This window comes from Sus scrofa, chromosome 14 (assembly GCF_000003025.6).
Source record: "Sus scrofa isolate TJ Tabasco breed Duroc chromosome 14, Sscrofa11.1, whole genome shotgun sequence".
NCBI classification, from domain to species: Eukaryota; Metazoa; Chordata; class Mammalia; order Artiodactyla; family Suidae; genus Sus; species Sus scrofa.
Window position 1 is genome coordinate 73932636 of NC_010456.5, and position 1042268 is coordinate 74974903.

The following is a 1042268-nucleotide window of genomic DNA, read 5'->3' on the forward strand; positions in this document are numbered from 1 at the left end:
CCAAGTGGAACCTTTTTTCAATCTTCATAACAAATCTGTGAGGCAGAGACCATAACCCCCATTTTAAGGGAAGGAAATTGAGGCCCAGGGAGGCTCACACACCTGGCTAATGAAGAGGAGCAGCCTGACGAGGCAGGGTGGCCACTCTCTGCCTTAGTTTATGTCTGCCCATCACCTGCCAAGTTTCTCTCGGGCTCAGACTAACTTTGGTGACACCTGAATCCTGAGATCATCTGTCTGTCAAGTGACCAACAGCTGTGTGGTCTGGGACCCCAACCTGTCACACGGCACTGTCAAACAGACCAGAGTAATCTGGCATTTCAGAGCAGCTGGAGACCCCGAGTCCCCAGCCCAAGGACTAATCACTGGCCCCCAGCCCTCTAGTCCCCGGACCAGGTGAAGAGTCACAGGGAGGAAGGCCCCAGGTCAGCACACAGGTGCTAGAGGAACGTGTCACTTTATGCCACGCACCTGCCTCTTCCAGGAGCCCATAAATTTCACCTGTCCCCTGTGTGGGAAGGATGGGGTGTCCAGGAGATGAAGGGCCTGTCCCACTGTCCACCTAGATGGCTCGGCCAGGCCAAGCAATTCTGCTGATGTCACCTCCCCGGAGATATTAAATATTGATAATGCAATATATTTTCCCCACACCTTCTATGACTCATGTCTTGGTGTGTGCCAAAAAGAAGATAAGGAGGCTCAGGTGCTTCCATTTAGCCTGATGGGCATCCATTCTCCTGGCATCCCGGGCACCATAGCCTCCTCGTGCTAAAAGGGGCTTAACAGAGGTCATCTGGTCCACCCCCCTGCTGTCGGGCCCTAGCCTAAAATGAGCATTCTCTGAGGAAGGGGAAATTTTCCGGTTAGCGTATTACAATGATCAATCACCCTCTTTCTTAGGATGTTCTTTAAGTCTGACCAGAATCCATAGTGAGCAAGGGGCTGGCAGGTGAGCTCCATACCTTGACAACCAGGTGACCCCAGTACCTCATTTCTAAGGAGCAGAGCACTTGGAGGGGCTCAGAGGTCTCACCTGGACCAGTTTCTGACTGCTGACTTGCTGTGTGACCTTGGGGAAAGTACAACATCTCTGAATCTCAAGTGGCCTCATCTATAAAACGGGACAGGAATCTCTGCCCAGATTAATTCCCAGGACTGTGAGGAGTGAGGCTCCCACCGCCCAGATGCACAGCTTGGTCAGTGGAGGGAAGGACTCGCGGACCAGTTTTCCCCTGCAGTAAACAGACTGATCAAAGAAGACAATGCGTGTGCAAGGGCTTTATGAGTGGAAATTGCTTTGTAAACGCAAAGTGTTGTGTAAATGTTAGGGATAATTATATGCTTCAAAAATTAGGAGCAGCAAACATCCTTAAGGAAGGAGAAGGCTCCTAAGTTGTTCTTTGATCCCCAGTCCTGGAGGCTCTGCATAAGTTTGTTGGGAGGTGAGGGGGGCTGAGTCCAAATCGTGCTTCTCCTTTCCCAGCCCTTCTCTTCCCTTGGGCTTTAAGCCAGGCTTGGCTCCTGATTAAAAAGGTTGGAGAGTGAATAGCTTATCAGTTACATGGAATCAATAGGCATTTTCTTTATATTTTTCAATTAAAAGAGCCGATGGAGAAGAGAGAAAAACTCAAGTGCCCTGGCTGTCAATAGCTCTCGGGGCGAGGGAAAGTGCAGGGTCGGGGGAGGCTGGGCCATTTGTCACTGCCAAGTTCTGCCTGCCTGGTCTGCTCTCTGCATCACCCAAACACACCTGGGAGAGGGACCGGGGGCAGTGCATCTTTCTAAGGTGTCCTCAGACTTTGCGGCTGTGGGAACGCGCTCTCCCGGGCCTTAATGTTTCAGAAAACAAACAGGATTGAATTGGCACTGCATTGAGAGATTAGTCCAGTTGGTGATGGGTTAATGGAATGCCCAAACAGCTTCTGAGACCCACAGATGGGGTGGGGCACTCTGGCAGTTGTTCTGGGGACATACTACCCACTGTTCTCATAGCCAGGGAGGAAACACAAAGAGAAAATGGGCTGAGGAGGCAGTGATCAGAAGACCGGTCAGTTAAGAGGAGGTGTTTAGAGACAGGGCCGGGCCATTAGGAGCCTGACTCACTACTCTCGAGAGGCTTCTGCTCCCCAAGGCATCCTGGCTCAGGTGCCTCCATGTAGGCTGCTGGGCATCCATTCTCCTGGCAGTCTGGGAATCGTGGCCAGTCTGGGAATCTTGTCCTACAAGGGGCTTACAGAGGTCATCTGGTCCATCCCCCTGCTGTCAGTCCCTAGCCTGAGATGAGTAGCCCTGGGGTCTGTGAACATAGGAGTAGCACCCTCCTGCCGTGAGTGCCCCTCTGGTCCCCTCCCCAGGCCCCGCCTCCTCTCTTCCAGGTGCTGAATGTGGGCTGTTAATGGCCTCTCTGCCCCGCCCCCCACACACCTCTGCTTGAGGCAGCCCTCAGCCCATGACTGACAGGGGATACAAAAGAATCACTCTTGCCTAAAGGTGGTGCTGGGCTCCAGAGCCACAAGCCTCCCCCTGTGGGGTGCGTCTGAGGCTAGACTCCAGCTGCCTAGATTTTCTTCCTGCGCTACTCTGCTTCCCTGACTCTGTTCCGGGGCTCGCCATCACTAATCTCGCAGGTGCACAAGATCCCTGACTCACGCTCTCCTTGCTTTGGGGAGCATATCCATTCAGGAGGCATATACTGAGCATCTGCTCCATGCCAGGCGCTAGGCAGGGCCTTGGAGATAAATACGGCACTGTGACTGATTAGGTTCTTGGGGGAGAGAGTGGCAAGAAACAGGTAAATAAATAAGTAAATGAGTCAGATGTGAGCGCTTGGAGGCAAAGGAAAGAAATGAGGAGCTAGAGAGCATGGGGGCGGGGAGTATGCGGCCAGGGAAGAGCTCTCTAAGGAGGTGACCTGTGGATGTGGACTTGTACGGCCGTAGCCAACCATGAGCAGACTGCGGGACAGTGGGTCCAGGGAGTGGGCCCCCGAGTGCAAAGGCCCTAAGGCTGAAGTAAGCTGTGGGCTCTGATAACGACACTGGATCCTTAACCTGCTGAGCCACCAGGGAACTCCTGTGTCATTATTTTTGAAAAGGGCTCATGTGACTCACTAACTTCATGTCCTGCAGTTTGAAGACCACTTTGATGCATGGCAGCCGGGTGCCCCCACCCTTGTCTGCAGGTGGGTGGAGCTCCTAGTGAGGACAGAGGACAGACTTTGTGCCCTTTGTGCCCTTTGTGCCTGGCACTGAGTTGTTATTATAAGCAGAGGAACAAGGCTTCCCACATAGAAAACAAGGCTGACACAGGAGTTCCAATCGTGATGCAGCAGAAACAAATCCAACTAGTAACCAACTAGTAACCATGAGTATGCAGGTTTGATCCCTGGCCCGGATCAGTGGGTCAGGGATCCAGCGTTGCCATGAGTGTGCAAAGGCGAGTGTGCCTGGAGCTTAGTGAGAGAGTGGGGGTGAGGGCAGGGAGGCAGAGAGGCTGAGGGTGACCTGGTGAGCCACAGCCAAGGTTCTGTTCTCAGGACAATGGGGACCTTTGAAAGGTCTCAGCCCATGAAGAGATAGGATCAACTTACGCCTTTATGAGATGGCCCTGGTGGTCCTTCGCAAGTAGGCAAGGTGGGGGGTGTGCTCTGGGAACTGTAACAGATGCTTCTGGTGCCCCAAGCCTCTCCCCACAGCCTACTGGTGAGTCCAGCTGCAACTGAGCAGCCGAGGACAAACACCTCCAAATACTGGACTCTCCTCTGCTTTTCTTCTGTGAAGAGCTCACTCAACCTGCACAGGACAGCCTGGCAGTAGGAGGGGCAGGGAATTCAGGCCTCAAGAGGCAACTGTCTGTCAATGGGGACAAAAGTCAATAAACAAATGTCTCAGGCTGCTGTCCTTTGGAGAGGCTTTCCCGAGGGTAGGGCTGGCTACGGCGATCCACAGCAGCAAGACACCCTGGATTGGCTTTTCCTCCTTCCTGTCTCATCTCCCACATGAGTGACCTACACCCACATCGGAATGCAAGTCAGGAGAGTGATGATGGTGGCTTGGAGTAGGTGACAGCAGAGAGGATAGAGATCTGGAGATGGGTCCAGGATGTATTTTGCAAGTGTGGTCACAGGACAAGCTGATGGATTAGCTGTGGAGGGTGAAGGAAAGGGAGGCATCAAGGATGACTGAGGAGTTCCGCCTGAGGGGTGATGGTTACTGAAATGGAGAAGGATGGAGGAGGAAGTTAGGGCAATGGGGACAATCAGAGAGGGCTTCCTGGAGGAAGTGGTATTTGCCTTCAAAGAATGGGGAGAGTTTCCACCTTTCGAATTGGGAGGGAGGGAGTCACTCCAGCAGAGGCAATTGCAACGAGCAAATTCCTGGAGGCCAGAAACAGCAGGGCATGTTTGGGAATTCGGTGGTCCACCATTGCCCAGGAAAGTGATAAGGTTTATGGAAAGACCATTTCTAACCAGAGGGTGGAGGCCTTGAATGACACGCCAAAGAGATGCACAGAGTTATCTGACTCAGTCAAGGTCACACATCCAGGGAGTCTCAGAGACAGGACTCCGACCCTGGGCCAGGCCACGTGCCCCACTCTGCCACTGGGACACTGTGGCCTCTTACCCCCCCCCCCAAGTCCCATCACCCCTCTGGCAGCTCCACAGCCTGGGAAGGGTAAGAGCTGTCATCTCCAGCCTCCCTGCCCCTGGTGCCCAGAGAAAGGAGGCTTGCTCTGCCTTCATTTCCTTGGGCAGCACTTTGCCAGGTTCCAACTGATGCTGCCAAGAGCCCAGTTATCAAGGGAAACAGATGCAGCACTGTCACTGGGAGGCAGTGGCCAGGAAATTAGCTGGAGCTGACTCTCCCTGGGTCAGGGGGCTCCCTACTGTGGGGCACAGCCTCTGGGTAACCTGGCCTACAGCGCGGATGATCAAGTGGGGAACCCTCAGGCTGCTGAGAACGTGCTGAGGGCAAGGGATATCTGGGGAGGGAATGCAGGTCCCAAAGAAAGGATGAGACTCATGGACCCAAGGTGGACCCTCACCAGGAGGGGCTACATGGTAGAAAGGAAAACCCAGGATTCCCTTTAGCTTCCCCACCTGCAAGACCACAGGCGAGAGGTGTGGCAGGGGGAGGAGGACAAACCTGTGGATAGTTTGCTCCTCTTTCCCTTCCTGCAGCATTTACGGAAATGCCTGCTGTGTCCTGAGCACATGCTGGGCCCTGGGGATGTGTCGAGGATGAGGACAGACAAAACATCTGTCTTCATGGTGCCCACAGGCTGGGATGACAGATGCAGAAGAGGAAATGACAACAGAGCAGGACGGAGCTGTGATGGGGATTTAGGGACCCAGAGCAAGGCACCTAAATAGAGTCTGGGTGACAAAGAAGGCCTCCTGGAGAAAGTGATATTTACATTGAGACAGGAAGGAGGAAGTGGGAGGAGTCTCAAGCCCTGGGCAAGAGACTGTCCCATCTCTGCAAACTGTAGTGTCCCCGGGGACCTGGGCTTCAGTGCAGAGGAAAGAGCAAGGGTGGGCCGGCTCTCATCACTCCAGAGAAAAAGACTTTCCCACAAAGAAAGCACATCTTAAAGGGCTCAACTCAACACCAACTGAAGGCGCTCCGTGTGTGGCTCTGTGGACACCTAGTCTGGCCCCCAGGTGCCAGGGGTCCTGTCTGGAGACAGGCAAAGGCCAGCCTAGAGCAGGCTGTCTCTGGGAGGTGACTCGCCAGAGCCCTCCCGGGGAGATGGCACTTGGGCCGGATCTGCACAGATGTGAGGAGGGACATGGGCGCAGACAGGAAGGATGCTCTGGGAGTGGGGAACAGCGCCAGCAAGAGCTGGCTTTGGGAAGTGCTTAGTCACTGGAAGCACACCGGCCAACAGGGCCCTGGGGGGGCATGCCTTCATCTACTCCACATAGGCGCTGAGGGTGGGTACCACGTGCTCAGGCCCTCCTAAGTGCTGGGCACAGATGGGTGTGACACCCTCCTTGCCCTCAGGGGGTTTCTCCATCCAGCAAAGGAAACCGTAGGACCCGCTATGGCTGGCACATGGTAGTTGCTCAGCAAACCCTGGCTGCTGGACAAGAGCAGGAAAGATGGTGCTAACTTTATAGATGAAAGAGAGAGGAAGGAGAGGCCCCAGCCGGCTGGTAGGAAGAGGCGAAGTCGGAATCTTTCCTGGGGGAGGCAAGGAGTGGGATTGGAAGGGTTCAGGCAAATGAGATCTGGGGAGGGGAATGGGAAGTGGCTTCTGCCTAGACCTTCCCATGCCTGTGAGAGCAACACCAAAGTAGCCGAACTGGGGGTCCAAGAGCCACTGGAAGTGCATGAATGTGTGTGATTTGTGTTAGTGCATAAGGGTATGGGGATGTGTGCACAAATGTAAAACTGTGACTGGGTGAGCAAGTGCAAATGTGTGTGCGAGACTGTGAGTATGAATGAATGTTATTGTTGACGCGTGTGAGCTGGTGTGAGCATGCGTGTGAGGGTAGGTGTGTGAATCAGTGCATGTGTGTGAGTGTGAGAGGCTATGAGTGTGCGTGGGTGTGGGCCACCCAGATACCAGGGCCAGGGCTGTACTTGTTTCTGCAATTGCTGTGATTTGTTGGATTTCAGCCAAGCAGTCAATCCTCCATCAGACATAAAGAAAATGAAATTTCATGCCCTGGGGACACTGTGTCCAACCTAGCTGGACAAGCGCATGCCTGGTCAGTGGTTACAGGCGGCAGACGTGAGGCCTTGGCTCATCTGGAAGATGGCTCCTCTGGGGAGGGCCCGTCTGGGCCCTAGGAGCCCACTGTGTGACCTTGGCCTGGTCCCCGGCCATCTCCGGGCTTGGCCCTTGTCCAAGTGAGAGAGTGATGCAGGGAAACATGACTGACAGGAGGAGGGGACCACAGGAGCAGCATCCCAGCCCTGCTCCTCTCTCAGCTTCCACTCTCCCCCAAAAGGTGCACGCTCCCACAGGCCACGCATCCCTGGGGAGGTCTGGGAGCCCATCTTTAGGATCTGCTCTAGCTGTCTTCTGGGGGCCAGGTAGAAGAAAGAGCCTGAGCTTGAGAACCGAAATTCCAGGTTCAGACCCCAAAATGATGAGATGACAGTGACAGTAATTCCAGCATCATTTATCTTGAGCTGCAAGTGCATGCAACATCTCCCTTAACTCATATCTGTCTCGCAGCAGCCCAGTGAGGGAGGTATGATTCGTCCCATTTTACAGGCAAAGAAACTAAGGCTCAGGATGCCTCCATGACATCCTCTGAGCTGGCAAGTGACCCTGTCCACCCTGCCGAACCACCTTCCCTGGCTTCACATCTGTAGAATGAGAGTGGCAGTGACAGCTCTGTGGGTTTGTTTGGAGATGAAATGAGGCATCATGGCTGGGAAGGGGTTAGCCCTGCACCCAGCTCATGGTGGAGAACACGCACCCTTGTACATGAGCCAGGCCCTGAGAGGGAGGAGGGAGGCCTGGGTCTCCAGAAGCCTTACTTTCTAGCTGCAAGTTACATAAAGGCCCCAGGCCCTGGGGTAGGGGTGGGGCGCTGGAGCTGGAGGGTTCCATTCTCCGAGGACCAGGGCTCTGAGGGAAGGCAAGTCTCCTGTCTTCCATTTCCCTGGTGGGGAAATAGGCACCTGGCCTCAGGAACTAAGCTCTTTGGCCAGTTCCAGCCCATGGTTCTGGTGGGGGTGGGGGAGTGGGGGTGGAGGGACAGGAGGATGCAGCCCTGTGTCCACACAACCTGCCTTCCCATCAAAATCTTGAGAGCAGCACAGGGCAGAAATCTGTGCCTCCAGCCTGCTGGGGAGCTGGATGCCCTAAAATGAACCCAGGAGGAGAGGTGGCAATGGGAGAGTTGAATTAACTGGGCCTGGTAAGCGGCTATCCTGGTTCCCGGCGAGGTGAGAGTGTGCGAATGTCTGTGTACCTGACTGCAGAGTCACTCACCCCTGGGCTCCAAACCTCCACAGAGGCCCGAGGCTGCCGTCTTCCCTACTGCCAGGCCCCCTTGGTCAGACCTCTTCCTTCCAACCTGGACACTAGTCACCCCTCAGGAGCCCTGCACTGAGAACTACCTCCCCCAGCCAGGTCCCCTGGCTCAGCAGGTGGCCCCAACCCCCAACCTTGAGCCAGAGCCTGGCTGGAGGGTCCTCGCCAGTCAGGGTTCTGGCGATCAGGCTCAAGGTCACTCTCCAAAGGGCCCCTCCCTGCTGGAACAGTGCCATGGATGGGGCGGGGGGGTGTTTGGGGAATGTGGGGGACTCCATGCAGGGATGTCCTTTGAAAACCTCAAGGTAAAAATATATGTGAATGGAGCAAAGATAGACTTTTCAACAGAGCAGGAACAACAGGATATCCACATGCAAAAAAATGAATCTAGACAGACCTTATACCCTCCACAAAAATTAACACAGCATGGATCATAGACCTAAATGTAAAATGCAAAACTCCAAAACTCCTAAAAGATACCATAGGAGGAAATCTGGGTGACCTTGGGCATGGTGATGAGTTTTTAGATACTCTACTAAAGGCACTACCTGCGAAAGAAATAACTGATAAGTCGGACTTCATTAAAATTAAAAACTCGGGTCTATGAAAGACACTGTCAAGAGAATGAGAAGAAAAACCACAGACTGGGGGGGGGGGAATTATTTCCAAAAGACATATCTGATTTTCCAAAATATACGAATAACTCTCAAAACTCAGTAGTAAGAAAACAAATAACTTGATTTTAAAAAGAGTCAAAAGACCTGAGCAGACCCTCACCAAAGAAGATACACAAATGGCAAATAAACATATGAAAAGATCTTCCACATTATATGTCATCAGAGAATTGCAAATATATAAAACAGCAGTGAGGAGTTCCCATTGTGGCTCAGCAGTTGACGAATCTGACTAGCATCCATGAGGACGCAAGTTTGATCCCTGGCCTTGCTCAGTAGGTTAAAGATCCGGCATTGCTGTGAGCTGGGGTATAGGTCGCAGATGCAGCTCTGATCCTGCACTGCTATGGCTGTGGTGTAGGCTGGCAGCTACAGCTCTGACTGGACCCCTAGCCTGGGAACTTCCATATGCTGCGGGTGTGGCCCTAAAAAGCAAAAACAAACAAACAAACAGCAGTGAGGTATCAGTCCATACCTATTACAATGGCCTAAATGCTAGTGACAACACCAAATGCTGGTGAGGATATGGAGTCACAGGAGCTCTCATTCATTGCTGGTGGGAATGCAAAATGGTACGGCCACTTTGGAAGGCTACTCAGTAATTTCTTACAAAACTAAACATACTCTTACCCCATACCACCCAGCAATCGCAGCCCTGGGTATTTACACAAAGGGGTTGAAAATGTATGCTCATACAGAAATATGCACACAAATGTTTAGGACAGCTTTATTCATAATTGTCAAAACTGGGAAGCAACCAAGATGCCTTTGGTAAGTGAATGGATAAGTGAATTGTGGTACATTCAGCTTGGAGTATTATTCAGTGCTAAAAAGAAATCTACCAAAACATAAAAAGATATGGAAGAAACTTAAGTGCATATTTATAAGTGAAAGAAGTCAATCTGAAAAGAACACAGACTGTACGATTTCAACTACATGACATTCTAGAAAAAGCAAAACTAAGGAGACAGTAAAAGGATCAGTGGTTTGGGATTTGGGAGTGAGGGAGGGAGAGACAAACAAGCAGAGCACAGGATTTTTAGGGCAGTGAAAATATTCTGCATGACACCGTAATGGTGGATATGTCATTATACATTTGTCAAAACCCATAGCATGTACAACACGAAGAGTGAATTCTAATGTATATTTTGAACAGTTTGAGTGGTGATGTGCCTATGTAGGTTCATCTATTCTTTTTTTTTTTTTTTTTGTCTTTTTGTCTTTTCTAAGGCCGCACCCGCGGCATATGGAAGTTTCTAGGCTAGGGGTTGCATCAGAGCTGCAGATGCCAGCCTACACCACAGCCACGGCAACGCAGGATCTGAGCCGTGTCTGCAACCTACACCACAGCTCACGGCAACGCCAGATCCTTAACCCACTGAGCGAGGCCAGGGATTGAATCCCTAGTTGGATTCGTTAACCACTGAGCCACCACGGGAACTCCAGTTCATCTATTCTAACATATGTGCCACTCTGGTGAGGAATTTTGATAGTGGGGGAGGCTGGAGATGGGCAAGAGCTGTATGAAAAATCACTATAACTTCCACTCAGTTTTGCTATGAATGGAGAACTGCTCCAAAAAATAAAGTCTATTGAAAAAAAATTGCAGCACTATTTACAATAGCCAAGACATGGAAGCTACCTAAATGGCTATCAACAGTTGAATGGATAAAGAAGACATGGTACATATACATAATGGAATATGACTCAGCCATGAAAGAGGACAAAATAATGCCATTTGCAGCAACATGGATGGACCTAGAGATTATCATGCTAAGTGAAATAAGCCAGACAAAAATATCGTATGATATTCCTTACATGTGGAATCTAAATACACACACACATACACACACACACACACGAACCTGTTTCTAACAAAGAAAGAGACTCACAGACATAGAAAGCAAATTTATGGTTACCAAAGGGGGAAGGGGAATGGGAGGATAAATTAGGAGGTTGGAATTAACATATACACAGTATCATATGTAAAATAGATGACCAACAAGGACCTACTGTAATAGCCCAGGCAACTACACTCAGTATTTTGCAATAACCTATATGGGGAAAGATTCCAAAAAAGTGTATATATATATATATATATATATGAATTTCTGTGCTATACGCCTGAAACTAACATGCTATCCTAAATCAATTTCAATAAAAATAAAATTAAAAATATATATGAATGGCAAATACTTAAATTTGACCCCTGTTTTGATCTTAAATTCATGCAACATGACCCGGATCACATTCCTGCTGACTGGTCATTGGGACTCTGTTCTTACTGCTAAGTGTGACTGTTACTGTTATTAATGATGGCCATTGAGTATCAGTCAGGCAGGATATTAAGCACTCAACTTTGAGGATGAACCCCTGAGGTAGGAACCAGTAGCCCATTTTACAGACAGAACAACTGAGGCCCACAGAGGTGAGCTCACTTGCCCATCACACAGTGATGGTGAAGGAGCCAGGTTTTGGCCCCAAGTCCATCTGGAGGTTTTGGACCAAGGTCCATCTGGACCTTGAGTCTGAATAATGCCTCATGCTGTGTAAACGTTACAGTAACATTTCAGAAAGATTGCTATTACATTTTCTCATCCCTCTCTCATTTGTTTTCATTATTCCCGTTTGACGCATGGGAAGCTAGCCAGAGAGGCGAGGCACTATAATCGCCTTGGTTCCTTTGCAACCACACTGTTGTTTCTGGGGCCCTCCCCACTGCCTCTGGAGTCTCAGAGGCTCCATAGGAGTGAAGGAAAATGTCAAGAATATTACATGTATAATTGAGGAAAACCTGAGAAGAATCATTAAATCCACGATTTAATATTTCCCAAATGGTTCAGCGACATTTTGAGGATGTGTCAAACTCTTTGGCTTGTACACGCTGACCATACGGATGAAAAGTGAGTGTTCATACAGAGTCTGGCTGGAGATTGGGCTACACACCATCCATACCAGTGGCATGGATTTGAACCCAGAGAATGTCCCTCACCCTCACAAGGACCTTTCAAGGTTATTCTACAGATGAGGCTCGAGTGAGACATGACAGTCCAGGTGGGTTACATAAGCATACACAATTGCAATGTATAATGATCCAATTAAGCTGGATGCCAATTCATTTCCAGATATCAAGTTTCAGATGTTTTCTTCATGTAAAAGTTGACCTCAAAAATGTGTGCCTTCCTAGAACCCAGTTCTTGGTTACTAAGAACCAATAAAAGGATCCTTGGAGAAACGGCTGCTTCTAGGGCTTGGCCAAGAAAATACAAGATGACCCCAGAAAGTAAGATTGCGCTAAATACAACAATACAACACTCCAAAAACAAAGAGCCACAGTAGGCTTATATCTAAAAAACAAAAAAGCCCCTCAAAACAATAGGGGGACCATGTCCGGAGAATAGAAGAATCAAACTGCCAGAGCTCTAAATGGCCAAAGGTGGAATAATTTGAGCACAATGGCAAATAACAAAACTGTTGAATTCAAACATGTCAAGTAGCAGGGATGAGGGAAGTAGAAAAATCACCATCAGAACACCAAGGCAGGAATTGCTGCAGGCTCGATCCAGCCATGGATGCTAAAATTAGTGGCCGAAGCTTGAAGGAGAAACAGGGCATTTGCATCGCCTCCAAGTAGCTTCCCCCTCCCCAGGTTATTAAATTACGGTGGTGGTTTTAACATGTGTCCACAAATTCATTGGTGTTCAGGAGGCGAATCTCAATTCCTCTCTTCTTGAGTGAGGGCTGTACTTGGAGACCTGTTTCTAAGAATAGACTCTGGAGAGGGAAAAATAACACCGCAGAGGCGCGAGCCGGCAGACACCAGCTTAACCTACGATCAAGGGTAACGTCACTAGTGGGCAGTCCTGTCAAGGTCACGTGTCATGTAACCCTGATATAATGTGGTGAAAATCCAGTTTTTACCAATAGAAAAACGGGTGAAATTTGAAGTTAAGCAAGACGGCAACATTGTTAGCTTAAGAAAGAGCCGGGTGAAGGGTCGCAGGACCTCTCTGTGCTACCTAAAATTATTTTAAAATGAAATGTTTTTCAAAAACCGTGTGCCTTGCTCTGAATTTGAGATCCTCCAAATGTGGAATGTTAAAACATTGGCCTTAAATTAGGCTTTTTTGAAAGTAAAAATTCAACCTGTTGTTCCCTCTGCTATATATATATACACATATATCTACACACATATGCACACATACAGCTGTATCGTCACTAAAACGGGACCCCACCGCATGCATTGTTTTGCAGCCTGCTTTATAGTAATCCATCATGAGAGAGCCAAAAGACTTATCACAAATGCGTGCCATGGACTACAGTTGAAAGGGGTCTCCCAGACCTTCTGGACTCTTGCTTGTGCCCTGTGGAAGTTCTACAATCTTCTCCCCACACTCTCAATATTGCTCCCGCCCCGGGTCTCAGCACCCCAGAACATGGGATAAAAACCCAGGAGAAGCCATCCCAAGGTCTTTCAGCAAGAACTCGGAACCAGCAGCCAAGAGCCCTGGCTTCTCGTCCTGGTGCTGGGGTGAGTCACGCGCCCTCTCTGAGCCTGTCCCTTCACCTGTGAAATGCGGAGAAAATTCCTGGCTTTGCCTCTCTCCCAGGATCCCAGGAGCGCTTGTTCAAAGGAAGCCAGCTGCCCATGGAAAGTGTGGGTGAGCACTGTACTGGCTCTGCCTCTAAGCACCAGGGTTCAAACCCTAGTCAGCCCCTTCGTGCCTGAGCAACCTGGGGCAAGTGGTTAAACCTCCCCGGGCCTCAGTTTCCTCTCCTAAAAAGGGGACTGTTGCTGGTACCAACCTCACGGTGCCGCTGTAGGGAGTGAAGGACACTGAGAACGGTGCCTGGGACTGCGTCTCAGCTGGAGGCGGATGCAGTGATTGCTACTTGGGTGTTAACCAAACACATTTGGAATGAGCCTGGGGGCTTCCCAGCACAACTGCGCGGTACCCCCAGATACCACTGGTGGCACGCAGCCCTTCCTCTCCTCCTTGGAATCAGCCCAGTTGGCACACCCTGCAGCCTCCTAACTCTGATGGCCAGCTCCCAGATGGCCAGGGTCTCCTGGCCCAAGAACCAACTCCTGCGGGCATTGCAAAGCCACCAGCCTGGGACAGAGCCTTGGCCACCTAGAGAACACGCCTGTGCTGATGAGGGTTGGGGAGGGGGCTGAACCAGGGTGTGGGGGGGGATGGGGGTGACAGGCCATCCTCAAACCTCCTCTAGCCTCCCTGGAGATGTCACAGGCTTAGCAGGGGCTGCTTGACACATGTCGGATAAAATAAGAAAAAATAAATAACAATGTTTATAAGAAGATTAGCGAGAAGGCGGCAAAATTTCTCTAGGGAGCCTCCTTGGCTGCATCTCAGAGTGACAGCTCCCATTGCCTTATCGGAGACATAATGAGTTGCCAGGATTTGGGGTCATTAAAAATCCTCACTGGCTGGGTGCCCCCCTCCCCTTGCCTGTCGCCTTTGATGGTGGAGTCAGGGGGCCTGGTGGCAGCATGGGCCCCCTGCCCCCACTGCGCTGTCTGCCCATCGCTGTCCCCGTTCGTGGGGGGATGGAGGTGAGATGGTGGGGCCCAAGCTGGCGGAAGTAATGCAACACGACGGCCCAATTTGTGCCCGTGGCCCCTCGGGCAGAGGACCCGTCTCCCTGGTGCGGATTAGGCTCTGTTTTATCTCGGCTGCCTTTAGAGACAGATGGGGGGTGGTGGGGGTGCTCTGTGTAGATGCACGTACCTCCCGGCTCCAGGCTGCACTGTGGGAGGGAGCCCCGCTGGTCATCATACCCAATGCCTTGCCTCATACATGGGGAAACTGGGGAGGGGCAGAGGTCAGAGGTCACAGTGCATCAGTGGCAGAGCACACGATGAACCCAGGTCTCTGGACTCCCAGCCCAATGTTGGGTATGTTTAGTGGGTTACTATGTTTTTGCAGAGGGAACAGGAGGGGGAAGTGATGATAGGAACATACAGACGATTCAATTCAGCGAGAACAAATGTGTATTGATCTCCCACAACGTCTAAGTCACCGGGAGAGAGAGAGTGAGCTCAGAAACCAGGGAGGCACAGCCTTGGCCCCCAGGCCAGCAGAAGGGATGGTTGCAGAAGCCAGGGTTCACAGGCCAGCCTGTGTCACAGCCACACCCGTTCCAGACTTCCTGAGCCACCCTGCCATCCCTATCAGGGCTGCAGAGAAAGCACTCCTGCCTTTAATCACCTCCCTCTTTGTCAGGAAGCTTATCTCCAAGGAGCTCAAAGCACTTGTAGTGTATTGATTTTCTCAACCCCTCACTGATTCCACTTCCCTTGAGAGACGCGAAGCTTGGAAGAGGGAGGATTATCCTTGGGTTTCAGTTCAGGAAACTGAGGCTGGAGCAGCCATAAGCCCAGCCCACTCGTGATGCCACTGGCCCACGTGTTCCCTTTGTGCTCTGGGCAGATCCTGCCTTGTATTGGAGAGTGTGGCTTGGTGAGCAGAGCGAGGCTGGATCCCAGTCCCATAATCACCCCTTCATCTGAGCACCCTTGTACAGTACACAACCTGCCCAACTGTCTGTGGCAGACCTGCTAGCACGTCTAACTGCCTAGGATGATCCTGGGATCTCTCAGCTAGACCTCTGGCAAAATGGTAAAGCCAGGAAGGTCCTCCTTATTCTAAGAATGTGACTAACCTTTTCAAGCAACAGTTTTTTCAGCTGTAAACACAGTGGAATGAGAACTTGGGAAGTAGTTGGGCTGATTTGATGAAAAATTAGATGTTACTGTATTTTGTGAACTATGAAGTGCTGTGTAGTTTTTTTTTTGTCTTTTTGCCATTTCTTGGGCCACTCTCATGGCATATGGAGGGTCCCAGGCTAGGGGTCGAATCAGAGCTGTAGCCACCGGCCTGCGCCAGAGCCACAGCAACATGGGATCCAAGCCGCATCTGCAACCTCCACCAAAGCTTATGGCAATGCCAGATCCTTAACCCATGGAGCAAGGCCAGGGATTGAACCTGCAACCTCATGGTTCCTAGTCGGATTCGTTAACCACTGAGCCACGACGGGAACTCCGCTATGTAGATCTTAATTCTGGGTTTTCATAAGATGGCTTCATGGAGCCAGTCACCCACAGCCTCTTTCTCACTCCTGTACCTGCCGCACTCTGGCCTGTGCCTACCTACCAGGTCTCTCTCCAGAGCGATCCCAGCCTAGCCAGGGACTCACCTGTCAGCAGCCTGAGGTCGCCTTGTACATAGAATTCCCCCTGTCACCCCCTGCCTTGGAGCTCACGGGGGAAGGAAGAGAAATGGTCCCATTTCACAAGCAGGAAAGCCATGTCCCTTCAGGCCAGCCGTCTCCACCTCAAATCTGCTGCCCTCCCCCCTCAGCCTTTGCAGCTATAGCTTCTCAGCTGTTTCAGTGGGAAGGGACCTTAACTCAGAGGGGAGTCCTAGTCCCGTCCTTCCTTCCAGGGTCGGGTAACGAGAAGCACAGCAGAGGCGGGGGTGTGCCAGTCCTGCTGCAGAGCCCGGAGACCAAACACTGCTCTTTCTGCAGCTTCAGAAGCTCCTCATGCACAGCGGCCAGGGAGACGCAACTTTCCTCACTGGGAATCTGTCCACTTGAATGTCTTCTGGTCTAAATCCAGAGCCCCTGAGCTTCTCTCCCTACCTTAGTTCGGTCCTGAGCCACTGGGGGCCCAGGTCCCTCCCTGAGCCAGAAACCTAGGCAGTAAGTAGGGGGCAGACGTGGCACCTGGGGCTCAGAACAGGCAGGGTGGCTGGTTGCATCCCAGCTCCGGACTGGGGTCTCTATCAGCGCAGCGTGCTCATCACAGGCCCAGCCTGGGGGGCTAGTACCACATGGGCCCCAGGAGAGGCCGTGGCTTTCACAGGACTATAAATCCCAGGACTGACAGCTGGAGTTTCCTCACCGTAGTTCATGTCCCTGGGACTGCTGGTGACCTGGGACAGCTGACTGGGCCCTCAGCACTGGTGCCGGGCCTCTTGCTGTGGCTCTATCAGCCAGGAGGGGTTTCAGGGGCATGCTCACCAGTAATTAGAGCAGTTTGTACATAATTTACTTTTGAAAAATATGTAAGAGTCAATTCAAGCCTCCCTGGTAATGCTGCCTCTCTCGATTGCTCGCATCTCAGCATTGAAGCAGGAGACCCTGAGAAAAACGATAAGAAATCATAACTAGTGTTGACAGGGTACTTGCTATGTGCTGGGCACTACACTGAGTGCTCCGTCTGCAGGACTGCAGGACCTTTGCTGTTTCTCTAGCACCGAGGGCCAGGGACTACTGCTAACCCCTTGCTCAGATGGGAAAACTGAGGCTCAGAGGCAGTGCCCTTGTCCGTGCTTGTGCAGCTGGGTTTGAACACAGGCCTGTCCGACCTCAGGCCCTATCAGTTAGTGGATGGAGTCTAGCCCACACCAGGAACCATTCCCATGCCCCATGGGCAAGCGCTCTACAGGAAGGCATCCTGTGGGTCCGGAGAGTAGGGAGGGTGAGAGCTAAAGCCCAGCTCACCACGTGGTTCTCTGGTGTCAAGGCCAGGAGCCCTCCATGGAGGAGCCCCCTCTCCTCCCTGCAGCCTCTCCCTCTGAGAACCTTCCTTTACCGTCTCCTTCCCTCATCACCCCTCGTGACTCGATGAGTCACGTCCTGCACCATGGGGTTGCCACATCTGTGGCTTGCAAGAGGCCAGCTGACAAGTTCTGTTCTCCGGTTTGGGGATCCAGAGCTCATTAGCTTTACAAAGCAGCTGCCCGCATCCTGGCTGCTTCAGTCCGGAGGGGCAGGGCCTGGTCCTCACCACCTTCTCCCTCCCACCCCCACCAGGGCCTCAGAGCACTTTCTTCTCACAGTGTCCACGGGGAGCTGCTGGTTCTTTTTTTTTTTTTTTTGTCTTTTTGTCTTTTCAAGGCCGTACCCACAGCATGTGGAGGTTCCCAGGTTAGGGGTCTAATCGGAGCTGTTGCTACCAGCCTACACCATAGCCACAGTAACAGCAACAAGGGATCCGAGCCGCGTCTGCGACCTGCACCACAGCTCATGGCAACTCCGGATCCTTAACCCACTGAGCGAGGCCAGGGATCAAACCTGCAACCTCATGGTTCCTGGTCATATTCGTTTCTGCTGCACCAAGACGGGAACTCTGTTGATTCTGATCTCCATGGGGTAACAGAGGCTGCTCTCCCTGCAGGAGAGCCCAGGAAGGGCCCTGGCACCCATGTCTCTGCAGCCTAGGAAGGGGAGAGAGGACCCGGAGCTGAGAAGCATTTGCTGCTCCTCAGCAAGGCAACTCATTTCTTTAGGCAAATGGGCTGGGGAAGGAAGGACATGGCTGGACACTGGCAGTGATTAATTAGAAAGGAAATGAATGGTCTGTACAGACCACAGAGCGGGGTGAGGGGCAAGGAGCCAGGCGGGTGGCAATGATGGGGCAGAGGGTGGGCGCAGGGCAGGGTCAGCAGGACAAGGAGCCGAGCCCTGGGCAAGTACTGGCTATGCCTGCGATGACCCTTAGGAGGAGGAGGAGAGGGCAGGCTGCCTGGCTTCTGGGAGCCTACAGCTGGACTGGGGAATCAAACTGAGCCGGGGGCACCAAGGAGGGAGGTTGAAAAGAGAAGGCAGGAGACCACACAGGGAGCTAGGATGCTCAGATGTCTGGCTCCCCCAAGGCACGTGTCTGCCCAGCGGTCCCCCTTCCAGCATGTCTCCTCGCTACCTACCCGGGTCTCAGGCCACCTGCTGCTCCTCCAGGTCATTAAGCCCCTTCACATCTAACTAACCCTGCCCCACCCAACACTGTCAGATGAGTCTACCCCAGGTCTCAGTCCCTGGTGGCTAGAGCTGCTTACAAATTACATTAAAAGGATAGTGTACACAGGGCACGTCACAATGGAAGAAGAACATGGATAAAAGCCTCTTAGAACCATAGGGGTCTGCTGGGCAGAAGGATGCCTTGGTTGCCTGAAGTCCCTGCAAGAGGTGAAATGATGCTCTGACCCTGCTTGGGTCCATGTCACAAAATGCCAGAGCATAGCGATTGAGGTTAATGCCTCAGATGTAGACCAAGGGCCAGAGAAGGACTGTGACTTGTCCCCGGGCACACACATGCGTGGTAGAGATGGGGACAGGTTAGTCCTGATTCCTGCAGGGATCTTCACATAATCTCTTAGACTGTCACCTTCAGGCGACAGCCGATGGAATTCTCAGCCCTTTCCCCCTTAGGTCCGCCTATCCTCCACCCCCAGCAGGTTCTCCGTGGGGCCTGCTTATTGCTTCTGTTCAGTGGGTGTTCACCCAGGGTGCCCCTTACAGGAGGCTCCTTGACTCCACCTCAAATTTCCAACTCTCCTCCTGGCCCCCAGCGGCGAGGGGTTTCTCCTCCAGCTCTTTGTGGCATGCTGGCCCTTGCAGGGTTAAATCCAGCAGCTCCTCCCTCCCTCCCCACTAATGACACGCTTCTCTCCACGTGATGGCACGATGGCTAAGAATAGAGTTTGCCACTCTTGGGCTCTGCTCGGAAAAGCTGCCACAACCCAAGGGTTTTCTGCTTCTGCTGGGCCTTGGGGCTCCAGGCCTGGGGCCCTGGGGCCTCTTCCTGAGCTCCACCAGGCTGGGTGGCTGAGGGCTAGCACCTCACTAGCCCTTTTCTGGCCCAAATGGAGGGCAAGAGGAGGAGCCAAGGGGAACTTGCTCCTGCAGAAAAGCCTGTGACTCAGGCTCCGTTTCAGAGACACTGTGGAGGAGGCCCCCTCTGCATGTGCCAGGCCTGTCTGATACCCCTGTGCCTCAGACTTTCAGCATTTCACAGCAGGGTGATGGAGACAGACAGGGAAAGCGGCTTGCCTGGAGGTCCTACAGCTGCTAGGAGCCAGGATTTGACCCCACGGCCTCTTCCGGTCCCGGATGCAACATCCCCAGGATGACACAGATCTCTCATCCCCACTTTCCCCCACAGTCTTCTTACTGCCTTTCCCATCCCAGCCCCAGCCTTTGACTCCCTCTAATGAAGGACAGCTTTGATTGACATCCAGAGCAAAGCTAGATAGCATGAGATGATGATCATGAAGATGGTGGCGGTGTGTGTTAAAGGCAGTTAGGAGCACGTATTCTAGTGACAGGCTGATGGGGTTTGAATCCTGGCTCCACCACTTGTGGCTGTGTGATCTTGGGCTAATTATTTTAACCACTCAGTATAGTCATGTGTGAAGTGGAAGCATTGTAGGTGGCCAGGATTTAAAGTGTTATCATCCTTGAGATGCTCAGAATATGGTGAGGGCCCCATAACCCTTTATTATTGCAAGCCTGGCAGGAGGAAGGCACCTAGTGTAAAGTCCCTGTGTGGTTGTGGTGTGCAGAGAGGGTCCCTTGCCATGAGCAAAAAAGCCTCCTTCTCTGGGCTTCGGATACCGGGGCGGTACCAGCCTGCCGTGTATATGTGTGTGCATGTACCTGTGCACGTGTGCATGTGTGCGCACCTGTAAGCAGGTTGCACAGGTAAACTCCTTGAATGAGAAGGGATCCACAAGTCACATCCTGTCCCTGTCCCCCTCCCCACCCCCGCCATGTCTCTAACCTATGTTCTCTTAGGTCTTGCTCGCTTGCCTCCTGTGACAAGGAATGTGTTTCTCCAAAGGGAGCCTGTCGCCTGGTGAGAGGTTCTGACTATGAGAAGAGCTTCTCTATGCCTTCCCCTTCTCCTTGCACCTGGGAGGCCCCCAGGCATACCAGCTTTCTGGAAAGAAGGGGGTGGTTTTGCGGCAGCTCCTTCCCTCTCCAAGGAACCCGCCCTGGGTCACCTCCCTCACTGCGCTGTCCCCCTCCTCTGTGTCCCCTCCATTCGCAACATTGCTGTGTATCATCAGGTCTCTCATCATATGGGTCCTGTTTCCCTAGCTAGACACAGCTTGGTCTGAATGAGACGACAGAGAGTGAAAGTGCTTAGAACTGTGCCCAGCCCGTGGAAAGTCAGCCATCACCATCAGAGATGCTGTTATCATTACCGTGCTCTCCATTGCCCTCACCACCGACCATGGTCTCACCCAGGACATAAGCAAACCCACCACAGGGGCTTATATCCTCTCCCCTCCTCCTGCCAGGCAAGCAGTAACAGAGCAAAGCGTTATGGAGCCCTTGGCATGTGTCAGGTGCCATTCTAAGCATTTTAAGTGTGATAACCCCATTAATCCTTGCAAACTACAATGCTTTCATTCTACAGATGAGCAAACTGAGGCACAGAGCTGTAAAACAGCTCACCTAGGGTTGGATGGCTATAAGTAGCAGAGCCAGGATTTAAACTTCATCAGGCTGACACTAGAATCGGCCCTCCCAACTGCCTGTGTCCCCACTACAGGACACAGGGAGAAAGGTTTGACCTTTGGGGGGTCCACTTGTGAGCAAGACAGAGGTGCATCCTTGGGACATGTTATCTGATACTGAGCCTCCCAGAGCTGCTGGACCAAGAGTTCAGTGGCCATCGGCTCATCCCTCTGCCCCTACCCCTGGTAGAAGTGCTTGAAGTTCAAAGTGAGACTTGCGAACAAGGTGATCTTGTCATTCTCCGACTTCCTGGGGCAGGATGAGCGGGAGGGGGGAGCTGATGAGTGGGAACCTCATAGCAAGGGAGATTCAGCCGTTCCCCGGGAAAGCATAAGCAGCCCGGCTCTGGAAACCTGTCCTCCCGTCAGAGTGACAACACGCAGAGCGCCTGCAGCCACGGCTCTGCGGGCCACCCGTCCGTCCGGAACACACGCACACACGCACGTGCACACGATATTAAAGTCATATTTTTGGTTGCTGGGAAGGCACGGTTGTCACTTCCTCTGCCCTAGGCAACCCGCTGGCCCAGCTCCCCTTTTACTTCCCCGCCCCACCGTGCGCGCCATCCGTTTGTATTTATATAGATAAATCGGCCGGGCTAATTAAAGTTCTCTTGCTGGAGAGTGAGGGAATTAATAAAAGAACTTGGAATGGAGCCGACCAAAAGCTGGGCGCTGTGAGCCAGAGCCAGAACCCACAGCAGCAAAGGAGGCCAGAGGGTCCGGCCAATCTCTCTCCCTGTCCAGCAGGCAGGGCCACGTGAGCCCACCCTCACCCTCTTCCAGGGGAGGTTCTGGGGCCCCAGGAACGAGGGCTCTGGCAGAAGCCTCCTCGCTGTGCACTTTATGCTATGACACCACATGGGCGCCTTCATTTGCCCTCAGGGTATGTGGCTGCGTCTCGGGCGTCTTGAGGCAGGAGGGAAACAGTTGAGATAGTCGCTGGCTATCTGGGCTCAAAGGCTGGCTCTACCACTTAGAGCTGGGCAAACTTGGGTGAGTGACTTTACAGCTCTGTGCCTCAGTTTACTGATCTCTAAAATGGGAGCATCATAGGTTTTGCGCATCAAGAGGGTTATCACACCGAACTTGCATAGAGTAGAACTTGGCCCACGGTGAGGGCCCCCTAACTACTTATTATTGCCTGTCTGGCAGAATGAGGGCATTGGATGTATGGTCCCTGGGGGTGTGATGTGCAGAGAGGGGGGCTTGCTGTGAGCAAAGAAGCCTCCTTCCTGGATACCTGGGCAGTACCAGCCTATAGGGGACCCAGTTGGGCTTCTACCCACCACACACTCCAGACTGGAGATTGGGGGGCTACCTCATTTAGGATTCCTGATCTGAGCCTCCAGGACGGGCTGCTCCCTCTTGTTAAGACGTGGCTGCCCCAATCCCTGCCTGAGGCGGGAGGACTCCCTGGGAGATAAGTTCTAACTGAGCCCTGCAGCTGGGACTTGGGGATGCTGCAGCTGCCCAGGACAGAGCTGGCCTGGGGCTATTGCCCCTGTCCTATCTCCCAGCCTCCTTGCCACCACTCTGGCCTCAAAGACCTCTAGAATCTCCACTGCCCTAGGGCTGAGCTCAGAGAATAAGCCCCCAACTCTTCCTGGAGGCGAAGGCAGCCCCAGAATCGCATCTCTCAAAACCCCTCTTTCCAGTTCCTAAGCCTCTGTCTGTAGAAGGCAGGGAGCCTGTGGGGCCAGAGAGCGGCATGGTCTCCACTCTGTCACCAATGGGCAATGTGACCTGGGCCAAGTCTAGCCCTGTCCACATGGGCTGGACTCCTGTCCGTGTGCAACTTTCTAGCTCAGGCCTCAGGATTCCAAACATGGCCCCCAAGGAGCAAAGAGGGATGAGCCCGCATCACAGGCTGGGATCTATTCGCCCAGAGTAGCCAATGGTTCCAGGAATATTTGGCTGTGTGAGGTCTTGGACTTGAGCTCAGATTTCTCTTCAAGTCCCCAGGGGCTCCTCAGGCCCAGAGAGGAGAATGATGGCCTGGGCTGGCAGCTGGCCCCTTCCACCAGCGCCTAGGCCCCAGAGGCCCAAACTTCCTAAGGCCCCCTCCTCTGTCCGGCAGGTCTCAGCTCAAATGTCCCCTTCTTAGAGCAAGGGGTCAGAAGTAGCCCCACCCCCACCAATCTCTCATGCCATTCACTTTTTACTTTGTCTCATCTTTATCTAAAACTTCTTCTCTATTTGGTTACAAGTTTGTGGTCTGTGTCTTCCAACTAGAAAGAAAGCACCTCGACTTTTCATGGCCTAGCTCCAGCACCTGGCCCCCTCCGAATATTTTTTAGATGCGTGAGTCAGTGACTGAGTGAATGGAGATCTGGATGAACCCCTGGGGAGACGGTCACCAAGGCAGGCCACGGAGGGAAGGTCAGGCCAGCTGGGCTGAGGCACCCAGAGGAAACAGCTGGGCCTGTGGGAGCCAGAGGTCCAGAGGCTGGCGCCTCCTGATTGCTGGCCTGTGCGGGCCACGGTCTTGTCCCCTGAGCCCTAAGTGAATAGAGGAGCAGAGGGAGGGCAGTCCGAGGAGGAAGGATGAGCCAGATGTAACTGAGGGACAATGAGAAAGGAGGGCCACAGGAAGAGACAGAGAGGGAGAGGAAAAGCCCTAACAATACGCAGGCCCATCACTCACTGGCAGGACAGTCCCTGTCCAGGTGTCTCTCCGGGGCAGGCTCATCCTTCCCATTATCTCTCAGCACAGAGACGCCAGGAAAGCACCTCCCAGCCAGCCTGGGCCCTCCACCCTGGAAACCTCAGGGCCGGTGGAGTCACCAGGTCCTCCCATCATTGTGCCGGGCCGGAAGCTGAGGCCCAGAGAGGGCCAGGGACTTGCCCAGGGTTACGGGGCAGAAGTGGCCAGACCCCAGGTTTCCTGGCTCCCTGAGCAAGGCTCTTCCCATGCCCCAGCCCACTGCACACATCAACACCCCACCACCCCTGCTCACCATCAGCCCCAGCACAACCCTGCTCGGGCGTCAGACACCTATTTCTAGGCAGCACTTGCTGTCCAGGGCCTGGTGTCTGAGCGTCAAAGCCTAAAAATAAAAAGACAGATTGTCCACTTTAGCTGTAATTACCGCCTAAAAAGACCCAGTGGGGAGAAAGAAGGAATAAAGGGAAAAAAATCTCAGGGCTGAGCATCCATCACAGGCAGACAGGCAGAGGGAGGGAGGGTCTCTGGGCACATCGGCGGGGCTGTCGGGCCTCCTGCTCCCCAGCCCTTCTTCTCAGCTCACTGAGCCAGCCATCATCCTCAGCCCTTTCAGACATGGTAGAGACAGGGTGGCCCACTGGGGGCGGGGTGGTCCTGGGCCTGTTCAGCTGCTCCCAGCTGTGTAACCTTCACCAAACAATAGTTCTCTATGGGGACTCAGTTTTCTCACAGATGCAATGGTGTCTTTCATTCACTCAACAAATATGGATTGAGTGCCTCCTATGTGCTGGAGATATAACGGGAGGCAAACCCATTCTCGTGGACTGTATGTCTGTCATGTGGGAAATAGGGTTGTATCCTGGGGGACGGGAAGTTCCTTTAGACTGAGGCCAGCGAAGGCCTGAAGACCTGGGCAGAGCACTCCTGGTTGAGGAGAAGCCTGAGTAGAAGTGAGCAGACCTGTTCAGGGGACACAGGAGGTCCCCTGTGTCTGGAGCCCATGAGCAGTGGTGTGCGGGGTGAGGGGGCCAGTTAGCAGAGGCAGACCATGGCCAGATCCAGGGGAGCCCACCAGCCCCTGATGAGGAGTTTGAATTTGGTTCTAGACGCAGTGAGAAGCCAGAGGAGGGTGTTCAGGATGGCGTGACATACCATGACTCAAGTCTCACAAAGGTAAGTCGGGCCACATGTGAGCAGATGGTAGAGGAGGGACCGGGAGCAGGTTCTCCCAACAGTCAAGAGGGGAGGTGACAATGGCCTGGCCAGGGATGAAGGCAGTGATGATGGAGATAAGATGCTGGGTTTGGGGACAAAGTCAAGAGATAAGCCGGGATGACAGGATGCAGCGGGAGGAAGATGGAGGTATTGCTCATAATGCCCAGGTGTTGGGGAGTAGGTGATGGTGCCATTTGCCAAGAGGGGCAGCCTCAGATTTTGGGTAGTGATGGGTACACTGAGTTGATCTGATCACATAGAATTTATACCCACATGAACGCACCAGAGTAGTTATTATGGAAACAAATGTGGAGCTAAGTGGTGTGGCCAGGCTGCAGGTAGAAACATGGAAGCCATCAGCAAGGGGTTGATCTTTAAGACCACGGCCCCGAGTGAAGTGATCTAGAAAGGAGCATGGCTAGAAAAGAGGGTCTCAGACGGAGGCTGGGGCTCCCTGACTGACAGGCAGAGGCTGGGTAGGGGAGGAGTCCTGGCAGGGGGCCGAGGAGGCAGCAAGCTAGGAGGGAACCAGGCGGGGCCAAGGGAAGAGACTGGCCCAACTGGACCAGGTGCTGACGGACATGCAGGAAGATGGAGGACAACAATGGGACCACTGGCTGTGTCATGCAGAGTCACTAGGGATCTTGACAAGAGGCAACGCCCCATGGCAGCGGAGAGGAGAGGATAGAATGGGGGCAGTGGAGACAGCTGGAGAGAAAACTGTGACAGGCTCTGCTATTCAGATGCTGGAGGGGGCCGCAGGTCAAGGGGGGGACTAGCGCACATGTGAATGATTCCATCATGAGAGAGACCCGTGGTGCTGGAGTGAGGCAGGATTGGAGGCTGTGAGGGGTCCGGGAAGGCATCAGCGGGGAAGCACTGTGGCCGGCAGAGGCAGCGAGCAGATCCTTCTTGGGCTGATGCAGAGCTACACGGCACCGACTGTGGAGCGGCCCAGGGCTGTGGTGGCGGACAGGGGACTGAGGGTGGGCACACGGGATCCAGGTCTCCCTGCTGGGACTCCATCCCAGAGGCCACAGGGCACAGGGCTGCTCCTCCAGGCCAGGTATGGGGGTAAACAGGAAAGGCAGAGTCTAGGGGGGGACCCACGGTTGCCAGAGCCACAGGCAGACAAGACACTGAGGCTTGCCCAGGGCCTGACCCTGCTGACAAATTCTAGAAACTACAACCTTGGAAGGCAGTCAAATACCAATAACAAAACAAGTCCCTCTTCAAGCCCCGGGGCATTTGAGATTTTTATCTTTGTGGTTTCTGTCCTTTGATTTTCATTAAAAATAAACAGGGTTCAATGAGAGTGTTCAAGGCAGTAGGGAGTCTCCCTCTCTGGGCCTCAATTTCCTCATCTGTAAAATGGACCTATTAAATCTCCTGGCCTGCCTTCTCCCCAGGGCTGCTGAAAGGGTCAGATGGCAAAAGATGCAAGAAGGCAGACGGTGAGTCAAAGTGTGGGGCACGGGGACACTTGACTCCCCTCTTGAGGGCACATCTAGTTCAGAACCACAGAACCACAGTGACTATGGGGTGAATGCAGGTCACTGAGTGTTCCTCTTCCTTGGCTTCCCTGCCTGTGCACTGGGGACAGTACCCATCTCTATTTCCCCAGATGCAGCAGCAACAAGAGGAGGTTAGCAAGGGGCTGACAGGTTCTCTCTACATTCTGAGCATGAGTGGTTCTCCCTGGAGTTGAGCAAGTGGGGCCTGGGCTCCGAGAAAGAGAAACACTCTTGCTGTGATCCCAGCCCAACTGCACCAAGACTGCACACCTGCCATACCTTCCCCAGCCAAGAAGCCCCCTTCTGGCGGGTGCAGCTGAGGACAAGGCAGGGCCCTCTCTCTGAACTGGTGCCCCTCTCTCCATATGCCCACTGCTCCACCCAGTGATGGATGGGCTGGGTATGCAGTGTTAGCAGGTCATGTTCCTGGAGCCACCTGTCAGCCCAGGCTCAGGCCCACTCTCATGGAAACCTGTTCCTTAGGGCTGTCCGCCTCCTGGGCCCCCTCCTCAGTGATGCCAGCCCTGCCCCTGTCACAGGGTAGCCCTTCCCTGGACAGCCATGAGGCTCTGAGAGCCCCAAGTACCCTCAGAGGTTATCGAGCCCCACCCCTGGCATGTCTGGCGGAGAACCCCAGGTCCAGAATGTTCATTATGGGGCTGGCCTGGGTTTTCCGTCAGGGTTTTTCCCTGCTCTTTTCCTGCTGCCTCGGCAAGTCCAGCCCTGTGTGTCATGTTCCGGCAGCCATGGCTGCTGTTGCTTAGACAAGTATTCCCCATGTCACCCACTGAATAAATGGGTGACAATGAAAGCAAAGGGGACCATGGCACAATTGCCAGGACACCTGGGAGCTAAGTACCCTCTGTCTCTGCACAGGCTGTCTCATTGGACCTTCACAGTGTCCTGTGAGCAAGGCCTGTTATTAGCCCCATCCTAGAGACGAGGGAATTGAGGCTCTGGGAGATTATGTCATTTGGCCGAGACCACACGGTAAGTGATGCCAGCAGGATTCCAGCCCACATCTGCTGGACCCCATGAACAGCCCTTCACGTGGCTGGGCCACTGGGGAGCCTGGACGTGGGGTCACAGCTCCTGCTGGTCCTCCTCTTCTTCCTTGATAACCGCTTCTTAAAAGCTCCTGCTCTGTGCCAGGCCTAACACCAGCTCCTGAGATACAAAGATGAATAAACCAGTTCCAAGTCTCGAGGGGCAGAAGAGTCCCTGGGACGAGGCCAGAGAGGCAGGGTTTTGGCTATAAAAACTTGTGGTTAACCTTTAACATGTCGCTTCATCTGTCCCTCCCCTCCCCCATCTGTGAAATGGGCCTCAGAACCTTGGGCTAATGAGCTAATGGCCTGGACGGCTCTGGGAAGCGTGTTAAGTGCTCTACATGCGTGGCCCCATTAAAGCCATTATCTGCCAGTAGGGCATCACTCAGCAAGTGGACTCAAGTGACCACAGACGAGCCCTCCACCTCCAGGAGCTGGTGGAGAGGGCACTCCCCTTTTAGAGCAGCTCTCACCTTGGGGCAGCCTCCCAGACACATCTCAGGTAAACCTCCCCAAGCCCTAGGCCCAGCTCCAGCAAGCCCACAGGGAGGGTGTCGGGTCTCTGCTCAGGCCACCATCCTGGCTTTTCACTAATGCCCTCTAATGGGCCCATTTAGCAGCCCTGTCTGGCTGTCTCCGCAGCAGCTAATTGCTAGTCCTCCTCCGGCCCTGCTCAGGCCTCTGCAATCAGCTAGCATTAACTGCTGTGGGGAACTCTGCGATTCCACAGAGCTTCCAGGCACTCAGCCAGGGACAGGCTTCTCCCAGCCCCCAGGTCCCACGTTCTCGTTGCTGTTTCCAGGAGCCCCTGAAGTGTCCTCCATGGAGCAAGATCAAGAAGCAGGAAGGAAAGCAAGACAGGGGATGGAGGCCATAGGCTCAAGGCACCCCGGCAGGCCAGGGTCGGAGGAGAAGCCTCAGTGGCCCTGCACGAGCATGACATTCAGGCCTGTCCTACTGCAAGGTCTCCCCAGTGCAGGCTCTGGGACAAAGATCTGGGAACAAGTGGTTTGTTTAGGATACAACCCCAGGAAGAACCACCTGAAAGGATGAGGGGTGGGGGTAGGAGGGGGTGGGGAGTGCCATGAAAAAGTGGGTGAAGGAGCAGGTCATTGCTCTGGCAACTGGGGCTGTCCTGCAGGGGACTTTGGAGACAGACAGTGTGGAATAGACTTGGAATTTTCTCACAAGGGAGGGAGGGGGACTGGATGTTTATCCCAGGGCCACCTGAGGCTGCTGGGGGCACTGGTGAGGCAGAACACTGTCAAGAGACATGGGGTCAGCAGCATGGGGGCCTGACCCCTGGCACCTCCAGGGAGGCAGCAGGCAGGTATGGACAGCTCTGCTATGGGCCCCCAAACAACTATCTGCAAACCGACTCGGCATCACCTGCTTATAGGAGACAAGTGAACTAAGGCCACCAGCCCTCCTTTCCAGCTGCAATGAGAGAATCTTAGCACCCAATCCAGGGAGATGCTGGTATAGCCGAGCACCGGGCTCACTCATCCCCGGTCTTCCTTCGTGCTGATTCCTCTGCTGGCTATGTCCTCCCTGTGCTCCTCCCCTGGGGAATTCATGGCAGCCCTGGGCCCAGTTCTATCCTGTGTCCTCCCTGGGCCAGTGAGAAGACTCATGGACCCCTTGGTGTCAGAGGGGCTGAGGTTCCCTCTGGTGGGGGAGACAGTGGCACGGGCACTGCTCCCTACCCCAGTTAGGACCAACCCCAGGGCCCATCCTGCATTAAGAATAATGTCTTGGTCACGGCCTGACCCAGGCAGAGGGCTCACCAGAGTTCTGGCCTGACTGCATGGATGGCCAAGACTTCTCATATCCCTTCTTTCTGCTCACCCCAAGATTTTGGGCCAACCCCCCTCTTCTCTCTCTCGCTCACCCTCTTCAGTGGTAAGGTCATCAATTGCCAACACCACCATATCCATCATGAGGATGATGCCTTTTAAGCCTCCCTCTGCAGCTCTGGCCTCTCTCTTCAGCTTCAGATCCCATAGTTTTTTTTTGGGGGGGCGGTGCAGGCAGGCACCTCTACCCGGAGGTTCCTCAGGAACTCAAATGCCATTGGTCCCAAAGTGACCACTGCTTCTCCGCCTCTGAAGTACACTAACTTCCTGCACCATCCACCTGGTACCCAAAGCAGAGCCCTAGGGGTCAACCTTGACTTTCCCATCTGCTTTCCAGCTAAGCAAGCAGGAAGTGCACATATCACCTGCTAAACATCCATCTTCCCTTGTCACCTCCATGACCACATCCCTTGTGCATGTCCTCGTCATCTTTACTCAGGGAATGCCATCCAGCCCCAGCCTTGCCACTGCTCCCACTCTCTTCCAATCCATGGGTCACACCAGAGCTAGAGATTTTTCCCAAACATCAGCCCAGTTATGTCCCCTTCTTATGAAAACCCTTCAATGACATCCAGTGACCAGGGATGAAGTTTATGGTTCTTGCTATGGCCTTTAAATTGCTGTAGCTTCCTCCTCACCATCTCCTGTTTCTAACTCAAAGCTCCAAACATACAGGGCACCTTTATTTTCTCTGAATGGGCTATGCTTCCCCTCACCTATGGGCCTTTGCACATGCGGTTCCTTTCCTTTGAATGCATGGCCATCAGGGCTTCCTAACAAGCCCAGATTCTTTTTTTGTATTATTATTTTTAGGGCCGCACCCACGGCATATGGAGGTTCCCAGGCTAAGAGTCAAATCGGAGCTACGGCTGCCAGCCTACGCCAGAGCTACAGCCACAGCCACACAGGATCTAAGCCACATCTGCGACCTACACCACAGCGTATGGCAATGCTGGATACCCAACCCACTGAGCAAGGCCAGGGATCGAACCCATATCCTCATGGATACTAGTCGGATTTGTTTCCGCTGTGCCACAGTAGGAACTCCCAAGTCTAGATTCTAATGTACAGACTTGAGTACACAAATATATGCGGAACAGACATTAAGAAATGGTTATGGTCTCGTATAAGATGGGCAATGGCGACTCAGAAATCAACTTGTCCAAGTTTGCGCAACTGGTAAGGGCGGGGCCAGGATCTGCCCCATTGACATCCCTGTTGGTCTGATTCTAGAGCTTGGCTTTTTTTTTTTTGGTCTTTTTGCTTTTTAGGGCCGCACCTACGGCATATGGAGGTTCCCAGGCTAGGGGCTGAATGGGAGCTGTAGCCGCTGGCCTAACGCCACAGTGACTCAGGTTCTGAGGCGCGTCTGTGACCAAACCACTGCTCATGGCAATGCCGGATCCTTAACCCACTGAGCAATGCCAGGGATCGAACCTGTAATCTCATGGTTCCTAGTCAGATTCAGTTTCCGCTGCGCCAGGACGGGAACTCCTAGAGCTTGGCTTCTTAACGACTGGATGGGCTTCCTCTTTTATGCTCTCACTGGATGTGCACTCATTCATTATGTAACCCTTTTGGGGGTGCTTGTGAGAATTCAGTGAGGTGATCCAGGACCTCTGGCATCATGTCGGCACACAGTAGGGCCTAGTTCAGGGCAGCTTTGATGAGCAGCATCTTCCTGGTTCAGGCCACCTGCCCAGCCAGCCAGGGAAACACAGCTACCAGTCGCTGGCCTCTCCTCTAAAGCCTGGCAGGGTCCTTCCATCCCAGCAGCTGGATGGATCTGGGTGGATCTGACTGTCACATGGCCTCACATGAGGATGGCAGAACTGTCCCGGGCGCCTCACAGAGAGGGGCACAGGGGCTGGGGAGGGCAGGCCCCACAAGGAGAGGCTCTGCCTTCCGCCACCGGTCACACACACACACACAAGAGCACGTGGTGCAGCACAGGGGAGAAACGCAGGGCCTCTTCCTGTGTTGCGCTGATGTGTCTGAGAGTGACAGTCCTGGGGCTGCCACTGATGCAGCCTGACAACCCCTTCACTTCTGGGGCCCTGGGAGTGAGGGTGTGGAGCATGTGAGGGCTCACCAGCTCTCGGAAGCCCCCCTGAGAAGGAAGATGGCTTGAGTGTTGGCTGAGAGGGGAGCCTGGGATGGGCCAAGGTCAGCTGCTCCCTCATACCATCCACCTCCATTCACCTGGGGTGGCTGCTGTGCCAGCCCTTGGGCTCAGGACTGGCATCTGAGCAAGGCTGAAGAGGCTTGAGGTCACTTGCTCCACACCCGCCTCCACCCTGACCTGCTGCAGCAGCAGAGAGAGGCAAGAGATTGGCCTGGGTCATCCTGCAAGGTCATGGTTAGCCCAGGCCTTCAGCCTCCATGGTTAGCCCAGGCCAGGGAGGGGGTGGTAGCCAGGCTAGCCCTACCCCAGGGATTCCCTTGAGCCATCCACTTTCCACTGTGCTGGTGACATCAGGCCAGGATCGCCCAACCTGAAGAACCCATGCGGCAGAGCCAGGCTCCAACTAGCCCAGGCCCTGTGGTCAAGAAGCAGACACGGCCCCTAACACCCCCCAGGGCCACCTCTTCAGGGCTTACTGGACGGAGCCTGACCAGGGCCCCAGGGAAGCCACTGTCCAGATGCCTGGGCAGTGTCATGTGGCCCCAAGAGCCCACCCTGCTCCCAGCCCCAGCCTGAGCAGAACTGTCCTCCTTCGTGTGCCCCGGCCCCTCCTCCTGGCCTCCCCCCTTCCTGACATCCCTCTGAGGCGGATCTTGTCTCTTTATGCATCAATTATTAATTTGCTCCAGCTACATTAAGCCTGGGTCGGTCTGTTGGCTCCTTTGTCATTCTCCCTGCAGTGGGGTGGGTGGGGGTGGGCAGGGGGAAGCAATAGGTGGGGCTGGAGGAGGGTAGAGCAGACAGTTCGAGAGGAGGCAGCGTTCCTTCTGCCCTGTAGACATCCCTAGTACATCAAACCTGAACTTGAGGACCCTTCAAGATCATCAGATCTAACAGGTGGGGAAACTGAGGTCCAGGGAGGGGACGGCATTTGCCAAGGGCACAGGGTAGTCTGTGCTCAGCTAATCCCAGGATACTTGAGTGTCAGTCTGCTATGTGGCCCTGACCTCTCTTCTCTGCCTGGCACTGTCTGTGTTGCTGCTCTAACTGACCCGGATACACCCAGAGGATGCCCTTTGAGTCACAAGAGGTCAAGTGGCATTTCCCAAATCACAAGCGAGTGATGCACAAAGCAGGGATTGCACTCTGATACCTTTATCTTCCCACTTACCAGGTGTGTGTGTGTGTGACAGAGAGAGAGAGAGAGAGACAGACCAGTGTTTCCCAGTCCTATTCATGTAACACAAACATGTTTTGGCAGTTTCTTCTCCCAAAACTCCCTGGTCAGTAAGTTAGGAAACACTTCAAATCATACTCCTCCTCAGAAAGCCACACATGTCTCAGGGTTATAAAGGCTCTGAGAAGGTCTGCAGGGGAGAAACGTGTACAACAATGACTGACTAGTTGCCCCAAATTACTTCATGGCCCAATGGTCTAGACTCACTGTGTCCTGCAGACCCCAGGCTTCACTGGGTTTTGTGGAAAGTGTGCAGGGGCAAGTTGAGTTCCTACATCTCCCTGGTCCCCACGCACGCACACACACGTGCACCTGGTAAGTGGGAAGAGAAAGTGGGTGCCTGGGTAATGATTTCAAGGTGAGAGAAGCTTGGAAGCTCAGGGCTGGGCTCCCTGGCAATGTGCTCTTTGGCTAGGGGGCTTGCATCAGTCACTCAGTTCAACAGGCAGAGTGATGGGCTAGAAAATTCTGGGGCTCAGGGACCCCACAAACCTGGTTGCAAATCTACCATCTGCTTTGCCAACTATGATGATCCCAATAAGTACAAGTGTCCCCTGCTATGGGAAAATAGAGCAATGCTATGAAACCTTTCATAAAATGAACCAGCAGAAAGCAAAGAAGCAATTCCCTTAGGACACCTCTTGCTAACGGATGTACGAAAAACATGGAGATAAAGCACAGATGCTCACCCACATAGGTCAGAGCTCTGGGGCTGGATGCTGAGATCTGAGTGTGGGTCCTGGAAAGGAGCTTGGCGGGGCCGCTCCCGCTGCTGGAGGTGCGCTGCCTCCATAAGGGCTCCTGCAAAACAAATGCTGAATGCTATTTCCACTTTCCACATTTTTCATAAAAGTGAAAATCCTCTTCAGCTTTTTTTGGTTGACATAAACAGGTATTAACGTAGGTTGTCTGTAAAAGTGAAGTGGGGTAAAACAAACTTGAAGAGTGGGGGATACTTGTAGTTAACATGCATTGAATCTTTCTTTTTCTTTTCTTTTCTTTTTTTTTTTTTTTTTGTCTTTTTTGTCTTTATAGGGCTGCACCCACGGCATATGGAGGTTCCCAGACTAGGGGTCCAATTGGCGCTGTAGCCACCGGCCTACACCACAGCCACAGTGACACCAGTTCTGAGCTGCATCTGCGACCTACACCACAGCTCACGGTAATGCTGGATCCTTAACCCACTGAGTGAGGCCAAGAATTGAACCCACAACTTCATGGTTCCTAGTCGGATTCATTTCCTCTGCACCATGATGGGAACTCCGCATTGAATCTTTCTAAATGCCCCTCCCACGCATTGTCTCACATTATCTTTTTTGCTTATTTGTTCATTTGTCTGTTTTTCAGTCGGAAAAACTGAGACTCCACAAGACCCGGTCACTTGCCCAACATCACACACATTACTGGAACATCAGGGGCCTGGCTCCAAAGTCCACGCTGTCAACCATTAACACTGTGCTGCCTCTAGGAACAAATAATACATCTGGGCCTCAACTTGCCCAGCTGTCAATGGGGGAATATGGGTGTTTCTTCCTCCGGCGTTTTAGGGAGAAAATACTCTCAACACGGAATCTGGTACATAGTAGGAGGCCAAGGAACCCAAGAAATGGTGGTGGATTTCTTTTTCTTTTTTCTTTCCTTTTTTTTTTTTTTTTTGGTTTTTAGAGCTCTGCTTGTGTCCTGTGGAGGTTCCTAGGCTAGGGGGTCAAATTGAAGCTGTAGCCGCTGTCTACACCACAGCCCCAGCAACGCAGGATCCAAGCCACATCTGCGACCTACACCACAGCTCACTGCAACGCTGGATTCTTAACCCACTGAGCAAGGCCAAGGATCAAACCTGCATCCTCATGGATACTAGTCAGGTTCACTATTGATGAGCCACAACGGGACTCTTCATCCTTCTTTTACAGCCTGCCCTTAAGAAAATAGGATGAAGTCTTTCCTCTCATCTTCTCCAACAAAATGGCCTGAGCTTCTTAGGGTCCCACCATCAGGGGCACTGGGGTATGTGAAGGGAGAGGCCGTGGAGGGGTATCAGTTATCCCCAGGTCTGCAGACTGCAGCCCAGCACAGCCTCAGGTGAAGCCCGGGTCCAAAACACATCTTGAAGGTCCCTTTCTCCTCCCCGTGTGTGAAAGCAAATTTTGAAATGAGAGGTGTCAGGTGGCAATACATACATATCACTGAAATCCACAGCATGTAATGGTGTATAAATTATAATTCATAATTCAACTGGTGCCTGGGTCGTGGGCTCTCTGCCACCAGCTTTCCAGCTCTGCAGCCTGCCCGAGTCCCTGGTGAAGTAATAAACTGGGAATAAGGGACACCATGCTAACAAAGTTTCACTTGTCAGGTCTATGCTTTCATGCTGTGTGTTAAGTTCGCACAAATATCACAAAGCATACACACACACACACACACTCATATATATATATATATATATATATATATATTTGTATATATAAATAAACTATCCTGCTGCTATGCAATTCCCTCAGGACAGAAAAACCTTTTCTGGCAAGAGCCTCATTTTTCCAGCCTTACAGAGGCTTTGGCAGGTTAAGTCCCCTTTCCTCATTCCCCAGCCGTCCTCCCTCCAAATTTAGGATCTTCTTGTCGTTTAACCCAAGAGGCCTCCCTGGTGCAGCTGGAGACACTCATATTAGCCCTAAGAAGGCACTTCCTGAGGCGAGGTAGCTCAGTGCCTTAGACAGACTGAGAGCCTGGACCTGGAGAGGGAGCTCTCCTGGGTCACCCAGCCTCGCCTGTTGCTTCCAGGCACCAAAATTCAGCTGACAGGTCAGAAACAGAAATGAAGACCTCACCAAGCCAGGCTGCCCGGGGAGCAGCCGTGGGGATCGTGGAGCTTGGGAGCCCCACTGGCCCTCGTGTCTGGGACATCTGAGACTCAATTCTCTTCCAGACTGACTGGGCCCCTCCGAGTGGCCCATTCTGTAGCTTCTGAGGGCAGGACAGCTGCTCCAGAGTAAGGTGTTTGGGCTTTTTTTTTTTTTTTTTTTTGGCATTTAGTTACAATAACAGGGATCCTCAAATTGTTTGAATCAATGAGCTCTGTGTGTGTGTGTGTGTGTGTGTGTGTGTGTGTGTATGAGCAGCCATATATACAAAAGGATGATCAAACGCGTGGGGTTCTGGGGAGGTGGTTAACGGGGAACCTTTTTCATCCCCAGCTTTATAACCTTAGCAAGTAAGTATTTTAACCTCTTTGCACCCTCATTTCCTTGTGTAAAAGAGAGGGCAGTAACAGTCGGCCAGAGGGCGGCTGCGTGGCATTCACCATGCTGGTGCCAAGCTCCGTGCCCCACCCTGGGCAGGGAGAGAGCCAGTGTATATGGGCTCTACTGTCTAGTGGCGAGGGCAGCTGCCTGGGAGAGGAGGCACCAGTCCCACCCTGGCCCATCAATCCTGCCAACATGAGGACCAGCCCTGCCGGGCGGTGGGGAAAGAACAAGTCTGCGTTCATTCTGGGTAATGAAAAGTGTCATCAGTAAATGAAGAATCTCCTAATTACCCAGACATCCCTGGGAGATTTGTGAGGCCGCAGGCAGGAGCTGAGGTCCTGGGGCTGAGGGGCAGGGAGGGAGAGGGTGGCAGGCTGGGTTTGTGGGCTGGGTGGCAGGGGGCTCCCATGTGGCATGGAGCAGTCTCTGACCCATGTGGACAGAGCCCCAGACCCGGGGAAAGGGCACAAGCCAGTGGGCCTGCGCTGGAGCTGGACGCCTGGGGTGCCTCCTCCGCACAGTGGGGAAAGGTCTCTAGGAACAAGCTGGCCCTAAACATCGCCTTTTCCTCTTTGGTACCAGTTTCCCTACCTGTGAGTGGCCATAATGATGATGACTACCTGTCAACTTGCAGGGTGGGGGCCAGGGCCCAAAGAGACATGGACTGGAAAGTACTTGCTGGACAGCAAAGAGCTAAGAGCTCACACCCCTGGGACAGGTGAGTGGCACTGGCCCAGGTACCCACCTGAGTGACTCAGCTCAAACTCAATATATTAACTGTGTAATGGCCAGGGGGACTTTGCTTTTCTCAGGAGGGCTTTGGAAGCTTGGGATCATAACTAAAGCCCCTCTGAATCTCCTGAGCCTCTGCAGAACCAAGCTGAGGCTGCCCATATCCTATTTTCTGACTGTGGTTTTGGACACGTGAGTCCCCATGGTGCCTGTATAGGGAACAGGGTGGAGAAGGATACTGGAAGGCCCTTTGTGTGAGAGTTCTCTCTTTCTTTCTCTCTTTCTCTCTCTCTTTTTTTTCTCTAGGGCCACATCTGTGGCATATGGAGGTTCCCAGGCTAGGGATCGAACCAGAGCTGCAGCTGCCGGCCTACGCCACAGCCACAGCAACACCAGATCCTTAACGCTCTGAGTGAGGCCAGGGATTGAACCCATATGCTCATGGACACTAGTCGGGTTCATTACTGCTGAGCCATAATGGGAACTCCTTTGCGAGAGTTCTCTTGAAAACGTTTAGCTGCAGTCCACTTCAATGTGTTAATATCAAGTGACATTTTCTATGATGATAATCATTATTCTCATTTGTCAGGTGAGAAGACTGAAGCAGAGAGGTTGCTGCCTCACCCAAGGTCACACAGCAGTACCCATATCTTTGATTCTCCTTCTGAGCCTTATGGCCTCACTGTCTAATCTACTATCAGGGTCTTTCCTCTCCTCTCCCGTGTATGTCAGAGTAAAGAAGGCTCACCGACATGCCCCTCTCCCATTTTACGGACAGAGAAACTGAGGCACAGAGCAGGACTCTCTTAGGTGAGACCTGGGCTGAGAAGGGACATGAACCTCTGTGGTCAACCCTCTTCTGTGTACCTGTGCCCACCGATCTCCCATCCAGTTCCCTGCCGTGCTCCCCCAGCTTCATCTCCCCTACCCGGGTGAGGTAGTCTGGAAGACCCAATGCAGAGAAACAGCAATGACAAACGACTGCCCAGGAGAGATAATCCACTATTAAAACACGCCTGCTATTCTAATTATAAAAGAGACCAAATTGGGTTTAAATTGGAATTAATTGGATGCTCCCTTATCCACACCATCTATCTTGCACTCACCAGCCCTTCTGGCCGGGCGGGATGGAAGAAAGTGGAATCTCATCTTCTCCCCCACTGAACACACATCTCTGGAGGCGACCCGCGCCCAGCCCCCAGCCCCTAATCCCTTTAAACGTTTCAAGGAGCAGAGACAATGGGAGCTGGGGTGCCTGGAGCCCTCTTCTGCCTACCTCGCCAGAGGGGAATGAAAGGGGATTAGATGACTCTGGGAGGCAATGGAGGAGGATCACACCCCAAAGGACCAAGCCTGAAGGGAGCAGGCGGGCAGGGCCAGCCCCGAAATACATGCTGGAGTGTTGTGATGGGCTGGGAGATGACAGATCTGTACACAAAGCAAGACCAGCCTGGGAGGCAGCTGGAGAGAGGGGCTTTGCTCAGGTGACCTCAGGTTGGAACGCCTTGATCGGGAGGGAAATGAGGTCATCTAGCAAGTAAAATATGGGTCTATGTCCAACTGTGCTGCGTCTACAATAAATTGTTAGCTCATTGCAAGGGAAAGGTGAGGCATGCCTTATCCAGAAACCACTGGTACCCTGTGATCCCCTGGCAGTCCCCTGTCCCTGCATTATTGTGGAATTCCTTTCTTCAGCTTGGCTGGGCATCCAAGGTCTTTGCCATGTACTATTGGTCAGCCAAAGCACTTGCTGCTCTCCTGGAGTCTCAGTCTGGTGGCCCATGGGCGAGGTTTCCTTTGGCCTGCCCCTGTTTTTGTTTTGTTTTGGTCCTGAATGCCCTTGGCTGTTTTGGACACTCTTTCCATGTGCCCATCCCTACTCCTACCTGCATCTGGCACCTGGCCTGCTTCACTCAGTTATATCATCTACTTGGCTCCATCAGGCATAGGAGTCTGCAATCCTTGTGTGCTCGTCCAGACCACGTGCTGTGGCTGATTCAGCCTCTCGGCTGCCCCCAGACCCCATCTCATCTCAGCCTCCTCACTCCTTACACCATTGCTATACTATAGCTCTCCCCAGCACACCCCCAAATCCCACTGGTCCTTTAAGGCTCATTTCTAAAAGGCCATCACCCTGGCCCTGGGACCTCAGACTCTCTGTTTTTCTCAAGCCCCCATTGGCAATGGGACACTTGCTACTCCTCCTGGGCTCCCCTCAAGTTACTGTCCTTTACGGGATTCTGGAACACAACCTGAGAGAGACCTACTCTGTATCCCAAAGAAGCAAGTTGCCAGGGTGGGAACACAGTATAAGTCAAGAGTCTGCCTGGTGTCCAGCTGTTAGAGGTTGAAGGGGTCTTCTGTGTGCAGAGCACTGAGGGCCATATGGGCAGGGAGCTGCCCCAGAATGATCTCATGTTCTTGGGGCAGCAAACTTCTGCTACAAGTGCTACCCTCAGCCCCCTTTGAAATCTCTCCATCTTAGCACTTGCCTGCTTCACGCTTCCACACTGCTGGCTAGTCCACTTCCTGGTCCTTGTGACTCTCAAGCCACATGCACATGCTGGCTCACTCACTCACTCACATATACACAGACCCCCAAGCCAGGTATGCAGACCATTGTATCCCTATTCATTGCAACTACAATTCTTCCCTCTCTACAAATCCCCCACATCTAGCATTATGTTCCCAATACACATACTCAGAATGCTCCCCTCTACCCACACCCAAAATTTTGACCCACCTCTAGGACATTCCATTCTCCGTCATGCACCAGGCACTTTGCCCCAGCTCACTATCTCTCCATTGCTTTGGAAAGCCTCCCCTGTCCTCACTCTGGGAGTGATGCACCCCACATCTCTGTCTCCCTCCATCATACCCATATCTGGCCCCTATGCCTACCCAGGGTCCTCATCTCAAATCCCAAACCTAGAACCTGGGAGAAATCCTAGCCTTCCATGCAGATACACAATAGAAACCTCAAGAATTCTGAACCTCCACTTTCTTCCCACCTTCCACCCTTAGCAGCGGTTGTCCTTCCCCTGCCTAAGGGCAAAAGTGCTTTTTCTCAGGCTCCTAGTTTTATAGACTGAGTGAATGAGGCACATGTACAAGGAGATATTAGGATCTGCTTGCAACAGGGTGGAGAGGGTGTATTTTTCTCTTTGTATAGGGTAAATATTTTCCTAGTTTCCTAATTCTAAGCATTGTTCATGGGAATTTTAGGCATGCTGAAGTTTGGGCAGATGCTGGTAGATCTTAGCTCCTGGCTTCCAGAAGAAGGAGACGTTTGGGGGTGGGGGTGGGGTCAGGCAGAGTATCAGCCTGGGAAGGAATAATTTTAGCTTTGAGGCCTTGTGAACTATATGGGTATCTTACCCTCTCTGATACTAGACTCCTATATTAAAACAAAACTTCACCCCTAAATAAAGCAATCTATGAGAAAGCAAAAGGAACTGGAACCCTCTTCTCAGAGAGAGAAACTAAAGTGTGTTGAGAGGTGATGGAAACATAGGCTTCAGGCTCCTAAAAACCAGGAGATGAGAGGTGAGTGAAAGCTGCTTTGTCATCTTGAGGACCTGAATTAAATGAATTAAAACAAGAAGGAGAGAGGGCAGAAGAAGATTTCAACGTATTTTTGGGTAGAGATGGGAGAGGTCAATCTCTGAGGGAGGTTCAATTGATTAGACAAAAGTTACCAACCAACTATGCATCCAGAAAATCCTCATTGAGCACCTATCACTTGTTGGCTTGGTGTAAAGAGTCTGAGGTAAAAAGATGAGGCTGCCAAAATCCTGTCCTGGAGGTGAGAGAGAAGGACAGAGAAGCTGGGTGGTGTGGGGTCTTGGACCTGTGGGAGTCCAGAGATACAGAGAGGTCAGTAAAGGCTCTTGCAAAGAAGGGCTATTTAAGATGGACATGAAAGACTGAGGAGAGGTTTGCCTCACAGAGGAGTGAAGGTAGTGAAGGTGGGAGGTATTGCATATACAGAAGCATGGGGGAGGGACAGAACATGGTGCTTTTTGAGAGGCCATGGTGAAGACTTCAGACTTGAGTACAATGGGGTTTAGAGGGTTGATTAGCAGGCATACTGTGCAGGCAGGAACTCAGGAGAAGCTGTGATTTGAAATGAAGGTCTGATCAAAGCCCACAGTGGTGAAAGGAAGAGCATGAACACACTTCTGTACTAGCCTTGGTGCCTCAAAGGCTGTGGGGATGAGATGAATGGAGAGGCTGAAGATGACTCAGAGGTCTCTAGCTCAGGCAACAGAGTGGATGGGATATACTCAGTATTTTGCTCAAGATTATGAATGAAGTCGACCATGATTCACAATGCCTCCCACATCCAAGTCTCAGCATATCTTCCAAACACAATTTGGGAGCAGGGTACAGATGGGGCAGGACCTCGACCTTCCCCTAACTTCCCAGGGAGATAATTTTAATCTTGAGAAATGTGATAAAATTGCCAAAAGTACAAAAATCAGCGACATACATTGGGAAGTAAGAGGCATGATACTTTTTCTATTGCAACATTAAAAAATCCTTTCATTAAAATGATCAAATAATAAGAAGTATGAATCTTGGGAAGAATGGATAGAATGAAAGAATGGGCAAAACCACCTCACCTTTAAGCCTAAGGATGTTTCAGCACCACGGACAGCAACACACCAAGGAAGGTGCCAAAAAATGTAGTCTGAAGCACAGCAGGTCCTGAAGATCTCTGTGAACAACCTACAATTGAATGCAAATGTAACACAGAGTCATTGGGAATTCAATATTGTAGGGGCTTTAATATTATTCTATCCATCTTAGGAAAGGATAACCTTGAAAGCTTGCCACTCTCTGCCACCACACAGGAGGGGAAAAACAAACCACTGTTTTTTTTTTTTAACACTCACCCCACCCTCCAAGCAAAGGAAAACATGCTCCATTGAGGGTATAGGTTTTGAGTGTGACCTTGGGATTATCAGTTCTTTTGATAGGAAAAAGGGAGTGGGAAGAAAGACTGTGTGTTGGAATTGAGAAGAGTAGAACAATCTAGCACCTGAGTATTATTGAACCTCTGCATCTTGTGAAAGAAGAGAATTTCAGGCTTCTTGGGGAGGAAGGGTATGTGGATCTGAGCCCATTCCTGTGGAGCAGGACGCACAGTGGGCTGGATGTCTGAGTGGCTGTGAGGACTGGTCACTGAATGGCATGGTAAAGGTCCCTGTGAACTAGTAGGGAAAGGATGGAGCCTCTCTTAGAACCATGAACCTTGGAATGGGTTGTACACTCAATCAAGGCTGAACAAGGAGGAACTGCAGGGAGGTGTGACTCCCTGCACCTAGCAAGCATCAGGGCCAGTACAGGACTCTAAGCCTTGGGAATTTGTTCAGGCCAAGGCTTAGGAGAAGCCTGGAAAGTTACTGATTCTGCTTGGTAAATGCTGAAGTTGAGTTTACTTTGTTTAGAAAGAATAAAGGCATATACATTATGTGTACCTTGAACATTGTAGAATAATTATACTTTATTATTCATTCATTCATTTACTCAACTAATATTGAACACCTATGATGTGGGCCATACACTAGGTGTGGCCTTCAGGATAACTAGGGAGCAAAAATCCAGTGTCTATCCTCTTGGATATCATCTAAGGACAGAGACAGACAAGTAATAATACAAATAAAAGGGAAACTGCAAGCATAACAAACATTTATGAGAAGGAAAGTTATCCAATGGTATTCTAGAAGAATGCACAGTAGGGGGGTTTGGCTGGTATGGAGATCCCTGAGAAAGAGATGCTTGAGCAAAGAATAAGCTGGAATCACCCAAAAGAGGAGATAGGAGGGAAGAAAGCTCCAAGAAGCACCAGAGCAGTAGAGGAGTGAGGAATTCTAGAGAAGGAAGGACACTTAAAGGAGGCCAGTGAGACTGGTGGTGGTGGCAGGGAGAGGATGGAAAGAAAGGTGGGGAACAATGGGGCTGGAAAGTCAGATAGGCACAAAAACCTTTCAGACTTTTATCAGTCACAGAAGGAGTTTTGCCATTAGCACAAGAACACTGAGGAGCTACTGGAATGTTTTGAGGAGAGAGAAGGGCCTGGCATCATGATCATATTTACATTTTGGAAAGTTTACTGTTTTAGCCTAGGTTCCCTCAAATTTATGACCTGAAATAAGGCAGTTTGATTTGGAAGGCGATTCTAGGGACCAGGGAGAGTAAAAGAGAGAAGGAGAAAAATCTAGTGCAAGGGGGCTTTACTGAGTTATTCTCAACCATATAAAACCAGAGCTGATCCCACTGGGATCTTATGAGGAGGAAATAGGATGCTCCTTGGAATTTTCCCACAATGGTCCAAAGGAAGAAGCATTTCTACATTGACTCCTATCCCCCTATTGGCCTGGAGGTGTGGACCTCCCCTGTCATACTTCCAGGCTGCACATGCTCGATGCTATGCAGAACTCTGTTGGTGTCCCAAACTGCAGCATCAAAGAAACCCATTATGGCATCAGAGAAGTACAGAAAGCAGAAATCACACATAGTGTAATTGAGCTAAGACACTCTCGGTGGAAACCGAGCTGGAAATATTCACTGCAATCATGTCTGGAATCAGAGAGGCTGAGAGGATTGTTCAGTGGGCACTTGGAGCTTCTGATACCTTCCTTTAGCCACAGAGACTATTTCAGGTGAAGGAGGAGTGTAGTTTGGACCACAGACACAGATGGTGGTGGTGCAGATAGAAGTGAGTCGGGGAAAAGTGAAGATGGAAGACTTGGGCTACATTTTGGAAGCTGAGCCAGTAGGCCTGGCTGATGGGTTGGCTATGGAAGGACATGAGGGGAAAGCGGAATCAAGAATGACTCATGGGTTTCCAGCCTGAGCAACTGAGCAGATGGTAGAAAGTCTGCTTGTAGAGTCTTCAAATAAAGGCAAATGGGAAGGAGTGGCCAATGAGGGAGGAACAGCATGGAAACCAAGAGAAGAAAGTACTTCAAAGTCAGTGGCTAACTGCTGAGGAAGATGGTGTGGTAGGCTGAATTATGTCCACCCCTCTAAGATATCCATACTTTAGTCTCTGGAACCTGTAAATGTTACCTTATATGGTAAAGGAAGGGAAGTATTGTAGGTATGATTAAACCAATGATTTGAGCTGGAGTGATCATCCTGGATTACTTAAGTGAGCCCCAAATATATGCATCCTCATAAGAGGGAGGCAGAGAGAGACTTGACACAGACAGATAGGAAGTCAATGTGACCAGCGAGGCAGAACTTGGAGTGATGTGCCACAAGCCAGGGGATGCCAGCAACCACCAGAAGTTGGAAGAGCAAGGAAGGAGTTCTCCCCTAGGGTGTCCAGAGGAAGTATGGCCCTGCTGATATCTTGATTTTGGCCCAGTGAACTTGATTTCAGACTTCTGACCTCCGGAGCTGTGAGAGGATAAATTTCTGTTGTTTTAAGCCACCAAGTTGGTAGTCATTTATCACAGAAGCCACAGGAAACTAACACAGATTTGGATGGAAAAGTGATCTCTGGATTTGGAAACAGAAGGGACTGAATGTGGGGAGGAATCAAGGATGATACCTGAGTTTTGGGCTTAAGTAAGGCAGTTGATGAAAGTGATACTGAGATGGGGAAGAAGTTTTGGGGAGCAGGATCAAAAGTTCTGTTTTAGCCATGTTAAGCTTAAGTAGAATTTAGACATCATCGCCACTGAGAACACGACAGCCAGATGAAATCCAATTTCAATTGCTCTTGCAGGACCTTGAAAAAGCCATGGGTTTACACATGGAATGAGAACTTGAAAAGATGCTTTAGCCCTTATCCAGTGCATACTGAGTGAGCATGCACGTGCCCAGAGAATTCTTCCCTGTGCCAGAGTGAGTGCCAGCTCGTGCCAGGGGTGTCCCCAGGCATTCCAGAAATAGCAGTTAGTGCCAGTGGGTTGCAATGAATGCAAGGCAAGTTAACTTGATGATGCAGATGTAGAAATGCATGCCAGAAGAGAGATAATATAAGCTGAGGGAATTAACAACATGTTCCAAAAGCGTAACATTGATATTCTGAGGGAGGAAAATGAATGCCAGGGGAGTCACGTGGCACATGGTGGAACCGTAAGAGCCAAGGAATAAACATGTGGCAAGCAGTAGGCTGCTGGACTAGCCATTCACGCAGTAGGAATGAGGTCTCAGATGCCAGGGCCAGGCAGGGGCGAGCCAACACTCAGGCTGCAAGAGTCCAGGGCTACTGCAGTCCTGCCTCACACCTGAATCCTTCCCTTTCAGAGGAAGCTGGAATTGAAAAGACCCTTCTTGTCTTTGGGACCACTGCCATGTACCTAAGAAGGATAGGTCCCAGCCTCAGAGGGGGTAAGCTCTCCCAGGAACCAAATTTTGGGGCTCCCATGAAATTTAGGAGTGCCTAAAACCCAAGGGTGTGAGGCCCAAAGAATGTGCATCCCATAGCAGCTTCCCACAAAGTAACCTTGTTTGAAACTGTTCCCCTCCTTTAGCATACCTAGGATGGGGCTCCTTGCTTGCTCTCATCCTTCAGGAACCAGTAAGGGAAGAAATGTGAAAGGAGATCAGATTACCATAAAGTTGCCACAAGGCCACAGGATTTACTGAGCATTGAATTGGGGTCTCAGTCTGAGCTGAGAAGGTATGCCAGGAATGGAAACTAGCAGATCATGGGGGGAGAGGGGGGCAGGCAAGGGTGTAGCAGTTTGTGTCAGCAGCCAACAGTTTCCTGGGTGATTTCACACCCACCTTTTCCTTTTCCCTGTATATTAGGTATGCTGAGCAGGTATTCTCCTTATCCTCATTTTATTGATGAGAGCACTAATGCACAGGAAAGGGAAGTGACCTGTCCAAGGTGACTGGATACTGACCCCTCTTCCTTGGCTCAGCATTCTTTTCTTTATAGCTTGCTGCATCTGGAAAAGAGTCAGACATGATCTCAAACTTGTATTCTTGACAAAAATTTCACCTAGTCATGTGTATTAACATTCCAAATATTACTAGATTCAGCTCACTAATATTTGTCAGGATATTTTGCTCTTTGTTGACATGGGATATTGAACTATAGCTTTCCTTTCTACAATGTGTTTTTTTTTGTTGTTGTTATTGGAATAATGCTTGCCTTGTAAAGGAAGAGCTTCCATAGAATTGGCTTTTTGTCCTTAAAAGTTTGATATAATTAAACAATTAAATTGTCAGAGACCTGGAATTTTTTATGGGAATGTTTATAACTACAGAATTAATTTTTAAAATATGTATGTGGGCTCAAGGAACAAAACAAGGATGTCTACTTTCTTCACTTCTTTTCAACATTATATTGGACATTCTAGACACGGAAATCAGGCCATAAAAGAAATAAAATGCATCCAGATTAAAAAAGAAAATGTAAAACTATCTCTATTTGCAGATGATATGGTATTACATATAGAAAAACCTAATGAATCTTCTCCCTCCCACAAACTACTGGAGGTAATAAGTGATGTTAGCAGAGATGTAGGACACAAGATCCACATTCACAAATCAATTGTATTTCTGTATACTACCAAAGACTAATCAGAAAATTAAGACAACAACTCCATTTATAATAGCATCAAAAAGAATAAAGTACTTGGGAATAAATCTAGCCAAAGAATATAAGACTTACAACACTGTTCCAAAAAAATTGAAACAAATTAAAGAAAACCTAAATAAATGAAAAGAGAGCCCATGTTCATGGATTGGAAAACAATATTATTAAGATATCCATACTCTTCAAACTGATTTACAGGTTCAATGCAATTTTTATCAAAATTCAAAGTGGCCTTTCTTTCTTTTCTTTTTCTTTTCAGAAATGAGCAAGCTAATTCTAAAATTCATTTGTAGATGTAAGGGACCCAGAAAAGTCAAAACAAAGTTGATAAAGAAGAACAAAGTTGGAGGACTCATGCTTTCTATTTTCAAATCTTACAACAAAACTACAGTAATCAAGACCATGTGGTACTGTGATGAGATAGACATATAGATCAACAGAATATAACTGATGTTTCCAGAAATAAACCCAGACATCTGTGGCCAACTGATTTTCAACAAGGCTTTGAACATTCAATTGGAAATGAATAGTTTTTGTTGTTGTTGTTTTGTTTTGTTTTGTTTGTTTTTGAATGGTGCTGGGACAACTGGATATCCACAAGGAAAATAATGAATGAAACTCGGTCTTATTCTGTATACAAAAGTTAACTCAAAATGCATCAAAAAACCTAAATGTAAGAGCTAAAATTATAGGAATTTTGGCATGAAACAGGTGTGAATCTTGATCTTAGATTAGGCAATGGTTTCTTAGATATGATACTAAAAGCACAAAGAAAATAAATTGGAATTCATCAGAATGGCAAACTTTTGTGCATCAAAAACACTACCAAGAAAGTGAAAATATGGATTTCTTCCTGGCACAGTGGGTGAAGGATCTGGAGTGGTCTCCGCAGCAGCTCGGGTCACTGCTGAAGCATGGATTTGATCCCTGGCTCACTGCAGTGGGTTAAAAAGTGTTGCTACAGCTATGGCATAGGTTACAGTTGCAGTCTGGATTCAATCCCTGGCCTGGGAACATCCACATGCTGTAGGTGTAGCAACAACAACAACAACGGAGAAAAGACAATCCATAAAATGGGAGGAAGTATTTGCAAATCATATATCTGGCAAGGGTGCAGTATCTGGAGTATATAAAGAATTGTTACAACTCAACAATAAAAAGACAAATAACAGTGGTGAGACTGGGCATCCCTGTCTTGTTCCAGATTTGAGTGAGAAGGCTTTCAGTTTTTCCCCATTGAATACTATATTTGCTGTGGGTTTATCATAAATGGCTTTATGTTCAGGAATGTTCCCTCTATACCCACTTTGGCGAGGGTCTTGATCATGAATGGATGTTGGACTTTGTCAAATGCTTTTTCTGCATCTATTGAGATGATTTTTGACTTTTCTTTTGTGAATGTGGTGTATGACGTTGATTGATTTGCATATGTTGAACCACCCTTGTGAACCTGGGATGAACCCTACCTGGTTATGGTGTATAATTTTTTTGATATGTTGTTGGATTCGGTTAGCTAAGATTTTGTTGAGAATTTTTGCATCTATATTCATCAAAGACATTGGCCAATAGTTTTCTTTTTTGGTGGTATCTCTGCCTGGTTTTGGAATGAGGGTGATGGTGGCATCATAGAATGTCTTTGGGAGTATTCCTTCTGCTTCAACCTTTGAAAGAGTTTAAGGAGGATGGGCACCATTCCTCTTTATATGTTTGATAGAAGTCACCTGTGAAGCCATCTGGTCCTGGACTTTTATTTGTAGGGAGTGTTTTTATGACTTCAATTTCATTTCTAGTGATTGGTCTGTTCAGTTGGTCTGTTTCTTCTTGATTCTGTTTTGGCAGGCTATAAGATTCTAGAAAATTGTCCATTTCTTCCAGATTGTCAAATTTGTTGCCGTATAGTTGTTTACAGTATTCTCTTATGGTTTTTTGTATTTCTGCAGTATCCATTGTGATTTCTCCTTTTTCATTTATAATTTTGTTTATTTGAGTTCTTCCTCTCCTCTTTTTAGTGAGTCTGGCCAGGGGTTTGTCAATTTTGTTTACCTTTTCAAAGAACCAGCTCTTAGTTTTATTAATTTTCTCTACTGTTTTTTGAATCTCTATTTTATTGATTTCTTCTTTGATCTTTATAATTTCCTTCCTTCTGCTGACTTTAGGTCTTTTTTGTTCTTCTTTTTCTAATTCGTTTAGGTGGAGGGTTAAGTTGTCAATTTGGGATCTTCTTTTTTGAAAAAGGCCTGTATCACTATAAGTTTCCCTCTGAGCACTGCTTTTGCAGCATCCCATAGATTTTGAGAGGTTGCGTCTTCATTATCATTTGTTTCAAGGTATTTTTTAATTTCCTTCTTGATTTCTTCATTGACCCATTGGTTTTTTAGTAGCATGTTGTTTAGTCTCCATGTAGTAGGTTTTTTCTCATTTCTTTTCCCATGGTTGATTTCTAATTTCATGGCATTGTGGTCAGAGAAGATACTTGAGATAATTTCTATGCTCCTAAATTTGTTGAGGTTAGCTTTGTGTCCCAGTATGTGGTCGATTCTTGAGAATGTTCCATGTGCATTTGAGGAGAATGTGTATTCTGATTTTTTTGGATGTAGTGTCCTGAAGATGTCAATTAAGTCTAACTTTTCTGCTGTTTCCTTTAGGATCTCTGTACCTTTTAAAATTGCATCTCAAAAAATCAAATACCTTGGAATACACCTGACCAAGGAGGTAAAGGACTTATATGCTGAGAACTATAAAACTTTAATCAAAGAAATCAAAGAAGATGTAAAGAAATGGAAAGATATTCCATGTTCATGAACTGGAAAAATCAACATTATAAAAATGGCCATACTATCCAAAGCAATCTACAGATTCAATGCAATCCCTATCAAATTACCCATGACATTTTTCACAGAACTAGAACAAACAATCCAAACATTTATATGGAACAACAAAAGACCCAGAATTGCCAAAGCAATCCTGAGAAACAAAAACCAAGCAGGAGGCATAACTTTCCTAGACTTTAAGGAATACTACAAAGCCACAGTCATCAAGACAGTGTGGTACTGGTACCAAAACAGACAGACAGACCAATGGAACAGAGTAGAGAACCCAGAAATAAACCCTGACACCTATGGTCAATTAATCTTTGACAAGGGAGGCAAGAACATAAAATGGGAAAAGGAAAGTCTATTCAGCAAGCATTGCTGGGAAACCTGGACAGCTGCATGCAAAGCAATGAAACTAGAACACACCCTCACACTATGCACGAAAATAAACTCAAAATGGCTGAAAGACTTAATATAAGACAGGACACCATCAAACTCCTAGAAGAGAACATAGGCAAAACACTCTCTGACATCAACATCATGAATATTTTCTCAGGTCAGTCTCCCAAAGCAATAGAAATAGAGCAAAAATAAACCAATGAGACCTAATCAAACTGAAAAGCTTTTGCACAGCAAAGGAAACCAAAAACAAAACAAAAAGACAACTTACAGAATGGGAGAAAATAGTTTCAAATGATGCAACTGACAAGGGCTTAATCTCTAGAATATATAAGCAACTTACACAACTCAACAGCAAAAAAGCCAATCAACCAATGGAAAAATGGGCAAAAGACTGAATAGACTGTTCTCCAAGGAAGATATACAGATGGCCAGCAAACACATGAAAAAATGCTCAACACTGCTGATTATAAGAGAAATGCAAATCAAAACAACCATGAGATACCACCTCACACCAGTCAGAATGGCCCTCATTAATAAGTCCACAAATAACAAGTGCTAGAGGGGCTGTGGATAAAAGGGAACCCTCCTGCACTGTTGGTGGGAATGTAAACTGGTACAGCCACTATGGAGAACAGTTTGGAGATACCTTAGAAATCTATACATAGAACTTCCATATGACCCCACAATCCCACTCTTGGGCATATATCTGGACAAAGCTCTACTTAAAAGAGACACATGCACCCGCATGTTCATTGCAGCACTATTCACAATAGCCAGGACATGGAAACAACCCAAATGTCCATCGACAGAGGATTGGATTCGGAAGATGTGGTATATATACACAATGGAATACTACTCAGCCATAAAAAAGAATGACATAATGCCATTTACAGCAACATGGATGGAACTAGAGACTCTCATACTGAGTAAAATGAGTCAGAACGACAAAGACAAATACCATATGATATCACTTATAACTGGAATCTAATATCCAGCACAAATGAACATCTCAGAAAAGAAAACCATGGACTTGGAGAACAGATAGACTTGTGGCTGCCTGATGGGAGAGAGAGGGAGTGGGAGGGATTGGGAGCATGGGGTTATCGGATACAACTTAGAATAGATTTATAAGGAGATCCTGCATTGAGAACTAGGACTAGATACTCATATTGCAACAGAACAAAGGGGGGGGGAATGTATACATGTAAGTATAACTTGATCCCCATGCTGTATAGCAGGAAAAAGATAAATAAAAAAAGAAAAAAAAGACAAATAATCCAGTTTTTAAAATAATAGGCAAAAGATTTGGATGGACATTTCTCCAAAGATATACAAATGGCCAATAAGCATACAAAAAGATGTTCAAGGAGTTCCCATTGTGGCTCAGCAGAAAGAAATCTGTCTATTATGCATGAGGATCCAGGTTCGATCCCTGGCCTCACTCAGTGGGTTAAGGATCTGGAGTTGCCCTGAGCTATGGTATAGTGTGCAGATGCGGCTCAGCTCTGGTGTGGCCGTGCCCGTGCAGGCCTGGCGCAGGCCGGCAATGGTAGCTCTGATTCAACCCCTATCCTGGGAACTTCCAAATGCCATGGGTGTGGCCCTAAAAAGCAAAAAAAAAAAAAAAGAATGAAAAGAAAAAAGAAAAAAGAATGAAAGAAAGAAAAAAAAGATCTTCAACAGTATTAGTCATTAGGGCAATGACGCAAGTCCAAATCACTAGAATGGCTTTTTTTTTTTTTTTTTTTGTCTTTTTGCCATTTCTTGGGCTGCTCCCGCAGCATATGGAGGTTTCTAGGCTAGGGGTCGAATTGGAGCTGTAGCTGCCAGCCTACACCAGAGCCACAGCAATGCGGAATCTGAGCCACGTGGTGACCTACACTACAGCTCACTGGCAATGCCAGATCCCTAACCCACTGAGCAAGGCCAGGGATCGAACCTGCAACCTCATGGTTCCTAACGGATTTGTTAACCACTGAGCCATGACGGGAACTCCTGGCTATTTTTTCTTTTTTGTTTTTTAATGAGCAAATCTTGACAAGGATGTGGAGTAATTGGAACCTTCAGACATTGCTGGTAGTAATGGAAAATGGGGCAGTTGCTATGGAAAACAGTTTGGCAGTTTCTAAAAAAGTTAAAATGGGTTACCATATGACCCAGAAATTCCACTCCTAGGTACATGACCAAAAGTGAAAATATATGTGCACACAAAAACCTGTAAGGAACATTCACTGAAACATTATTCATAACAGTAAAAAAGTAGAAACCTAAATGTCCATCAACAAAATGTGGTATGTCCATAAGATAGATTATTCAACTATAATCAAGAATGAAGTACTGATACATGGTAAAACATGGATTCGTCTTGAACATTTATGCTACGTGAAAGAATCCAGACACAAAAGGTCATGTCTTTTATGATCCCATTCATATGAATTGTCCAGAATTGGCAACTCCATAAGGACTGCAAGTAAAATAGTACTATCATGGGTTGGGGAAAGAAGGAAATGAGGAATGACTAGTAATAGGTATGGGGTTTCTTTCTAGGGCGCTGAAAACAGCCTGGAGTTAGATGGAGCTGATTGTTGTACAACCCTGCGAATGTGCTAAAAACCTCTGAACTGTATGCTTGAAGATGGTCATGAAATTGTGTTATATGAATTATAGCTCAATAAAAAGTAGGTTAAAGGCTATTCAGAATTTTTATTTCTTCCAGAGTGAGATTTGGTGGTTTGTGCATTTCAGGTATTTTGCCCATTTTGTCTAGTTGTGGAATTTATTGGTTGAAGTTTGTTTATAATATTTTCACATTACCTTTTTTTGCTGTGCCTGCAACATGTGGAAATTCCTGGGCCAGGAATTTATGCTACGTGAAAGAATCCAGACACAAAAGGTCATGTATTTTATAATCCCATTCATATGAAATGTCCAGAAACCCACACCACACTGTAAACTCGCACTAAACCCGCACCACAGCTATAACCAGAGCCACAGAAGTGACAGTGCCAGATCCTTAACCTGCTGAACCACAACGAACTCTGCATTTTCCTTTTAATATCCGTAGAATCTATTGTAATAGTCCCTCTTTTATTCCTGATTTTTGTAATTTGTGTCTTCTCTCCCTTTTTTGCCAGATTAATATGGCTGGATATTTGTCAATTTTATTGATATTTTCAAAGAGCCAGCTTTTGAAGTCAGTCTCTCTCTCTCTTTTCCCCTCCCCTCCTTCCCACCCCATTCTTTTTCTATTTTTAAAATTTTCCTCTCTTGGAGTTCCCTCTGTGGCACAATGGGATTAGTGGTGTCTCTGGAGCCCTGGGATGCAGGTTCAATACCCAGCCAGCACAGTGGATTAAGGATCTGGCATTGCCACAACTGGGATCTAGGTCACAACTGCAGCTCAGATCTGATCCCTGGTCTGGGAACTCCATATGCCATGGGACAGCCAAAAAAAAAATAAAATTTTTCTCTTTATTATTTCTCTTTTCCTTTTGATTTTAATTTGCTTTTTTATATAATTATAAAAATATTTTTATAAACCAAAAATACTTTATGGTATAACAAATAATTGATCTAATAAGACCTTTCTTCTTCTAATACAACCATTTAATGCTATAAATTTCTCTCTAAGCACTGCCTGAGATGCACCACACACACTTAGATATGCTTTGTTTTCGTTTTCATTCAGTGTAAAATATCTTCTGATTTCCCTTGTGATTTCTCTTTGGCCCATTGTTTACTTAAGAATATGCCATTTAATCAACAAATATTTGGGGATTTTCCAGTTATGTTTTTGTTATTGATTTCAAATTTATTTCTGTTGCATTCAGAGAAAATGATTTGTATGAGTCTCATATTTTTTATTTAGCTTTATGGCTCAGAATGTGCTCTATCTTTGTAAATGTTCCATGAGCACTTGAAAAGAATGCACATCCAGATGCTGTTGGGTGGAGTGTTCCATAAACGTCAATTAGGTCAAGTTGATGGATAATGTTGTTAAATCCTTCTCTATTCTTACTGGGTTTTTGTGTACTTGTTCTGCCAATTACCGAGAAGAATGTTGAAATCTCCATCTATAACTATAGATTTGTCTATGTCTTTTTTTAGCTCTATCACTTTTTTGTTTCATATATATTGAAGCTCTGATGTTCAGTATATACACATTTAGGATGATGGTAATGTCCTTTTGATTAACTGATCCATTTATCATCATTTAATGTCTCTCTTTATCCCTGGTAATATTCCTTGTTCTGAAGTCTACTTTGTATGGTACAATCACTTGAAATTTCTTTGAATTAAGCTTTGCACTATAAATATTTGTCCATCTTTTTAGTTTTAACCTGTCATATAAAGTAGGCTTCTTATAGATGACATATAGTTAGGTCTTGCCATTTTATCCTATCTTCAAATTTCTGCCTTTTAACTGGAGTATTTAAATGATATTATACTTAGTGTAATTATTTATATCACTGGTTTAAATTTACCATCCTGTTATTTTTAAAAATCTGTCCTAGGAATTCCTTTGTAGCACAACAGGTTAAGAATCTGGTGTTGTCACTGAAACAGTACAGGTCGCTGCTGTGGCACAGGTTCGATCCATGGCCTGGGGACTTCTACATGCTACAGGTGCAGTCAAAAATAAAGTAAAATCTGTCCTATGTGGGGTTTTGGTTACCATTTCCTATTATTGGATGTTTTTTTGATTCTTAGTTGCTCTAAGGGTTTACATTACACATGTTTGACTTATCAAAGTCTACTTTCAAGTAACACTGTGCCAGTTCACATATATTGTAAAAACCTTACAACAGTACACATCCATTTCTCCTGTTCCATTCCTTGTATATTGTCCCCATACATGTTACTTCTACTTATGTTTTAAACCTCAAATACATTATTTTATCTTGAAGTAGTCAATTATAGATTCAAGAAGGAGTAACAGGGCTAAGATTTACCCTCTCATCCAACACAATATTTTTTTTAAAACAGGCACAATATAAGAAACCACACTTTCAAAGACAATGGGACATCAGGAAATGAAGGAGAATAATTTATGAGAAACAGGAAATAAAACAAGTGAGCCCTGCAATTCCTACAGCTTACTTCTTGGAGTTTACAGCTTTGAGAGAGGGAGAGGGAATCCAGGTGGAGCCTAGCGGACTCCTCTGGTTGAAGGGCCAAACCTAAGCATCTGATGAAATAAAAGCAGCTCAGAGTAGCAAAGAGGAAGATGTTCAGAGCGCGAGGACCCTGGAAATCTACAGAGGGGCCTTCTAAACATTCAGCTGAGTACTGGTAAGTTCATATATGTGAGAAAGCCATCCACAGTGGGGTTGGGCGGGAACAATATGAAAAGATTAGCAAACAGGGCCCAAACCTCACACAGAGCCAGAGATAGCAACACTTCCATGTGCCAGACCAGAAAAGCTAATAATTCATGGGTTATTGGGTGGAATATGCAGGAAGCTCTTGCCTCAGTAATAAGGAATAATGAGCCCTACACTGAGCAATGCTCTAGATCTGCCTAACGAATCATAAAAGCAAGATTCAAAAGGATCAACTCTTTCCAAGTAATTTAGCTACATCATCCTAAGGGGAAAAAAACACAAGAATATTTACAGGAATATAAAAATAGCCAGGACTCAACAAAGCAAAATTCATAATGTCTGAGATCTAATAAAATATTAACCAGCCATAAAAAAGAAGTAGAAAACATGATCCATGATTGAGGAGAATAATCAGTGAACTGAATCAAACCCAGAACAGACAACAGATGTTAAAATTGGCATACAATCACATTAAAACAGTCATTATAACTATATTCCATATGTTCAAAAAGTTAAGTACATACATAGATGATGGTTTTTAAAAATGAACATCTAGAATTGAAAGCTACCATGTCTAAGAGGAAAAATATCAGTGTATGAGACAGGATTGACAGATTAGATATGGTAGAAGAAAATATTAGTGAATCTAAATGCATGGCACTAGAAAGGATCCAAAATGAAACACATAGAGAAAAAAGGTTTTTTGTTAATATGAGAACATCATTGAATTGTGGGACTTTAAGGAGACTAATATATAAGTAATTGGAATCTCCAGAGGAGAGGAGAGGTGGGGGGTGGAGAGACAAGAAAAACTATTTGAAGAAATAATAGCCAATTTTTTTTCAAACTTGATAAAAAAGACACTATTACCCAACGAATTCAAGAAATGAAATTAATTCCAAGCATAAGAAACATGCAGAGAATGACCCAGACACATCATAATCAAATTGCTCAAAACCAGTGATAAAAAGAAAATCTTGGAGTTCCTGTTTTGCCTCAGTGGTAATAAACCCAACTAGTATCCATGAGGATGCAGGTTTGATCCCTGGCCTCACTCAGTGGGTTAAGGATCTGGCATTGCTGTGAGTTGTAGTGTAGGTCGCAGACACAGCTCAGATCTGGTGTTGCTGTGGCCTCGGCCAGTGGCTGCAGCTCTAATTTGACAGTAGCCAGGGAACTTCCATACGCCACAGGTGCAGCCCTAAAAAGCAAAAAAAAAAAGAAAAAGAAAATCTTTTCAGAGGAGAAAAAGTTACTTTAGATAGGAAAAAGGATAGTAATAATATTGTAGATTTCTTGTCAGAATAATGAAAACAAAAATATAACTTTTTAATTGCTGGTAAAAACCCATCAATCTAAAATTCTATGCCTAGTGAAAATATCTTTTAAAAATGAAGACAAGATGAATACATTTACAGATACAAAAGCTGACAGGATTCATTGCCAGCAGATTTGCACTTTGAGAAATGTCAAAGGACACTATTCTTCAGACAGAAGGAAGAATGACACCATGACACATGACACCAGATGGAAATTATGGATCTACACAAAGGAGGAAAGAGCACTGGAACTGGTAACTACATTAGTACAAATATTTGAGACTTTTAATTATCTGAGTATCTTTAAAAGGTAACTTATTATTTGAACAAAATGATAATATATTGTGTAAAAATTTATGACTACAATAGTACAAGGGCAAGGAAGAGAGAAATAAACATGTAGTATTTTAAGATTCTTACAATATATATATAGTGGTATATTACTTGAAAGTATACAGTGAAAAGTTAAAAAGGTAACTATAAACCCTAAAGCAAACACTAAAATAATAAAACCAAGAGTGATGCCTAACAAACAAGCCAAGAATAAAATAGACTTATAAAAAATATTCAATAAGTAGTTCACATTGTGGCCCAGCGGGTTAAGAACCCAACTAGCATCCATGAGGACACAGGTCCAATCCCAGGCCTTGCTCAGTGGGTTAAAGTATCTGGTGTTGCCATGAGCTGTGGTATAGGTTTCAGATGTAGCTGGGATCTAGTGTTGCTGTGGCTGTGGCATAGGCCAGCAGCTGCAGCTCTGATTTGACCCCTTGCATGGGAACTTCCATATGTTGTGGGTGCATTCCTAAAAAGACAAGAAAAATTTCAAAAATCCAAAAGAAAGAAGAAAAAGAAAAGAAGGAACAGATAGAAGGTTTAGCAGATAAATAGCAAAATGATGGATTTAAATATTTAAATTAACTTGGTGTAAATATTTACATTAAATGTAAATAGTCTAAACACCCCCGATTAAAAGGCAGAGATCATCAGATTGGAAAAGAAAGCAAAGCCCAATTTTTTAATAACTATAAAGATACAATTAGGTTAATGCAAAAGGTTGAAAAAATACAACATGCTAAAATTTAAAAAAATGTTGGAGTAGCTATCTTAATATCAAACAAATATTTCAGAGCAAAGACTATTACCTGGGATAATGCGCATCATTTAAAATGATAAAGGGGTCAACTAAGGAGGAGTGTATAACAACACTAAACATTACGCCCATTAATAACAGAGCTTCAAAATACATGAAGCAAAAACTGATAAAACTGGAAGGAGAAATAGAGAAAGCCACAATTATAGTTGAAATAGTCAATATTCCTCTCTCAATAATAGAGGGAAAAGTAGGCAGAAAATCACCAAGTGTATAGACTTTAACGACCTTATCAATAAAATTGACATTTGAACACTCCAACAAACAATAACAGAATCAGTTACTTTCAAGTGCACATAAAACATTTATAGACCATAGTCATGAAACAAGACTATGTTAATTAATCACAATTAATTAATCAGTTAATTTAAAGTGATTAATGTCCTATAGAGTATGATATACCAAAACTCACTCAGGAAGAAATAGACATCCTGAATTATTCTATACCTATGAAAGAAGTTGAATTCCTTTCTATTATGAAAACTTCAGGCACAGGTGGTTTCACTGGTGAATTCTACTAAGCATTTATGGAGAAAATAATAATTCTACAGATTTTTTTCTATTCCAAAAAATAGAAGAGGGAATATCTCTCAATTTTTTTTGAGGTAAGCATTACCCTGATACCAAAGTAAAAGGCATTATAAGAAAGGAAACTTATAGTTTAATATTCTACAACAACATGCAAAATGCCTTAACGAAATAGTAGGGAAGCTAATCTAGTAATATATGAGATAGGTGGTACAGGAGTTCCCGTCGTGGCGCAGTGGAAATGAATCCAACTAGGAATCATGTGGTTGCAGGTTCGATCCCTGGCCTCACTCAGTGGGTTAAGGATCTGGCATTATGGTGAGCTGTGGTGTAGGTCGTAGATGCAGCTCAGATCCTTCTGTTGCTGTGGCTGTGGCATAGGCTGGCAGCTTTAGCTCCGATTGGACCCCTAGCCTGGGAACCTCCACATGCTGTGGGTGCTGCCCTAAAAAGCAAAACCAATCAATCAAAATATAAATAAAAAAATAAAAATTAAAAATTGTTGCAATTCTCATTTAAAATAAAAAATTTTAAAAACATGAAAAAAAGGCAGTCGCTGTGACTAATGTAATTTACTCCAAAAAGTCATAGTTGCTTTAACTTTCAAAAATCAATGTATTTATCACCAGCTTAATAAAGAAAAAGCATTTGAGAAAATTAAATATTCATTCATAATTTTAAAAAGAAAATTCTCAGCAAACTAGGAATAGAAGGAATCTTCCTCAATCTGAAAAGGGGAATTTATAAAAAATCAACAGCTAATATCACACTTAATAGTGAAAGACTGAATGTTTCCTCCTCATACAAGAAACAAAGTAAAGATTTCATTCTCATCACTTCCACTTAACATTGTCTTAGCCAGTGCAAGCAGGCAAGAAAAAAGAAGATATACAGACTGGGAAAGAAAAAACTTTTTTTTTCCATGCCCACAGTATGCAGAATTTCCTGGGCTAGGGACCAAATCCATGTCACAGAAGTGATCTGAGCCACAGCAGTGACAATGCTGGATTCTTAACCCGCTAGGCCACCACAGAATACCTAAAACTATCTTCTTCACAAATGACACAAACATGTCTAAGAATAAAATCCTAAGGGATTAAAAAAAAAAAGCTACTAGAATTACAAATGGCATGGTCACAGGATATAAAAGTGTACTGTGTTTTTATATACTAGGCATGGATAATTGGAAATTCAAATTTTTATATACAATTTACAATAGGAAGAAAATATCAAAACTTAGGAATAATTTAATCAAATATTTATAATTCCCATGCAATAGAACCTTGCTCAGAGAAAGTAAAGAAGAATAAAATGATGGAGAGACGTGTCATTTCCATGAATCAGAAGATTCAATATAAGACATCAATTCTCTGCCATTTTTTCCACTGGTTGCATGAAATCCCAATCAAGATCCCATCTTGAGACCTAAATAGACATTTCTCCAAAGAAGACATACAGATTGCCAAGTAGGCACATGAAAAGATGCTCAGGATTACTAAATTATTTTTCCTGCCTTTTAGGGCTGTGCCTGTGGCATATGGAAGTTCCCAGGCTAGGGCTGAATCAGAGCTGCAGTTGCTGGCCTATGCCACAGCAACACAGGGTCCGAGCCATGTCTGCAACCTATACTGCAGCTCATGGCAATGCTGGATCCTTAACCCACTGAGCAAGGCCAGGGATAGAACTCTCATCTTCATGGATATGGGTTGGATTTGTTACCGCTGAGCCATAACAGGAACTCCAGGATTACCAATTTTTAAATAAATGCAAATCAAAACTACAATGAGGTACCACCTCACACTGGTCAAAATGGCTATCATTAAAAAGTCTACAAATAACAAATGCTGGAGAAGGTGTGGAGAAAAGGGAGCCCTCTTACACTGTTGGTGGGAATGTAAATTGGTGCAACCACTATGGAGAGTAGTATGGAGGTTCCTTAGAAAACTGAAAATAGAATTACCACATGATCCAGCAATCCCACTCCTAGGATTATATCTGGACAAAACTATAATTCAAAGAGATACATGAACCCCTACATTCATAGCAGCACCATTCACAATTGCCAAGACACAGAAAAACCTAAATATCCATTGACAGATGAATGGATTAAGATGTGGTACATATATACAAGGGAATACTACTCAGCCGTACAAAAGAATGACATAATGCCATTAGCAGAAACACGGATGCAACTAGAGATTATCATACTAAGTGAAGTGAGTCAGAAAGAGAAAGACAAATGCATATGATATCACTTACGTCTGGAGTCTAAATATGACACAAACGAACCTAACTATGAAACAGAAACAGACTCACAGACATAGAGAAAAGACTTGTGGTTGCCAAGGAAGGGGAGGGGGAGGAAGAGGAATGGATTGGGAATTTGTGGTTCGTAGATGCAGATTATTACATATGGAAGATATAAACCACAAGGTCCTACTATATAGCCCAGGGAACTATACCCAACCACCATGATAGAGAAGAATATTAAAAAGAATGTGTGTGTGTTTGTGTGTGTGTATGAATCACTCTGCTCTACAGCAGAAATTGGCACAACATTGTAAATCAACTACACTTTTTTTTTTCTTTTTAAAGTTGCACCTGCGGCACATGGACGTTCCCAGGCTAGGAGTCAAATCAGAACTTCAGCCACTGACCTAAGCCACAGCCACAGCCATATCAGATCAGAGACACATCTGTGACCTATGCTGCAGCTTGTGGCAGCATCAGATCCTTAATCCACTGAGCAAGGCTACGGATCAAACTCACATCCTCCTGGATACAAGTCAGGTTCTTAACCTGCTGAGCCACAACAGAAACTCCCAACTACAATTAAAAAAAAAAAATTAAGTTTCCGTCTTATTTATTTGTAGAAAATCACAATTTGATTCAAAATTTATATATAAATGTAAAGGACATCAAAGAGCCAAAAACTCTGAAAAAAGAAGAACAAATTTGAGGACTAACACTATCTGTTTTCAAGACTTATTACAAAGTTATAATAAAATACCATGAAATTGGCATAAAGACAGATAATACATCAATAGAGAGATCAGAAATAGAACACTCATTTATGGATAACTGATTTTTTCTAAAGCACAAAGGCAATTTAGTGGAGAAAGAATGTTCTTTTGAAGAAAAGAGAATGAATTGATAAATTAGACTTCATCTAAATTAAAAATGTCTGTTCTTGGAGTTCCCTCATGGTGCAGCTCATTAAGGACTCAGTGTTGTCACTTCAGCAGCTCTGGTTCAATCCCTGGCTTGGGGACTTCCTCGTGGCATGTTCTAACTCTTGAGAGAATAAACAGATAAGGCATGGACTTGGGGAAAATCTTTCAAAGCATATATCTAATAAAGAATTTGTAACCAGAATGTATAAAGGGATCTCAAAATACAATACTACAAAAAGAATCCAATATAAAATTTGTAGAAAATTGTGAAACAGATATATTATTAAAGAAGATAATATAGAGAGCAAATAAGCACATGAAACAATATCCAATGTTATTAGTCATTAGGGTAATACAAATTAAAATCACAATTAGGTGCCACTTCATACCAATTAGAATGGCCAACATTAAAAAGACTGTTTAAATTATCATGTTAAGTGAAGTCAGACAGTGAGACGCCAACATCAAATGCTATCGCTTACATGTGGAATCTAAAAAAAAGGACACAATGAACTTCTCTGCAGAACAGATACTGACTCACAGACTTTGAAAAACTTAGGGTTTCCAAGGAGACAGGTTGGCTGGTGGGGGATGGGATGGAGGTTGGGGGTGAAAAAGCTATAAATTTGGGTTGTGACGATCATTGTACAAGCATAAATGTAATAAAATTCATTGAGCAATTTTAAAAAAGACTGATTATATAAATTGTTGATGAGGATGTGAAGGAACTAAAACTCACATACATTGCTGACATTTATGAATGTAAAATGCACAAGTATTTTGGAAAAGAGTTTGGTAGTTTATTTGATAGATAAATGTACTGCGGCCATTTAATCCAGCCATTCTTCTTTTAGGTAGTTACCCAAGCGATTACATATGTCCATACAAAGATGTACACATAAATTTATAATGGTCCCAAAGTGGAAACTCAGATATCCAAACATTCATCAACAGGTGAGTTGATCAACACATGCTGGTATATCCAAACAATGGGATACTACTCAACAATGAGAAGGACTAAAAGTGAACCACAAAAGAATACATGGAGTATAATTCCATGTTTATGAAACTGAGGAAACTGTAAACTAGTCTCTACTAGCATAAAGCAGATTAGTGCTTACTTGGTGGGGTGGGTGATGTGGAAAGACATAGAAAGAAGGGATTACAAAAAAGCATAAAGAATTTTTGAGGTGATGGATATGTTAAATTTTTTGTTTGTGGTGGTGGTTTCAATGGCATAGACATGTGTGAAGACAAATATTTTAAATATGTGTAACATTTTGTATCAATTGTATTTCAATAAAGCTGTAAAATATTTTCTTTCCCTTTTATTAGATATAATTGACACACAGCACTGTATAAATTTAAAGGTATACAGTATAATAATTTGACTTACATCATGAAATGATTATCACAAGTTTAGTGAACATCTATCTTCTCATATAGATACAACATGAAAGAAATAGAAAACAAAAACCCTTTTTTCTTTTGTGACGAGAACTCAGGATGTACTCCCTTCGCAACTTTCATATACAATGTACAACAGTGTTAATTTATCATGTTTTACATTACATTCCCAGTACTTATTTATTATATAACTAAAAGTTTGTATCTTTAGAACAACCTTCTTCCAAATCCCCCTCCGCCTACCTCTCCACCTCTGGTAACCACAAAGCTATTCTCTTTTTCTATGACTTTATTTGGTTTTGAACTATAATTGACTTACAACACTATGTTAGTTCCTGATATGTGACACAGGGACTCAGTAGTTCTATACATTTCAAATGATCACTAGGATAAATCTAGCTTCCTCCTGTCACTACACAAAAATATAACAAAACTAGAGACTATATTCCCCATACTATTGTATCCATGACTCATTTATTTTGTAACTGAAAATTAGTACCTCTTAATACCCCTCACCTGTTTCTCTCCTCACCCACCCTTCTCCCCCTGGCAACTACGTATTTGTTCTTTGTATTTATGACTTTTTGTTATGTTTGTTCATGTTTTTTAGCTTCCACATATAAGTAAAATCATACAGTGCTTGTCCTTCTCAGACTTATTTCACTTGAAATAATACCCTCTAGCTCCGTCCATGTTCTCACAAATAGCAAGCTGTAAAATATTCTTATGTCAATCCTATTTTAAAGAGATAAAAATTTATTTTTAAAGTGTCTTTTATATTCATTCACCTTTCTGCATTTCTACCACTCTTAATTCCTCTACATCTATCCAAATTTCTACCTGGTATTATTCTCCTCCTTGAACAATTTCCTTTAATGTTTCTTGTAGTGGATGTTTGCTGATGATGAATTCTCTTAGGTGTCATTGGATCAAAAGACTTACTTTTTTCATTTTCAAAAAAAAATTTTTTTGTTGGGTATTAAATTCGAGGTTGACAATTTTTCTTTCAATATTTAATAGTTATTATTTCATTATTCCTGAATTGAATAGTATCTCACAAGAAGTCTGTTACCATCTTCTATGTTCCTCTATATGCAATGTATCTTTTTCTTATGGCTGCTTTTAAATGTTTTATCACTGGGTTCAGCAATTTTATTGCATTGTGTCTTGGTGTGATTTTGTTTCTCCTGTTGTGGGTGCACTGAGCTTCTTGGATCTGTGGATGTACAGTTTCATGAAATTTGGAGAGTTGCTTATTTGGTCATTATTTGTTCCAGAAATGTTTGTCTCTTTTTAAATGTGTCACTCATTGGATTGTTTGAAACTGTTCCACAGATTTGTGTACTTTTTCTGTTTTCTATTCCTCCCTGTGTGCTTCATTTTTGGATCATTTTACTCCAGTGTCTTCAAGTTTACTGTCTTTTCTTCTGCTGTGTTTAATCCATGGTGATCCCATCCAATGTATTTCCACATATTGAAAATTCAGTGTAATTTCAGATTTAATTTTTCCTTTAAAAATTTTTCCTTTTTAAAAGTTCCATCTAAGTGTTTTTTATATCTGCCATTTCCCTCTCCATCAGTGATCATTTCTTCTCCCTTCTTGAACACGTGGAGCATATTCGTATAGTCGTTTTAACATCCTTGTCCACTAATTCAAGCTTCTCTCTCATTTCTGGTCTATTTATAATGTTTGATCTTTCACTTGCTTCTTTGCATTCCTGGCAGAAGTATGGCCCCCCAAAATGTCCTATGCTCTAATCTAGAAAGCTGTGTACATATTACCTTACATAGAAAATAAAAAAAGTACTTTGCAGATGTAATTTAGTCTACTAATTATTTGACCTTAAGACAGGAAGATTACATTGGATTATATAGGGTGAGCCCAACATAATCATATGAGTCCTTAAAAGCAGAGGCAGAAGAGGGAGTCAGGGAGATTTGGAGCATGAGTATAACCTGATGCACCATTGCTGCTGCTTGATGAAACATTGTAGATAGAGTGGGTATCATGACAAGGAATGTGGGAAGCCTCAAGGAGCTCAGGGCAGCTCCTAGCTGACAACCAACATGGGAGCTAAGGTTAAGCTGGGAAGACAATCCCAAACTCCAGAGGAGAACTAAACAAACTGGCATCTTGATCTCAGCCTTGTGAGACCATAACCAGAGTACCCTGCTGAGCTGTGCTGTGCCTGGATTTCTGACCCACAGAAACTATAAGAGAAAAGTTGGGTGTTGTTTGAAGCCACTAAATTTAGTTATTTGTTACGGCAACAATAGAAAACTAATACACCTGCTAATTTTTTTTTCTTTTGATGGTCGCACCTGTGGCATATGGCAGTTCAGGGTTTAGGGGTCGAATCAGAGCCACAGCTGCCAGCCATAGCAACACCAGATCTGAGCTGCATCTGTGACCTACACAGCAGCTACAACAACACTAGACCCTTAACCCACTGAGCGAGGCCAGGGATCCAACTCGCATCCTCCCAGAGACTCCATTGGATTCTTAACCCACTGAGCCACAATGGGAACTCCACAATGGTAATTTGGGGTTGGATGTCAGACATTGTGAATGGTACCTTGTTGGGTACTGGATATTTAAACATTCCCATAAATATTCTTAGGTTTTGTTCTGGAACATGAGTTACCTGAAAGAAGCTGGATCTTTTCGAGGCTTATTATTTTATGTTTTTTAGGGTGATTCCAGAGCACCCTTTATTCTAGAGATAATTTAGCCCTACTATTTAGGACACACCTCTGTGTCCCACACTGGCCGGGGTGAACAAAGACAATTCCTAGCCCTGTTTGAGCTCTGGAATTGTTTGGGCTGTTGCTCTCTAGTGATTCTTTTCCTGGTGGTTTCCTTTCACATGTACTGAGTTCTTAGCCAGAGCCCAAAGAGGACCCCCGGCATGCTCTGGAGCTTTCGCTCTCTTTGCAGCTCTCACCTCTCCAGTCCTCTTCCCCACAAATTCTAGCCACCTTGGTCTCTCCAAACTTCAATATATTTCCTCAATCCAGAATGGTAAGTTGATGAAAGTGTAGGGCTCCTTTCGTTTGTTTCATCTCTCTAAGCAATTACAGTCTTGCCCTGCCTGTTGTTCAACATTGTCAGAAAACCATCCTATCCTACACCCTGTCCAGATTTCTAGTTGTTTAAAATAGAAAGGTAAATTCAGTTCCTATTACTTCTTTATGGCTAGAAACAGAAGTCCATGGGGGAACATTTTAAATATTGAAGCATGGATCCCATCCAGGGATGTCCTGGGGGCAGACCTGGGCATTTTTAAAAGCTCTCTTAGTGGTTCTAATGGGCAGCCAGAGTTGAGAATCACTGACCTGGAAGAGGTGGAAAGTGAAACCAGCTGGCCTGACTGCAAGGGTTCTTTCTGCCCCATGGCACTGCCATGTCTTTCTGATCTCATCACGGGAGTCTGGGCTGCCTTATGCTGGGTTCTGTGAAGGTTGAACTGACCCATGGGCCAGGATGCCCTGGACAGGGGTGGGTCTCAGCCCCTGACTTTCTGGTGGCCTCACTGAAGGGCTGTGGGGGTCCTTCACACCTTCTCCTCAGCTCAGACCCCCTCCTGACATCCAACTCCCATTTCTGCCCCTGTGTGAAGCTGCTAAGAAAAACACCATAGGCCTTCTGAACTCCCTCCCTCACTCCCTAAAGATGAAGAAGCATCAGTTGCTACAGAGATGACACAGCTGGAGCTATTAGGTAGGGGCAGATCAACAAGAAGAATGGCTTCCCTGGGTTTTCCATTCTACTTGCACTTTGAGCCAGGGGGTCTGGATGTGATGGCAGGGAGGGGAATGGCCTCCAGAGAAAGTCATAGAGCTGGGGGGATCAATAAAGACTTTGTCCAATGCTTTCATTGTGCTGATGGGGAAGCCACACCCAGAGAAGCAAAAGGACTATCCCAACGTCATTCAGAGATCATGGGGGCCAGGAAGAGGGTGGTGGATAGCCAAGTAGTGCCTTAGCTACTTGCCCACCTCTCCTAGGATCAGGGGCCTGCTAAGGGACCAGGAGGACCCTGCTCAGGGACCCTCAGTAGGCTAAAGCAAGGTTGAGGGTTACGCTGTACATACTGCTGCTCTGGAGGGTTGAAGGGCTGCTCCATCCTGGCTTACCCTCTCTTTCAGGGCCCTTGATTGAGCCATGTGGTTCCCTTGGAAACAGAGCCGCTTGTCTCCCGGGGTCAGCAGCACTTAATCTGCAGTTACTGCAATTTTGATGCTAGTGGGGGAAAGGGCCCCAAACCCTCTCCACATTCCTGCTCCACCCTCCACACCGCTGCTTCACAAGGGCACACGCACTTTCTGTCCTCATTCTCACATGCAGCTTCCCCACATGTGGGACACGTGTGTGCACACAAGCGCGCACACACTTTCTCCCAAGCTCAGAGAGCTTTTAATGACTCTGTTTTCTAAGCCCTAGCTGAAAAGGAACAATCATGTTCCTACCAATTACCCTTCTTTTGTGCCCTGAGGTTGCCTGAGAAGTAGAAATGGAAAACTCTTTCCTTTCAAACACTATCTCCACAGCAGTACAATCTGGTTGGGAGTGGGATGGGGGAAGTGGGCCAGACAATCCATTTTCCTTCCCCTCCACCTCCTAGGAGACTCCAATGTCTGCCAGGAAAGTCCAGCATTATCTTAGAGCAATTCCTTTAGACACAATGAAGTTTTAAATAATCTGCATCACAATTCATCAGCACATACTGTGCTCCTGGTAGCATCCTCTGAAGGCTGGCTTCCTGTCTAATCCCTGCTGTGGCTCCCTGGCACTCTGGCACCCAATGGGTGTGTGCTGAATAAAGCATCCTGGATTTCAGGAAGGCAGAGATGAGAACTTTCTGAGCAAGGATGGATATGGTCCCACATCTGGTGCCCTGATTGTGACCCACAAAAACAACTGACATCAAGGAAGAAAAGAAGAGGCTTCTAAAATGTCAATTAAGGTTTACTAGGGACCCAGGTAGGGGATGGAAGGAAAGACAGAGCCCAAATGAGAAAAACAAAGGCTTGAAATAAACCTGTAGTTTGGAGGATAAGGGTCCTAATGAGGATAAACTGGGGGGAAAGAACTCCATCCAAATAATAGAAAAACAAATCAAGGCAACAACAGGGCTTATAACCACATTTGGAGCCAAAAGTCACTGGAAACTCCAGGTGGTACAGAGTTAAACTAGAACAGAGAAAGAAAGATATTTGATTCTTGTTTAGTGTCTTTCTCCATCAAGAAGATTGATCAGGAGCCTGACATAGGAGCTGTCATGAACATCTATGTAGTTATGTCATCAAATCCCTAAAACCAAAGACATACATGTTTAAAATTTTGGTAGACCTCATTAAACCAGTCTTCAAATATGCTCAGCAACTTATACTTTCACCAACCATGTATGCGAATGCCCATTTCTCATCTCCTCACTAGCATGGGGTTTTATCAAATTTTAATTTTTGCTAATCTAATAACATACAGATTTAACCTTGTTTTGCACTAATTGTGAGAGATTGAGCCCATTTTCATAAACTTATTGGCTTTTTGTATTTGTTTCTACAAATTGCTTGTTTATACCCTCTACTGATTTTTCTAACTCCTTTCTCTTGTGGATTTTAAAGATCTGTTTTTATGGCAGAAGAATTAGTCTTGTGTCATATTTGTGGCAAACATTTTTGTCATTGGCTTTTATTTTGGAGAAGTCTTTTTTTCTTAGATGTGGTTTTAAACGTTTATATAGCCAAACACAAGGATTTTTTTTTCTCTATGGTTTCCAGACAACTAGCTAGCTTGCCTTCTAATACATACAAATTATTTTTGAAGTTTCTGGAAGAACCAGTAGATAAGTTTGCAGAAGCTGAAATAGCAATCCTTGAAAAATTATGCAAAACTAAAGAGGGGCAAAAGGAGGTCAATAAATGTCTCAGTTTTCCAAAGAAGAGAGATTCCAGAAATGTTAGACAAATTAAATTATGCTAGTTCCAAGTAAAATTGTAGAACTGACCACTAAGCAGGTAGTTGGGGGACAATTATTGAAGGGCGTGTAGGCATCAGGAACTGGCATGGGTTCCCCAGGAGGTCATGCCAAGCCTACTCAGCCCGCATTTCTGTCAGGGTCCTGGAAAAATGAATCAGAAGATTTCTGCAGACCTAAAACTCCTGGGTTTCAGCAGGGCATTTGATAAAATCTCTCAAGACTTCCCTATAGACGGGATGTGAACCAGATCCATAGCTGGTTGAACAACTATGTTGTCCAAAGAGACTAATTAACAAATCAATATCAAATTGGAGGGCTCTCTAGAGGCTACAGGGCTTTCTCTGAACTTGACCATGTCTTGTTTAATGCTTTTATCTGTGGCTTGGATAAAGGCACAGAAGGCAACTTATCAGATTTACAGAGGACACAGATTGAGAGAGAAAACTAATACAATGGGATATTGGACTCGAGATACAAAAAGATATTGCCAGCTTGAAACAAGGTTAAGAGGGGTAGGAGTTCCCGTTGTGGCTCAGCGGTCAATGAACCTGACTGGCATCCATGAGGAGACGGGTTTGATCCCTGGCCTCACTTGGTGGGTTAAGGATCCAGCGTTGCTGTGAGTTGTGGTGTAGGTTGCAGATCCTGTGTTGCTGTGGCTCTGGCATAGGCCAGTGACTACAGCTCCAATTAGACCCCTAACCTGGGAACCTCCATATACCATAGGTGCAGCCCTAAATAGATAAAAAGACAAAAAAAAAGAGAAAAAGGTTAAGAGGAGTAAACGTCAAAATGTACTTTTTTGTTGGTGGTGGTGCTGGGGGAAGGTGTTATGAAGAAGTAGAGCTTAGGAGAGATATAGGTTAAAGGCAGTAATTTATGTGGAAAAAGACAAGAAATTCCAGATGTGCCTGCAGAAGACATCTTGGGACCCTGCAGGAACCGATTCTGCTGAGCTCCACATGCTGCTCTCATGTTGGGTGGGGGGTGGGGAATGGTTCCAAAAGCAGGATATTCACCTGGAGAAAACCCAAGAGGACAAGCTACTGATACTAACGGCAGGGCTGTCCTGAGAGCAGATGGATGCCTCTTGGCTCCAGCTGGCCGAATGACATCCAGCTGGTACAATGACAAGGAGGAAAACTGAGGCTCAAAGAGAAGAACTCTCTAAACTGCAGATGGCCCACGAGTCAGAGATCCATGCCCGGGCTGGGAGCTGCCTGGCCATCTTCTGGCCCAGGTGCAAGGTTGGAACAGATTGCTTTGCTGTAGCTTTGGACTTCATGAAAATTCAAGGTTACCTTCAAATGCAATTGCAGCTACAAGACAAGCCCCAGAACCCATGCCAGCTTACTTCCCCTAAACCCCTCCTAGGTGGAAATCTTGGACCCCTGTTGTGCTTCTTAGACACCTATTTCTCCTTATCCCAAGTCCTAGGAGTCCCCCAAATATTTCAGAGCCTGGTACTAACCTAGTGTCAGAGAAAATTAGACCTGGCATCTGGTCTCATTTTCAGGAAACATCTGAATTCCTCAGGGGGAGCAGGGCCTAGAACCTCCTTTTTTTTTTTTTTTTTTCTGGTCTTTTGTCATTTTAGAGCCACACCCACGGCACACCAAAGTTCCCAGGGGAGGGGTCCAATCAGAGCTGTTTCCACCAGCCTACATTAGAGCCACAGCAACACCAGATCCGAGCCGCGTCTGCAACCCCACACCATAGCTCACGGCAATGCTGAATCTTCAACCCCTGAGTGAGGCCAGGGATCAAACCCACAACCTCATGGTTCCTAGTCAGATTCGTTTCCACCGTGCCACAATGGGAACTCCCAGAACCTCCCTTGAGCAGAGAGCATGGATTAGGGGGCCTTGCTGATGGTTGGCTGAAAGAGTGGACTTCTGAAAAAGCTTGATCTTTTCACAAGTTCTTTAGGCACTTCTTCCTGTGGCTGGGGGCTCTACAACACATCTACAACACCCTTGAGGCCACAGAAGAAGTTAGTGTTCAGGGTGCAGCACGACCTTCAGAGTTATCTGGTCACAGAACCCCACACCACAGATCCCCAAGCACAGGCACAGCTACTGCTCTGTCCACTGTGCCAGCCTTGGGGCTCCTGACACCCATCAGCCCCATGGCGATGTCTAAGGACAGGGCCATCTGGGAAGGTCCCATTTGCCCAGCTAGCTTCTGACTCTGTGTTTAATATGTGCAACACACACCACCTCTAGTCACTTCCAGTCACACAGCCACTTCCTGCCACACACTCAGCAGCCCAGAATGCCCTTTCGGCAGAGGGACAGCCCAGCCACCTTGCCTCCAACCATCATTTCACCTTCCGCAGGCATCTGCTTCCTTCCTCCCTCTCTCTGCCACACTCCATCAGCCCCAGGTCTGCACCCCGTGCTGGAATCACTTCACAGTGCCCCTGCCTACCTGTGAGCTGGGGGGGGGGGAGTTTGTTGAGGATCTTCCAGGTTCTTCTCTGACTCCTTTGCCTCAAGCTTTCAGGACCTCAGTGTTTCCTGTACAAAACAAAGATGATCTTTCAGATTTCTTTCACCTCCAGCATCAAATAGCCTAGTCTTTTATACACGTCTGTGGTTCCAAGGTACAAACAGCAAATGGTCAGCATATACAAAGAGCCTATCACATGCCAGGCTCTGTGTGTCATTCAAACTGCTGGAAACCTGAGATGTGGGCCTGTTAGCTGCCCTATTTTGCCCAAGGGGAGACTGAGGCTGCACTTGGGTGGGTGAGCTGGGCCTGACGTCAGGTGGTGGTGGCCCAGGGTCCACGTCCCGCTCCTGCATCTCAGCCCTGTCCAGGCTGCCTGAAGATTATAGAGCTCTGGGCTTCCACCTTATTTGTGCTGATCGGGATCAAGGCCTAGAAGATCAAAGGCAGCCTCCGCCCTGATAGCCCCAAGCTCAGGGGAGTGATGCTGCCCGTGGGTGGCAGGCAGTCTCAGGAACACCCCCTTCCAGAAAGCCATTGCCCACTCTGATTTGTTCCAAGGGCAGGATAGCAGGAGATGGCCTTCCTGTGCAGTAGAAAGGAGCTGGGTTAGGCAAGAAGAGTTAACAAAGTGCATTTTCATTTTTGCTGAAGTGAAACTACCGTGCCAAGGGGTGTTGTGAGGACAGTCTCGTCCTGGAGCCTCACCCCTCAGTCCAGCTGCCCAGAGGCCCCCGCGTGTAATGCTTCTGGTTGTTCCTTGCAGCAGTTCCCCCATCTTTCCAAACGAAATATTTTTGTGGCCATTTCTTCCTGACTTTAGCCATTTTCTACTGACTTGGACAGAGGATTTCTGACAGGCTGTATACATGTGCCCCATGATCGGGCTGGGAGGCGGGGAGCAATGCCTTTTCCTAGAAGAGGGGTTGGGGGGCCAGGGCCATGCACATGGATGGCCCATTTTTTTTTTTTGTATGGTAGAGGACAGCCGTCCTGAGGACAACGGGGACAGCCAAGGACAGTCTGCAGCCCCACCCTCCAAGCCTGAGGCACCCACGCACGGTTCCAGGACCTAATGACACATCTCTCTCCTCCCAGCTGGATCAAAGCCACACTCCCATCCTCAGGCCCGCCTGGGGTGCCTTGCTTCCTCCATCCCACCTGGCGCCCCCTTGCTGCTTCTTGCCCCCGTGTCTAAATGCCGCTTGTCTCTCAAACCCTAGCTCAGTGCTACCTCCCCAGGAGCTTTCTGGGTCTCCCTGGCCTTCCCTTTCCTGGAGTTTCTCAGGCTGGGCCATTGGAACAGCGCAGTTCCTACTTCTCGGTTCTCTGCCAACTCAAGGGTGCATATCTGACCTGTCCAGTCAGACGCTGAGTCCTAGGAAACTGCCAATGGCTCACTGGCATCCCTTGTCCTGTGCTTAGCCCCTGGCACGTGTGATGGCTCAGGACACAGGGCTGTGAGGCCCTACAGCAGGGAGCACGTGAGCCAACTAGGTCCAAGGTGAGACCACGGCTCTGCTGCCTGAGGTTCTGAAAAGACTAAAATGTCCAAATCACCCTTTATGGTTTACCAAGCATTTTATAATTACCTTGCGTGTTAGGCATCATCAACATTCCAACCTGAAGGATGAATTAAATGAGGCTCAGAAATCCCACAGGTGGAAGGAGCAGACCCAGCCTAGATGGCCAGGTCTTCAAACTCATTCCTCTGTCCCAGGGCCCTGTTGAGCCCCAGCCCTCCTCCCCCGCCCCAACCCCAACACATAGGCACACAGGAGTGGGTTTTGAGCAGAGGCTGCTCAGGCCAGCTGCCAAACCGTGTGGGGGAGGATGTCACCTGTTCTTCAGACTGGCACAAGGGCCAACTGCTCCCTGCTCATTCACTTGGAGCTGTCAGGAGACCCTGCATTGTCACAAAGCTCTCACCACCAGGCCCTTGTCCCTGAGACCCACACTGGGCCCAGCTCACCTGCGGGAAACACTCGGGTACAAGTACCCACCTCTCAGGGCACACCTGTAAACGTACGGCTCTCTGGTAGGCTGGACAGGAGGCTCTTTAGTCTTTAGGTAGCCTATGGGCAGACCCGTGAGGCCACACCCCCAGCCAGTTAGTTGTTTGGCCTGAGAGGGAGGGACCTATGCAATGGCCCCGCCCACCAGTGCTGGCTTCACAGGCACAGACCAAGCTCCCAAATATGGCTGCAGTGTGTCTGTGTGTCCAGTGTCTGTATCCCTAGTGTGTCACAGCCTGTCGCGAGTTTGTGTGCCCTTTAAGAGCAGAGTCTCTATTGCCCCCAGACTGGTGGGGCTTCTGAAATTAAGCCTTACTGGCCTTCAAAGCCAAATGTTCCAGGGGCTGGTCTTCCTGGGGCCAGACCCCTGAGCTGGGGAAACTGATGAGGGGCTCAGAATTCTCATTCCTGTTGGAGAACCTCTGCTTTATGATTTTTCTCCATTGTACAGGTCGCCCACCCCGTGGCTATGAGATTTGATTGTGTCACAAGTACACACCTCCTACCTTGTCGTGATTCCCTTTATGTCTTTAGTTGTAGATCTTTTTTGGGAGGTTCCAACCTTTCCCTCGCCCCCCATGGTTGTTCTACAGATAGTTGTGGTTTGGGTTGCTCTTGAGAGGTGATCTCAGAGTCCCCCTACTTGGCTGCCTTGGCCAACAGACACCTGTCTAAAAAATGACATTTCGGCCAAACACCCAGATGTTTCCAAATAGCTGCTGTGCACCGGGCACCAAACATTTAATGGCTCAAGATACTCCAATCTGCTTGACTGGGGTAGAGCCACCCTCAAGCTGTCATCTGTTATTCCTGTGGGGAGTCCATTTGGGTCTGGGAGGGATTTTATGCACATGGAACACCCTGGCCTCCCTTTAGTCCTCCAGAGGAAGAAGGCTCCTGTCATTCTGCAGCCCTTCTCCTGCCCTGCTCCCCCCTGAGGTTCAGCAGGGTGAGGACCATTTAGTGTTAGTTCTTGGTACCTTCTCTGAAGGCCCAGCCAGCGCAGACAAATACTTGGAGAAGGCGCATCCAGCAGCAGGAAGGAAAAAAATCAATGTCCCATTTGTCCAAGGACTCAAACGTCCATGTCTTAGAGACCAGCATTCCACAGCCACCACAATCCCTTATTCGGAAGGGGAAACTGGAGGCCCAGAGAGGGAAAATCCGTTTCCCGTAACGGAGCCTGACAGTCCCCACCCCCCACCCTGCTCTGCCTCCAGCCGCCTCCTGGCTCCGGGGAGGGCTCCCCCACCTCTGCTGAGCCTGGAACATGAAGGGTAATTTCCATCACCGTCTTCCCCTCCCCCACCCCCAGCGGCTCCAGACGAGCTTGGCAGCTGGAGTCCCAGGGAGCAGCTGAATCCATCACCGGGGTCAAAGACGGGGCCTGGGGTATGTGTTAAAACAAGAAAACCAATCAGAGCTGAAAATGAAAGGCAGTGGAGGTGTGAAGCGAGGATGGAGACTGCCAGACGGGATGCTGGGTGGCTCACGGGCCCATGTAGCCGTGTGGCCGCTGCCTGCACACCTGCCCCCAGTAGTGTGGGCCCTCCCCCGGCACCCTGCCTCCGCTCTGGGAAGCAGGTGGCTGGTGGGAACCAAGGGCCTGCCTCTCTCAACCTAAAGAGCAGGGCCCTAGCCCAGGGCTGAAGTGACAAGCGGATGTGGAGCCAAGAATCTCGATATTAACCTGTCAATTCTCAGGTACCTCTCAAGGTTGGTACCCAGAGGTCCCCTGTTGTGGCACCCGGGCAGAGACAATCTTTGCTCATCAAGAGTGATCAGAGGTTCTTGGGGACAGAGTCCAGGTAGTCTCTGGAGTCCAGGCTCCAAAGCCCCCTCCCTGTTAAAGCTAAGGATAGGTACTGGGGGGTACCGGGTCTAGGGAAGAGGTGGCAGATACCAACCAAGCACGTGTCCCAGGCCCATTTTACTGAGTCCAGTATCCCACCTGGGAGAGAGATGGTATTTTTGTGCCCACAGGTTGGAATTCCCAATGCTAAAGTGCTTGCCCAAGGCCACCAACTGTGAAGGGCAGAGCCATGATTGGGAAGCTGGGGATCACTGGGAACAGACACCCCCCCCCCGCCCCCGGACAAGCAGCCAGTCTTCCTGAGGGCCAAGGCCCTCCACGTTCACTGCCTGGGGCAGGCCCAAGCATGGTGTCCTTTCAACAATACTGACATCGGACTTACTGTGTGCTGGGCACACGCCCACAGTGGAGCCAGTAGGGTCCCGTCCTTATGGACATTTACATCCAGAAGAATACAAGGCACTAGATCCTCCTCCTAGTGTCCCTCATTACCGATCCTCCACAGTGGGACCCCTGTGTTAGGAGACAGCGTCAGAGAAGCCCAGATCATCAGCCCCAGCTGCTGGCTGCCAACAAGGGTCACCACTCATCCAGGCTCCCATTTTACAGAAGATGATGGGGTCTGCTACATACAAAGATGGGCAGCTGGAAGGGGCAGCCTCCTGAGGCCTCCTGGCACCACTCCCCACGGGGCCCCCTCACCTGTGAGGCAGCAGTGGGCCTGTTCTCCATTGGCGCGTGGCTGAGGGGTTAGGCTGACACACAGGAATGACTAGTGAATAGCCCAGCAGGAAGCAAGGTGAAAAGGGGAGGGGGTGTAGGCTGCCAGTCTGGGTGGCTCAGGGAGCCCAGGAAGTGAAGGGAGTGAGCGGAGAGGCAAGGGGAAGGCACACCACACTGGGAGGCTAGCAAGAACAGGCTGGACTTGGAAAGCCTTGGATGCTGGGCTGAGCTGGCAAGCTGCCTATCTTCAGGTGCAGGGGGTGAGCTGGGGGGTTGTGGGGGACTCTGGACCTTCATCCCTGCCCCACTCAGATCTCCAGACAAGTGAGCAGAGCCAGGTGGCATAGTCAGGCTGACAAGGTGACTGCCTGCTCCTGGAAGAGGGGAGCGGCCGGCTGAGGCTGAGTTCCCACTTCCCCTCTGCCAGGCCACCTGCACTGACAAGCCCAGTTGCTCCACTGGCCTTGGGCTCCCAGCAAAGCCCAGGAGAGGACCGGCAGCCACTCTATTAACACACAAACGGGTGGCCTGCAGCTGCTGACACGCGGGTTAATTAAATCTACCTCCCCATCAATTCTCATTCAACTACTATCGACGGCCATTAGATGGGTGACAGAGTGACAAGGAAACAGTAATAGACTTGTCTTAACCCTCACGCTGTGTGGAGAGGGGCGCTGCACTCAGGTCTCCCAGGAGAGTCACCCCCCTCCCCACCACTGTGGTCCTGACTCCTGTAGAGATTGGTTGGGCAGAAATGCTGCTCCCCTACCACGTGGCTGCCAGCCAGACGTACCTCCCTTTCTGTTCATTTTGTAAACTCTTCCTGGGCTTGTCCTTTGCGCCAGGCTGATAGGTAGAGAGGACCATGGCCCAGCCCAGACTGTCCCTCCCCTGCCAAATCCATTCGAGTCCTCCCCTCTCAGAAGCCTCAGGCCAGCCCAGCTCCCACAGCCCTGATGGTTTAGCCGCCCAGTCCCCTCCGGCCGCCAGAATAATGCTCCTCCAAAGCTGTCCACGTCCCAACCCCTGGGGCCCATGACTGAGACCTCACATAGCAAAAGACACTTTGCAAATGAGATTGATTTAAAGATCTGAGAGGGAAAGATTATCCTAGGTTATCCCAGCCAGTCCAATGAAATCCAAGGATCTGTATAGGAGGGAGACCTTCGAGTCAGAGAAGATGTGACAACAAAAGCAGCCTCAGATGTGTGCAATGTGACAAAGATTTCAGCCATTCCTGGCTTAAAGATAGGAGGCGGCCACAAGCCAAGGAATGCCAGCAAATCAGACGGTGGGAAAAGCAAGGAAATGTCTCCTCCTCTACGGTCTCAACCCAGAGAGACCCATTATAGACTTCTGACATTTAGGACCATAAGAAAATTAATGTTTTTTTCCTTTTTATGGCCTCACTTGTGGCATATGGAGGCTCCAAGGCTGGAGGTTGAATTGGAGCTACAGCTGCTGGCCTACACCACAGCCTCAGCAACACTGGATCCGAGCTGCATCTGCAACCTGCACTGCAGTTTGCAGCAATGCTGGATCCTTAATCCGCTGAGCAAGGCCAGAGATTGAACCCACATCTTCATGGACACTATATTAGGGTCTTAACCCATTGAGCTACAATAGAAACTCCTAATTTGTATTTTGAACCACCAACTTTGTGGTCATTTATTACCACAGAAATAGAAAAGTAACACCCCTTATGTCCATCCTACACTCTACCTGAATCTGTGTAAGCTGTGCCAGTTCACATCTTTCTGCCTCCTCCATTCCTGGCTACCTGCCAAAGTTTTACTTAGAAATTCTACCTGGCACCTCCTTCGCAAAGCCTTCCCTGATTTCCCTTCTCCGTGTGGGCAGCCGCATTCACTCTCACACCCCACTACCCCATACTTGCAAATTCCTCTGATTGCTCTCAATTTTACATTCAGTGAACTCCTTTAGCAGGGAGTTTTATCCATCTTTTAAAGGCCCAATCTTCTCCCACATGACAATTCAGTAAACATTTGCAAGATGACAACTGGAAGACGGCCTGGTCAGTTTTGTGCTGTGTACAGAAGCAGTAGAGCAAGGGGGTCACAAGGGGAAGTTCATGCCAATTTTATATCACGAGAAAAAAATATTAAATCCAAAACATTCATGCTAAAGTATTTCAGGGAAGTATACACCTGCCTACGACTCATTTTAAAATGCATCAAAAGTGAGCTGGGAATGCAGAGATAAGTGATAAAACAAGCTTAGTGAAATGTTAATAGTATATTGACATTTGCTGTAAAATTCTTTCAACTGGGCTATATGTTTGAGTTTTTTCATATCGGGGAAAATAGTACACACCTGTGGTGGTGAATTTTATGTGTCAACTTGACCAGGCTAAGAGATGCCCAGACAGCTGGTGCAATATTGTTTTGGGGTGTGTCCATGAGGGTGTCTAAGATCAACATCTGAACTGGTAAACTGAGTAAAGATGATCCACACCCCTGACCAATGCCAGTGGGTATCACTCAATCCCTTGAGAGCTAAACAGAACAAAAAGAACAGAGGAAAGTCGACTTTGCCCTCCACTTGACTTGGGGCATCCATTGTCCCCCAGTTCTTAGTTCCTTGACTCAGACCAGGACTGACACCATCAGTCCCCTTGCTTCTCAGGCATTACAAGTTTGGACTAAAACAGTTTGACCAGCTTTCCCAGGGCTCCAGGTAGCAGATGATGGGACGTTTCAGCCTCTGTAATCATGTGAGCCAATTCTTATAAAGATCTCTTTATGTCCTATTGGTTCTATTTCTCCAGAGAACCCTAATACCCTAAAACTAGACAGCCTAGGATCAAATCTCAGTTCTACCACTTCCTAACCACATAAACTTAAGGCAAATTGCTTAATCCCTTCGGGCCTCAATGTCCCTAGCTCTGAGGCAATAGCACCTTCTATGGTGTTGGCATGAGGACTTCATGAGTTAATGGATATGAAGCTTAGAAGCTCCCTAAGTACTCAGGGAATCTTAGGCATTGTGGTCTTTTTTTTTTTCTTTTTAGGGCCACACCTGCAGCATATGGAAGTTCCCAGGCTAGGGGTCTATCTGAGATGTAGTTGCTGGCCTACTCCACAGCCATGCCATATCTGAGCCGCATCTGCTACCTACCCCACAGCTCATGGCAACACCAGATCTTTAACCCACTGAGCGAGGCCAGGGATGGAACCCACAACCTCGTGGTTCCTAGTTGTATTCATTAACCACTGAGCCATGACAGGAACTCCTTGTGGTCAGCTCTTGATCAGCCCCACATCTCCTTCCTCATCACCCAGAAGGGTTATCAAGTTGCATGGCAGCCCTTTGGTGGGAGCCCCTTGGTGGCCCAGGGAGAGGCTGTTGTGGGACTGGGGACAGAGGGGAGAGAAAATATCTGCCAGTCAGCCTATTTTCAGTCTGAATGAGAGGATCAAGTCTCCAAACTTTATGTCCAGCACATGCTGGGCACTGCTGCTGCTGCCTCCTTGGCATCAGGGCTGCCTTAGAGTTCCAGGCAGAGAGAACAGCCTAGAAAGGTATAAAGACATGAGAATGGCTTCTAGAAGTAGCAGCAGTTAGTCGAAGTAACAAGGGCCCTATTGAACAGAGCATCTGAATTTGTACTAGGAACCACGGGCTCTGTTGGGGAAAGCCATGCTGGTATATGCTTGGGGCAGTTACACTTGAAATGCTGAGAATGGATGGGGGTGGGTACAGAAACCCAGAGACCAACTAGGACATGCTTGCAGTAACCCAGGGTAGAGAAGAGAGGCAACAGTGGATGGAGGATTTATGTAGGACTCCACTGGGTCCACAAAAACAATTCTTTATTCTTGGCTTTATCCCAAGTCTAGCACATCAGGTTCATATCTGCTATTAAATTCAACCAGGGTCCTTTCACCCCCACCTAGTACTCAGGACCTCAAGAACAGTGACATCAAGTCCATTCACACCCCACAGAACCTAGTAGGCATCAAGAGTAAGCCAACCCCAGCTAGAGAAAGGGGGACAAGCCTGGAGGCATCCTGGTGCTCATGGGAGGGGTGGAGGGAAGGGAAGGAAAGGAACTGATTCTTGCTGCTCAAACTGCCCACAGCCCTCAGGAGCCCTGGAAGGAAGGCTTCAGGGTAGAAGACATGATATAGCCCAGACCATACTTCCCACCTGGGTTTGGAAAAGGGCCTCTAGCTCTTTGCATCCAAGCTCTGAGCCATCCAGACAAGGCACAGGTAGGAATAAGGTAAGGCTTTTGGGTCAGAATGATCAAAGGCAAGAAAGAGGGGCATTGGTGTGGAGAAACTCCACCAGGAGTTACACTGGGACAGAAGCAAAGGGCAGCTAGGGCACTGATCCTGGTAGTCAAGAGGGATTCTCATCACAGCCAGGGCATGAGGCCAGCAGGACAGGGTACTCTGAAGGTAGCTGTCTTAGAATGTGTAAGAAAGCAAAGGCCATTTATCCACAGAAGAAAGCTCATGAGGAGGTCTAGCCATGCTCCCACAGATGCTGCCCATACATAGGTCTCAGGTTTAGACAGCAAAGTAAGAGGAGCCGGCTTTTAAGGTGAGAGCTCTGAGAGGCCACACAGGCTTCAGGGGCCTTCCAGCCCATCTAGAGTATGGGGTAGCAGCTTAAGCAAGGCCAAGGAACATGTATCCGAGCATGTTTAAGGTTGTCACACAACGGCCACATTGATCAGAAACAGACTGATTTAAGCAGAATAGAAATCAGAATATACAGCCTGCATAGTGATTTCTGAGCCAGAAAACAGGGCACAGCCAGAGACACCCCCTCCTCCCAAGTCATAGCCCAGAACTGCTTCAACACCCCACTGCTGCCACCTTCAAGCATGAGCTAAAAGATTAGCTGAGACAAGTTTAAGATACTTTCAAGTGAGACATCGACACACCCAGAGGGCAAAAACTTAGAAGAATGAAGTCACAGCAAGAAGACATCCTTAAGGGCCCCAAATGGACATGTCAGCCCACTCCTTTCACCAGATAACATCAACATCTACTCCTCCTGTACTTCAAGAAAAGTGATGCAGTTTTTAGATATCTAGCCTCCATTCCCTCTGGGCCCCTAGAAAGTGGTATCCAAGTCAGCTACATTCTGTTGCAGTCCAATGAGGTGATACTCACTTTATCCCAATCCAGTCATATTGAGACCAATGGACAGTGTGTAAACTTCCCCATCATATCTTATGTGAGGGGGTAAATATGAGTCACTGGAAAGAGGATGAACACAGATCATTAAGGCCATTTTATTAGAACAAGTTTAAGGCCATGGTCACTTGTGATCCATCTTCCAAAACAAACCCAATTTTCCCCCTTTCCCTTAATCAAACTTCAGCTTATTGGGTTATTTCAATGAAAGGATCCAAGCCTTTATCACTGAGAATTATGGTCTGGGTGGCACTCCCAGTGGGGGTGGCTGGGGTTGACCACTCCACTTGCGTACAAGGCATTTTGGCAGAGGATTTTCTGGACTGTGTCTGCACTCCCCCCTGCTTCTATTACATAGGATGACCTTGTTATTAGACAAGGTCACCCCAGCCAGCACTCACTAACCCCCCTTTCCCTGTTAAAAGTAGCAGAGGAGTAGAAGCTGCCTCTACTTCTAGTTCAATGGCAATTCTCTGGTAAAATCCTCACTCTTTTTAACCATTACGACATCTAAACTAGCAGAGGCCAGTAACTTAAGATGGGGAGTTTCATGAGCAGGACCTCTGTTACAGTGGCAAGTGGCACATTCATTTATGCCATTCAGTACCTGGATCCAAGCAGTCTGGCTATGAAGGGAACCACCAGCCCACCAGTCTCTGGTTTAGAACATACAGCACACCCTCTGATGGTATTCCAAGCTCCAAGGTAGTACAATAGTAGAAGTTTCCATAGACTATTCCACAGTTCTGTAAGGCCACCTGCTTCTGGGAGTTGGGGGTCATGCCAGAACAAGAGGATTTCATGGGTTTAAGCCAATTGATTTATGCCAAGAGACTAGTTCCTTCATCAGATGCAGGTCTGGATGGGTGACAGTTAAGCTAAATGTTACATTCAAGTTCATGGATGGTTTTAACGTACTTCATGGGCAGGGAAAGGTGTAATTCCTTGGAATTATACGTTCTAGTAATGGCAAATAGCCACCCCACTCCATAGGAGTTCAATGAAGGAAACCCACCATCAGGTATCAGACTGCTTTCTGAGGTTTGTCAGGGGCTCCCGGTTATTGTTGCTGGCAAGCTCGTTCAGAAGCTCTCAGTTCAGCCCCTATGAGAAGTTCAAGTTCATCCATGCATGGCCTTGATCATGCTCCCTGGCACTTCACGAGTCCTTAAGAACTGGGGTGCCTGAGGAAGGAGGCTGACTAGAGGTCAGACCACCTAGCTCATCTAATTGGGAGCCTTCTCTAGGGTAGGGCCTCTGTGAGCAATTGCAAGGGATACGACCACATTTTCAGATCTATTCGAAGACTGTTACCTATGTACTTCTTTTCTAAGCCTCCTTGTCACTAATCATGTAATCTTGCTTCCAAGTCCATGACCAGCAGTCATAACCTAGCCTATGACAGGTCTTTGTAGATCATTTTGACCATGCGTCCTACAAGCCAAAGAAAATGGCCTGTCCAAAGTCCTGCCTGTCAAAGACTTCTTTTTCTATGGTCCTTCAAGGTCACCTTGAGTGGTGCTGGAACATTATAGCAGTCACATAGTGTTCAACAACATAGCTGATACTAGCATGTTGTCCAGACCTGTGTCAAGATTTTTCTCCATGAGATAAGGATGGCTAGAGGAATAAGTGGCAGGATTAGTCATTGTGTTAACCACCTGCTCATGTAATTTACATGTGTTCTTAGGACCTACTTGGACCTGCTCTTACTGAGGACTTCCTTTTAATGGGCCACCAAGCATGCTCAATGTTGGTTGGGTACATCACAGCTGGTTCACATAGGCAGTAGCCAATTTCCACCAGGGACCAAATAGAAAGTTAAGCACCATCTCTTTGCAAGAACAATTGTTTGCAGAAAGCAGCCAGTCTTTGCCCTAAAACTTTAAGTAGTTCAGTGCAAGCCCCTTATAAAGGCTTGCCCCGTGTTTCATAACACATCCAAATTTGCTCCATACTCTTGGCTACCCAACATCCTAGAAGCCAATGGATGGAGCTACATCCCACTCTGGGAGCCAAAGTCAGCCTTTCAAGTTACTAATGAAGCCTGGACAAGTATGGCATATGCTGTCTTCAAAAACCAGAGCAGCCACCAGGTGCCATGTTTCTTACTGACTGGAGGCTAGAAGAAGGCCCAGCATCAGCATGTCCACCAAACAGCTCTGGGTGACAAACCACTCCCTTTGTGCAGCATGGAAGATGTGACGAGCCTAGCTGAGTGGTGGCTGGACAGCTTAAAGCACATTGTTCTCAGCAACTGTTCTGTTTCCACAAGCCTCAGGCGGCAAGAATCTCACAACTTCCTACCAGCTGGATTATTGCGCCTTCAGCCTCAATGGGTCAGAATGCAGCCCATTTCCTTTAAGACTTAGTTTGTCGCCTGCTAGCCCAGCTTCCAGTTCTCTCAGGCAGGGGTTCTTGGTTATAAGGCAACAAGCCCATTCTGGCTGTTGTAAGCAGAAACAGGAACTTGTGAAAATTGGGGAGAACTCACAGGATCATTAGGAGGGGGATAGCCTTGGCCTCCAAGGCCGTCCAACAGATCTGTCCAGTAGGGACACCTTGGCCCCACCACCAAGTAGCAGCTTCCACAGCCGACACTGCTGAGGGCACAGATGTGGCCCATTTCCAGGGCTGCCTGGAACCTGAGCTTGTTGCAATGTCACAAAGAGAAGGTTGTCGTCCGGAGGCCTGGAAGCTTTGGCTCATTGGCTTCTATTCCAAATCCAAGGAGGGCAGATGGATGGAGTCTGGGTCATGTGTCTATGTCTGACCTGCAAGAGGGGGCAACAAAGTTTCTGTAGTGGCAAGTGGGTACCACGTCCCACAAGGACCAAAATGGTCAAAATCCAACCACAGGCCAGAGAGACACACACTAGGTGGTCTAAGGCAGACAAGCACAGCTAGGTTTATCTATAAAATCCCACCTTCTCCAGGCTTGGCTCTCACCTGTTGGCCCAAGATGAGTCTCTCTGCCACATCTGAGGAAGGGCTGCAGTCCAGGCTTCAGATGGATGCTGTCCTACTGGAGTTGTGCCCTTGGGAATGCCTTTGCTCATAGAGCCCCTGAAGGAACATCCCTAAAGCCAGATCACAGCCACCATGAGAAGGCCAGCTTTCATGCCAAGGGCCTTGGCTGCAAGGCCACCACCACCAGGGTGCCAGGGCAGTGTCTAGCTCTGAGTGGAAAACAAGGGGAAAAAAGGGAAGGAAAGTGCTTTACAGTCTTGCTGGGATCATAACCAGGGGTCCAGACTGCAATGTTCAACCCTCCCGTACCCCCGCCCTTTGTGACCATGGTGCTTCCTCTTCCATCTGCCATCCTCTTACCACAACTGCATGCCACTGCAGAAGCAGGGCTATGAGTTATCTGCTACTCCTTGTCTGTTTCTCACCACCCTCAGGCCATGAGTTCACAGAAAACCTCCTTCAGCTGGAGGCTGTGGTATGATGGCTCATGCCCTCTAGGTACCCTTTTGTGCATGGGGAACAGGTGACACATGGAGTCCAGGCCCTGATCTACTCATTCTTGGTCTCTAGCTAACAGGTACTCCATTTTCTATCCTTCCCAATGGCTTTGGCCCAAGTCTTCCTTCCATGTTCCCCAAGAATTCTGGAACCTACAGAGAAAATGCACAAGTCAGAGCAGTGGTCCTGTGTATCAGGCTCAAGTTTCCCACTATGGAGATGTTTGTGCTGATGGTCTACTTTTAGCACAGGAGTCCAGCCCATCATTATTCTACCAGGTGAGCTTGAGACTTTGCATATGGCAAACGCATGACAACGTATGATGTAGGTCAGGGTGCACCAATTAGATACAGGTAAAGACCAAAATTCCAGGGTACAGAGGGAATTTTTTTACCTGAATATAGACATCCACAAGCTGTAACAAGGACACAGGTGTGAAGCCACTTCACCTGGGGTATGAATCAGAAGCCTTGAGGCTGAAGTCTTGCTTTCGTATCAGGTTCAGTCTGTATGAAGCAACTGCAGCTTCTCAGAGGGACCAGGAACCAAGCATATAGTCAAGTGCAAACCCACACTTGGGCTGCTAGTCCCGTGGGCAGATGTGGCTTAGGGTTCTCAGCATGTCTGTCCAGTCCTAGATGGCTCCAGCCATTGTAGGCACCAGCCTTTGCAGATAGATACTGAGCTTTCTGGGCTCTGCTTAGTCACCTGCTTGTCCTAAATTCCACTGAAGGACAAGTCCAGGGCCAAATTACAGGAAGGATGATACTTCCAGGAAGCAATAAAGGGAGAGATCCTTGGTTCTTGTGTGTCAGTTTCCTGCCTGCTGGGGAGATCTCTTGGCTGCTCCATAGCAATGACAGATCTACCAGTCTTTCACTGTCCTAATGCGAGGACCAGCTGCCGGACCACTACAGGTCAAACTGAAATACTGGGCTTTGCCTGCACATGACCCAGGAGCCCACACCCAAGCACTGTGATCTCCAGCACTGATTCCAGCTCAGCTCCCGATACAAGTTCTGATTCCAACAGGGACAGACTGTTGCCTTGAAACACCTACACAACTGGGAAATTCTACTTCTGGTGGCTCTTCATTGCTGCCAGCATTTCAGGCAAGATTCTTCCCCCTAGTGATCTTCACTGAGTTCCAAAGAGTCCATGAGTTGGGGATAAACAAGCCTATGATGGCAGCAGCTTCTTCCACCCCCCTGGTCACCATCGTTAGATCTAGGTGTTGTAGATGAATGATTCTCCCGGGTCCCGTCATCTCTCGCCTCCTGCCCACCCCCACTCCCCAGAGACTGCCCCCCACCTCCCTAAAAGCCTCAGATTGGCGAAAACACCCCTAATGTTTCAGGATTATTTTAATTTGTGTTCTCAACCTCATCTCAGGTGGAGCTGAAGCCCAGAGTGCATGATGGCTTGGATAGGCTTCGCTAGAGCTGCCGCCTGCTAGAAATAGGCCCTGCTCTAGACCCCGCTGCTAGGGGGTCACTGCATCAGAGCAGACTTTCTCAATAGCAATGATCTCCCTGCCAGGAGGTGGAGCAGTCAGGAGGGCGCAGAACCCAGGAGAAATGCCTCAAGACTTCTCTACAGAGGTCTAGCACTGGTAGCCTGTTTCCACCTCCTCAACAATTCTATTTCAGTGCTTAGAAGCACAGCTAGGACACCAAGTATTTCAACAAGTCTCAGATCTGTGAACCATGAGATGCTTATGGACCCGACTGTCCTAGTCTTGTCTAGGAGGGCCCTCAGGCTCAAGCGCTCCAAGTAGAGTCTCACACTGGCAACCATAGTTACGATTCTATTATCCTGTGTTGTGCTAGGCCAGACTTCTGATCTGAAGAGAACTTAGAACTTTGAGTATATTGGTACCCTCTCTGCCTCTCCCCACCTCCATTCCCCAATTTCTATCATTTGTGAAAAAAAAAAAAAAATTCAACCATCCCCAAAAGGTCTGCTTGCACCCAGACCGTCAGAACTCAGATACCCTCCCCTTCCTTCTGCTCATCACTACACGCAGGTGACACCTTCTACTTGGGTCTTTGTTTATACCCCAGTCTTAGCACATCTGAGGACTAGGATTGCACCAATCTGCTGAGGCCCTATCTCCCCAGGACTCTCCAGGCCTGTGATGCTCATTGGGGCGGGGGACGGGGTGTGGAGGATGCTAGGCTAGAAGGCCATAGGCAAGCCAGCCTGTACCCGGAAATAGATACATGCACAGCACTCCCAGCCTCTGTTTATTGTATATCCAAGACCCTTTAAGGATAGGGAAGGTGTGGGGAGGGTACAAGTCTCAGAGGAATGGCAGTCTTCACCCTAGCCCTGCTGTGCATGATACGATTAGTGCATCCTTAGAGCCTAGGCCAGGATCAGCCACCACACCAGCCGGGCACCCTCTGGCCCTGGCCCTCACCTCCTTCTCCAGCCCAGGCCAAGAGACCCAGCTCCTGGGACCCCAGGCACTAACCCAGTGTCACAAAACACACACACACCCCAACAACAAACTCATGTGCTACTCCTGGAGAGCCAGTGTCCCCAGCAAGACTACAGTTTTCTCTCCCTGCAAATTTGGGGAGCTTCAGTCTCACTCTGGGATGGAAAGGAAGGCAGTCTAGAGGTGAAACTTTTGTGTTTCACCATCACGTGAACACTGTCCCTGGTTCTCCAGGAGTAGTCCTGAGCTCTTGAACATCACAGGACAGGTGCTGGCAGCAAAGGCAGAGGGGGAGGCTGCCAGCAAAGGGGGCCAGAGAAGCCGGAGGGGGCAAGCAGCCAAACCACAAGGTCAGAGGCCACAGGTGGCACATAGCAGGAACCCAGGTACCAGGTTGCAAAGATGATGTTAGGCAAATCTGAGGACCTAGGGAAGAGGATGGAAGAGAAGGATGAACCCTTGGAGAACACACCTCCTCAGGGGCAGCAGGGAGTCAGGATGGGCCCTGTGACCAAGGGAGCACTGAAGTATAGGGAGGCAGCCAAAGGCTTGATCCAAGGACCAAAGCTCTTCCCAAAGCAGGCTGGGAAGCCAGGAACCCAGGAACCCAGGGCCTACCCTGGACAGACCTTTAGCAACTTGAGAATAAATTCAAGGGGGGGGTGCACTGTGGGAGAGAATGGGGAGGGGAACCAGCAAAGCTGGTGAGAGATGAAAACCTAAGCCCTTCCCCTCTGAGAGGGACCCTGCTGTGTATGATATCCATTAGTTTAAGAAACACAGCCTGTGACCCAGTGGGTCCTGGGGTACCCCCGCTTCTAATCAGAAGCTCAGCTGGGAGTCACCCAGCCCTGAGAAGCTGTTGATGCAAGATGCCAGCAGCCCTGCCTTCTGCACAAGGCCTCTGCTAAGGAATGCTCTCCCCTGGGAAGAGACGTAGTTTGGAGCCCTGGTTCAGAGTCAGGGCTTCCTGGTAAGCCTCCCATGATGAGTTCAGGCTTGACTGAGCATGTACTTATTACAGCCCAGGGCTATGACCTGTCATTCAGGGCAGTGAGCTCCCTAAAGGCATAAACATGGCCTCTGCACCATAGGCCATGACAGAGCTGACATCCAGTAACAGTGTGTGGAATTTTTGTACAAGACCAACCCCTAAGAAGTTTCTTGGGTTGAAGAGACAAGCTGGACCTTAGGTGACATGTTTTAAGGGTGACAAACTTGGAAGGTCTGTGGAACAAATGTTTAAGGAGGTTTCCTAAGTGACCTTGGCTATGGATCCTAAGAGTAGGGCAGGACAGAATAGGTCCTGGGATACCTAGGGTAGGACAGCAGTGACCCAGACCATGGATTGATTCTGGTCTCTGTCCAAGTGCTTGTCTGCTGTGATCATCTGTGAGACCCCTGCTCAAGGGGAATCCTTGAGGTTCCATCCTCTCTAATGGGACCAAGAAGTGACAGTATTAAGGGAGCTTTGGCCTCATGGTTTCTGCTCACACCAAGTATGCCAAGTTCATGATGTACTGCTTAGGCTGATAGTCCAGACACAGCTGCATGGCAGATATACCATCTTCCTATGTAAAAACTCTGAAACAACTCCTGGGGCTGAGAATTCTTAGGACATGTGACCTGGGAAGAAAGGCAGGAAGGAGAGATGTTTAGATAAGTGAGGAGGTGGCCCTAACAAGCTCCAGCCGCATTTTTTTCCTTACCAACCGGAACCTAACCCGTATGACTGGGTGAAGGGAAAACTAGGATTGAACTTGACAGATTTAGACCTTAGACGCCTCACACCCCGGATTATGTGGAAGCCACAACAAAAAGTAGGGCTTGGGCAGGAGAGGAAAAACAGCTGGAAAGAGAGATGCTATCAGTTCAGCTGGGGTCTGAATGAATCTCACCAGGCAAGTCCCAGCACCTGGAGCAGCTGGGAGATACCAAACAGGCAGGTAGAACACCTGGGTGTCGAGGGCCGTAGACACTATGGCCCTCATGTCCACGGCCGGCAGAACAGAGGTCCCTGGTAGAATGGAAGGTGAACAAGTTCAAGGGAACAAGGAGTAAGGCCCTGAAGACAAGGTCACACAGGCAGCATTGGGCAGGCCAGGAGCCGGGAGGCTCAGAACTGATGTCCCCAGATGCCACTACCTGTTGCAGTTAATTCTGAAGAGTTGGGAACTGAGCGAGAAAAGCCATTGGGTCAAGTCCCAAACCACAGCAGTTAAGGACCTGTTTGCCATCTTTATTCTAGAACAAGTTCTCTCTACACCTTGACTCTCAGGGAGCCACACGCCTGGGAGATGAACTGAGAGGGACATCCAGGGTGGCGCTCAATCATCCTAGGGATGCTCACTCTGCCTGTGGCATCCTTCCCAGACATCTACCTGGGTCCCCGGCCTCAGACATCCACTAAGGCAGATCATAGGAGGCTTCCGTGGAGTGAGGTCAGCAGCCAGCTTCTGACTAGTCCCTCCACAGCATTAGTAGTGACGAAAAACAGTGATGGGAACTGAACAATGGAAACAGAACAGAAAAGCTAATGCCAGCCTTTCTTACTTGGGAGACTTATTTTATCAGATATCCTGTATCTTTGCCTTACTTGCTGCTGGACACTTTCCATCCATGGCTATACAGCATGTAGCTTCTCTAGACTTTAAAAATCTTTCTACTCTAGGACCTTTTCTGGTTAGTCTTCTTTTGTTGTTCAAGACACACCTGAGCATCCCATTTTCCATTTCACATTGTCTGCCCCAATCTCAGTCTGTCCTTATATCTTGAATTCTTCCTAAGGTCTCTAGTGGCCTAGAAGTAAGTAGCTTTTCCCCAAAGGGGACTACTCTTGTCATCTCTGCTACTCACTCTCCAGAAATAAAGTGTAGGCAGAAGAGGTGACTATTTATAGATATGTACTCTTAGACCTGCTTCTCAGCTTGTAGTCCCATTTCCAGGTCTCAGGTCTTCAGTTACACTCAGCACACTGGGGACTGGCCTCCAGCCTGACTGCTCCTGGTCTGCAGGCAGATCTCTCCCTACTGGATGCCTTCACTTGAAGCTGGGCAACACAAACCAACATTGCCCCACACTCAACTTGTTCTCACGTCTAAGGAGCTAGAGAGATGTCTCAGCTAACATCACACTGTGGACCAAAAGTTAACCAGGTGACCACGAACTTTTTTTTTCGCTCTTCTCCCTTAACCAACCCTGTTCTACCTCCTAAGCATTTCTTGATCCCATCTATTTCACTGGCTTTTACTCTTCCATAAGTTTTTTTCCCCACCTGAGGAGCTGCAAATTTTCTAGGAAGTCACCAATACTTCTTGCTAAAGTCTCAGCCAGGCTCTAGCCTGTAGACCTGAAAGATATTTAAAGATCATCCGATCTGGTCACTCTTCTCCTGCCTTTGCTTAAATTCCATTTGGAATCCTAGCATTTTAAGTGTATGCAACAGAGCCTTCAACTCAGCCTGAGAGTCCCAACATGGTCTGATTCGGGCTTAAGTCTCTCTTGTCAACCCCATCCACCTTTGAGTTGGGGTTATGCAAGCTTTTTATCTGATGCCCATATGCCCAAATACTTTTACCCTTAGAGTCAAAAACAATAAGTAACCCAATTCTGACAAATCACTGAGTGAGAACACTTGTAAATTCTAGAATTGCTGCAAGATACTGTCCTCATTTCTCCAAGGAAATTCTCAAGACTAAGCAATTGAGCATCCAGGCTTATCTTCTAGTAAATCCTTAGGTCTGAGGAGAATGACACAGGCTCCTTCCCCATTACCATCTTTAGTTTCTCTCTGCATCCAATAGGTTCTGCCTGGACTTAGGCAACTTCCCTGCTTAAGTGAGCTGGGGGAGTCCGATGGACAGCTGGCCTAGAAGTACCATAATGTGGCCACATGTCAACCATTAGAACATGTTTGTTTGCCCTACCTCCTCAAGACCTGATAGGGACACTAGAAAATCCCATGAACTCAGCTCATCTTCCCCAGTCACCACTGCACACAAGCCCACCCCCAACAAGCCAAATACAAATGCACTTATTCAAGGTCAATGTACTTATTCTACTGATATGCCAGGTCTAGTCCCCCACCAGACAGATGGGCATGTCAGGCCTCCCAGCCAGGCCATCTTATTCCCATAAACATGTCACTCAAGGTGTCAGGTATATAAGAGAGCAGTGTAGAAGTTAAGCTGCTTTGCCTCTGGACTTAACACACAAACAAGTCCTTCTCCTGGGCCCACTTTGAGTCTCCTCTTCACGGCTCCCACACTGCCTTTTCTGCTATAGAGGCTGTAGTTCCTTCCCCCTCCAATCCTTGCATGCTATTGACTTAATACTGGTTTTAGTTTAATCATCCCCAGTTTCTCTCCTATTCACTTCTAAACCTGGGGCAGGCTCTGTATATTTTGGTCAAAAGTGTCTATAAAGGAAACCATCTCCCCAAGTCCAGGGATGCCAACTGACTTCCAGATGGAAGTTTCAAAATGGACCTGTCCAATTCCTCCTGCCTGAACTCACCACACTCAGCTCTCAGAAGAGCTGACAACTTAAGCCAACATGCTTCTTGCTAAAATACCCAGAGCTGTGACTGTGGTCAACAAGTACCCCCTTCCCTATGTGTTCCTTGCCCTCCACAACCCTATGATTCACTCAGAAGTTGGAGCCTCCTGGGTGATAACTGTCAATCCAGGTTTTAATGGAAGTGGGGGATGGATATCCGAACTGACAAACGTGAACAGGTTTGAGCCCTGGGAACCCAGGCAGCCCAGCTCCCCTAGCCTGGAGATCCTTGGAAGAAAGGAACCAAGAACAACACACTGAGAAAGCTAGTCCCTCACCCTGCTCTATGCTACCAGCTTTGGTCACTAGTCAGGTAACACCAATTCAAGGGATATCAGCAAATACCACCCGGATAAAGACAGAAGGAACAGGACAATAGGCCCCCATCATATAGAGCAGGGCAGAGAATCAGGTGTCAAATGCTCCCTCACTGTAACCCTTCCCACTTCTTCCATCTTCCCTGTACCCAGCAAAGAGAAGACCTAGAAGGGAAAGAGTGAAAGGCTGTCCCCAGGGATTACACTATAGATGTGAGGCTTTGCACACAGGGTAAGAAGAATGAGACAGGAACAAGCACACGAATCCTTGACCACCATCCCCCCCAAGCCTGCCACGTCTTGTAGACCAGTGAGGACCCCAAGTGATAATCCAAGGGACTTAGCACAGCTCCTTGCTTTCTATGGGCTGCTTTGCAGTGGCCTAAAATGGCCCCTGGGGCAATAGAACCCTGCCCCTTGGTACTGGTAGCTGGTCTGCCTGCCTGGTTATATATAACTCTAGCCACTTTGAGTCTTGGGAATTCTTCTTAGAGGCTACCTCTCCCAGCTTACAGGAGCCCAGGGGATAGAAAGAGACCAAGTGTCAAGTTAGGAGAGATTTATAGCTTTCACCCTTAATAAGGTCAAAGCACCAGTACAAATGGTCAACATATCAATCTGAGCTTCTATGATTTGAGGAGCCTACAAGTGTAGGTACCTGTCAGAGAACCAACTCAACATCTGGCTAAACCCCCATATGCTACAGAGGGCAGAGGCAGCAACACAGAGCAGTCAGTGGATACTGAGTGCTGGTCTTCCACTGTTTTTCTGTTAGATATCTTCTCATGGCAAAATATTCAAGTACCTCCATTTCCAAGTTCTAGTCCAAGATCTAGTTTTATAATTTCTCATCAGAAATCATTTTCATGTGCTGACTGTGGGGAGAGAGCTCTTACTAGCTTGAGAATTCTGTAAAAAGTTAGCCATGTTCTGGCTTCAGCATGTACCTAAGTAGAGACAGAACTGCCCTCTGGGAGCGGGGGCTGGAGGGAGGCCTGAAGTAGTAAGAAGTGAGACCTTGGGAGAACAAAGCCATGGTATCTGACCAGAAGCAGGTGGGAAAGCAAGGCAAACATGGGAGGTAGGCCTTGTGGGGCTCAACACAGGTGAAGCTAAAACAAAGAAACCAGGCATCAGAGCCACACTGGGGGTGGGGTGCAGATGGGGAGCAGATACAGGAAACAGACACCTTGCTGGGGCAGTTAAGCCCTGAGTACGGCCTGGGCCCTTGGATGACAGCTCTGGAGATCCACATCTGTCTGTCCCAGGAGCAGCAATGGCTCTCATAGCTGAGGCAAAGAGATGGGCAGGAGAGCATTCCCCAATCCATGGGGGACATGTATCTGTCCAGGTAACACCAAGTTATCATCTCAGGGCTCAGTTCTGGATGGCTTAACAGAAGCTGACTTCTGGTTCTAGTCTGAGGTGGGTGGTTTGTGCAAGGCTCTCTCCCCAATACAGACCTGGGATCAGCCTTTCTTCAGCTGTACCATCAGAATACATAGCCTTTGGGGTCACCTCTGCACAAGGACATGGAAAAAACACAGTCACCCTCTGCTTCCTGCACTGGAAGTGACATCATTTCTACTTACATCAAGTCAGTGAGGTATTCCTGTGACCTATGATACAAGGGACAGGAAATAGGGCAGAGATGGTCCCTCAACATCACCTTACAGCAAAGTGCTCAGTTCTTATCACAGCTGCTGCAGGTCATCACTACCATATCAGCTGAAGAATTCTTTGGAGTCCTGGCCCCACCTCCTGCCTTGGCCAGGGGCCAAGAGATACCAGTACTGGCCTCACAGGTTGAGTTTTACCTGTCACTTCTAGGCGTAGACATATTAGCACAGAAAGGCCTTTTGGGGCCAGCAACATACAGGAACAGTCCTGAATACAAGTGGCTCAAGCAGTGAGTCCCTCCCTTTGGGCACAAAGCCATCATCAGCGCAAGGCCTATCAGAGGTTCTGGTGTAGTCCAAGATGCTAACTCATCTTCTGGGAGGGTCTGCTCTCAGCAATTTCCATGACTGTGGTTATCCCCACAACATTGGAATGCAAAGATGGGGTCAAAAGGACCAGCCTCAGACATCCCATAGGAGCCATTAGCACCAGCCCCATTTAAGACACAGCAGGGCTGAGCAAGAGTCTGTGAGCCCACCTCCAGGAGTTGGCCTGACCCTAGTCTCAGTGGCATGCTTGTCACAGCCAGTCTGCGAGGTCCCTACAGTCTCATTCACCTGGAGGGCAAAGGTCTTCCTCCCACCTGTTGCCCAAGGGAGATGCTAAAGCGGGAACGTTTCACACATACTTGGAGGGCATCCACTAGCTTGATCAACTAAGTTCCCACCCATTTTCCCAGAATAGCACCCTTGGCAACCTCTCAGTGAAAGCCTAAGAACTAAAGGGCTATTAAAGAGATTCTATGGGAAGCTAACTAGGTCCCCACAAGACCTTCATTTATGGAGAGTAAATCTAAGCCAACTCACTGATGGAACAGAGGTACCACCACATGAAACAACATCATCATCTCAGGAGATGGGAAAGGAATGTGTGGACACCTAGGAGAGGCAGGAAGTAGCTCCTTCTGCAGGCATAGCAAACCCTCTGCAGAGCAGCCTGAGGGCAGCCTTGCCTCTAGTACAGCACCACCCCCAGACCCAGGGGAGGACTGTGTGCTTCAGGATAGCCAGCAAGTGGAGGTGGGACACTGGATGTTTATGTGGACATGATGTGTTGAATTTCTTCACAATCACAAGGAAACATGAACTCTGAAGGATCTGATGGCCACCTTGACCCTATAGAAATTCTCACTAATGGCACCTGACTATACACCATGGAGTATTACCCGTGATAAATTCAATATCAACATTAAGCTAGACCTCAAGTGTTCAGATGCAAGTTCCAAGTTCTAGGATACACAGAATAAAAGAGCAAGCAAGGTAACACTAGGAACCAGCTACCAAGCTAATCTAGAAGGTGGGATATTCTAGAACTTACTGGGTTTCTTACAGAACTGTCAGAAGGCAGTGTACTAGATTGAGTCCAGATATAACCAGACTAAGCGTGGTGGATTGAGACCTGTTTGGACAGATTCCAGGGAACATTTGAGTCAATGGAAAAAATTTAAATAGGAGTTAAATGAATTTTTACTGATTTCAAGATCAATGACTGAAAAAAGATGGTATGGGTCTCATTTTATATGCAGAGAAGTATCTGTATCAGCATTAGACCACTGCAGCAGTGATCTCTGAAAAGGGACATTTTTGCTTATTTGCTTTTTATAAAAGCGTACTCCTTCTAACAATTGAGTTATTATAAATAAATCTGGAAAAGGGCAGTACATCTTTGACTAAAGCTGAAGACTTGACATTAAATTCTTAGAAGTGACATTAAATTCTTAGAAATGATCCTACAAGTTCAAACTCTTGTTCTATTTGCATGGATGTGAAGAATTCACTTGGTTCCCTGGAAATAATACTGGAGAAGTTCACTGGCTAGAACACATCCCCCACCCCAAGGGGCTTCATTCAGGCCAGTGTGTACACACCAGCTCTGCTGACAGGAAGCCCACCAGGATGGGCAAATATCTGCTGGCCTCTATGAGGAGTTAGTCTTCTTTCCAAGCTTAAGTTCTGACCCTTCAAAAAAGCTATCACTTCTTTTGGAACACTCTGGAAAGAATGGTTTTTATAGTTATGGATTGTCAGATTTTGTTCCCAGCCAGCAAAGTCACAGGCCCATTCCACTTACAAATACAGATGCAGAAGACTGAACAATTAGTTGACTGAATCCAACAGTGTAATTAATATTACAACATGATCAAGCAGTTTCTCAGGAAGAAACTTTCTCATACAAGTCTAAGATATTTTAACATGTTATTTATACATTAGAGAAAAAAAAATCAAGTGCTTTTTCTTCCAGTAAGGAAAGTGGTTAACCTGTTTAGAATTTAGCAAGCTAGGAAGAGGGAAAATGTACTTAACTACAAGGTTTCTAGGAATTAACTTAAGGTTTTAATAAGGTTCCAAAATAATGAATAGTCCATGCTCTTGAAAGAATTAAAACTTGGTTCTCTCTAAATTAGTTTCATGAATTTAAAGTAATACTAAATCTTAATATGAAGAACAGGTTTACTCTCAAACCTATATGGAGAAATAATGTAGGTCCACAAATACTTATGTCAACTTTAAAGTATAACGGGAACTTGACCTAGCAATAGACTGCTATGGTGTGAAGCAGCACTGTATTTGCACAAGGACAAAGGGGCAAGGCCCAAGTGTGCCTAGGAACTATGACAGAGGGGCTACTACAGCTCAAGGGCAAAAGATAAGCTGGTTTAAATGGTGTCGAGAAAGAGAGTTTAGGGAGAAAGATAGCCAAATACCATACCACTGTTACATTTCTCGTCTTTTAGAGAAGCTATTTAGCCATAATTTTATAATGGAGCCTAAATGACTAGAGACCCAATATAATGGAGGAAAATAGATTATGTGTCTTTGGGATAGGAAACAACTTTGTAGAGATCTTAATAGCATAAACCTTAAGGCAAAGACTTGATGTTGATCAAAGTCAAGTTTCTATTCAGAACATACTGGGAACAAAGTTATCAGAGAAGTTAGAATGTAATATGAGACTAACACAGGACTATTCTTTGAATAAGAGTTCCTTAAATGTGAGACCTATGGAAACCCCAAAGGCGGCAAAGTCAAGGATACCCAAAATCCCATGAGTCCAAACTCAGATGCAAATGAAGACTATGAGATCCTGGAGTTCCCGTCGTGGCTCAGTGGTTAATAAATCCAACTAGAAACCATGAGGTTGCATGTTTGATCCCTGGCCTTGCTCAGTAGGTTAAGGATCTGGGGTTGCTGTGAGCTGTGGTGTAGGTTTCAGACATGGCTCAGATCCCACATTGCTGTGGCTCTGGCGTAGGCCGGTGGCTACAGCTCTGATTCGACCCCTAGCCTGGGAACCTCCATATGTCGCAGGAGCAGCCCAAGAAATGGCAGAAAGACAAAAAAAAAAAAATCAGATCCCTTAATGCCTATTAAGCTAGCAAGTGCCAGAGAGCAGGATTGCGTAGAATATGGGGAATTCCCATCATGGTGCAGCAGAATGAACCTGATTAGTACCCACAAGGATACAGGTTCAATCCCTGGCCTCTCTCAGTGGGTTAAGGATCTAGCATTGCCGGAAGCTGTGGTGTAGATTGCAGACACAGCTTGCATCTGGCATTGCTGTGGCTGCAGCTTTAATTAGACCACCAGCCTGCGAAGTTCCATATGCTGCACCTGTGGCAAAAAAAAAAAAAAAAAAAGCTTCAATGCATGGAGTATGGACATGGCCACAGGAATACAGAAATACTCATGCATTGCCATGGGAATTTGCACTGGCACAGTCATTCTGGAGAACAACGTGCTATCATTTAGTCAAATTAAGCCATTCTATTCCTGGGGGAGGTAAAACCCATAAGGTTTTCCTACAGGTAGAGAAGAGCAGATGTAGAAGGATGGATGTTCTTAGTCTTTGTGGTGACAGGGGCAATTAGTGTCCATTCCCAGGAAAGCAGCTAGGAAAGATGGTGGCCACATGACGATATCACAAAAACCAGGCTAGGCATATACATAATGTGAATCAGATAAGAGACAGGGTGATTCATTAATGCATGTGCATAAGACATTTTATAGTAATGCAAGGAAACATTCATGTATCATATTAGACTGGTTGCCTGTGTGTGATAGGGAGAGAAAAACTGGTATAGGGGGAGTAAGTAGAAGGAATAAGCCAACAAAGCCCCATGGCCATGAACTCTTGGGTGTGGTTAATTAGCATAACTATCTCCAATGGAAATCCCAAAAATTATAGAAGATATCATGTTGATGTGTACTGGACTTCTGAAGGGCCATCATGAAATGTGAGGCTCAAATCTATAGATTTTTTTTTTTTTTGCACTAGGATTCCCAGAGTCCTTGCTTTGCTCTGTCATCTGTCCAGGTTCTTCTATCTTAAGAATGATTCTTAGAATGGACACCTTAACTGGACATGCTTCTTGCTGTGCATGAGTCTAGCAACCACACCATGCTTTCTGTGACTATATCCCTGTACAGTTGTAGCTTTCTTCAGTAGCACAGTCCTCAAGAATTCTCTTAAGGAAAACCTGGTCTCCTCTTGCCCCCTTTTTGTCAACTTAACCAAAGCATGTTCTCCCACATTGGCTTCTGAGTATGATTCTAGTACCTGTGGGAGTTCAAAGGGAGCCCATTTGATGGGAAGTGATGGAACCCCCTTAACCAAAGGGCATGAATGATTGGAAGGGAGAAGGAAAATTTGGGACAAGACAGGTACGAGAACCTGAGATAGGGTGTTATCACTTAGGGATGGAGTTTGAAAAGAAGCCTTTTTAGGAACCTGGCACAGAGGCCAAGAGGTCTGCAAATTCCAGGCTAAACAATCTTGCTCTTAAATGAGTTCAATTGTTAGAGCCAAATTCTGGAAGTAATCCATCAGAACCACTACAAATGTCTACAGAGGACCCTAGATGGCTTCCATGCTCTGCTAGGTTTGGATATATTGACCAAGTCACTATGACAACGTTCCCACTCATACTGCCATGGGAGTTGAACTCCATGCATTTTCCCAACATCAAGCACTACTTCTAAGACTACAGATGTCCCTCTGGTCTGTCATCTTAACCTTTATTCTAGGGATATCCTGAATCAGGTTTATTATTAGGTATGATAAAGCATGCTTTTTCCCCACATTCCACACTATCTCAAGCTGTCTTGACCAGCAGACTGTATCCATGCTGAGGGTATCCAGAATTAGAAATCCCATTAGATTCAGAACTAAAACAGTCCTGGATGAGTAAGGGATCTTATATATAGCTAAACATTAGGCTCTCATCAGGGTTCCTGGCCATGAACTTGGCTTTGCCAGAGCTCAGATCCCACCCTAGGGCTCACTGAGTCTTCAAGTTTCTTCTGTTTGCCCAAGTCCCTCTGGGGGGCAATGCCAGCTTCTTTCCTAGCAGCCTTTATACCCTGGCTCTTGGGAAGAGGGAAGCAAGCTCTTGCACTTTCTCAGATATAGCCTGATCCAAACTATGCCCATAATCCTAGTGGTGCCTCTACCTCGGTTTCCATGTAGTGTGTAAAGAAGCCTAACTCTGAACTCACACATTGGGATGTTCAGAGCCGCTGCATCAAGTGACCAGGTGCCACAACCTAGTTGGCATTTGGAAGCACAAGTCTTTCACATGCCCTTATAGCCTGATGCCCTCACCATCTATTATAGAAAATCCAAGCAAGCCATAAGCCACCTGAACTTTTGCTAGGCAGACCTCAAAATACTGCCAGAGACAAATACTATTCATATGGTTTCCTTGCTCCATGAGCCCAAGAAACTAAAGCCAAAAATGTCAGGTTAGGAGGCCCATTAGAGATTAAAGTCCACTGAAAGGCATTAGGGCAGGCCATTTCTCACCTCCAAGGTCACTGGCCAAGTCTAGTGGTCCCTACTACTCCTGTGAGCTCAATTTAATGGTAGGGCCTGGGATATATTCATACTTAGGAAAGAAAAAAAGCAAAAAAGATCCAATTCAACAAGGGCATGTGAAGGTGACCATAGCAACAAATAGAGCTTTATATATTTTTGTGAGCCAGAAGTGTCAAATCCAGATGCCATATCCAACAGCCTTTTAGGCCAAAGATCTATTTTTTTATAAATGGACACAAGTTTAGATGAGAGTCTCAGACCCTAAGAAGGGTACATAGAAAACCATGTTCAAAAGGACTAGGAGAACTTTCTAGTCCTAGAAAAGGGCCAGGTCCCATGCTCAGCTGAGCATAAAAATGGAGCTACCAGTCTTAATGTGAATTAATAATTACCATTGCTGTTCTCAGCTGCTGAAAAAAAAAAAGCCTCAGGTGGAAAAAGAGGAAAAGAAACGACCTACAGAAAGGCAGAATGAAGAACAAGTCTCCAGAACAGAAGCCAGGATTCCTAGACCCTGCCCCCTGCATCCATATATTGCAGAGAATCGTTACTTCTAGGAAGAAAAGAGGTAAAGCTCCCAGTAAAATTAAAAGAGAGGAAGTTCTTTCAGGTCTTATGACAAGGGGTCTAGATTAAAAAGCCCTTTTAGAACCCTCCTGCACTGTTGGTGGGAATGTAAACTGGTACAGCCACTATGGAGAACAGTTTGGAGATACCTTAGAAATCTATACATAGACCTTCCATATGACCCTGCAATCCCACTCTTGGGCATCTATCCGGACAAAGCTCTACTTAAAAGAGACACATGCACCCGCATGTTCATTGCAGCACTATTCACAATAGCCAGGACATGGAAACAATCCAAATGTCCATCGACAGAGGATTGGATTCGGAAGATGTGGTATATATACACAATGGAATACTACTCAGCCATAAAAAAGGATGACATCATGCCATTTGCAGCAACATGGATGGAACTAGAGAATCTCATCCTGAGTGAAATGAGCCAGAAAGACAAAGACAAATACCATATGATATCACTTATAACTGGAATCTAATATCCAGCACAAATGAACATCTCCTCAGAAAAGAAAATCATGGACTTGGAGAAGAGACTTGTGGTTGCCTGATGGGAGGGGGAGGGAGTGGGAGGGATCGGGAGCTTGGGCTTATCAGTCACAACCTAGAATAGATTTACAAGGAGATCCCGCTGAATAGCATTGAGAACTATGTCTAGATACTCATGTTGCAACAGAAGAAATGGTGGGGGAAAAACTAATTGTAATGTATACATGTAAGGATAACCTGACCCCCTTGCTGTACAGTGGGAAAATAAAATTAAAAAAAAAATAAATAAAAAGCCCTTTTAGGGATTCAACACCTGATCACAGGACTCTTCCAGGATGATTAAGTCCTATGGCTAGCTTCCAGGTCATCCCTCTAGCCAAGTACAATGATCAAAGCAGATTAACAGTCTAAAGACAGCTTGGTTATAAGCATATTTATCCTATCATTGGGGCCAGTGCTACAAATGTCAACTGTCGACTCAAGGAACTCAACTCAAGGAATTCCTATTGCTCACATGTACATGTATTGTACCATACCACAAAATAGGATCATAATTTAAGATATTGAGTGTGTGAATTAGACTTAGGACTAGATCTGGAGTGATAGGTTCTACCTGAGAATGGTAGCACCTTGTTTTCTTTCATTGTATTAGTATGTGATTATTGAAAGCCTATAACAACCATTTCTTAAAATTGACCATCTACATTTGTTCATCATGGTAAAGATGCTCCTAGTATGGAAGAGCCATTTAGTACACTCCCAAGATAGTGGTCAAGATATTGGGCAAAGTTAGACCCCTGGATGGCACTATCAACAATCACAGGAACATGGAGTTCCCGTCGTGGCACAGTGGTTAACGAATCCAATTAGGAACCATGAGGTTGTGGGTTCGGTCCCTGCCCTTGCTCAGTGGGTTAACAATCCGGCGTTGCCATGAGCTGTGGTGTAGGTTGCAGACACGACTCGGATCCTGCGTTGCTGTGGCTCTGGCGTAGGCCGGTGGCTGAAGCTCTGATTAGACCCCTAGCCTGGGAACCTCCATATGCTGCGGGAGCGGCCCAAGAAACAGCAAAAAGACAAAAAAAAAAAAAATCACAGGAACAAGTTTTTACAACTTAAAGCACGAGATGTTTCTCTTAAGACTGAGCTCCTCACTACATATGCATTTACAGCAGGCATAAAGTCCTGGAGAGCCACAGTAGAAGCCAAGGATAACAGTCTTAAGACACTCCAAGAATCCAGCCTGAAAACTTGAGCCAGTTCAGAACAAAAGAGAAGAGACTAATTTTGACACAGCTATGGAGCCCCTACCAGGGTACTATGTGGGGGTCAGGCAGGACCAGGAACCATTGCACTAACCTACCTGAACAAGAGATTTCTCCATCTTAAGGGAAGCAGTGATATAGTTGCCTTTTGAAGCAACGAGCAAGTATTAATAAAGGGAAATAATACAAAGCTATCCCAGATCAGCCTGATGGCTCCAGAAATCCTGGAGTCAGAAGGTGAGAACCAGAACAGAAGTGGTCCAAGTGGGCCCATTTCATAATGCAGCCAATTGTGGTTTCAAGGGCCACAGAGTGAAGAACACCCTGAGTCACAGGCAAAGGACAGGACTTTATCAAAGGGCTTCCAGAACTAAAGGCTGATCATTCGTCAACCAAATGAACCAGAGACCTTAAAAAAAGATATCCTACTCCAGAAGACAAAGAGGAGGCCACATAAAGAGGTGGGAGGGGCGATTACATGATATAAACAACCCCATACCTCCTGGGTGGGAAGCCCCACAGACTGGAAAGTAACTGGTTCACAGACTCACCTACAGGAGTAAGAGTTCTGAGCTCCACATCAAACTCCCATGTGTGAGGATCTGGCACTGGGAGAAAGAGTCCCTGGAGCATCTGGCATTGAGGGCCATCGAGGCTTGTGCACAGGAGCTCCATGGGACTGGGGGAAATGGAGACCCCATTCTTAAAAGACACACACAGACTTTCAGGTGCACTGGGGTCCCAGGGCAAAGCAAAGTCTCCATGGGAATCTGGGTCAAACCTGACCACAGTTTTTGGAGGACATCCTGGGAAAACAGGGGTAAATGTGGCTTGTTGTGAGGGAAGCTCATTGGAAACAAAGCTCTCGGGAATATTCAACATGCGTTTCTCTGGAGGTAGCCATTTTGGGAAAATCTGTCCCCACCCATCAGCTCTGAGAAGCCCCAGGCCAAACAATCCAGGTGGGATCATAGCTCTGCCCATCGGTAAACAAGCTGCCTAAAGACTCCTCAGGCACACAGCTGCCTCTAATCTCACCCAAACACAAAGCCCCACCCACCAGACGTTAGGAATCAGCTCCACCTAACAGTGGGCATGCATCAGTCCCTCCCATCAGGAAGCCTACAGCAAGCCCCCATACCAACTTCAGCCACAAGGGGGGTAGAGACCAGAAGTAAGAGGCCACAACTCTATTATTTGTAAAAAGGTCACCACACCAAAAACCTATAAAAATGAAAAGACAGAACTATAACTCAGATGAGTGAGAAAGAAAAAACCCCAGAAAATCAGCTAAGTGATGAGGAAATTCTTGGCCTCCAGGAAAAAGACTTTAGACTGTTGATGCTGAAGATGATGCAAGACATTAGAAATGAACTGGAGGCAAAGAAAGATAACTTACAGGAAACACTGAGCAAAGAGATACAAGATATAAAACTTAAACTAGAGATGCAAAATACAGTAACTGAAATAAATTCACTAGAAGCAGCTAACAGCAGAATACAGGAGGCAGAAGAACAAATAAGCAAGGTGGAGGACAGATTAGTAGAAATTACGAATGCAGAACAGAAAAGAGAAAAAAAGATGGAAAACAAAGTCTCAGAGAACTCTGGGACAACATTAAATGCACCAACATCTGTATTATGGGTGTGAGAAGAGAGAGAGAAGGGGACAGAAAAAATATTCCAAGAGATAATAACTGAAAACTTCCCTAACATGGGAAAGGAACCACTCACTCAAATCCAGGAAGCACAATGAGTACCATATAAAAAACCCAAGGAGGAATACACCGAGACACATATTAATCAAACTGATCAAAATTAAAGACAAAGAAAATATTGAAAGCAGCTAGGGAAAAGAACAAATAACATACAAGGGAACCCTGATAAGGTTATCAGCAGATTTTTCAGGAGAAACTCTGCAGGCCAGAAGGGAGTGGCATGTTATACTTAACCTGATGAAAGGAAAAACCCCCAACCAAGATTACTCTACCCAGTAAGGCTCTCATTCAGACTTGAAGGAGAAATCGAAAGCTTCATGGATAAGCAAAAGCTAAGAGAATTCAACCAGCCTTACAACAAATACTAAAGGACCTTCTCTAGGCAGAAAAGACAGCAACAGGAAACAACAATACCACAAATGACAAGGCTCACCAGTAAAAGTATGTATAAAGATATGAAATCATCCATGCACAATATTATGCCACCAAAAATCAGAAATCGTGAGAAGCAGAGGGTACAAATGCAGGACAGAGGAGATGCACTTGCAATTAAGAGACCAACAACTTAAAACAATCTCATATATATATAGACTCATATCAAAACTTAAGATTAACTGCAAACCAAAAATCTACAACTGATAAAGAAAAATCAACTCAAATACAACACTAAAGATAGTCATCAAACCACAAGAGGATAGAAGGAATGAAAAGAGAGCAACAAAAACAAATCCAAAGCAGTTAATAAAATGGCAATAAGAACATACATATCAATAATTACCTTAAATATTAATGGCCTAAATGCCCCAACCAAAAGACATAGACTGGCTGAATGGATACAAAAACAATATCCATATGTATGCTGTCTTCAGAGACCCATTTCACTTCTAGGGACACATACAAATTGAAAGTGAGAGGATTGAAGAAAATATTCCATGCAAACGGGGATCAAAAGAAAGCTGGAGTAGCAGTACTCATATCAGACAGAATAGACTTTAAAATGAAGCATATTTCAAGGGACAAGGAAGGTCATTACATAATGATCAAAGGATCAATCCAAGAAGAAGATATAACAATTTTAAATGTCTACGCACCCAACATAGGTTCACCACAATATATAAGGCAACTGCTAACAACCTTAGAAGGACAAATCAACAATAACACAATCATAGTGGGGGACTTTAACACCCCATTTACAGCAATGGACAGATCATCCAGACAGAAAAAAACAAGGAAACATAGGCCCTGAATAAAGCATTAGACCAGATGGACTTAATATTTATAGGACATCCCATCCCAAAGCAGCAGAATACACATTCTTCAAGTGCACGTGGAACATTCTCTAAGATTGATCACATCCTGGCTACAAATCAAGCCTTGGTAACTTTAAGAATTTCCAACCACAATGCTATACGACTGGAAATTAACAAGAAAAAAACTGCAAAAACCACAAACACGTGGAGACTAAACAACATGGTACTAAACAACCAATGGATCACTGAAGAAATCAAAGAGGAAATTAAAAATACCTAGAGGCAAATAACAAAGATATGACACTCCAACACCTATGGGATGCAGCAAAAGCCATTCTAAGAGGGAAAGTTTATAGCAATACAAGCCCACCTCAGGAAACGAGAAAAAGCTCAAATAAACTAACTTTACGTCTAATGCAGCTCAAGAGAGAAGACCAGGCAAGACCTAAAGTTAGTAGAAGGAAAGAAATCATAAAGATCATAGCAGCAATCAATGAAATAGAAATGAGGAAAACTAAAGATCAATGAAACAAAAACCCGGTTCTTTGAAAAGATCAACAAAATTTGATAAACCCCTAGCCAGACTTATCAAGTAAAAAAGAGAGAGGACTCAAATAAAATTAGAAATGAAAAAGGAGAAGTAACAGACATCACAGACATGCAAAGGATCATAAGACCTTACTATATGCAACTATATGCCAATAAAATGGAAAACCTAGAAGAAATGGACAAATTCTTAGAGAAATTGACAAATTCTTAGAAAAATACAATCTTCCAAGACTAAACCAAGATGAAATAGAAAAGATGAATGGACCAATCACAAGTCTGAAATTGAAAGTGCGATTTCAAAACTTCCAAACAAAGTCCAGGACCAGAAGGCGTCACAGGTGAATTATATCAAACATTTAGAGAAGAGCTAACACCTCTCCTTCTGAAACTATTTCAAAAAATTGCAGCAGAAGTGATACTCCCAAATTCATTTTATGAGGCCACCCTGATACCAAAACCAGAAAAAGATACAAGGAAAAAAAAAAGAAAAAAGAAAGAAAACTACAGGCCAACTACACTGATGAATATCGATGCAAAAATCCTCAACAAAATACTAGCAAAACACATCCAACAATGCATTAAAAGGATTGTACATCATGATCAAGTGGGATTTATCCCAGGGAGGCAAGTGTTCAATATCCACAAATCAGTGATACACATTAACAAACTGAAGAATAAAAACCGTATGATCCTCTTAATAGATGTGGAAAAAGCCTTTCACAAAATCCAACACCCATTTCTGATAAAAAAAAAAAACCTTCAGAAAGTGGGCATAGAGGGAACCTACCTCAACAGAATAAAGCCTATATATGACAAACCCACAGCTAACATCATTCTCAATGGTGAGAATCTGAAAGAATTCCCACTGAGATCAGGAACAAGACAAGGATGTCTGCTCTTGCCACTACTCTTCAACATAGCCACAGCAATCAGAAGTAAAAGATGAAAGGAATGCAAATTCGAAAGGAAGAAGTAAAACTATCACTATTTGCAATGACATGATACTATACCTAGAGAATCCTAGACTCTACCAGAAAACTGTTAGAGCTCATCCATGAATTTGGCAAAGTTGCAGGATACAAAATTAATACACAGAAATTGATGGCATTTCTATACACTAACAATGAAAGATCAGAAAGAGAAATTAGGGAAGCAATCCTGTTTACTATCACATCCAAAAGAATAAAGTACCTAGGAGTAAACCTACCTAAAGAGACAAAAGACCTGTACTCTGAAAACTATAAGACACTGATGAAAGAAATCAAAGATGACACAAATAGATGGAAAAATATACCATGCTCTTGGACTGGAAAAGTTATCAAAATGATTATACTACTCAAGGCAATCTACAGATTCAATACAATCCCTATCAAATTACCAAGGACATTTTTCACAGAACTCGAACAAAATATTTTCAAGTTTGTTTGGAAGCATGAAAGACCCAGAATAGCCAAAGGCATCCTGAAAAAGAAAAATGGAGCTGGAGGAATCAGGCTTCCGGACTTCAGACTATACTACAAAGCAACAATCATCAAAACCGTATGGTACTGGCACAAAGAAATAAAGATCAGAGGAACAGACTAGAAAGCCCAGAATTCAACCCACACACCTACAGCCAACTCATCTGTGGCAAAGGAGGCAAGAATATACAATGGAGAAAAGACAGCTTGTTCAATAAGTGGTGCTGGGAAACTGGACAGCCACATGGAAAAGAATGAAATTAGAACACTCCCTAACACCATACACAAAAACTCAACATGGATTAAAGACCTAGATATAAGACCAGATACTGTAAAACTCTTAGAGAAAAACATAGGCCAAACACTCTGACATAAACGACAGCAACATCTTCTCAGATCCACCTCTTAGAGTAATGACAGTAAAAACAAACAAGTGGGACCTAATCAAACTTAAAAAGTTTCTGCACAGCAAAGGAAACCCAAAACAAAATGAAAAGACAACCCACAGAATGGGAGAAAATATATCCAAATGAATCAACTGACAAGGGATTAAATCTCCAAAATTTATAAACACCTTCTACTGCTCAATACCAAAAAAACAAACAACCCCATCAAAAAAAGGGCAGAAGATCCAAGCAGACAATTCTCCAAAGAAGACATATGGATGGCCAAAAAACACATGAAAAGATGTTCAACATCACTTCATTATTAGAGAAATGCAAATCAAAACCACTCTGAGGTACTACCTTACACCAGCCAGAATGGCCATCATCAAAAAGTCTACAAACACTAAGTGCTGGAGAGGGTGTGGAGAAAAAGGAACCCTAGTACACTGTTGATGGGATTGTAAATTGGTGCAACCACTGTGGAAAACAGTATGGAGATTCCTTAGAAAACTAGAAATAGAACTACCATTTGATCCAGCAATCCCATTCCTGGGCATCTATCCAGAGAAAACCATGACTCGCAAAGACACATGTACTCTGATGTTCATTGCAGCACTATTTGCAATAGCCAAGACATGGAAACAACCTAAATGTCCATCAATAGAGGAGGGGATCAAGAAGATGTGGTACATATACACAATGTAATATTACTCAGCCATTAAAAGGAATGAAAATACCAGCATTTTTAGCAACATGGATGGCCCTAGAAATTATCATGCTAAGTGAAGTCAGCCATACAATGAGACCCCAACATCAAATGCTTTCACTGATATGTGGAATCTGAAAAAAGGACAGACAACTTCTTTGCAGAACAGACACTGACTCACAGACTTTGAAAAGCTTATAGTCTCCAGAGGAGACAGTTCGGGGGGTGGGAGGATGTGCTTGGGTTGTGGGATGAAAATCCTGTGAAATTTCATTGTGATGATTATACAACTACAGATGTGATAAGTTCATTTGAGTAATAAAAAATAAAATAAAAGTGATTCCAGCAAGAACTCATCTGCTAGAGGACTTACATCTCATTGACAGCCTGTGACAGAAAAGAGACAACCCAGAAGGGACAGTGTAAACCTCAAGACCCATGTAGAGGTTATATACACCTGGCCACCATGAGCTGGTCACTTAGCCCCACATAGCTACATATCCAAGTATATTTTGTGTTTTACCCAAGCTATGTAATAATCTTTCAAAGACAAAAAAGATTGGACTTTAAGGATCTCAAGCGACGTATCTGCATCACCCCCAGATGCTGGTTCTAGAACAGTCCTTCAGGTATTTCAGGTATTAGAGAAAACACCCATGATACCTCTTCTCAGCCAGGTTGACCAATAAGACCCAACGTTCCAAGCCTGAAGGATTATAGAAAGCATTTTCTCCTTCATTAGACCCCTGAAGTATCTTGTATATAACTGTATGTCCCTACCAACACGGCAGTCATGACCCCAAGCTTTGCCAAGTGATCAACTCATCTTCTCCATGGTCTCCCATCATAGCTGGCTCCCTTGACACCATGGGACTCTTATTAGAGGGGACTCGTGCTAAATCAAGTGATTACCACCAGTCTTTGTTAATCTTCCTACACTGGCACTCTGAATAGCTAGAGCAAGACAGCTCTCTGAAGGGTTGTCTTTCATTACCAACTGACCTGGACAACACCTTCCTCAGAATCCCAATGCTGCTGTCTCCTTGCAAGTCCCATTTCCCTGCCTTAGCTTACAGGCAACATTCATGAAGATGAAGCCATACCCCTGATGGATGATTAAATATAAATATTCCAAGGTGGCTCACAGAAACTAGCCACACCAGTGCAGTCAATCCTTCAGCATCCTGGAGTCTAGACTTCTGACTTGACAGCATAGTCTAGGAGACCCTAATCCTTTTTCCCATGAGACAATCCAAGTCATGCTTAGGTTCCCCAGGGATTGTACTTCTTGGCCCACCCAGTTTCTGCCAGACGGGAACTATCAGGAAGAAACTTTACACTGCTTTCCTAGGATCTCTTGCCATGTACCCCTAGGACTATGAGGCCAAGTCCAGAGATGCCTATAGAAATATAGGCTGGCACACCTAGCTCTCTGGCCACTAGCCTTTTAGTACCAAGAGTTTCTAAACTTATTATGACCTAATAAGCCTCCTGTAACTATGAGCTCAACTTCAGAGAGGTCTAGGAGCATACCTGTACTCTGAATTTCAATCTCATTCTCAGGATAGAGAACAGATGAAAATCAAGGTTCCTCAGAAAACTCATTTTAGAATTACCATATGATCCAGCAATCCCGCTCCTGGGCATATATCCAGACAAAACCCTTAATTCTAAAAGATATATTCACCCCCATTTTCATAGCAGCATTATCAACAGCCAAGACACGGAAACAACCTAAATGCCCACCTTCAGATGAATGGATTAAGATGGGGTACATGTGCACAGTACAATTCTACTCAGCCATAAAAATGATCTAATGCCAACTGCACCAATGTGGATGCAATTAGAGATTATCATAGTAAGTCAGAAAGAAATACCATATGGTATCACTTATATGTGGAATCTAAAACATGGCACAAATGAGCTTATCTACAGAACAACTTGGACATAGAGAACAGACTTGTGATTACCAATGGGGAGCTGACGGGAATGGAATGGACTGGGAGTTTTAGGGGTAAGAGATGCAAACTATCATTTAGAATGGATAAACAATGACGTCCTACTGTATAAAGAACAAAGAGAATGATATCTAATCCCTTGGGATAGAACATGATGGACAATAGTATGAGGAAAAAAATGTGTTACGTATGACTGGGTCACTTTGTACAGAAATTAGCATATTGTAAGCCAACTATACCTTAAAAAAAAAAAAAGTATAGTTGACTTAAGTCTGAAGATCATGATTAAGATGACTCTTATATACAGCCTGGAAGTCAGTGCAAGTTGTGAGGAGTTTTACTCACACCCACACCTGCCTGCCCAGACACTGGCCACTGGCCACATATGTAAGTGTGAAGCAAAGAAACTGAGCAGGTTTACCAACAGTCTATCCTGACAGACTGTGTGAAGGGCCTATTCTACACCAATTGTGAAATAGTCTGGGAAAAGGCAGATCAAAAAAAAAAAAAAAAGGCAAAACTCTACATTTGGAATCACAGATAATGATCTGGAGGACTAGAGATCTCACTGATGGATCAGACCTGTTGCTCAGAAGACCAAAGCAATACAAGCTACATCTCATTCTCATGCCACACATCCCAGGAACAGAGGTGCCGGGTTTCTACAAGAAAACGTGAGTTTTAGTCTAAGAAGAAACTGGACCACGGGGGAGAATCATCCTGTGCTCAGCAGACCAGAGAAACAGTCCAAGCTGCATCCCATCATATACCTCAAAGTCCCAAGGACAGGGGTCCCAGGCTTCCACAAAAACAACCAGGTTTTAGATCTAGAGGTAAGTCAGACCACAGGAAAATATCAGACCTGTGCTCAGCAGACTGGATAATACAAGCTAAGCCTCATCCTGATGCCTCAAAGTACCAGGTTCCAGCATCCCACTGTGTTTTCTTTCTGGACACATACCCTAGAGGATTCACATGGAATATGAGGACATCAGGGCACATAAAACAGTCAGACCCAGGCAGGTTCCCCGCCTAAGGCCAAGCCAGCCCTGGCTATCATCTTTAGGGGACATAGGGATCTAAGTGACATTGTATGTTCCCAGGTCATTCCAGTCTTTCTGGGCCCAGGACACCAACTCATCTCTCAACCAGAAGGCTAGCCTGAAACTTGACATTTTCCTAAAGGTGGAAGATGCCTGTAACTAGATATTACCACTTTGTTGCCAAGACCCACATCTAGGGGTTTCTATGTTTCTGCCTTCCTGAAAAGACTCACTTGAAAGTTAGGTGTCCCAGAGTTACCGGGATCTCAGAAAGCCTATGAGTGTCCCAAAGATACCCTGCCAGCATTAACACCAACACAGTCAAGTGACTTTCCCAATTTACATTAGTGAGAGGAACTGGAAGCTTGGTAGGACTCCTGGAGCCCTCTCCGCTCATCCAGTACATTCAGGGCCTCAATGGCAGAAGTGTCCTTCACTCACCTAACAGCACACCCTACTGCCATGGTCATTGATTTGCTGAAACTGCTGCTCTAGTTCCACAGCTCTAACTTTGGGAACAAGACCATCTCTAAGAACTCGGAGCACAGGTTAAGAAGGAAATACAGCAAGATTAGTCCTGCCAATGGACAAGTGAGCCTGAGAACATAAGAGACGGGGCCCTGAGGTCACACTGAGAGAGACGCCAGTTGTCCTCAGGGGTCATTAATCTGATTGATCCTGATACATCTAGTTCTGTGGAAGGCTACAGTGATAGAAAGAGACAAAGAGTGAGAAGTTGTGGATAAGTAGGCTCTAGAAACAGATCAAGGACTTCATAAACTTCCTAGATCTCAATAGGGCAGCTCCCCTGGCCAGGATGAGGCAAGACAGCTCAGGAAACATGCCAACCTAACCAAGAAGAGCCACAACTGGATAGACCCAGGCAGTGCTAAGTGGAAAGGGTCAGATGCTTTAGAGGCAGATGGGATGGGGCAACCTCAAGGCCAGTCCAAGTGAAGAAAACATGGGATGGGACAACCTCAAGGCCAGTCCAAGGGATAGGACAATACATGGGACGGGACAACCTCAAGGCCAGTCCAAGTGAAGAAAACATCAAGTCATAGCATCTCTGGGACCACTTAACACAAAGCAGAGAACACAAGCATATGCTGCTAGCCAAGGCAAAGGGTCTGGTGGGATGAACTCACAATTAGGAGGGGAAAGGCAGGCAGAAATTCTGGTAAGGAATCTGAGCTTAAGAGTGGCTCTCCCAGCAAATTTCTAGTATACAGTACAGTCTGTTCTCAGGAGAAGCAGCTACTTCAGGTAATGGATTTGGTAAATTGATTGTGATTATTAAAGTATGTTGTATATTTTATGATTTGGTCAATTCCATATTTTATAATTTGGTCAAGTCCACCTCAAGATAAACTTCTAGGAAAGAAGTAGATATCATTGCATCTGAGAAAAGCAAATTCATAGAAGCCCTCATGACAGAGGGAGAAGGAAAGTAGTGACCCAAGAAGAGATTTTAGGCCATATGTTTCCTATGGTTCTTTGTACAACTGGCCACCTTGAGCCACCTGCTCAGCCGGCCTGCCCTGATAGTTCCGTATCTGTTCTTAACAAGCACTGTTTCTAAAGAATAGAAGCTCTGAAAACTTTAGATATCCTAAAACAGGCCTTCCCCTTTGTAGATGGGGAAGCAGACCACTCTGAAATAGGATCAAAGCTGACTTAAGGTATATTCAACTTCTGGTTTCTGGTTCTACACGTAATAAGCTTGGAAATTGCCACTGTCCTAACAGGTTAAGCTGAGCAGACAAAAATTTCTTGGATCCTGAAGAAAGGAGGACATAGGACAAAGCTCTCTGTCCCAGGACTGGGGAGACACTACTATAAGGAGTCCATTTACCCAAGCAGACTCAGGAACTAAGTCTGCTATGAGAACAAGTGTGGGGAGTGGGACAACCTCAAGCGTAACCGCTAAGTTGCTGGAGGCTTAGTGCTGACAACCCTGTGAGTTCAAGACTCCAAGGGCACCAGGAGGTAGGGGTAGAGGACCCAATCGTGGCAGGTGGGGAAGCAGGGGACCCAGTCATGGGGGAGGCATGGTATTATGGCATTCTCCCTCACTGAGAACTTGAACCAGGCTCCCCAAGTAGAGGGAACACATCTGGCTGTGGTAGAAAAGAAAAAGGAGACTTGGTGCCATATGCCAGAGCACTGTATTCGCAATAAGACCTGCACTCAGGGAAAAATAGTTAACTAGGCCCTGATCCTAATATGAGAGCCTAAATCACCTTGGGAAAGGGTAATGCTGAACTCCAGCCCTTTCCCACCTTAGGAAAGAAAAAAGCCAAGATACTTGTGAGTCTATGCCTCTGCACAACTTCCCACTTTCTCACAGGACTACAGAACACTTCCCCTCCCCACTTCACTACCACGTCACTAAAGGCCTATCTATAGCATTTTATTTTACCTCATATACCTTGTTTGGCTATTGAGAAATGACAAGCCATACTGGAAGGCAAAAATAAAGGTTTTTTTGAAGGGAAAGCAAACACTAGAACCAGACATGGCTGGAGTGTTGGAATTAGACTAGAAATTTAACTATGATTAATATGCTAAGGGCTCTAACAAATAAAAAACAAAAACAGATGGTCATGTGATCAGATGGAAATCATAAGAAAACAATGTCAAGGAAAAAACTGTAGTAACAGGAATGAATAAGGTCTTTGATGGGCTTGGAATGGATATGACTGAGGGAGGAGCAAGATAAGCTATTATAGAATCCTCTAAAACCAAGAAGTAGAAAAAAAAATTTGGAGTATGTGAGGCCTGGGGACAAAGTGTAAATACAGATTATGGGACTACCAGGAGGAGAAGGTATGTGAGGCAATAGTGAAAGTATCCTCAAGTTGAGGTTAGATACTAAACCATCAATCTAGGAAACTCAGAGCACTAAGCAGGAGAATGACAAGGTACATTTTGTCACAGGAAAAGTAAAATTCCTGAAAGCAACAAGAAACAGAACCACATCTTCTTAAACTATACAAGCAAGGAGAGTAAAGCATTGGCAATGTTGAGCACTCTAGAATGCTGTGTTCCATAAAACTATCCTTTTCAGAAGTGAAAGATTCAAAGCTGAACTTGCGGCCAGTAGACCTGTCTTACAAGAAATATTGGATGTCCTTTTAAGAGATAGGTCAGAAACTCAAACTCAGGTCTAAATTAAACAGGGAAGAATAACTGAAGATCAGTTTTAGTCTAACATGAGATTTATAATAATTTGATCATGTCTTATTTAGGTATATTATGTTTTACTTGTGAATAAGCAGATCAGACGTATATACAAGGGATGGGAAGGAATTGGGGTTTATAAAGGTACTCATTAGCCTCAAAATAGTGTTATTTGAAAATGGACTTAATTAGCTGTAAATCGTGAACCCTAGGGTAACCACAAAGGAGGAGAACTGATGTTTTATGGAGAGCAACTAGAGTCATAAAATGCTCAATTAATAGTAGATACTAATATACTCAGTTACATTGAATAGCCATGGTCTAAACATACAAACTAAGCTATCACAGGGATCAAAACACATGATCCATTCATATGTTGTCTGCAAGAAACATTAAGGTATAGTAGATGGAGATGCATCATGCTAACACTAGTCAGAAGTAAGCAACAGTTGCTATTCTGACAGAACTGAGCTCTAGTAGGAACGTTATGAGGAATAAAATGGGCATTACATGAAAGGATCAATTCTGCAAATCAAAGAACAATTCTTAACAGGTATAAGCCTAACAACATCAAACCACATAAGGCAAAAAAGCTGTCAGGTGACACTCCATTATAGTTGGTGACCTTTCTGTCAGAAAATACACATGCAGCAGGCAGAAAGTGAGGACATAGCTGAACTGAACCCTTATCTATTGGCTATGAAGGAGATCTCTAGGATACTTCAGGTGATAGCAGCAGATATGTTTCTCAAGTTCACATAGAACATTCACCAAGATAGACAACAGCCTTGGCTGCATGGCACCTTAAATTTAGAAGTAGAAGTTGTCATGTCTTGCTCTCAGACCTCAATGGAATTGAGTTCAGTAACACATAGCTGAAGATCCTGAAATGCTAGTTTTACATACTGCTAAGTAACAGAGGTAGGTCAAAGGATCAGTCAACTAGATAAAAAGATAACATTAAAATGTGTCGTAAAGCAGAGGAACATTTATAGCTTTTAATGCATGTATTAAAGATTTTTTAAAAATCTAGTTTCCTAAGGTAGGAACTTGGAAGAGGAAGTTAAGCCCAAAGTTAGTGAAGAATTAAGAGTGGAAATCTGAAATTGATAATGGGAAGTCAATGAGGGGGGCAAGAGAAGTCTAGTACATCAAGAACTAGTTCTTTAAGATGAAGAAAGTAAGCTTTTAGCCAGGCAAGACAAGATAAGTTAGTTATCTGAAAGAGGGGGCATCACTACAGATACTAAACATTTAAAGTGATGTCAGTTCTCTGTCATCTTTAAGATAGAAGCAGAGGGAATACTTGCTAACTCTGAGACCAGTATTAATACCAAAACCAGACAGGTGACGTCTTTCGCATGTTCCTTCACCTAAGAGCTCATTGTGATCAGGCTGACTAATGGATCCAGTCCAAATTTATGGAAGTATCTATTGTCTTTTTTTTTTTTTTTTTTTTTTTTAATTTTATTTTCCCACTGTACAGCAAGGGGGTCAGGTTATCCTTACATGTATACATTACAATTACAGTTTTTCCCCCACCATTTCTTCTGTTGCAACATGAGTATCTAGACATAGTTCTCAATGCTATTCAGCGGGATCTCCTTGTAAATCTATTCTAAGTTGTGTCTGATAAGCCCAAGCTCCCGATCCCTCCCACTCCCTCCCCCTCCCATCAGGCAACCACAAGTCTCTTCTCCAAGTCCATGATTGATTTTCTTTTCTGAGGAGATGTTCATTTGTGCTGGATATTAGATTCCAGTTATAAGTGATGTCATATGGTATTTGTCTTTGTCTTTCTGGCTCATTTCACTCAGTATGAGATTCTCTAGTTTATGGAAGTATCTAAAACTAAGAAGAGCTTATCTTTTTTACCCTCAGGTAGGGCAAGGAGTCCTCTTAGTGTAAGAGCCCAAAGTTCTGTTTTATAGCTATGAAGCAGGCTTTGCAAGAGACCTAGATCTTACCCCTGGTCTTTACATAAATGGTTCCCCCTCCAAGGGCCACTATTTCTGACCCCTTGGGTAGGGCTTTAGAGCAAAGACCTTGAATTTCCCTTTCCAAGTTTAACGGACTTCCTCCCCCAGAGCCTCAATTCTGCCTCCAACTCCTAGTGTGTCCTGCAGCCTTGCCTCAACTTTGAAGCCAAGACCTACAGAAAAGTAAAGAAATTTTCAAAGTGCTAGAACTTAATTCTTCTAGGTATCCTGGCAGAAGCCAGCCACCATAGCTTAACAGTCACACAAGCTTCTAAAATTAAAGCTCAAATTCCTACCTGACAGCACAGCCAAAGAGATGTGAGCCACCTTCCTTGAGAATGCCTGAGCCCTGCCTAGGCCACTGGGCTCCATAGCACATTTTTGGACCCAATCCTGAAGATAACATGGCATGTGTTCTGCTTCATTCAGTGAGGCAAAGCCCAACAGTTTGCAGATTAACTACTACAGACCAGAGTTAAACTAAGACCAACTGGTCAATTGACCTAATCATGCCTTAGTGCAGCCTTTCCTAGATGAGAACCTAAGGATTCACCACTGGACCTGGGAGTCCAACTTTAGGCTTGAATTAGACTTGCAGACCCTCGGGGCCTCAGCTGGAGGGCTATTGCAGTGTTAGGGACTTAATGGTATCCCCTTCAACATTCACATTTTGGAGTCCTGTTAATACTTCAGACTGTAATGGAGGTAGGAGTCTTTACATAAGTCATCTAGTTACTATGAGGTCATTAGGGTAGGGTTGTAGGCCCTAAGCCAATAGGGCCGATATCCTTATCAAAGGGGTAAATTTGGACTCACGCAGGGGAAAAATGCCATGTCAAGATGAAGCCAGATTTCAGGGTGAGGTAGAGGTAAGCTAAGGAACATCAGGTTGTCAGCCAGCCATCTGAAGCCAGGTAAGTGGCTGGAACAGATTCTGACAGCCCTCAGAAGGGACAAACCCTAGTGACACCTTGTTGTCAGACTTCTAGCCTCTAGAACTGAGACAATTCTTTTGTTATCTGAGCTGCCTAGTTTATAGTACTTTGTTATGGCAGCCCTAGCAAAGAAATATACAGAAGGGAAATGACCCAAAAAGCCAGAGTCCCTATCACTGTCAGCTAGGAAAAAATCCGAAACACTAAGCAGAAGCTCTGCATATACCCATTTCTCAGCCAGGGCACCAGAGTATGGAGCAGTGGAAAGGCTAAGCTCTGAGCCTGAATTTTTGTGACTAACCACAGAGGCCGAGAGTCCATTCTAGAAATATCACAGTGTATTTTGACAGGGTCTAAGCCCTAAGAAGAACTCCATATTCAGGAGGTCAAGAATCTGTCTTATCAAAACCTGGGAGGGGTTTCCATGGAGGGGTAAATACAGGTTCTAGTTCTCCTGATGCCACTGGCTACAACTGCTATTCTATTTTTCTCAAGATCAGACATGGAGGTCCCAAGGAGATAGAACAGGACTTAGGGGAAAGAGCCTCTCCAAAACCCTAGGCAGAATAGAGCAGGGCAGGATCTGGGATGGAAGCAGAGATACCCAGGTACCCAAGACTTCCAACTTAGAGCTGCCAGCAACTCAGAGGAAGTGGCCAGTTAAAAAAAAAAAAAAGTCCTGGTAGTTCTTAGATGTAGCCAGTCTCTATATACAGACTTAGATGTAGGGATGAGCTAGACCATCCTAACTCAGTTCATGGCTTCATGCTAAAGATTATTGGTGCCAGAGACCATGAAGCCACAGAAAAGACCTCAAACCTCAGCTTCTCTGCATGGCACCTCCAAAATGGTAGCCATCCTCAGAGAGACTCTCTAGCTAATGGGTTCTAGTGATTTTTCAATCCTCTAGGGTGAGGGCACTTAGAATCACGTAAGGCTGCCTGTTTAGCCATGGACAGCCTCAGAAGATAAACCATGAACAAACAATACATCAAGAAGAGAATTCATCTTATTTATGGGGGGTGGGGGTGAGATACCAGGCTGTAATATGGGACCAGAGGCCATCAAGAACCTTTGCACTGAGCTTTCAGCCTCTAAAGTAGCCCAGAGCTCATTGTAACCCAAAACCCTGCCTGTAAGCCTGGATATGGAAAGAAAGTCACTCATCAGGTCTCATGGCCAATGCTGTCCAAACCCAGGTGTTCTTGTCCATTTTCTATGTATAGTGAGCTACATCTGACACTATCAGAACATTATACCCAAAGGTCAAGAAGGACAGATCAGAAATGAAATCTCATTAGAAGACTAGATCCTGGGCACAGCAAGAAGGCTACAAGTTGCTTTGACTATGGGCAGTTGCTACACCACATTGCTGTTCTCTGGTTGATAGGAAGAGCCATTCCAGGAGGGATAGCTAATAGGTGTTAGACCAGGAAAGCACTCTGAGGCTAAGCTTTAAGCATCATCAGAACAAGGAACCAGAATGTGGTCAATAGGAGTGTCAGAATCCATCTTCTGCAGCCACTGGGTGGAATGGTACTTTTTGTTCACTGAGAAGTCCTAGGGCATTTTGAGAACAAGTACTTCATGGCGTCCAGACTAAGCCATTAGCTATGAAAAAGAGCCCAGCTGGCCATAGTTGCATTCTAAGGGCCATAGGTACCCAGGATGAAGGCCCCCAACATAGATCAGAGGCTCAAGCTACATGCTCGAAGATTTACTACATTGTGTCCCCTGAATAGCCAGCCTTGGCCAGACTCTTAACGAGGCAATTTTCAGCATTGTTCTGCACAAGAGAGACTCACAGACAGCTATTTCCCAGGTCATTCACTCAGTCATGAATAGTGAGTTACCTCATCGATAATACTACAAATTCCACCACCACTGCCAAGATAGTTTAACAGAAGTACCAACTGGACCCTTGAGATTCACTTGGGCAGTAGAGACCAGTTATCAAATCCAGTTTAAGGTAAGTCATGTACTTGGGTAGGTCTAGGACTAAGTCTGAAAATTATCTACAGCAAGAGTTGTGTTTTCTGTAGACTTTTCTAAGATTTCTGAAATTAAAAACAAAAATAGAAAAGCATCTCTTACGCTTTCATGTGAAAGGTGACATTTAATGGGAAATATTTTGGTTCTTAGGATTACATATAGACTTGCAAAAGGTATTAAATCTTAAATCCTATAAAATGCCATAGGAAGACTCTGCACTGTGCAAAGACCTGCTATGTTCCCTTATGGAAGAGAAGTTTCCTCCTCTACACACGTTGAAAAGACAAGACAGCATGGAATCATTGCGGTTTCATGCTAGAGGATACATGGTCTTCAACTCTATCCAGGCCAAGTTATCATATGGAAGTATCATTTTCTACCCAATCATACTTCTTATATAGCTCCCAAACCAGGAACTTCATCCTTCCTGCTCCTTTGAAAAATGCTAGAGGGGAAGGTCACTTAAGAGGTATAAGTGGGCCCCAGAATAGGCATCTTGGACCTATGGGGAGTCCTCAGATGTTCACGTTCCAAGATATCACTGGCACAGACTGGGCCACATCCAAGTGTAGTTTGTATCTTGCCTGGCTGAGGCTGGGTATTTAGCCCATGAGTCCTTATATCCTCTCAACTTAGAGTACACTGGGTATCAAGGGGACAAGACAGCAGAATAGAAGGAACTTTAGCTCACCTCTCATGAGCACACCAAAATCACAACTGCTGAACCACCAATTAAAAGACTGGAACGTAGCAAAAGATATACATCCCAAGATATAACAATGAGACATCAGGAAAAGAACATTCATGATATAATCAAATCCTATACCCAACCCTCAAGGTGGGTGACTCACAAAGTGGAGAATAATTATATCACAGAAGTTCTCCCACAGGAGTAAGGAGTGCTGAGCCCCACCTGAGGGTCTGGCATTGAGAAGGAGTCCTGAGAACATTTGGATTTGTGGACAACAGCTTGATTTCAGGAGCTCCACAGGGCTGAGGAATAGACTCCACTCTTGGAGGGCACGTACAAGTTCTTGTTCACACCAGGATCCAGGGGAAAAGCAGTGACTTCATAGGAGTCTAGGCCAGACCTAGCTGTTGGTATTGGAGGACCTTCTGTGGCCCACTGTGGGGACGATGACACAGGAGGAAGAGGTATCAGGGAGTTTCACTGGCATGAGCTCTTAGTGAGGTGCATTTTGTCCCCAAGACCTGACCCCGCCCAACAGCCTCTAGGCTCCAGTGTTGAGATGGGTCAAGCCAAACAAACAGGGCAGAAACACAGCCCCACCTGTCAGCAGACAGGATGCCTGAAGACTTCCCAAGCCTATATACCCCTTTAAACAGCCCTGCCTAGAGGGCCAAGATCCAGAGATGCAGCTCCATCCACCAGGGAAGACTGCTCATGTCTCTAGACCAGCTTCACCCACCAGAGGCAGACAACAAAAGCAAGACGACTACAATCCCACACAGCCTGCAGAACTGAGCCTGCAAACAGGTCAGAACCTATCCTGGGACCAGCTTCTCCCTGGCCCTTGGGTTACAAGAGAGGAGTGAACTGTTGGGACACATAGGACCTCCCCTACGAAGTTCCACTTTACCAAAGGTGGAAAAACAACCTTCCATCCACATATATAAAAATACAAGTATAAGTTTAGACCAAATGTGACAGCAGGACTATGTTCCAGATGAATGAACAAGACAAAGCCCCCAAAGAACTGCTAAGTGGATAGGCAACCTACCCCAAGAATTTAGTATAATCCTAAAAATGATCTAAGAATTCAGGGGAAAAAATGGATGCACAGAGTGAGAAGTTACAAGAAACCTCTTAAAGAGTTGGAAATGTTAACAGTACACTATAGATGTGAGGAGATAAAGATTTATCTGTATCCTACCTACTTCCTGGTCACTCCCAGGTGCCACCTTGAAATAAACATGATCCTCAAACACCTCTGACCACAGCCATAGACACAAGCAGAGGCCTTCCTCTGCCTTCTACTTGTTCTCTTAGGCTACTAGGAAAGCTCCCCCACTGCTTTGTGAGGCTCCTTCCAGACAGCAAGTGCCAGCCACTACCTATATAACCAGACAACCAGTCCCCAGCATTTTGTATAATAGCTCAAAACAGGAAAACTGAGTGTCTAATAGATGGACCATAGGATTGACCCTTCTAGATTAGTCTATGGAGGTAGATTAATGCTATTTTTACTACAGCTAACTCTCCAATGCTTGAGCTTTTAAATACTAAGAGTTCTTGTAAAATTCTAAAGAGGCAAGACTGAAACTGTTTTCTCAGATGAACTTCTTCCTGAGCAATGGGAGGCTCAGACAAAGTAGACAGGGACTCCAGAAGGATCCAGGAGGATTCCTTAACTAGGTTCTGTGACAGACCCAAGGCTGTCACAGAACCTGAGGGAGAGTCTTGGTGGGCTGAGAGTCAGCCTGAGATAGGAGGTAGATGGGCTTCTGGGCAAGGACTTGTTAGGCTGAGTAAATTGGGCCCTGTTTCTCTTTGACACAAAGAGCAAGTTAATGGCAGGAGCTGTGCTGGAGTATAAAGTTAAGATGACCATTTCAATCGCTCCTGGGGTCAAGGAGACCTCCCCAATTACACACGCACAAAATGACTCCTAGGGATCAAAAAGGGAGGAGGTACCAGGCCATGATAAGTCCCGATACCATCCTAGAAACTTTTGCTCTGGAATCCATCTTCGCCAACAGATGCACATGCATATCAGGGAAGGCACTGTGCCCAGTCAGGTTTGAGAAATAAAAGAAATTGGCCAAAGGAAAACAAATATCTGGAAGAACTGTCCTATATCAGTGATTCAAATCACCTCTTTGGTGCTCTCCTCACTGAGGACACCCACACCTGCACTCCTCTTTCAGGTGTGTATTACTGATTTACTTCTGCCGTAGATAAATAGTCTACTTCTCTATGCTCTCCCACATGTGTACTGCGTTTTCTAATAAACTTTATACTTGTGTTTTCTAACAAGATTTATACTTGTTTTTATAGTCTTTGCCTCCTTGAAACATTCTTGCTTTCAACAGGTGGCAAGAATCAGGGCAATTCTGCTTTTAGCCTCTAGCTAGTCTAGTGGCTAGGATTCCTGGTTTTCACCCAGGCTGCCCAGGTTCAATTCCTGAGTGGAGAATTAAGATCCTGCTTCAAGCCATCACTCAATGCTGTCTCTTGAGATCAGGCCCAGTATGTCAGCTTCACCAAGCTCACGAGATGGGGTAGGCCTTTGGGGTGGGGTGTGGGGGTGTCAGACAATACACTCAAGACTATAAAACTTCATGTTCTCAGAAGAGGGTGCAGCTCAAAGACCAAAGCCTCAAGATAATGGTCCCCCCCTTATCCATGGGGGTTACATTCCAAGTCCCCCAGTGGATGCTTGAGAATGAATACTAAACCCTACATACATTAGGTTTTTTCTATACAAACCTATGGCAAGATTAGGAGAAGTTATGAGTTTTAATAACAATGTCAAAAAGTTGTATGGTCTCTCAAAGCATATTCTGTGAATTTAGTGTCTTTTCTATCTTAAACTCTTATCACATGCTATGGCCATAGCTTTTGCAGTTAGCACTTCAACAGCAAGTCTTGCATGAATTTCCCCTTCACAATTTCACATATAGAAGATTCATTCTTATATTTGTATCTTGGCCTCAGCATAGGCTTTCTTTCCTCAAGCCAAGAGCTTACCTTTTCACTTAAACACTTTATGGCTTCTTTGACATATCTGAATGCCAGAAGTATTACTCGTGCACTTTTGGGGCCATTACTAAAGTAAGGGTTACTTGAACATAAGCACTTAGATAGCCCAACAGTTCATCTGATAACCAAGAAGCTACTGAGTGACTGATGGAATATACTGGACAAAAAGATGATTCATGGTCAGGACGGGACCATACTACTCAGAGCATGCAACTTATGAGTGGCTTATTTCTGGAATTTCCCTTTAAGATTCAGACCATAGCTGACCACAGGTAACTGAAACCACAGAAATCAAGACTACAGAAAAGGGGAGACAAAAATACTATACATCTTTTGCCTCCAGCCACTTTTGTGTATCAGGAATTTCACAGGTGGTGCTGGCAGCTCAAACTGAACTGAACACCTATGGCATAAAGTTAGAAATCTAAGCCATGCTACCAACATGATTGCCCTAGTCAAAGTGTTCTAGTCAAGACTGAGATAGTTATGGCAAAGTATACTTCTACAAATCTCAGGTGGAGCAAGCTAAGGGAGCTATCCCACTAAAGGGCTAATCCAGTCATAGTACCTCCTGGATTCTTAAGTGTCACCTGACCCTCATGGGCAGGAATTGTAGGGAGTTCAGGAAGCTGAGGCAGCTGCATTCTGTCTGTCCCAAGGGCCATAGAGAAGCCCAAGCATCAGGTGGCTAATAATGTGGGGGATGGCCCCCTGCTCGGATTATCAGATATAGGTGGGGACTAGCTTCAGTTTTGAGGTTCAGACAGCCAGCCAGTAGTGTTTTACTCTGAGCATGTCTCCCTGCGTGAGATCAATCAACTCTGCATCCTGAAAGAGTCAGTAGTTACCTGTGTTTTCTTGCTGGACACACCCTAGACATCATGGAAGAGAAATGTCTGAGGTCTACCCACCAACACCCTTATATGAAAGTCAAAAACGTTAAGTCAAAAACGTTCATTGAACACATTCAGGATATACAAGCTTGAGAAACTTCCAGATGAAACAAGCCACCCTGAGAGGACCACCAGGGTACTTTCTTGGCTCAATAAAATAAAGGACCCCAAGGAACTCCAGGGCCTGAGCTCATACCTAGAACTACTACCCTGGCCACAGGAGGATGACAGGTGGCAGATGGCATTTTCTCTGGGCTCTCCATTTGGGAGTTCCCTGGTGGTAACAACCACTTTGCAAGCTGGTACACAGGAGACAAGACTTTCAAACTATACTTAGCCATTCATTCCAGTTCAAGCTGGTTGCACAGCCTCAATCTTAACTGCTCCTCTGAAGTAGGGGCAAATTCAGCAGCTCTGAAAATGGAAGATCTCCAACCGAGTATCAATGATTTAAGAGCAGGAGCATCCTTGCTTAATTTTACCTATTCAGGAAAATAACATATCTCAGGATCTGTTCCTTCTAGACTGGCATTCAGTTTGAATCACTGAACTGCTAAGAAATATTAGGAGGGATACCAATATGTCTACACATGACAGTCACTGTTAATGGCCAAACCAGCATTTTCTAGTTTCCCAAACTAGAGTTCTACATAATTGGCTCCAGGTCAAGCAGACTATTCCAAAGACAATTAGGACTGAGCAGTTTTGATTTTGGTGCATAAAATCATAGCAATAAAACCTCTATGGGTGTTTAATCAATTAAGATATTTTCTCATCTAAGGAAGTAGATAATTTTGGTTACATCTCAATTTAGAGATGGACTAAGCCGGCCTTCAGGATCCCATCTTGTACTTAGTCCTGAGCAACTGAAGCAGGAGATAGAAGAGACTCAGGCTGAGCAACTGTGATCTGTTCCCTGTATACAAATAAGATAAAAATTGCATCCTGCTTGAACAAACAATAGCAACTATTTCTCATTCTTGAGGTCAAAGAGACCTCTGGAACTAGACACTCACAGAAAGGTTCCTCAGGGGTCAGAGAAAGGAGGGGCACCTGACCACAGAGTATCTGACAACTTCTCAGAATCTATCCTGGCTAAAAATGCCAAGCACACAGGGGAAGGCCCCAAGTCAGGCCAAAGCCAGATGAAGCAAGATTGGCCAGAGGAAGCCCAGAAGGATTGCCCCCAACTCAATGATTTAAAGGACCTCCAAAGCACATGCTGTTCTCTTCCTCTCTTGCTCTGTCTCCCTCTCCACCATGCCTGCCCACTACCCGCCCCTGCGTCTGAGCCTGCCTGTGCTTTCTCTGCACATATCTTCTCTCTTTTTAAGTAAACACTTATTTGCTTCACTACCCTCAGTCTCTTTGCCAAATTCTTTTTCCAAAGGGGCAAAGTTCTGGGGACCTACATCAAGTGGATAGGATTCAGCATTCTTACTTGATAGCCATCCAAGAGCATAACCAGGAAGACACCTGGTTGGCTAGTCTTTTTCATTGCTGGTTCTCCATAATTTCATGATTAAAAGCTTCCATCCACAGAATATGTAAGAATAGCACAGTTCTGTGGGAAACTAGTTTCAGATTTACATGTTAAAGATAGCACATTGTCACAAAAGCAGGCGTTGGAACCACAGGATTTGGCCCTTGAATGGAGGAGAAGAGGGACTTTGGGTAAGTCACCTCTGTACTTCACTGTCTCCAACTATAGAAGTGATACATATGCATATGTTCAAGACCCCTAGGATGTGTTAATTCAGCTAATCTTTAAAACATTTGAGACATTGCCTCCATCTTCATGTGTGAAGTAACTATAGTATCTACCTTAAAGGGTTAGAGAATAAGCTGTTAAACACATGAATTGCTTATTATTCTTGAAACTGAGCAGGGCCCTGTGGGGATCCTGGGCACCAAGACTTTGTGTCCCCCATTTCTTGTTTTTAGGGAATAAGCTTCAGTTTCCCTGACCTTGAGTTCTGAGGACAGTTGCTAATCAGGGAAGGGAGTAGATGCAGAGACCAGGGAGGAGCAGTCAAAAGACAATAGTGCAGGGTTGGCAGACTTGGTTCCTCCTCTAAGAATATACCCAACAATAACCTTGAGCCCTCTGCAGAGCTAAAACCCCCAATAAATAGAAGATGTTAACTACTTGATGGAGCATTATTCTTTCCGGGAAGAAGGACCACCAGAACCAACCCTGGAACCACTAAACATCAATTTTGAAAAACAATGCAAGCTTGCTTCTACCTTGATCCTTATCTGTGGCCTTATTTTCCACTCCCCCAAAACTATAAAACCACTCACTAATCTCTCCCAAGGGGGGCAGTCTTAAGGCATTGGCCCGCTGTGGCTTCCTTTGGCTGCCTCCTTTTTCTCCTTCACTGAAGACTGTCTCCGCATTTCTATTTGGCACCAGGGTGGACAGAGGCCCAGTTTTGGCACCATCCTCTCCAGCACTTATGTTCCATTCAGATGCTAGTCAACACCTGGCACGTGAGCTCCACCAGTACTACTTCTGTGAAGTGAGAATGGTCCCCTGATCACCTGGGCGTGATACCCTGAGAGGAAATAGGCAAGATTTGATTTTGGACATTTCCTCTTGGTTATTTACTAGGGACTTTTTACCTGTCCCTTAAAGGGGGGGGGGATCTTACACGGCTCATGGGGATGCTGGTAGTGATTTCTGCTTTCAACACCAGTTACATGAGTGTTTTACTTTGCAACTTCATCCAGCTGCATACTTGATTTGTGCACATTTCTGCGTGTGTGTTTTCCCTTTGTACAGGGATGCTCATAGCAGCCATATCACAAGTAAAAAACTATAGCTCAGTGCATACTCTTTATGAAAAGAGTCTGTAAGAGTCAGACTGTTACCACTGAGGCAGTCAGAATCTAGAAGGAAGTCCAGGGTTTTTGACAGTTCTCTATGGTCAATCTTTGTTAGATTATAAGCTTTTACTGTTGGTCTTTATTACTGCTTTTCTACACACTAGAGAGTCAACTTTAGGAAGCCAAAGGGCTCTTGTGTCCAAGTATGCTAGGATGTTGACATGGCTATGGGTATGAGTTGGACCATCATGGTCCGACTTCCTTTACTGCTTTAGATGTAAAAGGCAGCCAGCAACTGCCTCATCACTTCCATCCCAGCCTTCTCCGACCCATGTACTCGACCCACTAAGACAGTTCCATATGGATTGTCTCAAAGCCTTCAACTAGCTAGTGACTTAAGAGGAATTTAAGATATCCAATTTGCTTTTAACTGCTAATATTTAAGATGGTCAGCTTAGAGAAAGTTAGAAAAACTTAAGGTGAAATGCTGCTTAACAGTATAGAAAGCCTTATTAGCAACACCAGGCATTGGCGTTTTCTCAGACCTTAGCTTCAGTGGCTGAGAAATGCTCATATACATTACTTAATGTGGGCGTGTCTGGATGACCCCTCTTGTTCCTGCTCAGGGACTGGGGCATCTTCCCTATTGTGGCTTGGCCCTCCTTAGATCCTCATTAAACCAGTGGACATGGTGAAGCAGAAGATTGGGGGAAAGTTATGGGCTGGACTTATAAGCAGCACACATTTGTCATGCATTAGAACTTATCACACAACCCTATCTAGATGGAAGGGAGACTAGGCTGGAGCCTAGCTGAGCTTAGTACCCAGGAGGGGAATGCTAATACTAGAAGCACTAGCTAGCTGTACAAGCGTATACTCTGAAGGTATGCATTTAAGAAAGCTGACATCCTCTCAAAGCCAAGTGTCCCTAATATTCTAATCCACACTAAATCCTATTTTTAGCAGATTTCCATGTTTACAAATCATTTCATCTATGCTATTAAGAACCTTGAGTTTTACTGATATGCATCCATGGGATTTTTTTAAGAGACAGCTTGTTTGATCAGTATAAGTAATAAGTTAAGTGATTTCAGGGTTCAGTACCAAAGTTTCCTGGTAGCTCACAACTGGTTTTGTTTTCTTGGCACAGATCATCCTAAGAACTTCTAGAAAGCCAGTATTAAGGGTCCATTTTAACTTGACAGTATGTTTCTGTGCAGTTTTCAATCTCCTGCCTATTTTATCAAAGGCCAACAGTTATGCTTCCAGGCAGCTTTGACCTATACAGACCTATACTGCTTTACAGATTTCTATAGAATCTGTTCTTTGAACTCACTTTTGAGCACCTGTAATGCCATGCATTCTAATGCTATGCACTCATTGCTATGGAACAGTCGTCTCCTAGAGACTTACTCTGACTTCCATGAGGATGTTTCAATCTGTTTCTGCCATTAACAATTTAAAAAAACCAAGCCATTCATTTTTAGGTATGGGAACTGGTATAGGGAAATCATACATTTATGCTGCCCCCCCCCTTTTTTTTAAAGGGCTAGCTCTTTAGAGGTAACTGATAGGGATTGTGTCTTGTCAGCATTCTAGTCAGTAGAGAGGTGCTAGTCAATGGCTGTTAACCTCCACAATCAACAGTAGAAGGTATACACCTCTTGATGTAAATACACAGCTACATGAGAGGTAGTCTTGCCAAGAAATAAGTTTGAAACTCACCTTTCTGAGCTAACTACAGATTTACAGGAAACAAACGAGAAATTAAGCCAGAGATGCCACTAGAGTCACAAATGGGGGCGAATCTGTAGGATAAGAGACCCTGTTTTAAGCATCAAGGAACAAAATATATTGAAACCCAAGATTCTAACCATTGGATCCTATTTCCCATTAAAATTAGAATGATTCAGAATTGGTAAAATGTGAACTCTGAGTATAATTGATACCCTAGTTTTATTTAGGTGTGAATAGTATTGTTAGGGTCCCTCCAACTCCCTGAGAAAATTTATAAGACATTTAAGGGACATTTATGAGTACTCAGCCTTGTTTCTAGGGCACTATTAGACTTCCACTTAAGTCCTCTTGAGGCCCCTTATTTGTAAGGGTGGAAGGCTTCCTGGAACAGGATCTAGAATGCCACAGCCCATCCCTGATCTCCATCACAAGGAGTTTCTCACAAAGATTAGCTTAGGTAAGGTTAAATTGGCTGAGCCCAAATCAGGCTCTTTCAAGTAAGCACCCTATTGTTCTACCTCTAGCAATAAGATCCTGCTTCCCCCCCTCCTCTTTACAAGAGTAAAAGACCACCTAACAAAGAATTTAGGAGTGTAAGACATGTGCCTAAGCCTCTAAAACGATGAAGTCAAGAGCCTTCTGGATGGATCTGTATTACAGGCTATTGCATCTTGATCATTTTCTCCCATCCCTAGCACCCACCTTCACATTTGTGGCCAATAGATGGAAAGGCAAATGAGAACAATACAAGTTACTTCTCAGACAACTGTGCCCTCATTAAGGTGGAAGTAGGAAATTCATTGCAAGCCTACAAGTTGACCTGTAATCTATATATTCTTAAGCAATGCCTCAATGGCTAGTTGTCCACCTGTGTTATGAACCCTTTCTCTTCTCATGCTTTAATTACTCTTAGTATTGGATTAGCCTCCCATTATTTGTCACCTTGATAAGACACTGGAAAACACCCTCTTTCTTCCTTTATTGCCAAAGTGTTATAGTTGGCTATAAGCTACACCATCTGCATTTCTTTAATCAAGCTTCCACATTTATTATTCAACAGCATCTGTGGATACCAAATTACTCTGGTTTTGGTAAATCCAATGAATGCTCCCATTCCATTCGCCTTACTAAGCCTTCCACATTTTCTTGAAGTTTTGTTAACACAACTTGTTTTTGATCCTCAGTATTCTTCATCTCTTGCTTCTCAGTGCCCCCTGCCTGTATACTTGTCCCACTATCGAAGCTGATGTTCCTCTGGGCACATCATCTTAACAAATGGGCAATTTCTGAAGGTGTTTGGTAATTACATTCTAGACAGTTCCATGTATTTCCCTTCCTGCTACTTGCTTTATTTGGTACAATTCCAAGTTCGGTTTTCCAGTTATCTTGAGAGATGTTTCTACTCAGATGTCCAATAAGTAGTACAAACTAAGCTTGCCTAAAACTAAGTCATCTTTCCTGTGAATCCTCCAAATGGTACTGTTTCTAACTCATCAGTTAAGCATTCATATACTTACTTTTGATTGCTTAGTTTCTGGAGCTTCTTCACTGTTCCTTCTCTCCCCAGATGTGGTCATTTAAGTCCTGTCATTTCTACCAATCAAATTTTAAACCCATTCATTTTTTTCCTCTTGTCTTCATATCACTTCCAGCTAACACTGACTTACTATGTTAAGCCCCCACAGTGCTTTCTGCCAGAGTGATCTTTTGGGAAAATGATAGCACCTATTTCAATAGCCAGGCTAACATGTCCTTAAACTCTGGGTAGGAGTCAAGGATTAATACATGAGCCCCTTTAGCTTTCTTAATATTAGTAGGACATTTAAGTTTACTGAATCTTTGAAAATGACTTTAATACTTCTCTAGCAATTCTCAGAAGTAGCCTATAGAACTTGCTAATGGGGAAAGCTGATACCTTTGCCATGAACTAGACGGTGAGAAACTCGACAGCCTGATCTCCTGAGCACCTACCAAGGTTATGCCAGATCCCGAACACTAAGCAACATGCCTAGATCCTGACTTGCCAAGATAGGACAGCCTCAATTGCATCCAGTTGGCAGAACATGATTACATCTAAATTCTTAGCTATAGAATGAGAAATCTGGGAAAGCAGCTTTCTATTTTCTTCAGTAACAGGAAGAAGGTGGAATGTACCATACTTACTAGTCTGACTATCTCTTTTTTAGCATCTTTTTGTGGTCCTCATCTAAGATTTGAGTTACACCGCCTTATGCCACCAGCCAGGCACTCTCCCACCTTCACACCTAGGTTGGCTTTTGAAGTCAGCTACTGAACCAACCTGGAGGATTGGAGGTAGTGGCATCTACCCTGAAGGTTTCCCAAATATCCTTCAGGATTCACTTGGGAGACTAGGTCAAGGAACAGCAGGTCCTAGTGTTATCAGGATGTCTTCTACATCCTATCATCCCCAATAGTTGCTCTATGGTCCAGAGTAGTTGTGGTTTCATTTCTTTGGGTAGCAGGGCTATCCAAAGACCCTCACAGTCAGAAATATGGATGCTTTCTGGTCATATAGCAACAGTTTTAACATTGAGAAATAGTACAATTGCTATTAGTTGGCTTGGCTATCTTATATTCTCATCAGCATGTACACAGGTTCCAGTTTCTTTACTTCAACATGTGTTTTCTTCATTGTAGTCAACCTAGTGAGTGAAGTGATATTTCACAGTGCCTTATAGCAATTCATCTGGGTCCCTCAGTGATACAGGTGCCCCTTTATTTCTGTCCCTCTGTCTTTACTGCCTACCAACCATGCCTCTGAACTCCTTAAAGAGTTTGGCTGATGCTTTTACTGGTAGCAATTAAAGCTAATCAAGTACTGTATTATAATAAAGGTTTACTAACAAAATATAGTATTTGGCACCATTTTTCTACCTAAAGGCTTTCCAAGACTAGATACTTAGTGTTCCCATCAAAACTGACAATCAAAGTGGACTTGTGCTAATCCACAACAAAACCTAACTTTGCACCACAGACATTTCTCAAAACAATCTGTTAGTGAACGTGTATAACTGACTGTATTCAGTTTAATTTTATAACTAAGTCTTATGAATGATAAGACTTCATACCTCTAAAATATCCTCAATTTTGCCTCTTAGCCATAAAACCTAAGATATTTACTATCTGGACCTTTATAGAAAGGGTTTGCTGAGCTCTAAGGAAAAAAAAAAATAGAACAAATTTTAAGCTGGCTCTTATTAGCATTGTATTTCACTAATATAGTACCTAATTTTCACCTCTGGAAGATCTCACCCAAACCCAGACAGGTAGAATATTCCATTTGAAAGTGTGACCATAAGCCAAGTTCAAAGTAAGTTCATTTAGATTTAACTAATAAGCAACAGAAACCCGATAACAGCCAAGTCAGGCTACAAGGAGTTATGAACCCAAACCTGAACATGCTTAGCTAATTCAACTGCCATTATTGGCCATTAACAAATAAGTGGTCTCTTGTGTTTTCCCCAAGCCTCTCATTACTAGGCATTTCTCAAGTGAGGATTCAGTCATTAAACAGGTTGTGAAGACACCACATGTGCTTGAGCAGACAGGCAGGGAGGTACTGTCACATCACAGACCCTGCAGCCTTATTCACTAGCCCAACTGTTTTACGCTTAAGTGTTAATTCCAAAAGTTAGCTGCTGCTAGTTACTGACAGGACAAGCTTACTTGAGAACTGGCAGGTTAGGGGATAGGAACTGAGCTCCATTTAAAAACTTGTTACATTCACCTTCAAGTCACTAAGTACATCTCAGAAACCAATGGATCAGACTTTTTCCCGTCAGACTGGAGATTGTCTTGATACTATGGAACTGATTATAGATTCCATGTCACTTTTTACTCCACTCTGCAAACTACAGGTGTTTATAGCCTCCCACATTCATGGAAATTTAATAAGGTATAGATATTTGAAAGAAAGCCATCATTTTTAGGTCTCTTGGACATAGCAAAGTATTATCCCCAGCAGTTAGCTTTGAGAAGTCAGATTGATGTACCCCTCACCACAGACGGATGTGAGTCCTCCTCCTCATGTTGACTATTTCTTATAAAAGCCTAAGATTGTTATAGCCCTAGGATACCAATAAATTCTTATAATTTTCAGAAACTCAAATATGTAGCCCAAGGATGACATTTCAGATAGGTCATGGAAGCATGGATTTAACATGCTCAAGGCTGTGGACAACACTTTAAAGTCTACAAGATCAGTGATGTCCAATCTGAGGCCAGGAGATGGGCAGCCCAGTGTTTGACCACAGCAGTGATTACTGTTTAGGATAGGAGGAGTGCCACCAGCTGTGATTCTGTAAGTGGACTGGCAAAAATTAGGAGTTTTAAAACACATTAGTAGGACATTCTAAGTGTTAGAGTAGAAGAAGGGATAACACTTGACCTGAGGGTATGAACTCATTCCTTAACACCCAAGTCACAAGTCATAATGGGAAGAGACTGAAGGATGGAACAGAAATACTTGGCCTTTGTTAGCCAGATCAAAATAGGACTGGTACCTGGAAAACACATCACCAGAAAGATAACAAGATATTTGTAATACATAGGAATGCCCACCATATGAAAGGCAAATGCCAGTAAGATTAAATGCATCGATAGGTAGCTCAGGAAAGGTAGAGAATGATGTATATTGTTTTATTCAAATAGTTTTATAGGGATCAAGACAACGTCCTGATGGAGGCAAGGTAGGGACTCTGCCAGCTCTGAGGAGGGACCATACTTAGTAACATGGAACATACCTGTGTCCCAGCAATTCTGTGGGCAGGTAGACAACTCAGAGCCTCAGTTCCTCATCGCATGACAAGCAAAGATGTGATGGTGGGCAAGGGCATTCAGAGGTTGTTCAAAAATATTTGCCTCCCTCTTCTGGATTCACAGACCGGCCTTCCTCGTTTACACCCAGGAAGCCAGGCTTTACCCTTACCAAAGGGCTACACCCCCAACCTCCTGGTGCTGTGTTCAGCCCAGCTCCATTCATCAAGAAGTGATCACACAAGGCATGCTTCTCTAGTTCCAGAAACATGGATGGAAAGGATTTGTGCCTAAAGTTGAAGGCTGGGATTAGAAGGACTGGAGCTCAACTTCCCTCAAGAACAATAAAATTTACAACCAAATGCTGAGCAATCTTCAACCAAATGAACCAGAAACTTTCTAAAAGATATCTACTCCAAAAGACAAAAGAGGAGGCCATATAAAGAGGTAGGAGGGGTGATTACATTAAACAACCCCATATCTCCCAGGTGGGAAGCCCCACAGACTGGAAAGTAACTGGTTCACAGAGAGCCACCTACAGGAGTGAGAGTTCTGAGCCCCACATCAAACCCCCCACATATGGGAATCTGGCACTGGGGAGAAAGAGCTCCCAGAGCATCTGGCATTGAAGGCCAGTGGGGCTTATGCACAGGAGCTCCATGGGACTGGAGGAAGTGGAGACCCCATTCTTAAAAAGGTACCCAGATTTTCATGTACACTGGGTCCCACGGCAAAGTAGGGTCTCTGTGGCAATCTGGGTCAGACCTGGCTGTGGTTCTTGGAGAACCTCCTGGGAAGGCAGGAGTGAATGTGGCTTGTTGTGGGGGAAAGGACATTGGAAGCAAAGCTCTTGGGAACCTTCAGTATGCCTTTCACTTGAGGTGGCCATTTTGGGAAAATCTGGCCCCACCATCAGCTCTGAGGAGCCCCCAGGCCAAACAATCTAGGTGGGATCACAGCCCTGCCTGTCAGTAAACAAGCTGCCTGAAGACCCCCCCCCCCGCCCCTGCCAGGCACACAGCCACTTCTTAATCTCACCCAGACACAAAGCCCCACCCACCAGACGTTAGGAATCAGCTCCACCTAACAGTGGGCACGCATCAGTCCCTCCCATCAGGAAGCCTACAGCAAGCCCCCGTACCAACTTCAGCCACGAGGCGGGCAGACACCAGAAGAGGCCACAACTCCATTATCTGTAAAAATGGTCACCACACCAAAAACCTATAAAAATGAAAAGACAGAACTATAACTCAGATGAGGGAAAAAGAAAAACCCCAGAAAATCAGCTAAGTGATGAGGAAATTCTTGGCCTTCAGGAAAAAGACTTTAGACTGTTGATGCTGAAGATGATGCAAGACATTAGAAATGAACTGGAGGCAAAGAGGATAACTTATAGGAAACACTGAGCAAAGAGATACAAGATATAAAACTTAAACTAGAGATGCAAAATACAATAACTGAAATTCACTAGAGGCAGCTAACAGAATACAGGAGGTAGAAGAACGAATAAGCGAGGTGGGGGACAGATTAGTAGAAATCACAAATGCGGAACAGAAAAGAGAAAAAAAAGATTGAAACAAGAGTCTCAGAACAACGTTAAATGCGCCAACATCTGTATTATAGGGGTACCAGAAGAAGAGAGAAAGGGACAGAAAAAAAAACATTTGAGGAGGTAATAGCCAAAAACTTCCCTAACATGGGAAAGGAACCACTCACTCAAATCCAGGAAGCACAATGAGTACCATATAAAATATCCCAAGGAGGAATACACCGAGACACATATTAATCAAACTGACCAAAATTAAAGACAAAGAAAATACTGAAAGCAGTGAGGGAAAAGAAGCCAATAACATACAAGGGAACCCCGATAAGGTTATCAGCAGATTTTTCAGGAGACAAACTGCAGGCCAGAAGGGAATGGCACGATATACTTAACACAATGAAAGGAAAAAACCTCCAACCAAGATTACTTTACCCAGCAAGGCTCTCATTCAGACTTGAAGGAGGAATCAAAAGTTTTACAGATAAGCAAAAGCTAAGAGAATTCAGCAACACTAACCCAGCTTTAATACTAAAGGAACTTCTCTAGGCAGAAAAAAGGCCACAACCAGAAACAAAAAATCACAAATGACAAGACTCACCAGTAAAGGTATGTATACAGTAAAGATATGAAATCATCCATGCACAATTATGCCACCAAAATCAGAAATTGTGAGAAGAGGTTACAAATGCAGGACACTGGAGATGCACTTGCAACAAAGAGACCAATTTAAAAACAATCTCGTATACATAGACTCATATCAAGACTTCAGAATAACTGCAAACCAAAAACCTACAATTGAAACACAATAAGAAAAAAATCAACTCAAACACAACACTAAAGTTAGTCATCAAACAAGAGAGAAGAGCAAGAACAACAAACCCAAAGCAATTAATAAAATGGCAATAAGAACATACATGTTAATAATTACCTTAAATGTTTATGGCCTAAATGCCCCAACCAAAAGACATAGACTGGCTGAATGGATACAAAAACAATATCCATATATATGCTGTCTCCAAGAGACCCATTTCACTTCTAGGGACACATACAAATTGAAAGTGAGAAGACGGAAGAAAATATTTCATGCAAACGGGAATCAAAAGAAAGCTGAAGTAGCAATACTCATAACAGACAAAATAGACTAAAATGAATATTTTAAGGGACAAGGAAGTTGACTACATAATGATCAAAAGATCAAGAAAATATATTTTAAATATCTATGCACCTAACATAGGTTCACCACAATATATAAGGCAACTGCTAACCTTAAAAGGACAAATCAACAATAACACAATCATAGTGGGGGACTTTAACACCCCACTTACAGCAATGGACAGATCATCCAGACAGAATAAACAAAGAAACACAGGCCCTGAATGAAGCATTAGACCAGATGGACTTGCTATTTATAGGAACTTCTATCCAAAAGCAACAATATACATTCTTCTGAAGTTCACATGGAACATTCTCTAAGACTGATCACATCCTGGGCTACAAATCCAACCTTGATAACTTTAAGAAAATTGAAATCACATCAAGCATCTTTTCCGACCACAATGCTATACGACTGGAAATAAACAAGGAAAAAAAACTGCAAAAAAGCACAAACACGTGGAGACTAAACATGCTAATCAACAACCAATGGATCACTGAAGAAATCAAAGAGGAAATAAAAAATACCTAGAATGACAGAGATACGACACTCCAAAACCTATGGGATGCAGCAAAAGCCATTCTAAGAGGGAAAGTTTATAGCAATACAAGCCCACCCCAAGAAACAAGGAAAAGCTCAAATAAACAAGATAACTTTACATATAAAACAGCTAGAGAGAGAACAGACAAGACCTAAAGTTAAAAGAAATCATAAAGATCAGAGCAGAAATTAAAATAGAAAACCATAGAAAAGATCAATGAAACAAAAATCTGCTTCTTTGAAAAGATAAAAATTGATAAACCCTTAGCCAGACTTAAAGAGACAGGACTCAAAATCAGTAAAATTTGAAATGAAAAAGGAGAAGTAACAGACATCACAGAAATACAAAGGCTCACAGGAGACTACTATATGCGACTATATACCAATGAAACGGAACACCTAGGAGAAATGGACAAATTCTTAGAAAAGTACAATCTTTCAAGACTAAACCAAGATGAAATAGAAAAGATGAATGGATCAATCACAAGAACTGCAATTTAAACTGCGGTTAAAAAACTTCCAACAAACCAAAGTCCAGGACCAGATGGCTTCACAGGCAAATTCTGGCAAACATTTAGAGAGGAGCTAACACCTCTCCTTCAGAAACTATTCCAAAGAAATTACAGAGGAAGGCAGACTCCCAAACTCATTTTATGAGGCAGTCATCACCCTGATACCAAAACCAGACAAGGATACCTTAAAAAAAGAAAACTACAGGCCAATTTCACTGATTAACATCAATGCAAAAATACTCAACAAAATAACTAGCAAACTGAATCCAACAGTGCATTAAAAGGATTGTACATCATGATCAAGTGAGATTTATCCAGGGATGCAAGTGTTCTTCAATATCTGCAAATCCATCAGTGTGATACACCACATTAACAAACTGAATAATAAAATGATCCTCTCAATAGACATGGAAAAAGCCTTTGACAAGATCCAACACCCATTTCTGATAAAAACCCTTCAGAAAATGGGCATAGCGGGAACCTACCTCAACATAATAAAGGCCATATATAACAAACCCACAGCTAACATCATTATCAATGGTGAGAAGCTAAAAGAATTCCCGCTGAAATTAGGAACAAGACAAGGATGTCTGCTCTTGCCACTACTCTTCAACATAGCTTAAGTCCTAGCCGCAGCAATCAGAGACATAAAAGAAATAAAAGGAATCCAAATTGCAAAGGAAGTAAAACTATCACTTTTTGCACATGACATACTATACCTAGAGAATCCTAGGCTACCAGGAAACTGTTAGAGCACAATGAATTTGCCAAAGTTGCAGGATACAAGATTAATACACAGAAATCGATGGCGTATATTAACAATGAAATATCAGAAAGAAATTAGACAAGCAATCCCATTTACCATTGCATCCGAAAGAATAAAACACTTAGGAGTAAACCTAAAGAGACAAAAGACCTATACTCTGAAAACTTTAAGACACTGATGAAAGAAATCAAAGATGACACAAATAGATGGAAAAATATAGCATGCTCTTGGACTGGAAAAGTTATTATCAAAATGATTATACTACCCAAGGCAATCTACACATTCAATGCAATCCCCATCAAGTTACCAAGGACATTTTTCACAGAACTCGAACAAAATATTTTAAAGTTTGTTTGGAAGCACAAAAGACCCAGAATAGCCAAAGGCATCCTGAAAAAGAAAAATGGAGCTGGAGGAATCAGGCTCCCAGACTTCAGACTATACTACAAAGCAACAATCATCAAAACCGTATGGTACTGGCACAAAGATGGAAACATAGATCAATGGAACAGGATAGAAAACCTAGACACACCTACAGCCAACTCACCTATGACAAAGGAGGCAAGAATATACAATGGAGAAAAGACAGCTTGTTCAATAGTGGTGCTGGGAAACTGGACAGCCACATGGAAAAGAATGAAATTAGAACACTCCCTAATGCCATATACAAAAATAAACTCCAAATGGATTAAAGACCTAGATGTAAGACCAGACACTATCAACCTCTTAGAGGAAAACATAGGCCAAACACTCTCTGACATAAATGACAGCAACATCTTCTCAGATCCATCTCTTGGGGTAATGACAGTGAAAACAAACAAATGGGACCTAATCAAACTTAAAAGCTTCTGCACAGCAAAGGAAACCCTAAACAAAATGCAGACAACTCACAGAATGGGAGAAAATCTTTGCAAATGAATCAACTGATAAGGGATTAATCTCCAAAATATATAAACATCTCCTACTGCTCAATACAACAAAAAAACCAAAAACAAAAAAAAACCTAACCCCATCAAAAAAAGGGAAGCTCTAAACAGACAATTCTCCAAAGACGACATACAGATGGCCAAAAAACACATGAAAAGATGTTCAACATCACTTCATTATTAGAGAAATGCAAATCAAAACCTCTATAAAGTACCACCTTACCAGAGTAGCCATCAAAGAGTCTACACACAGTAAGTACTAGAGAGGGTGTGGAGAAAAAGGAACCCTAGTACACTGTTGGTGGGATTGTAAATTGGTGAGACCACTGTGGAAAACAGTATGGAGATTCCTCAGAAAACTAAACATAGAACTACCATTTGATCCAGCAATCCCACTCCTGGACATCTATCCAGAGAAAACCATGACTCGCAAAGACATGTACTCCGATGTTCACTGCAGCATTATTTTCAATAGCCAAGACATGGAAACAACCTAAATGTCCATCAACAGAGGAGTGGATCAAAAAGATGTGGTATATATACAGAATGGAATATTACTCAGCCATTAAAAAGGAACAAAAAACTGGCATTTTTAGCAATATGGACCTAGAAATTATGCTAAGCAAAGTTAGTCAGACAATGAGACACCAACATCAAATGTTATCACTGACATGTGGAATCTGAAAAGAGGACACAATGAACTTCTTAGCAGAAGAGACACTGACTCACAGACTTTGAAAAACTTATGGTTTCTAAAGGAGATATTTATGGGGGCTGGGGGATGCTCTAGGGGTGTGGGATGGAAATCCTATTGAATTGGGTGTGATGATCATTTCACAGTAGTAAATGTAATAAATTCATTGAGTAATAAAAAAGTAAAATAAAGATGAAGGCTCTGTATACATAAAAAAATTGATGGGTGCCAAGTGCCTGCTATACCCCTAGCACTGCCTGGACACAGTGGCAGTGTTGGAAAGTCTCAGAGGTCCGACTGCCACACCTGCACACTAACCACTGTTTCCCAATACCGGCTCACTGTCCCCCAGCATGGGAATTTCCCCGAGATGAGTTTCTGGTTCTAGCCCCACTCTGCTCCCACAGAACAAGAACGGGGTGGGAATCCCCACAAGTCAAGCAGCTCTTCTGGGGTGAGCCCATGAGCTAAACACAGGCCAGACAGCCAGGCCCAGGGCCACACCAACACTCTGGTCACTGCCCTTTCATGTCCAAAGCATGCTCTGCTAATCTAGACCCAGCTTCCTCAAGCCACACATCTCAGACCAGTTGCTTGGCATGTAATGTTCTCATGATGCCCAAACATTCCTGAAGCTTCTATAGGAGCCTAGGATGTGCTAGACATTAAGTTTTGACATAGCTGAATTAATCCACAAGAGGCCACAAGACCCCAGACCAAATTCATGTGCACCATGGATAAGAACTAGCCTTCTACAAATTCATGTCCCCACTAGTCCAAATTCAGCTCAAGTCATTGAGTCCCTCGAGTTACTAATTTGTTGCCTTGCTTGGTGTCTCATCTAGACCTCATGTAAATGGGGGTTATCAGGGAACATCAAGTCCTCTGGAGAAGCCACCCTGAAAAGGCCAACTCTATCCAAGAGACCACCTCCCCTACGTTGACCTGAGGTTTTAATCCCAAACACAAGGTCATGGACAAGAACATCTAGAAGTCCTCTTAAAAGTAAGAGGACCAAGGAGCCAGGTAGTCAGCAGAGTTGAGATGGGGAAGGCATTAAGGGGTGGACAGCTTGCCTCCACCGGTGTGAGGCTTCCACTTTAGGAGCAATCCAAGCACTACTAGGGCTTTGAGGTCACCGTGCCGTGCCCAAGGTGGAACCCAGTCCATACTAGGGCTGGGAAGGAGGGATCCCCAACTTAGCTGGCCTTTGGACTTGTTGCAGAGACTATCATATACACAATTCCAGCTGTCTCAGACTTGGAAGGGATACTCAACCCTCAAGAGGATCAAAGACACCCTAGAGAACTTCAGGTCCTTTTGCTACTTGAGGTCCATGACACCCAGGATGAGAACCTCAGCACACAGGAATGTACCATGACCATCTGAATAGTTATTCAGGTTTAAACCTACCACGTAAGGAGCTTAGAAGTTATCACTGTCCGCAAGAAAGAGCGAACAAGTCTGATTTCTTGAGTCCATTAGAAACCTGACGTCCTAGGGCAAAACCCCCCTGAAATTCATAGATTGATATATAGAATCATTAGCCACTATCCACTTCCCAGCATCAGAAACTCCTGGAGTCAATAACTGGTAGAAACCTTTAGGCAGGGACCTGGAGGCCAAGTTGCTGGACTGGCTTGAGTGAGATTCTACAGGCTCTAGTAGATGAAGCCCTGTATGTCTGGGGGTTTCTTCCTCCTGAAGTCCCAACCAGGTTCTCATGACATCAGAAAAGCCATTTTTCCAAGCAGATAAAGGGGGGAAGTTACCATGTTGAAATATGTTCAGAGCATCTTCTGTAACAGAGGCCTCTGCTCCAAGGACAGTGATATTAGCCTCAGCTGACCCCAGAGAAAGCTACTTAGCCAGTTCCAGCCCCTCTAGCTTTCCTGTCTCATCAGAGCTGAGATGAGAGGTCTTGGTACATTTCTGAATGTCATAGCCCAGGTTACACCATGCTTTCTCTTCTACAACTTAGCACATCGCCAGTGCTCCATACAAGGTGGATTACAACCGAGAGTACGAGACATTCTATTTAAGAAGGCATCCTTAGGAAACCTGAAGGACAATAGAAAAGGGGAGAACTAGAGCCTCTGGCCCCTTAGATACACCTACCCCAGGCTAAGTCTGTTCCTATCACCCAAATCCGTCTAGCATTCACCAAGAATTAACAAGGCATGCTAAAAGGCACACCACAGAGTCTGGAGAGAAAGCAAGCACCTGAGTCAAATTTAGAAACAGTACAGATTTTGGAATTCAGATAGAAAGTTTTAAGTAACTCATTATTAAGGGCTCAAATGGGAAAAAGGCAATGCATGATACGAGATGGATACTCTAGAAAATGTTTAAGAGGAAGTGCTAGAGATCAAAGACGCTAGAAGAATGCCTTTGATGGGCTCATCAGTAGGTCAGATACTGCTGAGGAGAGGAATTCAGAACTTGAAGATATGTCCCAAGATTCTCAAAGGCAGTGAGGAAAGAAAAATTGCCCCAGATCCCTGACCAGCAGGTCTTGAGTTGGTCTTCTCCCTGACAGGTCCATAATCAAGAGTTCTGGGTAAGAAGTTTCCTGGACCAGCTATGCATCAGATTCTCCATCCCTGAGACATCCCCAGGTCCTGTATGTGGTTAATGGGTAAAATTCTAGAAACTTCCCCTGTTCTCTAGCAATCACTACCTCTCTGGCTACACCTGGGAGTCAGTTGCATTTAAAAGCCAAGCCTTGGTTCTAGCTCAGGTCAGTTCTGGCCTCTTTGCCAGCCTTCTTTCATCTGAATAAGAGGTAGGCTGACCCTGGATTTCTGTACTTGTCCCAGACCCACACTTGAAGCAGGTTCTTGGTTTCCTAGTATCTTAGTGCCACTGCCCACTTTCTAGCATGTCCTGACACTCTAGAAGTTCTCAAGGGCGATGAGCTATTAGAACCACAGATCTGCCACTCTCCCTTTTAAAGAGCTCTTACACTGGGGCCTGTTCTAGGTGGCCAGCCACCCCTAGCCTTGTTAATCCTTTTTTGCAGCTTCATCCCCTGCAAGATCAAGTATGGAATACCTTGCTTCCTTCTAGAAGCCGTTCCAGTTATCCCCATATAAACCCTGTGCTCTTCTGCTACAAGCCCAGCCTGTCCAAAATGGCCCCAGGGAGACATTATACTACTTCTCATAACCTTTTGGCAAAGCAAAAGTAGCCTAGATAGTCAAGAATGATGCAAGAAGTCTTAGTTGGCCAAGTTTAGTCTAGGTTCCCTACCAAGTAAAAACCTATGCCCTGCAAAAGGAATTGGCCCTTGTCAATAGGGCAGCAACTTAGGCTCACCTATGATCAGACTTTAAAAACTAGGCATTCTGAAGATTCAAGAAAAAACAGGTGAGAATTCAAAAAGCCTCAGGATGATTCCAAGTTTAATGGGGGGAAGGATGCTGTGCTTTAAGACCACTGATTTTCCTCTAAGAGTTGAGAGCAAGAGACAGAACTGAGAGAAGCTAAGGGACCAGGGTCTTTTGAGTAGGCATCCAGCTGCTATGATGTGGGATTCATGAATGGGAGGAGGCAGTCCAGGGAGTGCCTGGAATATGTAAGTGTGAGGGTTAGGGCCTACTGTAACCTGAGCCTAGAAGGGACTTGGGAATAGGAACACATCTTCTGTGACAGGTACAGATACCAACAGATAAGGACCAGGGGTATTCATACTGCTTGCAAACTTGGTTCTTTTATCAGTCTACCCTGACTTGATCTACAATGTCTTTCTGATCAAAGTCATTGATCATCTCTGCCCCCTTCCCTAGTAATAACCACGGAAGAGGCTACAAGGTCTAGTTCAACAGGCTTTATCCCTTTCCATGTCAAGGCTGAGTCCCACCAAGTACACAGTGTTTCCTAGGAGTTGTTAGGCAAACTAGCAGATAAGGGATCAGTTCTTCCCTAGTCTCCAGAGCCTCTGGCACCTGGCCTAGGCCCTAGATATTTCCTCCATGCCCTCTCACGGCGGGAGACACTTGCTGGTTAACTGTCCCCTCCAGTTCCCACGGCAGCTCTTCCAGCTCAAGGATAAACTGCTCATCTGTCCTCCCTCATTTATCGGAGACTTCACTGCCTCCAGCCCAAGAGGAGGCAGACTATCTTCCTTCCTCAGGCTAATAGGTTCAGCAAGACCTGGGGTCATTAACTACCTCACTGACTCAAGTCACTTCCTTCCACCCACAGGGCAGAGGCTGTGGGACTGTGTCAAGCATGGTCAGATTCAAGAGGAAAAGGAAAATGGTAGCCAAGAATTTCCCAAATAAGACAACCCCAGGAATCTGACAAGTTCAAACTTTAAGCCAAATAAAGTGTAGGCATGTCAATTTTGGTAACTGATATAAATCCCCAACAACAGCCAAGAAGAACATCAGGGATCATAGCCAATTTCTGCAGAGAAAGAAGCTAAGAGATGGTTGGAATACCATCTGGTCAGTGCAGAGAACAGAGGTCAACCCAAAACTCTTTATCTGGCAACAACATCCTTTGAAATTTAAAGGTGAAATAAATATATTAAGTCAAAAGGTGGAAATGACACCAGCAGGCTCAGTCAACACTGAATTTGGCCAGAAGGCCAGTGATTGCAGAAAGAATCCCAAATACCCGCAAAGAGAAGTACCCTGGAAAGGTATAGTTGGGGAGGGGGGGGGAATTGAGATTCAGAGCAAACAGTAGGACCATGTAAGTGAGAATAAAAGACCCTAGCTGGTACACAACAATCAAACTGCATGTTCAAGTAGCCAGTTACAACTCCTTTCCACCCCAGGATTAGAAAACCTTATAACAAACCTCAGGTCTTATCACAAGAAACTGAAATCCTGCCACATCAGGAAAAGCAGTTAAGTCCTTTGGATCTTCTAGAAGAGTTATACAGGCAAGTCCTTATACTGTGCTCTCATCTCCTCATTGGTCCAATATCTCTCAATGGGTATTCTTCACACTTGGCCAGGAAATGATACCAGGAGTGGATCTGGATATTTTCAAAACTCCTTAAGCACTCCATGACCCAAGACACCAGGACAAGTAAATAGAGCAAGGGAAAGACTGGCATTAAGATTAAAGACAGACAGCATTACCAGCAAGGCAGGCAAAGTAAGGGGTACCTTCCCAAAACAGTTAAAAGGATAACATAAGAAAGCAAAGACTTGGGAATTTCCCAAAGGACTTAGTACATTTTATTAAGCACTCATTTAGCTTCTATCTGCTAGGACTGCCAGAACCATTGCAATCACATTTATAACCAACAAATACCCTTCCTTGAGTCCTTTGGGAAATAGGAGATTGGGTCTAGTTCCTGCTCTTACAGTGCTGATGCCAGGTGCTAGCTGCCTCCATCACGACCAGGCCCAAGAAGAGTAAGATAAAGACATAGCTAGCCACAGCCCTGAGGCCAATTTGATCTGCTGAGGGGGTGGTTCTTCCATGCGAAAAGGCGGCCTGGTGGCTGTGGAGGAGTTTGGGCAGAACTAAAGTAGCTTGTATTCTGCTCCTACTTCTGTCACTCTGAGACAGGGCCTGTCTCACACCTGCAGCAAATCTATTTTCTAGGCCAGGTTTCTTCAAGAATAAGATGAATCCATGAGCTAAGGAAGAAAACAGGTAGAGAGATGGCTTAGCAAGGGACCACCCCCTCCTCTGCCACCTTTTCCCCCCTGTGGCTGGGGGTTGACAGTCTGACTATTCTATTACTTCTTATGCCTGGTAGGCTAATGCAGACTCTGCCCTAAGAAAGCCTTTCGTCGGGGGGCGGGGGGGGAGAGATCTAGCTAGTTTCTCAGCATTTGAGGGCTTCACACTAGGGCTCATCTTCCCTCCCACCCCGAGCGCTTTGAGGACCCATGTGTAGCCTCCCCTGATAGGCATTGCTCCAAGTACCCAACACCTCGGGGAAAGTGAGCTCACAACAAATGAGACATCAGCAATGCAACTATTACAAGATGGCCAACGCATCAGGTTCCAGCGGTAGAAATACCAAAACAGACCAAAGGCTTTAAGGGTACTAAGTGTTCAATTATGAATGAAGATGGTTAAAGGCTATGACTCAGAGACTGGACTTAACTAAGAAACAAGCAAATTTATGTGGAGTCTAGATTAAGGAGGAAAGGTCAAAGTAGGCAAGAAAAGCCAAGACATGGAAGTTGGACAAACTGATGGCTGTGATGAAGGAGTCTTAGATGTGGGAGTATCTGAAGGGAACTCTCTCAGGGTTGAGATATTGAGGACAGGGTGAGAAGGCCCCAGAGGGGAGAATTAAGGAAACCCCAAGCCCTTGGAGTCAGCTCTGATATTCTTACAGGTCAAAGTCTCCTTAGACTCTGGTCAGAACCTGGAGGAAGCCATGTCACATCTGAACAGACTCACCGTGGTCAGTGTGAGTAGCAGGGTGAGGCCAGGCTCTCTGAAGAGGCTCCTTCCAGAAAAGGGGGTTAGGAGGGTAGCTTTCAAAGTACAGAGGGGAAAGCTGGGGACCCTGCCTCTGCAGGCAGGACAGCATCCCAATAGCTGAGCAAGGGCCCATCACAGCCATACGAGCTGGTCCTGGGTCAAGACAGCAGCACTGTGACTCTGTCACAGCTATGGAGAGGGCAGAACAGCCACCCCTCAAGACCTAGGAGGAACAGGGTGGCCCAGCTGAGGCTGCTCCATAGCCAGCGGGGGAGGGGCACTTACAAAACATTTGATGCCATTTAACCAGCTGCTTTCACTTATTTCAGTAGCAGCCTCACTCCAGCCCCTCATGGTACCTTGTCCTTCCATGTGGGGGTCCACCCACTCTCCTAGCTCTTAGTTATTATTCTAGAGAGAGATTCTCCAGCCTCCTCAGCTTGACCTCAGCCCTGTATCTACCATAGCCCGGCCTCTCGGCAAAGGTGCATTAACGCTGTTCATTGCTGTGAGGAGAGAAGCCCCTTTCCCCACCTTTGGGCTGTATTCCTTCTCCTCTCCACTACCACCACCCCACCAGGGATCAGTGTTGAGTCTCTCTTCACAGGACCCTGCCCTGCTACAGGCCTCAAGGCAGAGTGGGGTGCATCCTTTTCCTCATGTAAGGATCTCACTACTAGGAGGAGGGGGCCTCGGAGGCCCAGTGGGATGTAGTGAGAAGGACGTGTTCCCACCACATGGGCCACTGGAAAAAGGGGGCCAGGCTGCCTAAGGAGCTCTGCTTAAGATCACAAGCCCGACTTGGGAGCTTTCCCCAAGTTCTTGCCCCTCCAGCCACAGCTGGGTCACATATCATGCCCAAGGAATCTAGAGCCATATATTACTTCCCCAAAGTCCAAGGGCCTGCTCCAGACTAGGGACAAGTCGGATGGGGGCACAAAGAACCCCATCCAGCATCTGAGGGCTCTTCTGCTAAAGAGGCAACTATAAACAGCATGGACCAGGGCAGTGACAGAGTGCTTCTAAAGCATCTGCACTCAAGATCCTGTGGCCTGGCCTCCTTGCCAGCAAGTTCTCCCATTCTAGTTCCCCAAGTCTATTCCTCCAACGGGAGCCACAGTTCAAAACCTGGCTGAGCAGGTCTGGAGACTATCCAACTGAGGTAGGTTTCCTGACCTCAGCCTGGACCTAAAGAAACCCTCAGGCCACCAGTGTAGACTTCCAAGTTTGGGGGCTTCCCTGGCCATAAGCTCATTTTCCCTATGTGGCACCTGAAGTCTAAGAAGGTTCTAGATGCCTCCAAGAAACCGGCTAAACCTGGGTTTGGGGCCAGCAGGTAGCACGAGATTGGGGCTCCCACAGAGGAGGCCTGCATGCAGGCCTCAAGAATCAGGTTTGTGGTGCCCACACAGGTACTAAGCTTTCACCCATCAGCTCCTTCCTGTGCCACAGACCCAGCCAGACTGATGCCAGATGACCACTGGTTTCCAAACAAGCCAGGCAGCTGTTTAGAGCTCCGGTTTTCTTTCATAGAAGCCAGCTGTGCTCAAAGAAACTTCTTCATTCTAACTGGCAGGCCCAAAGTATATGAGGCAGCTGCAACAGCATCCTTTTCTGGGATCCTGCCTGCAATATTGCTGGACATCTGAAGCAGTAGCTCACGGCAGCCCTCCCAGGAGCAGAAATGCAGGGCCCAAGGCATCAGTCTCTTTTCACAGACCAAGGCCAAGACTCCGGCCCTCTCCCCAGCCCACCACCCAAAGTCCACCCAGTTCAGCAACTCAGGACCAGCCTCCATCGAAGTCAGTCTGCCCACTGCACCCAGCAGCCTCTCCCACTATCCGTGAGGGTCTGTTCCAGCCACACTCCCGAGCCAGCATCAGGTTCCCATCCAGCCCAGGCCACTGGTGCTGGGCCAAGCTCCAGTTTCCCTTCTCCTCCCTACCCCATCCCTCATCAGCTGGAAGCCTGTATATCTGTGCGCTGGAGGCTTCCCATCCCACCAGTTCTTCCCCTTCAGGCACCTAGGAGACCCCCACCTAGGCTGCTGGGCCAAGCACCAGATCCACCCGAATCTCCTCGGATCAGGGCTGCCCAAGAACCTCCTCCCCTGGGGAGGCTTCCAGGCCCCACCCAAGTGAAGAAGGAAAGGAGGAGAGCAGCATGTGGATAGAGGAGGACAGAAGGCCCAGGCCCACAGCCTCCCACCCTAAGTACTGGCCACTAGATAACACCACGGGGAGAGCAGGCTGGTCCCCAGTGTTCCCACACAGCCCTTAAGCCGAGCCCAAGTTGGAGAGGCATAGCCAGTCCCAAGCCAGTTCTCTTCCCCCGCCCGGAGGAGGCCCATCACCTGAAAAACCACCACCAGCCCCACAGTCAGGATCCCAGGTTTGGCAGTCCATGCCTTCAGTCAGACCTTCCTCTTCATCAGTCACTAGAGTGCATGTGTTCCTTGGGTGGTAGCTCGCGAGTCAAGAGTCCCCTACAGAACCAGCAGATATGGCCACCTCCAGGTCCAGCCAATTCTCCTTACCCATTGTCCACAGCCCAAGGGCGTGAGTCACTGGCTTTACACAGATCACTCAGCTCCTCGCTGGAGGTGTGCTTTGGTCTGGGACTGGGTGGGTAGAGATGTGGTCCCCGAGAGTCCTAGAGGAGGTACAGTAGCAGCCAGCAGGTCCATCAGGCAGGCGGTCCACCAGGCTGCAGGTCCATAAAGCAGCTAGTCCATCCAGCAGCCCAGCCAGAGTCCTGCTCGAAGGTTTTTATAGGGCCCTGATTCTGCTGCGGCTCCTAGAACCATGGTCCTCGAGCCTTTAACATACATTAGAATCACCTGGAAGGCTTGTTAAACCATAATTATTGAGCCCCTTCCCCAGAGTTTCTGATTCAGAAGGTCTGCGGTAAAACTGGAGAATTCGCGTTTTGAACATGTTTCCAAGTGGCACCAATATAGCTAGTGCGAGGCCCACACATTGAGAACCACTGTTCTTGAGTTTTCTGAGATGTAAAGGGCCTGTGCCTCCCCCTTGAGTGAAAGCACAGGTGGAGCGGGGTTTATCGGAATGGTTTCAGTGCTTTGGGGGTGATACTCAGAATCGGATGAGGAGAGTGGCCTGCCTTGGTCTTGAGGGTCTTTGGGGCCCCTACATCAGCAAGCCTCAGGTCCTGATGTCTCTTGGGAATGAACCTGTATCTTTCCTTCTCCTGGGCTTCCTGGAGCTGAGTTGCAGCAGCTGGGAAAAGACAGGCAGAAGAAAAGGGACCAGAGAGTGTGAGGAGCACATCTTGGACATGAGAGCAGAGGGGTCCCAGGCTCAGCTCTGTCACCAGTTCCCTCAGGGACACCGATAACTCACTTGCTGGGGTTGGACCTCATCTGTCATTAGCTCAGCCACCATTTATTGAGTGTCTATTATGTGGGGGGGCACTTGCTAGGTGTTGAGCCTGATGGGGAGGGGACAGAAAAATGGGGGTTGGGGGAGATGCATGTAGCAGTGGGGAGCCCCTCCTGTTGCCCTTCCAATCCCAGACCTGAAGTGAAGGAAGCCAGAGAGGAAGGCCAGCCCAGGATTTTGAGGCAAGTAGGCTCCCCAGCTCTGCAAAACAAGGCCACCAGCTTTCAGGGGGAATGGGTATTACTTTAAATTCGATGCAAAATCAAGCTTTGAAAACTTATCTTCCCTGTCCTGGTAAGGATCATTCTGAGGCGGATTGCAGGGGGTATGTTTTATTGTTCATTCAAGCTTATAGTTTACCAAGTGTCACAGAGGTTAAGATAACAGATGCCCAAGTTCCCTCCCAGACCAATTTAGGCAGACTCTCAGGAGGCAGGACCCAGGCATCAGGAGGTTCTCTGCATAAAACCCTTGGTTGAATGGAGACTCGCTGGCCTAGATCAGGAGAAAAAAGAGGTCAAGGGAGACGGGGCAGTGCCAGTCAGGTGGGGGGCAGGGGCATGCAGACAGCGGTCCTGGACAGGAAAACCTCCCAGTGTGACTATTGGAGGGGGGCAGGACGAGGTCGGGTGGAAAGGTGGTTTGGGCCCAGTTTTGCAAAAGGCCCACCTTGCACAACTGAGGGATTAAGCTTTTTCTCTTGGCCAGTGGGGAACTCTTGAAGGTTTTGAGGGGGAGCACAATGTAATAAAAGCTGAGTAATCAGTCTCAGCTGCCTCCTGCCGCCTCTCTCCCTCCTAGAGTTTGCTGTTTCCATCAAGCATCAGGCCCATTCTGTTAGAGGATGCAGCTTTGGGAGGACTTTGGTGGAGGGACAGCCCAAACCAAGACACTAGAGGATGTCAACCATAAGAGCCAACTCCTGCACATTCACTGCCTTAAAAATGTCCTGTGTGGCCTTGGGCCAGTGGGTTAGTGTCTCTGAGCCCAGTGGTCAAAGATGCCAGGAATACAGAAGTGTGCTTTGAAAAGGTGAAAGCTGGATCCAGAAGCAAAGTACATTTAGCATCCTCTGCTGAGTCCATCTGGGGCAGAAGGTGCTGGGTGGTGGGGGGCAGGGAATTCAGATGATTGGGAGAACATTTGAACAAGATCACTTCCTGTTAAGCCCCAAACCTGGGGAAAAGTCTAAGGGCGGGTGGAATAAACACATCTATTTTTCATGATCTCAAGCTCAAATGTGAGAAGACTGTAGCAGGGGTGATATGGGATAGAAAGCAGATGAAACATTGATAAGAACCAGATGAATATTGCAGGAGGGGCCAGGCCGCAGATGTAGAGACAGGACCCTAAGGTCCTCCTCCGAGACTCAGCTTACCTGGAAAAATGCCATTGCACATGTGAGTTTAAGGGGAGCTAAGGGGCTGGGGCTGGAGCAGGGAGTTAGGATGAGTGTTCTTTTCATAATTCAAGCTGTTTTGCTGTGTGACCTGGACACATGGTATCACCTCTCTGGGCTTCATTAGAGCTACTTTACCTGCTCCCCTAGTTAGGCTAGAACTCGGACTTTTCCTTGGTTATGAACTCAGTGCTCTGATCAAACTGGCATCAATATAGTTACATATGGGGAGTTCCTGTTGTGGCGCAGCAGAAACGAGTCTGATTAGGAACCATGAGGTTGCAGGTTCGATCCCTGGCCTCGCTCAGTGGGTTAAGGATCCAGTGTTGCTGTGAGCTGTGGTGTAGGTGGCAGACGCAGCTTGGATCCCATGTTGCTGTGGCTGTGATGTAGGCTGGCAGATGTAGCTCTGGTTGGACCCCTAGCCTGGAACCTACTTATGCCGTGGGTTTGGCCCTAAAGAGCAAAAATATATATATTATATATATATATATACACACACATAAATTATATAAATATAAATTAATATATTAATTTATATATTTATAAATAATACATATATATTTATATATATAAATATATATATAGGACCATGTGGTGTAAAGTAATGAGTCTAAAATGAGCGATGAGAAATGAAAAAGCAATTTTTTCCATTACTTTTTTTGAAACATAGTTGATATACAATATTGTTTTGAGTGTAAAACAGTGATTCAAAATATCTAAAGACTATACTCCATTTATAGTTATTATAAAATATTGGCTATATTCCCTGTGCTGTACAATACATCCTTGTAGCTTATTTATTTTATACATAGTTGTCTGTATCTCTTAATCCCTTGTCTCTATCTTGTCGCTCCCCTGCTTTTTTCCCCCACTGGTAACTACTAGTTTGTTCTCTATAGCTGCAAGTCTGCTTCTTTTTTCATTACATTCACTAGTTTATTTCTTTCTTTTTTCTATTTTTCTTTTTAGAGCCGCTCCCGCGGTATATGGAGGTTCCCAGGCTAGAAGTCGATTCGGAGCCATAGCTGCCATTCTGTGCTACAGCCACAGCAACGTGGGATCTGAGCTGTGTCTGTGACCTCCTCCATAGCTCATGGCAACACCAGATCCTTAACCCACTGAGCAAGGCCAGGGATCGAACCTATGTCCTCATGGACGCTAGTCTGATTCATTTCCCCTGAGCCACGACAGGAACTCTAGGAGTTCCCTAATAATATCTAGGGAACTCCTAGCTATTACTTATATATTCCACATATAAGTAATATCATACAGTATTAGTCTTTGTCTGACTTATTTCACTTGGCCTAATAGTGCTTCTGTGACACACGGGTGTGTATATTTTTTGAATCTGTTTTTTTTGAGGGGTGGTTTTGTTTTGTTTGGATATAAAATCAGCAGTGGAATTGCTGGGTCACATGGTAGCTCTATGTTCAGTTTTTTGAGAAACCTCTATACTGTTTTCCGCAGTGGCTGCACTAATTTACATTTCCATCAATAGTGTATAAGGATTGCCTCTCTCCACGTCCACACCAATGTACGTTACTTTTCTCCTTTTCAATGATAGCTGGAGTTTTTTGGGGAAGTTCCCAGGCCAGGGATCAAACCCGTGCCACAGCAGTGACAACACATGATCTTAATCCACTGTACCTCAAGAGAACTCTCAATGATAGACATTTGGACAGATAGGAGATGAAATTTCATTGTGGGTTTGTTTTTTGTTTTTGTTTTCGCTTTTTAGGGCCGTACTGGCAGCATATGGAAGTTCCCAGGCTAGGGGTCGAATCGGAGCTTCAGCTGCCGGCCACAGGCACAGCCATAGCAATGCCAGATCCAAGCCTCATCTTCGACCTATACCACAGCTCACGACAATGCCGGATCCTTAACCCACTGAGCAAGGCCAGGGATCGAACCTGCATCCTCATGGATCCTACTTGGGTTCATTAACCACTGAGCCATGACACAATCTACTCATGGTTTTTAAAAAGAGCAAATTAAATAACTGGAGTCCTTTTCTTGACTCCCAGCACCCCACCCCCCACCCCCAAGGCTCTGAGACTCAGCCTGAAGGGCCCCTTTCCCGGGGGCAGCCAGCCCAGCTGCCTCTCCTACCTGACCTACCTAATCCTAGCTTCTGGCCTGGGTGAATCCTTTGAGCCCTAGCTCCAGGGACTAGCTGTTCCCAGGATGGGCTGACAGGTGGCTATACAGCCAGGGAGCCAGCCGGCAGCCCCACCAGAAGGCCCTTCCCCTGTAAGGCCTCAGTCTCCTCCCATCCTCCCCAACCTTACCATGTTCCCACTGCCAATTCTGCTAAAAATCTGGGAACCACAGCTGCACCTCAGCTTTTTCTTTTCATTTTTCTTTTCTAAAATTGTATTTTTATTTATTTTTTCTTTTTTAAGGGCCACACCCAATGTATACGGAAGATCCCAGGCTAGAGGTCGAAATCAGAGCTGCTACTGCAGGCCTACACCACAGCCACAGCAATGCCAGGTCCAAGCCACATCTGTGACCTATGCTGCAGCTTGTGGCAACACCGGATGCTTAACCCACTGAGCAAGGCCAGGGATGGAACCCGCATCCTTATGGATATCAGTTGGGTTCTTAACCCACTGAGCCACAACAGGAACTCCTAAAATTGTGCTTTTGAACGAGTACATCCCATCAAACAACCTAGTCGTGTACAATGCAGGTCACCTCATATGTGATCTTCTTATGAGTCCTTCTCATATAAAGGACAGCCATGTTCCGCTCTCCAACCAAGACACCCGAGAAATGGGATGGTAATTAAGGAGTTTGTCTCCTCTTCCTATCTTCTTTCATACACAAATGCTTACTGAGTATCTAATAGGAGCCAGGCGCTTCCACGGATGCCATCTGCCTGCATTCTCACCCCAGGCCTACCGAGGAGGAGGAGGGGACCCAGGCTCTGAGAGTCACAGAGCCAGCAGGGCCAGGATCCCAATCCAGACTATCCCCATAGCTCTGCCACAACTAGGGCTAAATTCTCCGCTGGCCTCAACACCCCCCTCTGGACAATGGGTGTGCTCTGCCCCACCCCCATCAGGAAGGCCATGAGGAGCTAGGGAGGCAGTGGCCCTGAGAGCCTCCCCCAGGCCTCTCTGTGGCTTCATCCTGGCTCTGCACATGGCGAGAGGGCTTCTCTCCATGGCTCTCCCATTCCACCCCACCCCCAGCCCAGAGAGGCCCAGTCCCACCCTCCAGGCAGCATGGGGAGCCACGTGCCAGAAACCCTCCAACCTACGCGGGGTAGAGGAGTGTGGTGAGAGATTGAGATCTGGAACTGGACACACTGAGGTTTGAATGAAAATTCTCACATGTGCTATCTTTCACTGGGTGAACTCTGTAAATTGCTCTGAGCCTTGTGGAGTTTTTGGCCTGTTTTTTTTTTTTTTTTTTAATCTTTCTTCGGTAGGGATCATGCTACCTCACAGGGTGATCTTGAGGCTTCTACATGACAGTGAAATAACAAATTCAGCCGGGAGAGGGGCCCACCCCTGTTGTTAGCGTGATCAGCAGCAATTTGCCAGAGAGAGAATTCAGCTGTCGAGAGGCTGCCTTCCACCCTCCCTGGAGGGCCTAATTACCAAAGATCACAGAGGCCCCATACGCAGGTGGTCTCACCTGTGAGGGGCCTGCAAAGAGTGACTCAGGGCTGCGGCCTACAGACCCCACCCAGGCCCCTTCCTCCCCCACCCCACACTGCCTGGCCTATAGCATCTGCCAAACGCCAAGCCCCTGGACCCCGGCCCTTCCCCCCCTCCACTGTCTGGAAGTTCAGAACCTTTCCACACTAGCCTTAGAGCTGGAAGGAGCCTCAAGAACCATCCAGTCCAGCACTCCTATCACACAGAGGCTCAGGGAAGAAAAAATCATACAACTCACGCAACCGGTGGGGCCGGGACCAGACCCAGGCTCCCTGACTCCCAGCCCTAAGCTGCTTCTGTTGCTCTGAACTGGCCAGAATTTTTCTTCTAGTGGAAAAACCCAGAGAAAGCAACCTGTGAGTAGGTTGAACTAGTAGCCAGGACCTGATTTGGTCCAGTGATACCCTTGCTTTGCTGGTACCCTTGCTTTGCTGGTACCCCTCCTTTCAAATTTTAAGCCACGTTTAAACATCGGGAAAAGGTTCATAAAAATCCACACTTCCGCTCTTCCTTGACCTGTGTGCCCACATGGCATCATCTGCTGTTGCCAAGTAGTAGACACTATTTTATTTTATTTATTTATTTGTTTGTTTGTTTTAGGGCCGCACTCGCAGCATATGGAAGTTCCCAGGCTAGGAGGTGAATTAGAGCTACGGTTGCCGGCCTGCACCACAGCCACAGCAACCCTGGATCCTTAACCCACTGAGCGAGGCCAGGGATCAAACCTGCATCCTCATGGATACTAGTCAGATTCGTTGCTGCTGAGCCACGATGGGAACTCCAACACTATTTTAGATAGAACACGCTTCTCCAATTCTCCACAGTCCCCACCACTCCCTGCAGCCTCTCACGCCCAACCGGTGGCCTTCACTGTACCTCCCCTGCCTGTCCCCTACAGGAAGCCCTCTGAGAGCAGAATCTGTGAGTTTCTGTTTCGCCTCCTCCCTACCCAATCCCAGCAGGTTTCTGGCCCGGGTGCTGCCTACATGGCAGTAATGACCACTCGAGGCGTTCATCCCATCCCATCAACCTTGGCTTAGAATGTGCTTTCCTAGCTTTCCACGCCAATATCACACCTGCTTCCCGAACCACTAAAAAGTGTGGTGGGGAGAGGGAGGGAAAGAGGCTATTAGCAGCCCCATTTTACAGGTGAGGAAACTGATTAGCAAATGAGGTGTGGAATTAGAACTAAATACACTGTGCCGTCCATAGGGGTGGGTTGTGGGACGCTCCCTGCCTGTTTGAGCATGAGAACTGAAAGGCAGGTCCTGCCTGGGTGGATGGGGGTTGCTGAGGTCTGGCCTGACCACAGGGCTTCAGAGAGGCAGCTCAGCGAGATGGGTAGAGCTGGCCTCCCGCTCCAACATCCCCTCTCGTCTCCTCCCTGGCCAGCCCTGCTCTCCTCCTGAGCCGCCGGGGGTCCTGTGGCCGGGAGGACCGGTGAGCAGGCTCCGGGCCAGGACCCAGCTCTGCATACATTAGGAGTAACACGATTGCGCAGAGAGCTGTAGAACATTATTGCCTGTGCATTATTGATAGTTATCGTAGCCAGCAAGCCATACATTATTGACAGGGCCGAGAGACTGGAGAGGCGGGGGGCTGCGGCCTGGGCCAAGGGGAAGGGGCTGGAACCAGAGCATGCAGGACATCTGCCAGGGACAGGGGCGGTGAGTTTGGGCAGGAGGACTCAAGCCGAGCAGGAGGGAACGCTATGCTCACCCACCCCCGGCCAGAGAGCGAGACCAGTGTTTCTCTTGCTCGCTCACCAGTCCTCAGTCTTTCCTCAACATCCTGCTCCCTAAAGGCCACTATTTCTTCTCTCCACCCCCTCCTTCCCCTTCCTCCTCCTGCTCTCTGACCCAGAAGAGGACCCCTGGAGGACTGATTTATCCAAAAGAGGTGTCAAGTGTGACTCAAGGGCCGACTGCCCAAGTGCTGGGGGTGCCATGTCCTGAGACAGGGGAAGCCAGGGGACAGACATTGGGTGGGGTGGACCCAAAAGTCCTGCTTTAAACCCGGGCAAATTGGAGAAAACTGTCCATCATCCAGGTGAAGGTGGGTAGGGTATTTTTTTTTTTTTTTAAATCTAAACCATGGCTAACATTCGGTGGGCACGCTCTGTGTGCCAAGAAATTTAGGCATGTTCATGTTGTCCTCACGACCATGCTAGGAGAGGAGTCCAGAGCGGTCAAGGCACTTGTCCAAGATCACACAGCTGGTTTTAGTGGCAGAATCATGATTCAAGCCCAGGTAGCTGGGCGCCCAGCTGGGGCTCTTAACCATCACACAGGGTGTGAGAGTGACCGTCCCTGAATGGGGAGATTAGGAGGGGTTTTATTTGCTTTTGGCACTTATCTCTCTTTTCCAAATTTTCTACAATGAATATGCATTGCCTTTGTAATCAGAAAAAACACACACAACAAATTACTTTTTTAATAGCATTTCCCCCGTCCCAGGTCCCTAGATGCATCTAACCCATCCCCTCCCCGACCTCTTGGTGGTCCCAGTGCCATCCTCCAAGCCAGAGGGAGCCAGAGGGGAGAAGGCATCCAGCCCCCTACATACACCCTCCTGCAGGCATCTGGGTGATGCCAACATGGCTCTGCCTCTGCCGTCTACCTCGTCCACGTTCAGAGCTGTGACCACAGGCACGAGTGTGGGGCTCCCTCTGGCCTCTCTGCCCAGCCTGGCAGCTTCTCCTTTGGCTCCTCAGGACGTGGGGGGGGGGGGGTCGGCACCAAGCCATCCCCCACCTCAGCTCTATCTGCCCACAGCAGCTGGGCTGGCAACTGGGCCCAAGGCCAGGTCAGCACCCTGGAAGGGACCTTTCCACAAGCCATTCCCAGCCTGCCTGTGCCTCCCGGAACACATCTCCATTCTTGGTCCCAAGTTCCCCTGGATTAATTAGTGTTTCCAGACTGGGCCTGCAGAGACACTGCTTTACTTTTTTCCCCATGGCTCTAGGTGAGAGCTTCTCCCATGGCTCTGCCCCTCGTGGCTCTGCCCTGCAAAGACTGGGGGGATCTAGGAAGGAGTCAGAGCCTGTGATACAAGCAGAGACTCAGGAGAAAGACTGGGGGCTGCCACAGTTCCACACCTTCCCAGCAGTGGGCAGAAGCCACCACACCCTCCACACTCCCACCAGGCCCCAGCACCCTGGAACTTATAACACCCATTCACAAGGCTGGTGGCAGGGAGATCAAGTGCAGCCAAGAGATGGCAGTTCCTGTCTTTCGAGGTCAACTGGCCTAGGTGGTCTCAAAGCATCATTTTTGTGCATGTGCACGCACAAATGCGCACACACACACACACACACACACACACACACACCCCTACCTCTGAAAACAACTCAAGTGGCTATTGATGGATGGACCACAGGCTGACCAAATTATGATGCATCCATTTTTTTCTTTTTTTTTTTTTTAGGGACACACCCGCAGCATATGGAGGTTCCCAGGCTAGGGGTTTAATTGGAGCTGTAGTTGCTGGCCTACACCACAGCCACAGCAATGCAGGATCCAAACCGTGTCTGCAACCTAAACCACAGCTCATGGCAACATCAGATCCTTAACGCACTGAGTAAGGGATTGAACCTACGTCCTCATAGATCATATTCAGATTCATTTCCACTGAGCCACGATGGAAACTCCAAGATGCATCCATTCTACAAGACACCATGTAAGCACAGAGGAGAGCGTTGGAGATCCTGGTGTGTTGACCACCAATAGCATCACAGGGATGTTTAAGGGAAAAGCAAGTTGCACCTCACAAAAAAACATAGAGTCCATTTTGTTTTTAAAATAGATATTTTAGCCAAGCTTATATAAACTGACATGTCTGTGTAATCTTAGGACCTGATGGAGACGTGCATCCTGAAGATTGTTAACAGAAATTAGGAGGTTGGTTAACTGTGGTGACTGGGTAAAGGTAGCCAGGAGGAAACTATCACATCTTATTGCCATAGTCCGAAAGAAGTGATGACATATGGGTTAATTTTTCCTACCCACAGTAAATAAATGTGGTGGGCACATTCGTGCCTCCAGACTCTAGCAACAACTAGCAATCCTGTGGCTGGAGAATAAGGGCCCTGGTGTTCCTGCTGAGAGCAGGGTCCCTCTCTAGGGAGTGTTGGGCACACCTTTGGTAACTGCTAGCCAGTGGTCACCATGGATAGGTAGCTCTGGGCTTATTTGCAGGACTGGCCTCGGCTCTGGGAAGATCCAATCGCTCAGTCACCTCCTATGTGCCAGGATCCTCCTATCCTGGATCCTTCTATCACATTTCCACCCCATGCCCTAAAGGATCCAGCTGACAAGGGTGACCTCTGACCCACTCAGCAGGGACTAAGTCTATATGTTCTTTCAACTCATCAAGCACCTGAGATGTGGCAGGTACTATGCTAAGTGCCTCCGTCTCCCCATCTTGATGTAATTGTATAATTATTGTCTGGGAGGAATTATGGGACGGATCTAAGAACAGCCAGGGACAGGGTAGACCTGTCCAATTTGGAAATGCATATGTTAACATAGCTACCGTTTTTGCAAACCAACTACAGAAAGTTAGGTCCAAAGAGATCTTGGCTGGTGGGAGCCATGGGAGACAGAGAGAAAGTGTGTGTGCTTCCTTGAAAGGGTTGGAGACCCCAATCCATTCAAAGTTTGGAGCTTGCAGGACACTAGCCAAGCTCATTGGCCAGAATGGGGCAAAGGTGTCCCAAGGGGAAGACACTGAGGGTCAGAGAGAGGTGGTTCTTCTTTGGATGGGAAATTGACAGTGGAGGAGCCAGCAGTGATATGGGGGCTCATGTGAAATAGGGGGCCTTGGATCCCATGTAGATTGAACGTGGCATCAATAGGAATAGGTGCTGGGCATGGCTGAGCAAAGCCTCAGGTGTCAATGGAGGCAGCCACAGGTGTGTGCTGGATTTGATGAGCCCACCCTGTTGTCCCCCTAGAGGTCACCATCTTCAAAGAATGAGGAGATCCCATTGGGCAGAGGAAAAAACTGCGGCTCTGAGAAGCAGGTGGACCCAGAGTGAGAATCAAGGCAGGAGCTGTCCTGGAATAACTACCCCTCCCTCCCTGACTGAGCCTCAGTGCCACGTGTGACCTCCATCTCCAACCCGAACTGCCCCTCTCCATGCTCCCAAGTTCAGCCTTCTGAGGAAGGGGAGCAAGGCTGTGTGGGCCCTCCCCATCCCACTAGCAAGGCCTCAGAGAAGGGAGCCAGTGAGGGCACAGAGCATCCTGGCTGCCTCTGCCTCCCTGCAGGGCTGGACCAGCTCCAGGAGGATGAGGGAGAAGGTGTGTGGGAAGAGAACTAGGAAAGGGGAAGGGTGAGTCTTGGTCCCAGCTCTGCAGCCAGCTTTCCATGGGGTGATAGATGGCCCCACAAGCTGTAGGGACAGGGAAAGAAAAGACCACAGTGAGAGTCAGGGACAATGGGGGGTGAGCCAGGTGGGGTCTGGGGAGGGGGCGGGGCTTAGAGGTGTGGGCAGGAGGAGAGCACACCTATGTGAATGGACCGAAAGGCACATAACCCGGTGAGTTCAGGAGCAGCCAGAGGGACAGGGCACGTGAGCATGAGGCTGGGGAGACATTCAAGACGTCATCTCTATCTGTGCTGTCCTGTGTGGTAGCCACGGGCCCCAAGTGCCCACGGAGTGCTTGACATGTGGCTGGAGTGACTAAGGAACTGAACGTTCTGTTTTGATTTTTACATTTTAATTCATTACAAGTTTTCATTTTAATTCATTTAAATTGAAAATTAAATTTTAATTTTAAAAGGGATATTTGACTCACTTATTGGAAAAACAGCGTGTTTAGAACAATATGAGTACTTTTCTGCCGTAAATTTTATGAAATGTAAATACTGATCAAGCATCTCTGATGAACATGTAGCTTCCCAGTTGAGATGTGCTTTCAATGTAAAATACACACCAGATTTTGAAGAATTAGGATTTTAAAAAAAGGAACATAATAACTACTAATAAATTTTATATTGATTACAAGGTTACATGTTGACATTATTTGGGGCATATTCAGTTAAATATAGTATATCAAAATTAATTCCACCTTTTTAAGCTTATGAATAGATTTTATTTTACTGATGTATAGTTGATTTAGAATGTGTTAATTTCTACTGTACGGCAAAGTGATTGTTACATATATACAGCAATAAATATGCATACATACACACATATATATATACATACACTCTTTTTCATATTCTTTTCCATTATGGTTTATCACCTTTTTTTTTTTTACTTTTTTAATGTAGCCGCTAGAAAATTTTAAATTACATATGTGACTTGAGTTATATTTCAACTAGACAGAGCTGAAGGTCTTGAACGCTGGCCTAAATTTAGCTTCAGAATATGCATTATCCATTAGGTGGCTCTGATGTCAGTGGCCCTGGGAAGTCTTCCTTGCTGCCCCGGAGTGAGCAGGGCCTCTTCTGTGTGCTTTCTGAGCACCCCGTGTTCATTTCAACATAAAAGAAAACCCTATGACTCCAAGGCTTTATGAATGTATTTTATTCAAGAGGCCCAGAGCTTGTGACTGGGGTGTGTGAGTTGGGGTTCGGCTTCTAGGTTCTGGTGCCCCCCACCTCCACCCTGAGCTGTCAGCCGGCCAGCGCCCAGAGTGTCCAAAATCCAGCCAGGCATGAAAGCAAGCCTCGCCTACCCCTCCCCGCTCCCTGCCATCAGCCTCATCGAAGCACAGACAGGCCCAGGGCAAGCGTTGTCAGCCCAGGCCTCTGCGGGCTTCCAGTGGCCAGAAGCTGGCAGAGGGCTCCCAGAGGGAGCACATTGCAATGTAAGTCAGACCTGTCAGCTCTGATGCTACAGAAGGGATAAGCAGACCAGTGAAATATGACCCCAGATGCTGCCTTGCATTGTCTGGGCTTGGGCCACCTGCACTGCACACAGGGCCCTCCCAGGCCTGCCAGAAACTCCCTAGCTGGAGGGAAAAGGAGGCTGGGGTCACATCCTCCCCAGGCCAGGAGGAACCGATTAGCAGGTCTGGCCTGTTACTTTTCTCTCTCTTCTTTGTCACCTGCAAATTTTTTATAGGCAGATTGTCACCCAGTCCTTGAAATCACCTTCCACCTGATCTTCATCACAGGGAGAGAATTCTAGGGGCCAAAATTCCAGACAAAGCAGTTTCTAGGGGCCACTATGATAGATTGGAATTGCTGTGCTGCCTGGTTGAGGGTTACTTTGCTTCTCTGTGCTTGTTTGTCCAAGTGGGAAGACCCTGCTAGAATTCCCTCTGATGTCCCATGCCTGACATCAATCAAACCTTTGGGAGGGAAGGAGAGCTGGGACAAGTCCTATGTGAGCAAGCACACATAGCTAGCAGATCCAATCACAGACCCTGTCCCCACAAGGAAGTGGCTGCCCTGCAGAGAGTTGGGTTTGCAAGTCAGCTTCTTAAGTAAAGGCTGCAAACATCCTGCTTCTCCTTTCTCTTTCCTTTCTCTCTGAACACTTAGGACAACTTACCTGCCTCTCTATAGAGGAATAGGCCCAATGTGTTCATTTATTCAGTCACCAAACCCCAAGTTAATATCTCTCATGAAGAATGCCTGGCACAACACTAAAACCCCACTGAAACATATTATCATTATTTTTATTATTATCATTATTGTCTTTTTATAGCAGCACTCGCAGCATATGGAGGTTCCCAGGCTAGTGGTTGAATCGGAGCTACAGCCACTGGCCTACGCCACAGCCACAGCCACAGCAATGTGGGATCCCAGCCGTGTCTGCAACCTACACCGCAGCTCACAGCAACGCTGGATCTTTAACCCACTGAGCGAGTCCAGGGATCGAACCTGCATCCTCATGGATACTAGTCAGATTCTCATTTCCGCTGAGCTGCAATAGGACCTCCCTTATAATTATTTATTATAATCATCCTCCTCACCTTCCTCTATGCCAGGTGTTGAGCAGGTTCTTTCCCATAGACCAAGTTCTCCCCTGGGGACTATCACCTGCTGAATAGTCTCTCCCTGGACCAAACCATCCCAGAGGTGATGCAGGTGATGTCTGCACAGTCTCACGGTGGGGGGGGGGTCTCCACTTCCTCCTCCATCTTTTCAAAATCTCCGCCCACTCACACCCCTTACCCAGGATCACTGTGATTTCCAAACTTGTTTTCTTTCAGTAGTTAAACCTCTCCTTTAGACAGAAACCCAATGTGCACACCAGCTGCACTGGAGTTCCCGATGTGGTATAGTGGGTTAATGATCCAGCTTATCTCTGTGGACACACTGGTCCAATCCCTGACCCCGGCTCAGTGGGTTAATGATCCAGCCTTTCTGTGGTGTAGGTCACAACTCTGACCGGATTCCATCCCTGGCCTGGGAACTTCCATATGTGGCTGAAAAACAAAAATAAATACATGTGTACATACACATAAATACAAATAAATACAGCTACTACACTGAAGGAGCAGGGTGGAACTGTGTGAATCCTACTCAAAAGCCCTTCTGCCTCCTCATCCCACTCTGTGGCAGCCTCTTAGATGTCCACACAGAACCATGGGACTCCCTGGAGCACAGACTGAAAATCACCAAGGTGGAGAAAAGACTAGAAGTCGGCAGCATTGGGCTCTGAAGCACAGGCTGTTGTCTTGCTGTGTGACTTCAGGTGAGTTACTACTGTCTCTGGGCTTCAGATCCATTTTGGTTGAATGAGGGGAGTGAGATGGGCAAGATGGCCACAACCCTACATGGGGAGAAGGGGGAGGTCAGCATGAGCATAGGTGAGACAGTGGCTTACCCACCCCAAAAGAGGCAATCTGGGAGCAGCCACTTCTCTTCAGGTGGCAGTTTCCCTCTGGAGTAAGTCACTGCACACCAAGAAGGTTCTTAGGTCCTGCAAAGATGCTGACTGATCTCAAAATATGTCCCCACTAGTCTTTCACAATGTTAAAAATTCCACCATTAGCAATTCATTCCTTTGGATCCCCAGTACTTTATGTTCCACTCAGATCTCATGGAAATATAGGGATCTATATATGGGAAAGAGAAACAGCTCATCAGATAGACCATGGGGGAAGAGTTCCTGTCATGGCTCAGTGGTTAACAAATCTACTAGCACCCATAAGGATGCAGGTTCGATCCCTGGCCTTGCTCAGTGGGTTAAGAAACCATGAGCTGTGGTCTTGGTCACAGATGCAGCTTGGATCCTTGCTTGCTGTGGCTGTGGCTGTGGCTGTGGCCGGCAGCCATAGCTCCGATTTGACCCCTAGCCTGGGAACCTCCATATGCTGTGGTGAGGCCTTAAAAAGAAAGAGAAAAAGAAAAAGGCCGTGGGGCAATGAGCTGACATCTGGTAGGGGTGGGCTTGGGATGATAGTCAAAGGGGCCCAAGAACCAAAAACCAACTTCACCAGTGTCATCATTTTCACCCACAGATAGTCGGTAAATCAAGCTTGAGGGTTTAATTGAGTGCAGGACCACCAGCCCAACCAAGCTTCCCTGCAATCTCACCTTCCACCCAGCCCCATTTCTGCCTCACAACCAGCCGCCCTTCTGTGCCGGTTCAACTCCATCCACAGCCACTGCTTGAGCACCTATCATGCACTCTTCTCTGTGCTGGGACTCAGCCATGAGAGGACAGACCGGGTCTTTGCCCTCAGAGGAAGACACACAATAAACAAGAAAACAAGTCCCTAGCGGACTCTGCAAGTGGTATGATCTGACTTATGCTTTTAAAGGGTCACCGACTGCTGGATGGAGAAGGGATTTTTAGGGAAACAAGAATGAAGCCATTTGCCCAGGAAGCTGGAGAAAGGCCTAATAACCACCAGTCCAATCCTTCATTTCATAATTGGGAAAACTGGGACCAAGAAGGGCAAGTGGCAGCAGCGTGCTCTAGTGAGGACAATCCGGGCTGACGGGCCTCTCCTTAAACCCCAGCTTTGACTTTGGTCAGTGGGTGGCCTCATCAGAGTTTCTCAGTCTCTCAAGCCTCACCTCCCACATCCACTAGTGCAGACCCCATCCTGCCTTGTATAGGCCTATGAATGTGGATGAAATGACTTGTGCAAAGAGCCCAGAGCATAGTAGGTGCTCAGTAAACAGAGCCATTATTATTGCTGCCAACATTGGGGTGACCCAACTCCAAGTCACACAAGAAGCAAGCAGAGAAGCCACGAGCAGACCCCAGGCCTCCCACTGCCCTGTGCACCCCAGCTACCAATGCAGTTTTCAGGCCAACTGATGGAGGCTGGAAAAAATTAGTAGGGTATTATGAATTGACTAACATCAGACGTGATTTAAAAAAAAAAAAAAAAAAAAAAAGGAAGGAAAATGCCTAAGAGGACATGCTGTCTTCACAAGCTGCTCTTCTGTTTCCTGGCATGTTTTTCCTTGAGGTGAGCCCAGCGGGAAACACAATAAATTAATGTTGAGTAGGAAAGATCACCCCAGCCCGGGAAGCCCTTCTGCCCAACCAGAGTCGTGAGGAAGGGAACTTGCTTCTCTAGCGAGAATCCCCGAAGACTTCTGGGAGTCCTTCAGCCACCTGGCCAGGAGACCCTCAGGGAGGACAGAGGACCAGTGCAAAGAGGCAGGCTCTGCAGTGACCACTGGGCCTGATTCCTGACATACCCTCCCCCAGAGTCGGCTTTTTCCAGCGTTTTCCCAACTGCTACGAGCCTCGGACAGCACAGGGGCTCAGACAGCGCAGGGGCTGGCAGCGTCCTTCTGGTGGAGGCGGGGCTGCAAGAATCCCACAGGACCAGGAGCACAGGAGGGACATGAGATGCATTTGCCTCCCTCTGGGTCCAGATCCCTCCCCACTTTGGAGAGCAAGAGGAGAGGTGGCTCCTGGAAGATGGGAGCAGAGGCGGGAACTAGTAGCTTCTTTTCTGGGGGGGCAGGGGCAGTGGCAGCCCAGAGCCCCCCTTAGGAGGGATTCAGGAAAGGAACTCAGCTATTGAGGATGCTGGGAGAGGGGCAGAGGGAACACACTTGATTGTACACTAGGGTCGATTAAGGGTGCGTATTCATTTCCTAAGGCTGTGACGACAAAGTGCGGCAAACTCTGTTGGTTTCAGGCAACAGGCATTTGTTGTCTCATGGTTCCGGAGGCTAGAATGCTGAGAGGAGGGGTCAGCGGGCCGGCTTCCTCTGAGACAGGGTAGAATCCCTCCTCGCCTCTTAGCTTCTTGGCTAGCAACCCTTGCATTTTTTGGCTTGCAGCTGCCTCACTCCTATCCTCCCTATGTATCTTCATGTGTCTTCCTCCTGTGTGTGTCTGTGTCCAAAGGTCCCCTTCTTGTAAGGACACCAGTCATACTGGGTTAGGGCGCACTTGAATGACGTAATCTGAGTATATTCTATGAGTTTTACTCATAGACATTTATTTATTTATTTATTTATTTATTTTATGCCTGCACTTCATATGGAAGTTCCCAGGCTAGGGGTCCAATTGGAGCTGCAGCTGCCAGCCTACACCACAGCCATGGCAATGCAGGATCTGAGCCACCTCTGCAAGCTCCACTGCAGCTCAAGACGATGCTGATCCTTAACCCATTGAGCAAGACCAGGGATTGAAGCCGTATGCTCGTGGACACTATGTCAAGTTCTTAACCTGTTGAGCCACCATGGGAACTCCTGACTCACAGATTTTAAATCTGTGAATACCTCATTTCCAAATAAGGTCACATTCTAGGGTATTGGAAGTTAAGGTCTCAAAACATATTTGGGAGAGGGGGTAGGAGGACATAATCCAACCCAAACAATACTCTTAGACATACTTATATATGAGCTTGAGAAAAAATGCCAATTGTCCATATCAAGCAATATTATTTTAGGTGATAGCTTGGAGGAAGGAGAGATGGCAATCACAGGGAAACTAAAGCCCCTCCAAGGCCCCTTTTGCTATTACCACTGGTAAAAAATGGAGCTAAGGTAGCCCCTCCAGGGGACATAAGTACTCTGCCCTCAGACTGGAATAATGAAGGCTGAAAAGCAGGTCCTGGGCATCAGCACAGTCCTATTCACACCACTAGCTCCTCTAATTTCCTCCTCCCAACAACCCCAGGAGGACTCTTTTCCCAGATAGGAACTGAGGGTTAGACAGGCTAGGGGGTCATGTTCAAATTCACACAACTGCCAAGGAGAGGCACTCAGATCCCAGTCTTAGCAGTCTGACTCCACTGCCTCTGGCTTTCACCAGTAAGCTACATTTCCAGAGAGAGAGAGAGAGAGAGGGAATCATGTGGTGTGATGCCTTCCCTCAGCCCTTGAATTCCAAGGCCCTGCCAGAATAGAATCCAAAGGTCAACCAGAAGACCATCTGAAATTATAGCCAAACCCTTTCCCAGCTCAATAACAAGACTGAAAAACTGCTCACTGCACTTGAGGTTGCAGAGAGAGCTAATCATAGGTGACCTGATCTAATTAAAGCTGAAGCCCAACACTAATCAACTCAATCCAGGAAGAATCTGATTGATCTGCTCCTTACCACAAACAGAGGAAAGTGTTGTTACTCTCCATGAAAGACATAAGCAAAGAAAGCAGAATGACATTTCAGTCCTCATATTTTTTTCTAGATAGTAATCATGAAAATAAATTATACATACGAGGAAGGAGGAAAATGTGCAGTGGTGTGCTGGAGCTAGCTCTGGTCATGAGAGCCAATTGTGCACATCTGTTTATAATTCTGTGTTCAGTTATGTTATATTATGTTGGTAACTTGAACTCAGCTCCAGTGGGAGTATTTACACAATGGAAAGTGGCATACAGTACAAATCAAGGCCATTGCTGTTGCTGCTTCCTTTGCTTTCCTCTTCCCCTTCTTCTCTTCCTGCTCCTAGTTGTTAAACATTTATGACATATCACGACAAATATGACCCATAACCAAGAAAAAAGTCACTAGAAGCGGATCCATAGATGACCTAGTTATTAGAATAAGCAGAATGAGATGTTAAAAAAAGAACTGTTATAAATTCATTTCAGAGACTATATACAGGAAAAGATGGGCATAAAAGATGAAGAGATGGAGTATTTCAGGAAAGAAATAGTAACTCTAAAAGGAACTGAACAGAAATAATAGAAAAGGAAAAAGGATTATGTGAAATAAAGAATTCACTTATATGAAGTTCCCGTCATGGCTCAGCAGTTAGCCAACCCCTCATCTCCATGAAGATGAGGGTTTCATCCCTGGCCTCACTCAGTGGGTTGAGGATCCAGCATTGCCGTGAGCTGTGTTGTAGGTCGCAGATGTGGCTCAGATCCCACATTTCTGTGGCTGTGGTATAGGCTGGTGGCTACAGCTCGAATTGGACCCCTAGCCTGGGAACTCCACGTGCCACTGGAGTGGCCCTAAAAAGACAAAAAGACTTTAAAAAAAAAAGAATTTACTTGTGGACTTAACATTGGAAAAGAAGGCATAAGTGAAACTTGAAGGTAAGTCAATACAGTACCTAAGCAAGAGCAGAGGGATAAAATTTATATAAAATAATAAATAGAGCATCGGTAACCTGTGGAATAATATTAAGCTGTCTGACATGTATTTGGAGTCCCAGAAGGAAATAGATAGATAGATAGACAGATAACGGGGCAATAAAATTTTTTGAAGAAATAATAACTAAATGATGAGAAATATTAACACAAAGATCTAAGATGTCAATGAATCCTAAGCAGAATAAGTATACAAATAAATAAAAAACTAAACTTCTACAACCTAGATATGCCATAGTCAAATTAATGAAAATTAAAATTGAAAAGTATGATAGTTTTATAACATGTCTACAGATTCTTTGATACCCTTTCCTTCAAGAGTTTACACCTAGTTTCCCTCCCCTTGAATGTAGGCTGGACCTAGTGCCTCCCTTCTAATGAAGAATATGATAGAAGGGACAGTGCATCTGTTAGGACTAAGTCATAAGAGGTGACACTCACTCACAGATCACTCCCTCTGGGGGAAGTCAGAGGTCATGCCATGAGGAGACTGCAGCAGACCCACAGTGAGGTCTCCATGGTGAGAAACTGGGGCCTCCTGCCAACAAGCAATAAGGAACGGTTTGCTCCTGCTAGTGGCCATGTGAGTGAAGCATCTTGGAAGTGTATCTTTGAATTTCAATCAAACCTTTAGATGACTGTAGCTCTAGTCAACATCTTGACTGTGACCTCATGAGAATTCTAAAGCAAAAACCATGAAATGAAGTTGCTCTCAAATTCCTGAGCCACAGAAGTTGTGAAATAACTACTGTTCAATGCTGTAAAACAGTAAGTTTGGGGGTAATTTGCTACATAGCAACAAATAATGGCAAAAATAATGCAAAAAGAAAATCTTAGAGCAGATGAAAAAATGACACATTATATTCAGAAGAACCATAACAACATTGACTTCTAAAAAGAAACAATGAAAGCTAGAGGATAATGGAACAAGATTTTGCTATGATTGAAAAAAAAATCCTGTCAACACCGAAGTCTATATTCAACAAAAATAGTCTTCAGAAATTACAGCAAAATAAAGCTTTTTCCAGATAAATAACATCTTAAAGAAGTTATAGCCTCTATATGCACACTAAAAGAAGTAGTAAGAGGACACTCTTTAGACTAATGGAAATGATGGTAGAAGGAAAGGCATTTGTACAAGAAATGAATCTATAAAAAGAAATGTAGAGATGTGAGTAAATATAAAATACTGGTTTTATTTTTTAATTAAAGAAATTAAGAGAAGTTTATAAATCCTATAAAATTTATAAATTTATAAATTCTTTCTTAAGAGAAAGTTGTAAATGCTGTTTTTAGGTTGAAGTAACAGGGGATGAATATATCCTCCCATGTGAAATAACAATAAACTAGTCATCAAATATAAGAAATATGGTTTTCAAGACATTGGACATCAAAAAATGGACAGTGATCCTGAGATATGGGAAACAAAGGAGGTATAGCCAATGACTTCCCAGCTTACTGAGCTGAAAAAGTTTCTAGGATACCATGTGAGGAGGAGGGTTTCAGGTAGATCCTGGAAGATACCCTAAGTTGAGGTCACCCAGCTGAGAGTTCAGGGAGATCAAGTCTTCTAGAATTCACAAGACAGAGTGAGGAGAAGACGGTACAAAGTAAGAATTCCAGAAATCTGCAGAGTGCCCCTTGAGTATTCAGCAGAGTACTGATCAGCAAACTCATTTGAAGAAACTACCTGAGGCCAGGTAGTTTCAAGAGGATTGTGCCTAGATTTCACACAAGGCTGAGATCAGGAACAGGACAAGGGTGCCAATTCTCATCACTTGAATTTAACATTGTACTGAAAGTCCTAACCAGAGCAATCAGGTAAGAAAAAGAAATACAGGCAACCAAATCAGAAAGAAGTAAAATTGTCTTTGTTTGCAGATAAATATAACTTTCTATATAGAAAATCCTAAAGACTCCACCCAAAAAGAGTGGGTTTTTTGTTTATTTTTGTTTTGTTTTAGGGCTGCACCTGCAGCATGTGAAAATTCCCAGGCTAGGGGTGAAATCAGAGCTATAGCTACCGGCCTATGATACAGCCACAACAACACCATATCCAAGTAGCATTTGCAACCTACACCACAGCTCATAGAAGTGCTGGATCTTTAACCCACTGAGCAGAGCCAGGGATTGAACCCATATTCTCAGGGCTACTAATCAGTTTTGTTACTGCTGAGTCACAACAGAAACTCCCCCCAAAATAGTGTTAGAACTAAACAATGAATTCAGTAAAATTGCAGGATACAAAATCAACATACAGAAAACAGTTGCATTTCTGTGAACTAGTAATGAAATATCTGAAAAAGAACTAAACAATCCTATACACAATAGCATCTAAAACAATAAAATATTAGGAATAAACTTAGCCAAGGAGGTGAAAAATCTGTACGCTGGAAACTTGAAGACCTTGATGAAAGAAACTGAAGAAGACACAGACGAATAGAAAGATATCCCAAGTTCATGGATTGGAAGAATTAATATTGCTGAAATGCCTATACTTCCCAAAGCCATCTATAGGTTTAATGCAATCCCTACCAAAATTCTAACAACATTTTTCACAGAAATAGGAAGAGCAATCTAAAATTTGTACGAAGTCACAAACGATCCTGAATAGTCAAAGCGATCTTGAGAAAGAACAAAGCTGGAGGAATCACATTTCCTAATTTCAAACTATACTGCAAACCTCTAGTAATCAAAACAGCATAGTACTGACATAAAAACAGACCTATAGACGAAGGCAATAGAATCCCACAGCCCAGAAATAATCCTTACATCTATGGTCAACTGATATCTGATAAGGGAACCAAGAATACTCAATGGGGAAAGGACAGCTTCTTCAATAAATGGTTTTGGGAAAACTAGATAACTGTATGCAGAAGAATGAAATTAGACCTCTATCTTATACTACTCACAAAAATTATCTCAAAATGGATTAACACTTAAGAACCCAAACTGTAGAACTTCTAGAAGGAAACAGGGGAAGAGCTCCCTGGCATTGGTCTTGGCAATGATTTTTAGTTTATGACACCAAAAGCACAAGCAACAAAAACAAAAATTATAAGTGGGACTACATCAAATACATCAAACTAAAAATCTTCTGCTCAGCAAGAGAAATAACCAGCAAGCTAAATGAAAAGGCAACTTATGAAATGGGAGAACATATTTTTATTTTTTTATTTTTTTTAAAAGATACCTAATTTATTCATTTATTTATTTATTTTTATTTTTATTTTTTTTTTGTCTTTTTGCCATTTCTTGGGCCGCTCCTGCGGCATATGGAGTTTCCCAGGCTAGGGGTCTAATCGGAGCTGTAGCTGCCAGCCTATGCCAGAGCCACAGCAACGCGGGATCCGAGCCGCGTCTGCAACCTACCCCACAGCTCACGGCAATGCCGGATGTTAACCCACTGAGCAAGGGCAGGGATCGAACCCGCAACCTCATGGTTCCTAGTCGGATTCATTAACCACTGCGCCACGATGGGAACTCCAGAACATATTTTTAAGTCATACACCTGACAAGGGGTTAATATCCAAAATTTAAAAAGAACTCACACAACTCAATACAAAAAAAAAAAAAATTCAAATTAAAAATGGGCAGAGGACCTGAATAGATAGTTTTCCAAAGACATACAAATGGTCAACATGTACCTAAAAAAAGTGTTCAAGATCTCTAATTATCAAGGAAATGCAAGTTAAAACACAAGGAGCTATCTATCACCCTACAGCTGTTAGAATGGCTATTACCAAAAAGACAAGATAACAAGTGCTGGCGATGATGTGGAGAAAAAGGAAATCTGTGTGTGTGTGTGTGTGTGTGTGTGTGTGTGTGTGTGTGTGTGAGGTGGAGAGAGAGAGAGAGAGAGAGAGAGAGAGAGAGAGAGAGAGAGAGAGATGGAATATTATTCAGCCTGAGAGGAAGGAAATCCTGGCATTTATGACAACATGGGTAAACCTTAAGAGCATTATGCTAAGTGAAATAAGACAAAGATAAATATTGTATGCTATCACTTATATGCGGAAACTTAAAAAGGCAAATTCATAGGAACAAAGTAGAGTGGTGGTTACCACAGGGTGTGGGGAAATAGGGAGATGATGGTCAAAGGGTACAATCTTCCAGTTATAAGATGAACAAGTTCTGGGGATCTAATACTATATTATATACTTGAAAGTTGCGAAGAAAGTGGTTTTAAAGGATCTTACCACATAAAAGAAATGGTAATTATGTGACACAATGGAGATAGTAATTATCTTGTAATATATAAATGTATCAAATCACTATGTTTTACAGCTTAAACTCATACAATGTTATGGATCAGTTATAACTTAATAAAGCTTGATGGGGAAAACATCACACAGGCTGTTGCCAGTACAATTAGGCAAGCAAAAAAAAAAGGGGAATAAAATTGTCAAGCAATAAATAAAACTGTTTATTTGCAAACAACATGATGGTCTATGTAAAAAATCTGATAGCATCTCCAAAAATGCTAGAAGACTTGATAAGTAACAAAGCTGGAGGATATTAGAGCAACATAAAAAAAAAAAAATCAGTTGTATTCCTATATATAGACAATGAACAATAATAAATTGGCATTTTTAAAAATATTACTTACAATAGTATAAAAAATTAAATAATCAGGGATAAATATGATAAAATATGTGAAACACCTGAATATCAAAAATTGCAAAATGTGGCCAAGAGAAATTAAAGAAAAGCTAATGTTGTTAACACGGAATTTCTCCACAAATTGGTGTGTAGAGTCAATGAAATTCTAATCAAAATCCCAGCAGGGTTTTTAGTTGAAATTCACAAGCTGATTCTAAAATTTATACAGACATGCAAAGGACTTAAAATAGTAAGAACTCTTGTGAAAAAGAAAAACAAAGTTGGAGAGCTAACATTACCTGATTTCAAGAATTGTTATCAAGCTGGGCCAATCAGAACATGTGGTCTTGATATAAAGAATAGATTTTTAAAACTCCAAAAATAAACCCACACGTAGATGGATAACTGATTTTTCACTAAAGTACAAGGGAAAATCAAGGGACACAACAAATGGTACTAGACAAATTTGATATCCATATGCAAAAAAAAAAAAAAAAAAGAGAGAGAGTAAATGGACTTGGATCCCTACCCATTCCATGTTAAAAAAAAAAAAAAAACCCTCAAAATGGATCATAGACCTAAATGTAAAACCTAAAACTATAAAACTTCCAGAGGAAAACATGGAGAAATTCTTTATAAAAAAGAAGCAAAGAAATTTTTTGATACACCACCCAAAACATAACCCATAAAATAACAAACTGATAAACTGGATTTTATCAAAATGAAAAACTCACACTCTTTAAAAGACACTGCTAAGAGACTGAAAACACAAGTCAGAGACTGGAGGGAAATATGTTCAAAGTGTATATCTGATAAAGGACTTTATCTAGAATATCAAATCTCAACGATAAGAAATAAACAACTTAAAAATGGACAGAAGATTTAAACAGGTGCTTCATCAAAGAAGACACAAAAAGTACATGAAAAGATGCTCGACATCATTTGTCATCAGGGAAATGCCAATTAGACCCACAGGGGCCAAAATTCAAAAGACTGACCATACCAAACATCGGCAAGAACGTGGAGGAACTGGGACTCCCACGCACTACTGGTGGGAATGCAAAATGGTACAATCACTTTGGAAAACAGTTTGTCACTATTTTAAAAGTTTAAATATACGTCTATTATATAACCCAGGTATTCTATTCCTAGATATTTACCCAAGAGAAATAAAAGTGTATATCCATATAAAGACTGGGACACAAATGTTCATTGCAATTTGTAATTATCCAAAACTGGAAATAGTCCAAGTGCCCATCCACAGGTGATTGGATAAATAATGTGTGGTAAATCCACACAGTACAGACCTCAGCAATAAAAAAGAATAAACTATTAACATACTCAACAACATGGATGAATCTTAAATATGTGGAGGGAAATAAACCAGATGATAGAAGAGTACATATTGTATGATTCCATGTTTATAAAACTGTAGACACCTCATCCTAATATGCAGTGACAGAAAGCAGATGAGTGTTTGCTTGGCAGGGATGGGGAGGACAGGGCGGGGTGGGGGAGAGAGATTACAAAGTCACATAAGAAAACTTTGAGGAATGATGAATGTGGTCACAATCTTGATTATTGTAAAGGTTGTATATATACACACATATGTGTGTGTATATACCCATACACATATATCTCCAAATTTATATTATATGTGTTAAATATATGCAGGTTTTTTGTTTGTTTGTTTTTTTGTTTTTTTTGTCTTTTTTGCCATTTCTTGGGCCGCTCCGCGGCACATGGAGGTTCCCAGGCTAGGGGTCTAATCGGAGTTTAGCCGCCGGCCTACGCCAGAGCCACAGCAACGCTATGCAGTTTTTTAAAATATAAAGTTTATTCTGTTAACTACTTTCCAGAAAAGCTGTCTAAATTTTTTAAAGTATATGCCAAGTTCTACAGATACAATAAATGTGTTCATATTGATTTATTTGATAGACTTATTTGCCTTTAATCTTATTGCTCAAATGTAACTATATTTTTATTATCGGATTTTGCTATAACATATAGAACAAGTTTTTCATAATATCAGACTAGTAGCTTTCAAGACAAAAAAGTAGTTCCAGTGATGAAGAGAGATATTCTCTCATGATACATGGAAAATTCACCCAGAAGACTTGGTGTTCCTAAATGTCTGTGTTCTGAATAATGGAGCTTTGAAACACGTGAAGCAAATATTTACAAAGTTAAAGGAAGAAGTAGAGAAATTATATTAGACTATTTTAATACTATTCTATCAGCATTTGAAAGAATAAGTAGACTAAAAATTTAGAAGAATTGGCCAAAACTATCACTTTAAAAATTTTTTATTAGAGTATAGTAGATTTACAATTTTGTGCCAATTTCTTCTGTACAGCAAAGTGACCCAGTCATACATATACATACATTCCCTTTCTTATCTTCCATCATGGTCTAGCCCAAGAGACTGGATATGGTTCCCTGTGCTGTACAGTAAAACAAAACTATCACTTTGCTAGCCATTTTCAACAAACAAACCACCTACGACACTTGTAAAATATTACACTTAAGATACAGGATATGCATTATTTTCATATGCATATAGAATGTTCATCAAGATAGAGCATATATGTTCATCCAGAAAACAAATTCTAATACATTTTAAAGAGTTGAAATTATGAAATTCGTTCTGTGACCACTCTTTGGTAAACTAAACATGAGTAACAGAAAGGTACCTGGAAAATGCCATGTATTTGGAAATTAAACCACACACTTATGAATAATTCATGAGTCAAAGAATAATCCCATGGGAAATTAGACAATATTTTGAACTAAATGAAATTGATTCAAGATCCATTTTTTTTCCAAAACAAATATTCAGTGTTATAAATTTCCCTCTCAGCTCGGCTTAAGCTGAATTACACAAATTTATGTTGTATTTTCATTCTCACTTAGTTACAAGTATTTTAAAATTTCTTTTTGAAACTTCCTGATTGACTTAATTATTTAACTTCCAAGTATTAGGAGATTTTCCTGTTACTGATTTCCAGTCTGACTCCATTCATTGTCAGAGTACAGACCCTTTATGATTTTAATTCTTTTAATTAAGATTAATTTTTGTAGTCCAGGGTATGGCATATTTTTGTAAATTTCCATAAACACTTGAAAGAGTATGTATTCTGCTATTTGGGGTGGGGCATTTATAAGTATCTATCAGATCCTATTGGCTGATGGAATTATTATGATCTTGCTGATTTTCTGTCTAGTTCTCTTTTCAGTTTTATCAGTTTTGCTTCTTATATTTTGAAGCTCTGTTGTTTGGTGTATACACATGTAAGATTTCTATGTCTTCCCGTTTTTTGTCCCTTTTATAAATATTTATTGTCCCCCTTTGTCCCTGGTAATTATCTTTGCTCTGAAGTCTACTATATCTGGTATTATAGCCACTCCTGCTTTTATGAAATTAGTGTTTGCATGGTATATTTTTCCCTCTTTTCACTTTCAATCTACCTATATTGCTATATGTGAGATGAGTTTCTTAAAGACAGCACATAATTACTTTTATTCACTCTGCCAATCTCTGTCTTTTAATTGATGTATTTTGATTACTTGTATTTAAAGTAATTATTGATATACCATGGCTTAAGTCTGCCATTTTATTGTTTGTTTTGTCTGTTTATTCTGTTTTTTATTCCTTTGTTTCCTACTTTTTTTGCCTTACTTGAATGAACAAAATATCAAAATGTATGGGATACAACTAAAGTATTGCTAAAAAGAAAGCAGAGTTTTTGATGCTTACATTAGGAATAAAGACTTAACCTCAATGATCTAAGCATCTACATTAAAAAGTACAAAAAAGAAGGGTAAATTAACTCCACAGGAAGTAGAAGAAAAGAATTAATAAATAGTGGAAAACAATAATATAGAAAATAGAGAGGTAATAGAAAAATTCAGCAAAGACAAATTTTGTTGTTCGAAAGACTAATAAAATTGACAAAACTTTAGCTGGATTGAATAATAAAAAAGAAAGCACAAAATTCAAATTACCAACATCAGAAACAAAAGAGGGGATATTACTATAAGTTCCACAGACATATTAAAACCTGTACAGGAGTTCCCGTCGTGGCATAGAGGGAACAAATCCGACTAGGAACTATGAGGTTGCAGGTTCAATCCTGGCCTCAGTCAGTGGGTTAAGGATCCGGCATTGCCATGAGCTGTGATGTAGGTCTCAGACGTGGCTCAGATCTGATGCTGCTGTGGCTGTGACCTAAGCTGGCAGCTGTAGCTCGATTGGACACCTAGCCTGGGAGCCTCCATGTGCCACAAGTGCAGCCCTAAAAAGCAAAAAAAAAAAAAAAAAAAAAAAAAACCCACCACATACAAATAAATATCACAACTTAGACGAAACAGACAAATCTCATCAAAGTACAACTTATCAAACCTGGCCCAAGAAGAAATAGAAAATATTAAAAGTCCTAAGTGTGTCAAAGAATTGATCATTAAAACTCCTCAAGAATACATTAGTTACAAGTGGCTTCACTTGTAAATTCTATCGAATATGTAAGAAAGAAATAATACCAGTTTTACACAAACTCTTTTCAAAATTGGAAAAGGAGGCGTTCCCGCCATGGCACAATGGGTTAAGAATCCAACTGCAGGGGCTCAGGTTGCTGCAGAGGTGAGGGTTCGATTCCTGGCCCAGCACAGCAGGTTAAGGATCTGGTGCTGCTCCAGCTGTGGCTTGGATTCAATCTCTGGCCCAGGAACTTCCATATGTCATGGGCATGGCCTTAAAAAAAAAAAAAAAAAAAAAAAAAAAAAACTGAAAAAGGAGGTAACACTTCTCTACTCATTGTGTGATACCGGCAGACCCTACATTTTAGCCTCAATAAAATATTACAAAATTTAAAATTAGAGACTAACATCCCTCAGGAATATTGGTGCAAACACACTTAACAAAATATTAGTAAACCAAATCCAGAAATATGTAAAAAGGATAATATACCATGACCAAGTGTTGTTTCTTCCAGGAATAAAGGCTAGTTTCAGACTTGAAAATAAATCTACATAATTCACCACATTAAGAGAAAAAATATATGATCATCTCCATAAATGCAGAAAAAGCATTTGACAAAATCCAATACCCATTTATGATATTAAAAAAAACCCTTAGTGAAGCAGGAATAGAAGAGAGTTCCCTCAATATGATAACAGATAACTATGAAAATCTGACAGTTAACATCATACTTAATGGTGAACTATGAATGCTTTCTCCCTAAGATCAAGAACAGGGGAAGAATGCCCATCTCACCACTTCTGTTCATCACTAAACTGCAGATTTTAGCCAGTACAATGAGGCAGGAGAAATAAATACAATTCATAACAATCGGAAAGAATGAGTAAAACATATTTTCCTCATAGACAATGTCTGTGTATCTATGGAATCCAAAGGAGCTGAGAATAAAACAACCAGTACCAATGACTGAATTTAGTAAGAAAAGAGGTAAATATATAATATTTATCTGAACAATTAGAATATGAAATAAAAATACCTTGGATAGTATAAAAACCCATGCAATGTATAGGAAGAAATTTAATAAAAATGTACAAGACCTCTACACTGAAAACTACAAAACAATGCTGAAAGAAATAAAGAAAACGGAGAGAGACATGCCTATTTGAGGATTGGAAAAGGCAGTTTCAAGTATCAAGATATCGGGAGTTTCCGTCGTGGCGCAGTGGAAACGAATCCAACTAGGAACCACGAGGTTGCAGGTTCGATCCCTGGCCTCGCTCAGTGGGTTAGGGATCTGGTGTTGCTGTGGCTGTGGTGTAGGCCAGCAATCATAGCTCCAATTCGGCCCCTAGTCTGGGAACCTCCATATGCCACAGGTGTGGCCCTAAAGAAAGAAAAAAAAAAATCAAGATATCAATTCTCCCTAAACTGATCTATACATTCAATGCCATCTTGTCAAAATCCCAATGGTTTTTGTGTGGAAATTAGCAAGATGGTTCTAAAGGTAATAGAACTGCGAATGACCTAGGAGATCCAATATCGTATTGGAAAAGATGAACAGGGGTAGAGGGCTTAAAGATTAACTACAAACCTGTAGTAATAAAGACGGTTGGTATCAGGGGTAAGAATAGACTAATAGATTAATGACACAGAATAGAGTTTCCAAAAATAGATCCACACTTACACAATCCATTGATTTTGATAAAGGGGACAAAGCAATTCAATGAGGAAAAGAAAATCTTTTCAAAAAGATGGTGCTGGAACAACTGCATAGTCATATGGGAAAGAAAAAAGAACCCCAATCTTTGCCTCACATCATACATTTTGAAAAATTGGAGATGGGTAGACTTAAACCTAAAGGCTAATTATTATAAAACTTCTGAAAGAGATAGGACTTTTTTTTTTTTTTTTTTTTGCTTTTTAGGCCATACCCGTAGCATATGGAGGTTCCCAGGCTAGGGGTCCAGTCGGAGCTACAGCTAGAGCTTAGGCCACAGCCACAACAATGCCAGATCCGAAGCGTGTCTGAGACCTACACCACAGCTCATGGCAATGCCAGATCCTTAACCCACTGAGCAAAGCCAGGAATCAAACCCATGACCTCATGGCTCCTAGTCAGATTCGTTCTGCTGCACCATGATGGGAACTCCTGGAAACAGAACATCTTATGACACAAAATGCCATAACCATAAAAGAAAAAAAAAACTATAGGATTGATCTTTATCAATTTAAAACACTGATTCTTTGAAACACATTTAACAAAATGAAAAAGCAAACTATAGTCTGGGGAAAAGTATTTACAACACATAGGTCTGACAAAGGGTGTGTCTTGAGAAAGTATGGGACTCTGACACATCAGTAATAAAAAGACAAAGAGCTCAATAAAAATTGGGCAAGAGGTTTGAACAGATCCTTCATGAAAGAAGATATCCAAATAGCTAGGAAGCCCATGAAGAGGTCATTATTAGCATTACTTGTCATCAGGGAAGTGCCAATTAAAACTAAACTGAAATAGCACTTCACACCCACTGGCTAACATGAAAAGGACAGTATCAAATGTTGGCGAAGAACAGCTGGAACTCTCATCCACGGAAGGCTGGGAGTATAAAATGTTATAATATCTTTGGCAAACGGCTTTGGCAGTTTTGTACGAAATGAAATGTATACCTCCTACCTGATGATCCAACAATTTCACTCCTATACATGTATTGCTGAAAAATGAAAACATGTCCACGAGAAAATTGTTTAAGAATATCTCTAGCAGCTCTACTCATCCTAGACCGAAACGGGAAACAATCCACATGTCCATCATAAGTGAATGGATAAACAAATTACAGTGTATTCAAATAATTACTCCTCTCCAACAATCACAAGGAATGAGTTTCCATTAGCACAACCACACACTGCACCCAGGAATGAATCTCAGTCATTATGCTGAGAGAAAGAAGCCAGTCACAGAAGATTACAATTATCTGATTCCACGTATGCGGCATGCAGTAATAAGCAAAGCTCATCTCCAGTGTCAGAAATCAGACCAGTGCCTGCCTCTGCAGGGTGAGGACTGACTGGAAAGGAACAGAAGTTTCTGAGATGATGGAAGTGTTGGTATCTTAATTGGGATCCTGGTTATGAGAGGTTTGGAAATATGTCATGGAATTTTATGCTTAAGACCTGCAGCTTTTGCTGTATGTAAATTACACTTCGATCAAAAATTTTAAAAGGGAGGGGAGTTCTTGTTGTGGCTCAGCAGAAACAAATCTGACTACTATCCATAAGGATGCAGGTTCAAGCCCAGGCCTCGATCAGTGAGTTAAGGAACCAGCGTTGCCGTCAGCTGTGGTGTGGGTCGCAGATGTGGCCCAGATCCGAGTTGCTGTGGCTGTGGTACAGGCCAGCAGCTACAGCTCCGATTTGATTCATAGCCTGGGAACTCCATATGCCGCGGGTACAGCCCTAAAAAGACAAAAGGACAAAAAAAAAATTTTTTTTTAACGGGAGAGAGAGAAGAGGAAGCACTGGGCAGGAACACGACTATGCTGGTTATTTACCTTTCTTTCCTGAAACTTGACCTTCTCCACCACTGGAGAAGTGGTTCCAGCAAGTGACCCCAGCCAGGTGACAGCTGTCTAAGTGCTGATTTCTGCACATCTTTGGGCTATGATATTCTGGGCAACAGCCATTGGAATTTGGGATTTTCTTTTTTTCTTTTTTTTTTTTTTTTTTTTTTTTGGCCATGCCTTTGGCATGTGGAAGTTCCCGGGCCAGGGATCAAAACTGCCACAGCATCAACCTGAGCCACTGCAGGGACAATGCCAGATCCTTAACCCACTGAGCCACCATGGAGTTCCTGGACTTTTTTATAGCCTTTTTAATTTGGAGTTTTCAGTTGTTTAAAAATCTCTCACCATGCAACTTAACCAAACTCCTTGAAAGAAAAGGTAAAATTCTCCCAAAGCTCAGCCATGTTAAGAGACTATATATATCTGTGTATCCAGTCATACTGGTAGTCTCAAGTCCTGCAGAAAAAATGCCAGCAACGATAAAGAGGCATCAGGAATGGCAGCTCTAGGAGCAAGTAATGAAAAGCTAAATAGGTCCAACTCCCTGGTTCAGAGTGGAATTGATTTAATAGCAAAAATGCGAAACAGAGAACTAGATGAGTTGATGGCTGATAGTGCAGAAAGACAGAGCAGAGAATCAAAAGGTCTGACAAGGAGTGCTTCTGGAAAGGTCTTTGCTATCCCTCCCCTTACACACACACTCTCTCTCTCTCTCTCTCTCTTTTTACTTTGGGGGTTATTTCCATTGCCTCTTCCTCCAATTAATATCTTTCTTGCTGATGCATCTAAGGAGACAGAGTTCAACAACTGAGGGACCTCTTCTTCCTTCTGCTTTGGCAGGAAGCTTGTATGATCAGCCTCAAGAACCCTTTCCACTGAAGGGTTTCTTTGACACATATCCTGAAAACAATCGTGAGTTATCTTCAGTGTCGACTCAGGCTTCAAAGGAACCTGCTCCTGAAAATCCAGAACATGACAAGAAACATAGGAATTCTGTCTCTCTTCCAAGTTAATTTTTAATTCTCTATAAGCCTTAATTTAAGGAACTGCTATAACCGAAGTCATCAGACTTTTGCCCAAATGAACGCTTTACAGAATTATAATTATCAAGATAGTGTTTTGTAATTAAAGTTGATTTAAATATTAATCTCAGTGAGTGAATTGTTCATATTATCTTGTACTCTCTGGATAGTTTACCTATTGTGTTTGATTAACTGTCCATTACTACATGAGCAATACTGGAAATGTCACATGAGCAATTCTGAAATTAGATGTGTTTGAAATGGCAAAAGGCATCTTTATATACCAAGTGCTATATCACTGCCGTTTCAAGGCAAATATGAAGGGCTTTGATGTTTTTCTTACACAAAGTAACTTGAAGTTTACCTGAATACATTTAAATTGGATTGTTTATAATGACAGAGTATGAGAAAGTTCAAAAGGTCTGTCTTGGAGTTCCCATTGTGGCTCAGCTAGATAAGTACCCAACATAGTGTCTGTGAGGATGCCGGTTCGATCCCCGGCCTTGCTCACTGAGTTAAGGATCTGGCGTTGCCAAAAGCTGTGGCGTAGGTTGCAGATGTGGCTCGGATCCAGTGTGGCTGTGGCTGTGACACAGGCCGGCAGCTACAGCTCCAGTTTGACCCCTAGCCTGGGAACTCCGTATGCTGCAGGTGAAGCCATTGAAAAAAAGGGGGTCTATCTTTCTGGTTTAGAGTCTCCCTGTTAGGCTATATCCTCTCCTCTTCCTCTTAGCTCTGCACAGATGATTCCCCACTCAATTCCAGATGGGACCTGGAAGAGGCTGGTAGTGTGTACTTGTCATAAGAATGTAGGTATAAAGGTCACACTCAGTCCTCAATGGCAGTGCTTAGACAGATCCCTTTCCCTCTTGGAGCCTCCGTTTCTATTTTCATGGGTCCATGATTAACACCTACCTCCAAGAAAAATGGAACTGAACAACCGGAAGTCACATTGTTAAGATAAAAAAAACTACACCCTAGGATATTTATCGGACATGCAGGCCCTGACACCAGGCTGCCTGAGCTTGAATCTGGCCTCTGTCTTTAGATAAGCAGGGAAACTTCAGTCACAGTTTTTCCATTTTTAAGATGGGGATGGTGTTCCCTGGTGGCCTAATGGGTTAAGGATCTGGCTGGCCCAGAAACGTCCGCATGCAGCAGGCATGGCCAAAATAAAAGGGAGGGGGGATAAATCATAGCATCCATTTCATTGTTTTGTTTTGTTTTGTTTTTTTGCTCTTTTAGGGCCACACCTGTGGCATATGGAGGTTCCCAGGCTAGGGGTCGAATCAGAGCTGTAGCCACTGGCCTATACCACAACCACAGCAACACCAGATCTGAGCTGCATCTGCGACCTACACTACAGCTCACAGCAATGCGGGATCCTAGCCTTGTCTGCAACCTACACTACAGCTCACAGCAACTCCAGATCCTTAACCCACTGAGCGAGGCCAGGGATCGAACCTGCAACCTCATGGTTCCTAGTTGGGTTTGTTAACCACTGAGCCTCGAAGGGAACGCCTCCATTTCACTGTTTATCATGGAGACTGAAGAAGCTAATTCATGCAGGGACCTTGGCATGGGATCTGGCTTGCCGCAATGGTTTCATATACATTAGCTGGCTTTGTTATTTTTTAAAACGGTGACCACTCCTCTAAGCACTGGTCAGACTGCGTTCACAGCTGTGAGCTGGGAAGTCCACAGGTCCCCCTGACTCACCATGTCAGAGCTGCCCGAAACCACGCCATCCACATTTCTGACCCTAGGCCATCCTCACAAAGTTCCCTCTGCCTGGAATGCAGTCCTCTTTCCTGTTTACAGTTTCCTTCTCACCTCTCGGTTTAGCCCCCAGTGCTCCCCCTTCAGAGCACTAAATAGCCCCTTCCCCCAGTGCAGGTAGGACTGAGGCATGGTGGCCCCCGTCTGCAGTCTGTCCCAACCCTGTCTCTGCATTTGCTGTGTCCCCTAACCCACAAGCAGGACCTGCTACATCATTTATGGGGCCTGGGGTAAAGTTATTTGAACTAGGGCTCCTTGTTCAAAAATTGTTAAGAACTTCAATTCAGACAAATCCCAGTTGAGGGTCATTCTACAAAATACCTGATGAATAATCTTCAGAACTTCCAAGATCACCCAAAACAAAGTCTGAGAAACTGTCAGAGCCAACAGAAGCCCTTAGAGTCCTGATTACTCGGTATAATGTGGGATCCTGGGACAGAAGAAAAACATTAGGTAAAAACAAAGGAAATCTGAGTGAATTTTAGTTCATAATAATATATCAATACTGGTTCATTAATTGTAGCAAATGCAGCACACTAATGTAAGATAATAATAGAGGAAATGGGGGTGAGGGGTATGTGAGAACTTTCTATATTATATTTGTGATTTTTCCATAAATCTAAAACTCTTCTAGGGAGTTCCCATCGTAGCTCAGGGGAAATGAGTCTGACTAGTATCCATGAGGACACACACAGTGTCCTCTCTCAGTGGGCTGAGGATATGGTGTTGCCCTGAGCTGTGGTGTAGGTCAAAGATGCAGTTCAGATCCCGCATTGCTGTGGCAGTGGCATAGGCCAGTGATTATAGCTCCGATTGGACCCCTGGCCTGGGAACCTCCATATGCCGTGGGTGCGGCGTGAAAAAGAGAAAAAAAAAAAAATCTGTTCTAAAATTAGAAGTTTTTTAAAAATTAATAACGAAATTTGAAGGCAACAGTAGAATAAATTGTCCAAGACAGAGCCAGGATTTGAACCCAGATCTGCCTGACCCCAAAGCTTTGGTGAATGACTGCTTATATGCTTTGAACCCGGGGAAGAAGGCCCTCCCCTGGGGGGGAGGAAAAAGATGTGAATGGGTGTGGGAGGAGGTGGAGGCTTGTCACAGTATTTAGTAGAGAGGTTGAGAGCACAATCTTGATGACTCAGGCCACATAGTGTGTGATTCCATTTATATGAAATTCCCAGAATAGGCAAATCCATAGAGACAGAAAGGAGATTCCTGGTTGCCAAGGGCAGGGCGAGGTGGGATGAGGGGGGGAGAATGGGGAGTGACTGCTTTACAGTATGAGGTTTCTTTTGGGGGTGATGAAATGTTACTGAATTAGTGTTGATGGTTGCACAAAACGTGACAATACTAAAAAAAACACTGCATTGTACACTTTGAATAGTTAAAACCGTAAATTTTATGTTATGTGAATTTTATCTCAATTTTTAAAAAATGAGTACAAGCTTGAGATCCACTCTGCCTGGATTCGAATCTCCAGGGCACCGTTTACTAGCTGTATGTGACCTTGGGCAAGCTACCTCTCTGTGCCTCAGTTCCCTATCTGGTAAATTGGGAAGTAACAGCACCTATCTCATAACGTTGTTCTCAGCAAGGTCCAAACGTTTGGGGTCCATCCTGGAGTGGATGGGTAAAGGAAGGGATTATGAATTCTTCCCCAAACCTTCCCACCCAAGGATCCTGCACACCAAGTGATCCGAGAGTCCTCTCCCCGACAGCGTGGAGTAGAGACCATTCCTGGCGCCCCCCAGGTGGAAGCCTGGGAGCGCTTCTTTTTTCGGAGCCACAGCTGTAAGACGCCGGCTGAAGCGGCCTCAGAGGAGGCGGGAGCTGCAGCGCGCCGCCTAGTGGCCCCTTCGAGCACACCAGTGTCGGCCGCCTGGGGAAGCGCCCACCAAAGCTGCCAGCCGCTCTGGGAATTCCAGCGGCACCTTGTTATACAATAGGTGGCTTGCATTCAGCCAGATTAGGGACTTTGTATATCCTTTAAAATCCTCCGAGCTAGTTATTGCTCCCATTTGACAACTGAGGAAACTGATGCTTGGAGGGGCTCAGCAGCCAGCAGGGAAGAGCAGCCCCAGGTCTGGTCAGCCATCAGTTCAACCCCAGATTCCGGCATTCTGTCTCCCACGCACTCTTCCGATTTGGGATAAATGAGGGTAGACCATGGAAGCACTGCCACCCCACGAAGGGTCAGAACTGTCTCTGAGACTGATTTCAAAGCAGCTATATTGCACAAAGCCTGCCCCATTTCCACCCCCTAGGAAATGGAGGGGAGGTGGGAGGCTCATCCTCTTTCCTAACTCACAGCAGGAGCGCTTTGCTGTGAGCCCGATGGCAATGGGTTTGGAAACACCCTAGTAAGTCTTAATCCAGCTATCCCAGTGCATCATTCATTCCCAGGCCAGGGCCTTACCCATCCTTTACCTATTCTGGGCAAAGGGGTGGGTTCAAGGCTGTCTGACCCCTTTTGAAGCCCTCTCCCTGGTCCCAGCAGGGGACTGGCACTTGGTGATGCCCAGGCTGGAGGGCAACCACAGCTGCAGTGGGGGGTGCTTAGCTGCAGGTGACTGGGGAAGGGGCATTCTTCCAGACACTGGGATGGCAGGGGAGGGGGTGCAGGGGAGTTATTCAGGGAGGGGCCCCTATGTGGTAAATCTCCCACCAGGATGTGGAAGGGGGGCAAACAGGGTCCAGGATTTCTCATGGGTGTATTTTTAGGGTGGAGGTTGGGGGATGAGACAGGGACCAGCAGAAGAGGGGAAATGGCCACTCTCCTTTTGCTTGCCTGCCTCTCTGTCCCCCTGTCAGGACTTAAAGTCATGAAACTTGACACCAGGACAAGAAGGGCCTACTCTGGAGCAATTACTGCCTAAACAGCAAAGTCCTGAGCACGGGAATTTTTTGGAAATATTTCCAATATCCCACCAGCCTTATGATGGAGAGAGGGAGTTGGAGGGAGGGAGAGAGAGAGAGAGAGAAAGAGCCTGCCCTGTGCTCCCACAAGCTGAATCTCTACCGAGGTCCCTGCTGAGTTATCCAGTCTAATGCCTTTGACCATGTGCCTCTGCCAGAAGTTGACAGTCAGGTGCTGGGCCTTGGTAACGTGTCCCTGTGTGTGTTTCCTGGAGACAGTTAAGTATCTAAATGTCTATTTGTCTTTGGCGTCATCTGCCTTAAACTGTTTTTGTGCTTTTGGATGTGTGTGCCCGTGTGTGTGTGTGTGTGTGTGTGTGTGTTGGTGTCTGTGAAGAGATGTATGTGTGCACTATTCTAAATCCTGTGTCTTAAGTAGGTGGGTGTCTCTCTGATGTTTCTGGGAGGGTCATTTTGCACCCATATATTTTTGTTGTATGTTTGCTCGTGTGTACCTTTATAGGTGTGTCTAGGGTGGGTGTGTGTCTCTGTGCTCTTAGTTCTGTGGCTGGGTGGGGCTGGCTGGGGTGATGCACTGTGGACTCCCTCACCCACTGCTCTGGCCTGGGCGGGCCTGGGCCAAGCTAAAAATAACCCACCTATCTTTGTCCACAGGGGCCTTCTCCATTGACCTAAGTCCTTTCCAGGAAGTCCTACTCACCCACATCTACCCTCCGGATCCTGGGTGCCCTGACAGAGAGGACTGAGGAGGTGGACCTTCTTTATGCATCCCCCCCACATGTTCCAGACCTCAGCCTGTGGGGGGAGTGTGTGTGGAGGGGGCTCCTGGGCAGTCGTGCCTTTCTCGCTCCCCTAGGGAACCGGCTGGGGCAGGGCAGACCCTCCTTGCTTCTCTGCCCGCTCCAGGAACCTTTCCAGCCTGCAGGTCTGGCCCCCAAGTCTTTTATCCACCAATCAAGGAAGCATCCCTGGGGACACTTGATCCTATTCCAGCCTATCCCCTTCTGGCTTCTGGCCCTGGCTGGACCTCTCTCTGCCTTCCTTTATCCCTTGCTGAATCAGCCATTGCATCGGTGCTTGAGAAGTGATCCTAGATCCCAGTTCTGGAAAAACCCCGAGTAGTGAACAGATCAGGGCTAGGGGAGGAGGCATCCTTGCTGGCTGCCAGTCCTTGCTCACCTGCCAGCCCCAGAGATGCTGTGAGGGTGGAGGCTCCCCAGGTCAGAGGGCTTCTTTCCAATCCTATCTCTCCTGCCCCTTTCACTCACCCACTCTTTCACCAAAGCTATGTGATCGTGGGCAGATGACTTCATGTCTCTGTGACTCAGTTCCTTCATCTGTGTAACAGGGATACAAACAGTACTTACCTCAGAGAGTTGCTGTGAGGATTAACTGAGGTGATGCGTATAAAGTGCCTTACTCCGTGCCTGGCACATAGAAGGACATCAGCAGTGTTAGCTGATCCACAATGTCTGATGTCACTGGGTTTCAGTCTCAAGATACAGCGTGCCCCCAACTCCACCTGGTTCCATATGCTCTTTGGCTCACCCTTGGGTGGTGATGTTTTTCTACCAGGAATCAGATTGGCGGAGAGAGGAGATTTTAGAAAGAGAGATTACTGACATTTGTGCTGTAGTTTCCATACTTACTTTTAAAATCCAATTCTATACTCCCTTATAAAATTATTATTATCATCTTTGTCCATTTTGCAGATGATGATGAAGGGAGCATCATAATGGTTAAGTAATTTGTTCAAGGTCACGTAGCAATAAGGGGCAGAGCCCAAATTTACACCAAACCAAAAATGGCTACCCTCTACCCTGTGCCCCAGAGTCACTAGTTGGGGGCGGGGGACGACATCCTAGGACCTACCTGGGTGCTACAGGAGGTTCAGAGGGGTCTGATCAAACAGTTTTGCCCAAGGTTATACCGAAAAGTAGAGCCAACCAGTATAATCCGAATCTATACCCAAGTTCACAGAGAAGTAAGCCCCAGCTTGACCAGCACTTGAGTATTTGAGATTTTTCTCATTTGAGGAGCTATTTTTGGGAAAGACCCCCACATGTAAGAAGCAGAGAACATAGTTCAGACCAGGGAGCCAAAAATGACAGAGTCCTGAGTTTAATCAGAGGAGAATGGTGACACAGCCAAGCCGAAAGAAAGTACCAAAATATATTTCCTTAGTTTCTGGAAACGCAAATTGGGCAGACTCCGCTTCCAGCTACGATCCGGCTACCGCGTTTTCCAGCACGCCGTGCCCAGCGTCTCGCGAGGTCCCCCCTGAGGGGTCCCCAGCTCCGCCGAGACCGCGCCCAGATGGCCGTCGGTTCCCCCCCTAGAAAGGCCCTCCGCCGGCTCCGCCCTTGCCCGCCCAGGCCACGCCCCGGCTGCGCGCGGTCGCCCTCCGCTCGGGGACTCACTAGGGCGAACGAGCGGCAGCGCTTGGCATTGTAGAAGGCAGCGGTGGCCGGCGAGGGCGCCGGAGCCGCGGGCAGTGGCAGGGCGCGGGGAGGCACGCACCAAAGCTTGGATTGCGCGGCGTCCGCCGCTGCGAGCGCACTCACATTTAGTCGCGCAACTTCGGTGACTGGACGCCGGAGCCCGGAGAGCACTCGAGCCCAGGAGCCTGAGGAGCGCAGAGAGGGGCGCACCAAAGCCTGGCCGGAGAGGGGGCGCCGGGCACCCATCGCGCTTCGAGCGTCGGGCAGCCCTCTGCGAAGCGTGGCTGCCTCTGCCCCCACGGAGGGCACGGGCTGGCGCGGCCGGGCGCCGGGGAGGACGGCGAGGAGGAGGCGGCGGCGGCGGAGACGGCGGCGGCGAGACTGGGGCCAGGGAGAGAGCCCCGGGGGAGAGGCGCCTGAGCCGGGCCGCGGGAGCATGTGGACCCGGAGTGGAGCGCGAGGCGCGCTGTTGCTGGCGCTGCTGCTCTGCTGGGACCTGAGGCTGAGCCAAGCAGGTGAGGAACGAATGGGCCTGGGGGAGGGAGGGAGGACGAGGGGACCCTGGCGCCTCACTCTGCCCCAGAGTTGTGATGGTCCATCGCTCTGTCTGTGCGCGCAGGGAACCCGGCAAGGGCGCTCAAGTTAGAAGGTTGATTTCTGCCCCACCAAAGTGGGCGATGGCGCAGCCATCTCGGGGCGGGGGGTGGGGTGGGGTGCGGGGGGAGGGCGAGCAGGCTCTCTTGCTCCTGCCTGGAAGGGATCTCCTCCTTTCCCTGGGTGCTGTACAAGTCCGGGTCTGCGCCTCCCGAAGGACCGACCTCCAGGAGACCCCTGATTCCGCGCGCGCCTCTCGGCGGTGCGGAAAAAAACAGTCGCTGCACCGGCCAGGTGTGCGCTCTCTTACCGTTCGCGAGCAACTTCCTAGTAAAGATCCCGGCTTGTCCAGGCTCCTAGCGTTGACCCACCCGAATCTGCAGACGAGAGGGAGAGAGCGAGAAATCTGGGGAGCACGGGAAGCGTGGATCTGCTCCGCTAGCCAGATGTGGCTGGGGTGCATGCAGGGTTTTGGCTATCAAACGGGATAAGGCTGTCTTGTACGTACAGCTTTCCCCCAGATCTTGGGACCCGCAGGTCTGGAAGAATTCTTTTCTGGGTGTTGGTGTTGGGAGATGGGATGAGGGGAGGCGTATGTAGTGATTCTGCCGAGTTTCCTTTTAAATGAGTCACTGACATTCTCCCTATCCGGGAAGCCGACTAGGTGCTCTCGCCACCCTCCTGTTCTGGACCCAGCGAGATGCCTTAAGGGAGTTGGCGAGCTCCTAAAATAAAGTCCCTATTCTGCCTCTCCTGCCATAGATGTGTGTATGTCTCTGGTCTGTCGCTGACGGGGCTGCGTCTTCCTGGGTAGCGGGTGGACTCACGAGAGCCAACCAACCTCTTTCTGCCGCCGGAACCCGAGCAGGTGGGCTGGCCGCCGGATGCCGGGCTTCGAGGCGGGATGGGGGTGGGGCGCATCCTGCATCGAGTCCTCCGAGTTGAGGCTGAGAATGGGGCAGGAAAACTGGTGCAGAAAGTGGACGAGATGACGCAGCCCTCCCCGCTCCACCTTCCGCTGAGATGTTGACATCCGCCGTCCTCCTCCCCCTCACCTTCCCACGCCCCCCCCCCCCCGCACCGCCACAATTTATAGCCAGAGATTCCTCACTCTGGAACGAATGATTCCCACGGCCCCGGAGTGAGGGCTTGGTTTTAGCACAACCCCCACTTTTTTTTTTTTTTTTTTTTTTTTTTTTTTTGCCAGCCCTGTGTTGTAAAGTTACGACAGAATCATTTGATCCAAGTTAATTATGATTTGGGCAGACTCTGGTATTTAAAGCAGTGTTTTGAAGTTGGAAGGTAATGATGGGGGAGGGGGCAGGCTGCTGAATGACCAACTTTGTTTTAAAGAGTGCAGTTGGATGTGGGAGGTGCTGGGCCCTGGTGTTGGTTTCTGGTTTGGGAGTGTTTTGAGGGGAGGTGATTGAAGGGTTGGATGAAGTCTCTGTAACTGGCACTTTGGCAGGGTTGGGTCCTGGGAAGCTGTTTTTGGACCAACAGGGTAAGGGAATCAGGAGTCAATACTGAGATTACTGGGGTTGGGAGTAGGCAGGGGAAAGACAAGAAGGGTAAGCCTAGCGTTCTCCAGAGCTGCAGAGTAGGCTCGGCTGGGGAGGCTGGGGGTGGCCTGCTTTGCCTGCTTAACAAAGCATCCGGCCCCCACCTTCCCCAGAAGAAACCCCAGGCCCAGGGCTTTGATGGATTTGGGCATGATCAGTGCCCAGCCAGAAATGGCCTCTAATACCGGGCTTTGGTTTCTCACCAGCGAGCAGAACTGGCGTTGGAATTGCGCTCATTACTTAGCACAGCAGGGGTTGTCTGCCCACCAGCCTGAAGAGGGCCAACTGGTGGGGTCAGCCTGCTGCCTTCCCTTTGCCCTTAGAAACCTGCCTTCAGGAGAGAAAACATGCCCTTCCTCCTACACAGCCCCCGTACTCTAATGCCACAGCCACAGAGCAGCTTTCAGAATGTTGTTTAGGTCTTCCCCAGCAGCTCCCTCAGGAACTCCATTGCACAGATGGGGAAAACCAAGGCCGGAGTGTTGGCTTTCCACCAGTCTTGGCTTCACTTAACTGCAGGTTTCAGATTTGTATCCAAGGCTCCTGTCCAGTAACTGGGCTGACTCACTTTGGTCTCGTCCACCCCTCTGTCATGAGCCTCATAGCAAGCTAAGACAGAGAAGGCTGTCCCCTCAGAGGGAGGGGGGCTCTTTCTTGGTGGCGTCCAAGCTCTCCTCAAGGAGCAGGCATCTCTCTCCTTTCCCCCACTCCTGTCCCCAGTGAATATGTAAATGAGTTCCCTTCACAGCTCGGAGAACCTTTTTTTTTTTTTTTTTTTTTTTTTAAGCCGTAAACTGTGAGAGTGGAGAAATCAAAAACGGGAACCATAAAACCCCAGACTCTTAGAAGATATCAGCAAGTGACTGGCCAGGAGAGAGACTTCAAAAGCCCAGAGAGAGACTGGCCCTGGGAATCTCCTCCCACCCACCCCTCAGCCTTTCCTAGAGTTTTAATGAGTCTTTCCTTGGCCTCTGGCTGGGACAGTTGAGAAGGACCCAAGGTGTTATGATAACACTTCTTTTTAAGGTGCAATTAAAACCAGGGTTTTCTGAGTGTCTCTGCTGTGTGTGTGTGTGTGTGTGTGTGTGTGTGTGTGTGTGTTCCTGTCCCTGTCTTCCCCTACTCTATAGCAAATGCCCACTTCATTTAAACAAATGGAAAATCAAGAGTGTCTTAATGGGTTTTCTCATTAAAGTGAAAGTACCACTGCAGAGGAGGAATTTCATATGTAATTTCTCTCCTCCCTCCTCTCCCCACCCCACAAACTGGGAATTCTGGAGGACAAAACAGTTCCCCACTCTTCCAAACCATTTATTAATTTAACTTTGGGACAGACCCTGACTTGCCCAGGACTACACTGGGACTTGGGGATAGAGCTGAGATTTGAACTCAGGCCTCAACTAACCTCATTCTACTCATGGCTCTTTTGTTCCACCCAGGCTGCACACTTAGCCTCCTGGGCCTGGGATTGAGATTCTAAAATCAGGGCCCCAGCTGAGGCAGGCATTTAAGATGAGGTTGGCCTGATAGCTGAGTTAGACTGGGACTTGTAGTGAGAGGGGGGAAAGGTGCTGGGAGCACGGACTGGGGAGAGGTGGGACAGGGCCGGGCCAAAGGTCAAGGTGAGATCCTGAGAGCAGGCAAATGCCCGAAGGTAGCTTCTCCCCTGGCCTTCCAACACTGATCCTCTCAGCTAAAGCCCCACCTGCCCTAGCTAGGCTCCCTTGGGCTGCAGGGCTACACCTTAGCATCTTAGAGTTCTATACCCATTTGTAGAGTTGGGGGCAGAATAGGTTTTTATTCTATTAAATGAATTCTGTGAAGCTTTGGGGAGCTCATCTCCTGCACCCGCTTTGTCGTTGAGTTTCTCCTGGACTGAGGTACTAGGGCCTGCTCCTGGCTGACAGTCCAAGCTGCCTCCGCCTACCACTTTCACCAGCTTTGTCTTCTAAGGAGGATCTGGGCTGCCTAGGACTGTGGGGATGAGGCTGGAGGGGAGGTGGACCTCTTAACACTCCAAGTCTTTAGAGAGCAAGGTTCGGGATTATGAATGGCCCGTTCTGGAACCTCCTCCTCCCGGGCCTGCTGGCTGAACGCACGGTCCTTTGAACCTTAGCGCTGGGGTCGGGGTACCCAGGAGGCACCTTGGAGCCCACAGAGGCCTAGAGGAAAGGAAGGAGAGGCGGGTCAGAGTTGGGATTGAGGGGTTGCCCCCGTGGGGTTGGGGAGGAGAAAAGCTGCTGCCTGGGCAGGATGGCCCCCAGCAGGAGAGGAGTCAGCGGGGCAGCTGAGGCCGGAGCTGGTACTTCTGGCCTCCTCCTCCTCCTCCCCAGTTTCCTAAACAGCTTCCACAAATGGAATCATTAAAGCTGTGAAGGCAAAATGAAACCAAACAAGTGCGTTCCGTGCTTTTCTGTTTCTTTCCTTTTTTTTTTTTTTTAAAGGAAAATTTGAAATACCGTAATTAGGGTAATACGAGGGAGGGCAGTTTCAGGAGGATGGAATGCGTGCCCTCCACCCTTCTGATTTGCTTCTGAAGTTGGGGCTGGGGCGCCACCTCCTGCCCCCTGAGGGCCTGTGCTCAGCCGCTTAGCGGGAGCCTCGAGACCTCGGGGAGTTTGTTCTCACCAGGCATTTTGGTGATCCAGGGCGTGAGTCCCTCCTCCTCTGGGCTTGGAGGAGACGCCTAGCCTCAGCTCCTTTCTGGGCATTGGGTGGGTGCTCTGGTTCGAACTCCAGCCACATTGCCCTATCTGCTGGGCCTCGGCAGGGCAGGTGAGCCCTGCCAAGTCCCAGCCACAGGTCCCCGGGGCACCCCTTTCTCTCTGGTCCTCGGCTTCAGAGAGGCTAATGGCAGCCAAAACATTTGCTGAAGTGCTGGCATAAATCAGCCACCTCCCTGATGGCAGCCCTACCCCCTACCCCTTTTGTTTCATCTTCCTTCTCTCCCAAAGCCCTGGGTTGCTGGAAGCTCCTGAATCTACCCTTGCAGACAAAACGGCCTCATTAGCATCTCTGCCACTGGTGGGGCTGGTTTGGTGCGGGTACCTGAGGACTGCGTGCACCTTCGCACCCAGGCGCCTCAGCACTGGCAATGCCTGCTCCCCTTCCCTTCCTCTCCTGGGTCCCCTGGGCCCCCTTGCCAGCCCGCCCACCCTCTCACCTGCCAAGCTAAATCAGTTTGCAGGAGCCCGGAGCTCTCGTGCCACTGTTTAGGGGGTGAGCTCGCCCAGCCTCCCTCCCTCTCACCTCCCAGAACTGGCTGCTCCCAGCGCCTCACAACTTCCCTGCCACGGCACAGCCCTTTTCTCGAGGCAGGCAGGCTGTGGGTGTGAGAGCACGCGTGAAGGAGTGGGTGGGGTGGGGGTGAGACTGTACAGAGGAGCTGGGCGGAGGTGGGAGTGCTGCAGTGGGAGGCTAGGGTAGGTGTGGTGCTCGGCGTGTGCGGAGGTGATGTGTGTGGGAGGAATGGATGTGTGTGTTGAGTTGTGCCTTTTGCCTACGGGGTGTGTGATGTGGCTGGCTGGGTGTGTGTCTGGTCTGGGCATATGGGGGTGTGCAGTGTGCACATGTGTGGCTGTGGCGTGTTTGTGTATAAATAGGTAAGCGTCGTGTGGGGACCATGAGTCACCACTAGGCATGGGGAGCTCATCCGTTGTATTCTCTTAGGGGATGCCTGTTTGAGAGGGGGACCCAGGCAAGCAAGATTTCATCTGTTTATTCTGTATGCAGGTTGGCAGAGAGGGTAGGCAACTGGCTCTAGGACACACAGCCCGATGCTGATGGGCCTGGGATCCTCAGTGGATGCCATTGAAGGAGGACGTGCACACGCAGACACACACATGAGCCCTGGACCCCATTGCTCCTCCTTCCCTTGGTCACAAGGGCTTTCCGAGTCCCCTAGCCATCCTTAACTCTCGGATAAGGTGTGTTCTTTGGGGAGCAGAGAGACCTACAGGAAAATCACAGTCCCACTCGTGCATGTATTTTATGGAATGTAAAACCCTCTTATATGTAAGACCTTACTCTGTCCTTGTAAGAACCCCAGTGGGGAGGTGAATGCCACTTAGGAAGGCCACCTGGGACCTGGGTCAGAGTCAGAGCAGCCCTGGCCCCAGCCCTCAAGGTGGCCACCGTCTGTGAAGGATGCTGAGGTCCACTGCAAAAAAATGGTAAGTGACATCCCAAGAGCCACTGTGGCAAATGAGGGCAGTGACACCACAGGTTACCTTTGAGCAATGCAGGGGTTAGGGACGCCAACTCCCTAGAAGTTGAAAATCTTCTGTCTGCTACCTCGGCCTCAAAAATAGAGCAGTTGGTAAATTTACCCAGGGGCAGGAAGTGGAAATGGTTTGATGGAATTGGGACTCAAACCCTAGTGCCTTTGATTCCACATATTGTGATCTCTAATCAAATATAAACTCATTCCCACACTTAATTAGTTTGAAAGATCTGTAAAATGAAAATACTGGTATTATATGTATTGAAACAAATCTGCCTATAAGTGGACCCACAGAGTTCCAGACTGGTTGCTCAAGGGTCACTCTTCTATTCAGGGAAGAGTAGGGAACTCTAAGTCTTGGGGTTTCCTGGAGGGGGTGATGTGGGCCAGACCTTGACTCTCCTTTTCAGGTCTTTCTAAGAGCATTCCCCAAGAGAAGACGAGTTGGGGCAGGGTCGCTGGGCCCGAGGCTTCTCCCACTCTCGGGAAGCTGGCCCTGCCAGCATCTGCAAGGACCGTCCTGCATGGGCACCATTCCTTGGTGAGCCAGCCTTCAGCTGCATTCCCGATGCTGACCCTTTCAGGCTCAGCTGGAGGCCTGTGCGCCAGGGACCCACCCCTCTCAGCTACTTCTGAGGAGCTGGGACCTGGGCCTGGCACTTGAGAGGAACAGATTTCATATTCTTTGATTTGCTCTCTGCGGTTCTTGAAGATGGAGTGAGCACAGAAAGCACTCTCTAAGCAACGGAGGGGATTCTGTTGAGGATGGAGGCATGGGGTGTGTGTGTATGTCTTTGCCTTCTGCCATGCCCCCAGCAGAGAACACAGGGTGGGGAAGAAGGAAGGATGGAATTCTCCACTCAGCTACTCCCATGAGCCAGTTGGAGGAGGCAGGCCCACTTGTCATCACCGCCGCTAGGAGCCCCCCAGCCCCTCTACCCCCCAACACAGGGGCCCCTCCCCAGCTGCGGGTGCAGGGGGTGCCTGGCTTGGCCAACTGGGATCTTGAGGAGGTTAGTGTAGCCCCCCAGCATTGCCACTTATGAGCTCCATGGCCTTCAGCAGCTCACTGTGCTACACCTCGGTCTCCTCATCTATAAAATGGGCATGATAATAAGATTGTCCTCACGGGGTTGTTTTGAGGATCACGTGACCAGATAGATGATAAAGCACTTAGCACAGTGCCTGGCACACAGCTCAGGGAGCACTCAGGCACAGCCTCCTCAGGAGAGAGCCCTGCAGTGCCAAGGATGTCATCCTCCAGGGGAATCGGGGAAGTAGGAAGCAGGGAGGCTCCGGGCCTGGGGCCCCAGCAGCTCCTGGCTTGGGAGTTAAGAGACCCTGGTTTTTGTACTTTCTTTGCTGTGTGATCTTAACCAAGTACCTTTCCCTCTCTGGGTCCCATGTGTAAATGTGGGATGGAGGAAGGGTGGAAGGATGATCCTTAAGGGCTCTGGGTTTTTTGTCTGGCTCCTCTGAAGAGGCTCCAGTGGCCAGCAAGAGTCAGAGGTAACCACCTCCCAGAACCACTGTGTTTACACAGGCCCCTTCAGAAAGTCAATATATTGACTAGAATGCCCTTGTGAGCATAGTTATGCGGCCCTGGGTTGGTCTCTCTCTCTCTCTCTAGCTCTGAAGCTATAAATCACCCTCTGGGACCTTGGTCCCTTTTTCCTGTTCCATAAGCATCTCCTGCCTCACAGACTGAGAGGCCCAGGTGCCCACCAGGGCCTGGAAGGCAGAGAAGGACCCCATTGGCCAAGGCAGCCTGGGCGTGTGAGCCAAGAGGCACTTGCTCCCTCGACCCTGCCACCCTCACTAGGCTTAGGGTGGTCTGGTGGAGGGTGTGGTAGGACCACGCTGCCCAGACCTGACCATTCCATTCCCTGTTTCATTTCTCCAGGGTGGAGGGTGGTGAGCTTGGGCTGGGCCATGAGGGCTTCTGTCCCCACATCAGGTGTTGGAACACACCCAGCTCTCAGACTTGGTGCACATGGATATTCATTCAGTCTGAGCAAGTACTGGGCTCTGCGGTCAGAGGTGGGCAAGGCACCAGCCTGAACTTGATTTGTGCCACCTCTTGAAGCATGAGCCATGCGCCAGGCCTGTGATGCTGGGGCATAATGGGAGCGCATAATGGGCAACAGAGAGGAACCCTTTCAAGGATAAGCCAGGACGTGTTTGTATTGGGAGGGAATCTGAGGAGGTGCTTAGAGGGCCGGCGATGCTGTTGGACTACTTGGGTTCAAATCCTGCCTATGTCCACATCTGGCTGTGTGTCCTAGAGCAAGGTGCTTACCCTCTCTGAGCTTTATTTTCTTCATTTGTGAAGGGGAAATGGTAATAGCACCAATCTCATCGGATCCTTGTGGGGATGCATGAGATGATACCTCAAGTGCTCTGCACATTCTGAAGTGCTCAGTACCACTCGCCATCCTCCTCCTTGTCATTGTTATTGGTGCCAAGTTTGGGGTGGTACAACAAAAAATCCTTCAGCCATTGAGAGAAGGCTCCTGGGGGCCTGGGTGGTTGGTCAGGGAAGGCTTCCTAGAGGAGGGAAGGTTGGTGCTTGACTAGCCTTTGAAGGATGAGCACGGTTTGGGTGAACAGAAAGGACGTTCCTGGTAGGGGGTGTGTATGTGAAGGTGGGAGAGGTGGGAGTATCTGACCCAGCTGCCCAGGAACGGATTCAGAATTCAGCCATCTGATCATCTGGTACAAGTAGACTTTTGGAGCCAGGGGTCCCTTCTTTGTGCAAAGCGCCAAGTCTTTGGAATTGAAAGGCTTTGACTCTTATGAATGCCTGAGCCAGGTGGCTCAACCTCTCTCTCTCTACCTTACATCTCCATCTGTGGGGTGGGGGCGACCCCACTGCCTTCACCAGATGCTGATGTGATGGGCGATAGACATGTGCTCCTGGCACAGAGTAGGTTCCCTGGATTCCTACTGGCCTCCCTCCTGCCTGCCTCTCCCCCGCCTGCAGCCTGGCTGACCTCTGGCTGGGGCTGGGTCCTGCTTCTATCCCTGTACCTCTGGGAGTAGGAAGACAGGGGGACAGAGAGCTCCTGGTGGACCAGACAGCCAGGGAGAGGGGCATAAAGAAGATGGCTGCCTTTTCTGGCCTCTGATGCCCACCTGAGCCTGGCGGATACCAGGAGGTCCAGGAGGAACATCTTCTGCTGAGATTGCCCAGGAGCCTGCAACCCCCAGAGGCCCTGAGCAGCGTCTGGAGGCATTACTAGCGTGAGGAGACAGAGCCAAAGGCAGGCAGCTCTGTAATGCGATCAGAGGCGCCCGCCTGCTCAGCCTGGGGCTTGGGCACCCATGCAGGATGCAGAGCTTACAAGAAGTTGAGGTGGAAATTCCAGGAATATTGTTCCTGGCCCCCTCCCCCATCCCACCTTTGGTCCCTCCATGATGCAGCAGGACAGAGCGTGACTGATACAGAGTGAGCAGTGACCTGGGGTGGCCTGGAGCATGTCTTATGGAGCAGCTTCTATAAGACCCTTTTCTTCTCTTTCCTTCTCACCCTTCTCTTTCCTTCTCACCCAAGCCAGGGCCCTGAGCAGGGTCAGCAGGTGGAGACAGGATGGGATTGAAACAACTAGAAGACCAGAGAGCGTGACACTTGGTGACTAGGGAGACTGGGTTGGATGGTCCGATTTTGCTCACTCCTGTGTCCCTGGTGACCAGCACTGTACCTGGCACACAGAGGGTGCTTGATAAACACCTGTAGAATGGATGAATGATGAATTCACCATCAGGCCTTCCTCACCCAAGAGGTTGGCTGTGGCTCACTGCCTGCCATGCTTTGCACTTATGGCCATAGATGCCTAACCAAAGAGTTAGAAGATTCTCATTGCTTAGCTTACAGCTGCCACCCCTCCCCTGCTTTGCCTCCCTCTCTCCTTCATTCTCTCTGCTTTCTGTCCTTGATCTCTTGCTGTGCACTGGGTGCCATGGAAGGCACAGCCAAGTCTTCAGTGGTCAGAGACCCTGGGTAGCAAGGAATCCAGTGGAGCCACGAAGAATGAATCAAGGACTGCAGTCAAGTGCCCTCTGCCCTTTTGGGCAGAGAAGGCAGACTGGCAGACAGTTGCTGGGCTGGTCTTTGTACTTAATCTGCATGGTGGCCTTTTCAAAGCATAGCTGGTCCAAGCCCATTAAAGATGTTTGCTTCCTACCTGAGTCCCAAGTCCATTGATCCTTCCCCTCCACCTCGCCTTCTCGTGGCTCAAGAGAATGTCCACTGCAGGGACCCCGACCCTGAGGCCGGGGAGCAGGTCTGAGCTGAGAAGGTATGTCTGAAGGCTCACAGGCAGGGTCTGATCAAATGCCTCAGCCCTCCAGAGCAGTTGCCACCAGTGTCCTGGCAAGAGCTGGGTTTAAGGCAGGGGAGCAGTTTTGGCTGCAGAGTCTGGCTAAGCCAGGCTCTCCCTGGCACTTGTGTCCGCTATTAACATTCAGGGAGCATCCTTGGGAGATTAAACACCCCCAGGCCCTTAGCCGAGGCAGCAGTAGTCCTGGCCGCACTGTCAGCCCCCCACCTGGGCCCTCGCTGGCCCTTGCCAGGAGCCCCTAACACAGGCTGGTCTGGAACTCCTGCCTGGAAGCCCGAGACAGCCAGGGTTGATGGGCACAGCAGCCCCTGCTGCCAGTCTGATCTGGCTCCACATTTTCCTGTTAGTGCACCCCACTCTGTGCAGGCACCCCCCCCCACACACACACACAACCCACAAGACAACAGCAGAAAGAGCCCTGAGCTGAGGATCAAGAACCCTGGATTCTAATCCTAGCCATGCAGCTCATCTGCTGTGTGGTATTGAGCTAGTCCCTTTCCCTCTCTGGGCTCTAGTGTTCTCGTCTGTCCATTGGATCTGCCCTAGAATCAGGAAACCGGGTTCAAGTCCTGGCTCTGTCACTAACTGTAAACCCTTAGCTTGTTTCACCTCGTCAGAAAATGGAGGCCCTGATTAGTTGCAAGGGAGAAGGAACGAGATGGGACATGGTCAGTAAAGGTCAGCTCTCTTTTCTTTCTACCTTTGAGGAAATCAATCTGCAAATCTCTGGTTGCATCCCTTCTTTGTTTCCAATAATCCACTCTTGACCTGGGGAGTATTAGACATAGATTCAGGATGCCCATGGGGTGACTTGGTGACCTGCCTGGGGGTTCCATCAAGAGGAAAAGCCTGCATTGTCAAACACATTTGGAAAGAGCACTGGAGTAGGAGTCTAGAAGCTTCTGTGCTAAGGCCAATTCTATCTTTGTGTAATGAGCAACTCACTCCTCTTCTCTGAGCCTCGGTTTACCCATCAGCAAAAGGAAGAAGAGAAGCTGAAAGCTAGGTTGGGCCCAGGGAGGAGACGCCTGGATCAATGCTTTGGAAACTTTTCCAGACCCCAGGGGCCTCTGATCTGAGGAGGAAGGAGGCTGGCACCAGAGGGTCTATTCCCCCAGAGGCTGTGCAGGGCGTCCTGAGAGCTGCTGGCTGTGGGGTGGGGAGGGGAGGGCCCGCATTTCCGTTTCCCTGGCTGAACCTCTCTCTGGCAGGTGGGCCCTGGCTTGTCCCCGTTGCCTGGCCAGCCATGGCTGAGCTAGATGACAAGAGTTTGGGTCGCTTCCCATCCCCCTCGGCTCCACACCCCAGAGCAGAGGAGGCCCGGGGTGCCACGTCAGGGAAGGTTAGCGTCCGTGCTGGGTTGGAAGTGTCCGAGCCAGCACACCATCTGCCGTGCCCACCAGAAGTTACATAATCCCTCGGCTGGCTGCCCGTTCTTAGAAAACGGGGCCGGCAGGACCAGCTGGGAGTGGAGCTTTGGGTTTTCTTGCCTGCGCTTTGTTCCCTCCGAGCCCATCATCTCCCTGGACCCGTCTTGGTTCTCTGAGTTGTGCCTGCACTGTCCGGGGTCTGAGCCACAGATGCGGGGATTAAGCAGGGCTGAGATTATGAGGAGATGCCTCAGGCCTCCAGGATTGCTTGCTGCCTGGCCTTGGGGCATCCCATAGGCTGCTGGCTGACAGCACACTTGGTCGGCAGCCCTCACCAGCCCTTCCCATCCTTCCTCTGCTGAGCTCGGGTGGCATAGGCTGAGGAGGGCAGCTCAGGGTTCTGGAAAGTCAGGACAGACTCTCCACCCCTTCGAATACCTTATCCAATAATAAACATTTTTAGTATACCTGAATAACAGCTAAAGAATGCTGCCTATGTATTACTAAGGCCTTTGGAATCACTGAGACCCAGGATCCCATCCTGTTATTGGCCAGCCTGCTTCACCATTGTTAGTCTCAGTTTCCTCATCTGTGAAATGGGAATGATAAAGCCTGCTTCCTGTAGGTATCTTGAGGATTTAATCAGACCTTAATGCATGTGGAGGACAGAGAAAGTGTTCAGTCAAGGGTAGCTGTCATCATTGGTACCCAATTCCATCCCCCCCCTTTTTTGAAGAAAATAATATGTAGTGTCTAAATCGTATTTATTCTAGAAGAGCAAGGTTGGTTCACAATTAATCCATTAATATTACTGACCTATGCCAAATTAATGTCACATACCATATCAATGTATCTAAGGAAACAAAACCATGAAATTATATCTATAAGTGCTGAAAAAGTTTCAGACAAAATTCAATACATATTCATGGTATAAACATTTAAGAAAATGGGAATTAAGAAATACTTTTTAGTATGATAATATGCACACACACACACACACACACACACACACACACCCTGGTCCTAAAGCTAGTATCTTATTTAACAAGGAAACGGCTAAAGGCATTTCCATTAAGGTCGGTAATAAAGCACAGACACCCACCATCTCTCCTACCACCCAACACTGTGCCGGAAGCATTAGCCACTGTAATTAAATAAGAGAGCTCAATTAGAGGCACAGGAATGGGTAAAGAAGAAGTAAAACTATCCCCAGATATTAAAACATACTATAACGCTTCTATAATTAAGATAATGTGGAGCTGGTGCCTGAATTGGCTGATAGACCTGTTGATGATAAGACAAAGCCCAGAATCAGCCCCAAAGGCATGTGGAACTGCAGTATATGCAAGGGTGCTCTCCCAAATCACTGAAATAAAGACAGCCTTTCTAATAAACGGTGCCGGGACATCTGAGTAGCTATTTGGAAAATGATAGACTTTGATTCATATTTCACACCAAACAGAAAAATAAACTGTAAATGGATTAGGGACCTAAATGTAAACAGTGATGCCACGCAAGTAGAACTAGGTGGAAACTTGGGTGACTTTCTCTTTAATGTTGGGGTAGGGAGAGGCTTTCTAACTATGATTCAAAATTGTGAGACAATAAAATTAAGAGCAGATCCTTTTCATTACATAAAAACTTTACAGGAGTTCCCGGTGTGGCTCAGTGGGTTAAGAACCCACCACAGTGTCCGTGAGGATCCCTGGCCTCACTCAGTGGTTTAAGGATCCGTCATTGCTGCAGGCTGCTTCAGAGGTCACAGATGCGGTTCAGATCTGGCATTGCTGTGGCTGTGGTGTAGGCCGGCAGTGGAAGCTCGGATTCACCCCCTAACCTGGGAGCTTTCATAGGCCACAGGTGTGGCCTGAAAAAGAAAAAGAAATTTACATTCAGGCACCCTAAAGAAAGTCAAAAAGACAAAATATTTGACAAACTAGTAGAAAATGTTCATAACGTATGCCATAGACACAAGACTAATATCCCTAATACATAAAGTCCTATAAAATAGTGAAGGACAAAGGACCAAAAAAACCTGATTAAAAAGTGGGAAAAAGATATTAGCAGCCAATTCACAAAATAAGCTATAACAGTGACCCTCGAACACATGCAACAAATGTTAAAACTCACTCATAATTAGAAAGATGCAAATTAAAACAACTCTGAGATACCATTTCTCCCAAGACTAGAAAAAAATTAAAAATTGTGACCACACATTCCATTGGGGAGGCTATGGGGAACAGGCCCTTTCAGACACTGCTAATAGAAATGCAAATTGGCACAATCCTTTGGAGAGATAATATGACTCTACTGAACAAAACTGCATATACACTTTCTTTTTGGCCCAACAATCCTACTTCTAGAAATCTACCTTTAAGATATACTTTTAGGCTTTCCCGTTATGGCTCAGCAGTTAATGAACCTGACTAGCATTCATGAGGACTTGGGTTCGATCCCTGGCCTTGCTCACTGGGTTAAGAATCCTGCTTTGCCGTGAGCTGTGGTGTAGGTCGCAGATGTGGCTGGGATCCCGCATCGCTATGGCTCTGGCATAGGCTGGTGGCTACAGCTCTGATTGGACGCCTAGCCTGGGAACCTCAATGTGCTGCAGATGGACAAAAGACAAAAAGACCTGAAAAGACCAAAAAAAAAAAAAAAAAAGATATACTTTTACCCATACAAAAATGCTCTGCAGGTGGTGATTCATTGCAGCATTATTTGTAATTGCAAAATATTAGCAACAACCTGAATGCGCCAGTAGAATTGCGGAATAAATTATGATGCAGCCACACACTGGAGTACCATGCAGCTCTAAAAAGGATGCTAGGACTCTTCAAGAACTGATACAGTGAGGTTCCCCGGACATACTAACAAGTAGAAGCAGCAAAGCACAAAGTAGTACTATAGGATGCTATCTTTCATGGAAGAAAGAAATGGGTTTGAGACCAGGCTAGACTCAGACTTCTCCCTCTGTCTTCACAGCCTCTTGAATACCTTCTGCTTCCTCATCAGATGCCCTGTCCCACTCTGCTTATAGCTCCAATATCAGTGAGCCCTGTATGGGGGGATAGATTCCCTGTGCTGCCCCAAGGAAGATGGAGGGGAGAGGGGCAGGACCCACAAGTGCCATCCCTGCCCCGGCTTGAAGTGTGGCTCCTGCAGCCTCCTGGGCTTCGCTTTCCTCTTCAGTCAGATGGGGGACTATGAATCCCACACCAGTGGGCACACGGACAGGAGGTGGGACCAATGTCATAATTAGTCCATGTGCGCAAAGGACTTTGCATGCTATGGAATGTTATTTATTTTTGGCTTACAGGTGCTGCACATTGCTCCTTAGGGCTCAGCTAGGTCTTGGATCCTCCTTTTCCAGTTCTTTGCGATACACACATGTGCACACACACATGTGCGTGCGCACACACACACACACACACACTCTGTTCTCTACAGAGCTATGGAAGATGCTGAGGGGGTTGCTTCATTTGCTGTCTTCTTGACCTGCGAGGGCCCCATCCATATGCACTCCACCTACATGCCAGGCGAGTTACAGGCCCTCTGAGCTCCTGGCCTCCCTTCCTCGCTGGGCCTGTTCTCGTGCCCATTCTGGCCAATTTGTGTGTTGTATGTGTGTGTTTTAAGGTTTTTGAAGTATAGTTGATTTACAAGGTCGTGATCATTTCTGCTGTACAACAAAGTGATTCAGTCAGACATACACACATATCCATTCTCTTGCAGATTCGTTTCCCACATAGATTATCACAGAATATTGGGTAGAGTTCTGTGCTGTACAGCGGGTCACTGTGGGCCACTGCATTGGCCAGTTTTTTTTGTTTGTTTGTTTGTTTTTTTGTCTTTTTAGGGCTGCACCCACGGTATATGGAGGTTCCCAGACTAGGGGTCCAATCGGCGCTGTAGCCACCGGCCTACACCACAGCCACAGCAATGCCAGATCCGAGCCTTGTCTGCAACCTACACCACAGCTCACAGCAACGCTGGATCCCTAACCCACTGAGCGAGGCCAGGGATCGAACCCTCAACCTCATGGTTCCTAGTCGGATTCATTAACCACTGAGCCATCATGGGAACTCCATGCACTGGCCAGTTTTGAACACATTATCTCATTTAGTCTTTGTCGTGACTCTGGGAGGAAGGTCCTAGCCAAGGAGCAAAGTGGGGCTCTGGGAAATGAAGTGACCCCCTCTAACATCCCGGGGTCTAATTTAGGTATAACCCTGGCCTCTGGACTCCAGATTCATTGCTCCTTCTGGGAGCTCGCTTTACATCCACTCCCCGGGGCTGGGACCAGGTTTATCCCCTGTGTACTTCCCTGATGGCCCAGTAAGCACTGGCTGCTTGGTGATGATGCGTGGAATGATTGCATGGTGAGTGAACAGAGCCTGGAGCTGCTTTGTAAAATGCAGGATCCCCCACCGATGTGATTCTGGCCTCAATAAAGAGCTGTTGATTGTCGGCCAGAACTGGGCTTTTCCCACAGGCCCGTCACGGCCAGCGTCATCAGCCAGCTCCTCCCTGGCCTGTGCCAGTTTAAGGATTGGTCCGAGAGGGTGTGTGTTCTGGGGTGTGTGTTCCCACAGGCGCATGGGGAAGGACATTAGCAGCTGCAGGGGGTTGTCTGCCCCCCTCAGGCCCCCGCAGGTCCAGTGGTCTGGAGGGAAGGGGCTGGGCCAGACCTCAGTCTCCAAAGAGCGGGAGGGGCCTTGGGCAGGCGGTGGAGGGCATAATTGCTGGAAGGTCATGCTCCAGGCCCTGAGAACTCTTCTTGCCCGTCAATAAGTCATTTATTACACCCTTGACAGCATCCTCCTCTGCCCCACCCGGGCTCCTCGCAGCCTGCAGAGGGAAGGGCAGGGCCAGCTGAGGGGCTAGCCTCTCCAGGGAGAGGGGCCCCTGGGAGCCCAGAGGAAGCCATCCTCCCGGCCTCCATCACGGGCCGCCAGACCAGAGTGATGGCCCAAGCCTGCGGGGCCCTGACTCCTGCTAAAAAGAGCCGGCCAAACAGACCTTCCCAGGTGCTTGGGCATCTCTATGTCACTGTCCTGGTTTCCTTTCCAAGGCTCCACCAGGGAATCGTGGAGCTTGCTGGGGAGGGCATGGTCCTCAGGACCCACAGCCTGGCACACCTCATAAAGGGGCACATGAGAGCCCACGTCCCCTTCGCTTGAGTGAGAGCTGGTGCTGAGACTCAGCCCCCCTGCTGTTTCCGGCTCTCCCACCCACCACGCGTCAAGGTGGTGCCCATCACACTCAGGCAGGGAGCACTTCAGGCAAAATCACCTTCACGAGGGAAGCAGAGCTTCTTGGCAGCCCCAGGACATCGTCCGGCTGAGCGCTTGCACGCCCCTCTTACAGATGGGGACCCGAGGCAGGGGAGGGTGTTGGCTTGCCCACTGTCATCTCCAGACTTTGTCGCTGCCTGGTTTTCCATCCTTACCGGCCCCTCCGCTCTCACATGGCTGAGACAGACAGAGGAAGCATTCTAGGCTCTTCTAGATTGTCCTTCCAGGGCACTCTGTCTCACCTCCAGGTTTTACCCCAGGACACTCAGCGGGAGGTTAAGAGAAGCAGGCAGGGAGGGCTTTAGCTCTCACTGATCCCAGGGTAGGGGGTACACCTGTTGAGGGGACAGGAGCTCTCCTCACTCCATGGAAAGCTGCTGACCCTGGAACAAACAGCCTCCAGATCATGGTCAAAGGTCAAAATCAGGACTGGGCAGGAGCTGGCAGTGGCCCCTCTTGGTGGTCTGTCCACAGGGTGACCCGGTGACCCAGCTTGCCTCTCCTGGGCAGGGATATTCCTGAGTCAGCCAGCCACCTTTCTGCTCACTCTGCCCTCCCCTCCACATCAGGCCTCTGACCCTGGTACCTCTCCCCTCCCCGGAATGTGCCATACCTTCCCTCATGCTCACTGTGGGTGGACAGCCAGAACCAGCCTTCCACAAAAGGGAAATTCCAGATCCCACTAGATTCCAAATTCCACAGCCTTATCTGCCATCATTCTTTCTGACCTTTGATGGGCTTCCCAGTGTGGGAGGAAGGGCCACCCCACCTTCAGAGTGACACAGTGGGGAGGCCCCACTTTCCCACCACCCAAGCCCCCTGGGTGTGGCATGGCCTGGGAGCGGACCATGGCTGGAACACACAGGTTGTTGATTCAGAGAGAAAGGGCAGCGGGGATTCGGGGGGGAAGGGTGGACACTGGACCTGATAGTGACTCACAGTGGAGTCATGGTCCTGTTTAACCCTTTCAGAACTGAGGCGCCACTTCAAAGCGAATCACTGCCTCTTGCTGCACCTCAGTTTCCCCATCTGTTAACTGAGGCGGGTGGACCCAGGAAGTCAGAGGTCCCCGCCAGCTTTCAGGCGGACGCTTTCTAAAATGCCTTTAGTCCAGCTGCCTGTTGAGTTTCCTGAGGGCCCACAGGGCAATTGTGACACCACTGGCCTGTCCTCAGCATTTCCTGTCTAGCCAGGAACTGTAAACAGGGGGTTTTGACCAGAGTGTGGGTCTGCAGCTGACAGAAGGCCGTGGTTCCCGACAGTAAACACGTCTCTGTGCATGGTGCTCCCAGCTCTGACCTTGACGTGGCTGCCTCTTCCTGTCACCCCCGTCCTGGCTCACATGGCCCTTGCTGAGAGAGCCCTTCCCCGATCCCACTGCCTCGCTGACTTTTCTTCTAGCACTTGTTACCATCTGGAATCATGACTTGTGTATGTACTAACATGCTTGCTGGTTTACCGTCTGTCACCCCTCTAGCAGGACAGCTCCACAAGGGCAGGGCCATGTCACTCACCCAGTGACACCCCCCCCCCCAGGTCTGGAACAGTGTCCAGCACACACTGGGCCCTCAATACACAGGTGCTCAGTGTATGAATAACCAGAGTCATGCATAAGATTCGCCTAGAGTTTTTTTTTCAGAATCCGCATGCCTGGCCTTTGTCCCTAGAGGCTCTGATTTGGGAAGTCTGGGCATCTGAATTTTGACAGAGCACCCCCAGGGATTCAGATACACACCTTTTGTTAAAAAGAGAAGAGCTTATAATGCCATTTGCAGCAACGTGAATGGAACTAGAGACTCTCATGCTGAGTGACATGTCAGAAAAAGAAAGACAAATATTATATGGTATCACTGATACCTGGAATCTAATGTATGGCACAGGAAAGAAACTCATGGGCTTAGCAAACAGACTTGTGGTTGCCAAGGGGGAGTGGGAGGGAGTGGGATGGACTGGGAATCTGGGGTTCATAGATGCAAACTATTGCCTCTGGAGTGGATAAGCAGTGAGATCCTGCCGTATAGCACTGGGAACTGTATCTAGTCACTTATGATGGAGCATGATCATGTGAGAAAAAAGAATGTATGCATGTATGTGTGACTGGGTCACCTTGCTGTACAGTAGAAAATTGACAGAACACTGTAAACCAGCTATAATGGAAAAAATAAAAAGGAGAGAAGAGCTTGGTGGTTCTCAGCCTTGGCTGGTCAGTGGGACCACCTCTGCCTGGGTCCCATCCTGAGATTCTGATTTAACCGGGCTTAAGGTCTGGCGGGGCCACTGGGAGTTTTACAAGCAACTCAGGTGGGTTTTTTTTGTGCCGCTAAGGTAGAGGCCCCAGGACCCAACCTCCCCACGGTCCAAAGGTCTGCCTTTCTTGGAAAGCCCTGCAAGGTTAAGCCACTTTCTGTTCCAGACCTCCAGCGGGGGTCAGTTCCTTGCCCTCGCCTCCTGCACAGATAGGGAAAGTGATACCCTGTTCGACCCTAGGTGAGCTGGGAGCATTGCCCAGGGCCCCGCAGCCCATCTCTGGTGACTTCCCAGGAGTGGCTGATGGCTCCCTGCGCTGGCCCAGCACCCCCTTTTCCTGGCAGGGCAACTGAGCTGTGTTGGAACCTGTCTCTTCCTCTCCCCTGATAGCACACAGTTTTAAATAAGATCTTCATTTACCAGAAGTTCACACCACAGCTTATGTGTTATATGAGAAGCAGCAATCTTGTGTTCGCGGGGGAGATGCTCTGGGACGAGATTGGGGGGGCGGGGGCTGGAGGAGAAGTGACAGCAGAGGAGGTACGGGAGGAAGGAGGAACCCACAGAATCCGAGCTGGCGCCCGCCCCGGCCCTGGCAGTGCCATGCTCCTCTTGGCTCAGCGAGTGGTGGATGGGGGAGGTGCCACCGCTCTGCAAGCTGACCTCACAGCTACTAGAAGCCTTGGAGCTGGGGGCAGCGGGGACGACGGTAAGGTCCACACCCTCTGAGCCAACTTGTGTCCGAGTGCTGCTCCAGCTCATTAACACGTCTTTAGTTGGTTAAGTGGGTGCTCTGGCTCTTGATCTGTCCATTGCCTTGCCCCAGAGGTTGGGGTAAGAAAAGGGTTTGGTGGCCAGGGACAGACACCACCCCTCCCCCACGGCCATCCTGCCTCCCTTCTTCCCACCGCAGCCTATGCAGCATCTAAATCAATAAGCAAATTCCAGTTGTACAGCATTTGCCCATGTCCAGGATTTTTTTCCAGCCACTCTGTGAGGTGGGTCTGATCACCTCGCTCATACAGAGGAAGAAACTAAGGCTCAGCGGTGGGGAGAGGGGAGGAGAGGTTGAGTAGCTTGTAAAAGCCTCCTGTGGCAAAGCTGCGACCTCGTGCCAAGATTCCTCTGCTCTGCCTGCACCTGGTCGGGGACTAGAGGGCAGGTCGCTGTCGCATCTCACTCTGTGGTCTGCGGTATTTTTACTCCAGCAGCGTTTGTCTGTTCTGGTGGCCTGTAAACTGAGGGATCAGGGATCAGGTTCCAGGGCACCCCGTGACCTTGAGCAAGGCTGCTTCTCCCTCTGGCCTCAGTTTCCCCGAAGTGAATCAAGAAAGTCGGGCTAGGTGGTCTTTCGGAAAGGCGTTGCCTCCCAGCTCCTCCTTGCAGATGTTCAAATGCCCTGGCAGGGAGGAGATGGTGGGAGAGGGTCCTGCGGTGGCCCTGTCACGGGGTCTGTGGTACAAGGCCAGTGTGCTTGTAATAAATATTGAGCTGACAGATGCTAAGCTGCATCCCCAGCCTCTGAATAAATAAAAAGTTGCCCAGAATAACAGCCCGGAAAATGCTAGGGCTCCAGCCAGCTCTCACCTTCGCCCCTCCCACTGGCCATGCCTTTGCGCCTCCTCCTCCCCCTCCCTCCCCTCCCTCCCATTCCCGTCCCCCTCCCCTGTCCATCACTCACTCCAGCCCCAGAGGCGGGCACTGTCCCAGACTAGCTTTAGTTCATGGCTGCCTCCGACCTCCCCAACTGCCTTAGCAGCTATTAAGGACTAGACCCTGCAGACAACAGCTGGGGGACAGGCCAGCCAGGCCCTTGTGGACTGGGCAAGGGGGCGGGGGAAGGGTGGCAAAGGGGAGCATGACTTGCATCCCCAGTGCCAGCCAGAGCCTTTCTTTGTGGACGCTCCCTGGCATTTCCGGCCCCCTCCCTAGGAAATGAACTAGCCCAAACCCAGCAGGAGGCTGGGCCACTCTGACTTTTCCTGGGGGAGGCTACCAGGAAATTCGGACCAAGGTACACATAGGTGGCCCCAGGGTGTTACCAGATAGAGCTCACACTTAGCTTGATGTTTCTCTGATGTGTGGATGGGAGTGTGTTTCCTGGGCCCCAACTGTTCGGTCAAGGGTGAAGTCACAGAATGTCAGAGCAGAAAAGACATCTCCCTCATTTTTCAGAGAAGGAAATTGAGGCCCCAGGGTGGGGATAGGGGGCCCCAGAGTCCCCCAGCCAGAAAGCGGCAGAGCCTGGATTTGCACCCACATCTAGGCCCTGTGTCTTTAACCCCAACTGACATCACCTTTCTCTGGGGGCCTTTTTTGGAGCACCACAAAGATGATCCCTCATCCTTGGGGTTTAGCCCAGCCCCAGAGGAGAAGGCCAGGCCAGGGCATCAAGTCTCCTTGGTCCTATTCTTGGGAAAATATGGTACCATCAGAGAACCTGCTTTCCACTCTGTGAGAGGGACCACTGCACTTGGGGGGGGCCAGTGCCAAGGAGCAAAACCCTCGCATGGTCTTCCTTCCAAGCTGGTGATAACCAGCGGGGAGGCCTCCTGAGCAGGGAGCACTGGGCAGAATACAGCTCCCACTTGCATGGCCCTTGCTGGTTTCCACAGACATCTCTATGGAGGATCCTAGTAGTTCAGTGCAGGAGGAGTGGGGTTGTAATCCCCATTGTACATGTGTGAGCTCTGAGGCATGGCCAGTGAGGACCTTGCCAGAGTCTTTGTGGCCCAAACAGTTCAGGGCCGCAGGGTCCAGGGTCTCACCTCGGCCTCCCTCGCCCATTCTCTTGGGGAGGTCCCAGGGCCAGCCTGAACAAATAGGGGGAGATTTGGTGTCTAGGCCCCCCTCCTAGGCCAGGCCAGATTCCCATTGGTCCTCAGGCTCCGCTGGCCCAGAACAGACCATCCAGGCCCCTTCCCTCCCCAGTGCCCAGGGCCAGTCCCCTCCCCCTCCCCCTCCGGGCTGCAGATACAGGGCCTCTCCTACAGCAGGACTCCTGCCCTGCTGCCGCTGTCTCTGACATTCCGCCCCAGGAGATAAGGATCCTGTCTGGCGCCTGAGTGCTTTTTTTTCTCCTACTTTCTGAATCTGTTCCCTGATTATCTGCAGACAGACCCTCACTGGGGGGGCCCCTGGGGAGGGGGCTCAAAGCACAGAGAAAGGCATGGGGGGGTACCAGGAGGCTGGCAGTCACCCATCTGGGGTCTCGACGGCCATTTACTAAGCTCCCACTGCAGCTTGAGCCCCCAGCTCATCAGAGAGTGCTTCCCAGGTGGACTGACCCACATCAGTGAGAAGGAGCCTATGGATTGGGGACTGGGGTGGGGGACAGAGGGTGGGGTCACTTCCGTGGTCAGCGTCCCTCAGCATTGGCCTGGACAGTGCCCAGAGGGGATGTGGTAGAGGCTGCAGCCAGCCAGACGGCCACATCCTGTGGGAGACATTGGCCCTTCCCAGGCCAGACAGAGGCTGAGGACACTTTGGGACAGGGGTGGGGGTGCTCGAAGGCTCCCAGAGCCCCGACTGCAGCTCTGGGGACTGGTCTCAGAGGATGGCCAGGGCTCGTATGGCCTCCTGGCCTCAGTCTGAAAAGGAAGGGCATCCCCACCACCCAGGCCAGGACTAGACACTGTCCTAGAACCCTGGCCTTAGCTACCCCAAGAGAGCGCGTGGTCACATTCAGGCAGAGGACAGACAAGGAGCCCATTCATAATGAGAAGGGGTCATGCCCATCTCACCCGCTTGTGCTTGCGGGGCAGATGCTCTTCCATCCTCCGGGGTTAGGGGTCTGCGTCATGGGCCCTACTTAACAGGGAGTTGGGAGCCCTAGATTCAAGTCTGTGCTTTACCACTAACATACTGTGTGACTTTGGGCACAGTCCTATCCCTCTCTGGGCTTTACAGTCTTCAGCTGTTAACTTGGGAGGCAGCCCACATAGAATGAGGACACACAACCTTCTGTCAGCAGGGCAGAAGGGAGCAGTAGAGACCTGAGCCATGACAGATGCCACCTTTCCAAACCTTTTCAGACCTCCCAGGGTTGTGGTGAAGATTAAAGATTAGGAGATATCACCCTGGCTTGGAGCAGGTGTGTCATAAATATAGGGTGGCCCACTGTTAGCAGCATGGACTAGGGACCCCAAGACTGGCAAAGCTGCTGCAGGAACCTGGGCAGCAGAGTGTCAGGAGGCTGAGTGGAGGCCCGGGAAAAGGCCTTACACCTTCCCTGCCCCAAGCCTCCCATTGCCATCCCCTCCCCCACAGTCCTAAACCATTTGGGGGAAGGGAAGCTAGGCAAGATCATTTTTTATGGCTTCCTGGCCCCGGAGCCAGAGGCCTGAAGATCGGGTGGTGTGGGCTGGATTCCTGAGCCTCCCCCTCAGAGCCTTCAGCTCATAAATATGAAGCCTGGGCTGGGAGGAGCTGGCCTTTAAGCTGTCAGCAAAGCGCCCACTTAGAAAGTCATAAAGCGTTTCTTGGAGCTTCTCGGAGCTGGGCCCAGGGCTCTCCCACCTTACCCTGACTGGCCACTGGCCACTGGCCCCCTCGTTCATGTGTGCTGGGCTCCCTCTACCCAAGCCAGTCCCTCGTGCATCCATTGCATTCCCACCGCCATGCCTTGGTTTCTCCTCTGCAGAGCAAGTCTGGGGGAATGGATGCCAAGGCCCAAGTTCAGGGGTGTCTGGAGCTCTTTGAAGGCCAGCAGAGGTTTCAAGAGGCCACAGAGGGACCTGTCCCTGGGTTTCTCCTCCTGGGAGCAGTGAAGGCCCATGTTAGTTCTGATTCACTTTTCTTTTCTTTTTTTTTTTCCCTTTTTTTTAGGACCACACTCTTGGCATATGGAGGTTCTAGGGGTCCAATCGGAGCTACAGCCGTCAGCCTACACCTAAGCCACAGCAACGCGGGATCTGAGCTGTGTCTGCAACCTACACCACAGCTCATGGTATTGCCAGATCCTTAACCCACTGAGCGAGGTCAGGGATCGAACCCTCATCCTCGTGGATACCAGTCAGGTTCATTTCCACTGTGCCACAACGGGAACTCCCTGATTCACTTTTCTATGCCTCACCTAAGGGGACCCAGACCCTGCCCCGAGAAGCTCACAAATTTGTGTTTAGGAAGAGAAGATGCATGCTTCTGAAGAGAGAGCTCACACTTTCTAGCTCGGAGGAGAGGGGCTCTCCAGGCTGGGATGAAGGAAGGCTTCCTGGAGGAGGCCGGAATGTGGGGGCAGGTGGGCCTGCCTGGGGTGGAAGACAGCTTGGAACTCAGGGTGGGTATGGAGTGGCAGAGGCCAAAGAGCCAGGACCTGAACTTGGGGGCTGTGAGAGCCTCAGGGACTTCTGTCTCTACGTCACCTAGACTCTTGCTTATGTGGACAGACTCTGGCAACAGACCAGGTTCAAATGCCACCTTCCCCACTCCTTAGCCATGTGTCCTGCAACAAGTTAGCCTCTCGGAGACTATCTTCAACCTCGGGATGGAATTCATAGCAATCCACCCCATACCACCCATGGTCCTTCAGTTTAAATGAGAGCATGTAGACGAGGGAATACCACTTTGTGGTTTGGGGGTCTTTGGACTCTGATCCAAACATGTGACCTTGGGTGGTTCTTTGACCTCTCAAGGGCCCAGTTCTCTCATCTGTAAGATGGGGGGAAGAGTAGTGAACACTCGATGTTAGCTATTAACTTGTGACTTGCACTCATATGTGAGGCTGGCCCCGAGCAGGTGCAGGGTCAAGTGTGTCTTAGGAGGCTCCTGATTCCACCCTCACCCAGCCCGTGGCCTCTGTAGGTTGGGGAAGGGGCAGCTTTATCGGGAGCCTTGATCATCTTTATTAGGGCTTCTTAAGTCCTTTCTCTGTCTTAAGAAACATTTAGTGCTTACTCTCAGGCAAGTGAAAACAGTAAACCTCCAGCCAGTCCATTTTCCTCCTCTGTGGAGAGCCAGTGGGTTGTGGGGGAGGGCCGGTAACCTGAGCTGGGCAGGCTGAGGAAGGTGGGGCGAGGCCCCTGGCCCACAGGTAATTGGGGATGGAGGGGCCTCCTCTGTCTTCTCACAGGGGGGTGGGAGAGAGGGGGTGTCCACTGCACTGTCGCCTCATTAACTTCACCACAAATAGCCTGACTGCCTGAAACTCCCTCAGGCAGAAATCAGGGGCCCTTCAGAAACGAAATACATAGGAGTGTGATCATTAAAAATAAGACAGCACTGGTGGCCCCTACCCCAGGTGGAAGGTCTGCTTCCTGCTGGAAACACCAGTCTCAGGTGAAGGGACTGCTCAGGGCCCCCCAGGGGTAGGCTGTTCTGGAGAGTTCTGACTGCTACTGAAGGGGGTGGACCCCTCCCTGCCCAGGGTCAAGGGTTCCTTCCTCGGGGTTACTCTTGTCTTCTTTGGGCTTCCAGAGACCCGAGCTTTGCAGCTCTTGAGTAGAGCTGGTCCCCTGTCCTCACCACCTGCCTCCACCTTGCTGCTCCTGTGCCTTGTGGAGCCCTGTGCTCCCCGCCCCACTGCATCTGCAGTCTCTCCTGCTGGGCCTCCTCCGGCTCAGACTTAGAAACTGGTACCAGGAGTTCCTGTTGTGGCTCAGCAGAAACGAATCTGACTAGCATCCATGAGGACATAGGTTCAATCCCTGGCCTTGCTCAGTAGGTTAAGGATCCAGGGTTGCTGTGAGCTGTGGTGTAGGTCACAGACCCCGCATTGCTGTGGCTGTGCTGTGGGCCAGCAGCTACAGTTCCAATTTGACCCCTAGCCTGGGAACCTCATATGCCACGGGTGCGGCCCTAAAAAGACCAAAAAAAAAAAGAGAGAGAGAAAGAGAGAAAGAAAGAAAGGGAAAGAAACTGGTACCTGATAACTTATTTCCCTGTCCTTGAGCACCTTGGATGGTGGATGGTGGGGGAAGGGGTGGGTTCAGGTTTGAGTGGCCTGTTCTCCCACCACCCCAACCCCCCACCTCTGTCCCAGGGTACCTGTGGTCCAGGAGAGGCTGACTTACCTCCCCCATGCACCTTGCAGTCCCCTAGCATTCCAGGCTTCACATGGCAGTGATGACTCTGGGGGCAAGGAGGTGGGTTTTAGCAGCAGCCTGGGAAGGCGAACTATCTTCCATAATGTGGGATCTACAGAGACCCCTTCCCCAGGGGACCCTGGTCATGAGGAAGGGGGTGGCTGAAGCAGCAGCAGGTGCAGGGAACAAACAAGGCTGACAGTAGCCATCTCATTAGTGGGGGTGGGTGGGACAAAGGATGCAGACTGTGGTTCCCCATCCTGAGGAGCAGTCAGGAGCCCCCCTCCACTGCCGTACGTCAGGGGGCTGCCCTATGCTCTGTTTCACCTGTGTTCTGTTTTCCCCTCACCCCTTTTCCTACTGCATGGGAGGCTGTGAGGGTCCATTGTGGGACCCCCAAGAAGTGTCCGGCTCAGGGCTGGTAAATTGTTAGTGCCTCTCCCTCTGCTAATATTAGTATTTGGTGCTAAGCTGGACACCACCCCACCCCATCCCCATTCTCTGTTCAGCAGTGCCAGAGCAGAGCGTCCCCAGGTGGGCAGCAGGCCCCTGGGCCGTGAGTGGCAGCCAGTACTGGAGGGTTCCTGGCTGAGCCCGAAGCCCAGATTTCTCAGGTCAGCTTGATAGGGTTCTGTCCTGTATCTGCAGGTGCACCCTTTACATAGAAACCACCAGGCCTGCCCTCAGGGAGCTGCCTGCTCTGTGGAGAGACCAGCCTTGGGCTCCTGGAGAAATAGACAGGTGTTCCCTGTGGGGTACATGGAGGTGGGAAGGACTGGGCTCTGGGGGCTTCAGACAAGGTGAGAGAGCAGCACAGTAGATGCTGGCCCTGCCTCCCTGCCCCCACCTCCTTCCCCAAGGTCTCTCCTACCCCCGAGAACCTTTGCCCCCAAAGAGCCCCAGAGCTTGTGGGCCATCCTTCTCACAAGCCAACCTCTGCTCCTCACCCCGAGTGGCCCTGTCCTTCTGTGCCAGCAGCCTGCACCATTTGGGGCTGACTTGGACAGCTGTTGATATCCAGCCTACATCGGCCTTCTCTGACTCCCACCACTGGCCCTGGGCCAGCCACTTGCCACTAAGGAAACAGCAATTCCTCTGCTGATGCAACCTCCTGAGTCTTAATGTCACCTTCCCGCAGGACCCCAATAACCCCAGAAAGGAAAGAAGGCTCGTAAGGCATGGGCAGTACCCCCATGCACCGGCCATGGAGGTGAGGGGGATGCGTGTGGCCTGCCTCTGGTCAGCTCCAGCGTGGGTGGCAAGGCCTGGAAGTTCCAGTCTCCATCCCTCGTCCTGCCTTCTGCTCTCTCAGACTCCAGCCTTCCCAGGGGTCCACGCAATCACTTCCTGTCAGGGTCACAGCTAAGCAGAGGCCAGCAGCAATGATTTCCTCCCTGCCAGCCAGATGCCTCCCTGCCTCCTCTCTGACCAAGACAGAGCCCTGCCCCCACCCGACCCTCTGAACATCCCCCACTACCCCTCCAGTGGCAGAGGAAAGCAGAAGGCATATTTTATACTTTTGGCCGTTCTTCTAACCTGAGGACACCTGTGACTGAGGAAACTGAAGAAGGTTCCTTTGACAGCCCTTAGAAATGAGAAGAGGCAGCTCTTTGGTACCAGTCCCCAAGGGCCAGAGGAGACTTTAGCGGGAATTCCTGCCTGGAGGGAAGTTCAGGATGGCCTGCCTACAGCTTCTTTTCATTTAACAGCCCGGGAGTCCAGGATTCTTTGATTTCTTTCTTTCTTTTTTTTTTTTTTGTTTTTTCCTCCCTTTTTTTGGCTTTTGGGCTTCATTTTTCTAAAAGTCCTTCATCATGGTGGCCTCCATGTATGCCAGGAACTGTTCTGGGCACTCTGTGTAGATTGACCCTCTTAATCCCGAAAGCCTCCCCAGGCAGGAACGCTATCCCCGTCTTCCAGAGAAGCCAGGCAACTAGCTGGGGTGTCATACGCTGGCTGTGCACCTCTTACCTCCACAGCCACGATCACGCGCTCCTACCATCGCCTCCAGTGTGCCTGGCTGGCTTTTACAGCTTTCAGGCTTAGATGGTGAGGCTTGGGGGAGAGGTTACCTAGGCATCCCTGAGAAGCCTGGAGGGGGTCACAGATGCTCCAGGGGCCCCTAGAGAGACAAACAACAACATGGCTGTAGGAGGAGCTTCCCACACATGGCCTAGACGTTGCCTTGCAGAGGCATTCAAAGGCTTCCTGAGACACTTCACGTCTGGACTGCAGCTCAGCCCTCTGGAGTCAAAGACCCAAGTGGCGTCATGGAAGCAGGTGACTGACCATATCCAAGGTTCATGCTGGCTCCAGTGGCCCTGGTCTGCTCAGGGAATGAACCAAAGGCCACAGTGGGTGCGTGAGCCCTAGGGCCGAGAGGTACCCTTCAGAATGGCCTTGCTGTCCTTCCCCACCCCCCACTGTCCCCTGCTGAGTGCTGCACAGGTAGCCCTGTGTTATCTGAGTTGGGGGAGGGTCGGGAGGGAGGGGAAATGTGCTTATGGGGCATAGCTCGCTTTGTCCCTGGGAGCATAGGCTGGACCCGAACAATAACAGCAGTAACTGGCACCAAGACAGAAGGCTCGTCTTTTTCTTGGCCTGGCACTTCCCCAGGAGATCTCTATCTTTAAATCACAGGCTGTCAGAGCTGGAAGAAGCCTCCCATTCCCATTGCCCAAGTCCAGACCCAGAGCCTCTAAGTGCCGCCCAAGGACACAAGTCATCAGGGTGCTCCCGGGCCGTTAGAGTGGGTGAAGGCCAGGCTCATCTTAATAATAAACTTCTAACAAGAGGGCTAATCGCAGCCCAGGCTGCCCTGTTATCCTGTCATCACCCCTGATGAGTGGTGATGTGGGGCTGGCTTGGAGTCCCAGAGCGAGGAGGTGAGGGTGTGCCTGGGAGTCCTGGCATTCAGGAAATGCTCGCACGTGGCCTGGTGCTCTAAGATGCTGCCAAGAGGCACATTCGTGCTTATCTGCTGTGCTGGGCCTAGGGCCCTTCTTTCCCGGCCGTGCCGTAGAAAGTGGGAAGGGGGCGGGGAAGGGGGAGTGGGGTTCAGGAGCCCTCGCTGTCTCCCTGCCTGTATGGCCTCCCACCCACAGGCCAGGCCCTGTGCTTGGTGCTAACACACAGGAGCTCACCTGATCCTGCCACGGGTGAGGTGATCGCCTTCATGCCGATGAGGAAGCAGAGGCTCTGGTGCTCAAAGCGACAAGGCTGGAGAGGAATGAGGTTGATGGAGAGGTGCCCTGAGGTCCCCCCAAAGAGGGAAGCCCACTGAGGGAGGGGGAGGCTGCCTTGGGCTCCTGAGGGGCAGCAGTGCCTTCCATGGGGGCTATCGGCTGCCTTTCCAAACTTCTGAGAGCAGAAGCCTGGGCACCAACTTTCTAGGAGGAACACTTGGCAGCTGGAATGTGGCGAGGCTACTGCTCAGGTCCTTTGTATCATTCTCTCCTGTGAGATTCGGCTGTCCCTGCAGAGGGTTGGGGTCTTAGGCTGCAGGGGAAGAGCACCCACTGCCCCTCATGCTGTGTCTCTTCCCTGCAGACCCCTGGGTCTGAGTTCTTGGTGGGGGGCTCCCAGAATCTCACATACTCACACACACGCACACACACAAGCCTGTAGGAGGCACCTCAGTGAGGCGTGGGGGAGGGAGAGCTGGCCACGCATGCCACCCACTGTGTCCTGAGCCTGGCCTTGCCAGCATCAGAGCAGCAGGTGGGACCGTGGAACCCATGATGAGGACGCAGTCTTTCTACTGAGGAGCTTTGGGGCCGAGTAGAAAGAGCCGGGGCTGCAGGCTAGGTTGCCCCCATCCATGCTGGGGGTCATCGCTCGCTCCTCTGGAGCAGCGCTGTCCCGTATGGGAGCACTAGCGGTGTGTGGCCACTGAGCACTGAAAATAAGGTTATGCACCTATTCATTTTAATTAATTCAAGATTAAATAGCCACATGTGGCTAGTGGCAACCGTGTTGGACAGCACAGCTCTGAAGCTTCTGGGAAGATGCCATCCATCACGTGGCCAGCAGTAGGCCCTCAGCCAGGGCTAGTCCATGTCTCTGCTCCCTCAAGGGACTCCTCGCAGACCACCCTCCAGGCCACCCCACCCGAATGGCCAAGGCAAGAGGACCAGAGAGTCCAGGGCTGGCAGGCTCTCTGCATGTCTCAAGGTCTCTTCTGCAACACAGAAGAAAATAACAACTATAGCAGCACTAATCTCACACAGCGGCAACTGCTTTTAAAATCCCTCCTGTGCCTTGGAATGATAACATTTGCTGAGTGCTAACCAAGCACCAGGCACTGTGTGAAGAGCCTGACATGTCACGCTCCCTAATCCTTGGAGCTAAGCCTTATTCTCCCCAGTCCAGAGTTGAGGTCACCGAGGCCCAGAGAGGTGAAGCTCCTTGCCCAAGGTCACCCAGCTAGTGCAACCAGGATCTGCACCCAGGTGTGTCTGTCTCCAGAGTCTGTGCCCTTTTCACAACTCCGTGTTTATTTACATTCTGTCTCTTCTGTTGTGGTCAGTACTAGGCCAGGCACCTTTGGGAACATGGAATTGCACAGGCAAGGTCCCCGCCCTCCAATTCTCCTTCACACAGCTCTCCCCATACAGAAATGGTAAAGGGGACCCCAGTGCCCCATGTCTCTGAGCCCCAGCCTTCACAGCATGCAGCAGGTCCATCCCTGCAGCCTGGCTTCCCGCCCTGGGACCACTCAAGCATTATTGCTACACCCTAAACCTGGATGCTGAGGTTTGACTCATAATCTCTTAAAACGACACCCAGCACCTGGCAGTTTTCTGGCACTGCAGAAGGCGTGCAGTAAATATCAGCTGGATGGCTGTTCTCCAGGCTTCATTCTCCAGTAAGCCAGGAAGGAGACTCACATCTCGCTTTTCAGAGGAGGAGACTGAGACCTCGGAGGCGCCCCAAGAGGCTTCCCAGATCATTCTCGGGCTTCCCACCCCAGGGCTCTGACCCCTGCTCCAGGGCTCTCTCTGCTTCCCCATGGCTGCTTTTCTAGGATAACTAGGGAGCAGGTGGAAGGAAAACACTCAGCTTGCGTACTCAGAGGGGCAAGTCATAAATAACATCCAAGAGGAGGGGAAGGAGGAGGGGAGGCGGATGCTGAGAGCAAGGATGTCCGCTTCCGAGAACCTGTGTTCTCCAGCCCCACTGTGAGCAAAGATGCTGCCAGGGCCCTGGGACTGCCCGAGCAGGCGCGTGCGCGTGTGGGCACGTGCATGCTCCACACTGGCTGGCGGGCGTGGGGCTTGCCGCCGTGGCAGCGCACGTCTGTGAGTGACCACGGCACTTGGGGCCGTCTCCAGCTCCCTCGGCCCTCCCCAGCCCGCTTCCCCATTCTCCAGCAGCCAGATGTCTCCCAGATGTTTCTCACTTCCTGCCTGGCTCCGTGCAGTGCGTGCGTGTGTTTATTTTGGACGGGCCACTAAATAATAACCATTTTAAGAAAAGCTTTTCATAACCCCGTTCCCACGAGGAGTCAGAGTTCAGGAAATAATCCCAACTCTATTCACTATTGTCCCCAGGCTCTCTTCTTGCTGACCTCCACTCCCCCCGCCCTTGGCGACCCCTTTTGAAAAGATTTCTTTCTATCCTGCATGACGTGTCCTCTCTCCTTGATGCTGGCTCTCTGGGAAGCTGGGGCTGGGTGTTTTTGAAGAGCAGGGTGAATGCAGCTGGAGCTGAGCAGGAAACCCGTTAGAGCTCTGCCACTCAGAGTGTGGTCCCCGGATCAGCATCGCCTGGTAGCTTGTTAGAAAAGTAAGGTCTCAGAGTTCCCTTCGTGGTGCAGTGGTTAATGAATCCAACTAGGAAACATGAGGTTGCGGGTTCGATCCCTGGCCTTGCTCATTGGGTTAAGGATCCAGCATTGCCGTGAGCTGTGGTGTAGGTTGCAGACACAGCTCGGATCCCACATTGCTATGTCTCTAGGGTAAGCTGGTGGCTAGAGCTCCGATTCGACCCCTAGCCTGGGAACCTCCATTTGCCGCGAGAGCGGCCCTAGAAAAGGTAAAAAGATAAAAAAGACAAAAAAAGAAAAAGTAAAGTCTCAGCCCTACCCCAAAGCTCCTGCATCAGAGTCTCCATTTCCACAAGATCCCAGCTGATTCATACCTACTTCAGGGTTGAGAAGTGCTGATCTGGGCCTAGATCTGCCCATTGATGAGGAATGAGGGCTGACTCTGGGGGTGGAGGCCCTGCCAGCAGGCCTTCCTTAGCAGAACCCAGGTAGGGTCTGGTGGGATGGATCAAGAGGCCCTGAACCCCCAGTGGCTGGAGCCTGGGTGGGCTGGGGGAAGAGGCAGCCCAGTGAGCCCGCAGTGGGGAGGGCCAAGGACATAGACTCATCCTCCAAATGTCATCCCAGCCCTGGCAGCCAGTAGGGCAGCAGGCGAAGTGCACAGGAAAGAGGTTTATGGCCAGCCCTACCTTCTGCTTCTTGGGTCCTTATTCATCCCTGCTCTGTCCCCAGGTGACCTGGACTCTCAGGTGGGGTGCCACAGAGTTTGTGGTCTCCTGTCCCCATGTGACCCAGCCTGTGGTCCTGCCTTCTACGAACACAGCGAGTAAGGTCAGCTCTGCTCACCTCACGGGGACCTGCGGAGCCTGGCCCTGTGACTGCCCCATAACCCTTCAGACCTGCCCCCTGCCCCCGGGGTTTATGTCCCCCCTCCACTCCCTTTCAGCAAGGGTTTGTAGAAGGCATGGCACACCTGGCTCAGGGTGGACTCAGTAGATGCCCAGAGGCCTGAGACCCAGGCTTGGGCTTGGCCTCGGCTGGTTATAATACTCCCCTTTTTGGAAGGTTAAGGAAAAATCAGACGTGAGGGTAGGGGACCGCCAGCCAGCAAAGGACAGAGCTCTTCAAGCAAGGACAGAGCTGACAGGGGTTCCTCACAGATGAGGTGGAGAGGGGGTGCTGCAGGCTCGGGGCTGGGGGTAAGATTCTGAGGGGGGTGAGGGGACAGGGAGAGGTCCCAGCAAGGTGAGGACGCCAGGGGGAAAGGATCCCAGAGGCCTGAGGATTCCCTGAGGAATGGTTCTGTGGGTCTCCAAGCAGAGAAGGTCCTCATGGGGTGGGGGTCGGGGTGGTAGAAGAGCCCTCCCCAAGGGAAGTGGAGTCCAGGCAGGGAATGCCCTCGTGGGTGCTCAACTCCTTTGCTACGGAAGGTGACCACGTCACATGTCAGAGTAGGTATACAATAAATATTTCCTCACTGGCAATCCGTAGATGAATGCTTAGGCGAGTGACAGGATGGAGTGAGGGAGGGAGGGGAGAGGGGAGGGGTGGGTGGGTGGCTAGATGGATAGATGGAGTGAATACAACCATCCTATCATAATGCATGTGTCAAAACCCTTTCACATCCAGCACGCTTTTGATCCCACACTTGCCTTCCAAGGGAGAAAAAGCCACATGTATTAATACTGGGACCCAGACCCAGAGAGGGGAGGCCAGCAGCCAGCCGACCAGCAGCGGCCTCCCAGGAAGAGGGCCTCCTTCCACTCCCGTTTGCCCACGCTCCCCGCAGCAGGGCAGGCTTGGCACCGACTCACCACACTCCCTTGCCTATTCCCTGTGCCACCAGGGACCCACCCTGCAGGCCATCCAGGACCCGTCTGATCATGCCCCTGCTGCTTGGAGCACGCTGGCACCAGCCTTTGCCCAGATGCCAGCACAAACCAAATGAGAAAGTTGATGGCCCCGATGGTCCACCCGAGGCATGTCCGGGCCCAGCGGGGCTGTCCGGGAATCTCTTCGCTGCACATTTCTTGAGCAGCAGCTTTTGGGCGGTGATTCCTTGAGACAGGAAGGACGCTAAAGGTCTGTCTGTTCCTACGGCAGAGGTGTGCGTGGTCCCTGAGAACAGAGAGGTCACGCACAGGTGGTGCAGCTCAGGCTGTGACGTGAATGTCCCTGGCACATTGGAAAGGCTTCTGGGAGCTGGGCCCGACAGAGGGTGGGGCCCCGTGGAGAAGGCAGTGTCCCAGCTGGCCAGCCCATCCCGCGGTTCCCCCCAACCCCAGATGAGGAGAGGAAAGGAGAGGCCTGGCCTTACGCACTGAGGGCTCCGCTCCTGGATGAGCTCTCAGACATTGCCGACACTGTCAGCTGGGAGACTCGCCCTCTGATCCCCCCAGACCCGAGCCTCTGCACGTCTCCCCTGATCCCTGCTCCACAGCCCAGTGGGACTGTTTCGGGGACCTGAGCCCAGGCCTTCCTCCCCTCTGCATCCCAGCTTCCCAGGCCCTGGCAAGTGTGAGCAATGCCCACATTCCCGCAGCTGGAACCAGGGCAGGTCAGGAGTTCTGTGCCCAGGGGTCTGTGGAAAACCAGGCAGCAAAGTCCATAGATGTCAGACAGACATGCTGCCTTTGGTGTGCCCTGGAATCTGGTGCCAGGGGAAGTGAGGCTTCCTAATGATTTGAGGACTGACATAGCTGGGAGACCCCTTCCAAGACCTTAGGGAATAGGAGAAGGGACAGGGAACACCTCCTATGCTGTTGCCTAGCCATGATTGCCCTCCTCCTCCATGGCTTTATCTTCCTCCTCTGTGAGATGAGGGGTGGACTCAGTGACCTCCCCACCACCACCTAAGCCCTTTTCTAGTGCTTCCTTGCCACCTGTGTCACATCTCAGGGATGGAGATGCTGGCTTCACCCCGGGAACTTGTCTGAGGGTCCCAGGTCCCTGGCTCAGTTCGCATTCTTGATAGCAGAGCCTTTGAGAAGCAGAACATCGTTAGGCTCCCCCAGCCACTCGCCTTGGGCAGGCAGCCTTGCTGCTGGCCTCAGCAGTGCTTACCCAGCAGGAATGCCCTGGGAGGCTGCAGCTGGAGGGGAGGGACATGAGGGAGGCAGACAGTACAGACAGAGCCCAGGAAGAGGAGTCCTAGAGCAGGGAGGGGGGGGCCCCCCTGCTCCGCTCCCCTTCCGGGGCTCCTTCCAGGGCTCCTCCTAGGGGGGGGCGCAGCCTCACCCCCATCCAGGAGGGGCAAAGCTGCGGTAGTCCTCTCCCTCTTCCCCGGAGGGGGCACTTTTTCCTCTGGGCGTTAAACTTAGCTCTTCCTTTTTCTCCCATTCCTGACTGCCTGTTAAATAATTTAAATATTTGGGCCTAAAGGGCTTCAATTATCCTTTAATTTACATTAGTAATTTATGTATTAGGCGGAATGGACACGCGGTTAGCGTAACAGCCCCCAGTGGACCGGCTAGGATCTGCTGCACTCGCTGTTCTTAAGAATCTCATCATTTTCCTTTGCAACCCAGGGTCTTTGTTTCAAAGTAGCTGCTGTACATGTGCGTTTACAGAGACCTGTGCACAAGCACGTGCACACGGGAGGATGCCTGAACTCATGGACATGCCCCCTCTTACTCACATGCGCACCGAGGCAGAGGACACAGGTTTTACACACCTGCGTGCACAGAAAGGTGTAAAACCCATACCCAGTTGACCTGCTGTCTCCACGCCCACCTATACACCTTTCCTTATCCCTCCAGGCAGTGCCGTATGCATAGGTCTGTATATGCCGGGTGGTCCCTAACATAGCTCCTTCTGGCAGAGAGGCTGAGGCACCACAGATGGCGTTCAGGTGAGCCATTCTGTGTCCTGGTTTTCTGTCCCCCCATGTGTAGCCCTGCACAGGTGCCTGAGTGACCCCGGGGTGGAGCACACACACAAGGACATGACCGTGGCCACGTCTTCAGCCCACTAACGTGCCACAGGCTGGCACCAGCTCCAGTCTCCTCCTGGGCATCTGAGGCTTGCTGCCCACCCGGCCTTGGCACCAGAGCCTGGCAGCATGGGCACCGGCAGCCTGAGCTCTTGCCCTGACACAGCCAGGCTGCCAAGGGGAGCCCATTCAGGATCGCCAGCTCCCAGCTGCCCTCGAATCCCGACCCAGCTGCCCAGTACCAGCTTGCAAGGGCTGAGGGCTTCCTAGGGAGTGGGGACAGTAGTGACAGAGAGTGATATTCCTGTATTCAGTGGTAGCTGAGATGGATCCCTAGCCCCTTAGGAAGGCACCCTGCAGCTCGGCAGAGATCATGATTTCCAGGCCAGGCGCTGGAATTCAGAGCTGTCCTTGAGGATGTGGCTTCTCAGTTGTCATCCCTACCTCCAGGCGAGCCCCAAGGCAGGGGGCCTGGCCCCTCTCTTTTTATCACCCTTCCTGTCTCCCCCAGGGCCCCCGGAGCACAAGGTGGCTAGGAGGCGGGTAGCCGGTAGGCACTGCACACATAGAGTTGGTGGAATAGCTCATTATGCAGAGGTAGAAGCCAAGGCTTCAGGAGGTGAGGCTGCAGGACAGAAGATTTAGAAAGGCCTCTGCAAGGGTCCCTCACCAGATACTGGCCACATATCACAGTGGGGCCTTTTGGAGCCTGGGTTTCTTTCTTTGCACCCTGGCACTCAGGCTGTGGCCCTGCTGCTGGAAGGGAAGTGGTTCCAAACCTTCCTTGAGCACCTGTCCAGGCTCAGAAGAACAGATTCCCAGGGAAGCGAGGCAGAAAATGTGTGGGCCACAGGTTTCCATCTCCCTGCCCCCTCAGGTGTCTACCATGGCCTAAGCACCTCCACGCCTGAGCAAGGCAGGGCCACTGGGAGCCCTCTCTGCACCCCACAGGGCCAGGGCCTCCTGGCTATAGAAGACCTCTTACCATGTGAGGGTCCAGGCCCTGCTCCCCAGGGTGCCTTTAATCAGGGGGCAGTGCCAGTGAGGCAGATTCCAGAGCCCCTTTTACCTGGTCCCCAGGGATGATCCTCACCCTCCAGCTGTTCTACTGGATGCAGACAGGATGCTCCCTGCCTTGGCCGGCATACTCTTGAGTCCTCCAGGAATCCCTGCCATGGCCCCTCTCCCAGCTCTAGCCTCTCCCTCTTCCTCAGTCTGGTCTTGCGTGGATGTTTGGGTGCTTCCTCAAGTCCCAGTTTAATTCTTCCCTCTCCCAAGAATGTCTTCCCTGAGGGAGTTCCCTGGTGGCTCAGTGGGTTAAGGATCTGGCATTGTCACTGCTGTGACATGGGTTCAAACCTTGGCTTGGGAATGTCTGCATTTCGAGGGTGCAGCGGGGGGAAAAAAAAGAAGCCTTCCCTGATAACCGCAGCCTCCTATATGGCCCGTGTTTCAAAATCTAGGGCAGCAGTAGCAAAAACGAACACAGTGGTTCTTCTCAGGTGGCTGTTTTGAAAGCCTGAGGGTGACTACCTGGTGTGTTACATTGAATTCTGGGGCCACATCTGGACTCATTTATGAAGGGCAACATCAGTCAGTAAAGTCTACTGTGGGCCCAGGGTTGAAATGTGGTGGCACTTATGCCAGGTATTTGCCATCTCTGACCCACAGCTAAATCCCAAAGTCTTGTTATCGCTCTCTAGAGGTTTCACAAAGAGTTATCCCCCTCCTGACTCCCAGCACCCCAGTATAGATTATAACTTCATGTGAGCAGAACTTACTGTATTTCCCACAGATTCTAACATAGGTCCAGAGACCTATGGAAACAGAAGAAGGGAGTACTTACAGCATTGTAGGGGTGGATGCAACTCCAGAGTCCATCAAGTTCAGGGCCGGTAAATAGGTCTCCTCTTGCCTACCAACTCTGAACAAGCAGTAATGACTTCCAGGAGCTGTGCTGGTTCACAGACAAAGATCAGGCTCCATCGAAAGTGTGCAATCATCAATTGGTGATGTCTGTCATGAACTCAGCCGTGGCAGCGGTCATACCACAGTATTGCTGTCTCTGTTTGTTTTTTTTGTTTTGTTTTGTTTTGTTTTTTCGGTCTTTCAAATATATTGATGTGGAAACTAGGGCCCAGAGAGGGATAATCTGTCATTTCATTGCTTGATGGAATGATTAGGGAATCCTGGCTCCTACTAAGGGAGTCAAGGTAAGGAAAGCAGGAACTTTTCCAGCACGTGCTCATCAATTTCCATTTGTGCTTCCATACTCACACTGTCCCTGAAACACATACGCTCACATACACACATACTCCCAAGTGTATAGACATCCGTATACAGAAACACATACAAATACACACATACGCACTCTGTCTTCTCCCCTGGCAGGCCTCATCCTTTTTCGGCTGGTGAGTGGGACACAGGGACAGCTCAAGGAAGTCTGGACAGACAGCCTGGACACAGGTGTGTGTCTCTCTGAGGCCAGTCCCTACAACTGCAGACATAAGTCTTTCTGCAATTTTTAGACTTTTGAACTTTTCCCTTTTCTCCCTTAAGATCGTAGGTGATTGGTGTGATAGAAGCACTCTGTAAATGACATTTAAAGGTGAATTGGATTTTCATCTGGCAGTTGCCCTGGGCTTCAGACTCACGAGCCACTGAGTCCCTCCCTATATGCGAGAGCGATTTTCTGTTTGCCCTGCGATGGGAATGAGACTCTGTCATGTGCCAGGCTGTGGTGAGGGGGGTCTACCCTTTAAGAAGTTTGCTTTTAAATATTGTCTGTCTCTCCAGATTGTTGCATTCATGCCCACAAAGTGATTGAAGCTGCACAGTATGCATAGTCTCTATACCAGCTCCATCCCCATCTGAACCCACTGCCCCACAGCCAGTCCTGGGCATATAAGGGAATGAATGAACCAATAAACAACTCCTGTCTGGGGAGAGTCTCACAGCTGCACACTGGTACACAGGCAGGGGGGAAGTGGGGGCTCTTCTTCTTTAAGGTTTTTCTTTTCTTTTCTAAAAAATCCACAGGCGAGGGATGTATATTTCAGGCCAGCAATTTCATTTGCTCTCAGATTGTCCTTACTTTCTGAGACTTTGCATCTTTAAGATACCAGGTGTACCAGTTTTATAAGTGAAGGGAGATGTGGTGCTTTTTTTTTTTTCCTCCTTCAACAAAAAAGTGACATCAGATCTGAGTTAAAGTAAGTATCATATATGTTACAATATTTTTCCAGTGTCTGTACTCTCTAATGCTCTCTTCAGTGGTGTCTGAACCTTGAGTTTCATCTCTCTGGGTCTAGTTCCTTCGGAGTTGCTCACTGACTGTGCTGTGTGACTGTAGGCTGGTCTGTTGCCCTCTCTGGGCCTCAGTTTTTTGTATCCATCCAGTGGACGTCTTTGCACTTGGGGCAGCAGAGATGGTGATAGAACACCAGACTACAGCAGGCAACTCCCTTTTGTGGCTCTGTACCAGGGCAGGGCAGGGTTTGACCTACTGCCTACAAGGTGTCCAGCATCAGTCTCAGAAGGCTGATAACAGCAGCTTCACGCCCACGGCCTCACCCAGTCCTATTTACAGAGTGTATTCATGTCTGTCATCTCTTCCTTCCTTCCTTCTTTCTCTTTTTCCCTTTCTTTCTTTCTTTCCCTATGCCCATGGCATGCAGAAGTTCCCAGACTAGGGATCAAGCCTGCATCACAGCAGCAACTCAAGTCACAGCAATGACAGCTGCCTGATCCTTAACCCACTAAGCCACCAGGGAACTCCTCCTATCTCTTTCTAATCTCACAATCCTGCTGTGAAGTTGGGAATTGTATCACATTGTACCAAAGAGGAAACCAAGGCTCCAAGAGGTTGCTAATAATAACAATCACTAGCAATTTTCCAGCTCTTATTATGTGCCCGGCACTGTGCTGAGCTTGTATTAAGTTGCCTCCATTTAATCCTCAGAACAATGCAAGAGGTAGGCGTCATCTTTCCCATTTTGCAGTGGAGGAAACAGGCTCAGGGGGGTGAAGTGACTTGCCTGAGGCCAGACCCCTTCATGGTGACTTGCCTCAATAGACAGCACCTGTGGGCACTGGCGGCTTTAAAGGACACCCAGAGAGGGGAGGAAGTGGCTGAGGGCTCTAGAGACAACCAGCAGTCTGTTCTGCCCAAGGGAGTAGCGGGCAGCTGGGGAAGGGGGTGGGGTCGGGGGAGCAGAGAGGGTTTTTCTGGAGATGTCAGAAGGGGGAGAGGAGGGCAGGGCACAAGCTCCAGGGCCCCAGGGTCTAAGCCAACCCTGCCCCCCTCAGCTCTTGGCTGCTCAGAACTCTAACCCCTCCCCTGTCCCCTTCCCACCTATCCCTCATCAACTGGGCTCTGGGCCTGTGCCCTCTGCTCACTGGATTCCAGCCTTGCAGGACCCCCAAAGGCCCAGCCGTCCCCAGCACTGAGTATCAGAAGGACGACCCTCCCACCCCCACCCCCAGTGTGGCCATACTAGACACCAACCGCGCAAGGCCAGGCACCAGAATACATGGTTCCCTGAGTTTCGGCGTCCTGCCCTTCCCCAGAGATCCTGATGCAAGGAGAAGCAATGGCTGAGCTTCCCAGGAATGAGGTTTTCTTGCCACCACCTCTTTTCCATCGGCCAGGAAATACCTGCGGCAGGTGGACAGGCTTGCAGGGAAGGCCAGGGTGGCAGATGTCAGGAGTAGCACTGTTTTGGTCCAGGCTCCAGGGGTGGCAGTGGCGTATGTGTGTGTGTTCCTGTGTTCTGAGAGCCCTCAGTCCCTGGACAGCCTGGCACTTTGCCTCCCTCTCCCTGGGGCCCTGCCTAGCTCCCTGGCACCTGGCTCAAAGCATTTCCAGAGTGTCAGAAGCTCTTGGCTTCCCAAAGGATGCCAAGGGGAGAAGGGGGAGGAGAGCTGGGCTGGGCCATGAGCAGGTTCCCTCTCCAGCGACCCCTCAGCCTGGGAATGGAGGGGGTAGAAGGGTGAGCAGGAGGCCAGAGCAGCTGCCTCAGGGATGTCTTTCAGGTATTCGGGGAGCACCTGTCCTAGGTAGGGGTCCCTGCTACGGAAAGGGAGGTCCCAGGGATCTCCTCCCACCACCCCATGACAGGCATGTGTGTCCTTTCAGCCCACCATGCCCCGTCAACTTACAGACAAGCAGTGGAGCCCCCAGTTTAGCAGATGGGAGACTGATGCCTGGAGAGGACAGGAATTTGTTCAAGGTCACATTGAGTCCATAGTAGTGTTGGGACTAGACTCCACATTTCTGACTCTTGGTTCAATGCTCTTTCCACTATAGCAGGTGGTTATGCAAATTAATGTAAATTATATGTAAATGCCCGTGGCTCTCTACACCTAGCATGGGGGGGTGCATAGCCTGGGGAGCTGATGGGATCTCCTCTCTTCACCGACAATCAGATCTGATAAGGCCCAAGGAGATCATCTTACTCGCCCCAAGGCCTGGGACCCAGTGGGCTGGGGTGGTAGGGGAGGTGTGCAGGTGGGCCCTGGGACTGTGGGCGCCTGGTATTCTCTGACTGTGGGGCTGACAACGCCAGGAAACAGCCAGAGGACGCCTCCAGGATGGGCCCCCAGAGTCTGCAAGATGCCGTGGGGCTCAGCCCAGGGAAGTTTTCTCATGTATCCTGGGAAGGCGGTTCCCTCTCCCCAGGCCCCCTGGGTCCCCATCGATAAAGCAGCCTGAATGGAGAGGCTGGGTTGTGGGAGCAGATTTATTTCCTGGCTTTGGAACCAGCCATTCTCCCTGCCCCCCACCTTCTTCCTGGTCAGAGAACAATGGGGCATCCCCAGAGAGGCCTTCCTGGGGCGACAGGTGCACCGAGCAGGGTGGATAGCCAGCAGCCTCCACAAGCTCCCACCACCCGCCCCCCAAGGCTATTAAGCATTTGATGAGCCTAGACAGTTCTCTCTGCTTCTAGAACTGCGGCCTGCAGGTCACTTGCTAGAATTTCTGGGGCCCTTTGAAAGAACCCCAGGCTCTGGCCCTCTCCCCAGTATGCATGGGTCTGAGAAGCATTTGTTTATAGAGGCCAAATACCATTGTTTATTGCCCCAAATAACAATGGGAAACAAAGGTCTGAAAAATAATCAGCCCTGATCCCACCACCCAGACCCAACTACTCCTTGCCTATTAGTGTGTTTCAGGCTCAGGCCCAGGCTTATTTCAGGGTGGAATCTAAGTTAATGCCTCCCTTCACGCTCTGGGCTCTTTACTTAACGTGGTTCCCTGGACCTTTCTCATGTGATCACGTAGATTTCGTATGTAGCACTGTTAATACCTGAGAATCATCCACGCTGGGGACATACTTTAATTTAGTTAACCTGTTGCTCGTCCTCCGTTGGATATTTTACGATGGTAAATAACACTGCAGGGAACATCTCCACACCTGCTGCTTGGTTGAGCTCCCCGGCGGGGGCACGTGGGGGCGGGCATCTCAGGAGTGAAATTTGCAGTGAGAAGACATCCCCTCCTTGACACATGTGTTTGTGTGGCTCTGTGAATGTGGAGCAATAATTATCCTCAGTTAGTCCTTCAGGCCCAGAAGATGTGCCAAGGGCGCAGGAGACGGTAACGGGTGTTTCCCAGACAGCACAGACTGCCAGGTTCACCAGGTGCCCCTCAGTATGGGGGAAGGGACGATGGACCGAAGACAAAAGGAGCTCAGGGTTCTCACTTCCAAAGTCCCCACTTAGAAACAGGGGCCCCCAGGGACCTGCCTTACGTTGTGGTAATTAGCGCCATCCATCTGCAGTGAAATCTGCCGTGAGCGGAAGCCCTTTAAAGCAATTTGCTCCTTTAATATCGCCCCTGCGATCTCATTTAATTTTCTCCACCAAACTTGGTTCGCTGAGGATGCCAAAGGCTCCTGTGCTTTAGCATCCCGGCCTGAGTTCTCACCCTTCCTAAACAGCAGGTCTCACTCCACAGGCACTGCTGAGAATTATTTTGCCTCTGGCGTTTGGATTCCAAGCAAAAGAGCCATCCTGTCCAGCTATAGAAGGGAAGAGTGGAGTGTAAAAGATGTGGCTTTAGGAGTTCCCTTGTGGTACAACGAAATGAATCTGACTAGTATCCATGAGGACGAGAGTTCAATCTGTGGCCTCACTCAATGGGTTGGGGATCCAGCATTGCCATGACCTGTGGTGTAGATTGCAGACGTGGCTCGGATCCCTTGTCGCATGCCTGTGGTGTAGGCCAGCAGCTGTAGCTCCAATTCGACCCCTGGCCTGGGAATTTCTTTATGCCATAGGGATGGCCCTAAAAAGCAAAAAAAAAAAAAGATGGTAGCTTTAAACATAGGCAAGCAGACCACCACTCCCCATTCTGAGCCCCCACAGCGGGAAGGCAAGTGATTATTTACTGCGTTCTATCTGTGGCATTTCATGTATGTGTGAATGGGTCTTAGGTGATCCTCTCATGAGCTCCAGGGGGTTGGTGTATGATCAGCCCATTTTACAGACCAGGAAACTGAGGCTCTGGGTCACGAGCTGACTTGCCACAGTCCTTACCATGTCCCCCTCCTTGAGTGATCACCAGCTGATACTCCCTAGGGACCTGGAGTGCTGTTATCCTAATGTCACACCCCAGAAGTGACAGGGCGAGTGGCTGTGTGCCTGCCACACCCTTGTGCCACGGCCCCTCACACAGCCAACTCCGGGCCTGGTCCCAGCCCTTCTAGGAAGGGAGATCAGCTGAGCCAGCAGAGCTTCCAGGCTGTCAGCAGCCTGGCTGGGAGAGAGGGAGCCGAGGTGATTTATGGCTGCCTCAGCCCCCAGTGCCCTGCCTGGGCCTGGTGTACTTACTGGCTAATGGACACCCGGTACAGAGGGAAATAATTCTGCCAGGAGCTGGCTCCAGTGACGGGTCAACCCCCATTGCCACAGGGCGAGGACAGAATAGGGAACAGAGGGAACGCGGGCAGAGGCCAGAAACAGAGGCACGTTGAAGGCTCTGAGAAAGCAGATGGAGCCCAGGCAGGGACTCCGGGGCACAGAGGGTGGTACCACCTGGCAGCCCAGTCCCTGGACCAGCTTCTCCAGGGTCCCAGTGGGAAGCCCAGAGGTGAGCCAGGAGCCCTATTTCCTAGTTGCCCTCCAGCACCCCCAGTCTGATCATGGCGTGGTTTTTTGATATTCATGGAACATGAGAACGTGTCACCTAAGCCTTCCATGACAGCTGAGCAAGCTGGGGCCCAGAGAGGGTCAGGGACTTATCCAAGGTCACACAGTAGTTGATTACTGGCCTGAGCCAAGAGCCCAGGTTCCCTGCTTCCTTGAACACTCCAGCCAGTGTGGAACCTAGTGGAGTGGAAATGAAGACCATGAAGGCAGAGAGGATGCGGCAAAGCAGAGAATAGGTGCTGGAGGGTGGTCCGGGTCCAGTGAGAAGGAGGGGCATGGCGATTAAGGAAGTGTAGTAAGAAGGAGAATTGGGACAGCCCCAGGAGGGAGGGGTGGGCAGTCTCGTGACCCCATCCTGGCAGGGGCAGATTAAGGGGGGGACCCTGGAAAGCGGCTCCGCAGTGATTCCCTCTGTTAAGTAGCAGGTGCTCCCTGAGGTTCTTTGCTGAACACTGAGGGGTGAATTGGGAGAGAGGCAGCAGCACCCCAAGATCTCACCTTGCTCCTCTCCACTGGCGTCTGCCCGCCCATGTGCCCATACTCACGGTCGGAAGAGAAAAGCCCTGGGGTCAAACCCCAGCTTCGCCACCAGCTCAGCCTGTGAGCCAGACCTGCCGTTCGCCTCTCTTGAGCCTCTATTTAGTTGTCTGTTAAATGGGACCCTTCTGACCACCTACCAAAGAGAGAGTGAATCAGGCAGTTTGGGCTGAGAGGAAATCTAAGCGAAGCGGAGGCGCTGGCCTCAGGGCAGGGGTCTAAGGATCCCCGTTCCCCTCTTGGACCACTTCCCCACACCAGGTTTACCCACACCAGTCACATAGGTGGCTGGTGCCTCTGTGATGGGTCCCGTCTGTGAAATGGGCAGAATCAGGCCACCTCCCTGGGCTCTTGGGCTCCTCTCCAGCCCCTGGCAGGAAAGCATCCCCGGCTGGCCAAGGAGCTCCCGCCTCCTCATGCCAGGTGCTACAGAGGTGCTGCGTGGGTTTGGAAGGTGTTGCCCCTGGCTGGAGGCCCAACAGCCATCTGGGGCCTGACAACCAGGGCTGAGAAAACAACCCGCGCCTGTTGCAGGGCTGAGACAAGGCTCGGTCCCCTCCCTGGGATGGGGGCGGCCTGTGGCCAGGTGTGTGGGGGAGGCCAGGTCACCTGGTCACAGATGCTTCTGTGGGCATCTAGCATGCCTGCTTCATACCAGGCCTGTGCCGAAGCCTCTCATCCATGTGATCTGTCGGAGGTCCCAATACCCACTTAACAGATAAGAAAACAGAGCCCCAGGGATTTGAAGCCACACGCCCAAGGACAGCATTGCTTTACTGGGGAATTGTGATCGTACTGAGTATTCCACACATGAGCCCACTCATTCCTAGTTATCCTCTAGGCTAGAGGCTGATACAGGTGAAAGAAACAATGCCCAGAAAAGTCAAGTCTCATGTGCCTAAAATCCCACTGCTGTCAATGCTGTGTCTCTGCTGGGTGTGTCTAGTTCCTTCCACTGAGAGAGAGGGCTTCGCCCCAATCCAGGCAAGGCATACCCCTCTCTGTTTAGGCTGGAATAGTCTGCGTTGCCTTGTGCTGGTCTCTGGCCCCCACTAGGGCTGGGGTACAGCCCTGGTGGGCTCAACCACTCTTGCTTCTGCAATGTCCAGAGGCCACCCCATGTCCCTCTGAACCCAGCCCTCTAGGACACCCAACCTCTCGCTGAGCACTGAGCTATGGGGAGGGGCTGGCTTCTTTGTGATTTTTTTCTTTTTTTTGTTTGCTTTTTAGGGCTGTACCCTCAGCATATGGAGGTTCCCAGGCTAGGGGTCGAATCAGAGCTGCAGCTGACAGCCTGCACCACAGCCACAGCAACACGGGACCCGAGCCATGTATGCGACCCACTGTACAGCTCACGGCAATGCCAGATCCTTAACCCACTGAGCAGAGGCATGTCCTCATGGATACCTCGGAGCCCAGCAGCCATCTGGGACCTGACAACCAGAGCTGAGAAAACAACCCGCGCCTGTTGCAGGGCTGAGACAAGGCTCGGTCCCCTCCCTGGGATGGGGGCGGCCTGTGGCCAGGTGTGTGGGGGAGGCTGCAGGTTACCTGGTCGCAGATGCTTCTGTGGGCATCTAGCACGCCTGCTTCATGCCAGGCCTGTGCCAAAGCCTCTCATCCATGTGATCTGTTGGACCCACGTCCTCATGGATACCTCGGAGCTACAGCAGGAACTCCCTTCCCTCGTGCTTTGCTAGAACCCTCCACTCCTGCCAACCCAAGGGCAGTGGGACAAGCCATGTACTTGGAGGGCATCCTTTCAGAGGACAAAGTGGTTCCAAAGAGAGGAAGGGATTTGCTCAAAGTTGCGCAGCTTGGGGCGTCCCAGTGAACCTTTCGGGAGCTGCCTCAGAGAAAGGACAGGAGGCACCAGGGATGGGCTTGGCCCACCTGGCTGCCACCCATACCTGTCCGCCCTGGGTCCCCACTGCAGTCCTGACCCCAACATTGCCTTTTCTCTTGGGGTTGATGCCCAGAGGTCGGGGGAGGATTCACCTGTCGGGTGAAGACTTCTTCCCCCGAGAACTAAGCATCCACAGCCCCTCTCCCTCCTCCCTGCCCAGGGACCCTCTAGTCACCTCCCTGGCAGATAACAAAGATTAGGCTGAGCCTCAGGGCGGGAGGCTGTGTGGGACCATATGAGCCAGAGGGCACCAGATTCGTATAGGTGAGCTGGGTTAGAAACAGGCGCAGGGTAGAGGGAGGGTAAGCATAGCTGTTGGATCAAAAAATCACAATGACTAATCGTAGACTTGGACAGCCTGCATAGGTCAAAAGGCACCTTCGCATCTATAAGATGTTCACCCCATGTGAAGATTAAGAAACCAAGGCCCAGGGAGGTGATGTTAGCATAAGGGCAGAACATCAACCTCAGCCAAGTTCAACGTGACTTTTCTGAGCAGCCCAGCCAGACGCTGTGCTGATAACTCATTTACATTTGTGACTCTGTTTACCTGAACAATGGGCCAGGGAGATTTACGCGGGTGCCCCAGTAACTCAGGGCACAGAGGAGACCTGTGGACACAGGATCTTGGCCACAGCCACACTCAGCTAGGGCAGACAACCCTGGGCCGCTCCCAGGCTGCCCATCTTAGATGTGGGAGAACACTGTCTGCTGGGGAAGGATGCCTGGAACAGCATGGTTTGGGTTTAAGCCGCAGCCTCTAAGAGACACACAAACCTTTGTCATTGTCCCTGCTAGTGGCACACAAGGTCAGGGGTGGAGGCTCTGGCACCCAGTCCCTTTTGTGGCCCAGCCGAGGGTGGCCTCTACTCCGTGCTTCCTGCCTGAGGATGGCTTCTTCAATTTAGCCAGCCCTCTTCTGTGCCCCTGTTTTCATGCCCTTGAGCCAAACCTCAGCTTGAGAAACCACACCGGACACATCTGGTGTTCCTTTCTAGGGTCCCGCCACGGGGGCGGCAAACAGAGGTGTTTAGGTAGCTCCCCTCCCTGCAGTCCTAGGGCAGAGGTGGCAGTAGGTGGAGGCAAGAGAGGAAGGCTGGGCCTGGGAGTTTAGAGGCCTCTGATGGCTCCGGGTGTGGCCTGTAATCCCGCTGGCTGGCTGCCCTGTTCCCTAATTAAAGTGTCCTTTTGAAAATGCCCTCCAGTCCAGGCCTGGCACTACCAGGTGAGGCAGAGGCACCTCCCAGAAAGCTTAGCGGCTTTCACACCTTCCCTGGAGGGCCTCTGAGCTCAGGACCTTTGGTCATCCTGGGGAGGCTGGGGGCGCAAGGTGGGGGGGTCCCATGAAAGTGAGGACCGCAGCGGGGGTGCCTGTCCTATCATGGTCACTGTTCTCCCAGACCCACCTCCTTCTAACACCCCTTGCCAAAGGCAGCAGGCCGTCCTTGTTTAAGAAGTTGGAGAGCCTGGATCAAAGACACTATTGAAGAGGCTTGTCAGAGCTGGGGGACGCTGGGGGCAGAGATGGGGGGGTAGGGGCGTGGGGAGCAGGGGCAGGTAACAAGGAGACTGAGTCACCGCAGGCCAATTGTGGTGAGTGGGCAGTAGGTGGGGGAGCCAGCTTCTGGGGCTGGAAGGAGAGCCCGGCCAGGAAGCCCAGGAAGGGGCACGTGGGCAGCTCGGGGCCAGGTGGAGAGATTGCCACTGCTACATCTGGGGCACCTGCACCAGTGAGCAAACCTGTTCCCCCACAGTCCCTTGCAAAAGCCGCCTTCTGGTCAGGCCAGCAGGCCAGCCAGCTGGGTCAGTATTATAGGGCCTGGGGGGAGCCTCTCCCACCCCAGAAGCCCAGAGTTGACAGGGCTGGCAATGGGAATGGCAGGTTCACACTCACAAAGGCTGGTCATTAATAAGAGTCACTCTGTTCATGGGGCAAGTCACTCAACTCTCTGGGCTCCGTTTTCCCCTTGGGTACATGAAGATGAGTGGGAACTAATCAGATCGGGGATGGTGAAATCTCTTACTCATTACTTGATTGGTATGGCTGTGTGGTCCTGCCATGATTGATGATCCATTGGTGATGTCTGCCACAGCTTTGGGATGGGGCAGGCTGGTGTGTATGTGCCCTTGAACTAGATTTTCTCCATAGCCCTTACATATTAACGTCCTGAGATTCTGAAGCCAACAGGCTGCTCACATGCTAGCTCTGCCTCTGGATCCTGGAATGCCAGTCGAAATCAGAGTCTCGAATTCCTCTATCTCTAAAAAGGAGAGGAGGACTCAGCTGGACCTCTTGGGGATTCAATGAGCCCTTCCTTGTACCCTGCCCCATGTCCAGTGCAGTGAGGGGACACAAGATGGAAGGTTCCCACACTCCAGAACTTTCTCCCTGTGTGGGCCTGGCTCAAGCCCCAGGTCTGCCTCTTGCTGGCTGTGTGATTTGGGGCCAGTTAGTTAAGTGCTGAACAGCAAACACAGGGGTGATGTTGGCTGTGCCCTTGAAATACGACTGTGCAGAGCCATTAACAGGGTCTGGCAGAGCTCAGCCCTGAGACAGGGGCGCTGCTGAAAGGATTGGAAGAGCAGCTTCAGCTGGTTTCTTTGCCCATGTTCCTGACCTCAGCGCTGGATGGGAATTTTGACGAGGGTGGGGCCGGGGGAGGTGCAAGGACAGTTTCAAAGCAACACAGGCCAGACTTTCGGCTCGGCTCTCCTGGGCTCTCCCACTCTGCCGAAACCGCAGCTCCAGCCTGAGCTGGCTTCTCTGTAAACTCCCTGGTCCCTCCCTCTAACCAGCCCCATAAAAAGGGAGCCTGGCAGGAGGGAGTCCGGCAGCAGACTTTGTAATTTGGCTTGGGGGCGGCTCCTGTTCGTTTTAACCAGGCTGTAATTACAGCTGGCACCCAACACCCCTCATTACTGGAGCCTGGAAGGAGGACTCTAATTATAGCGTGCTGGGTCCCGGCTTGGGGGAGAGGGGCAGAGCCGGGGGCTGTGAGGCCAGCAAACAGCCCTCTGGGGTGGGACCACCTTGGGCCAGGGGTGCCTTCCCCAAGGCTCCTTATTTCTCCTGCTTCCAGAGCCATCCAAGGGAAGGGTGGGACATAGGTCCAGTCGCGGTTCCTCCCTTAGGGAGAAGAGGAACCGGAGGAGCCCAGAAGGTTCATTCATTCATGCAAGAAGCATTTATTGAACATCTGCCGTGTCCCAAGCTGGCACCCAGGGGGTCCTCCGTAGGCACAAACGTGCCGTCCAGCCAGGGATGGTGTCCAGGCAAAAAGTGCCATCCTGCTGCTGAAGATGGCTGAACACGTTGACTGTCCTGAGCCTGGAGGGCCCCCAGTCGCTCCCCTGGGACCCCCAGGCTCTCTGGGTACAGCGGGTGCTCTAGGACCCTGCCCCGGGGCCCACACAGGTTGTTACATGTTGTGTCTGCCCCTGGGACCCCAGGATCTGGTGGAAACTTGGCATTAAAGAAGGAAACACACAAATGAGTATATAAGTTAAAAAGGTGATGAGGGCAATAAGGAAAGAAATACCAGAGGAAAAGCCAGGGCCCCAGTGTAGTTGGGAGGGTGCAGTCAGGTCCGGGTTCCCTGAGGAGGTGACCTTCGAGTTGAGCCCTGAGCATAGGGACTCAGCCAGGTAAAGGGTGAGGGGAAGGGCAGCATTCCAGGTGTCTCCACTGGAGGCTGAGAATGGGAGGCCACAGTCTGGGATCGCAGGTTCTGAGGTGTCCCCACGCCAGGTGGAAGCCTAGATAGCAGTGGAATTTCTCCTGCACCTGGTACCCAGAGCACTGGACCATGCATCTGTAGACTTACAGTCTAAGTCCACTTCTGCCAGAATGCTGTGTGACCTTAGGCCAGTCACAGGCTCTCTGGGCCTTGGCCTCCCCATCTGTCCATGGGAAGCTCCTTCAGGCCACAAGCCCTCCCTCTCTGTGTCCACCCCTGAGGAGCTGAGGAGACTGACCAGCAGGTCCTCTTTCAGTGCCACATTTTGAGAAGACCTGACGGAGAAGCCAGGGGCATGCAGCTGGGGTGGGGATGGGAGCCTGAGAGCTCAGGCTGAGGGCTCCAGGCTGTCCCCGTGAGTTATTAAGAGCCACCCGGAAGCAGACACAAAGGGAATTGTCCTAAGCTGGAGTCAGCCCGTAGCCCCCCAGCCGAGAACAATCAGGGAGGAAAACCTAGGCCATTTGTCCAGCACAGAGTGCGGCCGGGACGGCGGCTGGGAAAATGCCGAGTGTTTCTCAGCTAAAATTAGCCACCTACTAAACCTTACATCAAGGGCGACCTGAAGCCTCCATTGTTTTGAACTGGGGATCCCAGAGGGCGTGGGGGCAGGGAATCTCAGGAGAAGCAAGTGACTGTCCCCTTTCCCAGGACCTTGACCAGCCCATGCCAAGCCAGCCCTCACACCTTGAAGATGCCCAGTAAGGAAGAACAGGCAGGGGTCAGACAGCAGATAGACACAGGGCCAGGGGTCTGGTCGCCCAAGGTCACCAAGTGTGCATGGCTGACACAGCCTCTGCTTCCCTACGAGAGACATTCTCCCTTCACTGTGACACTCTTGGGACCCGGGGCTAAGCTTGGTCTCAAGGGAATCACAGGAAACATAAGTTAGAAAATAACCCTTCATCCTTTCCGCAGGAAGCGGCCAGAATGGCCTTCTCTCTTTGCTCGTGGTGGACAGTTTCTACCACTGGAGTCCCACACCCGGCTGGGAATCTTTCCTTGGCCACTTAGCGACTATGTGACTTGGGCTGAGTGACTGTAGGTAAACAGCGGAGGTGGATATCGATATCAGCCTTGGAGGGTTGTTGGAAAGATAATCCAGATGAAGTAGATAAAAAACAATGGTAATTGAAAAAACAACAATGCAGCATATACTCAGGAAGCCCTTTTGATGTGCCAGGCACCACTCTAAGCAATTTGTGCGTGGAATGTGTTTCCTACAAATGTTATTACTCCCATTTGGCAGATAAGGAAACTGAGGCCCAAAGAGGCTAATTGATAAAAAGGCAGGTGCCAGCCATGGCTATCAGACTCTTTATTACCACGCATCGGGGCCTGATTCAAGCTGCACCGGGGCCTGATTTAAGCTGCATCAGGGCCTGATTCAAGCTGCAACAGCCGGCACCATGCTGCCATGGAATTCCTTTAGTTCCTCTTGAAAGATCTCCAGCTGAATTATAGAAGTAAGTGCTCAGGCAAAGGAGCTGACCTGCATTAAGCACCATTGTGTGTGCTAAGTGTTTTATATTTCTGTTGGGAGGCAAGAGGGCCCTGAACAGTGGACTCGTGGCAGCATCTGGGAGCTTGTTAGCTGAGTGTGTTGTCAACTCCTGCCACAGACCTGCTAAGTGGGAACCTCCGGCTGGTGGCGGGAGGCTGGGGCCCACTGGATTTTCCCAAGCCTCCAGCTGATCTAGGACATGCAACAGTTTGAGAACCACTGTCCTCGAGGTTAACAGTATGGTCTTAGAGTCAGGGAGATCCAGATTCAAGGGCTGACGACCTTGTTCTGTGATGTTAGGCAAGTTACTTTGTGTTTCTCAGTTTCCTCACCTGCAAAATGGGGATCGTGATAAGAGTACCTGCCTGGGGGAGTTCCCGTTGTGGCTCAGTGGTTAAAGAACCTGACTAGTATCCACGAGGACTTGATTTGATCCCTGGCCTCGCTTAGTGGGTTAAGGATCTGGAGTTGCCATGAGCTGTGGTGTAGGTTGCAGACGAGGCTCGGATCCCGCATTGCTGTGGCTGTGGTGTAGGCCGGTGGCTGCAGCTCCAATTCAACCCCTAGCCTGGAAACCTCTGTATACCATGAGTGCAGCCCTAAAAAGACAAAAAAAGTACCTGCCTAGAAGGCTGTTGGGAGGATTCAGGTAGCTCTTGTTGGCTGACCATAGGACCTGCCAGGTCTCAAGGCTGTGCTAAAGGAAAGAGGTCCTTGTGGCCAGGGAAGCCGGCGAATCCCAGCTGGAGTGCAATTCCTCCTCCACAGCAAATGGAGGGCCCAATTACTAGAGGTAACCCCTCTCTCCCAGGCTGAAGATGGGGGATGGCTGAGATGGACAGCTCCTCCCCACCTCGGCTGGTCCCTGTCTTTTTTTTTTTTTTTTTTTGCCTCCCCACAGCATATGGAGCTCCCAGGGATCAGATCCAAGCTGCAGTTGGGTCCTAAGCCACAGCTGCAGCAACACCAGATCCTAACCCACTGTGCCAGGCCAGAGATTGAACCCGCGTCCCAGTGCTCCCAAGACACCGCCAATCCCATTGCGCCACAGCGGGAGCTTCGGGTCCCTATCTTTTTGCCTTCATTGTTAACCAAAGAGACCTGGAACCACGTGAGGCTTTTCCCCCCACCCCACCCTTTCTGAGGGAAAGAGCAAAGGCGTCCCCAGGGAAACCAGCTTTGAGAATTATGGTCTGGAGACAGGGCAGACCCCATGGGCTCTTGGGGTCAGGGGCGCTCAGCTGCGTGCACTTGGCCTGGCACTTTCTAGGAGTGGATCTTGGCTCTTGTTTTCATCACCTGCAAGTATTTGATGGTTCCTTAGAGGCCTCTGGGGCTGGGCCAGGCAGAACACAGCCAACAGCCCCACTTCCGTCGCGCAGCTCCTGGGAGCCCCAGGCTTCTGGCAAGAACCACCCCCAATTGTCCCCAGGTCCCCTGAACTATCCACATGCTTTAGCATCATGTCACACTTTCACACCTCTGATCCCAAGTGTCTCTGTGAGGTGGCCACGGTGACAGTGTACCCATTTTACAGATAAACAAACCTGAGCTGGTGAGCTGGTGGCCAGCCCAGGACTGTTCTGGTGTTTTCCTTCCATGGAGCCATGCTTCCATCCTTTCTCTTTGACCCTCTCAGACGTCCTTATGCCTCTTGAGACATCCCTAGGAGGGAGTGACAATTTGAGTGCCTGTTAGGTCCAGGCTCAGAGACATGGACGACACCCCTGAAGTGACACAGTTGCAGAACTGGGGTTGACTCAGGTCCTGCTTACCTCAGAGCCGTGCTCTTTCTCAGGCTGTTTTTCTGGCTCTTTCCTCCTCTTTGCCCTTGCTGGAGCCCAGCCACCCCGCTTTGGAGAAGAGCCCTTTCGTGGTGCACGTGGCTGTGACCTCACACCCTTCCTCTGGCTTTGAAGGCGAGGTGAGCCAGCCGAGAGCCCTGAACCAAAGAGGCCCAGCGATTACATCAGCAGGCGCAAACAAGCAGGCAGGGGCTGGGCCCCGTGTCCCACGGGGCTGGAGGTGGAGCTCCATCCACCCCACTCAAGTCTGTTTCATTCCCTTCTTCCAGCTTGCATCAGCCTTTTGCAGCTCTGTGTCATCACGGAGTGGGCTGGGCAGCAGTTGGGAGGCCAGGGCAGGGCGGGAGCTAGGAGTAGGGCACCTGGCCGGCACCTCAAACCCAGAGGAAAACCCTGGAGCTGTAGGTTGAGATGTCAGCCAGTGCCCCTGGCAGCCCCAGAAAGGCACGCCCACTCTTTCTCGCTGTGAAAAGTGTTAATAAAACTTAGCAAGTGCCCAGGGCAGTCCAGCTGGCAAAACAATTTCATACTTCTGGCTTTGATGTTCCCCACAACCCTGGAGGGTGAAGCAAGTCAAAGTGGCCCCATTTCCCAGAAGGGAAGATTGGAGTCCAGAGGGAAGTAGCTTGCCCAAGGTCACTTCAGGAGCCAATGGCAGCACCAGTGTGCTTCAGCCCAAGAAAGAGGAGGGATTTTCAGGAGCCTGGAGAATGAGAAATCCCTACAGTTGTCAAGGTGGAAGTAATCAAACCCTACTTCCTGGAGGAGGTGGGCTCACTCCTTGACTGAGAAGGACAGAGCTACAAAGTTGTAGATTTATTTCTGCACTGATGGTGGGTCAACAGGCAGAGGAATCATCACATGACCATGGGACTAGGCTGGAGGCAGACTGAGCAGGAGTCTGAGAGTCAGGATGTCTGGATCCTTAACCCTGAGCCTTTGTTGGGAGCTTCCTGTTGGTGGGACTGAAGCTTGGTCATTGCTCTGCAGGCTCTACCATAGGCATGGTCGAGGGGAAGCTCTCGGGAAATGTTTGATGAATGACTGGAAGAATGGGGATTGAATACCTGCTTACCCCCCTGCCTCCCTTGGGGTGCCCCTGTGCAGCCATCTAGGCCTTCTGCTGGACCCGTGTCACTTGTCTACCCACGTCTCCACCCCAACAGCTCAGCTGCTCCCCCAAGGTCAAGGCTAAGGTTTTCCCCACTCTTGGAACCAGAGAAAGGCAAAGGCAAGGGCAAGAGCATTGGGCTGAGTGCCCAGATGTCCACACTCCAGTGATTCCAGCTGGTTTGCTTCCAACCCCGCTGTGTGACCTGGGACCAGTTACTCCCCCATTCTGGTCCATAAGGAGTTCCTGGGAGCCTGGTCTAAAGGTCTGCCTTCTCAAGGGCCTGTGAAGCCATAGCCCAGGGCTAGCCTCATGGAAGAGGCAGAGCAGAGTGTGGAGGAAGGCCAGCGATGGATGGCCACCTTCTTTTCTTGCTCCCAGCGCCTGAGCAGGAACGCAGGTAGATTCTAGGTTCAAAAGAGTACAGGAAACCCCTACACAGCCCCGCTCACTCCCCCACTGCCAGGCGCGCTCATGTTTCTCCTTCTCTGTCCTTCTCACCATGACTCCATCACCACCTCTCTGTTCCCCTTTCGTGGTCCGTTCCATGTCCCATCCCACAGATTGGCAAAGGCCAGAGTCCAAGCACCCCCTTTTCTCTCTCCCTGCTGTGATTCTCTTAATGCCAGTGTGATGCCAAGATGCCAGGGGTCCTGCAGCCGCTGACCGGGCACTTGGACTTGAACAAGCCATCATTGCTTTCTGGACTCAGGGGCCCCCTCTGGAAGTGAAGGTCTTGGACTTAGTCCTAAGAGCCGTGCAACCCAGGGTCTGAGCCACCTCCTGGAGCCTGCCAGGGGGCCCACAGTTGGCACTGGGGCAGGGCCTGGCCAGGCGTGGTGATGGCACTGACGGCAGTGGGCAACGATCACACCATTTTTCCACTTTGCAGTGTGTTGGCAGTCAACTCCCCTTTGCCAGGAGGGGTGGTTTGGTCCTAGAGCAGGACGCTGGGAAGGCAGGGGAAGTTTCTGCCTCAGGGTACTCTAAGAACAGCCCTGACCTTGAATTTTCCAAGACAGTATTGGGGCACCTCACCTGGAAGGGCATCAGGGATGCAACGCGTCCGGCAGACAGCCCCAGCCAGAGGCTGTACCCTTGGGCGATTTGACTTTTCCAGGAGATGGGAACAGGACACTGGCGTCTTTCTGCCCAGCACCCAAACGTGCAAAGAGACCCTGATGTCATTGCCCAGTGGCTCCTGCAACAGCTGTGCATCCTGTGGCTCCTCCAAGGGCCCCCAATGCCACACAGGGGCAGTCAGCCCAGCTGGCATGTGCCCACCTGATGTGTGTGACTGAGAGAGCACGGGAGCTGCCTGGTGCCTTTTGCTTGTGGTTTAAAATCCTTGAAAGGAAACATAGGACACACAGACTGTAGGGTGAGATCCCGTAAATAACAAACTATGTGTGCATCTGAAAAAGTCGGGACTGGAAGTTCCCATTGTGCTCAGCAGGTTACTAGTGTCCATGAGTTCAGTCCCTGGCCTCACTCAGTGGGTTAAGGATCCAGTATTGCTGCATGCTGTGGTGTAGTTTGCAGACACGGCTCAGATCTGATTTTGCTGTGGCTGTGGTGTAGGCTGGCAACTGCAGCTCTGATTCGACCCCTAGTCTGCAAAGTTCCACATGCTGCAAGTGTGGCCTGGAAAAAATTCATTTTTTTTTTTTTAAAAGTCAGGACCAGTGTCCAGTGTCAATTCTGGTCAGCTAGAGGGTGGGAATGGGTGATTTTTATCTTTCTCCCCATTTTTTCCTAAATGGAAATCAGAAAAGGACAAGAAAAAAGTATTTTTGTTAGGAAGAAAAAAAAAAAAAGGAGGCTTTTAAAATAAAACCCCACTCCCCCAGGAGTCTAGAGCCCAGTTTCTTCTATTGGCTCTGCTGCTCAGGTGCTGTGTGATCTAGGCTAGCCCACACCGTCTCTGGTCTCCGCCCTAGAGGATAGTAATCAGATAGTCTCTGAGGTTCCCTCCATTGGTGGTTTCTCACAGGATGGAGTTTCCAAAAGGATTCCTCCCATGGCTCAGCTCAGCCCATCCTGTGCCCACCTCCTCCAGCTGCTTTGTCCCACCCCTACCTGCCACCCCAGGAGAGGCTAGGTGGCATAGCTGGAGAAAGTCGTGTGTCCTCAGTGGGCCCAGCAAACAAGCAAATGGGTCTTCTAGGCTCTCAAGGAGCTTGCCTTCCAGAGAGTATACCTGTCCAGACAGACAGCAAACAATCAAACAAATAGACAAAGAAGGTAATTCTAGAGAGAGACGAGTACTGTTAAGGAAAAACAAAACAAAAACAGTGGAGTTCCCGTCGTGGCACAGCGGAAACTAATCCGACTAGGAACCATGAGGTTGCAGGTTGGATCCCTGGCCTCGCTCAGTGGGTTCAGGATCCGGTGTTGCCGTGAGCTGTGGTGTAGGTCGCAGACGTGGCTCAGATCTGGCGTTGCTGTGGCTGTGGTGTAGGCCGGCAGCTGTAGCTCTGATTAGACCCTTAGCCTGGGAACCTCCATGTGCCACAGGTGTGACCCTAAAAAGCAAAAACAAAACAAAACCAAAAAACCCCAGGACAATGTAGAAATAGCACCAGGGAGAATAGATGATGGTAAATTTACATTGGGTGGTCGGTCAGGGAGGGCCTCACCAGGGAGGTGGCCGGTGGCACTTGGGCTGAGATCTCAGTGACAGAGTGTCAGCCACAGGGATGTAAGGAGGCAGGCAGGGAGGGGTGCATTCCAAAAAGAAAGAACAGCAAAGGCCCTGAGCTGAAAATAAGCCAGGGCATGGGTGGGTCTGCCAGTGTGAGTGTGTGTGACTGAGTGTGACGTCTCGAGGGCTGCACCAGGCTACCAGCAGGTCCTCCCAGGCTAGGATGAATCTCTGTTTGGCTGGGGCATCCCAAACTAGCCCAGAACTTGTCAGACCCACAGAGGAAGGGTGGTGACTGGTGGGGTTAGGAAGCTTAGATCCCCTGCTTCCCAGTAAACTCTGCAGACACTTCATCTGCTCACCTGCAAAACCAGAAGAAGAGCTGCTCCCTGCTGATCCCTCCGGGGTACCGTGAGCCAGAGGAAGCCTCAGGGTTTAACGGGAAGAGCTTTGTTTCCTGGCAGCTGAGAGCCTGGGCATGTCTTTCCCCTTCTTTGGGCCTCAGTTTCCTCATCTGTGAAATAGAACGCCAGCTTGACAGGATTATTGTATTGACAATGATGTTTATTATCACATCATGTGCTGGATCCGTGGTTATTATCTGGAGGGTGATGGATGAGAGGGCTTTGTGCTCCTTGACTGGGAGAGGAAGGGGAAGCAAAACGCCCCCTCCCCGGGGCCCACGCCTCCAAGCCCGTGGCTTGGACTTGGAAGGAGAGCTAAAACTTAGCTCTAGAGGGACCTGCGCCCAGGCTGAGGGAGCCCAATGGCCAGAGGAAGGGATCTGAGCCTGGCTGTGGAAGGCAGCCTCCCCAGGTACCACTGAGCGCCCAAGAATCCCAGGACCTGCAGTGTCCCCTCTGTTTTGTAAACAGTGTGGCCCCTACCAAATGGGGCCCGGGCTTCATGCTAAGATGCCAGGGGTGCTGCAGCCAATGACCAGGCGTGTGCACTTGGACAAGCCATCACTGCTTTCTGAACTCAGGGTCCCCCTCATCCCCAGCCTCCCATCAGATCCCATCCTTGCCCCCAAGTCCTTCCAGGGGAGAGATTTCTCGGGATCAGCTAGACACCCCTTCAGGATGCAAGCTCCTGGTCATCTTGGGGCAGCCACTTCCGGTGGCCAGCATGGGAAGTGATATCATGGGCTCAGGCCAGTCTGCAGAGGGTATGGGAAAAGGGCTGTGCAAGGGGCCTCCTTTGTTTGGAAGAACTCGGTGCCCCCCCCCAAGCCCACCAGCCCCCATTTGTCATCAGTAACGGCCATTGTAACTATCTCTGAGGGGGGCCCCAGGCCAAACCCCACAGCCGCCTGAAGCCCCGGCCAGATGGAAGAAGGGCTTTGTGTCCAGGGAGGGGTCCTTCCACTGGGGGTTTGTGAGTTTTTAAAACATAATAATAAGCGGGCTCCTCTCCCCCCAGTCTCCCCACTCCCCACTGAGCCCATCCACCTCGCAGTGAATGGGAGAGATTTTCCATGCAGTGGGAGGTCAAGTCTGGTGAGAATTAGCCAGTGTCCAGGGGCTAGAGAAAGACCGTGATTGCTGGTGATAAATGTGCCCAGCGTGGCGCATTTCTCTCCCCCCACCCTCTACCTGCCCCCCTTCTCCTCTCCCAGTTCTGCCCCACAGTGTGGATACCACCGTGCACCAGCCAGCCCTGCTCTGCCGCAGAGACCTGCCCCCTGCTGCTGAGCCTGGGGTCCCAGGCCTGGGTTCGTTGTCCACCTGGGGGCACAGACCAGGGGGCAGGGGTCTCAAGGCCCTCTCTCCTAGATCACTGCAGCCTCTGAGGTCTCTGCCCTGTTGGCCAGGGTGGCCCTGGCTGAAATGGTTGGTAGTGAGTTTCCATCCCAGGCAGGGGAAATACAGAGCCCAGGCTTTTCCCCATAGCCATGCCCATGCTGTGCCATCTCCCTCCTCAGCCCTGCATCCGAAACAGGGCTCTGGTCCAGCTGGACTGTTTATCTGCTGTGTGATGCTGCTTTGGTCACTGTCCCTCTCTGAGCTGGTGGAACAGGGCTCTAGGCCCCTCTGCTCTCGACCTGCCAGGCTTACAGCCAGCAGGGGCTCAGGTATCCACAGGGCAAGGACTCTGTCAGCATGGGGGTTCAGGACTCCCCACACGTGGCTCAGCCAGAGAATATTTCCTGCCTGGTGCCTTTCCCTGGAGCACAGGCCCTACACAGTTCATAGAGCACATTTGCCTCTATTTTCTCCACCGACCTTCGCAGCAACACTTCACAGCGGCCAGGGCAGCTGCTGTTAGCTCCTTTTTCATAGATGGGGAAACCGAGGCCTTCCCAAGGTCTCAGTGGCAGAAAGAGGATTGGCAGGATCTGCTGGCTCTCAGGCCAGTGCATTCCACTCTGTGCCTGTCTAGCCTGGAGGCCGGGCCCAGGGTCTTCCATCCAAGGATGCCTGACGCTGTAGTTTTAACCTCTCCCTCCTCTCGGGGTAGCTCTGGGAAATACAGTTTCTTTCTTTCTTTTTTTCTTCTTCTTCTTCTTCTTTTTTTTTTTTTTTTTTTTGACCGCTCTACAACATGTGGAGTTCCCAGGCCAGGGATCAGATCAGATCAAAACCACAGTTGTGACCTATGGACCTATGCTGCAAGTGCAGCAGTGCTAGATCCTTAGCCCATTGTGCCAGGCCCGGAATCCAGCCTGCGCCCCAGCGCTGTAGAGATGCCACGGATTCCATAGTGCCACAGCAGGAACTCCAGAAATACAGTTTCTTTACCTTTGTCCTGAAGTCACTTCCTGCATATCCAAGGGCCCTGGCTTCTATTTATTTTAATGGCTTAGATTCTTGTACCTCTTAAACAAGTCCGTGGACTTGACTTCCTCCCCACCAGGACCTCCCACCTGCCAGGTGTGCCTCCACATCTGGGACTGCCCAGGCCCAGCCACTGGGAAGGTGCGTGCAGGTCCTGTTGTCAGGTGGAGACTGGGCTCTGACTCCCTACTCTGCCCTGAAGGCTCCACTCCCTTCCCAGGGGACAGGTATCCTGTCCTGGACACCTGGACACCTAGAAGCAGCTGCCACAACTACCATGGAGCCTTCAAGCCTCCAGAAGCAGGAAGGTACTGTCAGACCCCATCTGGTCACCTCCCCTCCCAACATTTTAAAGTGGTTTGTGAGCAGAATGGAACTAGCCCATGAAGAAGCCAGCCTGGTGGTGAGGGGAGGCAAAACTGTCTTGTGAATATTCAAAAGAAAGACAACAAGGCCATGGTGGGCAGGCTGCGACTTCAGGCTGGGACGCTCTCATGGGGAAGATAAAACATACTGTCTTGCATAACCACAGAGGTTAAACCTCTAGCACTGGCTGGAAACTGTGAGAGCAAATTTCAGCTGAAAAGTAAGGAAGACTTTCTGTTAGAGTTGCCTAGAGCAGAACCTGGGTGAGAAATGCAGTGGTGAGCTCCCCGTCACCAGAGGTATGCAAGTCAAGTTTGGGTACGGAGTTGATAGGGGATGTTGTATGAGATGACCCTTCAGGTAACCTCTACCTCTGTGAATCAGTGCATCCGAGTGAGACCTGCAGACAAGAGACCCCATACAGGCAGGTAAATGAGAAGCGAGGGTTTGAGTGGAGCCCCCCAGAGACACCGGTGGTCATTTTGATCTGAGGCCGGAGTGGGTGGGCTCTGGCACGGTTGGGAGAGCTCCACAGCAAATAGTTCTTCCCCCTCCCTCCTCGGCCTTCCTCTATCCTGTGCCTTAGAACACCAGTAGGTGCTGGGCCTTTGAGCCAGGAATGACAATGGCAAGAACAGTGACCCCACTTTAAGCAAGTTCATTTCAAGAGGGAAACCTTTACCCATCAGGGACCTGTCCTACATCAACCAATTCCCCATCAGGCATCGTCAGATCTCACAGTATGAGAACCAGGGGAGGGCTCGAGAGATTGACTTGACCAGCTTCCTGATTTGGCAGGTGGGGGCCCTGAGGCCTGAGAGGACGGCCACATGGCGATGCCAGGCCCAGCTGGCGTGCAGACCCAGGGCTCCTGACCTCAGTTCTTTTCTCATTTTGGACCGTCTTTGGTTACATCCGTGCAGGGATATGTCCCCTTTCATAGCTTTATCTTGAAGCTGGGCCTTCTGAGGATGCAGCTGTAAAGGCAGGTTGCATATTTGCAGCCATAGGTTCAAATGAATTCTGCTATTGGAAAAGATACACTTTCTGTGGGCCATTTCCCCACCAGGAGGAAATCCACACCTGGCCCAGCAGTGGCAAAGGCTCCTCCTGGGGGACGTTTTCTGAGGTGTTTATTTTCCTCCCTGAGGTTGGAGCAGTGGGGAAAGGTAGTGAAGCCAGGGAGACAGGGTGGCCGAGAGATAAGACCCCAAGCCTGGCTTCCTCCCACTAACCCAGTGACCTCAGACAAGTCCCTTGATGCCCCATGTCTTTATCTGTAACATGAGCAGATAATGCTCACCTTGGGGATTGAGAGGAATAAATGAGGTGAAATATTGGAAGCGCCTGGCAGATAGTGGACATAAATGCCAGTTTCCAGTTCAGAAGTCAGATCCAGGTATCCAGCTGCCCGGATGTGCTCCCCAGCTCTGCTGTGTTCAGGCTTTTTAGCCCTGCACCAGCGACTTAAACTCCCTTGGCCTCAGTTCTCCTCATCTCTAGGATGGGGGCAAGAATAGTACCTAACTCATAGGGATGTGGTTCCCAAACTGTGTGCCTCAGCACCCTGGGGTGCTGCTGCCAATTCACAGGGGTGCTGTGGGTTATTTTTAATCTTCAAGGAAACACAGCCATACTGGACAACTGCCAGATACCATGACAACTACGAGCTCAAGATAGGTGACAATTTCAATATAACATCACACTTCCTGCCTTCAGATGGCCTCTGTCTTTGCAAAGCTGGGATTTTGGCATTTGGGAGTGCCAGAGACAAGCTATAAGGGTGGCAGTGTTCACTATGATTCCAAGATTTGATTTGCAGGACCCAACAGGGGCACACTTCCCCTTCATAAGTCATTGCGGCTTTTTAGGAATGGAATACAAATAGTATTTTTTGCTTTCAATTTATGTGTATTATTTTTCCAAATGGCTACTAAGGTGTTAGGACACACACACATAAGCTGGTTGTATCTAACTACTTAATAAACAGAACCACTAGGAATTTCTTTTGACCTTGGGATAAAATTATCAAGAAAAAGTACTGGGTAAAAATTACTGAGACACAAAAGACCAAAAAAGTTTGGAAACTTCTGTCTAGGATTGTTGCAAGGCTCGGTGAATTAATATAAAATGCCCTCGATCTGGCAGAGGAAGCTCCCAGGAACCCCAAGATTTTATTGTCCTTCTCCCTCCAAACTGGAGAGGACAGGCTCAGGTGGCCCTCCTCCTGGACACCTGTGGAGCCACCAAGGCCCAAGCCAGGGCCTGGGAGGAGGGGATGTGTCCACTGGTCAGGGCAGGGGCCCAACGCACCCACACAGTCTGCCCATGGTGTCTCTGGAGAGGGATCTCAGGTCGGGCCTTGGTTCTTCCTCAGCTTCTGTAGGTCACCTGGGGGAGGGGGGACATTGGCAAGTGGGTAGTGACTGCATGGCACTGCCCTGAATGACAGGGAGGCACTGATGAGAACGCCCAGCTGCACTCCTGCCAGGACCAGAGCTGAGCTTTGTGCCAAGGCTGCGCGCAGGGGTGGGGAAGGGAGGGCAGGGCCCCGGGGCCACCAGACTCAGGCCTGCTCACTAATGGATGTCGAATGTTTACTTTCCTCAGTTGAGTCTGTGCCTGCTTTATAAATAAGCCGCATTAGGGTTATAAAATAAAGTCATAAATACAGCCCGCAGTGCCGCAGAAAGCCAGGGTGGCTGTCACCTGGAGGCCGGGGGCCGTGTGGTTAGAAGATAGGGCGAGCCTGCAGCTGCACCCACGGGCTCTCAGGCACCAGCCCTCATGGCCACCACCCCCAGAGGGGGACCCAGTCCCCTCATTTCACAGGTGAGGTCCCCGAGGCCAGGAAGGCCTGGTCCAGACCCAGGGGCTCCTGAAACTGAAGCAGGATGCTGACGGCAGGAGGTGGGCAAGGTGCCCTCCTGGCTCCATCCTGCTCTCTAGAACTGCCCAGCCTGGTGAGCAGCTCTCAGGCCACCAGGAGACCAAGGTCCAACCCCCTGGACACTTATGTCATTTCACTATCAACTGCCCACACTCTCAGACCATAGGGGCTGCCAGTTTACCTATAGAAGTATCCCCTTACATGGCAGAGGGAAGCAGGTGTGGGGGAGGCTTGGCCTCAGGAATCCTCAGCGCTGTTCTCTGTTTAGGTGCACCCTAAGGGGGTGACCTTGCATCAGTTTGGATGAACTTCAGTTTCCCAACTTCGAAACAAGAAAAACGGTCCCAGCCTCGCCTGGCCCTTTGACGAGAGAGCTCCCATTGTTGTAGAGAGCCGGCCAGTGTCAGGGTCTATTGGATTCTCAGGTGTGGGGACACAGTGTTCGGGGGCAGTGTACTCCAGGGAAGCGCAGAACCCGGGACAACGTCCTAAATGCTGCTGTCTGGTTTTTTGGGTTCAAACCTTGGCTCTGCCTCTTGCAAGCTGTGTGTCCTTGGGCAAGTTGCTTAACTGCTCTGAGCCTCAGTTTCCCCATCAGGAAACTGGGGACCAGTATAATAGACCCTACAAAGCTGTTGCAAGAATTAGGCAAATTAACTATGTGACTGAAAACATAGCAGCTGATTCAAGGGAAGCATCAGTTGCTATTTTGACACAGCCACGTGTACCTACAATGCCAGGCCCCTCCTAGGCTCTGATGCATGTTTATCTCATATGATCCTCAAAAGATCCCAGAGAGAGGAGAGTGTTCACATCTCTGTCCTCTTCAGAGCCCTTAATGGGGTCAGAATTAAGGGCTCTCCATGGGTCACACAGAACATGCTGGATGGAGCTGAATTCAACGCCCTTCTTGCTTGGCTTCCCCTTCAGCCCCCACACCCCACCCAGGGCCCAGAGCCTGAGGCCAGTGTCAACCGAGATATTTTCTCAGAGCCCCCATCTTAGCAGGAGCTCCTGGTCCATGTGGCTTAAGCATGTCAGGCATGTTTTGTTCATTCTACTCTTGAAGAACTGGGCATCCCATTCCTCCCTTCGCCCAGAGTGGGACTCCTTGGCTCTGGCGTGTCCCACCCTTGGCCTTCTGGGAACCATGCTCCACCTGAAGGGCTGGAGCACTGAGACAGTGACAAGGCCATAGCGGGCTGGCGAGGGGCTGGGCAGACGTGCACCCCTGCAGCTTAATTCATGGTTTCTTCTGGAGCCGTTAGCAGAGGAGGACAGGCCCCCTGCTGCTGTCGGCCCCAGCCACCTGATTGTTTGGCGCTTGCCATTGGAAAGTCAATTTTCCTAAGTGGATTGTGAACCAGTAGCCTGGCTCGGCCTGGTTTCCCTCCCTCCCTGCGCTGGTGGTGGCCAGGCCCCCCTCCCTTCCTGTTTGTCTCACCTCCCGAGGCGCTGTTCTTTCCAGGGAGGCAGCGGGGGCCAGGGTTTCCATTTGGCCCCTTTGGGGGAGGAGATGGCCGTGGGCACAACCTCCCGAGTGTCCTCATCCATCGGCCAAGCGTGTGGATCTAGCTGGAGTGGGAAGGGTGAAGGGGCGGATCAGAGCCCCAGTCCAGAGGAGGGGAGGCTCTGGGTAGAGGCTGCAGGGAAGGTGGTCTCCCCTCCATGCTGCCACCTGCTGTGGGCTTCCTGGAGGAGGAGGCTCTCTGGGAACAAGCGCCAGGAAGCCCAGAGCACTGCCCCTCCACCTCAGCCCACTTCGGCTCACCCCTCACCCCCGCGGGCCCTGGCTCACTTCCCTACTTGCATCAGTGGCTGGCTGGGGCTGCAAAGGGCAGCTGTGGCCTCGAGGCAGAGCTGGCCTGGTTTGAGCTCCATTTCCAGCTCTTCACAGACTGTGGTATCACCGTGGGAAACCAGAGGGAGGCCCAGGGAGCCAGTGCCTGCTACACTGGGGAGAATGGGAGAGGGGTGTCCTTGCCCTGATGGACTGCCTCACCTCCCCCAGGGCCACCCCGACTCCTCCATTTGCGAAGATCTCAAATCACTCAGCATAGAGCTGGGACTGGCTCCACAACACAGCCTCTTCAGGGCAGGGTGGAGTGGGGAACTGAGGCCCCGGGATGCCAGGCCTTGCCCAGGTCTCAGAGGACATCCCAGCCAGGCTCCTGCAGCTGCCCACCTCTCCGCCTCCCCCTGCCTCCATTCTTGGCTGCGGCCCCCCAGGGGATCGAGGGGACCCAGGGCCCCCCAGCCTGCGGCCTCACGGAGCCCTTCCCTCTCCCCTCCGCAGGCACTGACCCAGGCAGCGAGGTGCTCCCCGACTCCTTCCCATCAGCGCCAGCGGAGCGGCTGCCCCTCTTCCTGCAGGAGCCGCAGGACGCCTACATAGTGAAGAACAAGCCCGTGGAGCTGCGCTGCCGCGCCTTTCCCGCCACGCAAATCTACTTCAAGTGCAACGGCGAGTGGGTCAGCCAGAACAACCACGTCACACAGGAGGGCCTGGACGAGGCCACCGGTAAGCTCGCCCCACTCGCTTGGTACCCCCAGGGCCCTGGGCCTGGCTCTACGCTTCTCCCTAGGAGACCATACCCAGCCACGGCACCCCTGGGCCTCAGTTTCCCCTCTGGGGTTCACCCAAGATCCGTACTTCCCCCAGGGGTCGACTGTGTGCCCCATCTGACTTTGGGTGACCAGGTGAAACAGCAGCAAATCCCTTGCTGAGCTCCAGCTCCCTTTTCCAGTTTCCTTCCATCCTCTGCTCACATCAGAGAGCAAGTCCAGTCGGGGACCAGCGTTATTCTGTTTTCCCCCAGCACCCAGCCAGCATTCTAGACCATTGCTACTTTGGGTTCTGTGTACCAGCAGTGAAACTGTTTCTATTCACAGTAATGATGAAAAGGCTTCCTTTATAGAAATCAGTTGTTTTACCTTCAAATATGATAGCTTCCATATGAAAGAGCTTTGATAGAGAACCCCAAATTAGATAATGTTTCCCCAAATTTATAAGCTATTACCAAAAATGAGTTTTGAAGATAAAAGAAATTCTCGGTGATAAAGCTATCAATAATAAAAGCAAATTTTGATAAATCGGCTAGCAGAGACTAAATTATCTTTCTGGTATCTCCAGAGAAAATGATTTTACAGAATTGTGGTCATATTAAGAGGTGAATGAAAGATTGTGGCTAGAAATGTAGGGGGAAAAAATAGACATGTGTAGGCAGCTCCTTATTAGCCATAATTCTAAATATTATGATTTTGTGGTATGTGCGATCCTTTTAATACCTATGATGCTTTGGTTTCCTTTTTCATTCGCAGTAGAAATTCATGTTCACATCCTTAAAAGAAAAAGAAATAAATTGTTTTAGGTTTGGAAAAAAAGCAGATATATTAAGTCAACTTGTGGAGTTGGTACTAGGATGTAGCTCAAGTCCCGAGGGAGAAAGGAGAGCGGCAGAGGTGTGGAAAACTAAGAGGAAGCCTAAGGTCCCATAGGTGTGTTCAGGGTCCTGGGTGCCCCCACCCAGCCAGGAGGCAGAGCCCCCCGGCCCCTCCCATCTCCCAGAGCTCAGCCCCTCTTTATAAGTGCAGGACCCTCAGGGGTGAAAAGCCTTTCCCAGATTCAGGACAGGAAGGGGACCGCTCACTCGGCTCACCTGCAGGTGGCAGCACTGGGCAGCCCTGCCAACCCCAGGTTCATGGTGGCAGAGCCCTGCCAGCCCTGGAAATCGAGGCACTGTTGTTCTGTTAGCCACAAAGAACGGACAGTGGTCCCATGGGCCGTATGCTTGGCAGCAGCATGGCCAGTTCCTCCTGCTCACAACCCCAAGCCCTCGCTGGCACTCCCTGAGGCCGTGAAAACATAGGGGATGACAGCTGTGGGCCAGGAGAGGCAGGGCAAGCCCACCCTCTACCTCATGCCAGGTCGGGGCAGGCAGCCCAGGCCTGGGTGTCCTAGTCCAGGCACTGCCTGCCACATGGCCATCGTACCAGGGGAACATCTAGTCTGGGCCCCAAGTCTGGAAGACCTGAGGCCTCTGTCCTCCTCTGTGCTTCCTGGTGACCATCGCGCGCTGGGTTGTCTGGCTGTTGGGTGCTCCTGAAACCTTCTGGATGGATGACCCCCTTTGAGAGGGGCCACACCTCTAGGCTCCCAGTCCAGTAAGTAAGGGGCAGGGCCCTGCTCTCCAGTCCCAGGCCATGCAGCATCACTGGTGGAGCAAGCACTTGGCAGCCACACCAGCAGGCAGAGCCAACTCCACCAAAGAAGTTCCTGCCTGGTGCTCCTCTACAGCCGGCCCCCAGCCCCCTCCCATTGGATCCCTGGCTATTAGGACGGGGTGCCCCACTGTTCCAGTCTCCCAATGCAAGGGCCCCTCCCTCAGCGTACAGGAGAGTTAAGGCAGTGACCTCACTGGGAGGGGTCCAGAGAGATGCCACTGTTACTGGACAGAGCTCTACCCCCGGGCAATCCAGATAGCTGATCCTGGCTCTGCTGGCCACTTGCTATGGGACTTTGGGCTGCCAGCTACCCTCTCTGAGCCTCAGTTTCTCCGCATGTATAAGCACGGGGATCCAGAGGAGCTGCCAGAGTAGATTCGTGTCCAGTCTGGGTTGGGTGCTCAGATTGCCATGACTCATGTCAAGTTTACCCTGAGTATTTTACTCTCTGAGTGTTTTACTCAGAGAGGCTGACCGAGCAAAGGTCATACAGCTGGGGAGTGAGGGTGGGGCCAGGATTCAAATCTGTCTAGCCATCCAGCCCTCTACTTAACCACCATTCCATGGTAGCGCAATGAACAGTCCTGCCCTCGAGGGGCTTATCAACCCACATGCAACCATGGGAGGTGAGCTGAGATACCTGAGGGCAAGGGGAAGCAGCTTTAGGAAGTCTGCAGCTAGGGGGCAATCAGGCAGGGGGGGGTGCTTCCTGGAGGAGGCCTCACAGTCCACCCACAAGCTTTGGGAAGGAGGTTCAGATGGGTGCCCACATCTCTTTCCTGAGTGTAGAGGGCTTTATCAAGGGAGGGCTGGCAGAAGATTGAGAGATTCCCTCTCTGTCGGTTGGTGGAGCCAGTTTTCCAGGAAGGCCCTCAGGCCCTGACAGGGAGCCATTGAGAGGTTGGGGGTTTCCAGGAAGAGGGGCCTCCCCCCAGCCCCAGCCCTACAGGCTCCTGAGCCATAACCGGAGAGAGGCCACATGCTCACCTCGTGTTTGTTGAGCCCATTGTCTGTGCCAGGCCCTGGGCCACAGGAGTGGACAGGGCAACGCCCCACCTCATTGCCCTGCAGGAGGTAGGCAGTTAACACATGAACACTTCAGTGAATAATACAGTGCCAGGTAATGATCAATGCCTTGAGGGAGTCAGGCTGGGTGGGGAATGATAACTGCACAGACCAATGTCAAGCACAGTGGGAGTGCTACGCGGTCCTTTGAAAGCGGGTGGGGTGTGCCAGCCTCAGGGCGGCTTCTTTCCAAAGCCCAACCCAAACTGATCATAACTAGGACTTCAGTGGACACAGAAAGGACAGAAGAAATTTCCAGGAAGGGGACTGGATATGCAAAATCCCTGTAGCTAGGGAGGCAGGGGGACGTGAAGGCCTGGAAGATGCCCAGTGAGGCTACAGTGGGTAGATTGTGCAGGGCCTGGAGGCCACATGGAGGGCCTGTGTCTTTACACCAAGATGACTGAAGACATAGCCAGGGCAATGACATGCCATTTGTGCCTTTTTAAGAGCACACACTGGCTGTAGGGTAGAAAGTGGGTTGGGAGTTCCCATTGTGGCTCAGAGGGTTATGAACCCGACTAGTATCCATGAAGACACGGGTTCGATCCCTGGCCTCAGTGGGTTAAGGATCCGGCATTGCCACAAGCTGCAGATGCAGTTTGGATCTGGCATTGCTGTGGCTGTGGTGTAGGCCAGCAGCTGCAGCTCCAATTCAATCCCTAGCCTGGGAATGTCCATATGCCGCAGGTACAGCCCTAAAAAGGGGGAAAAAAATAAGTGGATTGCATGGGAAGAGAGGGCTTGGTTAGCCATTGCAGTTTCCACGTGAGCCGTGGTGGTGGCTTGGGCCAGGCTTGAGACAGAAAAGATGAGAAAAATAGATAGAAATGGGGGGGGGGGCACTTGGGAGGAGCCAGCGGAACTCGGGAGGCAGGGGTTGGAAAGGAGAGAGGTCGTGGTCCTATGTCCTAGGTTTCCTGTCCCCAGACCTGTCCCCGATGGCCCCTCTCTCTCCTCCTCCCAGGCCTGCAGGTGCGAGAGGTACAGATCGAGGTGTCACGGCAGCAGGTGGAAGAGCTGTTCGGGCTGGAGGATTACTGGTGCCAGTGCGTGGCCTGGAGCTCTGCGGGCACCACCAAGAGTCGCCGGGCCTATGTCCGCATTGCATGTACGCCTCCCTGACATCCCCACCCCCCATTCCCCAGGTCCTTTCCCCTTCCCTGTGGGTCCTGGAGAGGGACTTACACACACACAGGCATCGGGGCACAGGGATGCCAGCTCAGAAGGATCTGAGGAGTTAGCTTGTGGTGCAGCAGCCGGTGTCGTCACTGCATTGGCATGGGTCACTACTGTGGCTTGGGTTCTGTCTCTGCCCCGCAAAAAAGAAACCAAAAAAAAAAAAAAAACAAGAAGGCTCCACTATCCAGAACCTGTGGTACCTTTGGTCCCAGGATTTCTAATGGCCCCTTTTCAACTACTTTTATATGAGGAAGCTATCAACTTCCTTACTGTCCCAGGCCACTATGTGCTTAGGATTCCAGAGTCATGGAATGAATCCTGCTCCCCCAAGTCCACCTTTTGAGGCCCCTACTTTGGAAAAGAAATTCCCCAGGTAAAAGGCCAGGTGGCCCTGTGAATGTTCCCTTGATGTGCACTGCCACCTAGTGGCTAGAGTGGGGCACTTCAGGATCCAGCTCTGCCAGGCTGGCCTCCTCCCTGCCCCCGTCTGACTGTACCTGGGAACTCTTTCCCTTCTCCCAGACCTGCGTAAGAACTTCGATCAGGAGCCTCTGGGCAAGGAAGTGCCCCTGGATCACGAGGTTCTCCTTCAATGCCGCCCACCAGAGGGGGTACCTGTGGCTGAGGTGAGTGGGGACAAAGGGAAGGAACTCTGGGCAAGGCAGAAGCCAGCCAGGCATAATATTTACCACCAGCTGCAATGCCTCAGCCTCCCAGAGCTCTCCCATTTCACAGATGGGGATGTCAAGGCTAGAGACAGAGAAAGGGACTGCCAGCTCTGTAGAACTCAGCATGTACCAGACCCCAGCTGGGCCCTCCACAGCATAAATAACCCCATGGGATAGGGCAGAGCTGGGGCAGGAACCTCCAGGCCTCCTAGGAGTGACCATACACACTGTCTCCCTGACCCCAGTACCCAGGCGCCAGCTTTACGGACATCAAAGGGTCTCATAATGCTGTGTGTGAGCTGATCACGCCTTCCTGTACCACGTGGCCCGTGCATCCTGGGTAGGGCCCACCTGGCCCCTCACTGGCCCCCTCCCCATCTCCTGCTCCCAGCACTCGTGGTCCTGGAGTCAAGGCAGGGCATGGGGGACCATCATAGCTTTGCTGCCAGGGACCCTGGATTGGCAAGATGGGAGGACCCTATGCTTCCAGCTCAGGAGCAGACCTCAGAACCTTGCTCTGATTACTTAGCCTTCTCCCTGCCCAGGCCACTGACTAGGAATGGGCTCAGACAGCTCTGTGATAGCTCCGACTCGTGGGACTCCCATACGTGCCCAGCACTCGGCACACTGGGCCTCATAGCAACCCTATAGGGTGCGGACGCAGCACTGGGACAGGTGAAGTGGTCGCCCAGGGTGATCTGGCTAGTGAGTGGCTGAGCTGGGATTTGCTAGGTAATCACTGCCGGGCCTCTCGCCCTGGCTAAGAGAGTCTGTTTGCAGAGTTGATGATGAAGACGTGTACTATTTAGTACTTACCATGAGCCAGGCATATTCTCTGCACTTTCTGAACACTAACTTGTTTCATTGCACCGCAGCTCTGTGGGTAGGTGCTATTAAATTCCATCGTAGGAGATCCTGTTGTGCCTCAGCAGGTCAAGAACCCAACATAGGTCCATGAGGATGCGGGGCCGATCCCTGGCCCCACTCAGTGGGTTAAGGATCCAGCGTTGCCATGAGCTGCAGTGTAGGCAGTCAGCTGCAGCTCCGATTTGACCCCTAGCATGGGAACTTCCATATGCCGCAAGTGAAACCCTAAAAAGAAAAAAAAAAAAAATCCATCTTAGATTTGATGGCATTGTAGACTTGATGAAATTGAGGCCAAGTGTAAGTCCCTTCCCAAGGCTGCCCAGCAGGTGGGTGATCGTCTCAACCATTGCATTCTGGCCCTTGGAGACCCTGCCCCCAGTGTTCCCGCAGGGTGGACCTGGATCCAATAGCTGTCCTGTCTATGATCAGGCCTCCCTTCCCCTCTAGAGACGTCTCAGCCCTTGGGGTACAGGAGGGCAGGCACTGGGCCCTCACACCCCCAACCCTGCCCTTGCAGGTGGAATGGCTCAAGAACGAAGACATCATTGACCCCACCCAGGACACCAACTTCCTGCTCACCATTGACCACAACCTCATCATCCGCCAGGCCCGCCTGTCAGATACGGCCAACTACACCTGCGTGGCCAAGAACATCGTGGCCAAGCGCCGCAGCACCACGGCCACCATCATCGTCTATGGTGCGGCGCAGGGTGGGGGTGGGGAGAGAGGGCCTGGGGCCATAAGGCTCACCCGACCCTGCCTCCCCCGGGAGGCCAGCAGGGCCCTGGTGAACAGTAGGGGAGGAGGAGACCACAGAGGGGAGGTACCTTCTCCAACGTCACACAGCAAAGCTAGCGGTGACGTCAGGTCGTCCGGGGTCCCCAGCCAGGAACACTGTTCCCTTCTCAGGCCCTTTGCTTATCCCTCATGAAGCCCCAGTTCTCTGGGAGTCGGGGCTGGGCAAGGCCCAGTCGGTATCCCCACACCTGAGCCAGTTGTTCTAGCAGAGTTAGGGACCGCCGCCCAGGCCCACAGGCTGTTCCTTGCTGTCCCCTTGGGCCAGAGCCACAGCTGAGATGAGTGTTGGAGAAAGAGCCCTCTACTGGGTTCCAGTTCCGGGCCCTCGTCAATCATGGGGAGACCCTGTCTAAGGGTCAGCTCCCTCTGGGCCTTCATTTGCCATCGTAACGTGGGGTAGGAATAGACCGTGACCTCCTGGCTGAGTCTCCTCTGGTGCTGACAGGTGCGGCCCAGGTATGCCCCCTGGTGTCTGAGTCCCCAGCCACATAGGCAGGAGGGGTCCAGCTCAGAGGGGCCTGGTCAGAGTTGGGGGTGGGACTTGGGAGTCCATGGGGTGAAGAGCCAGCCCAACCACGTAACACCCTCTATTCTCACAGTGAATGGCGGATGGTCCAGCTGGGCAGAGTGGTCGCCCTGCTCCAACCGCTGTGGCCGAGGCTGGCAGAAGCGCACACGGACCTGCACCAACCCCGCCCCACTCAATGGAGGCGCCTTCTGTGAGGGCCAGGCCTTCCAGAAGACTGCCTGCACCACCGTGTGCCCAGGTAAGGCCACTGGCAGGGTGGCACCTTGCCCAGGCCCATCCCCTGCCACCGCCCTGTGTGCTGTGGTGTCTGCCAGTCAGGACAGAGCTCTCTCTCCCCAATGGGGATGGAGCAGAAGGTGCTTGTTGGGGGCACAGCAGAATGCTATGACCTCTGACCTCTAATTCTGCCCTGGGCTGTGGGAGAGATGGGGCAGAGGCTCTGAGCTACGTTTTGAGGGCTCTTCTGCCCTCCAAACCGACGGTTCTCAGCCTCAGCCCCCCAGGCCAAGGGCCCCAAGGTGCCCAGGGTCAGAGGACCTGTGCTCCAGCCCCTGACCGCCAGGCACACGCTGCTGCGACCCCCACCCTGCCTCGGTCCTCTTCTCTTTGTGTCTTACACTGAGTCCCCAATGGTTGGTCTGTGTTCTGTCTCTTTCAGATGTGGTTGCGTGAATGATGGGGTGTTTTCCACCTGTGTTTGTGTCCGTGTGACCACTTGTGCCCTAGGCCGTATCTGTGTGTGACCTTATGTGTCTGTTGGTGCTCTTTCCCCCAGTACCTGACTGCAGTGGCGTGTTGCGTGGATTTCTCTGGAAGGCCTGTGTGTACATCTTGGGTGCCTCTTTCCCTGCCATGCTGTATGTGTGTGTGTGCATGAGCGAGCATGTACACTGCGGTGTTTTGCGCACGTGGCCCTGTGTGCATGTGTCTGTGCAATGGCGTGTTGCATGGATTTCTCTAGAAGGCCGCCTGTGTGTGTCTTGGGTTTCTCTTTCCCTGCCACGCTGTGTGTGTGTGTTTGTGTGTGTGTGTGTGTGCATGTGCGAGAGCACGTGCACTGTTGTGTCCTCCACACATGTCTGTGTGTGCACGTGTCCCCACGCACCATGTGCTTTGCCCCCACAGTCGACGGTGCCTGGACCGAGTGGAGCAAGTGGTCAGCCTGTAGCACCGAATGCGCCCACTGGCGCAGCCGCGAGTGCATGGCACCCCCGCCCCAGAACGGAGGCCGGGACTGCAGCGGGACCCTGCTCGACTCCAAGAACTGCACTGACGGGCTGTGCGTGCAGAGTGAGTCCTCAGGAGGCGGGGACTCTGGAGGCACCCCCAGTCCCTACTGCCCAGTCTGCAATGGAACAGCCCCTCGGGGCCCCTGCACCCACCACATCCACGCCGTCTTCGCATCCCCGCGTCTTCCTGTCACCTGCTCCACCACCCTCCCCTGCCACCTGTGTCATTTCTTTCCTTTATTTCCCTCAACAGATAAGAAAACTCTAAGTGACCCCAAAAGCCACCGTAAGTCCCATTTCATGGCTGTCCTCTTTCCAAGGGGGGGATCCCGGGTTCCACTTGGCTGGCTTTTCTAGGAAGTGGGGTCCAGGGCAGGGCCAAGAGCAGGGAGAATTGAAGGTCTGGCCCACCAGCCCTCGGTGACACTACACATGGCGTGGTCTCCCTCACGGTCAGGCAGGCAGCCCCTCGGCTGACAGAGGCCCTAGGAAGCCCTCCTGACCCTCCTGTTGTAGAGAAGAAACTCAGTCTTGGAGAGAAGGGACGTCCCAAGGACCCAGCCAGGATTCGAGCCTGAATATCTGGCCCAAGCTGCTGACCTCAGCCCCGTCCCCTTTGTTTTCTGCTCTGGGACAGGCCAACAGGCAGGTCCCCACCTGTCCCTCCCAGGGCCCCTCACTGTACCCCCAGCAGCCTTCTAGGTTTCCTGGGACACCCACTGCCCTGCTCAGCCCTGAGGGGCTCATCATCCAGCCCCTGGGGGCTGTGCTGTGTTAACCGTTTGGGCAGATGGGCCTGTGGTAATTGACCCACAATTTCCGAATAATTCCAGAATTATAAAATCAGTGCTGAGGCCCTCAGTGCAGCTCCCGGGGGCAGTGGTGACTGATTAGATGGTGTAAATCACCAGATAAGTGGCCCCTGTGATTAGCAAAGCCATCAGGAGGCAGAGTCAGAGCCAGCGGCCAGAGCCCCCAGAGACGGGAGGACCCAGCCCTGGGGACCCTCACTGGCAGCTTTCTTGGGGAGCCCAAGAATGAGGGCTGCTGAGGAGAGATGGGAAGCCAGAGCAGGCAGACACCAGGGCTGAGAGCCATGCCCAACCTTGCTGAAGGCTTGGGCCTTCATGGGCCATGGGGATCGGAGGAGTCCAGGTGGGGAAAGTGGGCCTCCCCCTGCAGGGGCCCCCCGGGAGGGAGAGAGTGGTCAGGGGATTCCTGGACCCCCCAAAGGAAGCAAGGCCGGGGGTTGGGTGGTGCTGGCAAGTGTAGTAGCCACTAGCCATGTGTGCCTTTAAACTTATATTCATCTTCACTAAAAATAAATATATTTAAAAACTCAGTTCCACAGTCAAACTAGCCCCATTTTAATTGTTTAAGAGCCACACATGGCTGTGGCTATCTTGGGGAACAGCAGGGACATGGGAGATGCCCTCGTCATAGAAAGTTCTGTTGGACAGCTCCACTTTAGACCCTGCCTCTAGACCCCAACGCCTCCCAGCCTGGCCTTGTGCAGTTATTTCTAGCCTTTCTGCAGCCTGCCCTGCCCCCCACCCAGAGCTGGGTATCCTCCAGCCCAGCAGCCTGTCTGGGGTGGGGAGGGTGGCCGTGGGTTGGCTCCCCGAGCCCCTTCTTCTCCCCCACCTGCTCCCCCTTCTCCATCCATCACCATGCATCTCATTCCTTCTCTTGCTCCCCCGCCCCCTCCGCCTCCCGCCCTCAGTGCAGAGTGGAAGGTGAGCGCAGAGCGGCTCCTTGCAGAGGTTTCTGGGAACCAGGACCTTGGGTCCTAAAGAGATTGCCACAGGCTGCAAGTGAGGCCCTGGGCGTAGATCTCAGCTTGAGCAGGACATTCAGTGGCCCCCGTGGCTGAGCCACAGACCCTGTCACCTCCTGGGCAGAGAGCAATGAGTTAACTCCTGGGGGACCCAGAGTCCCTTTGCGTCTCTTTGCCACATAGAGAGGGAAGCAGGGCCGGGGTGATGGGAGTATTTATAGACCATTTTATTTACAGAGACGATGCTCAGAGAGGTTCAAGTTTTGCCTGGCAGGGCTCAGACTAGAACCTAGCACAGCACCAGTCTGTCCCAGGCCCTGGCTCTCCCCAGGGACCGCGGGCCACTCTGGCTCCCCCAGGGCCTGGGTCTCTGCCCCCCAGCCCTCACGCGGCCCTCCTGTCCCCGCAGTCCTGGAGCCCTCGGGGGACGTGGCGCTGTACGCGGGCCTTGTGGTGTCCATCTTCGTGGTGGTGGCCGTCCTCATGGTGGTGGCGGTGGTGGTGTACCGCCGCAACTGCCGGGACTTCGACACCGACATCACCGACTCATCCGCTGCCCTCACCGGCGGCTTCCACCCGGTCAACTTCAAGACGGCGAGGCCCAGTAAGAACCTGGGAGCACCCAGGGTGGCGGGTGCGGGCGGAGTACCCAGGGGCTGTGACAGCCAGACCAGAGCAGAGGCTCCGGACTCTTCTAGAGTTTGCTCCAAAGAGAACCGGATACGTGTGGATTAGAGAGATGCAGGAAAAGAAAGAAGTAACCCAGGAGCAATGGAGAGGGATTTTTGAAGGAGGGGAACAGAGGGTAGGACGGGGCCGGTGAGGCACAGCCAGGTCTAACTGCACCCCCACCCCCGGCAGCCAACCCGCAGCTCCTGCACCCGTCTGTGCCTCCGGACCTCACCGCCAGTGCTGGCATCTACCGCGGGCCCATGTACGCCCTCCAGGACTCAGCCGACAAGATCCCCATGACCAACTCGCCCCTGCTGGACCCCCTGCCCAGCCTCAAGATCAAGGTCTACAGTTCTAGCACCACGGGCTCCGGGCCAGGCCTGGCAGACGGGGCTGACCTGATGGGGGTCCTGCCGGCTGGCACATATCCTGGTGATTTGGCCCGGGACGCCCACTTCCTGCACCTGCGCAGTGCCAGCCTCGGCTCCCAGCAGCTCCTGGGCCTGCCCCGTGACCCGGGGAGCAGCGTCAGCGGCACCTTCGGCTGCCTGGGCGGGAGGCTCAGCATCCCTGGCACAGGTAGGTCCCTGCTCTGCTCGCCCATCAGCCTGGCCTCAGCATGTCTCCTAGACAGCCCCAGCCCTCACCCCGCAGAAGATAGGGCTTCCCTGATCCCATTTCACAGATAAGGAAAGCAAGGTCCAGGGAGGAGAAGTGATTATAAGATAGGAGACCTGGGGTCCAGGCCTGCCTCTGCCTTACTCTCTAAGCCTCAGTTTCACCATCTGTGAAGTGGGAAAGAATACCCTTCTGTTGTTCAGCAAACTCACAGAGTGCTGTTGAAAAGGCAGGCCTGCCCACCCCGGGTTGCAAAGCCAGCAGTTGACAAGTTCCCAGTGTCATACACGGAGCCAGCGCTGGAGCTGGCATTGGCACCTTCAGACTCTAGGTCTTTGCCTCATCTCCATACCTCATGGCAATGCCTATGGTATGGACAGCCCCTCTGTGGGCAGTGACCTGGCCTTTCCTTGCACCCTGTCCCCTCTCCCACTCCTTGCTGGTGACCATTGGGAGCTCAGCAGATGTCTTTCTCTTCCTGCTGGGGGCCAATTCCCCATGCCCTGTTCTAAGCCCCTGGACTCCCGCCCTCTCCTCCTGCTGACCTCCCTCTCTGCTTAGGGGTCAGCCTGCTGGTACCCAATGGAGCCATCCCCCAGGGCAAGTTCTACGAGATGTACCTCCTCATCAACAAGGCAGAAAACACCCTGTGAGTAGAGACCCTGGCCCCAGCCCAGCTGCCCCCTCCTCTACCTCTCTCTCTCTGCTGCTTGCCCACCTGGGGCTTCTAAGCCTGACCCTAAGGCCAGAAGTAGTTCTTCAGGGAAGACATTGATAGATCTTACTACGTCCACATTTAAGCCATGCAAAACCAGCTCAACAAACCCTAAAACTGAAAGCCAGTTGACTTGCTGGCTACAATATGGCAAAGGGCTAATATCCTCATGATGGAAAGAGGCTTTAGAGACCAGTTGGAAAAACAGAACGTGGCAGTTCAAAAATGGGCAGAGGGAGTTTCCGTTGTGGCTCAGTGATGAACAAATCTGATTAGTGGCCGCGAGAATGCGGGTTCGATCCCTGGCCTCGCTCAGTGGGTTAATGATCCAGCATTGCCAGGAGCTGTGGTATAGGTTGCAGACATGGCTTGGATCCTGCATTGCTGTGGCTGTGGTGTAGGCCAGCGGCTACTGTTCTGATTTGACCCCTAGCTTGGGAACCACCATATGCCACAGATTCGGTTCTAAAAAGTAAAATCAAAAACAAAAATGGGCAAAGGATGTGAACAAGTGATTCATACATACTGTCTCATACACATGGATACACACACTAGGTTATGTATGAGAAAATGTTTGAGTTAATTTGTTGTCGTAGAAATAGTAATTCAAACACCCATGAGACACTGGAAGTTTCTGTGCTCCGTGAACTGGCAGAGATATTTTCAGAAGTCATAATGCCCTCATACTGGCAAGAGTGTAGGCGTGCAGCCCTCCCATGGCGTGTTGGTGGAGGCATGGCTGGGCACCAGCTTTCCAGAGGGCATTTTAGCAACACCTCACCACAACATCCCAAGAGGGCAGAACCTTTGAAAATGGAAGCAAAGATTTGGCTGTGAGAATGTTGCGGTGTAATGGCAAAAATCTAACAGCCGCCTCAAAGCCATTTTTCTTTCATCTGTGGCCTCTGGGAGTGCAGGGGTGCAGACCTGCCTTCTGTCACCCCAGGAGCCGAGCCGGGGGGCAGGAGCCAGGGCACAGGAGCTGGGCACCATTCCCTCACGGCCTCCCTCCCACCCTCCACCCTGCCCCAGCCCGCTTTCGGAAGGGACCCAGACAGTATTGAGCCCCTCGGTGACCTGCGGGCCCACGGGCCTCCTGCTGTGCCGCCCCGTCATCCTCACGGTGCCCCACTGCGCCGAAGTCAGTGCTGGCGACTGGATCTTCCAGCTCAAGACCCAGACCCACCAGGGCCACTGGGAGGTGAGGAGCCATGGCTGGGGGCTGGGTCTTCTACCCCAACCTGGCCCAGGAGGCTCGGGAGCTGAGAGAAAGCCCCTTTCCTCCTGGCCCAACCTGGATAGCCCCTTCTAGGGCCTTGCCAGCGCATCCCCTTCACCCCCACTGTCACTCTGCAGGAGGTGGTGACCCTGGACGAGGAGACCCTGAACACCCCCTGCTACTGCCAGCTGGAGGCCAGGTCCTGCCACATCCTGCTGGACCAGCTGGGCACCTATGTGTTCACGGGTGAGTCCTACTCCCGCTCGGCCATCAAGCGGCTCCAGCTGGCCATCTTCGCCCCTGCCCTCTGCACCTCTCTGGAGTACAGCCTCAGGGTCTACTGCCTGGAGGATACACCCGTGGCGCTGAAGGTAAGGCCAGGCCATGGGTCCCCACACATGGGGACTTAGAGGCGCCTCCTCCCCAGCCAGCCAGCTGCCTGGTACCTTCCAGTGTCCCCCTCCCCGGGATCACGGTACCTTGCAGGCACCCTCTGCCACCATCAGCCTCATGCAGTCCTCCCTTCACTCATTCCTCAAACATTCAGATGGTGTCAGACCCTCAAGATAGATGAATCAGGCACAGCTCTGCCCTCTCCAAGCGGCAGGCTAGAGATGGGAGACAGATCACTGATGGAAGGCTGAAGGGACATCAGCCTGAGAGAGGCTCACAGGGCCTGGTTGTTGGGGAGGGGGTCTGAGAAGTTTTCACAGCAGAGCCGACCTTCGACCTGAGCTCCACAGGACAGGTGGGCGTTCCGGGCAGAGAAGGGAGAAGGGTGTTCCAGGAGCCAAAGCGGCTTACGCAAAGACAGGTGTGTTGTTCTCTGTGCCAAAGCATGCAGGGGTGTGAGAGATGGGACTCAGCCTCCCAGCAGCCTGGAGGCCATGCCAAGGAATTTGGAATCTATCCACTGGGTGGGGCCAGGGACCTAGTGGCACCTGTTCACAGATGCTCACTTGAAAACTCTGCTGCGGGGATGGGTAGACAAGAGGGAGGGAGACCAACTGGGAGGCTGCAGCTGGACCCTGAGTTAGACTGTGGACATCAGGCAGTGACAGCCACGAGGAGAGAGAACTAGACTGTGTGTTGAGTCAGTAGAATGGATGGAAGCTGTGATTGATGGATAGAGCCAAGGGAGAGGGGCAGGGTCAGGGCTGACATCCAGGCTCCTACCGGGTGCAAAACAGATGGGCAACGCCCCTAAGCGACGGGGGCCATGATGGATGGTGGCAGGTGCTGTACCACCCTGTCCCTCCAGAGGCCCTGTCCATCCTCTGCCCGGTCCTCTCACCAGTTCCCAGGAGCTCTGTCTCATCATGACCAACACTGGAATAGCACAGACCCTTGGCCCTGTTCAAACCCCTTTTCCTTCTTCACCCTCCCATCCCCTGCCTCTTCAAAGCCGCCTTCCTTTCCTGTAGCACCAGGCCTCCTCCCGCCCATGGTCTGTGGGCTCTTCCAGCTCCTTTGCCTCCCAGTCTCAGGGGACTTGTCTCCAGCTCCAAGTTGCCGACTGATGCAACACAGGCGAAAAGGCCTCATGGGAGAGCGAGTGTCTCCTGCTGGGACCAGGCTGGCCTGAAATTCCAGGAGGCCCATAATGGGTTAGAATCTTCTGGGAAATGCTCTTGCAGCCTGGATCTCTTGGTGCCAGGGCGCTAGCTAACCTCTAGTTATGATCAGAGACTAGAATGGAGAACAAGACAGAAGTTGCCACATTTTGGCTTGACAGCATTCCATGTTTAGTCATTCCCCATCCTTCCTTCCATCCATCCATTCATCCCTCCATCCAACTTGCTGCCCATCCGTCCATATACTCGTTCAGTCTATAATCCATCTGTCCATCCAGCCATCACTCATTCATCCGTTTATCTTTCCTTCCCTCTGTCCTTCTATTTATATACCTATCCATTTGTATATTCATCGGCACATTGTTTTCTCTGTCTGTCTCTATTTATCTATCCATCCATCAGCCCATTTATTTATCCATCTATCTACCCATTCATCCATCAGTCCGTCTATCTATTCAGTCATCTATAAATCTGTTCATTCATCCACCTGTCCCACTATCTGTCCGTTTATCCATCCATCCATCCATCCACATGGTACATCTTCTATGAGCACTTACCAAATGCCCAGCCTTGTGGCTCAGATGGATCCCCGCCTCCATGTTACACACTATTCCCTTTGCCCATAGGTGTCCCCAAACCCCAGAGTTGCAGCAGGAAAGGGCCCATTGGCCAGATATGGTGAGCTCCCCCTTCTTCCCCACAGGAAGTGCTGGAGCTGGAGCGGACCCTGGGTGGCTACCTAGTGGAGGAGCCCAAACCCCTGCTGTTTAAGGACAGTTACCATAACCTGCGCCTCTCCCTCCACGACATCCCCCACGCCCACTGGAGGAGCAAGCTGCTGGCCAAGTACCAGGTGAGCGCTGGGCCAGAGGATGGGGAGGGGGCACCCTTGGGCGGCTGCCTGGGAAGACCAATCCCCCCTCCCTGCCTCCTCCCTCCGTCCTGCAGCCTTGGTCCCCGTGGCCACCCCCAAGTCTCTGTCTCCCTACCATTCCTACCCGTGTCACACACTCCCCCGCATAAATGTCTGTAGACATCACTGTCACAGAGGCCTTACCATCTCCAAGAGCGTTCACGCCTGGCGGATTGTCCAGACTAATCTCTCATGGTCCATCCCTCTGTCCACGCCCATCTGTGTGACATCATTGAGTCCACAAGGCTTCAAGTCCCAGACACATGCATGCCCACATTCACATATTCAGACTTGTGTCTTCTCCCCCGATACACTCCCCTTCTCAGCTGAAGGGCCCCTGCCCAGCTCTTCCGCCTCAGCCCATCTGGATGGAGAGGCCCCCTCCCTTCCTGAGGCTGGCCCCCTTACCAGCCTCCGCCTCCATTCCCCTGGGATGGGGCCGGCTGGCCTCACCTCCTTGACCCTGCCCCCCTTCCTGCCTCCCCCAGGAGATCCCCTTCTATCACATTTGGAGTGGCAGCCAGAAGGCCCTGCACTGCACCTTCACCCTGGAGAGGCACAGCCTGGCCTCCACCGAGCTCAGCTGCAAGATCTGTGTGCGGCAGGTGGAGGGGGAGGGCCAGATATTCCAGCTGCACACCGTGCTGGCAGAGGTGAGGGCCGGGCACCAACACCGCATAGGGCTGAGGGCTGTAGACTCCAGGCTCCCCCTCCTCTGGGAGAAGTACCATCTCCCGCAGAGATGTGTCCCTGACCTCCCAGGTCTGAGCTGGGACTTGGTCCCTCTTTGCCCAGCTACAACTGTACTTGGCCTGTACCAGGCAGCTTAGGTTATCTACCAGATCTCCATAGCCACCAGGGAGGCAGCTGTGAGCATCCCCACCAGGGAGATGAGAAAGCAGGTTTTAGGGAGGGTGGGTATCACGGACTCTATATCAGGTCAAAGCTTGGCCCAGGCCTGTGGCTCTCCACCACTGTAATCCGGATTGAGGTTTATGAAACCTTCGCCACCCAGGGGGACAGCGCTAGGCCCTCCTTGCAGTGCAGGGTAAACAGCACTGAATAAAGGTCTAGACCCAGCTCTGCCACTGATTAGACATGTGACCATGGATAAGTCATTTCCCCTTTCTAGACTTTATTTTCCTTTGTGTAAAAGTGGGCCCATGTAGATTAGACCGTGGCTGAAGCCCCTGGTGGCTTCATAATCACAGATGGCACAGCATTAGCCCGGGCCGTGCATTAGCATGTGCACCCTGAGGGCGGGCAGGGGCCCTCTGCCCCTCTCACCCTTGCCCCCTGCCCTTCCAGACACCTGCTGGCTCCCTGGACGCCCTCTGCTCCGCCCCCAGCAGCACAGTCACCACCCAGCTGGGACCCTATGCCTTCAAGATCCCGCTGTCCATCCGCCAGAAGATATGCAACAGCCTGGATGCCCCCAACTCGCGCGGCAACGACTGGCGGCTGCTGGCGCAAAAGCTATCCATGGACCGGTGAGTGTCAGGGTGGCCTGCTCTGCTGAGACCACAGCCACCTCCCTCCCTTTGTCCCCAGTGGACAGGTGAGACAGGCAGCCTGACAGTCTAGGAGTGGGCCCACCCTTTGTGGTAGATCAGGACCTCAGGGTTGGCTCTGCTAAATCTAGAAGCCAGTTCCTTGAGGAGCATTGTGCTCAGAGCACTGGCCTGTGAGAATCAGGTCAAGCCAGAATACCAGCCAGGCATGATCACATCAGCAGCCCTGTGCCCAGGACAGAGCAGGTGTTCTAGAAATGCTTTCTGAGTGACACAGTACACCCTGGTGCCAAAACTTTTCCGGAGAGCTTAAAATGCTGGATAAATCTAATGGCAGTGGTCACCATTACAGTTATGGTATGCTTGCTTATTGAGAAATCATTTGATAAGCCTGCAGGGGGAGTTCCCATTGTGGCTCAGTAGGTTACAGGCCCACATAATCTCCATAAGGATGCAGGTTCAATTTCTGGCCTTGCTCAGTGGGTTAAGGATCTGGTGTTGCTGCAAGCTGCAGTGTAGGTCACAGATGCGGCTCAGATCCCGTGTTGCTGTGGCTGTGGTGTAGGCCTCAGCTGCAGCTCTGATTCAGCCCCTAGCCTAGGAACTTCCATATGTCATAGGTGCAGCCCTAAAAAGGAAAAGAAAAATAAATAAATACACCTGCAGGGGACAGGTACCATATATAAGACATCTTACCAGAAATAGGTGGGATTTATAAGGATGTCTGTGGCTTTGTTCCTACTATAGGGGAGTGCCTGGGGTGGGCAGAGACCAGGCAGAGAAGGAATGCGGAGGGAACGAGTGATGACTGATGATAAGCAGGACAGTTTCCGTTTTAGAGATGAGACTGAGGCTCAGAGAGGAGCAGTGATTTGCCTAGGGCCACACAGCCTGGGATTCAGACCCAGGATGGTGGGAGCCCAGACCCACAGTCCCAGGGCTCCTGGGAGGTACTCCCAGTGCCCCTCCACCCCAGGCTCCTGGGCAGTGCCGAGCATCTGGGGAGCCCAGTGTCCTCCTTTCCTCTCTCAGGTACCTGAACTACTTTGCCACCAAAGCGAGCCCCACGGGTGTGATCCTGGACCTCTGGGAGGCTCTGCAGCAGGACGACGGGGACCTCAACAGCCTGGCAAGTGCCTTGGAGGAGATGGGCAAGAGCGAGATGCTGGTGGCCATGACCACGGATGGGGACTGCTGAGCCGCCCCAACCCTGTGCATGCTGGGAGAGACCAGCAGGGGGCGGGCACAGGCCGCCGGGGCAGCCTCTTGTGGGGCAGTTGGGCCTCCTCACAGCCAGAATGGCCCCCCTCCTCCTCCCCCTGCCCCGCCCCCAGACCACGACCAGCCTTAGGAAATCCCTGGACTTTGCTGCTGGGAGGACCCAGCGTTCCTTCTCCACCCCCTGCTGACTTTCCTGACATCAGACCTCTGTGCAGGAACTGGGACGGGGCTGAGGCCTCTGGAGGCAGCTAGGGGAGCAGGGAGGTGGCCCTCCCACCCTCAGCCCCCGGGCCCTCGAGGGGGCCTCTGTTTGAGCTGCGTTCTTCATTTTCCTCCCCGGTTATTAATTTCTCCCTCCTCCCTAAGCCCCTTTCTCCTTTCATGCCATTTTCCTCTTTGAAGAGTCAAGTACAATTCAGGCGAGCTGCTTTCTCCTGTCCACAAACAAAAAGGAAGAGGAAAAAAAAGAAGGAAAGACAGAAAGCTTCAGACCACTAGTCAGGCTCAAAAGAGAAGAAAAACACCAAAACCATAAGGGAAAAGAAAAAACCCAGTTTCTTAGGAAACGCCAATGATTTATTATCCAGATATTTGGATAAGTCCTTTTTAAGAAAAAAGAAAGAAAATGAAAAAAACAACACACACAAAAAATAGGAAACACTTTTCTTGAGTGTGGATGAGTGTGGGCATGCTTGTGGTTCTGGCCAGGAGCGTGTGTGTGTGTGTGCGTGTGTGTGTGTGTGTGTGTGTGTGTGTGTCTCTGTGTGTGTCAGAGAGAGAGAGAGAGACTAAACAGGGAACACTTTGCTGCTAGTGATTCCATCTTCGACTGCATTCTAACAAGGCCCCAGCTTCCCCTTCCCCAGGGTCAGATGGGGTTTGAGCCATGGTCCCCTGTTTCCCTCCAAAATCTTAAGTGAATGCTGATCGGGAAAGCCATGGAGCCCTGAGGCCGGAGTGGAGCGAGGTCTTCCCTCCCTCTCACAGCCCCAGGTGGACCCCTCAAGGCTCCTCTGGGCTCCCAGGGATCCAGATTCAGAGGCCCCGGCAGGGAAATAGGAGAGCCAGCCCAGCTTGGAGCCAGAGAGAATTTCCAGTACTGTGGTCTCGTGGCTCCTGCAGAGGGGAGACGGCCCAGGAGGGGGGCCCTAGCAGAGAAAGAAGTCAAGGATGAGAATTCCCCACAGACACCTCTCTCCCTCACCCAAGGTCGGAGTGGGGTGCAGCCGGAATCCGCCCCCCCAGCAGCCCCCAGACCAGGGGGGCTGCCATAGGTTGGCATCTTCTTAATGCCCAGGAATCCAGGATCTGTCCTTTTTCAGCCTCGATTTCTCCTTCTGTAAAACCGAAGGGGTGGATGGGAGGGCCTCTAGCTGCAGAAGCCTGAGCTTCTGGGGTTGGTGTGGCTTTGAGGATGGGCTAGCAGGCAGCCCTGCAGCACGGGAGGCTGGGAGGTAGGCTGCCTGGCCGCGCTTCACGTGCCAGCCCGCCGTGGAGGAGGGAGGGTGGAGGGCTGTCTTCCCAGAGCTCATCTCCACAGGCACCTCCCTTCCACCCTCTTCTCACCCCTCCTCTGCCGTCTGGGACTGTTTGAAGTCAGCTTTGATAAGCAAAGTTGGTGGCGTGGAGGATTTCCAAGGGCCCATCAGGGTCCCTCTTTGGCCGTCTGCTGGTGGCTGAGACCAGAATCTTGAGCCAGCACAGAGGCTTCACATCAAAGGGACTCTCTTCCTTGGCGCCCAGGGCAAAGCAAGTGCCAGCTCTAGGCACTGACCCCAGGGCTTGCCCCAGCATGTCCTCGAGCCGCTCCTGGGACTGGCCTGGGCATATCCTGGCATTTGAAAGTCTGGTCTCCTGGGAGGAAAGCAGTGGGGTAGTGCCAGCCAGTGTCCCTAGCATGGCTTCCCTGCTGTGTACTCGGGGGCTTATGGGAATGAGGGGGTCTCACCACCCAGCAGCCCCCCCTGGGGAATGGCCTGGCTCTGGACAGTCAAGGGCCTGCTGGTGTGAGAGAGGCTTCCTTTTTATCAGGGCTGCTAAAGAGGCCAGGCCCGCATCAAGTTTGGGCCCCTGAGGCTGCAGGCCCAGCCTCCCTGCTCGCCTCTGGTCTGGGCTGTGTGGTCCATGGCCTTGAGGGCAGCTTCACCAGTGCCGTGAGGGGCTTTCCTGGTGCTCTTCTCAGGCCCTAAAATGCCCACAGGCAGCCTGGGGTCCAAAGACCGGCCCTGATGCTCCAGCTTTGCCATTACACTGCTGTGTGACTTCAGGCATATGACTGCCTTCTTGGGGCCTCTTTTGCTTTTTATATCTAGACGGCTCCACAGCTGCTATCTGAGGGCCCTTGGGGTTTGGACACATGGCCATTCTGGGCTGCTGATGAGAACCCTGGTGGGTTGAAGTTGACCGTGGTCTGCCACGCCCCTTCTCCCTGCCCACCCTCGCCCCTCCCGCCAGAAGTCGGCTTCCTCAGTGCCCAGACCCAGTTCTTGGTGGGTGAGGCCAGACCAGCCACCCAGGTGCCATTTCTAATCTGGTTTCCAGAAACTGTGTACCAGGGCCTGGAGCACAGAACCAATTGACTGAAGCCTCCTGGGAGGGTTCAAACTGTTCAGCTATATAAGAAAAGCCTGGACAGGATTTGCGGGCCCCATCCATCTGCTGCGGCAGCCGTGACTTAGTCTGCACGCTACCCATCTCCAGGTGGGATGGAGGTTCTCCCTTCATTCGGGCCTGAGAGGCAGCCGCACGCAACCTGAGTGCCTTGGGAGCGACAGATTAAGTGCCGCTTCAGGGCCCTCGCGGTGTTTCCCTCTCATCTCTGGGGTGTGCTTGCGCGTGCGTGCGTGTGTGCGGGTGCTCTTATCTGTGGGCACATCAGCGTGCCCCACCCGGAACTCGTCCCCACCTGTGTGTGAGTGTGTGTCCTCCTCACGTCCATGCTGGGCCACCTGGAGGTCGGCGTGCCTGTTTTTGCCTCTCTGAGTCCACAGGGTCCGTCAGTGTATCTTCTATGTGCCTCTCCCTCCACCTTCTCCTGCAGTGCCCCAGGCTCCGGAGGGACCCTCCCCATCTTCGGGATGATCCAGGGCCCTCTAGTCCCCTTTCCCTAGCAACCAGGCAGCTGAGCCAGGTCCCTTAGCAGACGCTTTGAGGAGAGGTGACCAGGAGCCTGGGTACAGGGAGCACCTCCCCTCGGGGCAAAGGGCTGGACCACCTGCTTGGGCCGTGGATGTGGTTATATGCCTGGCGCCGCAGGGCTGCAGGGCTGGCCCCAATCCCACCTCTGTTCATTCTGTAAACTACAGCCTGTAAATAACACTTAGCATTCCTATTGTAACAAAATTAATTTTTATGAAATAAATTATATTTCCTAGTCTAATAAAAAAAAATCAGGTTGTATTCTGCTATCTTCTTGACTGTCTTTCTGTCTGCAGTTGGGAATGACCTGCCTGCTTTTCTCCATATTCCATGAGTTTGGAGCAGGCGGTCATCGTCCGAGCTCTCTGAGCTCCTGGAAATGATCAAGTTCAACTGCCTAATTTTGCAGAAGGGAACACTGGCCCAGAGAAGAGTAAGAACTTCCCTGTGGTCACACAGCAAATGAGAGCCCATGCTGGCTCCAGATCCCAGTCCCTGCTCCCCAGATCTCAGTGTATAAGTGTTCCTGGAATGTGTTTGGGGGCAGTCCTTTGAGCCTACTATAGCCTATGTCATGGGCAGGAGGGGTGGCAGAGGTGACGCCCTCAGTGTTCCTGTCTGCCTGTGAGAAGTTCAAAAAGGTGTTTCCCAGCTGGAGCTGAGGCTGAGGTCATTTGAGAGCATTCACCTGAAACATAAGTAAATTGTGCTGGCAGAAAGGGCATGATGGGCAGGCTGGGGTTGTGTGACTTTGGACCCAAGGTGGCCACGCACGGTTGGGCAGGTTACACACTGGACAAGAGTGCTGTATCTAAGGGGGAGGGTGGTGCCATTCCCACACAGATCGTAGACTTTACTTTTTATCCAGAGAAATCATTTTAATTAAATCTACCCAACACAAACCCATCTGATAGGTCTTTAACCCTAAAAACAATGAAAGAAAAGCAGACCCTCAATAACTAAAAGATGCAATAGAAATTTTACACTCCCAAACATGACACATTTTGATCTTTCTTCAGGTTTTTGTTCAGTCTTTTTGTTCAAGTAACATACAGTGGGTTTTGTTTCTTATCCAGTCAGAAAGGCTTTGACTTCTGTTGAAATATCAGATATTAGCATAACAGTGTAAATCAACTATACTATAATTTTTTTTTTCTTTTTTGTCTTTTTGCCATTTCTAGGGCTGCTCCCACGGCATATGGAGGTTCCCAGGCTAGGGGTCGAATCGGAGCTGTAGCCACCGGCCTACTCCACAGCCACAGCAATGTGGGATCCGAGCTGCATCTGCAACCTACACCACAGTTCATGACAACGCCGGATCCTTAACCCACTGTGCAATGCCAGGGATCGAACCCACAACCTCATGTTCCTAGTCGGATTCGTTAACCACTGAGCCACAACGGGAACTCCAACTATGCTATACTTTAAAAAAAGAAATGTTTAATCCTCCCATATTTAATTACCAATAGTTGGGTTTAAACAGATTGTAGACTGGTATATTTACTATGAGATGTTCCCAGCAGGTGGCAGTAAGAGGGTCTTGTTCTAAGAACATCAACATCTTGGTGTTAATTTTCCTTGGTGTCTTGAGGTGATGGTTTTTTGGGTTTTGGTTTGTTGTTTTAATTTACTTGTCAGCAGCCCTGGTCCACTCTGCCCTGTGGACCTCTGGTCCCCTGCATGAGCTGAGTGTGTTCCCGGCATTTTCCAGCAGACACTGCCTACTCTGGGTGGATTCTGTGATCTCTAAAATTTGTAGTGAGGGAGTTCCTGCCGTGGCTCGGTGGTCCGAACCCGACTAGTATCCATGAGGATGTGGGTTCAATCCCTGGCCTCGCTCAGTGGGTTAAGGATCCGGCATTCCTGTGAGCTGTGGTGTGGGTCACAGACACCGCTCAGATCCCATGTTGCTGTGGCTGTGGTGTAGGCCAGTGGCTACAGCTCCAATTTGACCCCTAACACAGGAACTTCCATGTGCCTCAGGCACGGGCCTAAAAAGACAAAGATAAAAAATAAAATAAATAAAATTAAGTTTGGAGTGAGAGCACACACTGGCTCGGGAATAGAGTCATAGCACATTAAAGGCTCTGAGAAGGCCTGTGGAAGAAGCTGATTTATAATACTGGTGTCCCAGATGTTTTTGGTCATGGAGTGCTTTTTTAACCCTTTCATGCCCAGAAAGTCCCTGCCAGCTCTGACTTTCAGGGATCTGTGGCTCTAGGGCAGGTGCCAGTTATTGTCTGGCTGTCCCCCTGGGGGTAGGGAGCAGCTGCAGTCTGGGTCCTCTGGGAGTTTATGGCCTAGTGGGGGAGGCAGGATAAGCAAGGTACATACATGCACACAGACCCGCCACTCAGACTGTCATTGGTTCCTGGAACCAGAGTACCGGGGGCCATCACATTCCTCTGTGTGTGTGTGTGAAGGGAAAGGAGGTTTAGCCTGAGATGGGGCAGCAGCCCAGGGAGCAGTGGGTAGAGTCAGGTGTGGGGCAATCATTTCATATAAGTAGCCCCCACAGGCAGGTAGATTATCTGGGGTCCCCTCGCCCTCTGCCCACCACCCAAGAAGGAGGGCCCCACTTGCTACCTTCTCCTTGATGGCGTGCAGAGTTCAGGCTGAAAAGCAGGGGACCTGGGTTCCAGTCATGCTGTGGGGGCCACTGTCCCTTCCCAAGCCTTAGTCTTCCCATCCATGCAATGGGGGCCTTAGACCTGCTGTTCTGTATGTTTCCTCTGGCTGGTCTGGTTCTAGAATTTGGGGGGAGGGTCCTTATTCTAGGCAGGGGTGTGACAGCCCCACCCCTTGGCCCCTCTGTCACCGTCCCAGGGTGGATGAGGGGAAACTAGGAGCAGTAGGCAGAAGATGGGTTGGTTCCAACCCTGTGACCACGTGGCTGCCCAGGGAGGCGCCCGAGAGCAGGGTGGTGAGGTGACAAGGCTGCCACACAAACCGGCCAAACTGACACAACCAGCAATCTTCAAGTCACTGCTGTTGCCCCTGAGGGTTGCTGGGTGTGGGCGGCCACAGGCTGCCCCTTCCTCCACGGAGGGCCACAGGGACAGAAAAATCCATTCCAGCTCCACCAATGGCCTGAGATCCGACTCAGGAAGACCTCGTCCAGTTCTGTTTAGCAAATTTTCAAAAATTCAGCCTATTTGAATTCAAAATATGATACATGCTTATGGTTTAAAAAAAAAAGATACAAAAGAATAGGTGAAAAGTAGATCCCCTCCTTCTCCTGTCTCATCCCCTTCCCTCCCCCATAGAGGCAATTACGACTTTTCTTATATATCCTCTCAGGAAGATCTATGCATATACAAACATATCTTTGTTCTTGTAAATATTTAAATACAGTGGGTTTGATCCAAGAGTCTCAACCCCTCAAGGTATAAACATGAAATAGTTTTATTTTTTCCAATAACTGCTCGGAAATTCATTTTGTCGACACCATCTTTCCCTCTGGATAGCAGCCTCCCTTAACGATGTCTCCGTGGAGATCTCTAACTTTTCCCTCCCTTGCTGTTATTAAGATAGATTCATTTTGGAGGCTGAGGCTCAGCCCATCCATCTTGGAACTCCAGCCTCATCTTTAACTAAGGCCCCGGGAGCGCCCTCTACAGGCCACTTGGGGTGGTACTGCCTGCTCTCCAGGCCTCCCGAACCCACATCTCTTTATAGCCCCAGCCAGCCACTCCCTTCTCCCAACAGAGGGACCTCTTCCACCCTCCCGGCTTTCTCCCTGTCCTTTCGTAGGAAAAGCTGCCATGAAGCTGGTTGTCGCCTCCTGCACCAGGTACATGCATGTCACACCAAGACCCCAGCCTTCTCCAAGGTGGGCACAGAAAATTCTAGGGAACTTCCTCAGCAGGTTGCTATTTGTAACCTTGATCCTTGCCCTGGACCAACATTCCAGGGACAGGAGGCACTCAGATTAGGGACTCCCAGGCCCTGATATTTCCAAACCCAAACCAGTGGCACAGGGAGCGGCAGCACATCTGACATGGCCCACCCCTGGGTATCAAGCCCAGGTAGCACACTCTGCCCTCGGAGCCGCGGCCAAGGGGGAGACTGGGAAACAAAGGGGCAAGGGGACTGAGGAAACTCAGAGAGGCTCTGACCAAGCCTGGGGGTCCACAGAGGCCTTATGGAACAGCAATGTTTTAGGACACTGGGGTTGGTTTCCCTGAGGCAGTTTCTCAATCATGCCTTTTTGTGGGAGATGCTTTCAGGCAAAAGTCAGCAGCAACTTTCTTTTATGAAACTTCTTACGAAGAGGCTGATGTCCTTTGAACAGGTGATGGACCAGATGTGAAGGCCATTGTGTGCCAGAAGTGCTGAAGTGGCCTCAGGGTCCTACCTGGGTGGGTGTTTGGGTGTGAGCTGGTGTCCTCTCAACCACCCTAACCTGGGAGATGGGGGGCGGGGGCGGAGGGAAATCCAGGAGAGGGGGCACTAGTGAGTCTGTGCTGGTCCAGCAGCCTCAAGGCACCAGCACAGACCTCACTGTGGGTGATTTGAATCTGTCCATCCCGGTTCCTCCGCCTAAGCAGCTTCCTCAGGAGAGGGTCTGGGATGCCTGGAAATTCAATCAATAGTTATTGATCTCATCCATAGACCGGCACAGCCTGGTGAATCAGACCTGGACTCGGCACTCGGGCAGTTCATGGCAGGATAAAAAGCAAGTTCCCACAGCTGGTACATCAGAGCTGCAGTTAGCCGGTAGGAAGCACCGACAGAGCACCAGGGAGCAAGAGGAAAGGAGGGGTCATCCAGCTGCTGCTTTGAAAGGCGTGGTATGTAGGCAGGTGGAGAGCAGAGGGCCGGGTCCAAGGGCCCACCAGGTGGAGGGAAGAGTAGGATTGCAAGTGCCTGATCACAAGTACAGAGGCGAGGACACCCACGGTGGAGGAGGGGCCTCATGGAGTCAGAGAAGCAGGGGATCAGCCTGGGAGTCTGGGAAGGACACACCTGTGTCCGACACACCTGTCCCAGGAGCATGGCTCCCCATAAGGTCACCCTTTCTAGGTTCCCAGCCCGCTGACAATGGAGTCAGCCTCAGGGCTTTGTCTGTGGGTCAGGGGGGTCTCCTGGATCCACACTGCTAGGTCACGGGAAAAAGAGAAGCAGCCTCATCAACACTCCACAAAGAGGAGTTTCCATCGTGGCTCAGTGGTTAGCGAATCCAACAAGGAACCATGAGGTTGCAGGTTCGATCCCTGGCCTTGCTCAGTGGGTTAGGATCTGGTGTTGCCATAAGCTGTGGTGTAGGTCACAGACGCAGCTCGGATCCCGTGTTGCTGTGGCTCTGGTGTAGGAGGGCATCAAATCAGCCCCCACAGGAGTTCCCATCATGGCTCAATGGTTAATGAATCTGACTAGGAACCATGAGGTTGTGGATTAGATCCCTGGCCTTGCTGTGGTATAGGTTGCAGATGCGGCTAGGATCCCGCGTTGCAGTGGCTGTGGTGTAGGCCGGCGGATACAGCTCTGATTATACCGCTAGCCTAGGAACCTCCATATGCTGCGGGAGCGGCCCTAGAAATGGCAAAAAAGACAAAAAACAAAACAAAACAAAAAAAACACTCCACAAAGAAAGGTGCCCTCTGGTCTGTCTGTTGGAGCATAAGCTGTCTCAGCATATTGTCCACTTTCCACTTTCTTAGCAATGAGGCTCTCCACCCAAGAGAAACAGGAGGATAACTGTTCAGTTAACTGGCCTCTCTCATTTGGCCTCGGTACCACAGGAAGGCGATAGGGGGAAGGGGCGACTCTGGCTCCCTGGAGCCCACACAGCCCACTGGGAGGGGTCAGCCCTCCCTGCTATGGCTCAGACCATGGCTGCCAGGACTGCTCCCTCCTCCTGCTCTTAGAAACCAGAAATCAGGATTTGTAGGTGAAATGGTTCCACTTGTAATTATTGGCTCAAATTTCTTTAAATATTATGTAGGTCAAATAAGACCCACCCGGTTTGTGCCCTACTGGGCCGTGGGGAACTGGGGAGAGGTTTTGAAGCAGTGGAGGGTTAGGCTCAGAGCTTCTCTGGTTCCAGGCTCTGCTGCCTGGGATGGGGCCCCGAGCCCCTGGCCCTCTCTGCAGATTGCCAAGAGCCCCCTGCCTGGGCACTGCTTTCCCCAGGTTGCATCACAGGGACAGTGGCACCTGCCCCAGAAACCCCTCCTGCATCTCTCCATGGGATGGCAGCCTCGGCTGGTCCTCTTCCCAGGAGCTTCTCGTCTGCCTGATGAAACCCAGGGCAGGGCTAAGCTGCCAGCCCTCAGGTCCCAGCAATTCCCAGATGACCAGGTGCTCAGGGACAGATGCCCTGTGCTCACACCAGTAAATACTGTGATTACCCAGGGGGCTTATACTGGGCAGAGGCTGCCCCTGAGAACTGCAGGGCTGCACTGGAATCCATTTCCCAGAATTCTAGGAGGGCAGAGGTGGGGGGGGGGGGTCCTTGGCCATTACCTAATTTACCCTCACTGGATGCCAAAATTCCCTCCACAATGGCCCATGCAGGCACTTAACCAGTCTCTACTTAAATACCTCCAGAGACGGAGAACTCACAACTTATTAACAATAATAATAACAGCTGGCATTTATTGAATGCTAATTTATTTTCGCTGTAGGGGCTGATTGTGTGTGTGTGTGTGTGTGTTTGCCTTTTCTAGGGCCACTCCTGTGGCATATGGAGGTTCCCAGGCTAGGGGTCTAATCAGAGCTGTAGCCACCGGCCTACACTAGAGCCACAGCAACGCAAGATCTGAGCCGCATCTGCGACCTACACCACAGCTCATGGCAATGCCAGATCCTTAGCCCACTGAGCAAGGCCAGGGATGGAACACACAACCTCATGGTTCCTAGTCAGATTCATTAACCACTGAGCCACGATGGGAACTCCTGTAGGGACTGATTTGACCCTCAGGAGCCAATAGGAATAAGCCTAAGTCTTCTACTTTCTGAGAGCTTTTCAAATATTTGAAAATTTGAAAGCAGTGGTCATGGTCCACCCTAGAGCCATTTCTCCCCCAATCAAATGCTCCCAGATCCTCATGTGGCGTGGCTCAGCGTCAGGTGAGGTTTTGTGCTCCCCCAGGGCCCTGGTGGCCTGCCTCTCTTTCTTCTACTCCCACAGGTGAATAATGATGGTGCCCATGTCACAGGGTGTGGGAGGCATAAAAGCCACCAACAACTGGGAGGTACTAAGCACGAGGCTTGATACTGAGGAGGCTCAGTAAATAGAGGCTAACATTATCCGCAGCCCCAGCTAAGCCGCAGGTTTAAGGGGACAAGCTCAGGGGTCTGCCTGCCCTGGGCTTGAACCCAGACTCCATCATCTGCTTTCCATGTGATCTTGAGCAAAGTGCTGAAACCAAATTCCTGAGCCACAGAATCTGTAACATAAAAAAAAATTTTTAAGAGTTCTCATCATGGCTCAGTGGTTAACAAACCCGACTAGCATCCATGAAGACACAGGTTCAAACCCTGGCCTCGCTCGGTGGGTTAAGGATCGGTGTTGCCATGAGCTGTGGTGTAGGTCACAGACGCAGCTCAGATCCTGCATTGCTGTGACTGTGGCATAGGCCGGCAGCTATAGCTCCAATTCGATCCCTAGCCTGGCAAATTCCTATGCTTCAGGTGCAGTCCTAAAAAGACAAAAGACCAAAAATATATATATATATATATAATTTATGGCTGCACCCACAGCATATGGAAGTTCCCGGGTCAGGGACTGAATTCAAGCCACAGCTTCAAGTGCAGCAACACCAGATCCTTTAACCCACTGTGCCTAGCCAGGGGTTGAACCTGCACCTCCCCAGCGACCCAAATCTCCGCAGCCAGATTCTTAACCCACTGCACTACAGTGGGAACTCCAAAAATGGTTGTTTCATACCACTGTATTTTGGGGTCATTTGTTTTGTAGCCATGGTAACCAGAACAGAGCAGTTTCTGGGATTCTAGTATCACCAACATTGTTCTTAGACTCTAATCAATAGAAATTGATGAGGCCAGATAAGGCATTCCCAAAAGGCTTTACTGGGACTCCTGGAACACAAGGGACTGAGAACAAGTAACAGGTGTCCTTGCTGGCTCTCTGACTCAGAGGGTAGGCTGATCCTGTCAGTGAGGGTGAGGGCAGGGGTGGATCAGTAGGTGGGACTAGGGGCATGGCTTAGGTGGTGTGCCCACCCTCTTGGTGGTTCTGTGTGCAGGGATCATGCACCATATACCCTGTTTTGTTCCTTGCACCTCAGAGATGACAATTGAGTTTTGGCCTTTTTATATCTCGTTGCTCATAATTTGCCCCAACTGGGCATCGCATGCAGTTATTTTTAGTCCCTTATAGTTTCTTTGTATTCTGTTGCTCCAGGAAGGAGACAGTTTGTCCAGCTGTGTCACTGCAGTAGTATCTCAGGTCCCAGCCTGTCTCACTAGTAATGCTCCACTGCTTGCTCCAGGTGCTGGTGGCATGGATGCTTCCATTGTGCGGTTATTCATAAATCCTACATTGTGATTTGTACACTGAGTTATACTTCCTTAAGAAAACACCAAACAAGGGAGTTCCTGTCTCATGGCTCAGTGGTAATGAACCCGAGTCGTATCCATGAGGACACGGGTTTGATCGCTGGCTCTGCTGAGTGGATTAACGATCTGGCGTTGCCATGAGCTGCAGTGTAGGTTGCAGATGCGGCAGAGATCTGCCATTGCTGTGGCTGTGGTGTAGGCCAGCAGCTGTAGCTCTGATTGGACTCATATGCTATGGGTGTGGCTCTAAAAAATAAAAAAAAAAAAAAACCACCAAGCAACAAAACAAAAATCATGAAAAGAATGCTTTTAGAGCATCTTAAGGTTGAAATCGTGAGAAGGATGGATTGATCCTCAAAGGCTCCAGAGCTAGCGGGAGGGGAGGGGTTGGGATCTGGAGCGGGGTGGGGGGCAGACCTAGAACAGAGGGGGCAACTTCCCTATTATAATTGGACAGAGAGAGAAAGAAACAGGAGCTGATGGGGGAAGATTTTGTGCTGAGAAATAAGGAAGTTTCTCGTTGGCGGCTTCTGATTTCTCCATCAAGTAGGAGGCAGGAGGCAAGGCTGTCTCAGGATGGGGTGTGTTCAGGGTTTGAGGTGAGTGGAGGAGGAAGCTGGCGGCCGTTCCTGCAGAAAGCAGGAGCTAAGATGTGTCCAGGGACTGCGGAATCCTCGAGGCCCATTTCAGGTTGGTCACAGGAATTCAGAGTGGAGCCACTGGCCTCCTGGGGACTTTCCCAGTCAGGCTTATTTGCTCAGGTATAGGTGGGTCACCCAGGGTTGGTCAGCAGAACCACTAGGACACGAGGGGCAAGGGAGTTCAGGGTACTGCCAAGACGTTACTGAACCGATGGCCCATGGGACCTAAGCTGGATCTGGGTGGGAGGAAGATGCCTGATTCATGGACGGGAGAGAGAGGGGACAGGGGCTGGAGTCTGCAGGAGGTCTGGAACCTTCCCCAAGGAGCGAGCCCAGCCTGCGAGTGCAGCAGTGACAGAGAAAGGCCACTAGATGGCAGCATAAGCCTAATGGAGGCCTCGGTGTCCACCTGGAGGACTTCTGCGCTGAAGTTGTGAGACTAAATCAGGCTCTTCTCAAGACTTAATTGCCTACAGGTTAGCAGGCTTTGCATAAAATGGGAGTTTAGGTGGCCAGTCAGCACCCACACCCAGCCACCTTTGATGGAACCCCTTACTGAGCTCTGGAGACAGAAAGGCATTGATTTGAACCTTGGCTCTGCCGCTTACCAGCTGTGTGACTCCAAGCATGATTCTAACCTCTCAATACCCCAGCTTCCTCACATATAAAAATGAGGCTAACTAGAATACCCACAGCATGGGCTGCGCAAGGGACTCAAGGAGATGGTCTCTGGGGGCAGGAGGGCAGCCGGGGTTTCCTTGAGAGCCATCAGTACCACTTAGAAGGCTCCCACTCTGGGCCTCTCAGAAGGCTGTTAGGTCGGAATGCTCAGATGCGGGAACCAAGGCTTGTCTGCCTAGGGCTATCTAACCAGCATCCCAGCCCAGGGGCCAGCGGGCTCCAGTTCTGTCCTCCACACCAGGTGGGCTCCCTGGCTGGTCCCTGACCTCACATCCTAGCTCCCTGGGGCCAGGAGCGAGTCCCTTTGTAATAGTGAGAGGGCTTCGGACAGCACTCAGAACTCTCGGAGCATTTCACAAGCCAAGGAGTGACAGCACGCTTTTCTTATAGGGCTGAGAGCAGTGAAATATCCACCCCATGGAGGGCGCTTTGGGTGTTTCTCGAGTTTACCATCCCTCTGCTTTCTTCCTTCTCTTCCTGGCCCTCCTCCTCCTTTCTCTCTCCTCTTCTTTTTCTTCTTGACAGCACGTCGGAACAATGGCGATGCCCAGCCGCTGTGCAGCACGGGATCATTTATAAACATTGTCCCAACATTCTCTGCTGCTCCTGCAAGCAGGTGGTTGTTGGCATCATCTCTGCCCAGTGCCCAGTGGCAATGCCTCTGCTCCTCACCTCTGCCCCAGACGCGGGGCGTGGGGTGGGGTGGGGGGGCTCAAAGCAGAAAATCGTGGCCTCTCCATTCCCAGGCCTTATTAAAAGGGGCCTCCTGAGCCAGCCCACGACTGTCGCAGGGCCTGCCCACCTGCCCTGACATTCCCATCCCTCCCTGCTCCTGGAATCGGTCTGTTCTCCAGTCAGCTTTGTAAAAACACTTGGGTCTCCTCTCCTTCCCCCATTTGGACCCTGTCCATCTCAGAAAAAGATGTTTTCCTGATAACGTGTCACAGAAACAGATGCTTTTATTACCTCATCACTGAAGGGCCCTTGGGGGAGAGACTTGCTCAGGGTCACTCAGCTGGTCAGAGACGGGGCCAGAATCAGAGCCCAGGGCTTCTGACCCCCACTTGACTCCCTTCCCTGATCCCCCACAGCCTCGAACATTCCCTGAGAAGCCGAGGGTGCCCCAAGCTACATCTTGCCAGGAAGCCACCCAGTGGGTGCATGAGCAACTGGTTTCCTCCTGTTTCTTTCTGCCTGGAAGATGGAGGCCATCCGCAGCCCCTTTGGAGGCCCAGCCCCAGGAAGAAGCTAATCCCTGGGGTGGCTGGCACGTCCTACATTTGGAGAAAGCCTCCAGCTTCAGGACACTGGAGGGGGGCTGCTTGGGACTCTGGCTCTGTCAGCAGGTGTCTTCAACTCCCATTCCATCTCACACACTCATCCTCCAAAAATACAGATGAAAAGGACTGTGGGCCACTCAAGCCTTTACACGTCAAGTGACAAAGCACTGAAGCACCAAGGAGATGGGACCATGATCTGGGCAGAGGACCAGGAATACCCCTGGATTTGCTGCCACCTGGACAGGGACCCCAGGGGCCTGGAAGCTTCCTGCTTCCTTACAGGGAACCCTCTGCTATCCATCTGAGCAGAGATGCAGCGGACTGAGAGCAGGTGGGAAGATCAGAGTTGCTCACCCAAGCAGCCAGGCCTCAAGCCAAGTTCTGGGGCTCCTGAAGACGTCTGCCCATCCCCAAGAGGCCAAGTTCAGCCTGGGCGTGTGGTCTGACTCCACCTCTGCACCCTGCCTGCGCTCCCCGAATGTTGGAGGGGATCTGTGTGCTCCCCGTGGGAAGCTGGCAGGGCCCAGGATGGTGGTCAGCCTGCAGGTAGACCTTCGGGGAAGGTCTTCAGTCTCTGCCACAGTCCCCAGCTCCAAGCCTCCCCTTTGGGCTCCTGTCATTTTGCTGTGGACAGTGGCTGTTTTCTTGCCGTGTGTAAAATGTGAAAAGGAGTGGAGTTCCCGTCGTGGCTCAGTGGTTAATGAATCCAACTAGGAACCATGAGGTTGCAGGTTCGATCCCTGGCCTTGCTCAGTGGGTTAAGGATCTGGTGTTGCCATGAGCTGTGGTGTAGGTCACAGACGTGGCTTGGATCCCGCGTTGCTGTGGCGCTGGCGTAGGCCAGCGGCTACAGTTCTGATTAGACCCCTAGCCTGGGAACCTCCATATGCCGCGGGAGTGGCCCTAGAAAAGGCAAAAAGATCCCCCCCCCCAAAAAAATGAAAAGGAGCATTTGGGCAAAATCTTGCTGGTTGTGCTGATCTGTACGTCATAATGTAAATGGTAACAGCAAGCTTGCTAAGCAAATTCAAGTTCAAGACTAGTCTTCTGTCTGTCCCCCCCAACAACCACACAGTGGCCCCTAATCCTCTGAAATAGCATCCAGGTGGGCTGGGAACCAGGATGGTTTAAGACCTAAAAAGATTGAGATGCAAAATTAAAACTCTGACATTGTGGGTCTGTTTTCTTAGGCTGGACAAGTAAGTCAGATGTGGTGGCCAGGTGGCCCCGGCTTCTAGTCCATCACCCTGCCTGGTCACCACAGTCATCTCCCTAAAGCCCAGTGGAGTCTGTTCTCTTCCAAAAAACCCTTCTGGAGCCCTGTAACCTGCAGGATGACATTCACAGACCTGTTCTGGCTTTCAGGAGCCATCCCAATCTGGGTCCAGCCTTTCCCACATCCTCACATCTCTCTTGCTAAGGTCATGTCACTGCTTGCATCTCTGTCTTTGCTGTCTTTGTTCAGCCCTCTGCCCCTCCTAGAACATCCTCCTGAGCTTTTCTTTCTTTTTCTGTCTTTTTTTTTTTTTTTTTTGCTGTTTCTTGGGCCACTCCAGCGGTATATGGAGGTTCCCAGGCTAGGGGTCCAAACGGAGCCGTAGCCCCTGGCCTACACCAGAGCCACAGCAATGCGGGATCCGAGCCACGTCTGTGACCCACAGCACAGCTCGCAGCAATGCCGGATCCTTAACCCACTGAGCAAGGCCATGGATGGAACCCGCAACCTCATGGTTCCTTGTCGGATTCATTAACCAGGGAGCCACGACGGGAACTCCCCTCCTGTGCTTTTCAATGGACCACCTGCATCCTAAAGATTCAGATCCAAGGTCACCTCTTCTGAGAAGCCCTGTCCCTCCATCCCACTCCCCACCCTACCTACCTCCAGGCTCTTTGGAGGGGCTGCATGATGGAACAGAAAACAGGTGACAACTTTAGAGTCAGACACACCTGGGAGCAAACACAGGCTCCACCATCTGTGAGCTTCGGCCAGCTACTTAATTTAACAAATCTTGGACTTGTGCCCTTTAAAACAGGTCTAACAGGATGCGAGGTGGCAGTGGGGGTGGGCAAGCACCCAGACCCTGTGGACTCCCTTGCCTGCCTACCTGATGCCCCACTGCATCCTGCACATGGGCTGGAGGGCTTCCCAAGTCTTCTGTCCTGGGTGGCCTGTCCTGCCCCCCTCAGGGAAGGCGCAAATTCCTCTGAAGCAAGACCCCAGCCCTTTGCGCCTTTGGGTCTCTGCGCTGCTTTTACTCTCAGCATTTCTGACACCAAATGTTGTGGTGTTTTGTTGTTGTTTTAGTACAAACAACAAATTCTCCAACTCTCTGGCCACCAGCTGAGTGTCTCGCAATTCAATTGAATTCTGATTACTAACTACCTCTAACTAGCCACAGACTCCTCAGGTTGAGGGCTGTCCCACAAGACTCCAGTTGCAAGTACGGGGTACCCACGGTGCCCAAACTTCTGTCCAACAAAATGAGGGGTTCCCACACACCCCCTTCAGTTTCAATAATTTGCTATGAGGGCTTACAGAGCTCAGGAAAACACTTAACTTACTATCATTGGTTTATTATAAAGGATACAAATGCACTGGGTACAGAGTGTGGAGCAACCATGCGGTTGGGGTGGGCAGGTGGAGGGTTCACCTACCCAGAAGCTCTCTGAACCCCATCATTTAGTGGTTTTTATGGAGGTTAATTATGTAGGCAGCATTAATTAACTCATTGGTCGTGGGTGATTATCTCCAGCCCTTCTCCCCTCCCCAGAGGTGGGGTGTGGAGCTGAGAGTTCCAACCCTCCAATCCCAGGGCAGGTTCCTCCTGTGCCACTAGCCCTCACCTGGAAGCCATCTGCTGCCCATGAGCCCACCTCATGAGCATAAACTCAGGTGCGGTTGAAAGGTGCTTGTGAGGAAGAATAAAAGACTCTCCTATCACTCCCATCCCTCAGGAATGGGTTTGAGAAACAGTTGTTTTAGAAACCAGGGAAAAGACCAACTATGTATTCTGATTCTAACACATCACAGGGCCCATTGCAGGGCCTGGCAGGGAGCAGGTCGCTTAATGAAAGAAGTACAGGATTCTGTGAGCCTCATCGTGAAATAGAGCTGCCACTTCACCTGGCCCTGTTAGCATCCAGCACTGAGCCCACCCCTGTGGGGTGGGGCATCTCAGCAGGATTTTTGGTTTTTTTGCTTTTTTTTTAGGGCTGCACCGGTGGCTTGTGGACTTTCTCAGGCTAGGGCTCGAATGGGACCTGCAGCTGCGGCTTACACCACAGCCAGATCTGAGCCGCATCTGTGACCTACACCGAAGCTTGGGGCAACACCAGATCCTTAACCTGCTGGCGAGGCCAGGCATCGATCCACGTCCTCATGGATACTAGTCAGGTTCTTAATCCGCTGAGCCACAACCAGAACTTCCTCAGCAGGAGTTTTAGAACCAGACAGACCTGGTGTTGCATCCCAGCTCCACCTGGGCTTCCCACAGACCCAGTTTTCTCAGGTCTGTAATAGGGGCACAATACAACTGCCCAACCTCAAGGCGTGTGAGGTTAATGAGACAGGGGATGTCAGGAGCACAGCAGAGAGCCTGGGCCTGTAATTCAGACAGGAAGGTCTGGAGGCTGGTAGGAGGGCCTGGTGGGGCAGGGGTGGTCCTGAGGACCGCCTGCTGCCCGCTCATCTACGCCCTAGCCTCAGCCACCCCCTAGCCTCAGCCAGACAGTGAGCCACTAGGAGGCAGTAGCCTGGCAAGGCTGGCACACAGAAGGATCCCTGAGGCGGCGCGGGGCAGGGGTACGGGAACAACAGGGGATCAAGAAGGAGGGTGTAAGATTGCAGGAGCCTGGAAGCGTGTGGAGAGCTCTTCGGTGTTCTGGGGAGCAGGGCTATGGGAGCTGAAAAGGAGGGCTGTCAGGGTCGGGCTCACGGTGGAGAAGCCGCGGCGGCAGCACCGGGAGCCCGGTGACCGCGCAATCGCCCGCCCGCCTGGGCAGTGCACCTGGTGGCCCGGCGCCTCACTCTCTCTACCCGTGAGATGGGCGCGTGCCTGCAGCCCGGCGCCGGCGCCGCAGCGCATGGAGCAGCTAAACCAAAGAGCCTGGCAAACCCGGAAGTGCCTGCGGGCGGAGGCGGGCAGGGGCGGGGCCGGGGGCGGAGCCCGGCCTGCGGCGCCGCGGAGCCGGGAGTCACAGTGGCCGCGGCGGCCCGGGAGGCAGTATCGGTGGCGGCACGGCGGCGACAGTAAGTGCGGGCCGGCTCTTGGGCGCGGGCCTGGCCGGCGCCCAGCTCTTCAGGCTCCCAGTCGCTCCCCGGGCTCGCGCTTTCGGCGGCTTCCCGCCACGGCCCTCCTGCCAGGGCTCCACCGGAGCCTCAGGACCCCGGCTTCTTCTCGCTGCGACCCCCTCCACAGCGTCCCTCCTCCTCCTCTCTGCTCTTTTCTTTCCCCACTCGCCTCTTCCTTCCCCTCTCTCTAGGTTTCCACCTTCTTTCTTCCCGGATTCTCGCCTCTCCTCCTTGTGGATTTCCTGAAACTGGATGTGGGGGACCTGGGTGGGACAAATCAGCCCAAAGCATTCATAAGGTCCCATTTGTCCAAAGTGGGGAGCCGGAGGCAGAGGATGTCGGCAGCCTCAAGGAGGATTCAGCCCTGGCCCTGCGTGTTGCTCTGTGTTTCCAAGCCATGTTTTCCTATAGGTTGTTTCACCTACCCACCTGCCCCCATTTCACAGGTGAGGAAATTGAGGCACAGAGACAGATTGACTTAGCCAGAATCAAACTTCCTGGGAATCAGTGCCCAAGCCCAAAGGATGGCCTGCGGTGGCGCCAGGCCCCTTGAGTTTCTGCTGCTTTGTGCACCTGCTGCCCTTTGCCTCTGGTCACCCAGGAAGGGAGCAGCGCTGAGCCAAGCCAGCTCTTGCAGGTGCCTGAGGAACACACTGAAGGCCACAGCCTGTGTCCTGGGGACACAGTGACTGTCCCTTTTCTTTTCTTTTCTTTTTTCTTTGTAATCCAAAAGCCAGCAGCTAGCTTTCATAAAGAGTAATAAGACTTTGCTCACTCCAGTGCCCTGGCCTGTGACCTGGGTAGAGAAAATTCCTGGCTCCTTGAGAAGCTTGGTCAAGGCTGAATGGTCCTGGACAAATAGACACCTGGAGCTGAGAATGAACTCCAGCTGAGTGTGGCCTGAGTGACTGAGCCGTTGGCCCCTGCCCCCAACCCCTGGAGCTGGAGAATCTGGAAAGAACCACTTGCCCTTTGTCTGGCATCCTTCACGGGTCATAATTTTTACATTTTTTTAAACACTAATTTAGAAGTGATGTGTGTGGCCACACTGGTTAGTTTGTTAGTGCTGAGCTCCCTGTGAATCGAAGCTGGGAAAGGGCTCTGCTCAGCCAGGGGAATTTAAAATAGACTTGCTGACTCGGATGCTCTGGGCATCCGGCAGCCTCCTGCCTGCCTCCTGCAGGGTACATGCACCCCCAGTAGGAAAAAACATCCTGGCCGCACAGTCTCTTCATTCAGCAAATACTGATGAGAGTGCCTCGTGCTGCTGCTTTCGCCTCTGCTCCCAGCTCACCGGCCAGGAGGCTTTCCAGAAAGTCTATAACTGGAGCCAGCAGGCAAGGTTGCACATTGCCAGCCACCCTCCTCCCAGGGAAGCAAGGGGATCCACATGGGCCTCAGACGGCTTGGCTATGTAACCTCACTCTTTTTAAATTTTTTTTGGCTGCACCGTGGCATGAGGAAGTTCCTAGGCCAGGGATCAAACCCTAGATTTAATTTTAACTATCAAAAATGCCTACTATTTGAATGTGGGACAAATCAAGTGACTTTAAGGCCTTGTTCTTTTTTTCATTGTTGTTTTTTAGGGCCGCATCCACGGCATATGGAAGTTCCCAGGCTAGGGGTCAAATTGGAGCTGTAGCTGCAGCCTACACCACAGCCACGGCAACAAGGGATCCGAGCTGCGTCTGCGACCTACACCACAGCTCGCGGCAATGCCAGATCCTTAACCCACTGAGCGAGGCCAGGGATCAAACCCACATCCTCATGGATACTGGTCGGATTTGTTTCTACTGCTCCACCATGGGCACTCCCAAGGCCTAGTTCTTTGCATTTGATAAAAAGGAGGCAATAATTTCTGTCCTGCCTAATTCCGAGAAATACTGTGAGGGTCTCTTGAAATAGCAGATAAGGCTCTGTACCTCTCTGACAGCGTTCCCATCTCACCCAGCTGGCTTGATGCTCTGAGTTAAGGCTCAGCCTCCTATGTGAGTCGAGATCGGTTGATTTATTGGGTAGGGAGGAAGCTACCGCAGAAGGGACTACAGAGTGTCCTCTCCTCAGCTTTATGGAAATATTTCTCATTTATCAAGCTGCTGCCATGGCCTGGGTGCTATATAGAGCATAGAAGGAGGCATGCTTCCTTGCAGCCAAATTCCACAGCCAGCCAGGTGACAAGCCCAGGATGGCAGGGAAGATGCGGATGTTTGTCAGCATTGCCAGCCAGTTGCAATTTATTGTAACTCTTGTGAAAAAGGCTTCCCTGGGTTTGCAGATGGGGAAATTGAGGCTCGGAGCATGGTGACTTGCCCAAGGCCATGTACGCAGCAGTTACTGGCAACCTAGACTCTTTAGTGTATCTTAGCTGCTACCACTGACTGAGAGTTGCTGTCTCCTGGTGGGATGTGATGAACAGAGGTGGGCCCCAGGCAGGAGCTGCAAACCCAGGCTTGGCTGTTTGCAGGGTCTGTGACCTCCTGCTCTTTGGACCTTGGTATCCCCACAAATGAAATGAGAGAGTGGACTCTTCAATGTTTCAGACTGGCTTCTGCAGGCAGCTCTAGATACTGTGCATTTTAAAAAAAAGTTATTTAATTCGAATGTCATTTTTATTTACGACTTTATTTTTGAACACAACACATTCACAACGTTCAGAATTCGAGAGGCACAAAAGATCATACAGTGCCCTCCCTGTGCCCAGCCTCTCTGCACCCAGGCAACCACTGTTCAAAATTTCTTGTGTATCCTTCCAGAGGATAGTATATTTGGTGTATTTTTTCTCTTCCCTCTCTACTCCATCCCTGCCTTTTTTGCACAAAAAGTGCCCTATTCTACACACTTTTCTGCTCCTTACTTTTCTCCTGTAAAGCTGAAAAGAGTTTCTAGAGCATTCTTCCTTCATCAAGGGTCCTAATTCCTTTTGTTATGGCCGCTTAGAAATTCGAATGCCTTGGGACCAGGTTTGCCTTTCTGCCTTGATTGCCACAGGCCCCACTATGCCACAGGGTCTTACTCCCCGCCAGCCTCACACGTGGTTGCGACTATGTTGTCCCTACATGGATTGGGCGGGATAGGGGTGGGGGGACCTGAGGTCACTTACATTGTGACAACTTGTCTTTCTCCCTAATCTTTAAACCTAAAGCTGCCTAACCATGCTTTGGTGATCCTGTAGATGCCAGGGCGGGGGCATAGTCAGCTCTGTAGGATGAGTCCCCCACTGTGCCCAGCCTCAGCTTCTGCTCACCTGTCCTGTCTCTCTGCTCCAACAGTGGCCATCATCTCAGAGGATGACTTTCATCACAGCTCCAACTCCACCTACAGAACTGCAAGCAGCTCTCTCCGGGCTGACCAAGAAGCACTGCTCGAGAAGCTTCTGGACCACCCACCACCCAGCCTGCAGAGGCCTGAGGACCGCTTCAATGCTGCTTACATCGTCTTCTTCTGCTTGGGCATTGGCAGCCTGCTGCCATGGAACTTCTTTGTCACTGCCCAGGAGTACTGGCTATTCAAACTCAGCAACTGCTCCAGCCAAGCCACGGGGGAGGAGCCTAAGGGCTCGGACATCCTGGTAAGGGGTGCTCTTCCCGGAAGGCGGCGGGGAGCAAGCGGGCTGGAGAGGGTGAAGGGTGACTTCACTTGGGTGCACCCTTCCAGGAAGGCTTGCAGTGTGCTGAGAGTATGGATGCAAATTGGGAAGCTGTGTGGCATAAGGTACATAGAAACAATTCACTTCAGCCCTATGACGTGCTCTGTGTTGTGTATGAGGCCTCAGGCTTCCCGTGGCAGGGGAGGATGGAAATGGCTAAGACACAATCCCAACCTTCACATTGCTTAGTATTTATCTTGGGAAAGAGATGCAAATGATGATTCTGTGCAATGCAGTATGGTAACCCAAGAATCTAGAGTCCATGCCTCCAGGGGCTTCAAAGGGTGGATTTAATAGCCTTAAGTTCAGCAGTGAGTTGCATTAAATTCCAAAAGAGCAGTGGCTACCATGAGATGGAAGGTCATTTTTCTCTCACGTGCAAGTCTGGAGGTGCCAGTCCAGTGCTAATACAATGTTCCATGTTGTTAGGAACCTAGTTGCTCCACGATGTGTTACTTCCAGGTTCAAGATCATTTCATAGCCCAAGATGGCTGTTGGAGTTCTAGCCATTACATCAAAAAGGAAGAGGAGAAGGAGAGGCATAAGGACATAATAGAACAACATGGGAAGCAACACACACTGCTTCAGCTTACATGGCATTGGTCAGAACACAGTCCTGTGATCATATGAGCTGCAAAGGAGACTGGGAAATGTAGTTTTTAAGTGTAGTCTTTATCTCAGAGAACCATGTACCCAGCTCACATGGGAGTTGTGTAGTTTTGGAAGACAAGGGTAATTAAAGACTGAGGATAAGTGGTCTGGTCTCCAGAGAAGAGATCTCTGTGACCCAGAGCGGGTGGATTAGAAGGGTTAGAGACATTCCAGATGGAAGGAAAAGCCTGAGCTATGGCAGGATAGGAGGAAAGTCAGTTGTGTGTGAGGATCTAGTTTTGCTGTATGCAGGGTGCACATGAGAGAAAAGTAAGGCTTGAGATCAGTGCCTGGGCCTTGAAGGCATTGCTCAGGCCCTGAATGTCAAGGTGAGGAGTCTCAAACTGGTTGGCAGTGGCATTAAGCCCTCCCTCACCACTCAGGGCTGCTCACTTTATGGGGTGTCTTTCCTTTGGGCAGGGAGAGTGTTAAAGAAAAAATTATTCTGCCACTTGTTAAAGCAGTAGGGAAGCCTTTACTGAAGACCGTTGCATGGAGTTCCTATTGTGGCGCAGCAGAAATGAATCTGATTAGTATCCATGAGGACATAGGTTCGATCCCTGGCCTTGCTCAGTGAGTCGGGGATCCGGTATTGCCATGAGCTGTGGTAGGTTGCAGCTCCAGCTCTGATCAGGCATTGCTGTGGATGTAGCGTAGGCCAGTAGCTGTAGCTCTGATTCGACCCCTAGTCTGGGAACTTCCATACACCGTGGGTGTGCCCCCGCCCCCAAAAAAGAGTGTTGAAATAAGGAGGAGAGATTGGACTCAGCTCCAAGTACTGCAAGGACAAGCAGGGATTTATAGCCCAGGAGCAGAGTAATGGGGTCAGGGGATGGAAAATTACTAAAAGGAGCCCTCGAGGGTAGGGGGATTTTTTTCCTCATAAATTAAGCATTTTTTTTAAAAAAATATAATTTGGTCTAGTATAAAAATTGTCACTAACCTTACTTGGAAAGTAGCTTTAGCATTTAAAATTCTTTCTTTTTCTTTTTAAATTTGTTTTATTGAAGTCTAGTTAATTAACAATGAAGGGCAGGGGGATTCTCGCTAAAGGCAGACCAGACATAGATGCCAAGGGTGTGGAATGAGGAACTTGACCAGATCTTGAGGGTGACCAGATGTCAAGAGTGGGAGGGTTCTCCATAAACTGGCTTAGCAGGATTCTTTCGAGTCTGGGCCGGGCAGATAGATGACAGGATGGGGGCCAAAGTCAAGGTCTAGTGGAGAAGGGGGCTCAGTGTGGTTAATCTTTGCTAAGAGCCTTGTTGTCTAGGGCAGTGTCTGTTCTCTCTTGAACACACATGGATGGAGGAAGTGGGGGCACCTCTAAGGCATGCCAGGCTGGGGTTGCCAGATGCCCCTCTCTTCCAGGGATGCCTCAGAGGACAAGAAGAAGCTACCCCGGCAGACCCAAGCCATACCCCTCAACTAGCCCAGGAGGTGGCTCACCACCCCTTTTTGGAAAGCACCTTTGAAATCCCTGAGCTAACCACACAAAACCTTCTCCAGGTCTCTAGCAATGAATCTGACGCATGGACTAAGCTATTCCTGTTGTCTGTCTGCAGGGCTCTACCATGGCTCCACATGGGAATCACCCATGGAGCTTTTAAAAAAATTCACAAGAATTCGTGCTGTGGTCCAGCAGGTGAAGGATCTGGCATTGTCACTGCAGCAGCTCAGGTTGCTGCTGTGTCTTGAGTTCCATCCCTGGCCTGGGAACTTCCACATGCCTCAGCAGAGCGCCCCTGCCCCCGCCCCCAAATCCCAGTCTGATTTACCCCAGAGATTCTGACTGAATTAGGCTGAGGGGAGATGTGGACATGGAATTTAAGACTTCACACCCCCTCCTTCAGCCCCAGCCCCTTGATTCTGACACCTTGAGAGGGCTTCTTTCTGTTAACCGAGGAACTCACACCTCCAGGGGCCAGAGCAGTGTGTATAAACTCACTTCTGCAGCCGAAGGGCTGTCCCCGGAATGTAGTTTAGTAATTTAGAGCGTCCTACTCAAGGTGTGGTCTTGGGACTAGGAGTCGCGAGAGCAGAGTCCCAGGCTCCCAGACCGGCTGAGTCAGGAGCTGCCAACCCGCCCCCCTGGCGACTGGCAGGCACAGTAGAGTTTGAGAATCACCGGTGAGGGCAGGGCTTCTGGAAACAGACAGCGTGGGTTCAAGCTCTGTCTCTGTTCTTCGCTCCCCGGCTTCCCTGTGCTGTCTCAGCTTCCAGGTTTATAACAGGAGGATATACTCCCACCAATTTTGTAGGGTTGTTATGAGGCTCAAGTAAATTAATATGCACACAAAGCACTTAGAACAGGGGCTGGCACCACTACTGTGAGTGCTGGGTAAACATTATTACCGTTATTATCATTTGAGGGATGGGGCCCGCACTCCTGAGCCGCATGTGGCCCTGGTGTATTTCCAGACGTCTGGCTTAGCCAGGGTGCTTTATGATCCACTTTTATTTACCAGTGACTCAAGCGTCCCAGCTTTCTGCCAGCCTCTGTAAATCAGCCAGCCCACTTGGGCTTCATCCAGAAGATCCCCTTCTGTCTGGACCAGCACCCAGCCTAGGGGCAGCCCCTAGGGCTGGTCCGTGTGCACAGGTCCTGCCCCCTCCTCTGCCCGCTGCCCCCAGAAGCAGACTCCGGGGGGTGGGTGAGGACCCAAGGTCCAGTCTCTGGGACCAGGCCCTGACCCGGTGGATGGGTGCTGGGAGCCCCTCTCGCTGCAAGGCGATCTCTTCCCAGCTGCAGGCACTTAGCATTCCAGGCCCTGCTACTATGCTTTATTGCCTCTTTCCAAGTGCTGGCAGGTGCAGATGTAGTACCTGCGGCTGCCCGGAGCTCCTGGCTCTTGGCATCAGAGATGGGAGACCTGTCACCCCTCGATTCATGGACCGGGTTTGGGAAGCAAGCATGCTGGGGTGTTTCTGCATTTTGCGGGCCATTTTTCTTTGCCTAATTCCTCATCCCTGCCACCTACCTCCCCAGTTCTTTTCCCCCCTCTCTTCCTGATTTCCCTGCGAGAGGCGGCTGGTCCGCGCTGTCACCTGAGGGCTACTCTGGGTGAAGGAGGGGGGAGAGTCAAATGGGTTTGTCTCCAGCCGCCACCTGCAACTCAATTAGCTGTGGGTCTGGATGTTGCTTTTTCGCTGTGCTTTCCTTCTGGTATTTCCCAGGGATGGATGCCATTGGATGGGGAGCTTGACTCCATAGGCATGTTTGCACAGTCTCCCGCCCCCAGTTATGTCACTTTCAAGGTCACCAACCTTCTCAGGCTCCTTCCCTTCTGCCTGGAGCAGCTTTGGGGTGGTTTAGAAAGCATTTTGCTCACATGCCCCCTTCATTTCCATTCTCTGGAATAAGAACTTGGAATAAACTCGCCATAGGACTGTGGGCCTGGAGCCCAAAAAATTCGAGCATAAACAAGGAAGAATTGATAGGAGAAGATGGTGCAGTGGGGAGCCCCGACAACTGCTGTTTTCTGAGCCCAACTCTGGGCCCACTGGGCTGACAAAGGGGTTACACACATTGTCTCCCATTAACCCTGGTTTTTTCAAACAAGCCAGAGGCTCAGAAAGGTTTAGTAGCCTGCCTCTGATCACATAGCTAGGAAGGGCCATAAACAATGTTATGGAGAATTTAGGTGGATTGATGTCTGCCGAATTTGTCCTGCTCCGAAACTGGTGCAGGGGGACTAGAGACAGGGGCCACCCCACACCCTGGTTGGTTGCACCCTATCTTTCTTCTACGGAGAGCCTGCCCTCAGTCTGGCCTCTTCTTCCACCCTGGGAGCCCCAGGGCCTTAGCTCTAGGCCTGGATTCTGGACCCAGCGTCCCAGCCATCAGCATCCCTTACCTCTTCTCCAGCCCCACCTCCACCCAGCTCCTCCTGCCCCCACCCCTGCCCTGGTCCTCCCCTGGCCTCTGAGGTTTATAAACCATCCCTGAGCCTGTGGGGGCCTCTTTGCCCTCCCCTCGGCCTCCTGCATGTCTGTAGGACTGTAAGCTACCTTTCTGTCCCAGACAGGAGGGTGCTGGCTCCTTCTCCTGGTCATTCTCTGCCAGGAGACCTCCATGGCCCCTCCATACACCTTCTTCTCAGGTCCTTGGCCTGTCCAGGGCTCCTCTCTAAGGAGGGCTCTGGGATGTGTCCAGGTCGTGGACTGGATGTCAGCAGGGCCAGGACCCTGGCCTGGCCACCTACTGCTGTTCCGTCCATCCCCTGACCAGAGTGGGGGCCCATAGCCCAGTCCCAGGGAGTGGGGCAGGAGGCAGATGCATCCCTTACTTCTGAGGCCCTCCCCTGCTGCCCCCCCTGAGTTGGGGGCTCCTCATCTGGGTCCCTAGAATCTACCAGAGTACTTCGCCATCTGGTCCTCACCCCACACCCCTTGGTATTTAGCACTTGTTGTGGGGGAGCCGTGGCTCTCAGCACTTTGCCTGCATTATCTCATTGAGCCCCCAGCCCCTGGTGAGGCAGGAACTGTTATCCCTGATGATAACACCCTTTTCACAGAGGAGGATGCTTCCCCCACCAAGTGGTTGGCTCTTTGGGGATAGTGAGTACAGCTGTCTTACTGTACATCCCTGTGCCTCTAGCACAAAATAGCGTGTGATAAATATTTGTTACATTAGTTATTTTAGAGGGGCGGGAAACCCCATTACCCCAGTCCAGGATAGGAATGGCATGGCTTTGCAACGGAGCCAAAGATCTAGGGGTCACAGAAGGAGTTCCATCTCTTTCAGGTGGGTTGGCAGAGACATGAAGCGGGATGCCTGGTCGACCTGGGAAGGGACCCAGGTTGACCTGGTTCAGCAGGTGGAGGCCTAGAGTGTCTTCTCATTCATGGCACCTTGGTCCTGGCCCAAGCCCTCAGTCTCCCAAAGCAGCAGGATAGTGTGACTTGAGAGCTATTCTTACAATGAATGGCAGAGATCTCAGTTCAAGCAGGGAGGGTTAAAAGCAGTCAGGATGAACCAGTTTAAAGAGGAGGAAACTGGAGGACAGGTCATCAGAGGTCTTGGTAATGATTCTGCAAAGTGCCTGCCACGCGGCCCACCGCCATTGGACCCACTGTCTTACTTCATCTGCAAAACGATCTGGTGAGTGAAGTACTATCATCCTCAGTTTTCAAATGGAGAAACTGAGGCTCACAGATTTGGAGCCACTGACCCAAGGTCATTGGCCAGGAAGTGGCAGAACTGGGATGTGGAGCAGCCAGGAGGTCAGCAGAGCTGGTGCCGGTAAGCAGCGTGCCCTGGCCTCTCCTCCCTGGCTCTGGCTCTGCACTAGAATCCCCCAGGGAGCTGGGAAAACCTCCCCGCCCGCCCCACCCACCCAGTTCCGGTGGCATCGAAGAAGGGGCCTGGGCACAAGCATTTTTCAGCTCTGCAGGTGAGACTAACACGTGGCCACATGATCCAAGGGAAAGCAGGGGTCATGAGCAGCTGTGCTCTGCCTCTACTGGAGCACCCATTGAGCAGGCTTAGGCTGCATGGTGAGCGCCTTGGGTGAGCCCCCTTATAGGACTTCCTCGTAGGACTTCCTGCCGTACAGGTGGTCAAAACTGGCTGGGCGGGAGACCAAGGGCAGGCTCCCTGCTAGAAGTTGGGGGAGCTGCTTTCCTTGGCCTGGTCTTCAGAGCCTGAGGTCCTCAATGGGACCCTTACAGATCGACATGGGTGGAGGGTCTGGTTGCTTGTCTCCCCTAAATACTCAAAGCTGGATTAATTCCTCAGCATGGCTCTGCGGCCCCCAGTGCCCTACAGCCTGGGGCGAGGCTTCAGCTCTGGGCACGCACTTCCTCGGGTGTGAACTAGGGGGCTTCATAGCCACCTTCATCTTCCTCCTCATTTGCCAGCTCCTGGAGAGGGGGCAGTAGGGCTGACTGGGCCTTCGAGGGATGTCCTAGCACCTGGGGTGACACGGGCAAGAGCAAGTGAAGCCACGAGAACGGAGGAGAGGGAAACGCTCTCCTGTGCTGCTGGGGCTGAGGACCAGCCAGCGCCCCCTCTGCATCGGGTCGGGGGGTGGACAGTGACCCACCCCTGGAGTTTTAAGAGTAATTTGTTTTGTAGAAGCTTGTCCCATGGGACTGCAGGGTAGCTGGGAGGAGCCCAGAAGGTGACAGAAGAACTGCATTCAGCTCTGGTCCTAGCTGTTCCCCCACCCGCTTCATAGCTGGGGGCCAGCTCTGTGGCCTCTGTGTCGTCTGTGCACATGGACCCACCCGGCAGCACGCACAGAGCACCCCAGATGTGGCTGGGAGGGAAGGCCTGGTATTTACTGCGCACCTCCTACATGCTAGCTGCTGTGTGAGTCCTTGTAACATTCTCTGTAAAGAGAATGTTACCACACCTGCGCCCTGTGCCAGGCTCTGTGCTGGTTCGCTCATTAAGTCCATGGTATTTTTTAGGCAATCTACAGTGTGCCAGAGGCTTTCTTTTCATGGTCTCATTTCGTCCTTACAACAGCCCTGAGGAATAGGTATTATATACCCATTTTACAGAGAAGGAAATTAAGGCTCAAAAATACATGTTAAGTAATTTGTTCCCAGGGGCAAAGTCAGTGACCATCAAGCCGGGTCATCTGAACCCATGGTGTCCACGCCCTTAACCCTGTGCTGCATGTCAGCCTTCCAGATGTTCCCAGACTGCTTTTGATCCCAGTGCACACCCCTTCGAGCAAGACCTGCGTGTCCGTAAGGGAAGCGGCAGTTTCATGAAGCAGCATCTACACTTAAAAAAAAAAAAATTGGAGTTCCTGTCGTGGCTCGATTGGTAACAAACCCGACTAGTATCTGTGAGGACATGGGTTTGATCCCTGGCCTTGTTCAGTGGGTTAAGGGTCCGGCATTGCTGTGAGCTGTGCTGTGGGTCACAGATGCGGCTCAGATCTGATGTTGCTGTGGCTGTGGTGTAGGCCGGCAGCTACAGCTCTGATTCAACCCCTCGCCTGAGAACCTCCATATGCTGCGGGTGTGGCCCTAAAATGACAAAAACAAACAAACCAAAAAAAACCCCCTCTGATTGTAGTTTTTCAGGGAGCAGCGAGTGGTCATCTAAATGGCTTATAAGCCACTCAGGCTGAGGATGGGGAGAGTTTGCCTTTGGTTTTAACTTTGCATGGACCCTCGGTGGCCATGGGGAGCAGCATCATTGGGGGGCGGGGGTAGAAGCTGAGGGGGAGACCATAAGCTCGGGGAAATACCAGGTTTCTAGAAATTCTGCTTTGAAACTCTTGTCCTCTGGAGGAATGAGGCTGGAGTTACAGGGGACGTGTGGGTTTGTTTTGTTTTTAATACAGGAGAAATAGCATCCAGTTTGTGTGCTCCTGTGAATGGACAAGGGAGAGGGTGCCGTGGGTGCTAAGGAAGAGGAGGGAGCACGGCTGAGTGAGGTCCATGGGCAGACAGGGCCTGGGCTGGGCGCAGGGGAGACGGGTCCCAGAAAAGCATGCAGAGGATCATCTGGGAACAGGAGAGAAGGCAGCCAAAGAGAAAATGAAGTAAGATTCTGGTGGTGAGCCATTAAGTGGATTTCATATCCTTTAGTGGGTTGCAACCTGTCCTTCGAACAGCCCTGCTCCACCCGTTTGCCTCTAACCTCACAGCGGGGCCATGAGGGTGCATTTTGCCCACAGGGGAGGAAAGTAAAAGAGTGACTTGCTGATGCCGCAGGGCGATGAAGACAAGAGTAGGGCTGGAACCTAGGGGCGCCTGAGTCTGCTTCAGATTTCCTGGGGCACTTGGCAAAGACCCAGATCCCCAGACCTCACCCTGTTGGCTCCTTATCCTGGGGGTAGTCTTGGGCATCGTTGCCTGGTGCTCCTGGCTCGGCTGCTGGCAGGGGAACAGGTATTTAGGTCTCCTCTGGGCCACATGCTGTTCCTTAAGAAGCGTACACCCTTCTGGGCATAGATGGATCATGATGCCCCAGGTGCCCATTCCTCATGCAATTCAGGTCTCTACAAAGGGAAAAGATACTGGCACTCCATTTGGCAACCTACTGTTTAAGAGGGGAGTTCCAGGGAGTTCCCGTCATGGCTCAGTGGTAACAAACCTGACTAGTATCCATGAGGATGGGGGTTTAATTCCTGGCCTCTCTCGGTGCGTTAAGGATCTGGCGTTGCTGTGAGCTGTGGTGTAGGCTGGCGGCTACAGCTCTGATTGGACCACTAGCCTGGGAACCTCCATATGCTATGGGTGCGGCCCTAGAAAAGAAAAAAAAAAAAGAATTCCGAAGAATGGTATCAAATGAGTGAAACAGCCCTCCTCCCCTCAAGGAAAACATAGAAAGGCAGAATTTTGTATGAGGCCTGTCATCTCAGAAAAGGAGATAGTAGGGGCGGGCTGGGGGCGGGCAGGATGGAATGGGGCTCCAGGGCATGGGTGGGTGGCCTCCAGAGAGGAGGACAGGTCCCGCCTTCCAGCTGCCAGGTGGCTTGGGCCAGTGTGGATGGCTGCTCTAAACCATTTTTAAAGATGAGAACCAAAGTGAGTCATTTTTTTTTTTTTTTAAATTCCCTTGTCCAACCTCTAAGTGCAGACCCTGCCAGCATGCCATTCCCAATAAATAAATCTGTGATGGCTTTTTCTTCTCCTCCCGTTAGCTCTCCCTGCGTCCTGCAGAGGGAGAGGAAAAGCCTGCCTCGAAAGGCAGTCAGTCATGTCTTTGGTGGCCTAGACTTTTCAGCTTCTCTCTTTCTCTCTCCCCGCGTGCTCGGGGCCCCTGTCCGCGCCTGCGCCCTGCTGCCTGGCCCTCCCAAGCTATTGATCGCCCTCCCTCTCTGCCTTCGATTTTATTCCTTCCCGCACTTGTCCTTAGAATCCAGAGGTGATTTCCTCGACAAATTAGAACATGTCCTGGGCCTTAAGTGCTCCATTGTCTCCGTAATGTGATTGATCATCTCGAGCATCCAGAGAACAGAACTGAGCTGGAGTCTTTGCTGGGCTCCTGCCTTGTAGGGTCATCATCTAGGAGGGGTCTGTGCTGGCGGCAGGGGCCTGGGGCCCCATCATCTTGGGTGTGTGTGTGTGTGTGTGCATGGGTGTGTGTTTGCATGCACACACCTGGGGCCTGTAGCAGCTTGTGGCTTCTGCCCACATGGACCCTGTAGAGGAGAAGGTGTGTTGGATGAGGAACTGCAGCTGGGTCTTCTCAAGATTCCCCCTTTCTGGTGGTTCTTTTGGGTTTCCTGCTACAGAGAGTGGCTGGAGCACCCGCAGACTACTTTCTCTGGATGCACGTACCCTGTGGCTTGGTCCCTGTCCCCCGTCTGTCGTCAGCTGTCTGGGGGCTGCAGAAGCTGAGGGTAGGGAGGGAGTTTCCGCGGAAGGCCTTTTCCTCCTTGCTCTGGCCACACGGTCAGGTGGCAGAAGAGGAAGGACACGCTGGCCAAGCATCAGCAGGGATCTGGCCCCAAATGAGCTCTCACCCCTCAGAGATCGTGCTGAGACTCATAGGCTCCCTGTTTCTCTGACCTTGCCCTTTATCTGTGTCTGAGCTTCTCCCTGCCTACTAAGGTTCCAGCCCGGGGCTGCACAGGGGGCATGTAAAGCATGCAGATCCAAGGCCAGCTCACCTCTGGCCAGGGACTGGGCGAAAGGCTGGGGTGGGGGGGTGGCAGGGGCAGCAGAAGCAATGTTCCCATCTTCCGTGCTCACCCTGTGTGGGGTAAAGGCCTGGCTTCAGGAGAGCTGGGTTGTTTCTGACTCCGTGTCAAGTTTGCTGGGTGACTTAGGGCTCTGATTCCTCATTTTAAGAAACTAGATTGAGGCTGGCAAACATATTCTGTGAAGGGCCAGATGGTAAATATTTCAGGCTTTGTGGGCCACAGGATCTCTGTAGCAGCTATTCCACTCAGCCTTGTGGAGCAGAATGAAAGCCACTGTAGACAAGCCATAAACAAACAGGTGTGACTGGTGAAACAAACCCGTGTGACTGGTCTCCTCTATTTACAAAAAACAAAGGTGGGCAGGTTTGGCCCTCCGGGGTAGTTGTTTGCCCACCCCAGGACTAGCCGTTCCCTGGTGCTTCTCCCCCCACTAGCGTGGAGGTCTGTTATAGAGGTGCCTGCCCGGCTTGATGTCTCTTCGTAACACTCATCACTGCCTTATTGTCTATATATTTATGCATTTGCCCACTGTCTCCTTGACGAGAACGTCTGTTTCATGAAAGTGGGAACTTGGACTAAATCCCCTGTGCCTAGAAAAGCTATGGGCTCGATAAATAAGTGCAGAGCGATGAGTTCATCAGTAAGCGCTTGTGGAGGGCTCGTCGCGCTTTGGTGCCGGGCTGGCGGGAGGGAAGACCCTCCTCCCAGGATTTGATGCCGAGGTCCCGAATTCAGGGAGTTGGACTCTCATGAAGGGACCTTGTTTTAGCCACAGGCTCAGACTGCACCCAAGCAGACTCCCTTCCCTGCCTAATCGAGTTGCTCAAGCCTGAACCTGAGGGGTTGCCGTTTATTTGCCTCTGTCCTCCCACTCCCCCATTCAGCCCGCCGGAGAGTCCTATCAGTTCTGCCTGGGAAACGCCTCAATCCCTCCAATCCTCTCTTCCACGGCCATTGCCTGGGCCTCAGCCTCCCAGGCACTGGCTCCCAGGGCGCCCCCTACAACTGATTCTCCGTGGAGGCTACAGAAGTGGTGACGAAATCGAGAGGCCATCCACTGCACCAGTTAAGGGCACTAGCTCTGCAGACAGAGGGCTGGCTTTGCGCTGTGGGACTTTGGGCAAGTGCTTGACCTCTCTGAGCCTCAGTGTCCTCATCTGCAATACGAATCTTCCCTCAAAGGGGTGCCGTGTGGAGTTCTCTGGTAGCCCAGTGGTTTATGATCCAGCATTGTCACTGCTGTGGCTTAAGTCACTGCTACAGCGCAAGTTCGATTCCTTGGCTGGAAACTTATGCATACCACAAGCACAGCAAACAACAACAACAACAGAACAGTAAAGGGGGTGTTCCTGTCATGGCGCAGCGGAAATGAATCCGACTAGGAACCGTGAGGTTGTGGGTTTGATCCCTAGCCTTGCTCAGCAGGTTAAGGATCCGGCATTGCCGTGGCTTTGGCGTAGGCTGGCAGCTGTAGCTCCGATTGGACCCCTAGCCTGGGAACCCCCATATGCCGTACATGCTGTGTGTGTGGCCCTTAAAAATAAAAGGGTGGGGAGGCGCCTGCTATGGGCATCAAGGGAGTGAATAGGTGAGGAGCAGGGCATGGGGAGCTCGGTGACTGTGCGCTGGTACCAAGTTGTTGAGAATCCCATCCCAAACCAATCCCAGCCTGGATGCCCCGGTCCTGACAATGCCTCTAGCCCAGTCCCCTACTCTCTCCCTCACTCCTTGGATTCCAGAATCACCCTGGTTTTTCAGTTCATGAACACACCAAGCTCATTCACACCTTGGGGCCAGCTGTATGCTGTTCCCTCTGTCCAGGATGCTTTTCCCCTCATCCCTCACACAGTTTGTCCTTGAGTCGCTATTTACACATTATCATCTCACTACCCTCATCACCCTACTAGGCTCTATTGTACCCCCTTAATTGGTTTTTTCTTTTTATTGCATTTATTATAACTTGTACCCCCCCCCTTTTTTTGTCTTTTTGTCTTTTTAGGGCTGTACCCATGGCATGTGGAGGTTCCCAGGCTAGGGGTCAAATTGGAGCTGTAGCTGCCGACCTACACCACAGCCACAGCAATGTGGGATCCAGGCCTCGTCTGTGACCCACAGCACAGCTCACAGCAATGCTGGATCCTTAACCCACTGAGCGAGGCCAGGGATCGAACCCACATCCTCATGGATTCTAGTCGGGTTCGTTAACCATTGAGCCACGACCAGAACTCTCCCTCCCTTTTTTTAAACTTGCTATTGACCCACTTTTTGGCCTCCCTAGCCTATTCGTTGGGCACATAGAAAGTGCTCAGCCATTACTTGTTGAAGAAGTGAGTGAGCTCTAGAAGATCAACTGCCTGCCACATTTCTTGAGTGAATGAATGAATGATAAGTGCACAGCCCATGCCACCCCCTCCTTCCACTCCCTTCATGCCACCCCCTCCCTCCAGGCGACCTGTGGTTTTGCTTCCCTAGCTCCCTAGTACCTTCTGAAATGAACACCCCTCTTCAGCCTGGTATGTGACACCACCTGTTAGCCTCCCTCATCCCCTCGTACCCCATTATTTAACCAATCTAGAGTCCCCAAGATGTCCTGAGAAAGAACCAAAAGAAAGGGACAGGGCGCGAGGAGCTCCAAGGAGAGGCCAGGAGGCCAGGCTGCATGGAGAAGGAGGCAGACAAGCCTCGGACAAATGGGCCTGGCCTGGGGGTGGGGAGTGCGGGCAGGGGAAGGCCAGACCCAGGGAGGAGCTCCGTCGGGGGAGTTGGGACCCAGGGGAGTGAATGTGAGTCACAGATGACAGGGACACGGGCTGGCAAACCACTGAGCTGGGGTGACGGTGAAAGGGAAACCAAAGAAATTTTGCAGGTGAAAAGGAAACCAAGGAAACTGAAGCGAGGAGAGGACACCGAGGGAAGGAGGAGCCATGGGGCCTCAGGGGGCAGGGATGGCTTGGGGTTTCCCTTAAAGGCCTGTGATGTGGGAGCTTAGAGCCTGGGCTCAGCAGGCCACCCAGGCAGGTTGGCTGGCAGGCAGTGAAGAGTGTTCTGGAGGCGGGGACTGATGCAGGTGTGGGGGCCGCAGGGGAGATGAACTCCAGGGGCAGGGTTGCAGCACAGGAGGGAGGAACATAATGAGGGCCCTCCGGTGGCAGAGGGAGCAGGGGCTACTGAGCTGTTGAGGAGGGGGTGGGGGGTGGCCTGTGTGTCCAGGTGGGCAGCGCTGGAGGGAGCATGTGAGGGGTTCCTGTGGTTGTCCCGTAGCAAAGTACCACAACTCGGTGGCTTAGCACAGCAGGCATTTTATTCTCACAGTTCTGGAGGCTAGAAGACCAAAATCAAGGGACCAGCAGGCCCGGGCTCCCCCTGAAGACTCTAGGAAGAATCTCGCTCTGCTTCTTCCAGGGCCTGGGGGCTCCCAGTGAGCCTGGGCCTTCCTTGGCTGGGGACAGCACGACTCTGCTCTCTGCCTCTGTTCGCTGGACGCCCTCCCTGTGTGCCTGCCATCCCTCTCCCTGTAAGGACATCTGTCCTTGGCTTTAGGGCTCTCTCTGAGCCAATATGACCTCATCTCAGCTACTTATACCTGCAAAGACCCTGTTTCCAAATGGGGCCACATCTGAGGTTCTGGGTCAATGGGAATTTGGTGGGCACTCTTCAGCCCATTGCAGTGGGTGACATGTGGTGTCAGGAGCCTGAGGGTTCAGACCAGGCCTTGGGTCATGGGTGGACTGTGAAGAGGACCCTTTGAAGGAGACTTTCCCCAGAGCAGCCTAGGAGCAGGTGAGGGCGTGAACTGCCTTTGTGGGGGGTTAGGAGTAAAAGGCAGGAGGGGCCTGGTGGCAAGACACAGTGAAGTCAAAGAGGGTTTTTTCTTAGCCCAGCGGAGACCTCAGTGAGCCTCTAAGCAAAAGAGAAGGAAGAAGCAGAAGTGACGGAGAGAGAGAAGATGCAAACAAGGAAGCTGAGGACTCATGGTGGAGGCCTTCCAGAAGTCGGCTTTGGCAGGAGGAAGAGCCTCTCTTGGCCTGGAAAGCTTTACGCTGGGGGGAGAGAAGGGGGAGGCTCATTCTAGAAAACCTCAGGAATTATGCTTATCTTCTGGCAGAGCTTCCAAAGGAATTTTGAAAAAAAAAAAAATTGCAGGCCTTAGGGGTGGTGGTGATGGTGGGGATTCCAGGCTATTAAAGAGCAAGATTTACAGTGGCCCCGGGGAGTCTGGGGCCAAGCCTGAGAGGCCAAGCCCAGGCCAAGTGTCCGGCTGATGTTAGAGCAGCACGCGAAGATCTGATGGGGGCTTCTTTCTTTAGTGTGGCTACGTCATCTTTCCGGGCCTTACCTGAATCTGACCCCAGCTTTGTTCTGCCCTTGGGCCCCTGGCTACCGCACCCCACCTTGGTGGATCTGGGCCCCTGTTGCCCCTCCCTGTCTGACCCCTGGAATAGGCACTGCTCCTCCCTCCCTGCCCAGCCAGCCCTCCCTGCTTCCCCGGGCCCGAGGCCAACACACCCCTTAGCTTTCCCTGGGCCAGTGTCCCAAACAGGGGGCCTTGGAACCCGCAGGCAGACGCTAGCTGCACCCCTTATGGGGACACCTGCCCTCTGCTCACTTCTTGGCCTGCCTGGGAACAACTGTGGCCAAAGCCTGGATGCCTCCTCTGCAACGTCCAGAATCAGAACTTGGCTCTCGGCCGTCCGAAGGCAGCAAGTTTGCAATGGCAAGCTATTCTCGGTTCCAGGCTGCTCGCTGCTGCTAATTTCATGCCCCTGTGATCCAGGTAACGCTTTGCTGCCTTGAGCTGCCACCCCCAGGCTTGAATCGCTTTTTCTCGCCCCGCAGGAGCCCAGCGGCCTCTGCTGCCGAGCTCTGGAGGTGGGGGCCGCACAAAGCTGCCTCTCCAAACCGCCAGGTGGCCGGCCCCGAGCTAGCCGGCCTCAACTCGTGACTAATTTGCTGCACTTATTTGAAAGTGCCCAAATGGCACTGGGAGAGAGGAAACTTACCCAGGGCCTGCCAGAGATAAACGGGCTCATTTTGGGGGCCTCCCTGCACGAAGAAACCTCTTTACCTGGACTCTAAGCCCAGAATTAAAATCTTCCAGAAGAGATGCTTGGCGCGGCGCCTCTCAGCGTGGTGGAGAGAGGCAATGTTCTCCGTCGTAAAATGGGCCTCACATCTGGCCAGCTGGCTCTGGTGGGTTTTTAGATTGTGTTTGAAGAGCGTCTCTCCCGCCCCCTGGTGTTCACAGGCTGGGCCCGAGCGTCACAGATGAAAATGCGTTTCCTCATCTTCTTCACAAGTGGATGGATTCCTGTACCCTGGCCAGAGGGCCCCCCACCCCAACCTGCTCCCTGGGGGTCAAAGACACCGGGGGGTGCCCCCCTCCCACCACCGCCAGCTTCTGTCCACTGTCTGGGTTTTGATCCCCGCCCCCACCCGTCCTGGGGTGTCCTGCTGCGGTTTACACCCCGAGGAGAGAAGCTGGAAGCCTGCCCAGTGCTTCCCAGCTCTAATGTCCTCCTTCACACGATCTGTGCTTATCAGTAGACCGTGTCCATCCATTTCGGTGGCTGACAGTGGTGTGAGCTTTTCTCTTAATCTTTTTTTTTTTTTCCCCCTTTTTTAACACTACTCAGACCCACAGACCTGAAGAAATGCCCAAGGGAGTGGACCATGGGGTTCAAGGAGAAGAGATGGTTAACAGGGAGAGGAGGGAAATCAAGGCCTGTCATGTGCCGGCTGGGGCAGAGGAGGATGCCACCCCAGTGGAACCTCTGATCCCGTGGGCTGGTCCCTACTCACACCTGGGAAGCCATATGGGCCGCCAGACCTGGCCGCTGGAGCCGCCGGTGACACACCGCAGTCCCAGTGATGTGTTTAGGTTTGTGTGACTCAGAGGCAGGTAGCCTGAGCCCCAGTGGCTCTTAGGTTTGTGAAGATAACGATCTCCCATCCCACCCCTGTGTCAGAAAATCTTGCCACCAGCTCTCTCCAAGTGTGCATCTCTCTGCCATGCATCCACCTGTTAGTCTCAGGCCTCTCATCTGGAAAATGGGAGCAATCCCAGCCTTGCTCTTATAGGCTGTCCTAAGAGCAAATGGACTAGGATGGGCAGGCCACATGTAGGTAGTTTTTTTCAAATGTCAATCACCTGGTACTCTGCTTGGCTTCCACATCTGTACTTGAGTGACCCGGCAGGTGCCAAAGATGACCTTTGATGTTCCTGGTGCCAGAGGCTGAGCCCTAGGTAACTGCAGAGTGCAGGGGAGATAGTGAGGGGGCAGGGGCATTAGATTAGACTCTCAAGGAGCAGACGTTTTCTCCTCTGTTCTTCGGTACTGGGCCTCATATTGGGTCGGAGAATTCACAACGTGACCGATGGGGGCCACTCTCTCATTCGCACCCCGAGGGGGAGGGGTGGGTGCCATGGCTGCATTCCTGCCCCTCTGCCAGAGTGCCCAGATTAAATGGACCACACGGTGTTGTTCTGTCTCAGCTCAGCAGCTTCCTGTGATGCTGAGGAAACCCTCGGGGTGTGTGTGTGGGGGTCTGTTCCAACAAATGAACTCGGGTTAGAGTCCTGCGTGGCAAAGAAAGATCGCTCCCTGCCTTTGCATGTGCTGTTCCCACCTCTTGGAATGCCGTTTCCCTTCACCAGTGCCCCCACCTGCCCATATCTGTCTGGCAACCCCCCCCATCTTTCAGGGTGCAGTCCAAGGGAAGCCCCTGGCCCCGTACACCCTCCTTCTCCCCACTCCCCGTCCCTCATACCCATCGTTCTGCAACTGTAGGATTGCACCGGACTACACGCTCCCTGGGGAGATCAGGCGCCCTTGTCTTTTCTGTTTTACACACCAAGCCACCAGTACGGTGTTGGGTGTGCTGGGGCTTGCCATGTCTTCAGTCAACAAAGGAATAGGTACAACAGGAAGGGACGCTGATCGGGATGGAGAGTAGCCACCCAGCTGGGCTGAGAGCCATGGGACTGTAAACCTCTGGGTCTCCCGCCTACGGGGGAAGGCTTCCTGTCTCATAAAGTCCTGCCCTGCCCTCCTCCTGAGTCACACATGGTCTCCCACCTGCAGTTACACCAGCCCCAAACGGATCCCCAGGACCACAGGGTTTCTATGAGCTTTGTGAACAGGGCTGCCATGTCGCACAATTCTGAGGAATTCCTTTCATATCACAATCCGCACAACTGGTGCCCCCTGGGGTTGTGCAAAACCCAGCCTCTTCTGTCACATGAGGGGGCCCAGGGCCAGTGCCCTGGGGGTCTTCTCATTCCTCCACTGCATAGCCAGAGTCCTCAGGGTCCTTGGGTTCCCTTCCGGAGGCAGAGGCCATGTTTCTCCGCTGCATTGCAGGTGCTGGTGGCATAAATAGGGACAGAGCCTCAGAGGGAGCTCTCGGAAGGAGGCCCAAGTGGAGGTGAACTCTGGTATGAATTCGCCCAAAGCATTGCTTCACATAATATCACCCTATGGGATGGAGATTTCCGATTGCTTTGGAGGGGGCAGCGCTGTTACCGTTCCCGTCACCATGTGTTTGAACCAGTATTCTGATGTCTTCACCTTTCCTTGAGTAAAATATGAGAAGGTAGCCCCCACAGGCCGGGGAAGCAAATGAGACCATGAACCCAGGAAGGGGAGGGCAGCTGCAAGCCTGCCAGGTGCACGGTCGAGAACTGGACATAGAGCCTTCCCTGTTGGATGTTTCTTAGAAAGGCGCCTGAGGTAGCACCTTCCATGCCATCCTCTGTCGGGAAGCACGGTTCTAGGGAACAAGAGGGAGGGAAAGGGAAGTGAGACGGGGATGGAAGAGAGCAGACACGGACTGTGGTGTTCCTGCGCCAGCCACCGCGTTGCCACAAAACACAGCTGCTTGCTCAGGTGCACGGGATGTCTCCAGAGAAGCCACATGGAGCCACCACATTTCAGGACAGATGTCAGGGGAGAGGAAAGGCAAGAGGCAGTGAGTCTCTAGTCTCCTTCCCACCTCCCCCCTCTCATTGGCTGAACCCTGCCTCATGGGGTTCACCCGGCCCCACCTACAGCCACCCAGGGAGCAGGAGTCTCTGTGGGTACAGCCCAGGCAATGCACAGGTGCAGGGGTCTTGCCTAGGCAGTTGGCTCCCCTGCTGGTGGCAGCAGTCCAGTGGCTATATGAGCACGTGGGACCAAATAGCAAGGCAGTGGCCTGGAGACAGATGAGCTGAGTACATCTGGGGTGGCACGTAAATGAAATCCGGTTTCTAGCAGTTCTTGCAAAAAAACGATCCTAATTTCAGTAAAGGATTTGGAGAGGAAAGGCTCAGGCTAGCTTATGTGGTCCGTTAGCATGACCTTCACTCTCCTAGTGGGCAGGCACGTTGGTCTTCACGTGTGGCAAGAAGGTGAATGAAATCATAGTTGTTTCTGCTTTTAGCAAGGAACTGAATTTAAATTCCAATAGGAAAACTGTGATATTCAGAAAAACCCTGCAGAGTGGGAACCCAGCTATCCATCCCAAACCCTCAATTAGGAATCTGTTGCTGCATAACATACTATGACAAACACAGTGGCTTAAAACAACATGCGGTTATTATCTCACAGTATCTGTAGGGCAAGGGTCTGGGCACAGCCTAGCCCAGTCCTTGGCTCAGAGTCCCTGGAGGTTCGACTCTAGAAGCATTACTTCCAGGCTTACTTGAGTTATTGGCAGAACTCAGTTCATTGCAGTTGTAGAACTGAGAGCTTCTGTTTTTGGTTGGGTGTCGGCCAGAAGCCACTCTCAGCGACTAGGGGTCATCTGCAGTCCTTGCCTTGTGGGGTTCCTCAGCCTGGCCGCCTGCCTCCTCTGAGTCATCAAGGGAGGGAAAGAGTCCAGCAAGATGAGTGCCACCATCTCATGCAACATAGTCCCATCCACATCACCAGGTATACCTGTGGCCTTCATCGTGTTCTCTTGGTTAAAAGCAAGTCCAGGCAGGTCCCACCCGCATTCAGCAGAGGGGATCCTACAAGGACGTGAACACGGAGCTGGCATCAGGGGGGCCCCTCTAAGAGCCTGCCCACCACACCTCCTTTTGCTAGAACTCTACTTGCAGGCAAAAGCAGCAAATAAAAACTACCACATGTTTGCATCAGGAATTACAGTTTTTTTTTTCTTTTGTCTTTTTAGGGCCACACCCGCAGCATTTGGAGGGTCCCAGGCTAGGAATCCAAGCGGAGCTACAGCTGCCGGCCTACACCACAGCCACAGCAACGCCAGATCTGAGCTGCATCTGCCACCTACACCACAGCTCACGGCAACGCCAGATCCTTAACCCACTGAGCAAGGCCAGGGATCGAACCCACAATCTCATGGTTCCTAGTCGGATTCGTTTCTGCTATGCCACGACGGGAACTCTGGGAATTATAATTTTAAAAAAAAGTTTTAAGGGATGTGCTGAGTCCACTTATGTCACCATCTGCAACTCCCTGATCTGAATTACTAGGAAGATGGCCCAGGGTCAAGTCCATTCTCCACCCCTCCCCTACCCCTGGCATGCTCTTTGGAAAGCAGAGACATGGGCTCAGTCAACAGAAAGGAGGTCCTAGACTTATCCACTTGTCAGTATTTCAAAAGAAACATTTTTTGCTGAAATGTCAACACACCAGAACCTTCAGTTACCTGGAAAATCCCCATTCCCCAAAATGTTCAGGGAACCTGAGCCTGCTGGAAAAAAACAAAGACAGAGGTTCTGCATCTCATGCCATGGCTGTTTATAGACTTGCCACAGAGTGGACAGCTGCTGAAGGAAGGCTGTCGTCAGGAGGTCAGGTTCGGGGCAGTCCTGGCCTTCACCTGCTGCCATCTCTTCCCCGAGGCCTCTTACCATGCCCGCTCAGCGCCCCCCTGGCTTCACGTAAGCCCGGCCACTGTGTCGAGACATAATTGACTGAGTGCTTCAGACCAGTCCAGGCTCTGCTGAGCCCATCAGGGCAGGAACAATGAGGTGGCACCTCAAAGGAGGATGGCTGTTTCTAAGGCTCATGGTTGACGGACCCGCACTAGCTGTGATTATCATTTTAATTGCAAGGCCACCACAGCCTTAGTCAGGGTACGGATTTCAAAGGCCACAAAGCAGTGTGCAGGCTTCAAAAGGGACCGTGGAATGGTCTGTGCTTCAGCCCATGTGCCATCTCTCTTTCTTGGCTTCCTCATTGCAATCATACTCTCCCAGAAAGAAAAGATGTCACCCCACCCCCGCTTTGAGATCTGTGGCAAATCACACCTCCTCTGGGATCTTTTTTCCCCCAAAGCCATAGTCATTCGCATTCTCTCCAGGACCCAGCCCCCTCATCCCACTCCCCTATCCCGAACTTCCTTAGAAATCACTGCTCCTACCTCTCCTTTGGCACAAAGCCCCCCCACACACACACCTCTTCCTGTGGTGTTTTGAGATGTTAAAAAACCTTCACACTCTAACTTGCACTCTCAGTGGGACACCCCGTTCTTAACAGCGAAGAAGAAGCGTGTCTCATACTCCATGGAGATCCCTACAACTGCCGGAGCTTTTTGCACATTGGCAAGATCTTTGCACACATTGTTCTTTGCACTTGGCACCTTTGTACGCAAAATATTTCCCCAGTTAAGTTCCATTTTGTTAGCTTTCCAGAGTAGAATACTCACAGCTTTTTTTTTATTTTTTAGGGTAAAAAATATCATTCATGTAAAACCCGCGTACTTGGACACAGTAAGTGCTTAAACATGTGAGCTGTTTTCATGGCTTAGAGCCCATCGTCATTACCAACTTGGGGTGGGTTTGACATATAAGGACCAAAGCCAAGATAGGTCAGCCCTTTCCAGTGTTTTCTTTTTTTGTTTGTTTTTTGTTTGTTCTTTTTGTACAACGGGTATATTGAGGGATAAGATAGACTCAATAAAATCCGTACCAATGAGTGGACAGTTCCCTGGGTTTTAAAAAAAAATGCATACAGTTGCCACACAGCTTCTTCGGCTGTAAGTTCCAGCACACTATAATCAGGAATTCTTGGCCTAGTCTGTGGTCTCCTGCACTCCTTATCTGTGATAACCTTGAGTTACTTCCAGGAAAATACCCTTTTCCTTGTCTTGCCCAGTCTAGGAGCCACTTCTCAAAATGGCTTTGACCTTGGGTAGCAGCTCTGTTGAGGGAGCAAATCCAGAGTCGGAACAGTTCCCCTGCAGAGCCCAGTGTATTTCTAAGACTTCTCCCTTGGTTGCAAGAACCAGAGAATGTGGATGAGCCATAACAAAGCCCATCTGGATAACTCTGAAATTTGGCAATGGGCTAAGACAACTGATAGGGCAAAAATTCTCTTTGTAACCATACATCGCATTCTGTCTCCATTGCCTCATTCATGGGTGGGACAGGTAGGATGGGTGCGAGCATGGGCTGTAGCGTATTGGGGCAGGGACATTATCCTGGCCTTCCTTATGTTTCCAGCACTTAGCACAGCTTATGCTGCTGTCTGTTTGTTGAGTGACTGAGTGAGTGATCTAGGGTCAGAGATGGGGCGAGACCATGCTGTCTCAGGGTAGACTTACCCATCACCCGTGGGTATCTGAAGTCAGTCGGGAGAAGCCCCACCAGGAGGGGCCCTGTCTCTGCTCCCCTCCACCCCAAGTGACCTCAGCAGCCTCCTCACTTCTGTGCTTGCAGAACTACTTTGAGAGCTACCTGGCTGTGGCCTCCACCGTGCCCTCCATACTGTGCCTCGTGGTCAACTTCCTGCTTGTCAACAGGTAGGCCACTTTCCCCCCTCGCCCAGGACCCTGACCTTCACCTCCAGCCTTATCCACTGCCCTGTGGTCCACAGCTGCTTCTCTGCTGCTGGCTTAAATGTGGCCACCAAAGCAGGCAGGCAGCTCAGAGTCTTCCCTGAAGACTGAGAGTTAGATCAGTTACCTGGGGCCCTGCTCACAGATGCCCAGTCAGGGAGCCACACGCTGTCGCCTGGTGTCAGCAGCCAGAGGGGTCTTCCTTTTTCTCTCAGAGGAGCTTGACTCTCAGCATCTGCCGGGGCCACAAGGCTTGTGGAGGCTGGCCTTTCCCAGAGCAGGTGGAAGCTAAGAGCACCCCACCACCCCAGCTCTCACTGTGTGGGAATGGGTCACCTGATGCTAGGTGCCAAGCTGGTAACAGCAGCTCATGTGTCGACCACTCACAAGGGAGTCAGTGGGCGACTTTTGACACTGCATTCATGAAGGGCTGGGAAAGATCCCCCATCTGGATGCACTGTGGAGGAAGGAATGATTTAGAAGACAGCCCTTGGCCCTTCAATCCCATTGCATGACTGGCACCATTCTTTTTCCATTTAGATTTACAGGGGTAACAGCCTGTGCTGCTTTGCCTGCATTTCCCATAAGCCACCTCTAGGTGATAACTGTGGCTACATTAAGGTTCAGAAACCTGGGCTGCTGTTGGGCGCGGCCCACTGAGACCTTAGGTCACTGGTGGCAAACCTATTTTACCCACCTCTGTTCAGTTAGTAGTAACTGCCTGGATCTCTGGTTGAATAAGTTTCTAAGACAGGTCCAGCCTCAGGGAGTGTGCTGTGATTGATTAGTGATGTCTGCTCTGAGTCCAGGAGAAGAGAGAGCAGCACATATGCCTCATGTGTACTCCACCCAAATAGACCAGTCCTTCCAAACATGTTGTGGGGTTATTCCAAGTACCTGCTGTTGCATAAAAGTGATCCCAAAGCATAGTTGCTTAAAACAATAATAGTAAGTGGTACCTTGCTTGGTTCTGGGAGTCAGCAGGCTCAGCTGGCAGCTCTGGCTGGCCCTCTCTCCTGTGACTGCAGACAGCTGGGGCCAGAGCTGCCAGGCCTCTGAGGGGCACCTCTCTCCCTGTCTCTCTGTCTCTCTTTCTATCTCTCTCTATGTCTGTCTCTGTCCCTCCCTTTGGTCTCCTGTAGGTTGTCCTCGGGCAGTAGGACTTTTCATGTCATGAAAAGCCAGAGCCATAGCAACGCCAGATCCGAGCCGCATCTGCGACCTATACCACAGCTCACGGCAACACCAGATCTTTAACCCACCGAGCAAGGCCAGGGATCGAACCCACAACCCCATGTTCCTAGTCGGATTCGTTTCTGCTGCTCCACAATGGGAACTCTAGTACCCCACCTTTCAAAGGAAGGAATGTTGGAGTTCCCGTCGTGGCTCAGTAGTTGACGAATCTGACTAGGAACCATGAGGTTGCAGGTTCCATCCCTGGCCTCACTCTGTGGGTTAAGGATCCGGCATTGCTGTGGCTGTGGTACAGGCTGGGAGCTGTAGCTCTGATTTGACCCCTAGCCTGGGAACTTCCATGTGCCACAGGTCTGGTCCTAGAAAATACAAAAAAAAAAAAAGGACAAAGGAAGGAATGTCAAAGAATTTGCCCGCCTCTTAAAACTAGAGTGCTGGACAAGTGAGAGGGAGCATGGCCTCAGACGGCCCCGAGGCTGAAAGCCAGCTGGCCCCTAGCCTGCCCCAGGCTCACAGGGCTACTGTCAGTGTCCCAGCAGGACAGCAGCCTCCGGAGACCCCACCAAAGAGGAGGTGAGGAATGAACCAGGATGAGGGCCCTCAGCTCTGCTGGCCTCTAAGGGTCTCCCTGCCCTCTCTCCATTCCAGGGCCCTCGCCTGATCCTCTGTCCAAAGTGGGGGGGTCAGGAAATGGACCCAGGACCACAGGGCCAGGAAAGGGCAGCCTGAGCTGGTGTCTTCCCTGGCACTGCCCTCTCTGTGGTCGTGAGGTCCAGGGGGGCAGAAGCCAGTGGGGGGTGGGGGTCCGCAGTGGCAGGGAAGGCCCAGCCTCCAGGCCTGGGTGAATAATCTCTAATCATGGCAGTTACACTCAGACGGCCCTTGGAGGAGTTCTCTTCTTTAATCCTGGCGATGGCCTAGAGTGGCATGCTTCTTCCCCTGGGTTATAGATGGCCAAACAGGCTGACAGAGTTTACTTGGCCATTAAGAGGGTGGTGCCAGGTGTCAGGATTGGAACTGGGACCCTCCACCCCCTACACACCACACACATCTGTGCTTGGAACCTCTGGGCCACCTGCCTCCTAGTTCTCCAGCTTTGCCCGACCCCCTCCCTGCAGCCAGACCCACACCTCAGACCCTGCAAGTGGCAGCCCACCTGTCTCTGGCTTCAGGCCACTGCAGGGAAGGAGGTGGTTGAGCGGGTTTGGGTCTGTCTGCAGTGGGGACTGTGGCCCGTCTGGGCAGCTGCCCTCCTGAGGATGGCTGGGAGCTGGCTTTGACGGCTCAGTGTTCCAGAAGGGTCCAGCCCTCCCCCCACAGCCTGCCCTTGCACGGCTCCAGGAGAGGGATGAGGGCGGTCTGGGAAATGCTCCCAGCCTCTGTCTTTGGACTGTGAGAAGATGGTTTGGGGCTAAGCTGTTTTTTATCTAATGTGCGAAATTGAAATGTCTCCTTTTCTCCCCTCCTGGAGAACCCTGGTTTTCTCTAACTGGCTCATCCATAATCGGCAAGTGTTTTATTATGTTAAATCTGTAGCATCATAAATACTTATGAGGAGGATTTACATTTTGGAGACTTATGGAGAAATCAGTCCCCTGAGGTCCTGAGTCCTCATGAGTAAGGGGTGAGGGGGAGGCTGGCAGCCTGGGTACAGCTGGCAGCTTTCTCCAAGAATCTCACGTCAGGGTCCCAGGGCTGGAGCTGTCACCTCGGCCATCCTCTGTCCCAGAGCAGAACCACCAACCCCAGGGCAGCACTTGTCCAGACTTTGCCTAAGATCCCAGCAGTGTCACCAGCCCCTGCACTGTCCCTGCCCTGGGTGGAAGAAGCAGAGAGTAAGGCAGCAGCCCCCATTAGTGGATGTGGGGCCAGCGTGCACAGGGCACATTTCATAAAGCTTTATGAGCGTTGAAAATAGCCCCAGGCAAGATCCCCAAGGGCCTGGAGGCCTGTGCACGGAAGCTCCAGCTGAGAATGGGTTCTGCAGCAGGTAATTAGCAAGTGAGGAGACCTGTGCAGGTGAGGGACCTTATGGGGGAGCAGAGGCAGAGCTGGGAACCACCTCGCTTCTGTAAGGCATTTGGTGTTCACTCCTCAGCTCCCACTCTGCCCTCATCTCCCCGCCATGGGGCTGCCTGGGTACCAAGTCCCCCAGCTGTCTCCAAAGCAACGTTCCCATTCAAGCCACTACTTGCCTTGTTGTCACCAGCACAGGGGAGCTTCTGTGATGCCGGCAGCATTCCTGGGGTGGACTGTGTCTGTGGGGAGATGGCTGGGGGAAGAGGTTGCTCCCAAGGCTGGCTGGATGGCTGCTGATGTTGCCAGCTGTCTCCCTGCCGTGCTGTGGGGTCAAGAGGCAGAGAGTGCAAGGGAGGCTGAGGTCTAGCACCCAGCTCGTACCTCTCACGTGTCAATCTGTGTGTCCAGCAAATGTTTACCAGGTGCCTGCCGGGCCCTGTGCCAGCCCTGGGGGTGATAACCAGACAGAACCTGTCCCTGCAATGCTTCTTATGGCTCCTAGTCTGTTCTCTGCCTCCTTCTTGTCTCAGGGAACTGCTAAAATGTTGGGGCATTTGTCCCCAGCTTCTCTTTCCACTTGAATTTTTTCAGATTTAGAATCATAAACTGGAAGGGACCTGATGTTATCTTGTCCCACCTCTTCTTTTTTTAAGATGAGGAAACTGAAGGCCAGAAAGGCTGAATAACATATACCTGGGGTCACACAGTGAATTGGTGGCAGAGTCGGCAGGGCTTTGTCTCCAGATTCAGGCTCTATGCCCTGGAGCTCTTTATTTATTTATTTATTTATTTATTTATTTATTTATTTATTTGCAGGGGGCGGGGGGGGGACATACCCACGGCACATGGAGGTTCCCAGGCTAGGGGTCGAATCTGATCAGCAGCTGCCAGCCTACACCACAGCCACGGCAATGCCAGATCCATGCTGCTTCTGTGACCTACGCCGCACCTTGGGGCAATGCCGGATCCTTAACCCACTGAGGGAGGCCAGGGACAGAACCTGCATCCTCATGGATACTAGTTGGCTTCGTTACCCACTGAGCTACAGGGGGAACTCCCCCCTGTAGCTCTTATCTTTGGAGTGGATGGGGGGCTTCAGCTGCTGGGAGAGAGTAGGGGGTACTGTGTGACAGGGCTGAATATGTAGGATCACCCCAAGCATCAGAGGTAAGTTCTGACCACCATCCTTCAGGGCACCTGGTGTGCAGGTACAGTAGGTACGCTGGGCCTCTTAGGTCAAGGTGCTCCATCCATCCGGCTGCCTCCCAGCTCCTGCCCAGGCTCCTGCCAACCCTAGGAAGCTGTGTCTTGATGTGGTGTGTCTCCGAAATAGACCCCGCAACAAGGGTTCGAGTGCAAGTAGTTTATTTGGGAGGCCAAGATCAGAGAGTGGGGAGGCCAGGAAGGGATGGCAGCCGGTAAAGGATGCCTTATCAAGCCAGCTCCCACAGGGTGACCAAACTTGACCCGTCCTGAGCTCTGGAGCCAGGGTGGAGCACACACCCGAGGGGAAGGGAGCTGGGGTATTTAGCCGCCCACTTCCCCAGCGTTGGCTGAAGGCTGCTCTTGGGAGGTGTTCATTGCCTGGCACTGTGTCACTCCCTGCTTCCTGGGAGGGGGGTAGGGTACATGGGCAGGACACCCCTGGCACAGAGGTGGAGTTTCAAGGCCATGCTCTCTCCAACTGGAGACCCTTTGTGTTGGTTGGCACTCTTGGTAACAAACCAGAGAGACACAAAAAGGATTTTCTCATTCTTTCCCTGGAAAATGAAAGTCGGGTCTGCCTCCACTGCTGGATCTAGGGGATGGCCAGTATCCACAGGGCTCTTCTTCTTCTTTTTTTTCCCCGCTTTTTAGGGTCACTCCCGCAGCATGTAGAGGTTCCCAGGCTAGGGGTCTAATCGGAGCTACAGCTGCCAGCCTACACCACAGCCACAGCCACATCCACACCAGATCTGAGCCGCGTCTGCGACCTACACCACAGGTCATGGCAACACTGGATCCTTAACCCACTGAGCGAGGCCAGGAATCGAACCCAAAACCTCATGATTCTTAGATTCTTTTCCACTGTGCCACTATGGGAACTCCAGCAGGGCTCTCCTTCTTATCCGATGTCCCTGGGCTCTGTGTATGTCTGCTTGGCTTCATCCCGCATGTGGCCTCTTCCCGTACAGCTGGCCACAGGGTGACCAGCAGCTCCAATTAGCTCACATGCTGATGCTTAATCCAGTGGTGGAGGGGCAGGGTATGGGACACTCTGATCACATGCCCTCATTTGCAGATGGGTTGGTATAGACGCTATGACCGGCCCCCTCCACCGGACAACTTGACATGGAGGAAGGGGTGCTTGGGGTGGGAGGATGCTGGCAGACAAAGACTACACGCCCACTCCATGCCCCAGTTTGAGGATCAAGTCCTGGCACTTACCAGGTGGACAAGGACCTCTAAGGTGGGGCTCCGTGTCTGCCCAGCAACCTCTGATCTCAATCTCACCTGCAGCCAGAGTCCATTTTAATTCCTCAAACGTGCTCCACTCTCTCTCACAAGGCATGCGCTCACAGCCAGACACCCCTCATACCGCAGCATGGTATCACTTCCAAAAAACTATGATGTGCCCAAGGTGGATTTTGTGCCCCTTGGATGTATCCAGGATGCCCTTTGACCCTGCTGATGGAGCACTTTGCACACAGGATCAAAATGCCTGTCCCTCATCTGTCCTGTGTCCCAGGGCATCCAACACACAGAAGTTGGCCCCTGCATCTATGCTGTAAACTCACCAGAGGGGACATGCGAGTTAGAAGACGGCCATGGGCTGGGGGCAGCAGACCTAGGTCCTCATCCAGCAGCCCAGGGCCTCAGGCCACAACATTGAACTAACTAGCTCTTCCCTTCTTTCTGCCCCTGACAAAGCTGAGGCAGCACCTGCTCTCCCTTCAGCCAAGGACTGGAAGGAAACTCAAATTAGCCTGGGGCCACAAAAGCACTCAGAAAAACCCTTTCTTGCTTTTCAGGATCATCTTTCACACCTATTTATGTACATGTGTTTTTTTCCCTACCTTTCATGTCTTTCTTTTTTTATCCAAAAGAACTGTGTGTATAACTAATCTGGCTTTTTGCCCAGCCCTCACCCACTGCTTAGCAGGAAAATTAACTAAACATCCAATCCGGTTTAAAGCTTAGTTTAATCTGATGATTTAAACAGCCTCTTTAGACGATGTTCTCTGTCCTTGGAATGAAAATGTGCAGTTTTTCAGTGAAGCCTAGCTTCCCTGCTTCTCCCCACAGGGTGGTGTCTGGGCAGGTTTGGGGCTGGGAGGGGTGCATGGCTGACATTTAGGAGTGGGGAGCTGGCTCTAGTTTGGCATCAGCTGCTGCCCATGACAACCTAGACCATCACAGGAGCACCCTTCTGCCCTGGCCACCGGTTCTGGACCACCCATATTTCCTTCACCCCCAGGGAGGCAGTAGAGTGTCACTCTGAGAGCACAGGTGGGAGCAGACTTCCTGGGTTTACAGCTGTGTGACCTTGAACACGTTCCTTAGCCTCTCTGACCTCGGTTTCCTTATCTGCATATGTAGGAGAGGGAAGAATCCCTATTTGTTAGAGCTGATGTGAGAATTCAACGAGCTAGCATTTAGAAAACACTTAGCAGGGTACCTAGCACAAATGAATGGCTCGTATATAATATCACTTATACGTGGCATCTAATAAAAAAAAGATACAAAAAACTTATTTATAAAACAGAAACAAAGTCACAGATTTCAACACCCATCTGAGCAGTTACCGTAGGTGAAACCGTTGTGGGGGAGGGAGGAATTGGGAGATTGGGAATAACATGCACACTATTGTATAAAACAGATGATTAGCGAGAACGTATTGTGCAGCACAAGAAAATCTACTCGATACTTTATAATAACCTCTAGGGGAAAAAATGGATAAATTTATATGTATGACTGATTCACTTTGCTGAACACCTGAAGCTAATACAGCGTCGTCGTAAGTCAACTATACTCAATAAAATTTTAAAAAACAAAAAACAATAAAACCCACGACACAACCAAATGAAGCGCTGTCTCAGTGTTCGCTGTGATGACGAAGACGACGATTTTCTTCCTTTCTCCCCTCACGTCTCGTGCTATGTTTTGGGGGAAAGAAGCCCAGTGGGTGGTTATTCTGTTCAAACACTACACAAAGCCAGGGGGAGCTCAGTGCTGTGGCAGGAGGAGCAGGGGTCCTGCCCCAAGGGCTCTCATGTCCTATCCTTGAACCTCACAGCAAGATGGGAAACAGCGTCTGAGATCACTTGCCCTGAGCCAGGCACCGCTCCCTGGCTCCACACACCCCTCCGCAGAGACCCTCACAATCACCCCTCCAGGGAGATCGAGTCTTCCTTCTGTTGTACAGATGCAGAAGCTGAAACCAGAATGATTGAGTCATTTATCCGAGGGCACACAGCCTGGTGGGGAAGGCAGGATTCAGACCCAGGCCTCCTGACGGCAGCGTGCACGATCAGTCCCAGCCACTGAGCACACCTGCTTCCCTTCGGAGTGGTCACCAACCCCCCTGCCCAGCATGATGCCTGAGGGGGTCTCTAACTGCCTCTGGCATCCTCACCGTAGGGTTCCGCTTCGTGTCCGCGTGCTGGCCTCGCTGACTGTCATGCTGTCCATCTTCGTGATGATGACGGTGCTGGTGAAGGTGGACACCTCCTCCTGGACCCGCAGCTTCTTTGCCCTCACCATCATCTGCATGGCCATCCTCAGCGGCACCTCCACCATCTTCAGTAGCAGCGTCTTCGGCATGACTGGCTCCTTCCCCATGAGGAATTCCCAGGCGCTGATATCAGGTGAGAGCTGGGGTCCAGACTGCTGACCAGGTCAGTCCCCCTGGGGGTCATTCGAAGGAGCCAGAGGTGAGCATGTGGTAACCCTTCTGGAAAAGGAAATGAGTGTTAAATGTATTTCCGTGCTCTATTATTGTGTTACAAAGCACCCCGAACCTTAGTGGCTTAGAACAATGACAGTTATTTCTTTTGTTCACAAATCTGCATTTTGGGTAGGAGCTGGCGGGGGCAGCTCTCCTCTGCCCCACATGGCATCAGCCAGGTTAGCTCACTTGGGCCTAGAGGATCCACTTTCCAGATGGTGTTCTTACCCGGCCAGCATGTTGGTGCTGGCTCTTGGCTGGAAGCTCAGTCAGGGTTGGGGCTGGGGCCAGCGTTCCTCTCCACCTGCACCTCACCAGGGCTGCTTGGGCTTCCCCATGGCATGGTGTCTGAGTCACAAGAGCAAGCATCCCAAGAGACCCAGGCAGAAGCGTTACTTCCTTTGACGACTTAGCCATGAAAGACATGTAGACTCACTCCCACTCTAGCCCTAAACCCACTTGAATTCAAGGGGAGAAAACAGATCTACATATCTCAGTGGGTGAGTACGAAAATCATACTGTAAGAAGAGCAGGTGGGAGGGGAGACATAGTTCAGGCTACTTTTGGAAAATACAGTCTGCCTTCCAAGAGCGTTTCCTGAACCGATGTTTCATTCTTTCCCACCTTCCTTCTCCCCCACCTCCTTCTCTCCCCTTCCCTTCTCCTTATTTTACCTTTCCCTTACCTTTTCTCCTTTCTTTTCTCCTTTCCTCCCTTCTGTCTTTTCTTCCCCTCTAATTTTATAGCAGATCTACTATGTGCTGGGGACTCAAAGCTGAGCAAGACTCAGCCTCCTAGGAGCTGATGGCCTAGTAATAAACTCCTCTGTTACCTTGAACGTTGGCATTTTATGGGGGGGGGGGGGTGCAGGCATTGCTGATGTGACTTGAGCTGACCCCTTAAACTGAAATTTCGATGCTAACCCAAGCCTGTTGTCCAGACCTTAGCAGTTCTGTCCCCTTGCCCAGATGTCTCAACAAGGTAAAAAGACCTGGGTCAGGAAGAATCTGTGCTTTCCCAGGAGACCACCATCCCTTCAGGCAAGATGGGGGGCTCAGCTGCTCTGTTCAGTATTTCTGCATGTTAGTGTTGCATGAAGGGGGGCTATAAGCATTTGCCCACTTGAGAAGAATTTTGCAAAGAATTTGCTCTGGAAGCTCCCGTCATGGCACAGCGGAAATGAATCCAATTAGGAACCATGAGTTTGCGGGTTCGATCCCTGGCCTCGCTCAGTGGGTTAAGGATCCGGTGTTGCCATGACCTGTGGTGTAGGTCTTAGACGTGGCTCAGAGATGGTGTGGCTGTGGCTGTGGTGTAGGCTGGCAGCTGTAGCTCCGATTAGACCCCTAGCCTGCAAACTTCCGTATGCCATGGGTGCGGCCCTTAAAAAGACAAAAGCCAAAAAAAAAAAAAAAAAAAAAAAGGAATTTGCTCTGTGCCCATTCACGGATAATGCCAAGTAGTATGTGTGTGACGGGGATGGCAGAGGTGTGTGTCCCCTCCCCATGCCCATGCTGCTGCCAGGCATCACTAATTGATCTGGATCTTTTCTCCTAAGCTTCTAAATCCTTCTCAGCACAGCACTGGAGACAGTCCCTGTGAACAGATCAGAGTTCAGATGTAAGCTCAAACCTGTTTGCCATTTTTTGATATAAGATTGGGCTTCTGGCTGTATCCTGGGAGAAACCCACGGGCATAAAATAAAATAAGAGTGGACCCATTGCTAAGTTTCCTGAGCACAATCAACATGCCCTCGGCAGTGCTTCAGCAAGGGCATGCCTAGGCTGGGGGAAGTGGCCGCCAAACACTGGATTTAATCCCTTGTCACCTTGTTCTCAGCCCTTGTCCCCTCATCTCCCTCCATCCTGCTGGAGCATATATAATATTCTTGCTGGCTGTCTCTCCAGGAACTGGTGACCAAACACAGTGTTTGCGTTGGCAAGGGGCCCTTAAGATCGTCTGGCCTTCCAGAGGAGACTCTCCTATGAAATTTTAAGAAAGTCCATTTTGAAAAAGTGGAGAAATCTCACATCACACTTCAGTATTCATCACCCTGGGCCGTAAGGCATTGTCCTCCCTATGTGCAGCACCCAGTGGGTGCCAGTCACCCTGGCAGGTGCGAGGTGTCCCAATCTCCCAGAACCCCAGTGCCCCTCACCAGCCCCTCGTTGTTTTCTGTCCAGAGGAGCCCATCTGTGAGTCCTGTGTGTGTTGGCATCTGAGGACAAAATTCATTTGTTTGGTACTGGTATTTTTTTTAAGCCCTTCATTTGCATGTATTTCCATAACTGATGAGATAAAGTAGGGAGTCATGAAGGATGAGCTCCCGGAGGCCTGGTTTGTTGTTGATGATAATATTGTAAATTCTCTACAAGTTGGGAAGAGAGAGGAAAATCAAGAGGCAGTGATGTTAAGATCTCTTCCTCAGGGCAGCCGGGGAATGTCTTCCTGAGTTTAACTCCAGTTCTTACAAAACACCCAGGTGGGGATTACAGCTTCTCAGAAGTTGGCACCCTCTTGGCAAAGGGTTTACCCTGTTGTTGCTGCTTTGATGTAGGAAGGACAGAGATAGCCAGACACCTAATTGGGAATCTGGGAGGGTTTATATGGCGCTTCTCAGTGCCAGGCACAGTTCTGCTTTACACGTAATGATCCTTTTAATCTTCGTAACAGCCCTTAGAGGTGGGTTTTACCCCCCCCCATTTTACAGATGGGGAAGTCAAGGCACAGAGAGGTTAAGTGACTTGCTGAAGGTCACACAGCTAGAAGTGGTAGAGCCAGGAGAGGACTCAGATGTTTTGATTCTAGAGTCTGTGCCCTTAATCGCCATGCAAACTTTCATTTCTTTGCCTCCTCCGCCGGAGAGCCTGTGCTTAGACACGCCTCAGCCTCTTGCCCAGTGCGGTTGGTGGGTGATGGGGGCCCAGGGCAGGGAGAGGAGCTCTCTGAGATGGCCGACCTCTGACCCTAAAGATTCTGAGCCCATCCAAAGGGCAATAAAGACAGAGGGTCAAGTGTCAAGGGTCGGAGGCCAGACCGAGAAGCAGGTGAAGCCTTGGAGGCCATCTGCCTCCTTGGGAGCAGCCAGGCTGGGGAGACCCTGGTAGAGCCAGAGTGCCCACGGCTGCAGGATGGGTCCGTGTCTGCCAAGGCCTCGGGATACCATGAGAACTGCAGCATTTTCCTCAGCATCAAGGACTGATTTTGGTTCTGATAAGCCCGAGCAGAGAGAGGCCGGGCCTGAGAGCAGGGAGGATGGACCTGCCCTGACCGGCTCCGTGGGGTCCCGCGCTCTCCACAGGAGGAGCCATGGGGGGCACCATCAGTGCCGTGGCCTCACTGGTGGACCTGGCGGCGTCCAGCGACGTGACGGACAGCGCCCTGGCCTTCTTCCTGACGGCGGACGTCTTCCTGGCGCTCTGCATCGGGCTCTACCTGCTGCTGCCGAGGTTGGACTACGCCAGGTGAGGCCCCGAGCTCCATCCCTCCCTCCCTCCCTCCAGCATCCTTCTTTCCCTCGTGCCTATGGCTTTATGCCAGCCCCCTGCGTTCTTCTAGCCCCTGAGTAGGTCTCCCTGCTGGAGCGTGACCCTTCCCTCCGGCAGGGCAGAAGTTGTGTGGGTTTCGTTGTTGGCTGGATCCCGTGCCTCGGACTGTGCCCAGCTCAGAGTAGTTGCTCCATAAATCAGCTGAGCCGAGGAATGTGAGAAACAGCTGGAGTCCTCGAGCATTCTGTGAGGGAGGGCAGGTGGCCACAGAGGGAGCTGAGGAAGGATAAGGGGGACGGGCAACTTCCCTGGCAAAGCACCCTCCCCTCCTTCTTTGCATGCTGCCAGCCTCTTGGGACGCCTCTCCTTCAAAGCTCACCCACCTGCTCCTCATCGGTGCAGCCCTGTGACTTATCGTGATTGTTCCCATGCACACATGAGAAACCCGGCTCAGAGAGGTGGAATTACTTGCCTGAGTCCCACGGCCCATTGGCAGCACAATCAGGATTCGAGCCCAACTCCACACCTGTGTCATTCACCCCTATCCTCTGAGGCCTCTCTCCACCTCCCAGGGCCTCTTTCCTTAGTCTCTCTCTTGCTTTCCCTTTCTCCTTCCTCCTCTTCCTTTCTTGCTTCCTGCTAGTCTTAAAAAAAAAAAAAAAAGAAAACTCAACCTTTTTTTTCTTGCATTTTATTCTTTTCAATGTGTTTTCACATCCATGGTCTTCCTTGATGTAGGGAAGGCAAGAGTTATTTCCCCATTTTTCAAGTGGTGAAACAGACAGAAAAAAAGGACTGGCGATCGGCCTGTGGTGCCAGTGTGCCAGCGGGCAGAGCTGGGGAGAGCAGGGCCTGGCTCTGCCCACTCCAGCAGAACCTACTCGGCGTGGTAGCACTGAGCAAAGAAAGCAGTCCAGTTTTTTTCTTTTTTTCTTTTTTTTTCCTTTTCTAGGGCCATTCCCACGGCATAAGGAGGTTCCCAGGCTAGGGGTGCAGTAGGAGCTGTAGACCCCAGCCTACGCTGCAGCCACAGCACCGCTGGATCTGAGCCACATCTGTGACCTACACCAGAGCTCACGGCAACGCCAGATCCTTAACCCACTGAGCGAGACCAGGAATCGAACCCACAACCTCATGGTTCCTAGTTGGATTCATTAACCACTGCACCACTATGGAAACTCCCAGTTTTTTCACTTAGGGTGTATGGTGACCTTGTGCAGGTCTTACTATATCTTCCCATTTTACCGATGAGGAAGCTAAGGCTTTGGGGGATGGACAGACATGCCCAGGTTGTTCACCTGGTGAGTCGTAGGCAGGGATTGGACCACAGAGCTCTTTCCAGGGCTACACCCTTTCTGTGCATTGTACTGCTGCCTCCTTGGCTTGTGACTGCGAGGTCCTTCCTCGTCACCCATTCTTCCTGTCCCGGTGAGAGTCGCCTTGTTAATACCCAGAACTCATGCCTTCACCAGAGCCCCAACTCTGCTGGAGCAGGTTGCTCTCCCCAGTTAGAGGGTTCTTGTAACTTTCAGCTGGCCTCAGGGGCCTCAGGAGGGATAAAAGGGGGCTGAGTGATGACATTGTGTCCCCCCAGTATCTCAGATGGCTACAGACCCATGAGTCTGCCCATCGCCTTCCTGCCCCTTCAGGGCTGTCATCAAAAATGACCCAGCTGTGCTCCATGACAGTGTGTGTCCCTGTGGTTCCTGGGGTGTGGCTGACTCATGGTGCTCTCAGTGCCCTGTATACTGCTGGGAACTTTGTCACTGCTGATTAAATTATTTCTGAGTCACTGACCAGAAGGCAGGAGTTTCCCACCACTCCTGCTGTTTTCCTGTTTCCCGTGTCCTTTGTCAGCCTCGCGTGGGCTGTTCCCAGTGGGTGGCCAGCCTTCCTTGTTTGCCTTGGATTGAAGGGGACCCCAGGTCACGGGACTCTCAGTGCTAAAACCAGTACAGTCTCAGCCAAACCAAGACAGGTGGCCACCTAGTTTTCAGTCTCACTTGAGCAGGCCAAAATCCTGTCCAGCTGAGCATGTGAGCCAGAGAACAGCCAGGGCTCTGCCAGCCCATGGAAGCGTCTCTTTAACACCTTGGTCAAAACTTTGGATTTATGGAAAGTCATCTGAGGATGGAACTTAGGCTGCTCCATCCCATCCAGGAGGAACTGAGTCTCATGCAGTGTTGGGGGCTGCTGATTGCAGTAGCGTGGAATGGGCAGTTAGATTTGGAAGAACTTGTGAGCAAGAGCTTTGGCCAAAGGAACTGGTGGAGAGCTTCCTTAGAGCCACTAAGGGGAGGACCTGATGCAGAACAGAAGGGGAAGTAAGAATAGTCTTTTCCCTAAATAGCGATTGGGAAATAAGACATGGTTCAAGGCCAAAGTGCCTAGCTCAGCATCACATGGAAAAGTGACTCTGGGGAGGACTCCTCCCACTGACTGCCTTATTGACAATATGTAGCCTCTTAGGATAGGATCTCAAAAGCTTACAGCTATGGACTCTGTCCATTTCATAGAGGAGGAAACTGAGGCCCCAAGAGGGGAGTACCTGGCCTAAGGTCACAGGGGAGGCAGAAGTGGGGCTGAAACCAGAACCCAGCTACCACTAACCTCCTGTTTTCCCTCGCCTCACACTAAGTCCTCTGTTTGAAGTATGTTAATACAGTCAGCATATGTCTCCTGGTTTTTAGGCACCCAAAGCCCAGAGAGGTTGAGTGACTCAGGCAAGGTCACACAGCAAGGCAAAGAGCACAAGCCTATTCTGCATTGGTCAAAGTAGCAGAAATTGAAAAAATTGATCCTATTCAGTGTTGATATTGGGGAAAAGACATTTGGAGGCTTATTGGTTCTTTCAGCAATTATTTTTATTCTTAAAAGTTTTTTTTATTAGAGTTGATTTACAATGTTCTGTCAATTTCTGCTGTGCAGCAGAGTGACCCAGTTATACATATATATACATTCTTTTTCTCACATTATCTTCCATCATGTTCCATCACAAACTTGCATTTGCATCTTCTTCTTCTTCTTCTTTTTTTTTTTTTTTTGCTTTTTAGGGCCGCTCCTGTGGTACATGGAGGTTCCCAGGCTAGGGGTCTAATCAGAGTTACAGCTGCCGACCTACGCCACAACCACAGCCACGCCAGATCTGAGCCTCATCTGCGACCTACACCACAGCTCATGGCAACGCCAGAGCCTTAACCCATTGAGTGAGACCAGCGATGGAACCCACAACCTTATGGTTCCTAGTCGGATTCGTTTCTGCTACGCCATGACGGGAACTCCTGGTTTGCATCTTCTAACCCCAAAGTCCCAGTCCATCCCAATCCCTCCTCCTTCCCCTTGGCAACCACAAGTCTGTTCTCCATGTCCATGAGTTTATTTCTTTTCTATAGACAGGTTCATTTGTGCTGTATATTAGATTCCAAATATAAGTGATCAGCAATTATGTTTTGAAGGGTTGTTTTGTGTGCCTGGGGAATTAGCTGAAAACAGCCAAACATGTTCTTGCCCCAGGGAGCTGTCTTCTGTTGAAGGAGACAGATGAGAAATCAGTAAACTAACACAATGATTATAAAGTTGTGGTCAGTTTTTTGAAAGAAACAAGTGCTCTCCTGCAGATTGAAGGGTCAGGTTACTTTAGTTAGGGTGCGTGGGTGGTATAGAGCAGAGATAAATTGGTTCTATCTCTCTAGAGAGCAGTTTATCAATATCTATCAAGATTTTAAAATCAGAAGCTTGTGATCCCACAGTTCCTCTTCTGGAAATCTGCTCTCTTGAGATAGTAGGGTATGTGTGGAGGGATTTATGTATAGGGATAGTCATTGCACCAATATTTGTAGCAGAGAAAAACTGGAGCTAACCTAAATGTCCATCATTAGGGGAGCAGTTAAATTATGTATCCATATAGTGGAAGACTGTGCAGCATCACAGCATAGAGACAAGAGAGCCAGAGAGCCTTGTCTCTGTATGAAAGGATGGCTGCAAGGTACTGTTCTTTAGGCAATTGTCTGTATGCATTTCTGTATAATTATTATGCCTGTATTTAGTTATATAACATAGATATATATTTAGGAATTACACTGTTGCAAAAAGTTTTACAATACCTACAATTCAATCCCGCTTTTAGTTAAGAAATGCAACTGTAGGAGTTCCCGTTGTGGCTCAGTGGTAACGAACCCGACTAGTATCCAGGAGGATGCAGGTTCAATCCCTGGCCCCGATCTGTAGTTAAGGATCCAGCTTGCCGTGAGTTGTGGTGCAGGTCACAGATGCAGCTTGGATCTGGCATTGGTATGGCTGTGGCATAGGTCAGCAGCTGCAGCTCTGATTTGACTCCCTAGCCTGAGAACTTCCATATGCCACAGATGCAACCCTGAAAAGAAAAAAAAATTAAAGAAACGTAACTGCATCCATAACTGTGCGTATGGGCTGTTTGCATGTGCATGGAACTATATACACCATATTTTTAATGATCTGTACCTCTAAGGAGTGAGACCAGAGTGGGAAGTAAGAGTTCTTACTCTCCTTTATCATTTCTCTTCTGTATTATTTGGGTTCATTGCAGCATGTATATGTTACTTTTGTTTTCTTGCTTTTTAGGGCTGCACTCGCAGCATATGGAGGTTCCCAGGCTAGGAGCTGAATCAGAGCTACAGCCACCGGCCTACACCACAGCCACAGCAATGCCAGATCCCAGCTTCCTGGGCCCTCTGACCCCTCGCCTCTCCCTTGCAGGTACTACATGAGGCCTGTTTGGCCAGCCGTGTTTTCTGGTGAAGAGCAGCCACCCCAGGACTCCCCCAGCCCCTCTTCGGGGGCCCCCAGATCCAGCGACTCCTCGACACCACCCCTCCGCCCCATCCTGAAGAAGACGGCCGGCCTGGGCTTCTGCATCATCTACCTCTTCTTTATCACCAGCATCATCTTCCCCGCCATCTCCACCAACATCGAGTCCCTCGGCAAGGGCTCTGGCTCACCATGGACCACCAAGTTCTTCGTCCCCCTCACCACCTTCCTCCTGTACAACTTTGCCGACCTGTGCGGCCGGCAGATCACTGCCTGGATCCAGATGCCGGGGCCCAGAAGCAAGGTGCTCCCAGGGCTTGTGCTCCTCCGGACCTGCCTCGTCCCCCTCTTCGTGCTCTGCAACTACCAGCCCCGCGTCCACCTGCAGGTGGTGGTCTTCCAGTCCGACGTGTACCCGGTGCTCTTCACCTCCCTGCTGGGGCTCAGCAACGGCTACCTCAGCACCCTGGCTCTCATTTACGGGCCCAAGATCGTGCCCAGGGAGCTGGCCGAGGCCACAGGGGTGGTGATGACCTTTTACCTGTGCTTGGGTCTGATGCTCGGCTCAGCCTGCTCTGCCCTAATTGTGCATCTCATCTAGGAGGGGCGATGGCTGGACCTTGGTGCCAAGCGATGCCCAGGAGCCTCGGCGAGAAGGGGAGGAAATGCTGGGAGGGCCCAGGAGGCCAACAGGAAGGGCTGGAGTTGGCCCTGCCGAGCATGCTTGGCCCTCGTCACTCCCAGGGACCCGGGACCAGGGCTATTCCCAGGCCAAGCAGACATTCTGGAATGTCCTGTGATGCTGGAAGAGCAAAGACACCTGAATGAGGCACAGTTACAAGTTACACAGTCAGAGAGCTCCTCGCCCATGGGTACATTCCACCTGTCCTTCGTCCCTCCTGGGAACCGTGCTGTCAGTATGTGGCTCTGAGTTGTTTACAGGGCAGGGCCAAGACCCTCTGCGTGGCCTCTGCCTCCTCCCAGCTGATGGCAAGATGTGTGAGACTCCTTAGCCCTCCGTACCCGGAGAGGGTCCCCCCTGGAACGGCCAGTCCTCAGGCCTGAGACCCAAGCCTGTGCAGATCCCTTACTTTTGGTTACCAGCCAGACTGGGAACCCCAGGAAGACAGGCCCTCCAGGAGCCCTTCATTCCCTGGACGTGGGCTCCACGCTGTACCCGGGACCAAGCATGTCAAGCCTGGGTTTCAAACAGGGATCCCTTTAAGTGGTCTGTGGTCTGAATCAAGGCAGGGTTTATCGTCTATGTTTATATGTCAAGGCCATTGGTTCAGGGGCCTAATAAATACCTGGGTACTTAATGAAAGCCTTACTGGTGGCTGTATTAGGGTCTTGGCAGGAAATAGCTTACTCAAATTGGGTAATTTGAGGATAAAGAGGGGGTGTAAGAACCCTAAGAGCTTGTGCATTATATCCTGGAAGGCCGTTCTTCCTCGGGCCTGACGGGAGGGGCACGTCCCGCCTGCTGTGACTGCAGGAGGCATATTCCTTCCCCCATCTCCTCCAAGTCCCTGAGGGCTGGACCATAAGCCAAGGAGCACGCAAAGGGTGGAGAGGGGACTGGAGGGGTAGAAGGTGTCCAGAGGGGGGCCGCTCGCTCCTTCCCTTCCAGGTTGCTTTGTTATGAACGTCGGGAGAGCTGCGCAGCTCTCAGCAGCAGCAGTAGGTGTTGCTTTGTCCTGGTCGGTTCTGGGTAGCCATGTATTTTGAAGCTGTTGTTTCAAAAGGCAACCCTCAGGTTCTGAGACCCCCACCTCGCAGTCAACTGACATGAGTAGTAATTTATATTTTTTCAGGTTCCCTGAAGGCTTCCACAAGGCTGTCCCTTGCGGGGCGCAGGCAGATGGACGTGGGAATCAGAGAGAGAAAGGAACAAGATCCGACCAGGAGTTCTTTCTCAGGAGTCACGTAGGAAGCGCTGAGCCTGCCCCTGAGGAATGACAACCCTGAGAGCCATAAATCAAGCAGCTCATGCTCCGAAGTGCGGTGTCCTGCAGACAGCGGATTAAACCCAGAAGCAGCTAGTCATCCACCCAGTGGCGGCAGCTTATGTTCCCCACCGATGCAGGCTAGTACACACTCCTCTGTGGTCAGAGAATTGAAAGGGACACCCTCGAAAGGTTTTTGGAAACTTGATACTTTTTAAAAAATTTATTTTTTAAGCTTTACAAATAAATTCTCCCCTCTCCCCTGCCCCTCCTTGCAGAAAGCTGAAATCTCCCCTCTTGGCTTCCTGCTCCCCCGCCCCCCGCCCGACTGACTCCATCATTTGGGGCATCCTTCTGGCTGGTGACTCATCTCAACCTCAGGTGTCTTCCAAATGGGCAGCATGTCTGCTTGAAGGTGAAAGGGCGGTCTCTGAGCTTGGAGGTAGGGAGGAGTGGGGGTCTTGCGTGCTCTGCAGAAGGGGGGTAGCTCTCAGAAGTAAAAGAAGAGGTGTCCATGTTAGTGAAATGATTTGAAATTAGCGGGGAGTGAAGGGGGAAGAGGGCGGCCCACCCTCATGATGCAGCACTGGGAGGAGCTGAGGAGACGATGGCCTCGGTCCACGCCAGCTCTGCTGCCAGAGGAGGGGCAGCTGCTGGGCTGCTGGGAGGATGATCCGGGCTTTTGTCCACCATTCTTTGTTGCTCACGTGAGTGGACATTTTGCAAAGGATGGTTCCTTCCCCAAAAAGGGAAGAAGGAAAATGAAAATACATCTCCAGGCAGAGGGGCGGATGGTGGCGTTCAGGTGTCCTTGTCCTTTGGTCACTGTGAGAGTGGCTCGTGGGGCTTGGCTGCTCTGGGTCTCGTGTGACCCCAGCAGACTTGTGGGACTAGCTCACATATTCCGGGGTGTGAACAAAACTTGCTAAAGAGAAGAGGACTTTTCAGTGAAAGAGGTAGTGGGAGAATCCCTGAGAAGTCGCCTTTGTCAAATAGTTCCCTGATTTAATCCCAAGTGGCAGTTTTAAATGCATGCCCTTGCGGATTCCCAGAGCGTACACATTTCCATTTTCCTCCTTTTATTCATAAAGAAAGCCAGAGGCAGCCAAGTGAGGTGACTGTTTAACTAGTGGGTGGCCAGTTCCTACATGCCTGGGGACACGGAGAGGCTTGAACCAGGGGCGAGTATTCTTAGCAAAGACCCTTCCTTCTGCTGTCTTCGGCCCAGTGCTCCGAAGAAGATTCGGGGCCTTCTCGTCAGCTTGGACGTGATGTAAGAGGAAGTCATTGCAGGGCCCCGGCTCCTGACATTGTGGAATGCTTTACTAGAGAACCCCAGGTAGCAGAGAGGAGGCCAGAAGTCAGTTCGAAGATGATTTTATTCCAGTGGAGGGTAAATGTAAAGCCCATACTCCTCTCAACCCTGCATGTTTTCTAAGTGAGAGCTTCTAGTACCTACTTTACCAGGATCACTTCCTTGGTGGCACCTTTGTCAGTGCCACTTATGCCTGGGGTCCTGGCCACCGCTGCCCTCCACCCATTGGCTGGGGTCTGCCCAGTTCCACCTGTGACCCCGGCAGGACCCCACAAGGAATTCAGCCCCTGTGGAGGCTGGGATTAGTCACCGGGCCACACACCTAGGGTCCCAGACAGACTTTCCATCGGCTGCCCAGACTCCTGGCCCAGTGCTCCCTCTGCCAGGTGCTTTACCTGCATTTTCCTCCATCCGTTGGTGAACGAAATGAGGCCCAGAGAGGTTAAGTAACTCACCCCAGGTCACTCAGCTACTAAGTACCCCAGACAAGAAACCTAGGTCTGCCTATACCAAGAGGTCCTCACCCACCCTGCCCTCATGCGCCTATGCTGAACCTTCACTTTCTTTTTGATTCTGTCCTAACAGTTCCTCACTCAGAGATTGGCTGGAGTGTTGTTCCAAGTGGATGTGTTGTCCAGAAGCCTGACTCTGGCCCTGGCCTAGTCGATCTAACCCGTGCAGCTGTCCAGACCCCTTGCAGGACTGGGCCCCCATAGATCCAGACCCTAGGCCACCTCAGGGTCACCACTCTCACCACTCCTTGTTGGGCATTGATCCTGGGCTGCTTCCAGGCCTGCCCTGTCCAGTCCATTTCAGTCCTCAGCCCCTGCCCTTCCTGGTCCCACATCCCATCTCCTGGATGCCACTTCCCACCACTGAGGTCACCCTGGCATGGCTGCTGCTGCTGGACCTGGCTTTAGGCCCAGGACGATGGGACACAATGTAAACTGTCAGCCCTAACCCACTGCGCTGGTTTCCCTTCCTCACGAGATGCCAGGCTTGCCTGCATCCCCGCTGCCTGGCTTCTTCCCTGCCCTAAGTCAGGGCAGCAGAGTCTGCTTGGAGGAGCTTCCTGGGAATGTGGTTTTATGAAGCTCTTCACCCAGTGATGCTTTAAGAAAGAGAAGAGAAAGGAAGGAAAGGGAGGGAGGAGGAAGGAAGAAAAAAGAGACGGGGCTGGGCTAGGAGCCTGCTCTAGGATTCAGTGGGTTCGTGAATGAGAGTGTCCCTGAGGTCTCTTAAGTGCAGAGTTCTGTACGGGTTCCAGCTGTGTCTGCTGGTTCTGTCTGGAAATACAGATGCTTTCCCTTCCTTTTCTCCTCGCCTACCCGCTTCACCTACCCACTTTTTGTCTTCTTTTTCTGGAGGCAGCTGGAGAGGCATTTCTGTCCTGTGGGATGACACTCTGCCTTGTCCTCAGATGGGGTTTGGTGCCTGTAACCTTGGAAGAGCATTCATAGGAGGGGGTGGCTCTGAGCCTCTGAGCAGGTGGCTCCTGTAGCAGGGCAAGGGCGTGGTCTGCATCAGAGCAAAGAAGGTGCCTGTTACTGAGCGCCCGTGATGTCCAGGCTGTGCCATGTACCAAAACACTACCATGTGGGAGCCCCATTTTACAGAGGAGGAAACTGAGACCCAGGGGTTAAGTCAGCAAGAGGCTGAACTGGAATTCAGACCAGGGTTGTGAGGCTTCAAAGCCTATCTTCTCTCCACCCTGCTGCCTTAGAAGATTGAGAGGGTACTTCCAGGACAAATGGTTTGTGGACCTGAGGAGCCCCAGGCCACAGGCTGGGTAGGGGGATGGGGTTCCAGGAGGCTGGACTAACCTGTTCAGCATGATTGACAGCGGTCACCCAGCCTGCCCCCAGTGCCTCTATGGGGTTTGATGTGGGGATCACTGGTCTTCAGTCACCAGGGATACAGCCTTTACAGACACTTGAACTGCAAGTTGACCAAACAAAGGCAAGGTTGACAGAGCTGGGGAGCTTCACCCTGTGGACTTCACATGTCAAGAGGCCTCACGTGTATCCTCTCCAGGGGGCCCAGGAAGCAGGGGGCCCAGCTGCCCAGAAACTGAGCAGAGTGCAACATCCTGGGATGACCACACCTCCGATGCCTGACTTAGACACATGCCCAGAGCTGGGAGGGACCCTGAGGTCACCGAGTCCACCCTTGCCCCTTGGCAGGATGATACCTGGGTTACTCTAGACCAGCTGACACCAGGCCAGTGCTGCCCAGCAAAATCTGCCAGATTGAGTCCAGAGCCCAAAGGAGATAGAGCATCCCCAGTCCTGCTCTTATTCTGGAAACAGCCCCATGTGCCTAGTGCATCTCTCCCTCACTTCACTCTGGACAGGAGGATGTGGGCCCTCTTGCCCAGCAGTCTCACCCGACACCCCCATCCCTGCTGCTCTGGCCCCAGTCCCTCTCCCTGGAGTTTAATGAGGGCAGCATGTTCCAATCTCCCTGGACTTCTGTTCTTCCTACTTCCTTCAAAGACCCTTGCACAGGCCTCAGTCGGGGAGCCCTGGGTAGAATGAGAGGTTCACGGAAGGCTGAGATCATTGCAGAGGTTGGCATGGGCTTCCCGTGGACCTAGGAGCCGTAACTTCCATCAGCTTGTCAAAGGGGCTGCGTTCTAAGGCTCAGAGCCCTGAGTGCTACCATGACCTGTCACATCGGGTGGTGTCCTTGGGCAGGGCACAGTGCTGAAGGACAGGACTCTGGAGCCAGGATGCCGGGTTTGGAATCATGACTCTTAGGAGTGATTCAGGGCAGGTTTCTTAAGCTCTCTGTGTCTCAGTTTCCTTATCTGTAAAGGTCGACAGAGTACCTACCCTCATGGGGTTGTTGTGAAGACTGAATATCCAGGTAGAGCTCTTCATCCATGATAAAGTATTGCCTCTTCTCCTCCCCATCGCCCCATGAACTTGGCAGGTCAGCGGTGATCCTCACCCCTTTTCTGATGAGGAAGAACAGTGGAGACCATGGCTCAGAAACAGAGCCTCTGGCTGCAAATGCAGCGGGTCCCGCTGGCTCTCCAGGGAGAGCACTGAGGCGGGGAAGTCAGTGCGCTGCTCTCAGAGGTGGGAGGCTCCCTTTAGAGAAGCTGGGAAATAAACCAGATCCGCCAGCAGTTTCAGTCACAAGACACAGGAGGCTAGAGGTGGCTTCAGGTATGAGTCAGAAACTGCACACCTGAAGGGGCCTGGGCGTGTCTCCAAGGTGGCCTCCTTGAGGTCACTCTGTCTAGTCTGATTTCCAGAGAAAGAGAAGAGCTCCAGTTTATGGAGCATTACGAGCCAAGCATGTTAACACACAATCTACTCAATCACACCATGAGGAAGTACCATTATCCCATTTCATTGGTGCCCACACTAAGGCTCAGTCACAGGTGCTGAGTGGCAGAGCTGAGATTCAAAGCCAGCACCCAAAGATCAGGAGAGCATCAGTCCACACCAGAATCACCAAGCGCCTGGCAATGTGCAGATCCTGGATCTGCCTGCAAGGCTTCTGGCTCCACAAGTCTGGGTGGGGCATGACAAAGCACCTTTTTAGACAAGTTCCCAGGTGGTGCTGATGCTGCTGGTCGGGGAAGACCACTTGGAGAACCAGGGTGCTAGAGCCCTCAAGCCTGAGGATGGCTGTCAGGAGCTCATGCCTGGCCCGAAGAGAGAGCAAAGGCTCTATTTCTGCTCCAGACTAGAGAGTCTTTAAAGAAGCAAGTGTATTGTGGATGCTCACACATCCTTCCTTAAAATGATCACAGGTCCAAGGCATCTTCTCTACCAGCCCCCAAGGTTGGCACCCATTTGCATCTTTCGCGCCTACTCCCTTCACCATCCATGTTCAGGAGGGAGGAGGGAGTGGGAAAGGATGCGGCCCGAGGGGCCAGTGGGCCCCGGCCCACCGCTTGGTGTTGGAGAGCTGGAAGGAGCTGTGGTCTCGCTCTACTCAGGCATTCTGTAATGAGGAGCAGGGGGTTGGGGGCCAGGGTCACACCTCCTACCTGTTCTCAGGGTCTTGTTAGCTGCTGAGGTGGTGTTAACTGTTTTTCATTTTGCTGAGTCTTTGCTGAGACTCAAAAAGGGAAATGAGCCATTACCAAACAGCAGCCCTTTTTGAAACAGAAACTGAATTGACTGCATTTTCTAATAACATTTTGTGAGCTAAGAATGCAGAAGTCTGCCCTTGCTTTATCAAAGCTGTCTTCCAGAAGTTGTCTTTGGCTCACCTTCTGCTCACGAAGTTCTGTGAGGGGGATGGGAAGGGTCAAATGCCAAAATGTGCCAGCCTGTTAGTGCCACACCAGTTGGCATTTCATGGCCGACCAATGGCTGGTCATGAGGATGTTGGGACATTTCCCTTTCCTTCTTGCCCTTTGCAGCTTCAGCCATCTCAATTCTTGAAGTGGCCGGGGGCAGGGCTCACAATCAAGGGACTTTGAGCAAGTCACTAACCTCTCTGAATCTTAAGTGTTCTTTCCTGCAAAGTGAGAATATTAATCTTGCATATCTCAAAATCCTGACCAGGTCAGAGTGCCCCGTAAACTGCAAAAGGTAAATAAGGTATTAGCTCTTGTTATTATTAAGCTACCCATATGTTCATTTGCGCCCCATCCTGTGAGGCAAGGAATTGGTAGGTCTAAGGAGACATGGCAGCCTGGAGCTCACACCTCTTCCCCCTTCTGGGCCATCCTCTGAGTACCCAGAACCTCTTGCCTAAATAGGCTCAAACTGAAACCCGGCCCTGCACAGGCTCTTTCCTAAATCCATCCCCCCCGAAGTCAGGCTGCTAGAGGCACTTCTAGACTCAAGGGATGGCTGTGTGCAAGTGGTGCCGAGTTGGGACACCCCGAGTTGTGGGTGCTGGGGGTACCCACATGTGTGCATACGAAACCCCTCCAGATGGGGACTGAGCCATCACATTCCTGAGTAGAACCTGAAGAAGTCAGAGAATTCCAGATTCAAGCTTTCTAGGTTGTTATAAAGGTGTATGTGTCAAGGCAGAAGGGAGATTGTGTTGTATGAAACTTAGCGACCTGATTTATAACTTAACACGTTGAGACACGTGGTACATGGGTTTCCTTTGTATTCTTGCCTTGGGCCACAGATGTTCACAGATTACTAGAAGTTTGAATTCCACGTTCTTTGAGCCAGGCCAACCTCTTATTTTTCTTTTTGTGTCTCTCCTGTTTCTAGAAGGTAAGAGAGGAAGAGGGACTCCCCTCCCCCTTGCCTTCTGTGGTCCTGGGAAGACGCAGTGGTCGGCCAGCCTTTGATGCGCATCAAACTCTACTGAACAGCTGTTCATCTCACCTGTGCCCGAGATAGTTCTGTTTAGAGGAAGGCATGGGGAGAAAAGGCTCGAAAAGACCCTCTAGGGGGTATCTCCTGCTCCCCATCTGCCCCGCAGACCCTAAGAGAATCAGAGTAAATGCTGGTCTGATTATCAAGACAGTCATCAGTAAGAACTGTCTTGGCCTCTATTTCTCCAAGTGTTGAGAGTGTGGTCCTGTGCCAGGTGAGCTTAGATGCCATCCAGCATGTGGCAGTTCTTCCCTTTTTTGTTCTTTCAATCCTAACTACCCATGGGAGGAACTTTCAGTTTAATTCATGTCTTCAACACCTTTTGCTAAAACTTGCCGTTCTCCCTTTTTAACAAAATGAGAGCAGATCTCGGTTCAAGGTCTGGCCCACTAGAATGAAGAACAATGGTTGGTTGTTATTTGTATTTCTTTTTATAGCTTCTTACCTTCTATTTATGACAGGTGATATTGGTTTTCCAGTAAAGTAATGATGTACAGTTTGCTGTTTAAAGTAAATGTAGGAGTTCCTGTCGTGGCGCAGTGGTTAACGAATCTGACTAGGAACCATGAGGTTGCGGGTTCGATCCCTGCCCTTGCTCAGTGGGTTAACGATCCGGTGTTGCCGTGAGCTGTGGTGTAGGTTGCAGACGCGGCTCGGATCCAGCGTTGCTGTGGCCCTGGTGTAGGCCAGCAGCTTCAGCTCCGATTAGACCCCTAGCCTGGGAACTTCCATATGCCGCGGGAGCGGCCCAAGAAATGGCAAAAAAAAAAAATAATAATAATAATAAAGTAAATGTAAGTAGGAGTTTCTGTTGTAGCTCAACAGGTTAAGAACCCAACACAGTGTCTGTGAGGATACAGGTTCAATCCCTGGCCTTGCCCAGTGGGTTAAGCATCTGACATTGCCACAAGCTGCTCCATAGGTCACAAATGCAGCTCCGTCTGATGTTGCTGTGGCTGTGGTATAGGCTGGCACCTGCAGCTCCGATTCGACCATTAGCCTGGGAATGTCCGTGTATGCCACAGGTACGGCCCTACAAAGAAAGTAAACAAACAGATATATAAATATTAAGTACATATGAGTAAAACAGCTAAGTTAAAGACTATCAAATCAAAAAGATACAAATAGTATTTGGATATGGCAAATATCAAGTTTATTTTAGAGGCAGGGAACCTGAGACCCAGGCAGGAGTCCCCAGAACCCAGGATGTGTAAGTGTCTCTGATATTTAGGAAGAACACAGACATCTATATTCTCTGAAAATCATGGACTGTTCTGCCTGACAGTCATAGGGTGGGTAAAGCTCCCTTCTAAGTTCAGACTCCCATTAACTCCTTTCATGGCTGGTGTTTTCACTATTTACATTTCGGCCAAATACAAGTGAGAGCCTAAGTTACTGATTGTCCCCTTTAAACTCAGGGCACAAGTCTGGCCATTTTCAGAAGCAAAGGACTTCATCCCTGTGGCTACTAGTGACTGGTAGGGAGGAGAGTAATGGGGTAAAAATAGAAGTGGAGAGAAGTGTAAGTAGGAAGTAGAAGACACAGCAGCTTCAATATTTTTAAGGACCTGAAACTCCAGTGTGGCAATTCATCTCCCAGACTGTCCCTGTCCTAAGTGGACAAAGCAATATGTCTCTGACAAAGCACTGGCCAAAGTCACTCTTTAATGCTGATATGAATGTTACTACTTGTTACCATGACTATGATGATTTGCCCATTAATCTTGCCTGAGCATTTAGTTGGTGCCTGGCATCTGGATGGGGTGTGACATTCTCTCATCCCTCCTCACAAGAAGCCTTTAAGTTAAAATCCTGGCCTCTGGAGTTGCACCAAGTGGGGTTGGAAAACTGGTCTCTTGAAGCTGTGTAACTTAAGGCAAATTAAATCCCTCCCTGAGCCTCAATTTCCTCATCTCTCAAAAATAGGCACAATAATGTACCTATCTCTCAGGATCAAAATACTTCTATAATTGAATGCTTGTACTCATTAAGGGCAGTAAGTAAGCAATCTGTTACAATGTCACTTATTATTAATCACCATTGAGATTAGCACCACGAAGTCAAAGCTTCTAGAAGTCATTCTACCTAAGGTCACCAAGCTCAGGCACGCTGGCTCAGTTGGTGGGATAGGTCTAGTAGTGTTCGGACCTCCGGGCCTCGGGCCCGAAGCTGGGGTGGCGTGGAAAGGGCTACCGGAAAGACCTACCACGGCTGCTCCAAGCTACCTCCGGGCCCCAGCTCCGTTTTCCTGAGGCTTGGACTGGCTGGAGACTCACCCTGCTGTGACCTGCCAGGAGGGATGCGGCGGATACTCAGCTCTACTAGGCCATCCCGCCTAAGCACAGAGGCGATGCCAGGCCCGCCGCGCTCAACTTGGCCGGGAACCGACCCCAGGCCGGCCTTTCCAGGGAGCTGTAGCAGCCACCCGCCACAAAACAAAGACCCGAGCGCAACTTCCGAAAGCCGCGGGGCACGCCGGGAGCCGGGCCGCACAGCCAATCCCCGCGCAGGGACCGACAGCGGTTGCCCGGCAACGGGGCCGGCGCCCAGGCGAGGGGGAGAGGCCTGCAAGGTTGGGCTAGCGGGTGTAGAAGCGGGAGAGGTAGGCGACCTGCCAATCCTGGAGGAGGCTGCTCTTTTCCTGTACGAAGTTCCTTCCCTCAATTCCTTCACTCCTACCCGGACCTGAAGGAAAGAGAAGGTTATCAAGACAAATGATAAGAAACAAGAATAAACCATGGGAACTAATAATAATAAATACATTCTTATTTATTGAGCACATACTGTGGGCTTGGCTCTTTACAGGGAAAGTGTGATTACCGGCCCCATTTTATAAATGAGTAACCAGAGGTTAAACAGATTGGACATCTTGGCCAAAGTAACTCAGCTAAAGTAGCAGAGCTAGAATTTGAACCTGAGTGGTCTTGAATCCACATGGTCTGTGTTCTTACTGAGTCAAGCAGTGACACCCCTTTCAATCCAGCCACAGAAATTTGTATTCCTAGTAGGCCTACCAGTAGGGGCCAATCCAGATTTTATGAGACCTGAATATCAGACAATTTGGGGGCCCTTTTTAGGAAAAAAATAACAAATTACAAATATAAAATAAGGTACAAAGAAAAAAAATCACCTTGTTTAGAATGAAAAAAAAAAAAAAAACCCACAAAATACTTTTTCTAATTTTACAAAAAATATCTTACCATGTGAACAAGTTCCTAGGGCCCTGCCCAAAGCCATCCTCGGCCCTCAGCTCCTACTGAAGTCCTTCAATTGCATGTCAAACTACCTTGCAGGCTTCTCTGCCTCTCCTCTGATCACTCTGCATTCTAGTCACAGGCCCTCCCTTGCCCGGGACCTAGAAATGATTTAGCAAGGCTTTTCTGGCTGTGGCAGCAAGCTTGGCCTGCCCAGTGAGCAAGCTGAAATGCTGAGCGTTAACACCCTTGGTTGGAAGCAGCCCTTGAACACTGATGGACACAGAATTAGTAGCCATCAGCTGTCAAGTAGAACCATTGAAAGACATCTTCTATACCAGTGGTTCTTAAGGTGTGGTCCTGCAGCACTTGGAAACCTGTTGGAAATGCACACTCTCAGATCCCTTCACACCTACTGAATGAGAAACTCTGGGTGGTGGAGCCTAGCAAGTGGTGTTTTAACAATCTCTCCTACAGAGCCTGCTACATACTCAAGTATGACAACCACACCATTTACCAGAGTGCCCTGTGGCCTAGGATCATCTCCAATAAACTACCCATACTCGAACCCTTGTCTCTGGTCTGCTTCTAGAGGATCACCAGCTCAGGTGAGAACAGGAGGAGGTGTCACTGCCCAGTGAGGAGGAGGATGGTGGCAGGCACCCACTGGATAGAGGCTGAATGTTCTGCTAAAAGCTTTGCTTTTATGTCTCCTTCTCCGCACCACTGCTCCATGAGGAAATCGAGGTTGGAGGATTTAATTGGCTTTGAACCCGGGTCTGCTTGGTCCCAAGGATGAGCTCCTCACCTGCAAGGGCAGAGGGCCAGCCCATTATGTTCCCTTGTCATTGCTGCTGTTCCAGGGCAGGCAGAAATTCAGTTTTGTCATGAGAGAGGCTACAGTCTCTGCCGTTTGGACCCAGCCAGAGTGCCCAACACGGGATGCTGCCACCCTGAGATGGTGGGTGCACCAGCCTCATGGAAGCCACAGCTCAAGGGGATCCCTCACTCCAGTGCTGAGGTCCCTTCAGCCCAGCACCCTCAAGGCTGGTCCCTAAGCCCTCCAGCCCCCAGGGCCTTTTCTGTCACTGATACTGGACACCCAGCCAGCTTTGCAGCTGAGGGTTCAGCTTAGGGTGGGAGGGGTGTGTGCAGATGTCTGAACTCTGCTTCCTCTGATGTCAGAAGCCCTTAGGGCTCTTGGTTCTGCACATTTCCAGGAAACTGAAGCTCTCACTCCCTTGTCACCTGCCCTAGCCCTCTAGGCTTGTACCCGCAAGAGAAATGCCCTTGCCTCCTCTGGGCCCACAACACCTGTGGCTTGAGGTCCCAGCTTTCTTTTCCTTTCTGTTTTCTTTTCTCTCCCTTTCTTTCTTTCTTTCTTTCTTTCTTTCTTTCTTTCTTTCTTTCTTTCTTTCTTTCCTTTCTTTCTTCCTTCCTTCCTTCCTTCCTTCCTTCTTTCCTTCCTTCCTTCCTTCTTTCTTTCCTTCCTTCTCTCTCTCTTTCCTCCCTTCCTCCCTCCTTTTTTTTCTTCCTTTCTTTCTTTCTGTCAAATTTTATGGCCACACCCATGGCATATGGAAGGTCCCAGGCCAAGGACTAAATCTTCACAGCTGCAGTGCTGGGTCCTTTAACTCCTGTGCCGGGGGGAATCAAAACTACAACTTTGCAGCAACCTGAGCCACTGCAGTTGGATTCTTAACCCACTGCGCCACAGCAGGAACTCCCCCAGCTGTCTCTCTTGTTAACAATTTCTCCCCACTCCCCCTACCTGTGATCCAGGAATGATGGCTGTGTTAATAGGTGGGGTTGGGGGCAGGTAGTGGATGGAGGGGGCACTCACAAGAGCATAGACTTCGGTCTTCGGCTCTATTGCTGACTTTGGGCGACTCTCCTGTTAACCCCTCAAAGCCATGTTTGCCTCACCTGTAAAGTGGGGAACCCTACTCCCCTCCCCCGAGGTTGTTCTAATGATGCCCACCAGAGGTAGCACTGTAGGCTCATGACACAGGCATGAGCAGTGATGGGTGCATCCCTTTTCCCTTCATCACAATGACAAGGGACCTGAAGGCTGCTGGTGATGTCCCAAAGGTAGCGCTCTCCCCAGGACACTGCCAGCCCTCCCTTAAGGGCAGGAAGAGACAGAAAGTCTTACTCGGGTGATCACTAGCTTAAGGAAGCCCCAATGCCTCACTCTGCCTAAAACTGACCCCCTGACTCCTCAGCTGATCAGGTCCCTCTACAGAATTTCTCACCATATACTTGCTTTATCTTCATGGTGGTTAGCATGAATTATAATTATTTGTTTTTTTTTTTTTTTACCTTTTTTTAAAATGGAAAATGTGAACAATTACAAAAGAAAACAGAATGGTACATGGCTCTCGTGTACCTACCCATCACCCAGCTTCAACAATTGCCAACTCAGGGCCAGCCATTTTTCACCTCTTCCTGCATTCATTCCCCCCTCCCTGTATTAATTTGAGGCATCATATCATTTCATCTGTAAATATTTTGGTATGTATCTCTGAAGGAGTAGAGCTCTTTTATGAAATATAACCACAATGCTATTATTACACTTAGAAAGATGAATAATTCCTTGCCATCTGATTATTGTTAAGTGTCTGTGTCCCTCCTCCCAGGCTGGGGAGTCCTAAGCGTTTTCTCTCTTGTCCTTGGCTCTATCCACAATGCCTGGGACCTAGGAGACTGTTGGCAAGTACTTGCTGGGTGGATGGATGGATGGATGAGAGAAAGGCAAAGGGTGCTGGGAACCCACCCTGCTTTCCATGGATGCTGCCCCATCCCTTCAACACTGGGGTGTGATTGCTGCCTAGGAGGCCCACAGCCACGTCCCCTCTCTGTCGTGAGCAGCACTGAGGAGCCAGAGCCGTAAACCTGTTTCAGTTTCTCTCCCTCCCAAGCCGCCTTTGGCTTAATCAGGCAGCACATCACTAATCCTCTCCTCATGGCTGCAGCCTGCTCCCCCTGCACAGTTAATTCCACCTTCCGACTTAATCATCATCCTTAGTGCTTTCAATAAGGGGCTTTGCATCTTCAGAGCCCCACTCAGGCATTAGCTGATTACTGTAATCTGTCCAACTCCTAAGGCGTCAGCCAGGATGGCAGGGCTAGCACGGGGCTTCCTTCAGCCTCTGAGAACCTCAGTTTCCTCATTTGTAAAATTGGGTGAGTAGACCTAATTGGCATGGGCGTAAGTAAAATGCAGTACACAAAGTGCTTGCCCCTTTATCACTGACACATCAGAAGCACTCAGTAATATACAAGTACACATACAAGTAATGTACAAGAAATATACAAGTAATGCATAAGAAAGTTACAAGTACAGGCAGAAGTACTCAGTAGAGACAATGGTTTTCCAGCATAATTCAAGGGATAACTCACTGGAGAGCCAAACAGATATGGATTTTAATTTGGCTTCCTCCACTTTAAGGGAAATTTTATGAGCCGCAATGTTTTCGTCCTTAAAATGGGGATGATGGTGCCTACATTTCAGGGTTTGCTAAGATGATATATGTGTTTGTACAGCACTGGGCAGAGTCCTGGGCACCTAGTAAGTGCAATGTAAGTGCTGGTGGCTATTGCTTTTCCCAGAAGAAGATGAGGGCAGGGGAAGAAGACAGAGGCTGTGGGGCCCCACGAAGGTGCCAATTACATCTTTTCTCCTGTCTTTGCTAAGGTGTAGAGTTGCAGGAAGAGGTCTCTTGCACTCAACACGGTACCCCTAGCCTTTTGCAGAGCTATGTGCTCAATGATGAATAAATGAATGAATTTGGTGAGGTGGGGCTGGGGATAACACATCTGAAGTTAAGATAGTTTATAGAGAACTCCCAAGATGTTTATCACCAAACCAGAGAAGGTAGGCAGGCCAGGGATTTTACCCCACGTGTGGCAGATGAAGAAACTGAGGCTCATCTGGGAGTGTTAACAGCTGGAGTGACTCCCATGCTGATTTGGATGTGCCAGGAATAACATGCCTAGCGTTGGCTTCCAGAAGACTTGGGCCCCTGTCTCAGCTGCAGTTACAGATTCTTCTAAGATTTTCTAAAGCTGCAGGCATCCTGCCTGCTACGGCTTCTTCCTTCCACTGTGCCTGATGGGGCTGTATCCCACTGTACTTTCTTTGAAAAATTTTTCAGATTATCTTCCTTAGATAAGTTTTTTCCCCTCTTTTCCTTTTTTTTTTTTAAATTGAGGTATAATTGACATCCAGGTGCACTTGTTTTTAATTACTGGCGACTTCACCTTCAGGGCCGCCATGAATAGCAGCTCCAGGGGACAGATGCCATTCACCAGGACAGCAATGAATCACCAAGAGGTGAGTCCCAGTGCGAAGCTGGAGCTGAGCCTAGGAGGAGGTGGGGGGTCCTTCTCATGTACTGGCTGAACAGGGGTCAGGAGCTCTGCTCCAGGAGCCAGGGCCCCTGGGCACTCCCTGGTCTGTGTCGGTTGGCAGGGTCCATGTTCAGAGTATAGACTTCTGGGGGCTGACCTCCACCCTTCTCAGGGATGAGGGTAGGAAAGCCCTGGGGACTGAACCCTAGCTTTAAAGCTTGAGGTGGTTAAGGAAAGGGAGCAACACTCAGAGCTGGGTACTTAATATACTATATTACAAAGTTTAACGTTGTTAATAAAGCTCTTTGAATAGGCATCCTTCAGCCATTTTACAGATGACTTAAATGGGCCTGTGGAAGTTAATTAACTTGCCCAAAGCATCACACAGCAAGGAAGTGCCAGAGCTGGGATTCAAACTCAGAACTGCCTGATTCCAGGCCCCACTGTTACCTCTGGGGCCTGGAGTCCAAAATGAGCCCATAAATGTTCTTGGCCTATTAATTAATATTTTTATTTATTTTTTTGCTTTTTTTAGGACTGCACCAACGGCATATGGAGGTTCCCAGGCTAGGGGTTGAATTGGAGCTACAGCTGCTGGCCTACACCATAGCCACAGCCACACCAGATCCGAGCCGAGTCTGCAACCTACACCACACCTCACGGCAAAGCCGGATCCTTAACCCACTGAGCGAGGCCAGGGAATGAACCTGCAACCTCATGGTTCCTAGTCAGATTTGTTAATCACTGCACCACTATAGGAACTCCTAATATTTTTAGATAGAAACGAGTCTACGGAGAGACCTGGGATGGCTGAGGACAGGAGAGCTGGGGGATGGGTATGGTGGTGCAGATGATGGATGGGCACCATGCACCGCCCCCCCACCCCCCTGCCCCCACTTTGGCCCTTGTGTCTCCTCCATTGTGTTCCCTCCATTGTGGAACTGGGGTGGGGTCCCATAGGGTGAGAGGTGCTGTGCTGAACTCCTCGGCCTCTAGGTGGCGCCCGTACTGCACATCTGGTCTGTCCTCCTAGGCTGGTCTGTCCCCAGAGTGTTCAGGCTGTCCCTGGGCAATAGCTCCCTCCCCCAACCACCAGCCCCCACCCAGCCCCAGGCCACTTCTGCCCTGGCTTTGGCAATGAAGGGTTGGCAGGGCCCAGACTGGAAGCTCATGCCTCAACTTGGTCCTCCCTTGCAAGTCCTCTCCAGGGCCCTGGGTGAGGGCTTTGGGGATTGCTCAGATAACTTGCCAGCTGCTCTACCTCCGGCAGTTTGCTCAGCCCAGTTGAGCCTCACTTTCCTCATCTGTAGAGTGGAAGTGGGTTTTATTGCCAGGATGTTGAGAGTTCAGATGGAACCATTTATAAAGTGCCTGGCCTGGTGCAGATGCTTGACAAATGGGAACTATTAAGATTGATCCATGGACAGTGGCTGCCTGTTGTTACCTCTGCCTGGCTGCTGTTTATTCTTTGTCCTTCTCACCTCGCAATGCCAGCGCATCACACCACACCTTACCCATCACCATCAGCTTGTGCACCCGGCTCCTGTGCCCCTGGTACCTCCTTGGAGATGATGTAGAATAGCAATTAAGCAGAAGGTGCTAGAGTCTCGCTATCTGGGTTTAAATCCTTGACACTAGCACACCTTGTGTGGCCTTGGTTAAGTTCCTTAGCTTCAGTGCTATAGATTTCTTGGTGCTTACTCACTAAGCATTCCAGCCTCTCTGGTAGTTAGATTGGAGCCACGTGACTAACCAGTTCTGGCCAGAGAAATGGGAGCGGGAATCATGTGCAATGTCACTCTAGGAAAGGCAGTAAAGAGCCTGTGGCCCTCTTCCATCCATCTTGCCCTGTCACAGTGGCCGGCGTGTTTGTGTTTCAGATAGTATTGCTCTAAGATAGAAGAGCCCTGGGTCTCTCTTTCTCGGAGGAAATCCATCCCACCAGCCTTGCACCGTAGTGCAATGTATACTTTGCAAGAAGTAAACTTTTATTGCCACTGAGATTTCAGAATTTGTTTATACTGCACCATAACCCAGTTTAACTTCATGGCTCCAGCCTTCCCGTGTGTCAGTTTTCTATCAGTGAGCCGGGGACAACAATAGTGCCCTTCTCATAGAGTCATCGTGGGGATTAAGTGAGATTGTGGGTACAACCCTTTTAAGATGTGAAATCTCAGTTTTTGCTACTTCTTAGGAAGGTCCAGAAAAACACGAAATGGCTTTAGATTCTCAGAGCAGGAGGAACCCTGGGAGGAACTTGAACTCAGTCCCTCGGGTCAGGTGGGAAGGCAGAGGCTCAGTGGGAGACATGCCTTGTTCAAGGTCATTCAGGCAGAGAACAGCAGAGTCAGGGCTGGATCCTAGGTCTTCTGACCTCTGGTCTAGTGTTCCTTCAGAGATGCCTCAGTCCCTGCTCTTATGATTTGATTGGGGACAAGACAGACAGACGTAAGGCAACATGATCGCTAAAGAGTCTGTGCTGTGTACAGGTGCAGCAGCTGTCCAGAAAGTAAGGGTCCTGAAGGTCAGAGGAGGACCTGGGGTTCTGGGGGGTGGGCAGGGAAGGCTTCTGCGGGGATAGTAAGGCTCAGAGAATGGGTTTCAGCAGAGAGCAGGGAGGGCAGCGAGCAGTGGCTGGAGAGACGACAGAGTAAGGAAGCCAGGGGATGGGGAGTTCTGAAGAGCAGAGCAGTCCATGGAACAGACAGGTCAAGGTGTAGTCTGTTTAACCAGTTCCCTGTTGAGGGGTCAGGCCACCGCCTCGCCCTCCCACCCCCCATTATAAAGAGCATTGCACTAAACATCCGTGTACTCACTTCTGTGTATCCGTGTATTCTGCCGGCTGAGATGGAGCTTTGCAGGGAAGAGGGGTTGGGGTGAGGCCCAAAGCTCCCCTGGGCCTGATTTCTTTGGGTGAGGGGTTGGGGGCTACGAAAGCTACCCTGATGCTTCCTCTTGACATCAAGACTTCCAATTTCAGTCATTCACCCTCCACGTTTACCAATTTTGGCCTTGCTGTGTGCCAAGTCTACTGTTATTGGCTCAATTTAAACATCAGTCCCTCACTTTTCAGCGCTTCAATTTAAAGAGAAACCTTTTTATCACCACCATAAATGAGAAAAACAGTATCAATTGCAATAAATGAAAGATAAGTAGCAAAATAAATACAATGCTAACAAAAGAATATTAAATACAACCAAAGGTGCTTGGTAGAGTCTGAGAGAAGGCCTGATACCTTCTAGATCAAGAAAGGATAATCAAGGAGTTTCCACTGTGGCCCAGCAGGTTAAGAACCTGACTAATATCCATGAGGATGTGGGCTCAATCCCTGGCCTTGCTCAGTGGGTTAAGGATCTGGTGTTGCCATGAACTGTGATATAGGTTGCAGATGGAGCTCAGATCTGGCATAGGCTGGCAGCTGTAGCTCCGGTTGGACCCCTAGCTTGGGAACTTCCATATGCCTTGGGTGTGGCCCTAAAAAGAAAAAAAAAAAAAAAAAGATAATCGAATGTTCAAAGTGCAATCAAACAGAGCCTTTCTTCTTTGCATGTTTATATAAACTACAACAGAACCACAACTGGAATAATTTTCTCACTCTGTGATTCAAAGACATGACCTGAAGAAGGCTCGCATCTAGCAGGAAGTGACTTGCAGGCTACACCAAAGGGGGTCCCCATCTTCCAAAGACGTCAAGTGGGAACAAGCTCTTTTCTGGGGTAGTTTGATTGCAATAGGGCCCAAAGGTGGGAGATGGAGCCAGCTAATCCCAGGCTGCCCCTCTCTTTACCGGACCCTGGGTTTCCTGGTGTGTGACTAATGGGGCCAGGGTGGGGCTCAGGGCCTGGAGACAGCAGCTCTTGTGAACAGCCCCCCAGGCCAGGCCGTGGACATGCCCAGGGGCATTGCCTTCTCCCTGTACCACAGTCTGCAGTCAGGGCAGGCGGGCATCACAAGGTCCCACTTTGGAAGGGCCCAACACTCAATTTCAAACTCTGTCACTGTCCTTCTCTATGGATTGCATGCTGGCAGATTAACGAGAGGGAGGCAGCCCCTCTGCATACCCATGTGGAAAGAACTCCGGATTTATTTTAAGAGAAAAAAAAAATCAAGTTACAGAACAACATGTGAAGTATGACTCTATTTATAAACAAAGAATTCTTTAAATTATACACACACACACGCCACTTTATTATTCAATTTCCCCCTCCACTGGCTGGTTATACCCACCCATTTATGATTCTTCTAGGCTTAGCCTAGAGATAGAACAGGCATCCTTGATTTATTAACGCTCACCACGCATCGCATCACATTTTTACCCATTTCCCGGACAATGCAAGGGCCTTAGAACATTCTAACTCCATTTACCCCCTTCCTGCCTCGTGTGCTATTGTGTCGCGTATTTTAATTTTCTCTCTTAATTTTAGATATGAGTTGTATTGTTTTACACAACCAAGATTCATTTGTATTTATCCATATTTCCCTTTCTATTGCCCTTCTTTCCTTCCTGAATCCCCAAGCTTCCATCTGGGACCACTTTCCTTCTGCCTGAAGCATCCCCTTTATAATTATTTTTATATTTGAACCATTCATATGGTTTAACATTCAAAAGCAGAGAAGCGTTCTATGATAGATGCCCCCAGCCCCAGACTATATATTTCCATATGGACACACAACATGACTTGGAAGGATACACACCAAATTGAGGGCAAGGGCTTATCCATGTGGTCTGATAATATATTCCTGTGGCCTGTGTATAAAGAAAAGGAAAGTCTGGAGTTCCCAGCATGGCCCAGCGGTAACGAATCCGACTAGTATCCATGAGGATGTGGGTTCGATCCCCGGCCTTGTTCAGTGAGTTAAGGATCTGGTGCTGCCATGAGCTGTGGTGTAGGTCACAGACATGGCTCAGATCCCCTATTGCTGTGGCTGTGGTGTAGGCTGGCAGCTGTAGCTCCAATTTGACCCCTAGCCTGGGAACCTCCATATGCTGCAGGTGTGGCCTTAAAAAGATGAAGGAAGGAAGGAAGGAAAGAAGGAAGGAAGGGAGGAAAGAAAAGAAAGGAAGGAAGGAAGGGAGGGAAGGAAAGTCAGGGCAGGGCAGCCAGGAGATCTAGTCTTTTCTGGCCATCCCGCAGTGCACACAGCCTCTCTGAGTTATGTGAGTCCTCTTTTGATCCTGGCCCCAGCCCTGTGGGCCAGGAGGGGTGAAGTTCCCCATTCCCAGGGCAGCTAGGGACCATGGATCCTGGTACCGTTTTATATTCATCAACTCATTCAATCCTCACTAGCATCATTTCCATTTTATAGATGAGCGAACTGAGGCTAGGAGAAGTCAGATAACCTGCCCGAGAAACAGAGCCAGGATTCAGACTAAACCCAAACCACCCAATTCCTGAGCCCAAGCTACCACTAACTCCATTTGACAGGTGAGGAAACAAGGTTGAACCATATGCTCAAATTCACAGGCAATAGTGGCCGAGCAAGAACTCACATCTGTGACTTTGGGGGTCCATATCCATCCCCCTCCCACCAAGGCCAGTGGTTTTCCTCTGCACATTAACATCACCCAGGGAGCTTTCAAAAACACCCTGTGCCCATGTCAGCCCAGAGCAATCAAATCCAATTCTCTGATCCTATTTTTATGTCCCTGGCCCTCCTCCCAAGAGCTCCTCTGGTGTAGCCAGGGTTGAGAACCCCTGCCCAGGCTTTGGACAGGGCTTGGGATCTGACTGCCTGGGTTTAGATGAATTCTGACTTTGCCCCCAGTGACCTTGGGCAAGCTGCTTTTACAGTTCTGTGCTGCCTTAGTTTCCTCATCTGTGAGACTGGATCATTAGAGGGTCTTAGGTGAGAATCGAGTGAGATAATCCATGCAAAGCACTTGGAACAGTGTCTGGCACAAGATCCATTTTAATTGAATGCTAATATCATCATTATTATTATCATTATCATCATCAACATCATCACTTTTATTTTGACTTTCTGTGTAGCTCTGTAGAGAGTCTGCCCTTCTCCCCTCAGGTTCCATCTGTGAAGGTACCTTGAACCTTGAGCTATGCCTTGCCTGGTCTTGAAAGGTGCCTTCCAGCTCGGATGTGCTCATGACAGTGTTAGCTGGCTGGATCTCAAGCCTTCTCTGCCGCCCCCACTCTTTCAGAAGCAGGCCCGGTCTGGTCCATTTTGTGTGGAGGCTGCAGCCAGCACATGCCTGGGCAACCAGGGACCTGCTTCTGTGGGCTGAGTCCAGCCTCTGATTATCGTGTTGACACTACTCACAGCCAGGACATGCTGGGCTGTGCGGAGAGAAATCGCCCCTGGTGGTGGTGGTGGTGGTGGTGGTGGTGGTGGTGGTGGTGGTGGTGGTGGTGTGCAGACCAGGCTCCAGCTACCCCTAGAGAAAATCAGAGGGCCCTATATGGAGGGCCCTTCCGAGGAGCAGGGTGGGGGATCCTGGCAGAGCAGGGAGCCCCAGGCCCGCCTCCTACCAGTGCCCAGAGCACACCGTGCCAGTCCTTACCACCGAGTGCCATTCTGCTCCGATGCATAATTCATGCCCCCATGTGCCAATCTGTGCCAGCTTTAATTAGCTCCTAACTTTTTGTCATTCATTTTGCTGTGAATCCCTTATAAATAAATGATGGGAGAGGGGAGCAGGGAGCGGGCAGGAACGTGAGGGAAGGAGCCTGGCTCCTCGGGCCATGTGGGGGAGGGGGAGGCGTCTCCGGAGGGCGGGGCGGAGTGTGCGGGAGGCCAGGCCCTCAGGAGGTCCCAGGGCGCCCTCGACTCTGGAGATGGGGGTGGGGGGCAGCCCACCTTGTTCGCCTTCCAGCCTCGCTCACTCACAAGCTGCGTCGAGCCGCCACAGCTGTGCCAGGCTCCAAGGGCCCACAAACTAAACTCAGGAGCACACAGGCTTGGTTTATGGTGGCAGGCATGGTGGCAGGCGCTGCCCCGGGAGAGGGCGCGAGGCCCGGACGCAGACAGGAAGCGACAGACAGCCCGGCAGCAGCAGCGGCAGCGGCTGGGGCTGGGAATAGCGGGGCGGAGGCTGAGCGCTTGGCGGGGAGGGGGGACAGCCAAGCTGTGACAGAGAGCGCCCAGCGGAGGGGCGTTTATGCGCGTTAAAAATAATAATCGCCCCTCACGGGGCGGAGAGACTGGTATGGGAGCGCTGTTTTGTTTTCAGTTTCTAAAGCACTTGAGTGCGTGTTTTTCTCTTTCAACCTGAATGGCAACCTTGGGAGGTGTTCGGGGAGGCCAGGGACTGTGGTGCCCATTTACAGCCGAGGAAACCGAGGCCAGACGAGTCGGTGCAGACCCAGAGCCACGAAATGCTAGTCTCCCGAGCCTTGCATTACACCTTCTTTCCAGCCGGGAAAACTCTCCAGGGGTGGGCTGGGGGGCCAAAGGGGAAGCCAGTCAGTGCCAGGTGGTTGAATAGGCTGGACAGATTTAACACGAAAGATCTGGACTCCCTTGCCTTCTTTTCCTCCTTTGCTTTCTCAGAGTGCCAGTGGGCCAGAAGATTATTTGCTGTTTAAGGGCTGCAGGGACAGGGATGGGGAGGTGCCCATTCCTCCAAGAGGCCAGCCCAGGGCCAATGTGGAGTCTCTACCAGTGCAGACTCTTCCTCTCCATCCTTTAGCCCATCATGCCTTTTCCCTGTTACTGGGCATCTTCACCTCCAGGTCTGTCCCCTCTGCCTCCAGCATCCCTTGCTGAATGGCTCCATCATGGCATACCAGGCCCTTCTTGGTCCAGCCATTGCTCCTCTCCTGAGACTCCTCTCTTACCTCTGCCCAGCATGCCTTGGTCCAGCCCTATTGCCCCATTACCTGAACTCTGCAGATGATTTGATGCCCCCTGTGACTTTGTGCACGCACGTGCGCGCACACACACGGCCCCTCTACCCCAGATGCCCTTACTGGTCTCATCTGGCCAGGCACATGCATCTTCGAAGGCTCTGCTTACGTGGGTTCTGCTCTTGGAAATCTTCCTTGAGTCTCCTGGGTGATGGTGGACTAACTGCAGTGGGGGGGGCGGCAATCCCACTGTCACTGCTGGACCTGGTCCTGGCCTCAAGAATGGCATTGCCTTATGCCTCCCAACAGTTTGTTTCTGTATCTGTCACTCCACCTGAACTGTTACTTCTCTGAGGACCAGAAAAACTTCATGTGTTTCTCTGTGTTCTCAGCACCCAGTCCAGAGCCTGGCACACTGTGGACCCTCCAGGAAAGCTCTCTAGATGAGTGAACAAAGACATGGTCCCTGCCTTTGAGGACCCTAAAGTCTGTGTCTCTGAGCTAAAGACAAACTTGAGCCCCCTACTGAGATGTGGCCACTTCAGGAAACCCCTGGACAAAGTCATCTGGATGTGGAAGGAGCCAGTATATGAATTTTTTCTTGTCCTTCCTCCCTCCCTCCTTTCCTCCTCCTTCCCTCCCTTCTCTCCCTCCCTTTCCTCCTCCTTTCTTTCTTAAGTTTTGGAAAGGGAGTTGGAGGTACTCTGGCAATGCTGACCCCATGTTCTTTAATCCCCTACAACTGACAGGAGAATCCTCATGTGGTCCATAGCAGGCAGGGTTCTCATGGTTGCCAGCAATGGAAATGAACTCTGGACAATTGGCAGAAGATGAATTTACTAGTTAAAAGGGGGTAGGGGTAGGGGTGCTTGCAGAATCAGCTAGAGGCTGGAGAACAAGGCCCAGAAAGCAGGAACCAAAAGAGGTGGGTGGCCAAGAATGCAGCTGAGAACACAGCCCAGGTCAGGCTTCAAGTGCTGTCAGTCAGGGTTTGGTACTTTCCATAATTTCTAAACCATTATAAACTATTTCTAAATTTTGTGATTCTCTTCAAGGGTCCAAGTTGAGAGTGGCGCTTCTAACTGGCTGGCCTGGACTATGTGCTGTGCCCTGTGGCCAGGAGGCAGGACAATGGAAAACCTTCTCTTCCAGTTGTTACAGTGGAAACAGGGCCTGGTCCTGTCCGTTCCTTCCTTAGTGGGGAGCTCCTTCAGTAGGAGGGGTTTGCCTGATGCTGGGTCCTGGGCGATAGCATCTCTATGGTTCTTTACAGTTGTCAAAATGCTCTCACATGGTCCCAGGAGGAAGGCTGGCAGCTGTCATGATCTCAGTGGACAAGTGGAGATCAAATCTCAGAGAGGCGGAAAGACTTGTCTAAAACCATGTAAAGTGGTAGGAGATGCTCCAAAGGTTTGGCGGAGAGGTTTGGCAGTTGGAGAGAACTCTGAGCAGTTGGTGGACAACCCTGAAATGGTTTGAGGGCCAGGGAGAAAGTCTAGAATTCCCAGGGATTAATGCTCTGGAGATGAGAATGTGCTAGTTCTTTTTCCCAGTTCTGAGCCTCCTGCCAACTCTGCCATCCTACCTTTGGCTGCTTCACATGTAGAATAGCAAGACTGCTATTCACCAGGGTCCGAAAACGCCCACGCAGAGTATCCATAGGCAGGCCCCCGGGCCTTTGCTCATACTGTTCCCTCCATCTGGGATGCTTCTCTGCTTTTGCTGCCTGTTGAACTCCTGATCCTCCGGGCAGTCCTTCTGGACTCAATTTTCTTTTTTTTTTTTTTTTTATTTATTTATTTTTTATTTTTATTTTTATTTTTTTTTCCCACTGTACAGCAAGGGGGTCAGGTCATCCTTAGATGTATACATTGCAGTTACAGTTTTTTCCCCCACCCTTTCTTCTGTTGCGACATGAGTATCTAGACATAGTTCTCAATCAATTTTCTTAAGAGTCCATCACCCCACCCTCCTTGGGCCACTTCTCTGCTTCACTACACTTAACTTGCCAGACTCCACTTGATTTACATGTCTGCCTCTGTCTTGGCCCAGGAGCGCCTCAAAGATAGGGCTGCATGTTATTTGCGTCTCTGTCCCCAGTGTGCAGTGCTGGCTTGTTACCCTCGGATCCATTCCCTGTACTCCTCTGTCTGCTTTGAATCACATCAGCTCCCACCTGGGTCTGCAGCTCCTGGCTGGGATGAGCCAAAGGGATGCTCTGGGGGAGGCCAGAGGTCTGGGGGAAGGGAGAAGACGGGGTGTCTCCTCTACACTTGGCCTTAGGCAGTGTCTCTGGCAGTAGCTGTATCCCTGTTTCCCACCAGCCAGGTCCATGGTGGTTCCATCTTCTGCTGCATGACCATGATCCTGGTAACTCTGCTTCCTCCCCTCATCCCTCCAGCCTGGGGTGCAGCAACTTTCTAATGCTGCTGAACTCTGGGTTACCACTCCAGCCCCTGTTAGAATTTTCAGCTCTTCCATCACTGGGTGACCAAATTTACTTTGAATCACCTGCTACACACTCAGAGCAACTCTGTGGGCTGGTAGCTCTTGGATAGACACCCCAGTTCCTAGCATGGTGCTTGGCACAGGGGGGGTACTTGACAGATGCTTGCAGAATATAAGTGGCTGCCTGAGAGTTTCTATGAACAGATGTATGGTGCCATTGCTAGAGGAGGTGATGGTCTCCCTGAATTCAGCGCTGTTTTGTTCATGTGTCTAATGACTGCGGACAGCCTGGGCAGTCACAGTTTAAGAGAGAAGGTGGCCAACTAGAAAGAAAGAAAGGTTTAGGATGGGAGAAGCTTTCAAGAAGACTTCTAGTTGTTGCATTTTATGAATGAGGAACAGGAGGCCAAGAGAGGTCATGACTAATCCAAAACCATTCAGCTGGAGAGCAGTCTGATATTCAGAACCCAGACCTCCCAACTCCTGGCTCCGTCACCCTGGGTCAAACTGTGACTCCCTGAGACCTGTCAGGCCACACCTCCAGCTCTGCCCTTTGTCCTCAAGACCTGGACTCATGTGTCCAATGGCCTACTTGCCATCTGCACCCAGTCATCACACTGGTCTCTCACCTTTGACACATCCCAGGGGTGTGCTTGCCCCTCTCCCCATGGTGGTCCCCTCCCTTGCCCCCCAGCTCAGGGACCAGCACCCTCTCCATCTATTGTCACAAGCCAGAAAACCTGGGAGTCTCCTTGACACTTCTCTCTACCTCACCCCTTAGTCACTCCCTCTCCTAGTCCTGTAGAATTTTTTTCTTTTTGTCTTTTTAGGGCTGCACCTGAGGCATATGGAGATTCCCGGGCTAGGGGTCTAATTGGAAATGCAGCTGCTGGCCTACACCACAGCCACAGCAATGCCAGATCCGAGCCGAATCTGCAACTTACACCACAGCTCATGGCAACGCCGGATCCGTAACCCACTGAGTGAGGCCAGGGATTGAAGCTGCATCCTCATGGAGGCTAGTCAGATTCGTTTCCCCTGAGCCACAATGGGAACTCTAAGTCCTGTAGATTTTTAACCTCTTGAATCCCACTCCCTTCTACACTACCATCCTGGCCCAGGACTCTGACACCAGGACAGCTGCAATAGCCCACAGAGGTGTGAGCTCTAAGAGGGCAGGGGTTTGTGTGCTCACACTTGCGTGTGTGTTTTGTTCACTGATGTATCCCACATGTCAAGAAGATTCACGTGGTCAGCAACTTTTTCTGTAAATGGCCAGAGTAAATATTTTAGGTTTTGCGGGCCATGGAGTCTCTGTTGCAACCCCTTAACTCTGCAGTTGTAGCGGAGCCATAACAGGATAGGCATGTCTGTGGTCCACAGAAACTGTGTTTACAAAAATGAGGGGAAAGATGGATTTGACCTGGAAGTTGCAGTTTGCTACTAGCAAACTGAGAAGTTCCTAGCACACAGTAGGTGAGAAGTCAGTATTTTTAATTGAAGAAATGCTTTTCTCATCTATGACCTCCTCACCATTTTTCCAACTACAACTCAGATCATGACACTCCCACCCCTCAACCTCCATCCCAACCGTCTGCTTCAAAGCCTCCACTCCTGGGATAGAGATCAAACCCTGATTAAGACCTACACACCCTGCACAGTCTGGCCTCTGCTCCCACTGTGGCTTTATGCTCACTATCCTTCCCTCCCTTTTCAGTGCTCAGGCCTCTCTGGCCCTCCTTCATGTCCTTATGTAAGCCATTTCCTTCCCACCACAGGGCCTTTGCACATGCTGTTTCTCCTGCTTAAAATCCACACACTCTCTCTTCATTGGCTTATCCTTCAGTTCTCAGCTCAGTGTTATCTCCTCCAAGAGGTTTTCCCTGATCTCCTAGACCAGGAGCCATTAAAGCATTTCTCTTCCTAGCACTGATTCTGTCTGTAATTTTACCTGTTTTTGTGTTCCATTGACTGGCTGTTTTCTTCATTAGAGGAGCTCCACAAAGCACAAGCACCAAGCCTATTTTTTTCTTCATCATATTCCTGGAACCCATTTCCATTCTAGCACATAGGAGCAATAATGAATGAATGGTAAAGAACAGGAGCCTTGGAATCAGGCAGATACTAGGTCCAATACCTGACTCCACCACAAGGTAACTCACTCACCTCCCTAAGGCTCATGTTATTATGGCAAAACCAGGCTAATGACAGGAGCAACCAGAAAGGCTATGCTAAGGATAGAATGAATTGAGGGTAGAACCTGGCTCCGGGCACTATTGTCAAGATGCTGAGGGCAATAGTGACAGGTCCAGACATCCTATCATAGGAGAAATGGTTTAAAGAATTCAGAATGTTTAGGCAGGGGAAGTAGAGATCAAGGTCAGGCAGTGAGCCTCTTCAACGGTGCAAATAGGGACTCTAGCTGTCTGGAAAAGTCATGAGGTCTTCTTCCCCACAGACGTGAAAAAGAAGCTGGGAGGCGTGCAGTGCAAGGGTCTCCTGCATGCGTCCGGGTGCTCAGGGGACATCAAGGGTCTCTTCCAATCCAGGAAGACTGTAAGCAGTTGGGGGCATTCTGAGCTCGATTGATGGAGCGGGCGCAGAGAGGAGTGTGTGAGTTGGATGGGCAAAGGCAGCTGGTTGAGCCAAGCGCAGCTAAGTGGCCCCAAGCACTAGGTGGACTAAGACCCCCTCAGCGCTCAGCGACTCTGGGAGCAGAGAGGGGGCGCTTAAAGCCAATAGATGGCGCAGGCTCACCTAGGCCATGTGCCCGCTCACTCGTTCAGGCTTCCCGAGAGCGTTTCCCTCGTCGGCTGGAGGCTCGGGACCAGCGGGAGGCCGGCCAGGCCCCCACCCCTCTGCGGGACAGCGGGCAGCCCTGCGGGGCAAGGTTCCAGCACGCACCTGGGGCCCCTTCCTTGGGCTTCCTCCTTGCCCTTTGGGGGATTCGTCGAGTTGCCACAGCAGCCGGTGCCATGACATCGGCAGAGGGCAGCTTCACCAACACTAAAATATTCATGCCCTGAGCGCCTGGCAGGGCTTCGCGCCGCTCCCGGGGGTCCAAGTGGGGCCGGGGGTCCAAGTAGGGCCGGGGGTAGGGGGTGCAGGGATCCTGGCGGCCCCAGGTGGAGGGAGGGTGAGCGGCGGGGCGCGGCCGGGAGGGCGGGGGCTGGGCGAGGCGGGAGGTGAGGGAGGGAGCGTCAGGAGGCGGGGTCTGGGTGGCGGGGGCCGAGCAGGGCGGAGGAAGCGAGGGAAAGTTGATCGCGGACTTGAGCGCCGGCGTCGGCGGCAGCGGCTCAGGAGCGAGGGGCGCGGGCTGCGGGCGGGATGCTAGGTGAGAAGACGCGTCCCACAGCGGCCGGGCCCTGAGCCGGGCGGGGCGGGACGGCCCGACCCTCGACATGGAGCGCGGAGGTGCAGAGCTTCGGGACGATTGGGGCGCGCCTAGTCCGAGCCCGCGGCGCGCCTGAAGTTGCTGTCTGCAAGCGGCCAACAGCTAGCGGACCGCCCGAAGGGACCCCGGAGCGGCCGGCGCGCCGCGGATGAGCCACCGCGCAGGCTGCGAGACGCGGTGGTGGCCAGCACCCGAGCAGGCGGCCTGCGGGGGCCGATCCGGAGGAGAGCAGAGCCCAAGGCGCGGCGCCGCTCGGCACACGCACACGGTATCAAGAGCTGCGCACCGCCCCTTCCCTCCCCGCTTCCCTCGCCGCTTCCCTCGCCTTCTCGGCGCGGTTCCCCAGCCACGCGTTGGTAAAGTTGAAGCCGTGGGGTCGCGACCACAGCCGCTGAACCACTTGTTCTTGGTGCGGCCATCGCCCGCGGCGGGCGCCTGGGGCCTCCTTCCATCCCGGGCCCCCAGCCAGCATCCCGCGTCCCGCTCCGAGCCGCGGCCGGACGCGCGGCAACTTTGATTCCCGGGAACTCGAATTCCCTCCGCGTTAGCCTTGGGAGGAAAGGCACTCCTCTCCCCACCCGGGTTTCTGGACCCGCGAACATTCCGGCGCATTGCTCTCTGCGCCTCAGAGAGGGTCTGGGGTGGGGAGAATTTTGGGGGCAAAGAGGGCGTTGGGATCCAACCCAGTCTTCTGCGCTCCGGGTCCCCATTTGGACAGTGGAGATGGGGTAGGACGCACCCCCACCCACCGCGGCGTAGGCATGGCATTGGAGGGATCTAAAGGCACGTAGCTCTTCCCACCCCTCATCATTTCGCAGTGCCCGCGCGAGACCCCCGAGGACTCCTGCAACCTCCGCACTCTGGTCCGGCTGTGAGAAGATGCGCCCCTCGCGGGGCAGGGAGCCTTGTGCGGCTCGCGCTTTGCCTCCCCAGTCCCCAGGCCGCCCTGCTAGTTGTTACCAGGAGCCAGCGCCTAGAAGCGCAGCCCCTCGTCTCCCCTGCAGGTCAACCCGGGACGCGTGCAGAGCCCGCGCGCGTTCCAAGGTGGTGGCGGCACCAGCTGCTGGGCACTCAAAGCCTGGCTTTCCCGAGCCGTCACCTAGAGCAGCTGCCTCCGCGCCTGGGCCCGAGATCCTGTGCCCTCGCCGTCGGCCACCGCCCCACCGCGACCCCAGCCCCCAGCCCGGTGGCCCTCTAAGAGGCAAATTAACATTTCCTGGGTAGTAGCAAACCCCACCCTCCCCAGTAATTCAGAAAGCAGCGCTTGCCTCTTTTTCATAATACTTTGCCCTCTCAGACCAGATAGGTCATTGACCCTTACCTTTCAGCCTTTTAGCAAGTACCCCCACCCCAATCTGGATTTTGAAATAAGCTGGAGAGGCACAGGAGGAGTGTGTGTGTGTGTGTGTGTGTGTGTGTGTGTGTGTGTTGGGTGGAGTCAGACTCTTGCCTGGGGAGAATTAGGCTGCATGGAGTGGGGTGGGCTTCAAGACCCTGTCTGGGGCCAGGTGAGAGGTGCTGATGAGTCAGCCGGTGGTCCGGGAGAGCTGGCTTGGAGTTAACATTTGGTTCATGGTGCAAGGGTAGGTGCACTGCGGTCAGACCTATGAGGGTGGTCAGCACCTGTGAGGGTAGGGGACCAAATGTCACTCTGCTGTGGAGGGGCTGGGAAGAAACCCCTTAGCTGGGGGAATTGGGGTGCTTGGTGCTGTCTGGGTTGGTGGGAAGGCAGAGTGGCAGATAGGGAGAGTATCCAGTGAGCTGGAAAGGTGGTACTACAGAAGTGACTGGTGTGAACCGGGAGGCTCTGCTGTGGGCGGTGGAGTCCTGCAAGGGTGTGGGAGGCCCAGAGCTGACATCCTGGGCTAGGCCCCCATACACATGTCTATCTCCGCCTTCCTGTCCCCCCCACCCCATCTGCTTACCAAAGGGCTTTATTTGAGAGTTATAATGGCGGATGGTTCTGGTTGCCTCCCACATAGCTCTCCCATCCGATAAGTGACCTTACCTGCAATTTCACCATTAGAGATTCATTTCTCTGGGCTTACTATTTTAAAGGGCAACTTTCTGGAGCCCTAATTTAAAATGCATGTATTGGGGTTCCTGCTGTGGCACAATGGGATTGATTGACAGTGTCTCTGGAGTCCTGGAATGCAGGTTTGATTCCTGGTCCAGTGCAGTGGGTTAAGGATCCAGCGTTGCCGCAGCTGCGGCATACGTTGCAAGTGTGGCTGGGATCTAATCCCTTGCCTGGAAACTCCATATGTCACGGGGCGGCCAAAAAAAAATAAATAAATAAAAAATAAATAAATAAAATGCACATGCTTGTAGGAGGTGAATGTCTAGTAGCCTTGCTACTCTGAGGGTAGCCTGTAAACATGCAGCATCTGCGTCACCTGGGAGCTTGTTAGAGAGGCAGAGTCTTGCACCCCCCCCACCCCACCTTTTGAATCTGAACCTGTATTGGACAAGATCCTTGAGCGATTTGTTTGTTCAGTGAAGTTGGAGAAGCCCTGGTCCACGGTACCTACTTGGGAAGGAGCACCTCATAGCCTCTTGGTACAGAAAGAGTGCCCAGATAAGAACATAGGTTTGAGAATGAGACTGGAATTTCTTTTCCAGGACATTTATGATAGGGTTGGATCATCAGCCCATTGCTGGCCCCTTGGGGGTACCCACTGGGCATCTTTCTTTGGGGGATATTTAGACAGATTCGAGTAGCAGCTCAGCTTTCTGTGCAATTAAAACATTGCCATGTGTGCTGCATATGGGCCAGTAGGAAGTGGGCAGAGGGGGCAGGATTTCTGCAAGCTGGATAAGCTGTTCTGCCTCTAGGAGGCCTGGGGCTGGGTAGAGGCTGCCCCTTAGGGGAAAGAATGAAGTAACTGTCCTCCACTTCATCTGTCCCTCCCTGATGGGTGGAATGAACCACTGATCATACCTCTCCAGGCCACAGGACTTATGCAGAGGAAGCTGCAGAAATGCTCATTTGGGGCAGCCTGCAGTGGAGAGAATACCTACCAAGCCCCATTCTTACCCATTCCCCCCTGCCCCAGCCCAGGCAGGACATCCTATTTCTGCCACCCTGGTGCCATAGGAGGTCCCTAGTCCCTAGATATAAGGATGATGTCAAGGCATGGTAGCAAGTCACCTCCCTGGCCTTCTCGAGGAATAATGATGTCCCTGAAGCCATCAGGGCTGGCCTCAGAATGAGGATCTGAAGGATTTCAGAGGAATTTGGATCAGAGGCTTGGTGAGGCCAACAGTATCGCAGGTGAAAGGTCATGGCATGACTTATGCATCCCGGCCCTGCCAAAAGGAGACTGTCCTTCCTCTGTGCTGGCCTCTTTGCCAGGGGGCAGAGTGGCAGGAGGGAGCTGTGAGAGGACATGGGTCAGCATGGTCATGGGCCTCTCAGTGATGCTTAGGTGAAAGAGTCCTTCATCAGTGAGTTCAAAAACAACTAGATCAGTAAAAGGCTTATTGTTTTCTAGAATCCTTAGGTTTTATTTTTGTTATTTTTTGGCTGCACTGGTGGCATACAGAAGTTCCCAGGCCAGAGATCGAACCCGAGCCACGTCAGTGACCCAAGCCACAGCAGTGACAATGCCAGATCCTTAACCCTCTGAGCCACCAAGGAACTCCTAGAACCCTCAGGTTTTAAAAAATTCATTGTTTTAAAATATAAAGATAGTTTTTTAAAATTAATTGCTTTTGAACACATTGGTTTCAGTCAATTATAGTTGGATTTTTAAAAAAGATTCATTTCTTTTTATTTTGAGTCTCGATTTGCATTTTTCTTGGCCCCAGGCAGTCCTGTTTGTCCATTAATAGGTGAGCAAGGTCACTCATGAGTTGGACCCTGCTGGATGGGTTACTTTGGGATGAGAGTATATGGCCTCCGGGGAAGAGAGGTGGCGATGGATACAAGCTCTTCTGTGGCCCAGCCTCCTTCCCCTGTGCGGTGATACTGATGCTGCCTAGGGGTCACCATCAGGCAGGCCTTTACTGACCCTGGGTGGGTGGATGTGTGGTTTCCTCTGCAGCTGTGCCTCCCTCCCTCACTGCCCTTCCATCGAACTTTTTCCTTCTCTGCAGTGGTCTGGCTCCTCACTAGACAGTAAGCTCATTCAGTGCAAGGTGTGTCTTATTCCTCTTTTTTTTGGGGGGGGGGTTCTTTTGCCTTTTCTAGGGCTGCACCTTTGGCACATGGAGGTTCCCAGGCTAGGGGTCCAATCGGAGCTATAGCCGCCGGCCTACGCCACAGCCATGGCAATGCGGGATCCGAGCCGCGTCTGCAACCTACACCACAGCTCATGGCAACGCCAGATCCTCAACACACTAAGCAAGGCCAGGGATCAAACCTGCAACCTCATGGTTCCTAGTTGGATTCGTGAACCACTGAGCCACGACGGGATCTCCTCTTATTCCTCTTTGTATCCTCAGGAACTGATGTCTAATCACACTTTGTTGACTAAATGGCTATTGCATTCAGTGTGCCTATAACCAGTTTTAACTAGTCATGTTGGTTTCTTTCACGACTGGGCAGCTACTGGAGATCTGCCTTTATGTGAGTACCATGATGTTTTCATTCCTGTGGCTTTGTAATGTATTTGGATATCAAGAAATGATGTCTTCAGCTCTGTTCTCTTTCTTAAGATCACTTGAAAATTCTGCATTGACAAAATTCAACCCCCTTCCATCATTAAAAAATACTCAACAAATTACTTAGAGAAGGAATTACCTCAATGTAATAAAAGCCATATTTGACAAGCACCCCCCCCAAAAAAAAAAAGACTGGGCAACTAATGCCCAGCTTGTTGTGTGTTCTGGGCTCTAGGCAAATGCCCTGGGAGTAGAGTTCTCAAACTCACTTGCCCAGAGGGGTAGGAGGCTGACTGAAGAGTAAAGCAGCGCCAAATATAAGACAATAGCGTGTGGTGGGGGCTGTGGAGGATGGAGGAGCACAGGCCCCAAGTAAAAGGCACAACTGTAGGCAAAACCCAGCTGTGTGACCGAAGGCAGAATAATGGTCACTCCAGGGTGTGATGACTGGGGCTCGAGGGATGCTTCTGGAGTCCTGGAAATTTCCATATCTTGATCTGAATATCCACAACAGTGGTGAGTGATCAGTTGTGCAGAAGAGTCAATTCAGAAGAATTAGAGCATTTATGGAGATGAATGGAACCATATTTATTCTGGTTCAATATGAAAATAGCTTTATTGAGTCCCATAAGGTAGAAAATGCATATTTTTACGAACATTATTGACTAGAAGGGTGTCAGTGAGAAACTTGGCATATTTAAGAAGTAGCCCCATACAGATAGCTTTCTAGTCTTTCACTGTGAAATTTAATCCGCTTCCGTCCCGGAGAGCGGGACGGGCTGCTGCGCCTGCTCCTTGCTGGGTGTGTATTTGGGTCTTGGCGATTGTGCTCTTGGGCCTCTGTCTCACCCGGGGACTCTCAGACGTCCGTCCTCAGCCTCAGGGGCTCAGGCGGTGACACAGAGTGTGACACAGCAGGCTCAGGCTTAGCGTCTGCATTTTTCTTTTTTCTTTTTTTTTTTTCTTTTTTTTTTTTTACCTTTCTTTGGCTTAGTCTAAAACCTCCTGCAAGAGTTGGTTATGATGATGATCAGAAACCCGTTCCCGGCTGAAGCCTTGCTCTGCCTGCCGTGACACTTTGCCCAGACCTTAGTTTGCTCAGTGGTTAAATGGGAATCATGTCCAATTACACTGTAGGCTTGTTATCAGCATTCATCAGAAGAAATCTGTACAGAAAGCCTTTTGTGCTGGACCTGGTACACGGGACACATGCCGAATGTAGTCACTTTTATTATCATCCCTTTCAATTCAATCGTGTGTCAAGCATGTTGTATTCCAGCAAAGAGATGACACCTCCACTTATTTGGAGAGCTGGACAGTCTGTAAGTTTAGGAATTGAATTCTGCCTGAAGATGTGTGTATGTGGTTGCGGTTTTTCATTCTGTATTAGCTACTAGCAACATTAAACAAACAAACAAACAAACAAACAGCATGTTCATGATAAAACTCTAGATTTCTGGCATCTCTGGCTGGAACTGGCAACATTAGGTCTTTGTTCCCAGTGGGCATGGGGTTGGTTGGGGCTGAGCTTCAGCTGTCCCTTTTATTTGTATTTTTATTTAAAAAATTCTTTTAAAAATAATATTTAAAATTATTTCATACAATAAGGTAAACAGATCTTAAGTGAGTTTTTGCATTGATATATGCATGTGTATATTCCCAGCTGGGTCTGACGCATTCTTGGTGCCTTGGTGGGCTCCCTCGGGTCCCCTCCTGCACCAGACATAACCACTCTCCTGACTTGGCTCTGACTTCTGTCACCCACGTGAGTTTTGCCTGAAGGCCTCCTTTTAGGTTTAGGTGGCTTGTAGTCTTCAGTTCTCCACAGTCTCCATTACTCCCTATTGTCTCACATTTTTCCCCACTTTACTCATTTGTACTACATCCCGGCCCTTCTAGCCATTTGAATTTGTGACATCTATGCCAAGGGCTCACAGGGTCCTTAGAGACTAGCTAGATCCACCTTGTTACAGTGAGGCTCACATTCGGGGAGTGGGCTGGTCCCAGACCCTCTCCCTGGCTGAGGTGGGCCTGGGTGGTAGCCAATCAAAGGCAGAGCCCAGGAGTTCCCATTGTGGCTTAGGGGAAACAAATCTGACTAGTATCCATGAGGATGCAGGATTGATCCCTGGCCTTGCTCAGTGGGTTAAGGATCTGGCGTCGCTTGGGCTATGGTGTTGCTCACAGATGCAAATTGGATCTGGTGTTGCTGTGGCTGTGGTGTAGGCCAGCGGCTACAGCTCTGATTCAGACTCTAGCCTGGGAACCGCCATATGCTGTAGGGGTGGCCCTAAAAAACCAAAAAAAAAAAAAAAAAAAAGACAGATCCCAGCTCCTCCCACCCCAGCAGAGGTGTATTGAGAAGGCCAGGCAGATCCTCATCTCTTGAAATCCAGCAGCCCAGGGCCTGACCCTGCAATCACAGTCACCCAGAGCCTCCCGCACGGGCTGATCAGTCTGAGAGGGAGGGAGGCCTCCCTGGAGATGCGTCTTCCCCACGCCAGGCTGTTAGCAGCACTGCCGTCCTCTTTAAAGGCCATGCTCCATTTGGAGAGGACCTGCAATGCCATTTGTGACAAGGGCCCTATGTACCATCTTGATTGTGTCTGTTTCTGAAAGAAGGCTGTAATTTGGGAGCCAGTGAAATCAAGGGAGGGAAGTAGAGGAGAGAGCGAGAGAGGGAGTGAGAGGGAGGGAAGACAGCGGAAAACAAAAGGGGTGGCTGGGGCCACGTCTGGGTCTTCATTTCTGTCACTGGTCCCGTCCCCAGGAGATGCTGGCTTTTCCTGGCTTCCCCCTGGGGCTCGGGTCAGGGTGGGCTGGTTCCCTCCAAGGGGCTCCCTTTAGCTCTGCACCTCTTTTCTTCTGCTCTTTGCCTGCAGTTAAGAGCCTCGTCATCCCCCCCCCCCCCCCCCCCGCCCACCACCACCACCCCCAGGCTTGCCTAGGGCTTCATTCTCTTCCGATCACATCCCTTTTTCAGTTCTGACTGCCCTTGCCCTGGGAGGAGGCTGATCTTGACCTTTTCTCCTGGGGTCAAGAGAGCTGATGTTGTCTCCGGGAATCAGTGGTGACAGAGCTCTAAGCCAGGCCTCTCTGTGCTCCTTTTGCGGAGGCCTGAGGCTTTGTCTTAGAAGGCGAGACATGGGTAGATGCCACAGGAAAACCAGCACACACTGGGCAGTGGGGCGGGGAGTCCTTCCAAACCCACCTCCTTTGTGTTTTGGTGTCCTACACCCACTGTTGGGGAGGCCTTTCATTCAGCCATTCAGTCAACCAGTACTGAGCATCACCTGCGCACCAGGCTCTAGCCAGTAGCTGGGGACTCATGCAGGGCGTTTACACCAGTGCCATCCAATAGAAATAGAATGCAGGCCACAAATGCCAGTCACATATGTAGTTTTCAATTTTCTAGTAGCCACTTAAAAAAGTTGAAAGAAATAGATGACATGATTTTTGATAATCTGTTTTATTTAACCCAGTATATACAAAATATTATTTCAACATGTAACCAATATAACAGACTTTTTTTTTAATGGCTGCACCTGTGGCATAGGGACATTCCTGGGCCAGGGATTGAATCCAAGCCACAGCTGCAACCTATGCCACAGCTGCAACAACACCGGATCCTTTAACCCACTGCACCCATGCCTTTGCAGAGATCTGAGCCACTGCAGTTGGATTCTCTCTCTTTTTTTTTTTTTTTGGTTGCCCTGTAGCATAGGGGGTTCCCAGGCCAGGGATCAGATCTGAGCCCCACAGTTGCAACCTACGCTGTAACTGTGGCAATGCTGGATCCTTAGCCCCCTGTGCGGAACCTGTGTCTGAGCACTGCAGAGACGCCAATGGTCCCTTTGTGCCATAGCAGGAACTCCTGCAGTCAGATTCTTTTTTTTTTTTTTTTTAAATTTTTGCATTTTACTGCTGCACCCATGGTATATGGAGGTTCCCAGGCTAGGGGTCCAATCAGCTACAGCTCTGGCCTACACCACAGCTCGTGGCAACGCCAGATCCTAAACTCACTGAGGGAGGCCAGGGATTGAACCTGCCCCCTCATGCTTCCTAGTCAAATTCGTTTCCACTGTGCCACAGCGGGAACTCCCCCCCTTTTTTTGGATTCTTAACCCCCGAGCCACAGCGGGAACTCACAGTACAACAAACTATTAATGAGATATGTTCTATTTTTGAGGACTCAACACATTTCAACTGCCCAATACCAGTGGTTACTTTTTTGAATTGGGGGAGAGAGACTGTAAATATACATTTGAGACAATTATAGATAGTCATGGTACTACAGAGAAACAGAGGGGGTAATTGACCTGTTAAAGGCAGAAGATAGGGTGTTTGGAGGAGGCATCGTGGAGAATGGGCACATGTGGTCCATCTTCATGGACCTGGCCCCTTGCAGGGCTGGGGAAGGGAGTGGGAGGTGGGGGAGCAGCCCATGTGTCCATAGCAGCCCCCCAGTACCCCGTAGCACAGCACAGACACTAGGCAAGGGATGAACTGTACCCTCTTTGTAGAGGGGGCCCAGAAGAGGTAATAATATTTTAGAACAGCACCTTACCTCTAGGTGTTCATGCATGTGTGTGTGTGTGTGTGTGTGTTTCCCCATCTTCTCTGCACACTTTCCATGAGAAAGACAAGGATTAAGTTTATCTTCTGCTTTTTACTCTCTGGAGTTTTCTTTCTTTTCTTTTCTTTTTTTTAAATCCGGTATCTATCTATCTATCTATCTATCTATCTATCTATCTATCTATCTATCTATCTATCTTTCTAGGGCTGCACCCACGGATATGGAAGTTCCCAGGCTAGGGGTTAAATCAGAGCTGCAGCTGCTGGCCTACACCACAGCCACAACAATGCGGGATCCGATCCGCATCTGCGAGCTACACCACAGCTCATGGCAATACCAGATCCTCAACCCGCTGAGCAAAGCCAGGGATTGAACCTGAGTCCTCATGGATGCTAGTCAGATTCGTTTCCACTGATCCAAAATGGGAACTCTGACTCTGGAGCTTTACAAGCAAGGAGGAATTTGGTTTGGAAAACTGAGGAAGTTGAGGTAACATGGAGCATTTGGGGTTGTGTTCTCTGGGGTAGAGGGTCTGGCCTGTCCAAATTAGGGGAGCTTGGGGTGCTTAGCAGACCTAGAGCCCTGCTTTTTTCTCCTGGATTTAGGTTGAGGGGAGGGCTGGAAGGGGATCTTGGGATTTGGAAGAAGCATCCGCGGGCAGAGTGCTCTGGGGTGGGGTACGTGCAGACCCACCTTGCTGTCTGGACTTTATCTGTGATTGACCTGGGCCAGGGTGAACATCAGGTGCCCACAACACCCAGTCTCTCCGGGCAGCTGGCTAAGAGAGTAAGGCTGGTTGGGCAGGTACAGGGCAAACTGCATGTGCTCACCCCATATAAAGTGGGGGGTAGGGGGGGCAACACTGCTGCTCTCTTTGTGTGTTAACCAGGTGTGCAGGTACTTCGACTTTTCAGAATTTGCTGGAAATCCAGATTTTAAACATACCAAATCTTATTTTAAGCATTAGCAATCAATTCAACTATTTAAAAATACTCTGAGGCTATCCACTCATTTATCAAATATTTATTGAGCCTCAACTCTGTGCCAGGCACTGTTCTAGGCCTCTGGGGTCCGTCAGTAGCTCTTGACCTTGTGTAATGTATATCATAGGGAAAACCCCTCAGCAGGCTGCACGTGACCCACGGATGATCAGTTTATATATGACCTTTGTCACAGACTTAGAGTGTCAGAGCTGACAATAATAACGGGAAACATTTATTAAGCACTCACTGTGTGCCAGGCCCTGCACTTGGCACTTCATATTCAATCCCTCTTAGTCCTGACAACAACTTGGTGAGATAGGAACTTCTCTTACTTGCATTTTGCCAAAGAGAAATCAGGCACAGAGAGGTTAAGCAGCTTACCCAGAGTCACATAGCCAGCAGGTGGTGGGGTGGAATTTGGGCCAAGGCAGTCTGATTCCTTAATCCTCACTCTGTTCTTCTCTCTGAACTATACTTAGAGAAGGCCAGAGCTGAATCCCTGACTAGACAGATGGAAACTGAGTCCAGAATGGACAAGTGACCCACCTTGGGTCTGCATGGAGGCAGTGACAGGTCTGGACCTTTATTGCTGTGTGGACTGTACCTGTGATTGACCCTGGGCTGGGCAATGGTTTAACATCCATAGGAGTAAATGAGGGGAACACCAGCAGCTTAGAAGCTACAGGTCATCCACCAGGATTAGGTTGTCCATCTGGGAAGGCCATGCACTTCAGCGGTCTCTGCACTTGCCTGGACCTGGAGACCCAGCCTGACCCAGCTCGTCCACCTGTAAAACCAGAGGGTCAAATGCAGTGATTCCTGTGGCTTAAGCTCCACCCCACGCCTTTGCCCCTGCTGTTGGTCAGGCTGGCTGGTGAGCTGCCCTCAGTATTTCTGGCCAAACATTAACCCCTAAAATGACCTTGCCCTGGACTCTGGGTCCTGGCCTGAGTGATGTCACTGGAGAACCATAAATTCATCTTGTAGTTTCCTTATGTTGATGTAGGTATGGTAACCTAGCTGTAAGGCAGGGGAATATGTGGGAATGCTGTAGAAAGATGCTCCTGGCTGGCGTGTGAAGACTGCAGAGACAGTCCTTGTTTTGACCCAACTCCTTTCATCCTCTTAGCCACAGTTTTTTCCTCTGTGAAGTAGAAGCAAAAACCCTTCTGGCCAATCTACTTGATTTGGGGAGGAGGGGGCTTGGCGAAATGAATTGTGATATATAGACATCACAGTAAATAAATATTTATGAGTCATCACTATGTATTAATGACTTGAACTATGTGGGATTTCCAAGAGATATGCAGATAGAGATTTAAATAATACGAGCATCTCTAAACCCAACAGCAGTGTCTTTGAATGGCTTGGTGGCTTATGCCCATTCTAGCAACTTGGCACCCGTCTTTGGGGAAAAGTGTACAAGTCGACAAATATTATCCAGCGACTGCTGTTTGCATGACACTGCAAGGCATCCTAAGGAGTAGGAATAGATGGGTCCAAGAGTACCGTGTTTGGGCCGGTCAAACGTGCGTGTGCATGCATGCGCATGCGCTTGCGTGCATGCGTGAATGAGAGAGAAAGAGCCCTTTAACCCCCTTCAGGAATTTCAGCATCTGGTCCTTGACTCAGCTAAGGTTTTCCTTCTTTGCTTTTCCTCACAGACGCCAAAGCTCTCCCCTGAAGCGCCGCCGTGTGTGACAGCTGGGGGCTGAGGTAGCACAGGGATGGCTACGTCCTCGGAAGGAGACAGGAAGGGCAAAAGGTGTAGAGAGTGGGGGTTGCCGCGGGCTGGACCTGCCAAGCCGAGCCCGAGGGCTGTTGGAAACTGGAGCTCAGGCCGGAAGAAGGGAGCCCATGAATAATACAGCGGGAGGGAGGCTGTTAACTAGGTGACCTCGTTGCACCTGCCTGTTTCACAGCTTCCTGGGGAGCCGGCCCTGGAGCCCGGGGCAGGCGTGAGTGAGGGCGGGCTGGGCGAGGGCGGAGGGGAGTGGGAAAGGCCAGGTGGAGACACACGCCTTCGTTTTCCTTCCCGCTTTTCTTCCAACTGTCCGGCTCAGAAGTTCTTTGCGCTAACAGCTCTGTCTCCTTCTGGCTTTGACCCAGATGGCCTTGGCCGTGCGTGTGCACGCGCATGCCTGCACTTAAGCACAGGAGCACTCGAGCTGGTCATCCGGATGATCCTGCGCAAAGGCTGAATGTAAGGCCAGGCCTTCTCCTGTGCCCTGCCCGCCAGGCCTGCCCGCCAGGGTCTCTTTGCATCCAGCCGATGTGCTGGGTCACCTTTGCCAAGGAGGCCCCCTCTCTGGGCTACTTCTGGCCACCACGGACCATGATGCTCTTGGGCCAGGACTGCTGTTCTGACCCAAGGCTTTGGCCTTTGACAAGGGGAGTGCTGTTTGATGGAAGTGGGAGGCAGGGAACCCTGACTTTCTCTTCTAATACTGTGGGGTCTGTCACTTAAAGTGTTTGTCGCAAAGGAGCCTCCCTAGCTCCCATACCTCCCAGTGCAGGAGACAAAGCCTCTGGGCAGACATGGGGTCCTCTTCGGACAGAGCAGAGGGGGATGAGCTTAAATTGCAGTGGGAGAGTGTAAAGGCAGATCCACGGAGAAACTTGTTGTACAGTGTGTTGGTGTTGAGTGGAGGCTGGTGAGATGCTGCAGCCCATTCCCAGAAGAGGCTGACTTTACCCAGCTTCACCTTCCAAGGAGCTGTTTCCAGATCCCTGGCCTGGGGGTGGGAGGTAGAGGGTCCCTGGCCAGTGCCTAGGATGGGAACAGGGGCCCTGGCCTCCACCTCCTTCTTTGTCCTGAGTGTTGTCAACAGGGGTCTGACCCCTGAGGAGGTCCCAGCTCCTCCTTCCCAGGACAGGGAAGGGACTTCCTCCTCAAGCCATGCTCTGGCCTCAGCATGCTTTCCCAGGCTCAGGAGCCCAGATCCAGTGGTTCAGGCCTGCCTACTGCCCTCTAACTCTAGAACTGGGCCTCCAAGAGGTTGTACACGTCCACAGGCATGCACTTCTCTGCACAGGCACACAGACATGTTTGGACAAGATGGGGCGTACCTTCTCCTTTGTGTCTGGTCTGGGTGGATGTCTGGCTAAGCAAGGGGAGGGTTCCTATCTCTGAGCCAGACCATCCAGGTTGCAATCCTTGTTCTCCCAATGATTAGCAGTGTGACGTTAGCCACATTAATTCATTATTCTGTCCTTTACTTTTCTCATCTAGAAAATCAGGATAATAACAGTTTCTACCCCAAAGGGTTATTTGGGAGGATTAAATGAGTTTCCTTGTAAAATTCTTAGGAAAGTACCTGCCGTGTAGCAAACAGTGCTCTTGGTTATTATTATGCTACTGTTAATCTCGGCTGTTAGCTGTTACGCTAGCATTTTTCTCAGCTCCCGCATTCTGGAGGCTTCCAGTCTTACAGGCTGCCTGGGGGTGCTGGGAGTAATTATTATACTTGTGTGAAAGGCTGTGCAGCTCCAAGGAGGTGGTGGTGGTGGTGGTGAGGGAAATCTTGGAAGGCTTCATGAAGGAAGAGGTGTCCTTGCTCGGAGGCTGTGGCTTCTCTCTGTGCCCACTGGCACTGTGCTCCCATGGTAGACGAGCAGGAAGAGAGGCAGGGCAGTAAAGTGTTTAGCAGCACTGATGTTGGTCCCAAGTCAACTGGAACTTTTTTTGGTCAGCTTTTTAAATTGAAGTATAGCACATATAGAAAAGTGTACAAATCATCCATGGAGTTTAAATTATCACAGAGTAACCACTCCCTTATAACTGCCACCCAAACCAAGAAGAAAGAAACTAGGAGTTCCCGTTGTGGCTCAGTGGTTAACAAACCTGACTAGTATCCATGAGGATGTGGGTTTGATCCCTAGCCTTGCTCAGTGGGTTAAGGATCCGGCGTTGCTGTGAGCTGTGCTGTAAGGTCACAGATATGTCTCAGATCCTGGCGTGGCTGTGGCTGTGGCCGGCTGCTATAGCTCTGATTCGACCCATGGCTCGAGAATCGCCATATGCCGTGGGAGTGGCCCTAAAAAGACATAAGACCAAAAAAAAAAAAAAAAAAAGAAGATGCTACAGAAGCCGTCTTTCTGTCATTAGCCAAAGGTAACTTCTATCCTGCTTCTAAGAGCATACATTCATTTTGGTCAATTTTGAACTTCATAGAAATTGAATCATACAATACATTCTCTTTGGGATGTTTTCTTCTCCTCAGCTTGTTTGTGAGATGCATCCTGTTGTGTATGGTTACATTTGTTCCTTTTCATTACCGTATAGGGTTTTGCTGTGTGACTATACCACAGGGTACCCATTCTACTGTTGATGGACAATTGAGTTGCTTCTGGTTTGAGGCTATTATGGAAAAGGCTGTTAGGAACATTTGTTATGTGTCTTCTGGTGTACATAAATGTATATATGGTTCTATTGGGTATATTTGACTGTCCTAGTACCAGTACAAGCTTTATAGTGTAATTACTAGCTTTCTATATGTAGGCTTGATATCTAGTAATATAAATCCTCTAGCTTTGCCCTTCTTCAGCACTTTTGTTTACTTTGGGCTCTTTTCAGTTCCATGTGAATTTTAGAATCAACTTTGGAAGTTCCACCAAGATGCTGCTGAGATTTGATTGCATCAACAATACGTAGATCAATGTGGGGAAAACTGACATCTTTATAATGAGTTTCGGATCCATGAACGAAATATACTTCTCCATTTAGCTAGGTCTTAATAAATTTCTTTTAAGAATGCTTTTTAGTTGTCTGCAGAGAGGTTCTACGCTTCTTTCGATAGATTCATTTCTATATATTTTATGGTTTTTGATACTATTATAGGTAATATTTAAATGTTTTTTCATTTCTTTTCTTTTCTTTTCTTTTTTTTTGTCTTTTTAGGGCCGCAGCCATGGCATATGGAGGTTCCCAGGCTAGGGGTCAAATCAGAGCTACAGCTGCTGGCCTACACCACAACCACAGCAACTTGGGATCCAAGCTGCATCTGTGACCTACACCATAGCTCACGGCAACACCAGATCCTTAAGCCAGTGAGTGAGGCCAGGGATTAAACCGCATCCTCATGGATTCTAGTCAGATTCGTTAACCACTGAGCCACAACAGGAACTCCTGTTTTTTCATTTCTAATTACTTGTTTCTGAACTATAGAAATACCACTGAGTTTTAAAATATTGATCTGTACCCAACAATCTTTGTTAAACTTACTTATTAAATCTGAGTATTTATCTATAGAATCTTTGATTATTTTTAATATACACAATCATGTTTTCTATAAAGAATAATGTTGACTTCCTTTCCAATATTTATATTTTTTTTCTTGCCTTGTTGCAATGGCTAGAACTTCCAGCATAATGCGTAGAAGTGGTGATAGTGGGCATCCTTATTTTGATTCTGGTATTAAGAAAGCTTTCAATATTTCACCATTAAGTATGACGTTTGCTATAGGTTTTTGTAGATGGCATTTATCAAAGGGAAATTTTCTTTCATTACTTTTTTTCAAAACAGTGGGAAAATATACATAACATAAATTTTACCATGTAACTATTTTTTTTTTTTTTTTTTTGTCTTTTTGCTATTTCTTTGGGCTGCTCCCGCGGCATATGGAGGTTCCCAGGCTAGGGGTCGAATCGGAGCTGTAGCTACTGGCCTACACCAGAGCCACAGCAACGCAGGATCTGAGCCACGTCTGCAACCTACACCACAGCTCACGGCAACGCCGGATTGTTAACCCACTGAGCAGGGGCAGGGACTGAACCCGTAACCTCATGGTTCCTAGTCGGATTCGTTAACCACTGCGCCACGACGGGAACTCCTATAACTATTTTTAAGTGTACATTTCAATGACATTAATTAACATTCACAGTGTTGTGCAACCATTGCTGCTATTTCCAAACTTTTAATCTTCTCAAACAGACTCTGTAAACTCTGTACCCATTAAACAGTAACTCCCTATTTTCTCTCCCTCCAGACCCTGGAAACCTCTGTTCTATTTTCTGCCTCTATGAATGTGCCTATTTTAGGTATCTTGTATAAGTGAACTTATACAATCTCTGTCCTTTTAGGTCTGTCTTATTTCTCTTAGTATGTTTTCAGAATTCATTCACATTGAGCATGTTTCAGAATTTAATTCCTAAGTAAGGTTGGATCACATTCAAGTGTATGCATACACAGTTGTATGCGTATGCAATTTGTTTATCCATTCATCTGTTGCTGGACGTTTGGATTATTTCCACTTTCTGGCTATTGCGAGTAATGCTGCTAAGGACATCAGTGTACAGTGTCTGAATCCTTGCTCTCAGTTCTTTTAAAATGTATATTTAGGAGTGCAATTTTAATATAATAATTGTACATTTAGAGTTTTGAGGAACTGTCCTACTGTTTTCCACAGCAGTTGCTTACATTGTATATGTCTACAAACAATGCGCAAGCTACAATTTTCTCCTCATCTTCCCCGAACTTGTTATTTTTTGTTATTATTAATATTTTGTAATAATAGCCATTCTAATGGGTATGAAGTGGTATCCCATTGTGATTTTGATTTGCATTTCTCTAATGACTAGTGACGAGTATCTTTTCATGTGCTTAATTGCCATTTGAACATCTTCTTGGGAGAAATGTCTATTCAAGTCCTTTGCAAAGCTGTTTTTGAACTGGGTTGTTTACATTTTTGCTGTTGTGTTGTAAAGAGTTCTTTATATGTTCTGGATATTAATCCCTTATCAGAATATAAATATTTTCTCCCATTCTGTAGGTTGCCATTTCATTCTGTTCATAGTGTCCTTTGATGTACATGAGTTTTTAATTTTGATGACATCTAGTTTATCTTTTTTTTATTATTGTTGTTGCCTGTGGTTTTGGTGTCATAGCCAAGAAAGTATTGCCAATTCCAATGTCATGAAGATTTTCCCTTAAAAAGTTTATAGTTTTAGTTCTTACATTTAGGTCTTTGATCTAAATTTAGTTAATTTTTTTTATGTAGTATAAGCATCCAACTTGATTCCCTTGCATGTGGATATTCTGTTTTCCCAGGACCATTTGTTGAAAAGGACTGTCCTTTCTGTGTTGAATGATCATGGCACCCTTGTCAAAAATATATTAGCCATACATGCAATGGTTTATTTTTGTGCACTCTGCTCTGTTGTCTATGTTCCTGGCCTTGCATCAGTACCACCCCATTGTGATTACTGCAGCTTTGTAGCAAGTTTTAAAATCAGGAAATGTGAATTCTCCAACTTCATTCTTTTTCAAGATTGTTTTGGCTCTTTGGGGTTCCTTGAAAATCCACATACATCTTAGGATGGGCTTTTCTGGTTCTGCAGAAAACACCTTTGGTATTTTGATAAGATGGCATTAAATCTGTAGATTGCTTTGGGAAGTATTTTGTCTTAACAATATTAAGTATAGTATTTTTAAAATATTAAGGCTTCTAATCCATGAACATGGGATGTCGTCCCACCTATTATGTCTTAATTTCTCAAGGCAGTATTTTGTAAGTTTTTACTGCACAAGTCACTTGCTTCCTTCATTAAATTCGTTATTAAGTATTTTATTCTTTTTGATGCTGCTGTAAATGGAATTGTTTTCTTAATTTTGTCTTCAGGTTCATTGCTTATTTATAGAAGTGAAACTTATTTTTCATGAATTGATTTTGTTTGCTGCAACTTTGCTGAGTTTTTAAATTAGTTTTAATAGTTTTTAAATGGAATCTTTAGTGTTTTCTTTCTTTCTTTTCTTTTCTTTTTTTTTTTTTTTTTTTGATCTTTTTGCCTTTTCTTGGGCAGCTCCCGTGGCATGTGGAGATCCCCAGGCTAGGGGTCTAATCAGAGCTATAGCCACCAGCCTATGCCAGAGCCACAGCAATGCAGGATCTGAGCCATGTCTGCTCATGGCAACGCCAGATCCCCAACCCACTGAGCAAAGCCAGGGATCGAACCTGCAACCTCGTGGTTCCTAGGTGGATTTGTTAGCCACTGAGCCACGACAGGAACTCCCCAGCATTTTCTATATATAAGATCATGTCATCTGTGAAGGGAGACGATTTTACTCCTTCCTTTCCAATTTGGAGGAAATTTACTGCCTAATTACTGTGGTTCAAACTTTCGAGACCATGTTGAACGAAAGTGGTAATCCTTGTTTTGTTCCTGATCTTAAGGGTGTCTTTAGCCATTGAATATGATGTGGGTTTTTTTTGTTTTTGTTTTTGTCTTTTGTCTTTTTTAGGGCTGCACTCGTGGCATATGGGAGTTCCCAGGTTAGGGGTCAAATCAGAGCTACAGCTGCCAGATCCTTAACCCACTGAGCAAGTCCAGGGATTGAACCTGTGTCCTCATGGATACTAGTCGGATTTGTTTTCCACTGAGCCACAACGGGAACTCTGAGTATGATGCTAATTGTGAGTTTTTCATATATGGTTTTTCCATTCTTTTTTGCTTAGAGCCTTTTATCATAAATGGGAATGAAATTGTATCAAATGGATTTTTGCATCTATTGAAATGATCATATAATTTTTCTTTCTCCTGTTAATGTGCTGAATTACATGAATTGATTTTAAAAAGTTAACTTACTTTATATTTCTAGAATGAATCCAACTTTGTCATGACGCATTATTCTTTTCATAATCCCTTGGAAGCTAATGGACTAGCTATAACAGTTTTCTTGAATATGCATGTGAATTAGTAATATTCTTTAAAATGTTTTTTTTTATCTGTGTTTATGAAGGAGATGGACCTATGATTTCTCTTTCTTCTGATATCCTTGTCAGACTGCAGTATCAGTTTATACTGGCTTCATAAATTGGGAACTGTTCCTTCTTTTACTGTTTCTCTGTAGGTGTTTGGATAAGATTTGTGTTATGTTTTTCCTTAAATGTTTAGGAAAATTAAGTAGAGAAGCCATGTGAGCTTATATTTCTTAATGGAAAGATTGGTTATTACAATTTCAATTTTTCTAGAGAAATAGGGCTATTTATATTTCTGTGTTTTTTTGTGTCAGTTTTGGTAAGTTATATTTTTTTGAGGACTTTATGTAAATTTTTCTGTGAATTGACATAAAGATAGTCATAATATCTCCTTTATTGTTGTCTTATCATCTCTATACTTTGCAGAGTCTTCAGTGATATTTTCCTTTTCATTCATTATATTGGTAATATATTCCTTCTCCCTCATTTTTTTTATGGTCTTGCTGATCAGTGGATTTGTCAATTTTATTAGTCTTTTCAAAGAACCAACTTTTTATTTACTGATTTTTCTTTCATTTTATTTTCTGTTTCATGAATTTCTGTTTTTAATTAGGAAGTTTTAAAATTTCTTTCTACTTTCTTTGTAACCCCAAGAGTTTACTTCTTGATTTTTTTTTTCCTTTTTTCAGCTGCACCCATGGCATATGGAAGTTCCTGGGCCAGGGATGAAATCTGAGCCACATCAGCAACCTACATCACAGCTGTGGCAACACTGGATCCTTAAGCCACTGTGCTGGGCCTGGGATCAAACTGGCAACACCACAGAGACAAGATGGATCATTAACCTGCTGTGCCACAGGGGACTGCCTTGAAACATTTTTTTTTTTAATATATATAGACACACAGATGATTGTTTTTAGATTTTCTTCTTTTCTAAAATCTGAATTTAAGGCTATAAATTTTCCCCTAATCGCAAACGTTATATGTCACAATTTCGATGTTGTGTTTTCATTATTTTAAGTTCAAAAATATTTTCTATATTCTAATTTTTATTGTAGTTTCTTCTTAGACTTATGAGGTTTTTTTTTTAGAAGTCCATTGCTTCATTTCCAAATATTTGGGGATTTCCTTAATTTTTTTATAGTTGTTTTTGAGCTTAATCTGGTATAATCAAAGAACATACTTTGAATGATTTCAATTCCTTGAAATGTTTTGAAAGTTATTTTATGGACCAGAATGGTGGAGTTTGGTAAATTATCCATTGCCTCACAAGAAGAATGTTTATTCTGTTGTTGTACACAGTGTTCATTTTGTCCCTGAACTCAGATATGTAAGTCAGGTTGATTCGATGTTGGTATCCTTACCAATTTTTTTTTTTTCTGCTTTTTCTGTTCGTTTTTGAGAAAAGTGTGTTGAAGCCTTCCATTACGATTATGGATTTGTCTATTTCTCTTTCTAGTTTCCCCATTGAAAGTCCCCAATCCATAGGACAAGGGCATGGGAGGGCCACCTAGATGTAAGAAGCTCTTGGAAGTTTTGTGTGGTTTTTAATTCTCCTTTCCCACCAATTTCATCATACAAATTTTCAAACATGCAGAAAGGTTGAAAGAGACAGTGAACACCCATGTACCCACCACGGGGATTCTACAGTTTACATTTTGTTGCCTTTCTTGTATTATATATGCATCCATCAAACCATTTCTTTGGGGCTGCATTTCAAAGTTAGTTGTATAACATTGGTTCACATCACCCCTAAACCTTTCATCTTGTGTATCTTTAAGTGGTCAGCTCACCTAATTTTAAAATCAAAAGTGGGGACCTGAAGCTTAGTTCAGGCTCAGGGACGGCTCTTTAAGAGAAGAAAAGTCAAGTAGGAGGGAAGATGTGTCACCAGAAGAGTTTCACCTGGAGGACCTGGGTGGTTGAGCCAAGGGGCCCTCTTACCTGCCAGGCTGAAGGGATAGGATGTGGCTTGGCCTCTGTTGAACACTTTGCATCTGGCAGCTCAGGGCTGGTGTTCAGGATGGATCTGTCGAGTGAATGAATGGCATGCTTCAAAGGACAGATGTAGTGATTCTGGAGGCTGTATGCCCAGGCAGGGAGTGGAAGTTCCTGAAAGGCATCTTGGTGGCCACTGAAAGAGGAACTGTGTCTTTCTTTCTTTCTCTTTTGAAAAGCAAGTTATCTTTTGTTTCTTCACATTTATTTGGGGGTAGGTAATATAGTGCATGTTGAAAATTCAAAAGGCCCCACATAGAACACAGTGAACTCTCTCTCGCCTTCTTCTCTCCTCCAGCCACCCACATTTCCCTCCCAGAGGCCATTGGCTTCTAGTTTCTTGGTGTCCTCTTGGGTAATCTACGCACACACATAATCATGATGATGATGATGATGGCAATACTATTAATAACACTTATCGAGAGCTTACTGGGTGTGAGTTTGTATTTAAGTATTTTACATGTCTTGCCTCACTTGATCTTCATAGCAACCCTAGGCAGTATGGACTGTTCGCATTTCCATTCCAGAGATTCAAGAGACTGAGACCCAGAAGGGTTAAACAACTCAGGCAAGCGCACACACCTACCCGGGCAGCCAGGATGTGAGTCCAGCTGGTCTGGCTGCTCGCTTGACCTCCTGTTCTATTCCTTTCAGCATTTCTTAGAACCAAATCCATTAAACGCTCCCTCCAGTGGCCTGGAAGTAGTGCATTTAACAGCTTATCAGCCTGGCTGAGATGGTGGTGAGCTTCCTATCCTTGGAGGGCATCCAACCAGATGACCCCAAAGGCTTCCCCACAGATAGCTTTTGTTAGTTTTTCCCCAGCTTTGGTTTCTGCTGCTCTCTTGCTTGTGGAGTCAGTCTTCTCTCCTGTCTATAGGGGTTCTCAAGTTTATATCTTCCTCCCTCAAACCCCAAAGAGGATCTCTCTAAGCATCTTATAGGGAAGGATGAGGTCTGGGCAGGTGTTTCTGTTTGCAAAAGGCAGTGCCGAGGCACAGAGTGGGCAGTGGGTGCTACTCAGCCATAAAGCAAGGCTGCATCTGCAGGAATGGATCTCTGCCCTCCTTTTCTGGTCTCTGTCTGCCCCTGGGTTTAACCTGGCTTCTCTTCCCCTTTCCATCCTCCACCCCAGACCAGACTGAGGAGAACCTGTATGCCTGGAGAGGTGGGTGGGGGCATATGGGAAAGAGCTGAGTAAAATTCTTCACTAGGAACAAATCTCATTTTCAAGAAAGTCTTGACAAAATGAGGCATTAAATTACAATATTTCGGAGAGCGTCGTAATTCTATTGCAGACAGCCCTTCATCATGGAATCTGAAAGCTCAGAAAATACAAAACTCATTAGATTAAAATAAACCACCTACTGCTCTGGAGAAAAGCTTATTTATCAATATCAATTTACTTATGATTACTCTGGCCTGCAATTTGTTATTTTTAAGAATTATGATTTGTGTATTGCTCATACAGATGTGAAATATTTTTTTCTTAAATTGAGTGTTTTAAAAAAGATGTCCTTAGTAAAGGTTAGGAAGTGGTACTGAGGATGAAGGTTGGAGGAGGGTCAGAAGAGAAATTAAAAGAGCCTGGAGTGGGTGACGGTGAGGAAGTGGGTGTGTGAGGAGCTGAATGGAAGCAGATGTGGACAGAGTGAAGCATGAAGCCTTTGGGTCTTTAAAAAAGTTTTTTTCTTCTTCATTAAGAGGAAGGACATGCTAATTAACTAAGCTGTCCAAAAGATGAAATGTGTCCTGTGGAGGTACTGAGCTTTCCGTCACTGGAAGCATACAAGTTCAGGTTGAAAGTCTAGGAGGGAGGATGCCTGTAGAGTACAGCAGTCTGATGAAGAGCCAGCTATAGCTCTCTCCAGTCCTGGTGTTCTGTGATTCTCTGCATTGCACACCCCATATCTGCAGGGTAGGACAGTGTGGGGCAGCCTTGTGCCATGCAGGGGAGAGAGCACTGGCTTGGGGGTCGAAGACCTCCATCTGGAACTCACTGGCTCTGGTGCTCCCAGTTCCAGACCAGCCCTGGCTATGTGGTACTATGGAAAGAGCTCTTTTCCTGGAGCCAGAGCCTCCTGGGTTCAAGTCCTGCTGCTGTCACTTTCTGCTGCGAGACCCCAGCCAAGTTGCAGATTCTCCCTCAACCACAGTTTCTCCATCAGCAGAATGGGTAAGGCCCCCTCACAGGTAGGGCTAAGGATCTTGGACCTTTATAGAAAGTCTGGCACATGGTGGGCACATTCATCATGTGTTAACACATTTTTGCCTCCCTCCTGGGCCTCAGTTTCCTAATCCACAAAATGGACCATCTGCTAGGGATCTCTGGGTTTCTTCTGATTCTAGTTTTCTGCCCCAGATCTGCAGTGTTCCTCGTTCGAGGAAGGGAGGTGGTTGGGATCGGGGCTTGAGCCCCAGCAGCTCCCGGCACCTCGGACCTCCTTCATGGCCTCCTCCACTGACATGGCTGGTTTTGTGGTTTTCTTTGCCCCATGTCAGTTCTCCATGTGCTTGTTCTGCCTTTGGGAGATCAGATCCCTACTTCATAGATGGGAAAGTGGAGGCCCGGAGAGTATGCCTATCAGGAATAGCCTGCTCAGCTGCCTCCCCCACAGCCCCAGTCCCCTACTCTTGCCTCCCTTTTCTGGGGAGTTCTGTGGCTTGCGGGGGGAGCAGGGGGGAGCGCCTTCAGAATTCCACGGAGTATCTTGCATGGGACATGCCCACTGTGGTCTGTCTTTGAGAGAAGAGGTTGTGCTCTGGGCCTCTACCTCCTCTCTCTCCTTCACTCCTTCTTTCCATTTAGTCTTTTATATTTCTAATACCTAATATCGAACACCTCCTGTGCTATGACCACCCTTGTGTTAGGCTTCAGAGGATCCAAGGTGAACAGGCAGGGCCCTGATTCTAGGGGATTTCAGAGGCCAGTGAAGGAGGCAAATGTACACACACACACACACACACACACTCTGTGTGTGGCATGCTGGAACAGGGTAGTCTGTTTGTCAGGGGCACGGTGGAGCGGAGGAAGTCATACTGAAGCCTGGCTGGTGATATCAGAGAAGACTTCCCAGAGGAGGTGATAGCCAAGCTACCTGTAAAAGGGGAGAAGGCACTTGCTGTGGATTTTGTGCCCCTGCATAGTGGGGACTCAGTGACAGCCAAATGGCCAGCCATGTGTTGCAGCTGAGACCAGGTTTGAAACCATTCCCTGACCAGGCTCCAGAAAGGGGAAAGGAGAGCAGGAAGGCCCTGTCTGACTGGGTCCCCATGAGGAGCACATCTGGGCAGAGGTTAGCAATGGACAGGCCCAGGGATAGCCGGTCCGTATCTCAGGCAAGGTGATGTGGTCTCTGGCAGGGTCTGATTTTTGCAAGTGGGATGGAGGAGTCAGGGAGGGGTGTAGCAGGAGGTGACAGCTTTGGTGCTCACTCAGACAAATTCCTAGTTGTGTCATTTGAACCTGTCTGAGACCACATGGGTGCCTGTTCTCTAAGGCTTGCAATCCAGGTTGGGGGACGGGGTGGGGCTGTGATGCCCTCTAGGCATGGTAGGCATTGCTGTTGCTACTACTGTTGTTCCTGTTTTGTGAATTAGGCAGGAGAGGAGCTCCCATTGTGGTTCAGTGGAAATGAATCCGACTGGTATCCATGAGGACACAGGTTCAGTCCCTGGCCTCGGTCAGTGGGTCAGGGATCCGGCGTTGCCATGAGCTGTGGTGTAGGTCGCAGCCACAGCTTGGATCCTGCGTTGATGTGGCTGTGGCGTAGGCTGGTGGCTACAGCTCCCATTAGACCCCTAGCCTGGGAACCCCCATATGCTGTGGGTGTGGCCCTAAAAAGCAATAAAAAACGAATTAGGCAGAAGACACAGGGACTGAAGATGGAGCAAGGCAAGGGGACATTTGCATCAACTTCCTTTGGGCAAAAGGTGCTCAAGGGTGCTCATTTAATCCTCATAACATCCACCAAGTAGCTGCCGCTCTCTGGTTTATACAGAGGGGAAACTGAGGCTAAGCAGGGATTTGAATACAGACCTCCCACTCCAGCCTCCTGAAGGTCCCCGTGAGGAACTGTCACTTTATCCCCATCCCACAATTAAGACAGCCTGAGGGGACCCTGGTTCCTCACTGAGCTCTTGGTCCAGGGTCCAGAACCCCTCCCCTTCCAGCCCCTACTGGGCTCCTCTGTCTCCCTTCCAGAGCTGTGATAGCAATAAGTATAGAAACAACCAAACAGCATCTCACACAATTATGTAGGGAGGAAGCAGCTGTCACGGACAATTTGGAAAAGATTTGTCACTTAACTTCCAGGGAAAACTTTCAGCTTTCTCTTAGAGAGCCCAGGCCTTATCCTCCCTCCTCCTGGTTCCCTGGGGTGGGGACCCAGCCCCCCGACGGGGACCCCGTTTCCCCTGCTTGGATTTGGCTGAAAGCCGCTTTCCTGCTGGCTGGAGGGGCTCCAGCCTGGGCCTTCTCTGCAGCACCACCTCAGGCTGTTTCAGGTAGAAGGGGGCGTGTGGGCATCCATTTACCCCTGCACCTACTGTGCACATGCTCTGGGCAGGCTGGGAGCTCTTAACATAGAACAGGGACCCCAGAGAGGGTAGAGAAGTGCTTCTGCCTGGGAGGCTGGGAGGGGTCAAGGGAGGCTCCCCAGGGGAGGTGACGTTTCATCTCCTTTCTACAGGGGAGTCCCCCTGTAGCCAGGTGGGAGGAAGGGCCTCTGGCCACAGGGACCTGCCCAGGCAAAGGCGTGAACTGTGAAGTCCTGAGTAGCATTTTGCAGGCAAGGACATTGAAGCCTGGAGAGACCTGACGCCTTGCCAGGGATCACCCCGCAATTCAGAGGTGCCCTGGGGTCAAAAGCTCCTGTTTGCACCTAAGGACAAGGAAGAGAGGCTGAGTGCTGAACGGGGGTGTCGTGAGAGACTGGAGAATGCCATGGAGGGTGGGCGTCCTGGGGTAGAGGCAGGTGAGGGAACCACTGTGGTGAAACCACAGTGGGGGAGAGAGAGGGAAAGAATGTGAATGGGCTCCCAGTCATTAAACGCTGGGCATGGGGGTGAGAGCCTGGCTGGGGCTTTTCCTGGAGTCCCCATCGCCCTTCCACGCATCTGCCAGGACAGCGCCCACCCTGGCCTGGGCTCTAGAGCTCCTGTGTGGGTGAGACCACAGCTGGAAGCGGGCACCTCCCAGCTCCCCCTCCCGCCTTCACTCCCTGCGGCCCCGCTGGCATCCTGTGCCAAGGAGGAGGCCTGGACTCTGCCACTTGACCCCTTGGCTGATTCTCAGCACCTACTTGGTCCTCTCAGCACTGTTTCCTCATCTGTGACATGGCCTAACATCTGCCTGTCTAGACGTGCAGTCACATGCACAGAAAGCCTTTGCAGTGTTACAATCAGCAGAGGTGTTTTGACGGCTGCCTAGAGGTGGGTGTTGTACCTTAGGATGCAGCATGGAAACTGCTGGGTGATGGCTGCCTGGCCTTTCAGACTCTCTGGGGGCAGATTGTGGGGGCAGGGGTCAAAGGTGGAAAGGGCAAAGGGGAGAAGGAGGTGGAGACCTGGAATGGATGTGGACCCCTCCATCTGTCTGGTGTCTTGGGGATGGCAGTGAACTAGCCAGTGGGGATTGAACTCAGTCTCACCCAAGCTTCCCTTGACCTCCTGCGTGGCCCCTGAGCAAACGGGCTTGCCTTGTCTGGGGGCCAGAGGTGGGTGGTCAGCATCTGAAAGGCAGAGAAGAGCAGAGCTGGGAATTCTGGGACAACCAAGTCCACTTTGCACTTTACAGATGGGGCAGGAACTTTCTAAAGTTTCCCTAGCAAGTGAATGGGGGACCAGGCTCAGGGGCTCCATCGCCATCCCTGGCTCCCAGGCTGAAGTTTCCAAAGATAAGGAAGGCAGCCTCTGTGGCCCTCAGTTTCCGTGTTTGTAAGAGGGCCTGCCTGGCCCAGGCTGGCTCACCACCGGGAATGGACTTCAGATGTGGCAAGATGGGATAGGTGAGGCCAAGCCACCTCCCTGGGTGGGGGTGGGAGGCAGGGCCCAAGGAGGCAAGCAGAAGGGTCTGCGCAGTAGTTGAACTTGGCAAGTTAACTAGCTTAATTTTGATATGCTTCTGTTTCTGCAATAGCTTGCTTGCTTTCTAAATTTATTTTTTTAAATGACTTTATTGGGATATAATTCACATTTGAAACTATTTACCCATTTAGGGTGTACGATTCAGTAGTTATTAGCACATTCACAGAAAAGTGCAACCATTGCCACAGTCTATTCTGGAACATTTTCATCCTCTCAGAAAGAAACTCTATACTTTTGACCTATTACCACCCCCTCCCACCCCACCTCCTGCCATCACCCCCAGCCCTAAGCAACCACTCGTCTATTTCATGTCTCTATAGATTTGCATGTTCTGGCTGGACATTTCACATGGATGGACTCCTATAATATGTGGTCTTATGTAACTGGCTTCTTTGACTTAGCATGATGTTTTTGAGGGTCATCCCTGTTGTGTCAGTACTTCATTCATTTTTATCCCATTGTGTGGATACACCACGTTTTTTTTTATCCACTCGTCCATGGATGGACATGTGGGTTGCTTGACCTTTTGGCTACTAGAATAATAATGCTCAAATGTTCATGTGCAAGTTTCTGTGTGGATATAGGTCTTCATTTCTCTTAGGTGCATATACCTAGATGTGGTATTGCTGGATCTTATGGTATCTTTGTTTAATAGTTTGAGGAGCAGCCAGACTCTTTTAAAGGGGCTACATCATTTTACATTCCCATCAGCAATGTAGGAGGCTTCAGTTTCTCCACATCGTCTCCAACACTGCTATTATCTGTCTTGTTGATTATAGCTGTACTAGCGAGTGTGAAGGAGTATCTCATAGTTTTGATTTGCATTTCCTGGATGACCAGTGACATGAGCATCTTTTCATGTGCTTATTGGCCATTTGTACATCTTCCTTGGAGGAATGTCTATTCAGATCCTTTGCCCATTTTAATGGAGTTATTTGTCTTCTTACTATTGAGTTGTAAGAGTCCTTTATATAGTCTAGGTAAGTCTCTTGTTAGATGTATGATTTGCAAATATTTTCTCCCAGTCTGTGGGTTGACTTTTCACTCTCTTGATACGTATTTTGGAGTTCCCATTGTGGCACAGTGGGAATGAGTCCAACTAGCATCCATGAGGATGCGGGTTCAATCCCTGGCCTCAGTGGGTTAAGGATCCATAGCTGTGAGCTATGGTGTAGGTCGCAGACATGGCTTGGATCTTGTGTTGCTATGGCTGTGGCTGTGGCTGCAGTGTAGGCTGGCATCTGCAGCTCCAATTCAACATCTAGCCTGGAAACTTCCATATGCCACAGGTACAGCTCTAAATAGCAAAAAACAAACAAACAAACAAACAAACAAAAAACAAAAAAAGCCAACCCCTCCCAAAAAACAGGTATACATATTTTTAATTTTGATGAAGTCTGCTGTATCTGTTTTTCTTCTTGTTGCTTATGCATTTTGTGTCATATCTAAGAAACCATCACCTAATCCAAGGTCATTTAGATTTATACCCATTTTTCTTCTAAGAGTTTTAGCTCTTTCATTTAGGCTTTTGATCCATTTTGAGTTAATTTTTATAGATGGAGTGAGGTAGTGTCGAATATCCTTCTTCTGCATGTGGCTACCCAGGTGTCCCAGTACCATTTGCTGAAAAGACTGCATTTTCCCTGTTGAATGGACTTGGCACCCTTGTTGAAAATCAGTTGACCATAGACACATGGTTTTATTTCTGGACTCTCTATTCTATCCCACTGATCTATAAGTTTCTCTCTATGCCTGAACCATGTTGTCTTACTAGTTTATTTTTAGATGGGGTATTTGCTACTTAAAAAAAAAATGCTATTAGTAACCCAATGCATATAGCTTAGAAAATAGAGGAAAAACATTAAGGATAAAAAAAAATCACCTGCTCTCTCTCTAGGTAAAAATAAAATAAAGATACAAATGTGTTACTCTATGTTTTCTGTATAGATACATGCGTATGTAATTTATTTTTTTCCAATGTGGTAACATACTAGGTCTAGCCTTGAAGCTTGTGTTTTCGATTTATCAATTTGCTGTGAACATTCTTCCTTGTCAATAAACATCCTCTGAAAACATGATTTTCCGGGGCTGCCTTGCAGTTGGCTTATGAAAGTGTCCTAATTTACTCTTGTAAACTTCTGTCATTGATTATTGACTCTCCTGTTCTTACCGGTATAAACGGTGCTGTCCCAAACACCCTCAAAACAGACCTCTGTGCCATGATTCTGATGATTTCCTGAGGGAAATTCCTGCCTGTGAAACTACGAGGTCAAAAGGTGTGAGTGTTTGTAAGACTAGAGTTTTCTTGTGCCACCTGCCCGAAAGCTGTATCATTCATACTAGAGGGGATTTTCACAAAAAACTACTGTGTAGAATATCATCTGATTCAAAGGTAGTTTTAGGAGGTGTTTATATACTGTAGCTATTAATCTCTTACCAGGTATGTGATTTGCACATATCTTCTGCAGGTTTTCCTTTTTACTCTGTGGATCATTCCTTTGATGCACCAAAGTTTTTCATTTTGATCTAGTTCAATGTGTCTATTTTTTCTTTTATTGCCTGTAATTTTGGTGTTATAGCCAAGAAATGATTGCCAAATCCAATGCCATGAAGACTTCCTTCTATGTTTTCTTGTGCGGTTTTATATGTATTTCAGTGTTGGTGTCAGTCACGTATTGCCTCAATGAAGCGGCACAACGAATTACTACAGCAGTTATTTATTCTCACTCGTGTGTCTGTGCACCTGCTGGGGAGGGTCAACAAATCTAAGCTAGGTGTGACTGAGCTGGATTCTTGACCCTGTGTGGGTTCAGTCTGGGCCATGTTCTCGGTTTGAAAGGTAGGAGCTCAGGCGGCAAGTCCCTCTGCACAAGGCCCATGCATCTGCTAGCATGAAGCTCGGCCAGAGCATCCATTGATCAAAGCAAGTCACATGGCCAAGCCCAGCTTCAGGGGTAGGAAAGCATCCTCTGCCTACCACGAGACCCCAGGATGCCTGTAGATGTGTAGTGCTATGCAGAGTGAAGGGCTGGGACCCACAATCTGATCAACTATAGTGATGGCCAAGGGCTGGGAATGAACTTGGCAGGATTGAGGCTGAGAAATGGCTAGTGTGCTTGAAATATAGTGATCAAGGGAGTAAGGAGGAAAAGTGCCACTTATAGGATGCATGAAAGATATTTGTTAACTGAATTAATCAAAAGAATATATCAATGGAGGTGAATTTACTGAGATGGAAAAGGCGAGGATGGGAACCTATTTGGAGAAGAAGTCGGATTGCTGTTAGATACATTAATGTTAGAGACACACCAGAGGAGATGTTACGTTGGCTGTACAGGATAAAGTAGACTTTTCTTGCAAGGAGCCGAGGGTCTTCTGGGGGAAGGAGGACGTGTGAAATTCTGACTAACCCTTGCAGCTGCCGTAACTGTCTCCAAACATGTACAAAGGACGAGGGCAGCTGAGGATCCCATTGCCAGCAGAGATCCAGGAAGCCTTCGTGGAAGAAGGGGCATTAGAACTGAGCCTTGAAGGTGGGGCTGGACATGCAAGGTGGGGCGATGCTCTAGATGGCAAGGACAGCCTGGCTGAGGCACAGGGGGAGAGCACAGGATGTGGTGTCCGGTCCCTTGAGGGAGGGGGGCAGATCTGAGCAACGGAGTGAGGCCAAGGTCTGTTGACTGTGAGTCTGCTGGTGAGTCGGGGGATTAGGAGAAAGGTGACCTTGATCAATTCCATTCTTCCTCCCCACCCTGATGGGACAGGGGGCCTGAGGATCAGGAGCCTCAGCTGCCTTTTCTGGAATTTAAAAGAAGAGGGAGTACCTCGTGCTGGTGAGGATGTGGGGAAACCGGCCCTTCCCTAATTGGTGGTGGGAGTGCAGCTTAGTGCACCCTCTTTGGAAAGAAGAGCAATTTGTCAACAGCTATAAAAATGTGAAAATCTCCTACTTCACATGTGTGTATAGACACGAGAACAAGGATATTCATTGCGGCTTCATTTATTGAAGCGAAAGGTTAAAAACAACATAAATGTCTCTCAGCAGAGGTTAAATTATGGACCCCCTCTAGGACACGCCACAGCTGCTAAAACGAGCAAGGCAGCTCTGTACATACTGAGATGGAACAGTCCTCACAATAGATTGTCAGGAGCAGGATAAAACCTAGGAGCAGGATGGCATGAATACCCCTTGGTTTTTTGTTTTTCGTTTTTTGCTTTTTTAGGGCTGCGCCTGTGGCATATGGAGGTTAGGGATCCAATTGGAGCTGTAGCCACTGGCCTACGCCACAGCCACAGCAACGGCAGATCCAAGCCGTGTCTGTGACCTACACCACAGCTCACGGCAATGCTGGATCCTTAACCCACTGAGCGAGGCCAGGGATCGAACCCACAACCTCATGGTTACTAGTCGGATTCGTTTCCACTGTGCCATGATGGGAACTGCCCCCTGGGTTTTGTTTTGTTTTTGTTTAACAGGGGGAGGGACCTATATGCTCTACCATATGTGCCTACAGTGCTTCAGGAATTGGTGGTTGCCTCTGGGAAGGTGTGAGATTGGGTAGAAGGGACACTCATTTCCTGCTCTATGCCCTTCTGTACAATTATTTACCAGGTCCATGTCTTACTTCCAAAAAGAATAGAATGAAGTATATCTCCTGCCGAATGATTTTTTTTTTTAAGTATGGGTTGAGGGGACTCTGAGACACCAGGCCTCCTGTGGAGGATGCTGGACCACTTGACAGGCCACCCTCGGGGTCTGAGGCTGTGCCTCTCCTGGTCTTGCCTGGCTTACGTCCCCCGACCCCCCAGTCCCAGTTCACCCAGTGAGAACTTCAGGGAGGGACCCAGAGGAAGGCACAGGACCAGAATGAGCGCAAGGGGGTCTCTTCCCACCTTCCATGTAGGGTCCCTGTCTATAAGTGACCTTCCATCCCAGCAGCTTCCCCAACCAGCAGCCTGGCCTGGATGATGTGGGCTTTGAAGCGTGGCCATCAGTGGCTTGTCCATCAGTGGCCCTAATGGTGTGTCTGCAAGGCGCCTCCTTGCATGCACGAGCATCTCTGTGTGTAGTGGTGGTGAATAATCCCCAAATTGTCTTTGATTTCTGCAGTGTATTTCTGTATTTCTATTCAAAGTTGAGTGCGTCTGATTTTATGGGAATTCATAACAGTTCAAACGAAATCGTGGCGCCCTGCTGTGAAAATCTCTCATTCCTGAGACGCTGAAATGCTGCTCAGATGGCCGCTCCTGCCCTCTCCCTCCCCCTCTGCCCTTCCTTCCTGTCCCTCGCTTGCTGGGACAGAAGGCGCTGCCTCTCCAGCACCAGCACACTGAGCTCACGCCCCTGCCTCTCCTGACCAGGCTGCAGGGCACCGGGGAGTGGAGCCCAGAGAGGCATAGCTTCTCAGAAATGAGGAGTATGCTTTGCTCTGCGGCAATGGGGACCTGACTTTCCAGTCTGTCCAGGGAGCCAGGCTGCAGTGGGCTGCCTTTTGCATTTCAGGTTTGGTGCAGAAGCGTTAGGTGAAACCCCTGCAGATTGGGAGGGGCTTTGCGAGGAACCTGGCTCCCTGGCTTTGGGAAAGGGTGGCAACAGAAAGGAGGGGTCCTCCAAGGTTGGGCAGGGGCTCCGCTGACTGATGGGCATAGCGCCCACAGCCATTCACGGAGCCCAGGTGGCGTGGATATGCGAGAATGCGGATGAGCACCTTGGGTGCTTTTAAATTGTTAGTCCTCTTCCTCACTTCCATTCTAGGAAAGGAGAGCCAGTCCTCAGGACAGGGCCAGGCTTCAGATCCAGGCCTGGGCTCCAAGGCCCAGGCTTCAGCCCACCTGCTGCTCATGGTCTTGGGGTCGGAGCATGGTGAAGTCCTGGTGATGGGCCTCCTGAGACCTCCTCCCCACCCTGGCAAGCATGGGAAGGTGGCCCGGCTCGGGTGGCAGGGCAGAGAGGAGGGGGCCTCCGAGCTGGGACCCACTGCCCTGGAGAGAGGGAGCTCCCGTCCTTAGAAGGGTCTGAACAGCTGCAGAGGGGAGCAGAGAACTGGAGGCCCATCGAGGACCCATCCAGCTCCAAGGGTCTCCTCTGGGATTCTGACCTAAGACTGTGGGCTTCAGGGAAGCTCAGCAGAGCAGAGGCAAGAGCTTTCTAATCAGAGCTGTCTGTCTGTTCACAGGCTGCTGGCAGCGTTTTGGTAGGGTGGACACAAATTAGGTCTCTGATTGTCAAAACATTGGGTGTTTATTATAGAAAATGAGGAAAATGCAAATAATATGTCGACGAATATAAAATCAGCACATAACCTCACCAATCAGCTAAAACCACTGTTTCTCATAGGCATTTATATGTGCACCCCCCCCACCCCAATCACCCACCTCCATGCCCTAGGTAATCCTCTGTGTGCTTCCTGTGGCCAGCCAGACATCGAACCTGCCCTCTTGGGTGTCTGGGCTGTCCCACCACTATAAATCACACAGCAGTGGACATCTCTGTGGCTGAGCGGCCATCCTCAGCTCAAGTCCTAGAAGTGGCATTGCTGGGCCATGAGAATGTGCGCGCCTTCAGCCTCTTCATACCAATTTCAAACATTGGGAGTTCCCGTTGTGGCGCAGTGGTTAGCAAATCTGAGTAGGAACCATGACGTTGCAGGTTTGATCCCTGGCCTTGCTCAGTGGGTTAAGGATCTGGCATTGCCGTGAGCTGTGGTGTAGGTCACAGACGTTGCTCGGATCCCGGGTTGCTGTGGCTGTGGCGTAGGCCAGTGGCTACAGCTCCGATTGGACCCCTAGCCTGGGAACCTCCATATGCCACGGGAGCGGCCCAAGAAATGACAAAAAGACAAAAAAAAAAAAAAAAAAAAATTCAAACATCGATCGGTTCTCAGCCATGCTGCTTCCACTTGAGGGGGTGGGAGCCCTGATGACCTTGTCCTTGTCCCTCTGGTAGCTTCAAGTGCTCACGATACCCGCACTTATAGCCCTAGCCCCCACCCCCACCCCAGGCCTGAGCTCTAGTTGAAGGTATCCTCCCGCTGGTCTGACGCTGCTACTGGGCTGACAGCAGCCATTCCAGAGTCATCGTGTCCCAACCCAAGCTCTCAGTCTTGCCCCTCAGCCTCTCCACCCGTGGCCCTGCCCTGGTTAGTGGCCATCCTTCTGGATGCTTGCGCCAGAACCCTTGGCTCTGTTCTTTCCAGCACAGCTACAGCCTCTCTATCAGGATAGCTCTTGGCTCTACTTTGAAATAGGCCCAGAACCTGCCAGATCTCACACCTCCTACCCAAGCCCCTGGCTAAAGCCCCCCGCATCTCGGGCCTGCATCACTGCCGCAGCCTCTACACCTGTCCGCCTGCATCTTGCCTTTGGCTCCTATTGTGAGTCGTCAACTCTGTAGCAGAGTGATGCTGCAATCCTTGAGTCCTTCTCATGGGTCTTGGCGGCCTGAAGACCATGATGTGCAGTGTCTTCCCATCAGGGCTTTACAAGGTGCCCAGGATGGGCCCATTGTCCTCTGCCTTCATCTCTTGCAACTCTCCTCACTGGGCGCCCCGCCTCAGCCACACTGGCCTCCTCGCTGTTTCTTAGGCACCCTGGCACATCTTTGCACAGGCTCGTCCCTCTGTGCAGAAGGCGTTTCTCCCAGATGACATGGCTCCCTCTCCTGCCCCTTCAAGTGTGTGTTGGTATCTCACCTTCAGTGGTACTCAGACCCCTCGCCCTGCTCCTTCCCCCTTCCTTAGCCCTTAACAATCCTGAACACACGCTGTAGAACTTGTTCACCAGCGCTGTCTGTGCTGGGCTCCCCTGGGAGTGCCAGCTCCCCTCGGCCAGGTCTTCAGCCTGTTCTCTCCGATAGGCCTCTGTCTAGCTTAGGACTTGGCCCCGCCAAGGCCGTGTCAGGGCAGACGTGTACACACCTGGCTTGGAAGCCTCTCCCTGCAGCTCACAAGCTCACTCAGGTGTACATGGAGGCTTGGATTTGATTTTAGGGGGCGATTCCCTGGATGCGGTCACTGTGCCACCTGCCAGAGCCTCCCTCCCCTGTTGGCCCTCAACCCAGGCCTCCCTGAGCAGCAAGTCTTTATGGGCTGCTGGCAGAACAAGGTGAAGGCCAGCGTGGGCAGGGTTGCTGCCTTGAACCTGGGAAATTTTATAGTCAGCTCCTTCCAGGGACAGAAGTGTTAACTTCTTGGAGATGGTGAGGAAGGAGGCGTGGCGGGGGTGGGGGGTGAGGGAGCGGGGCCTCGGTCACCCCTGGGGAGTTCATGTAATGTCTTATTGGTACTGGTTCCAGGGGTAGGGCCTGTCAGAGGCCATCAGGGTGGAAGGGCAGCCTGCAAAGGAGCCCACTCACCAGCCCTAGCTGTACCTCTCCTTTCTGGCACTTGCACTTGACCTTGCTGCTGCCTCCTGTGTACTGTGGCTGTGGAGCCTGTTGTATTGTCACTCAGGCCTGGCTCAATGGCCCCTGAGTAGATCAGGGTCCTGGCCAGGGCCTTCCCATCAGGGCCTCTGCCCTGGAGCCCATGTCTGAGCTCAGCAAGGGTTGGGGCTGAAGTCAGGAGACAGACCGTTGAGGGCCATCAGGATGGGGTTCAAATCCAGGCTTGACCTCTTACAAGCTGTGTGACCTTGGGGAAGTTGTTGAACCATTCTGAGCCCCAGCATGTAGAACTTACTATAGACCACCGTGGCTGGCACATGATATGTGCTCCGTACACATAGAGTGTGTATCCTTGAACTCTGTGCAGCTTGCATCTCAGCTGCCCTGGAAGGCTTGAGCTTTCTCTCTTTGCCAACCTGTGGGCAGCAACAGGCTCTGTTGCTTATTTGACACCTCACACGCATTTCCAGCCATCCGCATGGTCCTGTACCCCCCCCCATCCCCCCAGAGTGCCTGGTACAGGGCTTAGCATGCAAAAAGATGTTGGAAATTGGCAGCCTCAAGGCTTTGGGGCCTGGCTTTGGGTCTTCTTCTTGGCAGTGGATATGTTGGAGAGATTTCTAGAAAGCTTCCTTCCAGAACGGGCTCTAAGCCAGGTACCTCAAAAATTTCGGGGTAGCTAGCTCTAATTGGGGCAGGTCTCTGGCGTTTCTCCCAGGCCCAGACAGGAAGCCCAGCACAGAAGTGTGTGTGTCTGTGTTTCCTGGTCCAGTGGGGACAGGTGAGGGTCAGTGGGCCACATCCTGAGGTGCAGCCTCACGCAGTGGAGGAGGCCTAGCAGCTCTGCTGGGTGGGAGGAGGGCGGGTCAGGAGGCCCGGGGAACAGCTGTCACACAGGGCAGAGGGAGGTCAGGCTCTCCCCTGGGACCCATGCCACTCGCTGCAGCCCCAGCGCCTAGGGAATGCTGGCAGGCAAAGGCAGCATCTATCACAACACCTGCGCTGGAGCCCGGGGCCTCGGGCCTCTTCCCACTGCCACTGCCTTTGTTCTCTCTGGACCTTGCTTTCCTCCTCATGGCCAAAGGGGTTGGAGGAAGAATGAGATCCGGGATCTCGGGGGAAACCCAGTAGCAGGATGGACCGACCCCCTTGGCCCGGCTACTCTGCTTCACCCTCTGGAGCCTGGACCCCAGGGCGAGGATGGAGAGTGAGGATGGAGCAAAGAGTGTCCCTGCTTCTGGATGCTCCAGAGGGGGCCCCTGCCATCTCTGCCAAGTGAGGTGTGCGTTTGGCTGCCCTTGACCAACAGAAGGCAGGTGCTGAGGCAGCATGAGGGCCCCTGAGGGGGAAACAGACATTTGAGGGGTGAGAATGGGAACAGTCTGCTGAGTAGTGTCAGAGCCTGAGCCCGCACACCGAAAGGGAGATACACTATTGTGCACACAGTGTGCCGTGCACACGTGATCACCTCTTTGCAGACATTCCCCCCGTGTCTATTGAGTTGAGTATTGTGCTCCTTGGGGGAGGGGCCTTGCCTTCCCCTTTCATAGATTAGGAAATGGGGAGCCGGCTGGGCGTGGACAGCAGCATAGTGTGGTGGAAACTGCGTGGGACTCAGATCTAATCCTAGAGTGACCTCTCTAAGCCTTAATCTTCTCATCTGTATAATGGGGCCAGTAATGTCCACATCATAGAGACATTTGGGAGGATTGAGTAAAGTAATACTTGTGAAAACCCAGGGCCCCTGGGCATTGCCTAGTAAGTGTTCATTTTCTTTCCTTCCTTCCACTGCGAGCTTCCTGCAACACCCAGCAGAATGGTGTGCACTCCCAGCTATTTGTGGATGATCTTCTTAGCAGCTGTTGTTTAATTCTCATAACATCTGGTTTGCAAAGGCAGAGGGTTGGAGGTTTTTTTTTTTAAAGACACTCACTCACTGTGAGATGTCAGATTGTCACTTAATTGCTCTGTGCCTCGGTTTCTCCACTTGTAAATCAGGGCTAACGCCGGCAATGCTGGCTGGCTTCTTTGCAGGAGATGGTCGGCTGACGCAAGATAACAGATGGAAAGTGGTTTGAACATTTAGAAAAAGGCATCGTGCTCCACCTCACTAGTAGTTAGGGGAAATGCAAATGAAAGCAACCAGGCTATACCATTTTTCATGCATCCGATTGGCAGCCATTTAGAAGAGGGATCACTTCCAGGTGGGTAACGAGGCCCTCTCTTCCATTGCTGGAGGGAGGGGGGGTTGGCACAACCTTTCCAGAAGGTAATATGGCAACGTATAAGAAAAGTTTACATACATGCTCTGTGTTGTATTTCACCGGCCCAGTAATGCCACTGCCAGAGAACCAAGATTGAAAGCCTAGTCCCAACGCAGTTACCTGCAGAGGTGTCCACTGTGGTGTCGCCTGTGTGGCAAGGACCTGGAAGCACCCAGATGTCCAACAATAGGGGATGTTTGTCTTCATGACAACCACATCCTACCATCAACTATTATCTAGCTCAGAAAATGGAGGAGGTGGGCAAAGCCATGTTAACCTGGAGGGCTGTCTGTGAATTACCAAGAAGTGAGAAAAGTGAGTTTCTTTTGTGTTGAGGGTGACTGTCATTCTAAAGAGAAATAGCGGCCACACTGCTCGTGTGTGTATGTGTGTGTGTGTGTGTGTGTGTGTGACGTGAACCTGTTTGTTTGGGTGTGGAGAGAACCTCGTAGAATGCACCCCAGGCCGGAGCTGACCACTCTGGCCATCAGACGGGTCATGTTTGGCTCATAAAGTGGAATTATTTGCCAACATTTAAAAATTGAATTCAGGAGTTTCCATTGTGGTGCTGTGGGGGTGAATCTGACTAGGAACCATGAGGTTGCGGGTTCCATCCTCAGCCTCGCTCAGTGGGTTAAGGATCTGGTGTTGCTGTGAGCTGTGGTGTAGGTCACAGACGCGGCTTGAATCTGGTGTTGCTGTGGCTGTGGTGTAGGCCGGCAGCTCTAGCTCCGATTTGACCCCTAGCCTGGGAACCTCCATATGCCATGGCTGAGGCCCTAAAAAGCAAAAAAAAAAAAAAAAAAAGAAGAATTCATAGTAAAAGCCACATTTTCAGTATTTCATTGAGAAAAATCAGAAGCCCCAGGTACACTGGGCCCACATTCCCTCTTGGCTGAAACAGCAGCTGCTGCTTCTGGACCAAGCATGTGGCCTCTGGGTGGCCCTCCTCCCCACCACCAGGGCCTCCTCATTCATACCCCCTTCCTGGCCCCTGTGATGGGCTGTTGACCTTCAGAAAAGCAAAGGGGTGGAAATACAGGGATATGATGGGGGCATTTGTCTTTTATTATGTAAACACATCTTAGAATCTTTTATTTCCCACATCACTGTTTCATACCTAGTGATGGAGAACATTTTAAGTATGGCATTTGAGGGAAACACAGGGGCACCATGGGCCAGCGTGTGTGGTCTGGGATGGGATCCGCCCTCATGCCCACTCGGTATGGTACTGGGAGGTGGAGCTGGCTCCCGGCCTGGAACCGAGGGATCTGAGTGCTTGGCTTTTTCTGAAGCCCTTGCCCCTAGATCTTGTAGAGACATGAAAGTCTCTCCAAAAATTCCTTTCCTTCAGCTCCCCTCTCCTCCCGGAGTCTTACCTGATCATTTATCGATGAGGGAGTGGCATGTCAGCTTCAGTTCAGAAGCCCACCCCACCTCTTACACGTTGGGGGGTCTCTGAGCAAATTGTCTGATGGCTCTCTGCCTCCAGACCCCACCTTATGTGCCAGGGAGGTACGTGCAGTAGGTGCTCCCTGAAGGAGGACATGCGGGCACTTGGCTGGGCTGGGGGTGCACAGGTGAGTGCGCTGGGAGGTGAGACACGGAGGTGAGGCCACTCTAACAGGGCTGACTGTTCCGTAAGAGGCAGGGATTCCCAGCTGAGGGGACTGGGGCCCTCCCGGTGTCTCTTCTGGTCTCTAGGCAGGCCTGGTTTGGAGCTGCTGCAGGTGTAAGAAGGACCCAGAAGGCCGTGGCCCTGCTGGGACGTGGCCGAGGCCGGGTGGGCTGAGCTGTGGTGGGAGGGAGCAGCCCCCCACCCCCACCCCATGCCACACTCAGAAATGGGAGCTCACCTCACTGAGCTGGGCTCCAGATCTCTCTAGAGTTTAGCCGGACAGAAAACTCCAGCTCCAGCTTTCCAGACTTACTGGGAAAGTTACCTCCCTTCTCTGTGTCTCTTTGGGCACCGTGGCCTGGTGCCTCCTTTTCTACCCAAGGTTGTGAGAAGATATGGTTGTTGGGCGCTTCACGGGTGTTGGGCCACTTAACCCGCCCCTAGGCCCCTATCTTCCCACCCAGCACCCATCTCTTAACCCTCCTCACTAACCAGGTTCCAATGCTCTTGGGGGGACCATGCTGTCCTGGGGGACAGGTGCAGTAGCCCCTCTCTCCACCCACTGAGCCCACTTATGCATCACAGACCTGTCCCTGTGCCCTCTGATCTTTGGCCCCAGGCCGTGCAATCAGCCTCCACCAGGGCAAAGAGGGGACTGTTGCCCCCACCCTCAGCCCAGCCACCCTCAGGCCGCTGTGTTATACCCAGCATTGGAGGGTGTCAAAACCACACGACACAGACCCTCTCTTCTTTCCCATGTCCCCTCCCTTACCCTCCCCTCCCCATGAAGTGGATTCCTGCTCCCTTCTCAAGCGCAGTTCTCCCCGGGAGCTGCAGGGGTGGGGAAGTCCTGGAGGAGCTTAAAGAGCAGGGCCCCTCCAATGGGAGGCTCCTCACCCTCTCCTTCTTCTTCCCTAGGAGCCATGAGGTGCCACGTTGCCTCCAGCTGCTGTGCAGTCTGGCTTTTTGTGCTGATCTCTGGATGCTGGGGTAAGTTCACCTCGTCTCCATCCTCTCCCCACAGTGAGCGTGGGAGGCCGAGCTGGAGGGAGTGAGGAGAGGTTTGCGCTCTGGGACTCTGGGCTCCGCCTTGCTGTGTGTGTGACTGAGCACGCACTTCCCTCTCTGGGCCTCAGTTGCTTCTGTGGCACTCACAGGGCTGAAAATACCAGCCATCCCCAGGGCCTGGGGCACATGAGGGAAGGGGAGGAGCCTTTAGAAATACCTCTGCTCTAAAAGGGAGGCATCCATGACCGTGAACTGTCCTTCTGTGATGTGGGGACTGGCCACAGTTCTGCTCAGTGTCGCAGTGGTCTTTTGAGCACCTACTGTGTGACACTGTGCCTACTGTGTCCAACTCTGGGGTATGGGAGAAATGACATCCTCAAGGAGTTCAGAATCTAGCTGGGGAGAAAGACATAGCTAGGAAGTGCTAGGGAGTTTCTGGTGTGGCTCAGCAGAAACAAACCTGACTAGTATCCATGAGGATGCAGGTTCGAACCCTGGCCTTGCTCAGTGGGTCAGGGATGCAGCGTTGCTGTGAACTATGGTGGAGGTCAAAGATGCAACTCCGATCCTGTGTTGCAGTGGCTGTGGCTCCAATTTGACCCCTAGCCTGGGAACCTCCATGTACTGCGGGTGTGGCCCTAAAAAGACAAAAACAAAACAAAACAAAACCAAAACCCAAACAAAACCGGATCCTACAAACAGGGAGACTGGAGTGGTAATAAAGGATGGACAGAGGAGTTCCTGTCGTGGCTCAGTGGTTAACACATCCAACTAGGAACCATGAGGTTGGGGGTTCAATCCCTGGCCTTGCTCAGTGGGTTAAGGATCCGGCGTTGCCATGAGCTGTGGTGGAGGTCGAAGACGCGGCTCGGATCCCGGGTTGCTGTGGCTCTGGCGTAGGCTGGTGGCTATAGCTCGGATTAGACCCCTGGCCTGGGAACCTCCATATGCTGCGGGATCGGCCCTAGAAAAGGCAAAAAAACAAAAACAAAAACAAAACAAAAAAGGATGGACAGAGCTCCAGAGAAGCCCAGTGGAAGACAAGACTCATCGAGCTTGTGGGCGTAGGAGGGAACCTGATGGAAGGGAGACGTTTCCTCTGGGCTCTGAAGCCTGCAAAGTCGTCAGTTTGGAGTCGGGGAGCAGGAAGGAGGGACTCCCAGAGGAGTGAGCAGCCTGAGCAGGGCTGTGGCTCCGAGGAGTCTTTCCTCTCCACAGGGAGGGCCAGCCTGCCTCCCATCCCTGCCCAGGGCCCTCTCAGCAGCCGGGTCAGTGCCAGCTTTCACGCTCCTGGAAGAGGCCAGAAAAAGCCTGGGCATGTGCCTCTCCTGGACAGAAGGTGCTGAGCCGCTCTGGTCTGCATGAGGGAAGGCCAGGACAGCTGGCACAGTTGGCTCAGTGTCCCCCTGGGGCCAGAGTGTCCTCAGGGAAGAGCAGTGGGCACGGCGTGCCTGGCGACACAGGCAAACACATTCCTGAGGGGGCCCCGCTCCCTCTCCCACTCCGGGGAGCCAGGAGCCTCTGGAGGAAGCCAAGCTTTGTGCTTTGTTGGAGCGCTGCTGGCATCCTGCTGCCTGAGAGCCCCTTGAAGGTCCCCTCTCCTGGCTTCCATGCGTGTAGGTCTCTCTGCTGGAATGCCCCTGGGATGGGGCACTCCCTCCCATCCAGTCTCAAGAACTCTCAGGGATAGAGCTTTAAGGGGTCTCAGACCTTCTCTCAACTCCCAGCCCACTTTATGTAGGAGAAACTGCCCGGAGAAGTAGCTGGCCCAGGGCCTGTACGAAGCTGGCCCATATAAAGCAGAACCCAGCTGGGTCATGACTCAGGTCTCTGACTTGGGCTTTTGTCAAAATACGCCCCCACCCCCACCCCCTGCCTGTCTCTGCCCCATTTGGAGAGGCCTCAGTGAGGGGCACCTGAGACCAGCTCTGACCCTCTGCTTTTGCTGGACAGGGCAAGTCAGGACACCTTCCTCTGCCACCTTGGGGACTCTGTGATCTTGGATATTCTCACCCTTACCTCCCTGTTACAAAAAATATATATGTAAAAATAAAAGTGCTAAGAGCTTGGCCACCTTCCTGGAAGAGGTGGCAGGCTCCCCTTGAGCTCTCTAGATGAAAGACTGTTCCTGCATCTGAAGTGGGCGCAAGGAAGCAGCAGAGAGCTGAGACTCCTGGGTTCTGGCCCCACTTCTCCAAGGGGTTCCCTTGGGCAAGTTTCTTAGCTTCTCTATGCTTCAATCCCATCTCTCTAAAATTGGAAGGATAGCAAAATTCTTGCATTGTCAAAATGATCAGATGAATCAATATGCATGTGAAGCACTTAGATTAGTTCTTGGCACATGTTAGGTGCTGAATAAGTGTTAGCTCTTTTATCATTAGCTGTGTCTTTCTCCCTGGGGGGAGCAAAATGGGGCATAGGAAACAGAGAAGTTAAGCAAGCTTCTCAAGGTCACCCAGCAATTCTCCGGCCTGCCTGTGAGCTAGCCTGCTTTGCTTGTGTATATTTGTGCATGTATATCATTGTGGCACAGTCCCCTTTCCTGGTCCCTGTTGGAGCCATCAATGTTGTTCCTCTGGCCTGGGGCCGGGGGGGTGGGGTGGGCATGACTCACTTTAGGGACCGAAGGGCACTTTCTTCCAACTCTGCCCTTCTGGCACCTGCCCCTGACCCCTAGCCCTTGCCTTGTCCCTAGGACGGCACCACCCTACCCCTCCCCACTGTGTTTCCATCTGACCCCTGACCTCAGAACCCCAGCTGATCGCTCCTCTCACCCCAGCACGTGGTAAGGTCAGGGACAAACGCGCCCTTGCTGTCACACCCCCTTGTCAGCCTGTCTCCTCTGCTGAAGCTCCCTCCTCCCCCAGCCCCCATGCCTCAGTGTACTCCGTGGCATTTCTTATTCTCTGTCTCGTTGGGAAGGCAGGAGACGAAGGCCTGAGCAGGGCTGCCCTGTCGCATCCTTGTCCAGCCTGGCCAGTGAGCATCCTGCTGGGCCACACAGGCAGTCCCCAGGCGCTGGGTGTGAGGGGCCCCTGACAATGGGGCCGCCTGGCTTCCCTACTTGACATTTGCGTGTGCTCCACGGGCCACATGGCAGCCACCGTAGCAGTGATGCAGTGCACAGGACACCTCTGGCAGGGAGGCAGGGCGGAAGAACAGTGAGGAAGGTTGTCCCCATCTTGAATCTGGGAAATGGGCCAGAGAGGTAGAGGGATTTGCCCAAGGTCACACAGCAGTGAGGGGCAGGGCATATAAGGCCTCGACTCTTGGATGCTGCTTTGTATTATCTGTCTTGTGCACCTTCCTTGTTGTGGGTGTAGGGGTGAGTCTCAATGAGAGCCGCTGAGTGAGTGGGGTCCAGGGGGACCTCAGTGCGAGCCACGGTGCCTTCGGAGGCCTGGGGAGGCGGGCCTGGGCTGGAGGCAGGTTCCAGTTCAGGCTCTGCCACTTGCCAGTGTTTTTCATGCTAAGAGGAGTCCACTGTCCTGTCCCACAGTTCTGAGAGAGGTTTGTGCTTCCCAGCCTGGCAGTCCTTCCCACAGTGGGTGGGGTGACCGCTCCCCTCCTCCACAGCTTCCCAGGCCCCACATCTTTCCTTTCCCTTTCCCTTCCCTTGTGTGGGGAAGGCCTTGTCATCCAGCCCCGCACCCGCAGCTTAAACCTACCTTCTCTGTGGGCCTACCCTGCCCCTTCGGTCTGTGGTGGTAGAAACATTTGTTTGGGTGTTCGAAATATTCACAGCTGGTGGACCCCCACCTATGTCTTGGGGAAGGACCAGTGAGCGGGTGGGAATGTGGGGAGAGAGCATCCAGGGGTGGACGCAGGGAGCGAGCTTGTGGGGGGTGGGGACTGGGGTGCACCCAGGGAGCTGCACCCTCCTTCTTTCACAAAGGTCACCCGCTGTCCCCTCTCCTTGCATAGCCACTCATGTTCACACTCGGCTGGGGGCCTCAAAACTCTGGAGGCAGCAGTTTGCTTCCAGAGGACACAACCTTCCTGCCTTTAAAGTGTCTTTTAAGAGAACAAGCAACCTGCGGGCACGTCCCTTTCCCACCCCCTCCTGTCACCCTGCCAGTCCCCACTGGTAGCCCCAGGCCACGGAGCCTCCTGGGATGGCGGCTTGTTCTGAGAATGCAGTCCTGCCTCATATGTGACAGGCAACACACGTCCTGAGATGCTGCCCAGCTGCCCGTGCAGAGCTCTTAGCCACCAATTATCAGCAGGTCCTGTAAAATAAAATTTGAAAGTGAATGCTGCTGCTGCAGGTGACTTATGCCCTTGCTGGATTTCTCTCCCCCACTCCGACCTCATGCCCAAATTCTCTGGGCACCCCGGAGCCTTCTACCTTGGCTCAGCTGCTTTCCAAGAAGGTGCCCAAGGCAGGGATTAAAAGGGTCCCCCTCTGGCTGATCAGGCAGCACCGTTGTTAATACCAGTGTTAATATTAGCTACCGTTTATCGAGTGCTTGCTGTGTGCAGGGGCACGGCCCTAAGCGCCTTATGTATGTAATCTCATTTAATCTTCAGCACAGCCATGAAGTCAGTCATATTATTCTCACTATTTTATACCTGAGTAAATGAAGCCTGGGAGGTTCCCATGACTAGAAGGAGGCCCAGGGAGGTTCCAGAGGTGAGACCCTTGCCCACTGACTTCTTTCTGAGGCAGTTGTATGTGCAAGGAACTCCAGGTTCCTCATGTGAGAGGGTAGAGGGGTGTGGGTGAGGGTGTATATGTAGGTGCAGTGGTCAGGGAGGGCTTCCTGGAAGAAGGGACGTCTCAGATAGAACTTGAAGGATGAGTAGGAATTTGACATGGGAAGGCAAAAGGGCCAACAGTCGTGGGAGAGAGAGGCTCGAGTGTTTGTGGGACCAGACATGACAGCAGCTTGGGTACCTGAGCAGATGTGCTGGGGGTGGGACTGCCCCTGCTTCTGCCTGCTCCCAGGAAGGATCTCGGGCATGAGGGAAAGCGCTGGCCGCTGTGTTCTTGAGCCTGGTCCAACCTCTGAGGGAGCCAGGTCAGCAGAAGTAAGGGAAAGGAGGGTGGCTGCTCACCCACGCTTGGGGGCCCTGGAATATCCGGCAGCAGCCACTTACACGTGTGCTGCGCAATGTCGGCCCTGTGAGAGACCGACCAGCCACTCCCTGGTTTGCAGGGCGGAGGGGGACGTGCCCTCACTTGCCTGCTTTTGAGGCATTTTCTGACACCAACAACCATTTCTCCAGCTCTCTGGACACCAACTCGGTATCTAACTCAATTCAATTGTGAGGCTAACTACCCAGAATTAGTGTCAGCTTCCACAGACTTAATGGTTCAGCTCTACTTTAGACGCCAGTGGTGAGTCCCAGACCACCTGTACTTGTGATCAGCCGGCTCTACATCAGGGCTTCCTGCTCCCCCTTCTCAGGTTCAGTTACCTAAAATGACTCCCAGAACTCAGAAAAATATTTCGCTCACATTCTCAGGTTTAATACAAAGGGTGCAACTCAGAGTAGCCAGATGGAAGAGATGCCCAGGGCGAGGCATGGGGGAGGGATGGGTAGAGGTGCCAGGCTTCTCTGCTGAGCCCCCTCCCGGCACAAGGGTATGTTCACCAACCTGGAAGCTCATCAAAGCTTGGAAATCTCCATCCCTCCTCCCCTCCCTAGAGGTTGGGGGAGCATGGAAAGTTTCCACTCTCTAATCACTCCATCTTTCTGATGACCCGACCCTGCCTGAGGCTTGCTATAGAGATCCCACCCTAAGTCAGCTCAACTAGGAAGAGGGAACCCTTCCACCCTGTTGGTGGGAATGTAAATTGGTGCAGCCTCTACGGAAAACTATATGGAGGTTCCTTAAAAAACTAAAAATAGAGCTCCCGTATGATCCAGCAGTCCCACTCCTGGGCATATATCTGGAGAAAACGCTAATTCAAAAAGCTACGTGCACCCCTATGTTCGTAGCAGCACTATTTGCAGTAGCCAAGACATGGAAACAACTTAAGTGCCCATCAACAGATGAATGGCTAAAGAAGATGTGGTATATATATTATATATATGTAGTATATCTTCCATTATCTATGTTACCCAGCCATAAAAAGAATGAAATGATGTCATTTGCAGCAACACGGATGAACTTCGAAATTATCATACTAAATGAAATAAGTCAGGTAGAGAAAGAACAGTATCATATGCTCTCACATATGAGAGTAGTAGAATCTAAAATATGATACCAAGAAACTTATTTATAAAACAGAAACAGACTGGCAGACATAGAGAACAGACTTACGGTTTTACCAAAGGGGAAGGGAGAGGGAGGATACATTAGGAGTTTGGGATTAACAAATACAAACTATATATTAAATAAAGAACAAGCTCCTACTGTATAGTACAGGGAACTATATTCCATATCTTATGATAAACTATAGTGGAAAAGAATATGAAAAAGAATATATATAGTACATATTATATATATATGAAACTGAATCACTTTGCTGTACACCAGACATTAATATGTTGTAAATTAACGAAACTTCGATTAAAAAATTTTTTTTAATTAAAAAAATAAATAAATTACCTCATTGGCCTAAGCCTGGGTGTGGGCACAGGGGTTCATCTGAATAATAAAAGATACTCCTATCCCTCTGGAGAGTCCAAGGAGTTTTGAAGGTCTGTTCCAGGACCTGAGGACACAGACCAAAATTTATTTCATATTATGGAACATTACAGAAAGCCACTGCGAGGGGGCGGTCCTCAGGGGAGAGGGGAAGGCAGCCTTGGGGACACTTCCTGTGGGGAACTTGTGGTATGGGGGACTCTATCTAGATGTGAAATTCCTCAGCCCTTGCCATGTCACCATGTCCCCTTCCAGACCCAGCCCCCACCTCGAGGCTGTCACAGAGTGGTACAGGGCTACCTGCTTGGGCTTCCAGGTCTGGGTTCCTGTGTAGTGCATGCCGCCCTTCCTAGCTGTGATCCTGGGCAAGTTACTCCTTATCCCCTCAAAGCCTACTTTCTTCAATAGTAAAATGAGGATATGAGGAGTTCTGTCGTGGCTCAGTGGTTAAAGAATCCGACTAGGAATCATGAGGTTGCGGTTTAATCTCTGGCCTCGCTCAGTGGGTTAAGGATCCAGCGTTGCCGTGAGCTGTGGTGTAGGTTGTAGACTTGGCTTGGATCCCGCGTTGCTGTGGGTGTGGTGTAGGCCAGCGGCTGCGGCTCCGATTAGACCCCTAGTCTGGGAGCCTCCATATGCCGTGGGTGTGGCCCTAGAAAAGGCAAAAAGACAAAAAAAAAAAATATAGTAAAGCAAGGATATGACAGCACATGTTGTACCGTGAGGACTGATGGAGGTGGTCTAAGTGGCTGGCACAGAGGAGGATTCCATAGATGGCAGCTATTATCATTATTACTATTATTAATCCCATGAGATGAGTTCCCCCCCCCTTCTCTTTGTCGTTTTAGGGCTGCACCTGTGGCATATGGAGGTTCCCAGGCTAGGGGTCAAAATCAGAGCTGCGGCTGCCAGCCTACACCACACCCACAGCAACATTGGACCTGAGCCTCATTTGCGACCTATACCGTGGCTCAAGGCAACACCAGATTCTTAACCCACTGAGCAAGGCCAGGGATCGAACCTGTGTCCTCATGGATACTAGTCAGATTCGTAACTCGCTGAGCCACGACAGGGACTCATTGGCCATTTCTTCATACAACAAATAGCTGCCGAGGGCCTTCTAAGTGCCAAGCCCTGTCTGGGCACAGGGTTGAATGGTTCACAAAGCAGACAGCCCTTGTCCTTGCCAGGCTCCCATTCTATCCACAGCTGGGCTGCCCTGCAGAAATACAGTGTGAGCCACATGTGTGACTTTTGATTTTCTAGGCGCCGCATTAGAAAACAACCAGGTGAAACTCATTTTAATAATTTTTTTTTTACTTAATCCAAAGTTGCTACAATATTATCATTTCCACATGGAATCAATATAAAATCTGAATGAAATATTTCATGCTCACTTTTTTGTACCAAGTCTTCAAAATCCTGTGTGCATTTTTCAATTCAGCATGTCCTAAAAGGGACCAGGGCTCGGGAGCCACTCTGCCCACCTGTTGGCATTATCCCCATTTGCCTCCAGGCAGAAGAGTGAGCTGCCAGGGACCTGGGAAGGTGGCCGTGGCACTGGAGGCAGGTTCAGTGCCCACTGTAGCTTTTATCTGGTGCTCCTTGCAGAGCGCATGAAGCTGGTATGATGGAACTTGACTGATGCTCTTGTCCTCCGACTTCCAGGCCAGGTGAATCGACTGCCCTTCTTCACCAACCACTTCTTTGACACATACCTGCTGATCAGCGAGGATACGCCTGTGGGTGAGTTGGCACAAGGGCTGGTGGGCATGCCAGGTGGTGTGGGATGGGCTCCTTGCCCACAAGTGAAAGGGCTCTTAGAGATTGAGACCATCTTCCCCTGTTTTGGTATCCCTGATAGGTGTTCGTGTGGCCTCTGCTTGGTTGCCTCTGGGGATGGGGCCCTCACTACTTCCTTTGGTGGCCCATTCCAAATAAGGGGCATTCTCAATGTCAAAGAGTTTATCACATTGAGCCCAAGTTGCCTGACTTTCACTTGGGTGCTAATTTTGTCCTACAAAATGACTTGTGAAAATTCGAAGATGGAAGCTGCTGTAGAGCTTGCTTAATAGCCTTTTGTGATTTTCTGGGGTTACTGACTTTACTGCGCTGAGCATGCCTGGTTTTTGTCACGGAAAAAAATTAACTAATTAGAACGTGATCACGAGCATCCTCATGCCTGCCCTCATGACCCAGCCTGAGTCACCTTATCACCCAGATCTGTCCGCATGAGCCCCTCCCAAGGGTCTGGCTCCCACACCTGCAGCTGGAGGCCTGTGCACCTAGCCCCATGGCCTTAGCTCAGTTCGAGGGATCCCGAAGCCTCTCACGAAATGCAGTTGAACTGAATATACCCATTTTGTAGCTCTGCTGATGGGAAGGCACTAGGTTCTGTGAGCAGGCAAGAAAACAACACCAGGAGGGCCCACTCACCTCCACGGGCACCCCCCCTTCTGTGGTGTCACTCTTGTCGGTGCCATTTTAGAGAAAGTGCCTGTCACCTAGCGTTTCTTACCCTCGGGTCTGCCTACTCCATGGGTACCAGGATGGGGCTGTGTCTCGGAAGTAGTATACAATCGGGGACCAGCATGGTGCATCTTTCTGGAGCATCACTTGTGCTTGAAGATGAAGCAGAATGGCTTGGAGAGGGGACGGCCTGGAAGATATTTAACTAATAGGTTATTTAAAGCACTTCTTTATGTACATAAAACTAAACATAGATGCAGAATTCTTCAGACAAAATCTCTGCTGGGGAGTTCCCCTCATGGCTCAGTGGAAGCAAATCTGATTAATATCCACGAGGATGCAGGTTGGATCCCTGGCCTCACTCAGTGGGTCAAGGATCTGGCGTTGCTGTGGCTGTGGTGTAGGCTGGTGGCTACAGCTCTGATTTGACCCCTAGCCTGGGAACCTCCATATGCTGCAAGTGTGGCCCTAAAAAGACAAAAAAAAAAAAAAGAAAGAAAGAAAGAAAGAAAGAAAGATAGAAAGAAAGAAAGAAAGAAAGAAAGAAAGAAAGAAAGAAAGAAAATCTCTGTTTAAAAGGGGAACCTTGGGGGCTTTCCTTTGCTATTTGCAGGGCCCCTGAGCAGCCCCTGAAAAAGTCTTTCCTTCCACTCTTCCTTTTTTGTGGGTGGGTGCTGAGAACAGAGGGTGTGGTGGGGATTGTCCCCGTGGTCCAGTGATGCCCTATGTCTAGGGATTTGGGGGGAGGACAGTCTTCTGTAGAAAGTGGCTGCTCTTTTGATGATTAGCAGCCCCCACAGATTAGCACTGTGAGGCTGGATTTGGGGGTTGGCATTTAGGGATCTGGGTCTTTGAGGCATTGCCCAGGAAGGAGCCAACCTCCTCTCTGGAATATTCTTCCAGGAGCTGAGCTCACCTTCTGAGGGGTGAAAAGGGTGTCTGGCAGCCCCCAGGGGACCCTGCTGAGCTGTCCTCCCCTCTGAGTTGGGTCAGGGCATGTTTGTGGGCTTCCGGATTCTTCCATGGCTCCTCCCCACACCCAGACTTGGCCTGGGGCTGGCATGGAGCCAGTGGAGCAGGTGCCCCCAGCACATGTGGATCCGTAAATGATGAACGTTAGCAGCATTTACCACCAGTAGAGGCTCTATTTTTTTCCAGTTCATTCATCAGTTTATCAGATATAGATGGGGTGCCCCCCTGGGCCAGGCCTGGGAGCTGTGGCCCCAGAGAGGAATTCGACAGAGGCATAAAGAAATCAGTGTCGTGGGTAACTGGATGTGGGGTTAAGCCCCAGTGGAGATTGAAGGGGGAGGGGTCGGCCCTCTGTGGGGGTGGGCAGACGTGGGAGGAAGCAGGAGAGGTTTGGAGAAGGTAGTGGCCCTTGAGCAGCGTCCTGAAAGGGTCCCTTCCATTCATTCATACACCATTTCCTGTGGCTGATTTTTAGAAGAGTTTGTTTGAACCTCATCCTCCCAGAGGATGCTTCATGGTGGAGGGACTGTAGCTGGGACAGGTGGACCCCTGAGGCAGAGGTGTGGCCAGCCACTGACTGAGCAGGGCTGCTGCTCTCAGGTGAGTGGTGCTGGCCCCATCACCCCATCCCCATCTGTGGCCGTGGATTGTCCCACTCAGCCCTGAGTGAGGGGTTCTCAGAGGCCCGTGCTGCAGGGAAGGTGATGGGGTGGGCTGGGGGCTATTGTTTGGCCTGTGCTAATAGTGATACGCCCTGGGCTGGATGCCCCCCCTCCCCCAATGAGGCTCCATTTACCTTTGACTCTGGCTCTTGATCGTCTTCTGCAAACCCCGGCATCGATCGGCTTCCAGGAGCAACTCCGAGGACTCGGTCCCATTAAGGCTGTGCTTGGCTGTCACAGCGGGGTGTCCATCTGATGTAGTGGGGATTGATCCCTGGCTCTGGGAGGCTGCAGGAATAAGAGGGCTCAGTGATCTGGAAGGCAGCGCTGCTCATCCCTCTGGGCAGGGGCTGGTGCTGACCTGGCCCGCACCCGCCTGGCCTGCTTTCTTCTTTCTGCATCGGGACGGGGCAGCACAGCTCTTGGCCTGAAAGTCATGGGCCCAGTTTCTGCCCCTCCCTGCGTGGCATTGGGCACAGTGCTGCCCCTCTCTAGGCCTCTGTCTCCCCATCTCACCAATGAGAGGACACTGGAAAGATGGGCCCCGTGGGCTTTGGCTTGGGCAGTGCTGCCAGCCCAGGCTGCCGTATCTCTGGACCCTCAGATAACACAGCCCAGGAAACCTCCACTGAGTGCTGTCACCTACTTGCCCCGGGCCAATCAGAAGGTGGCTGTGGACTCATGTGGATGTGGCAGGGTGCAGACCTCTGACAGGCAGTGGCCGGGGTGAGGGTGAAAGTTGAAACAGCTTGTCCAGGGAACTGGCCCTTTGCCTGCCATGTGTATGTGGTGGCCTGGAGAGTTGACTCTGAGGCTCGGCTCTCATGAGCCCTTTGCTCTCTGAATCTCAGTGCTTTGAACAGTAAAATGGGAAGGGGTAGTCTCCCCTTTGGTTTGTTGGGATGTTTACGTATAATACCTTTACCGCCAAAGCCTCCACACCTAGAATGTTCCGTTGTTACTGAAAAGAGAACTTATGTGTGGCCCAAGGGTGGCTGGTTGGACTGTCTGGCCAGCCATGGACCTGCAGCGGGGACAGACAAGCATGTAGGCGAGCTGAATCCAGTGGGGCGGGCTGTGCCAGTGGCTAGAGCAGAGCCCAAAGTAGCTATAAGTGTCAGCTCATCTGAGGAGGAGGTCAGAGCTGTGGGCAGACTGGGCGTGTAGCTCTGGGGCAGATTTTTCTGGCTTCTGCCAGTTCTGGGAATGAAAAAGTCTTCCTATATTAATATGAAATCTGTCCCTAGAACTCCTACCCAGCTGAGCTGAATTCTGATCACTGGAGCCTTACAGATTAATAATGATAATATAACATATGATATACAATTTATACATATACTATGTATCATTATCATAACAATGTTTATTGAGTGCTCGAGGTAGTGTCCTAAGTGTTTCGATTCATTCATTTTAAGACTCCTTTTAAGAATTGGAGGTAGGAGTTCCCCTCATGGCTCAGTGGTTAATGAACCCGACTAGGATCCATGAGGATGCAGGTTTGAGCCCTGGCCTCTCTCAGTGGGTTAAGGATGCAGCATTGCTGTGGGTTATGGTGTAGGTGGCAGACATGGCTTGGATCCTGCATTGCTGTGGCTGTGGTCTAGGCTGGCAGCTGTAGCTCTGATTTGACCCCCAGCCTGGGAACCTCCATATGTTGCAGGTGTGGCCCTAAAAAGACAAAAAGAAAAAAAAAAGTAATCAGAAGTAGAGTTTGGCTATAGGCTGTATCTGAACAATGTGCTCTCCTGGGTTAGAAATTGGGACCTGCATTTGCGCCAAACCTTTTGAGACTTTCCTTTTTCTTTTTCTCTCTCTCTCTTTTTGTTTTTGCTCTTGCACCAGTTTCTGACTGTGGGCCAGTGCCAGGTACCTGGGAGGGAGCAGGATGGGAGGGCACAGCACAGCCATCTGAAATCCCTTGCAGGGGCTCGGTATTCTGTGTCTACCTCCTCACCTATCTCAGCTTCCAATTCCCTCTGCGTGATGTTCTTTTTTGAAGACCATCTCCCCGCTGGAAGAGACAGATGCCAAGTGAAGTCATTAAGTAGCTCTGCCTTCCCCTGGCCTGTTAGCATCCAGAGTCCCCTTGTCCTAGTGTGTCCTCTCCAGACGTGGACCTCAGTCACCAGCAGCAGAGCCTGGCCTGGGCGGGGCAGAGCAGGGGCACAGTGAAGACTCACTCATGCCTGGTCCGGCTGGTTGGCACTGCCCACACCTTGACCGTGGCTGTTGGGAGTGAATGGCCACACGGCATCTTAGGATGAGGGGCAGGGTGCAAGGATGCTTGTCTCTGACCACTGTCCTAAATTCACTCCATGCACTCCGCCAATATTGTTTAGGTCAAGATCACCAGCCACCTCCTGGTGCTAAAGCCTGTGGTTAATCCTCAGACCTCATGGGCTTTCAGCAGTTACCTTTTTTCCCTCCAGCAAATCCCCTCTGGCTCTGTCTTCTCAGTCTCCTTTGCCAGGTCCTCCACTTCTCCTGGACCTCTTGGCACTGCAGGGCTGCTGTGTCTCCCTTCCATGCTCTTACTCTTGTGCCATCTCTCATCTGGCGACTCTGGGTACCGCCAAAGTGCTGACAGCCCCTAGCCTTCTCCCTTCTGCCTGGGCCTCCTCTCACAGGAGATTCCAGACTCAATGTCACCTCTGCACTCAGCATGTCCATGTGGATGTCCCAAGGGCTCTCAGCCTCAGCCTGTCCAAGCTGAACTCCCGGGCTTCCCCCGAAACCCCTGCTTCCCTGCAGCCTTTCTCGCCTCAGTTGCAACTCCATCCTTCCGGTCGCTCAGGCCAGAAACCTGGGGCAGCCCTGACCCTTCGCTTTCCCCTCACCTTGCATCCAGTTCACCAGGAAATCCTGTTGGCTCAGTCTTCAGAATAGTTCCAGAATCTTCTCACTTCTCCCCCCTTCCCCTCCTACCACCACAGTTCAAGCCTGGATTCTCCCAGCAGTTTCCTGATGGTCCCAGCAGTCCCCCTGCTCCTCCCGGCCCTGTGCCAGGCTTTCCCACCCTCCCAGCCGAGTGGTCAGGCTTTTCAGCTGGAGACAGAGCCTGTCACGAGGTCCGCTCAAGTCCCTCACCCACTTGGAATGAAAGCCGTGTTCTTAAATGGCATTGAGGTTGATGTGCCGGCCCTGCCACCTCTCAGACCTCATCTCCCCCCTCCCCCTGCTCACTCTGTAACAGCCACTCCATCTCCTTGCAGTTTCTCCAGCAGAAAAGGCGAGTTCCCACCTCTTGGACTTTGCAGTTGCCGCTCCTGCTGCCTGGAACGTGATGAGCCTCTGTTAGTCAGTTGAGTCTGTTCAGATGCCACCACCTCCATGTGGCCTTCCAGGATTTCTCCAGTCAGGGTTTAAGGGCTGCTTCCTTTGCTTTCTCCTTCTCTGCTAGTCACTGTTGCAGGGCCGTTGTTACTCAGCTGCTCATCTGTCTCCTCTGTTGCCCTTTGAAAGCTTCCAGGCAGCCTGGGCCATCTCTGTGTCCCCAGGGCTCACATCCATGTCTGACTCGTGCCTGGGGCTGGGGTGTGTTGGGGAAGGAGTGAAGCCCTGAGTTTGTGAACACCTCAGGGAATCTGTCAAGACAGGGGCTGGGGCTGGCTCGGTGCCTGCTTGTCGTCCTCCTGGAGTCCCAGGCCAGGTGCTCCCTTCCCAAAGGTGTCAGGAGCAAAGTGTTGGTGATGACAGGCATGGCTGCCCAGGGAGATCACCCAGGAGAGTGTGTCTCCCAGATGGCACAGATGCTGTTCGTGCCTATGCTTGTGAATGGCCAAGTCTACACTGTGCCATGGGTCGTGTTTATCACCCCAGCCTGCCAGGCCTGTATGGGGCATATTTTCTGGGGGCCCCCCCGCCCCAGGGTACTGAGCCCAGGCTGGTCTCCAGGCAGGGACCCAGAAGCAACAGCACCAAGCCTGGCTTGCAGCACTGAGCTGACTTAGGGGGGTCCTGAGAGGGTACGGGGCATCTGGCCCATCTACCTTGGCTGCCACCCCAGTCCTCATTCCTCAGGTCCTAGATGGGGACAGTATCCCCTGGAGCTGGGTTCCAAGGTCACGCCTCTTATCCCAGTTCTAAACACTCCCAGCCCAAAGCCTCCCAAGCAGTTAGGGAAGGAGTGAGGACTCTATCACAGCCCATCACCGTCACCCACCACCTCATCTGCTCTCCAGCCACGGGGACCCCTGCTCAGCACCCCAGCACCTTGCCTCTGTCTCACCACCGCACCCTCGGCCATGCAGTTCCCTCAGCAGGGAGTGCCCTTTCCCCATCCTGCCTGGTGAATTCCTCCTTATGCTTCTACGTATAGCTCAGATGTCACCTGCCCTGGGAGGCCCCGCAGCCTCCCCATCCCCCACCCTCTCTGCTTTGAATTCGTCTCTATGAAAGCTCTTAGCAAATCCTATCATGGTTATTTGTGTGTAACTCCCTATCAGCTGTTCATTTTTACTTATTACCTTAATTAATATCGACATTACAATTCATTATCATTTTGGTATTTATGTATAATATAAGAGTGTAAAACAATACTATTTGCTAGCGTTTATTGACTGCCAGCCTCCGGCCAGGGCCTCTGTGCAGCATTTTAAAGGCACGGGCTACTATAGACCTCACAGTGCCTCTCAGAGAGGTGTCATCATGTCCATTGTACCGCCAAGTGGGTTGAGCTTGCATGTCCTCTGTGCCAAACCCGGTGCCCGGTGCAAAGCTGACGTCTGCAGATGCTGGTTGGATGAGTAGAGGGATGAAGGGAAGGATGAAAGGATGAGTGGATATTGAATGTCTTGCCGATTCCCCTCCCCTTGGCTCCCGGTCCCTCCGTGTGTTGCCAAGGTTGGTGCACATGGAGCCGTCTTCCCCAGGCAGAATAGCATCCCCCCTCCCCCCGCCGCCCGGACCTCCAAAGCATCTTGAGCCACAATTCAAGCGATAATGCCCACGCTAATCACCTACACGACTAAATTAGTCTTGTCAGGAGCCATTAAGGCAGGAGCTCGGGATTCATTAGGATGGATCGGGCCCAGGCAGCGCCTGGCACCGCTGCCAGTCGGCACTGATTAATTTCTCTGCAAACTCCATCAATGCCCAGCTGTTTCGTCTGGACCCAGTGAGAGCAATTTTCAGGTGGGCTGACCTGCGTCAGTGGTCTCAGTAGACGGAGGAGCTGTATGCCTGCAAGCACGTGACAGCTCCCCACAGGGGCAGCCCCCATGGGGCGGGGCGCAGAGTGGGAGATGCAGGAGGGAGGGCTGACGTGAATGGCGGGTGTGTGGGCAGCATGCACTCAGGGATGGCACAACCACGTCTGAGCTCAAGGCTTTGGAGCAGGCACCAGAAGGGGTGGGGGAGGGGAATCTGGGTTGGGTCTTTGCTGGCACTCTTTCTACCTGATGCCCTGGGAGGGGCTATTTGTCCTCCCCTTGTCTCTGTAAAGGGAGGACATCCTCTCTCAGGAGAGGACAGAGAACCACAGGATGAGAATGGCTAGTTCCTTGACCAGAGTGTCCTTTAGGACTGCCATAGAGGAGAGGGGGTCATTGTCCCCCACAGCAGTGCCTCAGCCAGGGCTGGTGGTAAAGCTATAGGAATTGAAGAAGGGCATGAATTTGAGGAGTCCAGGGGGATCCCTAACATCATCTGGGTGTGTGCTCTGAGAATGGTTTGGGCTTTTCTTTCCTTTTTTTGAAGGGGGCACACCCATGGTGTATGGAGGTTCCCAGGCTAGGAGTTACATCGGAGCAGCAAGCAGCTGCCAGTTTACACCAGAGCCACAGCAACGTGGGATCCGAGCTGCGTCTGTGACCTACACCACAGCTCGTGGCAATGCTGGATCCTTAACCCATGAGAGTGGCCAGGGATCAAACCTCATGGATACTAGTTGTGTTTGTTACTGCTGAGCCACAGTGGGAACTCCTGGTTTGGGCTTTTCCACCAGCCACCTGTCCAGAGACAGTGTAGCTCAATAGCTAATAATACAAAGAAAAAGAAATTGGAGTGCCTTAGATAGTAATAAGTACTAAGGTGAAATAACCATCTGTGGTTGAAATTAAGGTCAGAGGTAGACAATGGGGACGGGGGGTAACAGCCTGGATTCCTCACTTTTACCCCCTCCCTACCTGAGGATCCTCAAAGGGCCTGTGATGAACAACTAGGGCCTCCTGTAGGACAATTCAAGGATCACTAGTCAAACACTCCCACCTGACAGATCGAGAAACTGAGGCCCAAGGAGGGAGCTTGCCCCAGTTACTGTTGGATTCCTGCCCTGACTGCTCACACCAGCCGCAAAGGGAATTCAGGAGGGCTGGGCCATGCAGGCGTGGGGTACCTCTGGGCCTGGGGAGGAAGGGTGTCTTCCTGAGTTGGTGGCTGTGAGCTCCAGACTTGATGTTTGGAGAAAGGCTCCAGGTGCCTCACAGCTGCCACAGTCTGGGGTGGAAGTGCTTAGGGAGGGGAAGTGAGGGTAGCCCGCAGGCTCCCTGGGGCTGTTGGTACTGAGCACGGGAGTGACATGTTGGAGGAAGGAGGTGAGCTGGTATCTGTCTAGATGATCTGATGCTGGGGCCATGGGGGCTGGGGCCCTAGCTTCTTGGTGACCTCACAGAGCCAGGATTTTACTCTTCCTCCTGGGAGATGGGGAGCTGATGCATGGGACTTCTGGAAGGGCCTGGATGCCTCCGTGACCTTGCCTCCTCTCTGCCTTTCTCCAGCGTAGCATTCGCCTGCAAAGGGGCTTATAGGACAGATTAGTGCCCTTTTGGGGGGTCCTAGGCTGTAGCCACTCCCGAGAGGCCCCTGCCTGGGCACCTCTGGAGCTTGTGGCAGCCCCGGCTCTGGACTGCCCTGCAACACATGGGTAGGGGTGCGGGGTATTCTGGTTGCAGACATAATATCACTAATGATAACGATGTGCCACCTGTCCTGTGGGCATCCCGTTAATGGCCTGCACTGCACACCTGTGCCAGGCTATGCTGGGGTGGGGTAGGGATGCATACATTAAAGATAACTGGGGAAATGGCAACTATCTTTTTTTTTTCTTTTTTTTATCTTTTTAAAAAAGTTTTATCGACACATAGATGATTTACAATGTTGTAATAATTTCTGATGCAACTATCTTTGTTTATACACTTACTCTGTGTCCAGGTGAGCTCTTCATACACATTGCTTTATTGAATCCTTGTAGCAAACCGAGAAAGTGGGCCTTATAACCCCCACTTTACAGATGAGAAAGGATGAGTAATTTGCCCAGGGTCACATAGCTTGTATCAGATGGAAATTGGGCCTGAACCCAATGCTACCTGACCCCAAAGACTGTGCACTTGACCACAACTTTGGGATTCTGTAGGTGGGTCATTGCTTTTAAGGAGCCCCAGTTTAGAATGGAGAAGAGGACGAATGGTAAACACCCAGCCCACCCCAGACAAGTGGGAGGCGTGAGCGCCAGGGTGCTCAGAGGAAGAAGGGCTTCATTCTGGGCCCGAAGAGGGTCATAGCTGAGGTGGCCTTGAGTGGCTGGCTCTACATGCAGAAGCCCCAGGGGAGGCATTTCAGGAGGCCATGGACCAGGCTGATCAGCCACGGGGCAGGGAAGTTGTGTTGTGTCTCGGATAGCAGAAATAGGTTGTTGTGGTTAAAAATAAACATTATGATTGTAATCATTTAGTGCTTGTATTTTCCTAGTTAGGTTACCTGCACACTCTCATTGACTCCCTGTGGCAATGATGGCAAGTCTGCACAATCACCATCCCCACATTACAGGCTCAGGGATCAATCAGGCACACTGCCCAAGCTCCCACAGGATTGGAATCCCAAGAGTTCAGTCTACAGCATCCACACTCACACGACCCCACTGTGCTACTGCTCAATAGTTTCTGGGCTTTTCCTCCATCAGTCACCCAGAAAAGGGTCTCAGGGACCAAGGATACACACCAAAGAGGAACTGGATGAAAGGGCAGCTGTTCCTGGAGAAGGGGGAGTGGCCAGCACAGCATGATCCAGGAGCATAGACCCAGGATGGGGGCAGGAACCTGGGTCCCAGGCCTGGCTCTGCTCCCATGCAGCTGTGTGAGCTTGGGCCAGTCCGCTTCCCTGTTTGGGCCTCGCTTCCCCAGTCCCTCAGAAGATGCTCCCACTTGCCGGACAGCCTAGGCAGGGTTGGACATGTTGCTGAGAAATGACAGGGGGACTAGAGGGGAGTATGAGGTTAACCAGGTCCCTTGCTCCTGGGCCTTTTCCAGTGAGTAGCCGTGAAGGAGGTGGGGGCCTCGGCCAGCTGTGCTGTGGCCAGGCAGCAGGCACCCCCTTTAGGGGGGCCAGGAGGTGCTGGCAGATGAGCCTGGCTCAGCTGTGTCATTGGGTGAGGATGTGCTGAGCTTGCAGCCAGCTGGGAACACTCAGGCTCGCTGGGAACCAGCCGGAGGTGTGATTTACAAGAGCTGAAAATCCTCCAGCTGGTTGTGGGGGGGACGATGGCAGGCAGAGCCGACTTTGAACCTGTTATTACTCCCCTCACCCCGACTGTTCTTTACACGGCTCAGGGGACCCATGAGCCAGACTGTCCAACTATAGCTTAGCCCGGAACAGGAGATCAAGTCTTTGTGGCAGCCCTGGACCTGGATTTGGACACCCAGGAAAGTTGTCCCTTGGTACAAGGATCTCCCTGGAGGTCCCTTCACCTGGGGCCCACCCCCTTCCTCCTGTCCCCCATCTGGGCACCGGGCACCAAGCCCTGGATGGGGAGGCGAGGCACAAGACCCGAGTCCTACCCCCAGCTCTACCTCTTGTTAACTGTGTAACCTCAGGCAAGGCGCTTAGCTTCTCTGTGCTTCGTTTTCCTCCTCTGAAAATGAGGATGATCACACTTGCCCAGCTGACTTCACACGGAGCTTTTTATGAAAGAGTTTGGAAAACGAATCGCTGTGTAAATGGCAGATTTTGTTTTTATTGAAGCATTTGTCTTAAAGCGCCCCCTCTTCCAAGAAACCCTCTGTTGCATCTTGAGTAAGCATGGACTGTATCATTGGCTACTTAAACCTCTCTCTGGAGTTCCTGTTGTGCAGCGGAAATGAATCCAACTAGGAACCAATAAGGTGGCAGATTCGGTCCCTGGCCTTGCTCAGGGGGTTAAGGATCCGGCATTGCTGTGGCTGTGGTATAGGCTGGCAGCTGTAGCTCTGATTCAACCCCTAGCCTGAGAACTTCCCTAGGCTGCACATGCAGCCCTAAAAAGCAAGCAAGCAAACAAACAAACAAAAACCTCTCTCTAGCTCAGTTTACTTGGTTGGAAAAATGGGGGTGCTGATCGCACAGTATATACTCATAGGATTGAATACATTAAATAACTTCAGACATTGAGAACTGGGCTGGGCACGAATTTATGCTAATCATTATTGTTATCATTGACTGGTGCTCTTCCCAGCTACGAGAGAAGCAGCCTGGGGACAAGAATGATGCACTAAGTGGCCAAAGCCCACTGCGCCTGACACATAAATATTTGGTGGGGTTTATGTTACTCTTCCAAGGGTGTTTTCACTTTGCCAATGGGAGAGGCCCAGAGGTCCCTGGTCCCGCCTCCCAGCCTGACCAGGAATGCACTTGACACAGATGTTGGCCAACGGGTGGTGCAACACCCGGTGGGCCCCTGCAGCAGTGGGCAACTCCCCATCTCCCAGGCCAGGGGGTGCCCCCCCCCTCCCCCGCTCATGGGCTGTCTGCCTCCTGCTGCTGACCTCCTCCATCCCACTCTGCCCAGAGCGCCCTGCAGTCAGCCTGCCCTTCTTCACATGATGACTGTCTGGGGTCTAGACAGTGGCCTGCTCCTGAACTTGCTCTGTTTTACTCTGGAGGTCTCAGGATCCTGTTGCCAGCCCTCAGACTCAGGACAGCCTTTCCCACCTGCTCCCTCCTGGTCGCTCTTCTATGTGCCAGGTGCTGTGCCCCAGGCTTTGCATGCCTTGCTTGTCTCATCCTCACAGCTTCCTATGAAGGAGGTGGCTCTTCAGCCCATTTTGCCGATGAGAAAACAGAGACTTAGAGAAATTGTCACTTGCCTAAGTCATTAAGTCAGCAGGTTTTGAGCCCAAGTCTTTCTCCCTTCACAACCAACCCTCAACCTTCTTTGCGGGTGAGTAGATCAGAGTAAGCCAAGAGGAGAACCTTCCAGCCCTGGGGTAGAACGGGATCCCCACCCGCCATCCGTGGCCTCTTTTCAGTTTCCTCACTTGGCCCTCCTGCGATAGTGGGTGGAGGGGACTAGAGCCTCAAACTCTGGTCCCCTGCAGCCCCTGACCCTTGGGTGAGGGAGAGGGTGTTCCTCAGCCACCTCTCTTTGTCCCCACTCCTTGGTGTCACCATGCTGCCCATGGACTCTCCTTTCCTGGGCTCTCGTGGCAGCAGGGCGGCATGCAGTGGCAGCGCTGGCACTTCCTAGGATTGATTTGGCCTTTGGAAAGGATAATTCAAGATGAATATGCTGGCGTCCAAGTGGAGCGTGATAGAGGGATTATTGAGTGTCGAGCCTGCCTCGCCGCATCAGCTGCTTTATGAACTCTCCAGAGAGCCCTATGCCAGGAACTCAGTCCTGACGGGCAGGGAGGCGGCATTTGGGTAAGCCTTGCCGACCGACCCAGGCACCCTGCTCACCCCAGTGGGTGCAAGAAACAGCTTCCAGCCTCATTGTGGCTTCCACCCTCCCCACTGGGACTGCCCTCCATCCTGTGCTGCCCCAGAATGCGGGATGAGGGCAGTGGTGCCCACCTTCTGGGTCCATTGTGGTCTCTGGCTCTGGGCTGACTTGGACAGTAAAGGTGGATTGGAGGGGAGTGGACCAGAGCCTGAGGATAAATCTCTTTGATTTCTGACAGCCTGTCACCCCTGGGAGGAGCCCAGTCCCCTTGCTAGGTGGAGACATATGCCCCAGAAGTTCAGACTGGATCCGTAGTTGGGGACTCAGTGAGCTACTGGGGAGGTGTCCTCATGGATCAGCCTTGCTTGGTGTCAACACACAGGGGCATGAGGTCTGGGGAACAAAGCTCACTCCCTCAACTCACCCCAGGTCACCCCAGGTGTTCGTCCTAATCCACCACCCCCGGGGCCACTCGGTGTTCTAGGGGACTGGCTGGGGTGGAACCAGGGAATAGACCGGATTGTAAGCTCCTCCGGGACAGGGACCGTGTCTTAAACTTGCCAGGTGAGGTCACTGGAATGTGCAGTAGGCTGGCCGGGAGCTCCGATGGCCTCCTTCGTCAGTGTCCCCTGTGGAGCCTGGCACAAGGAATGGCACACAGGTGGCACTCGTTCTATGTGTGATGCCTTATGTGTCTGTCCCAGCCCAAGAGCATGTTCATCCCTGTGCTGTGACAACTTTAGGTTCACGGAAAGCCTTTTTTGAGGAAGAGGCATCCAGGAGAGGAAAAGACAGGGAGATGTGCCCTGCACACGAGGGGCAGCTGGGGACAGGAATACACAGGTGCCCGGGGCCTCCCCTGGGCAGGGGTCCAGAGTAATAATTAACCGTCAGTGCCCTGGGGGGCAATGTGGTGCTGGCACCAGCATTGTGTCTCTTTCAACAGAGTCCCCATCAACTCCTCATCCTCGCCCTTCTGTGTACCAGGTCACTTCACGGGACTCGAGTGCGAGGGCAGTATCTTGGGCTGAAAGCAATTTATAGACCCTGTGCCAGGTTCCCACACATCTGACCCTAAGGGCCACTTCTGCCTCTACTTTATGGATGAGGAAACGTGAGTGACTTGTCCAAAGTGAAGGGGCTCATTAAATGATAGTGCCAAGGTTGGAACCTGCCCATCGGCCCTGGCCAGGGCTTGTGGCTGCAGAGCCTGGCTCCATCTCCACTCTGTGCCCCTGGGTAAACCATGGCTTTTCAGACCTCAGTTTCCCCACATTGTAAAGGGAGGATCATGGGCTCCTCCCATTGAGTTCTTTCCCTCCCTCCTGCCATTCTGACCCCTGCCCTGGGGCTTGTTACAGCCGGATTGCTGGCCACACCCCCTGAGTTTCTGACTCCATAGAGCTAGGTCTGGCATGAGGCCCGACAATTTGAATTTTCTAAAGTTCTCAGGGGATGCGTCTGGCGATCCAGGGGCCACACTTGGAGACTGCTCCTCCTGCCAGGCTACTTCCCAGCCTCCGGAATTGACCCTGGTGTCCGGCCTGAGTGCTCTGTCATCCAGTCCTGCTCAGGTCCACAGCCCGTTGAGCATCGGGCTGGGCCCTCTGGGACCCGCCTCTTGCCAGCCTGACCCGCCTTGCAGGTCCCCTGCCTGGAACATCGCCAGTGTTCCCTACACCTCAGCTGTGGCTCATCATCGGGTAACAGATGTGTGAATTAGGAGGGGTCTGTGTGGGAGGGGAGGCACAGGGGAGTCAGATGCCTGAGATGCTGAGATACCCTCAGCCCCCGCCTTTTGTGTTTACACAGAGTGGCCGCGCAGCAGTGGACATAATTACTCCTGACGGCCTTCATTAAAAGCTCTGGAGCAATTTACAGTCAATTAAGGGGAAGGAAACTGCTTCCTCCTCAGGTGCCCCCACCCCCACCACTGCCACCTGCCTGGGAAGGAGTCCCGCCCAAGGAGGTGTAGATCTGGTTGGGGGCAAGATGTGTTTCGGGGCCTGTGCGGGGAAGGGGGGTGGCTTCTGGAGCCAGTGAACCTGCCACCCTCACCATTAAGTCTAGCCATCCATCACCAGCCCCTGACTGGGTACCTCCAACATGGAATGAGAGGCCGTGAGCTGTAGAGGAGGGAGCTCTGAGGCGTGGCTCTGTCCCACACACATGCTGAGGCTTGGGCAGGCTCCCCGGGAACCTCAGTTGTCTCAGCTATAAAATTGGCTGGTCCCATGCTCTTGGTGGAGCTGTCGTGATTGCTGAAAGAAATGAAGAATGCGTGAGCACAGGGTCTGGCCCCCACTGGCTGCGTAGTGGCAGGGATGGTCCTGCCTGCCCAACCTGGGGATCGACCTGCACAGGTGCTTTCTTTCTTTTTTTAAATGATTTTTGTTTTTTCCATTATTGTTGGTTTACAGAGTTCTGTCAATTTTCTACTATACAGCAAAGTGACCCAGTCACACATATACATATATACATTCTTTTTCTCACATTATCCTCAGGTGCTTTCAAAATGCTGAAAGCAGAGTTCCCATCGTGGCTCAGCAGAAACCAATCTGACTAGTACCCATGAGGATGCAGGTTTGATCCCTGGCCTCGCTCAGTGGGTTAAGGATCTGGCATTGCTGTGAACTGTGATGTAGATCTCAGATGCAGCTCAGATCTTGCGTTTCTGTGGCTGTGGTGTAGGCCAGTGGCTGCAGCTCGGATTCGACCCCTAGCCTGGGAACCTTCATATGCTGCAGGTTCGGCCCTAAAAAGACATAAATAAATAAATAAATAAATAAATAAATAACAGAAAGCTGTTCAGATGTTGACGGTCTGAGACCCTCTTGACCTGGCTCAGTCCCTGCTCTCACTCTCTGGACGCAAGAAGCCAGAAGACACAGGAGGCATGTGGCCCTGTGGCACCAGCCCTTCTGGGTGGGACCTCCAAACTCAGCCTTACATCCAAGGGTGAATACTTCTTCTTTTGCCTAAAGGCCAACTTAGGAAAATTAACATGTTTACCAGCTGCATTTCCCTCCATCCAAAATAAAAATAGCTTCACTGAGTGCCATGGGTGAAGGTGGGGGAGGAGAAGGAATATTTTTACGACTTAGATTACCTACTTTATTGACTAGAAACATGTCAGTGAGAAAAGTGGCACTGCCGTTTAGCTCCAAAAATATAAATGTATCTGAGTCTGTTTGAGAAGTGGCAATAACGAGGCTGCATTCTGAAATTAGACCAGGGGCCACAGTGAGAAGACAGGCTGCCTGGGAGTCCGGGTGCCTGTCCCTGTTCCAGCCTGGTGCCCTCATTTGGTGAGATGACATATGGGCTGTGACACAGGACACGTGATATATGCCCAGCACCGAGCCTGGTACACCATCAAGGCTTGTTATTCCCAGCCTACGCTCACCCGGTTGGCAAGAAGTATCGCCTTTTCCTTCCCAGTTATTTTCAATGCCATTAGAAAAATAATGAGGGCTGAGGAGAGGGTTACCCTCCCTCCCGCTTCCCTCCCCCAGCCCCCAGCCTCCCCTCTGGGCTCTGGGAGAGGTGGGTGAGTGGCAGGGACAGCGGGATGGAAGGTGGAGGAGGTTAGCATTCTCTCACCAGCCAGCTCTCCTGCCAGAGCTTTCTCGTCCACAAATCAGGACAGTGACTCTTGTGACAAAGCATCAGTGAATGTCAGAGAACCAGACCCCTTGAGGTCAAGGCATCTTCGTATTTGAACTGCTCTGTTCTGTTGAAGTTTTTCTGCTGAGTTCCTCATTCTCTGGTCCTTTGCTTTGGCCAGGTCCTGCCGTCAGTCGATCAGACCCCAGGCCTGCCGGGTTTCTTACACTGGCCGCTTCCTTATGAGCAAAGTGTAGACATAACCCACCCACTACCTCATCTTTGGAGGCCTCATTAGAATATTTAAATGTCACCAACAAATGTAGTATTTACTCTGTGTCAGTAACTGCTGTAAGCTCTTTTAAATCCTTATAGTAACCCTGTGAGGTTACTTCCCTGGGAGGAAGGTGCTGTTATTTTTTTAATTAAATGAATTTTATTGTGTTTATAGATGTACACCATCATCACAACCTAATTTTAGAACATTTCCATCCCAAACACCCAGCTCATCCCTTCCTACACCCCCAGCCTGTCTCCTTTGGTAACCATAAGTTTTTCAAAGTCTGTGAGTCAGTTTCTGTTCTGCAAATAAGTTTATTGTATCCTTTTTTTTTTAAAGATTCTATGTACAAGTGATAGCATATGATGTTTGTGTCTCATTGTCTGACTAACTTCACTGAGTATGATAATATCTAGGTTCTTCCATGTTGCTGCAAATGCCATGATTTCATTCCTTTTTATGGCTGAGTAATATTCCACTGTTTATGTACCACATCTTCTTTATCCACTCCTCTGTCGAGGGACATTTAGGTTGCTTCCATGTCTTGGCTATTGTACACAGTGCTGGGAATGAGTCTTGAGCTGCAGGAGGTGTTTATAAATTTTGGAGATTGATCGCTTGTCAGTCGCTCCATTTGTGAATATTTTCTCCCATTCTGTGGGTTGTCTTTTCATTTTGTTTAGGGTTTCCTTTGCTGTGCAAAAACTTTTAAGTTTAGTTAGGTCCCATTTGTTTATTTTTGTTTTTATTGTCATTACTCTAGGAGGTGGATCTGAAAGATATTGCTGTGGTTTATGTCAGAGAATATTTGGTCTATGTTTTATTCTAAGAGTTTTATAGTATCCAGTCTTATATTTTGGTCTTTAATCCATTTTGAGTTTATCTTTGTGTTAGGGAGTGTTCTAATTTCATTCTTTTACCTGTGGCTGTCCAGTTTTCCCCAGCACCACTTATTAAAGAGACTGTCTTTTCTCCATTGTATTTTCTTGCCTTCTTTGTCACAGATTAGTTGACCTTAGGTGCATGGATTTAATTCTGGGCTTTCTATCCTCTTCCACTGATCTGTATCTCTGCTTTTGTGCCAGTACCATACGGTTTTGATGACTGTATCTTTGTAGTATAGTCTGAAGCCAGGGAGCCCAATTCCTTCAGCTCAATTTTTCTTTCTCAGGATTTGCTTTGGTTATTCTGGGTCTTTTGTGCTTCCAAGCAAACTTTAAAATATTTTGTTCTAGTTCTGTGAAAAATGTCCTTGGTAATTTGATGGGGATTGCATTGAATCTATAGATTGCCTTGGGTAGTATAGTCATTTTGAAAATATTGATTCTTCCAATCCAAGAGCATGGTACATTTTTCCATATGTTTGTGTCATCTGTGATTTCTTTCATCAGTGTCTTATAGTCTTCAGTGTACATGCCCCTTTTTTTTTCTTTAGGTAGGTTATTCCTAGGGGTTTTTTTGTTTGTTTTTTTTGTCGAGGTGATGGTAAATGGGATTGTTTCCCTAATCTCTCTTTCTGATCTTTCATCGTTAGTATATAGAAATGCAGTCATATTTTTGTGTTAATTTTGTATCCTGCAGTTTTACCAAATTCATTGATGAGCTCTAACAGTTTTCTTATAGCGTCTTTAGGATTTTCTAGGTATAGTATCATGTCATCTGCAAACAGTGATTGTTTTACTTCTTCCTTTCTAATTTGGATTCCTTTTATTTCTTTTTCTTCTCTGGTTGCCATGGCTAGGACTTCCAAAACTATGTTGAATAGTAGTAGCAAGAGCAGACATCCTTGCCTTGTTCCTGATCTTAGCAGGGATTCATTCAGCTTTTCACCATTGAGAATGATGTTAGGTGTGGGTTTGTCATATATGGCCTCTATTATGTTGAAGTCAGTTCCCTCTATGCCCACTTTCTGAAGGGTTTGTTTTTTTTTTTTTTAATCAGAAATGGGGAGTTCCCGTCGTGGTGCAGTGGTTAACAAATCCGACTAGGAACCATGAGGTTGCGGGTTCGGTCCCTGCCCTTGCTCAGTGGGTTGACGATCCGGCGTTGCCGTGAGCTGTGGTGTAGGTTGCAGATGCGGCTCGGATCCTGCATTGCTGTGGCTCTGGCGTAGGTCAGTGGCTACAGCTCCGATTCAGCCCCTAGCCTGGGAACCTCCATATGCCGCGGGAGCGGCCCAAGAAATAGCAACAACAAAAGACAAAAAAAAAAAAAAAAAAAAAAAAAAAGAAATGGGTTTTTATCAGAAATGTACTTTGTCAAAAGCTTTTTCTACATCTATAGAGAGGATCATATGGTTTTTATTCTTCAGTTTGTTAGTGTGGCATATCATACTGATTGATTTGTGGATACTGAAAAATCCTTGCATCCCTGGGGTAAATCCCACTTGATCATGGTATATGATCCTTTTAATGTATTTCTGAATTTGGTTTGATAGTATTTTTTTGAGGATTTTTGCATCTATGTTCATCAGTGATATTGGCCTGTAATTTTCTTTTTTTGTGGTATCTTTGTCTGGTTTTGGTATCAGGGTGATGGTGGCCTCATAGAATGAATTTGAGAGTGTTCCTTCCTCTGCATTTTTGGGTAATAGTTTCAGGAGGATAGGTGTTAACTCTTCTCTAAACTTAGGAAGGTACTATTATTATCATTTCCATTTTATAGATGGGGAAACAGAGGCAAACACTTGCAGCGACTTGCCCAAGACCGTACAGCTGAGTGGGGGTGGAGCCTGGATTTGAACTGGGTGATTCTGTCCCAGCAAACGGCCACTTAACCATGTGTTCTACCACCTCCGAATAATAGTGATGACAGTAGAAATAACATCTATTTATTGAGTACCTATGAGGTGCTAGGCACGTTGTACACATTACGACATCAGGTCTTTATGATATTAGGTATTTAGGTCTCTGTGTGGCAGATGGGGAAACTGAAGCTCAGAGAGAACAATTAACATGGCTGTGCTTGCAAAGCTAGTAAACGGTGGAGTCAAAGCTGAAATGTGGGACAGCCTGTTCTTGAGTCCCTGCCTGCAGGGTTTTATAAGATAGTCAAATCGTCATTCCCTCAGTGGGTCCTGCTGCATCTCCTGGATGCTCTGGCTCCAGAAAAGAGAATCTTCAAAAATCTTCAAAAATCTGTGATGAGGACATGCCTCTCCCAGAAGCAATTCTGCCCAGCCCCACTCTGCCAGAGCCTGGGCGAATGGCTCACCTTTGCGTTTCTGGGTGATGCTAAGAGAGCACTAGGGGTCAGGGATGGAGGGAGCAGAGGGGGATAGTAGTGCAGGACCTCGTGGACCATTGATTGCTGACCCCAGTCATGTGTCCCATATGCCCCTCACTGGTGGCAGCTAGATCTCCTTACTAGCTAAGTGGAAAACTAGTGACAGGAAGCGAAGTTACTTAAAGTGCTATTAGAACATGACACCCCCGTGTTCCAATCCCCTTCTGTCCTGTCCTGCTGACCATGTCCCCTGGAGTTAGTAAGAGCTGCCATTTGCCAAGACTTGATAGGTACCATCTCACTCAGTCTTCACAACAGCCTAGGAGGAGGGCACGGTGCTCATGTCTCCATTCTTGCCAGGATGAGATACTGGCAGCACATGGAAAGGCGTAATGCTGTGTTGTCCCAAATGCAGCAGCCCGGTGCCACATGTGGCTATTTAAACATACACTCCTTATAATGAACTAAAAATATGCAACTCAGCTTCTCATTCACCTTGGCCGTATTTCAAGCGTTTAGTAGCCGCATACATGGGGTGGTTGCAGTCTGGGAGAGCACAGATGATTTTTCCACTGTCCCTGCACCTGTGACTAGACAGCCCTGGGACACAATACCTCTGTCCTTTAAATGAGCCACTGAGACTCAGCCCCCTGCCCATAGCCACTCCACAGGGGACAGACGCCCCCCCACCTCAAGGGGGCACCTGGGCTCTTGATCGCTGTTCTCCATGTCTGCCCATCATCCCCCTGGCCCTGAGGGCAAAGGTAGCAGCTAATACACTTCAGGTACAAAGAGGTGGCATGTCCTATAGGAGGTTGAGAGCCTGGAGTCGATGAGATAATAGAAATCCAGGGCTCGAGACATCGAGTGCCCCCCAGCTCCCCAACCCCAGCCAGGCCAGCTGAGCCGGGGCCCCTGGGGCCAGAGGCAACCCTGCCGGTTATGAATTTTTACAGCTGTTTACCTGACGTTGTTCCGTCCAGGAATGAAATAATGCTCCCCACGGCCACTATGAATTCTTTGCTTCCCTGGGGGGAAAAAAATAAAGCCAGGCCCTGTGATTGGAACATTGTCTGCAGTCCTGTCAGGTAGCTGGCGGTGAATGACAGGTGAGGGAAAGCAAACGGCTGAAAGCCATTACCCTCTTACTTCAGTGGAGTTGGGAAAATAGTCATAAATTAGTGCCGTGCGCCGAACAAGGGGAGAGGAAAAAACACAGGAAAAAAAAAAAAAAAACTCCTCCCCTAGAAAGTCGTAATTTTCTCCCCCAGGGTGGGAGGACCAGGATGCTCAGGAGGTAACGTCTCAGAAGAGCCTGCTGGCATCCCACCTTTGCAGGTCGGCTCTGCTCGTGGCGACCACACCCCCGAGACGGTCACTGCAGGGGGACTGAACTTCCCTCCCTCTCCAGGGCCACTGCCTGCAGGAGCAGTGCCCCAGCCTGTGTGTGTCCCAGTTCCAATATGTGAGTGTGTGGTACTGTGTGTATGTGTGTGTGTCTGTGACCACCTGTGTGTGCTTGTGTGTGTGTGTCCCTATCCATGTGTTTGTGTGTGTACTGCTGCCTGTTTGTGGGATGGTGCCCTGCTTGTGATCTCACCTCTGTCTCCTTGTGGTGTGTGTGTGTGTGTGTGTGTGTGTAAGAGTGGATGACTTCACGGTAATTTCGTATTTTGCTGCCTCTTTGTAGCAACCTACATGAAGCATCTGAGCCCACTGACGAGACAGAGGAGGGGGCCGTATGCACACATACACATGCACACACCCACCCACGGGGTCGCAGGCCACCTCGGAGGCTGCTATTTATTATGAAATCAGAATCTGGTGAAGAGCACAAGAGCAGCCTGGGAGCCCTTGCGGGGCGGCATTGGCTCTGAGGTTGTTACTACTTAAAGGACATCGGCTCTTTTTCCTTTGTGGAGGATGGTAGGGGGAGGGGTGAGGAGGGGCTGGCACAAGGCAGAATGGCTGAGTGAGCCCCTTTGGAGGTCCCAGCGAGAGAGAAGAATCCCCAAGATGGGGGTTACTGAGAGCAGCCATCTAATTCCAGCGATATAGCGGACAAACATAAAAGTGTGAATGCGAGTAAGAACATTTGGTGGGTGGGTAATGTACACCAGTGGTTCTCAGATGTCAGCGTGCATTAGAATCCTCTGGAAGGCTTGCTAAAACAAATCGCGGGGCCCCAACCCCAGAGTTTCTGATTCAGAGGGTCTGGGGTGGGCCTGAAAAGGTGCATTTCTCACCGGCTTCCCCGTGATGTCGATGCCGCTGGCCTGGGGCGCGCACTTGGAGAACCGCTGCGGCATGCCTTTGACAAAGTCCTTTCATGAATTGCGGTGCCCCACCCCACAGTGCTTCTTGTGCTGCTCAACGGGTCTGAAGGCCCCCCGCCTGCCAGGGCTTCTGCTGCAGTGGGAGGGTCAGATGCCTCGCAGGTTGGACATGGGTAGTAAGGAGGGGCAAACCGAGAGGGTTGGGGAGGGCACAGGAGAGGGCTCGTCCTCAGGAGGGTCCCTGGCACTGCAGTCAGACAGACCCCAAATCTCTGCAGGCCGTCTCTGTGAATGTGCGCTGGGATCAGGGTCCTCGCTGGTTTTTCCTAAGGATTCGAGGAGTGAATGTGTGTCAGTGGCTCCGTGTGCAGCACAGGCACAGGACCAGCACTGTTGGGTCGGGGCTCTTGCAGGAAGTAAGATTGATGCGGGTCTTGGAGGACGCTGGCCAGAGCCTTGCCAGGCAGAAAGGAAGAGGAAAGGCAAAGGCTCAGAAGCAGCGGCTGCTTGGGGGCTGTGGCAGGGCCCAGGGACCTTTCACTATCTGCCCCCTTGCAGACAAGCTCCATCTGGGCTGTCACCTGACTATCAGGCAGCAGTGGCCACTCCTCCTTGGGGCCTCTGGACTTGTTTCCACGTCACCTGTTTCACACTAAGCACCATGGGTTCAGCCATTAGCTTTGCATCCATCCTTCTGCCTCCCCAGAAGGGGCTCCCCTGGGTGGAAGGACCGTGAGTCTGTCATCCCGGTTCCCCCAACTCCCAGCTCAGAGACGGACCCATTCTTAAGTTCTCCTAACACATGTCCCTTTTTCTTTACCTTTTTTGTGTCTCCCTTTTCCTCTCTCCCTCTCCTCTGCTGCTGCTCATTTTTCTTCTCCCAGATGTCCTTGCCCTCCCCTGGGCCTTGCCTCCCTGGCCCCTGGAACCTCTAGGCATTCCTTTTGGTGGCACCAGGGGAAAGGGAGACCATTGCGGTCCAGACAGGGGCTCTGTTCTAAGAACAACGTCCTCTTCTCCCTCCTCCTCTTCCCTCCTCTTCTTCCTCTTCCCTCTCCTCCCTCCTCCTTCTTCTCCCTCCTCCTCTTTTCTCTTCTCCCTCCTCTCTCCTCCTCCATCCTCTTTTCCCTCCTTCTTCTCCCTCCTTCTGTTTCCTCCCTCCTTTTCTCCCTCCTCCTCCCTCCTGTATCTTTCATCCAACAAATGTCATGAGCCGAGCTCTATCCTTGGCACTGAGAGAGCTGTAAGTTTATGGTTAATATTAAAAGGAATTTTCAATCAGTTGGGAGCCACGGCCAACCACATACATACAAAGATTTCAATAGTCCCAGAGCTCAGTGACCAAGAAGGGTCTGCCAGGAGAGACCATGATGGGGCCCAAAGTAAATGGTAGCTGCGACGAAGACATCCAGAGAGCGGGCTCATCGCTGGTAGAATAATAATGATGATCCTGACAAGGAACAGTCCTTGAGCACCTGCTTTGGGAGGGCGCACCTCTAAGACGTTATGTCTGCTAACCCGTTCATCCTCATAGCTTCCACTCTACAAGCCAAGAGACTGAAGTGCTGTGACACACGTCCCAGCCCAGGGTCACCTGGGCAGGAGGTAGGAGCTAGCAGCCGGTAAGCGCTCACTGTGTGTCATCTTAATGAGTGAATGAGAGGTATTTAGCATAGCTTTCTCCAGGAGGGAGGTATAAGGTCAACCTTGCTGCCCTCTCTCCCTCCAAGACCACACAGTCCACCCCTGCAGCTAGAGTGATCATTTTATTTTATTCATTTATTTTTCTAGTGGCCACACCCGTGGCATATGGAAGATCCCGGGCTAGCGATTGAAACTGAGCCACGGTTGCCGAAATGCCGGATTCTTTAACCCACTGTCCCAGGCGGGGATTGAACCCGTACCTCTGCAGCAACCCAAGCTACTGCAGCCGGATTCTTCACCCACTGCTCCATGGCGAGAACTCCTGGAGCGATCGTTTTAAAACATAGATCAGCATGACCCTTCTCTGCTGACCACCCTCCCTGGGCCTTCCTTCTGGTTGGGCTAAACGCAGCCCACTTCCTTGGCCTGCAGAGGGCCATGGCCTAGCTCTGCCTTCTTCCAACTTTCTCTCCTGTCACCCTCCTCCAGACTCCTTCTGCTCCAGCCACATGACTTGCCGAGCATATTCCTACCCCAGGGCCTTTGCACTTGCTGTGCCTTCTGCTTGAGACACTCTTCCCTGAGTCTTTGTAGAGAGTTTGCAAGACTGGGACCTCCTCGTGGCTCTTTTCTCTGGGGAGCCTTTCCTGACCATCCTCTCTAAGGTAGCCCACCCCTTTCTTCTGCTCCTCATTCTCCAGTTATCCTGCTTGGTTTACTTCTTAACACTTCACATCTGAAAGTCATCATTGTTTATATGTTTATTGCCTGTCTCTCTCCCTATCCCCACATCCAGCTTCATGAGAGTGGGGACTTTTCAATAATGTGCCTCTGGTGACTAGCTGAGGGCCTGGCACACAGTAAGCCTCCAATAGCTATTGCATGAATGCATAAACGAATGTCACAGTGGATAGATCTTTAGGTTGGGAAGAAATGACCACACTTAAGTGGGCAGAGGCTATAAGCAGAGTCAGACAGTGGTTTTGTACAACCAGGGGAGAGCAGGTCAGATGGTCTGGCTTGAGGAAGGGAGGCATGGCAGAAAAGATGGTATGAAAAGACACGATCCTGGCGTGGGGCCCTGAGTCCAACTCCTCATGACCTGGACTTGAGCCTAGATAATGGTGAGCTATAGCCAGTCTTCAGCGTGATCAGCACAGGATCTTTGAAGCATTGCTGTCATGGGGTCACTCCTCCATTCAGAAACCTTCAGGGGATCCCGCTGCCCACATACCCATCCCAGGTTCCTTCGTCTACCGGACCCCATCATCTGTGTTTGGCTTCACTATCCTTCCAGGTGGATCCTTGGTTCCCCTGAAAATGTCTTTGTTGTATCTCCCACCCTTTCTGTAGGCTATTGTGTTGCACAATTCCAGGGGGCATCTTTGTGTCCTTGGCTGGACTGCACTTACCCTGAACTTTCCAGCTCTGCCTCCTGCCCATGTTGTCCCTGCTGTGTTCCGCTCTGCAAAGTCTGATCAGCAGCTGCAAGTGGTTTCTGTCACCGCTGGCTTCTGGGAACCCTCCATTTGCCCCTCACCCTCCCTGTTTACAGTGATATGGGCCCCTCCTACCTGGAACACTGGTTCTATGGCAAACAAGCCCCCCATACAGTTACCTTGTACCACATTTGTACCCCAGGAGCTGGGGTGATAACTCATTCACATCCCCGAATCTCGCCTCTCTCAGAACTCCTCCCCGCACGGCCTTCATCTGCATCCCCCTCTGCCTTTGGGACGCTGTCTCCCCCCATCCTGGCTCTCAGGGCTTGTCTTTCTCCTCGGCTTTTTCTCTATGGGCCTGAGGAAGGCTCAGCTTCCTCTTGTCACCCAAGAGCCCCTGTGCAGGGCTCTTGTCCTTTCCATCCTAAAACACCACTCTTCTGGGCCATCAAGCTTCTCCCACCAACGTGTCTTTCTTTTTCTTTTTCTTGTTTTTTTTTTTTTTTTTTTTTTTTCCTTTTTGCTTTTTAGGGCTGTACCCATGGTGTATGGAGGTTCCCGGGCTGGAAGTTGAATAAGAGCTACAGCTGCCGGCCTACAGCAGAGCCACAGCAACGCGGGATCCGAGCCACGTCTGCAACCTACACCAGAGCTCATGGTAACTCTGGATCCTTAACCCACTGAGCAAGGCCAGGGATCAAACCCACAACCTCATCGTTATTGGTCGGATTCATTTCTGTTGCATCACGACAGGAATTCCTTGTCTTTCTTTTCCATTCACGCTTCTTTTAAAAAACAACTTCTCCAGCATTATTGGGGTATAATTGACTGTGAAAAACGACACCATTCAAAGTGTATAATTGGGGTATTCCCATCATGGCTCAGTGGTTAAAAATCCAACTAGGAACCATGAGGATGCGGGTTCAATCCCTGGCCTTACTCAGTGGGTTAAGGATCTGGTGCTGCCATGAGCTGTGGTATAGGTCACAGACGCAGCTTGGATCCTGCATGGCTGTGGCTGTGGTGTAGGCCGGTGGCTACAGCTCCGATCGGACCCCTAGCCTGGGAACCTCTATATGCTGCGGGAGCAGCCCTAGAAAAGGCAAAAAGACAAAAAATGAAGTGTATAATTGATATGTTTTAAGATATGTATATACCCTTGAAACCATCACCACTGTCAGGATACTGAATTTATCCATCATCCCCCCCAAAGTTTTCTTCTGCTCCTATGTAATCCTTCCTTCTACCTCTCCTACCTCCCCAGATAACCACTAATGTTCTTTCTATCTCTGTAGATTAGTTGGCTTTTCCCAGGATTTTATGTAAGTGGAGTAATACTGTATGTATTCTTTTTGTCTGTCTGCTTATCTCAGTGTAATTAGATCTATTCGTATTGTTGCTTCCATAGCAGTTCATCCCTTTTTATTGTTGAGTTGTACTCCAAAGACTGACCACAATTTGCTTATTAATTCACCTGTTGATGGACATTTGGGTTGTTTCCAGTGGTTGGCTATTCCAAATAGGACGGCCATGAAATTCAGGTGCTTTGTATGGACATATGCTTTTATCTCTCTTGGGGAAATATCTAGCAGTGGGGCTGCTGAGTCACAGGTGTATGTTTAACTTAAGAAACTGCCAAACCCTATTTTTCTTTTTCTTTTTAGGCCTGCACCCACAGCATGTGGAGGTTCCAAGGCTAGGGGTCCAATTGGAGCTACAGCTGCCAGCCTACACCACAGTCACACCAACGTGGGATCTGTGCCGTGTCTGCGATCTACACCCCAGCTCAATGGCAACGCCAGATCCCCGACCCACTGAGCGAGGCCAGGGACTGAACCCGCATCCTCCTGGATACTAGTTGATTCGTTTCCACTGCACCACGATGTGAATTCCCTTTTTCTTTTCTTTTTCTTTTCTTTTTTTTTTGGATCATGGTAAAATATACGTGACATAATGGAGTTCCCTGGTGGCTTAGCAGGCTAAGAATCCAGTGTTATCACTTCAGAGGCTTGGGTTGCTTGTGTGGCGTGGATTTGATCCCTAGCCTGGGAATTTCCACACGCTGTGGGCATGGCATATATATAAACACACATATCTACGTAACATAAAATTTACCATTGCAGCCCTTTTTAAGAATACAATTCAGTGGCATTAAGTATATTCCCAGGGTTGTACCACCATCATCACTCTTTTCAGAACATTTTCATTGTACCACACAGAAACTCTGTACCCATTAAACAATAACTCCATTCTCCCCGCCCCACCAGACCCTGGTGACCCTAGGATGGGAGGCATTTTTCATTTCATCATTCTAGCAGGTGTGTGTTCAATCTCATTAAAGGCTTTGTTTTTTTTTGTTTGTTTGTTTTTTAAAATTTACTGGAGTATAATTGATTTAGAAAGTTGTGTCAGTTTCAAGCATACGGCAGAGTTAATCAGTTATACACATACATATATCTGTTTCTTTTTGGATTCTTTTCCATATAGGTTATTACACACTATTGAGGCGATTACCCTGTGTTATTCGGTAGGTCCTCGTTACCTACCTGTTTTATATGTAGTAGGGCGTACACGTCTGTCCTAACTCCCTAATCGATCCCTCCCGCCCCACATTAAATTGGTATTTCCCTAATGCCAAATGATGGTGTGTGTCTTTTCATGTGCTGAATGGCCGTCCGTATATTTGCTCTGGTGAAGTGGCTAGCCAAATCATTTGACCATGTTGAAACACAAGTTGTTTTCTTATGATTGAATTTTGAGAGTTCTTTATTATATTCCAGTATGAGTCCTTTATGAGATGGATGATTTGCCAAGGCTTTCAGCCAGTCTGTGGCTTGTCTGTTCATTTTCTTGAGCAGTGTCTTTTGAAGAACAGAAGTTTTAAGTGTATGCAGCTAGGAGGGTTTTTGTTTGTTTGTTTTTGTTTTTGTCTTTTTAGGGCCACACCCGCGACCTGTGGAGGTTCCCAGGCTAGGGGTCCAATCAGAGCTATAGCTGCCAGCCTACACCACAGCTACAGCAACGCAGGATCCAAGCTGCATCTGCGACCTACACCGCAGCTCATGGCAACACCAGATCCTTAACCCACTGAGTAAGGCCAGGGATCAAACCTGCATCCTCATGGGTGCTAGTCAGATTCGTTTCCGCTGAGCCATGACGACAACGGCCCTGCAGGAGACTGGACAGCAGCAGGAAGGATGTCCACTCTCTGGGTGGTGGCTCCATCTCCCACCAGGTGACCAGGCCCCTCGGCTTTGGAAACACCCCTTTCTCCTTTGTCCCTGCCATGCAGAGTTGGCAGTGGGGGCTTCCTGCTACTGCTGATGTCTGGGTCACCATCCCCTGCTTGGCCTCTCAGGTCCTCTGTCTGCCACCTGTGTGACCTCTGCTGCACACTAGTCCCTCTCCACTGCTTCTTGGTTGGATGCTCTCAGACTGTCAGAGACTTGAGGACAGGGGCCCCTCTGCTGGTACCCATGACCAGCCTCGAGATCATTGGTCCAAGGAAGGCATAGTGAATGGGAGGTATGGAGGCCCAGGCCCCGTCTTCCCCTGCCCTCAGCATTTGACCCTGAGAGCCTGTCAGGCGCTCCACGGCTAAGCAGGGACTGCATCCTTGTGTTGGTGGTCACTGAGGGAGTAGCCGAGGGGTGGGTTGAGCGGGCCGGCAGCTCCACGGCCTCCCGTCCTCTTGGCCTGGCTCCTTTATCGATGAAGCCTGCTGAGTGGTAAAAGCCGAAGTGGCCCCAGGTGGTGGGATAATAGCATCCTTAATTGTGCTCAAATGAGATTAACTTCTTATCTGACAGTTTGACATCTTTATTGTTATTAATGCCCGAATAATGCGTTGTTATTTTTATAAACTCCGTGGTGGCAAACATTTTCCCTTTATTTGGATTAAAAATAGATGTATCTGTTACTTCCCCTCATTACCCCAGGCGGGACTCAGGGTCCCCAGCTGGGGAACAGAGACCAGGGTGAAAGGAAGCCACATCCTCCTCATCACCTCCCAAGGTGCCTGAGGGACAAGGCCCAGAGCTGGTCACTTGGCAACAGGGTATTCAGGGCCTGGGTGAGCCGAGGCCTCCAGGCTTCTAGTCAGTGCCTGAGAAGAAGAGGTGCTTCTGGGTGCCCCCGGCCAGAGAGGCAGTGTTTTGGGGTATAGAGTGGATTCTGTCCTGGGCAGTTTCAGGAGACATGGCCCTAAGTTGAAATTCAGGTTCTCTTGGAGTTCCCGTCGTGACTCAGTGGTTAACGAACCCGACTGGGAACCATGAGGTTGCAGGTTTGATCCCTGGCCTCACTCAGTGGGTTAAGGATCTGGCGTTGCCGTGAGCTGTGGTGTAGGTCACAGACGTGGCTCAGATCTGGCATTGCTGTGGCTGTGGCGTAGGCTGTCGGCTACAGTTCTGATCGGACCCCTAGCCTGGGAACCTCCATGTGCTGCGGGAGCAGCCCAAGAAATGGCAAAAAGACAAAAAAAAAAAAAAAAAAAAAAAAAAAAATTCAGGTTCTTCATAGTACTGAAGAGATTGAGGAAGAAGATGGAAAATGTAAATAAGTGTAAACACTCTGGAAGAACTAACCTCTCCTGTTTATTCATTTGTTCGTTTATAAGTCAGTATTGATCTCCTGCTATGTGCCAAATAGAGTGGTAAAGGCTCAGTTGCTTGTGCTGGCCTCCAGGTCCAGTCATTTGGGGTGGGGTCGAGGGGAGGCGTAGGGTAATACAGAGTTCCTGAGTGTGGCTCTGGAGTCAAACTGCCTGGGTCCAAATCCTGCTACCCGTATGTCCCAGGGCAAGTTACCTTCCCTGAGCCTCAGTTTTCCTCTTCTGTAAAATGGAGCTAATGAAAGTATTTACTTCCAGGGACTTTGTGAGCATTAAATCCATGTGAAGGAGTTCCCGTCATGGCTCAGCAGAAACGAATCTGACTGGCATCTATGAGGATGCAAGTTCGATCCCTGGCCTTGCTTAGTGGGTTAAGGATCCAGCGTTGCTGTGAGTTGTGGTGCAGGTCGCAGTCATGGCTCAGATCTGGCATTGCTGTGGCTGTGGTGTAGGCTGGCAGCTATAGCTCCGATTGGACCCCTAGCCTGGGAACCTTCATATGCCACAGGGGTGGCCCTTAAAAAAAAAAAAATCCATGTGTATTTAATACACTGCCTGGAGCACATAATAGCCCAGCAATATTGAAGGTACTTATTACAGGTGAAGTCTCATCAGCTTTCCTGCTAGCCATCACTAGGACTGGGCTGCCGGGGCATCCCACAGCATCTCTAGGGTGGGGCTAGAACCCTGCCCACCCCGCAAGCCTCTCCCCTCCCCACCCCCCCCAATGCCCCCTGCCTCAGAAGAACTGCTGGAGGCTCAGGTGAGCCCTGCCCCCAGGACCAAGAGCTGCAGGGAGGGATAGTGCCCCAGAGGGCCTGGGCTCTCTCGTGGGGGACCTGTTGCCCACTCCCAAATGCCCTGCCGCCTCCATTCACCCACTCGTTAGCCCTGCTGACAAGGTCGATAATGCCTCTGCCTAGGAGAGCTGGCGCCAATGTCTTTATCAAAGCCAATATTAATTTTCACTAATTAGGAGCTGCCGCTAATGAGCGTCACAGCTAATTTAGCTCATCTATAACCCAGGAATGGTGCCGCTCATATGCCAGGCTCCAGAGTTCAGGAGACTGGTACCCGCTGCCTCCCCCACCCCCTCGCCTCAGTGCTGGGGCACCAGCTGCCAGCACAGCCCACACTGCCAGGCCGACCCAGCCAGCTTGTTCTGCTGATGAGGGTCCAATGGTCCCCATCTCCAGAGAGTCCCCAGGGGGGGCCAGTAGGCAAGTCCTTCAGGGCTAGGTCAGGGTGTGTGCCCGCCAGCCCCCTCATCTGAGAGGCTTCCTATTAGTAAGCCTCTGGTTCCATTCTAGTACCTCTGCCATCTCCTCCAGGAAGCCTTCAGAGACTACCACAGAGCCCTTTCCCCTTGTGGAAAGCCTTGCCCTCCTTGGCCAAATATTGGCAGCAAGTCAAGGGTTGTCTAGGATAGTATTTGCCAGACAACCTTTTTCTGGGAGGCAGTAGAGCATGGTGATCAGAAGCTGGGCCCCAAGTTCTGACAACTAGCAGCCATTTTGACCTTTGCCTCAGTTTCCTCTTCAGTAACAGGGGGAAAATAACATTACTCCTAGGGTCACTGTGAAAGAGATCATTAGCCGTCGTCATTGCTCTTATCTTTCTCAGTGTGATTTGAGGATACACACGTTTAAATCTTTTTTTGGGGGGGCAGCATGTACCTGCAGCATGTGGAAGTTCTCAGGCCAGGGATAAAAATCCAAGCCACCACAGAGACAACACCAGCTCCCTAACCCATTGCACCTCAGTGAAGCTCCCTTGTGTCTTTTTTATGCATCCCTGTGTCCCACCCCGTGCCCAGTACCAGGCTTTCCTTGGAGCAAGCAGTGGGGCAAGAGCTCTGGCTGACAGGCTAAGCCCCCAGCCTGGTATCAGTAATTGTCGAGTGAATGAACAGACTTGAATACTTCCATCTCCTCTCTGAGCCTTAGTTTCCCCATCTGTGAAATGGGGCCATTGGCCTGGTCATTCTCTAAGGGCCCTCTCAGATCTTTTATTCTGTGATCCTTGGTGGCACTTAAATATTTGACGAGTGGATAGACATGGACGTCTGTGCCTCACTAGGCAGACTGGAGTGGGGAGACTGGACGTATTTCCACTCCAGGCCCCTCACATCAGCTCCCGTTTCTCAGATGGGGCTCAAAATCAGACACTGGTCTGAGCCATGCAGTCTTGGAGCAGGGCCACTTTGCCTGGGCCAGGCCTAGCTCATCACCCCCAAGCCATCACTTCCAGGGAGTCAGAGAGCTGCTTCACCTGGCTTGGCCCTTGGGCACACAGTGCAGTCCCCAGGAACTGCCCAGGAGTGTCCTCTGCCCCTCTGTCCTCTCCTGGCCTCCCTGGTACCTCCCAGCCATGTGCCAACACGGCTGGGGATCATGGCAGAGGCTGGAGGGGAGAGAAGGAGGGATTGTGGAGGCGGTGGGCTCCGTCTGGAGAAATTCCATTCCTACCTCCTTCCCTCGGATTCCTTCTGTGCAGCCTGAGCTTTTGCTTGGGAGGGGGAGGGCCCAGGAGGGCTGGTGAGGACATCTTTTTTGCACTTATCACCTCCGAAAAGCGACCTTCAGGCCGAGCCAACTTTGGGGGAAGTGCCTTCAGCCGTGACAGATTTGACTATAAATCTTCGGTATTAATGCCTGGTTCCCAAGGTCTGTCATTCTGTATGCCCGGGTGACAAGCGAAAACAGTGCCTGGCCCATCCGTCACCAGAGGGGTCCCTGCCTCCTGCTGGCTCTGCTTGAGGAGGGTGGTGGGCTGGGGGGAGGGGTGTGAAGGGGAGGGGGAAGGTGGGGACCATCAGGCCAGGGCCCAGAGGCTGGGGGTGGGGGGTTGGGGGGGGGGGATTGAGCCAAACACTTGGAGTGCAGGACCTGAAGGACCCAGGCCAGAAGCTCAGGGTGAACAGGCACTGGTTCCATGCCAGGGTCCAGAAGCCTGGAGATGGGTGGGAGGAAGGTCAGCCTATGAGTCAGAGCCTGGTTTAGCATCTCAGGGTTGAGATGATTTCCGAGGCCCTCTGCCCTCTGGTTGTGGTTACGCAGCTCCCACCCCTAGGAGCTTATAGACCTTTGGTGACAATGGGGACTGAGTTTGGCTGTACTAGGACAAGAGCACACTCAGTGGGTAACTGTGTGAGAGGCCAGGAAGTTGGGGGTGGGGGGTGTAACCCCAGCTCTGATTTGCTCTTCTGGGTTCTCTACAGAGATCTGGGGCTGGAACAGACACTTCATGGCCAAATGGAAAACCACTGACCTGGCCGATGGCACAGAGGGAATGTTGGGAGGGGACATGGGGCAGCTTAGAGAGGATCTGTCTGCTAGGGCTTGTTCCCTTTGGGCCTATTTTAAAATTCATATTTTCATTTTTGTGAAAACATAATACAGGAGTTCCCATCATGGCACAGTGGAAACAAATCCGATTAGGAACTATGAGGTTTCAGGTTCGATCCCTGGCCTCGCTCAGTGGGTTAAGGATCTGGCGTTGCTGTGAGCTGTGGTGTAGGTCACAGATGCGGCTCGGATCTGCTGTGGCTGTGGCTGCGGTGTAGGCCGGCAGCTGTAGCTCCGATTGGACCCCTAGCCTGGGAACCTCCACATGCTGCAAAAGACCAAAACAAACAAACAAACATAATACATAGACAGAAGAGTGAATAGAACCTGAACACACAAGTTAGATATTATCAAGCAAACACCTGTGTGATCACATCTGAGCCTTGGTGGGACTTTAAAGCACCCCTTCCCTTGCCCATTTGGCCTGTTCCCTCTTCCTCAGGAGTGAGGCCCCCTCCTTCAGGGCTGCTTCAGAGTGAGAACGTTCGCCAAAAGAGCCTAAGAAGAACTTGGACAAGGAGGGGCCCTGGGACCATCACGGCTGCTTTACTCTTGACCTTGAATAAGACCCTCTGTGCAGCATCCCACATGGCCAACCCCTCCCACTTCTCCATCCTTTCTCCCAGGCCCTCCTCCCAGCTCTCTGACCGGCCCTTCTTGCCTCCCTCCCTTCCTCTTTGAATGTCGGCTGGCAGTCCTCAGGGCTCTGTCTCCAGCCCACTTACCACGCTCTTGACAACCCTCTCCCAGGTCCTCCCCTCTCCCGTGGTTTCAGCTGCCCCATGTAGGGTCCAGCTTTGCAAACCACCTCCTGAACGCTAAACATGATGTCCACGTGCCTCCTGGACCTTACCTGAGCTATTCCTCAGGCACCTCAAACACAAGTCTCACTCAGATGTTGTCTCTTGCCTATCTTCCAAAATTCAGTTAGTAGGACCAGTTGCCTAAGTCAGAGCTTTGCAAGTCAACCTTCCTGTCCCTAAGCTGATTTCTTCAGTAAGTCACTAAGTCTTGCTGTTTTTATTTCTGAAATCTTGCTCTCACTGCCTGTCCCTTTCTTTCTATGCTGGGCCCTTATCATTTCTGCTTAGCCCCGGACTGATAAATCCCCAGCACTCATATCACATTCCTCTTATCCTGGGCCCTTGCCAGACATTATTAATCAATTGTTGGACTTTTCCCCTCAACACAGTACCTCAGACAGCCACTACCAATCTATCAGAATGGGTGCATGAGATGAAACTGATTTGTTCTGCCTGGGCTGAGTTTCAGAGAGAGAGATGCCGTGTTCATGGATTGGAAGAATTAATGTTATTAAAATGACCATACTTACCCAAGGAAATCTACAGATTCAATGCAATGCCTATCAAAATACCATTGGCATTTTCTACAGAACTGCTTGACAGAGTTTGTCATGGGGTCTCTTGGCCACTCTGCATCTGACCCATCTTGCCATCTCCCAGGCTGGTGCTATGCTGAGTACACATGGTCCTCAGGTAGCCCAGTGGATGCTACTGGGGCAGAGTTTGGGATGTCATGCCCCCCATCTCCCCACATTCCTCTCTGGTCTCTTGTGCTGCTGTCCATAGCTGAGGGCACCTCACATGCACTAGTACACAGATAACTCCAGTGGCTGTGGAGAAATCTAAGAACCTGTCCCCAAAGACATGACCAAAAAAGAAGTCTTTTTTCCTTTCTCCTTTTTTAGGAATGGCTAGGCTGGGAAGGCAGTGGGCTGGTTTGTCTTTCCCCTTGCTTCCGATGTCTGTTCACTGGTTGCACAGAGACTTCATGGCTTTGGTTTGGGGAAGGGAAGGGAATGACTATTTACTGAGCATCCGCTTTAAGGTAACAACTTTCAGGTGTGTTTCTTTACTTAATCCTCAAAAAGACTCTAAGAAGCAGAAATGATTTTCCTCATGATATAGATAAGGCTCAGAGAGGCTGAGTGCCTTACCTAGGGTCACACAGCAGTTAAGTGAAGGGGGCAGGTTTCAAACCCAGGCATAGCTCTCTCCCAAACCCATATGCTTCTGTCCTTCCTGAGGTTAGGACTGGTCTCCAACCTGCCCACATGAAGGGAGAGTGGACGTGCAGGGGTTTCCTGTGTTCATTTCATTCATCCTCTCTCTCATGTCTCTTAAGGAGAGGTTCCTCCAGGTTCCTTGGGAAGCCTGCAGTGTGGAAGCCTGGAGGTTTGTCTAAGGAGCTGAGAGTCGGGGATGAGCTGCCTCCCTTAAAAGAGTGGCCGTAGGGGAAAGGGATGAGATCAAGGGTGAGCCTGCCCTCTGCCAGGGGACTTTGAGAGGGGGCATAGGGACCAGGTTGTCCTGAGCCAGGGAGGGGTCCTTGCTCCTGTCAGTTCTGGGAACTCCACCATGAGGGTATCCGTCCTTTGGGTCTTTAAAATTTTGATTCTTTGAAAAGTAAAGATCTCCTGAGAAGCATCACACCTTAAATGGTTCCTGGTCATGATTCATGTGAGGGCCACTGCCAGGATGTTGGAGAGTGGGAGCCAGGTGACAGTCAGCGCTAGTGGCCAGGGATGGGGAGAATGACCTGGTGGCCTGGAACCCGCGGGCAGGGAGGTGAGGACACCAAAAGCACAGGATGCTGAGAGCACTGCAACAGGGGCCGAGGGGTGTGTGTATGTGTGTGTGTGTGTGTGTGTGTGTGTACACTGCAGGAGTGTGAATGTGTGTATCCACGAGGGCTGGAAAGCCGCTGGACAGACCCCTGGCTGAGATCCCATGCTTATCAGTATCATCTCACCAGCTTAAAGCAATACATTTCCTTCTCATTCACACAAGATGCGAGTTGAGTGACTGGTCACTTGGCCCCCGTGCGATGACTGAGAGATGCAGCCTGCTTCCATCTGCTGGCTCTGCTGCCATCTCAGCATTTGGCCCCCGCAGTCCTCCACAGTAAAGAAGGAAGGGTGAGGAGGACTCGCCCTGCCCCTCCACGTTCTGGCCAGGAGGTAACCCATGATGCTGCCTCTGTGTCTCTTTGGCCAGACATGATGCATGGCCCACATGGGTGCCAGGGGGCTGGGAAATGAGAGGGCACACAAGAATGTCGGGGGTAGCAAATATGTGCCTGCCGCAGGTGGCCGGGAGGATACAGGTGAGCCCTCTGCACTGTGTTTACCCGCATCTATGTATTGTCATTCCTTTACCCTCTGTGTATTGTCGTTGCTCTCTAGTCCTGCAGGTCCCTTCTGCAGTAGTGTGCTCCACTGGTGTTTATAAAGTTGTCCTGTGTGCCAGGATTTGTGCCAGGTGGACAGTGGTGAGCAAGACACCTCAGTGCTCTCTAGGGCCTGATGGCACAGGGAGGACACCCACGTTGGCTGGACCGCCTCCCAGCTGAGCTGAGCTGTGACGGTCTCTGCAGGTCTGCCCTGGGCGGGCTGTCAGGGACGGTGCCCCCGCGGGAGTCGTGTCGGAGCTGAGAATTGAGGGACAATTTGGACTGAATAAGACCCAGGGCAGGAGGGAGTAGGGCTATTCCCATGGGGATGGCAGCAGGAGCAAAGGTGTAGGGGCGGGAGGGAGCTGTCATCCCCCTCTGCCCCCCGTACCAGGTGCCCCCCCGCCCCCCACATCAGGTGTGTTATCAGAAGCCACTGTCACGATTGATGAGGGAAAGCTTGGGTTGGGATGCTGAGTGGAGATGAGGTTGGAGGAGCCAGACTGAGTGCAGAGACCAGGCAGAAGGCAGCCGTGGGAGGAGGTCATGGATGAGGGGACTCTGGGGCAGCACTCACTGATGGGCTGGCTGTGGGGGCGACATGTAAGAGGCATCATGCTAGCAGGCTTGGCCTTCTAGTTCTAGCTTTTGGTGCTAGAGAGTTCCTGGTGCTTTCCAGGGACCCTCCCCCCAGAAGAAGATTGGGGTTCAGTGTTAACCTTTGAGGATCCACGTGGGCATGTGGAGATGACTTTGAAAATCTGCAGCCTGACAGCCTAGGAACGTAGGGTTGAAATTGAGGTTGCAGTGGCCTTTGAGACCCCTGGGGAGCCCCATCTCCCCATTTTGTCATCATCCAATGCGGCCTTGTCGGCAGCTCCATTTCCTCCGTTGGAGGCCTAGATCTTGGCCCTGTTTGTGGGTGCTTCTCCTGGGTGTCTGCAGGGCCCCAGAACATTTTGGGACATGCCTCACAGGGGATCCTGAGAAACAGACACAGTAAAAGGGACAAAGTTCTCGGCCCCCAGGGGGGTGTGGAGCAGCTGGGACGAGTGCAGGGGTGAAGGCTTGAACTGGGGGTTTATAGGAAACAGGTCTGTGGCTTGTAGGCAGCTGCTCATTCACAGCCACCCTTGGGAGTCAGGAACCAGGGAAGGCAGGGGTGCATTTGGGGTCAGAAGGCCCCGCAGCCCCAGGGAAGGAAGCGTGAATTGCAAGAGTATCTGAATGGTGCTTCTACTTGGACTCATATTAGATAAACGGGGGTCATGGGGTGTCTGCCATGGTCCCCGGCTTGGGTGTCAGTCAGCCAAGAGTTCAGTCAGTACTGGCCTCTGTGTACAAATGGACAGTGGGGGCCAGGGAGGGAAGTCCCTGGAGAGGACCGAGGGAAGGGAGGATTTCTCGGATGAATTCTTCCTCTGCGATGCCATCCTGAGCTGAGCTCCAGAAACCAAGGCCTTCCTCTCACTCTCTGAGCCAAGCCACAGGTGGCTGTGGCAGGGACTTCCAGGGCAGCAGCCTGGGGGTGCTCTTGCCTGCATGGGGTGAATGAGCTCACGCCAGCTCACAGCAGTCTCGGCATGGTCTTATCTGAGGAGGACTTGGATGCTGTGGGCCTGGCCTGCATCTCCACTCTTTCAGGGCAGCTCAGTTGCTGAGTGGTACCAGGAGAGCCTGGGCGGCAAGGGCCAGGGGAGCAGGGGCTGGCTCAAGTCCCCATCCCATGGACACACCCTTGCCCCACACGCCCTGCCCAGAGGAGCAGGGGGCTCTTTGCAATGGGGTGGGCAAGTCCTGGCCATCCCTGTTCTGTGTGTTCCCCACCCCCAAGGCCTCATTCCCAACTTCCTCTGGACTTCAAGGAGGGAGGGGCCCTTCCTTCTCTCCCTCCCTCCCCTCCTTTCCTCCTCTCCCTTTTCTTTTCTTTTCTTTTTGCTTTTTAGGGCTGCACCTATGGCATATGGAGGTTCCCAGGCCAGGGGTCTAATTGGAGCTACACCTGCGACCTAAACAACAGCTCACAGCAATGCTGGATCCTTAACCTACTGAGTGAGGCCAGGGATCAAATCTGCAACCTCAGGGTTCCTAGTCAGATTTGTTTCCTCTGCGCCAAGACAGCAACTTTTCTTTCTTTTTTCTTTTCTTTTCTTTTCTTTTTTCTTTTCTTTTCTTCTCTTCTCTTCTCTTCTCTTCCCTTCCCTTTCCTTCCCTTCCCTTCCCTTCCCTTCCCTTCTCGTCTCTTTTCTTTTTATGGCATATGGAAGTTCCCCGGCTAGGGGCTGAATTGGAACTACAGCTGCCAGCCTACACCACAGCCACAGCAACGCCAGATCCAAGCCGCATCTATGACCTACACCACAGCTCACTGCAGTGTTGGATCCTTAACCCACTGAGTGAGGCCAGGGATTGAACTTGTCCTCATGGTTCCTAGTCGGGTTCATTATTGCTGAGCCACAACAAGGACTCCTCCCTTTGCGTCTCCCTTTGCATATCTTTATCTCTGCTAGTATTGAAGCCCCAAAATACAGTTCCCTGATATCAAGGACCTCAGACCCAGAATCCCTGGCAGCTCTGCTACTCCCCACTTATCCCTATCCGTATCCCAGGAGAGAACCCTCTCAGGCTTCTCTCAACCACAGGACTTCTCCCAAGTTGATGCCAGAAGTTTCTGGCCCCTTAGGAAGCTTTTCTCCTCTAGGCCAGGGCGAACAGCTGAGCCAGGGCAGGAAGAGGCTGCCTCCTCCACGCCAGGTGGACAGCGAAGGGGTGGGGGCTCTGGTGCTCAGGGCTACACAGGCCGGGCCACACTGCTGGGAGGGCCGGGCTATCAGTGATGCTGCTAGGCTGGTTGTTTATTTCAGATTTCTAACCTCTAGAAGGAACTGAGGGCTTAACAGGAAAAAGCCCAATGTGGCTGGAAACTCAGCGGATAAAACATCGCAGCACATCTGGGAAAGCCAAGGGATTAGGTGGTTTCAGGTGCCCGCGTTGAGCAGATTACAACATTTAGGGCGTTGGCATTTGGCCCTAAGTGTCCTGACAGTTAAATCCAAAAGGGAGCCGTGCTGAAGTGTTTCCAGGCAACAGAGCGCGTACCCATTAATCTATGGAGGCAGCTCTTCTCCCTGGAAGGAAATCTCAAGCAGGAATTGATCATGTGGGTCTTAGTACAAAGGACATTGAGGAGTGCAGTCCGTGATGTCTTCCAAGGAGGTTTTGCAGAAGATCTGAAATGCTGCCCCCACCCCCGTCCTGACATTGACCGTGGAGGAAGACAGGGGCCTGGTGATAAATCACAACCCAGATTCCACATGGGGCCGGGGCCTTGCTTTCTGTGAAGCTCCCTTGATAAGGACTAGTCCTCAGGACTCGGCCACCCATCTGGTATAACGATGCACAGCTGACGCTCTGAAATCACACCCTCACACCTGCCAGTGGTGACCTTCAAGATGCTGCCTAACCTTTCCTGCATGGGCTACACCAAGCAGAACAGACGCTGGCCTGCGGTGGGGCTGGAGCAGGTCCCACAGGCTCTCTGGCAGAGGGGCTTGAGCTTTACTGGGGAGGGGGCTGGAGGAGGGGGATGGGAGGATCTGGGGCAGCAGCTCTTTCTCAGTTCATTTGCTGTTATCAGCCCATGGTGTTTCAATGTGTTCACAGCCAGCGTGGCTGCACAGGAGCATCCCTTTCTGCGATCCATTCCCTGCATCCTTCACGAGCTCAGATACCCATCGTCTCTCTCCTTCACCCTGGCACCATCTTCCTGGAGCTCAGTCTCCTGTATAAGTTTGCCTTAGTAATTACAGCCCAGGGAAGGAGAATGCCCCACCTTTTCCTGGGCCTTCTCCGGCCTCAGGCCAGTCCCTGGGCTCAGCTTTTTGTATGGATTAGAGATGTGATCCTCCCAGCAGGCTATGTGGTGATGTGGTTGTCACACCCTTTCGCAGGTGAGGGCACCGAGGCTTAGAGAGTTCAAGTTGTAGTTTGCGGGACTGCGTGAAGTGCAAACACTCTGTTGGTGTCCACGCTCACTCACACACATCACCTGTGTGTCCATGTTCATGCTCCAGCACACACATGTGCACACGCGCATACACGCCTGTACACACACCCTCTCACAAGCACCTTTTGAATCCTCGCTGCCGGAGTTCCCAGAGGAGATGCTGGCTATTGTCCTCCAACCCACATGCTCCTGTCACAGGCAGGGTTCTGGGACCCTCCAGTTCCCCACACCTCCCACGACCAGGCTGTGGTTTGCCTGGGGCCTGTGTCTGGAAGTGGGGGCCGGGGGCCTGCAGCACAGCGGCCCCATCCCTCACAGGTGGCAGGATGTGCGAACAGTCGGCCGCTCTTAAACGTCTCTCCACGTCGTCCTCATTAATAACTGTAATGCCAGCATCACTCGCTCTTAAATAGCCTCATTTATCAACAAGCAATTTGCCGTGGTGAGGAGGCAGGGACGCAGATAAGCAGACGGGGCCGAGGTGCTTGCAAGACACCTGCCAAGTCTCTTCCTCTCTCCTCCTCTGTCTCCAGGGCCATGGGAGAAAGAGGGGGCCGTGGGCAGGAAGCTCAGTGAAAGGTGTGCTCCAGCCCGGAGAGAGGCTCTTAGACTCACCTCTTTTCCCAAACCCTGAAGAACTTGGCCAGTGCGGGACAGGCATGGCCGCTGGCAAGAACCTGTCCTCTCGGGGCCTCAGATCTCGTGTGCCACGCACAGTGGGTCCTCAGTCCTGGAGACACCTGCCTGTCTGTCTGACAGCCCCTTCAGCTGAGAGCAGGACTGAGGGTCAGGAGGTCAGAGTGGGGGGCCCTGCTCCACCACCTCCAGGCAATGACCTTGGGGATGTCATTTGACTGCCCAGTGTGTCATCTGTAAACCTTAGTGGCCATGGTGGGCATCCTTATCTTGCTTCTTGTCTTAACAGCCTGTAGCTAAAATTTTTTCCATTAAGTATAATTCCTGCTGTTGGGTTTTGGTGTATAGATGCTGTAGAGTTGAGGGAGTTCCCTTCTTTTCCTAGTTTGCTGGGTTTTTAGTACAAATTGATTTCAATCACATGCATTGACAGATTCTCCTTCTATAAAAGGGGCTCCTCATAGCCATTGTGGGCACTGAATGAATAATTTACCCCAAAATTCTTATACACTCTCAAGAACTATATTACTCAGGAGTGTCTGGCTGCAAGTTAAAGAAAATTGACTAACAGTGGCCTAAACAAATAGGAAATTGTGTCTCCTTTATAAGGAGGCCCAAAGGTTGGTGGTTGCTAGAGTGGGTTGGCTAGTGGATGCAAGACCCCATCCGAAACCCAGGCTCTTTCTTTCTTTCATCATCCTTTCTGCAGTGACCTTTTGTCCTCCGGCTGCCACATCTGCAGGCAATCACTTCTGCCTCTTCATTCCAGGAAGGAACAAGGAAGAAGGAGCAAAGCCTTTTCCTTTGACATGTCTTAGAGAAGACCTCCCCACTTGCTCCCGGGCAGACCTCCTCTTAGATCGCGTTGGCCAGAATCAGCCAAGGGAAGTGAGACTCTTTGCTTTAGTTCAGTCCTGGTTCTGGCTCTCTGGAATCAAGGGTATTCCACTGGCTGCCCGAACAAATTGAGGTTGTGTGCGCAGAGAAGGCTGCCTGGGCAGAGGTTGTGTGTGGGGTTGGGCATGGCTTCTGGGCACACACATCGGCCCGTTGCCGCTTGGGTGGCAGGGACTGGTTTGGAGCCCATTACTCTAGGCTGATCTCCAGGTAACCCCACGTCCTGCTTGCCCCACGTCCTGCTTGGATTCTATGACAAAGCCAGCAGTAAGCAGGAGGCCTGACCTGGACTTTTGAGACTGGGAAACATGGACTCAGGTGGCACACGAAAAGCCACAGGTAAATCTGACTTATCTTCTGGGAGTACTGATTTTATTTGTCAATGGAATGGAGAAAGAAGAATTTCATATTAACATAAAGTGGAGGAATTTATTACAGAGTAGAAGCAAGAGTTTATAGATTTTTCCAGACAGGCCTAGTGGACTCTAAACTCCTTGAAGACAGGAGCCATGTCTGTCCTGTTGAATGTTATGTTAAGATGGCAGATTTATTGGATGAATAAATGAATGAACTAAGATATATACACATAAAATATCAGGTAGACTTTGAATTAATTTCATCTTTGGGGTCTGCTTCTTTAGGTTCCACATCTTCAGGATCTGCCAGGTTACAGAGTCTCTTCTCCTCTGCATCTGGGGGTATTTTGGTGTGCAGCACTGAATTCACACATTATTTGGTGGAGACTCCAGGTGCTCTAAGAGTACAAAGGAGAGGGAGGCAGAATGTGCAGGAATATCAGGGAAGGCTTCCTGGAGGAGGTGGGCCTTGAACCGGAAGAGATAGAATGGGAGGAGGGGAGGAGCAGCATGCTTTGTAGCCACAGGCTAACCTAGAGCAGAGGCTGGGAGGGAAGGGCTGAGATGGGACAACTGGGTTCAGTGGCTGTAACATGCTTAAGATGGCAACACTGTCTGTCAAGTTTTCCCTGAATGTCATCTCACACCAGGCCTCTGACAGAGAAGGCCAAGTATCCTAGTCTTTATTTTAGAGAGAGTAAATGGAGGCCCAGGACACAGCCACAATAAGGGGAGGCTGGACTTGAACATGGCCTGGTAGACCTCACCCCTCCTGCTCTTGGACCATTTCTCATTGCCTTAGTGCTGGTTCTCTAGAAACAGACCCTGAGATGGCGCTCTCTATGGTGGAGGTTTACCGGGGTGAGCAGGAGTGAAGGGAGCAGGACTGGGCAGAGGGAAAGGCTGGGCTGTGCTGCAGATGCAACAGTGGCCGCAGCTGATCCTCCAGGAGCTTTGGCCTGGGATGATCCAGACTGAGACAGGGGGCCAGGCCTTTGTACCCTCCATCTGTCACTCACAGGGCACAGATTGTGACCTTGGATAAGCCACGTGCTCCATGCCCTTCCCCTGTTGGTAGAAGCTTCTCTCCTCCCTCACTTCCCCAAGGTGTGTCCATAACATGCTGTTCCCTCTGCCTGGAATGGTCCTCTCCTCCTTCTCACCCACAGAACTCCAGCTTATCCTCCAAGTTCACATGCCATTTCCTTTAGCTCTAAAGTCTATTCGAGATAGAGCAAAGTACAAGACAGTAGACTCCCACTTGCATAGAAAAAAAGAGAAAGAGGTATATTTATATTTGTATACACAAATTGGCTTGTATATACGGAATATAAACATATCTCTGAAAGATACATAAGAAGCTGCAAGCAGTGGTTGCTTGCAAGGTAAGGACTGAGTGGGTGGGGGCTTTTTGTGTCGTATGCATTTCGAGTGGTGTAGATTAGATCGATTATTTAATAAAAGTAAAATACATCAACTAATTATTAAAAACACAAAGAAGGAGGAGAATGGTTAAATCATTCGGTAGTGTGGGCCTAGCTGCTCACTTTTCTTCATATGGCCTCTCACCACTGTAGGTAAATAATTCGTGGGGTCATTTTTTATTTAGAGTCTGTCTCCACCCGCAGATCATAAGCTTGGGGAAGGCCATCTTGTCCACCACGGTCACCCCGTGTGTGGCACACCTGATGAGCATTTGAGGAAGTCCAGCCTTACGTCCTCAGGCTGGCTGCTGCTTCTCCTTATCTCTCTCCTCCTCCCACCCCATGCATAAAAACAGCCTGCTTTCTTGCCGTTTTTTGCTTATTAATGCTCTTTATGATCACTTATGCAACCAGCCTAGAGGCCCTTTGCATAATATTCCCATCCTGCACACGGGGTGGAGAGCGGTCGCATCCGTAACATGCAGGCATCTGCATTCCCTGGGCCATAGTCGCCACCCTTATCTGTACCTTTCTGAGAGTCTCAACTACTGTCCACTGGGTGCCTAGCCCATGCCTTGCAAGAGAGCCAGGGTTAGGCTCTTGAAGGCATGGGGAGATGGACCCATGATTTCATGTGGCTAAGTGCATGCTCAGATAGCACCAAACATCTTTGGGGGTAGATCAGGGAAGGCTCCCCTCTCCCCCACCCCATCCTAGGAGATGTCTGGACTGAAGTGTGGAGAAGGCATATATTAGGAGAAAGGACGTGAAGGACCTTCCAGACAGAGGAACCATGGCCTGGCACCTTCTCCTGAGTACAGGATGCTATGAGTTTGGGTACAGTGCTCAGAGAAAAAGATGGGAGCCTTTCCACCCAGACATTAGGGCTTCCTGCCAGTCCTGGGCCTCTCCGGGCGGCTGCGTTTGTCTGCAGAGCCTTTTTCTTATGCTGTCCTGACCACTTCGACATCCTTTACCCCATATTGGTTAGTCATTTGTCTCCGCCAGCTAAGTGTATACACCAGTGATCTACTGCCTGAATTTGGTTCCCACCCTGGCTTTATTTGTCTCACTCAGGGATCCTTCAAACCTCTGATTGGTTGCCAACATTTAAACACTGAGAAATTTTACATCAAAACATGGATTTCCAGTTTTTGTTGACTGGATCTGGCAACTATCCGATGGAACTGAGAAAGCTGACCCCTGTAGATGGGATGCATATGCCCTGCAGTTTGGCACAGTCCCTGCCTGAACTTCTTTGTTCATCTGTTTCCAACCTGACCCCTAGTGACATTGAGCTGTGACTTCATTGATTCCTAAAGACACTAAATAAATAGACTGAACATGTCTTTGTTTCACTCTTGTTCTTGAAAGGTATTTTTGCTTCACAGGGAGTTGAGATTGGCACTTACTTCCTCTCAGCACATAGAAGATACCAGACTATTGATCTAGGCATCCAGTGTTGTGTTTAGGAAATTATCATTTTAAATGTTGTTTCCTTAATAATGGTCTGTTTTTCTTCCTGGTTGCACTTAAGATATTTTTTTTTTCCTTTGGTGTTGTGCAGTTTTGCTCTGACCTGTCTGGTGTGAATTTCTATGTGTTTTTCCTTCTTGGGTTATATTGGGCTTCTTGAATCTAAAGATTAAAGTCTTTGGTCAATTCTGGAACATTATCTCTTCAAATACTGCTTCTCTCCATTCTTCGCTTCTAGAATCTCAGTTAAATAGAAGTTTTGACCTTTAAATTTTATCTTTCATGATTCCTACCCTCTCTGTTAGATTTCCCATCTCTGAGTCTCTGTTTTACATGCCGGGTAATATCTTCAATTTTATCTTTCAATTCACTAATTCTTTTCTGCCATGTCTAATCTTCAGTAAAACCAATGATCATATTTTGAAATTTTAATGATCATATTTTGATTTCTAGGAGCTCTGTTTGATCCTATCTTTAAATGTGCTTGCTCTTTGTTCCTACTGGCAAGCTCTCTTTTGATTCTTTTTTTTTTTTTTTTTGTCTTTTGTCTTTTTGTCTTTTTTTGTTGTTGTTGTTGCTATTTCTTGGGCCGCTCCCTCGGCATATGGAGGTTCCCAGGCTAGGGGTTGAATCGGAGCTGTAGCCACCGGCCTACGCCAGAGCCACAGCAACGCAGGATCCGAGCCGCGTCTGCAACCTACACCACAGCTCACGGCAACGCCGGATCGTTAACCCACTGAGCAAGGGCAGGGACCGAACCCGCAACCTCATGGTTCCTATTCGGATTCGTTAACCACTGCGCCACGACGGGAACCCCTCTCTTTTGATTCTTAAAGCAGAGTAAACATATTTTGTATTCTACACCTTATAATTCCAATGTCTGAGGTGTTTGAGGTCCATTTGTATTGTTTTTCTTTCAGGTTTTCAGTCATGGTGTTTAGTATGTATGTTGAGTTTAACTCATTTGGTTAGCAGGGTTGGGGGAAGGGTTCTTTGAGACCTGAGACCTTTATTTTTTTCATTTTTAAAAATTTTATTGACATTGTTGATTTTCAATGTTGTGATAATTTCTGCTGTACAACAAAGCGATTCGGTTATACATGTACACACATCTATTCTCTTTCAGATTCTTTTCCCATGTAGATTATCACAGAGTATTGGGTAGAGTCCTCTGTGCTGTAAGATGGTCCCTATTGGCCAATCATTCCATATACCTCAGTGTGCATATTCCAGTCCCAAACCCTCAGTCTGTCTCTCCAAATCTCTACCTGTCCCCTTTGGTAACCTTAAGTTTTTCAAAGTCTATGTCTATTTCTGTTCTGCAAATAAGTTCATTTGTAACCTGAGACCTTTAGGTGGGTCATACCTAAAGAGAATTTGTATTTGTTTTTATTAAGTACTTAGCCTCACTACTTATCTGGGACCACTTTAAATTTATTATTATTATTATTACAATTATTATTAGCTTAAGGACTTTTGGACACCTAGACAGTGTGAACTTGGGCTGCCAATGCATATGGGGGCCATCTCATGGTCATGAATGCTTGAGGGCCATATTCCCCTCTCTGTTCAGCCCCATGATTTCAGAGAGGCATTTTGGTTTCTTTAAAGACTTCTGGTTTGGGTGGGGGGTACAGATTTATTTCTAGTTCACCCTTACACTAAGGGTGTGGTTCTTGGGGTCCCTGCTTTGATGGGGATGGTTTCTAGTTAGACTCCCTACCCTGAATGGGCCCGGGTGGACCCTGAGTTTCTTCCCCTCTTCTCTGACCCCTGGGAGCTCTGACTATGGAAATTCAGGTTTGCCTGGTTTGGTAAATGGCCCTGGGGCCATCAGGCAGCCTCTTTGGGTTTCTTCCTTCATTTATTATTTCTGGTCCATTGCTGAGAGGGCACTGCTGTGCGTGATGTAGTCTGGCCAAGGCTCACTTGGGCACCTTTAGACTTCCCCCCCAGTTCTGCTTTCCATCCAATGCCCCTCACTCACCAGCTCCCTGCCATGCACACCCCAGGAAACACTAGTCACCTTGAGGTCCCCTGTCAGGTAGATAAACTTGTGCAGTTCAGGGCACACAGTTGAAGTCCAGCAAAGTACCACCCTCCAAACTTGACCTGAGCCTCAGCACCTGTTTACATGCAAGGATTTTGAACCATAGTGATGGTGGGTGATTTGACTGAGTTGCTCTTGGAGGAGTCATTTTTTTAAAAAATAACATAAACTAGGGTCACAGTCTGTTCCCTTTATTTGTAAAGCAACTAGAAACATCACATTTTATTCTCTGAGATTGTCTTGATATTCTGCACAATTTGTGGGAGGAAGGGGTACAGCAAAGTTAAGGTAAAAAGAGCACTTAATTGTGACAGAAGAGAGCAGGATTTTAGTCCTGACTCCATCACTACATAGGTGACCTCAAGTAGCTCCCACCACCCCTAGGTCTCAGTGTCCCTGTAAGTAACCTGAGGGCACATCCTGGTATCTGGGACTTTGTCCAGCTCTTGTATGTTGTGATTCCCACTGAAGCCAAAAGACCCCTACCTCCATGGGAGCATGGCAGGTCCTGGCCACAGCAACCCTGGGCAGCTGCACTCAGGGGCTCTTTGTCCCACTGTGCACAGCTCCCTATGGTGCCATGTTAGCCTTGGTGAGATGTGGATGGGAAGGCAGCTCATGCTTCCTGCATCTGCCTAGTGGGTGCTGGGAGACGGTAGCTGGCATCCTGCCATGCCTTCTGACCTGGTCCAGTGGGGAAGTGGACCTCTGGGCCCTGGCCTCCGGGTCCCCGGCCCTGTCACCATGAAAGAAGGACCTGGAGGGGATGAAACACATGTTCACTGCCTCCCTTTGTAGGCTTCTTGAAGCACCAGCATCAGGTTTCAGAGAACGATTTCAGAGGGAAAACCCAGCCAGAGAGAGAGAGAGAAAAGAAAGAGGCCAGAATCTTGCCCACAAGCTTCCAGAAGTGAATTGTACTCTGATGTTTGGAGAATGGGGAGGCTGAAAGCCATGGGGAAGAAGTATGGGAGCAAAGGTGTGTCAGGAGCCAGTCTCTGAGCAGTTCCTTGGTAAGATGGCAAGGGGCCCCCTCTGCAGCTCATCCTCAGCCCTTCACTTACAAATTCCTACGTCCCATCCACCAAGGGCCGCAAAATTTCTACCATGTGGGGCCTGAGAGCTTCCAGCTCTGTCCACAGGGGGTGATGAGGAAGAATCCCAATTCCAAGGACTCCAGGAGTTTGCCCTCTGCCTAAGTAAAAGATAAACCTACCCAGTGAAAGAGTATCCTCCCCATTAGACTGTCACCAAGCAGGGGGCCCTGGGAAAGCTGTCTGGCTCTTACTCTCTTTTCTATCCTCCTCAAACAAAGGCAGCAAGACACTCCTTGGGATGTGCCTAGGAGAGACTGGGCATGGAGTCCTGGGCACGACTTTAGCATTACAAGAATCACACTCCTGCCAACTCTAGAACCAAATCTCCCTGTGTTTACACAGCCATGCATCACTTCACTCATTGATTCATTCCTTCACTCACCCATTTGCTTGGTAGACCCTGACCAAGGGTCTGTCCTATGCCAGGCATTGTGCAAGGATCTGGAGATCCAGCAGGGAGAAGGGTCACAGTCCCTGCCTTTAGGTCACTCACTGTCAGGTGGGAGAGTCAGACCAGAAGGTCAGCCACTCCTCAGGACACGGGGTGCAGAGTGCTTTGGTTGGGGTTAGCTATGGGGTTATCACAGCCCCTTTGGGATGTCCGAGATTTATGAAGTGCTTTTTCTTCTGTGTCCGGCTGGACCTTGCCACAGCCTTCTTGGGCAGGAACAAGGCCAGTGAGGTTGTGAGATTTGCTTCAATTACACGGATGGGTCTGGACGTGGGACCAGGGCCTCCGACTCCAGTTCTGGGATCCCACACTGTATGAGTCTGAACTCATCGCTCAGCTGCACTGAACCATGGTTTCTTCACTGTTAAGAGAGTGTGAAGCCCCTGGGCAGCCCCCTGTCTGGGGATGTGGTGGTGGGGGCTGGAATGAATGACCTGGAAAGCACATTCTAAGTGTTGGTCATCGTGCACATATTCAGACTTATTAGGATTATGATCTCAGGTGTCAGGTGCTCAGAATTTGGCCTGAGTGAAAAGCAGCTCACCTGCCAACCCGCTGAGAAGGCCCCGGTCCCCTATGCACGAGGCAGTGAGCGGGGAAATGGGCAGAATCAGCTGGAGGAGCCGTCTTGGATGCTGCATCATCATTTCCCCTCCGTGACAGAGTCTGATAGGCTCCTTGGATGAGAACAGCTCACTCATTTATTTGTTCCTTTACTCATTTGTTCATTTGTATCATCCCTCCATCCCTCCATCCATTCACCTGTTCATCCACTCCACAGCCCTGCCCCAGGGAAAGATATACCCGAAGTAAAACCAGCCAGAAAAGTTCCTGGTCCAGTGTTTCTCCATTTATTTCCTGAACCACTGATGTCCTCTGAGGTGCTCTTGGAAGAAAGGATTTCTTGGCCAAATGCATGTGGGGAGAGCTGTATCTTCTCTATCACCTTGCAGAACTTCACAATGCATGGTGATGTAATAAAGGCTCTGAGAGGTCCTGCGGGAAAGAAACCTGTTTCGATTTTTTTTAATACCGTGTTCCCTAGACCCTTCCGACCAAGGCGTGCTTGTGCATGGAGTACTTGCTAGCTGCCTAGGGAATTAATGATTCGTGAAATACACTTTGGGAAGCATCCCTTTAAGAACAAAAATCTTTTTTTAATGATAATGACTTGCACAGAATATTCATAAGATCTACTTTGCATGCACCTGCCTTCCTACCTAAGGATGACTCATCATTCAGCACTTTCTTGGCACATCAGCGAGCACATCACTGTGCTCTGTGACGATGCAGCATCACGGACAGGAGCTGGCGAAGGGACTTTTAAGTTTTCACTTTGCAGAGATTTGATATTTCTCTTTGAAGTGAAAAAAAAAACACAAAGAACCAGTCTGATTATACTTGTATGTAAAGTAGGAGTAAACAGGCTCTGAGTGAGGACCTCACCCTGTCTCTCTTTTTCATAATGGGCTTGAAATTTGGTGCATGGATGCTGCACCATAACTTTTAGCTGCTCAGAGACCTTTGGGGGCTAATTTGCTGCTTTTCCTCTGTGTTCTGGATAAGCGAATGTGTGTGGTGTGACCCACGGATACAAGGATTGTTACTAAACCTCCAGCAGAGGACAGACAGGTCCCTGTGACTCGTTTGGGGCCAGTACTGAATAAGAGCATGATTTTCAAGGTCAGCGGGTCCTGGATTTGAATTCTGACTCCACCTCTTTTGAGCTGTGTGGTCTCGGGGAAGTTGCTAAACCTCTCTGAGACAGTCTCATTTGAATGTGGGCATGCCTTGCTCACAGGTCTGTGGTAGATATTAAATGAAATTATGCATTTGAAGTGCTTAACAGAGTGCCTGTCAGACAGTAGGTGCTCAGGGAACAGTAGCTAGTGGCAAGGCCAGGCCTAGGCACAAAAATTGAGGGGAGACCCCTAGACTTGCGCAGGTGCAGAGTCAGCACAGAGGGGTGCGTGCCACCTTACATTTTGCATCCTGTGTGCCTCTCTTGTTTTACACCCTTGCTAGTGGGATGCTGCTCTCAGAGCCAGAGCGCCTGGAAGGCTCTGATTAGATAAAGCAACCCTTGCTCACCTAGAGAACCAGCCCTACCACCTGTAACTGCCTTCCCACCCAAGGCAGCAGGTGAGCCCGCTAAAAGGACTGGCTCCAGACAAATAAAGGTGTGCTTGCAGAGAGATGGGACAGGGTGGGTTGAGCCAAGTGGGAAGGCTTGCTCACCTGGGCCCTCCAAGGTCAGGGATGGCTCACCTGGGTAGGGGCAGGGCCTTTGCCAGCTGAGCTGGACCCCCGCCTCCCTGTGAAAACTTTTAAAAACACAAACAGTGGCAAGAGCAGCATTTGCATAAATCTCATTAGAAAAAGTGCAAGTTTCATAAATCTTGTGATAAATTAGTGCGATATCATTCTCAACGTGATGTATTAATTTTAGGGCAAAATGAATGGTGCTGTGATCATTGTGGGTAATTATGAGTCTCCTCAAAGAGGAAGTGATTTCTGGAGGGACTTTTCTGGCCTCCTTTGCAGACGGAGGCAGGAGGGGGAGCAGGGGTGAGGGGAAAAGTGTCTTTCTCATCTGCTTCTCTGCTTACACTGTTCTTGATTTCTTAGTTTCCTTTCTTGCTGTTAAGAGGTGAAAAGAAGCAGCCCCCGGGGTATGGAAGCACAGGAGGGGATGGGATTCTCGAGTCAGGCCCTTAGGTCCAAAATCCCCTTGAACAGAGTTTTACATGACTAGGGCCTGGGCCCATAGAAGTTCTAACCCCGTGGTTCTCAAAGATGTAGTCCCAAGACCAGCACCTTAGCATCACCTGGGAGCTTGTTAGAAAGGCAGATTCTGAACCAGAAACTCTGGGAGGGGCCCCTGTATCTGTGTTTACATTTTTTATTGGCTGTGTCTATGGCACATGGAAGTTCCTGGGCCAGGGATTGAACCTGCACCACAGCAGTGACCTGAGCCACACCAGTGACAGTGCTGGATCCTTAACTTGCTGAGACACCAGGGAACTCCTCAATCTGCTTTTTTTTTTTTTTTTTTTTTTTTTTTTTTTTGCTTTTTAGGGCCACACCCGCAGCATATGGAGGTTCCCAGGCTAGGGATCAAATTGGAGCTGTAGCCACTGGCCTACACCACAGCCACAGCAATGCCAGATCTGAGCCGTGTCTGGGACCTACACCACAGCTCATGGCAACGCTGGATCCTTAACCCACCAAGTAAGGCCAGGGATGGAATCCGCATCCTCATGGATAGTAGTTGGGTTTATTAACTACTGAGCCATGAAGGGAACCTCTGAATCTGCAACTTAAAAAAGCCATCCTAGTGCTGCTCCTGATGAAAGCTCAGGTGTGAGAACCTCTGCTCGAACCCAGTGATCCTCTACTTGGCTGCATGTTGGAATCACTTGGGGGAATTATAACCAAATACTGATGTCTGAGCCCTGGGCTAGACCAAGTAATTAAAACAGAATCCTTAGCGGGGAGGGCCCGGGCATCCTCAGTCTTAGAAGCTCCCTAGGTGATGCTAATATGAAATCAGGTCAGGGTTCACTGCTTTAAAGCCATAATTAAACTTCTTTTTATAATATCAGGACTCGGAAAATTTTGAACACGGTAAGGGGCAACAAGCAAATAATTTTTTCTTTTTCTGCTCCGCCTGTGGAAGTGGCCTGAGCTGAATGTGTCTGGGGGGCACCGAATGTCGCTAGGGACGTTCGAGGCTGCGGAGGCCCCTGAAGGAGGGTCATCAGGAACAGCTCCCCTTTTTGCAGAGAGGAAATGTCACCTAGGGCCATGCCCAGTCCCCAGTCTTGCCTGCACATCAGAATCACCTGGGGTTTAGACCTTCCCAAAGCCCAGCTGTGTCCAGCCTGAATCATCTCAGCCTTGGAACACAGGTGCGGGGATTGTCTGAAAGCTCCGGGTGATTCCAGTGTGCTGACCGGTTTGAGGACCACTGACCATTGGGTTTCCTAAGTTGGAGTTTCTGGGATTAGTCCTGCAGATGGGAGGGATCTCAGGGATCATCCAGGTCTTGGTTGTCAACCTTGGCTGCCCTTTGGAATCATCTAGGGTTGTTTGTTTGGCTTTTTTGTTCGTTTTGTTTTGTTTTGTTTTTTAGCGCCACACCCACGGCATATGGAGGTTCCCAGGCTAGGAGCTGAATCAGAGCTACTACTGCTAACCTAGGCCACAGCCACAGCAACGCCAGATCTGAGCTGTGTCTACACAGCTCATGGCAACACTGGATCCTTAACCCACTGAGCGAGGCCAGGGACTGAACCTGCACCCTCATGGTTCCTAGTCAGATTCGTTTCCTCTGTGCCACAACAGGAACTCGCTGCTTTAAAAAATATATATGTATATATCTCCTGATGCTTGTGTCCTTTCCCCAGAAACTCTGGTGGACTTGGTCTGAGGGTACAGCTAAGCATCTCGAGTTGCAAAAATGCCATGGGTGAATCTGACATGCTGCCAGACCTAAGACCCCCCTGGACTGAAATAACCTATCATTTGCAGGAGAGGGAAAGACACCCTGTTAGCAGAACCCAGCCTCCCTATGGATGTTCCCCCTAGGGGGCTGTGCTGTGGGTGGCAGTGACAGCAGCTCGTTCTGAGCTAAGGGGAATGTGGGTGCTGATGGGTGTGTGAGGCAGAGGGGAGCACAGGGTGTCCCCGAGTTGGAAGGAGTCAGCACGTGCCTGCAAGTGTTTGGATAATCTCTTCTGAGCCTTTAAGGGCCTGCAGTACTCTGTTTATTTTAATGATAATGTCAAGTTCAATTTGCCATCATTTTTCCACATTTCCTTTTGTAAAGTTAATTGAACAGTTCAATGAATTGAAAAGTTTCAGGAGAACAGAAAAAATACCCACCCCACTATTATCACTGTTATTAAATCTGGTAACTACCACTCGGCTCTCCCGGGCCCTGTGACAGGACTTCAGCCCTTTGGCGGGGGGGCGGGAGCCGCAGCAAGGACTTGGGAAGGTCAAATGGCACATCCTGGAGCCCCTCTATTCATGGCCATGTCTTGCTCAAGCTGCTGTTCTTAGGCAGAAAAGAATATCCAGCCTGGATCACCCTGGACTCAGGCTGTCAGCCTTCACGGGCTCTTCCCGGAGTGTTTCAGCCGGGTGGAAAAGCCTTGCCACTCTTTCTGTCGCCACAGTGCCTCGGACATGGTTTGTGGCAAACAGCGTACCAGTATTGTGGATCCTTTAGCTGGACGGGATCTTAATGGAGTGCAGTGGAAAAAATATTGGGGAGCCAGGAACCAACCTGAGTCTCGGCTCTGCCACCTGTAGCTGTTAGCTGGTGACCTTGGATGCATCACTGAGGTGCCCAGCCCTGCTCTCTCCTTTGTAAGGTAGCTTGTTGGCCTCATCAAGAATGTGAAGGTGTGGCACATGCAAGCCCCCACCCCCTCCTCAGGTCACATGTCTCTCGTGGGTCACAGAGTTCCTTCTTTACTCCTGAACCGAAGTACAGCCTTGAAATCCCTCCCCACACAGTGCCCACGAAATCGTGACCTGTGGACCAGCCTGGCCCTGAGCCCAGACCCACCTGCCAAGCTTGGTTTCGATTTTCCCCAAGGACTGCTGTGCTTTGGCCATTGACGTCAGTCCCCTCATTGTGTCAGTGGGGAAAAGGAGGCTCAGAGAGCTGGATGAGTCGCCTGTGGTTGCACAGGAAGTTGTGGCTGAATGCCATCCAGTGTCAGCCGTGTTAATTCTGAGCCCCACTGCTTCTCTCTGTCTTACTAAGGGGATTTCACTGAGGCTGCCTTCTTCTCGAAGCTTCTTCCATGTCCTTTGATCCTGTATCCCAACTAACCCCTCCCCCTTGCCCAGTCTCACCCTGGGGGGCGGGAGTGGGGTCAAAGCCGGTGAACCAGGTAGAAGAGTAGGAATATAGTTCTTCCATCTAGTCTGTGACAAGACCCCAAACCCATGCTCATGCTTCCCAAATGTGCCCGTACAAAGCCAGTCAAAGCATGTGGCATAAGGGGTATGTAGATCTGTCTGTCCCCTACACTGTCAGCTTGGGGGGCAGGGGGCATGGACTTCTGCCTTTTTCATTTTTGTTTCACAAGTGCCTAGAGCAGTGCCCTGGACAGAACAGGTGTTCAGCCAATGTTTGTTGAGTGAATGAATGAAGGACTATAAATGTGGCATAGGGATTAGAGGGTCCCTGAACAATCTGAGCTCTGCCTTGTGCCAAGCTGTGACTTGAGGCAAGTAACAACCTCTTTGTGACTTATAAGGTTATAGGGGCTGAGAACACATTGGTTTCTGCAGCCAAGCCAGGCAGGCAGCCCTTGGCAATGACGACTCTATCATTGTTGTGCCAGAAGCAGAACAGCTCTGGGATTCTGAGACTCCAGGCCAGGTCCCTCAAATATTTAATGTCTGCTCTTTTCCTCTAGTTACTTTAAAATAACAGCAATAGGTAGCACCTACTCTTCCCCGCCACCAAAGCCTCTGAGCTTTTATCATCATCCCGTTGTGTTTAATGTCACCTTCTGTTCTGCTGAATTAGCCTGTCCCCTTGGCCATTAGACACCTGCGTACGCAGGTGAGTCAGCCACCCCTTCTCTCTGACGCCAGGGAGGAAGGAAATTGCTATCTTGCTGGCTGGTGATAAGCTGGAGTGATGGAGGCAGGCCCCCAGTCTCTGCCTCAAGGGTGCTCACCTGGGAGTTCCCGTCGTGGTGAAGTGGTTAACGAATCTGACTAGGAACCATGAGGTTGCAGGTTTGATCCCTGACCTTGCTCAGTGGGTTAAGGATCTGGCGTTGCCATGAGCTGTGTTGTAGGTTGCAGACGCGGCTTGGATCCCACATTGCTGTGGCTGTGGCGTAGGCCAGTGGCTACAGTTCCAATTTGACCCCTAGCCTGGGAACCTCCATATGCCGCGGGAGCGGCCCTAGAAAAGGCAAAAAGACAAAAAAAACCCAAAAAAACAAAAAAAACAAAGGGTGCTCACCTTCAGGCGGCCAAGTAACCCAGGAGTCCAGAGCAGTTTAAAACCTGGAGGGGGCCTGGGCGTCTCCTTGGGGAGCAGTCTCTGTGGAGCGGGGAGAGGGCAGCGTTTAGCTGCTCAGATTGTGGTTTAAATAAAAGACTTTGTGATAAAAACCATGAGGGTGCTGGAGGGAATGTGAATTCTGAGTCAGACACACACGGGTTGCCATCCTTGCTCTGCCACCCCCTAGCTATGTGATCTTAGGTCGATTATTTTACCCCTATGAGCCTGTTTTCTCATCCATGTAGTGGGGATGCTAACCCCTCTCTGTGGGGCCATTGTGTGAAATAGATAGAGATTGAATGAAAACCATTGAGCGAGGTAACTGGCAAACAGTAGGTGCTAAGTGAATGTGAGTTTCCTTCCCCCAGCACAGTTCATTCCATCTACTCTGAGAGGACGGGAAGAGGACAGGGGCTTTGGAGACAGACTTTGCCTGAGGACGTCGGCCCATGCAAGGGAGGCTTAGGGCCGCCTGCCTCTCAGCAGAGAGAGGCCACCTCACATTTCACTCTGGCTTCCCCATGTGGGTGTTGGCAGGGCCTAAGACCCCAAAATAACCCCCAAAGATGGGCTCCCTGAGGTCAAATGGCATTCAGGACCTGGGGGGAGTAGAGGGAAGGAGCCTGATTGAAGGCAGGAGAGCAGGTAGGGGAAACCTAAGACCAATGAGATTCTCCCCAGGAATTAAGGCACTTAACTGACCTGTCTGATCCCAAAAGGGAGACAAATTCGATTGCAGGCTCCAAGGCTAGCCCAGGCTCTGGGGGGCTCGTCCTTGGGGGCAGGGGGTAGGGCAGGAATCCCTGGATGTGGCAGAGACCAAGGCCAGAGCAGCTAGGTCCCTCCAGACCAGAGGAGGCTGGGGATGGGGGTGGGGGGCGCTCGTGCCACAGGCCCATGGCCATGGGAAGGGGGGGCGTGGTTATCCTCAGAAAGACCTGGTCATAACCCAGGGCTATAATCTGGGGTTGGGGACCTGCCATCTGCCACCCCTTGCCTAGCCCATCACGATATATAGCCCTGTCTCAAGCTACCATCTTCCAGCCCTGTCTTCCAGGTCTTCCAGGCCCTCTGTTCCTCTCTCTGTAAAATGAGAAGGGGCTTTGTTGGGCTCTTATTTCCACCATAATCAGTCCTTGCTTCTGAGCTCACCTGTAAGACTCCAAGTCTGATTCTCTCCCTCCTAACTGCCCTTAGCCTGCTAGAGCAGACGGCTAGATCCTTGGCCCTAGATGGGAGGGGACAGTAGATCAGGGCTGATATGAAGTCCTGTTAGGTCACAAATTGCAAACGTTTTGCCTGCTTCCTGCTGTGCCGAGATGCAGGCGACGAACCAGGGAGCCCAGAGGGGGGAGATCTTCATGTTGGAGGTGGCATCTGAGAAGGGCATTTGAGGGTGACTAGGATTTGAGAGGCAGTGAGGGGAGGAAGGGGCTTCCAGGCTGAAGAAACAGCAGCTGCACAGGGGTAGGAAACAGGTGAGGCCACAGTGCGCTTGAGGGATGACCACAGTGTGTCGGGCTGAGCCCAGGAGTGTGGGGTTGAGGATGGGTTGGGAGCTGCACTGGCTATTCAGCAAGAAATTTGTTTTGAATTCTGGGTGAACTGTGGGAACTGCCTGAGGGGCTGTGGCCCAGTGAAAGGTCTGCCTTAAGAAGATGCCACTGTAAGGAGGAGGCCCACATGTTCTCCTTACCCTTTACTCATTCAGCAGCACCCTCTCCATGCTTTGGGAATGTAGGTTTCATCCTTCCGCCATCTGAAAAAATAAAAAGCCTTGCAGCCTGCCATGCCCTGCCTGAGTTTCTGGCCCACCCCTGGTCTAGCAGGTAAAGACTCCCAGCTCCCCAGGAGCTCATGTCATGCCAATCCCAGCCCTCGCCCCTCAGTGCAAATAACAATAATAACAATAACAGCCATCTCAGTGATCAGCGAAGGCCCAGCAGGGCTGCATGGGAAGCTGTGATTGTCCACCCCTTGCCTGGAAGATGGATGCGGCCTGCTGCTGAGGGGCTGAGGCCACCGTGGGGGATGTGTCACCAGCCCTGGGCCTTCCAGGGAGGGGCATATGCAGTCTGCTGAGCAGATCCACACTCTCACAAGGGCTCCTGGCCTCCAGGACAGGATTCACTGCCCCAGGATGGGGTCCTTGGGCCTCAAGATAGGGTACACTGCCAGGGATGGGGCACACAGCCCAGGATGGAAGCATAAAAGGGATATCCAGCCCTAAAGATAAAGCGCCTTGGCCCAGGGAGCCCCAGGATAGAGCACCTAGCCTCAGAATGGGATACATGCCCGAAAACAGGGCACAGGCAGGATTCCTGAAAGACTGGACCCCCAGCCAGTGCCCGGCTATGATGCCACCTGCATCCAAAGCCAAGTGCATTGGTTTAGACATTGATAGGATTTGATCAGCCATGTTTCTCCACGCCCATCAGCGCACATAATTAAGAATGAACTTGCTGTAGTTCTCTTGTTGTGGCTCAGAGACCTTCATGACTTTGGGAGGCTCTCTTTTCCTAACACCTCTAGGCAGTTGGTAAGGTTCGTATATTCGCCCAGCATCTATTTGCTGAGTGCCTCTGGGATGCCAGCTCCATGTTAGGCTCAGGGGTACAACAGGGAATATGACAGGCCAGGACGCTGCCCGCATGGAGGGAACATGAGTGTGTGTGTGTGTGTGTGTGTGTGTGTGTGTGGTGGGCGGGGGGGTGGGGCAGGTAGTCAGCAAGTCAAGGGAATAAATGAGATCATTTCAGAGGAGGGGCCGGGCCATGAAGACAGTCACTCAGGGGTAAGGACACAGTGACCGGGAATCCCTTTAAATAGACTATCTGTGATGGGGTATGTGAGGAGGGCTTTTGTGAGAAGGAACCCTTGGCCTGGGAGGTGAGTGATGAGCATCATGTAGTGACCTAGGGTTGGAACGTTCCCAGCTGAAGGCACAACCAGGGCAAAGGCCCTGAGGCAACCAGAGAGTGTTCAGGTCAGAAAGAGGGCCATGCTGGGGGATGAGCCTGGGGAGCTCATGTGAGATGTGGTAGGAGAAATTGTTTGGGGCCAGATCACTAGAACCTTGGATACGATCTGATTTAAGTTTCGTTTAAAATTGTTTAATTGCAGGAAAAATACATATAACATAAAATATACCATCTTAACCATTTTTGTCTTTCTAGGGCTGCACCTGCAGCATATGGATATTCCCAGGCTAGAGGTCAAATCTAAGCTGCAGCTGCTGGCCTACACCACAGCCACAGCAACATGGGATCCAAACTGCATCTGCGACCTGCACTGCAGCTTGCAGCAATGCCAGATCCTTAACCCACTGAGTGAGGCCAGGGATCAAATCCGCAGCCTCATGGAGACTATACTGGGTTCCTAACCCACTGAGCCACAATGGGAACTCCCCGTCTTAACCATTTTTTAAGCGTGCAAGTGTTAAGTACATTCACACTGTTGTTCACCCAACCTCCAGAATTCTTTTCATCTTCCAGAACTAAAATTGAACCCATTAAACAACAACTGCCCATTTCTCTCTCTCCCTAGCCCCTGGCAACCAGCCTTCTATATGCTGTCTCTATGAATTTGATAATAGGTACATCATACACGTGGAATAATACCAGTGTTTGTTTTTTTGTGACTGACTTATCAGCATGCGCTTAGCATAATGTCCTCAAGTGTCACCCATGTTGTAGCATGTGTCAGTTTTTTTTTTTTTTTTTTTTTGGTCTTTTTAGGGCTGAACCTATGGCATATGGATATTCCTGCATTAGGAGTTGAATCAGAGCTGCAGCTACCGGCCCACACAACAGCCAATGTAGGATCCGAGCCACCTCTGCCACCTGCACCACAGCTCATGGCAACACCAAGTCCCCAACCCAGTGAGCAAGGCCAGGGATCTCATGCACATCCTCATGGATATTAGTTGGGTTCTTAATCCACTGAGCCACAATGGGAACTCCAGAATTTCCTTCCTTTTAAAAGCTAAATAACATTCCATTGGATACCACATTTTGTTTATTCATTCTTTCACTGATGAACACTCGGCTCACTTCCACCTTTTTGGCCACTGTGGCTAATGCTGCTCTGAACATAGGTGTACAATGATTTTTCTTTAAATTCCACTCTCTATCCATGAGATTAGGCTGGGCCCTGGCCGGGGTTGTGTACAAGGTGGAGGGGCCAGCTTCTCCGGGTTGCCCTTCTCATGAGGGTAGGAGCAGCCAAGAGCAGAGAGTCCTCCAGCAGCACTGATTGAGCCAAGAGCCCCAAGACTGCACCTTTAAATCATTGTGGGGCCAGGGGAGCTTTTCTCTGCATCTAAAATGGGAGCCATAAACCAGGCTGACTTACAGGCAGTACTCACTGGTCTGGTTGTTTATGGCCAGCATCCTTTCTGATTGGTTGATGCCTGTACTGTGCCCGTTGTTAAATATTTGAATATCACCCGGCTATAAACCAGTCTCAGGACCTCTAAACCTGGCTGTGTGTCAGAGCCTTTTGCAGGGAGAATGGAAGCTACTGCTGAAACGTTTATACTCTGGGCTTCCCCCAGCCGATCGAGGTAGCAGAACTTGGGACTCTGTATTGTAAGAAGCACACTGGGTGATTCTGATGCCACAGTCTGAAGGGGTTTTATTTGGTTTCCTGCCCCTAGAAGCAGACCTTGTGATGAGAATTCAAGTGCAAATATTTTATTGGGGAGGAGATTCCAGGAAACAGGTCAGGGAATAAGGATGTGAGACAAGGAAGGGAAGGAAGCCATGAAGATGCTTTAGCAACCAAGTCATCACTGGGCAATCGGAGAGGAATTCTATGGGGGAACTCAAAGAGCCAGTGTGGACCACAGTCTCTGAGCTGTCCCATGAGAGGTGAGGGAGCTGGGGCACTTATCGCCACCTCTTTATCTGCCATCTTCCATCAGTCTCTCATTGAGGGCTGCCACCAGGGGCATTAGTTCCTGGGCATTTCTGGCCTGGCCTGGGGATGGGGGAAGCACTCCCAGATGGCCAGAACCTTTCAGGCCTGGTGTTGGAGGTCTGGCTGGTAGGTGTGACAATGGTAGGTGCTGAGCCAGAGAGGGCAGGGTACCGGTAGCCTCAGGCATGGAGGGCTGCCAAGCTTCCATCTCTCCACTGTACAGGGGGTGTTCAGCCCCTGTGAAACACTGATTATCCTTCCTACCACTGAAGGGAATTCCAGGCCTCTTTCATGGTTGGTGGGAATGTAAATGGTGCAGCTGCTCTGGAAAACAATTCGGTGGTTCCTCAAAAAGTTGAACATAGAGTTTCTATAGGACCCCGCAATTCCACTCCTGTGTGTATTCCCCAAAGAACTGAAAATGGTGTTCAAACAAAAACTTGTCCAACAAATGTTCTAGCAGCATTATCCACAATAGCCAAAGGTGGAAACAACACAAATGTCCAACAACCGATGAATGGCTAAACAAAATGGAACACAATCAGAGAGTGGAATACTACTAAATCATGAAAAGGGATTAAATACTAATACATGCTACATATGGATGAACCTTGAAAACATTAAGGTGCGTGAAAGAAGCCAGCACTTGTCATATGGGTTTATTTATATGAACTATCTGGAACAGGAAAATTCATAGAGACAGACAATAGATTAGCAGTTGCCAGGGGCGGGGGGTTGGGTAGGAAATGGGGAGAGACCACTGAACGGGTGTAGATTTCCTTTTGGGGTGACGAAAACATTCTGGAAACAGATAGTGGTGATGCTTACACCATATTGTGAACGTAGTGACACTGAATTGTACACTTTAAAATAATTTCCTGTCGTGGCTCAGCAGTAATGAACCCGACTAGTATCCATGAGGATGTGGGTTCGATCCCTGGCCTCGCTCAGTGGATTAGGGATCTGGCATGGCCATGAGCTGTGGTGTAGGTCACAGATGTGGCTCAAATCCCGCGTGGCTATGGCTGTGGCTGTGGCCGGCGGCTACAAAAGTTCCCATTTGCCCCCTAATCTGGGAACTTCCATATGCTGTGGTGTAGCCCTAAAAAATAATAATGATAATAATACAAAAAAAAGGTTAAAATGATACATTTTATGTTATATACATTTTATCACAGTTTTTTTTTTTTTTTTTTTAAAGAACTCTAGGCATTGCACAGCCTGAGTTCAGGGTGTACTGTTTTCCAGTGGGAAATAAGCCCAGAGCATGGTGTGTGTCCCTCAGGGTCCCACAGCCAGGACGGTTCTCTGGAGGGGCTGCTTCTGGAGACACTGGGTTGGAGTTGGGCTCCATTGCTTGGTCTCAGTCCCATCTGAATGGTGCACACAGAGGTTCCTGGAAGCTGCTGCGATGGAGAAGTGAGCCATGTCCTGGAGAAGCCAAAGCCACGTCCAGCTTCTACAGAACGGCAGGCCAGCTGGGGAGGGGGAGTATGTGCCCAGTGGGAAAATTGCGGGGCGTCTTGTCTTAAATATAATATTAAATTGGCACCTTTAATTAGTACACTTAGAAAAGGTCACCAGCAATTACCTGGCACACAAAGAAGGCGTGAGCAGGCAAGAGCCTGTGAGGAAGCCAAAAAGGACCATTTTGAGCAGCACATAATTGAGGAGAAAATGGATAAAAGTCCAGGAAATTACAAGGTGGGTGACAGCAGCTGATGGCCCCATCCCTGTCCTGCCCAGCGCCCCCCTTCTTGAGAGGACCGAGCATCGGGACTGGGAGAGCCACTTAGGATACTGGGCCAAGTCGTGCGACCTTGGCTGGAGGGCCAGTGTGGCCTTTCCAGAATCCTATCAGCCAGCTGAGAACTCCGTTCCCTGTTCGCCAGCTGGGCTGGGCCTTGAAGGAGGTTGGCAGGTGAGGGTTTCCATGCAGGGGGCTGCCGTGGCCCCGTTGCTGTACTGTGGATGAGCAGGGCCCCATGGGCCTCGGTTTCCTTGCGTGGAACCTCTCCAAGGTGTTGGGAACTAGCTCAGTGTCCCTCCAACTTTGCCACTAAAGGACCCCTGAGGGTATTGGAAAGGAACTGTGTGTCCCTGGAAGTCAGGGGAGGCTGGACATTCTTTTACAGTTTCAGACCGTGTCTTAAAAATGAGTTAAATGTTACATTGTACTCCCAATATAGTCTTGTTTGTTTTAGTATAAAATAGTTGCTTGTCACTGAAATACACAGATGCTTTGGGGAGATATATTTGGTTTATCTATGACTTCACACACCTCCTCCCTCCTCATCTAGAAAGAACACTGTACTGGGAGTCTGGAAACTGTGAGTCTTGAGACTGTTGTTCACCACTGTACTTTGGGGAAATTGCCAAATGCCTTCAGTTTCTCCATCTTTAAATTGGGATGTTTGGGCTCCCCAAAAGCTCTGTTTCATGATTTTACTCCTCCTTCTCATGCTTCTTCCCACCTCCCATCACCTTGGATACTGTCATGTCCTGCTCTTCTGTGTGACCTTGGAGAGACTGCTTTGCCTTTCTAAGCCTCAACTTCTTAATCTGTAGAATTGGTAGAATGGTGACTACCAAAGTTGCAGAGAGGATTGAGAGAACCTGTGTGAATGAACTAGCACCATTTCTGGCATATAATGAGAGCCCAGGGATTGCCCAGTATCTTCCTTTTCTAAGTGTTGGGCTTCCACTTAGGGTCTGATAGGACTTCTATGGACGTCCTGAATCTTTAGTTCACATATCAAGTGCTGAGATATGTAAGGTTGTGGGAACAAATGTGGTCACTGGGCCAGAATGCCTGGACTTTAAAGTTGAAGCTCTGCCATTCGCTACCTGTGTGGCCATGGTAAATTACTCGATCACTCTTTGTTACCTTATTTTACGTGGGAAGATTAGCAGGAAGGATTGAATGCGATTGTTCATGGAAATCCTATAGCCCAATGTCTGGAATACGGTTAGTGCTCTAAAGCATTAGCTGTCATTGTCATGTTAGAATTGTCTTTTAAAAGTTGACTTAGAAAAGCTTATTAGCATTCTTTTCTAGATAAAATTCCCAGAGTTTAGAATCCTTCCTTTCGTAGCTTATTCATGAGAGCTATCCAGTGAGTATGAGAGTCAGTACGTAGGGAAGAAAGAGTGTCTATCCCATTTTATAGGGTAAACAGAGGCTTTGAAAAAAGTGATTTGTCCAACGCCATCGGTCTAACCTAACTACTCCTTTGAGAATCAGATGGAAACAATAGACCCTCACTGCAGAAAATGACACACTATAATCCTTTTTCACAGTTCCTGGGGGCTTAATGATCTCTTGAAGCTAAGGTCCAGTTCCCAGGGACCTCCTGGCTTATCCTGGTTTTATCACACGTCCTGGGAAGTGCATCAGTCCTAGACAAACCAGGGTGGTTGATCAACCTACCTGAAGGCTACCTGGGGCGGTGATGCTGTGAACCCCCGGAGAAGATGCCTTACTCTAGAACTTCTTAGGCAGGGCTGTAGGCAGGGCACCATGATGCTCAGGGTGACCTCTAGCCAGGGCTTTGTTTCTTGGTGAAGGACAACACCTCCATCCTCTTCCTGTGTATGGGAGCTAGACTTGGTCATCCAGCTGCACCCTTTCTTCCCAACCTCTGCATGCCAATGCTTACCACCAGCCGACCTAATCACTGTTGAATGAAAGCCAGGTTTTATAAAATATTCCGTATTTTATGAAAGAAAATATTGCTTTCATTTGCAAAAGATGGAAATCCAACTCAACTTACTTAGGCAAAAAAAAAAAAAAAAAAAGAGAGAGAGAGAACGTGATTTATTAGCTCATATAGCTGAGCAGGCCAGAGGTTAGAGCTAATATCACGTATAGTTGCCTGCAGACCCTCAAACCATCAGGAATCTCTGTGCACCATTTGGCTCTGTTTTGCTCCTTGCTGGCCTCATTCTCAGGCAGGCAGTCTTCCTCTGTGCTGCCAAAGACGGCTGCCAGCAGGGCCAGTGTAGTTACCCCGCTGGAGGGAGGGTACCTCTTTCCCAGCAGTCTCAGCAGAAGTTCCAGGGTTGGCTTTGATTGGCTAGTGTGGGTCACATGGTCATCCCTGAACCAATCCCTGTGACCAGGGAGATGGACAGCTCTGGGTAGCTAAGGCTGAGTTGTGTGCTCTTCATGGAACATAAAAACTGAAGGGTTGGGGTCCTGCCCTGACCTGAGCCACTTGGAGAACCCCTTCTCCAAGTCAAAATTAAGAAAAGAGAGCAGGCGGAAGTCACAGCTGTCCTTGACACACCCAGATCATAGTAAATAACAGTTCCCTGTTATACACTGTGACAAATGGCCAGGGTGGAAGCGTGGAGCCTGGATCAGAGCCAAAGAGGCACAGGGGTCTTGCCGTAGTCTGTGACCTGCTGGTGGTCTCTTGGGCAGCTGCTCCCCACGGGGACTCAGCCATCTGAGCAAGACACTGAAGAATGGACTAACCTCCTATTTTGCCCTGTGCTCTCTCCTGTGGTCACTCCAGGTTCCTCTGTGACCCAGTTGCTGGCCCGAGACATGGACAATGACCCTCTGGTGTTCGGTGTGTCTGGGGAGGAGGCCTCCCGCTTCTTCGCCGTGGAGCCTGACACAGGTGTGGTGTGGCTCCGGCAGCCGTTGGACAGAGAGGTATGACCCTTCCCAGCCTCTGCCCTGGTCCTTTCCTGAGGGCGGGAGGACATGCTGAGGGAGGATGGCTCAGTGTCTTCTGACCCTGAAGCAGCATCTTTCTGCCTGAATGGTATCCTTCTTCTAGGGCCAGTGTTCGTGCCTGGACTTGAGGGCTGGAATGGGGTGGTTGGGGTGTCTCCAAGTGAGGGGTAGCATCAGATAGGCAAGAAGGACAATGACCTTGGGTTCATCCCCCATAGAATAGCCCCTCCATGGGGTGTGCAAGTCTGCCCCCCGCCCCTGAGCAAATTTCCCCCAGAGGATGTTTTCCAGAGACATGAACTGGTGACACAGGAGCCCTTAGCAAATTAAGGGAGGAGTTTGAGCAAAACCCCACCTGCTGCTTTCTCCTCTCACTGAAGTGGCCACAGAGGCATCTTGCTCAATATCCCACAGCAATTTAGCGGCAGAGCCTAGAGAACCCAAGATTCTTGACTTCTAACCTGTTGCTATTTCATTTCATTTCATTTCATTTTTTATTTTTTTTAAGTGTTACGAAAGCCTACAAGTTGATTTACAAGGTCGTGATCATTTCTGCTACACAACGAAGTGATTCAGTCGTACATACACACATCTCCATTCTCTTGCAGATTCTTTTCCCACATAGATTATCACAGAATATTGGGTAGAGTTCTCTGCGCTGTATAGCAGGTCCCCATTGGCCAATCATTCCATATACCTCAGTGTGCATTTGACAATCCCAACCCCCCAGGCCATCCCTCCCACCCCTCTTTTATGGGAAGGATCCATATTCTGAACCTACTTCTCCAACCCAAAAGGCAATGCTTATTTTTCAGGGAAGCCTTTGGCTAACCAGTCCCAGACCAGCTCCTGGGGCAATGCTGGAGGGTCTGCACCCCCATGTAGGGCCCGGACTCAGGGCCTCAGCTCACCTCGTTAACTCTGCCCTCCCCCCGCCCTCCCTTTCTTTCAGACCAAGTCTGAGTTCACAGTGGAGTTCTCCGTCAGCGACCACCAAGGGGTAAGTGTCCCCTGAGGCCTCTACTGTCCTGGGAGGCAGGGTCCCTGGGCCCTTGGGTGAAAGGAGGCTGGGGATCGACGCTGACGCTAAACCCTACTCTTCTCTTGCCAGGTGATCACACGGAAGGTGAACATCCAGGTCGGAGACGTGAATGACAACGCACCCACATTTCACAACCAGCCCTACAGTGTCCGCATCCCTGAGGTAGGAGCCCCCAGGGTCACACTTGAGGGCCATCAGGGGCCTGCTTCTCCGGGGCCCCCCCGGGACAGGCTGATGCTGGGGAAAGGGTGGCTCTGCTCCCCTCCTCCTGCCCCCACATCAACTCAAGCATCAGCTCTGGGTGGGTTGTGACCGTGCCGGCACCTCTGAGGGCACCTGTCGCCTGACTGAGGAGAGCGGGTTGGGGGGAGCCTCAGGCTTGAGAGACCTGTATCCATGAGCCCCCCAACTCTGGCTGGAGGGAGGGGCAGGACGGAGGTGGGGAGCAGCAGGTTGCACCTCGTTTGTTCCACTTATAGCCAGTGGGGGCCTTGGGTGGGGAGGTTGGCAGGCCTAACCCAGGCCTTCCAGATTTGGCCAGAACAGGTCTCCCCAGGATGTGGGGGTGTGCAGTTCCCAAAAGAGGCTTTCTTTCCCTCGCCCTGTGCTCATCCTTCTATCTCACTGGCCCTTGGCTCCTTTGGGTCGTCCGTGTACTCTGAGTGTGTTTGCATGAGTGCATGTGTGTAAAACCAAGCCATTGCTGGTAATTGAGAAGTACAAATTATTGCATTACGAACGGTTCGTTAATAAGTTGGCGGCTGGCTCCGAATGACACCGGGATTCTCTTTGCTTGCTGTCCCTCTCCCCGGTGGCTGATGGCAGGCTTATGGGCAGGCAGTTAGCAATTCAAAGACCTTGAAGGTGGTGGGAAAAGAGCTTCTAACTGGGTGTCCCTCAGGCCTGCCCTCAGGGCTCTGGGTTGGGCGGCAGCAGCAAAGGGTTGGGATGGCAATGACAGGAAATGGAATCCGCTGGGGAGAGGCAGGCTGGCACCATGGCATTGGAGTTCTAGCCCCTTTATGTTATAGGTCATTGGATCAGGAAACTGAAAGAGCATCAGGAAACATTTATTCAGCTTATGGAGGAGAAAAATGAGGCTCAGTGTGGGAGAGTGACTTGTCCAAGGTCACACAGCTTTGACTTTGAACCTCCTGACTCCCAGGGCAGCCTCAGATGCCCTCAAGGATGAAGACACCTTGTCTCATGTCCCCAAGTTCCTGTTGCTGGCCCTTTTTGCTCAGCTATGAGCCAAGGCTCCCAGGTTGGTGCCAGGCAGAGGGAAGTGAAGACAGATATGTGGACGGGGACACCCCAGAGGTGTTCATGCCCACCCCCCAAGGGGGTGGACATAGGGAGGGAGAGCCCACAGTCCTGAGCATGGGGGCACAGTGCCCTGAGCTGGGGCCGGCGTGCCTGAGACTGCAGCTTGGCTCTGGGCCCCCTCTCATTTGGAAGTCTCCCTAATTTAATTAAGGGTCTCTACGTGCCAGCCTGCACTCCGGGCCCAGGCTCAGAAACCAAGGGCACGGCTCGGAGTTAATGAGCCTTGGACCCATTGCTCAGCTGCCATCCTGGCAGGCATGGCTGCTCTCCGCCTTCCCTCACGGGGGGCAGCAGGCAGCAGCAATGGCGAGGGGACGAAGGGTCGCATCCCTCCTCTCCAGCCCTTGGGCCGGGGCCAGCCTCGTCCTCTCTCTCTTGCCAGGAGAGGATGTGACCTCCATCCCTGCCCCGTTGGAATCCCCCGGGATTCTCCAAAGGCCTCTGCCTCCAAGGAGAGAGCCTCTTCAGTCATTCATTTATTTAACAAATATTTATTGAGTGTCTGCCGTGGGCTTGGCGCTGTGCCAGGTTCTTACTGCACAGAGAGCTGGGAGGCCAGATGAATAGGCAAATGTCAGGAGTCAGAACTAGAAGCCCTGCTCTGCTCCCAGATTGCCGGGTCCATTTGGTCATGTCACTTAACCTCTCTGGGCCGCAGTCCTTCTCATCTAATAAAAGCACAGGACAGGTGGGATAACATGGCCTGCCTCCTGCCCATCTGATGAGGAGAGGGTACGCGGAAAGGGGCCGGCTGGAAGGACACACGGTCCTTGGAGGAAGGCCCATACTGTTTACTTGCTCGTGTGTAAACCTCTCTGGGTCACATCAGGGGCCTGACACTCAATGCCCTGCTCAGGGCTGTTCTGCGTGGCCAGTGGGGATGTGGCGTCAGTTGAGTGGAGACCTGGCCGCTCCTGATCCGAGCTGGCTTGGCACTGACCAGCCTTGGCCCGTGGTGGTCACCTGAGCTAGAGCTTAGCTGCCTGGCTCAGGCTCCAGCTGGAGGACCAGCTAAGAGTCTACTGGTCCTGGCCCAGAATTGAGCCAGAGGTCTCCTGCTTACATTGAGGTTACACCCTGGAAACCCCAGTTCCTCCCCCTAGAGAAGCATGAGTCAGTAGCGAGGTCCTGTGGATGAGAACAGGGTGAGAACTCGGACCAGAGAAACAGGGAGCCACTGCAGACCCCGTGGGGCTTCAGTCCTGAAGGGCTGCCAGAGCAATCAGAGAAATCTTAGCAGGCTTCCTGGAGGAGGTGGGGTTCCAGAAGAAGCTCGCCAAGGTGAGCAGCCGAGAGTTCCTGTGTTGCGTGGTGGGAAGAGAGAGACTGGAGGTCAAGGTGCTCGGGTACTAGGCCTGACTGTGCCAACAACAGGTGGGGTGAGACTTTAGAACCTGTTGCTGTCCCTTTGCTAGCTTCAACTCCAAGAGCTGCTAAACTGGGAAGTTGGACCAGGTCCTGGAGGACTATCTGAGGAGGAATCCCAGCAGGAAAGTCTCCTTCTTGTCCTCCAGAACTTCATTATTCCTTGAGGGCTGACAAAGACCTCCAGTGGCTGCCTCCATCCACCCAGCTCCATTTTTTGGTCATCCCAGCCACCTGCACAGCATCCCTCATGCTCTCAACCTCCACTCTCCCCAGCCCTAGGGGCCTGGGTAATATTTGGGTCTGTTGTGCCCAGAACCCAGGGATAGGCTTGGGGCAGAAGTTACAGGGAGGTAAAGTCTAGGTCTGCATAAGGAAGAACTTTCTTATGAGACCCACACAACATTCTATGTCCCTGCCCTGCTGGGGATGTACTGAGCTCCCCATCCCTGGACTTATGCAAGCAGAAGCAAGAGAACCACGTGTTTCAGAAAGCCATCTAGTACCAAGTGTTCAGAAATGATGATTCCAGTTCCAAACATACCCCATCAGAAATTCTTTGTGGGGGGGGGCTAGTTAGGATGCATATTCCCGGGCCCCTGCAATTCTGAATCAGTAGCCTGGGGAGAGCTGGGCCAGGAAGCTGCATTTTTAACTCCATGGTGACAGCAAGCCCTGGAGGATAACCTTGTGGCCCTCCCCAGCAGAGGGTGTCTGAGAAGTGCTGGGGCAGTCCATCTTTGAGAACTTTCAGCCTGTCCGCTGCTGCCTGGAGGGATCACACAAGTTCTCAGGCCTCTGAGAGGAGCAGGCAGGAGGTGGGTCAAGACCAGGCGCCGCCCCTTTCCTAGGAGGAAGCTCACCCACCCCCCCTACCTGCCCAGCCCAGCACCCCCCCTCCCTCTGAAAGCCCCCGCCTAAGCCGGGCAGGTGTGTTTGGGTTTGTTTGTTCTCAGCTCCCCTCCTGCCCACCCCTCTCCCCTCACTAAGCTGTTCTACATGTAATTATCCATTTTATCAGGGTGAAAGGCCCTGCAATTCACTTGTCGAAGCCCTAACGAGGCAGCGTGGATGCTTTCAAGTCCGTAAAGAAAAGGGAAATCCTGCTAGAATTGGCAACTTAATTCACCAAGCCAGCCTCGACAGACCTCATTAAGTCCCCGTGTATTCATTTCAGGCTAATGGCTGTCATGCTGACTGCTGTTTGATTTGCTGTAATAGACTTTTATGGCGTTCCAATTTGCTCAAACGTGTTTGCCTGCGTCTGTGCCCAGCAGCCCTGCTCCAGCACCTCCGTTAGGGGTGCGTGCCCGCCCCGCTGACCTTCAGCGCTGCCCCACTCCCCTCCTCCCCTCCCCGCCCCGCCTCTCAGCCCTCCAGGTGTGCCTGTCCCTGGAAGGTGACCCTGGGGTCCCAGTGCGTGTTCGGGCAGGAGAACAGTGTGAGGTTAGAAGTCAGACGGTGCCAGGTGGCTCCTGGGCTCAAGGAGGGCCTCTGGAGGGTCAGGGATGCCTGTGTCCTTGAAGTTCTAAGAAGTTCAGCCTCCTTAGCTGGACAGTCAAGGCTTTTGTTCATCTGGCCTCAACCTACCTTTCCCAGCTTATCTTTGGTCTTCCCGCACAGGAAGCCTCCTGCCAGCCAAAGGGCTCATTCAGTACCTCTGACTGTGTGTCTCTGTCTCTCTTCTTTCCAACACACGCATTGTACTGTTCTGACTAGTACTGGAGTGTTTTCTTTCGTCTCTCAGCCTAACACAAGTCTCCCTATCCTTGAAAGCTCAGATCTGATCCATGCTTTGATCCACTCAAATTATTTTAAATGAACACAAACATTTGTAGAGCAGCTATGGAACAGGGCCCAGGGTTCTTAAGCTGGCTTGGATATGCCGGGGAGAGAAAAAGGACTCCACTCTTTGCCAGCTGGGCAATTTTGGAAGGGGCAAGGGACGTCACCTTTCTGGACCTCGGTTTTCTTATCTGTGAGATGGGCAAATATATTTGCCTTGCGGGGTTATCGTGAGAATATAATAATGCAGGTAGGAAAAGCCCTTAGCTCAGTTTGTGGCTCATGATATATTTGGTAAAATACCTATGGTTGAAACCAAGGTCTTTGTGCTCAGGGAAGGTAATTTTACAGAGAGAAAGACAAGTAGCGACATCTAAATGTATTAAATGTCTTGGTAACTTAAGGTGGGCAAAGTGGCATGGAAGGAGTGGACATGGGGAGTGGACTGTGGAAGGAGTGATCTGGTCTGTACATGGGGGCTACTTGTTTGGGACCTTACAAGATGAATAGGAGTTTGTTAGAGAAGCAGATTATGAATATCATGTACTTTCTGAAATCTTTTAGCTGCTTTTCGTATGTTGGAATTTCCCAAAGAGGGGAGTGAACTCTAACCCCTGACCAGAGATCCTGCTGAGGAGGGACAATGACTGTATGTCCCTTGTTACTTCGCAGAAACAGAGCTAGGCTGGAGGTGGGCCCCCTGGGTCCCTGCCCAGATCTCTGTGATGGACAGGCCCTGTATTGGTCTTTGTCACCCCTGGCTTCAGGTGACCAGCTATAAGGTGGGAAGGAGGCTAGAGACAGGAAAGGGTGGTGCTGGGACAAGATGACAGGGGCCTGAGAGACTGAGAGTTCCTGCCTGAGCCTCAAAGCTGGCCAGGGATAGGGTCAGAGCCATAACCCAGGGTTCCTGTCCCAGGGTCCCATCAGGCCACACTATCTCTTCCTGTCACTTAATAAGGACAGACAAAAGTTATTCTTTGTGTATCCTTAGTAGAGATGGAAAAACGGGAAAGAGTATGCCTGGTGATCATTTGTCAATGAGACCAAGTAAATAATTCATTTCTGTGATGATAATAATAAGCTGATATGATTGAGAGCTTCCTCTGTGCCCCATGCTGTGCTTCTGGCATGGGAGCTCACCAAGTCCTCACCACCACCTCATGGGGGAGTCCGTCTTGTTCCCATTCCGCAGATGTGCACATGGAAGCAGAGAAGTTACACAACTTGCTCAAAGCTAGGCACGGATGGGGCCAGGATTTGCGACAGGAGTGTGTGACCTTTGGCAGGTTTCTTCGTTTCTGCCTGCCAAATGGAAATGATACCTGCCTTGCAAAATTGTTGTGAGGATTAAATAGCACCACGAATGGAATATGCTTAGCACAGGGCCCAGTGTATGTGCCCGATAAACGGTCACAGCCGTAGTTGCTGTCTATATGTCCTTCTGTCCCGCCCGACAGAGTAAGGACAGAACTTGGTCATTTGTGCATCCTCTGCACCAAGCCCAGGTCCTGGCCCTTGGATGTGAACTTCACAAATGGGCAGAGCCCTGCTGCTTCCACTGCCTCTTGGGTGGATGGGAGGACGAAGGAACATTTATGCAAAGAGCTTGCTGCTGGCGCTCGCTGGTGCCCTCTGTTGCCTGCCAGTTCCCAAATGAATCTCAGCTGAGCCAGCCCCATGACCTGGGCTTATGGGGAGCCCGGAGTGGCCCAGAGCACAGGGAGGTGGACTCGCCAAACTTATTATCACCCACTGGGCCCGACAGCACTGCCTCCAGCTGCCCTCCTCAAGGCGTGCCCATCAGATGCAGAATGATTTATAAACTGCCGCGAGAGATGGGGGCTGCGGGGGGGCTCCCTCTGGCTTGTACCAGCCGTCCCCCCTGAGGTGTCAGCTCTGCTCGCAAGAGTGTCGTCTCCCACGCCAGGAGAGGCAGCCCCTTGACAGGCCGTATTAATTTATACCTCGGGGCCACGGTGCCCGGCGGCCCCCTCTGCATCTATAACCACCCGCCTATTGATCTAGGAGAAGGAGACCAATAAATCATTTCAGGGGCTCTGGATCCTGCCGGCCAGAATCAGAGTAGTTTGTTCTAGCCAGGCGGCAGCCCCGGGCCATGTCTCAGGGTCCCTCAGTGAGCACCCTGTGGTGTCTGCCCCTTTTCTGATCTCCTGCTGTCGGCACAGGGACAGACCCCTGGAACTCCTCCTCTCTTCCAAGCGGGCGAGGGTCACAGCCTGCAGCAGCAAGGACAGCGAGCTTTGGGCTTATAGCAATGAAGGCATGCACATGGGCAAAGCAACAGGGCTGCCTGTTTTTGCAGTCTTCAGGTGCTGTGTGTACGTGTGAGTGTGTGTGTGTATGTGTGGGTGTGCTTATTTAAATAATGTTTTCCCTATATCCTAGTGTTTTCACTATCATTTGTGCTTATGACAACTCTGTAGATTAGGGAAAAGTTATTCTCCCCATTTTCAGAATGAGAGAAACTGAGGCCAAGACAAGGGCATTGACTGCCTTTAGTCCCTGGGAGTCAGATATGCTTACACCTAGAGCCATAGTTGTGTTCTGTCTCATTTATCAGCATCTTTGCCTGAGTCTCTTTGCAACTTTGCCATGACCCGCTATGATTTGCCAAAAGTTGCCCTAATATAGCCAAGATGCAGGGAAACGAATTGGGAACTCCGGGGCCCTGAGCACAAGCTTTTCCCATCCAAAGCTGGGGAGTGTCCCACAAGCCCCAGGCACAGGCTGTGAGGGTCCAGTGGAGAAGCATCATTCAGAACCCAGTGCCCACCATCTGCAGCAAAGACTGTCACTCAGTGATCAGGACCCAGCCATGCACAGTGATGCCCCTTCCTTGTGACCTGCAGGGTCAGTGCACCCCCAGAGGCAGCCTCCAAGATTTAGGTCCCCAGATGTACATGCACCATGGAGACCCACCCACATGGGGAAATGCCTGCCTGCTCTCCCTGCCTGCTGGGAAGATTCAACATCTTTCTGCCACAATCCTCTTGGGTCTTAGGTGCCCATAAGGAAATAAGTGGAGTCCCACAAACCTTGGGCCCAGAGGGCTCAGCCCCGCCACCCACTCTGAAGCTCCTTGTTCCCTTGTCCACCTCATAGTGTGAAGCCCAGGACCCACAGTCCCCCATGGCCCCCTGGCCACCTCCCTCCGTGCCCATGGGGGTGTGGCCAGGGCTCTGGGCCCCCACCACCATCCTCAGCACGAGGGAAGAGGACAATGCAGTGAGGGAACAGGAGACGGAAGGAGCCCAGATGTAATTAAAGTTATTATTTTGTTTGAATGGTAATAATGTTCTTAATTACATCGGTTTCCTCGCCGATTCTCGCTGGGAGTCTTCAGGGGCCCATATAATTCTATTGCCACGACTGTGTGACCCTCTGCCGTGAACATGAAGCAAGGGCCCTTGTGCGGAGCCTGGCTCGCGTGCATTAGGGATTTGCTGGCACGTGCTGGGATACCTTTTATTGTGCCCCCCACCCTTTAAATAAAGAACCTCTAAATGGAAGGAGATGAGAGCTGCCTGCTAGGAGATGTTTCTGCTGCATTGTTGGGCTGTCGGCCTCGCGTGCCCGGAGTCCATCTGGCGACTTTCATCTCCTTTTCTCTTTACTGTTCTCCCCCACCTCCATGGTGGGGCCTGTTGGGGGAAGGGTGCAGAGCTCCTGCCTGCACCCCTTTTCCTCTAGGCAGTTTTCCTTAGACCCTGACTGGGAGACGCTTTCAGGAAATGGGGGGTCCAAGGGGGACCCTCTTGCAGCCAGGCACAGCCACGGCTTCACTGCTTCATGAGAACCTGAGCCCCATCTGAACCCTCCTGCAACACTGCAACAGAGCCAGGTGCACAGGGGCTCTGACTCCAGGCAGGGAGGCCGTGAGCAAGGTGTTCAGCCTCCCACAGCCTCGGTTTATTCAACTATAAAAAGGGATCCACTGGGGCTGTTGTGCAAGTTCAATGAGAGCGCGTGGATGAAGCAGCGCACCCACAAGCTTGTGATGGGCATTCCTCTTGTCACAAAAAGTTCCCAGAGAACTTCGGGGAAGTTGTTTGGAAATCCAAGGAGCTCGACAGGGAGGCTCCGCTTCTGTGAACCCTGGGTGATACTGGGGTGTTAGTGGCCAAGAAACTTACAGTCCAGTGGGAGACAGGGGACGTGCCGTGTGGACAAAAGGAAAGACAGGGCAAGGAAAAAAAATGGAAACAGAATCACTTAGAAATAACTAGTAATAGGCCAAGAGCGCCTCAAGTCGGCTCCTTGAAACCAGCCTCAGAGGGGCCGTCCAGGGGACTTCCTACCATCACGTATTCTTGTTTTGTTTTGTTTTGGTTTTGTTTGTTTTTTTAGGGCTGCCCCCACGGCACATGGAGAGTCCCAGGCTTAGGGGTGGAATCAGAGCTGCATCTGCTGGCCTATGCCACAGCCACAGCCACAGCAACACGGGATCCAAGCTGCATCTGCAACCCACACTACAGCTCACGGCAACGCCGGATCCTTAACCCACTGAACGAGGCCAGGCATCGAACCCGCATCCTCATGGATACTGGTTGGGTTCATGACTGCTGAGCTATGATGGAAACTTGCCCATCCCCCATTCTATAGAGGTCAGCAAAGCCTGAGAGAGTCAAAGATTTGCCCAAGGTCACCTGGTCAATCATTGGGAAACTACAGGAGACGAGACCTGAGGTGACAGAGGAAGATGCTTAGGGAGACAGTTTCCAGAACCCATGATGAGGCTGAGCACATCCCTGGGCAGGAGGCACAGCACTGCTTTCCCAGGTGGATTCCGGAGCTGGGCTCCGCTAGGCTAGGCTGGCTTGGGGTAAAGATGCTGCTTCCTGGACTCCCACAGCTCCCCAACCTCACCCCCATCCCAGGAGCAGCACCCTGGCAGGCTGTCTTTTCAGTGCAAAGCCCACGGGAGTGTATGGATCGACCGCCAGCAACTGCTGCTGTCTTTCCCCATCTGGGGGCTCTGGGATTTTGTCCCAAGCCCTCTACTCACCCTAACAAGTTTGAATATACTCATGACAGCTTGGGGGCTTGCCTGGAAGCCCCTGCATGATATCAAGGTCCCCACGCAAGAAGCTTGTTTTGATGTGTTCACAGGCTGCCTGACCACCTCTCGTGAAAATGAGAGAAAGAGCGAGAGCTCTCTGGTGATGGAATTATTATAATTTCTCTGATTGCTTAGCAGCCTTTAATTACTTTGCAACTTTGTGGCGCTGCCTGGAAACTGGGAGGGGCTGGGCTCTCCCTCTTTATAATAACCTTAGGTGGAAGCGTCCTGTCTTTCTATTAAAAAGCCCGCTCATCTCTCCCAATGGGATAATGCGGCCGGGAGACTTCACCTGGGCATAATCACTAGGTTCAATGCCATCGTCCCCGCTTGCTGTCTCCATCACCCAACAGCCAGCCCACCTCCCGGGCGTGGGGAAATACCAGCCATGAAGAGCCAAATGTCTGGTCATGTCCTTGTCCAGAAAGGTCACAGGCTCAAGGTGGTCCCCTCTCCCAGTCCTGCCCCCAAGAGAGGGAAAGGGTGTGGAGACCTTTTCTACTGACGCCTCCCCTGTCGGTGTTTCCCAGTCTGAGCCTAGCTGTGCCTTCTCTCATTCTCCGCACAAGCCCTCAGCCCATGGCCGAAATCCATCCTGTTTGCTTGAGGCTTTTGTCACCAAGCTTTTCTGGCCTCCTTGTCCTGGATCCTCATTACAGGGTGGCCACTTTCCTGCCACCCTGCCTTTGTTCATATTGGTGCCCTCTCCCCAGGTGCTCTCACCCAAACCCACTGCACTATCTTCCTCCCTACCATTTAGCCAAACCCCATGCTTCCTCCCTTGAACAATGGAGCGGGGAAGGTTGGTCCTCTCTGTTCCCATTTATAGATAAGCAAGCCAAGTATTGGAGGAGTTGGAAGATGCTCCTGGGTTACTCCCTTTGGAAGCTGCCATCTGGAATCAGACCCAGGCCTTTCACTTGGTCTTCTCCACTGGACTTGAAGTCCCCACCCTTGAAGTTGCCCTATACCCACTCCATCCATCCTGGCTTCTAAACCCCACTCTTGGACCGGCCTTCTGCTTCCTGACCTTGGCCCGGCCTTTCTTTCCTGCAGTGGCCCCCGCCCAGGTCTGGGTGCTGAGTCCTCCTCAGGGCGGCCCAGCCAGTGGGCCTGTTCTGAATTGTCACCTGTCTGTGCAGCTCAGCACATTCGAGTAGGGTGAGCTCAAACCCAGAGGGGACAGGAGCCCACCACCTGTGGCTGGGAGACTTAGGGGAGTCACTCACTCCTAGGGCTCCATCTGCCCCTCTTTTAAATGAGATCGTGAGTCCTGAGCCTGTCTGCTCCACAGTGAGGGGCGCGGACAGGACAGACAGGAAGGCCCTGACCTTAAAGCACCACACAAGTGGGACAGATTAACCCTTGGAGTATTTTCTCCAATGCCACTCCCTACCCCCGCAAGCTTCATGAATTTTCCTTCTTTTTTTTTTTTTTTTTTTTTTTTTTGTCTGTGTATCTAAACATATTATAGAGAGTGAGCATTCGTAAGCATTCGTAAGTTCATGAATTAATTGCAAAGTGAACACATTTGTGTAACCACACCTGGATCAAGAAATAAGAACTGGAGTTCCTGTTGTGGCTCAGCAGGTTGAGAAACTGACTAGTATCCATGAGGACGTGGGTCCAATCCCGGCCTCGCTCAGTGAGTTAAGTATCCAGTGTTGCGGTGAGTTGTAGTGTAGGTCACAGATGTAGCCCGGATCCTGCGTTGCTGTGGCTGAGGCGTAGGCTGGCAGCTGTAGCTCTGATTTGACCCCTAGCCTGGGAACCTCCATATGCTGTGGGTGTGGCCCTAAAAAGACAAAAAGAAAGAAAGGAATGAAGGAAAAGAATGGAACCTCTCTAGCACCTAGAAGGCCCCTTGCAACCTTTCCAGCCATTCCGCTTCCCCCTAGAAAGTAAGCACTCTCCTGGCCTCTAACCTCACAGGATGCTTTTGTGCATTTTCATTGTGTTATATACATCATCAGGTTTTTATCATCATCTAAGACCTGGGATACAGGCAGCCCTCTTCTTCTCAGAGGTCACTTCCCATAGTGGGTAGAAGCACAGTGGGTTGGGTTAGTGGTTTGACCATTGGTCTCACCACTTACATCTGTGAGTCCGTGGGAAACTTCCTGCCCCTGATTAAATGGGAGTGGTGCTGCTGCCGGGTTGCCACCATGCAGGTGACATGTGCAGGTCTCAGCTGATAGTCTACACACATGGCAAGGCTGGAAAGACTGTCCCCTGAGGGCACCACCTCTAGGCAGCCCCTCCCTGGCCGGGGGTCATCTCTGCCCAGGTGCTGGGACTGAAGGCAGCTTGGGGAACCAATCAGAGTGGCTGAAACTTGGGTCAAGAGGAAGATAAAGGGAGAAAAGGAAGTGGGCCCCTTCCCTCATAGGGTCTCCTTTGATCTTCATAGAAGCCCTTCACCTTGGTGAGAAAGGTGTGATTATCCTCATATTATAGCTGGAGAAACAGCTCCAGAGAGGTTAAGTGACTTCCCCAAGACCACACAGCTGGTCCCAGATTGTGTCCTCTTTGTACTGCCCCCCAAAGCAAGTCCAAATGCATTTTACCCCCAGCGTATCCACTTGGGGCTTGGGGTTCATTGTAAGTCTGCTGTTTCTGAGAGGCCAGCCTCGAGGCTGCAGGAGACGAAAGGGTTTGGTTAAGACAAGCACTTCTTGAAGTGACCTCTATTGTACTCTGGCACCTGCAGCCTTCCACAAGGCTGCAGCTCCTATCAGCGGCCCAATCTCAGGCCTGCACCAGAAAACACAAAAATCTTTAAAGGCTCCTTAGCGGCTTGAAGTGATTGTGGTTGGTTTTTTTTTTAAATCCTTTCTCTGTCCAGGGCTGGGACAGGGCCAGGGCAGAGGGAAAAAAGAATAATAAATTCTCCCCAAGCATTGTCGTTCTCCTCACCTCCCCAAACTCTCAGATCCCCCAAACTCAGGGGCCACCAGACCTTTAAAAAAAAAAGAAAAAAAAAAAAAAAAAGCTACCCAACAAAGCCCAAAAGGAGATGGGGAGAAATGCAACAGCAGCTATTGGGGCGGAAAGCCCTAAATGGTGTGGAAGTAATGCCTAAAGTGTGCTGGTGATTACAGACATTTCCACGAAGCCACGCTCGGGCTGCACGGGTCGGTAGCAACAGCCGTGGGGAAATAAATAAATAAGTGAGCAAGCCTGGGAGATCCCATTAACTGTTGCTGTTGCAGTGCAGAAGTGGGGGATGGGGCAGGTCACTGGTGGGGGGCGGGGTGTGTGGAAGGAAGGTAGACAGGCTCATTCATTCATTCTTCCATCCATCCATTAGTTCCGTTGTACTGAGTCCCTGCAGTGTGCAAGGGGTGTTGCTAAAACCTGTCCACTGTGTTCTGAGGATGGTGGCCAGAGGCTCACCAGGCTGGCAGAGTTTGGCCCCAGCCCCTTCTCCACCTCCCCTTGCCTCCGCTTTCCTGTGACTTTACCTTCTTTCCAGGGCCTGAGGGCAGTGTGCCACAGGGCCTTTGCACGGCTGTTCTCTCCCTCCTTTTCATGAACTCCTAACTTCCATAAACTATTCCTGGTGTGCTCTGTTTCTAAGACTGATGCTGAAGGTAACTCAGAAGTGCTGGCGAGACGGTCCCCCCACCATCACCTAAGGCCTTCTGTGAAGGGATGAGCCTGATCTTGGCCAAGTTCGCAGGCAGCAGCGGGAGATTAGGGTGCCTCACTCAGGGATGTTGGAGGAAAGGGTGCCAGCTAATGGGGCTGGGATATGGTAGGTGGAAGAATAGCCCCAAAGATGTCCATATCCTAATCGCAAGAACCCCAGACTGTGGTTCCTCATGTGGCAGAAGGGACTTTGTGGGTGTGATTAAGTTACAGGACTTCGTGGGGCGCTATCTGGCTTGTCTGCATGGTCCCTACCATAATCACAAGAGCAGAGCTAAGGACAGAGGTGGGAGAACCAGAGGAGATGTGACAGTGGAAACAAAGGTCAGAGAGAGAGATTTGAAGGCAGTATGCTGCTGGCCTGACCGTGGAAGAAAAGGCCACGAGCCAAGGAAAGAGTGTGGCCTCTCGAAGCTGGAAAAGGCCTGAAAATGGATGCTCCCCTGGAGCCTTCAGAAGGAACACAGGCCTGTTCACTGCTTGATTTTAGTCCAGTAAGATGCATTCTGGGCTTCTGACCCCCAGAACTGTAAGATGATGATAAACTTGTATTGTTTTAAGCCATGAGGGTTGTGGGACTTTGTTTCCGTGGAGGTAGGAGACTGACAAATGGGTGCTTTGAAGGCAGCATGCATTCTACAGTGTACCCATCTGCACCCCCACACTAGTTCATTTGCTCCTCTGGGGCCCTTCAGGCAGGAGGATTCATGTACCCAGAGGTGGTTGTCTGGACATAAGTGTGAGGCTGGTGGTTGTTGGGGATGATCCATGAGGGCCAGCCATGGGGCAGGAACACCCAGAGCTGGAAAGGGCCACTGGCTGGGAATTGGCCTTGAAGAAACCAGGACAGGGGAAGGTGGGAGAGCCTAAGAGCCGGTATGGTATATGGGTGTAGAGAGAGGGAGAGTTTGCAGATGAACAGGTGGAGGGTGGTGTTGAAAGTTGCTGCAGCCAAGAACTGGCCACTCAGTTTCGGGGACCCCGGAAGACCTCCCCCTTATAAGGAGGAAGGCTTGGCAGCTTTCTGAGCACTGGAGCCCCTCCTGGAAAGTTTGACCTCTTGGCACCAACGAGCCCAGAAACTGAGAGTGGGGAGTCTCTGCTTAACTTACCACCAGCATAGTAGTGGGATGCAGAAGTGTTGGTTCCATGTGCCTGACCCCACTCTCATTCATTTATTCACTCATTCATCAAACATCTCCTGGGTTCCTGCTGGATGCCAAACCCATGCCAGGTCCTGGGGACACAGGCATGGGACATGGTCCCTGGCCTCATGGAGATCCCAGCTGGGCCCTGCTCATCCACAGTGACACCTTTAGAACAGGATGGGAGGACAATTCTTGAGGACTTGGGCAGCCACCATCCAAGCTCGGCTCCCTCTGGATTGCTGATGGGTGGGGTAGGGTGGTTCACCCATCCCAACTTTAGTCCTACAGGAAAGCTGGGCCCTGTCACCCCCCCACCCCGTCCCGACCCCCAAGCCTCTTGTGGCAGGTGGCGTAGAAGGAGATCAAGGACGTCTCCCTCCAGGCAGAGAACTGGACAAGCGAACAAGCTCTAAACAAGCTTGGCAAATTGGTTCTCTCTGCTCATCCCCAACCCTCCACCATGCTGCACTGCAGCAGCTCAGGTACCTGCAACCTGCTCTCAGTCCGCAATGGTGGAGAGGGAGCAGGGACTGGCTTGGGTCTGAGGCCAAGGGAGGCCTCCCCTGTCTCTGGGCTCCCCGTCTGCTTCCTTATATCTGAGGTGGGTAGAGACCCCACAAGATGGAAAAGGCCCTTCTGGATTCAGGGGCATTACTGAGGAAGGATCAGGGTACAGGGCCCTTCGAGAGCCTGACATGGGCTCAGTGACCATGCCTTCCTCCCACCTCCTGTTCCAGCTTATGCTTATGTCATTTGTCTGATATAAGGGTCTTCTTGGTCCCAAGTTCCAGGATTCATGAACTGATTAAAGAGGAGACCTCTATTTTTTTTTTTACCTTCCTTTTTTTTAAAAAAATAAATTTTATTGGGGTATAGTTGACTTAGAATTATGTTAGTTTCAGGTGTACAGCAAAGTAAAATCAGTTTTACATGTACCTATATCTGTTCTTTTTCAGATTCTTTTCCCATATAGGTTATTACACAGTATTGAGTAGATAGATTACCCTGTGTTATAAGTAGGTCCTTGTTACCTATTATATATATACACAATAGATACATAGTAATGTGTATATGCCAATCCCAGCCTGCTAATTTATCCCTCCTGCCCCACCTTTCCTCTTTGGTAACCATGAATTTGGTTTCAAAAATTTTTTTTTTCTTTTTTTTTAGGGCTGCACTCATGGCATATGGAAGTTTCCAGGCTAGGGGCCGAATCTGAGCTACAGCTGCTGGCCAAAGCCACAGCCACAGCCACTCGGGATCTGAGCCTTGTCTGTGACCTACACCACAGCTCATGGCAATGCCGGATTGCTGGCCCACTGAGCAAGACCAGGGATCAAACCTGCGTCCTCACGGATACTAGTCAGGTTCGTTTACACTGCGCCACGATGGGAGCTCCCAGGTTTCAAAGTCTTTGAGACTGTTTCTATTTTATGACTTCCTTTGTATCACTTTTTGTTAGATTCCACATATTAGTGATCTCATATGATATTTGTCTTTCTGTGTCTGACTTCGCTTAGTATGATCTTTGAGATCTGTATCTTATAATTCCTTGAACTCATGAGGTCCAGGGGTACTGGGCATAAGGAAAGCACTGAACACCAGCCGTAGCACTAATGGAGATGGAAGATGCATTCACTTGGTACTTTTCATTGTCCCCCTGTGGTGTAGGTATTGGGATTATCCCTACTTTTAAGGTGGGAAAGCTGAACCTCCAAAAAGTTAAGTCAGCTGTTCAGCTGGGATGTGAGCTCAGCCAGTGCACCTCCAAGGCCCTCACACTGCGCTGCTTCTGTTGACAGTGGGTTGGGGGGTTGGCTGTGGAGGCGTTTGTGTCTGCATGTTGCACGAGTGTGTCCGGTTGCTCAGAGGATGCAGCAGGCAGCAGACCATTGTGAGAGAGGTGCCAGACTCCTAGGGCACAACTTCCAGGCTGTGACTCCTGGCACCCTCTCCAAGTCTCCCCTTGACTCCTCTCTCCAGCCTGGTGCCCAGTGCCAAGGCCAGCATGGGACAGTGAGAGGGTGGGAATGCCTAGCCCGGCTCCGGGTCCTAGAGAGCCTGCTGGACAGCATGTTCTTGGAGAAACACCTACCCACCCCTGCGACAGGACATGCACGCATGCACACACCTCAAGCGTGACGTCCGCCCTGCCTCCCACTGTCCTGTGTGTCTCCCTCACGGGTCAGTGCTCCAGAGCGGTAAATCATGAGCCAATCGGCCACAGCCAGCAGGAGGCCAGGAGGACACAGGGAGGGGACACTGCCATCAAGGCCATTAGCACCGAGCTGGCCAGGCAGATGAAAGCACAGCTAATGGGGAGAGAACAGGCCAGCCTCCTCTGGACACTGTCCTGGAGCCCTCCAGGGTGCAACATGGGAGGGAGCTGGGAATTCACTGAGCATGCAGGGTGCGTGGTATAGACCTGTCGTGGGGGAGGGGTTATGCCTCCCCCAGGAGAACAGTGTTCAGCTGGTGACTGTCGCTTCATGTATAGGGGAGTGGAGATAAGTTCATTTCTGCCTGGATTCTTTGGACTGGAGCAGACCTCGCCCCACCCCCGCCCCCACCCCCGGCTCCCCAACGCAGCAGTGTATCTCAAAGGAACACCAAACTCAGAGTCTTCCTCATGTCTTTGGGCCTCCCCTGACATCTCCTCGGGCCTCAGTTTACCCACCCATGCAGTGGGGTTCATACGCTTCGCTCTAGCTAGCCTCCTAATGAGTCAGCATTGTTGTTAAGACACAGATGAGCCAATGGGTATGAAATGCCACGTAGACCAAGACCCCAGCTGCCCAGGTCATGGCCCAGCTGCTTTATGCTGTCAGGCCGTGGTGCTCAGAACGTCTGGGTGGCGTACCTGCCCCTGGAAGGAGAAAGCGGAACCAGAACAAGTGTTGGGACAGCCAAGACCTTTCTCATCACTCCCTACAGCCTCTCTGGATGCGGGCCCCAGTGTTCTCTCCCCTCAGGGCTGAGTCATTCAGCCGCAGTAGCTGATGGGCAGAGGCAGGACATATGCCCCTAAAAGGAGGCCTGGGATCCTCGGGTCCTGTCTTCGCTGCTGGTGTCCCAGGACAGGTCCCTTCCTGTCGTCTCACCTGGAGGGCTGTTAGGCAGGCAGGCCCGTCCCTTCTGCACGGCTGGCCTTGCAGCCGGCCTGCGGCAGACACGGCTTTTTTGTTTTTGGTTAAAAAGCCTCATCGGAGCGTTATGATATTGGAATGTGAAGGGTAATTGAGCTGAAAGCTATTCTCTTCCTGCGACCAGCGCGATAGGAGTGATTGAAGCGCGCGGGCCTGCGCACCAGCCTGGGAATCCTGATGAGAGGTCTGTGCAGAGATGGGGGTGATGGACGGAGTGGAGCCGGGCCCCCAGAACCCTCATTCCCCACCAAGGGGCCCAGGCCCACCCTGAAATGTGCTCCCCGGGGGCTCTGAGCTGCCAGGCCGGGTCCCACCCACCTGGAACAGATAGCTGAGGTCCCCGGTGTGTCAGGACTAGACAGAGGGGACCCCAGGGACAGATCGTAAGGAGCGGGGCTGGGCACTGGACTGGAACAAGCAGGGCAGGGCTGAGCTTGTGTCCTCTGCCCCCTCCTCACTGCTTTGTCTTCTCCAGCCTCTCCTCTGTAGAGGGTCTCTTTCTGTTTCCCCTCTCTCTCTTTCTCGCTCTTTTTCTCTCTCTCTCCCTTCTGCCCTACCTCTGCCAGTGTTTGGACAAACACAGTGTTTTCAAAGCCATTTTAGGGCACAGTTGGATCACCTGAGGATCCTGTTAAAATGCAGCTCCTGATTCAGTAGGTCGGGGATAAGGCCTGAGATTCTGTTTCTACCAAGTTCCAGTGGGATGCTAGTGCACTGTTCCCCAGCCTCACTTGGAGGAGGAAAGCTCTAGGAAGCAACCAGGGCCACAGGCCAAGCAAGGGTAACCCAGATTCTCAGCACAGGGCCCAGCCACCTGGGGGGAACACATCCTATTCCTGAGCGGGGCTGCCCTTTGTGGTTACATAGGTGGTGCACTGAGCAAGCTGGAGAGTGCTGGTGAAATCCAGCCAGGACTGCCCAGGAAGCTGGTGGCATTGCCTGGAGAAAGGAGCCCATTTTTCTTGGCACAGTAGGCCGGTTTGCTCACCAAGCTGAATACTCACAGGGCAGGGTCCACTCTGAAGAGGCTTCTTTTTCTAATTTTGTACATGGACAACATAGAGTCTGGCTCCCAAATGCCACGCTGTCACTCTGTGCCTACTGCTGCAGCCCCTTGGTCCTCCTCCCTGCCACAGCCCAGTCTCACAGCTTCTCCTACAGAGTATGGATGTCCAGGGAGAGGAAAACTAGAGGGCATCGTGCTTGTACATCAAGACCTGGATTCTTGGAGTTCCCATTGTGGCGCAGTGGTTAACGAATCTGACTAGAAACCATGAGGTTGCGGGTTTGATCCATGGCCTTGCTCAGTGGGTTAAGGGTCTGGCGTTGCTGTGAGCTGTGGTGTAGGTCACAGACACAACTCAGATCCCGTGTTGCTGTGGCTCTGGCATAGGCCGGTGTCTACAGGTCCGATTAGACCCCTAACCTGGGAACCTCCACATGCCATGGGAAGCAGCCCTAGAAAAGGCAAAAAGACACACACACACACAAAAAAAAAAAGAAAAAAAAGGAAAAAAAAGACCTGGATTCTCCCTTAGGTCACTCCAGCCCCACCTGAGGGTAAAGAGTGGGCTTGAGGCTTCCGGAGTCCCAGAAGCCTAAGAGACAGGCCTTTTCCTGCCTCTGGTTCCCTCCAAGCCTGTAGAGTTTAGCTGGAGGGGTTAGGCTAGGACAACCCCTCTCCCCCAGCCAGGGATGGGGACCAGGTCGGCTGCAGGGAGGGGTGATCCTTGAGGAAAAAGATACTCAGCCTCCTACCAAACCCAGACTGCATGTCACATTCCAGCATGTATACCCCCCCCCCACATACACACACGCACGCACACATGTGCATGCAAGCACACCCTAAACTCAGTCTTTCCGCCTGGCCCGTTATTAATTGCCATGCAGGCTGAGCTGAATGGGTCCCATTAATATGTGCTGGCAGCTCCGAGGAGCCGGGGCTTGTGCTAGGATGCTGCAGCTTATCTCTCTCAGCCAGGCTTTCCCTGCTCTGGACTCCACTGGCATCTAACGAGCCCTCCTCAGGGACTTCTGGGCCCCTGCGCAAGGCCCAGCAAGCGCAGGGAGGCCCAGCCCCTTCCAGCTCTGCCCAGCCAGCTTCCAGCTGAGTTCAGGCTTTCCTCTCACCCCATGATGCCTGCAACCTGGGTGGGTGGAGCCCCAGTCCCAGGTCGGGTCTCTGCAGGCTGCCACGCCCACTTCCCACCCCCATCAGGCTCAAAGCTGCTCCTCCCTTTCTGCTTCAGCGCAACTTCCCTCATCCCATGGCACTGGCATCGCTATGCCAAGGACTTTGTTGCATGGCTTTGTCATTCTTGCCTGGTTGGCATGTCATCGGTGGATAGGTGTGCAGGGCAGGGTCTCTAGTGGTCTTGCAGGTGGGTCACCTCTTCTCTTTCTCCCTCTTTCCCAAGCACCCACCTACCTACCTTCCTGATAGATTCTCAGCTCACACACCACTGACTTTGCATTCCCAGCCCCTGCGACCATCACAAGATGGAAGAATCTTTTTTTTTTTTTTTTTTTTTTTTGTCTTTCTAGGCATATGGCATATGGAGGTTCCCAGGCTAGGGGTCAAATGGGAGCTGCAGCTGACAGCCTACACCACAGCCACAGCAACACCAGATCCAAGCTGTACCTGCAACCTACATCATAGGCAATGCTGGACCCTTAACCCACTGAGCGAGGCCAGGGATCGAACCTGCTTCCTCGTGGATGCTAGTCAGATTCATTTCAACTGAGCCATGACAGGAACTTCACAAGAGGGAAGAATCTTAATGCCCGTTTTTCCCCCTTCTCCATCTCACCTTTGCATAGGGTAATACACACAATTAACACCAGACAGCCCAGCCAGTGCTTATAAAACTCGGCACATGTGCCAGGAACTGTGCCCAGCACTTTCTAGGCATCATTTTGTTCTTAGACCACCTGGGAGAAAGGTGTGTTCACTCTTCCCATTATGCAGAGGCCCAGAGGTGTTGAGTGTCTGCCCAGGGTCACACAGCTTGCTGGCAGACAGCACAAAATGCACAACAAATAGAGTGCCTCTGTATGGATACTTTTCTGTGACAGGGAGCTCTTGACTCCCTGGGGTCATCCAGGGTAAGTTTAGGCATCTCTAAATTGTAAGAAAATTCTTTTCCTGTTGGGCTGGAACGTGCTGGGCTGCCCCTTGCACCACATCAACCCAGGTTTGCTGGCTGGGCTGAGGGTTGGCCTGCGATGATGTAGCCACGGGAGGCTGCATGGGATGGACTCCACCACCTTGGCCCCATTAGCACCAGCATGGAAGGGCTTATAAGGAGCAAGAGGGCCTCACGGTAACCCTCTCTTCCCAGGACCACTCCAGCTGTGGACCCTAGAACTTCATCTTCTCTAGCTTTTGGCTGGGCAAACAGTCAGTACCCCTGAACCCCCGGAGGTAATAAATCCGGTGTCCCCAGTTAAGGATTCTGAACCCCCTTTACTGGGGATTCCCAGACTACACTGGCACTAATGTACCTACCAAAATATTCTATTTCTTCCATTCTTTTTTTTTTTTTTTTTGTCTTTTTAGGGTCACACCCGTGGCATATGGAGGTTCCCAGGCTAGGGGTCCAATCAGAGCTAGAGCTGCCTGCCTACCCCACATCCATAGCATTGTGGGATTCAAGCCACATCTAGTGATCTACACCACAGCTCACGGCAATGCTGGATCCTTAACCCACTGAGCAAGGCCTGGGATCAAACCTCCATCCTCATGGATACTAGTCAGGTTCATTAACTGCTGAGCCACAATGGGAGCTCCCTATTTCTTCCATTCTAAGATGCCCATTTCCTCCTTTTTTTTTTTTTTTTTTTTTGCCTTTTCTGGGGCTGCTCCCACAGCATATGGAGGTTCCCAGGCTAGGGGTCTAGTTGGAGCTGTAGTCACCGGCCTAGCCAGAGCCACAGCAACGTGGGATCCGAGCCGAGTCTACAACCTACAATACAGCTCACAGCAACACCAGATCCTTAACCCACTGAGCAAGGCCAGGGACCGAACCCGCAACCTCATGGTTCCTATCCGGATTCGTTAACCACTACATTATGACGGGAACTCCTTCCTCCTTATTTTAAAATCTATGAAACCAAGATTCTTCTGAGTCAGTCAGCTGCAGTCTTCAGCTGCACAGATGGTGACCACGCTCACCTTACCAGCATGCAACCGCTCTCTGCTCCTCAGCCCTGCTCCCCAGGAAATAGCCCATGGCCCCGTCCTTGAATGTGGGCATGGCTCACCCCTCCCAGCCCTAGGGGCAAAGCCAGGCTGAGTTGGGGTGCGGACCTGAGGACCAGGGAGCCTCCAAAGGCCATCACTGCCCTGATCCTTCAAGCCCTAGATAACACCCATGTTTGGCAAGTCCTGTGCAGGTGCAGGAAGTGCTGACATTTTTAAACTCCTTTACTTGGTCGGCTTCAGCATGAATGTGGTACCTCAGCATCAGCCCCTTTGGACCAAGATGCTCCTCATCCCTTGGCCTCTGAGTGTGCAGGTCAGAGTTAGAAAGGGGAATAGCAGTGTTAATTTTTACCTTGCTCCCAAGTTCACTTTTCTAAGAAGTTGAAGAGCTTGGGACTGGACTGGATTTTTTCCCTCTTGTTCAGAAGGTACTCAGTCCTCAGAGGAACTGTTAGCCAGCCCCTCCCAGAAAGGGGGAGTCCCTCGGAGGCCCCCGACATGCACAGCAAAGGCGGCGGCAGCTGTTTGGGAGCTAGGGCTGGGACCCTCCAGGGCCTGGGGAGCTGAGGCATCGGGACCTTCTGGAGGGAAGCCAGCCCAGCCCTTCCCAGAAGTCCTCGGGCAGGAAGGCTCTAATTGATGAACTTGTTCCTCTGTAGCTGTCACACGTCCTCAGTTCATTACAGCCCCATCTGCCTCTCACTGAGGCTGCTCTGCCAGCCTCCCGGCTGCGGCTGAGGGAGAGAGCGCACACATATCGAGAGCAGCTGGGCTCTGAGGCCCCACGATTATCTTGGAGAGTCCAATCAGGGTAATGGCAGGTCCTTCTTCAGGGGAATGGAGTGTCGGGACATGGGTAGCGGAGGGGGTGGAACTCGGAGAGGCAGGTTAACCCTTAGTCTTCTGAATCTGGAGGCTGGGGCTGTAGCCAGCACATCCCAGCCCCCCTCCAATGCATCCCAGCCAGCGAGCCCTCCCTGGAGTCCACTTGGAATGCTTTAGACTAGTCTGAGGTTCTGACAGCCTGGCCTTTTGAATCCCCACACTTGAGCTTTTCTGATGCTAAGCCCTGGAGCTTTCAGATAACAGTATGAAGTCTGATCACTGGCAAGTGTTTTTTGTTTTGTCTTTTGTCCTTTTAGGGCCGCACCCATGGCATATGGAGGTTCCCAGGCTAGGGGTCTAATCGGAGCTGTAGCTGCCGGCCTACACCTCAGCCACAGCAAGATGGGATCCGAGCTGCATGTGTGACCTACACCACAGCTCACAGCAACGCCGGATCCTTAACCCACTGAGTAAGGCGAGGGACCGAACCCACAATCTCATGGTACCCAGTCGGATTTGTTTCCACTGGGAACGCCTGTTTTTAATGGTCTATATAAGCCCAACACTAGAGCTAGCGCTACAGGGAGTGACAGTCCTCTGCTATTCCGGCATCTCCCCCTCCCTGGAGAGCCTGAGTTTCTGGTACTGCCTGACTCAGATGACACCCAGGGAGTGAGTGAAATGATGGGAGGAGATGCAGCCAGACCTGCTCCAGAACTTCAAGGTCCGGAGTTCTAGTCCTGTGTCTGCTACTGGTCAGTAGACTTGAAGTGTTGTTTCTGATGGGACTTCAGCTTCCTCACTGGTGCAATGAGGACATGGGGCTCCTGCCCACATCACAGGGTCAGGCCTTGCCAAGCTCTATTTAGTCTTCAATTTGATGCGAAACAAATTCAACAAATACTTTTTGGCTCCTGGGAAATAGAAGACACAAATGCCATGCAGCCTCAGCCTCCAGGAGCTTCTAGTCTAATGAGGGAGATATGCAGAAACTCATATACTCGTGAGCCAAGGACAGGGCACATGCAAACACTTGCTAGGGTATTTGCTCCCTACTGAATGGGCTGAGATGGGGATAAGGGCAGCCCAGGTGGGGATCGGCACGAGGAAAGGTGTGGAGGCAGAGGGACGGGTATGCTTGGGAAACAGGAAGAAAAAGTGCTAGAACAAGCCCCATGGACATAAAGTAAAAACTTAAGTTGATTGGAGCTACAATATAAAGGACCCCAATACTCTGGTCAGTAGGTTGGACCTTGTCCTCGAAGGCAGTGGAGAGGGATGGAGGGCTTTGGGGCCAGGGAAGGATGCAGTCACAGCTGAGCTTTTGGGAAGGGTCTCCGGTGGCTGCAGAAAGGATGGATGGGGATGGTAGAGCAAGCTGTGCAAATATTCTCACCGCCCCCACCCCCTGCCACCCATTACTACCCCAAACTAAACCCTATAACTCCCTGTTCCAGAAACAGCATCTTGCCCCACTTCTGTTTCCCTGCATTATGTTTTCCTTAGGTTTCAGAAAGCATCTCCTTTGAGGCTCCCACCATCCTCCACCCCCCACTCCCGGCCAGGCTCTGAATTTTAACCATTCTATTTTCTTTACTGATTTTATGATAAACAGCCCAGTGTTTTCCGATGCCTTTCCTAAGTGTGTCAGGCTGTCCCTCGAGGCACTGATGCGTCCCTTCATTCCGAGATGCCCACTCTCATCCCCACCTGGATATGTGATTGTCCCCACACCCCACTGGTTCCCTCCCAGTGGCCAGAACCTCTCCAGCCCACCCCAGATCCATAAAATTTGGGGGCGAGTGTCCATCATTTCAGGCTGAATCTGGGTCACGCTGGCTCAAAAACTAGCCCACAGAACAGGCCCCCCTCAACTCAACCACAGGACATCTGTCCTGATTTTTCACATTTTTCCTGCCGCTTCCACATCTGGAAGGACCGGCTGCCCCTACCAGCCAGTGAAGTGCCATCAGCCTTGCCAGCAAACTCCCCATCATCCTCAGGCCCCCCAGTCCTTCTTGCCAGCTGCTCTACCCCAATCCAGTCTTTCGTTGCTGATATAGAAATAAGTTTATTTAAACGCCTCTGAGCCGGATACTTTCCTGAATCGCCTCCTATTCCTAGGGTTCAGGAGAATCTTGCCAGCCTGACACGCCAGTCCATTTCTCTTTCTCCCAAAATATCGCGCCTCCACCATCCACATCAGAACCAACGGTTAAACTCATAGGATGATCGACCAGGTTACCTGAAATGTTAGACTCCAGTGGTCTTTTAAGGTCCTTTCTCCTGACCTGACTTCCAGGTCCATTGGCTCTGTTCTGAGGGTCATGATCACCACCTACACTGGACGCCAGGGGTAAGGCAGGTAGAGATACTGCCGTGGGCTACTTTGCTTGGGACCAAGCAGTGCGACTTGGAGATCTATAGGATTTGCTTTTGCTCTAAATTCCAGGATCCTGGAGGCTCTCCCGCCAGGTTAGAGAGGCAGGAGGGAGGGTCTTTTCAGCCGAGAAAGCGATAGTTCTGGCCTGAGGCCCGAAGAGGCCCCATGGTCCGCTCCCTGCATGGGTGGCCAGGAGAGGGCCCCTCGGGGCCTGGTTCAGTGTTGCTGGCCTGCGTCCTCCGAGGCTCTTCAGGGAAGCATGGCTGACTGCCCGCTCCATGCCCAATCTCTTCCGTCCAGACTGCTCATTGCACTTTTTATGGCTTGGAGATGGTGGTTTATGGAGCAGGAGAAAGACAGCAGTAGAACTGAAGGAAGGGCAGACTGGCTGGGGGCGGGGTGGATGGTGCTTATAACCTCTGGTTAAGCCCAAAGACATTGTGTAAATTACGGCCCGTGTCTTCCTTCGTCCCCACTTTGCATTCCTGATCAGATCATCACTTTTTGCCGGGAGAGGGGTGAGCTCTGCTCCCTGCATGCAGGGCCCGGACACCTCCTGACTCCCGGGGCTTTTTCTGGAGGCAAGGAGTCTTCATAGCCATGGGCACCAAGGGTCTGCTCATTTTTCAAGTTGACTCTGACTCACAAAGGTATTGGGGTTCATAGAAGATTTTGCTCCACATCCTAGAAAACTGCCACATGTGGAGGCTATTCAGTGGGTCTTAAGAAACAGATTCATTGATGGGCAGACACCCATCACCATTCATTGAGGGGCAGAACTGAAGATTTTATAGTGGGCTTTTACCGTGTAGAGCTGTGTGGGGTGGATTTGCCCTGCGTCTGCCCAGTAGCAGGGTTCTGAGAGTCCCCCCTGCCCAGTGGCATTTGCCCTGGGGCTGGCTGGCTGGAGGAAACTGCACCCTGATGTGACACCTCCCTGCCCCACCCTGGGACAGGGACTTGGTTAATCAGGCCAGGGCTTAGCTGGGGCCCACTTTTACCCTCATGCCCTCGGGATAGGATGATTTATGCCAGTCAAGGGACAACACACCTCCACTTGGTTATCATCCAGAAGTGCTGACTAGGCAGCTCTCTGCATGTAGCATGAGTTTGGACACAAGGAAGGTACCTGCAACTGAAACAGACGTTGTCAACTCAAGACAGTCAGGGAAACTGCCGCAGAAAGGCCACCTTTACTCTCAGCTGATGTTCTCAGTCTGCATGCGGAAGGATCGGCTGCCCCGACTCCACCCTGGCTGGGTGTCCGGGGGCAAGCGGGAGGGCAAGTCCCTTGAGGCTTGGTGTGGTCCCTGGCCTCAGGCAGCCCACATTCCCATCACAGATGGAGAACCTAAAACAGAAGGAGATGGTGGGGACAGGGAGACCGGGGGAAGGGTTCCTCTGTGGGGTGCAGGCTGTGGGTGCTGAGGAGGACACAGAGAGAGGGAGAATTTTGAGGGCCTCTGGGGGCAGAAGGGCCTCTGTGGAGGGAGGACTTGAGGCCCCTTAGACATAGAGCGATGAAGGGGGCACATCCTAGAGAGAGGGCAGAGGAACAGAGGTGGGAGAGTGCAGTGTGATCAGGGCTGATGAGGAGGGGGCCAGTGACACTGAGTCACAGGAGGCATTCAGTGGAGACAGAGGGCTGGGCTGGAACCAATGGGAAGGAACAAACTGAGGGCTTTGGAAGGCGTGCAGATCGTGTGCCTTCCACACAATGGAAACAGGGAGCCTCTAAAGGTTTCAGAGTGATGGTGTGATGCAGTGAGAGTGGGAGGAAGGCTGTCGTGAAACAGGAAATGAGTGGCCATGGCTGGGATTTGGGTTGCAGCTGCCATGTGCAGTGGGGCTGGAGACTCTCTTGTGGGTGGGGCAGAACTGAAGATTTCCTGGAAATCCGCCACCTATAACCAATCCGTACTCCTTCTGTTCCATCCAGGCCCCAAAGGGGTCAGTGGGGTCAGCTGGGGCAGGTGGTGTGATGGGGGGAAGGTCTTTGGGAGAGAATGTCGCCATGAGGCAAAGAGGCAGGGAGCCCATGGGTCTGAGGTGGTGGAAGGAACACATCAGGGCTCAATGGTGTGACCTTGGAAGGGGGATAGGACCATCAATCTCAAAGAGTGGGCTTCTCAGCCATGCTTCTTAGGGCACAGGAGGCCCCTGGTGTCCTCAGAGGAGGACAATCTGGCCTATAAGTGGGACATGAGTCAGAATGATTCGGATATATATTTGCAAGGCTACTCTTGAAGGTTCCATGTTTCTCTGACACCATGCATTTGACAGAACCATCCCCCTGCCCCAGAAGCCTGTGTTGACCACCCAAGGGCTCCCACACTCCAGCCCCATCTTCCCCACCTCCACGGGTCCACAGCTGAGGGTCTGGGTGTGGGAACAAGAGGCAGGTACTCACCCTATAGGAATGGCAGCCCGACCTCCCCAAGCAGAAGAGCTGCTTGGGACTTTAGTTGAATAATGTGGGGAAATAATAGGATTTCTCCAGAACCATCGGTTATGTTTCAGAGCCAAATCATAAGGAGAAAGTCATTAGTAGTAATAAACACAGCCGAGAGGATCCGTCAGGGGCCTGACAGAGGACACAAGGGAGGGGGAGTCATCCCATTTGCATTTTTGTTCGCTAGCAGAATGTCACCCACACCCCCCTCCTCCCCACTAAAAGAAGTCAAGATTCACAAAAGCACATTAATCTGAAGGATTTTTCCTCTGGTGTCCCGATGCCAAGGACAATGCAACCAATGATAGCTTTGCCTCTTCCAAGTGGCTCTTTATATTTCCTTAAACCCTGGGTGTTATCAAGGTCATTTCCACTTCCCATCCCTTCTGACTTTGCATGCCCCAAGGAACCCGCAATGGATGAGCTAAATGAGTGCCTCTCCTCGGCCTCAGGGCTTATCTCTGCATCCTGCTGGTCCTATCAGTTTGGCTTTCAGTCTCTCTTACCCACCTCCCCAACCATCCAGCTGATGGGGGGGGTCTCAGCCATTGATCTGGTTTCATCCCAGAGCCCCAGACTAACAGTGTCGGCGACCATATATGGGGTTCCTATTGTTCCTGCGTTGATTGGTTTCAAACGTCACCTCATTTCCTCCTCCCGACTCTTTTGAAATGATCGAGTTATTATCTTATTTCACAAACGAGGTGTCCCAGACCAAGGAGAGCAGATCAGCTACTCAAATGCACTCGGCTGGTGTCGAGCAGAGCTAGGATTCAAGCCTATGGTTTTCCCACCTCCCTTTCGGAAAAAGTTGCCCCTTGAGCAGTGTGGGCATTGGACCCTCCCTGAGGTCAAAAATCTGAGTGTGACTTGTGTCCTTGTGGATTCATGCAGCCTCGGATGGTGTAGTTCTGTGGTATTTACTGTTGAAAAAACTCTTGAGTATAGGAGTTCCCTGGTGGCTCAGTGTGTTAAGGATCCAGTGTTGCCAGTGCTGTGGCGCAGGTCTCTGCTGTGGCGCAAATTCAGTCTCTGGTCCAGGAACTCTCACAGGCTGTGGGCATGGCCTAAACAAATAAATACACCTGCATATAAGTGGATCCAAGAAGTTCGAATTCATGTTGCTCAAGGGGCAACTGTAGGTGCCCAGTAAGTACATTGGTGAACTTCTTCCGCAGCTCGCTGGTATGAGCCAGCAGCAGGCATCGTTCATAGCACCGCGTCCTTCTTACACGTAGAGTAACTGAGGCCAGAAGTCAGGACCCCTATTCTGAAGCAGACCCTGGAAAAGATAAACAAGCCTATCTTCCTCCTGCCAGCACCACCCCCATGGGGTCTCCAGCGGTCCTGCTGCTCAGGGAGGAGAACTGAGAAAGCGGTGAGTTAATTTTCAAATACATAAGGGTTAGCCCGAAACCTGGACGTCCCACACCCTAGGCCCATATTAATAACCTGCTACCGGGTCCCCCAGGGAGCTGTGCCAACGAGGGAATATGGCAGTCTAGTGCCCCGGTGTTTTCCTGGCTCCCCCAGAAGTCAGGGGCCTATCTGGCCCACCCCTTACTTGACATCTGGGGAAAGTGAGGCCCAGGAAAAAGAAGAGACTTGCTCGGGAGCATCAAGCACACAACTGGCAGAGCCATGGGCCTTCCCCCGCCTAAAACCGTTTCTCTTCCTGCTCTCCTGCTATGTCCAGCATCTTTTTCTCCTGTTCCTCAGATTAATCTGATTTAGCAAAACAGAATAGAAGGCAAATGACAAGCAGCTATGAGAACGGGCCTCCTCGGTGGATAGAGCACGCGATAGCCTCCCAGGAGTTAGCGATCAATCATAACTGTTTGTATTTTCTTTCCTTCAAATGAGCACACACAGGTTCTGAAAGCGTAGCAGGTGCTTTTGCGTGCCTCTTTCTAGTAGGTTGTTACCACAACCTTGTGAGGGTGGCCAGGTGGGAGTTGTTATCACTACAGTGCAGACCAGGAAACTGAGGCTGGAGGTGGCGATTTGTTGAGTTCACCCGGTAAAGCGAAAGGATCAGAAATCAGAAGTCGGGGCGTTCCCCTTGTGGCGCAGCGGGAGTGAATCCAACTAGTATCCATGAAGATGCGAGTTCGATCCCTGGCCTTGCTCAGTGGATTGGGGATCCAGGGTTACCGTGAGCTGTGGTGCGGGTTGCAGACGCGGCTTGGATCTGGTGTTGCTGTGGCTGGGGTGTAGCCGGCAGATGTAGCTCAGATTTGACTCCTAGCCTGGAAACTTCCATGTGCCATGGGTGCGGCCCTAAAAAGCAAAAAGAAAAAGAAAAGAAAAATGTAGGAGTTGGCATGCAAGGGGCTCAGGGCTCTGTCACTTGCTGCCCTCACTTCACTTCGACCCAGGAGCCTCTTCCTGCCCGTCTTGTTTCTAGCACCTCTGCTGAGTCCTGACATGAGCGCCCAGAAGAATGGTAGTGGGCGTCTCCTCACCCCGTGTCCCCCTCTTTCTGTCTTCCCAGCTGGTGACAACACCCTCCAGAGGGCAGCAGCCTGGACCGGTCCTCTCCACATCCCTGGTCCCTGTCCCTGGGCACCCCGGCTAGGAACCCAGGGTGACCACCTTGGTGGATGGTGCTCCCAGGAGGGGACCTCTGGCTCCTTGAGCAGGGAACCAGCTCCTCAGAATAAAAATCAGGCTTTTCCCCTCAGTGCTCAGAGCTGGGGAAGGCCACCCTCCCCTGCTGTCTCCCTGCCTTGGCCTCTCTCTTTCTCCACTGTCCTTCCTTCCCCGCTTTGGCTTTGTTTGTTAGACACATGTCAAAGCTGATGGACTAAATGATGCAAAGCTGGAGATATAACGGCTCCTTTTATCTCTCATTTCAAAACCCCGTTTGTTCCTGCTGTTTCCTGAGGGCTGTGCCGCACACCCAGCCTCGCTCCTTCAGGAACTTACCTTTTCAGGTCCCCTCTGCGAGGCGGGCTCTCTCCTTCCTTTCTTCCCCCTCTTCTCTTTCCCTCCTCTCCCTGTCCGAGTCGCTCTGTTTCTCTCTCCTTTTTGTCTCTTTCCCCCATTGAGCCCTTGCTCTGACTCCTTGGTTTCTGCCCAGCCCTCCGTCTCCCATTCTTCCCTTTTCTTGCTCTCTTTCTCCCTCTGCAGCTCCATCTCCCCTGTTCTCAATCCTCGGGGACAGGCCGTCTGTGTTCGCCTTCCTCCTGTTAATTGCTAGAAGAGCAGGTGTTTGTGCTGGGGGCATGGCTGGCAGGAAGTAGGTTGGCTTCAGCCGTTCTTTGTTGCCTACTCCTGGCTGAGGACTCAGGGGCCTCTCCTTTAACTGGAACCCCCTGGGGGTCTGGGGAAGGGGCCCACCCCTCCCCCAGAGCAGACCAGGACTTTGCTCCTTAGGGCTGTGGAGCACGCACCTCACCCTCTTGGATGGCACAGGATCAGAGGGGGTGATCTTCCTCCAAAGCCAGAGGTGTGGGGGGCTGAGGTTCCCTCACCGACCTTTAGTCCACAACCCTCCTGGGTCTGCACTGGAGATCCCTTAAGCAGCCCTTAGTCAGCCCAGACCCTGGAGCAGAAAGCAGCACCTGGTCCCCCCACACACACACACCTCGCGTGGCAAGTTCAGCTTGACCAGGTTAGTGAGTGTGTGGTGTGGAGCAGCTGGGGAGTCTGCAGGCAGTGCCCGTGTGCGCCAGTTACTTGACTGTGGTCGCAGAATGTCCAGCCCACCCCAGCCTCCCAGACTCGTAGCTGCAGGTCCCCGGGGATGGGCCGGGGTATGGGGACTCCTCCAGTCCCCCTGCACAGACCACACACATGCTGCTGTGATGACTGGACACTGTCTCTACTCACCTACAAGGACCTCTTGCACATTCTCCCAAGAGGTCAGGGGGCAGGGATGACCTCCGCTCACCCTTCCCTGCCCACTTTGACAGAGACAGGAGAGGATGGCCCTGAGATGGGCCAGAGAAGACCCTCTTCTACCTGCCTACCTTCCCCAGGTTGTGCTACCTGGGGTCCCAGCTCAGGATTTCCCAGATCTGTGCTCATCTCAGGTTCCCAGGTGCCTTCTGACGGCCTGGGTCTCACTGGCGCTGGCATCACAGGCCCCAGCGGGATGGACCTGCCCAGGATAACACAGCAGATCAGGCTGCCGCCGGGTCTGCCACAGGGGCCCTGCTGGTGTCCCCTGGCCAGGTGCACACCTGAGGTGAGTGGCTTCCCTCCTGCACCCCACTGTTTCCACCTCAATGCCTGGCTCTTGGGCCTCAGGTTCCTCCCAAAGATGCCCCACCCAACCCCACCCCTATGGTCGTCAGTGGGACCCTAAGACCAGGACCCCAGCTTCACAACCAAGCCCAGCCTTCCTTCACGCAGGCAGCCAGAGCTCTGCTCCTACACAATTCTCATGCAGCAGATGGTCCCCTTGGAAATAGACAGTCATCAGGCTCTTATGGATCTTTCAAACCCCCTTTTCTCCCTAATAATCCCTCCTCTGGGGCGGTATTGATTCCTTGCTGCCGGCAGCTTCTTGGTATGCCGAGGCCCAGTTCGGGGCGGATAAATCGCTGTGCTGTCATTTTCACACAGCAATTACCTGCTCTGATTCCTCTCCTCCCGGGCCCCCGCGCCAGCCACACGGCCACCTGCTTATTGACAGTACACTCAAGGCCGGACCAGCCAGGCAGGGAGCCCGTGGACCTGTAAGCCACAAAAGTCGGCAGGAGAGGGAACTTTGGGAAGGCAGGCCTGGGACTTGGCTCTGGGCTGGAGGGCAGGTGGGAGGAAGGTCCCCAGAGTTACAGCTCCTAGGAGGATGCCTCCTTACCCCAGATATGGAGGAAAATATACCCCAGGGAGGGGGCACCGGGCCCAGAGTTTCAGGAGACTCCTGTGCACCTGTGAATAGAGCACTCCCAGCAAGAGATGCTTCACCCAGCTTCCTCCCCGACTTTCCCAGCCCTGATCCAGCTCAGCTCCCCCTTTTACTTTCTTTTTCTTTTTTTTTTTTTTTTTTTTGATCTTTTTAGGGCCACATCCACGGCATATGGAGGTTCCCAGGCTAGGGGTCTAATCGGAGCTGTAGCCGCCTGGCCTACACCACAGCCACCGCAATGCCAGATCCGAGCCGCATCTTTGACCTACACCACAGCTCATGGCAACGCCGGATCCTTAACCCACTGAGTGAGGCCAGGGATCGAACCTGCACCCTCATGGTTCCTAGTCAGATTCGTTCCTGCTTCGCCACGATGGGACCCCCCAGCTCAGCCTTTTATATCAGAGCTCGGCAAATGTGTTCTTGTAAGGACCTGCTAGTCCCTATTTCAGGCTTTGCAGACCACACAGTCTTAACTTTGTTGTAGCACAAAAGCAGTCACAGACATGTAAATGAATGGGCATGGCTGTCCATGCTGAAATGTGAATTTCATGTAATTTTCACATGTCATGAACTATTACTATTCTTTTGATTCCCCCCCCCCAGTATTTAAAAATGCAAAACCATTCTTAGTTGGTGCTGTATAAAGAGAGGCAGCAAGCCAGCTTTGGCCCAGTTGCCATAGTTTGCTGACCTCTGATTTAGATCTACAAAGGCTCTAAGGATTTTTCACTCACTAGTTCTCCTTTCCCCATCTTCCAGATGAGGAAAACAAGGCTCTAGGAGGAAGCAGGTTGGCTACATGAAGCAGGAGGGGCCCCCCCCTTGTGATGCGGACTCCCTCAGTGTATGAAAAGCCTCTTGGGAGCTTCCGTATAGTTTTCTTGGGGATAGACAGGTGGGTTCAGTGATTCATGGGAGGCGAGGGATGGTCTGGGCCCCATGGCCTGGGACTGGTCCTCAGCTCCATCAACTCCACGTAGCCTTGGGCAAGTTATTTCATTTCTCCAGAGCCTTGGTTTCCCCATATGGAAAACAGGGAAGAGTCGGATAGAGGATCAAATAGTTCCAGGGATCTTCCAGCTCTAAGAATAATGATTCATCTGTGACTGTGATTTCCTGCCCTTGTTCTCCTGTCTTTTGGATCAGAAGGTCCCACCTCCTGCAGCAGGACTCGGCCTGCCCCCCGTCTACTGCCACCTGCCCAGCGGCTGTCAGCTCCCCAGGGCCCCCTCTGCTCCCCAGTCTTGTCCCTGGAGCAGCCTTGCTCTGCACTTTGCAGGGGGGCTGGGCTCAGCAGGCGCTCACCTGGGCAGGAGGCCGAGGAGATAAGGCCGGCCAAGGCCTGGCCACTGACACCTGGCGTGAAATTGAAAATCGCCAGACTCCTGCTTCCACAGCTCAGTGCCTGAGTGAGTGAGGGCTGGGATGGTGAATGAAACTGAACCTCCCTGGCCTGCCTGCTGGGCTGGGCTCCAAACTGCCACACTTCAGCTCCTCACCCCTCCTCCAAGCAAAAATGCAGGAAGAGCAGGTTCCTGCAGGTCCGCTGCTTTAAGGATGCCTGTGGCTCTGAGCAGGGAGCCCTTTTCTGGGAATGCTTGGGCTTGGACAGGCCTGCGTGGGGTTTTAGTGGGCCTTGTGGCCCCTTGGTTTTGGAGGGAAAGGGGGAGTCTTGGAAAAGGGGTTCAGGTGAGTCTGTAGGCTTTGCCCCATGGAATTTTGCGCATCCAGAATTTCTCAGGACCGTGTGGTGCTTAGACTCCTGCAGCCCCATTCAGCAGGTGAGGGCACCAAGGCCTGAAGAGCTAACTAAGCACCCGGCACCAGGTGCACAGGGAGTCAGCGGGGAGCAGGCCCCTGATTCCTGGGACAGTGCTTGCAACTTCTTTAGTCCAGAACTTGCCACCCTCGGGCCTCCTGCCCTGTCATCCAGAGAGCCCTGGAAGAAACGTATCTCTGGCAGACTTGAGGATGGGGCCAGGGGCCATCTCCTCCTTTCCTGCTCTCACTGTCAAAACACTGGTGGCGTAGCACAGGTGTGACTGATCCAGGGTCCAGCCCCAGGGGCACTGCCTACAGCATGCTGCTTACGCAGGTGATTAACTGCCAGGTGACTTCCTGTGGAAATACCCAGTTCCTCACAGATGATTCTGGTTATAACTGTGTGAGCAAGCAGCCAGGAGGACCACCATCTTTTTTCAAATCAGTAACCTATAACACTTCTCCAGACCACTCTGGTGGGGGAAAAAGATTCTTTCATCTCATTTGATAGATGGGAAAATTGGGGCCCAGAGGGATGCTCCGATTACCCTCCGGCCCAATAAGAGTTTAGAGGCCAGGTGGACTTGAACCTCCCAGCATCCTGTTCTCAGCCCCCGCCCCACCCCCATGCTGGTGGGAGGAAGTGTCCTGAGGCTGCTGGGAGCTGCGGATTCCAAATGACTCGGGTTCTTCCAAAGTTGCTGAGTACACAGGCAGAGCAAAGACCAGTGGCTCTGATCCTCGGGCTTCTTGACGGGTTGAGAAGGCAGAAAACAAAAAGGTGAGAAAAAGCAAATTGGAGGCAAAAGCAAGTTGCCTTTTCTGTCCCTACAACCCCGTCCTCCGGTTAAAGGACCAGCTTCATCCTTGTGGGTGGGGGTGGGGTGAAGAGGCGGTCTCAGCTTTCAATCAAGATTACACTAGATGAAGCCTTTATTATTCACTTGGCTTTATTAGAGCTATTTTTACTCTAAGGTTAGAAGGGAAATTTCCTGGTTTTTACTGAACTCTGGTCCACATGGCTGCTGTAGAACCGGGCAGAGTGGATGAGCATAGAGGAAAAAAGGGAGGGGGGAAATCAAATCGAATAAACTCACCTCATCCAGCAGACCAAGAGAGTAGAAGGAAAACAACTTTAATAACAGGGGAAGTTTCCAGAGGTGGGAACAGGCTGGTGAAATCAGGCCTCATCAGCCCTAGCAGACAGGGTTCCAATCACCCCGGCTCCACCAAGCGGAGGGCGGAGTGGAGAGGCTGGGAGATGGGGCAGGCGGGGGCTGCCCAGCCAGCAGTCAGAGCCCTTTGAGCACAGCCTGCTCCGTGCCCCCCGCAGAGTTAACCGGTTAGGGACTACACGAGGGAGAAGAGCGGCAGACCCACTCCAGGCCCGGGGGTATAGCACACTGCCCCAACCCCAAACACACCTCTGTGTCCCAGTGTGAAGTCAGGGTCCCCAGTGCTGCAGACAAGCCCACAAGGTGGAGAAGGTTGAGTGCAGCCTTCTAGGGGAAGATGACAATGTTTCTTTATCCTACTCGCTCCACCAACACAGGGACTCAGCCAGCCTGTCAAATTCCAATTTCTTCATAGTTTGGGGGTCATTTTATGGCTCAATTGAGAGGTTAGGGGGTGGCCCGTGGCTGGGGTCTGGTATCCGTTCATGACTTGCACAGTGTGGGGGCCTGAGATCAGCCCCGGGCCAGGGTCAAGTCTTCTCCCTCTCGACAGAGCAGTGGAAGAGAACAAGCCACATCTGCCCTGTAAGTTACTGTTGCAGGAGATACAGCCACGAAACAGAGCCTTTAACCTCAAAGCACCAGATGCGATAGCTTGAGAAAAACAGCACTTCTCGCGCCCCAGCCTTTCCAGGCAATTGATGGTTTAATCTCTGCGGTTCCTGCTGGAGGGAGGCAGGAGGGCTGCAGAGCAGGGTGGTGTGGAAGAGGCATGGGTGCTCCCAGGCTGTATTCTCATATCCTGAGAGGAAACAGCCTCAGGCAGGGAAGGAGGAACGACAGGCAGAGGGTGAGGGGGCAGCTGTCCCTGACTGAGAGGTCAGGCGGGGAGAGAAGCCCATCGAGCTGTTCTTATCTGTCACATGTCTCATTAGAAACACCTCAGGGGGGTTCACCCCTTCCATGCTCATCAAGCCCTGTGGCTCTGGGTGGAGGCTGCAGGTAGGCGATTTCTGTTTGCTCCACAGGGGGACCTGGTGCTTATTCTCTAAGAATCTTTGCACTTTGAGCCCAGTAAGAGTTAGATACCATGTACCATCTTCCCATTCATTCAAGATATAGTTCTTGAGGGAGTTCCCTGGTGGCTCAGTAGGTTAAGGACCTGGCGATGTCACTACTGTGGGTTGGGTTCGATCTCTGGCCTGGGAACTTCCACATGCCGTGGATGTGGCAAAAAAAAGGAATGGTTCTTGAGGGCCTATTGTGTGTCAGGCACTGTTCTCAGAGCTGGCGACTCAGCTGAACAAGAATGACAAAGTCCCTGCTGTTGGCAGCTTCATCAGGGAGGTAGACAAGCGAATAGCATGTAAATCTATGTCTGTTGGTGATAAGGGCCATGAAGGGAAATAAAGTAGGCAAGGGGCTAGAGCAGGATTCATGGCCAGGGAAGGGCTCTCCAAGGACACTGGAGCAGAGACCTTGAGGGAGGGAAGCACATGCTCTCTTGAGGATGCCAACCCTCCAGTCAGGGGGCAAAGTGATTGCAGAGGCCGCCTCCCACCCCTCAGTGGGGGCAGTACCAGGGGGGTATCCGGGAGGGATGGACACCCGGGGGAAGCAGCAGGGCCATGCCCAGGTGAGCTCAGAAGTGGAGGGGTTTGGGGTATTCCTGTTGTGTCTCAGCGGTAATGAACTGGACTAGTATCAGCGAGGACATGGGTTTGATTCCTGGCCTTGCTCAGTGGGTTAAGGATCTGGCGTTGCCATGAGCTGTGGTGTAGGTTGCAGACACGGCTCAGATCCGTGTGACTCCGACTTGACACCTAGCCTGGGAACCTCCATATGCTGCAGGTGCAGCCCTAAAAAGGCAAAAAAAAAAAAAAAGAAAAAAGAAAAAAAGTGGAGAGGTTTGGAGTCAGATATAATAGGGGTGTCTGGGTTGGCCTGTCTGAGGACTTCTGATCCTGCAGCCTCATTTCCTTTCGGAGCTGCTGGCCTCAGACTTAGAGCAGGGAAATGCCAGTTCTCCAGTTTATTTCCTCTCTCAGAGACTTACCTCAAAACCATCCTCTCCTCCTCTTCATCACTGCCTACCACCTCCTCACAAAGGCCCCTTCTCTATGTTTATTTCAGCCCCTGTACCTCAGTCTAAAATGTCTCCCCCTCTATCTTTAGAGCTTGGAATTTGTTCGTATAGAAAATATTTTTTACGGTAGCTGAAGAGTCACATAATTACCAAGTGAGATTGGAGCCCCCAGGAAAAGCTGGGGGGCTCTGAGCAAACAGAGCCAAAGATCTGACCCAGAATGGGGGTATCAGAGAATGTTCCGGAGGAAATGGGACTTGGTTGAGATAAGGCTGCAAGGGCATTCACTGGGGGTGAAGATGAGAAAAGATGGTGGATGTGGCCCCGGCGAAGGCTCGGAAGCAGAAAGGCACCCAGTTCATTTGAGGAAGTGACAGAAGACTAGAGTGGCTGGAGCGTGGACAGGAGGTGGGTGGAGGAAGGCAGAGGGAGAGAGCTGTGCAGGGCCAGGCTGTCCAGGACCATGGAAGGGATTCTCTGGTGTTTATCTTAAGGTCAGTAGAAGGCCACTGGGGAGTCTTTGGAGCACAGGGGACGGGGTTATGGTGCCACAATCAGATGTGTGTTTCTAGGACAGTCCACACTGCAGGAGCCCAGTTAGGAGGCATGGCAGTGGCCCAGATGAGAGCCAGCAGCAAGCAGGGAGGGTGAGCAGCAGGCTGAGGTTCCGGAGAAGAGATCGCAGGGCGGACTCTGGTTTCTGGCTTCGTGGCTGGATACAGAGAGACTGCATTGCCATTCGCAGAGCCAGGGATGTGGTTTCCAAGGGAGATTTAGAGTTTGTTTCTGAATGAATGGAATCTAAAAGCATCTTGGTGACACCATGTGGAGGTGTCAAGTGGACAGGGGCTTGTTCAGAACCCAGAGGGGCTTCCATTGTGGTTGGGGGTCCCTTAGCTGTGGTGGCCAGGGCTAAGGAGCAGCTCAGCCTGTCTGACCCCTGCCGCTAACAGGAGCTAGAGGGCAGGCCCAGTCCGGTGGGGTCGGTCGGAGGCTGGCCACCCGCCCCAGCCTGCCTGAAGCCTGTCAGCCGTGTGGTGACGGAGCGCACTTCTCAGCTCTGTAATAGATTTGGGCTCAGCAGTTGGCTCTAAGTGCTTTTTGCCCTGACGTTTGGAGACGAGCACTGTGGGCAGCAGGAGGGCTAGGATGGGGGAGGGAGCCCAGGGGACAGGCGCCACAGCCTGCTGGGATCTGCTGCTTGCCTGAATAAATACATGTTTACCCGACAGCCACACACGCACCTCACATTACACACTGTCACCCCGGTGGGGGTGGGGGTGTCACAGGGCAGGAAGGAGAGAGTATGTCTGTGTGTGTATGTGGAGGGGGGGGAGTGATGGCCTGTGCGTTTGTGCTCTAAGTCCAGGGGCTTCGAAGGACAGAATTATTTCAAAGTCCAGGTAGGATGAACAGAGCCCGAAAACTTCTCCCTTCTTTTTTTCATTTGGTGAAGCTCTTGGTCAAAGGCTCCAAATGCATCTCTAAGTGGAGTCCTGGAAAACAGGGGCAGTAGAATCTGGAATAGCCTTTGAGATGAGCTGGGAAGAGGCAACAGAGAGCTCCTGACTTAGAGAACCAGAAGGAAATATAATCTAATACATATGTAAAGCCTCCTTGTAGATTTCTGAGGGGGGGTAGTGGATGCTGACTGGTCAAGGAGTGCACTATGTATTCATGCACAGAGACACAAGGAAGAAGGAAGTAGTACAATCCCCAGGATAGTACTTAGTGGTTGTCATTTCGTCTTTTAGGGGAACAAATGAACAATGTTTATAAAATTAAGACTTCATTTAAGATCAGTGTTAAGCTGCCCCTTATTAGATCCCAAGGCCTGTCCCCAGGAGGAGGCCACTGCCTTTGCCACCACTGATGGATGTAGCCTAAGCTCAGACAAAGACCTGTGAGAGTTCTCCTTGAGAAACCAGCTCTGAACCTGGCTAAGCCGCCTTTACTTTGGCTCCAGAAAAGTGACAGCCTGCCCGCAATCACCATAATTGATAGCTTGTGAGGCAGAGACAGTAAATAATTGTTCCACAAGTTTCGAGAGCAAGCGTAATTAGTACAGTTAACAATCTTAGGTGATTAATTGGTTCATTCAGTACCAGTGTGAATGGGGGAGAACGTGAGCAGGAGAGGCGGCTGGAGCCCTCCCCACTGCATCCAGCCGTGGGCTACGGCCCACTGCCAGTCAGCTCGGGGCTGACCTCTGAAACAGCATCTGACAGTCAAGTGGCATTAAGCTCTGAGAACTAAGACCCTGGGGGCCAGGGCGGAAGGCAGGTCATAGAATGGGGGCCAGCAGAGTTTGGTTATATTAGCAAAGATTCAAGGGAGGAAAGAATTGAGATTGACTGTTATGTAGTTTCCTTTTAGCCAAAGGTCAGAAAGCTATTGTATGTAGAGAGAAGATTGGCCGATGGATTCATTTAGGAAGGGAGGAAGCAACTGATTCATGGAGTTCCAGGTTCCAAGGGCTAGAGGGGCCCCAGGAGGCCCTATAACCAATCTCTTGGCCACTGAGTTCACATGCTCCTGGGCATCCTTTTCAGAGGAGAGTAGATTGTATTTTTAAATTCTCCAGGGAAAGATGTTCTAAATTAGCGATAGCGCACAGCTTTCAAATCATATGCCAACCCCAGTCCACCAATAGAAGCTGCTTAGAGCACTGGGTTGGGGTGCCTGAGTCTGGGGAAAAGTTCTGTGATCCTTTAGCACTGTCTGCCCTGAGTGCAGCAGGCAGGAGAGGCAACCTGAGTGCTAAAGATTTGTAGATCAAAACCTGCCTGAGTCACCCAGGCAGGTCTGATACTTTTTTACACTGTGGTTTCCTGGGGCTCATTTATTGCCCTTTAGAAGCAAAAATGAACTTGATCTCAACTTCAGGGAACTGAGAGGCTGTAAAAGACAACGAGGGTGATAGCTGTCGACCCAGCTTGCTGGGGGCCTCTTTCTCACTCCTGGAAGATGTGAAAGATTATAGCATGAAGTGCTGAGCAGAGGAGTGGGGAGTCGGGACGAACCCACCAGGTTCATCCAGGCTGGATCTCGTTTCCACCAGGATGCTAACTCATCCTGGGCAAACGACAGCTTCTCCCCGGAAAGGGTGGGTGTATTGGGAGCTTTGGAGTAAAGCCAGAGCTGAATCCCAAGCTTGGCCCCTCCTCACTCAAACCTAAACCTCTTTCCTGCGCTTTACAGTGGGTAAAGCCCCCAAGACCGTGGTGTTGGGGAATGGCTGGGATCATCAGTGTCAGAGAATGAGACACATGAACATGGGGAGATCTTGACAAGGCTCTTTACTTATGCAGAAGGGCTCAGGTACTCAAAAAGTGCATGCAAAGAAGAAAAGACCCTCCCTATTTATCCCTAATGCAGGTGATGTACCTGTTTCTACCCATTGGTCAGGTCAGGGTGCGCATTCTTCTCGGTTGGCTAATTTGAAACTGTTGCTGGGAGAAGAGGGAAAGAGGAGGGGGTCGCAGGAGGGCATTTCAGCGGAAACCAGGGCAAAATGGAGTAACCAAGATTTCCTTTGATAGGAAAGACATTATGTTAACTTTCCACAGTGGTGAGCACTGAAGAGGAGAAAGCAGATGAAACTCCTAACACAGTGCTGGCTGTTGGACACCTGAACTCTCTCCCCAAGACCCTCTGAGCTTCAGGGTGAAATATTAAGACCAGGTGACTGGAGGAACCTCTAGAGAACAAACGGCAGCTGTAGCTACACCCCTTCAAGCTGCGTTAAGCCAAGCTCCCCGTCCAGGGCCCTCTTGTTCCTCCTTCTCCCACCATCCCATCCTCAGGGCCAGAGAAGGTGCGCTGGGTGTGCTGGATTTGGAGGCGAATCCTAATCACACTCCTGACATGGGGCAGTGGTGGGGGGGGGTGTCCTCTGAGCCTATGGGCGGGCCTTGGGGAGAGAAGGAGGAATTCTCTGGGGGTTGAGGACGGTGTGGCGGGGCAGGTGGGGAGGAAAAGCAGGTGCAGCCAAGTCTAGAAGAGGCTGCCCATTCCACGACCACAGAGCCAGCCCCCACCAGCTGCCTCCCCCAGCGGAAAGGCAAAGGCACATTGGCAGCAGAAAACATACACATATTTGCAAGCTACAGTACAAACGAGCGGCAAACCTAATGATTCGTGATTATTATTTGAAGGGTCCCACTGTTACAGATTTATTTGTCATTTCTTGTAATAACACCGATGGTAATGAATTCATTTGTATTAATGTGAGTGTCACGCGGACTTCCGTCGAAATTCCGCATTAATTAATGTACCATTAAAACAAAGTGTCGCCCAATTAATATCAAACGGAGGTAAGGCTGCCAGGGTCCTCTTCATCTGGGTTTCATTTGTAATTCATGGTATTAGCACCCTGCTTAATGAAAGTCATTTGCAATTCCTACCCGTGGTCTCTCCTACTTCCTACGGGAAGGCCAGTGCACCCTCAGAGCTGCCTTCACTGGGCACCTTGGGGCCAGGAGGAGACCGACTAGGTGGGCATCTGCTTCTTGGTCCATATTGGTCTCCACATTCTCAATTCCAGAAGGGGCTTGGAGAGACCCTCGGAAGTTCCTGACCAGGTTGGTCATCAACTTGAACCACCCAGGACATATGTGGAAGCACCTCTCTGGGTTTTCTTAGGGAAGAGGAGGCTGGTTTGTCTCGTGATCAAGTTTGATCTTAAGAGATGAAGCCATGCTGTCCTAGGACTGCCTTTGAGCAGGGTGCATCTGGGATTCTGGGTCTCCCTCCATCTTTTCTTGGTGTCAGCATCATGGTCTTTGTGTGCCAAGGCTTCCAGCTGTCCCTGAGCCCAGTGGTAGAGCCCATGGGCTTTGTTCTCCCATGCACAGTAGACCAAAGAATTGGACCTCCCACCTTGTTTCTCCCATAAGCCCCTTGGAGGGCCTGTCTCCCCTCCAAAGCAGCAGGAGCAGGTCCTCCATCCCACCCTCCCTAGCCTTTAGAGCCCTCAGAACCTCTATCACTGGAAGGTTCTCAGGGACAGCATAGCAGGGCACCCTCCCCCATCCAAGGTGTATTCCTTGGATGAGTGGGTTTTCCGGGTTCACCCCTACCCAGGCGGGAGAATGTGCTATTACCTGGTAATGATGAGATTTGTCACAGTGATGGCAGTTGCTGCCACCATTACTATGGGCCAGCTAAGTGTTTCAAAATTATTACTTCATCCAAGAGATAGATGTTTTTATCTCCATGTTATAGATGAAGAAACTGAGGCTCCAAGAGTTTCAGTCCTTGCCCATCCTCAGAAGGGGAAGAGGGGGCAGGACAGGCATCTGGGATGGCTACGCTGATGTCTCGGTGTCTTCCCGTCCTTTGGGGGCCGTTTGAGAGCTAGTGACACAGTCACAGGGGTGGCGTAAGGCCTTTGGCTTCCTCTCCCACGGTGCCCTTCTTTCTTCTCAGAATGTCCTTCCTCAGCTTGTCACCCACACTTAGGGGCTGTGCCCAGCAGTTCTCATGCAGGGCAAACACCTACGACCAGCGATGCGGCATTTTAACCTGTGCTCTGTCCACATGACACGGTTCTGTGTCTCAATGGAGAGCAACACACTGACAGAAAGAAAAGGGAAAGAGAAATGCCTTTATCAATCTTTGCTTCCATACGTGCTGCTTTTGTATCCTCTGAAGATTCTCCCAGTGAAGAGGCTGGCTTTGTAGCAAGAGAGCCTTGGATTAGATTTCAGGAAGGACTTACAGTCGTACCTTTGTGGAGCATGATGGGAATGTGGAGAGAATGGGCTTCAGCTCTCCCATTGGACAGATGAGGACTTGAAGGCCAAAGAGGCTTGTAACTTGTCAAGGTCACTCAGAGACCATACTGATCCCAGGTCTTCTGTCCCCCAGCCCAGTGCTCCTTGGACCTAAAAGCTAAGAATGATGTATGTTCAGAGAGTCACCTCCTGTCCTGGGCCATGACAAGTGAGGGGGTCAGGGAGTGAGCACTGCGATGGGTGTCTGCCACCATCTGTGTGGTCACAGTCAGGTCCCCTCTACTCTCTGGGTCTTGGCTTTCTTCTCTATGAATAGGGTGACTGGCTGGGATAGTGCTTCCTCCCGCCGCCCCACCCCCAGCTGTACAGGAGAATTCCTCTGGGAATTTAAAAAGCACAGCGGCTCAAGCAGGCCCGGTGTTGATACTGTTTTCTAATATGCAGCCAGGGGAACAAACCACTGGACGAGGTAATTTCTAAAGTCCTTTGTAGCCATGATACTTGCAGTCTCTCTCCACTTACTGAAACTTAAACCATGTCCCAAGGTTCCGTGGCCCAGTGAGTTCCTGCAGCTGCTCTCTCCCTGCCTGCATCCTGGGCCCACCCAGCCCCCTCTCTCCAGCCCTCACTATCCCTCAGCTCCCCTGCAGCCTCCCACCCTGAAGCCCCCAGGCACCGAGTGACAGGTTCCACTTATCACATCACACTGCCTGGAGGGCCAGCAGCAGTAGCCATGGGGATCAGAGAGTCAAAGCCACGCCAGGCCTAGACCTCTACTGCTGGCTGCCCCCCTCCTTCACCCAGCCCTGCAGAATACACACCCGAATGGGGACAAAGGGGCGCTCGCTCCGATGGGTGGAACCTGAGGGGCCGGGGAGGAGAGATGAGCAGAAGTTGCATCGCTTGAGCTGTTTCCTTGCTCAGAATCCATTTATTAGCCTCCGCGTCTCAAAGATGTAAGGCCCGCCCTAAGGAGATTTGCATATTCATTTTGTTTAACATGATTCATCATCATGCAGGGCTGGGGGTGGGGTATGAATTTAGGGGCTGGGAGACCGAGTCCCATTTGTGAGCCATGGAACTGTGGCAGAGAGCTCAGGGCAGCGTTAGAGGCCCCACACATCCAGAGTGGGCCCCGGTAGGACAGAGATAGGGGTGCATGCCGCAGGGAGGGCCCCCCACCTCTTCTCCAGGCCTTTTATCTCTGCTGAGAGCAGAGCAAGGAACTCAGCCTTCAGAGGCATCCCCTCCGCTTCCAGATCTCCCTACGAAAAGTAACATTCACAAAGCACTTTATAGTTTATAGACCCCGATGCCTGCCCAGTGAGGTCATAACACGATAGAGCCTAAGGTTCACTGAGCACCTGCTATGCCCTAAGCATTTATTATGTATTATCTCCCATAAGCCTCACAATAATCCTGAGGCAATTTTTCATATTATGCCCATCTATAACTATAAGGAAACGGAGGCTCAGAGAGGTTGCCTAACCCCCTAAAGTCACATAGCAAATAAAGGATGGAGCCAGGACTCATACAGCACATTCCCTTTTGCCTTTGCTCCCTCAAAGCCTCCCTTTATTGTGTCTCTTTTCTTCCCCATAAATACCCACTTATAATTTCTCATAACCAGTTTTCTGTTGGAAAGATGCAGAGTGTGGGTGAGACCAGTGCAGTCTTATGCTGTGTTGCACGTAACGTGCTCGGGATTGATGGGTGAAAGAAGTGGACAGCTGCTGATAACTGACTCCTCCCCTTCCAGCACTTTCCTAGTGACCCTGGCACCAGTCAGGTGCTGAACCTGGAGCCTCTGGATGGCCTAAGTCATTGTGTATCAACCCCTTTAAACACCATTAGTATTAATAAAAACCTACTGTATAGCACAGGAAAAATCTATTCAATAGTTTGTAATAACCTATATGGGGAAAAAGAATGGATATATTTATATGTATGAGTGATTTGCTGTGCTGTACACCTGAAACTAATACAACCTTTTAAGTCGTTAAAATTTAAAACATAAAATAAACATCATTAGTAGGCCATAGCACTTAGTCAGACTGAGAGAATCCCAATTTCTCAAGGTCATCTTGGCCATCCCCCTGCCTCCTCGATCTGGTACACTCTGCTCGCTCATTGCTGAGAATAGTGCTGTGCAGTAGTTAAGAGCTTGGGCTGCAGTGTAGCCTTCTTGGGTGCAAATCCCAGACTTCCTGCTTATTTCGATGTGGGTGCTAGTGGGAAGTAGCATGTTGAGGGCGGGGGGGTGGATGCTGGAATTCTTCTGTTATTCATTCTGCAATAAGGTCCCTGGGCTGGGGTAGGGGTGCTGCAATGGGAGATGAGAAAAGTTGCCTAGATCTCCTTAATCTTAGAAGAAGCTGGAGCCATTTCACACTTGGGTGTCCTACCTGGCTTTGAAAACCAAACTTCTGAGAAGAAAGAGAGGCCCTGGATGTCCCTTTGATGAGGCTCCTCCCAGTCCTGCAAGCCCAGCACCCTAAAGCAGGGCCCAGGAGTGTGGGCAGGAGAGGGTCTCAAAGGGAACCCTGGCGCATGTGCCTAGAAACCTGAGGGAACCAGCGCCCTCTTCAGGACATGGAAGGGAGCATCAGTCCCATATACTGGGTGGTGGCATCCATGCTCTAGGGGACCAATCAGCAGGAATGCATGTGGAGAGGTCACAAATACCAGAAGCAAAGGTGGTCCGGCACTCTGGGGGCTGCTGTGTAGACAAGTCCAACTGAAGCTGAAGGTCTCGATGGGGCAAAAATGAAAGATGAGTTTGGAGAGGGAAGCTTTGATCAGACTGTGGTGATGTTCAAGGTCCAGGAGGAACTTGCTTTGAATGGAAGAGAGGAGCCAGTGATAGCATTTAAGGAGGAAAATGAGATGGAGGATCAGTGCTTTAGGGCAGTGACTTTCCAGGATTAGTTACAGGAGCAGGGCTGAAAGAGGAGAGGCCACTGCAGTGGTTTGGCCATAGGGAGATGTTTTTAAAAACTATATTAATCTTATCAGTCATATATGCATGAACTTAAAAGTCAAACAGTAAAGCTAGGCTTATAATAAAAACAGCATTGCCCAGCCTCAGCCTTTCCCACCCATGACTCCTACTCTGAGATAACTTCATTCCATTTCTATTACCTTCTTATTTCCAAATTGCATGCTTATAAATTTTTCAGTTTTAGACACTATCTGTTGAGCTCAAGCTGTGAAGGATGAGGCCTGCACTTTTACACTACCCTCTGCCTCATCTTTGCTGCACACACACACACACACATGACTCTTAATGTGCTCTATGCATCCTCCAAACATGATTATATCCCTCCTCTTAGCTCAAACAGCATTTAGCATATACAATATTATAATTATGCAAGTATTATTCACAGCTGAGCCACATAGTGTACAGTACTATCATTATATTTCCTCTGTAATTATATTTCCTCTTTTGTTTTCTCCAGAATTAGTCATTACCTCTTATTTGTTCATTTGCTTCAGTGTTCAACGAACCTATCATTTAGTCATCCCTAAATATTCTGACATAATTAAATACTTCCTCTGAGCTCATTCAAAGTATATTGATTTTTAAATTCCGTTTGTATTTTTCTTGGCAACATTCACCCTGGAGCATCAGGGAGCCAGTCTAGACTGGCTGCACTCTGGCTTCCTTGCTGGTCTAGAGGTTGAATGGCTAAAGAGCCCTGATAGGGGGGTAGGCATGGGGGGGAGAGGGGAGACACCCTAAGAGTATCTTTGTCTCTCTCCTAAATTAGACCTGATGTTACATGGGTTCCCTGTTATCTTTCTTGGTTTATGCCCTCATTTTAATGAAGTATACCCCCATTAATTTCCTGAAAACAAATCCATGTGAAGTTTTGTGTTTTTTCACTTTGAAAACTGTTTGTTTCTACACATTTATGTGTTGATAGTTTGGCTGGGTATAGAACTCTAGAATGAAAACAGTTTTCTTCAAAATGTGTAGTCATTTTTCCTTTGTGTCCTGGCTGTTAAGAACATTGATGCCATTTTGATTCTTGATCCTTTGAATGTGGCCTTTTCTTTTCTCTCTGAAATTCTCTAGGTTTAAAAAAAAATACTCAGTGTCTTGAAACTTCTTAGTTTTTTGCTTCAGTGTGGGGCTTTATTCTGAGCACATAGTGGTCTCTTTCCATTTGGAATCATGTCTTTCAGGTCTGGAAGTTTTCTTGTGTTACTTCTTATTTAATTTCCTCCCCTTCATTTGCTCTGTTTCATCTCTCTGGATTCCTATTATTTGGGTGTTGAATCTTCTGAACTATTTTAGTTTTCTTACTTTTCTTCCCCATTTTCCATTTCTTTGGGTTTTGTCCTACTTTTGGAGAAATGTCTTTATCTTCCAACGCTTCTGTTGAATTTTTAATTTCTACTAGCTCTTTCTTCTTCTTGAAAAATTATTTCAAAAATGCTGTCTTGTGTTGTCTCTCTAAGCATGTTAAAGATACTTATTTTTGTTACTCCTTTTTACTGTTTTCCTCTCTCTGTCTTTCACATTAGAGGCTCTTCTCAAATGTTTAGTGACCCCTAGTTGCCTGTTCATATTTAAGAGTGAGTTCACATTTAGCTACCTAGCAACTTGCTGTGTATATTAGGACATGGTAGGGAAGGGGGTTACTTATTAAACAATGGGCTTCACTATGGGATGACTAGGTGAAGACCTGGCTACTTCTTTGCAGGAACTTCAACATGTTAATATTTATATCTTCTCTTGGGGCAATTTTCCCATCTCCCACCAAGCTGTCAGTCTTCAGGAGGCTGAATGGTTAAAGAAGACTGATTGGAGATGGAAGTGGAGCAGAGATGCAGTTTCTCGCTTAACCTCCCTGTTTTCAATGCCTTGTCCAGTTCCCAGACCGAGTCCAGAGCCCAACTAACCCAGCCCCTCCAGAAAGCAAACCTCCTACCTTCTGTAAGAGTTGAGGAAAGTATCTGTGAATCTTACCACTCTTCTTAAAGATCTGGAGCTGGTCTTCCTACTTTTGAGCATTGTCTCACGTTTCCAGTTCCTGTGTTTTTCCAAGACTCTGAGATGCTGGCCTAAGTTTCAGCTTTCTCCTCTCTCCTGAGGCAAGTTTCCAATTCCATCTGTTTCAAGGATTTGGTTGACACCTCTCATCTGTTGGCACTTTGTCTCCTGTTCTTTTTGCCCTTATGGATTTATGTATTTTTAGATTCCATATTGTCATTTTGGTGAGGGTGTTGAGACAAAAGAAAAAAAAAAAAACGAAAATCAATGGATGTGTTCAATCTGCCATGTTTAACGGGAAGTCCTAGTTTTGTTAAACTGTTTATTGAATGCTTTCTATGAGCAAGTGACAAGGCTAAGACTTCAGAAGTGGCCAAGGTAAATGACAAAGAGGAAGGGAGGATTTGAGGAATGTTAAAGGAAGAATTGGCAGGCCCTAGTGATTGATGAGGAATGAAAGGTAAAAGAAAGGGCCACATCCAAGATCACCCCAGCAGGTGAAGACACTGGCAGGAAGTCAGGATGGGCATTAGGTAAGCACGTTCCTGGGATTCAGAACAGGCAGTACACAGCTAGAGGCTGAGAAAGAGCAGAGGCAGAGATGGGACAGTGCTGAGCTACCTCCACGGAGATAGAGAACAGCTGGGGTGGCCAGCCCAGCCCAGGGAAAGTACTTGAGCCATGTCAGGGTGTGTGGGAATTGCAGCCTAGCCCTTTGGAGCTCCTTCTGCCCACAGAGGTAGCACCTTCACAGTTTTCCTGGCCCTCAGAGCAGACCCAGCACCTTTTCAGAGTCCAGTGCACAACATTGAGAGAGAGCAGACACTGGTCTCCAGAAAGATGTTGTAAGGAGATCTCTTCTAGGCTCCTCTGCAGAGAGAGCACATGCGTGCATGTGTGGGTGTGTGCACACTCAGTGTGCCCTCTCCCCAACCACAATGGGGCCACCTGAGGCTTCTCCAAGGCCTGGTGGGCAACTGTCTCTCCTGGTTCTTCTCCCTACACCATTTCTGTCCTTGGACTCTGCTCTCAGCCGGTGCCCATACATGCCTTCTTGTCTATTTGAGAAAGAAATACAGCCCATATCTCCCACATACCCCATTTCCCAAACTTCAGTCCTCCTCAGGCACTCTTTGCAGGCCCCTGGCTCCAGAGTTATGAGCGAAAAGGTGCCTCTCTGGCATTCAGTGGAAACCAAGGTACAGGCACCTCCACTTTGCGCTGGTGCCCCCTTGTCAGAAAGGTCTTTTCTTCTGATTTTAATTCATCTTGTCACAGTGGGAGCTAATTTCCTTATCCCCAGTGAAAGCATGCAATTTTTGAGATACGTTCTTCCTTCTGAAATTCTCTTTGGGCTACAGCTCCCCACCAATCCAACAACCTGAATCTCCCATCTTTGGCTCCTCTGTCGTCCCCAGCCCTTCCATAGGAAAAAATGAATCAGCCCTATTTGAGCAGGGGCCTTAAGCCCACTCTCCACCCTCATCTCCAGGGTCCCCAAGGCCTGGGGACACAGAGGTGACCTGAATTTGAATCCTGCTCCCACCACTACAAGCTGTGTGACTTTGGACAAGTTGCTTCATTTCTCTGAGCTTCTATTTCCTCCATCTGGGAAAAGGATGTAAGGAGATAAGATGTATAAAAATGCTGACGGATGGAGGGTTGAATCCCCCTCCCACCCCCACCTCAGGGACCAGCAGCCCAGCCTCTGAGCCACCAGCTCCATCCATGAAGGTCCGTTCCCAGCTCAGATCCACTGAGGTGCCCGCACCTTGTCAGAACTCCATCTGTCAGGAATTTATTACTAATGCATTTTATAACAGGCTTTATAATAAGATATTAAAGACTGTGGCAGCATCTAGCAAGCATTCCATAAATATTAATAACGCCTTTAGAGATGGCACCTACGGTAGAAACGGTCGGGCTTGTTCTGAGGTTTGGTTGAGGGTTGAGAATAAATCTGATGGGCGGAGAAGGGGGAGAAACGCCACGGAGATGAGAGGCGACAGCATGCTTTTTACTTTCCCCGATCTTCCCTTCTCTTGCGGCTTTGAATTTTTACACCTCTTTTGTTCACAACTTTTCCTCTGTAATATCTCTCTTGCTCTGTTAAGTTTCTCTCTCCTCTCTCCCCAGCTTTCTTCCCTCTCTCTTCTCCAGCAAACCTTCTCCCGCCTCATCCCCATCTCCCTGTGGTCCCCCGTTCTGCCCCTTTCGCCACCACCCTGTCCTATCTTCCTGTGTCCCCCGTGGTCTTCCCTCCGCCCTCCCCCTCCTCTCCCTCCGCCTTTCTTTACACTCCCTCCACCTCTGCTTGCCCTGCCCTCTGCTCTGCCTCTCTGTCTGGCCTTCTTCCTCCCTCGCTGCCCTTGCAGCCCCCACCCGTTCATTCCAGTGAGCACCCCGAGCCACCACCTCTGTAGAAGCCCAGAGCGTAATGTGACTCACACTGCGTGTGAGGAGTGAGCGATTTATCATTATTATTAACGAACAAGATCCCGTGCACAGTAGAACTTTGCCAGAGTCTATTCCCTTGTCACCCCAGGAGTAGCAATAAGATTTATTTGTCTCTGAATTGCACAGGGTGGCCCATTTACAGCAGGTCCATCAGAAGTGATGTGGAGCTTAAATGGGAGATGGAAGAGGCAGGGACCTGCCCTGTCTGTGACCTGCAATGGAGTGGGCCCCTCGCTGGGAGGGACAACCTGGCAGGTGCCAGGGGTTTGCAGGAGGTGATGCCTCAACAGGCTCCCCGGCCCCTGGGAGTATTGGGTGGCATATTGGGGCAACTTTCCCTTGAAATCGCCCAGAAGCTGTGAGGGGGTAGACAGGACTGGGCAGAGATGCCGTGAAGGAGGGGGCTCTGGAAGCAGAGCGGGGACAGAGAAGTGGGCTGAGAGGCCTGTCCCAGGAACAGGCGCAGTCACAACCCATAGGGCCTTTCCTCCAAAGACTAGATGCTCCTTTCTAGCAAAAGGTAGACCCAGAGACACTTCCATTTATTTATTTATTTATTTATTTATTTATTTATTTATTTATTTATTTTGCTTTTTAGGGCCACACTGAGACATATGGAAGTTCCTAGGCCAGGGGTCCAAGCAGAGCTACAGCTGCCGGCCACAGGCACAGCCACAGCAATGCCAGATCTGAGCCGCATCTGTGATCTACACCACAGCTCATGGCAATCCCAGATCCTTAACCCATTGGGCAAGGCTCAGTATCGAACCCACATCCTCATGTATAGCAGTCGGGTTCATGATTGCTGAGCCAAACAGGAACTTCCCAGAACCACTTTCCACAATGAATGTGTGGGGAGAAATTGCCCCAGGATGGAGCTGCCCCACCCCCAGCTGACAAGGGCCTTTTGGCTCTGCCTCCGTAGCCCAGGCCCCGAACTCCAAGACCAGGCCAAAGAGGCGCCTTCTCCCTGGTCTCCTGTCTCCAGGTGGGCAGAGCCTGGCTCTGTGGGTATCTCTTCTCCAGGCCGGTCCTGGCTGATTCTGTCAATCCCACAGTCAAGTTGTCCCCTGCCCGCCCCTGCCACCTCATATGCACACTGATCATTGCAATGACCTGAGTGGATTTGCATGTTAAAAGTATCTGGGGACACTTAAAAAGAAGAGGGAACCAGCCTCTATTCATCCAGGCTGCTTTCTTCTCCCCATATTACCTCTCATGCCCTCAGGAGCCAGGAGCACTGGTCATGAACTTTGCTTTCTGAAGCCCAGCTATGGACGTCAAAGGGGCCAGATCCCAGCAGCTGAGGGGCAGGGTGAGCCTGGGGCACAGCTATGGGAATGAGGAGGCCTTGCCCCTGGCTGGATGTGTCCTGGGAATGCCAGGGGGAGCAAGGAGCTGATGCCCATGCAGTGTGATCAAGGGGAACCCACGGAGAGGACAGCACAGACTGTCTCAGCACCATAGCCAGGGACAAGGAAGGGAGGGACAGACAGGGCTGGTAAGGCCAGGGCAGGGGAGGCCCTCAGAGCCCCCTGTCTTTGCTTTCCTACCTCACCATGCTCCATTCTCGCTACAGATGAGCTTCTTCTGCTACCCTGTAAGTGTGGCTTCTGTGTGACTTTTGGCCTGTCATGGTGCCCACGCCGTCCCTAACCAGGTGGCAAGAATTTTTTTTCAGGTCCCCATAGAAAATTGATTGAACTTCCGAGGCCCCATCTGATTGGGCTGCTTGAGTCAGGTGATTCCCCCTGGACCAGTCACGTGTGGTCTGGGTCTGAAGTCCCTTGGTACAAACATGGCCCCCTAGATCCATCCCTTTGAGCAGAGCTGTGGGTATAAAGAGCATCTCTACTTGGAAGGAGGGCGGGCAGGGAGGCAGTGGTTGGTGTCTCTGGTGGGGTGAGAAAAGCACTTGTATAGGAGTCCAGGCATTCGATTTCTAGTCCCAGTTCTGTCATTAACCACATCCCCCTTACTTTTCCCATCTATAAAACAGGAAGGCTGGGATGGATCATCTCCAGTGTTCCTTCCAGCTCCTGCACTCAAGCCACCCCTGAGTGATGTGTGCGCAAGCCTGGCTTCCATGCTCAGGAGCTTTCTTGGCTTCCACTCCCTCCCCAGCTTCAGATCTCCCCTCTCCTCTCACACGCTCCACATCCACTTCGCAGTGTCTTCAGCGGTTCTCCTATCCTGACTCTGTATTCAGCAGCCATGGATCAAGAAACAGAGATGGTCTGTTTCTGTATTTTGAAATGCCTGTTTGTCTAAGTTTATGATGAAGAGATTGATTGGCTGTTTACACTGTTTCTAATATCTCCCTTAAATAGGGCTCATCTGTGATGGTATTTTCTTACCACAATAATCATTGCAGTGGCCCTTTATTGAGTATTGCTTGATATTGCCATGTGCCTGGCTCAACAAGAGGCTTTTCATGTTTTTCACACTGTATCTCATATAATTCTTTCTCACAACCCTGGAAGGGAGGTGCTGTCAACAACTTCATTTTTATATTTGCCTTTACATGGGGAAACTGAGGCCCAAAGGGTGAATTGAACGGGATTTGTCCAAGGCCTCCAGCCAATAAGTGGAAAGGCTTGGACTCAGACTTAGAGGCTCTGACTCAGCACCCATGCTCTGGCCACTAAGTTGTCCTGCCTACAGAATACTTGCAAATCCACATGCACTTGGCCCTGGGTATAGACCCGTGCGCACATCGGCATGTTTTGGTGAAACAGCAGCTGGTGCTCAAAGATGCCCTCAGGGAGGCGCTGAGAGCTCCCGTGCACCCCATTTCCCCAAGAGAGCATGGTGCCTAGGACCTGAAATGCGGAAAGTCGGCATTCCTTCCTCTCCAACAGCTTCTCCCTTCTAAGTATATGAATGGCTCTTTGCCTGGCCTATTTAAAACCTTGTCTAAGTTATGCAGAAATGAAATGGGTTTTCACTGCAGGGCATGAAACATAATCCAAGAAGGTCAGACGCGGGACCATCCCTTCTTTTCCCCCTTTTCCTGTCTTCTTGGATCTTGCTCTTAAATCCTCTGGTCAGATGCCCAGAGAGCCCTGGACCACTTGGTGTGGATGAGTGAAATGTCCTCTCCTCCCCGAGGCAGGGGGTAGAGAGTTGACATTCTCACAGGAGCCGTCCCTCTCCTCTGGGCACTGGCTCCATGTGGGATGTGCTGTCAAGTGCTATGTAGCTGCTCCCCCGCACCTCCCGGGACTGGCCGCTCTGAAATCGGAACATGTCCATTGTTCTCCTGCAGGAACTACAGGCTCTGATGGCATGTTTTGTTCTGGAGCTCGAGGCTGACTCTGGCCCTCATGTGTCATATGTCCATGTTGGACCTAGAGAGGGGGAGAGGGAGAGAGAGAGAGCTATAGGGTAACTGAGCATCTCATAAAGGTCTCCTCCAGACCAGTGCCACTGCAGTAGCACGTTGCGTGGAAGCTGGCTTCAGTGAGCCCAGTACTCAAGGAGTTCAGTTTCCAGGGCTTTGCACGTGGTGGTCCAGGGGAGGTCCTTGCAGAGTACCTGTGTCCATCAGGATCTCCCAGAAACAGTTCATCTCAGATAGTCCCAATAAAGGCAATTCAGTGATGACAACTTCCAGAAGGGTTGCGGGGCTAGGGGGACATTACGGGATGTTGAGGCTCCAGAGACTAGCAGTGCTGGGAAGCTCCTGGCGCTGAAGAGGCAGGGGGAGGGGCTGGAGCCCACCCCCTAAGAGCTGGGGCCAGGGAGGAAGGATAGCTGGACTGGAGCTGGAGGGATGGGGGAAGTCATATTGCAGCTCTTTCTCCTCCTGCCTCCTCCCCAAACTCTGAGCTCCTACCAGCACCTCCTACTGGCAGAAGCCAGCCAGCAAGGGAGCCCGGGCTGGGACTGCAGTCCATTGAGGCCACCTGGGCTGGGCAGTAGGCGGGGGAGATCATGGCAGAGCAGGGTACTCAGTGGGTCTGGGGGTTGCAGGCAGGGTGTCATTAATAGTCATAGTGTGTCTTGATGCCTCCCTGCCCTACACTGGAGAGGGTTCTTGTCTGCCCTCCTCTAGAAGGCATTCAGACACTAACATCGCAAACTGCTGTCTTCTAAGCGCTTATCATATTCTGGGAGGTGTACACTCCTGAGCTCGTGTACTCTTTCATCTAACCCTATGGGATACTGTTCACTTCACAGTACAGAGCAGGGATTAAGGATCAGAGAGATTAAGTAACCAGCCCAAAGATTCACAGTAAACCTCAGGTTCCGACAGAGGTGTGTTCATCGCTGAAATGCAAGCACTTGTCAGCGCACCTGATTCTCTTTTGGAGGGAAAGCGAGCATGTGTTTTCCAGGCCACTGAGCTGGGCAGGGCAGACCTAGCAAAGGCAGAGCAGGTTCAGAAGCTTAGAAATGTGAGGGAGCCTGCCAAGTTGGAGAAGTACAAACAGCTCTGCCTCCCAGGAAATAGTAAACTGATAAAGACAGATACTACCCGTGATCTGAGCCCAAAAGCCAGGAAGCGGTAATTGTCAGGAAATTAAGTGTGAAGGAGGAGGCAGGGCCAGACCATGAGGTCCTGTGTCCCACGCAGAGGGGAGAAATGTTTTGAGTAGAGCTTGAGATCACAGGCTTGGGCAAGTTGCTTAACCTCTCTGAGCCTCAACTCCCTTTTCAAAAATGAGATTGTAATTACCACCTAGAAAGCTACTTGTTACGGAGCTGACAGGTGGAGCCCACACACAGCCATGGCACAGCAGGTGAGTCCTCCCTGTCTCTGGGAAGAGCCTCACCAGGTTGCTGATCTCCAGATATGTCCAGAGCTCACTAAGCTGGGAAAAATTGGACTCACCCAACATTTTGCAGGCATGGCTTACATGTCAGGTGTTCCAGTGGGCGCGGCAGTGATGAGAGCTGACAGTTGGGCAGAGGATGCCAACAGAATAGAATGTGCTAAGTGCCATCATAGACATTTGCTCATGTCTCGTAAAGGATATTTGTTAGTCACCTGCCATGTGCTAGGCACCGTGCTGTGCAAGGCAGATGGAGCCCTACGGCTTCCATGGGGCACAGGTGCTACAAGGGGAAGCAGGCACCGAGCAGGGAATTACAGAAGAAATGTGGGTGATGAAAATTTCAGGGTGCTCTAGGGCCCTGAATATGAACAGAGGCAAGGGTTGGAGGCATGGTAGGGGCTGACCTGCCTTAAGGGTCTGGAAAGCCTCTATGAGGAAGTTACATTTAACTGGAAGCCCCAGGTCAGAAGCGGGCAGGGCTCTCTACACAGTGTATAGCAAAGGAATCCTGGAAGGCTCCCAGGAGGTGGTGACATTTGAATAGGTTTTATGGTCCTCTCTGGTTACAGGCTGCCATGGCCCAGGGATGGCCTGTGGATACCCCACCCTCAGACAAACAAGGTCATCCCTGTGGGTCAGACAAAGCCCCCAGACCCTCTGCCACATCGCATATCTTATACTTCCCATCTCCCTGCCCTTGTAACCTCCCAACACACAGACTCCCAGGCGCCCTCGAACAGCTCATGCCTGAGGCTTGGGCAGCCAGGGGGCACCTGACAGAGGAAGTGAAACTGCCAAGAAACAGGGGTTTGGGGACCAGAAGGCCTTCATCCGGAACTCCAGGACGAGCAGATCATTTTTGGAACTGGTGCTGTTACAGCTACCAGGAGGCCATCAAAAAATGAAAAAAAAAAATAGATATTGCATTTTAAATTCTTCAGAACCCTCTTAGAATAAAAATGACAAAGCCGCAGGTCTGGTTGGCTAGAGGGACGTGGTTAATGGGCTTCGGGGGAATAGTCACTGACGGAGGCAGCTGCTCCGAGCTCCAGCTCACCCTTTTATTTGCTTTGCTTCACCCGCAGAACACACCGGTGGGGACCCCTATCTTCATCGTGAACGCCACGGACCCCGACCTGGGTGCTGGTGGCAGCGTCCTCTACTCCTTCCAGCCCCCCTCGCAGTTCTTTGCCATCGACAGTGCACGTGGCATTGTCACAGTGACCCGGGAGCTGGACTACGAGACCACGCAGGCCTACCAGCTCACGGTCAACGCCACGGTGAGTCACAGCACCGCCCGCCCCCCGCAACCAGATGTCTGCCCCTCCCACCCGCAAAGAGAGCACAGAACATCCACCTCATTCCCTGCTAGTCAAGGCTTATAATAGTGATGCCAGTGACCATCATCCTCATCATAACAGCTGGGGAGTTCCCGGTGTGGCTCAGTGGTTAAGGACCCGACCATTGTCTCTGGGAGGATGTGGGTTCGATCCCTGGCCCCACTCAGTGGGTTAAAGGACTGGTGTTGCTGCAAGCTACAGCTAAGGTCCCAACTGTGACTCAGATCTGGTGTTGCTGTGGCTGCGGTGCAGGCTGGCAGCTGCAGCTCCAATGTGACCCCTAGCCCAGAACTTTCATAATTCACAGGTGTGGCCATAAAAAGAAAAAGAAAATAACAACAGTTGATATTACTGAAGCTTCCTGCTGTGTCCCTTGAATGGACTGTCTCCATTAAACCTCATAATAACCCCATGTCATAAATATTAAGGTGCCCATTTCACAGATGTGGAAACTGAGGCATAGGAGCAATTCATTGACTTGACAGTTGGACTGCTGGGTGACTGGTAACCCCACAGGGCATTCCTAGCGCAGGGTGTCCTCTCAGTCTCTGGGACACAGGACGGAGGTGTCAACCCAGCCGTGTCCTGACACCACCCAACATGTAGGAGCCAGAGGGGCCAGGCATCCTGATCACTGGTCTAGAGTGGTGATGCTTACATAGAAGGGAGCACCCATCTCCAACGTACTGGGGGCTGGGAATTCCAGATGAGTTAGTCGGGAGAGGGAGGTGGGGGAGAAATGACTATCCCATTTTATGGTGACACTGTTGAGACTCACAAGCTGATGGGTAGTGGATGGCAAGAAACCAAACCCAGGTCCCATGGCCGGGAGTCTCTGAGTCTCCAGAACAGCACAGCTGCTTGGGCTCTGTCGCCAGCTATCATCAATGGCAGGCCACACCCTGAGTAGAGTCCTTCCCCTATATCCCCCTTCTCCCTGCTTCTGGCTTCTGCCTCTAGGCACACATGGAGCCTCTAGCTGGCATCAGGGCAAGAGCAGGCCTGTTGTCCCTTAGACTTCTGTTTACAAAGCTCAGGTCAACAGTGAAACAAATCATAGGAGTCCCTCTTGACCCTGAGGACCCATTAGCCTGACACTGGCATCTACCACCTGGCCCCATGGCACTGCAGCAGGGCTGCCAGCAGCATTAGAGACTCCACTTGGCAGGTCACAGAGCACAGTTTGAAGGAAGAGGTTCTCCCAGGATTGGACAAGATTCCAAGAGGCCCCAAGAATCAAGAAGTGCAGACTTTTTCTTTGCACCTGATCCACGGCCCCCGGGGAGACCACTTCAGTTGACGCCCACATTCTTACCTTCTCCCCTGGTTAACTGTGAGCCACTTAACCAGGGGAGGACTGTGTGCTGCTATTTGTAAAACTGCCTTCTGGGATCAAGGGGACCTGCAAGAGGAGTTCCCCTTGTGGCTTAGTGGGTTAAGAACCTGACTAGTATCCATGAGGATGCAGCTTTGATCTCTGGCTTCTCTCAGTGGGTTAAGGATCCCATGTTGGGTCACAGACACGGCTCGGATCTGGCATTACAGTGGCTGTGGTGTAGGCTGGCAGCTGTGGCTCTGATTCATCCTCTAGCCTGGGAAACTCCATATGCTGCGGGTGTGGCCCTAAAAAAGAAAAAAAGAATAAATGAATAAACAAACAAATAAGGGGACCTGCAAGACCAGAATCCACTTTTTGTCTACACCTGTATCCATCTTCAATCCCTTGTGCCCCTCCCACCACTCTCCATTTGCACACACCTGGGCCCAGAAATGCAGAGATGCTTGCTCTCTTTCTCACTATGAACTTGTCTCCCAGGGGTAGTTTCCATCTACCATAGAAATGGCTTTGGACCAGTGGGGAAGAGACCAGAGCTGGGCACAGACCGGAATCTGGGTGGCTGGCTTTTAAGAGGCTGGGCTCAAGCTGAGGTGGTGAATGCAGTTAAATTGTCGTTGATCTTCCAGCCATCAGGCCTTGAAGGAGTAGAGCAGGAGGGACCCTAGAACTCCCTTAGGTCTTGACTGTTCCCCAACCTGACACACAAGCCCTCTCAGGGCTGGCGCTGTTCCCTGCACCGCTGGGCATTTTCCCAAGGAGATTTTCCCTTGGAGCATCTCAGGGAGCCACTAATGGGTAGGTAGCTGGTGGGCAAGTGTGAGGACTCCCCTGGAAACAAGCTGCTGAGAACTGTAGATGCCAGAGTGACAGCTGGAAGTCTGGCCAGGTTCCTGCCTGGTCAGATGTGCCCGCTGCCATCCCCTTTCCCCAACCACAAAGCAAGCCCAGGATGGGCTGGATGGATGCATCTGTGGCAGGAGCAGGACTGCAGCTGCAGGTGTGAGACTGGGAGGGCAGGTATCAGGCTGGACAGAGCTAGCTGCCCATAGAAGCCTGGAAATAGCAAATCAGAGCCACTTGCATCCCTGGCCCAAGAGGTCAAGGGACTTCACCCTCTAGCCCTACCTGCCTGGTGGAGATTCCTGGCCCTGGCTGAGAGTTCTCACCATGAGTGGTCCCTGCGCCTGGGCTGTGGGTCCCCTTGTCATAGAAGCCGAGAGTCCATCTCCACTGTGGATCTTCTGCCCAACTCCTCCTGCCTCCAGACTCCCCCCTCCCTTGCTGCGCCCATGACACATCCCCGAAGCTGCTCTGCCCTCTCCTTTGCTGCCCCCCGAGGACTCTCGGGAGCAACCAGCCCCTCCTTCCTCCCCAAGGCTCTGCACTCTCTGGAGGGCAGGGGCAGGCACACAGCTTGCATTGTTCAGGGCACCCCAGACAGACCAAGGCAGATTTCCTCCTTGGACATTCACTCCTCAAATCCCAGACCAGGGAACTTACAAGCCCCAGAGTCCATAGAGGTCACTCCAATGAGTCCTTTCATCTCGCAGAAGTGGAAATTAAGATTTCAGAAGGGAAGGACGCTTATTCAAGGTGACCCAGCAAGTCAGTGACTCGGCTGATGTTAGCGCCCCAGATCAAGATAGGGCAAGGGTTTATGTTGAAGGGACCTGAGTTTGAGTCCTGGCCATACACTTACCAGCTATGTGACTCAGGGCCAGTTACTTGACCTTTCTGAGTCTCTGTTCCATCTGAATAATGGGGCACATAATACCTGCGGAAGCAAATAAGGTGTCTGGCGTGGTGCCTGGTATATAACCTGTGGTTAGCGTGAGTTTCTCATTTTGTTGGCTGTTGTTATTCAGCAGCAGCAACTGTTTCAACAGGTTATCACTGCTGAGGGTAATAGGAGGGGGGGTCTCTGGTGTCCTCTCTTTCATAGGACCACATTTCCAACTAGAAGGGTCTAAACATTGCCTGCCTGGTCCCATGGCCTGCATGACTTCTTAGGATTCTTTCCCAGAGTCCCCCAAATGTCACATGCCCTGGAGCGCCCCCTACTGGTTCTACCAGAAAAGTTGCTTGACGGTAAACCTAGAGTGCAGAGCAGGGATGCAGATCCCGGAGGAGACCCCTGTGTGGTCAAATGGCCTTTCTTCCAAGGAACCCCCACCCCTCTTTGGATGCGAGGGGGAAGGAAGTGGACATGGAGAGGGCCAGCGGTCCCCTGGCTGAATCCAGAGAAGGAGCCAAGGGCAGCACCATCCTTTTACCCCAAGTCCATCATTCCACCCACCAGATAGCCAGGGTGGTCAGGCCTAGGCCAGGCTGGCAGCAGATGAGGCTCTACCCCAGCCCTAATTTGTGACAGTGGATAAGCCACCTTCCACTGGGCCTTGGGGACACTGTGTTTTCCTGTATAGGTCAGTGGTCACTGAGGGTTCTTAGCATTTCTGAGCTTCTGTGAGCCGATGCTTTTCCCTGTGGGAGTGTTGGAACACATATGTGCATGTGTGCACACGTGTTTGTGCCCATGGGTATCGTGTGTGTGTGTCCATGTGTGTGCACATCCACCATCGCTGAACCTAAGGCTGTGTGTTCTTTGTCCTCTAAGGATCAAGACAAGACCAGACCCCTGTCCACCCTGGCCAACTTGGCCATCATCATCACAGACGTCCAGGACATGGACCCCATCTTCATCAACCTGCCTTACAGCACCAACATCTATGAGCATTCTCCTCCGGTAAGACTCTCCCGGCCCTTAGAGACTTCCCTCTGAGCTTCTGGGAGGGATGGGGCCCTGTTTGGTGGGGCAGGCTCCTTGGCATTATGCACTCCACCAAACTCCTATGCATGGCAGTGATGGGTGTCCCAGCACAGTGAAAACTGAGCCCTTCACTGTCTCCCTTCATCCCCAGAGGGCTCTGAGTGCCAAAGTGCAGAGACTGACTAGTGCAAGGGAAGGGGGCAGTTCAGTAGGATTCATGTGAGATGATGGGGATGCCTGTGGAAGATCCAGCCTGGGCTGGAGAGAAGATTTGGACCTGGCCAGGCTCACCAAAACCTCAGTGGGCTGAGCCATGCCTATCATGGGTCCACTGGTCAGTCTGCCTTTCTTGGCCAACCGGTGCTGCTTGAGATGGTGGCCCCTTGCCCTCTGCCCTGCAGGCCCTCTCAGGCTCGGCTCCTCCTTGAGAGCTCACAGCTCCAGCTGCCCCTCCTCACTGCCCAGGTTCTGGGTTTCTCAAGGCTATGTTTTCAAGAGATGCACCTGATTGGCTGTGCTCATGATTTTGTGCCATGTCGCAAGGTCATAGGTTGCCAGCCAGCCTGTACATGGGCTGCCTATGAGCCCGGTGTCCCCTGTGGCCCAAGCAGCCGTGACAGGGGGTCTCGGAGAACAGAGCGTGTCACTGCCATGGGGAAGGGGCTGTGGGTGGGTGGCTTTGCTCAGCCGAGGGCCAAACAGGTGGGGATAGGCATCCCCTGTCCGGCAGCCATCCATGCTTTTGTACAGACTAGGGTAACACACTTGCTTTGTGCTGATGAATCAGAAAAAGGCGGCTCCTCCGGGCAGACACAACTCTGGACGTGAAGCTCGGGGAGTGGCTCTGTGGAAAGAGAACTGCACCCCTCTTTCTGAAGGAACTCAGCATGCTTAGGGGAAGGACACAGCTTTGGGAGCAAAGGGGGCGCCCACCTGAACACGTGGATATTCAGGGCCCTGCCTACACATCTGCACAGGCCCACAGCGTCGGGGGAGGTGAGAGGCAGGCTCCCCTGAGCAGCGTGCAAGCTGTGCTCCTGGACAACCACAGACCAGGGAGCCTGCCCCCCAGTTGGGGACCATGGTCTGTCCTCCTCCGAGTACCATGCTTCATCTCCAGGTGTGAGGGGCTAGGCACTTCCTTCTTGGGGCCACCTGAGGGCTGGAGGATCTGACAAGCAAGGTGCCTTTTGGCTTCCTGTCCCCGTCTCCAAAGCTGCTTCAAGAGTAGAAGGGGACATCTGAATGTCTGCACCTTAGCCCTCTCTTTCTGGTCCATGGGCAGCAGGAGCTTGGGTTTTTGAGCCTAAAGGCTGCCTCCACCGAAACCTCTTTGCTAAGCCCACATGTTCTCAGCCCCAACCTTTCAGGTGAGGTGGGCCCTTCCACCTGCCCCGGCCACTAGCTGTCCCCTTTTTATCACTCAGTCCTCCTGCCAGGCTTCCTCACCCTCAGCTTCCCTGCTGAACTGTGAGAGGTGGGGGAGTGGCAGGAATGGGGTCTGCTGTGGGCATAGCACACCATGGGTGCTCAGGAAGTTTTTATGGAATGAATGAATGAACAAATGCCGCAGTCAGACCAGCCCTCTCCCTGTCCTGCCATCCTCATCACCCCTGTGCCTGCTTCCGTCACCAATCCGAAGTCCACCCAGCTGTTGGTTCCCAGATCACTGACCACCTTTTTTTTTTTTTTTTGTCCTTTTCCTTTTGCTAGGGCCACTCCCACGGCATATGGAGGTTCCCAGGCTAGGGGTCTAATTGGAGCTGTAGCCACCAGCCTACACCACAGCCACAGCAACACAGGATCTGAGCCACATCTGCAACCCACACCACAGCTCACGGCAACACTGGATCCCTAACCCCCTGAGCAAGGCCAGGGATTGAACCAGCAATCTCATGGTTCCTAGTCGAATTCGTTAACCACTGCGCCACGACAGGAACTCCTGACCACCTTCTTTAGAATTTTTTTTTTTTTCCTGGTTTTATTGTCACCAGCTGGTAGGCATAGCCATCCCTCTCCCCCAACTCTGGTGCAGTTCGCTCTCTCTGTGCTGCCTAACTTACTGCTGAGCTGTAACCACACCCGTAACCTTCAGTGATATGTAAGTGGGTTATTTTGGGGCTCCTGGTCATCGAGGTGCCTGAGTCTTTAGGATCTGGTCTCAAAGCTTCCACAGGCCTCCCAGGGCATGGCACCCAGGGCTGAGTGCAGGGAATACAGGCAAAGCCAAATTGTAGATTGAAGTGGGGCCGTGATGGTGTCCGGGCAGCCAGGGAAACCCAGAGAAGGTCCCTGCACTACTGTGCACTTGCTTGGCGACATCACACAACCTCCAGACCGCATCCTCCTTGGGAAACTGGGGCAAAGGCCGTCTCAGTAGTGCCTCCCAGGGCTGTGGGTGTTAGGGATGGGAGCACCCAGCAGTGCCGTCCTAGCAGACATTAGAACTCGGTGGTCAGGTGTTTGGATTGGGTAGGGGGCGGGGATCCCCACTTCAGCTGCCTCTCCTCAGAGTCTCATTCATCAGCAAGAGGGGCGTGGTGCAAGCATCCTCCGAGACCCCTCAGTGTGTCTTATCTTTCGCCGCATCCCTGTATCGTAGCCAAGGAATACTAAATCACACTATTACTACGCATGTTCCTTTCAGATCTATCAATTTCTGAGTCCTTCCACCCATTCATTCCATTTTTCACTCTTTTACTCATCCTGAAGAAGCTTATTAATCCCCTGCTGTGTGCAGGGCCCTATGCTAAGTAAGCCACACCCTCTCTTTTCCAGATGCTTCCAAGGCTCCTCCTAGGATGATCCCTCAGAACAGACAAATGGGGCCACTCCTGCGCCCTTTATGCTCGGTCTCTTAGCCTCTGATCCGGTTCTCCCTTAGGTTGAGAGACCTTGATATCTCTTTGCCTGGCCAGGGCTGTCCCTTTGACCCCGCGAGGGCACTAAAGCCCGTGCCTGGGGGGCTCCCAGGGAGCAGACCTGAGTCCCCCTTCTTGGGCTGTGACTGGACTTAGGGGAGCCAGACAAGGAAGTAAGTCTGGGGCTTCGGCCTCTCCCAGCACCCACAGCATCCCCTCCATGTCCACACATCTCTGCCCTTCCTCCGGCCTCCACGCTGGAAAGTTTAGCTCATCTTTTGCACAGCTTCCCATATACCCGAAGCCTGATTTTTCCAGGCTCTAATCAGTTTCCATGCCTTGATCTGGGCCCTCTATGTCCCTTTACAGTGTGGAACCCTGATTTAATGCAGCCTTTCCCAGACTGGGCCAGGGCTGAGTAGCCCACAGCCTCCTCAGCTCCGCTCCAGGCCCGGGGACCCTGGTGTCCCCCAGCCCCAGCCCTGCCTCTGATGGCCTGGGGCCTCCACCCAGACCCTCACCCACACCCCCTTGCTCCCCCTCTTTATCTGCGGCTCCCAGCATGTATGCCTCCCTCTATCAGTGTATCAGGCCGGCATGCCTCATCTAAAGTGTATATATTACCTAATAAAATCCTTCTTATTTGGGATTATTGCATCAAATTTTAATTTCCTCACTCGAGCAGCAGCATGTCGGCCTGCCCGTCAGTGAAGGACCGATAGAAGGTGAAAAGAGCGGATAAACTGCACAAATTACTGCCAGCCGATGCCTATCAGCCCTTTGACTGGAATTGACTGGAATTAAGGACTGAGAAATAGGATTTTCTGCCTCAGAATCTGCTGTGGCAGCTCTTGTCGGAAGTCCCCTTCAGCCCCCACCAGCCTCCCCCCGCCCGTCCAAGGACGCCTCCCATTCCCGAAGCAAACTGCACGTCCACCTTTCAAGTCTTTAATCCTGTCATGGAAATGGGGTGGGGGCAGCTGGGCTGGCTGGGAAGGAGGTGGACGGGCCCCTCTGAGGCTCCAGCTTTCAGCCACTGTCCTGGCCTGCAAATTTGGAAGGAGGCAGCCCCAAAAGGGAGAGACAGTTTCCTTCTAGAGCAGTCCCAGTTGCTGTCAACTCCCGATTTCCCTACTGGTACCCAAGTCTCAGAGGTAGGGCTGCCTGACACCCCTCCCCCAGCCCGTCCCAGCCCTCCGTCTCCCCCAGTCACCTTCCCCGACCCAGTCCCACTCACCACACCTCATAACTTTAAGCAAATCCCCACCCTCAAGCCTCAGTCTCCCCACATGTACCCTCACTGTGAGGGGGCACGAGGGAAGAGTGAAGGAAGCTATGCAGGTGGCCCAGCACATGGCTTTGCGCACAGTAGGTGCTCTATTAATGCTAGCTCTCCCTGTGAGCTCCTAGCTGTTCTCTCTAAGGGATGCCCAGAAAACTCCTTACTTCTCAGGCAGGTACCATCAACCTGGAGTCCCGGGGAGTCTGCATTTGCTGAAATTGTTTGGAACATGACATGTGTGCATTGTCTGGGAAGACGTGTCTTAGTTTTCATCAGATATTCCTGGTGGTTCCAGGCCCCAGTGAATAGTGACAGTCCCTTTAATAGCATTTGATGTGTCCCAGATACTATTTCAAGGGTTTTATGTGTCTCACTTGCTGAGATGTGGGAACCGTTACACCCATTTTATAGATGGGGAAAACTGGGCAGCGAGCGGTGAAGTAGCTCACCCAAAGGATTCAAACCCAGGCAGCCTGACCAGAGTCAAACCCTTAACCCCCTTGCTGTTCTGATCTCCCCACAATAAGGAGTGGGGACTCGCAGGCCTATGTGCCTTTAGGCTCATTTCCCAGCAGGCCTCCTCCTTGCAGTGTGGGTACCTGTAAAGGGAAGAAGCCCTGTGGCCAGGTGGGCTTCTAGCCCTTCTGTGCCCACCCACCTGCTCTCTTGGCCACACCCTGGTGCACCCCCAGCTGGGGCCCCTCTCTGGAGCGCCAGCCAGGGAGAGTCTCCCCCAGAAAGGGGCTGAGCCCCATGGCGGGCTCCTCTCCATCCCCCATCTTTGGAAATAAGTTGCAGTATATTGAAAATATAATCACTGAGACTCTGAAACAAGAGCCGTGGGTTCCCAGGAGCCCCCATTCCTCCCCATTAATTCCTTCTCATAACATTTCCAGTCTTTGTGGCTGCACTTGTATTAAAAGCTCAGGGTTTTATTAAAAATGGATTTATTTATCCAAAAAGAGATGAAACCTCAAACTTTGTCAAGAGCCCTTTAAAGCTCACTTCGTGGAAGCTCAGGTGTGGCTCTTCCTGGGGAGAGCCAGCCTCTTTGTCCTCTGGTCCTGGCTCGCCTGCTGGCCCCCTCTGAGCCCCTCCCACCCACGGGGACTCCAGGCTGCCCGGGCAGGGCTGCTCACTGGGGGTGCTCCCAGAGCTCTGAGGACTAAGGGTCCCTTGGCCACCAGCTCCCCTCTTTGCACAAGCCAGCACTGACCCGCTCTCAGTCCTCCTGAGACTCACTGTCCTGGGCCGGACCAGCCCTGACAGCCCTCGTGCACCTGCAGGCATGTAGCTGCCCCTTGAAGCTTATTGTTCAGTGACTCTCTGGAGTGGAGCTTGGGCAGGCACTGGGCTCAGTCAACCTGGCAGGCAAGTCCCTGCCCTCAGCAGACCAGGGGCGGCCAGGGCACCCTCCTGACAGAATGCAAGTGGGGCTCAGGTCAGATGGGGCTGTAAAGAGGGACCTGGCCCTGTGGTCAGAAAGCCCTTCCCAGGAGCTGGAGCCTCAGGCCAACATCCTCCACTCTCAGATCCTCCTCCTGGAGCCAAACTTGGCCTCTCCTGTGTAAGGAGTGATCCCCAGGAAAAGTATAGCCCCTGAAAGCATTGCCCCAGGGGGCAATGGGGGAGAGCTATTAGTGTAGAGACCCTTCAAACCTAATGCAGTGCTTCCTGAATGACTTCCCACGGACCCCCGGGTCTGGGGCTGTTAACAGATGTTACATGAAAAGAGTCGGTCTTCAGCTCAGAAGGCAGGGAGAACAAACATTAACAGATTTCTTTACCACTTAACTGCTTCTGGGAGCCCTTACCACACTAATGCCCATTGTGCATTTCCAAGGGCAGGATGGGGGAGGTACATTTTCCCATATTTGGCATGAACAGAGGCTTATAAAGTGCATGGCACATAGCCACGGCTTCCATAAGTGACAGTCATCATAATTATGGCAACTTGTACAGACGCCGCATCACCTGGCAAGTAAGCAGTTGGAATCAAAGTACCTGAACTTGAATCCTGGCTTCCCATTCACTCCTTGGACCTTGGAAAGGCCACTTCACTCATGGCCCTCAGTTTCCTCATCTGTAGAATGGAGCTCTCTCCTGGGGTAGTTGTGAAGGTGAATGAGTTAGTGCATAGAAAGCATTTGCAGCAGTTCCAGGCACAGAGCGAGGGCCAGAGAAGGGCCTCTACAGCAGCAGGTACTCGGATCCTCAGAACCCACTTCGGGAGATGCTCCTTTAATGGCGTCTTTCTCTGACTTTGTAACAGTCTGTTTCCCCCCAGGAGGTCTAGCTAGAGCTCCTGCCTTGGGGAGGGGGGTCGGGATCTCCCCAGGGGATGGGGACAGGGCTGACCTGCTTTCTAGCAGCCAGGGAAACGGCAGCCTGGGCCAGATCCTCCGGCTGGTGTGAGGGAACCTGGAGAGCAGAGTGAAGGTTGCACTGGGTGAGGGGCGGCTCAGCCAGTGGTGGTGGTGGTGGTGGTGGTGGTTCAGAAGACCGTGGTGGCCTCCAGACTTGTGCTCATCCTGGAGATGCTCACTTTCAGAATCTATGATGCTTTCATTTATAGAGTGAGTGATCCATGATGTTCTCCTTTACTCAGGCTCTAGTGAAAACAAGGTCCCAGGGTTTTGCGATTATTCATGTTAAGATGGGGCAAACTGAAACCAGAGAGGTACAGCACCCCTCCTGAGGTCACATAGCAATTTGATGGGTGGTGGAGATAGAGACCAGCTCTCTTGTCCTCCTGCTGGATGCTCTTCCATCAGCACTTCTTTCCTGGGTGGTTCATCCGAATGAAGGGAGAACGGGAGGGGAACAGGGAGCAAGGACATCAGCAAGATTGGGCCTCTCCAAAGAACACTGAGGTGTTTGCCTGGGGGCCTTAGTGTAGGTCTCCAGGACCACGGGGACTGCTGAGCTCTGCACACTCGGCACCTGCTTCCTCGGTTCATTACAGGAGGAGGGAAGCTTGGGGGCCAGGACAGCTACAAAGAAGAAGAGCAGCCTGAGCGCTGGGCAGCCAAACTCAGGTCCTTCCTCTCTCCCATCCAGGGCACGACGGTGCGCGTTATCACCGCCATCGACCAGGATAAAGGACGTCCCCGGGGCATTGGCTACACCATCGTCTCAGGTAAGGCCCAGGCTGCCCTGGTCCCCCACCACCACCCAGGAAGAGCCATCCTAGGAGTGTCAGGCTCTGAGGGGCTGAGGAGAGGTCTGTGGGTGTGTGGGACGGTGACATAAGGGGACCTGTCCCCAGGGACTACACTGGCCGTAGGCCCTGGACAGGAGATTGACTGGATGAAGGACGGAGGGACGGGGGGGGAGAAGAGGAGTTTGGGATGGAGCTCAAGGTGCCTGGGGCTGCCCAGGTGGTGTTGCGGGCCAGGTGCATGTGCCGCTGGCCAAGATCTCAGGCCTCTGGGCACTTTGGGGCTCAGGGTCCTTGGTGACTCCTTTCTAACCTGTGTCAGTTCTGGGGTTTTCTTTGCTTTTCTTTACTTCCTTGATGAAAAGATGGCAGTTTTTACTTCATTTTGGAACTAATACAGCCATAGCTTTGGCAGATTTCATGCTCTTTTCACATATCTGACCATTCGAAAGCCTTGTCTGGAATGTTATTAGGAGGCATGGAAGCCCCCCCGTCCCACCTGATCTCTTGGTTAAGCAGAATAGTGACTGAATGCAAAGAGGATTCTGGTCGATGGGACTCCTGATCCCATATCCCCACCCAAAGACTAACAAAGCAGCAGCTCCTTGGCTGTCTTGGGAACAGGTGGCTTTGGAACAAGGGAGCTGGTGAGAGGTCCAGCAGAAACTGCTCACCCACACACAGATTTTGTCCTTGTCCTTCCACCCCCCGCCCCCACCCCTGCTCCATACATGGCCTCCCTGCCCCGCTTGCTGGTGAGTGAAGGGTCAGCCTGGTGCATCTGGGCAGCCCAGACTGATGGCCAGGAGGATGGTAGGCCACTGGGTTTTACTCTTGCTGAGTCCTGGGCTGGGCATCAGAATGGGGAGGAAATAGGGTGGGGGGAGCAGTGGTTGGGGAAGACAGGCCAGTGTCTTCCCCATTGCCCCTTCTTACCACACTGCCAAGAGCAGAGAGTGGCATTTGGGGGAGGGGGGCATTTTCTCCCTAAAGCTCAAAAGGCACCAATGTGTAATGACCGCAAGCATGGACAGAGTCTCTTGAGCCTGCTGCCTTAGGTGGCTCTCCATACCTCAGTTTCTCATCCACAAAATGGGAGCAATAAAAGTACCTACCTCTGGAGTTCCATTGTGGTGCAGCAGGTTAAGGATCCAGCGTTGAAGCCATTGCTGTGGCACGGGTTTGATTCCCGGCCTGGGAACTTCCACATACCACAGGTATGACCAAAAAGAAAAGAGTACCTACCTCAGGGGGTTCAAAAGTCAGAAGACAACATATGTAAAGAGCTTAATTAACATAGGTAAGGTACTTTATAAGTATTAGCTGTTATTATCATTACTGCTACCAGCTAATAATACCTTTGGGGTGCTGAGGGTTAGCTGGTGGGCGGGAGACCCCTCACATCCTTTGGATGCAGGAAATCAGGGGTGTTTGGGGCTACCTGTGACCTGCAGCTGCTAGCATGTCTATTATTGTGCTTCTAAGCCCAGGATCCAGAGCACATGTCAGACGAGCTCATGTGGTCAACAGCAGCAACGGCAATGTGGGGTTTTGGTCCACTGCTCCCCCCACCCTATTTCCTCCCCATTCTGATGCCCAGCCCAGGACTCAGCAAGAGTAAAACCCAGTATATACTTGTAAAATGGATGGATGGAGGGATGGATGGATAGATGTCACTCTGGGATAGTGGGTTTTCAAATTCCAGTATGCCCCCCTGGGGCTCCTACCAAAAATGCAAAGCCCTTGTCCCCCATGGAAAGTTTCATTCTATAGGCCTGGGGTATGGCCAGGAAAGGCCCTTTCTCCTGGCACCCCAGATGCCAGTGGTCCTTAAGCCAGGATGTGGGGAAGAAAGTCCTAGGAAGGAAACTATTCTGTAGGAAGGCAGAGTGCTTCTGGGAATCAGTGAGCCCTCTCCAGGTTTACAGAGGAGAAGGGAGGCTGATGCTGGCACTGGTCTTCTTCCAAATTTGTCAAATTGGAAGCAAAGCAAGTGTGTCCCAGTGACCAGGCTTGTGCTGGAGATCTGAGAGAACACCAGTGAGCCCCAAGGGTGGGAGAACTGGGGACCTAGTAGCAGTGCGAACCACACCCAGCTATGTAGGGAGTGTCTCCTCATCTCATTGTCTCTGGGCTGCTTCCACACATACCCCTAGATGGGAGGAGGAAACATAAAACCAGGACCTAGCCTGAGGTTGTGGCCAAAGGGAAATTACTGCTGTGACCCTGGGAGGCCGTCCTCCAGGGCATTGGTCCATTTCAGGTCCAGGCTGGCTGCCAGGCTATCAGACCCTCAGGTCCCGTTTAGCCTTCAAACATGGCCTGAGCCACCCCCTTTCCCCTGGAGCAGGAGGCTTGGCGGGGGGCAGAGCTGCAGAGGCTTTGGTATCTGGACTGGGCTCTGGAGCTTAGAGTCTGGGGCCAGCTGCCTGTGGCAGCATCCTAGGAGACTTCCAGGGACACACTCTCCTGGGCCAAGCTCCCAAGTGCAAACAACAGGATGAGAGGAGAGACCCAGGGAGTTCCTGTCATGTTGCAGCGGAAATGAATCTGACGAGGAACCATGAGGTTGCGGGTTCAATCCCTGGCCTTGCTTAGTGGGTTAAGGATCCAGCGTTGCCGTGAGCTGTAATGTAGGTCGCAGACACGGCTCGGCTCTGGTGTTGCTGTGACTGTGGCTGACAGCTACAGCTCTGATTGGACCTCTAGCCTGGGAACCTCCATATGCCATGGGTGTGGCCCGAAAAAGTAAAAAAAGAAAAGAGAGAGAGAGAGAGACCCAGGATATGAAACTAAGTAGGGGATGTGTGCGAAGGTGAAGGCAAGAGGGGGAAACTCCTGGAAGGCCTGGAGCACTTAGCATAGCTTTATAGGATTCCCGTTGCCAGCACAGATGTGCCTTGAGGGCTTTTAGAAAGGATGACAAATGGGTTTTCTCTTACCTGCCAACTTTGATTGATGGGTAATGGCTGCCTGATGAGGACCAGGAAGCCAAACAGGCTCAATTGGTAGAGGCTGCTGTGTGTGCGGAGATGGAGAGGGCACACTGCGACAACTGTCTGCCATCCTCGGAGAGATAGCCCTTGGATCTCGTGCACAAAGTGGCTGCTATGGTCCTCATGGTTACGGGTGTTCCCCCACCCCCCCACCCCCCCACCCCCCGCGTCCCGACCCCTCCTCAATCCTTTTCAGACAGCTTGAGGAAAAGGCAGCCCTCCTTCTTCCCTCTCTGCCTGAGCTCCTGGCTCACCTGTCTGCCCTCCTTCCCTGGGCCTGGGCCAGCGTGATCTGCTGTGATCCAGCCTCAGCGCAGGCCTAAGCAGGCTGACAGGCAGGAGGGCAGAGTCCCCAGGCGAGCAGGCGGACAGAAGGCTAGGGAGTGTCCTCTTCTGTATGCCCCTCAGCCAGCGTAGACACTGCTGCGATGAACAGTGATTGTCTCCCAAGGGCGTGGCCTCGCACACCTGCCTCTCCAGGGGTGATAAGTCACCGCCCTCTCCCAGGCTGCATGGCCCAGGGTCTATTTGGCTTAAGGCAGGAAGAAGGGACGGGTCCTTTCACACTGATGGCCCACACTAGACCTGGGTGCCCGTGGGAGCCTGCTCCAGCCCAGGTGCTCTGCAACTGTTTCCACTTGAAAGAAAGAACTGAGGGCTTCTGGGGCTCCCAGAGCCAGGTGCCAGTCCTGAGGGTCTGGCGGGTGACCAAGTCTCTGGGCACCTGCAGAGCATGGGCAGATGGTGGCTCTGTGTGCATGTGCGTCGACACAGGCCTGAGCCCACGGTGATCCATGACCCACGGTTAACCTGCCCGGCTCCCTGAGGCCCCGTCCCCTCCCGGCTGTTTATAGGCCCTGCAGCTGGGGGGATTTATGTCCACACATCGGCACTTTCCCCCTTACTAATGACCCTTCTGTTTGGCCAAGAACAAAGAGGCCTTCAGAGATAAGTTATGGCTCCATTGCCATCAATTTGTTCTCGGCCTCTTGGGGCCAAACCACAACTGAAGAATGACAAGTTTCTTTGCCATGGAGGACCTGGCCCAGGCCCCATCCCTCCCTCCACCTGTGCCTGCGCTGCCCCTCACCAAAGGCATTGCTCCCCTGGGGCCTGACCTCGGGAGCTCTGCGGGCGCCTGTCCTCAGTGGCCAGCCCAGCCAGTAGTCTGAGCAGACACCCTTCTAGGCCAGAGGGATATTGTCCTATTCTAAGAGGCAGCTGCATCCCCACGCTGCAGAGCACTGGACTTGGGGTCCGGAATTGTGGGTTTGAAGCCCAGAAATGCCACTCCCAGCAGGATGTCCAAGCAAAGCGTTTGGTCCTCTTAACCCCATAAGCCTCATCCATGGAACGGAGGTAATAACTCCCATGGCAGATAAGACGGTGCCAGAGAGAGAGACTCTAAAGGGCCATAAACTATTAAGTGTTATTAATTGGCAACGAAAGATCCAGACCTGGGATCCCTCATTTCCTCCTTCATTCATTTATGTGTAGAGAAGTGAGTGGTTGAGAGCGCAGGCTTTACAGTCGCTGTCCAGGGTTGGGTTCATGAGCTGTGCTGGCCGATACTGTTGCCTGTGTGGCTATAAGATAAGCCACAGGATTTTGAAGACTCTGTATGTTAAACAGCTTGCGGAATATCTCAATCACTTCGTATATTGATGACATGTTGACATGGTATATTAGATATATGGAGTTAAAAATAACATTATTAAAATGAATTTTACCTATTTATTTTTTTCATGTGGATACTAGAGGATGTCAAATAACACATGTGGCTCACATTCTATTTCTACGGGCAGCTCTATTCCAGAGTTAGACTGCCCTGGCTCGCCTTCTGCCACTGACCCGCTGTGTAACCTTCTGGGCATCCGTTTTCCAATCTGTAAAGTGGAGGTGATAGCAACCGATGCCTCACAGGGGAGCTGTGGGGATTCAGGGAGCTAAGACGTGGAAGCACTTAGAGCACCTGAATTTGCAGGAAGTCTCAACAAGCGGGGATTCTTGATAGCCACCCACAGTGGGCTGAGGGTTTTCTCTGGGCCAAGAGCTGATGTCCTGAGAAAGCTACAGTGGGGTAGGGGTGGGGAGGACGGATGCTGTGGAGAAAGGCTGTGCTGGTAATTGTGGACGTGGAGTCGTGGCTCCCGGGGGGCCTGCTAGGCTGGTCTTTCTACTTTAGTGCATGTTCAAAAATATCTGTCATAAGAAGCGAGAACGCGTCCATGGGAGGGGGCGCCTCCCCAGCTGTCCCCAGGTGGGGAGGCTTTACAGAGGAGAGGTCACGTAAGCCACCCCGGACTGATGAGCAGGAACCAGCCGGGATGGTGAAGGGAGAGTCTGCTGCAGACAGAGGACCAGGGTGTACCAGGATCCCAGAGCAGGAGAGAGCGCTGCGGTAATTGAGTGTGGCTGAGCGCAGGACCTGAGGGAGGCCATGGGCAGAGAAGGCCACAGAGCGCGCACAGCCAACCCTGCAGGGGGAAGGCCCAGCCTAGGAGAATGCCAGGCCCTGGTCCTGAGAGCAGTGGGGAGCCAGCTTAGCAGGGGAGGGACTTGATCAGGGGTGTGTTGTGCGCAGCTCAGGGTGAGTTGGGAAGGGCAGGCGGGAGCCATCAGGTCAGCAGAGAGGCTGCCATAGTGTCCCCCAACTGGGGGACATCACAGTGGGGACATAGAGACAGAGAGGGCCAAAGGATGGTGAGGAAGTAAGTTGACAGGAGACAGGTGAGTGAAGGTGCGGGAGGAGCCCAGGGCTGGCCCTTGGCCTGAGATGCCTTTAGAGCCCCCTAGGGCAGAGAAATCGCTTTATTTAACTTCCAGCTAGTATTCGTTCCAGAGACGCACCCTCTCTTCCCAGTTAAGTGACCTGGAGGGAGTGACTAAAAGCCTTGAAGCATCAGTTTCCCCATCTTTAATCTGGAGCCAGTGGTCTTTCTCACAGAGTTGTGACAAGTAAATGAGACCATTATATCAAACAAGTGGCATTTGGGGCACGTCCACCATAGGTCAGCACACAGTAGGCCCTCAACCGATGTCAGTGCTTTTCCTTCCTGCCTACCACCTGTCAGGATGCAGTGGAAACAAGCATGCCTCATGCTATCAGCAGCCCTTCTTCCTCGCTGTGGTCTCATTTATGAGCCAAGAAGCAGGCTCTCCCAGGTGGCCAGGAGTCCAGGTTGGAAGCTTCTCTTAGGACTCTGTCCTGCCATTCATGTCCTGCCCAGACTCTTCATCTCTTCCTAATCACTCATCACAGGCAGCCCCTCTCTGAGAGGCTGTGAAGCAGTGGTTCTCAAAGTGGGGCCTTGGACCCACAGCAACAACAGCACCTGGGAACCTGTCAGATATGCGAATTCTCAGGCCCCACCCCAGAACTACTGAGTCAGACGCTTAAGATGGGGGCCAGAAATCTGTTTAACAAGCTCTCTGGGTGGTTCTGATGCTGTCCGAACCCTTTTCCCCGCATTGGAAGCATTTCCATTTTCCACAAACACTGCATTGATGAGTTCTCTCACCGGATTCTCTCCTTCCCGCGAATGATGCTAAACGGAGCCTTCTCCAGCACCAGAAGGACCCAGGCTACCCTGGGGTGTGAGGATTTGGTGAAGAAGCCCAAGCTAGCACTGTGCACCGTGTCCTGCATTAAAGCCCCCATCTCAGCCCAGACTCCACTTTCTGGGCTGACGGGACCTAACCTCTCCCGTTAGCCCTTTCCCCATCCAACCCCACTTCTGGGCCTTCTGCAGTTCTGTAGCATCCCCCAGAGTGAGGGAAGGGGAGACCCATTTGTTGAGTCCTGCTGTGTGCTAGGCCCTGGCTGGACCAGTTTATCCCTCACAACAGGTGTGTGAGGGAGACACAATTACTCCACTCTCATAGGCAAGTAAAGCCAGGCTCAGAGACATTCATAGACTGGCCAGGAGTCACAGCTACAAACAAAAGAGCAAGGATTTTTTGTTTTGTTTTGTTTTTCTGCTTTTTAGGGCCACACCCACAGCATATGGAGGTTTTCAGACTAGGGATCAAATTGGAGCTACAGCTGCCAGCCTACACCACAGCCATAGCAATGTGGGATCCAGGCCACGTCTGCGACCAATACCACAGCTTGTGGCAATGCTGGATCCTTAACCCACTGAGCAAGGCCAGGGAGCGAACCTATAACCTCATGGTTCCTAGCTGGATTTATTTCCACTAAGTCACAACAGGAATTCTTTTTTTTTTTTTTTTTTTTTTTTGAGAGCAAGGATTTGAATCGAAGTCTCTTGGGTTCTACAATACAGCCAGTTTCCAAGATGACAATGGTTCTCAAAGTGTTGTCTATACCAGCATCACCCAGAAATTATTAGAAGTGCAAATTTTTGTACCCCACCATAAAACTGAATCAGAAACTCTGGGGATGGACTTCCTGTTGTGGCTCAGCAGTAACAAACCCGACTAGTGTCCATGAGGATGTGGGTTTGATCCCCGGCCTCGCTCAGTGGGTTAAGGATCTGGTGTTGCCATGGGCTGTGGTGTAGGTTGCAGACACGGTTCAGATCCCACATTGCTATGACTGTGGCGTAGGCCAGCAGCTGCACCTCTGATTCTACTCCTAGCCTGGGAACCTCCATATACCTTGGGTGTGGCCCTAAAAAGCAAAAGAAGGAAGGAAGGAAGGAAGGAAGGAAGGAAGGAAAGAAAGAGAAGAAAAAAAGAGAAAGAGAAATAAAAAGAAAAAACCAAAATTCTGGGGGTGAGGCCAGGTGACACTGATGCTGCAGGTCTTGGGACCACGCTTGAGAAGCTCTGGTCTAGAAGAGCATGTGTCATCAACAGGCAGTATCTCCCCCTAAGGGGGCAAAAATTTGTTCTAAGGGGCGAAAAAAATCTTACTCCTTTTATGTATATATGATATCTATGGTATAATTTCATGCAGGCAAGGGAAGCAGTTGGTGAAAAAAGTTTCAAATGGCTAGGGAGGTCAGGAGAACACACGATAATGGAAAAAAAAAAAAAGATTGAGAAACACTGGCCTAGAGTAAAGAATAGGTGAGCAGTATCAGGGCCAGAACCCCTCAGTGCCAGTTTGAAAGGCAGTGGTCACACATGGGCACCTGCCCAGGTACGTCAGTGAAAGACAAAGCCCTCAACTGCCACTTATTGGATTTTTCTTTTCCTCTTTTTTTTTGCTTTTTAGGGCTGCACCCACAGCATATGGAGGTTCCCAGGCTAAGAGTCAAATTGGAGCTACGCTGCTGGCCTAGACCACAGCCACTGCAACGCCAGATCCCAAACCATGTCTGCAACCTACACCACAGCTCACAGTAACATTGGATCCGCAATCCACTGAGCGCGGCCAAGGATCGAACCCTCATCCTTATGGATACTAGTCAGATTCGTTTCCACTGCACCACAATGGGAACTCCCTTAATTTCATTTTTAATGCTGCCAAGTGAGGCACTTCCTTGAAAAGACCTTGAACATTTTGAAGTGAAAGCTCTGTGTGTGTGTGTGTGTGTGTCTAAAGAGGGATAGAGAATAATCAGATAGTCATATGGCCCAAGTCCACACCCCTCCATACACCCATAACTAAATCAGGCCCGTGGCCATGGCGTGGTGGGGGCAGCTACTGCAGGAGACCATCGTTTGAATCACTTCAAAGCCCTCGTGATTAAGCTGCTTGGCATTTTTCTGCCCCCAAGAGGTAAAAACTCAGAAAAGTAGATATGCTTTGGAAATCTGAACTGCACACCAAAAACCCTGGCTTGGGGTACACAGGGGGTGCCTGGAAGCACCAGAAACCTCAGGGCCTCTGGCCAGGAACCATGGAGAATGACCCACATGGCTGGAACAAGAGGGAACCAGGGAGGAATTGGGGCAGATCAGAGAAAAGTGATGGGGCCAATTGGTGGAGGGCATTCAAGGCAAAAGACATGGGTTTTTGAGCATGACTGGGGTGGGAGGGTCATCAGAAGATTTATCTCATGGGAGTTCTGGATAATCAGAACTGGAAGCACTAGAATGAGGGTGATCTGCTAATATGCTGTCTCACCAGTTTAAAGGAGGAGTGGGGGTTGTGGTGCACGTATACAGGAGGGAAGTCAGCAAAGTGATATACTGGAAATAGATGGTGCATGAGAAGAGGGGGCAAAGAAGCTTCTAATCTCCAAGTCTAGGTTTCTGGGGTCCTGGTGGTGGCCTAAGCATATTCATAAGGAAAGCTGATCTGCTGACCCATGTCAGCACATGTACCAGAACTCTCGAATCCCTTACCAAGGCAGACATCTCTAATTGATCCCAGCACACTTTCCCACTGAACCTAGATGGGCCTCCAACCCTCCATCAGCCACTAGTAGTTGATAGACATTCCCTCAAGATCTGGAATGAATGTGCCCTCCAAGATTTATCCAGTTTGCATCCCATGGTTCTCTTCTTTCAATAATATCTAGGGATGGTGTCTCTGACCTTTTAAAAATTAATTAAACAAATATTTACAGTTCTCTCCCACCACCATATCAAAACAATGCTGTATCATGCTAACACTAAATTCTTCCTGGTGAGCCACAGGAGAGCCCACACTTCATTCTCCCTCTGATCTTTCTCCCTCCTCTCCTCAGGGGTACCCTTCTTCTTTGCTCCTGCTCCCCATAGTCTTCTGTGCCCTGCCTTTGTGATAAACCCAAGTCTCCATTCTCCTCTTTGTCAGTACCCGTGCCTTGCTCCTTGCTTCTCTCCCATGAATCACATTGGTCAGTGGACTTTTAAGACCCCCCTTTCCGCCTCTCCTCTTTCCCACACCCTCTTCATGAGCAGAAGTCTCTAACCTTTGCCAGGACACTCTGGCACCTCCTGTGGGCCCTGTGTTCTGTGGGAGCTCCCCCATGACCTTCCAGTTAGCCCCAAGCCACACCTCTTCTGCTGCACCCTGATTCCACCTCCACAGCTGGCAGGAGATCGGCCTTAGCTCAGCCCAGGAACTGCTCCCCTTCAGGCCTGGGGTCTGGCAGACCCGCCTGTTGGGGCTGCTTTTGGGGCTGAGGCTCATTCTAGTTCATGCCTAGAGGTTGCTTTGCAGGGGGGCGGCAGGAGGGGGGTGTCGCATCTACTCTAGTTTCCTCATGTCAACAGGCATTTGCCTTTTTAAAAAATGTGGCTCTTTTCTAGTTTTTTCTCATCCCTAAATAACTGTTTTGTATTAGACTTCTAGGGGCTTTGAGATCCTTGGAGGGTTATGAAATTCACCAGAATGTATTTTGTTTTCTTTCTTTCTTTTTCTTTCTTTCTTTCTTTCTTTCTTTCTTTCTTTCTTTCTTTCTTTCTTTCTTTCTTTTTCTTTTTCTTTCTTTCTTCCTTCCTTCCTTCCTTCCTTCCTTCCTTCCTTCCTTCCTTCCTTCCTTCCTTCCTTCCTTTATCTTTTTAGGGCCGCACCTGTGGCATATGGAGGTTCTCAGGCTAGGGGTCCAATCTGAGCTGTAGCCACCAGCCTACACCACAGCAATGTGGGATCTGAGCCGTGTCTGCAACCTACACCACAGCCCATGGCAATGCCAGATCCTTAACCCACTGAGCAAAGCCAGGGATCGAACCTTCGTCCTCATGGATGCTAGTCAAATATGTTTCCGCCGAGCCACGACAGGAACGCCTTCTCTTTCTTTCTTAACTTGGCACACTTGAGGCACACAGCACTGATTTAGACAGTCTTCGGCTCATGATCAGCATTGGTTCATGTGTGGACCTCTTTTAGTTTCATTATTAATTTTTGAATAATATTGTGGACACTCATGAACCCACCAACCCAAGAGCTTGACCATCATACAGACCTCACAGCTGCCCATGGTCCTTCTCTAGCCCATCCTCTGCCTCCCCACCCCCATACCTACCTCTTTGAATCTTGCATTTATTTTCATTCCTTTGCTTTTCAAAGATATTTTGCCAACTATGCATGTTGCTTGGATTTTGTTGTCTTTGAACTTTATTTTAAAAGTACCGTGTTATACACAGTCTCCTGGGACTTGTGTTTTCCACTCAATATGATCTATCAAAGATCCATGCCTCTTTTTTTTTTTTTTTTTTTTTTGGCATGGCTATCATTTGTTCATTTTTATTACTGTCTATTACTTCAGCATGTGAAAATATCACAGGTAATCCATTTTCTTGCAGAATGGTATATGAATTGGTTTTTGCTATTACAAACCACGTGGCTGTAGGAACATGGTGGGGGAGTTTGCCCTGGGCTACATGCACCCTCTCTCACCCTCACACTAACCCTAGAACGCAGCCGGCTAGAGCCGTCTTACGGATAAGGAAACCAGACCCGCAGAGCTCACGAAACATCCTTAGGGTCACATAGCACGTATGTGGGGGCAGGGGCACTCGATTCAAATCCAGACCTTCCTGCTTCCGAAAACCACATTCTTCTTGCCACCTATTACTGTTCCGCCTGGGAAACTGAGTGATGCCTGTCAGCCCCTCAGTCTGGGTGCCAGACTGGATTCCTAGGGTTCATTCATTCTTTCACTTAACCAGCAAATATTAATTGGCCACCTACGGTGTCCCAGTCTCCATGCCAGACCCCAGGGACCAACAGTAAAGGGAAAGTTGCTGTCACTGCACCCACGGAGCTCACATTCTAGTTGGAAAGATAAATAAGGGCAACGTCTCCTGGTCACATTAAGTACTGGGAAAGTGCATCAGCATGAGGAGGAGATAACTGGGGCAAGGGGCCACTTAGGAAGGGGGGTGTCAGGAAAGGCTGGATTGGGGGACTTCAGTCACCTGCCTCAGGCTCCCCAGGTTATGGGCTTGAGAGGAGATCTCATCCCTCCCACCTCAGAAAAGGTCTCAGATATCTTTTGGGGGCTTTGAACCTGCAAAGAGTCCCTCTAAGCAGCTCAGATTGCCAGCTCCCTTTTTCATCTGATTCCCCGGATGACTGCTCAGCTTTCAAGGCAGCCCCCAGCCGGGGCTAATCTGAAATAAAAGTTTTTATTTATCTAGCTTGATACCTGGTGCAAGGTTAAATCATACAAGAGAAAAAGCAATAAAAGAGAAAGATTAAGCGTAAGGCGCGGTCTTAGGCATGCCCTTTTGCAATATGGTTACAAAGATATTAAGCCTCAAGTCACCAACAGTCTCACGCTGCTGTTCCCTTGCCTCTCTGGGCCCAGCTCAGCCAGAGCAGGAAGGGGGAGGAGAGGATGGTGGTGGGGGCCTCAGGAGGGAGACACCCTGGGGTGCCCTGCAGAGAAGGGTGAGTGAAGCAGATGGAGTTCTGGTAGCTCAGCCTGTCAGCCACCTCCCACCCCCACGCAGCTCTGATTCATGACTTCCCAGGGGAACAAAAATGTTGACATCTGCACCTACGTTCCTGTCAGCATCTCCATGTCATCAGTATTTATTGTGTGCCTGCTATGGGCCAGGCACCCTGGAGAGAGAGTGGGAGAAATCTTAGTCACGGGCCCTTCTCACAGCCAGCCTGCCTCAAGTCTCAGCTGACCTTGAGCAAGCTACTTCTCCTGTCTGTGCCTCAGTCTCCTCATCTGTACAATGGGACTATTAATAGGGTTTATCTAGGAGTTCTGTTGTGGCTCAACAGGTTCAGAACCCAACTAGTATCCATGAGGATGCGGGTTTAATCCCTGCCCTCCCTCAGTGGGTTAAGGATCCAGCATTGCCATAAGCCTCAGCATAGGTTGCTGATGTGGCTCAGATCCTGCATTGCTGTGGCTGTGGTGTAGGCCGGCAGCTTCAGCTCTGATTCACCCCTAGCCTGGGAGCTTCCATGTGGCACAGGTAAAGCCATGAAAAAAAAAATTTATCTTAAACAGTATCATCTGATTGATGACAAGCACATACAAAAATAGGTATTAGAGTTCCTCAGAGTACAGGTGATAATGGACTATCTAGAAATGCAAATGTCACTGGTTCTTGCCCCTCCACCCTGCCTGCAAAACCTAAGACTACAGCTCTGTGCAAAACCCCCAAGCGGTTGCAGGGGCCCCTACACAGTGGAAAGGGAGGCAGTTCCCACTCGCTGTCTACCTGACCTGCTCTTTTGCCCTCTACCCCTCGTGGGTGTCCCTTGCACAAAGCCAAGTGGGTAAATCACCTGGGACCCGGCCCTCAGCAAGCCTCCACAGCCACTGGAATGGTCTAGCCTCCCCTGGATGCTCCATGACCATGAGCCAAAATGGATTGTGGGCAGAGACAGCGGCTGCTCGTCTCCCCTCTGCAGCTGCACTTGGGCTTGGGCCCCACAGCACCCTTGTTGGGCCCCTTTGCACTGCATGCCCCCTACCTCCACTCTTCAGTCCTTCTCTCCAGCAGACCCAGACAGAGCCATGAGGATGTCATGCCACCCACCCCCCCGACTCCTGCCCCTCCTACAGAGCCCATGTTGTAAACAGAAATTTAAAATGTGTAAAAGGAGTTTCTGTCATGGCTCAGCCGTTAACCAACCTGACTAGTATCCACGAGGACGCAGGTTCAATCCCTGGCCTCGCTCAATGGGTTAAGGGTCCAGCATTGCCCTGAGCTGTGGTGTAGGTTGCAGATGTAGCTCAGATTGCATTGCTGTGGCTGTGGTGTAGGCTGGAGGCTATAGCTCCAGTTGGACCCCTAGCCTGGGAATTTCCATATGCTTTGGGTGTGGCCCTAAAACGACAAAAGACAAAAAAATAAAAATAAAATAAAATATGAAAGAGAAGGGACCTTTCTTTTAGCCCAAGTGTCAGCCGCTGAAGGCTCACCCACCAGTTCACCAGATAGGTCCGGTACAGGCCCCCAGGAGAGCCCTACTGCACAAATAATTTGTCATACAATCCCGAAGCAGGACGTATATCACAAAGGCTCCAAGCAGTCAGGCAAGGGTCTGTTCTTGGGAAAGGCAGTCCGTGAGGGATGATTTTGAGAGACCGAGAGGAAGGGGGTGTCACAGTCATGGGGCAGAGTATGAGCACACATTCGGGGGCCCTCCTCTCCAGCCTGAACAGCCTCCTGCAGCATGAGACTCATGTTGGGAGAGCTTTGATTGCCAGAATAAGAGGTCACAATAACACAGCAATAGTATCAAACTGTTCATGGATGCTTAGGACTAGATCTAAATGCTTCTCCTGCATTAGCTCTTTAAATTCTCCTAATGATCCCATGAGGTAGGTACTGTTATTGTCAGCCCATTTTGCAGATGAGGAATCTGAGGCTCAGCTACCAGAAGTCACATGGCTGGTGGGAGGAAGAGCAGATTGGCTCCGGAACCCACACTTCACCAGTGCCCTAGCCTCACTCTCCCTCCCCCTGCCCCGAGCTTGGTGGGACTGCGGGGGTTGGGGAGTCCCTGGATCTCCCTTTGGGCTCGGCTGTCTTCCTGTGCGCACCCCCCTGCAGCCCTCCCTCTGCCTCTCGGCCAAGTGCTCCTCCTGAGTCAATTAACTGGCTGCCCCATTCAAATATTTGACCAATATCCTGGAAACAGAGATTTCAGGGCAGATATTTTCAGACGTTGATTGAAGTGAACAAACATCCTGACACAGAAAGAATTTATTGCTCACATTCTCCTTCTGCTGGGCTGTGCTCCATCCCAGTGCCAGCAGACGGCATTTCTTTTGTGGGGGGCAGTGAGGTGGAATCAGGCCGCCTCTGTTTTCCAGCTCACTGCCCCTCTTGCCCCCTCCTGCAGCCAGTGCCAGAGGATGCCCCACTCTGAAGGACCACATCAGTGAAGCACTTTGGAATCGGCGAAAGCAGAGGCCCAGGGCATTTCACAGCAGTGTCCAGCACAGCAAGGGTTATTTTAAAGGAGACAGTAACTGATTTTTCTTCTTAATGATGGTGGAAGTCTTAGAGGTCCCTGTGTCATTTAATTGGGTCATAGGGAGCACTTTGGAAAGGAGAACTTGAGGTCCTGGGATACTGTCAGTCCTTAGAAGTCTATAGGGACAGAAGAGTTACCTCCTCATGACTCAGCAGGTGCTCAGCGAGGTGTTGGCAAGCCAGCCTCCCTTCTTGGTGGTCTTGGGGAGACGGGGTCTAGAATGGAAATTGGAAGTGGAAAGCCATTCTCTGAGAGGCTTGAGGATGTGCTGGGGACATAAGCCTATGATGTGCTTGTCAGTAGGTCCTCTGGGAGATCAGAGGACACGGAGAGTACTAGGGGCTGGGGCTGGGAGGAGGGCAGAGGCTTTGCCCCAACAGCTGATTCCCCAGAGAGACGATTTTAAGTGATGCGTGGGTGGGGCGTGAAATAACATGGAATCACACAGTGAGACGGCTATTCCCTTCTCAATTCTCTTTTAGAGTTTCTCTTTCTGCCAGTTCTGTCCAAGACAAAGTCCGGTTGGGTCCTCACACCTTTAACACCTCCCTACTCCTTGGCTCATCTCTCTGTTGAACAAAAGGAGAGCTGCTGGAGCCTTCAGATGCCAAGCCGAGGCAGCCAAACTCTAACCATATAGGCTAATTTATCCATGTTACAGTCACTCGCTATGTATGGCCAATGAAGCAGTCCTTCATTTGTGATTTTCTTAAATAGGTTCTTTTAGAATGATTTTTTAAATGGAAAAACTGAATCAAAGCAAAACAGTAAATAAGAATGTGGCATAGCAGAAACGAATCTGACTAGTATCCACGAGGATGTAGGTTCAAGCCTTGGCCTCCCTCAGTGGCTTAAGGATCTGGCGCTGCTGTGAACTGTGGTGTAGGTCGCAGATGGGGCTTGGATCCTGCATTGCTGTGGCTGTGGTGTAGGCCAGCCGCTGTAGCTTCAATTTGACCCCTAGCCTGGGAACCTCCATGTGCTGCAGGTGGGGCCCTAAAAAGAAAAAAAAAAAAAGAAAGAAAGAAAGAAAGAAAGAAAAAATAACAAGAGTTGCATGCAGTTATGGGAAAAGTTGGGAGGGTGACATCCCAATGAGTGAGGACTGGACAATCCTGACAGTGGGAACATGTGACCTGAGCCATTCCTCATCTGTACAATGAAGCTTCTGGGGATTCCGAGAGTTGCACTAGGACATGTAAAGTGCTCAGAAGAGCACCTGCCATTGGACAAGAACTTGGGAAATACCAGCCCTCTGTTGGGTAAGATTGTGTCAATGATGCCACCTTGGAAATGGGGGCACACCCGAACCCTCAGGCAGTATCACTGGGACTGAAGGATGGATGGGCGAGGTGGAGAGGGGGCACCCCAAGCAGGAGCAGCCAGCTGGAGCAAAGGCTTTGAGGGAAGGCTGCTCCTTAGGGGTCTAAGGGGCACCAGATAAGCCCGTTGAGGCAGCAGAAGAGGAAAGGGGAAGGTGATTGGAAGGGTCTTTAGGGTCAAGTTCAGGGCCTCTGTGGTCCCAAGACTTCAACAACACTTAGGCAGCTAGAGAAGGGGGCCTTCTGTGAGGCTGTGGGGTTCCTCCAGGACCTGGGGCAAACCCTCCCCGGAGTCAGGCCTCTCGGGATGAGGAACTGGGACAGAGCTGGAGCAGTCTCTCCTTTCTTACAGCATTTGTATTTGTTTCCTATGGCTTCAGTAACAAAGTACCCCAAACTTAGGGGCTTAAAACCACAGATTTTTTTTGCTCATGATTCTGGAGGCCAGAGGCCCAAATGTTTTATCTCTATAGGGATAGCTGGTTCCATTGTCACCATAGCCAAGCTGGTTACTTCTGGAGGTTCCAAGGGAAAATCCATCCCTGGCCTCCTCCTGGTGGCTGCCAGAATTCATTGGCTTGTGGCTAGACCACTCCAATCATTTCCCCCTGATCACCTCACCTTCTCTTCTGTGAGCAGATATCCCTCTGTTTCCCTCTTTAAGGATCCTTGTGATTATATGTAGGGTGCAGCCAATAATCTCCCCATATGAAGATGCCTTACTGAATCACATTTGCAAAGTCCCTTTTGCCATAGAAGGTAACATTCAGAAGTTCCAAGGATTGAGATCTGGATGTCTTTGATGGCCACTATTTAGCCTACCACAGCATCTTTGTCTTCTCTGGTCACTTGCCCTACTCATCTCTCTCTTCACCACTGGCTCCCTCATGATCCTCCAAGAAGAAGCCATGGATCTACCAAGTCCATGATGGCCATATTGCCTCCACTCCATCATGGCTACTCTTGAGATGTCCTTTGGGTTCTGTCTCAGCTGTCAACCATCTCCACATTCTAGTTTTTCAGTTGCAGATTTCCTAGAGGGAGTCAGATTGGCCAGCTCATCATTACAAGCAGTGTCCACAAGTCACAGGGAGGTGGCAGCCTCAGATAGTATTGCCCTAGGCAGATGGTATGAAAGAGGGCAGCAGGGCCACAAATGGGGTGAGCCCCAAGTCCACCTAGTACATTAAAAAAAAAAAGGATAGTCCAGTGAGACAGAATAGAGCTCTTAGAACCAAACCCACGTATAAATATGGGAACTTGATATATGATAAATGTGGCACCACAAATCAATGGGGAAAAGATGACTCATTTAGTAGCTGGTGTTGGAGAAACTAGCCCACTATATGGACAAATATGAAGCAAGATCCCTACCATACACTGTATACCAAGGGAGTCTCCAGATAGATTAAAGACTTTAATGTGAAAGGCAAAATACAAAGCTCATAAAAGGGAATGTGGGGGTATATCTTTGTGACCTTGAAGTGGGAGAGGACTTCTTGGTACCCAAAGAGCACATAAATGAGCCATAAATGAAAAAATGATCATCAAAGAATTTCCAATCCAATAGGAATGTATAGGCAAAGTTAACAACAGATGCCATGTGGTGAAAAGATTTTTGCAATGATTAAAACCAACAAGGGGGGAATTCCCATCGTGGCGCAGCGGAAACGAATCCGATTAGGAACCATGAGGTTGTGGGTTCTATTCCTGGCCTCACTCAGTGGGTTAAGGATCTAGCGTTGCCGTGAGCTGTGGTGTAGGTCGCAGATGCGGCTCTGATCTGGCGTTGCTGTGGCTGTGGTGTAGGCTGGCAGCTGTAGCTCTGATTAGACCCTAGCCTGTGGACCTCCATATGCTGCAGGTGCGGCCCTAAAAAGAAAAAAAAAAAACAAAAAACCAACAAGGGTGAGTTCTCGTCATGGCTTAGTGGTAGCAAATCCAACCCGTATCCATGAGGACATGGATTTGATCCCTGGCCTCACTCAGTGGGCTAGAGATCTGGCATTGCTATGAGCTGTGGTGTAGTTTGCAGATGTGGTCCAGATCCCTTGTTGCTATTGCTGTGGCTGTGGCTGGTGGCTTCTGCTCCAATTCTACCTTTAGCCTGGGAACTTCCATATGCTGGAGGTATGGCCCTAAAAAGACAAACAAAACAAAACAAAAAAACCAAGTGAAAAATATTTAGAATATGTAAGGAATTCCTACAAATCAGTATGAACAAGTTGGGAAATTCAGTAGAAAAATATGCAAAATCTAATTGGTGGATATATGAAGCGGTACCAAAACTGACTAGAAATCTGAGAAAGGCAAATGGCAATTACAGTGACCAACTTCTTCATACCCCACATGGGCACGTGAGCCAAATTCTCCTCTGCCTGTTTTTGTATGATCTACAAGCTAAGAATGGATTTTAAAGATTAGTATTTTTGCAGTTGATTTGATTGTATAAACACTATCTTTGAACTCCATCTAAATGAAATTTATCCTTTGCCCCCAAAATGCCATTCTTCTTACTGGTAGACTAGTATTACAAAAAAAAAAAAATAGTGCTCAATTATTGTTATATTTCAAATTTGATGATAAATTTTGCAGAAATTTGGAGTTCCCAGGTGGTGCAGCAAAGGATCCAGCTTTGTCACTACTGTGGCTCAGGTCACTGCTGTGGTGCCAGTTTGACCCCTGGCCCAGGACCTTCCACACGCTGAGGGTGTGGCCCCCCCCCCAAAAAAAATTGCAGAGGAGTTCCCATTGTGGTTACAAACCCAGCTAGTATCCATGAGGATCAGGTTTGATCCCTGGCCCCACTCAGTGGGTTAAGGATCAGGCAGTGCCATGAGCTGTGGTGTAGGTTGCAGAAGTGGCTAGGATCTGGCGTTGCTGTGGCTGTGGTGTAGGCTGGCAGCTGCAGCTCCAATTAGACCCCTAGTCTAGGAACTTGCATATGTCACAGGTTGAGCCCTAAGGAAAAAAAATTGTAGAAATTTGTTTTTTCTCTCATCACCAATATGATGTCCTCAATTTTGCCTCTTGACTGGCAAAGTCTTAAATATTTATTATGGCCTTGTAAAGAAAAGGTTTGCCAATCCCTACATAAAGAATATTCTCTGTCAATTAGAAGCCACATACTCTTAGATTAAATCACATGAAATCACCACTTTTTTTTAACCGTTTTAGGGCCACACCCATGGCATATGGAGGTTCCCAGGCTAGGAGTCAAATCGGAGCTGTAGCCGCCAGCCTACACCACAGCCATAGCCACGTAGGATTCGAGCCACATCTGTGACCTATACCACAGCTCATGGCAACGCCGGATCCCTAACCCACTGAATGAGGCCAGAGATCGAACCTGCTTCCTCATGGATGCTAGTCAGATTCGTTTCCACTGAGCTACAATGGGAACTCCAAAACCACCATCTTTACAGGTCAAAAATGGTCGAATGTCAGCAGTTTCATACGGTTCAACTTAATAGATGGACAGACAAAAAAATAGATACATCTTTAAAGCCTAGCATTGAGGGATAAAAGAAATGGAATGGAGTGGCATAATGTCATGTCTGTAAATTAAAAAAAAAAAATCAGTAGCAACAGATATTTAACAATAAAACATGCATATACTGGGACATTGAGCCAAACACTGGATTGGTACTTCTTCTAGAGAAGAGAAGGGAAGGATGGGAGTGAGGGGGAAACCCACCCAACTCTAATAACGTTTACTAACATTTACTGAGTAATTGCCATGTGCCTGGCACTGCTTTAAGCAGTTCACGTGTATTAAGTCATTTACTCCTCGCAGCATCCCGGTAAGGAAGGTATTATCATTGTGGCCACCTTACCGATGAGGAAACTAAGCTCAGAGAAGTTGTTGTCCAAGGCCACTCAACTTGTAAACATCAGAGACAGGATCTGGACCCAGGCAATTTGGACTCCAGGTTTGGGGATCAAATCTGGAAGCCAAGAAGATGCGTATAGTTCAAAGGGATGTGGGAGGCCCCAACAGATCTGAGAACGCAAACTCCCCTCTTACCTAAACCCCATCCCAACTCCGTGCCCAGGAAATCCCTGCTGTTTCTTTCTCATTGTGTTTCTCTGGGACCCCAAAGCACCTTCCTCAGCCTCTGGCCATCCTATAGGCATGGTGGCCAAGGAATTAGGAGGTAAGGGCCCTGTTCCTAACTTGAGTCACAGATGGGATGTGCCGCTCACAGGACAAAACGCCCCACCAGCTGCTCCCTGAGGAGTGACTCTGACACCCGTATGCTGAGGTAGCAGCTAAGGGCTTTGGATCAGATAGGTTCAAGATCAAATCCTGAACCCAAGTTCAGCTGCCTGTGGAACCTCGACAAAGCACTTCTGTAAATTGAGGTTATTTTTTTTAATCATTTATTTATATATATATTTTTGTCTACCCAGTCACACATACATGTATATGTTTTTTTTTTCTCACATTACGTGTTACATCATAAGTGACTAGACAGAGTTCCCAGGGCTGCACAGCAGGATCCCATTGCTGATCTATCCCGAAGGCAACATTCTGCATCTCTCTACCCCAAGCTCCCAGTCCCTCCCACTCCCTCCCCTTCCCCTTTGGCAACCACAAGTGTGTTCTCCAAGTCCATGATTTTCTTTTCTGCGGAAAGTTCCCTTTGTGCCGTATATTAGATTCCAGATATAAATGATGTCATATGGTATAAACACCTACCTCAAAGAGAGGGCCATGCTTACTCAGCACAATGCCTGGCATCTAGTAAGTGCTTAGTAAATTACTGCTGTTTCCAGGTTCACTGACGTCACCTAGGGAAAGTGAGTGCTTTTCACTGCACCTTCTTGAAAGAAGGGCATTTGAGAAGAGCAGAGAGGAGCCTGTGTCATTCTGTTTGCCTGATTCATCTGCCTGTTCTCTTGTTATCCATCCTTCAATACTTCTCCCTGCCTTTAAATCTTATCTTGCCATTCACCACCCCCAAAAGACTTTCCTGACCACCCAACTGGCCCCATCACTCCCATTCCTTTTCTGATAGGAGAGGGGGGTTCATTCTCAGCAACCAGCTCAGCTTCCATTTTCTCTGAGCCCCGATCCCCCACCCTGTGCCCAAGACCATGGCCCCTCTAGGCTATGGCCACCTGGTTGGCTCGGAGTTCATGAGCATCTGCCTTCTTATCTTCATTCTCTTCCTCCCCATCATGTGATCATTGAATCCCCTGGAATCCACATGTCCATCAGGCCTCCAAACCGTGGAGGCCTCCTTGGGCCCCATCCACATTTCCATGAGAAACCAGAAAGAAGCCATCCTTTCCCGAGGGGCTCCCGGGGGCCTGAGCAGCTGGCCCTACGTTATCCACCCTCAGGCTGACACTGCAAGGGAGGGATGGTTTTCCTGTTTTACCCCCTTGAGAACGTGGAAACCGACCGGGTGTGGCCTGCCCAGGATTGTCTAGGTCATGTGTGACATGGCCAGCAGCTGGTACCAAGCCATCATCCTCACACACCTAGGACCTTTCTGTCACACCCCAGTCACCTCCACTGAGAGGTGACCGTCTAATGTCCACATTTCTACCAGGAAATCCATCCCCCTCTTTATTTTTTCCAGGGAATGAAAGGCTAGACCGACTGCCTTTCCCCCATGGCCCTGGTGACTCAGAACTGTTAGTTGGGGCTTGCCTGGCATGGAGCCTGGCCCTTGGCAGCCTCCCTGTGATTAGCACTGATGTTCCCTGGCTCCAAGAGTGGTGCTTTCTGCTTGGCTCCACTCAGAGGTGGAGGGAGGTTCGCACATAACGTGGGTTCAGCAAGGAAAAGGGACTGGCTTTGGGTGAGAGCAGAAGGCAGAAAGCCGCAGAAACCACATGCCTCTTGCAGCGTAATTAGGCTGAAACCCCTCCCAAGGATGTCATGCCAGGCCCTCTATGGAGGTTACATCTTACGCTGACAAGCACTATCAATGTTCCCATTTCTCAGACAAGGAAACTGATGAGAAAAGTTATGTAACACAAAAGGCCTTGCTAGGCCAAGAAGTGGCAGGTCTGGAATGGCACGTGGTGAGTCTGAAGTCCACGTGCTTTCCACCCTGCCCCACCAGATCTTCATGACAACCCCATCATGCACATACCCTGCCCATACTCTTCCCATTTTATGGATGGGTAGCCTGAGGCCAAGAGAGTCAAGAAGCCCAAGGTCATAGGGTTGGTGAATTGGCTCCTGGTCCAGTCCTTAGTCCATCTCCTGTACATAGCACTTTCCCATCCTTACCAGGAAGCCCCCCAGTTCTGGGCAGTAGGAGTGTTAAGTAAGAGGGGAGATGGGCTGGCAGGAGAAATAGATGGGAGGGGTGGCCTGGGTTTGGAGGTCAAGAAGGGCCAAACTGCAGAAAGTGTTAGAAGCAGGTGGAGTCCCTGTCTTGGGCAGGAGGCAGCCGTGTAGGGCTCCTTACAGGAGGAGTGAAGTGCTGAGTTGGTATCTTACAGTGCCTGCTTGTGCCGCCCGCCCTGGGGCCTGCCCCTCAGCCCAGAGCCCCCCCCACCTCCCAAGGCTCCTTCCCTCACAGGTTGGGGACATTCAGCCGCTGAGGTCAGGTCTTTGTTTGAAGGACAGATAATTAATCCCACAAAGTAATCCCAGCACACTCTGGCAGATTTATGGAGATCGCCTCTGTCCCAGGAACTCTGCCTCATCATCTTTCATTTCCCAGGCAAAGCAAGTGACTTGTTATATCACAGGCCCCACGCCAATAGGAATTTCATTTTGGGGTGTTCTCCAGGTGGAGGGAGATTGATAACGCGGGCCTGGGAAAGAGCTTAGCGTGGTGCTGGGGTCGGTGGTGGGGGCAGGGGAGCAGAAGAGGCACCATCGTGCCTTCACCTTGCCCTTGCCGTCTCTCTCCCAACACTGGGGGCCCAGCTTCATGGGGCTCACCTGTCACAGGCTGTAGGGACCCAGCTAGCATCCAGTCCAACTGTCCCAAGTCGCAGATGAGAAAACCAAGGCACCGAGCAGTGAGGACTTGCTGTTTCAGCTACTCTGCCCCAGCTCTGTGTCCTCATTACTCCCCATCTCCCCTCTCCCCACCTGCTCTGCCCTGCAGCTGCCACAGGTGCAGGAAGCTGTCAAGGTCCATTCCTGAGAGGGTGGGAGACTCCTCAAAACCCCCATGGTAGCCCTTGGAGCTTGCCTCCCAAGGGGGCTTTTATGGTGGGGAAGGGGGTGGAAGTCGGTGGGTCTGGCAGCTCACCCCCCACACAAAGAGGGGTCAGGAGAGCAAGAAAGGGAGCCTGGTCCTGAGGTCAGGGTAGTAGCTTCTGGTCTATTGGCTCCACCTCTGGCTTGCCAGGCAATGTAGAGGTCCTTGTCCCTCTTTGTAACACAAAGAATTTGGGCTAATTTAATTATTCATAAGTGTTTATCCAGTGCCTCTCATGTATCAGCTTCTGGGGACACAGCCATAAATAAAACAGACAAAGCTGTTGCCCTCACAGATCTTATAGTTTAGTGAGAAAGCAAATAAACAATCAAAAAGATCAATGTATGAGATAATTTTAGAGAGTAACAAGGGCTTACGAGAAGATAAAACAGGGGATGGGGGTGTGATGGAAAACGGAACTACAAAGGTGGTTGAGGGAGGCCTCTTTGTTAGGGTGACATTTGAGAGGGGCCTGAGCAATAGTGGAGGAGAAGCTATGTGGTGCTATGGGGGAAAAGGGTTCCAGGCAGAGGAAAGAGCATGTGCAAAGGCACTGAGGCAGCCATGGGCTGGGTATATTTAAGAAACAGACAATTAGGCGTTCCCGTCATGGCTCAGAGGAAACAAATCTGACTAGCATCCATGAGGACGTGGGTTCGATCCCTGGCCTCATTCAGTGTGTTAAGGATCTGGCATTGCCGTGGGCTTTGGAGTAGGTCATAGACACAGCTCGGATCCTGCGTTGCTGTGGCTGTGGTCTAAGCCAGTGGCTACAGCTCCGATTTGACCCCTAGCCTGGGAACCTCCATATGCCTCGGCAATGGCCCTGAAAAGAAAAAAAAAAGAAAAAAGAAAAAGAAAAGAAACAGACAATTGGAAAAAGAGGTTCCATAAGGCTTGAGTGTGGTGGGAAGTAGAGGATTAGGAGGAGGAAGTGAGATCAGAGAGCTGGATGGGGGCTGATCATTTAGGGGCTTGCAAACCAGGATGAGGAGGTGGGGTTATTCCATTTGCTCTGGGAAAAACTCTGCAATGGAGTAACTTGATCTGCATCAGTCTTTTTTGAAAGATCTGCTGGGTGGAGAATGGGCTGGAGAAGGGGGCAAGAGAAGAACCAGGGGGACAGACCAGCTAGAAGGCCACTGTGTGACCAGATGAAAGATAACCTGCAAGGTTCCCCATGCGAACCATCTCGGCTGCATCCGTTTGTCTGTCCAGCCACTCACAGCTCTTCCGTACCATCCCAGCTGCTTGAGTGGCCTTTCTCTTTCAGGAGGGCCTGGTCATTGTCCTGAGCCCCCCCCGGGGGGGGCCTTGCCTGCTGTTCCCTGCCCTAGCTCATCCTTCCTGCGTCTCCCCACAGCCCTCAAGACAAAGTTCTCTCATAGGTCTGCCTCAGAGCCAGCATGCCCGCACACCCCGCTGCATCCATGCTCCAGCTCCACCTCTCCCTCAGAGCAGATGGGCAGGCTGCAGACACCCCAGAAGTGAAGGGAGGGCCTGCTCACCGCCCCGAGGGTGGGGGACAGCGTGGTAGTGAGCAGGGCCACCCTCGCCAACTTGGCAGCCCCTCGGCCACCGGAACCCAGCCTGGCGGGGCTGGCTCCTTTCTGAGGCTCACACCCAGCTCTCGGTAATTAAAGCCATAAGTCATCTTCCGACGGGGGGAGCTGCAGGCTGGGGCTGCCACAGCTGGCATTGCTGGGGGCTTAGTGCTGGGAGGGAGAGTGGGCACATCTGGGCAGAGGTTGGAGGGGGCCGAAGATCAAAGACAGCCCTCTGTTCTGGCCTAGGTTGAAGGGTGTTTGGGCTCTGCGGCTCTGCTAGGTGCCAGGGGCAGTGCCAGAAGCTTCCTCCACTAACAAAGGGTTCACTTCCTCTTCTCCATTGAGCACTGAGAGTCTCGTGCTTGCAAAATAGTCCCCAAAGATGCCATCTGTTTGCATCAGGATCCTTTGCCCGCCCCCACACACACACTCAGAGCCTGGAGTGGGGGTGCTAAAGGGTGCCCATCCCTTCAGCTGTGCTGGGAGCTTCCCAGAGAAACAGCTGTCCTGCCAAGAGAGTAGGGGTCTTTAGCCCAGGCCAGTCCCTATAGCTGAGAAGGACCCCAGGCCATGCATCCCAAGCTTGGCCCAGTAGGAAATACCCTGAGCTCTGACCTAGGGCCCCTCTCTTTCAATAAAGTGGTCAGAGACTTTGGGGAGATTTTGGTCCCTGACCCGCCTCGTTGACCAAAAAGACAAGGAGATTTCTCTTTTCCTGTTTCTTGCTTGCTCAGCAGAAGTTCCTGCCTGTCTGAGCCAAGGGGACAGAAGTGTCTCAGGACACCCCTCCCTGTCTGGTTGGGCTTGCTCATCAAGCATTCTGAATGCCCACTTGGTGTGGGGCACCGGGCCAGGGCGCACGGGGACATAATGTTTCATTTGGGGCTGCTGCTTGAGCTGGGAGGATGAGAGCATTCTGGAAGCCAGGCTGCCAGGACAAGATGGTCACTCACCCCACCCCACCCCACCCCACTCCCACTCCCCCCCACACACACACCCCAGTCCAAGGCCCTGGCCTTCCTCAGAGAAGCAGGGCCAGGATCACTAGCAAGTGTGTAAAAGATTAAATATCTAGAAAAGTACAGAAACTGACATAGCATAACCTCATGTATTCACCACCCAGATAACATTTGTAGATATTTTACTGTTTTTCCTTCTGATCTTTTTGTTCCTGTTTAAGAAATGGAACTTGGCAGGTATTATTAAAGGCACCTTTTCTTTCATTTTCAGTGACCTCGGAGGCTTAGTCTCTGAGAACTGAGTGGAAAGGGTTAATGCCACTAACCCTAATGTCAGCCTCAGAAGGGGGCCCGGACTTGCATGTGGTCTGTCTTAGGTGACATTAAAGAATCATCAGCTTTGTTTTGTGTGACAATGACATGTTTGGCCACATTTAAGAAAACCTTATCAGAGATGTATACAGTATTGAAAGATGAACTGGAATTTGCTCTAATAACTTCAGGGGAACAGTAGTGTCAATGTGGGGGTGAGTTTCAAAAAAGCAAGATTGGTAAAATGTTGCTAATTTTTGAGTCTGGGTGATGGGCACACAAGGCTTCCTTGTGTTCTTCTCTCTACACTGTTTATCTTTGAAATTTTCCATAGTAAAAAGTTAATTTATTTAAGTTCGATCTCAAAGCTGCCAGGGGACCCACCACTGGTCTGGGATCCACATCCAGCAGTGGTCTAGACGGCACCCAGCCAAACTTGAGGTCAGTCCTTCCAGTACCAGCTCTGCTTCTAACTTGCTGTGTGATGTGGGCCAAGTTCCTCACCATCTCTGACCCTCAGTTCCCCAGAGGAAAACAAGTTTGAACCTGATGGGCTCTAAGCATCTTCCATTTTCCATCTCTGACAGTGGATATATCTACCTTGTGTAATTAGCGACCCACCAGAGGGTAACTTTGAGGACAGCTTCTTTTATGCCTTCAGTGTCCTTAGTGGGTTTCCCACACCACCCCTTGAGAGAGCCTTTGCCAAAAGGGTTCTTTGGCCAAATAAGCTGGAAAGACATCGCATCACAACATCCTTGTCCTGGCAAGTCACCATCCATGTTAGCACATTAAAGGCTCTGACAAGTCCTGCAGTGAAGATGCCTATTCAGCATTTCCCCCAATTTATCTGACCACAGAACTTTTTTAAAAAAAGTTAGCGTTTCCTATACCTCATGCATCAGAGTTCCCAGGGACTCCTTCTGGGAAACCCTGACCTTCCAATTTTCAGAATGGGGACAAGTTTGCCATTTTTCATGATGATTCTGACTCATTCTCAGTAGAACACAAATTTTGTTTTCCACGTTGTTGGGTAGGTTTTGTACTCGACTAAATCCGTAGTTTTTTCCTCTAGTCATTCCCTGACCAGAAACATCTGCTTTCATGTCACACTCTGAGTCACTGACCAGATGCTGGAAAACCCTCCAACATCAGGAAGCTGGGCCTGGCACAATCTGGAGCTTTCCTGGTGAAGCCTTCTAGAAGAAATGTTTCTAGAGGGGAGTAGGAGAGAGAATACAGGCTTTGGCTTCAAACCCTGTGGGTTCAAATCTCAGCTCAACCACTTACTAGCCATGTATCTAGGGACACATTTCTTCGCATCTTACTTCAGTTTACTAATCCATGAGATTGTGAGGATTAAGCTGCCAAGGATGTCTTACGTTGCCTTATTTCTTTCCTTCTCCAAATGAATTTATAACAACTAATATTTACTGAGCACTTAACATGTGCTGAACTAAATAGATACATTATCTGCTTTTGTCTTCCCATCAGGTCTACGAGACAAGTGTTACCATTCCACTTTTATAGCCAAGGAATTTAGTACTAAAGTCCAGAGAGGGTGGGTCACTTGCCCACAGTCACACAGCTTATGGAGAGTGATGCTAGGATTTTAACCTGGTCCTAAACACTACAATATCTGACCTTTTCAAAAAAGATCAGATCCAGATGAAGAAATGTTGATCCTCTGAGTGTCTTACCTTACCTGCCTGGTTAGCATTTATTGGTTCTCAGGTAACCAAAATGGCATGATGTCAGGCCCTGTGGATCCTTTGCTGAGCGCTGATAGACAGCCATGGAATCTTAAAACTGAACTTATGGGGCCTTCCAGGGTCCCTGAAGCCCCAGGGCCCCGACTCCATCCCTCTGGGCCCCCTCTGGGGGCAAGGGGGTGCCAAGTGTTCTGAACTCCAGCACAGCCCCATCATCTGCTTCACCCGAGGACAGCTAGCTCTGGTTTTGGTTGTTTTATATACTGGGGTTCTGTGCAAGATTCTGTCTGATAAAAGGATTTACAACTATAACAAAAATTTTGAAAAACCACCACCATAGAAAAGCCCCCTCTTTTTAAAACAGGGGAGGACCCTGAGGCCCAGAGAGGGAAAGTAACTTCCCCAGGATCACCAGCTGTCCTCCCGAGCCCCAGGCAGATCTCCGTCCTCTCTTCAGGAATTCAGCAGGGGCCAAGCCTGAGGGGGGCTTTGCAGCCCCCCAGGGAGCCCCTCAAGGTCAGCTGTCCCGGTCGGTTCTGCCAGCCAGTGGCCAGTTTCTATGAAGATAACTGTGTCTGAGGCTGGCGCCCTGAACCTCGTCTGACCACATCTATTTCTGGGCCGCGGAGCCCTGACGGAGCACAATTTGATTCATAAATTACCCACAGCTCAAGGTGTGTGTGATGGGCTCTCCTTCCCAGATTTGAAAGTCATTCACTCCAGAACTTACAGCACTTTGGGCTGAAGGGGGACAGCTGTGGGACTGTTGGGATCAGCACTCAGGGAGGACAACTGGCAGGGGAGACTGCGGGACGTGGAGATTCAGGGAGCATCACTCTGTGCCAGCTCCCTGCTCATTGTCTCAAATCCTCCCAGCAGCCCCAGGAGGCATCTTCTGTTATGATCATCCCTGTTGAGCAGAGGAGGAAACTGAGGCTCACAGAGGTGATATCACTCTTCCAAAGTCATGTGGCTGGAAGTAGCAGAGCTAGGATTTGAACTTAGGGTTCCCTGAGGCTGCAGTTTTCCCCACATGATCATGATGACAGCAAGACAAGGAACTGATAAGTGGCATTTGGAGGAAGAAGTTAGACCCTGGGGGACAGGATTGGAAGGGAAGATTCGGGAGCGCCAAGCCTCCTCGACCCCACAGACTTCAGTATGCATTGCACCCCACCTTGCCCCCTCTTCGCCACGGTCTTTCCTGGCTAATGTCATTCAGTTCCAGGCACTGCTTTGTTCCACCTGCTCCAGGCCCCTGTTTCCCTATGCTTGACACATACCCACAGGAGTTTCAGCACTTTACAGTTTATAAAGCATTTTCTGATCCCTTAGCCTATTGACCGTCCATAGCCAAGTGAGTAGGACAGGTGTTCTCATACCCAATGTGGAGACTGAGGCTCAGAGAAGCCCTCGAGCCCCCAAGAGTGCATCCAGCCTCCTCACCTGAATCCTGACTTCACACTGGGTCTTTTACGAGCTCTTCAGTCATCTTTATACACTTGCTCTGCCCTTCCCCCGCGGGTGACCAGTCTTTCCCCTTAGATGGTGGGCACCCCGGCGGCCTTACCCATGGCCCCCCACCCCATGCCTCAGACAGAAAGGTCTTGGAATGTGGTAGGTGGTCTCTGGTGTCCCCACTCCCCAGGAAGCCCCCGTCCCCTGCGCCTGCCTTTCCCACATCACAGATGTGATGCGCACAGAGGTGCCGGGGGAAGGGGTGACAGCCTCGCCAGCATGACAGACAGCACATACCGCCCCCCACCTCATGCCTCCTTCTCCTTGGGCATCTGATCACTGTCCTCTTTGTTTTCTTAAGTGTCTCCCCTCCTCCTTCCCCCCTCGCACTCCCCCTCTGGGACAAGGCCTTTCAGATCATCAAATATCAAACGCTTCTTAGGCGAGGGCTGAGATGGCTTTATCGGAGCCCGTAAATCTCCCGGAGCCCTGACGCTCTCTTGAGTGCCAAGCCTCAGGTGAATTATGGGGGCCGGGCCGGCAGCAGGCAGAACAGGCGGCCCTCTGGGGAACACAGCCGAGGGACCCGGCACACCTGGGCGCCCACCCTTGGCCCGAGGAGGGGCTCCAGTTGAGGGTGAGTGTGGGTGTTCTGGGCCCACCTGCCCCAGGTCCCGGAGGTAACCAGCCTCCAGGCAAGCGAGCAGGTGGGTCCTTCAGGGACCTTCAGCCTCTGTTTTACTTCTTGTCATCTTGCTCCTCTCCTGGCCAGTCTCTGGCCCCTGGAGCTGAGGGAGCACTAGCCGCTCCCCAGGAGAGACCAAGGCAGCTATGAGGGCTATATGAGACACAAAAGACCCAGGTTCATTTTGTTTGTTTGTTTGCTTGCTTTTTAGGGCCACACTTGTGGCATATGGAGGTTCCCAGGCTAGGGGTCGAATAGAAGCTGCAGCTGCAGGACTAGGCTACAGCCACAGCAATACCAGATCTGAGCTACATCCGAAACCTACACCACAGGTCACAGTAACATCAGATCCTTAACCCACTGAGCCAGGCCAGGGATCAAACCCGTATCCTCGTGGATTCTAGTTGGGTTCGTTGCTGCTGCCCCAGGACGGGAACTCCTATACCCAGGTTCTGATCCCAGCAGGGTCACTAAGTAACCAGGTGTCCTTGGACATGTCACTTCCCTGACTGAGCCTCAGTTTCCTCTTTGGATTAGTGTGTAGCAGTGCTGGCCTTGCAGGATATTTTGAGAATCCAGTGAGTTCAGAGTGCTCTGCCAGTGGGCAGAAGCATGCATCTTCCTTGGGGGTAGCCTGGTGTGTGAACTAAACCTCCAGTCTCTGGAGTCAGACCCTGGTCCTGCCACTTACCAGTAGTGTGACTTCAGGCATATCACTTAATTTCTGTCTGCCTTGGTTCTCTCACCTGTAAAAAACCCTAACCCTAACCCTAACCCATCAGATGCTGCTGATGCTGCTGATGGCTATGAGGAGTAACTGACCAAGGCCTGGGAGGTGCTTAGAACCTGCAATAACAAGTGGTCCTGGTCATTGTTCCTTTCCTCACTGCCATCACCCAACAACCATGACCCACTGTCCTCATCACCAACAGGCCTTCCTGCCTCCACAGCCTCCTACTGCTGTGAACAAAAATCTGAGCTATTCACCTGGCATTTGAGGCCCCTGCCTCCTGGCATCAGCTGCTCCTGACACCACTTCATGTGAACTCTGCTCCTCCTATGAGGTCCCCACCTGGGAATTGCATGTCCCCTCCACCCTTTTGTTCAGAATGCCTGCTGCCTCTCCATACTGACCCAAAGCTGGCCCTCCAAGGCCTGTGCATGAGCTGCCTTTGAGCAGGGACCGCATCCTCTGCCATCAGCCTTTTTGGTGCCTTGCAAACTCCTCTGGGAGTAAATTTCTTCCTTCATCCCAGCTGAGGTAGCAGTGACCACGGCGGGAAAGGTCCATGTCCTCAGGGAGATTTCATGCAGCAAGTTGTGATCAGCCATGGTGGTGACCCAGACAGAGGAAAAATTAGTCATTAAATTGAATCCATTTCCCAACTGGCCCACATCTAGCACCAACTTAGAATAACATGTAGACACACATCATCAAACATTAGGGGGTTTTGGGTGGTAAACAGATATAATGTCAAGTTTACCCTTTTAAGGTGGCATTGCATACCCTCACAATGTTGGACAACCATTACCACTATCTTGCCCTGGAACTTTAGAGATCATTCTTTAAAGGAACTTGTGTCAACTTTTTTTTACAAATATAATTCACATAAATCAAAGACAAGGTTGAAATGGCTCTAGGGCAGTGGTTCTCAGCCAGAAGTGATTTTTGCCCCCACCCCCATCCCCTGGAGATATTTGGCAATGGTCTGAAGATTTACTGGTTGTCACAACTGGGAGAAAGGGTGCTACTGGTATCTAGTGGCCAGAGGGTAGGGATGCTGCTAGATACCCCACACTGCTCAGAGCAGACTCCTGCAGCAAAGACTCGTCCACCCAAATGTCACAGGAGCTGAGGTTGAAAAACGCTCTTCTTCTTCTTCTTCTTTTTGCTTTTTTATTTTTAGGGCCACACCCATAGCATATAGAAGTTCCCAGGCTGGGGGTCGATTCGGAGCTGGAGCCACCGGCCTACGCCACAGCCACAGCAACGCAGGATCTATGCCGCATCTGCGACGTACACCCCAGCTCTAGGCAACGCTGGATCCTTAACCCACTGAGTGAAGCCAGGGATCGAACCCACATCCTCATGGATACTAGTCGGACTCATTTCCGCTGCGCCACGACGGGAACTCTGAGAAATGTTCCTCACATCACCATTCAGAGATCGTCTTTGTTAACATTTTGTCAGCATGTCATTCCTTTTTCTCTCTATATACTTTTAACAACAAAAATGTGTCTTATGGAACTGTGCTATTTTGTGACTCCTTTGGGGGATGAATGTCTTAAACATCCATTTTTTCAAGTCACAAACTTCTCTTGTACAACGTTATTTTTAGCAGCTGACCAAATTGCGTACCAATCCCTATTGCCGGGCATTTTGGATGTTCCCCGTTTGGGTTAGTAAACGACAGCATGGTGAAGCCTTGGTAGCTGCACCTGTGAGCACATCGTGATTGTACCTTTTGGAGAAACTCCCCTGGTAGCAGAATCAAGGTTTTTCAGGAAATGGGGCGGTGCTGATCCCAGCCCTGGCTCCCAGCGATGTCTTGCTGATCCCCGTTAAAGTGTCTTCTGAGGACCGGGGGCTGCCTGTCCCTGAAGTTGGGGATCTGGGTGCTGCTGTGGGTGACAGGGGCCTGGCCTGACCCTCAGCAACCCTAACATAATAGGTTTTACTATCCTTGGCTACCCAGGTTAATGTTTCCTGCATTGGAGCCAGTTAGGAGCAGATTAGTCAGAGTCCAGTTTGTGGTCTTATTAGGAGAGGTGATCATTTGTTGGCAGACTTGAGCTTGATGAAAACCGTCGTTCTGTGAAACGCCTACAAGACAAGCAGACTGCAATTCCCACCTGCTTGGTGGCGGGGCAGCGGAGGGGGGCGGCGGGGGGCCTCGAAGGTCATCTTTCCCTGACTGGACAGCAATAACTATAATTAGCAAGACTTGCTCAGCTCAGACAAACGTGTCGCTGTGGGTGCATCTGGAGGGTGTCATAGCCCCAGGTAGAATTGCTAATTGGCTGACCCTTCCTCAGAGCCCAGGTACAGTTATGGTCTCTGTGATGTGTGGCATTACACGTTACCCCAGTAGCATTCAGTCCTGTATGGCACCCCGACATCCCAGCTGCAGCCCATGCATCCTTCAAAAGCCTATGTTGAGCACCTGCCATGGACCACAGGGCCCTTGGGGAAACCAATCCCTGCCCTTCTGGGGCTTATATTCCAGGGCGGGGAGACAGACAATAGGCAAACACATAAGCAGATAGAAAGAGAGGTTTAGAAACTAGAAAAGCTTTGAAGAAAATAAAACAGGATGATGGAGTAGAGGGTGATGGGGGTGAGAGGGGTGGAGTGACTAGTGCAGGTTCTTTCGTGGTGGTGACCTTTGAACTGAGATCTGAATGCAGACAAGGCATCCAGCAAAGATCTGCAGGCTGCGCATTCCAGGCAGCTTTGGGGAAAGCTTGGGAGAGGGCACAAAGCCTCATCTGTGCCTCCTCAATGGTCCTTAGGAGGGGCAGCGCCCTCTCAGCCGGGTGTCTCCTCCAATTGAAAGCCAAGGTAACACACACCGCTGTTTGCCATATGTTGGTCATGGAGCTATTGAATGCAGCCCAGCCCAGGTGCCACCCGCCAGGATGCAGCCCCTTTTGTCAGCCGGCAGCTAAGTAATAATTTTTAATTCATAAGATGTCTTGCCCAAAGCCCATATCTCAGACGGACTCCCCATTTTCATTATGCAGCGATACGGCTCTGTACCAGTCAGAATTATATGGCTCCACCAGATGGTGATGCGCCTGCAGGCCAGCTTGCCCCACCAGCCCGGGCAGCGTAGCCAGCACACAAGTAGCTGTTTAACAGGCTCCCTGTGGCAGGGCTGGGGGTGTCTCTGGGTAGGAAATGAAGTCTTTAGCTTAGTGAGAACTGAGTTTTAACTCCTTGATCCATCCCTCATGATGACCTCACACCAGTTATTTGCTCTGCCTTCATTTTTTTCATCTGGAAAATGGGGATAATTATACTTAGCTCATGGGAGTTTTATGAAAATTTTAAAAATTCACACACACATATGTACACACAAAATACTTTGCACAGTGCCAAGCACAGTACATGTTGGCTGTTGTGTGGAGAGCCCTTCCTGACTCATTCTGGATAAGATGGGTCCTAGTTGGGACTCACCTAGTCCGATTCTTCTACTCAGAAAACAGCCTTAGGAAGAGGAAGGAACGGGCACCAAGAGAGGCACCACAATGGGGTTTACATCCGTGTTCATGCCTGGTCCTCACACAGCCCCATAAGGTGGGAGCTGTTATCCACACGCTGCAGATGAGGGATCTGGCTCAAAGGAATTCACGATTTGCAGGAGGTCTCACAGCTGGTAAGTGGCAAAATTCTCATCATCAGCAGCACCTACATCTTTTTTGCATCCTGCGAGTTCACACACAGTAGGCAGTCTTCGCTCTGTTGTTGATGTAACAGACTTCAGGCAGAGACCACTGGGAAGATGGGGCGCACATCCCAGTTCTGCTCACTTCCCTGCGGAGGGTCCCACTGGTCCTCTCGTCCCTTCGGGGACTGGCATTTGAGTGGAATGATACTTGGGCCCAGAAGACTTACTAGATCCTGAGCTCCTCGTCAGCATGGTTTTTTTCCTTCTTCTTCTTCTTTTTCTTTTTTCTTTTTTTTTTTTTTTTTTAAACCTTCTTTTGGTCTTTTTAGGGCTACACCCACAGCATATGGAAGTTCCCAGGCTAGGGGTCGAATCGAAGCTACAGCTGCTGGCCACAGCCACAGCCACTAGGGATCCAAGCTGTGTCTGCAACCTGCACCACAGCTCACAGCAATGGCGGATCCTTAACCCACTGAGCAAGGCCAGGGATTGAACCCACATTCTCATGGATAATAGTCGGGTTCGTTAACCGCTGAGCCACAACAGGAACTCCACTTTTTTCCTTCTTTTCTCAACTCCATGGCCCAGGCCAGGCCCCAGAGGATGCCCCCATGCAGTGTGCTCACTGACCTTTCTGATCCCGTCAGAGGAGAGTGAGACACTTCCAGCCATCCCACAGAGTAAGCATCATCAACGTTCTGGGCACCGTGGAGGACAGAAGCATGAAACCCTAGCCTTTACCCTCAAGGCCACACTGGGTCTCTGGACATGAGAACCAGGGAGGCACCATAGCACAGGGCTGTTCTGCAGGTGCCAGCCCAGCACTGGGGCCCAGAGGAGTGAGAGAGGGCACAGCCTCTGGGACTGGCTTCCTGAGACTGGCGACATTGGTGGTGGATCTTGAGAACAGAAAGGACCGAGGTGGAAGACATTGGTTTTCCTTTAACACAGAGGGCATTGAGAGTGGTTGCTGTCAGCCCAGCGGAGCAGACAAAGCAATTGAAAGTCATCAGCCTGTGTTCCCACACGCACCATCAGCCACTCACGAAACTGCTTTTTGCCAAGACCTGGCTCGGCTGTAGGTCAAGATGCTGCCAGCGAGATAACAAGGGGACAAGATGTGGGAGTGATGAGATTTGGCAGAGGCCGGGAGGAGGGGCACCTGGGGAAGGCAAGAGCCTGCCAGCCTCGAGGGAACGAGGAGCTGGGAGGGTGAGCCCCCCACCCTCCCAAAGAGCCAGCCGCCCCCCTGCTCCCCAAATCTGACCATCTACCTCCACCAGCACGCCCTCCTATCAGTTTCCTTCTCCCTCTGCCTTTGACCAGCTGTAAAGCAGAAGCTCTTTGCTTGACTCTGCTGCGCCCTCTAGCTGCCACTCTGCCTCTCTCCTTGGTTTTTACATCACGCTCCAGGTGGCAGCACCTCCAGGGTCCCCAGTGCTCCACTCAGCCAGGGAATCTCAGTCTGACCTCTAGGGGCATCTGAGGATCTAAATGGGGGTCTCTGCCAGATCTTTTTTTTCCTTAAGCATTCTCCTTTCGGTGCTGTCTGACCATGCTAACCATCTTTCTCAGAACCTCCCCTGCCGCTGAGCGCCTGGCTCTGGTTTCCCTCCTGCCTCTCGTTTCCCACCTGCCTCTCTGACCACTGCCTCTCTGTTGCCCTGTGCATCCTCACTGGAGCCATAGCTCTGCCCCAAAGGCAGCTTTGCCACTGCCCTGTGTCTGTCACCACCTTTGTGCTGACAGCCCCTGTCGGCAGCCCTGTCTTCCCACACTGGTCCCCACCGTAGTTCTTCCACCTCCGCATAGAGAGGACATTGCCATGCGGAAAGTCTGCTGCCACATAAAACTATCAGTTTAGGAGGAATTTATCTAGAACTTCCCAGAATGGATAGAGTTTTTAGCTCAGATTCTGTGTTGAGGAAAAAAGCAAGTTCGTTGCCACCTCATTCTGTGAAGGATGATGATCTCTTACTTGTCTCACCCTGTTCCTTGTCCCTTTGCACACGGCCAGGGGCAGCGTGGGTGCAAACGTATATGTAGAGTGAATGCCTGCAGAGAGAAAACGAAAGACGTAAATCTCAGCCCGAGCCAGCCACTCACCAGCCATGTGACCTTGGACTTTGGACAAGTTCGTTAACATCTTTGAGCCTGCTTCCTCGCGTGTAACACGGGAGAGCTTCTTCGGAAGTTATTGTGAAGGCTGGGTGATCAAATTGTGCAAACAGCTTAGCTCAGTAGCTGGCACATGTATGTGTCCAATAAATTGTAGCTACTATTTTTTGAAAAATTAGGGAAAAGGGCTCAGACACCCCATTGGCAACTTTCAGTGCTTTTGCAGACTCGATTCACATCTTCTCGACCTCTCTCCTGCAAATCCGAAGAGGTCTTGAAGCTTCTGGAGGAGGTGGCTGTCCCCCAAGGGAGCCAGCAATGACCTGCTTCTTTTGTGTGAATGCTTTAAGCTGGCAGTTCCCAGAAGGCTTAGGGTGCTCAAGGTGCAGCCCCATCCCACCACCACCCCCCGAACTCCTCCCCTGTCTTCACCCTGAGGACAGCACCTGTCAACGCAGGGGAAGCAGCTGCCCTTCTGCTCAGCAGTGGGGGCTGAACAGATGAGAAGCATCCCCAGGGAGCACCCCCCCAGCCCCCTAGTCTCCACGGGACTTGGATAAAGAATGTCTCGGAGACCTAGAGGGCTGACAGGGTGGTATCAGTTTCCCAGAGAGCAGAGAAACTCGTGAATGTGGCTGCCAAGCCCACAGCCCCCTGGGGAAGGGAGGATGGTAAGAGAAGGAGAGTAAGGAAAGAAGCAGGGAAGCCGTGACTCACCCCAAGGGCGAAGCCCTGGGTGCAATGCCCTGGGGACCTGAGTGTTTTGTTCTCAGCCTTGGCCTCAGGGCTGCCAACTTGTACACGTGGGCCCTTGCTTGTGAGGCTCTTCTGGCTAAAGGATGGGTTGGCTCAGTGCTCCTGCTGGGGGAAAGCTCTAGGCCCAGGCTCCTGGGGAGGGGGTAGAGGTGGCAGAGGTGGGCCACAGTGGTATCTTGGTGCAGGACAGGTGGCCAGCATTTATTAAGAGCTTCCTATGTGCCAGGCACTGTATTAACTATTTAATCCTCACAGCAACACTCAGGGGTGGGTGCTATCGTTAGCCCCATTTTACAGACTAGGAAACCGAGGCTCAGAGATGTTAAGTAACTTGACCAAGATCACCCAGCTAGCAAGTAGCAGAGACATAATTGGAACCCAGGCAGTCTGCCTTCAGAGGGCACAACCATTTCTCTACTCCACGTTGCTTTCCTCCAGGGGCCTTAGTTTAGCAAGTACTTCTATATTCAGTAGTGTGATTATACCCTGAATATGGCTCTTTCCTATGAGCCTGAAAATATGAACCTCCCTTGCTTTTCTCTGCTGATTCTACAAAAATTTGCACACAATAGATGCTTGATAAGAACTTGAATGAATGACTGATCTGATCAGTCAGTCTTTGAATGAGACTTGCCCTGGGTCCTCCGTGCTTGGGGCACAGGGCTCATGTCCTGCCCGGACCCAAGCCAGCATCCCAGTGAGTGCTGATGTTGCCATGGCAACAGTAGGACCATCAGAGCCAGTGACTTCCCTTAGGTGGCCTTGTCAGCTCCCTGGGTGTAACCCTTTCTGGCTGTTGGTCCTGGCAGTTAGTCACTCATACTTGGCAGAAGGGTGGGAGGTGAATGCCACACAGATGTGGTAGAAGATGGAGATGGCCTGCGTGGCCATGAATAGGGTACAGGTGCTGAGTGGGGGACCCAAGTGAGTATGCCAGAGTAGGTAGCCTTATTTTCTGAACTGAAAACTGCAGCACATGGCTTGACAAGGAGCTCCTGGCTTGTGAATGATTTATAGGGAAAATCTTGCAAAGGTAAAAATTGAATCCCATTTAAACATTGATAGCTTGCTTTATTGGGAAGAATACATTTATATGAAAATCTGGAATGATGGGATGCCAGACATGGGGGCTGAGGAGGTGGGGCCCACGCCCACGTGTGGTGGAGGAGGAGGTATGGGAGGCAGAAGGCTCAAAGTCTTGCCTCAGGGCAGCCCTCCAGCTCAGCATTTAGGGGCCCAGAGGACCCAGCCCCTAAAGCACCCTGCGCTGTCCATGCCTCAGCCACCCAGCACTAATGGCCCTATTATGTGAATACCTGGTTGCGGGCTACACCCCCCATCGGAAGGTGTTCCTGGTATCTGGTAGGAGGTCAGTAGTGTTTGCTGAGTGGATTAGCTAATGAAGAGCAGATGAAAGCACACATCCTCTCATTTCCCCAGCAGCAGAATCCCTAGCTAAAAAAAATTCTCCTTTATTTTCATGCATTGATATGCCTCCTTGCAACCCTGTCCTCTCCTCTCCACAAAGACAGATTACAAAAGCCCACAGAAGGGTACCCAGGCCACTGGATGAAGCCTTAGGTGAAGTGGAGGCTGGAGAGGACGTCCCTTCTCTGGCCTGGCCCATGTCAGAGTCTCCAAAGCCCCCAGTCTGACAGTGACATGAGACCCAAACAGGCTCTGCCATCGTCAGCAGCCTCTCCGCTGCCTCAGCCAACCTCTGCAGAGGGCTGGAGGCACAGGGTGGGAATAGGTCGCCTTGCCCACCAGCACAGGTGCCTGAGAGCAGCCCCTGTTCCAAGTCTAAAGTTAGAGGACATGGTCTCCCCGCTGCTGTTTCCCTAGTTAATCCAAGAGAGGCTATGTGCCCCTACTGTGTGCAGATTCCTTTAGAGCCGGAGTAGGGCTGGGGCAGGAAGATACGCAGCTTCCGTGGGCCATGCTGGTGTCCGCCATGTGTGTGGAAGGCTTGGATGTTAGTTCCTACCTATGGAATCAGTGTCCATCCACCCCTTTCCCCATCCTGCCCATCCCCCAGGGTCCAGCCCAAACAGCATTTATTAAGTACCTATTTTGTGCTGGGAGCTGTTCCAAGCCTGTACATGTCTATACTTTTTTCACATTCATTTAATTCTCATAACCTTTGGGGGTAAATCCATTAATATCCTCATTTTACAAATGAGGAGACCCAGATCCAGGGACGTTAGGTAAGTTGCCCAAGGTCACAGCAGCTAGATAGTGGGTGGGGATGAACGGCGCCCCCTCTGTGAAGCGCTCCTTCGTGGAGGCTTCCCAGGTGTGAGCAGCCTCTCCCTGCTGTGAACTGAGAGGCTGACTCTTGTGGCTGTCAAAACACCCTTTGGAGCATCCGAATTCCCCACAATGTGACCTCTGTGTCCCCCACAAAGCCAAGCATAGGGCCTGCTCATAGGATGCCCTGCCCAGGGGATTGCTGACTATGTGAATGAATGGCAGTGAGGGTACGAGTATTTGAAGGACCCAACACATTGGTGAGTGAGGGGACAGGGGCGGAACTGGGATTTTCCTGCTGAACTCAGCCTGCTGGGAGGGCACAAGGGCAAGTATGGAGGTCCAGGTGGGCTGGAGCAGCCATCCTTGCCACTGTGTGCCGAGCATGGCCAGGTACCTTGAGGGATGCTCTTGAAAGGCCCCCATCTTCAGGGGACTGTTAGGCTGAGCAGGAAGACACATAAACACATGGAAAGCAACAGGGGAACAAACAGAGCGGCAGCTACTGCCTCTGGGGCTGGAGGGATCAATGAGAGAGATTTAGGACCACCTTCCTGGAGGAAGGGGAGGAGGGGCTGGCACTGGGTGGGGGGTGGGGTGGGGTGGGGTGGGGTGGGCAGGGCACGGGAGGTGAGGCCAAGAGATAAGGCGGAGCCTGAAAGGCAAGAGGCAGGAATGAACACAGCAATTTGGGGAACCTGCGGAAGCCACCGCGATGGCTAGGGTACCTCTAGGGGACCCTAAAACACAGTCGATGGAGGAGAGTGGAGGTGGGAGTACAGTTGAGCCAATGCCATTTGTGTGTGATTTTTGCCAGTACTTTAAATGTATATTGTTATTTTTATTTATTTGTTACGTTTGCTTAAAATGTTATTGACATATAGTTGATTTGCAAAGTTGTGTAAATTTCTGCAAAGGGACTCAGTTATACATATATATTTATTTATATATATATATATATATATATATATATTCAGATTCTTTCCCGTTACGATTTATCACAGGATATTGAACATAGTTCTTTGTACTATACAGTAGGACCTTGTTGTTTCCCCAGCCTGAATGTGATAGTTTGCTTCTGCTAATCCCAACTCCCAGTCCATCCCACTCCCTCCTCCATTCCCCTTGGCAACCACAAGTCTGTTCTCTATCTGTGAGTCTGTTTCGGTTTCATAGATAGGTTCATTTGTGTTGTATTTTAGATTCCACAGTTACGTGACATCATAAGGTATGTTTCTCTTTCAGACTTATCTCTCTCAGTATGATCATCTCTTGGTCCATCCTTGTTGCTGCACATGGCATTATTTCATTCTTTTTAATGAATGAAAGTAATATTTCATTGTGTCTATATATTACATCTTCTTTATCTATTTGTCCTTGGATGGACATTTAAGTTGTTTCCATGTCTTGACTATTGTAAATGGTGCTGCTATGAACATAGATGAGCATGTATCTTTTTGAATTAGAGTATTGTCTGGGTGTATTCCCAAGTGTGGAATTGCTAGATCACATGGCAAATCTATTTTTAGTTTTTTGAGGAACTTTCACACTGTTTTCCATAGTGGCTGCACCAATTTACATTCCTACCAACAGTGTGAAGAGGGTTTCTCATATTTTAAATTTTAATAAATACTTAAAATACTTATTCTTAAAATCAAATAATTTGAAAAATTATATTTATCATAAAAGGAAACTTTATATCCCTGGCGTATAAAAAAAATTAGAATAGGAGTTCCCTTCGTGGCTCAGCGAAACAAATCTGACTAGTATCCATGAGGATGCAGGTTCAATCCCTGGCCTTGCTCAGTGGGTTAAGGATCTATTGCCGTGAGCTGTGGTGTAGGTCACAGACATGGCTCAGATCTGGCGTGGCTGTGGCTGTGGTGTAAGCCAACGGCTACAGCTCCAATTTGACCCCTAGCCTGGGAGCCTCCATGTGCCACAAGTGTGGCCCTAAAAAAAAGACAAAAAAAATTAGGAGAGAATGGAATATAATAAAAAACGACCATGAAAATAAGCACAGAGGGAACAAAACAATGTTACTGCCTTTGTCCATCAGGGCTGCTGTAACAAAATACCACAGGCTAGTTGCCTTATAAACAATAGAAATGTATTTCTTACAGTTCTGGAGCCTGGAAATCTGGGGCCATAGTTGGGTGAGGGCCCTTCTCCTGGTTCAGGTGGCATCTTTGTGCTGAGTCCTCACATAGTGGAAGGGGCAAGCAAGCTCTCCAAGGTCTCTTTTATAAGAGACCCATTCCATTCACGAGGGTTTCACCCTCCTGACCTAAGTACTTTCCAAAGGTGCCACCTGCTAATGCCATCACCTTTGGAGGTTAGGATTTCACCATAGGAATTCTGGGGTGCTGGGGGAACACAAAGATTCAGACATAGCAGTTACTGAGTCCTAGCTGGGTACCACTCCCTTTGGAAGGCTCTGAGCCTGAAGCCAGCCCTTTCTCTCTCTCTCTCTCTGGTGAAAAGGAAAAGAAACAGAGTTCCCACTGTGGCAGATAGGTTAAGAATCGAACTGTAGCAGCTCAGGTCGCTGCAGAGGCACAGGTTTGATCCCCCGCCCAGCTCAGTGGGTTAAGGATCCAGTGTTGCTGCAGCTGCTGCATAGGTTACAGCTACAGCTCAGATTCAGTCCCTGGCCTGGGAACTTCCATATGCCATGGTGTTAGCCGTAAAATAAATACATACATAAAATAAAATGAAAAGAAATGTTAGGGTGTTCAAGACATATAAGCACCAAACTAAGACTTTCTTCTGACTCAGTCAGAGAAACCCGAGGAAGACTGAACAGACATGATGTGCTCATCCTGTGGATCTGTTGCTGGGACTGTGTTTCCCTTTGTATCCCAGAGCTCTTTCCATTACTTCTGGAACCAGCATCCATCCTAAGTTAGTGATTAATCCTTAGTGACCAGAGAGGAGCCCGTGTCCGCCTGCCCTGGCCGCTGACACATCCTGAATTCTGCTCTCTCTTGCAGGGAATACCAACAGCATCTTTGCCCTGGATTACATCAGTGGAGCACTGACCTTGAACGGCCTGCTGGACCGGGAGAACCCCCTCTACAGCCATGGCTTCATCCTGACTGTGAAGGTGAGAGCAGGATGGTGGGCACTTCCAGCCCAGGTAGAGGGGATGCTGTGGTGCCAAACTCTGTGGGGCTGAATGTGGAGGCTCCAGGAGGCGTGTCAGTTCTATGCTCTTACCCTGCACTGATTCCTGGGCCCTGTCAGGAAGGGCCAGTGCTCATCAGCCATAGGCCCCCTCAGGGACCCTGCTGGGCACTTCACAGCCCTTATGGACAACCCAGAACCACAGAGAATTGCAACTTCCATTCCCATTTCAGGGATGAAGAGGCACAGAGGGTGCTCATCCCATGGTCCTTTCTCTTAGCCCATGATTACAAGTTCTGTTACAGCCACCTTAGATTCTTAAGTTCACCCATTTTTGGAGTTTTCTCCTATTTCTTCCTTTTCTTTTCTTTTCTCTCGCTCCTTTTTTTTTTTTTTTTTTTTTTTTTTTTTTTTTTTTGCTTTTTCAGGGCCACACCCACAGTATATGGAAGTTCTCAGGCTAGGGGTTGAATCAGAGCTGTAGCCACCAGCCTACACCACAGCCACAGCAACACAGGATCCGAGCCGCGTCTGTGACCTACACCACAGCTCACAGCAATGCCGGATCTTTAACCCATGAGCAAGGCCAGGGATGGAACCCATATCCTCATGGATACTAGTCGGATTCGTTTCCACTGCACCACAGCGGGAACTCCCTCCTTTTTCTTTCTTTTTTTAAAAAAAATTTTTTCTACCTTTTTAAATAATTTTTTTTATTATTAAAGTATAGTTGATTTTCAATGCAGTGCCAGTTTCTGCTAACAGCAAAGTGACCCAGTCCTACATGCATATACATTCCCTTTCTCATATTACCTTCCATCCTGGTCTATCCCAAGAGACTGGCTATAGTTCCCTGTGCTGTACAGCAGGACCTCACTGCCTATCCATTCTAAATGGAATAATTTGCATCTCCTAACCCCAAACTCCCAGTCCATCCTACTCCCTCCCCCCAGCCTTGTCTACCACAAGTCTGTTCCCTATGTCTGTGACTCGGTTTCTGTTTTGGAGATAGGGTCATTTGTGCCATAGTTCAGATTCTCCCATGTCTGACTGTCACGGCTTCCCTGGGCTTTACCTGGTTAAGACATGATAATGCAGTGGGGAGGGGGCAGAAGCTGTCCCTATCCCAGAAGGTGTGGTAGAGCCACAGCGCCCCCATCCCCTGTAGTCCCCCCACCACTGGTGGCTGATTTTCATTAAAATCAATGGCTTGCCAAGGCTTTCCCTGAGAAACCCGCTTAGGGTACAGAGATACTGCCTGGGCCACAGGGCTCCTCCGCAGCCCCAGCCATCAGTTGAGGGGAGGGTTGGCACAAGGACTGAGGAGAGGGCCTCTGGGAAGGAGGCCCTTCCACTGACATGGGAAGAATGGTGCAGCCTAGGCTGGTCCTTCACTGCTGTCCTTGACCTTGAGAGGGCCTGTGGCAGTGATGGATTGATTACCCCTGACTCGTCCATTGGCTCCGTCCTCTCTACACAAGGTGCACGTGGGCAGCTGGAGGAGGGCGAGCTCACACTGCCTTTCCCCGCCGGGCACCAAGCCCTCTCAGCCGGCCCTCCTGTCTCTGCTCCCTTCCTGCAGAGGCAGGCAGCTCCAATGGGAGAGAGCTGCTTCCTGGTCCCAGAGTGCCACCACCAAGTCACTGTGGGACCCTGAGCTCAGCTTTTCCATTTTTTAAATAAGACGGTGGGTTCCCATACTTGGCTGTGAATCCACATCCCCCAGGGAGATTCCAGGGGATTTCTAGTCCTGGGCCTCTTCCCCAGAGATTCTGGTTCAGAGAGTTGGAGTGGGAACTGGGACTGGCTATTTTGTGGCCCAGGGACTCTGGACCAGAGACTGGGTGCCCCAGTACCTGTGCCCATCTATTCCTGTGTCCCACCCAGACCCTCACAGTGCCTAGTGGTGCTGAGCATAGCAGATGCTGAATTAAGTCGTGACCACCTGCTAGCACCAACATGCTTGGCCTCAGTTTCATCATCTGCCAAAAGAATAAAGACTCCTTTTGCCCCTAGATAACCCCCACATCTGTCTTGTCCTCTGCACTTACCTCATCCCCTTGGTTCAAGAATCCTACTGAGTTTGACTCCTCCTCTGGCTATGTGTCCCTATACAAGTTACTTAACCTCTCTGAGCTTCAGTTTTCCCATCGGTAATGGAGATCGTTCAAAATGGGAATGCTAGAGAGATTCCTCCTGCTGGAGTTATGGTGAGGATTAGATGGGATCATTCACATTAAGTGAAGTACCCAGCCTTGAGAAAGCCCTGGTAAATGACAGCTTATGATGTCATTACTATGATGATGATTATGGCCACCTTCATCCCTGGGGTGTTTTATTGTTTGTTTGGTTTTTGTTTTTCTTTCTTTCTTTTTCTTTCTTTTTTTTGGTCTTTTTGCCATTTCTTGGGCCGCTCCCGCGGCATATGGAGGTTCCCAGGCTAGGGGTCTGATCAGAGCTGTAGCGGCCAGCCTACGCCAGAGCCACAGCAACATGGGATCCGAGCCCGCATCTGCAACCTACACCACAGCTCACAGCAACGCCGGATTGTCAACCCACTGAGCAAGGGCAGGGATCAAACCCGCAACCTCATGGTTCCTAGTCGAATTCGTTAACCACTGCGCCACGACGGGAACTCCTTTATTGTCTTTTTAGGGCTGCACTCACAGCATGTGGAAGTTCCCAGGCTAGGTATTCAATTGGAGCTATAGCTGCTGACCTACACCACAGCCGCAGCAAAGCCAGATCTGAGCCTCGTCTGTGACCTGCACCATAACTCACAGCAACACCAGATCCTTAACCCACTGATCTAGGCCAGGGATTGAACCCAAGTCCTCATGGATACTAGTTGGGTTTGTTACCGCTGAGCCACAATGGGAACTCCCATCCCTGGGGTGTTGATTCCTCTTTCTACAGGGCACAGAGCTAAATGATGACCGCACGCCTTCTGACGCCACAGTGACCACAACCTTCAACATCCTGGTGATTGACATCAATGACAACGCCCCAGAATTCAACAGCTCCGAGTACAGCGTGGCCATCACTGAGCTGGCACAGGTTGGCTTTGCCCTCCCCCTCTTCATCCAGGTGATGGACAAGGACGAGGTGAGTCCCGGAACGCATGGCTGTCCAGGCCCACCACCTGCGCTGGGCTGTGCAACCGGGGGAGGGATCCCACAGCTCCCTGGGCTCCCGGGTCCCCATCCATAAACTAGGAACAAGCATTGCTGCACCTTCCCCTGCTACATTCTAAGGATAAGTAAGCTTCCAAAAATCAGTAGTCTCTAAACTTTTAGACCCCCCTCAACACACATACACCCTATAAAAAATGTTTGACCACACACTTCCAAAGTGTAGTTCTGTATTTAGAAATTTATATATGTGATCATTGTACTAATCTAGTACATACATGATGAAATTTTAAAAGGTAGAGGCTCTGGTATGACTGGTAACCTTGGAAAAATGTCTTATTCCTGCTTTGGGGGTAATAACAACCCTGCCTCTTCCATGCAAGGGGTGTAAGTATCTTCCAGGGGGTCCCAGGCCACAAGGAGATTCCAGAGAGGCCCAGGTCCCTGCATCCCCTTGCCTAAGGGCCTGCTGGGCTGAGGCCAGTCTTAAGAAGGAGGGACCCAGGCCTGAGCGAAGGAGAAGGACAGGAGGGAAGAGGTTCTGCTTGCGGAAATCCTACGAGCCCTGCCACACCCCTGCGTTATGGGGCCAAGGGCCAGCCTGGAAGGGGAGCTCGCATCCCTTCAAGACCCTCTCAGCCTGCCTCCTCCCCACCCCCAGCCGCTGCCGCGCAGCAGTCACAACCTTAATAGGACTTCTATTTATTACTGCTGCGCCCTGGCCCCCTCTGCTCAGGAATTCCATTAGGTTTTCCCGCCTGAGGTGCTTCTCTGCAATTACTCCTCAGACCGGCCTTGCTCCAGGCCCGGCTCCTCCCGCTCCCTCGCCCCTGTGAGAATCTGAATCCTGTCAGATTCTCTCAACTGGACACGGTCCCCCAGGACTCAGGTTCATAGGGGCAAGTCAGCCCGTGTGTGTGTGTGTGTGTGTGTGTGTGTGTGTGTGTGTGTGTGCGCGCGCGCGCGCGCGCGTGTGCTTATGCCTCCATGTTTCATCTCCTATTAAGTCTTTCCCTACCTACCCGTCTGAGATAACTGAAGTATGTATTGTGCACCTACTGTTTGTAAGGAGCTAAGTTTGGCCTCTTGAGGGAGTCCAGGAAGTCAAATCCATGGTCCCAAGGGGCCAAATGTGATGCAAGCGTAATATGTAATTTTCATACAATAATGCAGAAGGGTAAAATGTGGAGGTGAATAGGTATAAAAACAGGTTCTAATATTTCCTCACACCCCTGTGGATCATCTTGTCTCCCCTGGGGTGCAGGACCCTCTTTGGAGACTGCCGTGTGAACAAGAACCTCAGAAGGAAGTCCCGTTCTTGGTTTCAGGCCGATAATAAGACCCAAGGGAAGAGAGACACAGGAGCCAGTGTGGGTTCAGGGGCCAGTGACTGCGGGCAGTGAGGGCTCCTCTCACCTGAGGAAAGGGCAGTGGGGGCTGGGCGACCCAGGAAAGGCTCTGTGATAAGAGGGGGACGAGGGTTGAGCCTTGGAGCATAAATCAGAGGGTGAGGCATTCCCGTTGTGGCGCAGTGGAAACAAATCCGACTAGGAACCATGAGGTCGTGGGTTTGATTCCTGGCCTTGCTCAGTGGGTTGAGGATCTGGCGTTGCCGTGAGCTATGGTGTAGGTTGCAGACACAGCTCGGATCCCATGTTGCTGTGGCTGTGGTGTAGGCCGGCAGCTGTAGCTCTGATTCGACCCCTAGCCTGGGAAACTCCATATGCCACAGGTTCGGCCCTAAAAAGACAAAAGATTAAAAAAAAAAAAATCAGGTGGTGGAAGTGTGTTCGGGAGGCAGGCAAGGCCGGGCAGTGGCCCACAGAAAGGATCGGAGGGAAGAACCTGTATGTTGATGGAGGGAACATGCAGCGACCGTGCTTCTGGTGAGGATTGTGGAGTGGGCTGCTGGGAAGGTGGGCTGGGACATAGGCCGGGGCAGGGGTGCCTTGAAAGCCAAGCCAAGGAATCAGCTGGGGCCTTTGTTCAAGGCCAGCCCTGCCATTTACTAGTTCTGTGACCCTGAGTCGTTGACCCTTTACAAGCCTCGCTCTGCTCCACTGTGTGAAAAAGAAATGAAAAGACACTGTATCAGTCAGTTTCTATTGCAGGAACAAATTAACCCTGAAAAAGTGTATTTCTCACGCTGGGAAGGGTGGGAAAGGGGACCCCCTCTGCGTGGTCCCTCAGGTGACACTCTGCAAGATCATGGTTGTTGCAGAAGGCAGCTCAGGATTAAACACCAGCCCTTCTGTGCTTCATGCCAGAAGTGTCACTTCTCCTCAGGGGTCATCAGCCAGAACAGGTTATGTGCACCCACCTCAGTGCCAGAAGGCTGGGCAATATGGAAGCGGCTAAACATTTGTCTCTGTCTCAAAGGGTGTCAACAAGGTATGGAGGGGAGATCAGGTGATGCGTGTGTGGGACTTAGCATGGTGCCTGCCACACGCAGATGATAACCAGAAGGTTCCAGGGAGCATCACCACGTGCAGGGCCAGAACTCCCAGGCCCCTGCTTGCCGTGGCTTGTTGGGGGGATTTCAAGGTTACCCTTGACCCCTTGGGTTTTATCTCAGGCTCCCTGTGTGGGAGGCCTGTCGGAAGCATCTGCAGGAATGCTGAGGGGTGGCTGGATCCCACCTGTCCTAGTGACCCCTCCCCACTCAGGCACAGCCATCAGCATGCCCACTGTGCAGAGTGTCCAGGACCACCAGCGACCACTCTGCTGCTTTCCCTGGGGAGTTGGCCAGTGTCTCTGACAGTAGAGGACTGACCCCTTTCCCACAGGGTCCCACTTCTGCAGGGCACAGCGAGGTACAGAGAGAGAGGAGGAGAGGCAGCCCAGGAGCCCAGACTTCCCTACCCTGAGGTCCTGGGCCATCCTCCACTCTCCCAGGATGGATGCAGCCAGACTACCTCCAATGTGGTCCTGGGCTGGTTCCTAAATAAGAACGAGATAAATTGTTTTCTCATTTGCCCTGTTCTCCTGTATCCCCCATCTCCTCTCTAAAATTCCTCTCTAAAATAGACACTCAGATCTGACCTAGTAAATGCTCCCCAAACCCAGTCCCGGCTGCTGATGGTCAGGCCCCAGGTTCCCATGGGAGTGGGAGATGTTGAGCCACATCAAAAACAGGAACAGAAAGCAGAGGCCACTGGCACTTGTAGCACTGCCCACGTATCCAAAGTCTGGGGAAAATCAGAGGACCCCAAAGAGGAATCAAGAGCTATTGTAAAAGGTTTGTTTTAATTGTCATTTCCCCCACTTCTCTTTCTGAGGGGAAGAGACTCCGTCTGTGGGGATTGCATCTGGGTTGAAAGTGACTCCGGATTCGCTAGGTGTGGTGGAAAAATGTTTAGTGAGCAGATGTGGAGGAGGGAAGGGGGCACAAGGATAGGTCGGATCTATTTGTCGTAGATTCTCAGGAACACGTGATTCTCCCTCAAACTCATCATGATTGTGATTTTGCAATTATTGGTGCAGTAATCTCAGGAGCATCTGTCCCCCTGATTAGACTGAATGACCCACAGGGACAGGTCTGCTTTTGTCACCAGTGTCATTCAGTGCCTCATCCTCTGCCTGGCACTTGGGAGGCACTGCAGGGATATATTTTGGCTGAGTTAAAAACATAATTAAATGGAAAAGGAGCAAGGGGGTGGCCCAGGGCTTTATCCAAACTGGACCACCAGGACCCCAGTGCTGAAGCCCAAATCCAGCCGAGTTTGGACTCAAAGGTCCACTGTGGAGCAGTGGAGGGTGTTGATGGAAAGCAGAAAGGGAAGGAGGAAGCAGTTCAACCTCTCAGTCTGCACTTTGCGGCAGCCTTTGCTAATAAGCATGCTAATCTAATGCACAAAGACTAGATAATGCCTGCCATCTCCTCCAGATCTGAGTCTCCTCAGTCTGTTGCTGAACCCCAGGCTCTGCTGGACCGTTCAAGACAACAAAAGTGCTTGAAAGAGGCCCTTTCTTTGTCCCAAGGACTCCATCCCTATTGTCAGGTCTCACAGAGTAATTTCCTCCCCTTTGCCTGACTGGCTATAGAAAACTCACAGAAGCCAGAGGAGAAAGGGACGGGGTGGGCTGCAACCAACAACAACCCATCTGCACCGTGTGACAGTTGAGATGCAAATAGATGGTTGTAATGCAAATCACACAAAAAATTCTCCAGGCAAAGGCCCCAGGAGTCAGCCTTGGTATGGGAGCTCATCTCCCAGCTTCAAATTAAAGACTGTGGCAGCCTCATTCCCCTAGCTCGGCTGCAGGGCATTCTCTTGTCTCTTCCTCGGGGTTCCGGGAAGCCACGGGCAACAGCTACACACTCACCCACTTGGATTCTTATCATATCCTTGCCCACCCCTGGCCCTTAACATGATCTTTGCATTTTCTCCAGTTTGGTCAGCGTTTCCTCTCCTGATCTTGCTTGCAGCCCACCGCAGCCGTGGGCTGTCTTGTTTTCCCATCGGCATTGGGAGGGTTGAAAGTTTCTGTTCAGTTGTCCTAAAAACCAGTCTTCTACCTGGATGCAAGTGGATCATCTGGGTCCTGCTTCTGCACAATTGGGAAAGGGAGGCAAGGAGTGTGGAAGCCCATCCGTGCCTCTGGCTTCTTTATAAATTCCAGTAAAAGGGCTTGTTTTTAAATACCATTTTCTACACTCTGCACGGCCACTCCCTGTTGACTAGGCTAAAAATGGACACTTTCTCTCACGTGCCCATCAGGAGAAACACCGTCCCTGTTACATCCTGCCTTTCTTCTCAGGAATTGGGAGCATTTGATCTACTTTACTTCTGACCCACAGCATCTCGGAACAGATTTGCTGCTGTCCTTGGGTAGGTTTGCAGAGAAGGGGTGGAGTGGGAGCGGGCTGCCTCTACTGCCCCTTCTGCCTGCTTCTGGGAATTGGGGTCACTTCAGAAGGGCCCTCAGACCTCGTTCATTTGGCCCCACCCCCTTTCTGAGGAACTATATTGAAATGTACACAGGTGGGGAAAGAGGCATTCATTCATTCATTCACTCAACAAACACTGTACACCTACTGTGTGTCTACCACTGGGAAGGCGGTGCTGAAGATGTAGTCCCTGGCCTCCAAGAGCTTCTATTTCCTTCCACTGGGGAAGCTAGAGGAGGAGGTCCAACATCACTGCAGGGGGAGTGAGGGTCAGGAAGTCACTAAACAGGCTGATTGATGGGTGGGTAGGGGGCTAGTTTTGATTCATTAGTCCCAAAAGCCCTTCCAAGGAGGTCCCTTTGGACCTGTGGTTAAGCGGTGTGGAGGGGCAGCTGCACAAAGCTGTGGAGGGAGGGCCTCCAGCAGCCAGCACTCCCCTGCAAGATTCTCCCCACCCCACCCCCGAGGGAACCGCCCTGGTTTCCAAGAAGCAGAGGAGAGGCTAGCAAGACAGGGTCCAAGGAGCTTGAGAGCGCAGAGGAGGTGAGGCTACAGCCATCAGCAGCGGCCCCCCGACCTGATCTGCCAGCCACAGGGAGGTGTTCTTCTGTTACTTGAGGGCAGTGGGGAGCCAGCGAGTTGTCACGCTCTGAGTCATCTTTCTTAAGGAGCCCTCTGATGGCTGTGTTGAGAATGGGCCTTCCAAAGCCACCAGGGAAGCAGGAAAACCTTCCCACTGCCCTTGACCACCTGATCCACTAGCAGGTGCTTCCCAGCATCTGACTTGAGGCTCTCTTGCTCTTTATCCAGTTTCCTCTGAAGATGTTTGCGAGAAGCCAGAGAACTGAGACCCCTTATAATGAAACCCCCAAAGTCTGCTAGCAGCCGCCTTCAGGGCTCTTCCCAGGAGGACACTTAGTGGCCGTCTCTGGTCTTTGTGACAGAAGCTCTCTCATGTTCAAGTCCGCCCAGGGATTTGAACTCTGACTGTAGCACTCTGCTACCAGACCTGCCCAGAGTGCCCAGAGGAGATTGGAGGAGGGAGCCGGGAAGCCAGGTCCCACCCCTCATTCCTAGATGGGTTCCAGGCAAGTCATGGCCCCACTCTGGGCCTCATTGTCCAGCTCCGGGAAACCATGGGTTGGACCAATCTGTCCGAGGACTATAAATCCTAACATTCTTTTTTTGGTCGCACCTGTGGCATATGGAAGTTCCCAAGCCAGGGATCAAACCAGTGCCATAGCAGCAACCCTGAGCCACTGCAGTGACCCTGCTGGATCCTTAACCTGCTGTGCATACGAGAACTCCCTCTCCTAACATTATTTCTGTACCAGGTGGGAAGGGGAAGGGCCCAGCCTGAAGCTTCCTGCTTCACCCCTGCCCCCTGACATTGGTCCCCCTCACGTCCCTGAACTTGTTCTAGCCGCCTCTGCTCCCCTCTTTGGGCAGAGGAGCCAGCACCTCTGTGCCTCATCCCCCTGCACCAGCCTCTCCCAGCCTACCATGTGCTTGTTTATTGGGTACCACTTGGGGCATCCCTTCATGGGTTAGGAAGAGCAAGCCAGATAGAGTGATTAAAAATAAGGGCTTTAGTGGGCGTTCCCATTGTGGCACAGCTGAAGCACCTCCGACTAGTAACCATGAGAACTGGGGTTCAATCCCTGGCCTCACTCAGTGGGTTTAGGATCCAGAGTTGCCATGAGCTGTGGTGTAGGTTGCAGATGAGGCTCGGATCTGGGGTTGCTGTGGCTGTGGTGTGAGCTTGTAGCTGCAGCTCCGATTCAATGCCTAGCCTGGGAAGCTCCATATGGCACAGGTGCAGCCCTAAAAAGTAAAAAATAAGTAAATAATTAAGAGCTTTGAAGCCAGACTGCTTGGGTTCAAATCCTGGCACTGCCACTGTTCTGTGTCTATCTATCCTCTCTGATTCAATTTTCTTATCTGCAAAATGGAGACAGTAATAGCACTGACCTCATAGAGGTGTTATGAGGATTAAATGGGTTAATATGCATCTTAAGAACAGCACCTAGCCCATAAAAAACACTCTTTAAATCTAAATAATTCTTAGCCCCAGCCCTGGAAGATATGTGTATTAGTGTTCTTTCTAGAGAAGAGGAAGTCGAGGCACAGAGAGGTTAAGGGGCTTCCCCAAGGTCACAAAGCCAGTGGGTCATAGAGCTTGACCTTAAACACTCCATCTTGTGCCTCTTGCATGTGCTGTGGACTCCCCATCTGCAGCCAGGTCTCCCCTTCTCAGAGGTTTGGTCCCACCAAGCAGGTGATGGGTGCGCCCACCTCCAGTGTGGCTCGTGGGAGAGCAAGGGGGAGGTGAGGCAGTGGGGGCGGCTACACCGCAGAGGTGAATGGGGACACATCTGGCAGGAGCTAATTCCTATTTCGGGCAGGAGATGACACAATTCATTTGTCTGAGGGACATAGGCAAAAAAAAGAAAACCAGAATTACCCCCCTCCCCAAGGAGAAAACATCACCCAACAAATAAATAACAGAAAGCAAATGACAGGGAGAAAGGACCATATTCTGGAATAGTGGGTTTGTTTGCAGAGAAGGGGAGGGCAGTGAGAAAGGGAGCTTGCTCTTGTTCGCTTGTTAATCTGGGCTTTGCTTTTCTCCATCACCCTCATTTTCCATTCCACATGTGTTCCAGGCCTGTCAGGGAGCCCAGCCCGCAACCTTGTATTTATTTAAATTCATTTTCGCATGTGTTCCCGTTAGTCAGTCTGTCCAGCCTGCAGTTCCTCCCCTCTCCCCACGCAGCCCTGCAAGGTTGCGGTGCCGGCCCCACGGGCCCCTGCCAGGCCTCCCTTCAGGCCAGGTGTTTTTAACCCAGGAGTAGGGGCCCCCTGACCCCCCAAGGCATTGGTGACCAATGGGTGGAGAAAAATCTGCATTTTTATTTGTACTAAAACGCTACCTGAACTTTCGCTCTCCCTTTAAATATAAAATAGAAAGAAACTACGGCAGCATTCGTAGTACCTGTGACAACCCCAAGAGAAATCTCAGATATTTTCCTATCACATTACAGGTGTCACAGCGATCTCAAAATATCATTTACACTCATCACTACTTTGGAATTACAGCATATTTCAGACCTGCTGCCAAATCTCATTGTTTTATGCATTAAGAAGCACATAATTTGGAGTTCCCGCTGTGGCACAGTGGATTAATGATCTGGCTTGTCTGTGGCATTGACATCCAATCCCCAGCCCGACATAATAGGTTAAGGATCTGGCATTGCTGCAGCTGTGACTCTGATTTGATCCCTGGACTGGGAACTTCATATGCTGCTGGTGAGGCTGGAGAAAAAAAAAAAAAGAAGCAGCAGCACATAATTCTACTATAATACTCTTTTCAAATGTTTTGGTAACTGGATTTTGAGATAATTAATTGACATTTTGGTCCCATGAATTTTATTTTATTCAATTAAAATGTTATTCTCTGGGAGTTCCCATTGTGGCTCAGTGGTAACAAACCCTACTAGCATCATGAGGACAAGAATTCGATCCCTGGCCTTGCTCAGTGCGTTAAGGATTCGGCATTACTGTGAGCTGTGGTGTAGGTCACAGACTCGGCTCCAGTCTGGTGTTGCCGTGGCTGTGGTGTAGACTGCCAGGCACAGCTCCGATTCGACCCCTAGCCTGGGAATCTCCATATGCCACAGGTGGGGCCCTAAAAAGACAAAAAAAAAAAAATGTTATTCTCTGAAAGGAGTCTGTGAGCTTTACCAAATTGTCAGAGGGTCCATGGCATAAAAAAGATGAAAGACCCCTCCCTAATTCCCATCTCACTAACTGCCACCCATCAACCCACTCCTTCCTCAGGCTTTTGCTGTAAAGCTGACCTTCCATTGGTTCCCAGAGGTGCCATCCTGAGCTGCACGTCCATTTGGGTTGAGGTGGGATGAGAGCAGGGAGGCCCTTTGCTCTGTGTCAGACATTCAGCTGAGGGTCCATTTTCCAGCTCTACATCCTCCAGGCCACTGTTCAGCTGGACCCCATAAATCCATCCACCAACACCTACTTTGCAATAGGGGCACAGGAAACCAACATCCCGGCCCCCCCAAGGAGTGATCCCACCTGCCCTAAACTCTCCCTACTGCTCATGTGACCCCAGGCATTGACCTCTGCTTTCTTATTTTCCAAAGCAATTTGAACTAGAAACCAAACTCTAGAAGCACTGAAGAGAGTTGAGGGAGAGAGGGGAGGGCAGGCTGCCAGCATCCAAGGAGGCAAATGTGGGTTTTTGCTCCCTGTGGATGTGCAATTATCCAATCATCCAGGCCCTTCTTTCCCCTCCATTATGGAGATAACTGGGATCTGGCTGGGAACCACCCACCTCCCACTGAATCCCCCTGGGGGATATAAAGGGAGTCGATGAAATGCCTCCTACATCCTGTACCACTCACCCAGCTTGTGAATGCATCACCGAAGTAAAGCTGAGAGGAGGTAGGGGGTGAGGAGTCTGGCCCAGGGAACAACCAAGGCAAGGCACAAAGAGAAGAGGAGATCAGCACGACCTTACCTCTCCTTCCCCCAGCCAGGTGCCCATCCCGGCTGTTGTTGTTGCTATTTCTTAGGCCGCTCCCGCGGCATATGGAGGTTTCCAGGCTAGGGGTCTAATTGGAGCTGTAGCTGCCAGCCTATGCCAGAGCCACAGCAACGCGGGATCCGAGCCGCGTCTGCAACCTACACCACAGTTCACGGCAACGCCGGATCGTTAACCCGCTGAGCAAGGGCAGGGACCGAACCCGCAACCTCATGGTTCCTAGTCGAATTCGTTAACTACTGCGCCACGACGGGAACTCCTGCTCTCATTTCTGAAAGCTTCTCTGGTTGGTTCTGTTTTCAAAGCAAGGGTTAAGCATCCACCCAAAGCACAGTCCACACAGCTGGGGCCTGGGCTCCACGGGGCACAGTCCCTGGGTGAGCACCCCTCTGCCCCTTAGTTTCCCTGTCCTCTGCCCTGGCCCTTGGGCAGGGCTCTGTCTGCGAGACCCCCACTGCGTCACAGCTTCAGCACATCTTTCTAGGGTTCCTCCCTCAAGATTTAGGCTCTCCAGGAAAATATCTGTTGACTTCAAAGCAAAGCTGCTCTGGAAGGGAAGCCAGGAGGAGCGGGGTAGCCCCATTGGTGCTTTTTCCCATTAATTTCTCCCCAGTTGCCTTGGCTGAGGCTCTTATTATGACAACTATGATTATTAGGATGTTTCTGCATGTGGTTGCATCCCGTGGTGTGATTCCTCCCAGCATGCTAAGCTCCATCCTCCCTGAGGACCAGAGGGTGTCCTCCCTGTGATTCTGATACTTCCTAATTTAGTCTTACCGTAAATCTAATTAGCATGCCATTGACACCAGGCCCCGTAGCCCTGGCAGGGTGTGAGGCAGGCAGAGCCTATTGGGCAGCTGTAGCGCCATGGCTGGTACCTCACTCTCTCCCGCCCCCAGTGCCTTTGGCTTTTAAGTCCCCTCCACGGCTGGAGGTCCTTCACATGGGTTGGGGGATTGCTCCCCTTTCCCCAGCTCCCCTCCCTGCACCCACCACCTCCCTTTGGCAGGGGCGGAAAGTAGTGACAGTCATTTCATCCTCAGAGTCTTGCTCTCGAAAAGCAGCAGCCAGTCCTCCTACAGACCCCCGCCGGGATCAGACACGGAGCTAACAAACTTCATTCTCTCTCCATTGGCTCTTGGCTGGGTCATGCCCCATCTGGTGCCCCTTCCCCCTGGGCCCTGGCAAGCCCAGCCTTACCTAGAATGTGGTTTCTTCCTCCTTCTCCCACCTGACCCTTCTGTCACCCCCTGTCACGGCCCCAACAGCAATAGGTGGTGTGTCCTGTGTATCCCCGTCTTAAGGGGTAGGGGTAAGGACAGCTCGGCTGCGCCTGTGTGTCTCATTCCGTCACCGTGGCCATGGGCTATGACACATCCTCACCATCAAGGCACGGGGCGTGCAGAGCGCCTCTGGGAGGCCGTGGTGAGGATGGGCCACTGAGGAGGACAGGGAGCCTCCTCGCCTGCTTTCCTGGGCTCCTGCTGGCTCTGTCCCCCAGCGAGGGAAGACTGGTGCAGGAATGGGACAGGAGAGGAGTAAGAGGCATTTGATGGCAAGGTTTCATGGCTATGTTGTCATGTTTTCCATGAAGACTTAGGACAAACATGTCCTCCTTCCTCTCCAGGATTTAGTTTTTCCATTGAATCTGAAAAAGGAATTGGGAGTGAGAAGTGAGAAGTTTTCTCTTATTTTTTCTCTTTCTTTTGTCTTAGGGCTGCACCTTCAGCATATGGAGGTTCCCAGGCTAGAGGTCGCATCAGAGCTGCAGTTACCAGCCTACACCACAGCCACAGCCACACCAGATCCAAGTCTTGTCTGCGACCGACCCACACCACAGCTCACAACTGGATCCTGAACCCAGTGAGCAAGGCCAGGGATCGAACCTGCAACCTCATGGATACCAGTCAGATTCGTTTTCACTGAGCCACAGCAGGAACTCTTGGAGTGAGAAGTTTTCAAGCTCAATGTTGTGATATATTTCCATCACCAATTAGAAGGATGTTTTTGGCTCAGAGCAGAGCGCATTTCCCTTTCCTTCGTCCAGCAAGTGCCCTGAGCCTAGTGTCAACAGGCAGATGCTACCTCTGCTCTTTTCACATGAGCACAATGAGTTCAGAGAGGGACCTTCTATGTGAAGTCACAGAGTAGGGTCAAGGATATACAGCAGCTAGTGACCCTGCAGGGGAGCAGGCACCCAGGCCTGGCAGGAGAAAAAATGCCCTAGAGGGACTCTCACATTGAGTCATTGAGTGGGAGGCAGAAATCATTGTTTTCTTTACTCAGCAAGTATTTGTAGGGCACCTACTGTATGCTGGCTGCTAGTCTAGGCACTATTCATAAGTGAACACTTAGAGCCAAAGTCCAGCCCTTGGGCCGCTTCTGATCCAGCGGTGGGAGACTAAAGAAACAGTCGATCTGTATAATGTCAAGTGGTGATGAGAGCTATGGAGAAAAATAAAGCAGTGTGAGAGGCCTAAGGGAATGCTGGGTGGGGAGCAGGGAGCCGTCAGAGGAAGTCTCTCCAGAGGATGCATTTGAGGAGACGTCAGGGAAGCTATGTGGATATTTGGAGCAAGGGCATTCCAGGCAGAGGAAGCAGCAGGCACAGTGACTCTGAGGCAGGCCTGTGCCCGCACATGGAGGAAGCCACAGGAGGCCGGTGAGTGAGGGGAGGAGAGCAGACAGGCCTGGCTATTGTCAGGACTTAGCTTTCAGAGGCAGGGAGCTACCTGAGGGTAGTGAGCAGGGAACCAGCAACTCGATCTGACCAAAGCTTCAAAAGGACAGTCTATGGAAACAACCCAAATGCCCACCACCTTTTGAGTTGATAACCAAATGTGCATCTCTATACAGTGGACTATTATTCATCTGTTGTAGCAATCATGATCTGATCCACGATACAACACAGACGAACCTAGAAAACAGGAGGCTAAGAAGCCAGACATGAAAAGCCACATAGCGGATGATTCCATTTATATGAAATGTTCGAAACAGGCAAATCCATAGAGACAGAAGGCGCATTAGCAGTTGCAGGGGCTGGAGGGAGGGGCGATGGGGAGGGACCGCTCGTGACACAAGATTCCCTTTTGGGGGATGAAAGTGTTTTAGAACTAGAGAGACCAACGTGGTCATTGTACGACATAGCGAAGATACTCAAAACCACTGAATTGTACACATGGATGGTTAAAATGATGAATCGTATCTCAAAAACATTTGAAGGATGTGCTGGCTGCCTGGGTGCATAGACAATACAGGGCAGGGCCATTCCTAGGAGGGGAGGGGAGTAAGTGGGCAGGGAGCTGTGTGCCAGAGTGGGAAGTGGTCAGCTCCTGGGCCTTTTTTTTTTTTTTTCTTTTTAATTTAATTTTATTTTTATTAGAGTATAGTTGGTTTACAGTGTTGTGTCAATTTCTGCTTACAGCATAGTGACTCAGTCATACATGTATATACATTCTTTGTCTCATATGATCTTCCATCATGTTCTGTCCCAAGAGATTGCATGTGGTTGCATGTGGTTCCCTGTGCTGTACAGCAGGACCTAATTGATTATCCACGCTAAATGGAATAGTTAGCATCTACCAAGCCCAAACTCCCCATCCATCCCACTCCCTCCCCTCTGCCATTTGCCAACCACAAGTCTGTTCTCTATGTCCATGAGTCTGTTTCTGTTTTGGAGACAGGTTCATTTGTGCCCTATTTTAGATTCCACATATAAGTGATATCATGTAGTAGTTGTCTTTCTTTTTCTGACTTACTTAATATGAGAATCTCTTTTTGCAGCCATGTTGCTGCAAGTGGCATTATTTTTGTTCTTTTTTGTGTCTGAGTAGTGTTCCATTGTATGGATGCATTACATCTTCTTAATCCATTCATCTGCCAATGGACATTTAGTTTGTTCCCCTGGGCCTGTTTTGAAGGGAGAGGATTTGCTGGGGGGATGGTTGTGGAGAATGACTGCATGAGCAGTTAGGAAACGGGAAACATCTCACTTTCTGAGATGGTGAAGCAGTAGCTTTGGTGAGGGAAAGGTGGAATCTGTAGGTTAGCTTTCAACATCTTACAATTGGTTAGACATCCAAATGGAAATGCCAGAAGGTGGTGTGTGTGTGTGGGGGGGTTCCCAACAAGCAGCTCTGGGAAGGGGGAACCCTGATCTATAGTGCTTGGTGATCCCTATGGGGTAAATCCGCCTACCCAGCTGCTCTCAAGCTACCAGCATGACCTCAGCTGGCTCTCCAAGACCTCGAAATCTGACTGGAGCCTCCAGAGCCAAGGAGGCTCCAGCCATATTATGTGGGTCCAGGCTGGAGAGGGAGACGTGAGCGCTGCCAGAGTCTGGATTGTAGTTATAGCTACCGGTCTAGCTGGGCTGTTCACGCTGGGGGAGATGAGGGTGACCTCCACAAAGACACCGAGAAGGAGCCACCCCTGAGGGAGGAGGAGGGCCAAGAGGAAGCATGGAAGGACAGGAGGATGATCGAGGTGGTGGGGCAGAGGGGCAAGGCTCAGAAGACAGAGGAGGCAGCTGCCCTAATAGCATCGCTCAGTAGTCCCCAATTAGCATGCATATCTGTGTTTAATTTTCTGTTTTCAGCATCATGACTCTTAATTACCTCATTAAGGAATGTCCAAATCCACTAACATTTGCTGCGCAGGCCTACCAGGCCTTTTTTTTTTTTTTTTTAAATCCACTTTACCCTCTACTACCCACCCTCAAAGCCCTCCTGGGCACAGGAGCTGATCTGCCCCTTAGAGGGATGCAGAACTTCCTCTCCCTAGCTCTGTGGGTCCATGCAGCTAAGCTAACTCATTCTAGGAACCCGGACTAGGCAGACCACTAAGGGAGGTGAGAATCAGATAGATCTCAGAGGCATTCTGCTGAGTGAAGGCAGTCAGTCTCAAAGGCTACACATCCTGTGTGATACCATGACCTCCTCAAAAGACAAAACTACCGTGATGGAGAACCCATCAGTGGTTACAAGAGCTTGGAGGTAGGAGAGGGGTAATTGGAAAGGGATGGTACATGGGAGTTGGAGAGGGGTGGATATCTCGTCTATATTCTGGTTGATGGGGATAACACAAAGCTATATAGTCTCAAGTTCATGGAACTGTATATCCAAAAATGTCAATTTCACCGCATGTTAATTATAAAATTTATAAAAATTTAAATTATTGAAGACCTCTCCCCCCGCCCCACATACCCCCAAAAGACGATGTGGAAGGCACCAACATAAATAGCACTGCTGGTGGATTTTACTCTCGGCCCCATCCTTGTCTCTGCTCTCATTTAACTCAGCACATATTAATACTACTCTCCCATAAGGTGAGGAAGGTAGGCTGGAGGGCCATGAATGCCTTGATGAGTTCGAACCTAATTTGGAGATCATCCATCAGGAGCCATCGACTGTCCTTAAGCGTGAGTGATACCCTCAGAGCTGGGCTTTAGGCTGATTACTCTGGACACAAGGAGAAAGGGGACAGTGGCCGAGGGTGATGGCAGACATGAATGAGCAGAGGCTGGATGTGGGGTCTGTGAAAAAGAGCTGGAGGGATGGAGTGAAGCCAGGGTTTGGAATCCCAGAGATACGAGTGGCAGAAGCTCAAGAGAGCAGGTGAGGGAAGTGGCTAGATGGAGGAGAAGATGGCAGCTGCCATCACCTGCCACCACTCTTCTGGGCACGGCCAGGCTCTGGGTTTTATCTTTCCCTCACCTTAGCTCTTCACCTGAATGCCCTCCACCACCTTTGCCTGTTCTTTCTCCAAGTCTCTTTTTCTGTTAGCTTTTTGTTGAATTGGAACAACAATTTTTCTCTCTCTTGCCCCTCTTCCCACTGTCTTATCTTCTGATTTTTTCTCTCACCCACACATCCACCGATACACGCATACAGCTCCTTCTCTCATGCCTGTATTGCTCTGTCCGTTCAACCACAACTATAGTGTGACCACTAACTGTGCCCTGGAAAGGTGTGGCATGAGCCCCGTCGGCAGGACTCTTTGCAAGCCTGGGCAACTGTACTGGGATTTGGCTTCAGGAGCCCCCAGAGCAGGTGAATAACACTCATCAGGTTTGGTCACCCATCTGCCTGGAGCCTAGTGCCCTGTTCCAGCCCAGGACCATCACATAGGGCCTCTGAGTTGTCTTTGTTCACAAAGAAGGGGCCCCAAGCAGGGGCACCTCCACCAGCAGATGGCTGGGAGCAGGAGGGAGATGAAATCAATCCACTCCCTTCTGGCTCCTGAGACGCCCAGGTTCATGGCCTCTGAAATAGTCTTAAGTTCTGCACCCCCGCCCCCACCCAGGCCGCCTGAGGCCATGGGATCCCCTTCAGCCCTCTCCCTGCCACCCAGAGGCATGGGGAAGGTGGACTTGCTATTGGAGAGGCTGAGGAATATAAAGTGGTGTGATTAGCGGCAGGCAGAGTCCCCCTCCTGATTTCCATAAGGCGTTTAGATTTCTTTGCCTTGCCACATTTCTCTCTCTGTGGGAACAGGGAAATAGTTTTAGCATGGTAAATCGACAGAGCCAGGCAGCTGCTTAGTGCGAGGCCCACTCCCAGCTCTGTACCCTGCCCCCACCTGCTCCGAGGCTGAGGCCCCTAGAGGACCCAGCCAGAAAGCAGAGGCTAGACACCCCCTGGGCTCATTCTCCTCCTGCTGTGGCCCAGCCCCTCAGGCCATGTGATCCTCCACAGACGAGGGCCCAGAGGGAAGGGCAGGATGATTCTGGGCTTGGGGCAGACCAGGATGCCCGTCCTTTCTTCTTGCATTTCAGCCTCTCCTCTGTGCATCTCTGAGAACACTTACACCCCGATTTAGCCCACTGCCTCAACCGCAGCCAGAACCCTAGTACAGAGTTGAAGTGAGCAGCGATGTTGAAGCCAGGTATGGGGATGAGGTCCAAGGGGGCAGATTCTGATCAGAATGGTGGACCTTAATGTTAGAAAAGTGGCCATCTGCGCTGGGAGGCAGGGCCATGAGGAATTGTCAAGCATTCCACAGGGCAGGTGCCTTTCAGTCAGGGTCTCTTGCAGGAGGAAAGGACGAGGGAGGGGCGTGGCCTGGCTCCCTTGGGATGTTTTGAGGTGGAGCATGTGGTCCTGGAATGAAGAGCTTAGGCCTCATGAATCCCAGGAGGCTCTTCTGCCCTCTGCACATGCAGCACCAGTCCAGGTGGCCTGGGCAGCAGTGTCTGCATGTGTCGGCCTAGAAAGGGCCCTGTGAGCCCTGGGTCTTCCACGTAAAGCTTGCCCTTCAGCCACACCCACAGGCACTCTTAAGGGGAACCTAGCCCTCCTGGCCAGTACCCACTGGGCTGATTGCTCAGATCCCTAGAGGCCCAGGGCAGCCTAAAGGTTTGTATCCCACCAGGAATGACATAGTAGGGCATAGTAGTGAGGTCAGAGAAGCTGGTTCTGACTCTGGGGGGAGGTAGAGTTAGCTTTGCTGTATCCAGTGGACACAGGTGGCACCTGTGACCCCCTAGGTAGAACTCACCCAGAGCTATCAGTACCAGAGCTGAGCAAGAGCTGTATGTCCATCCTCATTGGTAAGGGACCAGCTTCCTATGTATGAGCTGCTTTGGAGCTTGAGCCTCTGAGGTCAGCTCAGCCTTTGGGGAGCACCTATGGGCCACAGGGAATGGTGTGGTTGGAACTAGATGCTTAGATGCCTTGGTTTCCACATGACCTCCACACCTGGGCAGTGGGGCCAGCCCACCCCTGCTGGGCTCTCAGACCTGCCTTGTAGAGTTGAGGACTTGCTATCTTGGTTTGCCTGAAACTTCTGAGGTTTTAGCACTTTATACCCACACCCCAGAGAACCCTTGTGGTCCCAGGCAAATTGGGACAGGGAGTCCACCAGGGGCAGAGCCCATCATCTCTGATGCAGGCTTGAGAGGGGACCCACACCAAGGCTCCAAGCCAGACAAACCTGGAACACAGAAGAGAAAGAGACAGCAGAGCTGAGCGACCACCATGTGATGTGGGCTCTGCTGGGTCCCTGGAGTCGGGACTCAGTGCCCAGGGACAGGAGGGGTGGGGGAGGGGCACGGAGCAAGACGGGTTGTCAGGTGTAGGTGGGCTTTGAAAGTGTGAGGTCCCCTTAGTGCACTAGGGTGGTGGCTACAAATTAGGAGAACAGAATTGGAAAGCACCTGTCCCTCATTTACCTTAATGCAAGGACCCAGTGCATGTTGTTGTAATTTATTTCCCAGAAGAGCTGGGGCTGACTGCGGGGCTGACAGACCAGATCCCTCCAGAAGAGGGAGGGAGGGAGGGAGGGGAGGTGTGCAGGTGCAGGTGAGGAGCACCTGCCTTCCTTGTGCCCTCCTCTGTAGCCACATAATACACAGGTCTGCGTGATGGAATTGACAGCTCTCTAGTATTCTTGCTCCAAAGTGCCAGGTGCCAATCGGATTGAATTAGATTTCACAGGGGTTTTTGCAATACACGGAACTCACCAGCAAATTACTCTTAAAGAGGGAAAATCAATCATTTGGAGCGGAGATAAGCTGAAGGCAAGGCAGCCTCGGATTGATCCCGTCTGTGCAGGCGTGTGTGGAATTCAACAGATAACCTGGGAAGAGGAGGACGGGGTCTGCGGAGAGAGGGAGGGAGGCCCGGGAAGCAGAGGAAGGGCACGGAGGAGGGGGAGGGAGGAAGAGCTGGAGGTACGAGGTAAAGGAGAGAGGGAGAAAATGAAAGAGGGGAAGGGGAGGGGGAAGAAAGCAGGGAGAAGAGGGATAGAAGCAAAAGGAGAGGAGAGAAAAGATGGGAGGGCGGAGAAAGAAGTAGCAGAGAAGGCAAGGAGAGAGCAGTGGACAGAACAATTTGAAAAAGCACAGCAGGTGTTAGTCGGCCCTTAGAGCATCAGCCAGTCCGTGTTTCCCATTTTACAAGTAAGAGAATTGAGTCCAGACAGGAAAAAGGGCCTGCCCCCAGGAGGAATGGCAGATCCACAGAAAATCTCAAACCCTGGTTCCTGACCTCAGGCTCATGCCGCTCAAAGGTTCAATCCACAAAGGAGCTTAGGAAGGGGGTACAGATGGACTGAAGGCCTGTAAGGGGGGCTGTCCTTCACCCTGATGCAGCCCAGGAAACCTGGGACAGCTGGTCAACCAGGGGCAGTGGCCATCATCTCTGATTCAGGCCTGAGAGGTGGATTTCCAGGGTAGAGCAACTGAGGCTCTGAGCCAGGCAAGCCTGGAATGCAGAAGAGAAAGAGCAGAGCTGAGCTACCGCCATGTCACATGGGCGTTGCCGGGTCTGGGTCTCTGGAGTTGGGACTCTGTGCCCAGGAACAGGAGGGAGTGAGAGGAACATGAGGGGATGGAAGGTGGCCCTTCACCCAGGAATTGCCAGGGAGGTGCCAGCATCAGTTCTCCCAGTCTCTGACATTTGGAAAGTCCCTGGGGATTGGAGACAGTTAGGGGGCGGAGGCAGTGACAGTGCAGGGCTTCTCCTCATTGTCCCCTGGACTCGGACATCAGAGCAGGCAGCCTGTGCAGTGGGCACAAGACAGCTGACCTGAGCGGGCAGGCAGAGTCAGAGTAACCTGGTGCCCCCTCTTAAGTGGTGGGGGAGCTGGAGGGAGAAGCAGCAAGGTGTGAGGTGAAGGGGTGAGGAGAGGCTGCCCCCCACCCCCGCCAAGGTTCACTTCGGCGTGTCTGATTGGAGTTAATTAAGTGAAAGGGTGGACAAAAGTGTGATAAAGACTACATCTTCCGTGGACTTTGATTTTTCTGCCGCTCAATAGCATGGATTAGACCAACAGGGCACAGTGGAGGAAGGAGAGAGACCTGGGGCCCCTGCCCAGGAAGGGGGGTCCCCTCACCCCCGCACATATCCAAGCTTTTGTCCTTCTCTTGTCCCTCTCATAACTGGGCAAGCCGAGGTCTAGCAATCAGTCCTTCTCGTGGTCCCTCTCCCTGCTTCCCCTTTTAGCACAGTAATAGCTGCTCTCCTTTACTGAGCACGTACTCCATCGCAGGCACTTTACTCAGATTTTGCAGCTCACCCACAATAGCCCTACCAGGGAGGCTTCATTCTCCCCATTTTGCAGATGAGGAAGTCGAGGCTCGAGGAGGTAAAATTGTGCAAATATCACACAGCTAGAAAGGGGGGTGCCTGCCTCTGGACCCAGGTCTAGCGCCAAAGGCTGTGCTTTCAGCCACCACTGATGTTGAGGGCCTCACACCTTGGGATCTGGTCACGAGGCTGGTGAGTTGGCTGGTCTGAGTTCTGGACAGAGCTGCAGCGAGGGTGGCACTGACCGTGTGGGCCCATCTCCACACCCCAGGTCCCCACTGCATTTCCACCTTGAGCCAAGGGTGCCCCCCATCCGCCCACACAGCTCTCTGGGGGCCACCGGGGGTCCCTGGCCCTTCTCTTGATTCAAAACACTGCAAAGTTCCTGATTCTCCCTGCGTGTGATGCAACCCCAGCACTTCCTCTTCTATTGAGAGGAACCAAGGGCACATTGTAGTTCACTGGGGGTGGGGGGGAGGGCCCCATAGCATTTGGATACGAAGGAAGCCTCCTGTGGAAGCCTCCTGTCCTCGGCAGGAAAACAGAACTCACAAGTCACCCACCAAAACCCGGTGGGACAAAGAGATAACACTGCTGCTTGATCCTGTGGGGCATGCTTTATTCTCCCCACTTCACAGATGAAGAAACTGAGGCTCCAGGAGTGGTGATACACTGCCCAGGGTCCCAGAGCTAGGGAGCAACAGAGCCTGTTTCCCAATCCTGAACCCCATTCTCTCACTGCATCATATCACTGGGTCACCAACCCAGCCACTACCCTGACCAAGAGCAGGGGGAGGTGAGCATCTCCAAGGGGCGAACGGGTGCCACCATCAGCAGGAGGTGCCTGGGGATGGGAAGAACCAGACGGGGGCCAGAGGGATGAAGGAGGCATCTGCAGGTATTACGTGCAGGAAAGGAGCCTGGGGGCTGGGTCAGGCCTTCCTCCCTTTGGGGGACCAGGTCATCTGCAGAGGGACGTGCCAAGTCAGAGCCTGTGGTTGACCTAGGAAAGCCATTTCCAGAGGATAGTCAGGTGCAGGCTCTGGGAGCACTCAGGACACCCCCAAACAAGCCTGATGCGGCAGAATCTGCTCCCCAAGAGGAGGGAAGTGCCCCAAGTGGCAGCTGTTAGACAGTGGAAGAATTCCTGTCGTGACTCAGCAGTTTATGAACCCGACTAACATCCATGAGGACGCAGGTTCAATCCGTGGCCTCACTCAGTGGGTTAAGGATCTGGCATTGCCTGTGAGCTATGGTGTAGGCCAGCAGCTGTAGCTCCAATTGGACCCCTAGCCTGGGAACTTCCATATGCTGTGGGTATGGCCCAAAAAAGACAAAAAAAAAAAAAAAAAAAAGACAGTGGAAATACCACCCAGACCCTGCCTGGGTTGTGAGGTTGTGAGTATTTAGCTGATGGTTGCAAAGGTCCAGCACCTCATAAACTCTCAATACAGCGTTGAAAAACAATGTTGGGTTAATCACAGAGCCAGTTTTGGCTGCGGAAGCGTCCTCAACCAGGCAGTGCCTGCTCTGAAAGCTGCCCCTCCACTTCCAGGAGCAGAGGGGAGGCTCGGGGGTGGGGGGAAGCAGCCCCTTCTGGCAGCCACTGATAACTCCGGCTGGGGGCTGGCTCGCTGCCCTCCACAGGGGGTGGCAAGACTTCAGCCACCAGGAGCAAAGCATGGCTGGTGATTTCATGCGTCCTTCCTCCTTCCAATAAATAAATAAAGCCAACCCCTCGCAGCCCCACAGGCAGCAACTGGCTCCCCAGCCTGGTGCGGTGCGGGGAAGGTGAGCGCTGCAGCTCGGCTCCGGGACCTGCGGCTGCAGCTATCAGCCTTCTCATCGCCTCTCACAGCTGGAAGAGAATTTAATCCACCGGGCTTCTCTCCACACACACTGGGACTCCTTTTGATGTTCCTCTTTATCTCCCTTCCCAACAAAATTGCCACTCGACAGCTCCAAGAGGGCCTCCTGCCTCTCCCCCACCTCCCCCCATCCCCGGCCCCCGAGGCAGCCCCACGCGGGTTCTGGGTTCTGGCAGCCGAGCAAGGGCATTGGAGGAGGAGGGTTGCACCCTCTGCCAGCCCCGGCTTTCCTCCCCCTGGTCTTGCTTCCTGACCTTGGGAGAGGTGCACTTTGCCCTTGGACCTGGCTCCTGCATCTGGAGAACATGGGAAGGTGCTCCAGTGCCATCTTTCGCCAGTTCTTGGCACACATGCGCAGCAGTGTTCTGTAGAAGGAGCGGCAGGCAGGAGGCCCGGAGACCAAGGTGATGGAGGGTTTAGACCCCGTAGGAGTCAGAACAGACCCGCCTTTGAATCCTTCACTGCCAGCTGTGCGTCTTGAACAAGTTACCCTCTCTCTGGCCTCAGTTTCCTTCTTGTAAAAGGGTGGCCTTAAGCTGACATCAGGATGCTGTGAAGATTCTGGTTCAGATACAGGAAGCTTGTGGTTGTGTCTTGGTAAATGGCTGCTGCTGTTACCGAAGGCTCTGCGTCCAGGGTGGCAGTTCTTGGGGCACCAATTTAGCGAACTGGGTAAATATCACACATACACATCCGGAGGGGCTGACAGTCACAGGACCCTGACAGGGGCAGGTGGGGCATTTGAGGGAACTTAGCCAGAGGTGGTGCTGGGGTCTCAGGACAGCCATATGTGGGGTCCTGACACCTGCAGTGTCAAGCCTGGTGGACATCCGGCCCCTGGTGGGCAGATCCAGAAGGGAGGAGACCTCCCTCTGTGAGACCCACAAATCTCACCTGAAGGGCCAGGAAGCCATGGAGGTGGGGGGTGGAGGGTGGGAGTGCAGGAAACCGAGTGCTCCTGCCTGCCAGGTGCACTGAGCCCAGCACTGCCTTCCCAGGCATCCCTGCTGTGCCCGTGACCATGGGGCATCCCTGTGCCTGTGCTCCATGGTCCCTGTGCCCACCCCCATCTTCCCTCTCCAGCTGCACATCCACCACATCTTGCGGGTTGATTTTCTTCACTGTTCTCAGCCTTGCCTCCTCCCGCCTTGCTCTGGCCGGCTGATTCTCCGGCGTCAGCAAGCATCAGAACACCTGGAGGGCTTGTTAAAACAGCTCTGGGCCCCACCCCCAGAGCTTCTGCTATGGTAGGTCTGAACAGACCCTCCAATTTGCATTTCTCACAAGTTCCTAGGTGATGCTGATGCCGCTTGTCCCTGTACCACACTCAGAGAGCCACCGCTCTCCCTGAGCAGTTCTCATCCTCAGGTGTACGTTAGATGGGGTAACCTGGAGAGCATTACCAGATCCTGATGTCTGTACTTCCCCACCCCAAGTCTGATTTCTTTGCCTGGGGTGCAGCCTAATCATGAGGACCTTTTAAAGCTCTGAGAGTGATTGTGATGTGTGGCGAGGAGAACTACCACACCGCCTCTCCCTTGCTCGCTCTTCTGGATCCCTGTGGGTGCCTCCACTGCTCTCCCTGCCCTGGCTGGTGTCATCCCAGCCCTGACTGTGGGTCCCTAGGGAGAGTGGAAAAAAAATGCATCTGCCTGGGCTCCACCCCTGAGAGATTCCAACACTGTGGCCCTGGGCACCTGTGTTTTTCAAAAGAGCTCCGCTGGCAATTCTGACCTGCAGCCAGATAAGGAGGGTTGCGCTGGTGTGATTCGCACATAGCCACCAAGTTCACCTTCCTTCCTGTGTCTCTCTCTCTCGATCGCGCTCTCTCTCTCTCTCTCTCTTTTTTTTTTTTTTTTTTTTTTTTTTTTTTTTTTTTTGGTCTTTTTAAGGCTGCATCCTCAGCATATGGAAGTTCCAAGGCTAGGAGTCAAATCAGAGCTACAGCTGCTGGCCTACACCAGAGCCACAGCAACACCAGATCCGAGCAGCATCTGCAAACTACACCACAGCTCACCGCAATGCCAGATCCTTAACCCAATGAGCAAGGCCAGGGATTCAGCCCACGTCCTCATGGATGCTGGTTGGTTCACTGAGCTACAGTGGGAACTCCCTCACCTTCCTCTTTTAACCCTAGTATTCCTTTGCTCCAAAACCTAGAGTGGCTCCCCATTGCTCATGGAAGCAATGCGAGAGCCCACAGGTGGTGCCTGCGGTGGGACTCCAGGAGAGCCAGCACGTCTGCTCACATCCTGACCATCTCACCAGCTCCTATCCATGGACCCTTTGCAATCAGCTCACTTGTCTGCCTCATCAATAATTATTCATTCCCACTCCCTGTCTTGGCCTAAGCCAGTGGTTTTCAAATGGTGGTCTCAGACCAGCAGCATCACCGGGAACTTGTTAGAAATGCAAATCACAGGCATATACCCAGACCTCCTGAATCAGATAGTGCTGGGGAAGGACAGTCTGTAGTTCACCAAGCCTCCAGGTGATTCTGATATACATACACTCAGGACTAGAACTCCGGGTAGAAAGCCACTTGCTCCAGCTGGAATCGCTTCCCTGTGAGCCTGTTTCCCTTCCTTCATTCCTAACACCAGTCTTCTTGGGGCCGCCTCCTCTGCTGGTGTTTTCTTAGACTCAGCCCTGGGGTGCTCAGCGTGGCCATCTCAGTTTGCTCGGCTAACTCGTTGCAGGCTGAAGCTCCAGCACCTTCTGGCTATGCCCCAGGGACACCCACACCAGGCCTTGGCTCCACTTCCCCTGGCCTGGAAGGCACCCCGGCCTGGGACCTGGGCCTGAGCTCTTACCCTTACCCTGCCGCCAACAGCCTGTGCAACCTTGGGTGGTTCACTCAACCTCTCTGAACCCCATTTCCTCTGGAGGGTTTCCCAAGTTCCAGTGTTCCTTCACCCCCACTCTCTGGCCTGTGGGAAGAGGACCTCACAGATTAAAAGGTGAGGAAAAGCTGCTGAAGCCCCATGGCTTCTGAGCAGCTACGGTGTGCCTGCTGTGGTGTGGGTTTTCACGGCCTGAGGTTGGTCTGCACCTCAGGGCCTCCCCACATCCCACAGCAACCACGGAGGGCTCTTCTGTGGTTCTTCTCAACAGCGTCTGGCAAAGAATAGGTGTCCAGAGAATGCGTGTTGTGTGATTGTCGTCACCTATTTGCACAGTCGTGGAACAAGCTTCAGGACATAGTTTTAAGTGGGGAAAAAAACGCAACCCAGAGCAGTGTGTATAGCTACTGTTGTGTCAACAAGGGCAGGCATGGATACACCGGGCTGGCTTGTGAGCGGGCTTCCTGGGGAAAGAGACCCAGGGATTGAGGTGTGGTTGACTCTGGGAAAGCCTCGCAAGTGGCAGGGACAACAGGGAGAGGGATACGGTTGTGAGCCCTTAATGCTTCTAAACTGGGTGAGGACTTTCCATGTCTGTGTTTATCACGTCATTGGCATTTTCTATGTTAGGAAAATTGAAACCTGCCAATGCGTGGGGCTGTTTCCTGCAGGGGTTCTGTCCAGGCTCCTGGGTTCTGTCCAGGCATTTTCTATGTTAGGAAAATTAAAAGATGCCAATTCATGGGGCTGTTTCCTGCAGGGGTTCTGTCCAGGCTCCTGGAACACGGCCCCTCCTCTCCCAGGCTTGAGCCATCCCTCCACCTCCCTCTAGCTGAGGACAGAAAGAGTTCAGGGAGACAGGAGCCCAGCCCAGGTCACCCTCATGCCCTTGGATCTCTGCCTCTGTGTCTTTTCCCCTTCCTTGGGTGTGGGGGGGTCATCCCACACCCCGGCACCCGTGTGCACACTCCACACACCCGCCCCTCCCTTGCACCCCCAGAAGCCATGGCCCATGAGCGGCAGAGGGGTCTGTTTCTCTGGAGCAGGGTGTGCTCCTGGGGGCCATCTCGGCCCGTTTCCCTTACCCTGACCTTGGATCTCACCATTTTCTCTCTGATTCCTTCCTCCTCCCTCCGTACCTTTCCGGCTCCTTCTCTGTCTCCATACCCTTTGACTGACCGACTCCCACTGATAGAACCTGGTAAGTGAGCCTGGGAGGGCAGGCTGGGAGGTGTGGTGGGCACTGTGGGGAGCGGGCTGCCCAGGGTGGAGAGGGGGCGGGGTTGCTCCATCTGCTGTGGGCACAGCTCAGATAGGCCCACCTTCTCGGGCCCAGATCCTGTGGTGGCGGGACCAAGGTCCAGGGCAGGGGGTGGGAGGGAAGTGTTGATGTCAGCTGCTCAGAGCTGTCACAGTCCACTGGCTTTGGCTATTAGTGCCCCTTCGGGCATTTAATTGGTCCCCTCCATCCGACCGATGGATTCCACACCAGGGAGACTTTGAAACCCCACAGCTCAATAGGACCAGAAAAGCGTTGCCCACACAGTCTGGGGAGCCCCTTGGGGCTGGGGGCCCTAATGGGCCTGCTGCTTGCCTGGACCCCAATATTGGCAGTGGCCTTATTTTGCCCATTTCCAGTACGTAGGAAAAACTCAAGGGGCTGGCTCATGTGTTTATACATTCATTCCACAAACTTGTCTGAGTGCCTGTGGGAGAGCTCCAGGGACCTCAGGATCTTGTGAATCTCAGGCTTCGCTGAGGGTGTCCATTCCAGCTTTGCCAGGACCCTCCCTCTCTGACCCTGTAGAAGCTTCCAGCTTGCCTGGCTGCACATCTTAGTAGGAACAACCTCTAGAAGAAAGCCCCTCAAATACCTGGGCAACTGAGAAGAAAAGTATGCCTCCTCTGCCAGCCCCTGGATCCAAGGAACACGTACCCAGAGGGGTCGTGCTGGGCACTAGGCCAGGGGAGGGTCATGCAGGCCCAGAGCCTGGGTCAGTCATCCACTGGGCATCTCAGCAAGGGTCAGGTGAGGTTCTTGACAGGTTCCAGACCACAGGCCACCTGCCTCGGTTGGAGGGGGCCAATTTGGAGGTAATTCCTCCCCATGATGGAGGTGGAATCACTTTCAGAGCAGGCTAGACTCCAGGGAGTCAGCACCCCTGGCTCCTGCCTTTAGCAGTGGCTGCTCCTCCTGACCTGGGGCCTGGGTAGCGTGGAGAAAGCACACATTGTGTAGGAGGCCAGCCAGACAGCACATGAGGAATCCCTGGTCAGAGTGACAGGAAACACCTGACCCAGACTGAGACCTCCCCACCCGAAACCGCGGCCTTGGGCTGCCAGACTGTAGGGGAGCCAGTGAGGGGTGTGGCAGCTCTGCGCTATCTGGGATCCAGTGTCCCACTGGCCACACAGAGATGGGTACCTGGGGTTCATTTTGCCACTGAGCCGTCTGGGTGGTTCCCACTCACACATGTAAGTGATGGCAGTGCTCCCCCCATTGACACGGTCCAGAGGGAGGACAGGGGAGAAGCAGTCTCCTGCTCTGCCCCCGGTACCCTCTCCTGTCCAAGCTGAATGGGGATGCTTACTCGCTTCTCTCCCCTCCAGTCCCTCCTGACCCTCTCTCCCCCTCTTGCCTCCATCTCCCTCCCATCCACCCTCCGCAGCTGAGGGTCACTGGGGCAGAGGAAGGGAGCAGGAGATAGAAAATGAACCAAACCACCTGGAAGGGACATTGTGAGCATCTGACGGGGTGATGAAGGAAAAGAAAAAAAAGACAAAAAGGTTGAGTGTTCCAGAGGGCCCGCACATGGGCAGGAGGGCCAGGGAGCTGGGCTGGGATCATTGAGGGGAAGCCAGACCACTTTAGCATAAGAAGGTAGGCAAGCCCTGCTTTGGTCCCGCTGCCTCATCGGCCTCCCTGTCAAAGCCCTGCTCCCCCAGCCATGCTCTGGGCCTTGGCCTCCTGCACCCTCTCTGACGGTTTTCTCCTCTGTTTTGACCCAGGGCCTGAACAGCATGTTTGAGGTGTACCTGGTGGGGAACAACTCCCACCACTTCATCATCTCTCCCACCTCCGTCCAAGGGAAAGCAGACATTCGCATCCGGGTGGCCATCCCCCTGGACTACGAGACTGTGGACCGCTACGACTTCGACGTAAGGCCCCTTCAGCGTCTCCTTGGTCGGGTGGAGGATTTCAGGGGAGGCGGGGGTGGCACTATTCCCTGAAGTCTCTCCTCCCATCTTTCCCCCCTCTTCCCTTGTAAATCTGACTCAGAGAAGCCCCCTGAGCTATGGCAGGGGCTAGGCTGGGTCTCTCCTTTTCAAGAAGAATGAGGAAATGTCCAAGAATTGAATGGAATTTTACCAGGCACCGTCACGGCCTCAGGAGCCCATCAGGAGCCTCTATTGCCCAGCCTCAGCCAGTCCAGCCCCCAACGGGCCTTCTCTTCCCTGCAGATTCTGTGGCCACCCTAGCCCTACGAGCATTAATGGGGAGACTCATAGTAGCACACACCTGGGATAGGCACTGACTCAAACAGGTGCTCTGGGTTGGGGTGGGCAGAGGGTCCACAGGGACTTAGGGCAATGAGGGCTCCACGCGCATGCAAGAGCTCACCTGGCCCCCTACTGCACCCATCCAGCTCTTTGCCAACGAGAGTGTGCCTGACCACGTGGGCTACGCCAAGGTGAAGATCACCCTCATCAACGAGAATGACAACCGACCCATCTTCAGCCAACCGCTGTACAACGTCAGCTTGTATGAGAATGTCACCGTGGGGACCTCTGTGCTGACAGTCCTGGTGAGTCCTCGCTTGCCTGCAGGGCCACTGAGCTCTGGGGAAGACCACGCGGAGGTAGCCAGAGGGATTTTGCCCAAGCCATCTGGGCATTCAGGGAAGGAGGTGCCCCCAGCCCCCCAGAGGCTGTGGTATTGGTGTATTAGAGCATCTGGACTCTTCTTGATGGTGTTTCCTTGGCCAGGCAGGGCAGCAATGTGGAAAATGGATTAACTTGGGGAAGGATGAGATTGGGCCCAGGATATTTTGGTTTTCTGCCTTGTCTCTGAGAGATACTGAGCTTAGGTGGGCCGGGAGCCCTGGACCTGTCCTTTAATGGGGATGGGTGCCAGCTGTCTCTCAGGAGGGCAACCCCCTCTATCTGAGCACAGGCGCCAAGGAAGAATGGGCTCCTTGAGAGTGCCTGGGCCTTCCCAGCTCTCTTTGGCTAGGGCTTTGACTCTTTGGATCAGTCAGTACTCTTGGTTGCAAAGGACAGAAACCTTTAAGTGGTTCAAGCAAAAAGGGGTTGGCTCATATAATTCAAAAGTAAAAGTGATTTCAAGTGTGGCTGTATCAGGCACTCAACAGAGCAAGAATCTGACTTCAGCACTGGACTCTACTTTTTTATATTGGCAGAGAGGGACACCAGCACCCCTAGGGTTACTTCTTACCAATATATCAACCCCAGTGGGGAAAAAAACATTCTTTTTCACTAATTCCAGCAGAAGTCCCAAAGCCGATTCTCATTGGCCCGTTTATTGGGCTATCCTGAAACCAGTCATCCTAATTCTGACATACTAGAGATGGGTCATCCGCCCCCTAGTGGAGCCAGGAGGTTGGGTCAGCCGTGTTCAAATTGTATGGGCTGCAAATGGGAAAAGGGATATTCTATAGGGCCCTCCATTATCAGAACAAAGTGTGTTGGTTGCTGAGCTGATCCAAGTGGTAGATGTGTGCTATACAAGCTAGGGGACTTGCCCATAGTAGGTACTCAATAAACATTGTGGGGTTTAAATCGCTGCTGCCCCTCCCTGCCCAGTGAGGTCCCCAAGGTCCTTCTGCTTCTTGCTCCATTCTCGCTCCAAGCAGAGACGTTGCCTCCCGATCCCCGGCCCCCTTCTCCAAAGTGTGTTTACTCTACAGACAGATGGTATGAAACTGTTTTGAGCCCCAGGCCCTTCCCATCTGACAGTTATTAATATTTCAAACAGCTGTTTAGCTAGGCAGGCCGTCAGACGTAAACAGTAAGTCGGCTGTGGCTGTTTTCCGTCCCCACTGCTCCCCTAGCCCGTGGCTCCGCCCCCTTTACACGGTGCTCTTTGCTATCAGTCCCCTGGTGCATGAGGCCAAGCAGGCGCTCCTACAGCCTCCAGGGGCCCAGCCAGAGAGCGAGTACCAGAGGCTCAGGACTTCTGAATCCAAAGAGAGCATCTACCACCTGGGTAAAGGACACCCAAGCAGCCTGTCCCCTGCAGGGCCTGAGACCACATAGCAAAGAATTTGGATGTCAAGCCCAGGCTTGGCGGGTGGCCGGGGACTTCTTCCTGTCATTCTTGCAGGGGATGGAGGGTCTCCCTTTGCAGTCCCCAGTTCCTGTGGCCCTGGCAAGGGTTGAGGGAGCCTAGGGGGCAGGGGTGAGGTACCAAGTGTGGGATGACACACCTCTTGGCTGATGGCTGGCTGCAGGTGCCAAGGACGGGGTGTCAGTCCCTGTCCCATCTCGGGTTGGCACTGGAGAGAAGGTTCTCAACTGCATTTCCTCAAGCTCTGGAGCAGTTCCTGGACCTGCATGGACCCCTGCCCATGACCCCTCTCCAGATGTTTAGTAGATGTATTCAGTCTCCTCTGTAGCTGCCTGAGCATCTGTGCCCAGGGCCGGCTCATCTGGCCATCCTCCAGTTCCTAAGGGCATCTGTCCAAGCCCTACCCACCTTCCTAGCAAACCCCCAGCCCCAGGGTTTGTGGAATTGTGCAGATATTGAGGGGGTTGTTTCACCCAACGATAAGCTCCAGCAGCAGGTTTGTGTGTCTGAAGTAAAACTGCGGGTCCGGCCTCCCTGCCTTCACTGTGTGCTGGTCTATTCATATCACCTCCAAGAGCCTTCATTTCCCCATCTGCAAAATGGGCAGGAGTGGTGCCCCCGCCCAAGGCTTCTGTCAAGCAGTGTTGACGAACGGATGTGAAAGCACCCCCTGGTGACCCCCACTCTCCCCAAAGTGTTGCCAGAACTCATAGCAGGTGGCAAGGCTCACAGCCACACCTGCCACACCCCCTGGCCTGCCCTGGCCTCTCCCACCCTGCCCTTCTCTACTCAGACCCGCGTCTGGTCCCCATCTCTCATCTCCTTTACTCAAGGAAGAGCTGAAGTTATAGCTGCCTGCTCAGGGACTGTGAAATTCCTTCTCCCTGACCTTTTCTGGGATGTTATTAAAATGTTTCATGGGCAGTTGTGTCAGGGAAAAAAATTATGAAGAAAAGGAAAATGTTTTAACTTGTGCTGAAGGCCAGTGCAGAACCTGCTGCGAGGGGCCTCCCCGTCCCCCTCCCCAGTAGGACCCTGTTTCTGTGGCTCATCACCTGTCCTGGAGGAAGGCAGCCATTCTGTAGTGAGGTGCAGAAGCTGGAATAGGAGGGGGCCGTCACCTCCAGCCTGGGCATCCCAGCTGTGGTGGAAAGGCTGGACCATCTCACCTCCCTGAGCCAAGGCTTTGAGGCCCTTAGAGCCCCTGGTTAGAGAAAAAGGAGTCTCAGTGGGTGGTGGGGAAGGAGTAGGGATGTAGAGGTCAAAGGCTCTACCTTGAGCCGCAACTCTGAAGGGTGACTACCCAAGTGAGGAGTGTGTTAGGGTCACGTTTACCCATATATGCTTGCTTATGGGGGGGGGTGTATATGTGTGCATATACACAGGCTTGCTCTTGTGTCTATATATGTGTGTGTGTAGGCAACGACATACATTCACACACGTGTATATGGCACACGTGCTTGTATGATGCTGATGGCTCCCCATCCTCTAGGTTGCAGGCTTTTTTCCCCCTCTCATATCTCCAGGTTTCTCTGATTCACACCTTCCAGTCCTGCCTCTTGATCTGACAATAGGGGTCAGTGGGAAGGCTGTGGGGCAGCTTCCTAGGCTTCTTCTGACCTTGGGGCAGCCCTGAAGCCTGGCCAGTGGTATCTGGGGCCTAGTGGAGTTTGTAGCTGCTGCTAGGCAGGAGGTGAGCAATCTAAATGTCCTTAAATCTTCTTTAAATACCTACTGTGAGGCAGTCACATGGCCCTGGGGGCACAATGGTGATGCGAGTCTTGCCTTCATGGAGTTGATAGTCTCTTGGGAGAGCCTGGTATTAGGACTAAGAAATGAATCTTGGAGTTCCTCTCATGGTGCAGTGGTTAACGAATCCGACTAGGAACCATGAGGTTGCAGGTTCGATCCCTGGCCTTCCTCAGTGGGTTAAGGATCCGGCTTTGCCATGAGCTGCAGCGTAGGTTGCAGACGCAGCTCAGATCCCACGTTGCTGTGGCTGTGGCATAGGCCAGTGGCTACAGCTCCAATTAGACCCATAACCTGGGAACCTCCATACGCTTCAGGAGCGGCCCTAGGAAAGGGAAAAAAAAAAAAAAGAAATGAATCTTTACATGAAGTATTACTTGTTATGATGGCGAAATCAGGGAGCTGTGAAAACCTCTAACAGGGCATCTGATCTTCACTGCCATCAGGGACGGCTTCCCTAAGGAAGTGGCAATTGCGTAGACATTAACAAGTGAGTGAGTGGAGGGAAGCACATTGGAGAAAGAGGGACTAGCATGTGCAAAGGCCCTGTGGCTGCAATGCTGGGGTGGGGGGGTATGATGTTCAAGGAGGTGGAAGGCTGCTCCTCTGAGGCTGGCTGGGGGGTAAAGGGGAGGGGAAAAGGGGGTGCTCAGCTGTCTCTCTTCCTCTTGCACTGCACTCAACCCAAACATAACCATCAAGCTGCTGTTCTGATAGAGAAGTCCAGTATCAAACCATCCACGTCTCTTATCTAGGCCATTGCGGTGGCCGATGGCCAGCCTTTGGAAGTGGCCGGCAGAGGTGGTGCCTGGGTTGTGCAAGGAGCCACCTTGGCCTCCTGCGGTGGAGCAGGTGTCCCCAGGCTTATTAGTTTTGAGTCTCCTTGTCAGTGAGAGAGGGACGTGGAGGAGGAACAGCAGCCAGGAGGGCAGGTCTTAGGCCTTCCCTCCCTGCTCCAGGTGAGGGTGGGGCAAAGCAGGGCTGGGCAGAAGAGGAAGCAGAGCAAGAAGGAGAGGCACACAGGAGCCTTGACGGGACAGGTGTGGGGCCCAGGACCAGCTCAGTTTGCTCTGTTCCAGAAGAGGCTGAAAGGCATAGCTTCTCTCTCCCCTCCCTGCCCTCTTCCCAGCCTGCTCTCGGGGGCCCGGTACCGTCTTGGGCAGGGCCCTGCATCCAGTTCTTTTGTGGGCTCGTCACTCCTTCTCTGGGGCTTGGTTTTCTCCCCATCAAGCAGAGAAAGTAGTACCTGCTCAGCCTGCACTGGCTGGGTTGTTGGGAGGCCCTAGGGTAGTCATATGGATGCAAATAGTTAAGGGTTTGTAGACCTAAGAAGTGGTTCTTATCATAGTCCTTGCAGGGCCCCACCTGGCCGCCCTTCTGCCTGTATATAAGCCTAGCCCCTCTGCAGTGGAGCTTTGACGGGCCACGGAGCTTGTCTTCTCCTCTGTCACCTGGGGAGGTGCCCTAACTGGATCCTATGGGGCAGAGTTGTGGTGAGAGTTGAGCGAAACAGTTGGTAAAGACGCTCGGCACCGAGCCTGGCCGGGAACACTCAGAAAATGTCAGCAAGTCATGCCAGCCTCTCAGCTGAGCTGTGATTGAGTGAGGACTCACTCAGAATCACAGCCCTGCCCCAGGGAAGCGGTGTAACTGGGCAAGTCACTGAGCTTCTGGGGCCCCAGTGTCCTCGTTATAAAATTAGGTGGTTAGGCCAGTGCTGCTTCAGGGCCTTCTGGCTCCATGAGGCTTAATTCCAACTCACTCTGCCCAAGGGGAAAGGTTGGCTTTAACTGTTGAGTTTCACTCCTGGTGACATAGACATGCTTCCTGCCCTTCGAGGGTCTCTCACCCGCCCCCTGTCCCTAGCGCTCCCTTGCCTGCCCTACCTTCCTTCTCTCAACCCCTGAATGGAAATTTGGTGAAGATTCCAAGGTGGTGGCATCCCTTGGAATCCCTGACCTCTTCCCAGCCTGCCCTTGGGAGCCCTATAGTGTCTTGGGCAGGGTCCTGCATCCAGTTCTCCTGGATCTGCCCAGCTTTTCCTCGTCATCCAGCCTGTCAACAGCATCAACAGAAACAGCCCTGCTGCCATTGGTCCCCTCCTCCTCTGCCTTCAGTGAACACCACTGACACCAAAAGGAGACAGTGTGTTGTGATGCCACTACCCCTGGCTGACCCTGGCAAAGGCCAGCCAGGGTCCTGGAAGAATTGAAATGCAGGCACCTCTTCCATCACCAGTCAGGCTGCAGGGCCTCTTTCCGGTCCTGAGATGCCCACAGGCTCAGGGCACACCCCCTCCCATATCGTTGACGCCAAAGGCTTTAACAGAGGTCTCACCTGGGATCTGGGAACTTGATGGTCCAGCCAGGTGGTCCGGGAAGGCCAGTCCCCAGCCTCGGCCTCAGGGAGTGCTCCCTGGGCCCTCTGGCTCCTGGCAGAGGATTTGCTTCTCTGCAAGTGCAGGGATGCTTTCCACCTGCATCAGCACCTGCAGGAGGGAACTTGGGGAACAAGGGTTTGAAACCAGTGAGGCCCAGATGGAGATCCTGCCCCTACCCTTACTGTCTCTGTGACCCTGGAAAGATGCCTGGCTGTGTCTGATCCTCAGTCCCCAAAGTTTGCAGTGGGGATGATAGTAATAATATTTACCCCATGATTAAAAGAGATGCATTTAGAGCGCTTACACATAAGAAAGCAGAGTGACAGACAACCGTGATTGCGAGTGCTGTCCCCATGATTCTTAGCCACCGTGAAGCCTCCATCTTATTCAGGTGTCAGTGGAGCTTCAGAGAACACTGGCTCTTAAACTGAGGTCTCTGAGTTCCTGGTTTCTCTGCCTTTGGCTCTGATTTCCTTTGACACTGAGTCCTCTCAATTGGCACTGGTGAGTTCTTATCCATGTCCAACTCTGGGACGCGAACACTCAAGCCCCAGCCTCAGGGAGCAGAAGACAGAAAAGGGTTAAATGAGAATGTAAGAGGGGGACCAGGGCTCTTAGAGGAGGCAGACAGCAGATTGGCAGGAGGGTTGGCTTCCTGTGTGTGCGGCTGGGCCTTTGCTTGGGAAGCTGGGTTTGATGCTCTGCTGTTGCCATCTTGAAATTCTTTTTTTTTTTTTTTTTTTTTTTGTCTTTTGTCTTTTTAGGGCCGCATCTGTCGCATATGAAGGTTCCCAGGCTAGGGGTCTAATCGGAGCTGTTGCTGCCGGCCTACGTCACAGCCACAGCAACGCCAGATCCAAGCCATGTCTGCGACCTACACCACAGCTCACAGCAACGCTGGATCCTTAACCCACTAAGCAAGGCCAGGGATCGAACCTGCAACCTCATGGTTCCTAGTCTGATTCATTTCTGCTGTACCACTATGGGAATTCCCTTGAAATTCTTAATTTTGGAAACAAGGAGCCCTGTGTGTTAGTGTTGCACCGGAAGCTTGTGCAAATTACATAGCCTGTCCTGGCTATAGGAGCTTCATTCTCTGCCCAAAGGAGATCTGTGGTTCTCCACTCTTTCATCTGTTCCTCACTCAGCCATCGCTTGTTTTGTGCCACGCTTAGAGCACGGGGCCACCAAGCTCATGTCAGTTCTGATCGCTGCCTGAGAAACTACCCACACTTGGTGACATGAAGCAACAGCTGTTTTCTTACGTTCATGGATTGGGTCGGTCAGGTATATGGGGCAGGGAGCCCTTCTGTGCCCCTCCAGGTCTGGGGGTGACCCCAGCCATTGGACCAGGCTTCTCCCTCTGTCTGGTGCCTGGGCTGGCCTAGCTGGACTGTGGCCTGAGCCCCTGCCTGTGGCCTCTCCATGTGGCACAGGCACCTCAGGGTTGTAGAGGGAGCATCTCAGAGGAGGCCTCTGTGGAACCAGTGTCCCGAGATAACCAGGCGGAAGCTGTGTGGCCTTTTTTGACCTACAGGTCACCCAGAATCATTTTTGCTGAATTCTCTGGGTTATAGCGAGTCACCAAGACAAGTTCAGATTTAAGAAGAGGGGACGTAGGGATGTAGACCCTCCCCAGCTGTCGGTGGAAAGAATGTCATAGAATTTGCACAGATGAAGATGTCTTAGACCCACTCGGAGGTTGCTCCAAATCAGTGCGCCTTTACTGAGATGTGGCACGTGCCCCTTTACTGAGATGTGGTGCCAGGAGGGAGCCAGTTCCTTCTCCCTCTCCTGGGTGTTGTGCAAACACAAGCAGAGGCACAGAGGTGGAGGGGGACCCTTCAAACCCCATTTTTAGCCTGGTGAGAGCTCTCCACCGATAGTGGGAGGAAGGGAGTGGAGAGAGTAACCCCAGGCACTCCCCGGATGGTAACGCTTCAGTGCCCTAGGCCTGCGTCAGCATTCAAGGCCCCCACATTCCTGGTGCTCAGCTGCTTTCCAGCTCTCTGCCCTGAGAGACCTCACACACCTGCTCTCCTGCCAAAACAGATCCCCCAGCTTCCCTGCACAGGCCCTGCATTTCCTAACACGACTCCCCCACCAGCTCTCCCCACCTCCTTGTCTGAGACCATCAAAAGCCTGCTGACCCTAAGAGCCAGCCCAATTGGCAGCCTCCCCATAACGAGCCACCTGCTCTGGTAACAGGCATGGGCCCACCTTTCCCAACACCCCCCGCCCCTGCCAGCTCCCCCATGCACCTGTACCTGGCTTTTCCTGGCTGCTCTTAGCACTCCTGTTGGAGCATCATGGCTAATGTCCTTTCCTCCCCACTGCACAGAGAACCCCCAAAAACAGATTCTCTCTCTCTGGCTGCCCCCCATCCCTGGGGTGTGCGGCGCTGAGTCAGTTTGACTCCTGTGATCTGAGGTGTCTAGGGTAGCTTTCTGGAAGGAGGGTTGGAGGCAGAGGTCTCATGGGGGAAACTGAAGTTTGGAAAGGGTTAGTCATAGCCAAGTTCACCCAACAAGTCAATGGTGGAGATATTTGTCTGAACGCAAAGCCTCATACCCCCATGTTTCACCATGTGTGCCAGGCTCCCACACACCCCCTCTGGCAATGGCACAGGGGGAAGACTGCTGGACAGGGAGCCCCTAGGACTCTAGACCACTGACTTGCTGTGTGACGCTGTGCAAGTCTCTCCCTCTCTGGGCTTTGGCTTCCTGATTAGTCCAAGGAGACGGTAAACCAAATGCCCTCTGATTACCCTTCCTAGGTTAGGCCAGGTATGGGGATGCAGACCCAAGCCCAGGAACAAAGGCTGGGGGCAAGGTGGTGCAGTAGCCACTAGATTCCAGGATCCCTTGGTCCTCCTAGTCCTAATCGGGGCATGTGATTACAAGGTCAAAGCTGAAGTATGCCCAGCCCCTCAGCCTGGCTCTGCAGACAGATGTACAAGAGCTGATCTTGCTTCCTTGGCTGCCGCTGGCGGAGCTGGGTACCCTGTGAGCCGCTGTGTCCCCCCGCCCCTCCCAGAGCAGGACTCTACTCTCTCTGGCATAGAGCGGGCTGCCCGATGCAGCTGCCATACTCCTTCATGCCTGGAAAGACGGCAGTGCACAAGCCAGGCAGACGTCCCTGCATATTCCAGGAGCAGGAGACAGATGGTGAATAAGAAAATACAGAGTGTGTCAAAGGGGGAGATGCACATGGGGAAAATTAGAGCCAGGGTAACGGGGAGCAGGGGAGTCGTGCTGGGTGGCATTGTTACAGTGTTTTACCAGGTACTGGAGGAAGGCAGGCCTCTCAAAATGGTGACATTAGAGGGAGCCCTAAAGGAAGCTGGGGGAGTCTGAGTTGAGAATTCTGGAGCCACCCCAGGCTGAGGGAGCTGCAGGTGAGAGTGAGACAAGAGCCTGGTGGTGTAGATGGAAAGGCAGAAAGAAGGGAGGACCTGAGGAGGTCGGGAGGTGACTGAGGAGGACAAGGGGTTATCAGAGGTGACTGTGCTAAAGGGGAACTGGATGATCTTTTTTCTACTTTCTTCTTTTGTTCTCCTCTGTTGCTGTTTGATGACTCTCTTTAGTGTTGTGTTTGGATTGCTTTTTCTCTTGCATGTGTGTTTCTTTTTTTTATTTTTATTTTTTTCATGGGGATCAAGTTATTCTTACATGTATACATTTTTCCCCACTTTGTTCTGTTGCAATATGAGTATATAGACATAGTTCTCAATGCTACTCAGCAGGATCTCCTTGTAAATCTATTCTAAGTTGCATGTGTGTTTCTATTGCAGATTTTTGGTTTGCAGTTACCGTAAGTTTTTGATATAGGAGTCTGTATATATACAAGATGATTTTAAGTGGCTGGTCTCTTAATTTCAAATGCATTTCCAATATCTTGCATTTGTCCTCTCCTTTTCTCATGATTGCTGGCTGATGTCATATTTGTGTTTGGATGATTTCCTACCTTTACCATATGTTTGCCTTTACTGGTGAGGCTTCCCATTTATAATTTTCTTGTTTTTAGTTGTGGCCTCTTATTTTCCACCTAGAGAAGTTTCTTTAGCATCTGTCGTAAAGCTGACTTGGTGGTGCTGAAGCTTTGGCTTATCTATAAAGCTTTTGATTTCTCTGTCAAAACGTAAACGAGAGGCTTGCAGTTTAGTGTTCCTGGTAGTAGGTTTTTTTCTTTTGCCACTTTAAATATATGGTGGCACTCCCTTCCAGCCTGCAGTTTTTGCTGAAAAAAATCAGCTGATAACCTCATGGGGGCTCCGTTAATATGGTATTTGTTGCTTTCCCCTTGTTGCTTTCCTCCATTTTTTTTAAAGCTTTATTGAAGTATAACTGATTTATAATGTTTTTGATGATCTCTGCTGTACAAAAGATCTCTCATCTTTTCCCAAATAGATTATCACAGAGTATTAGGTAGAGTCCCCCATGCTATAGGGCAGGTCCCAGTTGACCACCCCTTCCACGCAACAGTGTCAACATGCCAATCCCAAACCCACAATCCATCTCTTCCCTCACCCCTCTTGTTCACTTTGGTAACCGTAAGTTCGCTTTCAAAGTCTGAGTCTGTTTCTATTTTGTAATTCATTTGCATTTTTTTTAAGGATTTCACATGTAAGTAATACCATATGATGATTGACTTTCTCTGTCTGACTTCACTTAGTATAGTCATCTCTAGGTCCATCCATGTTGCTGCAAATGGCATTATTTCAAATTGCTGAGTAATATTCCATTATGCATATATGTTCCACATCTACTTTATCCATTCCTCTGTTGACAGACATTTAGGTTGCTTCCATGTCTTGGCTCTTGTAAATAGTGCTGCAGTGAATATTGGGGTGCATGTATCTTTTCAAATTACAGTTTTCTCTGGATATGTGCCCAGGAGTGGGATTGCTGGATCATATGGTAGTTCTATTTTTAGTTTTTTTGAGCAACTTCCATACTGTTCTCCATAGTGGTTGTATCCATTTACATTCCCATCAATAGGAGAGGAGGGTTCCCTTTTCTCTGAACCCTCTCCAGCATTTATTGTTTGCAGACTTTTAGATGATGGCCATTTTGACTGGTGTGAGGTGATACTTCATTGTGGAGTTTTGATTTGCATTTCTCCAATAATTAGCAATGATGAGCATCTTTCCGTGTGCCTAATGGCCATCGGTCTGTCTTCTTTAGAGAAATGTCATTTAGATCTTCTGCCCATTTTTTGATTAGGTGGATTTTTTTTAATAGCTACACGAGTTGTTTGTTTATTTTGGAGATTAATCCCTTGTTGGTCGCTTCATTTGCAAATACTTTCTCCCGCTCTGTGGGTTATCTTTTCATTTTGTTTATGGTTTTATTTGCTGTGCAAAAGCTTTTAAATTTAATTGGGTCCCATTTTTATTTTGTTTTATTTTCATTACTCTGCGAGGTGGATCTGAAAGATTGCTGTGGTTTATGTCAGAGAGTATTCTGTCTGTGTTTTCCTCTTAGAGTTTTATATTATCTGGTCTTCCATTTAGGTCTTAATCCATTTTGAGTTTATTTTTGTGTATGGTGTTACCTAGTGTTCTAATTGCATTTTTTTATATGTAGCTGTCCAATTTTTCCAGCACCACTTATTGAAGAAACTGTCTTTTCTCCATTGTATATTCTTTCCTCCTTTGTCATAGATTAGTTGACTATAGGTACCTGGGTTTATTTCTGGGCTCTCTATCCTAGTCTATTGATCTATATTTCTGTCTTTGTGCCAGTACCATACTGTTTTGATACTGTAGCTTTGTAGTATAGTCTGAAGTCAGAGAGCCTGATTCCTCTAGCTGTGTTTTTTCTTTGGCTATTCAGAGTCTTTGTGTTTGCATACAAATTTACAATTTCTTCATTCTAGTTCTTTGAAAAATTCAATTGGTAATTTGATAGGGATTGCCTTAAATCTGTAGATTGCCTTGGGTAGTGTAGTCATTTTGAAAATATTGATTCTTCCAATCCAAGAGCATGCTGCATCTTTCCATCTGTTTGTGCCATCTTTGACTTCTCTCAATAGCTCTCATAGTTTTCAAAATACAGGTCTTTTGACTCCTTAGGTATGTGTATTCACAGCTGTTTTATTTTATTTTTCTGGATGTGATGGTGAATGGGATTGTTTCCTTAATTTCTCTTTCTGATCTTTCATTGTTAGAGTATAGAAATGTGAAAGATTTCTGTATGTTAATTTCATATCCTGCAACTTTACTGAATTCATAGATGAGCTCTAGTAGATTTCTGATAGGCTCTTTAGGATTTTCTATGTATAGTATCATGTCATTAGCAAACAGTGATAGTTTTACCATTTTCTTTTACAGTTTGGATTCCTTTTATTTCTTTTTCTTCTCTGATTGCTGTGGCTAGGACGTCCAAAACTATGTTGAATAATGGTGAGAGTGGACATCCTTGTCTTGTTCTTGATCCTAGCAGAATTTCTTTCAGCTTTTCAGTGCTAGAATGATGTTGGCTGTGGGTTTGTAATATATGGCCTTTATTACATTGAGGTAGGTTCCCTCTATGTCCACTTTCTGGAGGGTTTTTATCAGAAATGGAAGCTAGATTTTGTCAAAAGTTTTTTCCACATCTATAGAGATGATAATATGGTTTTTATTCTTCAGTTTGTTAATGTGGTATATCGCACAGATTGATTCACAGATATTGAAAAACCTTGCATCCCTGGGATAAATCCCACTTGATCATGGTATGTAATCCTTTTAGTGTGTGTGTGTGTGTGTGTGTGTGTTGGATTAGATCTGTTAGTATTTTGTTGGGGATTTTTGCATATATACTCATCAGTGATATTGGTCTGCAATTTTCTTTTTTTTGTGTGTGGTATCTTTGTCTGCTTTTGGTATCAGGGTGATGGTGGCCTCACAGAATGAGTTTGGTCATGTTCCCTCCTCTGCAGTTTTTTTGGAATAGTTTCGGAAAGATAAATGTAACTCTTTTCTAAATGTTTGAATTTGCCTGGAAGCCGTCTGGTTCCGGACTTGTGTTTTTTTGAAAGTTTTTTTAAATCAAGCTTTTAATTTCAGTGCTTGTGATTAGTCTGTTCATACTTTCTATTTCTTTCTTGCTTGCTTTCTTTCTCTCTTTTTAGGGCCACACCCATGGCATATGAAGGTTCCCAGGCTAGGGGTTGAATTGGAGCTGTAGCTGCTGGCCACAGCCACAGCCACACAGAATCTGAGCCACATCTGCGACCTACACTAGAGCCCACAGCAATGCCGGATGCTTAACCTGCTGTGTGAGGTGAGGGATCGAACCTTCATCCTCATGGATGCTAGTAAGGTTTGTTAACCACTGAGCCACGACAGGAACTCCTATATTTTCTATTTCTTCCTTGGTCAGTCTTGGAAGATTGTACCTTTCTAAGAATTTGTCCATTTCTTCTAAGTTGTCTATTTTACTGGAATATAGTTTCTTTTAGTATTCTCTTTAGGTCCTTTGTATTTCCATGGTGTCAATTGTAACTTCTCCTTTTTCATTTCTAATTTTATTAATCTGAGCCCTCTCCCTTTTTTTCTTAACAAGTCTGGCTCAAGATTTATCAATTTTGTTTATCTTCTCAAAGAACCAGGTTTTAGTTTCATTGATGAAGTTTTATTCATCTCTATTCCATTTATTCCTGCTCTGATCTTTATGATTTCTTTGCTTCTAGTAACTGTGGGTTTTGTTTTTTCTTCTTTCTCTAGTTGCTTTAGGTGTAAGGTTAGGTTGTTTGAGTTTTTTCTTGTTTCCTGAGTAGGCTTGTATTGCTATTAACTTCCCTCTTAGAACTACTTTTGTCACATCCCATAGGTTTTGGATCATTGTATTTTTGTTTCCATTTATCTCTGAGTGTTGATTAACTTCCTCTTTGATTTCTCCAGTGATCCATTGGTTATTTAATAGCATACTGTTTATTCTTCAGGTGTTTGTGTTTTTTTTGCCAGTTTTTTTTTTATAGTAGTTTTCCAGTCTCATAGTGTTGTTGTCAAAAAGGATGCTTGGTATGATTTCAGTTTTCTTAAAACTTGAAACTTAAGGCTTGATTTGTGGCCCAAGAGGTGATCTATCCTAGAGAAATCAGCTGATAACCTTATACAGGTTCTATGTGTGCTTGAGAAGAATGTGGTATTCTGCTGCTTTGGGTTGGAATGTTCTATAAATGTCAGTTAATAAGTCTGGTCTGATCAGTCATTCAAGGCCTGTATTTCCTTACTGATTTTCTGTCTGAGTGATCTGTACCTTGCTGTAAGTGGGTTGTTAAAGTCCCCTACTATTATTGTGTTATTGTTGATTTCTCTTTTTATGGCTGTAACAGTTGCCTTATATATTGAGTTACTCCTATGTTGGATGTGTATATATTTATAATTGTTATGTCTTCTTCTTGGATTGATCCTTTGATCATTATATAGTGTCCTTCTTTGTCTCTTGTAACCTTTATTTTAAAGTCCATTTTGTCTAATATAAGTATTGCTACTCCAACTTTCTTTTGATTTCCATTTGCCTGGAATAACTTTTTCCATCCTCTCATTTTCAGTCTGTATGTGTCCCTATGTCTGAAGTGGGTCTCTTGTGGACAGCATACATATCGGTCTTATTTTTGACATTCAGCCAGTCTACATCTTTTAGCTGGAGCATTTACTCTGTTTACACTTAAGGTAATTATTGATATGTATGTTTTTATTGCCATTGTGTTAATTCTTTTGAATTTGTTTCTGTTGGTCATTTTTTCCTTCCCTTCCCCTTTTGTTCTCTTGTAGTTTGATGACTATCTTCAATGTTGTGTTTCGGCTACTTTGTCTTTTTAATGCAAGTATCTATTGCAGATTTTTGGTTTGCAGTTACTATGAGGTTTTGATATAGCAGTCTCTTTATATACAAGATTGTTTTAAATTGCTGGTCTCTTAACTTCAAATGCCTTTCCAATATCCTGCAGTCACACTTTCCTTACCATCACTGGTTTTGATATCATATTTGTGTGTGGATGACTTCCTACCTTTACTGTATGTTTGCCTTTACCAGCAAGCCTTCTCATTTGTAATACTCTTGTTTCTAGTTGTAACTTTTTCTTTTCCTGCTAAAGAAGTTCCTTCAGCATTTGTTGTAAAGCTGATTTGGTGGTGCTGAACTCTCTTAGCTTTTTTTTGTCTGTAAAACTTTTGGTTTATCTGTCAAATTTAAACGAAAGCCTTTCTGGGTAGAGTGTTCTTGGTAGAAGTTTTTTCCTTTTCATCATTTTAAGTATACCATTCCACTCCCTTCTGTCATGCAGAGTTTCTACGGAAAAATCAGCTGATAACCTTGTAGGGTTTCCCTTACATATTATTGCTTCTCCCTAGTTGCTTTTAATATCATATAATTTTTGTCAATTTTATTATATGTCTCTTGGCATGTTCCTCCTCGGGTTTTTCCGTGCAGGACTTCGCACTTCCTGGACTTGAGTGAAGGTTTTCTTTCCCTGTTAGGGAGGTTTTCAATGATTACCTCTTCAAATATTTTCTCAGGCCCTCTCTCTTCTCCTTCTGAGACCCCTGTAATGTGAATGTTGGTACATTTAATTTTGTCCCAGAGGTCTCCTAGACTGTCCTCATTGTTTTAAGTCTTTTATCTTTATTCTGTTCCAAGGCAATGATTTCCACCAATCTGTCTTCCAGCTCACTTATTCATTCTTCTGCCTCACTTATTCTTTTTTTTTTTTTTTTTTTTTGGTCTTTTTGCTATTTCTTTGGGCTGCTCCCGCAGCATATGGATGTTCCCAGGCTAGGGGTCGAATCAGAGCTGTAGTCACTGGCCTACGCCAGAGCCACAGCAATGTGGGATCCGAGCCGTGTCTGCAACCTACACCACAGCTCACGGCAACACCGGATTGTTAACCCACTGAGCAAGGGCAGGGACCGAACCCGCAACCTCATGGTTCCTAGTCAGATTCGTTAACCACTGCACCATGACGGGAACTCCTGCCTCACTTATTCTTCTATTTATTCCTTCTAGTGTATCTTTCATTTAAGTAGTTGTATTGTTTATCTCTGTTTGATCTTAAATCTTCTACCTCTTTGGTAAACATTTGTTCTAATTGGTCTGTACCTCCATTCTTTTTTTCTGAGATTGTGAATCATCTTTCTATCATTACTCTGGATTTTTTTTTCAGGTATATTGCCTATCCCCACTTCTCTTAGTTGTTCTTCTGGGGTTTATCTTGTTCCTTCATCTGGAACATATTTCTCTGTCATCTCGTTTTGTCTAACTTTTTGTGTTTGTGGTCTCTGTTCTGCAGGCTGCAGTATAAGAGTTCCTCTTGCTTCTGGTGTCTGCCCCATGGTGGGTGAGGTTGGTCCCAGGGCTTGTGCATGCTTCCTTATGGGAAGGACTGGTGTCTGCCCACTGATGGGTAGAGCTGGGTCTTGTCCCTCTTGCAGGTGGGGCTGTGTCAAAGAGTGTGTTGAGAGATGGCTTTGGCCTCTGGATGACTTTAGACAGCCTATCCTATCTGCTGATGAATGGGGCTCTGCTCTCATCCTGTTAGTTGTTTGGCCTGAGGCAACCCAGCACTGGAGCCTTCAGGGGCCAGGATGGGGCCAGGTCTCAGTGCCAAGATGGTGATCTTTGGGAGAGCTCATACCAAGGAATATTCCCTGGGGCCTCTGCCACCAGTGTCCTTGCCCCCATAATGAACCATAGCCAACTCTGCCTCTGCAGGAGACCCTCAAAGACCCAAAGCTAGGTCTGGTCTAGGCTCCTATAGAGTCATTTTTTTGTCCTGGGCCCCAGTGCTCATGAAACCTTGCGTGTGGCCTCCAAGAGTATAGTTTCTCTTTCCTCCAGTCCTTTGAAGCTCCTGCACTTAAGTCCCACTGTCCTTCAAAGACAAATGCTCTGGGAGCTCCTCCTCCTGATGCCAGAACCCCCAAGCTGGGAATCGTGATATGGGGCTCAGAACTCTCGTTCCTGTGGGAGAACCTCAGCAACATAATTATTTTTCAGTTTGTGGGTCACCCACCTGTTGGGTATGGAATTTGATTATATTGCAAAAGCACCCCCTACCATCTCATTGTGGTTTCTTTGTCTTTTAATGTAGAATATCTTTTTTTCATAGATTCTAGTCTTTTTTTTCCTTCTTTTTCTTTCTTTTTTTAAGAGCTACTCCTGTGGCATACAGAAATTCCCAGGCTAGGGGTTGAATCAGAGCTGCAGCTCCTGGCCTACGGCACAGCCACAGCAACATGGGATCCAAGTGGTGTCTGTGTCCTATAACACAGCTAATAGCAGCAGCAGATCCTTAACCCACTGAGTGAGGCCAGGGATGGAACCCACATCCTCATGAATACTAGTTGGGTTCATTACCACTGAGCCACAATGGGAACTCCTCCAGTCTTTTTTGTTGGTGATTGTTCAACACTTAGTTGTAGTTTTGGTGATTTCGTGAGAGCAGATGAACTCAAGTCCTTCTACTCTGCCATCTTGTCTCCTAATCCAGAAGAGGATCTAGATGAATCACCAAGGCTGTTTTGTGGAGAGTAGGACAGTAGGAGAGGGCAGAGAACTCCAAGGTGGAAGCAGGATGACTAAGTGACAAACAATGGCTCCATGCCGGTGGCAGTGGAGGTGGGGAGTAGATTTAGGAGCCCTCCCTTTGCCCGCCCTTCTCTTGCAGCCCATTCTCAGTTCTGAACAATGGTTTCGCCATTCTCATCCTCAGACCCAGCAAGGCACACCCATCTTCATCCCCTCTTGACTGCCAGGTGCAAGTGGGCAAACAGCCTTGGGCTGGAGTCCTACCTCAGCTTTTCACCACAGGTTGGCTTTGGGCAGGTTACTTACTGTCCCTGGGCTTCAGTTTCCCCCTCTATAAAATGGGGAGAATATTCCCAAATGAGCAATGTTGTAGGATAATGTGTGTCCCAGGCCTGCACACAGAAAATGCACTTGTGGTGGTACCAGCCCCTGCTGCCTGCCAGGTGTCCAATTTTGTCCATGCTGCTCTAGAGTAGTGGCCTCTCTCTGCTTTTGATGCCAGTGCTTCAGCTTGATTCTCTACTTGTATAAAGCTGGTGACAGAAATTGCCAACATAAATTATTAAGTCTGGGAGATGATAATACCACCCACTGGGTAGGATCTGTCCAGATGCTTTAGCAAAACTCAACAGAGACGGGCAGGTCAACATGAGAAAGAGCGGAAGCTGGACTTCCTGACAGCCAAGTCCCTTCAGCCGCCCTTCCTGCTGCCCACCCCCACTACTCTGCACTTTCTCCCCAGCCCCTCTTGACATCCGCTCACACGGGCATCTTAATTGATCTCATTGTTCTCCAATCTCTAGAGACCTGAGACTCCAGCTGTGCTTAAACAGAACAAAATCTCTTCCAATTTCCCCACCATTTAAAAGAAAATTGAATTCTTTATCTGCAGCCTGGGGAGGGGAGGAGAGAGGCTAAAGACACACACACACATACACACACACATACACTTAAATGGTAGTCACCCCAGCTCTACTCCCAAGCTGACCTGAAAGGCCTTTGTAGATATACCCTCCCCTGGTTTTAGGGGGCATCTAGGCTGTACTTCTGGGCCCCTTTAATCTGCAATTCGGGCTGGTGTTGCTGGCCAGGCACTGCGAGGGAGCTGAGCTGGCTGATGGTGATTGACAGGTCCAAGTTCCTCTGTCTGTCAGGCCTCAGTGCTCCACGGCTGTGTTTATCTCTTTAATCTAAATATCAATCCGTAAAACTGAAATGGGGATGGAATGAGAGGTAGGACAGGTGCTAAGGAGAGAGAGAACACAGCTGGCTGTCCACTGCCACCCTGGCCTTCTGCAAGGAGCCTTGGCAGGGCTTGTGGGTTGGGAAGCCACAGAGGGGCTGCCTGTGACTGGCTAGGGACTGGGTCAGAATGGTGACCTGGGGATCCCTCAGCTCTGCCGCCCCTGATGTGGATTGTCCCAGACCTTGCTTAAGTTCTGACGGTTTCCAGCTATTTAGTTGTCGCTCAACTATTTCATTTTTGGCAAATTGATCTAAAGCCCCTTTTCTTGTCAAGCCTTGAATGCCTCCCTCGGGGTGGTGCCTCCAGAATCCCCCAACCTTGACAGGAGCAGCTCTGTCTGCCACTGACCTTTGCCCCTCTGCCAAAAAACTGAGAGGACCCTGTTATTCATCACCACAGGCCTAGTGAGTGGGTGTTTTGAGCTCAGTAAATGCCCAGCACTTTATAGTTGGTTATTTTATAGTCTGTAGCTTGTTGCTACAGAAGAGACAAGTAACAAGCTATAAAGTGTTGGGCAGGAGTTCCTGTCGTGGAGCAGTGGAAACAAATCCAACTAAGAACTTTGAGGTTGCGGGTTCGATCCCTGGCCTCGCTCAGTGGGTTAAGGATCCAGCATTGCCGTGAGCTATGGTGTAGGTCAAAGACATGGCTCGGATCCGGCATTGCTGTGGCTGTGGTCTAGGCTGGTGGCAACAGCTCCCATTAGACCCCTGGGAACCTCCATATGCTGCAGGTGCAGCCCTAAAAAGACAAGAGCCCAAAAAAAAAAAAAGTGCTGGGCATTTACTGAGCTCACAACATCCATTCACCAGACCTGTGGTACAGAAGAAAGAAACAGAAGTTCAGAGAGGTAAGTAACCTGTAGCCAGCCAGCTAGTGAGTGACCAAGCCAGAGTTCAAACAAGGTCTTCCCTATCTAAAGCCCCAGGGTCCCCGTCCTGTTGGCTGGTCACCATCAAGCACCCATTCCCATGCTGGGCTCCAGCCACTTGGAATCAGCTGTCTCCAGGTGCCCATCCCAGTACTGCCCTGGGAAATAAGAGCTGTCCCGTCACCGGGTGACCTTGAGGAGGCTCCTGGCTCCAGGGCCCTCGGTGCCCTCATCTGTAAAAGAAAGGAGTTGTGCTAGACGCTCTCTAAGGCCTCCTGTGCCAACAGCGTGTGACCACCTGCCCCTGAGAGCCCCCTCCTGCACCAAGAGCTGTGATTCCCTGCCCTCTGCTCCTGTCAGTCACCCTTCAATAGGTTAGCTGCTGATTGTTCCTCTCAGGCAGTTGCTCAGAGGACACCAGAGCGCAGAAAATAGACCCCCTGGGCTAGCAGACAATGGGTAGCTGTAAGCGTGACCAGGGCCAGAATGAGTTCATCAAAGCAGTACAGCAAATGGCTATACAAAGTCCACATGTGCCACCTGCCAGGAGGGTCAGGAGCCCTGGGACAAGCCAACAGAGAAGGGGTGGGCCCTGAGCAGCCACCAGGGAGCAGGTGGGGGAAAGCCTGAGGGAGTGGGTAAGGGTGCCCACAGAGGTTTAGGGAGAAGTTGAGCTGTGCCTGCTGGGTCTGGGGTGACTTAATCTTGTTGCTCAGTCCTTTTTGGAGGGGATGACAGCTGTGGTTCATATCAACCTTGTTTCTAGAGTGGCTTAAAGTCCCATATGCCCACTGGTTTGGTTAGTGTTTTCCAAACTTTTTTTTAAATACCATGGTTCATAATAAAAACTATGTTTAACTTCATGACCCAGAATACATACGCACACATCCATGTGTAGGATAAAACAATACTTCCCTACTATAGTGATAATAAACACTAGTTCTTTTGATTTAATTCTACTAGATTTCGTATTTTAATGAGAACTTTTAAATGTACTCTCTTAGCAACTTTCAAACGTGTAATATAGAGTATCATTAACTATAGTCACCACACTGTATGTTACATTCCCAGAAGTTTATTTTATAACTGAAAGTTTGTACCTTTTGACCTCTTTCACTCATTTTGCCCACCCACAACCCTGCCTCTGGCAACCACCAATTTATTCTCTGTAGCTATGAGCTCAATTTCAGTGGTGGTGATTCAATTCTACAGGAGTACCCATCATGGCTCAGCAGTAACAAACCTGACAGGTATACATGAAGATGCAGGTTCAATCCCTGGCTTCGCTTAGTGGGTTAAGGATCCAGCGTTGCCATGAGCTGTGGTGTAGGTAGTAGATGCAGCTCAGATCCTGAGCTGTGGTGCCTCTGGTGTAGGCTGGCAGCTGTAGCTCCAATTGGACCCCTAGCCTGGAAACTTCCATATGCTGTGGGTGCAACCCTAAAAAGACAATCAATCAACTCTGCATATAAGTGAAAGCATATATTATTTGTCTGTCTTTGACTTATTCCACGTAGCCTAATTCCCCCAAAGAGGTCCATCTAGTGTTGTCACTAAATGGCAAGATTTCCTTCTTTTTATGACTGAATAATATTCCAGTGTGTGCCTACGTTTTCTTTATCCATTCTCCATCAGTGGACACTTAGGTTGTTTCCATATCTTGGCTACTATAAAAAAAAATGTTGTAGTGAGCATGGGAGTTCAGATATCTTTTCAAGTTAGTGTTTTAATTTTCTTCAGATAAATACCCAGAAGTGGAATTGCTGAAACATATGGTAGTTCTATTTTTAAATTTTTGAAGAACCTCCATACTATTCTCCATGGTGGCTGCACCAACTTACATTCCCACCAACAGTGCAGAAGGGTTTTCCATCCACATTCTCATCAATACTTGCTATTTGTTTTCTTTTTAATAATAACCATTTTGATAGGTGTGAGGTAATATCTCATTGGGGCTTTGATTTTCATTTCCCTGAGGATTAGTGATGTTGAACACTTTTTCAAGTGCCCATCTGTATGGTGTCTTTAGAAAAATTTCTATTCTGATCCTCTGCCCATTTTTTAATTAGATTGGTTTTTCTATTGAGTTGTATGCATTTTCTAGAGGTATTTTGGATATGAACCCCTTATCAGGTGATTTTCAAATATGTTATCCCATTCAGTAGGTTGTCTTTTCATTTTATTGATGGTCTCTTTTGCAGTTAAGAAGCTTTTGAGTTTGATGTAATCCCATTTGTTTATTTTTTTATTTTATTGCCTTTGTTTTTGGTGTGAAGTCCCAAAAAACCATCACCAAGGCTGACATCAAGGAGCTTCCCACCTATGTTTTCTTTTGGGAGTTGTATGGTTTCAGGTCTTATATTTAAGTCTTTCATCCATTTTGAGTTAATTTTATATATGGTGAAAGATAGTGATCCAGTTTTATTCTTTTTCATATGACTGTCCTATTTTCCCAGCATCATTTACTAAAGAGATTGTCCTTTCCCAATTGTATATTCTTGGCTCCTTGTCATAAATGAATTGACCTATATATATGGGTGTATTTCTGAACTCTCTATTCTGTTCCACTGATCCCTGTGTCTGTTTTTATGCCAGTATCATACTGTTTTGATTTCTATAGCTTTGTATTTTGAAATCAGGGAGCATGATACATCTAGCTTTATTCTGCTTTCTCAAGGTTGCTTTGGCACTTGGGAGTCTGTTGTAGTCCTACACAAATTTTATATTGTTCTATTTCTGTGAAAAATGCCATTGGAATTTTGATAGAGATTGCATTGAATCTGCAGATTGCTTTGGGTAGTATGGAAATTCTAACAGTATTTGTTTTTTAATCCATGAACATAGGATATCTTTCCATTTACTTCTGTCATTTTCAGTTTGTTTCATCAATGTCTTAGAGTTTTCAGCCTACTATTTTGTTTCATTCTACAAGATTTCTTTTTTTAATGGTAGTTATGACCCACTAAATTTAATTTATGATCAATTAATATATGGTAACCTAAGAAGGAGCCTTCTCTGTTACTGTGTAATGATGATGATAATGATATCATCTCCTGTTTCTCAAGTGCTAACTACAGGGGGCCAGAGTGGTAAAGACCCCAGACCCCAGGTCCAGGCTTAATTGCCCAAGTTCATTCTGGCTCAGCCATTTTTGAGCTATATAATTTTGAATAAGTTACTTGTACCAGTAATGACCCAACACAGCTACCACTAACAGAAACTCCCCAATCATTGCTTAAGCAAGATCAAAATGTATGTCTCTCCTATTTAAAAGTAGTCTAGAAGTGAGCAGCCTTGATTGGTTCCTTCAAGCTCACTTTCCGACCATTCCTAGAGTGTGGTGCTCATCTCTATGGTCCAAGATGGTTGCTACAGCTCCAGCCTTCGCTTCTAGATCCCAAGCTGCAGAATGGAGAAAATGAAGAAGGGCACTCTCCCTTCTTTTTTTTTAAATGTTGTTTTAGAACTGCCTCTAATAAATGTTCTACATATAGATTTTAATTAATCTGAGCATCTTTGCCATTTAACAAGAGAGTTTAACTCCATTACATTTATCGTCATTATCAACATGCTTCATCTCACCTTCATTGTCCTTTTTAAAATGCTTTCTTACTATATCCTTTGTTTTCTATGTTTTTAATCTATGGTTTACCTTTTTTAAGTTTTATTGAAGTATAGCTGATTTACAATATTGTGTTAATTTCTGCTGTACAGCAAAGTGACTCAGTTATGCATATAGATAAATGTTCTTTTTATTCTTTTCCATTATGGTGTATAACAGGATTTTGAATATAGTTCCTTCTGCTATACAGTAGGACCTTGTTGTCTATCCATCCTATAGTTTGCCTCTTCTAATCCTGAACTCCCAATCCTTCCTTCCCCCATCCCCACCTTGGCAACTGTAGTCTGCTCTTGATATCTGTGAGTCTATTTTTGTTTCATAGATATGTTGATTTGTGTCGTGGTTTAGATTTCACATGTAAGTAATACCATATAGTATTTGCCTTTATCTGCCTAGCTAACTTCACTTAGCATGATAATCTCTAGGTCTTCAATGTTGCTGCAAATGGCATTATTCATTTTTTAATGACTGAGTAATATTCCACTGCATATATATATTATATTTTCTTGATCCATTTGTCTGTTGATGGATATTGAGATTGTTTCCATGTGTTGGCTATTGTAAATAGCGTTGCCATGAACAAAAGGATGCATGTATCTTTTCAAATTATAATTTTGTCTTGTATATACACAACAGCAGGATCACTAGATCATATGGCAACTCTATTTTTAGGTTTTTGAGGAAGCCCCGTATTGTTTTCCATAGTGACTGTACCAATTTATATTCCTACCCGTAGTGTAAGGAAATTCCCTTTTCTCCATACCCTCTCTTGCGTTTATTATTTGTAGAGTTTTTACTGATGGTCATTCTGACCAGTGTGAGGTGGTACCTCACTGTAGTTTTGATTTGCATTTCTCTAATAATTAGCGATGATGAGCATCTTTTCAATGTCCCTAATGGCCATCTGTATGTCTTCCTTGGAGAAATGTCTATTTAGGTCTGCCCATTTTTCAATTGGGTTGTTCATTTTTTGTGTTGTTGGGTTGTATGAGCTGTTTGTTTATCTTGAGAATAAGCCCTTGTCAGTAGCATCATTTGCAAATATTTTCTCCTAATCCTTAGGTTGTCTTTTCATCTTGTTTACGGTCTCCTTTGCTGTGCAAAAGCTTGTAAGTGTGATTAGGTCCCATTTGTTTATTTTTGCTTTTATTTCTATTGCTTTGGGAGATTGACCTACGAAAACATTAGTATGATTTATGTCAGAGCATGTTTTGCCTATGTTCTCTTTTAGGAGTTTTATGGTGTCTTACATTATATTTAAGCCATTTTAAATTCATTTTTGTGGATGGTGTGAAGGTGTGTTCTAACTTCATTGATTTATATGCAGCTGTCCAACTTACCCAGCACCACTTGTTGAGGAGATTGTCTTTTCCGCATTGTATATTCTTGTCTCCTTTTTTGAAGATTAATTCATTTCCCTTTAGAAGACTTCTTGAAAATGCCTTGCAAACTTCTGCTTTCATTTTACTGGCCAGAACTTAGTTATGTGCCTGTGTTCTGGGATCTGGGAAACATAGTATTTTAGCCAGGTAGGTGTTGTGTCACCTAAAAAAGCATGGTTTCTGTTCATTTGAGAAAGGGAGCATGGATGTTTAAGTCCCTGCTAAATAACCTCTGTGTGCCTCAGTTTCCTCTTTTGGAAAAGGGTGATGACAGTAGTTCCTTGAGGAGTTGTGGTGGGGGTTCAATGAGATAATACATGTGAAGAACTCAGCACAGTGCCTGCCATTGAGTAGATGCTAAAGAGATGGATGATGGGTGCTCATATTAAGTGCCTGGTACCAAGCTGAGCACCTTACCTGTGTTATCTCATTGAATCCCCATGACAGCCTGGTGAGGTAGAAATTAGTGTCCTCATTTTATAGATGAGAGCTTTGAGATTCAGAGAAGCTGGCTGCTTGCAGAGGTCACAGCTGTGGAGGGGGCAGAGCTGAGGCATGAACCCTTGTCTCAAGTTGTCACAGTCCTTTCCCTTTACTGCGAGGCAAAACTGCCTCCTCATGGACACTCACCTGGTGAAACTATGGGGCCAAGAGGTATGACGAGATGGAAACTGAACTTGACTAGCTGACATCCAAGCTGAACCCAAGGCCCAGCCACCCGCAGGGGATACCCCCTGCCCAAAAGAAAAACGGGACCAGGACCCAAAAAAACCCTTTTAGGTCCCCACTGTAGCAAGACCTGCAAACCTGGGTCAGAAGACCAAGAACTTCAATTTGCTGAAGGACCCTGAGCAACCCCCTTTTTCCGTGAGCCTGTTTTTCCATCTGCAAAATAGAAGGCGTGGAGTTCCTGCTATGGCACAGTGGGTTAAGAATCTGCGTTTGATCCCCAGTCTGGTGCAGTGGGTTAAAGGATCTGGTGTTGCCACAGCTGGGATTCAGACCCTGGCCTGGGAACGTCCATATGCTCTGGATGTGACCATAAAGAAAAAAATGGAGAGAAGGCTGCCGGACATTTCTAGCAACCTAGCCATTTCTGGGACATTTTTTTGAGCAGTGTGGCTAGAATGTTTTGACCTCCTTGGGAATAAAGTCTTTATAAACTAGACATGCTGCCTTCCTGTTAGAGCGTTTCTCAGTCAGCATTAGAACGTTCTAACTGCTGGAAGTGGGATGGGCAAAGGAGTGAGAAAACCCAAGTGTCTGTGGTTAGGGACTGCTTCTCAGGCAGGTGGGCTCCCAGCAGACCTTCCCCAACCTATACTGACACTCAGGATCTGGCTGTCTCGCCATGAAGCCCTGGGCTGGTCTGGCCCAGGTGAGTGAGGGGCTGGGGCCATAGCCCTTTGCTGGTCCCAGGATCACAGGTGATTTATAGTTCCTGTGTTGGACTTTGACCTTAATTTCTTCTGCCATCGTGGGGCTGTAAAATTCAGTAGGGACCTGCAGGCGGAGTGATGGAGTTGTCAGGCGGGCAATTGAGTGGGTATTTAATCAATCAGATGTGTGGCTTGCCATTTAGGAGACAACAGGAGGACGTAGGTAGAATCAATCCGGTTCATTAGCGAGCTGCACGTGCTGGCCCAATCAGAGCCCGCCAATGGTAGGAGGGGGGTGGGCCACCGAGCTGCAAGTCACCTTGCATGAGGATGTGTCCTGGCTGGTGGGTGGGGACCAGGTACCCACCCAGGGACCTCTCCCGATCCTTCACACTAGACCTTCCCCAAAGAGCTGCCTGTTGCATCCTGTGGGGACAGGGAGAAAGAGGGAGGGGGTCAAACCCCAGGCAAGTGTATAGTGGTGAGATCCAGCAGCAGGGGGAAGTGTTCCCAACTGTGGTTTGGCTGCATCCCCAGGAGGTTGATTGGACTGTCTCTTCCTCCTCCTTCCATCGCCTCTGCACATAAGGCCCCACTTAGCTGAGCCTTGGCCATGGTGTCTGTCCCCATATCTCTCGGGCCCCCTCCCCCTCTCACTCTCTACCACATAATCCCAGCTTGATAACTGGTCCCAGAAAGGCCTCGCATGCCTTCTGACTGTGAACATCTCATTCACCCCCAACCATCCTCTCCTTCCACATCCCTGGGAAAATGACTTTCTGCATCCCAGGCTTTGTTGGATGGTCAAATGTGACTTTTTAAAAAGGCACTCAGTTGAGTCTTCCTCACACCCAAAGGGATGAAAAAGAGACAGCATATTTTTCTCTTTGATGTGAATGTCAGACAGACAAGGGTTCAAGTCCCAGCTTGGCTGCTGATTCACTGCAGGACCCCAAGCCTGGGAGCTCCTTGCACTGGCTGCTGCAAGTACCGTGGGAGTCAGGAGCGTACTGTCAGGTTCCCCGTGGTGTGCCCAGCGTCCAGTCTGAGGCTTGTGTCTAAGGGTTGGCTCCCCGAGAAGCAGACCCTGAGACAAGGACTTGAGAGCAGGTAGTTTGCTTGGGAGGTGACCCCAGGAATCTCAGGTGGGAGTGAGAGGTCACAGGAGGTCACTCAAGGGAAGGAACATCGTGAAGCCAGTTACCACGGGGTTTCTGGAGCTCCATCCACTGGGAAATCGGGGGAAGCTGTGCCTGAGCTATCAGAGCTCAGGGCGAGGGGGCCGGGGTGTAAGTCTGTGGACTCCTAGCCTCCATCGAGTAGGAGCAGCTTCTGGGGATGTGGACACCCCATCGTGCCAACTGCTCCCTTGGAAAAAAAAACACCCACAGGCCAAGAGAGGGACAGATACTCCCACCGAAGCAGCCCCTGCCGTGTGGAAGTGAGCATGGAGGGATGTGTGTGGTGCCTGCTACTTCTGTCACAGTTGGGCACATTCCACAAGCACAAAATGAGGGTGGTGTTAGTACTTATCTCACAGGGGGAGTGGGAATGAAATGTGCCAATTTCTTGGAATAAATCCTGGAACCCAGGAAAGACTGAACCAGAGCGAGCTACTGTTACTATTTTTGCAGTCATCTCAGCTGGAGTGGCTCCATCTGTAAAATGGGATTGTGACCCCGTCTTGCTGCTTGTTTTTAGGATTAGGAACAAATCGCGTCAAGCTCCTCACACAGTGCCAGGCCTGTAGTTGACACTCAGCAAGGTGGTGATTACCATTATCTCCCTGACTCTAGGGGGCCCCACATCCGTCCTCCCAGCCAACCTGGCATCTCCCCAGCAGGAGGCCTGGGATCGCCATGCACAGGGCGCAGGCAGTCACGGCTACCCTGACAGCCCTTGACATCCCGTAATTGCTTTCCTGTGACGACTCCTTTAAGCCCAGAGCCGCTGGCCAGGGCAATTTGCTCCCCATCAATTTTTATTTCCAGGTTTTAAAATAAAATAAAGAGAAATAAAGAAGGGGGTGGAGGAGCCCAGGAACAACAGCGTGGCTGCCATAACAAGCAAGCCGGGGACCCCACACCTTGAGCGCACCTGTCAGCCTGAGCCTCATCCCTCCTCCCCCTGCTGCAGAGGGACACGTTAATATGTGGGCCTTGGGCCTGGCCCCCTGGGGGGACACCCCCGCCTGCAGGGCTCAGTGCTGCTTCCCCTCCCTCTCCCCCCGCAGCTGCTGGCACAGCTCAGGTGGGAAGGCCAGGCTGAGAGAGGCCTCTCTGCGGAAGCATGTTTGCTAAGGACTAGAAAGAGTAGTTAGAAGGGTGGGTAGAAAGAGGAATACTACTTCCTCTAGATGGTGGTTCTTGGGTTCCTGGCACTGGTCTAAAGCACCTTCTAAGGAGCACTTTCCAAAATACCCACACCAAGCCCATGGGACAGGGACAATAATTGGGCCCATTTTACAGATGAGGAAACTGAGGCTTAGAATAGATGTTACTGTTGGAGGCACCAGAGGCTGTGTATACCAAGTCTCAGGGGCCTGGCAAGAACTTTGACGAGCCTTTGACGCTGGAGAATGGTGTCTCGTATGGTCAGACACTTCCTCTGGCTCTGGTGGAGGATGGGCTGCCAGCACCACAGGAGAAGCAGGCAGATGGGCCAGGAGCCCCTGAAGCCCAGGGTGTCTTCCTCAAAGTCCCACAGCTGAAGGGCTGGGCAGAAGCTGGGCCAGAACCTGGATCTCACTCTTCCATTTTGGAGGGGTTTTCATGCCCCTCCATGGAGCCACAAATCCTTTTGAAGCCCTTGGTGTACTGTGCCTCCACATTTGTGACCCTTCAGGGCCAGAGAGTCCAGCAGGCATCATAGAGGCTTTACCACGCTCCCCAGCTTGTTAGCTCCTGTAGGGAAGGTGGGGCTGAGGGAGATCCTGAGACCTTCTCTGTACCTAGTACCGTGAGCAGCTAGTGATGTGGGCGTGCGTGATGGTGTGCAGGCCAGCCATCCCAGGTCCACGGTGGAACGCGAGGGAGCCCCACCACCCACTGGGTCCCCCCCCTTTCCTAGCTGCCCTCTCTCTCGGCAATGCCCCCCAACCACGTGCTCTGAGCCTCTGTCCCCAGCCTCCCCACAAGTACCCTTTAGTCCTGAGGCCTCCTACACACTCAGAAGGCCAGGACCTGGGGACTTTCCTGAATGTATCTTTCTTCCGCTCCTGGATCTCTCCTGCACTCTCACTTACTCCCTAGTCCCCCCATCCACCTGGAGCACTCACCTCCTTATCTTTCCACTAAGTCCAGTGGGAGGCACTTTCTTACAGCCACCATCATTTCCTCTCCTCCCAGCAGGGCGACCACCACTGCCTGGCCAGGAACCCCCCGGGAAGGTGCTCAGAGTAGCAACTTCCAGCCCAACCTGACTTCTGTCCACCCCGCACTCCCCATGCCCTCCCCCATCAGCCGGTGTCCTTCTCCGATTAGCTAGCATCCTTCTGAGCTGATGAGGGAAACAGACACACCGAGCATTTTCCCAGAAGTGTGGGGCAGACCAGATGATATGTCCTGGCCATCAGCTTCTACCCTGTGTCCTGGAGGGAAGCCAAAATCCTCGTCCACAGCACCGTGGACAGGAGTGTGGGCCAAGTGGAGGGCACTCCGGCCTCTGGGCTAGTGGGCTTCTCCAGTGGAGTCCCTCCTGCCTCCTGCCAGCCCCCCAGCCCCCCAGGAGCTTGCAAGAGTGCACTTAATCTCACGTGGTTTAAGGAGTTACTCGGAGGGGCTCAGCAAATGATGAATGTGGAAAGCATTACCAGCAAAGCACCGGGGCTCCGTGGAGCTGTTTAAAAATGCATTCTCCCATGTAAATTTCTGCTCCATCAATCCTTATGACATGTCAAACATTGCTATTGTTTCCTGAACAAATTGTACCGTGTGCCCTTCTCTGCAGATCTGTGCACGGGAGCAGAACTGCTCACCGGTGCCCGCTGCCTGCCACCATCGCTGGGACCCAGGGCTGCTGGGGAGGCAGCTGGGCCCGCCTTGCTTCAGAGCAGAAGCCCCATGCAGGGCATCCGGGCAAGCGTGCATGACGGGGGTGCGGACGCTGGTGGAGAGTGATTGAGTGTGTGCCTGCCAGCTGCCGGCCTGTGGGGAGAGGTGCACAGGTGGCTGGGAAGGGGTGTGCGGGGGCCACAGGGGCTGAGGTGGGGGTGGGCCGTTGCTGGAGACTGAGGGTGGGTGCGAATGTGCGTGTTTCTCTGTTTGTGTGTGTAGCAGGATGGGGTCTACCTGAGCCAGAAAGAGGAAGTTTCTATGAGAGTATGTGGGGTGGGGTGGGACAAAGATGTATTGGGGGCTGCCTGAGACACAGGGCGGGAGAGAGACAGAGAAAGGGTGTGTGTGTGTGTGTGTGTGTGTGTGTGTGTGTGTGTAGAGAGAGGGGGGAGGGGAAATGTGAGGGCAGAGAAGACACAAGGGCAGGACTTTCTAGCTATAAAGAAGGGTAGAGGGTTTTTAGAAACATGAGAGAGGAGGGCGGCTGTCCCCAGGGAGGGGTGGGAGTGCCAGCGCGCTGTGGCATCTGATGAGCAGTGGTGGGAGGCAGACCCGGGAGGAGGCCAGAATGGCTGGAAGTCAGGTAGGGGCATAAAGCCCAACCTCAGCAGACAGATGACCAGCAGGCCATGATGGGGGATAACAGGGAAGTGCAGGGGTTCATGGTGGCCGTGTGTCAGCAAGGCGGGTACCCTGGAAGGGAGGCCCTTGGTCCAGGGTAAATGAAGGGAAGAAGGTGAGAGATGGTGACTGTTGTGCAAACAGGCTGAGGGCTCTTGGGAAGAGACAAAGAGACAAGAGGACCTGACTGTTGTCGAAATGGTCCTCAGGGTGGGCAGGAGATGTGAGGAGAGTCAGAGGCCAGGGAGCTAGGCTGCACAGGGAGCCCTGGCATCCTAGTGGAAGGGAGAGCTAGATCCATAGGGTGCTGGGTGAAGAGCCCTGCCAGGGTCAGAACGCTGCTCACGGCTGGCCAGGCTGCCCCAGCCTTTAGCAAGTGACAGCCTCTCCGAGTCTGTCCCCTGAGCCACCTGCATACACCAAGTCCAACCTTGGGTGGGGCTGGGGCAGGGGGGACCTTATTTGGGGGCCAAGGATCTTGGCTGAGGGCCTGCATCCTGGGAAATCACAGCCAGGGCCCTCTGCCTCCCCTGCTGATGCGCACGGCCAGAATTGCTAGAGTGCAGCCCCGCCAGGCAGAGGCTGGGGGCAGAGCCCTGTGACAAGAAGACTGCCCGTGGAGGCCCATCTGGTCTACAGGGTGAGGCCACTCACCTGGTAGGAGCACCCTGGCTCCCATGGCTGAGCTCTCAAACTGCATGAGGACACCTCTCCCCCTGCCCTCCACAGGGGAGGGGGTCCTGGGCAGGGGCAGGCAGTGGTTGAGAGCACCTGCCTTGCCGTCGTCTGTATTGGGTTCATGTCCTGGTACTGTGGCTGCTTGATCTTGGGCAAGTCCATTGATCTCTCTGAGCCTCTGTTCCCTCCATCTGTGACATGGAGATAATGTTGGTGCTGATCCCATAGGGCTTTGGGGAAGATGGAATGAAAGAGAGCGTGGGAAATGCTGTTCACAGTGGCTGGCACACAGTAAGTGTTCAAAGGGAAATAGCAGGAAAATAGCATTTGACCCCCTCCCTGCCCTATAGCCAAGGGAGAGTTAGATGCTTCTGACGTGGCCCTGTCCGGTCTGGAGATCTGGCCATTCCCCCGCTGCAGGTTCACCTTGTCTTAACCTTTGGAATTTTCCCCCCTGTGTATATGTATTTTTTCTCCCTTTTTGTCAGCAGAAGAAAATTATACTTCTGCCGGCATTGTCCATCAAGGAAATAAGTGCTCGCAGATGCAATTATAAAGCCCCAAATGAGGGAATTAGTTTAGCTGGTAATGCCAGGGTTGGGGAGAATCAGAGGCGATGCCTTATAAATCAGGTGCGGGGCAGTAGACGGTCCCAGCCGCACCCTCTCCCATGTGCTGACCTCGGGGACAGAAGCTGACCTGCTGGCCAGTCTTCCTGAGCTGCAGGTGCTTCCCCTGGGGGAGGCAGAGTCATTCTGAGCCACCTCCAGGCCTCAGGGAGAGCAGTTCTCATCAGGAGCTACTGGGCTTCTCTGTATCCAGCCGGTGACTGTCCTCTTGACCCAAATACACTTTACCAAAGACTATCTCCAGGACTAGTCAAGCTAATATAGAAACCCCAGTCACCTGCTAGCCCATTTTCTGCTGTTACCACTGTCTGAAATTGTGTTATTTAGCTATTTTATTTTGGGTTATTTAGCTCCATTATTGTCGATCTCCCCTTTCTGATTGTAAGTCACATGCCATCAAGGGCACTGTCATGCTTATGTCCATGACCTCAGAGCCTGGCACAGTAGCTGGCACACTGGAAAACTCAGAAAATATTTACTGAGTACATGACCATGCATGAGTCTGGTCATCATTTTGGTGAAGGTTTTTGCCATGGTGCGCCAGGCATCCCCCATCTGCCGGCCCCTTCAGACCCACTCAGCCCATCTCAGTGGCTCCATGCATGCCTGCAGCTGACTGCGATGGCTGTTCAGTGAGTGCGTCCCCACCCCACCCCCCACTCCCACTCCCCACAACCTCTAACGTTTGGCTGGTAGGGAGCTTGGGTGGGAGATCTGAGCTTGGGAGACTCACTGGAGATGCTTTATAAACCTCAGCCCTGCTTCCTGGGCAACCCAAGGAGCCCCACTCTGGCTGCTCATGGTCCACTGTGGTATCTGCTGATGAGAAGTGCACCGGGGGCCATTGAAGCATGGCCATGTGGCAATGGAAATCCCAGATTTTCCTAAATTTGACAAAGATTTTTGACCCCTATGCCAGACGCAACAGAAGATACAAAAATAGGTCAGGTACAAACTTGTCCATCAAGAGGAGGGAACAGGGCATACACACGCAGGTGTCAGGAACGGCAGGCTGTTCCGAGGGTTCCAAAATGGGTACAGCCAGGGGCTCTCAGGTCAAGAACAGCAAGCAGCCAGGGAGCTCCCCAAGGGTGGAGCTCTGAGGAGTGGGCCAGAGCATGGACAGCAGTTATGGAACAAAGGGATGGTACAACTGAGGAATGAGAGGACAGTTTGGGGGCATCAGAGAGAGATAGATGCAGAACTGCCAAAGCCAGCCAGGCTGGCAGAGCCATGACGCCAAGTGCTGGTCTGGAATTAATTCAGCAACTCTGGGGAACCACTGAAGCTCTTTGAGCAGAGGAAGTTCATTTTAGCCATTGGTTTTGACTTCTTGCCCCTGGCTCGCTAACGAGAATCTTAGCAAGTAGTAAAATGTGCTAGTGTGTTCGTGCAGGCGAGATCCTAGCCCGGATGGCATAGTAGTGGGGACACAGAGGGAGGGCCAGCAGCACAGTTGACAAGCCCACCTGGAACCCTGGTTTGGCATTTCTTAGAGTTGCCAGGTACAACATGAGAGCCCCCCAGCCTGGCCAGCTGGGCCATCCATGTCCCCCATCCTTGTGGCCATCTGACCAGCCTGCGAGATCCCGGAAGCTGCCCTGCAGGGATACAGATGTGCTGATTCCCAAAACATGGCAGGAGGGAAGGGTGTTCATGGCCTGAAGAGGATTTCCGTTCTCTCTGCACAAACCCTCCTCCCTAATGTGGGCCCAAGGGTCACTGTTGGGCGCTGGATTTGTCTGTTGATTTTTCAGTTGCTCAGGCACAAAGCACGTCTTGGGAAGGAGGCTGTTTGACAAATACTGTGACAGGCAGAGTGGAACTGGGTCAGAGCCAGTCGCCAGCCCTGCCTGAGTGGGGCAGGTCGCAGGGTGGGAGTGGGGCAGGGCCCGGCAGCGCCCCCTACTGGGCAGGCCAGCATGGCCGAGCTGCTCCTTGGCCTCTACAAGGATGGAGCTTTGGGGGCCTCTCCCACAAGGTGCTACGCACAAGGATTTGGAGGCCAGCTCTGCCCCCTCCCAGGGAGATCTTGGGCAACTTATCATCCTGTCTGTGTTGCCTCCTTTGTTAAAGACAGGGAGCAGAGGACTTTAACAGTAGCGACCACATACGAGTGTGGTCACAATTAAACGGTGTATAGTATACCTTAATATATGTTGTGTGGATGCAGATGAAGCTCTAGATGTCAGAGATCTTGCCTGATCTTACTTGAACTTAATCCAAGCCGCCCTTACATCCAGGCCCCATGATCCCACCAGCCCTCAGGGCACTGCAGCCTCCTAGGGTGGGTGAGAAACACCTCAGCTTCAGCTCAGTGCAGACAGGGCAGGGAAGATCCCCTGCAGGGAGGATCCCTAACCCAGCCTTGGGGAGCCAGGAGCTCAGGAGTGGTGAGCAAGGCAGGAGAGGAAAGAACCCGCAAGGGAGCATCGTGGGCAGAGCCAGTCAGGTCCGGGAGCTGCACACGGTCCAGACTGTACATGATCAGATGTGAGGCTGGCGTGCAGGGCTGAGAATGCCCATGAAGGTGGAGGACCTTCAGTAGGGCTGCCAAGGGGCCACATTTGCTGCCTCCTCCTGAGCACAGAGCCCCTAGCCGGCCCCCCTGCCACCTGGTGCTGGCCCGAGCACCCTGGCCAGGCTCTCTGTGTCAGCGCCGGCTGCCCCCACCCTGGCAGGCGCATAGAAGCAGCTTTTCATCTTTGCATTATTCTGCTTCGTGCACTTGAAAAATGAAGGTTCTCCCTCTCCTCTTCACAAGGCATACATATTTCATAGGGTCATTAGACGGTGGCACTAAAGGACTCACAAATCTTCCCTGGTCAGCTTCGGCGGCCTGGGCAGCAGTGAGAGGCCCCCTGGGAAAGGGGTCACTGTGGGAGCCATGGCTGTGCCCACTCAAGGAGGGAGTGGGGGGGGTGGTAGGGGTGGCAGAGGCCAACGTCTGCCTGGAGAGAAAGAAGGCAGTCCCATCTTGTCCCTGGGGACTGGTCACCTAATTTCCCTGGGCCTCAGTTGCTCTAGGCCCCAGAATGAAGACTGGACAACGGGGGCCTCAGGGGTCCTTCCCACCCTGACAGCCCAAGTTCAAGTCCATAGGGCACACAGATATGAAGGGCTTGTCCCCAGGGTCCAGACGTGACCTTCAGGGACAGGGAACGCCCCCTTGTGGTTTAGCCTGGCCCTCTCTGCTGACACCTCCTAGCTCCTCACCTCCTTTCCCTCCTCCCCTTCTCCTGGCCCCTCCTTTCCCTCCCCCTTAGAATCCTCTTTCGTCCGCACCCTTGCCCACATCTCTCCACCACCCACTTCCCATTAGAATTGGTCCCTTCATTTCCCAAGCGTCTGTGAAGCACCTGCCACATGCCAGGCTCTATCCAAGATGAGAGGCAAGCCCCACGGATGCAGCCCTGCCCTCCTCGCTTCCCCAAGCCATTTTCTTTGAAAGATGAGGATGCCCTCGCTCCCAGGGAGCTGCTATTTGGTCACACAGTGAACTGGGCTGTGGACACTAATCTGGAATGAGGGTCTCTACACAACACTGACCCCTGGCCAAGGGGCTTCATGGCATCTGGTCAGCTCTCCCCCAGACCAAGCTGCGGTTGGTGTTGTCTAATAACACCACATGTGGTGATGGCTACTTACAGGTGGAATAAAAGGGACTTATGGGCGCCTCCCCACCTTCTCTGGTCCCTGAAAGGGGAGGCAAGAGGGGGGATTTTTATGAGAAGTTTTTGGTCTCTACTCCCCTGAAATAACCAGGCACCTCTCCTTCTTGAGAACACGTTCTCTTCTTAGAAGTAAGAATACATTGAGGTGAAGGGCATGGCAAGATGGCATTGGGTTCAAATCCCGACTCTGCTCCTTGTGTAGCTGCGAAGGCTCAGGGCAGCTGTTTACCTTCCCTGTGCCTCAGTTTCCCCGTCTGTAAATTGGGAGCAGTACTAAGGATAGCACCTACCTCATATGGTCATTGTGGAGATAAGAGTGCAGAGTGGGCAAGAGTGGATCAGCGCAGTGTTACTGTGAGGAGTGACTCAGGGCATGGGGAGGGTCTGCCCAGGGATCGGTCCTGGGTTGGAGGGTGAGTTACTGAGCTCGGCGTTTACCTTTCCTCTTACTCGACACACGTCCCCTGGGAACCCAGGATGTGCTCAGAGCTTGGCTGGGACAGTGAAAGGACAGAGGTCTGCACACAGTCTGTTGAAACACAGTGGGGACGCTGACTGAAAATTGACCACAAGAAGCCGTCCTATAGGAGTTCCCACTGTGGTGCAGTGGGTTATGAATCTGACTGCAGTGGCTTGGGTAGCTGCAGTGGCACAGATTCGTTCCCTAGCCCGGCACAGTGGGTTAAAGGATCTGGCATTGCCACAGCTGCAGCAGAGGTCACAGTGACTGCAGCTCGGATTCAGTCCCTGTCCCAGGGACTTCCGTATGACGTACCGCAAGTGCACCCGTTAAAAAAAAAAAAAGGCAGTCCTGCAGAAGCAGGCTGTCCACAGCCTTGAAATGGCTTCCTTTGGAATAACCTAGTTTTCTGGATAACTAAGATCTTAACCCTTTGGGTATAATTTTTTTTCATTTAAATCATTTAGAATAGAAATATATTACTCACTTATCTGCCTTCCTGCACTGAATATACTGAACAAAATTTAGCATTTTTTGGAAATTCAGGTTTATCATAAAGAACACAGAATGGTATATATTTTATAGAATCTGGGAATTTTAAACAGGACCCTCCAAAATACTTAATACCAGAGTATTAAAGGGGATGACTACGGAGAGGCTGATAAAAAGAGTAAGAATTTTCAGTAATAAGGTGGATAAGGTCTGAGGATCTAATGTATGACATGGTAACGATACAGTTAACATTGTAGCATATAACTGAAATGTACCAAGAGAATAGAACTTAAGCAATCTCACCAGACAAGGGAAAAAAGGTACAGGTGGTTAATTACCTCAATAGTGGGAATCCTTCCTATTGTCAGGTATACCTCAATGTAATATATGTTATAATAATTTTTATTACATGATAAAGATATAATTTTTGCCAATTACACCTTAAAGCTAAAAAATAAAATAAAAATAAAAATAGATATTAAAACATTTTTTTAGCAATAGAAACTGTATCCAATTTTGATCTTATAGAGAAGCCCTTCATGTAAAACAGGTGACCCCAAGGTCAGCCCAAGCCCTTTCCATTACTGGCATCTGGCATCTGGTGGCAGGTAGCAGTTCACCCAGCTCTAGGGCAGTAGCCTGGGAGGGAGCAGAGGTCACAGTGCCCGGCATGGAGCACATGCTTACTAAGTAACTACTGAATGACTGTATGCATGGTGTCCCTTAGCTGGCACTGCAGACTGTAACCACGCCAGGGACAATGTAGAAGCCCAGAGGTCCCAGCCGCAAAAGCCAGACCTCTCCTATAACTACCATCCTCCTGGAGAAGGGAGGAGATGGAAAAAGGCCTCGTGCGGGGCCCTAAAGGAAGGAACCCTGGGCTGGGAGTAAGGGTCCCAGTGTCTGCCCCACTCTGCTTGAACCTGGTTGTGACCTAGACTGTGACAGGGTTACACCAGACCTCACTGTGGTCTGCACCTCAGTTTTGTGATCTGTGAGATGGGTGGAAATGTCTATCCTCCTCATCATGGTGCAACAGCTATAAGGATAAAATGAGGTCATAATAAACATGGATGGCCTTTGTAAGTATGAAAAGTATGGCGTTCACTCATGGTGCAGCAGGTTAAGAATCTGGCATTGTCACTGCTGTGGCTCTGGTTGCTGCTGTGGCGTGGGTTCAGCCTCTAGCCCAAGAACATCCACACGCCACAGGCAAGGCCAAAAAAAAAAAAAAAAAAAAAAAAAAAAGAAAGAAAGAAAATATTCATTTGGCCCAGCGGAAACGAATCTGACTAGTGTCCATGAGGATGCAAGTTCGATCCCTGGCCTCGCTCAGTGGGTTAAGGATCCAGTATTGCTGTGAGCTGTGGTGAAGGTCGCAGACAGGGCTCAGATCTCGTGTTGTTATGACTGTGGTGTAGGCTGGCAGCTGTAGCTCCGATTCGACCCCTAGCCTGGAAACTGCCACATGCTACAGGTTCAGCCCTAAAAAGCAAAACTATGAAAGGTATGATAGCAGTGCAGGCTGGCAGGGGTCACCAGTGTTGCCCTCGCCATCAGCATAAAGCTGGCCTCTCTCTCTCCAGCGTCTTTTGGCTGTAAGTGACAGAAGCCAACTTGGACCAGCCTGGAAAAGAGATTCTCTTGGACTCACAAACCAGACAGAGGCAGGATGTCAGATTCAGGATTCTAGAACCACCAGGATCAGCCTCTCTCTTCATTCTCCCCACACATCCTGCAGCTCCCAGTTCCTGGCACCCCAGCTTCACTGCCCTAGAGAAAAGTTTTTATCCCTAGCAACAATAAGAAGACTTCCAGAGGATTCTGACAGGCCCCAGCTGTGGTCAAGGACTGCTCCCAGCCCGGTCCCTGAGGTCACAGGCAGAGCAGTTTGTACTCAGATTGCACTTGCTCGAGCAGGGAGGGCTGCCAGAGAAGATGGATGGGGGTGGATGGCAGACTGCTTCCAGCAGAAGTTGCCGGCCAGATGCCAGTCTGCCCTACACAGGCAGTGGATTATTCCTGGGGTTAAAGAGGGAACATCAAAAATCCCCCCAAGGGGCCTCCCCCACTGGGTAGCACATCTGACTTGGAGGCTTTGGGGGCCGGAGGAGAATCACCAGAATCATTAAAGGCATCCAACCTTTGTTTGAGATTTTGCAAACCTTCAAGTTGTGACCCCAAGCCCCAGGGCCAGGGTCCCTCCCCGAGCCCTCTGAGCATCTGCAGAGAATAAGTCTGACATGAGTCCAGGATGGGTGGTTTCACAAAGTTAGAGATTGAGGTAAAATGATCCTCCAGGACTACACACTCCACTATTAACCTAAGTCACCATTCGTGACTGGTGAAAACCTTACTGAACAGCATAGAAAATTCGGCCTGGGCCTGAGGAGCTGGGAGAGGGGAAGCGTGGGTTACTGGGGACATTTCCTGGTGAGATCGGAAGCAGTAACGACTTTGTTCTCTCCTTTGCAGGCAACAGACAGTGACGTGGGCACTTTCGGAGAAGTCAACTACTTCTTCAGCGATGACCCTGACCGGTGAGCCCCCGCCCCAGTCCCTCCTCAGGGGCCTTCTGACACTCACCAGGCCCAGGAAACCTCTCCGTGCCAGGGAAGCACGCCGTGACCCCATCATGGCCAAGGAACTGGGCTGGGAGTCCTAACTCACGGGCACTGCTGCTGGTTTGGCCCCGATTGTGGTCCAGTGTTGCTCAAATTCCCTAAACTCTCTGGGGCGTAGTTTCTCCCAGAGAAACCAGTTTCTAAAACATAGTTTTTAGTTTGGGGAATAAAAAAAAAAAGAGAGAGCTTTGAAATGCTAATGACAGCACAATACCACCACTATCAGGAAGAGCAGCTGAGCTTATGAAGCTCTCACTATGTGTCAGGCTCTTTGTCAAGTGCTTAACTTGTGCTCTCTGATGTAGTCCTCACAACTGAATGCTGGAGGAACTCAGGGCTGACCACTCTTATTATCCCCACTTTACAGATGGGGAAACTGCAGCCCAGAGAGGCTGTGTCACTTACCCAAAGCCACACAGCTGAGAAGCGCCAGGGCCAGGCTTCGGCATGTGGTCTTCTCCACCAGGAGACACAGCCTCCAGCAGGAAGGGGCTGTCAATGAGCCACAGCCATTAGGTGGGTGGGTGGGTGGACTCGCTGCCTAACCTGCACCAGCTTTGCCCTGTCACCCACCAAAGTCCTGGGCCATCTCTTTCCCTTGTCTTCAGTTAAACTGAGCCGAGGGGAAGTCCTCTCATTTTCAACAGGGTCAAAAACCAGGTTGAATTCAGAGGGCGTGTCTGTTTCTAAAGACAAAGTGCCTGATGCATCTGGAAGTTCCACAGGATGAGTGAGACAGTGGCTGTCACCTTGGATCACTGGCCCCAACTGTCTGTGCGAGTAACAGAGCAAGAGACAGAGACTGTTAGGTGTACACAGCTGTTCTCAGCCACTCTGTGATGGGGCCTCCAAATGGGGGGAAGGGGCCAGCAGCAGGACCAATGCACAGGACACCCCTGTTCCTGAGGACGCCCCTGTTCATGTGGCCTGGTTCTGATGATCTTGGATTTTTCTCATCTCTTCCCATCTTCTGGGTTAGGGGCTTTCCTCGTCTCAGAGCCAGGACCTTCCAGGCTTGGTGGTTGGTACACAAATGTCAACCGACAACTCAGAGGAGCTCACTCCTCCCCTTGCTCGAGGCTTTGCTGCCTATTTAAAGCATTTTGGTGCAAGACCATCTGGATGGAAGAATTTTTTTTTAATTGCCCAAATATGTGGGGTTTTAAATCATGATATAATGGACAGGATATTATTATTCGTTTCAGGGATATAACATGATTTGATATGTGTACATGTTGCAAAATGATCACCATGATAAACCCGGTTAACATCCATCACCACGTGTAGTTACAAAAAATGTTTTCCTGTGATGAGAACTTTTCTGATCTACTCTCTTAGCCGCTTTCAACTATGCAATATGGTATTATTAACTGTAGTTTCCATACCATATGTTACACCCGCATGACATTGATTTTAGAGCTAGAAGTTTATACCTTTTGACTCTGTTCACTAATTTTTCCATCCACCACCTACTCCCTGCCTCTGGCAACCAGCGTTCTCTGTATTTATGAGTTCCGTTTGTGCTTTTTTGTTTTAGATTCTACACATAAGTGAGATCATACAGCATTTGTCTTTCTCTTTCTGATTTATTTCACTTAGCATTATGCCCTCAGGAGATCCATTCATGTTGTCACAAATGGCAAGATTTCCTTCTTTTTTATGGCTGAATAATACTCATGTGTGTGTGTCTATCTATTCATTCTTCCATAGGCACTTAAATTTTTTCCATACCTTGGCAATTGAAAAAAATGTTGCAGTGAATATGGGGGCGTGGATGTCTTTTTTGTCTTTTTCTTTCTGCTTTTAAGGGCCACGCCTGCGGCATATGGAAATTCCCAGGCTAGGGGTTGAATCTGAGCTGCAGCTGAGGCCTAAGCCCAACCGCAGCAGCACCAGATCGAAGCTGTATGTGACCTATGCGGCAGCTTGCGACAGCTCTGGATCCTTAACCCACTGAGCAAGGCCAGGGATCAAACCCACATCCTCATGTATACTAGTTGGGTTCTTAACCCACTGAGCCACAGTGGGAACTCCAAGATGTCTTTTCAAGTTAGCGTTTTTGTTTTCTTCAGAGAAATGCCCAGAAGTGGAATTGCTAGATGATATAGTAGTCCTGTTTTTAGTTTTTTGGGGAAACTCCATACTCTTCCATAGTGGCTGGCCAGTGCACAAGCGTTCCCTCTTCTTCACATTCTTGCCAACACTTGCTACTTTTGATGATAGCCATTCCGACAGGCGTGAAGTGATAGCTCACTGTGGTTTCTATTGGCATTTTCTCTGATGAGGAGCAATGTTGAGCAACTTTTCATGTGTCTGATGGCCATGTGTATGTCGTCTTTGGAAAAATGTCAGTTTGGATCCTCTGCCCATTTTTTAATTGGATGATTTGGTTTTTTGCAATTGAATTGTATGAGATCTCTATATGCATGTTTTAGATACGAACCTTATTAGACATACGTTTGCAAACATTTTCTCCCATTCTCTAGGTTGTCTTTTCATTTAGTTGATAGCTTCCTTTGATGTTCAAAAGCTTTATCAGTTTAATGTAATCCCACCTGTTTGTTTTTTATTTTGTTGTCTTTGCTTTTGGTATCAAGTCCAAAAAATCAATATTGATGTCAAGAAATTTACTGCCTGTCTCCTAGTTGTGTGGTTTCAGGTCTTACATTGAAGTCTTTAATCAATTTTGAATTGATTTTTGTGTGTGGTATAAAACAGTTTTTTTCTTTTGCCTGGGGCCGACCAGTTTACCCAACACTATTTATTGAAAAAACAGTCCTTCCCCCACGGTGTAGTCTTGGCTTCTTTGTTTTAAAATAATTGGCCATATACGTACAGGTTTAATTTTGGATTCACTGTTTTGTTCCACTGATCTGTGTGTTGGCTTTTATGCCAATACCATACTGTTTTGATTCCTATAATCTTGAAATATAGTTTGAAATCAGGGAGCATGATGCCTCCACCTTGGTTCTTTTTTCCTAAGGTTGCTTTAGCTACTGAGGGTCTGTTGTGGTTCCACACAAATTTTAGATTGTTTATTCTATTACTATGAAAAATGTCATGGGAATTTTGATAGTGATTGCATTGAATCTATAAATTAGATAATATGCTTTAGATAATATGGATATTTTATGAGTATTAACTTTTCCAGTCTATGAGCATGGAGTATCTTTCAGTTTATTTGTGTCTTTTTCAACTTCTTCCATCAGTGTCATAGTTTTCAGAATTCAGGTCTTTTGCCTTCTTGGTTAAATTTATTCCTAGATAGCATTTTATTATTTTTTGATGCAATTATAAGTGGGATTGTTTTTTGTTAATTTCTCTTTCTGATAGTTCATTATTAGTATATAGAAACCCAGGGCTATACCCATGACTTATGGAGGTTCCCAGGCTAGGGGTCTAATCAGAGCTGCACCTATGGCTGTACCCATGGCTGCACCCATGGCTACACCCATGGTTTATGGAGGTTCCCAGGCTAGGGTTCTAATCAGAGCTACAGCTGCTGGCCTTTGCCACAGCAATGCAGGATCCGAGCCACAGCAATTCAGGATCCGAGCCACATCTCTGACCTACACAACAGCTCACGGCAACGCCAGATCTATAACCCATTGAGTGAGGCCAGGAATCGAACCTACAACCTCATGGTTCCTAGTCGGATTCGTTTCCACTGCACCATGATGGGAACTCCCCAGCAGAGTTTTGTATATTGATTTAGTATACTACAACTTTGTACCAAACATGTTTTATTCTAACAGTTTTTTGCAGAGCCTTTGGGGGTTTCTACATGTAATGTCATGTTATTCTGCAAATGGTGACATTACTTCTTTTCTGATTTGAATGGCTTTTTTTCCTTCCTTAATTATTCTGTCTAGGGCTTCCAGTACTATGATGAATAAAAATGGGGAGAATGGGCATTATTATCTTATTCCTGATCTTAGAGAATATGATTTCAGATTTTCAGCATTGACTGTATTGTTAGCTGTGGGTTTGTCATATATGGTTTTTTGCTTTTTTTTTATCTTGGGATACTTTCCCTCTATACGCAGTTTGTTGAGAATTGTTATCGCAAAATGGATGTTGAATTTCATCAAATGCTTTTTCTGTATTTATCAAGATGATCATATGCTATATCTTTGACTATGTTAATGTGACATGTCACATTGATTCGTGGCTATTGAACCATCCTTGCATCCCTGGAATAAATCCCACTTGTTCATGGTTGAATGATCTTAATGCACTGAATTGGTTTGCTAATAGTGAAGTTTTTGCATCAGTGTTCATCAGGGATCTTGGCCTATAATTTTCTTGTGGTTTAGTCTGGTTTAGTCTTAGGGTAATGCTGGACTCATAAAATGAGCTTGAAAGTATTCCTTACTCTCCTATGTTCTGGAAGAGTTTGAGAAGGATTTGTTTTTATTCTCTAACTTTTTTTTTTTTTTTTGTCTTTTTGCCTTTTCTGGGGCCGCTCCTGCGGCGTATGGAGGTTCCCAGGCTAGGGGTCTAATCGGAGCTGTAGCTGCAGGCCTACACCAGAGCCACAGCAACATGAGATCCGAGCTGTGTCTGTGGCCTACACAACAGCTCATGGCAATGTCGGATTCTTAACCCACTGAGCAAGGGCAGGGATCGAACCTGCAACCTCATGGTTCCTAGTCAGATTCGTTAACCACAGCGCCACGACAGGAACTCCTATTCTTTAACTTTTTGATAGAATTCAACATTGAAAGCAACTGCTCTTGGAGTTTTGTTTGGGGGGGGAGATTTTTTGATGACTGATATCTCTTTACTAGTAATCAGGTATATTTCTGCATTTACCTCTTGATAAGGTATATGTTTCTAGGAATTTATTCATTTTTTCTAGGTTGTTCAGTTTGCTGGCATACATTTTTTCTTAGTAGTCTCTAATGATCCTTTGTATTTCTGTGGTATCAGTTATAAGAATTTCTGACCATTACAATCCCTCAACATCTAAATATCTCCAGTAGGCAGAAACTCTTGTTCACAAGAAAAGGAGAATCTTTCTGTCTTAGTTTCCACTTTGATTAAGTCAACCCGCTCGTGTCCTCTCAGTACCTGTCCACCCCACCCCTCATGTGGTCCCAATCCCTGCCCACTCACCTCCTGTTAGAAATAGCTGAAGCTCTTCTTATTTAGGAAAAATGAAAAAGAGGGCAGTTTCAGACTTCCTTAATGTCTCTTTGTCACCTAGGGCAGAGATAGGCTGGTAAATGCAGGCCCTTATCTATAAGCTGCTTTATACCTGTGTCCTTTCCCTCCCTCCTCCCTGCCTGACACAGGTTCTCTCTGGACAAGGACACAGGACTCATCATGCTGATTGCCAGACTGGACTACGAGCTTATCCAGCGCTTCACCTTGACAGTCATTGCCCGGGACGGGGGCGGTGAGGAGACCACAGGCCGGGTCAGGATCAACGTGTTGGATGTCAATGACAATGTGCCCACCTTCCAGAAGGATGCCTATGTGGGTGCCCTGAGAGAGAATGAGCCTTCTGTCACACAGCTGGTGCGGCTCCGGGTAAGATGCTAGGGTGCCCTGTGATTGACTGTTTCTCTTCCCTTCTCTCCCTCTCCCTCCCTCTCTCTCTCTCTGCCTTTTCCTGGACCACCCCCTCAGGAAGCCAGTGCAAGAAGTGCCAACCACAAAGAATTCTTCTCAGATCAGCGGTCACATTCTTGGTCTGTGTCAGTTCACCTCTGAGCATCACTTCACATCCCTGGTTCCTGTATGAGCTTAGTGCCTGTCTTGGCTTAATTTTTTTTTTTTTATGGAGGAGCTGAATTTATTTATTTATTTTAAATTATCTTTACTTTTTCCATCATAGCTGGTTTACAGTGTTCTGTCAATTTTCTACTGTACAGCAAGGTGATCCAGTCATATATACATATATATATTCTTTTTCTCACATTATCATAATCCATCATAAGTGACTAAATATAGTTCCCAGTGCTATACAGCAGAAACTCATTGCTTATCCATTCCAAATGCAGTAGTTTGCATCTATTAACCCAAATTCCTAGTCCATCCCACTCCCTCCCCCTCCTCCTCACCCTTGGCAACCACAAGTCTCTTCTCCAAGTCCATGAGTTTCTTTTCTGTGGAAAGGTTCATTTGTGCCATATATTAGATTCCAGATATAGGTAATATCACATGGTATTTGCCTTTCTCTTTCTGACTTAACTTCATTCAGTGTGAGAGTCTCTAGTTTCATCCATGTTGCTGTAAATGGCATTATTTTGTTCTTTTTTATGGCTGAGTAGTATTCCATTGTGTATATATATATATATATATATATATATATATATATATATACCACATCTTCTTAATCCATTCATCTGTCAGTGGACATTTAGGTTGTTTCCATGTCATAGCTATTGTGAATAGTGCTGCAGTGAACATACGGGTGCATGTGTCTTTTTCAAGGAAAGTTTTGTCCGGATATATGCCCGAGAGTGGGATTGCTGGGTCATATGGCAATTCTATATTTAGTTCTCTAATGTACCTCCATGCTGTTTTCCATAGTGGTTGTAGCAATTTGCATTCCCACCAACAGTGTAGGAGGGTTCAGCTTAAATTTTAGGTCTGCATTCACCACCACCCCCATCTCCCTAGGTGAGTGCCAAGCAGTTCCTTGTGTAAAGCGCCCCCTCCAAGCCCTTTAGTGGCTGCTTAAAACCGGGTGCTGCTGCAGCTGGAAGGCACCAGAGACCATGGACACAACACACTTCATGGAAGGGGAAGCAGGAGGGAAGAGGCGGGCACAGTGAATTAGTTGAGAGCCAGGACCAGAATGTGAGACTCTGCCCTCCAAGCATCCTCCTGCAATGAGTCCCCACCACACCACACAGTGACCTCTGACCAGAAACTCCTTAATGTCCTCATACCCCTCCCCAGTCCGCCCACCCAGAGTGACAGGACTCAGAGGCTCTATTTACAACTTACTTCTTTTTTATTTTCCCTTTAACTTGTACTGTCCTTATTTCCCCCCTTGGGTATAGTTAGAGTTTTTCAGGTTTGTCTCAATGGTTTAAAAATAAATAAATAAAAGCACAAAATTCTTTAAACCAATGGCACATTGATTTTATTTCTGGGGGAGACATTTTTCTTCAGTTAGTATATCCCCACTTACTTACATGTAAACATTTGAAGATCAATTATTTGCAAATACAGTCTCTTTCAGTAAGACCATAGTTGCTCAAGGTATCAAGTTGTGTAGACAATGTTGGAAAACAGTGCAAGAGATCAGCAGTTGTTCACAGCAAATTCCCAAGAATGTCCGTGTGCAAACTGATTCTAAGTTCGCAATACTCAGTTCAAGAGCATGAGTCTTTGAAACCCAGCGTGAACCAGAGGAACTTCTTGGGAGAGAATGGCCCTTGGTGAATTGCACCTTGCGCATATGTGGAGGTTAAACTTGTTTTAATTTTTAGGTAGCTGCGTGGTTGTGTTCCAGTTTGCAATGCAGTCGTGAGAATCAGAGCTCATTAATGTCTTTCATTGCTTTCTTTACAACTGAATTGAATCTCTGTACATTAGATGTTCATACTCCTATCCAGTGACGTGAGTCCTTTTCTCAACTTGCATAGACCCATAATAGTGGTGCATCAAAGCGATGTGGTCTATGAAAATGACGTTAAGTACAAAAGCCCTGATACTAAAAACCTTTGTGTGTGTAGAGTTTTTCCAGATTCTTTTCAAGGCATTTTCTGGAGAGTGTTATATTTCCTTCATTTGTATTTTCTTTATTTTTTCTAATTTAATTTAATTTTTTTGCCTTTTTTTAGGGCCGTACCCACAGCATATGGAGGGTCCCAGGATAGGGATCGAATCAGAGCTACAGCCGCTGGCCCACACCACAGCCACTGCAATGTCAGGTCTGAGCCACGTCTGCGAACCACGCCACAGCTCATGGCAACACCAGATCCTTAACTCTCTGAACGAGGCCAGGGAATCAAACTTGCGTCCTCATGGATGCTGGTCAGATTTGTTTCTGCCGAGCCATGAGGGGAACTCCCATTTGTATTTTTTAAATTTTATTGAAGTATATTTGATTTCCAAGATTGTGTTAAGTTCTGCTCTGCAGCAAAGTGCTTCAGTTATATACATGTAGATATATATTCTTTTTCTTCTTAAAATTTTTTAAGATTTTTATTTTTTCTATTACAGTCAATAAAAACATGGAAAGCGTCACGAATTTGCATGTCATCCTTGTGCAAGGGCCATGCTAATCTTCTTGATACCATTCCAATTTTGGTATATGTGTGGCCGAAGCCAGCACTACAACTTATTTCTGAGGGAGATAGGGATGCAGGCAAGGTGGCAGGGGCAGCGTGGGGATACCCAGAAGGCAGGACCATGTGCCCACCCATCATGGACCCTGCCCTCCCTGCCCACCCAGCTCCTCTTACACCCTGAGCAGAGGGAGGCCCCTGGAGGCTCTCTAGGGTCAGAGACCTCTGAAAAGAGCCCATCAATGCAGCCACCCCAGAGACAGTCAAGGAGAAGGAAGACCCCTGTTCTAAGTGCCTTCTTCCCTTTTTGCATTCATGCAACATGCATTCATTAGACACCTAGCACTAACACAAGCACTAACACCTAGCACAGTGCCAAACGCGGCACTTAATGCTAGGAATCAGCTGCAGTCAAGAAACACATTTTCTGCTCATATGGAGTTGAGAGTCTGAGTGAGGAAGGCAGAAATTAAACAAGAAGTTTAGAGCCCAGTGTGGGGCAGGGGAACTAATAGGGTGCCCAGCCCAGGGCGCTGACCTAGTCTGGAGGACAGGGAAGGCCTCTGTGAGTAGGATGTTCAAACTGGGACCATGAGATGGTCCTGCCAGGTATGGTGGAGACCCCGTCCATCCTCTGGGTGAGGCCCGGCCTTCCTCTCTCCCCCTGGGCCTCCAACCCGCCCTCCAGATGCCCCAGGACACCTCCGCCCCTAACATGAGGTGTGTCTGCTGGGAGCCAGAGAGCAGCCTCCAGCTGAGGGACGAGGAGCCGAGAAGGCGGCTCTGAGAGGGGTCATCCCCCACCCCCACCCCACCCCGCTCCCAGGACCTGCCTTTTTCTGGCCCCAGGGTCACTGAAGGCTCATGGGCCCTGTCTGCCTTCTTCTTTCCAGGCAACAGACGAAGACTCCCCTCCCAACAACCAGATCACCTACAGCATCGTCAGCGCCTCCGCCTTCGGCAGCTACTTCGACATCAGCGTTTACGAGGGCTATGGAGGTATGTGGGGGGCAGGACGGAGGGGCCAGCCTGGGGTGGAGGGTCGGCTGGTAGGAGCAGGGCGGCATGCTTACACCTCTCTCGGGAGCGGGGCCCATCTGTCTCCCAGACACCTAGACCACTTGGGAGGCTGCCCCACAGCTCCTGTTGGCTGGAGCAGTCCATGGCATGGGTCACCTTTTCACAGACTCAAGATCTGTGTCTCAGATCGGCCACATCTTTCTCTGGGTCTTAGGCCCATAGCCAGCCAGGCGTCTGAAGTCACCCCAGTCTCCAGGGTCCCTGTGAAGAAAGGCTGCGTGGGCGGATCTGGTAGGGGGAGGCTTGTTAAGTAAGCTTCCCCATCTATCGGGGGTGCTACAGCCACCTCCCCGCCCTTCATGTGACCTTTCCCTGCTGGCTTAGTCGGGTCCATTCTCTAGACTCTGCCCTGCTTGCTACCTGTGAGTCCTGATCCCTGTTGTTGCGGTAACAACCTCAAGCTTCAAGATCCCAAGAGATCGCTTGTCTTGTTGTTGTTGAGGCAGCTAGGGCCAGAGACAGAGGATGACTTGCCCGGAGTCACACAGCAAAGCTGTCCAGGGAGGCCCTTGTGATCTGGCTCTTGGTTGCCTTTCTGCACTGGCCTCTCTGCACCATAATCCATAATCCAACCTCTCTGAACCCCTTGACAATCTCTCCCCTTACAGGGATCACTTCCATGATTTTGCAGAGTCTGTTCCTATTCCTTCTGCTGGGAAAGCCCTTCCTCCCTATCCCTTTGCCCTATGTCCTTTTTTTTTTTTTTTTTTTTTTTTGGTTTTTAGTGCTGCACCTGTAGCATACAGAGATTCCTAGGCTAGGTAAGGCTCCAGGAGTTCAGAGGCAGGAGGGGAGAACAAGGCAGAGGTGGCTCAGGCCAAGCCAGCCTCACCCTCTCTGCCCAAAGGGGAGCCCTGGCTGGACAGACCTGGGAAGTCTGCTTACAGAGGGCCTGGGGCCCCATCCTGTCATTTCAGTTATCAGCGTGAGCCGCCCCCTGGATTATGAACAGATACCCAATGGGCTGATTTATCTGACGGTCATGGCCAAGGACGCCGGCCACCCCCCTCTGAACAGCACCGTCCCCATCACCATCGAGGTGTTTGTAAGTACCCAGGGGGCACACTGGCCTTGTCTTTCCAGAATATGGGGTGATGAGTGCTTCCCAGCGTTGGGGGCCCTGCCAGAACCCTGTGTCCCCACATCCTTCCTTAGCTGTCCCCACAACTCAGACGGTCCCTTAGCAGCTCAGCTCAGCCAGGGAAGGCGCAGGCCTGGGCCCCAAGAAGAGCCTGATGGTCCTGTTCTAACATCATCCAGGGGCCTCAGGACACCCTCGAAGGAAGAACAGGAGCTGGAGCGCCAGCAGGGAGGGAATGCGATGGGTTTCTTCCTTTACAACCACATTCCGTGAAGTTCAAGGGAATTCCTGGAAGGTCATCTTCTCTCTTCTGACTGTCTCTCTGGGCTCCTCTTTCTTCTTTACTTCCTTTTTCCACTCCTCTGAAGATCTAAAGGGGCCTGAAGCCAAACCACAGCTTGTCTGATGTGAATATCAAGCACCTCTTAGCGCTTTCTGTGTCTGAAATTATCAGTCGCTGAATCCATCTCCACACTGGTTCATTGGCCCCGTGCAGCTCCCCCAGTGATTCCAGGGACAAAGACTGTGGTCTGACACCACCGGTAGGCATTTCGCCCCCCCAGTGCCCCACCCCCCACCCATCTCATAAATGCCGCTGCCCCCCGGGAGGGTGAATGCATATGCTCATAGAAGAGTTAGTGCATCACCAGCTCCAGGAGGGATTCAATCAGATTGTCGGGTTAGGAGATTTCGTTGAGATCTGACAAAAGCTCCAGGAAAATCTTGCCCAGGGCAGGTTGCTGGATGACCTTCCTGTCCCAGATGGCTTCGCCAACAGCCTCTGGTGCTGCCCCATACCTGGCTCTCATGAGCCTCATCCTCTCAACCTGAGGCCGAGGCTCAGGACCATCTCTGGGTAGGGGACCCTACTTGCTTGCAGAAAAGTCTGGGTGAGCAGTGATGGAAGAGTCAAGGTTGATGCCTGGGGGGCGCACCGCAACTGGGCATGTGGGAGCAGGATTTGGGGTAACAGAGGATGGAGAGGCTCTGCAGAACCAGGTCCAGCAAAAGGAAGAGCATGGCCTGGGGCCCTGCATCTGGCAGTTCAGGCTCCAGGGAGTGGCCAGGAGGACAGGGCAGCATAGATCCACAGAAGCCTACCTTTAACCTACTGCCACCTACCTTGAAGTGCCAAGAGTCATGGTGGAGAACCAGAGTGGCTCCCTGTTGATCCTGGCCACATCCTGGGATTCTTTCCCATGTAGCTCTGACCGTGACCACAGCCACCAAACATGACCTTGGTTTCCCAGTCTTGACCACAGTCCCCACACCCCCTTAAGCCTGGCCACACTCCTAACCCTGACCAACCCACCCATCACTTTCAGCCAGCGTCATGCTCTCTCTGTTCAAGCAAGCGGTGAATTCTTCCTGTGTACACGGTGCAGTAGGTCCTGGGGGGATCTGAAGATGACAGTGAATCCTGCTCCCCCCACAAGGAGGCACTATGACTAGAGACAGGAGCATGGCCTCGGAAGTATAGGGCTTTGAAACCCAGCTGTGTGACCTGGGGTTCTTTTCCTCTCCGAGCCTCAGTTTCCTCCTCTGCAGAATGGGGATACTCGTGGTACTGCCACATGATAGTGCAATGATTAGATGGGATCATGCAGGTAGTTCCTAGCCATGTGGGCTTTGGTGCTGTCATCACAGCTGAGAAGACAGAAGGTGTGCCAGCAGCAGCATCCATGCACCAGGCACTCTGGTGCGAAGGGAAGTTCCAGAGAACCTAGCCAGGCTGAGGAGGACGCTCTCCAGGCTTTGGGGAACTGAAAGTGGGAGAGGGTGAGAGTCGGGAAAATTTAGAGAAATAAATTGAGGTGGAAGGTTGGCAGAATTGACCAAATGGAAATTCAAACTTGAGCTCCATGCTGTTCTAGGCGCTTTCTCGTTAACGTAGTCTCTTTTAGTCCCATTCTACAGATGAGGCAGCTGAGGCTTAGGGGAAGGATCATAGCTGGTCCATGGTCACCAGCGCCTTTCTGACTTTCTGGCTAGTAAGTGGCATTTGAATTTGCTTCCAATCCTTGTAAGCTAGGATTTGAACCTTGACCTGTCTGACTCCTAGGTTCATGTTCTTTCTACCACATCCCTAGGCTTGGAGCCTTGGGCATCCCAGTCTTCATGTGACTGAGACCATTGCTCCTCCAAGTTCACACGGGTTCCCTGGGCGTCTTCTTAAAATGCAAATTCATGGGGAGTTCCTATCATGGCTCAGTGGTTAACGAATCCGACTAGGAACCATGAGGTTGCGGGTTCGATCCCTGGCCTTGCTCAGTGGGTTAACGATCCGGCGTTGCCGTGAGCTGTGGTGTAGGTTGCAGACACGGCTCAGATCCCGAGTTGTTGTGGCTCTGGTGTAGGCCAGTGGCTACACCTTCAATTAGACCTCTAGCCTGGGAACCTCCATAAGCTGCAAGAGCGGCCCATGAAATGGCAAAAAGACAAATTAAAAAAAAAAAATGCAAATTCACATTTAGCACATCTGAGGAAGGACTGAGGTTTTTTCTTTCTAACATGCTCCCAGGAGATGGCGATGTTTCTGATCAGGGGACCACACGTTGGGTAGCAAGGCCTTCAAAGATCCGCCCTTATGGAGTCTTGAGACCCAGGGATTGCCCCAAACCCCAGCCTACCTCCCAGCCTGTGGTCAATTAAGGGACCTGGGGAGGGCCTCTTTCTCTTTTTGCCTCAAATGGAGCCAGAACAGGAAGAGGATGGCCCAGGGACAGAACTGACCTTTTATCCACTCTGAATAAAAGAGTGGCCAGCAGCCTCAGCCTCCCTCCTTGACATCAGGGAGTGGGGGCTTCATGTCCAAGGACAGGTAGAGCCAAGAATCCACCTTGCTCCCTCCTCAGCGAGCCAGCCTGTGCCCTGGCATGGAGCCACCTCAGAGCCTTGATGCGGGTCAGCAAGGGCCCTGCACTTTCCTCCCGGGTCTGCCCTGGCCCCTGGCCACAGGGCGGGTCTGGCAACAGAGACAGGTGCCACCTTGACTGTGGCTGAACGTCGTCTCTCGAGCAGGACTTTGGGATGGTGGAATCGCTTGTGTCTAAAGACCGTACTTGAAAAGGTCGCCGCCTCCGGGTTGATTTTGCACGTGGGTGATTTTTAAGTAGCTGTCACTTGGCTGAGCTGTCTCCTCCCTCCAGCAAAGGGATTTTCTCTCCACTTGGAGGAAAAAAAAAGAAAAGAAAAGCCCCAGTGGAGATGGAGTTGATGGCAGCACAGGTTGGCGGGGAGGGGGAGAGGCAGATCAAGGGGACAGGATTGTGGGAGGAGGGGTGGGCAAATGGAGCCAGGTGATTCCTTTTCATCCACTGCTTGTTGGTTTTTAATAAAGAAGTCAAACTCGGTTTGTAGATTTCCCATTAGGGGACAATAAGCTTTTGTAGAGGGAGCCGCTGAATTAGAACTAATAGCGAATGCAGCGCCAGGATCCGGGGAAATATCACCGCTAATAAGTTTCTGCCTCATGCTCTGTCACTGACATTCTCCGTGCCGTTCCGTGCAGCCAAGCAGAAGGCTTAAATATATACATGTATGGGGCACCCATGCCCACACCGGGGACGCCTGGGCGTGCCCCTGGGCGTGCCCCTGGGCATTGGATGTCGGGCAGGTCCTCATGCTGTCATTTCCCTGAGGCTGGGGAGGGGACAGGTCAGCTGGAGCTGGCGTGTGTGGTCCAGAGCCAGGGACTGGATTGGGAAAGAAAAACCTCTCGGGGCACCCATCATCCTGGCACGACAAGAGTCTCCAAAGTCCCAAGGGGTGGGCAGCCAGATATCAGGCCACCTCTTTCTTCATGTTTGCTCAGCCGGAAGTGACTCCAGCAGAAGGGGCTCACTGAAGGAGTCTCCCCCTCAGAGGGCTCCCAGTCCATGGGGGGAATGAGGCCTAGGATGCCTGCATCCCTGAAAACTGAAGCCTGCAGACTCCCCAGGGGGCTGACCCCTGAGCTGCGTGCTGGGCTCTTGGGTAAAGGGGAGGAGGCCCTGAGTCGGGGTCGGGGTAGGGTAGGCCATGAGGCTTCCTCCAAGAGGGGAACAGGGAGGAATTCTTGTTGAATAGTTGCAAAAACAGTGGTGAGGATGAAAGTCGTAAAGGATGGGAAAGTCTCCCTGAGATTTTGGAGGAGCTGCAGGAGGAGATGGAGGCTGTGCCTGGACACCCCTGCCAGCTCAGCCTATGGATCCCGCACCGTTTCCCAGCCACTGTCCTTCTCTCCTAGTCACTGGTGAAGGGATTGCTCCAGAACCAGAGCTGGTGGTTCTGGGCCAGGTTTGCCCAGGCAGGTGGAAGGGCTATTATTGTGGGTGTGCAGATGGGGCTGAATTCAGTCTTTGGGAGCCCCCTGCTCCCTGCCTGCACTTTGTACTTCAGCATCTTCTAGGTTGAAGTATTCCTTTCTCCTTCCATTACTAGGAGGGAGAATGTTGATGGCAGCGTTCCTAGAACTTTCCATCATCATCTTGCCAGAGCTGGATGGGAAGGTCTGAGTGTGGGGGCTGATGAGCTGAGGGTGGGAGTGTGGGTCTCCCCAGGAGACCGACGGGGAGAGCTAGGGGAGCTGGGAGTCATAGGCTATCCCCACTGCTGCCTTCATTCTCCGTCTCTCTGGCCATCACTTCCCGACCCCCACGTTTCCCCAAATCCTGCTTTGCATCCTTGAACTGTAGCCTAGCCAGAGGGCCACCTGGCCACCTCATGACCCCCCGCCTGGCTCTGGTTATACATTGAGGCCAGAGGTCCTCAGTGCCAGCTGTGCCCAGCCTCCCCTCAGTGCCAACCTGGGATGCTGACCAGCCCCAACCGCCTCCCTGGCTCCTGCATCTATCTTTTTTCTTTTCAGGATGAAAACGACAACCCTCCCACCTTCAGCAAGCCTGCCTACTTTGTCTCTGTAGTGGAGAACATCATGGCAGGTATAGCCCCAGCGAGGAAGGCATGAGGGCAGGAGCCCAGTGGGCACGAGGCTGAGGGGGTGCAGACCTGACCTTACCCTTGTCCTTGTGAGAGCCCCATGCCCTCCCTGTCTAGTTCCCATGACAAGTGGAGCCTCTAGAGATGTCCAGTGGCCTGCCAGTCCACAGTTCTTTATGGAACACCTACTGTGTGCAGATACTCCCCTAGGCGCTTGGTCCCTTCTCCTCTGCAGCTACAGTTCTCATGCTGGAAGAGAAAAATGACCAATGATTAACTCAGCAACCTTGGTTAAACAAGAGTGTGCAGAGAGTTTTAAGATGACAGGGCTGTGAAGCCGGTCCCAGGGCCCATGATGGCCAAGGGGTCACCTCGGAGAATGGCATGTGTTCCTAGGTGAGGACGAGAATGGGAGGCTCATCCCTGGGCCGCATTTCAGCTTGCACACCCAGGGCCACCAGCTCCACACTCAGGTTTAGGGGAGCTGCTATGTCCTCGGCGCAGGCTGGAAGTGGCCTCCCTACAGCCAGAAGTGGGTGTTCTCCAGGAGCAACTCACATCAGGAGTTGCTGCAGCAGCTAGAGGGGTCAGGGGATGACTGGAGGAGCACAGGAATAGCTGGAAGTCAGGGTTCAGCTGGAGTCAGACAGCTGGAGGAGGGTCTGTTATAGGAGTCAGGGTCAGCTGGAGTCAAGGACAGCAGGAGGCAGGGAACTGCTGGCGTCAGAGGCAACCTTCCCTGGCACCACAGGCCCTTCTAACAAGAGCCTCTGGGTGCCTTCCTGGTGTCTGATGATTTGCAGGGCAGGTGCCAGGCTGTGCCCAGCCTATCCTTCCCCATCCTGGGCACCCCCTGGAGAGGATCACTGCAGAAGTGGCCCCCTGAGCTCCTCATCATTCCCAGAGACTCTGACAGGGAGAGGCCTTCATCCCGGCGCTCGATCCTCTTGCAAGTTGAACGAGCTGGGATAAAGGAGGGTGTCACAGCAGATGTACCTCTCCTCCCGCTCAGGGCGGGACTGAAAGTCACAGCAGAGACCCGACAGCTACCAGGAGGGGCCCAGAAGGAACTGACGGTTCAAGGCCCCCGGCCTGGTCCCTCACCCCCCAAGGGTCTGGTGACTCATCAGCACAGTGGTTACCAGGGTCTGCTTCAGTGACAGCTGCCGTGAGCTGGGCCTGTGCCCCAGGTTTTATCCCTCAAAATCCTCACCAACAACCCCACAAGTCGGGCTTTAGAGTTAGACCCATTTTACAGGGCACCCATTTTCCAAGTGCCCAGCCCTTGCCAGAGGTCCCGCTGGATTCCAGCCTGGGTGTGGCGGCTCCCGGAGCACACACACGGACCCTCCTCGCCACCCCGCCAGAGCTGGCCTGGCTGTTGGGTGGCAGGAGGAAGCCGAAAGCCCTGGCCGGCACGGCTGCAGGTCAGACTGCCCGCAGGGTCTGGCCAGGCAGCTGGATAAGGCTGGTCCTCCGACCCAGGACTTCACAGAGATGGAAATGAAGGTGAGGCCTGAACTGGGCATTAAAGAGAAAAAAGAAAAAAAAAAAAAAAAAAAAAAAACTCTTATAAATTCCCCTTGCGAATGAGATAAAGTAAGACCAAAATTGAAGACAATAAATGTAGAATAATTTAATGCGGAGCTTTATTCCTTTTTGAGTCACAGTCAAAGGTGGTCAATCTGAGTGCTGGCCAGTCAGGGCCGGGTGGGGGGAGGCAGTGGCACGCAGTTGGACCTGAAGTGGGTCGGGGGAGGGGGTGGGCCTGATCCCATGGAGCCTTGTCGCCATGCAGCCCAGGAATCTGGGCCACCGGAGCAAGTGGTAGATCCCACTCCCATCCCTGAGTCGTCCCTGAGGCAGGCTTCCCACCCCCGGAAGGCTTTTCCCCAGGAGGTCCCAACTCGTCCCCCTGAGCCTGTGCCCATGTCCTGCTGCCGGAGCCTGGGGCTGTGAGCCCAGGGTGAGCAGCCCCCAACGCCTGTTGTCCCCCTGAAGGAGCCACGGTGCTGTTCCTGAATGCCACGGACCTGGACCGCTCCCGAGAGTACGGCCAGGAGTCCATCATCTACTCCCTGGAGGGTTCCTCCCAGTTTCGGATCAACGCCCGCTCAGGTGAGCCCCCGCAGCCGTGTCCCCTGCGCCTCAGGCCGGTGTGCCACACCCAGCCCGGGGACCGGCCTCTGGGCCAGGGTCTCCTCCCTTTCGCAGGAGGCCCATGTTCTCCAGCAGATCAGCTTTGAGCACCTGGTTTTATCCCTGAAACATCAACTTGAGCAAGATGAGCAATCTTACCAAAAATACCACAACATTAATTCCTTTACCGAAGAATGTCTTTCAGCGGTAACAAGCCCTGTTAGGTTTAAAATGTGTTCCACTTTACAAATATCTGGCTAACAAACCACATTTCAGGGACATCTTCAAACTGAGGCATCTCCCATGCCTGCCTGCCAACCCTCATCCCTGCTCAGCTACCAAACTTTTTTTTTTTTTTTTTGCTTTTTAGGGCCGCACCCACAGCGTATGGAAGTTCCCAGGCCTGGGGTTGAATCAGAGCTACAGCTTCCGGCCTGCAGCACAGCCACGGCAATGGGGGATCTGAGCCGAGTCTGTAACCTACACCGCAGCTCACAGCAATGCCATATCCTTAACCCACTGAGCGAGGCCAGGGATCGAACCTGCCTCCGTCCTCATGGATTGTAGTCAGATTCGTTTCTGCTGAGCCACAACGGGAACTCCTCAAGCTTTCTTGAATCCTGGCTCCTCTTCCTAATGTGGTGTGTGCCTCGGTTTCCCCACCTGCAGAGGGCTGCTGTGAACTCAGTCATTACAGAGAACTCAGAGTAGCCCTTGGCAGGTAGTAGGTGCTAACAGGTTATTATCATTATTCCCTTGGGTTTTTTCACCCTGGGCCCCTGGAGCTCCCTGCTCAGCCTGTATTTCTCCCCTTTCTTCATATTTCCTTGTGCCTCCCTCCAGTTTTCTCTCCTCCTTGAAGCGGAGAGAGAAGGGAGGCAGAAAAAAGCAACAAGAGTCCCCAGGCTTCTAAGGCGGAAGCTGGGATGAGGAGACCCCTGGACATCCCTTCTTACCTTCACTCAGATACAGTGGCAATGGCCTGCTCTCTGCCAGGTGCTGTTCTGGGGAGCAGGATGGAGTGACACGGCTCCACCCTCACAGGGTCCCAAGTCAGCGTAGGCAGGGTGTAAGGCTCCCCACTTATAAGTACATTTCTGTACTAGGTAGGGGAACTGTAGATGCCAGACAGGCAACCACTGAAACCTCAGTGGCTTAACAGTAGACATTCTGGCTCACACGGCAGCCCATGGGGTGTTCAGTGGACAGCCTTCCGCAAGGTGGTTCTGGGACCCAGGCCCCTTCCGTGCTGTGGCTTCAAGGTCAACGCAGAGGAAAGAGGGAACGTGAGGTATTGAACCGGCTGTTCATGGGTCAGGCCTGGAGGGAACATCCATCGCTTGTGTCCACCTGCCATTGGCCAGACCAGGCAATGGCCCCACCTAGTGGCAAGGAAAGGGGGGGGGGAAATGTCATAGTCCCCAGCCCGGCAGCCCCTCTCAAATAACCGTTTCTGGCCTGGAAAAGGGGTGGAGATCTTTGGACACTGGCCATCCTTGCCTCCAGGGCACTAAGTCCTCCTGCTACCCACGTCTCCTGCTTCAAGTCTTCCTTCAGTCTCTCTCTCATCCCCCTTCCTGGAATCTTGGGGAACAGGTGGCTAGTGCTGACCGGTACAAAGACTGAACACATACAAGGCCATCTTGAGTCTTCTGTGCCACCTCTGACAAAACAGGGGCCTCCCTCCCTGCCCTCAAGAGCATCCACCCTCGGCAAGCCCATGTTTCTAGGGAGCTCAGAGTAATAACCTGACTGAACGTTAACCAGGCACTCAGCCCTACTCTAAGTGCTCTGACCAGCATCACTGCCACACCGTGAGGCAGGTGCTAGCCTTACATTATCCCCATTTTCCAGATGAGGACACAGAGGCTTAGAAGAGGTTAAGTCACTTGACTGAGGACATGCAGAGCCTGCACTTCTGACTCCGGAGCCAAAACTTTCACCTATAAAGCCAGGCAGAGCTGCGCGCTGCCCCCTGTCCCTGCGGCGGGCACGCTGACCTTTTAGCACCTACCCAGCCAGGGACTCCATCTGCACCCCGGGGCCTTTAATAATGACACAGACATTTTCGTGCTACCTTAACACGGCTCCTTCAGCTCCAAAGGTGTAAGCGTTTTCCTCTGAGCGCCTTGGTCAAATTAGCAAGGGCCGCTCCACAAAGGTGGCCTTAATTGGATCTAATTTCCCAGACAGGAAGAGCCATCTATCATGCCGACAAGTTCATGTTTAAAACTTTTTAGAGATTAATTTTGTCCTCGCCTGGCCAATTAATTGACACCACCCCAGCGAGGAACGTGGCTCAGCGGGCAGACTTTTGCCAGGCTTTTGTTCCTGGCCTTAGCTCCTGCCCTGGTCCCCACCCCCAGTTCCCTTCTTGGCCCTGCACAGGCCAGAGGCCAGGCCAGTGTGGCAAGAAAGGAAATGTGAGAGTGGCAGGGTCCTGAGGACCACAGGCCCAGCTCCCTTATTTTACCATAGAGGAAACCAAGCACAGAGAAGTTAAGTAACCTGCCCCAGGTCACACAGCTCAGGCAATGGGTTAAGAACGTGGATAACACACAGTCCCTGCCCTCAGAGATCTCTCATAACCCTTTGGAAGGCAACGAGCATTTTCTGAGAAAATGTGGGGAACTTCACCTACAGTTATTTAATCCTTACCACAGCTCTGAATCAAAGGCGTACTGGGTTCTCTTGGCCAGATGAGAAAACTGAGGTTCAAAGAAACTAACTTACCCAAAGCCAGGCATCTAGAAAGGGCCAGCATCAGAACTCAGAGCTGAGTTTCACTGTCCTCAAAGCATCGGCTCTTTCCCATGGCCCATGTGAGATGGTAGATGGCCTGGCCCCCATAATGTCCCAAAGCTGGCCTGTACTGGCTCATACCTGCTCTTTAAAGTCCACTGTATATATCTTTGCCCAAGTCCATGTTCAATGCCATTGAGTGGGTAGCTTAAAATGGGTCCCGCTGGGAATATTTATAACCAGGGAAATCAGCAAATTCCATTTTTTTTCCTTCGGGGAGCCAGTTGTCAAACACTTAACTGTCACACAACTACCAGGTGACGTCCATATTTTAGTCATACTGAAATACAAGGAAAAGCCAAAAACAGGCTGACAGAGGTAATGGTCTATTTTAAATGCTTATCTTTAAAAAAAAAATAGCTTATTTATACACAAAAAAAAAATGCAAGGCCCTGTAATTAGGTTATACACAAGGTAATTGAGGAAATTCTTTTCTAACTATTAAATCTCAATGCACTGTAGGTTGAGCTGTCCAGAATGAGTCACCAGTTGGAACATGTGTGAGGCCCATGGTGTATTTCAGTCCTGTTGTTATATTTCTGTGACCATATGACTAAGCAGTGCCAGGTGCCATTCAAAGTTTTCCATGGAGTTCCCCTCGTGGCTCAATGGTTAATGAATCTGACTAGGAACCATGAGGTTGCAGGTTCAATTCCTGGCCTCGCTCAGTGGGTTAAGGATCCAGTGTTGCCATGACCTGTGGTGTAGGTCGCAGACATGGCTCAGATCTGGTGTGGCTGTGGCCAGCAGCTGTAGCTCCTATTGGACCCCTAGCCTGGGAACTTCCATATGCCACGGGAGCGGCCCTAAGAAAGGGGGGGAGGGCAAATAGTTCCAAGTGATAAAGCCAGAGAGATGATGTTAAGAGTCTGAGAAGTCCTTTGTGACTGAGCTTGAGGCCAAATGGCCCTTCTATTTTCCAGCCCCTAACCCCATAGTCAGCCTAAATTTTCCCACATCTGAAAATACCTCCTCCTCCAAAAATAATTCCTCCAATGGGGTTACATTGCCCAGCTCTGGGATTCTGTTCCCAAAACCGCTCCCCACCCCCACACCCCATGCACACACCTGCTGCCAGGTCCCTTGATCTTTCAAGTGTCTCTTTTACACCTTTGCGGCTTCCTCCTCCCTCATTCTCTCCTTGGCCCACCCAAACTCTCTCACCACCCCTCTCCCCTGCAGGTGAAATTACCACCACCTCCCTGCTTGACCGTGAGACCAAGTCTGAGTACATCCTCATCGTCCGGGCAGTGGACGGGGGCGTGGGCCACAACCAGAAAACTGGCATCGCCACTGTGAGTGCCCACCCCTCTCGTACCCCAAGCTCCCCACTTGCCAGCCGGGCTGCTGCCCCCAGCTCATCTTCAGCTTGCACCTCTTAGGCCTCTTGTGTCCTGAGCAGTGTGCAGCCTTGTGGGAGCAGAGGTAGGGTGGCAGGTACCAGTTCATTGGTGACCAAGGTGAGCCCTGGAGCCTCCACAGTGGAGGGAAGAAAGGCACTCCTGCCTGGGACATGGGGACACTTGGGAGGAATAAGCACTCTCTCCTCTGCCCTCAGAGCCCAGCTGGGCAGATGGTATGGGCCCCTCCTTGCCTTGGCACCTGCTAAGAACGGAGCAGGTATTCTTGCCAGGAAAAGAATCCCAGAGCAAGATGCAGGGCCCTTGAGGGTTCCTGAGGGCCTGTTACCACCCCACCCTTACCTTTGCAGTACCAAGCAATGATGCCCGGGTTTCCTTGACCACTAAGATCAGAGTCCAACCCAGGGCCTTGGTGCCTCCAGGAGTAGGAAGCTAGAGAAGACCATTTGAGGGTCCTAACTGAGCCCTTAGCTGCAGAAAAAAGTTGGAGGAGAAGAAGCCAAAAGAGCAGCCAACAGTTCCCCCTAGCCACTCCCCTCCTCCTCCTCCTCCACTTTCTTGCTTTCCCTTGGGAGCCCTCTCCTGCCCTCTCAGCCCTCACCCGACCTAAAACAGCTGTCCCCATCCTACCCAGGCAGAGGGGCTGGGGTTACTGCCATTAGCCAGAAAAACCCCAGTCACCTATGTGGTCATGGGAGGCACCTGCTAATAGGACTCAGGGCTCTATAAACAATTTACCTGCATGACAGGTGAGCAGGGAAATTGCTTGGCTTGTAGCTGAAACTGACAGGGGAAGATCTAGGAATTCTATCAGATTCCCCACCTCAAACCTCCTCCACCCTGAGGGTCTTGGCTCCCATCTGTCCTTGAAAGCCCAGGCCCTGCGCTCAAAGTCTGTGGAGCGGGTGGAATTCATGTCAAGATGCACCAAGGGCAGCACAGCTAGGTGTGTCCCACAGCGCCCCTTGTGGCTTCGCAGGTGAACATCACCCTCCTGGACATCAATGACAACCACCCCACCTGGAAGGACGCTCCCTACTACATCAACCTGGTGGAGATGACCCCTCCGGACTCTGACGTGACCACGGTGAGTGGTGGCGGGAAGCGGAGCTGCCAGGCTGCCCTTTGAGGAGCGTTTGCCATTCCCACGTGAGCCTTATGGGCCTGCCAACACCGGGCTGATGGATTTAAAGTTTCCCCCTGAGCCAGCTCTTAGAAGAGAGTTCCAGAAGGTCTCTTGCATGGTGAAAGGTAGTCACAGGTAGGGGAAAGTCTTCACACAGTCCTCGGGGACAGTGAGCTCCAGGCTTTGTCAAAAGCAGCACAGGCAGCCCTGAGAACAGTGCCAGAGGAGCTAGGGCTGGTCCAGCTATAGCCGCCCTTTCCCTGAGACTCCAGGATCCTGGCCACCCCCTCAGGAGAGCCCCTGGCCTCCCCTGGCAAGGCTCAGATCCCTCCCTTGAACCACACAAGCTTCAGCTCTGCCCTCAGTGCCTTCCTTCGCCTCTTCTGTCACTGCAGCCATTGGCCTCTGTCACCTGGCCCAGGGCTGCCCCAGCAGGGGCTTCAGAGTTGACTCAGGGATTTTTCTGATTTGGAATGTTCCCAGTCTATGTGGGTTCCTGTGTGTGCTGTGTGCATGGAGGTGACACTGGGTGGGGAGCAGGAGACACACCAAAGCCTCAGGGCATCCAGAAGGGAGAGCAGCATCCTGGGGGAGCTGAGGAAAACCACAGTCAAGCACCCCACTCCATCTGCTCTGCTCTGGCCCTTTTATGAGGCCTTCTTTTCTCCTATATCTGTACCCCATTTGGTCTCATTCGGGGAGGCTTCTCCCCAAACGTCCAGCCCCACAGCCACTAGCCAGTCTTATGATGGACATGAATCTGACAGATCATGACAACCTCATTTACTGAACGTCTGGGACGTGCCAGGGTCTGTGCTGGGCACGTCTCATGAATCCTCTCTTCCTCATAGTGACTCACGTGGCAGATGGAGTCCTTGCTTCCTCTGTACAATGGAGGAAATGGAGATTCAGTGTTTGTGGGGTTTGTCTGAGGTCCCAGAGCTAGTAAGATAATAGGAGATAGTGTTAGGATGCAAACCCAGGTCTGTCTGACTTTAAGCCACCTGCCCTTTAGCCCTCTGCTGGCTCAGGGGTGCTCTGACAGGTGGCCCAGATCCTGAGAAACTGAAGAACTCGAGTGGGATGGGAGAAGCTTTCATATCCAGCTTTCTAGGGAGGCTGCCCCATCCCCCCTGAGTTCAAGCAACCTTGGGCTGGTGATGCCAAGCCTCCCCGCCCCCGCCCCTCAGCAACCACAGTCTGTAGTGACAAGGTCCACGTGGTCTAGATGGGAGAGGATGTCAACCTGGAAGGAAGAACAGAGAGAAAGGAATGGCCATCACACCTGTCCTGTTTTCCTTTGTGCATGTTCAAGATCCAAATGGCTCTCAACTGGTGCGTAAATCCCTCTCCAGGATTCCAGTAGACAGGGGACGAGGGATCTGGAATCTTTATTTTCTCAAAGCCCCTGGGTTGGGGGGGATTCCTTCCAACTTAGAGCCAGATTCCCAAAGACCATTTCCACTGAGCTCTCTAGGGCCATAGATCTGATGGGCGCTCTCTGCTGCCACCTCGTGGGCACTAGGGCTCTAGACTAGGACAGCCTCTCTTGCCAGGAAACCGCCACAAACCTTCAGTGAGCACCTGCTGTGCGCTAGGCCCCATCATTGGCAGGTATAAGAAGCAGCAACTTTCTCCTCTGACTTCAGGGAATGTCCTGTCACTCTTCTGCTCAGACTCACCTCTGGTTCCCATCTCACACTGTGTGAAAGCCAGAGTCCTTGGTGGACCTGCCTGGCCCACAGGATCTGCCCCACCTTCACTCTGGGGAGCTGGACACATGAACCCATCCCTCAGGACAGAGTGGACGTGGCTGTTCCCCCTGCCAGCTTGGGGAAGCCACAGGGCTGGGGTGCTCCAGCTTCTGAGTGAACTCATGGTAGTGTTTGAGACCCGGGGGGAAAAAAAAAGTTAATGACTCAGAAGTTCAAAAAGAGCAGAATCAGAATTAAAACATGTCCTGGTAAACATCTGCCAAATATGACAACATTAGAAGTTATGAAATTCAGTGTGTGTAAGAATTTCATTGTACTTGAGGACAAATTGTGGCTTTGATTTTCCAGAATTCCGGAGAATTTTCCAGAATTCTCCAGAATTCCCAGTTATGTGTGATGATTGCCAGGACACCAGAAATCAAGAAGCCTATACATTAATCAAGTTTGTCATAGCAAAATAATTTCAAATGGAATCAGCATAAAAATTCTTTCATATTATATAGCCATGAAAGGTATGTATGTGTATATAAGTGGATTTATTTTAATACCTGGTGGGGGTGGGGCGTCCCTTCTAAGGCCTCACAATGGCCCTGGGTGAGGTAGGGGCTGTGGCTGAGGTACAAGTAAGGTCAGTTCGGGGGAGGGAAGAGCTAACCCAGAGGTGACGTCAAGGAGGAAGTGATATTTGAATGGAAACTGGCCCACTGCCTGACTCACCTCCCACCCCCTCTTCTCACACCCACCACACACCCTTCTCACACCCTCAAAACACACACCCCGGCCGCCCTTCAGTTTCCCGAACCTGCTGAATTCTCTCCCACCTTGGAGCCTCCATGCAAGCGCTTTCCACCCTTCAGGGTGCTCTGCTTCCTCTGCTCCCCACCCCTGCTCTTCTCCTCTGTACCAGTTTAAAATGCCGCCTCCGCCTCCGCAAAGAGCCCTCCCTGACTCCCCTGCCTAAAGCAGGTATGGCTTCCCTCTATAGACTCTAGACAGTGGGACTCAAGCTGGCTCCACAATCTGTGGTGATCTGTTAGGTTGCTTACTTCTTAAGAGGCAGTCTATAGCTCGGTGATTAAAAGGGCGGCCTCTGGTACCTAAATGTCTAGGCTCTAATTCCAGCCATCCCACTTACTAGCTGTGTGACCTCAAGCAACTTACTTAACCTCTCTGTGCTCCAACCTTCTCAAGTAGAAAATGGGGACCAAGTCTCTACCTGAAAAGAGTCATAGTCATATTTAATGAGCCAAAACACACAAAGTAGACTGGCATACAGTGAGTGGTCAGCAAATGATAGCGGTTGTCACTGTCAATGGCCTCTGCTGCTAGAATCACATCTGTCTTGTCCATGGTTGAGTCCCAGTGCCTAGCAGAGGGCCAGGCACATTGAAAGTGTTCGGTACTTGTGAATGAGAGCTGCTGACGGACTCACTTGCCTTTCTTCCCCACCCTACCTGGCCCCCAGTCCGCCAGGCCAGGTGGAGTCTTCCTTGTCAGGGGGAGACCAGGGTGTGTGACCCGGGACTATGGTCCCTGGAGTCTGAGGCACAGAGTGGTTCCAGGGATTTCAGAGTGGTGTGCAGAGGAGCATGTGTCGCATTCGGGTGCCCCTGGAGCCGGCTGGGCATGTGTCTGTGTGCACATGGGCACTGCTGGCATTCACCCACGCAAGTATGAGCTGGCAGAGTGGCCGTTCTCTGTTTGCAAGTGAAATTTTGGCCAACCTCTCGCTCCCGGCTCCTGCAGCCTCCTTCAAGGACCTGGCTGATGGGCATTGATTTAGAGCCTTTCAAAGCCCTCCAGCAAAATAAAGGAGAGGGGAGAGGGAGAGAATTATTCCCCGTCAGGCCAGGAGAAAAATGACGAGCGTGAAATGGGAAATAAATGAGGGGAGAGTGGTGAGATTCCTCACAATCGCCCAGCAGGGAGCTGGCGAGAGGGGTCCCAGCCCATCTTCCTCTCTGGGGGCTCCCACCCCATCCTGTGACCAGGGAGTAGGCCACGGGGCCAGAGGTCAGTACCCGGCCATGGTCACTTGGAAGCAGCTAGACCAGGCCCCCTCGGGCACTCGGGTGAGGAGAGGTCTCTTGGCATGTTCAGCAACAGGCTGCTGGCCTGGAATGGGGGGCAGGGTTAACTGCTCTGTACCTCAGTTTTCCCATCCAGAAAAATGGGAATAAAAACCCTCTCCCTTCTCTAACTCAAGCGAAGCGTTGGAGAAACACAGAGCTGGTGGCTCTCCTCCATCCAGCCTGAAGTGATGCCAGGAGAGCCAACGAGGACTGTCTCCTGCTGTCCCCATATAGGGGTGATTGGGCACCCATTACGGAGGCTGGGGAAGTGGAGCACCAAGCCCATAGCCCTGTGAGGGCTCCTTGGGGCTGGAAGGTTGCACCCCACCCCGCTGTCACCCACTGGCACAGCAAGGCTGGGAAGGGAGGAGGCCGGCTGAGCAACTGGGGTGAGTGAGCCAGAGGGTTCAAGAGCGGCTCGGGTGCAGTGCCGACATTGGGAGCAGATGAGAGCCCTCGGCAGGACAGCCCATCTGTCTGTTCTGGTCTGGTGGCCCCTGAGACACTTCCAGCTGGGGATTAAGCCAGAGGAGGGACAGATTCTGCTGCCAAAGCACAAAAGGCCCCACATCAAGTAAGATGAAGGAGCTGAGGAGACCAGGCTGTCATCACTGAGTGTCCTGGAGTTAAGAATGACACCGTCCTGATGTGGCCCCTGGGACTACGGACACCAACTCCCATTGATCTGTCCCCCTTTGGTGCTGCAGTGGCTCCTGTAGCACAGGGTGAGGGTGGCCTGAGAGGTGGGTACCACTGCTGTCCTGGGACACTGGGAGACCTCCAGGGCAAGAGCCGGGTGGGCTCCAAGGCTAGTGCTGTGTGACACTAAGTCTGGCCCATGCCTCTCTGAGCTCTGCTTTCCCCTCCTGGAAGGTAGATGGCTAGAGATGTTTCCTGCAGAGCAGAGGATTGGCGGGCATGGGGACCTGGGGGAGAACAGGCTGCAGGGTTGTTGCCCTGGGTTAGGTCAGCCCTCCCTGGGGTGGGCCTTACAAGTAGCGGGGAACTAGAAAGTTAAAGGGGCCAGAATGTCTGGGATCCCTGTCCTTCTCAGGGATGGCGTGCCTCCCCTCTAGGGAAACTCAGCCCTCTCCCTCCTCCCCCTCCCCAGCCCCATGTCTGTCCCAACTGACTAGGACCATCCTTTCAAAGCAGAGGCTTGTCCATGGCTCCCTTCCCATGCCCTGTCATCCTTGATGTCTCAGAGACCTAATTCCTTTCACATTACCTCACAGTCCAAAGCTCCAAAGGCAAGAGAGGGTGGGATGATGAAGAACCCAGTTACCCAAATCTGGGGTTTCAATCCTTCCAGAAGACCAGCCAAGGATTTGGACTCCCCAGCCCTTCCCAGCCCCAACTCTGAGGGTCATGGGCCTAAAGGAACCCCCCTGCTCCCCCCAGAGTTCCTGAACATGTTACCCCACATGTCTAGAAAGGAAGGATGCTGGCAGTATGGCCTGCTGGAGAGACCTAGAGCCACTTCCTGGCTAGGAGACTTGGGCAGAATTCACTGTGCCTTATCTATGAAATGGGCTTCACTATAGGTGTCCTTCTCCTAAGAGTGTTGACATGGTCCCTGGAGAAAACCCGGTGTCTATGAGGTGTTGAGAGCCTCAGATACACCAGCGGGTGCTAGGCATTGCTTTTACAAATCAGAAGCCGAGGCATTAGTGGGGAAAGGGACTTACCTAGGGTCAAAACCAAGGAGTTCCCTTGTGACTCAGCAGGTTAAGGATTGTGCATCATCCCTGCAATGGCTTGGGTCACTGCCATGGCACGCGTTCAATCCCCGGCCCAGGAACTTCCATGTGCCACAGATGCAGCCCAAAAAACCCTGGAGGGTGGAGAAGCCAAGGAGCCCAGGACATGCTTGCTGGTTCATCTCTGAACCTCCTGCCTGCCAACCCCTTGAGATTCCCCCAGGAGGCCCACTTTCCAAGTCTGAGTGAAGATGCCTCTTGCTCTAGGCAGTGGGCTCAGACAACCCAGGCAGGCAGCCCAGGCCACAGAGACAGCCTTCCTGGACTGGGCTCAGCGGAGGGGTTGGTTCCCTCCCACGCAGGTGGTGGCCCTGGACCCAGACCTGGGGGAGAATGGCACGCTTGTGTACAGCATCCAGCCGCCCAACAAATTCTACAGCCTCAACAGCAGCACCGGCAAGATCCGCACCACCCATGTCATGCTGGACCGGGAGAACCCCGACCCCGATGAGGCAGAGCTAATGCGCAAGATCGTTGTCTCTGTCACGGACTGTACGTGCCCCTCGTGCCTGGACTGTGGCCCCCCACACTCAGGGACTCAGGGATCTCCCCCAGGCCTGCCCTCTGGGCATCCTGGAGCCTATCCAGGAGGGCTGTGTCTTGATGACCAAGGGTGAAATGACATCCATTTCCCAGTTGTGACCCCTCCCCCGCTGCCAAGAGCACCCTCAGGGGTGGAGGGGGCTGGGGGTGCAAGGCTCAGGCTGCTTCCCGGAGGGACCACTGGGATGGAAGGCCACTGAATGGTCCTTCCTGCCCCTTGTTCTCCTCCACCCCCTCTCCCTCCCCTTTCCCCTTCTCTCTCCCTGGTCCCCTCAGGTGGCACGCCCCCTCTGAGAGCCACCAGCAGTGCCACAGTGTTTGTGAACCTCTTGGACCTCAATGACAACGACCCCACCTTTCAGAACCTGCCTTTTGTGGCTGAGGTGGTTGAAGGCACCCCTGCGGGGGTCTCCATCTTCCAGGTGGGTTTTCATTTTCTGGCTGTTCCTGCTCTCTGTCATCTCCCTCACCTCATCCCAACCAGCCAGCAAGGGGGCAGTGGGTGCTGCTGTGCCCGCTTCATGGCGGGCACTTGGAAGGGGCGGGGCAGGACACAGTCGACCCAGGCTTGGAGATCCGGTGCTCTGAGAGGTAGAGAAGGAAGGCTTTCTGGAGGAAGAGGCGCTTGAGCTGAGTCTTGAAGGGCAAGCACCACGGGAGATGGATAAAGGCAGAGGGAGGGAGGCAAAGGGGGAATTCTGGGAAGCCAAATCAGATCATTTCTCAGGACCTGATTGTAGAGGGCTGGCCCAAGATCCCCAGCACTTCATGCCTTTAGGTGGTTCTAGAACCACAGGAGGTCGGAAGAATGTAGCCCAGGCATCTTGCCCCCATGGGCAGCGCCCTCTCCTATAAGCCTTAAGGCAGCTCCACACAGTGGCTGAGACTCCCCCACTTTTCAGAAACTTAAAGAAACTGCCCAAGTCCCTGTGGCCAAGAAGAAGTAGAGCCTGACCTTGAACCTGGGCCCTCTGCCTCCTGCCTCATCAGCCTTCTGGTCAGGGAGGCCCTGAAGGTGCTGGTTCAGGGGAGGTGATGCCCTAACGGGCTGTTTAGAAACAGTGGAATTAAGAGATGGACTTTGGAGTATGACCAACCCGGGTATGGACCCCAGCACCACCATCTGTGTGCTGGGTGACTTGGAGCAAACTATTTAACTGTTCTGGGCCTCGATTCTCTCACCTGTGAAATGGCCATCACAATAGCGGCTGGGGGAGTTCCCGTGGTGGCGCAGTGGAAATGAATCTGACTAGGAACCATGAGGTTGCAGGTTCGATCCATGGCCTCGCTGAGTGAGTTTAGGATCTGGCGTTGCCATGAGCTGTGGTAGAGGTCGCAGACACGGCTCAGATCTGGTGTTACTGTGTCTGTGGTGTAGGCCGGCAGCTATAGCTCTGATTCGACCCCTAGCCTGGGAACCTCCATATGCCTCGGGTGCAGCCCTACAAAGACAATAGACAAAAAATAAAATGAAACAGTGGCTGGCTGTGCTGTGGGGATTCAGTCAGACACATGTGTAAAGCAACCTGGCCTTTAGACTGCAAGATACGCATTGGCTAATGTGATTGTGATATGTCTATCGTGAGAGTTTATACCCAAGATACAGTGGGATCTGGTGGCAGAGGGCTAGTTAGCCTGATCCCATTGCAAGAAGACAGGTTATTTGTCAAAGGTGCCAGAGTGGGTAACCTTGGCCATGCCCTGTGGGCCCACTGTGCCTCTGTTTCTGTGCTTAAGGTTCCACGAGGCGTTCAGTCTCTCCCACAGAACATTCTCCCCAAACCCCCAGGAGGGGGAGCCGTGATCCTGGGAATAGAGCCAGTCCCTGAGGAGACGTGCCCCCAAATAGGAGTGGGGTGAGAGGGTGAATAAGCCCCCAGACCTGTCTCGGGGCTCACAGACAGCAGGGAAGGAAATGTCCATCAGCACAGCTTCTGAGTTCACAGAGGAACTGGCTCAGAGTTGTGAGAAGACCGTAGGAGAAGCTGGGAGCACTTGACTTGGAAACTGTCCTCAGAGAAAGAGGGCTCTGACTTGAGCTGCGCAGTTCGCCAGGTCCCCTCTACAAGCTCAACCAATAATTTCTGCTGAATGTGCAGAAACACGTTCCCCAGGGATTAGAGCCGTGTGTAGATAAATTGGAAGTAGCGAGCCCTCTATCCGGAAAAGCATTCAAACTGCATCTGGATACCATCCTAACCAGCCTGTTGGATGTAAATAAGACAGGTGACTTTGCCATTGTCTTTCAATCCCGACAGTCTTGCCTCGATCCAAAGCTCTTATTTTTACTATTATTACACCTTTTTCTCCAATGTCCTGAATCCTCTTCTGTAAAACTTTTAACATAGCAGGGTCCTGAGTCAGGATCTCACTTATCAGGACTGGAGGTGCAAAGGGGAACGGTGTAGGGATTGGGTGGAGGTTTGCTTACACAAGGCTTCAAATAGGCTGTTGAAAATAATGATCAGGAGTTCCCAACATGGCTCAGTGGAAATGAATCCGACTAGCATGCATGAGGATGCGGGTTTGATCCCTGGCCTCGCTGCTCAGTGGGTTGGGGATCCCGTATTGCCGTGAGCTGTGGTGTAGGTCACAGATGTGGCTTGGATCCCACATTGCTGTGGCCGTGACACAGGCCGGCAGCTGTAGCTCTGATTTGACCCCTAGCCTGGGAGCCTCCATGTGCTTCAGTGTGGCCCTAAAAAGCAAATAATAATAATGATGATTAAATCCTCAAGTGACTGAAAAACAAATCCTTGATAACATCTCATTTTTGTTCTTACAAATGGAAACAAAGCAAGGGGGAAGAAGGAGTCCTTTTGATGGAGCGGTCTGTGTAGTTGAGCTCCACGTAGTTGAAGGGGTCTGAGCCGGTGAGGGAAATTGCCAAGGGTCCTGAGGCAGCTGGGGTGAATATGGGAGGGCTTCCTAATGAAGAGAATAGGGTTTTGAAGGGGAGAGGCCATGCACCTGGACCCTTATTGTGAAAAGCCCCCCACCCCACCCCCGCCAGCCCTGCTTGTTACATCTGGACACCTTTCAGCTCTGACATGCCACCCCCCTAAAGAGCATCTGGGAGGCTGTGTTGGGGTCAGTGGCCTGACTTGAGGCTCTGGAGGAGCTGAGCGTGGGTCAGTGGGAAAGAGGGGAAGCAGGGAGCACTCCTTGGGGGACAGATATCAGTACTGGTGTCCCCACTCCTCACACTGACCCTCCTCTCCCTCAGGTGGTGGCCATCGACCTGGACGAGGGCCTGAATGGGCTGGTGACCTACCGCATGCAGGTGGGCATGCCCCGCCTGGACTTCCTCATCAACAGCAGCAGCGGTGTGGTGCTCACCACCGCCGAGCTGGACCGCGAGCGCATCGCTGAGTACCAGCTGCGGGTGGTGGCCAGCGACGCGGGCACGCCCACCAAGAGCTCCACCAGCACGCTCACCATCCGAGGTGAGGGCACAGCACGGGGGTGCCTCCTGCTGCACTGAGCACGTGGTGCGGGCCCAGAGCAGCGCCAGGCGGGCTGGGAGCCCATGCTCACCACTGCCGTCCAGAATCCAGGCGGGTCCAGGCTGCGCTGCTAGTGGGCGCCCTCTCCAACTGGGGCCATTCCACACAGCAGAGCCTTCCTGGTCTCCACCAAGTCAAAAATGTTAGCAGGACCTTCTCCCCACCTGGCCATTGCCTTCAGGGTCCCAGAGCCCCAGGCAGTGGCCTGGATCCACTGCCGTGGTCCCCCTCTCTTTGATCCTGGCAGCAGCAGAGAGAGCTTGAGCAGGGAGTGGGGACCTTGGGTCACCAGCAGGCAAGGGAGGTTCAGTGCCCTTTGTCATCTTTGAAAAGACAGAGTTTCTACTGGGAGATGTAAAGGGAAGCTGTTCCATCAGTGGGAAGCATGTGTGGGGAGCACCTGGAATCGCAATGGAAGGGCATCTCCCCAGAAAGAGAGCAGCTGAGATTCCCAAACTCCCTAAGATTCCTTTTCCCCTTGGGGCCCTCTCGATAATTCCCACTGCCTCCACCCTCTATCGGGGGAGCTCTGGGTCAAGACTGTTCGTGTTTCTCATCTCCTCTGGCTGTATCTTGAATTCTTGGGACAAAACTGGGCGTGGACATGAGCTGTTGCCAAAAGACCAGGAATAACCCCGGGGAAGTAAGTTCAGAGTGTACCAGGCAGGATGTGGCCTGTTCTCTAGGACAGGCCCGGTCCCAACCTGGCTCATGCTGGCCTCCATGGGATGGGGGGCGGGAGATGGTTGGCTCGGCACAAACATTCACTCTCCTTAATCACGACCTGAGATGGTGAAAACTGGAGAGAGCTGAGCTTTCTCTCTCCTACTGGTCCAAGGCTTGTGGGGTCCTGGTGGCAGTTTGAAGACCCATGTCTGTGTCAGTGATTGACAGGATGGATGTCCAATCCTCCGAGAGAGGACCCCAGAGGATTTTTCTCCAAGGCTCAAGAGGAGCCATGTCATCAAATGAGCCCATCATTTCTCCCAGTGTTAGAGGAGACGGTGGGGGTGGAGAGGGGGGGCTCATTACATTCTGAAGGTCATCCTAAGCCCATCTCCCAAAGAAACAGGGCCTGGCATGCTGGGCTGAAGAAACAAGTCTTCCAGGAAAATGAGACGTTTTTAGGTGGAGGGGATCACAAAGCCAGCTTTCCCTGGAACCCCATCACAAACTGAGGGCAGGAGTTCCCACTGTGGCACAGTTGGTTAAGAACCTGACATAGTCTCCATGAGGATGTGGGTTCGATCCCTGGCCTCACTTAGTGGGTTAAATACCTGGCATTGCCGTGAGCTGTGGTGTAGGTTGCTGATGCAGCTTGGATCCAGTGTTGCTATGGTTGTGGTGTAGGCTCCAATTTGACCCTAGCCTGGAAACTTCCAAAAAAAAAAAAATTGAGGGCAAGACCCCTACCCACTACTCTTGTGACTTTGGACGTGTCATTCCATTGCTCTGGGCTTCCTTGATTATATAGTGTGTCCTGTGATGGTCACTTTGTGAGGCTTATATGAGGGGCACATGTGGTCTTGCACAGGAAGCAGCAGCACGGGCTTGGTACATGGGAATAGCTGAGAAATGGTGACGACTGTCATTCATCACCATCATCATGTCGCCATTGGGCCCATACTGGATACAGGCTCTGGGGTTTGGATGGCAAAGCAGCAGCAGCAAGCCCCCAGGGGAACGGGGACCGTGGGAGGGTATGGAGCTCTGGTCAGCTCTGTCCTGTCCCCAGCCGCCATGGGAGCCCTCGGCTCATAACGTCATGACTGGCAGGTGTTGACTCTTGGGAAATGTGATTCCTATTGCTCTGCGGTGGGAGCCACTGCCCTGGGAGCTGGCTTTTTAGAGCAAAAGGCAGGCCCAGCGCTGAGTGGTGACTCTCCCCGCAGTGCTGGATGTGAATGACGAGACACCCACCTTCTTCCCTGCTGTGTACAACGTCTCTGTGTCCGAGGACGTGCCGCGGGAGTTCCGGGTGGTCTGGCTGAACTGCACCGACCACGACGTGGGCCTCAACGCTGAGCTCAGCTACTTCATCACAGGTGCGGCCCTGCCTCCACCCCCTCCCAGATGAGCAGCCAGCCTGGGGGAGGCCAGGGGACAGGGAAAGGGGCCTGTGTCAGCCATCAGGCATTTTGCCACTGCTGGGGCCTCCCTGAGGATTTGCTCTTGACTTTTCCCAAGGGCTTTGTACCTGCGTCTCTCTGGTCTGGCTCTTTGGGGGCCTCCTGAACCTGCTGGGGCTGATGGGGACTTACCAAGGTTTATTCCAGAGGGTGGTGGAGCCAGTGACTCCTGGGGAGAAACCCTGCCCTCCACTCCACCCCACATCAGTGACTAGAGGAATGTGGCCTTGTCCTTCCCTGGGGATCTTTCACTCTTGAGAATTTCCATCCGTTTAAAGGCAGATGGTTTAGATCGCTCTGAGTGAAGTGGTTTTAGCTCAAAAGTGTCAAGTAGCTACTACCTAGAAAGCAACGTAGAAATATCATGAGGCCATGTCCTGGCTCAACAGGGGAAAGGGACCCATGATCGATTAGTGATGTCTGCCATGACAATGGGCTTGGTGCGCAGTGACAAACATGCCATGTATTAGTCATTCCTGGATTAGAACAGTTTCCCAGTGTTTTCAGTCCATGACACACCTGAGAGGTGCTGGGATGCATGGCGGGGAGCAGGGCAGCCCTTTCACACCCTGCAGCTCTCCCTCAGCCCTCTTACTGACTCAGTCTTCCTTTTGTCCATGGCCTGCCTGCAGCCACAGTGCACACACACTGAGATGCACATGTGCCTGGGTACATACCAGCCTCCCTGATACCTCTCTCTCTGAGCAAAGAATCCACAGCCTGCTGCTGCCAAGGTGACCTCCTGGGCCTCTGCCCTCTCTTTTCTAGAGCCTTTCCGTCCTTCCCCTTCCCTAAAGGGGCGGTCCTCTCAGTCTGGTCTTCAAGACTGCTCTGGAAAAGGCTGTTATCCAAACTCCCATGTGGGGTCCAATCAGTCATGGTTGGGCCCCAGCACTACTTGTGTCTTAGTTCCTCCCCTGCCCCTTTGGAGCCAGGTTGTGTCTCTGGTGCTTCAAACACTGAGGAGTAGATACTGGAGGCTTGGGGAACGTGGGGCTTTCCCCAGGCACAAACTATGTGACCACAAGGGAGCACCTGGCAGTAGCCCCCAGGATGACTTCCTGACACTTCAAAGTGGCCAGTTCCTGCTGACCTGAGAGCCCTCCCAGCCTGAGGTTTACTGGATTTTGATCCTGCACCTTCTGCCAGGCACTATGCAGGATAAGCTAGCCCAAACCCAGTGCAGTGGCGCCCTCTGCTGCCCAGAACACCACACTGCCTGCCTGGCTTGCAAAGACTTCAAGGCGACCCTCTCCCTTCCCACTCACCCTTCCCACTTGTCCCAGCATCAAGAAGACTCAGTAGCACCTGCCTCATGTCCACCTGATCCTGCTCTTACACTCTGGAGCCTCTAGGAGTCCCCATTCAGAGAGCCCAGGAAGGCTTAGCTGACCCCAAAGTCCTTGGCCACATGTAGAAGCCCCAACCCAGGTTAACCATTCAGACACTTACACCAGATGGGCAGGTGGCAGAGTGGAGGAGGACACGGCTGTGGGAATCAGACTGCTACATGGGGTCCTATACCCCGAATAGGTGACCATAACCCATAATCTCACTAAAGCATCATTTTCCTTCTCTGTGAAGTAGTAATAGTACAAACAAGATGAAATGGTCAACAAAGCGTCTGGTAAACAGTAGGCGCTCCATGAATATTAGGTCCTTATGACTGCAGGCACCCATCATGCCCCTAAGTCCACATAGACCCTCATCAGAGACACCCCCCCCAAGAACCCCCTCCCCTGGCAGAGCTGAGTGGACAGCACCACCTTTCACCCACAAACCACCCCTGGAGTGTTCAGAAGCAGAGCTGGGTGTCATCGCCCTTTCCCTGGCCAGGAGCCCTATTTGCTCACAGGAGCTTCATTCTCTTGCCCACAGGTGGAAACGTGGATGGGAAGTTCAGCATTGGCTACCGCGATGCCACTGTGAGAACGGTGGTGAGCCTGGACCGGGAGACCACAGCCTCATACACACTCGTCCTGGAGGCCATCGGTAGGCACCAGCCCACTTGCAGCATTCATGTGGGGTGCCCTTGGCCAGAGGCTCTGCCCTGATGCCAGCAAAGAAAGGGGCAACCAGACCCTCAACACATTACAGTGCACTTGCCAGGCGTGAGGGTCAGTGTGTGGCACTACCTGGAAGATACTAAGATGGTGCGGCAGGGCCATATGGGAGCCAGATGGGAGACCAACATGTAGACAAGTCACTGCAAAACCATGAGAACAAAGCAGAACGGGAAGAGGAATGGCCCAAGAGTAGTGGCCACAAAGGCTGGTGGAAACATGGGTAGAAGGGTGATCAAGGCCGGCTTCTTGGAGGAAGATGCCTCTGGGAGTGCCTTTGGATTGACTGGGACTCTTGGTTGCAAATTTTAAAACAAACTGGTTTCAGCAGTGTGGGCTCACAAAACCAGTACACGTTGAGCTGGAGTTTCAGCTCTGATAGGACCGGGGGCTCAGGGGATGCCAACAGGCCTCAGTCTCTCTACATTGGCTGGCTCTGCCTCCTGTATGTTGGCTTTTCCTCTGGCTCACATAGTGACAATCATTGCTGAAGACCCAGCCTAAATCTGGATTCAAGTACAGCAGCAGGGAGCCAGGACTTGTGTATTTCCCAGCCTCCCCTGCTGAAGCCCTCAGATGAGCTGATTAGTTCCATCTGCCCCAGCGCCTGTCCCGGAACCCCATTATTATGGCCAAGAGGGAGTGAGATGTGCTGGTTAGTTGGGCCTAAGTCACTGGGGGCGGGGGAGGGGGGGGCCTTCAGACCCACTTGGAACCCCAGGCCTCAGAGTCAGGAAGGGAGGGTTCTCGGAGAGACCTTCAGGGTGCGGACTTGCCTAAGAAAGCAAGATGGTGCTGATGGGCATAAACAAGGCATACCCACCATCACCTTGAAGACGTCATTGGGTTTCAGTTCAGAGAGAAACCGGAAGGCATCTGAGGCCTGGACTCAGAACACGCTCTGTCTGCATGCGCATGCGTGCGCAGCCGCAGTTGCCGCAGGAGATGTAAGCTGCGGGAGAGGGGCTGTGATCAGGCCGGCGCAGCTTAAGGAGCCCCAAATATTGAGCTGGGAGTTTGGTCCTTGGTTTCTAGACAGCAGGGAGCCCACAAGGACTCCAGATGGGAAGAAGGGTGTGGGGAGACCCTTTGCCCGAAGTGTCCCTGTGATCCTCCCGGGACCGCTCAGTTCAGTGTTGGCAGTGACCTCTCTGTGCCTTGCTCGTTCCACCGGCAGTCCCTCCCTCGCCTACCATGCCCCCTGCCCTGCTCTCCCCGCTGCCCTGTTGTCGTCCCATCCTGGGGCGGTCACACCAGTCTCTGGAGATCCATCACCCCACCGCAGCCCGAGTCTACCCTTTGCGTGAAGCGCTGGCTCAAATGAGAAGAGGGCTTAGGCTTAGCCTTCGATGGGATCTGCCAGCTGCCACTGTCCACTGTTCCTGACCAGGGCAACTGAGCAGTACCCCCAGAGTGGTGGGAGGCTGGTCCTGGAGAGGAGCTCAGGAGGGGAGGGCAAGGTGACCTCCCTGGAGATAAGTCACTGCACCCCAGCATGTGGTCAGCTGGCTTGGGGAAGAAGGACATGGTCACCCCTGGCCCTCAGCCACTTCCAGCTGCCCATACTCCTCCCTAGGGTGGCCATCCTTGCCTGGATACACAGCCCTAGGCACCAGCTCCTTCTCCCAGGGAGGATGACAGTTGTCCCCAGGGCTGAGCCACTTCCCCCGCCCTGGGAGTGTCCTGCAGGGAACTGGAGGGACAGAACCTCTGGGTACTTTAGGCTGGGAAGTCAAGTAGAGCCCATGTCCCTGAATACTGAGGCCCCACCTGTCCCACAGGTGTGTTTGTTGGACCCGTCTCAGGTTTCATAAGAAATGACAATTAGTTGTGAACAGTTAAATATCAGGAGGGAGTTCCCATCGTGGCTTAGAAGTAACAAACCCAACTAGCATCCATGAGGACACAGGTTCAATGCCTGGCCCTGCTCAGTGGGTTAAGGATCTGGTGTTGCTGTGAGCTGTGGTTTAGGTCACAGACATGGCTCAGATCTGGTGTGGCTGTGACTGTGGCATAGGTTGGCAGCTGCAGTTCTGATTCAACCCCTAGCCTAAGAACTTCCCTATGCCACCATGGGCGTGGCCCTAGAAAGACAAATAATAATAATAAAATAAAAATTCAGGGGGTTTTAGAAGTTTCCCCTGTGGTACAGCAGGATTGGCATCTGGATTACTGGGATGCAGGTTTGATCCCTAGCTCAGTGCAGTGGGTTAAGGATCCGGCATTACCACAGGTGCAGTGTAGGTCACAACTGCAGCTTGGATCTGATCCCTTGCCCGGGAACTCCACATGCCACGGGGTGGCTGAAAAAAGGAAAAAATAAAAATCAGGAGATTTTATTTAAGAGCTCAGATGTTCAATTTATCTTGAGAAATCAGAAGTTCTAGTGTCACCGGGCCACATGCCTGTCCACTGAGGACGGGGGCGGAGGACAGCGGCCCCTTATACCAGACACGCCCAGGTGTGCGCCCTCGGGCCTTACCTACCTGGCCCTGACAGCAGTCAAGTTTGGCACCTCAGTACCCATATCTGTTTCCTAGGGCCACTGTAACAAATTCCCACAGAGTCAGTGGCTTAACAACTTTATTCTGCCATGAAGCTTCAGATTAAGGTGTCGCCAGGACCCCATCTCCTCTGGAGGCTCTAGGGGAGAGTCCCTCCTTGCCTCTTCTGCTTTCCGGCGGCTCTAAGTGTTCCTTGCTTGTGGCAGCAGCACGCAGTCTGCAACTCCAGCTTCGCACCCCTTCTCTTTGGGTCATTCTCCCCTAAGGACTCTTGTCATGGGGTTTATGGTCCACCCAGATGATTCGGGATGCCACACCTCAAGATCCTTAACTACATCTCCAAAGGCCCCTTTTCCCAATAAGCTTACATATGCGACTGCCAGGGATTTGACCTGGCTCTAGATCTTTGGGGGGCCACCGTTCAACCCGCTTCAGGCCTCAGTTACCTTCTCTGTAAAATGGGGATGGTCATAATAGCACCTGCTTTGCAGGCTGATGAGGGTTCAATGAGTTAGCATAGCTCCTGGGATGTATTACATATGACTAGTGCTATTCCTAAACTAAAGAGGGAAAGAGCCACCCCTTGCAAAGGCTAGAGTGGGTGGGGGAACAGGACATGTCCCTGACTGGTGCCCGGGGAACATGTGCCTCAGGCAGCTGCCAACAACCTCTCCTCCCTCACCTCCCACAGACAACGGCCCCGTGGGCAAGCGGCGCACAGGCACAGCCACCGTGTTTGTCACCGTCCTGGATGTGAATGACAACCGGCCCATTTTTCTGCAGAGCAGCTACGAGGCCAGTGTCCCCGAGGACATCCCTGAGGGCCACAGCATCGTGCAGGCAAGTGGCCTGCCAGGGGCAGGCACAGGGCGCACATGCCCAGGGGCAACGCGGCAGGACGGGATAGAAGCAGGAGAGGGTCCAGCTGCTGCTCCAGAGGTGGCTATGGCAAAAAGGGGACCCAGGCTCTCTGCTCCCTCCAGGGGAGGCCTCCTGCTTATGTAGTCAAGGGTGGGTCCTAGCTCCCCAAAAAACAGAAGACAGGCCTTGGCTCCCCCTCTCCTCCCTCCTTCCCCCACAGTGCTCTTCCCATCCCCCCTGCACCCAGAAGGGGCTTTGGGGCCGGGGGGGGGGGGGGGCTGGAGATGTGCCTTTTTCCCAGAAAGAAGTTGAAAAGAGAGAGCCAGGGCCCAGCGAGGCCCAGAACAGAGCTGCTTTCACAGGGCTCTTGGCCGAAGCTCTCCTCTCAAAATAAACAGGCACAAAAAGAAAGGGTTCCTTTGCCCTAGGAGCAGGGGCGACAGCTTTGGGGCTCGAGGGAGGAAGGGGAGGACCTGGTGCCTGGCCCAGCCCTCCCCCTGGAGGCCGCAGTTGCTGGGAGGGGAGGGAGGCTGGGCAGAAATTACCCTCTTCACCAGCTGCTGGGTTTCCAACTTGGAGGCTGAGCCAAACACAGCAAATCTAGGCCTGCCCGCTGGGGCCAGCTCCCAAGCTTGGGAGGGACAGAGCAGGGGGTGCAGGGAGTGTACCTACCTCCCTGTATCAGGGCAAGGCGAAGGGCAGGACAGGGACCAGGAGCAGGGCATTGACTCTTATAGGTGCCCAGAGTCCAGGAAGCCATGGGCCTTTGCCAGGGTCGGGGCTGGTTCTAGGAGAAGTTCCTTCCTCCTGAGCCTCAGCTCCCAGGGACTTAGAGACACTGCCACCACCACCACCCACCAAGCTGTGGGGCACCTCTCCCCTAGCCTAAAACCTAATACCTGCCACCCCCAGCTCACACAGGGCTCCCGGGACCAACCTGGGGACGTAGCTGGGGGGTATGGCAGGACTTCTGAAAGCCCCCTCTCCCTCCCCTTCCCCCCCAGATTTTCTCCTTCAGGCCTGGGGCAGCCTTACTGCCCCTCCCCCCATGACACCAAATGCCAGGCAGAGCCCTCTGGCCAGCAGGTGGCGGGCTGACCGACTACAGGCAGAATTCAGCCCGATGGAAGGTCTCAGGGAGACCTGGGGAGGGACAAACCAGGACGAGTTACTAAGCTGGAAGGGAGAGGGGAACAAGGTACTGCGGGAGGAGGCCTGCCCCGCTTTCTAAACCCCCAAAATTGGTTTCTGTTTACACAGCAGTTCTCAGACCAGAATCCTAAAGCCCGTTAAGTAATATAGGCAGCCCCGATTCTCTGTTTCTCGGGGAGAAATTCAGGCGCTGGCGATTTCACCAAGGCCCTGGAAATAAGTTTCTGGTCCAGATGGACTCACTCTTTGACGTCAGACTGTCCAACAGGCCTGCTTGGCAAGAGAGCTTCTCTGGAGGGGTGTCCGAGGGAAGAAGGGGCCTCCCCAAGGACTAGACGGGGCCACCCTTCCCTCAGTGACAGGCCCCCTGGTTGTGTGCCCAGAGCAGATGAGGCAGAGTGAGGGGCTAGATGGTTCTGCTTTCTGGGAGCTTCCAAGCTCATAGGAAGGGGGAGCACAGGCAGGGATGACCCACCCAGCTGAGAGGAAGTGAGCCTCGTCCTCCCTTGGTTTCAGGCAGGAGGTGGCTTCAGCTGGAGAGCAAAGAGGGCTTCCCAGAGGGCATATCAAGTGAGGCATAAGCCGTAGCTAGGAGAGGACAGGTTTTTCAGTGCGTGCTGGGTCAAGATGAAGCTAGAAGGGTAGTTCTCAGTCAGTTCCTAGTGGACACCAAACACCACACCAAGAAGCTCTGGCTTATTCCAGCAGTAGGGAGCCAGTGAAGGTTTAGAAGTGGCAAAAATGGAGCTCACGCTTTGAGGAAGTTCGGCTGGCTACACTGTTGGTCATAGCAGGGTAGGGTAAAACAGCCCCCAGGGGTGGGGTCCAAGGCGACCCTGGCCCACTGACTTGCTGGGGCAGGAGCTGTGCAGCTCAGATGCCTCTGCCCACTCCCCAGACTGGGGACCCAACCAGAATGTTGAGCACCAGCCTTGTGAGGAGAGGCTGGCATCTGGGGATTCTGAGAGTCCCACCTGGGATCATGGGATCACTTTAACAGTAGCCAGTCAATGAAGCAGTTGCAAAAATGCAGAGAGCACACCTTGTGTGGTCCAGGGCCTATAGCTGTCCTGGAGAAATCTGAACCACCCCCCATTGGAAGGAAGGCCACCTCCTTCCCTGGGTGAGGATAGAGCCACTGTGATGTGTCCTTAGAGCCCAGATAGCACCACCTCCAGCTGCTGACAGAGCCTCCTCCTGCTCTGATACAGCACTGGTCCCAGCTCCTGCAAGAGCTTCTTAACTCATTCCTGGCCCCTCCACATCCATCCTGGTGCAGGTGCACTGGGGGAGGGGGCGTGCCAAGGTGACAGCCAAGACTGTGATTGGCTGGATGGTGTTGAGAGCCTCCCGCTTGCCCCTCCTCCCATCAGGCACCCAGCCTCTGATCCACCACAAGGGTGCCGGCTGCTCCCGTGGATCACAGGCGAGTGCTGGCAGGGCCCAGGAAGTCCGAGGAGAGGAGTCCCTGGGTTTCCTTTCGCCTTGGGCACTGAGTTGGCACAGAGGGCAGGGCATTCCCATGCCACCAGTGAGGGTTGAGTATTTCACTTGGCTGGAGGGACTCTTTGGCCATTTAACAGCTCACACTGGAATCTGAGCTGGGCTTTGGCACCTGGAGGGCAGGTAGGGCTTCTGTTGGGAAGCAAGAGCACTTCTTCCTAGAGATGGTTGGAGCCTGGTTGTTAGGGAGGGGCCCTAGGAGCCCCAGGTTCCTACCGTCAGAGCCCTGAGCCAAGGGTTCTGATGGCTGCAGGTGCCCAGTGGTTGGTCCAACAGTCTTCCAGCAGGCAGCAGCTAGAGAGTCTGCAGGGAGAGGCCATGGGCTTGGGCACCCTGGGAGCCAGCGTGTGGCCCATGTTGTTTGGGCCACTGTCCTACAGCCGGTGGCACCAGGTTCCTTCCTAGGCAGTAGGGCCTGCGGGTGGATCCTGGAGCAGGGGGATTCCCCCCATCACATCTTGGTAGATTCTGTGCAGTCGCAGTCGTGGTTGTCACCCTGGGCCGGCAGGGGGCGCCGAGGGGCAGGTCGGCCTCGGCGGAAGCTGTGCAGGGACAGGGAGCGGCGCAGCGAGCTCAGGCGCTTCCAGAGCCGAAGCTGGGGTTCGCTGGGACTCCCGGGGTGGTGGGGCATGCACTCACGGGCCCGGCGGCGGCGGGGGTCCAGCGCGGCGGGCTTGCAGAGGGTCATGAAGAGCAGGCAGGTGGCCAGCAGGAGGAAGATGCAGGCCAGGGCAATGAGCACGGGGAGAGGGTGTACCACCTCGGAGGGGCTCCCCTTAGTGGCAGGAGCTGTGAGGAAGGTGAAGGGGCTGGGGCCCTCTGAGCTCATGGCTCCTGCGAAAGGAATGGGACAGAAGCAAATTAGCTGGACTCGAGATTGGGGTGGGAGGGGACTTTGATGGGCACTGGGCACTGCCAGATGGCATTGTGGTCATTTTACAGGTTAGAACAGTGAGTCTCAGAGAGGCCACAAGTCTAAGATCCCACAGTGGGAAAGTGATGGAGCTGGGAATGAACGCCCACCCTCTTTCTGCTACACCTCCTACCCACCCTACCACGGAGACAGGAAGTTAATGCCTTCAGGCATTTTAAACTCAATTCTCATGAATTACAATAGAGTCTTAGACCTGTAAACCCAACTCTAAGACCCACTCCGTCACTAATATCTTGCTCTCTGATCAGGAGTGAGTCATTGATTATAGGAGGCTGCAGTGGACTAGGACCCTAGCAATTATCTAATGCCAAGGCTGGAAACTGAGGACCCACCAATGTGTTTTGTTGGGTTCTTGCAGTGTTTTTATAAATTTAAATTAATTATGGATTTAAAAAAAAACACAAAGATTTCACACAAATATCTGAACATCTGGCTTCTCTTGAAATTTCCAGACTATCAACACTGGCAACCTGGGGCCAGCTGCTGCCTGGTATCCAATGGCCAGGGGCTGAGCAGCAGCTGCCCCCTATAGGCAGGTCACTGGCCCCAGCTCACTGTGCACACACACCCTCAACAGCCCCCCTGCATGCCTTTGTCACCTGCCTGGCCCCATGGGCATTCCTGTTGATGCTGCCTAAGGAGCCTGCTCCCATGACAGGCGGGGAAATTGAAGCCCAAATAAAGGAAGGCCAAGCCCAAGGCCATACTGTGAGCCAGTGGCCAAGCTAGGACCAGAACCAGGTTTCCTGACTCCTGGCCTGGTGGCCTTGCCACCACACTGGCTCTCAACCTTCTCCCAGGACTCCCTGAGCAGCTCTGAGACAGCAGCTCTACGACCAGGTGGGAAATAACTCACAGGGAGCCACCAAGTTGACAAAGTAGGGCTGGAAGCCCCCAGACACAGTCACCTGTTATCACCTAGGATCATCCCACTAGAGGGAGCATAGCAGATTGTCCCCGTAGCTGGAGAATCAGACTGAGCTTTTGGTTGCAAATTAAAATGCTTCCAGAGCCCAGCAGGTGGGTAATGTGTGACCCACAGGACGGGTGGTCAGGTCTACCTGGAGAGCCCTCTTAGGGAGGCAGAGGGGCTTCAGCCCACTGATGGAAATGCCAGAAATGCCAGAAGACAGGCCAGTGTGGTCCCTCTTCCAGGTTCCCAAGAGAAGCCGGAAATCTGGATATTTTTATTTACGCACATATTTCTGATGTTTAAATATTGGCCACTAATTCAAACTTGGTTGAGAGAGAAAAACTAAAACACTGCCAAGGCCAAACACATTTGATTCCAAAAAAAAACATCAAAATGAATTTTCAAATATTTAAAATACTACAAGCAGGCCAAACAAAATACCCAAGGAGACCACATCCAGCTTGCAGGCCAACATTTGTGATCTTTGCTTTCTGCAAACGCAGGACAGGAAATCCAAAATGGGGTCTAATAAGAAATAATCACTGATTTCTCTTTGACCTTGGAGACGTTCGTGACCCTAGAGAGTGACAGATTTCCCTCTTTTTCCCAACTGGCACTGTAGTCTAACGCATACACTGTCAAGTTCTAACACCTAGATTAGGCAGGAGGAAGGGCTTCAGGTCACGCCACTGAGGCTCTGAGTGTGGGCGACAGGGTCCAAGTTACCAGATGAAGCGAGAGGAGAGGGGCTGCCCAGCCCCCACCCTCTGGAGCCCCCATCCCCACCCCAGGCACTCACCAGCCACTGCGGGACCGAATTCCTGGCTCCCTGCGCCCAACCTCCTTCTGCCTGCAACCTGCCCTGTGCCCAGTGATGGAGGGCGTCCAGTACACCCCAACCCCTCCCACCCAGTCCCCACCACCACTCCTTCCAGCATTTCCAGGCAGAGCATGACCCCTCCCAGCTCCCAGATGGAAACTTTGATGCCCATCTAGCTGCCCGGGGCCTCCGCCTCTCAGGCGTCAGGCTAGGCCATGTGTGGATTGGCCCTTCCTTGAATCTAAGCACGGAGGAGGGAATGGGTGTGCCCACCGCTGTGTCCCATGGGGAGAAAACTGACCGTCCCTCTATCCTACCCTAGGCAGTGCTTGGCTGCGAGTAAGAAAAGGGCAGTCTGAAGTGTGAGAAGTCTCGGGCCTGTGAGTCCTGTTATTTCAAGTCCTTCACAGGGATCTGGAGACCTTACGGGGATAGCAAAGCAGGTCCTTGGGGAAGCACCTTAAAAATAGACAAGTACGAAGTTCCCATTGTGGCTCAGCAGTAATGAACCTGGCTAGTATCCATGGGGACGTGGGTTCCATCCCTGGCCTCACTCAGTTGGGTTAAGGATCCTGCGTTGCCATGGGCTGTGGTGTAGGTTGCAGATGAGGCTTGGATCCTGTTGCTGTGGCTCTGGTGTAGGCCTACGGCTACAGCTCCGATTGGACCCCTAGCCTGGGAACCTCCATGTGCCATGGGTGCGGCCTTACAAAGACCAAAAAAAAAAAAAGAGGAGTTCCCGTCGTGGCGCAGTGGTTAACGAATCCGACTAGGAACCATGAGGTTGCGGGTTCAATCCCTGGCCTTGCTCAGTGGGTTAACGATCCGGCGTTGCCGTGAGCTGTGGTGTAGGTTGCAGACGCGGCTCGGATCCCGAGTTGCTGTGGCTCTGGCGTAGGTTGGCAGCTACAGCTCCGATTAGACCCCTAGCCTGGGAACCTCCATATGCCACGGGAGCCGCCCAAGAAACAGCAAAAAGACAAAAGAAAAAAAAAAAAAAGAGAAGTGAGGCTATAATTAGCATTTGAGTCTTTCCCTTTGAAGCAAGACATCCAAAGTACTTGAAAACCTCAAGCCATCCTCCCTGGGATGCACAGCAAAGCCAGCCGCCAGGGCCCCTTGATCCCCCCTCTGACCAGCCGACAGGAGCCAGCTGGCTCTAGGGAAAGGCCACCGTCAGACCAAGGCTAGGAATGATCTTGACAGCAGCCGAAGTTCTCCCTGTCCGCTGGAGCCCAAGCCCTTCGGCAGGCCCTGCTCTAAACATATCTCTGCAGGCTCAGTCTAGAACCTTCTTTCTTCATTCACCGCTCCATAGAGCAGGGCCTGTTGTGAGCAGAGGGGACTGACCTCAGCCCTTCTTTCTGTGTGGCCTCAACCTAAGCCCTGGTTCCCCGCCCCCCGCCACCCCAGGCCTTGTTTCCACGCTCCACAAAGGCAGAGGGATCCCCCAAGCCTGAGCACACCTCATATCCTCCCCAGCATACCCCAGCAAGGGTGTGGTCCCCTTCCTACAGTCCCCCAGCACTGACCTCCGAGCCAGCCCTCAGCAGTCCCCAGCTGGGTGGAGAGGTCTTCTTGGCTGTCCACGGGAGGCCCCAGAAGCACCGGGTGTCCCTGGAACCCCAGCCTGCCCTGGGCTCTGCCTTGCCCTGTGCCCTCCGTCAGCCAGGCAGAGTGGCCTTTGCCCTCGCTCTCCAGCCAGACCCAGCTTTGTCTGGAAGGGTTTGGGCCCTGCCTTGGGAGAGGAGGCAGCCAGGAGGGTAGGGATGGCAACTGGGCTGGGAAGAGAGAGAGGCGAGCCTTGCAGAGGAGTGGGGAGCTCCTGAGCCTTCCCACGGGGCCTCACTCCAGCCTGTTTCCTTGGCGCCTTCTGCTGGGCTGGGGCACTGTGGGGGGACGCAGGGGGAGGGTTTCGCTGCCTCTATACCCAGGCCTCTCACCTTCCCCTGCTGGACCTTTGAATGGTATGGTCGAGGGGCAACCGGCGGGGTTGCTATTCAGTGCCTGCCAGCCTCCAGGTTACCGGGGAGAGGGGCTACAAGCCACGCAGCGGGAGGGGAACAGGCAGAGAGATGGGCCCTGGCAGCCCCCAGACCCCCCCTCCCCTCCCCTCCAGGCCTCTCCCTCAGCTTCCCAGAAAAGCACCTTCCCTTTGAGAGTGTCTGGCTGCAGAGCTGAGGGAGAGAGGCGTTTTCAAAGGCCAGAGAGATCACAGGGCAGAAAGCACAGGACTGAGAGACTCCTTGGACTGTGCTCCTTGTAGTTTGGGTGGGCCCTTGGAGACCCTCCAGACAGTGGCTCTCTGCACACACAGACACACACACACCCCTCCCCCAGCCTCCTTTCTTCCCAGAAGCCAAGGCTTCCCTGGCAACCAGCTGTCTGCTTAAGAGCCTAAGTCTTAAGCAGCTTTCTCATCAAGGACCCCAAGCTCCCAGAAATAGAACACAGGTGGAAAAGGGTCGTGGCTCTGCCCAAGACCTGAGCCTGGGGTCCACCCGCTTTTGTGGAGCCCTAGTTTTTGGTATTTAGCTCCTCCCTCCTGCCCTCAGCCCTTGACAGCAAAAGAAGCATCCTTTGCATGGCCCCAAAGGGACAGGAGCCTTCCTAGGATTGTCAGGACTGAGGGGTCATCTCATCCAGCCCCTGGTCTCGCAGAGAGTGAAACGAGGTCCAGAGAGGTGTGACCTGGCCAGGGTCACCCAGCAAGTTAGTGATGGGGGATTTAGTGCTTCCCCCAAAAAGGGTGGGCTGGCATGGGCAGCAGGCATCGGGTGCTGAACAGCACCAGCCTAAAGGGGTTCCCAGTGCCCAGAGCTCCCTCTGGGATTCCTGCCTCTTACTTCCCACCCTTCAGTGAACCTTTCTTTCCTTCACTTTCTCTTCCCAAGCTGACTGCACACCTCATAGGTGGGCTCCATTTTTCTGAGATGGCAGGAAGCAAAACCCCCATTGTGGCTTAGTGGCAATGAACCAGATTAGTATCCATGAGGATGCAGGTTCGATCCCGGGCCTCGCTCAGTGGGTTAAGGACCCTGTGTTGCCGTGAGCTGTGGTGTAGGTCACAGACAGAGCTCAGATTCAGCATTGCTGTGGCTGTGGCATAGGCTGGCAGCTGCAGCTCTGATTCAGCCTCTAGCCTGGGAACTTCCATGTGCTGTAGGTGCGGCCCTAAAAAGCAAAAAAAAAAAAAAAAAAAAACCCTCCCAGGGTAGTGCTGGCTGCAGGCTGCCAGGGGAGGGAGACATATCCAGGAAGTCCATCATTGATGGAGATACTCAAGGGGCATCCACTGGACAGCTTGGCCCTCTCCCCTGTCCTGATGCCTTCCAGACCCGGACTGTTGAACCTACCCCACTCCACCCCTCCACTTTCTAGCTCTTAAGACTTCTTATGGGAGGGAAGAAGAGCTCCACAGCAAGGGCTCCAATAGACATCAAGGCCCCAACTCCAATAGACATCAAGAGGGCCTCCCAGGAAAAGGTGGCATATCTCATAATATCCAACCTCCAACATCTATCTCTGCACCAGGCACCAGACAAGATGCTTTGCAGAGACTATTTTCAACCTTCCCATAAACACTGCAGTGTTGGGGATCACAGTACCTAAGGGCTCAGGGGGCTTACGTATCCACGGCCGCAAAGCCAGTGACAAAGCCAGGACTCATGCCTGATCCAGATCTCCCGTTCCTCTACACCAACATACTTCCCCTCCTTCCCACCATCAACACACTTTTCAAAATCCTTAGATACACTTATACCATGGAGTTGAAGTGATTGGCGGAGACAAGAAGGCAAATCCATCCTGCTGTGGCACAGGCCGACAGCTGCAGCTCCGATTAGACCCCTGGCCTGGGAACTTTCATATGCTGTGGGTGCAGCCCTAAAAAGAAGGGGAAAAAGGGCAAATCCAGAATACGTGGGAGGGTCCCGGGCGTAATGAAGTAAGTCACAGGTGCCATGGCCTCGTGAGAGCCTTTCCAGTGATGCAGGCCTGGGCCTCTTTCCGCATCGGCTTGCAGCATGATCTCCACTCCTTTCCAGTATCTGGTGAGTAAAGGAGTATTCAGGGCTCAGCTTGAAAGGACACATCACAGGGCCGGCTGTGGCTCTGCTCAGACTCTGTAAAAAGGGCTAAGCACCTGGCAGTGTCAGAGCAAGAACAACACACCCCCAAGTCCCACCAAAGGCTGAAGCTGGAACGGCACTGGAGTGGTTGTGTGTGAATGGACATGGACCATCCTTGGGTTCTGGGGTTTCTGGATTTCCACAAACAGGCTGTTAACAGTGTTCAGTGCCTGGCTGGGAGCCACTGTGGCCAGAATAGCTTCAGACCAAGGAAGTGTGGACAAGAAACAGCCATGCCATCCAGCCACCCGGGGCGAGGCTCCTGGAATGTCCTGACACTGAAAGAAGGAACTGTGGAGGAATGGGCTGAGCTGGTCAGGCCTGGACCCAGAGAGCTGCAGTGCCATCCCCCACCTTCTCCCCCATGCTCCCCAAGAACCTGGAGGAGGGTCAGGGAGCAGAGTGGGCAAGTGCTCCAGCACAGACAGGTCAGCACGGGGCCGTCCACAGTCACATGTCCTCATGGGGGATGAGAAAGACAGGCGTGTCCCTCTCCCACACCCCCAGCCTTGTGGGAAGCCTCGTTGAGCAAAACAAGCTGAGAGTGGCGCGAGGGAAGAGGAGGGGCTCCACAGATACGTTCTCTGCCAGTGGGTGGAATTTGAGGAGTAACTGCATGTCTCGTTCTCCCTCAGCTAAAAGCCACAGACGCAGATGAGGGCGAGTTTGGACGTGTGTGGTACCGCATCCTTCATGGTGAGTAGGCTGCCCTGGGATTGGGCCAGCCCCCCTGCCCTGGAGGTAGCAGAGCTTCTCTAGGCTGCCAAGAGTCTGGGAGGTGGGGCCAAGGAAGCCCCAAGTGTTGTACACACGGGTGGGTCAGAGGAAGGAAATGGGAATATTCTCCAATCATTTGCACCGGGTTGGTTGTATTTTAAGTGAGGATGCTGCATTTGGTTGCTACACTCCTGCCATGACCCATGGTGGGATATCACACTGACAGAGGGGTACTTGGGGACCAGGGCAGCCCCCAGCAGCGAGCTCCATTGAGGTTGAGTGTCATTGGCTCAACATGTGTCGTGTGCCCATCCCTGAACCAATCACTATGGTCTTGGACACTAGGACGGCCCCCCAGTGAACTCCCCCGAATGAGGCACATTGGGCCAACTAGAATCATGGGGCCAGGCCTCAACCAGTCACTATGGCCAAAGGCTAAAATATGCTGATCTGCTCGTTCCTGGAATCAGGGATGGAATCACCCCCATGCAAAGCATGTGGACTAAGACTGGAGGCAGGTGGATCCCCAAAGGAAAATCAGGGTCTGTTACCAGAAGATGAAGGAATGAGCTTCCTTCATCTTCTGGTAACAATGAGCTTCCCCACTAAGCCCCCAACAGAGAATTTGATTTGAATTATTTTCTTAGTAATGCTGTAGATTCTTTTGAAATACTGAATCCACTGACACTCCTGGGTATGAGGGTCTCAGGGGACCTCCATGCTTCCCACAAGGGGAGCACAGAGTGAGCTTCTGCCTCCTCCCTCAGATCCTGCCAGGCCAGGGCAGCATGAGGCAGAAGCCTCTGTGCCACTTGGAGCTTCAGCCATGCTCCCAAGACCTCCAGGCAGGGTCTGCATTCTGGGGGTCTGGGCTCCCCACTTTCCCTCTTCCCCATGATCTCATGAGCATCCTGCCCCAGAGCAGAGCCCATGCATGTCATCTCCTCCACACAGGTAACCAGGGCAACAACTTCCGGATCCATGTCAGCAACGGGCTCCTAATGCGAGGGCCCCGGCCCCTGGACCGGGAGCGGAACTCGTCCCACGTTCTGATCGTGGAGGCCTACAACCACGACCTGGGCCCCATGCGGAGCTCCGTCAGGGTGAGGCCCAGGGTGCTGGCGCTGGCGCTGGGGGGGCGGGGGTGCTGGGGAAGCTCGTTGTGAAGCCCTGCATCTTGTTCCACACTGACCTCAGGGCTGGGCCAAAGACTCAGGTGGACCACAGATGGTCACCAGTTGGGGCCCCGGGAGGGCAGGGCCACCGCTAGTTGAGGTGCCGAATGACACCTGGAGCTCGGTAGGGTAGGTGGTGCCACGGGCTTAGCCCAGCCTGGGATCTTGCATGTGTCCTTCTCTGAGCCTCTGTTTTTCCAGATGGGGAAAGGGGTTAGGGATTCTGCTGTCTGTTCTAGAGGATGAGGCGTCCTCACTCCACTAGCGCCTGGGGTCCACACAACTCTCTAGGGTGGTCCAAGGAGGGCTCACATACATGATCTTGGAGACGGAGATGTTGCCAACTTCATTTTAAAAATGAGGATCCCGGGACACACAGAGGTCCACAGTGATAGAACCAGGACTTGAGCCCAGGTCTTGTGAGTCCAAGTCCAATCTTCTTTCCATTGAAAGTGCCCCCAAATAGTCCAGTCATCCCTCCTCACTGCCTCATCAGATGGATTCTTTTCTGCCCACCCTCACTCACCCCAGGCCTCTTCCTGATGCAGCTGAAGTCAAATCAACCTAATCTTCTCGAATGGTCACACACATGCAGCCATGGATTCCACTGGCTGGGCCAGTTGATGGGTGCTCCTGCCCTGTGGCAGGGGAATGACAGAGATGAATGAGGTTACCTTCAAGGTCACCCCCACCCTACCCCCCTGCACACTCAGCAGCTCACAGCTCCTTCCCCTTAACCAGGTGGAAAATGAGTCAGACTCTAGAGCTGAAGAGTAGGAGGGAGACGGGAGAAGTTGGGGTGGGGAGCAAGCAGGGACTTTTACTCAGAACCGAGCGGGGCAGCATCACCTTCTCTTATCAGCCCCATCTCCACCCCGCTATTTCCCTCAGGCTGGAAACAATGAACAGAAGCTGACTGGGGGGGACCATCATGACGGAGGGTGCTAGGGAGCAGGTGACTCAGCCTTGGCCCATCTCTTGCTGTTGCCCCCACAGCTTTGCTCCTGGAAGAGATGGGAAGGAAACCTGGGTCCTTGCCGCTGCCCCTCTGAGTGACATCTACCAGATGGAGATGGCTGAGGGGGTCTGGTCCCTTGGGTTTTTGTACTTTGGGGCTGCTTGGAAAGTAGCAGGACCCGGGTGACTGAGGGTCAGACAATTACCCAGATATGCACAGGAGTAGCCCCACACAGCCACGCTCACCTGCACAACTGCAGATTCCTTATTCAATCCACTTACTCGTGCGCTGATCGGTGCACCCATGTCAGAGCCTGCCCTTTGTGGGACCAGCTTAAGGCCACAGGGGGACTGACATCGGTGTAGCTTGGGGTGGCTCCCTAGACTTCAAGCTGCCTAACCACAGCCTTCCTTGGCCCCCCACCAACTCCACTCACCACCCTCCCAGGAGCAAGGCCTCCAGCATTGCAGCTACAAACCTTTTTAAACAAAATGGCATGCAGCAGCCCACGTACGGTGTAAAGAAAAGAATGAAGCTAGGCAATGCCGATCGGTGCAGGGGTGGGACATCCAGAGCCACATCTGCTCAGCCACCCTCCTTTCTCCTCTCCCCATGAACCCTGAGAAATGTGAAACCCCTACATACTCCTTCTTCCGTGCCAGGCACTTCTCTAAGTACCTCGTGTGCCTGAGTTCATTTAATCCTCATGCCGGCGTTGTGAGGTAGGCCCTGCTATTATGCCCATTTCATAGATGAAGAGATTGAGGCAAAGAGGGCTTGGCCAACATGTTTAGGGTCACACGGCAGTAAGGGTAGACAGAGCCAGGCGTCACACCCAGGCAGTTATTAGCTCAGGTCTGTTCTCTGAACCACTACCCCATGCTGCCTCACAGAAGGTTCCAGGGCACAGAGATGCCTTATCCCCAAAGAAGAGTCATTTTAAGGTGAGAATTTGCTTGCTGGTCCTCAGGGCTAGAACTCAGTGGCCCTTATACTGCAGAGCTCCCATGACCCTGGGCCCCAGGAAAGCCAGGCATCCTCCTGCAGACAGTGTGGGGGCTCCAGCCTTGCCCTGGACACACTTTTCCAGCAGCAGCAGAGCTGGCTTGTAGGGACCATCCACATTTTCTAGTCTCTGTTTCAGGGAACAGGACAACACCCATGAGGGTCCAGGGAGCAGGGTGTGAAATGCTGGAGACCGGGAGCCGCCTGTGCACACTGCGCATGTGCACACGCATGCACGTCCCCTGCCTCATCCCCTCTGGAGGACACAGCACTGGACAGAAAGTAGGGCTGGTTCTCCAGGGAGCCCAGTCACTCAGTCGCTGAGCCCTCCTGCTCAGCAAGAACTTGGCAGACCTGAGTGTTTCCTGTACATCTGTGTCTCTCAGGTTTGCAAACCACACACCATCTTGCCTCCTGTCTCTGCTGCTAAAAACAAGGCTGAAACCAGCAAGAAGATAGTGGCGTGCAGCCAGCCTCATGGCGGACAGGCCACACCCAGGCTCCATGCTGCCTCCCTCCTCTTTTTGCCATACTGTCAGACTGGCCCTCCCCCCGCCCCCCCATTGACTCTTGGAGGCCATTTGGACAAGCATAGTCCGGAAGGGGAAGGCTCCCAGTTTCGAAAGATGGCTGGGTAGTTTCTGTTTACAGCAAGAGAGTTCCTGAAATTCATCCATGCAAATTCCACCCCCAACTCACCCACCCGACCCAGGATCTCCCAGCCAAGTTTTTGGTGAAACCAGACTTAGAAGGTTCCAGCTTGTGAGCAGCTGTGCTCTGGGGCGGACATGCTAGTTTGCATAGTGGGTTCTGGGTGTCTGGACATGAAAATTTGATGACCTATCAGGGCTCCCAGGGCCCCAAGAGCAGGAAAGTAGAGAAACCTTTACCCCCCATAAGCCTGTCTTTCTCCTGGCTCTGCCACCCCTACTCACCTCCCAGGTTTCCCCTGGTCAGGCCAACATTTCCACTTCTACCAACAGAAGCCCCTTCACTTCTGTCCAGCTAATTCCCAGCCGATCCCAGAAGAGAAGCTGGGGCTGATCTGAGTGGCAGTGATCCATCAGAAACTAAACATTTGTGCTCTCAGGTGGGGCCCTCGTGTCACCGTCGGAGCTGGTGACCACGTGCGAAATCCAGGCTGTGCACCATTTCCCCGCCCCATTTGTGTCCTGCTCACTCTGCTGGCAAGCTCCTGCCAGCCCTGGCTCTGCTGGGCTGGAAGAGGGTGGTCTCGCCTGTTCTGAGTCCAGCTCATCCCCAGCCTAGAGCAAAGAGCAGTAGGGTTACTAGGTTGGGAACCAAGAGAACCGCCACTCTCTTTCCAGCTCTCAGTGACCGTGAAGGCTAGGGCAAGTCCCTTCCCCACCTCTGGGCATCTCTCCCCTGATCTGGGAAAAGAGGCAGGAGCCCTGGGTCTCCCTGTGGCTCCTTGAGCACCACCACTCTGTGACTGTAACCCTCTCCCCACCGTTGGTCCTTCAGGACACAGCCCTGGTCCTGCTCATACCTGGGCCCAATCCTCCCATGCTCCTGTGTGTGTTGGGGTGTGGGGGTGCAGAAAAAGAAGGGTGGTAGTGCTAATGTAGCCATAAACATCTCTCTCCGTAAACATCTCTTAAATTGTTTTTGGTTTTGTTTGGGTTTTTTTTGGTGTGTGTGTTTTTTTTGTTTTGTTTTGTTTTGTTTTGTTTGGTTTGGTTTGGTTTGGTTATGTAAGACTTTTGCGTTCACTAAAGGGAAATTAGAAAACGGAAATATGCAGTGATAAAAATTATGCCTAATGGCCATAATTCAAACATGAACATGTCTTGAGGGGACTCTGCAGAAGCCAATCCTGAGACAAGGATTGGTGTGAAGGTGACTAGTAGGAAGTGTTCCCAGGAGAGGCCGGAAGGGGCGTGGGACCAGGAAGGAAAGGCAGCCAGCAGAGTGGAACACAGGAAACTGTGACTCAGTCCCACAGGGAGCTCTGGAGAGAGTCATGTCAGCTGCCCATCAGTCATTAGCCAGGGGCTGCCTTAGCCAGTGCAGGACGTAACTGCCAGGCCCTTCTGGCCCTCTGGGTGTCTTCTGGCTCCAGCAGAGGGAGTGGGTAGGGTGGGTGGGGTGGGCAAGATCAGTCCGCCATGAAGAGCCGCAGTACTGGGTCCTGACAGTGAGGGCATCAGAGGAAGTGCGTGAGGGTCCGAAGGGCTTTGAGGACCAACAGCCTCTGCTATGACCAACTAATAATGTTTTCATGTCTATTCTCCTGGATGTGTCTTAATGTTTGACTGAGGTCCCTTTAAACGTTTCCAAGCACATTTTGCCTTCCTAACCCTCCTAGGAGGGGTGCAGGGTGTGAGCTGGTAAATTGATGTTATTGGCCCATAGCTGGGAACTCGGTGGCCCAAAAGTTTCCCTAAGTAGCCACAGGTTCCCACAGCATTCGTAGCAGAGCCAAGAGCAGGACAAGATTTGTTCTCTAACAAATGATATTTGAGCACCTGCCATGGGTCAGGTACTGTGCCAGGTGGGGGAGGCAGGGGCGGGGGGACATGGGGACCAACCAGGCAGCCCAGGGCCCTCCGTAGGGAGCTCACAGCTGGCCCAGGAGAGCAGTGAGCACACACGCAGGGCCAGGTGGGCCCAGCCCTGGGCTTCCCCATTCTCCCCGCAACCCTGACCTTCCATCCCCGGCCCGGCCCCTCTAGGTGATAGTGTATGTGGAGGATGTCAATGACGAGGCCCCAGTGTTCACGCAGCAGCAGTACAGCCGCCTGGGGCTCCGAGAGACTGCGGGTATCGGCACGTCGGTCATCGTTGTCCGAGCCACAGACCGAGATACAGGTGAGATATCTCGGAAGTCCGTTCCCCAGAGTGAGCCGCCCCTGCCCACCCGTCCTTCTCCCGCAGGGCCCATCATCCTTGGAAGCCCTCAGGCTCCCCCGTTCAGTGGATCCCAGGCTGCAGAGGGGCGTCTGGGACAGTTTGGGTGGCACTGACACCAGATTCCCAGTCCTGGGAGGACCGGAGTCAGAGGCAGCTGCCCTGGCCTCTGGACAGAGAGAGGAGAGGTCACCAGCCTGGGAAGCCCAGATTTGTTATCCAAGCACTGGCAGCTCCTGGCTAGCCCTTAGCCAGGGGCAGGGCAGGGCCAGGAGAGGCCTGCTTCTCCAGCCACCGCGGCTCAGGGCCTGACACACACACGTCACACAAGAGGCAGTGTCCTGGTCTGTAGGGCAGCGGTCATCCCTGAAGGCAGCCTGGACCTTGTCAAAGGCCTCATGTCCTGGAGGTGACCACTGTGAGCAGTGCAAAATGAAGGTGAAAGGTGACCAGGTCACTGCGGCCCTCTGGGGCCTGGCTGTCTGAGCCTGTGGATACAGCCAGAAAGGACCTCTTTCCTGGGCTTTTTTTTTGCTTTTTATGGCCACACCCACGGCATATGGAGGTTCCCAGGCTAGGGGTCCAATCAGAGCTGCAACTGCTAGCCACAGCCACACCAGATCTGAGCTGCCTCTGCAACCTACACCACAGCTCATGGCAATGCCAGATGCTTAACCCACTGAGCAAGGCCAGGGATCGAACCTGTGTCCTCATGGATCCTAGCCAGATTCATTTCCGCTGTGCCACAATGGGAACTCCTCCCAGGCCTCTTGTTTCCCAGCTCCTTCTCCTCTTTCATGTCAGCTGCTCTGGTGGCTCCCAACCCAGCACCCGTCTGCATCCCCAACTCCCCTGGGGCATGGGAGGGAGTAGAGGGAGAAATAGGTCCAGAAGCCCCCAGATGAGTGTTTTCCCTTAAATGGCACATTTATACACTTCAGGGCATATACATGGCTGGGGGCCAATGGTTCAAGACCTTTTCTGGGTCAGGAATCTATTTGAGAAACTTTTAAGCTCTGAATCCCTCCCCAGAAAGAATGCATATCCAGAATTTTGCAAATAATTTCAAGGAAGTGTGGGATTTCCTGAGTGATTTTTGCAACCATTCTCTTCCAAGTATGTGGACTTCTGCTAAAGAATCCCGACTCTAGCTCCTGGTTGAAGTGTGTATTCCAAGGCATGGGAATCTGGGGTAGAGGAGTGGGGAGAAGAGAGAAAGGGGACACTGGCACGGGAACCCTTTGGCTGGAGGGACCAAATGAAGGCTCAGCCGCCTCTGAGGATGCTGATGCTTTTTAGATCAAAACCCCCACCCTCTCCTTGTCCAAATACCCAAGAAAGGGGCTTGAGCTTGAATTGGCAAGCCTCCAGGAACAGAACCAATCCCCTCTGGCCCATCACTCCTGTCAAGGTCAGGTCCAGAGGGGGTCAGCAGTGTATGCTGGGCCTTGCTGTCTTGATCTTGACCTCTTCCTCTGCAGTTTCTCTTGGGACCATCTGACCCACAGTGGTACGGGATGGTACATGCTGGGTAGGCCAGTCAAGGCCGCTTGCCCTGTCCCTCAGGGACTGCAGTGGATGTGCTGGGGCACCTTGGAAAGCCACCCACCCCCAGCTGGGACCGCACGGCCTCTTGTGTCCTCTTGCAGGGGATGGTGGCTTGGTGAACTACCGCATCCTGTCAGGCGCGGAGGGAAAGTTCGAGATTGATGAGAGCACGGGGCTTGTTATCACCGTGGATTACCTGGACTATGAGACCAAGACCAGCTACCTGATGAATGTGTCTGCCACTGACCAGGCACCCCCCTTCAACCAGGGCTTCTGCAGCGTCTACATCACTCTGCTCAATGAGCTGGATGAGGCCGTGCAGTTCTCTAATGCCTCCTACGAGGCTGCCATCTGGGAGAACCTGGCACTGGGCACCGAGATTGTGCGGGTCCAGGCCTACTCCATCGACAACCTCAACCAGATCACCTACCGCTTTGACGCCTACACCAGCGCTCAGGCCAAAGCCCTCTTTAAGATAGATGCTGTCACGGTGAGTGAGGCTGGAGACCAGCACAGCAGGGGCTCTCTCAGAGGGTGGGGAGCTCAACTCCTTTAAAGCCAGCCAGCATTTACTGAACTCCTTCTCTGTGCACACTACCCTTTTCTCTGTCATAAAGATAAATATCCCTTTAATACTTGGTAAGATAAAATTTATCCATAGGAGTTCCCGTCGTGGCGCAGTGGTTAACGAATCCGACTAGGAACCATGAGGTTGCGGGTTCGATCCCTGCCCTTGCTCAGTGGGTTAACGATCCGGCGTTGCCGTGAGCTGTGGTGTAGGTTGCAGACGTGGCTCGGATCCCACGTTGCTGTGGCTCTGGTGTAGGCCGGTGGCTACAGCTCCGATTCAACCCCTAGCCTGGGAACCTCCATATGCCACGGGAGCGGCCCAAGAAATAGCAACAACAACAACAACAACAACAACAACAAAAAGAAAAAAGACAAAAAAAAAAAAAAAAAAAAGAGGAAAAAAAAATTTATCCATAGGCAACCATGTGTCTTCCTGATATTAGACAGTGAAAGCTGTACAAGTCATGTTTCCCTTTTTACACTGGCTGTTAGGAAGCTCACGTATAAATTGAGCCCTTCACTGCAATAGCTAGCCTTAGCTGGTATCTGGTGCAGCACTGTCTTATCTACTGCCTGAATCTTACTCTTCCTTTTTTGCTTTAGTGTGTCTCTTTTTTTTTGTTTTGTTTTTTTTTAGGGACGCACTTGCAGCATATGAAAGTTCCCAGGCCACGTGTTGAATTGGAGCTACAGCTGCCAACCTATTCCACAGCCACAGTAACTCAAGATCTGAGCTGCATCTGTGACCTACACCACAGCTCACAGTAACGCCAGATCCTTAACCCACAGAGCGAGGCCAGAAATCGAACCCACATCCTCATGGATCCTAGTCGGGTTCGTTACCACTGAGCCATGATGGGAACTCCCACTTTAGTGTGTCTTTTATCAGAATCCTTTCTTTAAATAGAAGCAAGGTAATAATCACTGCAGTGTGCCAGGCCTTGTCCCATAAAGATGAGGAAGACCCTTCCCAGCCCTCAGAGAACTTTTGGGCTAGGAGCAGAAGTGTGGGAATAATCATGGAAGCGGATCAGAGCACTATGAAGGAAAGATGAAAAGCAGTACAGCAGAGGGGTGATGGAGCACCTCTAGGGCCCAAATAAGAGAGCGATCGTACTGGCTGGGGAAGCAGGAAGCCTGCATGGGAGAGGGGGATTGAGGGAGAAGTAGGATTTCAGCAGGCAGAGCTTCACGGAGAAGTTATGCCAGCAGAGGGAGCGCTGCGGAGGTGGGAAAGTGGGCACAATGCTCAGGGCTGGTGAGAAGTCTAGTTAGGCCAGACTAGGGCTGGGGACAAGGCAGGTTCTGCTTGGTGGGTATGATGTCACTGCCCAGCTGGCCCCTTCTTTGCAGGGTGTAATCACAGTCAAGGGCCTGGTGGACCGGGAGAAAGGTGACTTCTACACCTTGACGGTGGTGGCAGACGACGGTGGCCCTAAGGTGGACTCCACTGTGGTGAGTGGGCCCCTGGGTGAGAGCCCCATGGGTATAGCCCATCACCACCCCAAGCTCCCCCGGACCCCCAATCCCACATCTTCACCAGCCACCCCAGTGTGCAGGGCAGGCAGTGGGTAAGGGTTTCAGTAGCCGAGGGTTGGCACTGTGGCCAGCCATGCCACACCTTGCCCGGTGGCCTGGGCCAGGGAGAAGACCTCGGGTGGGGGAAGGGTGGCTTTCTCAAGAGACCACTGCTTGGAGGGGACGCTGGAAGAGCTGGGACCGCTAACCACCTGCATCTTTGCCTTTTCTCTCCCTCGGCTGCCTCCTGCTGCCTCTGCCTACAGAAGGTAAGGAGCCTGTGGCTTGGGACTCTCCCCTGTGTGTCATCTGTGGCCAGTGCTGGCTTGGGCCCTGCATGGTGCTCTGCCTTCCCACCTCTCCTGGGGAGGGGGCACATGGACAGGCCTGCAGCTGGTCCCTGTTCAGACCCTCCCTCACCTCCCCAGTCCGTGCACTCTCATACCTGAGTCCAGGGTCCTCTCAAGCACATACCCCACATCTAGCTCTGTCCTCTTTGCCCTCTGTGTCCCGCTGAGACCCCTGTGGGGTCCTGGGGTGGGGGTTGCACTTAGAAGGAGTATGTGGAACACACAGTGGGAAGAACCCTGAGGGCCCATCCCAGCTCTACGCCTGTTGGCTGTGTGACACGGGCTAGTTGCTCAACCTCTCTGTGCTTCCTTTTCTCGGGTCTAAAATGCAGGTCATGCCAGCTGCCCTCCTTCCTCAGAGGATGTGATGGAACTGGTAGATAGGGGTGATGGGACTGGCATCTGTAAGAGGGACCCCTTCCATCTCTCAGGGTCAGGGTAGGGAGTGTGTGAGGGTACAGTCACGTGAAGTGGGCTGCCTGTGCCAGGGCCTGGGGAGTGCCAGGCAAGGGCAGTGGGGGGTGCACACTCTGAGTCACTGCGCTGAGACCTTGTACACTTTGGGGAGGGTGACCAGTGAGGTTGGAGGTGTCAGACAAGATTCCTAGAAGGCTGAGAGGGGTGGTGACCTCAGGCTAGAGGTGAAAATACAGGTGGCTCCCAGGGGCATGTCATGAGGTGACATCTTGCTGTGATCATCAGGACACAGAACAATTGATCAGGCTTGGGCCCCAGCCAGAGGGGCCTGCAGCCCTCTGTAGACCACATGGGGTGTCCAGCTCATCATCAACAGGCACACTTTCATCCCTGCTGAGTCCCTTTCACCTTAGCCTAAAGGAATAGACAAACCCCCATGTCCTTGTTACAAGCCATATGCAGCTGCTTGGTGTCCTCTGCCCCACTACTCCCTGGAAGTGCCCAGTTGTGGCTCAGCTACACCCAAAAGGCCCCTCTGTCCACAGGGCCAGCCTGGGGGTAAGTGAGGCTATGAGCAGCAGTGGGCCCACTCAGCTCCCCTTGACCCCCCAGGGGCCCCTGAGGGCAGCCAGTGAGCAGAGCCCTCTGTGGCAGGCAGTGAGCAGGTGGTGTGAGTCCTGCAGTGCCCAGCAAGGCTCCTGGTCTCCCCAGCCAGGGGACCTTAGACAGAGGGGTTAGATGAGGCCCTCTCACTGAGCCTCAGCAGCCTCACCCATAAAATGGGCCCAGTTGCCCCCCATCCCTGTTGTCATGGGGAGTCTGGGCGTTAAGGTCGGGTGGAGCCTGAGAAGTGCAGGGATGCTCCCCCGAGGGCACCGACGCCCCAGCAGCCCAGGCAGCCACACTTCCTGTACTGGGGCTGGTGAGGGCACTCTGCAGCACACACTCCTGCGTGGGCCCCAGTATTTCCACAGTCCCTTCACCCTCTTCCAGGAAGTAGGAGCCACCCCGCTTTGTTCTGCCCTGGCTTCCTCTCAAAGGCTGTCAGGAGCCGCTGCCCCAGATACACCAGCCCTGTCAGCCCTGAACTTGCTGGAGGTGCCAGGGTGGAGGCAGGCTGAGGGGCCTTTTAAAGATGCCACCATTTCCTCTGCGAGGCCGGAACCCCCAAACCACAGCTCACCTACACCTGACTCCTCCCCCGTCCCAGCAGCCCCTGTGGCCATGAGAGGGGTGGGGACGCAGCAGGAAGGAGCAGGCGTGGGGGGTCAGGTGGCTCTGCTGTAGGAGCTCCGAGTAACACCCTCAGGCCCTTGCAGGATCCGGGAGGGAGATTTGGACCACTGTACCCTGGGTGGGGACACAGACCCACAGCTCATTCCCGTAGATCTTGGTACCTGCCCTCCTCCCTCACTCACTGATGCGAACTCCCCACGACTGGGAGCACCTCACAGGGATCCTCATCATTGCGATCCTCAGAGAAGTAATCATAGAGGGAGCACCTACTGTGTGCCAGGCTCTGGGCTGGGCTGGGCTCAAGGAACATATGACCATAATCAGACACAGCCCCTGCCTTTGCAAGCTTAAGATAGAGTGGGGGGGGGGGGACATTGTTCAGATTAGCACACCAACAAATATATGCCATGAGAGAGCCCATAATGTCGGAAATCAAGGAGGGCTTCCCTGAGGAAGTGACTCAAACCGAGATCCCCAGAAAGCATAAGAGTTTACCCAGCTGCAAAGGAAGAGTGTTTGAGGGAACAGCAGGTGCCAAGGCCCTGTAGTGGGAGGAAGCATGACGAGTCCAAACAAGGCCTTGACCAGAGTGAAAGCATTCGAGAGGGATCGGACGGCAAGGGCCTTGTTTGGTTTCGCCCCAAGAGCAGCAGGGTCGGCATTATCACGCCCAGTTCCCAAGTGAGCAGACTGGGGCTCTGGGACTTCACGGAACTTCCTGACCAAAATTCATGATGGGCGGGCAGCGTCTTGGTGGGTGAGAGCCTGCCTGTCTGTCAAGCCAGAAGCAGGATAGGGACCACTTTTAGTTGTGCCACTACGTTTTGCTGGCTCATTTATTCCTTCTGGCGTCCTGCTGCCGTAGGTGTTCTCATTCCTACTTTCATCTAAGGAAATGGAAAATCAGAGAGGTTGAATAACTTTTGCCAAATCACACAGCGAGTAAGGGGTAGCATTGGTTCTGCTGTGAAGCCTGGGCTTGTTGCCTATGGTTCTGACAGCTGCCTGAAATATGGAGGCGTGGCTAGAACCGAGGAGAGGGAAAACCTGATTAGCAAGGCGGGAGGATGAAATGGAATCTTCTCTGCTTTGCGGTGAGGTTCCTCAGGCTCCCCGTGGGGTCCTGTGCACACCGGGAGGCAGGGAGGCCTGGGAGCCGTGGAGCCCCTGGCCTGGGATTCCTAAAACCTGAGCCTCCTCCCGCCCGGCTTCAGTCCCCTCATCAGTGAACCTGAGGGCCGCCTCTGGCCATTCATGGGCTGGAGGCTGCACCCCCAGCTGGCCTTTTCTCCAGGCCTTTTCTTAGACTCTGCAGGAGAAGCCAGCACACGGACACAAAACAATGTGCTCCTGGCATGCAACTTGCCTGTTCCCTGTTTCTACTACTCGTCGGAAATTCCCCTCCCTTTCCCACATGCCCTCTCCCCACCAGGATCACCAGGCCACCTCATGGCCCCCCTCCTGCTCCCGAGCCCTATTCCCTTCCCTCGAATCCAGAGGAGGGCCTTTGGGCCAGTATGGGCAGTATCTGGCTGCCAGATGTGGCTTAGCTGGCCTGCACACAATATTTTTAAAATTTTCATGAATCACCACCTAATTCTACATAAAAATCTGGATTCCTAGTTCCTTTTGAAAAACAGGAAGCTATGCCAATGCCTAGCTGACATGCCTTCACAGATTTGGAGCCGGATAGCCTCTGTCTGAATTAGCCACAGCCCGTGTCTTTCCAGGCCTCCAAGGCCCCACCACCTCCGAGTCCCCTGTCCCCCAGGTTCCCAGCATTTGACTGCACGCAGCTCTCTCCCACCAGAGTCCCAGAAGAAACATACACGTGGCCTCCATGTCAAGTCAGGATTGGCCTAGGCAGGCTTCTGGAACTGATTAGAGGTCTGGTCTACGCTGGGCCCACAAGGGGACCCCATGTTTGGGGTCAGGGAGGAGAAGGAGGCGGGACGTCTCTGGCCATGTCGACCCCCAGGTCTACATCACTGTGCTGGACGAGAATGACAACAGCCCCCGGTTCGACTTCACCTCCGACTCGGCGGTCAGTGTGCCTGAGGACTGCCCCGTGGGCCAGCGTGTGGCCACCGTCAAGGCCCGGGACCCCGACGCCGGCAGCAACGGGCAGGTGGGCACCAAGTGAAACCATCCAGGTCCACCCTGTCACTAGGGGCTCCCTCAGTGGCAGGGGGCCACGTAAGCCACTCCCATCACTGAGCAGGAAGCAGGGTCATCCGGGCTCTGCCTGGATCCATGCAGGACCACCCTTCCCTCGCTGTGGTCCATGGTCTTAGGGAAGGAGGCAGAGAGCCGCGTAAGCTGTCAGCGCTGCCTGGGACCAGGGAGCCCTACCGGGCACTGAACACAGAGGGGCTTAGCTCTCCCAGTGACTCCTTGGTCATCTCACCCACAAACCACATGGCATCTCACCCTCGGCCCAGCCATCCTCACAAGGTCCCAGGGCCCCAAGAGGACATGCTCCTCCTCCCCCTGCTTCTCGCCACCCCCCATCCCACAAAAGGAAGCACTCCTCACCTCTGCAGGTTTGAGCATCCCCAGAGCACAAGGAAGAGAGGTGACAAAGCACATCGATCTTCACACCACTGTGATCTGTCCCACACAGTGGGCTGTGCTGGCGGAGGTTGCCACCACCTTTCAAATACTCGTACACCTCGAGGGAGCTGAGAGATGCTGGTTCCGGTGCCAGATGCTTGTGGGTCCAGATCCTTGTTCCCTTGGGTACTTGCAGTGGGTCCCAGGCCCATTGCTGCCGGTGTCAGGGTCTTGTGCGACCTTGCCAGGGGCTTCACATTTCCGAGCCTCCTCTCTGAGCAGAAGAGAACAGCTCCCTTTGACAGGGCTGTTGCGAGAGCCAGAGTCCATGTAACAGCTGCAGAGCACGTGCCTGCTCCTCACAGGGGGCGCTCAGTGCCGCCCCTCCCCCGCCAACCCTGGGAACTCTCCCGTGCTGGGTCTCACACCCACCCTCCAGGGCCAGTAGGCTCACATCCCCCCACCCCAGGAACCTGTCTTAGGTCCTCTCAGTGGCCCTGCCTCCTGCCACTTTGAGCCATGTAACCACTCAGCAAACCACATTCTTCTCAATTGCTCAAGGTGAGCAGGGCACCCAGGTGGGCAAGAAAGTCCTCCTTGGCTTGACTTTGCCGCTTGTCCTCCCACCCCCCCCCACCCCTCCCTCTCTCTCTTCCCTGACAGGTGGTCTTCTCCCTGGCCTCTGGCAACATTGCCGGGGCCTTTGAGATCATCACTACCAATGATTCTGTCGGCGAAGTGTTTGTGGCCAGACCCCTGGACAGAGAAGAGCGGGACCACTACATCCTTAAGGTGGGCACCAGCCCCCACTTCCATCCAGAGAGAGCTCAGCCCCTCGGCACACCCTAAGGGGTCAGCTTCCTGCTGTCACCAAGTGCCATGGGGCAGGCAGCCTCCCTTAGGACCAAGAGCATGAGTGAGGCTGACCCGGGAAGGGACATCCTGGGGGAGGGGTCTCTGGACCCGGAGCCGGAAGGAGCAGAGGTGTCTGTCCCTGCTGTAAGAGCTAGTAAAGAGAGCCTGGCAGCTGAGAGAGCCTGACTCTTCTGCAAACACAGTGTGAGCTTGGGCAGGTGGTTGATTCTGTCTGGGCGTCATTGTCCTGCCTGGTACAGTGGACAGTGAAACCTGGCTACCTCTGTGGAGCTGAGAACTAAGTGCAGGTGAGGAGTCAATGCAGGCCACTGTGACTGCTGAATTGCTGGGGCTGCCGTGTTTTCTGAGAGGTCTCTGGGAGCTCCAGGGCTATGCTTCTGCATGGGTCTGAGCTCTAGGGCACTTTCCACTGCCCTGCAGGCTATCCAGGAAGAATCGAGGCTCCTAGGGACAGACTCAGGCTGTGGTTAGCACCCTAGCTCATTGCCAAAAAGATTATTTGAGGAGTTCCCGTCATGGCTCAGCATTTAACAGACCCGACTAGCATCCATGAGGATGCAGGTTCAATCCCTAGCCTCACTCAGTGGGTTAAGGATCTGGCGTTGCCGTGAGCTGTGGTGTAGGTCATGGACACGGTTTGGATCTGGCGTTGCTGTGACTGTGGCGTAGGCCAGTAGCTACAACTCCCATTCGACCCCTAGCCTTGGAACCTCCATATGCCATGGGTGCAGCCCTAAAAAAAAAAGGCAAAAAAAAAATTATTTGAGGCTTTTTCTCTATTTGCCAGAGACCATATATGAGTGAATGGAACAGAGACCTTGAAACTAAAAGCAGGAGCTCCAGGGCTGGGGTCACAGTCAGGGGCAGGATCAGGAGGTAAAGAAAGACTGGGCATATCAGAGTGAGAATGCAAAAGAGGATCCCCAGACAGACAAGAATTAGGCAACAATTGTTTGCAGCCTGGAGCGGAAGATGAAAGCCTGGGAGTAAGCTCAGGGCTGGTGGCTCCCCAGTGGGCAGGGATGGGCCAGCAAGTCCCTCTGACCTTCCAGTCCTCCCCACTGAGCACACAGCCCATTTGGACTCCGTATTCCTGATCCTTCCCCCACCTTTTAGCCCTGACTCCAGTCTTCTCCCTCCTCGCAGGTTGTGGCATCCGACCGTGGCACCCCTCCACGGAAGAAGGACCACATCGTGCAGGTGACCATCCTGGACATCAATGACAACCCTCCCGTGATCGAGAGCCCCTTTGGATACAATGTCAGCGTCAACGAGGTGAGGGTGGCTCCAGCACCCATACACCCGATGGCCAGGATGAAGAGCGGGTGAAAGCCAACCACGAAGCATCCGCTTAAATGTCTGCCTGGCCCACTAGTCACTCAGAGCACAGGGATGAGCGCGTGGCTTACTCATTCATGATTCTGTCCCTAACGCCTAGGCCAGGTCCCGGAGAACAGTCTCTTTTCGTGGTTGGGAGACAAAGGAGAGAAAAGAAGAGGGAATGACTGAAGAAAGTGGTCTTTTACCACCGGCAGAGAACTCTTTACCCTGGGGAGCTGCTTTAGATAAAACAGCTCATTTATTATTCAGTCCTAAGATTGGCTACTCCTGGAGAATGTTTGCCTGGGTCCTTCTGGGTATCATGCCAGGCTGGATGGTCAAGAAGGCCTCCCTCAGTTCAGACCCAGGCTCTGCCCCTGACTGGCTGTGTGATTTGAACGCATGCCTTCCCTGCACCTCAGTTTTCTCATCTGTAAATGGGGATGACCTAATCTAGGGGTAGAGAAAGGAGTGGAGTTAACTCGACCCCAGCTTGTCGTTGGTCCTCATGGAATGTTTGCCCCGATCCCCTTTATCTTCCTCATCCCAAGGTAGCCAGAGCAGAGCTTTCTAGAAGTGCAGGTGCAGCCCTTGGGCTCCCGGGTGCAGAAACTTGTCTTTGTCCCAGAGGCCTTGAATCCGGAATGACTGCTTCCCTGCTCTCCCCCCCAGAACGTGGGCGGGGGTACCGCTGTGGTCCAGGTGAGAGCCACCGACCGTGACATTGGGATCAACAGCGTCCTGTCCTACTACATCACTGGGGGCAACGAGGACATGACCTTCCGCATGGACCGCATCAGTGGCGAGATCGCCACGCGGCCTGCCCCACCTGACCGAGAGCGCCAGAGCTTCTACCACCTGGTGGTCACCGTGGAGGACGAGGGCACCCCTACTCTGTCGGTGAGTGATGGGGCGGCCGTGGGGAGACAAGGCTTGGGGAGGGTCTGCTCTGCCTTTTGTGTGATGGGGACAAGATGGGTGGGAATCGAATGCCATGCGCCGGTGAGTCTCAGCAACCCCTTTATTGCGCCTTGAGTCCATCACCTTCAAGTATTTATAGAGGGCTAGTATATGCCAAGCTAGGGTGCTGGTTTACCCACCTCTGCAGCTGCTCAGAGCCTCTGTGGAGCCCTCTTTGCTCACCCAGAGCAGCTTTCTGGGCCAGTACGGATTGAGTCTCTACCTCAGGGCCTGGCCAGCCCCACTCCACCTGCCAAGCTGTGCCGTGTACCTGTGGGGCTGCACCAACCCACATGGTGGTGCCTCTGTGCCAAATGGGAAAATGTGCCCTCCGGCCTCTTCCCCTAAGTCGCATTAGTGTGATACACTGTGGCAACATGCTGGAGTTGGCAGGGACTGATGTCCATGGCCCAGTCTGTTTCAATGGGTGCGGCCGCTGCCCAAGGCAATGGGCAAAGTCCGCAGAGTTGGAGGAGGTGGGACTGTGGGGCTGGAGGGGTGACACTATGTGGGGTGATGGGCTGTGGTGTGATGAGTTCTGCTGTGAGCTGGCGGCATGAGCGGGCGGCATGAGCGGGAGCAAGTCAGAACCTGTCTGAGTATTGGTTTTATCATCTGTAAAAGGGAGATAATATCCCCTTCATAGGTGGTGTTTGGGGAATTAAATTAGCTCATGTCTGTGGACGCACTTGGTAAACCAAGAGGAGGAGGAGTGGTTCAGCTATCTATTGCTACGGTAATCCTGCCTTACAAATCAAATCAAATCAAATCAAGAGGCATAAAACAACTGTTATTCTGCAGGCTGGCCTTTGAGACCTGGCTTAGCTGGGCAGTTCTTCTGCTCTCAGCTGGGCTCCCACGTGTGTGTGGGGGCAGCTGTATGACGGTTGGATGGCTCTTTTTCTAGGAGTTGGCTGCCTATCAGCTGCGATGACAGGGCAACTGGGCCACCTGTCTGTTCTCCTCCAATGGCTAGTCTGTGCCGGTTCACCTGGAGCTAGAAAGGGTCCAGAGGAGAGAGCAGAAGCACAAAAGGCCTCTCGAGGCCCAGGCTTGCAACTGGAACAAAGATAACTTCTGCCACATTCTGTTTGTCAGAGCAAGTCACAAGGCCAGCCCAGGTTCAAGGTGTGAGGAAAGAAACTCTGTCTTTTGAAGGAATGAACTGCAAAGTCACATTGCAAAGAGTAGATATAGGGAGGTGTAAGGATTGAGGACGTTTTTGTAATCTACCTTAGGGACCCTGCTTGTAAATGAGACCTCAGCTCTGTCGTCCTGCCCCCAAAAGTTGTCTCTCCTTTGGCAGTGGCACTGTGGACTGTGGATTGCGGGGTCAGAGCAGGTCTTGGGATGGGCTTTTTATCTGGAGGGTCTCTGGGGAGGATGGTGGAGTTGGGAAACCATATTCCCAATGGTTTCCCAATTGGTAATACTAATCACGTCAGCACCAATCACATCCAGTGGGCCAAATGGAGAGTCATTTATAGGACATAGATAACTAACTGAGGGGAGGACGGCCAGGGGTATCATTTATTGCGGTGTCATGGAGGGACTAACTTTTGACTTAACCCCTCCCTATCTGCACTTAGCTTCAGAGTGAATCATCTTCTGGGTTGTCTCTCCAATAGCATTTAGAGATGTGTTTGGCTACAAGTAACAAAAATTCACCTATGGAATCATAAATAAATCGGAATGCCTTTTTCTCACATAACAATAATTCCAGAGAGAATTACAGCTGTTGATTTCAGGCTCAGTGATGTCAGAGCTAATGTTTCTTGGCCTTTCCCGCATGGTTGCAAAATGGCTGCTATAGCTCCAGCCATCATGTCAGCATTCAAGGCAGGAAATGACAAAAAGACAAAGAGCAATGTAAGCCACTTCTGTCCTTTGATCAGGAAAGTAAAAAGTTTTCCAGAAATGTTCTCCAGAGTTCTGCTTATGTTCTTACCGGCCAGAAGAGATTCCCATGCGTACCCTAGCTGCAGGGAGGTTGGAAAAAAAAATGAACAAGATTGTCAGGAGTGGCTTATTACTTGGGGGCCAGATATAGCCCTGCCTCAGATAAAAGCAGTGAGGAAGAGGTAGAGAATAGATTTGCGATGAGTAACTGATAGCATTTGCCATGCTGCTCTTCTTCATCCTGACCTAGGCCAGTGAACACAGCATTCTCACCCTGACTCCCCACCCCTCCCCTCACCCTCCAGTCCTAGAGTTTCCCAGGGAGGCAGTTGGTACGACCCATGCTATTCTAAGACCCTGAGTTTTGGAGGCAACGTCTGGCTTCCTTGTGGTCCCCGGAAGAAATGACAATTAGAGAAAGGTGAAATCACCCTAACCACATGTAACCACCCAGAGTGGATGGGCCACTCCCCAAGCAGTCCCCGCAGAGCTTGGGACTGGTCCCCATGGCCAGAAGTTTCATCTGTTGACCAAAGCCTCTGTCGAGACCCATGAGCACTGCCTCCCTACACGTGGGCGCCTGACACTCCAGCCCATCCTAAAGCAGGTCTTGGCCAGTACTGACTCCCTGGTAAGAGGGCAGGAAGGTGGGTGGTGAGAAACGATGCAGGCTCCCTTTGTCTACCTTCCTCATCCCGGTCACCACCAGCTCTGCTCCCGGAAACACCTTCAGGATGACCAGGACCATGGATAGGGTGTGTGTATATGTATGTGGCTCCTGGGCTGTGACACTATAATGCAAACAGCATTGGGTACCACAGGAAATGTATTTATAGAAGAAAAGTTTTAGGTCAAAAACACTCCATCCTTCCCATTTTTCTGCTTCTTAGGCTTGCGAAAAGATTGCTTTTATTTGATTATTATTGGGGAACCATGATGAAGAACTATAGGGACCCAGGATCATCATTGAGCACTTAGCACTAGACCATATTTGTTCATTTATTCAGTAACTGTTTCCTGAATACCCTCTATGTGCCAGGCCCCAGAGATACAGAGAGGAAGGCAGTGCGGGCCCTGCCACGGTGAAGTGCAGCTGATTAGTAAGGGAGGCAGTGAGGACATCCCTGTGCGGGGCCAAGGTGCAGGTGGATGCTGGGGAAGGCTTCCTGGAGCAGGTGACTCTGGGCCTGCCTTGTCAGTTACAGCCCAGCAAAGGGTGAAACATAGTCTGGATTCAGGTATCAGCCTGAAAAAACGCCTAAGAGGAAGCGAGAATTTGGGTTGCCAGGGCCAGGGGAGATCCAGGGAGCCATAGGTAGTCCTGGCCCAGGGCAGCATTCAGAGCCCAGAACAATGCTCTCTGCATATCCTCCCTCTGACGTTCTGCCTGAGCAGGCCCCAAAGGCTGGTCCCAATACTTTCTCAAGTGCCAACTTCTGCTCCCTCCTGGCTCAGCTAAGCCAAGGTGGGAGTGGGCAGAAGCTGGCAAGCCAGGGCCCTACAGCCAGTGCCCCATCATGATTGACATTTGTCGCCAAGGAGTACTAGGCTCTTGAAGCTTTGCTTCCACTGACCAGACTGTCACCTCTGGACAGCGAACCCCTCAAGATCATGAGTGCCCCCAGGCCAAAGGTGACCAGAGGAGGGACTTCCTCTGCTATTGGGTAGATTTCACTGGCTGAGTGAGAAGGTAGGATCATTCCAGCCCTTCCTAGACTGGCCAGAGCCCCAAGAAGCATCAGACCAGCCACCCTGAGGTTCCAGGAAAGGTCACCATGGTCTAACAGGGAGCATCTGTCTGTTTGGAGACACCGTGCAGCCCCACTTGCAGATCTCTGCTTCCCACTTGCAGTTATCTGCCTGGTTCAAGCCAACCTCATTGGCACAGGCTCAACCTTCCTGTAGCACAAGGGCAAGTAAGAATTATGCATTCATTCATTCATTCAGCACTAAATATGCACCAGCCTTGTGCTAGAGGCCAGGAAGTCAGAGATGAGTTGGGCAGTTCTCTCCTCCAGGAGCCTACAGTTAGTAGGGGAAGTGGACACATAACAGGGAGTTGATATTCTGGGATGTGATAAAGGGCTAGGAGCTCCAGAGCCAGGGAAGGTTCTAGACAAGGCAATTTGCATCCATGTCTTAAAAGATGAGCCTTTCAGGAGTTCCCATCATGACTCAGCAGAAATTAATCTGACTAGTATCCATGAGGATGCAGGCCCCGCTCAGTGGGTTTAGGATCTGCCGTTGCCACGAGCTGTGGTGTGGGTTGCAGACCTGGCTTGGATCCTGTGTTGCTGTGGTATAGGCCAGCACTTGCATCTCCAATTTGACCCCTAGCCTGAGAACCTCCATATGCCATGAGTACAGCTCTAAAAAAAGACAAGAAAAAAAAATGAGGCTTTCTAAGCAAAAGGGATGGGATTCAGCTACAAAATCTCCCCCAAACCAAGAGAAATCCTCTATCTGAGCCTGCTCATCTCTTCTTTTCTCCCTGGGCTCCCCTCCCCCGAGTTTCCTGAGAGCAGAACATTCCTGCAAACAGCCTTGGCCGTCCACACCCAGCTCAACCCCATATCACCCAGAGCTCAGAACAGCTGTGCCTCAAGGGGCATCCAGAGCAGCCCAGGCCCAGCACACAATGGTGTGCCACCTAGCACAGGAAGTCATTGTGCAGCCTTGGCCCTCTGCCTTGCCCCAGGCCTTAGGCAGGGCAGCAGGGCTTGGGGGAGGGGCTCAGTGCAGGCCGGGAGGCCCCCCCGCCCCCCCACAAGAGGAAGGGCTGGGCCCAGGGAGGAAGGACGGAAGGCAACTGGGAGGTCAGGAGCTGAGCCCCAGCCACAGAGGCACCTTGGCAGGGGGATGGGGACAGGGAGGGCTTCAGGGGGCCTCCCTGCCATGTGAATCACAGCCAGCAGGTTAGAAGATCCCAGGTGACCAGCCCTGGCTTCTCAGGCTGGTGGGAGCCTGCAGAAGACACCTGTCCAGGCAGAAAGACAGCAAATCTCCCACCACCCGCTTCTGGTATGAGAGTTGCCCACAGTAAATGGTACCATGAATGCCTGAGCAGAGGCTGCTGCTCTTGGCAGCTCCCCTCATGTTTTGAGGGCCAAGGGTTCTCCTGTTTATTAATCTTGGACCCTGCTGCTGTTTGTGGAGCCTGCTTCCCATGGCTCAAGCTCAGGAAACCCCAGCCCAGCCCCTTCCCTGCACTGCACACCTAGTAAGCTAGCCTTCCCTGGCCCAGCATGATTCAATTCAGACCCTTCCCGTGGCCCTGCCTCTGGAGAATGTTCTGAAGCTGCTCAAATGCTACACACACAACTGGCTTGATTCCTCTGAGAGACCCTGGGGCTCTGCTGGCAGATAAGTTTCTCCCTTCCCCATGCCCTGCGCAAGCAGGTGGGGTGATGGGCTGCTGCGCCCACCCGGAGCCCTCTGACTTCAGGGCTGCCGGGCAGAAAGAGGAGCGAAAAGACTGGTGTGGGAGAAGTGGGGCCACAGGCTTGTGGGCACAGGTTCATCCCCAAGAGCCATGGTAAGTACTCTAAGCAAGTCCAAGTCCTGGCCTGTCATGTCACCTGCTTCACTGAAGGGGGAGGAGCACAGGTCTGGGAAGCAAGAGACCCAGTTACACATTCACTTGTGAAGAGACACAAACCTTTTGGAATCTCAGTCTCCTCACGCATGAAATGGGACAATAAACCCTCCAGGGTTTTCGGGGGGGGGGGGGGCGCAGGGAAGGGGGAGCGGGAACCAAAGTAGTAACACATGGGAAAGCACAGAGTCTTCTCCCAGAAGAGGCAAAGATAAGGAACACACACTTCCCTTCCCTATCCTGTGCCCAAGGCAAGCGTTGCTAGTAGATGTCAGCACTTTCTCATTAGGCCCTATTGAGTCTTCACAATCCCTCTTAACATATGTTCCAAGAAGCACATCAAGAGATCAGAACTGGGGAGTTCCCGTCTTGGCGCAGTGGTTAACGAATCCGACTAGGAATCATGAGGTTGTGGGTTCGGTCCCTGCCCTTGCTCAGTGGGTTAACGATCTGGCGTTGCCGTGAGCTGTGGTGTAGGTTGCAGATGTGGCTCGGATCCCGCATTGCTGTGGCTCTGGCGTAGGCCGGGGGCTACAGCTCCGACTGGACCCTTAGCCTAGGAACCTCCATATGCCGCGGGAGCGGCCCAAGAAATAGCAACAACAACAAAAGACAAAAGACAAAAAAAAAAAAAAAAAAAAAAAAATCAGAACTGGAGTTCCCGTCGTGGCTCAGTGGTTAATGAATCCAACTAGGAACCATGAGGTTGCGGGTTCGCTCCCTGGCTTGCTCAGTGGGTTAAGGATCCGGCATTGCCATGAGCTGTGTGTGGTATAGGTCACAGACACGGCTCGGATCCTGCATTGCTGTGACTCTGACATAGGCCAGTAGCTACAGCTCCAATTGGACCCCTAGCCTGGGAACCTCCATATGTCGTGGGTGTGGCCCTAGAAAAGACAAAAAGACAAAAAAAAAAAAAAAAAAAAAGATCAGAATTACAGGACAAAATGAAACCCATGTCCCTTGGCCTGCAAAAGCTCAAGGCCCCATTGCTGTAGAGGAGATTACCGCCCCACCCCCACCCCCAGGCCCAGACGAAGCTGCTGGGAACTAGAGTAGATTGCAAGTCAGAGCCTGCCAATGGTGAGAGGCCCAGAGAACCCTGGCACCCTGGTTCGGCCCATCATTGAGTGGCTGTGCATCACTGATCAGCTCTGCTACCAGGTCCAAAGGGCGGGCTGTTATTGGACCCTTGCCCTAGAACCCACACAATAGCTAGGGAGACCCAACTTCCATGCAAGAGAGGTCACCACGCAAAATGGGCACAGCGAATGCCCAGGGAAGGGCCTAGAAGGTCAATGCTCTCGGTGGCCTAGGGCAAACACCTTATCCGGGCTGTGAGCCTCAGCTTCTCAAGAGGGCTTTAGCACGCTGACTGGCAACCCCAGTTCCTCTTTCTGCCATTGCAGTTCCCTTTGGGTTTCCTGAGCAAATCTTAACCCAGCCCCCAGCACAGTCAGACCAGGCCCTAGAGAGCTCCAGCTGACACCCAAGAAGGCTGCAGGGTGATGGTACCCAAGCTGGGGTGGAGGGTGACAAGGCCTCTGCACCTCCAGTCCCACTACATCCTCCCCAATCCCCCAGCACAGAGCACTCCCTGGAAAAGGTGATGGGTTAGCCCCTCTGTGCTGCATGAAGGAGGGAGCACTGGCCAGGCAGGAGTAAGGGCAGCCCCAGGGCTGGTCTTTTGGGAAGTGGGCCGTGGGGTTCCTACACATCTACCCCCATGTGCACACCCCTAGGCAGGCCCAGCCTGGCCAACAGCAGCATCACCAGTGGCCTCTGCAATGTGTCTTCACAGAGTGTCAACTCCATCCCCTTAGCCTCTCCCTTGGAGGAAATAAAGGCAGCAGGTCTTTATGAAATGTGAACATCAGGAGACAGGTTGCAGGTCCCATAATTCCTGATCCAGATCTTAATGATGACTTAGTGCCTAAAAGCACCAATTTCCTTCCAAGGCCTCAGACAAAGCCTCAGTCCCACTCCGCCCAGGAGGTCCCAGGGCTCCCCCCAGCACCCCCCCACCCCACCTTGGAGGCAGGCACGTGTTCTTGCTCCCCTACTCTTTTCCGTGCACCCCAGCCCACAAGCACTGAGCCGGGGCCTGGAGGAACCAGCCACAGGGCTGGCATCTCCAGAGCTACTCCCACCCTGGGACGAGCAGAGAGGGGCACCCTGGTACCCTGCCCCTCCCTGTAGCATCAAGGAGGGCACCTCTAGGGTTGCTAGGGGTGGGGCGTGTTGTCATGGATGAAGATGAAGCCTGGAGCTCAGAGTAGTTTTCACTGAAAACAGGAAACCACGAAGCCGAGATATGTTCACTAGTAAGGGTCCAGAGAAGAAAAAAGCTCGAGGTCGTGCAGGAGGAAGTGCGGTGGCTTTCTGTTCCGGGGCCTCCCCGCGTCCCTCCACACAGCGGCAGCTGGGCCGGGGGTCTGGCAGCCAGATTCTTAGAAGTTGTCTCTGCCTTGAGATCAAAAGCTGAGGTTTGGGCCAGGCCAGCCTCCCCATGGTGCCAGGAGCATTCTTTCTGAGTTGGGGGACAGGGACTCTGGTCTGTGGGTTTGTTCTTCAACCCTAGAGGTAGCCTGGCCCTGCCTTGAGCAGGTGTCACCCTGCCCATCCCTGCCTTCTGGACCCCCATGAGCTGTGAGAACAGCACCCTCTTTCTGTGGCACCTGGCAGAGTTTCCACGGCAGCGGATGGAATCAAGGACCCCCAGCGATAAATCGGGAGCCAGGGTTCGGGGTTCTGGCTGCTGGAAGTGTCAGTGTGGTCTCAAGGCCCGAGGCCCCAGTTCACCCTTTCATCAGGGCCCCCAGGCATGGCTGGAGGCCCGTATGAGCCTAGGGCTCTGGGCCTGAGATGGGAGCTTTAGCAGGCTACGTCGTGCATCCAGGGTCCTGCAGCGGCAGGCCCTGGGCTCACTGCTGCTGGAGCGCCTACAGCTGCTGCTTTCTCCCTCCGCGACTCCTGGCCCCTCCAGGCCAGGCAGGCTTCTGCTTGCCTGCTGGACCCTCATCCTGGCCTGGAGTCCTGGCTCTGGGCACCCAGGCTGAGCCAGCATAGGCTGCTGGCAGACGAAGGTCCAGTTGAAACGATACCCTCCATAGCGCAGTGCCCAGGAACTTGGGGCAGCTCAAACTCGCCTCTCCGCCTCTCAGGCCCCACCTTCCGTTTTCACCCCCCGCCCCCAGTGAACAGAGACCCCTCCCCACTCCTCTCCATCCATTAAAACTTTTTAATTCCACCAAGGACGCCCCTCGTGTACGTGTAGAAAAACAAACCCGGGTCAGGCCCTGAAGCAGGAGATGGGAGCAGAGGGTCCAGAGCAGAGGGCACAAGCCTTTCCATGGACATGCCCGCTCCTCCCACCTGATAGGGTCGCTCTGCAGTGAAGGCTCAGCACAGACGGAATGGAACAGAATGGGGCAGGGAGGGATCCCTGGGCTTCAGGCCCCTCGGAAGCAGAGTCGGGGTTTAAACCCAGCTCTTAGCATCTGTCCACGGGGTTTGTTCGCACTGTTGCCCATGTAGTTTTTAATAGCACCCCTTCTTCAGACTCAAAAGTGTCACAGTTTGGGCAATACATTATGTGGTCACTATCTCCTTGACCACATGGTTCAGGGGCGGGGGAGCCCTCTCACCTTCCCAGCAGGCCCCGCCGGCTCCCCACCCCCACCCCCATCTGTGGTGGGTAGTGCAATCTCTGGCCTCATTCGCATTGCTCAAGAGGCCAGTTGGCTCACAGTGGCCACCGTGCCCCAGTGTATACTTCCCGTTTGGGGACCTCTGGCCAATGAACTGTGGGAACCAGAGTATAGGCAGTGGCAGCCCCAGATTTGCTTAACCTGTTGACAGCTCCTCAGTGAGTTTGCTGCTGGGAGGTAGCCAGGAAAGGCCCCCGTGGCCCAGGGCCAGGCAGGCCCAGCCCCGGAGCCCCCTGGGTACAAAGAGTGAGTCTGACAGATGAGCAGCCTCAGGTGAGATGGGGGAGCTGGGTCATCACAGTGGGGAGGAGTCTCTCCACAGCGTGTCTTGTGTCTCATGCCCGGAGGGGGGCGCTGAGAGGCATGTCCAGTGCCCACCTGCACCGACAGGTCCCAAGGCTCATGTCCCAGGGAGAGAGGCTGCCACGAAGCTGGCAGTTCTGAGGCTTCTGGGATGTAGGTCATTTGGCATCAGTAGCTGGTGAATTTCAGGCCTCTGGGGTGGGTTCCCAGCACCTGACTGTCTTTGAGACAGGGATTGAGTGATCCAGTACCTTCTCCCTTCTGCCACGAGGGGTCGAAGGTCAGACCATCAGGGGGACCTCAAAGAATCTGGGCTTGGAGCAGGAGGCAGGAAATGGGGCCAAGGCCAAGGGACCACTCAGAGGGCCAGCCCTGGCTCAAATGCACCTGCCCCAGGCCCAGCCACAGCTGCCTACTGGCACCCAGCTGGTCTAGACGGCCTCGGAGTTTGGGGAGTCGGGGACAGGGTCTGCAAAAGAAAGGAGAAGCAGAGTGAAGGGGGCGTGGCTCTGTCCTTCATCCCCCAACCCCACACCCTGAGGCTGTGACTCCCCAGGGAGGACGGGGAGTGACACTGATGCTTGGCAGGCCATGGAGAGGTCATGACCTTACAGGCTGTAGCACTGTGCGGGAAAAGAGAAGCTCTCACCTAGGGAGGGGAAGAAGACATCGCCGGGGCCTTGTGGAGACAGAGGAGTGTTGGGCTCAGAGAGCAGGTGCCGCCCAGACTCAGAAGGCTGCCGCTGGGCCACATAGGACAGGGGAGGCCTGGGTTTGGCCTCCACCATCCCCTGGGAGGGTGGAGAGTTCTCAAAGCCCGGGTTTTCAATTCCTTGAACGTTGCTGCTGGAGAATCAGAACCGAAGGTCAGCTGTGCTGCCAAGGCGAAGCCTCCGCCCTCTGCACCTGCCCCACTTCGCCGCTCCTTTCCCCCGCCAGGCCTCAGCAGCCTTTCCCAGCAGGAAGGGAGGATCCAGGGCTGCACTCTCCCGCTGGCCCTGAGCTAAGAGCAGCTGACCCCAGCCACACCATCGCCCCAGGCCCAAGCAGGAAGCCCAGGGCGGAGGCCCTCCAGGACCCTGGCTGCAGGAATCCAGGGACAAGTCTCTCTTTGGTCAGTAGAGTTCATGGCATTAGGATTGAATGCCTTGAGCTGAAGGGAGGCATTCTCCTCCCCATTTCCTGCTCTGGAGAGGGACAACCTCTGAGGATCTCACCAACTCTGAGATTCTAGCAGGATCACTAGCAGAACTTCCTGTGACCTGTCTGAAAAATCACCCCTTTCAAACACCCGGAGGAGCTTTCGATTTGGTGTTGCTGGTACCGGGGCCAAGTTCCTGAGTGTGGCTCACTCCTGAACATGACCTCCATGCCAGGCTGGGGGCCAGCTTCCTGCCCGGAGCGCACCACACACACTCCCCAGCCTCTGCACCCCTGCCCTGCCACCCTCCTCTGAGCCTGGTCAGCCTCTGCCCTTGAGGCCTGTGGTGGCCCGACAGCTTTCTCCTTGGGGTGCCCTGCAAGGAGGAGCCACAGCTCCAGGTGCACTGGCCTCCTTTGCATGTTTCAGTGTCTGCCCCGGGCTCAGCTGCTTCCTCTCCCCACTGCTACCCGGCTGACCACTGAGGCCCAAAGGTGGGTGCATCGCCCATCCAAGTTGGAGCTCAGCCTCCTGGCTGAGGGTTGGCAGGGAGCACAGCCAATCAGCACAGATGTGTAGCCCTCAGTGACAGATGGCAGATGCTCTTCTAACCAGCTGTGCCAGGCAGCAAAACAAGGGCCCTACTGCACAGAAGTATTTCCTTCCTGACAGCTGGCCCAGGGCACAGGGGGGCCCAGGAAGGCCTTGTCTGTTTTCTCAGCCCTGTCATGGTATAAGCTGTGACCAGAGAGGACAGGGGGAAAGAGCTGGTCTGTCCCAGTGGAAAGTTCCCCCCCACCTCCTTATGTACTAACTAGCCTCCATGAGCTTGAGGGTTCGATCCCTAGCCTCGCTCAGTGGGTTAAGGATCTAGCGTTGCCAGGAGCTGTGGTGTAGGTCGCAGAGGCAGCTCAGATCTGGTGTGGCTGTGGCTGTGGCGTAGGTCAGCTACAGCTCCAATCCGACCCCTAGCCTGGGAACCTCCATGTGCCACGGGTGTGGCCCTAAAAAAAAAAAAAGAAGAAGAAGAAGAAATGGCCCAGGGAGAAGCAGGAGGACAGAGAGCCTGCCAAGCTTTGAGTCAGGATGGGGAGAGACTGCGGGACGTGTTCTCGGGAAGGTCTCCATGGGCCTTACCTGTCCATCCGCACCAGCTCCTGGGCACCTAGGGACAGACAGAAAGAGAAGGCGGTCAGAAAGGGAAAGCCCGGAGTTCCCGTCGTGGCGCAGTGGTTAACGAATCCGACTAGGAACCATGAGGTTGCGGGTTCGGTCCCTGCCCTTGCTCAGTGGGTTGACGATCCGGCGTTGCCGCGAGCTGTGGTGTAGGTTGCAGACGCGGCTCAGATCCCGCGTTGCTGTGGCTCTGGCGTAGGCCGGTGGCTACAGCTCCGATTCAACCCCTAGCCTGGGAACCTCCATATGCCGCGGGAGCGGCCCAAGAAATAGCAACAATAACAACAACAACAAAAAAAGACAAAAGACAAAAAAAAAAAAAAAAAGGGGGGGAAAGCTCCTCCAGAGAGCATCTCTGCCCTGGCTGGCAATGCCCCTTGGGGAACAGGAGCAAGCCCAGGCAGGACTGTGCTCAGCCCTCACCCCACCTCTCTTCACTCAGTGCTCTGCCTAGCAGGTGAGGCCTCAGTGAGTGGCCCATTTTGTCCAGTGATAAATGAAATTCGGGCTCCCTTTTACAAATATATAGGACAATATTTGTTCACCAGGGGACCAAAGGCAGCCAGTGATTTCTCCTATGACTTCACTTTGATGATGTTAGACATTCAGGGCCAACCAAAGACCTGGCTCCTGAGTTGCTCTTTCCTGTTTGGACATTTGTCACGTTCTGGGCATCAGCCACGATTTGCTGAGCGGAGGTGTTGCAAGCTCAGTTCGTAATTAGAGTTCCTGGTTCTCTCTGTCCCATCCTCCACCTTGCCTAATAGGGCATCTTTCGAGGCAGCATCTCTTAGATGAACCTTAGGGGGGCTCGAGATCCCCATCCCTTCTCAGCTAGACTACTCCTTTCTACTCCACATCCAAGCTGCTGTCACCCTGCCCCACTTTGGGGGTTCCCCACCCACCCAAACTGGCCACCAACCAGATGCAATGACCCCAACTTCCTTCTTTCTCGCTGTTCCCCACATACTCCCACAGATCCTTCTCGTTTTGTAAGAGCTTCGCTGCCGATTACGATGGGGAAACAAAAGGTGGGGGAGGGACACAACAACAGAACACCCACGGGGAAGTTGCACACAAGTTCCTGAAATCTCTGAGGCATCGGAATCATGGCTCCTTGTTTACTGGGCAGCTCTGTATCTGGCTCCGTGTGGGTCTCGGCGTTCCCTCAGCTCATCCTCTCCGCCGCCCTGGGATAACGCGTGTCTGACTCTAGAGCAGCTGCCATGCTCACTGGCTTCCGCAGCACACAGCCTTGCTCAGAGCTCCTAGCCCTTTCTCTTTCTTTTTTCCTGAGTGTGGCTCATTCCCGAGCATGCCCTCCATGCCAGGCTCAGTGCCAGCTTCCTGCCCAGAGCGTGCCACACGTACTCCCCATCCCCTCCATCCCTGATGTGCCATCCCACTCCAGGTCACTCAACCTCTGCCCTGTGGCCTGACTCCTGGGATTTCGCAGGGACTTCTGTTCCCATAACCAGCAGCTGCTTCTCTAGCATCTAGGTCAAGAAAAGTGACCCAGGAGTTCCCATCGTGGTGCAGCAGAAACAAATCCGACTAGGAACCACGAGGTTGAGGGTTCAATCCCTGGTCTTGCTCAGTGGGTTAAGGATATGGTGTTGCTGTGAGCTGCAGTGTAGGTCACAGACATGGCTCAGATCTGGTGTGGCTGTGGCTGTGGCTGTGGCTGTGGCCAGCAGCTATAGCTCCGATTAGGCTCCTAGCCTAGGAACCTCTATATGTCGCAGGTACAGCCCTAAAAAGACAAAAAGACAAAAAAAAAAAAAAAAAAAGGAACAGCGACCCAAATCCACACTTCCTCTCCATTTCACACTTGGTTTCTCTGGGGTGGTCCCCTCTGGCATCTCTTGTGTCTGTCTCTGAGCCTGCAACAGGTCATTTTTTTTTCTTTTCTTTCCTTTTCTTTCTTTTTGGAAGGGGCAGGGGACTGGCCTCAAGAATACTTTTATTAGAAGATAAATTATTGATACCTTCCTGCTACTGCATAGAATATATCTGGGGATAAGGTGCAATGAAGCAGCTGCCCATCACAGAAAAGGGGATTGTTTAGAATTTCAGCGGACACCTCAACATTGATCATGGCACAGCCCAGGCCCCCACTGCCCTCCCCACCCCCCAGAGTCTTCCTTCACTGAAGCCCATCAGCAACCAGCTCACCTGTCCCTTCCTCTGGGAGGCCCTAAACTGCAGGTGTCCCAGTGTGGGGAGTGGGAGATACTGGGGCCCAAACCCCAGGCTCCCCATGTCCTCAGGCCACCCCCCACAGTGGTCTGGCCTGGAGATGACTGCTCTCTGATTTTCCTTCTTCCATCCTGGGATATGGCACCAGCCTTGGCTCAATCCCTGGGGACCCTATGAGGAAGACCAAGGCACCAAAGCAGGATCAGCAGCCCCCTCCCCAACCCCGCACCATCCTCATCCTCTGCCCAGAGGCAGCCTTGTGGTCTGGAGTGAGGGGGACAGAAAGCACCTCTCTATCTGGGAGCTGAGCCTAGCCGAGCATGTCTCTCATCCCTTCCCCACCTCCATGGAAGTGCTCCACACATGAGCAGAAGCATTTCTCTCCCGGGCTGAGCCCCTGGGTTCCTCTTTCGGATCCAACCCCTTTACCCTCCCCCACCCCAGATCCAACCCTAGGGTATTTGTGTCGTTAGGCTGTGGTGGGTTTTGTGAGAGCAATAGGATGACCTGGGAGAAAGGCAGAGATGGCCACAGCCCCTGAGTGACCCACTGACAGCCGGACAGACAGGGCTGTCAAGTAGTTACAGTCCCGCCAGAGCCAAAGCCAAAGCCACCTGGTGACAGAGCCGGCCTCTGTCAGTTACTTCTGCAGCAGACAGAGGAGATGAGGTAGGGGAGGCCATGCAAGGGCCCCACCCTTTCATTCCTGGAGGACTGGGCTAGCTGAGGCTCACGGGTGGGGTCAAAGGAAGGGCAAGGGGCCCTGTCACCCGAAGAGATGGGTGAAAAGGTATCTGTGGCCACAGTTTGAAACCTGGCTCCACTACGTACTCGCTGTGTGGTTCCTTAAAGGAATTGCTTAAATGCTCTGTGCCTCAGTTTGCTCAGCTGTAGAATAGGCCCAGAGGCAGGACCAAATTCTTAGTGGTGCTATGAGGAATAAGGGAGAATGATTATAACAAGCTCGGCGTGGTACCCGGCACAGCAGTCTTACAGGTTAGGGGTCCTGGGCTATGACACGCATGCTGATGAGTGTTTTTTATCATGCAATGGGTTTACGGTCCCTGAGAAGCGTGAGTTGAAAGCTTTGCGTTTGAGTCTTAGCTCTGCCACTTAGGAAGTTATATAACATTTGGTTAGTTATTTAGCCCTGCTGATCTTAGAATTCTTGCCCATAAAAGGAAAGAGCTGAACCAAGTTACCGCTAAGATCCCTCCCAGTTCTGATACTCCAAAGGTCATTTTGTCCCAATAATTGCTAGCAAAGCAAGCCTACCTGTACATCAAAGCCGGTCCCCAAAGGATCTTCAAGTGGCAGCGTTTTTATAAACCACTTTGAGCTACTCCATGTGCTTATTCATTCGTTCAACAGATATTGAGTGCCAAGCCAGCACTGCCAGGGGCTAGTGGGCACTCGAGCCCTGAAAGTGGCACATCTGGGTCCCCTCCTCTCTCCGTCATTGAGCCCAGCTCCTTCCAAGGACTCTAGCGGCTCTGATCTCTTGAGAAGAAGAACTCTGCCTGCCTTTTGCCTTAGTTAATCCCCACAGCCGAGTAGGACAGGTCACTCACCACCCCCCAGCCCAGGCGGGCAGGAATACTCACGGCGGTTGGAGGCCACCTGCCTCTGCTTGTAGACCAGGAGCAGGATGAGAGGGAGGCAGAGGATGCCCACGATGCAGGCACTTGTAGCCAGGGCGGCAGCCGTGATACCTGAAAGGGCGAAGAGGCAGCCAAGGTGAGGCTGCATTCCCACTGCTCCTCCTGAGGGGAAACTGAGGCCCAGAGATGGAAGGCTGAACAGCAGGAGGACCCACCTTTACCCAGGCCCCACAGCCAGACCCTCAGCAACTCATAGAGGCACAGAAGGTCTGGAAACCCCAGAGCACCCAGAAATGGGCCAGGCGCTTACAGCTGAGGCAGCTCCATGGAAGAGAGAGAGCGGGGGGCGGGGGGGGGGGATCCTCACCCCAGCCCAGGAACAGCTGGACCACCCAGGGCCACCAGTTGTTCCCTGCAAAGGGAGAGCAGACCCTTCCCAGACCGCATGCCACACATTCAAGGTCAAAAGCCTGAGTGAAAACTTTAGGAAATAGATGGTGGTGATAATTGCACAACATTATGAGCATAATGCCAGTGAATCGTACACTTGAAAACAGTTAAAATGGCAAATCTTATATGTGGTTTTTGAGCGCGATAGAAAATAAATGAATAAAAAGCCCTACTTATCCCTTGAGAAACTCCTTAGCTCTGGGACAGGGCCTCTGAAAGTGATCTCACAGGTACAATTCATGGGGCAAAACCCTGGGCTGGGAATTAGGGAAATGTGAACCCTTGTCCAACCTTTAAAGTTTTTTAAGCTTTCTAAATTACCAAAAAAAAAAAAAAAAAAAAAAGACAAGTTAAAAAAAATATTCAAAAGTCCCTTCCTCCCCTTTTACCTGGGCCTCCTCTAAAGACATAATCATTGTCCCAAGTTTTCTAGTGTGCAGCCTCAATACAGTCTCTGCATGTGCAGCATGTATGGGATCACATGACAATTGCTTTTCCAACTTCGCACAGCTTGGACACCTCTCTGTATCGGCAGAGACCTACCTCATTCTGCCTAGGGCATTATCACGTGGCTCACCCCTAATTTATTCAAATAGTCCCCTGTTGGCGGATATGTAGGTTGCTTCCATTTTTCAATATAACTAATAACGGAGCAGTGAACTCCTTGTGTACGCATTTTTGCTCACTTGGGCTAGAACATCCAAACATAAACCCCTAGTAGTGAAAGTGTTGAGCCAACGAGTACGTGTATTTTCTTTTAGGCTATTGCTAAATTGTTCTCCCCCCCCAAAAAAAAAGCTGCATGGCTCCACCATCCCACCAACAGCACGGGAGGTTTAATTTATTTCAGTCCATCTGCTGACTCCTGGAGTTTGGCTGAGAACAGACATGCCCTCAGAACCACAACCAGCGTAAATGCACTTCCTTCCCAATTTCAGCCCTTCCTTCTGACAAAAAAAACAACAACAACAAAAAAAAACGGATGGGCTGGGATACCGTGTCACGTCAATTTGGCCCCAGGGAACTTTGGGAAGGTGGACTGGCTCACTGTTGCCTTGACACCACTTATTTGGGAATAAAGGCTGTTTTTATCTCATTGTGTTGCTAAACAACCTGACAGTGTAAACAAGCTTTCGGGGGGTTCGTTCAGACTGCGGAAGAGAACAAGCTGTTTTCAGGCTCTTTAGAAGTACCCGCTGGTACAGGAACAGTTGCTGGGCTCGTTACAAAGCAAGTTCAACTCCACATTAAAGCAGGTTCCCCGCAGACCTTAGCCAGGCTGCACTTTGACGCAGAGTATTGAAAGTAAAGTAGTCTATAATTGAGACATTTGAGTATCTCCCTAAACCCCATCACAGGACCTTATTGTGGGCACTGAGAAACTGGCTACAAAGCACCCTTTTCTGGTCATCAAAGCAGGTCTCTCCTCTGGCCTGGAATGAGCGGCATGCGGTATAGACAGTCAGTGACCACTGAGTCCCGCTCCCTGCTGGCCATGGGGGCTCAGCCCAACCTCTCTGCCTGACTCCTATCCCCAAAGACTCTTCCTCTGTGGGCCCTCTAGGGGATCAGAATTTGGTTTCCTTACAACCTAGGCTGGGGCCAGAGGGCAGGGTTTGGGGACAGCTCTGTGGACCAACTGCCCTCTGAGACCGTGGGCTTCTCTGCAGAGCACAGCCTTGCCACAGCTCCCCACTCTTCCCCCCAGGTGTGGCCAGTATCTGGGGGGTTGGGGTGGAGGGGAGGGTCCTGCTTGGTAGCCATCCAGAGCCAGGTTTATGCTGAGGAGGTGGTCAGGCACTTAGCAGAGGCTGCTGCCGGGCCAGCACCATGCAGTAGGCCAGGCCCTTACCCAGAGGCGTGGGAAGGGAGGAGCTCAGCCTGCTCAGCAAGTCTCTGTACAGGACCTGCCAGTACCTCGAGGGTGTTTTCAGAAGAGGGAGTTCAGTGGAGCTGCCTGGTTCCAGGGAGGGGGCTGGATGAAAGCAAACCAAACATCCTGCTGTGTTGGGGGTGGGCAGGTGGCTTCTCGGGGAGGTGGGCTGCCTAGCCCCATGTCCTGGATTCAGTGAAAAACCACAGCCCCTCAACAGCTCAGGGCTCTGTGGGTACCACCTTCCTCAGTCCCAGTCCCCTCTCATCACCTCCCCTGCCACCTCAAGCTGATGTGGGCATTCAGAGGATTTCAAAGACCAGCAACCCTCCATCTTCCAAAGATAGCATTAGGAGATGGGGGCTGCAGTTAGAGAAGGACAACTTAGAGTTTCTTGGCTGGAAGCATCATGAACTGACCAGGTGGCAAAGCTGGCTGTGGGGCCCTGTCTTATAGCAGGGACTGGGATCTTTCCAAAGGTGAATTTGGCAGTGGAGGGCAGTGGCCAACAGCTGGCCCTGGGGCCTACGAGGCACATAGGTCACCAGCAAATGTCTGTGAGAAAACACGATACTGGAGTTCCTGCTGTGGCACAGTAGAGATGAATCTGAAGAGTATACATGAGGATGTGGGTTCGATCCCTGGCCTCGCTCAGTGGGTTAAGTAAGGATCTGGAATTGCCGTGGCTGTGGCGTAGGCTGGCAGCTGCAGCTCCAATTCAACCCCTAGCCTGGGAACTTCCTTCCGTAGGCTGCGGAGGCATAGCATACGGTCTAAAAAGACCAAAAAAACAAAAAAAACAGGATCCGCATCCACGGTCCACTGCCACCTACTTGCCACTTGGCACAGGGTAAGGGATGAGATGACTTGGGAAACCAGGCCTAGAAATTCTGCATTAGAAGTAATACCAGCCAGCATGGACACCATGCCTGGCATGGTGCTTTGGCGCTTTCTTTACATGGAATACCTCATTTTAGCCTCAGAACAACCTGGAAAGTGTGGTTAAAGTCATCATCTCCGTTTTTTTGTTTGTTTTTGTTTTTGTTTTTGTTTTTTTTTTGGCCTTTTCTAGGGCCGCACCCATGTCTTAGAGAGGTTCTTAGGCTAGGGGTCGAATCAGAGCGGTTGCTGCTGCCAGCCTATGCCAGAGCCACAGCAATGCCGGATCCTTAACCCACTGAGTGAGGCCAGGGATCGAACCCGCATCCTCATGGTTCCTAGTCATATTTGTTAACCACTGCACCATGATAGGAATTCCCATCATCTCCATTTTACAGAGGAGAAAACCACGGCACAGAGAGGCTAAGCAACTGGGCGGGTGTCAGACTCTGTGCTCTGAACCACTGTACCCTACTGCCTCTCGCTAGAATAGACTCGGTTTACAAATACATCCAATGCAGTACTTCATATTTTTTTTTAACATTGTGGCCAGTATTTTAAAATGGAGAGAGTTCATGTAAAATCTGGACTTCCGACTTGGCTTGGACATCAAGTGGCTCTAGCAGCCCTGGGCCCCCCTCCTAGTGTGTAACGGTTGGCACTGCCCTGAGAGACGGGCAGCTGGGTGCTCACCCCAGTCCCTACCCCTCCCTATCGTCTTACCCACCAGCTCCTGGGGGCATTGTGATTTTGATTTCTGACTCAGCCCCTCAGGTCACACGGATTGCCTCCCTGTCAGTAGGAAAGGGACTCGCTTGCTGCCATGGCTCAGTGGACACATGGCGCCCAGAGGGTGGAAGTGCCCTCCAAAGCCTCCACACCCCACCCCAAAGTATAGCTGGTTTCTTTTCATCTGAGACCACTTCTACTCTAGTGCTAAGACTCCACTGCAGCTGTAATTGCCAGCCCTCCAGAACCAAGCGTCTCTGGAGTCCAAAGGGGACTCTAGAAGTCACTGAAACCATCCCCCTGCCCTCGACAGCTGGGACAAAAGCAAACATATCCCTTTGGCCTCTAAGGAGACCATAGCCCTGGAAAGCAGGGGCCAGCGTGAGGCTGCACATCCCCGTAAGCTGGAGAAGAAGGAAAATGTCAAAATGTGAGAGCAGAGATGCCCAGCAAAAGAAGCCTGACCTACTCTTAATAGTTACGTTCAAGGTTCTGCCTCATCCTTGGGCTTTTATCGGCCAGACTCCTAGCATTTCTCAGGTGACTTCCATTCCCTGGATACCAGCAGTTGCTTCTCTAGAGTCTAGATCAAGAAACATGACCCAAGTCTCCACAGCCTCTCCATTTCACAGCTGGTTTCTCTAGCATCGTGCCTCCAGCCTCTCTTGATTCTGTCTCCAAGACTTAATGCATACACCTAGTTTTCAAAATGAGTACTAGTGTTCCCATCGTGGCTCAGTGGTTAACGAATCCGACTGGGAACCATGAGGTTGCGGGTTTGATCCCTGGCCTCGCTCAGTGTGTTAAGGATCCGGCGTTGTCGTGAGCTGTGGTGTAGATCACAGATGCAGCTCGGATCTGGCATTGCTGTGGCTCTGATGTAGGCCGGCATCTACAGCTCCAGTTCGACCCCTAGCCTGAGAACCTCCATATGCTGTGGGAGCGGCCCTAAAAAAGGCAAAAAGACAAAAAAAAAAAAAAGAAAAGAAAAGAAACTGAGGCTTCCAGAAAAAAAAAGAAAAAAGAAAAGAAAATGAGTACTGGCAGAGGGGAGGGCCCTGGCACTCAGGCAGGGTTTGCACAGTGAGCATCAGGCACTCTGGCTTCTCCTCCTGGCTCTGGATCTGAGAGACTGGGAACAAGTGCCTTCACCCTTCTGAACCTGTTTCTCCATCTGTGAAATGGGGGTGGGGGCTGAGATGACTGTTTCTGCAGGAGCTCCTGGAGGCAGAAGTGGGAGTAAGGGGTTGTTCAGAGTGGAAGGAGCGATGGGGAAGTGAACACTCGTGGGCCATGCCAGGTGAGGTTCGTCCCGTCCCATGCACAGGCACGCGTGTGCGCTCCCAGTCATGAGGCTGCTGCGTGAGAAGGAAGGGGCTTGTCAAGGGGGTCCTTCTCCCCAGGGTGCCACCAGAGGAGGAAGTGAGGAAGGCAGTGGCTAAGTGCTGAGGCTGCATGTGAGCCCTTCAGGGTGCAGGCAGGGAGGCTTGTTCTTAGCTCCATGTGGGTCTGGCTCAGACTAAATTGTGTTCTAATTTTGTTCCTGGCTGGTCTGTTTGTTGGTTCAAAAAAAAAAAAGAATAGTTTGAGTAGAAAGTCCCCACGGCCTTGGAGTGGAGGTTTGGCTGGGGCCATAGCAGAGTGTTCCCATCCCTGGCTGCGGTTTTGGCGTATGTCCTCCTAGAGGGCGGTGGGGATGGGGGGGGGGGGAACCAAGGCAGGGGCTGGTGCACACTAGATGCCCAGCAAAAACTAATGCAGGAAAGACTGAGGAAGCTAAGAGCCCTCCTCTCAGAAGAAGGGCACCCCTCAGACATCTCCCCTTTGCCTGATGCCTCTAAGCTGCTGGGCATTCTCGCCCGGCCTCCAGGTGCCCAGGCGCCCCTCGAAGCAGTGTTCCCATCCCCCATAGGGCACCTCTGGGCAAACACCAGGGGGCCGATTGCCACCCCACACTGCAGGACCAGTTTCCTCCCCAGACGTGGGAAAAAGGTGACTGAGCACAGTCCCAGCTAGGCTCCTCTTGTCAGCTGTGTGAATTAAGACAAGTTATGTCACGTCTCTGGGCTTCCATTTCCATGTATGTAAAGTGAAAGTGGTGACACTGGAGTTCCTGTCTTGGTGCAGCAGAAACGAATCCAACTAGGAGCCATGAGCTTGCAGATTCAATCCCTGGCCTCCTCAGTGGGTTAAGGATCTGGCGTTGCTGTGAGCTGTGGTATAGGTCACAGACATGGCTCGGATCCTGTGTTGCTATGGCCATGGTATAGGCTGGCAGCTGCAGCTCTGATTTGACCCCTAGCCTGGGAAACTCCATGTGCCACGAGTGTGGTGCTAAAAAGCAAAAAAAAAAAAAAGGGGGTGGGGGGTGATGCCTCCTTCACAGGGTTCTCATAAGAAGCCACTGAGATACCAGTACTTGGACCAACTTAGCCCAGTGCTGGGCACATAGCAGGAGCTCCAAAAACAATGTAGTTCCATTCCCCTTCCTTCCTCTGCCATACACAGAACAAGAAAGTTCTGATGAAGTAGTTGAATCCAGTATGACCCCTCCACCACCACAGCCCCCCAACCTTCCCATGTGGGAGAAGGCTGGTGGGCAGCGGCAGTGCCCACGGAAAACCAGCTCAGCAGCCTGTGGCACTCAGTACCTTTCATGGGGGCACCTGGCCAGAAGTCACTGCCAGGGCACAGCCCACCCAGGGTGTCCAGAGCTGGGACTCCAGGAGCCAGCTTCCCCAGGCTTTGGGCCTCGGAAGGGGCATGGGCTTCTGGGGGACTGCGGCCCACTGGCTCAGGTGGCGGAGGAAGCAAAAGAGAGGGACAGCAGCAGAGGAGGAGGAACAGGAATTCCATGGGCTTGGGGTGATGAGGTCAGAGTTCAGAGTGAGGCCTCGAGCCAGGATGAGGACAGCGGAGAACACAGAACCCAGAAGAGCCAAGAAGGAGGATCCTTACTTTCACTCTCCTTAGAGGAAGATGGGTATGGGATACATTTGGATGGTGCTTCTTCACCTGTGGGAGCAAAGAGCAGGGTCATTAGGAGAGTGGCAGGCCAGCGAGGTTTGTCCAGGCTAGTGTCACAGGTTCTCATGCTACAGTTCCCTTGGCAATGTCTGCCCAGCTGGACACACTCACACGCAGAGAGGCATTTTCACTGCACAGCCAGGCATGTCCTGCCCATCATCATGCCATGCCCAGGGGCATGTGGATACCTGCCCTAGCCCACACCTCTATCCAGCCTACTGCCCCTTACCCTCTCACCTAGACACACACATAACACATACCTAGACACACACATAACACATACACACACACACACACACACACACACACACACACACACTCGTAACTCTCATGCCAGGTCATGTATCACAGCCATGCAATTGTGAGCAGTCACACGCCCAGCCCAAGTTCGTACACCCTCCCCTGTTAAAAAGTCCCCCTGTCATAAACAGAGCCATAGACCCTTCCTCCCCCTCACACCCAGCTATGCAGAGAGACACTCACACAGCTCCACACACCGTACCACCCCGTCTCACATGCTTACCCCTGTGGTGCCAGCACCACGCATCCAGAATCAATCACACAGCTCCAGCACGGTGTTATGCCCGGTCATACAATCGGAGGCAGAGCACCACCTCCCACGGTCATGCTGTCCTCTCTGCTCACCCTCCCAGACAAGGACAGACACCGTCCCAGAGCGACAACCCCCAGCCTGTCCCACAGAGGAAGCCCTCACCTCTCTGCACCTGCAGCTCCATGGCTCCGTAGAGCCGCTGCTCTGAGTGGTGGTGCCTTATCTCCACCATCAGGCAGCAATAGAGGCCACTGTCCAGCAAGGTCAGGTTGCGCATGGTGAAGGTGAAGTTGCCGTGGTGGTCGGAGGCCAACTCCAACCCGTGGCGCTGTGCCAGATCCTGGCTGGAATTGGCCAGGTGGCTACTGTGATGCAAGTGAAGATCATGGAACGAGAGGTTGCGGATAGACCGGTGCTCCGAGCAGGCCTGCACCTCGCCCCGTGAGCTGCGGTACCAGGTCTTATAGAAGGTCACGTCGTGCCCTTTGGCCATGGGGCCCAAGAGTCTGCAGGTGAGAGTGACATTCTGCCCCTCAGGACACACATACAGGGAATATGGTGTGGTGATCTTGAACGCTGCCACCAGACCTGCTGAGAGAGACAAGAACCAGTCACACGCCTGAGCCGGCACCACTCCCAGTGCCCCCAAAGCAGGGAAGAACCTTGGCCTAGGGTTTCAAAGATGCAGGTTCCCTAGCCACAAGCTCCACATAAGTCAGCTGCCCTCCCCAAGCCTCAGCTTCTTCATCAGCTCCTGAACCCAGCTCCATCCCAGGCTGTGTGGGCGGAGCCACAGGCACTTCCCCAGGTGAAGCTGGACAAAGCACAGGAGACTCCAGGCAGGCAGCAAACTGGGCCCAGCCAGCGTGTGTTCCTCTTCCAGGTGGCATACTTGCCCTGGCCCCAGCTCCTGTCCCCCCACTGCGGGCACCATGGCTCTGCCCATACTGGCCCCTGGCATGTCTAACCTCCATGCCCAGAGCTGCCATGTGGGAGCAGGATGGGGAGCAGAGGGCTATTTGGAAATAGCAGCTCTTTGCCCTTGACCGCACCTCTGGTCCTTCCCACTCCTGGGGCTGGCCCTACCTTCCCACCTCCTCATCAGTGAGCAGTAATGGAGTATCTACCTGGTGAGGAGTGTGCCAGGAGCTACATCTCACCTGGAGGCTGAAGATGGGGCCTCCCCTGGGAGCTTATGACCTGGCTGGGCAGACAAGTCCTGCCTTTTGCCACAGTCACCCCACACCCTAAAGGGCACTTGAAGGAAAGAGGACAGGACCTTCCTGGGAATGGTCAGGAGACTTCTTAAAGGAGGGAGAGTCTTTGGGGTTGATGGACAGACAGGATTCCAGAAAGTGAAAGATGGTGGAGAAGCAGGAAAACCAAGGTGTCTCAGGGACAAGGACAGGAAATACAGAAAAGGTCATCTCCTTCCGACACCTGCCTGCTACCCCGTCTTCTTAGAAATATTTTCTAGTTCCTTTTGTTCTCAGTAAGCAAATGAGAATATCCCCTGGTCCTCTTTTTCTTACCCCTGTCTCCCAGCATTTAACTGTTGTGACCCCCAGAAGCACTCACCCTTAAGAATAAGACAATTCTGGAGTTCCCGTCATGGCGCAGTGGTTAATGAATCTGACTAGGAACCATGAGGTTGCGGGTTCAATCCCTGGCCTTGCTCAGTGGGTTAAGGATCTGGTGTTGCTGCAAGCTGTGCTGTGGGTCTCAGACGCGGCTCGGATCCCGCGTTGCCGTGGCTCTGGTGTAAGCCAGTGGCTACAGCTCTGATTCGACTCCTAGCCTGGGAACATCCATATGCCGCGGGAGCGGCCCTAGAAAAGGCAAAAAGCCAAAAAAAAACAAAAAAACAAAAAAAAACAAAAAAAAAAGAATAGGACAATTCTGTCTAGCTGTGAGCCTGTTTCCTCATGGGTACAATGAGGGACATGTTAAGCTAGAACACGGGGTTGTGAGAGGACGGACGGAATGAGGGAAAGAGGAGGACACGAGACATGAGCTCTCATGCCCTCTGCAGACAGGATGGATAGCTTTAGTTAGTTGATATCAGCGGCATTTTCATTTTAATTGGTTTCTCAGGGACTTTTGTAGGCAGAGAGGGAAGCAGAGTTTGGAAATATGTACGAGACCCAAATGGATATGTCCTTTCCATTGCCACTACCTGAAACCAGCCCCCCCCCCACCCCCGGCAGGGTTAAAAACCTGGCCCAGTCTGCAGAGAGGCAGCCTGGTGTAGCTTTGGAATCAGCCCAGCCTGCGCTGGAGTCCCAGAGCTGAGTTACTTAGACTCTGAGGCTCAGACTCCTCACTATAAAACATAGAAGTGAAACAGGTGCCTGCCATTGCTGAGACAAAACTACAGGTAATTTACAGGAAGTGCTCTGAAAGTTGGTGCCTGATGCCTGAGAGCTAGAGAGGTCTCTAACTCATTTCTGCAATTCAAAAGACATTACTTAGGAGTGAAAACAGTTCTGCAGGATAGAATGGAGAAGCTGAGCTCAGATTCTTCCCCACTAAGGGGTGAATGACTGATCACAGCTGTGGTCCAGTTTCGGCATGCCTCATATTTAAAGCAGAGTGTAAGAAGATCAGATACACCCCAGAGCCTCCCACTCATTTCACCCACATGTGAGAGGGAGCCATGACTGGGATGCCCAGATCTTGGGAAAGTCACTGCCAAGGTGAGCAGAGATGTCAGAACTTCTTTAGCAAGATGCTGAATTCCCTTTCAGGCAGAAATACAGAAGCCCATAAAGGGAAGGTGGTTTGCCTAAAGCTCCAGAAGGTATGAACTCAGAACCTGGAGCGTGGAGGCTTCAGGTAAAGCAGGATCTAGTTAGAACTAGAAGAAATAGCATGTCTTGTGCTACGCTAAGAGCTTTATGCTTATGTCTAACAAGCCTGTAAGGTAGATGTTATTTTTATTTCGGTTTCATCAATGAGGAAACTGAGGCACAGAGATGTTAAGAACTCACTGAAGTTCACATAGCAAATAAGTGCTAGAGTCAAAATTAAATTCAAGCACTTAGACTGTACAGAAAGGGAAAAATTGAGAAAGTGGCAGCCCACAGGCCACACCTAGCCTTCAAACATATTTTATCTGACCTTCAAAGTATTTTATGGGTTTTTTTTTTTTTTTTAGAGTACCAACATTTAAAAACCAGGAATTTGATTTGAAAATTCCAACTTTCAGCTTCCCTTTGCAAATCAGAAGGTAAACACTAAAGCAGCTTTCCTACAAGGCAGTCGTCAGCTGGGGCACTGGTGTTCTAGCTTCTGCCACAGTCCCCGTGACTCCCTGATGTTTCCACCTTGCCTGCTTCACTCCCTCACCATAAATGCCCTGTGGACGTTTGAGTTTCTGATCCACAAGTGTGGCTTCTTGGTCTAACCAGGGAGAGATTCTATTGCCCAAGCCCATTGTCCTATAGATGAGACCCTCAGGCTCAGAGGAGAGATGAGCCACTCAAGGTCCTCAGTAGAAGCCAGGCTGTTGCATTATGTCTGTGCCAGGAAATGAAGGCGGAGAAGAGCTACAGAAGGGACCCTCTGAGTAAGAACAGAGACCCACCCCAAGAGTGGACCCTGGATTATCTCTGCCCTGCACTCCCCCTTTCCCCAGAGGGCCATATGGGAGCTCCTGCCAGCATCGCTCCCAACTGGTACCCTATTTTCCCATTTCCCAAACATTTTCTTCAGCCCCAGAGCTACCCCCAAGGGTGAGAGCTGAATCCAGATCCAGCAGCCTTTGCAGGGGGCTGGCTCAGTAGAGGCCAGGGCCACAGGTCTGGGGTGGGTGGAGGAGGACCGGTAGAGTAGAGGCAGAGGCAGCAGCCAGAAATGGAGCACAGAGCTGAGCAAGGTGGGGACGGCTAAGTGGACAGAGGTGTGGATAGGGTGGGGCCAAGTTGTGGGCAAGATGAGGCTAGCTTGGGGGTGGGTTGGGTGTCCATAAGAACAGGGAGGTGGGGCAGGGTGGGAGCAAACAGCAGGGCCTCCAGTAGAAAGTCAGCCCAGAGCCCTCTGGGTCCAAGCACTGGTGTTAGTGATGGCAGAATTGCACGGGCAGCAATTTTCAGCCCCAGAGGCAATTTCCTTAAAGGCCTGAGGGGGACACAGAGCTGGGGTTCAGAGACAGAGTTGGGGAGGGGCGTTGCTCAATCCCTAACACCCCATATGCCCCAGAAGGATTTCTTCCCCTTTTAGAAAAAGGAGAAGCTACAGTGGCTGTAGGTTTGGGTGTGTGGGAGAGTGCGCGGCAAAAGGGCCACCAGGTAGGAGTGGCCTGGGCCTCCGATGGGGAGAGAAAACACTGTGTTTGTTGTGTCTGAGACTCTAGCCAGGACACGGCCCAGGGGCAGCCTGTCCTGAGGGGGACTCTGAAGGACATCGCATCAGGGAAAACAGCACATGTGCCCCACACCATCCATGACCGCGCAGACGCACGTGTTATCGGGCTGTAAATAGCACAGCTGGAATTATAATTATTTGGTGGGAGGATGTTGCTTATTGTCAGGGGCAGATCCTTTCAGACACCTGGGGCATTGTCGGAGCCTTGGGAGAGTGGGTGGGGAGGAAGGCCCCTGGCTCCAGGGTGGCCCAGGGCACGTGGGACAGGAAAAAGCCCCCAGCCCTAGGCCTGAGCCTATGTCCATGTGGGAACCATCCATCATTGTGCTATTCGTGGGGCCCAGCACCCCACCCCAGCCCTCATCGGTTGCTGGGTAAGATGGCAAAAGCACCCAAAGGAAGAATGCTGTGAACTTGGGAAATTCTAGGCCTCAGGATTGAAAACTCTGGCTTGGGGAGTTCCTGTTGTGGTGCAGCAGAAATGAATCCAACTAGGATCCATGAGGATTCGGGTTTGAGCCCTGGCCTTGCTCAGTGGGTCGGGGATCCGGTGTTGCCTTGAGCTGTGGTGCAGGTCGCAGATGTGGCTCAGATCTTGCATTGCTGTGGCTCTGGTGTAGGCTGGCAGCTGCAGCTCTGATTCGACCCCTAGCCTGGGAACCTCCATATGCCGAGGGTGCAGCCCTCAAAAGACAAACAAACAACTCTAGCCTGGACGCCAGTCCCCACTTGGCCATGCCCTTGCTGTGTGCCTTTGGGCAGATCCCATCCTTTTCTGGGCTTCCCTTCCCTGCTTCTCTATCTTAAGAGACTCTCCACATTCCTAGGCCCCTTCCAGCTCTGAAACCCTGTGGCGGGCTGTCTTTCTTTAGGGCAGAGGAATGAGGCAAGATTGGGACACGGAGGTGACCACAGACATTTGAGCACTTCTTACATGTTAGCTAGGACTTGCTAAACACGTTATACTCACCGCTTTTAGTTCTCATGACACCCTTGATGTAGGGCTTATCATGCTCATTTTAAAGATGACAAAATAGAATCAGAGAAGTCAAGCAGTTTGTCCAAGGCCGCATAGCCCTCCGCAGCTGAACTAAGACCCACACCTTGGACCAGCCAGCACTAGAGACAGGAAGAGTCCCCCACCCCACCCCCCAGTGGGTGGGGCTGACACCTCACCCTCCAGCTACTGAGAACGTGAACTGACCTCCACTTGACTTCTCCACACCCCACACAGCCATCCTTGCTCTGCCTCAGACCCAAACGGAAAACATCTTTCTTGCATTCCACAAATATTTACCAAGGTCCTAAGATGAGCCAGGCCCAAGGCAGAGAGGCCAAAGGGGTGCAGAGCTCCTTAAGGGACTTCCGCCCAGAATTTGGTCCTGCTTCTGCCATTTTCCAGCAGTAGGACCCTCAGCCCCAGGTGGGCTCAGCCTCATATAGAAGCTTCTGTTCCAGTACCGGGGAAAGGAGCTCTTGTTTGGCTTCATCTCAGGACAGTAGTTTTGTGTGATCTTTTTCCCCCTAGCAGGCACCTTGTGAAACCCTGTGGGTGTGGTGCCTGGGATGGGTGTGTGTGGGTGTGGACAGACGTGTGTTTTCCCTGACGGGGCAGGAGCTTAGCAGGCAGTTGCCAAGGCAACACCCCAGCTTTTGGAGGTGTGTCCTTGGCTTGATTAGTCAGGCCTGGGAGGCCCCACCCAAACAGCTGAACTCTGTCCAGCTGTTAGGAGCTGTAAGTACACAGTTGCCGATGGCCTGTTATTGCTGGCCCTGTGTGAGATGCAAAGGGCCAGGTCTTCGCCCTCAGAGGGGGCCACAAACAGACACAGACCTGGTCTCCAGCTCCTCACCAGGCCCTGTCCTCCAGGACAGTCCTTGGAGAGTATAAGAATAGGCCAGGCTCTGTCTTTATCAAGATGCAGAGCGAGCATAGAGGGCAACAGAATCAAGGACCAATCAGGACTGGACCCGATTCCAGCACCGAGCTCCAGGAAATGCCCCCGGGGCGAGGGGCTGGAGGCCCAAAGCCGGCAGGCCCGCCCATGGGGCTCCAGGGCCAGGAGGACAAAGGGCACCTCAGATGTGTTTATTGATACCTGCTCCTGCAGGAAGTGTCCATTCAGATCAGACCAAGGAGTTCGGGAAGGGGAAGCCAGGCTCTATGGGAGGAAGCAGCACTTCCAGTACCTTGGGAAACAAAGCATTGGTGCGTCCGGGGCTGGAGGCCATTGGCCGGCACAGCCCCCAGGGAGGAGGCCCACTAGGGGATGCTTCTGTCCTTCCTCAGCTCTCCCAGGCCCTCCCCAAGGATGACCATCTGTAGCCCAGACTGCCACCTCGAGCCAGCTGCCCTCAAGGTCCTGAGCTGTGAGGATTTCCTAAGGTTCCGCTTCAGATCTTTTTATGCCCTTCCCTCAGCGTGGGAGGCTCAGGGGTCCTGGTAGTAGCTGGCACTTAACACTATGCCCGGCATCATTCTAATCACTTTTTCATGGAGTCGCTTATTGAGTCCTCCTTCCCTACGAGATGGATAAACTGAAGTGCGGAGAGATTAAGTAACTGGTATAGAATCTCACGAATAGTATGTGGTGGTGCTGGGATTTGAACCCAAGTCATCTGGCTCCGGCGGCCTGAACTATAGAAGTAGCCAGAGGCAGACTAGAGGCCTCATCTCCTTCCTGCAGATGGACAGGATGACTTGGCTAGTGAGGCTGCAGGCTCCCTCTCCCACTCTCCCTGTGGTGGCTGGGACAGCCACTTGGCCACAGCATGGGGAAAGGCCTCAGCGAGAGCCGCTGCATGTATTTGTGGAAGGCACCAGGGCCTGAGAAAATGAGGGACAGGAAGAAGCCCAGAGAGGCCTGCTGCCCCTTTTCTGGCTTCTCAGGATAGTGAGCAGTGCCCTCTCTCCCTTTCTCTAGGACAGCCAAGCTGTCCCCTGCCACCAGTTGCCACTCGTCACAGTGGTGAGTTTGCTTCTCCAGTGAGGAAGAGGAGCTGACGGCAGCTACAGCAGAAGTAGTTTTACTTTCAGTTTGGTGACATTAAATACCATTGAATCACAGGGAGAGAAGGTTAATCCCTTTTCGATTCTCTTTCAGTCCTGATTACATCAAAGAGAAAGTCCCAGTTTGATGCCTGTGTGTCTTCAAAACATCACTATTACTTGCTAAGCTCTCCTTCTTTTGCAGCGTACAGCAGGCTTGGAGCCTTCCCCGGGCTATGGTTTCCAACTAGAATGTACCTTATTTGGTTTTCCTACTATGTACTTTTATGATTTTGTTCTATTTATGGCAAGTGACACAGACTTTCCATTTATGGCAGTGATATAAAATTTCCCTTTAGAATCTATTTACTTAAGTAAAAGAATGTGTAGACTTAAAGACAGTACACATAGGGTGATAGACACTGCAGAAATCCCCAACGTGATGAACAAATGACTGACAGTCAGGAAGCACCATCATGGAATTACCCTTCAGAAGCGAGTGGCCAGCCTTGCCAAGACCATGCCACCCAGCCTGCCCAGGGCTCAGATAAAGGGGGAGTGTGTGTTCGTGGTCCCACAGTACATGAACAGCAAAGGCAGGCCTTGACCCTGGGTCCCCATAGGAAATAAATCCTATGTTGAAAAGTGAAGGGACGAGGCTGGCTGGGTCAGGAGCAGAGCAAGTTCATTACTGAATTACTGATGGGCACAATGGTAGCCATTCTTTCTCTCGGGGAATGGTCAGCCAAAGGGAATAGGCTGAATGTTAAGACCAGCTGCAAGCAAGACCCCAATAAGTCAAGCTAACCCTGGGCCCGGATTGCCTTGAAGTTGCAAAGTCCCCATCTCTGGGGAACTATCAAGAGGAAAATCTAGGGACACCTCCATAGACGTTTCAGGCTGTAAATGCCGAGAGGGGCTACAGGGGGCTGGGCCCAGCACATGCTTCCTTTAGGGCTCCCTCATCCTAGAGAGTCCTGTCCCAGGGAAACCAGTCAGCCAGTGCCTTCCCATGCTCCAGGTACTCTGCCAGACCCTGCAGGCAGCGAGGAGCTCAGATGGTGAGCCAATGGCATGTGGCCTCCCAAAGCCAAGAGGCAGAAGAACACTACACAGCCAGAGTTCCCCAGGTGACAGGCGCTGTGTTGGGTGTGCAGCGAATCTTCACAGCAGCCCCCCGAGGGAGGTGCTGTTGTCACCCTGCTGGAGAGATGCGAGAACTTGCTCAGGGATGTTGAGTAACCTGCCTACAGTCACAGCGCAGTAAATGGCCATCTGGGGATTTGAACATAAGTCTGATCAACTCCCCAAGCCAGACTGTTAAGCAACGGGGTTGTACAGGAAGCCCTGGCAGGCAGGGCACACGACTGCAGGTGTGTTGCTTAGGGACCAGAAGAAGCCCAGAGAGGGCTTCATCCTTCCCACACAGGGTGGCATCGGAAAGACCTTGGGTGGGCCAGCGCTGCTGCTGAGGGGATCTGGGGGTCTGTCAGAAGCTGTACCGCCAATCCCTGGTTCACCCTCCCTGGTGAGGCCGGGCTGCTCCTGGACGAACAGTGGGCTTAAAACCTAGGGCTTCAAACTCAGTCTGAGGGGCTTGGTCAGTGCAGGTTGAGGGGGCCACTGCCAGTGGACCCAGTGGTCACCAAGGACCCCTTCCTTCTTTTCTTTCCCTCAGTCTCCTCCCTATAGGGAGGTGGCCTCCCAGCCGTGTATCTCCCACTTGGGCCACCTCCCTCTTAGGAAGGTCAGGCCCCAGGGGGGACCCCTTGTTCTTCTTGGGGGAAAGTGGGAGCAACCAGCCCAGCCCAGAATGGGGCTACCCAATATTGCTGGGTACCTCTGGCGCTAGGTTGATGTCCCCTTATGTCCATGGGCTGGCCTCAAGGCTGCAGCTTTCCACCCCAGGGCCTCTGGGCAGTGGATGGTAGATTTCCTAAGAACTGATCATTGCTGTGTCAGAGGCTTGCACCACTGGGGTTACTCAACAAGGCCCTGCAACCTGCTTACTATGAAGGGAAGATGGAGTCTCCCTCCAGCCCCAGCATGCCTCCCTAGGCTGGTTCCAGAGTTGGGCTCAGCCTATGAGGACTTGGCAAGGACAATACCTCCCTCGGGTCCTAGGCATGCCAATCAGGAAAGAAGAGACTCTGCCACCCTTGGGGGCTGCTGGGTCCTGGCTCCTAGGGGCCTCCCTCTACCCATCTCACCCCAAGTCGGGCCCAGCAAAGCGGTCTTTTCTTGGGCTTCTGAGCACCATGCTCACCACCACCATTCTCCATGGTGCTGGCCCAGCCCCAAGAGTCTGCACCAGCCACCTCCATCTCACCTTCCCAAAGCATCAAGGCTTTGACCTTGAACAGTCCTGTTCACGGCAACCCAGCACCTCAGCGGGCTGCCGAGCAGGCCTTTCCAACTCACAGACACCCCTGACCATACCTGAAACCAGGCCTCCCCATGTCTTATCTCCCTTGTTGCACACCGTACTGGGGGGCAGCATGAATAGTCATATTTCAGTTAAGAATACTGAGTCCCAGAGTAGTTTGGACTGAAAGAATTCTCCTGATTCCTTTCGCTGCTTCAAACCCTAATTATCTATCTCCCTGAGCTGGGCCCAGGAAGAGATGGAGGACCAAATTGTTTAAATAGCCGAGACCTCCGGGAGTCAAGGCTCCCAGCCATGCAGACAATATGGATGAGGGGCTCTGAGCACTCTGCTGCTAGCCACTCCGCAACCTGGCTCCCTTGGTCCCAGTGCTCTAGGACTCAGTTTCCCAAACTGGGGCTGCTGAACAGAGAGTGGCCCAGCCAGAAGAGGGCACGGCAGGGGTAAGAAAACTGCAGGGCCTCTCGGGATCTCTTGGAAAGGATGGGGCAGGGCAGGTGGTCTGTGGTAGGTGGGATGCTGGCCTTCTTGCCCGCCACCACCCCCTGCTCCCTTGGGAAGCCATGTCCACTGTGATCCATGGCCTTGGTGCCAAGACTGCTCCCCCACCCCCTCTGGCTCTTCGTGGGGAGGGTCTAATTTGGGGCTCAGGCAGGTCTGTTTGTGGGGTGGGACTTCCTCCCCTCACTGGAGGCCCAGGCAGGTCTCCCAGTGCTGTGATAATGTGCTGCCTGCAGGTTCCCCAGTTTGTTTCTGAGGTGTTTTCCAGGTTCTCTCAGCCTCCTCCTCCTCTTGCTCTTAGCCTGTCCTTCCCTTCCTCCCTTTTCTTCTGACTTGTCCACTGGGTCCCTTGCCAAGCTCTCCACCTCCCTCCTGCCTCCCTCTGACTCCCTGCATGACTCACACTTTCCCCGAGGCTTCCCAGGGAAAAAGTTTAAAGTTTAGTTCCATAGGCTGCCTGCCGGCCCTCGCTTCCCTTGAAATTCAGCTGCTTCAGTGCTGAACAGGCAAGAACCAGGGGCAAGGCTGTGAGTACCGGGACCCCACCCCCAGGAGCCCTGACTAGGATATAACCTGGAGTTGTGACAGTATGGACTTTGGAAGAGGAAAGTGGCACCTCCCTGCATATGGCCTCTGTGTTTGAGCTGAGAAAACTGAGGCTAGAAAGATGCTGTAAGTTATCTAAGGACCCAGAAGGGGCTCACAGGCAAGCTAGGAAGCATCCCACATTCTTCCCAGTGCCCCACACTTGTCCCTGAGCTTCAGCTTTGCTAGGATGCCCAGAATCAGCCGACCACTCAGCTCTCAGCCATCAGGATAAGGATGAGACGGGCACCCACGTCCAGGAGTGGACCAGTGCCCACCAAGGCTCAACCCGGGGTGTCACTGGGGTACAGGGCACTGGCTGAGAATATACAACTCCTGTGCCACGTGAGATCCTAAAGCCCAGAGGCGGGGCAGGGAGATGCCGCAGGTGTCAAAAGCCAGTGGCATCCACTAGAACACAGTGGGCCGTCTCCACCATGTTCATCTCCTTTCTGCAGAAGGTACCCGTGCCCTGGGCTCTCTGGGCAGGGAAGGGTTGGCTAGGCAGCTGCTTGGGCAGCTGTCAGCATACAGATGTGCCCCACCACCCCGCCAGGGCACTTCGTGGCAGAGAGCTGCTGTCCCCTGCCAAGCAGTTCTAGCAGCTTCCCTGCCGCAGGGTGGGGGTCAGGGCAGGCTGAAGGGGGCTCCCAGGGCACCCCCATCTGACCTGTGACCCCCCACCCTGCCCGCCGTGCTCTCCCGGTGCTCCTCCCAGCACCCAGGCTCCGCCGACCTTACCTCGGGAGGCAGCCAGGAAGAAGGCGAGGAGCACAGGCCCCCAGCGCCGGCTGCCAGCCTCCAGGACTAGGGGGACGCCCATGTCGCCGTCGGGCAGATCGGCGTCTGGCGTAACCGGGCGGGAGCGGGCCCGGGGACGTGCAGAGGGCACACTGAGTTCGCAGGGAGCGGACGGGACGGGACGCGGCCGGCGGGGAAACCTCCGGGCGAGTGAGTGTCGAGCGAGCGAGCGCAGCGGCCGCCCGAGAGCCGAGAGCCGCCCGCTCCAGAGCCCCCACAGCGCCCCCGAGCGGCCTTAAGAGGCAGTGCCACTCCACGGGCCGGCGGGAGGGGCTTCCCGTTGACTCTCACTGGACTGGCCCTGTAGGTGGAGGAGCCAAACACTGTCCCAGAGAGTCAGGGCCACTTCATAACTAGTTTCAAAACTTTTCTTCTCTCCCCCATTCCTCTTTGCAGATAATTGGTATTGTTTCAAAACCTGAGAAGTACATCAGCATCTAGCTTAGCATGACACGTCATCATCATAGATTTCATCCACCCTTACCCACCAGCAGGGTCTTGTACCTGACATTCTCCAGCCCGATCCAGGTCCTGGTATACAGTAGGCACTCCCAGTAGTGGGATGGGTGGGTGGATGGATGGATGGAAGGAAGGAACGAAGAAAGGATCTAACTTGTTAAGAACTTGGTGAGTTGTACCAGCCTTGACTGTAAATTCCAGACCCTGCAACACCCTTGAGCACATGCACACATGTAGACATGGCACAGGTGCAGGAGTACATAGCAGGTGTGGCACATGCCTACATTGGAACATACATACGTGTGTGTGTGTGTGTGTGTGCGTGTGTGCGTGTACAACATCAGAAAGTGAGTCCCCCAGAAAATCATCAGTGCACCTCTCACCCAGGTCCCAGCCCCACCTCCCACCTTACAGCCTTTCTCACTCCCTGTGCCCTAATGTCTGCAGAACACCCTCACATGCTACCACCTCTAGTCCTCTGCTCTTGCACCCCACCCAGCACTGGCACCACTACGATGTCTCTTCTCCAAGTTCTTCTCATTTCTCAACTCAAGCCCGCCCCCTTCAGAAAGTACCCCAAATGGCCCCTGAGGGTCCCCCTCCAGTCTACACTCCCTTTGCCTATCACACCAAGCCTAGGAATACCAACCAGCTTATTGTCACTCAGGCTCCTCTGCCCTCCTGAGCTAGACTATGAGCTTTTGGGGACCAGGGCCTCACCCTTGTATTTCTGAGTCCCTGGCACAAAACTGGGCATAGGAGAGATGTTTAATACACTCTTCTTTTTTATTTTTTTTATTTTATTTTATTTTTATTTTTTGGCTTTTTAGGGCCACACCCACAGCATATGGAAGTTCCCAGGCTAGGGGTCAAATCTCAGCCACAGCTGCCAGCCTACGCCACAGTCACAGCAACACCAGATCCTAGCCATGTCTACAACCTACACCACAGCTCATGGCAACACTGGATCCTTAACCCACTGAGCGACGCCAGGGATCAAACCCACATCTTCATGGATACTAGTCGGATTTCTTAGCACTGAGCCACAACGGGAACTCCCAATACACTCTTATCTGATAGGCCAAATTGATGAGTAAGTGAATAAGTGATTTCCCAAATAGAAGGGGTGGGGTAACAATGGCTAGGGCCAGGGATCTGGGGAGAGGTAGGGCACAGCCACTAGACGCAGTTTACTCCAGGCTGGGTGACACTTACAAGGGCTTCGCTGACCCATTAGGGATCTTGATCTCACAGGCAACAGCCAGGCTGAAGGGAAAAGTATAGCCAGAGTCCTTGTGGGTCAGGAATCAGGGTAGTGAGACTCAAAGGGAGCCAAGAATTCTGGGTGCCCCATGGATAGACTGACTCAAGTCAGAGGTTCTCTGAGAACTCCCAGCCCTCACTCCCAAGACGGGAAAGTCTTCAACAGAGGGAGGGTGGGTATCAAACTATCACTAGACGAACTTGCACAGGCCCAGTCCCTCTGGGGCCAGGGAATCCTCCTGGGATGGGAGCCCCGGAGATTTCCAGGATATAACCCAGGTCCTTAGTCATGATCCTGATCTTGTGACTCCTGCTTTGGGAGATAGCCCAGGGTGCCCTTCCTGCTGGCAGAGTGTGAGTTCTACCACCACCCAGGGAAGATGCAAAGCCAACTGAAAGCAAGTGGGTACGGAGCCCTCTTCCCACCCCGGCCATCCTCTGGCAGAGGATGAGACCCTGGAGCAGCTGCTCTTCCTCCCCTCATCACATCCTTGAAACCGGACGCCCTCTGCCCCAGGGCCTAAAAAGTGGGTGCGGAGAGCCTAGGGTTAGATTGAGGGGAGCAACTACCCTGCCAGCCCCTTCCCCAGAGGGCGAGAACACCTGAGCTGGGCCCACATTGACCCCCCAACTCCCACTTCCTTCCTCCCCACCGCGCTGCCTCCCACTGAGCCTCCCAGAGCTTGCATCAGGGTGAGACACCGAGGCATTGCCCAAGGTGTGGGCATGGTCCAGAAACCTCAAGCATCATTTCTCTAATGCCAAGGCAGGAGGGGCTCAGCTGAGTGGGCCTTGGGGTCACCAGCTTCCTCCTCACTCCAGAGGCCAGAGGAAGTCAGACCACCTCTACCTCCCAGGCTCAGACCTGGCCTCAGAGAGAAGGGACTCCGTGGGGGCAGTTCTATTAGAACCCTGCACTCCCAGACCTGCAGCCTGCACAATGGTTAGACCCACTGCCAGGAGTCTGGGAAGGAGGAGGTGTCAGCACCACCCTGGTTGGTGAGGCTGGAATTCAGCCCCTTTCTCTAGGGTGGCACTCATGTGCTCCTGCTGGTAGAAGGGGGGCCCAGGAGGAGGCGATGCTGGGCTTCTTGCAGGTGGTAAGTGCTGACAACTGCATCTAGGACTGTGCAGAGCACAAGAATGCAGTGGCCTTCCTTGACAGTCATCTCTACTCAAATATTTGGGGCTACTACCACCATTTTTAAATGAAAACTAATGCATATATATTATGGAGAAGATGGTGAAATGTATATGAGCTTTCAAAGATAATCTGAGAGATTTCAAAGATATCTCATTCTCAAGACAAATGCTTGAGGCTGTTCTCTGACTCAGTGCAACTTCCCTCTCCACTCCAGTGGGACAGTTTGAGAAATGTTAAAATAATGCAGTTTCCCTCTCTGTGTGATTATTATTTAAAAAGATTCATAAGGACTCTAAGGCCCAAAGGAATACCTCCCTGATGGAGGGATTTAGACTGATGATGGCAGACCAGGTACTCAGAATGTCTGAGCCAAAGGGATGTTAAGGAGTTCCCATCGTGGCACAGCAGAAACGAATCTGACTAGGAACCATGAGGTTGCGGGTTTGATCCCTGGCCTCGCTCAGTGGGTTAAGGATCCGGCATAGCCCTGAGCTGTGGTGTAGGTCGCAGACACGGCTCGGATCCCTCGTTGCTGTGGTTGTGGTGTAGGCCAGCAGCTGTAGCTCCGATTCGATCCCTAGCCTGGGAACCTCCATATGCCATGGCCCTAAAAAAAAAGATGTTGAAGAACAAGTCAGGTCCTTTTTAATAGATAGAAAACGTACAGGGGGGAGCTGTGACATGCCCAAGATCACAGAGCCTCATCTCAAGGCTGCCAACCCTGCCTGCTTTGGAAACAGTTTCGACAACCCACCTAGTATGCCCCTCCTCCCAAGATCCAGAGCTGCAGCTCAGGGGACTCATGGCCTCCTCAGGGGCAGTGATAGTCTTCTTGGGTTCAGGTGTCCTGTCCATTCTTCCACAGGTGGTTCCAGAGCCAGCCAGACCCAAGGAAAAGGTGCCCACAAGTTGTTTGTGTCCAGCTTGTTGCACCACCTGCTTTCTGTTCCCTGCCCTTAGCAATGACCTGGTCACATTGTCTCTACCCAGATGTCTTCAAAGTTGTTATAACCTTATTATTTTGTATTGGTCACTAATTATAATTTACATGAGTCAAGGTCCTGGCAGGAAACAGATGGCACATTCAGAGCTCAACTGAAGAGTTTAATGGAGGGATTGTTTACAGAGGGCTGGTGAAGCACCCGTAGACTAAAAATCGCGGGAAGTCATTAATACCCATGGATGTAGCAGGACAAGAAGAAGTGGTGCGGTGACTAGAGCCCAGTGAGGGCCAGAGCCATGAAAGAGGGGCCACCCAGTAGGAAAAACATATCCACTGGCAGAAGTAAAGCAAGGAAAGGAGATAGTGTGGGAGAAATGCCCCCACTCCCTCTCCTCCATTTCTCACTGGTTCTTGAGTGCTATTTGCTAAGTTCTGATTGGCTAGATATTACCTGATTGGACCAAGAATCAGCCAAAAATGGCCAATCACAGAAGAGCATAGGCTCAAAGTGTCCTCGCAGTGAAGTCATGTGCTGTGAGCTTTACTTTTGTAACTCAACAAATTCTGCCCATGCATTTGCCACTAACCCAATGTCCTTCCTCTCAAAAATGCTGAAAATAGGTATTTCTTCCATTTACCTGTGCAATGGGTGGAGCTTAGATTGTGGACTGAGTACATCACATTCTTGCCTTTTGTGATCTGGAAGGAGGCCCAGGGTCAGTAATACCTTGGTCCAGTCAAAGATATGTACTGGGATTCATCCCATATGCCAATTTTAATCATTAGACCAGTGTGCTGAGAGGGATCTTGAAGTTGTAGCTGCCCTCAGTGGTGCTATGATTGATTAGTTATGTCTACCATGGGAATGAACAGAAGTGGTGGTGCAAGTGCCATCTTGGACCTAAGCAGTTACCTAGCTTGGCTTCTGATGGAGCTTCTGTGATTATCAGCCTGTGGCTTCCCTTGCTCTCATCCTTCTCCCCCTTTTTTTCACCCTGTTGGATCACACTAAGTTTAGCCTACATATACATCCAGCTGGCTCCACCTCAAACCGTCTAGCCAACTGTCCAAGGAAGCTGATTATGCTCTTTTCCATAGGCCACCACCCATGTGTACGTGACCATCGTGGACGAGAACGATAACGCACCCATGTTCCAGCAGCCCCACTATGAGATCCTACTGGATGAGGGCCCAGCCACAATCAATGCCAGCCTCATCACCATCCAGGCACTAGACCTGGACGAGGGACCTAACGGCACAGTTACCTATGCCATCGTTGCAGGCAACATCATCAACACCTTTCGTATCAACAGGCATACGGTCAGCAGCTGGTGGCAGGGTCCAGGAGGAGGGTCAGCTGGCCAAAGGGACTGGAGGGGAGCTCAGTGACATCATGTGGGTGGGGGCAGAGCAAAGATGGGTCCGAGAGGAAACTAGGGGGACAGCCAGTGCGGCAGGATGAAAAGGAGGTTGGATGGGGCTTGGTTTAGAGGACAACGGGGGCGTCCTTTCATGGCCAGGATGTCAGGACCTACCTCCTGGTTGGAGGGGGGTGCGGTCAGAGGGTGCCCCAGACCCACTACCCATTGATCCACCCTTGGCCCCTCTACGTATCCTGCAGGGCGTCATCCGTGCTGTCAAGGAGCTGGACTATGAGATCAGCCATGGCCGCTACACCCTGCTCGTCACTGCCACGGACCAGTGCCCCGTCTTGTCCCATCGCCTCACCTCCACCACCACGGTAGGCGGATGGGTGGGCCACAGCCCCAATGTGGGGGCGGGGCAGGACAGATCAAAGAAAACTCAGGTGGGGAAGCGGGATAGGAAAAGATGGTCCAGGAAGAACACCTAAATCCAGGAGCCCTGTCATGGTCTCAGTAACTCACCCAAACTCACTGTGTGACTTTGAGGCGGTTACTGAACCTCTCTGTGTGGCTGCAGCTGTCAGATGGATCATGCAACTTGCCTTCCTTCTTTTTATGCGAAGAGCACAAACTCTGGTCAAACCAACAGAGATTCATGTCCCTGATCATCACCTCCTTAGCTGTGTGACTCTGGGCAAGTCACTTAACTTCTCTGAGCTTCACTTTCCTCCTCTGTGAAAGGGGGCTGATAAAAACTGTTGCAGGGTGTGGGAGGAGCAAATGAGACCAGGTAAAATGACTGTGATACAGCAATAAATAGAACTTCATGGCATTGCTATTAATAATATTATTTAGCCCATAAAGAGAAACAATAACAGTAACTTATCCACTTGCATGGCTTAAAAGACCCTCTCGCATCCATTATCCAGTTTGATCCTTGCATTAGCCCACAGGCCGAATTGTCAGGCCCAGTTTACAAATGAACAGGCCTGGCTGGGGTACAGTCGTAGCTAAGCTTGCCAACCATCTCAGGTGCTTGTGAACGTGAATGACATCAATGACAACGTACCCACCTTCCCCCGAGACTACGAGGGGCCATTCGATGTCACCGAGGGCCAGCCAGGACCGAGAGTGTGGACCTTCCTGGCCCACGACCGGGACTCAGGCCCCAATGGGCAGGTGGAGTACAGCATCGTGGATGGAGACCCTCTGGGTGAGTGGAGTCTGAGCTGGGCAGTGGGGGTGGCATGACCCAGAGAGCTTCTCCCCCGCCCCCCTCAGGAGCAGGATGAGAAAGGCGGTCTTGAAGTGGTTAGCCCCACATTGTGTGATCTGGCCCCTTCCAGGCCTGTTTTGCCATCAGTAAGATGATGGAAATAATCTTCTCCCGGGAGTATGATGAAAATACTCTGAATGTGGCCGCAGAGGCTGGTAACCTCTTTTGAGAATCTGATAAAAAACACCTGTGTCATGCCCCGAGCAAAGACTCCAGGGAAGGGAAAGACGAGCATCCTTGCTCCAGACCTTCAGGAACGCCACCCCCCTGCCCGATGCACACATGCAAGGAGTCCCCGTTTCTCCACACATCTCAGCATCACCCCTTAATCATCTGCACAGCTACCTTGGCTATTCCCAGTTGAAGAGCAGGGTCTGCCTGGCCAGAGAAATTTCTCAAGATAGTTTTTACGCATTTTCATAGAGTAGGAATCCCAAACTCAAGGCTGACTGTCCATGCCAGGAGCATGGGAGTCTGAGCAAGACAGGAGGGAGTAGTGGGAGCTGTGGCAGCTGCAGCTCCGTTCCTGCCAGCTGTGGTCAGGTTGAAATGCAGGCCCAGAGAGAAGACTTGGCATTTTTAAAAGAAAATCTGGAAATCCAAACCTTTTTAATTGATCACTCAATAAATATTTATCAAGCGTATTTGCTAATCATATTCCAGATGCCAAGGATACAGAATAGTATAAAACAGACACATACGCCTGCCCTTATGGAATGTATGTTCCATCTGGAAGGTATAGACGATGAACATAACTCATTAAGCAGATGACTTAGTCTGTTGGGAGGAGCTAAGTGCTACAGAGAAATATAAAGCCAGGGGATGGAGAGTGCCAGGGTGAAGGCTGCAATTTTAGAAAGAGTGCTCAAGGAAGACATGTGCAAGGAGGTGAAATTTGAGTGAAGACCTGAAGGAGGTGAGGAGTGGGTCGTGTGGACATTCAGGGAAGAACATGACATACAGAAGAAGGGGCAAGTGCAAAGGCCCTGGGGTCGGAGTATACCGACATGTTCACAGAGGAGGGAAAAAGGCTCTGTGGTTGGCATGAAGCCAAGCAAGGGGAAGAGGAGGAAGAGATGAGACCTGAGAGGGAGCAGGGCCAGGTGTCGTTGGACCAGGACATTGTGAGGACTTGGATTTTCTTCAAGTGACGTGGGAACCCCAGGAAGGCGTTGAGCGCAGGAGGGACATGACCTGACTTAGATTCCAACAGGACCACTCCCGTTCTTGAGCTCAGAACAGGTCGTAGAGGTTAAGAGACGCGAGCAGGGAAACCTGGCAGGACCAGCTGTAGCTGGGACCAGGGAGAGGGCTCTGGAGATGGTGAGAACTCTGGTGTGTTTCAAAGACAGAGCCAGCAGATGTGCCGACTGATCGGATGTGGAAAGCCAGGGATGACCCCAAGGTTTTGTCCTGGGCAGCTGTGCTGTTAGCAGATGGGAAGGCTGTGAAAGGAGCAGGAAAAGTGGGAGGAAAGGTGAGGTGAAGTTTGAGATGTCAGATAGGGCTTGGATTTACAACCCAGGAGTAGTCACCCTAGAGATATTTAGAGGCATGAGATGAGCAAGCGCACAGAGGCAACTGACAGGAGAGGTCCAAGGATAGAATGTACAACCTGGGATGAATTTGCAATTAGGAGTCTAAAAAAAAAAAAAAAAAACCCACTTCTTTTTAAAATTTTTTTTAAAGGCTGCACCTGCAGCATATTGAAGTTCCCAGGCTAGGGGTCGAATCAGAGCTATAGCTGCCAGCCTACACCACAGCTCACAACAATGCCGGGTCCTTAACCCACTGAGTGAGGCCAGGGATCGAACCTGCGTCCTCATGGATACTAGTCGGATCCTTTTCCACTGCACCATATTGGGAACTCCCAAAAACAACCCACTTCTGCAGGGCCAGACTTGGAGCCCCTGCTGTCCAGAGCTCGTGGTGGGTTGCTCTGTTCTGACATGTCACCCTTTTGTGTTGCAAAAGTCCTGTGCCTTCCTGCTCTGCAAGTAGCAGAACACGGGACCTTCTCTTCTGCTGTTGTCACACACACAGCAGCTATGTCCTTTCATGGAGGAAAGTCAAAGCCTGCATGACAGGTAGGTGCGGAGTGGGCAGTCAAACCCCCTCCCAGGAGAGAGCCCTCTCTGCACCCGGCTCCAGGGTGCAGGGCTCACACCTGTGCCTGGGAAACTGCAGACCGCTCACTGCCATGGGCCTTAGGAGTCATGAGCAGAACCTGCCAGGTTAAATGCACATGTGATCAGGGCCAGCCTAGGAACTTGGGGCCTCCTGGGAGCAGGCAGAGAGGCAGGTCCCTGGAGAGGTGAGTGGGGCCAGGAGTTTCCCCAAGCTGATCCAGCCTGGGGCTCCTGGCCCCCAGGAAGGAAGACTAGACCTTCAGAGCCCAAAGATAACTTAGGGATCACCAAGCACTGCCCCTACTCTAGAACAGAGTGGCAAAGGCCAGGCAGGGTGTCCTGTAGCCACTTACATTGGTCACAACATCCACTCCCCACCTCTCTTCTCACATCTGGGTTCACTGACACCATGTTGATAACCTGAAAAATTGACAGACCCTGTAAATCAGGGCTGTTTTCCATGGAGGGCCGGGTTTAGCGACTCCGGGGGTGAAGGGATATGCTCCAAGCCATCTGGCTTCAGTCACCTTCCCACCTTGGAGGGGGCTTCTGCTGGTGTGTGTGTGTGGGGGGGGCGGGTGTCAGGGCTGACAAGGGTCTTACCAGCCCCTCTAAGCTGAGAGATGACATGCAGTCGAAGAACAGCTGGGAAAGCAGCCATATCACTTGGTCTTCTCCCACCCACCCGGCCTTCTTGGAACCTCCAGCTGCCCGTTCTGGTCAGGTCCCCTCCTTGGACCCCTTTCATACATCCTCGTCTTCTGTGGAAGCCCCCAGCTCCTTCACAGGTCTGCCTGGGCTCCCCTTCAGGATCCCCCTAAAGATACCAAGGGCTACCGTGGGTCCCGCACACACATAAAGGCAACTGGGCCTTGCCCAGCACCAGCCCCACCACCCTGCAATGGCACCTCTTTATTAGCCCATTTTTCAGATGAGAACATCAAGGCAAGATTCAGTCACATGCCCAAGGGCATGCAAAGTCAGCATGCAGAGCTGGATCTGACTGCATGGAAAGCCTCTGTCCCCAGAATGGAGTGGTGGAGAGTTCAGGCCCTGGGGCAAGCTGCTGAGGAGGGTACCTTGCAGTGGGGGAGGGGGCCTTGGACTTATTCACTTCCCCCACTGAGCTGACCTCGCGGGGGTCTAGCCTGGGCCTGACTCCCAGCAACTCAGCCTGCTCCCCTGAGCCTTCGGATCCTCTTCCCTTCCTTCATGGGGGTGGCTGGCTTTGCAGAGATGGCAACAGGCCCTCCACTTGCACGTGGCCGGGGGCTGAGACAGGGCCAGGAAACCCCTCAAAAGGGAATCCCCAGTTCTTTGGAGACCTTGGCGTATCAGGCTCAGGAAATCCTGCCTTAAGCAGCTTCCGCCACTCTAAGCAGGTTGGAGCCCGGTGGGGAATCCCAGCTGCAGGTGGGCTGCAGAGGGACTCCTTTGGTGAATCAGAGCCCTAGGGGCTGGGGGTGGGGAGGTGCGAGGTAAGAGGTGAAGGAACAAGGGGGAAAAAAGTGTCGGGGAACTTGGACCTCTGTCCTTGCCGCGCCTTTGTATGCTGGGTGTCTGTGAGCAAGTCGGTGCCCCACTCTGAGCCTTTTTCCCCCAAGTGTCCAAAGAGAAAGTGAAGGAAGTAACTGTCTCCCTGGTCCCAGTTCCTGGGGGAGGACACGGGGCTGATCCCCACTTTCTCACCCTCTCCCCACCTTCCTCGCCCATCCTGAGTGCTCCTATCCAACTGGGCCCCCACCAGCTCCCCTGGCGCCCTGTCCCTCTGCTCTTCCCCTCCACCCCCTCCCTGTCCTTACCCCTCGCACTCTGATCATCTCCGAGCGCTAAGTCCCATGGATGCAGTGGGCTGAGATGCAGAGCCCTGGGTTCGAGTCCAGACTCTGTAGGGGGTTCGAGTCCAGTCCAGTGTGGTAGGTGGTTTGAACAAGTCGTCATCCTTCTTTCCCGTTTCATTCTTCCAAGGATACTAGATAGTGTCTGAGGTCTCTTCCAGTTCAGAGACCAAGAATCAGAGGTTCTTGCTCTAGACGCTCTCAGACATCTGGCCCCTCAGCTGGGCCAAGACAAGGATTGAAGCCAGAGGGCCAGCTGAGGGTCCTCAGCAACCTCCGTGCAAGGAAATGAGGGACAACTAGAGGCTAAGGGGTGGCCACAGACCCAGAAGGACCCTGGCTGAATTTCAGCTGGCTCAGTACCAGGGCTGAATGGGAGGCAGTTAGGGGTTCCCCTGTCCTCAGTCCCTCCCACTCTGACCTCCCCCCATGTTCCCTTGGGGTAAGGAACACCAGTATCCCCAAGATCCTATTTTACAAGATGTGGGGTCTGGAAAAGATCACACATTACAAAGTTTGTGACATCTTCATTGACTGGTTTCTGATCGATAGTGGTGAGAAAGAAGATGGTGTTTGTACAGAAGGGGACCCCGCACTTTTTCAAAATAACCGTCATACCCAGCGTGGTTCCCTGGCCTGGCCTCTCCATCTGGGCATGAGTGGGCCCCTGCTTGCTTGCACCCCTAGCGGTTATCTGTTTCCCTATGTCCCATACCTCCCAAGCCTTGGTTCCAGGAGGATCTAAAACTGGGGACCATGCCCTGGCTGTCCCCCACCCTGGCACGTAAGGTCCTGCAGAGGAAGCAGGGAGAGGCCGCTCTTGGCCATTCCGGCTAACTCGAGCCTCTCCTGGGCGGCACCCAGGGGAGTTTGTCATCTCTCCCGTGGAGGGGGTGCTGCGGGTCCGGAAGGACGTGGAGCTGGACCGGGAGACCATTGCCTTCTACAACCTGACCATCTGTGCTCGGGACAGGGGGCTGCCCCCGCTCAGCTCCACGGTGAGTCTGCCAGGCCCATCCCACTGCACCCTCCATACAGACTCCTGTAGACACGGCCACCCTCATGCCCAGGGCAGCCTCAGGCCCTCAGTGACCCTAACAGCCCTGCGAGCACCAGCTGGGCCTGGGGCCTGGCAGCCACGGCCACTCAGAGCTCCCTGTGGAGCCTGCTCTGCCAGCAGTGCCCCTGCACCTGTCACTCCTTCATTTCCATCCTGCCTCTGCCTCTATCTTTTCTGCTTCCCTCTCGTCCTTATTGTCATCCTCTCGCCTTTTCTCTTTTTTTCTTTTTCTTTTCTTTTTTTTTTTTTTTTTTTTTTTTTTTGTCTTTTTGCCATTTCTTGGGCCACTCCTACGGCATATGGAGGTTCCCAGGCTAGGGGTCTAATCAGAGCTGAAGCCGCCGGCCTACCCCAGAGCCACAGCAATGTGGGATCTGAGCTGCATCTGCAACCCATACCACAGCTCATGCAACACTGGATCCTTAACCTACTGAGAAAGGCCAGGGATCAAACCCACAACCTCAGTGTTCCTAGTTGGATTCGTTAACCACTGAGCCACGATGGGAACTCCGTCTCGGCATTTCTATTATCGTGTCTTTGTCATCCTCTCTCTTCTCCGCGACCAGCTGCACCTTTCCTTCCTCAGTCACCACCTCTTTGCTCTCCTGCTCCATCTCCCCTGTTGCCTCGTCCTCCACCGCTGTGTCCAGCATCCCGTTCTCTTCCTTTCCTTCGTCCTCTGCCTCCCCTGTGCCCCCTTGTCTCCTTATCCTCCTCCTTCACCTCCTCCTCCTCCATGACATGCTCCAGATGCTGGTGGGGATTCGGGTGCTGGACATCAATGACAATGACCCCGTGCTGCTGAACCTACCCATGAATATTAGCATCAGTGAGAACAGCCCCGTCTCCAGCTTCGTCGCCCATATCCTGGCCAGTGACGCTGACAGTGGGTGCAATGCCCTCCTCACCTTCAACATCACTTCCGGCAACCGGGAACGGGCCTTCTCCATCAATGCCACGGTAGGGCTGGGACCCACCCCAGGGAAGCCCCGGGATTTTTTCTAAAAGAAGAGGCTCCAGCCCTAGGGGCTTTTGTACTTGGCTGTCTGGGCTTCCACTGGTCCCACTTCCTCCTCATGTCTCTGCCCTCCGTGGGGACCTGAGGGGCTCTGTGGGAAGCATGGCATCTTGAATGCCTAGGTGAGCCACCTCTGGCGTCCTTGTCACTCCAAGGTCTGTCATATGCAGAGATGGGCACCACCTCAGTACCACTTGGTTTGTACCAAGATGCATGGAGAGGTTCTGAGGTGACCTCTTGGAGTGTTACCGGCCGCTGACACCATGGGGTCCTCAGAGGGACCGTCCCTTTAAAGCAGCAAGACCTGTGCATTGGTTGGTCACCCTTGTCCTGGCAAGACCTGCTGAGCTGCTTTGGCCTTCTAGACCATCTCTTTGATGATTCAGGGAGATCATCCCAACCACTCCTGCAGGCGGAGCCTTTGGGCCTCTGTGGGCCAAAGCCCAACATGGGGGACAAGTCACTGCTCGGCTCACCAGCCTCTACATCCCAGACAGGGATCGTCACTGTGAACCGGCCCCTGGACCGTGAGCGGATCCCGGAGTACAAGCTGACCATTTCCGTGAAGGACAACCCGGAGAATCCGCGCATAGCCAGGAGGGTGAGGCTGGAGGGCGGGGTGGGGAGCAGGGCTGGGGCTGGATGTCCCCACGTGGCATGGCCCAGAGGTTAGATGCACAGGCTTTGGAGTGAGCAAGTGCTGGGTTCATATCCCACTTCTACCTGTCAGTGGGTGTGTGGCCTTGGCAAGTCAGTGTCTCCCAGCCTCTATTTTCTCTTCTGCAAAAGGAAGACACGCCTACCCCAAAGTCATGGAGAGGACTTGAAGGAGCCAGTATCTGTAAACTCCTCAGCACAGTACCTGACACATGGCAAACACTCAGTTAATACCACCTATCATCTTTTTCCCCAAACTACTGATACTGGAGCACACAACAAGTGTGCCCAATGGTGTCGGGGTGGGGAGCTGTTGGTACCTACGCTCACAAGCTCATACTCTGGGATTCTGAAAGGATTGCATTTTGAGATGACTATCTGCCCAAAAGCCAAAAAGTTGGCTCTCTTTAGTAAAAGGAAGTGGGGTTTGCAAACCAAACAGTCCATTTCAGGGTTGGGGGCAGCCCTCTCTCCCCAGACCATGCAGTCCAGGGCGGAGCCCTGGCCTAGAATCCTAGGGTGTGGCTCATCTCAGCTCTGCTTCTGACTGGTTGCATGGCTCAGCCTGTACTGGGCCTCGGCTTCTGCATCTGCACAGGCGGAGGAGACTTCAGACTGGGGATCCCCCTGGGCTGCTGGCGTGCTCCTCTGCTTCCTCCCTTCTCTCACGTCCTACCTCCTCCTTTTCTCTCCCGCCCTCATTCCCCCTCCTGTCCAGTGCTTTCAGGGGGGGCTGGGTCATCCTGGAAAGCAGCAGCCTTGAATGGCAGGCATCAGGAAGCTTGGACGTCCATCCCCCCTCTGCTGCTAACTTGCCATGCAGCTTTGACTGGTCACCCCCCCCACCCCCACCCCCAACTCTGGGCCTTCTCCTCCCCCCTTGCAATGGAAAAGCACCCGAGGCCCTGGGAGGTTCCAAGAGATAGGGACCGTGACCGTGGTTTGTGCAAGGCCTGACGTGCAGCCCTGGGTGAGAGTTCAGATGAATTCTGGAGGGCATGGAAACTAAGGCTCATCTTCCTCGCGGAAGTCCTTCCTTATCATGAGATGGAATGTGTTTGAATACCATTTACATGGGTCACCTGTGAGCTTTGTACCTCCTCTGGGAAGGAGTTAAGATCTCCATTTGGCAGGTTGGAAAACTGAGGCCCAGATGGGGGAAAAGATTAGCCCAAGGCCACCCTGTGAGCTGCTAGCCCGGTGGAGTCCTAAACCCAGGTCTTGGGACCTGTGGTGTGGGCTTTTTTTAATCTCTCTCTCTGATTGGATCCACACCCCCACCCCCACCCCAGTCCTCCTCCCACTGCAGTGCTTTGCTGAAACATGGCCCACGACCTGTTCTGCCATCGTGTCCCCCACAGGATTTTGACTTATTGCTGATCTTTCTCACGGATGAGAACGACAACCACCCCCTCTTTACTGAGAGCACCTACCAGGCGGAGGTGATGGAGAACTCTCCTGCTGGTAGGTGCTGGGCCCGCCTGGGAAACCCTGCTGCCACCAGGCACCGCCTGCGTCCCAGCTGCCCGAGGGCCTCCCTTGTGTCTGATGGGGGCTCAGCTGAGGCCTGGCGGGGGCGGGGGGGCAGCCTCATCACGTGGCTAAATATAGACCTGGCAAGTGCAGAAGGGTGTTGGGGGGAGAAAGGGGCATAGCCCTGAAAGGCTGGTGGGCCAGTGCTGCCAGGCCTCGTAGGGGCCACCCCACTCCTCCTCCAGCCTCCCCAGCCCCTGCAGCTTGGAATCTAAGTCAGAAGGCACTGAGCTGAGATATTCCTTGTCTCTGGCTGGGCGTCTTCCCTGCAGGAATTTGAACCTTAAACCTGCCGGTGTATACGCTCTCACACATGCCAGTGCATGTAAGGTATATGTGTGGGCTTACACGTGTGCACAGACACTCAAAGGTGCAAGGGTGCCCGCGTGATGCACTCCATGTGCAGATATGGCCACCTGCAGAGGCAGACGAATGCACAACCAGGGGGCTCCCAGGCCTGCGATTGCTATTGAGTTATGATGCTGTTCTAGCCGTGTGAACACTGAGTGCACACACACATGGGTTCCTAGCCATGTTTGGTCAGACAGCTGTTAGAGTGTTGTATACATGCAGGTGTAGACACACTGGGCTGGGTATGCATACCTAGACAGGGCCACACTCAGGGAGGGGAACATCAGGGAGCCCCCAGACCCTCCCGCGGAGCGGCCAGCCTCAAAGGCTGCTGGGAAGGCAGGCGTGCTCCAGGCGGGCCAGAGGGGCTTGCTCACCGCTGTTGTGTTTTCTCCCCAGCAGGGCTTTGAGGCCGCTCCCCAGGCATCTGCGTCAGTCTGCCAAGGCTGCCGCAGCCCGGCCCAGGGTCTCCCCACCCCGTCCACCTCACCTCCCTCCCTCCCTCTCATCCATCGTCAGCCATGGCTCACCGGGACGGGGTCGGGGAGGGGCGGGCGGGGGACTGGGTTGGCCCTGCTGTGACCCCTCTCTCCCTGGCCCAGGGACCCCCCTGACGGTGCTCAACGGGCCCATCCTGGCCCTGGATGCGGACCTGGATGTCTACGCCGTGGTGACCTACCAGCTGCTGGGGGCCCAGAGCCGGCTCTTTGACATCAACAACAGCACCGGTGAGGCCTCTGTGCCAGCCCAGCACTCCTCGCCTGGCTCCGAGTTCCTGCAAGGGTGGGAGTGACCCCACTGCTCGATCTAGGGCCTCCTTTGGGCTGGATGCAGGCTTTCCAGGAAGGCCCTATTCCCCACAGCCCCCATCTTACAGCTGAATTAGACCACCCAGGGGCCAGGTGGGAAGAACCAGGAAGAGGCTTGGGGACCGCAGAAGGGACCGGCTAACGCATAAACTCCTAGCCTTGGCAGTGACCCCTGCGAACCCACTCCTTCCATCTCCCCTTGCCCAGCCCAGCGGATCAGGCCCCTAGTCTGCCAGAAGAAGCCAATGGTCTGTCCTCAAACTAGTCCCAAAGTTCCCCAGAGACTATATTGTATCAATCTGGGCCTGGCCGATGTGGTGACAGGTGACGAGGAGGGATATACTAACACCTCTCTCAACAGAGTGGATCAGTCCTCCAGCTCGGGTCACTCATTGCAGGTGGGATTCTGGAGAACTGCAGAGAGTACCTGGGGAGGGGACAGTCATGGCACAGTGGCACCTAGGTGACCTCCCTAAACACTGGTTGTTGAGCCTTTGGTGCAGAAAGTCATGTTGCTTTCTCTGCCCCTTTTTCATCTCTTTCCCCATCCTGCTTTGTCTTTCTCTATCCCCTCCTGGTTGGCTCTTACCCTGTCTCCCCACTGCATCCCTTTTCCTTTGCATCTCCCTGGCTGGTGATGTTGGGTGCCAGGCATGGTGACAGTGAGGTCAGGTGTCATCATTGACCGGGAGGCCTTCTCACCCCCCGTCCTGGAGCTGCTGCTGCTGGCTGAGGACATTGGGCTGCTCAACGGCACAGCCGACCTGCTCGTCACCATCCTGGACGACAATGACAACTGGCCCACCTTTAGCCCTGCTGCCCTCACTGTCCACCTGCTGGAGAACTGCCCACCAGGTATGCAGGGGCAGGCCCCAGGCCTCGGCCCCCAGGCGGGAACTGGCCAATGGTCCATGGGGATTGGAGCCTCACAGGTTGGAGGGAGAATTCCCTTCCAGTGGGCAGAAGGATGAGCAGCCAGTGGGCGGAGAGGACATTGGAGAGGGAATCAGGAGACCCAGAGGCTCCCTCACTTCCCTTCTTGGATCTACGATGTCTTGTCTGCAAAATGAAATTATTAAGATATGTTCTTTTTGGGGGGGAGGGCAGACACATGGCATACATGGCATATGGAGGTTCTCAAGCTAGGTGTCTAATTGGAGCTACAGCTGCTGTCCTACACCACAGCCACAGCAACTCGGGATCTGAATCTCTCTGCAACCTACACCACAGCTCACAGCAACGCCAGATCTCCCACCCACTGAGCGAGGCCAAGGATTGAACCCTCATCCTCATGAATACTAGTCGGATTCATTTCCACTGTGCCACAACAGGAATTCCTTAAGATATGTTCTATCCATGTTCCTGGATGAAAAGATTGACTGTCTTAAAGTCAAAATAGGATTAATGTGATTCTCATCAAAATCAAATATGCTTTGGGGGATGAATTTGGTTCTAAAGTCATCTGGAATAGTAAGAATATTTTGAAAAATAAGTATAATAAAGCAAGATTTGTCTTACCAGATATTATAACATTATTACCAAACTATAGCATTTAAAAACACACATGGGGAGTTCCCTTCATGGCTCAGTGGTTAACGAACCCAACTAGGATTCATGAGGTTGCGGGCTCGATCCCTGGCCTTGTTCAATCCCCTGCCTGGGGATCCGGCATCTTGCCTTGAGCTGTGGTGTAGGTCGCAGATGCAGCTCAAATTCCACGTTGCTGTGGCTGCGGTGTAGGCCAGCAGCCGCGGCTCCGATTCGCCCCCTGGCCTGGGAACTTCCATGTGCCACAGGCACAGCCCTAAAAAGCTAAATAAATAAATAAAAATACATAAATAAAAACCCATGAATGAGCATAAGACTCTGGGACAAAGCAGCCCAGAAATACTATTAAAGCATGTACTATTATATGACAAAGGAAACAGTTTGTCACATAATCACATAAACAATCGTGAAAACTGATTGTTTAGTGTGCAAAACAATTTTTTGTTCATATTTAGTGTAGATCCTCACCCCATATCAGACCCCTAAATGAAATCCAAAGACATTCTAAAGAAAAGATATAAGAACAGAAACATTAAAAAATAAAAGAAGATGCTTTAGGTGAATAGTTATCTGATTTCAGGATAAGAAGGTTCTGGAGTTTCCTGATAGCCTAGCGGTTAAGGACTTGATGTTGTCATGCTGTGGCCCAGAAACTTCCTCACGTCACGGGTGAGGCAAAAAAGAAAAAAAAAGTTCTAAGCGTATAAGAAACAGAAGAACTTTTTTTTTTTTTAGGGCCTCATCCACAGCATATGGAGGTTCCCAGGCTAGGGGTCAGATTGGAGCTACGGCTGCTGTCCTACACCAGAGGCACAGTAATGTGGGATCTGAACCATGTCTGCAACCTACACTACAGCTCACAGCAACACCAGATGCTCACCCCACTGAGCAGGGCCAGGGATCGAACCCGCATCCTCATAGATACTAGTCAAATTCGTTACCACTGAGCCACAACGGGAACTCCAAAACGGAAGAACTTTAGAAAGGAAAAATATTAAATTTGAATATTAATTTAAACCTCTTTACATCAGATAATTACAACCAAAATCAAAAGGCAAACAACAAACTGAAAAAAAAGATATTAGTCACAAGTTATCATAATTACATAATTTGTATAAATTGACAGAAAAATGGGCAAAGGACAAAAGCTGACACTTTGCAGAATAGAAAATATAACTAATCATTAAATTATTAAATATCATTTAGACTCTTACAAACATGAAAAATACATAAAAGATTAGGAATTCCTATTGTGGCTCAGTTGAAATGACCCTGACTGGTATCCATGAGGATGTGGGTTCAATCCCTGGCCCAGCTCAGTGGGTTAACCATCCAGCATTGCTGTGAGCTGTGGTGTAGGTCACAGATGCAGCTTGGATCTGGTGTTGCGGTGGCTGTGGTGTAGGCTGGCAGCTGTAGCTCCAGTTCCACCCCTAGCCTGGAAACCTCCCTATGCTTCGGGTGCAGCCCCCAAAAGCAGAAATTAATTAACTAACTAATTAATTTTAAAACAAAGTACACTTTATATGTTTAACAACAAAAAAGATAGATACTGGCAAGGCTATGGTGGAAAGTGGCCCTTGTGAACCACCCAAAAAAGTATCCTGGGGTGATGTTTTTAGAAGAGGCCACTGTGCTCAGCTGCTCCCCATTTCCCCCCCTCCCCCGCCACAGGATTCTCAGTCCTTCAGGTCACAGCCACAGATGAGGACAGCGGCCTCAATGGAGAACTGATCTACCGAATAGAAGCCGGGGCTCAGGACCGCTTTCTCATCCACCCCATCACCGGGGTCATCCGCGTCAGCAATGCCACCATCGACAGGGAGGAGCAGGAATCCTATAGGCTGACAGTGGTGGCCACCGACCGGGGTACTGTCCCCCTCTCGGGCACAGCCGTCATCACTGTCCTTATCGACGACATCAATGACTCCCGCCCCGAGTTCCTCAACCCCATCCAGACAGTGAGCGTGCTGGAGTCAGCCGAGCCAGGCACTGTCATTGCCAACGTCACTGCCATTGACCGTGACCTCAACCCTAAGCTGGAGTACCACATCATTGGTATAGTGGCCAAGGATGACACTGACCGTCTGGTGCCCGACCAGGAAGACGCCTTCGCTGTGAATATCAACACAGGTATGAGGGCCTGCCCGCCTCCAGCCCTCCTCCTGACTCCCCGCTCCCTGCTCCTGGTTCTATGCTTTCTCCCTTTGCCTCCCTTCTGGCCTCTTGGCTCTGCTCCTCCCTTTCCCGCAGCTGCTCCTTCCTCCTCTCTTAGCCCCCCTATTGACACTACATCCTTCCCTCTCTGTGCCATCTCTCCCCTGGCTCCTTCCTTCTCTCCCTTCTCTTCTCCCTTGACCAGCTCCCCCTCTGATTCTTTTGCACTACAGTATTGTTGAGATTTCCCATCTCACCACACTCATGCCAGCATTAAATATTACACAGTTTTCATGTTTGTAATTTTATAGGAAAATGGCACCTTGTTTTAATATGCATTTCTTTAATAACTGGGGGATTGAATGCTTTCTTCATATGTATCTGGGCCATTTAAATTGCAGATTTTATGTGTGTTTTTTATATACATATATTTCCATATCATATATGTATATGTGTGTGTACTCTTAATGATTTGCTTACATTGTCACAAAACAAAGGGAACCGTGATTTCTCTTTAATGATTTATGCAGCTTATTGAAGTTCGATTTTTTTTTTTTTTTTTTTTTTTTTTGTATTTTTCCAAAAGTTCAGTGGCTTTGCTTCTTGGACATGGAACCTATACCGGTGTACTTCTTGGAAGGTCCAGAGGAGTAGCAGAAAAACTAGCATGGCTATGACAAAATACTAAACATCATTGTTTGTTTGTTTTGGGGCCACACCAGCATATGGAGGTTTCCAGGCTAGGGGCTGAATCAGAGCTGCAGCTGCCAGCCTACACCACAGCCACAGCAACGCCAGATCCGAGCTGCTTCTGTGACCTACACCACAGCTCATGGCAATGCTAGATCCTTAATCCATTGAACGAGGCCAGGGATCAAACCTGCGTCCTCATGGGTACTAGTCGGATTCGTTTCCACTGAGCCATGATGGGAACTCCTAAACATCATTGTTATTCAAAGAAATGCATAGTAAAACTACAATGAGATGTTGCTTTTCTGTATATGATTAGCATATATTAGAGTGCTGGACAATATTGAGCACTGGTGACAATGTTGGGACATCAGAACCTTCATACAGTACATAAGAATTTTGGCTATTTCCAATATCTAGATAGCAATTCAGAACAAAGTACATTCATACCCCATGACCCACAATTCTGCTCCTGGGTATATATTCCAAGGAAATTCTCAGGTGGATAATGGGACCAGATGAGGATGTTCACTGCCATATTATTGGTGACAGGAGCTTGGAGGCAAGGTCTCCATCCCTTGGAGATTAAAGAATAAAATCTGATGGTTACCCACCATGGGCTACCAGACAGCTGTTAGAAGCAATAGATTAGACTCAGAGAAACATTGGGGGGACCTTAAAAACAAGTACTTACTGAAAAGAATAAGAAATAGAATGGGTTACATATACCACAGTCCCATTGCGTACATGTAAAATACATAGCTCAAAAACAATACATGGTTTTCAGGAACACGTTCAAATAAAAAATATACTTTAGGAATTCCCATTGTGGCTCAGTGGGTTAAGAACCCAACACGGTATCCATGAGGATGTGGGTGCCATCCCTGGCCTTGCTCAGTGGGTTAAGGATCTGGTATTGCCACAAGCCGTGGTGTAGGTTGCAGGTGTGACTCAGATCCTGTGTTGCTGTGGCTGTGGTGTAGGCTCCAATTCAACCCCTAGCCCAGGAACTTCCGTATGCTGCAGGTGCAGCTGTAAAAAGGAAAGAAAAGAAAAGATTTTCATACATTACAGTGATTGCCCAGGGGAGAGAAGGGAAGAGGAGAGGAGAATGAGAATAAAAGGGAGTAGATACATACGTAAAACAAGAACAGTGCCAGTGACCATAGCATGCAGGGAACCAAAGATTGTGATTACCTCAATATGCCTCTGAGGCCCAAAGGAAAAAAGAAGACAGGAAAACCTTGAGCCACTGGGAGGAATTAGATAGCTGAGTCATGTGTCACGTTGGCAAAATCCCCCCTCTAGTGGTTTCCCAGGACCGTGGAGAGCTGCTCTGAGCCCCTGCCCAACTTTATGCCATATTGTTGCCTCGATCACTTTTTTCTGTTCTCCCTCCCTCTAACTGACTCTCTTCTTTCTATTTTTCTTTCCAGTGTCTTCTCTGCCCCTCTTCCTCATGCTCTCCCACCTCTCTCGCTCACCTTCTCTTTCCTTTCTTCTTGCCAGAGCCTCAGCCCCCTGAGTGCTCCTTTCCAACTGGGCTCCCTCTTGCTTCCCTGGCTTCCTGCCCCTTGCCTCCTCCCATCCACCCTGTCCCTCCCACACTGCCCGCCGGGTCAGCTCTCAGCCCTTCCGTCCCCTGTGCCCTATTCAGCTCCGTCTCCTCTGCACCCTGAACTAACTGATGTTAACCCTCTTCTCTTTTCCTCATGGCTGGCAGGCCCGCAGGTTTGAGCTCTGTTTCTCTGTCACTTCCCACCTCATCTCTTCTCTGCTTCACCCCATCGCCTACCTCCATACCCACTGCACCCCCACCACCCTTTCCATCCCGTGGGGCCCAGGCCAAGGCTGTGGCCCAGCCTTTGCAGACTGAATGCAGCCACCCTCTCCCCATCCTCGCTCCCCAGCCTCGGGGACAGGGAGCGAGAGTAGGAAGAGGAGGAGGAGGAGGAGGCAGCAGCCCAGGGTAAGTGACTGACCCATGGCTGGGGACCCGAGGAGGACAGAAGCCCTGCAGGGGGATCTGCCAAGGGGGAAGGGAATCCTGGATACCCCAGTGCCCGAGAGGGAGCTGGGAACAGAGAAAGAGAGGAGGTTTCACCCTAGGACGAGACCAATGAAAGAAAGAGCCACTAGGTCCTCAAACAGGCAGAAAGAAGAAGGATCCCAACAGAGCCGGCCCTGAGATTGGCAAAGCTGTCTGTCCAGTTCAAGCCCAAGCCTCTGCAGGGCTCTTCTGTGATTGGGAAGCAGGCAGGGGCTGGGGAGGCAATAGGTAGGAGAGAAGGAAACACCTCCTTGCTAACACTGCCACAGGAGAGTGCTCTTTCCCAGTCAGCCGTGCCATGCCCCACATAATCAAAGGGGTGGACCTGACCACCCAGCCTGTGCCACCACTGTCCCCTCCAAAGAACCCCCTTGGGGCTCTTAAGCTGCTTTGACCTTCCTTTATGCGTGCTCCCCTTAGAATACAAGCATTTTTAACGTTGTGATAAAATACACATAACATAAAATTTACCATCATAACCATTTTGAAGTGTAAGTGCAGTGGTTCAGTATCCTCATGTTGTTGCAGAATGGAAACATTTTTTAAACATGCACTTTGTGCCAAGCACTGTTCTAAGCCCTTTACAAATATAAATTCATTTCATTGTTGTAATCCTCAAAATAGCCCTATGTGGTACTGCAAGTATCCTCATCATACAAATGAGGAAACAGGGGTGCAGAGAGGTTCAATAATTGCCCAGCTAGTAAGCAGTGCATGAGGGGCAGAGTGATGCGCCCCCTGCTTGCAGGTGGCTGTGGTCTCATCTCAGTCAAAGAAGAGAGTAGCAAGTTCCAGGTCCACTGGGGATGGTTATCGTTGGTGGGGATTGGGAGGCTTGGCCAAGAGCACCCCTGGGAGGTCCAGATTTTAGGGAGTTCCCCTTGGGCTGAACCTGACCTGATCTGGTCTACAGGGTCTGTAATGGTGAAGTCCCCCCTCAACCGGGAACTGGTTGCCACCTATGAGGTCACTCTCTCAGTGATTGACAATGCCAGCGACCTACCAGAGCGCTCCGTCAGCGTGCCAAATGGTAGGTTCCCCCCAGGTACCTCCCACAACATCTCATATAGAGAGAACAGGGCGGAACAGGCCTGGACCCAGGGAGGGAGCAGCAGGACCCAGCTGCAGGAGCTGCCAGTAGTTGCTGCTTGAGGGGTGGGGAAGGTAGCAGCTACAGAGACTGAGGGTGGCCCTTTGTCCCAGTTGTTAGGGAGAGGCTGGAAGGGGACTGAAACTTAGGTTGGAATCCTATTGTCAGAACTGGTAATCGGGGTGTGGCTGGAATGTGAGACAGGAACCTCAGATCTGCAGGTGGGGGGGGAGTTCCCATTGTGGCGCAGCGGGAAATGAATCTGATTAGGAACCATGAGGTTGCGGGTTCGAGCCCTGGCCTCGCTCAGTGGGTTAAGGATCCAGTGTTGATGTGAGCTGTGGTGTAGGTTGCAGATGCGGCTCAGATCCCACCTTGCTGTGACTCTGGCATAGGCCAGCAGCTGCAGCTCCGATTCAACCCATAGCTTGGGAACCTCCATGTGCTGCAAGTGCAGCCCTAAAAAAATGCAAAATGCAAAATGCAAAAAAAAAAAAAAAAAAAAGATCTTCTGAGAGGAAGGAAAGAGCAAGGAAAGGTAACTTGAGGCCACAGACAGACACCACATCGGGGGATGCTGGCATCATGGCAGAGAAGAGAGGGGCATGCATGCTGAACATGGCATGCATGCTGAACATGGGATGCCTGGCTCATGCAGCATGAGCTGGAAGGGGCTTCTAGAGGCACTGGATTTTATGTGAGCCAAGCAGGGACCCGGGAGGGGGATGTAGGGGTGGGGTGGCCTCACGTGGCCTCTGCCCTGAGGCAAGGACAGCTGCTGGGGTAGGGAGACAGGCCTGGCAGCTTCAGGCTGCTTATCTTCATTGCTCAGAGGCCCACATTTTTAGGAAGGAAGAAAAGGCATAGTCACCTCCTACTTGTGCCAGGCTCAGAAGGCAAAGGGCCCAGGCGGCTTATACAGAGGGAACAAATCAGACAGGAAATAAAAGGTCGAATCCTGGAAAGGGTCCTGAAGATCCTCCTAGTCTTGTATCATGGGACAAGTTAGGGGACTGAGGCGGTGTAGCGAGGGGCCAGGGACTCCACTAAAGGTACCCAGCCAGTGGGCAGAACCCAAGCTCCTTTCCCTGTGGAAGGGCACATGACCAGACCAAAGGAAGGGGTCAGGCCACTGCCCGAGGGTTGGGACAAGCTTCAGGGGGCCCCAAGTGGGCTGTGAGATGTTGCCATCCTCCTCTCTGGGCTTGGGTGAGACTTAGGAAGGCCTGGCCCAGCCAGGTTGAGGCCCCTTCATGCCACTCTCACCCCCAGCCAAGCTGACGGTCAACATCCTGGACGTCAATGACAACACGCCCCAGTTCAAGCCCTTTGGGATCACCTACTACACAGAGCGGATCCTGGAGGGGGCCACCCCGGGCACCACACTCATCGCTGTGGCAGCCGTGGACCCTGATAAGGGCCTCAATGGGCTGATCACCTACACCCTGTTGGACCTGATGCCCCCGGGCTATGTCCAGCTAGAAGACTCCTCAGCGGGTAGGTGGGAAATCTGCCAGAGGTGGGGTTGGGGGACATGTCTGTGCCTGCTTAGGCTCCGGGAGGGACCATGGCTCGCTTCTCATCCCCCCATTGGAGCCTCACGATGGCCCCTCTGTGGGCTAGACCAGATCCAATATGGCTCACATTCTAGTCACTCCCAGATGCCCAGACTAGAGGCAAGGACAGAGTGCCTAGCTCTGGGTCGGGATGGAAGCCCCCTTTGACCTCTGGAATACTCCATCACCCTCTCCACCCCTCAAGCTCCACAATTAGTATCCCTTAGGGGAGCAAGAAGGCCAAGAGGAAAGTGTCTCCGAGGAGGTCCTGTACATCCTTTGACTTGTGAAAAGCTTTCTCACCCCTCCAGTAAGGAGAACAACTGGATGTCATTTGCCCTCAGCTCTCTGGCCTGCCATGCTGCCTGGCCAACCTCCTCCTTCAAGGGACCCCACCCATCCCTCAGAGCCCCAGACCCTGCTCATCATCCTTTGGAGAGCTTCCACGAGTGAGGGGTGGCCAAAATGGCAGTGGGTGTCTCTGTGTCTTAGGGAAGGTCATTGCCAACCGGACGGTAGACTATGAGGAAGTGCACTGGCTCAACTTTACCGTGAGGGCCTCAGACAATGGGTCCCCACCCCGGGCAGCGGAGATTCCCGTCTACCTGGAGATTGTGGACATCAATGACAACAATCCCATCTTTGACCAGCTCTCCTACCAGGTGCATGGCCAGGTCAACAGATTGGGTCCTGGGACCTGTGCCCATTCCTTGGGCCCTTTGGGCATCTTCCACTCCCACCCTGGCAGCCTTAAAGTCCCGTGGGAGTGACCACCCAAGAAGAGCTTGATGCTCTGGATGATCTGCTTCAGTGAGTTTCTCGGGCAAGGGTAGCGACTCTAGACTGACCACGGCCCATCCTTTCTCCCTGCCCACTGGGCTCTAGGAAGCTGTCTTTGAGGATGTTCCTGTGGACACAGTCATCCTGACGGTCACTGCTACTGACGCTGACTCGGGCAACTTTGCCCTCATTGAGTACAGCCTTGTGGATGGTGAGGGCAAGTTTGCCATCAACCCCACCACAGTAAGTGGGCAGTGGAGGGCCTGGGTTTGGGGAGTGGGAGGTGGGAAGGGCCCAGGGTCGCAGGCTGAGAAACCACCAGAAATACTGCAGTCATACCCCTGTTTCTGAGTCCTGCCACCTGGACATCTATAGCCTCAGAGGTCTTTCAGCCAAGTCAGCAAGCCCTGTTCTCATCAGAGACCCAGACATCCTGTAGACTGTGGCCTTTCTGTCCAAGCAGACATGGAAGGAAGTGGCCAAAATCGTTTGGAACTAGCCGCCTGTGAGCCAAAAACTTCTGAGATGTGTCACCAGCAGACTAGAAACCTTGATTCCAGTCCATGTGACTGCTTTTTGAAACTGTCAAAAGAGAGGCATAGGAAGCGCTGCAGAAAGTGGGCATAGTGTTGGAGCACTTCCTGTATACATAGCCCTATCCTCAATGCCAGGGGATGGAAGAAGCATAGCCCCCTTGCTCCCATGCATCTCAGACTTGTGGGAAAGCAGCAGCTCAAGAGAAAAGATGGGTGATGATTTCAAATGTTGGCAGATTGGTTCAAAGCCTTTGTTCCAGTACAGCGAGAGAGCCCTGTGGCCTGGGGGTGGTTGACCAGGGCTTTCCCCAGTTACTGGGCTAGATCTGGACTTTCCCTCCCTTTGTCTGCCCACATCCCCCTGCACTCTGCCCTTTCAACAGGGTTTCTCTCCATCCTCTTGGTGTGAACAGTCAGACACACTCTTGGCCTGGCACTGTGAATACTTCATGGGGTTCTACTATATACCTGGTGGCGTAGTGAGCTCCAGCCTGGGCTATTCATCCCATCTCCATGGGGACTTGGGTCATGAGGGCAAGCAGAGCCACTAGAATTATTGCTCCACGGGGCAGGGATGTTGTCTTTTCAGTGCTGAATCTCCAGAGCCCAGAACAGTGTCTTCACATGGTAGAAGCTCAATAAATATCTGTTGAATTGATGAAGGACCTGACTCCAACCTCCTCTTACTAGGGTGACATCTATGTGCTGTCCCCTCTGGACCGGGAAAAGAAGGACCACTATATCCTGACTGCCTTGGCCAAAGACAACCCTGGGGACATAGCCAGCAACCGTCGGGAAAATTCGGTGCAGGTGGGAGAGCTTCTCATGGACCAAGGACACAAGGCATTGTGGTTGTGGAGGCAGCAGGCAAAGTCTTTAGAGAATGGCTACTGTAGAGTGGGAGGAGAGCCACCCATTCCACTCAGAGGCATGGTGACAGGAAGGAGAAGGCAAGAGCTTAGCTGGGACTTCACGCTGGCTGTGGCTTAGAGAGATAGGGACTCTGTAGGAGAAACTTCTTGTGCCAAACCCAAGCTAAGGCAGCCAAACATACCTGGGTGTAACCCAGATAAATCCTGGGGCTCCACATGGCCCAGGGTATCCATGATGTCCTATTGAAATAAACACCGTGCAGCAAGCAAACATAACTATAAAGCAGATATCTTTATTTATGTCTCTTAACATTCACAAGGGATCATATTTACAACCCTATTTCCATTCCAGGTCTTAGCATCCACATAGTTGCTCTGAGGCCAACTTCCCACCTTTAAGTTCTGTCCCCATTTCTGAAGTCCCACACTTCAAGGCTTTGCCTTCTTTTTCTTTCTCCCACTTCTTTCTGCCCTTTCCAGCCCTGTCTTTCTATATTCAGTTCTTACCAAGTCTCCCAACAATAACCTGATCATCTAAAGAAAAGTCTCCTGAAGGGTGGGGAGGTGAGAAGCTGAGCGGGCCAAGAGAAAGTCTCTTTAGCAGGTAGGGGACAGAGCTTGGAGCACTCACAGATATCTGCATCTTGTCCTGTCACATAAGAATGTGCTGGGTTGGGAAAAGTGCAATATTTGTAGTCAGATTAAGGGCCACTGGCTGAGCACACTGCATTTATCACCGAAGTCCCTGAGCCTAAGTTGTCAAAGCTGCAGGGAATCAAGGGCAGAGATGGAACTGAGAATGCCTCCCTCCCAGGGTAGTGGAGAGTCGGGGGGTAGGATGGGAGGTTGGAAAGCGCTTTGTGCACGGAAAAGAGTTCTTGCAACTGTGGCTGTGAAGGGCTCTGATGCCAATGCAATCAGGCAGGGCCACAGCAGCCAAGGGAAAAAAAGGCCTGGGGACTCCATAGGACCCGCCCTGGGCTGTGGGGTCAGCAGAGAGAGCCAAGTCCCAGGCCAGACACAAACCCCAGTCCAGAGGGCCTTTGGGAGGGGAGAACTCACAGTCCAGCATTAAGACTCAGAGATTAGAATTGGAGATATGGGGTACTGTGGGAAGGAGCAAAGGACAGAGTAGGAGGTGGGTGGGGACGAGCTCCTGCTTCAAGACCCAGACACAGATGACCTGTGAACCACAGTTCTGGTTGCAGCGCGTTTATTCAGTCCAGGCACTGAGCATGTACCATCACGCAGGAGCCTCACCAGCCCCTAAGAAATCAGATCCCCTTGTTCCCAGTATATAGCGAAGCAAACAGAGGCTCAGGGGGTTAAGCAAAGTTTGAGTTCAAACTAAACACTGGGCACCATCCACCTGGTTACTCCTATATGAGCAGGTGACCGGAAGCAGCCCCCAATATGCTCCTGACCTTTGACCTCAACCTCCCCTCCAGGTGGTGATCCAAGTGCTGGATGTCAATGACTGCCGGCCCCAGTTCTCCAAGCCCCAGTTCAGCACGAGCGTGTATGAGAATGAGCCAGCGGGCACCTCGGTCATCACCATGATGGCCACCGACCAGGACGAGGGCTCCAATGGGGAGTTGGCCTACTCACTTGAGGGCCCCGGCGTGGGTACGCAGCCTGCTCCCCACCCGTGATGCCCCAGCAGTGGGAGGGGCAGGCTGCCTCCCCTGCAGCCCCAGGCTGGGCAGAGGGGAGGGGGAGGAGGAGCATGAAGGATGGGAAGGTTGTCTTGGCCAGAGCCATGCCCTCCTCTCCTGCCCCACCTGCCAGAGGCCTTCCACGTGGACATGGACTCGGGCCTGGTGACCACGAAGCGGCCCCTGCAGTCCTATGAAAGGTTCAACCTGACCGTGGTGGCCACGGACAGCGGGGAGCCCCCCCTCTGGGGCACCACCATGCTGCTCGTGGAGGTTATCGACGTCAATGACAACCGCCCCGTCTTCGTGCGCCCGCCCAATGGCACCATCCTCCACATCAGAGAGGTACTGGGGGCCTCCCACCCACCCACACCCCCTTTGAGTATCCAGCCCGCTTTTCCATCCTGCAGTCATCCTGCAGCCTGAGAGAGGGAAGGGACTCCCATTGCAAAGGCAGGGAAACGGAGGCCAGAGCAGGGACCAGGCCGGCTGAGTGCCCCACGGGGCAGTATTGAGCAGTGGTTAGTAATACGGGCTGTGCCAGCAGAAGCTCTTTGGTCCACCTCCGACTCTATCGCTTACCAGCCAAACAACCTTAAGCAAGTGACTTCTCTGAGTCTGTCTTTTTCATCTGCAAAATGTGGCTAATAATAGTAGATGCCCCACCTCTTGCTCCTAGATTTCTGCCAAGAAAGACCATCTCCCACACAAGTCACTTCCCCCATATTTGTCTCTCAAAATAAATACACAGCCCCTTCCGTCTGTCTGCTCTTCCTGCTGATACCAGTGTGGAGACAGCCTGGGACTTGAGCATCAAAATAAGAAACAAGGGGAAGTGGCTGAGCTTCTGACTGTCTCCAATTCTTCTTTCATATCTTGCTCTCAGTTGCCTGCTAAAGATGGGGAAGTACTCCTTTGACCCCTGCCCTTGCCCTCCTTTCTCTCGGCACCCAAGTCCAGAATGCTTCTTGATGGAACACTGGCAGTGTCTCCCACTTGTTCTTTGCTCCCCAAACTTCCGCATGTCTCCACATCTCAGAATGTCAGTGTTAAGTCCTTGCTGTCACTCAATCTCCTCTTAGAGGTCCCATGGGAGAAATTTTTCCCAGTGCTGAGCTCTAGGAGATACTGTGCTTTTACCTTGTAATTTGCTTTTACCTGTGTCTATTGCAGTGATGCAGTGGTCCTCTTTGCTTTGCCCACTAGGGAGCTCATAGTGGTCATCTCATCTTGAATGATGTCACAGGGATTTAGTCCACATGCCTTACCTCCCATCCCTCAGTTTCTATCTTCCTGCCAACTGTTTCTTTTTTCACCCCGACTTTTTTAACTTGTTCACTCTTATTGTATACATTATTGTAAGCTGCCTCAAATTTTTTCGTAGAATGAAGCAGGGCATAAATTAATAATAATAGGAGTTCTCCTGTGGCACAGCAGGTTAAGGATCTGGTGTTGCACTGCAGTGGCTCTGGTTGCTGGTGTGGCACAGGTTCAGTCCCTAGCCCAGGAACTTCCACATGCTGCAGATGCAGCCAGAAAGGAAAAAATAATAATAATAATCTAGTTCTTTTCCATCCTAATGGCCCCCTTTACTAAGTTTTTAGTAAGAGGAACTTCAAGACATTCCTATTTGGAAAGATGCATGTCTTCCAAACAACCAGCATTTGTTAAGTAGTTATGTCTGTCATCCTACTTTCTATCAATTAGACGTTAACTGCCATTTGGAGTTTCTGATTGTCATGATCAATGAGATAAAACAGTGAAACCATGCTGAGTTGATAATTTTTGAACTAAAAGCCAAGAAACATGCTCTTTTTCTTGTGCCCTTGGCAGCCTTTTCATGGGCCAATAGTGGATGTCAGGTTTTTTGATGTCTCAGACTTAAGGGACTGTAGACACTACGGATCAAAGAGGCGAAGTGGCGTGTCCAGGTCACATGGTAACTTAGTAACAGACTAGAACCCAGATGTCCAGTCTCTGGCCACCGTGTCTCCTGCCTGCCCCCCATTTTCAGGTACCCATTGGGTGAATGGAGTTGTTTGGGGGTACCTGGAGCTCCTGTGATTAGGGTAGCAGAGAGCAAGACAGACCCAGGAACAGAGGGCGGCTGTGGCCTCAGCTTTGGGCTTCCCGTCTGTCTTCCAAGCCTCAGCATGCAGCAGGATGGGAGGGATGGGACAGTCCCTGGAAGGGCAGTCACCCATAGAGAGTCCAGAGCCTAGTGGATCCCAGGCTGGACAGTGGCCTTGGCTGGAGGTGGGCTGAAGGTTTGTTGTAGCAGATGCTCAGGCTCCAGAAGGATTCAGCCAAGCAGACGGGCATTTCATAAGGATGCTGGAGGTGGTGAGGACAGTCAGCCAGGAAGGCGAAAGAACAAGTGTTCCATTGGGCCTGGAGGTGGGAGCTGGGATTCTTTCAATGTGCCCCAGGAGCCTCCCTCCCCCGCCCCCTGCAGGAGATCCCGCTGCACTCCAACGTGTACGAGGTCTACGCCACAGACAAGGACGAGGGCCTCAATGGGGCCGTGCGCTACAGCTTCCTGAAGACCACAGGCAACCGGGACTGGGAGTACTTCACCATCGACCCAATCAGTGGCCTTATCCAGACCGCACAGCGCCTGGACCGCGAGAAGCAGGCAGTGTACAGCGTAAGGGGGCGGGGCCTAGTGCGAGGGGTGGGCCCAGGGCAAGGGGCGGGGCTGAGGAAAAGGCTCCGAGCACAGGGCCACCATGTCCCCACCTAGAACTTTGAGAGTAGTGACCTGTCCTCGGTGGGTGCCTGCCAGGGGCCCTTCATCTCCGTCTCTGACTGCACTTCTCTGCCCCCAGCTCATCCTGGTGGCCAGCGACCTGGGCCAGCCAGTGCCCTATGAGACTATGCAGCCGCTGCAGGTGGCCCTGGAGGACATTGACGACAACGAGCCCCTCTTCGTGAGGCCTCCAGTGAGCTCACCCATCCGTTGCCCTGGTCACAGCCACACAGGGACCCACCTGCCTGCAAGCACAGTGCGCACACGCTTACGTGTGGAAACTGCACAGCACTTCACAGAGCAACTAGTTATTGAGCAGCTACTATGTCAAGGCACTACCCAGCAGTCAAAAATGCCTGACTCAGGAGCTGACATTCCCATGTTTGCATGCACGATCACGCAAGAAGCCTGAAAATAGTTCTGCTTTAGTGAGCTGGGGCTGAGCTCCTTGTATGGACAAAGACTCCAACCTGTTGGTTTGCTCTTATTGTGTGCACATGGGATGTGATATTCCCTGGAGATTGTGTGTGTGTGTGTGTATGTACAGGTGCCCTGCTTGTTCAAACATCCATCTGGGAGTTCCCGTTGTGGCACAGTGAAAATGAATCTGACTAGTATCCATGAGGATGCAAGTTCGATCCCTGGCCTCACTCAGGGGGTCGAGGATCTGGTGTTGCGGTGAGCTGCAGTGTAGGTCACAGACGTGGCTCTGAACCTGCATTGCTGTGGCTGTGGTACAGGCCAGTAGCTACAGCTTCCTTCAACCCCTAGCCTGGGAACTTCCATGTGCCACAAATGCAGCCCTAAAAAGAAATTTAAAAATTGCTCTCCTAATGGTAGAGAAAGAAAAAACATCCATCTGGGTGCTGGGAGGCTTCAGAGAACATGCCAAGCCCAGCCTACCCCATGGAGGATGTCACTGGGTGACACTCCCTGAGGCCTGAGCTGGAGTCTCTCCAGCCCAGCCCTGGCTCCCTTGATGTTTCAGTAGTTCTGCTTACCTTGCAAGATGTGGGCAAAAAACCCCACAGCACCCACATGAGCACTGCCGAGGGCCCTCTGGCAGGAGCCGGAAGCTCAGGCCTTCCCTGGGCTCCCCTGAGCTCCTTCTCCCCCTGCAGAAAGGCAGTCCCCAGTACCAGCTGCTGACCGTGCCCGAGCACTCACCGCGTGGCACCCTCGTGGGAAATGTGACAGGCGCTATGGACGCAGATGAGGGCCCCAATGCCATCGTGTACTACTTCATTGCAGGTGAGGCCTGAGGGGGCTAGTGCCCTACCTACCCTGGGGCTGGAGATGACCCAAATATGCCCAGCTCTGCCCCTTACCCTGTGCCATGGTCCCACCCTCAGCCGGCAACGATGAGAAGAACTTCCATCTACAGCCGGATGGGCGCCTGCTGGTGCTGCGGGACCTGGACAGAGAGCGCGAAGCCGTCTTCTCCCTCATTGTCAAGGCCTCAAGCAATCGTAGCTGGACACCTCCCCGTGGGCCCTCCCTAGCCCTTGACCTGGTCACTGACCTCACCCTGCAGGAAGTGCGTGTCATGCTGGAGGACATCAACGACCAGCCGCCACGCTTCACCAAGGCCGAGTACACTGCAGGTGCAGGGGCCAGGGCCTGGGCCTGGGGCACGGGGAGCCCTCTGCGCTGCCACTGACACTCGCCTGCCCGTTCCTGCAGGAGTGGCCACCGACGCCAAAGTGGGCTCGGAGCTAATCCAGGTGCTGGCCCTGGACGCAGACATTGGCAACAACAGCCTTGTCTTCTACAGCATCCTGGCCATCCACTACTTCCGGGCCCTTGCCAATGACTCTGAGGACGTGGGCCAGGTCTTCACCATGGGTAGGGGCTCCAGCCAAGACCTCTGTTACTGCAAGGACTGTGTCTGGAGGCAGTGGGGTCTGTGTGGGATCCACAGGGCATGAGTGGCCATCCATCCATCCATCCATCCATCCTTCAGCCAGACATCATTTGTTAATCTTTTCCTTCATCCACCTCTCTCTTCCCTACTCCACCTATCCATCTCTGTATCCACTTTCTTCTCTTTCTCCCATCCCCTCATCAACCATTTGTCCATCTGTCCACCCACCCACTGAACACTCCCTCCACCCATCCACCCGTGCATCCATTCATCCTCATTCATGCATCTGTCCACCCACCCATCCATCCATCTTCCCATTCTCCTTTCTATATATCCACCTAGCTTCCCCTTGGTGCACTTCACCCTCCCCTGCGTCCACCACTGTGCTTGGTAGGCACTGGGGAGCCAGAATTCAAAGAGCACACTTGACCCTAAAAGTATGCATGTTTGCTTGTGCATTTGCCTGTGTGCCAGCTGAGTGTCTCTGGGTTAGGTTCTAGAAAGTATCCAGTGAGTGTCCCATTACCTTCCCTCCAGCTCCACCTCCTTCCCTGCTCTTCTCTGCCGACAGCACTCAATCCAGACTCCTTGGCCTGGCTTTCAGGGCTTGCTAGGTCTTCCTCTAATCCCTCTTTCTGGTTCCACAGCCGCTTACTACCCTTAAGGTCCTGTGCCCACTGTTCCCTTCAGTCTGCTCTACGCCATCCTCCCCTGGGCCTTTGGTCCTTTGTCTTAACTTCCTGGAATCCCATCCTGACCTTGACCCCTGCCTTTAGATATGCACCCCCAACCATCCTTTGAAGTCTAGTTCATATGCTGCCACCTTCAATCACACAACCAGACACCACCCCTTTGTCCTCTGAGTTCCCATTGCTCTAATTTTTTTTTTTTTTTTTTTAGGACCGCACCTGCAGCATATGGAAGTTCCCAAGCTAGGGGGTCTAATCAGAGCTGTAGCTGCCGACCTACACCAACAGCCACAGCAATACCAGATCCCAGACCCACTGAGCGAGGCCAGGAATCAAACCCGCATCCTCATGGATGCTAGTTGGATTGGTTTCCACTGTGCCACAAAGGGGAATCCCCCACTGCTGTAATTTTAATAAATGAAAGCACAGAGAGGATATGTAGCTTGTCAAGGGTCACACAACTAGAAGTGGCAGATTTTCAAGCCATGTCTACTGTTTTCTAAGAGAAGACAGGGCCAGACCACTGCCGGTCATCTCTCTACGGTGGCTGTGGAATTGCAAAGCAAATGTGTGTGAGACAGACAATGAGGGGACTCAGAAACACTCCAGCATGGGACAGCAGAGTCCCAAACTTGCCGTCCTTGGATCAGTGCCTCCCACAGTTGGGTTTTAATGTGCAACATGTTTAAAATAAAAACTTAGGGAGTTCCCGTCGTGGCGCAGCAGAAACGAATCTGACTAGGAACCACGAGGTTTCGGATTTGATTCCTGGCTTTGCTCAGTGGTTAAGGATCCGGCATTGCCATGAGCTGTGGTGTAGGTCACAGACGCACCTCGGATCTGGCTGTGGCTGTGGCAAAGGCTGGCAGCTACAGCTCCGATTCGACCCCTAGCCTGGGAACCTCCATATGCCACAGGTGCAGCCCTAAAAAGACAAAAAGACAAAAAATGAATTAAAAATAAAATACAAACTTAGAAATGTCTAGAAACAGTGCAAGTTCTGCAGCACTGGCTGTGCTCTCCAGTGACAATCAGCAGAGTTGAGGTCAGTGTCACTGCCCCTACAGAGAGACACCTCCCTTGTACCCACTCCTCTGTCACCTTTGCCCCCTCTGGGCCCCCCAGGCCCTTGCGTCCCAAGTTGCCACCTCCCCTCAGTGTGTCTGAACATCCCTGGGCCTTGGGCCTCTGGGGGGTGGGGGGACTCGGGGGCCCTGGGTGGCCCTGAGCCGCACCGCCTGTGTGCTCTCCCCGCAGGGAGCGTGGATGGCATCCTGCGCACCTTCGACCTCTTCATGGCCTACAGCCCTGGCTACTTTGTGGTGGACATCGTGGCCCGGGACCTGGCAGGTCACAATGATACGGCCATCATCGGCATCTACATCCTGAGGGACGACCAGCGGGTCAAGATCGTCATCAACGAGATCCCCGACCGCGTGCGTGGCTTCGAGGAAGAATTCATCCGCCTGCTCTCCAACATCACTGGTGCCATCGTCAACACTGATGACGTGCAGGTGCCCCGTGGAACCCACCCCGGGTCCAGGGGCAGTGGAGGGAGAAGGGGGACCAGGCCACAGGGACAGGGCACTGCAGACAGATCAGGGGTATGAAAGGGATCAGTCCTTTGCTAGCTGCATGGCCTTGGGAGAGTCCTTCGAGGTCTCTGAGTCTCAGTTTCCTCATCTGTAAGATGGGGCTCATAATAGTGCCTGGCTCAGAGCAGTGAAGGGATTGCCGTGGAGCTTGGTCCCAGGTGAGCATTCAGTCGTACTGGGTTTACGGGCAGGGCAGGGCAGCAGGGGCTGCTAGAAGAGGCCTGCCCATCCCACCCCTGGCTCCGGCCACACACACACCCCATGATGCCCCTTCTCGCCTAGTTCCACGTGGACAAGAAAGGTCGGGTGAACTTTGCACAGACAGAGCTGCTTATCCACGTGGTGAACCGCGAAACCAACCGCATCCTGGACGTGGACCGGTGAGTGGGCCTCTGTGCTCAGCCTGTCAGTCTGCCTCCTTGCCCTGGAGTTGGGGAGGGGACCCACCTACGGAGGCACAGCTGAACACCATCAGGCTTGCTGTCTGGGGCTTTCCCCCGGAGAGAGGTGGGCAGGGCAGGTAGAGAGGGCACAGCCTGGGTGCATGAGCAGAGCTCCGCCCCCCCATCCTCCCCTCTGGGTGAAATGGGACTGGACACTGATTGTGAGGATCAAACAGGCTCGTGAACGAGGGGATGGTGACCCTGTAAGGGACAAAGCTATCCACTCTGGGCGGGCCTTAAACTTGAAAGGCTTGGTGGGAGGTGAATTCGGGGGCAGACTGGCCAGAGTGGGATGAGCTCTTGAGGCACGGCTGAGGATGGGAGCTGAGGCCCCTGCCCCTCGCCCAGGGTGATCCAGATGATCGACGAAAACAAGGAGCAACTGCGGAATCTATTCCGGAACTACAACGTCCTGGATGTGCAGCCCGCCATCTCTGTCCGGCTACCTGATGACATGTCCGCCCTGCAGGTACAGCTGGTGGCACCCACCCCAGCAGCCCTCTCGCTGTCCCGGGTGCTCTCGCCCACTCACGTCTGGCCCCCGCTCCCCTAGATGGCGATCATTGTCCTGGCCATTCTCCTCTTCCTGGCTGCCATGCTCTTCATCCTCATGAACTGGTACTACAGGACCGTGTGAGTGACCCCTCCCTGCCCTGCCTTGAGATAGACTGACCGGCCCCAGGACAGGGCTCCAGGGGCGGTCACAGAGGCAGGCAGGGCCGTCAGGCCCTGAGACGCCAGCCCGGCCTCCTTCACCAGCCCCTCTGCTTCTTTCCAGACACAAGAGGAAGCTCAAAGCCATCGTGGCTGGCTCGGCAGGTAAGCGAGGGCTGTGATGGGCGGGCAGGTGGGAGGGCAGGAGGGCTCCCCAAGAGCCTAGAGTAACACCCCCACAGGCCTCACAGGGCCAGCTCAGGCCCAGCCCCAGCCCCAGCGGGGTGGACACTTCCCCTTCATGCCCCAATCCTTCTGCAGGGAATCGCGGCTTCATTGACATCATGGACATGCCCAACACCAACAAGTATTCCTTCGACGGGTGAGTGGGGTCCCTCAACCCTACTGGGTACACTTTGGTGAGACCCACCCTGGACCCAGCTGAGGTGAAGTCCCCGCTGCGGCCCCTCAAGCAGAGGGTATCCTGGACCAAATGAAACCTGGGGTGTGGGCGCCCCCTGCTGGGAAAGACACGCCTCTCCCTCCACCTTCAGAAATCTTATCTCTGAGCTGGGCTCCCCACCCTGATTGGGCCCCAAGTTCCTAGGGGCCCAGGCTTTGGGCACTGGGTGTAGGGTGAGGCCTCTGCGCTGGCACTGATCCAGGATGACATGTTGTCCTGGTTCCATTAGGATCCTGAGGTAGGAGGACGTGTCCACAGGTGCCACAGGCAAGGGGCCTGCTTCTCACAGCCCTGCACCCCCAGACCCGTGAAAGGCACAACCGTTGGCCAGGGAAATGGCAGAGGGTTAGGGGTGTGCTTCAAGGGCATCTGTCCCCTCAAGCCTTCCTTCCTCACCCTCCCCCAACCTCACCCCCCACCTGCAGGGCCAACCCCGTGTGGCTGGATCCTTTCTGCCGGAACCTGGAGCTGGCCGCCCAGGCCGAGCATGAGGATGACCTGCCAGAAAACCTGAGTGAGATCGCCGATCTGTGGAACAGCCCCACTCGCACCCACGTGAGCCTGGGCTTGGGCCAGGGGCAGGGGGTGGACGGTCATGAGGATGGGGAGGAGGTAGGTTTGTCTGTGCCACTGCCAAGGGGCTGGGCTCCGGGGAGTGGTGCCCTGCCCTGCGTGCGTGCGTGCGTGCGTGCGTGTGTGTGTGTGTGTGTGTGTGTACGCACGCGCGTGTATGAGGTCTACCTGTGTTCTGGCTAATGTCCCCTCTCTCCAGGGAACTTTTGGGCGTGAACCAGCAGCAGTCAAGCCTGATGATGACCGGTACCTGCGGGCAGCTATCCAAGAGTATGACAACATTGCCAAGCTGGGCCAGATCATTCGAGAAGGGCCCATCAAGGTGAGCTGTCCCTGCAGGCTCCTGCACCCAGACCCCTGGCGGAGCTCAGGCCTACTCCAGAGGATGTAGGGAGTCGGGGGATCCTGGGAAACAGCTCTCTCCACCTCTAGGGACGCAGCTAGATCTGCTCTCCACTGGGATAAGAACATGCAGGCAGAGAGGGGCCAGGGAACCTGGCTGATAAGAAGCTACTTCAGCCTGCAGTGGGCTGGAGGCCAGGACTCTGACATGAGCCCACGTGATCCTGGTTGGCCGCTGTCACCAGGCTCTGCTCCCAATCGTCTACCCTAGCATCAGACTCCCAGAGTCACCTTCCATCAACCCCGGTTCGAGTGCGTGCGTGTCGGGTGGAGCAGGCAGAGGAGGGCCTTGCTGGGGGTTAACCCTCTCCCTCCCCCAGGGATCGCTGCTGAAGGTGGTCCTGGAGGATTACTTGCGGCTCAAAAAGCTCTTTGCACAGCGGATGGTGCAAAAAGCCTCCTCCTGCCACTCCTCCATCTCTGAGGTAGTGGGTGGGCTGGGAGCTGTGTGCCGTGCCCCAGGCCTGGGGGTGTTTTCTCTCTTGCTCTCTTCTGGCCCTCCATCCTCCTCGGGGTCTCTGAAGTTCAGTAGCCAGAGCCCAAGACGTCGCTGGGTGGAGATTCAGGGAGGCTTTACTTTCTGGGCTCTGCAGGGATTGGTGGGTGTTGAGATTTGACGAACCCCAAAATATCTTTAAGAGGTGATGGCATCTTAGAAAATTGGCTATAGGGTCAAATAGGTCTACATGTTTATTTGCCTAGAGTGATATGTCAGTACCTTAAAAAGTCAAACGTTAAAAACCCAGATTTTCAGGGAGGTCCTGGGGTGTCACAGCAGAAACAAATCTGACTAGCATCCATGAGGATGCAAGTTCAATCCCTGGCCTCACTCAGTGGATTAAGGGTCTGGCATTGCCCTGAGCTGTGGTGTAGGTCACAGACATAGCTCGGATCCTGCGTTGCTGTGGCTGTGGTGTAGGCCAGCAGCTGTAGCTCCAATTTGATCCTCAGCTTGGGAACTTCCATATGCCGTGGGTACAGTCCTGAAAAGCAAAAAAAAAAAAAAAAAAAAAAAAAAAAAAAAAAAAAAAACTTCCAGATTTTCAGCTGGGTCAACAGTCCCAACTGGATATAGGCTAAGAGCAAACAGCTGCAGACAGAAAAGAAGCTCCATTTGTGAGTCTCTCCACTAAACCTCGTCCTCCTCCACCTGTGGACACAGTTAGGGTTGATCCTGCTTGAGGCCAACCTGGTAACAAATTCCACAGTTGTGTCACAAGGTCTTTACAGATCAGAGTGATTGCATGAAATTAAAAAGGTTCTCATAGGAAGCCCGTGCTCCAGAGAACACATCTATCTGTAGCTCCAGAAGTCTCTAGGGTTCCCCCTCGTACTCAGTTTGAGGAACACTACTGTAGGCTGGACAGGCCCACTGTGGCACAAGCCCAGGGTTCCTTGTGTGTGGTAGGGAAACCTGGCCCAGAGCGAGAGGGACTCTGGGGCCACCCACCTGCTCCACTCTTGGGTCTGGCCCTAAACATATGGGGGTCCTGGCCTCTTGCAGCTGATCCAGACGGAGCTGGAAGAGGAGCCTGGGGAGCGCAGTCCCGGCCAGGGCAGCCTGCGCTTCTACCACAAGCCGCCGACGGAGCTCAAGGGGCCTGATGGGATCCACGTGATGCACGGCAGCACAGGCACGCTGCTGGCCACCGACCTCAACAGCCTGCCTGAGGACGACCAGAAGGGCCTGGGCCGCTCACTGGAGACACTGACAACTGCTGAGGCCAGCGCCTTCGAGCGCAATGCCCGCACAGAGTCCGCCAAATCCACGCCCCTGCACAAGCTACGCGACGTGATCATGGAGAGCCCCCTGGAGATCACAGAGCTATGACCACACGGGGAGCCCGACTGGTGTGAGCAGCAGCCCACCCCCCACCCCCTCCTGGGCCAAGAGCAGGGGCAGGACCGCAGGCTGCGGGCCCCTCCCCAGGCAGCTCTGGGTGTGCGACCTTGGGCTGGCCCAGCAGCAGGGCCTGCCTCAGATTCTACTTTTGCCAGACACTCATTCAGCATCGGATCGCTACCTTCATTAAATGTGTTATTTTTTTAAGAAAACCTAACGGAAATGCTAAGCATCTAAGGATGAGGTAAGGAGGGTCACCGGGAGCCCAGGAGTCTGAGGACCAACTAACTTAGCCCAGGCTGAGCCGAAAGAGGCCAAGCAGGCCCTCTTCCCCTCCCTCCTCACCCCTGCCCCCCACCCCACCCCTGGCACAGGTGCCCAGCCAGGGGAAGGGAGCCCAGAGCTGGCATAACCTGGCCTTGACTCTTTGACTCCAAGTTCCAGTGCGTTTCTGCCACATCCCCGGCCGGACCTCCAGGTGGGGGCAGGAAGTAATCCCTGCCTCCCCACAAGGACATGGTCAACGGCAGCGAACGGCCTTCTCTCCATTTCACCGGCTTCCCCAATGTACCCAACTCAGAAATGACTGGTGTTTCCCTTGGGTTTGAATGTGGCGTGTTCGTGTATGACCCTTTTTTAAATTAAGTTATTCCCTCAATAGTCTCCCCTTGGTTGTGTTCAACGGGTACTCACTGAACGTTGCTGGAATGATCTGCATTTTAAAAAGAAAGGCAACTCACAAGGAACCGGCAGTACACTCTGGCTATGGTAACCTAACCGTGGGGCTGCGGGGGAGGGGTTAGGGGTCAGAGCAGATCTAGCTCGACCTTCGACTTCCACCTTCGGGGCATTCATTCCCCTGCCCATGGCTGGCCTGGGGCTGTCAGGGAGGACCAGGTGGGATTGTCTTACTCTGGTCAAAAGGGGCGCTTACGGGCCCATAGCCTCAGAGCTCATAAAGAGCCAAATTCTTCTGGCTGAGGTGTCACAAACACACAGGCTCAGATCTGGTTGACGGACTTTATTGTTAAATCACAGAAGTTTTAGTGCAAAACGAAACTAAAAAAATTGTTAAGTTCATTTAATAGCAACTGCGCGTCTAGCTGTCTCCTGGCAACCAGAAGTGGAGCAGAAGATGCAGCCAGACGGGAGAGGAGGCAGGGTGGCAACCGAGGCCCCGGGACAGCACACCCAACAGACCCTCTACCTGGAAGCCAGAGGCTTAGGAGCTTATCATCCACATGTATTTGCAGGTCAAAAAGAACACCTATAAAATGGGGGGCAGGAGGGGGAGGCCATGCTGCCTAGAGCAATGGCAGTCCTGCTCTGCAGGATGGACACAAGAGCGGGCAGGAGGCGGTCACCACTGTCCATGTTTCACACAAAAGCAGGCCCGCAGGATCTCCACAGAGAACCAGCAGATTACATTCTGGCACGTTCCCCCCCACCCCACCCCCGGCCCCCAACCCACAGAAACACAAACACAGCATCACCAGGAAAGACATAGGAACGCTCGACTGAAGATTGACCCCGGGAGAGCGAGCCCAGCCCCACTAGGTCCTGCTTCCACAAGCTCCAGTACAGTGACAACTATACTGAGCACCTCAGCTTTTATATAAAAGTGTGTGTGTTTTGCAATCTGCGGCCCAGGATGGGGGAAGGTCCCTCCTTAGAGGAGGCAGAGGCCTCAGCACCCAAGGCCCAGCCTGGAGGATGGACAGCCTCTGTCAAGAGTGCCCCCTTCTCCTCCTCCTCCTTCGGGCCACCACCATGCAGGGACAGACTCAGAAACCTCCAGTGTGTATATATAGTACGTCAGCATCCATCTAGCAGAGGAAAGGGACCCTGAAGAGGCCACTTCAGCAGCCCACCCACAGCAGCGCTACGATGAGGGAGAGAAGAAAGGGACTGGGGGGAGGGGGGGGCTATTTTTGGACAAAGTCGACAGATCTGTGTGTTCGTTCCCCCAGACACACAAGCAGGAAAAAATGCTGCAGTTTCTCCAGGATGGAACGTGCCTTCTAGTTCCACACGTGACGCTTGCAGTGCTCGACAGCCTGACAGGAGAGAGCGAACAGTTTAGTCTACAGGTGACAAACTATCCTTGGCCCATGAGCGCACCAGCCAGCACCCAGAAAGGGCACCTGTTCTCTTGTCCCAGATCAGCTGGAGGGCACCAGATGCTCAAGACCCAGGAATTGTGTGGCTTTTGAGTTTTGGGGATTCATAAGGCAAGAGCGCAGAGCAGCGGGTGACGAGCACCCCTGCAGGTAGGGAGGACCCCTGTGTCTGGTCACACGCCTGAACCCCAGCACTCAGCGGGTAGGCGGCATAGGGGCCCAAGAGTCAGAGGAACATGGCAGCTCAGGCCTGGAGAAATGGGCGCATGTACACCCCGGAGAGCAGAGCCACAGAAACCTCTTCCACCACAGGGTGGGGGTGCCGGGGCCAGAGGAAGGGGCTCAACATGGTGGGCCTCGCTACCTCTCCCCTCCCTGCAGCGACCCAAGATGAGGTAGTGTCACCAACACAGGCTCAGTGCTCACGAGGAACCCCCGCCAGGGAGAAAAGGTTGTGCAAAGGAACATTGAGTAACAGAGAGTGGTCCACACATCCCCACCCAGGAAAACAGCAAAAGTCACCCGGGAATGGCAGCCCAGCCAGGAGCCAACTCCCAGGGCTGTTCAAGGAGAGCACTGCTTGGCCCTGGGTGAGGATTCAGGCCAGGCTCCCGCCAGGGCAAACATGACCACAGGGGCACCAGGCCTTGAGCAATCCCTCAGGTGACCTCCGGCAAATCTGACCAGTCACAGGGAGCTCTGAAGACAAAAGCAAGAAAGCAGAAGCAAAAAACACTGAAGACCATCCGCTCGCCACCTCCCACTCCTCGCAGACAAGAAGGCCAAGCCCACTTTTGCTGGGGCCGCACATGAGCCTAACTGCGCCTCTGGGCCTCTGTAATGTCCGGGCAGAGAGCCAATGGCTGAGGCGCCTCTTAGAGCAGGTGCACCCTGACTGGCGGACGGGCCTGTGGGGCAGTTACTGAGCTACTCACGTTGCACAGGGCTGCCGACTCCATGTTCTGGCACCAGAAGCTCGGGCCCCAGACGCACTTCTCAGTTCCCAAAAGAGGCTTATGGGCTGAAGGGCAGGCTCCAATTTTCTAGGTGGTCAAAACAGGGCCAAAGAAAGGCAAGAATTAGATCCGCCCACCTCATGCTTCTCAAAACGGAGGCAAAGGATCAGCTTCTAAAAGCAGCTAGGGACACAACACTGTAAATCAGCTATAATGGGAAAAATAAAAATCATTATAAAAAAGCAAAAATGAATTAAAAAAATAAAAGCAGCTAGAATCCGAGCGCTAATAAGCACTTTCAAAAAAAGCGTTGCCGGAGTTCCCGTCGTGGCGCAGTGGTTAACGAATCCGACTAGGAACCATGAGGTTGCGGGTTCGGTCCCTGCCCTTGCTTGGTGGGTTAACGATCTGGCGTTGCCGTGAGCTGTGGTGTAGGTTGCAGACGCGGCTCGGATCCCGCGTTGCTGTGGCTCTGGTGTAGGCCGGTGACTACAGCTCCGATTCAACCCCTAGCCTGGGAACCTCCATATGCCGCGGGAGCGGCCCAAGAAATAGCAACAACAACAACAAAAAAAAAAAAGACAAAAAAGACAAAAAAAAAAAAAAAAAAAAAAAAAAGCGTTGCCGAGGCAAGTGGGGGAGTCTGAAAGCCTGGTTCTCCCCTACCCCCTATCCCAACTCTGCCCCAATCTCAGAAGAACCCTTCCAAGGGTCACACAGCCTCTCCCCCGCTTCGCTGCCTGTGAACCCAGCCGCCCAGCGCAGCTTACCGAGCACACGAACGACGGCTCCATCACCTCCACCAGGATCTCAACCAGCACAGGCTCGTACTCCGTCACGAACTGATCGCACTGTCAGGGAAACAGCAATGCGGGTCTCGGTGTGTCCAAGCAGAGGCAGGGGCATAAAAGGAGGGGCGCCGGACATGCTCCCCCATCAGAGATCCCAGCGTTGCCAGCCCAGTGCCTCCCTCCCAAGTGCCCCACCCACCGGCAGCTGCTCATGGGGTTCCGTCCCCCAGTGGCTCCACTTGAGCCTACAGATCACCTTTAAGAAACTCTCACTGGACTCCATGCCGCAAGCAGAAATGGCTGGTTATCCCTCAAAACTCCAGTTGGGGGACAAAGACCCCCCCACCCCTGGCCCCTACAATCCCCAAGCAGGTTCCGACATCCTGGCCTTGAGCACCCAACGCATACCTGCTTCTGGTACGGGTCAGGCAGGAAGCTGCAGCCTTTCTCCAGGGCAGCCAGGATCTCCTGCTTTGTGCTGTTTTTCTCCAGGTTGCGGTCCAAATAGCTCACCAGCCTCTTGCACACCTCACAGAAGCCACCGTCCTTCAGCGGTGTCACACGCGCTGCGTGAGAAAGCGGGCACAGGCTCAGCGCCGGCCAGGCCCTCTCTCACCACGGGGGGGGTGGGGTGCGTGGCACTGGCCTCCCCCACCACCGGGCTCACCAGTCAACACGGGCAGCCCCTGGGTGGAGCAGAGATGGAGCATGCTGCACACCAACTCAGGGCTCGCCTCCTGCAGGAGGAGCGACAGGATGGAGCTGCCGTACGTGTCGACCAACTCCTGGCACTCCTCGGACATGGACGTGGGCAACTTGGAGCACACTTTGTCCAGAGCGTGAATGATTTCCTCCTGAAACGTGAGAAGATGAGAAGCTGGGTGGGGGTGGGGGTGGGGGTGGGGGTGGGAGCGACCCTGAAACTACTGATGGGACCAGGAAACCAGCCAACGAACAGCCAGGCACTATTTTCTCCGCCGAAGGCTACAGCTACGACGCAGGGCAAAGTGGCCTCCCCCGGCCCCTGCCCAGAGGGATCCACCTGTGGGAAGTGGGTGTACCAACTCCCAGGCCGGAGGCCCACACCAGCCAAGCCCAGCTCCCACTAGGCCACTCTGCTCCCTCCGCCACGGCAGCGTTCGCCAAAAGCCCGGTACCTCGGTCCTGTTGTTGTCGATCAGCTTGGCCACCTCCTTCACCACGAACTCGCACACCTCACAGTAAATAGTGGCCTTCTCCGGGACCAGGTCCTTCTGTGGGTAGGGCAGAAGACCACTCATGCTGGGGCCCCCACCTCGCCCCCTTGGTCTGGGACCTCTAAAGGGAGGGGGCAGAGGCCAGGACGGGCTAGCGTGACACAAAGGCCACTTCCGGCTGCATTCAGAAGAGGGTGTGGCTCTCTCCCAGGGTCCAAGCCCAGGTCCCAGCTGCTCTTCTTCTACACTGGGAGACCTGTCCCTGTCCCCAGTCCTCCACCACTCCTGAGACCAGAACACCCACTTCAGGGGACACAAACAGAGAAACTCCCTGAGCCCCAAAGAGCTGTCCGTCTGATGCCTGTCTGGTTACAATCCCCTCATCTTCCAGAGTTCTTTTTGCGGAGGGGGATGGGGATGCAGGAACAGAGTGAGGGTTCACTATTGGTCTACTACTCAGAAGATCGAATTTTAAACACATTTCCAAGTCCGCTCTTTGGTCTCAAGTCTCAGCACCTGAGATTGCTTTTCTCTCTAAAGCCTACCTTTGACAATACAATACTGGTGACTAGAACTTTCTGACAGTGGAAACATTCTCCACCTGTGATGTCCAGTTTAATAGCAGCCGCTGGCCACTTGTGTCTGTCTCCAGAGCAGCTGAACTGTAGCTGGTGTCACCAAGTAACTGAAATTTTTTTTTTTTTTTCATTTTAAATTCTTGAAATCTAAGTATCACATGGGGCTACAGTCCAAGCTACAAAGCTCTGTCTTCTCTGGCCACTCCTTCAGTCAGCAAGATGCCCAGAGCCTGTGAGCACCTCGCCTGGGCAGGAGGGGCAGGCAGCAGTGCTTCCCTGCCTGTCAGACACTTAACCCTGTGTGATCACATGGTGCATGTACTGAGAGAAGACAGCAGGATGACAGATGAGACAGCTAGACGTGAAGTGACACCGACAAGGAAAGTTCTGGAACGAGTGCCATGTGATAGGCCATCACCTGGCTGAGTACCCCATGGACATGAGGACAATTCTGTTCACCACTGTTGGTCTCGGTCTTTGAAACACTGCCTGGCCCCTAAGAGGTAACAAATCTAATAAACTGATTATGAAATGGAGGAGGAGCTTTACCCAGGGAAGGATGCTAGGGAAACAAGAAAGACACAGGCGGCACAGCCAGAGAAATTTCTGCACAAGCCCCCGGGGGGGGGTGGTTCTGGGAGCATGGAGTTTGGACCATGGTTACAGTGTGGGGAGGGAGGTGGGAGGGGCCGCAGAAAGCACATCGGAAAGGTGAGGCTGGGAGGCAGGCCCTGAAAAATGATCTCCAATGGCGCGCTTGAAAAGCAGACCTGATCTCAGGAGCACTAGGAGCCCCCAAGGAAACAAATGGATGAGGCCGGGGGTGCTGCATAGTTTAGGGGAAACTGCCAATGAATGGTCTCCAACTCAAATATCTTTAGGAGCCAAGCAGGAAAACAAGAGTGTCTTGTAGGGTGTGACAATGAGGAGTGGTGGGGCATCATGGAATGATGGCACCACATACCTTTATGGGCTCCACCAGCTCCAGGGCAGAGATGACTTTCTCCGAGAGCACCTTGGCAGGCACCAGAGTCTGCATGGGCACCTCCTTCACCTCCTCACAGAATCCAACCAGCCCACAGATGTCCTTGGGTTGCTGGAGAGAGCACAGGAGCAGCAGTGAGAGGCAGGCCCGCACTCACCAGCCCTCGTCCCACGCACTACACAGAAAGGTGCTAGAGGAATATCCTAGCCCTGGGGTCAAGTCTGCCTGCCTCCCAGACAGGCAGAGATGCCACATCAAATCTAAAGGGGCTCGTGCAAATGGAGATGCGCACCAGAGGCACGTGGGGAAGGTGGCCATGAGAAGCTCTGAAGGGAGATGAGACAGAACCGCTGTCTGCTCAGCCAGGGAGCAGCCCAGGGAAGCAAAGCTCCTGGCATCTTCACAGGCAACCACATCATCTCCAAGAACAGCTGATCCACTCTAGAACCTGTTTTTCAGTTGAGCTGGTGTGCTCTTAGGAGGACGTTTAAGCTGTTTTTGTTTTTGTTTCTAGAAGAGGAACTACCAAGCCCATAAACTAACAAAACCAAGTGTGTCTGAAATACAACCACACCGGATCTTTCAGTGGCAGGACCATTGAAAATGATGCATTAAGGGGAAACGCTGGCTTTTTTAAAACCCACGTTCTATGTAACAATGGCACACACACAGTCCACACAGAAAACCCAGTCTCCCTTAAGTGATGAATCCTTTCAAGTCACAAGGTCTCCAGGTAGAGCCCCTTTCCCATCCAGACACCAAACCACAGGGACCCAGATAGTTCCGACGCCTTGACCATTTCACCACGCTGATGGTGAAGACCAAGTCAAGTATACACCCCTGGTATATATACCCTGTGAACCAATGCAACCAGCAACCAGCTCTGGCCTGCCTCCCACCACCAAACCATGAAGCAGCAGCAACAGCATTGCTAAAACGAGCCCTGATGAGGGGAGAGGGCTAGCCTGTGGCTACTACAGTTCATCTTGTTTTAACACAGCAAAGGTTCCATAATTCAGAAAGGCTGAAGGAGTCTGAAAAGTATAGCCTAAGTATCCTGTCTCGGGCACCCTTTAAGAATGGGGAAAAAATCAGGGAGTTCCCGTTATGGCTCCGTGGTTAGTGAATCCGACTAGGATCCATGAGGACGCAGGTTCCATCCCTGGCCTCGCTCAGTGGGTTAAGGATCCGGCCTTGCCGTGAGCTGTGGTGTAGGTTGCAGATGCAGCTCGGATCCCAAGTTGCTGTGGCTATGGAGTAGGCCGGCAGCTACAGCTCCAATTAGACCCCTAGCTTAGGAACCTCCATGTGCTGTGAGTGTGGCCCTTAAGAAAAAAAAAGACAAAAAGACCAAAAAAAAAAAAAAAAAAAGAATGGAGAAATATCAGAAAGCGGTCAAAGACGTATCAAGCTTTTCAGAAAAAAGACAAAGATGAGGAGGTGTAGCTGCTTTGTCTTAGATCAGCTTTGCTCTCCTAACTCCTTGAGGAGACCTAGGTAAACATTCAGATACTTCAATCGAAGTCCTCTCCTATTAGACTTCAAAATACCTTGGAAAGAGATGCCAGTGTTCAAAAGAGGGCAGTGCTCAGTACAACCCCGAAAGGGCACTGGCTCAGTAAGTGCAATCTGGGGGCTCGGTCCCTCATTTTGCCAACACTAGCCTGGTCCTCAAGCTGTCTCATGTGGCTCCAGGACCCCATCACCCAGAGGGGCAGAAGCCACAATCAAGAGATTGTTTCCAATGCTCTGGATCTGACAGACAGGGGAACAGTCTGCTCGCTATTTGCTCATGCAGCAGAAGCAGTTCTGGGGCTGTGAAAAACACAACTAATGACATGCAGTGCTCTCCTAAGTCATGACAGAAACAAGGTGTCCCGCTGGCATCGGGCCTGCACTGAAGGAGGCTGAGGCATCTCCAGGGCCGCCCAGGGTCCCCACCAGGCTGGTGGTGGCCTGCAAGGGGCCAGCTGGGCGCTGATCCTGACCAGAGCACAAGGCTCTGCTGGCTTGTTTTCTGGCCCCTTGAAGGGGAAACGAGACCCCTGACCCCTCCAGGGCTGAATCACAGGGGAGAGATTTAATAGCAGATTGAATAGCACAGAGAGGGAGCCTGCCTTTCACGATCACTCCTTGTATCTGTCAGAGCCGATCATGCCATACAAAAAAAAAAAAAAAAAAAAAAGATGAGCAAAGTAACTACGAGAAGCAGCAGACCACTACTACAAGCAGATTCCCATCACATACCTGATCCTGCTGTTGGAACAAAAAAACAGGAAATCGGAGATGAAAATAAGAGAAAGGAAAGGACACAACAGTTAAGAAAAAATTAAAAACAACAATAATCAAGCAGTTAACCAGGTATAAGGATGTCACCAGAAGTTTAGGGGAAAGGCCGTTTCAGTCACTTAGCGGCGACCTACCTTGTTCCTACCATGGTATGCACATGGGGGCTCAGAGCTGCTCTCTCCTGCAAGGGTCCACACTGCCCAGCCTGTCTGTGCACCACCCCACATCCCCGACACACCAAACCCTGACACTGAGCAGCAGGACCCCAGAAAGCACCGCGTTATGAGGGGCTCTCCTTGCTCAGAAGCCAAGCCCACCACGCCCACAGGGCCCTTGCCTCATGCCGGTGAGGAGCAGCTGGGAGTAAGACACAGGGCTGCTCAAATCAGGGGCGTGTGTTAGAACCTCCAATACACCCAGAGGGGTCCGGGATCCCTCTGGTGGCCAAATGCCAGCCTGGAAGGCTGGTCTGACAATACAGGCCTGGCTTGTTTTATTGAGCTTCACAGACTTTAGAAATTCAAGGTTTATGGCAACCCTGTTTCAGCCAAGTCTCCCGGCACTTGTCTCTCCAACAGCATTTGCCTAATTCTCGCAAAATTTCAAACTTTTTATCATCACTAACTGGTTACGGTGACTTGTGTGATCAGTGATTTTTGATGTCACTACTATGACTCACTGAAGGCTTAGATGGTGGTTAGTATTTTTAGCAATACAGTATTTTTTAATTACAATATGCACATTGTTTCTTTAGACCGAATGCTCTTGCGTATTAAACAGACTATAGTGTCGTATAAACATCACCGGGAAACCAAAAAATTCATCTGACTTGCTTTACTGTGACATTCACTTTTTTTTTTTTTTGGCTGCCCCACGGCGTTTGGAGCTCCCGGGCCAGGGATCAGATCCAAGGTGCAGCCTCGAACTAAGCCGCAGCTGCCCCATCGCCAGAGCCTTAACCCACTGTGCTGCGCCAAGGATCGAACCTGCGTCCCAGCACTCCCAAGACGCTGCCAATCCTGCTGCGCCACAGCAGGAGCTCCGTGATGTTCACTTTAATACGGTGGCCTGGGACCAAACCTGCAAAAGCTTCGAGGTGTAGCTCTATATCAAAAGTCTTGCCCTTGGATTCAGAAATTCTCGTCTCAGTTACTTACCATAAGGGAAAAAACTAGGATATGTCTACTTGGCTCGAAGGATGTTCATCATCCTTTTTATCCCAAGGGAAAACCTGAAAACCACCTCAGCATCCAGCCACAGGGGATGGTTCTACACGTTATGTTCTATCCACACAGTGAAATATTACGCAGCCACTTAAAAACCATGTGTACAGAAAATATTTTAATGACCAAGATAATTTTAGAGCAAAAAAAAAAAAAAGCAAAAAATATTGGAAAGCATTACCCATATTTAAAAAAAAATGTCTATGCAGCATGATTTTTAAAGTAAGAAAAATATTTTGTCAGCTATGAGGAAGCACTTAACTAGACCAGGTCACATCAAAGGCTTATTTTTTTCCTATTTTAGCTGCAGGTCTCCGTAAGCCACCTTTAAACTGTCTTTAGAACGAGGTGGGTGTGAGTAATAATTCCAAATAAACTCTATTGTGCCTGCAGTGCCCCTGAGAGGTCAGAGCAGGCCAGAGAGTCACTCTTTTAGCTTTGCAGGCCACGCGGTCTCAACCACTCTCAACTCCGCTATTGTAGCACAAAAATGGGCGTCGCCATATTCCAATAAAACTTTTTTATAACAACAGATGGTGGGCCATAGTTTTCTGACCCCTGGTTAGAGAACAAACTCCCTTAGGCCAACCTCTGTGTAGTCAGAAACTCAGCATGATGGAGAGAAAAAAAAAGTACGACCCATCCCTCCCCTGCTGCGGGTTAGCTCTCAGGAGATCAGTACATCCTTCCCCATGGAAGGATGCTTTCGGACCGCCCTGCTCTGTAGACTGTGCGGCATGCCTGGCTGGCTTTCATTCTGATGGATATTTTCTACCTCCAGTAATGAAGGAATGCCCCCTAACGCCTGGATGCATCAGAAGCAAGGGTGGGAACTGCGGGCTCAAGTCGCAGCTACGGGGAACACTGCTGCAGCGCCAGGACCCGCCTTGGGTGGCAGATCCTTTCCTTGGGCACTCAGCCTGCAACAGAGCGATCCTCAGGCCGAAAGCTACACAGCAGACTATTCCCATGGGTCCCAGAGTGGAAGCCAGACACTGGAAACCTGATGGCACGGACAAAGTGCCCGGAAGCCACCAGGGGAGTCCTGGAGGCCAGGCTGCTTCAGCCCAAGCCCTGCCTGGGGAAGACAAGAGGGAGCTGCTAAGTGGCAGGTAGACAGTCTGCTGGCAAAGAGGACTCATTTTGGTCCAATTCAGTACTCCAAGGTTAAAAACGGGGAAACTAAGTTACACAATTTTCAAAATCCTAGAAATCACAAAGTTAGAGACAAAGAAAAATGTGAACGGAAGCCTCCCCGGCCACCTACCATGTGCATCATCATCTGGATAGCGATTTCCGAGTACTGGCTGATATAGTTCTTGCACTGAGGACAGAGACACAGACTGTTAATGAAACTCACTGCTAGAGCAACATATTAAAAACCCAGCCTTGGAGTTCCTGTCGTGGCTCAGCAGCTAACGAACCCAACTAGCATCCATGAGGACGTGGGTTCAATCCCTGGCCTTGCTCAGTGGGTTCAGGATCCCGTATTGTGTGCTGTGAGCTGTGGTGCAGGTTGCAGACACAGCTTGGATCTTGCATTGCTGTGGCTGTGGTGTAGGCTGGCAGCTGTAGCTCCAATCGAACCCCTAGCCTGGGACCCTCCATGTGCCTCGGATGTGGCCCTAAAAAGACAAACAAAAAGCCTTTCCGACAGTATTATCAACAGCTGCCTATCAAGCAGCTTCAAAGAGCAGAATTTTATCAATGTCTCAATAAGATAAAAACGCAACTTGGTTACTCTATACCGCACAGGCAAACGTGTGTGCAAAGGTGTTTTGAACATGTTTTTCCAAACAAAGGCCCTTAGAGATGCCGGCCTCCAGGCTCTTTTTATGGCCTGTACTTTCCCCAAAGTCACACAGCAATTACTCAGCAGCCATTTAGGCTGACTGTGCCTAGGAGAAACTCTGCTTAGTGAGCTGAGGTTATTTTTCAAATGCATTTCACACATTCTTGCTGCTTTCTGGAAAAAGGGCAAGTGAAATTCTCTGACCAAGCTCTTCCTCAAAGCCCTGACGTTGGAATGTGAAGTGGTCCCCCAGCAAGGGCACTGTTCTCGGTGCCCCGACTCCTGTCTCCGGAACCAGCTCCCAAAGCCCAGAACATGCTCCCGTGTGTGTGCGAGGTGGGGAGACTCACCATGTCGGCCATGCCGGGCCCCAGGCGGTCACACTCCTCCTTGGCGTGGTTCACCAAGGCCTCGACAAAGGTGGAGTTGGTCCTCACAGCGTTCTGGAGGTCAGTCACCATCTGAATGCAGTCCTGGCAAACGTCCCCATCAGCCTGGAGAGAGAGGGCCGGCAAGGCTGTGACCACTGCACACTCCCACAAGAGCTAAGGGCGTTCCGATTCTAGGAAAACTGCCTTTCACGCTCTTGACCTGCAGCACGAGGGGGGAGCCCCTGAAGGGTTCCCAACGTGACTGATACCGAAAGGCTCCAAAGGTGTCAATACTCTCCCATCAAGTAGGTACTGATTATGGGAAAGAGTGTGAGGGAATAAGGCCCCAGGTTCGGAACTGTACGCACACGGCCCCTTTCGGGCGCAGCTCTAACCCAACCAAAAACGGGGCCCTGGGCCACGGCCTTACCTTCGGCCGGGGCTTGCTGCTGGAGCCGTCCTGAGGGTAGAGGAGGAGGGGGATGTTGGCCATGAAGGGAGCCACCGCCTCGGCCAGATCCAGTTCTGGTATCTGATTGGACTCGAGCTGCTTCTGCTGGGTCAGCTCCGCCAGGTGCTTCTGAAGAGACTCGCAGAGGTTCAGAGCGGAGCACACCTCCCCGGGCTTGCTCTGGGGAGGGAAAAGCCCAGTTGGAAATGCTCTCCCCGGAGAGAAACAGACCACCTGGTGCCCTCAGGATGAACCCCTTTCCTTATCTCTTGGCTTGACTCACACACGCTCGCCCAGCTCCCAGGCATCTCCGACTCAACCGCCCAACCTGCTCACCCTCCGTGGCACCATTTTAGCGAATGGTCCCACCACCATCCTCCCAGAGGTTCCAGCCACGAGCCTGCAAGACATGTCTAACTCCTCCGTCTCCTGTAATCCCCTCCACCAGCAAGTCCAGTCCACATATCCTCCACGACAAACAGCAGCTGTCCACCTCCACTGTCCCCATCACATCTCACACCGGCTCTCCTGCCAGTCTCTGCTCTTGCAACTCCCAACTGACGGGACCTAGAGCAACCCCTTTGGAAAAGGTGCCTAAGATCGTGTCACTTCTCCTCTTGAACCCCAAGGACTCCCACTGCACTTGCAAATCCTCAAACACAGCCTTGGCATCGACATGACCTTGGTCCCACCTCGGGACACTCTTGGCTCACTGGAGTTTTTAAAGATGTCTTCATGCAGTCTTTCCAAATTCCACAACCTGGCTCCTTGATTGCTGCTGAAAACCCAACCTCTGGCACACAGTTTATGCACAACAGATACTCAGTGATTCATGAGCATCCTTGGAGCTGATGTGAGTTATCTCATTAGTACCTAGTACCATCCCATCCGCTTACATTCCTTCACTAATTCTACAAGGTCCCATTTCCTATACCCTCCCCAACCCCTGAACATCACAAGCAGGGGTGTGCTGTGCCCGAGTCATTTTGGAGGTCAAAACTGTAGGGAAGACATGTTGACAAAATCCCAATCTACCAAAAGGACTTTCCATTTTAGTTTTAGCCACTGTAATCTGGTCTGGAACCTGCCCTGGGCACCAGAAGTGCCCTGAAGGAGAGTCTGTTTATTCTCCACCACATACCATCTGTCCTTTAATCATGTCCAGGATGACAGGGAAGTAGGAGTCAACGATCTCCTTGCACGTGGCAGACATGTTCGGCTTGGGAAGCCAGTCACACGTCCTCTCCAAGTACACGAGGATCTCCTGCTGGAGAGGACGCAGGCAAGGGTCAGACCGGACGGGCTGAGAGCAAGAGGCCCTCCACAGCTCCTGCAAAGCTGACAGCTAGAAAACAGCGGCCCTCGGGGAACAGGACTGAGGACAGGGCTGGCGGGGAGCCGTGGCTCTGCAGATTAATGAGGCAAAGAGCAGATGCGAGCATTATTCAAAACCAAGATCCTCCAACCTGTGGTCTCCCAGGTGCAGGGAAGTCTGAGCAGAAATTGCCCAAAAATGGCCCTAAAGGTTAACAGCATGTGATATGAAAATCTAATCAACTGGGGCTTAACACCTAGCCCAGGAGTCAGCAAACTAGGGCCCGCAGCCTGTTTTTGTATAGCCTGGGGCCAAGAATGGTTCTTACATTTTTAAAGGATGCTGGGGGGAGGGCGCACAGGGATTATGTGACAGAAAGTTTGTGACCTACAGAACAATTATTTCTGACCTGGGCCTAGACCATTCCCCTTGGACCCTGGAGTCACAGCTCTGTAAGGTACCGATGCACATGGCCACTGCTCACAGGCAGTCACACACACCGGCGGCAACTCACCTCAGTGGCATTGTCTTTCAACATGTCGCCAGCTGCAGTGATGACATCTTTGCATATGTCACAGGGAAGGGATTTCTAAGAGGAAAGAACACAAGGGAGAGAGATCGGTATTTACAAGACATAACTCACATCGCACACAGCGGAAAGCCGCCTTGGCTTTTCTCCCGTCTCTTCCGACCAGGGATGCAATCAGGCCACCTCTGAAGTGCTGGCACGGCCTGGTCCCCCAACCTGGGTGAGGATGCTATGGAGAAGGATCAGGCGGGACTGCTCTGTGCTTCTACAGGATAGAAACCCTTTTCCTATACCCTCGACCCCACCCCCAGCACCTTGCTCGGAGCACATGGCACAGGCCACATCTTGTACCCACGCTCACAACAGCTCTATGAGGAAACTGAGGCTCAAAAATCAGGTAGCTATCAGAGCAAACCGGAAATGAGACACAGCATCAGAGTAAGGGGGGCAGGGGCAGGGAACTGGTGCAGTGAGACCTCTTCACAGCCGGCATTCTGTCTGCCTCCACCTCCTGGGCTGTGCTGTGTGCCTGCGGAGGCCACACATCACCACTGCAGAGCTGAGACACAACAACCTTCTAGATAGGCCTGGGCATCCCTACCTGGCCCAGGACCAGGAAAACTCTAACCAGGTCTCGAAACCCTTGGGGCTCTCCCTTCTTTAGGTCAACTGGTTCTGACCCACAGAGAAGGAACTAACACATCTGGGTGAGATGAAGGAACACCTGTGAACATGGCTGCACTTAGAGAAACCGTCATGAACCTTTGGACCTAATCAGGCTAATGCCATGCACAGGGCCACACAGACATCCTGCACGGATGCCCGAGAGGTTCAGCTTCTGAGAGACTGTCCTGTCAAGGGAGAAAGAGCTAAAGTCCTCCCAAGATACTTTAAACTTGGAAAGAGGAAGCAGGAGGACACAGTATTAAAAATAAGATTGCGAGCAAATTAGAAAGCAAATCTGAAAGTGATTTTGACCACAGAGTCCCCCGCAGTTCAAACAGTGAATTCAAAAACTGTTTCTAGGAGTTCCCATCAGAGCTTAGCGGAAAAGAAGCTGACTGGTATCCATGTGGATGCAGGTTCCATCCCTGGCCTCATTCAGCGGGTTAAGGATCCAGCATTGCCATGAGCTGTGGTGTAGGTTGCAGACACGGCTGACTACAGCTCCAATTCGACCCCTAGCCTGGGAACTTCCATATGCCACTGGTGCAGCCCTAAAAAGACAAAAAAGAAAGAAAAGGAAAAAAAAAAAAAGAAACGATTTCTAGAAGAGCAGTTTTACTTAATTCTTCTCTCATTGAAGGAGTACTAGTTGGCCAGTGACAAGCTCTAGGCCTCAGACTTCTCTAGACCTCAAACGTGGCCTGTACCACAGGCTGGAGCACTTCCTGTGGTCCAACAGCCAAGCCAACAGAGCTCGGGTGTCTCCTGAGGAGGGGCTTGGGCTGCTGGAGAAGGTACTTAAGGTTTGTCATCTTTAAGAGTACTTCCCACATGGAGTTCCTGTCGTGGCTCAGCGGCAATGAACCCAACTAGGATCCATAAGGATGTGGGTTCCATCCCAGGCCTCACTCAATGGGTTCAGCATTGTCAGGAGCTGCAGTGGCTGTGGCATAGGCCAGCGATTCAACCCCTAGCCCGGCAACTTCCATATGCTGTGGCTATGGCCCTAAAAAGGAAAAAAAAAAAAAGAGTACTCCTCACATGAATCTGCTATATTTCAATTATGTAAGATGAAAAAAATCAGTGGCATCTTTGCCAGTCTGGCTATAGCTGGAAGTAAAATTTTAAATAGCTACCGACCTCTAGGCTCTGAATCAGTGATCTGCCTGTTTGAGAGGGAGACAGAGAAAATACCATAAAAGAGGGAAAGCGTTTGAAAAAAAAAAAAAAGCTAAGTCTACGTCAAGTGAGTGACCAAGGACAGAGCTGGAACTGCTGCTCAGGCTAGGGGTGAAGGCAGAGGTGGCAGCTGCAGAGGCCTAGAGGGCACCGTGAGTGGACAGGGTGCCTCCCCCACCTCGTCTGTGCTGCCTAGACACTGGGTGGCCTTGCGGGAAGGGAGCCTTCCCCTCCCCGGCCCCCCCACTGCTCGTGGTGAAGTGGGTACACCCACCCAAGGACCTGCCCTCCTCACAGGGTCCCCATAAGGAGCAAAGAGGAGGATACAGGAGAGTGCTGGGCTACGTCCAGGGCAGCAGTTACACACAGACACAGACGGGGGCACTCACCACGGTTGGCTTGTTCCAGACGGTCTGCAGGCAGTGCTGCAGGGCCCCGCAGTCGGATGCTGTCTTCACGTTCTGGCACCACACGGCCGAGCCCCTGGTGCACTCTCTCAGGCCCAGGACGGGGCTGGCGAGAGCTGCAAGGAAAACCAGTGTGAGGACACCGCACACCAGGCTCGCCTCATTGGTTTCCCCGGGATCGGGCAGCCCTGCCATCCCGCGGGACACCAGCCTGGCCCCTTGCCAGCTATGAGACCCCAAGCCACACAGCCAAAAAGCTGCGGTGTCACAAATGTCACAGGGCTGGGAGGAGCTGGTCATCATTTTTCTCTCAATCTATTTTTAAACAGTATCAGGCAGATCAGTCCTTTTACTAATCTTTATCATCCTAAAGTCCCATGAAGTTAATCAAAGAAGTTACAGGAGAAAAGGTGGACAGGTTTAAATATAGAAGATTTTTAACTTCCGTAGAATAAAAATGGCCAAAGTTGAAAAAAATGTAATGAGAACACCAAGATTCATATCTAATGTTGTCTTAGTAGAAAGGCCCACTTATAAATCTGCACATGTACAAGTTTGCCAGCAAAAAAACAAGACTACATACAAGTTCCTGCTATACTGCAGTGGGTTAAGAATCCGACGACCGGAGTTCCCATCGTGGCACAGCGGAAACGAATCCCACTAGGAACCATGAGGTTGCAGGTTCGATCCCTGGCCTCGCTCAGTAGGTTAAGGATCTGGTGTTGCCGTGAGCTGTGGTGTAGGTCACAGAGGCAGCTCAGATCCAGCGTTGCTGTGGCTGTGGTCTAGGCCAGTGGCTACAGCTCCGATTAGACCCCTAGCCTGGGAACCTCCATATGCCAAAGGTGCAGCCCTAGAAAGTGGAAAAAAAGGGCGGGGGGGCGGCGGGGGAATCCAACTGCTTGGAGGTGCTTGTTTGATCCCAGGCCCAGGAAATCTCCATATGCTGTGGGTCTGGCCATAACAAAGAAAAAAGAAAGATCACGTTGCCACTTGGTATCACAAAGTATGTCCACTCAAAACCAGGAGCATTTCATCTACAGTGTAGCAAGGAAAGTCACAGCCACAGATAGGGAATTAGGAAAAAAGAGAGGTTCAGGTGACCTGGGACCAAAGAAATGCAAGTTAAAGTAAGAAGGAACCACATTTCTAAAGTTAAAATAGCCAAAGGAAAACAAAAGCAAAAGCCTTGTCACCAAAAAGAAACAAATTTGTGGTAAAAGATATATATTCTTTTCAGCAGTATGACTGGTAGGTACGTCTCAAAATATATTCAAGCATTTCAAGAACTGGGGGGAAAATCCCTCATCAAAAATCCATGTCTAATAAACATTTTGGAGAAATATAGTCATTTAAAAGGTAAAATACAGGGAGTTCCCGTTGTAGCACAGTGGTTAACAAATCCGACTAGGAACCATGAGGTTGCAGGTTCGATCCCTGGCCTTGCTCAGTGGGCTGAGGATCCGGCATTGCCATGAGCTGTGGTGCAGGCTGCAGACACAGCTTGGATCCCGCGTTGCTGTGGCTCTGGTATAGGCCAGCGGCTACAGCTCGGATTCAACCCCTAGCCTGCTAACCTCCATATGCTGCAGGAGCGGCCCAAGAAATGGCAAAAAGACAAAAAATAAAAAATAAATAAAAGGTAAAACACAATATGCATAAATATATATATATATAAAGTGAAATTCATGATACTAAAAAAAAAAAAAAAAAAGACAGATGTAACCTAAATCACCAAAAAATAGAGGGAGAAAAACTAGTGCTATTCTTACTAAAATATTATGCAGCTGTTAAATATACTTATAAAGATCATGTATGTCAAATAGGAAAAAAATTCAAGAAGGATATGAAGTTGAGGTGGTACAAAACCCAGAAAAGAATAAATGAAGCAAGACGGTTGGCCGAATTCTTTTTAATTCCCAACATTATGTTGTGTATGTGTAGTGTTTAAAGAATATTTCATACACTGCCTTGAGAGTGCTTATGTTCCTTAAAACAGATCTATGGTATCCCTTGATTCTGAAATGGAAAAATGGGAAGAAAAGTCTCACATTCACACCTGATTAGTAAACAAGAGAATATATCAGGCCACATATAGACTGACAACTGTGCAGAGGTCAAATGCCAGCAGATGTCACAGGAAAGCTGAGCCAACTTCTACTGTAAACAGAAAACATTCAGCCCAGGTCTGAGAAGAAAACCCCACAGGTATCTAAGAAACAGATTTAGAGCCTCAGGAGTCAGGCTGCATGTTGCTTCACCATGGAAAATAGGAGAGGCCACAGTAATTCTATAGATGTCTCTCTCTCTCTCTCTCACAGGCGCGCGCGCGCACACACACACACACCCCCACCCACAAAACACGTGGAGTGCAGCAGGTACTCTCCCTCCAGGAGAGAGAAGGGAAATGCTGGTATTACTAGCTATTCAACCTTAACTATAGTTCCACAAACTACTCATGCAAAGACACAGTCACAAATCCCCAAAAAGCTCCAGCCAGACTCTCTGCACACTTTCAGTCACCACCAGATGAATTCTTAATCTGCTACCCAGGTTACAGCCTTCTCTGCCCTTTGAGAGAGGGGGGAAAAAATCGTAACCCACAACCAGTTCACTAACTCAACAGAACTGGCCACATTCCAAAAGCTGTTGGTTTGGTCTGGTTTCTGGGAAAACATGTGCGGGATTCGAGAGTACTACACTGCCCAGATGGTTAACCATGACATAGCCAAGCTAGGCTTGGGGCCTCAGCCAGGAGGTTGGAGGGGGGCAGAAGTTGAGTCATGAGGGCAAGGGCTCTGGGGAGTGTAGGGGTCAGAGACAGACCAAGACCTAGCAGCTGCCACCAGCGCCTCCCATGCTCCTGAACGGTACCCACTAAGCCACCCTGCCTGCTTCCACCGCCAGATGAGGAGTACAGAGTAAGAGCAAGAAGCTATAGGGAGTTCCCTTTGTGGCTCAGTGGTAATGAACCATGAAGATTCAGGTTTGATCCCTGGCCTTCCTGTGAGCTGTGGTATAGGTCGCAAACACGGCTCAAATCACGAGTTGCTATGGCTATGGCCAGCAGCTGCAGCTCTGACTTGACCCCTAGCCTGGGAACCTCTCCATATGCTGCAAGTGTAGCCCTAAACCCCACCACCACCCCCACCACCCAAAAAAAGAACAAGAAGCTACAAAGTGAGTCTCTGGAGGAAGGAACACTATGGTACACGGTGAAGCTGGAGAGCCAGAAGACAGCAGCAGATAAAAGCCAGGCCAGTGAACAGTCCTCCCTACACAAGGCCTGGCCACCACTCTCTACCCCTACCAATGCCTCCTCAACCAGGATTTTTCAGCCAGGGATTTTCTCCAACCAGGCAGAAATTGGCTACAACTAACCAAAATCTATCAGGTTTCAGCAACACAATGCACTACTATCACAGGCCCAAGCAGCAAGAATACTTTGTAGCTTGTTTACTCCCCTAGAAACCTCAAATAGTAACCACCTGCAGTAAAGGCTTTGTTACTTGTTTGACCAGGGTATCCTGGGACTGAAAAGTAGCCCCTTTTATTTGAAATTGGTCCATTTACCAGGATTCAACCCTGGCCTGGGATCCTCCATACGCCTTGGGTACAGTCCAAAAAACAAACAAAAACAAACAAAAGAACCCAACTAGTGTCCATGAGGATGCGGGTTCAATCCCTGGCCCCGATCAGTGGGTTAAGGATCTGGAGTTGCCACAAGCTGCAGCATCCATCACAGACATGGTTTGGATACTGCATTGCTATGGCTGTGGTGTAGGCCGGCAGCTGCAGCTCTGATTCAACCCCTAGCCTGGGAACTTCCATATGCTGCGGATACAGCTGTAAAAAGACAAAAAATAAAATAAATAATAAAATAAAATTACCCTAAACTACCTTCTGATTAGTTACTTCTCAAACCACGTTCCCGGCAAAGATTTTATCCCTATTTCCATTCTCCTGCACCATCAGCAAATACTAACTTCCTTCTCTGAGGCAATATGTTGAACTCTATGAAAGTTCTTACAATGTCTGCCTAACCTCCCAAAGATCGGATAAAACGTGTCTTACTAAGTATCACAGAGTTCCTGTAGTGGCTCAGTGGAAACAAATCTTGATTGATATCCATGAGGATGCGGGTTCTATCCCTGACTTCGATCAGTGGGTTAAGGATCCATTGTTCCCATGAGCTGTGGTGTAGGTCGCAGACGCAGCTCAGAGCCTACATTGCCATGGCTGTGGCACAGGTCGGAGGCTGCAGCTCTGATTCGACCCCTAGCCTCCCTAGCCTCGTAACCTCCATATGCTATGGGTGTGGCCCTTTAAAAAGGTGGGGGGGGGCGATCACTAGTCAGGGTGAGGCAAGCTCTATACTTAGTTCAAGGCGCTGGCAATGGAGCCCTCAATGACAAATGCTGGTGGGCTGAGGTTAGAGAAATGAGGGCTTCAGAGATACTAAAACCCCATAGGCAAGCCTCATTTAATTAAACAGGGCTGGTTTGTTTAAGATGCTATTGCTATTTCCTTTGGAAAGGGGTGGGTGCTCTATTCCATTCTTACTCCCCAGGCCTAGAAGAAAATAAACAGATGTGTTATGAACCACTCCACAGTTAGGCCATTTATCAAAAATAGGTTGTCAGAATTTTACTGTCTTGAGAAGAGCTGCCATGAGTCGGATCAGCCATGGACTCTGTCTGTGGCAGCTCTAGACTGAACAAAAAAAAACCTCGGTGAGCCTGGGAGGGTGGGAGAGCTCATCAGAACCACGTGTGTTTTAGGTGCTTTTAGGGGAATGTCTTGTGAGAAGGAACCAAACCCTGAGTTTACAGTGAGACTGCTAAGGCAATGGACCCACCATCTAAGTCAAACGGTTTTTTCCAAACATGGCATGCTGGCTGAAAAGAAAACAAGATCTGCCTGCAACTTCTGCCCAAACGACCCTAAGCAAATCGCCACCCTTCTGAGCTTGTTTTTTTTTTTTTTTTCTTTTTTTCTCTTTTTAGGGCCGCACCTGCGGCATATGGAAGTTCCCAGGCCAGAGGTCGAATGGGAGCTGCAGCTGCCGGCCTAACACCACAGCCACAGCAACATGGGGTCCTTAACCCACTGAGCAGGGCCAGGGATCGAACCCAAGTCCTCATGGATACTAGTTGGGTTCGTTACCAATGAGCCACAATGTGAACACTGAGCTTGCTTTTCATCTCTAAAAAAAGGATGAAGCCACTTGATCACTGGATTGTTTTGAAAAACAAGATGACATTAACTATCCACTTTCAACTGCCAGAGTACTACTCTCTCAACCGTCAGGCCCTGAGCATTATCTCGCTGGTATTTTAATTTATCCACATTATCTCAACTCCCCTACCAGAGTGCTTTGAAACCAGACTGGGAAGGGTTCAGACGAAGGCTCCACCACTTCTAGGCATGTGACCTTCTCCAATCTGCAAAATGGACTAAATACTAGCACCCATGCCAAGGGATTTGTAAAAATTAACCTATTTGTAAAACAAAGTTAGTACAATCCTGGCATGCTATAAAATAAAAGTCCACTGAACACTATTATTATTACCCATAGCAGCAACCAGAAGACCTTTTTCTGACCCACTCCCTTGTCCAGAACAGGTGTTCCACAAATAGCTGAATCAAGGCTGTTCTATTTGCTTTCTCTCCATTTAATCAGGTCATTAACTGGCAGTGCCAAGACCTGAAGAGCTGTATCCCAACACCCTCAGAAGCTGATGGTTACGGAGCTCTCTTGTGATACAGTATGTTAAGGATCTGGTGTTGTCTCTGCAGAGGCTCGAGTCACCACTGTGGCTAGGGCTCAATCCCTTCAACACCCAAAAAATCACCAGGAGAGTGAAGCACAGGCCACAGAGTAATGAACCCAGGAGTCAATACTGTGTACCTACGAGCTAAACCCGAAGTCCTATGAGGGCAACAATGAGAGGTGCCGAGCAACGCATCAGTAATACCACCGCTGAAATGCTTTCAGGAATTCATCCAATTGGAGCTATTGGCTGATTGCCCTCCCATCCCGAAAAGCTGCCATTGTTCAAAATATGTTTGGAACCCATCTTCTAGAAGAGCCCCCTCAAAACCTCTCCTTTTCTAGAAGTGGGTGAAGGCACCATGGCAACACGATCACTGGCCTGAGTGTTGGGTAGACAGACCTGATGAAACCGCTGCTCTGCTGTCTACGGAAGCCAAGCTTTGGACAACTTACTTATGCCACAACTCTCTGCAAAATATGGAAACTAAGAGTGCCCCTTTCTTAGGAATTCAGTCAAGATTAATGAAAAAGCAGAGAGAGCACTGAGAGTGCCTAGTACCTAGGAAGCTCAGTTCATTGTTCCCCAACTTGTTAATGGTGGGCTTGAGGAGGAGGACAACCACGGGGAGGTGTTCACATTCTAATTTTTATATTTTTGCATAAATTAATTTTTTCTAAGGCTACCTTTAAAATCAGAAAAAAATCAGTTAAACCCTACAATCTGTTTCAGGGAACAATTATTGCCCAGTGTGGCAGAGGCTGCGAGTTGCTCCCTATATCTATACTCTGCTCCTTGGCTACATATAGCTGCCAAAATTAAAAACCACTTTCAGAGTTCACCTTGTGGCTCAGCAAGTTACGAGCCCAACCAGTATCCATGAGGATGTGGGTTCAATGCCTGGCCTCGCTCAGTGGGTTAAGGATCTGGCCGTGCTGTGGCAGTGCTGAGTGCTGTAGGCTGGCAGCTGCAACTCCTGTTCGAACGCTAGCCTGGGAACTTCCATATGCCTCAGGTGTGGCCCTAAAGAAAAAAAAAAAAAAAAAAAAAAACACATTTCCCGGTTTCCCATATAGGAATGTCTGGCCACAAAACTGTATTCTGGCTGATGAATGTCACTATTGCACTTTTAAAGACAAGAGTGATGGCTTGAACTCTGGCAGCCACGATGGGCTACAAGGAAAGGGGCTAGACCTCAAGGGAGCAGAACATCAAGTTAGAAAAGCCTGGGTCTCTGAATTCTTTTGGAAGCAGAACCACCATGTTAGCCCTAGACAGCAATTATTATTCTGGGTTTCTGCTGTCTGCAGTCAAACCTAAGCCTAACTACGATCATCTACCTCATTCACCAGAAGAGTCCCCAAATGACAAGTCTTGACTAAAGCTTACCTCCACTGAGGGTATTTAAAAGCCCATGTAAACAGCAAGGTCTACTGTACAGCAAAGGGAAGTGTATCCAGTCTCCCAGGATAGAGCACAAGGTAAAAAAATATTAAAAAAAGAATGTATAGGAGTTCCCAGGTGGATCAGCAAATTAAGAATCCGGCACTGTCTGGCACTGCTGTGGCCCGGGTGGCATGGGTTCAATCCCTGGCCTGGTAACTTCTGCATGCCCCAGGGATGGCCAAAAAAAAAAAAAAAAGTATATACATGCGTAGCTTAGTCACTTTGCTGTATAGCAGAAATGGGTGCAACACTGTAAATCAACTATATATTTTTTTTTATTTGTCTTTTTAGGGCCGTACCCATGGCATATGGAGGTTCCCAGGCTAGGAATCGAATCAGAGCTTCAGCGGCTGGCCTATGCCACAGCTGAAGCAACACCAAATCCGAGCCACATCTGTGACCTACACCACGGTTCATGGCAATGCCGGACCCTTAACCCACTAAGCGAGGCCAGTGATCGAACCCACGTCCTCATGGATACTAGTTGAGTTTGTTACTGCTGAGCCACAACAGGAACTCTAAATCAATTATACTTTAATAAAAAATTTTTAATTAAAAAAACTCCATGTAAACAATGTAATTAACAAAGATTTTCAAAAACAACCTCAAGAGAAAGGTCATTCTTAGACCTATATTCTATGCTCTATTTGTTAAAACCATCAGTTTTACTGTCTTAGCCATAACATCGTTTTTCCTTTTAAATATTTCAGGTAACATATGCTAAATTCTGTTCAAGTCCAATTGCCAAAAAAATAACAGAAAATGCAAGCAGCCTCCCCAAATCAACAACCAGAGCACACATTCCACAGGGCAATGGATCTGCAGTCTGGGTAATGCATTACCATGACAACAAGCAGGTTGCTAGGAGACCAAGAGAGAAGAACCCCAGGAGGGGCAGAATCTACCTCAGGTCCCCTGCATTTAGACATTTCTCAGGAGAATTTGTGCTCTTAGATTCCATAAGAGCAGGAGACAATGCAATGCACCCAGCACTGACTACTGGATGACATAGCTGGTGTCACAAAAACCTTGGATGGCAAAGAGCACTTGCCTCCTCTTTATAGGATCCTGCTCTTGGAAAACATTCTGCAGAACAAAATAAAAACACTGCCCATTTAATCATTCAGAACAATATCCACTCAGAGGTAGCCTGCCTTGATCTAAAGGAAGTAAGGTGCAAATACTCCTCTTATCGCAAATCTGTGGCAATAAAGCTCTCAAGCTCTCTAGGCTGACGGTCCATCGCTATCATTTCTGTTATTTAAAACAAAGGTTCTTCCATTTTTGTTTTGTTTTTCTCTTTTCTAGGGCTGCACCCGTGCATATGGAGGTTCCCAGGCTAGGGATCTAATCAGAGCTGTAGCCGCCAGCCTACACCAGAGCCACAGCAACTCGGGATCCAAGCCATGTCTGCAACCTACACCACAGCTCATGGCAACACCAGATAGTTAACCCACTGAGTGAGGCCAGGGTTCAAACCCGCAACCTCATGGTTCCTAATCAGATTCGTTAACCACTGACCCACGACGGGAACTCCCATAAAACAAAGGTTCTTTCTTCCCTGCTTCTCTCCCACTACTGCCTGGTTTTGGTTTTGGGGTTTTTTGTTGTTTTTTTGTTTTTTGGTTTTTTTTTTAATTTTCTTCACAAGCCGGATTAATTTTAGGACAAGAAATCAATCTACATGGAGAAAGCAACATAATCCTCAGGTACATGGCCTTGTGTGACACTGAGGGGCAAAGATGTGATCTTCTTAGATTATAAATTGATACAACGTGGCATAATTAACTTGGGGAAGAGAAATTCCTATCTAGTTCATCCAAGAGCACTCCAGCCCAATATAAACTCCTGCTAGCAAAGCCCTCCTTCCAAAATGTCAACCATCAGCAGGTGGTCACAGATGAACCTGAATCACCTTAGATAAGACTGCACCACAACTGGACCAAGAAGTCCCTGACAGAGGTCACCCAAGGGGAACCAGTACAGGCGGAGGTCAAAAGTACCTCTGCGTGGTTTCACATCTGGCCCAGGTTGCTACACAGGAGTCAATGCAGCCAGAAGCTGGCATAAGCTCTGCCCCACCCGTGCTAACCAGCTGGGTGGTCTCCGCACACATGGAGACAATAAAATGCTAAAGAAGATTTCATGCAAATGCCACTAAGAGGGAAAATTCAGTGCTCTGGACTCATCCCACATGATTGTTTAAAAAGTTTGAGACATGTCAAGGGTGCCTACTATAAATGTCACTTTTTTTTTTGTCTTTTTGCCTTTTCTAGGGCCGCCTCCTGCAGCATATGGAGGTTCCCAGACTAGGGGTCCAATTGGAGCTGTAGCCGCCGGCCTACGCCACAGACACAGCAACGCTAGATCCTTAACCCACTGAGCAAGGCAAGGGATCAAACCCGCAACCTCATGGTTGCCAGTCAGATTCGTTAACCACCATGCCACCACGGGAACTCCTAAATGTCACCTTTTTACTTTAGTTAAAACGTAAAAAGAATACTGCCTCATTGGAAATGCTGAAATCTAAAATTCAGAGCAGAGGGAGTTCCCGTCGTGGCTCAGTGGTTAACGAATCCGACTAGGAACCATGAGGTTGTGGGTTCGATCCCTGCCCTTGCTCAGTAGGTTATGGATCCAGTGTTACCGTGAGCTATGGTGTGGGTTGCAGACACAGCTCGGATCCTGCGTTGCTATGGCTGTGGCGTAGGCTGGCAGCTACAACTCTGATTAGACCCATAGCCTGGGAACCTCCATATGTCGTGGGAGCGGCCCCAGAAAAGGCAAAAAAACAAAAAAATAAAATAAAATAAAATTCAGAGCACAGCATGGTTTAGGGCAGGATATTAGAATGCCCCCAGCATCCTGATCCAGTTGCTCTCACCTGAGAGGGCTACTATGAGAATTAAATCAATGTTAAGCAAAAAGCACTTAGAACAGTGCTGGGGGCTCAATAAACTCTCGGGAAGTGTTAGCTACTTCGATGCCTATAAGTTCCCGCACGTCAGCAACACTGGGCTTCTCACTCACAGTGTGGTCCAAAGAACCCTGAGAGTCTCAGAGGTTCCTCAGGGGTGCTGGGAGGCCAAAATTCTCACAACATGAAGAAGTTAGTTGCCTTTTTCACTCAGTCACAAATGTGCAGTGGAACCTTTCCAAAAGCCTATGACATGTGACAATGCAAAAGACTGATCACAAATAGCTGAAAATCCAGCCAGGTGTTGACAAGATTGCAAAGATGTAAAACAAGCCACTGGTCTCACTAAATGTGTTTCTGTTTAGGAAAAGTTATTTTGCATTAAAAAATCACAATTATGGTAACATGTAACGGTCTTTCGGGTTTTTTTTGAAGGACTATTTAACCCACATTAACAAAGGCTCTAATGAGGTCCCTCAATGACTTATGAGTATACAGTGATGTTGAGACCAAAAGTTTGAGAACCGCTGGGTTAAACATTTATAAACACCTAAGTTCTGGAACCAGAGGGGAAATAACTTCCTCAAATTATAGCTGGTTCCATTTTTAGCTTTACCTCATATCAGGGCCACTAAGTTAACTAAGTTACTTTAGGCTCTGGTGTCCCTACTACCTATATAAAAATTCTCTCCAGCAGGTTTAGGGGAGGGTGGGCCCCCTTTAACCTGAACACAAACTTTTTTTTTTTTTTTTTGGCTGCACCCATGGCACATGGAAATTCCCAGGCTAGGGGTCAAACTGGAGCTACAGCTGCTGACCTACACCACAGTCACAGCATGCTGGACCCCGACCCACCAAGCGAGGCCAGGAATCGAACCCGCATCCTCATGGAAACTAGTCAGATTCATTTCCACTGCACCACAACCAGAACTCCATACACTATAATAAGGCCAACATGTCTCTTGAGTCTGAAGTCTCTCTTGATTTGTAAACCCCTAAACACTTTTTCTTAAAGTTAACTTCAGGAGTTCCTGTCATGGCACAGTGGTTAACGAATCTGACTAGGAACCATGAGGTTGCGGGTTCGATCTCTGGCCTTGCTCAGTGGGTTAACGATCCGGCGTTGCCATGAGCTGTGGTGTAGGTTGCAGATGCGGCTCTGGCTTAGGCCAGCGGCTATAGCTTCGATTAGACCCCTAGCCTGGGAACCTCCATAAGCCGAGAAAGCGGCCCAAGAAATGGCAAAAAGACAAAAATAAATAAATAAAATTTAAAAAAGTTAATTTCAGCTAATAAAAGAAAATGCTTAGTTTAATGGTGATAGAGAACTAGTACCACCAGCACGAAAGTTCCATGCACACCAATCCACCAGCTGAGGTCTATTTGCTACACCTCACACCTCTGCTCAGCACCTGCCCCATGCCAAGCACCATTACCCATGCTGCAGATCCTGCAAATGATGAAGACAGCAAATGATAAAAATATACCATACTTAGCAGAGGCAGTGCGTACAGCAAAGAAAAGCAGAGGCAGGATGGCATGGCCACTTAGGCAAAGCAGAGGGCAATTCTGGCAAGGCCACAGCTAAGCAGGGAGTGAACCACACTTATCTGGAAAGGAAGATGTCCCAGACAGAACACAAAATGCAAAGGTTCTGAGCATAAGGCAGCAGAGGGTTGAATGGCAGCCCTGACCCACTGGGAGGGAGGGAGAGGAAGAACTCTGAAGATCAGCCAAGGGCCAGATGCCATCACCAGGCAGAATAAATCTGAGATGGTTTTTGTTGTTGTTGGCCACACCTGCAGCATGCAGAAGCTCCAGGGCCAGGGATGGAATGAACCCGAGACACAGCAGTGACAACGCCAGATCTGTAACCTACTGAGCCACCAGGGAACTCCAAATTTTAGGTTTTAATCCTAATGAGATAGGAAGCCAGGTGACCTTGTATCACTGCCTACATATACAGGAGAGCATCCCAGCACAGCTGTTAGAGGTGTTTTGGGATTTTGTTGGTTTTTTTTTTTTTAAACTGTAATAAGTGACATCATTAAGACTGGCCAAAGAAACTTTCCATAGCATCTCCTTCAATCTTATCTACAAGTTTTTTTCTGGGCGCTCCTATTGTGGCTCAGCAATAACAAACCCAGCTAGTATCCATTAGGATAAGGGTTTGATCCTTGGCCTCACTCAGTGGGTTAAGGATCTGGTGTTGCCAAAAGCTGTGGTGTAGGTCACAGATATGGCTAGGATCCCGCATGGCTGTGGCTCTGGCGTAGGCCAGCAGCTAGAGTTCCAATTCGACCCCTAGCCTGGGAACCTCCATATTCCATGGGTTCAACTTAAAAAAAAAAAAAAAAAAAAAAAAAAGGCCTTTTGCAAAGCAATATCTATCACAATATGTCCAGAATTCAGTTTTAAAATTTAAAAGTGTCACTAGAATCCATCTCACTTTTTCTGTGACACAGGTGTCCATCAATAGGTTTAACTGAATTGACATATCCATACAATACAGTAAAATACTCTGCAGCTATTTTTTTAACAGCTGGGAGGTAGGAGGTGATTACAAGTTACGACAGGAGTTCCCTGGTGGCACAACAGGTTAAGGATCTGGTGTTGTCACTACAGTGATCTGGGTTGCAGCTGTGATGTGGGTCCAATCCCTGACCCTGGATGCTGTGGGCGCAGCCAAAAAAAAGATATGACAGCGAAGTACACTGTGGTACTCCAAACTGAATCCTGGAACAGAAACATGATATTAGTGGGAAAACTGGTAAAATCCAAATAAAGTTTGCAGTCTAGTTAACAGTAATGTCCTGATGTTAATTTCTTACTTTTGATAAATGTACAGTGGTTATATTACATAAAATGTTAACAGCAGGGGAAGCTGGGGGAAGGGTATACGGAAACTCACTGTACTAGCTTTGTAACTTTTCTATTAATTAAAATTATTCAAAAATTTTTAAACTTTTTTTAGAAAGGTAACAGTATAGATCTATCTGTATCAACACGAAACAACCTACAAGAATACAAATAAAAGGAGAAATACAAATGAAAACCACTCACTCTTTTATAGAAAAACTTAACATTTGACATCAAATGCTAATAATTCAACTCAAAACTGCATATACTCTGGGAATATAAATTCCTAAAATCATTTAAAGAGTCATTCAGCAATTTTTTTTTTTTTTTTTTTTGTCTTTTTAGGGCTGCACCTGTGTGTGGCATATGAAGGTTCCCAGGCCAGGGGTCCAATCGGAGCTACAGCTGCCAACCTATGCCACAGCCACACCAGATATGAAAAGCGTCTGTGACCTACACCACAGCTCACAGCAACGCCAGATCCTTAACCCACTGAGCGAGGCCAGGGATCAAACCTGCAACCTCATGGTTTCTAGTTGGATTCAAGTTTCCACTGCACCATGACGGGAACTCCAGCAATTTCTAATTAAGGTGAAAACAGATATACTTCACAACTCAGGAACTTTCTTCCTCAGTATATCCTCTAAGGAAATGTCTGTCCACGTGCACAAGAATAGTTATAGAACCAGTCTGTAACAACAACAACAACAAAAACTGGAGATAATCTAAATGTCTAAAAACTGAATGGGATATAAGTACGGTATAAACGGAATACTGTACTGTGGTGAAAATGAATGAAGTAGATCTAAACATTTTCAAAATGAATGAACCTCAGTAAACACACACCGGTGAAGGTGACACTTATCTGTATGAAAGTATAAAGAAAGATGTGCAGAGGGATGATGAACAGCGAGCCCGGGAAGGTGGTCATCTGTGGCGGGAGGTGGGTTGTTCTATTTTTTAACTAGGGTGTTATATATTTACGTGTTCATTACGCTCCTCCACTTCTCTGGAGGTCTAGAGCGTCCCACAATTTTAAAAAAAGAGCAAAGAGCACAACAGGCAGTGTCCTATGCGTTTGTGCGAAAAAAAGAAAAAAGAGAAGGGCAAGTCTTACACACAGCCACCTGTAAGGAGCCACAGAAAGCAGGAGCCGGTGTCAGGCCACCTCTGAGAAAGGTGTGGAGGTCAGAGGTGGGAAGGAAACATGCTTTTTGCTCTATGCACCGTCACCCTGATGGAACTTGTTTACTGTGTGCAGTTGTTATCTAAACAGTTCGCCTCCACTGACAGATGGGGAAACAGGGGGTGAGGTGGGTGGGGTGCTGCTGACCACACTTACCCCCAGTAGCTTAGTGACAACGGGCCTAGAATCTAAGTATTCAGGTTACCTGGAACCAGCCCTGCTCTGCTGGGCTACTCTGTTCAAGACCAAGGTACAAACTGGAATACAGACTCCGACTTCCCTGCTAATGGCTGCCTACCTACCCTGGTGTTTTCTGACCCAGTAATTACGTCCGGCATACATACGTACACGTCAATTCAGTTTTGTTTTGTTACATTTACGACATCCTTTGAAATGGCAGAAGGCAGGAGACATCACAAAATCAAGGGCAGAGAGGAATCACTGTGCTCATGGGACCAGGACGTTAACACGGTATTGTTTTTATTCCTGGTGTAATAACAAACCTTATAATACTACCTAAGCCCAGTCACATAGTAATTTATTGAAGCATCACTACAACCCAATTAGAGAGGAATGATTATTAACCCCATTTTAGAGATGAGGAAGCACAGCTGAAGAAAACTGCCCACGGTCATAGAGAGATGTGATACAGTTAAACATCTACCGATTCATCTTAGTCATAAAGAGTCACGAATTCCACAAGAACACATGGAATTTGGACAGATTACTTTTCAGTGCACAGGCCATTACTCAAGGCCTTAATTCAGGTTACTTTCTGAAACTCCAAAAAACAAAAGTAAAGCAACAAGTGCTCTTGCAACCGTCAATTCTTCATCCTTTATTACTCATTTATTTTTGCTTTTTAGGGCCTCAGCTGCAGCATATGGAGGTTCCCAGGCTAGAGGTCGAATTGGAGCTGCAGCTGCCAATCTACGCCACAGCCACAGTGACGCCAGATCCAAGCCGTGTCTGTGACCTACACCACAGTTCATGCCAACACCAGATCCTTAACCCACTGACTGAGGCCAGGGATCAAACCTGCATCCTCATAGCTGCTAGTGGGGTTTGTTACTGCTGAGCTAGGACGGAAACTCCAACCAGCAGTTTTTAAATGATTTTAAAATAGCAAAAAGGAAAAACAGGCAAGGCAACGTAACTTCCAAGAGGCAAGGCAACCCTCCTTCCAAGAGGCAGAAAAACCAAATAGGTGCCAGGAGTAAAGCCTGCAGCCTGCCATCTGGCAATCTAGAATGCCCAAGCTAGAAAACTGCCTCTAAGCTGCAGTGCCCCTTTGCCCAAGGGGCCTGGTCTTGGCCTTGAGAACTTCCCAATCTTATTAGGTACTTCCCCCAGCCAGCAACACCATGTCTCCCTTCCTCTTCCCCATCCTGTCAAGCCACACCCTGGCCATCCAGTTTCACATCCCAAGAAAATGGAGGTGTAAATTCTTCCCCTGATCTAGAAAAATCCAGACCACTTGATCCAATATACTTCAACTCTCTCAGGAGGTACTGGATAAGCTTTGTCAAATGCAATTAAAGCACTTACCAAACCCTTGATTGGTTAATACAAAAAAGCCCTTCATGAATTACATTAGTATCTGTCAGAGTAAAACTGATTACTGACTAAAAAGTGAATGATTAACAGGGGAATTATCGCAACTCCTGGCAGGTGAGACCTGGAGTTGTTGATATTCAGCAGGCTATGCTGTAAGTTCAGTCTTGCATCTTAAAATAAGAAGCTATCAAACGAGTATGTATTGTACATATCACATTCTAGATTCCCTAGAGAGCTACCTGCCTCAGTGCTGGGTAAATGCCCTTCAGCTGGCCAGCTGCTACCCAAGTGACAGTAGGGGCAGCTAAGCTTCAGGGAGTATGTACCACATCCCAGGCACACTTTGTACTTATTACCTCATTAACACTGGGCCTGCCTTTTTCCACTACAGGAATCACCCAATAGTATATCCTTACTATATGATCCCATTTATAAAAAGCTCAAGCACAGCAAGTTAGGTTTTCACATCAACAGTGCTAGAGGCTAAACAAGCAGTTTCCTTTGGGACAAGTTAGAGGGCCTGGTGAGGCACAGGGGCTTCTGGATGCTACTCCTTAACCTTGGGGGCTGCTTGTAGGTTCGTTCACTCTGTGGCAACACCTCAATTTGTACACTTAAAAACCTGCATATTCTCTGTATGTGGATTATAGCCCAGTAACTCTGTAAAGAGTTAAGAGGTTTAGGGAGTTCCCTTCGTGACTCAGCAGTTAACAAACCCGACTAGGATCCATGAGGATGCAGGTTGGACCTCTAGCCTTGCCAGTTGCCATGAACCGTGGTATAGGTTGCAGACTCAGCTTGGATCCTGTGTTGCTGTGGCTATGGCATAGACTGGGGGCTACAGCTCTGACTGGACCCCTAGCCTGGGAACTTCCATATGCCGCAGGTGCGGCCCTAAAAAGCAAAAAAAAAGAGTTAAGAGGTTTAGAATTCCCACTGTGGCTCAGTAGGTTAAGAATCCAACTGTAGACACTCAGGTTCAATTCCCAGGCCAGTGCAGTAGGTTAAGGATCCAGTGCTGCTGCTGCAGATGCAACCTAAGTCACAGTAGCAGCTCAAATTCAATCCCTAGTCCAGGAACTTCATATGCTATGGATATGGCCATTAAAAAAAAAAAAAGAGAGAGAGAGTTAAGAAGTTTGTGTTGATGGAAGGACACAGAAAAAGCACTGTCAGGAGTCATGAGTTTTGATTCTGACTTCCTCAGTAAATGGACTACACTACAAATTGGGGGAGTCATTTCTGGGGGCTTCAGTGTCTTCACTCCCAAGAGGTTACAGGAAATACTCCCAATGCTCTCACTGCCATTTCTTTTTCAGGTGGAGAAAAAGGAGGGGAAATTGGATGAGTAGAAAGATAACTCAAAGGCAAATGTCTCTACCACGAGGATATCATTAAAACACAAAGCGGAGTTCCCATCATGGCTCAGTGGTTAATGAATCCAACTAGGAACCATGAGGTTGTGGGTTCGATCCCTGACCCTGCTCAGTGGGTTAAGGATCTGGCGTTGCTGTGAACTGTGGTGTAGGTTGCAGACGCAGCTCGGACCCCACGTTGCTGTGGCTGTGGTGTAGGCTGGCAGCTGCAGCTCCAATTAGACCCCTGGCCTGGGAACCTCCGTATGCCACAGGAGCAGTTCTAGAAATGACCAAAAAAAAAAAAAAACCGCAAAGCATAAAGCCTTTTCAAGTTCACGATGGCTCTCTGGTACCGTGGGGAATGGCAAGTTCTAAGCTCTCAGGGAGCAGGTTTTGAGTGAAGTCACTAGGCACCTTCATTAACAAGCTCAATATCAACATTAAAAATTTAGGAAAACATTTCCAAAAAGCTACACTGGGGCCAGAGCCATCAAAGCAAGCAAGCATTCACACACTGCATTAGGAGCATGACCTCGGCATAACCCTAAAGGCTGGGCAGCAAGGTTAGAGCAAGGCCATAATTAACACTGTTCAGGGAAGAGGGGGTCTAGGTTAACAGTCAGGTTAGCCATTGCCATAGGCACCAGAGGGCTTTACATTTCTAAAGAAACAATTGAGTCCTTTTTGGGTGATTCAGAACTCTTCAGGGTCTTGTGAGGATGTGACTCATTGCCCAGAAGAACAAAGTGATACTCTAAAAACAAAAGATTTCTCTCAATCAGTTGGCAACAAGCAGTTACCAACCCCAACAAGAAAATGTTTCTTCACTGACTATAAAGCAAAAAATCTTTCTTTATAAGCAGATTGCCTTTCATAACCTACAAGTAAACCAAGTTTAAGGGTTTGGTTTAAGGTTATGACACATTCATGGGAATGAATGAAAACTAACATTAGAAAAACACTTTCAGTCTACCTCACCTATAAACATCTTATTTCTTTGATCAACTCTCTCATCCATTTTGTTACTATTAAAATTTACATGGCTGCTGAGTCAGAATGGAAGCTAGTCCTTAAATTACATTTAACTAGAAACAGAAATTGAGGTTGGACTTAAAGATCTGGTTTAGATCCCTCAGTGGACTATTACCTGACAACTCCCAGACTTGGGATCCTCTCTGTCTATAATAAATTAAAATACGGGCCCACATCCATCAACCTCACTCCTTTCCCTTTACTGTGAATTTTTGTTTGTTTGTTTAGGGCCTCAGCCACGGCATATGGAGGTTCCCAGACTAGGGGTTCAATCCGAGCTGTAGCCGCAGGCCTACGCCAGAGCCACAGCAAGGCTGGATGGATCAGAGCCGGGTCTGGGACCTACACCACAGTTCACAGCAAAGCCGGATCCCTAACCCACTAAGGGGGACCAGGGATCAAACCCGATGCCTCATGGGTGCTAGTCAGGTTCGTTAACCGCTGAGCCATGATGGAACTCCTCCCTCTACCATGATTTAAATGAGGTTAGGATGTGAAGGCAAGAGTTGGGGGTGGGGGTTCATCCGGAGGGCACTGAGGACTTTTTCTAATTGCTGTAAGGGAGGGTTGCCGGTTCCCAAGCGTTGCCTTCATAAACTGTGATTTTTTTTTTAACAACCATCAGTACTATTTCAGGACAATTAGCAGGTGTTAAGAATACTCCTGTGCACAATATCTTAGATACTTCAGATGTTCCCCCAAAATAAAGGCCACTGCTAAAACCAGCTAATGGGTGTGCAAGATGAAAAAGGACTCCACCGCAAACGCATAAGAACTACAAAAACCCTGTTATCATCTCAACTTGTAGTATATGTACTCACATAGGCAAAAATAAACACCCACATAAAAGACATACCTAAGTGCTTCCAGCAACTTCAATACGCTTAAAAACTGGGGCAAATGAGGTCAAGGGCCAAAGTGGGTCCAGCCGGTTGAGCCTCCAGCACACCTCGACCACCTGCGCCCAGAACAAGCACAACTGGGCTGCAGGAGCTGTCATCCCACCAGCTGGACGGGCAGCTTAAAGGAAGGCCCCGGGAAGCCCAACTAAGGGGCAACTCAAGCCCTGAGGTAGATGCTACTTACCTGACCCTGCCACCCTGCCCATCTACCCTCGCGACCCCAGGCCGAGTCTCCCAAACGCCCCCAGGCTTCCCGCAACCCTTCCGCGTAGTGCAGGTACCAGCGTTGTGCAGGCGCCTGCGCAGTGCGTGCCGGTCGCCAGTCCCTACGGGGAGCAGAAGAACGGCGCCGACCGGTACCGGGCGCGAAACGGTACAGACTGCTCCCCAGGATGGGGAGGTATCGTTCTGTAGGAGACCCCCCTTCCCAAGGCTGAGGGACCCAGGGCTTACCCGCGCCCAGAAGGCCAGCCAAGAGGAACAAGGTGTACATGACGCCGCCTGACTCCGCACACTGCAATGCAGGGTGTCAGCTGATCCTCTGCGAATATAAACCTACCCCGCCCTAAAGCCGCCCAACCACGCAGGCGCAAGCTGCTTTGCAGGGGGTGGGGTAGGGAGCCGGCCCACAGCCTGACTCAGCGCCTCACAGGGCGCCTGCGCAGGGGAAGATCGGGAGGGGGAGGAAGACGGAGGGCGGAGGCTGAAAGGAGTTTTGAAGGAGAATGGGAGGAAAAAGGGTAAAGGAACTGAAAGGAAGGGAGAAGTCGTCAAAAAAGAACACATAAATCAATAAGTCTCCCTTGGGGATTATGTATATAAAATATCTTTCAAGCCTCCTATTTCTTCTGTAACATACCATTTTCTATAGCACCATTTTTTAGGTGAGAATCCACACTCAAAAGGATTAACTACTTTTTCTGAACTCTCACAGTGCTCAGACTCACTGCCTGACCCACGCTCTCTTAAATATTTACATGGCTGTGCCTGCGTATAGCTTCATTCTGGGCCCCGATTTTCCCTCTTTAATATTTTATATGCACAGTCCCCCCCGCCCCCCGCCCCAGACAGGTAACAATATTAGGTATGTAGGGTTTCGGAACAGGTCTCTGAAATGTGCTACCTAGGCACGTGGAAACTTCTGCACTTTTTGGACCCTGTGGGCTCAAGGGAAATTACTGCCTCCTCCCTTAACCACGTGGAAGAATGTATATTGGGAAATTTCCCCAGAAAATGAGTAAACAGAGATGAATTTTATCTAAGTGGCTCTATCTAGGAGTTCCCATTGTGGCTCAGCAGGTTATTAACCTGACTAGTAATCATGAGGTGAGGTAGGGCCCATCTCTGGCCTCACTCAGTGGGGTCAAGTATCTGGTGTTGCCCTGAGCTGTGTCCTAGGGCCCGCAGCTGCAGCTCTGATTCAACCCTAGCCTGGGGACTTCCATATGCCTCACGTTTGGTCCTAAAAAGACCCCCCCCCAAAAAAGTGGACCCATCTATATGGCAGAGCAGATACCTGATTACTACACATCCTGTAAATGACCTTCCTGTCCTTGGGAAGCTCAGATCCCTATCTCATTTCTTTCTCTCCCCACCCTCCCACCCCCGCCCGGGCGGCATATGGAGGTTCCCAGGCTAGGGGTTGAATCAGAGCTATAGCTGCCGTCTACATCATAGCCACAGCAACGCCAAATCAGAACCGCATCTGCGACCTATACCACAGCTCACAGCAACCCCAGAGCCTTAACACACTGAGAGAGGCCAGGGATCAAACCTGCGTCCTCATGGATACTAGTCAGATGCATTTCCACTGAGCTACGTCGGGAACTCCCCCACCCCCTTTCTTAACTCAGGATGGTGTATATACCATTTTACCTGTCTCTGACCCTCACATGCTTGTGCAGTTCCCACACATGTGAAATTGAATTTGACTTTCCCCTGTTAATCTGTCTTATATCATTTTAATTATTTGACCAACCAAAAAGAACCAAAGAAAGGAAGGGAAATTGTCCCCTTCCCAACAAACACAGCCCCTCCCAAAGCCCTACCATTAATTGTCCCAGAATTGGAGTAGAAGAAAGGGATTGAGGAGCAAGATGGGAGAGGACAGGAAGTGCCTCAGCCACTGGAGATGGGAACTAGAAGGGAAGCCCACATTTGAGAACCAGGCTAAAAAATCAGCCAAGGGCCTTGTTGGAGAAGGAAGCAGTCTCAATCCTTTCTAGCCCTCAATCCTCACCTTATTCCAGAATAAGAAAGGCCTGGGTGGCCCACAAAACCGCTCACCTCTACTTCTGCTCTGACCCAGACCCCACCTTCCCCTAAGGGACAGATACCTATAAGCCCAAGGGAAGGAAATCTCAGCCTTTTAGGGCAGGCCCTTAAAGCTCACTTAGTCTCATTCCATCATTGTACCAATTGGGAAATTGATGCCTGAAATGGGAAGGACATTTATCCAAGGTTACACTAAACCAAGGAGGGGCAAACCCAGGGTCCCCCCCATCTGTGACGATCTATAATCCTCTCTTAGGGGCAGCCAGCAGACAGAGGCCTTGGCACACGCTCCTCGGCTTATACACACACACACACACTCCTCTCCACCACCCCTGCACTGCAGCTCTTACTTCCCACTGGGGAGCTCAACGGGGAAGTGTGCATTACGGTGGGTGATGTGAAAGAGCTGAGTAAAGGGGCAAGGGTTGGTCTAAACTAGATGCCTCACTGGTTGGCTTCAGTGGTGAGATGGAGGCTGCCTGGCTGCCCCCATCTGCAGGTTTCCTAAGTCTAGGAACAACATGATCACCCCAACAGCCAGATAAATGCAAGGCAGGTGGGGTTCGAGGACACAGCCTGGTCCCTGAGCTCCTTGCTGAGGAGGCAGAGCAGCCCACGCAGAGGTTACAGGAAGGACTCCAAGCTGTGAGCTGAAGTTTGGACTTGCCATCAGCCTCTGCATGGAGTAGAACGCGAGCCGTGGCAGCTGCCGACCCACAGCCCCGCTGCGTGGAGCTCAGGGTGGAGACCAGGAGTGAGGCCCTCTGTGCTCTGGGAAAACTGGAAGAAAAGGTCTCCAGGTAGATATTTTCAGGAGAAGATTTTATGAGCCCCGTTCTTGCATCTCCTCGTATCTAGAAAAACACTAGAAGTCCTTCAATGATGACTGATGACTGACTAGTAGTAACTGTCACGGGACCAGCAGCAACTTCTGTAAGATGAGCGCATGACTGCCCACAACTCCCCCTTCACCTTTATGACTTAATATTCCCCCTTTGCTCTTGGGGGCAGTGTTTCAGAGCGATCTGAAACACTGCCTCCAGGGCTGCAGTTAAGTGGACAAAACAAAAGATGTCATGGTCACCTGTGCGAACAGCCACTCCCGAGGGTGGGCCAGTGAGCCCTGAGGGAACTCAGGAAAGAAACCAACACTGGCCCACAGCTGAGCTGTATTATCAAAGGAGTGATTCCAGTAAGCCCAGGCCTTTACACCTGCCCAAAGAAATTGGCTTTCTGTAAATCTTGTGTTCCTATTACCTTCTCTTCATTACAAAAATTCATATATCCTAGCTCCCCCTCACCTCCTCAAAGTGGTTTCTCTGGGCTACCTAAAATGCTATCTCCTGGTCTTAAGTGCTAATTTTACCCCAAGTAAAACCTAACTCTCAACTTCCAGGTGGTCTAATTTTTTAAGTCAACAAAACCAAAAGGGAACTTAAGAGACCTTCAGCTCACAGGTTCTCACTTTGCTGGAGTTAGTGAGCTCTCAGAGCTACTTAATGTCCCAAGCCACAGCAGTGACAATACAGGATCCTTAACCCACTGAGCCACCAGGAAACTCCTACCACAACTTTTTTAATAACCCCCTCCCTCATAAGCAGAGGGATATGTCAGTGTTTCTGAGATGAACTTCTGCTGCCTTTCGTTTGCCACCTAGAATATGTCCCTTCCTCCACCCCCTTCCCCAAAAGGATAGAATTTTAATAAAGAATATAAAAACAGGAGCTCCCATTATGCCTCAGCAGAAATGAATCGGACGAGTACCCCTGAGTATGCAGGTTTGATCCCCAGCCTCTCAGTATGTTAAGGATCCGGCATTGCTGTGAGCTATGGTGTGGGTTGCAGAAGCACCTTGGATCCTGCACTACTATGGCTGTGGCATAGGCCGGCAGCAACAGTTCCGATTTGACCCCTAGCCTGGGAATCTCCATGTGCCTTGGTTATAGTTCTAAAAATAAAATAAAAAGGATATGAAAGCAGTAGTAATTTGAATCCTCTTAAAATACCTTCCTAACCCTCTGTGCATAGTAGGCCACAAGAGCTATGAAGCTAGTCAGACCCTTTGACCCTATAATACCATTCCTAGCTATGTACCTCCCCAAAGAAATAATCTGGAGCTAAGAAGCATTTTATCCACAGTGTTTACAGAAGGGCCCTTTGTAACAGTGGAAACTGGAAAGATTTCAAATGCTGAACAATGATGGGCTGACTATGGAAACCGGCCTGAACAAAACAACTTGAAGCAACTTTGAAGCATGAGGCAGAAACAGAGTACACTTCTCAACAAGCGGTGGGAGTTCTCTTGCATCATGGTTCTTAAGGCTCCAGGGTTGTCACTGCAATGGCTTGGGTCTTTGCTGTGGTGTGGGTTTGAGCCCTGGCCAGGAATCTTCCACATGCCTGCTGTGGGCTCAGCCAAAAAAAAAAAAAAAAAAAAAAAGAAGAAGAAGTAGTGAGATCTTCAGGAGAGGAACAGAGAATTGGAGGTGGACAGTCTCCTGACTTTGGGTTTATTCATCATTGCATTATTTCACTCATTGCAATGTCCACATGTTACATGTTACTTCATGCTTTGTTTTTTTGTTTGTTTTTTTTAGGGCTGCACCTGCAGCATATGGAGGTTCCCAGGAGTCGAATGGGAACTCCAGCTGCCGGCCTACACCATAGCCACAGCAATGCCAGACCCAAGCCACATCTGCGACCCACACCACAGCTCACGGCAATGCTGGATCCTTAACCCACTAAGCAAGGATAGGGATCAAACCTACAATCTCAGGGTTCCTAGTCAAATTCGTTTCCCCCACACCACGACGGGAACTCCCTACTTTATACTTTTTTAAAGAAAACATTATAGGAAAAATTTTAGAAGAAAATCCCCTTCGTTTCCTCCCTACTGTGAGCTCGAGTTTTGAGGGAACTGAAAAGATGCTTTTCCTCTGAAATGTGAGCCATGCTGGAGATCCTGGTGGGGTTCTTGATGGCTTTCCAGTTCAGGGTCCCAGTCCCTCATGAAGGTCCTCTTCTAGTGACTGAGAGCTATTGAGACTCCCCCCTGTCATTAATAATTCCCCTTCTGGCCCCATCTGTTACTTCCATCTGTTACTGTTTCCACAACTGAAAAAGCCCTTGGCCACGACAGCTGATAAAACAGAGGCATCCACTGCGAAGGCCCAGCCCACCTGCTTGGCCCTAGAGCTCCACTCTGGCTCCCCCAACAGCCACCCTGGACCCTCATTCTGAAAGGCTCGCCTGCAACAACACACACGTTGTGTCTCAAAGAAGGACGCTCAGGCTTCTCTCCCACCAGCATCTTCCTCACAAAGATCTCCAGCCTTGTAGTTCCCCTCGTGGCTCAGCGGAAACAAATCTGATTACTATTCAGGAGGACACAGGTTCGATCCCTGGCCTTGCTCAGTGGGTTAAGGATCCAGCATTGCTGTGAGCTGTGGTGTAGGCCAGCAGCTATAGTTCCAATTCACCCCTAGCCTGAGAACCTCCACATGCCTCGGGTGCGACCCTAAAAAAAAAAAAAAGACCTCCAGCTTTGGAGTTCCCTGGTGGCCTAGCGGTTCTGGATTTAGCATTGTCACTGCTGTGGCACAAGTCCCATCCCTGGCCCAGGAACTTCCACAGACCGCAGGTGTGACCCCCCCCCCACCTCAAAAAAAGACCTCCAGGCTTCAGGCGCTCCTGCCTGAATATGCCTTTCTGCCTAGTCTGGCCCCTCAGAAAACCAGTCAAGTAAGTCTCAGCCCCTCCCAAGAACCCCTCTCCCCATTAAACCTCAGTCACCCAACCACCAGCTCCCAGCCTCTGATGTCTTTCCCTTTATTCCCACCTGCCCTGAGCTGCTGAAGAAATGAATGGTCCCAGCTAGGCTCATAAAGCCCTGTGTGCTACTTGGCACCTGTTTGGTCCTCCTATGTGGTTGAATCTGCTACTCTCTCCTCATATCCTTCACCTCCTTTTCTTTGATCTTATTTTAAAACTTTTTTAATTAAAAAGAAAATTTTTTTTTCAGGGCTGCACCCATGGCATATGGCAATTCCCAGGCTAAGGTTTGAATCAGAGCTGCAGCTGCTGGCCGCAGCCACAGCCACACTGTATCTGAGCCACAGCTGTGACCTATACCACAGCTTGTGGCAATGCTGGATCCTTAACCCACTGATCGAGGGCAAGGATCAAGCCCATATCCTCATGAATACTAGCTGGGTTCTTAACCTGATGAGCCACAATGGAAACTCCTTCCTTCACCTCGATAGTTAGTAATGATACCCCCTATTTCTAGTTGGATATATGGCCACCCGGTGGGGGGCAGGGGAAGACTACATTTTGCAACCTCCCTTGCAGCCATAGGACTTCATTCTGGCCAATGAAATAGAAGAAACAGGAGTACACATTGTGGCTCAGTGAATTACAACCCTGACTAGTATCCATGAAGATGTGTGTTCAATTCCTGGCCCCCCACAGTTGGTTAAGGATCCAGTGTTGCCGTGAGCTGTGGTATAGGTTGCAGATGTGGCTCAGATCCTGAGTTGCTGTGGCTGTGGCATAGGCTGGCAGCTACAGCTCCAATTCGACCCCTAGCCTGAGAATTTCCATATGCCTCAGGTGCAGCCCTACAAAAAAAGAAAGAAATAGAAGAAACAAGTGCCCCTTTTGTGACTTTAAGGAATGGTTCTTAAAAGGAAGAGACATATCCAGTGCAAATATTTAACAACTGGTACTGCCAGAACACTGGCCATAGTGCTAGAGGAATATTCTAGATGGTCCCAATTGAGCCAGGTTATTGTCTTAGAGGGGTAGGTGGTCCCAGGGGATGAGTAAACAGGGAGCCCAGCATGAGGGAGTTGGCAGCTATTTACCAGCTGGTACAGAAGTATTTTAGTAATTTTACTCCTGACACAAGTCAGTACCAGCTCGGTGTCAGCTCTAGCTACAAATCCCTTTCTTCTTCATGCTGGATTGCAAACATAATGGCAGGAGATCAAGCATCCATTCTGGGCCATGAGGTAGAAGCCTTATTAAGGATGACAAAATAACAAAAATTAGAACAGGAGTCTCTGAATATTCTATTTGCTCTATATCATCCCTCTCCAGACTATTTATATAAACACACATCTTATTTAGGCTTTCCTTATCTTGAGTTTTTGCTATTTTCTAGATCTTCTCAACAATGCTCTAGCGCCTACCTCATCTTTTTCTTCTTCATGCTCATTTCCTATTTTACCTCTTTCCTTCCTTCTCTCGAGAAGAAATGCCTTTTCTTTTTTTTTTTTTTTTTTTTTTTTTGGTCTTTTCTAGGGCGGAACCCGAGGCATATGGAGGTTCCCAGGCTTGGGATCTACTCAGAGCTGTAGCCACTGGCCTACACCACAGCCATAGCAATGCCAGATCCGAGCCGCATCTGCAACCTACAACACAGCTCACGGCAATGCCGGATCCTTAACCCACTGAGCGAGGCCAGGGATCGAACCCTCAACCTCATGGTTCCTAGTCGGATTTGTTAACCACTGAGCCATGATAGGAACTCCAAAATGCCTTTTCTTCTCTTTGTGAGGTAGCTGCTAAACACTCATGTGCTTTTGCTTATCAGCTCCTGTGACATTTAGGATAGAACTGATGTTCAACCCTTTTTTTTTTTCCCTTTCTTTTTTTGGCTGCCCCACAGCATATGGAATTCCTAGGCCAGAGACCAGATCCGAGCCACAGTTGCAACTTAAGCCAGATCTTTAACCCACTGTAGCAGGCCAGGGATTGAACCTGTGTCCCAGAACTCCCAAGATGATGCCAATCCTGTTGCACCACAGTGGAAACTCCAATTCTTTTTCTTTTTCTTTTTGTTTTCTGTCCTGTCTTTTTAGGGCCACACCTGCAACATGTATAAATTCCCAGGCTAGGGGTCAAATCAGAGCTGCAGCTGCTGGCCTATGCTACAGCCACAGCAACAGAGGATCCAAGCCACGTCTGCAACCTACACCACAACTCATGGCAACACTGGATCCTTATTAACCCACTGAGCAAGGCCAGGGATCAAACCTGCATCCTCATGGATACTAGTCAGATTCTTAACCTGATGAGGCACAGTGGGAACTCCTGTCCTTTCCTTTGTCATATCTTCAGTCTCCCCACCTTCACCACTGCCTCTTCCCCCTCGGATTATTAATATATGCAAGGCTCTCCTTATCCTAAAAGAAATCTTCTCACCCCTGACTTTCACTTCAGCTACCTTCTCTTCCCTTCCCTTCCCAGCCCTGCTCCTTGAAACTCTCACCTTCCCTCACCATATTTACCACTCTCCCTCAAGACGAACCCTAACCCAACCCAGTGCTCCAATGAATGACTTTTTGAAAATAAATTCCGGAGTTCCCATCGTGGCTCAGTGGTTAACAAATCTGACTAGGGACCATGAGGTTGCAGGTTCAATTCCTGGCCTTCCTTAGTGGGTTAAGGATCCAGCGTTGCCATGAGCTCTGGTGTAGGTTGCAGACATGGCTCGGATCCCGCGTTGCTGTGGCTGTGGTGTAGGCCAGCAGCTACAGCTCCGATTAGACCCCTAGACTAGGAACCTCCACACGCCATGGGTGCAGCCCTAGAAAAGGCAAAAAAGACAAAAAAAAAAGAAAAGAAAAGAAAAGAAAAAGAGAAATAACTTCCTACTTGCAAAGTCCAGCAGCACCTTCTCATTTCCTTTTGCCTCTGACACTATTGGTCTGCTCCTCCTTCTACAGCTCTCCCACTTGGCATCCGTGACACAGCACCACTCTCCAGGGATGCTGGGCATCCAGCGCATACGTCCTTACCCACGGTAGACATCGTTCCTGGAACTTGACCTGGAAGCCTTCTCAACTCATATACTCTGGCTGCTGAGACCAGGTGATCAAAGTTGGCTCTTGGATGGATACATCTGCCATCTGTCAAATGGTAGGGTTCTCTGGGAAACATGCTCTGAGGCTGTGATGTGTGGGCAGAAGTTTCTCAGGGCATGCTTGCAGGGTCCCACCTGTGAGGCAGTAAGGGCAGCAATAGGGCAGAGGGGGGAATTAAACTGCAGCGAGGTGGTGATAGAGACCTCAACCCACCCCACGTTGCAGGGAGGGCCCTGCAAACCTGTCCTCCATTGAGGGAGGAGGAATGGCCTTTATACCTCAACACAAAGGTGCCCCAGAGAAGGGACATAACCTTGGGGCAGGGGCTCCCTTTGGCTGAGGGGGTGATTCCTGAATAGGGGCTATTATGCTGTTTGGGGATATTATTATTATTATTTTTTTTGGTCTTTTTTTGTCTTTTCGAAGGCCGCACCCCTGGCATATGGAGGTTCCCAGGCTAGGGGTGGGAGCTATAGCCGCCAGCCTACACCACAGCCACAGCAATGAAGGATCCTAGCCGTGTCCGTGACCTACACCACAGCTCACGGCAACGCCAGATCCTTAACCCAATGAGCGAGGCCAGGGATCGAATCCACAACTTCATGGTTCCTAGTCGGGTTCATTAACCACTGAGCCATGACGGGAACTCCAATAGGTGCTACTGTGGACTGAATGTTTGTGCCCTTCTCCACAATTCCTATGTTGAAGCTTAATCCTCATCCTCACTGTGAGTGTATTTGGAGATGGGGCCTCTACGGAACTGAGGTTAAATGAGGTCATAAGGGCAGGCCCCTGACCTAGGATTAGTGTCCTTGTAAGAAGGGACACCAGAGAGCTTGCTCTCTCCCTGCAGCCCTCTCACCCCTACTGCACACACTGAGGAAAGGCCATGTAAGGGTTTATCAAGAAGGCGGCCATTTGCAAGCCAGGAAGAGAGGCCTCACCAGAAACCAAATCAGCAGAAACCTTGAACTTAAGACTTCCAGCTTCCAGAACTGTGAGAACATGAATGTCTCTCTTTTAAGCCCCCTAGTCTACAGCATTTACTCTGGCAGCCTAAGCCAACTAGGACAAGTGCACAGCTGTGAGCCCTCAGCGGGCTGCCCTACAGGCAGCAGGGAAATGAGTTCCATCAAAAAACAAAATTCAGGAGTTCCCACCATGGCTCAGTGGTGACGAACCCAACTAGCATCCATGAGGACATGGGTTCGATCCTTGGCCTCGCTCAGTGGGTTAAGGATCCTGCATTGCTGTGGCTGTGGTGTAGGCCAGCAGCGGCAGCTCCAATTGGACCCGTAGCCTGGGAACTTCCATATGCTGAGGGTGCGACCCTAAAAAGCGCAAAAAAAAAAAAAAAAAAAAAAAAAAACCCACAAAATTCAACTGAGTCAACATTAAAGGTCTTAATGGCTTTACGCAAGGATCTGTGCATCAGGCAGCATCCAAACGAGCAGATCTGAAGGAGCTCTGAGGAGCTGTACAAAGTGAAAGACTTGTATGGACAAAAGGGAACAGGAACAAGGAAGTTATACTAGGCCAAAGAAAAGCAGCTTGGTTATGGCGCTGTCACCTTCCTTTAGGGGAGGGCAGGGGTCTGTCAGCCAGATGGCCTCACTAAAGCCAACTGCTGACTAGACAATTCCTGAACAGGTGGTTTAAGATTCCAATTCTGGGAGAACAGACACTTATGTTAAGTCTCGGTCGGCTTAACATAAGTGACTCCATTTGGGGCCTCCTGTCTTGTGTTTAATGGTTCCTTGGTCCTGACAGGAGATCTGGGGCTATGGGCACCACTCTGTCACCCCTGCTCTGAGCTGTTCTCCTTCTTCCCCGACATTTCCTCTCAGAACACAAGGCCTTCCTTGGCCTGAGCCCAACTCTGCCATCTCTGTTCCTGCCAACTCCCAGCCTGGCCCTTCATCCCATGGTCCCAGCCACTCTACTCCATACCCGTTATGGTTGCCTGAACAACCTGTGTGGTTTCATAGCTCCGTGCTATCTCAATACCCACTCTCCCACCTCGAGTTCATTTTCCACCTCTTTTCCTGGTGAATTTTTATTCAACCTTCAAAACACAGTTAAAATGATATTCCCGGGAGGAAGCCTTTTCTCTGCTTCAGGAAATGGTCAAGGATCCCTTCTCTCTGTTGCTGCTGTGCCTCAGTCACTTCTCTAGTAACTGCCTTGTTATTTTTAGAAGTTCAGGCTAGGGGTCAAACCAGAGCTGCAGCTTCCGGCCTACGGCCACAGCAACTTGGGATCAGAGCTCTGTCTGCGACCTACACCACAGCTCACAGCAATGCTGGATCCTTAACCCACGGAGCAAGGCCAGTCATCAAACCTGCATCCTCATGGCTCCTAGTCAGGTTCGTTACCACTGAGCCGCAATGGGAACTCCAGTAGTAAGTTTTTTTGGCGGGGGGGGGGGGGGGCGCTCCATTTCTTGGGCTGCTCCCATGGCCTATGGAGGTTCCCAGGCTAGGGGTCTAATCAGAGCTGTAGCCGCTGGCCTACACCAGAGCCACAGCAACGCGGGATCCGAGCTGCATCTGTGACCTACACCACAGCTCACGGCAACACCAGATCCATAACCCACTGAGCAAGGCCAGGGATCAAACCCGAAACCTCATGGTTCCTAGTCGGATTCATTAACCACTAAGCCACAACAGGAACTGCAGTAATATTTTTATTAAGCATCTGCTATATACCAAATCCTGTACCAGAGGCCGAGGACCCTGAATTGAAAGACATGGGCTGAATGGAAAAGCCACAGGTAGGGCCTGATGTTATCACACCCACTTTGTGGAAGCCAGAGTGCTCCACCAGGTCCATGGCTCCCTTGGGGCCTGCCCCCCAGGCAGCCCGTCTATCCTAGAGGACATGGCCACCCCCAGGACATGGCCTGGCTCGAGAGCTCTGCTCCCAGATGTAGTCAGAGTGGACCAGGCCTGGCTGAGTCAATCAGGTGCTCTGTGGGGAGCTAGCTGGCCTGGAAGCTGCTAAGAGCTCATGTTGGTGAGTCAGTGGAGCCCATGGCAGACAGCTGAGTCACTGCAAGAGAGTGACTGCCCGGCTGTGAGGTTGGAGCGCTTTTGAGAATCTGCTGAAAGCTGGAACCACTCTGCCAAAAAACACTTAAACACAACATTTTGCACTGGTTTCAGGAGACTCTCAGACCTCTGCTGACCATCTGTGAATGTCAGAAGGAGAAGTGGGGTAAACCCCAAAGAGAGGAAGTGACAGAACAGGTCACAAGACCAGTAGAACTGGGACTAGAACCCTTCCAGGCCTCCCGGTTTACCAGCTTAATCTCTCTATCCCAAGCACCTATCAAAGGTCCATCTGCCCTTTACCCTCCTGGAAAGTCTTCCTGATCCCTCCAGACTCTGGCTTCTGTCTCTTCCTCCTACTTCTAGAGCATCTGCAAACACTTGCTCCAGGCTAGGTTTGAAGGGTGAACAATAACAAAGATGAGATTAGACTGACGAGTTCCTGAACCATCAAGGAAAGCAAGAACTGGGCTATAATGCAATTGACTACATCAGCATATCTTTAAAAAGTGAAGCTTCCTTTGGACCTTGGAATTTAGAGGAGGGAGAGAAGAATCAAAAAGGCAAACTGGCATTATCTAATAGTGACCACAACCGGCATTAACTGACTGCCTGTTATATGCCAAGCTCCCTCCTCCCTATCACTCTACATACATGGTCTCAACTCGTTAAATCAAGGATCATGCCCATTTTAAAGACAGAGAAACTGAGTCCCAGGAGGCTGACTTACCCAGGATATCCTGGCAGAACCAGGATTCAAGCCCAAGACAATGTGGGGCCAAGGCCTCTACCGCACAGCCTCCATTGAGTACGCCCAGAATTGCCCAGGAGTGACATGACTGGGAGACTCACCTTAGTGCCAAAGGTTCAAGGGCCCTCAGGGCCTGATGCAACCAAACCTTTCCATGTTCAAGTTCCACATGTCCAGGACAGACTACGAACTTGCCTGACCAGTCTGATGGCAGTGAGGAAAATTGTCTGCTTGTCTGGGCAGATAATTCCGCTCAGGTGACAGGACTACAATTCCTTATGGTAAAGAGTGTTGCTCTGGCTTTCATTTCGAACTTGTGAGTTTGTTTGTGAGCTTCCTCTGCTCTGAAACATTAAACTTCTCACGGGGCCAGGTGGCCTAAGACCTTTGGACTATAGTAACATCATCAAAATTGTGATGCTCAACTAAAAAGCCAACTGAAAAGAGCTGAGGCCGCAGAAGGAATCGTTGGGACTTTGGGAGGCATAAGCATTTCAAGGTCAAATCTGCCCCTTCAGCCATGGAAGTCAAATAATGAGTGGTGACGCCTGGCCACCCCTGGGCCAGGCCCTGGGTATGTGACAGCAGAGATGTCGTCCTGTCCTCAGGAGGTGGCAGTCCAGGTGAGGGCTTCAGATGGGTGGACACCCGCCTTTTCTGAGAGAAGACTCAGGCTGCCGATTTCTGAGCAATCTCTTCCCCCCACTCCTCTCCGTGGAGGATTACCAAGGTATGCCCGCCCTGACCCAACTCCTTCGCCAAGGAGACCTGTGCAGCGCCAGATGCCTTCTGGGCCTCTCCTCGGGCAACAACAAGGTTAGTTCCGATCAAGTTCATATGTACATCGGGCTCCACAAGATAGAGGCGCCCTTCGCCTCAGTCACAAACCTACACTGAAGTCAGCCTCGTTCACTTCTTACAAGAAACACCTGTCAAGGAAACTTACACCAGTCACAATCCTCCAACTCAGCTTCGCTCGCCCAGCTCATCCTAGGAAACAGGACTCACCTGACCTCCCAGCCGGTCTGGCCCAGTTTCCAAATTGCCTCCTCTGATGTGTGATAAAACACTCTTGTCCCCAACTGCTCAAAAGAAGTGGGCTCCCCTGCTTGTGCTCCCCCACGCCACGGATTGTTTTCCCTGGAGTAAAGGACACCAAACATGGCAGAACTGTTTTAGTTTTGCCACTTGACAGTTCTCAACAGACCCCTGCCCCAGCCTTCAAGTGACCTCTGGTCCTTCCTTGGAGCTCAGAGCATCACGCAAAGAGGGCAGGCTTGCCCTTCAAAACCCTATCACACAAAATCAGAGGAGAAACAGTAAAAAGATGACTGGGGCCCTGGGGCGGGGGAGGGGTGAAGGGATGAGTAACAGGAGCACAATGGATTTGAAATTATTCTGCATGATACTGACACAGTAGACACGTGACATTACACATTTGTCAAAATGCTAACACAAAGAGCAAACCCCAATGTAAATTATGGCTGGAGTTCCTGTTTTGGCACAGTGGAAACAAATCCAACTAGTAGCCCTGAGGATGCGGGTTCAATCCCTGGCCTCACTCAGTAGGTTAAGGATCCAGCGTTGCTGTGAGCTGTGGTGTAGGTCATAGACCCAGCTCTGATCTGGCATTGCCGTGGCTGTGGTGTAGGCCAGCGGCTGTAGCTCCGATTTGACCCCCAGCCTGGAAAACTCCATATGCCGCCAGTGTGGGCCTAAAAAAAAAAAAAAAAAAGTCTTTTAAGTTAAAACAAAACACAACAGACAAAAACACCCTGCCACAAAGACCAGACCGTAAAAGCCCTCCTGGATTCTGCCTGATTTGCCCCAGAGGTGAATTAAAGGGTCTTGACCTTGCAGACACACTGGGACCTCCAGTAGCTCCTACAGCACTAAAGCAAAGTTGAAATATGTTATGACATAAAGTGGAAAGTCAAAGCACAGAAAATTTGTTTAATCTGCTCCATTTGGGTTTTATTAACTTTTTTATTTATTTAGATTTTTTTGGCCATGCCTGTGGCATGTGGAAATTATCAGGCCATGGATTATTGAACTCCTGCCGCAGCAGTGACCCAAGTCACAGCAGTAACAGTGCCAGATCCTTAATCCAGTGAGCCATAAGAGAACTCCTTCCATTTAAAAAAAAGAAAAAAAAAAAAAACAAAACCATTTGGGAGTTCCCGCTGTGGCTCAGTGGGTTAACAGTCCAGCTTGTCGCTGTGGAAGCACCAATTTGATCCCCAGCCCAACATAGTGGGTTAAGGATCTGCCACTGCTGCCGCTGTGGCGTAAGTTGCATCTGTGGCTCAGATTCAACCCCTGACCCAGGAATCTCCATATATGGAGAGGGTGGCTGAAGGAGAAAAACAAAACTGTTATAAGAAGAAATGGCCCATATCATTAATTATTAGATGAGGCTCAACATCATTAGTCATCGAGGAAGTAAAAATTAAAATCACAATGAGGGAGTTCCCGTTGTGGCGCAGCGAAGACAATCTAACTAGTATCCGTGAGGTTGCAGGTGTGATCCCTGGCCTCGCTCAGTGGCTTAAAGATCCAGCATTGCTTAAAGATCCGTGAGCTATGGCATGAGTCGCAGATGCGGCTTGGATCCAGAGTCGCTGTGGCTGTGGTGTAGTCTGGCAGCTGTGGCTCCAATTAGACCCTAGCCTGGGAACCTCCATATGCCGAGGGGTCAGCCCTAAAAACCAACAAACCAACCAACCAACCAACAAACAAAAAACACACAATGAGGAGTTCCTGTTGTGACTCAGCAGGCCAAGAACCCAACTAGGATCCATGAGGATGCAGGTTCCATCCTTGGCCTCACTCAGTCGGTTAAGCATCCAGTATTGATGCAAGCTGTGGTGTAGGTCACAGATGCAGCTCAGATCCCATGTTGCTGTGGCTATCTAGTAGGCTGTCAGCTGATTCAACCCCTAGCCTGGATACTTTCATATGCTGAAGGTGCAGCCCTAAAAAAGAAAAAAGTAGGGGAAGTGCCCCGGAGCCTGCATGTCCCAGAGGACAGTTATTCTCCACCCCCACCCCCACCATGGGCCTATATCTGCTCCACAAATGTGGATTCTCCCAGGACCTAAAGGCACAGTCCAGAAGCATAACCACCTTACAACCTCATTCCCATGGGCAGCTCACCCTCATGCTGGTGGCAGGGTTACGGGCCTGCAGTGGCTGCAGTGGCAGTGATGCCAATGCTGGGGAGGGAAAGAGATCCCCAGCCCATTGTCACCAACCCTTCCCACACCAGCTGCCTGAGAGTTTGCTCTTCTGGCCGTGGGCCAGGCCTCTTGCTTCCTCGTGTCTGCCCACAACCCTCAGGTGCTCCCACAGCATCCCCCTCCCCTGTTCCCAGCCTGTCCAGCAGGTGCTAAGAAAATAGCTGACAAAACATTCAGACTCAAGATGGTAGGAGCCTGCCTTCTGCCTTCCCAGAAAGCTCTTCCTGGTCCAGGAGGTCGTGGTCCACAGAAAGGGCCCTGATAGGAGTCAGGAGAGCTGGTTCCTGTTTCCCATTCATCACAACAGATGCAGGATCTTGGGCAAGGCACTGCGCCTCTCTGGCTGTGCCGTTCCCATCACCAATGGGATGGTGAGAGGCTGGGGCGCAGACTGTCAGGCCCCATCTGGCTCTCAACCCCCATGGTGATGCCATGGCTCAGAGCTCAGTGCTCCAGGGGTGTGAGTGTTCCTGATGTCACTGGACATTGGCAGGGGCTTTCTGGACACTGAGAGGAGTGAGGGGAAGGGCCGCGGATAGCTTTAGGAATAGCATTTAAAAATATAACAGGCTTGGGAGGTCCCATCTTGGCTCAGCAGAAACAAATCTGACTAGCATCCATGAGGATGCAGGTTCAATCCCTGGCCTTGCTCAGTGAGTTAAGAGTCCAGCATTGCCATGAGCTGTGGTGTAGGTCACAGACATGGCTCAGATCCCACGTTGCTGTGGCATAGGCCAGCAGCTGCAGCTCCAACTGGACCCCTGGCCTGGGAACCTCCATATGCAATGGTGCGGCCCTAAAATAAAAGACAAAAAACACATATGTAACAGGCTTTTTTTCCTAATTGCAAGTATATTCACTGTTTGCAACTGAGAAGATGCAGAAAAGCACAGAGAGGGAGGTCAAAAATCCCTTCCCCTCTAGGGCTACCTGAAAACCTTATCCCCAGAGGACCATAAAAAAGGGAGAGGACCTTCATTCACCTTAAGCAAAGCCTTACTTAGAGGCAAGAGAAGCTGTGAGTAGCACCCACCCTCTTGGGCCCTCTTCCATCCCCAACTGGAGTCAGAGCCTTGAGGAAGTTCATTGCAAGCCACAGCCTGCAGCTGCCTGGTCACATGCTCTGGTAGGAAGCCCAGCCAGCCACAGGGTCAGCCCTCCATAGAATCATCTGGGTGGCTGAGGAGGCCTGGGGTCATATGCTGAGCCCCAGATATGAGGCCAAAGTCTCCAAGTAAAGTGTCACCACTTTCAGAAAATGAGTGACAATCAAAACGTTCTTCCTCCTCGGTTCCTGGCCTCACACCATGCTGGGGCCCTCGTGTGGCATGCACAGTACAGGGCTGAGACCCAGGCCCCAAGGCATCAACACCAGATAGAAATTTCAGTCCCTCAGAGACAGCCCCCTAAGCCAATGATCTTTCTACAGAAAGAAAAACTGAAACCCAGAGGCGAGGGAGTCCTCCGAGGTCACCCAGAGAAAAGCCAGAGCTAAACCCAAGTTTCCAGACTTCCTTGGACAAGCCTTTTCTTACAGTTTCGACCTTTTTGCCCTAGAAATAATCTACTAAAAACATCAATTTGGAGTTCATTTTATCGCAAAGCCATAAAGAAACTTGCCTAAGGAAAGAGGAGGAGTGATTATCAATCTTGAATCTGAAAGTTACAGGTACTAGGCCCCTACAGGGTTGAGAAAGACCTGAGCTGTCCTCCTTGGCCTGTAGCAGCTGGTGTTTATGGAAAAGACTTAATTTGCAGGAGGTCAGAGCCCACAGGCACAGTGGGGGCTTGCTGCCCCGTGAGCGGATGATCGCATCCAGCTTTCCTGCCTCAATTTCCCTTCCTCCTTCAGGATGATGCTGGATTCTGACCTTCTGTAGACCTCTGAAGATGAGGTGTAGGTGAGTCCTACAGCCTCCAGTGGAAGCACCATTATTTGTCATCCTGACTAGGTCACTTTCGAGATTGAGCAGGGACATCTGGGCACCCTATCCGCCTAGTGTCCTGAGCTTCCTGGTGGGTTAAAGGGTCAATCAAAACAGGGCTTAAAGACTGGGCATGGGGTTCCACACCTCATGGGCGATAGAAGCTGAACTTCCTGTCCTATAAAACCTCAGTCCTAGCAGGGAGTAGCATAGACTGTAGGAGAGCATAATCATCTTCCTGTCCTATAAAACCTCAGTCCTAGTAGGAGAGCATAATCATCAAAGCCGAAAGGGCCCTTCAGAGGTCACTAGACCCATCTAGATGATTGGCCTTATAGCTCATCAGGGCCAAGGGCCTGGCCCAAGGTCACTCTGCAGGAGATTCAGGATTCAGAGATTCTCAACTCTAGCTCAGTGTGCACTATGCCAGCCAGCTCCCTGGTGCCTGAACCCCACCCCCAGCATATACCCAGCCAGAAGCCATGTGCACAGCCTGGATTTTGAAAACAGTTTCTTACTCTGGATTTGTGTACGCCTTCGTGTGTGTAGCCTCCCAGACCTGCAGCCTGTATGGGCAGGCAGGTTCTGCACACAGTAGGGCTTTAGGTACCTAAAGGTCTAAAGTCTCATTAGAATCCCTGGCTATGCCTTCAGCGGTCAGCTGGTAACACAGCAGAGCCTCAACAGGGGAAACTGAGGCCAGAGGTGCTACCATGAGGGGGGAGCAAGTTGAACAGGGCTGGACCAGGGCCTGGGTGCCTGTTTTCTTTTTGTTTGTTTGTTTTGCTTTTTAGGGCCACGCTCAAGGCATATGGAGGTTCCCAGGCTAGGGGTCAATTCGGAGCTACAGCTGCTGGCCTATACCACAGCCACAGCAACGCAGGATCCGAGCCGCATCTGCGACCTACACCACAGCTCACAGCAATGCCAGATCCTTAACCCACCAAGGAATCGAACCCATGTCCTCATGGATACTAGTCGGGTTTGTTACTGCTGAGCCATGACGGGAACTCCAGGCCATTCAGATCTTAATGAGCAATGTTACTGAATAAGGAGATGCCCTTGAAGGGTCCGCTCAGACAGCGCCAAGAGCAAGAGTCAAGCTAGGTTCCCGAATCACTGATTCTTGAAATCTTGAGTCTCTGGGACCCCAAGCCCTGGAGGCACAAAACAGGGTGAGCCTGAGGCTGAGTCTGGAGTCTCCCAGGAGCCCATCCCCTCACCAGCTTACCTTTTACCCCCTCCCTGAGAGTTAGGTGAGGCCAGACTAACTTCTCCTATGGGACAAATAAGCCTCAGAGAGATTGTCAAGGACACACAGCTGCTTAGTGTTGGGATTAGGCTTTCAGTTCTTTTGCCCTATACTAGGCCTTTCCAAAGAAATATACTAGGCCTTTCCAAAGAAATATGCCAGGCAATGCCTGTGTTTTGAATATTTTATGCTAAAAAGGCCCCTGAGAGTTCCCATTGTGGCTCAGTGGAAACAAACCTGACTAGTAATCCATGAGGATGCAGGTTCGATATCTGGCCTCACTCAGTGGGTTGAGGATCCGGCATTGCCGTGAGCTGTGGTGTAGGTTGCAGACATGGCACAGATCCAAAGTTGCTATGGCTGTGGTGTAGGTCAGCAGCTACAGCTCTGATTCAACCCCTAGCCTGGGAACCTCCACATGCCGTGGGTGCGGCCCTAAAAAGACAAAAATAAAATTAAAAAAATAAAATAAAAATGCCCCTGAATATTTTATTCAGGAAACATTTCCTGAATAAAACCACTTCTTACCACCGTCACGGCTACCGCCCTAGTCGAGACCACGTCCCATCTCACAGGATGGTCACAGGTGGCCTCTGGGGGTTTCCCTCCTTTGTCCCCCTGCTCTCCATCCTCAGTGCCAGGAGTGTGGGTGCAGGCCTTCAGTGTAGACTGGACAACACTCTCCCTTGACCCCATCCGTGTCTATGTCCCTGGGTGTCCGTCTAGCTTTGCCTCGCCCCCGTCCCTAGGTGTCCTCCCATGTCACACAGGAAAGGCACGCCTCGCCCCAGTCCTGTGCGAGGCACCATGCCAGGACAACCTCCAGGCACCCAGTGAAGGGGCAATTTGAGAGGAAACCGTGAGGCAGGCCCGGGCCCTGAGCACACCGGTGAAGGCAGAAGAGAAGGCAGGTCCCCCACAAGGCCCCATTTCCTGCCATTTCCAGCAGTTAGAGATCAGAAGCAAACAGGTTGCCATGGAGATGCATGCTTATTTGAATTTCAAAAGTGGAGTCAGATGTTTTCTGACAAAAAGCAAGCGGGCTCCTCTGTTGGGCTGGCTGTGTCTGACTGCGGTGACAGAGCAGACGTTCCTCTTATTTTTAGTGGTCATACAGGCCAGGGATCAAAGCCACGCCACAGCTGTAACCAGAGCCACAGCAGTGACAACACTGGATCTTTAGCCCATTGAGCCGTGAGGGAACTCCCAGACATTCTGCTTAAATCAAAGGAACTAAAGCTGCAGCCCCAAGTTTGGGTGAAAAAAAAATATTTTAAAAATATTACAATATACAGCAAGCCTCAAAATGCATCATCTGCAAGCTTAAATTTATGATTTAAAACATTTCAAATGTGTTCTAAAGGGTGTTTGTGGAGGGAGATTCTGGGGTAGCACAGCAGAAAACAAATCTGAATGGTATCCCTGAGGAGGCGGGTTCCATACCTGGCCTCGCTCGGTGGTTTGGGGATCCAGGGCTGCCATGAGCTGTGGTGTAGGTTGCAGACATGGCTAGGCTCTGACGTTGCTGTGGCTGTGGTGTAGACCAGCAGCTGCAGCTCTGCTTCAACCCCTAGCCTGGGAACCTCCATATGTCAAGGGTGCGGCCCTCAAAAGCATAAAAAAAAAAAAAAAAAAGAGGCAGCCGGGGGTTGCTTGTGGAGAAAAAGTGCTCATGAGCTCATTAAAACTGTCTTTCTACGTGTCGATCAATTTTACCTGCTAAAAACATGTCCCCAGTGGCCCTTGACTGCTGTTTCTCCTTCCCATCCAGGGGTGTGGTGCTTTATCCTTCCCTTTCTTGGAACGTTCCTCCCCGACTTTTTCATCCTGGTGTCACCTGCCACCCCGCTGTCATCTTCCCCTTGGCATCCCCTCGGTGTTCTAGCCCTACGTTCCCTTACTGTCCAGGGTACTTGAGTGTAAGCCTGTGGGAGGCAGAGTTCATCTCACTGTCTCCCCAGCCATGAGCTCAGGGCCTGGCACTAGGTGCTCTGGAAACACGCCAGAGCAATCTCTGGAGGAAGTGGGGACAGTTTAGAGCCAGTTGGGGGGCACATGAGCATTACAATTGGTTCTCCATATCTGCAGCTTCCAAATCCACAGACTCAACTAACTGAGGATCAAATACTAAAAAACAAACAAAAAAAAAAACTAGAGTTCTAAAAAGCAAAACTTGAATTTGCTGCACCCAGCAACCATTTCCACAGCATTTATATTGTATTAGGCATTACAACAGAGATCGTTTAAAGTATACCGAAGGATGTGTGTGGATCAGATGCAAACCCAGTTAACCAAGGACACCAACCCTCTGCATAGTTGCAAATCTGCGTGTAACTTTTTTTTTAGGGCTGCACCTGCGGCATACGGAGGTTCCCAGGCTAGGGGTCAAATCGGAGCTGTATCACAGCCACAACAATGCAAGATCCTAGCCACATCTGTGATCTACACCACAGCTCACAGCAACACCGGATCCTTAACCCACCGAGTGAGGCCAGGGATCGAACCTGCACCCTCACGGATACTAGTCTGATTTGTTTCCACTGAGCCACGAAGGGAACTCCGCACATAACTTTTTTTTTTTTTTTGGTCTTTTTAGGGCCGCACCCGAGGCACGTGGAGGTTCCCCCCATGTAACTTTTAAGTCGGTCCGCTGTATATGCGGTTTCTCCACATCCATGTTCAACATCTGAGGGCTCAACCAACCCTGGATCGTGAAGCACTACAGTATATACTATTGAAAAAAAATCTGCGTCTAAGTGGACCCACACAGCTCAAACCCATGTTGCTCAAGGGCCAACTGTACTATGCCTGCACCTTCTGTAAGGGAGGTGAGCATCCTCAATTGTGGTATACATGGGTCCTGAAACCAATTCCCCTCGGATACCGAGGAATGGCTATATCTGAGGAATGACTGAGTGAATAAATGAAGGCGCAAAGGCACGTGGCAGTGAGTGCCTGGAGTCCCAGTCTGACAAACGCCTCCCCGTCCTTCCTGACCCAGCTCCAGCTTTATCCAATTTGTTGCAATCTTGCTCAGTTCCATGATACATGGACTGACCTTGGCAGAGCTCCTGGTAACACAGTATTGTCAGATTAGGCAGCAAATAAGTGGCATCAGTTCCAAAGAGGCCTTGGGGTGGTTGACTCCCTAAAAAGCCAGCCTCAGCTCACTGAAGTTCTGGAAGGGAACTCAGGGGTGGGACTTGGGGCCAGAAGGAAGCCCATCACTGCCCAGCACTAGACTTTGGTCTGCAACAATGCTCACTGTCCTCTCACTATTGCTAGGCCACTTTATCTGGGTGTAGGGACACAGGACTCACTGGGAAACAAGATAGGCCTTCTCCCCGGGCGAGGAATCAGCAGTGGGCTGATGAGGATGCAAACATTTCCTCTGCTGCCCTGGCCACACCCACCCTAATGCACATGGAAGGCCAAATAGTGGGTGCTAAGAGGCGGGTACAGTGGATCCCTGTCCTCAAGAGACTTTGAAGGGGGCCACCGAGGTCCCATCAGATCAAGAGATGGCCTTCTTCCATGTTCTCCCATCTCTGGGGACCTCTGGAATCTCAGCTATTACTGTCATCTTCATCATCATCTCCAGAGCCACCACAAATGGCTTTAGAAATGTCACCTCTTCTGGAGTTCCCGTCGTGGTGCAGTGGTTAACGAATCCGACTAGGAACCATGAGGTTGCGGGTTCGGTCCCTGCCCTTGCTCAGTGGGTTAATGATCCGGCGTTGCCGTGAGCTGTGGTGTAGGTCGCAGACACGGCTCGGATCCCGCGTTGCTGTGGCTCTGGCGTAGGCCAGTGGCTACAGCTCTGATTCGACCCCTAGCCTGGGAACCTCCATATGCCGCAAAAGCGGCCCAAGAAAATAGCAAAAAGACAAAAAAAAAAAAAAAAAAAGTCACCTCGTCTGATGGTCTTCACAAAGACCACATGGTCAAAATTTGTCGTCTTTTTTTTTTTTTTTTTTTTTTTTTTTTAACAAACATCAGGGAGTTCCCATGATGGCTCAGTAGCAACGAATCTGACTAGCATCCATGAGGTTGTAGGTTTGATCCCTGGCCTCACTCAGTGGGTTAAGGATCTGGTGGTGCCATGAGCTGTGGTATAGGTCACAGACGTGGCTCAGATCCCACATTGCTGTGACTGTGGCACAGTCTGGCATCTACAGCTCTAATTTGACCCCTAGCCTGGGAACCTCCATATGCCGCAGGTGCAGCCCTAAAAATACACACACACACACAATCGGGTAAGAGAATTTTATGAATCATACTCCATGTCCACAGTATCCTCTTCATTGCAGATTTGATGCCTGTGAAAACCAGTAAGAGTTTATGAGAACGAGGCCCGGGCCTTCCATGATGGTCCCTGAATTCCCAGGGCCTAGAAGGGTCTGACATGAGGCACTGACCATCTTTGATAAAACAATGAGACTTGGAGAAGTTATAAACATTTGCCCAGCCAGAAAAGTGATAGCGATGGGATCTGAACCCAGGTCTCCAGACTGTACAGGGGTGAGTCCACCAGATTTCATACCCCTGGCAGTGTCCCTAAACTGGTTTGCAAGAAAGGGGAAAACAGAACTATCAATGAGCCAACAAGTCCCTGCTCTTTCTCCTGGGAGGGGATGGACTTGCAGAAAAGCACCAAGGAAAGGAAGATGGGCACCTTCCTCTCAGCACAAGGTGATCGCTGTGACACAGGAGAAGATGCCAAAGCAAGAGAGCTACTGCAGCCAGATCCCTGGAAGAAACGTGGGGAAGGCAGTTGAATGCCGTCCCAGAGCAGAGAATAATTATGTGCAACCCGGCCTGACTTCTGGAAAGCAAAGTCATGTACTTATCCCTCAAGCCATTTGGGAAGGAAGAGAGGAATTAAGGAGGAAAATGGAGGCCCAGGAAGGTCAAGTGATTTTCCCCAAGTCACACAGCCAGTCACACAGCCAGCCATGATTTGAACCCACTGTCCCCTTTTCTTCCACTAAACCATGGGGAGGGAAGATAAGTGAAGAAAATTTGAGTCTCTTTTTAGGGAGAAGATTCAGAAAAGGGACTGGCCTTCTTAGAAAATGAAATGGAAAATTACCTTCCAAGGGTAGGCTCATACAGGGCTGGGGTAGAGGAGACAAGATCCTCCCTTTCATAACAATTTGGCAAGAAGTGCCAGGGACTTAAAAGTGTTCTTTCCAGGAGTTCCCATTGGGGCTCAGTGGCAGCAAACCCAACTAGGATCCATGAGGACACAAGTTCAATCCCTGGCCCCACTCAGTGAGTTAAGGATCTGGTGTTACTGTGAGCTGTGGTGTAGGTCACAGGAAGGGCTCGGATCCCGTGTCGCTGTGGCTGTGTCATAGGCTGGCAGGTGCAGCTCTGATTTGACCCCTAGCCTGGGAACCTCCATATGCCGCAGGTGCAGCCTTAAAAAGCAAAAAAAAAAAAAAAAAAAAAAAAAAAGTGTTCTTTCCATTTAGCCTAGTAATGCAACTACAGGAATCTTCAAACCCAGTTGCAGGCCAAAAAGAAAGAAAGAAAGAAAGAGAAAAAAAGGAGTTCTCATTGTGGCTCAGTGGTTAACGAATCCGACTAGGAACCATGAGGTTGCAGGTTCGATCCCTGGCCTTGCTCAGTGGGTTAAGGATCTGTTGCTATGAGCTGTGGTGTAGGTCGTAGACATGGCTCAGATCTGGCGTTGCTGTGGCTGTGATGTAGGCTGGCAGCTACAGCTCCGATTTGACCCCTAGCCTGGGAACCTCCATATGGAAACTTTCTATGGAAGCGGCCCTAGAAAAGGCAAAAAAAAAAAAAAAAAAAAAAAAGACAAACCCAAGTGCAGGAAGATGTTAATGCAGCATTAGTCATAATACTAGAAGGTTGGAGATGATCCAAATGTCTCGCAATAAGAAAATTATTAAGAACATGGAGATAGTCATAGAATATATTTATAGAGCAAATTACAGTGTTGTTTGAGAGGGCTTTTTCCTGGTGGCGGAAATGCTTACAATTAACATGTAGGCAGAGAAAAAACGGGATGTGAAATTATTTATGCCAAAGGACAGCAGATAACTAAACCAGGTATAGGAGAAAAACCAGAACCAAACAGGCCACAGCGGTAATGCGGTGACCTTTGCGGGAAAGGACTAAGAGGAATTTGGATTCTTTATTCTGCTTTTCTGTATCTTTTCCAATAACTACATTGCTTATAGTTTTTTTTTCCTTAACAAATGGAAAATATTTCAAACATTTTCCTGATTATTAATGAATACATTCTGACTGAATCACTTCACTGAAAAATTAATTTGGTAAACGAAACGAAATTGACTAGTATCCACGAGGACGTGGGTTTGATCCCTGGCCCCACTCAGTGGGTTAAGGATCTGGCATTGCTGTGGCTATGGTGTATCCGGCGGCAGCAGCTCTGATTCGACCCCTAGCCTGGGAATTTCCATATGGCACAGGTGCAGCTCTAAAAAGACAAAAAAAAAATTAAAAAATTAAAAATTTTTAATGATATAGATGTGTATGAAAATAAAAAGTGAAAGAACCTTTGTAATTCCACTGGCCAGATATAATTCATGTTAATAGTTAATACCCTTTTAGATTCACACACCTAGCTGCATACATACACATCTATGCATGTTATATATACACAAATACACATACACATGTTTACTTTTACACAAAAAAGAGACAATATCCAAACACCATCTTGGAACTTGTTTTTTTTTTTTCATGTGATATAATGTATCTATTTCTCCATGTCAGTGTAGATTGGTCTCTATCTCTCTCTTCTTGTTTTTCCTTTTTTGGCCAGGGATCAACATGGAGTTTTCCTGGGCCAGGGATAAGATCTGAGTGAAATTTCCACCTATGCTGCACCTGCAGCAATGCCAGATCCTTAATCCACCATGCCCTGGGCCTGGGGTCAAACCTGCATCACAGTGCCCAAGAGATGACGCCAATCCTATTGCACCACATCGGGAACTCCAGCCTCATTTTTTAAATGGCTGTTTAATGTTTCCCTGTGGGATGAAGAATGATTTTTTAAAAAACAAATCCTTTATCTCTGGATCATTATGTTGTTTCCAATTATTTTACCTATGACAAATACTGCAATAAACATATTTTACAGATACTGTGACACATGCATTCTTCCAAGAAGTGGAATTGCTGGGGCAAACACAATGCATTTTTTTACTGCTCTTGATCTATATTACCAAATTCCCTCTAGAAGACTATAAAGGTACGAATTTGAGGGGATACCTACTTCCCCACATTTTCCTGGCATTAAGCATTTCATCTTTGCTTACAGTATGGGTGGGAAGATGTTTCATTGTTGGCTTAATCTGCAGCTCTCTATGTTGGTCAGATTCTTTTTTATATGTTTGCACATCTCTTGGAATCCTTCTTTTGCAAAATATATATATTTTGTCTTTTTGTTTTTTTGAGGGCCCCATCCACAGCATATGGAGGTTCCCAGGCAAGGGGTCTAATCGGAACTGTAGGCATCAGCCTATGCCACAGCCACAGCAACACCAGATCCAAGCCATGTCTGCGACCTATACCACAGCTCACAGCAAAGCTGGATCCTTAACCCACTGAGTGAAGCCAGGGGTTGAACCCGCAACCTCATGGTTCCTAGTTGGATTCGTTTCTGCTGCGCCATGATGGGAACTCCTGTAAATTTTATATTAATGCATATAATTTTCTTCCTATTTATTAGAACTTATTGCCTTAACAAATGAAACAGTAATATAAACCCTTTTTTTTTTTTTTTTTGATCATGCCTACAGCATGTGAAAGTTCTCGGATTAGGGATCCAACCCATGTCACAGAACCAACCCAAGCTGCTGCAGTGACACTGTTGGGTCCTTGACCCACTGCACCACAAGAGAACTCCCGAAACTCCATAAATCTTAATTCAATAAAAAATAAAATAGCAGTTCACTGTTAGTGGTGCAGTGGGTTAAAAATCCAAGTGCAGGAGTTCCCATCATGGCTCAGTGATTACCGAATCCGACTAGGAACCATGAGGTTGAGGGTTCGATCCCTGCCCTTGCTCAGTGGGTTAAGGATCTGGCATTGCTGTGAACTGTGGTGTAGGTTGCAGACGCAGCTCGGATCCCACGTTGCAGTGGCGGTGGCATAGGCTGGCGGCTACAGGTCCGATTGGACCCCTAGCCTGGGAACCTCCATATGCCGTGGGAGTGACCCTAGAAAAGGCAAAAAGACCAAAAAGACCAAAAAAAAAAAAATCCGAGTGCAGCAGCTCAGGTTGCTACAGAGGCACGGGTTCGATCCCTGGCAGAGTGCAGTGGGTTAAAGGATCTGACGGTGCCACAGCTAGGACACAGGTAGCAGCTGTGGCTCAGACTGAATCCCTAGCCTAGGAACTTCCATATGCTATGGGTGCAGCCATTAAAAAAAAAGAAGAAAGAAAATACATCCACCTTTATGTCATGATCTCCAAACCAAAGGCAAGAGAAATTTGCCAAAAAGCATACACTCAAAGTGTGCTCTGAGGAACAGAGCCCTGGAATGAGTGGTAAAAGCTCCAGCTCTGGTCCAGTGTTTCTCCTAACCTGCTGTGAGGCACCATGTTCTCCTTCAAAGTGAGGTCAGCGGCTTTTGAAATCTTAATGTGAACCATCTCCCCTGCTCTCCTAGCCCATGACAGCACAGTGATTCTCAATCCTGACTACACTTTAAAGAAATCTGAGAACTTTTAAAAAACATACCATTCCCATGGAGTTCCCATCGTGGTGCAGTAGAAACAAATCTGACTAGGAACCATGAGGTTGCAGGTTTGATCCCTGGCCTCGCTCAGTAGGTTAAGAATCCGGCATTGCCATGAGCTGTGGTGTAGGTTGCAGACATGGTTCGGATCTGGCATTGCTGTGGCTGTGGTGCAGGTCAGCAACTATAGCTCTCATTAGACCCCTAGCCTGGGAACCTCCATATGCCACGGTTGCAGCCCTAAAAAGCAAAAAAAAAAAAAAAAAAAAAAAAACCAAAAAAAACCAAAAAAACAAACAAACCAAAAAACAAACAAACAAAAAAATACACATTCCCACCCTAGAGATCCTAATTCAAAGTTTTAAAAAGCTGCCAGGTAGCTCCTGTGTGTAGCTATGGTTGTGGACACATCAAGACAGGGCTGCTCCAGCTAAAACAAAGCAGAACCACAGATCTCAATCAATCCCTTCCTTAGTGATCCTTGAGGCTGCTTCCAGGACCATGCAGACTTCAAGAATGTATGAGGGGGAGTTCCCGTCGTGGCGCGGTGGTTAACGAATCCGACTAGGAACCATGAGGTTGCGGGTTCGGTCCCTGCCCTTGCTCAGTGGGTTAACGATCCGGCGTTGCCTTGAGCTGTGGTGTAGGTTGCAGACGCGGCTCGGATCCCGCGTTGTTGTGGCTCTGGCGTAGGCCAGTGGCTACAGCTCCGATTCAACCCCTAGCCTGGGAACCTCCATATGCCACAGGAGCGGCCCAAGAAATAGCAACAACAACAACAACAACAAAAAAAAAAAAAAAAAAAAAAGAATGTATGAGGAGTCTTTGATGCAGCAACTCCAAAACTGTAAGATGGAATACTAAGCTGCCATCAAAAATAGCAAGGTAGCCTCTATGTGCCAAATGCAAAATTTTCCCACAATGATTTTTTTTTTCAAAGGGCAGCACTCATGGCATATGGGAGTTCCCAGGCTAGGGGTCAAATTGGAGCTATAGCTGCCAGCCTATGACACAGCCATAGCAGTGCAGGATCTGAGTTGCATCTGTGACCTACACCACAGTTCACGGCAACACCGGATCCTTAACCCACTGAGTGAGGCCAGGGATCAAACCAGCATCCTCATTTGACTGAAAGAAAAATGCACAACATAAGAACTGCATGTTTCAGTTTTATTCAGGGATCCTGCTGAGGACCATAACCTGAGAAACAGCCTCTCAGAAGCTCTGAGGGGACTGCTCTGAAGAGGCAGGGGGAGAAGCTGGTATATACATGATTTCAACAAAGGAATCATAAGTGCAGTCCAGCATAAAGGATACTGCTAGTCAACAATCAGGAGTTCCCGTGGTGGCACAGTGGTTAACGAATCCGACTAGGAACCATGAGGTTGCGGGTTTGAGCCCTGGTCTTGCTCAGTGGGTGAAGGATCCGGCGTTGCTGTGAGCTGTGGTGTAGGTCGAAAACACGGCTCGGATCCCGAGTTGCTGTGGCTCTGGCGTAGGCCGGTGGCTACAGCTCCGATTGGACCCCTAGCCTGGGAACCTCCATGTGCCACGGGAGCCGCCCTAGAAAAGCCAAAAAAAAAAAAAAAAAAAAAAAAAAAGAATCAAATACCTCAGTTAATGATGTTAGTGTTTTCTATGTATGGGGAGATGCAAGAATCTAGATTCATTGAGTTTTTTTTCTGAGATACCTGTAACTATCTAAGGGGTCTGTTTTTCCAAAGCACAGAGTGCCTTAGCCTGCTTTTCATCCTGAATTCCTTCCAGGGATACTTCCAGGGATTCCTTCAGGACTGAAGTGGTTAATGACTTGACTCTTGTAGAATTGGATGGTGGGCAACATTCTTTGTTTTATAGTGAGAAAGACAATTTACTGAACAGCATGTATCGTACATGATCCTTATGTATTTCTAAAAGTCTTGCTTATATTTAATATACAAAATTTTCTGTATGTTTGCACATGCATACAAGAAATCTGATATGCAACATACCTTCAGAATCCCTATCTCCATGGGTAGTGATGCAGTTATTGGTTTTCCCATTTGTCAACCTTCCTTCACTCCATTCATTCCCTCCCAGACAGTAAGCTCTTAGGGGACAGGAACCACTTCTATTCACCAGCGGAACTCTAGAGTCCTGGAACATGGTGGGTCCTCAGGAAATATTTGTTAAAGACAGATACAGAAAGGAAAACAACCAATAGGGAGTTCTCATTGTGGCACAGTGGAAACAAATCCACTTAGGAACCATGAGGTTGTGGGTTCAATCCCTGGCCTCACTCAGTGGGTTAAGAATCCGGCATTGCCATGAGCTGTGGTGTAGGTCACAGACGTGGCTCGGATCTGGCATTGCTGTGGTTGTGGTGTGGGCCGGCAGCTGTAGCTCCGATTGGACCCCCAGCCTGGGAACCTCCATATGCGGCAAGTGCGGACCTAAAAAAGACTAAAAGAAAAAAGAGAAAAACAGCCAATAAAGAAAGAGAAAAAGTAAAAAAAAAAAAAAAAAAAAAAAAGAGAAACTTGAAAGAGGAGAAGAAGAAAGGAAAAAAGAAAGGGGGAAGAGATGGAGAGACGGAGAGGGTAAGAAGGAAGGAGAAAATCGGAATTGGAATTTTACTTTTACAACTTATTTATTTGATTTTTTTCTTTCTTTTTTTTTCTTTTATCTTTTTTTTTTTTCTTTTTTTGGCTGCACCAGCATGCAGAAGTTCCCAGGCCAGGGATCAAACCCATGCCACAAGAGGGGCCCACAAGCCGCAGCAGTGATAATGCCAGATGCTTAATCTGCTAGGCCACCAGGGAACTCCTACTTTAACAACTTTAATTGGTTGAATATCTTTTAAATGTTTTCACTGTAAAATAAAAAATTAAAAAACAAGAAACAAACAAACAAACAAAAAAACCCCAGGAGTTCCCATTGTAGTTAAGCAGGTTAAGAACCCAACTAGTATTCATGAGGATGCAGATTGGATCCCTAGCCTCGTTCAGTGGGTTAAGGATCCAGTGTTGCCAGCTGCAGCTCGGATTCAGCATTGCTGTGGCTGTGGCATGGGCCGGCAGATGCACCTCCGATTGGACCCTTAGCCTGGGAACTTCCAGATGCTGCAGGTGTGGCCCTAAAAAGAAAAAAAAAAAAAAAAAAAAGGCATGGGGAAGGGGGAGAGACAAAATACAGACTATCCCATGGTTCCAATGGCTTAACTAATTACTACAAGGTGAACTGCCATGGAGACAAAGAAAAAGAACTTGGTCAACCACCCCACCAGCCCCTTCGCGGGCCTGTCCCCAGGCACCACGCTTCGCTCCTCCTGAAGCAGTAACTGCTATCCCGACTTTCATAAGCAACCTGATTGCATTTTAACCGCAAGTCTGCTGTGGGGGGCAGGAATAGGGTGGAGTGGGGTGGAGTAGGGTGGCGGTTTTAAAGCACTGGGGCAGTCGGGGCCCAGTTCCCACCGCAGACACCCCTCTCCTCTCGCAGCTTGTGCAAGACTCTCCTGGCCCCACGGACGCTTGCGGGGCGGGACAGGGCGAAGGCTCGCAAGAACAAAAGCCATCCTCATCCGCTTTCGAAATGCAATGTTGTGCAACCCCAGTGGAGGGAGCTTCAGGTCTCCCGAGAAAGAGAAGCGAAAGAGGATCAGAAACCACCCGCTGAGTGATTTCAGGTTCAACGCGGTCCATGTGGAAAGCGGCAGGGTAGCACACCGATCCAGGGAGCGAGCGGAGGGGAGGCCCCGAGCGCACGGAGGGGAGCCCCTCTCCTGGCCGCAGAGAGGAGAGGATCCGTTCATGCCCAGCTGAGGCGCTTTGGCGGCCCAGGGGTGCATCCTCACACCTGTTCATCCATCCGCCCCGCTCACGAACCGACCCTGGAGGGATGCGCAGGCAGCGCTGTGAGCTAGCCCTTGAGCATGGGTGCAGGAGTCCACGTAGAAAGGGAATCAGTTGGAGGACTCAGTTTTCAGAAGACATTAATTTTGAGAATAACACACACACACCATTCATTATACAACTACAGATGTGATAAATTCATTTGAGTAATAATAAAAATAAATAAATAAATCACACACACACACACACACACACACACACACACACGCGCGCGCACTTCTGCTTCGACCTTTGGGCCCAGCCACCTCCCCCAAGAAGCTGCCCTTTTCTCCCACTGCATAGGAAGTTCTTTCCTCTGGGCTTCTGATATCAGCCCTCCCAAACTTCCGCTGCCCGTGTAATCTTGGGCAGGTCCCCCTGTGCCTCAGCCTTCTGGTCTGTCAAATGGCTACAGGAGTGGTTGGGAGGTGGGTAGTGCTGACATGCAGAGAACTTGCCTGCCTGGTTCGCATCACCCTCCATCCCAGAGAAAAAAGAGCCTGGAGGCCTGAATCGCTCCCTGACCCCACGTTCCCCTGGCTCAGGCCTTGCCACCAACGTGATTTGCCCTTCCTGAGTTTCAAAATGGAGTCGCAGAAGCTCAGGAATTGTGTATAATGATGTAAAAGATAGTGATGAGGTTCAGCCAGCAGCTCTGACCGCATGTGAAGGAAGCAGCTTTGCTTCACAGCCCCGGCTTCCCCTCTGCGCCATGCCCCCTCCTCCCCCTCCCTGTCAACCTCCCCCTCCCCCCATCCAGGCCTCCTGTGTCCTTGTATTTGGAAATAAATCCTTTTCCTTTAGCCTCCTCTCAGTCTCAAAAGGCTGACTCAAGAGTTAATGATTAGGAAATAGGGTTACAACTAAGAAACTAGTTAAAAGTCTCCACATTAGGTTAGGCCCTGCCTTGGCCCACGAACTTACACTAACAGGCTTCTCGCAAATGATTTCTTCCTTGCCTAATCGCTTTTTCTCACTAATCATTATTTTCTAGTTAGAGGTTTTTTGTTGTTGTTGTTGTTTTGTCTTTTTGCCTTTTTGCCTTTTCTAGGGCCACCTCCCAAAGCATATGGAGGTTCCCACGCTAGGGGTCCAATCGGAGCTGTAGCCACCGGCCTACGCCAGAGCCACAGCAACTTGGGATCCGAGCCGCGTTTTCGACCTACACCACAGCTCACAGCAACGCCGGATCCTTCACCCACTGAGCAAGGCCAGGGCTCGAACCCGTAACCTCATGGTTCCTAGTTGGATTCGTTAACCACTGAGCCACGACGGGAACTCCTCTAGTTAGAGTTAGACTGCAGGCCTTGTCTTTCCTTTTCCTCTGAAACACTCCCTAACACCCCCATCCTTTCGTGAACAGTCCTCCCTGCAGAAAGCCAAGGTGTGACAACCCTAAAAGCTACCAGAAATCGTCCCCAGAGCACCTGACTCCAGCCTTGATGACCTTGAAATGATCCATGGAGGGAGATGAATGCAGGCACCCTAATCCTTATCAACAGTCGTGTTTTTTCGAGATAAACCTCTAAAACCTTGTCATCCTCTCTCAAGGGAGGACACAGTTTTGAGGCGTTAGCCTGCTGGGGCCTCCTCTGCCTGAGAAAGCAATCAGGCTGTTCTTTCTGCATCCCCCCAAACGCTGTCTCTGAGCCTTAATTGGTGCCGGTGTACAGAGGCTGGGTTTCGGTTACACACTGGAAAACAACTCAGAGCCCGGTCCCCGCGGTATGGAGGACCAGGGGCGGCGGGGGGGGGGGTGGTTTCCAATGGTTTCCAAGTCAGGGAGGAGGTCAGTCCCATGCCTAGGCAGGAGCTCCAGGAGGGTGGCCACCGAAGGATAGGTTTGCACATTCTTGCAGGAATTACGTTTGGTTTGTAAAATAATTTCATTCCTTGTCAACAAGTAAGATAAAGAGATTACATGAAGAATTTGGGCCAATTTCCTGTTGGGTCACTCAGCTGAGCCTTTGATGTGTCCATACCCAGCTCCATTGAGTTCCTTTGACACCAGGATTTTCTTTCTTTCTTTCTTTCCTTCCTTCCTTCTTTCTTTCTTTCTTTGAGGGGGGCTTACCCACAGCATATGGAAGGCTACGGGCGAATAAGAGCTGTCCCTGCTGCATCCTCATGGATACTCATCAGATTTGTTACTGCTGAGCCACAATGGAAATTCCCAAAACCAAGATTTCTGCTTGAAGCTAAAGAAATGCATAGCAGTGGAGCATTGTTGAGCACAGCAGAGGAAGGATTTTTGCAGTCAGGAACTGTCAGATGCTATAGACAAAAATTATTTTTTTTTTCTTTTTTCTTTTTTTTTTTCTTTTGGCCTGTGGCATGTGGAAGTTCCTGGGCCAGGGATCCAACCTGAGCCCCAGCAGCAGCCCAAACCACAGCAGTGACAACACCAGATCCTTAACCTGCTGCACCACAAGGCAATGCCCCAGATAAGAAATTCTGCAAAGGCAATGGCTGGCCTTGCCCTGGGAAAAGCCACAGTGGGCTCTAGGCCTCAGTTCCTCTGTCTGTACTATGGTCAAGCAGGCTAGTTTAAGCAACCCTGTGGATCCAGGACTTTAGACATTTTAGGGCCTGTGCACTTCCCGTGTGATGGCTTCTTGTTCTGTCCTCACGTGGAGGTTATGTTCCTGGGGGAGGGGGTGTGATGTAGGCCCATCTCCAGCCCTGAATCCTGCCTCCCTCTCTTCAGCCCCCTTCCCTCCCTCCTGCCTCCGCAACCCATTCCTCTTCCTCACCCCCAGGTGATTCTTCCTCGGTCCCTGGTGCCTCTTGCCCTGAACTCTCCATCTCCACCTCCCGGGACGCCAGTTCCCGAAAGGGAAGCTTTTCAAGCTGCTTCTTTCGTCGCTGGCCAGGAGCCAGGCGTCGGAACGCTGGGCCGCTCTCTCCCTAGGAGCTGGCCTGTGTTCCGAGATCTGCAAAACAAAGAATGTTGCTCACCAAGCACCCAGACCCAGTCCTGAGCCACTGCCAGTGGCTGGCCTACAATGTACCCCAAAAGGAATTCAGGGTGAAGGTCCAGATGAGACACCTTGTGCTCGGGGAAAACTGACAGAATTGGTCAGAACTGGACAGAAAATATCTAACTATTTCCATAGATGGAGATATTTTCAGGAGAAAATTTTGTGAACCCAGTGTCTTGCATCATCTCATCCTTAGAAAACCACTAAAACCATTAACTAAGATAGCTGCTCCTTACGAATAGCAATATCTTCTACCAAAATGTGTCCTTGCTGTAGCCCTTCGTCAAAATCACGTATATGCTGGCCTCCCCCAACCTCCTCAGGAGAGTTTTCAGAGCTTCCTTCCTTCCTTCCTTTTCTTTCTTTCTTTCTTTTTTTTTTTTTTTTGTTTTTGTTTTGTTTTGTTTTGTTTTTGTATTTTTAGGGCTATACCGGTGGCATATGGAGGTTCCCAGGCTAGGGGTTGAATTGGAGCCGTAGCCGCCGGCCTACACCACAGCCATAGCCACGCAGGATTCGAGCCGCATCTGTGACCTACACCACAGCTCACGGCAATGCCGGATCCTTAACCCACTGAGTGAGGCCAGGGATTGAACCTGCAACCTCATGATTCCTAGTTGGATTCATTTCTGCTGCGCCATCATGGGAACTCCAACATTACACTATTTTTAAAAAATTACATGTATAGGGAGTTCCCGTCGGGACTCAGTGGTTAACGCATCCGACTAGGAATCATGAGGTTGCATGTTCGATTCCTGGCCTAGCTCAGGGGGTTAAAGATCCAGCAGTGCCATGAGCTGGAGTGTAGGTCGCAGATCCCATGTTGCTGTGGCTCTGGCGTAGGCCAATGGATACAGCTCCGACTGGACCCCTAGCCTGGGAACCTCCAGATGCCATAGGAGCAGCCCAAGAAAATGTCAAAAAGACAAAAAAAAAAAAAATTACATGAGTAGGCTGATGATTTTATAGTGAGGTCCATAGACCCCTGAAATCCCTGAAACCCTTTTAGGACACTGCTAATGTCATCAAAATGACACTTGATAATGAAAAAGCCACAGGGGATGAAACTGCTGGTACCTCAGCAGGAAGCAAGGAAGTGGCCTCAAACTAGGCCGGTTGTCACTACGTCCTACATAGACACGCACTTGCAGTGAGAGAGTAGGCTAGTGACACTTAAGAGGACCCTGGATGAAGCAGTAAAAGTAATACCTTTCACTGAATCTCAGCCCTTGAGTATAAATATACTACGTTTAATGTTCTGGGTGATGAGACTGGCAGGATCTATAAAGCACTTTGGCTGAACATGTGGGTAGATAGTGTGGAGGAAAAGCACTTGTGAGCTTGTTGGAATTGGAGTGGAATAGCCTCTTTTGTCCATGGAACATCATTTTTACTTGCAAGAACAACCAACAGACAAACTGTGGGTATTCAGACTTGGCTATTTGGCAGTTTTTGAAAAATGATCGAAGTGAATCTGTCATTTCAAGGATAAAATATTGACCACATTTCTCATCAATGATGAGGTTTGAGCTTTCAAGCAGAAAGCGGAAATTTTGGGAAACTTGTATCCACCATTATGAGCTTGACATCTTCCCAATAAAGACTTTATTGGAAGTTCACCTAATGGCACAGCAGGTTGAAGATCCAGTGTTGCCACAGCTGTGGCACAAGCTGCAAACTGCAGTTCAGGTTCAGTCCCTGGCCTGGGAACTTCCACGTGCTGCAGACAGAGCCACATAAGCAAATAAATCAAGGCTTTATCAATGAGATGAGTGGTGATGTTAATGAATGCAATTATTGACATTGTTTAATGACCTGTCATCTTTTGTTAGATCTGAACCATTCAGTCAACAAAAAATTTCCAAATGACCAATATATGGTGAAATAAAAGTCATACCTGGGTAAAAGATTCACTTATTTATTTATTTATTTTTTTGTCTTTTTAGGGCCACATCTGCAGCATATGGAGGCTCAGGGTCAAATTGGAGCCACAGCCATACCTACACCACAGCCACAGCAACACTAGATCCAAGCCATGTCTGCGACCTACACCACAGCTCATGGCAATGCTGGATCCTTAACCCACTGACTGAGGCCGGGGATCAAACCTGAGTCCTCATGAATACTAGTCAGATTCGTTTTCACTTGTTCCCCAGGAGGGGAACTCCAAAAGATTCATTTGAAGTACAAGATAGGTCCAAGTATTTAAAGTAAGAGAGTATGAAGTATTCATTAATACAGTTTCAGAATCCGCATCACACTAATGTTTAAGAAGCTACTACCTGCTGAATTCTGGTTTAGCATCAAAAAGAAAATCCACAATTATCTGCAAAGGCTATTAAAACCCTCCTCTCTGGAGTTCCCATCGTGGCTCAGTGGTTAACAAATCCAACTAGGAACCATGAGGTTTCGGGTTTGATCCCTGGCCTCGCTCAGGGGGTTAAGGATCCGGCGTTGCCATGAGCTGTGGTGTAGGTCACAACATGGCTTGGATCCCGCGTTGCTGTGGCTCTGGGGTAGGCCAGTGGCTGTAGCTCCAATTGGACACCTAGCCTGGGAATCTCCATATGCCGTGGGAGCGGCCCTAGAAAAAGGCAAAAAGACAAAAATAAATAAATAAAATCCTCCTCTTTTCCAACTGCACAACTCTGTAAGGCTAGAATTTCTTCAATCAAAACAACATATCACTATAGAAACAACCCATACAACTGAATAGCAAAAAAGAAACAAAAAAAACAAACAACAGCAACAACAACAAAAACCAATTGAAAAAATAGGCAGAAGACCTAAATAGACATTTCTTCAAAGAAAACATTGGATGGCCAACAGGAATGTGATAAAATGCTCAACACCACTAATTATTAGAGAAATGCAAATCAAAACTATGAATTGGAGTTCCCGTCGTGGCGCAGTGGTTAACAAATCCGACTAGGAACCATGAGGATGCAGGTTCGATCCCTGGCCTTGCTCAGTGGGTTAAGGATCCAGCATTGCTGTGAGCTGTGGGTGTAGGTCGCAGATGCGGCTTGGATCCCACATTGCTGTGGCTCTGGTGTAGGCTGGCGGCTACAGCTCTGATTGGACTCCTAGCCTGGGAACCTCCATATGCCGCGGAAGCAGCCCAAGAAATGGCAAAAAGACAAAAAAAAACAAAAAAAAAAACAAAAAAAACCCCAAAAACTATGAGTTACCACCTCACTCCTGTAAGCACGGCCATCATTAATAAGTCCACAAACAACAAATGCTAGAGAGGGTGTGGAGAAAAGGGAACCCTTTTACATTGTTGGTGGGAATGTAAATTGGTATAACCACTATGGGAAACAGTATGGAGGCACCTCAGAAAACTAAATATAGAACCACCATACGATCCAGCAATTCTACTCCTGGGCATATATTTGCACAAAACTTTCATTCAAAAAGATACACGCACCTATGATGGAACATGATGGACGATAATGTGAGAAAAAGAATGTATATGTATGTGCAACTGAGTCACTTTGCTGTACAGTAGAAATTGACAGAACACTGTAAACCGCCTATAATGGAAAAAATAAAAGTCTTTTAAAAAAGACATCAGGAGTTCCTGTCGTGGCACAGTGGTTAACAAATCTGACTAGGAACCATGAGGCTGCAGGTTCGATCCCTGGCCTTGCTCAGTGGGTTAAGGATCCGGTGTTGCTGTGAGCTGTGGTGTAGGTCGCAGACGCTGCTCGGATCCTGAGTTGCTGTGGCTCTGGGGTAGGCTGGCAGCTACAGCTCTGATTAGACCCCTAGCCTGGGAACCTCCATATGCCACAGGAGTGGCCCTAGAAAAGGCAAAAAGACAAAAAATAAAAGTAAAAAGAGAGACATCAAAAAAACACAACTACATGTAGAACGATTCACACAGAACATCTACTGAACACTGGCAAAAGAACTTAAACCTCCAAAAAGGGCCAGAAACACTCTACATAGCTGGGTAGAACAAAAGAAAAAAGAGAGAAAGAGAGAGAAGGAATCAGGATGGGACTAGCACTCCTGAGGGGGAGCTGGGAAACAGCAAAAGAACCCACACTCTGGGAAGCTACCTAACTGACAGGGAGATCAGCCGAGATGGAGGGACCTCAAAGTCACTGAAAAACGCACAGCAGCTGGACTGAGGAGGACAAAGCAGAGTGAGAGCCACATAGATCATCTGCTTTACCACTCTGGACACCATCGCCTGAGATGCTTGGGTTGGGGCTGGGGGCTGAGACTTAGGCTCTGGAGGTCAGTTCCAGGGAGAGGACTAGAGTTGGCTGTGTGGAGACAGACCGAGGGGCTAGGGCATGGTGCACCATGGGCTCGGGAGAGGAAAGCCACAACCAAGGGAATCCAGGAGGTGGTGTGGCCCTGCAAGAGAAGCAAGATTCCGTTGTTGGGGAGGGTGAGAGGAGGAGGGGCAGACCACCATAGGAATCTCCTTGCAAGGGTTTTCAGAGGGGAAGGTGCCTCTGGCATGGGCTATGGGTGGCGAGAAGCCACTTGCTTAGGCTACAGAAGACCTGGCATTTCTTGTGTGGGCTATGGGTGGTGGGTGGCTGGGCACCTTTTGTGTGGGCTAAGGGCCGTGGGGGGCTAAGCTTGACACAGTGCCTCTTGCATGCTCTACAAGCAGCAAAGACAAACCACAGCAGTCATCTCAGAAATCAGAGAGAGGTGTGGCCTGACGCCACTAGGGGTCTGTGAACAGGCTCCACCTGTAGCCCCAGTCACCTCACAGTTCTGCCAAAAAGCGGGCAGTGCAACAGAAAACCACCCATTGTTGCTCTCACTCCCCTGGAAACACACCCACTCTACTGCTGCCACTGCCAAATGCTCTTGGCAGTGCCCACACATGCTTGATCACTGTCACTTCCCAGGACCTTGCAACTAAGAGAGCCTGTGCAGCACCTCCTGCATGGGCTAAGGGGGATGGGGTGCGTCTTGCATGGTCTACAGATGGTGAGGGCAAACCACAGCAGTTATCTCTGACTACAGAGGTGGGCATGGCCCGCCACAACTAGGGGTCCGTGAACAGGCACCACTTGTGGCCACAGTCACCTCAGAGGGCACCACAGAGGAGGGCATTATGACCAAACACCACCCATTGTTGCTCTCACTCCCCTGGGAACACACACACCCTGCCATTGCCACTGCCAAATACTCTGGGCACCACCTAAATCTGCCTGAGGCTCATTACCACTTCCCAGGGCCCTGTAACTAGGAGTAGCCTGTGCCACCTTCCTGCAGGTCCTTGCTACTGTCAAGAGTCCAGTGACCAGGCACTGACTACTAGCTCTACCTATTGCCTCCTTGTCCCTAGAAACACACTCATCATCCTGGGGATAATAGCCTGCTCATTCCAAAGAAAGAGACAACAAATATCCAAACTTCCATGCCAAAAATAAATGGTAACCACCCATAAAATAAAAGGGGCACTCCTACATAGAAATAGCCCTCCAAGACTACAGTTTGGTTTCCCTAAACTCACAGAAAAATAAAAATATGAGCAAAATGAAGAAGCTCAGGAACTGTTCCCAGTTAAAAGAATAGGAGAAGTCACCTGAAGCAGCAAACAATGAAACAGACCTCTGCAGTCTAATAGACACTGAATTCAAAAGGGAGATAGTGAAAATACTGAAGGAATTAAGGCTGAATATGAAGGAATTAAGAGTAGATATAAATAGTAATGCAGATTACTTTAGAAAGGAACTAGAAAATATAAGGAGGAACCAAGAAAAATTAGAAAATTCATTTGCAGAGATGCAAACTGAGCTAAAGGCACTAAAGAGCAGAATGAATAATGCAGAGGAATGAATTAGAGACTTGGAAGATGGAATAATGGAAATCACCCAATCAGGATAGCAGACAGAAAACAAAATGAAAAAATGAAAGCAATATAAGAGATCTATGGGATAATATAAAGCAGGCCGGTCTAAGCTTAATAGGAATTCCAGGAGAAGGAAAAGAAAAGGGGATTGAAATATATTTGAAGAAATTATGTCTAAAAACTTTCCAAATCTAAAAGAAACAGTTATCAAGACACAGGAAACACAGAGGGCCCCAAAGAGGCCCACACCAAGACATATTATAATAAAAATGGCAAAAGTTAACGATAAAGAGAGGATTCTAAAGGCAGCAAGAGAAACACAAAATGTTAATTATAAGGAAACCTCCATAAGGCTATCAGCTGATTTCTCTACTGAAACACTACAGGCCAAAGAGAGTGGCAATATATATTCAAAGTTCTAAAAGGGAAAAATTTGCAGTCTACAATACTCTACCCAGTGAGAATATCATTTAAAATAGAAGGGGAAATAAAGAATTTCTCCAACAAACAAAAGATACAGCAGGAGTTCCCATCGTGGCACAGTGGAAACAAATCCGACTAGAAACGATGAGGTTGCAAGTTCAATCCCTAGCCTTGCTCAGTGGGTTGAGGATCCAGTGTTGCCATGAGCTATGGTGTAGGTCTCAGGTGCGGCTCAAATATGGCATTGCTGTGGCTCTGGCATAGGCTGGCAGCTATAGCTCCAAATGGACCCCCAGCCTGGGAAACTCCATATGCCATGGGTGCCCTAAAAAGACCAAAAAGACAAAATAAAATAAAAGAGTACAGCAATACTAAACCCATTCTAAAAGAAATACTGAAAGGGCTTTTATAAATAAAAAAGAAGTAAGAAGAAATAGGATGGAGGAAATCACATTTGGAAAGCAATCACTTAAATAAGTTAGTATACAGATCTAAAAGGGAAAAAAACCTACTGTAAAAGTGATGATAAACACAAGGAATAGTAAAAGGACAAACATGAAGATGTTTAAAAAAAAAAAAGGACTTCAAAATCATAGAATGTGGGTAAGAAAGGTAAGAAAATCTAGACTCTTTTTTCAAAATAATGTGTTTGAGTCTATATGACTATCAGACTAAAGCAAGCAGATATAGGAAGGGCAACCACAAATCAAAACCAAACATTACATTCACAAAAACTAAAAAGAAAAATACACAAGCATAAAATAAAAGGAAATCATCCAACCAAAAAAAAGATAGGAACAAAGGAGAAACATAGAAACAACTGGAAAACAAGGTTTAAAATGGCAATAAATACACATTTATCAATAATTACCTTAAACGTCAATGGACTGAATGTTCCAATCAAAAGACAAAGAGTGGAAGATTGGATAAAAAAGCAAAAGCCTACAATACTCTGTCTACAAGAGACTCACCTTAGGGAAAAGGACACATACAGACTGAAGGTGAGGGGATGGGAAAAGATATTTCATGCCAATGGACAAGACAGGAAAGCAAGAGTTGCAATATTCTTATCAGACAAAATAGACTTTAAAATGAAAGCCATAAAGAAAGACAAAGAAGGACACTATTTAATAATAAAGGGATCCATTCAAGAAGAGGATATTACAATCATCAATATATATGCCCCTAATATAGGCGCACCCAGATTCCTACAACAAATACTAACAGACATAAAAGGAGAAATTGATGGGAATACAATCATAGTAGGAGACTTTAACATCTCACTCACATCAGTGGACAGATCCTCTAGACAGAAAATCAACAAGGCAACAGAGATCCTAAATGACCCAGTAGAAAAGTTAGACTTCATTGACATTTTCAGGATATTACATCCAAAAAAATCAGAATATACATTCTTTTTGAGTGCACATGGAATATTATCAAGGATTGACCACTTACTGGGGCACAAAACTAACCTTAACAAATTTAAGACTATAGAAATTATTTCAACTATCTTCTCTGACCACAATGGCATGAAACTAGAAATCAATCAGAGGAAAAGAAATGAGAAAAAACTGACTACCTGGAGACTAAACAACATGTTACCAGAAAACCAATGGGTTAATGAGGAAATCAAAAAAGAAATTAAAAAATACCTCAAGGAGTTCCCGTTGCAGTGCAGTGGCTAACAAATCTGACTAGGAGCCATGAGGTTTCGGGTTTGATCCTTGGCCTTTCTCAGTGTGTTAAGGATCTGGTATTGTCATGAGCTGTGGTGTAGGTTGCAGACACAGCTTGGATCCCGAGTTGCTGTGGCTGTGGCATAGGCCAGTGGCTACAGCTCCAATTAGACCCCTGGCTGGGAGCCTCCATATGCTGTGGGAGCAGCCCTAGAAAAGGCCAAAAAAAGACCAAAAAAAAAAAACCTCAAGACAAATGGTAATGAAGACACAACCATTCAAAACCTATGGGATGCCACAAAGCAGTGCTTAGAGGGAAATTCATAGTGATATAGGCCTTCTTCAAAAAAGAAGAAAAATCTCAAATCAACAACTTAAACCACCACCTAAATGAATTAGAACAAGAAGAACAAACAAAACCTAAAGTCAGCAGAAGGAAGGAAACCGTAAAGATCATAGAGGAAATCAATAAAATAGAGATTCAAAAAAAACAGTAGAAAAAAATCAATAAAACCAAGAGCTGGTTCTTTGAAAAGGTAAACAAAATTGACAAATCTCTGGCCAGACTCACCAAGAAGAGGAGAGAAAAAACCCAAATAAACAAAATAAGAAATGAAAAAGGAAAACTTTCAATGGATACTGCAGAAATGCAAAACCCCATGAGAATACTACGACAATTATATGCCAACAAATTTGGCAATCTAGAAGAAATGGACAACTTTCTAGAGACTTACAGCCTGCCAAAACCGAATCAAGAAGAAATAGATCAAGTGAACAGACCAAACACTAGAAATGAAATTGAATATGAAATAAAAACATTCCCTGCAAAAAAAAGTTCAGGACCAGATGGCTTCACAGGTGAATTCTGCCAAACATACAAAGAGGAACTTATACCCATCCTTCTTAAACTTTTCAAAAAGTTGAAGACGAAGGAACACTCCCAAAGACATTCTATGAAGCCACCATCACCCTAATACCAAAACCAAAGATATTACCAAAAAAGAAAATCACAGGCCAATATCTTTGATGAATGTAGACACAAAAATTCTCAACAAAATTTGAGCCAACAGAATCCAACATACAGAAAAGATCATATACCTTGACCAAGTGGGATTCATCCCAGGTTCACAAGGATGATTCAACATACACAAATCAATCAACGTCACACACCACATTAACAAAAGAAAAGTCAAAAACCACATCATCATCTCAGTAGATGCAGAGAAAGCATCTGACAAAGTCCAACATCCATTCAGGATCAAAATTCTTACCAAAGTGGGTATGGAGGGAACATACCTTAACGTAATCAAAGCCATTTATGACAAACCCACAGCAAATACAATACTCATGGAGAAAAGCCGAAAGCCTTCCAGCTAAAATCTGGAATAAGACAAGGAGGCCCACTCTCACCACTCTTATTTACCATAGTATTGGAAGTCCTAGCCACAGCAATCAAACAAACAAAAGAAATAAAAGGTATCCAAATTGCAAGAGAAGAGGCAAAATTGTCACTATATGCAGAATACATGATACTATATATAGAAAACCCTAAGGACTCCACACAAAAATGCTTGAACTGACAACAAATTCAGTAAAGTAGCAGGATACAAGATTAACATTCAGAAATCAGTTGCATTTCTGTACACTAACAATGAAATATCAGAAAAGGAATATAAAAATACAACACCTTTTAAAATCACACTCTCAAAATTTAAAATTGACCAAGGAGGTAAAAGATTTATGTGCTGAGAACTAGAAAACGTTAATCAAGGAAATTAAAAAGGATTCAAAGAAATGGAAAGATATACCACGCTCCTGGGTTGGAAAAATTAATATCATAAAAATGCCCATACTACCCAAAGCAATCTACAGATACAACGCAATCCCTGTCAAATTGCCTATGATATTTGTCACAGAATTAGAATAAACAATTCAAAAATTTATATGGAACCATAAAAGACCCAGAATTGCCAAAGCAATCCTGAGGAACAAAAACCAAGGAGGAGGCATTTTATATTCATATATATATGTGTGTGTGTGTGTGTGACTGGGTCACTTTGCTGTACAGAACACTGGAAACCAACTATAATGAAAAAAATAAAAATCATTTTTAAAAAAGAAAACATTAAAAAAAATACATGCAGGAGCTCCTGCTGTGGCACAATGTGATTGGCAGCGTCTTTGGAGCACTGAGGTGCAGGTTTGATTCCTGGTCCGGCACAGGTTTAAAGATCCAGTGTTGCTGACGCTGCAGCTTAGGTCATGATTGTGGCTCAGATTTGATCCCTGGCCCAGGAGCTCCATATGCTGTGGGGAGGGCAAAAATGAAAGGAAAAAAAAAAAAAAAAAGATGCATGGGAATTCCCATTGTGGCTCAGTGGTAACAAATCTGACTAGTGTCCTTGAGGACTCAGGTTTGAATCCTTGCCTTGCTCAGTGGGTTGGGGATCCAGCATTGTCATGAGCTGTGGTGTGGGTCGCAGACGCAGCTTGGATCCCACGTTGCTGTGGCTGTGGTGCAGGCCAGCAGCGGCAGCTCTGATTTGATCCTTAATCTGGGAACTTCCATGTGCAGTGAATGCAGCCCTAAAAAGACAAAAAAAAAAAACACCTAAAAATAAAACTACCATGAGATCCAGCAATGCCATGCCTGAATATTTATCCAAAGGAATGAAAAGACTACTTTGAAAAGATATATGCACCCTATGTTCACTGTAGCATTATTCACAAGAGCAAAGATAGGGAAGCAACCTATGAATCCTCGATAAATGTATAAAGACAATGTGGTGCATGAATAATGAATATGTGATTGCGTACACATATATATGCATGTACAATTACATATTAATTACTCAGCTGTAAAAAGCATGAAATCTTGCCATTTGCAACAACACAGATGGATCTAGAAGGTGTTTGGCTAAGGGAAATAAATCTGACAGAGGAAGACAAATACCCTGATTTCACTCATATGTGGAATCTTAAGAAAACAAAAACAAATGAACATAAAAAAATGGAAACAGACTTACAGAGGCAGAGAAAAACACTGGTGGTTGTCAGAGGGAGGGGGTGAGGGGGTGGGAAAAAATAGGTGAAGGAAATTAGAAGGTACAGATTTCCAGCTATAAAATAAAGAAGTCATGAGATGTAATGTGCAGCATAGGGAATATAGTCAAAGTAGTGTAACAACTCTATGGTGAAAGGTGGTAATTAGACTTATCCTGCTGATCATTTTGTAATGTATCAAGTATTTTACACCTGAAACTAAAATAATGTTGTAAGTCAGTTATATGTCATTTTAAAAAAAGAATTATAACTCAAGGCTGTTTTCGTTTGTTTGTTTTGTTTTTGTTTTTGTTTGTCTTTGTGCCATTTCTGGGGCCGCTCCCGCGGCTTATGGTGGTTCCCAGGCTAGGGGTCTAATCGGAGCTGTAGCTGCCGTCCTACACCAGAGCCACAGCAACTCGGGATCCGAGTCACGGCTGCAACCTACACCACAGCTCACGACAACGTGTTTTTGTTTTCTTAATCTACACGTGTAACACTGAGGGTGGAGAGGGGAGCATATCCAGTGGCACAGTGCTAAGAAATCTGCCCTCTGGCGGCCATTTCCAGCATAGCATCAGAGAGGCAAGGAAACCCAGCACTTGCTATCCCAGGACTGACCACACGAGGGCAGGAGAACACAACCTTTGCTGCACTAACCTGGCAAACTGCTTCCAAACTGCTGAAGCCTCACAGCCAGCCAGATGCCCAAGCAACTGGCACAGCTGGCGAGGGAGAGCCAGGCTGGGGCAGGAGTGACCTTACAGAACCGTCCACAGGAATGAGGTCCAATGCACCCCCACTAGCAGGCTTGGCTCTTTTCTCTGGCTTCCACAGCAGCTCTAGGCAGGGGCGGCCCAGATCCCTCAACTCCAGGGGGCTGAGGAGGCTGCAGAACTGGACAGCAGCGACCCACAGGTAATGGGTGCCAATGCATTTTTCAAAAGAATTAGAACAAATAGTCCTAATATTTGTACAGCACCACAAAACACCCTGAAGACCTAAAACAATCTTGATACAGAAGAATAAAGCTGGAGGTAGCATGCTCCCAGATTTCAAATTATATCCTAAATCTACAGTAATCAAAAAGGTTTGGGGACAACAACAACAACAACAATAACAAAAAGACAAAAAGACAAAAAAAAAAAAAGGTTTGGGGGAGTTCCCGTCGTGGCTCAGCAGAAACAAATCTGACTAACATCCATGAGGATGCAGGTTCCATCCTTGGGCTCGCTCAGTGGGCTAAGGATCCAGCATTGCCTTGAGCTGTGGTGTAGGTTGCAGAGATGGCTTGGATCTGGTGTTGCTATGGCTGTGGTGTAGGCCAGAAGCTACAGCTCCAATTGGACCCCTAGCCTGGGAACCCCCATATGTCACAGGTGCGGCCCTAAAATAAAAAGACCAAAACAGAAAAAAAAAAAAAAAAAAAGGTTTGGTACTGGCACAAAACAGACACATAGATCTATGGAAGAGAATAGAGAATCCAGAAAAAAAAACCCTACACTTAATATTATTCATTTTATGGCTGTGCCAGCAGCATGCATAAGTTCCTTGGCCAAGGATTCAATTGCCACCATAGCACTTTAACCACGGGGCCACCAGGGAACTCCAAACCCACACTTATGTGGTCAATAAAGCTACAACAAAAGGAGGCAAGACTCTCCATGAGGAAAAGGTGGCCTCCACTCAATACGTGGTAATGGCAAAACTGGACAATTAGATGAAAACAATGAAACAGGGCTGCTTTCTCACACCAGACAAAATAAACTGAAAACAGATTAGAGACTTACATGGAAGACCTGAAGCCATGACACTTCTACAGGAAAACATAGGCAGTACGCTCTTTGACAGCAGCCTTAGAAATATATATATATATATATATTTATAAATTAAATGTATGCATTTAAATCCATCTTCTCAGGCAAGTGAAAGCAAAAGCAAAGATAAACTAGACTACTAAAAGGCAATTCCAAAGCCAAGGAGACTACCGACAAAACAAAAAGCAGCCAAATGAATGCAAGGAGATATTTGCAAATAAGCTATCTGATATGGTCTTCATTTCCAAAATATATAAAGGACTCATGCAACTCAACAGCAAAAGACAGGATCTGGCACTGCCATGAGCTGTAGTGTAGGTTGCAGATGCAGCTCGGATCCCATGCTGCTGTGGCTCTGGCGTAGGCCAGTGGCTACAGCTCTGTTTCGATCCCTAGCCTGGGAACCTCCATATGCCCCGGATGCGTCCCTAAAAAGACAAAAAATTAAAAAATAAAAACTAAAAAAAAACTGACAGAGGAAGACAAATACCTTCTGATTTCACCTGTATGTAGAACCTTACAAAAACAAAAAACAAATGAACATAACAAAGGGAAACAGACTTAGAGGCAGAGAAAAACACTAGTGGTTGCCAGAGAAAGGGGGTGAGGGGATGAGGAAAATAGCTGTGGGAGATTAAAAGGTACACACTTCCAGTTATAAAATAAATAAGTCATGAGATGCAATGTGCATCATAGGGAATATAGTCAAAATAGTGTAACAAATTGTATGGCAAGAGATGATAACTGGTGATCATTTTCTGATCTATTGAGTCACTGTATTTTACACCTTGAACTAAAAGAATATTGTAAAGTCAGTTATATATCCATTTAAAGAAGAATTATAGCTCAAAGCTGGTGGGATTTTTTTTGGGGGGGGTGCGATTTTGTTGTTGTTTGTTTGTCTTTGTTTTCCTAATCTACTTGTGTAAAGCGACCCACAGGTAATGGGTGCCAACTCTGACCACCACTGCACCTGACCTGAGAAAACCTTACATAAAGAGAATTTCTAGTCCCTAGTAGGTGCTTAATAAAACCACTCACTCAGTCATTTCAGCAAGAAAAGATGTTGGAGCACCTACAAAGTGCCAGGCCCTGTGCTAGTCAGTGAGGACACGGGGATGAGCAAGAGGGACCCAGCCCTGCCAACACAGGGCTTCCCATCTAGGGGGGTGCAGGCCTGAACAGTAAGGTCACCTCCACCCAAATCGTAGCTCGATGAGGGGCCATGGATCAGGATGGTGCTCTAAAGGCTCCTGACAGATGGGTCCTATTTATCTTGGGGGTCACAAAAGGAACATGGAGAAGGCGCAGAAGTTGAGCAGGTGATAGTCAGGGAAGGATAGTTTTGGGAGAGGGAAATAGGAAAAGGCTTGGTGCATCTAGCAACTGAAGGAGGTGGGTCAAATTGGAACAGCATTCAGCCCAAGAGAACAAAGCCCGCATCTCGCCAAATGCACATGAGCCTCAAACTCATGGAGACCAGTGAAAGGAGCCAGGGACCATGAATCACCCACTGTTAGATTCCACTGATTCTAGCCCTTAAACCTTTTCTTTTTTTCTTTTCTTTTTTTTTTAAGGGCTGCTCTAGTGGCATATGGAGGTTCCCAGGCTAGGGGTTGAATTGGAGCTGCAGCTGCTGGCCTACGCCACAGCCACAGCAATGCCATATCCCAGACACATCTGTGACCTACACCACTAGCTCATAGTAATGCCAGATCCTTAACTCACAGAGCGAGGCCAGGGATTGAACCCACAACCTCATGGTTCCTAGTCAGATTCGTTTCTGCTGTGCCACGATGGGAACTCCATAAACCTTTTGTTTTCTTGTTCTCAGTCAAGCCACATCATCCCAGGCCTATAGTTGTGTGTGAATCTTAGGGAGATTTGGACCTACTATTTCCACCTGGCTGGGTCTGGGCCAGCTTTCTGGCAAGAAAGATGGCCTGGCTCTGGACTGGGTCTGACCCTTCACTGTGTGACCTTGGGCAAATCACCCCTTTCTCAGCAGGCCAAATAGCTATGAAGCCAGAGGTCCTGGGTTAGAGTCTGGCTCAGCTTCTCACTTGTTATCTGACTTTGGACTAATGACTTCATCTTCCTGAGCCTCAATTTCCCCATCTGTAAAGCAGTGCTCACCCCACTAGTGTCAGAACTAAATGAATACCGGATATAAAATCTGCAGGCCTGTGGGGACTTGGGTTTCAGTTCCTTCCCCACTTGAATGATGTTTTTAAGTTTTATTGAAGTACAGTTAATTTACACGGCTTGATGATGTCTGCTGTCCCAGTTGAATGGTTTTGAATGACCTTGGACAAGTGGAGTCACCCCTCGAGAACGATGATGGATACAGATCGTGCATTCAGTCCAACAAACACTTTTCAGGAGCCCACTGTGGTCCGGCCCATGTAGGAAGCTGGGCAGGTGTGCCAAGAGTAGGTCATGGGCTCTGTTCCTGATTTCGAGCCTGATGGTGAAACTGGACGCAGAGCAGGTTGTCGAGGTACCTCCTGAGGGACCCGGGAAGGCTCAGAATCCAGCCCCGAACCCCTAGGTTTCCAGTCCTCAGTCAGGACCAAGATCACCTATAGCTGCGGAGTCGGGGTAGGTGGATGGGGGTGGCCAGCTGGCCTGGGGAAGGCCGAGACTGCGCAGATGCCCTCCACCCCTGGCCATCCCTAGAAGTGGCCCTGGGGAAAAAAACGCCTCTCATGCTTTTGAGATTGTGTCCTCCTTTTTCTTTTTTCGTTGCATCCATCGTGTGTGGAAGTTCCCAGGCCAGGGATTGAACTCATGCCCCAGTTGCGACCTTCACCACAGCTGTGGCAACGCCAGATCCTTAACCCGCTACGCCACAAAGGAACTTCCACATATTGTCTTTTTCTTGAGTAAGACCAAAGGGCAGAGAATGTGTTGGGGTCTGGCCTGCTCACCCTCCCTCCCCCTCCCTCCCCCTTTTTCCTCCCTCGTCCCTCGTCCTTCCTGGCCTCCCATTTGCCCAGCTCCTTACACATTTTTCCAAAGCAGCAACCCTGTGAGTTCCTTTGGGTCAGGTAGGTAAAAGTCAAGAAAAGAAGGAAAGAAATGTCACCCCCAGTCCTGCTCCTCAGAGAGACACCTGAACATGTAGGATAGCCTTCTAGGTTTTCCTGTGTGCATATCTCAGTTGTGGTTTTTTCCTTTCTTTCTTTTTTTTTTTTTTTTTTTTTTTTCTTTTGGTCTTTTTGCCATTTCTAGGGGAGCGGCATCTGGAGGTTCCCAGGCTAGGGGTCGAATCGGAGCTGTAGCCCCCAGCCTACACCACAGCCACAGCAACCTGGGATCCGAGCCGCGTCTGCAACCTACACCACAGGTCACGGCAACACCAGATTCCTAACCCACTGAGCAAGGCCAGGGATCGAACCCACAACCTCATGGTTCCTAGTCGGATTCATTAACCGCTGAGCCACAATGGGAACTCCGCATACCTCAGTTTTTAAATTGATATATATTTGTATGCAATGGGGTCGTGGAATGCATGCTGTTCTACCACACGGCCATCGTAAACCACACACTTCTCATTTAAAGACATGGAAACGGAGTGGGTCCAGGGCCCGTCAGGAAGTCAGGGGGCAGAGGGGGCCTCCAGGCTCCAGATCTCGTAACTCTGAGGACCAGTCCCGGGGCCCAGCTGGGGCCAAGTGGGTAGGGGTTGACTGCCCACTGGAGGGGCTCCTGCCGCCCTCTCTTCAGGTGTGTGGAACCCAAAGACCCTTGTCAGCCCCGCGGAGCGACGGAGATCCAGGGTCCCCCGAGAGCATCTCTTGGACCCACTCACCCTCTCCTGGACACATGCCCTCTCAGAGTTGCTCACTGGGGTCAAGGTGAAGTGTCCTCAGTTTTTTCCTTAATGCTGAAACACAAGGGGAAAAAATTCCAAAATCACCCACTCAACCAATTATACGGTAAGAAGTGAAAAATGTCCACCTTTGCCTATCAGACCCCCTCCCTCTATTCCCCCACCTCTCCTCCACTCTCACCTGTTATCTGTTTGGGACACAGCCTTCCCAAATTCTCCCTAGTTTATGGAGGTTCCCAGGCTAGGGGTCCAATTGGAGCTGTAGCTGCCGGCCTACACCACGCACAGCAACTCAGGATCCGAGCTGCGTCTGCAACCTACACCCCAGCTCACAGCAACACCGGATCCCCTACCCACGGAGCAAGGTCAGGGACCAAACCCGCATCCTCATGGATACGAGTCGCTGTAGATGCAGCTTTACATGTAGATTTACAGACAGTGCACAGGAGAATACCATTTCTCTTTTCAAAGATGGGATTATTCTATTAATATTGATCTCCATTTCTTCAATCAATAATACATGATGGCCATTTTTACAAGTCAGTATTTATAGATCTACTTCATCCTTTTAAATCACTGCCCAGAATTCCATCATAGAGGTTATTTTCAGTTCTTCTGTATTACAGTGTTGCATCAAACACAGACATCTACACCTATATATTGGCATTAATCTCAAATTGATGTGTCCATGCTTCCCACATGCCCATACGACTCATTCCTAGAGGTAGGATGGCTAGTCAGTGGAGCGGGTACACAGATATAAGACACTGCAGCTGATGCTCAATTACTCTCCTAAGAGGTTGTAGCAGTGTTACAGCCCCACTCACCGAGTGAGCGCCTCTTTCTCACAATCCCCAGCACTGGGTCTGATCATATCTGCTCCCCTTTTTTCTTTCACAAAACCCGAGGCTTCCCTGGCAGAAGCAGGAGGAGGCTGAGCGAGGCATGTAGTTGGCTGAATAATTTTCCCCTTCTAGAAAAATCCACGTCATCGCCAGGACGTATGGATGTCACCTCGCGGGGCAGAAGGGCTTTGCGGAGCTGACTAAGGTTATGGACCTTGAGGACTTCCAGGCATGCTAATCTGGATTGTCCGGTGAGCCCCTTCTTATCATGCGAATCCTTAAAAGCAGAGACCCTTTCCCAGCTTTGGTCAGAGTGATACGGGAAAGATGGTACCAGAATCCGGGGTCTGGTTCACGGTGGTGGAAGAATGAGCTCAGCAAACACACAGGCAGCAAGCAAGCAAAGTCTTTATTAAAGAAAAGCAAATAGCTCCCAGGACAGGCTGGGAGGCGGGAGAAGAGCCCCCTTTCTCTATGGTTCTTTAGGGGGTTCTATCCTTAAAGGTGGGTGGGGTACCAACTGTGGGGTCCAGAAAGATGTGGTTTTCTCCCATTGGCTTTGCTCAGTTACCCATGTCAGTCCTTGTCCAATAGGGCTTTTAGCGTTGGAAATGTCCTGTGTTCGTTTTACGGTTCCTTTGTCCTTTTCTTTCCTTAGATTAAGGAAAAATTAAATTCCTCTCATTCCTTTATTATCAGTTGAGAAGTGGGCTAGAGGATCGCATTTCCTATAGTAAACGAAGCTTGTGGGGAATGCGCATTTCCTAGAATAAAACAAGGCCTGGGGAGGTGTTACTCCCTGGAGCCCTTAAACCGCAAAGGTTAATCAATATCCATGTCAAAAGAATGTATGGGAGCCCATGCTTCTACACTAACTACCTGAATTAATATTCTGCCTCAAGAGGAAGCTGCGACTGAGATGAAAGAGTCGGAGAGACGTGAAGTTGATGCCTCGGAAGCTATAGGAAGAGTCTGGGAGCTGAGGACCGCAGTGGCCTTTGGAAGCTGAAAGTGGCTTCTCCCTGGGACCTCCAGAAGAACACAGCCCTGCCGCCACCTCGATCCTAGGCCTGGGGGATCCACGTCGGACTTCTGGCATACCGAACCCTATGGTGATACATTTGTGTTGTTTTAAGCCACTAAGCTGGGGAGAATTGTAACCGCAGCGCTAGAAGATGGATGCAACGCGCAAGTGCAGGAGCGCCTTTTGCCGCTGGCCAGGTCTCTCAGGCGCTCCTCCAGGGAAGAACCTTTGGACACTCTGGTCCCCTGGCCACACCCGAACGTTCTGGGTTCCTTCCTGTTTCTGGGCTGATTCTCCCACCAAGAAAGCCCTTCACTGTCCTCCCCACCTGCTCCCTGCTTCCTTGCCCTAAACCTTCAGACGCCTACCAGGGATCCCGGGTAGAAGGCAGGACGCTCTTGTTCCTTTAAGGAAGCTCAGTTCAGTTCTCCTCTCTTGTGGAAAAGATGGAGAAGAGAAGCTTCTGAGAGCACCTCTGCCGTCAGGGGCCCGGGTCTGGCTGGGGCGCACCCAGGCGCAGCGAGCACAGTGCCCTTGGCCGTTTCTCCCGGCCAGGGCTGCCACGAAGGGCCAGGCTGCACCTTTCCTCTGCCTTCAAGAGCTTTTACTTGATTAGGGCAACAAGGCCCCTACACCCCAGCAGGTGCCTTTTATGTCCTTGGTCACATCCCCTCAGTCCCTGTGCTGGCCGCCCCCGCTGGGAGAGGCAGCCCAGTGCGCGCTGACGGCTCCCACCCACTCTGAGCTTCTGTGCAGGGCTCCCGGACCTTCCGCTCCAGAACTTTATCCAAAGCTAAGGACTCCTGCTAGGCCCCTGGGCAGGCGCCGGGAAGGGTGGAGAAGCCTGTAAGGGGGCTGCTCCAGTGCCCTGCCCTGCGGTGGTTTATTCTGGGATGCTCTGCAGGAGACAAAACCCCCTTTGCTCACAGCAGTGAGCTCAATAACCACCTTGCATTAGCTCTTCCTCTCTGGTCACCCCCACTTCTCTTTTTCATCCCAATCAATTCCTGCACTTCAGTCCTCATCTCAGGCTCTGCTTTCAGAGGAACCCAAACACAGGAAATACTGCCAGTGAGAATCCAAGGTGGTAAGTTCCCAGGCCAGGGATCAAACCCGTGTCCTCACAGACAATATGTCAGGTTCTTCACCTCCTGAGCCACAACAGGAACTCCTGCCTTTCTGTTTTATTTTATTTTTTATTTATTTTTGGCTGAGGAATCACCCAGATTTTTATTTATTTATTTATTTATTTTTATTTTATTTTATTTTTTAGGGCCGAACCAAAGGCATATGGAGGTTCCCAGTCTAGGGGTTGAATCAGAGCTGCAGTTGCTGGCCTACACCACAGCCACAGCCACACAGGATCCGAGCCGTGTCTGAAACCTATACCACAGCTCATGGCAATGCCAGATCCTTAACCCACTGATCGAGGCCAGGGATCGAACCCATGTCCTCATGGATACTACTTGAGTTCATTAACAACTGAGCCACGATGAGAACTCTAGGAATCACCCAGTTTAAATGGCGGAGGTCAGGGGAAGGCAGGGAAGGGTCGTGCCCAGTCATGGCTGGCTTAACTTGTAGGCTGTCGGGTTTGAGTAGAATTGAACAGGCTCTCTCCACACATGTGCCTGCGTACCCCTGGGTTCAGGAAACTGGCTCTGGTGGGAACTGGGCATTCTCTCCTCAGGGTGTGGCCCTGACCATTCACACCACGTGAATGTTTTGACTACAGTGCCTTGGATTCCATGTTTATGAATGCAGATGTCATACGTTTTCTGAAGGGAATTCCATTAAGTAGTTGAATTCCCGGATCAATTCTGTTCTGCCTTGTAACCTGGATCTAATACTTTTTACTTTTGCTTTACTAAAATTATTTTTGAAGAATTTAATTCTGTGTTGTGTAAATGGTACAGGAAGTATTTAACACATCTGTCAAATTGCATCCATTACAGCTTCCATGTTTGTGTGTGTTAAATGATTCATCCAGAGTGATTACTGTCAGGAGCAGGTAGATTCATAGGATAATAGTGACACTGCCATCCCTGGGAGCCAGAAGTCACTGTGACCCTTTGGATGGTCACCTTCTTAGACACCTGCCCGTGTAACATGCGCACTGATTTCACAGAAATGGGATCATACAATCCACACTTTATACTGTGCTTTTCCCCTCAAAAATGACATCAGTGTTTTCCTCTGTCAATGTTTATAGATCTACAGTGTCCTTTTTATTTTATTTTAGGGCCACACCCACAACATACGGAAAATCCCAGGCTAGGGGTCAGACTGTGCTGGCCTACACCACAGCCACAGCCACGCCAGATCTGAACCGCATCTGCAACCTATACCACAGCTTACAGCAACACCAAATCCTTAGCCCACTGAGCAGGACCAGGGATTGAACCCCTGTCCTCAGGAATACTAGTCGGGTTCGTTACTGCTGAGCCATAATGGGGACTCTACAGTGTCCTTTTTAAAAGCTACATAATTTTCCATGGATACATATAATTTCCTTTCCCCATGGCAGTTGAATACACCAACAATAGTGTATAAAATCTTTTTGCAGACAACTTTCTGCACTTGACCAGTTATCTCTTGGGACAAATTCCTAGCAATGGAATTGTTGAGTCCAAGAAACAGCTCCATGCCCTAACCCCATTGTGGGTTGTTTTTTTTTTTTTAATTTTCTGAGCCCCCCCCCACCATGGGAAGCAAAAGAAAAAAATAATTTTCCATCTACCTGTAGCCTTGGTCACCCAGTTCCCATTCCTGGAGATGACTGATTTTATCAGTTTCTAAGGAATTCTTCCAGGGGTAACCCATTTTTCTATATAAAGAGACATATATTCCTCCAAGCCATTTTTCATACAAATGGTAGCCTACTACACACAGTTCTGCACTTTTAGCACATTTAAAAAGCCAGCATCTTTAAGACAAATCTAACAAAACCCACCAAAAGCTCTAAATAGGCCTCAAAGTATTATCTCAAGATTTTTTAAAAATAAAATCAGACTCCAAAGATGGGAAAACAGTGAACAAACGAGCATTAAAATTTTAAATCCTGGAGTTCCCATCTCGGTGCAGCGGAAACAAATCAGTAGGAACCATGAGGTTGCAGGTTCGATCCCTGGCCTCGCTGAGTGGGTTAAGGATTCAGTATTGTTGTGAGCTCTGGTATAGGTCGCAGAGGTGGCTCAGATCTGATGTGGCTGTGGCTGTGGTGTACGCCGGCAGCTGTAGCTCCAATTCGACCCTAGCCTGGAAACCTCCATATGCCGAGGCTGCAGCCCTAAGAAGACAAAAACCAAACAAATAAACAACAACAACAAAAGAATTTTAAATCCTATTCCAACACTGTCTTTCTGAACAAGTGACTGCTGGGTGCAAGCTGCTCAGGGCTGGGGTGCAGAGGCCACCCTGGGGGCAGGGCAGAGGGTGTGGCTTCCTAGCAGTCTGTTGGGCTGCAGAGCTACGTGCATAAGGGAGCATGGTCCTGCCAGGGCCACGTCTGGAGTTGCCCTGGTTCTCCAAGGGGAGCTCCCACTCCTTACCTCCTGCCTTTGGCCAGGGATTATTTTTATCCACCCCAATCACCAGTTAGCCTAGAAGCCCTGTCATTTGGGAGCCTGGCCACGCCTGTACTAAAATTCCCCAGCAGACTCTGAGACCTCAGAACAGCCCCTCAACTCACACTTCAGTGATGCTCTGTGGCCAGAACTCTCTTCTGCACATTAGGGTCAGGACGTGGAACTGTAGCAGCGTGGAGGCTGGGCCTCTGGATTTTCTGCACCCATCTCTCCTCCACCATGAAATTGGTCTTGGACATCTTGGGAACACGAGTGTGCCATCGCATCTCACAGGACATGGCCTAGTGTGGGTGTGGGGCTGGCTGGAGCAGCACCTGGGGCCACCCAGGCGAGGAGTAACCTTTGGTAAAGAGCATGTGCCTTCCTCCCCACCTGGGGCACCTGCAAAGGGGCCACTTTCCTGGCATCTATGACAGCTGCACAGGCTCCTGCCTCAAAGATGACCCCATGGACCTTTTGTGTGCTTGTCATGTTATTCCACTAAAACCCCTCTACTCCCCTTCTCTATCTCCTCAGGAAGGAGGGACCTAGGATGCAATCAAGGGCTTACAGAGCACACAACACGATTACCATTGTTTTGTTTGGCAGAAGTTTGGGGGGGTGGGAGTAGATTTCCATTTATTTCATGAGTCTTAATACATCAATACACACAGAAACCTGAGCAAAAAAGAAAAAAAGGAAAGGAAACTAGAAACTGAGTGAACTCACTTGCTACCCTGTCTTTCCCCGTCATACATCACTGGTAATGAGTCTGGCTAAAAAAATTGCCATTTTTTCCCAGTGTCATTTACTCTGGACAGTTAAGGTTTTTGCGTTGTTATTTGATCCATGGAAAGTGGGCATGCTTCACTCCAGGTCACAGATGAGGAAACTGAGGCTCAGATTTGGGCCAGGAGCTTTACCCAGACCAAAGTGCCTTCTCCAAACACATTATGCAGGAGTTCCCATGGTGGCGCAGTGGTTAACGAATCCAACTAGGAAGCATGAGGTTGAGGGTTCGATCCCTGGCCTTGCTCAGTGGGTTAAGGATCCAGCATTGCTGTGAGCTGTGGTGTAGATTGCAGATGCGGCTTGGATCCTGTGTTGCTGTGGCTGTGGTGTAGGCCAGCAGCTGTAGCTCTGATTTGACCCCTAGCCTGGTAACCTCCATATGCCACAGGAGTGGCCCCAGAAATGGCAAAAAGACAAAAAAAAAAAAAAAGAACGCATTATGCAGTCTCCTCTGGACGATCTGTCTATGCACCTTGCTCTGTGTTACATTTTTTCATAGCACTAACCTCTGCCTGGGGATGCCCAAGAGGCATATCATCACACCACACTCCACTGGCTTCCATTACATTATTTGATTGTTCATGACCTGTGGCTCTCCTGCACTGTAAGCCCCTTGAGAACAGGGAGCTGGGAGGCTCTGAGGAAAGCTGAATCCCTGCACCTAGAATAGGAATGGCCCAGAGGGGGAGCTCAACAAGTTTTGTTGACTTGGAGTTTCCATTGTGGCTCGCAGGTTAAGAATCTGACTAGTATCCATGAGGATGTGGGTTTGATCCCTGGCCTCGCTCAGTGGGTCAAGGATATGGCATTGCTGTGAGCTGTGGTGTAGGTTGCAGATGCAGTTCAGATCTGGTGTTGCTGTGGCTATAGTGTAGATCAGCAGCTGCAGCTCCAATAGACCCCCTAGCCTGGGAACCTCCATATGCCACAGATATAGGAAAGACAGAGAGAAAGAGAGAGAGAGAGAGAGAGAGAGAGAGAGAGAGAAGGAAAAGGAAAGGAAAGAAAGAAAGAAAGAAAGGGAGGGAAGGAAGGAGGGAAGGAAGGAAGAAAAGAAAAGAAAAGAAAAGAAAAGAAAAGAAAAGAAAAGAAAAGAAAAGAAAAGAAAAGAAAAGAAAAGAAGTCAGTCTTGCTGACTAAATTCACAGGTGAAGCCTAGATTCAGACCCAGGTCTGCCTGCTTCCAAAACAGTTGCTTTTCCCATCCCCCTGCCCCCCTGCCAATCTGCCAAAGAAATGAGGTTATGTGATAGATGGAGCCAGCTGGAGCTCAGGCTTTGAACCCAGGTCCTCTAGTCCCAGATTCTCCTGGTAGAGACCCTAGCAGAAGGAGCTACAAAGGAATTTGCTATCCATCTCTGCTCCTTCCTCCCACCCTCCTGCAAAGTGTCAAGCAAAGGGATCTGAGGGGATGGCAGGTGCCTGGGGTGTTTCTGAGCATGACAGCAGAGCCCATTCAAAGTTCTCCAGCAGGGTTAGGGTTACTAAGGTGGCTTCCCCCTCTGTAAACCCCCTCTTCCTCCACAGCCAAGGAGGGACACCCTTGGCCAGCGTGGAATGGTCGCAAGGCCTATAATAAGAGTCAGATGGATCTTTGTGCTCCTCCGCAGCCTTCCTCCACCCCCATGGACTTTCTCATCACCGTGGAAACTGGGCCCCTTGGCTTCCTTCTGAAGGCATTTTTGGAGAGCATCCCATCAGCCCACAAGCCCCCACTAACTAAGCTGACCCTGGAAAAAGACTCCAAGTGGGCTGTGGCCTCCAGGGCTTCAGGGCTGACCTGCTGACCCAGTTTCTGGTCAAGATCCCAAGAAAGGAGAGAATGCCAGGCATTGGCTCATTTGGCAGGGAGGTGTGGGTGCTAGAACACTGTGCTCAAGGCTGGGAGATGGAGGACAGTGGAGATGCTGATCCAGAGCACAGGGGGCCTGAGAATTAAGGGATATTCCCTCCTCTGTATCTCTCACCTAATGACACATAATGACATGGTAACAAGGACTACCACACTCTGTGCCAGGCACTATATTAAGTACTCATGCTGCAGTTTGCTATTGGCCCATCCTACAGATGAGGAAACTGAGGTTTAGAAAGGTCGCACAGCCCCCAGGGGGCAGGACTGATGGCCTTGCTCTGGAATGCTGAATGCACATCTGTCTCACCACCAGCATGCAAGCTCCTCAGGGTGGGGAGAATGCATCAGCTTTACTTTCATCTCCCCACAGCCAAGCATAGTGCTAGACATGTAATGGCAAATATTTGTTAACTAAACTAATGGATAATTATTAATTGCAAAGCTGTTTTCCAATATGTGATTATTATTTCTTCGCTCTTTTTCCCTAACCCCCCCCTTTTTTTTATGGTCACACCTGCAGCATATGGACCCTAGGCTAGGGTTCAAATTGGAGCTACAGCTGCCTGCCTGTGCCATAGTCACACAACGCAGGATCCAAGCCATGTCTGCAACCAACACCACAGCTCATGGCAATGCCAGATCCTTAACCCACTAAGCAGGGCCAAGGATCGAACCCACATTCTCATGGATACTAGTCAGGTTTGTTACTGCCGAGTCACAACAGGAACCCCACTTTTTTCCTTCCCTTGACTCCTCCCCAATAAGTTTTACAATATTTTTTCTTCCAGCTTTTTTGAAATATAGTTGATATACAGTACTAAGTTTTAGGTGTACATCAAAATGATTTGATTTATAGACATTATGAAGTGATTACAATAAGTTTAGTGAACATCTATCATTTCATATACACAAAATTAAACAAAGAAAAAATAATTTTTTCTTATGCTGAGAACTCTTAGGATTTATCCTATTAACAACTTTCATCTATAGCATACCTCACTGTGAATTATATTTATCATGTCATACATTATACCCTTTCCTCCCCAACAATTAAGCCTATCTTGGTGGCTCTATTTCCCCTCAAACCCTGAGAGGCTTTGGAATCTGTAAGCTCACTAGGGGTGGGGGTGCCTCCAAGACACACTATAATATATGGATAAGAATACAGTCTTTATTTTTGTTTCCTTTTTGCATTAATTTCTTTTTTTAATTTCTTTTTTAATTGTTATTTCCCCAATACAATCTTTTTTCTACTGTACAGCGTGGTGACCCAGTTACATATACATGTACACATTCTATTTTCACACATTATCATGCTCCATCACAAGTGACTAGACATAGTTCCCAGTGCTACACAGCAGGATCTCATTGCTAATCCATTCCAAAGGCAATAGTTTGCATCTATGAACCCCAAGCTCCCAATCCACCCCATTCCCTCCCCCAGAATGCAGTTTTGAAGCCAGACTATGTGGGTTTGAATCCTGATCTGCTATTTAGTTGGGTAATGCTCAGTGAGCATCAGTTTTCCCACCTGTACAATGGGCTTGATGTTATTGATGATGGGATGTGAGACGCCTCTCAGGCATGCCTCAGATGCTCTTGGCGTCTGCTGTTATTCATGCTATAAGCACTGAGTTGGGGATGAGCTCTGCATGGACTATGACCAGCTTCTCAGGCCTGGCCTCTTGTCCTGGGGCTTCTGTGGGACCATCAAAGCATGGGATGACCCAGGGCTCTGCTTGACATCCACTCTTGCAAAACTGTGTGTGTGTGTGTGTGTGTGTGTGTGTGTGTGTGTGTGTGGCCCTTTGGATTGGACATTGGGCCAGTGGGAGACAAGAGCTAGTGGACAACTTCTTCCTCTTACTCCCCCTGATCCAGCTGTCCTGAACTGCATTTTATATGCCTTTGTGTTTTGGTTTGTTTTGTTTGTTTTTAGGGCTGCACCTGTAGCATATGGAAGTTCCCAGGCTAGGGGTCAAATCAAAACTACAACTGCCAGCCTACGCCACAGCCACAGCAACACCATATATGAGCTGCATCAGCGACCTACACCACAGCTCTCAGCAATGCCAGATCATTAACCCACTGAGCAAGGCCAGGGATGGAACCCACATCCTCATGGATACTAGTCGGGTTCTCAATCCACTGAGCCACAGTGGGAACTTCCTCACTGCCTTCTTGAAGGATACTCCTGGAGGACAGCACATTCATGTAAGTGTACCTGGAGGTGGCCAGGTGGATCACACACCTTTACATCACCTCTGCCTCCTTCCCTGCTTCACTCTTGTCCCTCCCTCCCTCCTGCTCCCCAGGGTCACTTTTCCTAACAAAGCAGTAGGAATCAGCTTTTGGCCTTGGTCTTGGCTTTCTAGGAATCCAGGCAAGACAACAATTCTCTTCCTCTGTGGGGGTTGGAGAATGAAGGGAACAAAAACTGCCCATCGAACCAAGAAGGAAGGCAGGCGGCTCCATCTCACCAATGGATCAGTTTATTACAGGGTAACTTATTCACAGGGTGGGATCAGGCAGGCAATGACCTGGAAGCCTTTGCAGCTGCACTCTGCACTGCTGGGGGGCCGTTTGGACAATTTTATAGTTAACCTAGGATATGGGAGTACTTGTTTGGAAATAGGATACACATTCCTATGTCAAGATTTATGAATGGGTATCTAGTCTCGTGGGCACCGGGACTATATTAGGAAAGTCTTTATCATTGTTTGGGGACCAACAGAGCATAGAGGTCGCCTGGTCCTAATGATTATTAAACAACATCTATTACAAAGCCCTTGATGACAAAGACGTGATTTACCGCACAATACAGTCCAAGGTGTGTCGGTGGAAGGACAAAAGGAACTTAACAGGTCCAAGATGGCGTCAGTTATGCTAAGAGCCATACAAAGGGTTTGTGTGAAGGTGAAAGAAGCTCATTAATGTAAAGTGTTTAGATCAGGGTCTGGCACCAGTGGGCCTTCCATCTTATCACCTTTGGGCTCCTCCCTCTCTCTCTTCCCCCACATCTAATCTATCAGGAGGTCCTCTCACTCCATCTCCCAAACACATCTTAATGGGGTCCACCGCCACCATCCCCACTGCCACCACCTGTCCAGGCCCCCATCAGCATCTCACCTTGACCCTCACCAACTCCAGTCTTCCCCCTGCCAAACCCTCCTCTACTCTGCATCCACAGCAAGCTTCCTAAGGAACAAATCTGGTTCTTCTGCTTGAATGCTGCCATTTCTCCCCATTACTCCTTAAAGAATGTACAAGCTCCATAGTGTGGAGGGGCTCTCCAGGCTCCTCCCTGACCACACCCGCCCCCCCTGGGCTCCCAGCTCTCCCTTCCCTTCCACTCTTTCCCTGAACACCTCTGCACCTGAAAGGGTCTCTGCAGGTCCTGCTCCCCTCTTCATCTGGCTGGCATCGGGTGTCAGCAGAAGCCAGACTTCCACTGACATTTTTATTGAAGAACTTTTCAAATGTATACAAAATCGAATGACTATTATAATGAATCAGCTTCAACAAGGATCAACACTGGGCCAATCATGTTTCATCTATACTCCCACCCTCTCCTTCTCCTCTTCAGACCATGAGAGGAAATCCTGCCATCATGCCTATTATTTCAACTGTTACTATTTCACTATGCGACTCTCTAAGAACTCTGTTACAAAAACTGTACCACAATACTATTATCACATCTATACAATTTAACAGTAGCTCCTTAAATCATCAACTATGCCCTCAGAGTTTACATTTCACTAATTATTTGTTTTATATATATATATACTTTTTTTTTTTTTACCTTTTTAGGGCTGCACCCAAGGCACATGGAGGTTCCCAGGCTAGGGGTCTAATTGGAGCTACAGCTACCAGCCACAGCCACAGCCATGCCAGATCCCAGCTGTGTCTGTGAACTACACCACAGCTCATGGCCATGCTGGACCCTTACCCCACTGAGTGAGGCCAGGGATGGGACCCGAAACCTCACGGTTCCTAGTCAGATTCGTTTCTGCTGCATCACGACGGCAATTCCTATTTTATAATTTTTTTTTAAGAAGACATTTTGGTTGAATCAGGATCCAAATGAAGTCTATACATTGTGTTTGATTCATACCTTTAGATGGCTTCTTTTTTTGTCTTCTTGCCTTTTCTAGGGCCGCATCTGTGGCATATGGTGGTTCCCAGGTTAGGGGTCTAATCAGAGCTGTAGCTGCCGGACTACACCACAGCCACAGTAATGTGGGATCTGAGCCACACCACAGCTCATGGCAATGCCAGATCCTTAACCCATGATCGAGGCCAGGGATCGAACCTGCAACCTCATGGTTCTAGTCGGATTTGTTAACCACTGAGCCATGACGGGAACTCCTAGATGGCTTCTTTTTCTTCCACTACTTTTAACCTATAAGTTTCCTCTCCATCTCTTATTTTTCCTCTTTGCAATTTTCACTTGGTTGTTGAAAAACTTGTGTCTTTTATCTGCAGAATTTTCCACAATCTGGATTGTGTCCATCTTTTTTTTTTTTTTTTTTTTAGCTCCGGACCACGCCTGTGGCATATGGAAGTTCCTAGGCTAGAGGTCAAACTGGAGCTGCAGCTACCAGCATATGCCACAGGCACAGCAATGCCAGATCCGAGACATATCCGTGACCTATGCCGCAGCTTGGGGCAACGTCAGATCCTTAAGCCACTGATCCAGGTCAGGGATGGAACCTGCATCCTCATGGACACTATGTTGGGTTCTTAACCCACTAAGCCACAATGGGAACTCCTGGATTGTGTCAGTCTTAAGGGTATTATTTTAACAATGTTTCTTTGTCCCTTGCATTTCCTTACATTGGTAGTTAGATTATAGGTTTGATCAGATTCCTGTTCATTTCTTCTCCTCTTCCTCCTTCTCCTTCTTCTTCTTTTCTTGGACAGTTCCGTTTAATAGGTGATACTTCATTCTTCCATCAGGGGATGCACCATGTTTGATGATCTTTCTTTTTGTGATATTAGCAGCCACAGATGATCAATGCCCAGATCCTTTAACTCATCAATGAGGCAAATGGTAATATTCAATTCTATGATTCCTTCCTTCATGATTAGCTGGGATATTTCGTAAGATTTAATGTCAATGATTCACCAGTCTTTTTGGTTTTTTGAACCCTTGATTACCCAGAAAGGGCTCAAGGGAGCAATATTTCTTGGGCTCCTCTATGTTCATAATGATTTGGCTTTTATACTTGAAGGTCAGTTTCACTCAGTATAAAATATTTGTTCAGGGGAATTCCCGTCAAGGCTCAGTGGAAATGAATCTGACTAGTATCCATGAGGATGAAGGTTTGATCCCTGGCCTCACTCAGTGGGTGAAGGATCCAGCATTGCTGTGAGCTGTGGTGTAGGTCACAGATGCGGCGGCTTGGATTCTGCATTGCTGTGGCTGTAGAGTAGGCCAGCGGCTACAGCTCCGATTAGACCCCTAGCCTGGGAACTGCCATATAACCTGGTGTGGCCCTAAAAAAGAAAAACAAACAAAAAACAATCTTTGTTCATATTTCCTGAAATCCATCATTGTATTGTCTTCTGACATAAAGCACTGCTGTTGAAAAGTCAGATGACAATTTATTTTTTGTTTTTGTTTTTGTTTTTTGTCTTTTGTCTTTTTAGGGATCCAAGCCTCATCTGCAACCTACACCACAGCTCACGGCAAGGCCGGATCCTTAACCCATTGAGCGAGACCAGGGATCAAACCTGCAACCTCATGGTTCCTAGTTGGATTTGTTTCCACTTCGCCACGGCAGGAATTCCTGATTTTCTTTATAAGTAATTTGGCCTCTCGGGATTAGATTCACTCGATATTTTTTCCCTTAAAGCTCAATAGTTTTCCTAGATTTAAGTCTCAGGGTTGCATACGAAATTTCAGGTCATGCTCTTTGTAAGGAATGTTTCCCTGCATTACAGTTTTTAGTACTTGTTCTGTTCCATTGTTTTGGTTTTCTTCAGTGTTCTTCATGGATTCCTATCACACGTATGTTGAACTGTCCTCCTATTTACTCTGCTACATCTATTACTTATTCTCAAATCTTTTTAAACCCTTTATATCTTAAAATGCCCTCCTTTCTAGCTTAGTTTTCTTTTCTTTTTATTTTTTTTATTTTTATTGTTGTTGTTGGTTTTGTTTTGTTTTGTTTCTTCAGTCTTTTTAGGGCCGCACCCGTGGCATAGGGAGGTTCCCAAGCTAGGGGTCAAATCGGAGCTGCAGCTTCAGGCCTACACCACAGCCACAGCAACGTGGGGTCCAAGCTGAGTCTGTGACCTACACCACAGCTCACAGAAACGCTGGATCCTTAGCCCACTGAGCGAGGCCAGATACTGAACCCATGTCCTCATGGATACTACTTGGGTTCATTACTGCTGAGCCAAGATGGGAAATCCAGGCTTAGCTTAGCTTTCTTTGAAAATATTCTCTATTAGTTATTCTCTCTCCTGTTTCTTCACTTTTCAATTTCATTTCTGAAATGGTTTCTCTTTTTATATATTTATTTTCTGATTTTTATCATCACTCTTTTCAAAACTTTCTTTTTTCCCTAATCATCTGACTTCTGAGCTCATCCATTTTGATTTATGTAGTTTCATAACTTGCATCATTTAAGTTTTTTTTGTAATTTTGTTTTGAAATGTTAAGTTTTCATCTCCTTTGCAGATATGTTTTTCTGGCATGCTTTTATTTTTTGTAGGAATGTTGTTTTGCAACTTATTCTCCTTTTCTCATAATTGTCTGAAGGATTCCACCTTGACGCTTTTCTACTTTTAGGAGATAGCAAGTGAGTAAGGACAATTTTCTAACTCCCTAGATCTTGAGCACCTCATTCTGTTGAGTTTATAAAGTGATTGTTCTAACTACTGTTGCTGCATTACAAATTCCCCCAAATTTTGTGTATATAAAAAACAACCATTTCATCATGTTCACAGGTTCTATGGGTCAGACATTCAGAAAGAGTACAGTGAGGATGGCACCTCTCTGCATCTGGGTGCCTGGTGTCACAGTGGAAGACTGGATGGAGGTGACTTGAAGGGTAGGGGCTGGGATCCTTTGATGGCTCATTAACTCATATGTTTGATGCCGGATGCTGGCTGTCTGGTAGAATACCTACACATGATCTCTCCATGTGGCTCGCTGGGCTTCCTCACAGCACGGTGGCTGATTTCCAAGAGTGACCATCGTAAGAAAGCAAGTGGACACGCACGTCATTTTGACATTCTTGGCAGCCACATGGCCTGTACTTCCGCTGTTCTCTCTTGGCCAAGCCAGTCACAAAGCTCCAGCCAGGTACATAGGTCCTACTATGTAAAGGGACAAATGTCAAGGCCACATTGTAAGAAGGCATGTGGAGGAAGAGATAATTTCTGCAGTCATCTTGGTAAAATAAAATTTGCCTCAATGACCACATATGTATGTATGTGTGTGTACACACATATTATTATAATTATTATTATATGTGTACACACACACACAGCTTTGTACTTCCTGAGAAAACTTGATCCTCCATCCTCCAACCCCACTAGTTTGGGGAGGGAGCATGCCCACGACAGGTGGAAGTTCCTGGGCCAGTGACTGAACCTTCACCACAGCAGCAACCCAAGCCACTACAGTGACAATGCTGGATCCTTAACCCACTGTGCCACAAGAGAACTCCCAGCCCCACTTTTATCTGGAGCTTGTCTTCCTTTGTCCTTAGTGTGCCAGTCCTGATTAAATCGGATTCTACTCTCCAAGTCCCAGTACAGGGCTTTGTAATTAGAGAGAGCTTCGGTCTATTGGTTTCAAGAGTATATGGGGAGGCCAAAACAACGTTATGGGGCCCAGATGGCACTAGCACCATCATACCTCACGGCACAGTGGTCCCCTGACACTCATATGCCAATTGGATTCTGCAGAAGTAGTTTCTAGTTTCATCCACTTTTGAATTGGCCTGCCATACTTTTGAGTACAAGGTGGTGATTTGGGATTTAACTGTTCTCAGGACCATCAGAAGTGCAGGTGTCTTCCTTGGGCTTTCTCCCACACATCTACTGATATTACATGAATCTAGTAACTGTGGTTTGTCCCCACCCCATGGGGACAAACTGTGGTTTGTCCCCACCCCATACTGAGCGTGTGGGTTTCATCTGCCACTTAGTTTTGTTGTAGATGCTGGCTATGGATCGTCTGACTTTTCAATTCTAGGTTTTTCTCCTTCTTTTTTTTTTCCAGGCGGGGGTGGTATTTGAGTCTGTTAAGTCTGTCATAACAAAATACCACAGGCTGGGTGGCTCAAACAACAGAAATCTATTTTCTCACAGTTTGGGTGGTTAGAAGTCCAAGATCAAGGTGCTGTCAGGGCTGGTTTCTGGTGAGACCTTTCTTCCTGGCTTATATACACATGGCCTTTCCTCTGTGAGCACACAGAGAGAGGGAGAAAGATCTCTGGTGTCTCTTGCTCTTCTAAAAACATCAGCTCTATGGACCCCTCATGACCCCACTGAACCTATTTTTTTTTTTTTTGTCTTTTTGTCTTTTTAGGGCCACACCTGCGGCATATGGAGGTTCCCAGGCTAGGAGTCCAGTCGGAGTTATCGTCGCCGGCCTACGCCACAGCAATTCGGGATCCAAGCCTCATCTGTGACCTACACCACAGGTCACGGCAATGCTGGAACCTTAACCAACCAAGCAAGACCAGGGATCAAACCTGCATCCTCATGGATGTTAGCTGGGTTCATCGACCACTGTACCACAATGGGAACTCCACCACTGAATCTTAATTACATATTTTAAGTCCTGTCTCCAAATACAGTCATTTTGGGTATTAGGGCTTCAACATACAAACTTTAGGACACAATTCAGGCCATAACAGCAGAAACTCGGGGAGAGGCAAAAACTACATTGTGTCATCTTCCCAGAATGAGAAAGGCTTTGGCTGCAGTCTGTACAGGCCAGTGACCCAGAAACAGGGAAACAGAGAGTGGAGAAGCGTGGGGCATGCTGGGGGTGGGGGAATGTCCATCCAGCACATGACGAAGGCCCTCCATGGCTGGGCTCCTGCCTGTGTCTGCCTCTCATCGACTCCTGACCACACTGTTCTCCCCAGTAAGCTGGCTCAGGGGCAGCAAGTGGCTTTGCCGTTTCCCTGAACACACTATCTGGCTCCAGGTCTCCCTGCTTCTGCTCTCACTGCCTGTAATCCCGTCCTTGGTTTCCTACCACTACTCTCCAGTTCAACCATGAGCTCCTTTTAATTTTATCCTTTGGTATTTACCTTGGGCAACTACCCCTCTAGAAGGTCTTCTTAGATGTCTTGCTGGCTGCAGAGACCCACCATCTCCATGCTTGTAGGCACACTCCCAGGCCACCCATATATGCCTCCTAACTGCACTTCCCTCAATGCACTGCTATTGTGCCTTGTTGAGCATCCCCCAACCACTAGACTGTGAGCCCCCTGAGGGCAAGGCCTGTGCTCTAGTCACCTGCTCAGACTGGATCCCTGCTCTCAAGTCATTTCCTTCCTCCCAGAATTCGCTATCTAAGCCATCACCATGGCTTCACCGTGGGTGAAATGACCTTTCTGCCTTAATGCCTCTAGGGTAGGCAAGGGATTTGTCCTTGGCCAGGGATGTCGTCAGAGGTTTTAAATGTGCTCAGGTGGTTGGCTTGTCTCTTCCTGTGATCTACCCGTGATCCTCCCTCGGGAAGAAGGTATTCCAGGGGAGCCACTGCCCCAAGCAGAATGTGGGGAAATGAAGGGTAGCCCTGAATCCAACCCAAAGGCTGGACCCAAGCCCAGCCAACCTGTGGCCTGAAACAGAAATAAATCCCTGGGGAGTTCCCATATCATGGCTCAGTGGAAAAGAAGCTGAGTAGCGTCCGATTTGATCCCTAGCCTGGGAATTTCCATATGCTGTGGTGCACCCATAAAAAGAAAAAAAAAAAAAAAAAAAAGATGTCAGGGTGTGAAGAGGGCAGAAGAATAATGGTGCTTCTTGGGCACAAAGTGCCAGGAGCTTTACCTATGTTATTTCATTGAAACCACACAGTGACCTTTTGAAAAGAGGAGGAAGCAGAGGTCTCAGCTGGTGCGGTGACTTGAACCAACGCATACTGAAAAGGTATTAGATCAAAGGATGTATCTGCTTCTTTATTCAAAAAAGCAAGATTGGCCCAAGATTGTTCTGGGCTTGGGAACACTAGGATGAATGGTGTCTTTGTCAGCTATTGCTGCATTAATGCTGCAAGACAAACATCCTTCAAATCTCAGTGGCTCCCAGCAAAAAGTATTTATTTTCCTCATTCCTAGGTGGGGTCAGGGATCTATTTCTCTCTCTCTCTCTCTTTTTTCTTTTTCTTTTTTTTTTGTCATTTTAGGGCCACACCCATGGCATATGGAGGTTCTCAGGCTAGGGGTCAAATCGGAGTGGTAGCTGCTGGCCTACACCACAGTATCCAAACCATGTCTGCTACCTGCACTGCAGCAATGCCAGATCCTTAGTCCACTGAGAGAGGCCATGGATCAAACCTGCACCCTCATGGAGACTATGTCTAGATCTTTTTTTTTTTTTTTTTTTTTTGTCTTTTGTCTTTTTGTTGTTGTTGTTGTTGCTATTTCTTGGGCTGCTCCCGCGGCATATGGAGTTTCCCAGGCTAGGGGTTGAATCGGAGCTGTAGCCACCAGCCTACGCCAGAGCCACAGCAACGCGGGATCCGAGCCGCGTCTGCAACCTACACCACAGCTCATGGCAACGCCAGATCGTTAACCCACTGAGCAAGGGCAGGGACCGAACCCGCAACCTCATGGTTCCTAGTTGGATTCGTTAACCACTGCGCCACGATGGGAACTCCTAGTTCTTAACCCACTGAGCCACAACAGGAACTCCACCCCTGACAGCTTTAAGTGAGCTGTTAGTTTAAAATGATGGAGGCAGAGGAAGTTGAGATGGGGTGGGGCAGTGGGGAGAGGGAAGAGCTTACTCTAGGCTCTTGGAGCTCAGACCTTTTAACTCCAGCTGGGGGAGCCTATTTATATTCTTCCCTTTACTCTCTCCTCCACCCTGCCTTTTTTTTTTTTTTTTTTTTTTTTTTTTTTTTTTTTTTGCTTTTTAGGGCTGCACTTGCAGCATATGGAGGCTCCCAGCCTAGGGGTCCAAATGGAGCTGCAGCTGCTGGCCTACACCACAGCCACAGCAACACCAGATCCAAGCCTCATCTGCAACCTACACCACAGCTCATGGCAAGGCTGGATCCTTAACACACTGAGCGAGATCAGGGATTGAACCCATAACCTCATGGTTCCTAGTTGGATTCATTTCCACTGAGCCACGACAGGAACTCCCCTTTCCCCTCTTCCTTTGCCCCCAAGATTCTTCTCTGAGTCACTGCCAATTAGCTCTTCCTGACCCAGAGAAGATTTGCCCCAGATTCCAAGAGCTGCCTTAAGAGGTTGGGTGGCTTATCCCTCCTCTCTCTTGGAAGCTGGCCGCTATGTAAGAGGCCTGGCTACTCTGAAACCACCATGCTGTGAGGAAGCCCAAGCTAGCCTTGTGGGGAGAGAGAGGTCATTCTGAGGAGCACTAAGCTACCACACATGGCAGCGAAGCCTCTTGGACTTTCCAGCCCAGCCCAGCTCAGCTGCTGAACAAGCAGAGTGAGTGGCCTTGCTTAATGCCATGAAGAGCAGAGGAGCCTATCAGATGAATCTGAATAATCCACAAGATTGTGGGAAATAATATATTTTTGTTGTTGTAAGTCACGTAGATTCATATTGGGTCAATTATCTAAATAATGTCTTTCATAGTGTTTTTTTTTTGTTTTTTTTTTTTTCAGTTCAGGATTACACATTGCATTTAGTGGTTGTAATGCATGTAACTAGCTGCATAACAAGTCATCCCAAATCCAATGGCTTAAAAAAACTTTACTATCTCACAGTTTCTGGGGGTCAAGAATCTAGGTGTGGCCTAGCTGGGCTATTTGGCTCAAGGTTGCAATCAAGGTGTCATCCAGGGTGGCAGGGATCTTAAGATTGAACTGGAGGGAGTTCCCATCGTGGCTCAGCAGAAATGAATCTGACCAGCGTCCATGAGCATGCACATTCAGTCCCTGGCTTCCCTCAGTGGGTTAAGGATCGGGTGTTGCCGTGAGCTATGGTGTAGATAGCAGACTCAGCTCAGATCCTGAGTTTGTGGTTGTGGTATAGTTCAGCAGCCATGGCTCCGATTCGACCCCTAGCCTGGGAACTTCCATATGCCAAGGGTGTGGCCCTAAAAAGACAAAAAAAGACCAAAAAAAAAAAAAAAAGATTCAACTAGGGGAGAATTTGCTTCCAGGCTCATTCAGCTGGCAGGGCTCAGTCACTGCAGACTGTTGGGCTTAGGACTACAATTCCTTGAAACACAGGCCTTTGGCAATCTTCTTCATCGGACTTAGCAAGCAGAGAACCAGAGAGAGAATGCTGGCAAGACAGGAGTCACAGTCTCCTGTAATCTAAATTGCAGTCTTTTGGATTCTCAGAAGTGATATTCTATGACTTTTGCTGTACTCCATTCATTGGAAGCAAGGCACCAACACAGAAGCAACCTAAGGGTGCATCAACAGACAAACGGATAAAGACCACGTGGTGGTTGGAGTTTCCACTGTGGCTCAGCAGAAACGAATCTGACTAGTATCCATGAGGACATGGGTTCAATCCCTGGCCTTGCTCAGTGGGTTAAGGATCTGGGGTTTCCGTGAGCTGTGGTGTAAGTCGCAGATGCAGCTTGGATCCTCTGTTGCTGTGGCTGTGGTGGAGGCTGGCAGCTACAGCGCCAAGTCTATCCCTAGCCTGGGAACTTCCATGTGCTGCGGGCGTGGCCCTAAAACAACAAAAAAGATTTTTTTTAGTAAAAAAAAATACAAATGAACTTATTAACAAAGTAGAAATATACTCCCAGACATAGAAAACAAACCTATGGCTACCAAGGGGAAAGAGGGCGAGGGATACATTAAGAGTATGGGATTATCAGATACACACTACTATGTAAATATACATGTATATGGGGTATATATATTTTATATATACTATATGTAAAATAGATAAACAGTAAGGATTTACTGTATAGCACAGGGAATGATATTCAATATCTTATAATAACCTATAATGGAAAAGAATCTGAAAAAAAAAAATATATATATAAGTGAGTCACTTTGCTGCATACCTGAAACTAACACAATATTGTAAATTAACTATACATCAATTAAAAAAAGAAGTAGCAAGTCACCATATCCGGGCACACTCAAGAAGTGATGCCACCAGAGAGGGAGGTATCACTGGGGCCCATCCTAGAAGCCTGCCTGCCACAATGCTCACACTTCTTCAGTTTCTTCCAATCTGCAGTGGTTTCTTAGTCTTTTCACCTTTCATCATCGCCGATATTTTAAGTACTGCCTAATTGTTTTGTAAATGTCCCTCCGTTTGGGTTTGTTTGATGTTTCCCCATGATGGCCCTTCAGTGAGGTGATGGTGTTTTGTTTTTTGTAGGTTTTTTTTTTATTATTATTCAATGAATTTATCACATCTGTAGTTGTATAATGATCATCACAATCCAATTTCACAGGATTTCCTTCCCTTTTGTGGGTTTTTTTGGCAGGAATACTTCCTCAGCACATCACATCAGCACAAGATGTCAGTGTGTCCCATTGTTAGTGACCTCAGAGTTGATGAAAAAAACCACCAATTAACAGCTAATCTAAGAAAGAAATGAAAATTTTTATTTGAGCCAACCCAAGGGTTTTAACCCAGGAGACAGGCTCTCAGAGAGCTCGAACACTGTTCCGAGGAAGTTGGGGGGTGGAGCCAGTATATACGTGATTTTGGTGAAAGGTACGTGCAACCAAGCACATATCTTAGTAGAAGGTTACTGCTATCAAAGGAATAGATATCTTAGTTAATGGTTTTAGTGCTTTTCTAAGTATGAGAAGCTGCAAGAAGCTCAGTTCATAAATTTTTCTCCCAAAAGTATCTAACTATCTGAAGGCCTGTTCTGTCCATTTTCCCAGAGCACAAAATGTCTCAACTTTTTTTTTTTTGCTTTTTAGGGCCGAACCTGTAGCATATGGAAGTTCCCAGGCTAGGTGTTGAACCAGAGCTGGAGCTGCCAACCTACACCAGAGCCACAGCAACACAGGATCCAAGCCGTGTCTGTGACCTACACCGAAGCTCATGGCAACGCCAGATCCTTTGTCCTGATCAAGACCAGTGATCGAACCTACATCTTCATGAATACTAGTTGGATTTGTTTCCGCTGTGCCACAACGGCAACTCCCAGTGTCTCATTCTGATCTTCGCCCGGAACCCCTTTCCAGGTATACTGTAGGTCAGCAACTATGGTGCTTTGTAGAAATGGACAGTGGATAACATCATTCCTTTTTTTTTCTGGCTACACTGGAGGCATGTAGAAGTTCCCAGGCCGGGGATCGAACCCACACCATGGCAGTGACCTGAGCCGCTGCAGTGACAATGGCGGATCCTTGGCCCATTGTGCCACAAGGGAAATCCAACATTCTTTTTTTTTTTTTGTCTTTTTTTGTCTTTTTGTCTTTTTAGGGCCACACCCGTGGCATATGGAGGTTCCCAGGCTAGGGGTCTAATCAGAGCTGTAGCTGCCGGTCTATACCACAGCCCCAGCAACACGGGATCCGAGCCATGTCTGCGACATACACCACAGCTTACGGCAACACCAGATCCTCAACCCGCTGATCAAGGCCAGGGATCGAACCCGCAACCTCATGGTTCCTAGTCGGATTCGTTAACCACTGAGCTACGATGGGAACTCCCCAACATTCTTTATATCACAATCTTTTCCCTTTCAGTCTTAATTTCGACCAAGTGTTGTGAGGCAGTTCGTGACCGTTTGTCCCACAGCCCTAGACGGCTCATTCTCAGGTCAGGTGAGGATTTTGTTGATGGGCCACTCAACGTACTATTACCAGATTAGGCCCTGTTAATAGTAACCAAAAGCCTCCGGACCGCCTCTCTTACTAGTCTGTTACCATCCAGGAAGTGGTTCCCTCTTGTTGCTTCTTCCCATGTCTTGAGTCACACTATGACAATCATTGATCTCATAAGACTATATATTTGGTCAATTGTTTCAAGTGGCCTAGTCATCATTCTATTTATCAGAGGCTTGGTAATGCAAGAAACGGTAATCTTATAAAAGTGGCAGGATAGAAGTACTATGGCTAATAACATTAATACAGTCATAAGTATTCAAGCTAAGAACTTCCATTAGGTGGGGCCTAGTATCTCCCCAGGTTTTTGACCAGTCTGTTCTGCATCAGTCCATATCTTTAATGGAAATGATATATTGGCATTGTGCATACATAAAGTTCACCAAAGCTGTCTGCACAGACAAGGCGTGCGGTGAGTCATCTGACCTTTACCAGACTGAGAAAGTAATACCGTCTTCTGAGTGATGTGGCTGGTATTAGAAGAAGAAAAATTGATCTTTCCAGTTGAGCAGGTATTTGGGGAGGTCTGGTTAATGCATCATGCAGATGTACAAGGCATGCTAGAGGGGAGGGGAAAAGGCCAATGGGCAGAGGAAAAGTTCTATTTTAAAATTTTTATCATCTTGCCTTAAGGTGTGAATTTTTATCTCATCACTTGGATTGCTTGGTTATAGTGTTGCTAAAGCTCCCGCTTTCTTAACCACTCTGCAATTGTGCTTCTGGCCTGGAAAGTTCTATTTTTCAAAGAGCATTAAAAAAAAAAAAAAAAAAGACCAATTCTCTTGGCAGAGCAATTTTGGGAAGAAGTTGAGCCTGGAAACTATCTTAGGATGAAAATTCCCTGTGTCCTGGATTAGGTCTTTACTCTCTGTAAAGATACCCAAGATACCCTCACTGAAGGCCCAAGGAGTGGCCGGCATGCTTGAGGAGACTACCCTCTTACATCTCTGTTTCTTTCTTTCTTATGATTTTTATTTTTTTCCATTATAGCTGGTTTACAGTGTTCTGTCAAATTTCTACTGTACAGCTAAGTGACCCAGTCACACATACATATATACATTCTTTTTCTCACATTATCCTCCATCATGCTCCATCATAAATGACTAGATATAGCTCCCAGGGCTATACAGCAGGATCTCATTGCTTTTCCGTTCCAAAGGCAATGGTTTGCATCTACTAACCCCAAACTCCCAGTCCATTCCCCACCCTCCCCCTCCCCATTGGCAACCACAAGTCTGTTCTCCAAGTCCATGACTTTCTTTTCTATGGAAAGATTCAATTGTGCCATATATTAAATTCCAGATGTAAGTGATATCATATGGTATTTGTCTTTCTCTTTCTGACTTAACTTCACTCAGTGTGAGAGTCTCTAGTTCCATCCATGTTGCTGCAAATGGCATTATTTTGTTCTTTTTTATGGCTGAGTAGTATTCTATTGTGTATATATACCACATCTTCCTAATCCATTATCTGTCAGTGGAGATTTAGGCTGCTTCCATGTCTTGGCTACTGTAAATAGTGCTGCAGTGACCATATGGATGCATGTGTCTTTTTCAGAGAAAGCTTTGTCTGGATATATGCCCAAGAGTGGGATTGCTAGGTAATATGGCAGTTCTAAATTTAGTTTTCTGAGGTACCTCCCTACTGTTTTCCAAAGCAGTTGTATCAATTTACATTCCCACCAACAGTGCAGGAGAGTATTCTTTTCTCTACACCCTCTCCAGCATTTGTTATTTGTTGACTTGCTAATCATGGCCATTCTGACAGGTGTGAGGTGGTACCTCACAGTAGTTTCAATTTGCATTTCTCCAGTAATTAGTGATGTTGAACATTTTTTCATGTGCCTGTTCGCCGATCTCTGTTTCTTTTCATTGCTGGTCCCTTCACCTAGAAAGTCCAGGCTCACTGTGACCTTATTTTCTACCTGCAAAACTCTGGCTCATCTCCTAAGCCTAGGCCCAGGGTCTTCAGCTCCAGGAATAAGGCTGCCACACTGCACAGTCCCAGAGGTCAACGGTCACATCACATTCCAGGTGTCTGGTTCCCCCTGGAGTTATGCGAGCCTGGGATCTAGTTCTGGAGACAGCCATTCCCACCCCAGTCCCCAGCCTCTCCTCATACAGGCCGTTGATTCGCTAATGCTTGTAGAGACGTAGGTCTCTCATCTCTAATCAGAGGGTGAATCTAGGCTTATTTACCTCCACGGACGCCTCTATCCAGTGTGTACTCAACAAGCATTGGGTCAACAGAGGAAATCCTCGGTGACCAGTTGGGCTCACCTTCCCCACCCCTGACTGCCATCAATTGCACAGAGTCTCATTCTCTAAAACCTGGTGTTGACAGAGTTCTATGTTTCGGCCCCTGTATCCCCAGAGGGGCATCACAAAGTTCTGGCCATAAAATGCCAGACTCCGCATGTCTTGCAGGAAGGTGCCTCCATTATAAGGCCAGCAGGTGCAGTTAAATGTAGCTTCTGGACAGATCTGTGAGGCCGAAATGGAGGCCCTCCCTTCTGAGGAGAGGGGACAGGGTCTGGAGAAATCCATGTGCCAACACACCCACTCTGAGGACCAGCTGGAGAGTCTGCAGACTGACGCCAGGGCAGAGGCCTGACCCCTGGGATGTGAGGCTGAGAGCAGCCAGGGTGTCTAGAGCTGCAGAGGGAGGAGTTCTGGGAGCTGAGCCAGGGAGGTGAGCTGGGTCTGAATTCTCACCAAATCTCTGGTCCCCTACTGCAGGTCACTGTTAATAACAGAAGGGAACCACCCAGGTGATTTTTTCTGTTAAAATAGACACCAAGGTCTCATCTCACAGCCTAAAGTCTTCCGCCCAGGCCCCACCAGCTGGCAACTGGTTGAAGCTTTGGATGGTCTGGACCCATAGGAACAGGGATCTCTGACGTCTCCCACCTGTGAGGACCTGCTCCTGAGAAGGCCTGGATCATTCTCAATTCTCTACACATATTGAGAATGACAGATGCTAAGTGCAGATGTTAAGGTTTTGGCTTCTTTGTTTCTGTTCCAAGTCTGAGGCCTTTACCATGCTAGCTTTGTACCCTAGAGCCGGCTCTACCCAGCTGAGCACTGCCTCACATGTTGGAGAGGTATCACAGGTGGTCAAAAAGGACCACGGGTCATGGTGAAAAGATACGTATTTAACTCAAGTGACAGTAAAAGATTTCAAAATCAAATATATAATTTTTTTTTTTTTTTTTAGGGCTGCACCCATGGCATGTGGAGGTTCCCAGGCTAGGGGTCCAATTGGAGCTGTAGCTGCTGGCCTATACCACAGCCACAACAATGCCAAATCTGAGCCACTTCTGCAACCTAAACCACAGTTCATGGCAACGCCGGATCCTTAACCCACTGAGCAAGGCTAGGGATTGAACCCATAACCTCATGGATGCTAGTCAAATTCATTTCCACTGACCCATGACAAGAACTACCAGAAAAAATTTTAATTACTTAAAAGCTTGGTGAGAAACTTATAATCTGTGATCAAAAGCAGTTCAATATCCACCCCCCAAAAAAACTTTTGTTCTCTTAATAGAGAAACAAAGCAATTTCAGGTCTTACTCTTAATATTAAAATTCGTCTACTCAATTAAATTCATTCTAAGTCCTGACCACAGAGAGAGTTCCTTTCTAAAGACTTTTTCCCCCTCGTGCAAACTATCCACAAATTTCTATATCCATGTTAATTTGCCCCTTACTTTCTTTCCTATTTAGCAATACCAGCTTTAGGACAAATTACTTTCTTTCTCTCAACAAAACGCGTTCCCATCTCTTATACCTTCTTTTTCCTTGCATACAAAGATGTTTTCTTTACTGAAAATTTTCATTTTAATTACATATATTAATTAGAATTTGCAACTCCTTTTGGGGGGGCACTCACAGAATGAATAAGTTCCCTGGCCAGGGATTGAATCCACACCACAGCAGCAACCCGAGCACTGCAGTGACAACACCAGATCCTTAACCTGCTGGACCACCAGGGAACTCTTAAAATTCTCAACTCTTAAAAACTTTAATTAAGACTAAATAGCAACTATGAGCTGTCTTTTACATTAGCACTCGGCAGTCTGTCAAACTTGTAAAATATTCAATAAAGTTCCATCATTTAATTTAATTTAGCAAAACTCTATGAAGTTACAAGTTACCAAATACCTGAAGAAACTATTTTTTTTTAAACTTTTTTTTCAGGGGCCTTGCCCACGGCATACAGAAGTTCCCAGGCTAGGGGTCAAATCAGAGCTTTAGCTGAGATCCATGCCATAGCCACAGCAATGTCAGATCTGAGTCACATCTGTGACCTACACCTCAGCTTGAAACAACACCAGATCCTTAGCCCACTGAGCAAGACCACAGATCAAACTCACATCCTCATGGATACTATGTCAGGTTCTTAACCTGCTGAAGCCCTCTTATCTCATTTACATTTAATTTGTTTATAAAAATATCATCATACCAAGTAATATTTCTTGCTGACAAATTTTGCAACAGTACAAGATCATATTTGACCTCTAGTAATATTTCTTGCTGACAAATTTTGCAACAGTACAAGATCATATTTGACCTCTACACACAATAAAAATATTATACTTAATGTTGATGGCTCCAAAGACACATCTGTATTAATTAAACCAACAAAAATTGATTTTAATGCCAAAATTAATTTAATACTAAATACCTCCAAATTCACATAAAGCTGAAATTCATTTGGTTTAATTTTTTTATATTTCTAAGAATTTATGTGAATGTTTAATTCCCTTTAAGTCAATAAAATAGAACTCATTTAGGAATTAATTTTGGGAGTTCTCATCGTGGCACAGTGGAAACAAATCCGACTAGGAACCATGAGGTTGCGCATTCGATCCCTGGCCTTGCTCACTGGGTTAAGGATCTGGCGTTGCCGTGAGCTGTGGTGAAAGTCACAGATGTGGCTCAGATCTGGTGTTGCTGTGGCTGTGGTATAGGCCAGCAGCTGTACCTCTGATTGGACCCCTAGCCTGGGAACCTCCATATCCCATGGGTGCAGCCCTAAAAAGAATAAAATAAAATAAAATAATAAAATAAAAGGCCTCTCCCCCCTCCCCCCCTTTTTCCTCTCAGTCTCAGGGATTGGAGATGTCTAGATGAGACAGCAGTTCCTGAGAGACCCGGTACAACACTTACATCTCAAGGTACAGGAAGAGAAAGAAGCTCCTAAAACTTGTTCCCTTAGGGTTAGAATTCTGAAAAGACGTTTTGTCAGGTTGGCAGAACTAGTTTTGGACTATCAAACAAACCTCATCTGTACATTTTTCTCTAGAGTCTAAAGAATATTGTGGTCACATGGTGTTACCAAAAAACCCCAAATCATCTTTTGGCTTTAGTCATGGAACCAGAACTACAGGTGGTCCAGTTTTGTAGGAGGACTATTTTCAGGAACTGAACTTTTGTTTCCCATGTCCACCAATTAAAATAATGCACCTTCTTTAATACAAATATACACTTTCTCTCTCTCTCTCTCACACACACACACACACACACACACACACACACACACACACAAACACGATAAAAGACAGATCAATTCTGAAAGGCTCAAAGCCAAACGACTTCCAAAACGCTAACTTTGATACACTAGCATCAAAGCCTATACACAAAGCATTTCATGCCATTTTCCTTCCCTTTTACAAAATAGTTCTAGTTGGTGGTCGCTTTGAGGTGGCCAAAACTGTTACTGAACCAAACTTGAGTCCACTCACCCAATCTGAAGCAAAGCCAATCTACCAATACCAGGTTGTGCTGAAGGAAAGTACAGGGTTTATTTGCAGGGTGCCCAGCAAGGGAGTGGGAGACAAGCCTCAGATCTACTCTACTTGGTCTTTGAATGAGGGAGTTTTATAAAGGGGAAGAACAAAGGGGCTGAGATTAATCATTGTCTGTGACATTTCTTCCTTTTTTGTTTTTTTTTTTTGTTTGTTTTTTTTTTTTTTTTTGGCTGCACCCATGGCATGGGGAAGTTCCCAGGCCAGGGATCAAACCTCAGATCTGCACCACAGCAGCGACCCAAGCCACTGCCATGACATCGCCCGATCCTTAACTCACTGCACCACAGGAGAACTCCTGTCTGTGACATTTCTTTTTTTTCAACCTTTATAAAAATTGCAGTATAGTTAATTTACAATGTTGTGATGGTTTCAGGTGTACAGCAAAGTGATTCAGCTATACACACACATATATATAATATATATGTGTGTGTGTATATATATATATATATATACACACACACACACACACACACACAGAGCACATATATTCTTTTTCAGATTCTTTTCCTTTACAGGATAAGATATTGAATATTGTTCCCCAGGCTTTCTGTAACATTTATTAATTGAGGTTTCAGGAGTCAGGATGTCTCTGGTTTAGAATTCTCTGGCCAGGTGGTCCATGCCTCCAGGGCCCGGTAATTTATCTTGCCCTGGAGAAACAACCTGAGTTTGTACATTAATGATATCTATAACAGCATTTTTTGTACACTAACAATGTTACCAACAACAGCAATCTTAATGCATTAAGGATGTTATCAACAATAGTACTTTTAGTCATCCGATTCTGGCTGATCAGTGTTCAGTTAGCACAGGATCGAAGTCAGAGGGGACGAGAACGGAATGAAGTTTTGGATAGACACTTTAATCATAAAAAGTCAGTAAGGGAACTCGGGTTTTAGAAGGACTCGGTTTCTACAGGATGGGAGGCTGGAAGGGCTTGAGGGGCTCTGGCAGGGTGAAGCCGCGAAGATCTCCAGGCCACTTCCCCTCCAACCCACGCCCCCGCCTCCCCAGGACTTGGAGCTCTTCTCAGCCTGAAAGGGGGTAGGGATCCCAGCGGCCTGAACAGAGTCCCCGGAGAGAGGCGGGCCGAGGTGCAGCGCCGGGAACAAAGGCCCACAGAAGGGTCCTGGAGAGCGTGGCTCCCCGGGGGCCCGAGCGAGGACGGCCCCCTCTCTCTCAGTTCTTCCCTCTCCTCCCCTGCTCCTGCGGGGAGGCCTGGTGGGCCTGAGCTGCGCCAACTTCGCCAAAGGTTCCCAAATTGCCGGGGGCGCAGGGGTCGGAGCTGGGTGGGGTGAGGAAGAAAAAGAGGAGGAGGGGTGCTACCCGGACGCCTTGGACGCAGTTCAGGAATCCGCCGCTGCTGCCGGCCACTGCCGACTGGGGCTGAACGGGGAGGGCGCCAGGCAGGACCGCTTTCTCGCTGCGCAGGACGGCGCCCGCCTGGCGCCGCTTCCCGCCCGGCGTGCGAACCCGCCGGGCCGCGCCTCCATCCCTCCCCGCCGCGGTCCGCAAGGGGCTCGCAGAGCAGAGGCCGCAAGGGAGCTGGAGCCTCGGAGCCGCTTTTGCCGCGTTCTGCCGAGAGAAGCAAAGTTGCGGGCGGATGCTGCCAGCGCCGGACCCCAGCCTCGGAAAGTCGGAACCGCCCCCTCTGGAGGAGCCTCGGTGGCGGAGTAAGTAGGGCGCCCGCATCCCGAACCACCTCCGGGCCAGCGGGAGGCGGCCCAGCCGTGCGAACCCCCACTATCCCCGGTCGGGCACGCGCGCCAAACTTTGGAGGAAGTGGAGGCGAAACGGGGGGGTGGGAGAGGGATTTCCCGGCTGGAGGAAAACTCCACGCAGGCACCCATACCTCCAGACCCACTGCACCCAGGTTCACAACTGCCAGGTATGCACAGCTCACCACCTCTCGAGCCACAGACACAGCGCACGCACGCCACACCGACCAGACACACGCGGCATCCCAAAATGCACAATTCCGGGAGTGCGGACGTTTGGATCTTTAGACCAAGCATGTCCTCCTGCCTGCAAACGAATCTACTGTCTTTGTCTCTGCCCCTGCAGCCCCCCAGTGAGGTGTCCCCCAAGCGAGTCTGGCAGGGGAAGGGCTGCCTCGTCTTTGAAAACTCGTGGCCGGATCTCGAGGCCGAGGGTGGGGAGGGGAAATCCGACATTGCATTCGGCTCTCAGGGTTCATCAGGAGCGAGTTTGGTGTGGAAACTCAGTGTCTGGGTGATGTGTTTGGGTGTGCACAGCCCTTCCGGAGGCGAGGCCGGGAGAGAGGAGGGAATGATTCATAAACTCAGACCCAGCGTGTTAGGGTCTGTGAGCAGAGTAGAAAAGCCTGGCAGGCGATGCTGTACTGGACAACTGGGTGGTGACAGTGACAGGGCCTGCGAGGGAAGCACAGACCCTTCCCCCTAGCGGATGTGCTTCCTCAGAGGGACTTCCAGAGGATGGGCTGAGGAGATTCCGGCCCTGGGCTGTGTATAAGTAAAACGGGGTGGGGGATGTTTAAGACTCCAAGATCATGGAGAAAGCAGAGTCATTATGAAGCCTTATTTATTTTAGTTGCACCTGAAGTTGTTGTCTGTTTTCAGATGTCCTGGTGTCCTGGGGCTCCAGGGGGTTTCAAGGGTTGTCCTGGATCTCACACACTGCGGAGCACACTGTGGGTACTCAATAAATAGTTTGATAACTAACAACTCTGACAATTTATATATGTTAAGGGCACTCTATGAGCCAAGCCAGGTGGCCTCCATTGGTTTGGGATTGGTCTTTCTGCAGAGGAAGGGGCCCTGAGTGGTACCAGGGAGCCCTGCCTGATGTGTCTGGCCCAAGCAGCATTTTTCCACTGTGCCCTGTAGGCTGGCAGTGAGGACTTGAGTCTCAATATTGGCCTCTGCTTCCCTAAGAGGGACAATAGGAAAGTCTCCATTCTGCATCTGGTTAAGCTGGGAGTGCTGTGCGGTGTCTTTCCTGGTTCCTATTGGCCTGGCTGGAGATGGGACTCGTGAGGGGTCTAGGAGCTGTGTCCTCCAGCAGTGGCTCTTGGCTCTGTGGTGGTAGCAGGTGGAGGGGCGGTCACTGTACTGAGTGTTGGGTGGGTTCCTCTGCACCAGCTGGCATGAGCTTCCCAGAGGAATGGAAACATCTCATGTTCCTGGAACTGGGATTGCAAGCAATCCTGGGAATGATTCCCTACTGGCATGGAACTGGGAACATGCAAGGATGTGGGGGTGACTTGGCTATGTAACCACAAAGAAATGTGTCATTCCCCACCCCTGCCCCTTGGTGACTAGGTTTGGGGTGCATTTCAAGCTTCTCCATGGTCTTAATGCTGGAATTAGCAAAATATGTGGGCAGCACCCAGGATTGTGGCCCGAGATGAGAGTGATCTGGGCTTGGCCACCCCCAATTTCAGGTTGAACGCTGCAGCCAGTCCCTTCCCAATATCACCTTTCCACCTTACATCTTCTGTGAATCACGAGCTCTACGTTATCTCATTAAGGCCTTACATCCCGATGATGTTAGCATCTTATCACCATTTTACAGATTAGGAAACTGAGGCTTAAAAAGTTAAGTAACTTTTTTTTTTTTTTTTTGCTTTTTTTAGGGCCACACCCTCAGCCTATGGAAGTTCCCAGGCTAGGGGTCAAATGGGAGCTGTAGCTGCCAGCCGACACCACAGCCACAGCAACACAGGATCTAAGCCACATCTGCAATCTACACCACAGCTCACAGCAACGCCGGATCCATTAACCCACTGAGCGAGGCCAGGCATCGAACCTGCATCCTCACTGATACTAGTCAGATTTGTTTCCGCTGAGCCACGATGGGAACACCCTAAGTAACTTTTTGAGGGCCACACGGCTGGTAAGGGACAAAGCTAGGATTTGAACCTGGATGGTCTGGCTCTGGAACCCATACCACCTCCACCATACCCGGCTGTCTCTAAGGTCCTTAACTAGTTCTCCATAGCAACACGGAAGTGACACTGATGCACGTACTGGGTCCTGGGTCCCCTGACTGCAGTCCTCTTTTTATACATACTCTATCCTGCCACGGTTACATATGGGCCATGGCAATCAAAGGCTGGGTGGCACCAGGCTGCTAGAGCCTTGTATGTGGATTTGGAGTCAGGAAACCATGAGGGTTTGGGAGTGACTGGAGAGAGATGTTGGAGTAATTCCAGTAAGAGATGATTCACTGCCTATCTGAGAAATGGAGACAAAGCTACCACTTGTGACCATACAAGTCACAAGTTTGAGTTTGGGAGACTGCCCATTAAACATCCTCAAATGGATGACGATGTTTCTTTCCCCTTCTGGCTCTCGTCAGGGTAGACATCTATTACACAGGGAAGTCAGCTCTCACCTGAATATCAAGGGCCATGTCACGGCTGTCCTTCCCACCCCGACCACAAGCCTAGAGAGTTGGACTCGGTGGCAGTGTCAGGTCCTCAGGAGAGGTGGATAGAGCAGAGCCAGGGCAGCCAGGGCAAATGATAACCAGGCAGGTCACGTGGTCCCCAGTTCATGCTTTCTCACACAAGCCCCACAGAAAGAGAGTGGTTATCGTTCTCACTTTACAGATGAAGAAATGAGGCTCTGAGAGGTCCAGTGGCTGCCCAAGGTCATGAAGCAAAGGAGGAAGTGTGAACCATGCAGCCTTCAGGACTGCCTGCAGGCACTGAGGGACAGCTGTGTTTTCTGTCTTGTTGGTATTTCTAGCTCCCTGGCCCCAGGGCTGAGAGGAGGTTACCCCTGTTGGGGCAGGGTCCTCACTGCTCTGCTTATCCCCATCTCTGCCCTAAGAGCCTCTGATACGTGGGTTCACAATATAGGGAAAGCTGGCAACCTTCAACTAGGAGCAGAAGATGAGCACTGCCCAGCCGGCCCCTGCCCACCTTCCACAGCAAGCCCACCCAAGCCAGTGCCAAGAGTCTTCGCAGTGCTGAGCTCCAAATATACTAGAGTCCTCTCCCCACTTCACTGCAGCGTGGATTTGCTGTCTGGGATGGAAGCTGGGAGACTGGGTGTGGGGAAGGGCTGTGAGTGCCTCTGCTGGGAAGTGGTAAAGCCGGGGAGCCAAGGGAGTCCACCATGAGGAAATACTCAGAGAGGCCTCTGCCCTTCAAAAAGTCACACAGCCATTGACAGATGATTGGATTAGGAAGATGTGGTATATATACACAATAGAATACTACTCAGCCATAAAAAAGAACAAAATAATGCCATTTGCAGCAACATGGATGCAACTAGAGACTCTCACACTAAGTGAAGTAAGTCAGAAAGAGAAAGACAAATACCATATGATACCACTTATATCTGGAATCTAATATATGGCACAAATGAACCTTTCCACAGAAAAGAAAATCATGGACATGGAGAATAGCCTTGTGGTTGCCAAGGGGGAGGAGGAGGAAGCAGGATGGATTGGGAACTTGGGGTTCATAGATGCAGACTATTGCCTTTGGAATGGATTAGCAATGAGATCCTGCTGTGTAGCACTGGGAACTATGTCTAGTCACTTATGATGGAGCATGATAATGTGAGAAAAAAGAATGTATACATGTATGTGTGACTGGATCGCCATGCTCTACAGCAGAAAATTGGCAGAACACTGTGAACCAGCACAGTGGTTTAATAAAATAAAAATCATTATAAAAAACATAAGTCACACAGGAGGAAAAGAGAACAGCTCTCCTTTTTTAGCCCGTGAACAGAAATACTTGCCACCTTTGCTTCTGATACCTAAACAGGTGGTCAGATCCTACTGGTCCTGCTCTGAGCATAGAGATTCCACATCTGGGTGTGGGGTGGCCCCTGGCAGCCTGGAGAGTTTGTTCGGTGCTTGAAAGTCTTCATTTTTGTCTCTATCAACCCAAATCTGGCTGGTTGCTCCTGCACACCCCAGCACATCCCACTTCTGCAAGCTAGGAAGGAGGGGTGGGCAGGCCACAGGCACCCGCAACCACCAGTAACTTCATGTCTCCACCAGCCCCTCCCCCTCCTCATGTCTCTCCCCTCCCCCCATACATTCCCCCTCCCCCCTACAAAGATGGCTGTGTGCCGGGGGACCATGGGTTTTTTTGGGCTCTGGGAAATTTATCACTAGGATTCCGGAGGATCTCTGAAAAGAATTTGGAGGAAAAAGTGTGGAAAATAAATAAGCCAGTTCCCAGCTCAGCCTCTCCTGAATGCCACAAGTAAACAGCTACCCCAAGCTCTGTTTTGGCCTCTATGCTTACACCTGGCTCTCTGGCTGCCTTACCAGCTCCCTCCTTCCTGCCTCCTCCCCTTCCAGCCACTCCTCCTTGACTTTGGGAGCCTCAAAAGTCAGGGAACACACCCACTGCCGGCCTATCCTTGTGCTGCAGGACACTGGGAAGCTGGCGCGCTGGTGGCTGGGGACAAGAGGAGCATGTGGGAGAAAAGATGACCAGGGGCAGCAGCCCGGCCCTGCTCTGTCTGAGTGAGTATCCCCGCCTCGGCCCTGCACAGCGAGGCAGGGTGGTCTCTCTCCACTGGTGAGTTTGACTTTGATCATGGAGAATGGTGGGGCTTTTTCCAATCTTGCGGCATCTGAAGAAGCGTTGCATCTTTAGCATTAGTTTAGAGTGGCTGGACCAACGCCGCCTTTCTCCAAAGTGGACTCACATGCGAAGAGACCCTCAAAATCCCAGTTATGTTGAAGGGCTTCCTGAACTAACCAGAATATCAGGGGTCTTTGCTTTTGACCGGAGTCCTATCAGCTTAGGTCCTCTCAGCTTGGGTGTTGTGGTGTGAGTTCACACCAGTGTTTTTAAGGAGCTCAAGCGCTGTTATAAGTTTCTTGGTCTGTGGGGTAAGGAAGCAAATGTGTGGTAACTTAATAACTTCATTTTATTCAGCTGACCCACTCTAAAATTCAGCACCCATTGAGAAGGGGGAAACCAGGGTGCTAGGGTGACTGGGGTTGGCAGCAGAGGCCCCCACCTCAGTCTCCAGGGGTGGCTTTCCCACTGATGTAGCTGTGCCCAGCAGGGTCAGCAAACTGAAAACCTCTGGGATCTGGGATCAGGAGGCTCTGGGTCCTGCCTTCCGGCAGGAGTCTCTTTGTCCTGCTGCCACCAGGCTGCTGAGAGGGAAACTGGCTGGTGAGCCTATAGCTTGCAGTCTTGGTGGGAGAGATACTGCATACCACAGACTCACGGATTGTCACACACCATCATGGGCCTAAGTGTATACATACACACACACACACACACACTCTCTCTCTCTCTCTCTCTCAGATATGCCCCCCACACAAATATATCCATAATCAGCTACACACATGACACACTGAAACACTACCTGTAGGCACAAGTGCATGAGCACACACACAAATACATAAATACAGGGGTGCGCTTATCCAAAAGGCAAACTAAAGCCAGAATGCCGGCCATACTGCTTAGTGGCTGTGTGACCTTGAACAAGTTACTTAACCTCTCTGGGCCTTAGTTCTCTAACCAATATGAGGGGGATGGTAATGGGTCCTAAGTAATAGGGTTGTAAGTGAACCAGTGTCTGTGAGGAGTTTAGAAATGTGCCTGTACATGGCTAGGTATGTGTTAAAACTATTGTTCACTGCATACTCTCTGCCCTAGATATTCAGGCCCAAGTGCACAAGACTTCCCGGAGAGGGGCTCACAGACTTGTCAGCAAACGGGATCAGTCACTTCATGCTTCCTGAGTCCTGATTCCCAGGACGTGTGACATTCTCTGTACTAGACTCAAATTTGAATTTATTCCAAAGATCATTTCATCTTCCCTTAGGAAGCTCGTTGTTTTAGAACAAAGCGGGCACTAACTTCCCCACAGAGAAGGGTGTAGTTCCCTTAGCAGCAGTGGTTTTCAAACTAGGTTCCATGGAGCCCCAGATTGGGGCGGGGGTGGGGTGCTCCATGGAACCTACGGGGACCCCTCAGAAGCCTGATGGGAACGGTGCTCCAGACCTCTGCCCCATTTATCTGTTGAACATATTGGGCTCTGAGGAAAGCTCTGGTCCATAAGAAGCCTCCACAGCTGAGATGGTTGAAAGCCCCCCATCCCAAGCGCGCCACGCATGCCATGCGATGCCTGGGCCCCTGAAGCTACCTGAGCGTCGTCCCCAGCCGCTCCCACTCTCTTCTCCGCTTCCCTCCTCTCCAGCTGCCTCACCATCTGCAGGATTCTGGAAAGTGCTAACACGTCTGAGCCAAAATAGCGCTATCTGAGGAAATATTTTGAAAACAAGCTGGGCCAACCCCCCTGGCTGAGATTGCACTGATTTTCAGCAAAGAATTTCACAACTCCCGGGTGGCGGGTGGCGGGCGGGGCTGCGGGCCCCTGGCTTTCCTTTTGAGAAGGCCTGGGGCCTGTCTCTGCAGGGTTAAGACAGACAGGCCTGAACGGGCCCAAGATTGCAAACCTAGAACCCGTAGGCCACGAAGAGGAAGTCAGCCCCACTGGGTGAAGAACCAAAAGCCCTCTGACCACAGAGGTCAGGTCTTCTTGCTCTGAGAGATGCTACTTCGCTTTTACTTTCCTCCCTCCTTTGCATCTGGTGCAGGTGCCTCGGGGCTGGGGACACAGGAAATATTAGTGCTAACGGCTAGCATGTACAGTTCTGGACCCGCACTCCCTGAGTTCTTGCAGGAATCTCAGGAGGTGGGTACTGTTGTGATCACTGTGGCGCAGACAGGCAGACAGAACAAGACAGGTGGAGTAAGTTGACGGCACCCCGCTGCTGGTGAATGCACAGCCGCATCTGAACCCTGCTGCCTGGCTCCAGAGTCAGTGTTCTTGACCCTGCGTGTGTCTGTCCTGCTGGGGCCAGAGCCTGAGAGGAGGAATGGCCCACCAGGAGGGTTATTTCGTAACTGTGGTCAGGGCATGCTGCTTGGATCTGGCTGGGCAGCTCCGGGGAGCTTGGCTTTAAGTGTAGCCAGAGCTCTTGAGGGCCCTGCAAGTGGAAGTCGGAGCCTCGGCCCTCCCGGAGGCTGACCTAGCAGCGCACTGCCCTGCTACAACAGCTTCTTTTGCAAGGCCGGCCACCTTGATGATTGATGCTTCCCCTTGGGGATGACCAGTCTCAGGAAGTGGCACAGATGGCAGCAGAAGGGATTTAAATGATTAGCAAGCACGGGGAGGGAGCGGGATGGACCGGGAGTCTGGGGTTAATAGATGCAAACTATTACATTTAGAGAGGATAAGCAATGAGGTCCTGCTGTAGCACAGGGACCTCTATCCAATCACTTGTGATAGAACATGATGGACGATAATATGAGAAAGTGTGTATAGATGTGTGACTGGGTCACCTTGCTGTACAGGAGAAACTGACAGAACAATGTCCGTCGACTATAATAAAAATTTTTTTAATTAAAAAAATAAATCATTAGCAAGGGCGAACCAGTGGATCGGGGGCCTCTGTCTTCTCCAGCAAGACAGAAAGCCCACCCTGGAGTAAGCGCCAAGCCACTCGTGAGTCCTGTGATCTCCCCATGAATATTTTCCCCCAGCCTCTTCTTTCTCCAGCCCTTGTCCTGTACTTGGTGTTCCAGGGTCCAAACTGTCCTCTTTCCCGATGCACATGTCCTGCTCTCTGCAGCCTTTCCAGCTGCCCAGAACACTCTCTCCTTCCTTCTTTTATCATGGCCAGCTCCCTTCATCCTCAGGCCTCCGCTTAGATGTCTCCTTCTAGAAGTCGTGGTCAGCGGCCTCCCTATGGCTGCCTGCACATTCCTATCCGCACGCTTTGGCTTGCTGTGTTGCCCTGGCTGCTTTCATGGTCTGTGGTCTCCGGAGGATAGTGAGGTGTGCAGGGCAGGACAACATCTGCCTTGTTCTCCTTGTGTCTCTAGTGCTTAGCACAGCCCGAGGCCTGCAGTGAGCACTGTGCCTGACTGTGGAACCATGAGTGATGGTGTAACCCCAGGGCCTGGGAGAAAGGAGGCATGAATGGGATAGGATACTTCTGGCTGGGAGGGACCTGTGTCTGGGCAGGGGTGGTGGGATCATGATGAGTGGGAGGGGGACTGCTGATGTGCACCAGAGGTCCTGTGTGGGACAAGGAGGGGATAGGAATGTGGGACCCTGAACAGATAGATTCTTGTGGTCACTACCCTTGGGTACTGGGCTGGGACCCCAAGGATGGGCCTGAAACCCTCCAAGAGGCCCCTTTGAATTAGGTGGGTTGGGGGATGGTTGCTCTATGGGCCTCACTACTCAGCTCCACCAGCAAGTAGTTCTCAGTCCTGTCCCCTTTCTGGACAGACATCCATTCCTCCTCTCTGAGCTTCTGACCCGACCCCAAGGCAGTGGAGGCCCCCTATGGCTGAGTCCTTTCCCTTGAGCAGAAAGGAGGAAAGCCCAGCTGGTAGGCTGCCTCCTGAGGTGGTTCTCCCTACAGCCTCAGAGCTGTCCTCACAGAAGCTGTAGGGCCCGAGTGCTGGGTTCCCTTCCATGCCAGCCAAGGAGCACACATTAGGGTGTTCTGGCTAGGGCATCACCTGTCCAGGGCCTGCTCCTGGCTGACACTGTGCCAGGTGGGCTGGGGGTAGCAGAAGGCTGCCTCCAGGCTAGAAGCGGAGCAGAGTCATAGATCTAAATAACCACCCTCTAGTCCAACTGTGATGAGCCTATGAAGGTGAGCATGAAGGAGGACCTGGGGAAGGCTTCATGGAGGAGGCAGGCATTCCAGTGCAAGAAGGGAAGCTACGGAGTTCCCATTGTGGCTCAGTGGTTAACGAACCTGACTAGCATCCATGAGGACGCAGGTTCAATCTCTGGCCTCTCTCAGTGGGTTAAGGATCTGATGTTACTGTGAATTGTGGTGTAGGTCTCAGACGCAGCTCAAATCCTGCATTGCTGTGGCTGTGGTGTAGGCTGGCAGCTACCGCTTTGATTCAACCCCAGCCTGGGAACCTCCATATGCCATGGGTGTGGCCCTAAAAAAAAAAAAAAGAAAAACAAGGGAAGCTGGGCAAAGGCACAGGGATTGGAAAGTTCAGATCGAACGCAGAGGAAAGTACGGAGGCCACGTGGACTGCACTGTAATTTGTATGATGCACAAATTAGAGAGAGGACGAGATGAGGCAGGGTGGAGGTGTGGTTACACTTGCAAGCTCTAGAGCCTGGCTGCCTGAACAAGGAACCCCAATCCCCACTTACTGGCTGTGTTACCACAGCCAAGTAGCTTAACCTTCTTTGCCTCAGTTTTCTTATCTGTAAAATGGAGATACTACTAGTACCCACCACATGGGGGTGACAGGAGAATAAAATGTTTCTATACAAGTGTTTAGAGCATCAAGAAGAGTGAGCTCTAATCCTTTTTTTTTTAATGTTTTATTATAGTTGTTTACAATGTTCTGTCAATTTCTGCTGTACAGCGAAGTGACCCAGTTACACATACATATACACACTCTTTTTTCACATTATCCTCCATCATATTCCATCACAAGTGATTAGATATAGTTCCCTATACTATACAGTAGGATCCCCCCCTTTTTTTTAAAGCAGCTAGAAAAGTATATTGAGGTCAGATCATAGAGGCTCTTGAATATCGTACTTTCCATTTGCTAAACACCTGCTGTGTGCCAAGTACTTCACAAACCTTTTCACAAAGCCCTGTACTACCTGGCAAAGTTGTTTGCAGTGTCTCCATTTTACACATGTGGAAACTGAGGCTCAGAGAGGCAGCGTGACCTGCCCAAGATCACTCAGCCAGGTAGAGGCAGAGGCAGTAAGAAAACCAAGGTCTCTCTGGCACTCAGGTTCTTCTTCAACATGGAGACAAGACAGACATGACAGAGGCAGCATGGGGACACCCTCTGGGCTGATTGCAGTGAGGTCTGTAGCCATGGGTCTCAAGGCAGGGAAGGCAGGAGGTGACAGGGGAAGGAGAGATGCCAGGCAAGCCTGGAAGGCAAGGAGATGGGGAATCCCCGAGGCCACGACACACAGATCACCATTCACAGCCTAGGGGCAGGCCACTGAGTCATTTCGGGAGAACATGACCTCACTGAGGCTTGCTGTCTGCAGCCCACCTGCCAGTCTGCTCTCTCTGGTTCTCCTGGTGACCTCATGCCCAGTCCTGCAAGGGGACCCTCACACCCAGGCAGTGGGGCCAGGTCAGCTCCCCAGCTTCCTGCCCTGAGTTCTCCCCAACTTGTTTCCCACCTTCCCACTCCTTCCCTCCCCACCTGGGGTCTCTATCCTCCCCCATTTATAAACCCAGTGAGGCAGGAGCTTCTGGAAGTGATGATGGGCATGAGGAGCTTCCAAAAGGACCTCCATGCCAGGCCTGTCATTGGAATTCTGGGTGGGAAGTGGACAGCTGTGTTTTTAGAGCTGCTTTTCCTTTAAGAATGGTGCCTGCTATTCCAACTGGAATCACTTTTTATTTTTTTTATAATGAGTTTTATTTTTTCCAGTATAGCTGGTTAACAGTGTTCTGTCAATTTTCTACTATATAGCAAGGTGACCCAGTTACACATACAAGTATACATTCTTTTTTCTCACATGATCATGCTCCATCATAAGTGACTAGACAGTTCCCAGTGCTACACAGCAGGATCTCACTGCTTTGGAATCACTTTTTAAAAGCAAAGCCTGGTTGAGTGGTGTGCCCAGCACTAGGCCAGGTCCCAGTAGCCTCCACCTTCCTGAAAGGTACAGCTGAATATCTGAGAGCTCTTTATATACTAGGCATCCTGAGGCTGAGTGGTTTCTTGCATCAGTCTGACTGCATGATATTGCCCCATTTTATAGATGTCATTGCTGAGGCCGAGAGAGGTTAGGTGACTTGTCCAAGGTACACAGCCAGAATTCAAACCCTTGGCTGTCCAACTCCAGAAGTACCTATGCTCTTAGCCACTCCAGCTGCAAATAAAGCCAGCGGAGAATCATAGGCAGTGGGGTGTGCCGAACTTATGTCTGCCAAATGGTGTGGTACAGACACGAGGTGCCAGGAGAATTTTCATCCCAGAGTGTGGCTCACTCCCCAGGGCTTGCTAGAGGCTGTGGATCCCATTTAGGAAGGTGACAGAGAGCCCCCTGGCTTCCTCAGCCAAGCAAACCTGCTGATGTTGCCCATTTGGGGCAAGATTCTCCCCGCTGGGAGGGGCACGGGGGCTCAGGGGGTGCCTGTCCTGGTTTCGGTGGGCCAGACCTGGAAAAGGAGTATGAGTCAAGCGGGGGGCCAAGTGCCAGCTCTCTCGGCCCAGTCTGCGGGCACAGGAATCCAGGCTGCCACAGCTGCTGCTGCCACTCCCAGCTCCCTCCCAGCCGGCAGGAGGGCTAGTAGCCAGCACCCTCTCACCCTCATTGCAGCCTAGCAAGGGAGGCACAATTATCCCCATTTAACAGGTGAGGACACTGAGGCTTAGAGAGGTTTTCTGGTGCACTGGAACTCCCTTTGCTGGAAAAGGAAGGAACCCAGACTTTCAAGTCTTCTTTCTGCCAAGAGACAGACAGAAGGAGGGAGGGGCTCGCCTGCCCTCTGACACTCAGCCACGCAGGCTGGCTGTTCTCAGGCTTGCATTTCTGATTCATCTGCAATCACAGGGGCCCTGTGTTAGAGGGCAAATAAGCTCTGGAGTGAGAAATGCTCTGACTTCCCTTGGGCCATGAGTCACCATTTTTCTGAGAGCACTTTTGAAGCCATAGCAGCCCCTCTCCAGGCTTGGGGCGGGGTGGGGGAGGTCAGATTCCTTCTCTGCCCAAGTGCCAGCCCCATCCTGGCCCTGGCAGTGCCTATCTGTGGAAGGGCCAGGAAACAAAGGGCCTCCACGAGAGCCCTGGCATCGGTGACTACCCAGCCTGTGACCAACAGGTGCCAGATTCCCAGAGGTCTGTGGGATCTGCAGCCTTCAGGGGTCCCCTGTCCTCTTTAATGCCCGAGGCCTATGTGGTTGTGGGCATAGGCCCACTTGCCATCTAAGGAGGTCTGGGAACCCCCTAGGATTCCACAGTCTGCAGGGCTCCTTCTGACACTCCTCCCCCGATGGGAGGGAGGGGATCCAAGCCAGTTACTTCCCCCCTTGTCAGTCTCAGGCTCAATCACTACAGTAATCATGTCTGGAGAGTTGTCACTTTTCCCACAGAGAAAGTAGGCTGTTAAATTTGACTATTGGGGCCGTTTCGCTTCTCACTGCCCCCCACGCCCCCCCCCCCAATTTTCCTTGCTGGGGTAGGATTTTGGCCTGGCCTCTGCTTAAATTCAAAAGCCTGTTCCAATGACTCTTTCAAAATGAGAACATCTCACCTCAAAAGAACTTTGCTTCTACCTCTACAGGTAGAAAACTCGTACCTGCTTTTATTTTATTTTTAGTTGTATAAAGTGTTATAAAAGAAGTAATCCAGTTTTCAGTCTAAAACCGCAAAGATACAAAAGGATATATGGTGAAATTCCTTCCCACACCTGACCCAGGCATGCAGGTCTCTCCACAAAGGCCACCAGCATCATCAGTTTCTTGTGTATAAGCTGCTTTTAGGTTCTCCAGGTTTTCAAACAATTAAATCCTACTTTTTGGGGCCTCCAGCTCCACCACTAGTCAAACTGAGGCACAACCCCAGAATCAGGGGCCCAGGAAACAGCAGGGGCCGCCTTGGAGTGCAGCTCTGCCCAGGACTGTTGCTGTGATCACTGCTAGGCAGCTGCTCCCTTCCAAACAGCGCAGGCTGCCCACCTCCCCGAGTCACCTTGGATTCACCCACACAAACAGCAGCCCCCACACCCCCGAGGCTGTCCCCAGCTTCCAAGAGAGCCTCTGCCAGGCTGCAAGTTAATCCTGCACTCCTGGCTGCCCCTTTTCCACGTTCCCCTCTTGTCTGGCCAGTGGGGTCTGTGGGGTCAGGGCCTGGTGATGGTGATTTGACCAGATCATGCTGCCTCTTGGCCACACTGAGTCTTCGGAGTCCCCTAGGGGCACATATAGGTAGGATCCTCCCTGCTCCCCTACCCCTTCTTTCCTCTCCTCCCCTCGCTACTGCTCCCCTCCCTTTCTCCTCTCTTTCCTTCCTTCTTTCCCTACAGAATCATCAGGTGCTAGTACAGCAAATGTTAATTTGAAGGGGAAAGTGCTAAGAATGGTGCAAGGCAGAGATGAATGTGCTAGGAGAGCCCTGCCCTGGAGACTGGTTTTCAGCAGACTCTACCCTTCACATGCTACCCTTGTAACTTCTGCTGGGTGACCTCAGGCAAGGCCTTTAGCTTCTCTGATCCTCCCTTTCTCATCTGAATGAGGAAGGAGAGGGCCATGGGAAGGATCCAGAGGGTTGGTGGGAGAACGTGGAGCTGCCAAAGGGCTTTCGAAGAGGGTGAGAGATTTGGGGTTGGGGGGAGAGCAGGAGGAAGGAAGGCCCTTCCTCTAAGGGACTGATTATGACTGTGGGGGAGGGCTCTGGGGACTTGGGGGGTTGGGGCTCAGCCTTAGGGCATGGATCGGGGAGAGGTGGCCCTAAGGGCAGCACTCTCTTGCTTTGGCAAATGCCTTCCCTTGTCTGTAATTCCACACAAGAGATGGCCCCTTGGCTTTATGTATTTTTTAAGTAGCGGCTTTATTTTTCTAAGTGATGGATGTTTGCATGCAAAATTCAGGTAAAATGGACAAATACAAAGAAGAAAGCAACAAATCACCCCTCAGTCCCACCACCTCTAGGTCTGCATACTCTAGGCAGATAGACAAAGAAGAGGGGCAGTAGAGGGACAGAAAGTTTTATAAACCTGGGGGAAATGCATTATTTAATTTAGCTTTAGGCCAGAATTGCAAAGAGGCTGCCTGCCCCCAGAGCAGCCCCTCTCATCTGATCATGAACCTACTTGAGGGCCTGGTAAGGGGGCAAGGGAACTTTCGTGCCAGGATCTTGAAAACCTCCCAATTCAGATGAATTACAAAAGGGGAGCCGGAGGAATTACAGATCTTCCTCAACTTTGGATGAGGTTACCCATCGTAAGTGGAAAATGCATTTAATACATCTAACCTACCAAGCATCATAGCTTAGCCTAGCCTTCCTTAAATGTGCTCAGAACATGACATTAGCCTACAGTTGGGCAAAATCATCTAACACAAAGCCAATTTTATAATAAGGTGTTGAACCTCTCATAATTTATTGACTACTTACTGAAAGTGGAAAACAGATTCTGGTTGGGTTGCAGAATTGTTTTATCAGTTGTGGACCCTGTGGCTGATTGAGAGCCCCAGCTGATCATACTCTATATCGCTCACCCTAATTCCAAGTACGATTTCTACTGAATGTGTATCAATTTTGCACCATCTTTGTGTGTGTGTATCTTTTTAGGGCCGCACCCACAGCATATGTAGGTTCCCAGGGTAGGGGTCAAATTGGAGCTGTGGCTGCTAGCCTACAGCACAGCCATAGCAATGCCAGATCTGAGCCGCATCTGCGACGTACACCGCAGCTCACGGCAACACCAGATCCTTAACCCACTGAGCGAGGCCAGGGATCGAACCTGCGTCCTCATGGATGCTAGTCAGATTCGTTTCTGCTGAGCCACAATGGGAACTCTAATTTTGCACCATCTTAAAGTCAACCATCTTAAGTAAGGGACTGTCTATAGTACATTCTGGCTCTAGAACAGTGGCTTTCAATCTTTTGAACCACAACACTTCAGATAGAGACACACACATCACTGAAACAAAAGCCTTAGAAAACCCATGCATAGCCTTATTACACATCCTTAATACACTCTGATGTTTTCTGTCTATCCAATTTTGTTCTTAAAAAAAATAAAAGCTTGTCCAAGCTACCAAATCAATCACACAACCTGACTTTGAAACCTGTGCCTCTAGAAGGGTGATTTTCAAACTGGCGCATGCATCAGAATCTCTGGTGGAGCTTGTTAAAACAGCCTGCTGTACCCACCCCCAGAGATTCTGATTAAGGAGGTCCTGCTGGCCCAGGACCCCACTGTGAGATTCTCACTCTCCTAGAATAAAAGCAACCTACTCCCTAGGCAGAGACTACCAGAGGATTTGCTATATTCCACAGATGACCACTGCCGATGGCTGGCACAGGAATTGTAGGTTTCTGGCATTTTGGAGGATGCTGATCGGGCACTTTCTCTGGGATCTTAAACACCACCCTCCTGGAATCCAGCTCACTGGTAACATCAAGTGCTGAATGTAGAAAAGGTCTACTAAGCAAAGGGGCATTTATGCCTGGCCCTGGTTGAATTGCCTGCCTCTTAATCCCAAGCCCACAGAACATAAAACCCTCCCAGCCCTTTTGAAAACACTGTTCTATAGGCAATGAAAGGCTCCATTTACCGTGTGGATTTCACCTTTCTGTTTTTTTTTTTGTTTTTTTTTTAAAGAAGGTAGGTCAAGCATGACCACCCCATAGGAAAACTGTCCCCTGGCTCTGGCTGGGGTCTGGTGGGTTTCATTGTCTGTCCCTGGATCCCCAGCTTTAACAGGAAACTCTTCCTGGTCTGAGTGCCCACACCAGCACCGGAGCTTTCCAGCCTGATGACTTCTGAGACCAGCCCATGTTCCCAGCTGCCTCTGCTCCTCCAACTAGGGGACTCAGCCGCCACCCCTAGCCCTCCCCCTTCCCCTTCGGAGCCTTGGGGCCCCTCCCCAGCCTCACAGTCCTCCAGAAGCCAGCCCTCAGCTGGGAGCAGCTTCGTGAGGGAGAGAAGTGTTAAATGGGCACAGAGCCCCTCTGTTCCGCTAACAATGGCCCGTTGATGACTGGATTCTGCCCGGTTGGCCCCCTTGACTGGACTTGGGAGAGGAGGAAGGACTCCAGCCCCCCAGGCAGCTCCTTCTGGGTGTGAGGTTAATTCAGAGGCCAAGGCCTCTGTCTGCCCACAGAACCTCATTCTTCAGGCCTCGATGCAGCAGCGAGAAACCCTCTCACCCCTCACACCGATCCCAGGGGTAGTTTAGGGCCCCAGGAGTGATTCACTTCAGTCTAATTCAACAAACATCTATTGAACAGCTCCTGGGCACTGAGGTTCAGTGCTAAGTAGTTGTGGGAATAAGAATAACTGCTAACATGAATTCAGTGCCCCACCCTGAGTGCCCAACAGAGTCACTAGGGATCATGTAAAAATGCCAATGCATACACACCCCCTGCTCCTCGAATCTTTGGGAGTGAACCCCAGGCACTATTTTATCGAAGCTTTCATAGTGCTTCTCATGCTCCCCTGGGATTAAGCATCACCCGTCTCCTATTGGTTAGACACTGTGCTGAGCATTAATCTGTAGCATCTCATTTCATGGGTACATGCTCATGGGAGGCTGAATTACAGCCCCCCACATATCTCTACATATGAATCCCCATACCTGTGGACATGTTGCTTCACATGGTAAAAAGGACTTGACAGTGTGATTAAGAATTCTGAGATAGGGGAGTTCCTGTCCTGGGTCAGTGGTTAACAAACCCAACTAGTATCCATGGGAACACAGGTTCGATCCCTGGCCTTGCTCAGTGGGTTGAGGATCCGGCATTGCCGAAAGCTGTGGTGTAAGTCACAGATGCATCTTGGATCTGGCGTGGCTGTGGCATAGACCAGCAACTGTAGCTCCAATTGGACTCCTAGCTTAGGAACCTCCATATGCTGCAGGTGCGGCCCTAAAAAGCAAAAAAAAAAAAAAAAAAAAAAAAAAAAAAATCTGAGATAGGGAGATTATCCCTGGATTATCTTGAATGGGTCCTCTTATAAGAGGGAGATTTAACTACAGAAGAGGAGATCCAAGTCATGCATTAGGAAAGACTCAACCAGCCATTGCTGGCTTTGAAATGGCCCCTGAGCCACGGAAAGCAGGCAGCCTCTAGAAGCTGAGAAAGGCAAGGAAGAAGGCCTCTCCCAGGGACTCAAGAAGGAATGCAGGCCTGCTGACACTTTGACTTTAGGCCACCGAAATGGATCTTGGACTTGACATTCCTTACTGGAAGATAATAAGTATGTTCTGTTTTTAGTTACTAAGTTTGTGGTAAAGTATTACTACAGGGCTATTACTGACTTATTCTGTAGGTAAGGCACAGAGAGGTGAAGCTCTCACTTCGGGTCCCACGGCTAGTGAAGAGCAGAGCTGGAACAGGAAGAACTCGGGGGTGTCTGACCTCTTAATTCGTGTTCCCTCCACCTCACCACACTGCCCCTACTTTGCAGCTACACAGACATGGGTTCAGATCCCAGCTCTACCATATTCTGTCCTTGTGTCCTTTGCAAATGGTGAGCACATTTGGCCAGGGAGGAGGCTGTAGTAGGGTAGGTGTGGACACCAATTGAAAAGTTAGGGCGGGCCAGGTTGTCACCAGTTGGAGCACCGTGTGGAAGAGTTTGAACTTGGTCCTGGAGAAACGGGGCCCGCCGGATGCCAGCTCTGGTCTCCCCTCTGCATTTCATGTTGCTATCTTAGACTTTCAGGCCCCACTCAGTCCCTGGGATCTGGCTCTACTGCAGCAACCCAACCCTTGTGCAGAACTGCAGGGCTGAGGCCAGGAGCAGCATTCTACTCACTGTCGCCTGCAGCCAGTGACAGCTGCTTATCTGGGATGGCCACTAAACTCCCATTTCCTGGGAGGCCAGCAATGGCCTAGTGCCTCTAAAGCATGTTTCTTTGAAGGCTTTCCAGCAACCTTGCCTTTGAGGCCATGCGTGTCTCTTAGAGAAGGATTGAGAGACATAAAAAGGTCCAGAGAGTTGTTCAGAGTTGCACAAGTTGGTACAGGTCCTGGAAGACCAGGTCCGGGCCAGGACTCTGATCTGCCCACTGCTGCAGAGCTCTTGCCTTTTGGCTAAATCTACCCGCTTAGCACTAGAGCATAGGGATTGAGTCCATGGACTATGAAAACAGACTTCTTGGGTTCAAATCCCGGCTCTACCTTGTAACTGAGAGCTAGGTGTTTGGCTACCGCTTGCTTTAGCGAGTAGTGGTTATTGTCTATGAAGGTACTGGAGTACCTTCCTCCCAGGGTTGTTCTGAGGACCAAATATATTTATGTGGGTGAAGTGCTTGGAACAGTGCCTGGTTCATTAGATGTGTTAACTTCTGTTATGATTCAGCTCCCCTAGGGCAGAGACTGCCTTTTTTCCTCGCTCTATTCTCAGGGCCTCTTCCCATGCTTGGCCCAGAGCGAGTACTCAGCAAATGAACTTACTGGTTGAATGTGAGCGTTTATCAGCCAGAGGATCACTAGGTACTTTCCGGAATGTATTCACTTTTAAAAAAATTCCACCTTAGTTTTTCTTTTCTTTTCTTTTCTTTTTTTTTTTCTTTTCTGTCTTTTTGCCTTTTCTTGAGCCACTATAGCAGCATATGGAGGTTCCCAGGCTAGGGTCTAATGGGAGCTGTAGCCACTGGCCTAAGCCACAGCCCCAGCAACGCGGGATTCGAGCCACATCTGCGACTCACACCACAGCTCACGGGAACACCGGATCCTTAACCCACTGAGCAAGGCCAGGGATCGAACCAGCAACCTCATGGTTCCTAGTCAGATTCTTAACCACTGCGCCACGACGGGAACTCCTCCACCTTAGTTTTTCAAACCTGTCTCCTCGTCCTTCTTGCCTGGGAGTCACAGGGTTACCATAAAGCAGCCTGAAGCTGGCTCTGCCCCATGAGCAGCTCAGAGATAACCCAGGCATCCCCAGCCTCTCCAGCCTTTGAGGGCCAGTGCTGCACTTCTCACTCCAGGGCCGTGCCGGACCCACCTGCTGAGGCCTCCCTGGGGATCTCTGGGCCCTGCGGCAGCACTGCTTAGGCCCCGAGTCCTGTGTGGCCTCTCGGCTCCTTTCCTAATGAGCTCATACCAGGTCTTCCAGCTTGGGGCTGGGGGTGGGGGTGTCAGATGTGTCATCCCCTGCAGAGTCCTGTCCACATCTGTCACTTTCCCCTACTATGAGGATGGTTCCTCATCGTTTCGCTTTTTCCAAAAGCCCCCAAGCTTATCCCTGCACATAACTAGACTCTAGGAGGGTGGCCAGTCCTTGGCGTCCCAAAAAGTCAAATTCAGAAATCCTGATTGGACTCAACTCGCTCATTCCTGCCCTGGGCAGGCCATGTCTGCTCAATCTAACCATCCACCTCTAGGTCTGTTTTTAAAAGATCTCTTGAAATCTTGCCTACTGTTAAGGGCAAGATTTTTCTTTTTTCTATTTAATTATACTTTTTTGTTTTGAGATAATTACAGATACACATGCAGTTTTAAGAAATAATACACAGAGCTCTCCTGAACCCATCGTCTGGTTTCCCTCAGTGATGCAAAACTATCACAACCAGGATACTGATGCTGATACAGCTAAACCCCTCATGTTTATAGCTGTGCCCTCTTTCCATGTGCCCGCTACCCCTTCCTTTAACTCCTGGCAATACTAATCTGTTCTCTCTTAGAATTTTGTCATTTCAAGAATGTTATATAAGGAGTTCCCGTCATGGCTCAGTGGTTAACAAACCCGACTAGCATCCATGAGGATGCGGGTTCAATCCCTGGCCTTGCTCAGTGGGTAAAGGATCTGGCATTGCTGTGAGCTGTGGTGTAGGTTGGTGGTTGCAGCTACGATTCAACTCAGCCTGGGAACTTCCATATGTGGCGGGTGTGGCCCTAAAAAAAAAAAGACAAAGAGTGTTATATAAGTGGAATTATGCAGTATGTCACCTTTTGGAATTGGCTTTGTTCACTCATTACCCCCCAAACGCAGTATACCATAGTATAGGAGAGCTAGTTTGCTTTATTGTTTTGTTTTGTTTTTGCTTTTCTTTTATGGCCGCACCTGCAGCATATGGAAGTTCCTGGGCCAGGGACTGAATCCGAGTCACAGCTGTGACATATGTCATGTTGCAGCAATACCAGATCTGCTTTTAACCCACTGCGCTGGGTCAGGGATCGAACCCATGCCTCTGCAGCAACCCAAGGTGCTGTGGTTGGATTCTTAACCCACTGTGCCACAACAGAAACTCCTAGGGTAGCTGATTTTAAATGGACCACTCAAACATGGGCCTAGAAGCTTCCCAAGCACCATATCCCGAGTAAAACAAGAACACAGGCATGTTGACCCAGCATCCAGCCCTGGTGAGCCCGAGATCAGCAGCCTCCTCCTCCCCTTGCCCTGCACCACCTCCAAGCCTGGTCTCGCTGCTGAGCTAGTGTGCACAGAGGCAGCAGCTCCTGTTGAGATACACAGAGGTTGAGACACGCGGAGGTGGCACTCTCTAAGGAGGCCAAGTGCTCTATGGTGTGCCTCTCAATCTTCTATCACCTAGGGAGCTTTAAACAATTGATGCCCAAGCCATATCCAGACCTATTCAATCATAGTTTCTGGGAGTGGGAACCAGGCCTCAGTAATTTCTGAAACTCTCCTGGTGATTCTTATTTGCTGTCAGGGTGGAAAGCAGTGCTTAAGCAGACTCAGCAAATGCACAAACACAGGCGACCCTTCTAGCTACAGCAGACATCACCCAGTAGTCACCGGACTCTTTTCCTGTGGAGATCCACCTTTTCAAACACTAACTCCAGACAGCCACTTCCGATTGACTGGTCTTGGCCCAGGAATTGCAAGTGACTTACCCTCCCAACCGAGAAGCCTGAAACTGTTTGGCAACCACCACGTCCAGGTGTTTCTAGGCCAGGGGCCTGATGCATTAGGTGAGTGTCCCTCCAAATCACGCTAGAAAGGAGGGTCCTTGGCCAGTAGTGATAGCCATAGCAAAGCCACAGGAGGCCACTTCCATAGGAAAGGCGAAGTGAATCAGCCAGTGTACTTCCCCCGAAGCCGGCTGCAGCCCAGCTGGGAGGGAGATGTGCACTCGGAGTGCCAACAGCATAGACGGGCTCTGGCTCACACTGGTCCAGACCTGTAATAATGGCCGGTCTGTGTGCAGTCTTCCCCATTCTCAGAGCCTCACACAAGCTTATCTGATGCTCACCACAGCCCTGCAGGGCCGACTCAGGCTCTAAAATCACCAGAGAATAAATGGGAGACCTGGTACCCAATCCAAGTCTGATTGCAAGCCTCGGGCCCTCTGCCTAGTCCTCAGAACAGTTAGACAATTGACAGCCTGGACATTTCTCCCCACCCTCAGGCTCCATCTCTCATCTCCCAGGGCTGGGTATAGATGGGCTTCTTTATGGCCAAAGATCAGCCCAGACAATAGCAGCAGTCAGGGTGGGCTAAGACCCCGGCTACTCTCGCTCTCTCTCCTACCCCTAGATCCCCACCCCAGACACAGCACTGGGATGATGGGAAGAGCTCCCTGGTGAGAAGGAGAAGAGGATGGGTTCCTTCTTTTGTCCCAAGAAGACTGCTGTTATCAAGACCATTAAATGGGGCTTGAGGAAACTGTGGGACTGTGGCCAAATTCTGTGTCCTCTGCATTGAAGACAGTAGGCTTGGGAGACAAACAGGGAACAAAAGGAATTCTCGGAATTCCCATTGTGGCTCAGCAGTAATGAACCTGACTAGTATCCATGAGGATGCGGGTTTGATCCTTGGCCTTGCTCAGTGGGTTAAGTATCCTGCATTGCTGTGGCTGTGGCGTAGGCTGGCAGCCGCAGCTCTGATTTGTCCCCTAGCTTGGGAACTTCCATAAGCCTCATGTGTGACCCTAAAAAGCTAAAAAAAAATTCTCTTGTCCATCCTGTCCCTTACACGGACCTTCTCCAGGTGCAGAAAGGTTTGAAGTCTCCTTAGGAAGGTCGGTCAGTAGGGGAGAGAGCAGGAAGGGGGTCCTGGGCTTATGCATTGAGAGTTTTTCTATACCCAGTTATCTCAGAAATCCAGTCATGGTAGCTTAGCAACCCAGAGGCTAATTTTGTACTTGCATCACCTCTGATGCAAGTGGAGTGGTTTTCCAAGCATCAGCTCAAGATCTGGGCTGCTTCCGTCTTGCATTAAGCCAGGTGCAACAGGTCATCTCCATTCTTAGCACAGCAAGAGAAGCAAGGACCGGAGGAATGTGGGGGATCATTTTAAGGACCAGGACTTGAAGTGGCTTTAACCTTTAACTTAACCACTTGAACCACTTTAACCTATGTGCCCCCTGATCGGAACCTGGTCACTGGCCCAACCTAACTGCAGCAGAGGCTGGGGAAGGTAGAGGGCATGTGGGCACCTGGGGAGCACCAAGTCTCCGCCAGCTGCTTCCCGAGAATTTCACCCACACAGTATATTATAGAACATTTTCTTCTTCAGTCTCATGTGGGAAAGAATGGCACTGCCCATCATTTTGATCTGCTCTTATGTGCTTTCCTTAGGCAACTGGCCTCAACCTTTTTCTGCTATAATACCCACTGCAGATTATTTTCACACTCAAGCCACACTCCAATGGACTTGACCAAATTTCCCCCAAACCCTAAAAGCATTTGGTAGGGAAGCCCTAAGATTTTTAAAATGTTGGCTCTTATTCATAAAAACATATAAAGGCATGTGAGTAATAATATAAAATTAGCTGTGTGAAGATCCCTGCCAGCTGTGGTGTGGAATGGATTGGCAGCAATTTTGTGCAGTGTCCTAGATTGTCTGTAATGCCACCTCCACTCACATTCATGAAAGCACAAGCCAAGTGAGGGAGAAAGGTAGAATTATGAGAATTTTGCATCTATGATAGTTGCAAAGACACTTTTGTTTTTTGTTTGTTTGCAAATTTTGATGCTTCATTCTTAGTAACATATTAATTATAATCTGTAGTGGTCGGTTCAGTAAAGGGCTTTATGTGCTAAATGAATGGCCTGGAGGATGGATATACAAGGCTTATGCGCTTGAATGGAGGATTTATTAAGAGGAGTCTTGGAGGAGTTCCTGTCGTGGCTCAGTGGTTAACAAACCTGACTAGCATCCATGAGGACACGGGTTCCATCCCTGGCCTTGCTCAGTGGGTTAAGGATCTGGTGTTGCCATGAGCTGTGGTATAGGTTGCAGATGTGGCTCAGATTCTGCCTTGCTGTGGCTGTGGCGTAGGTCTGAGGCTACAGCTCCAATCGGAGACCTAGCCTGGGAACCTCCATGTGCAGTGGGTATGGCCCAAAAAGACAAAAAAAAAAAAAAAAAAAAAAAAAGAGGAGACTTTGAATTGGGGCTGGCGTTGGCAGTGACGTCAGATAGCAGAGTGGCAAACTAAAGGGTGGTGAGGAATTTTGTTTGGTAGCCAGTAAGGATCCTATAAAGTGGGGGGGAGGCACGAACTGGTTTTTAACTCACATGCCAGCTCTAATGGATTGGCACTGCACTGAGAAGGCTTATGAGGCTACATCTAGTCTCAGCTGAAAAGAAGATGACGATTGATTAGTGATGTCTGACCCAGGTGCAGGACTGCTGGCTGAGTGGAATGTGTGACGTGTATCTGACATCCCTGTGCTGAAGGTTCTCGGTGAGCTAAACTATAAGAGTCATGGTGATGAAGTTGGGCGGGGCTGTCACTAACTGGGAAGACAAGAGACCTACATAATTCAAGCTTTGTCACCATCCAGTTGTATGCCTTGGTCAAGCACATCCCTTCTCTGAGCCTCAGATGCTATAGATGGATAATAAGGAAGGGAGGATACAAAAATTTCCAAGCCCTTTATAATCCTGACATTTTGCCATTTCAGGGCAGGAACCGTGCTTTTTCATGATTGGTGGGGTGGTAGGTATATAGGACAGATTTCTCTTGGACCTTTCCAAAAGAATGCCCCCTCAGACTTGCACAGTCAAAAGCAAAGACCTAGAGTTGGAAGGCCAAGCTGCTCTGTGTAAGGCTGCTGGCCTGAGTTGCAACTGACAGCATGCTTTTGTCCTGGGGGGCAAAATCCACCTCCATTTAACTTGACCTCAGCCTGACAGCTCTGAGGCTTGATGCCTCTGTTCACAACAGCCAGATGCCATTGGCTACTCCGCAGGGGTCCACTGTCCCACCCCTTACCCATTGCTCCTGTCAACCTGCAGCCACACTCTTGTCAGCTCAGTCAGCACTTCCTGGCCATGTGGAATTTGTGAATAGCTCTGGGCTATAGGGAGGCTGGAAAGAGGGCATCGTAAAGGGTTCTGCGTATGGGGCTTCTGGGTCTCTCTCTGGCTGCTCTGCTGCTGCAGGGCTACAGGTGACTATAGTTCCTGCGATGGGGAAAGTCAGCATGTTTATCTCCAGATGAGGCTGAGGGTGAGGATGAGATGCCCAGGCCCAAATGCTGCCCATAAATGAGTGGGTGCTGGCTCTCCCTGAGGGATGTTTCCAGCTGTGGTCAGGTCAAGTTTCCTTTATCCTTGTGTTTTTAAGGGACTGAGACACACACCTGCCCCCCTACCCCCACCCCACCAACCATTCTAGTTCCTAGTATTCACCCCCAGGCACAAGCCACAGAATCTCCTGCATCTGTAAACACAGGGCAAGCAGTTCCTTAGTAGGACCCCTTACCACAACTTGGGTTTGGGTTAAATATCTCACTAGCATCTTCTCACTGAAATCCTCCTGACCACTGAATGTACGATAGATGCTGTAAGTATCCCATTTACAGATGAGGAAACCACAAGGTTTAAGTTCCTTTTCTAAGGTCACAGGGTTCAAAGTCAACAAGTAAAAGCAAGAAAGTCAAAGAGGGCCCACAACTGTAAAGAGTCACTGTTACCTTGTTCAGGCTTTTCTGGAATGTTTGTCAGTCTCTGTCTCTGTCTCTGCCTCTCTCCCCCCACTCCCCATAACCCCCACCATCTGTAAAGTCAGTGGCATTTTAATCATCTTCTATGTGTCCAATATTCCACTAGCACGGGGGAAGGAAACTACAAGCAACCACATTCACTCTTAAAGACAGTGTGTGAATCCATTCATTCACTTCGCAAACATTCCTCAGCTCTGCCACGTGCCGGGTGCTGTGGGTGCAGCAGAGAACAGGTCTGCCGTCCAAGGAGAGAACCAGGGATGCTCTCAGTGTCCTCTGTTGCCCTCTGTCTCCCTGCCTACTGTTCATGAATTCATATTTTTTTTACCGTGGAAAATATACATCCTATAAACTTAACTATTTTAACCATTCTTTTTTATTTATTTTTGGTCTTTTTGCCTTTTCTGGGGCCACTCCCATGGCATATGGAGGTTCTCAGGCTAGGGGTCGAATCAGAGCTGGAGCTGCTGGCCTACACCAGAGCCACAGCAACGTGGGATCCAAGCCGTGTCTGCGACCTACACCACAGCTCACGGCAAGGCCGGATCCTTAACCCACTGCATGAGGCCAGGGATCGAACCTGAAACCTCATGGATCCTAGTCTGGTTTGTTAACTACTGAGCCACGAAGGGAACTCCAACTCCAGAACTTTTTTATCTTCTCAGACTGACACTGTATCCTCATTAAACACTAATTCCTCATGTCCTCGTCCCCCCAGGGCCTGGCAACTGCCCTTCTACTTCTTGTCTCTATGAATTTGGCTTTTCTAGGTACCTCATGTAAGGGGAATCATACAGGATCTGTCCTTTAGCGTCTGGCTCATTTCACTTCATGAGCATAATGTCGTCCATACTGGGCACGACACAGGTACCACCTTAAGGTCCCATGTGTCTATTCTTCCTCTTCTCCACTTGGCCTCTGCTTGCTCCGGCCGCCTCCTCTCTCCTGGACCAACACAGAAGGGACACCCTGGTCTCCCAGCCTCTGGTCCTGCCTTCTTCCAGTATGTTTTCCACACCACTTCTAAAGCAATCCTCCGTTTCGCTTTTTAAGTTTCAGATTAGATTTTAAAACTTACTAACTAAAGTGGTACATATGCATGACCATTAAAAATGTAAAGAATATGGAGTTCCCATCATGGCTCAGTGGAAACAAATCTGACTAGGATCCATGAGGACGCAGGTTCGATTCCTGGGCTCGCTCAGTGGGTTAAGGATCCAGCATTGGCCGTGAGCTGTAGTGTAGGTCGCAGATGTGGCTCGGATCCCATGTTGCTGTGGCTGTGGTGTAGGCCAGCAGCTGTAGCTCCAATTCGACCCCTAGCCTGGGAACCTCCATATGCCGTGGGTGCGGCCCTAAAAAGACAAAAAAAAAAAAAAAAAAGAAATTTAAAGAATACAACAAATTCAGTTTTTGAAGTCGTGCATCAACATTTTTAACTCCTGCATGGCTTGCTTTCACTGTGCCGGTGCACTGCAATTACTCAGCCAGCCCCATCTGCTGAGACACTCAAGTTACTTCTCACACGTTCACTCTCTAGGGCAGGGTGCCCATCCTTGGCCATGAGTCTTGGCCCATGTCCAGGTTGGTTCCAAACAAGCTAGCACACTCCTCACCAGGCCTCCCAGCTGCATGGCTGCGGGCATCTTGGAGCCAAGCTCTGCTGTAGCTCCTGACTGGACAAGGATAGCAAAGCCCAGAGCAGTGGGTTTGCTCTGACCTGGCTCAGGGCCCAGGGTTCAGTGGAGAAGTGTGGGAAGTACCTTCACTGATAGGGAGGCCTGGGACTGTTCTCTAGGGCCCCTTAGCCATGCAGCTGTTAGCACTGGGATTTGCACAGCTCGGCAGGCCCTGGTGAAGTGACTGTATCAAATGGGGGTTAAGAGTGTGCTCTCTTGTGTCCCTGCACAGCAGGGCTGAAGGGCAGCAGGGTCTGTCCTGGCCAGGGCTGGTTCCCCGGGAGTCTGTGGAAGCCCCCACCCCACCCCACCTGGCTGGCCTTCAGCCCTATGGTCCACGTTATGGCTCTGATCCAGGCTTCTCACAAGGTCTTGGATGTCCACTGCCACTCAGGGGACACACACCTCCACCTTTGGAGGCATCTGCTCTGGCTCTGTCTTGGCTGAGGTTGGATGTCTGAGATGGTTTGTTCTTGGGAGAGGAAGCTGGAGCCCTGGGATGTGAGGGGCTTGAGGAGGAATGACAGCCCTGGCTGCCCCGGGGGAGCATCCATCAGCCAGGCCTTCCTCCCCTTCCTTGCTCTCTCCCTCCTTCTCTTCTTCCTTCCCTTGCTGGTTCGCCCAGCAACTCTTGGGCTTTTACTCTCCTGTCGAACACTAAGCTCGACAGCTCAAGCCATCTCTGGAAGTCCCTACGTGCAACAACCTCGCCTGGACAGTCCCCTGGATGGACGCCACATCCCCCAAGCAGAGATCACATCTATGAGCATGTGGGCTCTTCTCCCTGTCTGTCCTCTGTCTCCACTCTAGGGGATCCAGAGACGACTCACAGAAATACACACACACCCCAAGGTCTCCCTTCCCAGATATTTGGTGACACAGCATGGTTGGGACAGCCTCCCGGCCCCTGAGGGCTGCTACTATAAGTTGGTCCAGAATTTTCCTCCAGGGGCCTTGCTTCACTGCTCCCATCTCTGCCCAGGGAGCTGCTTCCACCTCTCTTGGTCTCCCTCAGCCCAGGCGGCTCCTCCTCCCGCCTGGTGAAAGGGCTCCCTGGAGAGGGAGCAGGGCCTGCCATAGCTGAGGCCCCAATCCCTGCTGTGCTCTTGGCCCTGAGCAGCGAGGGGAGTGGAGCTTTGCTGCCTGATGCAACGTCTGGCAGGGCCTGTCCCTTATCAGAGCTCCATTCACAGCAGACTCTCGGACCCCACCTCCCCCAGGCGAGGGAGGGACAGGGATGGGCTGCCGTCCATCCGGGGCCTCAGTGGAAGGCCCGGGGAGCCTGGCTGGGAGCCATCCGAGGAGAAAACTCTTCTCTCGTGAGGGCCCCTCGCCAGGTCACGAGGGAGGCCTGAGCAGAAAGGGCCCCAAGGGGAGAGCAGGCCGGGGAATAGAGCTGAGGGTCTCAGGTCACGGCCTGCTTTCTTTCCAGTGCTCCCCCACTGAGACTGCCTGGGATCCTTGGCTGTTTTCCACCCTCCCCATTATTAGCTCATGGCCGGAGAGGCTGGAAACCGAAAGCCACAAGGCTGGTTTCTTTATCCTCAAAAAGGCATCCCCAACTGCTATCATTCAAGAGACTGGTGTATGTGAAGCTCTAAGCATGAAGATGTGCCCAGAGTACACACGCATAGCGCACACCCGTAGACTATACCCAGAGCAGCCACTCGGCTCATGCGTGTGGGACACACTCAGGGCAGCGCACACCCGCCTCATGGGGTCACAGCGCACACACGTGGTTCATTAGGGAACAATGGCTTTTTCTTCTTCCTCTTTATATTTTCCATCAACTTAGAATGATTAAGCACCTCACACGGGGCTAAATGCTTTGGAAAAGGCATTCGTCTGTTTACTCTACAGGTATTATGGGGCACCTCCTCTGCCCGGGGCATAGGGAGCAGGGCGCTGGGACCCTGGGTGCTGAGGGTACAAAGACGGAGCAGACATGGAGCTCTCCTCTGAGGGAGCTCAGATTCCAGGGCCTGAACTAGGCAGTAAACAAGAATGTTTCCACCCAGGTAGGAAATTAAGCAGGATGCTGAGAGGGAAGGTGATGGAAAGAGGTCAGTGATCAGAGAATGACTCCAGAGGAGGGGACAGCTGAGTACTGAGTGTAACTGGGCCCAGGGCAGCTGCCCTGGCAGCTGCATCCAGGCGGAGCTGGGTTGGCAAGTACCCCTGGTCTTCTTCACCATTGACCCTGGTGCCTCCACTGGCATCCCAGTAAGGACACCACTTTTTCCTTAGGCTGTCACATTACTGCTGGCTGCTGGGGGGAGGAAAGTTATGGACTAGTTCCCTGGGAGACAGCATCCAGCAAGAAAAGGAAGAGATTTTTCATTCTTCCCATGAGCTAAACAAGGAAGGCACTACGGATTTGGGGAGAGAGGTAGCACAAAGGTTTGTCCAGTGTCGCAGATGTCACAGACCCACTTCTTGCAAAGGGCCTCCTATAGGCCAGGTTCCACCTGAGTGACCATCATCCCAGCCCTGTCCTCCTCCCTCATGACCCTGTGACCTCCTGGCATCTGTGACCCTCTGCTCTCTCCTGGGTCTGGGGACTTCTAAACCTCCCTTTCCTGCCTGCCCCCTCTCCTGCTGGCCTCTCAAAGCTAACCCTAGCGGCAGCCTGCCTGGGCTGGGGCAGAGGAGCCAAGAGTCTCCCTGGGGTTTCATTCAGAGGGAGTTTTCACCCTTGCTTCTTCCTTTTAGGGCAATGCCAGGAAGGTTCACAGGAACCCTGTATTATGGGGGGGGGGGGGAGAAACTGGGACAGCAACTCAAAAATAGAAACAATGCCTGGAAGGGAGGGGAGGAGAAGGTTCAGGAGCTTTGTCATCGTGACAACCAAACTTCTAAGTCTTACCAAAGATGTTAGACCCAGAAGGGAGAGGCCAGCGAAGGCAGCTCCCCTTACCCCATGCCCGTCTCTTTTCTGCCTTTCCCGTGTACCAGACACTGCTCTTTGCAACAACTTTATGCAGTAGGAACCGCCCTTTCCATGCTACCAGGGAAGAAACTAAGGCACAGAGAGGGTCAGTCACTTACACAATGCCACACAGCCTGGTAGACATGCAGGAAGGACTGGAGCCCAGGACTTCTGGTCCCAGCTCCTTTGGCTTCCCTCGCATCATCAGACCCAAGCGACTCTCAGCTGAGAACTGACAGTCTGCCAGGCACCAGCTTTAATGGGTTGACTCACCAGTGATTACTGGGCAGTTGGCATGGGCCGGGTGCTGTTCTGGATGCTGGTCTTGACTTCAGAGAACTTGCAGTCTGAGAACAAGAGGGAGACAAACCATCAGCTGGAAGGCAATACCATGCATGCTACATGGGTAGGGGAGGGAGGCAGTGTCGCTGTGGAACATCAAGAGGTTGGAATGACCCAAATCTGGGAGGGCTGATCAGGCTGCTACAGGAGGAACCTTGGACAAATTATGTAACCTCCTCAACTCCGGTTTCCCATCTGTAAAATGGGATAGTTGCTACCAAATAGAGGTTTTGCAAATCAAGCAAGGGCTTAGCATGGCACCAGGCACAGACGGCTAATTTTATAAATTTCAGTAAATTTCACTATCCATATCCTTCTAGTTGGCTCTTTAAACCAGAGAATAAGCCCCACAAGGGTATGGGCCAGGTCTGCTTGTTCACTGCTGTATCCCTAGCGCCTAAACTGGCACATACTAGGTGCTCAGGAAATACTTGTTTAATGAGTACATGAGAAATGGCTCAGAAGAATTAGGAAGAGGCAGGAATATTCAGTGGCCGTTGAACTGGCCTTGCCACCCTCTTCCCCACCTGGCTTCTTGCCACCTGCCCCCACTCACGAAGCACCCCAGCATTCCACCAGAGAGAATTGCCCGCTACCCCACCACTGCTCTGCCCCACACAGCTGGGGACCTCTACTTAGTGGCCAGGGTGCATGTCTGTCTTCTCACAAGCAGAACTCCAGCTTCACTGCTTTCCCCAGAGGAGAGATTTTTCTCTCCCTGAAGCCACTTCCACTCTATGTCGAATGTGCAGCCCTGGGACCCTCCTTCCTGCCCTCCCACTCCCCATGTCAGCATCAGCTTGGGAAAAAAAAAATGCATCTTTCCCAGAAAGAAGGATGGTCCTGGATGCCGCATATGAGGTCACAATAAGATTTTTCCAAACTTGGAGCAGACTGCCTCCCATGGATGGGGATCCTTATGGACAAACGGTATAGACTTTTAGAAGAAGGGGCTTGTGCTGGAGTCTGGAGCTTGTGGTGTGGGACGTGTGTGTGTGTGTGTGTGTGTGTGTGTGTGTGTGAGAGAGAGAGAGAGAGAGAGAGAGAGAGGGAAAGGAAGAATGAAAGAAATGGCGATTCCGGCTCCATCAGGCAATGGTGTATTTGCTCTGGCTTTAAAAATTATATACACTTTCTGTTGAGAGTCATTTAACCCTTTAACCATTCTGTCATTTAGCCACCATGCATGAGCATCTCCTGTGTGGCTGGCCCAGTTGCTAAGGGATAATGAGGGGTCCAGACAAACTCCCCATCCTCCAGGAAGAGATGATTAGCACTGAACAAGTCATTACAAGTGGGTCTGCTTTATGACAAAATCTCGGGTGCTCCAGAGAGTCTTTGTACTGTGGTGGGGCCAAGGGAGTCCTAACTTATCCTGGGGGAAGCCGCCCTACGAAGCTGAGACCTGAAGGCCAAGGCCATGTGAAGGATTTTGTTAGAATTCACATGCAGTGGTAGAAAACCTTCAGTTAGCTAAAAAAAAAAAAAAAAAAAAAAATGTATACAGCCACATGGTAAAATTTCTAACAGTGCACAATGTTACACAGCAAAGGGTAAAACTCACGCCACCCTCCTCTGCTGATGTACCTGTCCCTTTTTTACAAGGCCTTGTGTGTCCTGTAGTCACAGTCTTTTGGTTTCTAGCATATATATTTCTCTCCCTTAATTTTTTTTTTTTTTCAAATGGGATCACACTACATCAGAGGGTCTCAACCTAGAATGATTTTGCACCTCCCCCCACCCCAAGCCCAGGGGATATCTGACAATATCTGGAGACTTCCCCCCACCCTGGTCCCCCCTGCCACACCTGTGGCATGTGGAAGTTCGCAGGCCAAGAATCAAAACTTTGCCACACTGGGGACCTGAGCCCCTGCAGTGACAATGCCAGATCCTTAACCTGCTGCACCCCAGGAGAACTCTGTATCTGGAGACATTTTTCATGGTCACATCTGAGCAGAGGGGATGCTACCGTTTGCTAATGAGCAGAGACCAAGGATGCTGTTAAACATCCTACAATGCACAGCACAGCCCCCACCACAAAGAATTCTCTGATTCAAAATGTGAATGTGCTGAGGCTAAGAAACCCTACCCCATATAAACACACACTGTCTTGCAGCTTGCTTATGTTTAATATATATATATATATAGTAGATTATTCACATCAGCATTAGATCGACCTCATTCTTTGCGGCTGCATAATAATTGTTTGCCCCATCATTTTTGTTTGTTTACTTGCTTGCTTGTTTAGGGCCACACCTGCGGCTTATGGAGGTTCCCAGGCTAGGGGTCTAATTGGAGCTATAGCTGCTGGCCTACACCACAGCCACTCCAGATCCGAGCTGCGTCTGCGACCTACACCACAGCTCACAGCAATGCCAGATCCTCAACCCACTGAGCGAGGCCAGGGATCGAACATGCAACCTCATGGTTCCTAGTCAGATTTGTTTGCGCTGCACCAAAACGGGAGCTCCTGCTCCATCATTTTTAATCTAGATGTCTACAGTCTGTTGCTATTGCAAGTGTGTACACTGCAAGAACCATTCTTTTCCATGTACTTGCCTTTGAGCCATACATGAGGTCAAAGTATAAATTGATGGAAGTGATGTGGATGAATCAGAAGGTTCATTAGTATTTCAAATGAGCTGATTTCAAGTCTCTGGGGCACAATCCATTGGGAGAGGGGGTCTGGGGTTCTGGCCGCTAAGCAGGGTTGCGGGTCCCCTAACGTCTAGTAGAAAAGCTCCTCTTTGTTCTCATCTACGGACAAGGGTATCCTGACCGCCCGTCTCTCCACAGGCCCAGGTGTCCCCCACCTGAACGAAGAGCCAGGTCCTGAGTGATGCCCCCGAGCTGAGTGCCCACGGCCCCACCCTTCCCCATGGAGAAAGGATTCACTTTGCCCCAGGACTGCCGACACTTTCTGCACAGCCTGAGAATGAGGAGCAAATATGCCCTTTTCCTGGCTTTTGTGGTGGTGGTTTTTGTCTTCATTGAAAAGGAAAATAAAATCATATCAAGGTGAGGGATGCAAGCACAAGTCCTCCTTATCGAGCTGGGGTGGGTGGGGGCAGAGAAGTAGCTGCAGGGCTCTCTGTGGACCTTCAAAGGCAATCCTTCAGCTAGCAATCATCAAGCCCTTCCTGTGCCCAGGCATTTAAGTCATGCCCACATCCTCATGACTGCACAGGGGTGGGACTTGAGCTCTGGACTCAGGTAACCTGGGTTGCAATCCTGATTCTGGCCCTTTCTAGCTGTGACAACTTAGACAAATTATTTCACTTTTCTGTCTTAAGGTCCTCTTCTGTAAAGTGTGGATAACGATGGGACCTGCCTTGTTGCAAAGATTAAAAGAGAAAATGTAAAAAACATGTGGCCCAGTGCCTGACACCTAGCTGGTGTCCTGTACTTGCTGGCCGAGGTTATTATTAATTAACTTCCTGGCCTATGATGACGACGACGACGATGACCCACGTCAACAGCACATCCCCTAGACCAATCTGAAGCCATGGACGAGGGTGGGGCAGGGTCCTGGCACAGACAGCCTGGTGGGCAGGGCTGCCATGGGCAGCTGCCCAGGTTGTGTATTGCTCAACTCCAGGGGTGTGCACTCACAAGGCTAGGCTGGGAATGCTGCCCCCTAGAGTTGGCAGTGTACCTCTGTGCGCAGCGGCCCTGCTTGTGGGGCCTGCTAGACAGAGATTTCATAGACTTCCTCGTCCAGGCACAACACTTGCAAGAAAGCACCAACCGAGATGGGTAGGTTAGGAATTGGCCTGTGTAGTAGGCACTGTGTCAGCACCCTGCCTGGGTTCCCCAGCAATGGGCTGTTCTAGTTTGTGCCTACTGGGTTCTACTGCAAGCCCCTGCAACTGTCCACCTGAAGACATTCTACTCTCCACCTGCACACTGGCAAGCCAGAAGTCCAGTTCTGGGGAGTAAATGCCTCTGGAAGCAGCCCTTAGCCAAGGCCAGCTGGGAGCTTCACACCCCTTGGCTGAGAAAATCCTGAGGTGTGTTCTCTCTACACTGTCTCCCGGAGTTCCTCTGGCAGAGTGATTTGCCCACAGGGGTAGCCTGCTCATCATTATGGACTTCCTTTCCTTCCTGCCTCACGTTCCTACCCCTCTACCAGTCCTTCCTGCGATCCTGTCCCAAACAAACTACTTACACTCAAATGCTTGCCTCAGAGTCGGCTTCTGGGTAATCAGCCTGGGCCGCTCCTGATGGTGGCACAGAGGATGGCGTCCGCAGTCAGTCACTGACCCCGGTATCCCTTTGTGCTCACAGGGTCTCGGACAAGCTGAAGCAGATCCCCCAATCGCTGGTAGATGCCAATAGCACGGACCCAGCCCTGGTCTTGGCTGAGAACGCATCCCTCTTGTCCCTGAGTGAGCTGGATTCGGCCTTCAAGCAGCTGCAGAGCCGCATGCGAAACCTCAGTCTACAGCTGGGCATGGAACCACCGGAGGAGGCGGAGGAGGAGGAGGCAGCCGGGGCAAAGGAGGAAGAGGCTGCAGCTGAGTGGGAACAGGAGCAGGAGGAGCCACGCCCACCCGCCGAGGCCCCGCCCCGGCGCCATGTGCTCCTCATGGCCACCACGCGCACCGGCTCCTCGTTTGTGGGCGAGTTCTTCAATCAGCAGGGCAACATCTTCTACCTCTTCGAGCCTCTGTGGCACATTGAGCGCACGGTGTCCTTCGAGCAGGGGGGTGCCAACGCTGCAGGCTCGGCCCTGGTCTACCGCGACGTGCTCAAACAGCTCTTCCTGTGCGACCTGTACATCCTGGAGCATTTCATCACCCCCCTGCCAGAGGACCACCTGACCCAGTTCGTGTTCCGCCGGGGCTCCAGTCAGTCACTCTGCGAGGACCCGGTCTGCACGCCCCTCGTCAAGAAGGTCTTTGAGAAGTACCCCTGCAAGAACCGCCGCTGCGGCCCCCTCAACATGACGCTGGCCTCTGAGGCCTGCCGCCGCAAGGAGCACATGGCGGTCAAGGCTGTCCGCATCCGGCAACTGGAGTTCCTGCAGCCGCTGGCCGAGGACCCCCGGCTGGACCTGCGCGTCATCCAGCTGGTGCGGGACCCCCGCGCGGTGCTGGCCTCCCGCATGGTGGCCTTCGCCGACAAGTACGAGACCTGGAAGAACTGGCTGGCCAAGGGACAGGACCAGCTGAGGGAGGAGGAGGTGCAACGGCTGAGGGGCAACTGTGAGAGCATCCGCCTGTCCGCCGAGCTGGGTCTGAAGCAGCCGGCGTGGCTGCGGGGCCGCTACATGCTGGTACGCTACGAGGACGTGGCCCTCAGGCCGCTGCAGAAGGCCCAGGAGATGTACCGCTTTGCGGGCATCCCTTTGACCCCGCAGGTGGAGGACTGGATCCAGAAGAACACCCAGGCGGCCCACGACGGCATCTACTCCACGCAGAAGAATTCCTCGGAGCAGTTTGAGAAGTGGCGCTTCAGCATGCCCTTTAAGCTGGCGCAGGTGGTGCAGGCTGCCTGCGGCCCCGCCATGCGCCTGTTCGGCTACAAACCCGTGCGAGATGCTGCCTCGCTCTCCAACCGCTCCGTCAGCCTGCTGGAGGAGCGTGGCATCTTCTGGGTCACGTAGGGGGCCCGGGGCGAAGAGCACCCCTCCTGGTGATAGTCCCGTCCTGCCTGCCTCACCCAGGCGAGGGGGGAGACCACAGCGCCCGCAGTGGGCGGGCGGGAAGCGCAGGAAGCGGTGGGGGGGGAGAGTAGGCGGTGCCTCGGCTGTAGAAGTTCAGCCCCCAGCCTGCCCGCTTCCCAGGCCGCCTGCCCGCTGCAGCTGCCGGCCTGGGGCTTCTGCTGAGCACAAGACAGTGGCTGGTCCTTTTGAGGGCTGTCAGACCCAGACCGAAGGGATGGTGGTCTCCTGAGCAGACCCAGGCTGGCCTGGGCCTACTGACAATTCTTTCTCTCCTGTCTCTCCCATACACACACACACACACACACACACACACACACACACTCTCTCTCTCTCTCTCACACACGAAACATACATGAAACAGGCATAGATGCCCCTAGACCCTGTGGGCCCGAGTCCACAAATACATAACAACCAGAAGGAGTTCAGGGCACTAACTAGTGGTCGTCAGACCCCCCTGCTGTGCTCAGTGTCAATCTTTTAGTTTCTGAATTTCTCCTTAATCTGGTGTGCCTGGATGGGACCTTGGGGAGGGGTGAAATCAGCTCTACAGAGAACTACGAAACACACATACACATGTAAAGACAAACACCTACACTCAAGCCACACACACGGAAAAACAAAAAAACCCACAAACACATGCACAAACATATACACAGATAAGCTTCTCCATTGCTCTATGTTCACAGGGTTTATCTGTATCACCTACCATAGAGGAGCCTTTAGTTACATTTGTAGAGTTATCGTGGGGTGGTAGAACAATACCGTCATGGACCATGACCCTGGTCCCCATCCAAGTTTGAGGTTGAATGTGGATACAGAACTGCCAAGTCCATGCCTCTGCCCACATTAGATTCTCGTGGCTACCTCCTCTGACCCAGTCACGTCCTTGCTGCGAGCAGGCAGCACGTTTCCAAATGGGCAACCCTCATGTGATTGTAGCCCGAAGGCCTGGTCCCAGCTCAGCTAGCTCACTGAGAGAACGTCCATATGTGAAGGCTGCATCAGGCCTGACTGACAGGAGCATCTGTGGTCCCAGGAGGCAAAAGGCTGCTCACAAAGTTCTGTCATTTGCAGCCAGGCCTCTGTGGGGCAGGGCCCAGAAGAAAGTACAGGGTGCTCTCAAGGGAGAAGTCACATTAGGCTACCCCTCCGCTAAGACGATGGGACAGAGGTCAGCCACATGGTTGATTGTCATGGTTATGTGGTTAGTGTTCAGAATTCCTCCTTTAGGGCCCTGGGAAAAGTATTGCTCAATGTGGGATGAGCTGAGTGTTTTTTTGTTTGTTTTTAAGTTATTTATGGTTTAGTCTCTCGTTTGGAGGCAGTGTTTTCAGGTTTGCTTCTGCAGGAGTGCTGCTTGGAAGGAGTTTGGGCTTGAGGGGCTGAGGGGGGCTGGGAGGACCACTGGGGAGCCCTCTGGCTCCTGCTGAAGGGAGAGGAGGAGGAGGAGCCTTCCCCCAGAAGGATCAGAGCCTAGGTGGCCACATGGCAGCCCATAGTGCCCCACAGCTTCCCTGTTTGAACCCATGTGGAACAAATCTCAGAAACCACCAGCATTCTTTGCTGCATGTCCAGAGGCAGCATAAATTAGCAGACCTCACCCCCTCCCCCAGAAACCAGATTTGAAAATCTCTCCCAGGTCCTAACATATTTCGGGGGGAGGGTCAGGGGCCTATGACCAAGCAACACATGTTCCCAAAGTGCAAGCTTTTCCCCACTCCCATCCCAAACCAGGGCATGGAACTCAGTACCACCTCAGAACTTGCAGGAAACGTAACAGTTCACTAAGGGCTGCCGCTGATTTCCTGGACAACCTCTGTATCAGATCCGTCCCATTGTCAAGCCTAGAGGGCTGAGTTTTGTTTTGAGTATTAGGACAGCAGAGAAATACAGACTCTGAGTCCAGCTATTGTTGCCATAGGGAAGGGAGGGCTGTGAACTGGCAGGAAGCCAGCCTTTGAAAAGGTGAGGACAGCAGCCATCTTGTGGGATCCGCTGCAATTGGTGCATTTGAGCTGCTGAGTCTCCAGCATCATGGGTTCAGCCAGTCAAGGAAGTCTCTAGGTTTTCTAGTCCAAGAACTGTGCAGGGAGCTGGCTCTAATTTGGGGTCCAAAGGTACTCCAGCTCTGAAAACTTGATTCTGGGGCCGAATGGAGCCAGGATGTCTCTGGCAGGCCCAGAAGTGCTTGGCCATTCTTCCCCAGCCCCTGCCCTGCTCCCTTTACTGTTCCCCACGTGGGTGGGTGGGAGGCAGGCACCTCTATCGGGGCCCTTCCTGGGGGGGCCCTCCTAGTGTGGACAGTGGACTTCTTCCTTCTTTCCTTCCTATGTCTCTGGGGCCACAGCCTCCACCCCTGAGCTCTGAGGACTGTGCCGAGAATGGACCTTTGGGACTTCTCAGGACATTGACAGTTTGTTTGTACACTGCAGGTTGACTTAATTTATTTATTTTGTGAAAAAGAAGAGACAAAATATTTTATTATTTGCAGAGACTCAAAGCTGTACCCAAATCAAGAAAGACAAAACAATAATAATAGAAACCATCCACTTCGTACATACAAGGACACTCCAAGATGATTCAGAATACACGAGAGGACAGAACTGAGAGCATGGGAGTCGCGATGGCTGCAGGGTATTTTTTTTAGCTCAGTTTCCTCTCGTTGACTCGACGATGCAACAGTAAGGCCCTTTCTGCTGTATTACCTTTGCCCAGGTGTCTGAAATAGGACGCAACTCAAGAGAGTGTGGCCTTGGGCTCCGCAATGCTCTGGGAACCCTTGGGGATTAAGGAGGAGAGGGTGCGCTGACTCCTTGGGACCTGGTGGGTGTCATGCCTGAGGGGTTTTCCGCAGGGAGCTGGGCTGGGGAAGGTGGGCCCGCTGGGAGCTAGTGCCTCCTTTCCAGCGAGGCCAGCCCTGGTTCTCTGGTTGCGCTGGCTCCCCCCAGGAGCCTTCCCCTCCGCAGCACCCACCTGCCTGGAGACAGAGGGAGTGTTGAGGCCTCACCTCTGCCAGCTGCCAGCTTCCCCGGAACAAGAGGTTCATTCAGCAATGAGCGTTTACTCATTTTCTTTTTTCTTCATGAAGACCTCTTTAGCCCTGCCTATAAAAATAGTTCAGACCATTTCAAGCCTTGGTGAGACAGGGCAGTGTCTAACACCCTCAGGCCGTCGCCACTGCTGCCCATTCCTGGCTTCTCCTCTGAACGTTGTTTATAAACCTTGGAATGGCTGAGGACACGGGAAGATGGATCTTTGGGAGCAGACTTTTTTTTTCTTTTTTGGTGGAGGGGCAGGATTCCTGAGTCCCATGGAGAGGGAAAAAGAAGAGACAGATGTGCAGATCTCTGTAATAGCTACAGGTTATCACAAAGTTATTACTAAGGTTAAGAGATGTGGGTAAACACTAGCCTTTTGTTCCTGTATGTGATGCACTCACTTGAAAATAAGTAACAAAACGAACAGGAAAAAGTGTTTGTCTGCCAGCTCTCTCAACCCGGGAGCTATGCCCTAGGCTGGTCTAAGGAGGCAGCTGCTGACCAAACCCCTAACAGAGCCCACCCAACCCATGACAACAGCGTCTTTCCCTTCCACCTCTGCTCTCTGAACAAGCTCCAGAGGATCCTTGTCTCAGAAGATGTATGTGTGGCCTAGACAGCAGATGGGAGATGTAAGCATCAGACAGTCTGGCCCTGACTGTGAAAGGTCTCTTCTAGCCCTGGTCCTGTGTTAGTTGATTATGGGCCCTGCTCCATAATAAATAGGCCCTGGATTAGGAAGGACAGAGGCAGAGGACTGGATAGCTGTGTCCCCAAGGCCGTCCTTTCTCACACCCACCCCCAAAGGCTGAAAGCAAAGGTGGGTCTCAGAGGGATAGGTTTCTGCAGCAGGGAGGGAGGCGGGGTGGGGTGGGGGAAGAGATGCCTGCAGAAGCCAAGTAGATCTTGTCGATCTGCACAAACTTAACAAAGGAACCTCCTCTGAGATCCAAAGGTGATGGGTTTTCCTGTGAAGATGCCTAGGACATGGTTCAGCTAGAAGGGAGGGAGGAGGCCCAGGGTTTCCCAAATGCAGCCATATGGCCTTTCAACTGCCATGGTTTCAAGAAGAGTGGAAGCTGCTCTTTACCTCAGAAGGTTGAAGCAGAATTGGCAACTGCAGATGTCTTAAGAACTTCAAGATCCTTTGGTCTTGTGACCTGTGTCATTCCATACTATGCATGGGGATTAATTAGTCATGTTTCCAAGGGACATCTTCAGGGCCTAGTTCATATTGTAGACCAGGTATTTTATTTGTATTTGTCAAGTAAAGACCTACGTACCTTGCTTCTTTTAACATTGGGCTTGAACTGGGCTCCCCCTAACATCTCCATTTCATCTGTACTTTCTAAGCCAAGTCCGCCTGGTTCCCCTACTCCCTCCCAGATCCTGCCAACGCTTACTCCCAAGCTTACTCCCAAGACGTCAGCCCTCTGTCATGTTTCATGGTCACATGGTACAGGGCACCCCCTTCACGGTAATGTACATATGTGTTCACACGTGTATGTGTAGCACGTAGCTCAGTCTGCTCAGCCACGTTGCTCCCAGCCCCATCGCCATCAATGTCCCAGGTGTTCTTGCCGTGGCTACAATCTCCTGGAAACACAGGGGCTGTCCTTCCATGAACTGGTGACCACGGCCAATCAGGATCTGCTTTGCAGAACAGAATGTGAACCCATCACTTTGATGGCTTACTTGATTTATTTAATTAAAAATGAAAACATGCAATGAGCAAAATCTGACATGTGTCTCTGCCCTCTTTTTGGCATTTATTCCTAAGAGCCTTTGGGTTGGAAAAATTAACAGGGAGTTCCTGTCATGGTGCAGTGGTTAACAAATCCGACTAGGAACCATGAAGTTTCGGGTTCAATCCCTGCCCTTGCTCAGTGGGTTGACGATCCGGCATTGCCATGAGCCGTTGTGTAGGTTGCAGACGCGGCTCGGATCCTGCGTTGCTGTAGCTCTGGTGTAGGCCGGTGGCTACAGCTCCAATTGGACCCCTAGCCTGGGAACCTCCATATGCCGCAGGAGCGGCCCAAGAAATAGCAAAAAGACAAAAAAAAAAAGAAAGAAAAATTAACAGGAAAGTTTGTATGTCAATTCTGTCTCCATAAAGCTGGGGGGAAACTAGAAAAAAAAAATCAATAGGAAAGAAAATAGCCGCAGTATGAAAGGGGTAGCTTCCAGCATGAAGCAGTTCAGAGAAACCCCTCTCTACCGCCAAGGGCACAAGGGAAGTATGGCTAAGGGCGAGGGGTGTGATGAATGTTCTTTATGTTACCAGAGTGGCAGAGCTGGTGATAACTGTTTGGAGCTGGCTGCAAGGATGAGATCTGAGAGGTAAATACCCAGGCTTCATCCGGCAGGGAGAGAAATATTAGCTAGAGGTCAGGGGACCTGGGACCAAGTCCCAGCTTTGCCACTATCTGGCCCTGTGACCTTGGGCAAGTCACTTCCCTTCATCTGTATCCCAGTTTCCTTTAGAATGAAAGGTGTAATTAGGAGTTTACAGCTGTTCCCCAAAAAGCCCCTTTAGGGATTCAAGTCAGCTGTAAGGGCAGGTCGTGCGCTCTCACTCTGAGCAACTGTGCGTTAATCTGCTTCACATGTTGAAAGTGTGCTTGAGATTCGTTTGGCCTTCAACAAAAACCACGTGAGATTGCTAAGCATGCTTTCAGCTGAGAAATTTGATGCAATTACATGGCTGGTATCCGTCATATCAACTTAGTGCAAATTAGAATCCCGCCCTTTTGCCTCCCAACAGCCACTCAGAGGGAATGAGGGTTTCCATAGGGAGAAGGGAGAGAGCTCATTTGGGAACACAGGAAAGACAGAGCTGGTGGAGCTTGGTGGGTGTGGGGACAGAGGGGGAGCAGGAAGAACAGCAGCCATGAAGAGGCAGAGAAGAGCTGAGCTCCGGGGACAATGGTCACTGAGGTAAGGGGGTGACCTCAGAACAAGGCATGATATGAGGGAATGAGACCCCTGTCCCCCAATTCAAACATGTATCTCTGTCATTTCACCCAGGCCAGACCTGGAATGCTCACCCACTTTTCCTCCCAACCCTTAAAATAGACGAGTCGGCATGGGGACAGCCCAACCTGAGTGGAATCTCGGCTGCCCCGCCCCCAGCCAGGTGCCACTGCTGTCTCCAGTCTTCTGGGAGCTAGATATATTTAGCTTAATTTCTGAGCTGTTTCCTACCACAAATGACCCCCTAGAGAAACGAATCACCCTAATCACAGAGCAGAGGAGCCTGAGACCTCCCCACCCACGCACCCCTCAATCACCAGCCCAGGCCGAGCCTCTTTCCCCTTCCAGACCTCTTTGGGCTCCTGAACCTTCCACCTCTACACCCCAGGTTATCAATGCTGGGAAGGAGCTGGGCACCCCACGGGGTTTCTGAGGGAGGGGCAGCCAGCTGGAGCCATCCCAGCAGGCAGTTTGCTCATTGGCAGAAAGAGGCCTTGGGCCTGTGCCACTTGCTCATGGAGCCCTGCCAGGCCCCTGGAATCTGCAGCAGAGCGTCCCCAAGTGTTTTTGGAAGAACTGTAGTCACCTAACCTCTCTTAAGAAGGTACAGGGCACATTAGCATCTCAAAGGCTCTGAAAAGCCCTGCTTTCCTTTGACTGAACCGGCTTACCAGGATTCACTCAGAACCAATTATTATGGGTGGAATTCTTTTATCATGAAAACCGTTTTTGTTTTTTTGGGGTTTTTTTTTTTTTTTTTTTTTTTGCGAACAAGATTTTCAATACTTTGGCACTGCAAAGAACAAGTACTTTTAGAAACCTGCAACTGTTTAGGACTAAAAACCCTGATAAGCAGACAAGCAAGTGGTAGGTGAAGTGATTGGGGAGGAAAAGCCTGGGGTTTCAGGGCTCCATCCCACTCCCCCCATCACTCTCACAGAGCTGCAGGCCAGGAGCAAGAGTCAGCCTGTGCAGACTGTAGCAGCCTTAGAGTCACTGTGGGTCAGAGTTCACAGCCCCAAAGCATCCATGCTGCTGTCATAAAACCTCCTGGGTGCTTAAAACCCTGGTGTCCTCAAATCAACCCACACCTGCAGGGCCTCGGTGGCATTACCCGAAAGATGTGGTGACCCCCACAGAGAGTGGGGGCCCTGGAGAAGCAGGCCAGGCATAAACACCATGGAACACTATTGATCTGAGAAACTAGAGCCTGGGGTAATTCTTCAAGGGGCCGTTTCTGCAACAGCTGGACAAAGGTTACCAACACTAAACAAGTTCCCTGGAGATGTAATCCCCTAGTAGCTAGTAAATCCCTTGCTAAATGGTGCAGTGCAGTTTATTAGAAGAGCAAGCACGCAGTAAAGGCCCAGCAGGAGAGGCTTGCCCAAGAAAATCAGAATGAGAGAAAGAAGGAAAGGAGGGTGAGAGGGAGAATGACAATGAGGAGGGGGCATTCTCGTGAGATGCGGGGAGGAAGACAGCCAAGTTGCTGAAAGAACACCCATGAGGATAGCCACAGCCACCATGCCCGAGAATTTAAGGGACATGCAGGGTCAGACCAGGCCCAGAAGCATGCATAGCGCTGCACTCCACTGGCCACGGACAAAATCTACCCTGTGGCTGTGTGGCCCACGCAGCTTCTGCTTTTGTTTTTAACAATTGCATTAGAGGCCAACACTCAAAAATTAAGAGCTTTTATACAAAAAAACAGATTTTTGCTGCTTCTTAAAAACCGGGCATCTTGGTTTGAGTTACGCCAGAAGCTGATGCTGAGACAAAGGTTTGAGAGCAAATGGTTTATGTGGGAGCTGCAGACAGCCTGGCAGGGGAGGAGCAGAGGAGGGGAGGAGACGGCCAGCAAAGCTGCCGCCTTGGACAATTGGAGCTGAACGCTCCGGGAAGCAGCATAAAGCTTGAGCCTTGGAATGACCTCAGTGAGGGAGCCTAGAGTATTCCTACATCAAAGATCTGTCAGTCTTTGGCTGAAGGCTGTTTCGGGAAGCATTAATTCCCCAGCACTGCCCTGCTGGCAGAACAACATCCCAGAATTCCGAGAAAAGCTGTCATGCCCAGAGAAGAAGGAAGATAGAAGTGGGTGGAAGCTTCCAGAGCCCAGTGCAACTTTCCCAAGTAAGGTATGAGGATGAAAAGATGCTCATTAGCATTAATAATTACAGAAATGCAAATCAAAACAGCACCTCACCCTGCTCTGAATGGCCATCATTAAAAAGTCTACAAATAACAAATACTGGAGAGGCTGTGGAGAAAAGGGGACCCTCCTACACTGTTGGTGGGAATGAATATAAATTGGTGCAGCCACTATGGAAAAAATGGTAGGGAGGGTCCTTAAGAAACTAAAAATAGAGTTGCCATATGATCCAGAAATCCCACTCCTGGGCATAGATCCAGGCAAAACTCATTTGAAAAGATACGTGGACCCCAGTGTTCATAGCAGCACTATTCACAATAGTCAGGACAGGGAAGCAACCTAAATGTCCATCAACAGATGAATGGATTAAGAAGATGGGGTGCATATACGCAATGGAATACTACTCAGTCATAAAACAATAATGAAATAATGCCATTTGGGGCAACCTGGATGGACCTAGAGATTATCATACCGAGTGGAGTCAGAAAAAGACAAAAGCCATGTGATATCACTTATATGTCGAATCTAAAATATGACACAAATGAACATGAACATATCTACGCAACAGAAACTGACAGAGAACAGACATGTGGTTCCCAAGGGGGAGGTGGGTGGGGGAGGGTAGGATTAGGAGTTGAGATGAACAGAGGCAAACTATTATATATAGGATGAATAAACAGCAAAATCCTACCATATAGCACAGGGAACTATATTTTTTTATTTTTAATTTGTATTTTGCTTTTTAGGGCCACACCACAGCCACAGCAACGAAGGATCTGAGCTACATCTGTGACCCACACCACAGCTCACGGCAACACCAGATCCTTGACCCACTAAGTGAGGCCAGGGATCCAACTGGCCATCTCATGATTCTTGGTCGGATTCATTTCTGCTGCGCCACAACAGGAACTCCACACAGGGAACTATATTTAAGATCCTATAATAAACTGTAAAAGTAAGGTGTGAGGGAGGGGAGGATCCTGACCGCACCGGTTCCCTGGGGTGGTAGGTTACGTGGGTTCTCATCCCGACAAGAACAGCAGCTGGAAGCAGGGCGGGGCCCACACTCCCTCTGTTCTCTCAACATGAGGCAGCATTTGTCACAACATCTGCACTGGTGTTATACTTCCAACGGAAGCATCCTCTCTGTGAATCCATGTCTCTCTAAAGTGTGAAAACATTCCAAGAGGGCTGCAGATGTGACTCCATTCATTGGGATTGCACCCCAGGTCCTGGTGCAGTTGTTTTCAAACCCCGGCTTAAAGTCCTGGTGGAATGCTGAGGTCTGGGTTGGCTTTCCTGACAATGCCCATCGCGGGGTCCTTAACGCTTAGACCTCGGGAGTAATGTGGTTACGCCGGAGACCATGAGTTCTGCCTAGTCAGAACACCACGGACACATCAACTTCCCCATTGCCATCTCTTTCCACATGCACCTGGATTTCTCCTGCCCACCCCTAACCCAGAACAGCTGCTGCCCACCTGAGCGGGAGCCCAAAAGCAGCAGTGAGGAGGAGCACAGGTGCTTTTCCCATAGGCAGGGTGGATGGGGCCAGCTGCCCTCCCTGGAAAGTTTTCAACTTCTTTCTGATCTGATGTACACAGTAGGCGCTGCTCAGTTGTGGGACACAACAGGTCCCTCAGGTGTGCTCTTGCGATGATCAGCATGGCAATCCCCAGGGCCTTGGTCCAATGCCATCCCATCCTGGCCCACCCAGGAAAGTTCCACAGGGTGGCCAAGGAGACAGTATGTAAAAAACCAAGGAGGATGAAGATTTGGAGCGTCTGGGGACCAAGAAACAGCTTCTTCTGGGTGAGGTGTTGAAAAGACAGGAGGCTGGAGAAGAAAGCTGGAGGAGCCTATAAGCCATGCTAAGAAGATGAGAGTGGACTTGACCCCAAGAGCCCTAGGGAGACATTGAAAGATCGAGTGAAGCCTCACCTGATCAATTATATCCCATTTTACAGATAAGATGAGAGCAGCACCCGAAAGTGATGCAACCAGTAGTATTAGGATGTGAATTCACATCCCTTATTCTTGAAGAACCTTCTGTCCCATCTTTTGCTTCAAGTCTCCCACTTTGATCTGTTGAGACTGCAGGGGCTTCAAAAATGCTGTGGAGGCCCAGAACCAAAGGCTTCCCTTTGGGATCATACAGAACAAGCCTATGTGCCAGCTTTTCAAAGTCAGCCCGAGTCTGCCCTTCTCCAGCAAGGTGTCCTAGCTATGTGACTTTGGACCAGTGAATTGCCTTCTCGGAGCCTTGGGCTGCTCATGTGTAAAGTGAGATAATGTCAATGCAAAGGACAGGGGTGCATGCGGCTATTTCACGGTGAGCCCTAAATAAACAGTGGCTGCAATGACTTGAAGACAGAGGTCCTTCCTGCTATGTTTGCCCTTTTCCGGATGCCTCTCAGTATCAATGAATCAACAAATATCTTGAAGGCTATCGGAAGGCCTAAATAGAGCTTATAGTGGAACCTGGGGCCAAATAGAACAGGTCGGTCAGCATCTGCCTCAGGCAGTCAGGCTGCCCCCTGCAGGACAAATCCTGAAAACCAGTGCCAAGCTTCCAGGGACAGACCTTGAGCTGGCCCACAGAGCACCTCCCAGGGTTTGGATGCGTGATTAGAACCAACCTTCTCTTTCCTTTCAGAAGCTTTTATTAATTCCACTTCTGTGTTTCAACAGTCTCTCTTCCCTGACTTGATATGGATTTTTTTTTAAAGCAGTTTCCCTTCCAGGAAAAAAAATGCCCTCTGCCTTCGGTCTATGAGTGAAGAGACTGACCCTTGAGAACCAAGAGGATCTGGGTTTAAATCAATTCAGACAAAACATTATCTGAGGGGCCGCATGTCCCCCTCGCTGCCCTGGGCCCTGAGGGGTCTGCTGGCCCAACTGGAGGTGTGTTCATACTTGGCCTGGAGCCTGCTACCTCCTGCACGGGTCTTGCTTAGCTGGGGCCAGAGAAGCAGCGGAGAAGATGTGGCAAGACTTGTCTGTGGAAGTAGGAATCCAAGGAGCCCATTACAGGGAAGTGGTCCTGACGCCTTCCTTCCAGATGTTGTGCCCTTCAATTTCCCCTTCACGGTGGTTAAGCCTCAGTGAAAGCCCTCAGTGTTCACATTGTCTCCCATAGTGCCGGACACAGCACAAGTGGTGGTTGAATGAATGAATGGTGATGAAGTTTAAGAGGCACTTGGAATAAACATTTTTTTAAACGGTTGTAAAAGACACATACATCACAGACGTTCCCATCATGCTCATTGGAAACAAATCTGACTAGAATCCATGAGGACACAGGTTTGATCCCTGGCCTCAGTCAGTGGGTTAAGGATCCGGCATTGCCATGAGGTGTGGTGTAGGTCGCAGATGTGGCTCGGATCTGACATGGCTGACACGGCTCCAATTCGACCCCTAGCCTGGGAACCTCCATATCCTGCAGGTGTGGCCCTAAAAAGCAAAAAAACAAAACAGGAGTTCCCGTCGTGGCGCAGTGGTTAACGAATCCGACTAGGAACCATGAGGTTGCTGGTTCGGTCCCTGCCCTTGCTCAGTGGGTTAACGATCCGGCATTGCCGTGAGCTGTGGTGTAGGTTGCAGACGCGGCTCGGATCCTGCGTTGCTGTGGCTCTGGCATAGGCCAGTGGCTACAGCTCCGATTAGACCCCTAGCCTGGGAACCTCCATATGCCGCGGGAGCGGCCCAAAGAAATAGCAAAAAGACAAAAAAAAAAACAAAAAACAAAAAACAAAAAACACACACACACACAAAAATCCACATCACATTTACTAATAATGATATTTGATACATTCATAGGGTACAACCATCACCACTATCTAGTTCTGGAACATTTTCATCACCCTAAATGGAAAGCCTCAGATGTCCTGGCAACCACAAATCTGCTGTCTCTATGGATGTGTCTATCCTGGACATTTCATGGACATGGACTCATACAATATGTGACCTCTTTTGTCTGGCTTCTTTCACTTAACATAATGTTTTCAAGGTTCATCCATGTGATAGGACGGATTAGGATGCCATTTCTTTTTCCGGCTAAGAGTTCATTGTATGGCTATACCACATTTCGTTTATCAGTTTGTTAGTTGATGGACCCTTGGGTTGTTTCCATCTTTTGGCGGTACTTTCATTTAACAACCATTTCCTGAGCTCCTACTATGACCCAGGCACTGTGCTGAGGACCTGCTCATTATTTATTACTCACCCCTCTGTACGCCTCGCCTCTGGGTAGAATTTTTCCCCATTTCACAGGTAAAGGAACTGAGGCTCAGCAGGGTTTAAGGAACTTGCTGAGCTAGAAAGTAGCAGAAACAGTTCAGCCCAACAAAGGGTGGCTGTGTGCCTGTAGTATGCCAGTCCCCACGTCGGGCTGCAGGGCATAGAAATAAAAGGCACAGTCTGTGCCCTAACAGACATTCCATGTCAGATGTGCCCAGCAGACTCAGTATCACTTCACTGGAAATTAATCAGTGACTCTGATGTATCTTAATCTGTAATCACTGTATCAATACATTCCTCATCAGGGAAAACTAAAACCCACCATCAGACCCCATATCCGTGTCAGTCCCTCCCCGCAAAGGACTGACAGGACTGCACAATTTGAAGTAGTTTGGGCCTCACTGGTTCAAGGGTAGTTACCAGCTCCATTCTGCCCTTGACAATGCAACAACTCAGTCCATATCTGCAGCGACAGCTCCCTGAGCTCTACTGGTGTCCTCAAGAGGCCCAGGACCTCACTGCAGCACAGTTCATCTTGGACACAGAAGCAGGATGGCCAGTCCTGTGGTGGATGTCCTGACTTCTCCATTGTCCTAGGAGAGCCCTGTGGTCATGTGGCCATGGGAGCAGAGTGGAGCCCTGTGGTCATGTGGCCATGGGAGCAGAGTGGAGCCCTGAAGACATCAGCAGGAGACAGCTCACTGGCTGACCCTGCCAAAACTTCTGGTCATTGAACTCTCTGGGACAGGATCCAGCAGAGAGGCACAGAGTGGTGGGGCCTGGATGGCTTGGCATCCAGTCCTCTGCATCTGTTCTCAGGGGCTGTAGGAGATTCAGTGTCTACCTCGGGAGCTGCTCACAGAGCCCTGGCAATGCCAAGTGCAACCTCTTGAAGAGTAAACTGAAGTGGAATTTAAGGGAGGTTGGGCACTTAAAGAGACAGCGATGCCATCATCTTTGCCAATATTAGACTCTGTGTATCAAGGAGGAGAAGAGTATGGAATCTGGAGCCTGATCTCAAATCCTGGCTCTGCCGGCTTCCTCACTGTGGGACCTTGGGCACAGTATTCAACTTGTCTGGGTGCTAGTTCCCTCATCTGTAAAATGGGGATGTGCATGGTATCTACCTAGGGGGCTGTTGTAAGGATTAAGTAAAATAACAGATGTAAGGGCCCTAGAGCATAGTAAGTGCTCATAAATGGTAGCTATTTTGTTAAGAGCCTGGTCAGAGGTGGGACTAAAGAAAGTAAAATGAAGTTCTAATGATTTAGCTTCCCAGAAATGACAAGACTGGTTGTGTCTTTTTGGGGGGTTTTTTGGTTTTGTTTTTTATTTTTTATTTGCTTTTTAGGGCTGCTCCCGCAGCATATGGAGGTTTCCAGGCTAGGGGTCGAATTTGAGCTGTAGCCGCCAGCCTACACCACAGTCACAGCAACATCAGATCCAAACTGGGTCTGCAACCTACACCACAGCTCAGGCAACGCCAGATCCTTAACCCACTGAGCAAGACCAGGGATCAAACCTGCATCCTCACGGATGCTAGGCAGATTTGTTTCCACTGAGCCACGAAGGAGGAACTTCTGGTTGTGTATTTAAGAACATGTTAAGCAAGTGTACATTTGTAATATTGTTCCCCACTCAAAATACCTCTCTCAAAACCCTCCAGATAGTCACAACTGGTATGATTTATTGAGCACGTACTATGTGCTGATAAGCACTGTGCCCAGTGCCTTCCATGCATTAGCTCCTTGGATAATCCTCCCAACCCTGTGAAATGGGTGCTTGATCATCGCCCATCTTCCTGATGAGGAAACCAAGGCTTGGAGAGGTGAACCCACCTTGGATCCAGGTTGCAAACCCATGCCTTTCTGCCTCAGAACACTGTGTGGACATGTGTATGCTTGGGGCCTTCAGCACCCTTGTCCTTCCTTGGTGACAGGACAATAAAAGGCACTTAACTGTTAGCCCAGTTGTCTCGGATCTTGGGCAATCCCTGCACATGTCATCTGCCTCTGTAAACAGTGCTTATGGGATCCTGGCCAAGAAAGAGGCAGCAGACCAGAGACTCTCTTTAGAACTTGGCTTTCAATGCCAGCAGGGCAGAGCAAGGCAGAGAAGCGTCACATGCGGAGTTGCTGGAGGAAAGATCTCCAGATACAAGCCCTCAATAAACATCAGCATAAAGCTCAAACTCGGCAGACAGCCAAGAAATGCAGACCAAAACAATAATGACCTCTTAAATTGGCGACAATTTTTAAAATTAGCAAAACCCAGTGCTGGCGAAGGTAGAGAGAAACTTCCATTCATCTGTTGGGAGAATTTAGAGGAAAGTTTGAGAATATACAAGAAACACCATAACATTTTTTCATATCCTTTCATCCAGCAAATCCAGCGCAGGCATTTATTCTAAGGAAATAACTGGGACTGAATGCTAAGATTTACTGTTTTAAAACATTAAACATTGTTTACGATAGTGAAAAACAAACAAAAAAACCCTCTAAGTGTTGAATACTAAGGAAGTGGTCAAATAAATTATGGTTTACGCATACAATGGGATACTCTACAGCCATTAAAATAACCATCCAGAAGACTTTTTATGACAGTTAAAGATGTTTAGGACATATAAGATAACAAAAGTAGTCTATAAAACTTCATTGACATAAAATATTCTCCATAATGTGAATATATTTGCCCAGAGCAGTGATCGGAAAAACATAAACCAAACTGCTGACAGTAAATTACTTATCTGAATTTTAAGCAGTTTCTTGAACAAACATGTATTCCTTTCATTCATCAGGATGCAACGCCATCCCTGATTCATGGGACCTCTCTGAGTTTCAGTTTTTAAGTACAAAGGAGGCTAATCATGACGTCAAAAGTGCTGCTCAGGGGTCTTTTAAGTGAAAAGAGAAGTGTGATGACCCCAATACAATGCCTCATGGTGATTTATCATCACCACTGCTGTTACGATGACAAATCATGTTTATCATTATTATTATGACTTGTGCAATTAGGAAGGAGAAAAGCCTTGGCCTTTGCCCACTTCCCCACCCAACTCGGAAAGCCACGCCTGCCAGCTGTCCCCCCACAGGGCTGGCGCTCCCTCTCGACTTCCTGCGGGGCCTTCAGCTCACGCTTGCCAGGACTCCTGTGTTCCGTCTTCCTTGCCCCTGTCCGCAGAGAGGAAGAAACAGCCCAGCAAACGCTGGCCTGCTGGCCCCAGAGTGAGACGTGGAAGTTTACAAAAACACATAAGCAAATGTTTGGTTTGGGAGGAGAGAGGGAGCAGAGGCTGCCCCAAGAAAAGGCGACTTTTCAGAAAGCGCTGGAGGAGACTGCCCTTCACCGCTGGGCCTCCTTCATCTCCTGTTTGTTTCTTCACTCGGTCCTGACCACCTCATTTGCTGTGAAGCATCTGGCCCCAATATGGGACTGATTTTAATAAATCTAAGACATCTCCCTTAGCCCAGCAGACTTGGAAGAAACTAAGGAGAAACCCCACGGGGTTGCCAGCAGAAGCCCTGAGCAGCAGAGACAGACAGGAAAGAGGCGGATGGGTAATAACCAAGTGAGGACCAGGGCGCGTCTGGGGCGCAAGGCGTGTACATGAGGCTGATGTGCTCAGCAATCAAATGGGATGGGCCCGAGAGCGATATTTGCCCCCAGGAGCCAATAGCAACCTCTAGCAAGCTTCCACCTGCCCTTGGTTTCTATTCTCTCCTGTAGATGCTAAGGAGGCAGGAGCTGGCTCATCAGGGTCACAGATTTCTCCAGATGCGGGGAAAGTGAATGGAGGGCATGTTGTGGCTGCTACCCTAGGCACACGCACGCTCACACACACACACACACACACACACACACACACACACACACACACCCTCCTTCCAGGCTGGGAAAGCAGAAGGTTATAGAGTTCTAGCCAGACTCCATCCTCTAGTTGCTTTAAAACCGAAAGTACACTGCAGTCCCTTCTGGTTGAAAATATCAATATGGTGTTCAATTCTCATGACTCCCAGACGAGACAGAGTGACAGTTGCTGGGTGGAGCATCAGGAAGCGCAGACAAGAACATCAGATTGAAAATGAAAGAAAGAAATGAATGGAAAAAAAAAAAAAAAAGCTGTGATTCCTAGAAATTCCCACTCCACCCACTTCCCACAACTCTTCTATTACTCCGAAATGAGAAATTAATTCCTCCAGGCTTGAGATTGTGAAGAATGTGCCAAAACCCAAGAAAAAGGCTTTATGTTTGCAGGGTGTGAACGTAGCTTAGCTGGAACTCACTAAGACACAGCTAATGGAGCCTGGGCTCCCCTTCTTTGCATTTCAGTAGATTCTCAAAATACAGTTCGTCCAGGATGTCCTGAGCAGGTCTGAGGCCTCTTCTGTATTGGTGTGAAGAATAGGACAGGGTGGGCAGCAATATTAATTGTGATGATAATTTTTGTCTTGTTCTCACTTATGTACAAAGAAGATGTTCTACGAACAGAAAGTCATGTCCCTTTTCCTCCTACAGGGAGGACAGCCCAGCTGCCCTAAGCCCAGCTGAACTCTGAACCTTAGCAAGGAGCCCATAAGCCACTGCTGAAGAGGCCACGAATCTCAACCCTTGCTTATACCACTTACTACAAAAATACAGAACTTTCCGGGAGTTTCCGTTGTGGTGCAATGGTTAATGAATCCGACTAAGAACCATGAGGTTGTGGGTTCTATCCCTGGCCTTGCTCAGTGGGTTAAGGATCCGGTGTTGCTGTGACCTGTGGTATAGGTTGCAGACATGCCTCGGATCCCGTGTTGTGGCTGTGGCATAGGCTGGTGGCTACAGCTCTGATTCGACCCCTAGCCTGGGAACCTCCATATGCTGCTGAAGCAGCCCAAGAAATGGCAAAAAGACAAAAAAATAACAACAACAACAACAACAAAAACAGAACTTCCTAAACTAACCCAGTGGTTTTCAACTCTAGACATGCATTTCAAAGCACCCACTGGTTCTCAAACTTTCTTTTTTCTTTTTTTTTTCTTTTGTCTTTTTGCCTTTTTCTAGGGCCGAACCCATGGCATATGGAGGTTCCCAGGCTAGGGGTCTAATTGGAGCTGTAGCTGCCAGTCTACACCACAGCCACAGCAACGCAGGATCCGAGCTGCATCTGCAACCTACATCACAGCTCACGGCAACGCCAGATCCTTAACCCACTGGGTGAGGCCAGGGATTGAACACGAAACCTCATGGTTCCTAGTCGGATTTGTTAACCACTGAGCCATGACGGACTCCAACTCTCCTATGCAGCAGAATCTCCTGGAGGGCCTTAGTAAAACATAGACTTCTGGGCCCCATCCCAGAGCTTCTGATTTAGTAGGTCAGGGGTAGAGCCTGAGAACTTGCATTTTAACCAGTGCCCTGGTGCTGCTGGTGCTGCCAGTCCCTGGCTCACACTTTGAGAGCCAGCCTCCCCCTGCCCTCAGAGACTGATTCAGCTGGTCTGGAGTTGATAGGGATGGAGTAGGCACAGGTAGTTGTTGAAGCCCCAGTAAAGGATCACAGATAGAGAGGGAAAGCTAGGGGACTTTGGGAGATCACTGTACATTAATAATTGCTCAAGAAAGCCATCAGAACGAGGCAGGCTTGCCTGATGAATGGAAGTGCAAGAACTGCCTCAGGTCATTGGGTGGGGGGTGGGATGAGGCCTGCATTTGGATTCAGACCAAGGGCAGGAGTTGGAGGACTGCCCTTCTGCTGATTTAAATACACACCTTACCGCATACTAAGGAGGAGCTATTCCTCCAAGGAAGAGGACGAGGTGGTCTTTTCCCACCCCCACTCCCCTTGGATGATAAAACTGTAGGTCTCCTAATCCTTGGGGCGGAGCCTCCTTGCCTGCACGCTTGCATCTCTCGCGGGCGTCCTATCTTAATAAATCTATTGCTTGCCTATCACTTTTATCTCTCACTTAATTCCTTCTGCACAGAGGCATGAAGAACCTGAACCTCAGTAAGTCCAGACACTGGGTGAGTGATTCTGATTTAAAACTGTGGGTTTAAGTCCCAATCTGGATTTAGGCTGGGTTTGAGTCCAGACATGTGGGTTCAAGTCCCAATCTGTGTTCTGGCTAGGTTCAGGCCATGAGTGCTGTCAGTTCAGAGTGGGCTCTGGACAACCCCTATTTAAAGGGCCCCCAGGGGGGAGCTCCTGTTGTGGCACAGTGGTTAACGAATCCGACTAGGAACCATGAGGTTATAGGTTCCATCCCTGGCCTTGCTCAGTGAGTTAAGGATCTGGCGTTGCTGTGAGCTGTGGTGTAGGTTGCAGACATGGCTCGGATCCCATGTTGCTGTGGCTGTGACGCAGGCTGGTGGCTACAGCTCTGATTAGACCCCTAGCTGTGGGAATGGCCCTAGAAAAGGCAAAAAGACCAAAAGGGGGGGGGGGCGGCCCTGGGGGATTCTGGGAGAACCACCACTACCACCTCTAGGGTCAATTAAGTGAGATCAACTACAAGATCATATTGTAAAAATCACTACAAGTAGCCAGTTAACAGTTAGGTACTTACTGGATTCCAGCTGTTCTCAACCGTGGCCTTATCTAACTCTAGTCCTTTTTTTCATCAAAGAGAAATCTTGACATCTCTCTCTGACTTGGCATGTCTGCAGCTTCACAGAAGCTATTTCTGCATGTCCCTGGCCTGCTGCTGGCTCTGGCTGAGCTTTAGGACATCAGCGCTCGGTCACAGCTCCCAGCTCTGTTTGCAGGCTCACTGGGGTCTCGACACCCTCCCTCTCCCCTCTGTTTGGAAGAATGTTCTCTCTCCTTGCACATGGCCCAGGGAGCCCGTGTGGCATGCCTTCCATATGACCCAGCCCAAGGAAAGCTGACCCATCTTGACCCATGGAAAAGCCAGGGTCCACTGAGCCCAAGTCCTTGGCTGGGCAGCCGGGCTCTGGAAAGCGCAGATAGACTAGCACACAGCTGATGAGCTAATCCGTGGTCTGCAAGGGCATAAATCCCCCTCCAAGGCCTGGCAGCAGAGGAGCTGGGGCCTCTTGCCCCCCCCCCACCCCCCCACCCCCCCCCCCCCCCCCGCTATGGGAAAATTTACAAAACAAAGAGCAGATGCTGAACACAATGACTTCACCGCAGAATGGGGCCCAGTGAATTTGCATCAGCAAGGGAAAGGTCAGTGGATGCAGGCCAAGTCCTGCTCAGAGGAGCCCCAAAGAAACAGGCAGGCGCACTGCCCCAGCAGCCAGACTGAAGAGCAGAGGGAGGATCATGAACACACTTTGCCTCCCCTGGGCCAGGCTCTTACAAGGAGCACCTTATTTAATCCCTATGACACCTCCACAGTAGATGCTGCCATTGTTTCTATATTGAAGATGAGGCAACAGAAGCTCAGAGAGGTCATCCACCCTGCCCATGGTCACACAGCTGGTACAATAACTAACATGTATTGGGTCCTTATTATATGCCAGGCACTGCTTCAGTTGCGTCAAGCATATTGACCCATTTAATACAATTTTAGAGGTAGCATATTAGTCAGCATAGGCTAGATTGTGCTGTGCTAATGAACGATCCCCAAAGTCTGAGGACCTAACCTGACAAAAGTTTCTTTCTTATCGACATGAAGTCAGCTGCGGCTCTGTGAACATCTCTGGGGCATCTTTCGTTCATGCAGTGACCCCCACAAGCCAGGAAGCTTTGATCTTGTTGCTCAGCCAACTGAACACAGGTCACCTTGGTGCTGAGGCAGAGGAAAAGACAACAGGAAAGTCACATGCTGGCTCTTTTATGCTTTGCCCCCAAAGTGACTCATGCCACTTCAGCTCACAGGCCACTGGCCAGTGCTGGGCACAGAGCACCTACCCAATAGCACCTACCCAACTGCAGGGCAGCTGGGAAATACAGGGGAACAAATAGAATGTTTATGACTCTTACTGTCTCTGCCACAGTAGGTCCTACTGTTTTTCTTCACCTTTCCTGTAGTTGAATGAAATTAAATGGAAAATTCTTTAAATTCTATGCAGTAGTTTTCTAAAGTTTCACACACATGATTTCGTATAATCCCCTAATAATCTCTTCATTTTCCTCTATCCCTCTATTGCCCCTCCCAGCCAGAATTATTATTCCTCCCAGCAGGAACTTTTTTTTTCTTTTTTTGCTTTTTAGGGCCGCACCCTCAACATATGGAAGTTTCCAGGCTAGGGGTCCAATCAGAGCTGTAGCTGCAGACCTACACCACAGCCACAGCAATGCAGGATGCGAGCTGTGTCTGCAACCTACACCACAGCTCACAGCAATACCGGATCCTTAACCTACTGAGTGAGGCCAGGGATCGAACCCGCAACTTCATGCTTCCTAGTCGGATTCATTTCCGCTGCACCATGACGGGGACTCCCAGCAGGAACTATTATTATCCCCATTTTACAGACAAGAAAACTGAGACAGAAGTGAAATGACATGCTGTATTAGTTTGCTAGGGCTGCCAGCAATGGATCAGATGTCTTCAACAACAGAAATATATTGTCTCGGGGTTCTGGAGGCTGGAAATCGGAGATCAAGGTCTCAGCAGGGTTGGATCCTTCTGTGGGCTGTGAAGGACCATCTGTACCATGCCTGTCTCCTAGTCTCTGGTATTTGCTGGCACCCTCAGTGCTTCTCAGCTTGTGGGAGCATCACCCCAGGGTCTGCCTTCTTCACACGGTGTTCTCCTTGGGCATGTCTGCTTCCAAGTTTCCCCTTTTTATAAGGTCATCAGCCACGTTGGATGAGGGGCCCGCTAGACTCCAACATGACCTCATTGTAACTCATTTCATCAGCAGCAGTCCTACTTCCAAAGAAAGTCCGATTCCGAGGTACTGGGAGTTAGGAGTTCAACATGCAAATTTTGGAGAACACAATTCAACCCATAATTCTTGCTCAAGGTCACACATAGCCAATAGGCAGAATAACGAGTACCGCAGTCTGTCTAATTTCAACCCTCCAGCCAAGGTGATCATTATTTCCTCTGAAATGGGAGGTCTATAAAACATTCGGAGCCATGGTGATGATGAGAATTAATCATGCTATTCATGCTATTCTTGCCAGTCTTCGAAAGCAGAGATCATACCTCACAAAACTACTCTTACATTTGTCCTTAATAAACATGAAATCCATTTAAGTGAAGATTCTGTTAAACGAAATCTTCAACGAGGATGTGGAAACACTCCAAGAAATTACAATCCCTCTTCCTCCCCACTCCCTCCACCCAAGTGGGATGCAGGCTCTCCTTGGAACAGATGGCTGTGGGGTTCTCTTTTCTCATGGTCCCACCCACAGGCCTGGTCTAGAAGGAAGACATCTCAGCTTTTCCCATCTTTACCAACTGGAATGGTCCATCTGAGAGGTGTGGCAGCCGACCTACTGCACCTCCCAGGGTCTGATATTAATTAAGCTGGACATGAGAAAGGGTGTGTGCACCTGTATACCCATTCACATACCTTCCCGCCCTCTACCCCAGGTTCCTACCCCTTATTCCTCCAGCCCCGCCAGACACAGAGCCCATCATTATTTTCTTTCTTCTTTTTTTTTTTTTAAGGCCACATCTGTGCTAAATGGAAATTTTCAGGCTAGGGGTTGAATCAGAGCTGTAGCCGCCGGCCTATGCCACAGCCACAGCAACTAAGGATCCGAGCTGTGTCCTTGATGTATACCACAGCTCATGGCAAGGCTGGATCCTTAACCCACTGAGTGAGGCCAGGGATAGAACCTGTGTCCCCATGGATGCTAGTCAGATCATTTCCACTGAGCCATGGCGGGAACTCTTTTTTTTTTTTCTTTCTATGGCTGCACCTAAAGTATATGGAAGTTCCTAGGCTAGGGCTGCATTGCAGCTGCAGCTGCTAGCCTATACCACAGCCACAGCAACGCCGAATCTGAGCTGCATCTGCGACCTATACCACAGCTTAGGGCAGCAACGGATTTTTTTTTTTTTTTTTTTTTTTTTGCTTTTTTAGGGCCTTACCCTTGGCATATGGAGGCTCACAGGCTAGGGGCTGAATCAGAGCTACAGCTGCCAGCCTATACTAGAGCCACAGAAACACAAGATCTGAGTTGTGTCTGCAACCTACACCACAGCTCACGGCAATGCCAGATCCTTAACCCACTGAGCGAGACCAGGGACCAAACCCACATTCTCATGGATCCTAGTTGGGTCTGTTAACCACTGAGCCACAAAGGAAACTCCAATAATGGATTCTTCACTCACTGAGCAAGGCCAGGGATTGAACCCACATCCTCATGGACACTATGTTGGGTTCTCAACCCACTGAGCCACAAATGGGAAATCCTCATCTTTGTTTTCTTAAGTCTTCATCTTTGCCCATAGCCTTCCCCAGGGAGTCTCCTGTTGGAATGGTATGGGATTCTTTCACATAGGAAGAAAATAATCCAAGGTTTTAGAGTCTGGGTGTCAATGGTCACACATGTCATTTTATAATGCCTTCTACCTGTGACATTATAGCACACCGGGCAGAAATGCCCAGTGATCAAGGCCATGCCCAGAAGCAGGCTGAGCATCTCATCCAAACTTGCAGCGACCCTGAGGTGCCACTGCAGAAGATTAAAAAGGCTGGCTGGCAATGGTTAGAGTGGTCAGGAAAGATTTTAATCAGTAATAACCACTGCAGTAGGAAGAAGAGTCCAGTGTGACCTGAATTCAACTTGGACTTGTGCAGAGGTGACTGGCTGTTTTAAAGGGAGAAGAAGGGAAGAGGGATGGGGGTGAGCAGGAGCTGAGAGACAGGGAAGTGAAGAATTACTAAAAGTGGGGGGGGGTATTGGTCCATGTGAAGCCCACATAAAGGGGGTTGGCTAACTGGACTTATGGAGGCTAGGCTCCTCCCCTCCAGCAGAAGCTGTCAGGGGCAGGGGTTGGCCCTCTCTTCAGGTGCTGGCTGAGATGGTCAGTTCTTTCAGCAGCCTTGAGTTTTTCCTTTAAGAGGGGCCAGTATCATCCTAGGGAAGTGGCCCCAAGGTGTTAGAAACTATGTTAGTGTCTATTCAGGTCTTTATAGGCCAAAGTGGAGGCCTCGTCCAGAAGAAGGCTTGGAGGAGCATGACTGGGGTTTGGGCAAGGAAGAAGCCTTGTCACTCCCATCACTCTCTGCTTTTCTCCCATGAAAGCGGTTCAGCCTTTCACCCAAGGCTACATACTCAGGGAACGGTCAAGCCACACTTGGTCTCCTGAGTTCCTCGTCAATCCTCTCTGGCTCCTGGCTTACCCTCTTTCTCCCCGGGTCTGTCCACTCACAACACCCCTACCCCTGACCCCACCCACTCATTGCTCAGGGCTTCTGGCAGGAGGAGAATGTCAAGGTCAGGCTGCTGGGAATGAGGTGAGTGAGTGGCCTGAGCAAGTGATCCACCCTCCCTCAGGCCTGGGTTTTCTAAGGGAGGATTAGAGGGGGTGACCCCATGCAGTCACCCCATGCAGAGGCTAATAACAATGGACATTTATGACAGGCCAGGTACTTCACCTGATTTTTTTTTTTTTTTTTTACCTGAAAGGTCAGTAAAAATACTGAGCATTTCCTTTGTCACCAAGATGGGTGGGCCACCTAGGAGGGATAAATCAATCAACATGGCCAGAGGATGGAGGGGACAGACAGGAGGCTCTTTCTCAGCCCCTCAGACCCTGCTGACCTCCTTGGGCCTCTGTCCCATGGAGTAAGGTCAGCACGAAGCTCTGGGCTTGGGCCCCAATGTCTGGGTGATCCGTGATTAGGAATGTACTTCTGACATCCCCTGAGCTGAACTCCAGCCCAGGCTCACTAGTCATTAGCTGGGCACCCTGGGATTGTTATTGTCCTTTTCTTCATGTCAGTTTCCTCTTCTATAATAAGTTATGTGAATGCTGTGAGGTTGAATGAGACAATGCAGGCAAAGAGATTAGGAGAGAGCTTGGCATGTAGAAAGCCTCAAAAATGTTAGCTTACACTTATGGCAGGGAAAAACTTCAAAATCACATCTCCTCTGGGAGATGGGTAGGGTGGACACTGGTGACTAAATGCCACCTCTCCACCCCATCCTCTAGAACCCCAGGCCAGAGCCCCAGGGCAGGTTGACCTCAGAGCCCCAGTGTCAGTTTCCTCCAGAACCCCCACCCCCACATCCTCCCAGGCCCCACTGCCAGCTTCCTCCAGACCCACCCCCAACCCCCAACTGCCCTACTCTGAGGCAGGAGGCTGTTCACACGTGCACCCCAAGGCAGCCTCTTCCATGTGACTTGGCCCAGATCAACACCAGGGGCCAAGGCTGGGAACCCAGGAATCTCTCACCCTTGAAGATAAAGAGACAGCCCCTTGCTGTTATTGAAAAGAAAAGAAATTCTGTTCAAACCCATCCCCCAAAGACAGCCCCAGCCTCAGAATCTGGGCTGGTCCAGGTCCCTCCAGGGCTCTTGAGACCTCTGTCCTGAGGGATGAGCCTGGCCCCCAGCTCCTTGTCTCCCCTCAGGGCACTTTCCATTCCAGCACTGGTCTCCTAGCTTTTAGGAAGTTAATCCAGCCCCCACAGTGATATCTTACATGGGACTGATTAAAACTCAAGAAAAATCTCTTGCATTTCTATACACTAACAACAAAAGATCAGAAAGAGAAATTAAGGAAATAATCCCATTTACCATCACATCAAAAAGAACAAAATACTTAGGAACCTATACTCTAAAAACCATAAAATGCTGATCAAAGAAATCAAAGGTGACACAGATGGAAGAACATACCCATGCTCTTGTATTGAAAGAATCAATATCATCAAAATGACTGCTGCCCAAGGCAATTTACAGAGTCAATGCAATTCCAATCAAATTATTAATGGCATTTTTCACAGAACTAGAACAAAAAAATTTTAAATGTGTATGGAAACACTAAATAAACAGCCAAAGCAATCTTGAGAAAGAAAAAGGGAGCTGGAAGAATCAGGCTCCCTGACTTCAGACTATACTACAAAACTACAGTAATCAAAACTACAAAAACAAATATAGATCAAGAGAACAGGATAAAAAGCCCAGAGATAAAATCACACACCTATTGTCAACAAATCTATGACAAAGGAAATAATAATATATGATGGAGAAAAGACAACCTCTTCAATAAGTGGTGCTGGGAAAACTGGACAGATGCATATCAAAGAATGAAATTGGAACATTCTCTAATACCTTACACAAAAATAAACTCAAAATAGATTAAACACCTAAATGTAAGGAGTTCCCATCATGGCTCAGGAGCAATGAACTTGACTAGTATCCATGAGCATGCAGGTTCAATCCCTGGCCTCACTCAGTGGGTTAAGGATCCAGCATTGCCATGAGCTGTGATGTAGGTTACAGACTCAGCCCAGATCCCAAGTTGCTATGGCTGTGGTGTAGGCTGGCAGCTGTAGCTCTGATTCGACCCCTAACCTGGGAACTTCCATATGCCATGAGTACAGCCCTAAAAAGACAAACAAAACAAAACAAAACAAAACAAAACAAAAAAGCCAACACCTAAATGTAAGATGGATACTATAAAACTCTCAAGAATATTCTCTGATGTAAATTGCAGCAATATCTTTTGGGATCTACATCGTAGGGTAATGAAAACAAAAACAAAAATAAACAAATGCAACCTAAGCAAACTTAAAGGCTTTTGCACAGCAAAGAAACCATAAACAAAACAAAAAGACAACCCACAGAATGGAAGAAAATATTTGTACATGAAGCAACTAAGAAGGGATGAATCCTCAAAATACACAAACACCTCACGTAGCTCAATATCAAAAAACAAACAACCCAATCCAAAAATGGGTAAAAGATCTAAATATACATTTCTCCAAAGAAGACAGATGGCCAAAAAGCAAATGAAAAGATGCTCAACACCACTAATTACTAGAGAAATGGAAATCAAAACTACAATGAGGTATCACCTCACACCAGTAAGAATGGCCATCATCAAAAAGTCCACAAATAAATGCTGGAGAGGGTTTGGAGAAAAGGGAACCCTCTTACACTATTGGTAGGAATGTAAATCGGTATAACCAGTATGGAAAACAGTTTGGAGGTTCCTTTAAAAACTAAATATAGGAGTTCCCATCATGGCTCAGTGGAAACAAATCTGACTAGTATCTATGAGGACACAGGTTCAATCCCTGGCTTCCCTCAGTGGGTTAAGGATCTGGCATTGCCATGAGCTCTGATGTAGGTAGCAGACATGGCTTGGATCTGGCATCACTGTGGTGTGGCATAGGCCGGCTGCTATAGCTCCAATAAAACCCCTAGCTTGGGAACCACCGTAGGTCCCGGGTGTGACCCTAAAAAGACAAAAAGCAAAAAACAAAAAACCCCTAAATACAGAACTATCTGTCCAGCAATCCCACTCCTTGGCATAATTCGAAAAGATACATCACCCCAATGTTCACTGCAGTACTATTTACAATAGCCAAGACATGGAAGCAGCCTAAATCACCATCCACCAATGAATGGATTGAGAAGATGTGGTACATATATGCAATGGAATATTACTTAGCCACAAAAAAATGAAATAACGCCATTTGCGGCAACAGGGATAAATCTAGAGATTATGAAGGAAGTCAAAGACAAATATCATATAATTACTTATATGTGTAATCTAATTTTAAAATGATACAAATGAACTTATTTACAAAACAGAAACACAGATCTCAAAAATCAAATTTATTCCTGCTGTATAACACTGGGAACTATATCTAGTCCCTTATGATGAAGCGTGATAATGTGAGAAAAAGAATGTATACACCTATGTGTGACTGGGTTACCTTGCTGTACAATAGAAAATTGACAAACGCTGTAAACCAGCTATGATGGAAGAATAAAAATCATTTTTTTAAAAAATCAAATTTATGGTTACCAATGGGGAAATGTAGGGGAAGGGATAAATTAGGAGTTTGGGATTAACATATACACACTACTGTATATAAAATAGATAACCAACAAGGACCTACTATATAGTACAGGGACTCTACTGAATATTCTATAATAATATATCTGAAAAAGAATGAAAAAAAAAGTATATATATGATTATATATATGATTCATTGTGCTGTAGACCTGAAGCACAACATTGTAAATCATCTATACTCCCAATAAATTTTTTTAAATGAGAAAAAATAACAAAAATATAACCCCCACACTAAAAGCACAGCTGTTATGCTGAAAGCCCTGTCCTCCAATCCAGTTTTTAATAATAACAGTAACAACCACTATCACGTATTGCGCTTTGTTGCAAGGACATTGACTAAATTCAATGTTCATGACCTTGGGGATAGGTATTGGTGTTATCCCCATTAAACAGATGGAAAAATTGAGTCACAGAGCATTAAGCCACTTGCCAAGCTGACAGAGACCAGAGAGAAGACTGTATAAAGGCCCCCAGCAGCCCCTCCTCACTGTGGCGGCTCTCTGTGCCCTCTTCCTCCTCAGGGACACATGTGGCCATCCTAGTGCCCAGGCCTTGCCTAGGAGTCTTTGCTCTTGGGGGGCGGGCACAGAGAGCCCCATGGCCAGAGCATTTGCCTCTGGCCACCTTCCTGTGTTTATCCTGAGGCCACCATCAGGACAAAGCCTCCCTGTCCTGTCCCAGGAAGTGGTAGGTTGTCAAGGACATGGGTTTAGAACCAGGGCTGATTATCATCACAACTGGATTTCCTAAGAGGTGAGGAAGTTGCCGTCACAGACTGTGTACAGAGCGATGTCAACCTGGCCCCCTCTTCTGCTTCCAGCCTGGGCACATGGTTCTACCCGACAGTGTGCCATGTACAGACACATACACGCTTAGTTGCACATGAACACACCTCCAAACACATTCACACATGCACACAGGTGCACACAGGAAGCAAGGGAAAGCCAAAGGGGGCTGTTGTGAGTCTTTGGCCTTATGGGACTTTTACGTATCTGAAGCTGTTTGCAAAATGGTGGTGTATGTGTGCTTGTGTGTATGCGCTTGTGTATATGAAGTGCAGGCTTATGCAGGACAAAATTTGTAAGGCCGAGTAGTGCAAAATGAAATGTGGGCCCCCTTGTTCAAAAAGTATTAAGAATTTTGACGACGGCCATAGCAAAACATTAAACCAAGCATGGGGCCCATCTGAGCACAGGCCTCACACCCAGGAAAGGGGCTCCAAGCACATCGGGGGGTTGTATGTTTATACTGCTGGCACTTCTCTGATTAGAAGGCTCGGGACTTTCATTTGAATCTCAAAGGGGTCCGTGAGTCTCTAAAGGTTAAGAACTATTTGGTAAGAGAAGGTCAGGGTCAGACAGGCCAGGGTATGGGTCCCAAGCACATCTTTTACTAGCTGTGGGACCTGGACCAAGTTCCTTAACCTCTCTGAGCTATTTTCTCATCTGCAAACTAAATCAGGGATATCATAAAGCCTCCCTCACAGGTTTAGTGTGATGATAAGGGTGATGGGATGAAGAGCTTAGCCCAGAGCCTGGCATGTGGGTTCCCAGGAAGTGGTTGTTAGTTAAGGACCTGTGAGTTCATTCTGTTTTGCTTGTTATGTTTGATGTCATATCCTTTCGCCAGGTTGACTTCAGCAAGCTGTGCTTTCCATGGGTGTCCCCAGCAGGCCCAGCACAGAGCCTGGCAAGGACTCTTGGGGACATGAGCTGGTGTTTCTATGGAATGGCCTGGTGTCTTGGCCAGTCTTTCCCTAGGCCTTGGGCGAAAGGCTAACCTGACTGGTTTGGTCTGCAAAGCCTGGGCCATAAGGATACGTGACAAGTAGCAGCAACCAAGGGGGCCTTAGGGCTGTAGGATGAAATCTAAGTTGCACTTAAGAGGTCTGGGCTCCTCAAGAGGACATCATAGCTTTTAAGTCCAGTGTCACCCTGACACAACCACTTTCCAAAGTTAGGCAGGCAGGAGAGGGTTCTTAGGAAAGCTGGGGCCCAGTGGCCTTTGGTGGTCTGTATTCTCCCTCTAGTACCCACATGGTGACCCCCCAGGGGCCTCTGTGCTGCCTCAGCAATCGTCTCCTCCAGGCCCACCAGGGTTGCTATGGCCCAGTCATCCTCCACTCCTCTCCTCCAGCCTGGTGCCCGGCCCCTCCTCATCCTTTTTAGGGAGGAGACTCCTAGGGGAGAGGAGGAGGGAGCCCCCAGGTGGAGACCACCGCGCCACCCCCTTGTAATCTGAGGGAAGTCTGCCGCCCCTCAGGATCTCCAAGGCTACATTTGTAATATGTGGGGAAGCATCTTCATTTTTGCCCTGGAGAAGCCGTCACCCATACACCGAAGGAGGCGTTTCGACATGAACGATGTGCATCTTTGTACTGATGCATCTTTGTACTCTGGATGGACATTGGGAGGGGAGCGGAAAATAAGCGGCAGAGGGGAGCGGAAAATAAGCGGCAGTTAGTCACATTATAACCTTATCCAGCAGATCTTAAAAGAAAGTGGGCTGACACAGAAAGGTGTCCAGGATGTATTTTTAAGAGAAAAATGAAAATTGTAATATATACAGTGTAAATCATTTCTGTAAAAATAAACTATAGGAGTTCCCATCGTGGCGCAGTGGTTAACGAATCTGACTAGGAACCATGAGGTTGCGGGTTCAATTCCTGGCCTCGCTCAGTGGGTTAAGGATCCGGCGTTACCATGAGCTGTGGTGTAGGTCATAGACGCGGCTCGAATCTGGCGTTGCTGTGGCTGTGGTGCAGGCTGGCAGCTGTAGCTCCGATTCGACCCCTAGCCTGGGAACCTCCATATGCTGTGGGTGCAGCCCTAAAAAGAAAACAAACAAACAAAAACACTATATATTCTCTAAATATATCGATGCACACAGAAAGGTCTGGAAAGATCATAGAGGTTGCCTCTGAGAAGGGAGGGGGCTGCAGAGGGGTGAAGAAGTCCACCCCTCTGGAGCCCTTGCCCCAGGTCCTGCAAGCCTGTCGCAGACTCTGCTGGGATGGAATTCCTAACCCAAGGGAAGAGGCGCGCTGCACGGCTGGCATCTTGGGTGGGAATTCTGAGTAGCTTGTGAATGACCAGCCTCCTATCCGCTGATAGTAAAACAGTTCAAAGCACTATTTATTAACGCCCCACCAAGGGCCAAGCGTGGCCTGACACCCACCCCCCAGCACCAAGGTGCGTGTTAGAATCAGGCAGGGGCTGCCAAGAACCGTGGCAGAGCTGAGATTTTCCTCTGCTTGCAAGCCAGCACGCAGCCTGCCAGTGCCATGTATGCTGGCAGATGACTTGTGGGACAGAGACGAAGGACCCAGTACATAAAACAGGTGACACAAGCTCCAAGTTTGTCCTGGTTCCCTTTGCTCCCTTGTCTCATGGGCCAAGAGGGTGGCGAGCCCGGGGGAACGCTGGGCCCACAGAAGGTTTGTGTCACAACTGAGGAACCCTGGGAAGAGGAAACCCCCTATTCTTATAACGTGACTTCTAGCAAATCTGCCCCGTCTTTGTCCTAGAGGGAGACACTGGTTTTATTCTCCTGGAAAGCAAATAAATCTGCCCTCTGCCCTCTACCTGCCAAGGCTGTTGGCTAAACCAACATCCTCAAAAAGACAGTCCAGAACAAATCTGTCACGCAACTCCAGAAATTCCAGAGGCCCTCTGGAGAACTGTCTCCTAACACGGACAGCCTGAGGTGAGGTCCCTTCCACAAGGTCACCCAACTAGGACAGAGCAGAGCTTTGCTTACACCACCTAATCTGACTCCAAAGCCCCTGGCTTTCTCCTCTTTGTCTCCAAAATGAGCTGCTGGGTCTGCGTGAAAAGCAAAGAAACAGGGGCAATATTGCTTCAGAGGGCAAATCCGCTCGGAGTTCCCAACAACGACCTACGGAAGAACTGTGGGAACAGAGCCTGTCTGTGGCCTGGGGACCAAGTGCTGCCCACACGCTCCTGAGCTGACTCCCCCCCACCAGGAGCTGAGAAGAGAAAATTCCTCTCGTGCTGCCCCTGAGTGAGGTCACAGAGGAGCTGGAAATAAGGACTGAGCTCCTGGAGGCCGGATCAATGCTCTTTTCTTTTGCAGAAGGAAAGTAATGTCACGCCATTCCATATTTATTTAAATGTGAAATTTATTTATGGAGCAGAAAGAGTTGGTGTTGGCTTTCAACGCCCAACCAGGAAATGGTCTGGGCTTGTTTTTGTCTCCTCAAGCACCCTGTCCCCCGGTGACCTAATCTGATTTTTCAGACTCGAAGGCTGGATCCTGTGCCCTGGTTCACAGGCCTCCCCTGACTCACCTTCTAGTTAAAGGAGCCACTCCTCCCTGCCTGAGGATGCACAAAGGGGGGCCAGTCTATCCGAGGGGTCCCCTCTATTGCTTACTGTCCTCATCTGTAAAATGGGAACACACTTCTGCCTCGCACCTCTCATCAACAAAAAGTAACTGATGGTAATAACAACAACAACAATAATAATAATAGCTTCAAATTTGATAAGTTGCTAGTACATGCATCAATGGGGTATTAGGATTCTTTTCTTTTTCCCCTGTGCTTTTTTTTTAGGGCTGCACCTGCAGCATGTGGAAGTTCCCAAGCTGGGGTAGAACTGGAGCTATGCTGCGGCTCACACCACAGCCACAGCAACATCAGATCTGAGCTGCATCTGTGACTTACACCATGGCTCATGGCAACACCAGATCCTTAACCCACTGAGCGAGGCCAGGGATGGAACGTACATCCTCATGGATCCTAGTCAGGTTCGATTCCACAGCACGACAACGAGAACTCCCAAGTATTAGGATTCTTCTTTACAGATGGGGAAACTGGAGTCAGGGACATGGCAGGACTGGCCACTGTCACACAGACACCCTTGATGGTCTGCCTCCTGTTCCCTTGCCCCACCCCAATTCCTCCTGGCCACCAAGGAAGATGAGTCCCCGGCATCTGCTCCTTTGAGCTCTGTCTGAAGTTGCGCAAGGTTTACCTCCTCAGAGGCTTGGGCAGGGCAGGGGCAGGGGCGGGGGTCTTGTCCTGCAGACGGCCAGGAGCTCCCTTGCCCAGGAGCTGCTATATGAGGAGCACTGAGCTGTTAACATTGTTTATCTCATCTTCACTTCATGGCAGCCTCAAGAGAAAGAGCTTTCGTTCCATTTGCAAGTGGGGAAACTGAACCTCTGAAAGTCTTGCACGGCCAACCTCATGACTGGTAGGGACCCGGACAAAGGTCCCACTCTGCAGATCTTTTTTTTTTTTTTTTGTCCCCACCCCATAAGACAATGTGATAAGGCCTCAGTTTCCCCATCTGCTGCATGGGGGCAAGACCTGACTCCTTGCCATCTGATATCCTGGGGGATTTCTATGTTCCCTTTAGTTTGACTCTGTGCTAGTATTTTTGGAAAGACCCAGAGATGATCGGGGCCCTGCCAGAAGTCGACCAATAAGCCACAAAGGGGCCAGACGAGGTCTAAGCTCCCCGCCTTTGGACCAGGGCTCCGTCACCCACACCTCCATGACCCAGGTCTCTGCAGGGCGGTGCTGGTGGTGGGTGGGCCGAGGCCCTGTCTCAGGGAGGGGGCTGAGGGGTTAAGTCCAAATAAGCTCCTATGGCAGACAGGGAAATTACAGGGTGAGGTGGTGGTGGAGAGGCCAGGGTGGAGCTGGAGGACGGAAGAGCACGGATGAGCAGGACTGATGCCCACACTTTCCTGCTCATGGGCAGCTGTGGAGACAGACCCCTGCAGCCAGGTGTGCCTGGGGCCCCCACCTCAGGAAAATCCCACCTGAGCTGAGGCTGGCAGGTGTGGGACGGGGCTGACCCGGGGTGGGGGTGGGGTCCCTCACCACCATCCCCATCGTGGCAGGATGGTGAGCTATGGTCCTGCCAACTAAAAAAAGTCACCAACCACCTGGTTCCATAAGAATTAAGTCATGAGCCACTGCAGTCACTGAACTTCAAAACAGGAACGAGGCACTCTATGCTCTGGGAAAACTGACAGAATAGGCCTCCAGACAGTTAGATATTTTTAGGAGAAATTTTTGTGCACCTGAATTTTTGCATGGTCCCATACTTAGAAAAGCAGGAGAAGCATTCCCTGGGAGAGCTGGTCCTCACGACCAGCGGCAGATTCTACTGAGGTTCGTGCTTGGCTGCACGTCCTCCCCTTACGAAGATCACGTATCTGCTGCCCTCCTCCCCTGCTGCTCAGCGCAGTTCCCCAGGGCTCTCTGAGAGGCTGTCTCCCGGGCTGGAGGCCTCAGGAAGTTCTGAGCTCTCATGCTGTGCATTTTGATTTGGCAATGGTCCCCTCTGCCTGAAAGTTTTCTATCCCTTCACCCCTCGGGTCTCAGTTTGAAGCCTCCTTCTCAGGAAAGCCTGACCTGACCTGCGTGTGCAGCACAGCCCCAGCCCCACCCCATCTGCTGGGTGTTCATGCTGGTGACTGTGGGTTATCTGCTTGGTTTCAGATTCATCGTCCTGGACCAACACCTGTGCGCCCCTCAGTCTAGACCCCATCTGGCTCTACTTCACTTCTGTCGTCCAGTATCCAGCAAAGGCTGACGGGGCCCAGAATTTTCATCCCGATGCACCTGCCCATCCAGTGGGCATGGGTGAGGAACTCATCCTGTGGTTCCAAAGGGCAGCAGAAAAGCAAAGCAGAGAACCTCTACGGAGGCCTGGGGCCCGGGTTGTAAGAGAGCCCATGTGGGGCTAGATACCACTTCCCGGAGCCTCCAAGGTTGGCGAAACTGACTCCAGCAGCTCCCAACCTTGCTCGGCCACAGATAGGGTGGAGGACAGTCCCTTGAGGGGAAGAATGCAGGTGACGAATAGCTCTTTCCACCTGGTGCCATGGTGGCAAGGCAGCTCACCTGATTATCGCACCCAGCCAAGTGTTGGGGGACTCTCAGAATTCTCCCTGGAAACTTGGGGGTTCCTGCAAGGAGGAGGAGCTATGTCTGGTGACCCAGGAGCCTACATAGAGCTCTCAGGAGAGCTTGCCCTGTGTCTCCAAGGGTTTGAGGTGCTGGAGAATGGAGAAATGGACTTCTGAAGACAAGAGCCTTGGCAGGTGCCAAAGATATGTGGTTAGAAGCAGGGCCTGGACCAACATGAAAACGAGGGGCCCTTGTTCAAAGCTTACTAAGCATGGTCATCAACGATGACAGCATGTCGACCCCACACTTTGATGTGATGTGATGAGCTCTGTGCCTCCCGCTCCCCCCACTCCCTGGGGACAACCACCCCAGAGGCATCTATCAGGCAGAAATTGAGAAGAGGAAAGCCAGTGGCCAATACAAATTTAGAAAGATACTCGGTCTCATCAGAGTTCAGGAAAAAGCAAATTAAATCCACAATGAAGGGCTAATTTTCATCTGCAAATAGGCAAGAATTTCCAACATCAAACAGCAACAGCCAGGGGCTCTGAGGGTGCCTGGGCCAGGGAGTGGCACTCTGCTGTGAGTATGCCGCAGCACTCTTTTCAGAAAGCGATCTGATGTTTTCTTCGAAAATATGAAACACACAAGTTTCCTTTACGAATAGAAGCACCCACCAAAAGGATAATTAGAACCAAGCGTTTTGGCAATATTATTTAAAAGAGTGAAAAAGAAAAAAACCACCTGGGTATTTGAATAACCATTTCTCTATAAGAGAAATGACTGAATAAACATGGGTAGATTCCTGCTGTTGCATGTTAGGCGTTGGTGGAAAAGAATGGATTAGGCAGAGCTCCACTGTCTGGAGGGCCGTGCACATCCTGCTAAATTTAGAAAGCATGTTGCGGAGTTGGGACCTTACGGGAACTGCAGGCAGGATGCTTCCACGTGCACACACATTACAGGGCATTCAGTGTCCCTTGTGCCTTCAAGTCCCACCAATCTCGCCCCCTCACTGTCAAAAAAAGAGCAACAGAAAAGCCTTAATACGTTTCCAAATACTCCATGCTAAAAACCACTGGGAGGGTGAGGCCTAGTGTTTCTTTTTTCTTTTTTCTTTTTTGGCCACCCCAAAGCACATGGAGTTCTGGGGCCAGGGATCAGATCCGAGCCGCCTTTGCCACCCAAGCTGCAGCTGCAGCAATGCCAGATCCTTAACCCGTTGCGCCGGGCTGGGGATCTAACCTGTGTTCCAGCGCTCCCAAGACGCTGCTCATCAGGTGGTGCCACAGGGGGAACTCCCCGGTGTTCATTTTTAACAAACAACAGCAAAACCCCAGCTGCACAGATGTTTGCACGGGCTCAGGAAGACTTGGGGAGGTGCGGAAGGGCCCCAAGGTGGATGCGGGAATGGGGAAGGGGGTGGGAGAAGATCCCCAAGCCCGGTTCTATCTTTGTGTGAATTCACCAGGCCAGTGAGCCCACATCGTTCTTGCAATTACCAAAATTAACAAGGAGAAAAACTTTTTAAGAGAAAAATGATGAAAGAAAAAACAACAAAATGGAAAACAAAGCCCCTAACCCCTGGCGCTACATACACTGCATACAGTCCCTGTTGTCCCCCCTCCCCCCCAGTGCAGCAGCTTGGGGGTGTGGACAGGGAATGCTGCCCTTCATTCCAGTTCTAAGAGGATCAAGCCAGCAGCCACCGCAGCTACCCACTGATGTGCACCCTGGGGATGGAGAAACTCAGGAAGCCTTCCGTGCTTTGGATCCTGGCCCAAGATAGTAGAGACGCACACCTAAGGGACCATTTCAATGATGCATCTTCCCAAACAGAGAAAAGCATTACAATAGCCAACTTGATGGAGTTCCTGTCATGGTGCAGCGGAAACAAATCCGACTAGGAACCATGAGGTTGTAGGTTCGATCCCTGACCTTGCTCCATGGGTTAAGGATCTGGCATTGCCGTGAGCTGTGGTGTAGTCACGGACATGGCTCAGATCTGGCATGGCTGTGGCTATGGCTGTGGTGTAGGCTGGCAGCTGAAGCTCCAATTCAACCCCTAGCCTGGGAACCTCCATATGCTACAGGTGCGGCCCTAAAAGGACAAAATAAAAAAAAAGGGCAACAAATAAATAAATATTTCTAAAAAATAAAATAAAATAAAATAGTCAACTTGAGATGTCTGTTCTTTGTCATTAGCAGTCATCTTTTGATGCTCAACTGTATTCTCACACCTCCCCCCCGCCAACTGCATTCTCTCTTCATCTTCAGAGCATTTCCTCAGAGCTTTCTGAGAAGCTGTCGCCCAGGATGTAGTCCTCAGTAAGATCACCAAATTAAACCAATCTGGCCCCTTTTAGGCTGTGCGTCTTTCTTTAGTAGACAGAGGTGACCTGGTATCAGCACCTGCCAGCCACCTCCCTGGCCACATGGCACTGGCAACCCCCTTCCAGTCCAGCAGCTGTCCTCTGCCCACCACAAAGGCCTCTTTCTCTGCTGGCTGTTTTCTTTGGGCCCTGCTCACCTCCATGGGCAACCCCTGGCTGCTGCTGGTGGCACCAGAACAGGCCCCTGCCTGGCCTCGAAGGCTTGCTTTATAGACATAAAGACCTGTCGGCTGGTGCACCCAGGCCCTTGGAAGCCAGCTGTTACCACTCTCCTACCAAATTCCCGCCCCACTCCCCACAACGCCGGCTCCAGGAGGGAACACACAGCTCCTGTTCTTCGCCCACAACATTAATCACTGCTCCTTGGGCGAGGCGGCGAGGCCAGGTCCCCCACAGTCTGCATCACAGGCATCCCTGACACTCTGTTGGCTGGTCACCTCACCCAGAGCCTCGCCTCCACTTGGCCCTCTCCAAGGCCTGAGGGAGGCTGAACCGGGGCCCCTGGCTGCACCCCAAGGCCATGGCAGGGGGAGGTTCCAATGCTGTATATTTCTCATTTTTAAAACATGCAATGTATTGAGACATGTTGTGTCTTGTTCCAAAAATATAAAACAACCACAAGGACACATCAGATGCAACCAGTATAAATTAAGACCAAGACAAGATGCTCACAATAATCTTGCTAGAGCAATTTTTAGTATAATTTATAATACTGAAAACTTAGAAACCACTTAATGTCCAAACATAGGAGACTGGTTAGGTAAGTTAAAATATAGCCACACAGTAGAATAGTATGCAGTCATAAAAATTGAAATTATAGCTATATAACCCAATTTACTTATAAATAGTTTATTTATTTATAGAACCTAATGCTAAATTTGTATGTCTATAGGCCTGAGGGTATTTTTTTTTTCTTTTTAGGGCCACACCTGTGGCATATGGACACTCCCAGGCTAGAGGTGGAATTGGAACTACAGCTGTTGGCCTACACCACAGCCACAGCAACTCGGGATCTGAGCCGCATTTTCAACCTATACCACAGTTCATGGCAATGCCAGATCCTTAACCCACGGAGCAAGGCCAGGGATTGAACACACACCCTCATGGATACCAGTTGGGTTTGCTACAATGGGAATTTCACTTAAGGGCATTTTTATAGGAAAAATACTAGAAGTCTCATGAGCTTCTTGAAATGACTGTGGCTCCCAAGAAATTAAGAGTCACCATCCTGTAGAAGGGCATGTAATGCCATGTCTAGATAATTATGTTGTATATAAACTTCCACGTTACAAAGTCCCCTGCTACCTAGCCAGCACCTCAGGGGTCTGCCAATATAGGTGGTCTGGCTAAGGGAATGCCCTGCAGCCCCGCTTGGCTCACCCTTTTCAGGAAAGGAGCTGACTCATTCCCTCACAGTGGGATAGGGTGACATGGGGTCAGAAACTCTCTGTTTACCTCTCACGAGGAGAGGCAGCAACACATTCCAAAGAGTCAGCCACTAATGGTGGACTTCCTGGCACAAGTAGCAGGATATTTGGGGTGACTGAAATCAGAACACACAGAAAGCTATTCACTCTACCCAAAGCTAGGAGCCTCCTCCCCCCACCTCCCACAGTCACAGCATGCAGAAGTTCCCCCGGCCAGGGATCGAACCCATGCCACAGCAGTGATTTGAGCTACAGCAGTGACAATGCCAGATCCTTAACCCACTGAACCACCAGGGAACTCCTAGGAGCTTCTTACTACCCCTTTCGAGGGGAGGATCCCCAGAATACATTCTAGATTGCTCTGGTTATCCATTGCTGAGTTGCTTAGCGGCCCAAAGCAACAGCAATCATTTGGTTATTTCTCATGGTTTCTGGGGGCCAGGAAATCAAGGGTGGGCTCAGTTGTGCGGTTCTGGCTCAGCCACAGACGGTTGAGCCCTGTATATCTGACATAGACACCCTTAGCCAATCTTTCATCTACACAAAATTCAGCCATTTCCTGCCTCAGCTGACCCACCGACACTGTGAGCTATAGAGGCACTGAGTGTCAGCCAAGAGATGGACTTCAGCAGTGGCTGAGTTTGGAGCAATTATCTGAACGTACTGTTGAGTTCTACCCATATTATCTGATGAAAAAAAAAATAAGTGGAAAACAGGAAAGTAAACTTATTGATGGGAATGAAAAAGGTATGGGCTCCACCCCAGGATAGGTGAAGCTCAGATGGAGTCAAGAGGGGCCCCAATGGCCTGAGTTAGATGGTGATCAGTCTTGAGTGAGTTGGCCATGAATTTCTCGTGAAGATAAAGAACAACAGCACATGAACCAGCAATCCCACTCTTGGGCATGTATCCAGACAAAACTTTCCTGAAAAAAGACACATGCACCTGCATGTTCATTGCAGCACTATTCACAATAGCCAAGAGCTGGAAACAACCCAAATGTCCATCGACAGACGACTGGATTAGGAAGATGTGGTATATGCACACAATGGAATACTACTCAGCCATAAAAAAGAACAAAATAATGCCATTTGCAGCAACATGGATGGAACTAGAGACTCTCATACTGAGTGAAATAAGTCAGAAAGAGAAAGACAAATACTGTATGATATCATTCATATCTGGTATCTAATATACAGCACAAATGAACCTTTCCACAGAAAAGAAAATCACGGACTTGGAGAATAGACTTGTGGTTGCGCGGGGGGAGGGGGAGGGATTGGGAGCTTGGGGTCAATGGATGCAAACTATTGCTCATGGAATGGATTTACAATGAGATCCTGCTGTGTAGCACTGAGAACTCTGTCTAGATACTTGCAACGCAGCACGACAATAGGAGAAAAAATTATGTATACATGTATGTGTAACTGGGTCCCCATGCTATACAGTGGGGAAAAAAAAGTGTGCTTGGGGGAAATAACAATAAAAAATAAAAAAAAAAAAAAGACCAGCAGCAAAGGAACAAAATAGAAGAATGTACACTACTAAAGTATTTTGGACGAAATGACACAATGTCTGGGATTTGCTTTGACATGTTCCAGCAAATGAAAGAACAAAAACTACATATCAGGTGGGGGGGGGGTGCAGCTGGCAGATTGGTTATGAGTTGCTAATAGTTGAAGCATGGAGGTTCATTATATATGTATATGTTCATTTTTATGACTGCTTAACACTTCCGTAATAAAAAGTAAATACAAATTTATCTTTTTTTTTTTTTAAGAGCCACACCTGCAGCATATAGGAGCTCCCAGCCTAGGGGTTGGAACGGAGCTACAGATGCAGACCCACACCACAGCCACAGCAACTAGGGATCCAAGGCGCATCTGCAACCTATGCTACAACTTCCAGCAATGCCTGATCCTTAACCCACTGAGTGAGGCCACAGATCAAACCTGCTTTCTCATAGACACTATGTCAGGTTCTTAACCTTCTGTGCCACAATGGGAACTCTGATATAAATTTATATTAAATATTACAAACACATGCTTAAGCACTGCATCTAAAAGTCAAACTGTGGGAGTTCCTGTCATGGCACAGGGGAAATGAATCCGACTAGGAACCATGAGGTTGCAGGTTCGATCCCTCGGCTCACTCAGTGGGTTAAGGATCCGGCGTTGCTGTGAGCTGTGGTGTAGGTCACAGATGTGGCTCGGATCTGGTGTTCCTGAGGCTGTGGTGTAGGCCAGCAGCTACAGCTCCAATTAGACCCCTAGCCTGGGAACCTCCATATGCCACAGGTGTGGCCCTAAAAAGACAAAAATACAAAAAATAAATAAATGAAAGTCAAACTGTGATTAGGTGTAACTAAATTCCTGGAAATGTCCCTTCTCCATAACTACTGTACACTTATGATTTTTTAATAAGATCAGAGTCATATTTTTGCAGAAGTCGGTAACTATCCGTACTGATGTACTTAATTCCATTGCGCAGAATGGAAACAATGCGGAATTTTCCTTTCAGGAGAAGTGTATTATATATGTGCAACAATAACAAAAGTAACCTTCAAGAGCTCTGAATTCAGAACTCTTGAAGCAATTAGGAAATATTAATTAACAGAGATAGCCATCGTTGGCAGTGGGAGCAAGAATATTCTGTATGGTTTGAATTTCTTTTTGCTGTATGTCAAACTCTTTTTAACTTATTTATTTAGAATAAGAAAAAGATATTGAACAGGGACTACTGGCTATTTCTCTCTTTTCCTTTACTATTTTTGAACTCCTTTTGTCTGCCTAAGAAGTAGGTATCACTAGCAGACAAGAGATAGCAAGCGTCAGAGATAAAGAGAAAATGATGGAAAAGTTTAAAATGTAATGAACTCTGGTCATTAGCTTAATCTCACTTCTCCACTTTGCCCGCCTCCACCCACCACCTCCACCCACCACCTCCAACCTGAAAAATACCCATTGTTAGATTTCAGTCGCCTGGCGGGCTCCCAGGCCGGCGTAATGCAATGACCAGTACGCCACCTGGTGGATTCTTGCAGAAGTGCACAAGCCGTGGTTTTTTTTTTTCTGAGCTCACAGAAGCCAAGTGGTTAGTTTCCACTGGGGGCCATAAGCCGATGCTTCACAGGCCAAATCTGACTCACAGATGTACTGTCTATAAATGTATAGATATACGGATCACAATGCTTTTAAGGTTTTGAATATGTTGCCGACATTTAAAAATCTGGGAGTTCCCATCGTGGCTCAGAGGGTTAAGAACCCGATGTAGTGGTCTGTTAGGACATGGAATCAATCTCTGACCTAGCTCAGTGGGATAAGGATCCAGTGTTGCCGCAAGCTGTGACGCAGGCCTGCAGCTATAGCTCCAATTTGACCCTTAGCCCAGGAACTTTCACATGCTGCAGATTCGGTCCTAAAAAGAAAACAAAAATCTGGATGCTTTACATACAAAGTCTGATCTCTGGCTTGTTTTGAACACCAGATCTGGGGATGCCTGGGGCTGAGGCGTGTTCTTTCCAGTTACTTGTGTGGCCTCAGCTGCAGCCACTTTGGTGGGTGTTAGTTTATCCTACACAGGCTCCTTGTAGTGTGTCGAACAGCATCTGCCAAATTCACAGGTCCACTCAGAACCTCAAATAAGTGCCCTTATTTGGAAACAGGGTTTTTGTGGATGTTACTGAGTTAAGAATCATGAGATAAAATTATCCTAAATCCAGTGACTAATGTCTTTACAAGGAGAGGACACAGAGACACAGGAGTGCTGTGCTACAAGCCAAGGCTCACCAGCAACCACCAGAAGCTGGGACAGGGGCACCCAAAGGATTCTTCCTCGGCGCCTCCAGAGGTAACGACCCCACTGACACATTAACGTTGCATTTTTGGCCTCCAGAACTGTGGGAACTGTGGGAGACCAAATTACTGTTGTTTAAAGCTATTCAGTGTGTGGTAATTTGTTCCAGCAGCCCTAGTTAACTAATATACAACCCCCACGAGGTTTCACCTTTACAGCAACCCCTAAACATGCTTCTCCTCTAAAACCTCCAGGGATGAGGAGCTCACGACCTGTGGGATGGACTAATTGTTGGAAAGCCTTTTTGCTAAATCGATACCTAATACAAACGACATAAAATCAGGCTAAAGTCTATAAAGAGAGGGAAACCAAAACTTCTACAGGGACGGATCCTTGCTGCTTGTGGGCTCAGGAAGGTTTCATAGAAGAGGCAGCCCTTGAACTGGGCCTGAAAGGATGGGTCTGATCAAAACAAGCAGGAACAGGTGCCCTGGTGGCCATGTTCCAAGTGACAGAAAGTGAAAGGCCCAGAAGTAGGAAAAGTGTTTGCCATGTACATGTTCATTCATTCATTCATGCTATGAATATTTATTTGTGGAGCAGCAAGTAGTGAGCTTAATTGGAAAGAAGGTGCATGGCTGGGTAAGGTCAGAAAAATGAAATTAACAATCAAGGGTCTATACCTTTAAAAGTCCTGGGCTCCCCAAGGGAGCTAAGTAAAATATGTGACATTAAGCCACATCCCTGGGTTTCTCCTTCAGGCTAAACTATGATGGAGAGGACTGCTGTTTCGTATCTTTCCAGGAAGCTTCCCTATGTCCCTTTCCCGGGTCACAGACCGTATTCAGGCCATAAGGGTGGTTTCAGGATGCAGGCTGGCCAATCACAGCACCCCACTCACCTGGCACCAGTGATGGGTCCAGTTGGAATCCTTCCTTGGGACTAAAGTATAGACTCTGGGAGCAAGCTGCTCTCTCCGCTGGGGCGGCAAGTTCTCTGCCACATGGAGAACAGCCATCAAGAGAATGAGGCCAACAGGTGAGAAGAAACAGAGTCAAGTGTTGATGAGAGATGAGCAGCACCAGGAGAGCCTTGGGGCAGGACCCCACAGTAGCTAGACCTGACACCCTGGTTCCTACACTATTTTCTTTTCTTTTCTTTTCTTTTTTTTTAAGGCCACACCCTCGGCATATGGAGGTTCCCAGGCTAGGGGTCGAATAGGAGCTAGAGCTGCAGGCCTACGCCACAGCCACAGCCACACCAGATCTGAGCCACGTCTGCAACCTACACCACAGCTCACGGCAACGCCGCATCCTTAACCCACTGAGTGAGACCAGGGATCAAACCCGCAACCTCATGGTTCCTTGTCAGATTCGGTTCCACTGTGCCACGACGGGAACTCCCTCCTACACTATTTTCTTCAAGAGCTGCCCCAATATCCTCCCCCTCCATGAGGGCCAGTAAATTCCTTCTCTGCCTAGGAGGTGGGTTTCTACTGCTTGCACCTGAGGGTCCTGGCTGAAGTGATTCCATTTCCACACTCCCACCCCCACTGACCAAGCAGCCAATGGGAGTAAAGGAGGGTGTTTCCCACCCAGGCCAGCAGCCCTCCCACCAGGAGAGGAGATCCCTTTCTGGTGAGCAAGGGAGCACTCAGCGCTGTTAGACTAACACTGTAAAAGCACAGGAGTGTGACTCCCAAGTAAAATCCAAGTAAAAGGCAGATAACAGTTAATGAAAGCCTCCCTGTGATATTTCTACCCCAAAGGACACACATTTCCATCCTTAGAGAGTCATTCCTTTGGGTTAGGCTCCTTTTAAAATATAAGCTGGGAGACTAGTTCAGGAGGCAGAAAGGCCAATTTGCCAAAAAATGTATCGAACTTAGAGGAATGCACCAAATTCACTAAATTTTTTAAAATTATAAAAACTTGTTTAACTGTAAAGTTTTCAGTACTTGATATAAAATGTTGACTCTTTGGTTTCCAACATGAAATTGTTGAGATACTGGAGCTTGGCAGCAATCTGTAGAAAGGCTCTAGCAGAAAGGGTAAAATTGTTTAAGCAATGGAAGAGAAGTGAATCGCTAATGATGATAAATGGCACCAGAAGTGATGATAGGTATTTTAGACAAGGAGGATGTCAGGAACTGGTTACCTGCCCTGGACCAGGCCCAGGACTCAAAGATACACATGTGGAGTTCCCGTCGTGGCGCAGTGGTTAATGAATCCGACTAGGAACCATGAGGTTGTGAGTTCGATCCCTGCCCTTGCTCAGTGGGTTAACGATCCGGCGTTGCCGTGAGCTGTGGTGTAGGTCGCAGACGCGGCTCGGATCCTGCGTTGCTGTGGCTCTGGCATAGTCTGGCAGCTATAGCTCCGATTCGACCCCTAGCCTGGGAACCTCCATATGCCGCGAGAGCGGCCCACGAAATAGCAAAAAGCCAAAAAAAAAAAAAAAAAAAGATACACATGTGACAAGACATGATCCATACCCTCAAGGAACTCCAACAGGGAAAACCCAGGGAATCAAAGAGATGCAGCCCAGCAGTCTTAGGAGAGAATATGGACCTACATAAGCTAATGGAGAACAGAAGCAGCCTGAAGGTGGGAATGAGACATGATGTTTGAGCTGGGTTTTGAAGGATGTGTAGGAGTTGACCAGGTAAAGGAGAATGGAGACATCTTTCAGGCAGAGAGCACAGACTAAGGTTCTGAGGCATAGGAGGTAAAAAGGAAGAAGATGAGGAGGAAAAGAAGGTGTGTGAGGACCAAATCACCAGCCTTCCAAAAAGCCAGTCAAAAAGAATTTGATTTTTCACTCTGTGGGTAATAGGGAGCCACTGAGGGTATTATGTACAGGAAGGAACTCGCCCTGACTCCATGGCAGTTGTGACCAAGCTGGACTAAGAGTACTAGAAAGAAGGGGGGCTGAAAGACCAGGTTGGAGGCTACTGCAGTTGTCCAAGGAACAGATGAACAATGCTAAGTTAGAATGTATTCATTCAGCAAATATTTATTCATCACACCTGACTAGAGATAGGTGCTAGCTCAGGTGATCACTGCTGGGGAGTCAGTAGTGGGTTGAAGCTGGTGACTGAAGGTGAGGAAAAGCATTCCAGACAGAGGGAACAGACCGTGGGGGTTCTAACATGGGAAAGAGGTGGGTTCCTTTCAGGCACAGAAGAAAGACCAGTGTGGCTAGAGCCTCATGACTGGGAGGCTGGGAGAGGCTAAAACTGAGGCTGCATCATAACTAGGGCCAGTCTTGCAGGGTGTTGCTCATCCACATTTATCTCTGCCCTTCAATGTCCAGTGCAAATGCCACCTCCACCAGGAAGCCTCCTATGATCACTGATTCATCTCTTCCTCTCTCAGTGCCCTGCCAAGACAACTGCTGGAGCATTTTTCTGGCTCAGAGGGGACACTCCATAAATTTTTTTTTAAATAAATTACTGTTTGAAAGAGGGAAAAGAATGGTGTGAGGGAGGTACTATGTATGTGGGGGGAGTGGGGACAGAAGAGCAGGAAAGCTGGGGCAAGGGGACCAGGGTCAGCCTGGTGACAGTCCTCAGGTCACAGCATGTAGTGAGCACACATGAAGCAATTTTTAAGAAACTAGGTAGAATTAAAATATTAGAAGGTGGAGCATGTAGAAAGGGTTGGTGTTGCTCCACTGAAGCCTTGTTCTAATTACACACACATCCCAAAGTGAAATCTACCTCTCTCTGGTCACAGCCAAAGAGTTGGCGACCCTCAGAATTAGGATATAGATTTGGCTCTTATATCTGAGACTAAAAATAACAATGATTTAAACAAACCAGGGAGTTCCCTTCGTGGCTCAGAGGTTAACAAACCCAAACTAGGATCCATGAGGATGCAGGTTCGATCCCTGGCCTCCATCAGTGGATTAAGGATCTGGCATTGCTGTGAGCTGTGATGTACGTTGCAGACATGGCTTGGATCCGGTGTTGCTGTGGCTGTGGTGCAGGCTGGCAGTTGTAGCTACGATTCGACCCCTAGCCTGGGAACCTCCATATGCTGCAGGTGTGGCCCTAAAAAAAAAAAATAAATTGAATAAATAAATAAATAAAATAAATGAAGGGTGAGTGGTCCCCAGGCTTCTTACCCTGGTTGCATCACCTCAAGATGGAGCCGCCGCAGCCTTGTTTGCACTCCCGGCAGTGAGAAGACGCAGGAGCTGGGAGGGCATGGCCTCGCCTCTGGAGAGCCACCACCAGGAAGGGTCATCTGTCACTTCTGCCCTCATCTTACTCTCCACTGAGGAGTCACTGGCCACGGGGAGCTGGAAGAGAGGCTGGGAAGAGTGGCCTTTGAGCAGCCAGACGGCCAGCTAGAAATGGGGGTTCTGTTACTACAGAGGGTTGAGAAGGGGACACGGGATCATCCCTTAGCCTCTGCCCCGGCCTGAGGCTCCCACAGGCTTTGGAAGCTGATGCCTGGGCACCCAGGCCCTGGAGGCTGCATGCCAGTCCTCCTCCCCATCCTCCTCCACACCCTTTCAGCACTGAAAGGATGAAATCCTGCCAAAGTGGCCTCAACTACTTCTCCATCTGAACCTCTCTGACTCCAGCCATTACACACAATGGGTTTGAGCAGCAGCAGCCCCTCTGAACAAGGCATGACCCTGCCAAGAGGGACAGTTCCTGCCCTCCCCACTGTTACACAGGCCTTGTCACCCTTTCACCATGAGTTCAAAACCCCTGGGAGGGCACCTTCCTGCACCAGCAAGAAGCCCACTCAGACTTGTGTTCTTGGGTGCAAGACGGTCTCAATGGGTCTGTGGGGTTCCCGAGGCAGCTGGATCTTATTTCTCTGCTTCCTCTTTCCCATCTCCAAGCTCTGTCTACCAGTGCCCTGATAAGCAGGGCCTTGCATCCAAAAGGGGCTCAATAAACTCAGCCACTGGAACTTCCCACCTCCATGGTCAAGGGGGAAAGTACAGGAGCGCCTTGTCCCTGGGGTTTAATGATACCAGGATTCTTGGAGTCCAGGAATCTCAGATTCAGTGTGGCCACCTGAGCTCTGAGCAAGGCAGGCTCTGGAGCCGGGCATCTGGGCAGGGGGAACGGACAAGGAGAAAAACAAAAAGACCCAAGTTAGATGGAGTCCCGAGCCTGCAGGACAACGGGTTGCTGGGGAGAGCCGGGAAGGAGCTGGCTCTCAGCCCTAGGGCAGGACCTCAGCTGGTCTGCAAGCTGACAGGACCATACGGCCCTGGCCCAGGGACCTTGCCTTGGCCCCTCCCGGCTGGTTCTGAGGGTCTTTGGGCAGATAAAATTCACATTGAGCAGATGGGCACTGCCAGGCCCTGGGCAGCCCCAACCCCAGGCCAGGTAAGTGTTGGAGGAGTTAACATGCCCTGGGCTGGGCTGGGAGAGGAGGCTGGAGGCGGGGTGCAGGGAAGGCTGCCTGCTCGGGGTACCTTCTCCAACGGCGTCCGTCACTAAACCATACATGTGACTGAGAGGAGACTGGGCAGGGAGGGGCCCAGAAAGCAAATACTTGAGGGCACCTGGAGCAAGCTGCACCCTCAAACTGCAGAGGGGGAACCAGGAAGGGATTGGTGAGGGGAGCCAGAGCCAGACCCCCGTGGGTCAGCCCAGGCGTCTCTAGAGGCCAACCCACCCCAGAGAGAGGGGCCTCGAGGCTGTCCAGTCTTCTGGAGAAGCAGCACAGAGCATGGCCCCCGGTGCCAGGCAGCCCCGGTTCAGGCCTCAGCTCAGCCACTCACGCAGCCATGTGCCCTCTGCCACCTATGCCTCAGTCTCAGGAGGTTCACGGGGGACTAGTGAAAGGACTTGTCACAGATGGTGGTGTGACAGTGTCCTTTTCCACCATGAGGGCTGTTGTAAGGCCCAGATGAAATCATGCCTGTGAAGGTTCTGGCCTGGCTGGGCCCCAGGTCTGCCCCAGCCACGTGCTGGAGAGCTGTATCGGTGAAGGACCTTGTGGCTGTCACGTGGCTGTGTGCTCAGCTCCCCATGGCCACCCCACTTTCCCAACTGTAGGAAGCACCATTCTCCAAAGTCCAGCCCCAACCCCACTTACCTCCAAACGTCACCAGAACTGAAGTCCTTCCAGCCTCCCGAAAGACATCTTCTGTAGCTCACAGCCCTTCCCTGGCTTTCTTTTTATAGCACAGTTAATTTTGCTTTGCAAATGTGTGAGCCCTTGGGGTTAATTAGAGAGACTGTGGAAGGAGAGAGGGAGAGAGAGAGAGGGAGAGAGAGAGATGGAAAATCCAGGGCCCGTCAGAATTCCTGTCCCAGCACCGGGCAGTCCAGCCCCATCCCTTCATCTCATGGATGGGGCCACTGAGCCTTGTGGAGAGGTACTGAGCCTCGTGGAGAGGTGCCGACCCAGGTTCGGAGGAAAGAGTGGGCACAACCACTTGTCCTCGCTTGCTCCGGGCACTTGCCAACACCCCCAGCCCCGGCCGCGTTTGTTTTTGAAGATGCGGGTTCTCGCGGTATTTCCTCTCTCAGTGCGGGAATAACACGGGGGTGACCGCAGAATGTGGAGGTCGGCACTAGAGTTCGGCAACCCTGGGTGACATCTCGGCTCAATGCATCCAACCACACGAGTGAACCGGGGTCACCCCGCTGGAGGCGTAGTTGTTTCCTGTAAAAATGGGGAGATGGGTAACAACAGCTGCCTCTTGGGGTTGCTGGGAAGATTACACAACATAATGTAAAAAGCTCATAGGATGTTAATGGGACTATGGGAACATTTGGGTTTCCCTCCTTTCCCTCAAATATTGCTCAAAAATAAATTAAAAAAATTTTTTTCAGAGTTCCTGTCGTGGCGCAGCAGAAGCTAATCTGACTAGGAAGCTTGAGGTTGCAGGTTTGATCCCTGGCCTCGTTCAGTGGGTTAAGGATTCAGCGTTGCAGTGAGCTGTGGTGTAGGTCGCAGACGCAGCTTGCATCTGATGTGGCTGTGGCTGTGGTGTAGGCCGGCAGCTGTAGCTCCGATTCGACCCCTAGCCTGGGAACCTCCGTATGCCACAGGTGCGGCCTTAAAAAGCAAAAAAAAAAAAAAAAAAAAAAAAAATTCCAGTGAGGTGTTTTTGTTGCCGTTTTGTACTAAGTTGCTTATTTGGGTTTGTTTTAAACTTTAATTTTAAAAAAAAAAATGTATTGAAGTATAGTTGATTTACTTGCTTCGTTTAAAAATTTTTTTTTATTGAAGTCTAGTTGATTGACATGTTTGTTCTTGGTCAAACCCACTCCTTTTCCAACAACCCCGCCCCCCTCCACAAAGTTGTGAGACCAGCCAAAGGCACCAGACCCACAAGGCAGGTGGGGCGAGGCTGGTCCTGTATGGGTTTGTGTGTGAATTTTTTTTTTCTTTTCCTTTTAGATTTGTTCTCAGGTCATGGTTAAACCTGAGAGTGGTCAATATATAGTCCCTGTCCCCAGGAGGCTAAATCCAGAGGGAAAACCAGGTGGTGCCCACAGTGCAGGGAGCGTGTGGAGCCTGGATGCTGAAGGGCAACGTTCAGGAGGAACAGCGGCGTGGGGTCCCCAGGCAGCTCCCTTATGCTCAGCACTTGGGCCTGTCCAGGGTGATGCTTTTGGCATCGCCGGGTTGCTGGGATATGGTGACAAAGATGTATTGTTCCAGAAGCCAGGGCCCTCCCTGGCCTCTACCTCATCACCCGGACAAATGTGGATCATCAGGTACAAACGCCGCCCATTCCCTGCAGGCTGAGGAGGCTCCCACAGAGGTTTCCCACGGGATGGACACAGGTGCCCTTAGCAGGCCACAGGCTCTTCAATGACCCAGTGCCCAGGCCTGGCCTGGTGACTGATGAGATGAAACAATAAAAGGGAAGCCCTCCCCCAAAGAACTGCTGGACTTCCTGCTCTTGACCTGGCCTGCAGACCTCACCTGGCTCCCACCCAGAGATGAAGGCCCAGTCCTGGCTCCTCACAAGCTTTTTCTTGCCCGGGCCTCTTGCACATCCTGTTCTCACCTGAGGGACATGCCTTGCTTCTGTCTGCTTGGCCTGGATGCACACAGTTGGCTGCATATCAGCCTCACGTGGGAATCTTTTACAGTCTAGTAATGGCTCCAACCCAGAATAGAACCTCTGCGGGTAAGGACACTCCTCCAGGTGAGGCTCACATGCACCCAGGGTCAAATCTAAATAATTCCACTAATTCCCTACCCATGAGGGAGCCTAGCTGAAGTCCTTTTCCTCCAGGAAGCCTTCCTGAACTTAGCCCTGGGCAAGTGCCCCCTTTCCCCTGAGCACCTGTGGGCCACACAAGGAGCCGTCACCAGGCACGAATGAGAGACTGCTTTGTGTGTAATTAGAAGGCAGAATCCAGGCTTTGCCCTGTGCTAGATGCATCGTATTGGCCAAGTGATCACACTTCTCCAAAATGGTTTTCTCATCTCCCAAATGGGCATTAACAATAGTACCCACCTTATGGGCTGGTATAAATGCTTCACTGACCATTCCAACCTCCAGAACCCCTCACCTCCTCATGGCTCCTCTATTTCCCAAACCATAGGTTCCCACAAGTCCAGAGAGTGAACTGGTTGGTTTCCAGGGATCTCCATCTCCCACCTACAGTCTCCCGCAGCCTGTGTGCTGGGAGCAGCTCCCGGGCAACTCACATCCCTCCTCACCCTTCCTTCCAAGAAGACTCCGGAGCCTCCGAGTCAGAGCTTGCAGGCAGCAGTGAGAAACATCAAAGGACAGAAAACCAGCCCCTATAGCTTCCACCTCCCAGGAGATACCTCCCAGTCCTTAGGATCCATTTTAGCCAGATGGGCAAGTGTGCCCTGGCTATGGGCTGGCATGGGGGGCATGAGACACTCATGCAGGGTTTTCACTGCTGAGAAAATATTTCTATATGATCTTTGTGAGACGGCTTCTTCCTCCCATCTGCAGATGACTTGACCAAGGTCATGGTTTGTGCTAGGGCTAGAGTTGAGACTATCAAGAAATTGGAAACATAGAGTTCCCTGGTGGCTCAGCAGGTTAAGGATCTTGGCATTGTCCCCGCTGTGGTTCAGGTCACTGCTGTGGTGCAGGTTCGATCCCTGGCCCAGGAACTTTCACATGCTGTGGGAGTGGCCAAAAAAAAGAAAAGAAAAAGAAAAGAAATTGGAAACAATATAAATATCCAAAAACATAGAAATGGTTAAATTCATTAGAACATCCATATTGCGGAATACTGTGCAAGTATTAAAGTCATGTCTTCAAATAATTTTGATGACGTGGGGGGAGGTTCATAACAGGCTGAATTTAAAAAGTGGGACACAGAGTTTAATTTTTGCCTTGTGATATAGATGTATTTATGGCATACTACAAATATAAACCGTATATATATTTGCAATAACATCAAAAGTGTTTCTAAGTTGCTTCCATCCTTCCCTCCATGAATCAGACCCTTTCTCACAGCCCCACCCTCTCTGAGGTCTAATGTATCAAAGTGAATAAGAAAAGCGTGCTGAGCACAAGCTTTGAACCTGGGGACCTTGTTTTGTGAAAAATAACACCAAGGGGGAAAATAATGAGTAGTGCCAGTAGGTGGTGTTTATAAAGTTTTTATTTTCCATTTTCTTAAAAATAACATTTGATTTCCTTTATGCATGTGTGGAGGGTACTTGTTTCCTTAGGCTGAGTTAATAGGCAGATAAAGACGACACGAGGCAGGGTCCCCAAGTGGAGGCGGGGTTGGGTGTGAGGGGAGGGGGCACGGGGAGAGGGAGGGGTGGGGTGACCCACGGGACGCTTGGGTGCCCATCAATGCACAGACACGGTCTAACACTTGGTTTTTCGATTTTTGTTTTTTTAAAGACATCTAAAATTACTGAGAGATACGATTTCAGCACTTAAATATACAGACGGAAATCCAAGCACTTGAACACAATTCTTAACTCTAAGCTCCGTTATTGCACATAACACAGTTTAAGTAGGCTTCAGGCTATAAAGCAATATGCTCTGCTTGGGACTTCGTCGGATGTCTCGAGTCTCCTTTTGCATCCCCGGTGTCTCTTCCCTTTGACCCCTGCCAGCCCACAGCCTCACAATGATGCCAGGGGTCCGTGGATTAGCCATTCATTCTCCCCAAGGGCTGAGGGTGAGGCTTTGGTGAAATGGAGGGTTCCCATGTTGATCCCAATGGACCCTCACCCACTCAGAGGTGAAGCTGAAAGAAGATGGAGCTCAGGAGAGGCCAAGTGGGTGGCCTGCCCACTAAAACCCAGACAGGCTGGCCTGAGGACAGAAGTGTGACCACCGGCCACATGTGGCCACAGCCCCAGGGGGACAGGAGGTGACAGTCACACCCTCTAAGGCCCCCATCAGCTTCGCCTCCCTCCTCCTCCTTCCTGAGCTCCCACACCTCCCTCCCCTTCACCCTTGAACCCTCTCTGAGTGGCCTCTCAAGGCACATTTGTTCGCTCCAACTCCAACCTACCCCACCTTAGACCTGCCGTCTCTCCCAGTGCCTGTGGGTAAGCAGGCCTGGGGTGCAATGACAGCTCTAGGGCCAGGCAAGAAGCCTCTCTGAAAATTTTGGTTGAGCTCTTTTCAACATAGCTTGAATTTGGCTGCCTGCCTAAGCCAGGGGAGTGGGCACAGGACAGAGACAGAGGACACTGAGCAGAGGGACAGGGGAGAGGCTGGGGGGGGCAGGCAGCTTGGTCAAGGGCACACATCCAAGTAGCTGAGGAAGGACCGCCTTGCACCCTTGCTCACGAGGAAACCCACAGCTTGTCTGACAAGAAGTCACTTGGAGGCCTTCGGCCCACTGGGCACAAGCTGCTTGGTCTAGCTTTGGGGGCCTGGGCCCCAGAAAGTGGAGTGAAAAGCAGTGTAGGGGCTTCAGAGACAGGGCAAGGCTGGACCCCCGAGTCCCACCAGGGTCTTAGTTCAGCGCCTTTTGCTTTCTTTCTACAACGTACTTACAAGATTATAAAAACGTGCACAACCAAAAGACCCAGAGACGCAGGGAGGGCACATGACCCCAGGGGAGGAGGGCGCCAGTGAGAGGAGAGGGATGCCCCTCCCTCTCCCCCCCGCCCCCCCCAGAACACCCCAGCATCCTCAAGAGCCACCCCCAGGGGATGGTTCCAGGTCTCTGAGCTGGGGCAGAGGGAAGAGACAGACAGACTCCAATCCTAGCGAGAGCAGTTAAGTTTCAAGTAGCTCTGAGAGGGGCGGCTGCTCAGAGAGCAGAGGGCTGACTTGGACGGGCAATTCCCTGAACGGAGCCGGGGACCAGAGGGAGGGGGTGGGAGGACAGGGAAGGGAAGGGGGGAGGCGGGCCAAAGGGGATCTGGAACAGCGCGACACCTTAACAATCAGAACTGTGCTGCGGAATGACAAGCAGTCCTTGGGGCGAACTGGAGCTGCGTTATTTCCCCCAAGGGAGGGCTCGGAAGATGTTGACTCCAGGGTGGAGCAAAGGGGCGGACGGGTGAGGCTCTTCCACAGAGTCCCACAGATGCTGAGGATGCTGCAGAAGCCAGGGAGCCAGACTGGGAGGCTTGCCCGGGGAGCCTCACCACGTGGATGCCGCACCTGTTGCCACCCAGCAGACAGGGTGCTCCTCCTCACAGGCCAGGCCCCCAGGGATGGTCCCTAGGCTCATACACACACACACACACACAAACACACACGCGCGCGCGCGCACACGCTCACACACACACACACACACACACACACACGCACACTGCGCGTACCACACACCGAAGGGCATCAGAGGCCCAAGGCCAGGTAAGAAATTCTTCACCAAAGGTGTTAAGAAATTTGCTACAACAGGGATAACTGGACAGGGTAAGAAAAAGAAAAACAAAAAACCATGGGGCACCTTCTCATCCACTCTGGCTCCTGCTTGGTAAGGAGATTGGGGGGAGCAGTGAGATGTGGCCTCAGATTCTGGTTGCCCAGGCCTGTCCCCATTGACTTTGTGCAACCCTGAACATCTCAGGGTTTGAAAGCCCCTCCACTAGAGCAGCCCTAGAAGGGGGCCCTCTGAAGGGACAGAGAGAAAGCCCAGGCGCTGAGAGGAGTGGGGCTGGCATGGCCCATGGGTGCCTCTCTCTTGAGGAAGAGGAGAGATGGGGAAACATCACAGACTCTAGGGGCAGCAGCCTGCAGCTTCCCACTGCTCCTCCTTCCCGGGGTCTCAGAAACAACACTTTCTGTTGGTCTGGAAGGGAGGCGAGCATTTATTAAGGGATCAGGGAGGAGGTGGGTGCACACACACAGCACTGGCCACGCCCCAGATCCCTCACCTGCTGCTTGATCCGTGGGCTCCTGGAATAAACTAGGGAACCCCAGCAGGAGGGACAGGGGCAGGTGTGGGCACCCCCTCACTTGGGCCGGGGGAGCTCACCTGCACAACCACCTCTCATTGCCTCCACAGAACAGCCCAGATCATGCCCCAACCTGGGAGCCACAGAAAGGGGCCCAAGCTGTTTCAGGGCCTGGCATCCTAAGGGCTATACCTGGTTCTGCAAAAGCAGACTCTCCTGACCGCCCCCAGTCCCTGGCAGCTTGGTGAAGCCATCCCGACCCCCTGCCCCTCAGTGTCCACCCACAGCTCCTTCCCAGCCACCTCTGGTCGTAGAGGCCTGAATTAAGAGGAGAGAGTCCAATAAAGGGAAAGGGCTCGCTGCAGCAGGGGTCCTGGCCCATCCGCTGAGCATGGTGGGGGGTGGTCACAGTTAAAGCAGCCACCAGACAACTCTCTGCCCTCCCCAACTCCCCTCTGCAATAGGGACTTAACCCACAGGCCAGGGCTTGACTCCAGGAGGGGCGGGGAGAAGGGCAGGTGCAAGAGGAGGCAGAGCTGGTTGAGGCAAGGGTAGCAATTCAGGGCAAGGCACCCCAGGGTGTCCGGGCCAGCCTGGAAGGGGCTGGGGACTGGCAAGGGGGCATCTCATTTAATCAATTTTGACCTTGTGGTGTGTGCATGTGAATGTGTGTATTTTAAAATCAATACATGGAAAGAAAACCACAAGGATGCCTAAGAGGCCTTGGGTGACTCACTCTGCCAGGAGCAGTGTGGGCCAAGGGCACGTTTGTCAGCGCATGGCCCCCCACACACACACACATACACGCTCATACACACGCTCATACACACTCAGACATCCAAGCCTTACGCATCACACCCACATGTCTGGTCCTCCCCGTTGGAGCCAGGGTCCTTCCGACTGTATTTTCCAGATGCATTCACAAGCTGCCTGCTTCTGTCCAGGTCTCTGCTGGCCCGTCCCCCCAGCGCCGGCACCCTGGCCTTCCCCGGCTCCCCACGGGCCATCTACCAGATGTAGCCTCCGTCATCCGCCTCGCCCGCCTCGCCCTCCTCCTCCTCCGCCTCCTCGCCTGCTTCCTCCGTCTCCTTCTCCTCCTCGTCCTCCCAGCCGACACCACTCCCAAAGTCCCCTGAGAAGCCCACGATGTCATCTGTGAGGGGAACAAGCCAAGGGGCAGGTTAGGACCCTGCCAGCAGGGGAGCCCAACCACGCTGAGCCAGGTACCGGCTGCTTACCGCAGTCAGGGCTCCCGTGTGTGCGTGTGCCGGTCAGCTCCAGGCCCAGCTGGTCCACACACCAGCAGTCACCGCTGCTCTGGTCACACTGCATCTTCCGGTAGTAGCCGTCCTCGTCACAGCTCGGGATGAAGACTCCTGAATGGGGCAGCCCCCACCCCACCCCTGGGATCAGAGCAGGAGCCTTGAGATGTGGGCTCTTCAGAGAAGCGGCCCTGGAGCCATGGGTGCCCCCAACACCACTGGAGCCCAGCCAGCCCAGGTACCAACCACCCAATAGGCTCAAATGTCCACGGCTGGATGCCAGTGTTTCTCCCAGGTCAACTGACCGGAAATGAGAAAACCTGCCTTTCTAAACCACCTGCTCAGCCGCTGCAAGGGCTCCCATCTGCCTTAACGGTTCCCAAGTCCTATAGGATGGCCATCTGACCTCATCATGCCCGGCAGACAGCCAGTCCTCTGCCTGGCTGTCCCTTGCCGTGCATGCCCAGCTTCTCTTCCCAGCCCTCGAATTCTGATCTGCCCTCTGGGCCCCCGCTCCTTTCTTCAAGACCCAGAGCTGCTGATCCTTTGTCCACTCAATAGACATCTGCTGAGATTACTGCTTGGGGACCCCAGAGGTAAACTGTGTCCACTCAGGGAGGGCATGGAAATGATAACCCCAGGCAGTGGAAGACAGGTGCCCTAAGGCCCAGTGGGCATGCTCAGGGAATGCAGAAGAGAGAGCGTTGCTTCCAGGAGGAAGGTCCTGGCTGCCTGGCAGAAGCGGCACTAACGCCCACCCCCAAAGGCCACTGCACTCCTGGTCAATGTGGCTTTGCAGGGAGGTCCTAGTATTTGGTTTCATATGCACTAGCCTCACTGCCCAGTTAATTTTCATTTGGGTTTTGCTTTTTCTTGGCTGCCCCATGGCATACGGAATTCCCCAGCCAGGGATCCGATCCGAGCCACAGCTGTGATCCACACCACAGCTGCGGCAACGCTGGATCTTTAACCCACTGGGCCCGGCTGGGGATCGAACCTGAGTCCTTGCTGCTGCAGAGACTCCGTCAATCCCATTGTGCCACAGTGGGAACGCCTCAATGCCCAGTTAAATGCCAAGGAGCTATGAGGCCCCAAGGGATCTGCCCTTCAGACCTCTGTCCCCTCAACCACCATGCCCATTAGCCACTTGGGTCCTTTCTGTTCCCAAGAACATCGTCCTGCCCTCGGCTCCGCTCCTGGCTGCCTTGTTCTCACCCCTCAGGTCTCCTCTTGATCAGCTCCCTAAGGAAGCCTTCGCTGACCCAAGGCTGACTTCTGTCCACTGTGCTCTCCTTCAGCACCGCAGATATACAAGCCACAATTTGGTTGCTCTGTCTTTCTGGTGCGTCAGTTTATGGGGTATGTTTCCCCAAGGAGCCTGTGTGCTTTATGAGGCCAGAGACCAGGCCCATCTTGCCATCCGTTCTGACCTGGCTGGGTTGGCTGCTGCGGCTCCAGGGCTGGCACTCAAGTGTTTGCAGAAAACAGGAGCATTTGCTGCGGAGGGGCCTCCCTTGAGCTCTGCACACACCCTTGCTGAACTGAATGGAGGGTTCTAGGACCCTTCTGTGTCCCTACCTCCAGCCCCAGTAGGAGTGGTCACAAAATTAGTACCAGATTAGTACCGGCTTAAAATGTACTTATTGAGGGGCTGTTTGGGAGGCCTTGCCCCACTAAAAGGATTCAAAACAAGAAAAGAGGAGTTCCCATCATGGCTCAGTGGTTAATGAATCTGACTAGGAACCATGAGGTTGCGGGTTCGATCCCTGGCCTTGCTCAGTGGGTTAAGGATCCAGCATTGCCATGAGCTGTGGTGTAGGTTGTAGACGTGGCTCAGGTCCCACATTGCTGTGGCTGTGGTGTAGGTCAGCAGCTACAGCTTTGATTCGACCCCTAGCCTAGGAACCTCCATATGCCATGGGTGCAGCCCTAGAAAAGGCAAAAAGACAAACAAACAAACAAACAAACAAACAAGAAAGGAGTTTCCCTCCCCTGGCTTCCTAGGCCAGGGCCTCCTCTGAGCTCAGCAGGGCCCATAGTACCCAGGGGCCGGAGCCTCTGGGCCTCCAAGGAACTCTGGGGGCTGCTGCCCCCTCCTCTGAGCCCAGCCCATCCCTCTCACCTGGCTTCTTCTTGGCCGCCTCCTGGATCTGGATGCGCTCCAGCTCCGCCAGGCAGGGGGGCTCTGTGGGAAGAAAAGAGCTTCTGAAGGGGGCCGTCCCACAACAGTGATGGGCTCCCCGCCCCCAAGGCTTAGAAACCCAGGCAGGGGGCTCGCAAGATGAAAACACCCTGGGCAGCCCCACCAGCAGGATGCACCTCTAAGGTCTCCAAAGTGGACACAGGGGCTCCCCAAGATAAGAACACCCAGGGCCCAACTGCAGGAGACCATTCCATGGCTGTGGGGTGGGCTGAGGCCCCCCAAGAAGCCCAGGGCTCTCTCCGGGTGTTGGCAACGCATGGGACGAGTGCACAGGACTCAGAAGAGGAGGTGGGGGGAATGAACAGATTCCCCAGGTGAGAGGCCCGGGAGAGGACGTAAGACAAGAGGGAACATCAGACAAAAGCCTGAAAATAACTGGCAGCCAAATCTAACTTGCCTGTGACCTTGAGAAGTCCCCCAGCCCTTCCCCGTGGGAGGCCTAGCTGATCATAAGATGAGATCAGTTTCCAGTCTCCTGCCCCAGAAGGCCGCTGTACAGAATGGCCATCACGAGCTTCAAAGGTCGGGGAAGTAAAAGTGCTGGTGCTGTGCCGCGAGCAGGAAGGCTGGGTGGTTAGTGTCAATGAAATGGATCAAAATACCCGACGTTGGCAGAGGGATTTGTAGTTTACACAGTGCTCTGCACCCAGATCGTCTCACTTCATCCTAACAACAGTCTCTGAGGTATCATTATCTCCTAATTCAGATGAAGAAACTGAACTTGGAAAGATTCAGTTGCCTGCCCAAGGTCTCAAATCAGCAAATGGTGGAGCCCTCGCAGAAGCCCCAGCCTCGGGCCACGGATGCCGTAGTACTCCCACCACACGACCGCAGTGGGGACCCGGACCAACACCAGAGGCAGAGCGAGGGCTACCTAAGCCCTGGGCCAGGCGGGTCAGCTGACCCCTCGGAACCTCAGATTCCCCATCAGTGAAGGTTATCACTTGGCCTAGGTGATCTCTGAGCACACGTCCCACTCTGGTTCCGGGTATATAAAGCTGGCAAATGATGCCAGATATCTAAGGCTAATGATTACCTGCTCAATCATAAATATGGGGCAAATAATGTGAGATGAGCCCCAAAGTGGAATCACTGAGAAGCCAAGGTGACTTCAGGGCCCCTCGGCCTCTTCCAAGCCCCCCAAGTAGCCCTAGAAATTTTACATACATTTGTAGGGTTTTCTTTTATTTCAATTTTTTTCTTCTTAGGGCCACACACATGGCATATGGAAGTTCCCAGACTAGGGGTCAAATCCAAGCTGTAGATACTGGCCTACGCCATAGCCAGAGCAACACTGGATCTAAGCTGCATCTGCAACCTACACCACAGCTCACGGCAACGCCGGATCCTTAACCCACTGGGCAAGGCCAGGAATCAAATCTGTGTCCTCATGAATACTAGCTGGGTTCATTAACCACTGAGCTTACATTTGCAGTTTTTAATACTCTTCCTTAAAGAAGGCCTCTCTAAGTGTGTAAGCTTCAGCACCCACAAAACCCACCCTGGAGCCTGCAGAGGAAGGGAGCTGAGTGCTGGCTTCCCTGGGCTCGAGCAGGTGAGCTGCTGAGAGTGCAGGAAGCAGGGTGCGGGGAGGAGGGGAGCTGGAAAAGTCCTGGCCTGGGGAGGTGGCAAGAGGGAGCCACCTGGAACCCCAAAGAGCCTGAAGCGAGGGGCGGAGCACTCACAGCAGGGCTGGGGCCAGGGGAGGGGGCCACACTCACTCTCCCTCCAGAAGCAGAAGCACCATTCGGCGGTGGAGACTCGGCCGTCCTTGTAGGTGTCGCAGGAGTTGAAGAAGGGGCGGATGCAGACCTCGTACTTGTCCAGGTTGATGGCAGCCAGCTCCATCTGGTCCAGGAAGAGGTCTGCGCTGGTGTCCAGCTTGGAGAACATCCAGCCGATGGAGTCCTTGCAGCTGGCCCCCAGGCTCTTGTCCAGCCCTGGGAAGAAGCCATGGTTCAGACCCGCTCCATCCATCCATCCGTCCCTCCACCTCTCCATCAGCCCCAGCCCCTGTTCAGAGTCAGGGCAGCTCGGAATCTAACCACAGGGGTGAGAAACTCAAGAATGGCTGAAGTTCATCCCTTTGCCTCTGCAGAGGACTCCACCCAAACTGGTCAAAATGCTATTTTAAAAGCCCTTCAGGGAAGATATTTCCTTCCCTTCCCTTGGCTACCCAGTTCAGGGTTTAGCTTTCTTCCACCCATTTGAAGTAGTTCTTCCTGTTAACTAACCCAAATCCCTCCTGTCTAGTCAAAGCCTACCTCCCTTTGTTCTGAGATTTAGGCTCTTTTAGGGGCTCAGAGTCTGGCAAAAGGGAGCAAAAAGCAGGTGCTCCCCATGCAGCCAGGTGGCCCCAGGGCACACCTGTCTCCCCATCTCCCACCCTCCTCCCAGCCAGAGCAACCAGCTCCTGTACCACTGGCCAGGTTGGCCCCGCTGCTGACTGAGCCGTTCTGCTTGGAGTTCTCGTGAAGGAGCTGGAACCAGTCTCGCAGCCGATCCCCCAAGTCAGCCAGGTCCTGACCTGTGCAGGTCTCTGCAGTGGGCAGATCAAGGCAAAAGGGGGTGGAGGGGGAAAGGGGGGGTGAAGCAGCAAGCATGGTCTCAGCTGCAGGTGCTGCCCTACAGGCCCGAAGGCCAGGCAGTGGTCAGGGGATGCCAGAAGGAACACGAGTTAGAAATGAGAGGCTCTCTTCCCTCCTCTCCCATCTTCCCCGCCCCAACTCCCCAGCCCTAAAAACACACAGCACAGGCTTCCTATGATGTGGCCTGAGCCCTCTAGCTCCATGTAAACCTCTAGACCCGTAGGTCCCTCAGGCCTGTCCCTGTTTTTGCCACTTCTTCCAGCTGCAAACCTCTCTTACCATCCCAGGGCCCTGAAGGAGGTGCCCTGGCAGTGAGCCGACCCCCCGCCCCCAGCCTCGTCATGGCCCAGCACTCATTACCTGGTTTGCCATCGGCAGTGGAGGTGGCGGCCTGCTCTGTGGGGCAGGGGCAGGGGCCCTCGCATCTCACCGTCAGCTGCTTGCTGCTCAGGCACGCCTGCTGCTCCAGCTTACACTGCACAGGGAGAAGGATCGGGCTAGGTGACAGGGGCACTGCTGGGGGCACTCTCGAGCCCACCATGGCAGGCACATCTGCCTTCCTCCTTGGGGACGGGAGGGACCGACCTCTGATTAGCTGGAAGGGGCCCTCCTAGTCCCTCTGGAGGCCACAGGTGCACAGTGGCCAGGGGCAGCAGACCCAGGAAGGGGGTCCCAGGGAATCAAAGGCTCCCAGGGGCCCTACTCTGCACCAGCCTGCCCTCTCTGCTCTTTTATCGCTCCCAAGAAAGCCCCCATCCCCTCACCCTCTCACGCCCTCCTCCTCGCCCTCACGGCCCCTCCTCTTCCCCACAGTCCCTTGGCCCCTGGGTACTGGCTACGGGGCCCTCCCCTCCACAGCCTTCCCACGGTCCCCTCCATGGGCTCTCTGAATAACAAACAGCCACCAGCTATTAAACATCTGCTCATTCCCCAGCTGTTACTAAAAAACACTCCACCGCACCTGTTTGCCGCTTCCCGGAAGTGCTCATCCCTCCCTTGCCCTCTGTTTTCCCCTGGTTGCTTCTGCTTTCCTTCCCCCCGTGGGAAGACCACTCATGAGAAGCGGGGGTCACCGGAGCATTTTTACATCATCTCATCGGGTACCCAACAGCTCTGTGAGGGAGCAATTTCATTTCTTGTGCTCAGCAGAGAGCATGGAAGCTCAGAGAGACCCAGTGACTCAGCCAAGGCCACAAGGCTGTGCTGGAAGCCAGGCTTCCACCTCCCCACAGGGCAGCGCCAAGACCCTCAGACCACAGCCCCCTGCCCCAAAGGGTGGTGTGACACAGCGGCAGCCCCTATCCCTCTCTCAGCTCCACCTCCCTCCTCTGTATCCATCCTGCCTCCTCCGTGCAGCTTCTGCCCCCTGCTTATCCTCTCCCCTACTTCTCTTCACCCACGGCCACCTCCTCCCCTCTCCAGCTTCAATCATCACCCACAGGGGGTGACTCTTAAATCTGTGTCTCACCCCCAAAGGGTTCCTAAGCCCCAGAGCTCAATTCCAGCTAACAGTCCATGCCCTCCAAACACTCAGCAACTCCTCGCTGCTGGTGGAAGCATCCACAAGGAGCCCTGAATTATAAAGTGCTTTCACAGCTATTGTCTCATTTAACCCTCACAAAAATCCCATGAAGGTGGGAATCCATCCCCCCGCCCCAACCATTCCCTCCCACATCGTTGTTTCATGGAGGCTTACCTCCTCCCACCCAGAACGCCTGGTGCTTGCTGGTGAGCCACCCTATCCATGTGGAAATCCGCCCGCCCGTGGAAAGATTTCAGCTCCCAACATATGGAGGTTCCCAGGCTAGGGGTCTAATCAGAGCTACAGGTGCCGGCCTACACCACAGCCACAGCAATGCCCGATCCAAGCCATGTCCTCGACCTACACCACAGCTCATGGCAATGCCAGATTGTTAACCCACTGCGCAAGGCCAGGGATTGAACCCCAAACCTCATGGTTCCTAGTTGGATTCATTTCTGCTGTGCCACAACGGGAACTCCTAGCTCAGGCTCTTGAGCTGCTCAGCCTGGGTTTGCTTGGTTCCCCTACTGTGATTAGGCCACACTGAATGCAAGAGCATCTGGCCCCATGTCAGCACTGATTGCCCCACAGAAGGGTGGGCTGAGTTTCCTCTCTGTTCCCTGTGGCTTCAAGCGCACCCAACCCGGGGCTGGGGTTCCTCACCACTGAGCTGTAAGTGTGGCCATCAGAGCCACAGACGGAGGCGAGCTGGGCCATGTGACAGGGCTTACAGGCAGTGTCTTTGTTTCCATGGAGTTTCAGGGCGGGCTGCTTGATCCTACAGGAGGAGCGGGATGGGAGGGCACAAGGATGGAGGCAAAAATGAGAGAGGGACAGGGGAAGGGAGGGTTCAGGAGACTGGTTCCAGCAAGAAGCTGCTCTTGGTGACCTATAGGACACGCAGCTGCCTCCCTGCCCCTGCCCCCACTCCCATCACCCCCAGGAGACCCTCCTCTAGTTCACAATGGTAGAATCATCAGGGCAGAGTAAAGACCCCCCGTTTCTCCTCTCCAGCAAGGGTTTTTGTTTTGAATTGAGTTATTCACCAACATTTGCAACATGGAAACATTCATATAAAAATCTGGATTCCTGGCTTTGGTGAAACGTAAGGCATGGCAGTCTTGTCCTGCATTTCCAGAGGGCCTGAGCTCCCCAGAGTGGTCCATCACTGAGCTCTCTTCATCCATGGACATCACCTGCCAGGCCGCTACCAGCATCTGAGATTGTAACCCTACATCTCCGGTCCCTGATTCTATGATTAGGGAGAAAGAGAAGAGAAATGGGATCTTCCCCAGAGCCCTTGGAGTCAGGCAGGGTCTTGACATTGGGCCGGGAGCTCAGGCTTCATAGGCCCCTCACTCTTTCCTTCCTCTATGAACTTGGCCTGAAATATGTCATGAAGTCGTTGCATGTCAGAGCTGGAAGGAACCTCAAACTAACTGGGCCAACCTATTTGCCTTACAGAAAAGGACACCAAGGCCCAGAGAGGACATGTGCCTTTCCCTGGGTCCCACAATTGGGTGACCGATCTCATACAGTGTGATGGTTTTGAAATATGTCCATAGACATATTTCCTCCTCCCTCCAAAAGATGGAGCCTAATTCCTCTCCCCCAAAATGCGGCAGGACTTATGACTCACTCCTAACAAACAGAAGTGGCATGGGTAACAACGTGACTTCTGAGACCAGGTCATAAATGACATTGCGGCTTCCTCCTTTGCTCTCTCTCCCTTGGATGACTTGCTTCATGGGAAGCAAGCTGTCATGTTGTGAGCACACTCAAGCATCCCTATGGAGAGGCCTCCTTAACTAGGGTCAACAAGTGGGGGAGCTTGGAAGTGGGTCTTCTGGCCCCAGTCCAGCCTTCAGATGATGCAACCTCAGCCGGTATCCTGACCGTAACCTCCTGACATTCCCTGAGTCAGAACCAACCAGTAGAACCACGTGTGATTCCTGACGCTTACAAACGGTGTGAGATAATACACATTTGTTGTCTCAAGCCACTAAGCTTTGGGTAGTTTGTTTTGCAGCAAGAGATAACTAATACAAAGGAGAGGATCAGTGAAGCCCCTGCCCTTTAAGCAACCCCCCTCCAGCCCCCTCAGCTTCCCAAGGCCCTCACCTGTGCTCCAGCTTCTTGCGGCTGATGCACATGGCCCGCTGGTAGCCCTGAGCAATGCACACCTTGTGACGGCTGCACTTCACCTTCTGGCAGGGGTCCTTGGTGGTATCCAGGGCTGCAGGGGCGCAGAGTTAGGACACAGGTCACCTGGGAATCCATGCCAGAGAGCCCTGGAACCCACCCCCAGCCTCCCTTCCGAGCTGGGAAGCCCCTCTCTCTGGCAGCCCTCGATAATCAGAGCTCCTTAGCTCAGACGTCCCACCCTTATCAGCGCCTGGCTCCCCAAGGAGCCTCAAAGGCCACAATTAGGATTTGCCCTCTGGTCTCGGATCTTCACAGGTGTCAGTCACCTTCCTGCACCTGCGAGGGGTATGTTACCTTCATCTCCTTGCTGATTGTCCTCCCAGCTCTTGATGTAGTCGTCCTGAGGAAGGTGAGAGGCAGGAGGGGAAGGGAACAGACCAGAGGGCTGGACCACCTCTTCCACAGGCCAAGTGCCACCGTGCGCATGGCTTCCCACACGATCCCTGTCTACCCAGGCCCTGCCAGCTGCCTCCCCCAGACCTCTATCCCCCTAAACCCACATCCCCAAATCCCTTCCAGCCTCTCCCACAAGTTCTATTTCCCTCTCCCCGCTCCCATGCTGGATGCTGCCGGGAAGGAGAAATCAGGGTGAGGATGCAGAGGGAGAAGAATGGGAATACACATGCAGTGGCGCCCCGGACAGTACTCACCTCCACCTCCTGGGGATCAGGAAGCAGCAGCAGGCCACCGGAAATGGAGCAGGAGGAGAGAGAGAGAGAGAGAGATGGGGATTTAGTGTGAGGTCCACCCTCGGACCATGTGGTCCCAAGGCTTCCCAGGCCTCATCATGCTGACGGTGGATGCCGGGCAACAGTCTTCAATGACTATGGTCCTCTGAGCTTTATGCCTCCAGTGGGAGGCCAGTACTTTACCACAGAGAGCTTAAGGCCTGGCCCGCTCAGGGCTAGTCTTAGGAGCAGTAGAGGTAAAGCCCATTGCTTGGAGGGCGAGGCCCCTTCCCTCCACTCCAGGCCCTGAAGCTGGTCCCAGTGGCTCAGCCTGAGCCCACCATCAGGACAGACGTCTGAGGGGCCCATCCTGCCTGGAACCGTGATTCTCATGCCTGTGCCCTGGCTGTGCCAGAAACGCCCTCTCTCCTTCTGCCTGGGCCCTTCCCTAGGCAGTCCCTTCCCCGGGCAAAAGCCCCCCAGGCAAGCAAGGCAGGCGGGGCCTCCCTTCCAGGCTGCATGGCAACTGTTTTTGAGTCAAGGCCTGACTTTCCTGCAGAGCTGAGATGGTGCCCTGAGAGACAGGTGGCCCTCTCAAAGGTTTCCTCAGTTACCACCATGCCGCTGCCAACCCTCAGATTCAGAAGATCTAGAAAAGGCCCTCTGAGGATACCTGTCCCAGCCCCCTCTGTGTGCAGCAGAGGCCAGGAAACCCAGAACAAGAAATGACCTGACACAGTAACACCGTCTCAAAACCCAGGTCTCCCAATGCCCAACAGACACCTCTTCTCGATATAGCACCCTGCTGGGGACCCAGGGCTCCCAGGAGTTCGTGTGTCACCCTGCTCCCTCCCGCATGGGCCTCTCCTGGGCCTGTGGACCCCACAGCAGCCAGAGGCACAGCAGCTCCCGCCCAGCAGAGCTCACTGGCACAAAGCCCCAGCTCATTCTGGTTTCCCCACTTTCCCCTGTGGGGGTGGAGGCAGCTGCTAAAAACCAGCAAACAGCTTCCGAGAGCTCCTGGTGGCAGCTCCGCTGGGCAGGCAGGGAGAGAGTGTCTCAGGATAGGAGGCTGGCAGTGCCAAGGAGCCAGGTGCCCACCTCCTCTGGACGGGGCTCCAATTGCCTCCCTCATCCGGAGTCCCACCCAAGGACTAGTACTGGGCAGGGATGGGGGGCAGAGGCCTCACTCTGGGGTCAGGGGAGGGAAGATGGAGGGAAGAGACCGTGTCACGCCTGGGGAAGAGAGCATGGAGCCCTGGCACCAGAGGGCACCCCCACGCGGTGGCGACAAGCACAAAGGAGGGCGACCACTGAGCTCTGAAAGCCCAAGGGCTCTGAGGCTCCCATGTGTCCCCTGGAGGTTGACAGGCATCAGAGGAACAAGCGGGGGCAAGAGCCTTTATCAACACGGCCTCCTGGGCAAGGGCCAGAATGGGGCCAGGCTCAGCATGCAGTCGGCCTCACACGCCGATAGATCTCAGTGTGGTCAGGAGTGTTGCTGAGCACGTGCTTCTGCACACGTGTGTGCACTCATTCGGGCCTTGGATGTGCACAAGCACGCTCCTGGGTGTGTGGCCTAGAGCACATATGTGTGCAGGGGTGTGTGTCTTCCGGTCACATGTGAAGCAAGAGCGTGTGCTGGGTGTTGGCAGGAAAGGACACTTCAAGGCAGGTCACCCAAAGCCAGTTTGTGTCCATCCAGTAACAAAGTAACAAAACCTACTCCTGAGAGCAGCCTCCAGTTTTCACACCTGGGGACCGAGGCCCATCGGCCTGACCTTCCTGCCTCTTTCTCAGGGAGAGAGGGCCAGGCGGGCTGGGAAGGAAGCAGGAGGGCAGGAGGCTTCTGCCTGTGGGGGTCTGATGGGCGCTGGCTCTGCTCCCTCTTTCTGCTTTGCTCTCACGTGTGTCTTTGGGCATCTCTTTGTCCGCCTCCCCATCTCTCTCTCCCTCCTTGGTCTCGTTCTCTCTCTCCCACTTCCCTCTCCCACACCAGGCCCCCACAGACATGTTCAAGCAGCCAAGGGTCCCACTGTCCTTGGACCCAGGAGCAGGCAGGCAGGAGGAAGACCACAGCAGGGGCTTCCCGGGAACCTGGCCTGGGCGGCCCCCTGGGCACTGGGCAGACTGGCCCAGGCTCCTGGCTCGGGCACCCACCCAAGGCCCCAGCACATGGCTGGAGCCCTTCTGAGCCCCTGGACAAGGAGACTGCAAGGCAGCTGACAGGGAACTGAGGCACGATTTCCCGGCTTGCCAGGGCCAGAGGAAGCCAGCTCAGACCAGTCCTTGTTCCCCAGGAGCTCATCAGTGGGATGAGGTCCCTCCCGTGGTGTCCACGCCACCACAGACGGGAAACGAGGCTGAGAGTAACCAAGTGGCCAAGGCCAAGGTGATATGGTTGGGACAAAAAGTAGGGACTGATTGGAGTTTCCTGTGGCACAGCACAAGATGGGGTTGCAGCTGCGGTGTGGTTTCAATCTCTGGCCTGGGGACTTCCACATGCTGCAGGGTTGGCCCCCCAGAAAAGTAGGGGCTGGCCTCCTTGGAGTAGGGGTCTTCCCGTCTGCTCCATGATTCTCGGGGAGGGGAGTGGGCATGAGGTTGTGAAGAGGACAGAGGAAGCGGCTGGTATGAGTCACCTGCCCTCAGTCAACAAGGTCTGTGTGCCCCAGAAGCCACCCACACAGGAACTGGAGTGTGTGTGTTTAGGGGGCTGGGTATCAGCCAACGACCTCGATACCTGCTCACTGACTCCCACACTCTAGCCCTACCCTCTGCCTTAACCTCCAACCAGGCTGTAAGCAGAAGTACTGGGACTCAGTACAAAGTGGGTTCTCAAAGGTCAATAGCAAGAATTTCTGGGAATTCCCGTAGTGGCTCAGTGGTTAATGAATCCGACTAGGAACCATGAGGTTGCAGGTTCGATCCCTGACCTTGCTCAGTGGGTTAAGGATCCGGAATTGCTGTGAGCTGTGTTGTAGGTCGCAGACATGGCTTGGATCTGGCGTTGCTGTGGCTATGGTGTAGGCCAACGACTACAGCTCCGATTAGACCCCTAGCCTGGGAACCTCCATATGCCGTGGGTGCAGCCCAAGAAAATGGCAAAAAAAAAAAAAAAAAAAAGAAAGAAAAGAAAAGAATTTCTGGTTAGAAATCCAGGGGGGAGTGGGGTGGGGGATGAGGGAGTCCCAAGAAAAGGACTTTCACTGTCCAGCTGCCTTGTTAGAGGACTAGCAGGGCGCCATCTCCACCCAGCCTAGCCTTCCCCTGATCCAGCACGCAGGAATTGAGCCCCTTCTGGATACAGTGTTACCTGGCCTGGGTTCTTACTCAACTTCTTGTCTCTACTCTGGTGGATGAGATCAGGGAGACCTAAATGGTTCTGGATCCCAGGACTCTCGCTCCCAGGAAAGTTCAAGCAGCCGGCCAGAGAGAGGGATGAGGAGGTGAGAGGGCCCACATAGAACCCCAGGCTCCCCCACCAGTGCACCTTGGGCCAGTACCGTGGCTGGCAGGATCTCAGCATCCATCCCGTGGGACCGTTCAGAGATTAAAGGAGATGGTGTCTGGGGGGTGCCTGGGGTCCACCAAGTACTCAGCAAATAAAAGCTGTTACAGAAGAGGAGCAGAAGAGGAGCAGAAGCTTCAGGTGGAGAAAATGTGGGAGAAGCAGGAAATGGACAGGGAGGGGCCACACGAGGAGTCCCTGCAAGTGGAGAAGAGAGAGGCCACCGCTGGGAAAACAGAGATCGGGGGGTGTGAGGAGAGGGTGACCAAGGGGCCTCGGTGGGAGGGGCGATGAGGAAGTCCTGTGGGTGGCATGGGAATGGCTGCCCTGGGGGGTTGAGCGCAGGGACACACTTGGGGCCCTAAGGTCAGGGGTGGGCTGGTTCATCTATAAGCTGAAAACGAGGTGCCTGTTGGCACGTGTGAATAATGCCTTTCCATGCAGTGGTGTCTATTTATGGCACCCAAGTGGGCTCATCAGCAATTGTAAGACATGGTCTGAAAAAGACACTAGAGTCTTCTCAGGAAACAGGAGCCCGGGTCTATCCTGGCTCAGCTGCTGAAGGACCCTGTCTCCCCCAGAGAAACAAGGGTTTGGAAGAGCCCATCTCCAGTACTCTGGGGCCAGGCTGGAGGGGAGATGGGTCATAGGCTGAGATCCGAAGTTCTAGGCCAAGGAAGGGCATGTCTGTTTTACTTGGTTAGTAGAACCAGCCGTGACCACCCGACACCCAGTGGTGCTCAGCACAGGGCAAGCACTTGGGAAAGGGTTTGGGATGTAAAAATGCACCGTGGCTTGTGTTTCTTTCTTTTCCTTTTCTTTCTTTCTTTTTTCTTTTTAGGGCCATACATGCAGCATATGGAAGTTTCTAGGCTAGGGGTCAAATTGGAGCTGCAGCTGCTGGCCACAGCCACAGCCACACTAGATCTGCTGCATCTTTGACCTAAGCCACAGCTTGTGGCAACGCCGGATCCTTAACCCACTGAGTGAAGCCAGGGATTGAACCAGCATCCTCATGGATACTAGTTAAGTTCTTAACCTGCTGAGCCACAACAGGAACTGCTAAGGCCTATGTTTCATGGTGCTTTTAAATCAAGTCCTCTTCATGTATTTTTACGTCTGTCTTCCTTTTATTCCCAACATCCTGTGAAGTAGGTAGGACCGATAGGATCAGCCCCACAAAAAAATGAGAAAATTAAGGTTCAAAGAGGCAGGGCAACAGGTCAAGGGTCCCAAGACAGATGAAGAGCTGGGCCAGGACTCCCTGTCCCCAGCCAAGCCTATGCCAGGAAGAGTCCTGCACTGAGAGGAGGCGGGGGCCGGGGGTGGAAAGGGCTTTGGCCCCACCGTCTGCTCTAAATTTGGCTCATTGTGCATTCTCGGCAAGTCACTTGCCCTCTTGGGGTGAAGCATCCTCTTCTGTGCCATGTGGGTGTTTCTCAGCAACGGCTGCACATCTGAGCCACCTGCGGAGCTTTCTGAGCCTCCACTGCCCCAGTGCCACTTGAGCCCACAAGGCAGGCGGCTTGGGCAGGGCTCCCCTGGTGCTAGGCAGGCAGCTGGGCCAGCCCACGGCACCTGCTCTCAGGTGTGAGGTCCCTCTAACCTCTTGTGTCTAATGCTCTCATCTTCTCTGGCTGCTTCACGTCTCAGATGGGGCCTCAGGGTAAAAAGAGCAGCTCTCCTCCTCTGAGGGAACCTCACACAAAGCAGATGCTCAGGCCCACTCGCTAGACCCTGGTTTCCTGACTTCCCACTCCAGGCCTCTTCTTTCTTTCTTTTTCTTTTCTTTTTTTTTTTTTTTTTTAGGGCCACACCCTTGGCATATGGACATTCCCAGGCTAGGGGTTGAATTGGAGCTGCAGCCATCAGCTTACACCACAGCTCACAGCAACGCCAGATCCTTAACCCATTGAGCAAGGCCAGGGATCGAACCTGCATCCTCATGGATGCTAGTCAGGTTTGTTAACCACTGAGCCACGATAGGAACTCCACCCAGGCCTTTTTCTTTAGGGTACATATCAACCTACCCTCTGCGCTTGTGCTTTTATGACCTCAAACCAAGTCCTTCCTGCTGCATCTGCTGCGCTCTCTCCAGCCTGCCCACTCCCCACCATGCCCACTGGTCCCCGCCCAACCCCGGCCTCAGTTACACTATAGCAGTGTCTCCTCAGGCTCTACCTGCTCCCAAGTGTCTTCCATACCACAGCAGCCACAGGGATCTTTCTAGAACATAATTTTGATCATGTTTCTCCCTCCTTAAAACCCTTCTCTGAATACACAGCTTGGTCTCATTTTGAAAAATACGTTTAAAGATGATTAGGTAAGGAAGCTCCAGTTGCCTAATGGATAAGGTATTGGCCTCCTAAGGTGATTAGGTAAAAAGGACTGATACCAAGTGTTAACAGTGGTTTCCTCTGGGGGAGAGGAATAGAGAATTTGGGCTTCTTTCTGCCTTCTTCCAAGTTTCCAAAATTTCTGCAGTGAACATGTATTACTTTTGTGATGAAGGGGGGTGAAAAACACAATAAATATTATATTTTTAAAAGCCTTGGAGTTCCCATCGTGGCTCAGCGGAAATGAATCTGACCAGCATCCATGAGGAGGCAGGTTCAATCCCCTGGCATTGCTCAATGGGTTAAGGATCCTGTGTTGCTGTGTAGGTCACAGATGTGGCTCAGATCCTGCATTGCTAGGGTTGTGGTGTAGGCCAGCAGCTACAGCTCCAATTTGACCCCTAGCCTGGGAATCTCCATATGCCATGGGTGTGGCCCTAGAAAAGGCAAAAAGAAAAAAAAAAAAAAAAAAAAAAAAGCCTCACAAGGTCCCTGTCACCAACAGAAGAAAGTCCATCTCGTCTTGATCTGTTCCCAGCTACCCCAGCCCTATGTCCTTAAATAGGATGTTTCAGCCTGGCCAGACCTCGGCACAGCCTTCTTCCCCTCTGGAATGCATGTTTGCATCCAGCTCCTGAACGTCTATTTATCTTTCAAAACCTGGCTCAGGCATCATCTTCCCTAACCTTGCTCCATATCTAGTTTTCTTTCAGGTGGACTGTACTCTAGCAGTTTATTTCTGCTCTGCTTATACCAAGCAAAGCCAGGGCTTCTGCCTTATTTCGATGGCCAGCTCCTTGAGGGCAGAGACCATATCAAGTTTACCTGTTTAGGCATCTCCATTGTGGCACAGCAGAAACGAAGCCGACTAGGAACCATGAGGTTGTAGGTTCGATCCCTGGCCTCACTCAGTGGGTTAAGGATCCGGTGTTGCCGTGACCTGTGGTGTAGGTCACACATGTGGCCCGGATCCCACATTGCTATGGCTGTGGCGTAGGCCGGCAGCTACAGCTCCAATTAGACCCCTAGCCTGGGAACCTCCATATGCCACAGGTGTGGCCCTAAAAAGCAAAAAAAAAAAAAAAAAAAAAGTTTACCTGTTTAGGCCCAGCACCTAGCATGTTGTATAAAATAGCTAATGTCTTTTCAGCAATTACCATGTGGGAGACGTTATGCTAAGTGTTCTACACTCATTGGTTCATTTTACTCTTCACAGCAATTTAAGAGAAAAATTACTATTATTATCCTATTTCTCAGGTGATAAAATTGAGGCTTGGAGAGGTTTAGTGCCTTATGCAGGATCATTCATCAATAGCACAGCAGAAGAATATTGGTACCCCTGGAACTGGTATTCTAGAATCTGTGCCCTGAACCAGAACTCTGGATTGCTCCATAAATGTTAGCTATCTGCTAACATTTTTTCTGCTAATGTTATTTTTCTAGATAATTATCTACGAAAATCCCAATCCAGGGGCCGGACCCAAGAGGCCCAATGCCAGCCCATGGGCGGTTTCCTCCACCACATCGGCTCTGCTCCAACGCCTAGGCAAGGTGTCCTGTAGTCAGAGCAGAGGGATTGGCAGTGGTGGGGGAAGACACTGGGGGGCCCCCCTTCTCCAAGCACTTTCCAGAACCCCCTTCACACACCCCTGGTCTGGCTGGTTTGGAGCTAACTCATCTCCTGCTTTGATCTCAGCAGCTCAGTCCGGTTGCCATGGAGACAGGGCCCACTGTGCCAAGCTGGGGGAGAAATGGTGGTGAGTGCGCAGGCCTAGCCAGGCTTAGGGGGCACATGCTGGGTGTTTCCAAGCGCTGTTTACTTCCTGTCATTTTAATTAGCACCCAAATCACCCGCTCACTTCACAGCTTGAATTAACCCAATCTCTCCCAGCCTCTCCATCTGGTGAGGAGGATGGGACTCAGCAGTGAATCAAGCAAAAGAAGAGCGGCGCCCCAGGGCTAAAAACCACCTGGACAAACCTCCACCTGCCTCTTTGCAGCGCAGCATAATGGGGAGTGACACCCCCCGCCCCGTCCCAGCATGGAATCTGGGCACTGGGTACCTGCTAGGCCTGGCCTCTGACTGCCAACAAGACTGGGGGCTAGAGAGCCTTGCCCTCGCCGGGCACCCCTCCCTTGTCCATAAAGCAAGGCTGACTCCTTGCCTTCTTCCCTGAGCTGCAGAGGAACCCAGGGCAATACGGCTGTGAGAGAACTTTGTAAACTATGAAGCTCTAGTCTTTGCAAAACCACCAAACAAGTCCACTGAATGAAGCTGCGTTCTTGGGCACACACAGCGGGAGCCTGGGCGCCAAGGTGGACAAGAGGCACTTCTGGTCTCACTGTCGCAAGGAACCTCAAATGCAGACTTTTTTTTTTTTTTGTCTTTTTTGAGGGCCACACCCTCAGCATATGGAGGTTCCCAGGCTAGGGGTTGAATCAGAGCTGTAGTTGCCAGGCCTGCACCACAGCTCTTGGCAATGCCAGATCCTTAACCCACCGAGCAAGGCCAGGGATCGAACCTGAGTTCTCATAGATGCTAGTCGGATTTGTTAACCACTGAGCCATGATGGGAACTCCAAATGCAGACTTTTGACATCATTTCTAGTTGAGGATCTTTACAGCCAAGAGGCCCACTAACAGGGCCGAAAGATGTTCATCATGAGACTTTAAAGAAATCACAAATTTTATAACCCTGTTATGGCATTTCTTCGTTTTTTGGTAGATCAAAAAGCTCTAAAAATGGAAGCGGACCATTTGAAAGGCCCCATCACCAGCATTATTGTTGCCTCATTCCTGAGGCGATGGAAACTCTAATGGGGCCTGGTCTACAGAGAGGGCCCAGGAGTGGGGGACCTTGTGGCTGGGGCTCCTCCTGTCCCTCCCTCCAGACAGCCTGGGAGCACAGGGCGGGGGGGAGCGGGGGACCCAGAAAGGAATGAGCAGGAGTGAAGTGGGGGCCACCGGCCCTTCTCAGTCAAGGCCTGACACCCCCATCACAGACCCAGGCAGGCTTGTTGAGGAGGCAACGCCCTCGACATGGAGGAGGCTAGGAAGGGGGTGGTCATTAAATATTTGCCCTCTTACACTGGGAGTGGTGGAGGCTGTCCTAGGCCTGGACAAACAGACAGAGACAGGCATCTGGAAGACGCCCAGCCTCCCGCCTCCTCTCCCCTCCAAGGAATTTCCTTGGATGACAAAAATGTGCTTATCACTCCCAGGAGTTCTCTACCTGGCCTCAAGTAGGGCTGTGCCCACACCCCCACCCCCAGACTCCGTGGGGCCTGAGCTCTCCACTCCTCCAGGGCACCTCGGGCCATGACCCCAATCCTTGGGTTTCTAGTCCTGGCAGTGGCCCCAGGCATCCATAGAGGGCAGAGAATAGGAGAGAGGTACAGGGGAGAGGGGGCCTGGAGTTCTGTTCTGTGCCGCCTCCGCAACTCTGTTTCCTTTCTGGAACGTGAGTGGAGGGCAGGATTTAAATCCCAGGGATCTCTGAGGAGGGCCAGAGACTGGAGCTGCAGAAGCACAAGCATGGGAAGTAAAAGCCTTAGGCCGTGAGGGGAGACGGGTTCCCTAGTGTCTGGTCTGTTTCTTTATCTATGAAATGTGGAGATGTGGCGCCTAGTGCTTAATGCCGCTGAGGCTCCACAATTCTGCTCCCCCAACTCTTCCAAGCTGAGAACTTAGAGAAGAGCGGAAAAGGAGCCCTCCCTACCTCCTCCGAATTGTGCAAGGGAGTAAGGCATCAGGGAAGGAGCCAGCATGTTGCGGCGTCCAAGCAGAAATAAGACCCCAGCCAGGCCTGGCTCGTCCTTCCTGCTGTGTGCAGCCTTGGCCTCTTCTCGGATGTGAGGAAGAGAGCCACAGGAGCAAGATGCCCGGCCTCGGGCACCTGGTCTCCAGTGGAGGGAGTCCTGTGCTCACCCACCCACCCACACCTATGATGGGCGGGTGGCCTGCACTGTGGGCCACTGAGGTGGGGGGGGGAATTCTGAGCCTCCCACCCTGTAGGAGAAAGGGGGAGGCTGGCAGTAGCCAGGTCTAGGCCCTCACACACAAGGGAAGACAGGGAGGCGTGGGCAACCCACTCCCTTCACAACGTCATTCACTCCTTTATCCTACAAATGAATCCTTGGAGAGTGGGGTGCCGGGATTCTAGCTGTGACTGGCTCAACCTTTCAGGGTCCAGAAAGAGGATGAGATCGCCCCCAAAGAACTAGTATGACTCAGCCCAGAGCCGCAGCCCCCCCTTTGCCCTCTGCCCACTGAACCCACAGGGAGAGGAGAGGGCGAGGCTCAGAGAATGGGTGAGCCGAGATCCTTCCTGGCTCTCACAGGCCATGGTGCATACATTTAGATTGAGCACCTACTGTGTGCACAAACACCCCATCAAAGCTCTGAGGATGGCGTGGTAAGGTCACAAAGCAGTCTATCCCCAGACTCTGCCCTCAGGGACCTGCCTTGGGAGGAACGTGATAAACAATTTAAAGTACCAGCAGGAGGACTCCTGAGATACAAGCCCACACTGTAGGCGATGCCATGAGGTGGCACCAACATGTACCAAATGAGTTTATGGGCAATAAATGCTCCAGGAACCCCAAGGAAGAGGCTATACCTACAACTGAACACTGACTGAGCCCTCAGGGGGTCAGAGGTTGGGACATTTCAAGAATCACATAGCCTTACGCGAGTTCTCCATGTGGCGCAGCGGAAACGAATCCAACTAGGAACCATGAGGTTGTGGGTTTGATCCCTGGCCTCCTCAGTGGGTTAAGGATCCGTATTGCTGTGAATGCAACGTAGGCCGGTGGCTACAGCTCCAATTTGGCCCCTAGCCTGGGAACCTCCATATGTTGAGGTTGTGGCCCTAAAAAGCAAAAAAGTAAAAAAAAAAAAAAATCACATCACCTTACAGCTTGCAGCTGGGCCTCGGTCTGCCTACCGAGGTTAGACACATTTCCCCTGTCTATAGCCCTCAAAAGACCCACATTACACCTGCAAGGAAATAGTCACCACAGCAGGATGCTCATCCCCAGCCTGCTGTTTGCTCCAGGTTGCCTTTCGGCCTCATTTCTCAGGTTTCTTGGTCTCTGGTTAATACATACTCAACCTGGGTCTGGTCACAGATACTTCCTCAGAAGCCAAAGGAAAAGCCCTCCCCTGAATGCAAAACCTTGCTGCCCAGCTTGTGGCAGAGGTGGGTGGGGGACATGTGTAGATGGAGGGGCCGTGGACGGGCTCTAAGTGGGCAGGACATCTTCCCAGAGTCACAGAATGACAAGGGCTGCCCATTAAACAAGGGGGAACATCAAGGGCCAGGAACACGAAGTGGCTCCCCCAGGGGGAAGACAAGCTGAGCGCCCTCCCTGGGCCCTGGGGGGGCGGTCAGGGGATGTGAGAGCTCTTCCGCTCCTCAAGCCCTCTGGAGAATCGAGAGGGTGGCGTTGGCTGGCCATCCTCTTCAGACTGCCTGGAAGTCAAGAGGCGCCTAAGACAGCCTCTCTAGGCAAAGAGTGCTCTTCTCTCCTGCTCCTCCCAAGGCTTGGAGCCCCGCTGGGTGTTCAAGAGTCCCTCACCTTGGTGACACTGCTGTGGGCCATGCCAGCCCCTCCCGTGCGGGAGAGGATCTGAAATCAGGGTGTAGGGGGAGGAGGCCAGTGGGGGACCCAGCCTCCCATCTCTAAGTCCCAGTAACGGGATCCATGCTGACCCAGTTTGGGATTCTCACACACCCACACTCATCCGCGCACACCTGTGCAGCGCATTCCCACACTTGCACTGGTTCAGATATTCGGGTGTGTGTGTGTGGGGGGTGTACCCAAGGCGTCTACTCTGGGGCTCATACTTGTTACCTGCCTACTTGGTGTCATAAAAACATGAGCATCGTAAGTGGCAGCAGGTGATGTTTCCTTGGGCCAGACTCCAGGTTCACGGTGAAGGCCCCAGCCTAGGGGAGATGCTCAGGTCTGCAGTGAATGAGTGAATGTACAGCAATATCTTTCTCATGGAGACGGAGGCATGGTGTGGGCTAGCCCCAGAAATACTGATCCAGCTGGTGTTTCTCCATGGGGCTGGAGGGTTTTGCCTGCAATGGATGGCCTCCAGCCCCCTGACAAGATGTCATCGTGTTTACACGACCATGTCAATCTCCTTGACTGAAACCGAGTTCAGAGAGGTTATGTGATGTGCCTGGCATCAGGTGGCCAGGCAGTGCCAGAGTCAGAACCTGAAGCCAGGCCTCATGCCTCTCCTGGGTGGAGAGCTGCCTGTGGAGGGTCACTAGGCCAGGGGGTGGGGAGCAGGCTGTGGCAGGTTGAGAGCTTCGGCTCTTTCCTAGGAGGTGCTGCTACTGCCTAGGACATCCTTGACCTCATAAGCCCAAGCCATGGCAGGCTCTTCTTTTTCATTCCCGCTAAGGGTTAGCCCGAAAGTTCTCTGAAAAGCAAAGTTGAGTTAGAGGAATGACCTGGATTTTAATCTCAGCTTTGCCACTTACTAGCTATTTGACCTTGGATACGTTGCTCAGCACCTCTGTTTCAACCATAAAATAGATGGACAATAAAGTAATAATAACTATCTCACAGGTTGCTGGGGACCCAAGAGACAGTGCACATAAAGGGCTAACCACAGGGACCGGCAGATGAAAGGACTCATGGCAACCAGGGATTCGCCGTGGGTGAACTTTGTGCCTCCCACATGCCCAGCACTGTGCTGGACGTGCAGACATATCCGTAAATATTGATGATGTGATGGAAGTGGAATACAAAGCAGAGAAGAGCCAAGAAGAAAAAGAGCGCTTGGAGCCTGCCTGGAAGAATGCTGTGTAATGGGCCTGTCTCCTCTGAAGTGTCCATCTCTATCTAGGAGGCCCTGGAGGCTTTGTTCCAAAGGCCGCAGTAAACTCCCACCCACTTCTGCAGGGAGTGAATCTGGAGATGGTCGCGCTGGGGAGTGGAGCTCCGGAAAAGCCCAGGCCTGCGCAGGGTAGGGGGTGGGGAGAGCCCCATCTCCTCCGACTGGAAATTCCCTCCTCCCAGCAGCCACATGCACACGGGGCATTCGAAGAGATCTATCCAGACTCAGGCGAGAGCTCCACGCCCACTGGAGGGGAGGATTACTCAGCCGGTAAATCCTTCACAACCCCCACGCCCACCCCCCCATAATCCTAGTGCTCAGAGAAAGAATGCTGGGCTGAACTCAGCTAACCAGCTCAGACCAACTCCACACTGGAGCAACAGCCCAGGCTTTCCTTCCCTTCTTCATTCTCCTGACCCCTTTGACAATGATTCCCTCAATGTCCCCGTTCTGTTTGGTCTATGCTATCTATGTAAGGAGACAGGTGCTTCACCCACGCTACCGACCCCCTGATTCTATTCCCCAAGAATATTCCACCCTGCTGCTTGCTTGCCTCCTTTCCACTGAGGCCAAGTGGAGGCCCTGCACCATTTTGTGTCTGATGATCCATGAGGTTCTGGCTCAACTTGGCCATGCCTTAGAGGTTCAAGAGAAACACTTCTCTCTCTTTTGAGGAGCCGAGGAGCATATTTTCAAGAAAGCCTGCTTGATGAAATATACAGAAAGCGCAATGCTATGGTGCCCACCTAGAGGGTCTTCAGTCCCTAGGGTGGGAAGTGGGGCCTCTAGAGTAGGAGAGGGATGAAAAATGTCTACGGTCCTGGCAGAGCCCCTGTGTACGGTTTGTGCACTGCACAACTCCAGGGGGCATCACGCACAGTGGGGCAACCCTAGAGTTATGCAATGCAGTGGCTCTGAGCTAGTAGCCTCCCGCATTTCTGCAGAAGCTGCCAAAGGATCCCCAGAGCCAGGCCCTCCTGCCAGCCTTCCTCGTCCTCCTTCTTTTCCTGACCCTGTTCTCCCAGTCAGGGCTGCCTTAAATGGGGTTTTAGAGGAAATCTACCTGAGAGAAGCCCGAGGCCACCCAAACCAATACATGCCCTGAAGATTTCCCTGAGTCCTGTGGGGGTAGGTCGTACAGAATTTCAATCTGCTGCCTTTCTTCTGACAAGCATGGGAGGAAGGGGGAAGTGATTGGCACCAATACAGGGAGACAGGTGGGCAGCGTGTGCCAGGGGGTCAAGCAGTCAGTCACTTATCCTCACCCACAGAGTTGGCTATTAGAAGTCAGTAGAGGAAGGGAGGGGGGGAGGAATCTTTTATTTTTAAACCTTTACTGTTCTGATTAAGCATTTCTTTTCCCTCTGACCTTCAGCAGTCCCATTTTGGAAGCTCATACAGCCAGCGAGTCCGAGGGAGGCCTGGACCAGTGACACATGGATTCAGCATGGGCCAGCCTGCTGCCGACCTCTTGCTGCTGAGGCCGGGCTGCTTCCCAGGCAGCGGCAGGAGACTGCAGCTAATCTGTGCTGGGCCTGCAGGGGACACGGAAAAGGCCTTGCTGGAGCTCCAGGCTCCTGTCGCTGGACTAGCCATGGGTGGTGGGGCAAACAGCCCACTCTGGGGTTCAGACCACTCAGCCCTGAGGACCAAGCAGCATGTGAGTCCTTCTGATGAATTACAACCTACCGGTTTGACTTTGGTGATAAACAGTCACTTGTTTCACAGTAACAAAAAGATGCGTATTTCTGCCTCTTCCCATCATTTGGCTGGATATCCTAAGAAATGTGTTTTAAAGACACTGCTAAGGAACTTCTAGACGCACACAAATTAAGATGAGAAAGGTCACAGTGTGGCCTGTGTTATACTAGGTGGGTCTGATGAGGGACTCTGGGGAATAAGGAGCAAGAATTGGGGTCGCAGAAGAGGCTTTCCGGAAACAGGGCGTTGGAGAGAGCACCAGGTCGCGGGTACCAGCACTTCTCTCCTCCGGAGCATCCGGGCCCATCCTCCACCCCACACCCCCGCCCCACCCTCTCTGGGTCCCAGCCACGCCCTCTGCCCTCCCCTCCTCACTCCTACTTCCCCTTCTGGGAACACACAGCAGCCTCCGGTTCCCCCCCCCCTTGATCTACAGGTGCACGTAAACAAAGTGCTGCAGCAACGCTGGCTCCTCCGCAGCCGCCTCCCCATCCCCCTCCCCTGCAAAGTTCGGCCCAAGGTTAAGCCGGGTTTCCATAGGCGAGCACTCAGGGCCCCCAGACCCTTCTTCTGGGCTCTCTCCTCTGCTTCTCAAGCCCAGGGCTATGGAGTCTTCCTTTGGGATTGAAAAGCCCCCTCTTCTGGGCCACACTTCCCCATAAAAGATTAGTTCTGGAAAACCAGCCTCCGTTCAAGCTCCTGTCCCTCAGCCTGAGGACCCCAGACCTGGTCCTGGCAGCCACCCAGAGGTGGCCTCCGGTATTTTCGATGCCTCCCGCCGCACCCCTCCACCCCCATCACTGACACGCCTTTCACCATCTCGCCTTAGGAGGATTGCTAAGAGCGCCCCCTCCCAACTCAAATCGCCAACCACGGGCTCTGTCCCCTCCGTCCCCCCAACCCCCAAGGCCCAAGATGAGAACAGAGGGCAAGTGCAAGACGATGCTACCCTTTTCCACCGGCCCCACCCAGACCTGCCCCTTCTGCAGTGGCCCGTATGTGGAACGTGCAGCATCCACCTAGCTGGGGGACGCCTGGGGTTAGCTTACCAAAAAGAGAGAGAGGGAGAGAGAGAAGGAAAAAGAGGCAGGTCGGGGGACCCATCCAAAGCCAGAGCCCCCGATCCTCCCTCCCTGCACCCCCCCTTGCCTCCCGCACCCCTCTCCGCATCTTGCCCTGCAGGGGAGACCTGGTCGCTAATGCGCACCCCCAGATCAACTCTTCACCTGGGACTCACCCGCGGCGGGTGTGGGACTGGGGGTCCCAACCGTTCCCCCCACCCCCGCCCCCGCCAGCTCCCGGGCCGGGATGGACACAGGAGGAGGCTCGGGACGGCATGAGTGCGTGTTGTTTACTCTCAGTGCTGGTTTGCTTAGCTGGTTGGGCTGCGGGAGCCTGTGGCTGCGATGGGCGGCCGCCGCTCCCGGCCCCAGGGTCTGCGCTCCCTCTCCTCCCCAAACCTCCACGCCCGGCTCTCGCGGCCCAGCAGACTCACGTCTCGGAAGCGGTTCCAGTGCTTGATCTTGCCGCTGTACTGCGAGATGGACGACAGCCATTGCTCGTCCTCCATGAAATTGCCGGGGGTCTCGCCCTCCTTGAGCCCTTTGGTGTCTCCTTCGGCCAGGGCGGCAGCGGTGAGGAGCAGCAGCGGCAGCGCCAGCCGCCCGCAGCCTGGAGCGCCCATCGTGGTCTGGGTTCGACCTGGGAGTCGGGGGGTGGGGGGTCTTGACTTCTGCAGTATTTTAATGTCCTTCCTCCCACCCTGCAGTTGGCCAAGCAAACGTCGTCGTCCTCTTCCGCAGCCCTCCTCCTGCGGTCTGACTCCGGTGACAGACAGTGGGTCGCGGCTGAAATGTGACCTGGTTAGGAGATGCACTTGTCTGAAAAAGCCCAGCGCTGGATGTGGAGAGGAAGAGAGAATCAGAGAGGCTGCGCCAGCAGGGGCCGTGTCTGTAACTGTAGCATCAGCATCACGTTTGACATCATCATACCTGGTTTAAAAAAAAAAAAAAAAAAAAAAAAAGGAGGGGGTAAATTTCAAAGGGAAGCACTAGATCAGAGCGCCAAATGCCAGCCAGCCACCGCAGAGCCCAGCCTAGCCCAGCACTCAGGGAGTTGCAAACCAAGGAATCCAGAAACGGAGACGTCTCTGCTTGTCTCTCCAAGGGTAGAGAGCAGAAAGGAACCCAGTCTCCTCAGGGAAGATGGAAGTGGGGGGAGAGAGACACAAAATTCTCCAGTTACAAAGCCAGCCAGGCTCAGGTGTCTAAAAGGGAAATTTGGCCACAGACGCTCTTCCTCCCCCTTGCTTCCCACCCAGAGGGGCTTGCGTCCCAGCCCTGACAGCTGGCTTCCTGCGAGTTATGGCTCCACAGTGATGGGTGGCTTCATTAAGACAAAGGCCATATAACAACTGGCTGCCTCAGAACTATTGCTGCCCAGCCCCACATGCTCTTTTCAAGGAAAGGCCCCAAGTGTTGAATAGCTGGCAAAACAGAGGCAGATGTCCTCCTCCCCAAGCAGCTGTTTAAAGGCTGTCACCCCTTTTGTTAGCTCTTCCCAGGGCAACCATAAAAGGCGCAAGTCTGACCATTTCATCTGCCTTGAGGCTGCAAATTTGGAAGAGGCACATTTGCAATGGTTTTGATCTCAAGTTGATTATAAGAAGCCATTGGGGGAGTTCCCAACGTGGCTCAGTGGTTAATGAACCCAACTAGTATCCAGAAGGACGCAGGTTCGATCCTTGGCCTCACTCAGTTGGTTAAGAATCCAGTGAACTGTGGTGCAGGTCGCAGATGCAGCTCAGAACTGGCGTTGCTGTGGCTGTGGTGTAGGCTGGCAGCTACAGCTCCAATTCGACCCCTAGCCTGGGAACCTCCATATGCCATGGGTGTGGCCCTAAAAAAAAAAATAAAAGAAAAAAGACAAAAAGACCAAAAAAAAAAAAAAAAAGCCATTGGGGAAGGGGGTGGGGGTGGGGCTGGTTTTGTTTGAAGTGTTTAGGTTTTTGTTAAAATTGTGATCCTTATCATTACCTTTAGAAATGTGTTGGAAAAAAAAAAGAAAAAGAAATGTGTTGACATACCAGCTGGGAAGGCTAGAGGCTGGGCACAGAGTAGAAACGGGGTGAAGTTTACATCACAAATAAATTGAAGAGGAAATAGATAATCTGTCAGGATAGAACATATGGTACGTTTGGGACTCAAGCAAGCCCTAGATTGTGTTTTTATTTAAAAAACAAAAACAAAAACAAAAAAAAAACCTTGGCTGCTGTGATCTTAGGAAAGAAAAGAAAAATCAAAGGCAATGAAAAAACATGATCTTAATCAGTAGGAAAAAACACAGGTTATACAGTTCATAGTCACCCTAAATCTGGCTGCCTGGGAATTGCGCCTAATGCATCAATGGCTTGGGCTGGGATCCCTTGGGAAAACAGGAAACAATAGCTCCCTTTCCGTGTTTTCTTTTTCCTTTGCAGTTGGATTTAGAGGTGGTGCTGCAATGAAGCCCCGGCCATTGATGTCTTCATCTCACAGTAAATAAAGCAGCCTTGCCTTGCCCAGGTATACAGAGCAGCAGTGTATAGTAGAAGGAGCTGAGTTTATTGTCATACATACAGACTGGGGATGGAATCCCACTTAGTAGCTGGGTTCTGGGGCAAATTCCATAATCTATTTTCCATCCACAGATTAATGCTAATACCACCTATCTCAGAAGACTGCTGTCAATTCTGTGCAAAATTACATACCAAGGGCCTGGGCATAGTGGGCATTTTTTAAATGTTAGGTCTTCTTCCCTCAGGCTGGGAAGAGAAGCCCATAGTTCTGAATGTGTACTAATACTGCCATCTTTTCCCATTTCAATCCTAGTCTCTTAGCAAAGCTAATTACATGTCTCCAAGGCATTGGGAAGGTAGATCTCAGCTATCATACCTCCCCCATTCCAATACTATCTTATGAAGTTCCTGGGTCTTCTGAACTTACTAAAGCTGCCCAATAAAGAGTTTGGTAAGGCACTGATAAAAACAAGAGGCCCATCAGTAAGACAACAGCTGTTTCCAGACCCCTGAAGGTCAAAACATTTCCCACACTCCTGGGCAGCTTCTCCAATGGGACTTGCCTTCTGCAGCAACTTCAGGCTGGGTCAATATTAGCCCTAGGCTTAAAACAAATCAACAATGGTTCAGGACTGTTAGTTAAGCCAATAGTAAAGCTATTTAGAAGAAAGAATCCAAATTTCCAGATGAGGAAGAAAAGAGTTGTAGAAAATGGACAATACCTACGGTTTGTAATGAAGAAAAGGTTTTCCTAAATGTTCAGAGACTTACTGGCAGGTCGGTCTTTCCAAACCAAAGGGCCTCAAAGCTGCTGGCTGTATCTGTTAAATGGTACATGTTTTATGCTTTTTTTCTGTTTGTGTTTAATATGCAGCAATACAAAATGGCAGACAGAACCTCAGTTTCTAAATAAGAAACTTAAATTTAACCACATCTTTAAAATCATTTAATTCCATTTTCAGATGACCTCAGAAGGGTAAAAAGCCAAAGGCACAAAGATGTTCATTCCAGAACTATTTATAATAGCCAAACCCTGAAACTAAATCATTGTCCATAGTTAGATATCAACTAGTTAAATTATAATACATACAATGGGCTACTATGCAGATATTAAAAATAATACAGATCTGTATCTATTTGCTAATGTGATCTACTACATATTGCTGGGTAAAAAAAAGCTCATTACATGAGTTCCAGTTGTGGTTCAGCAGGCTACAAACCCAACTAGTATCCATGAGGATGTGGGTTCAATCCCTGGCATCACTCAGCGGGTTAAGGATCCAGCATTGCCGTGAGCTATGATGTAGGCTGCAGATGCAGTGTGGCTGTGGCTGTGGCTGGCAGCTGCAGCTCTGATTCTACCCCTAGCCTGGGAACTTCCACATGCTGCATCTGCAGCTGAAAGAGAAAGGAAGGAGGGAGGGAGGGAGAGGGAGAGGGAGAAAGGAAGGAAGGAAGGAAGGAAGGAAGGAAGGAAGGAAGGAAGGAAGAAAAAGACTGACTCCTTATTGAAGTTCTTGTAACATATGATTCCATTTGGAAGGAATAGCAATAGTGCAGCAATTCTCGAACTTTCTGGTCAAAGGAATCCTGTACATGGAAAGATTATTGAGGACCCCAAATAAATTGTTTTTGTTTATATAAGATATAAAGTATAGACACAGATATACTGTACTTGGAAATAAAGACAAGCCTGCCTCTCAATTTTTCTGTGAAACTAAACCATTCTAAAAAAATCTTTTTTTAAAAAAACTTTAATTAAAAAAGTTTGTTTAAAAATAGCAACACTGAACCCATTACATATTAAGAAAATAATGCATTTTATGAAAAAGTTGTATTTTCCCCTCGCCCCAAATTAGTAAGAGTAGTAGTATTGTCTTATACTTTGGCAAATCTCTTTAATGTCTGGCTCAAAGAACGACAGGTAGATTAGCTTATAGCAAGTTTATAGTTTGTTAGGGCTGCCGTAACAAAGTACCACAGACTTGGTGGCTTGAACAACACGATTTATTCCCTTAAAGTTCTGAAGGCTTAGAAGTCCAAATTAAGGTGTTGATAGATTTGGATTCTCCTTAGAAGCCCCTCTTTCTGGTCTGCAGATGGCTGGCTGCCTTCTTGCTGTGTCATAACTGGTCTTTCCTCTGTGCGTGCATGCATGCACGTATTTTATGTTTTTTGTTTTGTTTGTCAAGTGATTCTTTATTGAAATAGTTTCCATTGTTGTTCTTAACCAGCTGGGCATTCCACAGTACCAGTGTTGATGTCATGAGGGTGGGAGCCATCAACAGTGCAGTCCGTAGACTGGGCAGTCCCCGAAATCTCTTTATTGGTGCCAGGCATTTCTTCTTCTTCTTTTTTTTTTTTTCTTTCTAGGGCCTCACCCCTAGCATATGGAAGTTCCTAGGCTAGGGTCCAAATTGGAGCTGTAGCTGCCGGCCTACACCACAGCCAGAGCAACACTGGATCCTCAACCCACTGAGAGAGGCAGGGGATCCAACCCGCAGCCTTGTGGATATTAGTTGGGTTTGTTACCACTGAGCCACAAGAGGAATGCCACCAGACGGTTCTTGAGCTAAAGACAAGTGTCATATCTATTGGAAGATATCAACAATCTTATCAAAAATGGTATTTCCACTGTACTTTAATGTTTCTGCTTCTTCCTGTCTCTTGATCATTCACTGGGGGCTTTGATGATCAGGGCAGAGGCAGAAGGAACTTCCTCAATCTGTCCCCATCTGTTCTGAATGGTCAGTTTCACTGTAATTCTCAGATCCTTCCAATCACAGGTTGCTCGGCAATATCATCACCAAACTTTTTTGGAGACAACCCCAGGAAGCCAAGCATGGGAGTCAGGGGTCCAATGTTTCTTTGTGTGTCCAAATTCCCTCTTCTCAGACTGGCTTAGGGCCCATCCCAACAGCCTCAGCTTCATTTTAAATTAATCACCTCTTTAAAGGCTCTATCTCCAAAGAGTCACATTCTGAGATACGGGGTGGGGAGGGGAGGGCTTCAATTTATGAATTCTTGGGGACACAATTCAGCTCATAACAGCAGATAAAACTGGAAATAGCTATTAAGGGCATAGGAGAAGTACTCAGAGCAAACTGAGTTAATCTCTAAAATATATCTATAACCTAAAGCTACCAACTTACAAAATTCTAGAAAACACAAAATACACAAGCATAATATTCCATTAACCCTAAGTATGATGATGTTACCATATCACATAGCCTCTGGAAAACCCCACTGTATACTCAGAAGAAAATCAGAAGTGAAAATGGCAAATCATACCTTAATATTTTTATGAAAATAGTAAGACCTTACCTCCCCACCAAAGGATCTCAGGACTCCCAGGGGTCCACAGACCACATTTTAAAAAATCACAGATACAAGCTGTATGACTGGCCTCAGGCAAATTTTTTTACCTTGTTAAACTGTTTTTAAAATGAGGAAAATGGTAACACCAACCTAGTGGGCTTGTAAAGATTTAATGAATAAATACGCATTATTCACAAATGACAAACGTGAGCATTTTGCTAATATTAGCTATTATTATTTATGAAAAATTACTTAGAATGATATATATGCTTAAATGCATAGGAAGTAAGTAACCTCTGGATGAAGAAATTTTTTAAACAGACATTTAAGTTGAAATTTTTTAAACAGATATTTAAGTTGAAGTATAATATACATACTGAAAAAAGCATAAGGCATAAAGTATACAGCTTGATGATTTTTCACACAGTAAACATACTTTATTTAATGTCATCTTATTAACAACAACAAAAAAGCTACTGTTAGGAGTTTCCGTTGTGGCTCAGTGGTAACAAACCCGACTAATATCCATGAGGACATGGGTTTGATCCCTGGCCTTACTCAGTGGGTTGGGAATCCAGCGTTGCCGTGAGCTGGGTGTAGGCTGCAGGTGCAGCTCAGATCCTGTGTTGCTGTAGCTGTGGCAGAGGCCTGCAGCTGCAGCTATGATTCAACCCCTAGCTTGGGAGAACTTTCATATGCCACAGGTGCGGCCCTAAAAAGACAAACAAACAAAAAACTTGATATTAAACCACAACAGCAGCTCCTTTTCTTACCTACTGCATCCTTTGGCTTTGCTATCCATCTCCCTGTAGGCATCAAGACAGAATATGAGAGGTATGCCTTAACTCTATACCCCTCTGGTGCCATCAGATTCCCTTTAGCTGGAGGAAAAGGGCACAGTGCAAAACCAAACCTAAACCAACCTTGGTTCATTATACAGCTGGAATTTCATCAGTGTCCAATTTAGTAAACTCTAAAGTTCACTGAAAAAATAACCATTATAAGTCACATTTATCATGTCTCTACCATGGGTACAGAGTTCATTTGGGGGTAACTTGTGCCGCCTCCAAAAAAACAAAAAAACAAACAAACAAAAACACCAAATTATTCTCCATAACAAGGTTCTTTATATAACAACACAGATATTGTGTAATAATCATGGTGAGAGATTTTTTTCCCCTTCTCAGAGAAGTTGAGGGTAAAGTCAGTGTCTTGAAAGCCAGGTGGAGGGATTTAACTCTATTTCAGTACAGAATAAATTGCAAAGTGATAATACTATGGAAGATTGGATTATAAACACAGAAGAAATTCTCCAATATTCACCCCATTACAGTTTGGTGAAAGGCAACTTGAAATCTTTAAAAATTCTTTTAGCTCCACTGAAAAGTATTTGCTCTCTAATATTGTTGCCCTTCTACAAAAGTAGTTAAAACTATACTTTCTTTAGCACTACATTGTCTCAAAAAATTAGTCCACTGGCTTCTAGAAAGAAAATTTAAAACATAAATAAAAATCTTTTCCAATTCTGTCAATACCTACCAACTTAAAAAATTCTACAAAACATAAAAACACATAAGCACACATTCCAATAACCATCAGAATGATGATGTCACCATGTCATGTAGCTGCTGGAAAACTCCACTATACGATCCTGAGAGAATGACAGTGAAAAAGGCAGATAAATTGTGAAACATTACTTAACATCTTGGTTAAGTCCTTAAATGCATAGTTACCTCTAAGCACTAAATAAAAGAATTTCCAATTGTGTTAAGAAGTTAGCATGTGATATATAAAGTTACATTTTCTATTTTTTTTTTTTTTTAATCCAGCGGCATATGGAGGTTCCCAGGCTAGGGGTCAAATCGGAGCTGTAGCCACCGACCTACACCACAGTCACAGCAACGCCAGAACCAAGCCATGTCTGCGACCTACACCACAGCTCACGGTAACGCTGGATCCTTAACCCACTGAGCGAGGCCTGGTATCAAACCCGCAACTTCATGGTTCCTAGTCAGATTCATAAACCACTGAGCCACGACGGGAACTCCCTAAAGTTACATTTTCTAAAAGACCAAATTTTTTTTTCCCTAAAAACATAAATCATACCTTTGATACCCCAGAGAAGACATCTTTACTTTCTGGCCAAGTATATTCAAGAGCAGTTTTCAAAAACAAAAACAAAAACAAAAACAAAAAAAGAGCAGTTTTCAGAAAGCAACCAGGAAGAGAGAAGCAGCACCAAGACGAAGGAGGGCACTGAATGCCACAGTCGACTTCA

At 50.5% G+C, this 1042268-nt stretch overlaps 10 protein-coding genes and 4 long non-coding RNA genes across 41 annotated transcripts; 4 read left to right on the plus strand and 10 right to left on the minus strand.

The window, feature by feature from the left end:
* Window positions 15695-45548, minus strand: LOC110256788. Its single transcript, XR_002338776.1, has 4 exons — window positions 45385-45548; window positions 41262-41367; window positions 33352-33463; window positions 15695-16835 (listed from the first exon to the last, which is right to left on the minus strand). It is a non-coding gene; the product is annotated as an uncharacterized LOC110256788 (long non-coding RNA).
* Window positions 64792-147534, minus strand: LOC110256673. Its single transcript, XR_002338537.1, has 3 exons — window positions 147285-147534; window positions 70738-70826; window positions 64792-67637 (listed from the first exon to the last, which is right to left on the minus strand). It is a non-coding gene; the product is annotated as an uncharacterized LOC110256673 (long non-coding RNA).
* LOC110256672 lies at window positions 79126-96069 on the minus strand. Its single transcript, XR_002338536.1, has 3 exons — window positions 84343-96069; window positions 83430-83659; window positions 79126-83254 (listed from the first exon to the last, which is right to left on the minus strand). It is a non-coding gene; the product is annotated as an uncharacterized LOC110256672 (long non-coding RNA).
* On the plus strand, window positions 187420-275420 carry UNC5B (unc-5 netrin receptor B). 3 transcript variants are annotated; one of them, NM_001044549.1, is given in 17 exon segments: window positions 187848-187977; window positions 253536-253760; window positions 257496-257639; window positions 258233-258336; window positions 259763-259943; window positions 260643-260810; window positions 261698-261862; window positions 262055-262087; window positions 263988-264182; window positions 264440-264829; window positions 265430-265517; window positions 266616-266784; window positions 266940-267173; window positions 269080-269229; window positions 269778-269942; window positions 270598-270779; window positions 271833-272201. In NM_001044549.1, coding segments are annotated over 17 exon segments (2838 nt in total). In that variant the 5' UTR covers window positions 187848-187898; the 3' UTR covers window positions 271999-272201.
* On the plus strand, window positions 290353-334892 carry SLC29A3 (solute carrier family 29 member 3). Of its 2 annotated transcripts, XR_002338422.1 has the most exons (7): window positions 290353-290536; window positions 293848-294146; window positions 316155-316237; window positions 324107-324333; window positions 327715-327877; window positions 332636-333558; window positions 334501-334892. XR_002338422.1 is itself a non-coding variant. In XM_001925631.5 (6 exons), exons 1-6 carry the CDS (start codon window positions 290371-290373, stop codon window positions 333285-333287), a joined length of 1590 nt encoding a protein of 529 aa, XP_001925666.3. In that variant the 5' UTR covers window positions 290353-290370; the 3' UTR covers window positions 333288-334010. The 2 variants fall into 2 exon arrangements, 1 of the variants encoding a protein (XP_001925666.3); XM_001925631.5 differs by lacking the exon at window positions 334501-334892 and having other exon boundaries at window positions 332636-334010.
* On the plus strand, window positions 334912-801988 carry CDH23 (cadherin related 23). 13 transcript variants are annotated; one of them, XM_001925683.5, is made up of 71 exons: window positions 342227-345055; window positions 348717-348783; window positions 402573-402644; window positions 410929-411006; window positions 476493-476635; window positions 477612-477659; window positions 477771-477863; window positions 534013-534207; window positions 538221-538349; window positions 545577-545655; window positions 588148-588260; window positions 591197-591385; window positions 616801-616806; window positions 618615-618764; window positions 619253-619411; window positions 658143-658207; window positions 663589-663826; window positions 667434-667539; window positions 668538-668665; window positions 673551-673623; window positions 675623-675739; window positions 679745-679857; window positions 680903-681010; window positions 686899-687088; window positions 687416-687561; window positions 690366-690585; window positions 692538-692690; window positions 694653-694766; window positions 698033-698181; window positions 708290-708350; window positions 709326-709474; window positions 714206-714341; window positions 716030-716418; window positions 717852-717953; window positions 718283-718285; window positions 721998-722147; window positions 723236-723364; window positions 724595-724723; window positions 725441-725668; window positions 765398-765619; window positions 765921-766040; window positions 766696-766876; window positions 771771-771904; window positions 772717-772926; window positions 773478-773585; window positions 775003-775105; window positions 776128-776253; window positions 776986-777189; window positions 779557-780015; window positions 783693-783809; window positions 785142-785366; window positions 785918-786087; window positions 786311-786448; window positions 787432-787551; window positions 789062-789239; window positions 789402-789613; window positions 791724-791915; window positions 792097-792210; window positions 793139-793268; window positions 793370-793621; window positions 793701-793862; window positions 795828-796084; window positions 796448-796545; window positions 796957-797077; window positions 797162-797241; window positions 797387-797427; window positions 797584-797644; window positions 798151-798280; window positions 798498-798620; window positions 799021-799125; window positions 800205-801988. In XM_001925683.5, exons 3-71 carry the CDS (start codon window positions 402578-402580, stop codon window positions 800529-800531), a joined length of 10065 nt encoding a protein of 3354 aa, XP_001925718.2. In that variant the 5' UTR covers window positions 342227-345055; window positions 348717-348783; window positions 402573-402577; the 3' UTR covers window positions 800532-801988. The 13 variants fall into 13 exon arrangements, 12 of the variants coding, with proteins under 12 accessions (XP_020928315.1, XP_020928316.1, XP_001925718.2 ...); XM_021072656.1 differs by lacking the exons at window positions 342227-345055; window positions 799021-799125 and adding an exon at window positions 334912-335074; XM_021072655.1 differs by lacking the exon at window positions 799021-799125 and having other exon boundaries at window positions 342228-345055.
* LOC110256823 (proline-rich receptor-like protein kinase PERK2) lies at window positions 361706-362453 on the minus strand. Its single transcript, XM_021073696.1, has 2 exons — window positions 361955-362453; window positions 361706-361758 (listed from the first exon to the last, which is right to left on the minus strand). Exons 1-2 carry the CDS (start codon window positions 362451-362453, stop codon window positions 361706-361708), a joined length of 552 nt encoding a protein of 183 aa, XP_020929355.1.
* On the minus strand, window positions 698192-706545 carry C14H10orf105 (chromosome 14 C10orf105 homolog). Its single transcript, XM_021072664.1, has 2 exons — window positions 705057-706545; window positions 698192-701691 (listed from the first exon to the last, which is right to left on the minus strand). Exon 2 carries the CDS (start codon window positions 701684-701686, stop codon window positions 701309-701311), a length of 378 nt encoding a protein of 125 aa, XP_020928323.1. The 5' UTR covers window positions 701687-701691; window positions 705057-706545; the 3' UTR covers window positions 698192-701308.
* Window positions 734446-760712, minus strand: VSIR (V-set immunoregulatory receptor). 4 transcript variants are annotated; one of them, XM_005671045.3, is made up of 7 exons: window positions 760431-760712; window positions 749026-749454; window positions 748242-748298; window positions 741356-741463; window positions 737514-737541; window positions 735885-736081; window positions 734446-735704 (listed from the first exon to the last, which is right to left on the minus strand). In XM_005671045.3, exons 1-7 carry the CDS (start codon window positions 760510-760512, stop codon window positions 735667-735669), a joined length of 939 nt encoding a protein of 312 aa, XP_005671102.1. In that variant the 5' UTR covers window positions 760513-760712; the 3' UTR covers window positions 734446-735666. The 4 variants fall into 4 exon arrangements, with proteins under 4 accessions (XP_005671102.1, XP_005671103.1, XP_005671104.1 ...); XM_005671046.3 differs by having other exon boundaries at window positions 749026-749451; window positions 760431-760697; XM_005671047.3 differs by having other exon boundaries at window positions 734452-735704; window positions 735885-736078; window positions 760431-760697.
* Window positions 801550-888010, minus strand: PSAP (prosaposin). 8 transcript variants are annotated; one of them, XM_021071890.1, is made up of 15 exons: window positions 887980-888010; window positions 817374-817507; window positions 815125-815199; window positions 814437-814562; window positions 813275-813475; window positions 812824-812967; window positions 811949-812005; window positions 809417-809425; window positions 807149-807280; window positions 805568-805663; window positions 805078-805264; window positions 804819-804976; window positions 804390-804470; window positions 803599-803706; window positions 801550-802600 (listed from the first exon to the last, which is right to left on the minus strand). In XM_021071890.1, the coding sequence occupies exons 1-15, from the start codon at window positions 887993-887995 to the stop codon at window positions 802565-802567; spliced, it is 1560 nt and encodes a 519-aa protein (XP_020927549.1). In that variant the 5' UTR covers window positions 887996-888010; the 3' UTR covers window positions 801550-802564.
* LOC106506033 lies at window positions 917733-919184 on the minus strand. The gene is made up of 2 exons (XM_013983307.2): window positions 918744-919184; window positions 917733-918466 (listed from the first exon to the last, which is right to left on the minus strand). Exons 1-2 carry the CDS (start codon window positions 919063-919065, stop codon window positions 917787-917789), a joined length of 1002 nt encoding a protein of 333 aa, XP_013838761.1. The 5' UTR covers window positions 919066-919184; the 3' UTR covers window positions 917733-917786.
* On the plus strand, window positions 918296-958892 carry CHST3 (carbohydrate sulfotransferase 3). Of its 2 annotated transcripts, XM_005671049.3 has the most exons (4): window positions 918430-918564; window positions 923274-923368; window positions 951244-951465; window positions 952735-958892. In XM_005671049.3, exons 3-4 carry the CDS (start codon window positions 951326-951328, stop codon window positions 954053-954055), a joined length of 1461 nt encoding a protein of 486 aa, XP_005671106.1. In that variant the 5' UTR covers window positions 918430-918564; window positions 923274-923368; window positions 951244-951325; the 3' UTR covers window positions 954056-958892. The 2 variants fall into 2 exon arrangements, with proteins under 2 accessions (XP_001928672.1, XP_005671106.1); XM_001928637.4 differs by lacking the exon at window positions 923274-923368 and having other exon boundaries at window positions 918296-918564.
* Window positions 1000125-1002509, minus strand: LOC110256608. The gene is made up of 3 exons (XR_002338353.1): window positions 1002029-1002509; window positions 1000953-1001032; window positions 1000125-1000274 (listed from the first exon to the last, which is right to left on the minus strand). It is a non-coding gene; the product is annotated as an uncharacterized LOC110256608 (long non-coding RNA).
* On the minus strand, window positions 1005529-1035491 carry SPOCK2 (SPARC/osteonectin, cwcv and kazal like domains proteoglycan 2). Of its 2 annotated transcripts, none has more exons than XM_021073211.1 (12): window positions 1035433-1035491; window positions 1034612-1035107; window positions 1018693-1018701; window positions 1018337-1018382; window positions 1017959-1018073; window positions 1016501-1016615; window positions 1014676-1014790; window positions 1014147-1014266; window positions 1013449-1013667; window positions 1011647-1011709; window positions 1009501-1009638; window positions 1005529-1009415 (listed from the first exon to the last, which is right to left on the minus strand). In XM_021073211.1, exons 2-12 carry the CDS (start codon window positions 1034798-1034800, stop codon window positions 1009270-1009272), a joined length of 1275 nt encoding a protein of 424 aa, XP_020928870.1. In that variant the 5' UTR covers window positions 1034801-1035107; window positions 1035433-1035491; the 3' UTR covers window positions 1005529-1009269. The 2 variants fall into 2 exon arrangements, with proteins under 2 accessions (XP_020928870.1, XP_020928869.1); XM_021073210.1 differs by lacking the exon at window positions 1035433-1035491 and adding an exon at window positions 1035240-1035405.

What these genes read in the sequence shown, in the direction of transcription:
- UNC5B (XM_021072185.1), top strand. Translation starts at nt 187,899, where the DNA reads ATGTGGACCCGGAGTGGAGCGCGAGGCGCGCTGTTGCTGGCGCTGCTG. An exon ending in ATACACCCGTGGCGCTGAAG is followed by an intron (nt 267,174 to 269,079) that starts GTAAGGCCAGGC and finishes TCTTCCCCACAG; the next exon opens with GAAGTGCTGGAGCTGGAGCG. An exon ending in AGCTGCTGGCCAAGTACCAG is followed by an intron (nt 269,230 to 269,777) that starts GTGAGCGCTGGG and finishes TGCCTCCCCCAG; the next exon opens with GAGATCCCCTTCTATCACAT.
- SLC29A3 (XM_001925631.5), top strand. Translation starts at nt 290,371, where the DNA reads ATGGAGCAGCTAAACCAAAGAGCCTGGCAAACCCGGAAGTGCCTGCGG. An exon ending in GTGGCGGCACGGCGGCGACA is followed by an intron (nt 290,537 to 293,847) that starts GTAAGTGCGGGC and finishes CTGCTCCAACAG; the next exon opens with TGGCCATCATCTCAGAGGAT. An exon ending in CTAAGGGCTCGGACATCCTG is followed by an intron (nt 294,147 to 316,154) that starts GTAAGGGGTGCT and finishes CTGTGCTTGCAG; the next exon opens with AACTACTTTGAGAGCTACCT.
- LOC110256823 (XM_021073696.1), bottom strand. Translation starts at nt 362,453, where the DNA reads ATGTCGAGGGTCGGGCCGTCCCGCCCCGCCCGGCTCAGGGCCCGGCCG. An exon ending in GCCCAAGGAAGGGGCCCCAG is followed by an intron (nt 361,759 to 361,954) that starts GTGCGTGCTGGA and finishes CTCTGCTCCCAG; the next exon opens with AGTCGCTGAGCGCTGAGGGG.
- CDH23 (XM_001925683.5), top strand. Translation starts at nt 402,578, where the DNA reads ATGAGGTGCCACGTTGCCTCCAGCTGCTGTGCAGTCTGGCTTTTTGTG. An exon ending in TCTATGAGCATTCTCCTCCG is followed by an intron (nt 538,350 to 545,576) that starts GTAAGACTCTCC and finishes TCTCCCATCCAG; the next exon opens with GGCACGACGGTGCGCGTTAT. An exon ending in TGGCTACACCATCGTCTCAG is followed by an intron (nt 545,656 to 588,147) that starts GTAAGGCCCAGG and finishes TCTCTCTTGCAG; the next exon opens with GGAATACCAACAGCATCTTT.
- C14H10orf105 (XM_021072664.1), bottom strand. Translation starts at nt 701,686, where the DNA reads ATGAGCTCAGAGGGCCCCAGCCCCTTCACCTTCCTCACAGCTCCTGCC.
- VSIR (XM_005671045.3), bottom strand. Translation starts at nt 760,512, where the DNA reads ATGGGCGTCCCCCTAGTCCTGGAGGCTGGCAGCCGGCGCTGGGGGCCT. An exon ending in GGAGCTGCAGGTGCAGAGAG is followed by an intron (nt 748,299 to 749,025) that starts GTGAGGGCTTCC and finishes TTGCTCCCACAG; the next exon opens with GTGAAGAAGCACCATCCAAA. An exon ending in GAGCTGGTGCGGATGGACAG is followed by an intron (nt 736,082 to 737,513) that starts GTAAGGCCCATG and finishes CTGATTCTCCAG; the next exon opens with CAGCAACGTTCAAGGAATTG.
- PSAP (XM_005671041.3), bottom strand. Translation starts at nt 836,915, where the DNA reads ATGTACACCTTGTTCCTCTTGGCTGGCCTTCTGGGCGCGG. An exon ending in GGCTGGCCTTCTGGGCGCGG is followed by an intron (nt 817,508 to 836,875) that starts GTAAGCCCTGGG and finishes TTTTCCTTGCAG; the next exon opens with CTCTCGCCAGCCCCGTCCTG. An exon ending in CTGACCCGTACCAGAAGCAG is followed by an intron (nt 804,471 to 804,818) that starts GTATGCGTTGGG and finishes TTTCCCTGACAG; the next exon opens with TGCGATCAGTTCGTGACGGA.
- LOC106506033 (XM_013983307.2), bottom strand. Translation starts at nt 919,065, where the DNA reads ATGTCGGATTTCCCCTCCCCACCCTCGGCCTCGAGATCCGGCCACGAG. An exon ending in TGGGTGCAGTGGGTCTGGAG is followed by an intron (nt 918,467 to 918,743) that starts GTATGGGTGCCT and finishes TTCTCTCGGCAG; the next exon opens with AACGCGGCAAAAGCGGCTCC.
- CHST3 (XM_001928637.4), top strand. Translation starts at nt 951,326, where the DNA reads ATGGAGAAAGGATTCACTTTGCCCCAGGACTGCCGACACTTTCTGCAC. An exon ending in GAAAATAAAATCATATCAAG is followed by an intron (nt 951,466 to 952,734) that starts GTGAGGGATGCA and finishes TTGTGCTCACAG; the next exon opens with GGTCTCGGACAAGCTGAAGC.
- SPOCK2 (XM_021073211.1), bottom strand. Translation starts at nt 1,034,800, where the DNA reads ATGGGCGCTCCAGGCTGCGGGCGGCTGGCGCTGCCGCTGCTGCTCCTC. An exon ending in CAATCAGCAAGGAGATGAAG is followed by an intron (nt 1,018,074 to 1,018,336) that starts GTAACATACCCC and finishes GCGCCCCTGCAG; the next exon opens with CCCTGGATACCACCAAGGAC. An exon ending in CGGGGCCAACCTGGCCAGTG is followed by an intron (nt 1,013,668 to 1,014,146) that starts GTACAGGAGCTG and finishes GCTTCTTCCCAG; the next exon opens with GGCTGGACAAGAGCCTGGGG.